This window comes from Peromyscus maniculatus, chromosome 6 (assembly GCF_049852395.1).
Source record: "Peromyscus maniculatus bairdii isolate BWxNUB_F1_BW_parent chromosome 6, HU_Pman_BW_mat_3.1, whole genome shotgun sequence".
In the NCBI taxonomy this organism is placed as follows: Eukaryota; Metazoa; Chordata; class Mammalia; order Rodentia; family Cricetidae; genus Peromyscus; species Peromyscus maniculatus.
In genome coordinates, this window is record NC_134857.1 from 120,755,801 (window position 1) to 121,909,233 (window position 1,153,433).

Here is a 1,153,433-nt window from a genome sequence, read left to right on the forward strand (position 1 = left end):
GAACATTCTAACAAGAACATTTCTGCCTCAGATTACTAAGTGGTGAAGACAGGAAGAAGAAGAGCAGAGCAAAGTGCAGCCAAAGGGGCTCAACACAAGGCAGGGGCAGGGACAGCGCTGTTACCATTCCTCCAGTCTCTTACTTTTGTGCTGCTAAAGTACCGCACACCCCAAACTCCATGCAAGTAAGCACTTGTTGTTTCTCTAGGATGGGTTCAGGAAATGGCAGTTAATTACCTCATGAACCCTTGCAGCCCTCCAACCTAGAAATTACTGCAGGCAATATAGATAAATGCTTCATAATTACTTGATGAAAAATAATTGTTTCATAGGCATAAATATACACTACTTGAAGATGGAATACTCACTGCAAGAACTAGTGGAAAGCATTTAGCAAGGCATAGTGTGAATGATTCTTTCCAGGTTTGATGAGCATCATTTTTCTATGAAATATTGAAAATTAACTCCCATTATACCTAATTATATATTTAACATATTGCTATAAAGAATGATTGAGGTCAATTTTGTTTTTCTATATATTTCTTATTACAAACCAATGAGTGCATACACATGAAAAATACAGATAATCCAAAAAAGGATGAGCCTAAAAATAAACACTTAAAAGCCTATATATATATATATATATATATATATATATATATATATATGACTCAAGATGTTGGATTCACCCACCTCCATACATTTTCATTTAGACCATCTGTAATTCTATTTCTAGAGGACTTAATTGCATTTTTATTTGGAAAACCTGGGGAAAATTATTCAGTTATAAAACATGGAATTGTAATAATCTGTGAAGTGTGTGCTTAATTTATTTACTTTACTTTCTTTATAGTAATGCCTATCTCCATGATAAAAGCACCTTTAATCCTGAAGACATTAACACCTTTTTGTTATACTTGCCTGAAACCAAACTGCTGACATTAGACAATTTAAATAATAAGCTGAGAATTTTAGTCCATCTTTCAGATTCTTTTTACCTGATACCACAAATAGTGATATCTGATCATTTCCATGCATAATAGCATTGATCATCTTTACACCAGGATCTGCCTGGGTACAAAACTTCAATGTATATGCATGCTTACTTTAATTTTCAGTAGAGCCGAATAACTAATTTAGTCAATGAAAAGTGAGTGAAATAAAGATATGCCACTTTGGCCTTTGTGTAAAATCTTATATACAGAGCTTTCTGTAACCGATCTGGACCAGCTAACTGGGGTGATGATCAAAGTCCACAGCCCATGGTAAACATGGTATCTACTTACTAAAAATGGCAAGTAACTGTTAGCTGCATTCTGTGTTGTTTGTGAAGAATAGAGGGAAGAACATATTCGGCCCAGTCTCCTGTCATTACTTTGCCTAAAAAGCAACACAATGCTTCTTTGTGTTAAGGCTTAGTATGTTAAGACTGATCTATTGTCACAGCTTTCCAACATATACCTCTAATGAGAGTTTTCTTTTGTCTTTAATCTATTTACACTTGCTTCATTTTATCTTAAAACTTTTATTTTCCATCATTCTTCAATCATTTGAAGAGTTACTGTGAAGCCATGGGAATGTGTCTTGCAGAATTCCCTCATGCAATGGGTTAAATTAGCAAAGGATCCATCTGGTTTACTTTTGAATGTATATCATCTCATTCAGTCCAAAGGCCTGCCTCCCACAATTGCTTATAGACAAAGAGTATGCCAAGTGAGTTCCAGGAAAGGTGCAAAGCTACACAGAGAAACCCTGTCTCAAAAAAACAAAAAAAAAAAAAGAGAGAGAGAGAGAGTATGACAGGGAAACTAAGGTTGGACTGCTTGTGAAAGACCCCAAATATCTCTAACTTTGGCTTCAATCAGAAGAGCTTTGGCAAGTCAAATAATCTTTATACTGAAGACCAGTACAGGAAGTACTGTCCATGCCCCCCTTATTCAGGGACAGAGTACCAAGGTGATGTGCTGGTTTTCCTAGGTTTATGCAGCTGGCTCAATTTAACTGGCTCCTCTCTCGTTCTCTCCTTCAAAATAGATACATCTAAAAAATAAAACAAAACAAAACTTGCACATCATAATTGGCATCATTTATTTTATGGAACCACAATTATTATCAGACTCCATTTCTGAGCAAACAACATTAGCCATTCATTCTTTAGAAACTTTCATCTTTATTATTGATTGAACAATAAAAAGTTATAATACAATAGCCCTGAAAACTAAAACCAAGGTCAAGGTTTTGGTTTGTTTAGATGCTACTGAAACTTTGAGAAGGGATGTTCTGAGCATCTCTCTAAGGATGGTGATTTGCTAGAAATCTTTGGTGTTTCTCCCCTGGTATAACTTCATCCTGATTTCTGTGTCAGTATGATGAGTCCCTCCATCTATCTCTTTCCATATTCTGTCCTATATGGGAGCCAGTCATATTAGATAGGATCACCCTCATCACTGTTACTTCTGTGAAGACCAAATTTCTAAATAAGGTCATCTTCTGAAGTACTGTCTTTTAGAATTTCAGTACAACATTTTTAAGAGGGAAGAGTCAGAGTTGTACCTATAGCTTATCTAATAATCAACACATGATCATGTTTCCAATGTGCTTTGAAATCGTAGAGAATACTCATGAGTATACATAAAGGATACATATGGAGTACTCTTTCATTAACATGACATAATCTATGTAAATCATACATTTGATTTTAAAACATTTTTTTCTGTTCTTAAAACAACCTGAAATCCTAGGAGAATACAAATAATGATGCATCAACCCAATGAAATTGCCGTAATACAGGAGTTTTTATAACATCATCCAAATTATCAATGCAAGAATCACACACTCATAAATAGACTGAACTGTTGAAGAAGCAATATGGTGGCTCATTTTATTTATCTATTTCAATGGACTCAGGGATGCCTAGATATGTTTACAGAATACTTCTGAATGTTTATGTTAGGGTGCTAACCAAAAAGATTAGCATTTGAGCTTGTGTGCTTAACTAAACAAATGACCCTCCCCATGTGTATTGAACAGTCTCATCTGGTTCTTTATCACCTGAATAGAAAAAGGAGGTGAGGTACCTTCCGCATTCCTGGCTGTAATCTTGAACATCCTTCTTCTTTTGCTTTGGGTGTTCATTTTCTTAGGCCTTTATTAGACTCTAGATGGAAGCTACACAATAAATCCATTGACCTCCTGGCATACAGGCCTGTAACCCATACAGCTGATTTTTCTAGGTCTCTGGCTTATGGATGGTGGGCTATGGGAAGTCTTAACCTTCATAATTATGTGAACTGATGCTAATTTGTATTACATTTCTACACTCTCTGTCTCTCTGTCTCTGTCTCTCTGTCTGTCTCTGTCTCTCTATCTCTGTCTCTCTCTCCCTCTATCTCTGGTATTGGTTCAGAAGCTATACATTTCAGGAGGATAGGGTGGGATATTGAAAGTTTCTATACTGTAGTCCAGACCCCCACACACACACCCTGCCCTAATACACACCTGCCAGACTGCAATCACACAACTGGGAAAGTTGACTACAGTAACAATGCAAGTAGTTGAAATCCAGGAGTCAGAATAATTGGCTCCAGCACAGGCACTCAACTGACCAAGGTATTCTGGCTCTACAGAGTCAAAGCAGCTATCTGAATACTCTTAACATGCAAACCTATGATATTGGCTAGAAACGAACCAGATGAGAAGCCTCTTAAATCTTACTAGATCTGCACCAACGGAAACATTCTAGGTCAAATGTTTACAAGTCTAACCTTGAACATAAAGAGTAGGGAATCATAATCTTGCAGTAAATCTCCAGTGTGAGCCAGCTGATAGGAGCAAAATCTTGTGAATGGGGGGAGGTTGAATGTATTAAGTATAATTCTGTATCGTCAAACTTTTCAATCATTTGCTCCAAAGAGACCTATGATACTTTGCACTTTCCCTAGTTCCAAAGGAAATAATCAAAAACAGGAGTGGTGGTATATAACTGCAGTTCCAACACTCAGGAGGTTGGGGCAGGGGGATTATTAATTCAAAGCCAGTAGGTGGATCCTTAATAAAATTCTGTCTCAGAAACAATCAAACAAAAATCATCTGTCTCAGAAACAAACAAAAATACCCATCTTTTCCCTCCTCTCCGCCCCCACAACCCATTCCCCATTACCTCTTCCAATGGGGAGTCAACAGATTCTGGTACATTCTGTTGAGGCAAGTCCAAGCCCCTCCCCCTGCATCAAGGCTGTGCAAGGTGTCCCACCATAGGTAGTGGGCTCCACAAAGCCAATTCATGCACCAGGGATAGATCCTGATCCTACTGCCAGGGGGATCAGGATTTCCATTTCATAGAAAACTGGTCATGGACTCTGAATTGATACAGATTTCAGAAGGTCCAAAACATCATTATGATACACACAAACCAGTTTAGGAGCTTGTGCCTGTGACAGTCAGGTTCAAGCCCAACTCACAGTGCATCCTTGGTATCTTAAACATATTCTAGGGTTATTTTCTATCTCCAGAATCCATAAGAGGAATAAATATACTAATCAGCTGGCAGAAACCCCACAGTGGGGAAAAACATGGAGTCCAAACAGCTGTCACTACCTAGAGAAGAAGTAGATCAAAATCAACATCAGAGTTATGGGATTACAGTGATGACACTACCATCAAGAACTTGAAAAGGGAAAGACCAGGAGACCCGAACCATACGTACAAAGAACCACAGACAACTGGGGAATGCTGAGAGCAGGACAAATAGCCTTCTTCAGGAAATAGCATACCTATTTGTTATCTGATACCAAATGATCAACTCTGATTACATACATGTAAGTCATATTACACAGATTGAGTAGGTTAGATTTAGGAATGTGTATGTATGTATACATATATGTAGGCAACAATTAATTTAAAAAGAGGCTATGAATTTGAAAGGGACCAAGAGGGGTAGGTATATGGAAGAATTTGGAGGGAGGAAAGGGAGGGGAAATGATGTACTTATATTACAATCTTAAAAGTAAAAGAAGTAAGTGTCCACTTATGAGTGAGTACATATGATGTTTGTCTTTCTGAGTGTGGGTTACCTCACTCAGAATATTTTCTAGTTCCATCCATTTGCCTGCAAATTTCATGATGTCATTGTTTTTTTACTACTGAGTAGTACTCCATTGTGTATATGTACCACATTTTCTTTATCCACTCTTTGGTTGAGAGGCCTCCATGGGGCTGGATTAGGCCCTCTGCAAAATCGAGACAGTTGTATAGCTTGATCTGCTTAAGGGGCCCCCCTGGCAGTAGGATCAGGACCCATCCCTGGTGCATGAATTAGCTTTGTGGAGCCCACTACCTATGGTGGGACACCTTGCACAGCCTTGATGCAGGGGGAGGGGCTTGGACTTGCCTAAACTGAATGTACCAGAATCTGTTGACACCCTATAGGAAGAGGTAATGGGGAATGGGTTGTGGGGGGAAGGATGGGGGGGGGGTGGCAGGAGGAGGGAAGAGAGAGGTATCTATGGTTGGTACATAAAATGAATAAAAATAATCTTAATAAAAATAAATAAATAAAAAGAACTAAATGGAAAAGGAATAAATAAAGTTAAATTTTTAAAAGGGAATAGAAAACAGAACTTGAAAGATTTCAGGGTAGTGATTTGCCACCACATCTCCATTCAATGTTCTAAGTAAGCCTGAGTAGGCTAATTACATTAGTTCTTTTCTGTGTAAAAAGGTACTAAATTTTTTCTTACTGAAAAAGTCATTCTAGATAATGATTTTTCCCTCCTACACCCATTGTTTCTGCCATAACTACCATCTGTGGCTTAAGTTATTCATCTACCATAACAGTATCTTATGCAACATTGCTCACAACAGAAAATCAGAGAAAGTAAAAAGTGTAGCAGTACACCTGGTCCACAGAATTCGTTCACTACTATTGTCTCAATATCTGTGCCCCTCAATCTCCTGAAAATTTGTATATTGAGATTTAACTCCAGACTGATGGCTTTAGGATTTGAGGAGTTGTTGAATGAAAGTAGGACTCTCAAAAATACATTTAGTAGCTGTCTTAGTAACAATTTCTTCTTGTGAGAAGACACATTCCTTAGAGAAGGGAATGTTTATTTTTGTCACAGTTCATCATGGCAGAGAGTCCTGGGGATAGGACCTTGAAGCTATGGATGACATTTTATAAGCAATCTGGAAGCAAGGAGAGATTATCCCTAGTGCTTAGCTAACTTTCTCCTTATGTAATATAGGACTCAAACCCAGGGGATGATGTCATCCATAGTTAGAGTGGGTATTTTCAGCTCAGTTGTCAAAACATACCCAGGGGCTTACCTGTCTTAAAAAGTAAACCTCTCAAAGATGTGTCTTGGTGGTTTGTCTCGTAGTTGATTCCAGATACTATTGAAAACACCAACCATCACAACTTTACCCCTTGTCAACTTGATGGGTAATTGCACCACTTTTGACCCACAAGTCTTTATCACCAGTTTCACAGCCATTTTGTAATGAGAATTTTGCATTCAATTGAATTCCATAAGTCTCCATAATCTTAATGATTTTAACACCATTTAAAAGTTTAAGTTTCATCTAGAAACTCAAGGCAATCTCTTAACTGTGAGCTACTATAAAAACAAGTTACATATTTCAATATATAATGGTAAAGATTAAACGCTCCTCTTCTAAATGGAAACAACAGGGTATAGGAAAGAATAGTTATCCCAAACAATTACCAAATCCCAGCAGGACATTGACCAAATCCTCCAGCTCCATGTCTGGCATCTCAGACTCACTATGAAATCATCTTTGTGCTAAAGGAATTGGGTAGACCTGGCCCTCCAGGGCTGTTGTCTGAAGCACGTACAACCTCTCTCTTGTGTCAGCTCCACTCTGTGCACACGAACATTCCTCTACAGACATTCCATAGTTCTGGTGTCCCAAACATCCTGGAGTCTCCTTTACAATGGAAGCTTTACCTTCACAGCTTCATGCAGTGGCCTCCTAGGGACCCCTTGCAGAGAATCCAATACTGCCATACACTTTGTTATCCCAGTAGCTCTCTGAATCCATACTGCAAAGCTCCATGGTCTCCCTCAACCTTGCTTTTTTGATGCCTACATAACCACACAGAGTGAATGATGCTGTCAAGTTGTGTTGCCTACTCAGGATGGATTTCGGATCCTTTGGACCATAATTTCTTCAGTTTCTATATGCTGACCCTGGAGAAACACTTTTCTGGGATTTGTTTTTAAGGAACATGGAATCCCTAAAGCTGCATTCTCAGTTCAGGCTCTCCTCTCTTCAAATGAGTTCCCAGTTTCATAAATTGGAGTTCTCATGCATGAGGTCCTGCCTTTGTGATGTTGGGTTTGTTTTGCCAGTACAGAGATGGTTGTTTCTCTTTGATAGCTACAACCTCTTTTACAACATTTGCCTGTTATTGGCAGGTGTTACAAGGCACTTGGCCTCTTATTCAAAAAACTAAAATAAAGGCTGGAGGCAGGCAAACATCAGATACAGTTTAGCTTGGAATCTAATTTATTTTGGGGGTTGTGCATTCCCTCTCTTGCAATAATGAACTTGGAAACCTACTTCCTTCAACTGTACATAATGTATACATATATTTCTTTCTAAACAATTTACCTAGCAACCCAAGAACCCCTCCACTCTCTCTACACATACTCCATCTTTGAACACCCACCTTGGTAACAATAAAATTTAGACAGTTTATATTCAAGTGTGTTTCCCAAATATTCTGGTATGAAGAATGGAAGGAGGGCTTATTTGACCTGACCTGGTATTGGGTGCATGTACATTAAGCAGAACTGTGCCCTCTAATAGCCTTTTAATAAGAATCTCCTTTTTACCATCTTATATCTTTGTAAATTTGGATGTGCACATAATTAAAATGAGGCACATTATAGGAAGAAAAATATGAAGTGAGGAAAGGATCGCCCAGTCTAAACTAGCAATCAAAATAGAGGACCACCTAACTATGCCCTTAGTAACTACCCTTTTCCCTTTAGACTCCCATAAGAGGAAAAGCCAGGCTGAAGTCTGGGACTCTTAAATACTCTGCCATGTGATCTACTGTGAATCTTAACAGCATATCCCTGTAGAATCTGTACCGTAGTACAAACACCAAATACTGGTGGTTTTGTTGTTTTTCTTTCTTTCTTTTGAAAATAGGTATGAGCTTTATTTTCTGATCTTCAAATAAGAAGCCAAGAATCTGGAAACATCTAGTTCACACCTTGACCACCAGCAACAGGCTTATGCACATTGAGAAATAGCAACGGAAATTTATATAAAGTTTATTTAAAAATATGCTGTCAAGATTGACAGTATACCACATGAGCAAGAGTACTCAGAGCATTCAGTGTTATTTTGAGCTCCCTTTCATGGAGTTCAAGAGAAAGAGGAGTTTGATTACTAAAGGTATAATTTGGGTGGCTTCTATTTTGAATCACAGGTTTTAAGTTATACAATCTTTTCTCTACTGTGCATGTCACTTCCCATGATGTACACGATTTTAATCATAAGCATACCTAATTACGCATAGGCACAAAGTAGCAAATAGGAAATTTTTCTCTAAATGCTTACTTTAAGTCACAGTTTCTCGTATTGTGCATGCACACAAAATCTGTTCAGGCTATACTGGCCCATTGCACTTAGTTCCCCATAGCTGAGTTTCTAAATGGTCTTATTAAATAAGAAAAACAGAGCCAAATATAGGGTTGAAAGCCTTAGAGATCAGGGAAATAGTGATAGCCACCAACCTTACTTCTCCAGCTCTACAGCTACCAAAAGGTGAGTTACTTCCTGTCTATCTGTACCTTTATTGCCTTGCTGTTCTGCCCTCTCATTGGCTCTTAGCCAAGCTATTTCACTTCCTCATCACTGCCTGTCTGTACAGACCTCAGGTCTCTGTGGTTGGTACTGGGATTAAAGGCATGTGTCACCACGCTTGGCTAGTGTGGCCTTGAACACACAGAGACTCTGCCTGCCATGTAATCGGATTAAGGGCATGTGCTACCACTGCCAGGCTTTTGTGTTTACTGGCTTGCTATTTCTTCTGATCTCCAGGCAAACTTTATTAACATACAAATAAAATATCACCACACTTTAGATACAGTTCCCAAATGTGTTCTGGATATGTTTGAAAAGAATTGGGCATTGTAAAGGACAGATAAGAAGGACAACTTATTTCTAGTGTGTAAAGCAGGCATTGCTGAAGCAACATGCATGGAGGGGTTCTGGGTTGCTAACAGGTTGCTAGGCCCTTTTCCAGTCTATACTACAATGTCTTAAACAGAACTAATGATCTTTTAGGACTGAAAGTTTGCTTCATTTCATCAAGGGAACATGCATGACCATACAATGTGATTTCAAAAGGGAGAGGGAATGTAATTTGGCTTATGGAAGAAGCTATTTATGAATATTGGTTATGATTATCTGACCAGTTATAGATATGATTATAAGGAATTATAATGTTCATCAGTATCCTTAGTTCTGAATAGATTATGTTCTATTTCTTTGGAAAATCCTAACATAAGCTCTTGACTTTTAAACTTATGATCAAGCTTCTTTTATCCTAATCATCAAATGAAATGTGCCATACTTTTTAAATGTTTACTGTCCCCTGAATATGTTACAGATACAGAATTAGAATAAAGGTCATAAAATTTGCAAAACTAATCCTTGCTCTGAAGAAGTTCAAAGCTGTTTGAGACAGATGAAGAAATCAACAATAGAAACAGATATAAAAGCTTCAAAATTGATAAATTACCATATCATAAGGATATGGTAATTTAGAACAGAGTGCCATAACTTTGGGAATAATAATATTTTCAGAATATTGCTTTGGGGGTAAAGTGTGAACTACTGCAGTGAACAGCAAGTGGGTAGCTTTGTGTCAGAGAGGATTGAGAACAGGCCCATTATTCCAAGAGATGACATTATTTTCTCACATATGGATTACAAGAAAGAGAAGCAAGAGGAGGGAGAGAGAAAGGAAGACAGGATGAAAGGGGAAAAGAAGGAGGAGAAGAGGGGGAAACCTGGTATAACTATGGAGCATACATTAATTTGCACTACCTGGAGCAGTGTATATGGAGAGGGGAAGTGTATAATGTCAATATGAATGACATTAAAGCCATGTTGTAACAAAGCAAGACCTACCTGGACCATAAAGGCTTCATTTACTATGCTTAACTATTCTTTTTTAAATTTAATTAGTTTATTTATTTATTCTATATGATTTTCACATCATGTATCTTGATCCCATTCATTCCCCACACCTTCACATCCACTCTTCACCCCTTTGCCCCTCCCCTGAGTATGACAAAATTCAAGAGGAAAAAATAGAAAGAAAATAAAATGAGAAAAAAATTTAAAAAAGGAAAGGAATTAAAAATCTCATCATGGAAGCTGCAGTATACTGGGAGATGTCTTTCTGTATGCTGTGAATATGTGTTGCTCCCATTGCCTAACAAATAAAGCTGTTTTGGCCTATGACAAAGTAGCTTAAAGGCAGGCAGGAAATTGAAGGAGAAAGACAGGAAGAAGAAAGGCAGATGTATAGAAGAAGCCAGCAGCCTAAAGAACAGCAAGATGCCAGCAGACCAGTAATGCCACAGCCATGTGGCAAAACATAGATTAATAGAAATGGGTTAAGTTATAAGAGCTAGCTGGCCATACAGTTTGTAAGTAATATAAGCCTCTGTGTATTTACAGGGGTCTGAGCAGCTGCAGGCCAGCAGGACACAGGAAAACTTTTGACTATAGCACTACAACTCAACAAGTCACTCCACATACACATTTGTCCATACATCTCTACTTGTAAGTGTTCATTGCAAAGAGTAACATTGGTCTGGTTCAAGGCCCTTGCTTTTCACCACACATTTGATGCTGGGCCCCCACTAGGGACTCTTTCTGAACATCCAGCTGCCATCCTGTGTTGGGGAGATCCTGCAGATTTGGGTCTGTGGGTCAACTCTCTTTAAGTGCTCCAGCAGATAATCGATGGGGTGGATGTTGGGGCAAGCCAATCCATAACCGTCGGTCTGGGCCTGGGCAGCTGTAGGGTTGGTCCACCAGATGGGGAGTAGGGACAGCTGTCCCAGGTCACAATTTTGGAGCTGGCTTACCTACATCTGTGCTAAGGGGTTGGCTCTATTGTGCTGCCCTGGTGAGTGACAGGACCTGATCTCCTGAGTGTTACAGCTGGTGGGGGTCAGGGATGGCTATCTCACTTTATAAGCATAGGAACATCTCTCCCAATGCCTCCAGTATTGATGGGGGAAGGAGAGGAAGGCACCTTTCCCTGACCCTTGTCGCTACAAGATAGATGGGTAATGGGGACAGTTCTCCCATGGTCACAGTTTCAGGGCTGGCTCCCCACATCTGCACTAACAGGGTTGGTTCTGTTGTGCTGCCCTGGTGGTGTACAGGGACTGCTCTCCTGAGTGTTACGGCTAGTGAGGACCAGGGATAGCTCTTCCACTCTTATCACCACAGGGCCAGCTCTCCCACCTACCCAAGGCATTGATGGGGATGGGGAGGGTTTCCTTTCCCCTTCTGTCACCCTACTCATAACACCTCAAGACAGATGAGAAATGGGGGCAGCTCTCTTATGCTCACAACTTCGGGGCTGCTTCACCCATACCTGTGTTAGCAAGGTTGAACCAATTGTGTAGCAGAAAGATATGGATGGCATTAAAGCCAGAAAATAATACTAATATTTTAAAAATGTCTTAACTGATATAATAACAGTGTACAGGAGAAGTAAAGAATAAAAGGAATAGAGAGGGAGAGAGGGGCAGCGGGAGAGAGAGGGAAAGAGAAAATCTGAAAGAGAGGGAGAGGGGAGAGGAGGAGGGATCAAGATAGTTACAGCAATGAAGGAAGAAGTAGATTTCAGACTATTAAAAACATCAGATTCACTGAATTTGATAGCTGACTAAAATAATGTGAAGTTGAAAGAGAAAAAGAAGTTTTTCTTTTTTAACCTGGGTTTTAACCTGGAATTTTAATGTGAAGAAATGGATAGATTATGAAGTATCTAGTATCATAGGTCAGAAAATAATCCCCATAATAAAATGTTTTACTCTCAATTCCATTCACTTTCAGCATTATTTTAAATCCCTGAATATAAATTGTGTTATCTATTCCAAGTGGATATCTCATAATGATTACTTTTTATGTTTTTACCAACAGGATATGGAAAGATATAATACTTTAATTGTGGTGGTGTGTTTGTGAATAAGTAGGAAATACATATTTGTGTGAAGAATCTAAAAATCACTAAAAGACACCATGATCTCTGTTTTAATTAAAGCTTCTTGTGGTGGTAATCTAATTGTACTGAATTATTATTTTGATTGTATGTTAATAAAGTTGTCTGGGGGTCAGAGCTATTAGAGCCATAGCAAGAGTGTGGCGGTGGTGGCACACGCCTTTAATCCCATAGATATCTGTGTGTTCAGGGTCAGAGCTATTAGAACCATAGCAAGAGTGTGGCGGTGGTGGCACACACCTTTAATCCCATAAGATCTCTGTGTGTTCAGGGATATAGTCAGCATTGGAGACATATGCCTTTAAGACCTAGGGGGCTGTACATTCAGACAGTGACGAGGCAGTCATGTGTTTGGGTTTACAACCAATGAGAAGGCAGAACAACATACTTTAAAAAAACGAACCGACAGGAAGTAGGTCTCTTTTCGCGAAGCTGGGACAGCAGGAGGAAGGGTGAGATTTTAGCTCTGAGCTCTGACTTCTCGGCTCTCTCTTTTACATTGTTTCTGTGTTTCTTATTTAATAAGACCGTTGGTTACATCTACAGCTTCTCACTATAAAATTGACTCACAAGTTTCCTCTAACACATCTTTTTCAATCTATTCCAAAATTTTCCAGAGATATTACTAAATATACCTATAATACTATGAAACTAGAATTCAAATCACAAAATTTCTCACTAACTGCACTTATTTTCTTTGAAACTTAAGCACTATTTTTCTGACAAAAGGTATGGAAGCAAACATCTCAAAATTTTAAACGAATAAAAGTCTATTAGCACATTCAAGTTAGTCTAATTCTCAACAGTGAGTTTTTTCAAAGCCCAATGGAAATGAAAGGTGAAAAAAAGGAAAAAGACAGACAGACAGACAGACAGAGACAGTGAGAGAAAAGGCGAGGAAACAGAGAATCAATTGTGTTTACCCTGTAGAACACGTTAATACATACGCAATATGTGATATGGTGGTGTCCATTGTATAGTATTGAAGCAGAGAGATTTAAAACATCCAATGCATTAGGTTTTATCTCTAATACCAAAAGTTTAGCATAAAATCCTCATAATTGCATAGGGCAATAAAACATTCTAAAAGCATAGAAAGGACACCCCTCAAATTGCCATCTGCTGAGAGTGATTGCGTGTACTGCAATCATCACTTTGCATTAGTCTGAATGGATGCACAGTGCATCTTTTAAAGGCACTAAGTACTCAGTACAGGTAAAGTAGCAAATTTTCCTCCCAAGAGTAGTTCTGTATAGGCTGAGTGGTGCTTGTGGTAACTCAGTCTAAACGATGTCTCTTAGACTGTTTTCAATTGTCCCTCTATGACTAAAATGGGCTTCTCAAAAGACTGGGTAAAGCAGAGAGAGTTGCTATTTCTATACTTTTCATTTTTCTATGCTATGAGGAAAGAAAAATGTCTCAGCTTATGCAACATTCTACCATCATCAAAGCCTGGGTATAAAAGAGATAAGCAGATAAGATTTGAGATAAATTGATACGTCATAAAACGAGGGTTCCTAAGTGAGAACTACCTATTGCTCTTAGCACTGGGGAACAATTGGAAGATACTGAGTCTTGCTCCTTATATAACTGAACAAGCATCTTTATCTTTCTAAGTACTTTTCCTTGGTGGAGAAGGATACTTTCAAGTGATTATGTTTGCTCTCTCATGTTGCTTTAAAATAAGATGCATTGGTGCAAGGAATTTGTCACACAGTCATGTAGGTGATCTACAAATTGGGGCTCTACTCTTAATAAAAATTAGTACTCAGAATTCTTTCTATTTCCTTATCTTGGATAAAGAAATGATAGTGTGTCTACTTTTGTGGGTTTCTGTGAGATTTAGTACTTTCATTTCTCATTGGGATTTCTCAACCTCCATGCTGTTGGCATTTGGTACTTGCTGGCCAGGCAGCCTGGCTGAGGACAAATGTGAGCTCCAAGGTCAGTGAGAAGCTCTGTCTCAAGGAAATAAGTTGGAAAATGATAGGTCAAGATATTCAATGCCCTCCTGTGGAATCTTCATGTGTGTACTATGGGAATATACAACTGAGCACATATAAAGACAGTCTATGAGGATTACCAGCTTCCCAGAAAAGCTTCATGAACTCTTCATATATATATATATGTATATATATATATATATATATATATATATGTGTGTGTGTGTGTGTGTGTGTGTGTGTGTGTGTGTATTAGTTATTTATATTTATAAGACTTATCAATGCACAACTCAACAACATTAAATCTCTTTCTCAGTTTTCTGGACATAATATGATGTTGTTGCACTCTTGAATTCATAGCAGCTGTGATTTCCCAAATAAGTTCTGGGCAAAATTGAACCTGTCATCACTGTCATGGGAAAGGGAGGGACTCATGCCCTCTTCCATGATTTATAAGCAGAGAATGGTTGATGGGACAGGAAGAGACATTTTTTTCATTGTTAAACAACTAATAAAAAGTTTTTAAGCAAACACTACCAGGCTCCTAAAAAAAAAAAATCCCTAATGAAACTCATTGGGTCACACACACACACACACACACACACACACACACAAAGCCACAATAGAAGAAAAATTAGAAATTGTGATATTTGGATAGGGAAGGTGATGAATAGAAGAGTGGGTCAACAAATGGTAACAGGGGTTGAATATGATCAATGTACAAAAATGTCATAATGACACATCATTATGTTTAACTAAAATATGCGTATAAAACATCTGTTTATTGAAGCATTAAAAAGAGGCCAACTTTAGGAATGAATTTAGCAGAAGAAATGAACAGATGAAATTGAAAGTTACAAACACTTTTGAAAGAAACGAAAGATCTAAATAAATGGGAAGTCATCCTAGTTCATAGACTGAAGTCCCAAATACTGGTAAGACAGCACTGCTTATACATTTCTGAATAGATGTAATGCAATTCTCTAAAATATCCACCTGGTCTCATTGTATAAATCAAAAACATATTCCTTAAATGCTTATGTAAGTTTAAGAAATTTTAAATAGACAAAACCAATCTTGACAGAGAAGGAAAATTAGATAGCCAATTCTATTGGACCTCATACCTCACTAGAGACTTCATTTGTGAAGACAGGAAGGCTCTGGCAGAAGATAAACACTTACATTAACCGAATAGGTTGCCAATCCAGAAAGGAACCCTCATAATTCATCACTTTCTGACAAAGGCAACATTTCAAGGAAGAATGAATTCTCTTCTCAACAGATGATAATTTCACTGATACCTACATGCTAGAGGATAAGCATGACCCCCTCACCATCATACATGAGAGGCAAACATATGAGAATTTATCCTGACTTCTCAATGGAGACTTTTAAAACTAGAAGGGCCTGGACAGACATTCTACAGACTGAGAGACCAACGATGTCAGCCCAGACTATTATAGTCAGCAAAACTTTCAATCACAATAGATGGGAAAATAAGACATACCATGATAAAACCAAACTGAAGCAGAATCTGTCAACACATCCAATCCTAAAGAAAATACAAGAAGGAAAACTTCAACCTCAAGGCTAACCATATTCAAGAAAACAAAAGGAATAAGATCATACCAGCAAATCAGATGACAAGAAAACAAAAACCAACCACAACAAACTAATGGAACAAACATTGATCAATGATAACTCTCAACATCAATGCTCTCAGTTCTTCAAAAATGATACAGACTAACAGTATCAATTTAAAAGCAAGATTAATTCTACTGCTGCACCCAAGAAACATACCTTAACTTCAAGGATTGAAGATATTGCAATGGTGTGATGCCTTACTCAGCCTTGATACAAGTGCTAGGTCCAGCCCCAACTTGGTATGCCAGCCTGTGTTGAGTACCCTAGGGAGGCCTTACCCTCTATGAGGAGGGGATGAGGGTTGGATGGAGGGGTGGGGGAAGCAGTGGGAGGGGAAACAGGGGTTTACATGTAAAAAGAAAGAAAAAAAATTAAAAATTATCAAAAAAGAACACCCCTCAAAAAAAAAAGAAAGATTCCAAGAAAACGGACTAAAGAAGCAAGATGGTGTAGCGATTTTAATATCTGACAAAATAGGCTTCAAACCAAAACTAATCAGAAGAGATAGAGAAGGTCACCCCATACTAGTTAAAAGAAAAATCCACCAAGAGGACATTGCAATTCTTTTATTTTCTTTACTTTTTCAATACATCTTGATTACAGTTTCTCCTCCCTCTACTCCTCCCAGTTCCTCCCCACTTTGCCTCCTATCTGGATCCTCTCCTTTTTCTGTCTCTAATTAAAAAAATCAGGCTTCTAAGAGATAACAAGCAAATATAACAAAAAAATATATATATGTACTAAGATAAAACAAAAGCCCTCACATTAAAGTTGGACAAGACAAGCCAACAGAAGGAAAAGAGCCCGAGAACAAGCAAAAGAATCAGAGACCTACTCTTTCACACATGCAGGAGTTCCATATGAACACTAAATGGAAAGCTATAATATATACCCAGAGGGCCCTGTACAGAAAGTCCCAGGCCTGTGCTTGCTTCCGTGTCTGTGAGTTCATATGAGTTTCGCTCAGTTCATTGAAAGGGCCTTGTTCTCCTGATGTGCTCTGTCCCCTCTGACTCTTCCACTCTTTCTTCCTCTTCTTCTACAGGGTTCCCTGGCCTCTGAGAGAAGGGATTTGGTGGATATATCTCTTTTAGAGTTCTGTGTTCTTGCTCTATGTGTAATGTCTAGCTGTGAGTTTCTGTGTTTGTTCTATATTTCATAGGCAATGATCTATGAGTATAGAAGAATATCATTAGGAGTCATTTTATTGTTACTCTTTTTTTTTTTAGACCAGTATTATTTGGTTTTACTCTAGGTCTCAGGGCTATCTAATTTCTGGTCTTTGGTCACCCAAGCAGTACCAGGTATGAGTTCCATCTCACACAGCACAGTGGGCCTTGTCAAAGAAGACATTGGTTGGTTATTCCCACAAGCTTTGTGCGACCATAGCCTTAGTATATATTTGCAGGCAGAACATCACTGTAGATTAAAGGTTGCAAATCTTTTTTTTGTTTTGTTTTGTTTTGTTTTGTTTTTCGAGGCAGAGTTTCTCTGTGTAGCTTTGCACCTTTCCTGGAGCTCGCTCTGTAGGCCAGGCTGGCCTCGAACTCACAAAGATCCGCCTGCCTCTGCCTCCAGAGTGATGGGATAAAAGGCGTAAGCCGCCACTGCCAGGCTAAAGGTTGCAATTCTGAACATCTGAAAAAAAAGGGCACACAAGTTAAGAAATACCACTAAAACTTAAATCACCCCTGCTTCCCCATCAATGCCTGAGGCAGGTGGAAGAGCAGGCCCTGTAGTCATAAGAGCGAGAGGGCTGTCCCTGCTCCTTAGCAGCTGCAGCACTCAAGGAGAGTGGCCCTTGTACCTTGCCTGGGCAACTCAATAGAGCTGGCTCTGATGGTGTGGGATTGGGAGCGCCTACCCTGAGGGCATGAAAGTGAGAGAACTATTCCTACCCCTTGCTCATTGCTGTAAGAGGTGAATTAATTGGGGCAGTGTTGGAGAGCTCACCCTGGTGGTGAGGACAGGGGAGAATTGGTGGGTGGACCAACCCTGGAGCTGCCCAGACCCAGAACCAGGGTTCTGACTTGACCCACTCCAACATCCACCCCATCTATGATCTGCTGGAGCATGTGAAGAGACCTGACCCACAGACCCAAAGCTGCAAGTTCTCTACAGCACAGGGTGACAACTGGATATCCAAGAAGAGTCCCAGTGAGGGCCCCACATCAATAGTGTAGTAGGAACTAAAGGCCTAGAACTAGACCAATAACTCTTTGCAATGAACACTTACAAATAAAGATATATGGACAAAAGGGGTTTAATGCATGACTCACTGTGCCACACTGCAGCTTCCATGATGAGATTTTTCTCTTAAATTTTATTTTTGGAGGTACGTGGTGGAGGATCAATGTGAAGGGATGAGAAAAGGAATGGGATTAAGATACATGATGTAAATGACACATAGAATAAATGTAATAGTGGGTGACTTCAATACCCCATGCTCCTCAATAGACAGGTCATCCAGATAAAACTAAACAGAGAAATGCTAGTGCTAACTTATGTCATAAACCAAATGACCTAACAGATATTTACTGAACATTTCCCCTGAATACAAAATAATACGACTTCATCTCAGCAACCCATGGAACTTTCTCCAAACTTGACCATATAGTTGAACACAAGGCAAGTCTCAACAGATGCAGGAAAGTTGAAATAACATCCTGCATCCTATCTAACCGTGGATTAAAGTTAAATATCAACAACAACAGAAACAACAGAATCTTGCACACCGTGGAAAGTGAAGAACTCTCTACTGAATGAAAAATGGGTCAAGACAAATTAGGAAACAAATGTAAAATTTTCTAGAACTGGATGAAATGAAAACACGACATACTCAAACTTAGATGAAATGAGGATGGCTATAAGAAGCAAGTTCATATCACTGAGTGTATACATTAGAAAAAAATAGAGAGATCTCATATTAGTAACTTAACAGCACACCTGAAAGCTCTAGAACAGAAATAAGAAATAACATCCAAATGGAAAAGACAGCAAGGAGCGATCAAACTCAGGACTGAAATCAAGAAAATAAAACAACAAAAAAGCAATACAAAGAATCAATGAAAGAAAATGTTGGTTCTTTGAGAAAATCAACAAGATTGGCAAATCTTTAGATAAATTAAGTAAAATGTGAAGAAAGAAAATCCAAATAAACAGAATTAGAGAAAAAAGGAGGGCAAAACTACAAACACTGATGAAATCCAGAGGATCATAAGAACACATTTTAAAAACCTATTCTCCACCAAATTAGAAAATCTAAAAGAAATAGATTATTTTCTTGATACATACCATCTGCCAAACTTAAGTCAAGATCAGATAACTAATTTAAACAGCTATATAACCCCTACTAAAATAGAAGAAGTAATTAAAAGCCTACCCATCAAGAAAACCTGGTTCCAGATGGATTTAGTGCAGTATTCTCCAGACTTTCAAAGAAGACTTAACTCCGATATTCCTCAAATTATTTCACAAAACAGAAACAGAAGAAACAGTGCCAAATTAATTTTATAAGATCAGTTACTCTGATACCTAAACCAGATAAAAACCCAACAAAGAAAGAGAATTACAAACAAAGTTCCTTTATGAATACAGATGCTAACATCCTCAATAAAATTCTTGCAAACCAAATCCAAGAGCACATCAAAAAGATCATCCATCATGATCAAGTAGGCTTCATTTCAGAGATGCAGGGATGGCTCAACATACATTAATAGATCAATGCAATCCACCATATAAACAAACTGAGATATAAACCCTACATGTTCATCTCATTAGATAAAGAAAGGCCTTTGACAAAATCCAACACCCCTTTATGACAAAAGTCCTGGATACAAAAGTCATACCTCAACATAATAAAGGAATTTTACAAGAAGCCTATAGCCAACAGCAACATAAATGAAGAGAAACTTAAAGCAATTCCACTAAAATCAAGAACAAGACAAGATTGTCCATTCTCACCATACCTATTCAATGTAGTACTTGAAGTGTTGGCTGGACCAGTAAGGTAACTGAGGGAGAACAAGCATATACACATAGTAAGGGAAGAAGCTGAAGTATCTCTATTGGCACATGGTATGATTATATGTATAAATATGCTTAAAAATTCTACCAGGATACTTCTAGAGCTGACACTTTCAATGAAGTAGCAGAAAATCAAATTATCACACAAAACACAATAGTTTTCCTATATACAATTAAAAAATGTACTGAGAAAGAAATCAGGGAAACACCTTTCACAATAACTTCAAATAATATAAAATATCTTGGGGTAACTCTAATCAAACAAGTGAAAGACTTGTATAAAAAAGTTTTAAGACACCAAAGAAAGAAATTTTAAAAAATATCTGAAGAAATAAATATCTCCCAGGCTAATGGATTTGTAGGATTAATATAGTAAAAAAAAAAAAGTCACCCTAACAAAATCATTCTACAGATTCACTGTAATCCTCATCAAAATTCTAACACAATTCTTCACAAATCTTGAAAGAACAAATTTTTAGCTTTGTATGGAAACACAAAATAACTAAAACACTTCTGAATGATAAGCAAACTGTTTGGGGGTATCACCGCCCCCAATCTCAAATTGTACTGCAGAGCTATAGAAATGAAAACAACATGATATTGTCACAAAAACAGACACACTGATCAACAAAGTAAAATTGGAGACACAGAAGTAAGTTCAAACACCAATAAACAACTTATTTTGATAAAGAAGCCATAAATACAAAACAAGGAAAAAGATAATATCTTCAAGAAATGGTGGTGGTCAAACTGGATGTAAAAGAATGCAAATAAATCCATAATTATCAACCTGCACAAAATTTATCTCCAAATGAGTCAAAGACCTCAACATAAGGCCCAATACATTGAATCTTATAGAAGAGAAAAAGAGGTATATTCTTAAACTCATTGGCACAGGAAATGACCTTCACAGCATACCACACATAGTACAGGCACTAGGAACAGCAATTAACAAATGGGACCTTATGAAACTGATAAATTTTGGCAAAGGACATAGTACTGCAAAAGACACCATCATTTGGACAAAGTTGCAAACCCCAGAATAGGAAAAGATTTTTACCAACTACACATCCAATGGAAGTCTAATATACAAAATATATAAAGAACTCACAAAACTAGAAATAAAGTAAATAACCCAATTAAAAATTGGATACAGAGCTCAACAGGCAATGCAAATGGATACAGAGCTCAACAGGGAAATGCAAATCAAAAGTGCTATGTGATTTCATCTTACACCAATCAGAATGGCCAAGATCAATAAAACAAATGACAGTTCAGGCTGGTGAGGATGCCAGGGAAGTGAAATAATTATTCATTGCTGGTGGGAATGAAACTTATACAACCAATGGGGAGGTTCCTCAGAAAGTTGTGAATTGATCTACCTCAAGATACAGCTGTATCATTCTTGGGCACATAACCAAGGGACACTTCATCCTACTATAAAGACCACTGCTCAGCCATGTTCTATTTATAATAGCCAGAAAATAGAAACAACCTAGCTACCTGTCAATGGTTGGATCGATAAAGAAAATATAGCACAATTAAACAATGGAATGTTACTCAGCCTTTAAAATATTGAATTGCAAGTATGGATGGAACCAAAAAAAGAAAAATCATCCTGAGCGAGATAACTCAGACCCAGAAAGACAAATATAGTATTTTAACTCATCACCTAATTATGTTTCCAGTACTGGAAATGGGTTACATCTAATTGAGTTATTGACCAAAGGGGTCCCATGGGAACCAATAGACAATCCAGGCTATTGCCAACACTATTGATGGCTCTTCACAAACTGAACAGTAAAGCACTATTGCTGAAGACAAGACCTATACAACTCATTGAATATGGAGAAATAGATAGGTGCTTATGTACACCTGTCATCCCCATGGACTTCTGCTAATGGTGCTAGAAGGTACTCTTCACACTGCTGAAAGAGAAAGGTAAACACCAACTCCGCTACAAACCCTTCATTCTACAAGAGGGGCATGCCTGCAAGATTTACTGGTGCATAGTGGCACACAGTGTGTTAAAGTAATCAACCAGTATCTGATATGAGTTAAGGCCCACTCCAAAAAACGGAACCCAGGTCCAGTGCTGCTCAGGTGGCCAAGAACATAAGACTAGATAGGCCTAGGACCTAAGGGAATACCAAATACTACTCTTCAAAAGTAACATAGCAATAAAATGACACCTAACCACACTCTGCTATACTCACAGATCATGCTTTGCTTAGCAATCATCAGAAAAGCTTCCACCTATACTAGATCAGAACAAATACAGAGACCTACACTTAGACAAAAATGCGGAGTGAGAGACCTTGAACTACTCAGCCCACAAAGCGATGTCTCCAACAATCCCGCCCCTCAGGGATCTGGGACCACTGAGGAAGTAAAGGTGAAAAGACTGGAAGAGCCAGGGGGACACCAAAGAATCAAGGCCTTCTACACACAATAGGGCTGGCAGACGTATGAACTCAGAGAATGTCCTAGCATGCACAGGGCCTGCAGAGGTCTGCTGCAGATATGAACCTAGAGCTGAAAGAAGAAGTAGATACTCACTTCCATATCATTTTGAAGACCATGCCTCATGCCCAGCAGTAGACACCCAACACAAAGGAACTCAATGGCACATGTGAAGATCTTTTATCCTATAAAGTTAAGGAAGGGCCTTTTGTTTTGTAACCTTATACGTTCTTTGCTTATATATCAAGACTTCCATTTTGGGAGCCTTTTTTTTTTTTTTTGAGAGAGAGAGAGTTTGACAATCTGTGACTTCAACCTTTATTCTCATTCTAACTGATAAAGCTATTATTTCTCTTTTGCATTCATTTTACACACCAATCAAACATCCCCCTCTTCCTTCCTCCTGGCCCCCCAGCTTCTTCCTCCCAACCCCCACTCTCCCCACAAGAAGGCAAGGCCTCCCATTGGGAGGCACATCCATTAGAGGCAAGTCCAAGCCCTTCCCCCTGCCTCAAGGCTGCACAAGGTGTCCTATCTTAGGGTGTGGGTTCCAAAAAGCACATTCATGCACCAGGGGTAGATTCTGATCCTACTGCTAGGGGGGGCCCCCCAAGCAGATCAAGCTGTGCAACAGTCTTGTCATGTAGAGGGCCTAGTCCAGGCCCATGCAGGCTCCATAGCCTTTGATCCAACTTTCATGAGTTTCCACTAGTTTGGTTTGGTCATCTCTCCAGGTTTCCCCATCATGATCCTTATGCACTTGCTCATAGAATCCCTCTTCTCTCTCTTTCACTGGATTCCTGGATCTCTGCCTGCTGCTGTGGATCTCTGCATCTGCTTGCAGCAGTCACTGGGGAAAAGCTCTGTGATGACAGTTAGGGTATTCACTGATCTGATCATGGGGTTCATGAACCAGTTCAGTTCAGGCTCCCTCTCTACTATTTCTAGTAGTCCAGGCTGGGGTCACCCTTGAGGATTCCTGTCAACTTCCCTAGCACCAGATTTCTCTCTATCCCTGTGATGTCTCCCTCTATCACGGTATCTCTTTCATTGCTTTCCCAGTTCCTCCCTGTGCCAGATCAACCATCCCATTCCCTTATGTTCTCATCCCCTATCCCCTCCCCTCCATTGCTCACACCCCAGCCTCCGTTTACTCATGGAAATCTCATCTATTTCCCCTGCCCAGGGCAATGCGTGCATCCCTCTTTGGGAGTCTCATAGGATTCCTGTGTATGCAAACTTGTGTTACTCTGAGACTCTATGTGCTTCTTATGCTTTTACGTTGGCTCTTTTTTTGTTTGGCTGTCTCCTCATATTTTATTTTTTAGTTGATCTTACTGTATTTTGTTTTATTATTATTTCTTGACTCCTCTTTGTTTTATAACAAATGACAGAAAGGGTGTGAATCCAGATGGGAGAGTAGGTAGGAACAAAATGGGGGGAGTGGGGAAAGAAAAATGGTAATCAGAATACATTTTATGAAAAAAATCTATTTTCAAAGAAAGAGTATAAAGAATATGTGTATGGGCTGAAGAGATAGTTCAGTGGTAAACAATACTTGCTATTCTTGTAGAAGACTAGAGTTCAGTCCCAAAACCCAAATGACAGTTTAGAGCTTCTTGTAAGTCTGGTTTCAGAGGATCTGAAATCTTCTTGACTTTTTTGGGCACAGGCATGCACAAAGTGCAATTATATAAATGCAAACAAGGCATGCATACACATAAAACATCAATAAATAACCGTTTAATAAAACAGAACTTAAAATAATGTTCAACACCATTAGCTATTAAGGAAATGCAAAATATATCTAGAAGAATATAATTTAGACCCACAACTAATGATGTAATAATGGAAAAATAAGACATTTACAGTGCTGGCAGGAATGTATAGAGATTTTATTTGTCCTGTATTGCTAAATATTAATGCAAATCTATGCAGCTGTTTTGGAAAATTGTTGGATGGTTCCTTAAAGCATGAAATATAGAGTTTCCATACTGTAGGTAAGTCTATCCCTTTATATATTCCCAAGGAGAACTAAAGAATATGCTCATGATAAACTTGTACATGATCTTCTCCATATATAAAAGAACACCTTATTGTTAAATGTTATAATATGTATGAAATGTTATGAAGTATTACTAGAATTCTATAGTGTTTATTACAGACATATATACAAAAGCAAAAATTATATTAGGGTGATGTGATTGAAGATAGGGTGATATAAGCTAAAGGTACATGATTTCTTTTTAAGATGTTGAAATATTCCCAAATTAGATTGTCATGATCATTGTAACTCTGTGTATACACCAATAACATTTTAATATAGCTGCTTTAAAATAAAATTCAACTGAGAGTGCGAAGTTGAATAGCCTGAGATGCCACAGCACGTGCAGGATGAGAAGTCAACTGGTACAGACCACAGTCAAGAGTGGTGGAGAAGAGTCAGGACTTCTCTATCCCAGTTGGGTTCAGTAAACACAATGAATATCAACATATTTGGCTCATTTTGCCTTGTTAATGTGGTGACACAGTGTTCCTAATCAACATCTGCAAATTTGGATTACATTATGAAAAAGGTATTGCAATCAAAAGTTCATGAAACTGGAAACATTTATCTTCTCAATTGTAAAAAAAAAATAAAGTAATTGTTTGGTAAGCAATTTCATCATTTATTAGAGGAAAGCAATTTTTCCTCTAATTAGTTGGATGTGTGACTTTTACATAAAGAATTAAATCTTGAGTGAATATTTGATGCTGCAGGATGTAGAGCAATGTTACTTAGAGTTGATATATATTCTGATTTTATGTTCATCAATGCTGAGAACACCACTTCACATAAATACATAGTGCACAAAGGCAGAAGTATATTTAGTTCCATTTCTTTACTTGTTGAAAAAAATCTGTCACACTCCCAAGCTAAAATACATTGAACAGTAGCTTTTAAATTTAAATCAACAACTCAAAAGAACAATGTTCACATTTTAACAACACTAAATTGAGGAATACATGAGGAAGACCAATGGGAAGAATCATGTTTGAGTCTTTTAATCTTGAACTCGTGGGAGCGAAGTTAAACCTGAGCCAAGTATGGTGGCACATGCCTGTAATCCAGGACTTTGGAGTCTGAGACAAGAGGACTACAGTGAATTTGTGGTTAGCTTGGGCTACAGAGACCCTCTCTCAGAAAACAAACAAAAATTAGTAAACACAGAAGATTTTAGATACACAGACAGACAAATAGACAGGCAGATAGAAAGATAGAGATTTTTTTTAGAGGAACATTCAGCCTGACTGCCTCATTCTTTGATCCATGGCAGACATCATCTGGACCTCCCAATTCTTAGAGCTGACCTGTCATTTGACTTTGTGTAGGACATCTGGTCTTCCCAAGGCCCTTCACTGTCCAAACGCATTTGAAATATGGTCCAAAACAGAAGACAATCAGTGCTTAATTAATCAGTGCAAAACAGTCCATGCATAAATTTGAAAAACTTACGGCTACTTATACCCCAAGAGACAGAAACTCAAGATTTCTCTGTATAAATAGGGAGTTAAAAACTGAGTCTGGAGGTAGACTAGAAGGAAAATACTAAACACTGTATTTTCCATGAAATGGTATTTTAGGCAGATGAACAGGCAAATGTGAATAATGTGTAGAACTGTGAAAGTTGAAAAGTGTGTATGTAGAGGGTTGAACAGATAACAGACATTCTTTACAAGTTTTGTTATTGTTACCCTTGGGAATGTTTGGTGTGCTGTGTTCACTGAGAGCCTTGGGGAAGCTGAATGACCGTGGCTTGTGGAAGGCATATGTACACCCAGATAACTGCTTCCCCTGGGCACTCACACCTCTCTTAGCTTTAAATCATGATCAGTTTCTGCTACTCCCACCCCCAACTTTATCTTCAAATTCAACCTTCTTACTTATCCTTTTAACTTTTCCTTAGGTCAAAAGCTTATTTCTAAAGTACAAATGGTTATTCATATCATAATCTCACTACTCACTTAAATAGAAAGTGTATATTTAAAGTCAAGTTAATCTTGCATAAGTTGCAATACTTAGCTATCTTTTTATTTCATATCCTGCCTGGGAACCTAGTCAACATTCAACTAACCATCAAAAATATAAAGCCAGAAATTAATTATTTAAAATTACATTGTTTCATTGACTTTGAATATGCCAAAGACAGCCTCCACTCGCTTAGTCTGCCAGCTAGTGGCTTTGCCAAGGCAAAAAATTATTGGTAACAAGGGAAGCAAAGTATTATGGGAATAAATGGAATAATGAAACTTATTTCTGATCTGCACTTTTAATTTATAAATTACAACAATTGTTCATTTTTGACAGGCAGAATATTTTAAGGCTAATCTACCTTATCTACAATAATCATGCCTGGTTTTTGCTAATGTATGTAAAGCAGGTTTAGGCCTTTTCCTCAGAGGCCTTATTCCAGTTAATATAGTTATATTACTCACTGTATATTATACTCTAAAAAGACATTTTCAAAAACTGACCTGATGATTGGGCTAAATGCCCATCCAGCCAATTATACTTGGAGAGGGGTTAGTTTTTATTTCTGTTTGTTTTTGTTGGTTGTTTGCTTGTTTGATTATTTTTGTTTGTTTTCAGTCTCACTCTGAAGCCAGGCTGGCCTTGAACTAGTTGTGGTCCTCCTGCCTCAAGCTCCATAGTGCTGAAATTACAGCCATGTGTCACCATGTCTGGTCAAATATAAAAAAAATTAAAAATTGAAAATGTGGCCATGGGCATTGAATGAACCAAGAAGAGCCCACTATCCAGCATCATTTAATTGTTCTGTGTATCTATTAGTAATTGTTTGGATCTCCTTTACATCGATAACAGAGAAAACGTTCTTCACTTTCTTGAGTCACAGAGTAGACAATATTCTTTTTAGTTCTTGAGGGTAGTAGTTAAACATGTGTTTTCTACGTCACCATTCCTCATATGTCTGATGCGGTATCTCCTTCAATGTGCATTAAAAGTGGGAGTACATTGGCGGCTCCTGGGGCCACGATGCTTTTCACCCAGTGGTAATCACCAGGTATTTCAGGTACTTTCTAACACATAGAGGCAGGAAACACAGATCAGTGCCCCCAGGGCCCCTGAAAGTTAGGAATTTGATGGTAATTTTGGTTGTAGCAATCAGGTCAGATACAGCAGGCTTTAAAATTATGAAGAACATGAAGACTATATAGATTTTCCTTATGATGACACAGGTTGCCCTTATTCATTTGAGGTTCTTCAATCAGTCGTGCTTATCTGATACAACAAGGAGGTCCTAATGGCAACAAGACCTGATAAGGCAGTAGTTCTCAACCTGTGGGTCAAATGCGCCATTCACCGGGGTCTTCTAAGATTATCAGAATACACGGATGATTACGTTATGATTCATAACAGCAGCAAAACTACAGCTATGAAGTAGCAATGAAAATACTTTTAAGGTTGGGAGTTACCACAACATGAGGAACTGCATTAAAGGGTCACCGTGTTAGGAAGGGTGAGAACCACTATGCTAAGGGAAAGAAATGAGGCTGTATTTCTGACAGTCCCATAGAGGCTCTTTCTTCTAAACATGTGGAGCATGAGATCATTCTATAGGAATAGGCTTTGATAACTGATAATAGAGTCAACTGGAATCAGTTACACTTCTGGGTTCTTTCCTGATATTATACAAATTCACAGACAGCCCCAATACCAACTGAGATAAATAAAAAGTGCTTTATCCTATATGAATTAATAATGTACATAAATTAAGAATAGTAAAGTATTAACAAAACCAGGCAAAGAGACACACACTGAAGTAAAATATTTTTTCATAGAAAAAAAGAAAATTCAGCAAAATGAAAAGTTAATATATGTGCAAGAGAAAATATTTGTAAAGCACACCTGGTAAAAGGTTAATATCCAAAACATACTTAACAATCTCAAACAGCTTAATATAAAACAATAAATAATACAATTAAAAGTAATGAATTTTAATAACTTATCAAAACAACATGCAAATAGCTAAGTGGTATGTAAAGTGAGCGGAATTTTACTAAACATTCTGACATGGAAATCAGTGACAAAATGAGACAGCTATGCCTCAGGCCTATTTTACAACTATTCCAAAGGTGTATAGGGGCATTAAGTAACTCCTACCTGCTCCTTCTAAAGTCTCAACAACAAACCAAAGATTGATTCCATCAAAGATCACAGGGGAAACAGTGGGTTTATAGACTTCCTTACAGAGCATGGATAGGGGTTAAGAGCAGAAGTGCGGTTGAATCTAAAGCAGCCCAGCTGGAAAGTTAATAACAGCTTCCCCCATGACTTTAAAGATAGAGCTCCTCTCAATGGATGGCAGCTATTTGGTTCTGTTGATCTTGCCTTACACTACCCTATTGGGGTGGGTTTTTAATCAAAAAGTAAAATATTGGCAAGCACTGGTGAATTGGAGACTATGAAACCTTTATATGTTACTGTTGGAATGAAATTATTGCATTCACAATGGAAAACCAAATGGAAGGGGCTCAAAATTTAAAGATAACACTACTTTATGATCCAATAATTTCCCTGCTTAGTATATATCTAAAGGAAATGGAATCTACATCTCAAAGAGTTGTCTGAATTCCCAAGTTCATTCCCAAGGTAGAAAAACAACCCATGGTGCACCTGTGGATAGATAGGAAAAGAAGATGTACCATATGTGAAGAAAATACAACCCAGTCTTAATAAAGGAGTGAATTCTACACTGATGAAAATGCAAATGAACCTATGGACACTGCTAAATAAAATAAGCCAGAAACAAGAAGGAAAACACAGCATGATCCTCTTGATTTGTGGGCTCAGTAAAAGTCAAACCCAGAGAACCATATTTGAAAGGTCATTCCCAGAGTTCGGGAGTGGTAAAGCTGGTCCAAGGACATATTGAACAGCATAATAATTATAATATTCTGTATATTTGACATTTTCTGAAAGAGAAAATCCTCTTACCACACAAGAAAAGGTAACTGCACGAGGGGAGGAATGTACTCTTGAACTTGGTTATGGTAAGCATATCATAATGTAAGCATATAGCTATCATCATGTTGAATACCATAAGTAAGTTGATAATAAAACACAAATGCATATACACATTGTGAAACAGACCAGAGGAAAGATGTATGTGAACATTTGAAAGCATTAGGGCATTTTCTTTATGAAATCTAAAATTTTTGCAAGAAAATATTTAAAAATGGAACAAAAGTTTTTGTCAAATAATGCAGTCTCCAAAGCCTGGGATTGGAGATGTGTGCCACCACATACTCAGTTTAATATTATTTTGTAAAGTCCAGTAACAACCTATGTGATGCAATTTCAGTTGTAATCTGTATTAAGCCACTTTATGCATTGAAACAATTAAGTGGGAAACTCCTAAGTTCATCATTGTGATGCCCTAAGAAAACTGATATTTAAAATAGTTTGCTAGTTTTTTTTAAATGTTGAACTGCTTTATACATCCATAATCCTTTATTTGAAAAAGTTAGGTTTGCATAAATGATCGTGGTATGCTAATAATGATGTCTACTAAACCATGGTGAAGAAAAATGAACACTGTGTCCATACCCTTGCACAGATTTTGTCTTTTGCATTATTTCTCTTCCTGTTTTAGCGGCTCCATCCCGGGTATTATTGTTTACATGCCTGTTTAATTAAACCAATTATCACAAAATGATCCCAATTTCTTCATTACAATCCTTTCCTTTCCTTAGCAGTGCTCAGAATTTACATCCTTTTGACAATTAGAGCTTCAAAACAGTTACTAAAGCCTTTTACATCTGGGTTTCATTAGTTCATATTAACAAATAATTTGCTTAGTTTTCACTTTAGTCAACCCTCTCATAAAATATGCTTAAACATCTTGATTATATATATATATATATATATATATATATATATATATATATATATATATATATATAATTATAAAGGTGATTTAAATACTTTTACTAATTATTGACCATATCCAATAATACACTGAGAAAAAGTTAGAGCCTTACAAAAATGGGCCTCAAACTCAGAACTCTGAAAAACAACTATACCCATTCCCCTCTAAATTTAAAAATAAAATAAAATTCTGCTTTGGGATAACTAGGTCTCTAAGTTATCAAGAATATATAGCTAGATAAATTTACATGTCCTAAGGGATAAATATGTCTCTTTAGAAACTCTAAAATGCTATGAACATTTATAAGAATATAGTTAGGATGCCAGGGGCTACATCAACTCACCAAAAGTAAATTGCTTTCATATTTTCTGATCAAGAGCAAAGAGTGGCTTTTCTGTCTGTAAATTGAATTTGGCACAGGAACAAAAATAAAAGATTTATAGCAACAGGAAGTCACACTTCCCTCCCTTCAACCAAGAGAAAGGTAAGGTCTGAATATTTTGGAGTCAAGGTATCTCTTTGTTCACAAAGTTTAAAATTATTTAGCCTGGCTAATATTTTGATAATAAGTTTTTGATGGGAAAAAAATACTTGTCTGTTTATAAATTCTTTGTCACAAGTGGCAGGTGTTCCTTAACTTGTACAGTGAGCATTTGGATGTCTCTTCCTCTTTCTCGTCCTTCTCTTTGACATGGGAAATGAGCAGGGATGTTCTTTTAGGCTTTACTGTTGCCATTTTCTCTAGCCTCTCACTAACCAGACATTGACTCCACTTCTGCCTCAAACTTCCCTGTAGATATGGGTCCCAATGAAACAACTCCAGTCTTAACTACTCTCCCAAGTTCCCATTTATGTACTCATCATGTGAATGCTATAGTTTTACTGTTTTCACCCATTTAAAATTCTGTAGGTCCTTAAAGATTGCTAAATACAGAAGCTGAAGATTTAGGATTAATCCTGGACCTGCCAGGTACAAATTCACTGAAGCTAAATAAATATTTGCATCTCATTTTTTTTTGCTTCTTCATTGTTAAAGAGTAAAGAAGAAATCAAACATAACACCACGCATTTCAGGCACTAACAGACTATGTGTGTTGTGAGCACTGACCTCATATAAACAAGAGAGTGTTGCAAAGATCTTCATTAGTCCTAGGACAAACATGGGCCATTTTCTCTGTTTTTTTCTTATTGAAGTGTGAAATACCCCTACATGTTTGAATACCTGGTTCCAGGCCAGTGGTAAATGACAATATCTTGGGATGTTGTAGGGCATAGCAAGTGAATGTGATTCCTTAGGAATAGGATTTTGAGGGTTCTAAGTTGACCTTAACTTCTGTTCATCCTAAATTTAAGCCCATCATTTCATATTATGTTAAATTTGTTTCCATATGAGTTAATGTTTCTTCTTTCAAATCATTTTATGAAGTCTTTCTATAACTTGGAATACAATTACTTCCAAGAAGTTCAAATTATCTTTTTCTTCATGTTTCTTTTTCTTAAAATTGAAAATAGACTTTTTTCATACAACATAGTCTTACATGTACCCCTCCAGTTATTCTCCTCATCTCTCCCTATCCGGATCCACACCACCCTTTCTGTTTTTACTTAGAAAATAAAACAGGCATCCAAGGAATAATAATAAAATGAAATAAATATATACGATCATATAAAACAACAACAAAAACAAATCAGAATAGGACAAAACAAAATAAGAAAGGAAGCCAAAGATAAAACACAAGAAACACACATAGTTTCAGAGACACAAACATACACACAGGGATTCCATAAAAAACTCAAACTGGAAGCCATAATATATGTGGACATATAAGGTAAGAGAAAAGAAAAGAAAGCTCTGACTTATCATTATGAGACAAAGAACCTCCAAATAGGTCATTGAGTTCCTTCCATTGTGTTGGCCATCTGTTGCTGAGCATGGAATCTATTCTTAAAACTGTTTGTTCCAGTGAGAATCCCTTGCAGAAAACTAATTTTTCATTTGCAAATGGCCATCAATTGGTTGGAGAAAGCTTCTAAATTAAGGATAGGGGCTTGCGTCTACTTTTTTTAATCTATAGGACCCCACCTTGTACAGACATTTGCAGGCCCTATTCATGCTTCCACAGTCTCTGTGAGTTCACTTGTGTGCCAACCCTGCTCAATCTAGAAGGCCTTCACTCCTCGGTGACGACTAGTCCCTCTGGTTCTTACACCCTTTCCATCTTCACTTCCTCAGAGTTCCTTGAGCCCAGAGAAGATGTATTTGATAGAGACAGCTCTTTGGGGGCTGAATATTCCATGGTCTCCCATTCTCTACATATTTCCTGGCTGTGGGTCTCTGCTGTAGGAGAAAGCTTCTCTGGTGACAACTGAGCAATGTAGAAATCTATGAGTATGAAAGAATGTCATTAGCAGTCATCATTGCTAAGTTCCTTTATCAGAGTAGTTATATTTGGTTGTTCCCCAAGTCCCTGGCCTATCAAGTCTCATGTTCTTGTCAGCATTTGGTATGCACTCCATCTCATGGAGTGTGACTTAACCCAAATCATATATTGCGGAGTTACTCCCACGTGGTTTGTACCACTCTTGTAATATTGTACCTTGCAAGCAGATCATCATTATGTATGGAACTGTTTATGGCTGGGTTGGTGTTTGCCTTTCTGTTTTGGTAGCACATGGGATGACTCATCCCTAACAGGCTTGAGGGCCAGCCAGCCAAACAAGTAAAAAAGATACTTTCTGAAAGCCAACCTGGGTCTGCCCAAGGGCCTTAGCAACAGCAGCTGAAACATGATCTGGAGATGACCTGGACCAATGAGAGGCAGCCATGTCACACTAGCAGATGCATATTCATCAGACCTCCCCCCAGGGAGAGGTGGAGGGTATATAAGGCTTGCCTCTTCCTGAATAACCTGGGCTTGTTGTTTTGACATTCTCCCAGGGTCTGAGTCATTGACTCTGTGCCTACTTGGCTCCCTTCCCCAAAAGGAACAACTGCACAGGACCTTGCCACAGTAACATGTAGAGCACCTCCTGGTAACATGAATACTAGTTCATAGGGGTGAAGGCTGTAGGTAGACATCAACTCAAATTCTCCATGTTCAGTGAGTTGTATAGGGGTCTTCAGAAATAGGACCTTATTGTCAGATTGTGGAGAGCAGCTAATAGCCTTTATAATAGACTGATTGTTTAGGGGTTCCCATGAACCCCTAATAACTTGATTAAATGTAACCCAATCCTGAGACTGGAAGTTTCATTTGATAAAGAGTGATATCCAGTTGGGGCTCTGTTTCCTTTATTATTTGATGATTTGGTTTACATCACTGTCATATATGTATATATTATTGGAAGCTTCTACTGTATTAGGTTTCCAAATGACCCCTCAAATGGACTTAAGTTCTGTCTATCCCCAAATTCTCTCCTTAACCCCCTTTTTCTCTCCCGCTCCCTGTTCTATATTTCCACTCTAACCAATCCAACCTGTTTGTCAATAACTATCTATTTTATTTCCCTTTCCTGAAGAGATCCACCCACAAAGTCCTGTGCTCCATAACTATTCTCTATGGTTCTATGCATTGTAGCTTGCTTATCAATGACTTAACAGCTAATACCCATATATAAGTGAAAACATACCATATGCTCAGGATGATTATTTTTCTAGTTCCATCCATTTACCTGTGAATTTCATGATTTCATTTTTTAATGGATAAGTGATATTCTAATGTGTAAATGTACTATATATTCTTTATCCACTCATGAATTAACAGGCCATATAGGTTGTTACTTTTATTCTTGGCTGTTCTGATTGATGTAAGATGAAATCTCAATGTAGTTTTGATTTGTATGTCCCTGATGACTAAGGATATTGAACACTTCTTGGAATGCTTCTCAAACATTTGAGTTTCTTCTTTTAAGAAGGCTCCATTTATATCTGTATCTAATTTTTTAATTGGGTTACTTGCTTGTTTGCTTGTTTGTTTTGATAGCTAGTTTTTTTAGATCTTTATATACTTTTTATTAACCCTCTGCTGAGTGTATAGCTGGTATAAAAAATTCTTCCCATCCTATAGCCTGCCACTTTGAATGATTCTGTCTCTCTATTCAGCCTAGGTATTTCCTTACTTTGAAGTACTCAAGAATCCTATCACTTTAAACTCATAGTTAGTACACATATAATAGTTTTACTGTATAGCAGTCTATTCCTAGATGAAAACCTCTTTCAGGATTTAGTTAGGTTTTCTTTTTACTTCTCTCATTTTTAATTTTTAATAATTTATTTACTTTGTGGACTAGGGACACACACATGCCTTAGTGCACATATGGGTCCTTGGAAGAGAACTGAAGTCTTTACGTTAGGTGCCAGTTCCTTTACCCATGAAGCCATTTTACAATCCCAATTTTGTTTTCTTCTAATGAGTGAGTAGATTATGATTTGAAATGTAAATCTGAGCTAATTAGTCATGAAAGAGAATCTTTAAGCAATGAAAACATGGTTTGCTTATTTACTAATAGATAGAAAGTTATTATACAATTTGGGGGGTTAAAATCATAGGAATTGATTATGAATCTCTAGGCTGGTGGTTTGGAAACATAACTTCCCTTCAACTTCCTTTCTTCATGTGAGTCAGAAAGGCCCCATAATAGGCAGTTTAGACTACCTCATTAACTTACTTGATCATTGAGTAGCAGGAAGAGATTTTAGTTCTCCTTCTGGATGACCCTTCTAAATGCTTGCTTGGCCTCTCTTCATAGTGTGAACCCATGCACATGGGCTTGACTATGATGAAGTATGGGTCACAAGAATGGGGTGAGCACCAAGCTCTGCCTCCAACACACTGGAATGCTGTTAATTAGAATTAGTTTCCCCTGACTTGAAGATATATGTCTTGCTTCTTTGTCTTTCTCAACTTTGTTAAGCTTTAACTATTTGGACAAACTGAGTCATAACATAAACTGTGAAGTTCTATAATTGTACACTATGTGAGAATAAAAATAAATACAAGAATATAAAATGATTAGTTTCCCATAAGAATAGGAAATCTATTATTCAGAAATTAGAATAAAGTGAAAGCACACTTTTGTTCTTTTTAATGTTCACTTCCCATTCCTTTTCCTCTCTCCAGTACTTCCCAGCTATGCTTCCTCGAGTCCCTCCCATGCTTCTCCATTTTTAAGTTGCACCCTTGTAGATGTAACCAACCGTCTTATTAAATAAGAAACACAGAAACAATGTAAAAGAGAAAGCCGAGAAGTCAGAGCTCAGAGCTAAAATCTCACCCTTCCTCCTGCTGTCCCAGCTTCGCGAAAAGAGACCTACTTCCTGTCCGTTCGTATTTTTAAAGTATGTTGTTCTGCCTTCTCATTGGTTGTAAACCCAAACACATGACTGCCTCGTCACTGTCTGAATGTACAGCCCCCTAGGTCTTAAAGGCATATGTCTCCAATGCTGGCTGTATCCCTGAACACACAGAGATCTATGGGATTAAAGGCGTGTGCCACCACCGCCACACTCTTGCTATGGCTCTAATAGCTCTGACCCCCAGACAACTTTATTTATTAACATACAATCAAATTAATATTTCAGTACAAATCAGAATAATATTTCAATACAATTAGATTACCACCACATTTCCCCTTTTCTATTTTAATAAAAAGAAAAAAAGCAAAAGGTTATGACTAATAAAAGAAAAACTATATACAAAAGTACAATAACTATATACAATATATACAAGTAATAAATACCTAAACAGGTATTTGACGAATCAGAGAAAATAATTCCATTATCTATCCTATTTTGATAATTCCAAGATGTATCTAATGTACTTTCTATCCTAATTAATTTTCAACTATAACTAACTAATCTTCAACCATAACTAACTAATCTTCAACTCCCTCAGAGACCCAAGAAGGGAATAATATTAGCTAACAAAAATAAAAACAGGAAGTGCATGCAAGCAACTTCCAAAAAAATTTTGTGAGTTGACAGAAACAGCCAGCTGCCTGGGCAGTCACCTGAGGTTTCTCCGCAGTGTTGGGGCATCATCTTCAGCCTATAGGCTTAGTGTATCTGACAGACTCATTTGTGAAGTAGGATGTACACAAGGTCAACAGTTCAACCTCACATTGGGTGAGAGCAGTCCACGTACCAGAAACACCTGAATTCCACTAGTGTCCTGTCATGATTCAGGATTTTAAATTCTGGAAATTGTTGACAGTTTTTTAATTCAGCTGTCCATTCTTCTTGGCTGTGTATATATGGCTTCATCTCAGCATCCCCTTCTTCTCCACATCCCTCTATTAAATGCCGGTCTACTTTTGAGAGGCATGAGCTTTCAGCTGCTGTTCCATTGTACAACAGAATCCATCGGCCCTCTGCCTGTTAAGCTGCCTTCGAAGAAAAGGGCACCATACCTTTTCCGGATGCGAAGGCCACTTCAGGGATGGGGCCATATTGTCCTGGCCTCAGAAGATGCCTTTTGATAAAGCCATAACCACACTTGTTTTGGCAAGAATCAGTAGTCCCTTGTTTCATGATCTGTCTGTCCATTTTGTCCTGTTGATTCGAGGATACTTTGTTGTCCAGTGGCTAACTTTTGCCAGAATGAAAGTTGACTCCATATGCAGTTTCTTCAATGCCCATATTTTCTCTAAAGTAGATTGGTACTGCCAGGAGCCGACATGTCTCAAAAAAGAAAAATTTTCTAAGTTATTAAAACATTGTAAATGCCATATTCTGTAGATCTCTGAAGGGTTTGAAGATGACCTGTCTAAAACATCTCTGCTCAATTTTTAAAACATATCTAATATGACTACAAGTTCTATGATAATGTCTAACTACTAGCTTTCATTTCTTTATATCCTAATAGTTGATAATAATAACATTCAAGGATCAGAAATTTGCATTACATTGTTAAATGGATGGAATAAATACAATTAGAAATATACATATAGCATTTTCTAACAATATCAGTTTCAAATTTGTGTACAATATAAAACAATTCAATCCAATGTAAAGTATTTAAAACTAGTAATTGTCTTTTTCTTTTCTTTCTTTCTCTCTTTTTTTTTTTTTTTAAACAAGAACTTTAAATCTAATCTCCTTTGCTTAGCCTTTTTCCTAACCCTTGACAATAACTTGTAACCAACCCCCCTAAATACTGAAAATTATCCCAGACCCAGAACCCATTAAAAAGACCAAAAAACCACCTGCCCCACACCACCTCTTTGGGAATGTGGGCGTCGTATTCTTAAAATTGCTTCCTGCTGGGTATGGGCGAAGTTTTCTTTATCCTGAAAGAAAAATTTTAGGTTAATTGTCAAATTCTAAGAGAGGTAACTATATCCTTCACTATCCAGTCTGTGTATAATGCCAAAGTTCAGGGTTTATCTCAAGTCCTTATTCAAGTAGTCTTTGAGACTGGATCATCTCAGCTAGTCATCTCAAAATTGCTCTGAGCACCTTGTAGTTCAAAGCTGATCTGTGGATGATGTTTGTCAGCTTAATGATATTATTATTGTCCACGTGGAATTGTTGTTGTTGTGGGGCCCCATCTTCTTTCTGGAGACTTCAGTTGATATTAGGCCTGGCCGTGATTTCCTGCAGAAAACTGATAAGAGACTCGAACACAAAAACATATATATGCAGCTAGCCTTTTTTCTAGAATTAGTTAGTACTCTATGTGACCATTCATATCTTAACAAAGTTTAAAATGTATATATATATATTAATCTTGTAAATTTTGATATAAAATTTATACTTTGAGAAAAAGTTTAAAGAATCAGAATAGAATCAAAGAGTTGAGATTAGTAATAGAATAGTCCCTTAATTAATTTTGCTTTTGTCCTGTACCATAGCAGAAGATGGCTCTTATTCTGGCATGATACAGGGAGTTTGCATTTTCCTTTTAACAACATGCTTGATTTTAAAGAAGGAGAGAGCCATTCTCCAACTCCAAAGTCAGCTTTAAATTTTAATTGAACTGGGACTATTAGAAAACCAAGAGTGTTAAATCTTTAGAGAAAAGCAGAAACAAACATTTAGGAAGACATAAAATTTTTTTTTTTTTTTAGATAATATATACCCATACACCGTTTCACTCTGTTTCTTGGGATAGATGATTTGTCCCTTTTCTTCAGTTGTCTCATTTGTCCAGTGTTCTTCAGATTCCTTAACCTTCATTCTCCTAAAAGACAAAAACAAAAACCTTTCCCCAAGACTAATTTTGGGGATGTTCCTTTTTTGGCAAGTTATTATCTGATGAAATGAAAAGGCATGTTTTATTGATACAAGTTAGTTTAAATTGGATGTTCATGCTGGTTGATGAACTATCACCTCCTCTAATTAAGAGGTCTCTCTTGTTCAAATCGAACCTTTATCAATTTTGATGGTACCCACAGCTTATCTTCTCCTGTAGAAACAAAAGCAAAACCACGTCCCCAATGTAATACATACCCTGGTTTCCATTCTGAGGTCAGCACATCCTTAAAGTATATAGGCTGATTTAATTCTGTAGTTTTTTCTATTATCCAATGTCTCTCTGCAGCTGTTGTTCCTTTCTCATTGGCATTCAGAAAATTCAAAGTTAGAAGAGCATTATGCAGTCTATTTCTGGGGGTTTTTGTTACCCATTTCTGTTTATTTAGCATATCCTTTAGAGTTCTGTTTGATCTTTCTATAACTGCTTGACCTGTAGGATTATGTGGTATGCCTGTAATATGCTTTATATTGTAATAAGCAAAAAACTGTTTCATTTTAACAGAGACATATGATGGAGCATTGTCAGTTTTGATTTGTGCAGGTATACCCATGATGGCCATAACTTCTAGCAAATGAGTGATTACAGAATCAGCTTTTTCAGAACTCAAAGCAGTTGCCCATTGAAATCCTGAATAAGTATCGATAGTGTGGTGTACATATTTCAATTTTCCAAATTCTGCAAAGTGAAACACGTCCATCTGCCAGATTTCATTTCTCTGAGTACCCTTTGGGTTACATCCTGCTGGTAATGGTGTCTGATTGTAGAAGGAACAAGTAGGACATTTCTTTATTATTTCTTTGGCTTGTTGCCAGGTTATGGAAAAATCCTTTTTTAAACCTTTACTATTAACGTGATGTTTTTTATGAAATTCTGAGGCCTCCAGCACATTTCCTATCAATAATTTATCAATCTCTTCATTGCCTTGTGCTAGAGGGCCTGGCAGACCAGTATGGGATCGAATGTGAGTTATATATAAAGGATGATTCCTTTTCCTGATTGTATCTTGTAATTGAATAAATAGTGAAGTTAATTCTGAAGCATCAGGGATAAATTCTGCAGTCTCAATATGTAACACCACTCTTTCAGCATACTGAGAGTCAGTTACTATGTTGAGAGGTTCTGAAAAATCCATTAATACCAACAGAATAGCATACAATTCTGATTTTTGCACTGAATTATACGGACTTTGAACCACTTTACTTAAATTTTCTGATTTGTAACCTGCCTTTCCTTCTTTGTTGGCATCTGTATAAAATGTATGAACTCCAGATATGGGTTTTTGCCTTACAATTCGAGGCAAGATCCATTCAGCTCTCTTTATAAGATCAATTCTATTGCTTTTGGGATATTTGCTGTTAATTTCTCCCAAAAAATTACTGCAAGCTCTTTGCCAAGGTTCACTTTCTGTCCATAATTTTTCAATGTCCTCCTTAGTTAATGGTACGACAATTTCTGCTGGGTCTATGCCTGCTAATTGACGAAGTCTCAATTTTCCTTTGTAAATCAAGTCAGAGATTTTTTCCACATAAGTTTTTAATTTTTTATTTGGTTTATTTGGTAAAAATATCCATTCCAATATAATATCTTCCCTCTGCATTAATATTCCAGTAGGAGAACGCCTAGAAGGTAAGATAACCAAAATGCAATCCAGCTTTGGATCAATACGATTCACGTGTCCTTCATGCACTTTCTTTTCTACCAAGGCTAATTCTTTCTCAGCTTCAGGTGATAATTCTCTTGGACTATTTAAGTCCTTGTCACCTTCTAAGGTTTTGAACAAATTAGTCAGTTCATCATTTTTTACCCCAACAATAGTTCGTAGATGAGAAATATCTCCAAATAATCTTTGAAAGTCATTAAGAGTCTGTAGTCTATCTCTCCGAATTTGCACCTTTTGGGGTCTAATTTTTTGTAGCTCTATTTTATATCCTAAATAATTAATAGAATCTCCTCTTTGTATCTTTTCAGGAGCAATTTGTAATCCCCAGTGAGGCAAAATTTTCTTTACTTCTTCAAACATTATTTCTAAAGTATCTGCATTTGAGTCAGCTAGTAAAATATCGTCCATATAATGATAAATTATAGATTTAGGAAATTTTTTACGTATCACTTCCAATGGCTGTTGTACAAAATATTGGCACAGAGTTGGGCTATTCAACATTCCCTGTGGGAGGACCCTCCATTGAAATCTTTTAACCGGTTGAGAATTATTATAAGTAGGCACTGTAAAAGCAAATCTTTCTCTGTCTTTTTCTTGTAAGGGTATTGAAAAGAAACAGTCTTTTAAATCAATAACTATGAGAGGCCATCCTTTTGGTAACAGAGTAGGCAAAGGCATCCCAGATTGTAGAGAACCCATTGGCTGAATTACTTTGTTAATTGCCCTAAGGTCTGTTACCATTCTCCATTTACCAGATTTCTTTTTAATAACAAATACAGGAGAATTCCAAGGGCTGGTTGATTCTTCAATATGCTGAGCATTTAACTGTTCTTCTACCAGCTCTTCTAAAGCCTGGAGTTTCTCTGTTGTTAAAGGCCATTGCTGGACCCATACAGGCTTGTCTGTTAACCATTTTAAAGGTAGAGCTGTTGGTGTCTTTGGAAGATCATCAGTTATTGTGCCCTGTTCTTGTATAATATGGATGGCTGGTGACCACTCATTAGAACAATATCTTCTAATATTTCTCTCAGTAACATGTGCTAGTTTATGATTTGTTTCTGAGATTGGAGGGATGTTAATCTGAGTATTCCATTGTTGCAACAAGTCTCGACCCCACAGGTTCATAGTTATGTTAGCCACATATGGTTTTAATTTTCCTCTCTGTCCTTCTGGACCTATACATTCGAGCCATCTTGCACTCTGTTTCACCTGAGATAATGTCCCAATTCCTAACAGTTGAACGTTTACCTCCTGAAGAGGCCAAGTTGGATGCCAAAATTCTGGTGCAATTATGGTAACGTCCGCACCTGTGTCTACCAGACCAGACAACAAAACACCATTTATTTTTATCGTTAATTTTGGTCTTTGTTCATTAATAGAAGTTTGCCAAAAAATTTTCTTTATGTTTTCTCCTGAATTTTCTATTCTCTCTGTTTCATCATTCTGACCAGCATGATTTATTCCAATAGGCATTTGGTTATTTAATCGCTCTCCAGAGCAGGCATTTCCTCTATGGCTGCCGGAAAGGTTTGAACTGGATTTGCACTGGGGGCCTGCCTGAGGCCCCTCTGGGAGTTTCCCGAAGACTGAGGCAAAGGATTACCCTGTCTGTCCTTTGTTGATCTACATTCGTTGGTCCAGTGTTTTCCCTTACCACACCTTCTGCATACTCCAGAAGGAAGGGGCATTCTGTTGCCATTGTTCCTTGAAGAAACATTGTTTCTGGAAATGACCTGTCTACAGTCCCTTTTCAAATGTCCTTGCTTTCCACATCCAAAACATCTAACACTCCTCAAACCTTTTGAAATTACTTCTCCTACCCATGTATCATCATGCTCATCAGCTTCAACATTAATTGTTTCTCTAATCCAATCTTCCATAGGTGCAGATCTTGCCCTTAATGGCCTGATTATTCTTTTGCATGCTGCATTCGCATTCTCAAAGGCCAAAGATTCAATTATTGCCTTACCAGCTTCTGAATCCGAGACCGTTCTCTTTACTGCTGAAGCCAGTCTTTGTAAAAAATCTGTAAAAGACTCTTTTGGGCCTTGCTTCACCTTTGTAAATGACTCAGATTTTTTTCCTGGTTCCTCAACTTTGTCCCATGCATTCAAGGCTGCCGTTCGACATAAAATTAGGGTTTGGACATCATATAAACATTGTGCTTGTGCTGAAGCATATTGGCCTTCGCCCATAAGCTGATCCTGGCAAACTTGTACTCCTTTATCCCTCCATTGTTTTTCTATGTTTTTAGCCTCCTCCTTAAACCAAGTCAGAAATTGAAGTCTCTGGCTGGGTTCCAGAACACCTTGTGCGAGGTCCCGCCAGTCCTGTGGTACTATCCTATTATATGTTGACCAAGTGTTTAACATTTGCTTTACATATGGGGAATGCATGCCATAAGATACTATTGCCTCCTTAAACCTTTTTAAATCCAACATTTCAATTGGAGCCCAAGTATTTTGTGTAGCCATTTGATCAGGCATCTGCTGTACTGTTACAGGATAAATTAAGGGTGACTGTGTGAAAACAGGCTTTCTTTCTGCAACCTTATGATCCCGACTTGAAACAACTTCACTGTTAATTTCTTCTGTCTGAATTTTTACAGGTTTAACAAGTTCTTCTAACGCTGTTATCCTGGCACTTAAATTGACTATCTTTTTAAATATTAAAATGTGGATTATTATAGTGATGAGGTGCATAATTCCACCAATACTAATATTATATAGTTGTTCCATTGCCAGACTGCCTAAAATTTCGAACAAAAACCAATTTTCTTCCAATGTACACATAAAACCCATTTGTTTTTTAATGTGGAAAAAAATTCTCTTTTAGATAGTTTCCTTTAAAATATCTGATATATTATGACTTACCAAATCTGCGTAGAACAGTAGAAATCCGAGGGGATTTTCAAAGCAGCCACCTAGTGTCCCAGGTGTAAATCCAGAGAGAGAGAGAGAGAGAGAGAGAGAGAGAGAGAGAGAGAGAGAGAGAGAGGGAAAGAGAGAACGCACAAGAAAGCGTAGCCGGCTAAAGCTTAAATGCAGCCACGTGTTCCCTCTTGTGCCGAGTCAAGGCTTGGGTCTGGCTTCCTTAAGCTCCGACCACGTGCGTTGGCTTTACCGGCAGGGCCCTGTTCGGCAGGGCAGGTCTGAGTTGTTTGTAGCACCGGCTTTAGGCAAGCTGCTCACAGACCTAGGCCCGGGCTAGAAGTTGCTACCCGGACTAGGAAGCCAGCAGCTCGGACTAAGAAGCCGATCGCCGCCGGCCGCCGTGTGCCGCTGCTGCCGCCGCTGCCGCCGCCGCCGCCGCCGCGGGCCGCCTGCCGCCCTTGCGGGAAAGCGGACCTGCCGCCAAGCCAAGCAGTTTTTAATGGATTCTTGTCACGTTGGGCGCCAGATGTAGATGTAACCAACCGTCTTATTAAATAAGAAACACAGAAACAATGTAAAAGAGAAAGCCGAGAAGTCAGAGCTCAGAGCTAAAATCTCACCCTTCCTCCTGCTGTCCCAGCTTCGCGAAAAGAGACCTACTTCCTGTCCGTTCGTATTTTTAAAGTATGTTGTTCTGCCTTCTCATTGGTTGTAAACCCAAACACATGACTGCCTCGTCACTGTCTGAATGTACAGCCCCCTAGGTCTTAAAGGCATATGTCTCCAATGCTGGCTGTATCCCTGAACACACAGAGATCTATGGGATTAAAGGCGTGTGCCACCACCGCCACACTCTTGCTATGGCTCTAATAGCTCTGACCCCCAGACAACTTTATTTATTAACATACAATCAAATTAATATTTCAGTACAAATCAGAATAATATTTCAATACAATTAGATTACCACCACACACCCTCTTTTACTTTATTTATATTTGTAGCATACATATGTGTGTGAAACAAATGTATTTAAAAACAATTTGATAAATCTTTTTTGCTGTTTGTATACATGTGGTTTTTTTTTCATTATTTCAGTTGCTTATTATTTTCAGTTTTAAGGCTGACCACTCTGCATTAGACAACCCATAAGGATAAGATTTTAAACAATTTTTGAAAGATATTTCCTTGCAAACTACTAAATTATACAAAAAACTCTTAATTATATTACCATTTTTCATTATACAGTTTTACAGTATAATGTTTTAACTACCTGTCAAGATAGCTTTAACCAAATAATACTGAGTTAGTGTCTATAATAAGCATAGAGTTTTGTCAAATACACATATACACACTTTTATCACATATGTGTCTATTGTTCTTAGAGAATCTAATGGTACATTCACAACCCTCATTTAGGTAGATTTTGTTAAAATTTGTGATAGCTAGAATTTTTTTATTATTTTATTTTAAAAAATCAAGATATAATTAAAAGAAAGAGTGAAAAAGATAAGAAGTTGTGGAGATGGCTCAAGAGTAAGAGCACACACCACTCTAGTAGAGCCACAAGTTCATTTCCTGGCACTTATGTCAGGCAGCTCACAAATACCTCTAACTCCAACTCCAGGCATCTGATGCCTCTGGCTTCCATAGGCATTTGAACTCACAGGTTTTATATGTATATTTATATGTAATTAACAATAATAAAAGTATTCTTATAGAAGAGAAGAGACACTAGAATGAACACTTTAGGGTTGTGGTAATTTCCTCTCAGTCCTTCTTTCTTAGGAGCACTCAGTCATATATGGAAAGCAACCTCACAGTGAATCAAAGTATGAAATGCGTTGGGACAACATTTTGTCAAATCATTTAAGTATTCGAACTTTACAGTGTAAGTATGGGTAAGTTGAGCTAGCTAGAGGAATTCTCTGAACCCTTAGGGGTTCAGATTTAGTGAAAAAGATTCCCTGGGCTCTCTTCTGTGTTAAGAAATATATGCTAAAGAAGAAAAACAAAACATTCGTTGATTCATGTTTGTCTAGAGTCACACCAAACCAGTTTATTAGTCATAATTCTCTTGGACTTGTTTGTCTTTTATTACTATAGAATGAGAACACACCTTTTAGCTCTAAAACATTGTGTCCTCAAGATCTAGATTGAGGTTTGATTTATAGAATATAGGAACAACTGCTGGGGGTGTCTTTCAGTATGCTGTGAATGTGTGTTTCTCTGATTTGGTTGATAAATAAAACTCTGATTGGCCATTAGCCAGGCAGAAAATATAGTATATGTGGGATAAGCAGAGAGGAGAATAGAGGGAAGAGGAAGGCTGAGTCAGGAGTCACCAGCCAGATACAAAGGAAGCAAGATGTGAAGGAAGAACTGAGAAAAGGTACCAAGCCATGTGGCTAAACATAAATAAGAATTATGGGTTAGTTTAAGTGTAAGAGCTAGTCAGTGGTAGGCCTAAGCTAATGGTCGAGCAGTTTTAATTAATATAAACCTCTGTGTGTTTACTTGGGTCCAAGTGGCTGCAGTACTGGCACATTGGAAAGATTTGTCCTGACCATGGGCCAGGTGGGACACAGGAAAACTTCAGCTACAAACAACATTTGTTTGATGAGCAAATAGTTTTAAATTGACCTTGTGATGTAGTATAGAGGATATCTCTAAACACATGATTCATGTGGGAAAAAAAACATACAAGTCATGTCTATATTATTTATAAGATAGGGACTCACGTCTTCTAGGCACTAAAATATCTCACCCAATATCAACAGAAATGTAACTAAGCATGGGTAAAAGGTAAGACTGAATCTCATTCTTCACAGTTCTAAAGGATGATATTTCCCCCAAACTCATAAAACAATGCTTGTGGATGATATCTATAAATGCTAATTTGGGAAGCATTAGAAACCAAGGGTTATGAGTATATTATTGAAAATAAATTGGCTCTGTAAGTGATCTTGATGAATTAATGCAGAAGACAAGACAGTTGACTTCCCATATTATACCTTCCACATTAGCTATGGATTAGGTTTATATATCACCTAACTTGTTATTATGGACACCAAACTGTATCACACATATGCTGTACCTGATAACTAGAAGACAGAAGAATATTTCACATAGAGAACATATATTTCTCTCTCCTCTAATAAATTAGATTACCCAATATAATTTCTTATATTTAAATTATCTACTTCTAAGTCATTCATAATGAATTAGGGGCCACATCTCAGAATATCACCGCAAAATATTTATACACTATTGTCCTTCTCTTACAATTTTAAGAATAACTCAAAGAATTATCCTTCTTGAAACTAAGTAGACAACAGAGCTTAATGGTATATCAACTCTTCCAGCTTCACAATTACAATTTTCTTACTGATTTTACTAATTAAAATGTATTATTCAAAACATATACATTAGAAGTAGAACTCTATATATCAATAATAAAAATTGAAATAATAATTTTTTTAATTTTATACACAGACAAAATTTAAGCAAATCATTTTCTCTGATACCTAATGGGACTGTAAAAATCTTAATGAACTGAGTGTGTTTTGATATTTGTTCTGTATTGGTAATACTATAACTATGTATTTAACACTATAACTATGCTTACTAGTAAGATATAACTGCTGGAATATGAAATATATTTCAAGAGACTGAATATTTGCATGTCCATCTACTGTAAATATGCAGAGCAAAGCTTAGTATCTCTTTTATAACTGCATGACCAACTTCTCAAGATATACAAAAGTCATAAAATATGTAAGTACTTCATTGAAGTATCTTTCAAAGGCCTCAAGTAACTCTGCAAAAATGACTATGAAAGTGTTTGTAGGATCAAGCTAAAACTCTATGATAAACCAATCAGTTCACTCAATATGCAACTTTAGCTCTAGTAGAACATGTTTAAATATAATTAGATCCTCTTAACGGCATAATCCCCAAATAATCCTCCAGTGTCATTCCTTTCAAATTGTTAAAGCATTTGAAAGATTAAATATTATAATGGATTACTTTCAAGTTCTGAATCTTAATTTTAGTATTAATATCTTGCATATTATTGGCAAGTAAAACAAATGAAAATAAACCATTCTTATCAGATCGAGGCAGTTATCATGGAGGTAACTGGAGTTATAATGTTAAGATAATTGTTCATGGGTCAATTGTGATTCTGTAATAATATATATAACTATGGATAATGAATGAAGATATATTTGTGAATGTTAATACATTTGTAAATTGTTTCCAACTGAGTTTCCTATCACAAATGGCATCAATTAAGGTAAAACCAGCTTAAGAGATAAGAAGTCCAGTTTCAGGCATAATTAAATAAACTCTCTTTGTCTTAGTTCTTTCTCAACAGCTGAGTAAAAATTCTAGACATGAACAGGAGACAGGGTCTGAAGAATTTTATAAACAGAAAAAGGCTAGGATCTGATGAACAGCATGAAACCTGGAATATCCTTCTGTTTCTCATACTTTGTAGAGTAGGCTCTGGAGAATCTGGACACTGGGAAAGTGAGTAGGTATAGGCAAAACAGATCTGACAAAGACCTCCTTCTGTCATGGAACTAGGAGGGAGTGGACTAAAAAATTAACTATTGTCTTACCACACACCCAGAAAAGAATGGTTTTAGCATTGCACCATTTCCTCTCCTCCAAACCCCCACGGTATTAGCAGAGACAAGATGGAAAGCCTGCCTTTCATTGCCAATGAGAAGAAACAGGAGCACTCTACCTTACCAGGTGACTTAGTGAAGAGTCTTGTCTTACAGCTTTACTCAGCTTCTGCAGGTGGCATTCAATAAGCCCAGTTATGCTAGTGTTACTGAAGGGCCACTGGGGAAAGTGGATATTTCCCTGTACAGACAAAATAAACTGAGAGAATTCATTCCTCCCAGTGTAAGAAATGGTTTGAAAAAAGAACCTATAAAGGTCATTCTTCAAATATATGCCTGGTTGCCTGAGCATGCCACAGGAGAAAGTTATCATGTTTAACAGGTAACAGAATTGAGAGCTGAACTACAGTGTAAAAAAACTATCAGTTGCCTTAGGCTACATCACAAGGGAAGAACAGCAGAACAGCATCATGAAGACTGAAAACTGCATTATCACTGGAGTCAAAAAGGAGTCCAGAACTTATATATTAATCCTTAGCAATAATAAAATCGAAAGTATAAATTGGATACACAATCTTATAATATGATTTCAAAAGGTGCTTAGAATATATTAAAAATCACTTCCATCTAAACAAGTAGGACAAGTGTGTTGGAATGAGAAATATGACTACAAGACACCCAATCAATAAAGAGCTACCTGACAAGGACTTTCAATGATCTACCTAAAGACATTTCAATGTGAAATTATAGCCTGGCAGTGGTGGCGCATGCCTTTAATCCAAGAACTCAGGAGGCAGAGGCAGGTGGATCTCTGAGTTCGAGGCCAGCCTGGTCTCCAAAGAGAGTTCCAGGAAAGGTGCAAAGCTACACAGAGAAACCCTGTCTCGGAAAAAAAAAAATTCCCAAAATAAGAACTAAAATATAAATTTCAACAAAATAGAAGGAAAGGAAGAGAAATAATCAATTGGAAATTATATAATAGAAAACAAAACCAAGATAAATATATCAACAGGGATGCACAATGGAGGGGCAGAAATAAAAAACGAAACAATCAATGACTATGAAGACCATTCAACAAAAGCAACAATAAGAACAGAGGAAAAATACACTGAAAATGAACTAATCTTCAGGAACAAACACTTAATTTTGTGTCATCTGTATTCAGGAAGAAGAGGAGAAAGGCTATCAGTAAAAGTATTTGATGAAGCATCGGCTACATTTGGCCAGAAGAGTAAAATTTACATATTAAATAAGATGAATACAAACCCTCCTCTTTGTCGCTAATTAGACTCCCGGAGGTCCACCCAGGGCCTACCCATGGGTCTCTACATCCAGATCCCTCAGTCCTTGGATGGGGTTTCTAGCATGACAATTAGGGTATTTGGCCATCCCATCACCAGAGTAGGTCAGTTTGGGCTGTCTCTCGACCATTGTCAGAAGTCTATTGTGGGGATATCTTTGTGGATTTCTGTGGGCCTCTCTAGCACTTTGTTTCTTCCTATTCTCATGTGGTCTTCATTTACCATGGTCTCCTATTCCTTGTTCTCCCTCTCTGTTCTTGATCCAGCTGGATCTCCCACTCCCCCAAGCTCTCTTTCCCTCAACCCTCGCCCTTCATTACCCCCACTCATGTCCAGACTGTTCATGTAGATCTCATCCATTTCTCAGTCATTGGGCAATCCCTGTGTCTTTCTTGGGGTCCTGTTTTCCAGGCAGCCTCCCTGGTGATGTGAGTAGCAGTCCAGTCATTCTTGTTCCACATCTACTATCCTCCTATGAGTGAGTACATACCATGTTTGTCTTTCTGAGTCTGGGTTACCTCACTCAGCATGATTTTTTCTAGATCCATCCATTTGCCTGCAAACCTCATGATGCCATTGTTTTTCTCTGCTGAGTAGTATTCCACTGTGTATATGTACCACATTTTATTTATCCATTCTTCAGTTGAAGGGCATCTAGGTTGTTTCCATGTTTTGGCTATTACAAACAATGCTGATATGAACATAGGTGAGCAAGTGCTCTTGTGGTATGATTGAGCATTCCTTGGGTATATGCCCAAGAGTGGTATAGCTGGATCTTGGGGGAGATTGATTCCCAATTTTCTAAGAAAGCGCCATATTGATTTCCAAAGTGGTTGTATAAGCTTGCATTCCCACCAGCAGTGGAGGAGAGTTCCCCTAGCTCCACATCCTCTCCAGCATAAGGTGTCTTCAGTGTTTTTGATCTTAGCCATTCTGAGAGGTGTAAGGTGGTATCTCAGAGTTGTTTTGATTTGCATTTCCCTGATGATTAGGGATGTTGAGCAATTCCTTAAATGTCTTTCAGCCATTTGAGTTTCCTCTGTTGAGAATTCTGTTTAGTTCTAAAGCCCATTTCTTAATTGGACTGTTGGGCATTTTGATGTCTAATTTCTTGAGTTCCTTATATATTCTGGATATCAGTCCTCTGTCAGATGTGGGGTTGGTGAAGATCTTTTCCCATTTTGTAGACTGTCGCTTTGCCTTGTTGACCGTATCCTTTGCTCTACAAAAGCTTCTCAGTTTCAAGAGGTCCCATTGATTGATTGTTTCTCTCAGTGTCTGTGCTACTGGTGTTATATTTAGGAAGTGATCTCCTATGCCAATGCGTTCAAGACTACTTCCTACTTTCTCTTCTAGCAGGTTCAGAGTAGCTGGATTTATGTTGATGTCCTTGATCCACTTGGACTTAAATTTTGTTCATGGTGACAGATATGGATCTATTTGCAGCCTTCTATATGTTGATATCCAGTTATGCCAGCACCATTTGTTGAAAATGCTTTCTTTTTTCCATTGTATAGTTTTGGCTTCTTTGTCAAAAATTATATGTTCATAGGTGTGCGGATTAATGTCAGGGTCTTCAATTTGATTCCATTGGTCCACATGTCAGTTTTTATGCCAATACCAAGCTGTTTTCATTACTGAAGCTCTATAGTAGAGCTTGAAGTCAGGGATTGTGATGCCTCCAGAGGTTGTTTTATTGTACAGGATTCTTTTGGCTATCCTGGGTTTTTTGTTTTCCATATGAACTTGAGTATTATTCTTTCCAGGTCTGTGAAGAATTGTGTTGGTATTTTGAGGGGTATTGCATTGAATCTGTAGATTGCTTTTGGTAAAATTGCAATTTTTACTATCTTAGTCCTGCCTATCCATGAGCATGGGAGATCTTTCCATTTACTGACATCTTCTTCAATTTCTTTTTTCAGGTACTTAAAGTTCTTGTCATATAGGTCCTTCATTTGTTTGGTTAGTGTTACCCCAAGGTACTTTATGTCATTTGTGGCTATTGTAAGGGGTGATGTATCTCGATTTCCTTCTCAGCTTTTTTGTCAATTATATAGGAGGGATACTGATTTTTTTGAGTTGATCTTGTATCCTGCTATGTTGCTGAAGGTGTTTATAAGCTGTATCAGTTCCTTGGTGGGATCTTTGGGGTCACTCAAGTATACTATCATGTCATCTGCAAATAGGGAAAGCTTGACTTCTTCCTTTCCAGTTTGTATCCCCTTAATCTCCTTATGTTGTCTTATTGCTCTGGCTTGAACTTCAAGTACTATATTAACTAAGTATGGGGAGAGCAGACAGCCTTGCCTCGTTCCTGATTTTAGTGGAATTGCTTGAGTTTCTCTCCATTTAATTTGATGTTGGCTGTTGTCTTGCTGTAAATTGCCTTTATTATGTTTAGGTATGTTCCTTGTATTCCTGATTGCTGCAAGACCTTTATCATGAAGGCGTGTTGGATTTTGTCAAATGCCTTTTCTGCATCTAGTGAGATGATCATGTGATTTTTTTTCTTTGAGTTTGTTTATATGGTGTATTTCATTGATGGACTTTAGTATGTGGAACCACCCTTCCTTCCCTGGGATGAAGCCCACTTGATCATGGTGGATAATTGTTTTGATGTGTTCTTGGAGTCTGTTTGCCAGTATTTTATTGAGTATTTTCACATCAATGTTCATGAGGGAGATTGGTCTGTAGTTCTCTTTCTTTGTTGTATCCTTGTTTGGTTTAGGAATCAAGTTAATTGTAGCCTCATAGAAGGAGTTTGGTAATGTTCCTTCTGTTTCTATTGTGTGGAACAATTTAGAGAGTATTGGTATTAACTCTTCTTTGAAGATGTGGTAGAATTCTGTGCTGAAACCATCTGGTCCTAGGCTTTTTTTGGTTGGGAGTCTTTTTAATGACTGTTTCTATTTCCGTAGGGGTTATTGAACTATTTAAATAGTTTATCTGGTCTTGATTTAACTTAGGTATGTGGTACCCATCCAGAAAATTATCCATTTCTTTTAGATTTTCCAGTTTTGTGGAGTAGAGGTTTGTGAAGTATGACCTGATGATTCTCTGGATTTCCTCAATGTCTGTTGTTATGTCTCCCTTTTCATTTCTGATTTTGTTGATTTGGAGTCTTTCTCTCTGCTTTTTGGTTAATTTGGATAAGGGCTTATCTATCTTGTTGATTTTCTCAAAGAACCAACTCTTTGTTTTATTGATTCTTTGTGTTGTTCTATTTGTTTCTATTTCATTGATATCACCCCTCAATTTGATTATTTCCTGGCATCAATTCCTCCTGGGTGAGTTTGCTTCTTTGTGTTCTAGAGCTTTCAGTTGTGCTCTTAAGTCACTAGTGTGAGATTTCTCCAACTTCTTTATGTAGGCATTTAGAGCTATGGATTTTCCTCTTAGCACTGCTTTCATAGTGTCCCATAAGCTTGGGTATGTTGTACATTTGATTTCATTGAATTCTAGAAAGTCTTTAATTTCTTTCTTTATTTCTTCCTTGACACATTGGTGATTCATTGGGCATTGTTCAGTTTCCATGAGACTGGGTGAGTTTGCTTCTTTTTGTTCTAGAGCTTTCAGGTATGCTATTACATCACTAGTGTGAGATTTCTCCATCTTCTTTATGTAGGCATTTAGTGCTACTAATTTTCCTCTTAGCATTACTTCCATAGTGTCCCATAAGTTTGGGTATGTTGTACTTTAATTTTGATTGAATTCTAGGAAATCTTTAATTTTTGTCTTTATTTCTTCCTTGACCCATTGGTGATTCATTTGGGCATTGTTCAGTTTCCATGAGACTGTAGGTTTTCTGTAAATTTTGTTGTTAAAATCTAACTTTAAGCCATGGTGGTCCGATAAAATACAGGAAGTTATTCCAATTTTTTTGTATCTGTTGAGATTTGCTTTGTGACCCAGCATGTGGTCAATTTTAGAGAAGGTTCCATGGGGTGCTGAGAAGAAGGTATATTCTTTTGTATTAGGGAAGAATGTTCTTTAGATATCTTTTAAGTCCATTTGAGTCATAACTTCTGTTAGTTCCCTTATTTCTCTGTTAAGTTTCAGTCTGTCAGATCTATTCAGTGGTGAGAGTGGGGTGTTGAAATCTCCCAGTACTAGTGTGGGGGGTTTGATGTGCAATTTAAGCTTTAGTAATGTTTCTTTTACAAATATGTGTGCCCTTGTATTTGGGGCATAAATGTTCAGAATTGAGACTTCATTTTCTATATTTTTAATGTATACCTCATTTCAAACATGCAGAAGTCTTGGCACAGGTGTATAGCATATTCTTAGAAAGCATGAAGTGATTAACGGGTTTGATTCTCAACAAACACAAAACAAAACAAAACAAACATACCGGTCTTTAACATGAAAATGGTTCTGCTTTGGAATTCTGCTTATAAAACTCTTCACAAACTTTAAACAAACAAACACTGAAGGGCAAATTCCCAACGTCTGGCTGTGTTCAAGTTTTGCTTCTATGACCACTTTAGTACATTTGCACAAGTTCACCTCACCAGTGTCTCATCAATGGTTATCATTTCTTTGATGTCTAATCAAATTTAGACAGTGATAAGATAAAGTTCTAGTAAAAATGTACATTTTATTTACATAAATAGGATACAGTGATGTACCTCCCCATGGGAGGCCTTACCTTCTTGCAGGGGGGAAGGCGGGTGAGTTGGGAGGGGAAGGCTGGTGGAGCGGAAGGAGATAAGAGGGGGATCTTTGGTTGGTATGTAAAATGAATAAAAAATTTTTTATAATAAAAAAAAGAAAAAAGGAGAAAGGTTAGTTTAAAAAATTATTGTTGCTTTGACCTTGTTTACCTCCTGCCTCCAAATAAATCTCTCACATTCCTGTCTATTAATTTTGATCAAATAAGTTTATCCAGGGCCATCTCTTAGTTTATTATTATTATTATTATTGTTGTTGTTGTTGTTGTTTATTCTTCCCCCCACTCCTCCCACCTCTCTTCTTCTCCCAGAAAAGATTAGACCACCGAAGGACATCTATTAAACTGGCGTATGATACTTTAAGACCAGGCAGTGGTACCGGGTCTTGTGCTCATTGCATGAGTTGGCTGTTTGAAACCTGGGGCTTATGCAGGGACGCTTGGCTCAGTCTGGGAGGAGGGAACTGGACTTGCCTGGACTGAGTCTACCAGGTTGATCTCAGTCCTTGGGGGAGGCTTTGCCCTGGAGAAGGTAGGAATAGGGAGTGGGCTGGGGGGAAGGGGGGGAGGAGGGGGGAGAACAAGGGAATCTGTAGCTGATATGTAGAACTGAATGGTATTGTAAAATAAAATAAAAGGAAAAAAAAAAAGACCAGGCAAAAACCCTCTCATCAAGGTTGGATGAGAGAACCCAATAGGAGGAAAGGGGTCTCAAGAGTAGTCAAAATAGTCCGAGATACCCCCATTCCCACTATTGGGGGCCTCACAAAAAACACCAAACAAGCAACCATAACATGTTAGCAGGGGACCTAGCTCAGATCTACGCAGGTTCCATGATCGCCGCTTCAGTCTCTGTGAGCCCTCATGAGTTTTGTTTAGTTGCCTGTCAACTCTGTATGGTATGAGTCACATATCTAATTTCTTTTATTTTCTACCCCTCACCCCCTCACATGCTTAGAAATCAAAAGCTTTGATTGAAAAGATGAAAGGGGAGCAACATGCAATTGGAAAGAAGACAGAAAGAGGCTCATTCTCCTCCTGCTACTGGATAGTCTACAGTAGGGAGCTGCCTGGGAAATGGAGAACACTTGGAGCTTTGAATACAGTTAAAATGTTGAATATTACAATAGCATGAAAATATTAATGACCAACTGGAGATTTTCTCATCCAAAGTTACTTAGGTAAGCCTGGGGACTTGCCCTAAATTCCATTCTTGTAAAGAACTAGGACTAAAAATTAGTCAACAGAATAAATGGAAAGAGACAGAAAGACAAGAATAAACACACTTTGTGATTATGTCCCATAAGACATGCTCTGTCTACATGGCAACTGCATTGGTAAGAAAAAAAAATGACATTGAGACAGTTTCTTATTCAACATGATGTTTAAAGAGAAATAATGGGGTTGCTAGAGTCTTACATTTCCCTTTTCTCTCATTTTGATTTTTCAACAAGATCACTGAAATGTGCTTTAGTTCTTAATTGAAACAGGATTTTCAGATTCTTAGATTTCTTGGGTACCAATATCATAATGCAATGCAATTTTTTGTTAAATATATAAATGACTTTCAGATAAATTTCCCCGCAAAAAAAGTGTATTGGTAGAAAAACAATGAGGTGCATATGAAAATAATGGCTAATTGTCTAACTTCCCAACACAAAAGATTAAGCATCATTTTAATATCATGTTTTTGAAGATGTCTGAGTTTCAATGAACCAATAATGAATTGGTCTGCATGTGTGCCCATGGGGCCCATATCTGAGTCACTGGGAAAAGGGACCAGAGCTTACATGGGCTTATCATTCATGCTTCCTGGCTTCTCTTAAAGATTTTGCACATACATGCAGACACATACCATATTCCACACCTCTTTAATCCATAACACCCTCACATAATACTGAAATTTTCATATAGATATAGTCTACAATTAATGTATTTTATCATCTACAAAATTTTCCCATCAATTTTCCTAAAAGAAATATTTATTATTTTTACTGTTCTTTTATATATTTGAGAGCATTTTATCCTGGACAATCAGAACAACTTGATTCACAACCTTAGTTCTAATTATTCTCATTTGTAGACATGCTCAGTCTTTTTGGAAGAGTGTGGGCATGTAATTAATCACTTGACTCCTTGAGAGCATGAAGTGCTATATCAAACTGAAGATTTTTCTGTTACAATTCTTCTTTCTCTGAAGTACAGAACTGGGTATAAATTTTAGATAAAGGAAAAGTATCTTAAATTGTAAATAAATATAAAAAATAAATCAGCAGAGATGTTAGTGTCAATAATTCTGTGATATGGGGAAAGATGGCTGTGCAACCAAACTTCATATGAGAATTGGAGCACAGAAAGATTATCTTCTTCATGCTGCTTTCATGAATCAGATGGGATTTGCTATTTAAAGCAAAGAAATGACCAAAATAGTACAAATAATTTACGAAGTCAATTATCATTGAAAGCTGACTTTACACTGAAAAAATAAAATGAAAACAAATACATATGTGCATGTTCAGGTGTGCATTCATGTACATGGGACAGGGTCTGAGTTTAGTGGACTCTTGACCCATGTGTATTCACCTGTGTGTGGATTGCTTTTAAATGAGGGTGGAGCACAGAATAGGGAAGGACAGTCACCCCCTAGATTAAGTTACATCGTATCAGACAGTGATATGGCAGGCTGAAGTGACTCACTCTCTTGCAGAATTTGAAGAAGTATGTTGTCATAACGTAAGGAGGTCAGGTCACTAAGAGAGCAGTGTCGTCAGAGAGCTGATTTTGACCTTGGAGCTGTGCTAGATTTGTAGACACACCCACCGGACATCTATTTACTTATTTCTCAGCTTCAGAAGCCACTCTTGGCTCACAGTCCTTGCCATTGCTTCAAAGCTAATACACAAGGATCTTCTTAACACAAATCACTCACCTCCTCCATATTTGAAATCCCTGTCATTACACCTGGAAATCTCACTGTTTTATGGTCAGATGAGTTGCAATTGAAATTCCATCTGCTACTTTAATTTCCCTTTGCCATGTAATATAATACATTTAACTATTCTACAGATGAGGGTGTAGGTATCCTTGTGGGAGCAATTTCTACCGACCCCCTCAGCCAAAGTAGCCATGAACGCAATAAAAACATAATACGACAGGCATTGGAATTTCAGTGATTAATTCTAAAATATGAATTCCACTACCAGGAATTTTTATGCTAATAAACTATAGAGCTAAATTTGTTTGTTTGTTTCTTTCTTTTTTGCCTAAACTTGTTATTTCTTTCTTTATTAAGAAATTTTCTGCTTTACATACATACAAACATACATCTACATACCACCCACAGATTCCACCTCCTCCCTCCTCCCATCTCCCAGCCCTCCCTCCCAAGCCACCCCACATCCCCACATCCCCCAAATCACTGTCTCCCATGGGGAGTCAGCAGAGCCCAGCACACTGAGCCTAGGCAGGTCCAAGCCCCTTCCCACTGAACCAAGGCCACACAAGGCATCACACCACAGGCACCGGATTTCCAAAAGCCTGCCCATGCACCAAGGATGGATCCTGATCCCCTGACTACAGATGCAAGCATAACCAACAGAATGCAAGAGATGGAAGAGCAGATCTCTGGTGCTGAAGATACGGTAGAGGAAATAGATTCATCAGTCAAAGAAAACACTAAAGCCAACAAAGTCATGACCCAAAATGTCCAGGAAATTTGGGATACCATGAAAACACCTAACCTAAAAATAATAGGGATAGAAGAAGGAGAAGAATACCAACTGAAAGGCACAGAAAATATATTCAACAAAATGACAGAAGAAAACTTTCCCAACCTAAAGAAGAAAATGCTTATAAACTTTGTTTCTGTAAGTTCTTGATGTTTATGCTTTTTTCTAAATAAGACAATATTATGAATAAAAATATATCTAACATATCTGTATACTTCAATAAGGACACTGTGTATTTAAGATACAACTAGTATTTATTTGATATTATTGTCTTCCAATTGAATATGAATCGTAGTAATAGCACAAAAGCATTTTTAATACCCTAGACAGTGATACAACTGATTAATTTTTAAAGAGAAAATGATATTCTTATGAAAACACAAGCCTGTCAATATGCTTGGCTAGCAGAAGCCAGAGTTCTCCAGCCAGACCAATGACTTGTAGCAATGAACACTTGCAAGTAACGATGGATGGACTAAAGAGTAAACTGTTTGACATAAAACAGTCCACACTACAGCTTCCATGACAAGATTCTTCTCTCTCTCTCTCTTTCTCTCTCTCTCTCTCTCTCTCTCTCTCTCTCTCTCTCTCTCTCTCTCTCTCGTTTCTGTTTATTTTTTGTTGGTTTGGTTGGTTTGGTTTTGGGGATTTCTTTTAAATTTTATTTTGTTTATGAGGGGAGGTTGCAAGGGCAGAAGGCAGATGTATGGGGACAGGGAGGTAAGTGGGACAGGAATGCATGGTGTGAAACCCACAAGGAATCAACAAAAGTTTAAAAAAATATATTATCACTTAGGTGTACAAATGAAAAGTTAAAACTTACTGGGTTTTTTTTTTTTTTTGAGGCAAAGCACTTAAAGAAAAAAAGAGAAGAGAAACTGTATGGTCTATCTTTATTTACCCAAGCATACCCTACAGAAAAAATGCAAATCAATTCTTCATAAAATTTACATGATAACAACCACTATTTACAAAACTATAAATCAGTTGTTTGCACACTTTAAAGAACAATTCCTGTTTTGTTTCTATTACTGAATACATATCAATGCTATCTTAGAACAATTGTTTTCTCTGACTTTCTCTGGTCATCAATTTATACTCATAAACAAATCTTTCAGCTCAAAAAATATTCCATAATAAATATGACTATGAAAATAATGTTTTTGCTATAAAAAGGGGAAGTAAATACCATGTCAAGGAACAGATATATAGGTAATGTTATTGTAATATATCTTTATATACACATGAAAAATAACTTTAAACTTTAAGCTGATCTTTTCCTACTTAGAACATCTGTGAACCCAGAGTATAGTTTATTAAGTTAAATAAACCAGACACTGGAGCAACAAAAATTTTCATTATCTCACTCATATGTAAAAATTTAAAACTACATTGAAACATAGAGTAAAAAAGAGAGTAATTACAAGCAAGAAGAACGAGAGAAGATGCCAGGCATGGTGGTATATACCTTTAATCCCATCACTCAGGAGAAAAAGGCAGGCAGTTCTCAGCTTGGTCTACAGAGTTAGTTCCAGAACAGCCAGGGCTACATGAAGAAACTCTATCTTGGAAAAAAAAAAAATGAATGAGAAGATACAAGTCAAAATATAGGATGCTGTACTTACATTGTATGAACAAATCCAAGTACTCAATGCATGATATGAGATCAGATTGGTTAACTTAGTAAACTGCAGGGAATTAACTCATTCACTGTTATTGTGTACCCTGGGGTGACAAGTAAAAATGTAGCAAGAAGGCATCCATCGGGAAAACAGAATGTCAAAAAGTGAGCCCTCATCAGAAGGTGAACCATGCCAGAACTTGATACGAGATGTTTAGCTTCCAGAATTTTGTGGAATAACTTCATGCTAGTTAACCCATCCATTCTGTGCTGTTTTGTCAGGGCAACTCAAAACAGACTAAAAGAGTTTTGCAACTCATGCATGCCATTTTTCCTCCCAACAAATGTTTAGCTTGTTTTATCTCATGTTTTAGGTATTTAGACTACATGTACATACACACACACACACACACACACACACACACACACACACACACACACGCTGATTTCAAGTTATTTTTTAATCAAAGTCATGGTTTAAATCCATTTAGACATCACTTTTATCATACAATTTAATGGAATTTTATAAACATACTTCTTGGTATATCTTTGTCATGTATTTTAAATTTAGTGGTAATTCTATTTACCCCCATTTCCCAAATCATCCCTACATTTTTAATAGGAATTGCAAATACCTTTAGGAAAAACTCTTACAATATCCCTTTTATTCAGACTTTACTCCTTTCAGAAACTGTCAAATCTGAAAACTATTTGCCTTGATTTTTCTCGATAACTTTCCCAGTGCCAGATAGCTCTGTACCACAGAAGGAATTCAGATGATACTAAATAGATGGAAGAACAAAGACATGTACCTCTTTGTCTCTGTGCTATCTAGACTCAGCTTATGAAGTGTTGGCAATAATATTGCACTGGCTATTATGTTCACCTCCCTCCAACCTCAAAAGCAGACCTTGAAAAGTTACATTAAGCACAGCCTCGACATCTAGACAAACTGCTTATCCTAGAACCAAGTGGCTTTGTTATCTGAAGTTCAGAAAAGAAATCTTCAGAACTCCAAAGGTCTCCTCTTAGTGTGATAAAGAAGGATTAGTTGGTATCTATTCACAGACTTGTCTGATAATACTTCCAGCCAATATGCATGTAGTGATTACAAAATCGTATACAGTTTTGGAGGAGAGTGTAGATGTACACCCCTAAATTGCCCTTCCTAGACAATTTCTTGGTTGGCTTTAGGAAGGGTATTATCAAGCCTTTAAACCAAAATGCTAATGGTACTGAACTAATGTTATGTATATAGAATTAAGATCCATGATCTAACACTCAGATTGATTATTTGTGTGTGTGTGAGAGAGAGAGGGCGGTGGAGAGAGTCAGAGACAGAGACAAAGGGGACATATAGAGGCTTTATTTTTTCTATAGGTTACTGTTTATCAGCATCAAAATGAAAATTATAAGTTTTAGCAAGAAAATCCTGATAAAATACATAACTAGGACTTTAAATAAAAATTTAAAGTACAGTGTAGACGGGCCTGGCAGCTGCAGCCGACAGGGTCATACAGGCCCGGCGGTAGCCGGGAGAGACATATAGGTCTGGCGGCGGCCGCAGAGGTAGACGGCCCGGCAGCGGCGGCCAACAGGGACATACAGGCCCGGCAGCGGCCCGCAGAGTAGACAAGCCAGGCAGCAGCGACAAGCAGAGGCAGGTAGGCCCGCGGCAGCACCTGGCAGAGACATACAGGCCCAGCGGCGGCCGGCAGAGATATACAGGCCCAGCAGCGGTGTCCAACAGGGACATACAGGCCTAGCGGCGGCCTGCAGAAGCAGACAAGCCAGGCAGCAGCGACAAGCAGAGGCAGGGACACCTCTAACCCCAACACCTGGGGAAGAAGCTATCTCCATGGAACAGAACCAGAACGAATCTGAACACTCCGTCTGAGGACAACCCAGGGCCCAGCTGCTGATCCTGCAAAACCCAACAACTTGGAGGTATTGGTGAGACTACCCTGCTCAGCTGAAATCCACCCGGGAGAGGATTCAGATCCCTACAGTTTGAAGTCTGAAGAAATAAGATCAGCTGAGGAGTTGAAGAATGAATAACGTGACCTGGGAATGTGACATGGGCACTGCCCAGTCACCAAACCAGATCACCAGAATCATAAGAATGTACTTTACCGACTGAGATCAGCTGCCCCTGAAGAAACAGCCCAATAGCACCAATTTAACCAAGAACTCCTACTAAACCAAGACTAAAAATTAGAACAAGAGAGGCACTCTCAGACACAGACACCATCTGCACCGAGCAGAGAAAGAGATGAGTAGACGCCAGGGCAAAAATACAGGCAACAACATAAAGACCTATATGGCAACATCAGAACCTAGTGATTCTACACCTGCAAGACCTGAACATACCAAGACAGAAGAAACAGAAGAAATCAACCCTAAAAACAACTTTAAGAAGGTGATAGAGGCCCTTAAAGAAGAAATAAGACATTCCTTTAAAGAAGAAATAAAAAATTCCCTTAAAGAGGTAATAAAAAACTTCATTAAAGAGGAAATAAAACACTCCCTTAAAGAAATGGAAGAAAAAACAAACAAAAATTGGGAAGAAATCAAAGAAAGCCAAGAAAAAGCAATTAAACAGATGAAAGAAACATTCCAAAATCTAAAAAATGAATTTGAGACAATAAAGAAAAGACATGCTGAGGGAATGCTAGAAATAGAAATCCTGACTAAACGAACAGGAACTACAGAAACAAGCATAACCAACCGATTGCAAGAGATGGAACAGAGAATCTCTGACACTGAAGACATAATAAAGAAAATAGATTCGTCAGTCAAAGAAAACACTAAAGATAGAAAAAAGTCGTAACAGAAAACATCCAGGAAATTTGGGACACCATGAAAAGACCAAACCTAAGAATAATAGGGATAGAAGAAGGAGAAGAATACCAACTCAATGGCACAGAAAATATATTCAACAAAATCATAGAAGAAAACTTTCCTATCCTAAAGAAAGAAATACCTATGAAGATACAAGAAGCTTACAGAACACCGAATAGGCTGGATCCAAAAAAAAAAAAAAAAAAATCCCCTCGCCACATAATAAAACACTAAACACACAGAACAAAGAAAAAATATTAAGAGCCGCAAAGGAAAAAGACCAAATAACATATAAAGGCAAACCCATCAGAATAACACCAGACTTCTCAATAGAGACTATGAAAGCTAGAAAATCATGGACAAATCTTATGCAGACACTAAGAGACCACGGATGCCAACCCAAACTATTATACCCAGCAAAACTCTCAATCACCATAGGCAGAGTAAACAAAATATTCCAGGATAAAACCAGATTTAATCAATACCTGTCCACAAACCCAGCCCTACAGAAAGCACTAGAAGGGAAAATCCAACCCAAAGAAGCTAAACACATCCATGAAAAATCAAGCAATAGATAATCCCATACCAAAGAAGGACAACACAACACAACCACAAAAAAATAACAGGAATTAACAATCACTGGTCATTAATATCCATCAGTATCAATGGTCTCCGCTCACCTATAAAAAGACACAGGCTAACAGAATGGATAAGAAAACAGGACCCATCCATCTGCTGCATATAAGAAACACACCTTAACTTTAAAGACAGACACTACCTCCAAGTAAAGGGCTGGGAAAAGGCTTTCCAAGCAAATGGACCTAAGAAACAAGCTGGTGTAGCTATCCTAATATCTAATAAAATAGACTTCAAACTAAAATCAATCAAAAGAGATCAGGATGGACATTACATATTTATCACGGGGAAAAATCCACCAAGATAAAGTCTCAATTCTAAACATTTATGCTCCAAATACAAAAGCACCCACATTCATAAAAGAAACACTAGTAAAGTTTAAAAGGCACATCAAACCCCACACATTAGTAGTGGGAGATTTTAACACACCACACTCACCAAAAGACAGATCTACCAGACTGAAACTTAACAAAGAAATAAAGGACCTAACAGATGTTATGACTCAAATGGTCTTAATAGATATCTATAGAACATTCCATCCTAACACAAAAGAATATACCTTCTTCTCAGCACCCCATGGAACCTTCTCAAAAATTGACCACATGCTTGGCCACAAAACAAATCTCAACAGATACAAAAAAATTGGAATAACCTCCTGTATTTTATCAGACCACCATGCCTTAAAGTTAGACCTCAACAACAACAAAAATTATAGAAAACCCACAAACTCATGGAAACTGAATAATGCCCACCTGAAACAACAATGGGTCAAGGAAGAAATAAAGAAAGAAATTAAAGATTTCCTAGAATTCAATGAAAATGAAAGTACAACATACCCAAACTTATGGGACACTATGAAAGCAGTGCTAAGAGGAAAATTCGTAGCTCTAAATGCACACATAAAGAAGATGGAGCAATCCCATACCAATGAATTAACAGCACAAATGAAAGCTCTAGAACAAAAAGAAACAAACTCACCCAGGAGAAATAGATGCCAGGAAATAATCAAATTAAGGGCTGAAATCAACGAAATAGAAAACAAGAGAATACAAAAAAATCAATGAAACAAAGAGTTGGTTCTTTGAAAAAATCAACAAGATAGACAAACCCCTAGCCAAATTAACCAAAAGGCAAAGAGAGAGCACCCAAATTAACAAAATCAGAAATGAAAAGGGAGACATAACAACAGACAACGAGAAAATCCAGAGAATCATCAGATCGTACTTCAAAAACCTGTACTCCACAAAAATGGAAAACCAGAAAGAAATGGACAATTTTCTGGATAAATACCACATACCAAAATTAAATCAAGACCAGATAAACCACTTAAATAGACCAATAACCCCTAAAGAAATAGAATCAGTCATCAAAAGTCTCCCAACCAAAAAAAGCCCAGGACCAGATGGTTTCAGTGCAGAATTCTACCAGACTCTCAAAGAAGAACTAATACCAATACTCTTCAAAGTGTTCCATACAATAGAAACAGAAGGAACACTACCAAACTCTTTTTATGAGGCTATAATTACCCTGATACCCAAACCACACAAAGATGCAACAAAGAAAGAGAACTATAGACCAATTTCCCTCATGAACATTGATGCAAAAATACTCAACAAAATATTGGCAAACCGAATCCAAGAATACATCAAAACAATTATCCATCATGACCAAGTAGGATTCATCCCAGGGATGCAAGGATGGTTCAACATGCGAAAATCAGTCAATGTAATACACCATATAAACAAACTGAAAGAAAAAAAAAACACATGATCATCTCCTTAGATGCTAAAAAAGCCTTTGACAAAATCCAACACCCCTTCATGATAAAGGTCTTAGAAAGATCAGGAATACAAGGAACATTTCTAAACACAATAAAAGCAATTTATAGCAAGCTAACAGCAAACATCAAATTAAACAGAGAGAAACTCAAAGCGATACCACTAAATTCAGAAACAAGACAAGGCTGTCCACTCTCCCCATATTTATTCAATATAGTACTAGAAGTTCTAGCTAGAGCAATAAGACAACAAAAGGAGATCAAAGGGATACAAATTGGCAAGGAAGAAGTCAAACTTTCACTATTTGCAGTTGATATGATAGTATACATAAGTGACCCCAAAAACTCTACCAGGGAACTCCTACAGCTGATAAACTCCTTCAGTAAAGTGGCAGGATACAAGATGAACTCAAAAAAATCAGTAGCCCTCCTATACACAAATGATAAAAGGGCTGAGAAAGAAGTCAGAGAAACATCACCCTTTACAATAGCCACAAATAATATAAAATACCTTGGGATAACACTAACTAAACAAGTGAAGGACCTTTTGACAAGAACTTTAAATCTCTAAAGAAAGAAATTGAAGAAGATATCAGAAAATGGAAGGATCTCCCATGCTCATGGATCGGTAGGATTAACATAGTAAAAATGGCAATCTTACCAAAAGCAATCTACAGATTCAATGCAATCCTCATCAAAATCCCAACACAATTCTTCACAGACTTGGAAAGAAAAATACTCAACTTCATATGGAAAAACAAAAGACCCAGGATAGCTAAAAGAATCCTATACGATAAAGCAACCTTTGGAGGCATCACCATCCCTGACCTCAAACTCTACTATAGAGCTATAGTAATAAAAACAGCTTGGTACTGGTATAAAAACCGACTTACGGACCAATGGAATCGAATTGAAGACCCTGACATTAATCCAGGCACATATGAAATCCTGGTTTTTGACAAAGGAGCCAAAACTGTACAATGGAACAAAGAAAGTATCTTCAACAAATGGTGCTGGCATAACTGGATGTCAATATGTAAAAGATTACAAATAGATCCATATCTGTCACCATGCACAAAACTCAAGTCCAAGTGGATCAAAGACCTGAATATAAATCCAGTTACACTAAACTTAATTGAAAAGAAAGTAGGAAGCACTCTTGAACGCATTGGCACCAGAGACCATTTCTTAAATAAAACACCACCAGCACAGACCCTGAGCACAACAATTAATAAATGGGACCTCTCGAAACTGAGAAGCTTTTGCTGGGCAAAAGACACAGTCAATAAGACAAAAAGACAGCCAACAGAATGGGAAAAGATCTTCACCAACCCCACATCTGACAGAGGATTGATCTCCACAGTATATAAAGAACTCAAGAAACTAGGCATCAAAATACTGAACAGTCCAATTAAAAATTGGGCTAAAGAGCTAAACAGAGAATTCACAAAACAAGAACTACAAATGGCTGAAAGATATTTAAAGAAATGCTCAACATCCTTAATCATCAGAAAAATGCAAATCAAAATGACTCTGAGATACCACCTTACACCTGTCAGAATGGCTACGATCAAAACACCAATGACAATCAATGTTGGAGAGGATGTGGAGCAAAGGGAACACTCCTTCACTGTTTGTGGGAATGTAAACTTGTACAACCACTGAGGAAATCAGTATGGTGGTTTCTCAGAAAATTAGGAATCGAACTACCTCAAGACACAGCCATCCCACTCTTGGGCATATACCCAAGGAATGCTGATTCATACCATAAAGATACATGCTCAGCTATGTTCATAGTAGCACTATTTGTAATAGCCAGAACCTGGAAACATCCTAGATGCCCGTCAACGGAAGAATGGATGAAAAAAAATGTGGTACATATACACAATGGAGTACTACTCAGCAGAGAAAAACAATGAAAGCATGAAATTTGCAGGCAAATGGATGGAACTAGAAAAAATCATCCTGAGTGAGGTAACCCAAACCCAGAAAGACAGTCATGGTGTGTACTCACTCATAAGTGGATTCTAGATATAAAATAAAGAACAATCAGACCACAACCCATAGAACCATGAATGCTATATATATAGCATGGAGGTCCCTAGGATGACTGTGGCTTATAATAAATTTCGGTTTTACTCAATTATTGAAAAAAAATAGCCAAATGAATGGAAACACATGAACTATGAACCAAAGGCTGAGGGGCCCCCAGCTGGATCAGGCCCTCTGAATAGGTGAGACAGTTGATTGGCTTGATCAGTTTGGGAGGCAACTAGGCAGTGGGACCAAGTCCTGTGCTCATTGCATGAGTTGGCTGTTTGAAACCTGGAGGGACACTTGGCTCAGGCTGGGAGGAAGGGACTGGATCTGCCTGGACTGAGTCTACCAGGATGATCGCAGTCCTCGGGGGAGAATTTGCCCTGGAGGAGGTGGGAATGGGGGGTGGGCTGGGCATAAGGGAAGGGGATGGGAGGGGGGAGAATAGGGGAACCCGTTGCTGATATGTAGAACTGAATGGTATTGTAAAACAAAATAAATAAAATTTTAAAAAATGCAAGAAAAAAAATTTAAAGTACTGTGGTGGTATTGTGTTCCCCAAAATATTGTGTACCTTAATAAACTTATCTGGGGTCAGAGAACAGAAAAGCCACTAGTTAGGCAGTGATAGCACACGCCTTTAATCCTGGCATTCCAGAGATAGAAATCCCTCTGGATCTCTGTGAGTTCAAGGCCACATTGGAAACAGCCAAGCATGGTGACACGCCTTTAATCCCAGAAAGCCAGCCTTTAATCCCAGGGAGTGGTGGTAGAAAGCAGAAAGATATATAAGGCGTGAGGACCAGAAACTAGAAGCTTTTGGCTGGTTAAGCATTTGGCTGGTTAAGCATTTAGGCTTTTGAGCAGTAATTCAGCTGAGACCCATTCCGGATGAGGACTCAGAGGCCTCCAGTCTGAGGAGACAAGACCAGCTGAGGATCCAGCAAGGTGAGATAGCTGTGGCTTGTTCTGTCTCTCTGATCTTTCAGTGGTCACCCCAATAACTGGCCTTGGGTTTGATTTTATTAATAAGAACTTTTAAGAATCCTGCTACAAAGTACAAACCCACTAATTACAATTTCATTAATGAAATGATCATTTGTTTCATTAGTCTTGAGTCCAGGTTTTACACATTCTACTGGCAATAAAACTTTCAAACAAGACGCTCAAAAATCTTTCTTCCAGCCTTAGATGTTAGTCCTTAAGTGTTATAAATCAATAAATATGAAAATGTACGTGGTGGACTTCTAGTTTAGGGGTACTTGGGTGATGATAACCCAATAGTCTTTCATTGGTAAGCAAATGTGAATTTAAATATAACTAATCAATAGACTGTTTCAGATGTTATTAAGCTTATGGCTTCCATCTAAACCTATACCAAAAGAGAAGATCACAAGATAGCATGATGCACCCTATATGATACATTCTCTGAAAGGAAGAGGAAGTAAAACAAGTAAAAAAAAAAAGAGTAATCAAATATAGATATGTAGTGCATAGGGGGAAAGCTTTACCTAGAAATAAGAAAAGCAGAGTAGAGCAAATTTAACAGACTATCACATTCACCATTTGGGAGATTGCAAAGCTCTGCCATAAGTTTGTATAACATACAGAGACAACTTCATCTCTTGGAAAGGAGTACAGTGAGGGAAATACAAGTTATGGTGGAAAACATCACTCATGTATTGAATCTGAAAGTAGTCACTGTGTAATTCTTAGATAAATGTCTCAGTTGTAGAACTGGGCTATTCAATGTGCTAGCCGGAGGCCAAGAAATAAATATATTAAATAAATAAATATCTTAAACTAAAAATTTTTGTAGCACTAGGTGCATTTCATGAGCTGAATAGGTACATATAACTTGATGTCCATTTCAGGGATCTACATGCAGGGCATAACACTGAGCAGTTTATTTGTTGGCTCCATGCATTTTGTATTCTGAGCTCATGAAGCAGAGCATTCCAGACATATTAAATGTAGTACATGTGAGTAAAATGGTGGTAGTGCAACCTGTGATGGAATTTCAGAAACCATATTTTAGGAAAATCCTAAGCCAGTATCAAATCCAAAGAACTCAGATCAGTAGATAAAATTAAGTGGCTTCTCAAAATGCATTCTAGAAATAAAACAATAATAGATTAATATCTGCTTTGTATTCAGACAAGGAATTTTGCTTTTATTCTATTGGGCTAACATTGATGTCAAAGCCCTAGGTGATTCTGATATTAAACAGTGTAAATGTGATAAAAATCTACACAAGTTCAGTAAATGCATTGAGTTGTGCTAACAACACAGGGTCACATTAACAAAGGACAATTGGAAGGCACCAGTTCACTAAAGCTCTGTTGAAATCGGATGCAATCAGAGCAAATTTTGATTCAGAAGATAAACAGGAAATTGAATATTTCATGATGAAGATTATGCCAATGATCAGATCATCAGATTTAGGTTTTAAGAGCCCTAAAGATCAAGGTTACTACAGGAGCATCAGATGTTTGTGACAACATCCAACACAGGAACCAAGGACTTCATGCTGCTGTGCTTTGCCCAGTGTTCTGAAGTCCATAGCCTCCAGGCCTAGTTCACTGACTCACCCAAAGATTCTGTGAGTCTGCTTAAAATCTTTCAGTAAATCATATTTCTTCTTGAGCTGGTCAGAGCAAATTTCTGCTGGTTTTAATAAGTTCCTATGACTAACATGCATTTAAAGAGTTATTTTACTTTTAATTATCTGTCTGTGTATTAATCTATGTACAGATATTTGCATGTTAGTGCAGGTGCCTGTGAGGTCAGAAGAGAATTTTAGATCCCCATGGAACTGGAATTATGGTCAGTTGTGAGCTGCCTAACATAGGTGCTAGGAACCAAACTGGGGTCTTCTGCAAAAGCAACATGTACCCCAGTACTCAATTGTGCCTTTATAGAAACAAAGGACTGAGCATTTCTAACAAATGCTGAACAGCAGCAATGATTCACAACAGGACGAGCTGCAAATAATGCAAAACAATTATTTTGACTTAAAAATAAGGCTAACCACACCCCAGTTAAATATTTAAATAGGAAGCATTTAGAAGAGTGCCTTTTCACATGTAATAGTAGAAAAAGGTATATATATATATATATATATATATATATATATATATATATTACTTAAAATTTTATAGAATAATGAAAGGGAAATAAAGAGATATATGGATCACCCTATGAAGGGGAAATAGATGAGATTTCCATAAGTAAATTGGGGGTGAGATGAGACAATAGAGGGTAGGGGATGGGAGATGAGAACATAAAGGAATGGGATGGTTGAGCTGGAAAAAGGATGGAGTAGGAGAGAAATGAAAGAGATACCTTGATAGGGGTAGACATCATGAGGATAGGGAAAAAACTGGTACTAGGGAAGTTCCCAGGAATCCACAAGGATGACAACAGCTTAGATTATTAGCAGTAGTGCAGAAGATGCCTGAACTGGCCTACCCTGGTAATCAGATTAATGAGTACCGTAACTGTCATCATAGAGCCTTCATCCAGTAAATGATGGAAGCAGATGCAGATCTACAGCCAAACACCAAGTTGAGCTCCAGGAGTCCAGTCAAAGAGAGGGAAGAGGGATTCTATGAGCAAGGGCCATCAAGATCATGATGAGGAAACCTACAGAGACAACCAAACCAATCTAGTGGGAACTCATGAACTTTAGACCAACACCTGTGGAGCTTCCATGAGACAGAAATAGTCCCTCTGCATAAGTGAGACAGTTGTATAGTTGATCTGCTTAAGGGGCCACCCTCGCAGTAGGATCAGGATCCAACCCTGGTGCATGAGCTGGCTTTTTTGGAGCCCATTACCTATGGTGGGACACCTTGCATAGTCTTGATGCAGGGGGAGGGAGAATTAATCTGAATTTAATTCAACTAAGAATTTAAGTTGATAACTGCTGTTTGCTACTTGTGTAATACTTTGTGTTTCACTTTGACTTGCTAAAGGGGTAATTAGATAGCTGGTAAGAGTATATTCTGTGGTGTGTGTGATGTCATTTCTGGGAAGGATTAAATTTTAAAGTATGGATTCATATGAAACCAAAAAGACCCAGGATAGTCAAAGCAATGTTGAGGGGGAGAAAGAAAACCAGAGGGATTGCTATTCCAGACCTCAGGATATATTACAGAGCTGTGGTAATAGAAAAATTATGGTACTTGCACAAAAAAGACATTCTGATTAATAGAATAAAACAGAGTACCAAAACATGAGTACTTACAACTACTGATATTTGATATTTGACAGGGGCAAGAAAATAATACACTAGAGGAAAGACAACATCTTTAACAAATGGTGCTGGGAAAATAGGATGCTCTCTACCTCATTCAGAAGAATGAAATTAGACACACATTCATCACTGGGCACAGAACTTGCCTCCAAGTACATCAAAGACTTCAGTTTTGAGGAAAAAGAACACATTCTGAAACCTGAAATGCTAAAACTGATAGAAGAAACCCTGCAGGATATAGGTATAGTTAAGGACTTTTTGAACAGGATTCCATTAGCCCAAGAATTATACCAACAATTGACATTTAGGACCTCTAAACTAAAAAGCTTCTTCACAGCTAAGGAAACAATTAAGTGAGTGAAGAAAAACTCACAGAATAAGAGAGAATATTTTTCCATCTATACAAATTATAAAGGATTAATATCTATAACATACAAAGAACTCAGAAAACAAGTCAAAATCTTATGATGATCATTTTCCCAATGTAAAAGGCCATTGAAGGCCTAAATAAAAGCAACATGGAAATTTCTTTCTTTTTTTTTTTTTAAGCTGGGCTATCCACTAACTATTCCCTTGAATTCCTTGCCCACATTTGAACTCATATTGACTATCATTGGCTTCTTAGTTCTCCAGTATTTAGATAGACTTTTGTGGCCTTAATTACATGAGCAAGTATCCCTATTAATTCTCTCAGTAGATATCTTTCTACAGAGCTCTGTTATTGGTTATGTTTCTCTGAAGTATTCAAATAGAATTAGGCCTTCCAGCCTGGTCTCCAAAGCGAGTTCCAGGAAAGGCGCAAAGCTACACAGAGAAAACCAGTCTTGAAAAACCAAAAAAAAAAAAAAAAAAAAAAAAAAAAAAAAAAAAGAAAAAAGAAAAAAAAAGAATTAGGCCTTCTTAGACTGGGTGTGTTAAAGCTTATAACTTCACATTTTGTTACTGGGCTAACATTATATGTTAGCCCACAATTACTTCCCCTTCACTCTGTAAAGAAGACACCTCAACAGATATTCCAATGTGGTTCAGAACTCCTGTGTTTCCCTATGTTCTTGATCATGAGTATAGGAGATGCCCAACACAAAAAATAAGCCAGCATAAAGCACAAGAAAAAGTCCACAGCTCAGTGTTTGTATGATATTAACTTTCCTTCCATGAATCCACAACCAATCCTAAGCAGTTAGATTCTTCAGACAATTTTACCCTGGTCTAGCACAAACTAAACAGCAAAGACACTCCACTCTGCTTCAGAGAAGAATGAAAAGAAGGAAGCCAAGTTCATTTTCTAAGGTGCTAGTGCCGAGTATTCTTGAAATAGTTAGCATGAAATTCAGGAGGATGGCATACGGGATTTAAGGAGTTGGATGTAAGGAAGAAAAGTGGCAGGGAGGAGAACAAAAGACAGTGAGGGCTGGTGAAACTGTGGGGGAAGTTCTCCTCAGAAAGTTTTCCTCATTATCGCCAGCAAAGTGAGTCCTGACTAAGGAGCACAAGGTTATCCTACAAATTTTTGTTTGAGCCTCTGGGAAGAGGAAAGAGAGCAGGTTTTCTTTTGTCTGGAATTCAGATAGGTTTCTCAGCATGTGCTAGTGTAACAGGCTGGAAATTTCTCTTGTATCAAAGGGTGGCATAAGCAGAAAATTCAAAACAACTGTCCTGATCACATGGGTTGGGAGCCACGAGGGCTGCTTTGATGGCAGGAAGCACGGGAAGTGAGGACCCAATCAGTAGTTCACACATTCAACAAATTTTCCTAATCAGGAATCAAAAATCAGTCATGACCTCATTAGCGGCAAGCATTTGCAGCAAGAAGATTTCATTGTGGTTTTGATATTTTTCCTCTCCTCAGTCTTGCTAAAACTCTGCAAGGTTTACTGCACAGAAATAGTAAATATGTATGACTCTTTCAAAATCTCACACATGTAAGTACTGCCTTTCCTGGTACCAGGAATTTTGGATGGAAGGATTATACTCATTTTTCTTTACAGAGATGATCAATATGTAGTACTGGAGAGTAGACTATGCAAAGGTTAAATTGTGATATGCAGATGACCCCAGGAGTTTAAGAACTTGCAAGCAATGTGCTACATCTATAGCAATAAAGGTCATGTCAACTGAAGTCTTTTTAAAGACCCTCTTACCATGCAGTTCTTTCCTAATGGCCTCAGATAGCCTCTGGCTACCACTGAGCACCAACAGAAGGATGTCATTTATCACTTCCTACTTCAAACCATAATTTACGTTTTCAGTCCTGTACCCTCTTCTCCGACTCATCTCCTTATACAAAGGGCTTCTCCCCTTGAGGCCATGGTCCCTGCTACATCACATAGGTCTCTCTGTAATCAATCATATCAATAACGAAGTCACACATCCCTATCACTTTATGTTTCTTCTCCTGATGGTTCATGGAAGTTTTGTGCCTGTTGGAAGGTTGTAAAGGTCATTACTAATGATTCGATCTTTGCAAGGATGGATAACCATTTTTATATGGTAAAATCTGGCAAACCCTCCTTTCAAACATCAATCACTTCACAGGAATTACAAAGAAGTATAGTCAGCAAGGCCATGAACCCAAGGATGTTCCTGTTGTGAGATCAGTGTTCTGTCGTTTACATGTTTTACTCCTCCTGTCAATGCTTTTATTTTTTTTTTTTGACAAAGATGCTTGTATTTGTTTATATAGATATATTCATATAGTAAGTTCATCTCCAATATTCATCAGTTTACTCCTATAAAATATGGGAAACAAGTACATTATTCATGTGGAAAAGTAATGTGCTTCAAAGTACTTACTATGTGATCCTAAGTTGAGTCTGCAGTTATATTGGAAGAAAATAGCTTTAAAATCTAGCAGATCTTGTTTCAATACTTATTCTACCAGTTACTACCCACATGGCTATAGACAAGAAAGTCGCCCATCTTCCTTATTTCAGGTTTTATTATTGTAGGAGTCATTCTCAACTTCCATGGTGGTGAGAATTTTCTGACATAATTCATATAAAGTATCTTTATTTGCCTTAGAACTAAAATATTTAGCTAAAATTATGTTTGTCAGTTTTTAAATAATAGTCAGAAACATCAAAGTCCCAAGGCCTAATGTCTGTGAAGGACTTGTCTAAGATAGTAATACAAAGAACACATATGCAGAGATAGGTTCTATTTTTAGCAATCTCAGATGGATAAAGTTTGAAAAGTGAGTAAATTTAACACATCCAACTGGTGTAAGATAGAATAATTAGTTTTAGAGATGCCGCACACTTTTGACTAATAATCAAGTTGCATTGCTTTTCTCAAGAAAGCATGTATGACTGAAATTGGCATGTAAAGCATAGTATTTTGTTGTAATATTAAACTGTGGTATAACAATATGACAATAGCTTCAGAATAGCTTTTTAATGTCTCCAAATTCAACAAAACACTTAAAGTAATAAGACATAGAAGAAAAAATCTGAGAAGCAAAGAAAATAAAAGTAAAAATCAGTGAAACAGAAAAGAAATTGGGAAAAATCAACAAACCACAAAATTGGCTCCCTAAAAATTAAAAAGAAAACAGTATCATTTAACAAGTTTGATAAGGTAATTCTCAGTACCTAAGAGTGTGGACAGAGGTAAAAGTAGAAAGAAATTGCATTGTGATTGCTACTAGGTTTCTTTCAAATGGTGATGAAATATGTTCTCAGATTGATGGTAACATTGTTGTACAACTTTATACATATGCTCAAGTCCATCAAATTGTGCATTTTAAATGAGTAAATTGTATAGTATGTGAAAATTGAAAGGTTGTTTAGAAGTAATTACCCGTCTGGCAGTGGTGGTGCACGTCTTTAATCTCAGCACTCGGGAGGCAGAGGCAGGTGGATCTCTGTGAGTTGGAGGCCAGCCTGATCTACAGAGCAAGATCCAGGACAAGCACCAAAACTACACAGAGCAACCTTGTCTCATAAAACCAACCCCCCCCGAAAAAAAACAGAAGTAGTAGTAGTAGTAGTAATAGTAGTAATCACCCACAGGCAGCTTCTGCTGCAAAATGAATTTCAGCACGTGGCAAGGGAGAGCCACAGCATGGTGGCCAAAAGCTGCATGCTATACCAGTAATATGCAGGAGATAGAAAGAAAAGTCTTTAGTGCCCCTGAGTTAGTCATCAATAAGTGTCCTTCCTCCAACACGGAGACCTGAGTTGCAAAGTTCAGAGGTAAATGAGAGCTGTGAAGGAAACACATGCTCTCCAATCGACAAGTGAAACTGGCATTGGAAGGGCAGTCAGTGTGGGCTATGAAGGCTGGAGAAAGCAGCCAACTCTAGTTGGTTTTTTGAGCGTCTTTGAAAAGAAGCCACTGGAAAGAGAGATTCCACTAAAGAGCAAAACCCAATGAAGCAGTGAAAATAAGGCACCCCAGAGCCCAGAGTACAGGCTTCTTTGTTACTAAGTATTTGGTGTTAATCATTCCTTAAGAAGCTCTAGAGACTGAACATCCCAAATGTCTTCTACATCATACTTCCACTACTAAATAATAGAAACAGCAGTGGTAGCACCAGTCTTTTATCTATCAACTTTCCTCAATTAATCTCTACTTTCATATTCTATTTTGTGATGCTTGAGCTAAGACTTAAAATGATTTACTAATTACCACCCTGTTAGGTCCTGTCAATAGCATGAGGAACTAGATTGTCCTTATAGTTGCGTTTTCCACATAGCTGAAGATAAAATCTAACATTTCATTGCACAGTTTGGGAAAGCACAGTAGGAAGTTTTTCCTACAGATTTACCAACTTAGCCGCTGAACCTTCACCAGGACACTGAGGCTTGAATAGAAAACAATGAAGGAAGTATCCACATCCCCCTGATATTTCTGAGCATTTGTTACTGGCAGAGCACTCCACCACTTGTCCAAAGAATTGACCTTCCTTTGTGTGATGGTTCTGTGGTAAAACTTTCTGTACTTGGAAGATGGTAAGGAAATCACATGGCTCTCAAGACAAAGCCTATTCTGCTGCTATTGCCTCTGAAACTATATTTAACATCTGCTCTTAGCTAACTTGAGAAAAATAAGTGTGAAAACCAGCAAAGAAGAAAGACAATTACTTTGTAGTCCAAAATAGCTGCAATGTTTTGTTAATTTCTAGCCCCCAAATCTTTGGGAAGTATGTGTGAGGACAAATTCTAAAAATTTACCAACACTTCCATAGAGGAGAGGACAGAATATAACTTTTGATCATGACAAATGATTAACACAATGCATTCATGAGAGGCTTGAATCCATGTGCCAGCTCCAGCAGTTAGTTACAAGCAGTTTGCTTTCAACTAAAACACAGAGAGGAAAGTGGATTATGTTCATCACAGTTGATGCTCTAGAACTTTTTGTTTAGTCTAGTTTCATTTAGTTTTTGTTTTTATTTTGTTTTGTATTGGAGACAGGGTTTCTCTGGCTGTCCTGTAACTCACTCTGTAAACCAGGCTAGCTTCAAACTCACAGAGTTTCACCTGCCTCCGGGTGGTAGAGAGAGATGAAGGCTTAGGTAGACACATATGTGGGAGAAGATTTTATATGCAATGGAAATGTTTTATTTAATTCTTTGAGAAGACTCAGAGGATGAGTGAACCTTTCATGAGGTATTGAGAAATCCATCATACTGAGTGAAGGTTTCTCCCATGGAAATAGAAAGAACTGGTGCTGAAGTCACCATGACCTGTATTCAGAAATTACACTTCATAGTATCTGTGGTATGTAACTGGTCATATTGTAAAACGCTACAAATGCCAGAACACATAGATATTTGATGTCATAAAGCTAAAAAATGAAATATATGAATACTTTGGAACATAGGTACCGTGTGTGTGTGTGTGTGTGTGTGTGTGTGTGTGTGTGTGTGTGTGTGTATTTGACTGGAATGACAATAATCTGATAAGAATTAAAATAGAAAATAATAGAAGGATTTTAAAATAAGAAGCTCCTGTTTGGTTTTGCTTTGTTTTGTTTTTACACATTCCAGTTAGTTATTGGCTAGCATGGCCAAAGAGAACAACTGGCTCAATAGCTAAATACAAATGTAGACTGTCCGCCATGTCTATTCGTTCTCTGCACAGAGGAAACTGACGAAAATGTTCCCAAAGCCTTCTCAGTGCGATGATGGTGACTGCACTGCAGAGCTGCTCTTAAACAACCCGATCTGTGTTTTATTTACAATAAGGCAATGAGTGTTCATATGCTGTCGCCGGGAACCTGGGTCTTCAGCAATGGATGACAGGACATGCAGGTAAGGAAGCAATGATGTTATGTATAAATTCATTTCAGTGAGGTCTGCATGCAAATTCAAAAATCTGTATGGACTCATTAAACATTTTGCATACATGCCTTACACCTTCCACTGAGAGGCATACAAGTTAGAAATGAACCAACTTGCCTGATCCTACTAATATCAATACTGTAGTCTCCATTTGAAGAAATAAGGGCTTCTTGTAAAGTCATTTTAGCTCTGGAAAAGAAATTAAGAGTAATGTGAGACACATCACCAACCAGAAACAAAAGAATCTAGTAAAGATTACTGGAGTTAACTAAAGAGAATAAATAGACAGTATGTCTGAATTTATCACATATTACCAACTACATGAACCTTTAATATTTCTTGAAAAAGCAAAAGGCAGTAGATACAAAATAAAAATGAAGACAATTGACCATCCACCCTTTTGAAGGTGTCATTGATAATGTTTTAAACAGTGAGTAGCAGTCCAGTCATCCTTGTTCCACATCTAGCATCTTCCTATGAGTGAGTACATACCATATTTGTCTTTCTGAGTCTGGGTTACCTCACTCAGGATGATTTTTTCTAGATCCATCCATTTGCCTGCAAACCTCATGATGTCATTGTTTTTCTCTGCTGAGTAGTATTCCATTGTGTATATGTGCCACAATTTATTTATCCATTCTTCAGTTGAAGGGCATCTAGGTTGTTTCCAGATTTTGGCTATTACAAACAATGCTGATATGAACATAGCTGAGCAAGTGCTCTTGTTGTATGATTGTACATTTCTTGGGTATATGCCCAGGAGTGGTATAGCTGGATCTTGCGGGAGATTGATTCCCAATTTTCTAAGAAAGCGCCATATTGATTTCCAAAGTGGTTGTACAAGCTTGCATTCCTACCAGCAGTGGAGGAGAGTTCCCCTAGTTCCACATCCTCTCCAGCATAAAGTGTCTTCAGTTTTTTTTGATCTTGGCTAATATTGAAAAGAATAATTGTGTTTGCATCTGCCTTTTTCCCTTACCAATTGTGTCACAGGGCAGCCAAACATCTCTTGAGAAATGTCTCCTGGTGGGCATGCTGTGGTCAGCAAGTTCAGAGCACAAAGGTTTTGAGCACCTGTTGTAGCTAGAGTTTCCCTGCCTGGTACACAGTTAGGACAAATCTCTCTTACCCGCCATTCCCGCAGCTGCTCAGACCCAAACAAGTAAACACAGAGACTTATATTACTTACAAACTGTATGGCCATGGCAGGCTTGCTAACTGTTCTTATATCTTAAATTAACCCATTTCTATTAATCTATAAGTTGCCACATGGCTCATGGCTTACCAGTATCTTAACATCTGCTTCTCATTGTGGCGGCTGGCAGTGTCTCTCTGCCTCAGCCTTCCACTTCCCAGAATTCTCTTCTCTGCTTGTCCCGCCTATACTTCCTGCCTGGCTACTGGCCAATCAGTGTTTTATTTATTAACCAATCAGAGCAACACATTTGACATACAGAATATCCCACAGCACCTGTCTATTATCTGGGAATGGAACTTGGGTCATTAGACCTACATGCAGTACACTTTACTGGCTAGGCCATCTCGCCAGCACTAAGAAGTTACTTTACAGGGTAGCAATCAAATGAAAATTGTTTTTATAAAAATACTTTCATTTTAGATATATTCAGGTAGATGAGAAATAGATGATAGATATATACTTTCATATATATTGAAAGATTAAAGATATATGTAATGAATATTTACAGAATAAATGATTTGATAGCTAGGATTTGCTATAAAAATTTAATTTAGGGAGGTGACTATATTACAGACCATAGAAATTGATTATGATTCATTTTGTGATCTTTATTTTTAAATATACCTGGAATTTTTGAGAATAGAATTCTTAAATTAAAATGCAGATTTTAGAATTCATTAACATTTTGCTAAAAGGTCACTAAAATTGTAACTTATTATTGATATTCATGTCATTTCATGTTAGGAAGTCTCATAACAACATTCATTACATGCTTGTCAATTTCTATAAGTAAAGTATCTTTTATCTGTTTTGTTGCTGGCACTTTGGACACCAACAACCAATGGATTACCATATGGCTCCATGCCCAGGCTCCAAGACATGAGGCCAGAGCTAACAATGGAAGTAATGACTAAGCACTGTCTATTATTTACCTTTAGTTAGATGCTCAAAGGCTTTGAATTCAACAATTAAGCAAATTACTCTTGGCTTCAGATAGTCACTTAGTTTTATAGCCTATTGACTTTGATAGTCATAGAGAGCATGAGATGTAGTGAAATTTGACTTACATCAGAATAAAGTGATTGTGTCAGTATCATATCATCTTGCACTGCCAACTCTTTTCATACTGCCTGACACACAGCAAGTCATAAATAAATTTTGATTTATCTTGAAAGGAAGAGAGAAAATCACTCAAGGAAAACGAGATAGGGAATGGGAGGGAGAGTAGTGGAATGAGGCTATTCCATTTATTGATTGATGCAAGGATGCTATGGGGGAGGGGGGAATCACAAAACTTCACTAGCTTCCAAAAAAAATATATATATATATATGCTTGCAGTACCCAAGCTTCCAGGCTGCCTGCTAAATGCAACTGTTGAACTTAGCTACACTTGTTTGACAGTGAGCTTATCTAGGCAGGGCTCGGGTGACACACCTGCAGTGATTCAGCTGTTACATGTCTCTCATACTTCAGCATGGTACACCAAGTATGTTCTTTGGGTAATTGTGACACTTCAGGAGGGAGGGTAAGTCCCATGCTTCAAGAACTTTCCCAGCTTCTGGCTCCTGTTTGCTGCATTCAAATGATCCAGTTGAGATCAATGACAACACTAGTATACTGTTCGGACAGGTAACAGGTGGGTGCTAGTACAAGGAACAAGGGAGAATTGGGCTTTTTAAAAAAAGCTACCTGACAAAGTAAATAATGAAAAAGAATTAAAAGACTACCACCACCCTTTCTCTCCCCTCCTGCCACATATCCCATTGGGGAACTGGTAGTCACTCCTTTATCAATTCATCATGTGTTTACTGAGCTGTAACTCTTGGCCAATATCTGCAAAAAACATTGTCATTAGCACATGAGAACTATTTGAAAAACACTAATTAAAACAACTTTGATTGCAGTCTTTGTCTACATAGCCCCTTTTCTTTTCTGATCCCATCATGTCATATTCTAGATCTATTTAGGGTGGAATTGGCCAACCTCCATACATAATGCTTTCTGAGATGAATTAAGGACCCCACTGGCTATTAATTTTGGCTTCTCTAACTGCCTTCTGACTCCATCTTAGGTACAATGTTCTAACTAAGGAGTAGCAAACAGGAAAGTCATCGTGTCTCTTCCCTTCTTCGTCTGTTTCCCTTTTCTGTAGGAGAAAAGGCTTAAACCAACACTATTTGAGTTCTCCTTGCTTTTATTTTTATATGTTCATATTATATAATACATGTGTATATTATGCGTCCCTGTAATGGTAATTTTGTATTTGAAAATAAAGACCACATACCTTCATATATAAGTCTCTTAGTCATTGTATGAATTTAAAATTTTTGTGTGCTTCTTTCTACATGATTCTGGCCCAGAACTTGTATGTAGAAAATACATTTTATTTGTTACTCTGTGCCTTCAAACCACCTCCATTAAGTGATATTTGACTATTTTACAATAATATATCATATTGTTATTAGAATGTGATAGATATGTATATCTGATGTAACCAAAGGGATTATTTTACCCATACTACAAGCTATGATATCTTCAAAAACATTCCAGGATAGATATACATACACAATATCAAACATTCAATGGTCATGAAAAATTAAATGAACTGATATATAAAATTACTAATACCTGCAATTTTTGAAGCTTGCAAACAACTATCTTTCTTTGTACTTCTCCTTCAGTTACAAGTTTTATCCACAGAGCTTAATTCAAAGTCACTTTCAAAGTGGAAATTTCAATAACCTCCATTTCCAATAACACACTTCTTTTTATTTCCCAGGTGATCTACTAACTTCAGTTTTTATAATGTATTTTATACAAATATTTCCCAAACCAGTTGTATAAAATATATCAGAAATAAAAGATAGCTATCAAATCTTGCACATAAATATTCTGGATATAGAAATTTAAAGTGTTATGAACCTTGCCGATGCTAGAAATGTAAACAATGGTTCAGTTCTGTGATTCAATTTTTTTGACCATATTTGCTAACAATTTACATTTAAACTTTCTTAAACCACCAAAAAGTATTTCAATGTTTTATAAAGGTTTTGTTTCTACATATTCATTATTTGTTATCTTATTTTTACATTATTTATTACTCAGTATATATGTATATGTGATGTATGTTGTTGCATATGAGTGCAGGGGCACATGTGGATGTCAGAGGGCAACTCTCAGGAGCAGGTTCTCTCCATACAGTGTGGGATCCAGAAATCTAATTCAGAACTTTTTCTGAGGCAAGTGATTTTACTCATCTCACTGGTCCTACATTGTTATTATAGTTGAGGTCAATGATTACTAATCTCATCCCATGTGGAATGAATAAAAAATAGTAAGAAAGTAAATTAAATGTTATTTCTTAGTTAAAATTTACTTCTCCCTGGCCTGCTGAACCTTTTATAATAAGCAAAGGTTGAAAATAGCTTAAGTTGCATTTCACAGCTTTCACAACTGTCTCTGTAGAAAGTTTATTTCTTTCTTCTTCAAAAAGTGTCTTGGTAGAGTTTGTTACTGATTTGAAATTGAAATGAGGGCTTCTTCAGGAATGAGAGGATGCTGTTAGTCATGCATGTACTGTTTTATTTCTAATATGACCTTTGTTTTCAAATGAAAGACTTCTTAGTCTTCAAAAGCTGATGGATTCTATGAGGGGGAGAAGTTTCTGTAGCTGTGAAAGACAATGTTTTGCCTTGAGTATTCATTTCAATATTTCTGATGCCAAAGCTGAGATAGAGCTAAAGCAATTTCTCTCATTGCATTGTGTCAGTTTTCCATTTTAGAAATGCACTAGCCACAGGAATTTAATGAAAAGTGTGATTTTTCTGTGCAATTTTAACATGGCTCTTAATTTAAAGATAAGAAAACATAAAACCAAAGCAGAAATAGAAGCAATGCAACAGGTCTCCGTGCCTGTTCCTGTGGCTCAGCACCTACCTGGTCACCCACAGTATGTGCAGTGCGTTCCTTTCCTATCACATCCTCCATAGTCTTGGATTAAAATCATTTCAGCAAAGAATGAAGCATAACTTAGTCTATCACAGCTAAAGTCTGTTTCAAAGGCACGTTCCATCCAACATGGAAATATTTGGTACCTAGGCAGAAGTACTACCTTGCACTGCCATTCAAATTAAGACCTTCATGTAACACAAGGGAATAGATCCATTCATTTTGTGAAATAACACTCTTTCATCCTGTCTTGGAAACCTTGATGTTAGCAATAATAGCTGTGGATTTACATTAACATTTGTTTTTGTTCATAGAAAAGTATGTTTACTGAGCAAAGATTTAACATTTTAATCAGCAGTGGTATAAGACTGTTCTTTTTGATTCATGGTTGCTAAAATAAAATGCCCAGATTTTTGCTACAACTCAGATAATTCAAAAGATATGCATAAATACAGAAATTTAGTTAAGGCTTTTAATTATTTGTGTGTGTATATATACATATATGTTAGTAAAATATACACATATATTTTACTAACTTGAGTAAATAAAATTGCAAAACAGGGCTGGAGAGATGACTCAATGGTTGAGAACATGTGTTGCTCTTGCAAAAGACCTCTGTTAGGTTCTGAGCACCCAGGTTGAGTGGCTCACAACTGCCATAACTCCAGCAGATCAGAAACCTTCTTTAGGACTCTGTGAGTGTATGTACTCTTTAAAAAAGTAAATCTTTAAAACAAACTACAAGACAAAACTCACTTTTAAAACTGCCTTTTATAAAATGTGAGCTTTTATTTTTTTAAATTTTATGTCTTTATTTTTATTGGATGAATGTTTTGCCTTCATGTATGTCTGTTTGCCTGGTCCCTGTAAGGTTAGAAGAAGGCATTGTGTACTCTGGAACAGGAGTTACTGGTGTTTGTGAACCATGGTGTTGCTACTAGAAATAGAATCCAGGTCTTCTTCAGGAGCACCCAGTACTCTTAACCACTGAGCCAATTTGACTGTTGGCTTGGTGGTTTTGTGGGACTCCTAAAAGTGGGAGTGGGCATATCTCTGACTTCTGTGCCTATCCTCGGGACTCTTTTCCTCTTATCAGGTTGCCTTGTCCAGACTTGATATGAGGGCTTTTGCCTTGTCTTATTGCATCTTGTTTTGTCCTGTTTGCCTGTCATGTCTTGGAGGCCTGCTCTTTTCTGAAGAGGAAATGGGGGGGAGTGGCTCTGGGGAGACAGGAGGTGGGGGAGCTGGGAAGAATGGATGTAGCACAAATGTTAACAGTTCTTTTAATAAAATCAGGCCGGGCGGTGGTGGCGCACGCCTTTAATCCCAGCACTCGGGAGGCAGAGCCAGGCGGATCTCTGTGAGTTCGAGGCCAGCCTGGGCTACCAAGTGAGTTCCAGGAAAGGCGCAAAGCTACACAGAGAAACCCTGTCTCAAAAAACCAAAAAAAAATAAAAAAAAAAAAAAATAAAATAAAATAAAATAAAATCAACCAGGATCTAGTTGCTTGTTTCAAGTCCTTGTTCAAGTAGTCTGTCAGGCTGGATTATCTCAGCTAGCCATCTCAAATTGTTCTGAGTAGTTCATAGTCCAAAGTCAATCTTTTGGTGGTGTTAATGGCTTTACCATAGTCCATGTGGAATCGTCATTGTGGGATCCCATAATCTTCTTGAAGATTTCAAAGTCAATGTTAGGCATGGTAATGGTTCTCTGCACAATTTTTGTTGTTGTTATTGTTGTTTTGTTTTGTTTTGTTTTGTGCCTCCTCTGTGGCTGGAACAATCACAGTCTGTTAAATGTTTGTCTCTCAGAACCACGAATGTTCTTCCCTAGAAGAGAAAATCTTCACAGCAATTTCTCCCCACAATTTGTCTTGCCAAACTTTTCCAAACTGACCTTTGCTGATGCTTTCTTGTAACACGATGGTCCTGGCAATTCTTCTCTGAACAAGCAGCAGTAAACCTTTCATCCCAGGTAGCAGCATCATTGCAATCAGCAACACGATAAGGAGACAGCAACTGGGAGCAGCAACTGCTGTCACCATGGTCCCACTGCCACCGTTTGTGGTTCGGCCCTGGCTGCAGATTCGCCTTAGCAAATGTCCTAGGCCAGCATTAAACTCGGGATCCTCCTGCCTCTGCCTCCTTCAGTAAATCCTACCAGCGTGCCACCACAACCCGCAACGTGTACCTGGGGTCTGAGCTGGGGCCCTCAAAGCCACAGGCAAGTGGCTTTTTTGTACCACAAACGTTGGGTGCCAGATGTAGCACGAATCTTGAAAGTTCTTATTAATAAAATCAAACCCGGAGCCAGATATTGGGGTGAATGCTGGAAGATCATAGAAGCAGAACAAGCCACAGCCACCTCACCTTGCCAATTCCTCAGGTAATCCTGTTTCCTCAGACTGGAAGCCTCTGAGTCCTCATCCAGAATGAATCTCAGCTGAACTGTTGCTCAAAAGCCTAAAAGCTTAACCAGGATCTAGTTTCTCATCCTCACACCTTAAATACCTTTCTGCTTCCTGCCATCACTTCCTGTGATTAAAGGCTCTTGTTAGCATGCCTAGCTGTTTCCAGTGTGGCTTTGAACTCACAGAGATCCAGAGGGATCTCTGCCTCTGGAATGCTATGATTAAAGGCATGAGTGCCACCATTTTCTGGCTTCTAGGTCTAGTGGCTATTCTGTCCTCTGATCCCAGATAAATTTACTAGGGTGCACAATATTTTCGGGAACACAATATCACCACAAATGGAGCGAGGGAAAACTTCAGAAGGATGTATTATATGAGAGAAGAATCTATTTTCAACAAAAAGATAAATAAATAAAATGCTTTATTTTTGTTGTGGTTAGAAAGTGAAATATTTTCCATAAACTCATGTGTTTAAATACTTGGTCCCCAGCCAGCTGGTAGTGTTATTTAGGAACATCATCCAACCTTTAAATGATGGTATCATGTTGAAAGGAGTGGGTCACTGGGGAAAGGACTCAGCCTGACTTCTTGTCATGTCTCCAGTTTCTAACTGTGGGTACCATGTAACCAGCAACTTCCCACTCCAGCTACCTTGCCCCCCTCACCATGGTGGTCTATGAACCAAACCTAAGCCAAAACAAGCCGTTTCCCTCTTACATTGTTTCTTCTCGGGTTTTTGCTTGAGCAACGAAGTAACTAACACAAGTTTTAAATGGAAACATGGAATGCACATGGAGTTCCAACTCACTACAGAACCATTTTGGAACTAAGTTTATGATAAACAAGGCAAAAATGTACAGGCTCAACTTGAATGTAAGTTTGATTCCAGCCCCAGCAATGAAACAAATGTTGCAATAAAGCAAGGAAAATAAACAAGCATGCCTTTTGTTGCCCAGTGAACATCAAAGTTGCTTTTACTTTTATCTTGTATTCTATTAAGGACACAATAACATTTCATGTAAAAAAAGAAAAAAAAAAAAAAACAGAAGAATGCTGCCTTGAGCTGAGGAGATGCTCCAGTAGTTAGGAGTCTTTGCTGTTCTTCCTGAGTTTAGGAGTGTGTTTCTTAAAAACCCTGTCATGTGGATATCAAGCCCCTGTAACTCCAGTTCCAAAAGATCCAATGCCCTATTCTGGCCTCTGTAAGCGTCCCCCCATACACATACACACGGTGTATATGCAGACACACACAGATAAAATAAATCTTTCAAAATAATTCTGCAAAGCTCAATTAATGCTGACAGTCACATGAGTCTTCAGTGAGTCAAAACCATTGTGTTAATAAATAGATGCCTCTGTGTTTTCTGTGTTGGTGGATGGCTGCTTCCTACTCAGGGCAGTGTGTATAGAACGTTAGGGATTTCAATATTCTTAAAATACAGAATTAATAACATATCAGATCAATCAAGTCTTCTTTTCTTGGATTATTACTTTACAGTACATTAAAGCTGTTTGACAACACATACTAACCATACAGCATTTTCATTCCCTGTTGCAACTAGGTTATTCTTAATCCTTCATTTTACTTCACCAAGGTTCCTAAAGGAAAGGATTTCTTTGATACTACATAGAAGGCAACTCTCCACCCTTTCAAGTTTTATCATGAGTTTTCTGGATTTAGTGATATCTTCAAATTCCATGTCTAATTATAGTTCTCCAGTGAATTCTACATGCAATATAATATCTTCAAATGATTCTTAACCCCTTCACAGTAATCCACAAAAATTGGAATCAACTTCTCAAGGTCTCTCAACATTGACATTTGACTTCTTCCCATGGCTCACCAACATCCTTCATGACTTCTAAGATGCTGTAAATTTTCCTGAAGATTTTTTTAATTTAAATTTTCTTTGCCCAAATCCTTCAGAGTAATCACTATCTGTAGAATCTACAGTCTTACAAAATATATTTCTTGTGTAATAAGACTCAAAGCCTAACAGTTTCTATTGCTATGAAGAGACACCATGAACATGACAACTCCTATAATGGAAAACATTTAATGGGGTGGCTTACAGTCCCAGAGGTTTGGCCCATTATCATCCTGATGAGATGAATATGAGGGCAGACATGGTGCTTACATGTTGATCAGCAAGCAACAGGAAGTGACCTGTCTCACCAGACATGGCTAAGAATATATGAGACTTCAAAGTCTGCCTCCATAATGACATACCTTCCACAACAAGACCACAACTACTCCAACAAAGTCACACATCCTAATAGTGCCACTCCCTTTGGTGTCATTTTCTTTCAAACCACCACACATTGATATTACTCTTTGATCTTGAACTTCATAGTAGATATTACAGTAACAGATCAAAAAAAAGCAACATTAACTCCTTGCACATTCCCATGAGAGCTCTTAAACAAGCATATGTCTTATACAGAGCCAAGGCATTTTGAAAGGCTTAGTCAATCTTTACAAGTCATCAAATAAGAGTCTGCATCTGAGCAATGGAATCTGAGGGAGCCTTATTTTTTGGCAATGGATTAAATATTACTATTCACTACAACATGTTATAAACAGACAGACTATCATCCAGCCTGAGCAAGCATACATGTTTCACATACAGAGCACAGGGGAAGAATTCTTGGTATAGTTATTACACTAGTAAGTTTTCGTATAATTATTGCATGTCCTAGTGTACTCAGAATGATAACAGAGCTTTGGCTTCCGGTTCATTTCACCAGCTGCATTCATTCACCTGTGCCAAGACAGTCAGTATATAATCTGAAACTTGCAGCTAGTCTTTGACTTTTCCACCCTAGATAGGAAATCATACACGGCACCTTCTTCCAAAATTAGGCCCTTTCATCTATACTGAACAGCTGATTTTAGTGTAACTATCTTCAGGTTCAGTATTATCTAGATCTTCTGGATAAATCACTGCAGTATTTTTCATGAGTCATTCCAGCACTTTGTATGTTATGTTCTAAAGACAGCTTTTATTCTTATGTTTTATGAGCCAGCCTCTCTCTTTCTGCCTTGTTCTGTCTCTGTTCTCTCTCTCTCTCTCTCTCTCTCTCTCTCTCTCTCTCTCTCTCTCTCTCTCTCTCTCTCTCTCTTCTTTATTCCTTTATAAGTGGCAGCAATTTTCCTAACTCTGCCACCCATCTGAGAGTATTCAGGAATCATCCACCATGACCATCTTCCACAGCCTTAATAACTGAAGAGAATTGAGATTCCTTTGTATTAGATGTTGACTTAAGATAATGCTCTAGCCAGTTTGATTTTCTATCCAGATTGCTAATAAACTCTTATTACTAGCAAGATTATTTGACTTCACTGTTTTTCTTGGATTAGAGACTAGCTTCTAATGTCCTTCAAGAGCTTTTACTGCAGATGCCCAACTATGCTGAATGTTCAGCATAGGAGTTCTAGCTTCTAAAATGTTTTCCTTACTAAGCTTAATATTTGCTATATTTCAGTTATTGTTTTTTATTTTTGAGAATATATTTTAATTATAACATTTCTTCATTCTCTTTCCTCCCTTCAAATATCTTCTCTCCACTCTCCTTAAAATTCATGAATTTTCATTATTATTACATTCACATATATATTTTATATACATATAGATTCTTAAATATAACCTGTTGAGCTCATATAATGTTGCTTGTATACATGCTTCAAAATACTAATGGGTGTATTCTTCCCTGGGAAGGAATACCTCTTTTGTTCCAGTATTTATTCGCTTGCCTATAGTTCCTTGTATATGGTTAAGGCCTTTTGATTTAAAGTAAGAGACATGTGACTTCTTTTCACTTGATTATTTAAAAGTCATTGTATGGTTAATAATACACCAATGTTTAATGTTGTTGTTCCTTGGAGGATAGGGATACCTAGAATGAGGCAAAAATTTGAAGAACTGAAATTCTGAATTAGTCAGAACACAAATACTAATCAAGTTCACCATGACACCCTTGAAATTATTTCTATTGTAACACCAAAGTTCATTGGTTAGAAGTTAGCATATAATGGATATAATAATGCTGAAAGGATTAAAATATAGTGCTAATTACCGATGTGACATACAGAAGGAAAAAAGGAATATATGTGGCCTGAGAAAATGGCACTAACAGCCTTACTTGATGAAGGGGTACTACAAATCTTCAATTTTTGAAATTGTGTCTCTGCTTTCATACTTATCTTTGTAATTACTTTCAAGCACAGATACAGGTTCCAGTAGAATCCCCCACAAAAAACTCTAGATCCCAAAACTGAACTTAATATTGCAAGAAGCCAGCCAGCTATTTTGGGATAGCAAAGGAAAACAGCTGCTTCCTACCCTAGACACCCAGTGGTTACAAAGAAACAAGACACTGCCATTTTGGGAATAAGGAAAACATCTAACCACCCCATTCTGCCCATTAATCGCCCTTTTGATACCCCCTCTCCTTGCCATTAGCTACAAAAACCCCTGTTTGAAGCATGTAATATTCATTTTTGAACTCTGGTCATTGGGTGACTAGGTGCTGTGTCTTGAACAGTCTAGACACACTGCCTCTGAGGCACAAGATAAAGCCTGATCCAGCTGTTTGAAGTCACCTAAATTCACATCTTTTCTGTCTTCCCACAAACTTAATTCTACATGTTCTTATAGGTTCCATCAAAATATTAGTGTCTCAATGTTACAGAAAAACATACTGTTATTTGGTAGTGTTAAACCATTTCTCCAAATTGTTGTAAGTGATAGAAATTGAATGTCCTTGCTTCCTTTGCTGAAACTAAGGTTTATGAAAAAAGTATTTGGTTTGCTGGGACAAAATAGTACCTACTATATAGTAGAAATTTTGTAAATAGTTATTAGAACAATTAATTATTGAGTAGCATAATACAAAATAACTCTGAAAAAGGCATTATAAAAATCAAGAAGTTTACTATAATGACTACAGTGATGGTGGCGAGAAAGGAAGATATCAAATTAAAGCTAAAAATAAAACCACTTACAGGATAAGCAAGTGTCAACTAGATGGCTTAACTGGTAGGTATTGCTACAGAGCCTGAAATTCTGGTTACAATCCTCACACTAGGACCCACACTATGGAAGGAGAAAAACAACACCCATAGGTTGTATTCTGACCTCTGCATGCTTGTCATGGCACATGTGATCTCCCCCACATATAATAAGTAAATAAAGTATGTTTAAAGAAGAGGCAAGCAAGATAGATCTTGCATAACCAAGTAGACAAGCAATAGAAAAGTCTCTTTTACACGATAAAAGATTTAAATAATTTCAAATGGTTTCTCATTACTGAGATGTAGAAATGTGAGGAAGAAACTGCTTTTCTCCTTCAAATTTCTCCTTCAAATGACAGTTAAAAGTATATCAGGCTCCATATTCTTTCGACAAGACATGGTTGGTTGTCAGACAACGTCAAACAGATTTATAATGCAGCATTGTAATTTTTAGAAGGCAAAATGTTAATGTGAAACTTTTGTTAGTTTTGGCATTTATGAAAGTCATTTATGAACTAATGGTTCCTTCTGAGTGGGTCTTATATAGTATTAGCTACTCAACAATTCCTGCCTAATCTAAATACTAATATGATGCATATAAAACTATAGAATAGCAAGGTATAACCTTGAACAACATTCATAGTGGGTAATGAGAAAATGTAATGATAAGCTGTAAAATACAGGGACATTCCATATCAAGGGTCTGATGAGTTTAAGTCTTCTGTATTTACAATCCATCTAGTAAATGTTAGAGATTGATCTTTAGAGCTAACTTAGTATAAAGGTTTCTCTAGTACTTAAGAATGTACAAGGGGGGAAATCTTACTTTAGAAGGATTGTAAATGAAATAGAAAGGTCATTTATGAATATAAGTTTGAAACATTACAGAGCAGAGAGACTTGCTTTTAAGAATATCCTCTTGATCAAGAAATTCAATTTGAAAGAATGTCTGCAATACCATGCTATTCTAGTTCCCAATGCTATACTTTAATAAAGGCCACAAACATGACAAATAAGTCTTAACAAACTACTTGTAAATAAAGTTAAGAGTTCATTAAATTTCTACATCCTCATCTTAAGAAAATGGTCAATCGCCAAAGAAATGGTAATGATAATTAGATGCCCTTTGATGTGTCTTTTGTAACTTTACAAGTCTCTGGGAAAATATTAGTGTAAGTCCCAAGGAAATGCCTAAATTAGATCTGAATAGATTGACTGTTAAGCCAATTAAAGAGTTAGAGTTAATGAAAGTACTAAGATATTACACTTTTACCCAATTATTTTGGTTCACGAAATTTGTGGTTTCATTTATAAAGAAAGTAATTCTTGAAATTCAATACATTTTCTCAAGATTTAAATATCTTGTCCCATATCCTTTCTATGTTCCATGCCTTGGTAGAATTAGAAAAAGAACAATCATTTCACAGTCAAAAGTGTCATGCTATATTTAGCCTTTTGAAATTGGCATGGGGGTTATTTTTTTCTGTTAAATGAAGTGCTTACATTGTCATAGTAGTGTTGATATTTCTGGTGCATGTCTAGTTCACCCTGTCTTTCTCATAACTGGAACCTGACTCTTCATGGAAATCTGACCCATTGTCTTAGGTTTAGTACCTTTGAACTTCTGGTAGTCTACACATCTTTGCATGGGCGTGGTCTCATCAGCTTCTATAATTGGTCTTATCTCTGATCTGGTCCCAGTTTCCCACCTTGTTGTCTAATCACGTTGACTCCTCAGTCACCTGTTAGTCTTCCATTGACACTTTGCTGAGAAAATAGATGTTTCTGTAAACTTTCTTAGCCTAGTTCTACACGTTTATGTGAAAGACATACATTACACAAATGTATCAAGGGTCAACATTTCTAAAGTTCTGGGTGGTGGACATTCAAGTAAACCATCCCAGAAACTATTTTCTTTCTCTACTGCTTTTTGAAACAATCCCTTCACTCCTGAGTAGCATGCAAATGCATTAAAGTTTATCACTTTACAAACTGTTTCCCCTGAAACTACACATTTTCAAGTCATCCAGTTTCTTTCATTTCTACTTATCATGTTCTCTAAAATGTAATTAAAAAGAATCTTTAGTTATGCAGTGTCTCCTCTGTTCCTTCTTAAACATACACCACCCCTAAAGTCCCTAAAAACATCACTTATCAGTGGATGGGTTATTTATTTGGCTCCACATGAGCATCATTTAATAGAATTGGGCATGTCTTCCTCAGCATACTCTCGTCACTTGGTTTCTAACACCTACCTCTCCTTTGATTATCCCTAAACTTCTCTGGACAGTCATTTTTAGTCTTCCCTGTTTGTCTTACCACATCTTCTACTTCTACAACCCAGAGCTTAGGTTTCAGGTGTTGTTTTTTTCAAAACTCCCTGGGGAACTTATTCCATTTAATACCTTTACAAAGTTTGTAAAAATGATAACTCCCAGCCTTAACCTACAGCCTCAACTTCCCTCTGGCTTGTATGCCCATCTGCCTCATGTAGGTCTCTACTGGAATATCTAACAGTTGGGTGAAAATTACCAACTCCAGCAGCCAGTTTCTAGTTCATTTCCACAAACTTGTACCTCCTTACCATATTTTCCTCCACCAACTTGACTTTTTTATTTGTACTTCACTAAAATTATGGATTCTTTTTTATTCTTCTTTTGTCTCATATTTTGTATATAACATAACACAATACAATACAACACAACAGTTTCAAGATAGAATTACATTCTGTAAACAATGTTTTTTTTTATGACAGTTATCACTATTTGGTCCTGACCATCACCATTTTTAAAATTTCTAAAATGTTCCTCTAACTGAACTGCCAGGATTTCCTCTATCCTCCAATCTAGTTTCCACAGAGACAAGTAAACTGCAATTTTTGATACAGAATTGCAATTCTATGCTCAAGGTCTCTAGCTGCCACTACTTCATTCATAATAAAAGACAACATCCTAAGCATCTCTTAGATCTGATACCCAGAGGCATCTCTGAGCTTGTTTCTCCACTATTCTTCTTTTCTTACCAATAGTACTGGCCTTGCTTTCCTTGCAATAAACGTTATTGTCTCAGCTGCTGTAATTTCCACATTTTAAAATTTATGACCCTTTAGTGTGCATACATGTCTGCATATTGACATGTAGGTAGGTGGGTGATGATGCACATTTATGCACACACATGTGTGTGCATTCATGTGTGTGTGTGCACATGCGCCCATAGTTAGCTGACATCAAGTATTATCTTCAATAGCTCCCCATGTTATTTTTTAAGGGAGGGTCTCTTACTGTACTTGAATTCAGGGAGGCCAGCTAAACTGACTGGCCAGCTTGCTCCAGAAATACCCTGTTTGTACCTCTGGAGTGCTGGAATTGCTAGGAATCACCACACATGCCTGTATTTATGGAAGATTTTTTTTCTTTCTTTTTTTTTCATTTTTCTTTATTAAGGAATTTTCTACTCACTCTATATAGCACCCACAGATCCTGCCTCCTACCTCCTCCCATCTCCCAGCCTCCACTCCCAAACCACCCCACATCTCCTCATCCCTCAAATCAAGGTCTCCCATGGGGAGTCAGCAGGAGCCCAGCACACTGAGCCAAGGCAGGTCCAAGCTCCTTCCCACTGCACCAAGGCTGGGCAAGTTGTCACACCACAGGCACTGGATTCCCAAAAGCCTGCCCGTGCACCAGGGTTGGATTCCGATTGCCCTGCCTGGGTGCCCCCCAAACAGTTCTAGCCAAACAACCCTCTTTCATATCCAGAGAGCCTAGTCCTGTCCCATGAGGGTTCCACAGCCACTAGTCTACAGTTCATGGGCCTCCAATAGTGTGGCCGGTCAGGGAGATTTCTTCTACATGAAATGTTGATGCCAATACTAAGTTTCATACTTAGTTTCATGCTATCTCTGCTCTATTGTCATTATGTCATTCAAGATACAGTTAATTCTCACTCAACAGGGAAATACACCCATTCGACATATCCTATCACTTCTTTTTGGTGATGTTTTAACCCCTACAGCATGCACCACCATCTGACATATATTTCACCCTCATCAAAATAAGGATAAATCAAAATGGAAATACCATTTTGCTCATTATTTCATCTCTGACAGTAAGAAGTCCTGGGTCAAGGGCAAGATTCCCAAGTCTTGGTAAATAGTACATGTTCAATAGATATTTATTGAGTCAGTATAGGTTATTACATTCCATAGCCAAAACCACATTTGCACTCATTAAATAAAGCCAACTCTTTTTAGAGACCTAGTAATCTAAATAAGAGATAAGTGGGGACACACACACACACACACTTCTTATTTTCACTAGATGTCTCTTCAAATTGATTCCATCAGTATAGGCATTCTTTTCCATTCTCACTTTGTTCTACTTACCACTAATAGCCTGCAATTAAAAACCCATAGTGTTGTTCCTTTCATGAATGAACTTTTAGATACTCCACCATTAAATGTGTTCTTCATAGTTGACCACAGGATCTAAGATTTAGAGAACAAAGGGAACATATGCAGGGCCCTTATTCTTAAATGAGGCTGTCCACTCGGCTCCAGATAGAAGAGCAGAAAAAAATGCAGCAATGCCTGCTTACCATTAAAATAGCAAGGAAAAAATTGTCCCAAGATTTATGCAAGGAGTCCCCTTGAAACGCTGAAGTTCTTGGTAAGGAAGTTGAATACAGGAGAGCTCATTTCACCTATAATCAAGTAAATGTCCCTCTTTGAGGTTAGGTAATCATTTTAATACATTATTTCTACTGATAACAAGTGATTTCCCAAGTGTTGGCTTCTTAGAAGTTAGCTAGATATACTTTGAAACAGGACTCAACAATAGTTTCCCAGAAAGCATCATAAAGTAAATATTTCAAGTTTATTGGCCACTTTCCATCTCTGTCATATATTACTTTTTAACCACCTTTAAAAATGTAAAACTGTCTTAGTTCTGGGAATTCAGAAAAACAGAATCCATGCTAGATTTGTCCAATTGGTCAAATAGAAGTTTGCAAACTTCTATTTTAGAGTTTAACATCTTTTGTAATAAGAAAAGTAGGTCAACTGTAAGATTTCTGGAACCCAAGAGAGGAAAAAGATGAAATATTTGGTAGGAGAATCAAAAGTTAGCAACTAAGTGAAGAAAGGTCTAACTAAGTAGCAATCAGCATCAGGCAGGAAAAATGGAAATGATAAGCATCAACCAGAGTTGGTTATATGATTATATATATAATTTCAAGGGCCTGTGGATGAGTGTTGGCAAACTGAGGTAGATGAGATGGGTGCAGAAAATGGTATAAAGGACATTTAATAGCAAGCAGGTAACAGAAAATCTGAAAACTAAAGCTAAAGGAATTGATCTTATTGATGTCCTGTGGAAAGCATGGTATGTGTTGATTTTCTCATGGGAAGAACCCAGATCAAGGAGCTTAGTATATTTGTAGCTTGTTTTTAATGTGTTCAATTTTTTAAAGAAATAACACATGTAACTACTCTTCCTGGTACTGCACCTGTAGTAAGGTAGAGAGCAGACAAGGGTCCTGGAATCACGAAGCTTTCATTGAAGTCAGAAAATGTCTACAGTTGACTAGCTTTATACATATATATGACAATTCAAAGCAGGATTCAGGTGCAGTGGTGGTTGTTAAAGAAATTAGATAAACTGAATATGGGAGTTAAGACCATATTCATTTCCAATCATCAGTGCAAAAAACATATGCCAGTCACCTGTGCACCCCCACTGACTGGCACAGGAAGGATGAAATGCAGATTAAAGAATCATCTCACTTCTGAGAGTAACCCCCAAAAGGTAACTTCCTCATTATGGATACATATGAAAGGGTCAAGGGCAAGGAGAAGGAAACAAATTATTGAGCCAATTATGTGCTTAGCCAGGTTCCTGACAGATAAGGCCTTCCAATGGAGGTTTCATGGAAAGGTATACAGTCATGCCAGTTTATACAGGAGCAGGTAATCTCAAAATATGGGTTGGGTGTAATGAGCCCTTTACTCCATCTCCTTCAAGAGAAGCCAGAAAGCTGCTGTGCCATGGTTGTGGTAGATGGAGGGCATGCTTCACACCCACCTGACTCCAATACATATGCATACACAAGACATGTCACACAAAGTCTTTGCTTAGGTCCAAAAGAAGACATACAGAATCTACATGTGGAGCAAGACACCACCTAGAAGGAAATTATCTGCATGTGATGGTGAGGTGCACTGTTAAGTTGACCCTAAGAGAGAGAGGAATCGGGGAAGGTGTTGAGTTAGTATCCCAACAAAGAGAAAAGTAATACGAAATGATGCAGCAGTAAGGAACTCAGAAATGCAAGGAGCAGAGAGAAGCTATACATAGAGCACCATAAACAATGGATAGGCTGTTATGAGCAGAGACAACTCATCTCCCATGTTCCTGTCATGTCACAGGTACATTGCTAGAAGTGAAAAATACTGCCTAGAATAACCAGCCTTGCCACCACTGTGTACCCATATACATTCAGGTGGCACCTTGTAATTATAAGAAGAATGTCATGGAGAACAAATACTTACTGAGTTTCCATGTCAGAGAGAGAGAGAGACTGTGGCAAGAGCATCATAATAATGAGTACACAACGCACCTTTGTAGAGTTGGTTTAACAGTATGTGCTTTACAGAGAGATCAAATTGATCTCAGAGAAACTGAAAAAAATATTGAGTACAGATTGAGTATCCATTATACAAAATAATCAAAACCAAAATTGTTACAAATTTTATATTTTTTCATATTTTGGAATAGCTTTATGAACATGATAAGATATCTTGGGGATGGGACCCAAGTTAAATACAAAATTTATGTGTTTCATATATATGATATAAACAAAACCCAAAAGCAATTTTACACAACATTTATAGTGCTGAAATTTTACTTTGGTGCAATGCATACACTCAAATCTTTCAGACTTCGGAACATTCTGTTTTTCAGTTTTTTGGAACAGGATGCTCTATCTTTACAACCACTTGACAAAAGTTCAGCAAAGCCCCATGTCTTCATCTCAGTACTGCAAGTGCTTAAGAGCTAGGGGCTCGAGTTCATCACTTCCTAGTGCTAACAGTTGCAGAGGTCAGCAAGTGGAACACTATTCAGCGGGTGTCACCTTTCAGGGTCTTATATGGTGTGATGTGCCATGACTAAGTTTTATGTCCATGAAGTCTCAGAATCACTGTTTTCATATTTTGAACACAGTCCGTATGAAGCATTATGGCTGGCTGAAATGAATAAACAATAGAGCCTAACAGAATAAACAAAAGTCTTAAGACTCGATGAACTCAAACTTATTACCCAGGATCAGAAATGAAACATTGTAGTTTCTGGTTTTTTTTTTTAAATTCCCTCTTTTCTTCAAGTTTGGGTGAACATTACTAAGTATTAATATGTCAACTCATAGAAAAAAGAAATGCACATGGTAATATTGCTACATTTGAAGCAGGGATAACATTTGCACACATTACAGGGTTGAAGTAGCAGAGGGGCTTACATCATGCATAAATACAGAGGATTCTAATGCTAGAATAATTACATAGTCCTTCTCCTAGTCGGAATATTTTCTTCGCTGTGTAGATCATTTTCCAGGGCTCATATAGAATGTGCTTATTATCCCCTGTGCTTTGGAGAATGTTTTGTCACTTGTGAGCCTTCTTGAAGGTCTACAAAGAGAATGATTAATAGTTTACATCAGAAGTGCCAGCTTGCTGCTATAGACTGTCATTCCAGCAGGGCATTTGAATGCGGTTGTGGGATGTGACTGGAGTGGAGACCTCAGGTTAATATCTACTGTCTTTCACTTTCAATTTAAACTGTAGATTAAGGATGATTTGCTCTTTTTGAACATGACAGAGACCTTTGGAGATGAAATGTCTTTAAGCCAATTTGGTTGCTGAAGTTGTTGGGCTGAGTCCCTGAGGGTAAACATTATGGTGACTGCTGAGAAGTGCCTCTCAAGTTCCCAGAAATGACGGCTTTTTCAACACAGCAGTGACAGACATGAATATCAAAACAGTACTCAGCATCATTTCCATTCTTTACTAACTGATCTACTCAAACCTAGAGAAGGTTTTTCTGCAAAAACAAAGCAAGAATGTCCCTCCATTCACTAAACGTGTGTGTGTGTGTGTGTGTGTGTGTGTGTGTGTGTGTGTGTGTCTGTACATGAGTTCACGAACATTTTCTTTTATTAATTAGCATGCTGTTCATCCTTATCCACCATAGTTTTAAAGACTGCTTCAGTAAAACCTTAGTCTGTCTTTCACTTAGCTCAATGCTACCACAGACTGACAAGCACTCTGACGCTAGCTTACAATTCTTCCAGTATGGAGACACAACATAAACTCAACAACAACAAAAGCCTGATGCTATGGAGTAGATATAAAATATATATATATATATGAAATCTGCCCATTCATATGAACATTTTTCCCACTGTTACAGAGCTTTGCATACACTGAATGTTCAAGATATGATTGTTTTTGCTTACATTTTATTTGTATTTTTCTTTGAGTCTTGTGAGTGAATGATAAATTTTTTTCAATATTCCTCTCTAGGAAAGTTTTAATAAATCAAAGCATACACATTTGCCTAAAAGAGCAGTTGGTTTCTAGATATTACAGACGTAATCCATTACATTTCTTCATCAAAATGCTCCTGTAATTTCAGGTTTCAGCACAATCTCCACACAGTAGAATCTTTGAACAAAAATGCTGCCAGTGTTTAAAACAGTAAGAAAAAATTAGAGGCAACTCAAAAGAAACGACAATGAAAGAGCGTAGCCCAGCCCGTAGAGCATGGAGGACCACACTGTTCTCTTCTGATGCTCTCTAAGCAAGGCAGTGGGCGTGGGAAAAGTCAGCAGGGGAAAGGTCAGGGAAGCTTGACTGTAAAAATGGCAGTAAGGAAAACCAAGTACAATTGTGTCAGGAATTTTCATTCTGTCCTCATTTCTTTCTTGGCTTGTGCAATACCTTGTGTTAATTGAATCACAAACATGCCTGGGGTAAGTTTCATAATTCTTTTATGTGTGTTTCAATGTTACGTTTCAAAGGTAATCCACCCTTTTTGAATATAAGGCCTTATTGATGCTAGAGAAAGCAGTCCACCATCTAGCTGCAACCCTAGCCTAAAAGGATAAGGCATTTTGAAGAGTTAAATGTACATTAAAAACTCCTAAGCAGGGAAACCTAGATCGTGAAAAGTAGTGAGTGTTTTCAACGGCTTCCTGTTGTTTTAAATCAATACATGGCTTTATTTTTCATACCTGAATTGCGATTAGATATACATCTTTGGGCTCTCCTGCTTCTAGTACCAAGAAGTATCAGGGGCAGCATCTGAAAGTCAAGGTGTTGAGCTGGGCCGCCTCTGTGTGAAATGTGTATAGGGTTACTTCTTGGCTACCTCCACCAGGGACACGCCACCTCCTGGCTTTTCACTGTGTCCCAGTGAGGTTAAAGACACTGATCTCTGGTTTCCTTGTGCTGAGAACAGTAGATAGGCCAAACACTGATCTCCACAGCCCAAAATGCTATTTAACTTCCTCTTAATATTAAAGAAGCTAACAAGCATTTAAATTGTAATATTGTATATCATATTGTATATTGTAATACTTCAACTTAGTAAGAAAGAATCTCTAAAATATCTCTGCTCTGATTCTCTCCCCCACATTCATTTCCGCCCCCTACCCCCTCCTTTCTAACTCCCCACGTGAATGAATTCCTGAAGGATGCAGAAGGCACACACAGCTGGACCTAAAGAAGTTGCATGCATACATGAGTTATGTGTGTTAAACTGTTTACACTGGCATGTGGGAGGAAGAGATTTTGTTGCCTGATAAAGAGCAAGGATAACAGCAGAATGGGATCTGAGAATAATAAACGTTAAGAGCCTCAGTAGCTGACATTTAAAATGTTTACAAACCACAAAATTTCCATTAACATAAGCAGTGTTATTATAAAGCAATAAGCACAACTTAAAGAGACACATATACACAAACAATTTCTGTATGTTTCCCGTATCAGAACAAATGACACTTGCTAACCTTTGGGAGTCTTGAGGGTTGACTCGAGTCCTAGTCCTTTAGAATGGGAATGGGTAGAGGTCAGAACCATGAGGGCATTTTCTTTTAGGAGTGCAACTGAATTTTCCCATATAATATTATGGAAAATATTATACTATACTTTCTAGTAGCAGAGTCAATTCCTACAAAATATCTTATATATTAAAATATTAAGCTCTAATATCATGTTTAAATTCTTTTCTTGGTTCTCAACAAAATATATTAGTTTAATGCAGATGCCTTGATTTTTCTAATCATGTTTGCTAATCTGTAAACTACTTCACAGTGGGCCTCCCAGTCATTAGTGTCAATTAGGGAGGCTCTCCCTTATACCAGATGGAACTGAGGGAACAGAACAAAGAATGGGAATGTGTTTCTGAAACCTTCCTACACACCACTTAAAACAAAGCTGTGATTTTTTTAAATGCTAAGAATTGAGAACATAGCACCTTGTAGTGAGCATACTTAAACTCAAACAACTCACAGAAAAAGCATTCACTAATGAATCCCCTACCAGGAGCTTAGAGAGTCCCTGTGCACAGGAAATAAATAGGTCATTCCTTGGATGTGCTGACTTTTAGCCCTCTGTCATTTGCAAATGAAGAATTTGTAAATCTTTATTTCATTGTGTCCCTTTGGAATTGGTTCCTAGAACAGCAAGAAAAAAAAAATCTCAATCCTCACATCTTTGAAAAGTCCTGGTGTCTCACTAACTGAGATCTTCCTTTTAATCTGAGGAAAGTCTTAGTCATCTTTAAAATATCTGCCTTTGAACACTGAAGGTTGTCAGTGAGTGAATGATGAATGAATGAATGAGCATCACCTTTGCTGCTAGCCCCAATGCTTCTGCATCCTTTAATAGTTTCCATTTCTTATGATCTTAGGTTAGGTTCCTTCTAGGAGACAAGCTGAAGAAAATGAATTGAGTGTAATAGTTTTTGGAAAGTGTCCAGGAAGGATAAGTCCGGAGTGAAGTAAGGCAGGAAAGCAAGTGCACAAAGGATGTTAATGAGCAGATTGCCAAGGCAATTGCCACAGTGTGGTGGATAGCTCAGCTGGCTGTGGGCTTAGGGGAAAGTCCTTGAAGGAAGCCACAAACTCATCTCAGGAGCAAGGAAACTATTCATCTGCTGATGGCTGTTCATCAATGGCTTAGGTCTCCCCTTGAAATTAACAAGTAGAAGTGTCTGGCTCACTCCTCTAACTCACCCTTCAGAAGACTAAGAAAGACAGCCACAGGAATTTACAGCTGAAATCCATTGGTGTGTATAAGAAGTCACATGCAGAGGACACATGAGGAAAGTTCCTTTCTACAGAATAATAGACTTTGTAAGCCCAATTTTTATGGAAAAACAAAGGTATATTAAAATGTGTCAGAATAAGCCAATGTCAGTTCGACTGTAAAACTGAGAAAAAATATTTTACATGGTATATATTAGTATTCAGATAGATACAGCATCCTTTATGTACCACTGAGCAAACACTTATAATCATGTCATCCTTATTTCCCCCCATTTAATTCAACTGAATCAAGGTCAACTATCATAAAATACCATGTTAAAAATGATCTTTCATTTTGGCCATTAGTCTGATCAAAATGTATGGAAGTTGTGTGCGGAAATGAGACAGCTCATAGTGCCTTCTTCAATAAGGGGACAGCCACAGACTGGTCCAACACTGGAAATACTTAAGGGCCCCTTGTGTTATTGCCTCCTCAGATATTTCCAGCCAATGTTTAGTAACCATGCTCCCAACAAACTTAAGTTGAAAACGTTTTGTTAGTATTCAAAAGTAAGATGTTAACTCCACCTTGGCACATGAACGGCTCTAGGACTTTGTGCGCTCATCAACATTGTTTTTGAGAACAGCATCTGCAACTTGCTGTTTTCCCAGAATTGCCCCACATATCTTTGTACTTCATCTTCCTATGGGAAAAGTTCAGAGCTCTCAGTATGAAATGACTTAGATGTTGGGGTTTGAAGGAGGAGCATGCACTGAGTAGGAGGTTTTGGATGGAAGAAATTATCTGAGATGGTTTATTAGTACATGATTATCCTTGAAGTCCACAGGCCCATATGGCCCCAGCCATCTGTGTCTGCCCACATACAAACTCCTGAAGTGCTTCTGAATAGTCAAATGTTCCCTGAGACACACACAGTTTTTAGGGCATTTGTTAAAGTCCAAATATTCAGAAAACTTGCAGGAGGGCTTGTTAGCATATTTACCAGATGGGTTTAATAGTTTTTCCAAATTTCTTGTTCTTGGTTTGATTTGATTTGAATGAGTTCAGTTGGGTTTGTTGCATTGGGTTTTGAGACAGGGTCTCACTGTTTAGACCACACTGGGCTAGAAATCACTACATAATACAAACAGGATGCAAATTTTTGGCAATCCTCCTCAATCTTGCAAGTGCTGAGATTATAGCCATGAGTTATTATGCCCAGTTCACTTTACTGAATTGCAGAGTCATGCTGAGTGTCACTACTTTTTTCTTTTTTTTCTTTTTTTTTTTTTTTCTTTTTTTTTTTGGTTTTTTGAGACAGGGTTTCTCTGTGTAGCTTTGCGCCTTTCCTGGGACTCACTTGGTAGCCCAGGCTGGCCTCGAACTCACAGAGATCCGCCTGGCTCTGCCTCCCGAGTGCTGGGATTAAAGGCGTGCGCCACCACCGCCCGGCGTGTCACTACTTTAAAACTCACTCTGATAATGGCTATCAAGGTGTTTTAATGAACGTTCATCTTAAAAATTTGCTCATTTCTACTCACTAGTCAAGGTGTGTAGATCATCTTTTCCCATACTCTATATCCAATATAAAACATTGTTTTGTATACTAGAAAAAAAACCTAAACTTAAAAATTATAGCAAAGTTTTCCCATAATACAAATTCAGTTAATGTCAGAACCAAGACATCTTTGTACAACTAGCTCCAGAGCATAATCCTTGTCACCTCTGATATACTTGCAATGACACTGTAACAGTTCTCATACAGACAGGGCTGTGACAGAAATGTAAAAACATATAAACAAATATATGACTAAAAATCTTACTCATTTGTCATAATTATTTATTGATTTTTCTAGGTTTGGGTTTTTAGTTATCACTAAAATTATGTGAAAGAATCTGATAAAGATAATGAACATTCTACCAAAACAAAGGTGTAAAGTTTCAGAATGTTCATAGGCACTTTGGCACATAGTCTTACATCCACAGGGGTCCTTAGACCTCCAAGTGAATGCAGGCTAATGTATTTGTTGACCCACTACTACAATCAAATACATATCTGGCTCTTCTGGCTGTATCTTAGGGTGTTGGAAGTTTTGTGTCCTTAGACATGATGTTTAATACCTCTGAAGTGTGTTTCCTCTTCAGTAGTTGTAGAAGGGATCACTAGTCATTTCAAAGTATATCATCGCATGCCAAGTCTTCAGTTTCTTCATCTGTAAAAAACTTCATCATTGATCATTGTTTGGTTTATAATTTTCACTTTCATGATATGATACTATGACTGGGCATCAGCTCAATCAATCACTGTTGTTTGAAGTGACAGACTTGTCACAAAAGCTCTTGTTTGAGATGAGAAGTTAAACAGAAACTTCTAAGATTGGCTAAATGGAAAAAAACTGATTTAAAAGTAAGTTTCTATATACTATACAAGATATTTTATGAGGAGAATATTATTTAATTAAAATAAGGTATAATTAAATACAAAATAGTATCTGATATGTCAGAATCTTTTTAACAGTTTAAAATTATGTTCAGTGAGAAAAACATATTTATATGGATGAAATTTTAAATGGGCACACTTAACCTTAGTAGGATTATATCCACATTTAAAAGATTACACAATGACAAAGCCTTAGAAGAAAGGAAGGAACATCCCCCAGACAAATTTCACAGCATCCAGGGATATGCTAAATAACATCTGAACAAAGATAGCTGGCCTTTCACTGCCCCCACTGAGATGTTTATGTGTTTGGATTGATTTACAAGAAAGATGAGACAGTCAGTGTTTATCTATTTGGATATATTTGTTTTAAATATTTACATCATACAAACTGCTTAAGCATTTTGAGCATGATTTAGTGAATTCCTCTTGAAGTTTTAGTAGAAATGAAACTTGTTGAATGAGAAGCCATTTGCTGACCAGAAAGGAACCTTATGCTATCAGGATGGGGGGAGCTGCATGGGTACAGCTACTCATTCTAACTAACCTCACTTTACTTACTCATCACATAAATTATAACAAAGCTTCCCCAACCTGGGTGAGATTCTCAGCCTTTTTAAAAAGAGGCCTGCATTTCCTTCAGCCACTCTCATTTTCTCTGTAACCATTCTATGTAGAAACTGGAAACTTCCCAAGCAGGCATTTGTAGGCTCCTTTCTTGATGACAGAACCCACTTGGAGCTGAAAAACCAGCTCCCAGTCTTTTGAAGATAGACATGGACACTTAATATTTGGCTGACACAATGTAAGAACAACTATCTTGTGGAAATTTTGAAAAATGTCCTCAAAGACAGGATACATTCTTGGCGCCCTAATCCATTTCTCTACTTTCGAAATAAAAATATGTTAGGGGAAGTTGTGTAGCTGTCTTTATTTATCAACACCGTGACCCTCTAAGGAAACAGGCCAATGACGCACAGGTGACCTAGGAGTCTTCCTAGCAACTGAGTTTCTGCACTGGTCTAACCTCAGCTTTCTGCATACTGGGTGGCAATGACCTACAGGGTCATGTGACCCAATGTGGGGATTAATAATAATATGGGCATAGAAATGGTTTCTGAACACACATTGAATGAAACTTAACTCAAAACCAAATGCTTAATGAACCAAAGGTGTTTGCAGTGGGCCACATCTATGCTTCATCCCAGGACTCCACTTCTCTAGGGACAGCATGCACACATGGTACAACTCCTGCTTCACACCATACAAAGACAATGATTGCTTCCTGAAACACATTGGCTAAAATTCAGTAGGGTTCTGTGTTATGAGTTATCACCAGAGAGTTCTATCATTTTTACTGTACAAACAAAGTATTCTGCCTTTCTGGAAATACACTGAATAATTATACCAAAAAGGAAATGAATAGTCCCATATTCCCTTGCCTTAATTCCTTAGCATATAAGAATCAGATTAGTATACCTTTGGATTGTATTGTTTTAGAATGTTTGGTTTCATAAATTGCTATTTGAGTTGTGGAAAAAAATCACTAAATGAATTTTGGCTTGGCATTAGGACAGAATTTACTACAATTTCTAAAATAATGTTAAACTTATTTCTTCCATTTTGTACTACACAGTTCTATAAATTGGCATTCTCAGAACTGATGATTATCAAACCAAACTAGCCATCTACTCCAAAAAACCTTGAAGATGTTCTACACTCATCATGAGGTATCCCATGTTCAGCCAAATATTCATGTGAAAATAAACAAACACATCCATCAAGTCAGCATGGTATTTGCTTTCATCTTTCCAATCAGTGATATTATGTGTGTCAGAGCCAGTGAATGGCTCAGCAGGTAAAGGTCCTGGCCACCAAGACTAAGACTGGAGTTTGATCTCTGGAACTCACACACACACACAAACACAAAAATTAAAATGTAATAAAAACTACATGTATAGCATAGTATTATTTCACAATATATTTCTTTATGTGTTATTGTCAGTAAACTTTTGGTTTGATCTTGAAAGGTGGAGATCATTTGCCTCTCCCTTTTTTAGTGGATAAATAGCCCATTAGGAATAAACTCAAGGTGACTAGATATTGACCCAGCCCCCGCCCCAAGCTATCCTGTGTCTCTTTTTCTTCATCCATGTCTATATTTTTTCCTATCTAGTGAGTCTCAATTCCTCACTCCCATTTTCAAGGACCCTTTGACAGGGCAGGGCAGGGCAGGACTCCTACATCAGGGTAATAGTATTAGGTTACCCATAAGTTACCTACCTAGCCACAGGTTCTTGGCCTATGTATGAGTTTCAACTTGTCAATCAGGCATTAAAACCAATCAAAAAGTGTTTATTACTCCCATGATATTAGCACCACCTGGGGCACCACTATGGTCCCAGTGTGATTGTCTCCACAGATCAGTCACCACAGCTTTCAGGGTTCACAGATGGGTGATCCTGGTGATTCCCTTTCTTCGCTGATAGTGTTTATATCGCCTTTCAACATTATAAAAGCTAGCCAGTAGAGATGAAGCTTTCAGGTGCATACCACCTTCCTTTCTCCATGTTTTATGACTCAAGTGTATGGTATCTTCAGCAATAGGGCATTAACATCAGGATCAAAGTACAAAGTACAAACAAGTGTAGACCCTTTTTTATTCTCTAAATACCTGGTAATCACACCTTTATGGCAAAGCATCTTGTAATTAGGCCTTTAAGGATAAGACGTGGTAGCCATGCCTTTGGCCAAAACATCCTATTGCAGCCTGGGAGAGCAACATAAACTTTGACTCTCTGACCTTGAGTCAAAATGGAGACAAACCACAAATTGGTTTTTTGGGCTCCCATACCCTGATAAATGGATATAATATTAAACTGACTCCTAATGACTCATCATTATATCCATACATCAGTGAATAGGGCAACCTTCCTCAGAGGAGCTTCTTTCTGGAGATTGTTGAGAGTAACACAGAGACCCATGGCTGGTCAAAGTGCAGGGAATAAAATACTATGGAATTCTTACCTCTAAACTTGATATCTATATCACACCCCTCCTCCCAAGGCTGAGAGGTCATGGTAGAAGGGGAGCAGAAAGGCTGTAAGGCTGTAAGGACCATATGCAGTGAAGGGCTAAACAACAAGGACTATAGAACAATTACATATAAGAAATCAAAACAATTGAGACAGCATGCAGAGAATCTGCCCAGGCTCAGTCAGGCCAGACACTATTCCTGCTTGGAGGAAGGAGATGGGCACAAATTTCCTTAATTAAGCAGTGGACTGCTGCAGGGAGAGAAGAGTGAGCATTTGAGGGTGTGGTCCCTAGTAGGTAGTCCACCCTCCACAGCAGACCACCCACGATAAAGTATAAGGAGAGGGCAAACTGTACTTGATGGATCTTAAATATTTTTTTTCTAGACAGGGTTTCTCTGTGTAACTTTGGAGCCTGTCCTAGATCTCACTCTGTAGCCCAGGCTGGCCTCAAACTCACAGAGATCCGCCTGCCTCTGCCTTCCGAGTGCTGGGATTAAAGGCATGAGTCACCACTGCCAGGCATCTTAAAATCTTTTTAAAGGACAAAAAGTTGGATGGGTAGAGATGAATCTAGGAGGAGTTAGGGGAACATAGGTGTAATCGAGTGTATTATATGGAATTCTCAATGAACTGTGAATAACGAGAAAATAAAGTGAAATAAGAGGATAAAATTTCTTGGATGAAAAACAATCATGCTGGGGAAAGTTCAAGAAGCCATGCTCCAGATGATGTACCCAAGATACAAGAGTGCCAAACTTCTCTGCTCTGATTCGTTTTTATGTAGTCTTCAAGTGCAACCATTCCAACTTTCAATGTTTCCATTAACAAGCCTTTATTCAGATTTCCTAGTCCACAGCCTGACTGACACCTACTTTCTGATTAGGACCTCCATTTTTTATTCACTCAGCCAACTAACATTGAAGAATATTTTTTTTTTAAATTTTGTTTTAAAAAACATTTTTATTTTCATTTGGTAATATTCTCTCTCCTCATCTAACTGCTTCTATATCTTCCACACCTCTCTACCCTCCCAGCTTTATGCTCACTCTCTACCCTCTCTTTTTCTCTATCTCAAAAAAAGAACCCACAAAACAGAAAACAATTATCATGACAAACAACCAAAATAACCAATAAAACAACAGCAAAAGTGCTAAAACAAAATCAAAAGCCCACAAAACAGCAACAACAAAAACAAAACATGGAGTTTGTTTTCTGCTAGCCAACTACTCTTCGGCATAGGGCCTGCTCTGGAGTGTGGGTGACAGACTCAGTGAACTCTGTTGGAGAAAACTGACTTTCCCTTTCTCAGCAGGTATCAATTAAAAACAGCTTGTTGGTTAGGGGTGAAACCTGATGTCCACTTTCCCCTCTCAGTGCTGGAATCCTGTGTGGGTTTTGTACATGCTGTCATAGTGCCTCTTAGTTCATTTTATGCCCGTCCTGTTCTATATAGAAGGTGCCATTTCCTTGGAGTGATTCACAACCTCTCACTCCTGTAGGTTTTCTGTATCCTCTTCCACATAGAATCCTGAACCTCAAAGAGTAGGGTTTTATGAAACCATCCCCGTAGTACTGAATGATTCAGAAGAAAAATCTGCTATTGCCTATTCCTTGGCTAACAATTGGTGATGGATCAAGGACCATAAAAGATGTACTTATGGGGCTTATAGTACAGCAGAAGAGACAAGCAGCAAACAAGTAATACGTAGCTAAAAACTGCAGTGCTTTGAGTAAATGATATGATGAGATAACTCTCATCATAAGATCTTGATTTAGAATGAGTTTAAAAGCAGGATTCTCAAAAATAACACAGTCATCAAAACCAAAACATGTACGAAGTTACTGGGAGAAGAGTTTGAGAGGAAGATAATGTGAAAATAATATCATCTAGAAAATAATTTTATTTCTTGAACTCATCATTGCTAAAGGTTAAATTGCAAAGTCGGGCAAGATGTAATTGTTTTGCAGTTTTTCTCATAGATTCATGATTGAACGTTTGGTCCCAGTCTTGGCAATGTTTGGGGGAAGTTATGGAAATTTGGGTATGGAAGGTATACCTAACAGAGTTGGGTCACTGGGAGCAGGCTTTGTGAGGTATAGCCAGCCCTGTTTCTGGTGCAAACTTTCAGCTTCCTGGTCTACCAAAATATAAGAAGTCTCTGCCACACACTCCTGCAGCCATCAACTCTACCCTGTCTGACACCGAGACACGGAAGGAGTCTTTAAAATTGCAATCTGCAATAAATTCCTCATTCCTCAAGAATCCCTGTTAGATACATTTGGCCACAGTAACGAGAAAAGTAACTAACAAAAGAGATGAGAAATACTGAAGTCATGCTTCCATACACACTGCACTTCACTAAACCTAGGCCAGGGTCATATCCTACATAGCACTGACATTTCTCTATTTCTTTTTAGCAACTAGTTATTCCATTCATATATCCTGCTTCCTCTGGTTGGGTTCTCTGTAATAACTCAAGCCTACTCCAGGATTAAAATTTCTGTTGTGTATTTCACACTCTGTGATAGTGCAAGAAAAATATGCTGTTCTTCCACACTGATTTAAACACAGATTTTAAAAAATTAGAATTACCTCAAGCCTTCTAATTCTCCACTGGAGTCAAATATACACTGCATGTTAACTGCATATTAACCTCCTTTCTGTGAGCATCTTCTAAAAGGCTGATGGACCCCCTTGCAAACACCTTCACTGCCCTCACCTTCCATGGAGGGTTACTCAGGGTTTGGATCACTCACTGCCTTTTCCTCCTCCTAGGATTTCAGAGCCAGGATGGTTATTCACAGAACCTTTTCCAGCAACTCTAAACTTAGTTGTTTTATGTTTTATTTTTTCTCTGACCAGACTACTCTAATTTTTAAGTGAGTGCTGAATATGTTCCTTGTTTGTCCATTAGAATACATTGTTAAGAATATACACTTCATTTCAGTAGGTCTAGGTGCCTCACCACCTGAAACTCAAAAACTTAGGCTCTAATTTATCAGGAATCCTAGCTCAAATGAGTAAGTAACTTTCTTGTGAATTTGAAACTCAATTTAGATATTGAAAAGGCTAAACTTTGGCAAATTGTTCTCTTATCCTATATAATCCTTTCCTTGAAGCAATCTGAGCTCACAAGATATGGGGCAGTCACTTGGGAGCTACAGGGGAGAGAATGGGGAAATTATCAGGTTTATAAAGACTTCAAAATTTAATTCTACCACAAATTTTAATAAAAACAAGGAAAGGCAAACCAACAACACTCATTCTCCTCACTCTGTAGTTTACTCTCCGTGGCTCTGCTCAGCTTTGGGGAGTTCCTCCTTTGATATGATCATGGGGTCTGGAGCATTTTATCAGACAGCCTGGATTTAAGGCTCAATTCCACTACTCACCAACTGAGAGGCTTCAGGCATTTTAATTAGCTCTTATAAGCTTCATGGGTCTTTATCTGTGATATTAATTGTACTGAAATTAAAGGAATTGTTGTGAGGATTAAATTACATAATCCACATTAAGCACTTATAATGGTGTCATGAAATGCAACTTGGAAGAGCCCAAAGCAGGATAGTTTTAATCAGTAGTGACCAAAACAAAAAACAGAAAACAAAACTTTCCTCAGTTTCAGAGAAAATGAGTTCATATGGAGTGCCTAATTGTACACAGTCATTATGTGGGAAGGAGAACATATTTTAAAATGACACACAACGGAAACTTGCCCATTCTTCTGACTCAAGTAGGTAGTTGTCTTGCTTTGCCCACAATACCAGAATCATGCTTCATTTACTTGAGTGATCACAAAGTCTGATTGGATTTGAGGGATTGTGCTAATCAGTAACAATGGGTTGGGGTCAGAAAAGGGCCCAGTGAGTGAGTAAAGTACTTGCCACACAAGCATGAAGACAAGAGTTGGATTCACAGGAACCTACATAAAGCATGTACTCGTAAGCTCAGTGCTCTATAGTGAGACGCCAGGCAAGAAGAGGAATTCAAGAGCCAGCAAGACTGTACAAGTAGCAACTGACAACAAAGAGACCCTCTCCAAGGATGGAAAGCAAAGACCAATACCTGAGGGTAAACTTTGCCCTCTACACATATACCATGTCATGCTTGCACCCACACTCACTCACAAGGACATATTTAAAACTGATTAGTAAGCACACCCACCTAATGGTGTACGAAGAGTTCATTTTGATACTAAGCATTCACAAAGGGAAAATGTAGGAAACTTTTGCTACATTGGAACACTAAAAATCTCAAACCATCTCCTTTCTCCCTAGCCATAAAGATGCTGTACTGAAGGCATTGAGGGGAAATAACAAAGAGCTGTAAAATGTATGTTAAGAAAGAAAGAAAGAAAAAAGAAAGAAGGAGCTTTACTACTAATCTGAGCTTCAGAAATCATTTCTCACCCTCTTTAGAAATGAAAATGTTTTCTTCAAACTCTATGTTTTATTATCAGGGTCTAGGAAGGAAATTCTCTGTATGATAAAAAATATTTTCATTTTATGGTAGTTGCAAATTAATGTACTATATTTTACATTACTTTTTTAGAAATCTTATAAGAGAATAGAGCTTTCAATTATAATTTGAATACATAGTGCCAAGATGACATTACATAATATTGTTAATATGTTGATTAAATGCTCAAGTTTTTTTTAGCAAGGCTTCTCATAGATCAAGTTGATCTCAGACACCTAAATATATAGCTGGGAATGACCTTGAACTCCTAATCTTCCTGCTTTCACCTCTCTAGTGCAGGAATTGTGGAAATTGTAGGCATATGGCACCACACCTGGCAATGTGTGTAATTTTAATTCACGTGACTGAAGTAATTTTTGGCAACACTGGGAGATAGACCCAGGGCCTCATATGAATTAGGTAGGCACTCTGCCACTCAGCTACATCTCAGCCCCATTTTTAGTTTGTATTTTGATACAGAGTCTTACTAAGTTGCACTGGCTGCTCCTGAACCCATTCTACAACCCCAAGTATACTTGACCTTGAGTCACTTTTCCATAATCTTCTCAAGTATCTGGGAGAAAACTCTTACAACACCAGATCAGACTGAAACAAAATCTGAATGACTGAAAGATGACAATAATCGCTGTTGATTCATTAAGTGTATGTAATTTGTTTCACATGGGGAAATGTGCTTTATGTTTTCATGCTAAGGGAAACAATTTCTTAACAGGAAAATTTGGCAATGCATAAAACCATGTCTTATTTGGAGAAGAAAACACCATTGAGATGAAAATATGTAGGATCAAGTACATAAGTACAATCTTTCAATAAAAGGATGAGTATTGGAGGTACAGAAGCAAGATAGAAGGCAGAGCCCAAGGGTATATTTATGATAAATCTGGTGACTGGAAGAGAAATACATTTTCTCTTCTCACTGTGTGACTATTTTCAGTGATATAAATGGCAACATTTCAGCTGATATTATTTGACATTGTGAAAATGAGTTGACTGGGGAATTCAGAAGTCACTGCATGGAAGTGTTGAGAAAACACTCAGAGTTTGACCTAACCAGCAAAAATTTTCCCAATATAAATAGAGCTTACTATTGGAAAAGAAGGTATAGGAAAGAAAATATGGTCTGATAGCCTTAAAATGTAAAAATGTTGATTAAATGGGTTTATATTTTTTCACACAATATTGAAAGAGAGAAGTATTGTAGAAGAGCAAAACACTCAAGTTAAAAGTGCTCTCACAAAGACCCTCTGGTGCACCTTGATTATGCAGCTGAGTGAAGTGGGGACAGAAGTGTCATCCACAGAATATCTCAGACAACTGGCAGGTAAAGGAAATGGCAAAAGCTTCTGTACATGAACTAGAGGCAGTGAAACAAAGTGGATGTTTGAAATGACCCTGATGTAATCAATACCCATGACATGCTTACTCAGTTCCTGGAAAGAAAAACAATAAAAAGTTAAGCATTTGTTATGAAGCAACATCATTCTGACATCTAAAGAGAATTTTCCAAAAGTAAGATGTAGTAAGAGCAGAGTGAACATCTAGGAACACCTAGCAACTATTTATCTTGTGGGAACAACTTATAAGAGAAGTATTTTCACAATCGCCAGAGCCATTCTGTCTTCACAAAAATAAGTTCGTGTTCAAAAATTATGGGAAACAGAGCTGGGGCTCTAGGTCAGGGATAGAGCACTTGCCTAGCATGCAGAAGGACTTGAATTCAATTCCTTGTTCTGAAAAAAAAATGGATAAAATAATCACAGGAAACCTTTTCTTCATTTTCTTATTTATAAGATTTTATAAATAATGCAATCTAAAGCAATCCTACTAGAAAAGTAAGTAAAAGTGACTAGATAGACTGGCCTTTTTTATTTTACAAACTGGATGTAAGCTCCAAGCTGAATTTCTAGTCAGAAAATTTGGAACAGCAGAAGTATAAATTGTATAAACCATGATTAATGTACATAGCCACAATTGTATAAATAGTTACTTCCAGAGAAGCAGAGATGACTAGCTATGATACACCCCAACTCTCCAAAAGTTTCCAGAAAAGCAATAGAGTCCATGCAATTAGATTAGCTCACTTCCATGGCAGGAAAGTTCTAGACATAATTCTATTTTCAGAAATGCAATCTCCTGCGATCAGGGCAGCATTAGTTCTCACTAATCTACAGAGTTCTTCGGGAAGGACAAATAAATGTTTGGACAAGGAGGAACTCCTGCATAATTGTTTCTGACAGGAGAAATTTCCAAGATGTTATTAAGCTTCTATAACAGAATTAGATTTTGTTAGCAGGGCAAGAAAAAAAGAAGTGCTTGTTTAAAAAAAAACTGTATATGAGAGGCAGTTGGATCCAAATTTCTAATTTACCTGATGTTTTCTTCAGCCAATCTGAAAGCCTTCTTCTAAATACCAACATATTATAAAAATAGAAATTTCACTTGTGCTATCTCAGTAAGTAGTGTTTTCATTCGGAATTATCTATGAGACCATGTGTGTTGTGGGGTAGTGCTGGAAGATGACTTGTGACTCTCCCTTTTTGAACATATATTTGACTTGAAAGTATAATGGCCACAGTTGAGGGATAGTCAAAGGGCAAACTGGAGCCACTTCTTTATCTTCATTGTTCACACTGAAATTCCAGATCACTATGTTCTGCAGATGGACACCACACAGCCTCACCAAGGGGCAGGATGACAGGCAACTATGAGAAAGGACATCAGTTCTCAGATATGCCATGAGGCTGAAGGCAGTGGCAGAAAATAAAATACATTTTGTACTCATGCAACTTTAATAAACACGCATTTTTAAAAAGGCCCTAGAAATCATCAACTGTGTGCATTCCAAGGAGTTAGCCACATTCAAGAGAGAACGTAGGGGGATAAAAAGCATTAGAAGCAACTTCAATACAACTTACATTGGACATGTTGAGTTTCAAAAACTAATGACACATCAGAAGGACATATGCTTCTTCTAAGATGTCCTTTGCCCTCTCCTTCTATGTCTCATTCTGACAGGGATTCACTCAAATTACTCAGGTCTAAGGAAGAGAACACAAAAAAATGATGGGCTGACACCTCTAACATGAGGTTTCATGTGACCATGGCATTTCGTCACTTGGATTCTCTCATCCTCACAGGAAGGTGGAGGCTGTCTTTCTGTCACCTACAAAATGGAGAGGCCTACAGGGCAGGAAGCCAAGGAAGGGCTCAGCCAACCTCCTCATGGCAAGAGGCTGGTTCCTATCATGAATCACAGAAGTAAAGTCTTCCCTAGGAACACCCCTAAGAATATCATAACCAAGGCCTACACTTAAATTGGAGCCTTGTGAGACACCCTGGGACACAGGATCCAAGTCAGCCTGTTTCACTGTTCCTGATCCACAGATACTAAAAGATATAGATAATATATACTTTGTTTTGAAAGCCAGAACTTTGGGGGTACCTTGCTAAAGAGCAATAGATTCATAAAATAATACAAATGATTTATTTAACAATTTGGAACATTAAAAGTTACACCCTGGAAGTTTTATGGACATCAGTGGATAAACTATTTGTGAGAATGAAAATATGTGATGTGAAAGAGAACCAGGGAAGAAACTGTGAATGTTAAACACGTCAATCTACCTGCTAGCTGCCTAGAATAAATAATTAAATAAACAAACCCCTTATCTTTATAAGATTTTTTTTTAATTTTGAAATCACTATACCCCACATGTGATTATTTAGTAATAAGCTTTCAGACATGTCAGGACCATATTAGTGATCCCATATGCTTTTATGCGGTATACAAGGAACACAACACCTGATTTATTTCTTCACAGACCAAGAAAAAAACATGGATATTTTTACATTAGATCAGACTCTTCAGCAAGATGCCTTTGATCTGCTTCTGGGGCCACATTCTCAGGAAGAAAAAATGTCTACACAGCAAGTTATGAAGGACATTGTGCTCTGTGCTGTGCTGTTTCATTGTGTTTCTTCTGTTTTGTTTTGTTTTTCGAGACAGGGTTTCTCTGTGTAGCTTTTCACCTTTCCTGGATCTTGCTCTGTAGACCTAGCTGGCCTTGAACTCACAGAGATCCACCTGCCTCTGCCTCTGCCTCCCAAGTGCTGGGATTAAAGGTGTACGCCACCACCGCCTGGAGGTCATTGTGTTTCTAGACCAGGACTTATTCTATTTGGACAAAACAGTGAAGAAAAACTGGAGAAACAAACTAAAGTTAAAAGCAGATCTTTAGATTTTTTTCTTAAGTGGTGAAACAGACTTATATTATGATAAAACTTCAACCATCAAATGTGTTTTCTATATCAATAGCAGTAGAATGCGCCAGTATATAAACCACCATACCTGTTGACATTTAAACACATAAAATTACCAAAGAAACCATCTCTACATGAAAGGGAAAAGATATTCATATAACTTGGTCACAAAATTATGCCAATAAGACTGGCTATATTAAAACAATAATTTGAGAAAATCTTAGGCAATTCTGAGTATCTAAATATTTGTCACAAAATTTCAATTTTGTTGGCCTGTTATTTTCTGATTGCAAAACAGACTAATATGGTAGCAAAAAACCAAGAAATGATTAGAACTGCAAAAAAGCAGTTTAGACACACAGCTGGCAATAAATTTAAAAGAAGTATCACACATAATCAAAAATAAAGTATAATATTCCTATGAATAAAACAGATACAGATTGCATGTAAAAATTCTTGGAAATCTAGACTTTATCAACTTCTTAAATTAATTAAAGTTTAAATGTTTAATTAAAAATAAGGATGCTGCCACTTCATCCTATCAAACCACCACAGATTAAAGCTGGATTTCGGGCCGGGTGGTCGTGGTGGTGGTGGTGCACACCTTTAATCCTAGCCCTCACCCTCAGGAGGCAAAGGTAGGTGGATCTCTGTGAGTTCGAGACCAGCCTAGGCTACAGAGTGAGTTCGAGGAAAAGTGCCAAAGCTGCATGGAGAAACCCTGTCTCAGAAAAACCAAAAAACAAAAAACAAAAAAAGAGCTGGATTTCAACAATGACAGAAACAACAGACATACCCAGACTTATGGGACACAATGGCTAGGAGGAGAGTTCAGGGCACTGAAACTTAAAGAGATCTCATACTAGATACTTAACAGCACATCTAAAAGGTCTATAACAAAAAGAAGCAAGTTCTCCAAGAGTAGATGGCAGGAAATAATCAAACTCGGGCAAACTCAAGGCTGAAATCAATAAAATTGAAACAGAGAACAAAACGCAGTATCAATGAAATAAAGAATTGGTTCTTTGAGAAAATTGACTAAAGAGACAAACACTTACCAAAATTAACTAAAAGATAGAACAAATATCCAAATTATTATAATCAGAAACAAAAAGGGGAATAAAATAACAGACTCCAAGGAAATCTGAAGAGTCATTAGGATATACTTTAAAAATCTGTACTCCACATAATTGGAAAATCTAGAAGAAATGGGTAAATATCTAGACAGATATCACTTACCAAAGTAAAATTAAGACAAAGTAAGAAATTTAAATGGACCTATAACCCCTAAGGAAATAGAAGTATTCATTAAAACTCTCCCAACCAAAAAAAGCCCTAGGGAACATGATTTTTGCACAGAATTCTACCAGATTTCCAAGGAGGAGATAATGCCCACACTCCTCAAACTATTCCACAAAGTAGAAGCAGAAGAAACATTGCCAAATTCATTTTATGAGGCCATAGTCACCCTGATACCAAAACCATACAAAAAATCAAAAATAAAAGAGAATTACAGATCAATTTCCCTCATGAACATAGATACAAAATACTCAATAAAATTCTTGAACACCAAACTCAAGAATACATCAAGATCATTCACCATGATCAAGTAGTCTTTCCAGAGATGCATGAGTGGTTCAACATAAGAAAATCAGTCAATGTAATCCACCATATAAACAAACGGAAAGAAAAATAAACCAAATGATAATCTCATTAGATGCTGGGAAATTCTTTGAAAAATGTTGTTCAAATCTTAAATGGTCTTATAATGAAAAACCCAGAGCCAGATATTGGGGTAAAAGCTGAAAGACCAAAGAAGCAGAGCACGTTACAGCCACCACCTATTACCTCACCAGCTCCACAAATTCTCTGACTGAAATTCTCTGAGTCTTCACCAGAAACAGTCTCAGCTGAATTGCTTTAGTTCCTATTTCCTCATGCCTTATATACCTTTCTCTGCCCTGCCCTTGCTTCCTAGGATTAAAGGTGTGTATGCTCCAGCGTACTGGGATTAAAAGTGTGTGCCACCACTGCCTGGCTCTGTTTCCAGTGTGGCCTTGAACTCACAGAGACCCAGAAGATCTCTGCCTCAAGAGTGATAGGATTAAGGGAGTTTGCCACCACTATCTGTCCTCCATGTCCAATCAAGTGGCTGGCTCTGACCTCTGATCCTCAGGCAGGCTTTATTAAGGTGCACAATATACCGCCACAGAAAAATCCAACACTTATCATGAGGAAAGTCTTGGAGAGATTAGGGATAAAAGGGACATACCTAAACATAATAAAGTCAATATACAGAAAGAATATAGTCAACATCAAATTAAATGGAGAAAAACACAAACAATTCCACTAATAGCAGGAACAAGACAAAGCTGTCCACTCTCTTCATATCTATGCAATATAGTAACTAAAGTTCTAGCTTGAGCAATAGGACAACTGAAGGAGATAAGAGAATATAAATGGGAAGGAGGAAGTCCAAGTACTGTTGTTGTTGTTGTTGTTGTTGTTGTTTTCAGATGATATGATAGTATAAAAAGGCAACCCCAAAATTTCAACCAGGGAACCCCTAAGGCTGATAAACACCACTAGTGAAGTAGCTGGATACAAGATTAAATGTAAAAAACAAAAAATCAGGAGCTCTCCTATGCATAAATGATGAACGGGCTGAGAAAAAAAATCATGGAAATAATATCCTTCACAGTAGTTACAAACAATGTAAAATATCTTGAGGAAATTCTAATCAAGTAAGTGAAAGACCTCTATGAGAAAAACTTCAGTCCTTGAAGAAATTTAAGAAGATATTAGAAGATGGAAAGATCTTTCATGCTCATGGATTGGTAGGATCAACATAGTAAAAATGACTATCCTACCAGAAGTAATCTACAGATTTAATGCAGTCCTCACCAAAATTTCAACACAATTATTTACAGACCTTGAAAGAACAATACTCAACATCATATGCTCAAACAAAAACACAGGATAGTTAAAAACTATGCTGTACAACAAGAGAATCTCTGGAGGTAACACAATCCTGGATTTCAAGCTGTACTACAGAGCTATAGTATTAAAAACTACATGGTACTGGCATAAAAATAGACAGGTTGATAAATAAAATTTAATCAAAGTCTCAGACATAAATCCACATACCTAGGGACACTTGATTTTTGATAAAGTAAAAAATACACATTGGAAAACAGAAAGCATCTTCAGCAAATGGCTGTCATCTAACTGAATGTCAGCATGTAGAAGAATGCAAATTGGTCCATGTCTATTACCCTGCACAAAACTCAAGTCCAAGTGGATCAAAGACATCAACATGAATCCAGATACACTGAACCTAATAGAAGAGAAAGTGGAGACTACCTTTGAATGCACTGACACAGGAGACCACTTCATAAAAAGAGCATCGATAGCACAGGAACTAAGAACAGCAATCTGTAAATTGGACCTCAGGAAACAGAAGCTACTGTAAGGTAAAGAATATCATCAGTAGGACAAAGGCAGCCAACAGAAAGGGAAATTTTTTTCATCAACTACACATCTGACAGAGGGCTAATATGTAAAGTACATAAAGAACTCAAGAAACGACACATCAACAAACAAAATAATCCAGTTAAAAAATGGGGTAGCCAGGCGGTGGTGGCACACGCCTTTAATCCCAGCACTCAGGAGGCAGAGCCAGGTGGATCTCCGTGAGTTCAAGGCCAGCCTGGGCTACCAAGTGAGTTCCAGGAAAGGCACAAAGCTACACAGGGAAACCTTGTCTCAAAAAAAAAAAAAAACCAAAAAAAAAAAAAAATGGGGTATAGCTCTAAAGAGAGAATTCTCCATAGAGAAATTTCAAATGGCTAAGAAACAAAGAAATGTTCAACATCTTTAGCCATTAGGGAAATGCAAATCCAAACTCCTTTGAGATTCCATCTTACACCTGTCAGAATGGCTAAGATCAAAAACACAAGAGACCATGCCTGCTGGAAAGGATTTGGCACAAGGGAAACACTCCATTGTTGGTGGGAGTGCAAATTAGTATAGCAATTATTAAAATCACGGTGGCTCCTCAGAAAATTGGGAACAAATCTATCTACCTCAAGACCCAGCGATACCACTCTTGGGACTATGCCTAAAGGATGTTCTATCTTACCACAATGACACTTGTTCAACCAAACCATGTTAATTGCAGCTTTATTCATGATTGCCAGAAACTGGAAACAGCCTAGATGTCCCTCAACTGAAGAATGGATAAAAAAAAAAATATATAGTACATTTACACAACAGAGTATTACTCAGCTGTTAAAGACAATGACATTATGAATCTAGCAAACAAATGGATAGAACTAGAAAGACAATCCTGAATAAGATAAACAGTTGCAGGGAGACAAATATGGTATGTATTCACTTATAAATGGACATTAGCTGTTAAGTAAAGGCTAATTATACTACAATTCACAAACCCAAAGAGGTTTAAGGAGGGCTCAGGGAGGGGCACATGGATCCTGGGAAGGGGAAATAGAATAGATTTTATGGTAGACTGGGGACAGGTGGGATGCAAAGAAGAAGGATCAGATGGGGTTGGGAAAGATGGAGGGAGAGAATACTGAGAGAGATGACTGAAATACGTGTGGGGGCCGTTTTGGGAGCAATGTAGAAACCTAGTGCAGGGGAAAATCCCTGGCGTTGCAGAGAGTGAGCCTAGAAAAGTCTCGTAGTCATGAGGGATACGGAACCTGAACAGGCCATCTTTCATAAGAAGGCAAGGCTCCTAGCATTAGGTCTGGGACACTAACCCAGTCACAAAACCTTCTACCTACAATCTCTTCTGCCTGCAGCTGTGCTGGGGCAATGGCAGTACAGAACTTGTGGGAGTGGCCAACCCATAATTGGTTCAACTGGCCTGAGCCAGGAGAGAGAGCCCAAGCTTGACACTGCCAGAGGCAGGACAGCCCAGAAACTCAGAGTGAAACACAAGTAGCAATAAAAAAGTAGTAAAATTGTTCCTAATATTCTGCTAGACTCATAAATTGGTGCCAATTGTCATCAGAGGGGCATCATCCAGCAATAGATGGAAGCAGATGCAGAGACGCATAGCCAAACGCTAGGCAGAGCCAGGGAAACTCTAAAATAGGGGGAGGGAGGATTGTAGGGGCCAAAGAGTTCAAGGACACTAGAAGAACATGGGGCACAGAATCAACTAAGTAGGGCTCATGGGTGCTCACAGAAACTAAAATGACAAACAGACACTGCGTGGGTCTACACTGTTTGGGTCTGAGCTAGGTTCTCTGAATATATCTTATGGTTGTATAGCTTGGTGTTCCGGTGGGACTCCCAACAACGGGAGTTAGGGGGAATGTCTCTGATTCCTTTGCCTGCACTTGGGACCCATTTTCTCCTGCTAGGTTGCCACTTCCAGTATGATCTGAGGGTTTGCTCCAAGTCTTATAGTATCTTGTTAGGCTATGTTTGGTTGATATCCCTGGGAGGCCTGCTGTGGGATCGTCTTTCTGTATACTGTGAGTATGTGTTGCTACCATTGGTTAATAAAGAAGCTGCTACAGTCTATGGCAAGGCAGAACAGAGCCAGGAGGGGAATCCAATTAGATAGAAAAGGAGAAAAAGACAGAGTCAGAGGAGATGCTGAGCACTGCCAGGGGAGCAAGATGTCATGGAATACAGGTAACACCACTAAGCCAAGTGGCAATATATAGATTAATAGAAATGTGTCAAATCAAGTTGCACGAGCTAGTTAATCATAAGCCTGAGCCATATATCAAACAGTTTGTAATTAATATAAGCCTCTGTGTGTTTATATGGGACTGAACAGCTGCGGGACAGAAATTTCTGTCTACAGAGGCCTGCTCTTTTCCTTTTTGGGGGTTGAACAGAGGAGAAGTTAATCTGAAGGAGGGGAGTGGTTAGGGGAAGGACTGGGAGGAGAAGAGAGAGGGGAAACTGTGTTTGGGGTGTAACATATGAGAAAAGAATAATGTTTTAAATAAATAAAAATAAAGATTCTGTATTTCCTTTTTCATCTCTGATTAGAAGTACATTTTTGGGTGAGCACAAGGTAAGGATGAAGGATAATGCATAAAGTATTTGTTATATTCAAGCAAACCTAAGCAAATATCTAACTCTAATGTGTTCATTCTTTGTGTCCTAGGTAATGGCCAAATGTTCATGCTGACTTTCTCAGCTTGCCTCCAACCTGCCACCATTCTCTCTGTTCTTCTCTATGTCCCCATCAAGATGAGATTAGTGGGCAGTGGAAAAAATATCCCCTTTAGGGTTTGGCCAATAAAGACATGGCCAGGAGATGAGAAAACTAAAATCAGTGAAGGTCAGTGTATCCACCGGCCTCTTCTTCATCACACCATGGGCTGGTAGTAGTAGTTGGTTTCCTTCCAAAGGCACCTTTCCTAGAACTTTGACTTTGTTGATGAGCCAGTCTTTTCTTGTCTGCTAACCCTCTTCAGCCTATAATATTAAAGTTGTGAAGTAACAAATTATTGTGGGTGTAGAATGAGCCTAAAGTAAATGAAGTCTGAATGAATGTGAGCTGTTGACATAGGCATTGACATGCCAAGGACTCAAAAGCCTCAGACCCATCATAAACGGGTTATGTTCAGCAAAATGGCAAGCATGGATGTTGATAGTATATGCAGAAAATGTCCATCATAGCTTTCTATCCCTGGATATTTATAGCCTGAGGATTGTTCCCCTACAGAGACATCTCCTACTTACAGTAGCTAAACCTGTCTCCTTGTTCAGCTATATGAAATAATCCTGACTATTTGTTCAACTCTATAATATAAAACACTTAGCTTCTAGGGGATGGAGTTTTTCTGTCAGACAGCCTAGTGTGCCCAACTCCAATTTTTCTGTGTGTTTCTATGCTTATTTTTTCTTCATTATCTTCCCACCCTAGTCAGATCCAAGTCTCTGCAGCCTTGTAAACACGTGCTTATGGTTTTTATAAGTGGACCTTTTATTACATAATTCTCAATTACATCATTTAAACACTTTCTTGTCTAAAAGGGCCTTGAATGGACAACACATGTTGTATAAAAGTCTGTTTCTATAAAAGAATGTAAACTAATAATTCATTAAATAAATGATTGAATATATTTGATATATTCACATTTATTGTGAAAAATATTAATGACTTGTTTTCTTCTTCAAACCCTTTCATGCTTACTCTACATATACAAGAAATAAAAATTTATGAAATATACACTAGTTCAGCCATTTGCATTTTTTCCAGGCATTTGTATCCATTTTCCAACCCATATAATAATTACATAAAGGAAGAGTAGCACTCTCCTCCTCCAAATATTGCATATGGTCATGCAAGCTTCATATAAGGGAACTAAAGCATAGCATATACCCTCCTCTTATTCTAACACCCCATGCCTTTTCTCATGAGCCAATGAGTGAAGGAGAGTCCTGTGTCCTGTGTCAAATAACATCTTTATTCTTCACAGCAACTCTTAAAAGTTCTTCAAATTTCTCAATGTCAAATTTGAAAGTTGGTCTTTTTTCCAGAAAAGGTCTCTTTTCTACATCTTTCATTGGCATTTAAGAACCTCAAACTCTGCTATGAACTGCAATGTAAAAGCTTTTTTTCCTACAGAATGTAAAATGCCAAAGTGATATTTACAGAACTGTAAATATCTTTCTCATTGAATTTTAGAACTATCATATAGAAGGGCAAGAAGTCAGTTCTCAGAAGTGCTCAAGAAAATCAGAACAAAGACAAATAGACAAATTTCTTATCCCAGTTCACCCTGATGGCTAAAATTCTCTTTGCTGTAAAAAGTCAAAGAGAATCCAACATGGCATGGAAAGACTCAAGGGATTATTCTTCCTTTAGTACATGGAAAGTCAGCCTTGGCATTAAAATGACCAGGATCTTGTCACAGTACAATTCAAAAACAGGTATAGTTATAAACACCTATATCCAGAAGAATGAGGCAAAGGAATCAATTGAACCCAGCAGTCCAGGCAAACCTACTCAACACAGAAAAATACAACCTCAAACCAAGTGAACAAAATACAATTCAAAAATTGTTGATTGATTAGTGGTGCATTACTGTAATCCCAGGAGAACCATGAGTTCAAGGCTAGCCTACATAGTAAGTTCCAAGCCAACCAGAACTAAATAGACACAGCATGTCTCACAAAAACTGAACAACAAGAACAAAATAGTCAATAACAAAAAAATAAATAAATGTGAATGAATCCATATCTCTAAATGAAGATTATGCTATTTCATACAGCACTTTAGAAGACATTATGTCCTCTCCACAGAGCACTTATTAAATGTTAGTTTTCAGGGCTGGAAAAATGGCTTAGCAGCTAATACCACTGGCTGTTCTTCCAGAGGACCTAGATTCAATTCTCACCACCCACATGGTGTCTTAGAACACTCTACAATTCCAGGAAATCTAGTGCCATCTTCTGGCCTCTGTGGGCACCGCATAAACATACACACATGTATTCCTGGCAGTGGTGGTACACACCTTTAATCCCAGCACTCAGGAGGCAGAGCCACGCAGATCTCTGTGAGCTTGAGGCCAGCCTGGGCTACAGAGTGAGTTCCAGGAAAGGCACAAAGCTACACAGAGAAATCCTGTCTCAAACAAAACAAAACAAAACAAAACAAAACACAACACATGTAAAACACCCACACATAAAAAATTATAGTAATATTAAGTGTTAGTTTTCCATAAAAGTTTAATAAAAAGTATGAAATGTGCCCACATAAGACAAATCAGGTAGACCTGTACTATATATAAAAAATGTTCACAAATGCCTATGAAAATGGAGAAATCCTGTCAAATATTTTGTTTGGGTGGTGTGGGACAATGGGGAAAATGGAAAAATAGATTTAGACAACTCTGTGGTGTATTTGTAAAGTGAATAAAGCATATCTAAGAAATAGAAATAGTTGTCTAACATAATAAAGTACTTTAGAGAAGAGGCTTAACTTTGCCTCAGAGTGGGTACTCAAGAGGTAACACATGGACCTGACTTTGCACAGTGGCAATATCAGCCTGGAGCTTATCATAGGTACAGTAAATGCTAATTTAAAATGTTGACCTAAAGTTGATAGGCAGTAGGATGCTATTGTTAAATGTGTTGGGGTTTATTGTTCTATTTTTAAAAGACATGACCAAAGAATGTTTCAGAGTCCATCTGGAAATTGTATATATACTGAGTTCAAAGAAGAACAACTATTGAAAGATTAGTCCAGGGCTGGTAAGATCATGCGAGTGAGAATGACATGAACCAGGGTGGTTCCATGAAGAAGTGGGAAGAAATTGGGGGGTCTATACTACTTAGTGGCAATTACATTGGGTTCATAACTGCCTAAGTGTTAATCTCCAAAAAAGGACAAGTAAAAGACATGACACTCAAGTAGCCAAGGTGACAGCAATATCTAGCCAGAAAGAGTATGTGGGGGTAGGGGGTTGGAAATGAAGAGTGTAAGTTCTTACATAATGAGTTCAGTGATCGAAGACATCAAGGTGGCCATATTCTAGAGGATCATCAGGAAGTTTTATGGAGTACAGAAGATCTTGTGTGAAAAGTTCAAGAGTCAATAAAGAAGAACATTTGGAAACACAAATGTAGATAAGATCAAAAGAAGAATAAGATATGAATTTTGAAAGAACTAGGCATAGATTTTTGAAAATCCTTATATCTAACACATGAAAGTAAAACTAATTAAAGAGATACAATGAAGACCTCAGAGAAATGGCTAGAAAATCAGGACTTAGAGCTCTGTAAAAGTATTGCATGATGTTTAAGAAATTAGAGAGATGAAAGTTCACATCCTGGCTCTGTTCCTCCTCTAAATAATGAGAGTAATCATTGTTCACAGCCCATAAAACTGTGTGAGATGGGATCCAGGAACTCAAGTTAACCATTTATCACCATAAGGACAGAGTTACTATGCAATACATTTTGCTAATAAATAACTATAAAAGAGTAACATTTTTCTAGCTAAATTCAAATGAGAAACAGGTGTTGTGTTATTATAGATCACATCCTACAGATCTCAGGACTGTTAAGTATCCCTCTCAGAGATGGCTCCAGGTTCTATTTGACTCTAGCATACTTAGTGCATAGTGATTATTGGCCTTTAATCAAGCAATTTGGAATCAACATCCTTGGAAAATGATTCTTTTAAAAACTCTATTCAAGAATATGTATTCATTTAATTCCTGAAAGTTTGTTTCTATCTTGTGCAAACTAAAGTTTATACAGAAGTTTTGGAGAAATTATACAGAACAATTACTGTTAAGTACGTGTTGATTATTAATTAATAAAACATACAGTGGGACCCTATTGCCCAAATGTTCTTCCTCTTAAAGGTTTCCTACACAATGAGGTTTCTTTTATTGTACTATTTCAGAATCTACAAGAAAGTACTAGAAATCAGAAATCATGTTATTTTCAGTTTATAAAGAATTTATTCTCAGGATTTCCATTATGAGATTAAACTGGGAAATGAATTAACTGACCTAATACTACTGGCTCTCTCTTGATTAGATGCCCACTTCACTGAGATATAAAATATTCTCAGCAAAAGTACATCAGCCATCTAAAAGAATAAACCATTTTTATTATGTTGACTAAACTCCCTGAACCAATACAGGACAAAGATGGAATATTGTATTAGTCAAGGTTCTCCAGAGAAATAAACCAATAGAATGTATATGTAATTGTGATAGGATTTATTAGATTGGTTCATATGATCAGAGGCTGGAGAGTTCCACAATAGCCAGCTGCAAGCTGGGAATGAAGGAAGGCAGCTTCTCAGTCCAATCAGCTTAGAGCCTCAGAACAAGCAGGCAAATCATACACCTCCTGTGTGAGTACCTGGAAGCTCTCTGAAGAGAGAGCTTGCGTTGAGTCTGCATTCAAGTGGCTAAAAAGTCTAGAATCTTATATTTTGGGGGTGTCACAAAACATATTTGCTCAATAACTGAATTTAATTACACATGAACTTCTCTCATTTGATTTCTGATCCATCTGGATCCCCAACATGTTGTAGGGTGACAATACCTTCAGATCTCATATATCTTCCTCATTTCGTTGACCTATGTGACAACCATTTCTGGAAACATTCTCAAGGATACACCATTTCAAGCAATGTTGACAATATAAATGATTACAAAATATGGAAGATAAATAGGTGTAAAGCCACATACTTACATATATAGCTATAAAATGATTAAATCTTGTCTTTGAATTCTTTAAAAAGACTGTGTACTTCAAAGTCTGATAAATAGTAAGCTAGCATGCTCTTTATAAGAAACAAACCAAATAAATAAAAGATATGAAATAAATAAATAAAGATGTGAAAATAAGATGTCAGCAAGCATTCATCACTGAAAATATTATATGGTTTATTAAGAGAAGCTTCAAAGCAAATGATCAACAAGAAGTATTGATCATTATTAGAAAACAGTAGTTTCAAATTACCAGGAATCTAGACATTCCAACATAGATTCAAAACTGAAAAATAAAGAAGTCATCAAAACATGGGATTTTTTTTAGTACACTTCTCTTAGTGGCTGATATATCAAACAGGAAAAAATGCAGTGAATTTAAAGTTACTTGTGTAAACAAGACTGCATTTTGGAAAGATTGTGATGAATAAAAAATATGTCCCACAAAATGTAGATTCCTGATTGCCTGGATGGAAGCAGAAGGAGGGGTGGAGTGACGGCTAACGGCACCGAGCTGATGGGGAGAAATCCAAAATTGGTCTGATACCAACTATATGGGCGACACTAGAAACTATAGAACTGTATACTTTAATTCGCTTCATTTTAAGATATGTACATTATATCTCTGTGGTGGTACTGTGTACCCCAAAATATTGTGCACCCTAATAAACTTATGTGGGGTCAGAGACAGAACAGCCACTAGATACAAAGGCTAGAAAATGGTGGCACTCACACCTTTAATCCTGGCATTCTAGAGGCAGAAATCCATCTGGGATCTCTGTGAGTTCAAGGCCACATTGGAAATAGCCAGGCATGGTGACACACGCCTTTAATCCCAAGAAGTGAGCCTTTAATCCCAGGGAGTGATGGCAAATCAGAAAGATAGATAAGACGTGAAGACTAGAAACTAGAAGCTTTTGGCTGGTTAAACTTTTAGGCTTTGAGCAGCACAGTTCAGCTGAGATCCATTTGGATGAGGACTCAGAGGTTTCCAGTCTGAGGAAACAAGATCAGCTGAGAAGTTGGCCAGGTAAGGTTAGCTGTGGCTTGTTCTGTCTCTCTGATCTCCCAGTGTTCACCCCAATACTTGGCTCTAGGTTTGATTTTATTAATAAAACTCTCTAAGATTCCTGCAACATATCTCAATAGATATTATTTTAGGTTACAAAGGCCCAGAGGTATCTCAGTGGCTAAGAGCACTTGTTCTGCAAGCACCTTCATTTGAATCTCAAGCATTCACATCAAAAGCTGGATATGACTGCATGCCAATAACCCCAGCGTTAGGAGGAAGAGACAAGCGATCTCATGAGCTAGCTGACTAACCAGCCTAGCCCAAATGGTCAGCCTCTGGTTCAGTGAGATATCCTCTCCTGTGATGTTATCATGATTTTATAATTAGATTACTCTCTGACAGGACTTTTTGTCTGAGGAATGAAGAAAAGACTGAATTGTACAGAAATTTTCAGACTACATTTTGCCCACTCTCTTGAGTCGCATGTTTTAGACTTATAGAATCTTATTTGTTTATCTGGTCCCTTGATGTGCAGTAAAGAGAACAAAAGATTCTACTATTGATTTGTTTTGATGTGAAAAACTGAAGAACCCAGAAGCTTAAGCTATGAAGGGATGACCCATTGTTCTCAAGATGTGTGTGCAACCTCATGTTTGTACAATGTTGAGAGTCAGCTCTTCATTTATCTACAAATGAAGATATCGAGCTTCCTAGCAAACCCTTAAAGTGATATGTTATACTGAAGGCCAGTGATAGAGGAAATGGAAACCCTACAGAAGGTGTTCAGGGGCTGTGACTCCTGGTGAAAACTGATCAATTGCAGTGCAGGCTTTTAAGGAAGATATAAATCTCAGGAAATGCACATTGAGTGGATTACAAGGTGAGCTTCAGAACTGTGAAAACTTCAAATGTGTCAGATGGGACTTTGAAAAATAGGTTAATGAAAGGGATGGGGACCAGAATGAAGGACGTGAGATATAATGCAGAGATAAGACACCAAAAAGTTCCCAGTGGGGAGGATTTGAGTAGTGAACCTGAGCAAACAAGAAAAGGTAAATTAATCTTCTGGTCAAATCTTTCTTCTCAGATTACATGCAGAAATAATTACTCATGTAGCAAAGCCTAAGCCCTGGAATTTCCAAGTAACATTTTATACTATTTTGCCTTGGGTATCAAACAATGACCATGGAGGTAATCTTTTCTGTGGTATTTACCATAGTTGATCATGATAGTAAAGAAATATTTCACATTATAAAGCTTATCTTCAATATGCATGTCTAGGTGTGCCCAGATTAAATAGACATTGATTATCATAGCTGATCAGTTTTATAAGACATCCTTAATAAGATTATATTTTGAGCCCAGAATTTGAAGATATAAGGGGAAATCAGAGCACACAGCAACACAGAAATATTAACTGCTGAAGGAACTCCACTCTGAGCTAGATGAGCAACAGGTTAAGTCTGTGTTTTCAGAAATGGGAAGCCTAGCTGGTGGCTCTCAGAACTGAGGTTTCAAGATGGTGACCAGCCACAGAAAGCTGCTAACTCAGAAGCGTGGCCAAACTCAACACAACTAAGATCTGAGAAAAGGATGTCAACTTTTGGCCCTTGTATCTCTGAAAGGACATGATGAGGCCATTTCTGAAACAACAAAGAGACAGAAAACAAGAACAATAAACCAGGAAAATCTAACAGCCGTTTCCAGGATAAAGAATCTTGTCAGAGAAACTGGAAAAGTAACTGGAAAAAAAAAAAAAAAGGTTGGCTGTTTTCCTTCTGACTGTCTTCCTTGGATACCCCTATTGGAATCACCTAACAACCAGTTAAAGAAGAAATGTGCTTTCCCATGTGGCTCAGCAGGACAGTGTCTTGCAGAGAATGGGATTTTGTATGGACAACCAAAACATAGCCCAGACATCTCTCTCTCTCCACACTCTTCTGTACCATTGAACTTTTATGCAACTTCTTTGGAGTTTACTATTTTTTCTTTTGGTATTCCAAAATATTTATCTTCCTTTTAAAAAGCTGTGATCTCTCACACTTTCTTTCTCAAAAAGTGGGATACATATGTGAATAGTCTTTATGTACTCTGTGGGTAGACTCTAGTATATTCTATCAATGGCAACTACAGTATTCATCTCTGGGAACTATGAATAGTGTATTAAAACCTAAATAATCACACTAGGATAATGAATAACACAAAAACTAAACTGAAATATTGACAACATTAGTTTTTCTGAAAAACAATAAAACACTATGCATATACAATAAGCTAGGGGAAGCATGTCATTTACACCCCCATGCCTGCAACTAGCTAATCAGCCATACTTTTCTTCATTTCTTTATTTTTATCTTTCTTTCCCCCTGAGCCACAATGTTGGCTTTGTGGTTTTTTTTTTTTGTTTTCTTCATTTAACCTGACAGGGAGAGTCAAAATTTCATCCTCAAAGTACCTGAAGGAATCATTTATGTCTCAAATAGTTCTCTGTTCTTTCTTTCCTTTTTCTTTCTTCAGTTATTACTGTTTCATAAATGCATATAAGAAAACATGTAAGTACAATCTGACAGGTCCATTCAATGTTGTTCATAGCATATGTTTTAGAGGTGACAATTTGACAACAGAATACCATTTAGGGGGCTCATCCCAGGAGAAGATCTATTCTCATCTCCCTCCTAACAGTCAGTAATTGCCTGTAGCTCTACATCTAGGGGTAAGTCCTAATAAAATTTTCCCCATCCACATTGGCATGCCATCTGATAGTATTATTTTTCATGCCTTTCAGTGTCCTATCTCATGGTACCAAGGACATTTATACTGCTGTACAAACATCATTTTCCATCTCTCAAATGAATTCAGCATAATTAACCATAACTCTGTAGTCCTTAGTCCCTCCCCACTTTCCTCTTCCCATGAAGAAATGGGCTTTTGAGTCACAAATCCAAAGTCAAACTATTCTTTTTTCTAGTATTACATATTACACAAATAATCTTCTAGATCAGTTTTTAACATTGCAATTAGAAATATTTAAACTGATGAATAAGACAGAAATTGTCACACAGAGTTATTGGGGAAGTAGAAAGTAAATAGTAATGTATCAGTAGTATTATATATAAAAACTAAATACTGATGTACAGCTTTTGTCCCTTGGTGTGAGAGCTCATATGGATGTGTAGTTTCCACAGTCTCTGGCCTTACTCTTAAGTTTAAGTACATAGACTAGCGCCAAACTATAATCTTATATCTGCATCATGTTTGACAAAAACATATGTATGTAGTAGTCTCTTCTGTAAAATCTCCTTCCTCATAATAACACTATTTATTGTTTAGAGTATGTAAAATTGCCTTTTATAGGTTTTCAGAATATGCATGTTTTATAAACCAAAATAGAGTTTTTATTTGGAAACAAAGAATCCCACTGTTCACAATTTTAAAGCTCTCTCTTCTGCACATGTAGGTTGTAATCAAGCACATGGTCAGAGCCTGTAGGAATAGTGCTCATGAATGTTTGTATGGACACATGCATTCTCATTTCCTCCTTCTGCTGGGGCATAGACATGCATTCTACAGTTACATCTCCACTGCTTGAGTGCAAAATATTTGTAGCAGGTTTTTTTTCTGGATAAATACTGGATCTTGAATAATCCAAAGAATTAGCTCATATGCCTTGTTCTTTTCTTTTCCCCATTTTAAGTTGGATTTCTCCTATCGGGAAGATTTCGTGGTGCATATATGCATTTCTCTTTGTGAGAAGTGGAAAAGATTCCTTCTAAAATATAAGGAAAAACTCTCTCCTGTATTATTTGGGGTGAGGACATTTTTTTTCTTTTTAGAAGTAATTTCCATTCTGTTTTATGGAAGAAGGCTGTTAACATAAAATTCAGGCGGTACTGACACAATGCCCCATAGAGGTAGGGCACCAAACTCAGATTAAATATGTTCTAACTGGCCATATGCTGCCTGTGAATTATTAAGTGAGAGATTTGAGCTCTTGGTTTTCCCCTTGAGGACATTAGCTGTTATTCTGAAAGAAAAGAGAAATGGTATTCCTATTTTCCTTTTTGAGTGCCAAATGTAAAGCTATTTTTAATGTATTATACTCTAAAAGGTTGCAAAATAGACGGTGCAGAAAATCAAGATCCGTATTGATTACTGAGTGCAGTTTCTTGCCTGATTATCTGACCTGAGGCAAAGTTTTCAGAGTTGTGCGCTGAAAGAGTCAAAGCTGATCTCTGTGCTGTTCACTCTGAGTATCTACCCACGAAGAAAAGGAGGGGAGGGGCAGGAAGGGGCAGAGGAAAGAAGGAAGGGGAAGCAACAGAGAGCTTGGGGAGCAGGAACTAATGAATTACATGTAAGAACCTCCCTAAATAGAGCTCTTTGTGATGGGGTCATGATCTTGTAATGTGAATGTACAGTATGATTAAGACATTGACAATATGATTTTCTAAAACTTCCTGACATTTAACACTTATGTGGAAATAAGTTAATGAGAACTTTCTAGATGACAATTTTTATATTTTCAACCTTAGTATTTTTCCCATGAACATCTTAGAATGACTTTATTCACCTAGTACAGGTGCCTCTAATCTGTTGAGGTAGGAGCAGGGTTAGTAAGGAAAAGTCCTGCATCCCAGATTTCTTTGCCCCTCATCCTGAGGCAATTGCTTCATTTTACGTAAAATGAAGTTTGTTTCAGGACCTGCTTTGACTAGTGACATGGGATACTTGCATGTGAGTAGGAAGCATCTTCTTTCTCTTGTCTCTACAAGCTAAATCAAACTACTGGCCTTTATAGTATTGGGGGGGGCAGGACTCAGCCACAGACACAGGAGAAATTAATAGGATGTTTGTTGCAGAGGAGAAAGGGCAGAGGATTGATCTCATGATGATGTTAAAGGATAGAAGGTTTTGAAATGGAAAAAAATAAGCAGCAATAGATAAAGTCAACTCTTACGCTGTCAATAAAAATACTATGAGTTTAAAAAGTGGGTCTCATTTGTCACACTGAACTTCTGGAAAAGTCTAAATATTTTTCTTCTTCTCCATCGGCTGGAACACAGGGAGGCTGACAGGCAGCCCTTTAGGACCTGCACTCATCTGGGCCACTCTCCAGATGCATACTGAAGATAATGCTCAAGGTATGTTAAGCAAAGAAAAGGTAAGATGCATTTTACCCACACTGTTCCCAGGAAGGATCTGCTCATATATTCTAGTTGTAAATCACTTTAGTCTTGCAGAGCCAATAAGAAGCTGGGTAATGCACAAAAGAAGCAGTCCTTTACTGCATACCTAAGGGTTACCTAAACTTCTGGACAGCACTATAATTTAAACACACACCCTGGGGGTCTGCTTCACCCTATGCCTCCACCTCTCTCTCCCCCTTCTCTTTCTCTCTTCCTATTTCCCCTGTCTACAAACAGGGATCCCTGTAGTCTCAGAAATTACATCACATATCTAAAGGGGCCAGCCATGTTTGAAGGTTGGTTTGCCTGTGACTCAATTTTTACCTTTCTATGCTATCATTTCTCAATTTAAACCAGATATTCTACGTGAGATTATAAATAATCAAGAAAATGGCAGGAGAGTCTTGTATTTTGGAGATAAGAAAAGTGGAGTAATATACAACTAAGAATCAAGGCTTGAAAGTAATCTTTCCTCATATGGAAGAAATGTACTAAGCATTAAAAATAATAGCAGTAGTTTTAATTCTAAGCTAGGCAGAACTTGTTGCATGATCATCATCATATTGATTTGGGCATATTGTCTATCAAATTCATGTGCATATGCATGCATGCATCTGTAGTGGTGTGTTTTCTGACATATGTGTATGTATATATTTTTATAATGTTTTATTAAATAGCTTATATATGAATCAAAAATAATTATTCAATATATTTTGTTGTATTCTTGACAAATTCCAGGCACTGTTTTACTGGAAATGAAGCAGTGTGCTGACACACAATGACGTCTATCCACATATATTAGTATTAGTATTCTTTTTGTAAGATTTGTTTTTATTTCTGTATATCTGTGTCCATATTTATGTAAGTATGTATTAAAGGTGAACAGAGAGGGTGCTAGTTCCCTGAGCTAGAGCTACAGGCAGTTATGCACTCTTGGAATTGGGTGCTGGGAACTGAACTCCAGTCTTCTGGAATAACAGTAAGTACTTTTAACCATTGAGCAATCTTTCCAGCTCCATGAATTATTATTGTACTGTAGATTTCATTTCTAGTTTCAGTCAATGTTAACCTTTCAAGTTACAAAAGGTAAACAGAAATAGAGGGAACTATCATAAAAAGCATTCTTAAAAATCCTATGGATCATAAGGAGAGTGTGAATTCAGAAATATTAGAAGTTATTAGGATTGTTTCATAGTGGAATCACTTAATCTGAGTTTATAAGAGATCATCATGTTTCAGAGCAAGAATATACTGTAGATCACTAGCAATACCCAAATCCTTTGTTAAAGGTTATAGCGAGGCTGATCAGAACTTCAAATGCTCTTGAGAATCTCTTGGCTCTCTGCACAAGCTGTCCCTTGGGCAACTCTCTGCTCACTAACTACAGGTGTCAGTCTTTAATGTCTGCCTTCTGGAGCTCACATGTGTTAAAGACAACCCCTGAAAGGCAAACTATAATTTCCCAATCAAAATACAGGCTTGATCTCCCTTTAAAGAACTAAATAAAATTCAACAAATATAAGTTCTGGGTATTGGCCAGAAAGATGAGACCTAAAGTTCCATTTGCCCTCAAACCAGTGTGCATCACCCCTGAAGCTGTTTGTAATGGTGACACTGAGAGCAAATGACTCTGAGATAATCATGTGTGGTGGCCTGGTGGAAAAGGGAGGCAATAAAGCACGGAATTCATGTCAAAGGTTTAGTTCTTAAGTGGGACCAGTACTAAGCACAAGTGAATACAAAGATGCCAGCAGCACAACAGGAGTCTCCCACTGCCCTCCTGCACCTCAGAAGATGCCAGCAGCACAAGAGTCTCCCACTGCCTTCATGTACCTCGGGAGCTTGCTACCTCCAGTGTGCCCCTACAATGACAAGGCCATTCATGGTGGAGGGAAAACCAGAAATCCTTGCAAAAGGATTGAAAAAGGTAAAAGCCATCAATTCCAGATGTAGACTTAGGAGCCTCCAGACTCGTCAAATCTAAGCTTTGTGGAGCACATGTTTTAGGCTGTAGGTAGAAGCTGGTAACAAAAGCAAAGTCAGTGAAATTAGAGCCATCAAACTTAGCAATGAGAATATGAATGAGAGTTATTGAAGTTCCAGTCTGATATGAATAGTGTTTTGGCATTATACATATGCACAAGTTTATATCCCATACTTCCAAATCTAACCTGGGATACTGTGTACTCTTTTTTCTTGTTCTACTTTCTTTAAAAAAGAGCTGATCATGACACACTCATAAAAAATGTGTAAATGAAAATAGTATCACTCCTGAAATTAATTTCCCCTTGTACCAAATGTGCTCATTCTTTCACTTCTTTTTTTTCCTGTGTGTGCACGTGTCTGTGTGTGTTGTCTGTGCATGTGTATGTACGTGCATATGCTTGTACATGTGGAAGCCAGAGGTTGGCATCAGTGCTTTCTTCAGCCAAGTGTTCACATCATATTTTTCTCTTATTTGTGATTTTTTTGAAACAGGCTTTCTCTGTGTAGCCCTGACTGCCCTGGTACTCACTCTGTAGACCAGGCTGGCCTCAAAAATCACAGAGAACTGACTACTCCTGAGTGCTGGGATTAAAAGTGTGTGCCACCACTGCCTGGCTTCACCTCATATTTGTAAGGCAGGGTCTCCCTCTGAATCTGGAACATGTTGACTCTGCTAGATTCACTGGTTATAAGTCCCAGGATTCCTCCTTGTCCATTACAAGTGTGTGGTACTGTGATCAGCATTCATTTCTTTTCTTTACTTGAATACTGGGAATCAAACTAAGGCCTTCATGCATGTATGGCAAGCACTTTACTGTCTAAACCATCCTCCCAGTTCATCTCTATTCTTTTGAACAGTCTTATTATTTATTTATATGTTGCCAAGTCACTGAAAGTCCAGAATCCTTACTCTGATATTAAAAATGATTTGGAGATAGATATATGCCATACATGAAGCTAGTTCTTGACTCAATACTGTAAAGGCTGGTGATGCCTTGCTTCTTAGTCCTCTGTTCTTTTCTCTACCTTCCCAGCCTTCCATTTTGATCTTAGGTGCTCTCTTAAGCAAACATTTCTTTCTCCTGTGTAGATCACTTCCCAAACTTCACCAAGGCCCCAGCTTCTTGAACTTCTTGATGTGTTCTCATCCCCTTGTCTTCATTATTTCTGGGATTCAGCTGAACTAATGTATGACTTAGTGCTTTAATATAACCAGCTTATCTCTTTCCCAAGCAGAATTCCTAGTGAATACTTGTAAATTACATTTTAAATATGTTTTAAATCTTGTGCTCTTAGGAAATTAAAAAGCAGATGCCCTTGAATTTGCCCCCCAGTGATGTGACAAGTGGCATCAGTATCTATCCTTTCTGTTAAGCAGTGGTCCCCAGTGTGCCCTTTGAGTGGTCACCTGCTCCCACACACACTGTGCAATCCTCTGAAATCCCCTTAGGCTCTGAGTCAAAACTGTTCTGCTTTGAATTTCTGCTTCTCCTGCCACTAGGCATGCAGCCTGGCCAATCCGATCTGTGTTCTGGCCTCCGTTTTTCCCTTGATCTGTAGATGTAATAGACTCATTTTCATAGCTCAGTTCTTAGATCATCCCTGGTTTGGGAAGCACTAAGCAAACACCAACTATAATCTAGTCTGGAGAATAAACGAGGAATTTGCCAAGATCATATTCCAGCTCAGCCCTCTAGATGCATGTGGTGCTGTCTTAGACCATTTTAGCTCTTGATCTCTCTTCTTAACTTGCATGCTTTTTTTTACATTTTTTTCTTTTATTGAAAATATACTATTTTCTCATACAATATATCCAGATTATAGTTTCCCCTCTCTCTACTCCTCTAAGTTCCTCCCCACCTCCCCTCTCCTCCAGATCCATTCCCTTTCTGTCTCTCCTCAGAAAAGAACAGGCTTCTAAGAGATAACAACCAAACATGACAAAATAAAATATGCTTGTTGGAACTCCTGGCCGCCGGCCACTCCCCCAGCTATATGACTGCGCATACACTGGCAAAACGATTAGTCATCCCTGGGTCTTACATCCTACGTAATCCGTGCACTGCATGATCCTGTAATTTGTACACAGTGTAATCACACAATCTATGCACATGTGTGGCATAGCTCCATAAGCCTACATGCGCATGTGCAGGGGGAATCCATAAAAAGCGGTCATGGACTCCTCCTTCTTCTTCTTCTTCTTCTTCTTCTTCTTCTTCTTCTTCTTCTTCTTCTTCTTCTTCTTCTTCTTCTTCTTCTTCTTCTTCTTCCTCTTCTTCTTCTCCCCCCACATCCCTGCACATATCTTCCATAAGTCTAAGCACATTCTCTTCTGTCCCTTCTTCCCTAATAAACTCTGATAGTGGGTTTTGTGTGTCTCATGTCTTTTCTCGCATGGTAACAGTGCCGCTTAATGAATAATATTGTGCTGCCACATAAAACCAACATCGATGCTGAGATGAAGCAGGCTGTCCCAGCATTCTGTGTCTGGGATTCTGTACCAAGGTTTGTTCAATCTACAACTGTCTGCTTTTTTCATTTTCCTGACTGCTGGACCACTCCACAAAACACCGGCTGCTCCAGTTGGTGAGTTTTCCCTTTCCAATCCCTCGCCATTTCCCATGACTGCAGCCTGAGATATATTTCTTGCTGTTGGATCCCTGGCAGGTCCTACGGCTCATACACCCCGGCCTTTACCCTTCTCTTAAAGAAGGATCTGGTAACTTGTGCTGATTCACTGATCCTTCCTTGATCTTGGGGATGCCTGAGATTGTGTGATCACGTTTGTTTTTTTAGTTTTTTCTCTCGGTTGCAGTCATGGGACATAATGCTTCCTCCTCTTAGTCTCCTCCTCTGAGAAATGCCTTAAATATTCCTTGGATACCAATAAATATAGCCACATAATGGCTACTTGGACCCCAATATTCCATGGGAATTATCTGACTTCTGCCAGCAAATGGGCAAATGAAGAGTTACCTTATCCCCAAGCTATTTGACTAAGCTCTGAACCCTCCCTTTTTGACTCTTTCTCTCCTGTCCATGTGCAACCTGAGGAATTTCTGATTCCGAAGAACCTCGATCCATCTGACCTCTGCTCTGCTCTCTGGTATCGGGCAGGCTGCTCCTGCCCAACTCTGGCTCCCACCTCCACTCTTCCTGTCACCCATTCTCGAGCTGCCCTGAGAAGCACAGATGGTTCTGGAAGCAGGCTAGGATGCATGCAAATGAGTTTCTGATCAGGACCCACTTTGTGATTCCAATAATGTGGATGGCTCTCTAGCTAGAGACCACTTTATAACTTGCCTCCTGGCGGGTTTCCTAAGGCTGCTCTCAAACCAGTAAACTATGAAAAGCTAAAAAATGTAATTCAAGATAAGGAATAAAATCCTTCTTATGTCTTCCAGAGCTTTCCCTGACATCAGGGCTAAACTTAAGCATCTGGAGAGGGGGTCCCCCTCCCACAGGCAGAAGTCTTAGCTGTGCATTTAAGGTGTATCATGGGAGATATGAGAAAGTCATAAGCAGAATTGCAAAATGCTGGCACACAGAATCCAAGTGGCTGCCTGAAGGCTTCCATGTCCCTGTTTTAAGTGTGGTAGAGAAGGCCACTGGGCTTGCATGTGTCCTGCCCCATGCAGGTCAAACTGGGCCTTGTCCAAAGTGCCACCAAGAGGAACACTAGCCATCTGACTGCCCCCATGCACCTTGTGGCATGGGGACGTCAAACCAAGACCACCATTCAGCTATCTCCTAGGCTTGGCCACAGGCTCACAAGGAACCCAGGATAGCTGTTGAAGCATGGGAGATCCATTTCCTTCCTTTTGGACACCAAGTCACTTACCCAATCCTGGGTAATCACTTACCCATCTCTCCTTCTTGTTTCCCTATCATTGGTGGGTAAGGCTGTCCCCCTACCCACCTCACCAGACCTCACCACTTAATTTCACTTTCAGGGGTATCCCTCTCTCTCACACACACATACACATACACACACACACACACACACACACACACACACACACACACACACACACACACACATTTTTAGTAGTGCCAACCTGTTCTGTGCCCCTAATGGGAAGAGACTTTTTAGCTAAGGTAGGAGCTTCCCAGAGCCATCAAATATACCCAGTCAGTAAGGAACACTAACAGTCCAGAGGTATTTACAGTCCAGAGGTATTTATACCCCAGACCAAAAAGGGTCTGAACGCTGCAAAAAAACCAAACTTTAATATAACAATCTATTACTGTTAAATGCCCCCAGCAATTGATTACCTATGTCTCCTGGATGCTAAACTAATAAAGGAAACAGGTGCCTCAAAATCTGTCTCAGATAAGGCTTATCTCAGATAAAAAAAATTAAAAGCATGTTCCAAGAGTCTCTCTCTCTCTCTCTCTCTCCCTCTCTCTCTCTCTCTCTCTCTCTCTCTCTCTCTCTCTCTCTCTCTCTCTCTCTCTCTCTCACACACACACACACACACACACACACACACACACACACACACACTCACACACACACACACACACACACACATTAACCAATATAGCAGAGTACTAAACATTATAATATCATGGCAGCCAGCTCAAGATTTTAAATTCCCCATGGCTGCTTTATAATATGTTTAAAAATTCTTCTGAGCTCTAGGGCCAGCTTGGATCCACCTGGATAACAAACACCTTGTCAGATCCAAGCAGCTACAGAGTCCTAAGCAGTAGAAGGTGTTGAACAATTCCCAAAGCAGCAGAGGACAATCCACTACCTCAGGACATCTGACTACCCAAAAGCCCCCATCCCTACCTCCCCAAGAGTTAACCAACACCCACCAAGTCAGCTGGAAGCAGTTTTGGGAGACACACGGATCCATTCCTGTTCACCTGCCATTTTTTTTTAATAAGTAAAGATTCTGGAATGTTGGAATTCCTGGCCACTGGCCACTCCCCCAGCTACATGACCATGCATGCTCTGGCAAAACAATTAGTCATCTCAGGGTCTTACGAACTATGTAATCCATGCTCTGTGTGATCACATAATTTGTGTGCAGCATGATCACACAATCTATGCTCATGCTGGGTGTGGCTCCATAAGCCCATATGCACATGTGCAAGGGAATCCATTAAAAGTGGGTCACAGATTCCTCCCCCTTTTCGTCTTCTCGCTCCTCCCTCCCCACATTTGTCTCCCATAGGCCTAAGCACATTCTCTTCTGTCCCTCCTTCCCTAATAAACTCTGATAGTGGGATCTGTCTTGCCTCATGACTTTTATCACATGGTAACAGTACTGCTTAATGAATAACATTGCACTGCGACATAAAACCAACAATAGTAAGATGAAGAGTGTGGTAGTTTGAATGTATTTGATCCCCGTAAGCTCATACAGAGTAGCACTATTTGGAAGTTTGACTTTGTTAAAGTGAATATGGCCTTGTTGTAGGAAATGTGTCACTGTAGGGGCAGGCTTTGGGGTTTCTTATTCTCGGGATACCACCCAGTGAGTCACTGGACTTCCTGTTGCCTCTAAGTCAAGATGTAGGACTCAGCTCCAGCACCACATCTGCTTGCCTGCCATCATGCTCCCCTCTGTGATGATAATGGACTGAACCTCTGAAATTGTAAGCATGTGCCTCAATGTTTTCATTTATAAGAGTTGGCATGGTCATGGTATCTCTTCATAGCAATAAAAACCTAACTAAGACAAAAAAAATTCATATTGAGTTGGACACAGCAACCCAACAGGAGGAAAAGAGTCCTAAGAGCAGGAACAAAAGTCAGACTCATTCTCATAGTCAGGGGTCACATAAAAATGCTAAGCTAATACCTATAATATATATGCATAGGACCTGGTATATACCCATAGAGGCCCTGTGTTTACTTCTTCAGTCATTGTGAGCTCATATGCACCTTGCTAAGTTGATAGGGCTGTGTTCTTCTGGTATCCTCCATCATCCCTGGCTCTTAGGATATTTCAGCTTCCTTTTGTGCAGGATTGCAAGACAAATTGGTAAATGGACTTATTAATAAAAACTTGGAGCCAGATATTAGAGTAAATTTTGAAAGATCAGAGGAATAGTACAAGCCAAAGCCAACCTCACCTTACCAACCCTCAGTTTCCAAAGAGACCTACTTCCTATACCCATGCCTATATTCCTTTCGGTTCTGCTCACTCATTTTCTCTCTCCATCCAGCTACATCACTTCCTCTTCCCACCCAGCTCTGTCACTTCCTGTCTGTTTGTACAGACCTCCAGAGCTTTATGGTTAACTAGTGTTGGAATTTAAGACATGTACCACCAAGCCTGGCTCTGTTCCCAGTGTGGCCTGGAACTCACAAGAGATCTAGACAGATTCCTGCCTCCCAAGTGATAGGATTAAAGGTATGTGTTACTATTGCCGGACTTCTATGTCTTATATAGTGGCTGACTTTTTCCTCTGATCTTCAGATAAACTTTATTGGGAGACACAGATAAAATATCACCACACAGGATTCCCTGAGATCTGAGGGGAAGTATGTGATGGAGACTTTCAATTTAGACTCTCCTTTTCCACATAATGTCTGACTATGGGTCTCTGTATCTGTTACAACCTGCTATGGAGGAAGCTTCTCTGATGATGACTGGATAAGGCACTGATCTATGAGTATAGCAAAATATCATTAGAAATCATTTTATTACTTATTCATTTTTAAAACAAGAGTCTTGTTTCTGAATTTATTGGAATGCTTTGAGTGTCTCTCCATTTAATTTGATGTTGGTTATAAACATTTGATATAAATTGTCTTTATTATATTAGGTATGTCCCTGTATTCCTAATTTCTTCCGGCTTTTATCACGAAGGGGTGTGGGATTTTGTCAAATGCTTTTTCAGCAACCAATGAGATGATCATGTGCTTTTTAATCCTTTCAGTTTGTTTATATAGTGGATTATAAGTACTGATTTTCGTATATTGAAGCATCCCTGTATCTCCAGGATAAAGCCTACTTGATAATGGTGGATGATCATTTTGATGTGTGTTTGGATTCAGTTTGCAAGCATTTTATTGAGTATTTTTGTATCTATGTTCATTGGTCTATAATTCTCTGCCTTTGTTGAGTCTGTGTGTGCTTTGGGTGTCAGGGTAACTGTAACCTCAAAGAGGAATTTGGCAATGCTCCTTTTTCTGTTTTGTGAAATAATTTCAGTAGTATTGGTACTGATGGTATTAACTCCTCTTTGAAAGTCTGGTTGAATATGTGCAAAAACTGTCTGGCCATGGGCTTTTTTTCTTCCATTGAGAAAATTTTGATGGCTGCTTCTATTTCACTGGGGTTATGGGTTCATTTAAGTTGTTCATCTGATCTCAATTTAACTCATTTTAATGGTAAGTGGTACCTATGGAGAAAATTATCAAGTTCTTATAGATTTTCCAGTTTGATGGAGCACAGGTTTTTAAAGTATGTTCTTATGATTGTCTGGATTTCCTCAATGTCTATTGTTATTGCCCCCCTTTGTGTTTCTGATTTTGTTAATTTGGATTCTCTCTCTCTCTCTCTCTCTCTCTCTCTGATTTTTAGTTAGTTTAGATAAGGGTTTGTTGATTTTCTCAAAGAATCATTTCTATTTCATTGAGTCTTTGTATTTTTCTGTATGTTTCTATCTTACTGATTTTAGCCCTCAGTTTGATTATTTTTTGCCATATACTCCTCTTGGATATGATTACTTCTTTTTGTTCTAGAGCTTTCAGGTGTGCTGTTCAGTTGCTGGTATGAGATCTCAACAAATTTCTTTTATGTAGGCACTTAGTGCTATGAACTTTCCTTTAGCACTACTTTCATTGTGTCTCATAAGCTTGGGTATGCTGTATATTCTTTTTAAGTAAATTCTAAAAATTCTTTAATTTCTTTATTTATATCTGTTTTGACAAATTTTTAATTCAGTAGATAGTTGTTCTTGAGCTTGGAAGCTTTCTATTGTTTCTGTTGTTGATATCTAGCCTTAATCCTCTGTGGCCTGAGAGGTCCATACAAATACCAAAAAGAAATCCATGGGAGAGTTAAAGGTAGAATATTGCTTAAGATAAATAAAAACATAAAAGTAGGAAGCACAAAATATCTATTTGGGATAATTTGAGAAACTGTCTCTTCTTTGTATATCCCATTGTCTTAGTTAGGGTTAGTATTGTGATGAGATATCACAACCAAAGCAATATAGAGAGCAAAGGGTTTGTTTCACTAACAGTTCCATATGACAGTTCATTATCAAAAGCAGTGAGAGCAGGAACTCAAGAAAGACAGAAACCTAGAAGCAGGAACTGATGCAGAGGCCAAAGACTGCTGCTTCCTGGCTTGCTTAACTTTTTTTTATAGAGCCCAGGACGGTACACCCAGGGTTAGCACTACCAGTAATGGCCTGGGCCCTCCCACATCAACCACTAATTAAGAAAATGCCCTGCAGGCTTGCTTATAACCTGACTTTATGGAGGCATTTTCTCAGCTGAGACTCCCTCCTCTGATGAGTCTAACTCATGTTAAGTTGACTTAAAACTACCTAGTACATGGTCATTCTCCTATTTCCTAAACACAGTGCAGCATGCATTAGCCATGATTTCAAGTATATAAAACATATATTATGGTGATATTTTATTTGTACTGAATTGTGATTTTATTTGTATGTTAATAAATAAGGTTGCCTGGGGGTCAGAGCTAATAGTAAGCCATAGCGGAGCTGGGCGTTCCTGGTGCATGCCTTTAATCCCAGCACTTGGTAGGCAGAGCTTGGTAGATCTCTGTGTGATCAAGGATACAGCCAGCATTGGAGACACACTCCTTTAATCTCAATACCAACCATAGAAGACCTGGAGGTCTGTACAGACAGGCAGTGACCAGGTGGTCATGTGGTTGGGTTTACAACCAATGAGAAGGCAGAATGAAAGTCTATATAAAGACAAACACACAGGAAGTAGGTCTCTCTTGGCTGAAGAGGCTGGCTGCAGCAGACGGGTAAGGCTCTTAGCTCTGATCTCTTGGCTTTCTTCTTTGCATTGGTTCTGTGTTTCTTATTTAATAAAATGGTTGGTTACATCTACAATATATGAAACATAATGAGTCATCATGCATTTCTTGAGTTGTAGAGTTGCAATATAAATGTTTATCTTACTTATTTATATACTTCCTGTTAGTACACCCATTTCACAGTTTAGACCAATAGATCTTACCCTGCTCCCTGAAATACAATTTACAGAGCATTGCTTTTAGGAAGATGAGTCACACCAGAGAAAGGAAGTCCAAACAACAAATTAAAAATCATAAAAACTCAAAGAAATTCAAAGATCCTAAGCAAATATAAACTTACTTCTGCATAACCTAAAATGACACCACTCTTTACTGAATCCGCACTAACATGATGAGTCATGAATTGAGTAAAATATTAGAAAACAAACTTCATAGGCGTATAATCTCAGCATCTTTGCCTTCCAGACTCACTTGTCATCTAGTTGTTTCCCTGTACACTGGAGAAAGGATAGCATGACAAGATACCTGAGATGACCAAGTCCCCGGATTGCAACAGTCAGGCAAGTGGACACATGCATGGATGTCAGGAAGACCACTCTGTAGCTAAAGGACAGTCACCCAGAGGTGATAGGCAGAGATAAATTCAGCATGTTTTATTGCAATCACTAGAAAAGTTAGTTCTTAGCTATCTGTCACCGTGTAAAGCTAGGCCTCTCAGCTACTGTAGACTTGGGTGATCTGCTTTGTGCATCCTCACTTTGGCAAGTGTCCTGAGCATCTCCAAATTGAAAAATAAATTACCTTCAGCAAGAGTAATATGCAGTTCATAAAAGCACAATATTTGCTACAAGTTGCTGGTCATCTAAGATTTCATATTAAATCTTGCTCTTATCAAAATATTAATACTGCTTGACTGAACAAGCACAGGCTTATTATCCATAAAGAGAAATTTCATTTTTCTCCTCCTGGTACAACATTAGCAACTCTGCTTTTCTCAATTTTAATATAATTTTTTTATCTCCTTTCATCATACTGCAGTCTATCTTTCCATATGGATAGGATTTATAGGAATATATTTTTTTCTCTTTGTTGGAATATTTAAGAAACATTTTAATAGTTTTCACTATTCTAGAAGCTTAATGGAAACATCTATTTAATGAATATAAACACACAAGAGAAAGCTGTAGAAAATCAGTCTGAATGTATATTGCCCCCAAATTATTCAGGTCTTTTTGGTTTCATTTTGTTTTGAAACAGGGTCTTACTATGCACCCTGGCCTGGCCTGGCCTGGAACTCATTGTTTAGCAATTGAGGGCCTGGAATTCACTGTGTAGACCAGGCTGGCCTGGAATTCATAGATATCTGCCTACTCTTCATCCAAAGTCATAGAATTAAAGGCCTATGCACCAGGCTAGATACACTATTTATAACATTAAAAGTAGAGACAATGAAAAAATTCTGATATCTACTTTTTTCCTGTGATTTCTTTTTAAATTTTTAATATGGATAAGGCATGTATGTATGCATGTATGTATTTGACAAATATAATATACTTACTTCTGCTAAAGGAGCTTATATGTAGGAATGGCTTGATAATGCTAAATAATTAAAATCAGAACAAGAAAAGGTAGGGGCCATCCAGTTTTGTTTTTATAAGTACAAATATTATATAACTAAGTTAAGTAATAAAAATATCCTTGAGTTTTGTTTACTTGACAAGTATTAAATAAACTAAAAATATTGGGAAAAAATTTATGCGACAAAAATATTTCACAAAACCAATAAAGCAGAAATAGCTAATTATGTTCAATAACTATCTTTCATAAGTTGGAGTAGATTGTATTTTCATTTATACTAATTTTAATGCACTCTCATTAATATTCCAAATGAATCTATCCCATGCCTATACTACAAAACATTAATAAACCAGGACTTCATTTATTTGAATATATTTAGTCTAAACAGACTAAGACACTGATGTTAGAACATTTTGTTCTTTTGCTTAACATTGTTGGCATTATTTAAGCATGAATTTAATGGTTAACACAAACAAAATAAGCAAATATCTAGCTTGAAGTTTCATCTCATGGATGAGTGTTCTTCAGGCACTCAGGTACTCATTCACCCTACTCTTGTATCGGACAATGTCATCAGCCTTCACAGCTCATGCCACTCTTGGACCCATCACATTTGTGTCTTAAACCTTGCCACTGTTCCGCAGCCTATTTCACAAAAAGCACAATGAACTATTTCAAATCAATATATTCCCTAAAGAACTAAACAACTTTGAATCAATCTATTCCCCAAAGCCATCTTCTATAAGTCCTTTACTCTCATTTTCATTGTTATTAAACCAACATGGACATTTCATTTAATTGATGAATATTGCTAGTGCTTCTTCAAAAAGTGCTTCTGTGACTGGGCATAGCTCTTAATATTCTCCCTTTCCTATTCATAACTTCGTTGGAATAACTACGAAGAAAAATCATAAATTTGATGTATTAGTTCACTGAAGATTTAATTTTCTGTGGCTCTCCACTTTTACATTTGGTTAAGGTTTAAGAGCTCAAAGTATTATTCTTGACAACATGTTAAATGTTTGAGGTATGGATGTATAATGGAATAAGGCAATAAATGTCTTGTGTCCATATTGATTTTTCCAGATGAATCTGATTTGAAACTCCTGGCACCAACAGCCTAATATCATTTAGCTATGGTAACCTTTGAGTTCCTTCAGAGAGTGTGACACTTCCCACTCAGGTGTAATCCCCAATAGGGCCTTGGTGACAGAGAATTGATCTCCATCCTCTCAAACTTTATGGTCGGTGTGGCCTCAAGTTCTTTACTTCCAGAGAACCAGACAGTACAATTGGGAGTACAGTGCTGCCACGTCTGATAAGAATATAAGGAAGAAGGTTCTCTTTTATGAACTGATGAACCATCTAGCTCAGAGACAATTGAGTCACATCCTCTCACTAGACTTAGTAATGTGAGATGCTTATGGTGTTATGATACCCCCAAGAGACTTAGATAGGCCTTATAAAAACACTGAATGTATGAATAAGTGATAGAATCATCTGAGACATTTATTGTGCATGGGAAGGTGCTATAGAAGTCTTGGAATAGCACAAACATGATGTAGAGAGAGCAGCATCTGAAGGGGGATGGGGATATCTGACAGGACCTTTGGTGTTTAAATTCCTATGCTTTCCTTAGCATACCTCCTTAATGTCTGTCAATGGAGTATTATCTCCTAAAGTCCTTAGACCTGATCAGATCCCAGAGCAAATCAATCCCTGAACTGTTTTGATTACTTAAAGTTGAAAGAGGAGGGTAAACAGGAATGACAGTGGATAACAAGGGAGGAAGGAAAATGAATGATGTGGACAAAGAAGCAAACAAGTTGTTACTGATAAATTATAATCATGGAGCTCTATTTGGTTTCCAGAACTCTTGGGGTTGCTTACAATCATCTGTAACATCAATTCCAGGGCTTCGGCTACAACTTGTGACCTCCATGAGCACCATGCAAGCATGTTGCACACATACAGACATGCAAGCAAAAGACTTACACACGTGAAATAAAATAAATAAACCGTAAAATACTCCATCAATCATACAAGGAAGCTGTTTTGAAGTAGATCCATCATCATCGGGATTTGACCTCAACATATATCTTCCTATTGAAGAACAGTTTTCTGAAACAGAGAGTGAAAGAAGAGCGGTTTGTTTTTATTTCTCTTTATTCCTATGGTTAAGGATGTATGATGATATTAACTGCATTTTAGAGTACATTTAATCTTGTATTACTTTCTTGCTTCAAAAGAGCTAATGGAAACCATTACACAGAATTCAAACATCTTGCATCTGTGTGACACTGTAAACCCATTCATTCCCGTCAACTTGGCATGACTCTCTTCATTATCCTGAACTCATTATCCCAGACATTCCATCTGAATGTTTCCACAGCAAAAGTCATGTTGCTATTCAGTATTCATTGTGTTAAGATAATAACCCGAATAATCAAAAATAGTTTATATCTATTTATTTGATTGACTGATTGATTAATTGATTGATTGAAGGGAGTATGTGATGTTGCATGCATTTGGAGGTAAAAGGACACCCTGTAAGAGTCGGTTCTTTCCTTCCACAGTGTGAGTCCCATAGATCTGACTAAGTTAGCTGGAAAGGCCTTTACTTACTGAGTCATCTCATTGGCCCTGGGGATTTCTCGATAGTCTGTTATAATTCATGTATAAGGTGCTCCCAAATGGTTCTCTCATGTGCTGAAGGTGTTAGTGGATAGAATCACTGTGATGTTATTGGATAATGAGGGCCATGATCAATTGATTATTAAGTGGTGATTGAAAATAGGTGGTAGAGCCTAGTTATAGGCACCTAGTCACTGAGAGTGTGTCCTATAAAAAATATATCATGTGTCTGGTCCCTTGCTTTCCTTCTTTCTGCTTCCTTGATGGCATGGGGCAAGTAAACTGCTCTAACAATTATTTGTCTCAGTCCCATATCACTGAATGTATCCAGCTGGTTGTGAATGGAAACTTCTCAAACTCTGAGGCAAGATAAACTTCTATTGGTTTAAATATTAAGGCAACTCCATGTAGTGAAAAGGGAGGTTTATTTCATGGGGTAACTTACAAATGAAGGGATAGGTTACAGAGTCTGGGAAAGGTATAGTGCAGTCCAGCGGTGTTCTCTGGAGAACTCTGCGAAGTCTACCTCTAGCGTCCAGGATCCAGGAACCAAGAGAGTTGGCCCATCTGGATCTCAGGTCTTCAGGGGTTCTCTCTTGGCTCTGCCTTATAGGCATGATAGTTACCTAAGCCTCAAAGTGGGTGATACTTCTAGGTCAAAGCTGGAACGGCTACCCACTACAAAGTTCTTTTCTATTGAGTTGATGTTCTATGTACCTTATGTCCAAATGACAATGACCAAAACCTTACTAGCAGTCTAAGAATCTCTATGCCCACAAGTGTACACGGTTTAAGGCAATAGTCAGAAACCCGACATTTACCTCATGTATTTAAGAAGTTTACCCTGTGGGAAGAGTAATCTAATAAATAACTATCTGAGGCTGGGGCGATGGAGGAGTTAGTTATTATTATTCCAAATTAACCAGTCAGCTAAACTGTTAATATTAACAGTATCTACTATCTCTAGGTTTGACTAAGTGACCTTGCCTCAGTGGAAAAGGTGTACGATCTATGGAGAATGATTTCCAATATCAAATTTAAGTCTCCACACATGTGTTCAAATGCATGCACCTACCTCCTTCAAAATTGTGAATAGACACACACAAAAAAAAATGGAAAAAAAGGAAAAAATAAGTGTGACTATCCATTTCATACAAAATCTTCTCAACAAATTTTTTTGCAATAATTAGTCACTTAACCACACATTGCTGTTCTTCCTGTAAAACACAACAAATAAATAAGCAATAAAGAAAAATAATCCTGGCTCATTTTCCTCAAATAGAAAAAAATGATTTCATAATCTCCTAAACTTTGTTTCTAATACAAATAAAATTTTGCTTGTTTGCTCCTAATTCTTCAAGTTGCTGAAATGTCTGTAATGTTAATTGGACCATTTGTCAGTTGTCAGCCTGTTGAGTTTTTCAAATTTAAATTCGGTTCTCAGCATTCATTTTTCATATTATTTAATATTACAGAGTGCACCCTTTTAAACTGTGTGCCCTACATACAAAGCATCTGGCATAAATAACAAACCTGAAGTAACATTAAATAATTCAACTAATTGGTCTGTGCTCTCTGAAAACAGTCCATAGGTCAACAGCTTCGTCTTGAAACAAATAAAGAATTTTCTGGGTACGAACAAGAGCCTTCTCACAAACAGTGAATATATGGTAAGTTTTAAAATTCATACGTACCTTTGGCAGAAATTTTATTAGATTAAGTGGCATTTCAAAAGAAAAATACATTCTATATCCCTTTTACAGTGTTATACAATTGCTAACAGATTTTAGACTATCATGTGAGTCAAGGAAAAAGCATTATACCTTTGAAGGACTTAAAAGCAATTTGGGAAAATGTTATTTGAAGTCTCCAAGGCTCCTAAAGACCAAATACATGGAAATTTGTTCTTCATTTTTACTGTCTATGGTGTTATACAGACCATTGACCACTAGACCTTTCATTTCATGGGATTTCCTTCATCCGTTGCTGTGCACTTTCTCTCGGGTCACAGCGGGGCTGCGGTGAAGTCACTATGGGAAGTTCTGCCTGACACGGTTACCTCCACTCAGCCGTCAGACTTTCTACTGTTGCCCTTGACATTTTTTACCATCTCATGGAGCAGCGAAGGAGACACTCTCCTTGACCTGTCATTTCCCTCTGAAGATCCTTAACATGTGTAGCCTTCAAGGTGAGGCTTTCTAATCATAAAAGAAAGGCAACCCCACCTATTGCCTCCAGAAGTTTCTAGGAGATTTATGGTTGATGCTTCTATATATTTTTTAAGTCAAACAAACCAGAAACTGTACTCTAATTTGTGAACTTTATCTGAGGTAACACATAAACTCATGACTAGACTGTTTCGTTCTTGCTGAATAAGGAAGTGAATTGAAAATAATTGGAGTAAGGAAAAGTTTTTCTGCTTCTTCTTTTATGTCCCCCCCCTTTATTTTTACTATCTTTGTTGTACTTTGTGGATATATTGCCTCATATTGTTGCATTTATGTTGTCTCACTAGGCGGACTATAAATTCCTCAGGCCAGTGAAAAGGCTTCCTAATTTACAGGAGACTGCTTCCAAGCCCTACACTGAATGAAGCCAGCTGAATAAGACTTTGAAATAAATAACTGGGAAATTCATTAATCAACACTTGCTTCCGAAGACATACTCTTTATAACTGTTACCCATAAATTCAGAAATCTAATTTTCATACTATCAGGATGAAATTGAAACAAATCTATTAATATTTTCAAAGAAAAATGTTATTTTACATTCTTCTGGGAAACCTAATATATGATATGCTCACAGTATCTTACATACCATATACATGTATACTATACATATTATATACAAAAATGTATATGTGAATGTATGTGCCATGAAATACACCAAGTTATCTGTAAATTTTAAACACCGGGTAGTGTGCTTTAATCAAAGGACTACTGTCAAATAATCAGGTAATATTTGAACTTCTATTTGATGGAATCACCTAAATAGACAGAGAAGAGATCAATAGGTTAGGGTGAAAAGTAAGCAATGTGTGCCAAGGGCCCACTGTAGAAGATCAGGAGTAATGTCTTAGTCCTGAAAACCATGCACTATAGCCAGCTAGAAGACAGAAAATGAAGAACAAGGCTTGAGAGAGATGTAAATAGACCACACTATGAAAACTCATTCCGGACATGTTAAGAATGGTGGTCTTTCTCTTTAGAGAAGGGGGAAGCATTGGGCATTGTTGGGTACAGTGCATAATGGTCTGATTTTCATTTAGGGGACAGTACACCCATGCACCTGAGGAGGTTTGAAGCCCAAGTAAAGAGTAAAGGCAAAATACTTTCTTAGTAGGTGTGTGGCATGCCAGGTAAGGGCTGATGCAAAAAGTTTATACTTTAATTTGTGTACCTTCTCCAACTTGTTTCTTCCTGCTGGCAGCATCTTATTTGTTTAAATGACTTGGAGTGACACCTGCCACTACCAGTCTCTGATCTCCAAGCAGGTGTCATGTTTAATTTGGCTGTCTAACCTAGCTCTGCTTAATAGTAGCCTGGCACATAGCAACTACATCACAAATATTCATTTATTAAAAAATAAGTGTATTCAAAATTAAAACTTTCTTATCATCATAAATAAAAAGTAAATAGAAAGAGAGAGAGGTACTGTATAACCTATATCTGAATGCTGGATTTGGGAATTTTTTTTAAAGAAATTTAAAATTACTGTAAAAATCCTAGAGTTACAGGAATTCTAGAATTTAATGTATGTCTGAGAATGTCCTAAAAGCTAGTTGCCTTAAGTAGGTTCATGACTGATAGCCTCACTCCTTATAATATTATTTAGCCCATCGTTAAAGAACCAGTCTTTAAAAGTAACTTTTATATAAGACAAAAGTCTGTATTTATTTCACTTACAACATCACTCTTGAATTCTGGAGCAACAAGAAAGAATCAAATATTCTTATTATTATTCCAAAGTTATTTAAATATTTAATGTTGTTTCTGATGATCTTATTCTTTCCAGGTGAGTCGCTCTTCAGTGGCTTGCCTAACAGGGTTTTTCACATGTTAAGCTCAGGATGTGAGCTTTTAGGAGGGCTTTCTCTGGAGAGTTGGTGATTTCTCAATGCTCCTAAAATGTACAACTGCATATTGGAAGCCCCACATAGTGTGCTGTGTTGTGTTTTGTGTGGATGTGCATATACACACAAGTCTGCACATTTTGAATTTAGAAGACAATGTCAACACCATGATGCCGTTATAATTTGCTCCTCACTGTGTGCAGTGGATTTTAGTTCTTATTACCATTTGTTCATTATTTTCAAATAGTTTCAAACAAAAACTAGGCATTAGGCTTATGCCTAATGATTCATGCTCTCCTGATTCATATATAAGCTTTCCCCTCAATTGATTATATGGACCTCAAGGTCTTCAATATAAAAATGTCCGTTGCAAATGAATACATAATCATTGACAAAGTAAACCACCATCATCAGTGAATATGTATCAAATTTCCAGGAAAGATCCTAAAGTATTTAACTGTGAATATGTTCTACTGAACTAAGCTGGTTCTACACAGATATACAGGTTGCCATCATAGCTGCAGCTCTCTTTATATAAAACATGAGTCATCCACAGAATGTGCATCTGTTTTCTGGAAAATAATTTCAAATTAAGAACCTTGTCAATTTTAATTAGGATAATGACACAAACCACCCTGGTATGGTTATTTTCTCTCATCTAATAAACTCCTCACTAAAGATCTAAAAATGCATTTTAAACACATAAAACAAAATCATATCCAATTATCAAGGGCATCTGTGTTTTTTCATCTGCTTACAAGTTTCAACCCAGATAAACAATTTGTTTTAACTATTATATCTTATGACCTGAAGTCTAATTACTATAGGATAATTTAATAGTTTGTTAACTATATAATCTCACTGAATATGATCCATTATAAACCATAATATATCATTAAACAATTGTTGCTATAAGTATTATATTTAGAATAATACAAATAGTTTTTAAATACACAAGAAGTTTAAAATTTTTAAAGATTTCAATTTATGATTTATTACTGAATCTTCTAATAATAACAGAGAAGATCTATGAAGTTTTGAAAGAGAATAAATGCATAAATACTGAACATAAAATACAGGAAAAAATACACAATCACATGTCATAAAATTAAAATGTATTTTGCTATCAATATTAGCTGAGTGTCCACATCATGCAATGCACTAACCTAAGAAGAACTTTAAGTTAAAAATTGAAGTATTTTATTGTGCAATTTAGTAAGAATAATGTCTAAAATACACATGTTTCATATGTTTTCATATGTTCTCAAGTTTTTCTTGTTTTTTCCTTCTCTGTTTATTTTTGAGATTACATTTAATTACATTTCTCCCTTCCCTTTACTTCTTCTAAACTCTTCCATATAACTCTCCATGTTCTCAATAAAATTCATGGCTTCTCCCTTCATCAGTTGTTATTATTTACATATATGTATTTGTATATACGTACATATTCACAAATATGACTGGTTGACCCATACAATGTTGCTTGTATGTATGCTTTCAGGGGTAACCATTTGACACTAGGAAACCAATTGGTGTGCTCTGCTCTGGGGAGGACCATGCCTGCCACCTTCAGATTTACTGTGCATGTATTTTTCAACTGGAGAAAGCTTAGACAATTACACTCATTCATTTTTTTTCAGTTATTAACTTCTCATGGACATTAAATATAATTAAGTCCAAGTACATTGTCACAGCAACATTTTTCTGCATTACAAGTTCAAGTTCTAGAACAACAATTATTTGTTGATACAATAAATATTCTCAGGTCATGAAATTTAAAAAAAAATATGCCATTTTGATTGTCACAGAAGAACTCGCTCAGAGGATTAGTTGAGCCAGTCTACTTCATTAATATTAATTTCTAAATGGCAATTTTAGGAGGTGAACAGATCTCTTCCTGTGGCTAAGAAGAATTCTGTGAAGACATCAAATCTACCCTCATGTTCATCAAATTTTTTCTTTGTTACCATCTAAATGAATTAAAACCTATAAATCTTTCAAAGAAATTTCAGTTGACATTTAATTTTCCATGGACTCAAGTGCTACAAATTATATAATTTTGAATTCAATTATTGACATTTTAAAATAAGAATCTTATACTACTTACAAGTATAGCTAGCACAATTTAAATATGACACTAGCTTTATATTTACATTATCCATGTCCTTAAAATATGGTAAAAAATCTCTTCAGCACTTAGAAACTTAAAATTGTGACTTTTCTATCCAAGATTATAAGTCCAATGCACTTATGCAGACTATTTTACTTAAATTATTAAGTTTTCATTTTCTGCCTATCCCTATCCTACTTTGCTGCAATGTGATATGTATATAAATGGAAATTTAATTTAAAAACAATTGTTCCTCTGATTATATGACTCTTACATAGTAAAAATTTCTTCACTGATATATAATTACAATTATTAGTTGCAAAACAATGTGAATATATTATGTGTTTTGTAGTGATTATTGCACCTAAAAGCAGTACTTTACTCCAAATAAATATCTTGGTGAGATGGATGCAGTTTTATTTCCTTAATTAATTTGTATAGCCAAGAATGAATATTATTTGTTGCTAGAATAAGATAGGGTTCACTATCATTTCTATTTAATTTGATCTATCGTCAAAGAGCAAATCAATCAAATACTCCTTCAATTTTGTTGAGAGCAAAGAATTAGATATCATCTGATTTACAAATGGATTTGGAATTGTTTTTAGACTATTTAGTTCCTCTCTACAGTCACCTACATTTGTAATTGTCATTTTGTCCTTAGAGTGGGGCTTCTGCATCAAGACTGTTCAAGCATGGCTACAACACATGAAAAGGCTCTAAACCCTCCGGCCTGTGAAGCAAGAGACTGACTATTGTAGAAGGGTAAATGGGGAAGAGACAAGGCTCAGTGATTCAAGTGTGACTTCTTGGAATCATCAACATTACTTTTTAGTACTTACAGGAACTAGAAGATCTTTTCTGTAGTCCATCGTTCTAGTATCCAAATGATTCATTCTTACACTATCTGGAGAGCTAGTAACAGTATTGTCAGTGCTCCATGGCCACAGTAACCCAATCCACATTTCAGGTCCCTTGAGATACTCAATGTCTGGAGTAGAGGCAGGACTGTGGAGAAAAGGGTCCAACTATCACTTTCTAGTACTCAAACCTTTGGTTGTTCAGATCAGACTGATCTATTTCTGCATTTACTGGAGATTCAAAGTCCTTATGTATTGAATTTGCTCCAGTCATACCCTGATTCCAGTTAGTCTGTTTAATTACACAGGGTTACACTTAGGCATCTTGTCTATACTTAACCTCAAGGAAAAACCTACCCTATATCAATCACATTTTATTGAGATAATCTAGGTAACGACTGTCCAAAAAGAAAGGGTGAAACTCTGATAGGAAGTTTGTGGACAGATTCAATAGTTGTTATCAGTAAACAGTAATGTACATTAAAGCCCACAAGTCACCTGATTGAGAATGTTGCACGTGCTGATATCAGCTTTCTAACTGAAAATGGCAAATTTTTCCCACTTTCCTTTTGGGAAAATACTTTAACACTACCAGTTTTCCAGCTTCATGTTACCTCTACCATTTACATGGATTCTTCAGATATCACAAGACTGTATAGCAAATATATTCGGCTTCTCTTCTAAGAGTTGTTTTGTCTTCACGAGGCACTGATAATATTACACATCTAAATGTTTGATCAGCTTGCTTGCTTTATAAAAATAAGTAACTGTCCTACCTTCTGCATTTTGGAAAAAGTTACAGAAAAAAAAAATGAGAAAAGAAGCCGGGTGGTGGGGGTGGCAGCGGCGGCGGCGGCGGCGGCGGCGGCGGCGGCGGCGGCGGCGGCGGCGGCGGCGGCAAACATCTTTAATCCCAGCACTCAGGAGGCAGAGACAGGCGGATCTTTGTGAGTTCAAGGCCAGCCTGGTCTACAGAGCAAGATCCAGGAAAGGCACCAAAGCTACACAGAGAAACCCTGTCTCGAAAAAAGAAATGAGAAAAGAAATAATTTTATCTAATTTTATCAAATGAAACAGAATGTTCTGCATCTATAATAATTATAAAATTAGAACATTTGCCTTTCATGAACCAGATCAATAATATGTATTTATTGGAAGGTGGCATTTAAAATATTGAATATCATCCACTGAAGCAGAGACTCCAGTATAGATGGTTGTAGACAAATTTCTAAACAATCTTATTAAATATAAAACACAGAGCCAAATATAGGGGTGAAAGCCTTAGAGATCAGGGAAATAGTGAGAGCTACCAGCTAGCCTTAAATCATCACACCACCATAGCTTCCCAAGAGAGCTACTTCCTGTCTACCCAGGTTTTAATTGCCTTGCTGTTCTGCCTTCTCATTGGCTCTTAGCCCAGCTACCTCACTTCCTTGTTACTGCCTGTCTGTACAGAACTCCACATCTCTATGGTTGGTACTGGGATTAAAGGTGTGTGTCATCACACTTGGCTGTTCCCTAGTGTGTCCTTGAATACACAGAGCCACTGCCTGCTAAGTGATCGGATTAAGGGCGTGTGCTACCACTGCCTAACTTTTGTGTTAATGGCTTGCCTCTGATCTCCAGGCAAACTTTATTTATTAACATACAAATAAAATATCACCACAAATGGTTTTTTTTAACTGTTGTTTCATTAAGATTCATTTTTAATGAATATTTGTCTGTATGTTTGTGTGCACCATGTGCATGCCTAGCACTCAGGAGGTCAGAAGAGGGCATGGAATTGGCTAGAGCAGACAGTTTTGAGCGGCCATGTGAATGTTGAGAATGAAATCTGGGTTCTCTGGAAGATCAGCCAGTGCTCTTTACCACTGATCCTTCTCTCTACCCACTCCAGCATGGATGATTAATGGATGTACTGTCACACTACATTCACATGAGCATATAAATCACCAATATATGCTCTAAGATATGTATTCCACTGAGGTAGTTATTGTAGGAGCATTCAATTTTCCTTAAAGAATCTTTCCTTCTAAAATGATCTTTATTATAATGATATTAGCATGATTTTTCTAGTTTTGATATTTGTTACTGAGACTCAAACTACACTCTAAAAAATTTCTGAATGAGATACTGTATAACTATATTCACAAAGTAAATATAATTTAACTAATGGAAACACCAATTTTTTCAACATTAATGAAATTTGAGGTAGGTGTCCTAAATGTGAATTAAATTTTCTACCTAGATTTAATGACTTTCTTTCTTTACTTTTCATCTCTGATGAAGTTTCTCTTTCCTCCTTTTCTCCTAGTCCCTCCCCCACATCTCTCCTTTGTTCCCAAACCCCAACCCATTCCTCCTTCATTTCTGTTTAGGAAAGGGTAGATCTCCCATGAGTATCAACAAAACATGGCATATCAAGTTGCAGGAAGACTAAACACCTCCCCATGTACTAAGGCTGGGCAAAGCAATCCAGTATGAGAAATGGGGTCGTAAAGCCTGTAAAAGAGTCAGAGATGGTCCCTGTTCCACTGATAGCAGTCCCATAAGAGGGCCAAGCTACACAACTGTAGCATATCTGCACAGTATCTAGGTCAGTGCTATGCAGGGCCCCTGGTTACTGGTTCAGTCTTTGTGAGCCCCAATGAGCTCAGGCTAGTTGATTCTGTGAGTTTTCTTTTGGTGTCCTTGACCCCTTTGGCTCCTACAATCCTTTCTCCTGTTCAGAAGAATTCCCTGAACTCTGCCTAGTGTTTGACTGCTTCTATCTACATCAGCTGCTGGATGACTCCTCTCTGACCACAATTGGGCTAGGCACCAATCTGGTCACAGGAGATGGTCAGTTCAGATTATGTATCTGCTATTGGTCTTCCTTGTAGATTCCTGGGAGATTCCCTTGCACCAGGTTTTTACCTGACTCTGAGATGTTCTCCCTTTCCAGTAGTCTCTCTCGTTACTCTCCCCCTTTGGCCTGCCCCAAATTGGTTGTTCATCTTCCTATCCCCACTTGTCCTCAGTCTTCTCACAAGTTATCTTCTATTTCCCTTCCCGGGGATATCTGGGTGCCCCCCTTATGAATCCTCTTTGTTACCTAGCCTCTCTGGGGCTGTGGATTGTCTCATGGTTATCCTTTATTTTATAACTGAAATCCACTTATGAGTGAGTACATGCCATATTTGTCTTTAGGTCTTAGTTACCTCACTCTGTTGCTAGAGTTTTCCTGCCCTGCCCACAGTCAGGACAAATCTTTGTCACCCGCCAGTCCCACAGCCGCTCAGACCCAACCAAGTAAACACAGAGACTTAAATTGCTTACAAACTGTATGGCCGTGGCAGGCTTCTTGCTAACTGTTCTTATAGCTTAAATGAATCCATTTCTATAAATCTATACCTTGCCACGTGGCTGGTGGCTTACCGGCGTCTTCACATGCTGCTGGTCATGGCGGCAGCTGGCAGTGTCTCTCTGCCTCAGCCTTCTGTTTCCCAGAATTCTCCTCTCTCCTTGTCCCACCTACTTCCTGCCTGGCCACTGGCCAATCAGTGTTTTATTTATTGACCAATCAGAGCAATTTGACATACAGACCATCCCACAGCATCACTCAGAATGTTTTTTCTTTTTTTTTTTTTTTAGTTCCATCCATTTGTCTTAAAATTTCCTAGTGTCCTTGTTTTTAACAGTTGAGTAAAAGTACCACATGTTCTTTCTCCATCACTCATTTGAGGGACATCTAAGTTGTTTCCAGGTTCTGGCTATTACAAATAAAGCTGCTATGAACATAGTTGAGGAAATGTCCTTGTGGTATGATTGAGGTCCTTTGGGTATATGCCCAAGAGCAGCATAGCTGGGTCTTGTTGCCCAGAGGTTTTTTTAAGTGGCATTCATTTAGTAATCCAATGTGACTGCTACTACATGTTAAGCTTAATGAGAGGCAGTGAGAAGTCAGTAGAGAAAAGACTAAGGCACAACATAAGAGAAAGTATAATAAAAGAAAAAAATCAGAGAAATGTGATGAAGAGTAGGCATAAGGGTAGGAGCCCCCTGATCACAGATGACCTTTTCAGTGAGTCCAGGTCAAGAACTCAGCATAGAGGATGCAAAGAACACAAGAAATTGAAGTATCTTTAATAGAACAGTAATTCTTTCAAATGATATGGGCTGCTCTTATACTCTCCTGCCTCACCTCATTATGGAGGAGGAAATCATTTCTTCTCCATTTCTTTCTTATCTCTCACATTTGTTCAGATGGATCTTAATTTTCATCTTTGAATTATATGAACAAATATTAGCAGTCTTCTACATCAGGATTTATCTGGAGAATTTGTACAAATAAGAATAGTGAAAGTCAATACTCTGGCTAACACTACTTACTCTTCTGGGATGGGGATCCTTTCTAGTCAAAGAAAGGAACCCACACAAGAAGTGGGAAGTTACTATTAATGTGTATAAGAATTGAAAGCCAAAAAAACAGCACTATCCATATGTGGAAAACTAGAACTATGAAAATATGGTGAACTGGAGCCCATGACTCTGTAGCCATGCCTTAATAAAATAGATGCTGCTATATAGATAGTACCCTGGATTAACTATTTTAACTTTATGAGGCTATAAAAGTAATGTGTATGCAATAGAAACTATGTACTAGCAAAACAACCTTCATAGTTTTCATTTTCATGAGAGTGGTTAATAAACTACACAAGAGAGCCAAGACTTAGGGTCTAGGTTAAGCACTTTTGTTCAAGAGACTAAAGCAAAAGTTCTGTGCACATTGAGGGTAGACTAGGCTAAGCTATGTTGCTCAGGAGGTGATGTGTAAGAAATTTGTTTTTGACTTACATCATTTTCAGTTTATAATGAATTCAATGAGACATAAGTTGTTATCCAAAGTCAGTGCTATAGATTTTTGGAGAACCCCTACTCTGGCAGAATCTGTTCAAACATCGAAGGATGCAATGCCATGGAAGTTATTCTTCAAATAATCACACAGAATGCAAACTAATGTGTAAGGGAAAGGAGTGACTGCTTTTTCTTAGAATTTCCAACAATTGTTTCATAGGCAACACCTGGGCAATTTAGCAAGATAGCAGTCTAAAAGAAGGACCAATAAGTATTAACAAGATCTCTTTTTTCCATGTAAAGTGAAAGGTAGGTTAAACAGCAAATCTGGAATTTACAAAGGGCTGAACTAACTTGTAGACAATCCAAAGAAGATAGAATAAGATAAATGCATTGTTGTAATCCATGACCTGGCCATTGGTTATAAAAGATGGAACTTTGCAATTGGAGATTTGTGTGCAGGTAGAAGATAAGAAATTGGCATAAGAACTTCTGTATTTAAATTTCATGGAAATGAATGGATAAAGCATCTCCAGATATGACCAGAGCAAAAAAATGACAACAAATGAAACCATCAGGGACCTAGAAAAGCATTCAGTCAAATGGGGTGTGTGCACAGCAGTGTTTCCCAAAATGAGTAGAATCCTATATTTCAAATTAAATCCACTTTCCTTTTATTTGTGTGTATTTTACTTGGGATATTTCAAAGCTACTTACTTCCTTACCTATTTTGAGAGAAAGGGATTTCTGTGCACAATTAGCTCCAAATGTCAACCCTGAAGGTGATATGGAAGGAACTATATGAGAAATCATGGAAAGGAAGTCTTGAGCTGTATGTGGGGGCTCAAAGCATGAAGTAGAATTATCGAGACTGTTATTAAGAAGGTTCCCTAAAACATCATTCTGCTTTCTAGTGAGGAAATCTTTTATGAGGACTGACTAAACCTTGGTATTTTGGGTCTTTCTTCTGGGAGGGGGTCAACAAAATCAGAAGAAAGCAGAATCTAAGGCATTAGTGGAGCGCCTACTGCTTCAAAGTCCTTTACAGACAGTCTAACAAGTACGCCATCCAAAGTAAGAGTCAAATACTGACACAGGAACACTTGGTCTTTGACCTTTATAGAGAGAGAAGCAAGGACTCATATACTCACTCCACCATTTATTCTTCTGTGTATTCATACACATTCACTGACTAAGCATCAAGCATTGTGTATGTGCTGAGGCCCAGAAAAGGGAAGAGCAACAGGAGTGATCCTGCAAACAAGTTTAGGATCTGTGGAGAAATGGAGAATTCCCACCATGCATTAGAGGACAGCTATGGTAGCTCTGGGTTTCTCCAGCAGTCAGGGATGCAGAAAACTAAGACCTACCAGTGTTTGGCCATCCACCAAGAAATTCAGACAGCCAAGGCAGGCAGGAGAATTCTCTATCATTGAAGATGTCATTAACAAACCTGGAAAAGGCTTTTTTCAGCTACTGAAGCCTGAGTTACTAAATGTGTAGAGAAAAAGTATACTGATAGAAAAAGAATAATTTTCTGAAGAAAAAGGAATAAACCAAAATGGCAATTCAGGTTTTATGTGACATAAAATAGAAAGTGTTAGAATTTGGAGCAAAGCCCTGTTTAATTTATCATTAGCATATTCCATGTACTGTGTGAGGTTACCTTATATGCATCTGCACAGTAATTCTTCAAACAACTCTATTTGTTCACATTAGATAATTTCCTATCTAAACACAAGTAAGAAAAAGTGGCAGATTGGTTCCAGAATCCACCCGCCCCCCTGTACATAAAGCTTCACTGATGTTCAACTCCATTTTATTAAGTAACTCCATGTTCACATGCAATATAGCCTATACATTCTCTCCTATACTTGCTCAGGCATCCCTAGATAACTTACAATGACCAGTAACACACAATTGGTATATAAGTAGCTGCTGTGTTGTTGTTTAGAGGGTATTGAAAGGGAACAGGATAGGATGCCCTTTTTCCCAAGTATTTTCCATTTGATTGTGTGGACATAGAGCTAAATATACACAGTCCAACTTTGTATTGTGTGTAGTTATGTGTGTGTGTGTGTGGGTGGGTGGGTGTGCATGTGCGCATACATGTGCAGGTGTGCACATAAGTGATCTACTTCAGAATTACTTGAAAATTCTGGAAAACTAATGACAGAAGAGTATTTATTTAAATCCTAATGAAACAACTTTTTAATATCTTCTACCTTCCTCTCTTCTCTCCCCCTTTCCATCTGTCAGGGTATCTGTCTTTACACACACACACACACACACACACACACACACACACACACACACACATACACACACACACCACATATTCACACACCCCATTGCCAACTTTGGAGTGCAGAACAGTTTGTCTCACAAAAAAAAGGAAAAAAAAGCCACTACATACTACTGTTATACTGTTAAACAAGTAGCATTTGGGCCAGTAAGTCATTCACATTCTTGGGAATAAAATACAGTTTTTGTCCCCAAGACTGCCATGGAGTTTAGCTTGTTTCTAATCTACTTAATTCTCAGATGATTTTACATTACCTTCTAGGAAACACATAATCTGGAAGTACTCACATCCACTTCTTCAAAGCAGATTGTAAATGCGTCTTTCCAGTGATGTACATAGTTTATCAAATTCTGTCAGCTTTTCTTTCAATTTTCAAAATCCACCTAATGAAATCACTGCCCAAGTGAACAAAAATGGAATGCTTATTCTGTCCTCCCACGGACAAGAAACTGCAGAGCTACCATGGACTCACCTCCTTTGTGGGTAGTAAATTTGTTTGCCCTCTCCAGAGATCTAAGAAACTTCATGCCACTTCTCCTTGGTATCTTCTGGGAATCTGACAACTCCTTGCAATTTATATAGATTTAAATAACAATGCTTCTGCAAATAGATCTTTCATAGATTAAAAAGGGGAGCTTAAACTTGGCATGTTTAAGAACTACTACCCCAATATCTATGTGTAATATACATGCACTGTTCCTCATGACACATTTAAAGTATTTTTTCAAAGGGAACTTTGGCTTTACTAATTTTGATGACTGCATTGTAATCTAAGTGCAGAGTTCCCACTAATAAACTTGTGGGTGTGGTTGCTCAGATGATAAAACACATGTGAGATTCATTATAGCTATAACAAATATGTGTGTGTGTGTGCACGCACGTGTGTAAGCCATTACAAATAAGTGTTGAATGACTATGTCTGATCTGCAATTTGGTGATACCACATAATGAAGGTGCTGTGGTATTTGAACTAATCAAAAGTTTAAAATGAGTTAATTAAGATAATATTGGGATGTTCAGACTTAAAAGTCATGTTACAGAAAGCCAAGAAATGTAATCAGAGAAAATTCTACCAGCAAAGAGTTCATTTTTTACTCTGCAGCCCAAATCAGAACATCCATGACATTTATATATCTTTAAGCCATAAATCAGTGCTGCACAGTAGAGGCACACATGAGGCTATCAGCTTCTCCCAGGAAGCATTTCCCAGTGACACTAGACCTCTTCGTGGCCGTCCTCCTCCCTCTGCGATTCTACCTGAGATGTGTCTCTGAACATTAGGATACCATCTGCTCACTTACAAATAGACATTTTTATCTCCAAAAGGGCAGAATTCTGCACACGAACCTTTTATATACATGGCAGGGATGGGGGTGAATTATACATCAGTGACATAATATTTCCAATGAATGCTGACCAGTCAAAATGGCTCTACCTGTAATATCTTCTGAGGGAGGCATTCAGTTGGTTATCCCCTTGTACTAATGAGATGTAAATTGCTAGTTTGAGTACTCATATAGGTCAGAAAACTTCAGATATTTAGTTTGGTTCTGGGAGACTTTCACTACACTGAACCTTTGTAGATTTAAAAGCCGCCATTCCAATCAGCTGTGGCTACTGGAAAGTGATGCTGGGTAACACCAACTCCATTATATTCCTGTTGTATATATGGTTCTCATCCCTTGCAGTCTTGGGATATCATGTTTACTTTGGGGTTTCTCCCTTTAAGAAAGATCATGAGGATTTAGAGATATTGTTCTGTTTCCCACACAACCAACCTTCTAGGCTTCCTTTGCTGAAAGTGTTATCATGAACTTGTGAACATAAGGTACAAACATAAGTACACATGCTGCTCACATCATATGTTATCATCATATAATTGAATCATTTCACTCTAGCATGCTTTTGCCAACTTTTTGACTGTGAAATATGTTGAGTCTTTCACTAAATAATCGTAGAGTACTCTCCCTTAAAATATTTCTATGAGTGGATACAACACTTCAAATTATTAAGGAAATCAAAATTTAAAAACTGCTCTAAACATATTTTATATCACAAGCATTAAACCTAGAAGGAAGTTTTGAGTTGTCTTTTTTTTCTGGTTTTTCAAGACAGGGTTTCTCCTCGTAGTTTTGGATCTCACTCCGTAGACCAGGCTGGCCTCAAACTCACAGAGATCTATCTGCCTCTGCCTCCCGAGTGCTGGGATTAAAGGCATGCGCCACCACTGCCCGGCACTTTGTCAATCAATATTTATTTTTTGAAGTATAATGGTATTTTAATAGTTAATATTTAATCACTTTTACTTTATCCCATGAATAGTTGATCACATTTCATAGTCATCACTTTGACCAAAATATGAACTTGGCATCACTGTGTCAGCTTGCAGGTGAGGAAAGTGGTGAAATAAAGAGCACTGAAGATTTACGGGGTCACAGCGTGAGTCAGAGGCAGAGCGGCAGTCAGAAGCCAGATACTTTTATTTCAGAGATAATTCTCAGAAACGCTTGAGGACAAAGAGAATGCACTAGTACTTCTGCTTCCATCTTCTTAGCCTTATTGTGTAAGATTCTTGCCGGTACCCTTGGCCTCCACCACAGAGAGAATCATGGCAGTTACCATGGCATTCACAGTTGTGCCTGACTGAGTTCACAGCATTTTGTATGTCGCTCTGATCTAAAATTACTTTCAGAGGGTCAGGATACAGAAAAGCTTCAAGTTTTAATCTTTTTTATCCTGTTGAGGCACAGCAACTTGTGGCAAAGGAACGCTGCTAATTCTTCTTGTTCACTTAAGACATGTCCCTTACTGTAACTAGGAGTTTCAGTATTCTGCTCCTTCATAGTTGCATGCCTGGTCAAAGGAAGAATACTTGGAGACAAATGTGAGATTAGAGGTGTTCCTTTAAGTTGGAATACTAAATGGCCTCAGCTCCAGTTTAAGTGGCATCTTCTCTGTTTAGGGAGACTGGTGCTTTAGCTCACTGTTAGACTACATACAGAGAAATTCTCTTGGAATTCAGAAACTAAATATGAACCTCATCCTCTTCATTTCTGCCTAACCAGTAACGTGCATCATTTCCTTCTCTTTTCCTTCCCCAAGAAAATGATTATGTCAAGACTAGTAGGAAGAATGCTTGGTTCATGCAAAGCCAAGGATGAGAGCCTATTCATTCAGTTTTTAAAAACTAGACATTTATTCTGTATGGATAACTTTTTTTAGAGTTTATTAAATAATGTATTTTATTGCTATTATAGTGACTAAACAGTATTATGTATAATTATATTGCTGTTACTTGACTTTTGTCTTATACACTAAATTTAATTAATTGCAAAAAGAAAACATTATTTTATATTTATTATACTATATAATTATATTATATATTACCATTATATTATATATTATAAAGATTATTCAGTAAATTAAATTTCATAACTATTGTCAAAGAGTCTGCAGTATTTGAGACCCTGATTTGAATCATTTGTGTAATATAAGTAACTAGAAGAAAAGTATATATCCATACCATAAAGTACATAGATACCACAGAACAGGTGCTGTTTAGGGCTTAAGAAAATGAGCATTTTACTTGGATTCTGAAGAATCAGCAGGTTGAAATAAATTTCAAATAAAGCACTGATACTGAGTAAAAGCAATAAGACTTGGGCTTTTCTATACCCCAAGAAATGGTTACTCATAGAGTTTGAGTCCTGAGAGACAAATTTATCTACATCAAGGACACAGAATAAGATGACTCTAGGAGCCAGCAGCCAGCCAGGTGGAGAGACATAGTGAAGATCCAGACTAACCAAGTGATCCTATTTCAAACAAAAAGAAATTATCTAATGGTTGAGAGCAGAGGTTGTCCTCAGATCCCCAAGAACAGGTGGACACATGTTCCTGGACATATACTTGCATCCACACACATGAATGCACACACACACACACACACACACACACACACACACACACACACACACACACGTAAACACACGTACACACACAGAGAGAGAAAATACAGAGTATATTCCCTGTTGAGAGTTGTTGGTGATATCATGAAATAAACAATCTCCATTCAATTTGTCTCCTTCATCTGTGTCATAAGCACAAAGGTCAAATACTTTCTTGTCTGATTTAATCACATTGTGTTTTGATTGGGTTATATGTACTATAATGTCATTGTTTTCCATATAATGACTTGTGATTAACAGGGTTGTCTGTTTTGAATTGCAAGCTGTAATTTATGGCATATTTCTGTAACATAAAGCAGAGTGCATTTCTGACAAAAAATTGTAAATAAGTTCAGGATAAAATTAGATTAAAGACACATAACACATATAAACGACTTAGGGTGCCTCTCATAAAAATTTCTCGGAAATTACTGTTTTGTTTAATGTAAAAATATTTGTTGGTTACCTTTCCTATGCCAGGTACAGTTAGGGCTATAAAAAACAAATAACATGGCTCATGAGCCATTACCTTATTACTTGAATACAGCATTTCAGTCCCAATGAATGCCACTAATCCTAAAAATCTATGTGTCCCTTTCACCCCTTAAATCTTATTTTTAATTCTTTAATGCCTTTAATTAAGTTGAGGGTAATTTATTGCTGCAAGTAGCTTAGCAGGGTTACCTAGCTGATTCTTAATTACATTATGAATATTTAATAATACAATGTTTTTTCATCCTATATTCTGGAATAGCAACCTCCATCCCATTCGGATATCTTGAACATGTTCTCTTCGCTCATTTTCTGTTTATTGCTTCTGACATGCGCTCTGTTGCTGTGTCTCATCTGGATTACTAGAGCAGACTTCTGATGCATACTCTGTGATTTCCCTACATCTTTAATTCATCTTGCACATTTCTTGGATGTGGATATGACATCACCTCATTTTACAAAATCTTTGGTAACTTTCTATTGTACATATCATGTAAGACAGACTGAAGAGGGATGCTTCTAATGAAGCTTCGCCAAGAAACTCACAGCTTGCACCTACCTGTACTGAGGTGCACCTAAGAGTGAATCGCAGTCTGGCACAAATTCAGTATAGGCAAGTAAGTTAACTCTTCTAAGCCCAAGTTCTCATGCTTAAAATGTGGACAGCAAAGATAGTGGTTACTATGCAGTAGTAAAGTGTGTGTTATCATACATTCATGCTCTATCCATCCTGTCTTTCCTTTGTTCCTGCTGTTTCTTCAGCCTGGAATACCATTTTTTTTAATTCAGCAACTATAATGCCCATTGATTCTTTGATGCCCATGTCTATTGTACTCTCATTGAAGATAGCCAGTTTATCAATCTGATATGGGTTCCTTTCCCCAGTCTCCTCTAGTCACAATGTGCCTACACCTGTCTCACTGAGTTTCTCAGTAGCCCTAGCCACCCCCATCCTGTTTTCTACTCATTATCATTCCAGGGAACAGTAACAAGCATCTAGTTAATCTTATGTTTAGTGGAGTACATGGTGTCTCACAAGGAACAAAATAGACAATATCATCATCAAGCTGACGTCAGTCTAAAATCCAAAGGCTGGACAGCACAAGCATTTTAAATTCTTGACCACAGGTACTGGGTCTTGTGAAAATATCTTTGGCTTGCTTAGTCTTATCTTTGAGGATCCCAGCAGGAGGCAGCAAATCTCAGGCTCCAACCCTCAAGTCTTGCCATGTTTTTCTAGCACTGGATCTGGTGGCTACCTACAGAATGCACAAATTACATAGATAACAGAGTCAGATATGACAGCCATGGCACACTGAAGCTCCTGCCAACTTTCATTGACTAAACCAGGTCTCCTTACTAAGTGAGGTGAGGACATCTTCTCACCCACAGTTGCAGTTGGTGAGACCATAGAGGCAAAGGCAAATGGCTGTGTCCTTGTTTGATTTTCGTTGCTGTGATCAAATACTGACCAAAAACAACTTAAGGGAGGAACATGCTTATTTGTCTTACAATTCTGTCACAGTCCATCATTAAGTGATCCCAAAGCAGGAACTGAAGGCAGGAACCCAGGGGTAGGAACTGAAGTAAAGACCATGGACTAACTGTGTACTTGTTCAGCTTTCTTTCTTTCTTTCTTTCTTTCTTTCTTTCTTTCTTTCTTTCTTTCTTTCTTTCTTTCTTTCTTTCTTTCTTTCTTTTTTTATTTTATTTTCTATTTCATTTTTTCATTTAATTTACATGCCAAACAGTTTCCCCTCCCTCCTCTCCTCCTGCTTCCTCCCCCAACCCCCCCCTCCATGCTTCTCATCTCTAGCCTTCCCCATCCACTCCTCCTCCTTCTCCATTTAGAAAGGGGCAGGCCTCCCATGGATGTGAACAAAGCATGGCACATAAAGTTGAGGCAGGACCAAGCTCCTCCCCCTGCATCAAGGCTTGGCAAGGTAATCAAGCATGGGAAACAGGTTCCCAAAAGCCAGTTAAGCACCTTGGTCAGGTCCTGATCTCACTGCTAGGAGCCTCACAAACAGATCAGATATGCTTGCTTTCTATACAACCCAGGATCACTTGTTCCAGGGGTGGCACTGCATATCAGTGTTCTGGGCCCTCCCATATCAATCATTAATCAAGAAAATGATCCACAAATGTAGTAAGTTTTCTTGTCGGACTATCTTTGGACCACCAGCCCACAAATAATAACCCGGAGACTTATTATTAATTATGAAAGCTTGGCCTTAGCTTATGCTTTTTCCCAACTAGCTCCTATAATTGAATTAACCCATGTGTTTTTAATTTATGTTCTGCCTCATTGCTTTTTAGTATGGCACATCTGACTTGCTCCATCCAAGTCTGTTGGCATAATTGTGCTCCTAGATTCCTCCTCTCATTTTCTTTCTCTCTGCCTGGAAGTCCCACCTATTCTCTCCTGCCTAGTTGTTAGCCATCCAGCTCTTTATTAAACCAATCAGAAGGTGCCTTAGGCAGAGACACAGTATACAAAAATATTCTGCAAGACACAAACATGCCAATGGACCAATCTGATAGAGGAAAAGCATCAGTTGAAGGTCCCTCTTCCAAGGCGACTCTAGTTTGTGTCTAGTTAACAAAAACTTAACTAACTAGCAGACTGTCGTTTGGTGATTTTATTAATAAGAAAGACAATAAAGAATGAGAAATGCAACTGATTACTCTGTGTGATTTGCAACCTGCTTTGTAAGGATAGGATTCCCTCCTGATGGACTCTGAGAAAGCAGATATAAGAAAATGAGAAATTATTTAATATGCTTTTAGGACAGTAAAATGATACATTTTGCAATTTAGGTCATTCTGGGAGTTGTGGGAGGTAACTGAGAAAGTGAAGGTACAAAAATCACTGGGGAATTATTAAAAGATCATTTGGAATCTGCAGTTGTGTATAGTTGTAAGCTGGTGAGACTAGGAGGGGTCCTGTAAGTGGGAACACCATCTGGTTAGTAATTATCAGGTGACACAGGGAGAAGAGAGAGAGTCTAATAGTCAAGCGTTTACTCCACAGTGGTATCATGCATGTAGAGAAAGCTACACTACTGTTCTTCAGATGATTAATCAAGTGAAGTAAAGTAGGAGACACAGGCACACCCTATAGCGTCTCACACACATTACAGAAAAACTGCATCTATGTTTTATCTCCACGGGAATTTTACATATTTATAAAATGTTAGTTTCCTATGGCAAAGACACTAAGCTTGGAAATCATAGGGATTTCTAAAGAAAAACCAGTTATAATTATATAATTTATATAATTATAAAAAATCTATAATTTTTATTAAAGGGGACTGAATTCCAATTTCATTGATCCAGAGACTTCTCATTATTCCATTAAGTGTCTTATTTCTTCAATCTGCAAAGTAAGAAGTGCCACTATTTTCCATAGACAGTCTTTTAAGTTACACATTCTATTTGTATTATATTTTTGAACTTTTGATTGTGTTTCCATATACCAGTTACAACATAATGCTGATATGTAGAAATCATACCAACTTTTGATTATCACTTCATATATTTTTATTATTTTTTCTTTTACTTTTTTGTAAATTTTGAGATTTGTTTTCATTTATGTGTACATTTGTAAGTATGTGTGTGTTGGGGTCCATGGAACTAGAATTATGGACCTTGTGAGCCTGCTAATTTGGGTGCTGGGAACCAAATGCCAGTTCTCGGCGAGAGCAGAAAGTAATCTTAGTCATGAAGCCATCTCACCAACTCCCATCTTTCCTCTTCTAATTCCTTCCTTTGCACACTATTACTTCTTTTCCTTCTTCCTTCTTAGGCTCTCCTGTTATTGTTCCTTTTGATTCTTTACTTTATTTATTTTATTTTATTTTATTTTACAATACTATTCAGTTCTACAGAACAGCCACAGATTCCCTTGTTCTCCCCCTTCCTGCCCCCCTCTCCTTCCCCCCAGCCCATCCCCCATTTCCACCTCCTCCAGAGCAAGGCCTCCCCAGAGGACTGAGATCAACCTGGTAGACTCAGTCCAGGCAGGTCCAGTCCCCTCCTCCCAGATTGAGCCAAGCGTCCCTGCATAAGTCCCAGGTTTCAAACAGCTAACTCATGCAATGAGCCCAGGACCTGGTACCACTGCCTAGATGCCTCCCAAACAGATCAAGCCAATCAACTGTCTCATCCATTCAGAGGGCCTGATCCAGTTGGGGGCCCCTCAGCCTTTGGTTCATAGTTCATGTGTTTCCATTCGTTTGGCTATTTGTCCCTGTGCTTTTATCCAACCTTGGTTTCAACAATTCTCGCTCATATAAACCCTCCTCTTTCTCGCTTATTAGACTACCGGCGCTCCACCCAGGGCCTAGCCGTGGATGTCTGCCTCCAGATTCATCAGTCGTTGGATGGGGTTTCTGGCACAACTATTAAGGTGTTTGGCCATCCCATCACCAAAGTAGGTCAGTTACGGCTGTCTCTCGGTCATTGCCAGAAGTCTATTGTGGGGGTATCTTTATGGATTTCTGTGGGCCTCTTTAGCACTTTGTTTCATCCTGAGTGAGGTAACCCAGACTCAGAAAGAGTCTGGTATTTACTCACTCATAGGAGGGTACTAGATGTGGAACAAGGATGACTGGACTGCTGCTCACATCACCAGGGAGGCTACTTGGAAAACAGGACCCCAAGAAAGACACGAGGATCGCCCAATGATGGAGAAATGGCTGAGATCTACATAAACAACCTGGACATGAGTGGGAGCGATGAAGGACGAGGGTTGAGGGAAAGAGAGCGGGAGATCCCAGCTGGATCAAGAACAGAGAGGGAGAACAAGGAATAGGAGACCATGGTAAATGAAGACCACACGAGAAAAGGAAGAAACAAAGTGCTAAAGAGGTCTTTACTTTACTTTTATAAACAGTACCTCTGCAAACTGACTGTAGACTTCATGAAATTCTACCCCAATGCCACAGAATTCCCAAAAGTTCTAGTAATACATCTTGCTGGACATAATGATGATACTCTGTCCATTCCTCTGTGTCTTCATTAAATAAAAGGACACCCATTCTTTTCACTGAGCCAACAAAAAAGCTACTTTCTGTCTGCCTCCATATCTCCAAATATCTCCTCATATTCTAAGTATTTTTCAGTCTGTGCCTTCTTCTTGTACCTCTATTCAATTGCCCAACATGGCTGCTTCAGTCGGCATTCTTAACCTGTAACATTTTAGGAGCCAGTGATCAAGCTGTCAGGGCAAGACAACGAGGCTGCTTTGGCTATGGTTTTCTATAAAAGCTGTTTAGAATGAATCTAAGGTTTCTGCACCCTGGAGACCTGCTCTGTCTTCCAACAGGGAAAGTACACACGATGTCTAGAGGAGTAAAAGCTATCAGCATCTGTGAGAACAAAGGCCACACATTATGGGTATCAAGAGCCAAGTCCTTTAGAAAAACAGAACTGAGTTCCCAGAGCCTCCTTGTACTGCCCACTCTCAGACTTATTGCTGCCGTAGATAAATACTCTCATTGGTTTTGTTTTTGTTTTTGTTTTTGTTTAATATCCTTTTTCTGTCTTTCACTATTTTTTTCTTTTCTTTTATTTTACAATACCATCCAGTTCTACTTATCAGTCACGGATTCCCTTGTTCTCCCTCCTCCCACTCCCCTCTCCTTCCCCCCAGCCCACCCCCCATTCCCACCTCCTCCAGGGCAAAGCCTCCCCTGAGGACTGAGATCAACCTGGTAGACTCAGTCCAGGCAGGTCCAGTCCCCTCCTCCCAGACTGTGCCAAGCGTCCCTGCATAAGCCCCAGGTTTCAAACAGCCAACTCATGCAATGAGCACAGGACCTGGTGCCACTGCCTAGATGCCTCCCAAACAGATCAAGCCAATCAACTGTCTCACCTATTCAAAGGGCCTGATCCAGTTGGGGGCCCCTCAGCCTTTGGTTCATAGTTCATGTGCTTCCTTTCGTTTGGCTATTTGTCCCTGTGCTTTATCCAACCTTGGTTTCAACAATTCTCGCTCATATAAACCCTCCTCTTTCTCGCTAATTGGACTCCCGGAGCTCCACCCAGGGCCTAGCCATGGATCTCTGCATCCACATCCCTCAGTTGTTGGATGGGGTTTCTGGCACAACTATTAGGGTGTTTGGCCATCCCATCACCAGAGTAGGTCAGTTCAGGCTGTCTCTCGACCATTGCCAGCGTCTATTGTGGGGGTATCTTTGTAGATTTCTGTGGGCCTCTCTATAGAAGTAAACAGAGAATTCTCAACAGAGGAAACCCAAATGGCTGAAAGACATTTAAGGAATTGCTCAACATCCCTAATCATCAGGGAAATGCAAATCAAAACAACTCTGAGATACCACCTTACACCTGTCAGAATGGCTAAGATCAAAAACATTGAAGACACCTTATGCTGGAGAGGATGTGGAACTAGGGGAACTCTCCTCCACTGCTGGTGGGAATGCAAGCTTGTACAACCACTTTGGAAATCAATATGGCGCTTTCTTAGAAAATTGGGAATCAATCTCCCCCAAGATCTAGCTATACCACTCTTGGGCATATACCCAAGAAATGCTCAATCACAAGAGCACTTGCTCAGCTATGTTCATATCAGCATTGTTTGTAATAGCCAAAACCTGGAAACAACCTAGATGCCCTTCAACTGAAGAATGGATAAGTAAATTGTGGCACATATACACAATAGAATACTATTCAGCAGAGAAAAACAATGACATCATGAGGTTTGCAGGCAAATGGATGGATCTAGAAAAAATCATCCTGAGTGAGATAATCCACAACCAGAAAGACAAATATGGTATGTACTCACTCATAGGAGGATACTATATGTGGAACAAGGATGACTGGACTGCTACTCACATCACCAGGGAGGCTACCTGGAAAACAGGACCCCAAGAAAGACATGAGGATCGCCCAATGATGGAGAAATGGCTGAGATCTACATGAACAACCTGGACATTAGTGGAAGTAATGAAGGACGAGGGTCGAGGGAAAGAGAGCGGGAGATCCCAGCTGGATCAAGAACAAAGAGGGAGAACAAGGAATAGGAGACCATGGTAAATGAAGACCACACGAGAAAAGGAAGAAATACTCTCATTGTTAAAGCCATGAGCATTGACAACAAGTGCTTCTGTCTCACTTCTAGTTGTCATCTTTCTATTATTCATTCGTTGACTTTTCCTGAGATCATGTATTCCCATATGTTATCTATATTTAGAATTCTTTCAATGATTTTACTCTATATTGTCTTTTGATTTACCATCCTTTAGTATTTACTGACTATTACCAACAGTATTCTTCTTCAGGGGTCCTAGAGTGAAGCTTAATTATAATAAGGGTAAGTTGATAGTATTCTAAATTGAATTAAATTTGAACTCAATTCTTCCTGTCATTTAAAGGAGAAAGTATCCACTTATGAGTAAGTACATATCATGTTTGTCTTTCTGAGACTGAGTTACCTCACTCAGGATGATATTTTCTTGTTCCATCCATTTGCCTGCAAATTTCATGATGTCATTGTTTTTCACTGCTGAGTAGTATTCCATTGTGTATATGTACCACATTCTCTTTATCCATAGTGTGCCTGAGATGGCTTACCCTGGTAATCAGATTGATGAGTACCGTAATTGTCATCCAGTAACTGATGGAAGCAGGTGCAGAGATCTACAGCCAAACACCAACCTGAGCTCCAGGAGTCCAGCTGAAGAGAGGGAAGAAGGATTCTATGAGCAAGAGCCATCAAGATCATGAGGGGGAACCTACAGAGACAACTGAAGAAAGCTAGTGGGAACTCATGAACTTTAGACCAACAGCTGTAGAGGCTCCATGAGACTAGACTAGGCACTCTGCATAAGCGAGACAGTTGTGTTGCTTGATCTGCTCAAGGGGTCCCTGGCAGTGAGGTGAGGATCCATCCCTGGTGTATAAGCTGGCTTTTTGGAGCCCATTACCTAGGGTGGGACAACTTGTACAGCCTTGATGCAGAGGGTGGGCTTGGACCTGCCTCAACTGAATGTTCCAGGCTTTGCTGACTCCCCATGGGAGACTTTACCTTTTCAGAGCAAGGAATGGAGGGAATGGGGGGTGGGTTGCGGGGAGAAGGCTGGGAGGAGCAGGGGGAGGGAAGGGAGGGGGATCTGTTGTTGGTATGTAAAATGAATAAAAAATTTCTTAATAAAGAAAAAATTAATAAAACAATAAAAAATAGAAAGCAATCTACAGGGGGATGGTATTCTTCTCTTCCTAAGCAATGCTTCTTTTGCTACAGTGTTGTGTTATGAGACAAACCTCAAACTGGTCCTCAAGCCTTATGCCATACACACTACAAAACAGAAGTCTGTCATCCTGGTGGTACTCCCTCCACTGTGTTGGTAGTTATTTTATATTAATCTTTCTTTCCTATATTGATATTTCTTTGGGAAATCCCATCTCCCCAATTTCAGCCCATGTTTCCAGTTACCAAAAATGAACACTTGACACAAGCCACAACGTTCAATATACTTCAATCATCTGGTCATAGTGATTGCTTTGGTCAGATAAGTCAAGCACATGCTTCCTGGATTATGGGAAGCCAAAACAGGAGTGAGCTTATCAAGGTCTGGAATGTGGGGATAAGAAATAATGCTGAGAGTAATATGTAAGTTCTTGGGACTAGAACATGATCCCTGAAATCCGACTGGCATCAAGAAATACTGTGTTGCTTAGCCACTCTGTTTCCTTCTGTACAAAAAGAATAACTCCTATGTTTCCCTGTGACCCCAAAGTTCGTGTGTTGGACCCTTGATCCCCACTGCAGTAGTATTGAGTCATGAGTTCCTTCCAGGAGGTAACTGAGTCATGCTGCACTGTCCTCATGAAGGCATTAAGTTATCACATGAGTAGGTTTATCTGTGTGGAAATGGGTTCCTTAAAAAACGATGAGAGGCCCATCTGCTCCTGCCCTCTCAGACATCTCATTGTCTTGACCCATGCATTAGATGACTCAGCGAGAAGAAACTCACAGTTGCTAGCAAAGCCGTCCTAGATTTCCCAAATTGCCTTCACAAATGTAGGGAGATACATTTGTGTATGTCATATATTACCATTTTCTGTATTTTGTTATAACGTTACTAATGGAGTAAGACAATAGTGGTACTTTATAATTTAATATTCTGTGTGATAATTAAGTGAGATAGTACACATAGGGCTTCAAATCATCGCCTGAACATAGCAATCAACCTATAAATGTTAGCTATTAGGATAACAGGCATTTACCCCCCTCCCATGGCTTTGAAATTGGAAAGAGTAATAAATTATTACTTTTTTAAAAAAAGGGGTAGCTTAAGTCAGGTTGCTTTCACTTGTAAAGGGTCTTGTTTAACATAATGAACAAAAAGCACAAAGATTCAGAGTGTACAAGTTTGTGAGAGACTAAGTCTCTTTCTCTGGGTTAAGGAAGAGATTGGGGATTGAATCAGCTGATTCTGGGCCATCTGGCCTCCCTTACTTGAGGTCTATCAGTCATGTTATTGGAGGGCTCCACACCAATCCTGCATTCCTAATTATGAAGAATTTTCCTTACTCTCATCCTATTTATGCTTCTATATATCCAGTTAATAATATCCTTCACTACAGAGAATTATTTTTAGACATCCATAAATGTACAAAAATGTGAAGAATCAAATACAAGGACAGAGCTAAAAATGAGAGAAAGTATTTCTGTAATGAAAATATATGCTCAGTTCATTTTATTTAAGCCTTGCACTGGAAACCTTTTTCCATAGTGGTTTAAAGTAAATACTATTATTACTAAGCAGCCCACATGCTAAACAGCATACTTCTCTTGGTGTAGATTTCTGGAGGGATATGCTGGGGATTTGCATGCTTAATTCCCATTAGCACCTGTCACTGGGATTTATTATCCCACAGTTAATTCTCCACTTACAGGAGCCAAGAAATGGGAAGCCCTTGTACATGGATTGAAATGAAGCTTTTTATTTTTCAAAAATGAGCTGCATTTCATGTTGGTTCCTTAAACACCTGCAGTATTCCAAACCTGAAAGGTCACATTCAGATACACTTTGGGTTAAATTTTATTCACATTTTGTTTTTATTCAACAGTTAGAAAAGCCTACATATCATTTGAAAATGCACAGGGTGCTATTCAGGACTTGGCTCAGTTTTCAAATTCACTGGCTCATACTCCTCTATTCAATATCCAAGAAATATTTATTGACTATGTGCTAGGCTGTGTTCTATATTCTGGGCAGAGAATGCTAAACATAATAGGGAAAATATCCTCCCCTTGAGATGCGTACATTCTCTTGGCAAGTATTTATACTTGCACATATTTATGGATGTACATACGTATATAGATGTATAAAACAAGCATTCAGATATGCGGGCAGATATGTAAAGTAAGCATTACTTGGAAAATCCAAGCAGGTGAAGGGAATGGAAGGTGATAACTTGTTTCTCCTTCCCAGAAATCAGTCAGAATCTTCTGTAGGCAGGGATATTTGAGCCCAGATCTCAGAGATTTACTGAGCCTGCATTCAGCAGCCTCTGAAACACTGCATTGTTGTTTTCATGAAGACAAAAATGTGACAGTTGGTGACACTAGGCAGAATGCTGGTACAAAGGCAGTGTGTAGCCCGCCTGCACGCTGGAGCTTTTCTCTTCACAGGCGCTCCCCTGCTCCCCTTCATGTGCTCTGACTCTGCTGCCTCCCCTTCATCTCTACACATCACTTCTCAAACCATTCTCCTGCCCTCTTTAGGCTGAATTTCAGTATTGAACTTCTTCCTTTCTCCTTATCGCTTACTGGTGCTTTTAAGGAATTAATTTCATGCAGTATTGACTGCCGAGTGCTTCAAAGACCCAAACAAGAGGGTGTGATCATTTTAACCTTCCTCGGCTGCCCTAGACTTTGAAGATTCTTCCTGTGTGAACCTTCAGCCAACCAACCCTGACTGAATACCAACTATAGATCAGGTTCTGTGCTAAGGATGTGGGATGGAAAAACTTACAAGGCAAGGTGTCTGCTTCAAATACGTTAAGTTCTAGTTGGGAAAGACAATCCAAGGAAGGATATAAAGAATGAATTGATAACTTTACAACTTTGCCATTGTTTGAGACAGGTTCTTTCTACATAGCTCTGACTATCCTAGAGTTCCCTATGTAGACCAGGCTGGCCTCAAACTTACAGAGATTCTCCTGCTTCTGTCTCCTGAGTGCTCCTTAGTGCTGGACACCTAACACTTTACAACTTTTGGAGTCTTTTTTACACAACACTGAGTTTGCACAGAGGTTTCTCTCATGGACTTCAGGCTCATATCCTTCTTGGGGAAAATGCAGAGAAAACCACTAAGTTTAATCATAATCTGTCTGGTGGCACTATTCGGGATATTGATGGGTTATCTGCACCATCCACTGTGGTAGCCATTGTCTCCAGATAGCCATTAACATTCAAATGATTAGTGACATAAAAGTTAAAATTGCCATTTCACAGAAGCCACACTTCTAGTATCCAGATATGCATGTGAACCAATAACTACAATTTTGGAGAACACAGACACAAACATATTCTCAATCTTAACTGGAGAAAATACTATTGAAGAGAACTTAGCTGAGGTAGCCGTAAAAGTTGAGAATATTCTAGATCAAAGAACAATCAACAAGGACTTTATGCCAGGCATTTTACCTGTATTTAACTCATTCAAATCTCACAAAACCTTATATATCATTACTTCTAGTAGACCCATTTTACAGATTAGAAGAAAAGGCACTTGGCCTTTTGGGATGTCACCCCACTAGTAAATCACTGTGGATTGATCCGCCCATCTGGCACTAGCATGTGACCTCTTACCTACATATCATGATGTGGCCATGTGGGGAAGCTAAAGAAAATTAAGCGATTTTAAAGTGTCAGGCAGAGTCTCCATGGAAATAAAAAGGGGCTAATTTTGTCAGTGTCTCTCCCAAGAGAGACCTTTCCAAGTCTATGAAATTCATCCAAAGCATGCATAATGGGGTAGAGGTTTCAGTGGAACTGGGCAGGCAAAATCATGAGGTATTAGCAAAGATCTAGGAGAATATTTCAGAAAAAGACACCAAGACATGCAAAGGTTACCTGGCCTGCTCACCTCAACAGAGCTATGACTACGCTTCAAGTTAGACTTGAAATTCATATTTTTCCTCCCCCTCCTTCCTTTCTGCCCCCTCCAATATGGTGTGTGTGTGTTTACACATGGCTCCTTTTCCACTTTAAACTTAACTATTACATGATAAAGTATTAATTTCAAAATGCACTAATCTTAGAAATGAATTTTTCTCACCATGCTATCTTGTGGAGCATAACTGGTGTGTTCATACATTTGCCTTCCTTTTGTCTAGGCTGGCCTCATTTTACCCATTTATCTTCACATTCCTCCCTCATCTTTATATCGGGAATTCACAACCTAACTACACGCCCCCTCCCACCCAATTCTTTCTGAATTATTGCAGATTTAGTCCTCACTCGCCGCTGTTAGGAAATTAGAGACTAATTCATAGGCTCCAACATCGTGTTGAGTATCTACAGATTTTGTTCTGCCTGTTTTCTGGGAGTTTCTCTTGGTATTGCCTCAGCACTCTTTATTTGCTCCATCTCAGCAGCCACCAAGATGAACAGGCAAAGGAAGCAGTACCGAGGGAGTTTCCATTGATTTTTAGTTTTTGTTCCATCGCAAATAGGTCACAGGCTCGCAGAGCATAAAACAGCCTGACTGGCGCTGACAGCCCAAAGATAGTGGGCTGGAGCGCTGCAAACGCTTCTTGCCTTCTTTCCCATCTCTGAGAATAAGTTCCAGCCCGCCTCAGGCTTAATCAAGCGCAACTCCCCCAAATCCTAGCGCGAGTGCATTCCCGGGGCTTCTGGCTGAGGCTTGGCCGGCTGAGGGACACCGCCAGGCGGTGGGCTGAGCTCCGCTGGACGGGGCCAAGTGGCCTGAGGGGCGCCCACAGCGCTGGCGGAGCAGGAGTCTGGCGCCCGGCAGGAGGCTGCGCTGCCCCTGGCCGCGGTTGCCTCTGCTTCCAGGTGTCCCTTGTCAGCGTTAGAGCGAGTGAGCCAGTGAACCCGGCGGACTCCACCTTCCACGCGAGGCGTGGATCTCACTCCATCCTCGCTTACATAAGGCGGGCGAGCGCGCTCCCGCCGCTGCTTCCCCCCTCGCGGAGTGGGGCCGCGCCCTCCACGCCTCCTCGGCGAGCGCCTCCCAGGACCCCCGCTCGCCCCACTCCAAGAGGCGACTGTCGCCGGACCGTCGGCGGGGCGGGCGGCAGCCGGGGCGTCTCTCTCCGGCACCGGAGCGCAAGGAGAGGGGTCAGGAGCGCCTCGCCCGCTCGCCTCGCCTCCCACTCTCGCCACCTCCCCTCCCCGGCGCCTGTGCGATCCCCGCGGGCGCGGGGACCCGAGAGCAGCGCCCGCTCGGCTGGCGGCGGAGCTGCGGGAGCGGCCGCGGTGGCCGCGCTGCGCCTCCCTGCATTTCCCGAGTGGGGGCAGAGCACTCGCAGGCGGGCGGGAGACGTCAGTGGCTAGGCGCAGAGGACGAGGGACCTTCAAACTCCTCCTCGGAGGCTCTTCTCCACCCCCTTTGGCCCCTGCCCTTGGAGAAAGTGGAGTGTGGCATTTGGGCTGCTGTTATTTCTCAGGACTGCCTGGCGGTGGCCGGATTCAGCCTCCTGCCCGGCGGGGCTCTCTGCTGTTTGCGCGTCTCCCGGTGGCGTTCCTCTTCCCCGCACACCTCTGCCGACGATGAGGAAAGGTCTGCGGGCGACAGCGGCCCGCTGCGGACTGGGACTGGGATATGTGCTGCAGATGCTTGTGTTACCTGCCCTGGCCCTGCTCAGCGCCAGCGGCACTGGCTCGGCCGCTCAAGGTAAGGGGGTCCACCGGGCGCGGCGGTCACCTCCCTTTGCTTCTGCTTTCCCTCTTCTCTGCTTCTCCTTCTCCCCGGTGATCCTAGCTTCCTCATCTGCTTGGTTGTCCTCAGTGGAAACCACTTTAAATTCCACTTTTCCAACTAGTTAAGAAACCAGATTTTTCAGTCTTAGCTGGGGAGATGGGTGAGGATGGACCCAGGGTGTGAAAGGGAAGCCACCGCCTCTCTGCCTGTGGGATCCTGGAGTGTCTTTTGCACTTTCCGCCCCACGCGCGCACGTTGTTGCATATTGTACACATGGAGGTTTCCAAAGATCTGGATAGTGGCGGTGTGGTGTGCCATACATGTGCCCCGATATGCGCGGTATGCAGAGACTCCCCGAGGTGTGCGGTGGCTGGGCTTGCAGCATCTCGTATTTCAACTAAGGAAATGTGTCCATTACTGCCTAGGACCTATAGGCGCCGGTGCCCCTAGACTGCTTGTGGGGCGCTATGGAGATGCTCAATTCGCCCAGAAAGACAGGCTCCTGATGTGCCTGCCTCTCCTAGCATCCTCTCGGTGTTCCCCTCCCGCCAGGCGAACCTTAGAAAACTTCATACCCACGGAGCCCTGGTGGGAGACTCTAGTTGTTCAAGCCAAGTGTGCGACTCCCCGGGAAGGGGCACTGCTAACCAGTTTATAACTGACATTTTAACGCATGTAAGCCTTGAAGAAAGTGTGCGGCGTCCTGGGCAAAGCCAGGTTACGAGGACAGTGATCCGGAGTTGGGAATGTGTCAGGGCAGAGAGGAGGCACCTAGACTGAGGGTCATCCTGGGGGTGTCCCTTCTTGCTCGTTGAGTTTTACGGGGTGGTGCAGCTCCCAGCATTTTGGTCTGGAAAGTGGATAAAAGAAAGGCAGTGGAAGAAGGTAGATTGCACTTTCTGGCGTATCTCCGGTCACCAAGACATCTAATCCAAGTCCAGTTCCTACCCGAATCTTTCATCCATTAAAAAAAAATTATTTATTTATTTATTTATTTATTTATTTATTTATTTATTTATTTATTTATTTATTGCCTATAGCCAGGAAGCAACACAGCTTTGAGACACGCAGCAATTGAGAAGCAGTTCAGAGACCTTCCCTACACACCCACCTACCCCCACACACAAACACGCTCGCGCGCGCAAGCACACACACACACACACACACACACACACACACTTTTTTTTTTTTATGAATTTAAAGAGCTGAGGAGACCAAGCAGTAACCCCGACTCTTCCAATGATGCTCATGCACTGATTTTTCCCAACTGCAGACTTCTGTCTCCTAAAATCTCAAGGCACTGGTGCAGGAAGGGGGTGAGAAAGGCCGAAGGGAGCCCCTAGGTCAGGCAAGTCTGGTGCTCATGGAGAGGTGTCATTAGCAAGACAGTGTGAATCAGAGAGAGAGCCACTTAGGGAGTACGGGTTTTTCCTGCTACACTACTAAGTGGCCATGCTCATAAATCCTTCCTTCCCTTTTGGACTGACACCTCCCATCCCTTGTGGGTCAGCACTGGTTATCTTACCCACACCCCCAGAGCACATCTGACCATTTTCAAGGGACTCTGTGTTGGAAAGCCTATGTTTCTTGAAATTGGTCAGAAGTTCTCAGGACGCTAGCCAGGAATGCTTAGAGGAGGATCTTAGAAAGGCTAAGTGAGCAACCTGATGAACAGTTCTGGAATCAGCTATGTGACTCCTGCTGCAACTCCTCGTCATTACTGGGTGCACAAAGGGCTAAGCCATTGGGTTTGGGAACAGGCAAGTTAAAGTCCCCAAAGATGCCAAAAGGAGGCAGGATCCCTGTGGAGAGCTTACAACAGCCAAATTAAAAAGACTGGGTAGGAGAAGAATCGATTGAGATAATCAAACAGGGGACTGTAAGTGGATTAATATTGAAGGAAGGGAGCAGAGACCGAAAGGAAAGGCACTCCGGATACTCTTTGCCTCTTGCACTTTCCCTTCATCTACACCAGACAAGGCAAAGGCTGAGGATTAATTCTGATCTCAGACAGCCAAAGAAAAGCAGGTTTGGCAGGATGTGTGTGCTTTTGGTGTGGTTTTTCTCCATTTACTTTAGTTCAGGGAGAATAACATTTTTTTTCCCCTTCAAATCACATGGTCTGAGATGCAGGACTCCTACTTTTATCTTTGTTATCCTCCATGTTCCAGAATACCACCTCTTCCTGTGTTATCTGGGAGACATCAAAGGAAGTGTAAAGCACAGAAATCTGCTATCAGCTACTGTCCCTGTGGCTGCTACTCATTAGCCAGGCCTGTTTACTACTGACCTGCTGTTAACACTTCTCAAGTCATTCACTGTAGGATGGTCTGGTAGGCAGGCTCCCATTTCCTCCACTGTCTCATTTCTCTTCACTTTGCACTAGAGCTCCCACACATACCCTCAAGGTGCCATTTGCTTGTTCTGATGCCTTAATGACCCCAGTGGACTATTTTTATGAATGGAAGTACATATGCAATTAGAACAGGGACAATCATTAAGTACTTTACCATGTGAAGGTTTTTAATCTGTTGGAGCAGTACTGTGAAAATGAGAAGCTTTTGAAAATAAATATATATTTAGTTGAAAACAGCTCAGTGAGTGGGGGAGAGACAGAGAAAGAGAGACAGAGTGGGGGGAGAGTTGCTTAAGATAGAACAGAGAGAGTATTATTTGTGAGTGAACGAATTTTGCAACTGTGGTTTAAAGACAGACAGCAGTCATTTTAAACAGGTCCTTGGGAAATTCTCTAAGCTGGAGGCAACAACTTTCCCCTCTCTGCGTGTGCTCTAATTGTTTCATTGAGGATTGCTGGGAAACCTTCACTCCAGGGAATTTTCAGGGCTCCTGACTTCCAAGAATGAAAGATTTTTACTAGGAAGAGCAAGGAGTGTGTGTGTGTGTGTGTGTGTGTGTGTGTGTGTGTGTGTGTGTGTGTGTATGAATATTACCTCCTATTATGCCACCCTTACACATCATAATGTCTCTCTTATCTGCCACCAGCTAGTGTTATGTGTGCTAATACCTCCAAATTCAGACCAGACAATTACTGAAGACTCATCAGGCATAATTCTCATTGCATTAATGTATAGTGTGTTCAGACAGCAAGTAACACACTTCTCCCAGAGAGGAGGAAAGAATACTTTCAGGACTTCATGTATGTTGCTTTGTTACAAACAATCAGTGGGCTTGGATGACAATAGAATTTGATTATTATTCTTTCATACACTGCTCAGGATGACAAATTCATGTACTCACTTTGGAGATTTACAATGAGGGAACATTGGCAAGTTGGCCTTTGTTAGACAGATAATCCTGTGCATTCTAACTTAGACAGTGATTGAAAGCCTTCAGAGAACCAACTTTCCAAGCACCTGCTTAGGAAAACAAAATGAGGACTCATGGAGGAGTGTGGCAGTGTACTCCAATAAGATTCCCACTGAAGGAGGCTGAGGCATGAGGAATGTAAGTTCAAAGCCACCCTGTACAACAAAGCCAGACTCTGTCAATAAAACAAAGAAAAGAAATTATTCTATTATAAAAAACCATCCTAGTTAAGAGGGAAGGATTACTTAAAGTGTCTATCTTTGGTACCTTGGGAACAAACAGATCATCATTAGAATTCATAGCAATATATTTTAAACTTCCTTAAGGATATAAGGGAGGCGTGAGCTGTACTAGGCTAACCCTCTTTACTTGTTTAGTGTTATTGTTGAGACTTAAATGTAACTATCCTCTGATGTGTGCTGTGTTCTTCTGTTAGCATCAACAGGGAGCATGTGCTCCATCAGCCTTTACTGTAGACAGCACTTTTCTGATTTAGGTCATGGCTTTGCTGGAGCAGCAGAGGGAGTCACTCTCAGGAGAAATTGTCAGAAGTACTGGGGGCTGTAGCCATTTCTGGAAGCTGCTGTGGGTAGAAGTTGGGCCTTAGACTCTAGCCTTGAACTTTCACCATAGATCACATTAAGTTGACCCTTGTCAACTAAAAAGACAATCTGCATTGTCTTTGTCCTGCACACTAAACTTTTGAGCTCATTTGAGTAGAGCGTATACTAGAAGTGAAGTTCCTGACAAACAAATAATGTGCATTGGTATTATGTCCCAGACTGTATGTGACTTAAACTTGGCAGACCTGTCAGCATATTACTTTCTGAGCTATAACCCTGGGTGCAGATATGTCCCTTGTGTCAAGGAGGTTAAGATTCTACCATGAGTGATGGTGGTACTGGGGATAGTTTCAACATTTTATACATAGAGGATTCATGGTAATGGTTTGGTTGCAAGTAACAGGAAAGGGACACTAGGGGGTTGAGCCAGTCGAGACATACACTCTCATTCATTCTTACCCCCTCTTCCATGCTGGCTGTGAACTCAAGATCCACCCACCTCCAACCCTACCCCATCCCATTACTGGGATTACAGTTGTACACCACTATGCCTATCTTGGAAGTGGGATTTTCCCTAAATTTGCATTTCAAAAGTATTACTTGTATTCAGATCCACCCACCTTTTGGTAATGGGGATTGAATCTAGGTCCCTGTGCATGTTGTGCTAGGCAAGTGCTATGCCATGAAGCTGTAGCCTCACTCCTATTTACTTAGAGTCAATGTCTATTTTGTCTGGCTTCAGGGAGGTACAAGCTAAGAACTGCTAATACTGTGTGCCTGTTGTTTTAGTTAGCACAATGCCTCATGTTTCTCCCAACATCTCATAGCAATGTGACCATGCTTAAGTTATTTAACTTTTCAGTGCCTGTTTCCTCACATGTAAAATAAGAAAATACATACTATAGGTCATACTAGGGTTGAATTAATATATGTAAATCAACTAGAGCAATAGATACCTCACAGAAAGTATTATTATTCCTTGGTATCCAACTTTGTAAAACACCAGGAAAAAGTGAGACAAATGTACAGGTACTTCATTTTACTCAAGCTCTATTTGAAATTTTACATTTAATTGTTTGTAATTATAGTGAATGTGCAAAATGAATAATTCATATTTCTTTTCATGTTGCTATCTGACCAACTTTTAAGACAAAACTAAAGATTTCAAGGGGCTTTTATGTTTATTTTACTTATAGTTAGAATAAACACATTTCTCCTGCAAAACTGTCATTCTGTTTTAAATTATTGATAGTGAAGTTCTGCACTTAACCCCAAATATCTTATCTTTCCCTTGTTTTCTCTCTCTCTCCCTCTTTATCCCTCTCTGTTTCAATTACCATCTTTTTCTCAGTCTTTTAATCAACAGCTCCTTGGACCTCTGCATGGACTCCTTTAGTCCACTGCTTACTTGTATCTTTTATTGCTTACGTTTGTGAAGGAGGACTCCATAGATCTGAGACCTTATATATAGAATACCAATAAGTTCCAGTGTATTTTAAAACTTAGGGACAATTTTGTGCTACTTGATAGAAGTACATTTTCAGGAGTAATTTTAAAAAGCTACCATTTTATTATTTGTAATTTTTTTTAAAAAAATATTGTAGCCTATAGTTTCTCTTGTACTTTGTCTTAAGATTTACAAAATTTTAATAAAAACTATTTTGTGCTAATATCTCAGTGAACTCAAAGAATCAGAAGTACTGAATGTGTGTATCCTATCTACCAATTTGCTACATCAAAATGCCTTTTTTTTGAAAATCTAAAAGGTATGTCACAAATAATTATAAGCTTCATAAAGAAAATATTAGCAAATATCAAGCTATAATTTGAGAATTCATTGAAAAGTTTTGGCTTGCATTTGAAATGGGGCTTTTTCTCATTCTGAGTGTGCTGCCCCCACAGAATTATACAATGAAGTTCTGAAATACACAAAAGAATGTATAGAAATTAGGCAGCTAACAGATCTATCCTTCTCCACATAGTGCTGAAGTCCTGTGACATCAATTAAACTGAAGTTATAATTCAGAAAGTCAGCAACAGCTTTGACAATGCCCAACATGCAGAGCTTTGCCCTTACATCAGTACACCTTTTATTAGCAATGAACAGTAACTCAAAAGTGCTTTGTGTTGCAAAGTGAAGCTAACATCTGAAAACTACAATGTTTGGGGAATATCTTCCTTTAATTAAACAACACACTGAGTCTTACTTTGCCATGGAAGAGAAAGGCAACAAGGTAAACTTTTAACATATTGACATGCCTGTTGGAGTTCTTATTCCGAATACTAGGAATAACATAATCCTATTAACATATAATATTGATTAATCAAATTTAACTCCAGAGTTACAAGCCTTATTTATTTTAAAATATTGTGAGGCTAGGGGGCCCTACCTTCATTAATCATTGTGTCATGTGGCTACTGTGGCTAGTTTCATGTCTCAGCAATTACGAGAGCAGTAAAAAGGCCTTGTAAGATGAGCACATACTGTCTTTTTTGTCCAGCTGCAGATGCTAAACAGAAACTCCTTCATCACATTTAACAAGTTTATTGATGAGTGCTAACATTTCTCAATGTCTTAATTGATTATTAAATTGTAGACTACTTGAACATAAGCATAATTCATTGTGTTCTATGTTTCCCTATTGAAAAGTCTTACATAAGAAAGTTGATTTAAATAAAAATAGATCAGTGCTTGTATATTAAAATGTTTCTGAAGTCTACTTATTAACCCAAATATGTCCAGGAAGATAAATGTAGGCCAGCTCATGAAAACGAAAGTTGGTGTAGAAATTGAAAAGTATTATAAAATAATATAAAAGTTTAGAATATACACTTTGTGAAGAAAACTTATCAGGTAACATCAATTCATAAGATACATTCTCACAGAAAACAGAAGCTGTGTACAATGTGCTAGATTGCATGATGTAACAACATTTCTAATTGGCAAAAAAAAAAAACAACTCAAGTGTAAAATTAAAATTAGAGGAAGGAGTTTTTGATCACTCTATTTTCTGTAAATTTACAAGTTTGTTACCTGTACTTAAACATTCTAAATCATTATGCTATTTTTTTTTTGAATACCAAGATCTGAAAGAGCCCTTTTGAAAAACTCCTTCGAAATTAAGCAGATGGTCAATTTCTTTGACAGAAGCTAAAAATAATAGTCAGTGACCATAGGACTCTTGACTATTTTACGGGTTTTGAGACCTGTGTTATCTTTAATGTAAACCAAACAAACCCCAAATTACCACGGTGGGGGGGGGGAGACTGGAGACAAGAAAGAAGAGTAATTTCTGGTAACTCGACTTGGAAGATTATGTGTATTCCACATATGTTTACTCTGGCTTTTGGTCAAAAGAAAAGTGATACATTGTATCTCCTTTGAGTAAAGACTTTGCAAAATGTACACATTGTGGCCACCCAGTGGAAAGACTCAAGTTTAGCAAGCAGCAATGCTGAATCATTCTAAATTATACAGTAACTATGTTGCCTCACTTTTTCTTTGGCAAGCATCATTCTGGATCTCTAAAACGATGAGATGCTGTAACTTAGAAGTACCTTAGGGACTCAACACAAGGATTGAGGGAAGCTGACACTTGGCCCTCACCCACAGGGGCTTTATCCACAGGGCCTTCACCCACAGAACCTTCACCCACAGGGCCTTCACCCTGGAAAACAGAAATTCGTTTCTGTAACTGCTTTCAGGAGTGGAGGAGAATAGTTTTGTGTGTTTGTTCTTAAGATTCATTATTGATTTTATCTGAAATAGAGGCCCAAGATTGATTTCCCCTCATAATATTGAAGAAGTTTATGACACAAAACTAATCGTGGCTTAGTTGTCTTACTCTAAGTGACAAAGAATTTCCAAAGAATTTTCATAGGCTATGTTTGTGAAGAAGTTGTATCTGGATTTTTCATGTACCTATTGGAGTAGGGCACGCTTGACTGGGAATCAGATGAGGGCTGTTCTGAGACCCACCAGTGCTCTTTAGGAAATGTGTCACTTAATCTCCATGTACCTTGTTAAACATTGCCATTGACAACAATACCCTGTTGTTTCCTAAGGCTCACCTGCTTGGAAGAAATCCGATAGCATTATGCTCAAATTATGTGGGAGTTTTTAGGAACTATTGTCCCTAAAAATGAATTTGCTTAAGTGGAGCTGACTTAATAGAATTACAGTGCATTTAGAGATTGTTATCACTGTCTGCATCCCTAGGCTGAGCTAAATGCTTATTTTTATACCACTACTACATACATATATCCATCTATAAATAATGAAGAGGACCACAGCAAAACTGTTACCATTTACTTACATTAACATGATTAAGAAAACTAGAATGATGACTGGGAAAAGTTTTAGCTGTAGATATATATGCCTTCCCAGTTGCAAAGGGGAGGGATTACTTCACTGAATTTATTACAAATCAAATCAAAGACATGCATGTCATTTTTATCAAATTAAATAACTCTAATTTTTCTAGGATGATATTCACAGAGATTTTAATGCAATTAATAAATTATAAGGAAGAGATTAATAGAGTTTGATAGTTTCCTATGAGCATGTATGTGAGTATATGTGTAACAACGGGAGTGTGCATTGTGTACATGTAGCATGTTTTGCTGTTTTAGGAGGTAACTTTTAGTTTTAAAGAGATTTGGCAATTACCCTGAAAAAATAAATGCTTTATTTTTTATTTATAGAGCTCATTTATGAAGGGTTTTTATAAACTGGCAACTCAGATTTAAACACAGCTTTCTTAATAAAAAAAATTACATCCCACTTTCCTGCATAAAGTTTCCTTGTCAAATTTCTGAGTCATTTCATTGTGTGGTGCAGAGACATACCTGACTCAGCTGATGGCAACAAGTTGTTTCCTGATACCAAGAGACGTCTACTTTCTATGGCCTATGGCAAACATACGCTGAGCTTCTGTTTGTTTGGTTTTCCCCATAGTCTTGTGGTAGACTCTCATTCACTGACTACAGTTGAATGTCTGTGCTCAGTAGAATGTCTATTTCCAAGCAGCAGGGGGAACAACTTTCATACACGCTCCTGAATCTTTTTGACTTCTCCTAGGGAGTAGGCATTGTTCTGGAAGTGCCATTCATGAAGTGATTTTATACATAGGCCTATTAAGGTAAGGTCAACTGGGCTCTTCTTTCCTGGCCCTAATCCAGGGGAGGTTGTTTTACCTTTGACAAAATGGAATTGTGATAGTTTTCTTAGTCTCCCACAGATACCATCTTAGTTGTTTTATTTCTAATGTGATCACAATATCCAATGAAACTTTTACTTAAATGGACAAAGAAAGTTAACCATGCAGGAGGAAAACTTGTTATATGGAAAAATAAACATATTTTCATTCAGGATATGGCAATAACATGCTTTGTGCCTATACTAAGTATAGTAATAAATATAGACACATTCAAATGTCACTTTGCAGTGGCTATTAGCATGTATACATTTGCAAAATATTTGGAAAATTTAATTTTTAACTTAAAATTTTTGATAGTACAAATATTCTAGGATTCAGATAACTGTGTTAGACACTCCATCATGCATCCATCCTTCATGGTCAACGTAGGGTTTTCATAAGCAAAATACATAAAAATACTGTAAAAAATGACAAAGTAACTATCATTTCTCACAAGGTTTTGTGATTACAAGTCTAAAAGTTAATGGGAAAGGGGAAGGTTGCCTGTTTAATGCTGAATTGCAAAGTTAAAAAAGGATCTTAAAGATAACAGCAGACTCCAGAGTCCTTGGGTTTATTTAGCATTCAGTGACAGTCACTAAGTTAGGGAAAGGAATGTTCAAACAACACACTTGAGGAAAAGTGATTTTTATAGAAAGGAACCATTTCTGCTAATAGCCAGTAACTGCACATAACCCCGCTGACATTAAAAGTCCATTAGCTAAGCCCAGTTTAAATACCAGCTGATGCCGTGTCAGCTAAATGTATGCTGGCATGTTTTCATAGACTGCAGTAATAGCAGTTCTGTATTTTCTTTCTGAAACTATGTACATTAAGTAAAACAAATGCCATCTGATAGTAGTAGCAGGGCTGCTGCTAAAGAGGCAGAGATTTGTGATGAAACAAAAGTAACAGTCTATATAACAAGGAGATAATATGTGGCTGTGATGGCTTTAAAGGGAGGCTTTGAAAGAAATCATCTGGAGTAGTTTAAGCTGACATTGTAAAGGAGTTGTTTCCATAGGAGCCCGCATTCACATAAGGTACCCACCCCCCACCCTCACCCTGAGAAGTTCATTTAAAGTGAAGAGATTTTTTTTTTCTGCTATTAGCTACAATGCTTATTTTTCCATATACTTTGAAACCACAGGAAGCCGGTCCATAATCGGTTGTGTGTGTAAGTGGGAAGGAGAGTGAGGGTCTGGAAGGGGAACAAGCGAAAGCACAGGTATAATTTAACACACTAATATTTATAAATGATCCCTGGGGTAGTATTTTCAAAGCTATGCAATATGTATGTGCTGTCTGCAATGGATGTTCATATCATTCCCCCACCAAATTCCTTAAGCATATTTTTCATCTCTAGAAAAAAATTCTTATAGACATTTTAGTCATTTAAAAGACAAAAATTGGATACTGTTAATTATTATAGAATCTGCAAATCTCTTGTAAGTCATCAAAAAGCATGTTCTAAGCCAGTGTTCTGTAACTGTGACACCATTGTGGTGCTGAACAGGGCTGCTCAGTCATCTGATGTGAGTTGAGAACTGGGCAGTAATTAATCAGCGGCTGTCATGCTCACACCACTCTAAAGTACGAGGAGACCTCCCTACCCACCTCCCCCTTCCCTATTATCAGGCCATTAGCAAAACCCAGCGTAAGTCAGGAGGGTGGAGTCCAAGTCAGCGTATGACCCCGATCACATGTGCACAAGCTCCCTCAGCATCCTCATGATGTTCGTTTGAATTCTCATCATATTTTCTTGCCTTCAGAGTTCTGAGTTCTGTTCTCTGACCAAATGTCACATCTTTTACTTATTTGTACTGTTAATTTTTTTTACATGATAAAAAGTAAACGCCTTACTTACCTTGTATTTCTTGAAAAGAATGATAACAAAAAATAAAAAGCTTATTCTTTAGTTATACCAGAGATTTTTGCCTTTTGTATGAAAAGATTCTTATACAAGCATTTCCTAATGAAATCAAGAAGTTCTCTTTAGTGTTGCTGAGTGTTTTAATTCATCCCAGGACACTGTAAATGTTCATTTTGAATGAATTGTGAGCTTACATGGTCAGAGTTTATGTAATTAAATTACTAACCAAAATCCCATTTACTGACATATTATATGAGGGCCTTGGTGAATAATCTTGTCTTTAGTGTATAACACAGACATTAATAACAGATGGGAATACGCCTCCCTCCAAACAAGTGAACTTTGATTTTTAATTTTCAACCCACTTTTAAAGACTAAAACATCCTTTAAATTGGCTATTTCCATGCATTTTTCCTTTTGTAGTGCTTGCAATTTAATTCTATTGTGAAATGAAAAGAAAATGTCATTGTATTTGCCTGCATAATAAATGTGTACCCATCTACAAACTTGTATTATGAAATTGAATTATGTTGAAAATATAACAAGATGATCCTAGATTTATTGAAATTGGACACTTATTACATTAGCTTAGAACAATTTTTAGGAAAATAATTCCCTGCTATGTAATGGACTTACTTTCTTCGACAGTTTGAAAAGTATGTACCCATCTTGGTATGAACTATACTTAAAAAAAATTGGAGTAAAGACATTTCTACTTAATTGTGTTTATTTATGCTTGCAAAGCTTTTCTTAAAATAGTCCACTCTGAGATTTATCATGACTCCATTCACATAAGGGAATGGCTTTCTCTCTCTCTCTCTTTGTCTCTGTCTCTGTCTCTGTCTCTCTCTCTCTCTCTCTCTCTCTCTCTCTCTCTCTCTCTCTCTCTCTCTCTCTCTCTCTCCTTGACTACCAGGACATTAAAAATATACTGTTTGCATGTCTGTGTACTCCTGTGAATGTATGCCTGCATCTGGGTTTGGATCTGATAATTTTCAAGTTGAAGAAATCTATAGAATACAACAGAATTTATTTAAAATTATTCATATATGTGAACAATGGGTATCCCGTGACAACTGGTACTACAAATACTGCCATTGTTGCTGAAAGTTTCTTGGCAAAGATGAGGAAAGCGTGCTGAACTTTGTGTCTGGCGATTGTGTATAAGTATAAAATCTTCATTTCACTTCACATTTGGAGTAAAAAATAAGAATAATCATGGTATTGATGTCATAGAGCTGTCAGGAGGACTGGATTATGAAAAGTGAAGAACTGAGGACACTTCTTGGCACTAGACAAGCACTTAATGCACTTTAGTCTCTGATATTGCTGTTGCTATTATTTTATTCTTATCATAAACGTCTACACTATGTAACAGTCTTCATTTGGCATTGCTAAAATTCTATTATGAGAATGAGAGCACTGTGTTCAGTTGGGATTGATATCAAATGGAAGAACATCTTATGGACCAACAAAAATGTTTTATCAAAGAAACATTTTTAAAAGAAAATGGCACATTTTAAAATTCAAACATTGTACCAGATTATGATATTATTTTACATTAAAATACTTGACAAAGTAACAAATTTGCTTCAGTACGACTTTTTAAGCACAAAGTTCTTTTTATTTTATGTATAAGAGTGTTTGCTGCGTGTGTGTATACATACCTCTGGAAGCCAGAAGAGGGTATACACCCCAGAACTGGCATGTCAGTCAACTTTGAGTTATGTGAGTGCTGGGAATCAAACCCCAGTCCTCTGCAGGAACGAGAAGTACTCTTAACCATGTAGCTAGCTCTCTAGCCCCAGTGACAGTTTGCTAGTTGCAAGTTCTGAATCTAGAAGGTATTTCAACAAAACTAATATTTGATAACTATAGGTGAAAATACCCATTTATTCTTTTTAAACCGTACATTGCTGTGTTTGTAAAATGGAGGTGAAAGATTAAGAAAAAATTAATTATAGAACTCTACTTTTTGGCTAATATTTAAACCCTTTCTAAAGGAATTGAAACAATTAACCTTTTTCATTATGTCAAAAGTTTTAACATTGCAAAGCATTTACGGATTCTAATATGAAAGCAAAAATTAATTAAACTAAAATTTCCAAGCAAAGTCAGAGTTCTTCACATGCTCAGGGTATATATTAAGATAAAAGACAAAAAGAGAAAAGAAATTAATTAGATGCCCAAGCTCTTCAATGTATTTGCATGCATGGTGGGGGGAAAGTATTTGGGCCTACACTGGATCTGGCATGCACTTCATTTAATTAAATATTTTAAATGGATTCAAGGAGAGACCAATGGAGCACTGTGGTTTCTCATAGGAATCCATGTGCAACTTGTGTTCTATAAGAATGAAAAAGAACATTTGCAAAGATTATAGTCTTGTTTGGAAAAAAAACTTTTCAGTGTGTAGTTATGAAGGAGAGCCTGTGGTTGGTTTAATAATGACTATATTTTGGGAAGAGTATAGGCAAAGGAGAAGTTTCCCAGTTCTAAAGAATATCCAGTATTGTACTGTGTGGGTCACTGTGACATTACTAATACTTTTGTTCTTTTGTTTTATATCCTTTGAAATGCTTCATTATAATGTTTAAACAAGACAAAACATAGATAAACATTTTTTTTTCAAAATATGTCCACTTGATAAGTGCATAACCAAAGAGCACATCATAAATGACTGCAGTTCTGGACCCTTTAGCAACCACAGTGTGGTAGAGACATTAAAGGAATAAGTGCAAGGACTTAGCATTTGCCACATTAGAACACCCTTAGGAGGAAGAGATCTCTTTGTAGTTTGTATTATACAAACATAAGGTTTAATGTCCATTTATTTTTTTAACCCTACACTGTCCTTCTCCAGTTCCCTAAGGGATGTCCTAAGAAACATCCACTTTTTCAAAAGGGAAAGTTAATAGGGACTCTATAATCAGAAGTGTAGTGTCATCTACATAATTATAAAATTTCTTATCTTATGGATCTTATTCTGTTAAAAGAAGCCAGCAGAAGCAATCTGGAATATTTTTGATGATCTATTGGCCTATTTTCTGTATGTGTGTGTGTGGGGGGGGCGTAGTATCACTACATATAAAATTTAGTTTGTAGTAGTTTTCTTGGAGCATTTCCAGGAGTAAAAAACACAATGACTGAGTGATGAGCCTGTACTTTTGATTCCTTCTAGCATAGACATGTGTTGTTTCATTAAAGTAAAATCAAGCTTCTCAATGTTGATGTTTTAAACACTAAGCTGGCTTACAGACTGTCAGTATGCAATTGCCAAAAGCATTTGTTTTATTTTTTAATTGATATAAACATTACCTGTACTTCCAAGAATATATGAGTTCCTGCTATTTTATTGAAGGGGTAGAGGGGCCATTCAGAACTTCATGTTATTGAAACCAAAAATTTTTCCTACAGTCCCATATAATTATATGCCAGCAAAAATTTAAATATACTCAAGCATTTAATGATGTATTAGGAAAGATGAATGTTACCTAAATGTTGTCACATATATCCATTGCACCAAAGCAAGAAACCAAAGATGTTTCTTGGCCATTCCCCTCTGAGCTGCAAAGCATAGTCAGACAAATGTAGCACCAAATGCAGAGCTCTTTCTTTTCAAACTCTTGCCTATATGGAAGATCTAAACTTCACATGGCTGTAAAATGAATGGCTAAGTGGTCTTATTAATAAAAACCCAGAGCCAGATATTGGGGTTAAAACTGAGAGATCAGAGGAATAGGACAGGACACAGCCAACTTCACCTCATCAACTACTCAGCTTCCAAAGAGACCTACTTCCTGTATAGCCTCGCCTATATATGCCTTTCTGTTCTGCCATCTCACTTCCTCTCTCCACCCAGCTACATCACTTCCTCTTCCCACCCAGCTCTGTCACTTCCTGTCTATCTGTACAGACCTCCAGATCTTTACCGTTAACTAGTGTTGGAATTTAAGGCAGGTACCACCACGCCTGGCTCTGTTCCCAGTATGGCCTTGAACTCACAGAGATCCAGATGGTTCTCTGCCTCCCGAATGCTAAGATTAAAGGCATGTGCTACCATTGCCTGGCTTTTATGTTTAATATAGGGGCTAGCTTTTTCCTCTGATTCTCAGATAAGTTTTATTCTATTCGGGTACACAATATATTTGGGGACACAATATACCACCACATATAGCTGGCAGTATTATTTATGCTTATATAACCTACTTAACTCCCACAGACTTTTCTGTGGTTATATCTCCCCACACCGGGCACTTGCACCGGGTTAGGCATTTGTGTTCCCTGTAGGACAGCCCCATCCCCAACTCTAGGTTTTGTAGCAAGCCACTGCTTAGAGTCATTCTTCTCTTTTACTCCTTCCTTGGCCATTCATTTCTCATGCTCCGTCCTTTCCTCCTGGCTGCTCACACTCTTCATTTTAGTTTAAATAGTTCACTCCTTTGTAAAATGACCTCTCATACCAAACTGGACAGTTCTTCTCTTCTGTGTTCCCAGCTAAATGTCATCATGGTGAGTGCTCGATCCCTAATCACCCTGTTGTCTTTATCACATGACATAGTATTTGACACAAGGGTAGTATATAATAGCCTTCTTTGAATGGCACTGAATGAATTCATGTTTTTGTATAAATAACAGAGTGTGGCTTTTTTTGGACAATCCATTATGGTAAAATCAGCTTCTTTCCTTGTCTCTTGATTTAAGAGTTCCTGGATCAAGTGAAGTAGCTGTGAATCTCTGAATATAAACCCAGGCAGACTGAAGAATGAGTTTCTACTATCCATTAGGAACTAACTGTTTTAGTGGGGGATTTCTAATTCCCAGATACCAAAGGCAGATCTCCAGCCAGTATTAGTATTGAGAAGTGACAGAAAGTTTAAGAGATAGTACCTATTTGATTATTGGTCATGTGTTATAGGAATTGTCTTTTCTGTTCCATCATCTTCCTGCTCATCATGGACCAAGCATGTTTGCCCCACCCCTGCATTCCCAATAACCATATACTGCTTTGTGAAAGACTCCAAAATAGCAACATGGCCAACTGACCATTGACTGAAACCTTGGGAAGTATAAGTGAAAATAATTTTTCTTCCTTTAGATTGATTATCTCAGATAATCTACCACAGTCACAGAAAGCTAATAAATTAACTAGAAGGTTAGTTTTCTTCACCTTGGAAATCCATTCCCATTGGATTTCTATCCTACAGTCATGGCTCTTTAGTGATGAACTTTTGATTCTATGGCATATGAAACAAATGAGCCCTAAAATAATTATGGACAAGCACTTTGAACACAACTGAACTCTCACAGTCAGTCTGCTAAAATAGAACTAGGAGCTGTGGAGGTCTACAAGTTAGAAGTCCCTGACAATCACCAGACACTTCCCAACTCTTCACTTGTTAATATTGGTAATAAAACTCGACTTTCCAATTGTTTTATCTGGGATTATTGTTGCGTCATTTATTGCTCTAGGAGATATTTCTTATTTTTCTCTCTGGCAGAATGTGAGTGTGTATGTGAAATGTGAAGATGAATCATGGCTGTCCTGTGAAGACCTATTGGTCCACAGTCATGAAAACCAATCCATGTGCATCATGCATAGATGCTTTCATGTATCTGTTTTCTGAAGATATTTTTAGTGTGATCATGACCTATTATTTTTAATAAGGCTATTTTGATTTTTAAACTAAAAATGATATGGGGAACACATTATTACAAAGCATTATTGAATTTAAAGTTCTTATAGGCATTTGGTAATGAAACTTTCCTAGCAACAAGAAAATTCTAACAAGAAGTAGCTCCTTTAAGACTCCAGTAAACACAGCCCCAACTTGCCTTGGATAATTACTGTGGAGATCTATGTGGGGATCTTTAACTAGTGCTGTTTGTAATCAGGCAGTCTGAAGCTTGCCTTGCTGTGGAGGAGAGGAAGTGGTAAGGAGACAGACCTGTAATTATCAACAGCAGGTGCCCATAATGGAATGCCAAAGAGATGGTTGAAGAGGCAAACACTGCTTCAGCAAAGACAGTCAATTTAGACTCAAAGACATTTGAAGTTAAAAAAAAAAGGCTTGAGAGCAATATTAAAAGAATCCTTCTTTGTAGACAAAGAAAAATGTAATAAACACTTTAATAGAAGTTACCCTTTTTCCCCATACACCTAAATGTTCCAAAGAGAAAATAGTTAAAGCAGAGAGGAATACTGGTTTTAAAGAAGGAGTGGTTTAACATCAAACTTTTTTTGGTTCTTAAAAAGTTTATTTGTGTTATAAAAATGTTTTGATCTTTGTGTGATTAAGGATCATTTGAAAGAATTGAATGGAAATTAGTTTCCTTTTACAGAGTAATTTTCATGACTTCAAAGACACCAACTCTTGAGTTCATGATCATATAGGCTAAATCACTTGTCAGTCAGCATTCTACTCTGCTAACATTATTGAATTTTAACTTTTTTTCTTAAAAGAAAGAAAATATTATATTTAGAGGTTCTTAAATGAGTAATAAGTCATGAGATAAACTATATACAACAAATCATTAACTTACAGAATTAAGTAATTAACTTACAGAAAAAATGTATCTTGCTGTAATTCCTATTAAAGAATTTTATTTAGTGGGTTATTTTGATACAGCAATAGATTTCATTGTTTCAAAATAGAATCTATGGTGAAGGCCTCAGTGCTATCTTTAGGTTGTTGTGTGCATGTTTGTATCTTGTTGGCATATCTGCTATGTTAAAGTTTGCACTCTGAAGTCTTATGTTTCTCCACTCTAAAGTGAAGTGAACTTTTACATGCAGTATTTCTCTTCCTTCTTCCCTCTCTCTCCCCTCCCTCCTTTTTTCTCTCTTCTCTACTCCCCTCCTCTTCCCTCTCTCTTCACCTCCCCTTTCTAAAGAAGGGTACACTTTGGTTGTCTGTTCCATGGCAAAAGAAGCGAAGAAGGAGACCTCATAGTAGAGAAAAGCATGATGATGATAAATCTCTTTAACTCCATTGATTCTCAAATGTGCCTAGCACATGCTTTGGGGGAATGTTTGTCTTGCTGCTTGATATGGACTTTATATTTATCACTATGAAAACAACTGGGGAAGCCAGCTACTGCACTTGACGGGCAAACCGTCAACTCCCATAGTAGTTTTATGTCAAGATCTTGCCCTACTTAAAAGAAAGATGTAAAATTTATTCTGGAAATTTGCCAGAACAGACCAGCCCTCAAAAATGCAAAAGGTAAAGATCTCTGTAGCTAAGTTAAAATAAACTTACCACAGCTGACAAAAGTTATGCTTAGGATAACTCTACCTAAAAAATATGAATCTTTATTGCTGAAGGTTTCACTTTTGTTCAAAACAAATACCAAATATGGAAGAGTTTCAAAATTTATCTGAAAGAGGGTAGATACAAAATGAGAGGAAATAAGGGAGGTATGATGTATAACGTATCTGTATATTTTCACTTATTTGAATTTGTTTTATTTCTGATTTTCAGTCAATTAGACTATGCCTGACACCAAAGCAGTAGTTATAGTCCTCAATGTGTGTCTCAATAGCTTTCTAAGGACTCAGTAACTGAAATTCAAACTTCTCTCCAGATAAAGTTGTGACTGAGATTTTAGCCATGGAGATCACACTGTGTCCTGGTATTTTAACTTATTGTATGTCTTTCAGACCATGATTATTCAGCTTATTTTTTCTTAAGGAAGAAAGAAAGAAGTCTAGAATAGCTTAAATTAATTTAATTCAGTAAGTACTATTGTTTTGTCCCACAGAAATAAGTAAGATAGAACAAAACATAAGTGTGTGTGTGTGTGTGTGTGTGTGTGTGTGTGTGTGTGTGTGTGTGTTATGTGCATGATCATGTGTATGGATATGTGTATACACATGTGTACACAATGCATGTGGAGTTTAGAGGAAAAATCCACGAGCTTTTCCTCAGGAGCCATCTACCATGTTTTAGTTTTGAGGCAAAATGTCTTTAAAGTCCTGGAAATAGCCAGATAGCTAGGGTGGCTGGCTACTGAACCCTAGAAATCCATCTGCCTTGTATCTAGAGCTAGAGAATGACAAGCATGTGCCACCACACTCCTTTTATTGTATGGCTCATTGGGGATGATCTTAGGTCTTCATGCTCTCCACGAACTTACTTACCTACTGGGTTATTTTCCGTAACCATGCATTGTATGCATTTAAGAAACTCAAAATCTTGTTAGGGAGATTTAAAAATTCCAGAAAAGTCTGTAAAGTCATAAAGTGATAGGTTGGCATAACAATAATAAAAAATATTTTAGAAGATACAAAAGCAGGGATCACTTTGGTCTGTTGCTGAAACTTTCTTCTGAGGGCAATACTATTCTCACTTAATCTGGAGAGTCCCCTGGAAAGGTTCTGTTAGAGCTATGCACCATTGTGCCTTGGGTATACCTCTTTCCATTTTCTGCCCCTTTCAATTTTTAGAGCACTCCCCAGGCTTCTCTTTTTAATGGTTTATTATTTATGTTAAAGTGAGAAGTTACAGAGACTTCCTCTCTGATTTCTAGAGTCCCTTTCTGCTTACTCTCCTGGGGCTACATTCCATTTCAGAGTGCAAAATGAGCCTCCAATCCAAATTTAGCTGTTTTATTACATACTCTATAGCTAAGCCTCTTAGCCCAGACGTGACCACATTCTCAGCAACAGAGTTTAAGTTTGTCCAGTGCCTCAGGTTGGTTGTCTCCTTTTAAATACAGTTCTACGTTTTATAATTACTTGTTTGGATTTTGAGTGATGGTCTCCTTGGTACTCAAATGTTTATAAAATGATGTAAATCCTGGAGAGGATGTCTATGCAGATATTTCTCCATGTCTTAAAGGTTCTATGAGGGGAGGGAGTCCAGTGTATGAATCTCCATGGGCGAGAAAATTGATGAGTTAAACATGAGCCACCTGTAGAACTACTTCGAAGTCAGTTGTGCAAATTTCTATATTTTTTTCATGGAACACTGTGCTGAAAGGACAAGGGAGATTTATACGAACAACCTTGAAACTTCAATTTGAATTCAAAAACAAATAATAAGATTATTTGTGCCCAATGTTTCCCAAATAAGCTTTAAAATATAGCTAGATAATTAAGAGATGCTCGGTTTTGGTGTGCACATGCCGTATTTTTTTGTTGTTGTTCAGATTTCTTCATTGCAGTCCTTCCTTTGGTGAGCACCTTTAAACTTTCCTTTTTTTTTGTATTGCTAGAGTAAACAGTGGATAGTATGCCAATGAATGATTCCAAGACTCTGGTATTTTCCAGTTTTAGAAGAGTGAATGTTAAAAACAAAAATGTGGGAAAAATGTGGGCGAAGTGTATAAAGTGAGTTTTTGGGCTAGTGTCAGCCTCATGTGAGGTAGCTTCATGTTAAAGTTGCCTCAGTTGACTGAATTAAAAATAAATATAGAGAAACTTTTTACATTTTATACTTTATTTGTGTATGTGTACCTACTCATCTGTATGTCTACCATGAGTGCAGTTACCCACGGAGACCAGAAGAGGTCACTGGACTTGGGAACTGTAGTTACAGGTTGTGGTGAATTGCCTTACATGGGTGCTGGGAACAGAGTCCACATGCTCTGCAAAAGAAGCAAATGCTCTTAACCTATGAGCCATTCCTCTAGCCCACTGTGCCATTTCCCTAGTCTTGGAACTTGGTATTTTAGAGGAATAATGAAGTCACTGTTGAGATTTGAATATAGAATGCTCCCCGCTACTTCCTGCTGAGAACTCAGTGCCCAGCTTGTGGCCAAGTGTTGAAGCAGGAAGAACCATGACAAAGCTGAGCCTCTCAGGTAGACGAGGCTGTAAGGAAAGGTGGTTCTTAAAGATGAGACCTAGCCCTAGTTCCTGTCTGCTGTTCTTTTTGCTTCCGTTCACCAGCCGTGTGAAGAGGCCACTGCTTTGTTCGCCTGGTGAAGTCCACTGAGCCACTCTACCATGTCTTCTCCTTCATGCTGGACTGAAATCTTGTGCCTTATTCATTCTTCCATGAATTGTTCGGCCAGGAATTCTGCCCAGTCACACAAAAGTAACAAGTACTATCATCTCATACCTTCTCAAATGAAACCTGCATAACTATTAATTAAAATCAGGTCTTGCATTTAACACACTAATTATAACATAAGCAGTTCTGGGATGCGGGGGGGGGGGGGACTCAGTGGTTAATACTGAGTACTCTTGCATAGGAGCTGAGTGGTTCCAGCACCTACATGCCTGGCTCATAACCACCTGTAAGTTCAGTTACTCCAGTGACTCCAGTTCCAGGAACTCTGACTTTCTGACCTACATGTCACTGCACTCACGTGCACAAACCCACACCCAGACACAAAAAAAATATACACAAAATTTCAAAAATAAAAGTAAAATCTTTAAAAAATAAGCAATTTAAAAAATATATGAAAATATCAATTATAGAAGTAATCCTGAATTTTTGCTACATGTACCTTGTAAATGCATATATTGGTATCCCTATTGATTAGCAACTAAAAATCTGGGAAAGAAAAAAAAAAGGCTGAGAATTACTCTAGTATTTTTTATAAAAATTAAGCTTGCCTACCAAACAGTAATCAGCAGTCTTTCTTTACTGATTCCGTTTGGTAACACTGATTGGAAATATTAATTTGTAGTTAAATATCCTGTATTTAAAAGTGACAGACAAGCTGATACAAAATGAGTTATAAGTATGGTGGGTCCAGACCCACCAGTTGTACACTGAGACACTGTCTCAGCAAAGTGGATTAAATACATCAATATTAGTTAATTTATTTTCAGTAAATGCAATGTATTAAATATGAAGAATAAAGTCAAAGGTTAAAAACTGTGGTAGCTCTTATTATTGTTGTAAACTAATTGATTGCTACATTAACAAACATCATTCATGTTTATAAGTGATAGATTTTAATATTAATTTAATGTGTATTAAATGTATATTTTACCATTAGTTGTGTAACATTTAAAGCTGAGATTCATATCACTTGAACTGAGCTTATTTAAATTAAACTTATGTGATTTTTCAAAATAACCAGTCTTGGAGCCTTTATTATTACAAACTTTGGAAATAAGGATAAATTCAAATAGTAAAATGTTCTCATATTTTAAGATTGGCTTTTGAAAGCGGGGCGGTGGTGACACATGGTGGTCCCAGCATTTGGGAGGCAGAGGCAGGCAGATCTCTGTGAGTTCAAGGCCAGCCTGGTCTACAGAGCGAGTTCCAGGACAGACTCCAAAGCTACACAGAGAAACCCTGTCTCAAAAAAAAAAAAAAAAAAAAAAAGATTGGCTTTTTGAAAAGACTTTATTTGCATGTATGTGTTAGCTTGCATGAGTGTATGTGTATCATGTGCATTCAGTAGTCCATGGGGGCCAGAATAGAGTACTAGAACCCATGGAGCTGGCCACATATGGGAACTAGGAGCTGAACCCAGGTCTTTGCAGGAGCATCAGATGCCCTTACCTGTTGATCCATCTCCCTAGATATGTCAGTTACTTTTCTACTGCTGTGAGAAAACACCATGACCAAGGTACCTGACAGAACTGTAAGGGTTTATCTGAAGCTTACAGGTCTGATGGTGAATGCAAAATCATGGTGGGGATCATGGCAGCAGGCAAGCAAGCATGGCAATGGAGCAGTGGCTAAGAGCTTAAAACTTTACACACAAACTGGGGAGGTATAAACTTCACAGCTCACCTCCAGTGACACATACATCAATTCCAACAAGGCCACATGTCCTAATCATTCACAAACAGTTCTATCAACCTTGAAATAAGTATTTAAATATATGAACCTATGGGGACCATTTTCCTTCAAAACATGCCAGGATTGACTTATTAGTATCTTCATTTGATGATATTTTTACTAAAAGCTAGGACTGTGCTTATATTAAAGACATTTTGGTTTATTCATATTACTGTCTTTTGTAGTGTTATGTTTTAACAGACCTAAAGTTAAACTGTTGGCTAGTTGTACTTACGAAAGAATTAGTGAAAACAAGGATTCTTTGGTGTCGTTGTTGTAAACTTGTAATGTTGATAAGAGATTTAGATCATTTCCAGTCTGCAAATAAGTTTCAAACAGTACAGAGCAAAATCAACATCATGAAAATACTATCTCAAATTCAGAAACTGAGAGGCCTATTTTGTAGTCATACTTAATTTTTCACTTGAATTAATTCATTATGAAATGATAGGGATATAGTTTGGTGATAATTATTTAAATGGTTGTTTTAATTTTACATTAATTTACTAAGTGGAAATTCTTAGATATTATAAGTAGTGAATTTGTTCTATTATCGATTGCCATTTACACTACACTTTAATTCTTTTAATCTATTTCTGATGATTCTTTCCTTTTTAAAGCATGTTGTCATTGGCAAACACACTTAAACTTATTGAGAGGTCTGACAAAAGTTTGCATGTATGCGTATTTATACATCATAGGGACAATCTTCTTAAACTATTTCCCTTATCACTTTCATTCTTATTATAAAACTTCAGGTCTGTCTATCATCAGTGAGGTCCATAAAGGACAAGATGTCTTATTATGAAGGAGGCAGAGAGAGATCACCTAGTTTATTGCCTACATTAAGTCATTTTGTACATAAAAGACAAAGTTACTGGAAATTACTCCCTTTCAATGGATGTCACCATAAAGAACACAGCAAGGTCATGCAATACCTTTTTAACCATAGGGGAGAAATTAGGTTGAGTTCATGGTGTTTTTTGGAATTAAACAGACTTTATTCATGTCTGAAAAGTTGTCATCTTACAGAAAAAGAATGTTTAACTAAAACGTCCACCTTTCCATTTTTGCCAATAAATGGAAGCCTTTCCCTGTGCACCTTTACCTTTTCATCCAGCAGATGTGAGTTTCATACTGTTTAGTGCAAGAAGTAAAACAGTTGTCTTTTAATTACAGATTATTCTTGAGAAGTATAGAAATCAAAATTTGTCATACATACAAACATGGACTATGTTTTGACCTCTTTTCTTCCATTCCTGTTAGCTGCCATTATGTGTGTGCATGTGTTTGTGTGTGTGTGTGTGTGCACACAGAGACACACACACACACACACACACACACACACACACACACACACACACACAGAAACTGTTTCGAGATGACTGCTGATTTAAGGACAGTAGCCTCTCTCCTTAATAGCAAAATGTAAACCAGAAAGCCTTGGCAGTAATTTTCTGGTTGTTGACTTACGTTTCCTAGTTAATTTCTACTTTAAGAGCATATCGTAATTAACTGAATGAGCCAAATAATGACATTCTTTTAGACCAAAAGTTAAGACTTTAAAACAAGTTTCTTAGACACCAGAATCTATTATAATAGCTTGACATGTAAATATTTCATTATGAACTTTGACTTTCCATAGGGGGTGTAAACTATGGTGGCTTCATAGGGGACACCATCTGAGAACATCATTGACATTCCATTTTCATACAGGGTACATTGATGATTCATTTCAGTACTTTCCCTCTTATTAAAGCATGATTGTCTCGGGTGTTTCTGTCTATGATTTGGAAATAGTTTCAGCACCCTCATTATGAAAATTACATATGGATTTTTAAAATATGTATCTTGGTTGAAATTTTTAGTGGCACGATTTAAATTGCATGCATTTCACATTACCTTATGCTGTGAAATTTACAAAAACAATTTGATTAAGTATCTCTAGATGAGGAGTGTGCGAGAATAATAATGATAGAGTAAACGAGTCAACTATAATATTCACAGTCATAAAATCCACAAAGAAGTTCTGTAAAAACAGGCGAACATTGGAAATTTGCTCAAGAATTTGAATGCAGATCTAATCTGAGTTAATTCCTTGAGCATACGCAGGCATTTTTGAGAATAAGAATGAAATAAACGTGTGGGAAACAATTAGTTCTCTTTGGTCGGTTAGAACCAGTTCCCAAAGCCAGCATTACAGGGGAGGCCCTTCTCAAAATTGCTGCTCCTATGTGTATTAAGCTTCCTTTTGGCATTTTAGCTTCCAAATGTATTCCATCAGCTTCATGTTCAATGTTCCATTTTTTTTGACAGGGCCATGCAAGCCAAGGCTTCCTCTAAATCAACCAGACTTCAGTGACCCACTAATTTGGCATTTTTTTTTTTAAGTACACATGAGGAACTGAAACCAAAATGTGAAATTGACTTGCCCTGTGCTCTGAAACTTGACCCACCCATAACATATATTTCTCAGATGAGGAAACAGACCCCCTTGGAGCTCAGAGTTCACACAGATGCTAGCGTGGATGCAGGACTATACATCTTATGCCCCTTGTCACCCAGCTCCAGCTGTTTTCTACCATGCTGCACTGCGTCTTCCACTTCCCCCAGCCCAGGTTTGTATTTCTTGCTTTTGAGTCGTAGACTCCCTTGACAGATCCAGCAGTCACAAGCTCCAGTTCCTACTGGGACCATTGCAATTACATGAGCAAGTGGGCTGGGTGTAAGCTGATGGAAACCACTGGGGACTGTGACAAATCAAAAAGCATAAGTACTGTTTAAAATAAAACTTTCGAAGTCTGCCTTGGAGGTGTATAGGTTCAATAGGGTGGCAGCCTCTAATTACTCAAAAAAAAAAAAAAAAAAAAAAAAAAAAAAAAAAAAGGCCAGGTCTGTTTTTCTTTAAAATTTCTTGTGCAAGGCAGGCCAAATAAAACATGCACACAAGTGGACATTTGCCAGCTGCCTACAGACTGCAGCCCCTATTTCTCCAGTGTGTGCCCCCAGCCACAATAATGATGGTCTCTGTTACTTAAAACATTCAAGGCATGATTGTTTTTACATCACATGTTTTATCTTCCCAATCAAAAGAAAAATTTAAAAAAGGAAGGAACTGAGGCTCTACCAGTAAAACAATAATTTACCAATGTGAAACAGCTGAATTCAGGGCCAGGGTTGGTGGATCGTGTCTGATTCCATAACTTGGGATCTTCCTCTAATATACTTTAGCCTCGCTGTTGGTTCAGCTATTGATCCTTGAATTAAAGTTCCTTGTGAATAGATAGAGTTGACCAAAGTCCATTTTAATTCAGCATCTCAGATGTGGGTTGGATTACCACGATGTAAAAAGTATTGCCATACTCCAGAGGAGAAGAGCAACTTTGTACAAAGCTTGGTATTTGGCCTTGTGACTAAGCCAAGCATATAAAGTAATAATGACTTTAAGGGAGACTATAATAATTTTTATAATTTAAAATCACAGCTCTACATTAATATAATTCCAACTGCTTATTTAGTTGGCTCCTAGCTGGGTTGACATGCATATCTTCTCATTTTGTTTCTGGGAAATAATATATTTAATAGACATTAAATTAAGGCTTAAAAAACTTTTTAGATGATTTATACATTTGACATTTATTACAACTTGATTTAATATATATATATAGAGAGAGAAGTTATAACGCTAATGACTAAGTTCATATGTGATTTCTATATCATTTTAACTGTATTTGTAAAATATACATTATCTTATTCTTCCTATTTAACATACAACAGCATCATTGTCACTATAACAGAACTTGTTGAACTTAAACTTTTCTTTGTTACTTTATCTCTCTTGCCCCACAATACCTCTGTGTGTGTTTTTATAAGCTTTACCCCTAAACAGATACCAAGTTACACTTCATTCCACTATCAAATTGTACTGTCTCCCCATAGTTTCCCCCTCTGCCCTTCCATCTACATGCACAGATGATCAGTTGTGCCTAAGAGAAGGGGATGGGAGGTCTCTCAGGAGTGATGCTGCAGTGGAAGATATTTCTTCCGGTTCTGATCTCCTTTACTGGCCCAGTGAACACAGCACTCTACTGATGTGACGTTGGCTGCTAAAGGCTCACAGCTGCCCACTCCCTTCTATCAATAATCCCTTTGGGTAAACGAGGAGCAATCTCACCTGATAGGCCTCTGCAGTCCTTTGATCCCCCATAGCCCACTCAGCCTCTTGTGCAGAATCCCCTATGCAGCTCTTCCAATAAGCAGAGTTTAGTGCCTCCACTGGTAAGTGAGAAGCTTTTTCTGTCTTCTTCTTTACTCTGGTGCCCAAGATTGTGCAAAGCCAGAAACCAGAAAAGACTTTGGGGTCTTTGGAACCTAACATTTATGTTAGCATATGTCTAAGAATATGTGCTTTTGTCTTTGAAAGTACCTGGTAAAGATAAAAAAAAATGACTAATAATAGAAAAAGAGACATGGTAGTGATTTCAATAATTCTGCAGGGGATTATGAGAGCTCTGAGTATAGAGGCTAATGGTGATAACACAACCAAATGTAAATTTGGAGGTTGATTCACCACTGAACCTTTAAAGACTAATTGAAAATACAGAACATTTTTCTCCATAGATTATAAACAAATAACAATATTCCTGGTGTATTATTTTCATGTTAGTTCCTTCGTAAGGAATAAGTTAGTAATATTTAGTGAACCTCTGGTCCATCTTCCTGGCTCCCTCTTCACTCACACATAATATCATATTCCTTTTCTCCCACTAACTTTTACCCAATGGCTTTTTTTTTTTATCACACTTGCTCTGTTTTTTATTGAAAAACGTTAACATTTCATATTTAGATAATTATAGCTTCTGGTTGTTATTAGCATGCTAATATACGACCTATTGAGAGCTTCTTTTATAATGTTTTACATATATAATTTAATAAATTAAATCCAAGCATAAATGTTATACATCTACAAAATGTTCAAATAATGGCTATTTTTAACAATCAGTTGTTTAGTCAGGTAATTATTTGTAGATCATCTTGGAAAATTGATTATTATTTAGTATATACAATAAAATTGTTCTGGAGATAAATTACTGGAAGAAGTTTTATAACTTTTTGCAAAGGGGTGGTGTATATTTGTGATTTACTTTCAGTTTGAGGTTCATTAGGTTAAATTCAACAGTTTGTAACTGCCAGTTTTCTCATTCACCAAGCCAAGACCCAACTGAATGACAAAATTAAATAGAAAATTATGGTGACTTTTTCATATTTTAACCATTTTACTTGGCCGTGTATTCCCTCAACTATAAAATTGGATAAATACTGTAAAAATATGATGATTGATTTGTAGAGTCCAGATACTTTAATGAGTAGCTTGGAACACATTATGAGGATTTATGGCCCTTCCTCACATTTTTTTTGCTATGTATGTTTACTAGGAACTAAAGACCTCTGTCCTCCCAAGCTTATAGATTAGCATACTGATTTTCCATGGGATGGTTTGTGCAAGTGGGACATTAGAGAAGATGTTAGCATTATATGAACTCAGAAGGTAGAATTCTTAACTTATTTGTGTTAGGCAGGTGATACTTGCCTGCAATTTCAATACTGAGAAAGCTGAGGAAGGATGGCAATAAGTTCTAGGGCAGCCTAGACTACATATCAAAAACAATTAGGAAGAGACGGTAGAGTACATGTGTCAGTGACGGGCCCTGTGGGACACACCTAGGAAGTGGGCCACCACCAAGAAACAATCTTGCTACACCTGGATCTCAGACTCTCTATCTCCAGAACTATGAAAACAAATGCCTGCTATTTAAGCCACATGGTCTATGGAAATGTGTTACCAACTGATGTCTTCATTGGATCTTTTGTTGGGAGTGCTAGGCTAGGAGAATCCCTTCAAGACTATAGAGGAATGAAAGGTACAGAGATAGACATTTAAGAAAATAGACTTGCCGGGCGGTGGTGGCGCACGCCTTTAATCCCAGCACTCGGGAGGCAGAGGCAGGCGGATCTTTGTGAGTTCGAGGCCAGCCTGGGCTACCAAGTGAGTTCCAGGAAAGGCGCAAAGCTACACAGAGAAACCCTGTCTCGAAAAACCAAAAAAAAAAAAAAAAAAAAAAAAAATAGACTTAAAGGTATTTCTTTCCAGAAAATAGTTTGTGATAACTTCATAAATCTAAATTTGATGCTCCATTTTTGATCCTTTATACAAAGAAATAATGTATAGCTCTTTGGACAAAAGCATTCATATCAGAGTTCAGATAAAAGCTTTTTAGTACATTTTTAAAAATACTTTTACCATTTTGTAGTTTGGGAGACATAGTAAATAATATAATGTCAATAAATATAGTGAATCAATGGCTCATAAGTTGTTTTTAAATGCTGAATATTAACCTTGCATTTCAATCTTGTGATAAACTTCATCACTTTAAAATTAATTGAATTAATTTGGAACAATGACAAAACAAAGATGCACCTGTAACTATATTTTATATTCTGTATCAAGAAGCCATGTGGTCCAGAAAATGGCCTAGAAATTTCTGTCAAGTTCAGACTTACTGAACTCTGTAACTTAGGGAAAGTCATTTTAACCCTTGCAGGTTCAATCTTGTATTTATCTCAAAGATTTTGGAGGTTAAATAGAGACTCTTGGTGTGCAGCTTCTTGGAAACACTAGAAATCAATCTCAGAATTAATCTTAGCATGATTTTAGATATTTCCCAGGGTTTTGTCACTGGTAATATGTGGGTTAATTGTTATTCTGGGAGTGGATCTCCTTCATTATTAAGTCCACACGTGCTGAGAACTTTTTTTTTAAATCTCTATAAAAGATGCAGGTATCTGCAGTTATATAAGGCAAAAATACTTTCAGCTCTTTGTGCAATCTAGGTTTGAAGGTAAGTAGGGCAGACATGGGAAGAAATGGGAAATCCGTGAAGTCTCTGCTTTCTGTTCCCTTATGCACTCAAGATAATTAAAACAGAATTAATGAACACTCTCCAATTAATTTCATCTCTTGTATTGATATAGAAAAGTATTGGCTGGAAAGTAGTTAGACAAGTGGGTTGATTTTACTTTAGTGTAAGACATTCCTGTCAACATACTACACAAATCAAAAATTGAATGTTATTTGGGTTTTATTTTAATTTTTTAATGACAGGGCATGGGTAGGTGGGAGCATTGTAGGTGTGTGTTTGATAGCATTTTCTTTTTTGATAAAGTTTTCTAAATAAAGGCAGCAATATTTTGGGATACTGGGCAGCAGTAATGATGATAGTTTGATAATGAGATAATCTAGTCTATTTTATGGTCTATAAAAGATGAAAATCATTTAATCACACTGAAATGATGAGGGTGGTGCATGGCCTAGAGGCAGATCTCTGTTTTCTCTCTACAAATGGATTTTACTCCTCTGGGAGTTTCTAGTCTTTCTTTCACATCTGAATACCCATTCCCATTTCTGAAGTGTTTTGTATTAATTGCTGGGATTTTTTTTTCCAGTTGGCCATTAAAGTTAAGCAAGATCCACCTAACAATTTTCAGAATTTCCTTTAGCTTTCTTGTTTTTCTCTGTATGGCCTAAAGCAACATTTCCATGTGTCGATTTAACCCTGGAGGGATATTTTTGAAAGGATGATCCTTGGGAGTTTGGTTTCAAATATAGTACTATTCCCCTACCACACACACTCTTTCCCCTGTTTCAAAGGTGACTTTGGGAAATATTACTTTAAATCAGTGCCTTTAATCCTCTAGTGTTATGACACCCAAGTCAATACTCTTTTCACTAAACAAACCTCATTTATATGTCTTTAAAAAATACTGTGTAAAGTTATTGATGAAGCAACCTCTTTAGCAAGTATTAATTAATAGGATTTGATTTGATTTGATTACACATTGAATGCAAGCTCCACACAAAGTCAATCTTGTTTTGTTACTTTTCTATAAGTTAAATAAAAATATACTTATTAAAGATGAAATAACTGAAAAACATTTTTTCTGGTATGTTGAAAATTATGACTAGGTCTTTTCAAAGGAAAACTCCTGAAGGTAGAGTCAATTTCTTTGGCCTTCTTTCACATTTATACATTTTAAATCAGACCATACAGTTTCCTTTAAGAGTATGCACATCTGAAGTAATTTTTAATGTAGTTTGCCTGGGTTTAATAGCATCCTTACCAGGTTTTTGGACTTTTGATCTCATTGTTGCATATGGAGTTGTTTTTTTTTTTTTTTTTTATCTTTAGTGACCTCTACTCTGCTTTCTCTACTCATGGATAAATAGAGTGTGGCAAGAAGAAAGGGAGAAGGATCTTGTTAAATGTAAATATTGGGTATGAGGCAGCCTGTGATTTATCTGGAGTGAGAGAATGGGCCTTGTTTCTCAGACACCAGCACCAGTGACATTCTGGCCAAATACTAACAAAGATACTTGCTTCAGTTCTGAAATCTGGCTGGGCCAAGCGTCTCTGTCTGGTGCTTTATCAGTTCCTGGACAAGGACTGCAGGGTTATGTTGAGTAACACATTCACTATCTCAGGCTTTACTCCTCATTAAGAAAAGGAGAAGAAGAAGAAAAAAAACCACCTTCTGCCATAATGTGATTCCTGATTAGAGTGAATGCAATCTCTAACGTCTCCCAGATGTTTTAAAGTCACTCATGTCGCTTGCAGAGTTTATAAACATGATTTGTCTACTGGTTTATTCTTTTTGGAGCAAACATCTTCCTGCTTGAAGGAAAAAAAAAAACCTAAATCATAGATTCAGTGAGTTACTTAACATAATTTACAGTATGTTTAGAAACAGTGCTGAAATGCAGAGTTTGTGATCAGTGGCACATTCTCAGAAAGGACACGTTTTCACCCCCTAACAGAAATGGGATCGTGCCAAAAAACCCAGATGTCTCTTCTGAATGGTGGACTTCCTTTTAAAACTGTACCCCAACTCTAGCTTTTTATAATAAGAAAATATTTTGCAATGTAATACTGGAAAGAATATTAGCTTGTTAGTTTAATTCCTAGAATTGTTGTTTTATCGTGATATTTTTAAGAGCACTTAATCTGATTAGTATTCGCTTGTTTTATCTCTTTTCTGTGTTGCTTCAAACTTAAGTATTATGTGTGTTTATGATAAAAACTGGCACACCCTCTTCTCCTTTCAACTGTGTGCACTTGGCACCAGGGATCACAGCCAGACATCTATACATGATAATTGTAACTCAGTTTTAGATACTGGGGGTTATAAATCCTGTAATTTTCAGGTTTAGACATAAGGGAATAAAAAAAATAAAGATGAAAACTTCAAAGAAGTAAGTATCAGATTTAGAGGAAATAGAAGTTCTCTGAGTTTATTTAAGGAGTAATACAATCTTGAACTTAAATTTGAGTTAAACATTTTCATAAGAGTTATGATTATTAGTAGTTTTTTCTGGGTCCATCATTTATAAAGCAAGATTAATATATTATGCTATGTAACCTCTATAATTATCCTGTGTTGAAGGTAAAATAGGTGTTAATGTTTTCCCTCCACTTAACAGGGAACAAAACAGTGAATGATGGAGCCATGAATCTTTCTGAGCCTTCTCATGCTATGGCGCTGCCTATAATCCTCCATCCTGGAGACTTTCCTTCTCTTTCATCCTGCTCTCCCTGTGTGGCACTCACTGTCAGTCCTTCAGGGCATAGGAAGTGTCAGTCTAAGAAGAGATTTTACAATGAGTGCTCGAAATGGAGCCTTCTGTTGCTTGGTTCTGCAAGAAGATAAACACCAGATGCCAACATTGATGTGACAACAATTATCCAGGCTGATGAACACAATGACAAGAGCAGTGAACTTGTGGGGGGCAGTGCTAGGGAAGCTTTGGAATCAGTGGGAGATTTTGCAGGTCCATTACTACCTCTATTTAGAAGGCTCCTATGTGCACCCTGCAGAGGGCAGCTGACCATGTTAGGTGTTCACATACAAGTTCATCCATGAGCTCTCACTAGGTGCTAGCAGGATATCTCAGAAAACAAGCATTTGATTTTCACTATCTAAAAATATCAGCTGAGCTCCAGACTTACTCATTTCACTTAGACTGATGGTCATATATGTGTGCATCCTCCAGCTGAATCTCAGGGAACCAAGAATGGTTGAAATTAAAAAATAATCTCATTCAGGAGGCAGAGCCAGGTGGATCTCTGTGAGTTTGAGGACCTCATCTAGAGTGAGGTCCAGGACAGGCACCAAACTACATGGAGAAACCCTGTGTCCAAAAACAAACAAACAATGACAAATAAAAAAACAAACAAAATTTGTTCAAGTCAAAAATGTTTTCTTTTTTTTTATATTTAGAATCTTCAATAAGCATTTATATTTAAGACACTTCTGTTAAGATTCATATGTTAGTTCAACTGGAGATATTTTATACCAATGCCATAAATGTTCTGATTTTAAGTACTTTTTTTTTTTCAAGACAGGGTTTCCCTGTGTAGCCCTGGCAGTCCTGGAACTCACTCTATAGACCAGCTTGGTCTGGAATTCAGAGATCTGCTTGCCTCTGCCTCCCAAGTACTGGGATTAAAGGTTTGTGCCAACATACCCAGCTATAATTTATGTTTATTCAAATGAAATAATTGAATACAACCAACCTATTGTAAAGATCTGCTCTAAAAATATGGGTAAACATTATTTTCATATTATTGAGAGAGAGCAAGTTCTTTGTGTGTGTTTGGGGGGCGGGGATGTAGTCCCAAAGTATGTACAGATAGTTATTTCTCACTTGAGTATATAGGCACAATTTATAAATGCTATTTAATAAAACACATCTTGACACATATAGTGTCAATACATATATACATATACACTATGAATCAGTTAGGGAAGTATTTGGCTGATGTTTACACATATTTCTGAGACATCTCTATCCATCTCCATCTTGATTCTGTCAACTTTCACTTTGGCTAACGCCACCAATGAAACCTTGAACAGAAAATTGTGAACTCTCAAAGTAAGAATTGCTACAAATGATTTTTGTGGTGTGTGTGAATGTGTCTGTGCAAAAGTTGATCTTTGTTTCAAGATAAACCCTTTCTAATAAAAGTCCTGTTGGATGAGATAGGTGTTCTTCTTTAGACCATTTTCCTGAGTCTTTTGAATATTAACTACCTACCATGATTACAGCTATTTAGCTGCATTATCCATGATTAACAATCACTTTTTTACTGTGTAGAAAATCTTAGATGCTTTCAATGATCCATTGCATTCAGCTAAAAAATAAACCAGGTTTACCAAGAAAACCTGGTTTTAAAAGGAAGACTACTAAGTGAGCTTTGTGGATTTTATCATTGGAATTTCATTTGGACACCATGGCTGCTCAAAATCATTTCTACTAATATTGCCTAGCAGGATTTAAGGTTAGACATAACTGTACCTCACTCAGATTCTTGTAATGATTTTTTAAAGAAGTGAAAAGAGCCTATTCCATGACTACTGCGGCATGATTATATGTCATGACATGTGTATTAGGAGAGGCATAGATTATGTGAGAAGAAATTCTTGAAGATCTTTCTGAATCAGGATTATCATGTCCTATAAATAAAGCAGTTGATGTTGATCTAATATTTATGTATTATAAAAATCTATCTTTATATACAAATTAAATATATGTAAGATACTATGTCCTAGAAATGGAAAAATTATAAGGAATAAATCACTATTAAAATATTTATCTGTTTACGAAATTCTGAGTACTTGCTGTTTGCAGAGCATTGATTTTATATACTTTAAAGTCAAGTAAAAGCATAGAACACTATTTAATTGTGATCACAATAATTGTCTTGAAGGACAGAAATAGTAGCTGAAATATAATGTAATTTTTGGATGTTGCCAAAGAAGTTTATGGGGAGTAAAATGTTTGACTTCCAGAAGTTTCATAGGAATTGCCTGTGTAGAACATTCTAATCCCCTGCTGAGATTTGCCAGAACTGTAGAGTCTGTAAATTAGTCAGGCATTATGACTAATCACCAACATTCTGAAAGGCCTTGGTTTGTTTCATGATTGTACCTAATGAGAAACATGATTTTCACCTAGTCTCACCTAGTCTATACAAACTAAACAAATATTTAAACAAAAATGTACATTTTATACTTGTGCCATTCTTTAATGTATTAAGCTCTTTTGTTATAGATTTGGTCTTGGGTTATTATATGCAGTTGATAATTTTTTAACCCTGGTTTTGTACAAACACATTCTGGGGAAAGAGACCTTAGGAAAATGAGAGCTACATTACTGGAAAGGATGAAACTGGGGAGTATCAGATATCCATGTCCAGAAACAGGGACTTTATCTGTGCCCAAGTTAACAGATTTGACATTGACTCTGAAGTGCACCATCTGCCCAAAGCATAGGAGAGCACGTATTTATAGAGCCCCACATTATACAAGTGATGTGCTTGAAAGTTCAAATTGTTAGACAAGCGGTTTATCAGTTCTAAAATTTAAAAAAAATTAACTGTCCAAACAAGTTATATACACATTAAGAGATATGTCATGATGGGTAACTATCTATTGCAAGCAAGAAAAACATACTTGTTTGAATTTTCAAACTCCCAGAGTATCTAAGCCAAGCTACAATGAAGTTGTTACTTAGCACCCAACCTTGTTCATCTATTTCTTTCTTAAATTTGGTTTATCTGTCTATCTATCTGTCTGTCTGTCTGTCTGTCTATCTGTCTGTCTGTCTTTCTGTCTATTATCAATCTAGAAATATAAGCAAAACTTTTTTTTTTTTTTTTTTTTTTTTTGGTTTTTCGAGACAGGGTTTCTCTGTGTAGCTTTGCGCCTTTCCTGGGACTCACTTGGTAGCCCAGGCTGGCCTCGAACTCACAGAGATCCGCCTGCCTCTGCCTCCCGAGTGCTGGGATTAAAGGCGTGCGCCACCACCGCCCGGCTTATAAGCAAAACTTTAAGAATGTTAATTTTAAATAATCTGTTCATGTGTCTCGATAATATGTAAAGCTTGAACTTGTGAGGAAATTCATGGGCCACCATGAGATTTTAAACGTTTTTCTTCTTTTGAGGGAAAAAGAGAAGAAATGTTTATGCTTACTCATGCTAGCAGGGCAACATGAGCCTGAAAGATTCTGCCTATATCATTGGCTGGTGTAACAGAAGAGAAGTTGATAAGGGAAAATTGCCCTCTAACTCAGCAAGATTATAATGTATTTGTTTCTCTAACCATTGCCTTCTTATCACGTTATGAATGGAGGCACCACTTAGCACACCAAGCAAGAGTGTGCCTGGCATGCTCAACCTCCATCTAGCTAATGCCCCTATTGCAAGACATAAATAGATTAAGAAAAATTCAATATTTTCTCCCCTCTCCCACCAGAGCAGCCCACATTAGTTGTTTCCTGCCATATAATTGCATTACATGCAGGGATGTGATCCACAGTTAATGGCAGTCACACTCAACTGTCACTTTGCTTTTAGCCTTGGTCACTCAGGATAATTTACATATTTAACACCGTGACAAAAACTAGATTTGTCAAACCACTTGTGGAGGTTGCCCTGGAACCTCTGTTAGAAAAATAGCTGCTTACAGTTATGAGTGGGGGTTTCTTTTTCATTTTCTTTTGTTCCCAAAGGGCCACCTTTGTCAAAGATTAAATCATATACAACACATAACTGATGTATGGTGAGTTTCTTAATTTATCATAGACTATTGTATCCTTAAAATATTGCCTACATATTAGATCAACATCTCTAAAAAAGCTTTTATTACTTAAAAATTAAGTTTTAATTTTCATTTCTTAAAAACCAAATAAAAATTAAATTTACTTGGTAGTACCAAATAACATGTTTGTCTCCCTTACCCAAAAATAAAAACATTGAAAACTTAACTGATCACAGTCCTTACAGAAACAAATAACAATTCAATTCTTATTGACATGTGAGAGATGGTGAGCTTTGGGACACTGATACAAATAAAGAGATATCATCATTTAAGCACACTGGTGGGAGAGGGATTTGATTTGCAGAGGTCTATAAGCATGAAATTGCAAGTTCTCAGCTCTATTTGCATACGAACTCTTTCTAAAACCATGAACTCTCCTTTCACACAGTACATTGTTCTGAGAAAGGGAATTAAACAATAACTAATTATGCTGGAGAAGTTCTCCTTGTTATTTGGTTGAAAAGTTCTCTGTCAATAAGCATAATTGCCTCACTGCAGTCTTCTCTTTACACTTTCAGCCGTGTGCATGTGCATGTGTGTATTCGCAACTATGAAATGGACAAGTTTTTTTTTTTTTCCCCATATTTTTTACTTACTTGCTTTTCAAGTTCCAGCTTGGACTTTTCAGTAGTCAGTCCACTGACACTAACCAAAGAAAGTTCAGATCCCTGGAGGCAATAGGAGAGCCTTTCCTGTTCTGTCCAGTGCCTCTTTCTCCAGATTCCCTCCTCATGTTTTTCAAGGCAGTTGGTGCCTGTACCTGCATGGTGCTTCCTCCCTCATCTAATATATTTTCTTTGTTTTTCCTTCATTTTCCTGCCAGCACCAAAGGATCTTCACAAGCAACCTTCTTATGCGAACAAGGCCCATAATGCTCTTCCGCAGCTCTCAGATGCGGATATCTGCCTTGTTGCTGCATGGTCATTGATACAGATTTCTGTTTTTGCTGATTTCCCCCATTGCATGGTTCTCAATTCCTGTTTTTCTACATCACATAAAAGGAAATACTCCAAGAAGTATTCTTGTAGTGTGTTGATGTACCTGAGAGGTAATTCAGTTCTGCCATAGAATGGAACTGTAGCTCTTCAGGTTTCTTCTGAGTGGAAAGTTTGATTTAAATATAAGGAGAAGAAGCCCTCCATTCCATAGACAATGATTGTTGTTTGGTGGTGAAATTTTTTGAATTTTTACATCTTTCTAGACCTCTTCCCCTGTATGTATTTTAAATATGTTGAGTACTTAATATTTAAAATATTAGTGCTATACTCCTTTTTTCCATAACTTAAAAAAAAGTTTTAATTTCCCTTAGTAATTCAGCAGAGCCAGCCTGGCATTTCTAAAATTCTATAAAAATATTAAGGTTAAAAAAGTACTTTTGATCCTAAGATTAATACAGATTTAAAGTATTCTGTCCTTAGACAACAAGTACCCCCCCATACACACACACACACACACACACACACACTCAAAGATGCACAAGGATTGCTAGCCTCCTTATGGTGCGTGCCTTTGACTCCTGCTAATTTGACAGGGCCAGCAGTGCCTCTATCTGCCTTGCAATTATCAAAGGTTGTAGGGTGTTTCTCTTGGATAAATCACAAAATCATTAACTCCTCTATCACTGGAAGTGCTTCCCAGCTATTCTTTCTGACTTTCTGAATCAATATCCCCAGGGTATCAGTGTTCTTTTGTATTGATCAGAAATTATGAAATCACTTCACCCCTTTCTCGGGGCATTAGCTAATGGGGACCCTGAGAAGAAGCTGATTGTCTGTGATTACTCAACCACTTACATGTCTGTGTAAGCATACTGGTCTGCCCAGTAAAAGAAGGTAGAAACTGGGTTAGGAGAAGGTTGACACAATTTTTAAACCATGCTACTGAGCAGATTTCATGAAAGTTTCCATCCTATAACTTTTCTGTTAATATTCTTCATGATCAAATTATCTCCCTGGTGGTGAGTCTGAGGTACACATCTCCTACACATCAGTGGATGCCTGATTTCATTATAGCACACCCTACTTACAATAGCAAGCTAAAGATGAATTATTAAGGATAGAAATCTTAGATAAAGTTAAAACATTTTCAAATATATATATATATATATATATATATATATATATATACATTTGTGTACATAAAATTGTACATAAAACAAAGTAGAATTAGAACCAAGCCTCACAGGAAGGTGATTTGACAGTAATCTTATATTAACAGTGCTGGCAAACAGTGCACATTGATGCAAGATTTTTTCATGAAAGAATGAAGGATGCAAGGAAAGAAGGAAGGGAGGGAGGGAGGGTGGGAGGAAGGGAGGAGGGAGGAGAGAGGGAGGGAGGGAGGGAGGGACAGAGGGAGGGAGGAGAGTATTCAATGGAACTAGTGATTTTCAGAGCTGTAGTCACTCCCATTTTATGACTGAGCTCAGTGTTGCTTGCCCTCTAGTGGTCTAGTTTAATGGACTTTAATCCTAGCTTCTGAAAGATAACTATTTACTTGATAATAGCAAAATATATATAGTGAAGCATTAATAAAAGGACAGGAAAGGATTTTCACTTTCAATAAATGCATGTGTAAAAAATCTTATGAAGTGAAATCTATCAAGAAAGATTTGGGAAACCAACCTAAAAGACTAACCCTTAGCAAAGTGAGTATTTCATGTGCCATGGAGATTTTGAGCCTAATATTACTGTATTTTAGGATCATTTCCACTTTTTACCTTCAATAAAATATAGATAGAAGTTTAAACTGTTTACTTCTGTGAGTCAAGTATTTCATAGGTGAAAACAAAATCTTCTCAAAATACCATAATGTATAAAAATAAGACAAGTTTGCCCTTCGTTTAGGATGTTGTAACTACTGAGACATCAACTGACAACTTAGACACAAATTCCACTGGTTAACGTTTAATTTCATTTTCTACTACTCGTATTATTCATGTTTGATTATTATAAAATAGTCATTTGGATTTAAATGACCTGCTGTCCTAGCACAGAGTATGATCTAATGGGAATTATATTAAATGAGCAAACATAAAGCAAATATTTCCAGAAATGTTCTCGTCCCACCTCACTAATTATATACTAATTATCTTTAGTCTATATAGTCCGAACTACTTTTTAATTGAATTGATAGCAGGGTGCTTACATTTTAAATAATATCTCAAGCAGCAGTGGTTCCGTTATTTGAGTTATCTGACACCCACATTGACTGGGTGTCAGTCTTGAGATGGTTTTTAATTAAGTCTCTTTTTATTTGTTTTATGCCAGCATGTCCTTTTCTTGCTTTGTTTTAGTTTAAAGCATATAAAATAAGAGTAAAGATGGGGTTTTGTTTTCTAACTGTAAAAGAGAACCAGGAAATTAGGAGCTGAAGAGTGAAGTGTGTACAGTGGAGCATAGCATTGTAGACTGATAGTAAGAAATCAGTCTATGAATGAGGGAACTTACAGTAAAACCTCAGCCAGGCCTCGGTTTGACGGACTTTACTTAGTGGTCCTGGTGTCATGCTAATAATTACGTTGAAAAATAAGAGGAGTGTAATAACTTCAATATACTTCCTTTTAAAAAGCTGCTAAAAAATCTTGTTTTCTGGCTGTTTAGAGTTGTCATCGATGCAGCTGTATTAGTCAACAGAGAATTTAAACAAATATTGGTTTTTGGCTGTACTGGGGATCTCACCCCACTTCGGGCATGTTAGACAAGTTCTCTGACACTTAGCAGAATGCATGGCCCATAAATATTTTAACGCTTTGTTATTTCATTCGTAACATATTCTGAGCTTCATATCTGATAGAAAAGATTGTGTGCCATCAGTTTGAGATTTACTTGAATTCACTTTTGAAATTTAGAATTATGTAGCAAATTCTTCCATAATGGTTTTAAATTTAAAAAACGATTTTCAATTGTGCTTTCACCTCTGGAATATTCATCATTAGCCCTCTATTGGCTTCTAAAGGGAAATAAAATGTCTCAGCTTCAAAGGTATATGAGATACCATGTTTAAAAGTATTTAGGCCATCTCAGAACCCACTAAATATTAATGTGCAATGTTAATCTCCAAGTGGCATAACATAAAATTACCTTCAAAGTTTATTTGAGGAGTACTTTTATTTTTTTCTCAAAACTTCTAGAGACATAAAATGCTGATTTGTTCTATCTTGTTTGGGAACAAATAAAACCTGAGTAAGTCATTAAAATAAGTAGTATTTTCAAAATGGAGAGAAAGGAAAACAGGTTTGAAGAAAAGATGAAAATCAGAGGTCATCAAAAACAGAAAGTACAATTTCAAATGTTGTTTTGCTCCCCTCTTCCATCTCCATCTGGAACAAAGATTACATATGTTAGCAAATACTACTCATTGAATGAATGCTTGCATGGAGGCAGACTATACAGAGAACATAGGATATAGTGAAGGTTTTAATTTGTAATCTAGAACACATAGAAAGCTGTCAACATTTAATGAAGAAATTGGAATAACAATGATGACAAATAGTCATCACTTACCCTAGGAACTATGTTCACAGTGCTTCATAACCCTGTGGTATAGGGAGGGGCTAGACAGCAGACATCAAATAATTAGTTCTAAGACTAGTTAATCTAGTGACTGTTGTAGCTGACATGCATATATTTTACAGCAGTGTGGTGAGCCCAAAACATTTGGTCTCCTCAAATTATATTATACTGTATAAAGAAAAGGATATATAGTTAGAATAATCTCAAACTCATCTGAAAAATGGACCCAAGCTGCAACAGTCTGTAACAAAAATTTTAGGTCTTTATATGAGGGCACCAGGAATGATGAAGAGAAGGTAAGCTTAGAGATTCTAGAAAAGAAACATTAAGCCTCAGCTTTTGACTTAATTGTTTTGTTCACATTGATTGAGGGAAGTGGAGTTCCCTGTATCAGTTATAGCTGATGGGGGCATTTTGAACATGAAGATAGAGAAATTATTACCAGTGACCAAACTTAGGAGCACATATGGATGATATAGCTGCAGAGAAAATGATTTGTCTGAATTTTAATGGTCTTGAGTTGGAAATGATGTCAGCATATCAGAATTATGTAACTGTTGGGAAGGAGGAAAATGCTATAAATAGTTACTTGGTGTCCTCGTATCCATGGGATAGCTGACATCAAGAGAGGATGTGAGGTTTCTAAGGCAAAGGATAAAATAGGAACAGCTGAGGCCATAGGATCTGCTCAATGTTATAAGTATATGGGGAAGAAAATTAGAAAAGGAAGTCTTTAGAACACGGCAACAATAGTGTTGTCAACCCTACATAGAAAGATATATTTTAAATGACAATATCCAACCTTGTTGAGTAAGATCAAATGGAAAAAGAATCAGGAAGGAAAAGTGGTAGTTAAGCCATTTCAAGGGCTGGACTGTTCATCTGTCACAAGAAAGAACTCGGTAAAGCATCCCACAGTTTCCAGCTGACATTTATCTATCCTAATTGCCCAGTGTTCATCATTAGCTTATTCTTTTTCTTGGTATGTTTAAATAGATGGCCTCTTTTCTATCTGGCAATCACTTCATTAGAAGTTAAAGTGATTACCCTGTAATCTTTCTTTATAAACCAAGCTTCAGATTACCTGGAGTAAAATCTTGAAACCTGGTAAAGGCCACACGTTTATTAAATTTTCACATACTGACAGAGTTCTAAGGCAGGAAGGGGGAGAACAAGGGAATCTGTGGCTGTTATGTAGAACTGAATAGTATTGTAAAATAAAATAAAATAAAGAAAAAAGAAAAAAATTCTTAAACTCGCAATAAAATTGTAGTAAATTTTAGTGACTTAGGATGCAAACATACAAGTATGGTTTTTGTATATATTACATATTGTTCATATCACTTGTTTCCTGTATTATAGTTTTTAATATACTTACCTTCCATTATATAACACAGTAACTAAAAGAAAATTGAATGTATTTTTGAATTTTTCATTCTCTTACACGAAAGAAAGCATTTTATATACTTAATAGAGTTGAACTGTTTAACAACTGCAGATTGGTTAAGTTGTTACTATTTGATTTTTTTCCCCATAGACTTTATATCCGCCTAGTGCAACTTCATAGTCATTTTGCTAGGTCTACTCTCCCTCTGTAGCAATTAACCTTATGCACCATCCGGGAAGTTTTAAATTTAAGTCACTATGTCATATTTTTTATGGCACATTCCATTCAAAACAGCAGTTTTAAAATATGCATGTGACACGGTAAATTACTACTGAGCATTATGCTTAACTAATTGTCGCTTAGGAACAAACAACATCAGATAATGTTCATGGGTTGGTGGCATATCTTAATTGGAATATGTTGTACTTGAGAATCAATCAAATACTGCTATTTATGGTACCTACTATTCTGAACCACAGAAAAACAATATTCTAAATAAAAATTCTATAGTTGTGACCAGGGAGATGCTTAGTGATAAAAGTACTTGCTGTACAAGTTTAGTAATTTGAGTTTGGTCCCCACTGAACCATGTAAAGATGGAAGCAGAGAATGAGTTCTGCATAGTTATCTTCCGACCAATGCATGCACACCATGGCATGTACATCCACAATATACATCGTGACATGCAACAATAATCAAAGCTTAAAAAAAAACAATAATCAAAACTTAAAAAAAATATGCCTCACATATTGTTCCAGAGTTGAATGTATTGCAATTACCTAATGATTTTACTTCCAAAATTGCTTTTACTTTCTTCATATAACATCTAAGATCTTGTCAACTTACAAGAAGAGATCACTGTAGAATCTCTTCACAGATGAAATTCAGCAACCCTGGATTCCTTTTATCTACTCCTGCACTCGTTCAAAGACAGAGGCAGAATAAAAATTGTGATAGTATTGTTCTTTCTGGAAGATATAGTTACTCTCTTCTGGTAGGAGCTGTGGCATTTGCCATTTCAGTACATCCTGGAATTCAAACAGAGCTAGCAGTCTCACTGATATATGTAAGGTTATATATGCATATATTTTTCCTACACTGTAGCCAATGATAAATTCATCAGTAGATTAAGACATTTTCCAGAACAAAAATGCAATGTGCTCCTGTAACCTAAATGTGGCAAGTGTTAAGTAAGAACTTTGCAAAATAATGATCAGACCAATTTGCTTTACCCGCTTAAAATATCATGCCACCCAATGACTAAACAAAGTGTTTATAAGGCATACAGTGTAATTAGGAAGTAAATTCCTGAGATATATGGCTGAAGGGTTTGAATAGCACCATTCCTGAAGATGAATCATGGCCTTTGATGAGAGTGGGCTACAACAATGCAGGCTTTGAGAGCCTTGCAAAATCCCAATTAAGTTACTGAAATGTTTCCACAGTTTATTTTTTTAGGATCTTTTCCATGACTACTCACTCATAAAGACCTGGCTGTGGAAGGAAATTGGGCAGAGACTTTTGAATCAACCTCTTGTTTGCCTAGCTCTATTGACCTGGATAAGGGTGCCTATACTTTCAGGGTTGTAAGTTGTTTCTTTGCTACTGTTCTTAACTTAAAAATTATTCTGCAACAATGAATAATTAAAATAAATTTCTGATAATTATTTGAAGCAGGAATCACAATTCTGAAGTATTTGCTGATTTTGCTCTTTGATTCCAGTCACATTAAGCATTTTCAGTTTAAATATTTAAGGAGTATCAGGAATATGTAGGTTAATCAGCCTTGGAGATATAAAGAAATTAAAGAAAAAGAGGACTGAGGCCATAAATTTGAGAGAGAGCAAGGTGAATGTTCACATGACAGGCATTGGAGAAAGAAAAGGGGCAAATGTTATTATATTTTAATTAATTTTTTTGAATAATTATTAAATATAATAATAGCTTATTTAAGATATTTCTGAAGAGAATGTTGTACAATGCCATAATATCATAAAAATTATAAAATTAAGTTGAAAGTTTGATATAATGAAAAACATCAGCAAAGGTTAATATGAGCATATGCATACTATATGTACTTATAATATCTTGTAAAATATCTTGTAAAAACTCTATATACCCATATATATATATATATATATATATATATATATATATATATATAAAAAATAGAATTTTTGAAAAGGAGGCCAGAGGCCATGAATTTGAAAGAGAGCAAGGTGAAGAGACACATGACAGGTGTTGGAGAAAGGAAAGGGGAAAATATAGTTATATTTTTAAAAAATTAAAAGAGGAAAATTAAATATGAACAGGTGGGTATATTCAACCTGTTTAAATATCATAGAGTGGGTACATGAATCAAAACATCATATTGGATTTCATTGTGTATGTATTTTATGCTTTACCTATGAATAAATAACAAATTTAAAAATCATTTCCCATTTTTTAAAAGTCTTCATTTTATTTTCACAAAATGGTTCTTTTATCACTCCTGTTTATAATGTGTCAGCATTGTTTTTGAAACTATAGTTCAACTGTGTTATCATGTTTGTAGACTTTATAATTCTTAAAACTCTGACGTCCTTAAAAAGTTGATAAAATCAGGGCACACTAAATTTTTGATTTCGTGATCTTGGTTTTAAATCCCGGGAAGTGATTTTCAAGAATGATGTTCACTTGTTATGCTACAAAGAAGTGAATCACATGTTAAATATGGATGGTTGTCACAGGCGTGGGTCATGATGGTTGCCCCACATGGACAACTGGGAATCTGACTACAGGAAATTAAAGAAATGCTAACCATGTCTAATTTCTTTTTCTACCATATTTGAAACTGAGTTGTGGATAATGTTGTTCAGAGAAAGAGCTGTTTGCAGTAGTAACAGGAGAAAAGCCAAGGTTTTCAAAGGCAGGGAAAAATGGAAAACCTTTTCTAAGGACCCAGGAGAAGGAAGGGCTGTGTTCCTGCCAGGAACTGAATGTTCTTTGTTTCATAGACCATGACACCGAGACTTCAAGACCAGAGGTCTTGCTTTGTTGTGAAATATAAATGGGGTTAAGATAAAAATCACACATGGCAAAGCTGTCAGGCAATTCTTGTTCAGGACTCCTAGTGCTATTAGGTAGTGGTGATTGACGGACACAGACGTGAAGCTCCTCTCAGTTTGATGTGGTAACAGTTAGGGACAGTGGTGAAAGAGAAAACAAATAATGTCATCAGGTCCTGTATTTTCCTTGTTTCACTGAAGACACTTCTGAAAGTTTCCTTTGAATATAGCCTAATTTTAGGGGGAGAGTGGAGCAGTTGAAATGGTTGCTAGTAGTAAAGAATTTGGAGTGATGGAGAGGAGACAGGATTGAAGTTTTTCCGCTGAGTTGGTCGGATGGTTTGGCATATCCTTCAAGTAACAGGATAGAAATATAATACGATGTCCTAAGTCATATTGGTTCTCAGTTGTTTTAGCAGCTCTTTAAGTAGCTAAGTTGGGGGCAGCAATATGGCTGACAGGTAACGGCACCTGTTGTCCAGCCTAACAGCTGATTCCAACAGACTGTCCTCTTTCTTATCACCATACTCCTGTCATGCCATGGTGTGGTGTGCACAGCTGCAAGTGTGTGTGTGTGTGTGTGTGTGTGTGTGTGTGTGTGTGTGTGTGTACACCCACAATACAATATATAAATATGCACAGCTTTCTAAAGTCGCTGAAGTTTTCAATTTGTTTGGCCTCTAGTTATTGGTGTTTTTCAGAAGCTTTATATACTGATAAATGCCAATACTTTTTTCGTTATTTGTTTGTTTTTTGAGATAGGGTTTCTCTGTGTAGCTTTGGCGCCTTTTCTGGAACTCACTCTGTAGCTCAGGCTGGCCTCAAACTCACAGAGATCCTCCTGGCTCTGCCCCTTGAGTACTGGGATTAAAGGCATGTGCCACCACCGCCTGGCTATCAATACTTTTGTTAGAAAAGAAATCTCTGATTTTGTTGCATTAGAAGAATACGCCAGATGATCCTATCATACCATAAATTACAGCCAAAGTAAAACTGAATAACAACCTATTAATGTTACAACAGAAACGTATACATTGTTCATTAATTACAATATAAAGGAAATTGGAAGACATTCGAGCAAAACATTTTTGATTAATAAGCACTTCAGATTTGTAAGATATATAGTGATTAGAAATAAATATGTAATGTTTTACTAAAGAGAGACGAAGTGCTATAAGACTAGTGAGAAATGAGGACATCATTTGGAAGCCCTTTTGAATATGCTACATAGCAAAATGTTTGTGAGACAGAAAATTTAAAGATCCTGGAAGCTGTTATTACCTCTACAATGTTCAAAAGAACATAAGCCAAAATGTATAATCTGTCCTAAAAGAAAGTTATGGAAATGATTTTATCAAGTGTTCCATACAATGAAACTGTTTAAGTGTTGATTTTGCTGTTGTTAAAAATAATAGTGAGCCGAGCAGTGGTGGTGCACACCTTTAATCCCAGCACTTGGGAGGCAGAGGCAGGCAGATCTCTGTGAGTTCGAGGCCAGCCTGGTCTACAGAGCAAGATCCAGGAAAGGCGCAAAGCTACACAGAGAAACCCTATCTCAAAAAACCAAAAAAAAAAAAAAAAAAAAAAAAAAGTGAAATGGTAGCCCACATATACTGAGGACTTTGAGATATGAAATGAAGTCTGTTTTTAGCATTATATATTACCATGTAATCACATGATTACAATCTGACTGAATGGGACTCTAACCCCCCAAATAGTATAGATATCTAAAATGTTTACATGAGAATAATTTTTGTTACAGTTCTAATAAAGATTTTATTCTGCTTTTTAAATTTTTTTTAAATTTTATTTTATAATTTAATTTAATTTTACATATCAGCCATGGATTCCTTTGTTCTCCCCCTCCTGCCATCCCCTCTTCCCCCCAGTTTAGCCCCCATTCCCATCTCCTCCATGGCAAAGACTCCCCTGAGGATTGAGTTCAACTTGGTAGATTCAGTCCAGGCAGGTCCAGTCCCCTCCTCCCAGGCTGAGCTAAGTGTCTCTGTATAAGCCCCAGGTTCCAAACAGCCAGCACATGAACTGAGGACAGGTCCCGGTTGGTCCCACTGCCTGGATACCTCCCAAACATATCAAGCTAATCAACTGTCTCATTTATCCAGAAGGCCTGATCCAGTTGGGGGCCCCTCATCTATTGGTTCATAGTTCATGTGTTTCCATTCATTTGGCTATTTGTCCCTGTGCCTTTTCCAACCTTGGTCTCAACAATTCTCACTCATACAAACTCTCCTCTTTCTCACCAGTTGGACTCCTGGAGAAGGGCAAGGGTCAAGGGAAAGAGAGCTTAGGGGAGCGGGAGATCCTAGCTGGATCAAGAACAGAGAGGGAGAACAAGGAATAAGAGACCAAGATAAATGAACACAACATGAGAATAGGAAGAAGCAAAGTGCTAGAGAGGCCCACAGAAATCCACAAAGATACCTCCACAATAGATTACTGGCAATGGTCGAGAGATAGCCCTAACTGACCTACTCTGGTGATAGGATGGCCAAACACCCTAATTGTCGTGCTAGAAACCTCATCCAATGACTGAGGGAACCAGATGCAGAGATCCATGGCCAGGCCCCAGGTGGAGCTCCAATTGGCGAGAAAGAGGAGGGTTTGTATGAACGAGAATTATTCTGCTTTTTATAAGATAATCAGGGCTATGCCAAATAAATTCTAATAAGCAACCCAGATAGGATAAATTATAATACTTATTTTTTACTAGATGGTCAAGTATAAATGTCCATTTGATTCTTTCATCAAAGCTAGTGAGCAGGAAAGATAAGCACACTACCAATGTACAACATCCCTCTAATGATGGCATTGCACCCTAAGGACAACCCAACAGAACTGTACATTTCAGTGACCTGATTTGACAACAAAATATTAAGGGAAAATAAATAATTACTTTACCGTGTCTGCTTTTAATTGAGAAATGAACATTTCCTTTTCAATTATAAGAAGAAAGAAGTTTGGGTGTTGGTGTGTGTGTGTGTGTGTGTGTGTGTGTGTGTGTGTGTGTGTGTGTGTCTGTCTGTCTGTCTGTCTGTGTTTTCTGTGGAAGAAGTTATTCATCACTGTGAGAATATTTTCAAAGGTGGTATCAACTGTGAAATTCAAAACTGCCTCAAAGCGAAATCCTGAAGGAAGAACTATAATAAACAAAGGACCCTTGATCCTGTGCCTGTTTTCTGACCCCCCTTTTAGAAGATTTGTACAAGTAATAGTTTCTTATTCTTAACACTATTTTATTTATAAATTGTTAGCAGTTAATGAACACATAAATATTAACAAGATCCAAATAACATTATTTTTACTACAGTAATCAATGTTTCTATACTTACCAACATAATATTTGTTAGTTGAAAAATTACCTTTGTTCTAAAAAAATGAGTAGTTAAGCCAGTTGATAACAAATTGCGCAAATAGAAATAGCTAACCTCTCAGGAAGCAGACTCTTTCCAACTTACTAATTTAGTAAAATGTTATTATTATTATGTAAGTATAAAATTTCAAGAATGATTGATTCTTGTCACTGGCAATAAGAGCCCTACTTATATATCATAGTGCAGCTTTCATTTCTGAGCCATTCACATCCTACCTAAATAGTTAATTGGTATGCATTGGTTACAATTGTTTGTCATTATAAACAAGGAAAAATAATGATTGTATGAAAGCTGTAAAATCATATTCTCATGTGGAGATTGAGCTGTTCTTTTAGACAGCACCAATTCATAAAGACCAGAGTGATAGCTGTATAGTTATGATTAAAAAGTAAAATATAATTGCATTATCAATGATTTCTGTATCCTAACAGCAGAGCATTTTCTAAGGACTCAGCTAGTCATACTGACATTCACCCCTATTTCAAGGCAAAGTCAAGACCCAAAATGTCCAGAGTTTGTGGCTATGGTGTCTTGACTCTGTTGTAAATTACATCAGTGTGAACAAAATTTATTAACACATAACATCTAGCATTATGCTTGAAATTACTCTGTAAATGCTCAGATAGGAAATACTTAAAATAGCCATTATAGTTCAAAGGCTGGGGCTTTTGCTTTCCCATCTTATAGCACATGATTTACACATGGGAAGTAATATACTGTACTTGTTCCTAAACCCAATCAAGGTGCTATCAGTGGGACTGAATATTTTTCTCCTTAAATAACCAGTAAGTGAAAATTGTTCTCTGGTACTTCAAAGAAGAATGTACTAAAAAGTATTAGCTAAAAGGTCTCTCTGCCTGAGTGCATTAATTTTCTATTCATTTCATTAAAGGGAAAGTTTTGATAGGGCTTATAAATTATAGTGTGTCCCTGGCAGACTAATAGCTTGAGGAAGAACATGTAATGGTTCTCCTTAATCAAAATAAGAGCAAGCTGTTGTTTATCCAGCTGAGAAACCTCAGACTAGGACACTCACATTATTTCTATGCCAAATCAAGAGAAATTCACAGAAACACGGCCGATTAGGTATCTATAGAAAGTAACGGGTATACAGTTTTAATGTGACTGAAAGTCAGAGCTCCTGGAAATGCATCTATCAGATAACAAGCTTACTTTCAGGGCCACAGCATGGTCTGGTCTTCTTTTGTGACACCATGGCCATCATAAAGAACTGAAAAGTCCTAGGCTCTGTTTTTGTGGGAGTCATTGTCTAGGAGAACACTAAATGTGTAAATTAAGATGTTTAGGACTTCAAACTCCTTTAAAACTGGAAGGCCTTTCACAGACTTTGTTCATGGTTGATAAAGTACCAAAATTAAAATCAAAGTGGAAACTAAATTTACTCTTGATTACAAAGAAAATATCACCACATTTCTGTAAAGTGTTCAAGAATACCCACCTCCCAAATAAAATAAATCCCCAAATTTGTGTCACTTCTAAGTTACCATTTTAACTGGTATCATACTACCTTTAAGCCATCAATGATGGAGTCAAACACTAAAAATGTTTTAGGTGTCCAAAGGATGGGTACCTGCTACCTTACCTTGGCCTTCTCTAACTACACACACACACACACACACACACACACACACACACACACACACACACACACAAACACCACCTCTGACTACACCTTAACTTATACTCACCTTACTCTCCTTGACTATTCCCTTTAGCCAAGGCCAGGGGCTTATTTGACTGTGGTGCATCTTCTGAATGGAGGTGAAGGAGCTCAGACTTCCTGAGTGACTGCAGAATTCTTCCCTTTAGCTCCTCAGGCTTGATAAATGTCAGTTGGTAAGTGAATCATTACATGAAAGCTGCTTGTTGAATCTTTCTTCATGACCAGTTGTATAAATCATGCACAGGAATAAGCTTCCAGGGAATAGCATGTCCATGCCTCGACCCTGACCTCTATCGCACATAGGTTTATCTCTGGTTTCCTACAGAGGCCAAGGTTACTTATGTAGAAGTAGAATAGAATTTGAGAATGCTCTTTAAAAACATGGTGGAGCATAGGATCATTTCTATGCGCCTCCATAGCCTGTGAAAAAATATTTATAGAGCAAACAAAGCCATTGAGTGACTATTGGCCTTCAAAATATTCCTGAAGGGATTCAAGACCACGTCTCCAGTTGCATAAAATTATCAAGCCAAATTTTCTCTGTCTATACACTGTATTTCTTCTACCTTGAGCTCTGAAAATCATGGCTTTTTTTTTAAATTTGGGAATAATAAATGAGATGTGTCCTGGAATAAAAAGTATACTTTAAATCATCACCTTGTGTCTGCATCTTACTGGGTCCTTGATAAACTTTTGTTTTTCTCCATTTCCATGGTAACAAAGAGGTTTCATTATCCAAAGACTCTACCAAGAGATGATGTTAGAGCCTTTTGTGTGTATTTTTTTCCCTGAGCACTGAGAAGTACATTTTTATTTGTCTAAGGCAAAAAACTAGCCACAGCAAGGAGAGTAAGATGTCAGCAGTTGAAGTTATAGTTCTGTGTGTCTTACCCCACCTTTTAACCCTCATGAAATTGTGCAGGCCATTTTATATAAATCAACTCAAAAATATATTTTATAGGCAAAAACAGTCCTGTATCTATATCTAGACCTATGTTTGCTAACATGCTTCAGCTTGGGGAAGATTGTACATAGTCTTAGGTGCTTGTCTTAGTTAGGTTTCTGTTGTTGTGAAGAGACAACATGACCACAGCAACTCTTACAAAATAAAATACTTAACTGGGGTGGTGGCTTACAGTGTCAGAGGTTCAGTTGATTATCATCATGATGGGGAACATGGCAGCATGCAGGCATGTGTATGCTGGAGCTGAGAGTGCTACATCTTGCAAGTAACAGGAAGTCAATTGACACACTGAGTGGTATCCTGAGCATAGGAAACCTCAAAGCCCACCCCCACAGTGTCATACTTCCTCCAACCATGCCACAACCACTCAGCATAGCCATACTTCCTAATAGTGCAACTCTCCCTATGAGATTATGAGGCCAGTTAAAGTCAAACTACCGCAGTGCTCATGGGTAAGAAGTATGTTATTCTTCTAGTGGAACTCTTCTCACCTAAGCAGATGTTCTTAGTACATCTGCTCTTGCATTCTTTGCCTGTGGCTTACTGGATGATCGTTTCTCTTCTCAGAATAACAAATACAATGCGTATTTTATGTGAAGCTATGTCCTACTTTGCTTTCTATTGTTGTAAACACAAAAACCAAAACCAACTTGGGGAGGATAGTGTTCGTTTGGCTTTTGTGTTATAATCACAGTCTGTCATTGAAGGAAGTCGGGACAGGAACTCAATCAGGATCAGAGGTAGAAATCATGGAGAAGGATGCTTACTGGCTTGCCCTTTATGTCTGGCTCAGCTTGTTTTCTTGTATAATCCAGAATCACATGCCAAATGGTTGCATGGCTGACAGTGAGCCAGTCCCTTCTACATCAACCATTAAAGAAAATGCCCATAGACTGACTAATCTGATAAAGGCAGTTCCTGAATTGAGGGTCCCTCTTCCCAGATGACTCTGATTTGTGACAAAATGATTTTTTAAAAAATTAAAATTATCTAGAAAATAAGAAAGCAATGATCATTATTAATGGTAGATGCAATTCTGGTTGAAACTTTGTGAAATAATTTACAAAGAATAATTATTCAAACTATCATAATCTAAATCTTCAGCATGGAAGGAACTATGAATACTAGCTGTTTTAAATCCTTACTGTTTTAAGTCTGAAGTAAGTATATCATATATCATCATTTCTAATGATTGAAACATATCAAAGTATTTGCTATTAGTCCCACTTCATGGATAAGAAAATGGAGCATTGCTGAAATCTGAAGTCATTTATATGTATGCCTGGGATCAGAATTGGGAGCTGGTGACCTTCAACTTACAGTATGATGTTATAGGATGTCGTTCTGTATGCTGTGAATATATGTTACTCTGATTGGCCAGTAGCCAGGCAGGAAATAGAAGTGACATAAGCAGACTAGGAGAATTCTGGGAAGAGGAGTGCTGAGTCAGGAGTCACTAGCCAGACAAAGAGGAAGCAAGATGACAAGGTAGAACTTAGAAAAGGTACCAAGCCATGTGGCTAAACATAAATAAGAATTATGGGTTAATTTAAGTGTAAGAGCTAGTCAGTAATAAGCCTGATCTAAAGGCCAAGCAGTTATAAATATATATAAGCCACTGTGTGTTTACTTGGGTCTGAGCTGCTGCAGGGCCAGACAGGACACAGGAAAACTTCCAGCTACAGCATGATGAGGTAGCATCTGTGTACTGAATAAAGTATACATAGCTATTTAAAGCAGTCATATAAGAACTATCCTATGTAGGATGTGATAAAAATGCTTACTTGGGAGTACATAAAATTGATCATAATAAAATAGACTAAGATACTGAAAAATGTAAAACTAAATGTTATTTTATTGTCCTTTTTCTTCTACTGACACTTTAATTTTATTTAATAAACTATCATAATTGCTAATAAGTTCCCATTTTAAATTATAGTGAACCAAGTGACTGAATAATAAATGAGTAGATAGAAAGTATTTATTATTGATTTTTTTCCTGAATACCTTTTGAATCTAGGTTTTACACTTTCTACCTTGTCTTAAATTCCTTTCCCCTCCTTAAGAACCATTGGTGATTTCTACTCAAGCATTGTCATGTCTTCTTTATCCACTCCTCTCCAGTACAGATCAATGACTGACCTATCCTGTCCATAAAAAAACCAAGATGAAGGCTTTTTGAACTAGCAGAGTATTTTTATAAAATTCATTAGTAATAAAGTCTATAAAGAAACCATAGAATAAATTAATTTCTCTTAAATGTTGTGCAGGATATATCATTATGGATGCATTTTAAAAATAATAGAAATACCGATTTTTGTGGTACTTATCCACCATGCAGTCATTTAGTGTCATATTGATATTACGTGGTCAAACTAGGATTCTCTTATATACACAAAATGCTTATATGTGTTTTAACCTATAATAATGGGCTAAAAGTGATTTCCTGGACCCCTGAGTCTTAAGCTTGCTAAACACAAGCTTTACTGCCAAGATATAATTCATGATTCCTTTGATAATATAACTTTCAGTACTTTAAATTAAGGCTTATTAGTGACAAAGGAAAGGAACATCATAGTTTTTAAAAATTGCCTGAAGTTATCTCTCCTTGTATATCCTTGAGCTGCATGACACCAAACGTTTAAGTTGGGTCAGTTTCAAATATATATTCAATACTTTTAATTTCTTATCACCAAGCCCTAATGTTTACCTTTAATTGACCATTTGGGGTATTAACTACTTTAAAGGGGGAATATTTGGTTCACTTGTGGTTAAATACTAGCTTCTAAGGTCCAGTAACTGTCTCCTTTGATGACCATGTGAAAGTTAGATTGAGTTAGTACACAGCATGCCTTGGAGATTGGCAATAAGTGATGAGTGAGAATGCATGAGAAACAGCTTATGTCTAGCACGCTGTTTCTCTTCAGTGTGATCTTTTTTGATCATCAGATTTTCAATTTTCCAGTGTAGAAGCCTTGTCATTAAACATAATTACCTAACAAGTACTTTAATTAATTGCTTCTGTTTGTAGTCTAAATAGGATAATGTATATAAAATTCTTTGAAAATGTAGTTGCTTTAAATGAAAGTATTGCCATTTATATTAATTTATGTTTTTGAACCCTTTCTAATTTTTCTGTATGAATATAATATTACTTGAAATCTGAATTTACTGCTTGACATAGATTAACACAAAATGTATTAATTAAGATACAAATGTGAGAGTTGACCCCTAAAAGATCATGGGTGCTGGGGTAGCAAAAAGGAATTTCTAATGAGATCATTCTGTAGGGATTAATGTAATCATTATGATGTCAGGAAAATATGGAACATAACATATAGATATTAATTCCAAATAACTTCATCATTTTCTTAAGAAATAGCGTCAATAGCTAAAGGGATAGTGCTTAACATAACCTTAAAATTGACAAAAAGCTCCACTCTGGCTATATAGGCACTAGTTTTGTCAATTATGGGGCAACCTTTGTAGACCAATAGGACCTGACCTCTTTACTCAGTATAATTTATCTGTCTTAAACTGATAAAGTTATAGATAGTAAGAAGAACACTGTATTGTTGAGTGTGGTTTCAACTTCAGCACAGTGGCTGTGCCTAAATCTACGGCTATTTCGACCAGTGTTTGTGACTCTGCAGTTACTGTCTTGCTTCTATAACAGTATGGCCAGCTGCTCAGGCAGCAGCTTGGCGGGAATTCTGTTCCTTGCAGGCACCAGCTCTGTTGCTGCCACTAAAGGTCACATTAATGAAATCTCTATCATCCTATTTATGAATAAGTTTCAAGATTCAAAAGCTGGGATGAAAACCTGCTAGCTCAGAGAGGCTGGGTCGCAACTAGCTCACCTTCTCTCCTTGATGGCATCCCTGAAAAGACCTTGTGCACCCACTCCACAAAACCAGACAAAGCTGTTTCACTCCAAATCCCTCCCTACTACTTCCTGTGTCTCTCTAGCTTCCTCGATCCCCTCTGATGCTCTATGATTACTTTTTGTCAACTAGTTGTTAATGCAGCCTCCTGATGGAAGGTTAATTTACTTAATCAATGCAAATGCAAACTCAGAGTTCACAGTGGGATCAGAGATACCCCAACAGTTGAGACTCTTCTCAGGAGAAAGTAAGAACACTCTAGTGGTGAGGAGACTTCCCAGGGGGAGATATGTGATATTTTTCATTGGATTCAGGTTAATACACTGAATATTATGTAGAAACAGAAAAATAATGTGCATCTGAAATGAAATGAGGACACTGCAAATGGATATGAGACACTAGGGTGTGGTGATATTTTATTTGTACTGAAATGTTATTTTAATTTTATGTTAATAAATAAAGTTGCCCTGGGGTCAGAGCTATTAGAGCCATAGTGAGAGCGTGGTGGTTAGAAGAGCTAGGTAGATTTCTGTGTGTTCAGGGATACAGCCAGTATTGGAGACGTACGCCTTTAAGACCTGGAGGGCGGTACTTACAGGCAGTGATGAGGCAGTCATGTGGTTGGGTTTACAACCAATGAGAAGGCAGAACAGAAAGATTATTTAAACAGGGACACAGGAAGTACCTCCCTCTCTCGGGGAAGCTAGGAGCACTGCAGGAGGTAAGATTTTATCTCTGAGCTCTGACCTCTCGGCTTTTCTCTTTTACCTTGGCTCTGTGTTTCTTATTTTAATAATACGATTGGTTACATCTACACTAGGGGAAAACATATCCACTCTTTCCAACTTAATGACTAGCTGTTTCCACTAAAAACAATTCTAAATGCCTGTATTATTTACATGGACAACTGCATATTACTGTCACTTCGGCTATACTTGGAAAAAAAATCCTATATAAAGCCCATTTTGAAATGGTTTCTATATGTGGTAGCTATAAATATTAGTATAAAAGAGGCCAGTTTATCATGACATCACCTTTTCTCCAGCTAACTTTCTCCAAATAAATTGAAGGGGAAGTAGGAGTGAGTAGCATCAATGAAGATTTCCCTCAGCAAGCAGAAGCTTTTTAAATCACTTGTGTGGGTCCTACACTTTGAGAGCCTAAGAGTACATTCTATCATTAAATAAGAATTTCCCTTTTAGATTTGATTTAAAAGAAGCTTCAGTTTTAGTGTTGCCTCTTACAGACAGGAGATATCTCTCCTTCCTTCATCAGATTTGCTTTTTCTGACATAAACTTAGCTTTTCCAACTTTGAGAACTTTACTTACTGAGGAAAGGCCTTGGGATACAGATGTAACTTTGAGATGCATTTCATGAATGTTTTTCCTAACGACAGCAGAAGTTTGCCAGTTCTACCTCAGGCTGTAGAATGACAACAAATACAAAATGATGGCCAGTATCCCGAGTGACTGGGAACCTCTCTGGTTTGATTTCAAATACCCCAAATCTTCGTCAATTAAAACTAATTTGTATGCCTTTCATACATGAATAGTACGTATACTTCATTTCGACTTCTCCTTCTCCCCATTCCAGCTCCTCCTATATCATCCCCTACTCCTCGAACTCATGACTTCTTCAACTATTCATGTGTTTATACATGTTATACACATACATATGGCTGTGTGTGTGTGTGTGTGTGTGTGTGTGTGTGTGTGTGTACATGTGCAACCTGATCAGTCCATTTACTGCAACTCATGAATATGTGTCTAGGGCTGACCATTTGGGTTTGGGTGATTTATCAGGGGACTTACAGCTGGAGAAGAAAGAATTCCCCTCTCTCAGAAGCCATTACTTTCCCGTAGTTTTTCATCTAGATGTAGGATCTTCTGAGATTTCCTTGATCCATGTAGGTATGTCACCTACTGTTGTCATTGTTATGGCTTGTTTAGGCGACCGCACTGTTTAGATTTTGTTGGTGATGCTTTTCTGTCATGTATAGAAGACAGTAACTATATCACAAGATGTCCTGGTCCTTGCAGTCTTCCCACTCTCATTCCCCTGATGTTTCCTGAGTCTTAAGGGTAGGATTTGTGCTATAGAGCTGTCAGTTGAGGTTAGACACCCCATAGTTTTTCTTTGTGTTTTGTTCAGTATTGAATTTCTGTAATGGTAGCTGTCTAATGCAGAAAGAGGTGGTTTGATGATGTGTGGGATAAATGTTTAGAAACAGTTAGGAATTATACTGGTTTAGGGAAATGCCAACAGTAGGTTCTCCTCTAGAGTGATCTCACCAACCATTGGTATTTGGCTAGGTTTACAGTACCAGGCATGAATTTATTTCTATTGAATTGGGAGATATTATCCTTAGCAAATCTTTTTAAAGATCCCCAAACTATTGAATGAATCAGAAGCTGTTGCTATTGTTATGCTGTCAGAACATGCATAGCCTCTCTGGACACTGCCACTAACATATAAATGCATTGCTCTACAGAACATAAGAGAAGGGAATGGGCACTTGATTCATACCTACATCTGCCAAATAGCACCACCCTTCAAGTTTGTGCAATAAGCTCAGCTATATTTAGTCGTATTTCCTTTTACTTTCTGATCATAGGAGTGATTTTCTTTATTGGCCCTTTCAATCTGGCAAACATTTTAAAGCACAGCACAGTGAGTCAAGATAACTAACTCCTACAGTTTTAATATCTCCTTATTGCATTTTGATATCAGAGTCTTGATTTAATCATGAAATGTACTATATATTTGGAATCCTTGGCAGATTCAATTTTTTAAAACTAAGAAAAATGACATTGTAATTGAAATCTAATATTAACTGGAACTGGTACTGGAGATTTCCTATCTATCATTGGCCTGCTGATTGTTTATTAATAGCGTACTTAGCCTTTAGGTTGGAATATTGTTGATCAACCAGCCATCTTTAACTTTGACCTAACAAAGTAGTTATTACTTGCAAAGCTTTCTGAAGAAATCAGGAGTCTGCTGCAAGCTTTTGTCAACATTTTAAAGTTCCTGACTCATTTAGTGGGTGCCTTTAAGAGCGAGACAACTTCTAGCTCATTGTATACAGCTGGAAATGAATGCCTAAGCACAATTTAAAAATTAAAAGGACGGGTTTATTGGGAATCACAGAATGTGCTTATTTTTACATTATGCACTATTGTTTATTTTCCCAGATTTAAAAAAAAAAGTTGCTGAATTTAAATAAAGCTCATTATACATTATTTCAATCCACTGATTAAAAAGAATTTTGTTGGAAAAATTATTTAGAAAATTCTCTTTAAAAGATACAGTGTACAGTAAAACATTAGTGTAAAAAAATCAGTGTTGTGGTGCACGCCTTTAATCCCAACACTCAGGAGGCACAAGCACGCAGATCTCTGCGAGTTCAAGGCCAGCCTGGGCTACAGAGTGAGTTCCAGGAAAGGTGCAAAGCTACACAGAGAAATTCTGTCTTGAAAAACCAAAAAAAAAAAAATCCATTCTTTCATTTATTTATTTTACATCCTAAAGACAGTTTCCCCTCCTTCCTCTCTTCCCAGTCCCTTTCCCTCTAGCTCTCCTCCCTACTCTTCATCTACTCCTCCTCCCCTTTTTTTTATTCAGAAAAGGGCAGGCCTCCCATAGATTTCAACAAAACATGGCATATCACATTGTAGTAAGACTAGGCACTTTGCCTCTTATGAAAGCTGGACAAGGAGACCCAGTATGAGGAGCAGGGTCCCAAAAGACAGCAACAGAGTCAGAGACAGTCCCTGCTATCACTGTTAGGAGTCCCACAAGGAGACCAAGCTACACAACTGTAACATATATGCAGAGGGCCTAGGTCAGCCATATACAGGCTCCATAGTTGCTGGAGTCTCTATGAACCCCTAAGAGCCCAGGTTAGTTGATTCTGTGAGTTTTCTTGTGTTATCCCTGGCCCCTCTGGCTCATACAATCGTTCCTCCTTCTCCTCAGCAGGATTTCCTCAGTTTGGTTTAATGTTTGACAATATAAATAAAGTTACACTGAACCTCATAGAAGAAAAAGTAGGAAATAGCCTAAAACTCCACTCTTAACCCATAATTTTGGTAATTGCTCTAACCATGAATTATACATTGTGAATATATTGTTGGGCTCCCAATTTTCAGAAGAAGTCTAATGTACTCCAGCTTCAAAGCAGTTTCTGCCTCATTGCCTGTCACTCTTACCGTCCTATTTTGTATCCCAACTTGCTCCCAGACTGTAGCCAATGAAGCACATTGACCTGAATTTCTTGTTACATTTATTGTCCTTATTCTAATCTGGAATTTAACTTGTATTGCCTTATAATAGGTTTGGTCACCTATAAAACTTTCCTTGGAAGTGTCATATATTAGATTCTCTAAAACTCATATCTCAGCATTCAATTTCTGTTGACCTGACATTTTGAGCTGTTCTGTAATTGAGGACTTAGTCTGTATCAATCTATTGCAGATTTAGATGCTAACCTTATCAGAAATGTTGTGTTCTACATGTATAGTATACCTAGACTTCTAATATTAACACTTAGGAATTATTTGACAGCTAACACAATTAACACTTAGGGAATAAGGAGGTAAAAGAAGTCTGAAATAGTATCTAAATTCTTGACAAGTTTGTTCTGTTAAGGTAAACACTGCATTTGTAAGAATTTACTCTGTTGATCTCATTAGGTAGTGTATTTACTTTAGAACAAAAGTCAACTCCTCACCAGAACTCTCCAGCAGTAGCTTAACCTCCTTGGAAGATGAAGTGGAAATTGTCTTTAATAATAATAATAATGTGGCTGAATTATTAAATATAATCTTTTTAAATCTTAAACATGCATTCAAGTATAAGTACACAAAGTAACCAAGACCAAACCTTAAAGCTACTTGACATATATTGTAAGAGGAGTGATATCATAACAAATGGAAGCTAATCACTCAGCCTTCAAATGGTGACAGAGAACAACCCAGTAATTAGATGGTTTCTGCTAAGTTAATTCTGGGTGAATTTTGACAGAAAACAGAAATGGTATTTTTAAAATTTATACAACAAAGTGCTACAAAACTGTTATTATAATTTCATGTAAAATCAACAATAAATGGAAAAAGAAACACGTTAGAGACAAAAATTAAAAGTTATTGAAGGAAGAGATTTTTTAGCTACTCAGTGCAAGGGTTGAACTAGCTAAGCTAAACCTGGAAGCCCTAATTCCTGCCTCAAAATATGCATTGCTTCTTATGAACATAAAACTATCATATTAAAGTTATTTCTGTGTATGGTTTTTAAGTATTTAATAATTTATTGACAGATGGTAATTGTGAAAATTAGTGAATGCATTGCAATGTTTCCATAATATTGTACAGTGATTCTCTCTCCTCTCTTTTGCCTCTTTCTTTTATCATGATTAGGCCCATATGCATGTATGCACGCTTGCTCGCGCACACACACATGCACACACACACACACACACACACACACACACACAAACTTTCTGATAAATTTCACATATTACTAGTAATTAAGTAATTATCATTAGATTAGTTCCAAATTCACATCATGTATATTTTTGTCTATGGATAACTAACACTTCGTTATAGTCAATATAATATGTGTACAAGTACATATATAACTATTATACATGTTCAATTCTTTAACCTTTTTCATTTATTGGCTACAAACCGAACTATTTTGCCATCTAAATGCTAGCTAAACAATGACAGTGATGGTATCGTTATAGCGTTTGAACATATTGATATTTGAATAGCTATTTCTATTTAAGAGTGAAGCAGATAGATGTCTTGGAAAATGCACCAATAAAATACTTGTTTGGAGCAGTGCTCATTTCAGCGTTTTATAATTGGGAGATAACCAGATATATGATTTCCAGTCTCTGCAAACATATATGGTTGACTGCCACTTCTAAGCTTAATTGACTTCATTTATGAGTAAATTAATATAGATTTGAGTCTATGTTCTTTGTGCCTGTCCACTGGGTCTACTTTATGTCAAACTTACAGAGAAAATCTGATGAGTTGTCCTAGAAGATCAAGCAACTTTGCTGGATTATCTACTGATAAGCAGCTGTTCTATTTACAGAGATTGAAAATGATCATTATATTTGTCTCTATGCCTAACATCTAGGGTTACTTATTCTACATTCTTCTTTTTTGCTCTCAGTATATGAATGTATTTATTTCCATGATATAGTGTCCTGTTAGCTTTTTTCCCCCTGTTTGTATCTATAAAATAGCGTTTCTGGACTGTACTGGGATTTTTCCATTTTTTTGTCTATGATTATTGGGTTATTAGCCAAATGAATAATCTACTTCATTGATTTTTGTCCTCCTTGCTGTAAATGCTTTACATGTATCTAGTTTTATAGGTAGTCTTTGGAAAATATTATGTGTGTGCCTTTGTGTTTACCTGAATGCATATGTGTACATACCTCTGTGAGGGGGAAGGGAGGTTGAGTGTGGGTGTGGGTGTCTGTATGTCTGTCTGTGTGTTTATGTATATTCTAGTGCTAGTAGAAGCCTGACGGCAACCTCAAGTGTCCTTCCTCAGATATTATCCACTTTATTGAGAGTGTATTTTCCAGGCCTGGAACTTACCTGGTAGGCAAGGATAGCTGGGAGACAGTCTCCCCTGTCTCTGCCTTGGCCCATTGGGATTATGACCTTCTCAGACTACCACACCTTGCCTTGGTAAGGTAGTTTCTGGGACTTGATGCAGGCTATCCTCCCTGTAAGATGACACTTTGCTAATTGAGCTATCTCCCAGGCCTGAAAATTGTTCTGTTTGAAAATTTTTGAATTCTGGAATCGGGCAATTTCTGTGTTTGTTTACCTTTCAATATATGTGTGCACTCAACCAATTATATTACGTTCCTACTTATTCTATGTGTTAGGTATTGGCAAATAAGGAAATCAAGTCCCTATCAAAGGATCCTTTTATCCAGCAGAAAAGCAGATAATATAAAAATTAAAGAACTTATTTTCCTTCCTTGACCTAGGCCAGTGAAATAATATTACACTCAAGAGTTCTTCAATTGAATACATTTTATATTTGAATTATATTTTATACAATATAAATATAAAGCATTTGCTCTTTATTTTTAGCACAAATTAAAAACTTCAGAGAAAGTGTGTTATCTTCAGATGTTCTCTTAAGCAATATAGTTAAGTGGGTAGATATATGTGGAAACAAAAATCACCCTTAGGCAGAAGATTTTTGATAGCCACTGAGTGACACTTTTTCTTTCACATCTGCATTTTTTGGTCATGCTGATGTTCCAGGACATTATTGAAGCTAGAAGCTTGCCCGGAAAATGCAGAATATTCTAGCTATGCCTTATCTGACAGATAATAGACATGCAGGACCTGAGTCAGAACCAAGATGTTAATTATTTTATGAAGATTAGAATAAATTAAAGGAGAAACTCTTTATCTATTAATTAAAGTTTCTCAATGGGATCTGAGCTTCAGATTAGCAAATTTAGGTTTACTGATGAAAATATCTTGAGACATTCAGAAATTTTAGTGATCATATTTAATGTCTTATTTTCCTTGTAGCTATTTTCTACAGACTTTTGATAACTTGTTCCATTTGTACCTCACCAGTGCAGTCAGCGACTTCCATCATCTCACAGAACTTTGCTTGACAGCCATGAAGAATGCCCTGGTTCCCTTTTGTCTCTCAAAGCTATTATTCTCAGTTCCTTTTTCTGGCTCTTTCTCCTCCTCAAGTGAGGCAGCCGGCGGACTCCACCCCATCCCCAGTTTTCATGCATTCTTGTATGCGTTCCATGTTCTGATTATCTTTTGAGGTAGTATCATTTAGTCCAATGAGTTGAAGTCTGATCGATCTGCTGATGATACCTAAATTCCACAACACCAGCCCTGATCTTCCCCCTGAAAATTATTGGTCTCCCTCACCCCAAAACTTCCCTGATGCATCGCGTCCTTTTTTCTCTTTCTTTCTTTCTTTCTTTCTTTCTTTCTTTCTTTCTTTCTTTCTTTCTTTCTTTCTTTCTTTCTTTCTTTCTTTCTTTCTTCCTTCCTTCCTTCCTTCCTTCCTTCCTTCCTTCCTTCCTTCCTTCCTTCCTTCCTTTCTTTCTTTCTTTCTTTCTTTCTTTCTTTCTTTCCTTTTTTTTTTTTTTTTAGTGTTGGATCAACAGCATCACCTGAAACTCTGATTCCACAGTGTAGGCTGTATACTGTCTACTAATTGTCTACACACTCTTCCCTACATCTTCTGATTCCCTCTAGTGTAAGACTCACACCTCCAACACAGCAATCAACTATTTTTCCTGCTTCCACTCACCCTTCCACAAAACGTTCTACCAAAAGATGACATATGGGCTCTTAAAATCCACACAAGGGTCTTCTTCATATCAGCATTTAGCACTTCTTCATATTCAGAGTAGAATCATAACTAGTTACTATGGCCTGCATGCCCCATATATTCTGACTTCTCTCAACAACTCAAATAGCACCCTAGTCCACACTGGCTTACTCAGTTACTTAAAAGTACATTTCCTTCCCATCTGAATCTTTTACTTCTTTTACTTCTCTACTTACAGTGAGCTGTATTTTCATGCAGACTTGGGCTCTGAATGGTCTTATCATGATTTCCTAGATCTTGAAAAGTATATTTCTTATTTTTCCTTTCTTTTCTTCATTCCTTTTGATTTTTCACATTCTCACATTTTATTATGTCATTATACCCCCAATGCCCATGGTGTCTAAGACTGCTTACCATAACAAAGAGCAGTATCTGCCAAGTCACATGGTTTCCTCAGATCCTTGTGAGTTGTCCTTGCTTGTTGCTGTTATTTCTTTGTTTTATTTGTTTTGCTTTTTAACTAATCTCTTTTGAGGATGCCTCTGGAAGCTGAAGAATGTGCACACTTGTGTGAGAGTGAGCTCCTAATTCATCTAATAGTATCTTTATCTGAAGTTATCTAAATATTTGAAATTTTCTGTGCTAACAACTATTGCCTCCTCCTGAGACTTGGAATAAAATTACTTCCAGATGGTCCTGAAGTCCCAACATATTGCTATAGTTAACAAAAAGCTTTTGTAAATGGTATATTAACCACTAAGGGGCATGAGCTACCATTAACTTGTGCTATGAGTTCCTGTTGTTAATGGTAAAATGTGCCTAAGCATGCATTTTTCTCTTTAAATCATATATAATTACAGCATTCATTGCTGAGAATCACAATATTAAAAAACAGACATGAAAGTTCTTAAAACATACTAGGCATTCTTGTGAACAAGCAAGTTTTCATTTTCATTTTGTCATTTCAGATTCTAGAAGAAGTTAGACTATACGAAGTTGAAGATTTTTTTTTTCTAAAATCTACTAAAACAAAACTAGAAAGATTATAATTATTGTTATCATTTGTCTCTTCCATTATTGCATTATAAAGTTGAATTAATAAAAATCTTTCCTTAGAACGTTGTATTCGTACTTACTTGTTAACTATGAATAAGAGCAGCAGTATATCACATGACTAGTACTTTAAATTCAAAGTTCTTTTGGTTCAATAAACCTGCTTGATTAATAAGTTTAACATTAAATTTGCTGCTATTGACTCGCTGGTTATTTCCAGAACATTTCAAGACTAAGGAATGTTTAAAAGTCCTCTGCCCTTACTGTAGTTTGCTGTAGGAAGCTGGGCTGCTTTGTGAATTGGACTAATTTGTTAAGGAGAGAAAAGATAAAAGTCATTGCTATTGTTAGCAATATGCAAAATATTAATAAAATTTTGAAGAAAATGAGGTGGGGACTTACCAAAATCCTCTTCTACCTAGTTTGCTTAAATGAAAAAAAAAAAAAAAAACAACCCTAAAATTATAATGCCATAGCACAGGAGGAAGGAGTTAGCCACTAACAAGTTCAAGGTCATAAAGTATACTTCATATTTTTAAAAAGAACCTAAGGCTATATATAGTTCCTTTTACAGCCATATAACTTATAAGGTTACTAAGGTAGCTTCCTGCTCTAAAGTATGCTATGTAAAACGTGCATACTTTCTTGTAATTTAGACCCCAAATTTAGATTCCACTTGGAATAACTAGGATGTGGTAGTTATTAATAACTAACAACTCTTCATAGTTTTCTGCTTAAAACAAAAGCATTTTGTTGGGACATATGTAGTTATAGTAGACTTAGTCAATAGAGAGCAGGGCTAAATGGCTCACTAGTCCAGCCAGGCTGATTTCTTTGTTTAAGTTAAATAAACAAAGGAAAAAGCAATGTTTTACTTTGGGTAGCAATTTTACTTGTTAATATTTAAATGCATACAACAGATTTACCATGTATATAACAATATCTTTTTGTATCATTCCTAAGAAAAATGTACTAGAGATTTATGAGCCTATGCTGAAAGGAAAATATGTATTTAGAGAGACTCACATATGCCTCAGTTATCCAATCAAACCTAGCATTCAGTTCTAGAGATAACTGTTCATTCAGTGTCTTGTGTGTTCAACAAATTCATGCTTGTCCCATTGTTTGGTGGGACAAAACAATGTATGAGTTATCAGGTATCTCAGATTGAATGCTCTCCTTTCTCAAGGTACATCAGTGCATCAATCACCATAGCACATTTTGGTAAACTCTAAAACAGAGAAATGTGTCAGGGATTGTGTAGAAGAGAATCTCAGTCAGATCATGAGGTTCAGGGCATCTTCTAGAAGAAGCAATATAGGAAAATATTTGAAGGCATGGAGAGGGTAACCCTAGGGATCAGGTTTGAATTTGGAAATGTTTTTTGTGGGAGTGGTGTGGAGACTGGCTGGAATAGATATGGGTTAGAAATATGAGCCCCATAAACTCGAGAGACCATGTGTTATTCACATAGGAAACAGGACTATGGCCAGGACAGTGGCAACAGGCATGCTAAGGTGAGAGACCACAGTGTGGAAATAGTAGTAACTTGGATTTAGAGAACATTGGGGGTGAGAAGGATGTTAATTGCAAATGACTATGCTTTTTTTTTTTTTTTTTTTTTTTGGTTTTTCGAGACAGGGTTTCTCTGTGGAGCTTTGTGCCTTTCCTGGAACTCACTTGGTAGCCCAGGCTGGCCTCGAACTCACAGAGATCCTCCTGTCTCTGCCTCCTGAGTGCTGGGATTAAAGGTGTGCGCCACCACCGCCCGGCTGCAAATGACTATGGTTTTTAAGTTTGAAAACCAAATCTCAGACAATGATGTTTGGTCACTGTCTGAAGTTTAGGAAAAAGGGACAGTCAGACTCTTATCATTTTGGTGAATACAGAGATCTTTCAGAAGCATTTTTTACCCTAAGGTTAATATAATAAAAATTTCTGTAATGCATATAATTTTATTTTATTTTATGTATATCTGACATTTGAACTTGAATATATCAAAAGGTAAAATGATAACTCTAATAATTTTTAAGTAAAATCAAACCTGATTGAATCAAGTGAAAACATTTCAGCAAAAGGTCTCCCCTTGAGTAATCTGATATTTTCCAGAATAAAGTAGTTTTATAGTTATTTTTCAACATAAATTGATCAAATAATTCTCTTTACTATCCCAAGGCTCTTCCTCCTTAGCTGAAAGTCATTGGAAGATGTTGCATTTATGAGTGGCTGCCTGTGAACATGGTTTGTTAGTAATTACAAAATGAAGACCTGGGAAAGAATGGATAGAGTTTACACAACTCAACCCCCAAAGCCTTGGTCCTTTTAAAGCCATAGTTGACACTCAGTAGCAGATTAATAAAAATTAATCGAAGGAAACTCAAAGGCCTAAATCACAATGTTTATTTCTCCTTTAAAGGTTATCAGGAAATACAAAGGTATGTTACCTGGCCTGCACTAACTTAGGGCCACACTTTAATCATTCTGAGAATCATTAATTTTAAAATTCTATGCATTAAAAGCATGGAACAAAAAGAAGTATCACACAAATTGGTTAGATTGGGGGAAGTTCTATTAAATAATTTAACTATTAACATTTTATGTTTTGATAATAAGGTCTCTGTAGAGTTTGTTCTTAAAAATTCTATAAAGATGTATTAGGGACAGTAGACATTGACCCTGTAAGTAGTAATACTCTGTGGTGATATTGTGTTCCCCAAAATATCGTGTACCTTAATAAACTTATCTGGGGTCAGAGAACAGAAAAGCCACTAGTTAGGCAGTGATAGCACACACCTTTAATCCTAGCATTCCAGAGATATAAATCCCTCTGGATCTCTGTGAGTTCAAGGCCACATTGGAAAAAGCCAAGCATGGTGACATACGCCTTTAATCCCAGAGAGTGGTGGTAGAAAGCAGAAAGATATATAAGGCGTGAGGACCAGAAACTAGAAGTATTTGGCTGGTTAAACATGTGGCTGGTTAAGCATTCAGGCTTTTAAGCAGCAGTTCAGCTGAGAGCCATTGGGATGAGGACACAGAAGCTTCCAGTCTGAGGAAACAGGACTAGCTGAGGAACTGGCAAGGTGAGATAGCTGTGGCTTGTTCTGTCTCTCTGATCTACCAGCATTGACCCCGATAACTGGCCTCGGGTTTGATTTTATTAATAAGAACTTTTAAGATTCCTGCCTCCATACTCTTTTTTTTTTCTTTTTTAATTTAACGATGACTGAAAGTGCCTAGCACAACTTCTCACTCAACTACTTTTTTTTTTTTTCCTGTAGCACATACTTGTTGAGTAATAGCTTATGATATTTAACTTTAGGCACAACTTCAACTCATTTATTACCGCAAAAGTAGTGAAAGCTGTCATTTTCTCTTTTGGCAGCAAATACCCAGGAACTTAGTGTAGTGCAGAGCACTTAAAAGGGACATGGCTACTCATTGGAAATTGTCAGAACAAGTCATTAATGCAACATCAGTTTACTTTAACTGCAAACTTATATTTTTGCAAAAGAAGTGTCATATTAAAGAAGGAAAGCACAATAGAAATGTCAGGTATTCTCCATTTTCTGAGCACACCAACTGATATTACATTACATCAACCCAAACAGATTATGTAAATTTGAATGAATCATATTTATCATTTGTTAACCGTTTTTAACTATGGATGAATTTTAAAAAAAAAACATGTTTTTTGATTTAAAAATATCTTCTTGCAAAAAAAAAAATCCACAGGAATTGGCAAAATTTTCTGGCCCTACCTTCACAATACATACGGAACCTTGCCTCTGTGCTTTAATCTTTAGCTAACCCTCTTTCATCTCCAAACTAGGTCATTCTAATAGTCTCCTAAGTAGTAGATTTTATAACTTCCAACCTTCTTAACCTCAGTGACTTACCACCCAAACATCTGTGTAACTTGTTTACAAATGTCTACTCTAAGTTGCTAAGTATACAAGTGTAAAGGGCCTGAGTGGGAATCTTCTTCCAGTCAACAGAGATCAAGGCTGACAGTTGGAGTCTTCGCAGAATCCCCTGGGAAAACTGAGAATAGAGAACCTTGAAGACTCATTTAACATTGAAATGAACCAGTTATTCAAATGTCATTGTCCATCTCTAGTCTGGTGGCCACACCTATCTTCAAAGAAGATATTGTTTCTGTCTAGGCAGAAAAGGGAACTGAACAGTGCTAAGTAGTGATACTTCCTCTACTTTGGGTTGCAAAGTTCCAGTCCCCTATTACTGCAGGATCATCTCAACAGAAAAGATTAAAATCCATTACTTCAGGGCATCATAATATGCCATTCTTCTGCCGGAGGTCTTTCAACTGCCGGGGACCAGCCTCAGCAGTTTCGGGCATCCGAAGGATGGGATACCTGGAAGGCACAGTCACGACTCAGAGACAGTGCTCAGGCAAGCTGACAGACTACTTCCGGCTTCGCTACAGCTTCTTTAGCCTCTGCTTTTGCCCTGGTAACCTCAGTATTTTATTATCATAAGCAAGGGGAAACAGAAAGAAAAGGGGAAATCACCCAATACAAAATATTCTCATGATTCCAAAGCTATTCTTGGAAAAATCACCAATATATTCTTCAACATCTTTAATTAAACACTGGAACTATCCCAGACTTAACATCAAAGCAAGCATAATCTATTTTTATTATTAATGATTATACAATCTTCTGAGCACTTGACCCAGTGCAATTTCACAAAAAAGAAAAAAAATGTAAATAATAAGAACAGTGGTCATTGTACAAGTCATTTCCTCCTCACACAGCCTGTTCTGACCTCAAAACCCCTACAGCCACCTAAGTTCCTCCTCAGCCCTCTGCAAACACCAAGCCCTGTGACTGGTGGGCCACAGTGACCTCAGACAAGAAATCTGCCCCTGCAAGTCAGCAACTGTTGTCCTTCTTATTCCAACAATTCCAAGGAAGACCTGATTCTATTTTCAGAGCTTCCATGAAAGAAAGCTCACCTTTCCTGACAGCTCTTTTCAATATAGGAACCCCATAAAACTTGCAGCAATCATTCCAACCATTGCCACATTGTCTCCACACTCCTTCAGGAGGAATCAAAATATCTGGATTAAAGTTGACATCTCCTTTTCTTGGTGGAGGCCACTATTTCCCTCCTATTCTAGGTTCCTACACTTTTAGTTTGTCATCCCATCTATATGTTACTCCATCCACAGTCTTCAGCCAATACCCCTTAGGGTCTCAAGTTTTACACAATGCCCTTGGAATATCCCCAGAAACTGAATTATTTATCATGGCCAATTGGAGTCCAGCGTGTTGATACATGTCATACCATGTGCTATAGTTGACCACACATTCAGTACAGTTTATCCAAGCCTAAAAAGCTTCCCCGGGCTTAAGGTTCTTTCCAATGACCTGCATAACTGCCTTGACCCCAGCCTGGGTGATCATTTCTGTATAATTTCCCACGAAATTTACTTCACTCCTTTCCTGTATCACAGAAATCACCATTGATCTAGGAACATCTTATAAGCTGTCCCCGGCATTCAGTGACACTAAATCATACTCTGAGGAAACACTAATGTCCTACTAAAATGCACAGTGCAAACATTAATACACTCAGTTGCTTAATGTCTTGACTTGTTTTGTTTCTAAATGTGCCCTTCTTCATTACCCTGTTTGGCTCTTCCCTGTGACACTTGCCATTCTAACCTCTGCACTTGAGTTAATTACTGTTGGATTTCTACTTAGTGTAGCTTACAAAGAGTAAGTACTCTCTTTAGCCTAACATTTAAACCCAGGTGCCTAAAATGGTGCTTGGTGTATTAGAAAAGAAATGGATAGATAGATAAATGAATGAAACACCACAGTAACTGTATTGGGAATGTCATTTCCTCTGCATAGTTAGCTTGGCATGTACTATTTCTCAAGCATTGCCTTTTCTCCCATCTCTTTCTTTTACTCCATGTTTTTCCTTGTTTCAGAAAGCTGTACTAACATCAGCCATCTAAGGTCTTACCCAATATTTAATGAGATGTGGGTTGAAAAAAGTGAAAGGAAGAGCCCAGAACCAAGCCTGGGGTGCAGCCACCCCAGTGAGAAATTGTGTCAAGTGGAACCACTGCTGGCTCACAGAAACCTGATTTAAGGTGACTGCTTAGCGTGGTTTGAATTAAATTGAATTAATGAGAACAGAACATAGAATGATAAATAAGTCTGTTCTTAGCTTAGTTGTCTTTGGTTGTGCTCAATTTTTGAAATGAGGAGTTTTATCAGGTTGTCATTTTATATACTAAACCATGGTCTACACACTTGAAATTATAATGCATTTGAGACTTCTAGTGGGCAGTTGTTCTATTTATACAATAAACAGAAAAATGCATACACGTTAATAACATATACATGTTTATAGAGTTACAATGCATATTCGTAAAATAAAGAGTTAAAGACAGTATGAAAAGTGCTGATTTGACTTTAAGTTGTAAAATAAAGAACATTAATATCCTTTCCCTTCACTTGACAGGAGATGAACTGTCAAAGAAAGAAAGCAAGGGGGGAGGCTGGGTGAGTTATTTGCTAGTATGAGACCAATGATTTATTATGCCTGAATAGAACTTGAGTTCCTTGCCAGTGGACACTCTAATATGCCAGAACCAAAGCACAGCCATTGCATGTTAGCAGGAGGGCTCAGAAACAAGGTAGTGATGGGCTGGTGCTTATAAAAGCCTGCCTTGTGGGAATGCTAGAACTCCCTGCTGCTATTCCAGTGAATTCCTTTGTTGTCATCTGAAGAGCTTCCCACCCACCCCCTGTATCTGACGCATAATAAGTAGGCTGTGTACAATGGCAGAAAACTATCAGTAGGTGGTCTTTAAGAAAAGCCTTAACCAGATTCTGTCATCCATACACACTAGTGTCTGGCACTTATTACTCATTTTTGAGAACACAGGGCCTGGTGATTTTTAAGCAAAAATTTGCTAAAGTAATAAGCATTGTCAAAGAAATAAATTGAAGCCTCACCTATTAGTCACATTTCTGTAGGAGCTATCTATATCTGTGTATTTATATGTGTGTATATATATATGGAGAGAGGGGGGATATCTATATCTGTATATATATATATATATATATATATATATACACATATATATACAGAGAGAGAGAGAGAGAGAGAGAGAGAGAGAGAGAGAGAGAGAGAGAGAGAGAGAGAGGAGGGAGATAGGAATTATGGGCCCAGAAACTCAGAAATCTCAGGTTCTGTAGTTAGCCACCTACATAGTTTGAGTTTCCAAGGCTTCAGGAGCATGAGAGCCAATTTCCAGTCCAAGTCTAGGGTTAAGTCTAAGAGTAGAAGACAATATCACATTTGAAATGGATTCTAGCAAGAAGAGAATTCATTCTTACCAAGCTTTTTTATTTTATTCAAAACTGAACAAATTGGATGAGGCCCACTCACCTTGCAGGTTATGAAATTGATTCAACCTGCTGGTTCAAGTGTAAACCTCATCTATAGTTATCTTCTGATTCTGCATTAATACCATTTGGGGAACATGTTTCTTATTTCTAGTATTGTCTTCAACCTCATATCTAGGAATCTATCCAGGGTCTGAACTTTTATATTATCCCAAAGCACACAGAAACAGTAGTTATAACTCTTAAGCAAAAAGTAGAAACACATGACAAAGAGGTATACATAGAAAGACCCTGGGAGAGAATGTTGAAGTTTAGTAATGACCTGGAAGGTAAAAGTTCATAGAGGTCTCCAAATACATCAGCAGAAGAATAAGGCAGTTGTGCAAACCCTGGCTCCTGAAGGCCATCTGAGCACAGCTTTGGATTTGGGACATAAGAGTCCATTTCATCTACTATTAGCAAAATTATGTAATACAATGATACAATGCAGATTGAATAAAGAGAGACAGTTCTGCTTAGTGAAAGGGTTTGGGAAAGTGTAGATAGTGTAACTCACAGTAAGGATATTCACTAGAAATGCTCACTAGACATTAAAAGGCTCCTTAGCATCTTTCATGATTACCCCTAGACAAAGGCTGGAAGATGAGAAAATGGAAGCAACTGGGACCACTGAAACAGTCGAAGAGTGTCTAGGACCTCGATCACTGATTATGCAAAGTAGTGCAAATAATTAAAAAGTGGAGTTGATGTGTGATCTTAAAGTGATAATAAGAAACAAGAAAAGTACCAGCCCTTTGTCCTTGTCTTGTGAGTTAGGAAGGCTAGCAATAAGCATGCAGAAATAGATCCTCTCACTCACAAGAGTTCCTAGAAGAACCAAGTGGTTCTCTGCAAAATGCAAGCACTAGTAGAAGAAACTTAGGAATCAGAACTTAAGAGGTGGGAAAGTTGTTAACACAGAGAGAATTTGGTACACCAAAGAGAGTTGGAATTGCTACTCAGTTGGACTGAGTTTAATACACCTGGTAATAACATCAGTAACAGCTAAACTTCATTGAGCACATGCCATATATGTTACACACTGTTCTAAGCGTTTTAGACCATGAAGTAGAGACTTTTATTCATTCCAGAGAAAGTCTGCATAATTGGATCAGAATCCCATGACTAGTAAACACTACAGCCTAAGATTCAATCCCAGCAGTCCTGCTCTGAAGTTCCATTCATGTGTATAAAAGTGCTCCTAAGTATGACAGTAGCTAATGGCTGTAGATTGATTCTTAAATGATCTTTTAATAAAAAAGATTTGGTCCCCGGTATTGGTGTAAAGGATAAAGATCAGAGAGAGAAAGGAACAAGCCACTGCTACATCTCACCTCACCAATTCTATGAATCCTCTGACTGAAATTCTCTGAGTCCTCACCCAAAAGGCTCCAGCCAAAATAGCCTCTAGCTGAAAGGGATGCTTCTGCTGAAAAGCCCCCAGTTCCTGTCTCCTCACGTCTTATATACCTTTCTCTGCCCAGCCTACACTTCCTGGGATTAAAGACCTATGTGCTTCCCAAGCAGAGGCATGAGATCTCAACTGCTGGGATTAAAGCTGTGTGCCATCACTACCTGGCTCTGTTTCCCTCCTAGACTGAGTCAATCTCATGTAGTCCATGGGGGCTTTGAATTCACAGAGTTCCAGACAGATCTCTGTCTCCCAAGTACTAGGGTTAAAAGTATGTTCCACTATTGCCTGACCTCTATGTTTAATCTAGTGGCTTGTTTTTTCTCTCTGATCTTCAGGCAAATTTTATTAGGGTACACAATCTATCACCACAAATGGCATCTGTGTTTATATAGCTAGACAAAAAAATTCTTCCCTTTATAAAGATAGTAACATTTCAAATTTAGAAAAGTTCAAATATAAAAGAAATTTCAAGGGGATGGGGGAGGACTGTATACTGTTTAACCATTGAACTTTTAACAAGGCTGATTGGAGAGTATTTGCAAAAGCAAACCATTTCAAGAGAATGTTGGTCCTGGAGATTCTGGACTATGACAGCCTGCCCTTATTGTCTGTTTTGGGGATAACTCTATCTAACAGTATTTACCCATCTCCTGAGAACCGCTTAAAATACTTCATTAGCTTCAGTTTCTCAAACCTACTCCCTCCCCTAAGTTTTCTTCTTTCTCATCTATTTTATATTGACTTCATAATTTAACTTTCATGATGCACACTATTTCCAAAATTATGGTCTATGTATATGACATAAAGAGAACAATAGCATCATTGCTTGAAATAGTATCACAAAGAAATTCAATGCTTGTTACAGCCAGTAAACAACATCAGAGTATCTCCGAGTGCTTTCGGCCTTCCAACATACATATCTGCTCCTTTTCAGATACAATAGCAACCTAACTGATCATTCTAGATATGAGATCTATATCTTCTTGTTGAGTTGCAATCAGTGTTTTTATTTTCTGTTACTGATACATGTGTCTGTTGTGTAGGCATATGTATATATCATGGGATGTCATAATCAGACTCTAGATAAATATCCAGACAAATGAACGGGGTGGGTGATTCTTCACATAAGGAGAAAAGAGACAGTCAGACCATATCTGAAAGTCCTACATTAGTTTAAGAGTTCCTTAATCTCATCTAGCCATAGATTTCTTGTCTGTACCACACGCATAAGAGTAATCTATACATCAGATGTTGTGAGGAAAAGAAGTATGGGAAAATTCTTGTTGCAGTACCATGTATATGTTAATATTAAACTGTTAGAGGTTTTATTAGTTGGAGTAATCTTATACCTTTTTTCAAAGTGATGTTGATATGCTGTTGTTTTTTTTTCCAAAGAAGAACCTTTCATGAGGAATAAATACTAGAAAAGGACATGATGTAACTGGGTCCCAAACTGAAAAAAAGAAATGTGCTGCCCCAAACCACTTTGTTAGACTTTGTTTCCAAGAGTGTACACACACACACACACACACACCAAATTGTGAAAGTCTTAAGGTCCTGATTCACTTCCAAATGATAGTATGCTTTCATGCTGGATTTAGTCTCTGTCTTCATGCACAAGTTAGTATGTGGAAAGCACAGGGTCGTTAAGCCGTCATTATGTCTCCATGACAAATGACAGGTCAAGTCTCCCTCTACTTAGTCCATGCGTGGGGAGACTCGCAGAGAATGTGGGAAACTTGCTTGAGTTCCCAGGGCTAGCACACTTTGTGGATTTGGAATTCTGGCCCAGCCCTCAAGCCCATGCATTTCTCCTTTTTACACAAACCGCTTACTGCCTGTAGGATTTTTTATTTTATATAGGATTTACTTCTTTAAAAAATTACTTAATGTGTGATGCATGGTTCCTAGCAGCATATAAAGAAATTATGATATTTTAGAAAACTACATCAAAATATGATTTACTTATACAATTAGAAGGGGGGATAATAGAGAAAAGAAAATATCCCATGTAGAAGCTCATAGAATCCCCTGTTCTGAAATGTTGTATCACTTGGCTGTGTGATTATGTGATTTGCGTCATTGTGTCCCATCACCTCTGGGAACAGAAGATAGCTCACTGGCATACTCAACATGCTCCATTGCTTGTGGGACTGCAAAGTCCCCCTGTGCTGCCAGCCTTCTTAAGATGTCACAAAAGTAGAGCCCAACTACTTTCAGATGGAACTGTTCTCTGAGAAATTAAACTATGAATCAAATACAGAAGAGACCTTGACTAATGCCTGACAGTATGAATGGTCTCACCTGGAGGACCCAGAAATGGACCATGAGCACATGATGGATTTGAATCAAAAATGAAGATTGGGCCTTGATAATTTATGATTCTTATGGTCTAGGGGAAAAGCCCTTACTTATCTGAGTAAGAATGAGAGCTACTCCTTAATGGAATACAGCAAGCAAGGTAAAAGCCATCATGTGTCTGGTATAATTACAAGAACATTTAAAGACATTTTTTCTTCTCAGAGAACTTTAATGGGGACCTTCTGGTTATAATTAGAGACCTTACTGCCTATTTATGGTTAATGACTGGATCGGTAATATTTTGAGTGAGGGTTTAGCAAGAACTAAATTTTTATAAAAACATTTATTTTCTAAAGATAGGGAAAGCTGCTGTAAGACACTTATTAGTTAGTTATAAGGCCTCCCTGGTAGGTAGCTGTTTACTTTAAGGAGAGAAAACTAACTTTTAAATCCCTTTTGTGAGTTTAAAGGTAAAACAGATTTATTTTCTCCAATTGTGTAAAATATGTTTTAATATGTGTGTCCTCTCATATGCTGTGATTATTCATACCTTTTTTAAAAAACAAAACTGAGACCCTACCAACTAAATATTCATCAGCATCAGTTGTATTTTTAAGCCACCGGTGAGTTTCTCAACACACATCTTTACATTGAGTGATAATACTACCTCCCCTTGTAAATTGGGGGTACTGAGACAAAAACGTAGGGCAGAAAATGACTTGCCAAGGCCCCACACCTTTTCTTTGATTATATGGGTGTGGGTGGGTTTCCCAGATATCCATATCATCCATAATCCAAGAGGAGAGGATATACAGACAACTTTTCCATTTCATGTGAAACGATGACTTCCTCTTTGCCAAGTCTATCTCCATCAGCTCAGTTTGAGTCATCTCAGCCGTGTGGTAGCAGCACAACCACAGACGGCAAATATCTCCTGGGAAATGCAAGCAAAGTTTTATGAATTTAAAAGATTAGTGAAAAACAACAGCATCAATGGCTCCCGAATGAAAGGAAACTCTGGAGTATTGAACCACTGAGGAAAGCATTCACCACTGAAGATTAGGTTACATAAGAAAAGAATTCGATTCTTTGAAATATGACTACTTCATAACAGAGAAAACTGAGGTCTGAAGAAAGATACACCTTCTGATTGTAGCCTACCAGAGTTGAAAACCCTGGGTGCTTTCCCTCAGGAAGTGGTACCTTGAAATGAAACAGATCCTCACATGGGAACTATTATCCTAATAAACACTTCCCTTCTAAAATTATGTCATTATGAGACTCTGCTGGCCCCTCTCATAATTAAGCCATTTACAACTACTGTCTCCCCTGTAAAAAAGATTTCAATCTAAGTGATTAGACTTAGTAAATGTCACAGAAAATGGAGAGTATAATGTTTCTTGAGTAAATTCAGTGGAGGTCATAGCACATGACAATTTGTCTGTATGTGACCAGCTCTAGTGGAAGGAAGTTCATCATCTGATGGCATTCTTGAAAACGAGCACCTAAGAACAGGTCATCTTAATTTAACATGAGTTATACCTGTAAGAGCATAACATGAAATTAAATTAAGCCACTGTGAAATCTAAGTAAAATTTGTGTTCATAACATCTGAAGATAAATTTGGGAGATTTTTCTGCAAAAAGAGAAAAGAACATAAGGTTTATTCATAAAATACGAAGAAGCAATACATTTTCAAGACAAAAAAAAATCTTGGTAAATGATACAATGAAAATTTAGCTTTCTATTCATAACTACAAAAATTAAACAAGATCCCCAGCTACCTTAGTTTGGTATGAGCTAGAAATTTTAAGTAAACACATCTATATTAAAAATCAGTTAGCCTAAGTTTCACGGAAAACACTAAAGCCAATCGTTAACAGGTCAAAATTTAAAACATCAAAACATAAAGGAAGTCCCCATGAACTACCATTTGGTGTGAAGAACACATTAGGAGTTAAAGCCAAAGGCTCTGCATCATTGGCAGCAAAGCATAAGAGATGGGAATAACAGTTTCATCATTAACCAATTTATAGTCCTTTTATTTCGAGAATCAGAAGAGACAGAAGAAAAAAATTGTTTCAAATAAACGACAGCTTTGTTGAATAGTAACATCTTTTAAAAGATTTTTACAACAATAGAATGAGCCAAATATCCTTGTAAATTACATTAATGAGATAGATGCTACTTTTAATGGAGGCTCTGTCTCTATGCTCTGCCTTATGCAGATTTGCCAGTTAATAAGCCTGAACAGTGTTTCTGTTCGTGGAAAATGAATCAGAAACGATTGTCAGATGATCTGTTTGGCATGCCTGGCTGGTGTCTGGAATGGCACTTCGCTAATGTGCTATTACTCAGTGTCATTAACCCACATGAATGATTGAAAGGTGGATTTGTATTTGTACCATGGGGCTCTGCAGAGAGAACAGGCTGCCGTGGGGAAATGATGCTGCAAAGAATAAAATGAACCATTCATTTTGGAATCCCATTCTTCCATCTTTATGTGATCAGTTTAAAGATGTATGATATTTAAATATATGGAAAATAATGAGACAGAACTACTACCTAAAAAAAAAGAAAGAAAGAAATTATACCTTTGTTTTCAATGGTAGTCCAAAACTTATATAGTTGAAAGTGAGCAAACCATCTATTTCTCATGATGTTAGACCTGAGGATTCTTGACAAGAAAAAGATTTAAAAGGCAGAAATGCTTAATACATTGGAACCTAGTTCAGATAAAAAATATTTTGAAAACTTTGATTAGGAATTAGAAATTTAAAATGTCAAATTCATGTTGGAAATGTGAAGTGAAAATATTCTATTTCATGTGAAGAATTTAATTTACATTTATACAGAGTTGTAAAATACTTTAATAGAGAAAATGACTTCTTTAATACCTCTAAATTACTACAGTAAAACTATCAAAATCCACAAATATTTTCAATATATTATTTGTTATAAATTGTGTTTAATATTCCTTAAGATTTTTTAGTGAATGCCTATATGTTTGACTTATCATGACTTCGCAAATTTTGACTAAGTTTGTTAACAACAAGGTATACCTTAGCCTTTCACAAAAAAAGTCAAAAAGAAAGGAAGGAAGGAAGGAAGGAAGGAAGGAAGGAAGGAAGGAAGGAAGGGAGGGAGGGAGGGAGGGAGGGAGGGAGGGAAGGAGGGAGGGAAAGAGAGAGAGAAAAATGAAAGAGAGAAAAAGAAAGAAAGAAAGAAAGAAAGAAAGAAAGAAAGAAAGAAAGAAGGAAGGAAGGAAGGAAGGAAGGAAGGAAGGAAGGAAGGAAGGAAGGAAGGAAGGAAGGAAGGAAAGAGAAAAAGAAAAAGAAAATGAAAGAAAGAAAACTTAAGGTACAGAGATAGCTCAGTGGTTAAAAGCACTGAATACACTTCTAGAAGGCCAACATTGGTTGGATTCTCAGCACCCACGTGGCTGATAACAACTGGCTGCAATTCAAATTCCAGGAGATTCGAACCCCTCTTATGACCTCTGCAACTGCAACCTCTGCACACATGTGCTGTACATACATACATGCAGACGAAGCATCCATTATACACATACATTAAAATTAAAGCTCAAAAATGTTTTTATAATATATTCAGAATATGATTCTCACTTTCTGCAAAGGTAGACCTTTCAGATGCAACACAGGCACTAGATACCTAAGATATCTCTAAACTGGTCTCAGTGTACATTTTTAAGGTTATTTGAAATAAAGTAAAAATCAGACTGTTAACTGAACTACAAGATAAAATGTGTTTTTACGTGTGTGTGTGTGTGTGTGTGTGTGTGTGTGTGTGTGTGTGTGCATGTGCTCACAAGTATAGAGGCATGTACATACCAGAGCACACAGGAGGAGGATGAATTTTAGGAGTAAATTTATACTGTGGGCTCCAGAGATCAAAATCAGGTCACCAGCCTTGAAGCAGGCACTTTTACCTTGTCAGCACAAGGTAAAATGTTTTGACAATGGAAGGCAGTTGTTTTCACATAATAGGCTCTTGAGATCTATAAATAAAATTAGCATGAGTACCCCCTAAAGGTATTAACAAAAAACATGCAAATATCTGTGCATGAAAAGATTTTGGCACAAAAATATAGTAGAACTACGAGTCAAGAAAAAAGTCCACTCTTCAAATAAGTAGCGTGGCTGTACAGGTGACAGCCCATGTCCTGGTTCACAAATGCTGTGGTGCTGTCAGTGGAGAGCAATGCTCGCACAGGCCGAGCGACTGTACAGGCTTCAGCTTTCCTGCAAGCTTCTGTTCTGCTCCGAAATACCAAGCTCAATGGCCACTTTCCTCAGCTGTGTCTATTCTCCTATAGAGAAAGCATCTTCAACACACTACTCGGTGGTTCCTAATCATCTCCTAAGTGTTGTCGTCCTTCTATTCATAGCTAAATTTTTTAAATTATGTATCAATGTGTTTACAACCATGAAATCTTATCCATACATGCCATTACTATGTTTTATAATTTATTCAAATTATTTTTATTCATTCAATTTCAAAGTAAAATCAACATTTCCAAGGAATTGATTTTTTTTCTACTTTTAATTCCAGCCTCCTCGTTACCAGCTTGCTACTTCCACCCCTCCCTTAGAAACAAGGAATTTTTCAAGTTTCAGCCAATTTTCCTATACTTAAAAGTTTTAGAAAGGGTAATTCCAAATTTCCTGACATAGGTTCATTTCACTTGCATAATGGTTTCTATCGTTGGATATTTTTTCCCCAGTTAAGGATAAAATATTAAAATGACTTTCTTGACATTCACCATAGTTAGAACTTTTAAAAGCACCATTAATCTATCTTGTTGAGAGATCAAATATTTCATGCCCCCTTTTCTTTCTTTTTTTAAAACAAGGCAAGCCCTTGAAATGTAAAAGAAAAATAATAATAATTAGTAGTAGTTTCTGCTGAGCTAAGCAGACTATAAAGTTAATTTGGATTTGCAGGAAATGTGTGTTCTTCATCACCTTTTTAAAATATTTATCAAATTGGAGTATTGCTTATTTTCTTACGCTAGTCATGAGTGTTCATTAAGCATAAAGCTTAATCTGACCCAGCTCACTAACTACTACAAAATAACCTTCCTTTGTGTACTCTTTTCGCTTATAATTTATTGCTATCACCTATTGCAATTTATTTCCCTGGCCCTTCTGTGACCTATATCATCCACCACTATCCTCACCTACACTGAAGCTACCCAAAGTGAAGAATCCATTCAGGAAAGCAAACCCCAATCTCCTTTTCAGATACTGAGATTTCTCCTGGCAAGGACCATTTTCTTCAGGAGGCAGTCTAAGGTTAACTGATTAGTTGATCCATGCTAATTTGCTCATTCATTCTTTTGCCCCTGTTTTAATGCTGGGCATCAAAGCCAGGACCTGTACAGGCTAAAGTGTTTTTCCACTGAGCTACCCCCTGCCAATTCCTTCTCTAAAATATTAACATTTCTTTAGAGACCCTTCTTGGAAGCAGTACATTTCATGCAACAACTTAGCAGGTACAAGGTCTTGTTTGGCTTTCCTATGGTTTTGTAAATTTTCAATGCTTAACTTAGAAGGTGTTGTTTAACTGGGAAATCCTGCTACAGAATAATGATTCTGTAACAATTGACACAGAGAACATAAACATCACAAGGCTTACAGTTGTCTGCAGTTAGAGATCCAGGGAACATAATGTCCTCCTATGGCTTCCACAAGCACTGGGTGTGCATATGATGCAGAGACATTTGTGCAGGCAAAACAGCCATCCACATCAAATAACAATAAAATGAAAATTTCAAATTTCAGTAAATGAAACATGTCAGACATGAGCCTCATTTCCATGGGTTTTACTTATATAGCTATTCATGGTTAAATCTACTTGAAGAACTTCAAGATACCTGTCCATTTTGAAGTATTAAAATCCTCAGTTTTAGCTAATTGACATAGTAAAACTCAGTAGTGAAACACATGATTACCCTATTGATGAAGCCAAGATACCAATTCATCACTGATTTTCTGTGCTTGATTAATCTGTTGGTTCTTTGGAGTATAGAGGTAAGAAAAAAGACAGTGAAGCTTTATTGTCAATGTATGGCAAGCCTTGACCACTGATGAAGATAGAAAACTTGACCCAGATCCTGGGTTAGGGATCAAAAGGTAGACAGATCATGGGGGAACTTGCTTATTTGTATTATGGCCCTGAAATTAGAAATGAAATAGCATATATGAATCCAAACATTGTTTTGACCTAGAAGCTTTGTGTGCATGTGTCATACACATATGTATCATATATTTATCATCATTAGCTTTTCTAATTTCTAGAATATATATTCCTGTGCAGTCTAAAATAAGCTAGTGAGTAATCTTTATTCATCTGTACCCATCCTACATTTTACCCAAAATGATGGTACAGATATACCTTAAAGACTCCCTGAGTCTGTTCAGAAGGCTGGCTTCCTTTCCACAGTAGAAAGAATATATATAGGGGAACAGAATGTTTTGTGACCCTTCTGCACTGTAGTACAGTGTAACCTGATGATCCAAATCACCCCTTGCCGAGTGTTTAACTTCCTCATATAACATTAGGACATTTAACTCCGCCCCCCTTGAGTGTGTCAATGTGGCAGGTTTCACAGTTGAACCTCTTGTTCTGGCATTGGAGATGGGAGGTACTGGTCACAATATAGCTTGAGAGTGTACCCCCTGATGGGGATGGATACAGGAGGGAGTCTCTAAGAGTACTCCTTCATTTCCCCTCCTGAGTGATTTTAAGCTTTGTGGCTGTTTTAAATTTTTTATTGTTTACTTAGCATAGCCTGCAAGTGACCCGTACAGTTTTCATCTGGAACTGCATGCCTCCAGAAGGCTTTTATGATACCCTGAAGATGTGAGGCAGCGGGCTCAGGGCTCTCCCCATCGCTGGGGACACTCATCCAGCCTGATCAGCTCTCTGTGAAAAGCATCAAAAGATTTCCCTTTTCATTATTTAAAACCCAATTGTACTGTTTGATTTGAACATTTGGGATTTTCAGGTGTGGCCCCAAATTAAAATATCATACTAAGCCCATTCTACAAACTGGCCTGAATATTAAAGAAAAAAGTCTGAGTTTTTTTCTAAAGTTAGATGAGGCATGGCTGCGATTCAGGTGGACAAAAAAGAAACATTTCTCATGCTCATGTTAAGAAAATAGCACAGTGATTTATAAAATAAATTAGTATAGATAATTCTCACAAATCATTTTAATTACAAAATGATGTGCATTAACTTTAAGACTTGCATCCATGCCATTCTGAAGTATCATTGATAAAATGTAACTCTAATTACAATATTGCCAATAATATATAAGCAAGCATGACTATGTTCATAAGCTAATGGATATAGCATCACATGATTTTTAGATTCCCATGTTTCTTTTGGCTTACAAAGGTCATTCATATCCCACTGAGGAGACTGTCAAACGACAATTCCAATGGCTTGAAGACTTCTCTAACCAGACTTTCCTTAATGATACCATGTTCGATATTCGCCATCTTTAACTCTTTGACTAATTCTTGTGTCTTAAAGAAAGATGAAATGCCTCTCAAATGCTCAGATTAAAATGCCAAATGCAGCACATAAATCAATTGTAAATGACAAAATGAGTAGTAACAGTTTTATTTCTGTAGGAAGCAATTCATTACTGTGCAGTTGGCCGACAATGCCTGTTGGTGCAGCTCCGCCCTGCAAACCTATTTACTTTTCTCTAAATATTTTTCTTTCAATTAAACCAGTGAGGACTTCCTTAGATGACCGTTAAGTCATGGTTCAGCATCAGTAGTTTCCAAATAGATTTTTTTGAGTCAATAAAGTGATATTTCCCTACAATCATCTGTTCAATACTTCTCTGTGGTATAATTGAAACAGTGGTACATTATAAACAATGAGGTATATTGTAGTGAGGTACCCCTAGTTGTTCTGTTTGTATAAAAGTATGTGTGTTCCTATAGTCCAGAGAAGGTTGATTTGAAGTAAGAATTGGCAATTATTTTATTTAAATGCATTGTTGTTTCAGCTGAATTGCAATATTTTAAAAAGTCACAGAGAATAATAAGGCTAGGAAAAGAAAGCTGGCTGGTGACTAGCTCATTGCTTTCCTCTCCCTGAGTTTCCCCACACAGCCAGACTTGTTTCTTCCTCATCTTTGTGTATGGAGCATCCAGTAGAAAGGTTTGTAAATGAGGAGTCCACTATAGTCTGTTCAGTTAATGACCAAACTTTAGATGGATGTAACTGTCGCTGTAAGCCATATGTGAAGACTGCTGGTGTTTTGAGGTTACTGTATCTGAGAATAATAACACCTTATCATTTTCTGGATAATTTTGCTTCCTCCCTTCATAGTGCGAAGTCATGGCAGTAGAGCAGGTCATTCATACTGTTGACTGGGAAGACTGCAGTCTCTCCCAGGTCTGCAGGCAGTCTCTGCCCCAGGCACCACTTTCTAACTCCTCATCCAGTTTTGAGTCTAGCCCCCAGCCTCCTGGCTTGTTCCGTGAGCCTCTGCTTTTGCCTCCTTGCATGTTCCCTGCTCATAGCATGTTATTTTCTTAAACTGGGTCCTTTTCTACACCCAGCTTTCTCTTGAACGCTGCTTCTCCTGGCAGCTGAAACCACCTTGTTTTCTTTGTGGTGAAAGGACTCTGCACATTTAGCAGTTCCCCTGTTCAGGGGGCCACTGGTGTCCCTGTGAACACTGCAGTTAGATCCTATTGCCTGGCTGCCACTAGAAACACAGGCCTATTCATCAGCCTTCTATTTAGCTTGCTAGGTGGCTGGAAGCCTGGTTTTTCTCCAACATGAAAGCCAGGGATTAGCTGGTGGGAGAGAGCCCAGCATGCTTGTGGGGGGCAACAGAGGACGGCTGTCTCCACCAGGAACAGATCAAATGATCATCTGTGATATTTCCAGGTCCCCTTGTTTAAAAGGCAGACAGATCAAAGACACTGTCACCTTCAAAGTTTTGAGGACTAGCAGAGCAGCCAAAAGGGCATCACCCTGTCATGACCCCTAACTGGTATGGTTGTGATGACTTGGCCCTATGTAGTTTGACGTCTACATTAATCAAAGAGTCTGGAAAATCAAATACCACTTAACTATGCTTTTCTGAATATCAGTGAGAATAGGGCCATCCACTTAATCTCTGGAATATATCAGGGGAAATTTGTCTACATAAATTGTTTTAGAATTTCCCACGAAAATCCTGGGTCTATGCTAATGACAGCTGCAGTTCTTATTTTTCTTCTTCTACTTCTCATTTTAGGAAATCCCTGAGAAGTTACAGAGGTGAACTCTCATTCATTGTACTCAGCTTTCTCTGCTCTCCTGTAAGACTAAATTACCTCCTGTCTCTTGCCTTCACAAGACCTTATCCTTGAACTTGGAGTCACTCTGAGAGAGTTCAGTTTTATAGTCTGGTTTAACTTGACTGCACTCTCTTCACTGGAATGATTTTAGGCTGATAAGAGCCTTACTGAGCAAGATATGGGTCTTGTTTATGATCTTATCCCTAAAACCCAGTATAGTACCTGGAACATGTTTACCACTCAAGTAAACATTTCTGGAATTTATCAGTAAATCCATAATGTGCTTGGGTCATTGTTCTGTGGCTGGCTTGAAGGTTCATTTTTTTTGTTTTAGTTTTTGCTTTGTACATTTATAACCACATATTTACTGTGTGTCCACTTGGGTGTAGCTTGTGCTCACATACATATTTCAAACAAAGGCATTTACCTTCAGAGAGGAGAAGTAGCTGAGTATTAAATAATTTCTTCATGCAATAACCCTTAAAAAGTAACAATGGTTATTTTTGAATGGGGTTTTATTTTATGATATTTCAGCATATAGTTGTCTCTATAAAACCTCATGCCTTATCACACTGATTCTCGGTATCTATAATCAGATAAAATGTCAGTATATAGTTCCAACTGCTAATAACTAAACCATAAGATAAACATAAGATGGTGAAAAGAAGAAAGGAAATGATTTTGCTTATTTGATTAAATTTCTGCATTTGAAAGAACGTCTTTGGTTGGTTGAGAAAACAGCCTGACTGCATCAGCAGTCTTGTAACCCAGGAACATAGAATACATGTGTCAGCACCGAGTGACATCCTTCCAAGTGGCACGTACTAGGTTTGGTAGGAGACCAAAAAAACCATTTTGAGTTCTTCACCAGTATAGAAATAGGGGACTTAAGTAAAGTTCAGACTCAGAGTTGTTTTCATTGTATTGTTTTGTTTACCTAAACAACAACAACAAAAAAGATATCATAGGTACTGTGACAGAAACTAACCAGGAAAAACAAAGAAACCAACATCATTTTAGCCTCTCTAGTTAATTCCATTTGCCAGTCTGAGATGATGTTTTCAAAGCAAAACTAAAATGGTATTTGGAGTAACATAAGAACTTGAGTCTCTTATTTAGACTACAAGTTTATTTTTGAAAAATCAACATTAATTTATAAACATTTTTTTCTTTTTATATGTGATTACCCAGAGTAATCTTTAAAGTGTGATGACTGGCTTTCCTTTTTGATTTCTTTTCAGTTCCTTCCTACCTCTGCTTCATGCTGGAAAGGGGCTGTGCTTCATATTATCTGTATGGGAGAAACCAATCATTCATTAAGTGAATTACAATTCCCTTGGAGGAAAGTACATGTTGCATCAAGAAGTCTACATTTTCAGTCTTTCTCAAAAACAGATGACCTGTGTATATCTTTAGAGATATATAAACAGATAGTTGTCCATAATTTAAAACTGGAATTTATTAAAATGTTCTATCATAATAAAAGGAGGACTTGAGGAATATAGAGTATGCAAAATATCAAAAAGTATTTTAAACCAATGCAAGGAAAATATCTTAGTATTTGTCTTGTTAATTATAATCATTTGTTTGCGTGGATGGCATATGGAATTCTCACATAGTTCAGTGATGACTTCTTCTTGGTGGAAACACCCTTAATAATCTTCTCTCATTAGTCATAAGTGGATCTGTGAGGAGTGATAATATTCTCATGTATTTGTTATACTGTGTCACAAAAGAAATCTTGCAGATATAACTGTCATAAATGGTCAACATTGAGCTAAATGAAAGGGAGAAAAACATACTGCTGACTGTTAAATTTTTGGTGAAAAGTTGTTCTAATTATTATTAAAATTAATATTGGTAACCCCACATATATTAGTTGACCTCTTGAACAAGCAGGTGGGCATAAGATAATTAAAAATACTTCCAAATTTAATTTTTATATTTGGATATCTCATCTGTGAACAAGATACTTGTCATTTATTTTTTTGTGTCAGTAGCTCAGGCTGTTTTTGAGCATATGATCTTCCTGCCTCAGCCTTCCAGGTATCGGGGTTGCTAAGTAGATCATTATACCTGGCTATGGACAGGTCTTTAAAGCACAGTTACTAAAAGATTGTGTACTTTTTTTAGATTTTTTTAATTATATGCTTATGCTATGGACATGAGTACATGAGTACAGGTGTCATGGAGTCCAGAGAGAGGATGAGATTCTCTGGAGCTGGAGTGACAGACAACTGAGAGTCATTCAACCTGAGTGCATAGAACAGAGCTCAGGTCCTCTGCAAGAAAGGTCTGTGTTCCTAACAGCTAAGCTTTCTCTCCAGCAGCAGACTGTTTCCATGGGAAGCCTCTGGTAACTCATTGTCTTTGTGTTTTCTTAAAGTTTTCTTGTATTTAATCCAAAGAAAAATCAATTCTTATAAGAAATAAATAGATTCTGCATCACAGACCTATCTATGCATAATTTGACTTATTTGCTATGAAGAAAGACATTTGTTACCACTTGCAATAATTGCAAAGGTTCTTAACCATATAACAACTGTAATTTGTGACCAAGACTAGCCCATACGTAGATGATAAATGTTTCATATTTGATATGAAAAATATTTAATTTCAATATAACAATTATATAACAATCAATTCTTGCTAGTTCATGATTATAGTCCTTTAATGGAATTTCTTAAGGCCCTTTTAGAATCATGGTCAGACACTAAAGCAACATGTAAGTACCATATTAACTTTCAAAGATGTCCAACCACGGTGATTGCTCTGCCTCTAGTTATAGGACCCTCAGTAAAACTGTGGGCAGAGTCATTCACAGGGTTGTTAGAATATTTATAAATTAAAAGGAAGTTTGTCAAATAAATTTTAGTGAATTAGCTTGTAATTACATTCTATTTGTAAATATTTATTGCATTTTGTCCATTTATAATGTGACTTATGCACCTGATATATTCTCAGTCAATTACATGCATGTAATCATTATCAAACCCAAAACGAATAATGTATCTGGAGCCAATGTTTGTGATAGCTTCCTGGGCTTTAAGAAACTTTTAATTCACTGATCACAGGAACAGCACATTGTCAGTCTCCTGAATGACTTTGTACAGTTTGATATCTATTAATTTAGTCAGTGCTTGTAGCAAAAAGGAACAAGGTGACAACACAATGGCTTATGGAGGGACTTGGATTCTAGAGTTATTTTAGTTTGTCCAATTTAGGAATATATCAGGGGTATGAAAAAATTAAAAAGTGGTTAAGCTGTGACCTATTATACTATTTTTGTGCCTGAGCAAAGACGACTTAAAATGAAATTCAGGATTCCTTCCTATTTTTTTTCTTAGTTTAGATATAAGAAGAACACACCATAGGAAAGTTCCTAAGGTGTGTGGGATGCAAATGGAAAGGTGATGGGATACCTACAGCACTCTGGAGTCATAGGATAAAAAGAAAACAACATTTTTAGAGCACCAAAGGGGAATTACAGTTAAGGTCCATTTATTTATTTGTTAGGACTGAAGACCTGGTTCTATGCTGTCAGCTTTTCTGCGGGAAAATGAGTTATTGTTAGTCATGATACTGGACACCATCATAGTAAGCAAAATAGTCCAGTTATAGATGCATAAATATTGTGTTTTCTCTTGTGTGTAAAATTTAAATTTAAGTGAGTGTATGTATGTGCGTGTGTGAGACAAGAAAGTCGAATGGGGACTGTCTAAAGGAAGGAACAATATGGATAGGGTGGCAGGAGAGCAGGAGAATGCAGTGGGGGAAGACCAACTATCACACATTTGGATCGTGTGGAATCTAGATTTTCACACACACACAACACACAAGAACAACACACACATACTCATACACACACGATATATGACAGCAGAAAAGACACTATTCGGAGGAGGAAGTGAGAAACAGGGTGAGGTCCAGGAGGGTACTGTAGGTGTCAATATAAGCAGAGTATAATTTTATACATATACATGCATATATAGCATGATATATAAACCATGTATATGATATGACATATAAATCACACAGGTGAGATATGTTAAATTGTCCTAATGAAATAATTTTAAGCATTAACTTGTTCAATAACAATGAGCCAATCTCTCAGTGTTTTTACAGCCCCTACCTACCAATGCTGGCTTTCCCTCTCTTGTGTTCTCAATTCTGTGACAGAGGACTCAGATTACGTACTTAAAGACATCAGTTCGATCCTAATGCTGCAGATGCTGACACACCAAGAGCACTGAAGGCTGGCAACAGGAAAGGGGTTGAGTCAAAATCCTGTCTGCTAAGTGCTATTGTTCTGTGGGGATTTGGAGGAAACCTTTTCTTACTCTTTCTCAGATGAATGAAGGCGACAAAGTTAATAGGACTATTTGATGTCATCACAGCTAGATATAGAAGACATACTCAGGATCCTTGTTTATATTTGTTTGTCAAGAAACACATTTTTAAAATCCTAAGTATATACTCTCTATAAAAAACACGCTTTTCCACTTTTCAAGGAATATTTGCTTGCAGTAAGTATGCATAACATCTCTCAAAAGTAAATAATAGAAAATAGACGCATTCTTCATGCTTCTCAATTCTACTTAAAACAAGCTCAATAAACATTGACCAATGTGATCAAATATTTTATGAGTTTGTGTAAACATAATAGATAAAGACATCAATGACAATTTCAGATTAGCTTCTACTTTGTTCATCTAAAATTATCTCAATTGATTCATAATTAATTTAAGATTATATATTAAGAAGTTAAAAATATAAAATTTGGGGGGAATATTGATCATAAACAGGAAAAGAATATTTGTTGCTCTTGTTACTCAATATATTTAAAATGTCAGACATTTTTTGTTTAGTTATGATCTTTGAAAACACTCAATATTTTCATTTGCTTTAATTTCCTAAACAAATAAATCTCTCCCTTATACTTGCATGAGAAGAAAAATACTTTACTAGAATTTGGTGAAGTTTCACCAGTGAATGTACTCTTCACACATTAATTGTGACATAATATGTAATTAGAGAAATTTTTAATTTTTTTTAATTTTTGCACCTTGATATAGAATTTCCACATATCTGACATTTAAAATGTTCACATATTGGATTTGTCTCTGAGTATTTGTAGTTTTCTTCAAAATTATAATGGCATTTTTAATTTTCACTGTCTCTGAAATTTATATTTTAAAATCAGGCCATTATCTATTACCTGAAAATTATTTATTTTGAGAACTAGAAGCAAATTAATCTCTTGTATCCAAACACAAAGGAAATTTGAATGACAGTTGGTAAAAAATGAAAATAAGACTATTGAATTTGCCAAAGCAAATTAATCTATTTTATGGGTGCTCTGGTTAGATTCCTCCAAGTTCTCCATCTTTACAAAATGTCTGCAGTCTTAATTATTCAACTGGTATGCCTTCTTCAGATCTAGGGGATTATGGAAGTTAGCACCATACGTTGCATGGTTTTACTTGAGCACATTTTCTTATATGTTTTATTATAATTTCTGTCAGATACTTGATGGTTTTATTTCATTGTCTTATAACCATTTTATCGAAGCAGATAAGATTAAGATGGGGAGTGTCTTTAGAAGCAGCCCTTCAGTAATAGGGAGGGTTATGTTTAACACCTTGGCTAACCCCCATTCTTTACCCACAGGTCACTGGAGACCAGTCTTTTCCTTTGCTAATCACATCTCATCTAGTTTCGCTTAAACTTGTGGCTTCAGACCCTGATGGATTCACTCCTTTTGCATAGAAGCACTAACAAAATATATGTCCAACAAAAATAATAATTTAAAATAAGAAATAATGTTAGCAGTGCAAAATGAGTTCATATAGAATGCAAAATTATTAATATTCCATGAGGACTAATATCTATAGTCAAGAATATTAAGGTCTGCAAGAGCAAAACAATTTCTCTCTGTAGGCAGATGTCCGTGGACGTTTACATAATGAAGGTTGATAGCAAATTAGAATAATTTTTGAATAACGTTTGATGAATTTCAACCATCACAGATGGACACCAAATATAGCAAGGATTTTTGCTTCTGGGAGGGTAACAATAGGAGAACTTGCATCCTTCTCTGGCTTAAAAGTAATTTTACAGAGGGGATGCACCTCTTGAAGTCCACCAACCTAAGTTCATTCTCTCCTGAACAATAGATGACAATAATTTGCCCTCTGTGATCCCCATGGTGTCATCCTGTATCCAATCAGTATTAATCTGTCCCCAACAGAGACTAAGACGTACTTTTGTGCATATATACATTTTTATACTCTTCTGACTCTGTTATGGTTCTGATAGTTAAACTTTAATGTAGCAACACAATTTTGTATTATTTTAGAGTTCTAAGGAATCTCATTCTAGACTGCAAATATTGACAAGTGCATATTTCTTATTTTTTTATTTAAAGTCAACACATTTTTATTTGAGGAATTTAAAGTGATTCCATTCATTGCCATCAAGGTCACTTTCATTTCTCTAAAACTTGAGTATTGCTTTATCTCCAGGAAAGCCTTGCTAAAATGCTTTTATTGGGGCTATTTATTTTAAATCTGTACTTGAATTGTGGACTCACTAATGACAATTAAGTTAAATGACAGTGTGCAAGCACTACAAGTGAATGTTTCTTAATACTTTTTTATAGTTAATGGCAAATTTAGATGTGGATCTGAAGATATGTGGATGAATGGTGAGGGTCAGGTCACTGGAAAATGAGTTTTAGAGGCATCAACAGTTTAAAAACACATGGTATTAACTTCTGTTGCAGCCATAGAGTGACTAACTTTAATGCCTCATACCTTCAAGAATGCCTGGTGAAGAACACTCCTCAGCTTGGCAGGTTGAAGAGTGAATCACCTCTACCTCCAGCTAATTACATGGTGCACTACATTCTTCTGAAAGGTATCATTTCCCCTCCTCCACAAGTCCCACTTGCTTGTTTCCTTGCAAAGCTGCCAAGAAACTGTGAACAAATTTCATGTCTGAGTAACTGATTGCTCGCTCAGTGACCTTGAAAAATTACTTGCATCATTAAAAATTCATAGAAAATAAAGTTTTTGAGAATACCATTCTGACATGCTCTGTCATAAAGAACCTCCTGTTTTGTTACTGTACAATCATGTGCACTTAAAAAAAAGCAACTTAAAAACATTAACCTTGTACTGTCGACACAGTTTCTCTCTGATGTTTTCCCTCAGATAGAATCATACATTCAGACAGTAAGAAGGAATCAGAGAGGAGACCTATTGATTCTCTAAGTCTCTGTAATATGTCAGAAATACTATTTCAAACTGTCACAAAATATCAGATCTTACTTGTTTTCCTTTGAGCTAAATCTCACATAACAAAGAGCAGTCATTTTAAAATGCATAGTACATGGCCATGTAGAGCACAGACCGTGATGTGCAACCACTGGTTCGCTTGAGTTTCAAATGTCATCACCTAAGGAAAAGTGCTGGATTAGAAACATTGTGGTCATTCTCCATTTTCCCCTCTTCCTACAGTCTCTATTAATTGGTTTATTCTGGGTGTAAATTGTTTTAATTGTATATATAAATTACACACTGTTTTCTTGGGGGAAAGTCATAGGGAGGAAAAGGATACGGGAGCCTAAAAATAAGCCCTGGCAACTCTGGCAAGATGGTAGAGTATCATACCTGGAGATTTTTGATACCTTTTCCAGGGCAAGGGTCATACTGGGCTGTAATAATCCGCTGATTGTGCATACTCCCTTCAGGGCTGTAAGCACGAGGCATGTATCTCCCCTCAGCCCTAATGCTTAGCATGGTGTTGTCTTGTGTTTGAAGGCTTGATGTTTCCTCAAAAGAATGGGAAGTGGAAAGGAAGATTACAAAACCTCGTCAATTTTTTAAATTAATTAAATCTATTCCTAAGCAATTTTGATCTTGTGTAGAGTACATGCTGAGCACTCCCACTTTCTGCCCTCTCACACCCTCCTAGGATCTCCGTCTCCCCCACAATCATTGCTAATATCTTAATCCTAAAGTAATCAATAAAAGAATAATTTTACTAATATTGTTTTACTTGCTTCATTTTCCATTTCTTGCCGTTTACTTTCCTGGTCTTGCTGAAATTAGTTTAATAGTTGTAAATTTGGTCTCATTGTGTTTAAATGGGCCTTACTTTTTGTTGTCTAACATTTTTCTTTTCTTTTTTTTTTTTTTTTTTTTTGATGCATTAAGGGTATTATGTAACATGTATATTGTCTAATATATAAACCAACATTTGTTTCCTTGGGCGATAGACTCCAATTTGTTTGTTTTATTCTCATAGTGCCCTTTCCTCCTGCAGAGGTTCTGACCTTATTCTTTGCCATGGAACATCTACAACCAATCCCGTGGTTCCGTGTGTGATCACTCAGCCAGTGTTAGAGGGGTACCACCAACTAAACACGTCTATGGTAAAGGCATCGTCCTTTCAAATCTCTTCCTCCTCTCCCATATTTTCCCTCTAATTATGATTCTTTTTGCATAGGATGCAGGGAATGCACTCATGTGAAAACCCACTTTAATCCGTTCTCTTTCCTATTGTACAGGTTGTTTGTAGCAGACAAAGTCCCCACAGAGACTGTGGACAGCAGTTCAGTGGTGGATGGTAAAACTGCTTTCCTCTATCTTTTTTCCTTTCTTTCACTTCATTTTTGAAAGGCAATTTTACACATGTTGGCAGGTCTGTGTGGTATAGCTGAGAAAAGTGATGGGCAGTAACAGCCTTGTCCATAATACTTTACATCTCAATGACATCTGAGTCCCTTCTGTGCTGCTTTGCAGAGCTGATTCCTTGTAGTGAGTCAGTTGGGAACTTGCCTTCTCTTCTCTTCCAGGGTTTTGTGACGACAGGGATACATATTTAATTTGTGAGGAAGGATGAGTTGTTGTTTATTTTCCTGAATTCCTAAGAAAATTGTTTTCTGCTCATTTTGTCTGTCCTCTGGGTAACACATCACATTATTGTCTGCGGTGATGCCTGCAGTTGACTGCTCCGTGCCATTAACATACATCTGGGCCACCCTTTGTGTGGAGCTGTCCCCCGGTGAAACTCTCAGTGGTCTGGGACTGAGAAAGACTGCAATTTGCAGGGTCCATTATCACCTCTGGATGTGTAGAATGATAATGGAAGTGACAGAGGTGCGGCTGGAAATTGGCTCTTAATATTTCATGGGTTCAAGCAAGGGATTGGAAATCTCATGCTGCTCTTTAGGGAAAATGAAGCATGTGGGAGGCTTTTTATTAGTTATTTATTTATTTTACCATTGGAAAGTTATATGTAAAGGGCCGACTGCAAGGTTTCAAGGAAAGTGCTCCAGCATCATGTTCACTTTGGATTAATTAATGTTTCTCAGCAGTGAGTTAGAGGAAAATACTTCTGTGTGAAAACTGGTATATAGGAAAAAGTCAGAAACAGCAGCAAAGTGAAGTTTTAAGGTGAAAAAAAGAATTTTAAATACACCATATATACAGTCACTAAAAGATGGGTTTCCTCTATGGAACCACAAATACTCACTTTAAAGGATTAGCTTACAAAGTTTTGGTTGATTTTTTTTTAATTTCCACTTAATATTCTTCTATGGTTTGTAACTTAAAATATTGTTGCAAAAGCTATCAACATCACAATGAACTTAAAAACAGACATTTTTTCATGTTGTTAAGTATTTAGGGTATATAGGGTAAGGAAAAAAAAACTGACTCAGCCTCTGAAATACCAAAATTAAACTTTTAACATTTATCCTGACATACTACAATGCTTATAATTGCACTGGAGAAAATGTTTGTCAAAAGAATTCTCTCTTGAAAAATATAGCGGCTGTTTCTTTGCCAAAGCTGGTGTTATTTTTATATTTTATTGCTTTTCATCAATCATATCTCAGACAAAACCAAAGCAATAAGATTCTTTCCTAATAATAGATGACTACATATGGTTTGAAGTTTAGTAAATATTAAGATCAATCTGTATTTCCATAATATAAATTTACAACAAAAATGTCTAATTTACCGGCTTTTCAAGGAGTGAGCATCCGTGACAGTGCTACGTCACTGTTGATGGTTTTTAACATTTGGAGACGAAGGAGCAAAGGATGTAAGTTTCTCTGCAATGGAAGGACTCTCTCTCGCTTGTTGCTGTCAGTTTCTTTTCTGGGAACGAGCACCACTTTGCTAAACTGAGGTGGAAAGCATCACATTGCAGAAGTGGATTTCAAAGCTCATTTATATCAGCAATGCCTGCCATTCTGAATGAGGCCTCTGTGGCCAGTTTATTTCCACATGTCATTTCACTCAGTTGTCGCTGATGAGGTCAAAGAAACAAGAGTTTTAGGCTTAGACGTCAAAGAATTCTAACGTCTACAAACACTGCTGGAGGGTGGTAAGCTAATGACTACTTAAAATTTAAATTTGTCATAGTTTCTGGTGTAAATACAGTCTTTCTATTATAGGGACTCAGTGTTCAAACCCTTAACTTTCGTCTCTGGCATTCACTGGACACTCTGTCAAACTTCGTTTGACACAATTTTACATATACACTCTCTATCGTGTTAATCTTTAGGGCTTCTGAAACTAGGTGGGAAAAGATAGTCCTGATCATTGTTATGTCTGGCCTAATCCAGTTTTTGGAAATTCATAGGTGCTCAATAATATCTGTTCAATCAACAAAGGTATTATCTCATTTATGTTAAAATGTAAGAACAAGGCTAACTATGCATGCATATATTGACCTGTTTACTACAGGCAACTTGGAAAATACACAGCAGATGGCTTACATTTGGTTTACTGTAAGATACGCAGTCAAGTTCCTCGAAGTACCTGACAGAACCAGCTGTTTGCCATGGAAGCAGCAGTGAAGTGAGTAAGAACTCGTTAGGTTTGGGAGGATAGCTCAGCAGCCACAATGCTTGCTGAACAGGAATTTGGAACTAATAAATGCCTGGTGTGGGGGAGGCTCACACGAGGGCCTGGAAGGTAGGAGTCTATAGCAAGTTGATTAACCAGCCTAGGTGAACTCAAGGTTTGATTGGAAGACCTACCTTAAAAAGAATAAGGTAGATAGCAGTCAAGGAAAAACTCAAATTATTAATACTTTGGGAAATAAGTTTGAGAAAGGAAGCTAACAAGGTTAATAAAACTCACATTTCAGCTGGACATTAACTAAAAAAGTATAGGCAGAAAAAATGGTGCTTCCTCTTTGGGCAAAGCCTCTTTGAATGTCCTAGGTTGTCCTAGGATGTCCAGGCCTGCCCACGGTTGTTCATTGGGGAAGAGGATCCACTTTCTGACAATGCTTATCTCTTTAGTTACATTGGTCTTCATAAACTGATTCTTTTACTAATTCTGTCCTAGTTTGTCTCTGTTAATTTGGAATGAGATATGCTTAAAATTTAACCCCCTAACCTCAACATTGCCTGGCTATATATCATTGAGCAAGCTGGTTTGTTTATCCCACATGTTCTTCATTGTCCATAAATTAGAGCTACTGTGTCCTCTACATTTGAAGATGAAGCTACAGTTTTGAAACAAAATAAATCAGAGCTGTTACTTGGGTTCTCGATATTTAACTAAAATAAATGTTCACCAACCTAAGACAACATCTAGATACAGAATTTATTTTATAGTAATATCAGAATCTCTATCTAATTTCTAACTATTAGTAGACCACCTAGATTCAGTTTGAATAGATATGTCTGGATTAACTATAACATTATAAGCATAATGGAATTCTATCTTGATTCAATGGCTGAAGGTATTATGAAGAAAAATCCAACAAAAAGGGTACATGATTGACCATTCTTCATCAGGATCAATTTAAAGAACCTCAAACCAGATAACAACAAGCATTTCAGTCTACTAAGTCCTGTAGAGGGAATAACACAAAAACAGCCAGAAGCAACAGGCAGGCATAGGGAATAGCCAAGTCGTGACAATGGTTTAAGAGTCACAACCTACCAAGTGATAGACATAGCGAAGGCCCAATCACTAGAAAATTACAGAAAATGAGCTTCTTATTTAAAAGGTAGATACAATCACATAGGTAATTTTACCCCTTTTAATGCAATTCTATTAGTGTTGACATACATTCTCCTGTAGAATTACCAAAGATGTATAGATAACAAATGAGGCTTGAAAACAGCTATCATAGTGAGTCCCTGCACCTGTGATTAGGAGCCTTGAAAAATATAATCTACCGAGTTATACGTGTCATTGAGCTTTTCATAGCCTCCAGAGCTTACCTTCATGACCACAATTTGCTCGTCCCTACTCTCTGTCCTGTTTGCCAGTACCTACTCCAGTTCTCATTTGCTGGCTACACTTACCTCCTTCTATTCTGTAGCAGTATTGATTTCTAGGATAAGATATGAAAATAGTTCTGCTTTTCCAATCTCTGATTTCTTGCTCTTAAAACTACTGAGGTTGGACTGTAGTTTGCCTGTGGCAGCAGCTTTTCATACCCAAATTTCCTTTGCATGGATATTGTGGTTGGTTTATCAGTTTACCAGTTGAAAAACATTTTGTAATTACAAACAAAATCAAAATAAGCACTATGGACAAGCTTTTGTGTGAGCATAAGTTTTCCCTTCTTCTGGTTAAATATAAGCAGATTTTGTAGTCTTATGATGGGTGCTTGGAGTTGTATCTTGGAGAAATTTTATGAAAAAATGCTTGAAGATGTCTCATTGATTTCTTAACAGAATAGCTCTAGATTATCATGATGTAATAAAAATTACTTAACAGAACATTTTATATTACTCTGATAAAATATTTAACAGCATATAAGATTTTTTTTTTCAAAAAGCCATCATTGTGCACATAGACTTTTGAGTACTGTGTGTTAGAATTTGTATATAATGTTAAGTGGTCCTTCAGAATGAATTAATCTCACAGAGTTCTAATTTTTCTCAAATGGTTTGGGCAACTGTTTTTGAATTATTGTCTTCTATTTCATAGAGTTGTTTTCTCTCTTTCTTCATAACTTGCTCTCTGTTTTTATTCTTGCTTTCTGCTGTTCTCTCCTTGCTAATTTTTGGTATCATAATAAATCAGAATAAGTAGAAAATTGGAATACCATTTTCTTAGAAACAAATAGTGTCTGAATAAAGGCCCACCTATGTTAGGCATTCTTTTCGAGGATCTGTGTCATGGACCAGAAAGATGGCTATGTGAGTAGAGATACTTGTTAGTAAATCTAGTGACCCGAATTTGTTCCCTGGAACCCACACGGAAGAAGATCAGCTTCTCCAAGTTATTCTTTGAAGTCCACAGGAGCACTTGGATGTGTATGTCCATCACATATACCAACCCCTTACACAGCAAAAAAATTAATAAATGTAAAAATAATTAAGGATATATAAACTTTATACCATATGCTTTCATTTAAATTTTATTTTATTTTATTTTACAATACTATTCAGTTCTATATAACAGCCATAGATTCCCTTATTCTCCCTCTTCCTGCCCCCATCCCCTTCCCCCCAGTCCACCCCCTATTCCCACCACCTCCAGATCAAGGCCTCCCCCAAGGACTGAAATCAACCTGATAGACTCAGTCCAGGCAGGTCCAGTCCCCTCCTCCCAGATTGAGCCAAGCGTCCCTGTATGAGTCCCAGGTTTCAAACAGCTATCTCATGCAGCGAGCCCAGGACCTGGTACCACTGCCTAGATGCCTCCCAAACAGATCAAGCCAATCAACTGTCTCACCTATTCAGAGGGCCTGATCCAGTTGGGGGCCCCTCAGCCTTTGGTTCATAGTTCAGGTGTTTCCATTCGTTTGGCTATTTGTCCCTGTGCTTTATCCAACCTTGGTTTCAACAATTCTCACTCATATAAATCCTCCTCTTTCTCACTTATTAGACGCCCGGTGCTCCACCTGGGGCCTAGCCGTGGATGTCTGCATCCAGATTCCTCAGTCCTTGGATGGGGTTTCTAGCACAACTATTAGGGTGTTTGGCCATCCCATCACCAGAGTAGGTCAGTCCCGGCTGTCTCTCGGCCATTGCCAGCAGTCTTTTGTGCAGGTATCTTTGTGGATTTCTGTGGGCCTCTTTAGCACTTTGTTTCTTCGTTTTCTCATGTGGTCTTCATTTACCATGGTCTACTATTCCTTGTTCTCCCTCTCTGTTCTTGATCCAGCTGTGATCTCCCACTCTCTTTCCCTCGACCCTTGCCCTTCATTGCTCCCACTCATGTCCAGGCTGTTCATGTAGATCTCATCCATTTCTCCATCATTGGGTGATCCCCATGTCTTTCTTGGGGTCCTGTTTTCCAGGTAGCCTCACTGGTGATGTGAGTAGCAGTCCAGTCATCCTTGTTTCACATCTAGTATCCTCCTATGAGTGAGTACATACAACATCCCTAATCATCAGGGAAATGCAAATCAAAACAACTCTGCGATACCACCTTATGCCTGTCAGAATGGCTAAGATAAAAAACACTAAAGACACTTTATGCTGGAGAGGATGTGGAACTAGGTGAACTCTCCTACACTGGTGGTGGGAATACAAGCTTGATCAACCACTTTGGAAATCAATATGTCGCTTTCTTAGAAAATTGGGAATCAATCTCCCCCAAGATCCAGCTATACCACTCTTGGGCATATACCCAAGGAATGCTCAATCATACCACAAGAGCACTTGCTCAGCTATGTTTATATCAGCATTGTTTGTAATAGCCAAAACCTGGAAACAATCTAGATGCCCTTCAACTGAAGAATGGATAAATAAATTGTGGCACATATACACAATGGAATACTACTCAGCAGAGAAAAACAATGACATCATGAGGTTCGCAGGCAAGTGGATGGATCTAGAAAAAATCATCCTGAGTGAGGTAACCCAGACTCAGAAAGTCATTTAAAATTTTTAATAATTTAAAAAATAAAAGAAAACCTTCTTTGCAGGCTCTTTATTGTCTCTCAGATTCTTGCTATGCTTGGTAAGGAACTTTTGGTGATATTTTCTTAGTAATAACATGAAATAACAGCCCAGCATTCACTCCAGTAGTAACAACATTCACCTGTTCTTTCCTGACTGGCTTAGCACTTCTTGCAATTCTTCAAGACTAGTATCTTGAACTCACACTGCTAGAAAACTCATTTGTCAGGTGTGTGTGTGTGTGTGTGTGTGTGTGTGTGTGTGTGTGTGTGTGTGTGTGTGTGTGTGTTTAGGGCACAGTAATTTTAAGTACATGCTGACAACAAAATTGTCAAGAATGTGCTTCTTCTCTGAAGAGCTCTCTTCACACTAGGCATACTATTGCTAAACCAATAAATATTTACAGATTAACTGCCTGATTTGATGGTGAGAAGAAGCCTTGCTAAGAGCACCCTTATCTTACTGAATTTGCACTTTTACTGTTGCTGTGTCTCTCACAAGCAACTATAAAAAAATAAAACAGAAACTTCCATTCCAGCTGCTATTACAGGGTGCTGAGAAAAGACTTAGCTGAAATCCACCTCAAAGAGAACAAAAGTCTAAGTGGCACTCAACTCCACCCCTCCCAATTTCCCCACATATTTACCTAATAGAAAGTAAATGGTTTATTCTCCCAATGGATGTGTCTCAAATATAAGTAGAAACAGATGAAAGTGAGGAGAAAACCTAAGAATGCAAGTGAGAAAGAAGGAAGATACCTTAGTATTAGTATATTAATTTATAAGGCGGCCCCATAAATTTGATATGTGTTGGATAGATGAACTACTTCTATACCCTCTCCTTTGCAAAAATTAGAAAAGCAAAGTGCAACTAATAATGAACATAAGTTGGGTGAGGTGACAGCTTTGTCATCTTTTTAATTGGATTCACCTCTCCTTCCGGACTGACACACTCAAGGCTCTGCCTCCACAGCTGTCAGTTCAGTTCCCGCCAACACAATTAAACCTTGCAAGCAAGGCTCCATTAGAAATAAAAATATCCACCCAGAATGGCTATTTATATGCTCCTCTGTACATTTCTAAATATCATTGACAAGCATTTCAATATGATACTTAGTTAATTTTTTAATGGAATTAGACTATTAGATTTTGCAGAATGCTGATAATCCCTGAACCAGACACACAAATATCAGAGCCCAAACAGGGACTTTGATGGCATGAGTTGTTGGAGTGAACAATTACTGATCCACTGCTGCAGTTCTGAGTACTATTATTCTTATACCTATGCTGCATTGAATGCCCCCCTTGGCTGATCATTTAGCTTCTTGAAGGAATTTAATAGCAGTATGTTTGAGCAGCCTATTTGTGAGCCAAGCAAGTGTCCTCACTTCATAAATGGAATGCTAGGGCCCTCCATGAGCTCCCAAAGTCCTACAGTGAGTATAAGGAGAGGCTAATAAAACTCAGACTGCCATCTGCCAATGCTCTTTTCACTGTAGAATCCACTGTCAGCAGGGGTAACTCCAGTTCCATTCCCTTTCTGTCCATTCCCAGTGTCATACAGGGCGAAAGTCCTGTGTTTTTTAAGGAAATCCAGTAGACTACAATACGAACAAACAGGGACTGTTCCAATGGCCGTTCCATGATCCAAGGCTGAGGAAGTCATTCTTTCTGTGTCCTGATAGGATCTGAGAGACAAGGGATTGAAATGATAATTTATCTATAAGAAGTTAATTGCTTAATTAATATTTGTATAAACAGCTTGCTTTTATCTTTAGTGAGTAATACAATGCCATTAATCATACCAGAAGTGACAAGACAAATCCTACCAAAGCTTAGATTTAAAAATTAAATTTAAATTCAATAAAATAAATAATAATGAAAAGCAACAACAAATGGAGAGTTCAAATAAGGCTTTCTATGGCTCTCACCATGGGTAAAAGTCAATCTAGAACATCCATTTTATTTCATATTTTAAAGACAATAGAAACTCAGAGGAAAATATATAACAGTATAATATAACAAAAGGAGAATATTATTAAATATAAAATTTTCAGCAAGTTCTAAGTGAAGACATTATTAATTAGGTTTCCAAAGATCCCAAACTCTTTTTTTTGTAATGTCTAACCACTAATTTTCATTTCTTTATATCCTAATAGTTGGTAATAATAACATTCAAGGATTAGCAAATTGCATTACATTGTTAAATGAATGGAACAAGTACAATATCTTGAACAAGATTAGAAATATATGTATAGCATTTTCTAACAATATCAATTTCAATATATATAATTTGTATACAATATAAAAAATCCAATCCAATGTAAAGTACCAAACTCTTAAGGACCTTGATGGGAATGGGGTAAAAAATTTGATCTCATAATATTGAATTGTATTTGAGAGTAGCAGGTACCAAAGGGAATCTTTTGAAAAGTAAAATACAGAAGAAATGTGTTGTGTTTATAAAATAAACTTATACTATGAGTAATAAAACTTTGTAGACTCTTTGCACTCCAATTATAGCCAATCGCACCTAGAAGAGCATGAAAACAAAAATCTCCAAGGAGATGCCCTGATCCTTCTGAGAAGCCTCATCAAAGTTCTGTGTCCTTTATTGCTTTATCTTAATATTTGTGAAATACTTTTAGGTTCTGCAAATAACCCTATAAAAATACAAAACTATCTTCAATAATCTTGAGCAATATTAAAATCCCTTAATACTTTTAAATTAAGTTAATGATAGAAACTATGGGATTCATTTTAAAATGTCATGTTGGATCTATATTTTTCTGAGGCACCATTTTAAACTTCGATTTTACTGTTTCACTGAGAGCCTCTGAAATTCCACCATGATGTGGCAAACACTATTCAAGAGCTCCAAGAGTCTCCTCCCCATATCTAGAGTAGTTGTTTCCTTCAGGGTCAAGTCTCAGGTATTTTAATCTTCTCTTCTTAATTTTTACCATTTCTACCATGCAAGAAAATTCTTAAAATTGTGCAATTAAGATTATTCATGTGTGCAATACTATTACAGTCTTAATGTACAGGAAAAAGAAAAATGGTCTCCACAAATGCTTTTATGAAGAGCATCACTATACACAATATATATCCCCATTTCAAATGGTGAGTAAGAGGCTCAGTGAGATGGTTCAGACACCAGCCTGGTAAGCTGAGTGCAATCTCTGTAACCCACTAGAAGAAGAACTGATTCTCACCTGCTGTGTTCCAGTTTCTACACATGTACTGTGGCATGTGTACACCTACCCTGGCCCACATGAATATACACATGAATACAATAAATAAATGTAATTTTAATAGCTTATTTTAAGTTAAATAAAATTAAAAATCAAAGAATGAAAAATTATCCCAATATTTGAAATAGCTCTAAGCATATTGAATTGAAAAGAGACTGGTATCTTCTCTTCATGGTAATGATATAAGCTATTATTACAAAATAACTACGGATAGAGGTTATGAAAAATGGTCCATTTTTATTGGCTTGCTCATGTTCACTGAACAGAGAATTTTTGAAGATGTGACTAACCTGTGATATCTATTTTGTCATTTAATTCACTCTCTAATACAGCAGCATGTGGAAACAAAACAGCTGTAGACACACAAGTTACTTCCTACTGAGAAAACTCTGGTCTCTTCATTCACAGCACAGTTATGCACCCATGTCTGGCATCTCTGCGCTCATAGAACCGAATGGCTCTCTACGATGTTACCATCTCTGTGCAGGAGCATAGCAAGGTAGCTTCATGACATACAGAAAACAGAAATGGCAGAACTCCAGATGGAAAGCAGAACTAGCGACAGCAGGTGCAATTTTTGATCCCTGAGCACAGGTCAGAAGTGTTTCCTAGCAAATAACATGTAGAAAGCAAACATGAGTTTTAGTTAAATGGGCACATCACTTGTCTTGTCTGCAGCCTTTCCCCTTGATTCCTTCTAACCTTTCCACCTCTTGAAAGGAGTTGATAGAAGGATGGTGCCAGGAAACTTCAAGAGTAAGGTTAATACTCTATTTCTTAGTGCTTGTGGGTTTATGCTTCCCACCTAATTACCTCGTCTAATTGGGAGTGCCCATCATTTAAACAGATCTGAGTTGACATCAACATCTGAATTTACTTGAATTCAGCACACTTTTTCTTCTCAAATACTTAAATAGTCTACATCTAGGTCTAGCCTTTCACAGAACACATATTGGTGAATGTCACATTAATTAAAAAAGGATGAATGTCACTTTAATTTAAAAAAAAGTTTTATCAACCTCACATCACCAGGCAAATATGTGATATGAATTTGGAATTATATACTGCCCCATTCATAAAATGTTCAATTAAAAATTACCTTTATTTTGAAAAGTATTTCTCTCCTGTTAGAGCATCATTTCCACATTTATGATCTTCACCATATCCAATAACTAAAAGGGTACTTGGCTATTACTTTAAGTAAAATTTTTCTTAAAACATGGAGAGAGGGGGAAAATAATGTATCATTATATTTTTGCTAAATGATTCTAATATTTCATCCTGTGTATGATTCAGAAGACCTTGAACTCTTGTTCTTATTGTCCATGTCAGGGATACTTACAAATCTTTTACATGCTGGCAGCCTGGGTTGTTTTATTGTTATTTGTATTTGTTGAGGCTGGCCTTGATGAAGAGAACTGTTTATAATAGACTGCTTATTGCTAGGGTCTGTAAAAGAAGGAAAATAAGCTGAATTTGGCCTATGAGCTTGATAATGCACCAGTGGTTTAATTTTTCCTGCTACACAATTGGGCTGAAAGAGATAGAGTACCATTGTGAGACTCTTCGAAGACTTAACGATTAAAAGAAAGTAACCATATATCATCTCACGCATACTTGAGGAGAAGAAAGACACTCAGCATTAGGGATAGCCTAGAACTTCCTAATGGACCTCTGATGATTGCTGAGAAGGCTCATTGTTTATGGATAACAGGAAAGAGGGGAAGGTATCTAGTGGCTTATATCTGGAAAATTAAATATCTTCAGGAAGAAGCAATATTATTCTCAAGTTTTACAAATAAGTTAGTCAAAGCAGCAGATGTACTGTTTTGCTTCTTGTTGATAAGCTTAATGAGGAATGATCTGTAAAGTTCATGGTTACAGCAGTTTAAGCCACCCTGGAACAGGAGACATCACAGAGCAATTCACATCATAGCGGCTGGAAGGAGAGAAGAGAGGGGATGCCTCTGCTCTCCTAGCATTTCTCCATCCTCTTTTTTTAGTCCATCCAGACACCCAGACTATGGAATGGTTACGGCCCACATGGCTTTCCTTCCTTAGTTAACCCTGTCCAGAATATCTTCACAAATATACCCAGCTTGCACTTTATTAATCTCCTAGGTGATTGTCAATCCAGTCAATTTGATGGTCAAGATAAAAACATCACAGCAGTTGTTAAACAAACTGAGCTATGGTAACCAACTTCTGGCCCAGAACTTCTCAGAAAATGTGTGCTTAGAATCCTCAGAGTCAGAATGTCAGTAATAATAGTTTGCCCATGTTTTAATGATGTTTGAGTGGTCAGTGCTTAACTCTGTCATTACTCGGGAAAATTCAACACCTATTTCACAAGTTTTACAGTTTCCATCTTTAACAAGAAACATTTTCTGGTTTACAATACATTTCTTAAGGTACTTTTGTGCTTATTTCATTTGCAGAATATCGTCAAGAAAATGGTTTTCACATAGTGAGAGGGAACCCTTTTTCCCTTGTCAAGCCTCTGGAATTCATTCTTATAAGCAGCACTGCAAAATATTGATATAGTTATTTGGGAGCTTTGCTTTAGTACCAGAGGAGAAGACAAATGTGACTTATAGTTCTCACAGATATTTTGTTTTCACTGGGGCTTTGTTTGAAGTGAGTGAATTGAGTTAAGGCTCCTCACCATCTTTTTGTGGAATATTTTCTTAAAACAACAGTAATCATTTTTATTGTGCTAATAGACATCTGCAGAGCTCTGATCTAGTAGAATGGTACCAACATCTGTAAACCCTGGGAGCAAAGGATCTTTTCATAGGTTTTGTCATAGTTATGTGGAGGAGGGATTTCCCTACAGATCATTAATAAATTTTGAACTATGAGTGTGCCAAATTTACCCTCAGCTTAGCCTTATCTCAACCACCCCAATACAGAGCCAGTAGCATAAAACTCTTCATTCTGAAATTCTGGGCTCTGAGAAGGACTCTGGTATGCCATCATCTATCCTTCTGTTGACTATGCAGAAGTATTTAAAAGTTATTCTTAGTTGAGCCTTTTCTTTTCTTACAGCCCCACAAGGCTGATGTTCTATCAAGGCCATAGACCTTTATCCTAATAAGTGGGTCCTGCTGACTCAACAGCCTTCCAAAGCTGTAGGGTGGAAAGAAGGGTAGCTAAGGTTTGGTCTCTGATAGGCCTTGTGATCGACATCTACAAAATAGGGTAAAACCATCTTCACCCAAATATTCAATAGTTTCTTCTATAATCTCTTGTTCTATCATACTGATAAATGATAAAGGGGCTAGCTCTTCTACTAAATGGTAAGTAACCTCTGTTATAAAAGTCTATCTTCTCCTCTTTCATGGCCTTCATCCAATCTGTCATCAGTATAGGACGGCTTTTAGTTTCCATGTGTATGGTACTATGGCTTATGAATCATCAATCAATAAAAGTGTTCATCCCAATAATTTAAAATCTTTTAAATTTTATAATTATTGAGAATCTTAGATTGTAAAAAATGGACTTTAATGATGTAACAACACTAATTCAAATATACAGGGCCATCTAAATATGAATTTTAATAACATTTTAATAAAATATGATGACTATATTAGAAATGACATGATACATTTATGTAAATCTCACAATTAGTGCTGCATAATTTATTTGCATCAATATTAGACCTATATTTGATATTCAGCTATGCTTTTATTCTCTGTAAAATGGTTTTTGTTCTGCTTAATTGGTTTGGACTTGCTCTGTCAGGTATTTTTCCCTTTATTTCTTGGGAAAGTTGCAGACCTGCTGTTTTATATTAATTCTCTCTTTTCTTTTACGAGAAAGAAAAGGCAAGCAAAATTCCAAGTATGACAACAGTAGTTTATTCAGAGTTTATGAGCACTTCAAAAATATTTCCCACCCTCATCAAAGCCTTATGAAAATCTCATGATACACAGCATAAAAAAAGAGATCCAGAAAAATGCATAAACCATGAAATTCTGTCAAATATTATTTCTAAAATCATTATGTTGCCTGTGCTCTAAAAATATAGAGCATAATAACATCTCTCCAATATCCTTCTACAATAATTTGCAAGCTTAGTTTGCATTTCTATCTATTGTAGATCCACTAGGCCTATACCAGTAATATACACACACCAGTAAGCATATATATAAAACAGAGTAGTGCTGATGGTAGCTTGAACATGTTAAGTTAGGTCTAAGTTCTTTCTGGAGTTTTTTAATGGAAACAACCTTGAGCTCTTGTCATAGGGTCATATCTTCAGTTTTAGCAAGACAACTGACCTGAAGCACTATGGCAAAAATAAGACCCTTCATCTATAGAAGGTCTGTGATTAGTTTTACTGTGTATCTTTTTAGTGTAATGCTTTATTTGTACAGTCACTGTGGTTACAATTGCTTTTAGTTGAATAATTGTAGGATTCTTTTACTTTTGTTCATGCTGAAGAATATTTTAGTTTTCCCAAAGACGTATGTTTACTTCCAAGGAAATACTAGACTGTGGGTACTACCATGTACTGGATGGAGAGTTATCGTCTCCAGCAACAGTGAAAGCCATCAGTGATGCCTACTTTCACTCTCTCTCTTATTGCTTCTTCCTATCAACTGCTCTTTGGATTTCTGTTTCAACTCGAAAAATTATAACTCCTTTTCTCCTTAATCCTTACTAGCACTTCAAATGGAAAATCTTATGAAATTATTAAAAGGAAAATGCTTCCATTTAAATGCTTAAATTTATATTCCATTATGTCTATTATATAAGACACTTATAAATTGTAGTGAAGAGCTTGGGAAAATCACACACATAGCAAAAAAGTACATTCAATTCAGCGATAAGACAACATATATGCTACAATATTCACATCACTACAAAATCGTGAAGTGAAAAATCACAAATTTTATGGAGAAAATGGAGTTGTAGAATAATACTTTAAATTTGAATTAGATGTTCTAATACTGAGACAGAAATCAGTTAAATAGTAGAAAAATTTTATGTGTAAGTATTTGGAAAAGTGGAAATAATACAATACTATACACTTCACCTTAAAGGGGTTCTGATATTTACTTATCAATGAAAGTCTTTGAAAGAGCTATAACTTGGAGGGAATTATAAAGAAGTAAAAGATGAGTTATCTGAAATCTAACAGAAAGCTGTAATCCTAGATGTGAATGAATAGGCCTCTAAAAATGTGTAGCCAACTAAAATTGCCCATTTATGATTGAGCCTGTAAACAGGCACTTTCTGTTTTCCCAAATAATTCAGTTTGATGAGTATAGTCTGATGGGGTCATTTGTTACTTCTAACAAGAGAATAATACAAAGCAAAACAGGAAGTTCATGTCATGTTAAAATTATTTCTTGATGGAATAATTCACATTTTCAGAAGAAGATTTAAAGCATGCTGACTGTGCATTTGAGAGATGGACACCTTAATTTTATGATCAATAATGATGAGTGTGTTCTTTTGGGAAAAGGGCAGAGCCATTTAATATTATTACTAACATCCTAATGTTAAAGGGCAGCATTTTTATTTTTTCTATCCAGTGATAATAAAAGTAACTCCTTTCTCTTTGTCCAGAGGGCTACCCTTATTAAAATGTTGTTTGGCATAACCCTTAAATATCTTTCTTTCGTCTGATCTCTTACCATCTCTGAAATGTCTGCTCTCCTGCAGTCAGTACAAACAACCACAGGCTTCTATACATCTAACAAGTGAATGAATGCATAGAGTGTGTGCAAATGTGAGATGTGGAATGTATTCAGGCTAGCTTATTTCCTCTTGTACATTTTTTTTTTTTGGTGAGGGCAAAAATTCCCTGTGATGTGTTTCTGCTCTCCAAGAGACGCTAACAAATATTGGTAGGGATGGACTTTGACAGACTTCAGTGCTTCTATGGCCCTTGCACAGCTGTGCTTTCATATTCAGGAGTGAAACTCCACTGCACAGAGTAGAAGCATAATAAGTTCTTTGAGCTTAAACTTCATAGTCACTGTGGGATATTCAAGAAGGAGACCAATGGTGAGAAAGATAATATAGTCATAGCTTTGAACTTTTCCTGGATTTTACTTGCTACAAACCAAGTTAGAGTCACCTGACACCTTATTATTACCAGCTCTTTCTCCATGTAGGGAAAAGTGCTCCACAGTCCAAACTGATAAAAGTAGAAGGGAGTTCACACATGAGAGAGAAGGTGGTCTGAATTTAGTGTGCAAAGGAAGTAGAGTAAGGCTAAGATCTACTCCAAGCCTCAGCTTGGAGGCCACTTTCTATGGCAAGTTTTCCATTCCTCTATGACTGACATTAGATGCCCCTGCTTGGATTTCTAACACCTCTTTCAGCCTGTTTTATATTTATCTGTTCCCACTTCTGTAGAGTAAGGAGGACAGAAATATTTCTGTTACACCCTTTCCTAACTCTTCCCATATTTAGTTAATTTCCTGGTGCACCAATAGATAAATGAAAAAATAAGCATTGAAACTCAAAACTTTTCAGAGAGGAATAGAATGAAAATATACAGACTCATTACAGAATAACATGGTGTTGTTCAGGAAAGGGGAGCCCAAAGAGGGCTAATTCTTTCCATGAACATTCTTCTACTCTTTGCTTCTAGGTTTCCTGAGTTGGTTAACCTAGTGAATGGAAAACATATAATCCATATAATCATGGAGCATATTATTCAGCAGCATTATATAATATGCAAAGTTCAAAATAGGCAGACATTGAGGAGAAACAAACAAATGTATATCTAAAGTGTTAATAATAGGACAAGTGTAACTGAGTAGACTGTCTCCGTGGGCATCTAGTTAAGGTTATCTTAAATAACCTTAAAGGAGATAAGGATGAGAGACAAAGGAAGATTGAAGCTGTGCATAGGCTGTAGGAATAATGGACTCAGTGTTAATGTTGTATTTGGCGGTTCAGCTTCTAACTTGTGTGGCTGGAAATGAGTGAGCTAATTATGATACATGGATGGATGCTGTGGGTCAAGAAACAGCTACAGCCTGATCATGCTTGATAGAAGGTGTGGAATTAAACCAAGATTGTCATTGTTGTAACTCAGTGAAATGAAACTCAATATTAATGTGTTATATTGTATATAAATTACATAAAATAGTGGATATTTATTACTGATATGCATGATTAAGTGTATAGAAGAACATGTCTTGATGTATATAATTTACTTTGAAATACATCAAAAATAAAATTGCTAGGTAGAGGAATAGGAAAAGCTATACAAATGTATAGTAAAAGCAAGTCCAGATACAGTAATATTATTAAGAAAATTTAGGTAGAATAGGTACAGGTGTTCACTGTAAACATCTTTCAGGTTTTATGTTTGAAGATGTTCATGATGGAGTAATTATTAGAATTGGAGCATGTGGATTTAATGCTCACAAATGAAATTAAGAAAGATATGTAAGTAACATAAAATCTTCACAACCAAAAAGAAGTATTATTTTAGTATACTGTGACTGGTATGTTGTTCTATGGTGTTATGGAATTGATAACAGCTTTTAAGTAAAAACATCTGATAGCTTTAAAAAATCATATCAAGTTTTTGCATCATTTACACTATCAGATCTTTTGATGATGTATTATTTTGAATAATATCCAAGGAGCAATGTGTTAGGCTAGACCCTCGGCCCTCAGCTGTCCAACCTGCCAGTAGAGCAGAAAGGAAGTGAACACTGGAGACTATTAGTTTGATCCGTCACCAGCAGAAGACTCTACATGAAAGACATTTTTTTTTCCAGATTTGTAGTTGACCAAAATGACTTAAAAGAAAGAACTACTGTTTCTTTGAATCAAGTATGCCCAAGAGCCTGGGTGCATTTGGCAGTTTAAATTTTCACCTGTCTGAGTAAAAATGCAAGCAGCCTAGTGTGAAGACTTTTCTTGCATGGATTGTTACCCTCCCACCCGAACATTCCACTGATAAATGAGTGCATCAACGACACACATTAGAAACCTCCCTGTGTTTTCAATGAAAACATTTCCCTTTTGTTGATGTTTGGTCTCATTGACCCTTTTAGGTCAGAAGACAGAGTTTCTTTATTAAATCAGTAAATCAGGGGTATTTAATTGGCTCTAGAAACTTCTGAGTGGTCTTGGTCTATTCTAGGCCCCGACAGAATTTTGCCCGACCACTGTGAATTCCGCTTTTCTAAGAAGGCAGGGGGTGAGGGATTATAACAGGCTCTGTGTAAAGTCAGTTGCTCATTTCCTTCAAAGCCCTGATTTTCTTGGTGTAGGCAAAATGCCAAAATCAATGTTTATGACTCACATCGAGAAATAATTTAGCATTTAGAAAACTATAAGGTTATACCACATTTTTGGAAAAAAACAACAGACGTTTTTAAAAATAAAATGTCTTAGGCTTTGGACAGGAGAGTGTGTCTTTATTCTTTAGGTTACACAGAAAATAATGAGATGATTGTTGGCATTAGCAACTGTGGTCAGATCAATGGTGCGGCAGGCGCGATGAAAGCAGACTTTCATAACGAGGGCAAGCGGTCTGTGTCCATGAGAACTTTCGGCATTTCTGTTAGGGTGGCACCACTGCTAATTAAAACCCAAGGATCAGCATCAGCACCAGAAATACTCAGGAAATACCGGAGCTGCTGCCAAAGCTGACCCTGAAGGCCGTTCTAATCTCTAAACTACCTTCACTGGAATTTAGTGGTTTTGCCAGGGGGTTGGGGATATGTTGGAGCTGTGCCACTCTTGTTTCTCTTCATTTTCTTTTGATTCTGCTTCTTTTGATTCCTGTCCTTTTTTTTTCCCCCCGTCCTTGTGCTTAACATCATTATTACTTAATATGGGGCATTGAGAAATGAGGGGAGTTGTTCAGAAATCATGCCTGTGGCAAGTGTTCCTAGACCGGGAATGGAGCCTCATTTATCACCATCATTATCACTCAGAGGCTATAGGTCAAAAATGTCTAACGTCCCCTGTGTTTCAGCATTGTCTACTAAATTGGGGTTAATTAAAATGTCTCTCTTAAAAGTACGTTCTTGAACACACACACACCACACCACACTTCTCCTAGAATGGATTTTGAATGTAATTGATACAGGTAACTTACGATTTCATATTTGAGGTTGGAACAGGAATTCTTGAGAATTCTAACTTCTCAAGGCACAGATGTTCTACCTAAAAAAAAAAAAAAAAAGCTATATTCTACTTTAAGCAGCCTCATTTAAGGGACCCATGCCTTATTCTCTTGATATTTAGAGATGCAAATGTAGCTCTAATCTGTTTTACCTTTTAGTAGAATATATTTCCCCTCTAGCAGTTCTGAAGATAGGACACATCTCTATTGCTTGGGAAGTTTATTTCATGTCAATTTCCCGACCTTGTTTCTGGAAATTTCTATTCAGTGAGACACCCGTGGGACTCTGAAATCTTTCTTTTCACAAGCCTTTGGAGTGATTCTGGTGTATGTGTTGGATGCAAACATCTGCCTTTTCCCCATTAGCATAGAGCGTTATTGGGATGAAAAAGGGCTGCCATGAGATGTCGCAGGAAAGGACTCCACATTGACAGTGTGGTAGTGCTGAGATTGGAGAGAAATGCTGAGGCTGTGCAAGAGGTACCTGGGTAGCAGTTGAGAGTTTGTCAGCTGCTAGGGTGAGGGCATTCAAGACAGAAATAAATTTATGTGCAAAGGCATAGAAGACAGGGGGAAAGAAGTGCTTTCTTCACGGGCCACAAATGGATGAAATGAGAAGTGAGTAAAGCTGTTCTATCTGAAGATAATTGCTACTTAACTACTCTCCTCGTCGGATTTGTATCATAAATATTCGGAAACGGACAATAACATGGAGGTAGGACAGCATCACGTCTCAAAGATAAAGTTGATCTAACATAGTATGGTAGTATTTACATTTTATAGCCTATATGCTTATATATCTTTCCTTTGTAGAAAACTAAAAATAAACTGGGCTTTTTATTATTATTTTGAATACATTTTATTTTAAATTTAAATAACTGAATATTCCTACATGCCCTGGAATGTTAGGATACTCATTAAACATTATCAAACCATTAATCATAAGTTACTATGGTGAACCGGAGCTTTTTAAACCCCCTTTTTAAAGCAATTTTTTGGTGGCACCACAATCTAGATTACACAGCCACACCCTGTCCCATTCATGTATGGCATCTTATTGTCATATTTCTCTAACCAGTACACTCCTTACTTGTTACACAAATACATCAGTGTGGCACAGCACTGAATGGCTTTATTAAGATATTTCTGGTATCATGTCATCTATGGCTTTTGACAAAAGTGCATTGTGTGCTGGCATCACTGTAGGAGCACATGCAGCGTTGGTGCCATCCTTGATATCCACTGTATTGTGCCTCTTCCTCCATTCCTCCATGATTGCTCCTATAAACTGAAAGTCTTTAAGCAGTTTTCATAGTGTGGCTTTTTCAGAATGTCACATATTTTGATTATGCAGTGTGGCTCTTTAAGTATGTCAGTCTCCATGTCCTTAAAAGGCTTGAGAATTCATTCGCCATTCAGTTCTCAGTAAATTATCTGTACTTAACTTCTTGGTTAAGAATATATGTGTTAGACTCAGTCCAGGCAGGTCCATCCCCCCCACTCCCAGACCGAGCCAAGTGTCCCTGCATAAGTCCCCAGGTCGATCCCGGGGAGACCTTGAGCTGGAGAAGGTGGGAATGGGGGGTGGGCTGGGGGGAGGGGGAGGGGGGCGAGAGGGGGAGAACAGGGGAATCTGTGGCTATTATGTTGAACTGAATGGTGTTGTAAAATAAAAAAAAAGAATATATGTGTTAAGCTCTATTTGTCAAGAATTACTGATTAAGAAATGGCAAGAGACTATGTTTTGAAATCAGGGATAACAAAAAAAAAAAAAAAAATCTGCAGTCCAATGCAACTTGAGCCTGAATTTAACTGACTGTGTCTCCATGAGCTTCTTTGGCCCTGCTCTGGTTCTTGTAAACATGTGAACACCTTTTAAGCCGCTAGCTTACAGCCTGCTCAGAAGAATCTATCCCCTGTTTTCTTTTACTCCATTGTACTTGGAATATACGAGCTTTAAATTTTTGAACTGCCCAATATCTTAAGACTGTCAATGACTAGATTTTATTTCTTCACATTTGAGTTCTTGGACTGGATTAAGAGCTGAACATGAAAAAGCTACCAATCTCAAGAGGTTAGGAGACAAGGAAAAACTTTTACTATATATATATATATATATATATATATATATATATATATATATATATATATATATATATATATATCTTATAAACCAGCCTGTGGCCCAGAACATTCCAGAACAAACTTGAGTGTTCTGTTGTTTGCCTTAAAAAAATCCTACTAACTGTTATTTAAAGTAAAGATCTCTTGCTCCAGCAAGTAGATATCAAATCCTAACTAAAACAGTCTTTGAAAGTGGCTTTAGACATACCATCAGAATGCTCTTTTACAATGGTACCTAATGAACTGGAAGGGATCTTGATTAGCAAATTAGCTTGCATTTGGTCTCTTGAGTAGTGAAAAGCTTGTTTAGGATAGGTTCTGCTTTCTCAAATTGCCCTGTTTAAACAAACAGCACAAGGGAAAAAAGCTTTTAGATGTATAACATGAAGCCATTACAAGGAGCTGCTAGTCAAACCATGAAAGGAAGGAGCCGTTTAGTGGGTTTCCAGTTAAGGATCTGGGTGGTGCTGTAAACAGAATGGTAGATAATAGACTCCCAGTGATGGCTGTCAGGAGACAGAAAACTGCAACAGCTTTGTGGGAAAACAGAATTGCTGGGTTTGCCCACTTGACCTTTACTCTGAATAGATGGGCTTAAGAAGATCACAAAGGACATTGCAAAGGGGAAAAGTGATTTGCACAGCTTTTTTTTTTTTGGTGCCTGAAACTCTTTTTAGAATCTGGACAGTTTTGCTTCTCAGTTTCCCCTAAGAGATCCCAGGAAATTCCTTTTAGCATTCTATAGGTATCTGTTTTAAAGGAAGGCATCACTCACTGTATGACCATCATATGTCTAAGGCTTTGGGAGATTGAATGTTTATGAGAAAGGTTTCCCAAACAGGGCCCTTAGTGTCCAAATACTCTGGACTACTACTTCTACCAAAGACAGCCATTGAGTCCCTTCAACAATTCTGGATAATAACATAATCTTATTTAAATAAGAAACTCAATCACCATTGGAATACAACACATGAATCAAATGCATATGCATTGCTCTGCAGATGAAGGGCTTGCAGATTAATTGCCAGCATTTAAAAAAAAATTAGACCTGACTAAAGTGATTCATGTGAAAAAGATCTGGGGGATCTAGTTAAGTCCATGCTGAATAAGTGCCAAGGTAATGATGTTGTGGCCAACAACCAATTTAATATTAGCTGGACTTGTAGGATAATACTTTTCTGCTTTGGGATTGGTGGAATTCAACTGTATATTATAAAAATTGTGTTCAGTTGTGAAAAATCACAATTCTAGGGAAAAAATCACATATTTGAGAGCACAGATAGAATAAAATTTTAAACCCCTAAAAAAAAAAAACACATCAAAGCAACAACAATGAAAGGCTTCTCATAGAACTGATCATATTTAACAGCAAGACTAAAAATTAATGATTTTAGTAGATAATAATGAAAGCTACAACACATTTCAGACATCAGGAGGGCAATTATATATAAATACATCATTTCCAAGGGTCCAGAATATGGATAGTTCTCACACCATACAAAGGTGTTACAGAGGTAGATATGAGAAATAATGAAGAAATCATAAAAAATGTAGCAGAAGCAAATATTTAGCATATTCAAAGCTAAAATATGTGGTGTTATATTGTGTACCCTAATAAAATTTGCCTGAAGATCTGGTGAGGTAAGAAGTAGTGGCAGTGGCTTGTTCCTTTGTCTTTCTGATCTTCAGGCAAATTTGATTAGGGTACACAATATATCCCCACAAAAATATATGACAGTCAATAAAGAAATTACTAAAGTAAATGTTGATATCCATGAGACACAAAATATTTGAATTGTTTAAAACTCTTAAAACAACACATTTAAAGTACAGAGAAGCATAAAAGTATTAAAACCACATTCAGTGATAAAGGTGGTATGAATAAATGTTGACAAAGCAGAGCATCTCTAGGTTAAATTTTAATTTTTAAAGTAGAATATATATACATATATATACATATATATAACTAAGAAATCCTTTAAGCATTTGAAGTAAAAGTTTTTTGTTTTTATTACTCCAAATTTTCAAAACTTGACATTTTAATCCTAATCTCTTATGCTTAGAAAGATTTATAACAATAGTTATTAAAATAAGTGAATAAAATATTTAGATCTATGGGTAGAGAAAGTTAACAAAGATTTTCTAGAAATTATATTTTTAATGTCTCATGGACGATCTTTGGGGTATCTCCTTCATTGGAAAAATTCATATAGAAAAATTACTGTGATTCATATTTATCATATAGTAGATTCCTTATTAGAGATCAGGAGTCCGAATGTCTAACCTCAAATAATCCTTTCAAAACTAAACATCCATGAGACAGGACAGAACAGCAATTTACAAATGGAAACATTGAGATTAGAATTTAAAATAGTGACAAAGAGTAATGACAACTTCTAAGTATACATTTTTAAAATGACTTTATTCATTGTGTGTGTGTGTGTGTGTGTGTGTGTGTGTGTGTGTGTGTGTGTGTGTGTGTAGTGGGTGATCAAGGGCTATTCTATGTTATTTATCTATTTTAATGTCTTTGTACCAGCAAAAGTCACTCAATAGGTTTCTTATCATTTCAATATGATATAAGAAAATGTGCATCAGAAGAAGAAAAAACTAAAGCTCTTTGTATTTTTTTCCTTTTAAAAATAACAACTTTTTAGGATATAGACTGAGTGAGCCTTTTTACTTTGCATTTCATGCTGGTGGTGAGATTAGGATCTACCTACTTAAACTGTAAGTGTATTTCTATTCACTCCAGAAGTATTCATAACCATTCTAAACGCCTGTTTCACTAGTGTTTGTGTCTTTAACTACAAGGTTATTGAGGTGTTGTAGAATGTTTATGTAATGTTTCAAAAGCCTGACTCTTATCACACCAATACAATGATAGTCATATACAGGAACCTCACTGGTTCATGCAGCAGCACACACAGGTGAATTCTGTGCTTTGTGATAAGTCTGAGACTTTGTATACTTTTGGAAGTCTGTTCCATATTTCAAGAGATATTTCTCCTAAATCTTTCTAAAACATAATTTTGCAATGTCTGTCTCCAAATTTCAAAATATATTATAAGTTAAAAATTATTAAAATGTATTAATTTGAATAGAAAGTAGTACTTTATTCTTTCTTGTGAATGAATTTTATTGACAGTGCCTTTTAGATCGTGTAGTGGTTCATGAGTAGAACTTGTGTGCAATTCCTTGACTTTGGACTTTCATGATTAGTGATATAAATGTTTAAAATATAACTACATCAAAACATGAGTGTAGAGCAGGAAATGTGCTCTTCTTTTATAGAAACACCCATTGGAAGGCGTGAAAAAAAAATGTAGCTTTGAGAAGGGCAGTTTATTCTGGAAAACATGGCCAGACTGATGTTGTCTATCATATCCAGAGGTCCCAACTGTAGCATAGAATTGCCTAGAACTCACTCTGCAGCCCACACTGGGCTCAAATTTGTACCATTTCTACTGTCTCTGCCTCCTAAAAGAGTGCTGGGAACACAGGCATGGCCCAGCATGCTTGCCTTCAGGTGTACTTTTCCCCATCCAGTTCCCAAAGCAAATTCATTTTATGATGCTCACATGATTTCCAGTCAGGAAACTCTCTTGAGAAGTTACAATCCTTTCATATAGAGAATGTCATCACTGCAATGGAGTTCGTCAAAGGACTAGTCAGCATTAATAAAGGTGTTTCATGGGATGGGTGGGGGTAATTCCCCCACCCATCACATGTATATTTCATAATAATCTCTCTCTTGGAGTTTCAAAATCAGCACATTTAAGATTCTGGAACTGATTGTTGATATTTGTATCCTCTATGTATTCAGACAGCTCTCCCTGGGACTCCATTTTCAAACCATGTTATACTTCATTCCCTTCCCCATAGTCTTCATCGTTGGTTGTTTGTTTTACCTTTTTTCTGCATCTGGGAGAGGCAACACACCTGACCACACACACACACACACACACACATACACACACACACACACACACACACACACACACACATATATACATGTATATGTATGTATGTATGTATATATATATATACACATATATGCAAACACACAGAAACAGCACAATTATTCAGTGGCAACCACATGTAGAAAACTAATGAAAGAGAATAGTGCATTAACATGCACACTGTGAAGCAAACTCCACTCTCTCTGGAGTATTTTCTCATTGGGATACAAGGACTTATCTTTGGCACAGTGGGTCTGAACTAATTGAGATGTCATTTTAAAAAGTCAGTTAAGAAGGTTGTGGGAGAGGCATGTTGTTCCAAAATTGTCAGTTCTCAGGAAGGCATTCTTCAGTGAAACCACAGCCCCTGGTTGTAGATCTAATCAGCAGCGATGTGGGAGGTGGGAGGGAGGGCAGAGAAATAAAACATCTCTGAGAAAAAAGCAGAGAACAAGACCCTAATTGAAATGGGAAGAGTTCTCATTTTAGAAAATGTTTTCTTAACAGATTGCTCTAGCCTTCTGCCTCTAGGTTTCTGATTAAATTAATGATGGTGGTGATAAGCATCACTGGTGTTGCTGTTTCCAGAGGGAAATTTTCTACAGATATTCTCTTTTCCTTTCTTCCTCAAATCTCAGGTGTGACAATCGAATTGCTAATTGAGGCCAGAACAAGCCAAGGAGATGAACTTAGTATTACTATGCAAATGTGGACTATCCAGGAAATTAATATTTCATGTGTGCCTACCTCAACGAGTAATGTTTCCATTACAGGCTTGGTGTCACTCAGCTGGGAAGCTGTTGCTGCAGCTTGTTGTCGTCAGTGAGGTCTTGAACTTCGCTTTTTTCTTTCATGTTGCCTGCTGTCTTGGGACCAGTCAGCACATCTGACACGCACTCAGTTGGCCCTTGCTGTTACCACAGATCTTTTACCACTGCAAATAGATGAGCTTGTTATGATCCAGAAGACATTATCAACTTGATCTCCTGGCTTGGTAGTCGAGTATTAGAGAGAAAAGCAGCTAAGTCCTTGATAACAAAGGAGAAGAAATATTTCAATAAAATTAATCATAAAATCCATTATAGAGATACAGTGAGGACTCTTCCATGCAGTATAATTAGCTGACTGAGACCTTTGCAAAACATAGCACACTGTCACTTTGGAGGACTAAAATAGTGATTTTAAATTATTCATAAACATTTGTTTGCCAAACATGATTATACTTCAGAGTCTGAAGAAAACTGTATTAACAATTAACATTTCAGGGTACAGATATCAGAGTGAAACAATTTGGGGTGTTAATGATTTTGTTTTGGATCAAATACCAAATAATGAAGACTAGTTAGGAACATACCAAAGAAATTGCTTGTTTTTTATAACCAAAAATAATACCTTAAATAACTGTAAGCATATAACTAGATGTGCAACAAGGATGCTGAATTTAATTCATTTTTAGCTTCATTAAATAGAAATGGAGATTGAAGATGATACACAGGGTAAGATGGGCATAATGGGGGGGTCTCTTCTCTCTTGAGCTATGTGCATGACCTTTGATTCTGTTACTATCCTACAAAAGTGAGGCAAAAATCCTCTGAAGTTTAAAAATGTTACTCAAGAGTAAAGAGACATATTTACCTGCATGTTGGGATACCTATTCAGAAAACTCACATGGAAGGGAGCCTCATATATTTGGAAAATGCAGGGCGATTAAACTTGAAATGATTGGAAAGGGGTTTTCATGTTGGAAATCAATGTCCAGTAATCAGGGGAAAAAAGGGGAGAGTTGCTTCTTTTCTTCCTAGATGGTGTGAAAAGGCTAAAAGAGAGCATTGTAGGAATTGGGCTCTCAGGATGTTGTTCCTGAATGTTATATCAAGTGGCAGAATAAAATTAATTCCAGGGTGGCCTTGATTTCAGGCTTCTTAATTAGAAGCGCTAATCACATGGCTTTATAGAATTCTATCAAGCTAGCTTTTGTTCTGAGGAATTCTGTTCTCTTTAAAAGGAAGCTATTTTTGTAAGTGTAACCTATATTATCTCCATGTTCCCTTTATGGTCCTTCTTTGAGCCATCTGTATTTTTTCAGTGTTACTCACTGTGATAGCATATTCTGCCATAGATGCCTCCCACGATGAGAAAGGAATGCTCTCTACCTCTGCTGCAAATCTTGAAATGGAATCTAATTAAAAATGGACAAATACATGAACTTAGGCCAGGTTATCACTTTAAGGAAATATTTTGTACATTTTAGTATATACAACAATAAAATAAAGACTTATACAGTTGCACTGACATATTTATCAATCCCCTTTTAAAAATAAAACTCGGCAATTGCTAACAGCTAGAACAAATTAGATTTGTTGAATCTTTAGAGTTATGAAAATATTGATTCTGTTGTTCTTCTGTGTCCCCATTGACACAAATACATCTGACATTCTCAATGAAATTGCTTTCAAAGTGGGCCAGGGGTCTCTAGAGTCTATATCAGACACCTCAATGAGAAGAACAATGAGGAAGAATAAGGAGGCGAAACTAAAGATGCTGTCACGGTATTTGTTAAATGAATTTTCTTTGTATTTGAGAAATGATAAAACAGATTCTTAATACTTGAAATAAGTCTCACTGTTGATCTGATCCTCTCTTTTTCAGATGTATAGAAAGTCTAAATTCATTTGCCAAATACTCATGAGATCTGATTCTGTGTTTATAGTTATGACCCCTTTGAGGAAATAGTGAAAGTATCTTCTCTTCACCCAAGGTCCATCAGTCTTGGTACTGCTGTACTGCATTCAAATTCTCTTTGCGTATCAGCTCTTGTGAACCAGGTCCATGTGGTCTGTTTCAGTAAGAGCATTTGAGCTATTCTGAGCTTATATTTTAGAAGTTTAGCTGTTTAGGGCACTTTCTGTTATCCAACATAGCATCAAGGGTAATTGGAATTTTATAAATATTCAAAGAGAACCAGACTAACAGCACTCTAGGATGAATTCCCTGAGTGCATAGCTTGGAAAGAAGCAAATTCCAAGGGTCTGCAAGCTAGTGGGCTGGAGACTGCATTACTGCAACACTTCTGTCTTATGTACAGTGGCGCTCAATAAATATCTGTTTACTTTAATTGAGTGGGAATAAATAGCATTTACCAGAAACCCTTTGCTGGCAGACAGTTACATTAGGCTGCTGAGAATTGTAGCATGTTCTCCCTGGAGTAGAAGGGAACACAGCCTCTTTTAGTATCCACCTTTGCTCAAAGAGGACAGTCAAGCTGTATGATCAAGTGTGATTATAGGTAAAACAGTTTAGTGCAAACTAAACATCCTGTTATCACAAGTGACCTAGAGACAAAAAGGCAGACTGTGCATGATACTGTTTCCTGGCACTTGTTAAGACAGTCTGTAATTCCTTTCCCATCTTAAGAAATCATTAGTTTTTCCATATAGGTATGTTTAGTAGCAGGGTCACACTGTCACCTTAATTTTCCTGATATAAAACTTAGTTAGTTGAAGAGTTTATTAAGAAACTGAAGGAAGAGCAACAGCTATTATGTTTCCTCATCAGTCATCTATCACAGATTTATGTCACAGTGTTTCAGCTGCTATGATGCTGACTTTAGCTAACCTAAGGAAATCTATATATTCTGTCTCTCTGTCTCTGTCTCTTTCTCTGTCTCTATCTCTCTGTCTCTGTCTGTTTGCCCCCCTCTCTTTCTGTCTCTCTGTGTTTGTGTGTGTTTGTGTGTGTGTGTGTGTATGAACACACACATTTGTGGAGGGGTATATATCTATACATGGAAGGGTACACATGGGTACATGCACTCATGCTCATGCATATGGATGCCAGAGGTCAACCTTAGGGATTCCTACTAAGTTCTGTTTAACTTGTTGTTTCATTGGCTTGGGGTTGGCAAGTAAGCCAGGCTGGCCATCCAGTCAGACCCAGGGATCTGTTATAGTCACCCTCTCAACACTGGGATTATAAGTATGTGCTGTCGTGCCTGTATTTTTCTTTTAATTTTCTTTTCTCCCTACGGATTCTGGGGATAGAACTCAGGTCTGCAAGCTTGTGGTGCATGTATTTACTAACTATGCTGTTCTCCAGCACAGCAATCAGCAATTTTGTTTATACTATCTCAATTCCTAATATTTGACTGTGGGGAGGAAATGATGAGTTGTACAAAATATAAAGAAATTATATCTTAAATGGTGGAGTGAATCCTTCAGAAGTGAGCCAAAAGTTTGATACTGGAAGTCAATGCACTGAGAAGCCCCCAGGGTCAGAGCTGGCAGAGTTAAACAGTTGAGATGTGGAGTTGGCAGAAACCTGGAGTGGCCACTGACTACAGAATGAAATACCTTGCTTTGCTAACCTCTTCCTGAAGAAAGTCAGACTTTCTCTTGGTTGCTGCTGAAATCCTCATTTTTTTTCCACAATGACTGGAAGCATTTGATAACACTTTTCCTTTACATCAATGACCAAGTGTCAAAGAGATGTGTGTAGTTGGTGCTGATTCATGAAATGATGCTGACATCCATGTTGTTAAAGTGAGAGGCCAGCTTAGAGTTGCTATGAGCAATTCCTACCATCCATGGGATCCCAGTTCAGTGTTCATTTTGGACCATGACATGGTTTCTTGTAATGTACTTTCTTTCATCCTTTATTTCTGAATTTTGTGACTGTTAAAATTTTTAGGCTGAAAGATGAAACTGCTCTTAATTTAAAAAATTGCCATCAACTCTAAATGAAAACTCTTGTCCTGATGTTTCCCATCAGACTGGGACAGGTTTTGGAATTGAGAACATTTTGCACAACAACCACAAACTGATATTTTAAAGGAGAAAGCTGTTGTTTATGAAAAGTAAACTATTTAAGACAAGAAGATTAAGTCTAACAAACTATCATTGTCCAAAATCATGGGCCAGAGGGTTGGATCTTTACAGATCAGTCTATCAGTCACCTACAGTGAAAAACACATCTTCTCAGGAGCAGCCCATTCTAAATCAATTCCTTACTGAAATTCCCTACTGATTATTTGTTCATTTCTAACCTGCCATTCCTCCATGTGGAAAAGACAATGATAATCAAGTTTCCAATCACACTGTGAGACCAACAATAGTCTTCAAGTTTTACTAAGTGTTTTTGTTTTTGTTTTTGTTTTTAATTTAGAAGGCAGAGCAGCTAGTGGCAATTTGTCTCTTGGAAGAAGAAGAAAAGCTCAGAAAAGGAAGCATAGAAAGGCAAATTCTAGTTGCTTAAACTTTCTGTGGGAAATGATCCCATAGTGAGGATATAAATCTATCTTGTGAAAGCTCAGATTTTGACAATATTTTGAGAGGGATGGAAATGCTCCTAGGTCAAGTGAAATGAGATACGAGGTTTACCAGATTATAGGATCATCTTGAGGAGACAAAGATAAAAATAAAAACAGATTCATAAAGCATTTAGCTAAATTCATGAATAAACCATCATTATTTATACTGGGAACATTGAGAGGCTTGTCTATAGTGGGTTGTGGTTGCTGCCAAAGAAGAGCAAAAGTCACAAAGTTCTTCACATATGCAGCCTCCTCTCCCCCCACCCTGCTCAACATCCTTTGCTTTGCATCCTCTGCACTCATATATAATTGTTATGAATATGCTAGGTAACAGAGGTAGAGAGAGAAAAGAATTGGTGTAGTCATGACAACACAACAAATGTCAGCTATTTCTCTACTTGTCCTTGATGTAGTGGCAGAAGCACATGCTCCAGCCTGTGTCACATTCACCTGCTCAGTCCTCTCAGCTAGTCCCGTTTCTGCCTGCTTTGCTCTGCTTCATGAATAATCATCAGATGAATGATGAAATCCAACTATAAAATGTTATGTCAATTACAGAGACGTTATAGGAGGCTAATTAGCTTAGGAAGTAAAAATGCTTTCCTCCTTTTTTCCTCTTAATTAGTTTTAATCAATCTGAACAACATCCCAAGGAAACATTTTCAGGGAGAATTAGAAAATGGTCATCAAGAGTGTGGCTCATCCTGCTCTCTAAATTCAAAAATTACTATGCAACAAGTGGGAGATGTCAAACATTGGGGTTTATTGATAATGAAAATAACAAAATGTAGGCTAAAGGGCTTCATGTGGTGGGGAAATACACTTAAAGCAAATGATGAAGCTGGATGCACATTCAGTTCTCATAGTGCTATTTGTGTCAAAAGATTAATTTTCCACTGGGGCAAAAATCTCCATTTGCAAGTCATTTTCTGTGTGCTGATAGAGATGAAATACTTCATAGTGCACAGGGACTAATGGTGTTCACTCAGAACTGTCTGAAGAAAAATACACCAGGGAAAAAAGAAAGAAAAAAAAAGTAGTGTCAGTGAGCTCAGGGTTAACAGTGGGTGAGGGGGCATGGTTTGGATTACAAAGACTTAGGTTTGTAATGTGTTTGTGGCACTTACTTTGAGAGAGTTCTAGGGGCTCAGTTCATTATCAGTAAGAGGAATGTGGAGAATCTACTCTGCTAGGCTAGCCTGAGAAGTGAGTGAGAAGATAGACTTGACACTTACTAAGTTTCTGGTGCAGAAGCCTAAGCTGCCCCAGTCATCTTCTTCTGATATGTACATTCCATGTTTAGTCTGTGGCATGGTCAGCACCCTGCTAGGTGATGGTTCTTTCAAACATCATTGCATTACACACACTATTAAATGGTTATTTTTCTGCAAAGCATGAGCTATTTGAATCTGACATTTATTTTGTTCAGTTGCCTTATGACTTGGATATAACATATGAACATTTTGATGTTGACACTATCACGTTTTGGAAGTGATTGATCATTTTTTTCTATCCTGATAAAGACATTCTCAAATGAACAAGGGCATATTATCTGCTTTGCCAAAAACTTCCCATTTTATATTGAATCAAGATGTAACTATTTTTAACTTTCACGCATTTCTCCCTTTCTACTCCCTGCCCCCACAAAAAAAAATGTAATACTTGTATGTGACAGTAGAGAACTTTCATCATATCCATGACTTCTCGCATGACTAAACACTACCTCAACATAAGCTGCCTGATATCTTACTTGAATTCTTAGAGAGAAACATGTTTCAAGGGGGAACTGATGAGTGAACTTCCCTTAAACTTTCTTCTTGAGGACAGTTATACTGCACATCACCTTTTCAAGATCCTTTTGGTTGTAAAAATATCCATATTCAGCCAGTAATCTTTCTAAATACTTAGACCATTGCCTGAACAAATAATTGTTCCCTAGTCTCTGATGAAAAGAGATTTTATTTTATTTACTCTTGTTATGTTAGAGATTAAACCCGGGGTTTATGCATGGTAGGTAAATGCTTGAACACTGAACTTTGTCTCCAGATCTAAACATGAATATAGTGTCCATTAATTATGTTTTCTGGCTGTTGTAACAAAAATAGCTGACAGAAGACAACTTAAAGAAGGATTTGAGATGGAGGGCATACAGTTCAAGGGATAAAATCCATCCTGGGGACAGCATGGTTGCAAGAGTTGTGTGGCAGCCAGTTACATTGCGCCAGCAGTCCTCAGGGAGCAGAGAAAGATGGATGCCAGTGCTGTTCGCCTTTCTCCTGTTTATGCAGCACAGAACCTCAGCCCATCAGTAATGCCACCACAGTCAAGACATTAAGAACTTCTCTGCACATTTCTAGGAAACTTCTCTGGAAACACCCTCATAAATACACTCAGAGCTATGTTTGTTTCCATGTTGATTCTAAATCAAGGCAAGCCGATAGTCAAGATTAACCACCATACAGTGGTTGTTTTGGTTTAGATTGGGTTGGGTTGGTTTATTATACTGGAGACTGAAGCATTGGTTTGGGCATGCTCAACAAGGCCCCCCTTCTGTTTCCTTAGATAACTTCCTAAAGGTTCCTTCTTATATTGTCATACCCTTTATGTCTCCTGTTCATTATGTGCCCATGAACTCCACAATTAAATGTTTTTCCTAAGGTACCTTTCCCTCATTTATTTTTTTCCAATTTTATTGTTGATATGCCTTTTCATATGATATTTATATGATATATACCTTTTTATTTTACATCTTTTTTTATATGATATTATTAGTTTTGAGGTTGGTCTTGGAAGATTCGGAGATATGAGCATCTCCCAATTGTAATTGGAGTTAAAAGGGAACAATTTTAAAGTCGTTTTCAGAACATTGGGAAAGTACTTTTAATATAAGGGTCTCCTGCAGTATGATGGGGTCACATTAGGTCTGACATTTTATCACATACATTTTTGGAACTCCAGCAGTAAATCTACCCTATACCACTTCTAATTCCTCATCATGGGCCAACATGGAGGTTGAAATCCATCAAACCTGTTTTAGAAATGAATTTCATGTATATGATGAGTTTTATTTTTAAGTTAAAGTTGCCTGAATGAACATACATTGTTGGACTTATATTACAGTTCAGCTGCTATTACAAATATTAGTCAAGAACTAAAATAAATAAATAAAACAGTAGATGCAAATTCACTAACAGATGATTACTATGTTCATTCTAGTTTACACTGACTTGGTTGTTTTGCTGGCTTGCTTGGTTTTCTAAAACAGCTGGGGTGAGTCATGGAGGCGGTTATCAATCATGTGTGTTCTCAGTGGCTTCCTCCAAGGGTTTCAGAAAGTCAAGTTCAGGCCCAGGAGGTATAAATTTTGCTTTTTCTTTCACTGAGTATTTGAATATCATCATTAAAATATACCTTGGAATTTTGAAGATTAAAATAGCATAACTAATGTTAAAATGGGCAGTGTCAATTATAGGAAGACTATATTCAAAATTATGATGAGATTTGGGGGAACAAGGCAATAGGCTCTTCCATGTAGAGAGGAAAAGATTGGGCTCCATTGCAACTCATCATGGAGACATGGGAATTTACAGGAAGGAGCAGAGTGAGGGTTGGTGGGTGGAAATTTACTAAGAGGAACCCCCAGACATAAACAAGATTCTGGCTAAACAGCAGGATTCTTGTTGGAGAGTGATTCAGGTGAGAAGACCTTGTTTAGAATGTGGGAGGAAGAGAAATCTTACCAGTTGTCACAGATAATCTAGACTAATCAGGTGGTGAGACTGAAGGCTTCTGGCTAAACTGACTCATCAGGTTCTTTGCTAAGCCTGGGTTTCCTGAGGAAGTGCACAGATGAATCCAGCGGAAGATGCTGAGGTATGACTAAAGTTTGGCTCACCCAAGAATCTTTGTCAATAAGGAACATAGGGTGTGGAAAAATGGAGACTTGATGGAGACAAAAATTAACAGCTAATAAAATTTCTGAAATCCTCATATTTTAGAAAATTACTTATTTGGTTTTACAATCATGGCTGTAGCACTCTTTTGAAAGAGTTAAAAGGGTCTGTGACAGCTCAGGTAAAGTATCAACAGGATAAATCCTCTGATAGCTTGGGGCTCAGACAGATTTATAATCAAGGGAGAGGCTTAAGGTTATATGAATTTAATATGATGAGTAAATATTATTGTACTGAAGATTTGGACTTTATCTTATTTCTCACTTGTAAAAGAAAGGTCACAATAATCTCCAAAATTCTTTTCTTTATCTTTCCAGGATAATTATCTGGAACATTTTCTTCCCTTCACTGCACTGTATAACCTTCTGGAAAATGTGTTTAAGTTCAAAGACATTTTATTGAACCTGAATAAATTACCTAAAACTCTTGTTATGCATTTCTGCCTGCCCATTTGCATCATGTGGATGAAGTTATAGGCATTAATAGTCTCATATAGAAGGGAATTAACTGTATCTTTGGCAGGTACATTTGATTAGGATATAATGTAAGCATTACAGGAACCTTGCATCCCAAAGTGTCTATAACCATATAGCTACACAGTAATAAGTTGTGCATTAATGTTAAATAAAGAACGTTTGGGGTCCAAATACCTTAGATGCTAAATATTTTCTTCATATTCCATATTTGCTATCATCTACTAATAGATATGAATAAGACCAAAAGTATTCAAGTCACATTCCGTAGCAGCATTCAAATCGCCACAGTCACTCTCCATTGAAATACTAGTTGAGTTCCCTGCTCACCCTCTGTCTTCTGAAATTGATAGGAAGCACAGGAGGGAAGTAAAGCATAGAAGCTGCTGTTGGCCCAGCTTCTTTGCCAGTGTGATCCTCCAACTTCCTTGATCAGATCTATGCCATTTTGTTAAACTTTCTCTGTCCACCAGGCCTATCCTGGGAGTTGGAGGAGGGAACCCAAACAGGAAACCTGAGATTCCAAAGAAGAGATAAAAGAATTACCCTTAAGTTTAGGGTTGTTTTTTTTTTTTTTTTTTTTTTTTAACCTTTGACCAATGCCTTGATCTGTGTAGTAAATGAACCTGGTGTATGTACTATTTGGGATGTTGTATTATTCTTATCAAAAGAAGATGCCATTGGTCTAATGTGCTTCCTCTATTTAAAGAAAACTACAGAGGAACTTCAGTATATATTTGAGTCTGAGTGAAAATTCAGTTGTAGTTTTTCTTTGATGCTAAAGACTTGTAGTTTGAAGATTATGCCTCTTGTATTCCAGACACCCAGGGAGCTCACTTAATACCTGTGTACTTGGGATCACAATGGAAAATCTAATGACTGAGATGGCTCTCTGCATCCCCATGTATTACCTAGACCTTCAAATATGCTGTGTGGAAAGGTTTTCAACTCTTTGGAAAAATACTTTTGTTGTTGTTGTTGTTGTTGTTGAATTGTTATGAAGGGCACACAAATGAAGTGTGCGAATGCTCAAAAATACTTCACATCCTTTAGACTTTCATTCCCAGCAAAGAGAAGATGAATTCAGTTGATTATTCTGAATTGCATTATGTTTTAAAAAGGCAAAGGTAATGAGGACCTCTGTACAACTGTGGCCTAATCAGAATAATTAGATGTTAGATCAGATCGCCTTGATGAGTGGCAATTCTGGAAAGAGGTCCTCTGTGGAAATATGCTGGAAGCTGGGTGGCCTACAGTGGGGTGGCTGGGGAGACAGCAGGGAATATAGGTCAATGCTCTTGTCTGCAGAGAAGCAGAGAAAGCCTGCTTGGGTTGCAATCGTAGTATTAGAGGTATTGGAAACAGAGCAGGAGAGGTCACTCCAGAAGGCTGCCCAAGATATACCTTGGGATTACTAAAGCAAGTAATAACTCCCAAATGTCAAAGTGGCTGTAAGACCCAGAGGCTGGGATACAGCGTGAGCGTTCACATATGAGTTTGGGGAATTGAGTATAAGAAAGAAGGAAGAGGGGCTTCCCTGAAGATCCCAGGGGAATCTTATGTTTTAGAGTTGCTCTGTTTACTGGGCATAGAGATGAGAGGTAAGAGCTGGACCTCGGGACCATGACAGACAGTGATTGATCACACTTTTCAATTTTCCTACTTCCTACCTCTTACACCTCACCCTTTTGCCAACTCCCTTCTCTCTCCCAACTTCTCTGGCAAACTTATGCTCTCTGTTCTCTCTGGCAAAGGTGAGGTCAGAAGCGAGTGACATTGTGCTGGCTCTCATTAACAGTATTTATATTTTAATAATATTATGGGCTAAGGCAATTAAATGATTTATGGAACTAGTCATGAATTGTAGATTTTTCAGGCATCAAAAAAGTTGGAGGGACGGGCATTTAACTTCTCACTTTTTGTCCGATCTTACCAAATGCAACTCCTTCTAATTGTATACACACAATGTATTAATTTACTCAGCAAACCTTTGTAACATGCCCACTAATACGTGCCAGGTACAATTCTTAGTACTTGCAAAACAACTACAGAGTGAAGGTCAAGTCCTTCAATAGGCCGATAACTCTAAAGCAGAGAAAAACGGCAGGTCCACTGTGCATGGATGATGGGGCAGCTGTAAGCTCAAAAAGGGGACTGAGAAGGGAAAGGGGGGGTTGTCTGAACAAACAAAGGCTTGAGGCAGCAATAGACCTGATGCTTGAAGAACTACTAATGATAAAGTTTTTCTTTCTTTCTTTCTTTCTTTTTTTTTTTTTTTTTTTCCTGAGTCAGAGTTTCTCTGTGTAACTTTGCGCCTTTCCTGGAACTCACTCTGTAGCCCAGGCTGGCCTCGAACTCACAGAGATCCACCTGGCTCTGCCTCCCGAGTGCTGGGATTAAAGGCATGCGCCACCACCACCCGGCCCTGATAAACAATTATAACCTGAATGTAGAGTAGCAGGGAAGAGAAGACTGATGGGGAGACATGAGGCTGAGGAAACCCCGTAGACCCGAAACCATCTGTGAAATATTAGCATCTGAAGAAATAAGTAAGATTTAAAGTGGAGTGATGACATGATAAGAATTGTGTTTTAGAAAACCAAACCAAACCCAAACCCCACATTCCATTGCATGGTGGAGAGAAAGGATGGGACTGAGTAAAGGCAAGCAGCCAGGGGAGGCCGAAAAAGAGACTCCTGGAGCAGTTCCCAGGAAACTAATGAAGGCAGAAGTCGCCGCACAAGCAGGAGGGCACCAGTGGGGGGAAAAATAATGACTCGCCCAGGATCCCCTGTTGAAATCCCTCACAGAGCTCCAAGTTAATAAACAACCGTGTTCTCTCAGATACTGCCTAGCCAACGCTGCGGATTATACAAATAAAGAGAAAAGATAGTGATACAATTTAATTGTGAATTCCTAGCATGCCTAATTTTCTCCAGTGTAATCCAAGTCCATACTGTGACACATGAATTATTTAAAATACATGCACTTTTCCTGTAGTGTACAGATTTATGGTTCGATACGGCAGAGTCTGATGCTAAACATATGTGCACATTAATTTTTGAAAACCAGGAAACTAGAGAATCACTATTTCCTGCAGCAACTTCTACCAGAAACTTTTTTAAAAAGTAATATCACATACCAGAAATCTCAAGGGAACGGATAAACGTGAATTTCAAGGAATGGAATTGTGGTCACCCAAACAAGATAACTTCCTTATAGTTTTTCCCTGTGTGTCTCTAATCCAATAGACTGAGTGACTGACAGAGGACCCGTTTACACACACCCAAGTTTCTTTTGCCCCTTAGACCCCAAACATAAATCTTGTTTCTCTAATAAAGACATTTAGGGCAGAAAGTTATGATAGTATCGTCAATATCTTAAAGTTAGATGTGCCAAAACATTGGAAGACATCCATCTTCCCTGTCCCCGTGATTTCCTATTTTCCCCATGGGGATGTGGCTTGTGTTTTCTTTGAAATTTTCAATAAAAGATAAGAAAATAATTTCTTTTGTATCATCAGCTTTTCCCACTGAACTCCGGCTACGTGGACTGGCAGAGACAATTAAACCAAGCCTTCACTTGGTTTAGGTGGACATTGTTATTGCCACATTTGTCCCTTTTCTGACAAATTGCATTATGCTTCTGCCCTCAGAGCCATTAGGAAGTCCAGAGGGAGCAGGTGGTGATGAGGAGGGGCTGATCGCACATTTGTCAACCCCGAGGCAAAGCCAGGCAAAGTCTCGAACTCCCTTTGATTTCGTATACTGGCTGGAGGGATGGGGCCTGACCCAGGGTGGGATACTTATTTGAGTGCTGTCATTTGCCTCTAAGCAGAAGGCCATGGTCTGTAGTGTTCAGAGGGAATGCAGTGCCCCAGATCTGCTCAATAATTGCCCTGATTTCTGCCTAAGGCTTGACTTTCTTCTAGCTAAACATTGTTTCCCTTAACACTCTCCCCCATCGCTAACAAAGTGGCTCTTTCATTCCACCCTGGGCGGTACAGCATCTTTCACCCTGTGCATCAGCTCTGAGGCTGATTTAGCATCACAGACTTCCTTTGTGACCATCTCTGTAGTCATTGCTCCTCTGTCCCCTCCTCCCTCTGAGCTTAAAAAAAGAAGGGGATTTGAGTTAATGCTGAAGCATCTGCTGAACTCTAAAGGATGCTATAATGAATGCACAAGAAAGAGAGACACAGGTAGTCCTTGGATGGAATCTGTTGGTTCTCTCTCTCCCTCCCTCCTGCCCTCCCTCTCTCCCTCCTCCCCCTCCCTCTCCCCCTCTCTCTTTCTCTTTTTGATTCAATATCCTAATAGGAAGGGTCATACAATTGGAATGGTAGAGACAGTGTGGCTCAGAGAGGCCAGAGTACATCAGCCTAGAGAAGAGAGACTAATTACCCGAGAGCTGTGATTCTCAACCTGTGGATCACAACCCTTTTAAGGATCAAATGACCCTTCAACAGGGATTGCATATCAGATATTTATGATTCATAACAGTAACAACATTACAATTATGAAGTAGCAATGAAATAGTTTTATAGTTGGGGGGGTCACAACATCATGCAGAACTGTATTAAAGGGTCTCAGTATTAGGAAGGCTGAAGACCACTGATGTAGAGAAAAAGTCATGGTATCTGCCAAGGAGAGGCAGTAATCTCCACCTAACAGGCTGGAGTATAGCTAAAAGACTATACAATACATAGGTAAGATACTATACAATAGTGAATCAAGAGTCCCATGCATTTCTATTATTATTATTATTCTGCCACATACAAGGAGGATCTTGTGCTTTAAGAGAGTAGAGCCTCGAAAGAGCTTAGAGATGGGTCCAGAACATGTTCTAGTTGTCATCCTAGCTGTAAGGCTTTCTTTTACCAGACCAAATTTAGATGCAGGCAGGAAACAAAACCACAGCCTTGAGGGGTAAGTGAGGGATGAGGAAGCCAGAACCTCAAAGAAGCCAAAGTATAAATGGGGTATGTGGGAGTATTATTGGCTACCACGAAGAGCTAAATAGCCTGTGGTAGAGAATAATGGTTAATGGGTAGGCATGGCTCATTATGTTTGACTAGTCAAGGACAGCTTTACAAGATCATGATGTTACATCATCAAGATTCCTCCATCTAGAATCTCTCTTCAACAGCAGATGACTGTGCTCATTTTCACTGACCTATGTAGTTTGTCTTTTAATTTTCCTCAATTGGAGAATATGCAAAGAGAAAAACTATTGTGTATGTAATTGTAAGCTTTTACAAAATATGTATTTCATTCATCAGAGACATAGCAACAACCATTTGGAAAATAAAATTATAAATCTTGTTACTTTTTGCAGAAAAAGCTGCATTTGCTTTTGAATTAAAAATTAATACACTGATGCCAGGAGTAATGGATTATACCTATAATACTACTACTAAGGAAGGTGAGGCAGGAGAATTGTCATGAGTTTCAGGACAGCCTGAGCTACATAGGAAGTACATTCACCAGTTTAGGAGTCTTTGTTTATACTAGGATATGAACTGAATGGGGAGTGAGAGGATTCTTATTTAGCCCTGTGTGTCAAAAGCTTAACAGAGACAGAGATGACAATATTCATGAGTCTGTCCCTGGAATGACAGTAGTAAGGTCTGTTAGCCTCCTAATTAGTGTCTAAGGTTCAACTAATTTGGCAGATAGGAAAGTTCTGGCCAAGCAAAACATCATAAAAATAAAGTATTAATAGTGGCTTGAAATAAGGGTCCCTGATAAGCTAGGATACAGTTGAGTTGTTCGAAAAGTACTCATTTACCATGCTACCTACCTCCCCTGTGTCTTCCAGGACTAGAGTCCTAACAAATACCTCTGGCATCAGTTATGAGCTTGTGCCCATATCTCTAAATGCTGTGAGTGTGAGTCTCAAAGTTAGAGGCTCAAAGTGCAAAAAGCTCTCTGTAGCAGGAATCTTAAAAGTTTTTATTAATAAAATCAAACCCGAGGCCAGTTATTGGGGTCAATGCTGGTAGATCAGAGAGACAGAACAAGCCACAGCTATCTCACCTTGCCATTTCCTCAGCTGATCCTGTTTCCTCAGACTGGAAGCCTCTGAGTCCTTATCCAGAATGAATCTCAGCTGAACTGTGTTGCTACAAAGCCTGAAAGCTTAACCAGCCAAATGCTTAACCAGCCAAATGCTTAACCAGCCAAATGCTTAACCAGCCAAATGCTTAACCAGCCAAATGCTTCTAGTTTCTGGTCCTCACACCTTATATATCTTTCTGCTTTCTACCACCACTCTCTGGGATTAAAGGCTGGCTTTCTGGGATTAAAGGCGTGTGTCACCATGCTTGGCTGTTTCCAATGTGGCCTTGAACTCACAGAGATCCAGAGGGATTTCTGTCTCTGGAATGCTAGGATTAAAGACGTGTGCTATCACTGCCTAACTAGTGACTTTTCTGTTCTCTGACCCCAGATAAGTTTATTAAGGTACACGATATTTTGGGGAACACAATACCACCACAGCTCTCCTCAGCCCTCTTAGCTCCAGAGAGACTCCACTATGGAGAGAGACCTTCTAAAGTGCCAGAGATGAGGATTGCTCTCTCCTTATAGTTGACAAACAATGAGTATTTTTCCAATGTTCTTTCCTCTTTTTATTTCCTTTTAATGGGTACCTGCACATATTCTCTGCTCTCTCATACATAATGCAATCGCAGGAACACATCTGCATGATATTTTGTATTGTAAATACACCAGTGCACTAAGCATTAATATTTTTGTGATGTTAAATAGCCAAACCCAGTTTTTTTTTTCCTTACAAAACCACTCAGTGTTCAATTAGAATATTTTAAATATTAGCCGGGCGGTGGTGGCGCACGCCTTTAATCCCAGCACTCGGGAGGCAGAGGCAGGCGGATCTCTGTGAGTTCGAGGCCAGCCTGGGCTACCAAGTGAGTTCCAGGAAAGGCGCAAAGCTACACAGAGAAACCCTGTCTCGAAAAACCAAAAAAAAAAAAAAAAAAAAAAAAAAAAAAAAAAAAAAAAAGAATATTTTAAATATTATCTCTGCTGCTTTTGGGTAACGAGTACTTTTTCATAGAGAGAGTCAAAATCTCTCTAGAAAGCTTACATGAAGGAGGTCTGCAATTTCAAAGTTTCTATAATTCATCCTGTCTTTTGATATCTTCAGTTAGAGAGTCTGGCCCCAGAAGCAAGAGCAATAATTAAAGCAGACTGAAAGCATACACGTGATGCAGAATCAAAAAGGGAGGCTACAGGCAGGAGTGCTTAATGTCTCATAAACACAATTTCAGGATTTCCTTCAGCAGTCCAGAAGCATTTTATTCTATGATGTTCCACAAATACTTGTACTTCATTAAAACACATAATGAATTTGATGAATAGGAGCAGTCTATGACAAGGAAATAATTCTGTTGGATTTTATATTCAGTATTATATATTTACTGTGAAGTATTTATAGGTATCATTCACAAATTTGTCATAAACATTTAATAATAAATTAGCAAGTAGATACATTGTCTTTCACTTACAGATTAATTAAATGCATAATGCAATTTGACCATAACAGCAAAATGTGACAGTTTTCAAGGTCAAACAATTCCTTAGTTACTATGGTTTAATTCCTGAATCAAACCTTTTTAACTCTTAGTTATTCCCTTTGATTTTATCTATTAATTTCTAAGTAAGGTATCTCCTTGTTATTATTAATGTTTTCAGTCATCTATGATTAACCTTCAAGCATTGCAGTTTGGCTTTGTTTTAACCCCTTTCCTTTCCACAACTTCTCGCCCTGCTCTTTAATAAAACATAACACTTTGTAGTTAAGTCAGGATTATTTACAGCTGTCTAGTTATTAAACATTAATCACAGATGGGTTATCTCATCAGATGAACTAATGTTATCATTTTTATGTTTATTTAAGTTAACAGTTTGACCCTCTCCACTTGTGTCCACTCTCTTCCGCTCCGAATGCTACTCCTAGTCTGGAACCTGGGGAATGGCCAAAGGCATCAGCCACTCCAGCTTTCTTTGTGGGTAATCCCTTTCAAGCCCTCAGCCTTAAGTTCTAGCTCCAACATTGTTAGTTGCCCACAAACTTGTTGCAGTTTTGCTTAGCTGCCTGCCTTTTGGAACACCACAGGTCCCATTTTATGTTTCATTTTGCAATGTTGGTAGAGCCCTTTAGTGCCTTCTTCAAAAAGAATGAGTGTGGAAGGTAAAATTTTAGTACTCTTATTTGTCACAAATACAAATATTCTCTTTGTATAGTTCATTTTTGCTGTCTTGAATGTGAAGTTCTAGGAAAAGTTTTGTTATCTAAAAACTTACTTTAGTAAAACCTTCAGTAATTCATAGCCTTATTTCCATGATTTTACAACTCTTACCGTTACTGTCTAGACCGCTCTCCCCCTTTTTGTTCTAATCCATTTGTAACTTTTCTGTCTCACTGGAATTTGGGGTTTTAGGAACAAGATATGGCCATTGAAATATATCCAACAAATTATATAATTCTATACCTCCTTCACAAATCCTCTGTTTTGCCCATTTGGTATATGTATGGTAATTTTTTCAATTGTAACAATTAAATTAAGATTTAATTCTTAAAGAGCAAATACTTACACTTTTAGATGGGCATCTTTCAAAATAATAAATTTGTTAAAAGTATAGTTTGAAATTACCCAGCTTTTGAAATTTCTAGATTTTTAGTCTATTGTTTACAAACCTTACTATTTTAATTTGACTTTTATTCTTGGTATTTGAGTTGTTTAAGCTACAAATTATTCTCAGAAATTTAAATGGAGAACTAATGAAAATTAAACGTTTATGAAGTGGGGTGACCTAAGGAACTGAGAGCCAAACAAAAAAAAAAAAATCAAGGATTATGGCCTGTTTTTTGTTACGTAACCTTTTTTTCCCCACATTCTGTTAAATTTGGGCTTCGTGGTTCATATCTGCCCTAGCTGCATCTCATGCTAAGCCACATCTACACTGCAGTTGTTAGATTTCATTCGAGAGAAATGAGATTCAGGGAATCAAACAGTAACTTTTCAGCTGATGCCATGGACTGTGACATCCCTGCCACAGTATCTGTGGTTCACAGCACTGCCTCCAATAATCTGGTATACAATGGGCGCGTTGACAACAGATGTCATGTCTCCCCAAACTAACATGAGGCATTGTAGTATCCTTTACTGATGGGGGCTGACCACGGGGGGCGGGGGGCAGAAACAAGTAAATAAGACATTACTTTTTTTGTAATGGAAATGTATTTAAAATGCCAGTTATTGAGGTTTTAAAAACAATGGAATCACAACTTGACTAGCAGGAAGGTGGGCTGTTTCTGCTTTCTCAGTCCTTTAAATGAAGGCAGTAGTCTCCTCTCTTTGCTAGTGTGGATGAAACTTCCTAATGTTTGCTTTTCTTTGTTTTAACAAAGAAACTCAGTATTGGGTCCCAGGCCTCTGGAAAGAAAAGGAACCAATAATAGTTTTGTGATCATTTTGTATGGTTTTGTAACCTTCTAAGGCTAGCCTTTGATAGTCATTTCCATTTTGCCATGATTTATAGTTTGCTCTGAGTAAATATGCCTCAGTATAACCATAAATAAATTTCACTTTCAATCAAATATTAAAAGATGATAGTAATGATAGTGAGCAAAAACATCAGCAGCTAGGAACCTGGTGAAATCCCGTGGTGAAGCTATCATGATTTTGATGAATCGCCTGATGGTAACCTGTCATTGAATCCACTGAGGGGCACTGGGTTGAGGGAAAAGAGGAACTCTGCCCAGAACTGATGACACCCTATGAGATCATCAAGGCTAATAATGCCTGTCGATGCTCATTTGGTAACTGAGAAAAGCCGCATCCCAGAAAACTTATAAGGCCCATCATCACATGGTTAAATAATATCTGCCAAGAACCACTGCAATCCTTTGAGTTTCACTTAGAACCTGGAGGGACTGTGTTGTCACATTAAATTATTATGGTTTTACAGTACCATTTTCCTCACTTTATTATGGTTTTGAGAAGAGGTAAGGTTATCATAGATTCTGATATTATTTACATGCAGTACATTTATAAATGAAAAAATGTTCAACCAGGTGTGCACTTGATTTCAACTCATTCTCATAAATGCCAGAGCCTAATAACACAAATGATATTTTTAAGTCTAATATACTTTTCAAAGTTATCTCCAAAAGTTTTTACTTGCTTTTGTTAGATCTAAGTAGCATATAAGGTATGGCCAGACTCCCTCCAGAAGATGCTCTAAAGATGAGCAGACATTGTAAATTATTTAAGAACTGTATATAGTTGCATTATTAATGTCTATTTTCTCACTGATGGTATAAAAGTAATTCTTAAAGAAAAATGGAGAGAATGTTTATATGCCCTTTGCTTCCCCCTCCCCACAGTCCTTCAGAGTTCATCGACTCTTCATCAATTTAATTATTGTGTTATAGCTGTCTAATGTACTTGCCACACAGGAGGCTAAGTAGTTTCCTTCCCCCAAGGTAGTTTTCTATTGCTGGAAAGCGATCCATCTGTGAGTCACGCTGGCCTCTTTGGAAATTTTCTCCCATTGATTTCTCTACTAGAAAGATTTTTAAAAGATGATTCAAAAAAACATAACATACCTGTGTTTCTTTCATTAAATTTAAGATTGTGATGCTCTTTCTTCACATCCTCTGGAACATATAATTAATTTATACTCATCAAGTCTAAAATACATTTTAAGTGCCATACAATGTATTTTAAAGAGCTGGTATCAACCACATAAAAGAGCAAATCACTAAAAACACACAGTGTCTTTATGATCACAGAACAAATGCTTTAAACTTATTTTAGATTAGTTGGCCAATTTAGAAAAAATTGGAACAATCTCTTAAGGGTCTCTTTACAAATTATTGTCAAGGAAGTAGGGTTTCCTGTGGATTTGAAAGTTGGAGTTAAAGCAAAGGTCTTGAAACAAGAGATTAAAAAGAACCCCAGAAGACAGCACTGACAATTTAGAATGTGATGCACCGTAGACTGAGAAGAGGTGATCCATAAAAGTAGTGGCTGGGCTACACCTGAATCATAATGCAGAAAGTATCTATTTTCTTTCCATAATAAAGAATCATGGTCAAAATATCTTCACAGTCTCCCAAAGGGGAGCAAGCTTTTGAAATGTAGTAGAAGTAAAATAAAAATTAGCAAATACTAATCGAGTACTATTGACTTGCCTGCACAAAAACTTTCAGCAGCTCCCTGACATAGGTCAAATTATTTGACTCCTGTTCACCTCCACACTGAACTAAAGTGTGAGTCTAGACTCTAAAGCTCAGCTGGGTTCCCACTGCCCTAACTTATAAAAAAGAACACTCAAAATTGCCCTACTGGAATATTTTTGTAGAGCATTCTTCCTCAAATGTTCTTCTTCTTGCAGAACCTGCCCCCAAAGTCTCTGCTGTTGAAAATACTATTAGCATCACAAACTTATTTCAAATCCTTATTCACATATTTCTTCCACATCCTCCCAATCATATACTGTATTTCTAAATATTTAATTTAATTTATTATTATTAGGCATGTGCACATGATGGGTCTTCCTGCTACGCATGCATGTGGATGTCTTAAGACACCTTTGTGGAGCTGCTTTTCTTCTTCTATCTTTATGTTGGTTCTGGAGACCAAACTCGGGTTGCATGTCAAGCAGTGCCTGCTGAGCCATTTCACTGACACCAGATCTTTTACACTTTTTCATGATTTTTAGTGTCTACCACACACACTGTCTTATTCCACTTAGTAATTATTGAGCATGCCTCATTCTCTCTCTCCCTGGGATTGATATGTTCTTGAAGTCCCCTGGAATGCAGAAGTAATTCACGCTCATCAAGTCTGAAATATACCCTAAATACCTTACAGTATGGTTTCAAAAATTTGTATCTGATACATGACAGAACAAATCATTAAAAACTCAGAACACCTTTAGCATCTCAGACCAAAATTTTTAGTTATTTTAGGTAGTTTTGTCTATTTATAAAGAAATAGAGCAATCTATTAAGAGGATTCTTAAAAAATTACTATCAACGAACTAGGATTTTCAGTAAGTTTAGAAGGTTTAGCTAAGTGGGGTTAATCTTAAGGAGTGGCCGGAACTAATGTATAGAGGAGAGAATTTCAGAATCCAATCAAGACATAGAAGCCAGATATTTTGGCCCTGCACATTTGCAAAGTGATGGAGGGTTTGGATAGCTTGTGAATCGTGTGTGTGTGTGTGTGTGTGTGTGTGTGTGTGTGTGTGTGTGTGTGTGTGTCCGTCCATCCTCAATCAGCACCCTGGGGCACTTGGGTATTATTTTAGTCTGAGGCCTTCTGGACTGTTCATTTTGTCCCACTGTTTGTGTGATCAGCAACAGGAAGAATCATTACCCTGTCCTTTATTTCTTCTCAAGACTGAGCAGTGCTTTGAGAAATAAACAAATGAAGAATCATTGTGCCAATTATATAAAACAAGTCCCAGAGAGAAGCATGCTTGATCACAGAGCCCAGATTTAAACACAGGGCTTTTCAGTCCATGTCCAAAGCATTCACTTTGAAATCATAGCGTGTTGCTTTGCAGGACATCAAATGCAGGCAGACTACAAAACCTGAAAATGCACATCTAATGGATGTTATACACAGGGCAATAGCCATTTAAAGATCCAAGCTAGTGAAAGGAAGCAAGATGATATCTTTAGGTTGCTTAATATAATCAATTAGAAAACAGTCTTTTAAAAGTTGAAAAGAGTATCAGTGGAAATAGATGAAGATAGGATTAGTGGATCATTGCAGTTCACAAAATGAATAAAATTGTAAATGATACCTCTTTAGAAACAACAGCTAGGATATTGCTGTGCAATCTAGGCATGTACTTTCACAGACATAGAGAATGGCCATTTCTCCATTCTCCCTACCCATAACCACAGTCCATACCTTTAAATATCATACGTCTTTCACAAAGCACCCTTAACATACTCAACCATACCCAATATACCTGCAGGCTTAACTAATGATCAACATTTGTTGATTGCCAACTGTGCATCTGATCAATATGTAGTAGAACAATAAAACATTTTAATGTCTTCTTGAGAGAGGGGATATATCATACATCTTTGCTTTAGCCTGTCTAGCTATAATTGCTCAGGCTCTTGGCCCATTTTGTTCTGCTCCACTCACCTTCAAGGGCTCAGTCTCAACCTGTCTGGACTTGGCACTAGAATAATAATATTATGAAATGGCCATGACTATGTACATATACAGATGCATATATATATATATATATATATATATATATATCATATACATATACGTGTTTCTACATGTCATCAGTCTGTATTACATCATTAAACTACCCATTTGGCTTAATACTTGCAACTCCCATCGAAGTTCACCTTACATAAGGTACCCTGTAGTGCACACAGTAGCCACCCTGTCACCAACACCCTGAACTCATAAAATTAAAATTGTATTGAAAAAATACATTTTATATTAATTGTATCTCAAAGCAAAATGTATTTATTATTTTTCCCTGTCTGCCTCTGACTCCCTGAATGATGGGGTTAAAGGCATGTGCAGCCACACCCAGCATGAAGTAAAATGTATTTCTTTCAGTGAGAAAATACCTCTTAAAAAAATGAAAAGAACTTACCATCCAAAAACTTGGTTTTTAAAATAACAGAAAATAAAATTAGACTGTGAAGAAAGACGGCATTTCCTGACAACTTGGCTCTGGATGAGATTCAGTTTGGCAGTTGTATTGGTTTCCCACTGCTGTACAACAGTTACCACAGAATTAGCAGCCGAGAGCAACAGCCATTTGTGCTCTCTCTGGTTGTGTGCAGCTGCAGCCCAGGCAGGGCTCACTTGTCTCCCCAATCAGGATCTCAGCAGGCTACCCCAGGTATTGGCTAGGGGTGCTTTTGGTCCAGAGGCTCTGCCTGGCAATCCATTTCTAGACCGCATCATGTTCTTGGCGAAATTCAACTCCTTCTGGCTGTTGGTCTAAGAACCACCTTTATTTTTTTTGTTCCTTGTTTTGTTATGTTTCCATCAGATTGGTCACAAACTCATGGACCATCTGGCTCCATCTCCAAAGACCTAATATTACAGGTGTGTGTCACACTTCAAGCTATTGGCAAGATCTGTCCTCAGTCCCACAAGCTGCCAGTAGTGCCGTGTCATCTCCCACTCAAATAATATGGTCTTTTATGCCTTCAAAGCTAACAAGATGACTCTGCAAAGTTAGAGTTTCATAGAATGTAACCTACTCCCAGGAAAGGCATGATATCACCTCTTCCATCTTTGGTTAGTTTTGAGCAAGTAAAGTCTTTATGCATTCTAGAAGGGGGTTTGGATAACTCATTGAAAGCAACCCCAAACACGTACACAAGACCTTTTTCCACTATAGTCTAACGTATACATATGTACACGTCTACATAAGTTTTCTATATCTACACAGTCATAAGATTGACTACCTTTGCATATAGCTATGCTAGGAGTCAAGTATAATGACTGAAACATTAACTGGTACTTCAAAAGAGAGCAGGACTGTGCTTTCTTGGGTTTAACAATGGAGGTACGGTAACCTATAACTGTGAAACATACAGTCTAGTGAACAAGACTAAATTGGTTGACAGATAAAAAAGATCCTATTCCTACACGTAATTAGTTCTAAGGAAAAGAGCAGAGTTCTAAGAGAAAAATGAATGAGAAAAAATCTACTTGAGTTAAAGATCAATTACAGAAAAATACTCTGAATTTGGTGATCAGGGCATGCTTATGTAAGAAAATGTCTTTTGGCCACCCAAACCATGCTGACTAGTTAGTCAAGAGGAAGGAAGGATAACTTAGTGGTAATAGACAGACAGAATAAAGGCCAAATCCACTGCAGGGACTGGAAGGTGACCAGAATAACTAGAAGAGATACCTATTATTACATGAAGATGAGAACCTGGGAAAGGGCTGTAGATGACAAAGAGGAGGTGACATTAATCTTAATGTAGTGGGAAGATTTGAAGGGTTTCAACCAGGAGGGAAAGTGGCTTAATTTTTTAAAAAAAAGAAAGGAAGGAAGAAAATGAAGATAGTAGAGAAAATGGATCCCTCTGCCTCTTCCTCATTAGCTAGAAAAGATTCCTGCTTGAAAGTACCATCATGCTTTTTTGGTGGTTGTGTTGAAAAGACTTCCCAGGAGGTCCCTAGGGAAGGTCCTGCTCAAATTAAAGTAATTGGTACTTAATCATGTCTGTTATAGCTTTTTTAAAATGCTGCTTTGGGCATGATATTTCTAGTGTTGTATTTTTTTCTTATTTTATAATGACTGCATTTTTATTTTAGGGACATAAACATTATAGGCAATATACTTCTGTTTATATTTGTTATCCCAATTTTGTCTAAGATCTCATGAAATGTCTGTGATATAAATAGACTGCTTAAAGTAAACTGGCCTTATTTTGAAAGATTTCACTGCAGAGATATGGAACACAACGTCTGCACTTTTTTCTGCTACTCAAGGAAATCATGGAGTACAATAATATTTTCAAATTTCCTCTCAAGTCATAAATAACATTTTTCCTGTGATTTTTATCTAATTAGTTCTAAGACAGTGTTTATTTCTGAAGGCTTTCTACAGGAACTCTGTTCCCACACAGAATTTAGTGCTGGCAGACAAAGGACATGTTACTGAAGTTTTTTGCTACCAATTAAATAGCAAACCCATCCTACTGAGAAAGCACAGACTAAACTTTATCTCATTAAAGACAAAGTCCAGATGCCTTGTTTACTTGTGGTTAAAAATCAATGCCCCATTGTCTTCTGGAAATATGTAATTTGAAGCAGAAACAAGAAACAGGAGGTATGTCTTCATCACAGTGTCAAAACAAGTAATTAAAATGCAAGTTTTTTTTTTTTTTTTTTTTTTTTTTAACTTTCAAATGGAATTTGTTAGGAAATCAGCAGCGGTTAAGAATGCTACCAATAGTCAATATGGAGAATTCTCTGCTATGGTAGGATTTAACCCCGTGGCCTTGGGCTTAGTGGAATCTCAATTGCTGAAAAAGTGAATGTGAATGCATGCACGGTGAGCAATCGGTTGAAGTTAAGACTAGTTAATTGAACTACATCTCACAAAATTGGTAGACAATTTGCAATATCTGGTCACCAGAAGGGGCAAAGCTAGGGTCATAAAAAGGGTTGGGGGGCAGAGATTCTCTTGATTGTAGCTATCTTTGGTTCAAAGAAAAGTTGATTCCAGTTGTCACCCGTAGGAAGTACCTTCTCTGATATTCTGAAGAGCCAGTTTCTTTAGATTATCACAGTGATATGATGACACAGATAAATGATCTTGATTGTAAATGTGGAATCCTTTGTTTCAATTTGCATGTGCTTAGTGATACAAACTTCTTCCCTCTGGGAAGTCAAGAGGCATGTTATCTATTTCAACAAATACATGGCTAGCAGAAGGAAATGGAGAGCTGCATTTAGCTATTTCTTATTGTGAAGTTTTATCCCAGGGGTACAATAAAGAAGCTAGTTTTGTGGAATGGATGTAGAATTGGACACATTGAATTATGAAGATGGAGCAGAATGCAGACAGTGAATGCCTCCACAGTGCTAAGACACAACAGGGTTCTGAAGACATGCTTTGGGTGGTTGTCTCAGCTTTGTTCACTGAAACAATCCCTATGGTTTTGTTTACACACTAATTTAAATGTGCTTCACTTACCGAAGTCCAGGTTAAAACTGGAATAGCAGTAAAAATCTAAGCATTATATTTTCTGTATGTGTGTCCAATGGATAGGATTTTAAGGATACTACTGGCCACAGCATGGGCATTCATGCTTATTCCACAGCCATACAAGTTGTACAAGTTCCTGTTTGGAGTTTATTCTGGTCAGAATAGTTTCTGTATTTTGGAAGAATGCAATTTGTATATATCTGAAAATTAATTATTAGTATATAATACACAGTGAGAAATTAGGAAGGATGTAAAGTATGCTAGATTTTTGCCTGAGGGCTTAATTTGAAAGAATCCTTTAGGTGCCTCTGTGATTTCTTTCTGACTTTTCTCTAATGCTACTATTTAAAACTCATTGATGAGAAGAGCTTAGCTGAAGATCAGAAGTAAATTCTTGGTTTTCTAATTGTTTAGTAGAAAGTCAACAGATTGGTTCAAGTGTGAATGTAGCAGCCCATTAACCAGGGGATTTGTTATACTATCTCACTTTGTTTAAAGTACTTGCATTTCTTACAACTGTAAATAGAATCTAGTTTATGTTTTTTAGAAAACCAGACAAGACCCATAGCAACACAGAAGACTCTTTCCTCCTCTGCCCCTGCCCAGGCACTTAAGTGCTGGATACCTGAAATATGGGAATCATTCTTAGAGTTGAGCATTTGGCTACATCTTAGAAAATGACAGTTTCCTAAGCTTTGAGGTCTGTAATTCCTTCATGCCTAAAGGTATTAGCACCTACTTCATATAGTAGTTATAAATATTAGATGAGCTAAATATCCACTAACTTAGCCCAGTGGGAGTGTGAAACATTTAAGCAGCACCTAGCACAAAACATCTTCTCATTACCACTATTGCTACCCTTTAAAAAATTACACCAATTAAATCAGAGATGTTCTCTGTGAGAAAAGAAAATACAAGTCATTTCACTTTTGTCTAGTCTCACAGAGTATATATTCCAGTATATATGTTCCAGAGACCTTTCAATCAAGTATTGCTACCACCTCCTTATCCCAGGGCTTGGAGATAAATAACTATAGATCTTATAGCTGATTGACAAGTATCAATACTGAATTTCATTTTTTCTGACACTTAAGGTTTCCTCACTTCTTAGTCTCCTGTGACTTATGAAATCACTATAGAGACAGAAGCCCAGAGGAGCATCCTGTGGACATTTCAGAGCATTTCTGAGGGCTTCTGCCACCGCAGCTAATAACACTAGAAGTTTTTTGAAGGTGAATGTAAGGAAACTTATGCACTCTGAGAGTCCTACTTGCACAAGGCAGCCCAGTGGAACTGAGACAACATGGACCCTTCTGTCCAACCAAAAGGGTCCTGGACTTTAGAGTGCTATGCTTAGTTAAATGGACTCTGCTATTGTTTATTGGGTTCTTAATGGTTTGGGGCAGGAAATATCACATTTCCATTTATCTCTCAGTCCCAGAAATGATTTGGTCATTTTCGTATAGAAGCAGAAATAAATGGTTGTACACCCAAGAGTTCCCAATCCAATAGGAAATACTCTGCTCTTAACAGCAAAAGATAGGAGTGTAGCCAAAACCATCACCCCAGTTAGTCATAAATGAAAATGATCTTTTCACTGGAGCATGATCCTTAGTTTCAATATAGAAGAGAAATTGAGAAGACCTGCTGGGAGACAGTTGTACCTACAGACAGATCCTGGGGATGAACATGAAGAACTGCAGTCTGGCATGGATTATTGCCTCTCAAATTCAGTATAAAGGTACTTTGTAATTTAAAAAAAAAACTGAAGATTTATGTATGAACATAAAGCTACTCATGCTGTGCCAGAACTTGTGCAAAAGACAAATAGCTCCATTGTGATGGTGACCAATACTTTGGCCACCCAGCTACACTAATGACTCTGCTGGGCAATCAAGGTGACCACACAAGACCACAGTAGTATATGGGTAACCTTTGATTCAAATAGCAGTCTTTTTGTGCTGCAGTCTAGGCAATTGTCCAAGCTCCAATTTGACTCTACAGGACATGGCCCTCTTTCATTCTAGTGTACACAGAACATGGCCAGATGTCCAGCCCACCACAGAAGTCTTCTCCACACTGCTTACATCCTGAATAGAAGAGGGGCTGTGGAAGCAGGCTGAGGAGAAATGAGGAGTTCACACTGAACCTTCGCCCTTTGCATTAATTCTAGCTGACCTATTTGAGCAATGATTCAGGAATTTGTTTCCATGTGCCCCAATCTATCCCTTGGTGAGCAGGGCCTTGTTATTTTTTAATGAAAACATTCTTGCTGCCTATTGTTTTCAGTACAAGGCTTAGTGGAGAGGGAGACTATTTATTTATTTATTTATTTATTTATCTATTTATCTATTTATTTATTATTGGTTCTCAGTCCATTTCTGTTCTGTAATCAATCCTTCTAAGCTTCTGAGTTGCTTCTATCTCTCCTCTTGTGGCAGAGTGTTCTTTCAAGCAAAGGGTGGGACCACAACTACCAAGGATAAGAATAAGCCCAGATAATGACAAATGAGAAAAAAATATCACAGATGCCAGAGGGGTGATTATGTATTTTTGTTACCCTTTTTGATTAACCTAAGGACAGATGTTGTGACATACCTGCCTCAACAATGAACTTTTCTTGCCCAGTTCCTAACCTGTCTCTAGGAACCAGAGAAGCAACATTTGCACTCTTGGCTGCTTTATAAAACCCTGTACCCTCTGGCGGTTTTCATCCTTTGCATGTGAAAATGGGTAGAGGTATGTCCTTGTCCCTCCATGAAGAGTTTTCAAATCAGAAAGCCTTTCTTCATAGTATATGGAAGATCTGATGACACAGTTACCTCCCCAAGTCTCTCCATCACCTTCTTTCAAATGTTGTGTCAGGGAGGTTAGGAGTGCTTTGGAAAATTGCTTCCAAAGTTTTAGAAGCAGAGGGAGGGCTTAGAAAGCAGGCACAAAGTTTAACTCTTAAATCAGATGGCATAGCCTATGCAGAGAAGGTGTGTTTCACAGTCTTGATATAATCTCCATGTACTCAAAACACAACTGAAGGCCAGGTATGAACTATACACACTGTAACTCCATACTTATATGTGAGACTAGAAAGGGGATCCTGGGAGGAAAGGGGGAGATAATAAGTGAGGTAGAAAGGGAAGAGAGGGAAATAGAATTAGAAACACGTAATTAGAAAGCAGAAGGGGACTAAGAAATGGAAGGAAAAGACTCGGTGGGGTAGGGGTGTTTGCAGAAGTGCAAAATAATGCCACATGCATATGCCGTATGAAACCCATTACTTTGTATGCTAACCTAAAACTGTAATTGAGAAATAACTCAGTGCAGGCTTTCATATATGATGTACTCAGCCTTACAATTTTACTTTTTCCCATGTCTTAATAAATCTGTCCAGAGATCGCTTTCACTTCAGAGTGCCATCACCACAACTTCAACCTCAGTTAATTTCAAACTGTCCTCTAGGGTTGATGCCTAAACGTGAGATTTACAATAACCTGTTTTTTTTAAGCAAATTATATAGAAATTAATATTGGGTTCTTTTTTTTTAAGCAACTCTAATACTCGCAATAGCTGGCTATCATAAAACATTTGAAAAGTGTCCATTTTAGACTTTAAATCTCAAATAAATATATGATCATAGGGAGAAAATAAAAGCATACTAAGTATTCACCACATAACATTGATAAAATCATCATGTCCATAATTCAGAGATGGGATGGATAATTGGACCACAGAAATGATGCCTTCATTCAATATTTAGAAGCAACACAAAATTAAGTATTTGTAAATGTTAATGGTACTCAGTGGAAATTCCTAATCAAGACCAGAGTGATAATTGGAATCACTTTAACTTAGAAATTTCCCCAGAAGAATACTGAAATATAGTGCGCATCCTGTGTGATTATTATGCCAGCTCACACAGTGTGTGTTATAAGCTTTGTCAAATTAGTATTTAAAAGGCTTCCCTGCTATTTCTCCCTTGATTGTTCCAACAACAGTCTTCCATCAACTACTATGGCCAAACTGTGACAATTCCATCTTCGAAAACTCAATTTACTTCTGTTCCCTCAACATTTGATGTTTTGTCCTTTGACATCTTTAAGATAATAACTCTGAATATATTGGAAGGGGGAGTACAATTGCCATCAACAGGCATGACTTTTAGACTCTTTCTGAACAATCTAACTCTTCCATCTGTCCCATACCCACCTTGCATTTTATCATGAGGTGACACGTAATAGATGAACCATATAATAAATCTTGGCCAATGACTTACTGTGCTTCCTTGAGGGGAGAAATCCCTTGCGTTTCTTTTCTCTTTTATTTCCAGGTTAAAGGGTGCATTTGTGGACATCTAATACCACTCATTCTGATCTGAAGGAATTTCCCTCGGGGAACATAAGATGTATATATCGTATTTATATCCTTCTAAGAGAATTTTGCTTTTCAACACTTACAGGTCAATACAGCCTCAAAACCTTCAAGTAAATAATATATATTTACTGGATTATAAAATATATGGTAATTTAAAATTTCTTTATTTTATTTCTTACAATTTTTAGTACTTTTCAATGACCATATTTGTACAGTAGATGAACGATTGAAAGGGTGATTGGATAGTTCAAACACTTATCAAAATTATTCAGCTAAGTGTTTAAATTATGCCCCAAATTTTTGCTACTTTAAATACAATTAGTAACTAATCAGTTAATTAAAAGAATTTTTCTGGGACTCAAAAACATTATTGATTATTTCCTGTTGATTCACAGAAGAGGCTAGAAATAGCTTTGTAGTTTAAAAATAATAAAATAGGCTGGGGTGAAAGAGAGAAATCCTTGGAAACTGGATAATGTTTAGAATATGTGTTCATTTCTGTTTTAAAAGAACTCAATTATTTTTCAATATACATTCAAAAACCACTAGAATGACCTTTTTAAGGGTGTTTTCATTTTCATAAAGTGAACATGACTTACTACATAGTTTGTATAAAATGTGACTCATTACATAGCTTATATAAAAAGGACAATTGTAACAATTAAGGGATTAGTCACTATTAAAGTAGTTACAACAATGTCTACTGAAATATTTATGTATAAATTTAATGACACACTGATTTCTAAATCTTTGTGTATAATGTACGTGCTATTGACATGGGAAGAAAAGGGAGATATATTATGAAGCTATGATAAATATCTGATTGTCTGACACATCTCTTATAAAAGATTTAGTATGTGAAAATAGCTCAGCATAATTTTTATGATTGCCAGAAAATGACAATCAGCATAATTTACTCGAAAATGATTTAGATTAGTTGCAGGCCCAGGATCTTTAGTTTCTAAAAATGTGTCACTTTGGAGGACATTTAGCCTCTTTGAATCTTTTTGCTCTGTAAAAGATTGCCAGACCTATGAAGAAGCTATTGTGAATTAAGCATATAAAAGTACTACGGAAACTCTAAAGTACTGTGTAAGTATTAACTTGTTAGAGTTCATTTAGACATGCCAACTTCTGCCACAGAAGAAGCTTTTGTTGGTAATGAGTCTCCTCAACTCTGTTTAGGAATCAAGAGTAAAGCCTCAGGAAGGCAATGAAGACTGAAGAACTAAACTGCAGCTCAGGTCACTACTTATAATGAGATGTTCAGTATCCCACCTGTGTGTTCATGTGTGGATATTTGATTATATATATCTTTAGAGTAGAGTCTAACGGTTGTGACACTGTTAAAACAGAGTCATATAGAAACAGAGTTGAAACTTTATGCTCAGAATGAAAATGCTGTAGGATGTCTTCAGTCAGATGCTTCTGTTTAGAAGTTCCAGAGAGCTCTACAGATCCTGAACCTGTTGGAAATGTACCTCGTCTTGCATTCATTGTCCTGCTACTTTCAGTCTAAGCACTTGAGCAAGTGCTGACTCTAACCCACCAGTACCATCTGGATCAATGGAGTGAATTAGACAACCTTAAACTCTCGGTTTTCCCTTTGAACTTAAGATCGTTTCTCTCTGTGAGTCTCCTCAATAATAAATCAGCAGGAAACTTTTGTACTGTAACAGCTAAAATGGAGATCACGATTGAGAAGCAATAATGTTTTAGTACCTTTGGGATATACTATTAGAGTGTTCTAGGACAAGGACTACATTTACAATCTTATATTTCAGAAGACTCCTGGCCAATAAACTAGAATGGGTACTACATTATGTATGTACCTTAAAACTTTCATATGGTTACACTGAAAAATAAAAGGCAGCTAAAGTAAATCTAATATTTTATTTCAGTGTATCTGAAATGTCATTTCAACATGTAATCAATATTTTAAAACTATTAATGAAATATTTTACATTTCTCTTTTTAACAGTGTCTTTGAAATTGAGTTTCCTATTTTATAATCACTAATTCATATGCTAAATCTTCATTGAAAGCACATGATCTGTATTTGATTTTTATAAAATTTGCATTTGAAAAGTAAATTTACATACCCAAGTTGTTCCAAATATACTTAAAATTATTCTATCAAGTGAATTATCATTTATTAATTTAAAACTTTCATCAAAAAGTATAATTTTAAATTTTAAATTAAATTCACCCACTATATTAGTGAGATTACAATATTTCCAGAGACGCATGTCACTATTGGCTATAATATAATACAACAGATTTTCAGAAGGTATGTCAAGATATCAATTTTAGGTAGCCCTCTCTATGCAAGAAAGACTAAATCCATCTGACAACCTATTTTTGTATTATTACCTTGACTAATGCTTTCATATTTAATATTTAAATAATGCCACATACACTTCCTGGCACTTTGATGTTTTTCCTTTCCATACTGAATCACAAAACCTATGCTGTCTGGATGGGTGGGGAAGATAAACCTTGATAAACCATCTAAACTGTGGTTGTTAGTGCTAGAATTGACTAGATTCTCTTCCTAACAGCTTTAAGTGGGATGTGGTCTGTATAACCATATTTCTTGATTTATAAATCTTTACAGTATACCCTTCTTTACTTCACTTGATTGATCTAGTATAGTTAAGGACAAGTGTTTTTGAATTATTTTTTCACAGCATTTCCTGTTCATTGTAAAGAATTTTAGGGAAAAAATGACCTTTAACTGATAGTCCCTAGAAACACTTCAATGTGTAATATATATATGCTTATTAATTGCTGTTACAATTAAAGAAATAAGTGTTCTGTAGTTACCCAGGGAGTGGGTGGTAGGGAAATTGAAAACTTGACTGTGGGGTCAGATTGGCTGTGTTTGTAGGATGTTAGTATGATTTTCAAATTATGCAAATTTGTTCAGTTATTTCCTCCTTTCAGTCTTTAGTTTCCTTGTTCTAGAATGGAAAGAGAAACAGGATATATAGGGAAATAATTAAATGAGTGTCCGTGGCACAAAGGAATCACTCAAATATGAAGGTGACTGTCCAGATCACTAGCATCATAAACATCATGATGTCTTAAACCCTTCAAAAGAAGCAATTGCTATAACCATTGGGAAGTAAACCCAAAAATATAAACCCCCAAAACTTGACAGCCCAAAGGCCCATGCCCAGTTTCTTCGCTGGTTGTTTTCAGTGCACGTTATTGTTCAAGAAGCAAATTGGATTGTTTGTCAGTTTTACTGTGGGATTTTGATTTTCCCACCTGTTCCAAGATGACTTGTTTGCATCTGCTTTGCTACACAAATTTATAAACAAATTCTCTAAAATCATTCCATGAATAATAGATCAGAATTTTAATCAAGGTATGGTTTTATGTTCCAAAAATTATAGCAAAGATAAACATCATGAACTACATTGGCTAGTTTTATGTTGTGTCAGATGGGTAAATTACTGTCCTTTTTTGCTGTCTGATTATTGCTGTTCATAGTTGTTTTTTTTTAATTTATATCATCCGTCATGTTCCTGGATTCCTATTTCTCAGGATCCTTTTCTGTATTATTATTATTAATGTGACATGTTTAATGTTTATAGTGTTTGCATAAAAATAGATCATTTTTGGTAGATAGTTTTCAATGTTAAAGCAAATGTGCTTACTCACTGAATATGAAAAATATCCCTGTGGAACAAATGTTGGACTATTCATCTTTTCAACAGAATTATTATGGGTTTTACTTATCTGCCTAACTGTCTTGAAAACATAGATTGGAAATCATCCCCAGGTTTTGGGGGAGCAGTCAATCATTTAGACATTTCCCACTGAACAGCAAGCTCCTTGAAATAATCAAGTTATTATAAGTGAAAATATTTTAAAAGGAGATCTCTGCCAGCTAACATAGAAAACTATACTGAATTGATGTTTAAGGCACATTATCACTGTGGGCGGGTGGAGATGTCACTTTGTTCTTTGACAGAGTTTGAAACAGAAAGAAATTAGACAATACAGCAATGCTAGAAACATGGGAAGCGCTTTGTTTTGTTTGTTTTTGTTTTGTTTTGTTTTTGTATAAGGCTTATTTTCAAATCCCTTAGTGTTGAGCTGTAAGCTTTGCATATGGGTGGAATAACAAAGCACTTATTTTTATGGTTTGAAAGTGTAATGCTGGCAAGAGGTGATTGGAATTAGAAGTGTCAATATATTTAATTTTGAGTTCTGTCTATTTATTCTTACAGATATTTCTTTCAAGCAATAGGGAACCAATTTCATGAGCATTAGTATGTTTTTAAAGTATTTTTCCCAATGACTAAGAATATATTTTTTTTCTTCTAGAATTTAAGTTTCTAGTCTTTAAGCCTCACATTTTGATTACAGAGATAGTAAAAGAGGGCAGTCTCCAGAAGGCTGGAGTTTAGATTAGATAACATTGCAATAAATCCTCAGTTCTGTTGTTATATCTTCATCTTTTCACATGTAAACAAAATCCTCAATGAGAAAGGGACAAGAAGGCTTTACCATGTTAAAAGTAAGTGAGGCATAAGACGAGGCCTTTATTTTATTAAGAGATTTTTAAATTCATTTTACATATAAACCACAGATCTCTCTCCCTCCCAGCCTTTGCCCCCTGATCCCAGCCCACCCTCCCTATCTCCTCCTCTGAAAAGGTAAGGCCTCCCATGGAGAGTCAGCAAAACCTTGTCCATTCAGTTGAGTCAGGTTCAAGCCCACCACCCACCTCTGCATCAAGGCTGTGCAAGGTGTCCCACCATAGTTAATGAGTTCCACATAGCCAGCTTATGCACCAGGAAGAGATCCTGATCACATTGCCAGGGGCCCCTTAAATAGACCAAGCCACACAATTGTCTCACTTATGCAGAGGGCCCAGTCCAGTCCCATGGAGGCTCCACAACACAGCTGTTGGTCTAAAGTTCATGAATTCCCACTAACTTGGTGCGGTTGTATCTGTAAGTTTCCCCATCATGATCTTGATGCTCCTTGCTCATAAAATCCCTCTTCCTTCTCTTCAACTGGACTCCTGGATTTGGCTTGGTGCATGGCTGTGGATCTCTGCATCTGCTTTCATCAGTTACTGGATGAAGGCTCTATGATGACAGTTAGGGTATTCACCAATCTGATTACCAGGGTAGGCCAGCTCAGACACCCTCTCCACTTTGCTAGTAGTCTAAGCTGTGGTCATCCTTGTAGATCCCTGGGAACTTCCCTAACACCAGGTTTCTCCTTATCTCCATGATGTCTTCCTCCATCAAGACAAGGCCTGTAGGAAGTAAGAACAGCTCCCTTTACAATGTGGCCATGGTGTCTTCTACCACTACTGTTGACATTCCAACTCCAGATGCAAGCCACTGTCCATGAAGAAGTTTTTCCGAAGCCTGTTAAAGAGAACACACACACACACACACACACACACACACACACACACACACACACACACACACACAATGAGCCCCCAAAGGAACACAAAGAATTTTAAAAGAACAGAGAAAGAGACTGGAAATAACGGAAGTCATTAATGCCAAAGTTTGCAAGTAAGCTGAGCATGCTCAGAAGGGCCAGATCAAAGGATCAGTGCTGCAGGGAAAAGGTGGATATGACAGAAAACAATGGGGAGACAGGAGACCTTAGCCAAGAAAACCGCAAACGGCATATTGTATTGATGGAAATGGAAAGAGATGGGAGTAACGTGACAAAAGCATAGGAGAGACACGATGTCACAATGGCTGGCCAGAAATGGGTCAACCAAAGTTTCCAGTTAGTGTCAGCTGTACTCAGGTACCATTAACAGACACAGGGTGTAGACAGGAGAGGAGAGGTTGCTTGGAGAAGTCTAGAACTTTCTGATGGCTCAACTTTGTGTGAACCTTTGTAGACTTTGTGACCATTTTTAAGCTATCAGAACCTGATCTCTCTCAGAAAAATACCAAATTATTTGCTAAGTGTGTTATTCATTAATTAATTATTACTAAGCAATGACAATTACTAAAATATGACCAAAGAGGATAGATAATTCTGAAAATATTAGAAATCAAAAGATATCATTTTTTTAAAAAAGGAAGGGAGGTGTATATCTTAGAAAAGGATAATTTGGTAATGAGGGACTGTCTAAATGAGCTGCCTACCATGAACATCTGCTGAGGACTGGAGCTTCAGCCATGAGCAAACTCTGAAGATAAACTTTGCGTAGTAAAAACAGTACTTTTTTTTATTTGGAACAATTTATAAGAGCCCTTTCATGGTAATGCATAAGCAGGGTTTGCTTTTACTTTCTAAAATAAGACAGTCACCTACTTGGTAGCAGTGGAAGCTTCTGCTGTATGAAATTGTGGAACCTTAGAATAATTCCTGAGCTACCAAAGCCCTCCTTCTCTACATCCATGAACTGTCATGTCACTGAAAACCATTTGAATTTAGGTAGTCAGTAATGAACAAAAATGAATTTGGATAAAAGTATAACTTTTTTGCAAAAACAAAATGAAATTAAGCAATACAGCACTACTCATTTTTTCTGTGTTTCTACAAATACAAAAGTACTGGTATTATATCTAATGAGAAATATACTGTAACTGCACATACATATATATACATTTATGTGTGGGGAAATCTTAAGCATCACAACTACATTTGCTTGATTTTCTTTATTTTCAAGTGTGCCAACACTGGGACAGACAGTATGTACAGGGAGTCCATCATTGTGATACTTTTTTTTCTTTCTGGGTAGAATCTGACTCTGTAGCTCAGACTAGCCTAGAATTCATTTTTTTGCACCAGGCTGGCCTCAGTCTTATGGCGATCCTCCTCCTCCTAAGCATCGTTTGAATTTTCAAGGACGTTTTCTCTCACTCAGGAAGTTCTGTCATTGCGACTTCTCAATCAGGTCCAGTCTAATCTGGACATAAACTCAGCTTGAAGTAACTCACATCTCTTCTACACTTTTTATATTCTACCCAGTTCTTCACATCCTCCCCCTATTCATTGGGAGCATTAGACTGCCAAGGTACAAATTGTATTCTTAGCTGGTCTCTCCCCCGCAGTACCCAGCTCCAACCAGAGATCTGAGCCTTTCAACTTGGCCTTTAAAGATGATGTGAACTTTGTTCTCCAACTGCTCTGAAGCTACTATTTTGTGCAGCCTCTCACTGTCATTCAATCTTTACAGAATTAATGACCTCCTGCCAAGAGATCATTCAAATTTCTTTTTTATTAGCATATATTAATTATACATAATAATTATACAAAATAAAATGTCATAATTACTATGACATTTTCATATGTGTGGGTACTATATTTTGATCATGTTCAACCTCCATTATCCTTTCTTATCCCCCTCCCACTCTCACTGATCCCCTTTTTCTTCCCAGCTAATTACCTTTCTACTTTTGTGTCTTTTTTTTTTTTTTGGTGATCTAATAAGTTTAATTAGAATAGCTTACAGCAGCATGGCAACTAACCGGTAACTGTACCACTGAAGAAAATGTATCTAGCATACCCAGCAGTCATTACCTGCCTACATCCTCAGAGAGTGGTGGGGTCTGGTAAGCTTCCCACCCTCAGTGACAAAATGCTCATGGGCCCACTTTTGGGCAGGTCTCACAGAGGTAATCAGAGCTGCTGAGAATTCAAGAGTGAAATGGTCATGTCAGGTCAGGAAGACAGTATTCCACCCCTTTGCTTCCTCTGGCACTTATACTCTTTCTGCCTCCTCTGCAATCTTCTTTGAATCTTAGATGTCCCAATTTGACCTGTACATTCAGCACTCACTTATTCTCTGCATTTCACTGCCTTCTGCAAAAAGAAACTTCCCTGACTACAGATAAAAGCAACACTATTCGGTGAGCATCAACATAAATATTTACAAGCCAATTTGATAGGAAAACTATGTTCACTTATCAAACTAACTGTAGTAGTTCCTACTAGGGTCTGTGACTTCCTACCCACAGGTTTTTGAGCTGGTTTCTATCATATTACACCAGTAAGCATATTTTTTTTCCTATCGGACGGATAGTGTAGTTTACAGAGTTCACAGCTATATAGTGGGTTGGTAACTTTTCTCCCTCAGAAGCCTGGATAGCATCTTTTGACACTATGAATCTAGTCTACAGATAAGAAGGTTTTGGTTTAGTCCTAGCTTGATATTTGTGTATTGGAAACAAAGTAAGTGTAGACGAAATTCAAACGGTCTTATTAAATAAGAAGCACAGAGCCAAATGCAGAGTTAAAAGCCCAAGAGATGGAGCAGTGGCCAAGAGCCAAGACTAACTTTATCTTACCACTTGCTGCCGTCCTGAGAGAGAGAGAGAGAGAGAGAGAGAGAGAGAGAGAGAGAGAGAGAGAGAGAGAGAGAGCTTCTTCCTGTGTGTCTTGTGTTTTATTACTTTCCTGTTCTGCCTTCTCATTGGCTCTAAGTCCAGCCACATGACTTCCTTGTCACTTCCTGTCTATACAGACCTCCTGGTCTCTATGGTTGGTACTGGATTAAAGACTCAAGGGTCACCATGCTTGGCTGTGTCCTTGACCACACAGAGACTCTGCCTGCCATGCGATCAGATTAAGGGTATGGGCTACCACCACATGACTTCTATTCCCGGCTCACTAATGACCTCTGATGTCCAGGCAAACTTTATTTATTAACATACAAATAAAATCACATTTCAGCACAATTAAAATATCACCACAAGTAAGTGTGGTCTTTTGTAATAGAATCTTACCATCCAGTTATAGTAGACAACCAAGAGCATAGGAAATAGCTTGGATGTTCTGGGGGTCTCAAAGCCCCTTCTTGATCAACAACTCCTATGGAGGAAGCTCACCTCCAGCACTAGGTTTAATAATTGAATAATCTATGGCCTTCCAAGCCTTCACACCAACTCTCCACCCATTACCTACATGTGACGTTTATATTCCATCTCTACCAATGACCCTGTGTTTCTTCATACTTGGCTGTGCTCTGCAACATTGCAAGTATACAAGCATTCCCTACTCATGTGCTCTCACCTAAGCAGGAAGTCCTTGAAGAATCTGTTTAAATGTTATCTTTTTCACCTCTCTCTGTGTAGTCTTGTCTGTTCTTTTTGCTTAACACTTTGTATATTATCCCTCTATTTTTAATCATTTTGACTTACATTTTGAGTCTGTAAGCATGTTATCCTAGCAAGACCAAGGACAGGACCTACCAATAATCATTACTATGGAACTATTCCTCAAATAAATTTGTGTTTAAAAAGTAGATAGAGATTGCCGGGTGGTGGTGGTGCACGCCTTTAATCCCAGCACTCGGGAGGCAGAGCCAGGCGGATATCTGTGAGTTCGAGGCCAGCCTGGTCTACCAAGTGAGTCCCAGGAAAGGCACAAAGCTACACAGAGAAACCCTGTCTCGAAAAACCAAAAAAAAAAAAAAAGTAGATAGAGATGGCCTTAATGTTAGGACAATGTTTAGTCCTCTTAATTGCCTGCTTAATGACATCCTTTGGCAAATTTTTGTATGAATCTTATTTAAATATACATGTGCATATAAAATATGTATGTTTATACATATTTCTGTATAACAAGATACATGTAATTAGATAATACTCATACTAATTTAATAAATGTTCATTTATGAAGTAAATTAGACATGCTATTTACAAAAAAATTTTGGTAGACTGAATTAATAAAATCTTGAGAGCATCTTATCTATCCTTTTAAATGAAAGACATTGAAGAATCCTGGTGTAAAGCAGAAACCAGAGGGTCTTACTAAGAATTCAGAGAGAAAGGTTACATGCAAGGCTATTAGCTAGTGTAATGAGAAAGTCCATTTCTCCACTTATTAAAAATAGGAGCATTTATAATAAAACATTATCGTGCTTCAACTAAATTGGCAAATAGAGGCACCAAAATTATCATAAATGCAATAATGAAGCTGATGCTCAGTCCTGTCTTGAGTGTGATGATTAAATGAAGCCTAGAATTCCACTGCCTCATATTAGAAGAGTAGTAAATAGCCTGGCATTGCCTTATCACCGAAATCTCCTTGATACACACACACACACACACACACACAAAATCAATCAATCAATCAATCAATCAATCAATCAATCAATCTCCTCTGTGTATTTACATCAATGTGCAGGTAGGTAAGCAGATTTATCACTAAGTTGTGTAGAATCATTAGAGTGATAATTGGTTTTAACATACCAAATACATACCCTGAGAATGCCTTTTATGGAAAGAGTTTTCAAGAAGAGTAAACAAACAATTATAAGAGGTTTCTTTTGTTCACCCCATTGTTTTATTTTATGGTATTCACTTTTAGTATTTATAATTACAGGAGGTGGCAGGATAATGTGCATGAATGTTGACATGTGTGTGAGGGTGTCCTCATAAGTCAGGGCAGGGGGTGGGGGAGAATGAATACCTGGAGTTGAAGTTACAGGGAGTTGTTAGCTGCCCTATGCAGGTGTTAGGAACTGAATCCTAGCCCCCAGGAAGAGCAGTGTATGCTCTCAAACACTGATTTATCTCTCCATTATTATATTGGTTTTATGTATTTAATAACAATATTAAATTGAACCCATGTGCATAGAGTTTAGAGTGGTTATTCTTTTGTAACAGCTGACTGACCATTTTAAAATGATAGCTGACTAAAATTATATGTATGTTGTCATTGGAAATCTTTATTTTACTTAGGGCTTTGGAGTTTCTATTGCTGTGATGAAACACCATGGCCAAAAGCAATGTAGAGAAGGGGGTTTGTTTCAGCTTACATATTGCAGTCACAGTCCCTCATCGAGGGAAGTCAGGGCAGGAACTCAAGGCAGGAACCTGGAGGCAGGTACTGTTATAGGGGCCATGAATGAATGCTGCTTAAAAGCTTGCTTCTTTTAGCCTGCACAGTTTGTTTTCTTACACACCCAAGACAACTTGACCAGGGGTAGAACTACTGACAATGGGTTGAGCCCCTCAACATCAATCCTCAAAAAAATGCCCTACAGAGTTGCCTACAGGCCAATCTTGATTGCAGGCATTTTCTTGATTAGGATTCCTTCTTCCCTGATGACCCTACCTTGTGTCAAGTTGATATAAAAATTGGCCAGCACACTCGTGTGTGTGTGTGTGTGTGTGTGTGTGTGTGTGTGTGTGTATAATTGACAAGTCCTTTTTTGAAAGAAGTAAAATATGATTGAATATTGATAATTTAGTTTCTTCCTCTCTTTTCTCTTTTTTTCACACTTGTTTTTGGCTGTGCTAATACATTCATCTAGGCAGCACTGTACACCATGTATCCCAGACATGCTTTTGTATAGTGCCTCTGTTATTGAATCCTGCTAACAGTGTAGTGAATGGCAATCGAGGGAAAGCAGCAGTGGGAACTGCTGTGTATCTGCAGTAAGTTAATCAGATTTTGATACCCCAAAACTAACACAGCCCACAAGATTGATAGCCCAATGCTGCAGTAAATTGTTTCTTAGCAGGAATTCTACAGTAGCAGTGTAATTTGGACAATGGTGCATTTGACAGCTAACCCATCAGAAGCAGGGCACCCTGAGGAAGTTGCTCACTCTGCCTTCACATTCAGCCAGGCATTGATAAAGCAGTGGCTAAAAAGGAAATCAATTTAGGCTTTAAAACATGGCAAGGCTATTTATCCTATTGCCAAAGGGTTGTATAGGTAGATAGTACATTACCCTGTTTGAGGGTCCTAGACGATGAACTTACACAAAGGAGGTGATAGATCACCATAACATCCAGGCAAGTGTGAATGTACTAATAGATTCATAAGCTTGATTAGACCTGCTCACAAATGATTGATGTATACAAAGTTATACCAGAGAGTTCTAAGTTTTCTCCCTGGCAAAATAGAAGTAATCAACACATGCAAGATGATGTCTATGATTTCAATGAAAAGGGAAACCCTTAGGATGAAAAGTACGCGGTTTCCATGTAGAATGTGCTTGAAAGGTAAAAAGACCTGGAAGTCAATAAATATATTTTCAATTCCTAAGTTGGAAGAGTACTTTTAGAATATGAATTTCTAGGTTTTTTTTTTCCCACGGAGATTTCTCTTACTACATGTTTATGATGATGAGAAAGTATGGAGGAACCATTATTAAAGGAATTTTAACTCCTGATGGATATCTGCTCTGATAATTCTTTACCTAATGTGTGTGTGTGTGTGTGTGTGTGTGTGTGTGTGTAGTGTGTGTGTGAAGAGAGAGAGGAGGGATATACATTTAGGCTCAAGATCCCCAGTGAACTTTATAACTAACTGTGAGGAAAAGCCAGAGATGCCCAGACAATAGTGTCAAAGAGAATTGTCAGTGGTCCCATCTCTGTCATCATACATGCCAGAGCACTAGGCCATGTATCTAAGAAAAGTGGCTAGCAGAGAATTCATCCAATCCAGAGTACATTGGCTGGCATCAGAAGTAGAACCAAATATCAATGATTAGGGGGGTAAATCAAAAGGAACAATGCTGGAAAATATCTCAAAGGCCAGCATGACGATGGACTGCAGGCTTGAATGACAAGTTATTTCTGTAGCTTAGAGAAGTGAGACAAGTCAGATGAATACATACTAAATGTAAAGTCTTTCTTGGCTGGAAAGACTAGTGAAGCACAGGTAACAACAAGTTCAGGAAAAAAAATATATTGTGGAAGTATGCCTTGGGGTTAAGAAGAAGAAATGAGTCACTTTCCTAATTTATGATATATTTGCTCATTCTAAATAAAGCATTCAATATATCTAAACTTTACATCTTTTTATTTATATGTAACATCCAATTCTTCTTAATGTAGTGTTCTAAATTTATTAAGCTTCAAGACATATAAAATGTAAATATATTCTGAAAGTCAGAAAAAAATGATCCTGGTAAAAGAACTTTATGTTTGCCAAATGCTCACACTGGACTTGAACCATGCTCCTCCTGAAATGTACAAATGCATCCATACTTAAGCTAAATTAGCAGTTATTACTCAGCTTCATCTGGGCTCCTGTCCTTGAGGGTAGATGCTTTGGAGACCTAACTTTTCTCATATACTGAGATCCTTTCACCAACCAACTGTCCTTCGCACACATGCATGCGTTTTCATATGCTCCAGGGTTACATGTAGAACCAAGTACTGTGGACAGGTGCTGCACAAACACAAGAGTCCCCTTCTGTTAGCTCAGTGCCTCAGAGATCTCTAGTCCTGGCATAAATGTTCTAATGAGGTACTTCATTTTGTTTTGTAGATGTATATGCATGCATATATGTGTGATAAATATAATCAGTTATGATGCCATTTGGGTAGTTGGTAAATATATATGCAATAATTGATACATATTTTCACAACTCTACTACTGTTAATAAAGGGCTCCAACTATAGAAGTTAGCTATAATGAAATTAAGCCATATAATTAATAAGCTACTGTATCCTGCCATAGGAGGTAGGACATAGTCTTCAAATTTTAAGTCATTTGTTGTTGTTGTTAATGTCAAAGCTATTTGGGGTTGGAATCTTGGAGATGGAGATATATGGTAGTAGTAGTGCTGCTGTTGATGCAATGTTATTTCTTTTCAGAAAAGCTACAATGATGTCTATTTGTAAAGCTAAAATAATAAGACTTGAGAATAGTATTGGCTGCTCCTTTCAATGCTGTTTCTTCTAGCAACGTGGCAGTTTCCCATTCTCTCTCTCTCTCTCTCTCTCTCTCTCTCTCTCTCTCTCTCTCTCTCTCTCTCTCTCTCACACACACACACACACACACACACACACACACACACACTTTCCTTCCACAGCAGGTCTTTTATGAACTGAAAGCCATTTGGCCCCTTCATGAATAATTTCGCAGGTATAGAATCAACATAGCCTTCTCTGTGAGGACAATTCTACTGTGGGTTCTCTTAGATGGCACTATGGGTATTTGATAATGAAGAGTGTTCATACTTAGAAGCAAAGCTGCATCTCATGCTGCCCCAGAAGAATAGGAGAAAAAACCCAAAAAACAGAATCTAACTATATAGATAAAGCACAAGGCAAATGCCCATTGAGAATATGTTCACACACAATGGTGATTAGATAATTGAACTTAAGGGAAAAAAAGTAACTCCTAGTGCTATTTTTCTTTTCCTGTGTGCCTAGTGAAATTCTCTTAGAATATATTATATACTTAATGGGTTCTTGTTGTAATGAAGATTTTAAAATGGTATGGAAAATTGAAGAAGATAGAAATTTTGACTTTGCATTTGTCCTGTGGTCCTTGGTTAAGGTTATCTCCTTAATGAAGTCTGGTTAATTAAGTAGGCTCAATGTTTTCAGCTACATGTAAACATGAAGTTAATGGCTTAGTCTTGGAAATTAGCACTGACTATTTCTTTCATTTTATTGGCTTTTTTTTTTTCACTTGAAAGGTCACAAAAGTGTTGTTACATATACAGAAAAAGATTTTTTAAAAAAAAAAAAACTAGCCATTCAGAAAAAGATGAAATTAGTTATTAGGGAATTTTATGTTTAAAATAGCCACTTAATATAATGTTCATTAGTTATAATGAAAAATAACATGCAATAATTATATAAATGATCCTAAAGAGTTTTTAACAATGCATTACTTAATCTCTTGAAATTTGACCATGTTAATTAGACAAAAACTACAGATTGATTTGATTTCCTTTTCAAAATAAATTTAAATGTTCCAAAGTATTTTAGACAATAATATAAAAATGATTTCAAGGTATATTTTAAATGCATTAAAGAACTAGATATGAAGATCTATGAAACAGTTCAGTGGGTAAAGGCACTTGCCACCAAGTCTGACAGCCTGAACTTGATCATAGAAACCACATGTTGAAAGGAGAAAATTTACTCCCATAAATTGTCCTCTGGCTTCCACATGTGTGAAATGGTACACTGCTAAATATTCACATAGGTGAACACAAACATACACACACTGGTATATAGATGTTTATAATAAATATATATAATAGTACAAATAAAACTAAATCCTGAGAAGATATGGCAAAATATGATTATTTTCAACAAAATGGGCAAAATAGAGATAAGTTAGCCTAGAGTGCATGAAAGTAAAAGAAAAAATAAAGTAAATTTTCAAAGCAGGAACTTTGAAGGAAACCAGAGCTCCTATTGGAGGAGAAGCTGATAAGTGAAACTAATGCTATGATATTAGCAATTGTCTTACATCATGAGCCACAGGGCTCTCAGTGACTATTGATGGCTCTTATCACATCTGCAGACCCACTGACCACTCTGTAGGGGTGGTTAACAAAGGCCTGTGGCAGGCATGTCACCTCCCTATCTTGAGTCCTCTCCTCTCTGAGACTCCTTACCTTGTCTCAGAAGTGCCAAATCCTTATCATTCTGATGGCTGTTGTGTTTGGATCTATAGCTCCGTGAAACTAAATCATGTGAAAATAAACCCAAAATTCCACAAGGAAGGGGTCAACCTATCAGTGAAAACAATAGCCCATTTGAGCAAAGCTTCTTTCTCTAACTGGAAGGCAAGCTTCGCAGTGTCCCCTGGGGATACTTCCTAAAACCACTCTGAAAGCTCTCACATGTGCGCTGTGATTTTGAGAGAGCAGGATCTTCCCATGGGGAGTAGGAGGCCTCTGCAACAGTGAAAAAAAATGTAGAAATAAAGTAGAAATGAGAAGAACTCATGAGGATGCTTAGAGACGTTTGTGCATGACTTAATGTTATGTTTTCTAAAACTTAGATAATTGCTTATCAGAGACTTTAGCAAGTTTATAAAAATAGTGTCTGCTCCACTATAGTCACTGAACGCTCTAAACCCATTTTAGCAAATTCCCCAATAGTGCACAGCGTGCATCTGCAACTGAGACAAAAATCAATGCTTATGGATTTAGGAGTGTAATCCTATCACTTGTTTTGTGAGATATGATTTGAAATGTAAAGTACATTGAGACTTAAGTGAACTTGGAGGCACAGAGTCTCTGGGGTTAGTATCCTATTTATTATTGATCAGACTATTGCTTTATTGTCTGCCTACTCCTTACCCCCGTTATCCTTCTCTCTTGCACCAATAATCTTTAAATTACATGTATCAGAAACAATAAATTTCCTCAGGATGAATATTTAGTTCCTCATTACAAAGCAGTTAATATGTTTACATTATTTAAAACAAGAGCCTAACAATTTGCCTACCAAAGTCTTCAAATGAAATATTAATACTAGTACTCACTGGTTTAAGTTTCTAAGCTTTCTAAAGGAAACTCAACGATTACCCTAGTTCAGGTCACACATGTTAGTATGTCAACTTCCAAGTAACCTTAAGTAGCCTTAAACCATTATGCTTTGATCATCAATAAACTGCAATGTCAATTTTTAAAAACTGATATTTTTCTGATTTTAATAAAATTTTAAGATGACAGGATTGTTCTACTCTCACATTGACTATGAAAGAATAACTAAATGCAGTTTGAACTGGTTAAAACCACCTACAGTTATTCATTCAATAAATATCAATTGCTAGTATATGCAATGTCAAGTACTGAAAGGTACTGTAACTTAGTCTCCAATCTTTCAATATCTCTAGTATATCAATCATTCATTAACCTTGTCATGCTGCACTCTTGCAAAGCAGGTCTTCCATAAGCCACATTAGTTTTGAAAGGCAAAATGTTTGACTCATTCTAACTTCTGAAATGACTATCAGGTAAAATAGCCTTAGGATGTTACAGAAATAGCTCTGGTTGCACAAGCTTTCATCAGTACTTTAATCAGATTTGAAAAAAAAACTCTGACCAGTTTAGCAAATGTATTCCCATTAATAGATCATAACATATCTGAGAATCTAATTTTTACTCTTTACTTTGAAAGTCAGTTATACTTTCAATTTAGTTATGACTCAATAAAAATTAATCCAAATTGTTTAAACTAAAGTTTTCAGTATCAGCGTATTTTTGGGCAGGGAGAATATAATCTGCCAAAGAAAACTATATCAGTCTCTATATAAATTCCCAAATCTTCAATGTCTATTAACCAAGACATTTTTATTCATAGGCAAAAGGGGTACAAAGAATATAGAATTCTGTCTAAGGTAAAGCATGAATGAAAGTCATTTAAAACATTTCCATCCTGACCCTGTGTGAGAAAATAATTCCTGGAAGGAGATCTAGGAGGGAGCGTCCTCCCAGCAGTATAAGTTCTACTTGCTTAGAGGCAAGTATGTATTTGTGTAATCAAAGCAAGTCATTTACTGCTGAAGAGTCCTTCTGAATACTACCTACAAACACTATGGCAGTATCTGCCTATACATGCAGTCAGTCTTTCAAAACTTATTTTGTCTTTAAAAGAGCAAATCCATAGAGTGACCTTCAGTTACTATTAATCCATCTAAATGTAGGACGTGAATACAGAAGACATCTGCCATCTGTCAGCTGAGAATTCCCCTGCCACCACAAAACCCCACTCCACACAAAGTCCTCCTGGGGCTAAGGTAACTTAGGAGAGGATTTTCTTTGCTGGCAAGGAATGAGTGCATTTAGACTAATCATTAAAACCCATTACCTAACAAAATACATGTTCTTAAGGAACACAGTGATACTTGCCAATGAATTAATCGGCAAAATAGACTATGAAAAGGTGGGATTAGGAGTCTCTAGAAAGATCAGAATGCATGGGTATGCCAGAATGGTCCAGTTGCTATAAATCTTTTCCCAGTCAGAGACGTTTTCTGTAAATGTTTCAGAATTCTATCTTGGATTTGGTCTCTCTTGCTCTATACTCTGCTGTAGTTGTGGCCAGAAAACACATCAAGATTTCCAGGACCTTGATAGGAGAATTATTTATTTGAATAATTGATCATTCAATTAGTAAAGCAAATGTTGAACAGTTGGACAGCGCTTTTTATCAGGCTGAGGGAAAGTAATTGGCTGTAGTTCATCATAAGGCAGAAAATTGAAAAGTGTGCTTTTAAAATAATATTAAATACAACCTCCCCCATGAAATAAGCCTGCTTACTGGCTCTCTTTGTCATTGTTTGATTTTCTTTTCCCTCAGTGCTATTACAATCCACACATAATCAAGCCCTTCATTATGCTTCCTGAATATTACCAAGTAGTGATTTGCTTATACCTGTTGTGTCAAATGTTAAATAATTCTGCAGAGCTGATGCATAGAAGTCTGGAATGACATTAACACTTCATGTGCAAGGCAAGGAAAGTTGTCAAGGGGCATTAAGGGACTCATGGGTGTCATCCACAGTAAAAAAAAAACTATTTTTTTTTTAAATTTTTGTTTGACATCGATGTTTTCCTGCTTTGTCTCCTCCTTTGGTTCAAACTTGAATTGTGTGGATTTCTGTTAATGTAGAGTGGATGTAGACTACATTATGAATAATAGTGGCAAAAAATGTGCTGTGTTGTTGAAGACTTAATCAAGAGAAAGATGAATGGGTAGAGAGGAAACCGAACCTCTATTAAAAGGTGTGGTTTAGCTCTAACTGATATACTTATAAGCCAGTAATGGTCATAACAAAACACTTTACAGAATCACTTCAGAATTTTAAGAGGTTCCCCAGTAAGTTAGAAAACAAAACAAACAAACAAACAAACAAACAAAAAAACATTTTATTGAAATTAAAGTAACTCCTTAAGATCTGAGTTGATTGCTGATCCTCAGGTGATCTTTTGCACACTAACATAAACATATTGATTTACCAGCATGCCACTTACATAGGTCCTTCTTCACATGAAACATAAAAGTATTTTTTTATTTAATTTTATTTTATTTTACAATATAATTTAATTCTACATATCAGTCACGGATTCTCTTGTTCTCCCCCCCTCCTGCCCCCCTCCCCTTCCCCATAGCCCATCCCCCATTCCCATCTCCTCCAAGGCAAAGACTCCCCCGAGGATAGAGATCAACCTGGTAGACAGTCCAGGCAGGTCCAGGCAGGTCCAGTCCCCTCCTCCCAGGCTGAGCCAAGTGTCCCTGCATAAGCCCCAGGTTTCAAACAGCCAACTCATGCCCTGAGCACAGGACCGGGTCCCACTGCCTGGATGCCTCCCAAACAGATCAAGCCAATCAACTGTTTCACCTATTCAGAGGGCCTGATGCAGTTGGGAGCCCCTCAGCCACTGGTTCATAGTTAATGTGTTTCCATTCGTTTGGCTATTTGTCCCTGTGCTTTATCCAACCTTGGTCTCAACAATGCTCACTCATATAAACCCTTCTCTTTCTCACCAATTGGACTCCCAGAGCTCCACCAGGGGGCCTGGCCGTGGATCTCTGCATCCAGTTCCCTCAGTCCTTGGATGGGGTTTCTAGCACGACAATTGGGGTGTTTGGCCATCCCATCACCAGGGTAGGTCAGTTCGGGCTGTCTCTCGACCACTGCCAGCAGTCTATTGTGGGGGTATCTTTGTGGATTTCTGTGGGCCTCTCTAGCACTTTGTTTCTTCCTATTCTCATGTGGTCTTCATTTACCATGGTCTCCTATTCCTTGTTCCCTCTCTCTGTTCTTGATCCAGCTGGGATCTCCCACTCCCCTAAGCTCTCTTTCCCTCGACCCTCGCCCTTCATTACCCCCAAGTATTTTTAATATATAAAAGGAGTCAACTTTCTTTTGATGTCTAGTATCAGGGCAATATGTGTTTCTTAGACTAGAAACTATACATTACCATACTGCTTAAAAATATAAACTGTGGAACTGACACTAAATATATATTTGCATGTGCATATGCATACATATTTATATGCATCTAATCATAGTCACACTTATATGAGGTACATATATTGTTCTCTCTACAAACATAATTAGTTAATATATCTCAGGAGCAATATTTAAAAGGAATATATATGGAAAATATATATGTGTGTGTGGGTATGGGTGGGTGGGTGGGTGGGTGTGGGTGTGTGTCCAGCTACAGCTTATATCCTATATTTCTAAAATATTTTTGGATAAGAAAAAAACTCCCACAAAGTATTAAATAGTGAGCATCTTATTTTATTCCTAAATTGAAAGATACTTTCTGAAGAACTTTGCCACCAAGAGCATTACTTTTCATTTTAAGACAAGCAACTTGTATTCTTTATAATCTTAATTTTAATGATTTTTAAGGATTATTAATTATTTACAAATAATTCTATCTCAAGATACTTATTTGGCGCTTTGTTGTTCTGTGGACATAGATTCTTCATAAGTCATCTTTTCTTGCTGTGTTTTATTATTTGTTACAGGAGAAATATTGGCATATTTCTTAAAGGTGCTTCTTTTAAGATAATCCCTTCCTTTGGTTTTGTTATTCTGAATGAAAGAGTATATTTTTCTATGATATTAAGGAATCTTGGGCTGGGCGGTGGTGGTGCACGCCTTTAATCCCAGCACTCGGGAGGCAGAGCCAGGCGGATCTCTGTGAGTTCAAGGCCAGCCTGGACTATCAAGTGAGTTCCAGGAAAGGCGCAAAGCTACACAGAGAAACCCTGTCTAGAAAAACCAAAAAAAAAAAAAAAAAAAGAAAAAAAGAAAACTCTTAGAGAAGGAACTTTAATATTGGCTCTCTATTTCTAATTTTGCTTGAATTTTAATATACTTTAACTGTGCCTTTCATAAGCAATCTGATGCATTTCTACGGTGAATTAGAACACCTTCACTTATTCTGTACGTCTTTTTCTCTAATCATATTTAGTTCGGCTCGTTATTTAAGTCACTCAAATGTTTAGTGAGTATCTACTGTAAGACAAGCCACAGGTAGACGAAGGAAAGGTAAGTTAAGTAAAATGCCAACTTCTTAGACTCTATATGTACTTTAAGTACATGTTACAATGATGTTTTCTACATTGTTCCACATTGATTGAAACTCTGATTTTAAGTTTGAGTATTTAGTCCAACATATTGTATTATTCTAATTTAACATTCATGAGATTTTTAACTTATTGCAAAGTAGTAATATGGCATCTTTGACATCTTTATTTACATTTTATGTAATTAATTACATTCGATTTGCATGCTTCTTTGCTTTGTCTCTGCCTGTGAGAGAATTTGATTGTCACACCACTGTGCCACACTGAGAGCTGAGCTAAAGGACTTGCTTCCCTGGGCTTCCTGCTCTAGAAGGTTCTCATTTTGCTCCTTCCCTAATTTTGCCTCCTCACACATTTCCTGTTCCTGATTATGTTGTGGATCAACAGGACTCTTAGATCTCTTCTTAACTGGGCCTGATTGGACCATTTCCTGTTGTGTGTAACCCCAATGATAAATCTTGTTGTTCACTGTGTAAGTAAATTCGTAGGCTGTAGAGTAGACAAGCAGCCATGTTTGTCAGGAATATGGGCAGAACCGGGCTTTGGGCTGGGATAGCAATGGAGGTGTAGGAAAGAGTGTTCATTAACCTGGGACTCTAAGGAGAACAAGCCATCTCTTCTCAACTCCAAGTGCCTGAAGAATGATGTTTGGAAGTTAGCTTTGTAAGCAGTCCTTGTAAGGAACATTTGCCAAGACTGCAGAGTAACAAATCTTTTATCTAACTGTTTATTATCTTCATTTGTAACCTTGAAATATTCAGCCATATGGCATGCAAGCATCCATTTATGCTTTTATCCCATATCCTGCAGAATGTTAATTATATTTAATTACAATATCATTTGTTTGCTTCTTGAATTATTTTACAAATCCATTTCTAAATGGTCTTGGTGGACTACAGCTCTGAGATCCCCTTCTTGTCTTTTTAATATTAGAGCAAGTACTTCTCAAGTCACATTGAGATGTAGACTTGGTTATAATACAGTTGACATGATCAATCCACATTCTTCAGAAGAGAACTGGAGGACAGCTGTGGGTTATACATGTCTCACCTTCCCTGACTGTTAGACACTGCCATCTAAACAACTCCATCGAGTATACAATCACTTAGAAAACTAATATGATATGGTTTCCTCCCCCCCACCTTTATTAATTCCCCAGTGAACTGATCAGTGTCTTTCATTCTCTATTCAATACTCTAATAGCTGTTTAGCCAAACAGAAGACCATTTGTTTTTTTCAGTATATACTTGTTGAATGCAATCTTGTGCCAGTCACTGTGTAAGTACTGAGGTTTTAAAATGGTGAAGACAAACTTTAAAGACACAAGAGGAGGATGTCTGCGAGCACTGGATCCTTTGTCTGCTCTAGATGAACTTAGCTCAGGAGTCTAGGTTCCCACAAACTCAGTGGCCAACAAAGTCTCACTCTGCTAGTGGCTTTCTGATTCTTTTCTGAGGAATCTGAAGAATAAAATTCACTGACCACAGAGGGTGAGCTTTAGAAGGAAATATTTTATTGTAGGGAACATAAGTAAAAAAATAAAGCAGAGACCTGTGTAACATGATACCTCCCAGAAGTGGGGTACCATCTTTCCTTTTCCAGGTATCTAGTTGCCTTACTATAGGTGAAATTATTAAGGCCACTCCACGTAGTTAACAGGGAGGTTTATTTTGTGAAGTAACTTACAAGTGAAGGGATAGTTTACAGGGTCTGGGAAAGGCGTGCACAGTCAGGTGGTGTTCTCTGGAGAACTCTGCTCTATCTACCTCCAGCATCCAGGGTCCAGGAACCAAGAGAGCGTGGCCCCCCATCCAGGTCTTGGGTCTCCAGGCGCCTCCCCTGGCCCGCCTCATAGGCGTGACAGTTGCCAGAGTCTCAGTGGGGGTTGGAACTTCCAGATCCAAGCTGGAATGGCTACCCACTACACCTTGTAATTGCAATCACTTCCTGAGTAAGGTTTGCAGAAGAGCACTGCTCCTTTGGGAGAAAAGAGATAAGGAATCCAGACCCAACTTCTTTCTTGCCTCTAGCCAGAGCAGAACCAAGGATATTTTGGCTTAAATACTCTTGGCATCTCAGGTTTCTGTCAAGAAGTAGCCAACGGGGCTAAGGACATTTATAGCTTCTTGGCAAATTCAAAACAAAAATAAAAACTCTTCATTTGGGGCTCTTTTACCCCAAAACTTCCTAGCCAATTTCTACCCTCTGTTTTTATTAAAACCAGATAAAATTCTTATTAACAAATAAAGTCAGGCAAAGATAAAAGCCCCAAAGGGAAGTAGAAAAATAAGCATCAAGACAGCTATCAGAAAGGGATTCCTTAGGAGAGTGACATTAAGGAGTGGACCTAGACGGGTGGACATATCACAACTCCCCTCAGCAAGCATGAGAAGGAGCCCAGTACAGTCAACTAGCCTAAGGGGAGAAGGATGAGGAATGGGATGGGATGACAATGTCAAATTCTAGTAAAAGAGCCCAAAGCATTCCAAGGTGTCTGACGGCATGTGCTTCCATAGGTTTTCAAACAATCCCTCTGGCTGTTAGAAATAGCAGTGAGAAGTGGTCAAGGAGAGATAAGAGATTATTGTGGCTTTACACCAAGGAAACATTTGAATTTGAAGTATATATGAGCATGCAAACAACAGCTCTGACCTAATACTGTGTTCAAGGTAAACTGGCAGAAGCCCCTGCCTGAGTCTAGCATCTGGAGCCTCTTCTTATACCACCTTTTCAGAAACCTACATATGTATCCCCTGATCATTATAGAATATGTATCCTCTGATAATTATATAATAATTTTAAACTTCTTTATTCTAATACATCACACACACACACACACACACACACACACACACACACACACACAACTTCTCCTCTATGCTCACAAACTACCAAGTACACCTTAGTTGGAGCTTTAATTTAAGCTCTGTGTCTTATATTTATCTCTATTGTGAATGCATCAGATACAACTTTTAATGTGGAACAAATATTGATTTAAAAACAAAACAACAGTATAGTATTACCTAAATAAGTGTGAAGCTGAAAATCAGTGTTAAATTCCATTAAATGTTTTTTTCTTTTAATCTTTTTTTGTTGTTGTTGTTTTTGTTTTTCCTGTTACTCAGTTTTACAGAATGAGGAAGAAAAAAATAAGGGGAAGATGTCTGAAATCAATGAAGCTGGGTGTGCTGGTACAGACTCATAATCTCAACATTTGAGAGGCTGAGGCAGGAGGATCATGTATGCCTTGAGCTAAGTAGAAAGACCCAAGGAAGGATGGAGGGAGGGAGGAGAATGATGGAAGAAGGGAAAAGAATAAGAAGAAGTAGGAAGAAGAAGAAAGAAATCCCATTGCAATCAGCAACACCCAGTAGAATAAGTCTCCCTGTTTAAAAATAGCTTGCCGGATTGTGGGAGGTGAGGAGGATAAGATACAAGGGAAATACCACTGTAACCATTCCTTCCACACCTGTGTCAGTGAGTTCACCTAATTTAAGTTTCAAATACATGGATGCCAAACCCTTAGAAAGCAGCTGTTCTTCTCAATGGATTAAGCAATTTGCTTTAGGTAATGTAGCCTATAAAATTTTAATTTTGTATTAAATAAGCCGTATCCTTCAGCAAGTATTTTGCACCTTGATATTCAAAAATGAAATATGGGCATATTTAGAAAATTTCTTCTCCGGATGCTCCACTGGAGAAGGGTCAATAGTTTTCTAATGAAAGTAGTCAATAGCAATTCCTCGCAGGAAGCTCAAAGAAATTAGCATTAAACAACAGACATGGGTGTCTTGGGCTTTACACAATTATGTGATAGGATTGTTACCTGTTTTAGCAAATGGTTTCAGGAGGCATTTCACTGAAGAGGCAATTCATTGAAAACAGTGTAAGTGCCCTGGCTCTTGTGCTACTTGCAATTACAACCCAGAAACTTGGAAGACATGTAGCTAGCAGTCATGTACTAAGAAATGCAGAACATGGTCTTCATAAATAAATTGCTGATGGCTAGTAAGGGTTATTGCATTTTAATGTTGATTTGGAAGGGAACAGATGTTTTACTGGGTGGAAATTTGAATTAAATACCCATTTGATTTATAGCTTCTCAAGTGTTCTTTATGCTGTAAGCTGTGAAGTCTTTAGCTTACTCCTTCTGTGTAGTTATTTCGTTTAGCACATGCACACACACACACACACACACACACAAACACACACACATAATGGGTTCTCAGTGTTTGGTGCATATTGACTTATTAAATTTACATTTTAAATTGGTCTCAAAATTCACCCATTTCTCACATGAGTGCAGGAGGTACAGAGGTATTAAGTAACTCCAAATTCAAATAGGGACTAAAGGGTTAACACAGGGAGTGTCTGTGGATGAACAGGCTTTGCTCTTAACAGTTGGATCTTCGGCATTTTTCTTATGGCTTTTGTTTTGTTTATTTGTTTATTGTTTGGGGGTCAAGATCAGCATATATAGTCTAGGCTAGCCTTGAACACAGGATTCTCTTGCTTCAGACTCCTGAACACTGGAATTCTAAGTATGTGCCGCCATGCTCAGCTTCCTTATTCTTTCAATTAACCAAAAAAATGAGGTTCTTTCTCAGCTTTAACCTCCATCCCATTTTATTTCAACTCTTTCTGCTCTCCCATAAAAGGTCTTAAATGTCTTAACTATTTTTTTTTTTACCATAACTACAGGTAGCACAGATGTTGTTGATCAGTGACAGGTCTACCTTATACACAGTGGATTACTAAGATCTTTTCAAGGAAGTATGGGTTTTCTCATCTTTTGCCTCTCTTGTTACTTTATGGTACTACTGTTAAGGCTTAATCAGTGGAAAAAAGCTACTAAACAACATTACAGGGAGGAACCTTGTGCAGCTAGGGGAAGCTGCAGAGCTGGGAGGTCACTGAAAACAGAGAGTCTCTCCATCCATGTTTAAAGGTATTACCATTAAGAGGAGGAAACTGGTCATAAATATTAAGTCAAGAAAGTTTATCTGTTTTGTCTGCAGCATTTTTTATAAATAAAAAGTGAAAAGAAAATCAATGCTTGCCTATTTTCTAATGCCAACTCTGGTTTATTTCACTGTCTAATTAACATTTGACATGTTAGACAGTGTCTCAGAGCACAGAATTCACTGCTGGCCTGAAGCAATCCACCCTTGTGAATTTTGTTAGGCCTTTTAAGTTAAGCTGTGTTAGACAGTGTATAGTTAGTTGGATTTTTCTTTGGGCTGCCAGCTCACGAATAATGACATGGAGACTTATTATTAACTATGAAAGCTTGGCCTTAGCTTAGGCTTTTTACTAGCTCTTATAACTTAACCCATTTTTTTCATCTACATTCTGCCATGTGGATGATTACCTTATCTCCATGCTGCACATGCTTCTTTGCAAATCTACCTTTCTTCTTCCCAGATCTCACTCTGCCTGGAAGTCCTGCCTAGTCTCTCCTGCCTAACTATTGGCTGTTCAGCCTTTTATTACACCAAGCACAACAGTACATTTTCATACAGTGTGCAAATATCCCACATTTCCCCTTTTTGGTCTAAATAAAAAGGGAAGGTTTTAACTATTACAATTATCAGGTAAGAATACACTTACAATGTCTAGTCCATTTGTATTTGGCAAATTTGGAGAAATTACTTTATTCTATCTCAATGAATCCAATCTTTTATCCCTAAACCACTTTCTATCATGACTTGTATTACCATCATAAAAATATCCCTTTAGACCTTAAAACATTTTTAAGTAAATAACTTAAGCTTTTATGTCTCTCAACCTCATAAACTTTACATCATTTTTGTAAATTTCTTTTTTGAATTTGGTAACAAAGAAAATGGTATAACTATCTAGTTTTCAAACCCATCAGAGACCTGAGAAGGATATAATATTGCCTGAGTAAACAGGAAGTGCAGAGCAGACAACTTCCAAAACTATGGAAATGACAGATAGCTGGCTACCTGGAGAGTCACCCATGGTTCCTCTGTAATGTTGGAGTAGCTATCTTCAGCCTACCGGCCTAGATTATCTGACAGATTTTTCTGTGAAGCAAGAATTTTTGAAGAATTGTCCTACCTGCTCTTGGAAAAGTTCAGCAGTTACCTTCTTTCATATCCTACTTGTCCAATTTGGACAGCATACTATCAGCAGTCAAAGGAAGGGTAGTTTCTTGCCCAGTGGCTAACTTTGCCACAATAAAAGCAAACTCCATATGGAGGTTTTTTGATGCTCATCATCTTCTGTGAAATAAATTGGTGCTTCCAGGAGCAGGCATGTCTGACTGTCATGAAAAGCCTTACATTAATAAAACATTATTAATGCCATATTCTGTACATTCCTGAAGTGTTTGAAGAATGCCTATCTTTCTAAAATACATCTCTGTTTAACCATGAAAACATACCTAACATGACTACAAGTTTGATTGTTATAGATGACTAACTACTAATCTATGTTTTTTAATTATCCTAAACAGGTTTTAATAAGAGCATTTAATGACTAGGACTTTACATTTCATTTTAAAATGAGCAATATAAGTACACTACTTTAAACAAGAGGAGAAATATATATACACTATGTTCAAACAAAAATAATCTTGAATTTGTACCAATATACAAAAATCCATGCCAATGTAAAATATTTGAGATTAACAGTTATTTTTTAGTTTGAAACTAGATTCAATAATCTACCCTTTTATATTTTCATTTCTATATTCCCCCCCCCCCTTTTCTTTTGAGAAAAAGATCTTTGAATCCAACCTTCTTGTTTAGTCTTTTGGGTTTTTTTTTTTTTGACTATGACCAGTAACAATTTGCAACTAACCCCCCTAAGCAATGACAAACCAACTGAATGACCAGAAACCACCCACCCCACTTACTGGGAATGTGGGCTTCATGTTGTACAGACTGATTCCTGTCATCTCGGGGTAACAGCATCTTAAGGGGACTCAGAAAATTGGGATAAGAGTCAAGTCCTAGGATTGTATTTTGTTTTGTCTCTGTGTCTCTGTGCGATGGGAAAGAGTAAAACTTATTTGAAGTTTTGGCTGGAGTAGTCTTTGAGGCTGAACCATCTCCGCTAGCAGCTTTGAAGTTGTTTTGGATGTAGAATTTTGAGGAAACTGCAACAGAGCCATTCTGAGAGGCTGTATCACCTGGGCTACTTGTCTTCACTGGTATCTGGTCCTTTTTTTCTGTAAACACACAAACTTTTAAAGGTAATATACATATCTGAATTAACAGTATACACAAATCAGCTAAAGATGAGGGTTTTTTTTGTTCTGTCTGAGCAGCAGTGAGTTACAAAGATAACAAGGATTGTTTTAACACTCTATCAGTCCTGGTTTCAGAGAGAGTACATGCCTATTTAAATATAACCAAGATTAACTCAAGCTGTTCTAAAAGTATTAACTAGTTAGTATGAATTCAAATGTCCTATTATTGGCCTAACATGAGTATTTTACTCTTCTTCACATTTGCCTGAAGAATTAATCCAGATTCACAGTTCTTTCCAAACATGATTATATATTACTCATGAATGCACATAATAAGCTCATTTCTTATTTTCCATAGTTTCTGTCCCATTTTAGTACTCTGCTTAGACATTCCACTTACTGAGCATACCTTAAGTTCTATCACATGCAGGGCTGGAGATATGAGAAGATGCATTGAGTTTTGCAGACTGTAATTCAAGTTACAAATGGTAGAATGGGATGAAGATATAGAATGAGTGTTGATCAATTACATGCAAAAAAAAAAATCAAAGCCTCAAAAGGCAGGTAGTGTCAGAGTTGTGAGCTGAAGGATATTTAGCATTTTTCCCATCTAGAGGATTGGTAAACAGGTAAGGTGCCTTTGAGACATAAGATACAAGGGAAGGCTTCATTCAAAGAGTTTGTCAATGAATTGAATGAGTATTTATTGAACAGTTACTATCTTTTTTAAAAATATTGATTATTTTCAATGGCAAGTACTTTGAACAGCAAAATCTAGTCTGTTCTAGAGGAGCCTAAGTTCTAGTGAATTAAAATTGACAGTGCATAATAGAGGGAAAAAAAGGGCTTGTCAGAAGGTGCAGACAGTGAATGGGGCAGAGAAAGAAACAAACTTCACTCAAGAAAATAAACATTGCTGAATAGAGAAAGGATCATAATTTTAATAGGTGAATTAGAGTCAACAATTAGGCTAATACCAAGAAATAAAGTCACAGTTGATCAAAGTGGGTTAGGAAGATACTAGAAAAGTACAGAAGGTGAACTTCAGCCATGTTATAAAGGACTTTATATATAAATAAAATATAATTTTAATAATGCACAGAAAGAATAAACAGAAAAGGACTTCAGGGGAAGTTTGTAAACCAATGAGCTATATTTGAAACAGAAGTAATGGGTGGTGTCTCCTTCTAGAGCACCCAGAGGAAGCTGTGCGAACTCAGCTGGAAGCTGGCAGTGCCAAAGGAGGATGGAGTTTCAGATAAAAGTGACAGGACTTGAAAATGCAGTGGTTGTGGTGGGGGAAGGAGAGGGAAATATTAAATTTTATCCCTAGATTTCTGACTTTGCTGACTAAGGAGAAAAAGGTTAGACTTAATTGGCTGTATTTAAGCTAAGCAATAAAGGAAAGGTCTCTGAACTCATCTGGTAATAACTTGTGCAAATAAAACTACCTTCTACATGGTAGGTGCATTAAAATATCAGCTTTCCTTTACACATCTCATTCTTTCTGTTGTGGACTGTGGAAGCTGAACGTGCTACTTGTGCGTTTGTGTAACAGTGCTCCACAAGATGGCAGTTTGTACTTGACCCCTAAAATCTATGAAAATAAAATCCTGAAGGGAATTAGTGCCTACAGAAGGAGGAAAAGTAAGTAACTGAATATTAAGGAACCCAATCTAGAAAAAAAAAAAAAAAAAAACACCAAAGCCCATCCCTTTGGATATTCTTTCGCTCAGAATACACTTCTTCTGTAACACACATACTAAAGAATTTGGGTAAATAATTCTGAGAAAAAAGGCAGATATTTGATAATTACTCTCCTCCTTAACTGTTTTAGTAATATGCCTGCATTAGTAATTGGGCAAAAAATTTTTCCTTAAACAGGAGAATGTGTTATGAGCATTTGAAATACACACAGATGCCACATGGGGTGCTAAAGTTGTAGTTTATCTAAGATGCCCTTCAACTTCTTGTCTTCAGCAAGATTAACCTTTGAAAAGGTGGGTTCTAGCAGCTACTTTCTCTTTCAGTCATTCAGGCAGCCTTATTGGCCTTTTCAGAGGGCCTGCGGTAGAAAGCCCTCTGGTAAGCATTTATTCTGAGGGACACTGTAATTTCATGTTTCCTGTTGAAAGTCAGTGTTTGTAAATGTTGTTATTGAGTGGTGTGTTTCTAACTGGGTTTGACTATTTCATATTGTAAAGGGCTTCCTTCATAGACCCATAGATGTGCATAAACCACAGGGGTTCAATGTACCAGAGAAGCCAGCTCATCACAGGGCCAAGCATTATTGGACCAGAATTCCAGAGCCGCAGGAAGAATTTCTTTGAGAGCCAAACACAGTCAGTGGTTTAGAAACAAACTCCCAGTGTCTCTGGTAGATGCCAGGACATGTGGACTGTGAGCATGCCATGTGGTGGACACCTCAGGAAAATGAGCAAGTGTCTTCATGGCACTTTGCTTTGAGATTGTCAACAGCACCAAATATAGAGAGCTGGGACCAAAATATTACTAATTGATTTATGCAGAAAAGATCCTAAAGACCAAATCATTGGCACTGACGCTCATAGATGCCACTGCAGTGTGTGTATACAGAAAGTATATGTAATCCAAATCAAATAACCTTTATTTGTTTACTTTTTATTTGTATTAATTTATTTGTAGTTTGAAACAGGGCCTCACAATATAGCTCAGTATAACCTGAAACTTTGTATAGCCCACTATGACCTATAATTCACGATTTTCCTTCCTCTACCTCCAAAGTACTGGGAGTGCATGCATGAACTGCCACACCTAAAATTCAGTACAATGCTCTATGTGATATTTTCCCTCATCTCTGCCCAACAATGATGGGTCAGTATAGCATGAATCTTAAATGGTCTTATTAATAAAAACAAACTGGAGCTGGGTATTGGGATGACTGCTGGAAGATCTGAGAGACAGAACAGGCCACAGCTAGCTACTTTACCTTGCCTGTTTCCTCAGATTAGAAGCCTCTGAGTCCTCATCCAGAATGAATCTCAGATGAACTGCTGCTAAAAGCCTAAAAGCTTAACCAGGCCCAAAGCTTCTAGTTTCTGGTCCTCACGCCTTAAATACCTTTCTGCTTTCTGCCATCATTTCTTGGGATTAAAGGTGTGTGTCACTATGCCTGGCTGTTTCCAGTGTGGCCTTGAACTCACAAAGATCCAGACGGATTTCTGCCTCTGGAATGCTAGAATTAAAGGCGTGTGTGCAACCATTTTTCTGACCTCTATATCTAGTGGCTGTTCTGTTCTCTGACCCCCAGATAAGTTTATTGGGGTGCACAATATATCAACCACAGGTCAGAGGAAAATGCAGGAGTAACCCAATATCCTTTTTCCTTGTCCAACTATCTCAGGACCTTCAGAACATGGTAACCAGGATAACCTGACAGACAATTCTATAACAGAGACTTAAATAACGACACAAGTTTCCTTCCCAAAGTGTTTGCCTATTAAGAAAATGAATGGCCATTTTGCACTGCATGTTCATTTAAATTACATAGTTTTGTACAACCTGGTGGTTATTTTATTCATATAATCATTCATGGGCTTTTCTTAAGGCCTTTGTCTTACTGTGATAAAATATAAAAATCTGTGCAGTAATTGCATGGAGTCACCCACAATGGGTGGTGCAGTTGGCTACTTTTGCTGCTGCTGAAGAATGAAAGGCACAAATCAAGCTGCCAAACGTAAGTGAGCAAAAGAAGGTTAACAGAGCAAAACAGCAATTAGCTGAAAATGAACACAAATAACCCTTCCTTTATCATAGAGGCCCTGGGGTGCACCCTTACTCTGCTTGAAATAGCCAGCAACAGGAAACTGGGCCTTAAGTCCCTACTGTGGCCAGGAACGCACAGCCTTTTCTTAACATGCCTTGGTTAAAACAAACAAACAAAAAAGGTTCTCTGTATAAAGAGCTCAAAACACACATCCAAGCAATGCAGCCCCCAGGATCAACTCTGTGATAAAAGCAGATAATCTCTCCATACAGTCCTAACAGAAACAAAACATGACCATGGACAAAAGTTTAAACTTCCTTAGAACTGCATTAAAAACAAACAAAAGAAATTAAAGTTGGGAATGTAATTATAAAAACAAACATGTCTATATAGCATACTATTCATTCAATATTAAAGTATGTTCTAACGCTTTGGCACAACATGTGTATCTTTTATCTCTTCTCAGTTTCTTCTATCTAGCTTTGCAGTGCTTAGTGGCTGAGTGCAGCCAGTGCCCAATTTTCTCTGCTCTTATCTCCTCCCCTCCCTTCCCTTTTATTTCGTTTCTTTGCCTTTTAGAAACAGTATCTCCTATAGCCTAGGCTGGCCTTAAACTTGCTGTGTAGATGAAAATGACCTTGAGCTCTTGGTCCTCTCACAGCCACCTCTGGAGTGCTAGCACTAGAGGCATGAACCACTGTGCCCAGTTTATGTGGTGCTGGGGTTGGAATCCAGGGTCTCATGGGAGCTAAACAAGAACTGAGTCACATCCCTAGGTGGCAATGTAAAGTTCTTCTGCCCTTTTATTTCTAGTTCTTGGTGTTGATTTTTTTCAACTTTTATTAAGATTTTAAATTAATTCATAATTCGTAGTAATATCACCATGGAACCTGAAATGTAGTAATATTACATCTTGAGGTTGTTAGCTGTATTTTAAATTAATGGATTTTTAAATGTCACTACAAAAACACCAGTTATTTTACTTAGATTCCCAGGCCACAGGGAAAGAAGACAGTTTCTAGCTTAATGAATTTGCTTCTAAATATCTCAGTGTTCAACTGAAATTCTCATTTAGGGTATGTTATGATTTCATACATCAGATAACCACATTAACTTATTTTAGACACCTAAATGATTTTAAATAATGAAAGGGGTATTCAGACTGATGTTAGCAGGCTGTCAGCAAATCCAAGGCGCATTCAGAAAATGTTTAGGTTCCTTTCACGGCCTGCAATGCTTCTGTTAAAGTACCTATTAATTCTACATGTCTGTCTGTCAACAGAAGGATTTTTTCAGCCATTCCTAAGGAATATAATACACAAATACTTTCCAGAGGTACGATCTATATCCCATTTCTAACACAATCTATAAGCATTTTCTTAGAAAAAAAATTCTAAGTACTCACTATATCTAGTGAGTGCAGGTTGTTCCCTTGTTTAAAACAACAAATGTTTACCAGAATAATCTAAATTAATCTATGTGAAAAGTATAAACACCAGAACAGAAAAGATAAGATGATGCTAATATTAAGTAATAATATTCAAGGGTCTGGAGAGCATCAGAGACATATTCTTGATTGTGTGTTTCTGTTCTGTGGGAAATAGAATTAAGGTTTGAAAGAAGAAATAATTGCACTTTATAAGATAAATATAGCACATTTGATGGGTAGACCTTCAAATATCCACATATTAATAAAACACCATGTCACAAATGCCTGGAGAGGAAGTAGTAAGCTGCAGTTTCCAGATCTGACTTGTTTTGACAGTGCTGTGACCATAGGTTTGACATTGTTTTCAGAACCTTGGTGTCCTTACATGTAAAATGTGGGTGCACTAGTCCTGATCTATCTGGTAGAACAGTAAAGATTCAATGAGATAGATTTGTGATGAGATTATCTAAACTTCAAGGGATGAGTCCAATGCATAACCTTGTTATGAATCTGGCATCCTCACATGGGACACAGCTTACTAAGTTGTTTGATTGGGCTCATTGAGATGACTTCTGAGGGTTTTAATCATGAAACATATTGCCTTTGAGATAATTTTAAACTGATGTTTGCACTTGTGTTTATGGAAGGAAGGGTCTTCCAGTATCCTTGGGCATCACACAGCTTTGCCCACTAATCAGTTGCTAGATACTGAAGCCATGAGTTACATAAAAGAGAGTTGATTTGTTTTGTAGCTGATGAGGAGAAGGGGAGAGACTCCAGTCTCAAATCTGTCTTCCTTGAGACAGGATTTGGGACAGGTAGGAAAGTCAGATGATTAAAGATAGATAAAGAGAAAAGATTTTAAAGTGATCAGAGATTTGCTCATAGAAAATTTTAAAAAAAAGAAAGTCATGGCTATTCAGCAGATGCATGTTCAGAAAATATAATTAGTATGAAATGAATATAGATTATCTAGTCACCTGACGTGAAAAACTCATCCATTAGACACCTGTGCAGACCCAGGGAAAAGACAATGGGATCAATAGAAATGGTTTTGATGTCCCTAAAATAATAGCTTATGAAACTACTATCCAAGTAGTACATATGAGAGAAGTGTTAAAAGCAAAGTCACAAATAATACATGCCTTAGCTTTTGACTTCCAGAATGAGTAAATTTTAAAGCAAACTAAAAGCAAGAAACTAAAGGAGAGCACAGAGGCTCAGAGTCAGAGATGTAATTATCTAAATGGTTGCCTGGTATAGATGAATCTAGGCCACCTGAGCTTGTTGGCTGGTGACTACCAAAGTTAGGTTCTGTCTCCTGATGGAGAATCAGAAAATGAGGTCTTTATACTTTTGATGGTTTCAGTCTTGAGAATGACTCTTGGGTCCCTGGGAGATGCTGCTGAGCTGCAAGAGATATTTACAAGTGTAAGTGTAAGATATTTACAATTGATCACATTCTGACAATAAAGTTTACTTTGGAACAGAGAAGCAATAGGGAAGCCACCAGTGATCTCTACTTCTTCCATTCCTCAATCCAAAAGATTTAAGATCCTCTCTTTGGCCTGCCTTACTACCCCCTGTCTCCTCTCTGTCCTTAGTCTAAGATCTCTATGGTTGATTTTGGCCAGCTAGTGACTAGCTCTGTCTTCTAACTCAAAGCAAACTTTATTGTCAGAATGCGATCAAAATATCACGCAACATAAGCCCTTCTTTTTGGTCAAAGCTCAACAGATTACTGTGGCCCACTGAACAAGCACTAGATTTGTGCACATGCTTAGCCAAGCTCTGTTACTGAGTGACATGCTCAGCCATGGTCTAGCTTTAGGTTACATGTTTCAATGAGCTATATTCCTAGGCTATTCTTTGATGTTTTGTTCAAATAGGATCTTTTTGGAATATGAGAGAACATCAAGAATTAGAGGCATCTGGCTGAGTGTGGTGATGCATGCCTTTAATCTCAACACTGAGGGAGCAGAGCTGGTTGGAACTTGGTGAGTTTGAGGCAGACCTGTGAGGTCCAGGACAGCTAGAGCTATGCAGAGAGACCCTGGCTCAAAAAACAACACAAAAATAAGTAAATTAATTAAAGGAACCTAGAAAAGAGATAAGGTTTGATTGTGTTGTTTTGTTGTTGTTGGGTGTGCTAGGCAGTCAGAACTCATGCAGGGGTTTAGACTAGAGGATCTAGTGAGTCATCACTCAATAAATTTTGGCTCAAACATAAATTGCAACTTGATTAAGGCTTTCAGCCTCACATGTATCTTATGAATAGGTGATAACATTTACCTGTTTTTCATATCCTAAATAATACTTGTTCCTTCTCTTTAGGAAGTAGTTCCAAGTCTCTGAGAGCCCAGAGAGTGAATTTTCAGTACCTTTGCCCCAGGACACTCTGAAAACAAAAATCTAATTTCTCTTCTAATGGGAAAAAAACCCAATTCATTCTATTATATCTTATAATTTAGATAGGAAAGATTGCTTCTCAGGAAATTCTTTAAAGTGAAGAAATCCTGGGGGAACACATCGCTTGGTACAGGGTAGCTAAACCCAGGATAACAAGGAAAATATTGCCTTGTGGATGAATGCTTTTGCTCAGCTCTTGAGAGACAATCAGTCATCCAGACAACCTTCATCTTGGTGTTGTGCCTCACTTTATGTTGTTTTCTTTCAATAATTTTAAATACATTGATATTTAGGGCATTTCTAATTTTAATTTTACATATATGAGAAATTGATCTGTGTTTGAAAAGAGAGGTTCATTTACATTTAAGAACATATTTAAATTAAAGAACAGTTTTGAATAGATATTACTCATTAAAAATAACATTATGAAATTAAATCTTCAAGTGGCTGTAAAATATTCAGTGAGATACTATGTACAAGAAAAACTTGAAAATACATCAATTAAACTGTTTTGTTGGTGGTGATGGTGCCATACTGGATTGATAAAGAAGATTTGAAAATGCTTTAAAATACAAAAGTCTTAATGAGTAATAAAAGTCATTGAAGAGTTTGGTGGGACAGAAAAATCATAGAGGCAGTGATGAGGAGGAATTGAGTAGAGGAATGTGTTTATTCAGTTTGTACATCATGCCAGGCACTGTTGGGAACATACACCATGCAGTTCAATGAATCCTCAAAATAAACACAGATGATATCATATGGAACAATGAGAAGGATCAGGAAGAGAAGGAAGTAGAGGAGGAAGAGGAGGGGAGGGAGAAGAAGAAGAAATTAAGATTCATGTCCCAAATTGGAGTTAAGGCAAAGGAATATGTTCGAAATCCATCCCTTAGTCTTTAAGATTGGTCTGTGGGTCACTGAGATTCCCTAAGCTCCCTACGACCAGCTGTAGAATCGCATTCCCTTTTTAGTATTATGACATAAGTAAATAAATAAATTTTAAAATGTATTTATATCACTATAGGTTCTCTCTCAAAATATCATGCCCCATAGACTCACCCTTCTTCTCAGTATAATAGAAAATGCAATACAAATGTGTTGAGATGCAGTAAAGGACATCTCAACCCATGGTTTGGCTATTGGTACTTCCCACCAAAACAAGCAATGCCATACCAGAGTCAACTTGATAACCAAGAGCACCACAGAGTAACTAGGCAGCATATAGGGAATACTCACAGATGTGATGGATAAAGAACTTGCTCATATCCTAGGCTGGACAGAGTGAGGCACTAAGATTTCATCATGCTACTCAGAATGGTGTGCAAATTAAAATTCTGACTCATTGACTTCTGAAATTGTCCACTAATATTTTCAGACTGTAACTGACAAAAAAGAGAATATAGATATGAGGTAGATCATTGGCATCTTTAGGGAATCCTGAAAAGAAAAAGTTTGGGTTAATTGTCAAGTCCTGGGAGAGGTAGGACCTGTATCATTTGTTGTACAGTCTCTGCATAATGGGAAATTGCAGGGCTTGTCTCAAGTCCTTGCTCTAGTTGTCTGTGATCTGGATCATCTCAGCTAGCTATCTCGAAATTGTCCTGAGCAGTTTGTAGTCCAAAGCTAATCTTTCTGTGGTGTTAATCAGCTTAATGGCTTTGCCATAGTCTATGTGGAATCATCTTTGTGGGGCCCTGTCTTCCTTTAGAAGATTTCAAAGTTGATGTTGGGCGTGGTCATGGTTCCCCTGCAGATTTTTTTTTTTGCCTCCTCCATGGTTTGGAACAATCACAGTCTGATAAATGTCTGTCTTTTAGAATCATGAATGTTCTTCCCTAGAAGAGAAAATCTTCACAGCAAGTTCTCCCTACCATTTGTCTTGCCTAAGTGACCTTTGCCAATGCTTTCTTGTAACACGATGGTCCTAGCAATTCTTTTCTGAACAAGCAGCAGTAAACCCTTCATCCCAGGTAACAGCATTACTGCAGTCACCAACACAATGAGAAGCAGCCAGCAACTCAGAGCATCAGCTACTGCCTCCATGGTCCCACCACTGTTTGTGGCTCAGCCCTGGGCGAAGCTTCTCCTTAGCAAGCCTGCTAGGCCAGCCTCATACTTGGGATCCTCCTGCCTCTGCCTCCTTCAGTAAATCCAACCAGTGTGATTCACCATAGTGGCTGAGGGTAGCTCGGGTCTGGGCTGGGGCCCGCAAGGCCACAGGCAAATGGCTTTTTTGTGAATTCGTACCACAAACGTTGGATGCCAGATGTAGCATGAATCTTAAAAGGGTCTTATTAATAAAATCAAACCCGGGAGCCAGGTATTGGGGTGAATGGCTGGAAGATCAGAGAAGCAGAACAAGCCACAGCCACCTCACCTTGCCAATTCCTCAGCTGATCCTGTTTCCTCAGAATGGAAGCTTCTGAGTTCTTATCCAAATGGATCCCAGCTGAACTGTGCTTCTCAAAAGCCTAAAAGCTTAACCAACTCTAGTTCCTGGTTTTCACGCCTTATACATCTTTCTGCTTTCTGCCATCACTTCCTGGGATTAAAGGCGTGAGTCACCATGCCTGGCTGTTTCCAGCGTGGCGTTAAACTCACAGATTTGGATGTATCTCTGCTTGCCAAGTGATAGGATTAAAGGCGTGTGTACCACCATTTTCTGGCCTCTATGTCTATCTAGTGGCTGTTCTGTTCTCTGACCCCAGATAAGTTTATTAGGGTGCACAATATTTTGGGGAACACAGTGTCACCACATACATATTCCTCTCCTCTTTCTGTCCCTTCTTCCAAAATGTTTCCTGTGCCTTGGAAGGAGTGCTACCAGCACAAACAACTAAATAATGAATAATTTTCCATTGTTTTGGAAGGGGCATTATATCAAAGAAGATATTCTCTCTCTCTCTCTCTCTCTCTCTCTCTCTCTCTCTCTCTCTCTCTCTCTCTGTCTGTCTTTCTCCAAGAGAAGATTAAATCATCTTTTATGTCATTCATGTAATCATTAACACATAGCTCTTAGCTTAATATGAGTACTTACTTTTTGGCTAATGTACAATGAAATATTGCTGTAGCAACAAACTGAAAGGATATTATTGCTGTAAAAGACCTTTGGATTGTACAAGCTTCACTTGCTAATTTATCTAATGTTCAAGAATCTCCCACCACCCAAAGACCTGTGTCATCCTGAGATACAACATTTTGTGTTTTCAGAAGTCTGATTTAGTAGTACCTTGGCCAGGTATGGTGATATTTTATTTGTGCTGAAATGTAATTTTATTTGTATGTTAATAAATAAAGTTGTGTGGAGGTCAAACCTAATAACAAGCCACTTATCAGAAAGTCTGGCAGTGGTAGGACACACCCTTAATCCCAATCACCTGGTAGGCGGAGTCTCTGAGAGTTCAAGGACACAGCCAGCATGGTGACACACACCTTTAATCTCATTACCAACCATAGAGACCTGGAGGTCTGTATGGACAGGCAGTGACGAGGAAGTCACGTGGTTGGGTTTAGAACCAATGAGAAGGCAGAAGAGAAAGGCAATAAAAAGACAGGTTACACAGAAGGTCTCTCTGTCTCAGGGGAAGGACGGCAGCGACTGGTAAGCTAAAGGCTAGTCACCAGTTCTCTGACCTCTTGGGCTTTTAACTCTTTATTTGGCTCTGTGTTTCTTACTTATTAAGACTGTTTAGAATTATATCTACATTTAGCAGTCAGCTAAGTGGCGGTGTGCGGTGCAGACATGGCTTACAACAAGATCCCGTCTCGGTGGTTGAACTGTCCGAGGCGCGGCCAGCCGGTGGCAGGAAGATTCTTACCACTGAAGACAATGCTAGGGCCAAGATTTGATAGTCAAGTTGCTGAAGAAAACCGGTTCCATCCCAGTATGTTCTCAAATTATCTAAAGAGTCTGAAGGTTAAAATGAGCTTATTGGTGGATCTGACAAATACTTCCAGGTTCTATGACAGAAATGACATAGAAAAAGAAGGAATCAAGTATATCAAACTACGGTGTAAGGGATATGGTGAATGCCCCACGACTGAGAATACTGAGACATTCATTCGCCTGTGTGAGAGGTTTAGTAAAAGAAGCCCACCTGAACTTATAGGTGTTCACTGTACCCATGGCTTCAACCGGACAGGTTTCCTTATATGTGCTTATTTGGTTGAGAAGATGGGTTGGAGTATTCAAGCAGCAGTTGCTACATTTGCCCAAGCCAGACCACCAGGAATCTATAAGGGTGACTATTTGAAGGAACTTTTTCGGCGATATGGTGATATAGAAGAAGCACCACCACCACCTGTCTTGCCAGATTGGTGTTTTGAGGATGATGATGAAGATGGAAAAAAGGACTCAGAACCAGGGTCAAGTGATTCCTTTGATAAAAGGAGAAAAGAACGGTTAAAACCGGGTGCTATTTTCTTGGAAGGTATAACTGTTAAAGGTGTAACTCAAGTAACCACTCAACCAAAGTTAGGAGAAGTACAGCAGAAATGTCATCAGTTCTGTGGCTGGGAAGGGTCTGGGTTTCCTGGAGCACAGCCTGTTTCCATGGACAAGCAAAATATTAGACTTTTAGAGCAGAAGCCATATAAAGTAAGCTGGAAGGCAGACGGTACACGTTACATGATGTTGATTGATGGCACAAATGAAGTTTTTATGATTGACAGAGATAACTCAGTGTTTCATGTTTCAAATATGGAATTTCCATTTCGCAAAAATCTCCACATGCATTTATCAAATACCCTTTTGGATGGGGAAATGATCATTGACAAAGTAAATGGACAGGCTTTTCCAAGATATTTAATATACGACATAATTAAATTCAATGCACAACCAGTTGGAGATTGTGATTTTAATATTCGCCTGCAGTGTATTGAATGTGAAATCATAAGTCCACGACATGAAAAAATGAAGACTGGGCTCATTGACAAAACACAGGAACCATTTAGTGTGAGACCTAAACAATTTTTTGACATCAATATTTCAAGAAAGCTCCTGGAAGGAAATTTTGCCAAAGAACTCAGCCATAAGATGGATGGACTTATTTTTCAGCCTATTGGAAAATACAAACCTGGTCGATGTGATGATATTTTGAAATGGAAACCTCCCAGTCTGAACTCTGTGGATTTTCGACTAAAGATAACAAGAATGGGAGGAGAAGGGTTGCTTCCACAGAAGGTTGGCCTTCTCCATGTTGCAGGTTATGAAAGAGCCTTTGCACAAATCAAGTTGACAAAAGAACTAGAACAGTACAACAACAAAATCATAGAATGCAAATTTGAGAACAACAGCTGGGTCTTTATGAGACAGAGAATAGACAAAAGTTTCCCAAATGCCTACAACACAGCCATGGCTGTGTGCAATAGTATCTTGAACCCTGTCACCAAGGAGATGCTGTTTGAATTCATTGACAGATGTGCAGCAGCTACCCAAGGACAGAAGCGAAAGTATCCCCTGGACCCTGACACAGAGCTCATGCCAGCCCCACCTCCCAAGAGACTGCACTGGCCAACCTAGTCCCTGCCTCTGACCTCATGCTTAAGAGGAAAGAAGAAAGAGAAGAATGCTGTTGCCTCATTTACACAGCCAGAGAAATTGAAGAGACAAATGTGGCTTGGCACTGACACATGTGTTTTAAGGAAAGACATTATAAGAGAGTTCTATTAGTAATATAAGTTAGGATAGACAGTGAATCAGGTACATTTTGGACTTACCAAAATAGGATAGATAATGGAATTATTTTCTCTGAATTTGTCAAATGCAAATGGCTAGACATTGTTTAGGTATTTATTGGTTGTATATATTGTATATAGTTATTGTACTTATTGTATATAGTTTTTGTTATATTAGTTATAACGTTTTTCCTTTTTTCTTTTTATTAAAATAAAAAGGGGAAATATGGTGATATTTTATTTGTTCTGAAATGTGATTTTATTTGTATGTTAATAAATAAAGTTGCCTGGGAGTCAGAGCTAAGAGTAAGCCATTTAGCAGAAGTCTGGCAGTGGTAGCACATGCCCTTAATCCAATCACATGGCAGGCAAAGTATCTGTGTGTTCAAGGACACAGCCAGCATGGTGACACATGCCTTTAATCCCAGTACCAACCACAGAGACCTGGAGGTCTGTATAGACTGGCAGTGATGAGGAAGTCATTTGGTTGGGTTTAGAGCCAATGAGAGGGCAGAACAGAAAGGCAATAAAAAGACGGGTCACACAAGAGAAGGTCTCTCTGTATCAGGGGAAGGACGGCAGCAACTGGTAAGCTAAAGGCTAGTCGCAAGTGCTCTGACCTCTTGGGCTTTTAACATTTAGAATTACATCTACAGCCAGGGGCTCAATAACAAATACAGGCAAACAGGGAAAGGCAATTTGTGTCTGTTCTGTGTCATGGTAAACCTGTGGTGCCAGCTGTCTGCCAGAAATCTGCCCCCCAAATGCAAATATAGCAGACAATAATCCGTTCATTATACAATGAAACAGCCAAGAAGAACCATTATGGTGATTGAAAACACTTGCTAGGGCAAGTGTTTCTCTGGCCCAGTCCACCAGCTGGCAAAGGGTAGTTGGGCTAGGCTTTCCCTACATGCATAACTCCAAGGTTGATGTTAACACAAACTAAAGCGTTAATGGTGCCCCCTAGAGTTGTCTAATATGATATTCCTATATTCTGCCTAATCCACAATTTTACTGGCTTTTGTTTTGTTTTGTCTTGTTTTGTTTTTTGTTGTTGTTGTTGTTGTTTTTCTGTTCTGAATATCTAGAGGGCTTTTGGCATAAAAATGGAGAGGGCAAATGGTTGTTATTTGATTAGTTCTTGTTTTCTGTTGGGTCTCCTTGCTCATCATCCCACATAATGATCCAATTATATTTGGTAAAGTCAAATAGGTTTTAGTTTTTATGTTGTTAGAAGTAAGAACTTCTCTCAAATATTCCTGTTGACAGGTCACTTCAGTCATTCTGTTTTAATAATTAAGGAGTTCTGTACATATGAAGGAAGTACAGGTTAAATAACCTTAAGACAAAAGGAAAACCAAAATTGTTGTTTCATACAAGAGAAAAACTCAGCAATGAGACCACACCGCTTTCCACCCTAATTAGATTTAGTGACCTGGGTGGCAGCTTGTGCACACTCTTGCCACACCTCTGTGCTCTGCCTTTCTGTTGCTGTGCCTCATGAAAACCAGCTCTTTCTGTCCTACATTAAGGTGACCCTTACATTTCCTACTAACAGCTCATGCCCTCAGCATTCATCTTCCACTACATTGGCATCCTAGATTTTATCTTAGTTCCACAGCCTTCAGTCATGTGCTCATCCTGAACTGGTAATTATGGTCAGAAGACTGGAATGCTATGAGACTAAAGAGGGAGTGATAGGAACCCCAGCCACATGGACCAAGAGAGTGCGGGGCTGGTTATGATACAAACAAGGAGCAGATGATAGGAAAATAAAAGCAGCACACTTCCCCTCTCCCCCACTTAGCAGGTGATGAAACTGTGGGAGCTCTCGGAGATGTGTACTGACTTATGTAACAATTACTGTAGGGTGCTGTTTTCCCCTAACCTAGTCATTTTTGGGAAGGGTCAGACTTGTAGGTAATGAGTGATAAAGAATTTGTTTCTTTGTTTTAGACATGTCTTATGGTTCTCGAAAATATGGAAGAACCAGAAGTGAACAGATAAATTGCTACTGAGCATCATAAGAATATGTTTAGAGTCTTTCACTCAGTGATGTTCAGTTGATTTTCCAATACATGAAGAACAGGAAGCTTGGTTTTCTTGACAGATCTTACAAACAAAGCTCTCCCTGAAGGACTGGCAGTGATTGCCAAGACAAGCAAATGCCTCTTATATTGCCTTGCTTCTTTGCACTTCCAACTTTTGAAAGGAGATTGTCTGCTTTGATTTGGATGTGGCTCTTTTTGGGAGGAGAGCCAAGTGGCTCTCTGACCTGAGGGGCTTTGTGTGCTTCAGAGAGTCGTAGGCTTAGGATGTACAGGCAGCCCATGCTGTGGAGGAGATGCTTTCACAAGCGCTGTGTGATTCTGTGCCCACATCTTCACAAACAACATATCCCTGAGGAACACATTCTTAACTTCCTTTTGTTTACTTTGTAATTTGGTTCTGTGGCAGTCCATCTTGAAGGTACAGAAAGGGTAATGATTTCACAAGAACTTGAGTTGAACCCAAGCGGAAGAAGAGGGAGTTAAGAGACATGCCCTGAAATCAACCTGCTCATTTAGACTAAATTTGAAGAAAAACGGAGCATGAAAACAACAAATCTGTCTGACTTATCTAAAAGGAGTAGATGAAATCATCCCCACAGAAGGAAATGTGTAACCAAATCCAGCAGTTTATCACCTCTTCATGAGGCCTTGAAATAGCTCTATGGATTTATATTGTTTCCAAAAGACATGTGAGCCATGCTGCACTACCCTGTCCTACTGTGAACCATGAAATCAATCCATTGCTCTTTCAGACTTTGGGAAAATGATATGCTGCTAATGTCAATGAACTTACTGCACTCACAAATGTGTTTTCACTCCTCAGGTTTACTGGAGTGGAAGACAGGAAGGATATGCTTTCCTAAAAAGACCTCTATTTTCTAGACACGAGTGCCTTTTTGATAAAATGCCTCCTTAACACGACAAGCTGTGCCATCTCCCTTCCCACAAATAGCCGATTTCTCTGTATTAGCAAATGCAATCAACTCCCATTTCCTTTTGGACACTCGACAAAGGCAAATGGACAGTGTCCAAACATGTCTTTTCCCATATCACAAAAGACCAGGGCTAGATTCTCAGTGGCCCCGTCCTGCCACATATCATCCTCCTCTACCTGAGTTTCCTTTATTTTTTGCACATTACCTCAGTTTATTATCATCTATTTGATGGCAATTTTACCAGGGTTAATACCTAATTCTGTGGAACAGCAAATTATTTATGGGTTGCCAGACATAGTCTATACAAAATCTTATTGTTTTTTTCTATGAGTTGATTTAATATACACATTACATTTTTTATTTTAAAATAAATTTGTTAGTGTGTGTGTGTGTGTGTGTGTGTGTGTGTGTGTGTGTGTGTACAGGTACACTAGAATGCCAGAAGAGAGTTGGAGCCTCAATAACAGGCATTACAGGCTATTGTAAGCCATACAACACGGGTGCTAGGAACTGAACTATGGTCCTCTGTGGTGATATTGTGTCCCCCAGTATATTGTGCATCCTAATAAACTTATCTGGTGTCAGAGGACAGAACAGCCACTAGATAGACATAGAGGCTAGAAAATGGTGGCACATACACCTTTAATCCTATCACTTGAGAGGCAGAGATCCATCCGGATCTCTGTGAGTTCAAAGCCACACTGGAAACAGCCAGGGATGGTGACTCACGCCTTTAATCCCAGGAAGTAATGACAGAAAGCAGAAAGGTATTTAAGGTGTGAAAACCAGGAACTAGAAGCTTTTGGCTGGTTAAGCTTTTAGACTTTTGAGCAACAGTTCAGCTGAGATTCATTCTGGATGAGGACTGAGAGGCTTCCAGTCTCAGGAAACAGGACCAGCTGAGGAATTGGCAAGGTGAGATGGCTATGGCTTGTTTTGCTTCTCTGACCTTCCAGGGTTGACCCCAGTACCTGGCTCCAGGTTTGTTTTTATTAGTAAGACCTCTTAAGATTCATGTTACAGTCCTCTAAATGACATGCAATCACTCAACTGCTGAACTATCTGTCCCGCCCACAAATCAGCTTTGATAGGAATTTAAAAGCAGTGCATACAAGCATTTACATGGAATTAGAAAGTAATACAAATTAAAAAAAAAACAATAAAAACATATTGCTGATATCTCTGAGGAGACCAGGAAACATGGTTATGTGGAAGCTTGGGTCATAGTTCTCTTTTTTTTTTTTTTTTTTGTATCATCATGAGCAACTTCATAGAGTGGATGACACATCAGGTGGTTCTCTAAGCCGAGGTACTAACCAATAGTCAAAGACTATTTCTGATATTTATTAGATATGCATATTTTTATGAAGGTAATTCATTTCTCTGCCAGTATTTCCATCTTTATAATGGAAATAATGATATTATCCATGGTGCTACTGTGGGAAATAAATGAGAGAATGAATCTAACATCCACAATGGGGTACCTGGCCTTTTGTAAGTGCTTTATGAATGTTTGTTTTGTAGTCTTGTTTTTATTGCTAAACATAGTAATACCAGAGAATTTTCTTCTTAAATACATTTCCAGAATGTAGAAGACAATGTCCTCTGTAACTCAGTCATGTTTACCAAGCAAGAAACATCTAGATTCCCTAACAATTCCTCTGTTACACATAGAAATTGTCTTGGAGGCATGCACAAATGTTTAATATCTAAGTATTCATTTATCTAAGATATTTTAAAAGTTGTTTTTCAAAATATAGCTGAAAATGAAACATTTCTTATAGTTAGGCATGATGGTACATGATTGTTAACCCAGCACTTAGGAGGCTGAGGCAGTAGGATCATGAATTTGAAATCAGTCTGCATTACAGAGTGAGCTCCAGGGTAGAATGAGCTATGTCTTTGAGACTCTGTCTCAAAAATAAAACACAAGAATACAACCCCTGCCTCTTTTGAAAAAAGTATAAGTAGCAATTACTAGGCTGAGAAATAGTTCTCTGGACATCAAGTGATGGAGAAGCCCATTGCCCTAGGGATCACTACCTGTGACCAGCCCAAAGATCTCTATGCCTGATCATTAAATGTTTAAGTAAATAAACAATTTTGAAGGACTACTTATAAGATATGGAAGTAGGTCTAAAGTGGTTGACTACTTAAGTTTTTATTTTATTTCTAAAGGGGGAAACAATGATCAAGACCATATTCTGGGGAATTAACTCCATATATTTTTCATCTCAACTTTTTTTCTTTTCCTAAATAGATAATACATTAATGGCACTGCTTAATTCTGAGGTCTAATATGATTTCCAAAACAAGTTTACTGATGATGTGCCCAACTGTATTAGGTAGTTTTTTGTTTTGTTTTGTTTTTTAATACAGAATTTAATTAGATCCCAAATAAAACTGTTACCAGACAATGTCTTAAAAATTTAGCTACCTCAAGTGAGATCAGAGTTCTTAGAACATTTTGTTTATCCATAAACTTCTAAAACTAATATTTCATGGCTGAAGATTTTTGTCAGGTTTCACATGCTAGTCCTTATGTGAAGCATCAAGGAAGCTTTAGGTCTTGAAAGAGGGTTTTTGTTGTTGTTGTTGTTGTTTTGTATCTTATAAAAAATAGCTCACCTCTTTAAACTTCATGTAAAGAGGGCAGGCTAGACTAAAGTGACAAAAATTGCCCAGAGGGGAACACTGAATGAAAACTTTGAAGAAAACTATTTTCAGCAAAGAGCTGTCCAGATTTAATTAGTGATGGGGGTTAAAGGGGGGAGTAAAGGCCAAGGAGCCTGAAGGGACCATAAGAGTGAAGTGTCAAGGAGATGCCAGGCCTCACATGGAGAAGGAAGTGCCACTGCTTGAAGCTTTAGTAATTTGGTGTCCAGGTGTCAAGCATTCTGATTTCCAGTGGCAGGGGAGGTGACATTGAGAAACATTAACCCACTCTACAGTATGCTGGAGGTGATCCATATCCTTTCCATCTTCTTCAGTCTGTCGGGCATATTGTCCTTCATGTCAGTACATTTCATGTTCAGTTCAGTACAAGAATGCCACTGGTTCTGTCCACACAGATCTGATACAAAGGCAGGGGTTCACACTCAATGTTCTTGCTCATCAGCAGAATTAACTCTTTCCTTCAATTAGAGCACCAGCTGCAGAAACATCATTTTCTAAAAATGTCAGAATACATAAATTTATAGCATAACTACCTGGAGCTCAGGATAGCAATGATGTCGGTAACAGCTGTGATGCATGTTTGCCTTTATTGGAAAATGTGTAGAAATTTGAGTGTTGTAGAAACATCACCAAGCCCATAAATATGTAGCACTGTTTTGTCTTTAACATTGGGAATGTTAACTTATGTTAACATTGCAGAATTGTAGTTGGTACATAATAGGTTTATAATATAAACAATTTTCTTATAAGTAATGATTCCAAGGAGCCAGCAAATATACTGTGTAATTCAGTAGCCGAAGCATGAAAAAACATGTTCAACATGATCATATTTGTGTCTTTAAAAGTTATATGACTATTCACAAACATGTGCATATATCTAATGGCTGTTTTGTAGAATTCAATCTATGAAAATACCTTAGCGTAATTTTAGTAATGAAAGAGTAGTAGCATTTAAAAAAATAATTACTAAGGAAGTCAAACATCAACACACACATACATGTAACAACAATTAATGAATAAAAGATGATTTTGAAAAAAACAAGGGTTCAGTATATGGGAGAGTGTGAATTAAGGAAAGGGAAGGGGGAAATGATGTTATTATATTATAATCTCAAAAAGAGAAATAAATTTTAAAAAGTAAAACACTTTAAATAAACTACCAGGTGAATTATCTGCAAGAATTATGTGTCCAGAGATAAACACCAACTGGTTATCATGGCTTTTGTGTACCATGCTGACAGGAAATGAGGGACGGTAGTACTTTAAACCAAGGAGCAACAGCCAGACTGTGTATGTCTGCAGGAGGCAAAGGATACTGTTTATGAGATGTTGAAATGTTCTGGGAAAAAATGATTGCAATAGTTTCAGAAACATAGAAAGGGTGAGATCTATCAATCATATAAAGCCACACATAGAGAAGCACTTGTTGATAGTTTTTATGTAGGAAATGAAAAAGTGGCAAGAGGCAAGATTTAACTATCAGTTTCTGATCTGAGACAACTCTGTAGTAGTCTACTTTTAAATTTTGATGTTTTCTGTGCTCATGAACTGCCATGTGGACTTAAAGATGACGTTTTCTTTTTTTCTGTGCATTAAGTCTTTTACTAAATTGAAAGAATAACTTATTTAAGGAGGGGGGACTGAGGAGTGGAGGGAAGGGCCACTGCAGGCTGGATATAATGTATGACAGAAGAATAAAAAAAAAACAGAGTAAGCAGAGTTTCAATATGTATGGGGAATCTCAGTTTTCTCATTGTCGGATCTTTTAAATGTATGATAAACCATGTAGTCACACTTCAGTGTGTTAATTTTAAGGGTGACCATTACATCACAGAAACGGAGCACTCTCATTTTCAACATGTTTCCATCTTTTTTATATTTTCCAATATTATGAGTATAACTTTTTTTTTTTTTTTTGGTTTTTCGAGACAGGGTTTCTCTGTGTAGCTTTGCGCCTTTCCTGGAGCTCACTTGGTAGCCCAGGCTGGCCTCGAACTCACAGAGATCCGCTTGCCTCTGCCTCCCGAGTGCTGGGATTAAAGGCGTGCGCCACCAACGCCCGGCAAGTATAACTTATTTTTAATTGGTGGTATTTGTCTCTACTGTTTGAGCTTAGCCTTCTAACCACAGTATACAACATGTGATAAACATTTATACACACAAGTGCACACACACAAACACATATATACACACACAGAGTTTTGAGAATATTATGAAAATTCCTTAAAGCTAGGTTACAGGTATTTGAAGTTTTTGGTCTGTGGTGTCGTATAAACATGAAATTTTCTATAGCAGGTAAAGATGAATGTATTGTTTATAATGAGAATGCTAGAGATTCCACCAAACTTTGACTTATGATGCATTATCTATATAGATAGCAGGGTTTTGTGTGTGTGTGTGTGTGGTTTTTTTTTTTGGGGGGGGGATAGTTCTTGAAATAAGTCACCAGCTATAGATAAGGTCACTACATTTGAGAAAAAGTTTTAAAACCTTCTGGGAGATGGTAGCCCTGACCTGAAGTAAAATCATTCATCTCTCCAATTGCATTATAGGACTTTCACAGCTTAACAGCAAGGGATAGTTAGATTTGAGAAGACTAAAAAGGAATATTTTAATGGAATTGAAATAGACATTGAGGAGTCAATTCTGAATGCTGATTCTAAGCCACAAACTATGTGGAAGTAAGAACAAAATTTTAAAATTCTATTTGTAGGATACGGAATTCCCACATTCCAATTTGGAGGAGTGTTGGTAAAGAAATCGGATGTTAAATGAGTGTGGAACCATGTTCTGTAGAATACTCAGACATTCCAGCAGAAGCTGTTACAATTTCACTTTCATTCTGGAAATTTTATACTTATTGTATGCATGGACTGCTATAATGGTGTGGATCTGAAATGTCTCTGCTTCTGCTTAGTCTCAAATGCAGCAATGTTTAGTAGTGAGATGTGAGGGAGCCATCTTATCCATTGGGGATCTCCTGGCTTATACGGAAATGTTAGAAATTCAGGTGAGACATATTGAAGGGAATTGGTACTCAGAAGCCTGTGTTTAGACGTGGTTATCCTGTCAGCAGCCCCTTCCTCTCTCAGGCTGTTTGCTTCCTGATTGTCATGAGATGAACAGTCATGTGAGTCCCGGGGTGATGGATTCAAATGACCATGGACCAGGTTATGTATGTGAGATCTCAAACCATAAGCTAAAATAAGCTTTTTTTTCCTTTTAACTTGTTTATTTCTAGTATTTTGTCACTGCATTGAAAAGCAGACTAATGCAGGTAGAGATAGAATTGAGGGAGGAAAAACACAGGGCAGTTAAAATCAATATCAAGGCTCTTATAATAATTAAAATAAAAAGCAAGGGACTCTATTCTTTAATTTATCTATAACACCTTAATAAAGGACCCTATTTAGATTGTGAAAATAATGTTATAATAAGAAGTGAGGAACTGGTTTTAAAAGTAAGGTTAGTTTTAGAGAGAAGGTAGTCTGTGTATTGTCAATGCTGAGGACACAGTGTTAAGCAAAATGGAAAATACCTTAATTCATGGAGCTTGGAGATATGTGTGAAGGGGAAAATCAGCTTAGTGAACAAGTTAATTTGAGATAATAACAATAATAAATAACAGATGATAAGAAGAAATCAGAAAAAAAAACCCTCCTTTTTAGGAGTCATTTATTTGGATTTTGTGGTGTTGATTCTCTTCTTGCCTGGGAGACAAATTGAGCTGTAACCTTCAAGGCAAGGAGGAAAAGAACTGCCCTTCAAGAAAGTGCAAGTGGATGAGTATGGTGTGGTAAAGGTTCCAGTGCCAGGATGTCTGTCTCCACATGTTGGCAAGAGGACAGGAGGCTAAGACATGAGATGTAGAGGGCAGAAGCAATCAAATCAGGAAAGTCCTTGCTGCCTAGATGAAGAGTCTGATTTCATTCTCAGTCAATACAAAGGCATCGGGGAGTTTTAAGGAGAGAGAATGGAGGGGAAGGTTATGCATGTGACACGATCTGATAATTGAAGTCACTGGTGTGATGAGATGCCCGAGGGAGAGACCAGAGGCAAAACTTTGAGAAGTATCTGACTGTATTTAAGAAGCAAAGGAGAAAGTGGAAGGTCAAAGACACAGGACAGGAAGCAATATAGTGCAAATATAGAGTCCCCAAGGAAGAAGAGGTTTATAAATGGGAAGAGTGATGTAATACATCAGTGTATTACAAGCACAATAGATGAAGACAATAAAGCCAGATTTGCTGTAAGACTTCCCACTCACACCATGTTAGACTTAACCTTTGATATTTCATAAAAAAAATCACTTAGTCCAAAGCAGGTACAGCTCCTGATATATGGTATTAAAATTTGCATTAAGTTTTAATATTGATAGTATATTTGTACTTACAAACACTTGAGTTATGCCTTTGGAGGCTAAGACAATAGCTCAGTCCGTAGTGTGCCTACAGTTGAAACATAAACTGAATTGAGATCACCTAAACACATACACCACACACCACACCACACACACACACACACACAGAGAGAGAGAGAGAGAGAGAGAGAGAGAGAGAGAGAGAGAGAGAGAGAGAGAGAGAGAGAGAGAGAGAGCATGTGCCTGTCACCCCAGAGTTAGAAGCAGCAGAGATAGGCAGATCCCTGATGCTCATTGGTTAGCTAACCCAGCCAAATCAATGAGCATCAGGTTCACTGAAAGATCCTGCCTCAAAAAATAAGAGTGGAAGGTGATCAAGGAAATATACCCAACATACACTGCCCTCCATACCCACATATAAATGTGCATCCACATGAGCATAGACATATTAATAAGTACATACTTCATGCACTCAGTGTGTGTACATACACACACTCACAGAGAGATACCATTTGATACATGTATTTCTGCTATAATTTCACAATGATTTCTTCTCATGCCTGTGATTTTAGTTAATGAAATAATTCCAATACAATTCTGTGTTGTCCTGTGAAATTTCTTTAGGAATAACTACAAATTGAAAGGAAATGGAAGCTTTGAGTTCTATGACTGGCACTCTAGACATAGGATGTTTGGAAGTGAATAAGCACCACCCTTGTGCATGGACTGGCCATCTGGTAGAGACTGGATGTATACAGAGAAGGGGCAATGGAAATGAAGCCACAATGTAAACTTAGTCTGGGTGTCATGTTCAGAGGAAGGGATATTTCACCTGCTGTGAAGGGGATGAGCTGGAAGTTGAGAGAGATTCTGATGACTTGAGCTTTGTCTGCCTGTATTTTTCAGTTGTTCAGTTAAAAACTGATGTAGAGCATTCTAGGGTCATCAGTTCTGCCTCTGAGGCCTTTCAGTGATTGCTTGAGACACACTTAGATTATCAAGGATAATTCATTTTTTCACTCCAGGTTACCTATGAGGTTAATCACATCACAAATACCTTCACAGGAACACATACTCTAACATGTGATAGCTGGGAACCAGAGCCTCACACACTTGACCCAAAAGCTGACTACGTCACACAATTTTCCAGAAAGGACACAAGGATATGTGATGTGAATACATTAAAATAATAAATATCCACATCTTGGGGAGGCTTTTCTATAAATCCTTCCCATTAGTTAAATAATAGTGAAATCAGTACCAAGCTTATGTTTTCTTATTTGTCTGTCAATTGCTGTGGAAATCGCTCTGTGTGCTGTGAATATGTTGCTCCGATTGGTTGATAAATAAAATGCAGACTGGCCAGTAGCCAGGCAGGAAGTATAGGTGGGATAAGCAGACAAGGAAATTCTGGGAAGAGGAAGGCTGAGTCAGGAGATGCCATCTCGCCATCCAGGGAGCAGCATGTAATGGCACACAGGTAAAGCCACAGAAAATGTGGTGACATATAGATTAACAGAAATTGGCTGAGTTTAAGTGTAAGAGCCAGTCAGTAGTAAGCCTGAGCTAATGGCCATGCAGTTTTAATTAGTATAAGCCTCTGTGTGTTTACTTGGGGGATGAGAGTAGGAGAGATTTGTCCCGAACACCAACAGGCTGGGACACAGGAAAACTTCATGTATGTCTGTGCACCGTGCATTTGCTTGGTGATGGCAGAGGTCAGAAGAAGACATTGTATCCTGTATTTAGAGCTGGGTGTGAGTCACCATGTGGTTTTTTTTTGGACTCCTCTGGAAGATCAGCCAGTGGTCTTAACTGCTGAGTCATTTCTCCAGACCCAATTTTTATAATATTCTTATTTGTGCTCTTATTTATTTTCAACTATGGTTCACAATAAAAGTATAGGACTTCTAATGCTAACCACTAGAAGGGAGTAAGAAAATGGCAGGCATTTCCAATGATTCATTGAAGAGGACCATACACATTAGCAATTCATTCTGATATGCTAAAATCAAGCATTTAAAGGAGAAAATAAAGCACTAATGTATTATTACTTAATTATAAATATGGTATTTGCATAACAAGACTAATAAAATACTTCTATTATATACTCAGATTACCATAAAAATTATCTTCTTTCATGTAATTTCTATTTCTGTAAGATGTCATTTAAAGATAAAGAAGATAAAGTATAGCTTCAGCCATAACAGCAAGGACTGAACATATGGAAAATGATCATTGAATATAAATTCCTGAACAAAATATGAAAAAAGTAGTAAAGTATGTTAGTTCAAAGTCAGAGGTCATAGAACTGAGGAATTTGGGACAGAATTAAGAGAAAAGTGAAATGAAGCTAGAAATAAGTAAATCAAATTGAAATACTTGCAAATACCATGGTCCTCAAACATGGGTTTTAATGGAGACATGGAATAATTTTTAATGGAGTCAGTGCTCTTGGTTTTGAAAGTTGAACTTAATGAAGCATCCTAAGGTATTCTAGGCTGACACTATTTTTTACATGAGAGTTATCCAGTGTCTCTATCTCTGAATTTGGGCAAAAGCTCAAAAGTCATACCAAATATATATACATATTTGCACCAGCTGTAGTGGATTTGAAAAGCCTTCAAATAAAAGACAAACATTCCCCATCAACATTTCCACATTTTCTCTCCACAAGTAATGACCTCTAGTGTCTGCAAATGCCAGCTGCAAAGCTTTTCCTCATGCATCCTTATACTTGGCGGGGCAGTCACCTCCATACACATGTACACACACCCCTTTCTGTTGATAGATAAAGCATATAAAAATTAGCCAAAATTTGCTTTATTTACTTAGCTCAACACATACAAATATGAATCCTTGTTTTTATTGACTAAACAGTATGCCTGTGATGGATATTTCAGAAACCTATTGAACAATACTTCAGTTGGAGGTTGGTTATGCTCAATCTCATGCAAATAAGTTCAAATACCTTTTGTTGTAATATATTGTGTGAGTTTTAAATAAACATTACTTAAGTGAATATATTCATACATGTGTATGCAAATTTTTATGTCACTATATACAATGTGGTTTCAAATGAGTCGTGCAGCCTATTCAGAAATACATATTTTCAAATCCTTTTGATTCTGAAGTCTATTTGTTCTCTTGATATTCTAATGTAAATGTGTCTTCATTAACCCCTCATCATTCAAATTTCTTAGCTGAATTGTTCAGAAAAAGAAACTAGCCACTTTCTTATCTTATACTTGGTAAATTATATGAAGAAGAGAAAAAAATAGTTCTTTAAATTTTTTGTTCAGGTGCACAGTAGAACTTACATAAAACCTTCTTGTTCTCTTACTAGCAAGAGAACAAGAAGGTTTCATAGAATGAAAGCCAGAGATCAGAAGAACTTACCTGGGGCATAAGAGAGCCCTTCTGTTTCAGAAGTAGCTGAATGTCAACTAGCTTGTTAACTTTGTATCACACTCAGTAATAGAAGGATGTGGTTTGGAAATATTTGTCTGGAAGTAAAAAGTTTTTCTTTTAAAGTTAGAAATATTCAGTAGATCCAAAATGTGTAGTACATTCAAGGCATTATTGATCCAACTATTTGAATTTAAAGGATGAATCCAGTGATATGTTTCTTGATATGTAGACCATAGCCATTGTCTTCTAAAGGATATTTTAATCAAAATATTAAAAACAGCCTAGATTCTTAATCAAACAGTTAATTCCAGCTGCTTTCTTTTTGATAATATATCATACATTATCTCTCTGATGGATGAGTGGCCAAATGCAGATAAAATTAGCTTTTCAGTCATTCATTTTAAATTGCTCTCAAGTTCTTTGGAAGCAAATTCCATTTTAGAAGAATATGCTTCAAGTCTCAGACAAAGAGATAATGGTCCTATATTTTATGCTATGAGCAATAACAGTTTAAGTCTTGTGATTCAGAAATGTAGAAACTTATGTATTGAGTTGATGAAAATTAGGGCTTGATATAGCAATAAAACCAGCAACCTAAAGCTTCCAAGATTGATGTTCAAAGCATAATATTTTCCTGTCAAGAATTAGGTATAATGAAAGTCTATAAAGATAATACATGGTACAAAGCTGTCTCCTCTTGTATATAAATGAAAAAAACCAAAGCCTGTGTGAAATAATAGAAGCAGAAATGCTATGATTTACTAATACCCAGATAAAAATGGCACTGCTGTTAGAATACCATTATTGAGTAATGGTAGAAAGTGGAAAATTAAGTCAAATGTTAGAAAAAAATGAATATAATGCCATATCTACAGAAAAAGGCATGCCTAGCTTTAGGTTGAAGCTGAATTTACCACATAGAAGAAAAATCACCATAAGAGTTTTACTTTGTTAATATTAATAAACTACCCATAAAACCTTATTTTAACAATTTCATTATTCAAGTCATTTTACCCAAATTAGTGTACTTAATTTCAAGTTGAGGTATACATTTTATAAAAAGTAATAACTTAGAATAATTTAAGCACGTTGCCCAAGATAAGTTCAAGTCTAAAGCCTTGTTTATAAACTGAATTCCTATTGTCACCCTGATACCACCTCCAGATCTATAGCTATGAAGTGGTGAGGGGATGTAATTAGTGATCTCTCTGTAGGGTAAAAACTCAGGGTTTTTCTTTCATAGCTTCAGGTTTTGTGATCAGACCTTAATAGTATGTGAAAGCTGGTTGTTTTTACAGTAAAATCCAAAGGGCATTAAGAAGTGGTCTCAGTAAGTAGTCTATCAGTTTGGAGCAGAGCTGGCCTATTTTTCCTTAAGGATTGGCCTCTGCATGGCATGGGTGCTCTTACCATGGAAACAGGTATAGATCTCAAAGGAAGGCAGTGCCTAGATTGCCACACATCTTCAACTACAAGGAACTGACTAGAGCCTCAGTTTCTCAGTCTAAACTTCCATGTGTTCTAGAAAACACCCCATATACATTAAAAATATGTAAAATCTCCAATAAGTTTCAGCATGAAATTTCACTAGGAATGGGGCCATGTCTGTTCAGATGCTGGGGAGCAAAATGCCTAGTTAATTCATCTGTGTGTAGGATTGGATTCTTTTTCTTTATTGAGAAATTTTTTATTCATTTTACATGCTAATCACACATCCCCCTCTCCCCTCCTCCCACCCCTCCAGACTCCCCCCCCCCACCGAACTCACCCCCATTCCCTCCTATAAGAAGGTGAGGCCTCTCATGGGGAGTCAGCAGAGCCTGGTACATTCAATAGAGGCAGGTCCAAGCCCCTGCCCTTTCCTCAGGGCTCTGCGAGATGTCCCACCGTAGGTAGTGGCCTCCAAAAAGCCAGCTTTTGCACCAGAGATGGATACTGATCTTACTGCCAGGGGCTCCCTTAAGCAAATCAAGCTACACAACTGCCTCGATTAAGCAGAGGGCCTAGTCCAGTCCCATAGAGGCTCTGCAGACATTGGTCTAAATTTCATGAGTTCCCACTAGTTTGGTTTGGTTCTCTCTGTAGGTTTCCCCATCATGATCTTGATACCCCTTGCTCATAGAATCTCTCTTTTCTATCTTCAACTGGATTTCTGGAGCTTGACCTGGTATTTGGCTGTGGATCTCTGCATCTGCTTCCATCAGTTACTGGAGAAAGGCTCTACGATGGCAGCTAGGGTATTCACCAATCTGACTACTGAAACTGGTTGCTAGAGAAGTTCCCAGGAATTCACAAGGATGACCCCAGTTTAAACTACTAGCAATACTGGAAAGGACTGGATTCTTAGGAAATGTGACCTGTGATGTTTCCAGGGACCAGGGCCTCATTTGATGTTTTTCTGCCATTCTCTCAGAAATCTTCATACATTTTAAGTAGGATCTTTGAATTTTTGTTCGGTAGTAGGAAATGCAAATTATACATCAAGTCCTATGTATGTTTCCAGAACCCACTTTAGGCATCTCACAACCACCTGTTACTCCAGTTTCCAGGAATATGGTATCCTCTGGCTACCATAGGTGTGCACATAAACGCCTGCCGGCACACATATATACATAAAATTTTGAAAATCTTTCAAAACATGAAAATGAAAACAATATAATCTTCATTTTCAAATTATTTCTATTCTAGTATTAAAGATTAGTTGTGTTTTAGTCATTTCAAGATTATTAATAGCCACATTAAACTGGTTGGTATAAAACCTAGAACTATAAGAATCAGCCTGTTTCTTTTGTCATATCCCAGTACACATATCTACTAATGCAAGTTCTTAGATTTTTCTTAGCCAATTATCATCTCTACATTTTCACTGGATATTAGAAGTAAGACATAATGTTTAATGTGATTTCATCTAGGCTATAAATTGGAATTTACAATATGGACACCATAAGAAATATTAAGTTAATAAACTATTGCTTGCTAAGTCAACTCTCTAGAGGAATGGTAAGAGATGAATTTTGTGGAAATGATAATTATATATAATAGAAACACAAGTTTTATTAAAAGGAGAAAACATTATTTTTAATGATAGAAATTATTTCTTATTATATTTCATTTTAAGTGTTAACAAGCAACTTGACAAATCAATACTATGCCAAGACATGGTCTAATTTCTTTCACTAGTAATGTTCATATTATGGTAAAACTAAAAATTAAGGAAATGCCCAATTAGTTTGTTCATATGTGTTCTAGATATTTACTAAATCATCACTTTTCTTGCTGGCATTTTACTGAGCTTTTTTTTAGCTTGAAAACATGTGTGTGATTTTTCTGATCTTCCATTATTATCCATCTTCTCAATAGTTGCAATAAAATAATAAGACTAAAAGAGGTGCATGCTATTTGCCTAGGTGATATAACAGATTTTTAGTGTCTTTATGAATTTTTCTATCAGATGGGAACATACAAATACTTGTGCTCCATTACCAAATAAAATTTATGTGTATTATTAGCTAGTACTTTATATTCAGTTCTTTTAAAGGAACAAGCTTCACTTAAAACACCAGCTGAAACATATTTTATCTTTTACATACTTGAGTAAATGTGTAATTTTAACTACACTTCCATGTTTATGTGTGTGCAAACACAATCCAAGAGGAAAGTGAAATAAACTAGCGTTACTGTCTTGTTTGTTTTCATGAATAATAATGAAACAAGAGCTATGCTTCAGGAGAATTTGAGTGTGGCATTTTGTATAGCTGTATTGATTATCAGCCTAGTCCATCCTCATATATAAAATGAAGTGCTCTGGAAGATGACAGAAAGATTGGGTAAGGCATTCAAGGCATCAGATTTGTGCAGACGGATCTGTCAATAGTTCAGTTCCTTGGCCCTTTGCTTTTCTGACTCCCTTTATTTGATCAGTCTTGAGTGGTCTTGCATATTGACTAGTAGAGCTGAAATTGATATAAGCAAGGTTATTCTTTAGAAAGCTGAAGTTTCTGTCCTTGTTTGTCAACAGTGGAAAAACTAGAAATGATGCCTTGCCAGAATAAAGTATATCAAGGAGGTAAATTAAGAAAGAACACTTAGCTACAGCAGACATCATTACCACAATGCCAGGAAATGACTATGGTAAAGCAGTTTCCAAAGCTGGTTTTTCCTGTGGTTCAGTGTAAAGCCAATTTTTACCGCAAAACAGATTGGCAATGACTGGGTGTCATTACTATTTGAAAGCTATCCCATGACCTAGATGAAAAAAGTCGCAGGCCAGATTTCTTAGTGGACAGATGTCCACTTCACCAATGGCTAACTCCCAAAAATGGGATAGCAACTGAATACATAATATAATGAGTTTCAAGGTAATGTCTGAGCAGCCAGTCTCTAAATACCAATATCATATCATCTGTGTATTACTGCACAAGAGTACTCCAGAGAAGTTGTAAAGTACATTTTTACCTTTGACCCATGAATTTTAACATGCAATATTAGCATATTTGTGGACTAATGATAGTTTGTTCTTTTCTGTACCTCATAGGAAGATAATTATCAGGCATAACATATAACATAATGGAAAGACTCTTATCGTTTTATAAAACATTACTAAGCTTTATTAAAACAAACATATATGACTTTTTAAAACTTGGAATCATGTGGAATCCAAGTTAAGAAATGGAAAAAGACTTCAAAGTGTACAAATATCTCTGGTGGTTTTAGATGGGATATTCAGTGATATTGAAAGATCAGAGTGGGAGTAACTCATTTAACAATTTTCAAAGCTATGAAAATGAGACTTATTTATGAGGAGGTTAAGAATTTTTCTACAAGTCATATAATACCTTGTAACATCTAAAGTAAAATTTTAAAATTAGACCAGATAGCGTTTCTACCATGGATACACCAGTAACCAGCTTGATGCTCATTCACATTTCCAGTGCTTAGACAATTTTGGTCTCAGTGAATATTTTCATCTGAATAAGTCAAAAATGTAGTGGTATTGTGTTCACCAAAATATTGTGTACCTTAATAAACTTACCTGGGGTCAGAGAACAGACAAGCCACTAGTTAGTCAGTGATAGCACACGCCTTTAATCCTAGCATTCCAGAGATAGAAATCCCTCTGGATCTCTGTGAGTTCAAGGCCACATTGGAAATAGCCAAGCATGGTGACACACACCTTTAATCCCAGAAAGCCAGCCTTTAATCCCAGGGTGTGGTGGTAGAAAGTAGAAAGATATATAAGGCAAGAGGACCAGAAACTAGAAGCATTTGGCTGGTTAAGCATTTGGCTGGTTAAGCATTTGGCTGGTTAAGCATTTGGCTGGTTAATCATGTGGCTGGTTAAGCATTCAGGCTTTTGAGCAGTAATTCAGCTGAGACCTATTCCGGATGAGGACTCAGAGCCCTCCAGTCTGAGGAGACAAGACCAGCTGAGGATCCAGCGAGGTGAGATAGCTGTGGCTTGTTCTGTCGCTCTGATCTACCAGCATGGACCCCAATAACTCGCCTCAGGTTTGATTTTATTAATAAGAACCTTTAAGATTCATGCTACACAAAAGTATCTTTTGAAACTAATGATCAATTTGAATCTGAAATTAGAGAACTTTAATTCACATTTTTAGTATTTTTGCTCAGACCTTTGCAAAGGATTTAAAGTTTGCTGCAAGCCTTATGCCTCTAATAGTTGTTTTTGTTTGTTTCAGTATTTATTTATTTTTGAGTGGCACGTGTGTGGAGTGCCCATCAGAGGCCAGAAGAGATCTTCAGATTCTTGGGAACTGTACTTACAGATGGTTATTAGTCACCATGTGGATGCTGAGAACTGAATTCGGGTGCTCTGGAACAGCAACAAGTGCTTTTAGCCACTGACCCATCTCTCAGTCCCTTGTTTCAGTTCTTAATAGTTACCCTGTACACTGGGAAGTATAGAATACATCATGAATATCACAGTTTCTGTAGGTGACAAGACCCTGAGCTTTATTTCCCAGCTTGCTACCTACTTCCTATGTTTTCATTATGACTTATTCTTCCTATGGTTTAGTATTGTCATATGTAGAAAATAGAATAATAATCCAAATTATTTACTGAGCAACCATTCAATATTTCTAAATACTATTTTGCACATAGCAAGCATTCAAAAACTTCATTCTTATATAAGCCATTTTCTAAAAAATAAAATAGCAAGTAAAAGACAAGTTGCTATATTTTGACAATTTCCACTTTCTATTTCTTTACCAGATGATGACTTTTTTCATGAACTCCCAGAAACCTTTCCATCTGATCCACCTGAGCCATTGCCACACTTCCTCATTGAGCCTGAAGAAGCTTACATAGTGAAGAACAAGCCTGTGAACCTGTATTGTAAAGCAAGCCCTGCCACCCAGATCTACTTCAAGTGCAACAGCGAATGGGTTCATCAGAAGGACCACGTAGTAGATGAGAGAGTAGATGAAACGTCTGGTGAGTCTGGGATTGTGATTCAGGGTTCACTTACTCGACTGTGCTGTAGTCATAATACTACTTCAGGTAGCAAAGCTGAAAACACAGTTATTATCCTTTGGCAAAAAAGCTTTTAATTAGTCATAAGAATTAATGATCTTATTCTACACAATGCAAAGCAAGCCATGAAGAATAAATGCATTATTGCTGTTGGACTACAAGCCTTTTCAATAAGATACATAATATGGAACCAATAGAGTGAATTAATGTTAAATGTCCTAGCAAATAATGTCTTTGAATTTCACTTGTATGGTAGTCAAAAGATAAATATCCTGAAAACCAGGAGTAGTGTGTAAAGGGAACACATTGTGCTTGTTGATATCACTGCCCAGTGTTGATCCATGTACATATCTTATATTATTTCATATAACATTTAATTTATTCTTTGAAAATTAGCTATCAATGAAACTTTCATAATGTAAATATTTTATTTCACTCTTACTAATGAAAATAGTTATGTATTCCCTTACACTTCTCTTAAATTAGAAAGATAGATACCTTTCTTCTGTGGCTTAAGTGTTTTTCATCTCCAGTAGGGAGAATAGCACTTTAAACATTCTGATATAAATCTGTGATCTTATGATCTTAAGGTATGTATTGTAGATGTTAAGACTTCATTAACAAATATTTCCAAGATAAAAGGAAATAAAATGACAGAAATGGAAGACATTTTACATCTTATCTTTCACAGATATCTCTCTATACAAAAAAGATTCTGTTTTTCAAACTGCAAATAATTCACGTTTGTGCCTAAGTGTTGGCTAATCTGAAACAAGTACAGACCAGCACATGACAGGTCACTCCCCTCAACATCCCCAGCGACAATATCATCTGAAGAGATGGAAATTAATGATGTAGACAAGGCTACTGAGCAGACTGAGAAGAGGCCACTCTAAGGAACATGTGGAACATACATTTACAGAGTATAAGTGGAATTAGGAAAGCAAGCAGCAGCTCTATATATTTGTTGGTCACTTATTAATTAGTATGCTCACTGACTGTAAGCTGCTGACTCCAGAAACTACTGATATCCAATCACGGGCAAGCTTACATCAGGAAAATGCCTCACCTCTTCATCTAATTACTGAGAAAATAACTCTACCAGATGTTGAAAAAAATCTCAAGTGAATATTTTATTGATTTCAACTAATTTATTTGTAAAGATTTCAAATACAAAGGTTTTTAATGATGAATGCAAGGTATCACAAATGCAAAAATGAGAATCACCATGTATTTAGGCATGTTTGTAGTAAAGAGGAAGATTATGAATAAAAATAAAACTTCAGATATTCAGCACTCCTGATAAATTCTCACTATGCTAGTAACACGCACATGCACACACACAAACACACACACACACACACACACACACACACACACACACAGAGAGAGAGAGAGAGAGAGAGAGAGAGAGAGAGAGAGAGAGAGAGAGAGGGAGAGAGAGAGAGAGACTTCTATAAATATTGGCTTTCTAAGTTCTACACACAAAACTAATTTTATGTGTATCAATAATCAAAATTACCTTTTAAGTAACTAAAAACTAAAAAAAGATTACACATTTTCATTCAAATTCAGGATATATGCATGAGGATTAAGGAATGATTTGTTAGTTCCAGTACCTGAGATCAGAGAGAGAATCAAATGCAATATAATTTTGTTGGCTTTTATGTCCAACTGAAACTTTGTTAAAAAAAATAACTTCATGTTGCCATGCTAGACACATATAAGAGGAAGGTATCTGCAGTCCCTAGTAATGAGTGAATCACTCCAACCTATTAATGAGTGTTTTAGATAACATAAGTCACTAAGTTGCATAAAAGTTATAAAGAAAACGGAAATTTTCATTTACAACATATGGCATAATTTTGTATACATGAAAAATAGGCAGTTTCAAAGAAAAATACAAATTAAGAGAATTCAGAAAATTAGCTGGTTAAAATAGTATAACTTATTAATTTTTCTATGTATAGATAAAAAATTCAAATTTAAATGTAATAAGGCATGTCACTTAGAATATCAATGTAAAAATTATATAGTTATAAAGTTAAGAAATTTGAATGTTTTTTTTGTTTTTTTGTTTGTTTGTTTGTTTTTATGATACTGGAGATAGACCCAAGACCTCATGCATGCTGAGCATGGGCTCCACCACTCAGATACACATTCAGCTTTACAAAGAAAATTTTCAAATTCTACTCAGTTATTTAAGCAAAATATGTGTGAACAGAACACACACATGTATATATTGTTCTTAAATAAAAGGAGAAATATTTTTGAGGTAGCTACCATTCATAAGTGATTCTGAAGATTACCACAGTTGTATATAGAATAACTTCTAAGAAGAGCTGGGTGAAATCTGAAATAGAAGTACAACAAAGAATCTTCATAAACATAAAATAAAAGACATGGGATAATAAAAGGGGCTTGACCATCACAGAAGACAAAACACAGATTAAGAGTTCTAATTTGGTTAGATAAAATACTGAAGTACCTAAAGACTATCAGATTGTGATAATAACTCTTTTAACTAGTTAAAATTAGTTGATGATACAGGCATTGGAATAACAGGTTGGAAGTTGGAAGGCAAAGAAAAAGATACACAAACATGTATTCTATTTCATTATTTAGAGTAAGTTTTTAGATTTTAGAGGTTGACATTACTACCCCCACCAACATCGTCATCACCATCATCACCATCGCTATCATCATTTTGGCCATCTCTTGGTTGGTTGCTGGGTTTCACTAAAGCGACAGCCAAGCCTTTAAATTAAAACACAAAATCAAAAAGCCTTAAAGGAAACCATTAAGAAATTGAATTAAAAAATTCGACAAACAGAGCCAGGGAGAATATTTTTAAAAACTTATGGCAACATTGATGAATATGAGTCAAAGAGATAACTTAGTTACTATGTAAATATCTTTTAAATTATATTTCAGAAAATGCACCAGCACCCAAAAGAAAACCAACCGGTGTTTGATGATGAAATTATAGGAAAATATGCTAATTATAAGCAAGCATCTAAGGAGATGTTATCTAGTTCAAAACATGGATTAAAGACCTTTTTAACTAGGGCACAAATTGAAATGCCAGTTTGAAAATAGCACCAATATGGAAATACATATATACCCTTCCTGTAAGTAAATGAGTCTAGGGACTTCCTACAAGCAAAATTCTGTATATCACCAAGATTTACCATTTGCAAGTTGCACACTATGCCCTCTTGATTATGTTCATTCTTAGAATGAATTACTAAATTATTTTTTTAACAAAGTGAAATTTTTCCACTTGTGAAGCTGTGCAAATTTCTCTCAGATAAAAGAGGAGGGTTTATATGAGCGAGAATTGTTGAAACCAAGGTTGGATAAAGCACAGGGACAAATAGCCAAACGAATGGAAACACATGAACTATGAACCTAAGGCTGAGGGGCCCCCAATTGGATCAGGCCCTCTGAATAGATGAGACAGTTGATTGGCTTGATCTGTTTGGGAGGCATCTAGGCAGTGGTACCAGGTCCTGGGCTCGCTGCATGAGATAGCTGTTTGAAACCTGGGACTTATACAGGGACGCTTGGCTCAATCTGGGAGGAGGGGACTGGACCTGCCTGGACTGAGTCTATCAGGTCGATCTCAGTCCTCTGGGGTGGCCTTGATCTGGAGGAGGTGGGAAAGGAGGGTGGGCTGGGGGGAAGGAGAGGGGGGCAGGAAGGGGGAGAACAAGGAAATCTGTGGCTGTTATGTAGAACTGAATAGTATTGTAAAATAAAATAAATTAAAAAAAATTCTCTCAGATAAAATTGAGCACAAAATCCAAAACTCTGAACACAGCATTCCCATTGTGTATTACCACTGTGTAAAGAGGATACACGTTTTTATATATAAAGTATAATATTCTCTATAAATGCACACCAAGTAGTTGACAGATATGAATCTAGGGTGATGAGGTGAGACTTTTATTGTTTGAATTTTTTCAGTCCTGTGAATATATTATTTTCATCATAAATAATGAAACCCTCTAACGAGCCCACACCACTGTATTGCATTTCTTTCCAGCTGTCGTAAATCATCAATCTGGACAAACTGTAGAAATATCTTGGTCTCTTGTATTAGACTTCTTTGCCATCCTCCAAGACCAAAAGCTCTGAGAATGAAATGGGAATTGAATTCTTTATGGGTTTTCTTTGTTTGCTTGTGTGTTTCCCTAAAACTAGATTCATCTGCAGCCCTGTACTTTAACAACCTGATCTTATTATTTTGAGGGGACCATGGTGTTTTTTTACAGCAAGAACTATTAGAATATATTGTCTTGAAATACATTAAAAAACAAAGAAATGTTCTTAGTATCTTAAAAAAAATACTTTTTCTTAAATGGCACAACAGACTAAAGTCATTGCAAATACATTGATTTTTATAGATATTTCTTCCTTAGAATAACATATGCAAACATATTTAGTGCCAATCATATTTCCTGGTAACTGAGAATAATTAATTGCATTCAACAAAGTCTCTAGCAAAATTACTTTCATTTTGAAAAATTAATAAACATTTCTAAGAACAGAACTCTTAAAATTCTTTCACTTACTCCTAAAGACCATTGCTACATTTTCTGTTTGCCTTTTCATCATTTGAACCAATTTACATTTCTTTCATACACCTAAGAAACTGAAGAAAAGTCAGACTATGTTACATAGTTTACGTTATTCAATATTCAGAAATTCTTGATCCGATGATATAGTAATATGTTCCTAGATACCCTTCAAAATCACACTGAAATGCTTACTTATTTTTATTTTGTGTATATGAGTGTTTTGCCTGCATGTATATATGGACACCATCTGCATGTATTGCCTGTGTGGACTAGGAGAAGGAATCTGATCCTCTAGAACTGGAGTTACAATTAGCTGTGACCTGCTGTGTGGGTGCCAAGAATCAAACCCAGGTCCTCTGCAAAAGCATCCAGAGCCATTTCTGCACCCCCCAAATCACATGGAAATGTTGGTCTGATCAAAATTTTGTGGTTATATTTTAAAGAAAGACTCAGGCTCAGCTGATTGCTTTCTATTTACTTGAAGTCTTTTCAAATCTTGTTTCCATGGCACCTAAAACCCACCATGTGAAAGCAAATATTTTTCTTCCATGAAGAAGCAAGGAAGTTAAGAAAGCCACTGTTGTTTTGAAATTTTAATAATCTCTGAGATTTTTCTCCTTTCATCTTTAATTATTCTCAAATTAGCTCAAAATGTCTGTAAGACCAACGTAATAACAATAAAAGGTGCTCTGAGCCTTACACTGAGCATTTTGTATGTCTTGTGCTCATTAGGCATCCCATATATCTTACTTGTGGTTTCTGGGGCGTTTATTTTATGAATGAGGAAACTGAGGCTCAGCGGGAGAAAGAAGCTAATTTCCCCCACATTTCACAATGAGGAGGAAACAGAAGCAGGATGTCACCTCAGGACTCCTTTGGCTCTTGGCTGAATGGAGCAGCAATTCCAGCATGCATAGAACTTGGAGGTTCCCTTCGACTAATGATGCTTTGGGGCTAGTCCCCATCACCACCCAAAAAGGCAGTTATTGGGTGCTCTTCATGTTCCATACACCTTCCTTTCATTACATCACAGTCCTTTGTGATACTTCAATATGATAGTTTTAACTTGTGGTTGGGATTTGATTTGATTTGATTCTCAAAGGTGTCTCTCTGGACAATTAGCAAACATGAAGCTTTAAAAGGAAAAACAAAGCTAATACAGAGCATCCAGTGAAGTAGTTTGCTTCTATTCCAAATCTCACCAAGGGCCAACTGCAGACACACTGGGTCCACTCAAGTCCTGAACAGTTCTTTCTCTTCTTGTGTTCTTATTTCTGATACGTTTCATCTTTTCATCCAGTACCAAAAACAGTAATTTTAGCTTTTTCCTTACTTTATCAGACAACAAAACCATCAAATACTTCGTTTTTCCCCATTAGCCTTCTGGTTCTTGTTTTTGTATTTATTTATTTTTTAGATGGAGTCTTTTTATTTAGTCCATGCTAGCTTAGAACTTAGTATACTGCCCTGGGTGACTTGAACTCATGATTTTTCTTCTTCTGCCTCCCAGGTGCCAGAGTTCTGAACTCCCTTCTACTGATGTGAAATCTTTGATCTTTTTTTTCTTCTTCTTTTTAATTTAAAATAATTTTTTATTCATTTTACATACCAACCACAGATCTCCCTCTGAGCCCTCCTCCCACTCCCCCCACTGCCATCTATCTCCACTACAGCCCACCCTCCATTCCCTCCTACAAAATGGTAAGTCCTCCCATAGGGGGAGTCAGCAAAGCCTAGAACATTCAGCTGAAGCAGGTCCAAACTCCTCCCCCCTGCATCAAGAGTGAGCAAGGTGTCCAACCGTAGGTTGGCCAGCTCATGTGCCAGGGATTGAACCTGATCACACTGCTCTGCCCTCAAACAGACCCAGCTACACAATTGTCTCCCATATGCAGAGGGTCTAGTCTGGTCCCATGAAGGTTCCATAGCTATAGGTCTAAAGTTCATGAGTTCCTATGAGCTTGGTTCAGTTGTCTCTTAGATTTCCCCATTATGATCTTGACAGCTGCCCCCGCTTATAAGAGTGGAAAGTTATTTCTCAGATCTGAAAACTAAGAAGACCAAGATCAAGTTGTGGAAAGACTGGATATTGTTGAGTACCAGGCTTCTCACAAATGGTACCTAACCCAGTTGTCACTTATAAGGACAGTAATCTCCTTCCTGAGAGTCACACAGTTGACCCAATCATCTCCCCAAAACCCTCTCCCACACTTCAATTTTTTTCCCCTAGGGAACTGGGTTTCTATACATAGTTTTAGAGGAACTTGAATATATTTGTGGTCTGTATAGATCATATATGAATCTCAGCATGTGAAAGTCTTAGGAACATTCCACTGTAGATAAACTTTTTTTTACTATCATGCAAATGAACTTATATGAAAATGTCATGAGACCTTACTGCCACACTGGAAGATGATTGAGAAGTGCTGCTGTGACATTGTCAAAGGGAAGTGAGTGGGGGTTGCATGACTTGTATTACATTGCACACGCTCTCTTAAGTTACAAATCTATGTCTTAGAATAAGGATTTCTACTTAGGAGAACTGTGGGAGGCATTTACTTTAGCTTAGGAATTTTTAGCATGCTCCAGGCTCATCATTAAATTGAGTGTAACAGATTTTCTATTATTTTGACTTCTTGGACTTACTATGTCATATGGAACTTCATGAAGTAAGTCTAGTCACATTCTATCCTCTGAGTAATCTTTAATGCTTGAAAGAGATACTTGTCTCATACACTTTTACAATTTACATTTCCTCTTCAGTCTGAAAAGTGCGCTCCATGAAATCAAGAGTGGTATCTATGACTTTTATTATTCCAGCTCCATGGTTACTTGGTGTTGAATACTTAGGTTAATAAATAAATGTTGAATGAATTATTCTTCAAACCAGTTTCCTGCCTCCTGACTCTGTCAAAATCCTTTTCATTCTTAAAGAAGTTTACATCGGAGGTTGCACAGATGCATTGTAAGTGCATCTTTCTGTAAAAATGAAGCGAATATGTCTTCATTTCTCTGGCTTGTGCTTATTCCATTTATATTTGCTCCTGAAACTTAATTGTATGAATATTAGCTTAATCTATAAGAAAGTATGAATATTTAAGCATTTTGATATACAAAATATGATTTATCATAAGTCTTATTTATGTAAGATTGTATGTTTCAAGTATCTATCAGTCAGTATATATACATATATATATATATATATATATATACACATATATACACACACATCATCTGCCTCTTAAGATACAATAGAATGACATTTTATGGTCCACTATTTGCAAAATAATGTCTTCAAAACTTAGAAGCATAAGGCACCAAACACCAGAAATGGTCAATGAGCATCTAGTTGGGGAGAGTATAGCTACTTACCCTGCTAAATTTAGATAACTGAAATTTAGTGAATGTTCTGATGGTGAAGTTATCTGTGTCTTTTCATAAATAGGAGATTTGATGAATACATTAAGCAGCTCAGTCTTCTGTGAGGAGAGTTATTTTGTACATCCAATGTATACATCATGTTATTTGTTATTCTCCATAATCATCATAAGCTTAGCCCTCATTAACAAAACAAACATTTAAAAAGAATCTATGTGGGTTTTGCTTAGCTTTCTGTACATGATGCATAAAATGTGGAGAGTGTATTTGAACCTCATTCTGTGACTTTGCAAAGTTGAGTCATGGGTATATTGCCTCTGCAATCATAGAGATATCTATGTATATTATAGTTGCCTGCCAATAAAAAGTAAATTTTGGAATATGTCAATTATTCATTTGATTCCTTCTCAGAGGTACTCATTTCAGTACCAGAAATGAGAAAGGTTTTTTTTCTTTGCATTATGAAGCTGGCCCAAGGGCTGGGTAAATCAAAATAGAAAATTGATAAGGATCCATGTAGTACAAGAGGGTTTTCCCACAGAGTCAATCTGTTAGCTTCACAAGAGAATATTTGCCATAGTCATAAGAGAAAACCAGTTATTCTGAATTAGACACTTCTGCCTACTCTTTGCTTGTTACTGTTTACAGTTGATTAATCTTTATTTCACATTGATTGAAATCAGTCTTTAACACATGAGTTAACGTGGCTGACATAATCTCAACTACAATTACAAAGATACAGTTCAGTCAGAGTCCAAGAACTGGAGTTTTAGTTGCTGATTTCTACTTCTGTTTTATCACAAAGCGAGGCCCCCACTAGGCAGATGACTTGGGCTCCTATGCTACGTACAAAGCTGGCCTCTGCACATACTGTTTTCAAAATCTACAAATAGAAGTGGGTGCCTGTTATATTTTAGATTACGTGCTTGGACTATTTTTGTTCACTTTTTATAATTCTAATATTTGCAATTATCAATTTGAAATTTGCAATATTATAAGCTTGGCCTATATACTGACAAACCCTGACTATAGTACATTTGCAGAACTATAATATTTCTATTGTCTAAATAAGGATCCATGTAGTACAAGAGAAATTTTTTTTTTTTTGTTTTTTTCAAGACAAGGTTTCTCTGGGTAGTTTTGTTGCCTGTCCTGGCTCTCATTCTGTAGACCAGGCTGGCCTTGAATTCACGAAGATCCACTTGGCTCTGCCTCCCAAGTGCTGGCATACATTTATTGGACAAATATGGCTACAACATGATTGTTAAGGTAAGAAAGCATGGTATGTTTCAGTGCAATTTTAGTGAGCTGTGTTTTCTTAGAGAAAAACAAAAATTTTCTAAAATTGTGTACAGTGAGGTTTTTTTAATGCAATAAAAACTATCTATCCTCAAATTAGCATTAAGAACAAGGACTTCTAGCATCCAGTTTTCCTCTTTTCCCTAAGTTAAAGGCAATGATGAATATGATTTAATAAAGTATGCATGTATGTCAATATGTAACTGCATAAATATACGTGTGTGTGTGTGTGTGTGTGTGTGTGTGTGTGTGTATGTGTGTGTGTGTGTGTGTGTGTGTATCCCTAAATCCAGTGAAAACTCAAGTCCTGTACCTCATGCATACCCACAGGCTACAATAAGAAGCAGGTATCCAAGGACATCCTTCATCTAGGTTACTTGATACCCAAACAGGGCTTTTGAGAACAACATTAGAGACTGTGTTGCTATGGAAATGTTGCCATTTGCCCAGTAACCATGTATCCACTGTACTTTTAAAAATGCCCACTTCAAAGTGAGAATAATACTATTGTCAGAAGCTGTAGTTCATTTTTTTTTAATCTAACTTATGGGTGAAATCAGGGTTTAAGGAGGGTCTCTTGTACTTTCTTTCTTGGGGAAAGAGCATGGATCATATAAAACATCCTGTTTAAGGCACTTACAGAAGAAATAACTTCAGCTTAAGAAGAAAGTCAGCTTGCTGAAGTTGGTAGAATCATATCTGCAAATCTAATATTCATTTTTAGGGGCTTGGGAGGAGGCTTAGTCTGTAAGTTGCTTACCATACAAGCTTGAAGACCTTAGTTCAAGCCCCAAGACCCACGTAAAACAGTACCATGCATGGTAGTATGTGCTTGTAATCCCAGCACTGCAGTGGCAGAAACAGATCAATTCCTGGAGCTCCTCGGCCTAACTGGAAAGGCTCAGGCCAGTGATAGACTTTAAAAATACACAGTAGAGAACACCTAAAGGCTAAAACCCGAGGGTGCTTGCCGACATACATACCTGGGTATATACAAACATGCACATAGGTATGCACATACACAGAAAAAAAATACTTTCATTGTCTGAACCTATTGCTGTTCTTGATGAATTGTTTTCATTCACCCAAGTTTCTGTGTCGTTAAATCTCAGTACCCACAATTTTCTCAACAATTTGTTCAAAATTCTGATGGTAGTTTCTCTTTCTCCTTACCTGAGATATCCTGGAACCTCTAAAGAGAAAGTAGAGAATGGCTTTAGTTAGAAAATTCCACCCTCAGTGGCTAATGCTAAGAATGAAGGAGGAAGGCTTGACTAGATCTATATCCTGGTCTTTGCCCCAACTTGCCAGCAATCCTGAGTCGTCCCTGAGCCAGCTAGTTTCACCATGCCTGGCCAAATGCTCACCCTTGCCAGATCCTCTGAAAAGTACATTTGGAAATACAAAGCCAGCATGAATAACACGGGAGCTACAATTTGCCAAGTATCAGAGTATTTGGCATAAAAAGCAAGCACAGCCTGTAGGAACCATAATATCTAGCAATGAAAAAGCAATTCATATTAAGAGAGAAGTCTTGTGCTCACTCCTAATTTCACTGAAGGTTTAACCTGATTATAGAAATCTGTTCTGGATTAGATTTCCCAGGAAGTAAAGGTAAGAGCAAGAAAAAACTAAAAGGGAAGTGCTATTAACCCTTGCTGCTCTTGACAATTACCAGGGAGAATGTGTTAAAACACCTATGCCCTGGCCTATGTCCCAACGATATTTATTTGTTTGTTTGTTTGTTTGTTTATTCATTCTTTCATTCATTCACTCATTCATTTCTCTCATACAGTACACCCAAAACATAACCTCCCTTCCCATCACCCCTACCCACCCTTCTCTCTGAGATCCACTGCTCCTCCATTTTCCTTCAGAAAAGAGCAGACCTCCCAGGGATATCAACCAAATATGCCATTACAAGATGCACTATGATTAGGCACAAACTCTCATACTGCTACTAATTATTCTATTGAACACAGAATCGGTATTTTCCTATACCTGCTGTCTGTGTGTCTGCCAATTTTCCCAAACTCACTATTGAAACACACATACAACCCAGCTCGAAAAGTGGCAAACAAGAGACATTATATTGTAAAAGCATTGCATATGCAGTGGACATAGATGGATACTGTTCATAAACCATGAATGAACTGGAAACTTGTCCTGGGACTGAAATTTAAAAAAAAAAAATAACTGAGATCCTATTAAGGACATTCCCAGTGTAGAGGAGCCAGAAGAGGATAGAACAGGTGAAAGCAATGAGAGGGGAAAGACAGGTCTCAGCATTTGCTTGTGCTTCCCTGCAGTGAGAATAAATATATTTGTGAAACCCATGATAACATTGCATAAAGTTATGTGGTAGAAAGTCTCTGCTTTCTTCTATTCTATATCCCTTTTCTCTACCTATTAAATGCTGAGACTGATGGAGAGCAAGCAGCTTTCTTAAGAATGGGAGCTCTCAACCTGGAGTGAATTAAAATCTATGTGGAGAAAGCCAGGGAAATGTGCTGGGCAAGACTAGGGATGGCAGGGAATGAATGCAATGCTTCTCTTCATAGCCACAACCTGGATGGTATTTACAATGCTGTCCAGTGTGTGGAATGACGTTAAGGACTAAGAAACTGCTTCCCCACACCCATTCTGGAGACATTTGTGAAACCAAAATATCCACTTCCTGGTGGACAGTTTGTTCTCTGATTCTGCTCTGTCAGATTCCTTTGGCTTCTCTGTATATGAAGACAGAAGGAGCATCCCTTTTGTTGCCATATTTGCTTAATAGGCCCGCTGTCATAAATTAACACAGATGTGGTGACTTCAAGCAACAGAAGTTTCCTTTCTCACGGGACAAAAAATCTGAAATTTAGCAGATCCACACGTCCTCCCCCAGTGACTCCAGAGGAAGATGCGTTCCTTGTCTCTTCCAGCTTCTAGTAGCTGCTCAGCATCCCTGAGCTTGTGGTCCCATCAGTGCAGCCTCTGTCTCAGTCCTTAATCACCTCCTCCCCTGGGGCTGTCTTCTGTAAGTCTTGTATGAGGACACTTGCCGTGGGCTTTGGTGTTCATCAAGATAATCCACGTTAGTCACAATATTCTTCTATTGATGACTTTTGCAAATGCCACATGCCAAAGAGTGTTGCTTTCATGGATCTTAGGGATCCTAGCGTAGATGGTTCTTTTTAAGGGTGCACACAATTTAGCATGTGTATCTTTCTGAGGGTAGACACCATTTAGCATATTTACCAAGTATGTATCAAGCAAAGGTCACATTTAGTAGAAGTGGTGGAGCATCAAAATAAAAGTACCTGCCTGCCTTGTTCCCCTGCGTTCTTTTTTCTATTTCTAAGTACAGCTGCAACAGATGGCGACTGTCTTCTAGTGTTTGGTATCAGCCTCCCAAAGCTCCTATGATCTGCCATGCTGCACTCTTAGCCAGAGACAGGAAAAGAGCTGCTCATTCTGTCCATACTTATCTCTCATTTTCCTCATGCCCACAGAATCCATGCCAACCCTGCCCTGTCCCTGTATCGGGCCTCACCAAGACCTGAAAACTCTCAGGATTACATTTTTTCCTTACATAGCTGCCAAAGCCAAATCAAATTTCCAGTGCAACCAAAGATCCATCTTCACTTCCTAATGCTCTCCTCCATGTGCACACACACACAGGCACAGCATGCACAGATTTGTACACACACACACACACACACACACACACCCCTTTTTGTTTGGCTAGAAACACAATGGGAATGCAAACACACTGTGATGTAGCCTCTCTCAGTTGGCTTCCCAGATGGCTCAAGTTCAATAGATTTTTCCCCCTGATTTCCTCAGCTTCTCCTAGCAAGTGCTAAATAGCCATTATGCCTCTTCCTGCACATTGAGATTCATCTGCAGCCACTAAACTGCCTCCAAAGTGCTTCAATTTTGCATGAGCACTAAGCTGGGGACTGGGATACATTACCCAGAGCTGAAGGCCCAGATCATTAGAAAGAGCATGTAAATCCTCTGAACCAGAAATAAAAAGTACAGAGATTTCCTCAGTGAAGTCCCAACTGCAGCTTTATGTAAAACACGAACCTTTGGCAAGACTTTGTATGGCCCTTTTTACCTTCTCAAATTTACTTCTGCTTTTTTTAAACTCTGCCTTGCATTTTATTTTTTTCTTTAAGTAGTAAACTTTCTATCAAGAACATTTGAAATAGAAGGCACCCTCCAAAATTATTGGAGCCCAGCTCCCTTGTGTTTTAATAGAGATGATAATTCAAGGTATTTCTAGATCACCTACATGACAGATTTTCACAAAAAAAGAAAAAAAAACTTGAAACCCTGCTGAATAGTAGGAAACTTCAATAGGGGATGGACTGACATAAGATAGATCAAGGAATGTAAGTCTTAGTTACAAAGTAGTGAAATGTAGAGGAGAGCATGAAAATTATCGAGAAGAAAGTGGTAGTTATATTCTCATCCTGTGCACTATTCCCTCAGCCTTATTTATATTTTCAAGGGGCGCACATGTTTCTTTGTACTTTATCTGCATTTTCACCCCTGCTTACCTCCCTGTCTCCTCATCATATCACTTGCTGGAGATGAACAGCATGCCCATAGTAAGCTCCAAATTTGCCTTCAAGAGGGCAGCAGGGGAGAGCTAGTATCCTGAGAGTCACATGGATTTGTCTACTGTGGGGGTGAACCCACAATACAAGTCCTTGGATTTATGACATAGAGCAAGCATAATTGGAATGTTGATCTCCACGGTCATTTGGCATTTCCTTTGCAGTAGAGGATTTTAAACAGTCATGAACTTTTTGTTGTAACCACATATCCATTCCAAATCATAAAGGAAGCTCTCTTAGAAGCCTGCTCTATAATTACTTCTCCTTTCTCCCTGGATGCATAGACTAAGTGAAGCTGTCTTTCATTGGGATTCTGAGAGTAAACATGTATGCTGGATGTACACTTATGATTAGATACAGCATCATATTATTTATCTCAAAGTATATTTCCAAGGACATTTATTAACCACCAATTTATTCAACAGTGCAGAAGTAAGTGGAACCTGGCAGTAGTGCAGTTAAATAGGGATATAATAGGATATGAAGTATGCACATGCCATCTTACAGATAAAAAGAAAATAATAGATGAATAATATGCATATAAATGTACACAGGATAATAGGTGCACAAATATACTGACTTTATGATATATTCACTTTATGCTGAATCCTAACTATATATCCAGCAATTTATAGATATCCTTCAGACTGGATGTTCCTATGCAGTAATTTCTCTTGACTAAAAACAGTGAATCTTGAAAACACCATAATCCTTATTGATATTAGAATCATTAATCATGATTCCACACCTTACAACTTTAACTACACATATTAAATAGTTTGCATTCATGTTCTTTCTCTGGAAATTGTTTAGCCACTTATATATGAATGCATCCTTTGAGGAGAATATATTTGTATGTGTGTATACATATATACATGCATGCATACATACATACATGCATACATATGTACACACATATAAGAGCAGAGAACAAAACTTTGCCTAGAGATATAAACAGACATATGACTGAAGCTGCCTGTTCAATCATCAATATTATGCAGTTATATAAACATCTCCGGAAACTGGAGTCACAGTGGGAAACCATCACTTTTCTTCTATTTTCTATGAAGACATTACAAGTTGCAAACAATATTCAACACCAGGTATCATTCTTCTGTTGTTTCAAATTTCAGTTTGCTTACCTTTTACAAAAAGCACCAAAATGTGTTTGCTATAAAAGGATGATAATGGAGATCAAACACAATGACACAATATTTCACAGTTCAACATTCACATGGGAAGTGATAGTCTGAATATGAATATATATATATATATATTATGTAGTATTTTGAAAATAATGTTGTGTATATAACAGTGAGTTCTTCTGAATTTTTTAGTATTTCAAATATATTGTAATTAAACATTTAGATATTTGCTAAGACTCAGAATTACTATAATTTTTTAAATGTTTTAATAACCTGGAGCTGAGTTTTGAATCATACTACAAAAGCATTGTGTGATTTTTATTTTCTTCTTTCATTTATCTCCTAGAAATTTATTGAGTACCCACTATGTACTAAGCAGTATGTTGTTAACTTTCTGTTGTCTTTATTATTTAAGACTTTATAATATACAAAGCTTAAAGAACATTCAGACTTCTCAGCAAGATGAAATGACTCAATCATAATAGAACAAACACCTGTTTCTGTGACAATCTACTGTAGGAGGTCCTATTGAGGGTAATGTTGTACTCCCTAGTTGGGCATGATGTAGATGCCTTCAACCTACTGTATCATCATCTCAAGTCTCATCTTCTGTATCCAACTGCAGAAGGAGAAATAACAGAAGACAGAGGCCCACCAACTTCTCCCAAAGGTTCAGCAAAAGAAAGATCACATGTAATTCTATGCTAGTCACTAGAATTTCTCTGTGGCCACATCCAAAACAAAGCAAGCTAGAAAATGTGGTAGAGTGTGTCAAAGGCAAATGCTTTGGTTTAGCAGTCTGCTCCACCATCTACCTGTAAGAGTAGCTTCTTTTCAAGATTTCTCATGTTCTCCATGCCACAAGACAATAGGATGTCCAAGAGGAGTTCCAGTGAGGGCCCAGTATCAAGGGTGTAGCAGAAGCCAGAGGCCTTGAACCAGACCAGTGATGCATTGTAATGAACATATACAAGTAAAGACGTGCGGACTAAAGGTTACCCTGTGTGACTCACTGTGTCACACTAACAGCTTCCACTCAGACTCGCTTTGTTTTGTTCTTTTGCTTGTTTGCTTGTTTTGTTTTTTAATGTTTTGTTGTTGTTGTTTCTACTTAAAAAACTATTTGGGGGGGGCCAGGTTGCAAAGGCAGAGGGCAAAAACTGACAGGATGGGAGGTGAATGGAACCAAGACGCATGATGTGAAATCCACAAAGAATCAATAAACAGTTACAGTTCAATAATAATAATAATAATAATAAGGTTTACCAACAAATCAACATCAGTATTATCTTCTGTATTTCTTCCTTAGAACTTGTGTCTCAAAACCTAAGGTGAAAGAGAAAAACAAATGCAAGGTGATTACCAGGACAGCAAAGAGATGTTTACAGTACTAATAAAGAAAATACAGAAGCATATTATACTTGGTGGTGGCATTTTCAGGAAATCAGCTTTCCCTCCAGAATGACAGAAAGGCTTTCAGGATATAATAGTATTTTGAAAATATCAGACCATACAGTGATCTTTCTCTGTAAAAATGGGATTCAAAAGCTCATGTTTCAGGTTGAAGTTGTCCTCCTTGGACTTGGTGAGTTATAACTGTGTTATTATAGTTCTTTATTTTTTTTTAAAAAAAGGAAGGTGAAAAGAATATTTTCACTATATTAAATCTGTATTTTCTCAGCTGTTATAGAAAAAGATGGAGGCTCTAAAGAGCATGTTAATTATGCTGTCCCTCAATTTTGGTGTGAATGCCTACCATATTCAAAGTTTAAATTGTAGTTTTTCCCCATCTTTCTGTGCAAGTTGAAGTTATACTGTCATGACTCAACATTTCTTTCTTCTAAAATATAATGGCACATCTCTCATATAGATATGTATAATGTCCTCAGGGAATTTTTTTCATTAATCTCTCTTTTGCTATAAATCTTCAATATGTTCTGGACATTATTCTAGACCTGATACAGCATATAACCTGTGAGTACTTCCCCTGTAGTATAGCAGAAAAGTGAAGACTCTAGAAGTCGTGACTTGCTCACCCATTTATACCTTAATCTAAATATGAAATTTGTGTATTATGTCCACAATTATTCAGAACTAGCCTACTTAGAAATTCCAATCCAGTGGCTGAATGTCCTGCCTTCCATATGTTATTGGATAGCGACGTAAGAAATCAGAGAGCTGTGTGAGCACACTTCCGCTCACGATGCATGGCAGTGCCACTATATGTCTTAATAGTTAGGCCCCACGGGATTGGTAAAATTCCAGAGGACTTGGCTGAAAGCAGAAATCTTAAAAATAACTTCAGATATCAAACTGCATTTCTAATCTTATAGCTATCTTTTTCTTGCAACCCAGCATGACTAAAATAAATAAACAGAAAATCTCATGCTATGTTTGGAAGCCTTACCAACTTTAAGATTTACAAAACAACAGGTCAAATATAGAGAGCGAGAATTAATTTTCTTACCCACATTAATCCCCCCATTATGAGTTTGATAGGAGTTTGTTCCATTGCAATAATAAAAGTACCAAGTAGGCTGAAATGTTAAAACTCAAACTTTACATTTTCTTTTTCTAGTATGTTTTAAGAGAAACAAAACTGCCATCCCTAAGACAGTATATGGAATCTGGACTTTTGTGAGTGGCAGTCAGTCACTTCAGGATGACTGCTCTTAATGCTTGATTCCAAGTCATTTGGAGTAAGTGCAGAATGAAAGACCAGCAGTGCAAATGATTATTATTCCTGACGCATATGCCTGGTTTCCATTATCAGTGTTTTCAGAAGGTCACACACACAAAAAAAATCTCTCAACACTTCTGATAAATGACTTGATGTAAGGTCATAGATCTGAAACAATTTCATAATAATTAAAATGAAAATTATTGAAATTCTCTTCAAGTCAAATTACTAGTAAACATAGATTAATCTCGCTAAAGCGTATGGCACTTTTTAAAATGTCATTTCACCTATTTATAATTTCCAGTCTTCCTGTTCCACACAGCACACATTGCAGACTGCCACTCAGCACTTACTATGAATCTGTCTTCTGCCTCATTCAGCAGGCATTTCTTTCCACAGGACATATGAGCTCCTCTACCTCTAATGGTCTGCATGTTTGCTTTTTTTTAAATATCTGTGCTCTTCTGTTTCATGATATTCTTCCTGAATTATCTTTGATACCTCCCTATATCTTTGTACTTAAACCATGCTTCAGTAATAATCTCAAATGGTCCAATTCTCTATTTTCCCCAATTTCTGTAGAAGTCAAGTTCACCCTAGCTTTATTCAAAGAGCTTCAGAATTTTCTGAACTGTGATCTCCTCTTATAAATATAGAGAATAGTGCATGGAACTATGTTATAAGCCATGATGAGACAGACTGTGCCTATGTTAACTATTGGGTTTTATGGTTTAAATAAATTGAAGAATCAGTATAATCCACACAAGACAGACTTTTTCCCCTTATATTGAATATAGATTTTTTTCATCACATAATATATCCTGATTATGGCTTCCTCTCCCTCTACTCTCACAAGTTCCTTCCCATCTCCATTCCCATCCAGATCCATTCCTTTTCTGTCTCTCGCTATAAAACTAATAGACTTTATTTTATTTATAATAAAATATAATATAATATGATAAGGTAAAAGAAAACCTAACACATCAGAATTGGATGAAATAAACAGAAGAAAAAGAGTCCAAGAAAAGATACAAAAAACAGGGACACACATGATCATACACTCAGAAATCCCATAAAAACACTAACCTGGAAAGCACAATCTATATATACACAAAGGACCTGGTGCAGACCTATGCACGTCCTGGATATGCAGCCTTGGTCTCTGTGAGTTTCTACAAGCTTTGAACGTGTTGGTTTTGAGGGCCTTGCTTTCCTGGAGTTTTCTATCTCCTCTGGCTCTTATACTCTTTCTGCCTCCTCTTCCATGGGATTTCATGAGCCCCGAGAAGAAAGATTTGATAGATACATCTATGTAGGGCTAAGTGTTCCAACATCTCTCATTCTCTAATTAACGTCTGGCTGTGGGTCTCTGTATTTGTTCCCATATGCTGCAGGAGAAAGCTTCACTGATGATGGCACTGGTCTATGAATACATGTCCTTAGGAGTCATTTTATTTCTACATTTTTTGTTTTGTTTTGTTTTGTTTTGTTTTGGAATAGTGGTATTTTGTTTTACCCTAGATCTCTGGGATGTTTAGTCTCATGTTCTTGGTCACCCAAGGAATGTTGGGTATGAGTTCCATCTCATAGAGTGGACCTTAAATCAAATCAGATATTGGTTGGTTACTCCCACAAGCTTTGTGCCACCGTGGCACTAGCATATTGCGCAGACAAAACACAACTGTAGATCAAAGGGTGTGTGCCTGGATTGGTGTTCACCTTTCTCTTTTGGTAGCATGAAAAGAACCTTCATGTACCAAAGACACTAGTATAAAAGGGCGAAGGCTCTAGGTAGGCACTTTCTCAACTTCTACATATTCAATCAGTTGTGTAGGTGTTCCCTTCAGCAACAGGGCCTTGCTGTCAGTTCATGGAGAGAAGCCTGTGGTATGGCAATAGCCTGAGTTGTTTGGGGATTCCCAGGGGACCCTTTTGGCCAATAACCCAATCAGATGCAATCCAATCCTGGTACTAGAGGCTTCATTTGGTGACAAGAGATGGCTGGTTGGACTCCCTCATTATTTGTCAATTTCAGTTAGATCACGTTCATATATGTAAATATTTTTGGCAGCGTCTACTGTAGTAGGTTTTTATACTGTCCTCTAAATGGCCCTTAATTTTAGCTATCATTCGTCATAGTCCCTACTGCAGACTTTTAAACAGCAAAGCTTCTGGCTAATGCCTTCAGTATGTACACTCATGGACATGTTCAAAGAAATGCCTGTAGTTATATCGAGTTATATCATGAGAATTGCTTTGATACTAGTTCTGCTTTTAATTTTTAGATAAACATTCACACTGTTTCTCATAAAGGCTGTCATGATTTAGGGTCCCACCAATGATGGCAAGAGCTTCCTTTATTGCACACCCTTGTCAACAATTAACCTTTGTCCTTTGTAAACAATAGCCATTCTAACCCTGATGTGAGATAACTCTTGATTTTAATATACTTTTAGTTTAACATCATTTATGCTTTGGGTACTTTTATGTCGGTTGTCAAGAAATGTCTGTTTAAGTCTTTTGCTCATTTTTAACCAGTTACTTTGTAGTTGGCATTTTCTTTGAGCCACCAACCAGCTCCCAAATAAAGACACAGACATTATTATTAATCATAAATGCTCAGCCTTTGCTTAAGCTTGTCTCACCAGCTCTTTTAACTTAATTTAAATTTAACCTGTTTGTATTCATCTGTGTTTTGCCTTGGGGTTATTTACTTTTCTTTCATTCTGTATGTCTTACTCTCTTCCCTCCTCCTGTCTGACTGATTGGCCCCAGGCATCTCCCTGTCATTTCATTTTCTTTCTCCCCTCCCAAGCCTAAGTTCCTCCTCCTACTTACTCTCCCTGTCTGGAAATTCCAGCTAAAATTCCTCCCTCTGTATTGGCCATCCAGCTTTTTATTAGACCAATCAAGTGCCTTTGGCAGACAAGCTAAACCAGAAATACATCTTTACATCATTGAACAAATGCAACACATCTTTACGTAGTTAAACAAATGCAACACATCTTTGCACAGTTAAACAAATATACTGCAACATTACTTTTTCTTGATTTTCAGTTGTGTTCCTTCTATATTTGGGATGTTAAGCTCTTATTACAAAGCTTTTTGTTTGATGAAATCCTGGTACTCTATTTCTGTCTTCTTGTTTAAGTGTCTGTGATTTTTGTTTGTTTGTTTGTTTGTTTTTAAGCAATAACATTGCCCAAACCAGTGCTATCCATTTTCTGCAGTGCTACCACTTTGAGTCATAGTTTTAAGTCTTCAATTCATGTTGAGATGATATATGGATACGGTTTCTATTATGAGAGATGAATGTCTATTAATTTTTCTTTGTGTAGAAATTCAATTTAAGAAGACTGTTCATTCACCATTGTGTATTTTTGACATTTTGTTGAAACACAATTGACTGGGAAGGTGTAATTTGCTTCTGTCCCTTTTGTTTTTCCTTTTGGTACATGTGTTTGTGTTCATTCCAGGACCACACTGTTTTTATTACTGTAAACTTAGGGTAGACTTGAGATTGTGTAATGGAATGCCTTCATCTTTTGCTATTTACTAATACTACACTGGGTATCTTCTTTGGTTCTATATAAATTCCATGATCCTGGTGTTATTTTAGTGAAAGATAGCATTGCCATTTTGATGGAGAATATATTGAATCTGTAGATTTTTTTTAGGAGTACAAGTACTTTACCAATGTTAATCTGTCCAATCCATGAATAAAAGATGTCTCTCTATTCATTTGTATCTTTTATTAATTTTTTCATTAATCTTTTGTAGCTTTTACTGTAAAGCTCTTTAATCTCTGTATTAAATTATTTCTTTGGTTTGTTTGTTCTATGGGTATTATAATTGGGCTTGTTTACTTCAGTTTTCTAGGTTGGTATTAATGTACAGGAATAACACTGAATTTTTTCTTTGTGTGTGTGTGTGTGTGTGTGTGTGTGTGTATTGTTTTTCTACCTTGCAACTTTAATAGATTTGTTGATTATATGAAATATAATTTTTGGTTTTGTCTTTTGTTTTTGGGGGACATGGGGTGGGGTGTTTGGTGGAATCTAAATTTTCTATATGCAAGATAATGTTATTATCCAAGAGGTGGCACTACAACTTCCTCCTTTTCTCTCTGGATGTCCTTTATTTTTTGTCTGATTATTTTGGTAAAGACTTACATTAAGTACTGTTAAATGTGGTGAGGATAGGTGTCTCTGTCTTGCTCCAGGAATTAGAGAAAATGCTTTCAATTCTTCCTGTAAATATAATGCTGCTTGAGGGTTTATCAGCTATAGCCCTTATTTGTACCCATTATGGGTTGCTACAAAAAGTCTTTACTAGTATACAATTTATTAAGTAAATCTTTTAAAAATGTAGCCCTTACTATGTTGCAATATAGTCATTCTCTGTCTAACTTGTTGAGACCATTATTTTAAACCATGAATGGGTATTAGCTTTTTAAAGTGCCTTTTTCAAATTGAGATGATCAGAATTTTTTTCCATCATTTTATTACTGTGATATGCTATACCAGTTGATATGTGTATGTTGAACCTTCCTTCCATATGAGAAATAAAAACCTCTTAATAATAATGTGCCATCCTTTTAATAGGCTTTTGAATTCAGCTCACTGATATTTGAAGGATTTTCACCTCTTTGTTTTTCTGGGTCATTGACTTTTCTTTTGCTTATACTTTCCTTTTTTAGTTTTCATATAAGGACAATGCTAGCCAGTTAGAGGAAATAAAAAAAGAATCCATCTTTAGGTTGGGGAAGATTTTGAAAAGAACTAGCCTTCATTCTTTGAATATTTGGCATAATTTAGTAATGAAACCACACTCCCTGCATTTTCTTTGGTAGGGGACAGTTCATTACTGATTCAATCTCATCACTCATCATTGATATGTTCAGATTTTCTGTTTCTTCATGACTGTCTTTTTAAGCTGTTCATTTCTTAAATTCATCTTTATCTCAAAGACAAGTAATGTTAACAAAATTACAGCCATAATCAAGCTAGCATACCACTGTACATCAATTCTCAAATGCATGAAATAATTTTATTTATATTAGTCTACTTATATATTGACTGTTACAGTAAAATTCACAAAAAAAGTCTCAAACATAGTTAATTGTTTTTATAGTGTCCTCCTTCCTTGTTGTAGTTTAAAGATTGTCGGATAACTTTGTCTAACATAAACTGGTATCTTCATTGTAAAGTTCTGGTTTTGAGTTATAATGTTTTCATTATTATAGTGAGAGGTAGAGGTTGTTAGAACAACTATCAATTTTTAACATGTGACATCCTTTTAAAGAATGACAAGGTGTTTTGTGATTTAATTTACATTAAGATATTTAGAGCTGGCATGTTTCATATTTCAGATCATATTAGTGAAGACTAATAGGATTAGGATCTGAATGAGAGCCTGAGAAAGAGACCACACTAATTCAATAAAGTGTTGTAATGCATTCCAGAGCAGCACTACCTGCAACTTTGTGCATTTCCCACCAGCTCGTGTCCTAACTGTGAATGTCCTGGAATGAAATTTGGCAGAGTTCTACAGTTCTGTTTCCATTAAAGGGATTGTAAAGGAAGCTAAATTGGCAAGCCTGTGGGGTATGATGTCCCACAACTTGTTTTTACCATAGGAAAGATAAAGTCATTATGAGGAATGAGAACTGTAGCTCAGGCATGCATAACCCCAAAGTCTGTTTGCTTAGGATGGGGTTCAGTAAAACACTCAGACTGTATCACAGATACAGATGGAACATTTTGAAAAAATGTTTTCTGACAGTGTGTAAACTTAACTTGTAATTTTTATTTGATGATTTAATGTATGCATATAATTTGTTTGAATCAAATTCCCCTCCTTTCCCTTCCCCTGCAATATCCCCCTGCATCTTCTGTCCCCGAAAACTTCATGTACTCTTAAAAAACTCACTGATTCCCACTTAGTGCTGCCTGTATGTGAGTGGATATAGGACAGCCTCATAAAATATTTTTTGGCTCTCGGGAGCTGTGTCCCTAAAAATAAAACAAAACTATCTCTTCCTCCCTTAGCATAGGTCAACTGTCAATAGCTCTTCAGGTAGAGGTGGGACCTCATGAGACCTCTTTTCCATCAAGGCTTAGATTTTTACTGTCCCGGTCTGTTGCAAGTCTTGTACATGCAACCTCTATGTGTTCATGTATCAAGTGGCCCTGTCATGTCTAACAAATGCTGTTTCATTATACATATCCACTACCTGTAGCTCTTACACTCTTTCCACATGCTCTTCTACAGTGATCCCTGAGTGGTGATATAAGAAGGTGTAATATAGATGTACCGCAGTCTCTTTTTCTCTGTACATTGACCAGTTGTGAGTATTTGTGTTAATGGCTAGATACTTAAAAAAGAATCACCTCTGATGAGAGTTAAGTGATGTACTTGTCTATGGTTATAAAGATAATGACAGGATACAGTTTATTACTGTGCTTATTTAGCAGAACAATAGTACAAGGTTCCCCCATAGGATCTATGACCTAGACAGCCACAGGTTATTGGTCCAGTTAGTGGTATCAGTTATGAGTTCTGACTTATAGAATTGTCTTTAAATCCAACCAGCATGTGATTGGTTACTCCCATAACATTCATTTGTACCACTATTGTACCAATGAATGCCAGGCTAGAAGTTGTTGTAGCTTGTAGAGGTCATAGGTGGGTGAGACTACTGATTAATTTTCCTCCCTAGTGCTATGTATGGAACCTTCTGGCATTATGAAAGATAGCTAGTAGGGATGACACTTCCAAGTTGGTACAAGCTTGATTTTTTTGTGTTTTATGACTCAAGTGTCTGGTGTCTTCAGCAATAAGGTACCATCGTCATATTCTGCAGGATAGGCAAGGCAATGGCAATGGCCTATTATGTTTTGGGGAGAGATCTAGGGGTCCCCACTGGCCAACAACTCAAAAGAAAAGAAGTAACCTGTACCTAGAACTTGGCTTTGTGTATGGTAATCTATGGTATTTGGGAGACACATTGTCTCCCTGTTATATGGTAACTCTATTTTAAATTCTTTTTAAAGATATTAAGTGTTAGTTGTCTCTCCATATACTTTCTTGTCTACATTGCCCTTTCATCCCCTAACCCATTGAATTCTTTCTGTTCTTTATTCGCTGTGCACCTTTATATCACTTGCATTCTATCCTCCCATCCCCTTGAAGTCCCCTCATGGACATGATTTACTAACCTCTGTGGTTACTGCAGTTCAAACACTTTTATCTGAAGATTCAAGTCTAGTATTCAGAATGTTTGTCTTTCTAGATCCAGTTTGTCTTGCTCAGAATGATTATTTCTAGCTCTGTCCATTCACCTGTGAATTATGTAACTTTAATTTTCTTTATAGCTGCACAATATTCCATTATACTACATTTATTATCCATATATTAGTTGATAGGCTAATTATCTAGGCTGTTTCTATTTCCTGACTATTGCAAATGGAGCAACAGTGACCATGGATGAGAAAGTGTCTCTTTAGTAAGATAAATAGTCCATTGGAAATATGCAAAGAAGTATAGCTGGATTATACTGTGTTGTATCTATTTCTAGCCTTTTAAGGCACTTCTACACTGATTTGCATATTGGATGCACCAACTTGCACTAGCATCAACACTGAATAAGTCTGGTTTTCCCCATATTCATGGTAACATTTGTTGTCCTTTTTTTTTTTTTTGCCATTCTGACTAGGGTAATGTACCAAGCCTTTTCTTTGGGGCCACCTGCCAGCTCCCAAATCATGACACGGAGACTTATTATTAGTTTTTAATGATCAGCCTAGCTTAGGGACATTTCTAGCTAGTTCTTTTTAATTAACCTGTTTCTCTTTATCTATCTTTTGTGTCAGGCTTACTACCTTTCTTATTTCTGTATATCTCACTTTCACTGCTTCTCTGCCTATCTGTCTGGTGTCTGGCTGCCTTCTTGCCCCGGGCATGTCCCTGGATCTCTCCTCCTTCCCTTCATTCCTAGATTTCTCCTCCTATTTATTCTCTATGCTTCTCAGACTCAACTATCTTTCCCCTGCCTAGCCATTGACCATACAACTTTTTATTAGACCAACCATGTGCCTCAGGCATGCAAAATAAAACAAATGCAACACATCTTTACATAATTAAACAAATGCAGCATAAACAAAAGCCACACACCTTTACACAGTTAAAGTAATATTCTGAAACACAAACAAATGTAACACATCTTTGTCTGATTACAATAATATTCTACAAAAGAATAATATGAAATCTCAAGCTTTTCATTTGTCTGATGGATATGATATTGAACCCTTTAAAATATACTTCATCCATTTTTTTGTGAACTCTGTTTAATTTCATAAGACAATTTTTAATTGGATTGTTTACTTTCTTGGTGTTCAGTTTTTTGGGGGTATATTTTGCATATCCTGGACACTAACTGTCTTTCAGATATATAGCAGTCAAAGATTTTTCCGATTCTGCAGGCTCAGTGAGGCTGCTTCTTCACTGGCATTATGATGTCCTTCACTGTACAGAAGCTTTTCAATCTCATAAAGTTCTGTTTTTCAATTGTTGATCCAAATGCTGGTGTGACTAGTGTCCTGGTCAAATGTTCCTTTATTGTGCCTCTAAGTTTGAAACATACTTCTTTCTCCTCTAACAGACTCAGGATGTCTTATGTTGAGGTCCTTTACCCATTTGGAGCTGAGATTTTTACAGGGTGAGAGACACATATCTAATTTCATTTTTTTAACATGTAACTATCCAATTTCACCAGCACCATTCTTTAGAATGTTGGCTTTCCTCCAACATGTTTTTTTTCTTTGTCAAAATCATCTGGAAATAGGGCTCTGGGATTTCATCTGGGTCCTCAGTTCTATTCAGTTGATTGATGTGTTTGTTTTTATGTCAGCAGCATGCTGGGGTTTCTGTTATACTGTTGTAATATAATTTGAAATCATTCATATTGATAACTCCTAAAGTATTATTACCATTTAGGATTGTTTTGGCTGGGTCTTTGGTGGTCCCATGTGAACTTTGAGATTATTTCTTTTTGTTTTGGTGAAGAATTATCTTGGAATGTCAATGGGGACTCTATTGAACCTGTAGGTTGTTTTTGGTAAGGCAGATATTTTCATGAAATTAATGCTATCAACCCACAAACATTAGGAACATTTGCAGCTCCCTCAGTCTCTGTGACTTCATATGTGCCTCGTTTCCATGGTGTTCTTCATCCCCTCTGGCTCTTACAATATTTTTGTGTCCTCTTCCACAGGATTCTCTGAGCTGTGAGAGGATAGAATTGATGGAGACACCCTATTTAGGACCTAGTGCACCAATGCCTCTCACTCTCTGCACATTATCCAACTATGGTTCTATATTTGTTTCCATTTACTGCAGGAGGAAGCTTCTTTGATGATGGCTGAGCAAGACACTGATCTATGATTATAGCAGAGTGTCCTTAGCAGTCATTTTGTTGCTATGTTTCTTTAGCACAATAGTCCCATAGGCCCCTGGCCTATGTACTGTCAGGTTTTTGGCCACAGGAGCAGTGTCAGGGATGGGTTCCATCTCATGCAGTGGACCTTAAAACCAATCAGAAATTGGTTGGTTAGTCACACAAATTTCTTTCTTCAGTGTCTTAAATTTTTCACTGTACAAGTACTCCACTTCCTTGATTAGAAATATTTCAAGAAATTTTAATTTTGTGGGGGCTATCATGGATGGTATTTTTTCTCTGATTTCTTTCTCAGTATGTTTACTGTTGGTATACAGGAAGGATACTGATTTTTGTGTGTTAATTTTATATCCTACTGCTTTGCTGAATGTATTTGTCACTTATATTTTTATGGTAGAGTCTTTACGTTATTTTATGTATATAGATAGATCATCTGCAATTAACGATGCTTTGACTTCTTCCCTTTCTATTTGCGTTCACTTTATCTACTTATCTTATTGCTATAGTCAAAACCTCAAATGATTATATTGAATAATATAATTAGTGGAGAGAGTGGATGCCCTTCTATACTTCCTGATTTTAGTGAAAATGCTTTGAGTGTTTCTCCATTTAGCATAATGTTGGCTATGGACTTTTTGTATGTTACCTTTATTATGTTGATATATGTCCCTGTGTATCCCTAGACTGTCCATGATTTTTGTCATGAAAAGATGTTGGATTTTTTCAAAGATCTTTTCTGTATTTAATGAGATCATACGGTTTCTGCCCTTGAGTCTACTAATGTGTTGGATTACATTTATTAATTTATGTTGTATGTTGATCCATCCATAGATCTCTGGGATGACTGTAATGGGTTGGTATATAGCTTTTAGGAATTAATTTATAAAGAAGAACTTTCATGCAATAAATTAACATCTTCAGGCTGAGTTATGTTTGGCATGTCTTTTCAATTATACAACTTAACAAAATATCTGACGTTAGTGAACTTCTAAAACAGTCATTTGACAGGACTAAATATCATATTTCTATGGGAATATGGGTGCTTGAAAATCAATTACACATGTATTTATCATCAAAGTATAGTAATATACAAGTCTCAATTTTTATTTATGTAGAGTCTCACAAGGATGCAATCAGAGAGTTGATCTTCTATCTGGATTTTCATATCCATTTGAACCTTCCTCTTTCAAAGTGCACATTCATACTCATTGTAAGAGTTCTTGATATAACAAGCTAATAAATTCCTTGCACTCTGGTTCCCAAACAACAATGAAACCTATTATAGACACAAATGACTGCAAACTTCAAACAGCCTGCATCTTTGAGATGCCACTATTAAAGAAAGTGATGAGAAATCTTTGATGTTATCAGATGTGATGGAAACCACTCATTTGTGTTTGTGTAAATCCTGTAGCACTCCCCTAACCCCTAAATAACCTGAAACCAATTTCAAGTTCCCAAGTCTCTTCAAAGCAGTCTTCCTTGGAAGAAATGCTGATGGTGTTTCAGATTTTGAGAAGGCTTGTTTCTTGCATCTCCGGAATTCAAGAAGCTCTGAAATTCTTCTTTCAAAGAGAAATGATATTACTTACTTTTTACTGAAATCGCTAGGCTCTTGTTTGATGAGCAAGATGTCACAGGTAATGAAATTACCCACGGCAATGAAAAAAAAAAACTGGACATAACTGTGTAGCTGAGAGCCTGAATAATGCAAAGGATTCCAGGGAATCCTGAGCTCCAAATATTTAGATACTTCTTGCTGCAGTCCTTTCTTACTTGGCCATTGGCCAAATATGGGAATGTAAACGGTGTGGGCCATGTGGCCAAGCCACTGTACACAACTGTAATTAGTTCATGAGTTCCTGAATAGGGTGTCTGTAAAGCTGAAGAAAGCCCTCCATGTGTGCTGGACTCTAGTGCCCACAGGGAGCCTGGGCCACATAATTCAGAACATTCATAGTATGAATAGCTCCAGTAGCAGGAGAGTTGGTCTGTGGCTTCTTAAAAGGCTTCAGATTTGTGGTTAACAGAAACATTCACAAACCTATTCAGTCTCACGGATATAGTGGACCTGGTGAAGTTTCACCATCATTTAATTAGGTTGTCAGTAATTACTTCAAGTAAATGGGAGGGGAGTGAAACCTGAGGTTATCATCTCAGGACAAAAAATATTTGTATGTGGTTTTAATATCCGTAGCCCATTTGTTGGTGTTCTGCATTTTAGAAAGAGTCATTATAGTTAGAAGTAAATACACACCGCAGGTTTACCAGCCCTTTGGTGACTGTAAATTTCCTGCAACAACTTTAAAGGAAGACCTTTGTTTCCAGTAACAGGACTTCCACATAAACAGGGCATGTTTTAGCAAGAAAGGCAGATGAAAGCACTAAACAGGGAGGGTAAGGAGAAAAAGGAGGTGGGGTTGAAAATAGAGGCTGTCTTCCTTTACTTAGCAGAATGATTTCGAGATATTAATGAGGAAAACTGCAACAAGGTTAGAAAACTGGGACCTGAGGAAGACCCAGGAAATAAAAAGAAAAGCTTTTGCTTAGGATTCTTGCTATGAAGTTTGTTGTATTAGTTAGATGTTGATGAGTATAGTTCTTTGTCCTTTTCACAGCTGAACTAAGGGTTGCACTATGCCATTTACCAGAAAGTGCCTTTTAAACTGTCTGTTAAATAAATATAAAAGAATTAATAATGTTCAAACTTTACAATAATATTAAATTATAAATTTGACAATAGAATTGTCCCTTCAGGATCTTGTCCTGCCCTAGATATGTAATACATGCTTTCCTAGGCTTCAATATATAATTCAGTTTTCAGGAGAGCTAAGGGATTATGACTCAAACCCCATCAGTTCTTAATAGAAAATACCATTCAATCCAGTTGGTTCCCATCTCTGTTGGGTGCCTATGAATTTCTCTGATTTCTCTGAAATGGTTTGAATACATCTTAGATATCTCCCTTTCAAGGTCTCCAGAAGCCATACCATTTCCTGTCACCCATCATAAAAACATTTTTAAGCATCATAATACTTGGTAGCTTATTAAAGTCCAAACACATGTCTACAAATGTGTAGATATTGTCTATCTCACAAATGTATTCAATAGTCCTCTTCCCAAGTCATCTACTTTAAAACACCTCAATGGTATACATGGCTTTCAGAAAGAAATCCAAAGTCTTAAGCATTGTGTAGAAGAATTCTCAAAATTAGCATATGCCATTACTTACTTGGCAGGCTTGTTAAAATCCCACAGACTGGCTGGTCCCATCTCCAACATTTCCTAATGAATGAATCTGGAATAAGGTCTGAGAATTTGCATTTCCCACAGGCCCTCAAGTGATGCCAAAAATGCCATTCTTGGACTCACACTTTGAGAACCATTAGAATACAAATGTCCAAACTGGACCCTTTCTTGTTTCTACTTCTATTTCATACCTCTGCTCTCTCTGGACAGTGTTTGGTGGTCTTTTTTATTCCCAATCTCAAAATTCTCTTTAATGCTTCTTTTTTTGAGTACCTCTTACCACATAATGTAAACAAAGTAACCCCTATATGATCATTCTTAGCATAGTTGATAAATATCAATGGACAATGAATGGATTGATGGATATAAAGTTAATAGACAAAATCAATTCATTCTATCATTCTTACCGTGTCCATGCTTGGCTCAGAGCAAATTCCCTTGCTCCTTATGGGTGTTCTGCTATTGCTCTCAATGAACACTTCATTCTGGAAATGTGTACATTCAATCCTGGTGAACTGGCAGTTGCCCACATATATCACTCAGTAAATCTCTCCCAGTCATTGCAAAGAGACACACTGCAGAATGAATACCTGAACTCACCTTAATACCTCAAATAAATGCCATTGAAATGGTAATCTTTGGTTCAATTTTTGTTACACAAGAAACAGAAATTTGAATTATTTCAACACTGTAGCTGAAGACAATTCTTTGGAATTTCAATTACACTACAATTACTGGTAAACATGTGAACTTCCAAACTATTGTACAGGAAAACCTTTTAAAAGTCATATGTTCTCTAGATAACTGAAGGTATAATGTATTACAATAAATAATAATGTGCTGTTATATTTATAAACAGATCTGTTAAAGTGGTTTTTAAATTATCACCACTGATTTTATAAATTTGGGTTATTTTCTTTCTTTTCTTGAAATACTAGGAAGACTCCATTGTAAAAAGCTATTTACAGTACCTGTGCATCTTAGCCACAAACTATATAAATAACATAGAATCTTGAGGAAACTTGAAAGCCAAGATGATACCATTTTAGTAACAGGGATATAACCTGGTAGGAGATGAATATTATCAAATTAGATAGGAGGAAATGTGATTTTGTGGGGTTATAGATTCACTCCACTTTCATCTTCAGATGAATATTGAAGACTTGAAATAGCAAAAAAAGAATAAATACATGGAGTGCAGTAATTGGAGTCTTCAGAAAATGATAGGTGGGAGGCAAAATCTGGATGGTTTTGATGACTTCAAGTGGGATCCCTGGGGGGAATATGCTTGCTATATGTTTTATGTGCAGGTCTTCTCTTGACGTGAACCTTTGTTTCTCTTGTCAGGTCTCATTGTGAGAGAAGTGAGCATTGAGATTTCTCGCCAGCAAGTGGAGGAACTGTTTGGGCCTGAAGATTACTGGTGCCAGTGTGTGGCCTGGAGTTCAGCAGGCACCACGAAGAGTCGGAAGGCATATGTGCGCATTGCCTGTGAGTTAGTGAATTCGGACATTCTTGGGTCCAAACAGATGGGAAGATTTGAAAGCATAGGCAGAGGTTGATCTTACACCAAGGAACTCTAATCAGAGTTCCCATTCCAAAACTGCCCCCAGAGTTCTGCATTTGAATCATAGTTCCTCTGAAATCACTTTAATTCCTTCTTTCAAAGTTCTGAGGAACTCCCATTAGATTTTTGACTTGTTTTAGAGCTAATGGCAGTTAGACTATGGTAGAACCTAGTGTTGTCTTTTGTTCTGGTTTCTGTTTTGTTTTGTTTTTAGTTGTTAAACAGTGTTTCTATGGGAACTAGAGGTCCCCAGGCCAAGGTTCCTTGCTTACACTAAAGCTATGCTAGTGCATTGGAACACAATCCGAAAATGTTCATTTCCAAAACATTACAGTTCAGAAAGAGGGCAAAAGTGCCTCTCAAGCAAGGATAATCAATGAAATGTAAGGAACATTTTTGTTTTACATAGTTACAGAGATTTCATTGTAAAGCTTCTTTGATTCATTGATGTGCGAATCTGGATGGATGAGCCCTTACCTCCACAGAGCCCCTTTGTGAAGGCTGACAGAGCCTATATTACGTGCCATGTTGACAGTCTTTCTAACAGATGTTGTGACCACTGAAATTCATGGTTTATTTGCTGAACTTGTACCACTACATTTTATTAAGTCATATTTTGTGGCAGATGTCAATATCACATTAATATGTCACAACATCTCTTCAGTACTGACTGATGTCAACACACGCATCTCTGGCATCCTTTCCTCTTGAGCTAGATCTGTGATGCTTCCCGGTGAGCTCGTTTCCCAACTCAGAACTCTATTCAATCAGTCCAAGCTTCCTAAAACACAGTCATCTCACTTCCACCCCGCTTCACAATAGCAGAGAATTGCCGGATAAATGCAAAATTCAAAATCAAAACAACAGAGACTAGGTGGCTTGAATATCAGAAATTTCCTTTGTTGTAGTTTTGAAAGCTAGAGGTCCAAGACTGAGGTGTCAGCGGGCTTGGATTCTCCTTGAGGCCTCTCTGGACCTTGCAGACAGCTGCCTTCTTACTGAGTCCTCAAATGGCTCCTGGGATCCTTCCCTGGTGTCTCCTTGTGAGTCTACATTTCTCTTTCTTATAAGAAACAAGCTGGGTTGGAATAGGACCCATGCAGCATTGTTTTAAATTAATCACCTCTTGAAAGGCCTCATTTTCCAAATGCCATCACATTCCAAGCTACTGGAAGTTGTGATTAAGCCTATGAACTAGGGAGGGAGACACAGCTTACTGTGTAACCAGTACATGCTGGGATCTATCTCCATTTCCAACACCTCTAACTCTGATCACTAAGGATTGCTAAATGTTATTTGGATTTGAACTATTTCAGTTTCCTTGCCCTTCAACTGTAATTCGTGCCTACTTGTTTCAGCCTGTATTTACCTTCATGATTTTCAAAGGCTAATTTCTTCAGCAAACATCTGATCAACATTTTTTTCCTTGTCCTTGGACAGTTTTATACTTTGGGAGTGACCTGATGAGACAAAGTAAACTCTAGATAAAATAAATAATGATTAGGTAGGGGTAGATGATGTGTGCTGTGAAATAAACCAAGCAGAGCCAGAGGAGATGCTCTGCTTGGGAGAAAAAGGTCAGGTGTGCTGTGAAGCCAAGCTCTGACTCCCTGCCCACGCTGGGACCAGGAGAAAAGGAGTTATGTATAGAGAACTGCAGCAGACAAGTACAAACACATGGGATTCCTGTTTGACAAGAAGAAGGGGAGGGTGGGAGTCAGGAAAAATGGGAGGGTGAAGAGTTAGGACCTGGCAGGTGCTGGACATTGGGGTTTTAGTATGATTTGGAATCTCAGCAGAAACCCATCTCCCCTCCAGTCACAGAATCAATGACTGCACACTGGTGAGAAGAAATGCTGAAGGACAAAGATAAGTTAGGAGGCTTCTACTCGGGGCCTGCATGGGGCACACACAGAACGGAGCAGCGAAGGTGCTGAGACCAGGATTCGACACAAATTCAAACCTAGAAATAAAAGGCTTCTGTTGAGTGTTGGGACGTGAGTGTGGAAGGAAGGGTCAAAAAATGTGTTCAGAAAACCTGAAACTTTGGCAGATTTTTATTCTTCCCTCTCCCCGTTCCCAGCTCAGGTGTCTGGTTTGGTTTGCTCGTTTCCCCTTGCTGTGGTGTTGTGTTTCATAACAGTGGGATCTTGGTAGTGAAGAATTCTGTTTTATATATCCTTGTGTCTTCGGGGCTTAGAATATGTTTAATAGATGTGTCCGAATGAAACTCCTGATGAAGAATTCTTTGTGGAGCTTATGAAAACCCTGAAGATGAATGTCCCTCTCTGAATCTACATAGGGATTTGTTCATGTCCTACGTGGATTTCCCATTAAGTAGCTGTGATATGAGACACCCTTAAAGGATAGCTATGAACGACTGCTGTTAGGAAGAACACACAAAGGTTACTACAGATGTTAGGTGGAGGACTGCGTCAATTGGATCAGGCACAGAGAGAAAGGGCACTGTTGGCAACACCACAGGAAGGCCTGAGCTGGGATGGCCCTTGAGACAAAGGAAACAAGGGGCTTCTGTTCCTCCACATTGACTAGTCAAGGATATGGATTCCCTCTCCACTTCCTACTCCCACCAGTTTATGGCCCAGGCTGAAACAGCTTCTTCACCCAGAGTAGCTCCCAAAAAGAAGGGAGGGTTTCACAGCCAGTACTGCCTATGGGTGGGCTCACGCTTAGAAGAAACCCCAATGGAACAGCCCCACACCCTCCATATAGGATTTAAATCAATTCAAAATTAGCTTTGAATTATAATGAAAATAGAAGTGTGATGGAAGTGTGCCTTCATCCCACTCTTCCGCATTCTCATGGAAATCAAGCACAGTAAATATTTAAAGTTGCAGCCTAGGCTCGATACCCAATTAAGCCATAGCTGTTTTGTGAAGGCTGCAGGGTGCCGCACAACAGATTCGTGTATTATCAGCTTCGTAGGTACATAGATTATTAGAAAAGATTGTTTCCGATTTTATATAGATATGTAAATATGCTTAGTTTTATTCTCTGCATCAAAATTAGATATGTGTATGTAAAACCTGCCTATATTTGCTACATTTTTCTAAACTTCACTCTTGAAATCCTTGCTTCTAAAGAGTTCAGCATTTTCAAGCAATCAGAGGTCAAACTCTTCCCTGGCACCTTCTTCTTTGGTGAAAATTCTCAAGTGATTTGCCTATAATTTCATAATTAATTGAACTCACATGCTTGTGGTCAAGGCATGCCATCCCACTCATGACTATTGATTGACGGAGATAGAGATCATGATGAAGCTCAGAGAAAGGACCTGACCTTCCCTCTGTTGAGGGTGCTCCCTACCATCTCAACCTTGCTCATGCAGCATGATGTTTGTGGAATTTTTTAGTCTTCCCCACACCAAATGAGCTTTAAATTCAAATGTGCTTTGAATAGTGATTCTGGGTGGATGTTCATCCCATAAAGAGCAATTCCAATTTATACTTCTCACAGTTGAACATAACCATAAAGCAAAGGTTAAATCAGTAAATTCTACCTTGATTGTATTTATACTCCTCCACCATTCTTTCATTAAAAAGTTCCATTTTCAGAAATATCTGAAGAGGAATGAATGAACTATTAATGTTTATGACCAATAGTTCACATATCTAGACTCTATCAAATAGAAAATTAGTTAGTGACACAATCTGAATAAAGGAAAAATTAGAAATTTAAAAGTAAATACTTAGCAATAAATTAGTTGTGAACATACCTTTCCTCATCAAACTCCTTCATTTATACAAGAGGTGTCAGTTTTCCTGGGTGGGCAGTAACCTCCCCTGCAGAGGGAAATGTCCTCAGAGAGCACCCAAGGGTATGCTCCAGCAACCATCCTAAGGAAAAGGTGATTCTTTCACAAGTGTTTTGTTTTCAAAGCCAATCTGAGAACCCCAAAGTATAAAGGAGGAAAGGAGAACCCAAGCAAACTGTTGAGCAATGCTGACAAGGTTTGGGACCGATAGTCTTGCTGATATAGATACTACAGTAGTGGTAGTGATGGTGGTTGTTCTTCGACTATTGTCATTTGGGAAGAAGGGAACGATGTGAAAAGAGCAACCATAAATGTAACAGTTGAGAGCATTTGCCTCCAGACCAGGCTGTATTATGTTCAATTTCTCATTCTAGCAAAGACAAGTGAGACATTGGTCAGATTACCTAATCTCTCTGAGCCTTAATTTCATGAACCATGACATGAAAATGATAGGACTACTTTGAGATTAAAGGAAGTAAATTTTCCAAGCATGTGGCAGAGTTCCAGGATGCAAATCAGTGCTCAGTGAATGAAAGAAGGTGCTCATAGTACCTTTTCCAATGGCTCTATACATTTCTTTTAAAACTTACACATACTAAGAAAAATTTGAAAGTGAATCTCTCCTTCCTTCACCCCTTGATGTCTGTTTTAGCTGTCAATCCAGAAGGTTGAAGTTGTCCCCTGATTCACACAACATGGGGCCATAATTTTCCCTATGCTTGAGGATAGAAGAGTGAGCCACATGGTAACTGCTCTCCTACAAATCTTGTGACAGTGGGATGTGTGTGCATGGAGAATCCATCTTCCTAGAAATGTCAGGACAGTTCATTGGAATTCCTCTTGATTCTCGTGTACTAACCTGTAAGTCACAGTAGTCTCACAGAGGCTGCTGACAACAGATAGGCGTCAGACAGTTCTTAGAATGAATTAAGGAGAGCCAAGGTGACCTTTCTGCCCTCTTCCTACAGCTTCTGGGCCTTTCCACGTGGTTGGAATTGCATTTTGAGCCACCTGGAAGTTTGCATCAACCTTGCTCACATTTGTGAGTCCATAGTATTTGGCACACTGTCTTTTACAATATCTGTATCTAATAGAAAGGTGATGGCAGCTCCATCCGTCCCATAAACTCTTCTAGTGTCTGTTTTCAAAAGTAAACATATAAGCAAAGGAAATTAATAATGTATTTCATTTAGTCTTGTATGTAAAAGAGCATTTCAACCATATAATGCATAGAAACATGTATCAATGAAAACAACTTTTTTGAGGAGTCTGTTCTATGCATACTGATAGAACCTCATGATTAAGATTGTCCTCAGGGCATATGCTTCTAAGTCCCACATGGCTAGTCAGGACACATGATCTATAGAATGACCATAATAATATTAATGGAAGTGTTCCTGAAGCACTGTGTATGTATGAGCTGTTCAGTCCTTGCAAGGACTCTGTAATGAGTGAGATTATTTTCCACACTTTGTAAGTAAAGAACATTGTTCTACCTCAAATACTGTAGCTGGAATATGGAAAAGCTTTGTCAGTCCAAGAACCAAGTTGACGCTTTAACCAAGACACTGAGAACAAATAAGGGAGGAGATGGCAGCATTTTGTTGTTGCTTCTTTTCGTTTTGGTCAGGAGGAAGATCTCAAGATTTTCTTTTCCGTTTGATGTATTATTGCAAGTTCCTTTTATCTACAGTACAAAAGTGTGAAGGGCCCATGACTTCCTACATTTCTCCTCATTGCATGGTCTATATAACTACACCCATTTCCTCATTTCCAAACGGCAATAGCATCGTTCTACAGGCAGACAATTTACACAAACCTTCCTTTCCCATCTCAAACATTCTTCCCCCATTTAAGGCCAGCTTGTGTTTCTACTGAAATTGCCTCCTCTTGTAGATCTGTCAGACCCCCAACCTTGCCGTTCATTTAAGTACTTATTTTTCTTGATAATACTTTTCTCCGTTATCATCTATTTTCCTTTGTGTTGATTATCTGCCCTAGAAGAATGCAGCCCCTCCCCCAAGTTCAAGGACTTTTTCTGCTTTAGTGTTGTAACCCCAGTGCCTAAAACTAACTCTTCCCATGCATGTGGCTGTGGTAAACAAATGAAGTTAACTGAAATAACAAATGAAAATAAAATGAAAACATTGGGCAAATGGATGGCGCAATGCTGTACTTTTTTTTTTTTTTTTGGTCCGTTTAGTAAAACGACTTTACTTTCTGAGGAACTCCAGAATATCTCTAGGAAAGGATCGCCTCTGTGCTTTCCCACAAATCCCCATAAGCACCTCCCCTCCTTGATTTCTTGCTGCATCTTACAGCACTTAGGGACTTCTACTACACATTTCTTGATGTTTTATATGCTCATAGTTTATATTGTATCCCTCATGACTCTCTTAGACAGTCAGATCCATGTAGACAAAGATGTTTTATTGTTCAATGATGAATCAAAAATATCTAGAATAAAGGATGCCTGGAACAGTGCAGGTCTCCACACCGTCACAAAGGAGTGAAGGCATCAGCAGTTCTGTGTTCAAATATCTCCAGTTAAAGGTACATGTAATCTCAGGAGTTCTCGTTGGTTTGTATGTTCATGAAAATCATGTCCTACAGCCTTTTATGCTACACTCCAATTTCCTATTTGCTTATACTAGTTAGCATAAAAAATTCATTAAACAGTTTACCCAAATAGTGTATTTCTTTAGCTAGGCATTCTAAATAACGTGGGCCATACCATGAACTGAATACCTTACTACTGAATGTCTTGGCAGAACATAGCAGATTTGTCAATACCAAAATAAATAGCTTATTCACTAATGTGCATTTCTGAGTTTTGGTCTAGTCCTTTAGGCAATCATTAAGCTCCCAGTGTCCTGTTATAAATGGCAGGGCCCATGTTTTGATTTTAAAGAGATTGACTACATAGTTTAGGCATTGTTATATAAGGGAGGGATTTTTTTTATCAGTTTTACTCTTGTTTTATTTAGAACTCAATAGTTATGTAGCAGTAAACAGTTTATTGTAGTTTATATGATAAGATTAAAAGCTAGAGCTCATGGCTGAATGTATTTTCCAAATATGTGTGCTTTTGTCTATGGGAAAAAGCTCTCAAGTTTCATGAGACCTCACAAATTCATGGGCATTTATAGCCCACATTTATTTTAGGAGGTAGACAGGTAACTGATAGAGAGCTATCTCATACAGTTAAATTCTGGGGGAAAGTCATCCATTCCTATGTTATAGGTAGGGTGTGTATGCCACAAGACTGAAATTTGACATTAAAGTGTATTTTATGCTATGTGAAAAAGGAAGTTTATGGCTTAAATGCTTAATTGCCAAAGCATTATCTGCAAGCATTGCATTCTGTTTGTAACCAGCAAAGAAAGCCTTAACGTTTTGGAATGTCAGGTTCCCCATCCATAAAGTTGGCATGTTTCTTATTATTTATCCTTAAGACATACCTGAAAAAATATTGAGATGACATCTAATCTTTTTTTTTGGAAACCAAAGATGCAGTGTGAATATAAAAGTGTTCCTTGCATGGCTGTTTCTCTCTTCCTCTTCTTTGTAATGGATGTCATTTGGACTTACAATTCTAAAATATTTTTTTCTAAAAACCCCTTTGGCAAGACTATCTGAATACAAATGTATTTGTCCTATAAATGCCCTAGAGTCAAGAAATAAGAAAGAATGGCTGGGATAGCACATCTTTACTTCAGGGACTGTGTTCACTTGAGATTCATCAGTTTAAATGATCTCGGTGCAATGAAGGAGAGCAAGCCTTAGTACATTAAAGACATTGTCAGCATGCCCTCCTGCTGATATGCTTAAAGATGCTGGCTTGACCTCTATCCCCAGGTATGAATTGCAATGTTGTAGGAGTTTTCATGGTCAGTTCTGAAGAAGGGCCCAAAACTTTAGCTCTTAAATAGCAGAATGAGGTTACAAAGAAAAGAGTCAAAAATCTATTACCTTCTCTCATTCTTCTTAAAACACAGTGTTGGTAACCATCCTTACAACTGTGTTCTAGCCACTACTATAACACAGGAATCCTACTATGCAAGCCTATTGTCATCCGTATTTTATCAATAAAAAACTGGAGGTGTTTGTTATTATCAGGAGAGTTGTCTGAGTGTCCCTTTTACCTGCGACTGGATCAGAAACTTAAGCAAAGTCTTCAATCTTCCTAAAGTCTTCCTCAGTTTATACAGCTACAGACACATGAGCAATTCTTGACTTTACTGTCCATGATAGCCAATGTGAGCAGTTGATTAGGTTGCTGGGTGGCTCTTTGTTCATCATTTACAATTATTTAGGAAGGAAAGGCAAGTGAAAGGAAAAAAAAAAAAAACTCTTGTCTTTTTTATATTATATTCCTACATTTTAAATTGTAACCAATAAGAGTTGCTTAATATAGTATTTTTATGATTTTTTTAACACAGCCAGATCTGATAATCTGTTTCTGGGAGAGAAAGCCATAGTGAACTTTTCAAGCCCTAAGATATTAAGCTAGGCATTTTTCACTTTTAATAAGTGCCCAAAGCTCTGAAGATGAATCTAACTCTCCCCAAATATGCTCTGTAGCTTGGTTCTAGGCAGTTATTTCCTGTTAACAGCCAAATTTTGTGATTTAAGTGTAAATTCTACTCTACTGTGACAACATAATTAGCCCTTTCTATCATCATTGGAGGACAGGTACATTTTTCCCTCTAAGAACACAAGTATTAATGTCTTATATGACTGTGGAATTATTGTATTTGATAAAGGAGCACTTTGAAAATACAGTAAAATATTTTTTAATCAAAAGTGTATTCAGTGCCTCTGTCCATTGCGCTTATAAAAGGAATTGGTTGAGAAGTAATTAAAAAAAAAAAAAAACTGAAGCACACTAGAGCTATTATGTTTGCTTAACGTGGGGCCAGACATCTGTCAAAAGTATTGAAGATGGCTAGCAGACCATCACTGCAACATGAATGTCTTGGAAGTACAGGGTTTACATAAATCAAGAGCCATTTACTTGAATCAAGCTTAGTTTGAAAGGAAAGCTAATGATTGAAGTTTGACTTCTTGGTGAAAGTTAAATGAGTTAATGGCATGGCCATCACTCTGAATACTCCAGAGCTATGCTGACTTAAGGGGGCGGGACAGATGGGTATCTAAGAGATGGCATTCAAGAAGGAATTTTAATGAAGCTGAACTGTCCTAATAGTGTTATTATTAATATTATTATTATTATTATTATTATTGCCTTAATTAATCTTCATAGCAAGTATGCAGTAACTATTATAGTTATCATCATTTTATTCATGAAAACTATAGAAACCTAACCCAGTGCAGATCACAATCAAAGCTAGGTCATGGGAACCCACAATCCATGCTAATAACCACTGCAGCAAGCTTAAATGTGACCCTCCAGGCTCTCATCTACCCCAAAAGACATTCAGCCATGATCTCTTGAAGTTGTAAATGTTGGAGAATGATCTTTGTAGATTTGATGAAGAACTCCAAGATCAGAGGCTTTCCAGTAGAAGGAGTAAGTGAGAGGGAGTTGCAGCCACAAGTCAAGGAATGCTGACAGCCACCAGCATCTGTGACAAAATTGTGACCACTCCTTAAAAACGTGTGGAAGAATTGCTACCCTGCCAGCTCCTTCATGATGACCCAATGAAACCTATTTCAAATTTCTGCCCTCTAGAGCTGCATGATGTGCTTTTCTCAACAGAGAGGGGCTACAACCAGCATGTACCTCCCATCCCCAAATCCACGTGTGGAGTAGCCCCCTCAAGTAAATATGAGCTCAAACAAGTGAATTAACTTCTCAAGATCTCAGATACACAATACATAAAGTCAGTGAACTGGACTGTGAGAGTTGGGAGTTTTATACCAAAAGGGAAATTGTCCTCCAAGTCCTTCACTAAAAGGAAGCTGCCAGATTATTTTGGGCATTTCATTAAACTCCATATTTTCTGAAGAGCTATTGTGTAATATATATCATGTGTGAATGTATACTCGACCTTGAAACACTTTCAGATGTTAGGTAAATATAGAGCTGGGTCTGGAGATGCAGATCTATGATCCCAGGTGATAGAAGGCTGAAGCAGAAGGGTTGCCAAGGCTGGGTGATAGGAGACATTCAGAAACAGCCTGGACAAGTTAATGCGACCCTTTCTCAAGGAAATTTAAAAGAACTAGAGATGTAGCCTAGTGATTTGCTTACTTGGTTTGTGTGAGGTTCTAGGCTCAGTAGCCAGTTCTAGGAAAAATAAATGGTGTCCTACATGTTGTTGATATTATATCTCTAAGAAAATGGTCATAATGGTGTACTTCTCCCACCCCCCATGACAGGAACCTTTATGCAGTAAACTTCAGAATAGAGATACAGAAGCATCACCTCCTGACTAAAACTACTGCTTGGGTCTAGCCTGTGGGCATCCTGTGTTGAGAAGGCTACTGAGTATATATACTGATTACATAGAAAAGAATAATTGATTAATTATGGAAATTTGAGCTGTAAGGGAAGGCAATGGTACCAAATATTTGCCATTCCTACTCTAAGAACAAGTATAGATCCTAATTGATTATGACAGTTTCCCACTGTGCCTGAAAGAGCTTCAGACCTTTGTACATAGCCATTAGAACAATGAATGACTTTCATTCAGCAAAGAATATGAGAACATTTATATTGTATGTGGTCATCAAGAATTATAGTAATGACAACTTGTCTTTTCAGCCATCTAAAACTCATTTTCCTGACTCTGGTGTTAATAGTCTATATCTATTTAAAATGTCACCAGTCTCTGGAGTTCATACATTTATTGCCTAACATTCTTTCTGAAAGTAGGTAAGAGAACATAATTTAAAATTATGAAATTCTAATTAAAATATTAAGCATTGAGTCTTTACAAAATAAACCTACCTCTCAAAATATCTTGGCCAGTTTTCTTGGCCAGTTTTTTTCTTCATCAAAAACTCAAAGCAGGATAACTATGGGGGAAATCTCCTTAAGAGGACATTCTACAAGGCAGGAAGGAGAGCACAAGAAACATTCATTTTCGGCATTTGTAACATTGAATTTGTTACATCAGTGATCTAAAAGTAGCAGCAGTAGAGGCCTGTAGAGACTTGTAGAGGCCACATAGGGCTTATCAACTATTGGGTTTAACCCTCAAAATACAGTCCCACTAACATATTTTGATAAAACTTTAGGTATTTGACCACATAGTTAGTAAGCAAAAACTCTTAAAAGAATCCACATTTCTGATTTGTATCAGCAATTAAATTTAGGCCGTGGTTCTCAGAGACTGCATTCCTTTAGGTTGCATGTAGCAGAGCTGATCAGCAAGACAAAAGAAGTGTTTTTGTTTTGGTTTTTTTCCTACTCAAATCTGTTAAAATTTAGAAGAAGAAACAAGTAGCCCATGTGAGTGGGAAACAAGTTTCAAGGGAAATAATTGCTGCCTAGATTTCTGCTCTTTGTGCTATATGCATGGTCTTTATAGACATGGAAGATTCAAGTTCTGTGTTAGACAATGGCAGTCATCAGCCAATAGAGAAAGGAGCTGTACTGATGCTGTGGAATCGACAGCAAGGACTCATTTTTAAACCAATTGGCTAGAGCCCCTATTCAAGACCATGTCTCCCTCATTACCCACAGCTTCCCATGATGCCTATGATATTTGGCACTGGGGTACATATATCATGGTAGACTAACCAATTGATAATCAATTCATGGTTCTCAGATATTAGTTTGTGCCTATAACCTGTGAGGTTGGTCAGAACCAGATTCCCAGGGGCCGATCTGAATAGGAGGTCTGTTTTTGTCAGCCATAGCTGGAAATCCTTCAATTTCACCTTGTGAAGTTCTCATCAATCATTAGTGAGTCCATAGTTGTAACAGCCTTGCCTTGCATCAGTTACATTTGAGTAATAGTGACAGTGCCAAATGTTGACATGCCATGATAAAAAATTTCTAATAACGTGGGAAAAGATGAGTTGTGGGGTTAATGTTTGCACGGGCAACTGCTATATGCTAATGTGGCACTAAGGATTTTGTAGGTGCCCCTTCAGCTTTTGTAGATCTGAAATAGCTCCTTCCTAGAATATTCACTTTTGTTCTAGCTGAAAAATCTTAGGTAAGGGTTGTGTAGTCAAATGGTGGGGTCAAGACCTGAAATCCCATGTATTCTCATCAACCCTGCTCTTAGCTCTTATGTTATTCTTCCTCCCAAATGCTTCCAGACCCACTCTACAATGACCTACAAAAGAAACCCCAAAACCTTTCTATTTGATGATCCACTGAGCATATAGTCACCTCCTTGTCATGTACTCTCATGCAAATACATGTATATATACATCTAGACATCGATAACACATAACATGATTCATGATGCATATCGATATTTTCTTTTTATTCAGTTTCACTTCTTTGGTGCTGGCTTTTAACCTGTTAATGAGAATTTTTCACCCTCCAAAGGGCCATGACAGGGTTTCAGTGTCATTCAAAGTGTAAATTTTTGTGTAATAGGACACATCTAACAAGACACCCAAGTGAATTTTAGCTTTAAGTGGACCGCCTTCAAGTACCACTCAAAACTTCTACATTTTGGCTATATAGTGCTGAATGTTCATTAACAACAGCCCTAGCCTGTAGCAGGAATCTTAAACGTTCTTATTAATAAAATCAAACCTGAGGTGAGTTATTGGGGTCCATGCTGGTAGATCAGAGAGACAGAACGAGCCACAGCTATCTCACCTCACCGGATCCTCAGCTGGTCTTGTCTCCTCAGACTGGAGGCCTCTGAATCCTCATCCAGAATGAATCTCAGCTGAACTACTGCTCAAAAGCCTGAATGCTTAACCAGCCCAAATTCTTAACCAGCCAAAAGCCTCTAGTTTCTGGTCCTCACGCCTTATATATCTTTCTACTTTCTACCACCACTCCCTGGGATTAAAGGCTGGCTTTCTGGGATTAAAGGTGTGTGTCACCATGCTTGGCTATTTCCAATGTGGCCTTGAACTCACAGAGATCCAGAGAGATTTCTATCTCTGGAATGCTAGGATTAAAGGCGTGTGCTATCACTGACTAACTAGTGGCTTGTCTGTTCTCTGACCCCAGGTAAGTTTATTAAGGTACACAATATTTTGGGGAACACAATACCACCACACTAGCCCATGGAACTCTGGTTTCAGCTGCTGCTGCTGTCCCTCTTTTTGCTACAATAGATAAGTAAAACATTCAACACGCTATCTGAAATAAGCTTACTAGGGACTTAAAAATGGAGAAGGGAGTAAGTCTTGTTCCCAAACTAACTGGATTTCCAGCTAAGGTTTCATGGAAAAAATAAAGTACATGAGATTTTCTTTTCATGATTTTAAGACTGTAATGAAATCTAAAAGCCAACAGTAAACATGGAATTCCACAAGAAAAATACAGAATATTACATACTAGAGTTTAGAGATCATTAACATGTGGTAAAACTCTATAAGAAAATGACATTTTAAAAATGCATATATGAGTCATATTCTAGAATTTTCTGTATGTAATGATTATAACTAGACATATATATTATACATATTTTGTGTTTTAAAATCTTCCAAACACTGTTAGCATTCAATATGTATTTTAATTTACACTATAGGGTGTAAATGAAAACAAAACCTAACCAATATCAATAATGTAAGATTTTCTTTATGTCTTATTCTACATAAATTAGAAATCTGAATTACAACCAGAAGAGTCTACTGAAGAATAAAGCATCAGAGAATTTGTCAGTTCACAGAACCAGTCTATCATAACACCAAAACTTTCTTTTCTAAAATTACTTTCCTCTACTAAATCTTGAAAGACTGGTCATTTTTAACAAATGCAGACTGATCTTTGAAGCTTGGAATTAAAAAGCACCCTTTGCAAAGGCGACAGTATTAGTCACCTGCTTAAATGTGATTGGGAGATCTTTTTGCTGACAACTCCTTACCTCCTTCACACATCAGCAGATCTCTCAAGTGCATGGATGCTAGTGCAACCCATCATACTTAAAGCTGAGACCTGCCCAGCCTCAACTTTCACATCAGAGTCTACATTCATCCTTTTCGTACTGTCAGGCAACAGTGCCTGAGGACCATCCTTGGGGAAGAGATACGTTGTTCTCTCTTATTAACTAAATGCATTGACATGATGAACTTTCTTGTACGTTGTTTTGAGTATAAATTTCTCATCTATTACTTTCTAGTTTTGTCAAAGTAATTCAGGGTACACTTACAATAACCAGAAATTCAATTTTCATCTGTTTTTATGTTATATATTACTCTTAAAATTTTACATAAGATTGATAATTATTCTTTTATTTTTATGACTATAATATTATTACGTCATTTCTCCTTTCCCTTTCCTCCCTCCATACACTCCCATTTACCTTTCCTTTCTCTTTCAAATCGATGTCCTCTGTTTTCATTAATTGGTGGTATGCACACACATATGTGTGCGTACATATACATTCCCTAAATACAACCTGCTCAGTCTGTGTAATGTTATTTGTATGTGTGTTTTCAGGCTGATCATTTGGTATTAAACAACCAATTTATGTGCTCTTCCCTGAGGAAGACTATTTTTCCTATTCTCAGCATTCTTTAATAATCTATAGTTTTCTCTGTGTAGTGCTGAGTTTCCTGGTCTTTCCTTGTCCCCTTTGGCATGTCTATTTTTGTTGTCCTTGTTTTGTTCATGTATAGCCAGTCATATTGATGAGACAGTGTAGCTTCTGATATTTTTGACACTGAACCTTCTGGAAGCTACCCTTCTCCTTAATTTCTTATCCATATACTCAAATGTCAAAAAGCTCAATGAAAGAACAGTAAATTTGTCTAAGATGCACCTACTCTTACAGTTTACAAATTCATTCATTCTGTTAATTTCCCTGGCACTGTGAATTATAACCAAGTGGCATCTCATTTTCATTAAAATAATATCCCTGGCTCTCTTAAACACATATTTAAAATATTCATCCATAAGTCCTAGTAGGGGAAGAATCCTACAAATCACAGACTTTTATTTTCATTTCATTAATGAGGAAAGCAAAGGCCCAAAAGTCTTCTATTTCTCAGCTAACCACCCACTGGTTGCATTATCAAAGAGCCTCAGTAATGCTTGCAGAGATCTGAGCATTGGTGTTTTCCATACTATGAATAATTTGTAACCGCACTATTGTGCAAAAGCTTCATTGACAGCCACAAAATACTACAATGACAAATGAGCCTTTGCACACATGTGTTCAAAAAATATTCCTTGATTGAGCATAAACAGTCAATTGAAATCCCTGTCATTGCAGGTCTGATTAACATATATTAATTGGATTTCAGTTAATTGATTTAGTAAGCCAATATTTATGTTCAGGAGTCAACCTGTCTCTGACTCCATGCTTACAACAACACTGAATTTTCTTTTAATTGGTAGAATCAATAAATAAATCATATAAGTAAATATGTATGTGATTTTTGATTATGTATATGTAAAATAAGTAACAAAATCAAGCTGACCTTATAGAAATAACTTGTTAATTGTTATATTGTTATATATAATCCTAAAGGCTGTCCAAAGGCAGGATTCATCTTTTTCTCCCCTGACATGAATCCCATATTATTCTGAACCATATGTTTTACATCTAATTCTTTGCTGACAAGCACACATTTTTCTATCACCCTTATGTTCACTCTGCCTGCAAGGCATCCTCTCTACCTTCTATCACATCTCTTGGAATGGTAAAGGATGTTACTCACCCTCCCTCACACAGCCACAATATAGTCTGTCTATCCTATGTTCCTTATACAAACCAAAAGAGAGGTTTGATATCAAAACTTAAAAATGTTTTCCCCGGGGTTGGAGAGATGGCTCAGTGGTAAAGAGCACTGGCTGCTCTCTCAGAGGACCCAGGTTCAATTCCCAGCACCCATATGGCAGCTCACAACTGTCTGTAATTCCAGTTCCAGGAGATCTGACACCCTCACACCAATGCACATAAAATAAAATAAAATAAAATAAAATAAAATAAAATAAAATAAAATAAAATAAAATAAAATAAAATAAAATAAATAAAAATGTTTTCCCAATAAAACAAAACTGCTTTGTGGAGTTAAATGTAATGTTATTTTAGAAATTAGATAAAATTTATTAGGAATCTAAAGCACAACCTTTATGACAATGTAATTAGATGTAGCTATCAATGGTTTAGATGCATTTTTCTCTTAAGTAAGTACCAATGTACTAGGTTTCCTATGCCAAACTTTTTTTTCAATCAAGAATCAATGACTACAGTCGTACACTCATATGGCAGAAGTTTAAATACTTTGTTAAAAGTTGTACTATATCCTAACAAAAATTACAGCATGCTGCACTCAAAACCCACTGTCCCTTAATCAGAGAAAATATAGTAGATGCTCATTATGTTCATTTCTCCGGGTCCCTAATACTTCCCAAACTAATGACTTCGCTTTACAGCTGTGCTACATCCTGCTGTTGACCTCCCCCCTCCTTAAATGTTAGTTCCTTGTGGTCTCTCTGCCACTTTCCTCTTTGGATTTCCTCCCACTTCTCCATTCACTCTCTGTCATTTTTTTTTTTTTTTTGGATGGGAAGTCCTTCTGCTTTAGTTTCTGTCCTCTTTTCTTGATGCTGTGCTCTGTCCCCTGTCAGAAGCGTTGAGTTCTAGTGTTTCAGCCTCTGCTGAAACAACCAAACCCACTAAGTGTTTCTCAGGGCAGGAGATGGTCACCCCATTAAACATTTGATATTTTCTGTCCCTATTTATTTTGTCATATCAGAGAAAGGTTGTTCTAGAATATAGCGAGTAGAGATAAGTAATGACAATAAACATACTGCTGTGTAAAGAACAGCTTCACGACAAAGTCTCCAAATGTAATAGTGCTGTGGATTCTAAACTATGGCCTTAACATACTGGACAATTCCGTTTGAGCATCCTATAAAAACACTGAGCTCAATATGTAACAAGGGAGGGTTGTCTTCTTCCCTACTTTGCTGCCCCACTCAATACTTTGGATTTTGATATAATGCAATAACATCAAATATAGCAACGATCTCACCTGCTGACACTCCCTAAATACCCAAATCTTCTGAAGCTATAATCTACATACATTGAAGAATCTCTCTCCTCTCCTGTTGTCAATTATCTACTGAGTCTATGGCCCTCTTATCCACCAGTCTACACAAGCTGGTCCCTAACTCTGACTCCTCACTACTGCTGTAATCCATCTGTCATCCTAAGAGTAATATGGCAGGTGATTCAAGCCTTTGGCCTTGGAGCCTTGGCCATTGCTTACTGGGCAAAAAGGATTCTTATTAACAAACCTCAGCTTATCTTCTAAATCTTATTTCTGTATCTGACACATTTTCACCTTAAACATCTCACAAAATCTCTACCATAGGCATGTAATTTTAAATATAAAGTGAAATTTCTTTAACTGTTTGAATATATGTGTTTTTTCTTCTTAGTTAGCCCATTTATACATGCTGATAAATTTAAGTGAAATCAAGTCAGTATGTTATTAATTTAAGGACAAATTCCAGTCATTTTTGCCTCTGCTTTATTTCAGGATAGATGGAATGTTCTCAGAGTCATTTTATGCAAATAAGACACACCATACAGATAGTGTTTCATCCTATGAAAGTTATTAGCTACTATTTTTTTCATTGGCAGCCATGTTTACCAAAACCTTCACCTCTGTGCAGATCAAAAAACAAACATCAGTTATTGTAACAAAGAGAATATTTTTATATTCCTGTGGGAGCATAAATGGGTGAGAAAGGATTAGGAGGAGTGTGTGGGATGGCAAGATATATAAAATCAAAGGCTAACAATTCCAATAGAGTACCAATTGTTTTGCTGTGAGAGTATGGATAACTTAATGAAAATATTCCTCATTTGTGAAACAGGAATATAGTTGAGATATCATTCAAGTAATGATAATCATGTGGATTCTAAATATTCACCTTAACAATGCACTCAGTTTCTTGATAATCCTATCACAAATGCCCCTCTGATAGTACTTCTCATCCTTTGGAGAGGCTTTTGTCTTATCTCAGTTCACATCCATCCATGATTTTCTTACAACCACGAATCTTGGAAGAGTTTCTTCTGTCAAGAAATCCAACAATATAGCAAACATGTAAGTGATTCTTTTTCCCTTGGTGACGTTTTCTAGATGGTACTTTCTAGAAGTAACTTACCAGGGTACATGTCTAGAGTCTGAGTTTCCACCTTGTAGTTCAGTAGGCAAAAATGGTACTTACAGATTCAAATATATTTGTCGAGGATATAGATGAAAGAACAGAGCATTAATTCTTTATTGAAACTCACTGGTTAAACTTAAGATACTGCTGTATTTTAAAGTATTGAGCTGTACATACAAAGTAAAATTCTAGAGGTTCTTAAAAAATGTCCTGAATATATTTTACTTGAAAAAAGTAGATAAAATTTATTTAACGTTTAAAGCCAAATCATTAAAACAAAATAATTATATTGCATTCAGGATGTGTTAGTTAAAGCTATCTCCTACAGTATACCTGTGATGTTTGTAAGAGGAGAGGCTGGTTTCAGACATTTTCATCATCTCTGTGTATTTTCTAAAGCTGCTGCATCTTGCTATATTGGGTCTGGCCATACAAGCACATAATTAGGTACTTGGCATGTTTGAGAAGAAATGAATACTTAATTTTCTCATTGAAAATGGCTACATGATTAGAAATTAAATTCTTTCTCGACTATTCTCAGTAGCCATTCTGTTTTCTCTTGTATTTTTAAGACATTTTCAGAAGTTATATATCTTATTTATGGATGCTCAAAGAGCCCTATTTTCCAACCTGAACAAAAGCTCACTTTTGATTTATGAGTAAAAATATCCTGGAGTTACTACAACCTTAATAATATCAATTGTAAGAGAAAAATATTTATGTACATAAGGAACTCTATCCTTAAGATTCAAGAAATAATAAAGTGCAACTAATGGATTCCAGTAATTATTAAATTAACTATAAAAGGATTTTATTGATGCTTAAAGTTAGTACAGTTAAGAGCCTTTAACTTTCATAATTTTTTGCACATAGAATAATACTTCTCAGATTATGATATAATATCAACAGATAGATAAACTATAAAGATGTCAAATATAAAACTGGGGAAGTTTGAGCACTTTCTGTAAGAATACTTTTGTTATTTAGTTTTGACATGTACTTTATCACCTGAACCTTCTAGATCTACGGAAGACATTTGAGCAGGAACCCTTGGGAAAGGAAGTATCCCTGGAACAGGAAGTCTTACTCCAGTGTCGGCCACCTGAAGGGATCCCAGTAGCTGAGGTAACAAAAATGCATTGCATTTAGCAGTTGGCACTTAGTTCTTCTAACAGAGGCCTAATCCATGGCTAATGGTGCAGTGAATTAGGGCATGGCATGATGAATGGTTGGTAATGGAGTCCTAACTGCCTGCTGCTGGCAAAACAGATTGATTAGGAACTGATTAATGACTCGGGAGTCAATTAGAATGCCCCACTGGACAAAGCCACCGGCAGCATGGTTTAATTTTATCATTCTCTTTCGAAACAATCAGAAACAGTGTTTTACTTCATCTGGCACCTAACGAAAGAGATGCTATGACTAAATGTGCCATCAGTTGTATTACTGTTCCAGATGATGTAAAAACAAAAAAGTTAGTATAAGAAAGACATGTCTGTCTTGTGAGCCTTTACTGCACATAGGTGTTTCTAAGTCTATTATGTCGTCATAGAGATCAAAAAAGCATATCCACTGTCACAAACATGATCACTTTCATCCAGCAGTATTTCTATTATTTTATGCATTGTTTTGGTTCTGCTTAAATGAAGCCTTTGGATGGCTAATGAAGTATTATGGATCTTATTTTTGCAATGACTTTTCATTAGCACCAATGTGTTGCTCTTTGAAAGGGGCTGTATTTGAGAAATTGCCTTGCATGACCCAGAGGAGAATGCATGCTCTCCTGGGGACACTCACCATAATATTGCAACATCCTGTTGAAGGAAACTAATACTATGTCTTTTATTTGTTAACAAATAGCTCCAATCTCTAAAACAATGTTCCTTTTATATGTTAACAGAAGACTACCTTATAGTGTCCAACATGATTATCTACAGGGCTCTACAAATTCAAACACACTTTCATTTGACAAGTAATATGGCTGTTTATTTGTTAAGGATCCTTGCTAGCCTCCAAGCTTCATAAAGTCATTTAGAAGATTTACTCTGTATTGCATATATGGAAAGAGACACATGCCAGTTGTCATTCAGAAGTAAATATGGATCTAGTGGACATGGATCAGCTCATTTTTCTTACAATAAACTCTTGCAAATCTAGCTCTCCAAGAAATCAAAATAATAATAATATTGAAACTTTTTGGTGGATAATTATAAATAGTTCGCTTACTGTTGGATTTCTCATAGCTTTTCAGTCTCAAATATTGGTACGAAGTAGAAATCAGCTGAGGTAGTCAGACCCACAACAGCAAAAATAAGCATGTGGTTCTTCTGAGTTAATACTGGCAACAAATTATTTGAAAATATATACAAAATAACTCCATTTTCTACCATAACATTTATATCTCTGTTCCTCAATTGCAAAACCACGTATTTTCCTTTTTACTCTGAACAAAATGATAACTATTTTCCCTTGTAATTGGCATCTCAGGACTCTTCTGTACCATATCAGAAATTACATGATTATCACTCACTATCACACAATACCATATCAACATCTTGCATCCCCCAAACACAGGCTATGATTTAGTATGACTGAAATGATGGACACTCTTTTCTGTCCAACATTTCATTTTAGTTGTGCAGTGGAGCATCTGTCTCCTTACTTGTAGTTCTAAGGCAAACTTCTTCCAAAACCCACTGTAAAGTTCTAACCATCCTAAGAGCAGCATGGACATCTGTAATCTGGCTTCTACTCTAACCACCCAGTGAGCAGCATGGGCATGCATAGCCTTGCTTCTACTCAAGGCAACTTAAAATGTCCTCAGGAGCTGGCTCTTGAAAAGTCTTACAGAAAAATCCTACTCTTTTTTTTCCAGCTCAACAAAGTAGTTCACTTTGTCAAGGAGTAAAGATTCATGACTTCAAACTAATTGGCTATGAATTTTATGTGTATCATCAGTGGGGAAGAGCCTAATTAACATTTGGCAGGCTCAAAAATCATATACCCATTTGACATTCAAAGAACTATATTTAATACATATTACTTTTTCTTTCTATTTTTTTCATCAAGAAGAGAGATCAAACATACATGCTTAAAAGCAGGCTAATAAACTCCTGTGTAGATTCTTTTTAACACCATTAAAATCACCAAGATCAGAAAGCCCATGGATGCCTTAACATGACACTTTCCAGCTGCTGTTTGCTCAAGAGCAACAGAAAACTGTAAAAATAAAGGGATGAAAGATAGCTTGGGAGATAAAAGATTATTTGATCATTTTAGTTTCAATAAAAATGCATTTGGTATTTTGTTTTCATTTATTTGTTTAAGGATTTTGAAAGTACAAAAGTGACATAAAATAAGATGTTGATCTTAATATAAAACCAGCAGGTAAAATTCATGTGTTTTATGATCATTAGATCAGCTGTGAGGAGGTCAGCCTAGATAGATGTGTGCTTTGCTGCTGTCCAAAGCAACTGCTTCCGAGAGAAAATCAGACAGTGAACACAGGGCTGTCAAGTCAGTTGATCTTTGTTTTGCATGCATGTGGCTGGCTACATGAAGGAAGATAAGTTCTTGCAGATTATCAGGAAATAGTAATTTCCTTTTAGCTATCTAAACCAGCCATCTTTAAAAAAAGAATCTGTGTTATGATTACACTGCATTTGTGCATATAATGTCGTAGGCATTGTTCACATGATGACAATGGGTTTCTCCCATTTGGGTGTCCTGTAGTGTCCTCTAAGGAGCAGCAGCTGATTCCCTTATAAATTCCAGGTTTAAATCCAAGCGTGATCATGTTTTACCCTCTGACTTTAGGCAAGATATTTAAATCCTTTGTACCCAGCTTTTTCAGTCATATAAGGAAGATGATATTATTTATGCACTCTGTATTTGTGGTATTTAATAACTTAGTGCATGAAAACTACTTAAACCTATCTAAAGCCATAAAAGACTATCAACCATTATTTAAATTATTATATTATGTTATTAATTCCAAGAAGACTGAACTCAATATCATAGTCACTGGACTTTGCTCACCCTAAGCATTCTGGGATACATGGAGGAGGAACTTCTGGTGAAGAGTCACCAAGGTACTTCCTATATTCTGTGGCCATTGGTTTGCTTGGAGACCATTAGTGCTACAGATAAATGTAGCATTTTAAATTTAAAACAAAACTTTGCCTTCTGATAATGCTAATCAAATCACCTGCTATATTACTCTGTTATTATTGGACCAAATGCCTGACAAGCAGCAACTTTAGGGAAGGGGGTTTGTTTTAAGTTCATAGTTTGAGGGGATACAGTCAAAAACAATGGGGAAGGCGTTTCAACAGAAGCAGGAGACATTTGCTCACATTGCAGCTACAGTCAGAAAAAAAGGGACAAGAAGTAGGGTGGGCATTTCAAACCCCAATGCCCATCTACCCCAGTATAACAAACCCCAATGGCCACCCCGCCCCCCAGTAACCCACTTCCTCCATTAAGCATCCACCTCCAAAAAGTACAACATTCCAAAACAGAACTGTTAGCTGGGGACCAAGCTCTCAAACACATGAGCCCATGGGGAACATTTCACTTCAAAGCATAGAACTGGCGAACGTCATGAAGTCCTGCTCTCCTCACTCCACTCCAGTCATTAGTTCCTGTCACCCCTCTGCTCCTCCTGCTGCCAAGAGTCCAACAGCCAGTGGATTTTATCCCAAGGAAGAAATTGAGGCAGAGGTTACTGTTCATAGATCTCTTTTTTTTTTTTCAGAGCCCAAGGGGCAAAAATAGTAAGTCTCGAGTAAAGAAAGGACCAGCCAACACTTATTTATAGTTAATCCCCTCAGGGGGACAGTGACTTTGAATGCCTTTTAGGACTAGTAGGTTTAGTAAAATGTTTAAATCCCAGGAACAAAAGACTAGGGTTTCAGAACTCTAGACCTTAATATTTCTTCCTCTAACCTCCTTTCTACATTCTTTCTTTCAATATTCTTCTGTTTGACTAGGGAAGGTTTAAAAATATTTAATGACTACACAGCTTCCTAAGCAAAGGCACAGAGTCCTAAGAACCTTGTGTTGTATTGGACACAATGTCATCTGTGGCTAATTCATAGTCGAGGGATGCCAAGGAGCCAGTCAGAATAAAGGAATGAGGGACACTCAGTTATTTGGCAACATATTCAGAGCTGATTTAGCAATTAACACCTGGTGTGAGTAAATGTGTGGCTGGATAAATGGCAGCTCCTATATTCTATGATTTTATAACTATGTGGAAATTCATCTATTTACTCTTCTGTCTGACTATACTGTGAGGAGATAAAGAACACAAATTTGGATTCTTATTTTATCTCTAATGACAGCAAATTACAGGTCATAATAGATTCTCAAGGTAAATTAAATCTAATTTTTAAAAAAGGGCATGTTGGATACAATGAAGAGGCTACCCTTTAGGAAAAAGAAATTACTGGAAGAATGATGTCTGTCTCCTATTAAGATACAATCCCATTTATAGAGGCTGGAGTGATGGCTCAAAGGATAAGAATGTTCTGGCTGTTCTTCCAGAGGTCATGAGTTCAATTCCCAGCAACCACGTTGTGACTCACAACTATCCATAGGGAGATCTGGTGCCCTCTTCTGGCCTGCAGGGATACATGCAGACAGAACACTGTATATACATAATAAATAAATAAATTTTAAAAAATAAGATATGATCTCATTTAGAGAACCCTTTGTGAGATGATAAGGGTTCTTTAGTCTAAATGCTCAGAGCAGGACTAGGAATAAAAGGATATTTGGAAGAATCTTCTGCCCAAAGATCGCAGGAGATACTCATAATAGTCTCACTAAAATAAAAAATTAGATAATTGGAAAGAAAGAAAAACTAATCCCGGGAATACTGTTGGGTAATATTGCATGATATTTCATAACCCATTTTCTAGGATCAATCCAGAAATGACTCTTTCCTTTTCTGATGGCATTTGACTCCATTTCAATGATAAGACAAGTCTCTCTACTTTCTCCCTGAAGGAGCAAAAAAATTAATATGCTATAGAGTGGGTGCTGGGCTGTTCCCAAGGCATATTAGCAACTCTCTATGAAATTAATCCCTCTCTGCTCATTTAAGCCCATGCCTAGAAAATGTTACTATCACACAGGAAGCCTGAGACACTTTATCTCATCAGATTACTCCTTTCGGGGATCACTGGATCAAACCATCAATGGATACAGGGTTTTTGGCATGATAGAAAGAACAAAACAAAAATTTTCACTAAAACCTGTGATTTGTTTCACCTTTAACAAGGGGATAATTGCTTCCCTAATTATAATTGAGCTATTTCTCATAGGACTTTAATTGGAGGAACAGGGCACAGTGTTCAACTTATTGACCCAGTTGTACTTTAAAATTGCCTTCTTATTTATCAACATTTGCATCTCTAATTAGTGAGTGGGAAAATATGGGGTGAAGTGTGAAAGAATAGATTATTTTGCTGAGTTTAGTCATGATAAATAGGAAACAGGTTTTTTTAAGTAGATACTGACAAGACCAAAAACTACTGGCAGCTAGAGGGGCTCCCAAATGTGCACCATCAGGTTGCCTGCCGTCGAATTGCTTATTAATCCAGCCATTGGACAGTACCTCACGAGCCATGCCACCCCTCAGAATTGGTGGAGATGAATTCCCTGCCAGGAGCATTGTCTACCAAGCTGGGCATCATGTTCTTTGCAGGGAAGAGAGGCTCAGAGAGAAATAAAGAGCTTGGTCCTCACTTGAGAAGGAACCTTGCTTCACTGCCTATACCTGTTGGAATTTTTTCCTCTTTTGTGTATAACAGCTTGGAGAATTAGAAAAAAGATTTCAAAATCTTGTGTTTTCACACTGGTCATTTTAAGCTTTGCATTGTTCCTTGAATATTTTCTACTGTTACACCTTTATGGTACTTTTCTCCTAATCTGTCTCTAATATAGACATATATTAGGCTGAGCATAGACTGAGCTCAACACAAAGCCATGTATCTATGTAAATTTAAGTTAATGACAAAATTAACATTCAAGACATCAATTTACATAACAAATGTAAGCTATAAAAGACATTGTCTTACCAGCTACAGATTCCAGGTTCAATTTCCCAACATGCCTACTGATTCCTTAAAGGTTATAGATGCCAAATGCATACTCTGTGTTTTATCATCAATCCATTTATTCAAGAAACATTTCTTATAGTTTCACTGTGCACCCAGTATTCATATGATTGCTCTGAAGAGGGAAAACAAAAAAAGGCAGAAAGAAGTCATTTTCAGGTACCCGCAGTTAAAAGGAATCAGTCAAGGTCAGTTACATGAGAGAGGAAAACAAAACACAAAGTCATATGAGGTGCTCTTTGGGGGTTGAGAGGATTCAAGGAAAGTCTCTCTGAAGAGACAAATTTGCACTAAGATCTGGGCAACATGAAGGAGCCAGTCTTGAAAAGAACTGGGTCAGAAAGCTCCAGGCAGCAGAGGTAGTGGCACAAATCCCCTCAGGAGCTGATGTTTTCAAAAGAAGGAAGCTCTCCTCTGAGAGCCAATGACAGGAAGACATTCAGTGTCAGGGAAAGAAGAGTTCAGGGACTATGGACATGACAAGCCACTCAGGAGCGTCTTTAAATGTGTGAAAAGCCATCAGAGATTTTAAACTAGGAATTTTCCCACCGTGATATGTGGCTTTCAAAGATCACTCTTACTATATCCTAGAAAAGAGATTATCAGAGTATAACAATAGGGTCAAGAATACTACTTAGGGCCCTTGCTTGGCTCTCATCAATGCCCAAACAAAAGAAAATAGTTGCCTATCCTAAGCTAAAAGTAGAAAGTAAGAGGAAAAGTGGGAAAACACAAGACATACATATTTTTCTGAATATGCCATTTAAATATGATTTTCCAAAATGAAGAAATTGTGTAAATGATTTGTTCTGTCTTGAGAAAGTGAAATCTTCTGTGTCCACCTTCAGCAGACCTACTAGCATGAGCTCCTTGTAGATGGATGACAAGCAACAAGTGGTCGATGGAGTCTCTTTTTACATCTATTACCATCACCATCGGTGCTTCAGCAATGAGCCAGCCCCGAAGGGACTCATGATAACAGAGCAGAGGGACCTTTATTTTCAAGACATTTATTTATTGAAAGTGAAAAGTCATCTTGTGGTGGTATTGTATTCCCCAAAATATTGTGTACTCTAATAAATTTATCTGGGGTCAGAGAACAGACAGCCACTAGATACAAAGGCTAGAAAATGGTGGCACTCACACCTTTAATCCTAACATTCCAAAGATAGAAATCCCTCTGGATCTCTGTGAGTTCAAGGCCACATTGGAAATAGCCAAGCATGGTGACACACGCCTTTAATCCCAAAAAACCAGCCTTTAATCCCAGGGAGTGGTGGTACAAAGCAGAAAGATATATAAGGCGTGAGGACCAGAAACTAGAAGATTTTGGCTGGTTAAGCATTCAGGCTTTTGAGCAGTAATTCAGCTGAGACCCATTCCAGATGAAGACTCAGAGGCCTCCAGTCTGAGGAAACAAGACCAGCTGAGAAGTTGACCAGGTGGGGTTAGCTGTGGCTTGTTCTGTCTCTCTGATCTACCAGCATTGACCCCAATAACTGGCCTCGGGTTTGATTTTATTAATAAGAACTTTTAAGATTCCTGCTACATCATCTTGTATTTTTGATCACTCTCTTGCTTTGGGATTTCAAAGACTGTCCATATGCCTGAAGTCTGTACTTACCTCAGTCAGTGTGGATGGGAAAAGACATCTCTAGAGAACAGAAGGTTAGCACTTCCTGATGATGGTCAGACAGGGCAGTCTTGAATACTTTCCATTGGTAAATGGAAAGGCTGTGAATTACTTATCTGGAAGTCAAGTTCTTAGAAAAAGTAGTAATAAACTAGTAATTGATCAATGGGCTTGTCTATTTATAGCCGTTTGATTGTCGAAAATTTAGCTTTTTAAACAAAATTTAGGCTTATTTGTTCTCTCGTGTGGTGGTATCATATATAGTCATTCAACTTTGGGACTTTTTCTGGTTTTTAATTTTATTTCTCAATTAGACTTTATTACTTTAAGTTCTTTGTCCATTTGCTTTTATCTCTTCATGGTCTAACTTCAGTTTTAGAAGTTTACAGAATTGAAGACTAGTTCGCCTCCACAATATGGTCTGTGTACATTCAGCTCTCAAAAGCAATGAGCCAGACATATGTGCAATTAAGGGAGGAAAACAAATTCCCTTTCTTGGCAAAACCCTTCATTCTGCAGAAGTTACAACAACTGAGCAAAATGTCACTGTCGTTTCCATTTGAATTTCTCAGTTCTTTGCCCATTTTATTTTTACAATTGCCTAAAGATAGAATTTCAACTTGCATGAAGACTAACACTTCTTAGAGCACATAAAATACCTTTATTTTCACAGCCCTACTAAAGGGTGTAAAGAATCTTGAATAATGGCTGTCAAAGAAGAAGCAGATGAATGTTTATTTTACTGCAAATTTGAGAAGCAAATAGCTGCATGGCCAATGTAGCCTACCATTGTTGGAATGCTTTCTTGGTTATTTGAGGCATTCAAAAGGGACAGTAAGATATCTATTGCCAATGGAGCAAGCAAAAAAGAAAGAAAGAAAAGAATCCTGCAACTTCAAATCTGTGCATAGGTTGAGCCAAATGCTAATTCCCTATAGATGTCTTTTAGAGTCATCAAAGTCTTGTTTCAGGATGTGGTGCATAGCTCATCTATGTGGACACAATCTGAGAGCTTCTTAGGTAAAATTGTAGGCACTCCCACCCCCAACACAACCACTTCATCAGCATCTGTATTTTAACGGGTCTGCAAGTACAGCTCAAACTGAATCGTTCCCTTGAGAAATATCTGGAAAAAGTGACAGTAGGGCCAGCCCTTAAACAGTGACCTAACGGCTTCTGTTTACAATGTGATTACTAAAGCTCATAAAAACTGCTCATATTTCCTAAAATCTACTGTATTTTTAGGTAAAAGCAATCAAATGATATAATAATAATAACAATAATACTTCAGACTTGTCACTTGTAAACCAATCAGTGAAACTGGGAATCAGCAGACTCCCAGAAGCTAGCAAATGTACCTTTGAGAAGCTTAGCTTGGCTGAGTGTGCATTTGATAATTGCCCAATAATTGCTTTTCCCATTTGTTTGATTAATGTACCTATATGCTAGTCTCTGCCAAATCCCCACTCTCATAGGTGTGCACACACTTCAGAATTCTGTTGTGTCATTTTCTAGTGCAGTGTTCTAGCACAGTGGTCCCCAATTTGCTATTAACAATATAACCTCTCTGATAGATGTGAATTTTCCTACATAATGGTTGCTGGAGTCACTTTTTCATCTTGGATGGCATGTGGCAGTTTCCTTGGTTAATTAGGACAAATGTGCCAATTATGTTAATGTTTCTCCCGATACCAATCAGTGAATAATTAGACACAACACATCTGTCTTTCACAGGGGAGGAGAATAGAAATGTATAAGGTGCTTGGCTTCTTATATTGGCATATATGATTAGACACTACCTTAATCAATCGAAGGGTCAGCAAGTTTTGTGTTAAAAGGGTACAGGTGCTAGTGACCATTGAGGGACTGAATACCTTTCACAAAATGAGAAGGTTCTCTGCAAAGAATTTAAGGCATCTTTTCTTCCTTTATACAACAAAAAATTGCATAGCCCTATTGGTAAAAATGTAGTTATGTTATATATTTATTTATCTCTAATCTATCAAAATAAATAAATTTCTGGTAAGAGGCATTTAAAATTCTCAAAATAATTTGGCTTCATTGTTACAAAAAGTTTTGCTAAGAAAAAAAATCACAAAATTCAGCCTTGGTAACTGAGTGAAATGATTGTGAATATACACAAGCCACCATGACATTCCAGTTTGCTACAATCTCTGTTTATATCTTTCTGTGTATCTAAACTTCAAAGACTTCTAGTTAGTGGGAAATTAATGTTATTCCCATTGTAATTTCATTGGCATTCACAGTCTATATTTTGTAAGACTGTAGAGGGAGATGAAGTTGTATCCAAGTTATTTAGTAATATAAGCAAAAGCACCACTCTAGGGTTGACATGGCAAGTATAAAGGAAAGACTTATGAAATCTGCCCTACATCTGTTTCCATCAGGTACTGGATGAAGGCTCTAGGATGACAGGGCATTCACCAATCTGATCACCAGGGTAGGCCAGCTCAGGCACCCCCTCCACCACTGCTAGTAGTCCCAGTCCCTCCACCTGTGGATTCCTGAGAACCTCCCTCACATCAGGTTTCTCCCTATCCCCATGATGTCTCCCTCTATCAAGATATATCCCTCATTGCTCTCTGACTCCTCCCCTGTTCCAGCTCAACCATCCCATTCCCCCATGCTCCTATCCCCCATCCCCTACCCTCCATTGCTCCCCCTAACACCCAGTTTACTCAAGAGATCTCTTCTATTTCTCCTTTTCAGGGTATTCCATGTATCCCTCTTAAGGTCCTCCTTGTTACCTAGTGTCTCTGAAGCTGTGGGTTGTAGGCTGGTTATCTTTTGCTTTACTTCTAGTATCTACTTAGGAGTAAGTAAACACCATGTTTGTGATTCTGAATCTGGGTTACCTCACACAGGATGATATTTTCTAGTTCCATCCATTTGCCTGCAAATTCCATCATGTCATTGTTTTTTACTGCTGTGTAGTACTCTGTTGTGTATAGGTACCACATTTTCCTTATCCATTCTTCAGTTGAAGAGCATCTAGATTGTTTCCAGGTTCTGGCTATTACAAATAATGCTACTATGAACATAGCTAAGCAAGTGTCATTTGTGGTATGATTGAACATTTCCTTGGATATATGCCCAAGAGTGGTATTATTTGGGTCTTGAGGTAGATTGATTCCCAATTTTCTGAGAAACTGTCATACTGATTTCCAAAGTGGTTGTACTAGTTTGCACTCACACCAACAGTAGATAAGTGTTCCCTTTACTCCACATCCTCTCCAATATAAGCTGTCATCAGTGTTTTTGATCTCGGCCATTCTGACAGGTGCAAGATGGTATCTCACAGTCATTTTGATTTGCATTTCCCTGGTGACTAAGGTTGTTGAGCAGTTCCTTAAATGTCTTTAGGCCATTTGAGATTTTTCTGTTGAGAATTCTCTGTTTAGATCTGTAGCCCATATTTTATTAAGATTTTTTTCATTCATTTTACACACCAATCAAAGATCCTCCTCTTCCCTCCTCCCCCACCAGCTGCCCCCCAACCCACCTCCTACTCCCCCTCCTTGCAAGAAGGCAAGGCCTCCCATGGGGAGGCATATCCAGTAGAGGCAAATCCAAGCCCTTCCCCCTACCTCAAGGCTGCAGGAGGTAGACCTATCATAGGTAGTGGGCTCCAAAAAGCCTCCTCGTGCACCAGGGATGGATTCTGACTCTACCACCAGGGGGCCCCCAAGCAGATCAAGCTACACAATTTTCTTGCCATGCAGAGGGCCTAGTTCAGTCCCATGCAGGCTCTACAGCCATTGATCCAACTTTCATAAGTTTCCACTAGTTTGGTTTGGTCATCTCTACAGGTTTCCCCATCATGATCCTGATTCACTTGCTCATAGAATCCCTCTTCTCTCTCTCCAACTGGACTCCTGGAGCTCTGCCTCATGTTTGGCTATGGATCTCTGCATCTGCCTACATCAGTCATTGGAGAAAAGCTCTGTGATGACAGAGTGTTCACTGATCTGATCACTGGGGCAAGCCAGTTCAGTTCAGGCACCCTCTCCACTATTTCTAGTAATGCAATCTGGGGTCATCCTTGGGGATTCCTGGCAACTTCCCTAGCAACAGGTTTCTCTCTATCCCTGTGATATCTCCCTCCATCATGGTATCTCTCTCCAGAGAAGCTAGCTAACAAGAAAGACCCAAAGAGGGACACATGGATCGCCCTGGGAAGGAGAAATAGATAAAATCTCCATGAGTAAACTGGGGGGTGAGGGGTGGGCAATGGAGGATAGGGGATGTGGGATGAGAACATAAAGGAATGGGATGGTCAAGCTGGAACAGGGACGGAGTGGGAAACAATAAGAGAGATACAATGATGTAGCCCATTTTTTAATTGGATTGATATTTTGATGTCTAGTTTCTTGAGTTCTTTATGTATTTTGGAGATCAGCCCTTTGTCAGATGTGGGATTGGTGAAGATCTTTTCCCATTCTGTAGGCTCTCATTTTGTCTTATCTACTGTGTCCTTTGCCTTACAGAAGCTTCTCAGTTTCAGGAGGTCCCATTTATTGATTGTTGCTCTCAGTGTCTGTGCTACTGGTGTTATATTTAAGAAGTGATCTCCTGTGCCAATATATTCAAGGCTACTTCCTACTTTCTCTTCTATCATATTTAGTGCAACTGGATTTATATTAAGGTCTTTGATGCACTTGGACTTGAGTTTTGTGCATGGCAATAGATATTGATCTATTTGCAATCTTCTACATGTTCACATCCAGTTGTGTCAGCACCATTTGTTGAAGATGCTTTCTTTTCTCCATTGCACAGTCTTGATTTCTTTGTAAAAAATCAGATGTTCATAGGTATAAGGATTCATGTCAGGGTCTTCAATTCAATTCCATTGGTCCACATGTCAGTCTTTATGCCAATACCAATCTGTTTTTATTACTATAGCTCTATAGTAGAACTTCAGGTCAGGGATAGTGATGCCTCCAGAGGTTGCTTTATTGTACATGATTGTTTTGGCTATCCTGGGTTTTTTGTTTTTCCATATGAAGTTAAGCATTGTTCTTTAGAGATCTGTGAAAATTTGTGTTAGGATTTTGATGCTGATTGCATTGAATCTATAGAATACTTTTGGTAGAGAGCCATGGCCAAGCACCAGGCCAAGCTTCAGAAGTCCAGTCGAAGAGAGGGATGAGGAATTCTCTGAGCAAGGGGTATCAAGACCATGATGGGGAAACTTACAGATACAACCAAACCAAGCTAGTGGGAGCTCATGAACTTTGGATCCACATCTGTGGAGCCTGCATGGGACTGGACTGGGCTCTCTGCAGGGTCAAGACAGCTATGTAACTTGATCTGCTTGAGAAGCCCCTGAGAGTGAGAATAGGATCTATCCCTGGTGCATGAACTGGCTTTTTGGAGCACATAGCCTATGGTGGGACACCTTGCACAGCCTTGATGCAGTGAGAGAGGCTTGGACCTACCTCAGTTGAATGTGCTGGGTTTTGATGACTTCCCATGGGAGGCCAAACCTGTTCAGAGGAGGGGATTGGGGTTGGGCTAGGGGAAGCAGGAGGAGGGATGAGTGGGGGGATCTATATGTGGAATGAATAAAAAAATTCTTTATAAAAAAAAAAGAAATCCTTTCATTATCTTTTGATGTCGTCACAGAATATCCTAACATAAAGCTTGTTGATTTATTCAGGATTCAAAGTTTATATTTCTTAATAAGTATGGTTTATATAATTATATATTCAAAATTTAACAATATTCAACTGTGCATATTTATCATCTAAAGATCTCATTGGGTACAATCCTAAAGTTTGTATTATTAAGGTTTCCAATATAGTATCCCAATTGTTTTGTGAGAAACAAATAAATTTGGTCAGAAAATATAATTGCAATATCCATACATAATTCTTCCCTTACAGTGATGCTTTGAATTAAAAACAACAGCTCAGAAAAGGCATATTAAAAAATAGTTATGGTTGCTTACACTGGTACTCCGTATTCGTCTTATATGAATCATGCTGGCATAGTCCCCTTTTGCTCAGGGGACTGAGAAGAAGGAAGAACTAAGGAAGAGGCTTTACTGGTTTAATCTAAAATTTATTTTGCTAAACCCCCAAATATCTGAGTTTGACTCTTCCATAATAAAACATGAACATAGTTATATTTGTAGCAGAAGTTTTAACATAAAATCATGAAGCAGTACTAGAAATAGTATTTGAATGACTATCTTATTTAAATAACTTCCAATTTTATACCCACTTAGCTATAAGAACAATATTAGCTAGAAGTTTGAGGTCAGTAGTAGTTAGTATAACTATTGTGGTATTTGGTTAGGAAAATGAGGGGTAAATGAAAGTGGGTAAATGAGTTTCCAATCACAATTTATCCCATATGAAATTATGAGCTCTAAATAGAAAAGCTATTGGGAACCATATAGATTTTTTCTGTCTTTGTCCATGGTATAGCTAAAAAAATAAATATAAAGTATTTAGGGAGAAGGTAATAGGCAGTGTTTAAAATGTGAGGGTTGTGAAATGTCAGAGCGGTCTCTCAGAACTTATGGAAGCCTGTGCAGTGGTTTACTGCAAAACCTTGCTCCCTCTAACAATACAGCCAGTAGTACTGACTTTTATGAAACACCAGTAACTATGAAACCATAAAACCATGTATCAAAGAACCATAAATGTATGTTTCTTAAATCAAACCACACAACTTGAGTTGGCAGTTTTATACACCTTTTCTAGGAACACAATGGGGATAGTATGCTTCAATCCTGGATCTCATAATCAAGTTGGGAATCACTCATCTTCATTACTAAAATCATATTAGTTTGGAGAATCCCATGGGCAGTCAATTGAACTGGGTGATGAGAGTATCAGGGGAATTCTTAAGCATAGGATCCTCCTACAGCAAGACCTGGGAACCTACCCTTATACACAAAGATTGGAATTGCAACATCTCTTCTGGACAAACACAAAAAAAAAATTGTGGCTGTGAACAATGGACATGGCCATCATCAGGAGAGTTTTCTAATGGAAGATTTTTAAGTTACATATATTTATTTTATTTGGAGTACAGGTAAGACACAGTTTGTGGGTTGAGATCTGAGGACAATTCTCAGTCCTCAATCTTCTTTTTTCAACATGTGGACCCCAGGGATCAAACTCAACTCATCGAGTGTGAAGGAAAACACCCTTACCTACTAAGCCATCTCACTGGCCTCCAATGTGAGGATTTAGAATCTAATATTCTTGGATTTCTTTACAGTGATAAAGTAAAAGCCATATTCTCCCCAAGTGTTTACTTTTATGATTATATTAGAAATTTAAAGATACATACTCTTTAACAGAGACACATAAAAAAACCTCTTTTGACAGTAGCCTCTGAGTTGAGTTTAACACCAGGGGAAAAGCCATTAAGTCTATTGACGAGCTCCTGATTCCACTTACTTCCACTCTGCTATCTCATTAAATCCTCCTGCAAACTCTAGCTGGGAAGTCCTTCATCTTGTAGAGGTAAAGACTGTAGTCAAGTCTATTTGAGTCTTACATCTTCCCCATCATAGGAAAATAGTTTCATTGACTGTACATTTTTGAAATTTAGTTTTTTAAAGTGATGCAAATTGTGTGTGGCCTTGATTGATTTCCATAAGCAAATCAAATAATATCTAGACAAAAGCATCTCTTAGGAGAATTCAACACTTTTGAAGTGTTGAATTGTGTCACTGGGTTTTTTAAAGTATAGTGAGGGCATTTTATGGCATCGTATATAGTTACTATCTGCACATACTTTGTTAAATAAGGAACACCTTAGAATGTAGAAGAGGAATTAAACTCAACTTGAAAGACTACTCCTGACTCCATTATTTTAAAATAAACAGGAAGATATCAAGTTTAAAGAGAGATCAATGTGAAGAGATTATTATTGATCCTGCATTTGTTATGCTTTTCATATTTGTTGAACATCTAGATGGAATTATCTAGAATTGGAAATACAGATAGAACTTAAGGAAACCTGAGACTGGTGTTGATGGTTTGAAAGTTATCAGCCATAAGTGAAGGAAGGATATGTCCATTCAACGCACAGAAGCCTTCAGGTTTCAAACAGAGTTGCAGTGGGGCTTCTCTGCAGAGATTCAAAAATTCTAATGCCTGGGCCCTTCTTAAATCAGTAAAATCACAGCCTTTCCAATGGGCTCTAGGCATAGAGACACTGTAAAGGACTCTTGGACAATTCTGGAGCACTAAGTTAAGGGCTACTGATGTAAATGAGAAAGGGAATATAATAGGCCACTGAGAAATTTGCATAGCAGCATGTAAGGCATAGAAGATGGTGTTTTCCAAGACACACCCAGAGCAGCTACTTGCCATAGCAAGGTCAGGAAGAGAAGTTTCCTTTGCATTTGAAAATTAGACAGGATGACTGGTATTCTTTGAAAGTAAAATTTGAGTAGAATGATGGGCATTACTCCAGAGAGTTGCTGTCTGAAGACTGAGTGAGCAAGTGACTAGATGGGGACAAACAACATTGTAACTTTTACAAGCTAAAAAAGCCCACACATGTCTGTTGAAAAGGAGAAACACATCAGATTCAGTGGGGAGCTACAAAAATATTGAGTACCTTGTTGGTGACCAAGGGGCTCAGAAGGTCTAAGTAGTAAAATAATATGAATCACCAGTGGCTGCAGTTTCTGAGGGTAAAATCTTAGCAACCAAGAATTGCAGATGGCTTTTGGAGTGGTACATAAACTTTCAGGTTATATCTTCTGGATAAATGTTCTCTCTTGACTATTTGCTGATGCTTTCAGCTAGAATTGTATGAGCGTAATTTTGTTTGCTGTTCTTTGATTGAATGTTGAAACAGGATTCACAATGTCAGATTTTTCTTTGCAGAACTATATCATGTTCTCACTCAGCATACTTGCTGCAGAGCAAGAATATCACAAACCACAGGATGTCTAGATTTAACATTATGAATTTCAGTTCCTGTGTGTGTGCAAAGAGATAGTTTCGTTAGGATAGATCATAATGGATTGCCGCTTGATTTAAAAAAAGTGTACCCATTGAAAGTATTTTTAAACATCTTTCATTTTGAAGTGACTAGAAGGAAATCTCATCCCTGAAGGCTTAGTTAAAGTGATAGAGATCATGAGATATGTGCCATACATTGGAGATGGGATAAGGAGAGTGATGTCATAGAGAACAAGTGTTGAGGGGTAACTTGAAATATATATATGAGGAATGACTAATATGTATGTTTATCAATATATATGAGTGTATATATTTATCATATTTCTTGTGTCTATTACCAAAGTAGAAATTAACATCAGATTTAATATTGATAAAATATCCTTTACTACAAATACATTCTACATATGCTTTTAGAAATTGATGCAATGATAACATCTCCTAATAGGATTAGAAAGCATTTATACAAGTTAATTAAAAGTTATATTTTAATATCTGCCAAACAGCTATTTGTCTATTCAATGCTTACTTACATAGTGCTAGATTATCATTTAAGAGTGAATGGAGGTGACTTAAAAGAAGATAAATCTCACTGAAGGATAAAAGAACTCAGACATTGACATATTTCAAGCAATTTTAGATTAATACAATATATTTCATTTTTGAGTTCTTTACATTTGTCTCACTCTCACCTCCTTTAGTATATTCTTAATTGAATATTAAAAGTAATTTTAAACTATTGATTGTATGTTAGGCATAGAACATTTGATCCCAAAATCCTTATAAAATTTGGCCTAGAATTATTCTCATCTTATAAATGAGCAGCACAAGTTGTATAGTTGGGAAACCAAGCCAAAGTAGATACATATAACCTAAAATGTCCAAGCTCAACTTTGAACTTGAGCAGTCAATTCATTCCTTGTCTTTGAAACGTTAGGAAATGCCTTTGAAGGGAAGATTCTCAACTATACACAGTGGGATGACTCAAATCAAACGTAACAGCAGAATATACAAACGCAACATTCTGATATTGCTTCCTAGCTATTCTTTTCACATTTAATAAAAAACCCATGTTTTTAAACACTTGGGAAAATGACATCAAATATGTCCCTGAATGACAGCAAAGGTTACAGTTGTTGAACCTGAGAACAAAAACTGAACGGTGCAGGGCATCACCGCAGCCGTGTCAAGTCATGGTTTGGGGCAGAAACCTTTTATTGCTTTCTGAACTTCAACCTATTTTTCTGTCTTCTTGAGTGTTTTATACACAGCTAAAGATAACTACTAACTCAGAAAGAGTTCCCTGTTGTATAAGTCCATTTGCCAAGTGGGAGAGGTGGAAGATAAAAGAGAAAAATGTGGGACTAACTGAAATATGAAGAGAATTAGAGGCCAGAGCAGGTTTTGACACTTGACTAACCAAGACTGCATTGTGAGGAAATATCATTGGAACAATTTAATTTATTACTATTCAACATGCTAAAAACATAGAACAATGAAAGCTGCTGGATTTTAAAAATAATTTTATATATAATATATCTGAGGAATTACTTCAAAATGAGGGAGAAATTTTCTCTGGCACTGCTAATTCTGGAGCTAGCACATGAAACATATTTTTTTAAATTAGATGTTACAGCTCTTGCATATTGAATTCTCTTGCTGACTCAGATAGTCTTTTACATGATAAATAGAATTACTTTCATGTATTTTTCTCTTCTATACATTTAAGTTTTTATGATATCTATAACATTTGTCCAAGCCAAAAATAATAATTAAATATTATTTCAGCCCACTTGCACAGTAAATATCCTTTTAAATCAATACCTTCCATTTTTTAATGTTAAGGTAAAGCTGACCCAAGAAAAAGTCATCAGGATTTAAGTGTTTCAAAACTCACTGTTTACAAAAAAGGCACACAATTTTGAAAACTAAACTGTTGCCAGCACCATGCCCTCCTGCATGGATTTTTCATGAGATTGGGCCAACCACAACTCATTATGTTGGCCCTCAGATTGTTTCTGTCTTCTGTAACACAGTTCTGCACACAGATGCCCAAAACAGAAACTGCAGAGTCTGTTTCATACTCTTCTTTCCACATACCATCATCTAAGTTCTGCATCCTATACCCAAGTATGTGCCCTTCCTTAAATATCCCCATCACCAAAAGCAACTAAAGTGTCCACTGCACACTTCAAGGGCCCTTCTCCATATTTTTCAGCTTTGGGCTCCCTTCATTTTAACACATATCCTGTTGCAATCATGCATATACTACCTCTCTTCTGTAGAGAACTCTATCAGCAGGCTCTCAACGATCTGATCTCCAGCACTTGACACATTGCCTACACACAGTCTATGATCAGGGTTTGCAAATGAGGTGAAACCACAGATTAATATTTTTTTTCCTTTTTGAAACAGAGTTTTGTATGTGTCTGGGGGCCTAAAACTTATCATGTAGCCTGGGATGACTTTGAACATCTGTTCCACCAGCTGAGAAGCTTCTCTTGCAGTTACTCACCACCACACTTAGTTTGTGTAGGCTGGGGATCAAAGCTAGGGCTTAGTACACGCTAGCTACACATACTACCAACTCAAATACATACCTAGACTGCATTTTGCTTGTTTGCTTGTTGTTTTTTAATTTTTCCATGTTAGAGAGTGAATCCTGGTTCTCAATCATTCTACACAAGCACTCTATCACTAAGACACAGACCCAACTTCTTAGGAAGCTACAGGCCCAACTTATTAGAAAGCTATTTTGCAACAGTTCTGTTTCTAGATAAGTTTATAGACGTTACTCAACCACCTCCTTTTTTTTTAATTCACAGGAGTTATACAGGTTTTTTATACTGTGCAGACATCCCATCTTTGAAGAAAGACACAATGACTGTAGGACAGATAGATATTGTTTCAGATGGTAACAGGGTACTGGGAGTCTCCCAGAGTAACTGGAGCTCATCTTCCATCTCATGTGTCTCTGATAAGGCCACATAGAGGTGTGGCAGCTATCCTCAAGGGTGCTGGGGATTTTTATTTTATTTTATTTTTTTTAAGACAGGGTTTCTCTGTGTAGCCTTGCGCCTTTCCTGGAACTCGCTTTGTAGACCAGGTTGGCCTCAAACTCACAGAGATCTGCCTGCCTCTGCCTCCTGAGTGCTGGGATTAAAGGTGTGTGCCACCAACACCCGGCTGGTGCTGGGGATTTGAATTCACAGTCCCCAGCAGAAAAATAGCCATTGATAAATCTGCTTAACTAAAATCATGTTTAAAAGGCTGGTCCCCACTAAAAGTATGTAGTCTTAATTCTGACAGTCAACCACTTACAGAACCTAAAAGTGTGTACAATAGATTTTACTCCACAATGTGTCCTGTTTTCGTTAATTTGTAAGGAAATCCTGGCTAAGCATTGACTATAGGCCAGTTCAAAGCATAAGAAACAGCAGTGATACAACGAAAAGGGAGAAAAAAAAAGATCTTGGCATTGTAGCCCATGTCGTATATTATAGCACTTAAAATACTCATGCAAGAGGATCCTGTATTCCAGGCCAGCTTGGGCTACATAGCAACCAAAAACCAGATCAAAAATCCGTGCATCTTAATTTCTAGAGAAACAGAATTAGTAAAATTTTAGTAAATTAGATGACAAAAATTAAAGAAGGTGAGAGGTTGAGGGTGTAGGCATAAATGGGGAATGAAGGTTCAAAGGCTGACCAGGAGATGAAATGATGAAAATGTGATGCCTGAACAAGGATATGAGCAGGGGTGAGGACAAGAGAGCATAAAGCCATCTCAGGGGAGGTTGATTCACACAGATGCAGCAGCACCAGCAGATTCAGTATTTTCCCACCAAGAGCACACTGGTTTGTATGGAGTCTTCTGCAGCAGAGCCTACATACTTAACAGATAATGCCATGAGAAGAGCGAGAGTCAAGCTCTGAAAGGCCAGGGTTTTCTTGCATCATGGGACTCCATGCTAATTCATTGTAAAGATTTGGAGTTGACATTGAATTAACTAAGGAGTCACTGGAGGTCTGGAAATATGTAGCATATTTTGGGAGATTCCTACATCTCCCAAAATATTGAGGAACAGAAGGAAACAGAGAAGGCAAGATGAAAGATTCTTCTTGCAATCCAAAAGAAAAATGGTGACTTTTACTTGGAAGGATCAAGTCACCATTTATTGGATCCACCATAGTAGTGGATGAGAAGGAGTAAGAATATTGCTGTACTACTCAATAATGAATGGTTGGAGGGAGAAAGAATGCAATAGACACCCAAGGAGTATCTTCAACTAGCTGCAGGCTGAGCAGGGCCTTGTCTGGGATAACGGAGACAATGGGAAGAGAAGGTTGCAAAAGTCTGTTCAGAAGGACACTATCAGACAACTGAATGCATTGCAGGACAGCAGATATGAGAGCCCAAAGATTATGGGTGGAATCTAGAGTGGAAATAAGTACGAGAGTCATCTGCAGCAGGCAGAATGAGCTTACCAAGGAAGTGAATCTGAGTATAAAAGAGAGACAAAGAAGAGAGCAAGACTATTAAGGTGGTACAAATTTGATCAAGGAAGGTGAGGCAGATGAGTGAGCTGGGACAGATCCTGGAATGTGCTGTGTCCAGAGAAAACAAGTAAGAAGGAGAGAGGAACTAACAGTGTTACACGCTGCTGCTGAGCAAGTATGATGGGTCCTAAGCACTACCCACATAGTGTCGCAGTCACACACAACTGAGGACAGCCTCAATGAATGTGAACATGGAGGAGGATTATGATGGGTTCAGTAAAAATGAAGAAGGCAGGGAGTGATAGGAAGTGTAACTCAGTCTTCCAGGAATTCTTAGAAGACCCACAGAAGAGTGTGAGCCTGAATAGAAGTGGTAATAGGAGGGCAAGGTTTTGCTTAGAATTTTTAAAAATAACAGTATGTTTGTCTGTTTATGGGAATTATTCTAGAGAGAGAAATATTTGAATGATTTAAGACAAAGAGAGTTTCTAGGATTTACCCTTCAATAAGAGAGTGATAAAGAAATAAAAAGCACCAAAGTTGCCTTATAGGAACCCAGAGAGCTCCCTCAGATAGTGAGCCATAGGAGTAGATAGGCAGCCTGGAAACTCAGAGGCACTCTCCTGATTGCCTGTTGTCTCTGTGATGTTAGATGATATAAGGACAGACAACGAAGCAGTGTTTAAGGATGAAGGGCAAAGCAAGAAGCAGTTGTCTAAGACAGTGGAGCCAACAGATAAAACTACATTATGACATGGCCAAACTAAAGCTCCTTATTCTGCTCCCATGAATTTGTCATGAGCCCATTCACAATGGCTCTGGGCATCTATGTTCTGCTTCCAGACACAGAGCTGTATAGGGCATGCAGGTACCTGAAGTTAAAGAGTGAAGTTGGGAGCATGATGCAAGATTTGTGCATCAAGGTAGATGCCAGGTCACATTTAAGAAAGATGGATAAGATGATACAGAAGAGTGAGAGATAAAATTGGAAGAGGACTGTTGAGTAATGGCTCCTAGAGAAAAGAAGCATGGAAGACAGAAAGTGGCAAAAGGAGAGGGTAAGTGGACATTGTACTCACAGCTAGGTGACTCATAGTGATATGGACAAAAGTCGCACTGATGCTTCCAAAATGTACACAAAGGTGCCCTGGAGCTCATGTGTGGATGCCTGACTTGGATCAGTGTGTCTGGGTGGGCAGAGCATGAGATTGTGCAATCCATCTTGTTTCTAGGGTGGTATTAGCACTGTCAGTCTAGAGATCTCATTTTGAAAGTCAGTAATCTAACAGTAACTTATAACCCTTGAGAGAGAGATTTAAAAACACTGAGGGTAGAACTCTTTAGACTGAGAATCGGGTTGTTTTTTTTTAGCAGGGGGGAGGAGATTTATTTTCTGTGTCAAATTTAGAACTGATATATTAGAAACATTCCCCAAGTTACTCTACTGTGAAGCCAATATTGAAAACCTCTACAAAGGATGTTTGACCTAAGAGGACAAGGATTGTTGTAGGTAGATACAGTACTGGGGTGGGGAGGAGGGGAAGAAATCAGATGTGTCATCTTTATGGTTATTAATATAATTAGAAGTTGTGCTGGATAAAATGACAATAGCCTAGATACATGAAGATACGTACAGAAGTAATGTAAGTATCAGGTGATACCTCATGACCTGAGATTAAAAGCAAGAGAGATGAGAGAGAATGATCTGGAATACCAGTGTAAAATAAAGGCACTTACCCCAAAACAAGCTCAGGGGTTTGTTGCACTTAGGAAACCAAATACCTTCCACTTAGAAAGACGGCAGAGGAAACACTGGCATCAAAAGGCATGAAGTTTAGATGAGGAACAGAAAAAGTCGACATTCTAAGAAGATGGCTTTCTGAAGGATTGATTCTGTTGCTGGTTCCACAGCAGAAGAACCCTGACCTGCTTACACAGGAGGGTCTGATCTTAGAGCAGAGGGCGGAACACATCAGGGACACAGGAATGCAAGGCAGTGTGAGACTTTACCAGAGTTCCCTCTTCCTCTTTCTGTTGTTTTCTAATACTACAACCCATCATTTCTTACAAGGCTGGTGTATAGGCCAACACAGAAAACTGCGCAAAGCAGAACTGCTGTGATCAAAACAGCCAGTATGTGAGAAAGGCAGTGCTCTTCCTCAAGAAGCTGAGACACTTCAGCACAGGGGCTTCTCAGGTCCTAGATGTCCCACCATGGAGACATTGGAAGAAAATGTGGCTGTATGTATGAAAATTGGTAATGCACCAAAAACTCAGGCCAGACTCTCAAAATCTTTTGTCATCTGTGTAAATGGACTTCTTTCTTCCATGTAATAAACTCTTTAAATAAACTAGAGGTTAGCAATACACCCTGGGCTCTTTTTATGTCAACTGTGATTAGGATAGTATCACTGTTGTTAAACAGATGATCAGTCTACATGGAGAACCCAGAAGCAAGCCGTGGGCCTAAGGGATGAATGTAGTCATTCTTTAAGGAGGTGCTCCAAGAAAAATGAGCAGGGAAAACATGAGCAAAAATGAAATGATAGACAAGAAGACTGAAAACTCAAATATAATCTCAGGAGAACGGCTTCTGATCCCATGGGGGAACCTCGGACAACTGTACCACAGAACTGACTTAGCTGGTGCTTATGAGTCTGAGTAGCACAGAACCGTGACAGACAGGAACATTGTGGGAAAAATGTAAACTCATAGACACATCCAAGGAAAAGAGAATCCCCGTGTCTGAGGGATATCATTCGAGGAAAGAGAGCAACATGGACTCAAGACAAGGCATATTCTGAGTACAAAATCAGCAATCACATCTTCAGTGAGCAAGAAAGTTTTCTTTACGATAGGACAGATACTCAAGGTCAAAACTAGACTGAGAAATAATCGAGTCAACTATTAGTATTGTCAAGTAGATATCTGTAGTATGCTTTAAGACCTTAAATATACACACATGTAAATATATTACAGGTAGTCACTGGCATCATGTGTGGTCTGCATCTGGCAACAAAATTCATATTTGAAAGTCCAGTTTTAAATGGTCCCATTCTCTTTCTCCCTACCATTAGTGCAAATATCATGAATGTTTAACTGCTTTCAAATTTCCATGATTACAAATAGTGGCTCTCGTCTGTAGCCCCATCCACTTCTGTTTCTCAGGAGTATGGTTGGTTTTTGTTTTCCCCTCTTAATGCTGGCTTCTTGCCTGTGGATTAGAGAAGTGTAACTAGCAGTCCCTTGCCTTTACAGAAGTAACTTAGAACTGTGCTGTGTCGAGTTCACTGACAGATTTAGAGATTAATTTCTAGACTTCTTACAGTGCTGAAGAAGCTCTTTAAGATTTTGAAAATGGCAACAATATTGACTCCCTCCCACTAAAGGTTACCTGTGTCCACATCCACTGTAATGCAAAAGGAAAGTTTAACTGTGGTAAATATCAATGCTGTTTTCCTTTATGGAAAAATCGGTTCACAAGGAAACAAATCTTGCCAGGATAAAAAACAGTTTACCCTCCAGAAGGACAGTTTGTATGAGAATATTTCTCTCTTTTTATTCAGAAAGGAGAGTGCAACTGTTGTTGAACCAATAGTATTTACATAGCAAAACAATGGCTTGATAGTGTTGAATAATCATGTCTTAGGTCAGATTCTCCAAAAGCAACCTAGGAGCCAACGATTTGAATACTAAAGTATTTATTCAAAAAGAGATTTGAGTGCAATTTACAAGCTATTTGGATTGTGTTGGGGGTTGGTAGGGAAACTTTCCTACCCCCTCAAATATTTTGGCTTATATGCATCTCCAAATATGTGTTTGGCTACATTTTAAAATCTGTGCATTTTCAGGGAAATTTAATCCATATGTTGCAGAGAGACTACAGGTAAATCATCCAAATGTTGCTTTATTAGTGCTCCATGATGTCTGAAATGCCTTTTGAGCTTTTTTATAGTCTTATATTCTTTTCTGTAAAGCAGCAGGTAAGTTGCCAAGAGTAAACAAATCAAATAGCAAAAGGTTTAGGTTAGGTTTGAAATGCTTTGCCTGTTATTTTTGATTGGGTTCTGTACTTGGCAGTGCTCATTCTCCATTCCTGCCTGCAGGGCAAAGTGAAAACAATTTGAGCACTGTATTTCCCAACTGGTTCATTGACATTTGAGAATAATGTAGTGCAGACAGAATCAGCATGTTTGACAGGTGAGTGATACCTAATATGACCTCGGAAAGTTACTTTCCTCTCCTTGGCAGAGGTTCATAGCATGAAAAGATGTTATACATACTACAAAACCCAGGTCAGGACAAGCAGCCATGCAGGGGTCCAGACTGGGGATTTATGAAATTTTCTTGTATATCTTTAGGTGGAGTGGCTAAAGAATGAAGACATAATTGATCCTATTGAAGATCGAAATTTTTATATTACTATTGATCACAACCTGATCATCAAGCAGGCCCGGCTCTCAGACACAGCAAATTATACCTGTGTTGCCAAAAACATTGTTGCCAAGAGAAAAAGCACCACCGCCACTGTCATCGTGTATGGTAAGTGAGAGCCCAGGGTTTCAGTTCAGCATGTGTCAAGCCATTCTTTCTTATTAATAGTATTACTTCATTTTAGAATGTCCAACTACCAATAATCTCTTTTAGATTCCCACTACTGTTCCTTCCAAGCTTGTGCATGGTCATAAGGTTTACTTACTTCCAGGAGGCTCATAAGAGTGGTGAATTTTATCACCTGGAAAGCCTTGGTAACCTACTCAAGAGTCTGCTGCTTCTTGGACACCTCACTTCTCAAGGAGGATGAGTACAACAAGACCTGACTAAGTTTGAGACAGAACAAAGCTCAAGACAGACCATTGGTTTTTCCTTTAAATCTAGGCTTGGATCCACAATTACAGAAACACAGGAAAGATGAAACAAACATATTCTGCAAGCACACTCAGTGCCTTCCACCCCCGAACTTGCTTTCTTGTCTCCACCCAATGACTATGGGGCCATAAGAAAGACAGCTGTGATCAAGGGACTGCCACTCCCATAGCATGGAAGACTTTCCATTTCTGGCCCCCTCTCACCCTGCTCATCTCTTAATCTATTGATTCTCTTCAAGTTTCAAACAATTCTACACCCCATTTTGGTGTGGCATCGATGCTATTGCCTCCCTATGCAGCTGGCACTCCATTATTCCCTAGCTATTTCACAAGATGAGTCATTCCACAGCTAAGCTTTCAGCTATTCTGTACACTAAGAGATTACACTATACAGTTACATAATTCTCAGAACATTAGGTCTTCGTTATATTGACATATTATCACAGAAAAAAATAAACACCAAGCCTTTGAGAGGACATTTCCTCTTGAACAAAAATCCAAGCTTTACTTCTGCACAGAAAATAGTGAAGCTACCCCTCCCTAGTTCTGTGGTCAGCCTTATGCCTGGATTCTGATAGCCTATGAAGGGTGTACTGTCACTGGGCATATCCTGACAATTACTTCAGAGTCCTAAAGAAGATAAGATTAAGATAACATACAGTATCAAAGACTATTCCATTCCAGCTTTTTGGCCATTTTCTTAAGTTGAAGGCAGTTTAATAATAGCAAGTCAGAAGAGATCACCCCAAATTTCCTCTTTACCTTAGATACAAGAGAAGTTCCCAGGAAAATTATTTTCCATACACGAAAAAGGAAAGTATTTCTTGTCATTGAGGACATAAAGTTGAAAGCAGGAGAGTTCCATGCAGCTCTTATTCAGTAAATCTTAGTAACCTTTTCAAAACTTACCACTCTTGGGTCCACTTCCATACATACATACATGTTAATTCTTGTGGCCTGTGTGGCTTTTTCTTTTTGATGTGCCCATGATGCATAAACATGTGTTGAATCCCTTTGTGTGTTTGTTTTACCTGTTGATTCATCTTACATCAGTTTAATTCTCATATCAAACTAAAAAGAAACCTATAGAGTGTAAATGTATATATATATGTGTATATATATATATATATATATATATAGAGAGAGAGAGAGAGAGAGAGGGTGGGGGGGCGGGGGTAGAGGTAGAGACAGGGAGAGAAAGAGACAGAGAGATTAATTTGTTCCCTCTCTGACAGTACCATTGTGTGGTTGTATCACTGACAAAATGAGGAGACACAAAAACAGAAATCATCAGGATGTTCCAGAGGCTGCACAGAGATACTTTGAAAGTGCCATTTTAATTACAGAACAGAAGCATTCCAATTTTTTTTAATCCTCTGATTACTCTGGAGTTTAATTTCCTAGTCCAGATAATGGCTATGTTGAATTGTAAGCAATTGTATTCCTTAAATCACACGAAATTGTTTTGTACTTTTATCTTAGTTTAAACTGCCTGAAACACTTGATTAACAACATTTAAAATGCAAAGAAGCGATGGGGCCCAATCATAGTATGTGCCAATCACAAATAACTAATGAAGGCACACTATAAATAGATGCATTCTATAGGTATTTATATAGATACAAATCTTTTTCTAGAGATAGCATGATTTCAATACATGCAAATGTAATGACAACATTGTTATGAGGAAGGATCATACATAAATAGCTTAAGAATTTTTAGACAAGGGTCAGGACCAAAGTTGAAATCACTAGGCCTTGATCAGCAACTATCTAGCTTTTTAACCTATAATTTTAGAGTCCTTTTCTATTTCTCTGTAAATTGAGGGATGTGTCCAGTATCTGAAAAAAAAATAGTCTAAAAGTTTCTGATTTTTAGAAAAGACATTAGAATGTCAATAGACTGGAAATTGTACATGTAACTCAGAATCTCAGCTTCCCATGTTAGTAAACAACATACATGACAACATTGTAACATTTGAGATTTTAGAAATTTTAGCAGGAAACTTGATTTGGGAGCTCTAGTTGAAACCCTACCTGTCAATCATCTGCTCATGCTTTTCATGGCATAATGAATTTGGGCTCATAAGTCGACAGAAACATTTCATCATTTCATATTCTGAATCTGTTTTATATCTGCTTTTTCATTACTCTCACTTTTGGCTTATAAATGTATATTCATCAGAAAAAAATTAAAAACAGAGGTTAAAGAAGTTGTCTGTGATCCTATCATCTACAGACAGTATTTTTGAAATCAATATGATACCACTGGTATTTTGTATGTATAGGTAGTACATTAAGATAATAACTACATGTTATTTTTATTTAATGTGCAATGTTAAACATCTATGTTTCATTACATAACCTCCTCTTTTATCATTTTCCCCCCGGAGCTAAAGACCAAACCCAAGGCCTTGTGCTTGCTAGGCAAGCACTCTACCACTGAGCTAAATCCCCAACCCCCTCTTTTATCATTTTCATGGCATAATTGTACAACTTAACATTTTCCTATATTTAACATCATAAGTGCTTCTAATTATTTATCACTATGTTTAAAAATCTTTTATGAAGATACCTTTGTTCATGTCTGAAATGCAGTCATGTTTATTTCCTGATTAACAGATTTCTTAGAAAATGTAATTTGGGGCAAATAATTAGCATTGCATGTGTAAAATCTGTGTTGATTCAGTAACTAACCTTCTTTACCTCAAGGAAACTTGTCCCATAGTGTTCTAACTAGCAGCAGACATTTCATGTTTAAAATTACTTCATTAAAAAATTATATAAGCGCTGGGTGGCAGTGACACTCGTGAGGCAGAACCAGGCAGATCTCTGTGAGTTCAACACCAGCCTGGTCTACAGAGCAAGATCCAGGACAGGCACCAAAACTACACAAAGAAACCCTGTCTCAAAAAACCAAATATATATATGCACAAATTATTGAACTACTTTTCTAGAGGGCAGATGTCCAGAAATGAATAGTGTGAGTCATGTGGAATTCTTGTTTTGTAATCACATACAATTGACCCCTCCATCACATACCATAATTAGCCTTTCTGCATAAGATGAGTATCTATTTCAAATGTACCAACCAATTGCCAGCTCAATCAGATGACCAATTTATTTAAAACAAGGATACTGGAAGATATAATTCTGTTATTTGGTTCATATAGGTTTGCAGGTTTGTGAAACTGGATAAAATTCCTTGAAAAGCTGTGAAGTTTGAAAATACTGAAGAAAAACACTTAATCATTTGTATTTTATAGATAATCAAAGTGATTTTTATTTAGTTCCCAGGCTTAGGTTCATAGCCTTGGCATCCAGATGTAAACATTTATGCGAGATAAGCTGTCAAAAGTAATTTTGGGAGTTTAACTAGATAAAGGGATATATTTTTTCTTAAGAATGTTAGCCAAGGAAAAGAGAACATAGTTTTATTTATTTTTATAAGTGAGTAAATTATGGAAAATAATTTTATATATCTCGATTTAGATTTTTCAGCTATACAACAAAACTCTGAAACTATGATAACCATGGCCTCCTCTAGCATTGAAATCTTGTTCTTTTTATGGCTACATGGGAAATGATTCTAGTCTTTATGCTGTGTGTGGCTTGTGTATTGTACATTCCCATGTGTTTAATCTACCATTTGTGGTTTGTCTCATTCAGTTAATGGTGGCTGGTCCACTTGGACAGAGTGGTCTGTGTGTAACAGCCGCTGTGGACGAGGATATCAGAAACGTACGAGAACCTGTACCAATCCAGCCCCACTCAATGGTGGGGCCTTCTGTGAGGGGCAGAGTGTGCAGAAAATAGCATGCACTACGTTGTGCCCAGGTAAATACATATTGTCTCCTTCCAAATGTTTGCTACCATTCTAAAAATGTATATTAAAACTATATACCTAATCTTGACTTAAATGTGTGATAAACATGATTTAAATCTATTCTATGTTCAGTATCTACCTTTCCAAGAAGATAAACCTTCCTCCAAAAGAGCCCTTAACTTTACCACCTAAATATGCAAAGTGCTATAAGAGAACAAACAACCATGAATATAATCTTATGCTTCTCAGAGAAACTGCCAGAGGCAAAATTGCACTACTATAATTCAAATGATTTGAACAACATTGAAAACCACATAACATTAGAAATAACAACCCTTGATCTTCAGAAAATCATGAAAATTAATAGGAACTGAAATTTAGAAAATGTTTTATCCTGAAATAGTTGATATGTAGTGTCAGGTTCTGGACAGGGGCAAATAAAACATTTGGAATGAATTAAAAGAAAGGCTAAGCTTTGTGACACATAAGGTAATGGATTTGGAAAATACAACATAGCCAGCTCTTTATTATCTGTACACCTTGGTCATCTGTCTTATGAATTATTTGCAGTGGTTTTTATACCAAGATTGCATCCCTCTGCCACATGGCATCATCTTGTAGTATTTTATGTTTCTACCAGCTCTTGACTCCAGGTAAATTTGAGTTAATAGTTAACCAAATCCAACCAAAATCCCAAATGCATTAAAATGCCTAGTCATATAATATGTCCAGAAGTTATGATAAAATTGTTTTGAAATAATCCATAAATTCAGTGTACTCAATGGTTAGGGATTCTATTATCAATTTCAGTGTTTGAATACACAGACTTGGCTCTTTTTACTTTGCCCAATTTTCTTTACTGCTCATCCTTTCATAAAGCATTTTTCAGAAGTGAGCACAGAGAAAAATGTAATCCATGGGTTACATTTTCAAGTATTGATTCCTAGTATTAAAATGGGTTCCTGTACTGAACCTTTCAGGGCTCTCATTTATCGAACACATTTTGACTTATAGGTAAGTGTAGAAGTTCAGATTTTACCATACACTGTCCCTTATTTCACCTAGGTTATGACTTACATAATCCAGAGTCCATTGATCAGTTTTAGTCAAAAGAACAATATGGTTGTACACACACACAGTACATACATGCACACCACATACACAAACACACACATAAATTTGTGCTAGTGCTTTAAGTAACAGGCACATATTGTTGAGCTACAGTGAAGCAAATGTCACTGCTCTGGGTAATTGCGAGTTGAAGTATGGACATCTCCCATATTATGGAAATAGTAAAGTGTTCCTTAATTCTGCACATTAGTGTGTTTATATCCTAGTACATATTATGGGTAGTACATTTTCTTAGTAATAAGACAGATTTGTCAAATACTGTAAGCTACTAAAATTTATATTATTTTTTCCAGTATTCTGATTTGAGAAGTATAAAGGTTAAATAAATGATGTTTGGCATTGTTTTATGTAGAATTATAGGTAATCGTAAATATTTTTGTATTTCAGGGGGAAATCAAACACTTCTTAAAGTTGGTTTAACATTTTAATCCTACTTTTTTACTATACTTAAAAGGATATGTTTTGAAGTATGACAGTTTATTCTTCAAATTGACATCAAATGGTATATTCTCAAGATAGAGATATCTCAGCTCATTATCACTGAACTTACTTGCAAGTAATCCACCCAAATTAGAATCAAATTGGATCAATTTTGAATTGTTATGTCACTGCCAAAATTAGTGATTTACTTAAATATAATTTCAGCATGAATGGAAATGTGCAGAGCATCAAATAATGGAGAGAAATCATAAAATAAGCTATAAATAATATTGTCTTTACAGGAAGGCATGGCAAAGGTTTCAGCCAAATCAAGTGGCCTGGATGACAAAAAGAATATAGAAGTCAAGAGAGGGGGAGGGGAGAAAACAGGGAGAAGAGAATGAATGAGTTCTTTCACTACTACACATCCTTACATATTTGATTTCACAGTTTACATGACACTATAAAGGAAGGAATTTTAGATCAAAAAGCAAGCCTTCTGATCTTCAATACAATATCGAGAAGCCTTACCTTTAATGAATAAATAGGAAGTGTGATGACTTGCTTACATAGCTCCTGATGTGTCCCAGTAAGCCTTCCTTGACCCATCAGAAGGAACAGAATGCACAGAACTCCCACAAGTAGAGCATAACTCATTCACCAGAGGCTTAAGTGAATTCCAGGCTTCTCACTAGGTTATCTTCTGCCATTCTTATTGCTATGTTGAAATTGAGCTGTGCTTCTTTTCCCGTTTAAGTATCTGCTTGTTCTGACCTCATGCTGGCTTTTCCCATGGCAGTGGATGGCAGGTGGACATCATGGAGCAAGTGGTCAACCTGTGGGACTGAATGCACCCATTGGCGCAGGAGGGAGTGTACAGCTCCAGCACCCAAGAATGGGGGCAAAGACTGTGATGGCCTGGTCCTGCAGTCCAAGAACTGCACTGATGGGCTATGCATGCAGGGTAAGTCAAACTGAGGAAATGCAGACACCGAGAGGTCTGAGACCGAGACATTTGGATATCTTGAAGGAATATTAGTAATTGAGGATACTGAACAGCAATTAAAATGTAATGATGCAGCTCTATCCCAGCTTTCTTTCATAATTGGGTAAAGCTAATCTCTCAGGAACCAGAATGAATATTGATTGTCAGGTTAACAAATGTTACACATAGTATTGCTTTCACTCAAGCAAAAACAAACAAACAAAACAACAACAACAAAAAAATTCAGCCATTTTCATGAAGAGGCTGTCATTCTTTCCAGAGAACTGTTAACTCAGCTGTATTACCTTGCATATGAGGGTACCTAAAACTCCTCATAGAATCAAAACATGTCTTCCAAAAAGTGAGCTATTTATTTGTAATTCATGCCTGGCACTGAAACAACATCCTTGAAATATAAAATATACAAGGACAAAATATTTCTGCAGGTAGTTTTATGAATGTACAATAAATCTTCAGTTAAGAACATCTCTCAACCTCTTGAAAGTGCTAGGTTTGCATTAGAAATTACATCATGGGTATAATTTAGCTTATTCTAAGAGAACATTATTGATAAAACAATTTTTAATGTGCACAGAAGTTGGCTCAGGTGATATGGTAGATGCAATGAGCTATATTATATTTTCATGCCTTATGCATAGAATTTTGTCAGTGAAATGATAGCTTGCATTTAATACTTGCAAACTCCTAATCATTTGTTGAAGAGCTTTGGGATGTCCATTATTTATTATCTCTTTTCCTGACAATGAAATAAAGCATATAGAATTCTTCAGGCAAATGGATTAAATAATGTACCATGGTGAATCTGAACTAATGGTGGCCAAATGTTGACATTCCTCATGCATGCTGCATATACAATGAGAGAGATTTATTCACAGAGGAGTATTTGTGTTTGTTATTTAAGAACAAGGACTTTGTTTTCACCACACAAATGCAACTTTGTTTACTTTTCAGATTCTATATACACAAGGACCTTTAAAAAGAAAATTCACTTTAAGTACAAATACATAATAATGTTGCTCACACTAAATGAAAATCCAGGAGCCTCTCTCAGTTGTGTTCCACAGACATTGCCATATTCCTAAGCTTCTGATGACTAGAGGTAGCTACCATGTACCTCACTGTTCATTCTAGAAATGTAAACAATAGAGAGAAGACAGCTGTTTATTAATTGTCTTTTTAGAGATACAGGTTTCATCCCCAGGCACAAGTTTTAATTGAGGACAAAAAATAAAAACATAGAATATGCCACTTTATTATTATCTCATATTCTTCTTTAGTATGAAACTAACTGATTGATGTAATTGATAAGTACAAATATTTAGATTGGGGTGTTGTTTTTCTTTAATACTTTCATCCTATCTCAATATAATAACTCAACATTGATAGATAAAATACCTCCTGCTTCTACTACATGTATTTAAATTCTGAGCAAGATGGTTTATAATAACTATAGTGCTACATGCTACATTTCCTCTACAAAATACTTTCTAAACTATGACATTTGTCTTCACACTAAGACCTCATGACTATCAGTTCCTCAGTATCTAGCTCATTTCTCATAACCATAATGGAATTTTCCCTCATGAATGAATATTTACCAACAATAATGGCTGGCAGTGTGCTTATAATTAGGAAAGATAATTTGGGGCACAGGTGGTGATTTTGGTTTGTTTACTTATGTGTTTTCTTGCTTTAAAAAAATCAAGTCCCTTATGGGACAAAAACACTTTGGAGTTTGGATGGAAGTCGCTCAGGTAAAAAGCCATCTTTTCCTGCTGCTGTGATTTCTTATGCTAGCAGTTCCTACTCAGTCAATAAACTCTCTCATCTGTCCTCCTAGATCTACTCTAGCCCAGCAGAGAATTGTAGTCTCTACCACTATTGATTTCCTGGGTGATAAAACAATGGCAGAGAGATTGCTTCACTGTATAATTACAGTGTTTTACAGCGCACACTTACAGCCTCTGTTTCCCACTAAGCTTGAAATTTCTGGAGAAATATTGCTGCCAAAGTTTTACAAAGAAATAATATTACCTTTGGTTAGAAAACAAAAGTCTTTTTAACAACAAAAGTACAAAGCTTGGAAGAGAGACAATGTCCATGTTAAGAGAAAAGAATGGACTGGGACAGAAGGCCACAGAGTAGCAATTGCCTATGAGGAATTTGACATCTAATATGCATTTGCTCTGGGGTAACTCATATATCTTGAATGAATTTAGCAATACAATCATATTACCTAAAAACAAAGCCAGGCTACTCAATGTCAGACCAAGTAAAAAATGAAATAATTAATTCTACTCAAATTATATGTAATTAACTCTGTTATGAATATTGGTGCACTGCTAGGTAAAAGAAGCTCTAAGTTCCTGATACATCTGAGTAGGATTCAAGTAATGTACCATAGTACATTACTTTTCAATAAGCTAAACAGGTATTTAAGATCTATGAAAGGTGAAATTAATAGAAAATGCTGTTGTCAATATTTAGTCATTATTTTTCTCAAAACAACCAAATTATGACACATTTATTTCTTTACCACCTAACAATAGCATGTTACATACTTGAATACCACTATACACACAAGGAGAGAACAGGAAGAAGAGAGGAAAATCTACCAGTACCAGGAAGGTACTTGTTGCTGGAGGGCTTCTCTCCAAGTTCCACCAAGCCCCGCAGTCCCACAATCCACGTATAAAATAATCACTCAGAGGCTTATATTGCATTTAAACTGTATGGCCGTGGCAGGCTTCTTGCTAACTGTTCTTATATCTTAAATTAACCCAATTCTATAAATCTATACATTGACACATCGCTTGTGGCTTACCGGCGTCTTTACATGCTGCTTGTCCTGGCGGTGGCTGGCAGTGTCTCCCCCTCCTTCTTCCTGTTCCCTCAATTCTCCTCTCTCCTTGTCCCGCCTATACTTCCTGGCCAGTGTTTTATTTATAAAGAGTGATATCCACAGCACTTCCCCTTTTCTTCTTTTTTTAAAAAGGAAGGTTTTAACTTTAACATAGTAAAATTACATATAACAAAACAATTATCGAGCAAGAATTACAGTTACAATATTAAAAAAGATGTCCTATCTTATATTTGTGAGTTTAAGATTTTATATCTAACTTATCTTTTATCATAACTGAGGAAATTGCAACTATCTAGTCTTCAACCACATCAAAGACCTCAGAAGGATATAATATTACCTGAGAAATGGGAGAAGGATGTAAGCAACTTTCGGGAGTCTTACAGGGTAAGACAGAGATAGCTGACAGACTGGACAGTCACCTAATGTTCCTTTGTAAAGTTGGGGCATCTGTCTTTAGCTCACAGGCCTAGAGTCTCTCCGTCATTTTTTTCAGTGTCCTGTAGAATGTCTGGCAGTTTTCTCTGCAAAGCAGGAACCTGAAGGACCATCTTGTCAAGCAAAGTTTAGTGGTCATCTTTCCATGGGTCTTGCATGTCCAGTCGATCAAGCAGTCCAGGCAAGAACAGTTTCTTGGCCAAATGGCTATCTTTGCCAAGATGAAGATAAACTCCATATGGAGTGTCTTCAATGCTCATCCTCCTCTCCGAAGTAAATCCAGTGCTACCAGGAGCAGACATGTCTCACTGTCCAGAACGTCTAAATTTTTAAAATATTTTAAATGCCATATTCTGTTGGTCTTTGAAGTGTTTGAAGACTACCTATCTATCTGAAATATATCTATGTTTACATAGAAGACTTATCTAACATGGCTATAAATATGATTATCATAGATGACTAATTATTAATCTATTTCTTAATTATCCATTACAATTTTAAATGAGTTACATAAACATAATACCTCAAAGAAGAATAGAAATATATATACAGCATAACAAAATTAACTTTAAGTTTGTATCAATAAACTAAAATTTATACCAATGTAAAACGTTTTAAACATAAACTAAAATATATACCAATGTAAATCATTTTAAATAAGTTGTTCTTTAAAAGTAGGTTCATTAATCTACCCTTTTTCTTATCATCTCTATATCCTATATATCTATATCATACCCCCTTTTCTTTTTTAGAAAGAGATCGCATTTATAATCAACCTGTTTTAAATAAAAATATTGGTTTTTCTCTGTCCCATACCAGAGGGCTCTTCTGATTTGGGACACAAGAATCTCTTAACCATTTTTTTTTAAATATGTCGGGGTTTAGAGGGGGAGTGAGCCAATTCCACCTCTAAAGCCAGCTTGGTATATTTGGGAATTAGGGCGTAGCATCTCTTACTACTCCCTGCTGGAGGGGGGCGCTGTATCTTATGGGGACGCAAAGAAAATTTTAGGCCTATGGGGTAGTCCATGAGGCTGTATTGTGTGAGCCAGTTGCCTTGAAACCGCTCTGGATGTTAGATTATCTGGGCCATGGTGTCATCAGAGACCTTTCAGGGGGTCTTGGCTGGTGAAAACTGATGTATCTTAATCTGGAACAAATCCATAGCCTCTGGCTTTCTATGGAAACAAAAGCAGAACCTCTTTTCCAAAGCAACATATCCTTACATCCAAATTTTGAAGTCAAGGTACCTTTAAAATATACATATTGGTTAAATTTAACATCTTTTTCTATCAAATGTTTTTTGTAGTTAAAAATCCCAAAGACAACACAATCCAGATTCTCTGTGTAATATTTATCTTTACATGGCTTTTTTTATATTAATTTATCTTTTTTTGTCTCTTTAAAGCCTATGTATATTTTACACACATTGTAAACTATTTTATCTGAATCAGCCTTATTGTGAGCCTATTGTTTTAAACTGTAGCATTCTAAGACTGAAAAGGCACTGTGGCTGCTGGCTCCACCCTCTTCAGCTCCCCAACATGGTGTTTTCCGCCAGTTCTGTGAGCCATCAAGTCTCAGAAATAGTGGGTCTATGCTTTTATCAAAGCAGCGTGTAGCCCAGAAACTTCTTTTTTTATTATTATTATTACTAGTAAAGACTAAATCTATCACACAGTGTAATGTGCCGCTGGCAGACGCCTCATTACCGCCATACTGCTGGTCAAACGCACATGCCAGGAACCCATCAGTGTTCAAACCCGCGTTTTGCCGTGTCTAGCTGCCCATATGAGACATGAAGCAGGAACCTGGTTTTGGCTCTGTTTAGAATTGGTTATTAAATATTCTCAGGTTTAAGGTGGAAACTCGAGCCGTTGGGAGCCATTTGTTGCTGGAGGGCTTCTCTCCAGGTTCTACAAAGCCCCACAGTCCCACAATCCACATATAAAATAATCACTCAGGTGCTTATATTGCCTATAAACTGCATGGACATGGCAGGCTTCTTGCTAACTGTTCTTATATCTTAAATTAACCCATTTCTATACATCTATACCTTGCCAGGTACTGCAAGGCCGTAGGAGAAGGGGCTGTGTGGGAGACACCAAAGTGGCCAAGAGCAGAAGTGGACATGATTTGAGTCTTGGAGTGTGTGCGAGTCAGGATTTGCATTGGGGTCAGAAACTTAGTGAAAGTATTGGCCTGAGATTTGGAGCAAGAACTTAATAAAGCTGTAATTCATTCATTGCTGCCCACCATGAAAAACAAGTGGAACTTTTTTGCCAACCATCCCAAAGAAACCACAGGAAAATCACAGAGGGAAAAAGGAAAGTGAAGTGTTTGTTTAAGTAAAATCTGTAGTAAAACCACAATGCTATACCCAGCTGTGGGATGGCACTTGAAATATATTATGGAAAGATATGTAATTACCATCTTTGTAGCACTTTCTGAGGCAGCATAGCAGACAGCAAGGCACGAGACAGGTCCCTTCTGCAATCTAAGTGCATTGGTCTATGAGGAAAAAAAGCCCAGTCCTGAAAATTGCATGAAATAATAGTTTAAAATTCCCTAGAGAACAGTCCAGTGTAAGGGATAACCTACAATAAAAGAAAAGAGTTGGCACTCCCATCACAGGGACTCAGGACAATAGTAAGTAAAAGTATAACCACAACTGTATTTGACAATGAAAAGCATAGATATTGTAACAATGATGGGCATATCTGGGGAAATCAAATAGAATGTTGAAAAAATTAAACATGATGGTTGAAATTTAAAACTCCATGCAAAATAAATAATCAGATTAGCTACAGCTATAGATAAAGGTGAAGAAAAAGATCAGGAAACTGGGATGCACATCAAATAGAGCTGAAAGAAACAGATGAAATAAAAGTATGTTATGTAAACAATAGTGCGGTAATTTGTAATTAACATGAGGAAATTTGACATTTATTAATCTAGAAATTAAAAAAGATTATGAGACAATTAGAAACAAAGGATTCATTTGCTTCTCATAAAACTCACTGGGTGAACACAAAATGGAAATTGAGAATTGATAGAATCAAATAAAGAATAGTTGAGGGTTAGCTAAAATTAAGGAGAAACTAAATGATATTATTGTGAAACATAGTAAGTTATAAACTAAGGTAGGATTTTAAAAATCCATATATTATTCTGGAAGCAAATAGTAATGTTTTTCACATTACATTTCATTGATTCAAGTGATCCACATATAATGGTAAGACTGTCTACAAATGTATGAATTGAATATATAAACTAAGGTAAAAAAAATTTAAGGGTAGGAATATAGGGAAAAAGAAAGGCCATGGTAAATATCAACAATAAGCAAGATGATAGAAAGAAATATATACATTTCAAGAAATACAATATAAGTGAACTAAACTCACTTTGTCAATGGAAATTTAAAACCTATGGAAAGAAATCCAGTTTTATGATTTTGCTGTGTTCAATACTTAAACCATACTGAGAAAGATTAAAAATTAAGACATGGAACTTACAATGTCTATTTTAAATAGCTGACTAAAATCTTTGATTATCTGTTTTGACCATCATTTAGTTCCATTTCTCATTTTGCCTAAGTACATATCAGTTATTGTTCAATTCGTAGTTCTAATTTATAAAGTTAATTTGCTTGGGCTCTATAGTTTTAAAATATTTAATTTCCATTTGAAGTAATTTTCAAATGTTTACCAAGCTATGTTGGTTTCATAAGAAGTCTTAACAAAGAGACACTGTCCCAGATATTAAAGTTGACAACAGAGATTGTTCAGTGTTGACTTCTGATCTCTGCAAATACTCTCACAGGGAACAAACATGGACACACACGTGTAACACACATATACACATACACACACACGGTTTTGAGGATCAGTTATAAAAGTACCTAATATTTTGAATTGGTAATTATGCTAAATTTTGATGCATTTGTAGTAGAGACTTGTATTTTACTAGTAGATATTCAGGTCTTCAAAATTATTTCAGGAAAAGAATTCTCAAAATTACAATATCCTTTAACCCACCAAACTCACTTGAATTAACAGATTTCAATTAATTAGTATAAATGCTACATATATATATACATGTTTATCTATAGATTTTCATTTGTTTATATTGCTTTTACTTTTATAAAGCCCATTTTTTATTCTTTGACTATTTTATGTCTATACGAAATACCCTGGCCTTATCCTTCCTCTAACTCCCCTCAACACCTCATTGCCAAAGTTTTGTGTATGTGTGTGTAAAATCATTGAGCCTAATTAGTGGCTACTCACACACGTGTGTGGGATCATTCACTGTGGCAAAGTACCAGTAGCCACAAACCAAAGAAAAGTAATTCTCACTTCCCAGCATCCAAAAACTTCCAATAGCTCTTAAGCCAAGGGTGGCACCTCGGAGCCCCTCCTCCGTGTTGGAAGTTTGAACTATTCTGATTGTATGTGTTCAGATAACAGCACATCTGCTATGAACTCGTATGTACAGCAGCCTTGCCATGTCTGGAAGACAACGCTCTTCCCCACGCTCTGGCTCTCACATTGCTGTTTCTTGGAAGTCAGGCAGCTGAAACACTTGTCTCACCAAAGCTGAGCACTCATGGTCATAAAGATAATTTTTAAAAGTGCAGTGGTGAAGCAATACATAATCACAGGGTGGTAGTGGTGCACACAATTAATCCCAGTACTCAGGGGGAAGAGGCAGGTGGATCTCTGTGACTTGGAGGCCAGCCTGGTCTACAGAGCTAGTTCCAAGACAGCCAAGGAAACACAGAGAAACCTTGTCTTGAAAAACAAAAAAAAGACTGAAAGAAAAGCAAAAGAAATACATAATGATGCATGCACTAAAATACTTTCATGATCCAAACCCAACAAGGCAGGTTTTGGATTTATATATGCATTTTTCTATAACTTTATAAAATTAGCTTAGCAAATTATTGTTGAAAATTATACTTTCCCTGGGCTTATGAGACTATAAGTACTTTTTTCTTTTTCTATATGATTTTTGTTCTGCACATTCATTTTACTTGGTATTTCATTATGTTTCTAGTTATAAACTACATTTTCAAAAAGAAATGTTGAGGAAAGGATAGTGTCCCAGCATGATCTGACAGTGGTTACTCTGAATTTGAGATATAGCAATATTGCTGGTTTATCATGAGATCTTCGTCATGTTGATTCGAATTAGATTGTTAATGATAGTATTTAATAAAATACTAGAAAAAAAAGAAAAGTTTAGTTGTTGAAAACCCAGGTTGGCTAGAGATACTAAAAGCTAGTAAATCAAGTGTTTTGAAGACATGGGGATTTGGAATTGAATAGTGGTTTTCCATTATTTCCCAGTTGCCTGTCATGCACATATCACCCAGTGTTTGCAACCAGCCTTATTCTTAGAGTGTTTGATCTATCAGATTCATTGTGCAATGCTATGAACTGACATTTGTACAACAGGATCCAAATATTTAAGGTATTACCTAAGCTCCACTAAATTTAGGAAGGAAGGAATGGGGGGTGGGTTGGGAGGGGAGGCTGGAGGGGCGGGAGAAGAGAAGAGGGGGATCTATGATTGGTAAGTTAAATGAATAAAAAAAATTCTTAAATAAAATTATTTTAAAAAATAAAATAAAATAAAAATTTAGGCAACCCTGACATCTCATTTTTAAGAAGTTATACACAGAGAGAGAGAGAGAGAGAGAGAGAGAGAGAGAGAGAGAGAGAGAGAGAGAGACTAAAATAGAGATAGAGAAACAGAGTCAGAGACAGACAGAGAGGACCTAACTTTATTGACCTAAATAAAACAAGCAGTTGCTACATTAGAGACAACAAATTATGCCTTCAAATTAAAACTTTGAGGAATTGATGTGGGTATACTAAAATACATTAGCAATGGTAATTAAAGGCATCAGAGTCTCTAAAAAACCTCCAAAGAAACTGGACCTTTTTGTAGGCACACTTAACTTTTTTGAAAGAATGCAATCATTTCAAATACCAAAGTATTTTGATACATTGACTAGCATGGATTATATAATACAAACAAAATAATAACAAAGACAGGGTTTTTCATTTTGAAAATAAAAACATATGTCTAGTTGTTCTGATAAGAGAAAGAAATAAGTCTCACAACAAATTTCAATGTTTTATGTAATAATGCCTATTCAGAAGACAGTGCTGTAGGGGCTACTGTACTGATTATCTATTAAAATATTTCAGTATCTTTGTTATCCTGAAAATTACATGAAGGAAGCTGCTTCCAGTATTTAAAGAAAAACCGTGAAATGGGATTGCATGAGGTGATGACAGAGAGCAAGAAAGAGAAACAGGAAGATACACACACACACACAAATAACAAGAGAATAACTGAGCTCTTAAGAAATCTTTAAATAATGCTAAGCCAACAAATAAACTGATTTTATGTTGAAATACATTGGTATTTTAAAGAGCAGGTAATGTTTTATAATAGTTTAATCCATGTTTCTCTTCCTTTGGAAAATAGTTATCCAAAGACTAAATGTACTCTGGTCCATGAATGTGTATTGCTGGATTAAATTGGTACATTCCTGCAAACATTCCTGTGGATTATAGCTTTTAATTTTATTTGAAATTTGAATTTCCACACTAGTATGTGTAAGAGTTCAAATGTGAACTTAGAATTACTTCTTACTAAAGAGAGTTCTTGCAACGGAAGACAAATTTTAAATTGCAATTTCCAAATAAGAACTGCCTGGAATTGTGTCTGTATCAGTGAACCCCCTGACTCTGGGAAATTAAAATGTTACGCATTGTGCAAATTTAGCACTTTCTACTCATTAAAACATTTGCATGTCACACAGCTCTTCCATCAGTTCTCACCAGCGGAAGTAGCAGAACTCTCTGCATGTAAATTTCAGTGTGGACACACTGCATACCAGGGCTCCTGCAACCCCAGGTGCTTATAACATGGGGAAATCATTTACCTACCAAATCATCATTCTCTAGCTTCAGAATGATGTGATTATAACTGCCTGCGGTGGGCACTTGCCAAGGTGCTAGTCACTTTCTGGCAGAATTCTTGTCAACACAGCAGTTTGGTAGGAATGCGTGGCTGTGAGTGTTAGACAGTGAACACTTGTATCTGCAGTTAAAAGTTGATGCCATAGCTGTGTTTTCTATAGTTCTTGATGTGCGCAGTGTCCCAGATGGCAAATAAATATTCTGTCCATGGACTTCCTGCCCAACACAGTCCTCAATAGTCTCCAGCATAATCAGTGTGGTCTGCCTTTCTACTTTCTGGTAAAACATTTTCCTGCTTTTGAAAGCAAGGATGTGGTCAGAAATGTTAGACCGCAGAAACCTGATGAACACCTATGGAGTCCAAAAAGGTTAGTGTGAGGAGACAAAACCAAGAGCTTTCACCTCTAGTGACATCTCTGGGGGATCAGAAAAGATGTCACTGTTTAGGCTGCACCAACAAGCAGGGCAAAATGGATTTAGTGCAAGGGTGTTAGGTCGATTTTTATTTTATCATCAAAAGCCCGCAGATGGGCTAATACTCTTTCCTATTAAGTCACCTTAGCTCAGGATTCTACATTATTTTATTTTTTTCTGTTGAAGGTCTTTGTTGTGATGGAGTATTTATGAGTGTTACCCCTGAACTTAATAATGTTTTATTCTTCTTTTTTTTTTTTTTTTTTTTTTTTTTTTTTTTTTTTTTTTGGTTTTTTCGAGACAGGGTTTCTCTGTGTAGCTTTGCGCCTTTCCTGGAGCTCACTTGGTAGCCCAGGCTGGCCTCGAACTCACAAAGATCCGCCTGCCTCTGCCTCCCGAGTGCTGGGATTAAAGGCGTGCGCCACCACGCCCGGCTTCTTCTTTTAAAACATTGATGGTTTTGGATTCTCCATCATAAAAGCAATTGAGCAACTGATGCTTAAGCTGGACTGTGAACTGTGATGAATTTCAGGTATTTATGCTGTAGGCACTGTGAGCCCTGAGATAAGACCTTTTCCCTGGTGGGTTGTTTTACATCTACTATTTGTTTTCAGAAGGTGTGCTTAGCAACTGTTACAAATAAAGTCATGAACCAACTTAGTGTGGCATGGCCAGTGTCCTCTAAAAGATGGAGCGACAGATAGCCAGAGTAACCTCAGATGACTGACGTCATGAAAGAAAATGTTCTTTCCCATTTTTGTTGTTATGTCTTAAATTTTACACATTCATTTACTTGGATTTCTGTAAGCCCCATCGATAATAAACTCTCAGAAGAGTGGGTAAATTATAATAAACGACCTTGTGTGTTTTTAACAAACCTGACCTTTGACATCATTAGTGCTCTGATGGGTTTACAAAATAAGCCCTGACTTGGAAGGGGAACAAAAAAGAACCTGGGTATGTTTACTTCTGAGTTACTCTTGAGAATTAACAAGAAAATTTGCATGTTAGGTTGGTGTGCAATCACTGGCAAACGGACCAGGCAGCCAGGTCAAGGAAAAGGGCAAGTCTACATGGAGCAGATTCTTCTAATGATCAGACCTTAAATGAAAAAGAGTCTTAGGAAGTTTTCTAGTGAGTGTATGTCAAATAGATAAATAAAACTGAAACTAACTAAAATTTGGTGATTTGAAAACATTAGCTTGAGCCAGGTGTGGTGGCTCATGTCTATAATCCTAGCACATGGGAGGGTAAGGCAAGAAAAGTCAGGTAGCTGAGGCTACCTAGTGAGTTCCAGACCATAATATACCACACAGTAAGATCTTGTCTCAAACAGAAGAAAAAAATAAAACAGAAGAGCCACAAACTTGCAAAAAAAAAAAAAAACCACAGCTAACACACTTGTGAACTATTGAATTATGATGTGTAACTACAGCATCATAATGTCATCCTCTCAGAAAAGAAATGATCTCCTTTTCTAAAGGTCTTGAAGCATCCTCAAGTCAGTATATACATGTTAAGGTCATGCAAACAATGCCATATTATTCAACAGTGAGTAAACCATGAAGGCAAGCAAGAATCCTTACAAAACCATAGCATCTCCATTTTGACTAGCTTGGTTCCAAATGCAAAGAGTTATAATTCCCACAGCATCTACATACATACTTTCCTTTAAAATATTTTCTAAGTCTGTATCAGGAGTTCTTAAAATTTAGAGGGCATAAAATTATGTTTTTATAGTTAAAGGAATTTCAGTTTTAATTTTAATTCTATTCTGTTTCCACATAATGATGCACTGTTAGGCTGTAGCTGAAATTGTTCCCAACTGTACTCTTCAATGTTGGACGAGACTAAATAGAGTCAAAAATGACTTGAGTTCAATTTAATTAATACTCAAAAATAGAAAAAAAATAACTTCATAGATAGATCCTTTGACTATCCCTAATAACTGTTCTATTATGCAAAGCAAGAAGTTGAAACATTGACTAGAAACTACTGACACACCTCAGACCCACAGATAAATGTTGGAGCCACTGTCTAATCCCAGACCTTTCTCATTTTTACTCCTGTTACGATATGAGCTTTTTTGCCTGATTTTTACTGCTTTATCGTTTTATTTGTTTTTTTTTTTCTGGGGCTGGGGGAATATTGTGCAGACACAATAACCTGGGTGCTGATTCCCAACAAAGTGGCACATGCCTGTAGTCCCAGGGCTGGGGAGATGGAGACTGGTCTGTGCATCTGAATCAGTAACTCCAGATTGTGAGTAGAATGCTACTACCTACATTAAGGTATTTCCCCAGCTTAACTTCCTTATCGAAAATATCCCCCACTGATATGCCCAGAGGTTTATTTCCCTGGTGACTCTAAATTCTGTCAAGTTGACAATCAGAACTAGCCATCACAATAATTTTGGTGTGAAAATATTAATTATACAATAAAAGTAGTTAACATTAAATTATTTTAATTATACAGCTAAGATCATTTTGCTATCATCTACTATTCATACTTTATTGAAAGCAAACAATTTCTTAAAAACTAGAGGAATAAGAATAGTTGCCACATTTGGGGGAAGTGGAGATTCTAGCACTGCCCCTGACGATGCCCAAATGAAACCCCACCCAATAGTCTACATTCAGGCATGTAACTGTGCAGATCCCTGGTATTGGCCATCCACACAAAGACTATATGTTGTTACTGAAATTTGAAACCAAAGAAATGTCTCTTTAAGATAGTTAGACATGGACTCTGATTTTTAAAACAGTTTCACATCAGTTGGAAAAATAAAGGCAGCCTCATCCCTGGATGAACAGATGACCTTGAGTAAAACAGGAGTCACTTCTTTCTCATATCACTTAAATACCATCAACCAGAAAAGGGGTAGGGTAATTGTAGCAGTCCAAGTCTAGAGTCAAAACAAATGCGGATGGGACACCCTGGGGTTAGACAAGGCAAAACTCAGGTATCAACATGATTGACAAGAATAGCTGAAATCAAATTTCATTTGGTTGAGTTTTAACTTGGATACTATTGGAATTATCCTTTCAAGCCTTTCGGACACAGTCTCCTTGATTAGAAGAGCTTAGACAATGTGATCTCTTGAAATTATGTCATGAGCAATTATAAGATGCTTTTGGAGCCAAAGGAGCATTGCACACACCATTCAAGACCTGCTCTTGTTTTTAAGTTGTTAGAAGTTAGTTGAAAGCTTTTCTCCATGATGAGGGCCAACAAGATGGTTCAGTAGCTGATGACCTGAGTCTAACATCCAGATACTATAGCAGAAGAAAAGAACTGTCTCCTGAAAGTTTTACTTTGACCTCCACACATATTCTCTGGTGCCTGAGCACCAACTCTTATTTTTTAGTATTCCAGGTTAGAAAAACTTTGTCTTTAAAAAGTAAAATTCCTTTAAGAATTCAAAGTTCTTCTTTTAAGAGGTTATAGATTATAAGTAGCTCCCTTGTAGCCTGCTCTCCATCTGGCCCAGAGACTAAGGATGCTTCATTCTGCCCAGGTCCTCCTGCCTCTAACAGTGAAAATACCAATTTGAGTGTTGTAATTTAGAGTACATTTTGTTCCCAATAATGTTCATCTCATTTCAGGGCATTTAGTGTCCTTGGACTTCAGTTACTAAATGCCAAAACAAGCCCCCAAACATTGTGAGAATGCAAAGAATAAAAGCCACCGCCTCTGCCCCCTTTTAAGTCCCTCAATGAGAAATGGAGCACTCCCAGTTGAGAAATCAGGCCAGTGTCAATTTTCACTCTGCTCCTGGAAACTCGCTTCTGAAACATGTCACTGTATGGTTGCCAGAAGCCACAAAGGCTAAGCACAAACCCCTTTCAATGGGGACAGTAAGAGTATAGAGTACTTAAAAGAGGTCATCATCCATGGCTTCTCAGAGAAACTTGGCTCCTTGGCTCTGCAGTAAACAGGGAGCTAAAATTAAGGCAAGAGCTCTTAGGTCACTCATTAACTAGGCCACACTCACTGTGCAAAAAAAATGTTCCCTTAGAACTCAGCATGTCAATGCAGAGCAACACTGTGCTTCATAATGATATTGCCATAACTGTTTGCCATTTATTGATTGATTATAAGCATTTTGTAAATCCAATGTCTCCCTTCCTACAGCTATGGAAACAAGAATCTATAGTCTCCTACGCAGATCAGAATACTGAAACTTGGGGGAAGATGTCATTTTTCTAGCATCTCACCACTTAAGAAATGGTAGAGCTGGTATTCAAATAGAAGTCTAGCAGGCTGACAAATTCAAGACCATGAACTCAAGTTCATTACATTGGCCAGCATCCCTGGTGTTCTTTCATTTGGCTTTACTTTAAATATCAAAGAAGTTAAGTGAAATCCCTAAGATATGAACTAGGTTCCAAATAGGCACTACAAAACAGTCATTCTATACTGTGTTCTGCTGGACTTGCTATTTTTCATTATTGCTAGGACTGCACTCAGCAGGGCCACCTCATTAACTGAAGAAAATGTCCCCTGTTGTTTCAGGAGAGGTGAATCAGATGGAAGAGCATAAAAACAAGCTCTGGAAAATGCTTCTCTGTTCTCTCATTTACAGGGTGCAGCAAACTCCCATCCCAGCCTCCTAAGTGGTGTTTTCCTTATGTAGCGGCAAACGTGTTTAGGAGGGGATGGAAACAGTTTCAGAGTTGCCTTCAAAAACTCTTCATCAATGTTTCCATAACATAGTAAATTGGGGCATTGAGCACACTTTAATATTGCTCTGATTTAGGTTTTTTCATGTAGGAAACTAACAGTTTGCCTAGATTTGTCCTAATTGGCTATGAGAAATAACTAATAGTGAGTGAGACAGTTAGGGTTTTTTTTTTATTCTGTTTTGCTGAAAGCAAATTCAAATGCAAGTATTTTACTAGGTATATTGATATATTAAAAGCTATCTCCCAGCTGTGTGGTAACTGAAATACTGCAGCTCTGCTCCTTCTGCAGTTCACTCTCTGTAGAGCATCCAAAGTGACTTGTTTCATGTTTCAAACACATAGTTTTCATTTTGTTAGTAATAAAATCAAAACTTCTTTGTGGGCCAGTAGTCCTACATGATCTGCTGCTGCTCAACTCTCTAATCAGACCACGAATTCCTTCTGTATTATGGATGGTGATGATGTGATGATGATGACAGTGGTGAAGATTACAATGTTTTGAACCAGGTCTTATGTACCCCAGGCTGATCTTGAATTTGCTATGTAGCTGAAGATAACTTTGAACTTCTTATCTGCCTGCTTCTACCTCCCAAGTATAGAGATTACTAGTGTCTTTCACCACTCCTGATGCTATACATATTCCATACAGGGGATCAAATCCACAGCTTTGCCTGTCATAGGCAAGCCTTCTACAACTGAGCTACGTCATCATCCTTTGTGCTTGATTTTTAATGAACATTTTCGGTATTTAAAATGATCTTGTCTATCATGTCATTTACTTACTTATTTCCTTATGGGCAGGGAGAAAGCTTCTACCATAACTAGATTAGAACTCAAAATATAGTAGAATTCAAAATCACCTACTGAATGAATGACTAGTTGAATGAATGAGTGAGAAATTCTTAATCCTTTGCCTAGTGTTAAATATAAGTCTCAGAATCACAGCATATGACACCAATTTAATTACTGAATGGTCTAGATCTAAGTAATTATGGGGCATTAGAAAATAAAATGAAAACTACATTTTGATTATGTTTTGTTTTGACTGTCAAAAACAAGATTCTTACCAGGAAGTGGGAAAATAAGCCATCAGGGAAAACCAGGACCTGCTTTGTGGAGGAGATATACTTCAGAGCATGTCATTGTGTCTGGACTGAAGCTTTCCTCTCATGAGATTTGGAGTTCCTGTGCACTTAAGCAGGCCACTATAAGTGCTTATCAACATTTTCCAGATCACCATCAGAACATTTCCAAGTTTCTGTTTACACTCATATCCTTGTCCTGTTGCATGTAAAAACTAAGTTTTTCAACATTCCTCTGACTAGCAACCTTACTTCCAAAAGAAGGGCTTCATCCTCAGCTCTCCTTTCATAGCAGTAAACTAGGTTTGCCCTTAGTCCTTGGGTTTCTAAAGGCTCTATTTGCCCCAGGTGTCCTTTTATTGAGTTCACAGACTATACATGGAAAAAGGCTATTACCAGACAGAGATGTTTAAAAATGAAAACCAAACTAATACATGGACTCCAACAACTGGGATAAGGAATATAATATTTATAAAACCAAGTAGGAGGTTGCAATCATTGCTCTAAAATAAAGCATTAAATATTAATTCAGAGCAAACCTATCTGTGCTCCAGCAAGCCTCACTTTCATTAAAGTAGCATTGTGCGTTTCCCCGGAATTAAATCCCAAATAGGTAAATAGCTGATGAGAAGGGAGTGCTCCGTGGCTGAAGAAGAGCGACCTGTAGCCTGATTTAGAGTTACCCTTACCATTAAAGCCTTCCAGACCTTCACTTCGAACTAATTAATTGTGATTCTTCTGGTTCCTCTCTAGTCTTTTGCCCTTGAGTATTACTAGGAATGTTTAATTCACGTGCTCATGTTCATCTTCATTTGATTAATCCAAATGGTGCTACGTTATTTGATTAATTCATATGCTGCAGAATATTAAATCTTAGGGAACATTGGGTGCCAGTTATAAGTTGAACTGGCATTTCTTTCCACAGCATTCTCATTTCACAAACTTTATGTCCTCATTTTTACCCACTTTGTGCCTCTCTCCCTCCACTTTGTGTTGGCATTTTTAGTGTTATGCTACCATTCTCATTGGTTTCCTACTCAGAATGCATTCAAATGAGAAAGCATTTTCAGTGGGATGAGGTTATTAGTTATTACCTGGCCAATGTAAAACATCCCTCTAAAGTCCTAAAATAAATAAGCTTATAATCTCTTAGCCCAAATATTTTCAAATGATTTCAAATAAAAAAAAACACCCAGTTGTCATTGTATTGACAGTCTATATAGTCCCCAGGCAGTCTTGATTGGATTCCTATTAAGTGAAAGGGACAAGCGATGAACAAAAATCCAAAAAGTGGACCTAAGATGCTGGTGAGGTGAGCATGCTCAGCTGGGTAAGTGGGTACTTAACCTTTGACCAGTGACGACAGGCCTGCTTTAGTTCTGTGAGGCCAAAAGCAAGCTGTTATGATTAAATAAAAAAAGAAAAAGAAAACTGTTCAGAGCCGTCTGAGCATGTCCTGGGAATTAAAGCATATGGCAGGGATAAGGAAAAAAGATTTTCCTTATGCTAATGACCCTGGATGTCTGAAATAAATTAGATCCATTAGAGTTTATGCTCAATAAAAGAAAGACTTTAAGCACTCCAAAGTTAGTGACTCGAGACCAGTTTTTGCTCTGAAATTCAATCTGCCTACTTATTAATTCTTAGTGAGGCGCCAGAGCAAACAGGGGGCACAAAATCATAATTCCAGACTCAACCAGAATTTTAAAGGACCGCAGGTTTCTTTTCCTTTTTCCTTTAATTAAACCATTTTTTCATGCTTCCTATTTTGTTTTCCTTCATTAATTTGATTTTGTTCCATTTCTGTTTCATTGTTTTTTTTTTCTTTTCAAGGATTCATTTACCCCATTTCAACCGAACACAGAACCCAGAATGAATATGGATTTTCTTGTAAGTTTGACGTTTGGGTTTTATGCTGGGAAACAGTCCTTTAACATTATTGCCCCTGTTCAAGTTTGCCTTTCGCTGGCTCACAGATGTGCACACAGGAAATAGGAGCCTAATGTATTCTAACATGAAAAGCAAATTAGATTTTCAATGCTGAAGAGAAGAAAGGGTCATTTCAAGTCGCTGCCAGCTCTAAAAGCTATCAGTCTACCATTGACAGCACAAGTCCCCATCACTGAGAAAACATATCATGAAATTGGCTGAGATACATGAAGGGCAGGGTTCAAATACTAAAAAGGGAAGGTTGAGAAAATGCAGATCTGTTGTGCTATAAATCATGAATAAGTAAAGTAAAATATTAAGGATTAGATATACTATTCTGACCGGAGTTAAGATTTCTTCTACAGGGTCTCCAATAAAGTCCCACAGCAAAGTAGAGTCAGCATTTTGAAAGCAGTGTTCACATAATGAAGAATACTGGGATGCTGGGATGATGCTGTCAATATTGTTTGACTTGTTTGATGGGAAAGTTGAAATACTGGGAAGGGCGATAGTTTTTAAAGAGGGCACTTTCCAACAGTAGATTCATATAAACTGCCAGTGTAATTAAAGACACTGGGACACAAGAGAGTGGGTAATTGCTGGGAACTCCTGGCAGAAAAAATGATGAGTTATTTCCACACTTAAGCCATGTGGCTCTGTGTCTTATGAGAGAGGTTTCTCAAATTTTAGATCACAAAACCTACAGATTTGAAAATCCTCTCCATGACCACCCCCAAATATACATGTATATAAGTTCACCATGCTGTTTTCAATTGTTTTTGACTACCTGAAGCATCAGCTTAACTACCTCTTTTACAGTGAGGAGACTGCAGATTGCTTTAGCTTTGCTGATTATTTCTGATGGGTCTAAAATAAAGACCTAACAATGTCAAACTGATTTTTTTATGTTTTGTCTTAATAATCAGTTTTTGTCACCTTTTCCATTTCTATCCAAGCCTGTTTTGTGCCACCAAAGCAACAGGCAACACTTATAAGAATTCTCTTTTTGCATTACCTAAAAATAGCCTCCTGTAGGTGGCACCTTGTGTTGGTCAAATGCTTACCTGCTCCTAGAGGTAGCCTGGCCTGTCTGATCATTGACCAAGACCTTTTCCTCTCCGACACATCACAGAGCTATAGTTTATTCCAGTAAAAAGAAGCTTAGATGGGAAGCTCTAACAAAGGCCCATAACAAGCTCAGGGTTCTGGGAGATAATACTGTGTCTGCATCATAAGCTGGAACTCACTTTAGTTTCTGCCCCAGATCTGGGCTTCTGAAAACACACCTTTCTAAGCCACCATGTTCACTCCGTACACTTGCTTTGCTGTATTGCACAGTTCCGTGGTCCCCATACACATTCTCACACTGATTTAAGTGAAAGAGAGAAGAGTGTATAGGAAGCAGTTTTATGACTGAGTGGTAGTTAGAAAAACATCTTGGTTCAATCCGCATACAGATTAAAATTATACCAGATGTTTCTGACAGTGTTTATGGGTTGTTTTGTTTTGTTGGGTTTTTTTTTTTAACTATAAGTGAATTCAAAAACCCTCCCAAACTTTTTCACCTGAAAGGAGTAATAAAGTTTTTATTTCCTGTGGTTTGAGATGGTTTGGGCTCCAGTTTCTTTAAACGCCTGGCAATAAATAGTCTGTTATGCTGCCCAATTATGAGATAGATTAGTGGGTAGATTGATGCAGAGTGAGAAAGAAAAAGAAATCAGAGATAATTTTCCACTGAAAAGCCACAGTCATTTTATATAGCTTTTGAAATAGACTTGAAATTAACCCATAAAAATGGCAATAAATGTCTGAAAAATTACTGCAATACATATGTGTTCTGTGGGAAGTTTCTCGAAGCAGTTGGTCTGATGTTTCATTCTCTCTTTCCAGCTGCTCCTGACTCAGATGATGTTGCTCTCTATGTTGGGATTGTGATCGCTGTCACTGTTTGTCTGGCGATCACTGTTGTAGTGGCCCTGTTTGTCTACCGGAAGAACCACCGTGACTTTGAGTCTGACATCATTGATTCCTCAGCACTCAATGGCGGCTTTCAGCCTGTGAACATCAAGGCTGCCAGACAAGGTCAGTGAGCTTTCTGCCCTATGAGTTATACACGTGGTGAGCAGTGTGCCCGCACAGCTTCAAATTCAGTTGCATTTGTGCCCTCCAGTGGAGCTAGAACAGAAGCTGAGTGAAGGCAGAGATTTGGGTTTGCTTTGTTCATTATAAGAATGAAAATATTGGTACCTTAAGTCAGAGTTGATGAGATGCACAGATCATTTCTGGTTTGCTTTTCTGACAAGTACCTCTGTCCTGCTTCTTAACTTCTATTTGAAAGAATAATTACATTGATTCATTGATTTTTCTGGTCTCTTTTGTCCTTCTTATAATGCTTTTAATGCAGTGATGGGCAGATGAATCCAAATTTAGCATAGACAAGCAAAAGCATTACCAGATAGTGACTCGGTAACTTTTATTGTTCTTTCTAATCTGTTGAAATGGCCGAATACCGTACGTGTCATGATTAGACCCCAAGGCAGAATATCGGAGAAGCAAGGTTACCTATCAATGGGCAATAACAAGATAGATGCTGACACTACGTTTGCCCCGTTTCCCAGAGCCTTTGATCTCTCCTTCTGCACTGTTAGCAGAGCAGCTTTGCTTTGCCTTAATGGTGTGAAGTGGTTTCTCACTAATCTAGCATGGTCTGAATGGAGAATAAAAATGGAATTCTTTTCTCTTTCTGACTCAGATCTCCTGGCAGTGCCCCCGGACCTCACTTCAGCTGCAGCCATGTACAGGGGACCTGTCTATGCTCTGCATGACGTCTCAGACAAAATCCCAATGACCAATTCTCCAATTCTGGACCCACTGCCCAACTTGAAAATCAAAGTGTATAACACCTCAGGTGCTGTCACTCCCCAGGATGACCTCTCTGAGTTCACATCCAAGCTGTCTCCCCAGATGACCCAATCCTTGCTAGAGAATGAGGCTCTTAACCTGAAGAACCAGAGTCTTGCGAGACAGACTGACCCATCCTGCACAGCATTTGGCACCTTCAACTCGCTTGGGGGTCACCTCATCATTCCTAACTCAGGTAATTCTTAAAGCTTTAAGTGACAAAGATGCAGCTTGAAATCACACTGGAGTCTCTAAAATCTTATCTCTGTTTATTTTTATCGAACCTGAAATGTTAGATGTTATTTAACTCAAGTTTCCATTCAGTGGATCTTAAGTATTACTTTATACAAATTTCTACAAAAGCATTTATCTTCATCCAATCAATTGTAAACTCAGTTCCTCTAGAAAGAACTTTCTTCTGAGCACTTTCTGTTCAGACCTGGCACTGACCACCTTGAAGGCATAATCAACCCTCAATGTAGTCCCTGTAGTTCAAAACAAACTAATTAGAAAATGTAGTCAGTTGGTTTGGTCCAATTTTCTCAAGGAAGCTAAATTTCAGAAAATATTACATAAATGACACAGAATCTTCATTTATTAATTATTCAGTACATTATTCAATCAGAAATTATCTGTAAGGTATTTATTCCAGTCTATGGTTTATTGTCTACAATTTCAACTTCATCTAGTGTACATTTGTAGTTTTATTTATTTTAAGTATATTATATATAGTTTAGCAAATTCTAAAGAATAAAAAACACAATCATCTTCCATAGAGGACTTAAAACAGTGGCTGTCAGTGTTGAAAGTTGGTATTCATTTCGAGTAATATTGACAGACTTGCAACTAACTATAAGACATAAGACAACTTGCAAAGCACAGCCTCTTTCCAACAAGTCTGTGAATATTTTCAATAAAATAACAGAAATGACTTCATTGATCTATTGTATTGTCATATGAAATTATGTAACTATGGTATATAATATATTAGTAATATATTACACATATAATATAGTATATAGTATATCTTTTATTATATTTATTATTAATACATAGTATATAATGTTTGTGATATAATTATATACTAGTATATACATGTGTGTATATATACATACATATATATATATATATGAGTAAGTATAAAACCATAGGAATCTATAGCCTGAATATGAAACTGTCTTTGGTTTTTCTTATTCATTCCCTACTTCAGTGCATTGATAACACTTTACCCATCCTTTTGAAAAGGTCCTGTAATAAAGTTAAAATTATTTGACAGAATATCATTTTCCCTTTTGTATATCTATGTAACTGATATCATGTTACATAAGAATTGTTTAACCTTTTCTCATTAATTCCCATGTTATTTGTATGCTCTTTAAAATCATTATATTTATAATAGTCCATTAACTATGTAGTCAAACATATCCTAGTCCTTTGTTATTTAAAAATTACATTTATCCATAACATAGTGCTTTCTCCCATGATGCTCACTGAATTCTCTTTTTCTTCCTGTTTCTGCACCCACCACTTTCCAATATGTGAATTATGACAGAGTCTTTTTTAAATCGAAGCAGAGTAGCTAGAATGTTGTAAATAAACTTTAAATTATTTCATTCAATAGAGTATACAGTTGTTTTCCAACTATTCTTTTTCTTTTACATTTATAATTTTTCATCCCCATAGCAAGATCAAGGTACAGTATATGATTTAATTGGAAAATTAATTCTGACTTTAAATTGTCTTATACACAGCCTTCCTGTTCCAGTCTCATGCCCTCCGTAAGCCAAGCTTACATTAACACCACATTCAACTTCCCTATCACCATAGCTGCCCTTTCCATTTCAAGAACACCATGGTTCAACACCTTCTCAAATAGGGTTCTGTCAAGACATTCAAATAATTGCACCCCTAAGCCCCTCAGCTCTCTATTCTATGTTCCTGAGATTTAAAGCCACTTGGGCAACTTTTCCTTCTGCCTTGTCTCATCGGGCACATTCTACTTCATGCCAAGTCATTACATGTTACTCAAGGATCCTCATTTTTTTCTTGACATTATAGAAAAGCCAGATACTGTTCTCACAAGGACAGTCTATGCATTTTACCGCAGTTAATTAAGGTGCATTTCATGGGAATGAAAAGATAGACCCAAATATCTTCAGCCACGTCACTCTCTATAGTGCTGGTCAGCACTACTGGAGTTATAAAAAGGGTAGCCCACAGACCACCATCACGGACATCCAACTGAAAACTTGTTCAAACTGAATAAACAAAAATTTTCACCCAGTTTTGAAAGCCAGCATCTCCAGCATCTTCTGACACCAGTTCAAATAGTCTCAATATCATCCAAGGTCCAGTTCTCACACAGCTGATACCAATAATCTTGGGCACCAATCATCAACAGATGAGAAGTGCGCAGACCTGTTGTAGCTGGGTGAGATGTTCTTGTTCATTTTCTAGAGTTGTGTATTCTTCCCATCACTAGCTCTGCTGTGGAGTAACACTGATGCTCACCAGATATTTCAGGGGTGGGGAAATGTTTTCTGATATGGCTGAGGTTAGCATTTCCCTGACTTTGAATTTCATGAGGAACTTTTTTTTTTAATCAAAAACAATGCATCATTGCAGCTGTTTAAAATTTTAATAGCAGTTTTTGGTTTCTCCACGATTTACAGGAAAAACAACAGTGGAACCATCTGTCTATTCCTTAAATAAAACACGAACTTTTAAAATGACATCACTCTCTTAAGTAATTCCATACCAGTTCAGAGGGAGCTGTGGTGAAAAGCAAGGCCAGCAAACAGGGAGGGAAGCTATAGACCTTTACATGTTTTTAGGGAAAATGGAAAGACAAGTGCCACATGGGCGCAAAATCTCATTCCCTTTTGCTTGTTGCAAAAACTTCCTTTTGGTTCATAGGTTTTATACAATTTTTTTTTCTTTTGCTATTCAGGAGTAAGCTTGCTGATTCCCGCTGGGGCCATTCCCCAAGGGAGAGTCTACGAAATGTATGTGACTGTACACAGGAAAGAAACTATGAGGTAAACATGTTTTTTTCTGATGCGTCTGACTTTATCAATGTCTTGGAGGAGAATTGTACAATAGAAACAATAGATGAAAAATATTTTGTTTTGAGTGATATACATTTGACTCTAGACCTATAAAAAACAAAGTCCAATTTCACTTCTCTTGCCTGTTGAAGCTTCAGATAGTGCATATCTTGAGTGTGGATAGAATGTTAGAGATCTTTTCTATGAGCGGACATATGATCCTTTAGCAGGAAAATACGGCCAAAAACGTGATTCACAGATTGTCCAAAGAGATGTGCATTTAGATAGATATGCTGGTTTCCTGTGACCTGGGTCAAAAATCTAGCCATAGTAGAGATAAAAGTCACAAAAGTGGATACCCCTTAGCTTCTGACATGGCCCCTCCCACCTCAGCCTAGCACAACCCCTGATAGGCCTCCCCCATCTCAGCCTAAGACCGTCCCTGATAGGCCCCTCCCACCTCAGCCTAGCACAGCCTTTGTGCAGATTCTTCCCTTTATAACTCTCCTCCAGCACAAGAGTCATCAGCCTTCTTATGCTTAGCTTTTATAATTCGACCTTTCAAGATGAGCCTGGTGTGGATTAAAACCATACTGAATCCAAAGGTTCTATTTAGAGTGTGTCCTATTCATCAATATGTAACTATTTTAAGCAAAAATAATAACAACAGGTTAGATGTCCTGAATTCAATTTTCAGTTTAGCTTCTGACACAGCGGAGATGGTCTTTCTTGATTAATTCCCACATAAAGTGTGTTCTTTGTGTGCCTGTTGTGTGTCGAGGGGGGCGGAGGGGCGCAGTGCACTAGAAGCCTGGGTGAATAATGCTTTCAAAGACATCTTGGCATCTTAAAACAAAGATGTTTTGAAAATGGAGATGCTCCTTCTATAAGGATCAGTGTTGGTCCAGGAAAAAGCATCCTCAGGTCTGGCTCTGAGCAGAATCTGAGTGACAAATGCAGACCAGGTGATCATCTTCATGCACTTGACTCCCTACTCTCATGCTCAGGAAGCCAGCTCTCTTTAGTCCCCTACTTCAGTAACCGAAAATCTCTTTTGTTGTGTAGAAACACAGTTATTTATAACAATATGACCCAGAACATTTCCCCCCTCTGGTAGTATCCTTCCGCCTACACAAACAACAGCCAGACTAAGAAGTTTAAAAACAAACAATAGCAAGAAACCAAACCACTAACCCTTGCACATCATTCATGCCTTAAATTTGAGCCACAGAAAAGCATGAAAAGGTTTGTATTTACTTATGTCAAATATATTTTTTCATCTCTAGTGCATAATAACATTCATAGATCCTTCAGACTCCCAGCTTTTGGAGCAAGACAAGCAATGAACAAACTCCAAGATGGATTTATTTTATTCTGTTTTCTCTTGTCCTAAGCGAAGGTGAACATTAAACAGATGCTGCCCCACCCCCACCCCACCCAGGCCTTTGATGTTCTGGGCAGCGCCTTTGACGGACCTGAGAACTGGCTTGTACTTCCTGCTGCAGAGACATGCAGTGTTCCTGGGGTCCTTTATTCACGCTATCACCATTATCCCCAGCTAAAGCCCAAGCCATACTGCCACTGCATGGTGGGTCCTCTCCCACTCTCCCCTGTTTTTCCTTTCCATCCTTTCAGGGTATTCTTGTCACAGAGTGATTGTACATTTTGGATGGAGGGGAGGGAATAGAGTATTGATGAGGCCAAATACCTGTGCCTTAAGGTTCCATTGCCTTTGACTTTAAGTAATGAGGGGGGAGTTACTTGATTGAACTTGATTGGCATTAAGAAAGTTGTGTGTGTGGAGCAAGCTCAGGATCTCAAAACAAAATATGTAGAAGTAGGGTGGGGAAATGGCTTAGTGTGTAATCTGTTTGCCACAAAAGCATGAAGGCCCAAGGTTGATACCCAGCACCCCACATATAGGCATAGTGGCACACACCCGTAATCCTAGCACTGGGAAAGTAGAGACAGGAGGACCCTGAGGGCTTGCCAGCAAGGCAGTGTGGACAGATTAACTGGCTTCAGTTTCAGTGAGAGATTCTGTCTGAGAAAAATAAGGTATAGAGCAGTGAGGGAGACATCAAAAGTCCACGATGAGCCTCCACACGGGAATACATACACACAAAAAGAAACACCTACCAGAGACTGTGAACCAAAGGTAGAACACGAGATGACTTCTCAGATAAATGAGACGATCTCACACCACCCATTTTCTAATATGACACAGATGTGGTCTCCCTGTAAACGCACAGTGGTAGTGGATTTCAGAATGAGTAGCAAAACTAACTATCCCTGATGTTCCTTCTGCAGATTCTTCTATGTTTCTGTCTTGGTAAAACTCTGTAAATTATGATGAATCCCACTTTAAAGGAGGAAGCTAAAGCTCTGGGAATCAAGTCTCCTTAGTGATGGAGGAGGGCTAAATTCAACCCACGTCCATCTGACCCCAGAGCTCTCCCACTTTCCAAGATGGCATCCCTCCTGTGTACATCATAGACCGCACTCCACCTTCTCATTGTCTTACATTTTCAATACACTCGTTGCTACACAATGAAGACCTTTCCAATCTTTTTATTTTATTTTTGCACACCAAGAAACGACACCAGATCTCATTATAGATGGTTGTGAGCCACCACGTGGTTGCTGGGAACTGAACTCAGGACCTTTGGAAGAACAGCCAGTGTTCTTAACCTCTGAGCCATCTTTCCAGTCCCCTCTCCAATCTTTATGCAATACAGATGAAACTTTTTCTGAGAAGTCAGGGTGAGGACATCAGGAGATGAGTGCCACTTGAAGGCATTTGCAGCAGAATTGTGAGCATTATTTTTTTTCTCCACTGTTCTTTCCCTCGGACTCCTTTCATTGCGACCAGAACTGGGTGTGTTTCCAGCTGGATAGCACCCAGCTGGTCATCTGCTGATGTGAGTTGTCTGAAGGGAGGCGTGAACTTAATTACATGTGGCATAGTGAATGTGACAAATGGGGCCTTATCATTACTGAATGTGCTCTGTGCAAAGCACAGACTGGCAGATGTGTGGCCTAAATGAGCCAGAGATGAGACAAACCGCATCTGACCAAAGAAGGTGAAGAGCTGCAAGGCTGGGCCGAGGCTTCTTCCTCTCCTACTTTCTAGAGCCCTGGAGAAAAACACAAAGCCACAGTAGTTCCTTCAAGCAGCCAGCCAAAGGGAGCCATCAGTTCCGAAATCCCAAATGTGAAAGTGGGGATCCACAGGAAGTGTATGAACAGCTAAAGGACACAGGATTAGCACTTCTTTTTAAAGAGTGATGTGCTAACTTATGATGTGATGGACTGGGGAAAGGAATAGTACATCTTCATGAAGGTTCTGGGTTGGGTTGGGCTGATGAGCAGTGAGTGTGGAGTATGCCAGACTTGAAGACAGGGGAGTAAAAAGTGAAAGCTACTGCAGAACAAAAAGTATAGTTTAACTGGCCAGAGTGTTGAAAGGGAATACATAGCATGTGTTTAAGGCACAAGGGCTGGGCACTGCAGATGAAGGAGAGATAATGCAGCCACTGGCTGGAGGGGAGAAGCTAGGTTTCTGAGGGAGATGTGCTCTGATGTAAGTAGGATATGATCTCAGACATGGACACAGAAATGAAGTCTCAGCAGGAGATAGATTTCCAAGGCAAAAAGAAACAGGGGTAGGGGGCAATGGGAAACATTCCAATTCTGGTTTAGTTTGTTATTAAACTACATGTGAAAGGATAAGGTGAGCACATAGTTTGTATCTGACACAGTAGTACTATATAGTGGCTGTTCCCTGAGTCATTTTGAACTAAAGGATGAATATGTATAAGAATAAATAAGCCATGGTATATGAGAGTTTTTTAAAAGAAAAGGTAAAGAGGTACCCTAGATCAAGCAGGTGATTGACAGTGGCTGAGATGTAAATAATGAGGGAGAACCATTTTAAAAACTACTGGGTTTGTTAACTACAGGATATTAGCAGTCTTTAGCATTCTTCTGCTTGTGAAATCCCTATAGAACTAGTCCAAGGTGTGAGTTAGTGACAAGACAATGGAACAACAGTGATGTATATAAAGTCAGGAGGGCAGTAGGAATATCAAATCGTGGCATAGTGAAGCACACTTCCTGGGAGTAGATAATGAATCGGCTATTCCATAGCGTCCAGGGGGAAAGGTAGACAGATGCGGTGGTGTATGTCTAAAACTCTAGCACTCACAGGCTGAGACAGGAAATTCCGGAGTTCAAGGCCGGCAGTGTCCATGTAAATACTCTGTCTCAAAAAAAAAAAAAGAAGGAAAGAAAGGGGGAATAAAAAGAAAAGAAAGACTTCATTAAGTTTTAGGATCCACATGAACAATATGCCTAGAAGGAGCCTGGGTCCTTCCTCTCTGCTTCCTCATAAAGAATATGTTTGAGTCACAAAGATCCCTAGACAAAAGTAGGAATGAACTTAGAGACTATTTGTGTTAAAATCCTCCAGGGAAGTAGATGATAGGGGCCCAAAGTATACGCTTCGAAAAATAATTCCACAAGGATTCAGCTCAAAACACAATATTTAGCTGTTCTGACTTAATCTGGGGATGGACTCTGCCTGTCTGGGAAAATGTTAGCACGTCCTTCAGAGTGGCTTCCATATGGATGTGGCGCGCGCGTTTGTGTGTGTGTGTGTGTGTGTGTGTGTGTGTGTGTGTGTGTGTGTGTGTGTGTGTGTGTGTTTTCTCAATTGAGTTTTTGATAAGAAGCAAGTTGGATATTCCCTGTCAGGAGCACCTACTATTGCAAATACTTCAAATTTGCCTGTTATGTGGGAATGTGTGTGCTTTTGAAGGTGTAGCTGAGCCTTAGGTGGGATTATCACCCTGAAGGACCTGACAGAAAGGTGTGTATTCACAGAAGGCACCTTATGTCCACAGAGAGGTTGATGGAGGGAGGCAGATCTTTTCAAAAAGTCCCTAAGCTTGTGGAAAGCAAGCCCATCCACACCAGTGTGAAAGAAGCGAAATGATTTTTGTGTGAAATCTCATGGTGCTAATCATTAGGCCTGTCCCCTCAGGCAAGTGTGCAAGCAGCTGTGGTTTCCTCCTCTGGAGAGGGGTCACATGAACACCTTACCCTACAAGTGTGCATGGGCAGCTAATGATTTTGCTCACATGAAAATTATCTATGCTGTTCTGTGTGCAGAGTCTTCTCACTGATAGGCAGCAGAACCTGAAAGCAAATTGACAAAAAAACCACCTTCTCCCCTCATGAACTTTATCCTAGGGGCATGGAGACCTGATCAGTTGTTAACGTGATTTTATCCATGTTAGATTTTGTTTGCTTGCATGTTTGCTTTTGAAACGCTTTAAGAATCCAGGCGGTGGTGGTGCATGCCTTTAATCCCAGCACTCGGGAGGCAGCGCCAGGCGTATCTCTGTGAGTTCAAGGCCAGCCTGGGCTGCCAAGTAAGTCCCAGGAAAGGCACAAAGCTACACAGAGAAACCCTGTCTCAAAACAACAACAACAAAAAGAATCTGATCATTGAACTTTGCTGAGTTTCTACTTAATTGCTGCTTCTGTAGCTAATTTTTGTTCTTAGTTCAAGTCCCTGTCATCTGCAATTAATATGTACAGACTGTTGGCTTGAGTGCCTCAGATAGCACATAGGACGTAAATAGATTAGAGCCCTTCTCTACAAAGTCATAGATAAAGTTTATGTGTACTTTCTACTATTTGACTCTGTGTATTTTGGATGCCCTCCCTTTATGTAAGTAATGACTGTATGAATTTAGACATTTCTGACCTTTGGTTTAATATAGTTAACTTTTACCTATGCTCTCCTTTCATATGTGGTGGAAACTGCCTTCAGTTTCTACCGCTTTCTTCATCTCGGGAGCATATGAGAGTCTTAACTTCTTTGTTGTTCATCCCATTATGAATCCGACTTCATCACTTCCCTATTCATTACATTTTTGCACCTCACTGAGTTAATTAATTCTTTTGACACCCATAGCCCACCCATGCTTCCCCCCACCCCCTTGTCTGGTTTCCCTCCTCCAAGAGCAGTGCCCATCAATACAGCATGCCAGGGGTGTGCTCAGTGTCCAACTGACAGTTCCTCAACCCAGCAGGGGCTTTCTTCTTCTCCCTTATGTTCCTGGGCAGTGATAGGAAGCCCCTCCTTCCCTTCCCCAAGCACAAGCTGCTGACACCAGCCTGACAGGCAGACTTTTCCAAACCTCAGCTCTTTGCTAGGGCCACTTGAAATGGATCCACTTGAGGTCCCTCCCTGTAAATTTACTGCTCATCTCTGAAGGTACACTTGTAACTAAAAGGTAGGAGTATGTCTCAGGAAAGCACAATCATTGCAGGCTTAGTTCTCTCCTGGTAGGAAAAGTGATGTTAGGCAACAATAAATCATCGCCAAAGGCTGATAGTGTAATACTAATCATGACAAAATGAAAGCAAAGCTTCACTTATGTTGTATAGGGGGAAATTAGACAAAGGGAGGAAGACAAACTGTGTTAAGAGAAAATGAAAACCAAAGTGGTAGAAAGGATAGAATTGAAGTCTCAGGCTATTACCAGAAACTGTATGATTCCAAATATAATACGTCCCCCAGGTGCCTAGGAAACTATAGTTTTAATAAAAGAAACATGCTATGCAGGATATTAAAGGAATGGGAGTCAGCAAAGCTTGTTTGAGGTATCCATGTGGGAGGGTAGAAGGAAGGGACAGAAGCGATGAGATCACAGTACAACCTCAAGGGAAGGAGGAAGCAGTGAGGTCAGAGACCCTTAAGGGCAATAAGGACCGAACTGTAGGCTTTAGGGGTGGTGATAACTGGCAACTATGAAGGCTACAATGTTTGGCTTCACACATGAGCTATCACGCTAGCTGTCATTGTTTTCAGTGCTGATAGAAGGCACACATTTTTAGGTCAGAAAGTTCATCTGTCACAACAATGGCATGTTCTAAGTCATCTTCAATTTTGTGTTAGTTCCCTGAGCTAAAGTTCCCAGAGTATTTCAAAGAGGGTCAGGTGATATCTACACAGTTTTAATAAAAGGACCACTAAACATGGGGAAATTGAGTCTTTCTTAATGAGAGGTAGCCCTGCCTATCATTTCCTGCAGATATAGACATCTTTATCTTCTAAGACAACTGTAGACAAGCATCCTTGAAAACAGCTAAGCACATCTATTATCATAATAAATCTATGAAGAATTTTCTTCTAACAATGTTAAAAATAATAATAGCTGCCATCATTCATTCATCTCTGTTCATTTATTTAGCATTAGATGAGGGCAGGGCATAGATATTTACTAACTTCTAGATGATGTGATAAATAATACATGAACTATAGGTACCAACAAGAGACAAATCAATTTCAGGTAGCCACTGCAATTATGGAGGAATTTGAGATGTCCTTTTAAATGTCCACATGAATAAGACAGAAGGATGTCACTGAGATGTGCATTTTAATGGGTTTATATTTGGTTGAGCTACATAACTCCAAGGTATCGATGTTTGATGAGAGCGAGGCTTCAAGTGGTGACCTTGGAAAGGTCTTATCCTTGTCTTAGTCTTGTGTTACAATGTTGCCAGTGATTATAATGAACACAAAAATGGCAGACCTATCCATTTCATAAGGGATAGGAGGAAGGTAAATAATATTTGGAGGAATGATATAACATTAAGACTATATATTGAATCTAATAAAGCAAAATTAAAAATATAAATATGTCTTGCTTCAAAAGCCATCTAACAAACACAAAACTATATAGACTTGATATAGCCTAAGAATACTTATATTAGGAATACTTTAGGGCTCAGCTTTAACAAATGACTTAGCTTCCAGTGGTGTTCATCACCTACTTTTATAAAGGAGATTTTAATAGTAGTATCTCCATTCTCCCCTCTTAACTAGAGCCTGATGCATAATGTTTATAAGTTATTACTTGATTGAGAATAACCCAATGCAATGTGATTTGTGACTGTATCTATATAATCTAGGTCAAACATTTAAGTTTTAGGTTAATTTCAGGATGCCCAATTTAACGAGACTCCAAAGCACTGATAACTTCCTCATGAACTTGAAGAAAGAAACAGAAGGAATGAAATCAAATCTTTGCTTGTCAGATGACATTAGAAAAGTTGAGAGTGTTCTCTAAGGAATAAGATATCAAAACAATCTCCAAATACATAATGTAAAGTGGGTTAGTTACCAGGTCAAGGATACATGGAAAGAATTGTCTAGAAGGCAGACTGTGTTCATTCTAGTTGATTATAACGTGAGTTGATAATAAATAAATGATAATCTAGTAATGCTGTGGGATGGTCTGTATGTTAAATTGCTCTGATTGGTCAATAAATACAACACTGATTGGCCAGTGGCCAGGCAGGGAATATAGGCTGGACTAACAGAGAGGAGAATTGAGGGAACAGGAAGGCAGGGAGAGACACTGCCACCTGCTGCCATAACAAGTAGCATTTGAAGACGCCGGTAGGCCACGAGCCACGTGGCAAGGTATAGATTTATGGAAATGGATTAATTTAAGCTATAAGAACAGTTAGCAAGAAGCCTGCCATGGCCATACAGTTTGTAAGCAATATAAGTCTCTGTGTTTATTTGGTTGGGTCTGAGCGGCTGTGGGACTGGCGGGTGACAGAGATTTGTCCTGACTGTGGGCAAGGCAGGAAAACTCTAGCTACATAGTAACCATGGACTATAAATTTGGATATGTCTAAGGCACTAACCACATATCAGTTGTGGTATCATAGCCTCTTGTTCTGGGGACAGGAGTGTTTGAAGACCCTCCTAAAATTTTATGGGCCTATGACTCCTATAGCCATGCTCTTCTGGCAGTCAACTTGAGAACTCTTAAGAAACTTGCCTTTAGTCTAATCACAAGACAACCCTTGAGAGTTGTGAGATAGATGAACCACCTCGGGAACTTTGGAATGACTTCCTCACATACTAATTGGCAGCTTGGACTAATTTGTCCATTTGCTTCTTGTTTAGTAATGTAAATTAAACAGATTGATAGAGTTTAGGAAAGGAAGGAAGGAGGAAAGGAGGGAAGGAAGAAAGGGAAGGGAGGAAAGAAAAGAAAAAGAAACAGTTTGTATCTTTGAGTCCTTTTTGACCAGTTTTTTGCATATGAAATATATAAGTGATGTGATCTCATTTTACCTTGCTATAGAAATGCCATCCCATATCCTTTCTGCTCACATTTGAAAGAATGAATCTGCTATACTAGCCCGAATTATGCCTGAAAGTCATCTAGACTAAGTTTAGCTCTAGGGTGTCCTCATTCTGAAGTGAGTTTTTTGAAGTATTTTTCAAGTTAGGCCCTGAAAACACAAAAGTATTTAAAACACTGTGGGACCCATGGTGAGAGTTATCAGAAAAGCTGCTTATGTAACTTCATAAGGATTCTGTTCTTTCTCATTCCATCCTGAAAGTATCAGAGCATGAATTCAGAGGAAACTATCCAAGGCAGCCCTGTATCTGAGGACAGGGATCAAAGAGATGGTGGTAAATTCACTGCTGTCCGAAAGACCTGCGGTCTTACAAGATGAAAGCCTGTCTATAGAGAACATGGCTTCCATTTATTCCTGCCTTACCCACCCACCCCCAAGTGTTATGAGGAAGTGATTTGAACTGTTTGTCCAACTTTAGATCTCAATGATCACACAGTGCACTAATGCCATGAAAATGTCACAGGTATGGTTCTCTGCTCTCCCTGCAGGCCCCCCATGGAAGAGTCTCAGACCTTACTGACCCCTGTGGTGAGCTGTGGGCCATCTGGAGCTCTGTTGACCCGCCCTGTCATTCTCACTCTGCATCATTGTGCAGACCCCAACACTGAAGACTGGAAGATCCAGCTCAAAAACCAGGCAGTGCAGGGACAGTGGGAGGTGAGTGAGTGTTGATGGGAGAAGCAGGGCACCCATGTCCATCACTGGTGCAAGTAAGGGAGATCTTTATTTCTAAAGTAAAGCATGATGGCCTTTTAGTTCACACTCAAAATGAGAGACAGAAGACCAAATCTTCTGACTGATGGGCAAAAGGAAGGGGATGTTCAAAATCAGCTCACAGGAAAAGGATGCTCCAAAGTCAAGGTAACTCATGGTTAGGAGTACAGGCACCACATGTTGGGGAGGGAATGGGGGATCATCAGAACTTACATCAGAACTCTTCACTCAGCATCTGTCTCTCAAGAGTATCTTTATCAAATACATATGTAAATGATACTATAAATGTATATTTATATAAAAATTTACATATGCAAAATGTGAAGTTACAATATAATTACTTTTGGTATTTTTAGCAAAAAAATATAAAGATATACATCAAAGTTTGAGGCTGTGATATTTTAGGAAAACTGACTTAGCTGCAAAGCATGATATTCTGGGATTAACTAGATGTTTCCTTTCTATGAACATTGACTATACTTGATCACATGAGGGAATCATTTCTTATCAGAGCACCTCAAGTCTAAGGTTGAGTTTGGGATTATCCTTTAGCTAGAGTCTTCAAATAGACATAAATGGGCCTCATGTTAATTTCATTTAAACTTGAAACTGTCAAAAAAAAGTCTAAAGTCCTATCTTGAGTGTTTGTAAGATTCTCTGCTTAATGCGTTTTTCATTTCTTGGGCTAAATGATGCCAACAATGATAGAGTGATGAACTCAAGAGTCCAGAAAAGTACAAGGAACATTCTCATGCAAACTCTTGTAAAGAAGGCCTGGATTGTGGTGCCCACTCTTGGCCACACCTTTCTGACTTGCTGAAACATTCTCCCCAGGTTCTTCTTTGTCTAGTATCCTGGGGCCTAGAATAAACTTAGAGGCCTTCAGCTGCTTTTCTCATCATGTAAAGTTCCCTTATATTTGCTTCAAAATATTAATTCATTGATGTTGTTAAAAGATAACTCATAACTGCTCAGATGTTGTCATAAGGCCTAACCAATAACCTATCACCTGAGGTGGCTAATTCATTCATGTCTTTATCCAGATGTAGAGACTAAATTTCATTCACCTACTTTTTTTAGTAGTTGGCACTTACCATGAGTCAGACCTATTGGGACATAGTAGAAAGCATTGTAGAAAAGACTCCTTCTCTTTGGGGGGTGGAGGGAAGGCTCTAATTCAGAGACTGAATTGAATTCATGCATGTGTTTTATTTCCCACACATGAAATGTTTGTGTCTCAGTCTGAATTACTTAAAAGTTGGGAGAATATATAAAAATCAGAATGTGTACTTGTCTGTGTAAATCATGGCTCTGTTGGCCCTGGGCTTGCCATCCCATTGGCTGAGCTCAAGAGGCGCTGCACTCTTAATTCATCCATGCATTCTACTTACCCAGTCTTCAGCACTTTTTACCACCTTCCACCCTGCCAACTGCCCTGGGAGCTTGTGGAATGCTGAATCTTGGCTTAATGACCTGACCTTCTCTCTTTGTTAGTATATAACTGAAGCCATTTGAATAAATCAGAATATGGTTGAATTGGCGATTACTTTCACAAAAATCATCACTTCCCCTTATTTCTTACTAAATATTTTTAGTCTAAAGTCATAAACTGTTCAAAGATTACATGAGAGAAAACAGCAGAGAAGTGTGTAAAAGGCAGTATGTACTTCCCACAGTTCACCTTGTGGAGACTCTGAGAGCTGAGATTCTTTAGGGGAAAGTATATTATTCTGAAAAGTTAACTGTAGTGTGAGTTTTGAAAGTGAATTAACAGTGATATTATATCATGTCTTAATTCCTTAAGTCCTCTAATTATTTTTAAATATGAATTCTTGGGAAAAGTTGATATGCTATTTGCTTAAATAAAACATTGAAATATTAAAACAAAAATTCTCAGAAGCAGTTAATAAACCCAGGTATACTGAACTGAAAGGGACAATTTATTGTTGTCTTCTGGATTTTCATGTGGATTCCACAACATTTATGCAAATAATTGCATCTGTATACAGACAGTGATAAAAGAGAGCTGATGATGGAGAATGAAGACAGGTGCCACAAAGTTAAAGAAAGATGAACTAGAACTCAAGGACATATTCCTGCTTTATCTACCACCATCTATGGTGACTGGCACATATCCTTGGTAGCTTAACCATGGCCCATTCTTTCTCATTCCCAGGATGTGGTGGTGGTGGGAGAGGAAAATTTCACAACCCCCTGTTACATTCAGCTGGATGCAGAGGCTTGCCACATCCTCACAGAGAACCTCAGTACCTATGCCCTGGTTGGGCAGTCCACCACCAAAGCAGCCGCCAAGCGCCTGAAACTGGCCATCTTTGGGCCCCTCTGCTGTTCTTCCCTGGAGTACAGCATTAGAGTCTACTGCCTGGATGACACACAGGATGCACTAAAGGTAAGTGTCTCCCATCTGACCTGTCCTCTTCACGCTAACCTAGAAGCTAAGGCTATGGAGTGACCTTGCACACCTGGAGTTGGCTCTGGGCAGGTGTGCAAACACAAGCAATGGGTCCCAGAGGAAGCAGTTACACAAATAGATATATCTCAGAGGCCATGCTGATAGATAAGCTGTTTTCTCTGTGCTGATTTCTCCCAAGGGCTACTTTTGTTTACCTTACTTGAGCACTTTTAATGAAAAATGTGGAAGAATTTGGCAACGAAACCCGTGGATGGTAAATAATCTGTTTCCATGTTTATCTCAGCTGCGTTCTTCCTATAAAAGAAATTGGCGTAATTGCTCACACTGTATGTTCCTCTTGTGTGCTACTTCATTTATATGCTTTCCCATTCTTTTTATGAGGGCTGTGAGAGAGAGGGTTAGCATTTGACAACAGGCTGCTGCTTTGCAGAATAAATGAGCTTAATTCCTGGCGTGATTATTGCCATTCGTTTTATCCCATTTGAAGCTTTAAGGGATATAATAAGTGCCTTTGAAGAAGTTATGATCTAGAAGGAGGAATAAAGGAAGTATGCTAGGGTTGAGGAGATAAGCCAGAATGTGATGAATGTCATTGCTGATACAACATTCTGTGAGAGTTCAGGGAGGGGAGCTACCTAGTATTTTAAGGAAATCTGAACAAAAGCTAACATTTGAGATGTGTTATAATGGAAGGTAAGGTTTTTAAGCAGCATTGAGGAGGAAAACCATTAGAGATGTCAGGGAACCAGGTGAAGACACACCGAAGTCAATGGCAATTGATGCCTTTATGCAGATGTATTATACCAGTAAGCTGACAAGATGGATCTTAGCTGACAGAGAGAGTCTATGGAGTCTACAAAGGATTAAACAGAAGCAAGGAATGATTAGAAATATGCATTAGACCCAAGATTCTGACTTCAGTGGACAGAGTCAAGTTGTTAAGGGGATTGAAACAAAGCTGTGGTGGTACCAGAGGCATAAGAGGAAGGAAACAAGAATATAAGTTCCTAAACAAGTAGCATGGTGACTGCCACTGAGGTACTGGAATGGAAGATAAAACTTCTGTCTTTAAACATGGCAAAGTCTAGGGTAGGTGGCTTTGTTACTCTGTCAATTCAGGCTGCTACGACAAATACAGTGGACTAGCTAACCTAAGTGTAGACATTTTTCCTCATCATGCTGGAGGCTGGACGCCCAATGTAAGGGTGTCAGCACGATTGGACTCTGGAAAGGACTCCTTCTAGGTTTCAGATAGCTGGTCTCTTGCTGTGTCTTCATGTGGTAGATAGCTGGCTGGAAAGGCCTGTGGAGTCTCATTTATAATGGCATTTATTTCATTTAGGAGAGTCCTACCCTCATCATCTAATTTCCTTCCAGAGGTCCAATCTCTTAAAACTCTGACTCTGTGGATAAGGATTATCAACTATTAATTTTGGATGACACAAACTTTTGTTGGCAATCGTGCTGTTTCTTACGGACTACTGAGTTACGAGTATAAATCTGGCATCCAAAGATACCCAAGGGACAACTAGATATATACGTACGTGGCTTTATCTAGGTCAAGTTCTGTTCCCCTCTCTCCTTTGACCCTCCTTAACTTTTGGTATCTATTCTTCTATTGCTTGATCCTATAAAATCAACTTCAAAATACACACAAAAGTCAGATTATTTAGTATTTATCTCATCCTTTGACAGCATACTATATACCATAAGTATTCAGAATTATTGTGTGCAGCAACATTTTTAAAATAACATATACTTTTCAAACAAACATATAAGGGTTTAATTTTCTGAATAGACAACAGATCCCAGTATTTTTCTTTTTTATGTTTTTTTGAGACAGGGTTTTTCTGTGTAGTTTTGGTGCCTGTCCTAGATCTTGCTCTGTAGACCAGGCTGGCCTCAAACTCACAGAGATCCTCCTGGCTCTGCCTCTGGAGTGCTAGGATTAAAGGTGTGTGCCACTGCCACCCAGCATTGATATTTTTCAACCAAGATTAGAAGGGAAAATATCCAAAGAGAATAGTAGAAAGATAAAAGTAATGACTATTACTGTGTGCTTCTATATACCAGGCAAAATTCTACATATTTTTATTAACTTATTCAATTTTTACAATAACCCCATAAGGTATCATCTCTACTTGACAGATGTGTGGACTCCAAAGGTCAGGAAGTTTAAGTTGCTCTAGGTCACAAAGCAATGGTGTAAAGAAAGCAGGCCCCAAGTGTGGGCAGTTAACTACAGTTGGTCTATAGAACTAACTTGACAGAAGAGCCAGACAGAGACCAAGGCTGCCATCATATGGCAGAGGGAAGGTCAGCCAACTAAAGGCAATTAGAGCACCCGGAGTGGGGGCAATGAGAGTGACAAAAGTCAAGACAGCCAAGGAAGAACATGTTCTGTCTGTCAAAGTACTTCTTCCTGTGGTTTCTTTCCAGAGCATAATTTTGGATTGTGAAAAATGGAGGTTACAGGTCAGGGCTTCCGGGAAGCAATCTCAAAAGATGGCAATAAGGGACTTATGGAGAAGTGAGCAGCTATAGACAACTGTGCAGTCCTCATGGTAGATGTGGCCAGCAAGGCATCCAGGAAGAGGAAGGGACTTTGTTGTGGTCACTACATATATTTTTAATGACCAAGCTTGTTGGGTTTTCTCATGTGGAACAAAGTGATGAGAACATGGCTCTGTGTAAGGCTTCAGGTTATTTCTTTAATCCTCCTTGCTGATGTGTGTGACATTTCTAAGGCACCATCAGAGTACAAATCATGCTGGGTTTAAATTCTTTTTGGGAAAAACTGTATTTTGGAGAGCCATGGGGTCTGATTAAGGTGAATCCTCTGAACAGTTTTATGAGAAATTATTGCAAGAAATGCGCAGTCAAAGACATCGATGGTATCTAAAATGCTTCATAATTTATATTCTAACATAGTAATACTCAGGATCTCCTGAACTGTCTTCCTTATGGAAACACAAAGATCTATGCAAAAATGTAATACTTTGCAAAAACCACTTTTGAGTATGTTAATTATAGAACAGGGATGGAAATGGTCAATGCAAAGAAATGATTGCCTTCAGCAGTGAAAACAACCCAAGAGCAGTTTGTATCATGGTCAATGCTTTCCAGACAGACATTTATAAATTCTCGGCATCTGGGGATCCAGCACTTAGCTGGAAAGAAATGTGAATAATGGATGAGGCATTCTTGCACCTCTTGGCCTTTTAATAATGCAGGAATACCAAAATCCTAGTAATAAGTAAATGGTCTATCCAACACTCTGAAGAGACAATTAGTTCAGTCATGTCTGCACTACCTCACTCATACTTAAAATGGAACCTGGAGGCTGATTAGCTCAAAAGGGCCCTCCAGTACCAAAAGCATACCTTTTGGGCACACTTCCTGTGGCTTCTCACTGCTGGCCTGCCATCTCCATGCTATTCTTGTAGTCCTTACATTTCCAAGCTTTTTAGATTTACCCCTCCCAATTCTTCCTTCTCTCTCCTTGCCTTCTCCTTCCTTAATCTCATCCTCATCTCGTAATTCTTTATCACAGTACTTGTGAAAAAAATCTACTGGGGTCTTGGAGACTTGGTTGAGGGTCCTTCTACAAAGGCTCTGATCTACACTGGCTGCTATTGGAGTTATGTCTTAATGTTTCCTGCGTGGTTTTCAGTCAGTTGAGAACTATTATCTTAAACATGTTCACACATCTTTTTCTGTAAACTTGATTCCATTAAGAACTAATACCCTGCATCCACAAATGGTCTTTTCTCTCATTCCTTCACTTACTGGACCTACCATGTAGCTCTTCATCCCTTCCAGTGACTGCAATGAACCCTCATTCTTTTAATTCACTGCAAGAATGAGAGAAAAAAACTCTATCCATTCTTACACTCAGTAGCTACTCTGGGACATCTCTCCACTTGTAAGCTGGATTTTTCTCATACTGTTCATTACCCACTGCATTCCTTAAGTGCAGACCACTGCTCAAACCAGTCCCACCAAGACCTGTCTTATGATCTTTCTTTCAACCCATTTTACTCCAAGTATTCTCTCAAATTCAATGTTACCCCCAGAATGTTCTAGATATAATTTTTTAGTCTTCATATCCACTCACATCATTCATCCATCCATGTGGATGTGCTCTAGTCACAGCTGTAGCTTCTCTTTTGCCTTGATCTCAAATCTGAGCTTGTATCCCACTGTGATGACTAAAACCTCATGAGCGTCCATCTCTGTCCACAATGAAGCCACCACTTGTTCTTAGAAAAGCTTCCTCAACCTTCCTTGGTTTCCTGATCCAATGATCCTCTTCTGCATCTTTCCATATCCAAAGAGAACTCATCTCACAGATTCTCACATTGAGCTGAAGCCAGCTGCACTTATTCCCATGCCAATACTGCCCACAAATTGACAGAATCTCTACTTTTTGTTTAGGCTCATTTCCAATTAGGCCCATTACAATCCCAAAATGACTAATCTAAATAGTGCCTGCCCTGTTCTCTTTTCCTTTTATTGATCTCTTCCTGATGCATATTTCACATGGCAGTTATTTGGAACTTCTTCCATATCCCCCAAAGCTCCTGATCACATCACAGCCATCTTCATGCCTAACAGCGATCTCCCCACTCCATGGATACTCTATCAGTTCTGCCTTTGTGCCTCCATGTCTTTGATACAGTCTCTTCTCTGTAAATCTGGGCCCTGAGAGAAAGAAGGTCTGTTTCCTGCCTTATGCTTTAAGCTAACTCTTTACCAGTAACACTTGGAGCTCATTATTGTGTCTACAAGGGCTTGACGTTTTCATAAAGTTACAGCTTGGTGTAGCGAGCCTTTCTGAATTGTGGAAAAACAGAAACATGGGGCTATGGTGGAGGTCCAGAGAAGTATTCATTTTTAATTTATACCACTACACAGTCCTTGCAAGTTATGAGAAAAGATGGTGGCCTGAAAGTACTAAGAATATTGTTATTTTTAATCAAATATTGCTATATTAAAAAAATACGTGTCTAAAATCTAGTTGTGTTGTTATGTGTATGGCTAGACAAGGAAAAGGAGGCCTCCCTGTCAGTCAGGCTCAAGATGCTCCAATGCATTCTTTCATCTTTCTGACTACCTCTTTGAGTTGGGCAGCTTTTGTAACACATTTCCTGAATTTTGTTAAGCCCTGGAGCAAAATTTGTCACCTGAAACTTAAAAGCTACAGTTAGCAATTTGGAAGCACTGATGTAGAATCAGAATGCCAGCAGTGACTGCTGGGGTAGAAGTTAAGGCCGATGGAAGGCAGCAGGAATCTTTTCTAAGCTTTTCAGGACAGTTTCTTCCTGTGCACATGCAGGAAGGGCCAGTGGGAGCAAAGCTGAGCTTGAGTTCACACCAAGAGATAAAGATGCTGAAAACTGTGAGAACAGTGTGGAATAAACTCAAATAGAGAGGTCAAACATATTGAAAAGATGGTGTTTGGAGTATCAGTGAGTTTCTTTTTCTCTTCTCCTCCTCCTTGGGTGATTAAAGTAATAAAAATGATATTTTCCTTTCATTATTTGCAAAGACTTAAATCCTAGTATAAATAGACCAGAAATTAACAGAGAACAGGGTTATATTTGGAGTAAGTTTAAAAACATCCAGAGAAAAAATACATCTATGCAGAAATATGTAATTTCTGCTCCACTATCAGAGACATCTCTTCATAGTAAAGTCCCTCAATAAATGCATAAATCTAAAACTTAAAGGGGTTATTTGCCTTCACTCTGTATAGTGCATGCTGTTTAATGAGTTTCTGACAGATGCATTTGTGATCCAGACCAAATAATGTACATTACCCCAATCAGTTTTCTCTGTGGAGTTCCTGGGCACAGGGAAAACTCTCCCTTAGATTAGTCTAGTTCTCAAATACTCTACTGTAGGCTCCAGGAAAGCACAATAGGAGAGAGAGAGAGAGAGAGAGAGAGAGAGAGAGAGAGAGAGAGAGAGAGAGAGAGAGAGGAAACACTAAGAAGTAGAGCAGATGAAATGGTTTGGATGAATCTCAGTTGTCAATGATAGGATGCCCCCTGGGCTGTGCTTGCTAGGCAGCCTGTTAAAGGGATAGGTGGCTCTATTTCCATCTTGCACCTGTTGCCATCTCCACTGTTGTCCATCTGCTGCTTCCCATGGGGACAGATGGACAACAGGGAAGCAGCAGATGACCTCAGAACTAACCTGACTTTGGTTTTGAACTCTCAGGGTCTTGGTTTCTGACATGAATGTATCCATGCATATGACACATGTATTAGCTAAAACCAAGGAAAATGTGCTAAAGGTTCCGATGATTGTATCTACCTCCAGGACCCCTGGAAGATTCAAGGACAAAGTTATTAAATCTGGCACAAAATAAGAACTAGATCCTATTACTTATCCCTGCATGGATATTGAGACTATTGTCACACTTGGAAGGTGATAAATCAACAGAGATGTTAAATAAGTGTAGTTTAGTTTCAGGACAGTTCTTTGGTAGCTGGTCAGATGTGGTCACAGGGATCTTTGTATGGTGTCTTCTGTTTATCATCTTCTCATGAAATGTGTACTTAGCACTATCCTATACTACTAGACTACTAACAGCCTACTTGTTTAATTTACCTTTGTAGGGGACATAGTGAAGGAAAGTTGTGCTAAGTATAATAATGCTTTTTTGAAGATATGTTCTGAACATGGGCAAGTGAAAATGTCTTTCACAGCATAGAGATTTTGATATGATCTGCACATTTCTCCTCCATAGGGTGGGTGTAAAATAATGACAAGTGCTTGTAAAATAAAGAACCTTTCCAACCTGTGGTCAGTAGGTGTTATAACCATGAAGGAAGATGGGACAGGTGTTTCATTGTTGGGTTTGAAGGCAGAGGAAGATAATCATGAGATAAGCAAAGTGAGCAGCCTGGAGAAGCTGGGAAAGGAGAAGGAGCTTAATTTTCCTCCCTGCAAATCTTCAGAAGGGAAGGCTGCCTACATGAACCTTAATTGCAGATATTAAAGCTTGACTTGGGCTACTGGTCTATACAACCTAAGACAGTAAGTTTGTATTGTTCTAAATTTGTGGTAATTGCTTGTGGAATGTTCATATGGAATATTAACATGTTAAAGGGTGGATGCAAGATAAACTCACAAGTACTAGAGTGATCTAAAAGTCCCTGTCCCATAATACTATGTGAGAGATCCTGTTTTCATTAGAAGTTTACTAAGGGAAGACAAGTGGCATGGCCACTCTGTTGAGTGGGACCCCTTGGCACATTGCATTGAAAGCATCACAAACTTCCTTGACCGGGCAGGCTGAAAGTGGCAGCTCAGACCAAGCATCTGTGGCAGCAGCAGCTGCTGGAACAGCAGGCAGAGCCCTGGAAACGAAGGGACTTGACGGGGAATGTTTGCACATGGTCACTGGCGTCTAGCCTTGTTATTATTAAGGATGAAGGCAGGCAGACAGACTTGGGGGCAGGGCAGAGCACCCCAGTGTGAACACAGGAAGGGAAAATAGCAGCATGAGGTGACATTGACCTGAGCAGGTGGAAGAGGCTGGCTGACAGTCAGCTGTTCCCCATTGCCCATTGCTCAGCAGCCCAGGGCCTGAAGGCCAAAGGCGGAGACAGCAGGCATGAGGCTGAGAGTCGCCTGCTGGAAAGCTGGCAGGGAACAGGAGAGAAGGACGGCTGCTCTTTTTGGCCTCTGCTTTAGTCGAGTGCAGGCACACTGCTGTGACAGGGGCAGCAGCAATAGCCACAGCAGCAGAGAGAAACTTCTCATTCCCAAATGACCAGGGCAGGTTTCATCACAGGAATAAAGACTGGATAAAAACAGGGCAGTTTCCACTAAATGTGACAGATGTGACTCTTTGTACAAACAGTCAGCACAATCATTGAGGGCTGATCTGAGGTTTAATGTGCATGGTGTGCTGAACACGTGCTAGATTGTTTCCACATACTGGAGTTGAGAGACTGCCCTCGCTCTGCCCTGTACTGGGTCAGCACCATGGACAGAGCAAAGGGGAGGCCCTAGCTCCATAAGCTAGGGCAAGCACAAACTTCTGGAGGGCAAGGCTGGTTGTTATGACCTTAGTATATCTTTGGGGCTCCTTGATTTCTCCACAGTAACTCCCTCCACCTGCTACTGAGCCTGGTACTGATGATCCACCTCCATGGCAGAAATAGATGGAGTCCATTCATGTTTCTATGTTTCTATTGGGAATAGAGTACACAGAATTTTTTTGTAAGTCCAGAAGCAATACCAAAAATGAAACTAGACAAATGAAGCAAAGTGGTGGTTTCATCTCCTCCCTGCCCCCTCTTCAGTGATCAGTAGACTATAAGAAACTGAAGTTTAATCAGGAAGCCTAATGGTGAGACTGTCCCTAGAGGGAAGTTTGCCTGTGTTTGGAAGGACCAGTAGGAGAACAGGGGGTCAGGGAGCACAGAGATGGCAAACCCAGCATGGCTTAACAATCCTGAAGAATGGGAATTTCTGGTGGTAAAGAACATAAGAGGTGGGTTCCCAGGTATGCCTCCACTTCCCTCCCTCTGTCAGGCCCAATGTGGACAGATCTTACTATCTAGGAGCCTGTGAGAGCAGCGAGCACAGACTAGAGCTGCCTTATTTTTCCACATAGGCCTTTAAAGGAGCTTGGATTTATTATGCCTCTAAAGTGGCCCAGGCTAATGGTTCGGCATGGATAATGGCCTGCTTTAATTGGTTATCGTGCAAGCTGCTTGTTTCTACACTGGAATCTCCTGTTGCTGCCTTAGCTGCAGTCTTCCATTGGCTCCTGGAGACAATTCAGTCCTCATTTACATCTCTGCTGGAAGCAGATGCTGCACCAAGGAACTGCTCAGATCCCAGGGACAATTCCTGGTCACAATACTCTAGGATTCATGTGTGTGTGTAGACATATATGCTCTCATGGAGAGATGAGATAGGGATCTACTGTCAATCACTCTTGAGTCACTCTTGAGATTCTTTACAAAGTAACAGGCAGAGACAATTTATCAGAGTATCCAGTAAGTTCACCCTGGACCCTAACCTGCCATGGAAGTGAAAGAGGCCACTAATAGGAAAGACAACCTCAGCAAAGAAAGGTGACCTTTATATGTCTAAGTACAAACAACCTAGATGATCCTAATGTTTATTATGACATTTCTTTCCAAGGTCACGATATTTTGTTAAATCTTCCTAAATCTTTTGACCTTCAGTATATTTGGTTCTTATTCTCCATTAAGGTGTATGAAATAACCTAACCTTTGTGACTCAAAAAAAAAAAAAAGTCCGTCAAGGCATTGTTTTTTAGTGGAACTCATTCAACCTGGTTATATGTTCACATTGCCTCTAATACCATGCAGAACAGAAGCTGTGGGCCAAGCCATGCCCTTCCTGACATAACTCACACATTTTAATGATGCTGAGTAACTGTTTCTAAGAAGTTCAGGAGAGGAAAACATTTAGCTATAAAGTCATGTTTAATTGAGGAGTGTGTCGGTTATTTTTATTTCATCCTTGTACCGATATCACATACATTAGGCAGGATGATTACATACAGAAAAAATTCAGAAAACCAAGCTTGTTAAGTAAAAGTCACAGTGTAATTTTAAGTGGAAATGGCGATCACATATCTCAGAGCACTGAACACTAACAACATGGAAACAAAGCCTGTTTAGAATTTCCTGTGGGTTGACCCCTTAAATCTTCTGATACAAAAACTTACAGGTGGCATCCACTGAGCATGACTAGTTATTTTGCCTCACATGTGAATTTACATGATTTTTATTGTCAAGGAATTCTTTCACTTATTGATTGAATAGTGCTTTAGTCTCTCTCTCTCTCTCTCTCTCTCTCTCTCTCTCTCTCTCTCTCTCTCTCTCTCAGGTCTGACTATATAGTTCTAGCTGTCTTGGAACTCACCAGGTAGTCCTTGCTGGCTATCCTAGAACTCATTATGTAGATCAGGCTGGCCTTGAACTCACAGAGATATGCCTGTTTCTGCCTCCCGAGAATACTGGCATTAAAGGTGTGTGCCACCATTCCCAGTCAGTGCTGTTGTTCTTGTATCTTGTGTTTTATGTTTGTTTTTGAGTAGAATATCCTAACTATAATAACAGTAGTCCAATGGTTCTCAACCTTCCTCATGCAACCCTTTAATACAGTTCCCTCATGTTGTGGTGACCCCATCTACAAAATTATTTTTATTGCTACTTCATAACTGTAATTTTACTACTGTTGTGAATTGTAATGTAAACATCTGTGTTTTCTGATGGTCTTAGGTGACCCCTGTGAAAGGGTTGTTTGATGCCCCCCCAAGGGGGTCATGACCCACAAGTGAGAACCACTGATCTAGTCACTGTTTTTTGGGAGAAAATGTGTTAAATTTGAGTAAAGATGTTTATTACTGAAATATTTACTCCTGAGCTAATTCCTCACCCAGATCTTGGTGTGAGAACAGCTGCTCACACCAACTACCTCTAAGATAGAAATCAGGTTTGCATACCCCAGATTCATTACCTCATTGTCCAACAAAAGACAATATTAGTACTTTTGTGTTTGTTAATCTCAGCTTGTAACTTTATTTTTTATAGCATATTGGTATATCAATGTGCAAATATGGGTTTATATTTGTAAAGAAATTAATGCAACATGCACAATCAGTTTTTGATTGGTAGATCATACACTCTATTGTTTTACTGATAGGAATATACAAGGAGTCATGTTCCAGCTCTGCACAGCAGCTGATTATGAGCCTCCTGGTGGATGGAGAGATGGGAGAACAAAATAATATGCAGAGAGTATTCCTCTGGTTCCACTTCTACCAAGTGGTACTTTGTTTGTTTTTTTTCTCTTTGAAAATGTTTCCCCCAAGCCACTACAGAGCCACTCCTCACAAGGGAGAATGCCCTAGCATGACTTCTGAGAAACGAAATACTGAGCCTTGTTCTTGGACTGACTCCAACCCAGACTTTGCATTCAAAGTGTAGCATTAGATTTCTTGACTTCAAGGTCATGGCCAACAGGCAGCTCAGATTTTGTTAGGTGGTCCATCCTGCCAAGAAAACTGATAATGATAAGGTACTGTCTTCTGGCATTCGATGTTGATTGTAGGGATGGGGTGTACATTCTACATTGTTGGGTACAATTACCTCCCAGAATACAATGCATCTTCTTTCAGACATCCCAGGGAGATAATTTGGATGTAATGAAGATCTATAGTAATCAGATAATTACTATCGATTGCTCTTTAGATGTCTTGATGAGGTAATTAGGGCATACTGGAAAGAAGCTAGAACTGATTGATTGGCATGACTGTAATCTCAAAGATTTCTAATTATGTTTCTTTTCTTCTAATGGCTTATAAACAAACATCATTTTAGCTTTAGAATTTGTCAGGTGCCAGGTTCACTGGGAACATCAGCTTTCTCTATTATGCTAACTAGACACTGAACATGATCAACATAAGCTCATTATGTGTTCCTGCTGAAGCAGAAGCAACTGCAATTAACCCTCACTTCTCTTCCCCATTCCACAGACTGCCAAAGGATTCTTGTCAGGGAATGGGATGTGCAGTGTCAGGGAAGGTATGCTGGGAGGGCAGCTATGTGTGATTGTGAGCTGGCTAGGTCTATAGGTCCTACTGGGGGTCCTGGGGGTCTGCTGAGGTAAGCAAAACAGACTCAGGGCACAGTAACACAACATCTGTGTCAGGGTGGCTAGCTGGCTGCTCAGCTCCTGTCAAAAGTAATAGCTACTCATCTCCAGCCATAGAAGAGAGCAGGTCAATACTGTTAGACAGCTGGACCACACACTTCTCTGTGCCAGAGGGGTCTTGCCTCATGGCTTCCATTAGACACTAATTAGAGGACTCCCTATCTGAGACCATGTTCCCCATTGTCCTAGTATTTCCTGTGTCCCAAAGGACCTTTCAGGAATTGGTGATGCAAGCTATGAGCTCAGGAAGCTGCAGTTTCATGGAGCTGTTTGCATCTTATCCATGATGTTGGTGAGCTCAGTAATGAATAGATGGTCAGAGTGTGATTCAGCATTCATTCAACGAATGCAAAGCATATGCATTTCTGAGTATCTAGCAACATGGATCCAGCTTGTCCACCATGATCACTCTGTATTTCACACTCTGTTGTTCCCCAGTGCATGCAAATGACATTCCAAATGCCTGTATTGTTGAAATCCATCTTATTTACTGAAATATAACCACAGAAAACAACCATATTTTGCTTTAGTGGCTTACAAATATTATTTTCTGGGATCCCCACTTTTAAAAGGTCATAAACTCCACCATTCTTTAATCATTGAAACTTTGGTGGCATGAGAGGAGTAAAGTTCAAGGGTGGTTTGTTTTGTGCATTGATATTGATAACTTATAGTGTGCTGCTGTTTGGATAATTTCAGCTGTAGCTGGAAATGCTTCATTAAGTCCCATTAAGTAGCTTGAGGAATGAAAGTGAATATAGATTGTGTCTTCCTGTTACATCTTTATATTGTAGGATAGGGTGGGTTTTTCACCAAGAATTTTTGAGAGATGATGTATTCTTTTTTTTTTTTTTAAGCCTTAATCTGGGTAACTATTTAGTTCAGAATCTGTTATTTAAATTCTTCACTATCTGTATCCAAATGTTTTCCTCTTTTAGGCTCAGTTGGTAAAGTTCTTGCCATGAAATCCAAGAACCTATGTGACAAAAAATGTTGGGTGTGATGGCACATGTTTGTAATCCCAATACTGGGGAGAAACAAAGGCTAACATCTGAGGTTCCCTGGCCAAGCCTGCCTAGCCTACTTGAAGAGGCTCAGGCCAGTGAAAGACCCTGCCTCTGAACAATGGTGGATATCAAACGAATGCCACCCAAGGTTTTCCTTTAGTCTACACTCACATGCACCTACACACACACACACACACACACACACACACGTTTTGGCAACTGTGACTTAAGGACCTCATAATTTTTATCAGTTCATTTCTGCACATAATTAACCATAAGAGATTGGACTAAGTATCTAAAACATTTAACTTTTGTTGGTGGTGGTTGGTTTTATCAAATATAACATAGGAAGTTGCCTTTCAATTATCAGCCCCTTTTTCTCAAGTTTCAATGAAACCCTTTATTGTCTGTTTACCTATATTTCTACCATTTTTTCTTGTATTAGAATGCCTTCCCATTTTCAATATCAGTTGCCTGTCCTTGCCTGTAGCTAAAAGTGTTCCTCCAGTACTACCCAGCACTGCAGTCCACAGCTGCTTATGAAATAATCACTCAGAAGCTTATATTAATTAAAACTGCTTGACCATTAGCTCAGGCTTACCACTGACTAGCTCTTACACTTAAACTCGCCCATTTCTGTTCATCTATACATTTCCATGTGTTCCGTGGCTTTACCTCTGTGCCATCACATGCTGCTCCCTGGATGGCAGGCTTGCATCTCCTCACTCAGCCTTCCTTTTCCCAGAATTCTCATCTGCTTATGCTGCCTATACTTCCTGCCTGGCTACTGGCCAATCAGTGTTTCATTAAACCAGTGTACAAAAGCATTATCCCACAGCATTTCCCCCTTTTCTGTTTAATTAAAAAGGAAGTTTTTAACATTGACATAGTAAAATCACATATAACAAAACAGTTACCAAGCAAGAATTATAGTTATAATATTTAGTCTATTTATATTTGGAAAAAATCAAAGAAGATATCCTATCTATCCTATATTTGTGAGTCCAAGGTTTCATATCTACCTTATCTCCTATCAAAACCAATGAAAACCATAATTATAACTATCTAGCCTTCAACTACATCAAAGACCTCAGAAGGATATAATATTTCTTAAGTAAACAGGAAGTACATTGTAAGCAACATCCAAAAATCTAGAATGACAGAGACAGCTGGCTACCTGGATAGTTACTCAAAGTTCTTCTGCAATGTTGGAGCATCCATTTTCAGCCCATAGGCCTCCTCTCTCAGTCATTTTTATGTGTCCTGTAGGATGTATGGCAGTTTCTTTTGCAAAGCAGGAACCTGAAGGACCATTTTGCCTTGCAAAGTTCAGTGATTACCTTCCCATGGGTCCTGCATGTCCAGTCAACACAGCATTTTTTCAAGCAGTCCATGAAAGAACAGTTTCTTGCCCAAATGGCTATTTTTGCCAAGAAGATAAACTCCATATGGAGTGTCTTCGATGCCCATCTTTCTCTTTGAAGTAAATCAATGCTGCCAGGAGCAGACATGTCTCACTGTCCAGAAAGTCTAAGTTTTTAAAACATTTTAAATATCATATTCTGTAGGTCTTTGAACTGTTTAAAGATTACCTACCTAATTGAATTAGATCTATGTATATCTAGACAACTAACATGACTATAAGTTTGATTATCATAGATGACTAATTATTAATCTGTATTTCTTAATTATGCATTACAATTTTAAATGAGTTGCACAAACATAATGCCTTAAACAGAGTAGAAATATATATACGGTATAACAAAATTAACTCTAAGTTTGTAATGAACTAAAAATCTATAGCAATTTAAAACATTTTATACAAGTTGTTGCTCTTTAAAAGTAGATTCATTAATCTACCCTTTCATCCTATCTATACTATCTCCTTTTCTTCTTTAGAAGGAGATTGCATTAATAATCAACCTGCTTTGAATAAAAATAAACATTTATAAACAATATTTTGAGAATTTGGGCATAGCTTCTCATACTACTTCCTGCTGGATGAGGGCACTAGCAATCTAATGGGGATCCTGAGAAAATTAAGAATTATGGTCAAGTCCTGACTGGAGTAGTCTGTGAGGCTGTATTCACTGAGCCAGTTGCCTTGAAGCTGATTTTGGATGGTGGATGATCTGGAGACCTCTCAGGGGGTCTTCTTTGATCGAGCCTGGAAGCAATCCACAGGTTCTCATCTTCTGTGGAAACAAAAGCAGAACCTCTTTTCCAAAGCAACATATCCTTAGACATATATTTTGAAATCAAGATATCTTTAAAATATACATATTGATTTAACTCAGCAGTTTTTACAATCAAATATCTCTCTGTAGCTAAAAATCCCAAGTATAGTATAATCCAGACTCTTTGTGTGATTTCCATCTTTTTTTTTTTTTTCTTTTTTTCCGAGACAGGGTTTCTCTATGTAGCTTTGCGCCTTTCCTGGAACTCACTTGGTAGCCCAGGCTGGCCTCGAACTCACACCTGCCTCTGCCTCCCAAGTGCTGGGATTAAAGGCATGCACCACCACTACCCGGCGTGATTTCCATCTTTATGTGGCTTATTTTATATTACTTTCATTTTTTCTTTAAAGACTTTATTTTTTTAAAACTTTCTATTTCTTTATATAACTGTCATATTCCTTTTCCTCTCTCTTCCAAGCCTATGCTTATTTTTATACACACTGTAAACCATTTAACAACTTACTCCATCTGAATCTGCCCTTTTGTGAATCTGTTGCTGTAAACTGCAGTGGTCAGTACTGAAGCAGCAGCCTTAGCTGCTGACTCCGCCCATCTCAGCTTTTCAACATGGCAGAGATAATTCACCACCATCTCTGGGAGCCATGCTGTCTGCTGACTCTGGGAGGCAGTGGGTCTATACTTCTATCCAAGCATCATGTAGTCCAAAAACCTCTGTTTTTGTTTTTGTTTTTGTTGTTGTTGTTGTTGTTTTTGTCTGTGCTGTGGAATGTTCTGTATGTCCTGTGGGAGCCCATTCTCGGGTTCCTTGTGGCATTACCCAGCAGGTCCACATAGAGGATGATTAGGACCACAAGCCTGAGTGCGGGTGTCTGAGATGGTCTGCACTTGGCTGTGTTGGGGGATGGTCTGTATGGCAAATGTGTTGCTCTGATTGGTCAATAAATAAAACCTGATTGGCCGTGGCTAGGCAGGAAGTATAGGTGGGACTAACAGAGAGGAGAAATAAAAGAACAGGAAGGCAGAAGGAGTTACTGCCTGCAGCCTCCGCCAGGACAAGGAAGATGTAAAGTATGGGTAAGCCACGAGCCACATAGCAAGGTATAGATTTATAGAAATGGACTAATTTAAGATATAAGGACAGTTAGCAAGAAGCCTGCCACAGCCATACAGTTTGTAAGCAAAATAAGTCTCTGTGTTTACTTGGTTGTGTCTGAGCGGCTGTGGGACTGGAAGGTGATAAAGATTTATCCTGACTGTGGACCAGGCAGGAAAACTCTAGCTACATGTCTGTATTAGCAAAGGCTAAATTCACCATGTAGCATAATGTGCAGCTTGGAGATGCCTCATTCTCTCCATGCTTCAGGTCAAGCCCTCATGCCACAAACCCACCATAGAGTAGCTCAAGCCTGCAGGCTGCAGCTGGCATGAGAGCACAACTAGGAAGCTGTTTTTAGCTCTGTTTTAGAATGGTTTTTGTTGTTGTTGTTGTTGTTGTTGTTGTTGTTTGTTTTGTTTTGTTTTAAGCTTTCTCAGGTTTTAGATGAAAACTCTTGACCCATGTTTTAGTGCCACTTGCCAGCTACAAACAAACAAACAAATAAAATCCTGCTTAGTTTTCACCCAGACAGTGTGATGCAGATTCCACAGGCTACTGGTCAATGGGGCCTGTTCCCATGCAAGATGGTCATGGCATCATAGTAAGGGTCTCAGATCCATAGGTGTTGTATTCACAGCATTGCCTAAGTACAGCACTCTATCCAACAGATACGGCGAAGAAACATATTTACTTGAAGAGAGGAATGATGGCAACTGGGCGGGTCCATCAATAATGTGCCTTGGTTTGGAATGTGTTTTAGGAAGTTCTACAGCTGGAGAGGCAGATGGGAGGACAACTCCTAGAAGAACCGAAGGCTCTTCATTTTAAAGGCAGCATCCACAACCTGCGCCTATCGATTCATGACATCGCCCATTCCCTCTGGAAGAGCAAATTGCTGGCTAAGTATCAAGTGAGTCTACCAAGAGACACCAACTGCATGGATACAGATTCAAGACAGAATATTGAGATTTTATAGTCATAAGATATTTATTGGAATTACTTCCATACCAACACTTATTTTTCCAAAACAATATGGGGCCAGCATTCTTGAAAAATGTCCAATAAGCACATTTAAAGGAATGGCTTTCAAAGTATTCTTTTTAAAGTAAGTGAACTGTTACTTTAGTTTTTAGTAAGTTTGTTTTCAATGTGCACATTCACTACATTAATAGGAACATCCTCAAATTCATCCATAGGAGGAAATGGGACACTGTTACCCTATCTGACATGCATTAGGCTTCCTTCCATATTGCTAGCTAGCACATCACCAGCACATTGAATGAGCCAGAGTTTGGAGAGTGACAGTATGTCAGTGAAATGGCATGTTGTCACTCATTGGTTCTGGATTTATACCAGAACCTCAGCCTACACTGTGTTCTTTAATGAATCCTTCCCTTGGCTTAATTGCGACAAGAGTATAGGATTTGCTCTATACAGTAGTTTACATGGTTACAAATGAGTATCTGGTATCAGCTTGGTGCTTTTTAGGCCAAGGACTTTTTTGTGGTGACTGGCTTCCAACTGGAGCAAGCTTTAGCTGCCCCTGCCCTGGGCAAAGGGAGCCTAGAGGCATGAAAAGATTTGGAATCAGCACTGCATCCTGTGGCTAGCTTTGCTGTTCTCCAGCATGTCACACCAGGGATTCCTTTTAATGAGAAATGGAGTTTGAAGCATTTATTTTAGGAACTTTCTAAGCTTTTTGAAAATTTAGGAACTTTCTAGGCTTTTAAAAAAAAATCTTATCTACAATGACTGTTTTTCTAAATGAGAGGCAGGTAGCCTGGTTTGTTGTTGATTCTAGAGCTTGACTCCATGGGTTCCAGGCTCAACACACACACTTCCTCACTGCTCAACACTGGCTGTTATTTAGCCTCTCTGCACCTCTGCTTTCCTGTATGAAGAGAGGCAAGGCCATATTTGCATGTAGGGCAATCATGAGCCTGGAAGAGGTGAATCCTGAGAAGAGGAAGCCTTTGATGGGTACTTCCAGCATTTGCTTGTGGTTACCATCCCCGTATCTTCCAGGAAATTCCATTTTACCATATCTGGAGTGGCTCTCAGAGAAACCTCCACTGCACCTTCACCCTGGAAAGACTCAGCCTAAACACTGTGGAGCTGGTTTGCAAGCTCTGTGTGCGACAAGTAGAAGGAGAAGGCCAGATCTTCCAGCTCAACTGCACTGTGTCAGAGGTAAGACATGCTAGGGATCTTGGAGAGGGCTTCAGGGAAAAGGATGGCTAGGGGCAGGCAAGAGCTTTCCTGTGGAGGTGACATGGAGGACTTCCCAAGCTGGTTCCTATGTGTTTAATGCAGGTCGAAGAGGAATCATTTTCCAAAACAGTGTTTTCCTACGCTACCCTTTTAAGATTCATAGCGTAACTTAGAAAAAGAGGTCTGAGAACAAGACATGGCAGTAACTTCCTATAATCCCCAACACTCCTGAGATTTACTGCCAATCCAAGGCCAGCTTGGCCTCCATGGCCACTAGTAAGACCACCTTTTAAAACACAATGAGATCTGGACTTCAAATGTAGGTTTTAGTGGCGTGCACATGACACTTTCCACCAGCATCATTCAACTGCTCTGCCTTTCTCTCAAAGGGACTTCTGTCATTTTGTCATAGCTGTGTGCTCCTGAGTGGTATGAAGGAAAGGGGTGCCTGCTGCTCCAATTTTCTCCACATTGAAAGGAGAAAGCTTTTGGTCTCCTCCTTTCTTTCTCTCCCCTCCATCTCCAAATATCAGAGGATATGTCCTTTCTCAGGGTGGAGGAGATACTCCAGGAATAGATGAAAATCCATACCCTTCACAGCTGTCACTTTTGCCTTTCTCTGCTATGATTTTCACACACTCAGCTGGGCATTTTTATACATTCATATTCCAGCAGTAACAATAGTTGCTGTTATTTCAAACCTCTCTGTAAGGAAAGAGGAGGTACCCATGACCTTATCTGTCCCCTTGGATGCAAAGACTATGGTTTGAAAAGCGGTAAGCCTTCATGTTGGAGGAACAAAGGACGAAGAATAAGCCAAATGGTCAGAAAGCTGCCCCTCGTGGCCCCGTGGAGCTCAGCTCCATGCTGCTGCCTGAGCCACAAAGCCCAGGAAAACTACAGCCGGCAGTGTAGGATTTAAAATACTTTTTTGTCTTGTGCATAGTGATGACTGCAATGTCAGTCTGTTCAGCCTGTCTTGCGCCACATGTCCTATTTAAAGATGATCTTCCTTAGCAAACGAGGCGGGGGTGGGGGGGAAGCATGTGAGCTCATTGAAGCTCCAATCTTCTTTCCCACAGCCTGTGAGGTGCAGTCATCCTCTCCTCCTGTAGTTTCATGAGACTTTTGACTCATAAACAACTTTAGTCACAGACCTCAGTGACATTCATAAGGAATGATCTCTGTGTCAGGGTGCCATGGCAACCGCCGGGCCTTTGGATGCACAGCCCTATCTCCCAGGCACACAGCACCACCCCTGCTGGCTTCGGAGGGTGTTTTCACTTTCCTGGCCCAGCAGGTCTGCAAAGTTCAATAACCACCCAGCTCCAGTGACAACAAAGGCTTCGGAATTTTGGAGGGGGGCGAGGAGTCTGGCCCTTTGATGCATGCTTTCTGTTCAGCATGAACATTTGCTGTGCACTGAAAAGGTGGATCAGATGCAGCCACAAAGAAATGAGAGCTGCTCTGAGTTCTCCCCCACCAAGGCTGCCAGCTCCTCACACAGAAAGGGCAGTTTTGCAAAGTGTGATCACAACTTAAGGACTTCTTTCTGGTGCCAACACAGAAAAGATTATTGCTTTTGCAACTTGGCAGACAGCTCAGAGGCCAGCCCTGTAGTCACGCGCCAGGCATTTGCCCATGTGTGACAGACAAGCAAAGGTACTGAGGATATGGAAGGAGTGACCAGACTGGGAAGGACTTTGGGGATTAAGGGCACTCTACTGCTTGTACTTCCGGGTCACTGAGTTCCACCATTGTGGTTTGCATTTGAATGCAGTTTGGGTTTTTGGAGGAGGGAGTAGGGATCCAGGATACTGATGCTGGAGCAATCCTAGGCTCTATATGGATGAATAATGGGCTCTGGGGAGTCTAGAGCTCCAAGTCCTCACCAGAAAACTGAGAAGTGGTCCAGTATGATTCACAAGTGTAAAAAATAGAGAAAAGGCTTCATTTACGGCTACTTTCTTCTGAGCCTTGCTCCTTCCATCACAAGGCAAGTTAACAGGTTCTAAAGGGTTCTGTTTCCAGTATCATATCCCCCTAGAGTGATCTGTCCTCTTAGGAATATACTGCCTTTTCCCACTAGCCATCGACTAATGAAGGTTATTTACCAGCAATCATTTATAAAACCATACAACTCTGGGCCTCTTGAGTAGAACCTCTTGCCCACCGCAGAGACCAGGCTGTACAGGGCACTCACCATGGTTTTCTCAGGAACCACCACCTGTTCTTCTATGTTTCCTTTACCAGATGGTCCTCAAAAGCTTCTAACTGTAGAGAGGAAGTTTAAGAAGGAAAATGCCTAGAAGCCTAAAATATTGGTGTGAATGAATGTCAAGATGAAAATTATGATGAAAGACACTTCATTTTTTCTTTCTTTAGATAGGGATGGGGTGACAATGTTGTCCAAAGTGAAAATATGGTACAAAGAAGGAAGAAATACTTGGATTTTTGTTTCAGACTTTGATGTCATTTTAGTTTTACACCAAGGCCCATCACAATGAATTCCCAAGTGGACAGTTCAGTAGGAATGATGTACCCAATTACCTTCCCCTTTATCATTTCCTTATGCTTAACCTGGCATACCATTATTTGTTTGTGCTGTTGAGAAAATTCAGTATGTGAATTTAAGAAGTGTCATAAACAGAACTTGCTCCATGACACATAATCATATCCACCATTCTTGTTAATGGAATAACTGGCCTTAGTAAGCATTGCCTCCCCAATCTGTGGGATACCTAAGCATTAGATGTCCCTTTCTCAAAATACAAGAGACACCTCAGATTGCAGAGATGGTTCACTGGTTAAGCTGCTCTTACAGAAGACCTGCATGTAATTCCAGTACCCACACTGCAGTTCACAACCTCTGTAACTCCAATTCCAGGAAATTTAATGTTCTTTTCTATACTCCGGGTCACCATGTACAAAATGGTACACGTACATACATGCAGGCAAGACATCATATGCATTAAATAGAAATAAATAATAAATCTTAAGATGTAAAGGGGTTTTGTGGCTACCATGGTCTATATGAAGAAAAGTATCATCCACCTAAAGGTGTGGCTGGAGATGTGCTCCAGTAGTAGAGCACATGTGTGATGCATGGAATGTGTGTGATCACCCAGAACAGATGTTTGGGTAATGCTGAAAAATCATATGTTTAACTAAGAGAATTATAACATCAAAAGCAGATGGTACCGATATCATAAAAGATTATTGTAATAAACGTTCTGTGAGAGTAATCTCTACTTTTACCTGGAAGTAAAGGAAAAGTTAATGGCAGCTGAAATTACTACATGAAATTTAAACATAAGTATACATGTATTTTTTTCTGATTCCCTTAAAGGTATTATAAAAGTATACTGTCAGTAGAAGAGTATTACAGAGCTTCTTTCATAAACACAGAAAGACATAGGCAGAGTAGCCAGGTTAGGACTTAGGACAATGTCCATATGAAATAGTGCTGGCTCCTTACTCAAAATAAGCTGAGTGTATGAGATCTTCCTGAGATCCATGCCTACTTTAAACTGGCCTTCAAGGTTTACCCATGAGAGGAATCAGGCCTTCACTCACATTTAGTTGGAAGGAAGCACAACACTAATCTACAGGTGAGGCTCAGGAATGGGCTTCATTGTCCCCCTACCCTAGCAAAAAGTATCTCCTCCCACTTCAGCAAACAGTAATTGAGTGTGAGGTGAGTAACATAGGGGAACCTATAATAAAACAACAAATAAAATACTCTGCCTGTCAAGAAGTTTAATTGACCAAAGGAAGTCACAGTCCATCCAGTTTGCATAGGGCTGAACCTGAAGAATACCGAAGGCCTCCAGATAGGGAGTCTTCGGTACATATGAGAAGGAGTGTTGCAGCACAGGCCCTTTAGGCCAAATTCTGAGACATTTACCTAAGGGATTAAAGGAAAGCACACGTGAGCTGTCCAAAGGCTGCTCCTAGAAGTGGCAATAGGAGTAGGAAGCAGGACAGTGGGCAGCCATTGAATCCCATCAGGTATCACCAAGATGGCAGCCTGAAAAAGGTAGGGGTCAGATTGTGAAGTGAGGAAAGCAGAATTGTAGGGGTCCCCTGATCCAAGAAAAATTAGAGCTCAGTTTCCACTTTTACCTCTGGGGCTCCATGCTGCCCTAGGCAGAGGGTGTACATATCCTTCACTGTTTAATCCAAATCAGTGAGTAAATGTTTAAAGAAAAACGGACACCAATTCTTCTCAAACTATTCCACAGTTTTCAGTAAAAGGCAATTTTCTAAGCTGATTCTATGACCCCAGCTTTGCCATTTAAGGCAATCAGACATACACATAGCTATGGACCAATACCTAGGACAAAGAAGGCATAAAAATTGTCAACAAAATTCTGATCAAGAGGATTTATCTCAAAAACTAAAGGACGGCTTAATATCTACAAACTACATACCATGTATCATATGGATAGAATGAAGTAGAAGTATATAAATTATATAAACATCTCAGATATAGGAAGGCATAACAAATTCAACAACTCTACATGTTAAAGAAAAAACACTTGAACAGATTATATATAGAAGGAGCATACTTGAGCACAAAAGAATGTATGGTAAACCCGGAACTATATCATACTGAGTAGGGAAAAACTGAATGTATATCCTCCCTTACATTTCTTACCTAGCATAATTCAAGAAGTTTTATCCAGAACAATTCCGCAAGAGAAAAAAAAAGAAAAGACAAACAAATAGAAAAGGAAATTTTAATGTCTCCCTTATGTTCATGGTATGATTTTATCCACAGAAAAACAGACTCCAGAGAGTATTATAATTGATCATTTCAGTAGTCAGATACAGAACTTACAAAAATCAATAGCTTATCTATACATTAATGAAGAATTGCAGAGAGAAATCATGACTACAATCTGGTTTACAGTCACCACAGAAGGAAAAAAATACCTTGGAATAAACTTAATGGAGGAAGTAATACCCTCTACATTGAAAAGTACAAAGTCCTCATGAAAGATACTGAATAACACATATATAAGATGGACAAAACTCTCATGTCCATGTATTAGAAAAAATAATGTTCTTAAAATGGCTATATTACCCAAAGTAGCCTTCAGGTTCAACACAACCCTGAAATTGATAAGGATTAAAATAAATAAATAAACTTTTAGAGTACCTAAAGCAGACCTGAGTGAAAACAGAAAATCTGGGGGCATCACAATAACTGATTTTAACACATACTGTGAAGTTATAGAAGCCCAAACAATACAATATCAGCATACAAACAGACACATAAACCAATCAAACATGTTGCATCCCAGAAACAAATCCATGCATTTACACCCAGATACTTCTTAATAGAGGCACCAAAGATGCTCATTGGAATGATAACAGCCTCTCAATAAATGATGTTGGGTAAACTCAACATGTGAAGAAGACTGAGACATAATCCTCCTCATCCTATACAAAAACCAAAACAAACTGGATCAAAACCTAAGCATTTAAACCTGAAACCATGAAACTACTGGAAGAAAACACAGTGAAAACATGTCAAAACCTTGGTAAAGGTGATAATTTTCTGGGTAGAAGGCCAAAAGCACAGGAAATAGAACAAAAATGGACAGCCAGGATCCCCTCCAATAACAAAGCTTTTGCACAGCAAAGGAAATATTCCACAGATGAAGGGTTGGCTACAGAATGGAATAAAACACATGCTAGCTTTAAACGTGACAGGTTCTTGTCTGGAAAATATCAGGAACTAAAGAAATTATTTTAAGTTTTAAGATGGGAAAATTCTGACAAAGACACTTCTCAGAAGAATGCGAACAGCCAACAAACAAGTGAAAAAAAAGTGCTAAGTTGGCCACCAGGGAATACAAATCAAAACCACTGTGTGATGTCACTCACCCCAGTTAGGAGGGCTATGATCAAAGTGACAAACAGTAAATGCTAATGAGCATTTGGTGAAAAGGGACTCTCACGCTGTTGATGGGAATGTAAATTAGTACAGTCATTATAAAGGTGCCTGAAAATAGTAAAAATGGTCCACTGTATGATCCAGCTGTCCCCCTTCTAAGTATAGAACCAGAGGAAATTAAACCAGCATGCCCAATCAAACAGGGCTATATACCTTTGTGTATGCAGCACAATTCACAATCGTTGAGTCACAGATTCGGCCCAGGCAAACCCTCAACAAAATAAATATGCTATGTACAACTATGGAGTATTACTCAGTCATAAAGAATAATGCGATCCTGTAATTTGCTGTGAAATGGCTAGAGCCGGATGGAGGTCCTTAAGTAAAATGAGCCAAACACAGAAGAGCAAATCTCCGTGTGTTTGTGTGTGTGTGTGTGTGTGTGTGTGTGTGTGTGTGTTCCCCTTTCTCTCTCTCAAACAAAGAACAACAACAAAACACTGACCTGAAAGTGGAATAATGAGAACTGGAGATTGGAAAAAGTGGGGGTTAAAAAGGAGCAGTGAGACATGATCACTTCCCCCTCTATGCTTGTATGAAGGAAGACCATTAGACATACACAGTTAAATACATGTTAAAATATTAGGACTGGAGAGATGGTTCAGATGATGAAGTGCAAGGATCTGATTTTGATCGCTAGAACTCATGTTTAAAAAAAAATCCAGACCTGGTACACCATGCATCAATAATCCCAGTACTGTGGAGGGGAAGAAACAGAATCCCTGGGCTCCCTGTGCTCAGTAGACAGGCAGCCCAGCCTTGCTGAGGAGATATGGACTAATGAGAAATCCTGTCTCAAAATCTAAAGACAGTACCCGAGTAATGACACCCACAGTTGTCCTCTGGCCTCTACATAAAGGCACACACATGCACATACACCCATGAATACACACACACACACACACACACACACACACACACACACACACACGTGCAATATTTGAAGGTTGGAACTTCACGTGAGAGGAAGAACATTAAACCCTTCCCTCAGTGAAGGAATAGGAAGAGAGAGGGGAGGGGTAGAGTCACACACATGAGTGAGCTCTGTAGGAGGACAGTCTGACGGGAGTTACGCAGTGGGAAACAAACAGTAGGAAGATACTGCGGCCATCAGTGATGAGGAGACTCTTTGGGGACAAGAGTCAGTGCTGCACAAGCCAATTCCTCCCTGTACAGACTTTAACCTCCCCTGCCATCTAAGGACAGTCAGGTGGGGATGTACTTGAGGAGTTGTAGGTTTCCCTTCCAGGCCTAAAGAGTAATCATGACTGTAATTTTCCATAAGTGAGTAAGAGGACTTGAACCTGGGTGAAGTCTCTAAACTGTGGCAACAGTGTGGGACACCTCTCTGCTCCCACACACCAATACACCCAGGCATACTGCTGGGTCCAATAGAAGGGTGGCAACACTTGAATTCTAACATCTCAAACAAGAATCTACTAATAAGCATTGCTACATGCCCCCCAGTGACTCTCTGCTTGCCTTTTTGAAGCTTTGTGACCCTAGAGGTTATGAACTCATGCTTTTTGGCAGGCCTCTGTGCCTGAGGGGAAAGAATTGCAGGTTGTGAGTCTCATCAGAGCTTTCTAATCCTGTTGGATGCTTCTGAGCTGCAGCCCACAGTCTAGCCATGGAGCCAGAGCTAACACAGAGGCGCCAGTGGCATCTGTGTGCCAAGCTATGGATTTTGAGCCCTGATACATTGATCACAGCCAACACTATTGTGTGTATTATGCAACTTGAGAGAGAGAGAGAGAGAGAGAGAGAGAGAGAGAGGGGGGGGGGGGGAGGGAGAGGGAGAGGAAGAGAGGAAGAGAGGAAGAGAGAGAGAGGAAGAGAGGGAGAGAGAGAGGGAGAGAGGGAGAGAGAGAGGAAGAGAGAGAGAGAGGAAGAGAGAGAGAGAGAGAGGATTATAGAACTTGAAAAATCAGTACTGGCCACTGATCCCAAAAAAGCAGGCCACCCTGTGGGCCACACTTGGGATGCTGCCAGCTGAGACTCCACCTGCGCCTCAGAGCTCCAGCACTGAGAAGTCTGCAGAGACATTAGAATCAGGGCTGGACATGAGGGCTCCAATAGCAGTGGCATTGAGCCCCTCAGCTGAGCACTTGGCAGGATATCACAGACTTCTTGATGGCCAGACCTCTGTGACTAGTGTATCCTCCAGCCACCAACTGTACACACCACGGAGCTACCTGCTTTAAAAAAGGGATGATATTCAAAGTAGAGTTAGGAGATTTCCTGTTATTGCTTTAATGGTTCCCAGGCAGCATTTCCTCTTGCTTTTAGACCAGAAGTGATCAGAAAATGATTAGAGCTTCTCTTGCTGATGATGAAACTTAGATTTTGTATTTGTGCTGTTTTATGAGCTGAAACTATTTTAAGAGCCAATTTATGGTTTTCTCTACTAAAATTGGATTTAAAAAAATAAGCAAGGAAGTTCAGCAATTAGACGACACCATTAGTGGCTTACCCTAAAGCAATATTCTGTGTTTACCATTTTCTTTTTAAAAAGTTTGTCTTAATTTGATATCTCTTAGCCTTGTCCCATTTTATCAAGCAAGAGCCAAAGGGAGTCACATTTGCAGGGCTGTATGGAGTTTCCAAAGTGTTCACCCAGAGCATGCCTTTAGGGTTAGATGGTTTCCAGAAGCTCTTCCTCATCTCAGATCTATTTATTCATTCAGAAATAACTGCCCCTTTGAACATTTTAACATCTAAACCTTCTGAAACACAGACATCCCCTCTCTTCTCTCCTGGAGAGTCTCATTAAAGGAAACATCCTGAAATCTCACCAGAGCTTTCTCTCCCGCCCAGTCCTGACCAATGACCCCTGAACACAGGCCATGCAAAACTACCTCCAAATGCCCCCTTTCTGTTTCCCAACTGCCCACAGTAACCCACTACTTTTGGGCCAGGAAGAAATTGTCCTTCCTGAAGAGAATAGAACTCATTCTCAGTGTCTATCTCAATTTATTGCAAGTCAGGCTTCATGTTGGTTGATTCAGCAGGGATTGAATTTGTCCTCTGAAAATAAAGCTGTGCCATTCCTGCAGGAACCGACTGGCATCGACTTGCCTCTGCTGGACCCTGCGGGCTCCATCACCACTGTCACAGGACCAGGTGCTTTCAGCATCCCTCTCCCTATCCGGCAGAAGCTATGCAGCAGCCTGGATGCTCCCCAGACAAGAGGCCATGACTGGAGGATGCTAGCCCATAAACTCAACCTGGACAGGTGAGTGTGTCCAGGCTTCTAGACCTGCTGCTTTTATTTAGCGGAGGTCTCTAGGACTGGAAACAGTTAGATAGAAAGCAGTATTCCTTGTCTTGTTCTTCCCATGACATATCTGTTTACATTTTCACTCTGAAAATATGCATTAAGCTCCTTTAGACTTTGTACCATGAGTTTCCAACAGTTCCAAGAGAAGTTCTGGGTTACATGACATTTATCAGTATCAGTCATGATCCCCTTTGTCTAGCTCATGTGCTAAGTTCTCCTAAGTATAATTGCCAGCTGAACAAGACGTAATGTGTGTTGAATAATTTACATGCTCACACAGCACTTGTATTAAGTTATGAAGAGACCCCGGGAGCCTCTACTTTGTAAGATGTAGCTGTCACCTCCAAACAAGAGATGTGGCATGACCTGTCAAAGATCATCAGAGCTTGTGCTGGACAGAAAACATAAGCCTCTTGATTTCCTGTTTAGGACAAAACCCACCGACACATTGTCTCTTAAATTATCTTATTCAGAGTTGAGGTTAACAAAGTTAAACAGCACGTGTCCTTTCTGGGGCTGATCTAATTAAGCATAGAGCAATCATTTAGTAAGGTTCACTACAATCCACAGTGAGACCAAAATATTTCAAGAAAGACAGGTTTAGCCCAGAAGCAGAGGAGAAAATAATACTGTAAATAGACCTGGAAATCACAACTTTTAGCATATTTTCCCATTCCGAATTGCAGGTACTTGAATTACTTTGCCACCAAATCGAGCCCAACTGGCGTGATCCTGGATCTTTGGGAAGCACAAAACTTCCCGGATGGAAACCTGAGCATGCTGGCAGCTGTTCTGGAAGAAATGGGAAGACACGAAACAGTAGTGTCCTTAGCAGCAGAAGGGCAGTATTGACCATACTGGAACTGAAATTGAGGGACAAAATTACACAGGGAGTCTGTGTCCAGGGGAACCACAGCTGAGGAGGAAATCCAGATGGGACCAAGGCGCTTTTCAGGCAAGATGGCAGCAGGAAAGGTGGGGGACAGGTACAACCACCGAGGTACATGCCCACTTCATTCGGACAGCACCACCATGGGAGTTAAGAAAAATTTGTGTAAATTTGTACCTTGAATTTAGAAATCAATCTAATTTTCTCTTCGTTGGGCTGTATGCTGTATGGTACAGGATCTTACAGTTTCCTAGGAAACGCTTTTTATTGCTATCCAGATGTATGGATAAACTTTCTTAACAAACCCAATTTCTACAAACGTTGTTTACATCAAATTGGACAGGGATACAGACACTGTCCATGGCTTGTTCTATTTTTGTTCCAATCATTTGAAGTTGAAGCTGTGGACGGTTTGTTGAGTCTATTTCAGATTAGTAATTTACAGAGAAATCACAGACTTTTGCTACAAATCATGTACATCAAGTGTCTCAGATAATCCTCCCATCAGTGTTCTGTTTCTGAAACTTGTCGGACCAGTGTTGGCATTTGTATCAGGGAAGTGGAGACTCTAAAAGGAGGAATTACCAAGATTCCTTATGCCATGGGGGAACCCAGTTGGTATCCTTTGGGAACAGAGCTGCAGCGTTGCAGGGAAGACAGTGATCACGTACCTCCACACAAACATTTCAGTACCACATGTGTTTGTAATATGCTATTTCAAGTGTTTTTAAAAAATAGTATCATTGTTATTGATGAGTATTACAAATATTCTAGTAAAAAGATTTTCTTTTTGTTTTAGTTAGCAATACTGTTAGTATTTGGTATTGACTAGACCTGTCTCCCTCTCCTGCGTACAGAGGTGGGCGTGGTCACCAGTTTAGTTCAATAGGCTTTGCTTCCTTAACCTTTGATCTACCGTTCCGTGGTGGTGGAGACTGAAATGCTCACTGGCTATGTCTGCTCTTGCAGCTTGCTCAGGCAGTCTTTCTGTTCTGGGTCTTATCATGAAGAGGGTTCTCTATGTAAAGTTCATTTAATCTTCTGGCTATCTATCTGAGAGGCAGTGTGGTTTGTGGGCAATAGCTCCTGAACTAGGAATCAGGGAGCCAATTATCATTCTGGAGTTGCTCACTGACCATTGACCTTGGGGAAAACATTGAAACTCACTGTAGCTCATTTTACTTATCTGTAAACTATGGGGTGAGATCTGATCATCTCAAGATTCCAGAATGCTAAACTCCCATTGTGATGCCATCAGTCTTATTCATCAATTTGATGATTATAAGAGATTCTAGCCTGGACCATTCAGCCAGTCAGCCTTTTGCTGGAATACATTGCATCTTTCAGGCTTGACTTGAAAAGGGGATTACTTCAACATGCATATATTTGTTTGGCTCTCTTGTCTTTGTATCATGGTTGCATGATGCTGTTCACTGAGAAATGACATCTTTTTATTATCATTGTGTTGTCCTCTGTGGGTGGAAGGCTACACTCCAGCCTTCCAACTAGTTATAAATCTACTTTACTCATTTATTGATCTCTGGATCTCAAGACCATTTCTACAAAATACACACGCAGCTGAAGGAATTGGTACATTTTTTCTTCCTTCATTAATCTTTGCTTTAATAATATTCAGTTGTGTTTACAGAGTTTAATTAGCTCTTTTATCCTACAAAATGTTAGTTGTGGAAACTATGAGTTTTCCTTGGAACCATCACCGCTTCTTTTAATTTAGGACCTCCATTCAGCAGATGGAGAATGAAAACTTAGCAGCCCCAGTCACAGTTAGACAAACAGGGAGCACCCATGTCCTTAAACCAGAGCCTTCAAAATATTACTGTGGCTTACTCTGGGGCTGGCAGTATCCAGTACGAAGAATAGATTCCAATTAGAAGTCATTTTGCCCATTTCCTCTCCTATTCCTGTTAGTTCTTGATATTCTCTGACTCTTCCATCTTAGTCATTAAAGAACTGTAGATACAGTTGTGGAGGCTCATCATTCATGCTGTCCATCTTCTCTTTTAGATATGTAGTCTACAATCTCATTCTCTAACCATTAGAATATTCACATGTAAAACTCCTGGTCCAAGGGGAATATTGTACTCCTAAACAAGTTCAGTGGCTGATGTCTATAACAATCAGTTTGTTTTAACATTTAAGAATTTAGACAGGTATTCGTAAAAAGCAAGAGGAAGAAAGAATTGTCCACTGCTGCCTCTTGAAACAAATATGAAGATTCCTCTTCAGTACTGAGATTTGGGAATCATTATAGAAATTAAAACCTAGATATCTGGCCTAGATGTTTTGTGTAACTTCAATGCTTTGTAAAAAGTAGAGAGGAGAAAAATGTGTTACCATTCTGGTTAATCTATCCTAAAAACTGCTAAATCACCAACAGAAACATTGAATATAAGCAGAACAACATTGTTGACGCTTTTGAAGCTCCTCTGTTCAAGTATCTAGAGATACTTGCTTTTTGATTCAGTTTCTCACAACAGGGATAGGAAGAACGACTGATCTCTTATGAGGTACTCATTGTCATAAAACTACTTTCTATCATGTGAATGATAGTTTCCAAACTACAACGTGTATGTGTGGTATTTTCCTTTGGAGAAAAGTAATAGTAGTTAGATCACCACTCTCCAACACACAAGGCTCACCTGACGCAGCTCATTTCAGAGGGAGTAACCTTGTTGCCTCTGTGGCATGTCGGCCTTCCACAAAGCCTGAGGAACGCGGTACTTGATGCCCTTGGGTAGAAAAACGAATCATTTGTGTATGGTGCCATCTAGTGGCCGGCCACATAGTTACTCGGCTTCATATACAGCTTACTAAAAGTTGACAAAGCAAGTAACCGAGTTTGACAAGAGATTTGTGACAAATAGACATGGGGAGATTTTCTTTTCAAGTGTTTACTTTCCTTATTGTAATATTCATTCAGTTAAATCACCCATTTCAAAATTTCATGAGTACATCATCTACTTGTTCATACATATCTTAAATTACTTTCTTGTAACAGACATGAAATCTCTATAAGTGGTTGAAAGTTGTCTTTTTTATTTAAGAATCCCATTGGGCTTTGCATATGTGAAATCTTTTAGTTCCAAAATACTACCTTTTAGAAACATAAACTGTATACATTAAGGAGGTACCCCCATCACACAGCTACACACACACACACACACACACGGCATCTCCTTGAGGGTTTTGAGATATATTCTTGCTAGGTATCCCAGGACAGCCTCAAATCCATAATCCTATTCCCATAGCTTCTCCAGTACTGAAACATTAAGCATGTACCGTTACCCCTCCTTTTCAAAGCTTTGTATTTGTAAATGAGAATCCTGTGTCTGTGGAAAGGGAAATTGTGGCTGTTGATTAAGAAGAATGACCTTCAGATCATGCTGATCTTCTGAGATTATGAATGTCAAGGAAGAGGCTTCATGTTCGCATTTTTCTCATGACATTAATTCAAATTGACTTGATAGCTAAGTACAAGGTGACAACAAGCATGTGTCAAGGAACTTACAGCCAAACATCTTCAAAGCAGACACATTACCTCTGCTATACAAAGGCTCCATCTTCACCTGAGCAAATTTTCATCTCTTTAAGGAAAAGATTCTTTGGGGGATGAGAGATCCAGGATCAAACTGTATTATTAGCTATTTTCATTTATGCTATGATTTTTAATCATTTTTAAATCATTCCACTATCAAAGAGTAGAGACTTTTCTTTAGGGAAAAGTCACAATGACTACATTTAGGGTCCTCTGGATTTCTAGAGTTCAGATACCAGACATTCAGTGGTTTTAAAGACATTTTTCCTAAAGTAAATTGAAAAGGGAACATTCAGAGGGTGGGATCTGAACACGCCACTTCTGGAGAAAAGCAGGTAGGTTCTTGTCTTACATCTCCACACATCTCTGTGGAGGACCCGGCAGGCAGCTGTGCTCTTGGGTCCCTCCCACCTCCATAGTCACAGGATGAAGGGAGCTTCCAAGAATGATGTTCTGTCCCAGAATCCATCCAGCCATCCAATCCATGCTCTGGGGCTATGCCATGTAGAACCAACCGAAGAAGTTGTGATGAAAGTAGAAAGATTTACTTGTTTTGAGTCTCCAAGATGAACAAGAGTTTGTTCGAGCTGAGCAATTGCTTTGGACAAGTAATCCATTCGTATGGCAATGTTGGTGGAAGTCCAAGGCCAGTGGCAGAAAGGAGGACTGCAGAAACACAGTGGGGGTGGAATGAGGCTTGAGACATCTTTTTTTGAGAAGCTTTGCTAATCAGAACATCATTGTTCAAACCAGTCACTTGTAAAGATGATAATGGCCAATGAGCATCTTATTTTATAGATCCAAAAGGAAAAATATTTTTATTATTATCTCGTTAATAAAACTGGTTTTGCCTTCCGAGTGCCTCGTGGGACCAACTATCTTATTCCTTTAGTTTTGTATTGTTTTTGTATTTTTAAGTATACTGAGCTGACATTGACTGAAAACCTTATAACTCTCCTTCTGTGCAACGAAATGCCATTTCTCTGCCCTCAAGAGATCCATTTGTGTCACCTCTGCTTATCACCTTGACAGGTCCCCTAAAATGTTTTTGATGGAATGGGGACTACAGGGAAAATATACATTATAACCCATACTAATTTAAGTTTATGGTCATGTAGGCTACATAAATGTTTCCAAATCTTGACAATTAAGTTCATTTTTTAAAAGAGTGGAGAAGGCCTGCATGTACCTGGGTGGAGTATCTCTTCAAACTAACAATGCAGCTATGGATCCTTTGGTATTATTGGACAGATGGTTGCCCCCATCCTTTTTTTTTTTTTCCTGAAAACTTACTGTGATAGTCTTCAGAAAGTCCAGTGGGCTTGACTGTTTCCTTTATTGAGCTGTGGTGGGATATTAATGTGGCTCATTCAACCAAAGGTATTTTCTGCCAGAGGCCTATTTAAATGTGGTTGGGGAGGTATCCTCAGGACAAACACGCTCCATAAACATAATGGCAGGCAAACCCAATGGGATGTAAGATGCTACCCGAAAGTCTTCAGTATACTCAACTATATACTGAAGGGATCTGTCCCGGGAACTTCCAAAATCCTAAATTGGAAGTCCCCGCCATATATGGGACAGTCATGGCTCAACCCACTCGTTGGTCAATATAAAACCAGGGAGTGTGTGAGATACAGCTGTCCACCAACCATGCTATTTGCTATGGCACAACAGCTTTTCCTATATTATTTGAGAATTCGTGCTATGGCAGAATCATAAATTGCAGGCAACAGTACTGTTGGGCCCATTTTAACAAGCTTAAACTCTGTGTCATCTATATATACCAAAGGCCTAATGCCACGGAGCCTGGTGACACCCAGCAGTGGTGACTGTGAACTGTCGGCTGGTTGTACTGATCAGTAGCCTAAGGGTGATGAGCTCTTGGCCTTTGATCTTCACTCAGCACTATGAAGTGGTGACATCAAAGCATCATGATGAGCTCTATGCTGTATGTTAAACCAGTTTTAAGACAGCATACAAAGCAAGGGATCCACAGCCAGTAGAAAAATGCCTTTGCCGTTTTTTATGTTCCTCCAGTCATTAATAGAACCTATAACTGTACACATATGGATTCTCATATTTTTCTTCAGATCTTGGAAAAGAAAGAGGAGCCAGTTGAATACATGACTTGCATTCCTTCTTTCACTTTTTTCCTAGACCTGCTATGAGTAGTGATGCCCTCACCCTCCAGCCAATGTGTTTAGCCAAGTTGCAGGGAATATTATCACTGTGTGTGCACTTGCGTGTGTGTTGGATGTCACAGTGTTGTGTGTATTGAGCTTAATATTGAGCTGTAGGGAACCAGTAACCTTCCACTTTGTTCTAAAGATGAAAACCAATATTCATCAGAAAACAATGCCCAGCTTTCTGCCAAAGGCAGGCTGGGTCACCCTCGAGCTGTCTTCTTTGGGCCAGCTCAACTTCATAAGTATCAGGTTGAAATTTTAAGCTTTGTCAGTTTTTCTTTATGTTTTTAGCAAAAACAGCTTCTCAGACATGGAACACTCCTTTGTTATAGAATTCTGTCTTGCTGTATCTTCTATGCAAATCCTTTTCTAATGACCCCTGGTGGCAGAGGAGTGCTCTCCAGCATTCCGCTCATCGCCTTGCTGTGTGGTGGAGGTGAGGGACACCAGCTTTGGGTGTGCCTCTTTTCTCTCCCCAGTTGCCTCACCCAATTTTCCTGCAGTCCCCTTGGTTTGTAAATTGCCTGCATTTATTCTGTCAGCCAACATGTACAAAATGTAAGAAAGAATTTTTAAACAGGTAATAAATTATATTTATAAGCAATAGAGAGTGCCTGCTCTGTTTCTTTATAATATGGAAATACTTTGTGTCAGGAATTATTGTGAATTTCTTCAATAAGTTGAAAGCCCTTTGGGTCCTGTTTGAATGGTAATCATAACCTTCCTCCATGGTGGGGTGAAGTTCTAGAAGGATGTTTCCCCAGCATCATTACACACTGCAATCTCTGGGCCAATGCCTCCAACCCACCTCTGGAGACTCTGGTTTCCTTGGTCTGAGTGCAACTTGAACTGTGAGTGTGAGAAAGATTTCAGGTGATACCAGCAAGCAGTTAATAGAGCATCTTCCAGCACCTGCATCAACATTTTTCTGGAGCAGATTTTAAACATGTTAATGCTCTACACTCAAAGATCCAATCTCAAGTGGAGTTTGTAAATAACTACAATAACAGGAAAGCCAAGGCGAACTCCATGGCCCAGCCCTGAGCTCTTGTGAATCCCAGATGTGTCTGACATAGCACAGGACTGCATTTACTCTGGTGAGAAAGTAGACCATTTCTAGGTTTGAGGTGGAAGGCGGCTATGCCTCTGAGGAGGAAGAGCAGAGGCAGCTCATTCCTCAGTGACAGACGGATCTGAAGAAGTATTATAGATTGACTGCCATCTTCCCCTTGACCTTTTTTTCTTATCCTGGCTAGCAGACAAAGGTAAATCACTGCACTAGAGAGAACATTCACCTCCAGGAGCTCCACAATGGTGACAAACTCGGGTATTTGCTCAAAGGATAAAGAAGTAAAGAAAACATGTCAAAGGGCCTTGAATAGACTCCATGCGTTGTCTGTGGATAAAAGAATGGAAATTTGATTAAGAAGGAAATAAAAGCAGTTAGTCACAGGAAAACACACACATGTTCCATAACAGAGTTCAGCCTCTGCCCCTCCTTTGAGCTTCAATAGCTAGAATTGACAATGCCACCAGAGTTTGGAGAAAATGCAAATATTTTTCAAGGTCAAATCAGGGAGTCCTCATCCACTGCCTATGAGGTCATTAGAGTCCTGAGATTGACTGGTCTCTGAATCCATCCTCAGTGTCAATGTATGGTAGTGAGTAAAGACTCTTCCTTTGTCACAGATATCCTCTGACTGGGTAAATATCAGAAGCCTGGGTAGAAATTACATAGCCCAGATAGTTCTCCTGATTGAGGATATTTCTGAACTTTGATGCTATTTCAGATGAGAAAACAAATCTGCCTCATATAAAGTGACCCACAGAAAGTAAAAACCCCACTTTCCTCAGCCCAATTCTGATACTTGCCTTTGAGTCCTGAGAGAGGCTTGGCTTGAACCATAACATGCAGAAGTTGGAGAATAGGAAATGTGGGTTCCAAAAGCAAGCCTCCTCAGGCTTTGAGCTGTTGTTAGCGATGCATCCACCAAAACTGTCAGAAAAGAGGCTGGACTGATGAACAACTACAATGCCCCCATCACGAACAGCTATATACTTGACATATTCACCTTATTTTTTAAAATAAGAGCCCAGAGGGCATTTTTATCTCAAGGTACAGATGAAAATATTGGGGCTCACAGATTACATGTTTCTGAAGACTCATGAAAGTAAAAATGAGGGAATAGAGCTAAGTTAATCTGCACCCTGAATATTACAGTACACTCGCTTGGCACAAGTGCAGCAGACTAAAATGCCAGACATCAGGACTTTGAATCCTTGGTTACTACGTCAGGAACCGTTCTTACTGTCCAACCCAAACAGTCTGGGCTTCTTCTGTCTTTCCAATCTCAGATAGATCCCCTCAGAAACAAGCTCCCCACCCTGCCCTCCAGACTCACACTCAGTGGAAGAGCAACCTTGGCTCCTCCTTTCCCTCTGCAGAGGACTTCCATGAGAGTGCTTTTGAGTCAAGAACAAGGGTCTCATTCCCCGACACAGAAAGCGCCAGTCTCTCACGTCACCCTGAAGCTTCCTTACCGTCACCGTTAGTTCTTGCCCTTCAGATCCTTAGGTCCTTCAAGCCCGTCTTTAGATCCAGTCCTCTCCCCCATTGACTTTCTACTCATTATCACATGGCCCTTGGAGAATCTGACCCTCTTGAAGCTCAAGAAGTTCAAATCTTCTTGAATCTGCCGCCATCCTGCTGAATTCAAAATCCATGAGAATAAATCTAAAAGCCTAGCCTCTGGGCTTTCGTGACCAACAATCATGTCCATGAATTTAAGACTACCATCTCAGATGACACCCTCTACCTGTCCTCAGTCTAGCTCTTCAAAATCTGGATTTCAATCACACCCTGTCTCGGTAAGCACTAGCACATTGCACAAGCACTATCAGATGCAGTTTCTTTCTCCTTAGTGACTGTGCCCTACTCTGGAGGTCCATGACACACAGCCCTTTGGCAACAATTCTTCTTTTCCTGGGTGTTGCTGGCACCTGGGCACACTGATTAAACCCTAGGATGTTGTCTCTGTACCTCTATCTGGAGTAAGATTTTAAAAAAAAAAATCACAAGCAACCAAAGCAAGGGGTGCCGTGAACCTCTACTAAGAACTGAGAATAGCTGAGTGCTTACCTAGGCATCTGTGCAATAGGTGTTACTGTTGGTCTCAACTTCAAGGGGAAGAAACAAACTTCAGAAGTTCAGACTGAACCCTATTCTCACAGCACTGGCTCGAGAGTGAGCCTTGGTCCTCGTGCAGCGCTGGGATCTGCTGGCCCACATTTAGGATTAACAACCTCTCCTGGTCCTCAGTGTCGCCCACGGCCAGCTGGCTGCTTCCCCTGTAAGCTGGAATTTTCCACAGGGAAACTTTACACTTTCTTCATTTCTCTCAAACCACCAGCTAGCCACCCCCCCCCCCACCAGACGACTGCGTTTCCTTAACGGAGAGAGTGGAAGGCATCCGTCCACACTCCCCTCCTGCTGCACAGTGTACACACTCCTCTGCTCTGCCTTCTTTACTGCCGCCGCCTTCCCATTGGTGGTCATGGGGTCATTTCAAAAACAAAGACAAGACACAACTATGAGACAACAGTCATAGTTCTTCTATGGGGGAATGACACCGTTTATTGAAGGAAATATGAAAACAGCTCATACACAATTTGTAACAAATACAATTGTTTGTTCCCTAACCCCGAATAATTACAGTATATACAAATTCCATAAGGCACTGGTTCCCCCTAAAGAACACAAATGAGATCTCTTTTGAAACAGAGAGAAAAGAATACCCCCATATGGTACCAGCTTTTCTCCTTAAAAACACGGCATTGGTTTATGTAACAATTCATTCTAATTGTTAACTAGTGTCATTTTGATGCAGCCACTGTTTATGGGACTGGGGGTTTCTGAGGTGGTATAACCCCCAAAACATGTTCAAATTTCTTAAAAAAATGTATTTTTCTCACTGCCTTTCCATCCACAAAGTGTGAGAACAGGTGAACAATATACAATTCTTGATAAATATGCATGGCCCTAGGAACTTTACCGTCAGTCATCATTAAGTACTTGTTATCCTTGACTACACACCAATTGAAATGTGTCAAAGAATTCCCTGCAAATAAAATCCCAGCATGCCATCTAAGACGCTTTCTGCTTAAGGAATATAAAAATGGTCAGGAGTGACTTCGGGGTACTCTGTCCAAGAGATCAGACATGGAGCTCACTACTCTTCATTTGTGAGTTAACAATCTACATGCTTCCATAAATAAATATTAGGTTTCATTTAGGACTTTATCATCCATAATATTTTACTCTCTAATCCACATACTAGAGTTGTGCCAGACTCCAGGATGAACATATTTACATATACATCTATATTTATATAATATATACACACATACATCAACCATAAACTTGAACATACAAAGCTTATCTAACAATAATTTAGGATTCCTTTTGGGGGAGAGAAATTAGAAGTAACTCTTACTCTTTGAAAGAGCCCTGAAGGTAAGCAGCAGTCAATTATATTAATAATTTGCAGGAAGTGAAAGCAAAAGATAAAATAACTTTCATTTCTGATATGCTAGAAGTTTAGAAGTTATCATGGATTATTGGGAAATGAACAGGTAGCCCTTAACAACAACTTAGTTTTATTAAGTAGATTTTCATAGGACAGAAATTATATTCATAAATAAATTATAAATTCTTACTTCATTGAAAATTGGTAATAACTGAGTGGATCTTTTAAAGTATCTCAATAATTTCAAGATTTTCATATTGAATAAATAAGGTTGATAATTAGAAAGTAAGCCGTGATTTTTCCCTAAGCAACAAAATGAACAATGTGGATGAGATCTGGGCTCTCTTAAGTTTCTCCCCATTCTTCACTGGAACCTTGGAAATCTAGTAAACTTTATATCATTAACAGCCTCGCCACAAACATTCTGGTTTGAAGTTATCCACATTTTAAAAATCTACTGATAAGAAAACACAGCTTGACCTAAGAGGTCCCCACAACCTCAATTAAACCTAAGGAAAACCAAGAAAAAAAAAATCAAGACATACTCAGTTAACTAGCAAAATGCTTCCTTAGGTGTTTATAGATGGACCTGTCTAGGCACTAAGGTTTTTCTTTCTCCCAGGCTCAGAGGACTGCCACCCTTAGTTTACAAACATATGGGGAAACTGTCTGTGGTAAATACAATTTAACAGAGAAATGGATCTTCAGTGGCTCAGCTTCTACTGGCCTCAGTAAGGACAAAATCTGATGACCATTAAATTAACAATGTGCTGTTTTTATTTTTTCAAATTCAAGAATGGAGAAGGTTTTCTTTCTTAGTGGAAAACAAAACATGGCTCTGTGGCACCAGGCAGTGAATTAGAACAGAAAAGGGCTCTTCTCTACAGTTTTCCCAAACTCCGAGCACTGCTCACAGACACTGTAGCTCCAGGACCTTTTCCTGATCAACAGCCTACCAGCTGTTTCCAGAGAAGAGGGAAATATTTCCTCCTTTCTCATGCAGCTGTCAATTTTTCTTAAAGTCTCCATCTTTTCAAGCACCCAGTGGTGAAATGTTTAAGAAAACACTGCCCCCTGGAGTATTCTGGAAGGAATGTCATTTTCTAAGGCAAAGTACTTCAACATTCCTTAATAACCAGTAAGTAATTTCTAATTATTAAGGAAGAAACACAGCAGGGAAATAAATGGATAAAGTTGCAAGGGTCATGTGGCATTTTCTACTTTACTGTGATCCTGTTTCTTAAGGAATATTGGCTTATCAGTGATTTCGCTCATATAGTCAAAAGTTAAAACCTCACAGGACTGAATCAGAAGATGTTTTTACACATGCCATAATGGAGAAACAGAATAAGTTAATAGTGAAATGCACATTAGAATGAATGAGTCATACCTAAGGTGTGAAACAATTAATTAAGAGGTCCCTACCGGATCCATATCTATTCTAGAATAAATCACAGCCGCCATGGTGTTTGATGACCTTCCTTAACTTCTCTCTGCTCAACCACTTGAAGCTTATTTTTAAATTGAAGTTTAGTGATAATAAACTAACATATGCTTCCTCTATGTCTTTTAAATCTGAGATTTAGAAAAAGACAACAACATACAACTATCCGTATCTAAACAAACTGTGATGTGTATACTTCTTTCCTGTGTTTCTGTGACCGGCTCTTACGCATATATCAGGAACAAGCCATCTATCTACACCTTCAATATCTGCCCTGCCTTACTGGCATGTTTTCCTAATCATTTCTATTTTAAAGTACCTCGTATCTACCGAACTCATGGCAGTTTTATTTAATATTGATCTTCTGATTTACGAGAACAAAAAGCATGCCCGTGCCAATTCTCTGCATATGAGGAAGCCTTTGCTTGTGTTTAATGAAATGGAGAGGATTTACCTGAAAGATCTGTCTAATACAACCAGAAACAGGTATGGTTCTAAAGAATACCCACCAACACATACCTCTATTAGTGACATAAAACCTTCATTTGTTCCACACTGGCTGAAGCTGCAAGAGGTCCACCTTCAGGATTCCAAACTGTGGTCCCAGGAAGGTGGGACTTGTATGCATGTATATTCACACTGCCCTGGCAGCCTTCAGCAGGCCTGGCCCAAACAGGTTTCAGTGGCTGGGGTAGTGAATCAGGGAAGTTGCATTCTAATCTACGTTCTCAGACTGTTTGGGTTTATAGAGTGCAAGAGTATTTTGCCAATGGAAAAACATTCGGACTTCTAGGAAATTTTCTAGAAAGAACTTTTGTTATTATTTAAACTATAGTTGTATAAACCTTAAAACATCTACAATATTTGTTTTATTTTGGTAAAATTAAAGTATCTTTTTTTAAAAAAATGGCAATCACAAAATACAGGGCTTTCTTAGAAAGCAACATGAATCATATCTTGAACAAGTTACCCAAATGGTTTCCCCTCCTTAGAAAGCCATAAGGACTCTGTGTCTCTGGGGCCTTCTATGTCTGTCCAGCTTGCTCCCTGAGAGGGGAAGTCTGAACCCATTGGGCAGTAGGACAATGTTCAAGGCTTGGGCTACAGATGTTTCTGTAAATCCTCTTGCTCGGTCCACAAATATCCAGCATCAGAGCTTAATGTCCTGGGACTCTGACATTTTGGCAAGTGTTTTCTTAACTCGCAAGGCTGTCAACCTGGAGGCAGGATTGTGAGCCCAACACTCTGTCATAAGCTTCCCCATCTGCCTGAGACACTGAAAGAGAAAGAAATATTGTAGTGATGTCAGAAGAATGTACTCTCGATAAGGCACTCAATATTTGGCTTTTAGTTGGTGTTCATGAAGTCTGAATATATTTTTAAGGCACCAGTATATGTGGACACAAAATTCACTCAAACTCTTTTTTTGTGTGAAATGATCATGACTCACAACAGATTCTCATATCTCCCTGTGACAAAAGAAAAAGGGAAGCTTTGAGGATACGGAAGGATGACTTTAAAGACAGTATTAAGCAAACATAATACCCAGTAAGTCTGAATTTTATAACATGTTTCAATATTTTATCTAATTCTGTACCACTCAAATAAACACAGCTATTCCTATATCGCCACAGTCTGTTCTAACAGTGGCACAATGCTGTACCACTTAGCAAGATTAATGATTTGCCTGTGGTCTATCAATTGTTCCTACTACAAAGCACAATTTCCCTTCATTAGAGATCAGCAGTGAAGAGCTTTCAAATGACACCAGTACCCACAGTCTCCTTCAGAAGAATGTAACTCCAGCATCTCATAATGCTCTCTGAACAGCTTACTGGAGCATACATACACTAGGAAGCAATGCAAGAACTACACACTGAGCCAATGAACCAGTTATTTTAAGTGAATTTACATGGACAGCTTACTTGACGAACAGTGCTCTAGGCACTTCTTTTTGGTGGGCTCAGTACATGTTTGATAAGAGTCTTCTTTATCAGAATGTACTTCAAATGCATCTGTAACACGAATCTTAAAAGGCCTTATTAATAAAAACAAACCAGGGAGCCAGCTATTTGGGTGAACGCTGAAAGACCAGAGAAACAGAACAAGCCACAGCCAAACTCACCTTGCCAACTCCAAGGCCAATCCTGTTTCTATGAATCTTCAGACTGAATGCCTCTGAGTCCTCACCTCTGAGGGTCTCAGTTCAACTGCTGCTTAGTTCCTGTCTCCTCACGCCTTATATACCATTCTCTACCCAGCCAGGTCACTCCCTGGGATTAAAGGCCTGTGTGCTTCCCATGCAAAGGCATGAGATCTCAAGTGCTGGGATTAAAGGCGTGTGCCACCACTGCCCGACTCTGTTCCCAGTGTGGCTTTGAACTCATAGAGATCCAGATGGATCTCTGCCTCATAAGTGATAGGATTAAGGGTGTGTGCCACCACTGCCTGACCTCTATGTCTAATCTAGTGGCTGGCTCTGTCCCCTGACCCCCAGATAAGCTTTATTGGGGTACACAATATATCATGACACTCATCTTGAATTTTCCAACATGCCAGAGACTCAGTTGTGGGTGAGTGAAGGTGGACAGGGGGGTGGAGAGACACTGGAACAGATAACAAGGCTGGAGTCCACGTTTTGTCCACTCGCTTGATCCAGCCCAGCAGAGCCTTCCACACATATGCGGGGTTCACATTTAAACCCTTACAGGAGACAGATTAGCTCAAATAACCTCTTGGGATTCAATTTAATACACACACACACACACACACACACACACACACACACTTACACTATTGGGTAACCAGTTTAGGAGCTCTTCCCTAAAAAAGACCGCTGTCATCATGGTCAGCCCTAAAATCACATACATCCAAGTAACTTTATATAGCCTAAGCAGGTGGTATTTATATGGTTAGGAATACACATACACGTGTGTGTGTGTGTGTGTGTGTGTGTGTGTGTGTGTGTGTGTGTGTGTGTGTGTAAAGCAGTAACTAAAGAAATGGAGGCTACAAATTTGAGAGAGAGCAAGGGGTACAAGACAAGGATTGAGGGAGGAAAGAAAAGGGGGAAACAATGAAATTACATTTCAATTTCAAAAATAAAAATACTGTTAATTTCATTTTTAATTGTGAGTTGTGTATGTGCATGTATGGGTACACATATCTATGAGTACAGAAAGGACAGAAGAGGGCACCAGATTGCCTGGAGTACAGTTACAGGCTGTTGTGAGCTGGGAACCAAACCCAGGTCAACTTCAAACGGAGTGTGCTCTCTTAACCAGTGAGGCATCTCTCTCACCCCAAGGCCCCAGCACTTTCGTTGATGAAGAGGCCATCACAGAGAGGCAGGTCAGCAGAATGCAACCTCTATCATGTCACTGTATGGAAACCCCAGCCTTCAGAAAGAAGGGCCTGGACTTACCACGAAGAAATGAATCATAGTGCTTGAAAACACACAGAGAGAAAGAAACAACAGCCTCTATGCAAACATCACAGCTGACATATGAAATAATGTTCTCTGTTATGTAGGCTCAATCTTGACCGTTCACCATGTTGCATAATTGACAAAATAAAATTTTTTAAAAAAGGAATAGATTTGATGCAGTACAGATATACAAATACTGCAATAAGCCAGAATTACTGTCACCATCAAAATGAATGTTAGTGATGCAAATTAAGAATTTTGGCGCCGGGTGTTGGTGGCGCACGCCTTTAATCCCAGCACTCGGGAGGCAGAGCCAGGCGGATCTCTGTGAGTTCGAGGCCAGCCTGGGCTACCAAGTGAGCTCCAGGAAAGGCGCAAAGCTACACAGAGAAACCCTGTCTCGAAAAACCAAAAAAAAAAAAAAAAAGAATTTTGGCAACTACCTCTCATCTGCCGGGTGGCGGCATAGACTGGGGAGAGATGCCCTTCCCTTGACCCCTACTTATCAATGCCCGAGGAGGGTGGGAGAGCTGGCCCTGTAGTCATAAGAGTGGGAGAGCTGTCTCTGACCCCCACCAGTTGCAACATTTGGGAGTGTTGCCTGGGCAACACAATGAAGCCAACCCTGTTGGTGGAGGTGTGGGTGAGCCAGCCCCTGTCCTGTGGCAGCATGGGCAGTGCAAGTTGCCCTCCTTCCCACCCCCACTCCCCCTATCAATGCCTGAGGCAGCTGGGAGATCCCTTGAGATCACAAGAGAGGGAGAGCTGTCCTACCCCCACCAGCCTGTACCTCACGGGGTTAACATAATAGAGCCAACCCTGTTGGCAAAGGTATGGGTAGTCAGCCCTGAAGTTGTAAACATGGGAGAGCTTCCCCTACTAGTAGTCTGTCATGTGGCAGTGTGGGTGTGCGTGGGTCAGAGATGACCCCTTTACCCCTCACCCCTTACGGCCTGCGACAGATGAGAGAGTTGACCCTCCCCCTACCAGCTGTAGCACTCAGGAAATCTGGCTCGGTTCCTCGCCTAGGCAACACAACAGAGCTGGCCGGGTAGTTGGAGGTAAGGATGACCCAGGCTGAGATTGTGAGCAAAGGAGAACTGTCCCCATTACTCATCTGACATGTGGCAGCATGGACAGAGGAGAAATGCCCTCCTACCTCCCACCCATCAACACCTGAGACTGGAGGAGAAGCTGGCCATGGAGTCTTAAGAGTGAGAGAGCTGTCCCTCACCCTCAGCAGCAGCAGCAGCACTCGGGAGAGTGGCCCCTGTATCTCATAGGGGCGACACAATAGAGCTGGCCCTGATGGTGCAGGTGTGGGAGAGCAGACCCTGAGGGTATGAAAGTAAAAGAACTGGCCCCACCCCTCACTCATTGCTGCAAGAGGTGAATTAGCCAAGACAATGCTGGGGAGCTCCCCCTGGTGGTCAGAACAGGAGAGAACAGGCAGGTAGACCAACCTTAGTCCAGGCTCAGAACTAGGGTTATGACTTGATCTGCCCCAACATCCACCCCATCCATGATCTGCTGGAGCACATGAAGGAACCTGACCTGCAGACCAAAAGCTGCAGGATCTCCACAACACAGGTCAACAATGTCCAGTGAAGGTCCAGAATTGATAGTACAATAGTAACAGAGACCTCAAACCAGACCAATGACTCTTTGCAATGTACACTTGCAAGTAAATTACACAGACAAAAAGGAATTTACTGCATGACTTAATGTGTCACACCACAGCTTCCATGATGAGATTTTTTAAATGATCCCCCCCCCCCCGGTGGTATTGTGTTCCCCAAAATATTGTATACCCTAATAAACTTAACTGGGGTCAGAGAACAGAAAAGCCACTAGATACTTAGGATAGGCAGTGGTAGCACACGCCTTTAATCTTAGCATTCCAGAGGCAGAAATCCATGTGTTCAAGGATACAGACAGGCATAGTGACTCACGCCTTTAATCCCAGAAAGCAAGCCTTTAATCCCAGGGAGTGATGGTAGAAAGCAGAAAGTTATATAAGGCATGAGGACCAGAAACTAGAAGCATTTGGCTGGTTTAGCTTTTAGATTTTGAGCAGCACAGTTCAGCTGAGAGCCATTCGGATATGAGGACACAGAGGCTTCCAGTCCGAGGAAACAAGATCATCTGAGAAGTTGGCCAGGTGAGGTTAGCTGTGGCTTATTCTGTCTCTCTGATCTTCCAATATTCACCCCAATAACTGGCCTCAGGTTTGATTTTATTAATAAGAACTTTTAAGGTTCGTGCTATACCCCCCCTTTTTTCTTTTCCCTTTCTTCTCTTAAATTTTGTTTTATTTTGGGGGAGGTACAAGGGTAGAGGGGAGGTGCAAAGGGACAGGGAAATGAATGGGATCAGGATACATGACGCAAGAGACACATAGAATAACTAAAAAGGAAAGAGAAAAAATAATTTTGGCAAAACAGAAATGTATCTAGAAGTCATCCATACCCTCCCCCAAGCCTGGCCTTACCTCATCACTACTCCACCGATTGGGGAATGAAGGCCGTAACTTCTTAATGCACACAATTTCTCTCATGTCCTCATAAGAAGGGTCACTGGGCACCAGGTCATGATAGGGAAGTTGGTATTCTTCTACTATACCTAAAGGCATGTTTTTTATTAATATTATTTCCTATGAACTGGTAAAAAATATGCCTAACATACAACTTTCCTCAATTAACAAATCAACTATTAATATTAAATATAGGCTCTGGTTAACAATGAAGTAAATCTTGAAAAGCACCCAAATAACAACTTAGTTTACAAAAAATAATAGGAAACCCAATGACACATATTATCATAGGTCCATAAGCCTCCCCCAAGCCAATGGCTAATTTCCAAAAGCTGAGTTAAACAGGCATACACAACGTGCATGAACTAGTTACATTTTTAAGTCCATATTAAGTCTCAATGTAAAATTAGAAGACACATCTTGAATCAATGCCACATCACATGTAACCGCTTCTTATTACTGGCATATGAGACCAAGAACGCCATAAGTTTGGAAGAGTAGCCTACTTAAACAAATGTCAGATTCATTTATTTGTGTTTAATCATAAGATGTTTTGTACATTCAATATTGGAAAGTTGTATATCCAAAAATATCATCAATGATTCATCTTAGGTTTGAAAATTATGTGATTTTCATTTTCTTCTTTAAACTTTCTATTTTATTTACCTCATCCTGTCTAATAGCTAATTTTACTTTTTAAAAACTTTGCCCTGTCCTTTAAGAAGGTAGGCTATTTTAATATGTTCTTTGTCAACCTTATCTAATGAGCTCTTCATGTAAACCCTGTCCTCCAGTGATGGACAGAGTTTCTGAACAACCTCCCAGATTCTTTCCTAAGCTGCTTTTGGTAGAAATGCTGTCACTGTTGACCTGAACAGGATGAAACCATTGAGTTCTAAGATGATTTGCTAGAGCATTACATTCATTAGGATGACGGCATATACCTATGAGTACTAGGGAACCTGAGGCAGAGTTCACAGCTCTGCTTTCAAAGGTAGGCAGGATTGCATAGAGAATGCCAGGCCAACCTGGATTACAGAGTGAGATTCTGTCTCAAAAAACAAATAACAATAATAAATTTCACTGGGGATTTATTCAGGCAAAATCTAGGGTATGTGTTATGTTTTTGTTTTTTGTGTTTTTGAGAATTCAAACTCATATAGAATATAAAGGACTCAAAGATTCTGAACTTTTTTTCAAGCAGTTCAAACTCATTGCCTGTTTGTCAGTTGTGGACACCTGCTTTGACTACACAGCATTATTACATTCCATCTGTGTTTCTTGTTCTTCTGTTTGATTCACTGTAATCTCAGTACCCAGGGTAATGAAATACTGGGCCCAACTCACAAGAGACATCACTTCATTTGAGCACTTTCTAACTCTAAAGACACTGACCTAGATACACCTTGAGGGTGAAGACTATCTATTTAACTCATTACATTGATGGATAGTAAGGTAGGTATAAAAAGCTACATGAGACACAGGTAGAACCAGGGGCTGAAGAGATGGACCAGTGGTTAAGAGAACTTGCTGCCTTTGCAGAGGACCAGAGTATGGCTTCCAGAACTCATGTCAAGCAGCTGGTCTTAATTAGAAATTCTTATGCTTGTGGGAAAATCATTATGAACAATAACAATATTTTTCTTTTGACAAAAAAAAAAATGAGTGTTCAGGAATGGGTGTCCCACTCTCAAATGTCTCTGGGCTATGTCTGCAGAGGAAGCACAGAGAATGCAGCAGTGAGGTTGGGAATGAGGTCCAGTAGGTAGGCAAGGAGAAGCGGAATGGGGTAGGAGAGAAGGGGGTTGATGTGTTGGAGAAAATCTAAGAGAGAAATCTAATGGTAGAAAGAGAAGCAGAAGGTGATGTATGACAAGCCAGGGGAAGCTGGCGGTGAGTCCAGAACCATGCATTCACTGGTCAGGGTAGGGGAGGAGATAACCACTCAAAGATGGTTCTGATAGATATTTCCTGGAAGGTTTCGAACAGCATCAACAGGAATAAAGGGGAAGGGAAAGAAAATCTGAGACTGTTTGTAATACACCAACTTTAATCCTTTCTGATCAGAAAGGTTTTGTAAACATCTCCCAGGAGTAGTAGCTCTTCAAAGACATTTCCTTCTTACCTCCAGAAACACATCTCCTTGCAATCTCCCAGAGGATGAGTCCAAAACTGTACATGTCAGCCATGATATAAGACTGGAAATGATTTCTATTCAAGCTCTCGTCCAGCACTTCTGGAGGCATATAGCGCTTGGTGCCAACCCGTGTGTTGGGTGGAATGTCAACCTCATTTGTATCACTGAGGGAAAGCAAAGCGAGCAAGCATTGTCAGCACTGGAGAGGCCGCTGTGGCTCTCAGAAAGAGCATGTCAGTAGCAATGCAAAGAGAAAAACGTTCAGTGAACAAAACAATTCCTCAAACAATGTTTCTCAGTGAAAATTAAACATTTATAGATGAAACATCCAGACCATATGCAACTAAATGAGAATGAAGCCCCAACACACAAAATTATATTACTACAAAATTAAACTGTCAACTATTATTAAATATCTAACAAAAACTGTGCACAGTAGTTTACACATATAATCCAAACCCCTGGGATGTAGAGCAAGAGAATCAGGAGTTCAAGGCCAGCCTCAGCTATGTAATGAATTTGAGGTCAGCCTGACTGACATGAAACCTGTCTCAAAAGATAAAATAAACAGTGCCAAATAAATACCCAAAATGTACCTTTCTTCTCTGTACATTTTAATTAGTTTCCTCTTATAACTGGTAAGTACATCTATCAACTTGGTTTAAACATCTTAATAATATTTTATGAGGGAGGAAAGTATGCCAGAAATAGGTTTAAAGGGAAGCTAGAAAAAAAGTGTCATGTGGGAAAGCATCACCTAACACACTGCATGAAACTGGTAACTCCCAAAGAACTAATAAAGAACAGTTTCCCTCCTGCTATCCCTGCTGATAACTATTATCAGTGAGTACAAAGGGGGTATTTCATTGACATGTTGCCTGTGTGTGTTACGATGTGTCTCTTTTAATCATCAGAAGAATTTAATAGTGGTTCCAATTATGGAATTTTAAGGATTTAGACAGAAAAAAATATAGGAAAAATGATAGCTTAAGGGCTCTAGTTATATTCAAGAATATATACTGAGAAAGGAAAGCAAGAACCATCTTAGGCTAGGGCACCCAAGAGTGGATCAGGAGAGCTGGAGATATTCTGGCCCCAGGGGGTGAAGATTTTTGACAGCTCCACTCTTCTACCTCCTTTATGTCTGTTTGGATCTAGGAGGATGAGCAGTGTTTGGGGAATGTGTGGTAAAGATCCATCTCTGCTGGGAAACTGAAATGTCACTGCTACCAAACAACATGAGTAAGATCCATCTCTAGACTCTCCCCCTGCATCTCCAACTCTTCCCGTCAACTAGTCCAATTGAAAATGATCAAGGTTCTCAATGTCCATCAACTGCAGACAGCAGTTCCTCCCACATGCTTGGGATGGCCATTCCTTCTCCCTTTCCTTTGCCACCCCTGTGTCTCCCAATAGTGTCTGAATAGCATCTTGCCTATAATTAGCAGAAAATATCTTCCCTAGAAGTATCTGGATAAGTATCTAACAATGTAAAGACTTTAAGTTCCTGTAAGTACTGAATATCTGTCAATTGGTATGGCCCTGAAGATGAATGCTCTAATTCATCTTCACTCATTACAAAGCTTACACGCAGTAGGGAAAAAAATGAACTGGGAAGAATGAAAAGGCCTGCTAACAGTAACCTTTGCTATGGATAATTTAAACAGAGGTAAAAAAAAAAAAATACCCCACAAAAATGAATTGGAACTTATATCCTCACAGATAGATGGAATTTTATTGGGCAAGCAGATTTTGTGAAAAATTACTATTAAGATAACAATAAATGCCTTCACCACCACATTTAAACAGCAAACATGCAAATTGTAGGTAACTCCTTCTGGATACTATCAGATTTCATATTCTCTAAGATAGAGTTCTGCCTCTTCCACCGGGCATGTTTCTATGTTAGAAAGTGGATCAGGGACTTGCTGTGAGATTGCATCTTCTAGTAACATCAGAGGCTATACATCAAGCATGAGCTGAACAAGGATGACACCAATGAACATACTAAACTGGGTGGGGGAAAGTCCATGGAGCCATGAACCATACACAAAGAAGTACAGGCAACTGAGTAAAGTTGGGAGGAGGAGAGGTGGCCCTCCCCAGGCTAGAGTATACCAACTGGTTGTCCAGTTCAAACTGTCAGTCATGAAAACACACAAATAATGTTATATGAACTCAATAGGTCATATTTAGGAATATATATGTATGTATAAATATATGTATGCAATAACAATCAGTGGGGGGACAGGGGCCAATATTTTGGAGAAGAGTTGGTATGGTATATAGGAAGGGTTGGAGGGAGGAAAGAGATGGAAGAAATGCTGTAATTAAATTATAAACTCAAAATATACAAACAAACAAAAGAAATCAACTAAGAGATAACATCTTTGACATTCTGTAGGATCATACCTGTTCTCAAGTAATAGAAAAGAAAAAAAAAGTGAGCTTCTATTAATCTTTAAGACCAAAATTGGAAATCAAGTTGACCACTGATGTGTCAAGAATAAAGGAAGAAAAAATAAAGTGGATTCAGAAGCTGCTATGCATATAAAAAGAGGGTAGAGACAGGGTCACCAAAAAAAGTCAAAGAGAAAGAAGGGAGCAGAGAAGGTCAGGGGCCTTCAGCTTATTCTAACCTCCTTTCCTATGGAGGAGTGCAGAGCATTGAGCAACAAAGTCAGCAAGAAAAGATGCACATTGTAAAAAGGGTGCAGGAGTGGAGAGACTAACTCCAACCCGCGGAGTGACTGCAGGTGCCACTGTGGCTACACATGTGAGCTGCCAAATCATAGGACTGGACATAGGAAGTATAAACAGGATGTCGGTTACTTCTAGGAGACATGAAAAGGAACAAAACGGGGAAGGGAACAATTGACCTTTGAAATGCCTTAAGTTTATAATATATTATAAATACAAATATGCATTATTAAATAAACCATAAGTATATTTAATATAACCCAGCAGGACAAATGACTAGAAAGGGTACATTTTAAAGACTAAGGATAAACTATAGGCATAAGACCTTGAAATTCAAAAGTGACTTATTAGATAAAATTAGCTAAAAAAATGGATGTCTGCTAAGAACTGAAAATACTCTGTCATAAATGTGGGTCCTGCATTAAATATCAAGGAAACATGAGCTCTCTATCTTTCCCATGGAGAAAGGTGGGAGGTTCTCTTTACCTCTCCTGTGGAGAACAGTGGGGTTAATCCCAGAGGCTGGTGATGGAGGCAAAGGCTTTAGAGAATTACAGGAACAGACTGTCTCAGTTATAAATTTCATAATTAATATCCCCACTAGACCCAACCAAGCTTTTGTTCTTCTTAAGGTGTATACCAAGGAGTTATAAACTTAAGCAGAGTTAGAAAATAAATGTGACTTGAAGATTAATAATGTCGATGCAAAAGCCACAGCTTTCATCTCAAAGAGGAAAAGGGGGAGTTTATTTTGACTGACAATAACCCAGGAACAAAGAGTTAGGTTACTCCAAACTCCATGTTGCAACATGGAAGTGGTTTCATGAAGTGTCACAGTTTTGCAGAACAAAAAAAGGGCAAAGGTCAAGGCCTGTTTAGAGTACATTAGTAGGCACACCAAAGACAGAGTAACAGCAAGGTGGGGGAAGCCTTCCATCAAGTGTGTGAGGAGTGTAAAGAGGGTATGTCAAAGAGGAAACAGGTCCTGAGATTCCCGACAGGATGTTCCAGATAGGAATGCAGAGCATTTTTTTTTTTTCTGTTTTTGATTTTTTTAAAAACAGGGTTTCTCTGTATAGCCATGGCTGTCCTGGACCTCCCTCTGTAGACCAAGATAGCCTTAAACTCAGAGATTAGCCTGCCTCTGCCTCCCAAGTGCTGGGACTGGTGTGGGTATGAGTGAGCCAGGGGAGGGCTTGAGGGCAGGAAAAGTGGCCCTGCATCTTGCTGCCTCTTGCTGGTCACAGTAGAACTGCTCCTGCCCCTCACCAACTGCATCACTCTGGAGAGTAGGCCCTACACCTTACCTGAGCAACACAGTAGAGCTAGCCCTGGTGCAATGTGTGTGGGTGAGCCAGCTCTGAGGGTGAGGGCAGGAGAACTGGCCATGCCCATTGCTGCCCGCTGCACTGGGTGAGCTATCTGGGGCAGGGATAGAGAGCTTGCCCTGCTGGTGAGGATGAGGGAGAGCTCACAGCTGACCAACCCAGCTACCACCCAGGCCCAGAAGCAGGGCGAAGTCAGTCCATCCCAACATCCACCCCATCTATGAACTGCTGGAGCATCTATGAGGGGCCCGGTCCTGCAGATCCAAAACTGCAGGGTATCCATGACATAGGGCAACCACAGAATATCCAAGAAGAGCCCCAGTGAGGGCCCAGTTAATAGTACAGCAAAAGCCAGAGGCCTCAAACCAGATCAATGACTCATTGCAATGAACACTTGCAAGTAAAGATGTATGAACTAAGGGTATACTCTGTGACTCACTGGACCACACTATAGCTTCCATGATGAGATTTTTTTTTCTTTTCAATTTTAATTTTTTGTGGGGGAAGGTTGAAATGGCAGAACACAGATGAGAAGGGATGGGCAGATGAATGCTATCAGGGTGCATTGAAGGGTCCAGGAATATAGAAATACAAAATCATAAGCCTAAAAAAATAAAAGCTGACAGTCATTGGCTCTAAAGGTTAACTGCTAACAATGGCTCTCTGCTTACAGCTCCTCTGTCAACAACCAGGGGTGAACTTTAACCCCCTTGCCCCTTATAGCCAACAACTGCCTGGACTAAAGTGAACTTTTAATAGTTGTTTCTACTTGACTCCTAGCATACACCCTATGCCTGATGCTTTCTTTATAGAGGCTTGAAACCCACCCCTGGGGCCACAGCTTCAGAATCCTGAACTCTGGCTCTGCTCTCAGCTTGCTGATAAGCTTTTTGTGCCCCTTGGTGATTTTCTTTTCTTTCTTCGATTTTTCTGGAATAAAGTTTGCTTCTGGTTTAATAGACTTTGGTGGTCTGTCCCCATTATTTTGTGACCCTGGACCCAACAGCATGATGTGAAATCCACACACACAAAAAAAGCTTTAAATTAAAAATGCAGAGGATAAAGACTCATTTTCTAATATTTAATATGTGTGATACCTCAGTAAAACCCCCCACTCTATCCCCTACAGACAAAGAGAAGCTTAAACCAGGATTCCTAAGTGTAGATAAGAACTTAGACCCCTTTTCCCCAGGTGGCTGTATCTGCGACAGGGACTTTAGAAAACACAGTCAGGATATTTGACCAAAAGACTGAAAAGGGAGGCGGGTTAAAATAAATTATATGGTCTGTGCCTTTAAGAACTAGCCTCACAAAAAAAAAGGGGAGCGCTCCTTCCAACCTCCCTGCTGTGAGTGAGAGACTTGGAAGAGCCTTGCAGGAGGCTTGTAAACTTAGAAAACACCTTACTTTTGCATCCTGTACCTAAAGTCTCCAGTGGCGGCTTTGGGGACGGCTTTGGGGACGTGATCTAGGCACAACAAGACCCTCACTCTATTGACTCAAAAAGGGGACCTTAGACAAAGATATTTCAATATAGATAGACCCAGGCCAGTTTCAAGTCCCCAGAAATGATGGCACCAGCCCCAGGAACAAAAGAACAGAGTCAAGATGTCTGATGGTAACCAATTAACCACGAGATGCCCCTCTCCGGAGATAACATGACCAGACCCCAGAGAGGAGTTGTAAAACTCCTGACAGGGCAAACAGATAAGCTAGAATAAGATAAAGTCCAGGCCTGGAAAAAACTGGACCAATCAAGGATGGACTCGTACTGACCCCCTCCTCTCTAAGAAATTTTATGGGTTTTGCCTATAAAAACTAACTTCCCCAAGAAAGAGTAACTCTTCTCTGCCTCACTTGAGATGGCTTGAGTTGAGTTCCCTATCATGACTTGTAACAGATAAACCTTGCTTTTGCATTCTGGTACGCTCGTCCTTGGTGGTCTCTCTGGGGGTTACGATCTGGGCACAACATATGCAAGGTGACCACATTGGGAAGAAGAACAATGAGATCCAGCAAATCTCCCAAGCCCATCTCTAAAGTAAAATCTAGTTTAAACAGAGGGCCAAGGATGTGCACATCTAAGCAACTGTTCAAGGTGTGGTATCACTTACTACTGATCCACTCTTGCCTGGGCTTCATTCTGATGAGTTGTTAGAATTCTTTAAAAGTTCTTCCTGGAGGCCAAATTCCCCTCAGGCTCTGGCCCTTTCCTTCCCCCAGCATGAGATTCCTGGGTAAATTCCATTTCTTTGGGGTCCATCATTTCAGTATTCTGATAGTCAGGTTTAGAGACACAAATTTCTCTTTAGAAGAGCTTCCTTTCTGTCAGGCCTTTTACAATTCTTCACTTTCTGTTTTAGCACTTTGATATATACATATATTGAGTGAAATACATAAAGGTGGAATATAAAACTCATTTTATTTGAACTTCAAACTGCCGAGCTGGCCTCAGGAAAGACCAAGGAGCCAAGTTTGCATTTCTGACTACCTAGCAGTGTTATGACAGCAAAAACAACCAGCGATTCACTCACAGGGATGACAAAGGGCTTCCGGAGTGTCTGAAATCAAGTGATTCTTCAAGCCCAGGCCAGGATGATGACACTATGGTGATATTTTAATTGTACTGAAATGTGATTTTATAAATAAAGTTGCCTGAGGGTCAGAGCTACTAGCAAGCCATAGCAGAAACTGGGCGGTGGTGGTGCACACCTTTAATCCCAGCTCTTGGGAGCCAGAGCCAGGCGGATCTCTGTGTGTTCAAGGATACAGCCAGCATGGAGACACACACCTTTAATCTCAATACCAACCATTGAAGACCTGGAGGTCTGTACAGACAGGCAGTGATGAGGAGGTCATGTGGTTGGGTTTACAACCAAAGAGAAGGCAGAATAGAAAGTCTATAAAAAAGACAGACACACAGGAAGTAGGTCTCTTGCTGAAGAGGACAACAGCAGCAGTGAAGGGTAAGGTTTTTAGCTCTGACCTCTTGGGCTTTCATCTCTGGATTGGTTCTGTGTTTCTTATTTAACAAGACCGTTCATCTACAGAGTAAATGTGAATTCTCCTGGCTACTGCCTCTAGTAAGGAGGGTGGCAAGGGGGAGAGAACTTGATGCTGTGTGGGCTCAGCCGAGATGCAGAGAAAGACAGGTAATGATGAGATATGAGCAGGACAGTAAGGTGCCAGGCAGGACTACTATGCCAAGAGGATCAGAGGAACCAAGCCCACAACTGGGAAATGCATGTGACCACGGGCTTCATTTAGAATGCTGCCACACTGGGAAAATAAAGATTGAAACCTTAACTGGCTTCGTTCTCTCCAGCAGCCAGAGCAATCTTTTACCCAGGTTGATTCAATCCCAAGAACACTACCTGCAGGGCACCCTTGAATACCCACAGGCTTAGTGAGTAGGTGTATCTAATGTGTTCAGTGCATGTTTAAGGTCAAGGGAAAAGTTTGAAGGTGGAGAATAAGGGGGTTTTAAATGATATCTCTGTTAGCCTTAATATACATTCAATATCTCTTGTACTAATTATGCTTCCCAATCAGAAGTCTGAACCAGCAATTCTGGCAAGAAGAGTGAGTCATGGAAAATCCTGGTCTGTAGCTCACTGCAGTGCACACTCCACAGGGACACAAATTCTAAACATGAGTTTTCTAGACTGGGTTGATAAAGGTGGGATGACCCCACACTAGATGTGGGCAGCACCATTCTATGGGCTGGAGTCCTGGACTGAACAGAAAGGAGTCAGCATCCATCTCTCCTTGCTTCCTGCCAGTGAGTGGAACGTGCCCTCACCTCCTTACCGCTCTGGCTTCCCTGTCATGGTAGACCGAATTTCAAACAGTGAGCCACAATGAGCTTTGAGTTTCCTTTTGTCAGGTACTGTATTGCAGCAGCAACAACAAATAGAACTAAAACAATGTTTCAAAAATCAAATTCCTAAAAATCTCAATGCATTTCAGAACTTCAGAACTAAAACTCCAAACTCCAAAGAAGGGAAGATGGGGACACCTGCTAAGGCATTTACTGGGAGTGTTAGCAGCATCACTAATGAGCTCAGTTCTATGAATTTGATATCAGGATTTAAAAAGCTATAATAAATACACATACATTATATATATATAATATATGTTCTGTACATATGTATATAATGCATATGTATATATGTGTATAAGTGTATATAAATGTGTGTGTACGTGAATGTGTTATGTGTATATATATATATATATATATATATGTACGTATCAGTGCAGAAAATGACATCATAAGGGTTCAGAAAATTCAGTATCTGCTAGGTAGAGTCAATCCTCTTCTGTATTTGGACAACTCACAAGCATCAGTGGGGAGATATATAAAACAGCCCAATCTTGTCACTGTAGGTTTTCTGTTTAAGATTTAACATCTGAGAAGCCCTGATCCAGGATTTATTTCTTCTATAAGAAAATGTTGTATTCGCACAGTGAAGGACTGGGAAGCTGCTTGAGGGACCGAGTCACCCGAGCTGTGTGCATTCCTTCAAGGCAAGTCATGTGACATTGCTTTCCCCTCCCCAGGGACATCAGGGATCTTCAACATCACCTGGATTACATCTCCTTTAAGCAGGAAATGTACCAGCAAAAGAAGCCAACAAGAGTAAAAGTGTTATGTGAACAGAAAGTCCCTAGGGCACCAACGGAGCTCTCTGTGATTCTCAAGTTCCCTGGGAACCTTCCAGAAATTACCCCAAAGCCTAAGAGACCACTTACTACCTATACAGAAACAAGAGTGAAGATTGAGTTCTCACAGGAAATTCACATATGAACATGGGTTAGCTTTGACTCTGTGTGAAATAAAACACTCTATACAGCTGCACGTGGACAGACACACAATGCACATCATTATGAAGGGTAAAAATCAGAGAAATATGTAAAGCAAGGCTTGTACCCAGCACTAAAAATGGAAGATGTCAAAACTCTGCCAGAGAGAAAATAAAAATGTCTGAGATCATCCAATACATCCTCCATCTGCATAGGGAAATGAGTCTGTGAAGCCAGCCTCCTCATCCTCTCCTTTGATGAACAGGACATTGTACACCTAAGATATCTCAAGTTATCCCTTAAGAGCCTGCTCCTGTTCCTAGAGTCAGGATCCCCATGAAATTGGAAAGATCATTTAATTCATTACTCTAAACAAACATAAATTTCAGAAACAAAAACTCAGTTTACTTTAAGATCCACAAGGAAGGTGTTGCCTCAGTTACTTTACTGTCCTTACATTTGCTGATTTAAAACAGTAGCAGTATTTCTCTATGTCATGTCAAAAGGGAAATCCATGGTGGATTTGACATGGCTTTGGTTCTCAAGGTACCTATGAGTAGAAGGAGAGATGAGGCATATTCCAAAGTAACGATAACTGTAGGTAGATATGGGCCAGAGAATTCAGAAGGTGGTTTCTCTTCTCTTAGGTGTGGATGGGTGCACTGACAAAGAGGCATTTTGGAGACTTGGGAAATGTACACAGAAAGACAGAATACTCCACACTAGGGACTCTAAATGTTTTCAAAAGCAAAGCATTAGGCAGTATGGGCTTTATGAGGAGAAAACACAGAGGTTCGGTATTGCAAAAGAAAGACAAATCAAGTATGGGTACAAAGTACAGTTATGAAGGGCATAGTCCAGAATGTGAAGATTCTCATTCTCTGAGGCTAGGATAACATGCTTTTCTTCTTTACATTCAATTACCTAGTATGCAAAACTTAAACACCTTCACAATCATGGCAAAGACACTGGGGATAGAATCTTGACAGACATGTGCTCTGTTTACTCTCTGCCAGGAGGGAGAGAGAAGAAGCTAACGATCACTGCAGCAGTGTGAGAAATGCCTTGACACTCGGTATAGGGCCGCTTATGAGTAACAACAGATGTCCGTGCACTCTGAAGATCAGTGGCAGTTAAACAGAAAAGGGATGTAAGTTATACAGATAATATGAAAAACAGCACTTGAGGGTGTGAGAAGCAGATTGTGTTCAGAAGCAGCATGGTGGGAATAAATCTTGAGAAAAGCCCAACGTCAGAAAAGAGTTCACCACAGCAAGGGACCCTAACTACATTTTAACCCAAGGCCACAGGAAACGGTGAAATTATGATGACATTCAAACTGCACTTCGAGAAAATAAATTCTGCAGCCTGGAGAAAAGACTGGAAATCAGAAAGACAGAAAGGAAGTAATTGTACAATGCTTTACCCAAGGATGTAGGTGAAATAGTATAGTGGGCTGAACCATAATACTAAGGGAAAGCATGAGTCCCAAAAAGATAGAACTCACTCAACTGTACAAATAAAAATTCAGGCACTCCAAGTTTTAACCTGGTTCAGTCAAACTCGAAGCTAGAAAAAAAAAGGTGAGATACAGTTGGACATGTCACACAGGGAAATATTTAAAGGTGGAAGATGAGTAGAAGCGGTCTCAGGAGAAGAGGGAGCCTGAAGCAGAGAGACACATTGTGCAATGCTGAGAACTCTGGGCTCCAGGGACAGTGGTGTCACAATGAGCAAGGGCTTCTGGTTGCACGGCGATGGTTTCTTAATAAAGCAGGCCAGGGGAGGGGGCAGCAGAGGACTATTACCCCTTGGAACTGCGTTGGAGAAATTTAACTAGGAGAGGAGTCGAGTCTGGGGACTAGAGGCACACCAGATGAATTACTTAGGTACGTTTGCTTGGTTGTTGTAGAGTAGACTTGAAAAGGGTTGCTGTTCACAAAAATGAATTCTGAAGAGAAACGATTTCATACTTTAAATCGTTAAATAGTGTGAGACTCAGGTGCTTAAATTTATAGCACAATTCACTTTCTTTGTGAAGTTTTCATTTGCCATCTCTACATGGTGAAGCCCTCCACTTATGAGTTCGTTATTAAACCACGTCTCAGATTTTACATTCAGGAGAAAAATGGAAACCCATTAGCCCTTCCTTGTAATCATCTCCCCAACTCTTCCTTTTGTCCTTCTCTACACACTCTAGAATCTTCCTTGGGAAATATCCAAAAGTAGAGCCAGAGATGTACTCCAGGGTCAGCCTGGACTGAGTATCCTAACGTAGTTATACAACCCTTTCTTCACTACTAGCTCCCAGAGGAACCCTTTTCTTTCCAGGCTAGAGGAGCCATTTCCTCTAAGTCACCCCCACCTGCTGTGTCCAACCTCTTCCCATTGTAACAAGATGTCTGTCCCCACCTACAAAGTTCAGACTGGAGAACTGGACAACTGAGTTACAAAAACAAAAGTGCAATGAGAGCAACAACGTTTTAAATGTGTGGCTTGGCACTGGGTTACACAGTTGGACACATGTTCTAGGTTAAAAAGAGCTACACTGATTAAAGAGAGATAGAATGCCAGCTCCTGGGTGTGAAACCCTCCCTACTCTATAGGGGCTATCAATGTACCAACAGGCCTGCAGGGTCTGCACACCACCACCAGCAAGTCTGGGCATGTGTGTCCAGGTGCTATGTTCTCTATTTAAGCTACATTATAGCAGTGCTTTGTTCCTTAATAGTTACTAGTTAACTATTATGGTTAATAGTACTCCTCACAAACATTTATGAAGTTATCCTTACAGTACACACATAGCTGCTGGTTCTTCCTGAAATCTACCCTTATTTACAAATGTTATGCAGAACTCTGGCTTCAGTTTCTCAAGCATCATCTTAGTTAGGGTCTCTATTGAAAGCAACTCGGAGAGGGAAGGGTTTGTTTCACCTTACAGCTTATAAGGCCATTCAGAAAAGTCAGGGCAGGAAGTCAAGGCTGGAACCTGAAGGCAGTGACTGAAGCAGAAGAGATGGAAGAGAGCTGCTTACTGGCTTGCTCCCCATGGCTTTCTCAGCCTTCTTTCTTATGGGACTGACCCAAACTCACCATGCTACCAAGAAAATGGTGACATTTTTATCTCTAAAAGAGTTGAAGTCTATGATATGCCTCAACCACTGAGTTATCCTAGGACAGAGGTATGGAAAGTAACTAGAACACTCAGAAAGCATCTTAAAGTGGGCATCTGATGACTTGGATGCTAACCTGATGAACTTGACAGCCAAGCCCAGGTCTGCTATGCAGCAAGTCCCGTTTTTCTTCACCAGGATGTTCTTACTTTTCAAGTCTCGATGGGCGATGGCTGGTTTGCCTTGAGTACTGAAGATTTCCGTGTGTAAGTGGCATAGGCCACTGACGGAAGAGTAGGCTAACTTCAGCATGGACTTTGCATCTAGGGTGGTGGATTTCAGATAGTCATAAAGAGAACCATTTTCATGATAGTCTGTGATGAGGTATAACTGAGTCCAAGACCCAGTCCCTTTAATATCTGCAGCAATAAACCCTAAAAGGCAAAAAGTAAAAAGGATTAGATGTTTCCTGGACAGAATGAGCAATGCTTCATATGCTCAAATATTCTCTTTCTATATTCTTTGGTTTAACATCTTGTTCAGTTTTCTGACTATGCCTATGAGAGTGTTAAATTACTAATACCAAGCAGGGGTGATCAAAATCAGAGGGAGAAAGAAAAAAACAAGAGTTTGGATCTGAAGTCACTCTCTAATCAGTGGTACTGAATCCCTTTATGGTATTATAGTAACAAGCAAGGATTGTTATATAAAATGCTTGAGTCAGGTCTACTTCATTGACTTGACTGGGTCCTTTCCTACTCAAATGACCCAGGCAGATCACGTCTAGCCCAAGGAAAGGAAAAGAAAATCAATTCTGAACATAAACTCTTACTACAAATAAACTCTGCAAATAAAAATGCCTATAACTTTTCACAATATTTAAACCCAAATGTGGGCCTTCAAATTCATTAAAAAAAAAAAACTTAAGAAATTCTAGTATTTCATTTGTACTTCCTGTTTCTGAAGGAAAAAAAATATCACTGGTGAGTATTGCATTTCCAGCCCACCACCCATGCACAGAAGCACCACAGTCATGCTTCCCGGGACATCCTCTGTCAGAAGCTTATGGGCTCTGGACTCATGCCAAAAAGAGAGTCTGTAAGTTTCATAACAGGTCTAGACAGATGAGTTCATATGCAGATGTGGAGGGAAAACAGAAGAATGTGACAAAACCCCAACTATCGCTGTGTAGACTGTGACTCACCCAGAATGTTTTCATGCCTCATCAGGACCGTCTGATAGATCTCTGTCTCTCGGAACCAGCTGGCTTCCTCGGTGGTGAAGAACACTTTCACGGCTACCTTTTCTCCACGCCACTTTCCCATCCACACTTCCCCATAGCGACCTTTTCCAATTTGCTTCACCATCTGAATTTGCTTAGCTATTGTCCTTTGGACCTGGCAAAACCCAAAACGTGTTCTTAGTATATTTACAGCACTGCAGATATGTCTAAGCTTTTCTCCAGGGGGAGGGTGGGGGCAATGACTGCATGTAAAAATATGTAGTCAATATTATTCTTTATACACATGAGTTATTTGTATTTATTAATTTGTGCTGTTCTCTTTTAAGTGTATTTCAGATGGATGTTTGCCAATTTTAAATCATCAAATACTGCTACCAAATCAGTAATGTTCCATTCTACCTACTGCAATTTTCACAGAGAAAAAAAGACAAATGGTTTCACAGTAACTTATACCCAACAGAACAAAGTGTTCTACTGTTATAATAATTGAAGGAATTCTTGCCACCATATAACAAATCATGAATCTGTTAAATAAGACAAAAAAATATTGGATGCAAAAGGAAATTTATCAAAATTCCAAAAATGGAGAAGAGCAGAGGAATCCAAACAAACAACAAAATTAAAACAAAATGAGGGGATGAAGGGGGAAAGGAGAGCTCATAAGAAACAAAACAAAAAGAAAACGCCACTGTAAATGAGACTGAGCACTCCCAGCCTGGCAGGCTTGAACCCCTTTAGGTTACACAGTGGAATTTTTAGTTACAAAGTGCCAAGTAGCTGTAGAAAATGTTTAAGAAACTAAATGAAGACTAGGCAAGCAAGGTGAGATAGGCGAAAACTGTACATCTGAAGTGAAAGAGGCATTTGTTTCAGTGAAAAAAAAAATGCAGACCAGAGACACAAAATAGTAGTCCATACAGGAGAACTGGCAAAAGCAGATTAACATGCTGGAGAGAAGGCTCATTTAATACTCGATAAAACAGAGCTGAAGAATTACAAAATTCATAAAAACAAAGGGGGAAACATTGAGTGAAGCAGAATGGAAATTAAATGACTCCGTCTTCATGGTATTTACACCATCTGTACTTTATCAATGGTTTCCTGGCTGTAAGGAGTAACTATTTGAGGCAGGTTACATAATCTTGAAAATAGAATTAACAGCCAGGGCTGGGGGCACACACCCATAATCTCAGGACTCAGGAGGACAAGTGGGTAAACTGGGAGTTGACAGGCAGCATGATCTACAGAGGAAAATCTGTCTCAAATAAATAAACAAGGACACTAGCACATGATACTAGCAAAATCCCACCATAATAAATACAAAGCCCTCTTTGTAGTGATACATCAGGTAAAAGCTTAACGATTTCCTTTCTGTTTCTGTAATTTCTAAGATCATTCAATTGTGATAATCAATACATAATCTAGAATTCTCTCACTGCCTAGTCCATGGGCTAGCAGCCTAAATCTCTCCTGCATAACAGATTCTAAGAATTAGGATACGGATATTATTCTGCAGATTCCTTAAGTAGGATTCTTCTGTGGTTTCCATGATGGGTGATAATATCTACACAAGAGGTCCCGAGTTCATTCTTAAAACTGTTAGTGACACTGATAACAGAATGAAATCCTGTTACAAAAGGGTATTTTTTTTATAAAGTTGAAGTTTTAAAAATTAAAGAATTACTACTGGTCTAGGAAGCACAAAGTGAGGTGGAAATAAGCAAACAAGCAGATGTGTAAAGTAGCACTCCTCTCACAGAGTTAGGCATTCGGGATGAGACAACCTTTGGTATACTATATGTCCACTACTCCCGACAAGATGAGAGAAGCATCACGAGAGCACTAGGCAGCTGAGAGGCAGCTGCGAAGCACTTAGTTATCCACTTGGAGGGAAACCTACCCTAGTTACTAAAGCATATTCACTTTACAGATGCACAAGCATTGCTCTGTGAGTCTATGGAATCCTGCCTAACAAACAGCTCTGTTTCTTTTCTAGCAATGAGTGGTCTTCTCTAGTGAACACATTGGCAGCAGCGGCAATGTCAGGGGGACAAAAAAACGGACCTCCAAGACACTTAGCCATTAACTTAGACTTGGAAACAGAATTTTACTCACATTTTAGGATTATATCATCAAAGAACCTGAACATGTCTTTAAAATTTAAAAACTGATTTTCAGTCTTTGATTTTACCAATGTTTCTTCTCTTTCTGCACATAAATTTCCAATCTAAATCATATGCACAATTTTTTAAAAAGTTGAGTGTGCAGCTAAAATTTACAAGAATTTCCTATAATTTCTATCTGAAGGGTCATTCAAAGGTCTGTGTGCTCAATGTTTGGTCTCCAGCTTGGTTCAAGTATGAGCAAGTGGGAACATTAAGACATGGGGTCTATCTCGGAGGAGCTCTGTAGGTCACAGGGAATGTGCCCACAAAGAGAATTATAGGACTCTCAATTTCTAGTTTCACTTCCTTGCCATGAGATGAACAGTTCTGCTCTGCCAGGAACTTTCACCTCAGTGGGCATCCATAAACCCAAAGAAAGAGGACAAGCAATGACAGACAAACCTCTAACCTTGTAAACCCAAACAAAGCTTTTTTCTACATTAGCTGGCTATCTCAGCTACCTGCCATAAAAAAATGACCAACATATGTCTGGAATATTTAATTATTGTAACTGTGATTCTAGAAAGAGAATTATATCATGTGCACTGGCTATAAATTTGTATATATATACATATATATATGTATATATATACACAAATTGTGTATATATATACATATATATGTGTATATATATGTATATATATACACACACACACACACTCACACACACACACATATCACTATTCCAATATTGTCATTTCATTACTTCATTTTATGGTTAGACATCTGTGTACACACATGAAGAAAAGAAAACAAGTTGTTATAAACCAGCATTCGATATTCTCTATCACTGAGTTAGCAACACACACAAACACGAGTGTGTGAACAAATACAAATATACACATATATTTGGCTTAGTTAGGCTGAACTAATACATATGGGAAAGACTTTTTACTAGGCTTCATTCAAGAGCTTTAATATTGAGCTGGCAAGATGGCTCAGTAGTTGGAAGCTCCTGTGCCCAGGAATAATGATCTGAGTTCTATTCCCAGATCCAGTGAGACAACAGGGAAGCATTTATTCCTGACAGTTGTCCTCTGACCACTTCATATCTGCCATAGTACATAAGCATGTAGCACATGAGAGCCTGTGCTCACACATAGAGAAATGCACACAAAAATTAAAATAAATACAAATTTCAGAGTTTAATGTTGAGTAAAGAAACCACCTTGCTTCTACGGCCATACCACCCTGAAAGCACCCAGTCTTGTCTGATCTTGGAAGCTAAGCAGGGTCGGGCCTGGTTAGTGCTTAGGAGACACCTCTCCCTCCAAGGGATGGAAAGATGGCTCAGAGGTTAAGAGCACTGACCGCCCTTCCAGAGGACTAGGTTCGATTCCCAACACCCACATGGTAGGTCACAACTGTCTGTGACTCCAGTTCCAGGGGATCCAACACCCTCACACAGACACATATGTGAAGGCAAAAACACAAATGTATATAAAACAAGAATGAATGAATAGATAGATAGATAGATAGATAGATAGATAGATAGATAGATAGATAGATAGATAGATAAAGCTGGGTTACCGTTTAGGGGAAAAAAAAGAAACTGCCTTACATTTCTGTATAATGTTAACTATTAGGACATAAATAGTAATATTTTATTATATAACATATACCATATATAGACATGTAAAATACTCCAAATGTTATATAGTAAATGTGTACATATACTACACAAAGAAGAAAATCATATTATATCTTAATTCTTCAAATAGTTCTATTATATCACTTCTTTTTGAAAAGAGAAGAAATACAAAGAGAGGTCTCCAAAAGTAACTTGGAAAATACTATGTCCACGTATATGTACATAGATGAAACATAAAAATTTTCCACTGTGTTAAGAAAATAAGTAACCAATACAAAGAGAGGTTTCCAAAAGTAACTTGGAAAATACTATGTCCACGTATATGTACATAGATGAAACATAAAAATTTCCCACTGTGTTAAGAAAATAAGTAACCAATCAGTTGTAATTTATGAGCACCATTCCCTTAACAACACCACTACCATTCTGTTCTGCTCCAATGTTTAGCTCAAGCTCACATCTTAAGACTAGATATAGCCATGATGCTTAGACTATATGACTTCTTCATGGATCTCCATCTCCTGGGAACCTCTTTTCTATGCTGCTATCCACATAGATTTCCTTATTCAACTAACATTGAACTTAACATATTAAGAATGTCAGTAACATGGATTCTAGAGGCTCACAGTCTGAACTGGAATTTGGCTTCTCCATATACTAACTAATTGACTTAGTTAGTCAATATATCTATATTGGGTCTATATCCCTAAATTAATGCAAGGATATATTTCTAGTCCAGTCCAGTGGTACATAGTTTTTTGTTTGTTTGTTTGTTTTTGATCAACCATGATCTGCATAAACAATGATGGTATTATAAGGTTAAATTCCCTAGTGGTAACAGAGCTATATTACTTTGTGTAAAAACATGCCTTTATGTTCATATGGCAATAAAATTGACTAGAGATGCATTTCTTAGACTATATCTCCATCATTAGTGATCACATGGATTTTTATCTAATGTGGCTACTACAAATAGTTAACAGGAACACATTTATAAAGGATAATCTCTGGATTGGACAACCCAGCCAACCTAGCAAGAAAAGCAATAATATTAACCATTCTAGGACACCATCAGAAGAGAAATGTTGTGGTGGTATTGTGTTCCCCAAAATATTGTGAACCCTAATAAACTTGTCTGGGGTCAGAGACAGAACAGCCACAATATTAAACATGAGGATAGGCAGTGGTAGTACACGCCTTTAATCCTAGCATTCCAGAGGCAGAAATCCATCTGTTCAAGGATACAGCCAAGCATAGTGACTCACGCCTTTAATCTCAGAAAGCAAGCCTTTAATCCCAGGGAGTGATGGTAGAAAGGAAAGATATATAAGGCATGAAGACCAGAAACAAGAAGCATTTGGCCTGGTTAAGCATTCAGGCTTTTGAGCAGCAATTCAGCTGAGACCCATTCTGGATGAGGACTCAGAGGCCTCCAGTCTAAGGAAGCAAGACCAGCTGAGGATCCGTCGAGGTGAGGTAGCTGTGGCTTGTTCTGGCTCTCTGATCTTCCCGTGCTCACCCCAATAACTGGCCTCTGGTTTGATTTTATTAATAAGAACTTTTAAGATTCATGCAACAAAAGGCAATCATCAGTAATTACTAGCTACAAACCCTGTCGGCTACAGCAGTGACCTGCCTACAAGATATGCTGGTGCAACGGTGGCAATGTTATGGGAGTAACCAACAACTTTCTGATGGAGTTTAAGGCCCATTCCATGAGACTGAATCCACACTAGACACTACTGAAGTGGCCAAGGATCTCAAGCTAGGTAAGTCATGGGCCTAGGGGAAAGTCTACTATTATTATTCCACCAGAGGGAAACTAACAAATTACTCCTAATGACATATTTCTATGCCCATAGATAACTATGTCACTCCACTTTCCTCAGAGAAGTTTCTTCTTGCAGTAGATGGAAATTAACACAGAGAGCCACAACTGGACAATATGCAAAGTGAGAGACTTTGGAGCACTCAGTCTTAAAGGGAATGTCTTCATCAAACCCCATTACTCAGGGCTGAGAGATCTATTTGGAAAAGGAGGCAGAAAGATTGTAAGAGCCAAAAGTGGTGAATTATTCCAAAGAAACAGTGTCTTCAGCACAACATATAAAGTCACAGAAACAATAGCAGCATGCATAAATTCTAGCCAGACAAAATCCTAGCACTAAGAATAGGAAGTGGATACAGGGTCACACCCCTAACCAAGAAACTATTTGCAATTGATACCTACTGACAAAGGAAAAATCAGTTTTCTCCAATGGAATGCCACTGGGTATATCAATCACACTCCAGGGAAGATCCCAGGCCTAAGAGTTATTGTCCAACAACAACAACAACAACAAAACATAGTCCATGAATTTTTTTATGGGATTTTACTTTGGGTATTTTGTAGTATTGGTTTTTTGTGTTGTTCTTTTTTGTTTTGTTTTCTGTTTCAAGAGAGAACAAGAACAAGAGAGAACATGAAGTTGGGTGGGTAAGAAAGTAGGGAGAATCTGGGAGGAGTTGGAGAGGGGAAAACATAATCAAAACATAGAGTATGAAAAAATAAATAAAAATTAAGAATTCTTCCTTGAATTTGTTTTTCTCCAGTATTTTACTGCAGCAATAAGAAGCAGATAGAGAGAGAGAAGCCAAACATTGGTGGTGGGCTGGGATATATAAACAAGGTCCCTGCGGATGGTAAAACTCTAGAGCTGAAAGCTTTTTACATCAAATGACTGAGCATCCTGTTTAATGGGTTGGAGAGACTCTGGGAAGGATAGGAAGTGAATACAAAGGAGTATATCCCACCCCCAAGTAAGGTACATCATTTAAACTGCAACATTATTAGTAAAAGGACAATGTCATGACGAAGGATACCTGGACTCTAGGCTGAGATAACTGAGACGTGCTGAGAGGTAAAATGAAGGAGGCCTTGAGCCATAAACTAGAAGAATGTTCCACAAAGTGATTGCATTTGCAAACATAGAGACGTGTGTTTTATTTGGAGGAGAGCTGCTCAGAGGCAATGCTGGAGCTAAGGCTGCAGGCAGGGGAGCAGGAAGAAAGATCAGGAGTCAGGTGGAGTTTAAAAACTCTTCATATGAAGCTGAGAAAAGAAGATCTGCAGATGGTGGGAGGTGTTACATTATTGCATCTAGGCCAAGATTAAAAGCAGCATTCAAAGAATATAAAAAGGCAACAACAGCTTCATAGGAAAAACTTTCTTGGGAAAAACTAAGCTCAAATAAGTAACATTTCCAAGAGCAGAAGCATCTAAGTCATTCGTACCAGTGGGTTTCACTATTTGTACTTAAAAAAAAAAAAAAAAGAATACTACACTAAAGAGTTACAAATACTGTAGTTAGAATTGCTACGCGTGAATTAAATTATAAAAATAAAAACCAGTTTGTTCATCAGAACCTGGGCAATGTTTAAAGTCCTAAGTACTATCATTCTGCTTATCGTGACTAACATGGCTGCACATGCAGAGGTTGTTCTCTGTTTGATCTCAAAACTGAACTATGAAGGTAAATCTGAGATGGTCAGATGAAACGAAACAAGTCCAGAAGACATGCAAATCAGAATCAGAGCCTGAAGTCGGACAGTCAATCTCCAGTCTCAAAGGGGCCAGCAAGATGGCTCAGTGAGTGAAGGGGCTTGCCACTGAGACTGAGTTCAATCCTCCATAACCCAATAGTGAGGAACCAATTCCTACAAGTCGACTCTGACTTCCACTCAGAATTTGGACACCATGACATGTGTGCACCCACACATATTCATATATGCCCCACCTCTCTCTAAAATAATAAAGCTTCTTCTGTGGTCTATAAAAGAATCAAACATTTTTCTTAGCCAAGAAAGTGACCTGGATTTGGAATGGATATGTTGGATTTGGATATGTTCTTGTTGAAGTTGACAGTCCATACTATCAGAAATTCAACCTCTCCTGAATGGATGACACAGACCTCAGCCTGAAACCTCAGCCTGCAGCTGAAATGCAACTTTCCTTCTTTGCAGATGTCAGGGGTAATACTTTTCAATAGCCAGGTCAAAGTACAATAAGGCTATCCTCACCAAAAACATTTAATATTTCTAACTCATTCTTCATCAGGATGTCTGAGGGGCTGGCTTTAACCAGACACATTAAAGAACAATAAGCTCACCGTCTGTATGTCAAATGTTATCAGGAAGCCCCACAGCTAAGATCTGACACCCAAGGGCATAGAGCCTTCTTGTCTACTGCTCTGTAAGGAAGGTGAAGCAGACAGACATTCCCCTCAGAACACATTTCCTTGGAATTTGTGTTATATTCTTCTCCTACCAGCAGAGGGAGACCTGATCCACTTCCCGAGCTCTGAGACTGCTCAATCAAGTCTCTCAGGGACTCTCCAGGAGGAATGTAAGTCTCATCCTGCTCTAGCCCAATGCTGTACCGAGGCCTGGCTTCTTGTCTTTTATACCTAAGCATGGACAAGGGAGACAGTATTAAAATCTTAAATGCAATGACAGATATAAAACATCACAGACAAACATTAATCATGGAATTTAGCAATAAACATAAGATCAAATGCTATTTGCTACCCTTGGAATGTTTTTCATTCAATCATGTATAGGTTTTCTTTTCTATGTCTGTCAATTACTATACAAGCAGACTACATTCTGTTAGTATTTCCAAGTAGCTCCGATATCTGTTTCCTAGAAACATTTCCTTTATGTTCCCTAGGTAATTAAATATACAAGTTTTTTCATTTATAAAAGTATGCAAGGAGACTCTTTCACATACAAAAATGTACAAGACAATACAATAACTATGACATGAAGTTAAACTTTAAAACATGCTATTGTAATGTCTTCAAAAATTTATTTTAATCAACTAATTTATGAACTTATAAAATGTTATGGTTGAATATTAGGATTGTCAAATGATATGGACATTTAAACCTTTATGTTTCACAAAGTAGAAAATAAGTTCTTGACTAAAAAACTTTTATATAACTAAACTTAGTTTATTTTAATGTTTACTCTATAAATGTTATAATACTAGAGGAATTTTTTCGTCAGGAAATAAGGAATTACTAAAAGCACTCAGACTCCCATATGGTTTCTTCTTTGCTTAGAATTAAACCCAAGTCATAACTAGTCACTAAATTTTCCATTTATCCATGTTTCCTTAGGGATGAAAAATTTATCTGAGTGGTTGTGGTGTCTGAAACAGAAATGAGACAGCATCTATTTATAGCTTCACTTGGGTAAGTCTTTGTTAATGGTAGTAGACATTTTCAGATAAACCTACAATCTAGGGACAAAGAAGGCCATGATGCAAAACCCGACAGGCAACAGCAGGAAAAAACATTCATGTAGGGATCTCATTATGCAGGCGAAACTCTATGTATCTGTCTAATACTTACCTGAAGTAACAGAACAAAATAATGAGGACCAAGAGTAAACTACAGACAGTCACAGATATAAGTAAGGCCTTGTGGTGAATAGGTCCATCAACAAAATCTGAAAAAGAAAGCCACAAAACAGCACATATTTTTACTCAAAAGGGATAAACTCTTTCCCCCAAGTTGGATTAAAACATGATAAGCAAAATACAGGAAAAACAAACTTTAATATGCTATGAGAAAACACACAGATATACTTGGCATAGCCATATCTGAATGGAATGGCAGAAGTCATAGCGCCAGCACAGCTGCTTGCCGAAGATCTAGCAGAGCTGAGTGGCAGGGTGGCCGCCATTCCGCCTTTGGTTTTCATCTTTGCCTGTTGCATACTTGAGGCACTTTTAATATTTGTACAATTTGGGGATGTTGGATTGATGGAAAATTCCCCATGAATCATTTATTCTAGGAATGCTGCTTTTAAGTTTCCCCAGTAAAGTCCTGAACATACTATTCCCCGGTTTTTAGGAAGATATCCTTATCTACTTGAAGGTCTTCCTTACACCTTGATGGTTGTGACACATAAAGAAGCCAGAGGTCTCTTCATGAGGCTATGAGACATTCTTGAAACACCTGTCCCTGTACTTACACAGGAATAAGTTATTCAAAACAAGGTAAACTTTAAAAGGTCAATAAGATTTGGTAGGCTAGAGGAATTGGCCACAGTTCAAATTAAAAGTCTCTTCCCACTGTACAATGAGACAAATCCATGGCATACAATTTTGCCCTACATAGAGGCATATTGATAAAAGTATGGAGTGCAAAGATGATAAAAGTATGAGATGTCAAGACCTCCCTCTCTTAGAAAGTTAGCACATACAGAGTCATAGTAATGTCATATGACCCCTTGGTCATATGTTGTACCTTAACAACAGATTGCCAGGATTAGACATATAGACAAATGTTATAAAGATATAAACATTGTGTTATGCCAGAATTTGAATAATAAGTGTAGCAGTTTTGGCCTGAGGATTTTTTTCTTGGGCACTCTGACCAAGAGTTATTAATAATAATAGTATTAAGAGTTAATAATACACTACTTGGGACATGGCAAAGTGCCTGTAGAAGCTTGAAGATTTTGTTTTGGTCTAGCGTCCTTGTAGTAACCAAAGCTACCAGCCTGAGTACAGGATGTCATATGCCTCTGGATTCTTAAAAAGTGTGTTATAGGGTTAATGAGTAAGAATGATAACTCTTTTTATTAATGTTGTCAAAACTTGAGGAAAAATGATTGGAAATGGTAACTCTGTTCTGTCATAGTTTATTAATGAAGACTAAAAATGAGCAAAAAAGAACTGAAACATATGTCTAAACCCAAAAATGATTATGTTCTATGTTTTGGAATATCATTAATGTATTCCTGCTTACTAAATTCTGTATAAATAAAGAAACACTCTGGCTGCTAGTTAGTCAGGCTGCACGAGTCTCCTGACCACCATGGCCTGGCTCACTTCCTTCCCCTGCTGACTCCTTACAACCTCTGCTGGGACCTGTCCCACTGGGGATGACTCCCGTATGCTTTCTCTGTCCATCTCTCCTAAAATGAAACTAAGAAGCATCCCATGTCTGATTGCTCCATTGCTGCTCTTGCATCCACCCATCTTCAGACCCTGCCCTCATCCAGAGCTAGACTCTGGCATGTACTCAAAACTGTGTGATTTTCTATGATGAATACACTCATCTAGATGTGTATCTCAACAACATGAGTCTCCTCTATGGAAGGAACTGACCTGACACAGAATAAACCCACAAGAGGAATATGAGGAGCAAATGGGTCCCTGAGCCTAAGAGCCAAGCAGGAGCTCATGTGATCCCAGAGTCAGGTTTGTAAGCGCTTCTCATCTAGCATCTGGAATATTCTTTGGATGGGAAACAAAAACAAATCTATATTCATTATAACCAAAGCTTCTTTCTGATGAATACAAAGCATAAGGGCTCCTCAAATGTTGTACATTATATTAATTATATTGTACAATTATATTAATTTGTACATTATATTGTACATTATATTAATTATGCCCTTTAACAAATATACCTTAATTTTTCAAAATGGAATAAAACATTAAAATGGAAATGTTTGATTCAAAGACTGTTCAGTGCTCTTAAGCTACGGATCATTAAATATTGCTCATTTTGTATCAACTCAAGTTCTTGACAAATCAGATTTGCTTAAAGCAAGCTTTCTCAAACATCATGTGAATGTTTTAAGATATCAACGTGTGTTTACTGACTTCAAGCCCAGAAATATTTATTCAAAATACCTTTTTGTAACCAAACATCCCAGGTGATTTTTATTCAGGTGGCTCAGGGTATTTAAGCAAAAATGAGTTGAAACTAAGCCCAGTCGTACAGTAACATAATTAGCAGCTTTAGGAAAGGTACAACCAGTCCCTGAGAAAAGTGATGACTTCTACATAGCTGAAAAGGTAGGACTCTAAGGGATGACTTGGACCAGTACAAGAAGATGTTTTCCCAGCTGTACCCATATATAAATAGACATATTCAAAGTTTGGCAAGAGGCTTTCTCTCACTCCAAATGTGATTTTTTTGCAATAAAAAGTAGTATATGCTCCATGAAAAAAGTTAGAGGACCAATTGACTGAAATAGATGAAATCATTACATCCTTAACAAGTAGTATATGTTCCATGAAAGGACCAATTGACTAAAATAGATGAAATCATTACATACTTAACAAATTACTAACAGGAGCTGCACATAAACCATTACAGTTTCATTTCAATGAACAAAAATGTTAACCAAGAGTATTTCACAAGGGATACGGTATCATCTTGTAACTGGATTCTTTTCTCTTTATTTTATGGAGAAAGCATTACTATATATATAACCCAGGCTAGCTCAAACTTCAAATCTTTCTGCTTTAGCCTCCCAAGGGCTAAGATTACAATACTTCCACTATGCTAGTTAAACTATTTTTGTTTATAATATTGGAAACATTTCCCACAAGTTGTATTCAAAGATGACACAGTACCTTACATAGAAACATCCTAATTAGAAACCAACCTTCTGTTGTGACATTAAGAAATTTTGTTATAATGCAGATTTCCTATAACATATACAATTATGTAACAAATAGACACACATCTTTGATTATGACAGTATCTACTATTCTTAGATGTCAAACTATTACTTCAGAGGACAGATATTATAAATCTTCTCATAATACTATCAAATATCCTTTAAAAAGACCAAATATTTTCTAATTCATTTTCAATATAATAATTTTAATTATTTTGAAATAATTTCAGCTTTGGACAAAAGAATTCCAATATGTCCTTCACTCATAATTCTCATTACTTACATTTTGTCATGTGTGTTATAATTCTCTTGCTCTCTGATCACCCCTTACACAAAACCGTCCTCAGGTGCATACATATGTACACACATTTGCATTCACATTGCTTTTCCATTATGTATTTTGAGTGCCTGTATTAATTTAGACTATTTGAGGTTGCAGAACAATGTTGCTATCCACCTTTAAATAATTCAGAGTTCTTATTACAAATAATAAGAACAAGGATACTGTCTCATAAATAGTTATATAACTGTAAGAACTGGGATAATAACAGTTGAAAATAAACTTACTTTGCAATGTTGCCTAAAATTCTTGGATCAGTTATTGTAAACTCTAATCAACAGATCTTTACACTTTTTCTTGACAAATCTGATAACAGTTACTGATATCTAAAATATGTATTGAACACTTATGATCCATATACTACCTGCAAATATGAATGAAAGTAGGCTACATCTCAAGAGACTAAATGGAAGTCATCAGAAAGTAGCTTTTAAAAAAAAAAATTATCCAGTTCAGAATTGTTATAAATGTCCCATTAAAAAAAAAAAAGAGTATAGACGCTTGAACCACTGAAGTACTGTCCAAAAAGCCATCGCAAACAGGAGTAAAAATTAGCACATACATTGTTTGGAACACGTTGCTTTAAAAAATGTCAAAAATAATTGATAGGTCCTTAAAAGTAAATAGGCTACAACTGTATTAAATTTCTTTCTTTTATGCCCTACATATACATGTAAAGACTGGAATCTTTGCTTATACTGGAAAACACAGCTTATATTCTATTTCCAATTTTAAGGACAACTCTACATTTTTAGGAATCCAAAGAGAATATTCCTTTACTAAAATTAAATCTAACCACAGGATCACAATGAATTTCCAGCTCATGAACCCAGAATGTTTTCACTCTGATGCTATCATTTGGCTAAAACTGTTTCTCTTTGCCTTTTTATGTAGATGCAGAGCTCAGACTACACTGTGAACTGCCAGCCATGTGTTTATTACTCATTACATTTCTGACTTATGACAGGAATAAAACCACAAAGACATAAGGAAGTCTTTCTTCACCATCCAGCACTGTATTTAAGGCTAGCATTATTCTGTATTTTCCTTTTCTTTCCCACAATAACCCTTTTTTGCAGTTAAACCCGCTGCCTACTTCTCTTGGTTTATGAACTGTGGATTCTTATCAATAAACCTGTATCCGTTGGTGATATTAGTCTTGTGCTATTCTGTCACTGTCTGCACTTGGAGTATTAACATGAATATTCCTGGGAGGAAACCCTTTCAGACTTCCATGAAGAGAAGAGGATCACCTGAGGCCCTTCTGGGATAGACCATTTCTACCTACGCTGTCCCTCCAACTTCTCAGGGAGTAGAACCAACTGAAATTCTGCAGGCAAGTGGGGATACCTCTGAAAGAAAAGTAAGGATTGCCACCCGTTTCCTAACAAAACTGAATCCTGTTATACTTTTTATACTGCAGTTTTTCATCTTTAAATGGGAATGTCCATTGCAAACACCTCATGGGGTTGTAAGACTCAAATGAGTTAGTTAATGTAACACTTAGTATAATACCTGGATATGTTAGTCATCTTCATTTTCATTTAACATTTTGTCTCACCCATTTAGTAAATTCCTGTTCATCCTTGATTCTTGTTCAGTGGTCACATCTCTAAGGCTAATGTGCTACCCTGTCATTTGATGCAGAACTAGTCCTATTATGTTCAGCCTCATAGTCCCACTGTCTATGTACTCTATGTATTCTGGAAGCCAAAACAAGCTATATCTCTGCAAAGTTGCCTTTTGTCAGGATATTCTATACAACAACAGAAAAGTAACTAACACAGAAATTGGTAACAGAGAAGTAGGTTTGTTTCTGTGGTGAACCTGACATGATGTTTTTCAGAGAGATGTGAAGGATTTTGGAACTTCAGACTGGAAAGTGCTGTGGGCAGAGCTTAGTGGGCCATTCTTGTGAATGCTTGGAAAACAGGAAGGTTGAGAGTAACATGAAACAGTGGAGACAAATCTCGAGAAGTTTCAGAGGGTCACAAGGATGCAAATGGCAATTGGACCAGTGGTCATTCATGTGATATTTTGGTGAAGAATCGGCTGCATTCTACACATGTGCTGAGAAATTATTTGAGGCTGAATTTAAAAGAATGGGCTAATTTTTATGGCAGAGGAAATTTCAGGCAGCATAACATGGAGTCTGTGGCATGGTTATTCTTGATTACATTTGTGCATGTCTACAATAGAAAAAGAAAGCAAATAGGGCAAAAGAAAGTTTAAAATGTGCAATTTGGGGGAGAAAAAAAAGTACTAAAAAACTTGAGATTTCAGTCAAGCCATGTGCTGAAAGGAGTCTATCACTATTCCTAAGAGCATCACCATTGATAAGAACCCTCCTGTGCTACACTGTAACAACAGGAAAGGTGCCCTGGAGACAAGATTCTACCAGGTTAGAGTCCCAATTTCTGAAAGGAGACAGCCCAAGTGGTTCCCTACTCCAAAAAAGCAAATATCCAGGGATAATTTTCAGTGGCCTCAGCATACAAAATCTGCTACAAACATAGCCCAAGGACATTAGGCTCCATCCTTAGCTGGTAGCAAAACTTCATATCCACACTTTACTTCTTTTTGATGCATGAAAGATATAATATTGAGGATGTCATGGACTCTTCCACCATAATTTCAGAGAGTGTCCAAGACTAGGCATCACAACAGAGTTAAAGTTCCTGTGAGGAGGCTGCAAAGGCCAATGCATAAAACTGTGAAGATGACGCCTATGTTTCCATGGAGACTCCAGGCTATTGGAGATGCCAGAACAGTGGGATACCTGCCAAGAAGAGTTGCATATGGGCATAGAACCAAGCCAAGAAAGGGAGATATGCTGCATGTTGCAAAGCTGGAGGGGTAGAGTCATCTAAGCCATTTGAAAGAGAAGCCTGGTGGCTTTTGTTCTGCTGGGGTTTAGTCTTGCTTTACTATGTCCTGATTCCTCCCTTTTTGAACGGGAATGCATACTCTATGCTGTGGATATTGAAAGTATATAATTTGGGTTTGTTTGTTTGTTTGTTTTTAAACCGGGTGACAGTGAAAAGACAGCCTTGGGTTTCAGAGGAGACTGCACTCTTGAACATTGCTGGGGTTGCTAAAGAACGTCTAAACTTGAAGTTGGACTAAATGCATTTTGTAGCATGAAATCACCATAATCATATGGGGGCTAGGGGTGTGATACTGCCTTTGGAATGAGAATACCTCCCATAAAACCTCCCATAATCTCAAGTATTTAAGTACTCAGTCCTTAGTTGGTGGCACTGTTTGAGAATGTTAATAAAGAACCTTTATAAGGTAAAGCCTTGCTGGAAGAAGTGCTTCACTGGGGGTAGACTGAGTTTTGATAGCCTGACTCTACTTCCTTTTCTGTCTCTTTGTCTCTGTCTCTCTGTCTCTCTCCACCCCACCCCCCCCAACCTCTCTAGAACTATAAGTTAAAATAAGCCCCTTTTTCTCAAAGTTGCTTTTTGTCAGGGTATTTTATTACAGCAACAGGAAAGTTACTAAACCATCCTTAATATGATTTGTAATCTATCTCTATTAGTGAAATACTCATGACCAAATGTAAGTTAATATTTTACATGTTAATTCTTACATCTTGTGTAAGCAAGCAATATTTATGCAAGCAATATTTTTCTTCATCTATTTCTATATCCATAACACTTAAGATATTGTTTGAGGCATCTAGGCAGTGGTACCAGGTCCTGGGCTCATTGCATGAGTTAGCTGTTTGAAACCTGGGACTTTTGCAGGGATGCTTGGCTCAGCCTGGGAGGAGGGGACTGGACCTGCCTGGACTGAGTCTATCAGGTCGATCTCAGTCCTCAGGGGAGGCCTTGCTCTGGAGGAGGTGGGAATGGGGGGTGGGCTGGGGGGAAGGAAAGGGGGGCAGGAAGGGGGAGAACAAGGGAATCTATGGCTGTTATGTAGAACTGAATAGTATCGTAAAATAAAATAATAATAAAAAAAGATATTGTTTGAAATAGAAATAAAGAAAATTGAGTTTCTTATGTGAATTTCTATGAATTAATCTGAAAAGCTTGAAGGCTTCAGTGGGAATTTATTATGAGTGAGTGTGCAGTACTACGTGTTCTCTACCTCCAGCAGCACACTCTTAAGTGTTCCAAAGACGAGCTTTCTGGGGAGAGGTGTGGAGAAGCAGAATAACAAGGATCCTAAGAATGAAGCTCTATACAGCCACGAAGCCAAGATCTGCTTGCATATTTGTTGAATGACGTTCATGATATCAGCTTGCCTCAGCCCTCTACTCCAGCAGTGGGTAATGAGACAAATTAAAGGCAAAAATAGACATGGCACCAATGAATTTGGCAAGGAGAAAGAGTCCAGTGCTCGTCCTCAGTAGCCAAAGCCCCTCTTCACCTGCCTTACCTCTGTTCTTCAGCGGAGGCAGAGTAGGGTGAAGGTCTTTATTGCATTCATTCCTTTCTGTGCAGCATTCAATTGATCTTCTTTGATGAGGGATGGGAGTGTCCTAAAATGGAATGCAAAAACTGTTAATGGGTTTCCTCTAAATTTCAATATCATATCACCTAAAATTTAACCGATTGTCACTAGAGAACACATTTAAAGTTCTAATAATTTTGCTCAAAATTGAAAATGTTACTTTCCATCATGAAATTTATTTCAAATTATCATGTACCATTACAAGATTTCTGTTTCAGTATAAAATATTATTGTACTTGTAGTAAACAGCATACATTGAATAAAATAATCTAGTCTCAGTTTAAACAAAAGATAATCTGGATTTAAAGATGGTCTAAATAGAAGCTAAGTAAGATGTTAATAGCTCATTTGAAAACATGGTTTGAAAATGGAAAGAGATTGGCTAGTAAGAGTTTTCAACTATTTTACAGACTATTCAACATGGGATAGCCACAACAAAAGGATTGTTTTATTTTGCTTGAATACTTTTGAAAATTTAGTCAATGTAGGTTACAAAGTAAATTCAAGTTATCTTCCTTACGCGACATTGAAAATCTGACCCTTCTAGTCCTAGACATCCAGAGGTGACAACAGGCGTCCCAGAGTCATCTTCTTCTATCATTGTGAAGCAGTACCCATCTGTGCTAAAGACCAAACAGGTACATCAAGAGTGAGAAAAAAATAGCACACAACTTAGGAAAATAAAATGAACCTAATACTATTGGCTTCATCACAAACAGGAAAAAGTGATTTTTTTTAAGACTACAAACTGTTGAGGACATCTCAATATTTGAATCTATGAAAGTGGATGCACCAATCATTAAAAACATATGTGAAATACAAATCTAATTAATGTTATCAATAAATACTAGGAGACATACCGGGGTAAAAACCTGAAAGATTAGAGAAGCAGGGGAGCAGCCAATAGTGACTTCTTACCTCTGTTCCTCCAACCAAAAGATCTTGTCTCAGGCCTGCCTTACCACTTCCTGTCCCTCTCTCTACAGTCCTCCAAACCTCTATGGTTAGCTAGTGGATAGTTCTGCCCTCTGACTCCATTTGTCAGAACCTAATCAAAATATCACACAACACATATGGTTTCCCCCTTCACTTAGAAACTCAGGAGAGAGAAGGATCAAAATTTCCATGTGTCATTGATTACCATTAAAAAGCATTTGCACTCTTAGCAAACTTATCTTGGCCCTATCATCTTTCCAGACAGACAACCTGAGGAAAATAGTACTATACTCATCCTTTATGTGAGGAGACTAAGGGTGTGTGTGTGTGTGTGTGTGTGTGTGTGTGTGTGTGTGTGTGTGTGTGAGAGAGAGAGAGAGAGAGAGAGAGAGAGAGAGAAGAGAAGAGAAGAGAAGAGAAGAGAAGAGAAGAGAAGAGAAGAGAAGAGAAGAGAAGAGAAGAGAAGAGAAGAGAAGAGAAGAGAAGAGAAGAGAAGGGGGAAGGGGAAGGGGAAGGGGAAGGGGAAGGGGAAGGGGAAGGGGAAGGGGAAGGGGAAGGGGAAGGGGAAGAGGAAGAGGAAGAGGAAGAGGAAGAGGAAGAGGAAGAGGGCTGGCTCTCTCATTGGGCACAGTGCAGTATACCCATCTAAGGCATGGTGTTGAAGCCAGGCAGTAGTGGGGTCAGCTACTCCTGACAGTGGAGGCAGTGAAGGCTTGGAACTTGGTGCTCTGCTTTGGGCTGGGGGCACAGTTAAGTATCAGCAAACACTGTTGGACATGGATAAGAATGGCCAATAGGAAGAAAAGGTTTGACATAACAAAATTTAATGTTTCTCTAGATAAAATAATATTCAATTCTTCAATGATATTTAATTTTCTTACCAATCATTAGAAGAAAATAATATTCCTATTTTATATACGGGAGAATTGACTTGATTAGAAAATATGACTACCTAAGGTTGAATAGAAATAGTTACATCGGGCTTTGAATGGAGGTCCTCTTACTTCACTTCCACTTGTTATCTGCTATCCTGGGACTAAACTAAAAATAGTAACTGGTTTACACAGGACTGCATACAAACTGCTATGTTCTTTTCATAAATCAGCACTTATATTGTGGATTCTCAATATAAGTCACAAGCTGCCATCTGTGTCCTTAGAAATAAAGTATGAAGCCACATCTCCCATCCTCTTCTCATCCATATGCATGTGCAGTGTCCAAGACAAATATGACAATGGAGTTCGAAAAGGTCATGGGAACAAAGCTGTGAGAACAGTATTAGCCATGATTTGTAGGTCTGTCTACTCGCATTAGTGGTAGCAACATTCTGCCATGCATTAGCCCTTCAGTTATCATCAACATCCTTACAATTGTTTACTTAGTTTCTAAGTCTCAAGTGATCCGACATGTCTCAGTTTATAAAAACTAGAAGGGCAGAGTTGAAACATACTAATGAATGGCTAGAAAGAGCCAGTGATAAATCTGTGTTAGACTAAGGTCAAATGCATGAATATTGTTGTAGAAGAAAAACTGCCTCTGAACAGCCTGTGCTCAAATTCTTTGGGGCTTCTTAGTCAACTCACTGAAACCTCAATGGGAGTGTAAAACACACAATACTGAAGGCAATAAATAAGACAGACCTTCACTCCAAACAATGTGAGTAAATACAACTCTTGTGAGTTTTTGTTGTTTTTTTTCTATTTATTCAGACTATTAGTGTAAAGTAATTCTCATTTCAAATTCCTAGGCAGTAGAGCAGCCAATATAATACATTATATCTGAGATGATTTAATGTATTGTTCAAAATCAAAGTGTATAGAAATGAGTATCAAGGTAGTTCATAAGAACAAAGACAAAAGAAAATACAAGGAACGAAGAAAGGAAGAAATAAAGAAAAAGAAAGAAAGGAAGGAAGGAAGGAAGGAAGGAAGGAAGGAAGAAAGAAAGAAAGAAAGAAAGAAAGAAACAAAGAAAGAAAGAAAGAAAGGAAGGAAGAAAGGAAGAAAGAAAGATGAAGCAGAGAAAAAAGAAAAGAAAAGAAAAAGAGAGGCGGGAATAAATTTGTTGGCAACTTAAATACAAACACTAGGAAGAGTAAATCAAGTAAATCTGTTTGCAGACCTGAGATCTAGAAATACAAAGAAGGGAGGCTAACAACATGGCTCAGCAATTAAGAGCAACTAGTTTCTCTTTCAGAAGACCTGAGTCCAATTCCTATCACACACAGTAGCTACCAACATCTGTAACTTCAGTTCCAATTATCAAGAACTCTCTTCTTGCTTCTCCTGGAATTGTATGTAGGTGTGGTATATATACACACATGCAGGCAAAATATCCATACACACAAAATAAAAATAAATGTGTGTATGTATGTATATATTAGGGATAGAAAAGAAGATAAAGGTATCCTGGAGAAAAGGATCACTATACCATAAGCCATAAATTCATGTAGAATTCACATATGTGGGGACTAAAAAAGGAGGAGAGAGCCATTTCATTGTTTATCATCTGCAACACAGCAAATGTAGTTTATAAATAACACAGCAAATGTAATTTATAAACTTATCAACTTCACACTGGAGTTTCTGTCTAGCACAGGGCATTAACTGGAAACAGGCAGAACAAGTCCAGAAGCCTAAGCACCACTTGAGAGATTTTAACTCTGTAGCAAGCTCAAATGGAAACAAGCAGATCTTGAGAGTCCAAGATGGCCAACTCTGCCCACCACCAAGATGTCTATATAGGTGTCATAAAGGACAATTACCCCCGATCAGTTCTTTTTAATATTCTGCTGCCTAGGTATTCAAGGCTGTGTCATCATTCCCATATTGGAGGAAGATAAGATTAAAAATCATAAAGAAAGTCAAAGTGGAAATATTTTTAAGAAGTGAAACACATGGATGAATATAGGAAGAATCGTCTGGCTACAGAAATGGTTTTGAATGAGAAGGGCAGTGGCACAGAGTCAATTAATAGAATTGTCAATTAATGTGCTGACCTTCTGTGTCACAGATGGGGAAGAACCAGTGACAACTGGATTGAAAATTGGGTGCATTGCCTACCAAGAAAATCAGTCATGGATTCTGGTATTCCTGTAGTTACTCAATAAAAAACGCAAAACACTTGGCAAGTTAAAGGTCAAAGTAGTGATACCATTTGTTGCAATCCTTGGATAGATAGGTCTTCAGGTTCCTGTCTCTTTAAATTTGTACAGTATTCCAAAAGCAAAGGAATGTTTGAAACATCCAGAAGATGGGAAGGAGACATTGCTTTAGATTTTCAGTGTCACCTAGTGAACTCATACTAGCAAGAAGGTCTGAGGAAGTTAGTAATCCTTTGCTGGTAGGCATCTAGGAACTGCAAAGATTTTTAACTCCTCTCATTTCTGTTCTAAATGGGTTCTGAAAAACCCCCTGGAATCCAGTTCCTCCATGAGTTATTGTTGAGGGAGAGAAAGCAATTTTATAAGTCATCTAAAATGACAGCAACAATACCTTTATTTAAAGTGAAGGAAATGGGGCTAGCAAGATAGTTCAGAAGTTATGAGCTCATGACTCCAAGGATTAAGTTTTCCTCACTGATCAATACATAGCCCTGCACATTTTTAAAGCTGTACCAAATTCTCAAATCCTTGAATTTCCTTTGAGTTTAAATTTCAATCAGAATCCATTTTAAAGGGCTGACTGACTGAGAACACCCTGTCTTTGAAAATACCTATTTCACATTCAAGGGAACAAAGTAAGGTTTCAAAATTTGCAGCACAGGTAATCTTATGGTGCACACAGTTTGTGCAGCTGCTGTTTGATCTTGTAGATGCTTCTCAAGTGGCCAAAGCCACATGCAGCTTTGTTCAAGGCAGCTCTTTTCATTTGTGGAGCTCGCTCAAGCATCAGGGACCAAAGGAGGCCGCATGAGGAAGAGGCAGTCTTGGTTTGAGGAGCACATGGATTACACAGACTCGGACTCTACAGGAAAGACATTCATCAGCTTCCGGCAGCAGGGACAGAAATCAGAAGCTGCCTAGTGTTCTCAGCTGACTGAGCAAGAGCAAGGAATGAGGAGCAGTGGCAGTTTCCAAAGGTGCAGATTCCTAAGGGTTTTACTGGTCCCCTCCCCAGCTTCTAAGATGAGTTGATTCCCACAGAGTCAGAAGGAAATGCAGGAATACTACTGTCCCCTTCTTTGTCTCTTCCTGTGGGGGGTGTGAAGTTAACAGCATGGATGACAAAGTCTCGGTAGGAGTGCTGCCTTTGATTTGGTCCTCAAGAACAATGTCTTTCTCTATACAGCATCCTTCTCTAGCACTTACATTGATGATTTAGGGATGTGTTTATTGTTCTACAAAACACACATTTTTTAACACTGTCCCAATTGTACATTCACTGAATATCTCATTACCCTGTGCAGACCCTATAATCTCTAAGAGCCCTTTAAAAGGACTCCTCTCTCCCATCTTTGAACTGGTCAATCTGTATATTAATATTATTGTCTGAGAGATATGGCATTTTCTTTCTCTGCTCTGAAATCTTCAGTGGATAATCTGAAGAAGTCCAATTCATTTTCAATTAAACTGGACAACAAATTGGTCCCGTTTAGTCTTATTTCTGATGATATGTACAAAAATAGTTATGCCTTATAAAATCCTCTATCATTGACTTGGAAATATAAGAATTATGGCTAAATCACAGGTTCTAGGGAAGGAGTCAACATTCTCGTAACTATAATTGAAATCAACACCTCCTACTAGAAAAGATAGACTCAATAAACCTCGGTTTTTAGTTGGACTGACCAACACTGGAAATATTGGATGGCTCTAATGACATTTAGTATGGCCATTAGCTTTGCTTTCACTCTTATGCTTCAAGATATACAGTTAACTAGCATCCGGGAGGCAGAAGTAGGTGGATCTCTGTAAGTTCAAGGCCAGCCTGACCTATAAAGAGAGTTCCAAGCCAGTGAGGGCTCCAGAATGAGAGACTGTATCAAAGGAGGAGGAGGAGGAAGAGGAGAAAGAATGAGAGAAGAGTAATGGAGAGGAGAAGGAGGTGAAGGAGGAGAAAGAAAAGATGATGATGGATTTTTTTTTTTTAGTGGCACTCTTACTCCCAAGGAAAAGTCACAAAACAACAGAATCTACTAACAAGAGTTTTATTAGGACAAGGAGAAAGGGATAGATGTGATCCGGCCTGTGGAAGGACATGTGAGAAAAGGAGCAGGGAACATGGGTCCTGCCTTTTAAGGGACAGCTTACACCTGCACACTCAGGCCCACATGCCTTCTCCACGCATGTGCATAGAACACATGGTCGCCTTGCCCCATTATGCGAACAGGAAGCCATGAGCCATGGGTTACCCAGGACATATGACCGGAAATGACTAGGCAGAGATGACTAAGTGTCCCACCAGGCATACACAACCATGGGGTTATGGTTGGAATTCCTACCAACGATAACAACCACAAAGACAATAACTGAAAATATATCTACTTCCACTTTGAAGCAGCTAGTGCCATTTCTACATTCTTTATACAAACAAGCATGTTAACTTATACCTAAAATTTGCCCATATAGGAGAATTTCTAGTCAGAAACCAGTAATTTAAATATGGAAGTATTAAAAATCATCCCTGAAAGATAAATCAACAATAGCTATTACAAATGGATAGACACGTGTAATGGATTAAAGGAACTGGAGGATGGTTATAAGACAGGAACAAAAAAGTGACTATCAAAGGCCATATCTAAAAAGAAGGGATTTAAAAACCAAATGAAAGTATATATAGAAAAATCATAAGCAAATCAGAGACAACATTTGTTAGAATGGGAAAAATAACACAGAGCATGACATGGTGAAAACCACCTAAGAAGAACTGTGTCAGACTTTGCAACTCTCGAGGCTAAAGTAATGATCTACAGTCCCACCAACAAAATCAGGAAGCAGAAGGACTACAAAGCAACATGACATCTGGAAGCATATTTAGAAGACAGACATTACCTTAAAGGAGAAGTCTTAATGGCTTTGCCCCCAACTTGTGATTACAGATATAAACACTGTACTCATACTAATGTTATAATCAGTCATGATTCTTTTGTCTTTTCTTGCTATACAGGCCAGGCTGATCTTGAGTTTGCAACCACCCCACTACATTTATTTATCTAGTACTGGGATCAAAGATGATCACCACACATATGGCTCAATAACTATCTATACATGCTAACTACATCCTCTAGCATGCTTGCCATAAGCAATAGAAGTGACATGAATTTTGGCAGGAGACACATCCCTACCTTTGACCTTGCTGTTGTCTGGTGAAACAACCAAGAGTTGTGAAGAATTTACAAACCTCTAAACTCCACCTATGTTTTCTAACAGCTTGTGAGATTTCACAATGGCTGTTAAGTATAAAGGATTCTTGGTTCTTGTCTCCCTTTTGGATTGCTTGCTCCAGGGTGGTGGAAGTGATGTTGAATAAGAAACCTACTTGAGACATTCAGCTTGATGGAGGGAGGGAATTTTGCCTGGTACAAAGTGTGATATTTTATTTGTGCACCCCAATAAAGCTTATCTGGGGATCAGAGGGAAAAGCCAGCTACTATATTAAACATAGAGTTCAGGCAGTGGTAGCACATACCTTTAATCCTAGCATTTCGGAGGCAGAGATCCAACTGGATCTCTGTGAGTTCAAGGCCACACTGGGAAGAGAGCCAGGCGTGGTGGCACAAGCCTTTAATCCCAGCACTAGTTAATCATAGAGGTCTGGAGGTCTGTACAGACAGACAGGAAGTAATAGAGCTGTACGGAAAGAGGAAGTAATGTAGCTGGGCAGAGAGAGGAAGTAAGATTGCAGGGCACAGAGAGGTATATAGGTGTGAGTATACAGGAAGTAGCTCTCTCTCTCTGGAGGCTGAGGAGTTAGTAAGGTGAGTTGGCTGTGGTTTATTCTATTCCTCCGATCTCTCAATTTTCACCCCAATATCTGGCTCTGTTTTTTTTTTATTAATAAGACCATTTAGCAATTCATCATACAACAACGCCTCAGAATACACAACATATACCAGATTTTACCTAACTCATCAGATACTTAAAGCTGCTTTGCCTATGAGTCCGAGAGTCAGGACAGTAAGCTGTTTCCTGCAGGTCTGTGAAGAGATTGAAGCAGAAATGGAAACTTGTATAGCAACTTGATATGATAAATTCATATCTGTTGAAACTTACTAAAAAATTAAAAAGGACAAATAATTTACAAGCTTTTAAATGAATGGTTTTAATAATTCATCTTGAGTGTACTTTAGGCAAGTACTCATGCATAACTTTGTGTGTGCAGGGGGTATCTTTTAACAGAAAGGGCTTGGGAAGCATTGCTTTGGAAGGAAAGAGTAGAGTATGGCCTCATAGAACTGAGACAAAATCACGTGCTTCTTCTTGGCCTTAGACAAAGAACCAAGGCAGTCCCTGTGATCCACACATGAGAAAATTCAATAGGACTCAGCTCCTCACTAACAAAATGAGTATCATACTCAAGAGGGAATGTCCTCAGAGAACCTAACAGGGTTGGCTGCTGACCAAGAATTCATAACTTGGAGTCTTGGCCAAATTTTTATCATATCATCAAACTGACTAAGGGTAACTTAACCTTTCAGAACTTCACATTTCTTACCTGGAAATAAACAGGAACTGCATTCTTCACAAGAATTTTGTGATGATTTAGATAAGTGAAAGTAAATATAGGATCATTCAGTCAATACTAGGTTTCTGTTGACTTTTACACGTCAACACATCAATGCTGACTGCAGTGGTATATTCACATTGTTTTGAGAGATTCTGTCACTATTGTTATGGAGTTTATTTCTGTTTTCCTTTGCTATAATAAATCAAAAGTTGACAATCATATAATTAAAACCCCATATCAATCTGTTATTCATCTCTTCTACCTTAAATATCTCTACCTTGCTCTGATTAATGTTATCAGTTCTGATTTCCACTTTCAGTCCCTGTACATTTGACTTCTAATTGCATTTAATGTAGTTGACCTATCTCCCTCTCTAACCTTAGTTTCCATGACTCTTATTTCTGTTTTTCCCCTAGTGTAGATGTAATAGTCTTATTAAATAAGAAACACAGAGCCAAATGCAGAGTTAAAAGCCCAAGAGGTCAGAGCAGTAGCTAAGAGCTTAGACTTAAAACCGCCTTCTTACCCTTCCTGCCACTGCCGTCCTTCCCCTCAGAAAGAGGCCGACTTCCTGTTCAGCTGCCTTTGAAGAAAAGGGCACTGTACCTTTTCCAGATTGCAAAGGCCACTTCAGGGATGATGCCATATTGTCCTGGCCTCAGAGGATGCCTTTTGTTAAAGCCACAACCACACTTGTTTTGGCAAGAATTGGTAGTCCTTTGTTTAACGTCCTGTCCGTCCTGTTTGTCAGCAGTTGATTTGAGGATACTTTGTTGTTCAGTGGCTAATTTTTGCCACAATGAAAGTAAACTCCATATGCAATTTCTTCAATGCCCATATTAGAAGGACGGCAATGGCAGAAGGGTAAGAAGGCGGTTTTAAGTCTAAGTTCTTAGCTACTGCTCTGATCTCTTGGGCTTTTAACTCTGCATTTGGCTTATTTAATAAGACTATTACATCTACACCCTAGGACATTCTTCTTGACTCACCTATTCAATGTCTCATCTGTTCTGCTCTAGTAGACGGTGTTCCATTACTGACCCTTGTCCATAAGCATGGCTTCCCTTTGATCTAGAGCTTCGTTCTACTACTTTATCTGGTTAATGAACAATCAAAACACAGGAGACAGAGGCTTTAGGAAGTTGTTTACAAGCATAATAGAAAGTATGTCCTGCTTTGCTGCTGTCCTAAAAGAAAGAAGAGATGTATGGCAAACCTGAGTCTAACAATCACCCTCAAGCCAAGGTTACCCAACCCAGCAAAGCTCAGCACCTCTAAGTGAAAAACAAACATTTCATTTGTAAACCTCTATGTTTTTAAGGCAGTGTGTTCCCTAGCCAACACTGGCCACTGCTCTATTTTGTTTTTCTTTTAGAGTTTTAGAATATTTACATATTCTTAATATGATATCTTGGGAATGGAACTTATATCCAGCCATGAAGTTTATTTATATCTTATGTGTCTTATATAAACATAGCAGGGACATAATTTTAAACAATATTTTTAGTGTGCCTGCATTCTGGCTGTGACCTATCACATGAAGTCAGGTGAGGAAATTTCCACTAGTAGCATCATGGTTGTGCTTTGAGAACATTTTAAATTTGTAATTTTTGGACTAGAGATACTAGTACAATAACCTATATCAGATTCTCTATCATGATAAACATTATAAAAGCTCTCCACAATAGTGAAAGCATTCAACTCAGTTTGATATGTCCTCCTTTCTGATGATAGTCTAAGCAGTTACCCAGATACTCTTTCTGGACTCCCAAACTTGGAGTCCATGGCCTTTCCTTATGCATGCACACTCTGCTCGGACACTGGCATTCCCAGGAGCCATGATGTGTGGGTAGCTGAGCCCTTTCTCTCTTGTCTTGCTTTGGTCTCAAGAGGCTATGGCTCTTCCCATACTCTTCCCTTACTCTAGAAGACAAGCAGATATCATAGCCAGCAAAATTTATGCAGCTGCATAAAGATAAGTACAAAGGAAAATGATTTACATGATTTGGAACTGAATTCTTCTTTTATAAAACGTTCCTGGAGGCTGCAGACATATGAAGTAGGAATTCAGCTGACTATGACAAAGCCATACCTCGAAGAAGCCAAGGGCCTTTCCAGAGGATAAACCCAAGTTTTAAGGAGTCTTGGTGATATTGGCTTTGGAATAGTAGTTGTTTCCTGCTATGAATTTCTTGTGTGCTATTGTAGCTTTTCCATCCCTAGAACAGTGTGTGTGATCATTCATTGGGCACAATTTCCCCTATACAATTAAAATATTTGGATATACATCTCCCAACTGTGCTAAAAGCAGTCACACAGCCAGACCCCTAATTTTAGGCCTTTCTGTAATTATCATTAGCAACACCCGGCTAGGGCCATCTCTGGACAAAAGCATTTTATCTAAGATATTTCTCAATTCCAAGGGCAGACTACAGACAGATAAACATTCCAGATGACCTGCTAGTCTCTTGATATAAGGTAAATACTCACATGGAGACAACTGCCAAGGTCAGGCAGATGTTAGGTACAGAGTTTTGTTTCTTGTGCACATTAAGCTTAACCTTTCTTTCTCTCATGCCTTATTGGTAACTTTAGACTTCCCCTTTAACAATTAACTCAGAACAAAAAGGCTTTTACATATACCAGGTGCATCAAGCTATAACGTAGGCTTCCTACCTACCAAGCTGACTTGCCCCACACAAGCAGAAAGCAGAGAATTGCAGATTGTATGTGTATTTAAACTGGACTAGGGAGAAAGGAGGGAATGAAGATGGAAGGAACTTAGGTAGAACAATGAGAGGACCAGGAAGGAAGGGACAGAGAAGAGCTAAGTATGAGAGCAGAATTGAAGCTGTGTAGAGAGAGCTGACTCAGAAAAATAAAGTGAATGGACTAAAGAGTTTCGTGTATGAAGATTTATTAGAGAATCCCTCAGATTAATTAATCTGCTCCTGGTAGTGTCTCTTCTGGAACTCTGGGAGATAACTATAGAGCGGCTGGACCCCAGTTGTCTTTGTTAAAATAGGTTTTCAGATTTCAGATTTCCAATTTTCAATTTCATAGCTATAAGTACTGTAACAAAGGGTCTGCTAACATCTGTTGGATTCACATAAACTTTATCAGAAAACTGCTTTTCAGAGCAGTTTATTAATCTGTTAGTGCAAAAATATGTATGATGAGCAGTTAAGACAAGATCAGCATATTTACATGAAATCTATGTTAAGTGAATATGGAAAGCACAATAGTTTTCGTTCATTGCTAAGGGGCCTGAGACCTGTGTTTTGTTTATGTTTATGTAAAAGGGATGTCTCAAATACCATTTCAGGGTAAAATAAGATTAGATATTTCTCTAAATACAGCACCATCCTTCAGATCATATTCTTGGAAACATTAATGTATGTTTAAAAGGTATGTGACCATTTGTGGAAGTGAAGTTTGAACTGTTTCTATCACCAACCTGCAGATATTGTTGACTGAGTCTTCTGGACAGTGGTGGTGGCATTTACAACGCAGGACCCTGGGGCGAGGAGTGGGGGCTGTACTCTCGCCGTCCTCTTTCTTGGTGCCCACATTTAATTTTCCTGAGCTTCGTAAGAGCATGTTATCAATGGACTTCTCTGTAAAAGAATAAAGAGTGAGGATGAGGACAGCCTTCCAGCCTTCTGTCCAAGAAATGAAAAGACATTAAATTAAAATGAAGGTATTTGTGACAAAAGACAGATATTTTGATGTTTTCATAAGAGTCTATTTATATTTCATAGGATATCTACTTATGTCTCATAGAGAGTAATAAATACAAACAATGCTTTCAGAATACAATTTTATCCATTAAATTAGAATAATTGTATTTAGTTGAATAAAAAGATTTCAATGAAACAGTACTGTAGAAAATGTTCTTAATTATTAATATTAATGATGAATAATGTGTCTCATTTTTCAGATAATAAATTCAAATCTTGAATTTTAACTAATTAATCTGCACACAGTCAAATAATGAAGCCAGCATTTAAAATCCAGAGTGTCTGAAACCTAGCACTAGTGGTTTTTTTTTTTTTTAATCATATCACAAGGTTGATCTGAGGCATATCATTGTATTAAATTGCTTTCTATAGTTGGGATAAAACACTGACCAAAACAAACTTGGAGAGGAAAGGGTTAAATTCACCTAATAACTCTGGGAATTGCAATCTATAACTGAGGAAAATTGTGGCATAAACATGGAAGAAGAAACTGAAACAGTATCCATGGAGAAATGATGGTTTCTGCTTACTTCCTCTGGACTGTTTAGCTACTTTTTTTTGCACAGCCCAGGCCCACCTGCACAGGGACAGAAACTCCCACAGTGGTTCAGAACCTCTTACATCAATTATCAATTAAGAATATGTTTCACAGACATGTTGATGGGACAAGCTGAAGGAGACAGTTCCACAATTTAGGTTCTCTTTTCCCTAGTGACAGTTTGTGCCAAGTTAACAAAAACTAACCAGTGCACTTGTCCACATTTAATATGCAAAACATGTGTAGAAAAATAAAAAATCAGAAACCACATATCTCTTCTCTGTCAGTTTTTACATATGAAAGTGTTTATATTATTACAGGGATTCTTCTACCATCTTTGATGGGAGACACTATCTACACAGGAATGGTCTCCTAGGGGCAGATTTTCTGGGTTTAATAGCAGGTATTTCTATCTTCCATATAGTTGCCTTGGATAACTTTATAATACTCTGCAACACGTTTTATTATTCTTAAAATCATGATTATATCTTATCTGAAGAGATCGGTATGTGTATGTTACATGAAAAGAGCATGCATTAGTTAATATCTGTTATGCTTCAGGTAATGTGATCAGAGCTCTTACATACCATGTTACTGAGTAAATTATCTTCTTACCAATGTCCAGTTAAAAAATTCCTTTCAAACCACATCTGTGTGGACTGTAATTGCACCAAATTTCAACAAAATATTGAATTATAGATTGTTTGGTTAAAGAAAACTAATGTTACATATCAAAAACAATAAATGTAATATGGCAACATATTGTACAGAGTACATTTGTTGTATTTTTTTACACGAGTTGAATCAGAAAATGAGGAATTTAGGAAAAATATATGTGATAACCTTCCCTATACTTTCTTACATTTTACACTAATTAGTCAAATTTTAGTGAATAATTTGTGTAAAAATCATTAAAACATGACAAACCAAGTGGTCTGGGAAGATGGCTGAGTCATCCAAGTGCTCACTGGGCAAGCATGAGCACCTAAATTTGATCCCTAGCACCCATATTAAAAATGTGGTCACGGCTGTGCCTATAATCTTGGTGAGGAGGAGACAGGGTTAGGAAGACTCCCAGGGCTTGCTGGCCAGCACTTACTTAATCCATCCATATACTAGATTTCAGGATGTCCACACTCTTCTGTATGATAGAGGACTTGCCTGCAAGCCAAATTCTGAAGTACAGTGAAATTAAACAGTTTCTCTTAACACCTCGTCTTGCAAGCCATTTGCTAAGAGTCTATTTACACAAGAATGTGGATACCTGTTTGAAACAGTCCATGTAGCTATGTCCACATATCACCCTGTCATAGTAAATTCATTCTTTGTAAATCTGGCTTAAATCATACTAACTTGATGACCTAAGTTGCCTCTAGGGACAACATAATGAAAAAGAGGATGCAAAAATATTACTTCCTGCTTCCTCCCATAGCAGACTGTTTTTCTTAAAAATTTCAAAACAAAACAATAAATATTCATTTATTATGCAGATGCCCTCCAGTCTAGTAACCATTCTCTCCCACTGCTGAAGGAGACTGGGAGCAGAAAGCCAGTGCTTACAGTACTAGACATTTTATTTTCCTTTTCTTCCCTACAAGTCAGGGACTTAAAAAACAAAGCCCAAAGAAGGTGGGAGTACTAGTTCCAATATACTGTGGACACTGAATCCTTCCTGTCTTCTTTCCCCACCAGGCTTTGCCTTCTTCACTGGGGAATTTAAGCAGGTCAAGAGCAAGCCAAAGGCTAAAGAGAGAGCAAAACAGCTCTCTTCCCCTTTTATCCCATAAGTGACGGATATTAGTGAAAAGTTCTATCTGGAAGCTTCCAGGCAGTTCTTTCAGTATGCCATACTCCCATGCATGAGTCACTAGTTCAGGGCCAGGAGATAGCTGAGGAGAACCTCAAACATTGGGGGCCGAAGACAAAACAAATATACAGAAAAAAAAAAACCTAGGAAGAAATAGATTCATGTATAAAGGCAAGGAACTGTAAAAACAACGGTTATCAGTACTCTTAGCTTGTTAATAAAAATTAAAAAAAAGACATGCCAGCAATACAAAAGAGCATGGCTGTGAAAGGGGCATCATAAGGGAGGAGCTCCAAATATATGACTGCACCGATGAAAATCTCAGAAGATCAGCTCGAACGTAAGCATGAGGAAAGCTATACAAAGAGACAAATACAGCATCGAAGAGGCTCAGGGATGTTGTAGGTATCAGCATGAGAAAATCAACACAGGAGACTTGAGAACACAGTAGCTCAGCAAATCAGTAAATCATGCACTGGCTATCACGAGCTTCAGTTTGAAAAGACATGAGTATAAGAATAAGACTCATGGGGCTGGAGAGATGGCTCAGAGGTTCAGAATGCTTGCTGTTTTACATAGGACCCTGGTTCAATTCACAGTGCCTACATGGTAGCTAACACCCAATTGTAGGAATATATGTGGGACATGCATATATATAAATGTAGATAAAACATGAAATATATTTTAAAAACCTTTTTGAAAAAGTACAGACATGTACCAGTTAGAGTTTCTATTGCTGATGACTAAAAGGCACTTGGCGTGGGGGAGGAGGTGGGGGGGGAGGTACAGGGGGAGGTATTTCATCTTTTAGTTTATAACTCTATCCAGAAAAGTCAAAACAGGAACTGATGTAGAGTCCACAAAGGAATGCTGCTTCCTGGCTTGTTCTTCATGACATGTTCAGCCTGCTTTCTTATAGCACCCAGGACCACTCGCCCAGGGATGGCATAGGGAGAGGCAGAAAAAAATATGGGTCATTTGAGGGGCAGGATAGAAACATATTACAGAAGAAGTTTTCTATAAAATATATACATATGTGAAGATGATTTAAATGAGAACATCAAATAATGGGAGAGATCAAGCCCCAACTGGCCATCTCTTGTCACCACATGAAGCTTCTAGTACTGGGACTGGGTTACATCTATTGACTTATTGGCTAAAAGGGTCCCATGGAAATCCCCAAAGGACCCATGTGGTTGCCATGACTATAGGTTGCTCTCCACAAACTGACAGGAAGGCCCCACTGCTGAGGACAATACCCACAGAATTCAGAGAACACGGAGAAGTTGAGGTGGTGTCTACATAAAGAGCACAACCCCTACTTGTTCCTGTCCTTGAATTATTTGTGTGCAAACAGAAAATTTCATGATATAAAATTATTCCTTCAGAGATAATCTGCAACAAGTCAGATGTTTTATATATTTCAAGTGTATTTACATAATGATGTGAGGCCATCCATGTCTCCCACATACTTGTTTTAATACAATATAAAGATAACTTTAGTTTTAAATAGTGCTTTCAAGTTCTTTCTCTCCAGTAGCAATGACATGTATGCCTCTTTTCATTCCTTCTTTAAAACATTCCCTCAACATCATGAAATTATGTTTGTACCAGTATCTCCTGCCTTTTGGCTTTCCATAATGGAAAGGGTAATCGCGTCCTTTCTCCCCACCTTTGCTCCCACTATCTACACACACGTTTCTGCCTGCCCAGATGTGCTACTTGACTAGAAATATCAATTCTCATACTGTCTCATGTTTCTATCACATATTCACTTTCAAACTTTCAATAAGCACAAATGGAAAATGCATGCATCAATCTGTTTAATAGGATATCATGAAGATTTCTGTCTCATGGTCTTGTGACCTGACTCTAACTAGGTATTAGATCTCATCTTACTGACTTACATTATGGGGAATACCTTAACTTCCTTGAAAGTTGGCAAAGGCTTTATTTAGACCTTACATCGATGGACTATCTCTCCCAATAGATTTTTTGAGAAAGGTACATAGAAATCACTTTACTGATACCTTGAATATTAAACTACTTTTTAATGCCTTCACATTTGATTTATATTTTGCCCGCATGTTGATCTTTGCATTTTGTATATTTTTCACCCAAAATTTGTACCATTCTTTTTATTCATATTTCCATTTTTATTGTTTTATTTTTATTATGTATACACACATATATCTATACACATACATACAAATGAGAAAGAACTTAAAAATACTATTTAAAATGTAAGTGTCTCTACACTGTATTAAAAGAAGTATGTGGGAGACATGGATGGCCTCACATCATTATGTAAATATACTTGAAATGTGTAAAATATCTGACTTGTTGCAGATTATCTCTGAAGGAATAATTTTATATCATGAAATTTTCTGTTTGCATCCAAATGGGCTATAACATCTGTTTCTACATCTAAACGTATCCGTGGAGTAGCAAATCAGAACTGATAAGAGTTAAGAACTATTTAAGTGATTTTGCAAACTGTTTTTCTGTTCAAAAGAGGAAAGAATTTGTTTCACATCTTGATATGGAATGACAAACACCAATGAAAAACAAACCAGAAAACCAAAAACTTCATATTCAAGAAGATCATGTTTCCTCGTCCATCTTCACTTCTGGGAGTCATTGCTGAGACACTGCAAATGCCCTCTTGGCAGCGACACTAAGAGCACTAATGTTTTAATACCATGCTTTGCTTCATTTTTTTCTTTCTTTTCTTTCAAGATAATGCCTCATTATATAGCTCAAGCTGGCCTTGAATTCACTCTGTAGCCAAAACTGTCTTTAGCTTGTAAAACTCCTCTCTCAGCCTCCTGAGTTCACAGACTACAGGCATGGGCCAGCCATTCCCAGTTAGTGACCAACTTTTGTGTGCTTATGTGCATGTTCTCCAAAATTTTTGGAAAATAAACATACTGCATTCTATTCTGTTGATTTCAACAATCTATTTGTTTCAGGTTAAACATTCCTGAAAACTCCAAATCTAGAACATCTTCAAACCCCAAATCGTTTTAATATTTAAATGCTTTCACATAATTCAATGTCGATAAACTTTCATGTAAAATTATTTTGAAATATTTTATAAATTTACTTTCAAGCATTTGTACAGTGTATACATGAAACGAAAGTTAATTATACATTTAGACCTAGGTGCCACTCCAAACGTATCTTGTTATACAGAAGCAAATATTCTAGAATTAAAGAAAAAAAAGAAAAAGAAAAAGACTCTTAGACTTCACATACTTCTGTCCTCGAGTATCTTGGATAATAAAATCTCAGCCTGTAGCATTTTACAGATAGTCTTAGGTTAACCACTTCTGTTTACTAAGGACAAATACACAAGTCTAGTAACTCCAAGCACCCTTTTTGATCAAAAGCTGGCTTAGAAACACTGGAAAAATCAAGTAAAAGTTAGCCCTTATAAAGATGATGAAGATAAATTATTGCTTTTAATATTTATGCGGACAGAATGCAGGCTATTTTTAAACCAGAAAGACATTCATAAGATCAAGAGATATATCACTATCACTAGCTCATAATAGAGACAATAAATACTTCTTTAAACTTAGCGGTCAACCATTCTGAGTGAACATACAAGGTGGTTTTTATACAATGTGAACCAAGTAAACCAAAGAAGTGAGATGAGAAAATGACTTCTTCTAATTAGATTTACCAATAAACAAATGGTAAACTGACAATCTAACAGAACCAGGGAGAAGTTTCTTGTTTCTGTCAAAACATGAGGGCAAGGAAGTCACTGATATACAAGTATGCAGCTGCTATTTATTATTCTATATATAGTTAACTCTGTAGGAATGAAAATCATATCACAGTTCACGGCCACCAGAAAACAAGGGACAAACTGAGTATAAACCAGAATGCAATACTGGTAATCTGCTTGGAAGAAAGCAGATACAAGAGTGTAAAGCATCATACAATGAACAGACTACTAGACCCCTCACATGCTAAGTGTGGCCAAGAAAGGCTGCATGGCCTCTGAATAGCCATCCACAGAGGTGCAAAACGGTCAATTAGAAACTGCACGGCTCTAACGTTATAATTGTGGGAGGGGATTTATAAAAGGGTTAGTCTCACATATCATATTACACTAAACTCAAGCAAAATCCAGCCTCACAGATAGAAGACAGGCATTCAGGGCCATAAACAAAACAGTATACATCAGCTAATTCTTGAAAAGGGCAATTGATTAGATGCATATTCAAAGAATAATCATTTTGTTTAGAATGTAAAAATTTTGTTAGCAATGGTAGTAATGCTGAAATAAGAAACATAAGATTAAATATGTGAATATTCAGATAAACACAATAGGAATAATGAAAACGCATCCCAAATATCAGATGTTTCATTAAAAGAACATCTCAGCACTCATTAGATACCTGTAGTTCTCTGCCTAGGGGTTCGACTCTGTGAAATTTTCCCCCTCTTACATTAGAATGTCTGCTGTCCTTGTTCAGGTCTTGAAATGCTGACTGACTTCACTATTCTACAAGGTCTGCACTAGAGGGCAGGCAGGAGCAAGAAGAGAGGTGGAAAGCAAAAGTTTGCAATTCACTTGGGTAAAGAGGTAAATGGAAGAAAAAGTTAAAGAACTGACTCACTGGAATTTGATAATAATCCTTCTCATTTCCATTCATATATTTAATGATAATAATGTCAATAAATTTCCATTTTCTTTTCAGTCAGCGAATTAAGTACCTGTTTGTTTTTTCAAATGGTTATTTGTCTAAAATTCAGGAAAATGACAAAATGGAATTTTGGTTCCAAAATGATGAGGAAAATTAAATGTTGGAAAAATCTAGAAGCTTTCTTCTAAATACCCAGAATCAAATGGGAAGATGTTGGTTCTTGGGGTGCTATCAAGTGACAGATGTGGTCACTGACCAATGGAGCCTGACAAATGGGATCACCCCTCTAGCCACCTCCTTACTAATTGGCCTTAGTGACTAACTGAGCCTTTTTAAAGATTGTAGTAAACAGCAAATTCGTTGGCTAGAGCTTTAAGGGATGTGCTGACATTACAAAATAGGGCATTATCATTAAGTACCTATGCACATCTCTATTCCTTGACAATAGTGTCTTTCCCCATAAGTGCACACCCACATTAGCACACCACTCAGGTTGTGTTGGATGATTGAAATGTCTGTTATTTATCACTTAAAAACCTGTGAGAGACCCCAAAGCAACTGAAAAAAATTAAAGCTCTGGCCACTATTTTGTGATGTCAGATTATAATTTAAGTAAATCATAAAGAGATTAAATATTCAATCAATGTCAACCTACATTTGCAGCTACTTGTTTTGCATGTAACCAATGCAGCATTATGAGCCCAAGTTAGCATAGAAGGTATAAAAGAACGTAAAAGTATTTTAGCATCCCTCTTACAAAGTTTAAACAGTAGCCAGGCCTTTCTCTGGGCTTTACAGTACTTTTAAATTTAGAGAAATCCAATAAAAATGTTGATTTTAATAAATCATTATGCAAAATATTTTAGAACATAAATTAGTTATAAGCATTTTGATAAAATCTTCAACATAATGAAGAGAAGAGGCAGCCAGGAAGCCACCATGATGTTTACAGACATTAAACATCATGCTGACTCCATATGTATACAGTAGCACAATCACTAAGATAAAAACCTTTCTTTGTCTCTGTATTTTAAAATATTTCATATGTCAAGTCAGGTCAACAATGTTGGAAAAGAAACTGAACCATGGCCTCTCTGATGATCATGCCAAGGAATCAGCTAGATCTGGGTGGATTTCCATCCAGGAGCTGTGGTTCGGCATGTTTCCATCAGTGCTCTGCGTCTCAGCGTTCTAAGGCTACCAAGGTGGATGTTCAACTTGCCACTGTACCAGGTCTTACGCTGTAGTGCCGCCAAAAATGCCCAGGACATCTTCACATATAACACCAATTTGAATAGGTTATATATACATACACACACATATATATAATAAAAGTATAACAATGGAGGCAGAAAAATAAAATGCTTGCCTGCCTTACACCAGATACATATTTTCTCCATACAAACAAACCCCCAAGAAAGTATTTAAGATCTTTAAGTTTCTAATCCTTAATTGGATAATTCCTAAAGGACACCTTAGTTACAGTGCATATTGACCAAAAACCAGAAATATATTAATAATTCATATATCTAAACAAATATATCATAAGCTGGTACATGTATGTATATAGATAAACTAATCTTAGAGTTTAACTATTAACTACAATCATTACCTGTGCATTTAGCAGTTTATTTATGATGAAAATTAATTAAACAAAATTAGAATATTCAAAGTACATGATAGAGTCTCAAGAAAACTCTGTAAACTAAAGTTTAGAATCTGCATGGCTATGCATAAAACTTTGTTAGTTTTTGTTGCTTACTTACACATTATACCTTACAGAAAATTTTTCTAGAAACTAAACCAAAAATGGTGTAAATTACTAAAATATCCTTGCTTTTGTTTTTCTGAGGGTATACATTTTCTTATTAAGATAAATTATAACCATCTCGATAAAAATTGATTAATTACTAGTTTTTCAAAACCTTTATTTGGGATAATATCTACGTCATTATATACACGCTTTTAAACTTTGTCTTTTAAAACCTCATTTGAAGGCTGGGAATGTAGCTCAGTTGGTAGAGAACTTGTCTGGCATTGATGAAACCCTAGCATCAGATATAAATGGTCACTGTAGCCAATGCCTATAATCTCAGCCCTCAGGAGGTAGGGGCAAGAGAAGGAGGTGTTCAAGGCCAGCCTTGGCTGTATAGGGGAGGGGGGAGAAAGAAAGAAAGAGAAAGAGAGAAAGACTTATAAGAATGTAATTATGACATTTATATTCTATAAATTGAGAGTTGAATGCCACACCAATAAAAGAACTTAGAATGTCATAAGCTATAAATAAATGATACCACAAGGACTTTACACACCGGCAACAGTTGACTTTAAATACTTTGGATAATGTTGGGCTAATGGTAGTGTCAGGCCAATATACTCAATATGAAAGTTGAAATAATGTATGTATAATTCAACTGTCATAAAGTAGAATAAGCTATAGACTGCCGGGGCAGAGCAGTTAAACTGCTCTCTCTTGTTTGGATTTTTTGCATCAGATTTTTGAGTCCTATGAAATGTTCCATTCCACCTTCTATGCCAAGAAAGAAAAAGTTCAAAAGAGTGTGCATGTGTGAGTGTGTGTGTGTGTGTGTGTGTGTGTGTGTGTGTGTGTGTGCATGGGCATGTGCCAGGACTGCCTTTGTGGATCTTGTTTACATTTCTTGGAGAAGGATGCAAGAAGCTGTGAGATAGAAAACTTCTCTCACTACTCACTTGTGATTTCTGCATGCTTGATATATGGTTGCCAAGTTTCCTGGGCTGAGAGACATGAAAAGGAGGTACAGAATTACTAGGGTTCCCACTAAAAAGCCCAACACCGTGGGCAGCACTAATCCTGCACCTGTGATGTGTTATTCAGCAGTTAAGAAATGTGTCCCAGTCTGTGGTTGCCTAATGCAGCTCAGCTGTCTCCCTCAGTCCTCCCTTTGATTATGAGCTGGCCAGAAAGATTACTCCAGTCAGGCATTGAGCTATGTTCAGGATCCACAGCATATGACAGTGGAAAGGTGAAAAAGAAAATGCAAATTAAAAAAAAAGGAAAAAAAGAAGAAGGCAGGCAATGACCACAGGGTAACATTATGCCTCATTTGCAAATTCCCAGATAGTTAAAAGCTTTCTCTGGCTTTATGAAAGTCAGAAATTAATTTGAAATTTGTCATTTAAACATTATCTAGAGGTCCACAAGGTTTACCTTTACAGGTCCCTTCTGTAATTCTAATCCTTTCACACTGCTGGGAAAACTGAAGACGGAGCAATCGACATTGTTTCTATCTTTTTAAAAATCAAATATAGTGTATCATTTGGTTTGACCCATTGGAGTTTTGGGCTACAAAAATTATATTTCAGATTTTATTATCCTACTGATATATAAAGGTGTGAGAAAGCCAGAATCAAATACTGTAAACATTCCAGGAAAGCTAGAAAAGCCAAATCCATTTGGAAGTATGCATCGTGCACAACCCATAACCAAGTACTGCAGACCTGAAGAGATGAAGAAGAAATGGCCACTCACTCTGCTCACAAAGCCTTAAGATCCGACTTGAGAGTGGCATACCTGTCCCCAGTTCTGTTACTTTTCTTTGGTCCTGGTTATATTCTCTCACACCAAAACTTTCATGGTATTCTTATATATACTGCACAAATGCCACACCACATTTCTGAGGCTACTTTCTGTGCTGCATTTAACAGCTTAAGACTTAATCTAAAAACCATGTATCTTTTCCTAATAGCAGAGGACTAAAAAAAGACTGTAGGCACAATAAAAGCCTGAAGAAAATTATATCAATTCCAAAATGTAAGTACAATTTATATGTATATTTAAAAAAAATTGTTATTTTTGGTTTTGTTTAGAAACAAATTTTGCTGTCAGACATAACTTATTTTTTTATTGAGAAAAGATTTCTGTGTATACATAGCATGTTTATAGAAGAATGATAAGGTGGAAATTATTCCTGTGTCCCCAAGAACATTCTTTGTTATCAGCATTAGACAAGTCTCAGTGGATTTCTCTTACATGCAGATAGCACTATTAAAATACTGTATCATAATTCCCAAGCAACTCTGAAGGAAGACATGTGGTGCAAATGTTAGTTTTCTCCTTACTTTTCCCATGTATCCATGCTGAATGTACAAAGTAAAAATAAGAATAGTGTTATGGATGTATAAGACTAGAATACATAGCTTGATAATTTCAGAGGGAAACAAAACACCATTTGTCCCCACTAATTATACCAAATTGGCTATTAAAGAGGTTCAAAAACTGCCCCCCACCACCTCCTTGATTTGTGGGAAGAAGATTATCAAGCAACAATTGTGCTGCCTTCTAGGCAGAAGCACTAGGGATGATCTTCAGTGAAGTTATGTTATTATAAACATTGTGCTATCTTAAATCTGTGTAAGGCACACACTGGGACGTTCTGGCCTGATGCTGCTCAAGCTGTCCTTCTTTTGATAAAAATAATTTTGGTTTTCAAAACATTTTCCAAAGTACTTTCAGTTTTGTTTTGCTTTGCTTGACTGTGTAACCCTCAGTGCCTCAGTGGTTTAGTCTTTGAAAGTCTCCCTGAATTTCTTTCCATTTCCTTACTTCACGTATTGTTTTCATTTTAAAGGCAAGACTTCATGTTGCAGTCTAGGCTGGCTTGAAGCATACTGTGTAGCCAAGACTGACTTCAAATCCAACAATCCTCCTGCTTCAGACTCTTTAAATGCTGGAATTATAGGAGTGAGTTATCATACATGGCTTTTATTTTTTTATTCAATCCCCATACTTCCATTTATGCCAATAGTATTCTCACACACTTTGCTCTAAATAAAAGATGTTCCCTTTCTTCTTTTCAAAATTATCAATATGTGGGTTATTATTAATACCTAAAGCACCAAGAAACCAAAAAAATTGAGTGTAAGCTGAAAAATAATTGCCTTTCATAAACTTCTCTTTCCACCTGTTTATGTATTTTGACTCACACCAACCTAAGGCAGATAACTTATATGTTGTATTGTTTCACCCTGAATATATTGGTAAATTGAGTATATAATCTCAAACTTCAAATGAAGGAAGAAGATAGGAAATAAACACTTAGCATATTTTACATGAATAACGGAAGTAGGTGCTTCCAAACTATCATGATTCTAATACGGAACAAAAGACTGGCTGTCTTCAACCACCACTCCAGTCAGAAGCTCTTTCACTGCCACAAAATCATGTGGTGGAGCAAAATTCCTAACAAAACGAATTACTTTGTATTTCAGCTATCAAACCCCAGTCCTTCTATTTACTGGCAACAGTACTCTGTAAAAATCCAGCAAAGCAGGACTGGAGCAATGATTCATTCAAGAGAGTACTTGCCTGGCAAGAACGGGGACCTGACTTTAGTCCCCCAGAACCCTCATCAAAAAAAGAAAAGGCAAGAAAGAAACCAATAATGATGGTGTATACATTTGAACCTGAGTGCTGGGGGCATCTGATGCCTAAGGCTCACTGACCAGTCAACCTACCTGTGCAGCTCCAGGACAATGAGAGACTGTCTCAAAATGCAAGGCACCTGAGGAATGGTAGCCAAGGTTGTCCTCTGGCCTCCACACATATCCCCGTGTGCCTGTACAGTCCCTTACACATGTGTGTATGCATACACAAATCAGCAAAATTAAAAGAGGTCGGTAAAGCCTCTCAGCTCTCCTATGCAAGTTGGGCTTGCTGGTTTAAAAGAACAGAAGTGGTTTGTTTAGGACAGTTGTTTTGTGTCTCTAAAGAAAGCCTATGATGACCTTTCAGAACAAATAGACCCCTTAATAAGCGATAAGTTCACAACTGAATATATTTATTTTCTTTCTGTCTTTTACAAGAGAGAAAACATTTACTATCATCCTTAAAACCATGATAACTCTTTGGTAGTGACATGAAGTGTCTCCCTTTTCTATCCTCATATTAATTGACCTAAGAAGTATTAAAATAGCATTAGTTACTAACTAGGCAACCTGGAATGGAGTATATCTCTGCAGTTACTTCCTCCAAATTCTATATCCTACTAGCTCACTGAACATGGTAGCTTTGTGCATGTGAAAACCATGGACAAGATTTCCCTCCCTGCTTCCTAGCAGTGAGGAAGAAAGGAATCATTCTAACAGGTACCTGACCTACTCACCCCAACTGTGCTAGGCTCAAGGCTCTGCTAAGTTCGATGCCTTCTCTCCAGCAGGGAAACATAAGCAGAGAGAGCGTTAGTTACGGCATGAAGACTCTAGCTGATAATCTTGACTGTCTTTGAGAAATGTTCCACTGTAAACCATGTGCTGAAAGCCATTTATCTGCATTTTAGAATAAACAGCAGAAACTACTCATTTAAACAGATGGTAAGAAATCAACCACTGGTGCTGAGAAAAAGGCAGCTTCATTTTGGAAGGAAGAATCTGTCAATTTAGTAAAACCCAGTGCGGGATGCTGAAGTACAAAAATCTTCAGTATCTTGTCACATAAAAATACATGTAACATACCGCCCATATTTTAAAAGGGCCACTAATTCAGTTATCAGAATTATTGCAGAGTGGCTTCAAACTCAAAGTACCTTTACTGAAGTTTGAACTTTGAAAATGATCCCATCAAAAACAAAACAAAACAAAAAACCATTATTCCTCTTTTATACCTTACTATAAATATATTTATATGCATTTACCTATCAGTAACATGTTCATTCAATGCTTCAAGAAAACACTACACAGTTAAATAGAACCTACCTCAGAACACTTGAGGTTCGATTCTGCACATGATTTAGCACAGTATGGGGGTGACAAAGGACCTTGTCAGAAGTAGTACATACAGGGACAATATGAACTTGTCCTGTCAGAAGACAAACAGAAATCTGCCTTTTCCACACATCCACTGTCAGAAGCTTTTTAAAACAATTCTGAGATCAGAGAAGAGAACACACAGGTGTGTATTATGCCAATGAAAGGACCAGAAGGTGAGGGTGCAATCTGATCTCTGCTCTAACACATTCTTGTGGGCATTATAAACACCCTTTGAAAGAATAGTACATTAATGCTAATTTTTTAAAACATCCCAGATAGCATGAGATCCATTCCCTAGCAATACTGTTCAGAGAAGCTGTCTCCAACATCAAACTTGCAGCCAGCTTCAAACAAACCTATACTATTTTCTCCAATGCACATCATGAACAATAAAATATTATCAGCACATACACTTTTGTTATATCACAAAAACTACAAAACTCCACAGGATTAAGTAGCAAATGCTTGTGAACTGGTTCATGCCAATGGCCGTAGGTCCTAGGGAAGGCCTGGTGCTCACTCAATGAATAGCATCATAAGCCTGGTGTGAACGATGACAGCCAGTGCTTGCTAAAGTGTAATTACCAATCTTCAGACATAAAACAGCTGTCAGTCACCTTTGATTCAGCAGCAGTCAACTCAGAAGCCTCCACTAATGTGTGGTACACATCAGACATGGAGTAGAGAGGAATCTTTCTTTTTCAGTACATTTGAAGAATGGTTTTTTTTTTTTTTTTTTTTCGTCTTGTCTCCCAACTCCAAATGGTTCCTCAAAAACTTAAAATATTCTTGAAAACTCAGGCTTCAACATCCTCTCCCTCCCACTTGGTCTTAGAGCCTCAGAAACACCAGGTACCAAATGCCCTCCAAATGTTCTCTTGCCCCGTCCTCCCCACAGCAACTCCTACTTGTGAGCTGCCTTTCATTTTCACAGGCTGTCTCCGGAGCTGTCCTGCCTGCCATTTGGGTGCTGGTGCTCTTCTCTTCTCACTCCCAGATTCCCAGTTAGTATCCCCTCCTGTGTTCCATCAAAAGAGGAAGTGATCCAGCCTCACTGAGCCCAGCTGAAGCAAAGTTTTAAGGACAAAGAGAATGTGAGTTTATTGGGAAGAAACAACAAGCAAACGCTGAGAGTCGGAGAGGTTTCGTTTACAGCTTTATATTAGAATGTAGAAACTTATATACAAAACACGTAACCAGGCACCACCTCTTACAATAGACCAAGTCACACGTGTAACAGGGTAACTAAACTCCAAACAGGTGTAGGAATCACGATTTCTAGCCTAAGCTGTGTCACTGACTTGGGAATCTACAGTATGTATTTTTTTTTGAGGTGGGGGGAGGGAGTGGCGCGGGAGCCAGCATGAAGATGATGACTAAATAAGGCCCAGGTGGCAAGCACAGCATCTCAGGAAACAATGGAAGATGTCTGTCTATGGAATACTTATTGACTTCATTACCTGACTTGGGAAGACTTGGCTAAACACACCTGTCTTGATTAGCACTTTGGTCTGCAGGAAATGATTCTGACTTAACTGGTAATCCCATTCCCTGGAGGGGCAAATGAAGGGTGCTAATGGAGGTCTCTAAAGAAGGAAACCACATGTATAAAGTAGGGGCTGTTTTGGTAACTTCCTTATATCCGCTGACATTCTAACACAGTACCTCCACTTCCAAGCATGAACTTGGAGGAAGAACACATAAATCTTCTAATATCTAAAATCACAATGAATAAAAACAGATCCAAATCTGCCTGGCCCAAAGCTCAGGAAAGCATTTCTATTACACATATGAGATTGTATGAATATACAGGGTTCTTAATATATATTAGATACAGATGTATGTGTATGTGTGTCACTTGCTTGACCCAGCAAAATTCAAGCAGATTTTAAAGTTGTGGTCTACATTTATACATTTACAGAATATTATGCACATTTCAAATTATTTATGCTTGTAAGCTTGCATTATTAAACTTACTCAGATGGGGATAAAATGAATTGAATGATTTTTTTTAGAAAAAGTGAATTGGGAGGGCAGTACATATATGTACACCACACCATCAATACTTATTCAGGATTTCAATGGGCAACTGCTTTGAGTTCTGAAAAAGCTGATTCTGTAATCACTCATTTGCTAGAAGTTATGGCCATCATGGGTATACCTACACAAATCAAAACTGATAATGCTCCATCGTATGTCTCTGTTAAAATGAAACAGTTTTTTGCTTATTATAATATAAAGCATATTACAGGTATACCACATAATCCTACAGGTCAAGCAGTTATAGAAAGATCAAACAGAACTCTAAAGGATATGCTAAATAAACAGAAAAGAGTAACAAATACCCCCAGAAATAGACTGCATAATGCTCTATTAACTTTGAATTTTCTCAATGCCAATGAGAAAGGAACAACAGCTGCAGAGAGACATTGGATAATAGAAAAAACTACAGAATTAAATCAGCCTATATACTTTAAGGATGTGCTGACCTCCGAATGGAAACCAGGGTATGTATTACGTTGGGGACGTGGTTTTGCTTTTGTTTCTACAGGAGAAGATAAGATGTGGGTACCATCAAAATTGATAAAGGTTCAATTTGAATAAGAGAAACCTCTTAATTAGAGGAGGTGATAGTTTATCAACCAGCATGAACATCCAATTTAAACTAACTTGTACCAGTAACACATGCCTTTTCATTTAATCAGATAATAACTTGCCAAAAAGGAACATCCCCAAAATTAGTCTTGGGGAAAGGTTTTTGTTTTTGTCTTTTAGGAGAATGAAGGTTAAGGAATCTGAAGAACACAGGACAAATGAGACAACTGAAGAAAAAGGACAAATCATCTATCCCAGGAAACAGAGTGAAACGGCGTATGGGTATATATTATCTAAAAAATTTTATGTCTTCCTAAATGTTTGTTTCTGCTTTTCTCTAAAAATTTAACACCATTGGTCTTCAAATAGTCCCAGTTCAATTAAAATTTAAAGCTGACTTTGGAGTTGGAGAATGGCTCTCTCCTTCTTTAAACTTAAGCATGCTGTTAAAAGGAAAATGCAAACTCCCTGTATCATACCAGAATAAAAGAGTCATCTTCTGCTATGGGACAGGACAAAAGCCAAATTAATTAAGGGACTATTCTATTACTAATCTCAACTCTTTGATTCTATTCTGATTCTTTAAACTTTTCTTAAAGTATGAATTTTATATCAAAATTTACAAGATTAACATATATATATATATACACATTTTAAACTTCGTTAAGATATGAATGGTCATATAGAGTACTAACTAATTCTAGAAAAGAAGGCTTCAATTAGCTGCATATATATGTCTTTGTGTTCGAGTCTCTTATCAGTTTTCTGCAGGAAATCACGGCCAGGCCTAACATCAACTGAAGTCTCCAGAAAGAAGATGGGGCCCCACAACAACAACAATTCCACATGGACAATAATAATATCACTAAGCTGACAAACATCATCTACAGATCAACTTTGAACTACAAGGTGCTCAGAGCAATTTTGAGATGACTAGATGAGATGATCCAGTCTCAAAGACTACTTGAATAAGGACTTGAGATAAACCCTGAACTTTGGCATTATACACAGACTGGATAATGAAGGATATAGTTACCTTTCCTAGAATTTGACAATTAACCTAAAATTTTTCTTTCAGGATAAAGATAACTTCGCCCATACCCAGCAGGAAGCAATTTTAAGAATACGACGCCCACATTCCCAAAGAGGTGGTGTGGGGCAGGTGGTTTTTTGGTCTTTTTAATGGGTTTTGGGTCTGGGATAATTTTCATTGTTTAGGGGGGTTGGTTACAAGTTGTTGTCAAGGGTTAGGAAAAAGGCTAAGCAAAGGACATTAGATTTAAGGTTCTTGTTTAAAAAAAAAAGAAAAGAAAGAAAGAAAAGACAATTACTAGTTTTAAATACTTTACATTGGATTGGATTGTTTTATATTGTATACACATTTGAAATTGATATTGTTAGAAAATGCTATATGTTTATTTCTAATTGTATTTATACCATTCAATTAACAATGTAATGCAATTTTCTGATCCTTGAATGTTATTATTACCAACTATTAGGATATAAAGAAATGAAAGTTAGTAGTTAGACATTACAATAGAACTTGTAGTCATATTAGATATGTTTTACAAATTGAGCAGATATATTTTAGACAGGTCATCTTCAAACCCTTCAGAGAGCTATAGAATATGGCATTTAAAATGTTTTAATAACTTAGAAATTTTTCTTTTTTGAGACATGTCGGCTCCTGGCAGTACCAATCTACTTCAGACAAAATATGAGCATTGAAGAAACTGCATATGGAGTTAACTTTCATTGTGGCAAAAGTTAGCCACTGGACAACAAAGTATCCTCAAATCAACAGGACAAAATGGACAGCAGAACATGAAACAAAGGACTACTGATTCTTGCCAAAACAAGTGTGGTTATGGCTTTATCAAAAGGCATCTTCTGAGGCCAGGACAATATGGCCCCATCCCTGAAGTGGCCTTCGCAATCCAGAAAAGGTACAGTGCCCTTTTCTTCGAAGGCAGCTTAACAGGCAGAGGGCCGATGGCTTCTGTTGTGCAATGGAACAGCAGCTGAAAGCTCACGCCTCTCTCTGAAAGCTCACGATAGTAGACTGGCATTTAATAGAGGGATGTGGAGAAGAAGGTGATGCTGAGATGAAGCCATATATACACAGCCAGAAGAATGGACAGCTGAATTCAAAAACGGTCAACAATTTCCAGAATTTAAAATCCTGAATCATGACAGGACACTAGGTGAATTCAGGTGTTTCTGGCACATGGACTGCTCTCACCCAATGTGAGGTTGAACTGTTGACCTTGTGTACATCCTACTTCACAAATGAGTCTGTCAGATATGCTAAGCCTATAGGCTGAAGATGATGCCCCAACACTGCAGAGAAGCCTCAGGTGACTGTCCAGGCAGCTGGCTGTTTCTGTCAACTCACAAATTTTTTGGAAGTTGCTTGTATGCACTTCCTGTTTTTATTTTTGTTAGCTAATATTATTTCCTTCTTGGGTCTCTGAGGGAGTTGAAGATTAGTTAGTTATAGATGAAGGTTATTTAGTTATATTTGAAGATTAACTAGGATAGAAAGTGAATTAGATACATTTTGGACTTATCAAAATAGAATAGATAATGGAATTATTTTCTCTGATTTGTCAAATATAAATGGACTAGACATTGTTTAGGTATTTATTACTTGTATATATTGTATATAGTTATTGTACTTTTGTATATAGTTTTTCTTATGTTAGTTATAACCTTTTCCTTTTTTTCTTTTTATTAAAATAGAAAAGGGGAAATGTGGTGGTATTCTAATTCTACTGAAATGTGATTTTGTTTGTATGCTAATAAATAAAGTTGCCTGGGGGTCAGAGCTATTAGAGCCATAGCAAGAGTGTGGCAGTGGTGGCACATGCCTTTAATCCCAGCACTTGGTAGAAGAGCTAGGTAGATCTCTGTGTGTTCAGGGATACAGCCAGCATTGGAGACATGCACTTTTAAGACCTGGAGGGCTGTACATACAGACAGTGACGAGGCAGTCATGTGTTTGGGTTTACAACCAATGAGAAGGCAGAACAAAAAGACTATGAAAAGACATACACACAGGAAGTAGCTCTCTTTCGGAGAGCTAGGATCACCGCAGGAGGAAGGGTGAGATTTTAGCTCTGTGCTCTGACCTCTTGGCTTTCTCTTTTACATTGGTTCTGTGTTTCTTATTTAATAAGACAGTTGGATACATCTACAAATATACAGGGTTCTTAATATATATTAGATACAGATGTATGTGTATGTGTGTCACTTGCTTGACCCAACAAAATTCAAGCAGATTTTAAAGTTGTGGTCTACATTTATATATTTACAGAATATTATGAACATTTCAAATTATTTATGCTTGTAAGCTTGCATTATTAAACTTACTCAGATGGGGATAAAATGAACTGAATGATTTTTATTAGAAAAAGTGAATTGGGAGGGCAGTACATATAGCCATATTAGAGTGGCCTAGAAATAAGGTGTTTGAGATTATTTATACTAAATGTATTTAAATAAAAGTCATATTTTATTCTGATATATATTTACTAAGTTGATAATGTTTTTCTACTTAGTAACTGGACAGACTATGGGTTAACACAAAAAGATGAGAGAAATACTATAGAGTGGTAAACTGAAGCCTTAACTCCATCCAGCACAAGGAGCTTTGGGTTGTGGGTAAAGAGAATAGGTCTCAATATGCAGAGATGGTACCGTGACCCAGTATTTAGACCCCCCAAGAAATGCTGTTTTGTTTCAAAATTATACTAGCCTGTACTGGAAGAAAAAAAAAAAAAGGTTGTCTGATCCTAATTATGATATGTACTTTCCTATTCTAAACATTTCCAGTTTGTTTTGCTTTCTAATTTCAGTACTGGGACTTGCAATCAACTCCAATTTTAGCTCATATAAAGCTCTAAGACCTACAAAGTTTCTAAGGGCTGAACAAAAAAGAATAGAAGCAATAAAAAAATCGGTCAGTGATCTCAGAAGGCCATGATTATCTACACGTGGCTATTAACCTTAATTTTTCTGCATTCATTGTAATTTGGCTTTTTGTGTTATTTTCATAAGCACCTGTGTGTGATGGGTAAGTAGAGTTCTTGCCAACAATTTCTCATTGATTTTGGTCAGACTTCTGGAGGAAAAAGGCAAGAGAAAGAACAATTACATTAAATATGCTGCCGGCCAGGCTGGATGCACAGCCCAGTAATAGAGTATTTCTCTTTCGTGGGCAAGGCCTTGGGTAAAGTCCAGAGCAACACAGCATGGGGTGGTAGGAGTACTTCCAAGTCCCAGATTTAAAGCAAAATATTTCTCCGGGTTTTGATAATGTCTGGTTCACTGTGTGATGCCAATGAGTTCTGTGAAAGCGAGCTTCTCAAAATCTTACTTTGTTTTGGGTTGGGGGGTTGGTGTGACCATGCATCTGGAAGATATTGGTGACCTTGTGTATCTTCCTCAATTGTTCTTCTTATTTTTCCAGACAGGGTTCTCACTGATTAGACTAAACTAGCTGGTCAGCAAGCCCCAGGGGTTCTTCAGCTTCATGCCCTCCATGCTGGAATTACAATACAGGTGCATTTGCCATGTCTAGCTTTCAAGGTTCTGAGGATCTGGAATGGGGTTCTCATGCTTGAGCAGCAAACACTTTATTGACTGAGTCATTACCGAAATCCTCAAAATCCTGTTTGTTCCTTGGTGGTTTACACTTTGTCATTGGCAATCAGTAGTGTCATTTTCCTGGAAGTGACAGGCACTTTATTCATTTTAGAGGATACATCTATAAATACTGATTAGCACAGCCATAGTTTATCAGTCATTCTTCCCTGGAAACAGTTTGTTCCATGAAATCAGTCTTAAAAAAAAAAACCCTGATCTTCAGGACACTGAAGAGTAATTCCACATGTCTACTGGCAGGAAAAGGTGGCATTCACTTAAGTGGATATTTAATAAAATTAATGTTTACTGTTCCACTTAGGACATGCTTGACTGAAGCTTCTCTTATTTGAATTGTGTGTCATCACTAAGTATGTGCTGCAATGATGATGACATTTTGGTGGTTTGCCTTGCTCTTTGCCAAGGATCCATGCATTACTGGTTGTATACCGGCATTGCAAGTGTTAACACATCTTGATGCAACTATATTTGTGAATATGCTTCAAGCCTTCTAGTCTTCAAAATTACAAATATAAATTTATACATACTTAAAGGTAAGTTGAGAAATATTAATTATGGAAGACACAGAAGTATAATGAGATTTGTGTGTTTGTACCACTACACTCACACACGTATGCACAGGCCAGCTGTCTGTGTTGAGTACCTTCTTCTGTCACTGCCTATCTTTTGGGTTGGTTTTTGTTTTGTTTTGTTTTGTTTTTTGAGACATCTTTCAGTGAACCTAGTGCTCACCATTTCAGCTATTTTGTCTAGCCAAGAAGCCCAGAATTGCCTCTCTGTCGATGTCCTCCCCACCCCCAGAACCCGAGTTATAGATTACACACAGCTATGCCCAGCTTTTATGTGGGTGCTAGAGATCTACATTCAGGTCCTCGTGCTTGCTCAACAAGCATTTTTTCTACTGAGTTAACTCTGTAGCCCCAAGGCTTATTCAATGGAGAAAATATAAATTTAGGAGCTGGAGAGATAGCTGGTTAAAAGCACTGCTAGTGGTTAAAAGCACTGCTACTCTCCTAGAGGAGCTAGGTTCAGTCCTTAGAACCTACACAGTGAATCACAACTGTCTTTAAATCCAGTTCTATCCAGGAGGTCCAATGCCCTATTCTGGTTTCCAAGTGTACACCATGCATGTGATGCACATACCTCTACAGGCAAAATACTCATACACATATAACAAAAATGACTGTGGTGGTTTGAAAGAAAATGGCCCCCAAAGGGAGTGGCACTATTAGGAGGTGTGGCCTTGTCAGAAGAAGTGTATTATTGTGGAGGTAGGCATTGAGGTCTCATATATGCTCCAGCTATGCCCAGTGTCTCAGACTACTTCCTGCTGCCTGCAGGTCAAGATGTAGGACTCTCAGCTTCCTCTCCAGCACATGTCTGCTTGCATGCCAATGTATAGCACTAGGATGATAATGGACTAACCCTCTGAACTGTAAGACAAGCAATTAAATGTTTTCCTTTTTAAGAGTTGCCATGGTCATGGCGTCTCTTCAAAGCAATAGAAACCTTAACTAAAAAATCATCTTCTTTAAGAGAAAATAAAAATTTTGAGCCTCCTTAAAATATAATTATATCTTTCCATTAGAAACCACAGATCACTGATAAAACTGTTAAATGTAGTAAATGCACTGGGAAAAAGTATGAATGCAAAGCTATGCTCTTGGAATTTTAGTCAGTCTTTAAATACTAAAATTAAGCTACAGATCCAGAATTAACCTATCACCATTTACTTTCTTCCGGTTATGAAATTCTGATAAACCCTTAAGAAAGGATCCAATAGTATGAGAGTGAATCAAATACATACAAACATTCCCATTCTAAACAATCATTTTAAAAAGGAAAAGTTCCTCAAATGTGGTAGCAGTTGTTGATGGTGGAGGGAGTTATTTGTTTATCTGATAACTTTTGGGGTGAATTTGAAGCTACCAAAGGTAGTAGCATCTTATGTTTCATATATACTTTTCCTTATTTGAACATCAAAGGACTAAGATATTGAAACAGATTTTCTTCTAAGTTTATGTGTGTGTTGACTTGCACTTAGTTTAAATCTTGATTTCTAAACAAAATTTAGTCTTTCAACTGTGCCTCAGGAATGTGGCTATAACATTGTATGATCTCCAAATCATGAAACTAAGAACAAAAGATGAGAACACAGATGAATTTTTCTCCCTTCTTCCTTTTGATCCAAAATTTTCAAATTCAAAAACTGCAGGTTTTGACAGAGATAGTAAATTAAATCATATTTTAGGTTAGAGAGCTGAACACTATATATAGCCTGAGTTGGGAGAAGAATCTGAACAGTCTCCAAGGCCCATGAAATCAGCTAGCACCTTGCAGAAGGAATCCCATAGGCTGGAGACCATGTCTAGCTCTGTTGATTAGTGGCTGCATGACTTCTGCTCAATTTTCTAGCTCCTCTAGACCCTAATTTCTCTACCTTGAAAATAGGGACAACGATGAATATTTCTTACAGGTATGTCACTAAAATAAGTAGAATATTGTGTATAGCATTTAGGGCATGGCCTTATGCACACAAGAGTATCTTATAAATGTCAGTTACTTCACTTATCAGAAAATACATGGTTTAACTTTTGATAATAAAGTTTGACTGTAAGATATGCAACTGCAGAGTGTTCAAATTTCACTGCAAGTTCATAAAGCTACAAGAATCCAGAATAAACAGAAAATGACACACCAGTTAAAGATACACAGGGAGAAGAGCACATTACAGAACGGGAAAAATTACTTCTTTTTTTTTTTTTTTTTTTTTTTTTTGGTTTTTTTCGAGACAAGGTTTCTCTGCGTAGCTTTGTGCCTTTCCTGGAGCTCACTTGGTAGCCCAGGCTGGCCTCGAACTCACAGAGATCCACCTGGCTCTGCCTCCCGAGTGCTGGGATTAAAGGCGTGCGCCACCACCGCCCGGCTGAAAAATTACTTCTTTATATGTATTATTGGTGATAATTAATACATAATGTATGTCCAATTTTCAGTCAACTTGAGCCATTTTCATGACAAGTAAGTGTGGCATGACAGGAAAAACCAATACTCAAGCTGTGGTAGTGAGTAGAGTGCTGTCTCTGCAAACTGCATTTGGATCTCTAGGACCCATGTAAAAGCTGGGTGAGATGGCATGCACCTGTAACTTTAGAGCTTCAGGGGCAGAGACAGGAAGTTCTCTGGGACTTGCTGCCAGACAATCTAGCCAAACTGCTGAGCTCCAGGTTCAGTGAAAGACCCTGTCTCAAAAAATAAGTCAAAGAGTGACTGAGGAAGACTCCTAAGGAGGATCTTTGGCCTAAACAAGTATGAAGGTAGGGAAGGAAGGGAGGAAAAGAGAGACAGACAGACAGACAGACAGACAGACAGGCAGACAGGCAGGCAGAGGGAGAGAAAAGAGAGAGAGAGAAAAAAAACACCAATACTGTAGAGCATAATGTATCACATAAACATACCAATATGACTCACTTACATTTAGGGCTCATTAGTATGTCATGTCAACTTTGTCTCTGGAATACTTATAAACAGCAAGTCTTACATGCCATACACAATACACCTTATAAGACATTATGAAATTCTATATGATAACATTAGTTACTATTTTTAACAGCATTTAAGTATTTGCATATCACACTTATGATTTGCAAGAAACTCATATGAATATATACATGTATGTATTAAACAGATACAGAAGTCATACTTGGATAGATAGTATATACCTACAGAAAGTATAAAATAGGTTTCAAAGCTTGTCTTCATTTAACCATGTATAATAGCTCTCCAATAGATATAGCAGTCATGCAATGCAGTTGAGTAATTTTACTGGATTCTAACTTCCTAATTTTAACATGAAGAAGATATAAAGATATCATGGATATTCTCTTCAAAATGTATGAATATATCATCTCAAAATTAAATATAGAAAACTTGTTGTTAATAGACCCTTTGTTGTATCAGGTCTACTGTGTTTAGCATGCTTCAAGCAGGAAAAATAAAAATTTCTGAGGTAATACATAAATGGAAGAATGAAAATTACTGTTCACTAAGTGTCTGCCACAGGTGAAATATTGTGTTCAGATCTTGCATGTGTTTTCACATTGTTCTTACCACAGCTTAGGAAAATAACTACAAGTACTCTGACTTTTGTAAATAACTGAGGCTCACATATAAAGTTTTAACTTCAAGCCAAGAATCTCACTACTCCATATTAATGTTTGAATTAGACCGAATTACAACAGCGTCATTCATCAACAGTAGGTATGTCTACATTCTATCTGTTTGCCCCAACTTCTCTTGTATAAAGAAGACAAGCTCTTAGTTTTTGCTCTTCCTTTCTACCCATTTGTCCCAGTCCCTAATCAGTCTCCCTTTGAACTCCTAGCCCTCCCAATTCTACTGAAGTCTTTAAAAAAACACACCATACATGTATACACTTAAGAAACCAAATAAATAAATAAAGCAAAATAAACAAAGCTCCCATCTAAGGTTTAGAAAAAAGTCAAATGCAATTGGTTTTTTTTTTTTTCCTCTTTGCTCTTTGGGGGCCCGCCACCCAGCTCCCAAAGACTTATTTTTTTCTTGTGAATGCCCAACCTTAGCTTGGCTTATTTCTAGCCAGCTTTTCTTAACTTAAATTATCCTGCCTACCTTTTGCCTCTGGGCTTTGACTTTTCTCTATTCTATATACCTTTCTTTACTTCTTACTCCTTGGCTGGTGAGGTGGCTACTGGGTGGCTGGCCCCTGGCGTCCTCCTCTCCTTCACCTTTTCTTTCTCCTCCCTCTTCCCGTTCTTCTCCTCTAGCCTAGATTTCTCCTATTATTTATTCTCTCTGTCTGCAATCCCCCCACACCCATCCTTTCTCCTGCCTTGCTATTGGCTGTTCAGCTCTTTATTAGACCAATCAGGTGTTTTAGACAGGCACAGTAACACAGCTTCACAGAGTTAAACAAATGTAACATAAAAGAAAGTAACACATCTTAAACTATATTCCGTAACAGTCAAAGGTTTTTAAGAACTGATGGAACCCATTTTTCTATCTTGATCCCCTACCCAGCATGCTCCCTGTTCATGCCTTCTTATATATACACCATAGTTTTTATATTCTCATATTGTTGCTCATGATATTCTTTATCTCCAACAGTTTTCTTTCTTTTACCATGCATGTTACAATTCTGAATCAGATGTATGTTTTTGTTTTAGTGTTTCCATGGAACTTTATCATGATATATATTTTATAATAACATTTTCAAAGTTGGATAAATTTTTTCTGGCATGTATGTCTCTTAGTGAAGTTACTATATTTATCAACATACGAGTTATTCAAGTCATTATTAATTTGAATTAAATGTGTGCATTCAAACAAGTTATTTAGCTGAAATGAATAGCCATGTCCCCATGTGTAAATGAGAATGAAATAGTCCTTATTTACATATATAGAAACCATAGTTAGACCAGCATGGATTCTGTTTGCACCATAAAAGTTGGGATAGTTCATATAATATTATTAAGAGCAGTATGCGAACAAAGAGTTCTCATTCTTCAACGTTAACTGGCCCACTTAATGATTCAATGATGATTTAATTCTCTGCAAAACTTTTGAGACATTAACACAATTTTAAATAAGTTTTACATTAGCAATGTATCTACTGTCATGGTGTATGGAAAGACAACCTAAGTATGGTGTAAGACCATTAAAGAGCATTTGAAATATATTCCTGCAGGGTACAAAATAACCCTGACCCCTCCAACAAAATGGTCAGTGTGCCTTAGAATTTTACTGCATATAAAGGGTTACAAATTCAAGGTAGGACTTGGGGGAGGAAAGGCTCATTAACTGTGGTTTTCCACTTCTATACACACTTTGCAAACTCTTTTTGAATGCTTCCTAAATATTTTATAATTTACACTATAAGTTGCATCAGACTATGCATCTTTTCTTCCTCTCCTATCTTTGTATGAGTCAACAACTCTGATCTTTTAGCTGCTGGTATTCATAATTAAATCCAAGTGGACATAAACTTGTGACAGTGGCTGGATAAAAGAAGGGAGCAATGGAACACCCTGAGTTGGCAAAGAGAAGTCTTAATATAACACAGCAAAAAGCCAAAGACGAATGATTGTTCACGTATTGGAGGTGGTTTGAACGAAAATGGCCCCCAAAGGGAGTAGCACTACTAGGAGGTATGGCCTTGTTGGAATAGCTGTGGGCTTACTGGAGTAGGTGTGGCTTTGTTTGAGGAAGTATATCACTGTGGGGTTGGGCTTTAAGGTCTCCTTTGCTAAAGCTACTCCTAGTGAGACAGACCACTTCCTGTTGTCTGCAGGTCAAGATGTAGGACTCTCAGTTCATTCTCCAGCACCATGTCTTCCTGCACTCAGCCATGTCACACTCACCATGATAATGGACTAAACCTCGGAAAATGTAAGCCAACCCCAATCAAATGTTTATCATTTATAAGTGTTGCTGTGGTCATGGTGTCTCTTCACAGCAATAGAAAAGCTAACTAAAATAATACTTGAATGTGTACTTGAAAAATGTGTAGGAATTGGTCATGTTCTCTAATATCTTTCCACTTTAAATTAGAGACTAGGTGGTAAGAATTATAAGGCATACTTAGCCATAGTCAACAAATAGAGTGAATATCCAACACAGTTAAAAGATGACAGATACATATACTGAGCTTTCATCAGGGTCATATACATACAATAATAATGTGATTATAACAAAGTGCCCCTGAAATGCACCCAAAATAGTGATGTCTAAATCATAGAATATAATATAAGTACTTGGAAATCCATAACTAGACTATTGTTCCTAATAGGAATTACTGGAAAGAAATGCTTACTTAGTTCCTATGAAACAGTTGCAATAATTTGCAGAGACTCAGAGGAGCAGATGGTGAAAACAATGAAGATTCCAATGGAAATCATGACTGTTGTTAATATATGAGGCACATCTTAAAGAACATGTTTGAGTTCAATAACACCTTCTTGCCACTTTACAAGTATAATCTCACAACACTATTTATGTAATGTAGAATGGCCAATTACTTAAGAATAAGTAGTATAATTTTTAAAGAAATATGTTTAACAACATAATAACCATTTACTGGTTCCCACGGCCATGATTATTTATACCAATGTAAAGTTTCATGGAAAAATAAATACATAAATGAAGTCTCTATCACTTCTTTGTTCATCCTAATACATACTTCTAATTCATAAATGTTTATAAATTATAAGCAGACAAATAACTATACAGGCCACCATCTGGTCACACCCAGGCATTTCTTCATTTCTATTACTAAACAGGTGATTTGCATTCAATATAGAAACAAAACTAGCCAACAACCCTGACTTCAACACATTTTGCATTATATAAAGGGTGTGGCTTTGACAGCATCTTAATATATATTTAGGCATTCCTATGGCATCCATGTAAATTTTGGGCCATGAGAAATGCTATAGTCCAGGACATCTGAAAGCATAATGGGAATAAAAACTCAGATGAAAGAATGAAATGAAGGAAACAAAGATGTTGCCTTATAAGGTGTTATCAGTGTGAGAATTTACTATACACTCCCTTGCATCTCTTCAGAAAGAGGAAAATAAGGATTTTTCCAAATGGTTGCAGTGTGGGTAGGTTGCCAAAGAGTTGAAAATGACAGGGAAGATTTCTCAAGCCAGAGAGGCAGGTGTGTCACTATTCTTAGTTCTGTTCATGTGTTGACTCAGATGATTCTTCCGAGCAGTCTGTGGTAATGGCCACTGGTCTCTCTCTACACTACCATGCAGGAGTTGCTCTAATCAGAATGTGCTAAAGGTCACAGAGCTAGAATGAGTAGGAACTGAGATTTAAACACAGAGAGATTGTCTCCAACCCTGACCCAGCATTGAGAGGCACCTTCTACCAAGAGTCTTTTTTCAAAGTACATTTGTTGAGTGTTTCTGACCTGACTATTTCCAATGAAAAAGAATTTGAGTTCCTACTTGCCACTGCATTCTTTTTGGGTCTTAAAAGTGTTTTTTATCTCTTCTTTTGAAGTGAATTTTAATGAGCCTTTAATTGTCAAAGGCCTGCATAAATATTCATTACACATTAAGAGCAGTTCTTTCCGTTGCCCAAAAGCTGGGAGACAAAAACAGTAAGGCTCCGAGGCAGAGCAGATGTGGAGTAAGATTGTGAACATTCAGATTTAAAGTCAGTGTTTGCCTCAATGACTCATTATTATCAGAACACTTAATGATGTTTAATAAAAACACTCTGACTTTTGCCTTTATAAGTTGTCCTCAAGAAATATTGGTCATTTATTTTATCTTCCATTTAGTTCTGAATGGTCCAAAACTTTTAGGCAGCTTTTTCTAATGCCCTTTGTACCAGTGAATAGTATAATGGTTATAATGTTGGGAAAAAACAGGTTTGACCTAAATCATCAAGGCAAGTCTTGCCACATGGATCTGGGTCTCCTAAGAAAGTGTTAATCAAAGTGTTGCATGTTCCGTAAACCAAACAGAGCAGTCAAAAGCCAGTTTCACACTCTTGCTTGGAGTCTGACCCTGGCTACTTATAACTGTCAAAGGGTAGGTGATGCCCACTAGGGATCCTGGCAATGCCCGGCTTCCTGAGGTCAGAGTAGGCATCAGCAACATTTACTCACTACAAACAAATCTCTCTGACCTACCTCCTCTGATTCACCACTGAAAGCAACCTGGAAAAGAGAAAGCCGTGTCTGTGGTTTCCAGCTGGACAGCAGTGACTTCCACTGAATAATTATTTGGTTTCCCTAACTGAGAAACATTGTGGCTAGGTGTCTATAAATGTATATTCCAAAAGAGACTGAACTTTTAATGAACTAGGTTATCATTGACATGTAACCAGGAATAACAAAATATTTGGTGAGATTTGGATTTAAGATTTGAGTTTTTTTTCCAACAGTAAATTAAGACTATAACTATGTAGTTTTAAATGGATCCCCACTTTTATATAATAGGTTCCATTATAAACCAAATATAGATTACTTTAATCTGTTGTGGTATTGAACACTTAATTCAAATAAAGTTGTTAACCAAATAATTTTTATTTTGTCTTTTACTCTAAAATGATTAGAATCAACCAAACATACTTTACATTTTGTTGTCCATACATTTTTCATTTCCATGAGTTTGGGTGGGATTGTAGGGACAAAAGTGTGCCAGTAATGATACTTTAGTAAGATTAGTTAATTACATTCACAGGGGTTCTTCTCCATGCTGTCTTCTTTCCTCTCTTCCTTCCTGCTTCCCTCCCTTTGGTCCCATTTTTCCTTTCCCTTCCTTTTTCATTGCTGTCCTTCCCTTCTGTTCCCTTTCTGATCCTTTCCTTTCTTCCTCCCATGGAACGTCTCTCACCTCAGCCTCCCGAGTACTAGTGCTAGAGAAATGCACTACCCTGCACAGCCCATGCTGTCAAATAGAAAATAAAATCAAACTTTGCTTACCTATCCTAACTAATAAGTAAAGAAACATTTTATAGTGACTATACTCAGAAACTAAAAACAAAGGGCTGCAAACATAGTTTAACATGCCATAAATCTGAGAGATTGGGGCAGGAAGATGAGAAATTCAAGGTCATTTGCTACATAGCAAGTTCAAGGCCATCCTGGGATACATGTCTCAGAGAGAGAAAGAGAGAGAGAAAGAGAGAGAGAGAAAGAGAGAGAGAGAGAGAGAGAGAGACAGAGAGAGACAGAGAGACAGAGAGACAGAGAGACAGAGAGACAGAGACAGAGAGAAAGGGAGGATAATGATGAATAAATAAATCCAGGCAAAAACATAATACAGTTTGCCTGTTTCTTCCAAAACTAACTAAAATGTATCTGCCATTGTAACATTAAAAAAAAAAAAAAAAGAGTGAACTTTAGGAAACATTTAGGACTCTACCCTCATGATTACACTAAGACCATTATCTCAAGAGATGAGTTACTGTAATCTTTTTATAGTATTTTTATTTTATAATTAACTTAATTTCACATATCAGCCACAGATTCCCCCGTTCTCCCTCCTCCCACCCCCCAGCCCTCTCCCCCAATCCACCCCCAACTCCCACCTCCTCCAAGGCAAGGTCTCCCCTGGGGAGTCAGCCCAGCCTGGCAGACTTAGCCAAGGCAGGTCCAGTCCCCTCCTCCCTACACCAAGGCTGAGCAAAGTGTGAGCAAAGTGTCTCAGCATAGGCCCCAGGCTCCAAAAAGTCAGCCTGTTCCCCAAGGACACGTCCTGGCTCCACTGCCTGGGGGCCTCCTAAACAGTTCAAGCTCATCAACTGTCCCACTTATCCAGAGGGCCTGGTCCAGTTCCATGGGGGTTCCTCCACCATTCGTTCACAGTTCATGTGCTTCCACTAGTTTGGCTATTTGTCCTGTGCTTCCTCCAACCATGGTCTCAACATCTCTGGCTCATACAATCCCTCCTCTCTCTCGCCGATTGGACTCCTGGAGCTCCATCTGGGTCTCGGCCGTGGATCTCTGCATCCCCTTCCATCAGACACTGGATGAGAGTTCTATCATGACAGCCAGGGTGTTCAGCCATATGATCACCAGAGTAAGTCAGCTCAGTCACTCTCTTGACCACTGCCACTAGTCTACAGTGGAGGTATCTGTGGAGAGATGGCTCAGCCATTAAAGGCTAGGCTCACAACCAAAAATATGAGTTACTGTAATCTTAATCAGCTTTCTTTTGCAGTTTCCCACTGTGATGCCCTCTATGCTACCATATAGCCCAAAAGTGCTTTCTAGAAGTCAGTACCTGACACTGGATTCCTCAACTGCAGGTGCTTTTCTTTACCAATTGCCCAATATGGGGTATTCTGTTGGATCAACATAAAACAGACAGAAACCAGGCTTTGTTGGCTCATGTTTTATGGTTAATATTTGCTGTTATATTAAGAAAAAATCAAGGAGGTTTTTTTAAGTATATATTTTCATGTTGGCTATTTAATAGTTTATATTCAGATTAAACTTAATTTTGATGCCAGATATTAAGCTTCTTCACACAATGATCTTCTATATCTTTATGGATATTTTTGCTTTTCAATGATGTGGCAACATGTCCATACAACCACTTCACTCCTCACTTAGTACAATATTCAATAAATTATGAGACATTCAGTGTTCAGAGGTGCTTTGTGTTGGATGATTTTTCCTGATGTAAGGGCTCCAAGCATGATACAGATAGATGCATTAGACTAAGTCTAGATGCTTGGTAAGTAGAGTACATTTTCAATTTATGATGGACTTAGGATGTAACATTCTCATAAATTAAGACACATGTGAATGGAAAAAAGTCTTGATACAACCACATAAATCTACTTTTAAAAAAACTGTCTCTATTAAGGATTCATGACAATTGTCTTCTATTTCTTTGTATATACTTGAATATAATTAGTATATGTGTGTGTGCATATGTGTATGTGGTTGGGTATGCATGTGTGTCTCTGGAAGACAGAGGCCAATCTTAAGCATTTTCCTCAGTTGTTGTCTATCTTGTATTTTTTTATTTGCATGTATGTGTGTTCAGGTGCCTATACACAAGTGTGTGCCTGCCTGTGGTAGCCCAAGGTTGATGGGAACTCTTTCTCCTCAGTTCTTCTACCTTATTCTTTTTAGGCAGGATCTCTCAATTGAATCCAAAGCTCATCCACACTGCAAGTCTTTCTAGTGAGCTTGCTCCATTGATTCCATGTCTGTCTTTCAAGGCTGGAATCATAGGCAGGTTGTCACAGCCACAAAATTGCACATGGATTCTGGGGATCTGAACTCTTGTTCTCTTGCTTACCCACAAACACTTTAACCATTGAGTCATCTTTCTGGCCCTTCACATTATTTTTGAGACAGGATCTCTCACAGAAGCTGGAGTTTGCCAAATTAGCTAAACTAGGTCACATCCTGCTACCACATCCTGCTTTTATGTGGATTCTAGGGAGTCACACTCCAGTCTTCAACTTGGATGATAAACACTTGACTGATTAAACCATCTCCCTAGCTACTTCTGTTTCTTTAGAATATCTGAGATGTTCTATCTCTGCTGAATCTATATATTCCTGCCTATAACACTTTCTGACTATATAAATTTGGGTGGATTTTAAATGGGTTACTTAAGGCCAGCAAGATGGCTTAGTGTATAAATGTGTTTGTTGCCAAGTCTGGTGACCTGAATTCAATTCCTTGAAGTGACATGGTATCCAAGGATAACTGGTTGTCTCAAGTTGTCCTCTGATCTCTGTGTGCACACATAGACACCAAATAAATGCAATAAGATAAAATACTAAAATAGGTTATTTTAAAAATTAATTTTATGATTCAACTTGACTGGGGACAGGAGTAAAAAGAGAGACCTTAAAAAATTATGATGGCTTTTTGGAAGGTGTGATGCCAGAACACATGGCCTGAAAATTACCAGTAAATGCAGGTGGAAAGAGGAAAAGATTTCCAATGTAGTTTCAGACATGTCTACTACTATTTACCAAATGGTCTAAAAGTGTGATTGGATCAATAAAAAAAGGCTGAAACATTTGACAAAAAGGCTGCAGGTGGGAAAACACGCCTTCAAGGATGCCAAGATCTCAGATCAACTGAAAGCCAAGGATATGGGTGATACTACCATTGCCATCTCTATGTGGAAATTTGAGCCTATTATTATTATCATATAAGTATTATATCATATATCATATAAGTATTATATGACTATACGTGATACCTAAAGACACAGAGACAATCAAAAATGTGAGCATAGACGCATCACAGGCTGGCTGCACTTTCCTGACTGTTGTTGCTAAAGTTCGTGATGTGAAGTAAAACAAATACACTCACATGAGCCATGTTCGTCTGGATTATAAATGGGGCAAAAAAAATCATCTATTAGTTCGTGTAAACAAAACGGATTCTCTTGATCCACCCTATAACCTGAAGTGATGTAAAGAAATCATCAAGGAATTTACTACACATACTAAAATTAGCCAACATACAATACAGCTGAGCCCACAGCAGGTTCTGGCTGCAATGGTGGCAGCATGCTGGAGCCACATGTTAACACCCTTCGCTCAAAAGATGAAGTCACATAAATATTGCAATGGCAGTAGAACTATGCTGTGTGAACCTCTGAGTTGTGATCTGCTATGAGTTCCAACTGATGAGGTCTTGGGTCTGTGTATCTACCAAATTGTTGGTACTGGAACTGTCTTTTGTAGTCTGAGTGGAGACCAGAGTTCTCCAACACAACATGGTGGTCTCCTTGCTCTATTCAGTATCACAAGTTCAAAGTTGACTAAAGTGTACCATAAAACATGGAGTCAAACTCTTCTTGGGGACTACATGGGCTTCAATGTTAATAACAAGCCTTTCTAAACTAACTCAATGATGTAAGCAGCTTCACTGCTCAAACGATTTATTCTGGACCATCTAGGGCAAATGGATGCTGGCAATGTCTCTGCACTGGATTATCATAGAGTTTATGTTCCAGGGGAGTTTGCTGAGATAAACCAAAACACTGCCGGATATGCTAGCGAGAAGCTGGAGATGGCCAGCTTCTTACAAACTGTAATGCTGTTCATGATAATATATCTACATCAGTGTATTGAGATTTGCTCTAATCATTGTCTTTTGGATCACTCTGCAGTCCATGACATGAGACAATTCCTGTGAGTATCACTGAAGCAGTAGACAAAAGACTGCCAGAGTTGCAAGGTCACCAGGGTGACCCAGAGAGCTGCAAAGGCTAAAAAATAAGCAGTATTACTAACACCTACCACCCCAGGATCTGGGAGTGGTGGAAAACAGCTTGTTCCAACTGGGCATTGACATTTAATACTAACTGACTGCCTAAGGATAATAATGCAACATAAAATCTTAAAGGAAATACTTGTGGGTCATTTGTGTGGCAAGTCCTAAATTAGTTTCTAAAAATCAGTATTTCATAAAGGAAGCAACTTGATTAAAAATCTGTCACAGTATTTTGAGACCCATTAAGTGAAATTTAGTAAAGGGGTAGGATTCTGAGCATTTCTATGGGGTGTTACTGTTTTTGTGTATGTGTGTGACTGGTAAAAAGGTCAGAGATCAACATCCATTGTCTTCTAAAATCACTCTACACACACACACAGGATTTGTCATTGAACCTGGAGCTCACCAATTTGGCTTTATTGTCTGGCAACCAGGCCCCTAGATCTGTTTATCTCCACTTTCCCACACCAACAGTGGGGTTATTATAGGCGGGCATCACAACGTCCATCTTCCCATGGGTGCTAAGATCTAAACTCAGGGCTTCATGCTTCAGTGCCAGACACTGTACTCACTAAGCTATAATACAGGGGTTTTCTTAGGGTGTTAATATTTGAATGATTAGAAATGAAGCCTACACTCTTTAATGAAGACAGGCATCCTTTCAAAATCAAACTGAGGGCACTGACAGGTGGAAGGCGTTTGCAGCACAAGTCAGGTGACCTGGGTTCCAACACTGGAACACATGTGAAGTATGAGGAGAGTGCCAACATTTGTCCTGGGATCTCCACATGCAAGCTGTGACATCTGCACCCACAAGCATACAACTCTCTCTCTCTCTCTCTCTCTCTCTCTCTCTCTCTCTCTCTCTCTCTCTCTCTCTCTCACACACACACACACACACACATATTAATAATAAATTAATATTTTAAAATACATTTTTTAAATTCAAACTTAAACCTTAACTGTCCTGGTCCTGGTCCAGACCTGCTGGCCTCTGATATAAGCCACAATTTTAGACTTTCTGGGTCTCCACTTTGCCATCCACAAATACTGGGACTCATTAGCCTCTAATCATGTGATATAATTCCTTATAATCTCTTTACATAGATACACACACATAAGTTGTCTATGTCTCTGAGACATCACAAAAATGCAGTTATTCTAAGTTTAGGAAGTGCATTAAATAGCCAGGTGTTTTGAATTTTAATTAAATATGAGCTATGTTGGATCTCTGAATTATGGGTCTCACAATTCCTCCCAATATGAAATCAGTAACTGTGATTTCCCCACTAGTAATAAACCAGAACCATGCTTTCCTGATAGCAATCTAGAAAATATAGCTTCTGTGGCTTCAGAGCCCCACTGAGTCTCCTATGAACGTCAAGAAAGAGAGAGTACTGACATCAGAGCTTACTGCAGAGGGGTGGTATAAGATGAAGGCGGACCGTCACAATCAGCTATCGGGTCAAGGATGTCGTCCACAACTCAGTTGCCCTTATCAACTGAGAGATGATCATTGATTAGACTGGGTAATTTTGTCTTCATTTCTATAATTTTCCATAAATATTTCTGTTACTGTTCTGGTCCAGCATACCTCTGTATGAGGTATGAGGTAACCTTTCCAATAGCATGGTCCCTTTGAGAAATCAAATCATTCAATAAATTTCTAGACTGAAGACCATTTCAAGATGCTTAACTCTCCTCTACTAAATAAGGGAACAAAAAGCACCAGAGGGATTGGCCAAACCTCAGCTTCAAAATACAGAAAAATGTGCTTGTGAAGAACACAACTATTAATAACTGGGTATTGTTAACATATATATGTGCCAAGAGATTTCTTGGAATACATTTAAACCTTTTAAAAATTGCATGTATTCAGAATGTTTTGCTAAAGAAGTTATTCATTCCAGTGAATCAAGGAAAAATGTACTCCAACATGTTTTCAATAAAAGATAGTGATTATAAAATCAAAACACAGGGTTTAAGGCTAGCCAGACAAGACAAAGGTAACTTTTGTGTACTCTAAAGGTACTTAGATATTGCATCTTCACATGCTGCTTCTTCATATTTCCAGTGTAGCAAGAAAAACTAAGCAAGGAGAAAATATTAACAAAGAAAACAAATTTGTTTTCTATTTTATAATAATATTTATATTATTAATATTTTAAAATGTAGGCTAAGGACATATAAGTATGCCAATGATTGGAAATTCTTGCTCTGATATGAACATATGCTATGAGGCTGCTGGCTTACTCAAGGCTTTCCTCCCCGATCACAATTAGGTTACCTGGGTCCAAGGCTTTATGTATTCAATTAATTTAACACTCAGAAAACTCAGTTATACATCAAAACTAACAACATATCTGAAGCCATTCTTCCTCCTTCCTAATGCCTCTCTCTCTTTCTGAATCTGTTTTAAAAAATTCTTAGGGTTTCACTAAGTTGTCCACACTGATGTCAAATTCACCATGCTCCTACCTCAACTCTGCAAAATGCTGGGATTACAGGCACACACCACCATGCTCCATTTAATCTACTTTCTTTAGTATTCTTTGATGCAAAAAGCCATCATTCATCCACCTGTCAATGGCCCAAACCCTCAGAGATAACTCCCTTATCATTTTCACTAATTGTCCAGAATATAATAATTTCATCTTTATCTTCTATATATTTTTGTCATTCTTTCTTGCCTCTCTGTTGACTCCACTGAAAGGTGCCCTCATCATTTCTGCTCTGATGGTGATCACTAACATTTCAGTATTTCTTCTCTAGCCCTACCTCCCCGTAACTATCTTTATACTACAGTTAGAATTACATTTCTTAAAATATGCCCTCCCTCAATCTAGGCACTTTTTTTACTGAGCACTTTCCAGGTTCCAGAATGACTACACACTGTCCTAATCTAAAAACAATGGAAAATAATCAGCACAATTCTTTGCCAACACAGAGCTTTCAGTCACAGCAGGGGAAAAAAGTCAGAATAACATGAACATATGTAAATCTTTGGAAGTGCTGTGGAGAGAAAATAGGGAAAGCAGACAAGGCAGACTGGAAACTGTCATTTCAGAAGATTTTTAGAACTGTCTCAATATTAAGTCATCTCTGTAAAGAAAGATAAGAAGGACAGTGACCCATGAAGAGAAGTAAGAAATGTTCTGGAGAGAAGACTAGCAAGCTGGATTGCCAAGTCACACCTGTTTATAAGGGAACAGTTAGGCCTAACTTGTTCAGCAAGAGAAGTGAGATCAGAGGAGACATGGAGAGCTGATCTGAGAAGGCCTGTTGGAAACAGTCACTCTGACTGATGGGATAAGGATACAGGACGCAAAAGCAAATCAAAAGCAGACAGGAGACTACTGCAGTCATTGAAGTGAGTGAGCACTGTAGAGCGTGTGTGGGTGGTAATACAAGATATGAGGAGAACAGATTCTTTTAAGAACTCATTTTGAAGCTACTGTCATAACCTTGGTTTCCCAAAATATTAAAACCAAAGTCAAATGCTTACATAGGGGTACTTTATTTGGAAATGCCATTCCAGGATGGCACACGAATGAATAGGTTGTGAAACAAAAAACAGAAAAAGTAGGAATTAGGGGCTCCTATCTAGTTCCTCACTAACTAATGGTACCATGAAATTTCTCAGTACCTCCATCCGTGACTACCCCTCAGCCCCTTACTCCCATTAATCAAACTGCCCCAGGACCATTTTCTGTCACTTCTTGGAGGAGGTATATGGCCATGGGATGGTTTCTTCACAAGCTGTACACGCTACATAAGAGGGGCAGCAGGACTGGGTGGAAAGTGGGAAGACAGTCCATTCCAACCTTCACAAAGCTGGCCACTGCCATCACAGGATGGCTTGCTGCAGTCTGGGGGCTGCAAAGCACAGTGACTGAAGACCCAGTTTGGAGCTGTTCAAATAATTTTCTAATCAATTACATAATCATTCAAGAAGAAAAAGAAGGGTTAAAATGATGCCAACAGTTTTGTCTTAATCATTTAAAAAAGGTGGAACTGCCATTAACTTAAAGAGGGAAACAATGGGAACTAGAATTATGTTATTTTGCCTATAATTTATTACATGGTTCTATGTGACCCATGAGAAAAGTGCATGCTTCCTAATGTCAGTCACCACACACCTTCTCATCTGTCCCTGCTTTACCACCTCAAGCTGCCCTTCTACAGCACTGACAACTGTTCAGTTCTCCCCCTCGCCACAACTGTAAGTTCTCTCAGCTCCTGCTTGCATGAGCCTGCCCACCTGGAATGTATTGGATTCTGTTCTTTTTCAAGATAGTGCCTTGCTAGCCTTTAGTTCTCAACTGGGTTGATACTTTCTTTTCAGTCATTTGTACACTGCTCTTTTCTCAAACTATTCTCTGTATCGATATTCTCTCAACTAAACAATGTAGTCCCACCTGGGGCTATCTTCCTTGAATGCACAGAGCATACAACAACATTAGAAAACTGTCTGTGTTGTAATGGCCTGATAAATGAAGAAAAGAGCTTCCCGTGTTTTAAAGACATAGTCATACTGCCCACAACTAACTTTTCATATGAAACATTTCAGTATTTTTATCTCAACTAGCAAGAGATTTTAACAGAGATATCCAAACACATATAAGTACTTAGCACCAGAGGGCAAACATAAAATCTAGGTTTTCTTATTCCCATCAAAAAACACATACACCTTTCCCCCAAACCAACATCTCTTAGACAAGAGCTAGGTGTAATACACTCTAGGGCATTTTGTAAGATTAGGTGGATCAAGAAGAAAAGTGCCTACTGTATCCTAATACACACTGCCTATTGAAACACAATAACATGGCCTTCTGGTGGTAAACAAAAGTCATTCTAATTATGATCAAACTACTCTGATCATATTTTCATGATCAGATTTTTGTGAAGTCACCCCCACCTCAGGTCTATGGATAAAAGACCTCTTATTTTCCTGTAGGTGTGATGACCCATGTTCTGCCATATTAGGCACTCCAGAGCTTCTGGGAGGGCTATTTGATCATATACGTTTAAGATCAGTCTAGGCAATGTAGCAGGACTCCCGTGAAAGAAATAATCCCTTATCACACACTGTCTCTTATCTACAGGACTCAATGACATATTTTGGTAATATTTACTCAATGCTATGTACTCTGTATAGACTAGCAAACATGTGACATTAATTCTGATGAAAACTGTGACCATTAATTTTAGATTAAGCATAGGTTTTTATTGGGTAAACACCTTGTCTAAGTTTTTTGAGTCTAGCCATTTGCATTTGAAACAAATGTGTTATTCCAGAAGATGCCAACACATCATGTGTTCTTGATATGTAATAAGATTGCCAGAGAAATGAAAATATCTAAAATGCAAAACATATTTGGGAAATAATTACACAGTAAAATGACCTGAGGAATGTCCTTAGCTATTTTTTTTAAATTATTAGGGTACCTTGAGGATTTAAAAGCACGATCAGGTCTAAAAAAATACATAAAATGCTTTACATTTAATAAACAAAATAGCACACAAAGTAAAGTACCTTTATAGCCAATAAAAATTACTTCTCTGAAACTTCCACATACCTACACAAGAATCATTTAATCAAAAGAAACTACAAGCCAATATCCTTTTTTAAAGTATATGAATTAAATCTGATCACAAATATTGTAGCATTTTTATTCTTATTCATATTTAAATCAGCAATCTTTTCACTAGAAAAAATTAGGCAGAAGACCCTCTTCAACTCTATAGTAACCTCCTGAAGCACTCTACAGCTGCTCACAAACGTTCCCAGAATTCCCACTGCCTGTGGGATGAAGTACAATCTTTGCACCAGACACTGAGATTCCAACATCATCCAGGCAGATGCTTCTCAAACTTTATTGTGTGCCAAAATCACCTGTTAGCCTATTAAAATGTGTTTCTGAGGGTTTTAAGACTCAATAGATCTGAATTAGGATCTCAGAATTTCTTTCGTCAACTTAACAAGTTTCCATATAATGTTGACAGTAGGACATGATTTGAAAGGTGTGGTCTTTTCACAGTCTAGTTTTGATGGCTTCCAGTTCCCCTTACCAAATAAACCTCCAGCTCCTCAAATTCTCCCTTTTTAGCTTTTGCTCACTCACTCCAACCACTCTCTCTACAGGTACAACAGTTAGAAGGAAAGCACTTAATCTGCAGTGTGTAGGGTAAGTGCATTTCAAAATGTACCACACAATGAACTGCATTTCTGTATGAATGCTGCCACACTTGAAAGTCAACCCATTCTGAGACAGCTTCAGTATGTGGTATGAATTCTCTGATACATAAATTTGAAAGCCCAAGGTTGATTTCCCTTCCTACCCATGGTCAATGCCATGAAAGAGAAAAGAATAAAAATAATATTTTACAAGAAATATATTTTTGTTATGACTATGAGATCCTCCAATTTCAGATGGGCTTGTCATTGTGGATGAGTTCTCAAGCAGGCACTATTCCATGTGAAGGAAAAGGCAATTCAACTACATCACCAACAGAAATGAAATGAACACTCAGTTCAGGAATGAGCCTTCCCTCAGATAACTATTTCAGTGTAGGTTGAAGAAGCCATGTTAAAGGCTGATGGGCAAGTTAAATGGCCAGATTCTCAGTTACACATAGCAGCTATCCAGTGAGATACTGTTTCCCTTGACCTGAGCAAGACAGAACAATTGCAGGCAGACTACTCCTGGTATATTAGCAAAGGAAAACGAACAACCTGAACCAAGACTAACAACTTAGTCAAAAAAAGTTTTTGGTATAAACTAAGTAATAAAATGATAAACTATCTCACTAAAATTTGAATTTTAAATATAAAATATTATAATTTATATCACGAAAAGCAAACAGCAGTCAAGGTGGGAACCCTAATTCAACATTTTGGTGTAGACAATATTTGCTAGAACACAGACTTCAAATAATAGAAAGAAAAAAGAGAAAAAACTCATGTTTTCTTGCTGGCATGGAGTAGAAGACATATCTACTTGATTTCATTTCTAACTCTCTCCGATTATATAAAATTCTACAAATGTACAAAAAAGAAGATCCTGTAATTATTTAATCTGCTCACCATGTGATGAATATTAGGGATGTCTACATTTTGCAGCTATTTAGAATGACACTGAACATTCACAAACATGTCTGAACATACATTCTTATTTAGCAAACAACTTGATCACGTGTTAACTGCAATTTTATTACAATCATCCTAGCAGATGTGGAAACAGTATCTCACTACAGTTTTGATTTGAAAGTCTATAATAAATAGCAGTTCTGATCATCTGTTCATTTATTGGCCACTGTATAGGTGTGACGTTAGAAAGTTGTCCAATTTGACATAGAATAATTCTTTGTTACTACTGATTTGTAGGAATTCTTCATATCATTTAAATCAGTGTCTAGTATCATATGTATATAATTTTTAATGTTTTCTTCAATTCTATGAGCTATCTTTTCCCTTTCTTGGTGATATACTCTGAAACACAGAAGCTAATTTTAATTGATCAGTTCCATTTATTAATTTTTATTATTGCTTGTACTTTTAAATGTCATTATCTTAAGGTTTCTTACTTGGCCTATGATCATTCTGCACAATTTTGATAACTGTGAATGACTGGTCACTCTTCAAACTTGGAAGAAAATTTATAGCTAACATTATTAAAGGTTTCAGTTTCTTCTCAACTTGCCAAACCTTGGTAATTCCAAACTGTTAATTACTTTGTCAGATGGCTTACTGGAGCTTGGTATTTCCTATTACTTGAGCTTATAATTCTTTTATTTTAGCTGCTTGCCATATCTACATTCATCTCCTGTGAATAGCTTGGTCATGATTTTTGATGTTTACATTGTTTTGCTTTCCATTTCTGTCCTTTTAAAGACATAGACAGCTGACATTAACTCTGTTTCATAAGCCATGCAGCAAATTTTCCAAGAGGAGGACTATCTTGCTTTTTTTGTGGTTTGCTTCCCTAAACTATTAAGTTCACCATTACAGCATTCTAAAAATTTATGTCTTACATTTTTACATCTTCTTTTAAGTTGAAATCATATAAATAGTTTTCTTTAACACATATTTACAGTGTAGATAACAGAATCGATACAGTAGTCAGGCCATCTTAACCTAAGTACTACACTGTATTAACTTTATGACCTCCTTTGAGGCTCCTTCATGATTTATATAATGAGGTAAAAAAGCACCAATGCTTTATCTTAATCCATAATCACATTATGTTAATTAGTAAAGCTATAAAAAAGCAAAATTAGCATGTTATTATATCTCAAGGGAAAGTATTCTTAGCTTTCTTTGTGCCTGACCTCTAAAAATGGCAAACACTGTCATATTAAAAGAAATGGTTGACATGTGTATCCTTAAGTTGCAAAAGTACCAATGAATTATGTCAGTTATTGTCTATTACATTATTAATATTTAATAGAGCCATAAGTATGCTTTATTTTTTTTACTCTCAAACTCTTGATTATTTTGTAGATAATAAGGTAATGGTTCATTTAAGCATGAGAATAATAAAACAATCTGTAGACTAAGAAGTAAAACATTATAGAACTTCTAGGGCATAATTTTGCCCATGTGTCTTATAAAATAAAAACAGATGATATGACATCTTCAATGGACCTTTAAAAACCTTTCTGGAGCAGATGTAAGAATCAAAACAAGCCACAGAACAAAGGACGAGTGTTCTCATTCAGCTTTCAAAACCAAAGCGTACACTTACACTCACTGGATAAATAATCAATGGAGAGGTAGAAAAATAGGATAAGCACTGCAGCAATGTCACCTACTAAAAACAATGGAACAATTTTCCCCAAACCTTCTACCCCAGCTGCCCAATGCCGTAAAATCAAATGCATAACTTTAGAGGGTCACTATACAAGGGTATTCAGCAATGGAAAGGAACAATGACTACATAATTCTGGCATTAAGAAATGAATCTGTAGAGGTGTTAAAATTCACTCTCCAGGAGTAAAGCCAGAGATCAGATGTCTCCTTTGCAGGCAGAGATATTTGACATAATTTGTGAGCTACCTCAATAGACAAGTATTTCAAGAAGAGAAGAGAAAGCTGCTCCACCCTTATGGGTGGGTCGCATGTAATTTTTCCCCCTAGAATCCAAATGTGGTCTTTAATTTTTTTTTTATTATAGATACCTGAATGTTTATGAACAGAAAAATCAAACAAATATAAAAGTGCTTTGTCATGAGCACAAATGCTTTGAATAAAGTAAAAAATAATGAAATAAAGAGGATAGGCAAAACTGAAGTCCCTGGCTGTTTCATTCAGACATTCAAATTGATCCTCTGAGGTGGTCATGTTTGTGCTGTAACCCATTTGTTAGACGCTCATGTGGCAAACACTTGCTTCAGATTTCTGTTCTGCCTCAGCTGCAGTCCTAAACTGAACATGTAAATTCCAAAGAATGAGAACTAACATTCTGAGATTCCAACTCTGCTCTACCTCTAGGAACAACAGTAAGACTTTTGCTAAGTCCCCAAAAATATGCACACCACTTGCCTCTACCAAAGATAAAGACATAGAGGCAGATCATGAAAAGTTTACAAGGACTCCTTCTAACACGCACGTAAGTACCTCCAACATACCTTGCTACTGGGGTTGTTTTGAGATGTGGGGATGTTTGACACACATAATAGCACTTTATTTTCTGTTAAAGAAAACCCTGCGCTCCATCATCCCACACACAAACTACTTCCGTTCTTACTTGAAAGGAAATTCCTTTCAAGGTTCACAGTGCATTAGAGACAGCTGCATTGCTCAGCTCCCTGCAGAAACTTCAGAGCGCTGCAGATGTGGTTCGTGCATGACATGGATCATGGAACAAGACAATCCCAAGCATTTGGTGTCTCTTCTCTTCCCTCTTTTAATTTGATATATAAAGTAAGTGTAGGGTTTGTCTGAGTACAGTAAGTGCTGTATGCATGGGCCCTGAAGGAATACCAAATCCTGAATGCCTGAATGCTAATTTATAAAGCAAGATAAGGTTAAAAAGAGCACATTTCCAGTTAATGACATTTTAACGACATTCACTACCTATTAACTTCAAAGAGACAAGCCTCACATCCACACAAACTCCCCGGGTGTGTTTCCATATTGCCCTGGAACTCAGAAGTGTTTGTCTGGAAAACTCAACCCTGGACTCAGAACCAGCAAAACAATACTCAACTAAGGTAGTAGGAATTCTGGCACAGGACTTTTCCAGTAGAAGAGAGTTATGACTTGATTCCTTCCCAGAACAGTCCTCAGTACTGCTAGACAGTGACAAACACATAAATTATTTTCATTGGGAACATGTTTAATGTGAGTAGGGGTGGGCACAGAGCTAGAGACAGTCAGCAATATGATGCTTTCTGAAGGAGTTCATGGAACTTTATAAACTCTGAAGACAGCACCAAGAGCCAAACAAATGTTTAATGATTATCAGGAGAGAGCAACTGATTTCATATGTGTGTGTATATCTATATACATATATACATATACCTATGACTTTATATACACACCCACACATTAAAAAAAGCAAGAAATTTTGGATTCTCATTTGATTTCCCTATCTCAGAAATCCCTCAGGTCATAATGAATTGTTTCAAAGGAACCAAGGCTTGCTACATATACCTTTTTCATCACTGAGGATAATATTTTAATGATTGTGAAGAGCTGTTTTTATCAAATAATAGGTCATGCTCATGTTTGATAAAAAGCACTGTAACCTGGATAAGTTACTTTTCAAATCAATTCTATTCTTTTTAAATGCATGTAAACAAAACAGTTACATCTCTTGGAAAGGGGGAGGGACATCTAGAGATCATCTCTGCGGGAAAGAATGAGCAAAATCTCCAGATTCATTAGAGAAAGAGAGAGAGAGAGAGAGAGAGAGAGAGAGAGAGAGAGAGAGAGAGAGAGAGAGAATGTGTGTGTGTGTGTGTGTGTGTGTATAATACCCAGAGAAGTTATCACATTGGTTCTGTCCAGAGTTAGCACTCAGATATTTGCTTCATAAATTTGAGATGGAATGTCGGCACCTATATCTTAATGATCTATGGTGATTCTGAGGCAAGAAACAAATAATCCTGCTGTGAGAGCCCACACTCTGTGCTTCAAGTTACCAAGGTGGCTGTCTGTGGCTCAGCACTGATTCCTTCTCCACAGCCACTGTAGCAAGCCTTGGCTAGGAGACAATGGAACAAGACAATCCTAGGCATTCAGTGCCCCTTCTCTTCCCTCTTTTAACAAACAAACATACATACACACACACACACATACACACACACACACACATACATAGACACAGAGAGAGAGAGAGAGAGAGAGAGAGAGAGAGAGAGAGACAGAGAGAGAGAGAGAGACAGAGAGAGAGAGAGAGACAGAGAGAGAGAGAGAGAGAGATTTGTTTATGTACAGTAAGTGCTATGGGCATGGCTTCTGAAGAAACTCACCTGATAATACCTTGCCTCCCACTACTCAGGGCAGAAAAGGGGCAGAAAATCACCTGCTTCTGAACTCAGGGCTCCTCTGCCACTTTTAACAAAGCTGCCACAAAGAAAACACACTGGCCAACTGCTGTATTATTGTTGGCAAGTACCAAAATTTGCTTAAAACCTTTACAAATGAAATCCAGCTGCTTAAGCTCAGTACCAGATGTCTTCAACAATGTGTGGCTTTGATAGATTAAATTGAGCATAAGAGAGAGATGAAATATATGAAAATCTAATTTGCAAGATGTTTGTCATTAAGTCTATTTTTAAAAAACACAGAAAATTACATTTTTCACTGAAAAGGCTAAGTAGTATAGATTAACAACACACATAATTGCCAGTAAATTGCTTGTGCTAGGAATAAACTGCTTGGTATACACTCATAAAACCCAGGCCAAAAAACAATTGAAGGAATGCCATATATCTGTGAAGAAATGGTGATTTATGCTCTTTTTTTCTTTACATCCAGGCCTCATAACATGTTTTCACTCAGGGCATAGGAAATTAAGTAGGAACTATTTACTGATATTGTCTGACTTCAATAAACTCCAGCAATCCTATAAAAACAAATGTATAAGAAACACATGTGTGGATATGTATACTGCTTGGGATAAAGAGTGTGACAGTCAAGGGTAATTTGTCAGGAACCTCAGCGAAGTGCCATCTGCCTTTCTCTGACTGTGTCACACTGGAGTTCCTCTCAGGCTCTTTTCCAGGTGGCTGCTCACCTGATTTCAAGAGCAAGGCTATGTCTAGAGCCACTCAAATATTCCTACAAAAGCTGCCAAAACAGCCCCTAGTATTTCATGGGTAAATACAGTGTGATACACATAAAACATCAATTGTAGCCGGGCGGTGGTGGCGCACGCCTTTAATCCCAGCACTCGGGAGGCAGAGCCAGGTGGATCTCTGTGAGTTCGAGGCCAGCCTGGGCTACCAAGTGAGTCCCAGGAAAGGCGCAAAGCTACACAGAGAAACCCTGTCTCGAAAAACCAAAAAAAAACAAAAAAACAAAAAAAACAAAAAAAACAAAAAAACATCAATTGTGTGTGTGTGTGGGGGGGGGTTCTTTCAAAACAGACACATAAGAAGACTGTTGCTTTGCAATGGAATAATAATTCAAACATATTAACTTTAACCAAGGTAAATGTACTGCTGAGAATGTGTCCCACAAAATTGAGTAATCACTAAAGTAAAACATAGCCACAAATCAGAAAGTTCTTATCCTTTAGATGTGAAGAGAGTATTCATCTAAAATACTGATCTAATTTTTCATTTTTGATAAAAAGGTAATCTGTTAGAGAGAAGTCAAAGGTTATCACTAGATGGAATATGTTTACGTTACTCAATTTTATAGCTGAATAGTTCTATAAACATAAAGAAAGGTAATTTCTTCAGCTTGCATACCCTGTCTTACTTTATACTCGAGAGTCAACAGAAATAGAAATATATTTATTTCTGTCATGTTCTGTTGTCTCCCTTGTGGCTAATATTCCATATTGGTCATATTCCCACATTGTTGAGGCTCCACAGTTAATAAAAGGGTAGTCTAAGTCATGATTTCCACACACACATGAAACTTCCACTTAAATTTAAAAAAAAAAGATGATTATGGGATAGTGTGTGGAACAAATACTTAAGAGGAGTAACTAATATGGACAAAAGCCATTTCAACACACACTCAGAAAATTTGTACTAAGTGTATTAGACACGTGTTAATTTTCATCTGGACCCAAGGCGGGAAAAGAAGCAGTTTCAGATACTATATCCCCAGAGTCTGCTCAAATGAGAGACATACAAGGCCATCCCCAGAGTCTGCCCAGGGATCACAAATGCCCAGTATATAATGTGTTTCCTGAGACATCAAGTGTTTAACTACTGCTTTAATCGAGAGGTAAAATTGGGACCTACCAACCTGACAGGACCATTGTTTCTCACAGCTTTCTCACTGCTGTGTTCAAGGATTATTCTTTCCACCACCTCAGCATCTAGAATTTCATCTTTTTTTTAAAGAACAAAAAATATTACATGCTACACATCTGTCAATATAATTCTGTAGAAACCACTGAATTGTGATAGCATTAAAAATTAGTCTCTTGTTAATTAAGTTCAAGTAAGAACTATCATTATTTAAAAGTATACTTAATAAACACACTGTTGAGTGGCTAATAGCAATCCACCAACAACAAGGGGATCCTGGGAACCCTGATAGTACTACAAGTGATAACAACATGTACATTCAATACTCCTTTTTGAAATGCTGGAGTCAGTGTCTAGGGACTACAACATGTTAGACACGAGATCTTCCACTGAGCTACACTCCAGGCCCGAGGTATTTCTAATTCTAAGTTAAAACTAAAGCTTCTTTCACAACTGTATCTGCGCACAGTGCCAGTTACTGCCAGGCCATCTCAGGACTGGGGCATAAACATTCAAGCTGGGTTCATCTGACTATTCTAAGGTCAGCAGCCAAACAAATTTCTCTCTCCAGATGTTAAAAATGAAAGACACTGAAATATTTATCAGTTAGCTCTGCAGATCCACGCTCCCCAAAATGACTTGCAGTACCAGTGCCTCTCATCACTGCAGGCCCCATGAGAAATGAGGATGTCTAGCAGGGTAGGTAGCTCTATACACCATGCAGATGCTTTGCACTCAAGAGATAGCTATGAATATAGGACACAGCTTTTCCTCTGAGATGCGCGCTCCCACCAAGGAAGTGCATGTGTAATGATCAGTCATACGTTAAAAGAAAATGAAAGCCTACAGCGAGGGATGATATCAAAGGACTCATTTAATTTAGACTGTCAAGAAAAAATTTTAAAAATTAACCGAATGACATTTAAGCAAACAGGCACAGGCAGAGCAGGAAGGGGGAGAACTTTCCAGGTTATAGAAACAGCATATCAGAAATATCTGTGTGATAAAGGGGTCTGAATTTTCAGTATTTGGGTAACAGGCAGACAATGGAAAGTCTAAGGGTCTGATGCCCAGCATGTGAAAGTGGATGCAGAGACTGAGATGAATTGTGGGCTTTCTGGTTCCCCTGCAGACCTGGGAGCTCCCTTTAGGTGTTTGCCATGTCTGCATTCAACTTTTCTTGTTTACTAAAATGTCTGTCCTTTATGACCAAAATATTAACACAAATAATGTAGGATGAGCATGTGTGTGTATGTGTGTTTCAAGCACATGTGTGAAAGTAAGTGCATGTGCATCGGCATGTTTACATGTGGAAGGCAGATGTCAATCTCAGGTTTCTTCCACATGTACCATCTACCCTGTCTTTTGAGACAGAGTGTATCACTGTCATTCATCAGGCAAGGCTGGCTGGACAGTAAGCCCCATGACCTTGCCCCTTCCTCCCGTGTGCTGTGATCACAAACCTGTGCCATCATATTCAGCATGGTTCTGGGGTGTAAATCTTGTACTTACTCAGCAAGCACTTTACCCAGGAACCCATCTTCTCAGCCTAGTAATGTGATGTTCTATGGAAAGTTAAGAATGTGACTGAAGAGAGAAACTGAAAAAATTAGTTCTTACTAAACCATATCTTTCACAGTTAAGAGAATGATGGAGAATTTTAGAACATGGAACAGGGTTATTCTTAGTGCAGAGTCACAGAATTACCTTATGTGTTTCAATACTAAGTTTTCAAAGGAACTTATTAAAGTTGCAAAGTCACTACGTATACATGAAACCAGTAGAAGAGTTCATCTAGACTTAAGCAGAAGAAAATCTGACCAACAGAAAATTTAGCTGATTAAGACAATCTGTAGAGTTAACTATTGTCCCTTTTATTTATTAAAGATATGCTCAATTTCTTATATTAATTGAATATAAATAAAATAAACATATGTTTGAAAAGTTATGGAAAAGTATCCCCACACACCTGCTCCTGAAAGCTCTCAATAAATAAAAGATTTTTAAAGTGTCACTTTGTATTCACTGGCTTCCAGAGGACAAAACGGTGCTCTAAAGTGCCTAATGCCATTAGTCTCTCAAAGGTCTTCACTTAGTTGTGATTGAACGTTTAAGATTATGTATGCCCACACATGCATACATATATACAACATGTATGGAGGTCAGTGCTTTTTAAAGACTGCAACTTCTCATGAAAAGATGAAGCTAAATTATTTGACTCTATACCTAGCAGTTGTTAACCAATCCATGCTGGAGAGTTTAAGTTGCAAACTCTAGTTTGGTCACTTTCCTCCCAGGTAACTTACCACGGATCACGTTACTCCCATCTGTGATTTTCACCACAACTCGCAGTTACTGCCAATTAATAGCCCAAGATTAATCTCTGGAAATGCCGCACAATAGCTCCCGTCGAGAACACTTTAAACACATGTACGCATGTGACAGCTGTGTTGGTCTAACAGTTCGGAGCTCGCACTATATTTCGCCATATGGTAACAAGGATCATTTTTCACTTAAAAATATGACCAAAACTTGGTCCCCAAGCTCCTCGTTGAGACCACGTGAACGGCCATCTTCACTGCCCTCCTCCTGTTAGACTCTCTATTTCCCCCAGTTTTGCTTCAATGTTTCATAACATATTTTCAGACTATACACTAGTGTCACCAAGGTCAGATACAAATATTTGACACTAGGAAAACCATATAGTATTGCCTGGAAGTGAAGAAACAGGATGTAAAATCTGGGTTATATAAAGCTATTGGGACCTTGGAGACCAAGATCTATTTTTACTCATTGGGTTTGGGAATATTTTGTATTAAAAACCAAAAACAAAATGACAAAAAAAAATTCCCAATTCCTACTTCCTATCTTGCCTCTTTTTTTTGTCTATAACTGTCTTCAATAACGTAGACATCCTCTGGAATTAAGTGTTAATACCCACTTTTAGTTTAATTTTACTGATATATAACCATACCAGAGAGGGGAGAAACTGTCAGAATTTTTATATATCCATTAATCAGGGATATGAATGAAAATTTTACCTTGATGCATGCTAATATGTGAGCCCAGACCCTGTCAGGAAGGGCACATGCTTTCCCTCCATGTGTGAAGAACAATAAACAGTCTACTGTTAGTTTTTAGGTCATTGAATCGTCTAACATCACTTAAGTCCTTCAGCAGAACTTTTACAGTGGCAGAGACCAAAGTAAGATTTTAATACTGTTTATATGCTTTATCAAGCCTTATGGTGTGGATAGTTCCTTAGTTGTTCTTTTGACAACAAAGGTCGTGTGTGTGTGTGTGTGTGTGTGTGTGTGTGTGTGTGTGTGTGTGTGTGTGTTCCACTCTAAATCTGTTTGAAAAATTAATGAACACCTCAGATTTTCCCATTAAGGGTCATATCTTCACTGTTAGGAAGGCAATATCACATTGAATGACCTACTAGCTTTCAAAAATTCACTTCTGAAACAGCCACAGTGTCCCAATTTAAAAGCTATGGCGTTCAACATCTCCACCAAGAACTGTCTTGCTTCAGTTTTCCTAAGCCTGTGTCAGCTCAAGTGGAATATCTGAGCTAAGATTTAAGTGCTGGGAGGACTTAAGCCGGTCAGTTACCCTGCACACAGGCCACCCACACCACTGTTCTACTTACAAAAGGGTTCACTCTTTCACTTACTCTGATTTCACACAAGTCGCGATCACCTTGGGGAGAGCAGCAAGGCTGTACACATCTTTTAACACTTGCCCTCTTCAGATATCACTTCTCATCATTCTGAAACAGCTACTTTAAATAAAGACAAGATCTCAGCACATTAATTTTGGCTTTGCTGCTGGCTTCAGAGTCATGGCCACTTCACGGATCTGTGCTTCACAGCAGTTTGTGTGTGTGAGATGTCTTTATTATCAAATGACTACAGAGTTAATTACTATAAACATGTAAGTTGTCAAGAAATTTTGAAATTTAGTTTCTCAGTAGTTAAATTCATAACCCTTATCTCAATCTATATTCATCAAGGCAAAACCATTAGTAAAATGAAGTTTATTTTATACAATGTTATTAACAGAAAATTCATCATAAGAAGTTAAAGTTAACTGATGACTAATCTGGAAACATCAATCAGGATTTGGCATGTAACACTAAGATTCTTCACAATTTGGTCTTCACAATCTGAAATTCTTCATATTTCCAACTTGTTACCTTCCTATTCTTGTATAAACTAATTACTAATGATGAATTTGATAATTATAAAACTCCTGGTACTATTATACATTAAGTATTTCTCTAAATGATTGCACATGCTCATTAAGTAATTAAACCAATCTTGTGGGAGACACAATTACTAGCCCCATTTTATAGTAGAGAAAACTGAGACGTCATAGTTAGCTATGGGACATGGCAGAGCTAAGATTCAAAGTGAGGCTTGCTAGAGCTGAGGTCCATATCCTCAGTTACTGTACTGCAAGGTAAGTGATTGCTCAAACACACACATACACAGATACATGCTTACACAAATACACATGTGCATGCCTGAAACACACACAGACACAATCATGGGCACAAATGCACATGTGCAGGCAGGAAGGAACCCTGGACAGGAAAGGCAAGATGACCCTGAAGGCAACAGGGCCTCTCTCAGAGATTCTGCCTCCTCACCAGAGAAACAAGAGAGCATTTTTATACACGAAGTTACATTCTAAACTAGTAGTATATGGTTAACAGATTCTGTGTATAGCACATGGTCTCTTCTTTTTCTTGGCACAATTTGATGCCACATTCAGGTATTTATCTTTAAAGAAAAATACTAAAGGAAAATTAAAAATTAGCTTTAGGCTGTAAGTACTGACAATTTGAATAGAGGAATAAGAGTTCTGCCTCATAGGCACCATGCTCAGAGCTTTCCAGAATTGTCATAAGCACTATGTTTCCTTAGATTTCTCTGTTCTCTTCGAGGAGTTATGAGATTATAACAGCTTTGGGAGAATGAGCTAACAAACTAGATAGATGATAAACCCAACCTGCCTTTACAACAATAGATATAACTGCTTTGACTTACATCATCCACTCCTTTTTATTTCAGAACATTTTTTCCTTAGAGCCAGGCCATAAAATCTAATATTTTAACAGAAATGAAAACTTGGTGATTATAAAAGAAGTAATCCTGTCCATGCCTATTAAAAGTACAAGATAATCAATAAGAGATACTTATATGATGGTGTAGCCAAATTTCTCCTATAAACAGCAGTCTAATTGTGTGAAGTTGAACTATAAATGCATTTCAGTCTTGCTCATAGTCCCTTTATCATTTGACTTCATTTTACAAAGCCATTATTTCCTCATAAATCCATCATCACTACTGTCAGCAGCATAGGGCAGTAGCTCATATTCATCAAGTTGCCTTCCTTCTTACTTAAAAAATAGTTTATTCACTCTTAGATTCTTTCACTCAAACAATTAAAACATTTTTAATTACTATATTTTAGCTACCTTGATGTAAGAACAGTTCTGGATGAATTATTACACATCAAACCCCCGTTTTCAAATGCAGAAAAATGTTTCACACATTCACAAACTACATTGTAAAGTCAGAGATTTGCTTAATGCAACCACACAAAAATCACTCTAGCCTTCAAGGTTAATTTACCAACCTACAAATTCTAACAGAATTCAAATTATAATGGTCAAAACAAAGTTTATTAAAGCTGTCATGGTCTTAACTTCTTCACATACAAAATTTCATAGTTTGCTGGAAATTAGGCTCCATACTCGAAGTTTCAAACTGGACTGAAAGTAATTCTTGTCAGAAAAAAAAAGAGAGAGAAATTTTAAATCACTTTACAATTATTCTAATAAATTACCTAGAGGGTTACTCCAGAGAGAGAAAGCAGTAAAAACACAGAGCAGTTGAAGGATGGGGGTGGGAAGTTTTAGCCACTGAACTTCTGCCCTTCAGTGTGTTAAAAGCCCCGAAATCACACATGAACTCAGCCCCTGCCAGCAGCGCGGTGTGCGACAAGGATCTTACCCTCCTGTGCAAAGGCAGAAGAATAATCAAGGAACTGAGCAGCTGCCTGGCCAGATCTGGGAGCCAGCCCACTGCAGGAGAGCAGCCGCTGCAGGGGAGCAGCCTCTGCAGGAGAGCAGCCGCTGCGACCTGCTTGCTCTGTCTGCAGCTTCTTGCCTGGCCTCTGTGGATGCTCGTGTCCCTGCAAGCCGGCCAGCAAGCCTGAGACAGACCCAAAGACAAGCCTGTTACAAACCGGTTTTGTCACCACAGACTTCTGCATCACCTCCTGGAGAGGGCAACAAAGGCCGAAAGGACCCCTCCCCGATTGTTTTCTAAAGAAAGGAGTTTGACCCAGACGCCCACACAGGGCCAGTGCACAAGAGGCTCCACCCTGCCCAGGCAGCACCCCAGTCCCCAGGCTCCCACAGCAGTGAGGGAAGTCATGGCAGGCCATACCAACCTTTCCCTGTCACAAAAAAGTTTATTTCCTCCTACCAGGCTTCTTTTTCTAACTAAGAAGTGTCACATTTGAGGGGAAAAAAATGTGAAGACAAGAGGAAATAATAGTGTTCTTTTCTTGGATGAAATGACAGAGATAGTTGAACACATCAAAGTGACACTTTCCCTCAGTTTTCTCACACTGCGTCAACATTTAAATAGAGCAAATGAGCCGAATCTAACCCACAAATAGGAAAAGGGGCCCATACTGAAGATATCTTAGCCAATACTGCAAGTTGCCATACTCTGGCTACCTACTCATTTGTCAATTTCTCTAAATGGATATTGTTTCATTACCTGTACAGTACTATGAATATTACCAAGCTTATATACAAAAATAAATCTGTTAATTCTTTCATTATTTTTTCATTTTAACTGTAGAACATTATGTTTTTATAGATATTCATTTTTTCCAGGAGGCTGAATAAACTTCTCACAGAGAGGTTCTGAAAGAGAGAGAGAGAGACAAAGAGAGAGAAAGAGAGAGAGAGAGAGAGAGAGAGAGAGAGAGAGAGAGAGAGTGTGTGTCTTGTTTTCTTTTGTTCTGAGACTGTTAATAAAACCAAGAAGTATAGAGGAATTGTCAGAGCCCATGGTGTCTGCCATGTTAAAATAGGTAGGCACAGCAGAGTACTTACTAAACCTCATCACTTTACCTGATCAAGATCTATGAGAAGAGCTGGGAGATTGTTCCCTGGGTAAGAGCAACTGCTGTGTAAATAAGAAGGCCTGAGTTCAAATCTTCACACCCAAATAAAAGCCAGGCCTGTCACAGGTACCTGTGGTCCATCACTGTAGGGAGAGTCTGGGCAGGCAGATCAGACCCTTGGATTCTCTGACCAGCCAGGCTGGCAAACCTCCAGTTCCCTGGGAGCCCTTGTCTAAAGCAGCAAGATAAAGAGCTATAGAAATGATTGACATCATCTAATAACATGAAGAGTGACAGAGACTCTGACCACCACACTCACAAAGGATCAATGAGTGAATAAACTTCAACCGCTTCATCTACGACATCACCATGATATGTTGGATACTTTATGGAAAAAGTTTAGAAGAAAAACTGTCACCTTCCCCATCCCTTCCTGAGAGGTAAGGACTGTTGCTGGAGGAGGGGGGTCATTGTCTTTAACTGTGTGGCTGCTGGAGGACTAGATGGGAAGAGGCGGGCTGTGGAAAAAGGAAGGGGGTACAAGACGGCAATAGGGGATGGGTATAACCCCAATATATCACATGTGTGTATAATGAACATGCAAACGGATGGGGGCCATCAGGAAAGAGGGGGAAGCAGACAAAAACCCAAGCAGTGGGATCTCTTCAAACCTTCTCTGCTGGGCTCAGAGCCACATCACCCTGTGGGTCCGCTGCCAGTTTGGAGCTTAGCCTAAGCTTTGGGCAATGACTGAATGGCTGAAATGTGGGACAGCTCCACTGTCACAGTCTCCCCCAAAAAAAGGGCAAAGAGGACTTCTTCAGAGCATAAACAGCCCCCCAGCAGAACTCCACTTTTTGAGTTAAACCCAACTTATATCAGCAGCCATGTCTGACTTAGAATTAAATGCTAACTGATGTGGATGTACTAGCAAAGCAGTCAACACCACGGGAACATAAGAGCTATGACAGGGCAAAAGTGAAGCATTTTAAGACAATCCCCACCCCACCCCAACACACTAGCATTCATAGAAATTCAGAGTGCAGGATAGATTAGGATGGGCTGAAGATCACTGAGCTAGCATGCAGCAGCAGAGGAGACAGAGGAAGAAATTAAAGGAGCAGGGCTCGAGTTAAGAGTATTTCATTTGTGAAGCAGCATGGGGACAAGCCTTACTGGAACGGGCAGCTCCTATTCAAAAGTGGCTGGAGAAAAAGCCAGACAGAGTGGAACCAGCATGTGCAGGACTCTGAATGCAGGTTACAAAGTTGAGTCTATATATTAAAGGCTTTTGAGCAGTTGACTGGCTTGATGAATAGAATATATTGGGATTCTGGTTGTAGGGTACCGTCAGTTTCTGACTATGTGGGGAGAAATGATAATTAGATTTAAAATGTGAAGTTTCTATTTAATCAAGATTTTGCTAATGTAGATTTCACTTTAAAATATTAAAAAACTCACCCTGAATCTACCCTTCTACATTGTTTTACGTGTGGTGTGTGCCAACAACAAGAATGTTCCTAACATACACAATCAGCTCCTAGACTACAGGGCTCAAAGAACAAAAATCTAATGAAACACCCACACTTCTCAAGAAATCTGGCTCAGCAAAACCTCTAGACTTTTATATAATTTAACCCATTCTCCCTAAAGTATATCATTTCCTCAGCGTTCACATTTTAGTTTGCAAAGTCCAATCTAATTAAGCCTTTTCTATTTCAGCTTTTTCGTGGCTAAAGCTGGATTCCCCCTCTTCCCTAATGGTAGTGCTGACAGCCACTGGGCAGCATGCACTTCATGACTTCTTTGCATATTTCCTTATGAAGCTGTCATAGCTAACTCTGCTTTTATTTTACCTTAAAAATAAGCTAAAGACTTTTTTTTCAATCTTATCAACAAGGAGGAATAGCAGAAAAGAGAACAACCATGGCTTACATGGTAGGTGATCTTCAGCTTCTACTAACAAAAGCAACTTTACTCTGCAGTCAGTTTACACACTGAGGGTTTGATAAATGCTCCAGAGGAAAAGATGATTTTTAAGATCGCATTTTACACTGGGCACCTCAGAGAAGGGCAAGGAGAGGTGTGCGGTTAGCACTGCCAACATGAGGGCCTGTCATCCTTCACATCTGCAGAATTTTCGTACGGAAGGACACACTCTAGACATATGGCAGCCCTGCACTATAATAGGGAGAGTATGAATGTGTTACCTGCACAACCCAGAGAAACTGTTCATACACTCAGGAACAGTGAGCTCTTGGGTCAGCTGTGATGACTGTTATAGTCAATGAGCAAGTGCATTAGTGCACATTCCTAAGTCCAATGCGAATGTAGGAAGGCATCAGGGGGGAGCAGCAAAGTCCTGATGACTCTCACTAATCACTCTTCTGCCCACTGACACGAGGACTTTCACTACCCTCCTTTAACAGACCAAGACCCGAAGTTGCGCTGGCCACACTATTGCTGTGACAAGGAATGTTATTGTTAAAACAACACAAAATATGTCTTATTTTAAAATCAAGTTTTAAAATAATTCAAATTATACTTGGAAGAGTATCTCTTTGAATATACTTATTTTGGCTTAATTAATCAAATATTCATATGTTTGAAGCAGAAGAGTATTTATAAATTGAGATTACCTTGTTACCAATTTCAATTTGTAGTTTATTTTCACTTGGAAATTCTATCTTCCTGACTATGTTACATACATGATATAATGTGATATCTCACACTTTGCTGGGGACTTTTATTTTTCTGTATGTTGCCTAGTGAATATGAGGACAGAAAAAGTCAACACCTGCCTTCAGGAAAGAGCTTCCCTCATCCTATAATGGGAGGAGACACCAGCAATGAATATGCAGGACAGATTCATGGTGCCTGAGGACAGGGCTGTACTTATAGAAAGAGGCTTGAGAACTGGGTCTCCAGGGACTGGGAAGTTGGTGAACTGACTGTATCACAGCACAAGCCTGAGGAACTGAGTTCTGATCCTCAGCCCGACACAGTAGCATGCATCTACCTGTAACTCAAAAGCTGGGAGAAGGGGCACAGGAGACAGCTGAAATCTAAACCTCCTGACAGACAGCAATGGGAGAAGACACCTGACACTGATCTCCACGTGCAGGAACACACACATCTCATGCACACCCACATTCACACATACATATACCTAGATGAATGAATGCACACACATACACAAATAAGGTAAGGCTGAAAAATAAAATAGAACTGTATCTGCAAATGTATTTCAAGTATAAAGAACTCTTGTGCAGAGAAAAAAAATGACACCAAATACATCTATGCATAAATATTAGAAGTCACATCTGAAGGAGCTATGAGAAACTGAGTAAGTCCAAAGTTCCAGAGATGGGTGGTGGGGAGCAGCAGCTAGCAGAAGCCAGGAAGGGCTTTGCTTCTATCCTAAGGTCGAAGCTTCGGTTTCATCCTATATGCTTGGAAAGGAATGTTTCCATACCTGCAGACATCAGTGTGGCTCATTCTTCATTTCTCTGTTGCACAAACTGACAGCAACGATTACATTTTGTAGCTGATTGTATTTTGAAGCAAACCACTAAATAAGATGAATAATGCTTTCTTCTCTATCTACAAGAATGTTAACAAAATCTTTCATTATTCTTAGCAGGAAGAATAAGGTATGTGCTACTGTAATTATCATCTGAACAACCGTACTAATGTTGCTGGTAATACGATTTACTTAAATATAACTTCCAGGACACAGATGCATCAGGATTATAGAAACTTCTATCTTCCTTTTAAAAGCTAGAGCACTTTGGACCACTATGATTCCATGAAGTTTTGTACTACAATATTTTTAAAATTTGCATATGTGTTGCCTTCAGGACAGTACTGGTAACACACTGCATTATTCTTATTTTTAACTAACCATTTAATTCACATTAAAAAAGAAACTATTAATATTCTACCATGAGAGGAAAATGGAAAGCAACTCAAGGAACAAAAGCATGTTCCCTGACTTTGGAGTTTGTAAAGACCACATCTTTGGCTGTCTCTGGCCTCCCGGCCCTGTCCTAATTTGCAGCATTCCACACCACTAGTCACTAACAACCCTGAGCTGCCTTCAGCTGTTCAGTGAAAGACCAACCATCACATCCTGACAAATACACAATCCCTTCCTCCCTCGCAGAAGTGACACATTATTCTGAGCACGTCTCCGCTCCGCTTTCATTGCTCTGCCAAGGTCCCCCCAAGTGGGAAGGGGTAAAAAGAAGAGAGCAAAAGATCCCACAACTTGTCTAAGCTGTTCAGGGGATGATTTGTGCCCTTATTTACAGGATCTGACTGTCACTGCAGATCTGCTTTCAGGCCTCGATTACATGTGATAAGGGCTGACCTTCTTTACGTATTCACACATTATGAACTCATGGAGAGCAGGCAGGACACAAAAGTCCTTCAGATGTTCTGGACATCAATCAAACTCACAGCATGGAGCCTGGAAACTTTTCTTCCATTTACTCAGGGAGAGGAAAGGGGACAAGGCAGACTTAATAAAGTTTAAAGCTATGCCACACTACATTTGGGAAGACTATTGTTATTAAAAGGGTACTGTTTAAAATAATTCTCTATAGTTACCACTAGCAACAACAAAAACTCCACACACAAATATAAACAGACAACCAGACCTTGCCCCTTCTTTAAGATCTCAAAACTTACTGTAAACTAAATCTCAACAGCCTTAGCAGATGTTTTTCCCCCTTTAAGACATTTTACTAAGGATGTATTTCAAAAACTAAAAATGTAAATTTTCATTTAAAACATCTAAACTTAAAAGGTATCTGAATACATTCACATAGATAACAGTGAAAGCACACTTTTAGGAAACACTTTGAACATATTAATATAAACTGGGCCAGCAGTCCATAGTCTGAATTGTTTTCCATTTAAAACAAACACTGTCTTTAACATTCAAAAACTCTAGTGGTATGGAGTAGTTATAATACACCCTCTGATGCAGGATGCTGTGCTGTTCTTCTACCATAGTACCCCATCACCACACACACACACACACACACACACACACACACACACAAAAATTGAGGTCAATTTTGAAAAGAACAAATGAGTACCAGACTGTGTTCTATCACATCATAATACATAGATATTGAGAGTGAATAATGTCATCAGCAGCACAAGCAAACTCAAAGATGCTTCAGTTAACCAGTGATAAAATGGTATCTCAAACCAAAATCATTTATCTAGAGAATGTAGACTACTTTTTGAAAACCAATGTCATGCTATGAATATGCATGGTCTGTGAAACATGCCCCCCCCATATATACACAAGGTTTAAACAGCCACATATGAGTAAACAAAGCAATGGATATTTAAAAAATGGGAAGAAAATTAAAGGCAACTAAGATGATTAGACTATCAAATGCAACTAACAGAACTAACTTGTTAAGGAAAATGCTACAGAAGAAACAGCCAACTCCAAGATGCATCTACATGCACAATCCATGTGTAGGTGTTTAATCTACCATTTCCTGTCAGTGTTACTCTACAAACAGCCTATGAGAGCAAATTTGCACCCTAATCATAGAGAATCAAGTGAGAGGTGATATCTGAGACCATTCTTACATTAATCACTTAAGGAAAGCTCTCCTCTCATGAAGTGGAATTGAATGGGAGGAAGGTATTTTGGCAAGAGCCTGGAAGCAAAGAACCCAGGGAAGACGAGTTTACAAATCTCCAATCGACAATGTAACACATGGAGGATGGTTATAGTCTGTGCTTTATGGGGAACTCCAGCTATTTGTTAGACCCCATATTATATCCTTAATATATTTCCACATCTAGTCCTCACCTCATGTGGTAGGTAATCACACTTGCGTTTACAAATGAGAACACTGTGATTAAACAAATGGGTTCTGCAAATAAGTTATGATGAATAGACGCAGACACCCATGCTTCACAGGTAAGGCTCACTACGCTTTTGTTCTGCAGAAGTAGTCGCTTCAGTAGGTGGAGGCCTCAGACACTCTGGGAGTCTGGTGAGATCCAATGATGGAACACAACTGATAGAACTAAGATCTGGAGAAAGAAAGCTTAGATAATTGTAATGAATCAAGAGGAGATTGCCACCAAACCCTGGAAATCCAGAGTGGTGAGACAACAGATCGAACCGTTCAGATTCATTTAGAGCTGGAACTCTTCTCCACAGCATGTGAATTATTTACAAGACTAATTGAGATAAAATACTTATATTATCTTTTGCTTGAAGACATTTTCTGTAAACATTCTTTCCCATTTTCTCTTTAGCCATTCAATCCACCACACTTTGCAAAGGAGAGTGGGACTTGGGGTTGAGGAAATGGTTTTTTTTTCTTCCTTGATTAGATTTATTTGTGTGATGGGAGGAAGTGAGGCAGCATGTCAGGCTTGGGGGAAGAAACAAGACAAAGTCTCCAGTACCAGGAAGTAGTTCTTGCCCTTGTCTAGGAAAGGATTTTCTGAAGATACACTTTGCTTCACTTCCAGAAAACTAACTCATAAATGACTCTTAGCTGTCGTCTGTATGCCTGTCTGTCTAAAAAGTGTTAGATGCACTGTACCTTCCAGTACTTTGGCACCTGAACCCTGGAGGAAGCTCCTGTGACAAATTGGCTTTTGAGAAGCTCTATTCTAAAAGGTTTCCAAGGCCTTTGTCTTTCTTACAAAACAGATGCCACAGCATCCTTGCACAGAAATTCAAAATCTCCAGTAAGACCTGTTTGCTTCTGATGTTAGTCAATGACATAGAATATGAGCGGTCTCAGACCCAAACCAGTTGCTTAGGATCACCATCACTTCCTCATCCTAAAGTCATATATGCATAAAACTCACGGAAATCCAATGTGCACTGAAGAAGGAAGCGAAAATCAAACTTTAAGTGGGGGTGATACTATCAAAAGAATTCCATTTTATATTCTGTGTTGTCTGCAGCTGACTTTGAGTAGGCTTTAGATATAAGGAGCAAGCATTCAACACACCAGTGCAGTTCTTGCTGAACCTACCCCACAAGGAAGAAGCTCGGGTTGTCTATCCATATACCATATGAAGATATCACCTAGAAAACCTGTTTTTTTCACTAATAGGAAAGTTCCTAAATGTAAGAAGTTTCTAAAAGTAGAATGAAAGACATTATTAACAATGAAATTTTGTTCTTGTTTAGCACATACTGACTTACATCTTTATTAGTAGATTTGCTTCAAAAAATTAATACTATGAAAAATATAAGGATTTGAGAAAGCTAATTTTTTATTGAAAGCTATGTTGAAACTCTCTGTACATAAAAATGCTTTCATGTGGAAGCAGCAATGATGTCATAATTCTTGGTTTAGATTTCTAACACGCTAAACTTCTTAATATTTCCACTGTCAATTGTCTATATTAAGATATTTTCCTCATGGCAGATGGCTGCCAGCTCAAAGATGCCTAAAAACATATGGCGTCTCCCTCTTCAGCAGGTGTGCATGTGACACACCCATTCTCTCAGCTCCTCTTCACCTGTCTCCAGATTCAAAACAGAACTTTACACAACCTCAAGTCTTTGTATGAAAAATAGCAGTTCTTGATAACCTGACTAAAGCCTTTTTACTAGATTCCATGGCAAGAAAAATTTTAACAAGGTTGAGGATTGGCTTAGTATTTACCAAGCAAGTTTGTGTTTTGTTTTGTTTTTCAAAGTATATATTTTACAAATTTATATTTTAAATTTTATAAATTTTATTCCACTCATAGATTTTGTTCCATCACAGAATATTACCATAGGGGGAAATCCAGACTTAGAACTTAGTAGAACTCAGCACTCTCCTGACATGCCATAATGCTTTCCGTGCCAATGGCATTATAGTAACATCAGAAGATACTCAACATGCACAACATGGTAGAGGCAAAATGCTTGCTTACATTATGGAACTAAGGAAAAGAAAATCCAGAGATAATGACATCAGATACAACTATTGATGTGTCGACATGAAATCAAATCTCTAGTTGTCTTGGGGGAAGACAAGAAACTGAAGCCCCATTCCTGTCTCATAAGCACCCAGCTACACAGTCATTCCTTCACAGATCAGCTTGCTCCAGCTTTCCCTGCAGTCAGCACTCCATGAGGTGACAACTCTCAAGGCCAAACACCCAGCCAGAGAGTCAGAACTTAGACAGGCAGTGAGTTAGCCTAAGGATTATGCCAAATGAAACATTCAAATTCAACCTTAACCAAAAGGAGTAAAACCTGTATTTATCCAGATGATTTAAGGGCTATTAAGACAGTCACATGATCTAAACTATCATCATCACTTCCACTTGGAGGTCTCTCAGAGGTTTATGGTGGAAACTCTTCAAAGTGCTCAGCATATCTCATTAGCACCTCCTCCAAGGATGTGTGAAGAAAGAGGAAGTTCAATAGCACTAACTGCTTAACATTTACTTGCTTAAAATGTTGTTTTTGATGGACTGAAATGTAGATGAGTAGAAACTGACAACAGAACAAAACTGTCTGCTTTGCTCTGTGAACTTGGGTCACAATCCTTGGCCTTGTTTTCTATGATCATAATACCATCTCTTTGTGCTGATCTTCACTCTATCACTTTCTAGAACAGTACAGAGAAATGAAGCTTAAAGCCTTCTGAATTGTGTATTTACATTAACTTCATGTTGAGCTACAGAAAACATCAGAGGGATGCCATTCCACCCTAACTGTTTATGATGCCCTTGGAAAGTCCTCTGGTGGACTGGTGGTGGTGAGGGCTGCTCCCTGTCGTCTCACTTCTTCCTCTTATCAAATACATCCCTCGTGTTCTAGCACAAAGCTCTGTGACAGAAAGTCCTCAGCCTAAAACTCTGTTTCCAGATCATATAGCATTCCTCTCATCTCTGCCAAATTGGGTTTCAATATAACCTTCTCACTGATGTCTACCTTTCTACCACCATACATCACTCAACCATTCTCTACTCAAAACTTTAACCCCCTTACATCTTCACTGTTGTTTTCCATAGCATAAAATACCTAATCACTACATAATGTATTTATTATGTGTTTTTTAAATTGTTTGCAATACATCTCCACCCAACCTCAATGGAAGATAAGGATACCAAAAGCATTCAGACACAGTAATGTAGCAAGTATTCAATAGGTCTCTGACATTCTTTTGTTAACTCCCAAGATTTTGTGTCAGGAATTATTCATATTTCAATTACTTTTCCCTTGCAAGTTCCTACTTGTCGTCTGGTTTCTTCCTTTACAAGTCTAATGAATTTATCCGTTATAAGATCCAGAGGTCACTTTTTCCTAATTCTCATGCTGTTCAAACCAGGCAATACTGTGCACAATAATCACTTCCCTCCTCAAGATTCTCAGTCATTTGAAAGTAAACTGAACAACTTCCATGAGCTTGCATCCCCTAGAAGACTTTCCTTGGGATTTTCATGGGGAAGACCTATTTATCCAAGCTGTTTCTTCCATTCACCACAACACAGATGATTGTGTTTTTTTCCCCAAAAAAATCTCTTCTCTTAAAGCTATTCCCTTACACTACCTGGCTCTAGGTTTATATCACATTAACTACTGAGCTAAAGCTTTTCCTGAACGAACACCTCCTATTTTCAACTACAGCTAGAGATCTAAATATCCCCATTTTTCCTACAGCAGTTCAAATCCAATCTCTGCCAGTAAGTAGTTACTGACATTCCTTACAGCATTTTTCTGAAGGTTGTATACTTTTTGTTTAGTTAGGGCACAACTCTGAAAGCACAAAGGCTAAAAATGCCAGGGCCTCATTGTCCTCACCTCTGTATCTAAGACATGAGAACAGGACTGGAACCCTCTGAGTGATGTGTATCTGCCCCCGGCTTTGGAGCACACTAACAAGGACCTTAGTGTGTTCATTTTGACTGGTGATTGTGGAAGCAGTAGCCACACTCCATGTTTAGAGAGAGCACAGACATCAGCTCTCAGCATGACATAAGGCACAAAGTAAAAGCAACATCAACTGAAATGCCCAAGAAAAGTTCTAGAAACTGTGCCATTCTTAAGGGAAGGGAGTTTCATTATTCTTTTTGGGTTTGTCTCTCCCAAGCTTGGTTCTCTTATCTTTCCAGAGATTGTATGACCCAGCAAATATTCTCTGCAAAAGCTTCATTTATACTTAAATCTAACATGATTGATTTCTGTCACTTTCAACTGAAAGATTTTAAAAGAAATACCCACAAAACATTTTAAAAAGGAAAGGAGTTACAGTGACTTTCTTTGATAATGAAGATTAGTAATAATTTGATAGTAGAGGGCAAAACTGTAGAGGCTCTTGTCTTTTAGTCCATCTGCCACTTTAAATGTAGATAACATTGCCACTTTGCTGTTTCATAATTAAAACTTCTCCTGCCATTTAGTGTAAACACAGTTCCAGCACAGGAGACATGAATGACCAGTTCAAATTCAATGGTTCATTGCACATGAATATCCATAAATACCCCTTGACAGTCTTGGGAGTATAATGAACCTTGCAATTACTCAGCAGGCCATCACCACAATACATGAACATAATGCTTCCAACCTCAAAAAGAAATTATACAAACAACACCAAGTAACTATTAAAGTTCACATAGAGCTTTTGGAAGCTGATGAAATTCCAACAGTTCCTCTTAGACATGTATACATTTTTAGGCAGTTTCCCCTTATGCAGCTATAAGTATGGGAAATAATTAATAGAGAAAGGTGTTGGCATTATATACAATCAGGAGATTCCAATTAGCAGACCACTCCTTCAAAATGACACCAGTTAATTCCAGCATGGGCTCTCAGAGGGGAAGCGCCTCCCTCTTAGGAGAATGCCACCTCTGCGCTGTTTTTAGCAATGGCTCCCACCATCCTGTTTGACCTCCCAGGGAAATGCCCTGAGCTTTCTGTTGCCTCTGCACTAATGAGATCTTCATTAAGCAAAAATAATTTAAATAATAGTGTGCTTTCTTTAACTCTGGGGCAAAGTTATGTCTGCCGTACTTTGTGGTGTAGTTGAAGTCATCCAGTAAAAAGTAATAGGCAGATCAAAGACCATGAACATCAACACCAAGAAAAGGTATAGAACACAACAAACATTCCATGTGTGTATCCATAGACAAAGACATTCCTCCCACCAATTTAATTATCTGTGTGTTCAGATAGCACAAGACATACAGTGAAAAGAATTATATTCTATTTAAGATTATTTATTTCATCTCCCAGTCAAAAAGTTAAAGGCACCCCAAATGCCAAGGACACTGGATGGTATTCAACAAGTGAACTCAGGGTTATTACATTGTAAATAATTATCCTGCGCTATTTACATCACAAAGAGTTTATTGTACGATGGGCAATTTTAGAATAGGCTTCACATTTATCTTCCAGTTCAGAAAGAGAAATGAATAATAAAGCAAGCAGAGAAGAGCACTCAGTATGCTGTGATGAGAAATGAAGAAACTTCCATTTCTCCACCACACCTTAATCAGACGGTGGGTTTAACATTGCAAACTCCAGGAAAGCAACTCATAAAATGATTGCAATTTCTATGTCTTACTGAGATCTACATGAACAGCTTGGACATGAGTGGGAGCAATGAAGGGCGAGGGTCAAGGGAAAGAGAGCGAAAGATCCTAGCTGGATCAAAAAAAGAGAGGGAGAACAAGGAATAGGAGACCATGGTAAATGAAGACCACATGAGAAAAGGAAGAAACAAAGTTTTGATTCGTTTAGAACAGTGTTTACTTGACTATTTTTTTAATTTAAATGTTTTTCTGAAAATTTCATATATGAGCACACTGTATTGGCATTATTTCTACCCCTTCCTTTCCTCCCACCAATTCCGCATATGCTCCCCTATCTCAGATTTATAACCTCTTATTATTGACACATACATACACACACACACCGGCTGTCTCACATGTCTGTAGGTTTAAGGTTGACCACACAGCATTGGATAGCCTATCAGGGAGCTCATTACTGGAGAAAACTGATTCTTTGTTTTGGCAGCCATTAATTAATTGTTGCTCTCATTTAGGGATGAAACCTTGTAAAAATCTCCCCATCCATGCCAGCATGTCAACTGATGTCACCACCATGCAGTTTTGTTTAAGCAGCCATATTGTTGAGATTTCATGAGTGCAGTTACCCTGTCATGTCTAGAAGTCACTAAATCCCTGATCCTCTGGCTTCTACAATCATTTCATTCCCTTTTCTGCTATGTTTCCTAAGCCTTAGGCATAGGGGTTCTACTGTAGATGTATCAGTTGGGATTAGTCACCCCACCAGCACTTAGTCTCTGAATTTTAACAAGTTGTGGGTCTCTGTTAGAGCCTTCATCTTGAGGGGGGGGGGAAGGCTTCTTTGATGAGGGATGAAAGTTACACTAACTGTGGGAATAATGGCTCAGTGGTTAAGAGCACTTATTGTTCTGCCAGAGGACCCAGGTTCAATTCCCAGCACCCACACAGCAGCTCACAACTGTCTGTAAGTATTTGGAAAGTGTTAAATATTATACTAGTTTAGAAAAAGATGACAGTAGTAGTTCTCCTCTGAGGTCTTATGACCTCTCCATGGGTAGTTGGTTATGTTTACAGTACCAGGTATGAATTCTGTCCTATGGATTGTGTCTTAAGTCCAATTAGACAGCTGTTAGTTACCCCAAAATGAAAGTGCCACTGTTGGACTGCTGAGGATATCTTGCTAGGCTGATCATTGCTGTGGTTTGTAGGCTTTACAGATGGTTGGGACCATTGATTTCTTTACTCTCTTGACATCTTAAATAGCACCTTCTGGTACTGTGAGAGCTAATCCATGGAGGATCCATTCAGGACAGTTCCTGGTGTATTCCTCCCATAATCCTATGTCCAAAGTATGTGGTTTCTTCAGTAATAGGGCCTTACCTTCAAGTTCTGGGAGGTAGCCAAGGGCAATCACAATAATCTGTATTGCTTTAGGAGTCGATTGGAAATCCCCTGACCAACAACTAACTTGAAATATTTTTATTTTGTTTTATTTTTTTTAGGTACCATTATACCTCATGTTGTATAATATCATTGCAAATATATATGCATATGTGTGTATATATGCATGCATATATGTATGTATATATATATCACATATGTATTGTTAAGCTTATAAAATAATGTTTTCCCGTTGATTTTCAAACATTGTTAGTGCTATTTATCCCTCCTCCCCTCCCCCCAAGTAAACCCCTGCCCACTTTCACTTTCCCTTCATAGTACCAGTATTCTAGTTAACCCCCCCCCCCCGGGTTGATTTTTAATAAAGGAACTCTAAAGAAAAATAGGAAACATTATTCTAAGTTTGTAGATAATTCTTTTCATCATGTTCTACATACAAGGTCATTTGAGTTCCTGATATGAAAGAAGTACAATTTTTAAAGGGCAGTCATAGAAAAAACAAAGTTGTAATATGGGTAACTCTAAACAGTAATGTTATGGTTTAAATGCTAGATAAAATATACCTATGGATATGGGTTGAGGGCTTTGTACCCCACTAGTATTACATAGTTGGGAAAGTTCTAGAAGCTTAGGAGTTGGGACATAGGCAGAGGAAGTAGCTCATTAGGGATGAGTCCCTGAGGGTGTCTTGTCTACTGTGCCTCCATGTCTGTTTCTCTGCTGCAGATAGGAAGTGCTCTGTTCTACAACTTCTCATCATGATAGACTGATACCTTTGAAATCATGAACCAAATAAATAATCACTCCTGTTAAGTTGTTTCTGTCAGGTACCAAAAAATGATTAAAATAGTTTGGAAAACAAAAATAACTATAGCACATTTGACAATATTTAAGAAAATCATGATTAGAGATAATTCTTATAATTACTATCTTTGATCCAAAATAATGGAAACATGGTGAAAAGGCTGGAGATCTCAAAAAAAAAAAAAAAAAACCTTAGTAATATTAAGGGAAAGTTTTCCTCAAGAAAATAAAACATACTAGTAATAATATTGAGAACAAAGGATACCAAATGATAGAAAACAATAAGACTCATTTAAAGTGAGCAGTCTGTAAGGAAACAAAGGTGTTTTGTAAGAGGCAGAGCTTTACAACTGTATTCTGAGGCTTCAGCTTTTTGTAATTGAATGGTTAATATGGATGCTGTAATTTAAGATTGAATCATACATATGACTCAATACGATAAATTAAGATATTAAGATATAATAATCTTCCATATAATACAATAAAGTTGTGTTCCAAGTTCTACACAATGAACAGACATGTTGTGCACATGGATTCTAAAAACAGCCCTGGCATAAAGACACATTTATGTGTATCACGTAAGTACAATAAAAAACTATGCTAACTAAAAGGAAAAGTAAGCAAATTTTAAATAAATTAAATATCTGCCATCTTGGCATTATTAAAATCATATCAAGTCTTTGAAATTCACAGCAAAAATAAGAACCATGTTCTTTATTTTGAGAAAGTATTCTGTGATATATAGACAGTTAGAAAAACATTCCATGAAATGAGACTGATCTAAGTTCTATCACATTAAAAAAAATGTGACACCTGAACCTAATAAAGACAGTAACGTGTTGAAAATCACTGTAAAATATAAATGTTGACTCTAAGTTTCTTTTTCTCATTATCCTGACTGGTCCTGAAACATAGTGATGGAGTAATTGCTCAGAACTCAATAAATATGGTAAACAAGGAATGTTCTTCCTCTCACAAGTCTACTAGGGATATCTTGAGGACTTTTCCTTTTCTTGGGTCTCATAACCAAGCTAAGGTATCAAGATTAATTAGCACTGCATCCAAAGTGAATTCCATACTTAATCAACAATACGAAAACCCTAGACCAAGTCATCGTCAGGCAGAAAGTGCTTTCTCAAGGCAAGAAGAGACAGTTACCTGAGCCTTCGTTACACGGTATGCAGTATGCAAATATAGACTCTAATATATCAGCTACTACAATTATCACTGTTCAGGGAGCTAAGTGAGCTTCAGGGGCAAAGTTACAGAATCAGTACTCCTAAATTCAACAAAACTTTCATTTAGGAATATCACCCTGCTGGATTTTAATATATATCTGATGTGGCTTAATGGAACATGCCCTTGACCTGTGGTCATAGAACCAAATTGTACTGAAATTTTGAGTAGGTCATTTAATCCCCTTGAGCATCAATTCTCGCCATAAAACCAAAATCCTCTTATGTTTTGCAATACTTCCACTGAACAACTGAGTTCTGGTTGTCAAAACATGCAGTTTGTTAGATGTTGCATAAAACTGATGTTCACACATTAAAACTTACATACTCACTCATGCATTGTATAAATTTGCATATATTAAAATACCATTGATACAAGAAGTTTCATTTGTGAGCCCATGTTTCAAAACCACATCCTAAAAATACATTACACACTGCATATAAACACATTTAAAAAGAAGTGAGTCTTGAAGCCCTGCCATCACTGCTTCTAGGTCTGAGTCAAGTTCAAGTCTCTGTGACCTAAGAGTTGGAAAGGACATACAAATATAAAACATTTTACCACACTAGAAGGTTTTTTGGCAGGCACATGCTTGAAGGAGAAGGAAGAAGTCTCTGAGGGGTAGGAAGAAAATTATAGAGAAAGGCTTGGGACTGGATGGGTGTTGAAACAGGAAAGATGTAAGGTTATGTGAGTTTTCAGCCCCTTGAGCTGTGTTACCAATGAGAAATACTCTCACATTCAGAAGAATTAAACTGGGGAAATTTTCAATATAAAGCATAAATATAATCACACAACTCTCAGCTTGTATTTTAAGATTTTCATCTGAAAACCCAAATGTTAAAAAAGTGAACATTTTTTGAGCTCTGACATGACACTGCAAGAGGAAAATTCCACACATGGAATTCTGTGATGGTCTGCAGTCACAATGCAGGTGTGCAAGACATACTGTAGAAATTACCTCCAGGCTACATGTATGAGGTATGCACGAAGCACAAATAAAATTTCACGTTGGGACATGATTCTCATGCTCAAAATATGTCATTATCTATACATGGATATTCCAAAATCTAAAGGAATTCTGAAACATGCCGGGTTGTGAGCACTGGGATAGAAATAGTCAACCTGCTCTAAATGTAAGAAATAAAGAGATCATTTGTAACTTTAGCGCACAGCCTGGATGACAGGGTGGTTTTCTGTTTTTACCTCTAACATGAATTCCCACAAATGATTGGTGATCTATAGCAAAGCTTTCTAAACTATTCTCACTTACAATACCTTTATCCTGGAAAACTTTTATATGACTCACAAATAGATAAAGAAATATAAAACAGGTATATCATAAAATCAAAGAATTTTATTTTGAGACAATTCTTGGGTATGTACAATTTTACCATTTATTAAATAGTAAAGAAAAATTGTATACTAATGAGATAATTGAATATATTTACATAAGAAATTAAATACTGGTTGAATAGTTGATACTGCAGGATATGGAGTCAACATTTTCAGTGTTTTTCAGATTTGGTTAGCATTTTAATTATATAATTAATTGTTGATGCTGAGAAGCTATTTTCATAAATACACAGCACAAGGTGGCAGAAGTACACTTAAGAGTTAGAAATTGTTACATTGTTGCTTTGTTAATTTGATTAATTAAATTTGATATTTAAATGACATTAGAAAATACTAAAACTCTTTCTTAATTAAATTCCATCTCTATAGGAGAAGACATGAAAACTGCCCCCATTCACAGCACATGAAAGTCTTGAATTTGAGTTCCACTGTTGAAGGCATGCTTATTGCCACTGCCATCATGACAGCATCCATGGTGCTGTGTGCACATGTGCACTGTGTCTATGTGCACATGGTCTGTTTCAGCTTCAGTAAAGTCACAGGCAACAACAATGGTGGACCCTGAAATCAACACCTTGAATTCATTACATGTTTGATGCTGAACTCATTTTGATGCTTGCACACTCAGAAATCTTTTATATTTACCAAGGTTTCATGACCCTTACTTTCAGTTACATCAATATTTCTGTGTTCAAGACCCAGTCAGAGAGCTTGCACAGCTTGCAAGTCTTTCTTGCAGCCAAATAGACAGAAAAAATATTTCATACTACATCATTCTGTCACTTAATCTAACAGAAGTTTCAAGAATACACTATTTTAACATGGCTTTCATGAAGTTTTAATTAAAAATTTAATTATAATAGTCTTTTTCTAAACTCAAATTTTAGGAACTATATTAGTGCAATTGAATTTGTAAATGTCATAGAAAATACATTTTTCCCATCATGTAATATAACATTAATATTATGGACTAGGCTTGTTATGTGAAATGAAGAAGTAACATCCAGGGCTGGAGAGCAGCTCGGTGGTTAAACAGCTACTACCCTTACCAAGAACCCAAGCTAGCATCTCAGCATCCAATTCAGGCTGCTCACAACGGCCAGTAACTCCAGCTCCAGTGGCTCCAACCCCTGCCTTCAGCCTCTGCAAGCACTATAAACATGTACACAAGCCCACACTCAGAGGCACAGGTATAAACATGATTAAAAATAAATCTCTTCAAAGAAGAATTAACACACAAAAGCCAAAGGTCACATAGAATTCAATTCCACATCTTATGTCTCATACTGAACATCTTCTAAAATCCAGTGGGGGGAAAAATCTGTGCCAAATGATTGCAATGCCCTCCACAATCATTCAAAGAAAAGCACACTCTCATAGTACTGTAAGAATTATTAATAGAGCCAGTAGTTACTTATTTACTATGTTCAGAAAATCCCTGATTTGGAACATTCGCCTACCTATGGTGCCTCAAAGACATTTTCTAAAAGCTAAGACTGCCTTGTGTCCAAATGGGGGGGGGGTCATATTTTCTTTCCCATTAGACAAAGTGTTCCTTTAAAAAACATATGGCCCTGTGCTCTAAAAGAAGTTTCAATCCACATCTATTTTTAGACACAGGTTTCCTTATAAAACGCACCACAGCCACAGAGCTGAATGAGCCTCCGTGTTCCTGTGAACAAAGCCTCTTGCCATCCAAGTTCTTGGGGGCGCCCCTAGCCAGGAGCATGTCTGATTTCTTCTCTCCCAGGGATAAAACATGAAAACACACTAAGCTGTTTTCTGGCATATTATTCTTCATTACCTAGCAAGCTATTTTCAGAAATATATATGTGAGAAAAGCCCTTCCCATCACTCATATGAGTCCTTAAAAATAGCATGCTTCGCCAAACGCACCTGAGAAGGGGCCTAGCCAAAGAACAGACACCTGTGACTTTTTCAGTTAAGACTCTCAGTAGGGATGGGGTTCATTCTACAATCTCACATATTGTAGACTCGGAAATAATTTTATAATTTCTAATGGACATGTCATATACACAGTGTACATAAAATACTATACACTTTGTTTTATTGTTTCAACATTTCTGCTCATTATATTACTTGCCAGGTTTAAACTCCTCTTAAAAACTCCTAACATATAGCTACTTTACAGCAATCAAATGATGTAAAGCCTCATTAAACATCTAAAGGCCTGCAACAAGACACACCATTGCGTTTAGACTGTACTCTTCCCAAGCCAAGCCAGTACTTCGCTTCCTCCCATTGTGCATATAAATGTAGTGGAAAATGGGAAAAAAAATCCCTATAAAGGATTTGTAACTGCTATTTCCATGATACCTGAATTTTCCCTTCCATGAATAACTTTTTCTTCTCAAAACACAACTCTCAAGAAAAAAAAAAGCATTAGGAATGTGTTCTTGCTAATGAGTCCACACAGCCCAACACGTGCTCACACATAACATTCTTTTCATGAATACCATTTCTTCAGCGAGTGTTTTCATAACCCAGCGATCATGAGTAAGATGGTGTTTTATCAGAGGGAGCATCATTACAGAGATCTCTCCGTCCCAGCACCAGTGGATAATTTTTGGAAAGGGAATTGTGTTTAGTACTCCTTCAGCAGATTTCAGTAGAGCTCCTCCTTGACAGTAAGAATAAAAAGCATCTTCAGACAATGCCAAACATCCCTCAGATGGCCAAACTACTCCCGGACTTGAAACCACAGACGTGGGGTAATGGATTTTCATTTTAATTATAAATGTAAATCAATACATATCGAGAGTCTTTGCTTAATTTCAAACACTGTCACGTTCCATTATCATGCAATAAACTGCAAAGATCATAGCATCTAAGTCTATATAATATTTTCTTTATCATCAATTTTTAAAAAAAATTTATTGAAGTGCCAAAAGTAGAAGCAACTATTTTTGATTCCCAAAAATATTACCTAATGAAAATGTCACTCTTTCCTATTTGAGAAAAATTTGTTTTGGGTTTAGTCTGGCCCAAAAGGAATAAGCCTAGGGTGTTTGATCTGAAAAGTGAGCATGGACCAAGTCTTATAAATGGGTCCTCGTGCCATTTCCTATCGCAGCTCCTGTTTGTTTACATTGGAATTCTTATAAATGGAGTGTTATTTCCTTTCTACTAAGTTTCAAGGTATTAACAACCAGGGAGGGGGGTGTTTTGTTTTGTTTTGTTTTGTTTTGTTTTGTTTCCTCCCCTTTTTCTCTCACTCTCCACAAATAAATAATGCTTTGTATGGGTCACAATTAAGACTTGTTACCAAATTTCACAGCTATTAATATCATGAATTTATTTCACCTAGTTCTATTCTTACATTTGAGAGCATAATAATGTCTTTAAAATAGAAATGAGAAAAATATGCACCTTCTGGTAGGTCCCTCCATCCAAGAAGAATCATTTATCTAGTCATTTCACAGCTCAGTCCTGAAAATTCCTAAGCAAAGTGGGTCCATTTATTTTGACTTCCTGCCGAGGTGCTTCCTTCCAGAGAAAACATCACTCTAATATTTTCATCCATTAAGGACTCTTAAGTTTAAATATCTCTATTCAAACAAAATTTCTCATTTGCAATCAAGAAAAAAAAGTACAACTGTAGCAATATGCTTTCATTCCATTCTCTGGGTTGAGGTGCAGTTGTCTACTTCTTTTTAAACGAGCACAAGTTTCATTCATTAGTCACTTGCAAACCTAGGACTTAGTATCTGCAGTGGCTAAGAAGGAAAAGAAAAAGAAAAAAGGCTGACTTTGCATGCAATGTGTAGCAGGGTCTGAGAGTTGAGAAACTGCCCTTGTCCATTGAACCTCCAGTGAAAAAAATCTGTAGGAAGTTCATGCACCCCAACTGCACATTTCATTATAATTAAACAAGAAGATTATACAGGTCTTGCTGATGAGGATTATCAAAATAGAATGGGGCCACCTGCCCCTTGTTACTCCATTAATTAGCGTCGAGTCTGAAGTGCCAATTAACAATCAGCCACACAAAGCCCCGGCTAACAGGACACCAGCTGAATCTGAAGATTAACTCTTTGGTTCAGGATGTATTTCTAACCTCTACTGCATTGATTTTTCTGTGTAACCCACAACTGCACTGTAGGCTGGCTTCTTTTGGCAGCTTTGATGGACAGAAGTTCTATATCTTTGGGAGAGCTTTTCAACTGTATATAGTATCTTTGCATTAAATTAGAAATCTAATGTGGTGAATATGAACTCTAGGGAAGAACTAGAGTATTGTGTAGTTAGCACTAACTAGTGCTCCCTGGCTACTAAACACAATTTTATGGGCTTAAGTGCACACTTTTTAAGAAGTGAGCAAGTGGCTTCATTATTTGTTTCTTGAAATGATTATCAGTCACTTTTAAATCTGACCATTCACTCCTTTTAAAAATTAATTTTGAAAACAATGTATTCAATTCCTAGTTTGATCCACTGTCTGTTACAGTGATGTAATTCTAGTCTCAGATGACATGTTCTTAAGAAGAAACACTAAAAATGTAACATACTAGCAAAAGCACAATGTGAAGCTCTTAACATTGTTATGTACACAAAACTTTCTTACATTCTTTAATAATTATTTCCTATTTCATCAGTAACTTTAACTTACATAATAGCATTTAATTTGCTAAATGGGAATTGATTTTATTGAAAAGACAGTATTTTAATCAAAATTTAGAAAGGATTTTCCTCCACAGAAGACATCACACACTTTTCAGGAGACTAGTAGTTTTATGTCAGTGTAAGTGCATTACTCTCTAGAGGTACACTGTACAGAGTTCCAACACTGTAGATCAGGTGTCCCACAGCAACACTATGTGCAAATCTTGGTGGATATTATATAGAATTTTGACCTTAGGAGAAAAATTATCCCAGGACCATCTCAAGACCACAATTCCCCATATGAGTTATAGCATGCACTCTGAAAACTATGAATATCAAACTCAAAGAGTAGCTAATAGTTTCGATTACATGTTTTACAGGATATTTTTTTTTTTTTTTTTTTTTTTTGGTTTTCGAGACAGGGTTTCTCTGTGTAGCTTTGCGCCTTTCCTGGGACTCACTTGGTAGCCCAGGCTGGCCTCGAACTCACAGAGATCCGCCTGCCTCTGCCTCCCGAGTGCTGGGATTAAAGGCGTGCGCCACCACCGCCCGGCTGTTTTACAGGATATTTTAAAGCGCACACTTAAATTCAGATGTTAAGTAGGAAGATTCGCCACCTCAAAAACCCTCCAAAATGACCTATGATTGATAGCACCTTTAACTGACTTGGTAATACAATGCTTTCTAAGCAAGAATCTGGGGGGGGGGGGAGCCCATGAACTTGAATTTTTAATAATCACAGTTGATGATTCTAATATAGCACAGATTCTATTTCATCTATACCAATGCTGGCCTTGGTTACAGTCAAGTAAGGTCTCTATGCTGAGGTATGAATTTTGGAGATAATGGCTCTAACCCTCTTTGGTTAAATGCCCCACCAACTTCCAGGTCCATGGAAGCAAGGACCACACCATTCTAGATTCTACCATTTTTCCATTCAAAAACTCCATTCAGGCCGGAAAGCCTAGATTTTTTTTTTTAACCAAAGAACTGAAGTGCACAATCATAGTCCAAAACACGTCAAGGAAAACTTGTTGGTGCCCATCTGAGGAAGATGTGTCCATATCCATGCAAAAAGAAGTTCCCTGTGGCTCAATAACAAGTCAGTAGAAAAGGAGATACAGAGCACTGGACCATGATCCTGAAACACCGGTAGTATCGTCTCCCAGTACCCACTGCAGTCCAACTGGGATCGGGCCTTTTGATTTTACTTTCCTTTAAGACACTCAGCACTTAAAAGTTCACTGTTGCCAGGGAGAAGAAATACATGCCTATCTGAAAACTGAAGAGAACCCTTGCCCATTCCTTCTTTGCATATCTTTGGGTAAATATGCACAAAGAGTTTGGGAAGGACACTGAGATAAGTAGCTAAGTCTTGTGGGGACAAAACAAAGACCAACTTGACATAGAAAATAAGTGAGAAGTGCTTCCTGAAGACTTACCAAATGATTTGAAGAAGAGGTTGAAGGAGCAAAGAGGGAAATAAATCCATTTTCTTACTCATCTGTGTCTCACTAAAGCCAGTAGAACTCTCAAGAATAAACCATAGTCCTCAGTGGAAATGACAATCATTTTGAACTCTGCTGCTCTCAGTTATTTGCTAGAAAATGTCTTACATGTATTTTTCTATTGTGGGTAAGACTGTATACTTGTCATCAAAAGAAGATAACTATTTTGTTAAGCATTTTAATGGTGAGTTCAATCTGTCTAACTTCCAAATGTTTTAAATATGATCTCTAGTTCTCCGTTGTACTCTTGCCACAGAACTTGGAAAGGTTAAGGGCAAGAGTACATCCAGAAACCGCTTTGAGAAAGCATGCTTCCCCTCCCTGCCCTTGTCTGTGTATAAGTGTATACATTCAAAATGCTTCATATAACCTACCTAGACCACATTCAGGATGGAAGAGTGAGAAAAAATGTTATGCTGACTCAAATATATGCTACTCTCCAGCCAGAGGGCAAGTGGAAAATACAAAAAAAAAATGCATTTACCCTGCAGAAAAGCAATTTGTAGAGAAGCATCTGGCAAACAGCGACTATCCCACTTGTACATTCAGTATGCTGTGTGAGGTTGTGTAGTTTTAAGTAATGAAGAAATCCTAACTCCAAAAGATAGACAGTGATAACAGGAACAGTAATTTAACAGTGTGTCAGAGAGTATGGATATTTTCCCCTAATACTACTCCAAAATTCAACAACTGAGAGTTTATTTAAGTATTTAGGATGTACAATGCAAAGCACACCAGTGACTATAATCTGTTACATCACAATCCTTTCAATTATCTTACACTTTGAATGGATCTGTGATCTGTACTCACTGTAGTCATGTCATGGTTTGATCATCTGGAAAATATCAGCTACTGAGTCAAGAGCTTCCAAGCAGAAATGCATTTCCTTATGCAACAGAAAAAGCCACATCAGGTAATGCCTGTATGGATACCATCAAAACGATTTTAAATATATGAGCACTCTCAAGATCCTTATAGCAGCTGTGTGCATTCCAAAGATGGGGATTCTACTTTAAACCTCACATTTTTTAACAGTGTAAGTACTGTCACTCATTTTTCTTTTGCCATATATCCATCTAGCTCATTATCAGAAAATATCTACATAATATCAAAGTATGAACTGTCGTAGTTTGTCAGCCATGTTTTCAACTTAATGTCTTCTATCAAGAAGGAACTAGTTTAGCAAGAATTTTCTGAGTAAAAGCATTGTTCTTTAATGAGTAGCAAGAAGACAACACCTATTTCTACTTCATCACATGGAATATTAAAAGGACAAATGACAATAAATTGGATGTATATTTTATAAGGATATTTCAGTTAAAAGTCCATTTTCTGACATTTTTTTTTCTGTTTTCATATTAAGTGACAGAATACCAAGGCATACAGTGTGGCTTGGTGCCAAGACTTTGGTCAGTGCTAAGATGCCGGTACTGGAACTTAGTGCTACTCTTGAACTATCGAAGCAAGTAATGAAATAGTGAAAAATTAAATATCATTGAAAATTTTTTTATAAAAAAAAAAAGAAACAGCCTGTAGGCTAAAAAAATTCCCTAAAACATTCTAAGATACCTCTAACAGTCTTTGCTTTGATGTCTTTCCCCACAAAGCACTGAGGATCTCAGGGGAACAAATGGATACCCCTGTACAATACAGAAATGCCCTGCTCTTAGTAGGATGCCTTCTGCAGTGTTTGATGGAAAGACAACAGGGAAATGAAATCATTTTAAAAGCACCAGCACTGACATCAGGAACCTGGTGGTAAACTATCGCTGTGATAACAATCTACAAATCTAACTTCATTTCTAAGAATTAATCTTCCTTATAGCCAACACAACAGAGAAGTAAAAACAATTCAAAAGTACCAACACTGAAATCAGGAATCCGGTGGTATATTACACCTGGTAATAATAATGTACAATTTAATTTCATTTCTAAGACTTAATCTTCCTTATGACAATCAGAAAGGAGACAGTATGTCTTCACTTAAATTCTGATGACAAAAATTCATAGTATATCCGTACATAATACAGAAAAATAAATCTGCCCCAAACATTACTTCACAGCAAGGTTATGGACTCTCATGTTGTATACCCTACAATATAAATTGAAGAGGAATTCTGACTGCTTTTGTTAGTTTAGCATTAGTTGGATTTTGACATAAAATTGGCAAAAATCCATCAACTTAAATAAGTGAATTTTAAAAATCATTTCTTAAAGAATAGTGACTGAATTCCAGGAAAGCTTATCTTTCTCAAACTAATTATTCCTTTATAGCTTTGCATCTAAATGTCTTGGGTGGAATTAACCACCTGTTAGATAGCCTAGCTTCTGAATTTTGAGACACCTTAATATTTAATGAATCAACCAATATTTATACTAATTATAGAATTTAAAAGTATGAGGCACTACAGAATAGATTTAGAAATGGATGGCCAATATGCCTGATACTTACTTGTGTCCTCAATTGTTGCAGAATTTAGTCATTCTTTAAACAAAGAATTATTTACTATTTACAATTTGCCAGGCAGCACCCTGAGGTTCAGACATACTGTAAAAATCAAGACACTTGGGGCTGGAGAGATGGCTTAGAGGTTAAGAGCACTGACTACTCTTCCAGAGGTCCTGAGTTCAATTCCCAGCAACCACATGGTGGCTCACAACCACCTGTAATGAGATCTGGTGCCCTCTTGTGGCCTGCAGTCATATATGCTGCATACATAATAAATAAATAAATAAATCTTTTTTTTTTTTTTTGGTTTTTCGAGACAGGGTTTCTCTGTGTAGCTTTGCGCCTTTCCTGGAGCTCACTTGGTAGACCAGGCTGGCCTCGAACTCATAGAGATCCGCCTGGCTCTGCCTCCCAAGTGCTGGGATTAAAGGCGTGTGCCACCACCGCCCGGCAAATAAATAAATCTTTAAAAAAAAAAAAAAAAATCAAGACACTTAATGCCTAATTAATTCATAACCATTGTTTTTCTAACAACACAAACCTAGAAGCAGAATTCTCAAAACACTATACCAATAAGCCATTACTTACCAAATACATCACCTAGATCTGGTGTGATATCTCTACCTGAAACTTAGGAAGTATCTGATACGATATTCAATGCTGAAGTCAAAGACAGTAGTTTCCACAAAGACAGAAGTAACCACATACATGAAGTAAAGAGTACAAGATATGTTAATTTTACAACATAAAATAAATACAACATACATCTCAACGTGGATGCAGGGTAAAGACTCCAAACAGAATCTTCTATTTCATTACTTCTTTGTCCTTTCTTATTTCTTCTATTTTACATACCAATTGTACCACTCTAGCAGTGAGCAGTCTCTAATCTCTCCTTACCATCTTTAAGAACACTGTGTGCCCCTATAAAAAGAGTGTGTAAGACCTGAGAACCAGGGCAGTTTCAGTACCTGTTTCCTCATGCAACTTAGTCTTTGCATAGCACAAAGAGCTGGCCTGGGAGGCTTCTCTGCATGGGGTGGGCTCTCATCTGTGAAGCTTATTCATGTGGGTCTCTCAGTACTCACCCGTACCTGTAAGTCAGCCAAGGAAGAAAATGTCCATGTTTTCTCAAAGGAAAATCAGATAAAAATGATTTTATCCAAAACAAAATCAGCTGGAGGAAATACACTGGGAATTGGCCTCTCAGGGCTCAAAAAAAAAAATTAAACTATAAAAACAAAAGTCTTATTTTACATAATTGAGCTGGACAGACATACAGTCACTGTTTGGGAGAAAAATAATCTTTCAAATTCGTAGTTACTAAGTTTGTTTCTCTACCTTGTGTATCGTCCTAACTCATTTTGAACACCATACAAAGTTTTGTTTATTTGACAACATTCCATAATTTAGCACAAGACAAAGACATTTAAAAAAATTAATAACTTTGAGTGTACAAAACATTACTTTTAAGATCTTCAAAATTATTTTAAGTTACCTCCCAAGAGCTCTGTCAAAACTGTTTTCTTCTTATATCTGAAAAGCACCTATTTCTTTCCATGGGAGAGAGGGTTACTAAGCCAAACCATGTTAATTATTAAGAAACTCTTCTCAAAGATTTTAGTCCTTCCTCCAAGTAGTATTTCATTATAGCATTTTTTGTATAAATACTTATAACCCTGTCTGAGTTATAAAAGTCTATATTTAAGATATAGTAAATGAAAGACAGATGTGCAAAACACTGGGTTCACAATGAAGTTGTAAATGCTCCTAGCACTATAAATTCTGTGATTAAATTTAGTCTATTTATGCAATAAGGGTATTTACACAGCTGGCAATGTACCAAAAATAACTGTCACTATGCCTATATCAATTCCAAATCAATATTAATTATAAACAGCATGGGTACTGTTATATCAAGGTTCATAAAGGCTAGATGAAGTATGCAAGCTTAGAATGAAAAAAAATGACCCATTCACATACATGCCAAGTCATTCTCTCTTGAATTAGTCACACTGTGACTTACTGATATAATTTATAATTTATTCACCTGTGAACCTGGACAAGTTACTACCTCACTTTCTCAGTTTACCTAAAACATATACCTCTCTGAAAATCCTAAGTTTTGGGGTATTTTTGTGCATTCTGACACACACACTTCTTTCATTGATTGTTTAGTTCAACTGTCAAAGATATTCAGGGGAACAGATATTAAAACCTTGTCATAGGACTACATATGCTAACTGGATGTGTTAAGAAGAAGAAAAACAGCAGTGACTTAAAAGATATATTTAAATGGTTAATAGACTGGATTCTATGTGGATTGCCTTAGGGTGAAGAATCGACACATTAAATTCATGACTAGATGACACTGCTCATTTTTATGACTTACCTATGAAATATTTCTATCACTAACCTATGCATAAAAGATGAAGCAGATCAACCAAATTGTGACCCATCATCCCTTCTCCTTGCCACCCTTAATCTGGTCTTTCAGGGTAACAATACTGGCTGCTCTTCTAGAAGATCTGGGTTCAAAACCCAGGTCGCAGCTCTCTGTAACTCCAGGTCTAGGGGAATGCAACACCCTCACACAGACATACATACAAGCAAAACACCAATGCATGTGAAATAAAATAATTTTTTAAAAAGCTGAATAAGAGAAAAAAATCATAATGTGGCCAATTGATTAAAACTGATCAATTAAATGGGAGGAAAGCTAAGTTCAGAAACATCATACTGCTGTTTGACAGGCTAGTGGGGAGGAAAGATAGGAAGAGACCAGAGGAACAGCTGCGCAATCCCTGACCTCTACACTTGTCTCTATATAGGAAGCAAGCTTCTATTGTATCCCACGATCATTTCCACTTTGTGTTACTCCCATCTAAATGTAAATCCCTACATAACAGGAGGTTCATTTGCATAATATGAAAAGTCAAAAACATACACTATGTTGCAGTGTTTCATGAGAGTGACCTGAACATCTCTAATGTGGGACTCTATTAAGTAATTTGATCTGTGTGGACATCAGAAATCCTCATGGAACAAGCCTTTCTTAGCTACTATCGAACACTGAGTGGAAATCTTTAAAATAAAACCTAGGCAGTTCACACCAACGCTCTGGATTAAAGGGTGACTGAACCCTGGATTCCTAACAATATTCTTCCCAATTACTAGAGCTTCAAGAGTTATTCTAAGAAATGAGACAAACAAAACTTCATACGAATCAAGCCACTTCCCAAGGAGCAGGGACTCTTAACTCCACTCCCTTTGAAGTTCAACAAGTACTGGGCTTTTTTTTTTTTTTTTAAAGTCCGTATGAATGATTCTGAGTGCAAAGAACATCAAACCATTACAGAAAGGGAAATGGAACCCAAAGCAGACTATTTGAGGGCACTTGAGTACATACCTGTTACATTATTACATATGAATAAACACATTTTATGTTTTAAAAAGGCAGTCTAGACAGCCTTTAATCAGTTACAGTCACACCCACGTGAGGCGATTTCAGTCAATGATGGAAGGCACAGAAGATGGTGAGCACACCAGTTACAGCCCTTCAGAAGAGCAAGCTTACACTGTGCAAACACACTTAATCATGTTTGCACACTGGCAAGTCGGCCATCTGTGCACTTCTGAGAACACACCCCATTATTAAGGGACCATGGCTGTAGCACACTTGCAGACAGAGAAATTATGTTTTATCAACATAACAACACTTAGCAAAGTGAGCTTGAGTCCATCATGGTGTCAAGGTTTATCACAAACTCCCATTTTATATTTGAAAGGTAACTACTGTTCTGGCCACCATCTAGAAAAGCAAGTCAGCTGTGGTATCATACATCAATAATCTCATCACATGGGAGGCCCACGCATTAACACTACCCTCTAGCTGACTAGTGGGCAATCAGATTTATTTAAGGCTAGAGAAGCCATCTAAAAATAATTCGTCTGAATCATATAACAGTTCTTAACTATGTAGCAAGACTGACCATGTAAGACTTTAGGGTGTATGGCATATGTGCATTTAAAAAGGGGGGGGAGGGAGGGAGAATGGAGGGAGGGAGAAAAATAGAGAGGATGAGATTGAGATTCTCTGAATAATAACTCATTATTATCTTACAGGCTAAAGCAACAAATGAATTGCATAGATTTTTAAAGCTAATTTTCAAGATGGAAATAAGAACTTAAAAAAAAAAAAAAGAATTTGCTCTTGAGGAAGGAGACAGACTTGGCAAGTTGTACCTGGCAATAGGACTAGAGATTCTGACACTGAAGTTTTTTGTTAAAACTTGATAAATGTCCAGGTAACCCCTCTGGTGTATCAACCTTGCTGGCAGACATGTCCCCAGAGAAGACAGGTACAACTAGAAGACAGGATTCTATTACCGGTAACACTTTAGGGCCTAAGCAAACATACTGGAAAACCTTAAAATAAAAACTAGTCACAGCAGGAAAGCATGTGTCTGCTTTTCACTTTGCAGAAACTGTGTACTGTCAGGGCACAAACATAATGGAAGAGTGATGAGTACTGGACAAGACCCCATGGCTCTCAGTCCACAAAGTTACCAACGACAGCAGTAAAACCTTGAGCATCCTGGTTAACTGCAATGACTCTAAGCATCATCACTTCCCAGCTTAAGGAGTAGGAGGACACCAAGGATGAAGGGTACTGAAAAACCACAGTGTCAGGGCAGAGTAAACAAAAGGAGCCTGGGAGAAGGCCAGTGCTGGCTCTGGGGGTGGTGTGGGGGGGGGGGCTGGCAGCATCTGAGGAGATATGTGGGGGTGGGGGATGGGGAGACTGCACTTAAGAAATGAGAAAGCCCTCTGGGGATTCCAAGAAACAGTATAGGGAAAAAGAAAGCAGAAAGGCAGACTCAAGGGTCCTGCAGCTGGACTCAGAAGAGCTAAAGAGCTCAAGAAATCAAGTGAGGCATGGGCACAATCTTACCACACTACTACAAGAACAAGGGTCAGGGCATGCTACGAAATCAATACTAATTAACAGAAAATTAATTAACATTAAAAATGGATCTTCTAGACAGCTGGCAAAGGGGCCAGGCTATATACACACTGCAGGCATCCAGCTGACAAGCACCCACCCAAAACAAGGAGCATACTGAGAAAACTTAGCTTGAAATGTTAAGACTTTTGCAGAAAGATCAAGTTAAGACATCATTTCTTCTATTTGCATTCAAGGCTCATTGGACCTCACAGAACAAGTGCTGGTTGGTTAGTGATGGCCTGTGTGGATGAGGCATTACAGTCGAGGCAGAGTGTATAACATCACAGATGGATGAAGGAAAAAGGGCCAAAGGGAGATCGGGATTTTTGATAAAGTTCACATAAGTTTACACATCTCACTATCCGTACCTTACCGCCACAGAGGTTGAGGTCTTTAGGACTTGGTTGGAATTTCCCTGTGTTCCTTGGGATTCTTTGCTTACATACCAACACAGCTTATGCAAATCTTTAAGGAAATATTAGTTCTGCCCTACATTCTATTAAAAACTCTATGTGATAACTCTGTGGCTCTCACCAAAGTAGACTCCCACCAAATTCTCCACTCTCTGTACAGGTGTTCTCCCAGTAGAATCATGATATTCCTTTCTCAGTTTGCAGGAAAAAAGTATTAGGTAACATTCTCAGAACTTTCTTAATGATATGCATTGATTACTCATTATGTTACTGTATATCTTATCATAATTGATTATTTACTTCTTCACAGTTTCATATACTGTAATTGAGATGACCAAAGTTTAGAACTAACCAGTCATGTCAAAACACATGGGTTTTTACCCTGCCCTATCTCTTGCACTGTAACTTTCTCATGCATGAAATTCATACACATGCTCACTTCAAAGTATTTGGGGTCAGTGAGATCAAAAGAAGCAGTTAGTGTGAACATGATTTCACAATGACACACCTTCCAGAGAAGCCACAACATACAGCCATCTTAAATTATTTCTTTTAACTACAAGACCAAAATAATCAAGGGAAAATCAGCAGATCATTTCTTCATTTAATCTGTATTTTTATTTATTCCATACCTAAACTGTTTCCAAAAATGGCAAAAGGTTAATGAATTGGATGCAGAAATAAAATTTATTTTTAATGTCATTTCCTTTCTCACATAATTTCAAATATAGTTCCTGGAAAGCAGAACAGGGAAGAGGTTAAACTATAGATAGGAAACCTCCTATCTGAATAACAGAATGTATATATTTTTATATTGATGTATTGTAAAAAAAAAATTGGTGCAATATATTAGTGTGACGTCATTTACATAAAAGACCAATAGAATCTAAGTGAAATTTTTAAAAAGCAAAATCTCTGGATAGAAGGTGAGAATTTAAACTACCTCAAAAACAAAGAATTATCTGCAAGAGCAAGCTTTCCTGGGAGGTTTTCGTCTGGCTGTTCAAACGGCGAGCAAGTTACAAAAGTGGGAAACGTGTCGAATAGAATCAGAATAGTCTACCTAGAGATGTATTCATTCTGTGGGGACTACAGACAAGGCCTGATCCTTCATCAGAGGCCAGAGCTGGGATTCTGGAGGACTGGATCGTGTGCCTCATCTGGAAGCCTCTGTACTGCTGTGTGACTTCTCAGGATGTCAGCATGATCAGGAGTAGGAAAGTTGAATATTTATTTTAAAACAAACTCACATATCAAACTATGTTTTCTGGAGTCAGAAAGAACTGGATTTCACTCTTACTGCATGTACTTTCCAAGCTGTATAATCTTAAGCACTGGAGTTTAGCCTTCTTGAACCTCTATTTATTCATCTTTAAAGGAGAGATTATAAAGGCCTTTCTATACAATTATTATTTATATGTGTATTAAATGAAACAGTTATCCTGTGTAAAAATATCTATGGCATAATGCTGATCAAGCTGCTATTAATTATAAAATGAAAGAATGGATGACTTATGAGCACTGTAAAAAGATGGCAATTGTGCCTGAATTTCCTATCATAAAAGTTTTTCTTCCTTCTAGATATTTAATATCCAATGGTGAAAATCAAAAATATTTTCTTTAATTGCATAAAAGAACAGCTTTCTGATATAAGAAAGGAGGAAAGTGAAAGTGAAAGATATAGAAAAAGTTAAAAGGAAAAAAATCAAGGAACTAGGGATGTGGCTGGGAACTAGAATGCTTGCCTGGCATGCAAAGAACCTTGGCTTTAAACCCCAACATAGTGTAAATCATTGTGGCAGCATATGCCTATAGTCCCAGCATACAGGAAACGAAGGCAGAAAAATCACAAGTTTCAGATCATCAATACTCTAGGGTGTTTGATACCAGCCTAGGCCAAAAGAAAGAAAAGAAAAACTTTTTTAAATTAAAAAAATATATAAAAAAATCAGTAACAACTTGGTATCAGAGATAACCTACAAAACAACAAACATTAAAGACTAAGAAAAAAATGAACTGGAAAGAAAGCGGGGAGAGGGAAGAAGAAATAATAAAGAATAAGAATAATCAGAAGTAAGAAAGAGCAAAGGAGGGAGAGGGATTGAGAGCACGCACTGTCCAGCTGGTACATGATTTCAAGCTGGTCACCAGCATATCCCAAATCAAAGCGTCTAAGGAAATGCCCAACAGATAAAATATGTCAGAAATATAGTAGGAAGGGAAATGTACAATTGGCCAGCTGTGTACTCCCTATGCATTAGGAAGTATTTGTAAAACAGTGTTTGATTTCATATAAGGTTTCTGGCTATTGGCATCAATTACCACCAGTAATACAGTTATCAAACAGAAAAATGTCTCACAGGAAGTAACTTATTAAAACCTAACCAAAAATTTTCATTGATTTGCTATCTTGCCAAGTGCTTATAGTTTTAAGAAACTGAAATCATGTCACTATCAGTATCCCATTTCCTTTCTACCAGATGAACATGATGCAAACAGCTGCAAATGTACCACGGAGGCATTTGCCCCTGCTCATGTGAAACTTACATTGCCTTTGGAATCTGACACACAGACTGCAGCAGCAGAGACAACAAAGGCATTCTAAATAACTCTATCTTCCAGAAACAATTCCAAAGACCTGCGTGTAGGGTATCCAAATATTTCTTCCCAACACTGGGCTTACAGACACAAACTTAATAGTAGCTATATTATTCATGCACAATTTCTCACAAAGATAATATTTCTGTAAAGTCTGTTCTAACATAAGCACTGTGCATATATTCTCTAGTCTACAAGTATTTTCAACGGCCATGCCACACTGAGTCCAACACAGCCACCCTAATATGATCTAATGCTTAAGCCTCATTTAACAAGAAACATATTTTGGCCCATTCTTATAAAAGGGTAAACGCAATACGAACTGAAATGTAGCACAAAGATTTAAAACAGCACTATAGGCTCATGAAGCAAAGATGGCTTCACAAAGGAAGTGGAAACAGGTAATGATCCAACAGGGGTACGAAAAAGCTTGATTGAAAAAGTCCTTGTGGACCACAATGTCTGCGAACAAAGTCAATGTCACTATTTCTGGATATAAAAGAGCTTTCCATGCTTCAATGGAGATGAAGAACATTTTAATTATCTCTGAAAATAAAGATATTCCAGGAGATATTTTTTTTATTTCAAAAGAGAGAAATTGAATTTTTAAAGTAATGAAGAGCATATGACTGCAGTTGCTAAGAAAGGGTCTCCAAAGACCACTTAGACTCAGGATTATCTGGTTTCATCTAAAAAAAAATGACTACTGAAAATGAAAAAGAGAAATTCAACTTCTTCAGAAAGCATAAATAGATACATAATAAAGAAAAATTGTAATTACTAGTAAGCCCCCCAAAATCAAGTTAAATAGTAATGAAGACACAAATCAAATTAAATTTAACTTTTAAGATATTAAGAAGAATTATTATTCAGATTTTAAGAAGAATTATAAGGACCTTCAGGAAAGAATTTTTAAAAGGAGGCAATTCAAACCCAGTGCAAAAGACAGCAATCCACTGAGATGTGTTTACTCAAGGGTCATGAAACTTTCTTCAGTAATCTGGGAGGGATGGGAAGGAAGTGAGTTTGATTCTGTAAAGGAAGGACAACAGCAGAATGCACAGAGTCACTGGCTAAGGTCGGACTTAACCTTTAGCTACTCATGGGACAACTGCTCCACAAGTGACTAGAGCAACACAAACTTGTAATGCCAACACCTGGGATAAGAGGACAGCAATGTCAGGGCCCAGGTTACACAGAGAAACCCTTGACAGGGAGACCCTATTGCTGTTTGGGTCGCATTACGAAATGAAGCTGGGAAAGGTCTCAAAGTTTTATCCCTAATGATTAGCTTTCACTGTGCTTGAAGATGTTCCAAAGCTACTGGGAGAGAAAAAGTAATCACTAATCATGAACACTGCAAGCTGAAATAATGACTGGCCTGGAAAGATATACCCACTTAAGCAACAGTAACACAAGCATCATTTTCTGATTGGACTCGAGTTCTGCTGTACAGGATAAAAGTCATACCTGGCACCAATATTAGGGTAAAAACCTATGGCTTGATCGGACATAGGCACTAGGAAAAAACTTACAAAACATGCAATGACTTATTGTTATACCCGCAGATCAGTGACTCTCTCATCCCTCATCTGAGAAGCTTCTATTTACAGTAAAAGGGGATGAACACAGTGCCCCAGACTGTGGACAAAGACAGAGTGACTGCAGAAGGTTCCGACCTTAAAGAATATATGTCTCATTTCTTCTCCCAAGATTCAGAAATCACTGCTGAGGAGAAAGTAGGAGTGTTAAGAGCTTGCAGTGGTGGATGAGTACAAAGAAATACCTTCCAGGCTCAGCAGGGCAGCTGCACATATGAATGCATAGAAATTGTGGCAGCATGCACAAAACCTGTACAAGCTCAAGCCAGACCAAATCCTATCATGGAGAGAGCACACAATCCTACCCTATGTTTGACCGTTGACTGTTACTAGCTGCTGGGAGAGGGAGACAAGAGTTTTCTATAAGAGTGTAGCTCCTGGTATGTCAACCACTCTCCAGCAAAAGATCACATATCCAAGAATATTTGAACACAACAGTGGTCTTAAAGGACACAAAGCTATGTGGGTATGGAGGGGCAGAAAATTGGGAAAGGTTTGAGAGAGCAGGGAAATATGATCAATGAATATTGAATGAAACTCTCAAAGAACTAACAAAAAAAGAAAAATTAATTCACTTTTCGTACCATCATCATTATAATAATAATTATTATTAATAATAACATCTACCTCCTACTATTTCCCTCCAATACCCTCTGAGACACTCTCAACTTCATGTCATCATTTAGTAGTAGTCTCCAATTGGTAGCGTTCAATCAGTGCTGACCATAAGTAACATGGGTCTCGTGCCATCCACTAGGGCATGGGTAACCCACCTGTTTCACAGCCCCAAAAAAAGCTATTTCTCCTTCCCTTAGTAACAATCAACTGCCCAAATATACTCATTTAGGAGTAGAGACTCAAGTTCCCCTCTGTTATTCATGCTGGAATTTTGACTGGCTTGATCTTGTACAGGTCTTGTGCAACAACCACAAATGCAGTGAGCTGATAATATGCCATGTCAAAGCCTTGCACCCTATCCTCCAGCTCTTACATTCTTTCTACCTACTCTTTAGGACTGTTCCCCAAGCCTTGGATGGGGGAAAGTTGACACAGACGATCCATTTTCAGGTGAGCACTCACAATTACTTATTCTCATTATAAGTGCCTTTATTTCTTTTTTTTTTTTTTTAAGATTTATTTATTTATTATGTATACAGTGTTCTGCCTGCATGCCAGAAGAGGGCACCAGATCTCACTACAGATGGTGGTGAGCCACCATGTGGTTGCTGGGAATTGAACTCAGGACCTCTGGAAGAGCAGCCAGTGTTCTTTACCTCTGAGCCATCTCTCCAGCCCCGTGCCTTTATTTCTTGAGGAGCGGAAGAAAATCACTTTCTTATGCCCATATCTTAGAGTGTTTTCCCAATTGTTTTCAGAGTTTCAGGTTATATTAAAGCACTTGATTCATTTGGATTAATTTCTGTGTATGGAAGGAGATGGGATCTAGTTTTAGATTTCTGTGTATGGGTATGCAGTCTTGATAGTACCATTTAATAAAGAGACCATCTTTCCTCCATTGTATATTTTTGACATATTTGTGAAAAATAGAGTGGCTTTAACTGTGAATTTTTATCTGGATCTTGTATCCTATAGATCTGGATGTTGGTTTTTTGTGCCAGTAACATGTTGTTTTGGTTACTGAGGCCCTGTTATATAACTTGAAATCTGGTATGGTGATATCCCCAGCATTACTATTATTGCTCAGGATTGCTTTGTTGATCCAGGGTCTTCTGTACTTCCATGTGAAGTTTAAAGGTTTGTTTGTTTTCTACTTGTGTGAAGAACATCATTGAGATTTTGATGGAGATTTCACTGACTCTATAAATTACATTGAAAAAAATAGTCATTTTAGAATAGATTCAATAAGCATGAGAGGTCTTTCCATGTTCAAGTATCTTCTTAAAATTCTTTCTTTCATGTTTTAGAGTTTTCATTGTACAGGACTTTTACACCTTTTGGTTAGGTTTATCCTGTGGTATTTTATTTTATTTGAGGCAACTGTGAGTAGTATTGCTTTCCTGATTTATTTCTCAGCATGTTTGTTACCAGTTTACAAGAAGGATAGTGATCTTTGCATGCTAATTTTCTGTCTTGCCATTTTCCTGAAGGTGTTAATCAGAACAGAGACTTTTCTGAAAAAGACTTCTGGGTCTCTTATTTACAGAACTGTATCATCTGTAAATGAGAGTGCATTGACTTCTTTCTTCCCTTTTTATATTACTGTTCTAGCTGGAACTCCAAAACTGAAAACTGAAAAACAAATGAGAAACTAGACAGCTTTGACTTGTTCCTGACTTTGTTGGGAATTCTGAGTTATTTTTTTTCCCATTTAAGATAATGTCGACTACAGTTGGCATTTTACAGCTGTTAATGTGTTGAGATGTGTTCCTTTTATTCTCTTTGGGGCTTTTTATCACGAAAGGATGTTGGAGTGTGTCAAAGGCCTTTCTTTCATCTATTAAGAAGAACACTAGCCGGGCGGTGGTGGCGCACGCCTTTAATCCCAGCACTCGGGAGGCAGAGCCAGGCGGATCTCTGTGAGTTCGAGGCCAGCCTGGGCTACCAAGTGAGTTCCAGGAAAGGCGCAAAGCTACACAGAGAAACCCTGTCTCGAAAAAACCAAAAGAAAAAAAAAAAGAACACTTTCTTTCTAGCTTTGAGTTCAACTTCTGTGAAGTATTGCATTTGCTGATGTATGTTTGTTAAACTGTTACTGCATTTTTGGGAGGAAGCCGACTTGACCATGCTGAACGATGGTTGTTGATGTGTTCTTGAATTCTATTTTCAACTGTTTCCCTGTCGTTTTTTTAGGTTTATTTGCCATATTTTCATGTTGCAAAAAAAGAGATGGACCTTTATGTTTCTTTTCTGTTATTGTTGCTTGTGTGCCTTTATCTGGTTTTGATATCAGGGAAATTGAAAAACACACTATTGAATGATGAGTGAATCATCAATGAGATCATGAAGAAAATTTTTTTTTAATTTAGAAATCCTAGAAACAAGAGAAAATTAAAACACATCCAAAAACCTCACAAAAATGAGGGAGAGTTCATCATAAATGAATCAGTAAATGTAATACTTCCCATGAAATGAACTCAAGGAGAAGTAGAATAGATAACTGATCATCTAGTAGATGATCATCTAGTAGAAAAGGTTTTAACATCCTCTAACATCCTTGAAACTAAAGTAACCATAAAAAGGAAGTTTAGAATATTAGAGATATCTCAAATAAATTAGAATATTATAAAGATCTCAAATAAATCACAATACCGTAGAATCTTGGAAAAACAAGAAAAAGTCAAATTCCAAATAGTAGACAGAAAGGAATAATTAATATCAGACCAGAAATGAACGAAACAGAAACCAAACAAACAAACACAAAGAATCAATGAAAGAGTTGGTTCTTTTAAAGATAAACAAGGTTCACAAATCCTTAGTCAAACTAACCAAAAAAGAAAGTAATAAAATTAGAAATGAAAAGGAATTAGAAGACAAACCAAAGTAATTCAGAAAATTTTAAGGACATACCTTTCAAACTTATATTCCACAAATTTGGAAAATGAAAATGGAATGGATGAATTTCTAGATGCACATGACCTTATGAAATTAAGCCAAGATAAGAACATGTAAACATACCTATAATAACCAATTAGATTGAAGCATTTTTTTTTCCAAAATGTCTTAGCTAAAAGCACAGGCCCAAATGGATTCACCGCTGACTCTACCAGTCCTTTAAAGAATTAACACCAATAATTCTCAACTACTTTATGAAATTAAAAAGAAGTACTAGCTAACTCATTGATGAAGCCAGAAATTTGAGAAATCTTTTTCTTTCATATTCTTAACAGAATTCAGTTTAATCTAAAAAACATGTTTATTTTTATTTTATTAAAAGCTTCTACCAGCTGAAAATTCAAAAAACAAATCAAAACAAAATTATAAATATGATAACCATTCACTCCCCAATAGATTTCCTAAGCTACAATCAAAATATATAATTTTCATTACCTTTATTTTAGGTTTATTTGCCATATTTTCACATTGCAAAAACAAGTTTGTAGGATGTAAATATGACTGTACTACCAAGAAAAATAGGGAAACCAGAAAAGAAAGTAAGGGAATGCCATTCAAAAAAAATATTTTAAGTATACTTACAAGTGGAAAAGTACTTTAGCTCATGTGAGGACAGTAACTGCGATTTAACTTTCAGAAATTAATACTACAAAAGAGTCTAATACAGTATAAAACATAGAATTAAACAAATTAATTTTAAAATATAATATACAGAATAAATATGTAAAAAGTAAATCAAATGAAAAAGGTCATATACTTTCCTTTGTGATTTATTTTTTAATTATATACTTTAAAATGTTTGTCAATTTTTGTTACCCATTTCTCATATGTTTGCCCATCTTTAATATAAAAGAGTTCCAATTTAAAAGTTAATATATTTTATTTTATGAACTGCATGCCACACATAGCTACAGAAAAATATTGACTAGCAAGGCAAACTGCTAAGGTAATAATAAATAAGTAGTAAAGTAAGACTACTGATTCAGTAAAAATCCCTTTCTGCCCATTTCAACCACAAAGTTTTTTGACCTTTTCTCAGTAGCAGTGGTGGAGTTTTGTGACTTGCTTTGGCTATAATCTTTGAGATTATATTGAAACAAACTTATGTTTCTGTCTGCTGGATAATGGGAAGTAGGTATATGTCTACATCCGTGATCTAAGAAACCTCTATTCTCCCAGCCATCTCATATCATCTGATATGCCAGAAAGATCTATAAAATGTAAAGCAGTAAACCTTCTGAAATGGTACCAGTTCCAATTCCAACTTACAACAGGACAAAATATAACAAAAAAGAAATTTCAAGCTGACTATGGTCTATTCTGAGCAATTAAAAACTTACCACATTCTCCTATGAAATACCAATATTGTAGTCATTCCTCAAACAGATACAAGTCAAGGTTAAGCAAACAAGAGTCATATTCAATGTCTGGAAGAGGTTTTTAAGCCTTAAAACAGTGGTAGAGTAAAACCACTCAGAATGGGGACTTCCCAATTGCTTGAAATTGTCTACCAAGCTTTATGTTTGTCACTGGCATAGGAAGTAGCTCTGGTAACAAGTACGTTATGTATTCTGGGTAAACAAAACAGAATTAAAAACGAAATAATTTTTATTTTTATTGAATTTCAGAGCTTAAAGAAACAGCTGTTATTTCTCAACTTTTTTAAACACTGACTTCCTTTTCTTTCAACATTTCTATTTTGAGAAGTGAATTCTTTGGACTTAAACAGAGTATCCCCTTTCGTGTTTGAGAATGCTTCAGCCATGCTTTGTGTTATTTCCTTAAGTCCCTGACTGTCTCTGCAAGAGTAAACACAACTGAAGGAATGCCTTTACTGGGATCACTGGGAGCAACTCCATTCTGCAATTCTCATTTTCTCTGACTCATGAGGACAAACCTACTCTCCCCTGAAGCTTTCTCCAGGCCTTTGGGAAATGGGACACTGTTCACAGGGGTAATCATTTACTGTATCACAGCATTCAACACTGCAGCAGCAATTTATTGATTATATTATCAAATTTGGTCAAGATGATTGAGCAAATATTGGGGGCATATTCTGGATTTATATTTGATAGCCAATGTAATTTTGTACTTTTGTTCAACAAATATCTACTTGCTTGGATATAGCCCCTATACATGATCATAAATGATCAATATCTCTCTTCTCTACCTCTCTCTCTCCCACATGTAATTGGTGCTAGGGGGAAAAAAGTACAATATTGTTACTGCCCTTAAAGTATTTATTCCTTCATGAAGAACTTTCTGTCCCTTCACCTAATCAATATTTTTAAAAGTATTAATATAAGAGGGCTATTTTTAAATGTATGTGTAAAATAAACATATTTTATTTCCTCTAATCGTGGAATATTTGTTATATTACAAGCATTGGAAAAGAACATTACAATAAATTTTAAATCCCAGACACAACTCATTTAGTCTCATAGAGGACACAAACACTGTAATCTGAGGTTCTTCAACCTAGGTTGATATGGAAGGCTAAGGTGACCCATGAGATTCCTAAACAGAGATGTTGCCAATGAGACTAAAACCCAGGAAAGGACTTTCAGGATGGAGTGGCAGCCCAAGAAATTCTTGAGAGAAACAACACGGGGCGGACAATTTTGAAAAATATAAGACTTATTGCTAGAACAATAAACAGGAAAAGAGGGATATTCTCCTGGGTAGATTTAGATAACATTCCAGAAAGAATGGCAGAAGGTGAACATAAAAGTGTTAGCAAGATCAGAAAAACTCACAGTTCCAAGAATTGTGATCTTCTCCGAGGACAATGAAAGACCAGGGACGGGAGGAGTTTTCTGGAATGTGCTGTTTATCAGAGTGTGGACTAACTCCTCCAAGGGGAGCCGGGCAGGCGCATGTGTGGTACAGAAAAGCAGACTGGAGGACTGAGGGCCACTAGAAGTGTCTATTAACATTTTGTGCCTACTTCATTATTGCTTAAATAGATGCTTACTGCGTGAAGCAAAAGGCTCCAGGGTTTGTTTTTGTTTGTTTGGTTTTTGGCTTTTGTTTTTGGGTTTTTTTTTTTTTTTGTAATATGCCTATATTAAAATGGCATTTAAAAACATGATAAGCAACCAATAGCATGATTGGTCAAAAGCCAAAAATAAGATTCAAAATGTATCTCACATTTTAAAATACCCAACTAGTCTACAAATATAACCCATTTTGGCATCATCAACTGGTATCATGATTTCTGTTCTTTTCTCCTAAACTGAAAGAAAAAAACCTCTCTGCCATTTTTGTTTATTTACTTATTAGTAGTGACTTATTTGCCCTATTTTCTTTCAAAAAAGATTCAACATGGTGCTTCAGAAACAAAGCCATAAGGAGGAGTGAAAAGAAAACTTGTTAAAAGGCATTAAAACTATGGATTCATGTAATATAAAAACAAAGCAAGATACTGAATGAAGAAGAAATTAGGATCTTCACCATGTAGCAAAGACATTTATTGATGGACTTACTCAGTTTCAATTTGTCCATTCTAGATCAACTATGATGCATTTTCAAAATAAACAATGTTAAAAATATAAATGAAAACTATTTACAAACTGAAGGAGAATTTTCAAACAAATATAAAAAAAAACCTGGATTATAAATGACAAGCATTAAATGTTAACATGAACTTTAAGACCAGATATGGATTATTTCAGCCTCACAATTAATAAAGAACTTCTAAACTGGGCCATGATAGTGCAGGCATTAAGAACAACAATTTGCAAATGAAACCTCATGAAACTAAAGAGTTCTGCAGCGCAAAGGACACCAACATTCAAGTACAGAGGCAGCCTAGAGAATGGGAAGAATTCTTTACCAGCGATATATCTGACACAGGGTTAGTGTCTACAATATAAAAAAAAATCTAAACACAATGAAAATGAACAATCCAATTAAATCACACGGCATAGAACTTAACAGAGAGTTCTCAAAAGAATAGACACAAATAGCTGAGAAATATTGTAAATGTTCATCATCCTTACCAATCAGGGAAACACAAATTAAAACTACTTTGAGATTTCACCTTCCTCCCATATGAATGGCTAAGCTTAAAACAAGCGCGCGCACACACACACACACACACACACACACTCACACAAAGCTCACTGGGGTGGATGTGGGGAAAGCAAAACACATATTCACTGTTGGTGTTGATGCAAACTGGTACAGCCATGACAGAAATCAGTGTAGAAGTTCCTCAAAAATTGAGGAAGACATCTGTCAATCTGTCACATGATACAGGCATACCACTCCTAGGTATGTTCCCAACAGACTCTGTATCCTATTATAGAGATATCTACTCATCCATATTCAGGGCTGCCTTAATCACAGTAGGCAGAATATGAAAAAAGCCTATATGTCTCTCAACTGATGATCTGAAATCTTTTAAAAATTATACAAGTAGCCAGGTGGTAGTGGCACACGCCTTAAATCCCAGAACTCAGTTGACAGGCAGAGGCAGGCAGATCTCTGAATTGGAGGCAAACTTGGTCTACAGAGCAAGTTTCAGGGCAGCCAGGGATACACAGAGAAACCCTGTCTAGAAAAAACAGAAACAAAACCCCAGGTTATGCATACACTTTAGGGTATGGTGACTGACACCTGTACTCTCCCCCAGGAAGCTGAGGTGGAGACCAGTGTAGCATGAACAGCAAGTGCCAGGCCAGTCAAGGCGACTACCAAGACCCAGTCTCAATAACACTTCTTAAGATTACATTAATCAATCAAAGTGACTCTGCATAAATTCTGTCCTCATTCAAAGATGCTTACATTTCATTTAGAGTTATTCTAGCTGCTGTTTTGATATGGCCCCTCATATTTCAAAATGAGTTGCTTTTTGTTTGATAACCCTATGTAAATCTGTGCCACATACTGCCTCTTCCTTGTATCTCTACTGGCACACCATTTAAATCCTATAGTAGTATAAATTTTGTTTTCAATATAATTATGTACAGCAATAGTACAGAAAACTCACTGGAACTCAAACCATCACCTATAACATGGCATACAAAGTTTAAATATCATGCAAGTATTTGTAGTTCCACAATCTAAAGATCAAACCAGTAACCTCCCATTGTATCCACTATATTATATTGCTAGCTAATTTTTCATGTACTTAATGCCATAGTTGTAATGAAGCAAAACCCTGACTCTCTAAACTACATACAATAGATAAAAACATAAAAGCATTAACATTTCAAGAGTATTCTACACAGGAAAGTACACAGAAGGTGGTTTCTGTGCTCTTCAGTTTTGTTGCTTTTAGTATGGTCAGAGATAAGCATAATCGAGCATACCACAGCAATACATATGTACACACAGGGAAACTTTTAACTCACTACCTGCAGTAACAGTAAAACAACAATGCAATCCATAGCTGGAGATGCTGACTTGGGTTTAATATTAAGAAGGGCGACACAGTTCATAAAAAATCCAACAGCAATTCATCTCTGTATAGGGAAGGCTATTCTTGTCACTCCAGGTTCAATCCCTTCCCCAAGATAGCAGTAACTGTTTCAGTGAAGTTTTGTTTTGTCAAAATGACCCTATGTTGCCCATATCCCCTGTCTCCACATTCTGATACTGTCTAGTAAGTACATTTCTACAAGTTGACATGCATTTTCTATATTCCATCTTTAGACCACAAAACTTAACTAAGACTAATGCCTTAATATTATATAAAGTTAAATAGGAAGTTACCGACTGGCAGACTTCAGTCTGACAGAAACGAGAGAGCATGAAATCGATGTTCAAGCGTGGCTGCCACCACTAAGAAGGTCCAGGCATTCTCAACAGGAATACACAAACCCACACTGCCTCCAAGAACATTCGTAAGAGCAGGCAGCCCCTCCTTACAAGCTGTACCAAGTCCCACAGCCCTTTGCCCACTGATGCAAGGCAGCCAACAGGGAGATGGGCTTTACAAGTAAAAGCCAGCCTAAACTGGTTAATTACTTACCTCTTCACGTATGGCCCCGGTTGCTCCTTTAACTTTTTGTTTCCTCTCTTGTCATAGCTCAGCGCCAAATGGTTGTGATTCAGCAGAAGTTTGAACCTGACAGAAAGAAATTTTCTTCAGAACAAACATTCAAAATTAAAGTTCCCTCCACTGTTGTCTTCCCTGCCTGGCTCTGGGTGTGCGTGTTTCTCCTTGTCCCTCTGCAAGGCAGCTACGTAGTGGTCTATAAATATTGACCCTCACACTTGCTCAGAGCTCTCCTTGCTCATGGCACAGGTCTGTGTTACTGAACACCGTGGTAATACTCCGGCAAGGTTCTCAGCTGCTAGGACAAAGCAGTGGATTGGCTCACTACCCAGCAACCCTGTGCTTGCCTGGAAATACCATTTCGCTGCCAGCTTTACAGATGCGACGGGCCTTTCCTGAGCCCCAAATCAGGCACAGAGGGGCAATTATGAGGCTTGTCTGAAGAAATACAGCTTTTCTCAAGCAGGTGGAGAGAAGAGGGCCAGGAGGAGGGGAAGACAAGAAAGGAAATACTGCCTTTGTTCTGTCCAAACAACACCATCTCAAACCTTTATAAAATTCCTACCTAAATGCCATTCAATTAAACTTTGCAAAACTTGGCTATACATAATATGAATGACCTAAATCACAGGAAAGCAGTTTTATAATTGTTTTAATATTGCTTCTTATTTAAAAGGAAAAAAAAAAGGCTGCGGGGAATGAGTAATTGGCCACAGAGAGATTTTTTTTTTTGACATATGTTCACTTACAGAATGATAGAAATGCATTGGAATGTATAATATTAAACAGATAAATTATGCATTTGGTGAAAGAAACTAAAATGTAATCTAAACGTTATGTGAATCAACATGCTATGTTAATGTGTAGATTTATAATCCTGACAATTTGAATTATTTTACTTTGGACTCTTAGATTAAGGATAAACTAAGCCATCCCTATATGTAGACTGTGGGTAATATAAATTTCCTACTATCTATAATATGTAATATTCACATTATAAATGATTAGAAAATATATCATTCTATATTTTCATGCTTTTGCCAATGATAATCACTTGTTTGTTTTATTAAATTGTATCACTTGATTAAATCAAAGATGAGGGAATCTTCACAAATGATCTGGTCCTGATCTTAAAGATCCACCCTCATCTAGTCTGTTAGTTTATTCAGCAGGTTCATGTGGCAACATAATAGCAGAGCCAAAACCAAAACCACAGCCCTTCATTACTACTCAGATGCTAGGCAACTTTCACCAGGATAGTGATTCTCAAAACTCATCTTTACCTTCATCTCTATGTGAAAACTTCCTGAAAGTCTTACCCATAAGAAAATATATTCACAGCCAGGTGTGGTGGCACACCCCTTTAATTCAGGTGCTCAGGAAGCAGAGGAAGGCAGATCTCTGTGAGTCTGAGGCAAGCCTGGAGTACATAATGAGTTCCAGGACAGCTAGAGCTACAAATTGAGATCCTGTTTCAAAACAACAAATGAAAACAAAAATTCATAGGCACAAAATTAGTGTAAAGGAGACAATCTGTTATAAGTAAACTGCCTAAAATTGTTACATACAATTAAGTTTCTAACAACTGAACCACACTGCCCATGCTTAATTCGGTAATTAATATTTTCACAAAGTTAACTCATTGCTGGGAGAGGTGTACAGCTAGATACAGAAGAAGCAACATTTCTGCTCTCAAAGTCCTTATAATGTAAGTTAGAGGAGTGGTTAGCTGCTAGCCAGTGCATGAGCTAGACAATGAAGAGGGAGGGGCAATTGAGCAAACACATGCAACTACCATTCCCTACCACAGAGAGCTTGTCATGTGATACCCCAGGCAAAGTTACTGAGGCACAGACAGGATAACAAGGTAAAGAAGGGCAGGAAAGGGATGGTGCACATGTGCACATGCACACAGCTCCTTTTGATTGGGGTACAAGCAAACAATACAAAATGTTTAGGGAAAATATGCAGTAGAGAAAGAAGTGTGGACTCTAAAAGTCACGTTAGCAAACTTGGGGTTTCTATTTAGGGTAGGCTCCAAGATTCAGATATTTTTCACATACACACACAAAGAATTTTGAAAATGATGTAATCCTCATGCAATCACCAAGCTTATATCTTTAATTTTTAGCAGTAATGACATGATTATTGCAAAGACCTGATTTTCTACTCTTCTAGAAATAATGACATTTTTAAAATAAAATTCAGCAAAAATACATACTCAATCCATTGTAATTTAAAATAACCATTGTCTATTTAGAAATAAAAAGATCTATTTAACAATTGTAAATTTTGGTTTTTTTTGTTTGTTTTGGTTTGGTTTGGTTTTTTGTTATGTTTTTAAGCCATATTTAAGCACAGCATAATTTTGGAAAAAAGTGTTCTGATGATAATTAAACAGTCCTGTGTGTACAACAAAGCTTAAGGCATCTTTACATTGAAACTCTTTACAAAAGTACATAGGGCTTCTTCCATAAAGATGAGTACTGTTGACTCTGAAATAGTGCTCACAATTTAGGGTCTAGAGAGAATGACTGAGGTAAACATAACGCTTAAGATTGGCATGGCCATAAGATAGCATAGAAATCACTTGGGCTATTGTAAAGGACAGCCTATAAAATTTTGTTTTATAATTTATTTTATTGACCTTTTAACCATCTCATTTCTTCATAGAATTTTTTGTGAAATACATATAACAAAACATTACTAATTTCATACATTGCTTCAATAAAATTTAATGTATTGGATTTTTAGTTATTAAATATCCCATGACTGTGGTGCACACACCGTGACACCACAGTATGATTTGGGATGGATGAGGGTTTCTTTTGCAAAAGAAATGCTTCCATTAGTAAAGCATTGCTCTTAACAAGATCAATATTAATGGAGTACAAGTAGATGTTGGGAAGGTAGACACTCCAGTGAAACTATCCATTCAGTTGCTAAGAGAAAAGAACTAGTGTTAAAAGTTTCCACAACATGTGATTCCAGCTGCATGATATTCAGGAACAGGAAACAGTTCCACGGGTTACAGGCTTTAGGGATGGGGGGACAAAGAACACCAAGGAGGATACTACTCATAGAAGCACAACCACTTGGAGGGATGTAATGGCGGCATGATGTCATGCATGTGCCAAATATACAGACGTTTTTAACACAAAGAATGAAGCCCTGAGCTGGAGAGATGGCTCAGCCCTTGCTATCCTTGCAGATGACCAAACTTTTGGTGTTTTCATGATAAAGAAAATAAAGCTAGGTTATTAAGTGGTTTGACAGAAGTCACATTACAAATCAGCCATAGAACCGGGATTGAACACCAGTCTATGACTGGACTATAGTACCACATAACACCTAGATATCACTTTGTAAAACTAAGAACAGATACAACTCAGGCTAGCAAAAGCAAGGAACATGCCAGTAAGGACCAAATGGGCCTAATGAACTTCTCTCAGAAAATGGAGAGAATTTTAATATTGAGTGCTGAAAAGTGGCAAAAGGAAGGGACTAGCCAGTTAGAGGGTGGCCAAGGAGCTCAAATGCCTTTTCTTCAACTTGGCAAATGGGAAAAGAGCCTCTGAAAAGTCAAGGCTGGCTCTTCTTTGGGAAACTAGGTTGTTGCCAAGCTAGGTTACAGGAAAAGGAGCAAGTTCACAATAGGGTGCTGGGAAAAGAGGGTAGTTTTAGTTTTACTCACAATGAACTTGATATGTGTTGAATACTAGTGAACATGATTAGTAGATGTTCAAATATGCCGGTCTATGATACAGGAAAACATCTATTCTTTTGCAATTCAAATACCATTAGCATACAGTCTCCATCAGAAACCGTACAAGTTACTTAAAATACCACCCAGATCATACATTCATCATCTGATAGATATTTGTACTGTTTCCTCATTTTACTCAGTAGAAGCAATGGTCTGTAAATCCGTTTGTTCTTCTCCATCAGTGTGCCTTAGACAGTAGCAACCACACCTCTCTGTCTCTGCAGCAACTCAATTACCCTTTGGGTTTTCCTTACACACCTTTCCCTTGATAAACTTCTATGTGCATTCACCTTTTTGTATGTTCTTCCTACAGACCCCTTCTCAGCAAATCCCATTACTGCAGTACTCCCTAAAATGGGAAACTTCCTTCTCTGCCCAATAAAGAACAACTCCAGTGACAGCACAGATTTCAAGTTTCTAAAATGAGCTGTGCATATAATAAATACACAGTATTTGCTTGACACATGGCTGAAAAGACAATGGCCAGCTGTATGCTAACACAGTCATGAGATCTCTCAGTGTCACCGCGTATAATGAGAGTCAGCCAAAATTGGTATCTTAAGGATCTGCTAAGGAAGAAAGGTCTAAACACACTGAGAACCTGAGAAAGAGAAAGGGGCTCATGACTGGAGTAATAAGGTGGGCAAGGTCAGCAATGCAAGTGCTTTGGAAAAATCCAACATGGCAAGAACTGAAAAGAGCTCATCACAGAAAGTAGAGAGGTTCATGGCACGGAAGCCACTAGCATGTGCAACATAAAAGCATTAACATGCTACATGGGCTATCTTTTGTGAAAAAGCTATAAAAGAGGAAGCATTGGAGCCTAAGCTGTTTTCCGAGGGATGGGAGGTCAGTGTGCAAAATTAGACAAGTGAAACAATATTCTTTTAAAAGCTTTCCCCACATGGAAGAGGGAGAAGGATAGGGTGATGTTTTAAAACCGCAAACAAGCATGGCAAAGGAAGCAGAACTTCCTACGGGGGGGGGGGTGTCAAGTCTAGGGTCACCTCTCAAAGTGGATGGTGACCTACACACACGCCTTTGCCTCTTCATTATTAAACTGGGATTACCATAGTGTGAGAGTCATTGAGATCAATTCATATTATTAAAGAATAGTGTCTCATTATACAGCTATGCCAGAGTTTATATAACCATCCCTTAGATGGACTTTTGAGCTGGATTCCATTTGGGCACCATTATGAAAAAGTTATTATAAACATTCAGGTTCATATTTTCTTGAACTTAGTTTTTTATTAATATTTGGTATATACCAATGAGTGAAAATGTTGTTTTGACTTTGGCCCAGTGACCGCACCTTAATCTACTACTTTTTCAACCACCAATTGCAACTCCATAGTTAACTAGCCTGCCCTGGTCACTCAGGCTGCAGCTTGGCCTGAGTTCTGTTCCCACAGACACTGGCTCTGGCTCTGCCACTAAAGGTAGCTATAACTAAATTTCTATCATTCTATTTATAAATAAGACTTGAGATTCAAAGGATGGGGTGAAAACCTGCTAGCTCAGAGAGTTTGAGCAGCACCTAGCTGACCTTCTCTTCTTGCTGGCATCTGTCAAAGAAAACATCATTCTGCTCCACCAAACCAAAAATGTTGTGCCACTCCAAATCCCTCCCTCCTCCTTCCGGTACATCTCTCTCGCTCTCGCTCTCGCTCTCGCTCTCCCAGATGCCTCTGATGCTCTATGATTACTTTGTCTACTAGTTGCTAACTCAGTCTCCTGAATCAAGGTTAATTTTCTTTAATTAATGCAAGTGCAAACTCCAGGTGTGAGCGAATATCCCCCAACATTTAAAATGCTTGGGGGGGGGGACATCCTATGTGTGTTAGAACAAATATGTTCAAACATTAAAAAAAAAATACGTCAATTTGTTTTCTAAATAGGCTGTATCATTTCACAGCATGGCGAGGAGCTGGATAAAGGTTTGAATTTCTCTACACCCTGAAAAGATCTGCGGTCATCTCTTGTTTTTCATAGTAGAACTAGTAAATTTGAAGTCCAATCTCCTTGTCATTTCTATAGGGCTAGTGATAATTGAGCATCTTTTTCTATACTAGACATCCACTACATTTCAGGTGATACAGACCAAACAAGTGTATTTTCATGGCTCAGCAAAGCTGACCTTGCACAGACATCACCACTCAGTTATTAACTAAATAATATAGAAGACACACCAAAGATTCAACAATTAGAATTTTTTTATTTATGTATTGCTGTGCAATTTTTAAAATAAATTTAAATTTATCCACAGTTGCAGTGGACTATTTTGTAAAGGACAAAAGAGAATCTAATCTTGTTCAAAAATGTCACATTTACATGCTACTAAAAATATTTAATAGAAAAAAACTGTGATAAAGATATGGTTTTATTTATTTGAAAGTTTATTTATTTGAAAGTTTTTTTTTCTTTTACACTAAAGTTCATGGAAATTGAGAAGAAAACAAATACAGAGAAAATTACTTAATTATATCTTCAGGATTGTAATGACCTATATGGACACATTTAGTTTGCTAATACACTAAAAGATAATGCTAGGAAACAGGTATTATACTCTGGTTGTACTAACACTTAAATTTAATGTTTCCTTAAAGTTAGAGGCTAGAAAAACAAAAAGCTAAGCCATGAATAATTTTGAATTATTTTGTTGACAAACTTAATCGGATATGAACAACACGAAGTTTTCTACCCTACATAGGAATGAAACATATCTCAGGGGCAAACAGCTACAAGCAGAACATTAGTAATCCAAGACTGTACTCATTTTACACCTGAGAGAGTATGAGAGTTTCAATATAAATGACAGGAAGAAGAAAATGCACAGTATACCTAGTTAAAAGGAAGGTGTGAGCTGTGTTCTCCTTTCTCTTTCCTTTGGGGACCTATTATTAGTCCTATCATATACACTGTGACTTACCTTGAACTCTAAGGTTCTTTGTTCTCAAGTAATAAATACTTTGTGCTCCCAGGACCCCACAGGAAAATCACACATGAGTCTACTAACCTTTACTGCTGTCCTTTATTTGAGCATTTATCCATTATGAGTTGAAGAATTATTGGCTGCACAATTGGTAAATAGGCCATTTGTTCCTTTCAACTGGAACCATGTCATACATAAACGGAGATGGAAGAATATCCTAAATACGCAAGCCATAGCAAAGAAAGTGTGCCCTTTTCACTTTCGTTTGGCAGCACACCAAACTCATGCCACATCAAAATAAAGCACCTTGCCATTAGCAAACAGAAAATGATCTAAACCCCACAGTGGAGAGAACAAACATAACCAGAACCAAAACATATGCTCAACTGTACTTAGTTTAGCAAATCTGTAGCAGTAAAAACAATCAGTAACATTGTTATTGTCACGTTACAGTTGTTGCTACTTGGCTATGGTGCCAATTTCTCTTCTTACTTATTAATTGTACGTTAGGTATCTGTACCTAAGCTTCAAGCTGATATGGTTTTCTGGTTTTTATATATGAACTTATAGAATACAAAAGGATTAATAAGGAGGATGATCTAAAAAAGTGTTTAACATAGTAAGCATTTATCTGCAATATAATTTCAAGCAGTTCCTATTTTTAAAATTTGCAATTATTAAAATATAACAAAGTAGGCATTTCATAAGAAACTATTAAAATTATTCCATACTAATTCAATATTGTTTACAATGATTACAAAATAGAAATTAGGTCCATGTGACAATAAGGCTCTAGGAAGAGTTTTAATGTCCAGATGATGATGGTGATCTGGCCTGACAGTAAGCTGTTTCTTTTTATCATAAGGTGACGCTCAACTCTTGATATTGGTTTCTTTTTTAAGATTTATTTTTATTGTTTTTAATTTGTGTGTGTGTGTGTGTGTGTGAGAGAGAGAGAGAGAGAGAGGGAGGGAGGGAGGGAGGGAGGGAGGGAGGGAGGGAGGGAGGGAGGGAGGGAGGAAGGAAGGAAGGAAGGAAGGAAGAGAGAGAGAGAGAGAGAGAGAGAGAGAGAGAGAGAGAGAGAGAGAGAGAGAGAAAGAAAGAAAGAAAGAAAGAAAGAAAGAAAGAAAGAAAGAAAGAAAGAAAGAAAGAAAGAAAGAAAGAAAGAAAGAAAGAGAGAGAGTGTGTGTGTGTGTGTGTGTGTGTGTGTGTGTGTACACACATGAGTGCAGGGGCCAGTGGAGAACAAACTATCATATCCCTTAAAGCTTGAGTTATAGGTCATTGTGAGTTGCCTGACATGGAAGTAGGGAACTGAGCTCAGGCCTTCTAGAAGAGCAGTATGCATTCTTAACCATTGAGCCATATTTCCAAACCTGATGCCTTTTCTTTAGAAATGACTCATTTGAAGATTATTTCATGTATATATACATACCCATCATTAGAAATGTACCATTAATCTGTTTTTCATTTTTTATTTAAAAAATATATACCATGCGGTGATTATATTCTTTCCCTACTCCTCAACTCTTCCCAGGTATTTTTCACCTCCTTAACATCCATTGACTTAATGGAATATTTATTTTTTAGAAAAAAAATATGCACTTTATAAGGAACTGCAATCAAACTCAGGAGTAGCACAGGTGTCCTTTTCTACAGCAGGAAGGTCACAGAGGTCATCGTGAAGCCACCCATAGAAGACAATCTATATCAGCTCAAGGAAAGAAACAATGCTGAGACACTCCCTAAGCCAACTGGCCCTTCCTCCTCCAGACAGGAGAGAGCAAAGACACCAGCTCAGCAGGGAAGGCCCATCTACAAAATTTATGTTGACTTTAAAAAATGTATCTATTAATCACCTAGCAGTACCTCATAAAAATATCACTGGATGATTAAGTTCAACTAGGCAGTGAAAATGGCAATGTAAATTAAGTCTAACAATTCATGAACAAAATTAAAACAAAAACAACAATGGTTTATTTTACTACTTCATAATAAGCATGCTTTCATTTGGTGGGATTGAAAACTACAAAATGAGAATCATCATCATTCATTTCAAGGCCAGTTTTTTCTAATCAAAATATATTTCAAAAAAATGAAGAGGAAGAAAGAAAAAACAAAAGAGAAAACCAATTTTAATAAGAAATGAGTGAGCCACACTTTACTCTTTTTGGTTCATATACAAATGTAATATTCTTTTAAATTAGCTGCCCTAATAGACAAAAGCTTAAGCAGTCTTAGGTGTAGACAAAAATGACCAACAAATAATGAAAGGACAAAAGATGGAGAATCTACCTTATAGATTCATTAGAGCTGAAGACTGCTGCATATAATACTGCTGTGTATCATACATGTGCAAGAACTAATTAGGTTATGAGGTAAGTTGATGTGATCTTTTCCATTTTCAAGGCATTTGAAGACAATTTTGGAAGTGTTCACAATGTCACAGAGGTAGATGAATATGATGGAGAAATACACTCTGGCCTTTTTTTTCCCTGACCTGGTTGGTTTCATCATGAGGGTCAACCTTAGCCAACAAGAACAGTGCTGACACTGGCCTGAAGGCACATGGCTAGAGTAGCACATGTCATATGAAGAGTAGGATTACACTTAGTTTTCCATGACCCAACTAGAGACAAAATAACACATCTTATTATTAATTAGCTTGTTCACATTTTTGTTTTGTTTTAAAGGCCTTTTATGTCCAATAACTAGATAAAATAGTCATTTTATATAAATATTTATATCTAGAAAAATAAACAAACTGCATCCCATACTTGATACTTTAAAAACACCAGTAGAAAATATGAGAGAATATTTCCAAGTACAGAAAACACAAAATATGATCTTAGGTTAATGAATTACAACTTTTCTGTTACTGGCCAGTTCCAAGTGGTGTAAAATTCTAGTAACTCACAACTACAAAGCCCTATATGTGTTTAAGAGGTGTAGTTCCCCATATCATCTCATTTTATGTTCATAACCAGCATAGTTGCATGTATTTCTACTTTATACACAGAGAAACTGAAGTTCAAAGAATCAGGTAAGCTAATAAATCATAGTGTCCAAGATTGAAAGAAAATCTCAATTCAGGCAGTCTCACAAAAACTCATAGCCCCTATAAATCTTCTAGTGTAGGAAAATATCTCAGTAGGAATGTTTTTCCTGTGATATAATATTATAATTTGAAGCATGCTGAGCTTGAAATTGGCAACACACAGGATCATATACCCACTGTCCCCCATTTTCAAAGAGAATCCAGGAGAAATTCAGGCTTCCCTTTCACATAATCTCAACAACTGAAACGATCATCCCCTTCTAGTTCCTGTCACCACTTCCCTTTTTCCTTCCTCGGGCTTTCATTCTGTCGCTAAGCCTCCTCTGACTGACAGAAGGGTCAGACTTCTCAGTGCAGCGTACAGCCAGCCCTCTCCCTGATCACAAATGGATCCTACACTTTCAGCTTCATTTCCTCCGTGCCCATAACAGAAATCCCATGTCACACTCTAACTCTCCTCCACACCCTGTATTCACTTGAAATGCCATGTGCAGCACTGCCACACTTCTGTGCCTCTCCACAGCCCCTTCCTACTGTCCCCTCCTAGGGGCTGTATTTTAAGCCAGAACCAAGACTAGCTCCAACTACATGTTAGTGCAGGTGCAAATTAGAAGAAAAATTTCCTGGATGCTCTGACTTCTTACCAAGGTTTCTCGCGTTCCTCTGAGGAATGTGGCAAACTGCTTGGCTTGCACTGATGTACTGTCTCCTGAAAAATCAAAGAAAAATATAAGTAAAATTTCATACATCTCACAAGCTCCCAGGAGCAAAATTCTCACATCACTGCACCTCTCAGTATGCCTTTGTGGAACCTAATGGTATAAAAAATAAGGCAATAAAAATATGACCATATGGCAGTCTCTGAAAAATATTGCTGCCACATAAAACTATGCATACAGTGCTTCTGAGCTTTTGAAGCGAAGACCAACTGTTAAGGTGATTCTAACAGGTATTTAAGTTCCCGAAGCATAACAACTGTACCTATGAAGCTAACAAAGCATCTTTATAGAGAAGTTTAAGTATTTACGTGTCCAAAGGTTGCTGCCTTTTGGGGGGGAGGGTGAGAGAATAGCAAAGTTCAAAGTACAGTGCTGAAAGTCGTCATGAGCTTAGGAGTAATCAATAGCAATTAAAAGCTGCATTTTAAAACATGTGTCAGGTGTTACCGGAAAAGACATCTGTCTGAATAGCAGTTATTGAAAAGTTTATCAAAAATAGTAAATAATGTATAAAAAGTCCCAAGTGAGTGCTGAAAACCTTATTCAGATGACAAGCTGCCTATCAGTCGGAAGCCAGTACTCAGACTCATTGTCTCCAATATTGTTTCCACAATTTCCTAAGAGTACATAACATCACACTTCACTCTTTGGCTTAGGAAACCCTATTTATTGCACTATACTATTAAAAACTACTTTGACTTACTTATACTCCCAACAAATACCTTTTTGCAATCTTAATTACCACTTCTAATGCTTCTTTTTTAATTTTTTATTAGTTCCCTGAGAATTTCTTACATTGTATTTTAATCATAATCACCCTCCCCAACTCCTCCCAGGCCCTCCAACCTGCCAGCTTTGTGTCCTCCTTTATTTTCTTTATAGCCATCAAGGATAAGTTGTGCTAAGCACATATTCTTGGAAGTAAGGCCTTCAACTGGAGTGTAATCAAGTAATAGGCTTTAAGAAAACATTTGTGTTGACTGGATGCTTTCATTCAGTCAACATCGCTGAGTACCTGTGATGGGGTTGGTCACAGAGATACAGTCTTCTGACTCCAGTGGGTTTAGTAAGGGACAAAGATGGTGAGCTAATTCCAGCAACCACCATGATACAGCAATATAAGCAAAGATGTAGCACAGAAAGGATCAAAGTACTGGAGACAGAGCTCAGAGGTGACGTTTCGGAAGAGAAAGTGATTATCTGGGTTCTGAAAATAGTGTCAGATCATCAGAAAGCCAGGGAAACTTCCAAACTTTAAACATGCTGCAGGTGATGGGAAGACTAGGAATGTGGCCATTGGAGAGAGGAACTCCTCCAGGGGCAGTAACCAATCCAGTCATGATCACTGCCCTTAGACTTCCAATAATGGATCCATATTTTCTAGGTTTTATTTGTCTCTGCCTGTTCACATTTCCATTCATTTTAATCTAGATCTGTAACATTTAAAGTATTATCCCATGCCGCTTTTTTAGAGGAGTGAAAATATAATTATGCGTATTACCATTATCGCTTCTGCATTGGCATTTATCTTCACCTATTCAGAAGTATTTATTGACAACTGCAATCTAACAGGCTTTGGTTTAGACCTCAGAAAATGACAGGGAGCTGGTTGTCTCCCTGAGTTTGTATTCCAGAAAGAAGTGAGAATCAAAGAATATGATAATATCTCATAGCAAAGCATAAAACAATGAAAGCAAAACACAATACTGTGTTTTGAAAAGCATTATCTTAAGCTGAACCCATAGAGGTTCATGAAGGCATCATCATCTCTGTGATGATATCAAGAAAGGACATTCAAGACAGAAAAAACTGCCCATGGAACATTCCACGGGAGAGAATATTCTCCCTCCACATGATAAGAAGGGTTGAGGTGGCAGGTAGAAGAGCACATGAAGAAGTCCAATACTCGGGGCTGAAAAAATGGAGTCGTTTCCAGCTAGTGGTTCCTAAATATGCAACACATTAAAACCACCTGGAAAGTTTTCACAAATGCAGATATCTGAGTCATACCCATAAATGAACAGGCCCAGAGTCACTACAGTGATCCCAGATGCTAGCACTCTCTGAAGCTCTCCAGGGGATCCAGATAGATGGTCCAGCTGAGACATACTAATTTAAGCCAATATAAGAAATTGAAATTTTAGTTGAATGACATAACTATCCACTGAAAGGCAAGTTTCACTTAAAATTTATTGTTCACCAAATTATTTAAATTCCATCTAGACATTTAGTTAAAAGGAGCATTATACCTTAGGAATATATTTCTTTCTAAACTAAATTATCATTCAGAATAAAAATGATAGAAAGCATTGACTACTTTTCTAAATAATCAAATAATTTGGGTAAATATAGTTCCTTTGAAATGCTCAATGTAACTACTGGCTTTTATATATTCTTTCTGTAGATTTCTAGAATATACTGGCTTGTAAATAACTTTGTATCTGTTGAGAAGGATACACACACACACACACACACACACACACACACACACACAATATGTAAGATACATTTTCCTTACTATGACTTTCTTTTTCAGAAGTGGTATTTCATTATGTTGCCCAGGCTAGCCCTGATAGCCTAGGCTCAAGCAATCCTGCTGTCTCGGCTTCTCAAATATCCAGAACCATAGGTACACATCTGTTGTAGCATACTATTTTAAGGTGTGTTACTTTTGTTTACATTGCATTTGTTTAACTCTGTGAAGCTGTGTTACTGTGCCTGTCTAAAACACCCGATGGTCTAATAAAGAACTGAACAGCCAATAGCAATGCAAGAGAAAGGATAGGTGGGGCTGGCAGGCAGAGAGAATATATGGAAGAAGAAATCTGGGAGGAAAAAAAAGGAAGAAGAAACCAGAGAAGGAGGAGAACTCCAGAGGCCAGTCACTCAGCTACACCGCAAGCCACGGAGTAAGACTAAGACTTACAGAAGTAAAAGAATGGGAAAATCCCAGAGGGAAAATGAAGATGGGATAATTTAAATTTAAGAAAGCTGGCAAAAACAAACCAAGTAAAGCCGAGCACTTATAATTAAGAATAAGCCTCTGTGTGTGATTTATTTGGGAGCTGGGTGGGGCCTCCCAAAAAGAGCAAAAACAATAACATACCTCAGTATCCAGAATTGCTTTTTAATTATTCATAACTGCTAAAGTAAATCTGCCATTGTGGGTTAGGTATATCAAGTGCAGGTCACATCCCAAGAAAAAGACCTATCAACTAACATCTGCTTTCACTACTACAAGTTCCCAGTGCCGCAGCTCCTAGATCTATTACTATGGCAAAATACATAACTACTTGAGGGAACATAATTAAAAATTTGCCCACTCAATGCAAGATAAGACTATGATACTACTCTTTACCCACCCAAAACACATTTTACTCAAATTGCCTACAAACTTGAAGATAATTCAAAAATCTTTAAAAAATCAGTTTGCAATTAATAAACAAACCACATGGACAATTCCACTAGCATTCATAGTACATTCACTAATTCCTAGGTTTCACATTACATCACGGAGCATGAACTGTTAAGGCAAGTTGCATCCATGACCTGGACTAAACAAATAAATTAAATCCTAACTTACTGCACTAGATCATACATCATTCCTTCTTTAGAACACATTAAAACTATAGCTGATTATCTTAGTTTTGCTAGAGACATTGATTCATTTCTGATATGGCTGAATTATCATTGTTAGTAGCCATATCAATAGCCAAGAAAAGTGACTTATTCAGTAAAATAATTATTGTGAACTAAGACAATTTACCCTAATTTTCCATTAATTTTTGCCACATTTGGTTCATTTTAAAGGGCTTTCCAAAACACGGTCCCTTGGAAGCTCAGAGACGTTCTGTACACATTTCACAAGTGTAGCCATTTTCTGGATCTTGGATCTTAAATGCTGTTGTGTTCTGGCTCTCCCTCAAAAGCAAGCTGGGTGATGCTATTGCTGAAAGTGGAGAGGAATCCAAGGTAATAATGCAGTGAAAGGGCCCAGCCTGTGCAGACTAAACATCTAAAATAGCCCTAAATTTGCCAAAGCACACGTAGCCCACACACCCCTAGGGATAGAAGACCAGCTAGGCTGGCGTGGCCAAGAGTAAAGAAAGGCACACAGTTACAACCTCATCAGCTAAATGAAGGTGTTTGTGGCTCACATTCATGAAATTCAGTCACATGCCTATTGATACTTTACAAGATTAATTTTAGGAATCACAGGGACCTACCACAAAATAGCAATGCATATGTAGATTTTAGGAAGAGAAATAATTTTTCTTCTTTTTGAGTGACATTTTCCCTCTTTTCTTAAGGTTTTTTTTTTTTTTTTTTTTGAGTAGCTAGCCAAATAAAACTATTACCATTCATAAATTCTGTGTGGCTAAGAACTTAATGTAATTTAAAACATGTGCCACCCACAATCATTATTTTGGCTTTGGCAAAAGAAAAACATAAAAGTTAGGATACCATTAGATGCTATAAATAGAAATTGAATGTGTACACAACAAGATTTGATTGTGAAAAGCAGAGAGTTTTTCTTTTGACACAAAATTAGGTAATCAGCATTCTAAAGCATAACTTTTGTTAACTTGTAAAGTGGATATTAAGAAATGTGGCAGATTTTTTATATTCTTTTCCATTATGAATTCATATCATGTATTTTGATTATTATATCCACTTCTCTCCCTAACTCCTTCCACATCAGCCCCCACTTCCATACCCACCCACCCAACTTTATTTCCTCCTTTTTTAAGCCTATCACTGTGGCAGAGTTTTTTAAAGATAGCTAAAATGATTTCTCCCACCCAGAACATTCTTACAGCATGTCTTTAAGGCTCCTCCCGTGGTGGTGGGGGGGGAGACTGTCAGTTCCTTTTCATTCAATCTGGGAATTTATTACCATGGCAAATGTGACATTCTATGACTTTCAAGGCTAGATCATAAAATTTGATTGATGTCACACCTTACTCAACAGAACACAGCTCTGGAAAGTTTTAGCATTTGAACAGCACCCCACCCCAGAGGATACTATGCCGTTACAAAGACCAAACTACCAATGTGCAGAAAACAGCAAGTACCATGAGTCACAGTATGACTGGACAGCTCCTTGCAGCTTCAGGCCCTCCTGGTTCTGCCTCCAGACTACATCACTAGAAGGTGAAGTGTGGTGATAATTTGTGCTCTCACAAATAAAGCTTGCCTGTAGATCAGAGTGTAGAGGTAGCCACTAGAGGTCAGGCAGTGGTAGCACACACCTTTAATCCCAACACCTGGGAGGAGGAAACAGGAAGTGATATGGCTGGGTGGAGAGAGGAACTTTCTGGCTGAGTCTTCAGTAGAGGTAAAAAGTCTCTCTAGTAGCTGGTTCCTTTACTTTTCTGACCTTTCAGCACTCACCCCGATATCTGGCTCTGGGTTTTTATTATTAAGACCAATTAGGATTCATGCTACAGTGAAGTGTTTTTTAGAGTGGAAGAAAATTTAGTAATAAGTGCAGCCCAGTGACATTTGAAACAGAATATGTACCTAATGGGCTCTAGGTATTCAGCTGAGGAGATGCAGAAGCAGAATCTGGGAACATCTGATTTCTTTTCATTAAGTCATGGACAGAGCTGGGTAAGTTAAAAAAAACAAAAATAGGCTGTATATTTTTTCAGCAAAACTTAGAGAAACTATGTAAAATAAAGACAGGTTTGTTGGGTTAAAAACCGCACTCTTCTGCACCCGTTATCACACCAGAGACGAAAGTGACAGCAAGTACCGGACTAGATGGTGGTAGACATTGACAGAAGACAAATAAGGGTGAGATAGTAACTCAGACAGTGCTTAGTACACTTAGGAATATGAGAGTCGAGACTAGGGTGCTGCAATGTGTTTAAAAGGTCTCCTATGACCCTTAAAGGCACAAGAGCTGACTTTCTCTACTAAACAGGGCTACTCAGAATCCTAAGGTGCTGTTAATGCACCATCCTCACAGCAAATAATCCTGATAAAGAAGTAATTACCTTGCCGGGCGGTGGTGGCGCACGCCTTTAATCCCAGCACTCCGGAGGCAGAGCCAGGCGGATCTCTGTGAGTTCGAGGCCAGCCTGGGCTACCAAGTGAGCTCCAGGAAAGGCGCAAAGCTACGCAGAGAAACCCTGTCTCGAAAAACAAACAAACAACAAAAAAAAAAGAAGTAATTACCTCTAAATTGGGGGTGTGTAGCTTTTGCTAATACAGTTAGTTGTTAATATGGTGATTTATAAATTGACATATAAGAAACTCTAGAGATTGTTAAAGAATCTTATTATTTGGAACTTAAAGGCATAGGAAGAAACGGAATCATTGGTGGTAAACACTGGCCACACCTTCCAGAAAAAAAATTGATAACCCAAAGGATGGAATCCAGAGCACAGAGGTAAGAGCCAAGAGTCATCAGGAACAATTTCAGAAAAAGCCAGAGCCTCACTAAGCAAATGGCAATATGGCCAACAGGGTGGTTATTGGCTCTTTTCTCCTGTAAATAGGAAGAACAATTGGGATTTCCATAGCTGTCTAACACTGAATGTATGAGGAAGACAGGGAATTTTTCTTGTCAGCTCAAAGGTAGTCACAAGCCCCGTCAGCTCAAAAAGTTTCAGCACTCAAGGGCGCTTTACCCCTGCTTGCACCTTCCCAGTACCTTGGACTGTAAATGCATCTAATCACAGAAAGAGCCTGGGACTATGAAACAGAAACAATGATGCTTTGTCTACAGGAGAACTGTGAGTGGACGTGATCAGAGGATGGAAGATCACGCTTTCCAAAGATGACCACAGTAATACCCCTGTAATACTCCTTTACCATATGCATCCCTCAACTGGAGTTCTTGACCATAGTGTAGGTGAAGTTCTCTGATTTCATGAACTAAACAAAAGGGCAAGGAGTTTGCACCTTGCTCATTGTAATGTCTTCCCTGAATCAGCCAAATACTGCATTTACTGCTGACTCCAACACTAGGGAGGAACCTAAATTAACACAGTAGACAAGCCCAGGTTCTACACAGAAAGAGATTCCAGATTGTTAGTCATCCACCCCCACCATGCACAGCCTCATCTGCTCCATTCCAATGCTGACCAAATAAATGCATGGGAAACCCTGACCAGATGCAACAGCCCAACTCTCCACCAATTCCTACCTACCAGAAACTGTGAGACCACTATATAGGTGTAGATCTGTGCCACTATGGATTGCAACAGTCTGTTACATAACTAAAATAATAGATGAACAAAGCAAGAGAGAATCTACCATTTTGGGCACATAGGGAAAATGTCACAGAAATTGCTAAAAATAAATATTCTGATAGAAAGTTTTCAAAGACAAAAAAAATTGTGATGGCTGATATAGATTGTCAACTTGACAGGAGACAAACTTATGTGCATGCTTATCAGGGATTATCTACAGTAGATTAACTGAGGTGAGAAGACCCAGCATAAGCCATCTATACACAAACAGAGACAAAACTAAGCATCGGCACTCATCTCTAGGCACTTCCTGGCTGCACACACAATGTGATCGACTGCCGTGAGCTATTGCCACCACCACGTCCTGCCAGCATGACCTGTAAGTAAAAACAGAGCCTTCCTTCTTTAAGTCACTTCTGTCATAGCAACAAGATGGTTAACTACTACAACTGCCTATCAGTCTTTAAGTTAAACTACTAAGTAATATAAAAATGAGGCCATGTATTGAAATCATGTGATATCAGAGAAACATGGGCCTGCATAGCTTAATAGCTTTTATGCACTATTACTATCAATAGCATTTCTACCTGAGAAGTCAACTAGGGAATTTCAAATGTGAACTCCCAGTTGTTTTTTGACATTTATAGGTATTCTTTTTTTATTTAAAGTACAACTAGAAAAACAAAATGAAGAATCAGATATAATTGAAAGTCTTGTAATTCCAGAACACAGAGACCTGAGGCAAGAGGATAGTAAGTCCTAGGCTGACTGGCATACTCACTGAGAAACTCCCAATAATGGATGGACAAATGACCACAATGTAATAAAACCCAGAATATTTGTTCCAAACCAGCCACAGAACGGATGCATGAGACCAGGAATTAGAAACCCTGGAGTTTAAGTGTAAAAATGCTGGCAGCCAATGCAGTAATAAATAAGATTCCATGGGGGAGAAAAGATTTCAGAGTTTTTCTATAAACCTGCTGTGGGACAGTCTGTATGTCTGTATTGCTCTGATTGGTCAATAAATAAAACACTGATTGGCCAGTGGCCAGGCAGGAAATAGGTGGGACAAGGAGAGAGGAGAATTCTGGGAAGAGGAAGGCTGAGGCGGAGAGACACCGCCAGCCGCCGCCATGACCAGCAGCATGTGAAGATGCCGGTAAGCCACCAGCCACGTGGCAAGGTATAGATTTATGGGAATGGATTAATTTAAGCTATAAGAACAGTTAGCAAGAAGCCTGCCACGGCCATACAGTTTGTAAGCAATATAAGTCTCTGTGTTTACTTGGTTGGGTCTGAGTGGCTGTGGGACTGGCGGGTGACAAAGATTTGTCCTGACTGTGGACAAAGCAGGAAAACTCTAGCTACATAAACCTTCTAATAATAAAATTAATTCAAAACTATGAATATATTTGTAAAAAGATGAAAGTATTAACATGCTTAATATATGAAGAAAATATACAAATTAGTGAGGAAAAGTGCTTCATAAGCAAAAAGCATGAAATATACAAGAGACTAGCAACCATGGCATTAATCCCAATGTCAATGAATGAGAGAAAATGGCAAAGGTCACATGAGACTGACTTGAGAGAATCAATACTAGCTGCAATAGTGTTCAGTTCTAGAAAGGGTTGGGAGAGAAAGTCTCCTTTTACACCGCTGCTAGCAGTGTGGACTGACACAGGAACTCTGGCCAATAACTTGAGTGTATGACTGGAGTATTTACAAGGTCAGTGTCTTGAAGAACTTTTTCTCAGTGATTATATTTGTGAAAGTTTATCATGATCAACAGTTATAATATCACAGTTTAAATTTTGTATCAAGTTATGCCTAAGCAAAGAGTAAAGATAACCAATTACTATCATGAAACTAACATTTATTTAGAATTTACTGAGTTCTTCAAAGATGTTGTGACTATTTCTAATGTATTAATACTTCAGTCACTAGCTTCTCTATTTTTTTAAATAGAGAAATTATAAACTAGTAAATCCCCCAAAATATACCTAGGATGGAATCCTGCATAAGTCTGACTCCAATGTTTCTGCCCTGTCCAGTATATTTTTGTTCTCATTAATTATCTGTATGTATCTGTAAGCATTCCTGGACAGCATGAGATACAGAATGAAACCCTATTTCCGAACACCAAAACTAAAGTACATGAATAGATCAGATGTTTTAAACTCTTGAATTTTGTTATTAGACAATTAATAGCATCCTAATAGTGTTAAATGTTGACAGCAATAAATGTGTCATAATAAGCCGTGAACAGCATTGGATCTGACTCTTGTGTCACTACACTCACTGAGACCAGGAATAAAGCAGGTGGGATAATGCCACTGACTGCAGCTGATATTAGATCCACACTGTGCGCTTTCATTGACTTAGTCCAGAATCAGCTGAGATCTCAAATACCAGCAGTCCACAGATTGTGTGCAACCAACTACCCAATCCATGAACTGCTGTCAAGTTTCAACGCAATGATCCCAGCTACCACCGATGGAGGAGAAAAGGCATGTCATTGCCCTGTGCTAATAATTCTGTGCTAAAAAAGTATACATTTTCTCACAGGCACTCACATGCCTGACAAAGAAGAATCCCTAATTTTTTAAACAATAACTAAAACATTGCCCAGAACTCAATGTATTATTATCATTCTTAACTTGGCACTGTAGTTTTTCTAAAAACCACTGCACTCTAAATCTTGAGGCAGAGCCCTACAATCTTCTCCCAGGTGGAGGCTCAGTTTCATCCAGGTCTTGTCAAGGAGAGGACCGGGGACCTGGGACAGGGTGCTGTCACCATTGCCAGCAACTCCTAATCATTTCCATTGTCAGTTTATTAGCTGCCTGAGCAAAGAAAGCAAAATAAACCACAGAAATATAATTAAGTGGCTGACTGGAAGGATTCCAAAATGTCTGAAGGAAAAAAAGAAAGCTCCCTCAATGAAAGGCCACACGTGTGGCGTATACACATGTCGAAGCATGAGAACTACCAGCACGCTATCACCACCACCTTTTGTTGATACCTTCGAGTAACACACAAAAAGACAGTGATTGTTTAAGAACATGTGTGACCTCATGTGCTTGGAGCTATGCTCACAACAGTTTATACATTCTGTTTTAAGAGCTAGTCAATAGGACAATCCCTTGCTCTGCAAAAATGCTATGCAATTACTAATGCAAATAGGGCTAGTGTCCATTATCTGTAACGAGAGAGCTTGGTCTGCAGCATTCTCGGCTTTCTGTCCTGTTCTCTGCAGCTTCTCTATTTAAGTTTTTGTCGTCATTATTCTGAGAAGATGTCAACAGTGTTTCTATTCCTATTTAGCAGAGTTCAAAAGTATATGATGTATCTTCAAAGGCTTATTGTTGGGGAGAAACATAAGCAGGGACTACCCTTTAATTCAATGCCCACCCCCAGCTTACAGGGTTTGCATGTAATACAACCTAGAGATATTCTGTCATGAATCCCTAGCTCCCTCCAATGTAGATACATAAATACAGTAGAGATACTCAAGTCTTCGTGCCTCCACCCGTCACCTTCCCAGATAAAATAATTGTTCCATTCCAAGCTGGCTAATACTTCTTCAAGGTCCCTCTCTCCCTTCGTGGAACTTCAACAATCAGCCCTTTAACTCCCCTAAACTATCTCTTTGGGAACAGCTGGCTCAGGTCATGAAAAGTTTCCAATATAAATCTGCCCTTTCAAATAGTTTCAGTAACTGGAAATAACAAAGTTAGCCATCAAACTTTGAGGTTTTCAACTTTTATGTCCACTTTAAATTTAACTAATAAAATGTAATACTTTTTCATGCATGAACATCAAATCATAAATCCTACTGAAGACACCTATGTCTCATATACATAGCCAGGGGAGGCCCTGAAATTACCTAGGTCCTGGGAGATTTTCCACATCATCCCACGTAGAGTTCACTACTCATGAAATATACACTGTATAAAGGATGATCAGCCATTGAAAACATAACACTATGACCAATTTAAAATTGAAATTTTTCTACAATTTAAATATGATGATATGTTTGTTTTCATGCTGTGTGCATGTGTGTGTATGTTTTAGGAGTGCTTAAGTGTTGCATTTTCTTATAAAACTTAACTGTCATGCATCACAATTACTCCTGACTTTATTTCTTTTTCTATGATTGCAGTTTTTCTGAAAAGAAAAAAGGACAAATCTCTACACTCAAACGCAATTTAAAAATCCAAGCAATTATAAGTCAGAAATATCAGATGTATTAGGTAAGCTGGAAGCTAACTTTAGCTCCAACATGTGTCATATGTAATGTCTGCCTCAAACGAGAAAAGTTACCAGGGTTGTAAATCAGGAAAAACATGGTACTGGTTATCCAAAAAGGTGGTGGTGTTGCAACTTAACATGTGGTGAAAAAGATACTGCAACATGGCACAGATCAAATTTCATCCTCTTTCAAAAGTCAATATTTAAACTAAAGAAGCCCAAAGCCAAGATTTTGTGCTGAGAGACTGTTTGGGTTTGGTTTTTTTCTGCAGCTGTGTGGTCGCATGTCATTCTCTAAGTGCTCTCCTGGCTGATGCTTCCCCTAAGTGCCAAGGAACTCACTTCCCAATGTCCCTTTGTGTTCTCCAGCGCCACAGATGCTCCGTTGTTGCACCACGGGGCTATTGCTTTATGATCAGAGCTGTGGAGTGCCGTCAGATGTGTTTGCCATATCAATACTCCGGTGCGTACATGTAAACATGAAAACAGACACGCACAATTTGTTCTTTCAGTCTAAAGGATAAGTCAGAATATGTTTTCTTTGAAACACATTCAACAAGAAGAACACTTCTCCAGTGTGCCACCAGATAAATCCAGAAAACTCAGCCTTGCAAAACTGGACCAGCTTTAACCAAAGTTACTGTATCTTTGATTTTTTTTTTTCAGTGTCTTTTGCTGTGTGGAGCGAGAAAAAAATTTGTAGAATTAGAAAAGAATATCCTGTAAATTTTGCAAATTCAATTCAAAATATTTTACATAACTCAGGTTAGAAAATAAATGGATTCGTATGGACTTTAAATATCTACAGTAGATAGTGCCCACCACCACTCAAGCTTAGAGAAGGTACTACAGATTTCTTGTGTTTTAAGAAATAACATAAAATAATTAACTCTGGTAGAGTTTTTAGTATAAGTCAGGTATCTAATACATGTTAGCTCAACTGATCTTCACAATAACACTGAGAAAGGGGTCCGTATTCTCATTTTAAAATGAAGATTTTCTTGGGATACTGAGACAGAAGGATCACAAGTTAAAAGCTAGTCCAAACTACAAGCAATAACTTATCTGAAAAATAAATAAATAATAACAAGAATAAGGAGTCTAAACATGAACATGGTTCACACATGTAATCCTAGGCACAAAAAGAGGAACGTGAGCCTAGGTTACATAGTAAACCCTGTGACAAGACAAGTGAGCGTGGGGAGGGGGGCAGGTATGACTAAAAGTGTGCAGACCTCCTTCCGATTCACATGTTTACATTCAGATGTCCGACTCCAAAAGCATGGCTTTCTTCTGCTCTAACAAAGGTAGCTAAAGAAGAGTCTAGTGAGTTGTTTGCTGTATACAAACTGGTCTGCATTGCTACCTGGTCACTAATGTTAAAAGCATACTTTCCTTTCTTTTCCATAACTTGAGCAATTCAAATCAATCAACAAGCAAGAAGTCAATGAGAGGCAGTACATAGGAATACAAGAAGAGGTCTCTGTAGTTCAGCAGATAAAACTATCAAAACCATCAATAAAAGAACTTAACACAAGCCGGGCGGTGGTGGCACACACCTTTAATCCCAACACTGGGGAGGCAGAGGCAGGCAGATCACTGTGAGTTCAAGATCAACCTGGTCTAGAGTGAGTTCCAAGATAGGCTCCAAAGCTACACAGAGAAATGAGAAACCCTGAACAACACAGTATTACAATAGATCACAAATAACTATCAAAAGGTCAGTAATAACCATATGGAAGAACATATTTTAATATTTTGAAATAATATTAGGAGCTTACACAGTATTCAAAATTGTATGGGATGAAATCTTCCTAGTTGCTTAGTAAAATGTGCACTGCTAAAGGATTTGGGGAAGCTCTGTGCACCAGGGCATAATTTCCATCCTGAGGACAATAAACATCCATGCTAAGAACAACACACACAAGCATAAAAGATGTCCTGGTGAGGTAGAAATTAGCTTGTTCTTACGGAATATTTTAGTATTAGAAGAAACAGAGGCAAGGCCCCACTAGTGATAAAAATGTGTAGCCTAGCTTCGATAACAAGGCTCAGCAAAACTGGAAATATTTAGATACACTTTCAAAACCAGAAAGAAACATTTAGAATGAATCTCTTATTCTAAAGATAGGGGGAAAATTAAAGTGTTAAATGGTTTGCCCAAACTCAACAGCAAAGTCAGGGCATGTGCCACCTGCCATAGCAGCCAATTCTGTTTGTACTGTGATGTCCCACACACTCTTTGTCACAAGGGGTCAGGGGTCCTATGAGTCATCATAAGAGCATCATGGGCAGCTGGGGCATAGACATTCAGCTATGGCATTTCTGCTCTGATCACTTTATGCACTGAACTTCTGACATCACTTATTAAAGAAAAGAATACTTCCATATTAAAAATAAACAATTCCTGGCTACATTAATTACGATCAAAATTGCTGACAACAGAAAAGAAAGCCTTTGCCCTCAACAAATTAATTAATTAATTCAACTATCAAGTAACAAATGTTCAGTATAAACAGTACATGTCAAAAACCCAGCTATGCACTGGGTGAGTATAAATTGTCAGTCTGTTCCAGGGTTAGATGAAGGTGAACTAGAAAGTAGAAATCATTAATCAGCTATTCACACACACACACACACACACACACACACACACACACACACACACACACACAGAGGCATTGTGAGGGGCAGTTACAAAACCAAGAAAATATGGTGTGTGAAGATGTCAGTCTAGTAGAGCTAAAGTGACTGCAAAATCCAAAAATAATTAAAAATGTCAGTGCTCAACAACCAAGCTGAGGCTGCAGAGCAGAGCCCATGAAGAACTAAGCGAGAGGAGGCAGGGTCATCTCACAGTAAAAGTAGCATGGGTATCTATCTAGAAAGGCTTCATAAAACACAGTATTATGGTGGAAGAAGTTTGACAGGAATAGTAGGGGTAGGGGAGAAGACTATTTCAGGTAAGAAATATCAACAAAAGGAAAAAATCCTGGGTAGAAATTCCAGAAACTGTGAGGTCTATTCAAGGACAGAGTAAAACGTGACTGATTCACAAAAGACATGTTACAGGTGGTTGCCACATCACACAACAGTGTTATATGGTGTGCCAATAAACTGATATCAATCCACATGACCTGCAGGGTGGAAGACTAGGAGCCACCAAGGGCTACAGTTGGGAGTGGCAGGATGGACCTGCCTTCAGAGAGCAGAAATGGGAAGACAGCTCCCAAAGCGACCTGGCAGAAACTACTAGTTTGCAGACAAAAGTATTATATTTTTCTAACACATACTGGAATTTAAAAATACATCAAATAAGCCTATAAGACGAAGAGAAAATCATGTTGACATGCTAGTATAGGACAGAAATACTAATAAGGATTTGTGAAGCAGCCAGCTGAGCAAATAGAGGCACTGGCCTTGCAAGCCTGTTGAGCTGAGTTCAGTGCTGTGAAGCCAAAGGAAGATGGGAAAACCCGATTCCACAAAGTTGTCTTCTGCTCTCCACATTGTGCTGTAACAGGCGCACGCACACGCACACACACACACACACACACACACACACACACACACACACACACACGAGCATACAATGATTACTCAATATGGTTAATTTTTACAAATATTAAAACAATTGAGAATCATAAAGGCAGGCAAAAACATACTATAACCTACAAGGGTAAAAACCAGGAAGTCACTTGAGTTTTTAATTTAGGAGTGACATCCTGTGAATGATGCTTGAGAGAGTTGAACATAATACAGTTTTTCACATCAAATAGGGATAACATTATGAATGATTTAGGAAAGTTTCTAATCAAGCAACTGAAGTAGTTTAGATATGATGTGGAAAAAAAAATAGCCTGCTAAGAAGTAGTACAAACACAAAAGAAGACAAGATTTTAAAAGGCATTTTCGAGGAAAATAAATGAAATCCCTCAGTTGACCACCCCAGGAATAATGAAAAATTTGCACAAGTCTGTAGCAGCGACAACACAGAAGTTCATTTTTTTCTTCTTCTAAACAAAATCCACAGGTAACACGCTGGTTAGGTATGGCTTCTCCTCAACGCTAAAAAGGCCCACACTCCTCTGTCATCATTGATTTGTGAGACTTCTGGCCCCTGTAGAAGTGTGTCTCTTAGCCTTTCCACAAAGCAAGGACGACTGGTGAGGAACAAGACAAGCCCTCTCTTGAGGGAAAACTCCAACTCACCAAGCCTTCCTACTTGCTTAGCTGTCTGCGGCCACATAAAACCCAGAAAAAGACCACACTTGTTAAAAAGTGAATGTCTCAGTATCTTAAGGTTTTATCACCCATTCTAAGTACAGAAAGAAATATTTTCATACACCTCTTTATTGTTGGCCTGTATAAAATTTCTCACTGACTGAAAGGTCCTTCATAAACTTTCTCCTTCTGTCTGTAGTAATAAAACTATACAACACTATAAACGTTTTCCATGTTTAACTCCAAGATACGTGGTTTTCTGGCCACAAACAGTGGAGCTTTTGTTTTTTTTAAAATTAGAGCAAACCCTAAAGCCCAATTTGTCTCAAAATGCCAAATATTTTCTCTTCTTATGTTCTAACGTGACTATTTCATATTCCAAGAATGTGTAGCTGTGTGAGATACTCACTGCACTCTATCTCTGCTAGAAATGGTTCCTTGACTTAAGGAATACGACAAACTATTCTGCCCATTGAGAAAGACTTTAAAAATAAAGTCCAATCCAGAGGCTGTATATGCTACAAAGTAATGTCTACTAAAGCAAGAGTTAGAGTACTTTAGCTATAATGAGGAGACAGTTCTCTTAGAACTAGTAAATGCCCAAATAATGTTTACTTCTATTGGGTCATAATTTGACTTTCAAAAAAGAAAATGACATAAAAGGCTGGAGAGATAGCCAACTGGCTCAGATAATACACGATGCCATCATGAAGATGAGAATTCACACCCCAGCACCTATTAAACAAACCAGGCATTCAGTGAATTTCTGTAATCCCTGTGGATTGTTGTGGCATCTAGCCTAGTCAGGGGGAGAAAACCCGTGAGTGCCAGGTTCAAGAAGAGACCTTGCCTCAAAATGAATAGGCAGAGGGTAATAGATGGGAGCATCTGAAACTCTCTTCTGATCTCTGTGTACATATACATATATAGGTATGCACACTGGCACACATGTACATATACTGTCACACAGAGATACACACCATAGTAATAGTAGTAGTAGTATTTAGTTACATGACTACAACAGCCATTAGTGTTTGTTAGTGTTATTGTGTTGGGTTGTATGAGGTTGTACTGTGCTTGAGATAGGTTCTCTCTATGTAACATAGAACTTATGATCCCCTTGTCTCAGTCTCATGAACACATTCAGCACACTACCCAGCCTAAAACTGACATCTTAGAGATTTGCCTCATTTCTAACCCTTCATATTTGCAAAAGAAAATACAAATTTAGCATTCTAAACCATTTTAATGAGGTAAAAGAGGTTATTGGTTTTTATAACCATGCAATACTTCAACATGTAGACATTAACCCTCCAGTTAACACTACTTCAAAGCCTATTAAGCTTTTGACATGGAAAGCATGCAGACAATTCAATTAACATTTAATTCTTTGAAAATGAGTTTTTAAATTATCTTTCATTTTGACCTTTTCATTTTTTTATTTTTAAGAAGACTTCAAAAATAATAAATTCACGAAACTTTTCCAAGCTGCAACTAAACTCATACTCTCTACTCTAGATTTTATTGCAGATAGTTCTCAACTCACATAATATTTTTATTACCTGGCATTTTAATCAAAGATCAAAAACTTCACTGGCCAAAACATTTCCAAAACTCTGTGAAGTAAATTAACTTTATGAAATGGAACCCAACTACATATTTTCTAATGAAATTTTATATTACATTTCAAGAAAGAATGTTGTCCCTTATAAAGATAGCCAATGTAGCTCAGACAATAATAATGACAAAAATATTTAAGAGAAATGTGAGAAGTAAGAAATGTTTTAATACGCCAATCACAATTTCAGGAAATTCCATAAAATGTTTACAGACTCTCTCAAGGGTTACTGGGGTGCAAAATGACAGGGTCTGGAAGGGTCCTCTGATCCTATGTTGTCACTGAGTGTACAGCTGAGCTGAGTGATGACTTGAGAGATTCCTAATACCATAAATACCTGTTAGCATGGGTTATCAACAAGATCATTTCAAATATGGTGAAAGACACTGGTTTTAATTAGGTTTGCAACAGATGAATGTAGAACGTGTATGCCAACCACACAGAAGCCTGTGGACTAAGGAACTGTGACTTCCTCAATTTTTTTCCCAATAATTGTCAATAGATGCTTCCTGGGATGAGAAAACCCCAGCCTTTTTCTGCAGAAAACAGTGGTGTTATATACATTGTTTTTACACCAAAAGCATGACAGAGTCTTCATATTAAGCAATAAACAGTTTTTTCCCTTTTATTTTATTTTACAATACCATTCAGTTCTACATATCAGCCACGGATTCCCTTGTTCTCCCCCCTCCTGCCCCCCTCCCCTTCCCCCCAGCCCAGCCCCCATTCCCACCTCCTCCAGGGCAAAACCTCCCCTGAGGACTGAGATTGACCTGGTAGACTCAGTCCAGGCAGGTCCAGTCCCCTCCTCCCAGAAAGATAGCTAACACCGCACACACCTGATGTTAGGAGCTGAAATCTCTAAAATTCTTCTATTGAAATCCTCAGTGCCTCTGAATGTAACTGGGTTTGGAGGAAGAACATTTTAAAGGCAATCAGTTAAGATGCCAGTGGGGCTCCTATCAATATGACTGGTGTCTTTATAAGAAGGGACCTCAGGAGGGATGCTAGAGAGATACAAATGCAAAGCTCACAGAGGACCACTCATCTGAATAGGCAGCAAAGGAGCTTCCTTTTTCATGGCAAGAATACGCCCCTACTGACACTATAATACTGGATTCCCACCTACCTACCACAAATGTGAAAGAGTAAATTATTTTTAAAGCTCCATGCTCTGTAGTATTTTCTTTTCTTTTTTAAATCACAGCTGTTGTTTTTTTTGTTTTTTGTTTGTTTGTTTGTTTGTTTTGTTGTTGTTTTGTTTTTTCGAGACAGGGTTTCTCTGTGTAGCTTTGCGCCTTTCCTGGAACTCACTTGGTAGCCCAGGCTATCCTCGAACTCACAGAGATCCACCTGGCTCTGCCTCCCGAGTGCTGGGATTAAAGGCATGCGCCACCACTGCCCGGCCCACAGCTGTTGTTTTTAATTGAAAAAGACTTTCATGCAATATATTCCGAACATGGTTTCCCATCCCCTAAACTCCCTCAGGTCCTCATTCAACCACCCACAACTAAACAGTGCACAGAGAATGAAAAGTTTGAGAACACTCAGTCCTAAATGGGATATCTTCATCAAACTCCTCCATCAGGGCTCAAGGAGCTACAAAGAAGAGGAGGCAGAAAGACTTTAGGAGCCAGACAGCAGGAGTGACTGGAAGGAACAGCGTCTTCCGGACACAAGAGGACTGAGCACATATGAACTCACAGAGACTGTCGCAGCATGCAAAGAGCCTGCACAGATTCAAGTAAGGCAATGTCTCAGTGTTGAGAGGGGAAGTGGACATGGGCTACTACCCCTAAACAAGAAGCCATCTCCACCTGACATCTACTTATAGCATTTTCTTATGTCAGTATGGGAGTCTCAGTAAATGAATATATAGTACCGCATACTCATATATATGTATGTATATGTATGTGTGTGTATATATATGTGGGGGGTATATATGTGTATATATAAATGTACACAGACATATATACCATGTGAGTGCGTGTGTATATGTGTGAGTATGTGTGCGATGCTGTGGATCAAACCTGGGGTCACACACATGAGAGGCAAGTCACTCTACCATAGTTAGATCCAAAGCCTTCTATCCTATATTACAGTAATTTAATTCCCAACATTGCTCTGTGAATTATATGCTTATCATAGGATGAGAAAACTGAAATAAATTATTTCATTTGTTAAAGATCTTACAAGTAAAAACTGAACCTAGGTTATATTAAACTTACTACATGCAAATTCCCTAAATAGAATATTCATATTACTCTTACAGTAAAGTTTTTTTCAGGAGACTACTGAGCAATAATTGACTGAAATTTCAAATATCTCCCTTCTTTTTCTTTTAACTCTGTTTTCAAGAACATGAGTCGCCATATCAAGGAAATTTCTCTTTGTAACAGATAAAGACCGTTACAGAAAACCACAACCAATCAAAATGCAGAGGTGTTGAGTTCAGTCCCAATGGACACATCTGCAATACAACTCCTGCACCTAAGGCTCGGGGATCAGGCAGATGGGTAGAAAGACTGTAAGAGCCAGGGGAACAGAGAGTGTGCTGTGAGACTGTGTCGCCTAGGAATGTCAGACTCTATACTCAAAAAGTTTCACCAATGTGACTATCTAAACATGGACTGAACGAGGACAACAACAGACATGCTAAGCTCAACTGGGGAAAGCCTGCTCAGAAAACGACAGGAAACTAAGGAATGCTGAGAGCAGGAGAAACAGTCTTCCCCAGGGAGGAGCACACTCAATAGACATGGTCCGCCTTGACAACATACATACAAGAAATACACCCACTGAGCAGGTTGTGTTTATGCACTTTGGAATGTGTATGTGTGTATGTACATATATTATGTTTCAACAATTACTGCAAAAAGAGGTCATGAATCTGAAAGACAGCAAGAGGGAACATAGGTGAGGGCTAAGAAGGAGGAAAAGGAAGTAGGAAAATGATGTAATTACAATCTCAAAAATAAAAGAGATACTTTTTAAGGACATAGATAGTAGCTACATAACAAACTACTTCTGGATGTTGACATTCACGTGGTGACCTTGGCCCCACACATACTTTATACTTTATCTCAAATATCAATATGACCACACAGTACCCAGAATCTAGTTAAGTTTGGGTAAGTTACCAGAATTTACTGATGAAAAAATCTTCACTTTGGCACATTTTAGCATCTTTTGGAAAGAGTTATCTTATAATTAGTCACACTGACCATGATCTTAGGAAAACTATAAGACATCTTCAGTAGAGTTATGAAAATTTACTGCACTAAAGTTACATGCTACCTCATAGATTTAACACGAGTGCTCACAAGTTCATCTAGGAAGCATACATGTGATGGATGAAAGAAGACAGTGGGGTGGGGGCAAGACACAGAAAAATCAAGAAGCAAAACTACACAAGAGGTCTGGGGTTTTGTGTCTTAAGTCATCACTGTGTGCTGATGATTATGTATGCCTCACGAAATCTAGCATGCATGGTGTAGCTCATCTGTAAGCTCATCTGTACCTTAAAGAACCTGACACAGACCTCACCTCCTCTCGGTCTGTTCTGTTCTCTCTCTCTCTACCCCCCCATCATCTTTTTGTCTCTCTCTCTCCTTCCCCAGGCCTGGTTCTCTTGTTTCCCTCCCTCAACGCTCTTCCTCCTAATAAAGCTCTGTTACTGATACTGGGGTTTGTCATAGCCATGACTTTTCCTCACAGTAGCCAACGCTGGCAACCAGCACAGATTATCATTATTACAAACTTCAGGACCAAAAGTGACCCTGATGGAAGACAGGAGGCACAACTTTTGAAGCCTCACAGTAAGACTAAAGTAAAATCTGTTTTCCTGGATACAAACTGTTTTTCCTCCTTTCTCTTCTGCGTCACAGTTCTTATCTTAAAAAATGATAAAATCACTCAGACATATGCTTTTGAAATTTCTCAGCCATGAGCCACTAAGTCATGTTACATCCTGAACTGTTCATGTGTGGTCATGCAGCTGGAGCCCGGCAATATCCCAACAAAGGTGTTGTTAAATCAGTTACCAAGATAGAGAAATGATTTGGGGCTGGGATAATTTTGAAAGGAGGCAGCAAGTTCTACCTTCATCAAAGTATCTATCTAGAGCTTTGTTCATGCAAACTTCCACTCAATATCAGTAGGACCCTATGAAAGACACAAGTGCAAGGTTTGAGACAGGAAAATGGAAAATAGACCTATGTTTCATTTTAAGCTCTGCAGTTGCTTCTAGAAAGGGCAACCTGACAGCAGCTATATAAACTCCAATTACATATACCTTATAAATGTAAGTACATAGATCTGACCATCCAGTTTGTGAAATACATTTTATTTGGTATGGTGGTGCATATTTCCAAAGCTTCCAACTTGGGAAGCTGAGGCAGGAGGATCATGAATTTGAGACTGGTGTTAGTATGAGTGCCCTTCAGCTTTAAAAAATATAAAATTATTAAATTCAATATAAATGGTATTTTTTAATTTGTTAATTAAATGAGATGCATACATTAAAAAAAAAAAAAAAAGAAGAAGCAAAACTAAGCGGAGTGGCACAAGGGGAAATGCCATCGTCGTGAGGAGCTGGACCCCAACGTCCTCCAAGAAAACAGATAAGAAGAAAGAGCCACAAAGAATTCCTCTACACACTCTTGCACATGAACAGTGAAATAGGATCGTACTCTCTGGAGACAGACGTCATACAGTATGTCCATAAAGTGGAATCAGTCTCACACTTCACAATCACACCTCATATACCGCCAGGGAAGGCAGGCCTCCTAGGTGAGGCATCACGTTTCACAGCCACACTCAAATACAAGATTGTTAACACTAATCCACAGAAAGATCTGTGAATGAGCAGGGAGAATGATAGGCAAATACTCACATGCAATAAGGCCCCAATTAGAGAACTCACACTTGCCCTGTTGATTATCTGGTGGTGTGCTGTGAAATGAATACTACAGTAAAAGTCAGAGGATTTCAAGTGTATGAACACAGAAACCCGTAACTTAAAAGCCTATCTACCAACTTCAATCATGATAGTCAATATTCATCTTTAGTTATTTCTTAAATAATTGTTATTTCTAACAGAAATGGTGATTTTTCTTTAAGTCCACAGAAAGCACACCTATATCACATGAGAAAAAGATCTCCCAGAGGGCTGTGGAAATGGCTCAGTAGTTAAGAGCACCAGTGCTCTTCCAGAGGACCCAGGTTCAATTTTCAGCACCCATATGGATCACAACTGTATGTAAACTCCAGTTTCAGGGTATCTGACACCCTCACAGAGACATACATGTAGGCAAGAATATCAATACACATAAAATAAAAATAAATTAGAAAAACAAGATTTTCCTTCATACAAATCCGATTGAAACTGACACAGGCCCTTTGAAGAGTAAAAAACCCATACATTAAATCTTTAGTGATTGTTATACATTTTTCATTTTAGTAGCAAGTATTATTGGAGAAAATGGGTTTCATTAGCCATAGTTCACACATGTATACAATAGACTTTGATTATCTTCAATCTCCTATTACACCCTACCCCCAGATCATTTTCCTGCCTCTACCTCCAAGCCCTTTTTCATTTTCATGTATTAGTTCTATTAAGCAACACACACACACACACACACACACACACACACACACACACACACACACAATGTATTTCCATTAAATGCTGCCTTCAAAAAGTTCAGATATGCTAAAAACCTGCAGTTTACATGTTAAAATGTTTCACAGGATCACATTATCAGTCATTACAAAGCAAATTCTGATTTGTTACTGTCACCCAGGAATGCTATAAAGCCATCATAAAACCATTTTGTGAACTTGGTATTTTGTCATTTGCCATTTTAGAATGTTGCTCCATACAAACCTCCTAAGAACTTGATATCCTCATCTCTCCCCTTAGCCAATTTCCTGGTTACCACTGTATTGATAAGCACATAAATAGCATCAAGATAACCTGGAATTAAAAGACATCACCTATTTGTTGTATTTGGAATTTCTTTCCAGGTTTATACAGAATATGTGTCTTACTTAAGGTTTCTATTGAAGAGACATCATAACCACGGCAACTCTTATAGGGAAAACATTTAATTGTGGAGGCTCACCTACAGTTTCAGGGGTTTAGTCCATCATCATCATGGCAGGGAGCATGGCGGTGTGCAGGCACACATGGTGTTGGCTACATCTTGATCACAAGGCAACAGGAAAATGGTCTCAGACACTGAGCAGTATCTTGAGCATAGGAAACCTCAAAGCCTGCTCCCACAGTGACATACTTCCTCCAACAAGACCATACCTATTCCAACAAAACCACACCCCCTAATAATACTACTCCCTATGAGATCATGGGGGCACATCACATTCAAACTACCGTAATATGCATCATTAAATCTCTAATTTCCATTGATGATCACCCAAATTTTAATCTCAAAGGCACATAAATCATGACTTTGTACTTTGTTATCTAATGTTAGGACTTTCCCCTGAATCTGCCCCTTTGAATTTGATGGCAAAACTATAAATATTAATTTCAAAATAAATCATTTGAAAATGAGCATTTGTTTCCTAATGTTGGCTTTTACTTGGCTAACTAAGTTAGTAACTGGAGCTGAAAATTATAAAACTGAATTAAGGCCTGCCTGGTAACCTGGGTGAGCAGGTGCTACTATGATAAACAAGTATGTAGTGGGAGAGGAGGAGCAGAGTGGTTCCTGCAATGTGGAAAGAAGCAAAACTTAAAATGAAAAGGTGGTAAGGAACAGGCTGATATGGGTGGCCTATGCTACCACTTTGGGCCTCATGATGTCCAGGTCTGTGCTGCCATAAGGGTCATGTCTGGGTATGTGGCCATACTGCAGCTGGGGAAGATATTGATATCCGTGGCCTATGATACCACGGAAGGCTATGCAGATGCCAAGGAACTGGACTGCCACCTAAGACCATGTTGGTATCTAAGGGCCACGTTGTTGCTGATGCCATACCAATCTGAGTGGTCTGCACTACCACCCAGGGTCCATGGTCCTACTGATGCCAGGTTCTGTGTCTAGGTCTGTGGCCAGTGTTAGCACCTAGGGCTATGGGAGAGCTGATGCCAGTAGCCTAGGCGCCCGAGAACTAGTCCCATGCCCCTAGATGGCCACTTCAGAGGGAAAGCTGCCCATCCATTCCTGGGAGATCTGGTCCCAATGGCATGGGCATGGAGGAGCTAACCCAGACCTTTGACAGCCCTGGGAGAGCTGCCTTCCTCCAGGCTGCCACAACAGGAGAGCTGGCCCCATCCCTCACCATGTGCATGGCAGAGCTGGCCAGGTTGTCTTGGGCTCAGGAAAGCTGGCCCTGAACAATGCCTGAGGCGGGTGGTCCCAGTAGAGGCCCAGACTGACCAACTCGGCTACTACCCAGGCCCACATCTAGAGCCTTGAGTTGGCCCACCCCAACATCTATCCCATCTATCACCTGCTGGAGCACATGAAGGAAGCAATCCTGCAGAACCATAGATGCAGAATTTCCATGACTGGGGCAAGAGCAGGATATCCGAGACAAGTTTTGGTGAGGGTCCAATATTGATGGTGTACCAGAAGCCAGAGCCTTGAACCAGACTAACCACTCATTGCAATGAACATTTGCAGGTAAAGCTGTTTGGGCAAAAGGGTATACTGCATGACACACAGCAGCTCCTAAGGCTGCTACAATAAGTGACGGAGAGGCAAGAAAGTTAGAGAAGTAAAATTTTCTTCTTTTTTTTTTTTTAATTTTCTATTTTAGGGGAAGCCTACAAGGGTAAAGCGTAAACATGGAAGGACTGAGGAATGAGTGAGATTTGGGTGCATGTTGTGAAATTCCCAAGGAATCAATAAACAGAATGATGTGTTGTGGGATACTATTTTAAGGTGTGTTACTTTTGATTATGTTGCATTTGTCTAATTCTGTGAAGCTGTGTTACTGAGCCTGCCTAAAACAGCTGATGATCTAATAAAGAACTGAATCGCCAATAGCAAGGCAGGAGAAAGGATGGGCAGGGCTGGCAGGCAGAGAGAATATATAGAAGGAGAAAAGTGAGAGAAAAGGAAGGAAGGAAGGAAGGAAGGAGACAGAGAAGGAGGAAGACATCAGGGACCAGTCACTCAACTACACAGCCAGCCACCGAGTAAGAAACAAAGAAAAGTATACAGGAATAGAGAAAGATAAAAGCCCAGAGGCAAAAGGTAGATGGGATAATTTAAAGTAAAGGAAAGTTGGCTAGAAACAAGCCAAGCTAAGGTCAGATATTTATAATTAAGAATAAGCTTCCATGTGTGATTTATTTAGGAGCTGGGTGGCAGGTCCCCCAAAAGAGCAACAACAAGCAAGTATGTTAATAAAAAAATTAAAAAAAAATAAAACTGAATTAAAAATCTTAAGTGCAATGCTAAAGTATCAATTCTCTATGGCTTATTTAAAATATGGCAGAGTGCCTTTTTTTAATAACACATTTTTTTCTTCGAGTAATTTTTTTCCTGGGTTTTAGATGTCTCACCTGTAATATCCTTACTTCAAATCAAGTGACATAAAAAAACTAATGAACAACGGATACAAGTTTAGAACCATTCTTCTCTAGCAGGCTTGAGATTCGCTGGTCTCAACCTGATGATCCTCCTGCCTCTTACTCCCAAGTTAACCATCTGGCTTGGATTTAAAACTTGATGCTTTCAAAGTTATGATTTTCCTTTTATTTACAATAGAAATCTGAAAAAGAAAAATAAGCATTTTATATTCTTTAACATAGTCAAAAAGAAGTAATCCTCGCCTAACAAAAACAGTAACAATAGTCAATCAGAGTACATTGTGAAAGATTGATTAGAGGCAAAAAATGTACTCAGCTAACTTTCTATAACTCACTATATTCACCAAGGACTCAAATAACAATTGGTGAGATCACTCTTACTCCAAGAGTCTAAATTTATAATTCAATAGGCAATTACAAAAAGAATTCTTCTAAAAATTTTCCAATCTTAAGAATTTTGATCTGTTTAAAATTTTCAGCATAATTTTAAATGCCCCAGGAAAAGATATTAATACAAAATTCTACTAGACTTTTTCCACATGGATGGTATATAGCTTATACCACAAGTCACACTATTATTTAAAAAAAGAAAAACTTGATGAGACAGACCCAGTATGCAAAGAAATTTCCAGGAGGTCTATAACAGCTAAACAAATTTCTTGGATAAAATATTTATTTTTGCTTTAATATAATTCAAAACAGAAACAGGTATGCCCCTTCTTGCATATCTAAATAATCTATAGATGTTGAACCAAAAGATTATTTCCCCATCATCAGAATAATTATTTTTATAATAAGTATGGTGCCTCCTCCAACATAGGAGGAGGCACCATTCTTATTCTGCTTAAAAGAAAGCAAATGAGCATTAATATGTAAAGAACCTGATCAAAATTTTCAAATAAAATTCAGATGAAGATATACCTCATTCAGGTATGTGTATTAGGACATGGGCACAAATTGTAATCTAGTATTATTTTAAGAAGGTATACTGAGCATGAGGGAAAAAAAAAACTTGTTAGTCAATGTGTTAACTAATTACTTCCCACTTCCACTGGTACATTGTGATATGTTCCACCCATGGAGTCATTTCATTACTAGATATGTTAATGCTTTCATAGTTCAGAATCTGGCTTCATTTGTTAAGTATCAAGCTACCCCACCACTTACATGGAGCTAAACAGTTGCTATGGTTCAAAGTGTAAAATGCACACAAGTGCCAGCTGTCTGTTATAATAATGATGTCATGGAAAAAGGCTCCAGTCTACTGCATGTCCCAGACAGTCCAGCCATTCAATGAATACCTCCATTCAGTGGACATACATAAGTTGCACCATAAACATTATGGTAGCAATACAATAAGTTAATAAGTTCATTTAAACAATTGCCGTAGGCAAGTGATTGGGTTCTCTCAATAACTCTGCCTTTAACAATCTCCCTAGACACTACTAATGCCTCAAAGTAAAAACATCACTTCCCATTGTCTGATAAGCTACTGTGACAAGCTATGCCAAACTGACATATAAATCATTAAGCTTTTGAAAGATGAGTGTTTAAGGTCATCTGAATACATTACCTATATATAGGAACGTATTATTTCATTATATATCTACATAAACATAATCAATTGAATCATGGTCTCCAAAGAAATGCAAGGTAATCATTCACTATTTCTTTCAAGAGCATACATCTACGTATTAAAAACCTACTAGATTTTAATACTACATCAGACACTGATGTAGAAGAGGAGTCTAGTTTTCTTATTCTAGATTCTTCCAAAAGAAACCATTGTCTGAGTTCCTAAAAAAACTTAAAAATACAACTATTAAATATTTTTGAAGATTTAATTCATATTTAGCTCTGTGTATTTGTGTGTATGTGAACAGGTATGTGCACATGAGTGCTGGTGCCTATGGATACCAGAAGATGGCATGGAAAGATTCCCTTAGAGCTGGAGTTGGAGACAATTTATAAACCTGATATAGATGCTGGTACCCTCACTCAGGTCCTCTGCAGTCTACACTCTCAACAACTGAGCCATCTCTAGCCCCAATCATTTTATTATATACAAATTTGAAGAATTTTAGCTACACAAATCAGAAAAGGAAGAAATTTTGACAGCCAAATATGTAAATCATAACTGTTAGAACTATGGTGGTTTTATTGCAATAAAGATCTAATATATTTAAAATAGGCTAAATTTTGGTCTCAAAATTGATAAAAAAAATAACTAGTTGTTCGATATTCTGAATCAAGAATAGATTAACTATGAAATTCCATTTCCATTGAACTTTCAAATGAAGAGCATTTTTTAAAAAGCTATAAAGCCTTGCTCTTCCATCATGGTAATTACAGCTGATACCTGTGGTCTCAGTGTGGGAGGACCAAGCATTGTAAGGATGACGATGATAGCTAGGCTTCATCTCATTAAAGTGGGACAATTCTCTAAGCACGGCAAACATACTAATCCATTTCATCTTCAGTTAAACAAATACACTGGCTGCCAATATTATCCTCATAGCTGAAGCTCTCCCATTGCCCCACAAGTGGAAAGTGGAAGAGAAAGACACAAGTAGCCAACAGATTCCAGTACCTACTAGCCGGACACTATACTAGACTGTGCACCCAAAAGGGCTGGACCAGAATTGGTTCACATTGTGAAGGTCTTCAGATTTTGGAATAATTGCATAGAATTTTCAAGTGATAGTTGTGGTGGTTTGAATAAAAAAAATAGCCCCCATAGGCCCATAGACAGTGGCATTAAAGGGAGGTGTGGCCTTGTTGAAGTAGGTGTGGCTTTGTTAAAGGAGGTGTGTCACTAAGTCTCCGGGGTCTTTGAGGTCTCAGAAGCTCAGGTTGGCAAGTATGTCACTTTCACTTCCTGCTACCTGCTGATCCAGACGTAGAATTCTCAGCTATCTCTCTAGAACCATGTCTGCCTGCATGCTGCCATGCTTCCCGTCATGATGACAATGGATTAAACCTTTGAATTACAAGTGAACTCCAATTAATGCTTTCCTTTATAAGAGTTGCAGTGGTTATGGTGACTCTTTACAGCAATAAAACACTAAGATAATGGTATTCAAAAACTATGAGATGTGGTGATATTGTGTTCCCCCAAAACATTGTGTGCCCTAATGAACTTATCAGAGAATAGAACATCAACTAGATATAGAGGCCAGAAAATGGTGGCACACACGCCCCTAATCCTAGCATTCCAGAGGCAGATATCCCTCTGGATCACTGTGAGTTCAAAGCCACACTGGAAACAGCCAGGTATGGTAACAAGAGCCTTTAATCCCAGGAAGTGATCGCAGGAAGCAGAAAGGTATTTAAGGCGTGAGGACCAGGAACTAGATAAGATTTTAGGCTTTTGAGTAGCAGTTCAGCTGAGATTCATTCTGGATGAGGACTCAGAGGCTTCTAGTCTGAGGAAATAGGATCAGCTGAGAAATTGGCAAGGTGAGGTGGCTGTGGCTTGTTCTGCTTCTCTGATCTTCCAGCATTCACCCCAATACCTGGCTCCAGGTTTGTTTTTATTAATAAAACCATTTAAGATTCATGCTACAATCAGATTTGGAAACTAGTGGTGTAACTCATCAGCTGAACACTTGCCTACAGAGTACAGATGTGCAAAGTTCCCTATATCCTAAACTGTTAAATTGTGTCTACAAAATGCAAATATCTCTGCAACTCTCCAATAGACCCTAATTATCTGACTAGTTGTACTCTAGGTTTTGCATGCAACTCTAACACAATGTTGCTTAATGTGTGATATCACTTGTATTAATTATAAAATCAGAATTCTGTCCAATTCAAGTTATGTTACAAGGTAACAGTGATAGTTAACCCACCATGAAGTGATATTTAAATATGGCATCTCTTACCATGTTTGACTGTATAACTACAGTTTAAAAATAAAATGTTCAAGTATGCTTATTTATAGCTGAAAGCAAACCCTTTTTACCAGCAAGAGAAACAACTTTTATTTGGTTTCAACTGAGAATTGTTCTGTTGATTAATTACAAGCAAACAACAAAGTTTTATCGCAGTAGTATCAAGCATAAATATCCAGAAGTTCTGACATCTGCTTTAAAACTGTGACAAAAGAATGATACATTCATAAAATTTCCTACTTTCTCCCAATCATTCAGGATTATAAGCCACATAACTTTGCAGACAGAAAATGCACTGCATGTTTATTTCATCAAAGATCGAAAGTAGAAGAAATCTATATTCCATTTGAATAGACCATATACCTCTAAAATTTCTGAGAGCTCAAGCTGTCTTTCACTGTGTCTTCATGCAGCTGTGAAAATAAAATTATTCTGACTCCTTTTAAATTACTCCTTGATGCAGCATAAACACTCCTGCCAGAATACACATTTTTTAAATCCATTTATCAGGACCAGCACTGCACACAAGGCAATCTCAGCGCCTCTGCTTCCTGCTTCTGTAGAAGCACTGGAAACGCTCAAATAAAGCTCAGCTGGCCTCACTCTTCTGTCTTTGGGGCTTTTGCCTTGTGTGTAAGAACCATGTGATCAGAGAACTTCTGCCATAAACTACCACAATAAAAGGTTAGTATGAAATAGACTCCAAACCAGTGGAAATATTTGGACAGGGCTGGCATTGACACCTTTTACAAAGAGATATGGTGATTGTGACACAAAACTGTAGATGGACATGTGAATATAACTTTTAGTACACATTAAAACTTTTATTTAAATGACTAACTAAAAATAGATTAGAATTAGATTCCAATTTTATTTTTCTTCTTGAAAACACACAACCATCCTTTAAAAATAAGAACTGAGAGGCTGGAGGGATGATGGCTCTCTGCTCTTCTAGAGGTCCTGAGTTCAATTCCCAGCAACCACATGGTAGCTCACAACCATCTATAATAGGACCTGATACCCTCCTCTGGTGTGCAGGCATACATACAGATGAAGTACTCCTACATATAAAATACATAAACCTTAAAAAAAAAAAAGGAAGACCTGAGAAACAAATTTTTACCAATTCAACAATCCCACTCATGTTTAAAAAAAAAAAAAAAAGTCCTGTAAGACAGCAGTAGTCAGGCTAACATGGAAGAGGGACTGCTTACTAAACTTAACCCCAGACAAAGAACGACAAGCAATAAGGAAGGCAGAGAGCAAGAGAAGAGCTTTCCCTGGGGAAGAGTACACCAAATGGTTTTCTAATACCAAAGTTCAGCCCTGAAAACATACTTTTATGTTTAACAATAAATAGACAGAGAAAGCTGCACTTATGTATGGAAGAACACACAAACAGATACAGATTCATATGTAGGCATGCTCATATATGTAACAACAATTAAAGAAAGGTCATGAATTTGATAGATAGCAGGGGATAGAGGGTACATGGGAGAGTTTGGTGGAGGAAAGAGAAGGGGGAAATAATGTAATTATAAGCTAAAAAATATTAAAGTTAAAAAAGTGCTGTAAAAAGAGTACTTTTCTTTTTATTTGTTTATATTACCCGTACAACCTACTACTCTTTTATAATAACTTTCCTAATTTTGAATGTCTAAATATATTTTAAAAAAATTAGAAACTGAATATAAAGGAAATACTAATTTCAAGTCAATACTCTTTAACTTCCCAGTACTGATATACTCCAAGTAATTACATAAGTACTTGGTACTTTTTTTTGTCTTTTCATCATCTGTAAGATAACAAGTGCTGGCCTAAGTACCTAAGACAGCCTAAGTACACACAGAACACAGAGAAAGGACCTCAAGGGTTGAACAGGACTTCTCATCAAACCATCAAACCAAAAATGAACCAGGCCATTAAAATCCTCAACATCTCAGTAAAGTGTCCAACTTTCTGACCCTGGGTACTCATTTCTAACCACTTGATAAGCATTTAGTTCATCCTTACAATTTGCTATTATCACACACTTCAAAATTCAGTTCAATTTTCCTGCCAGAGAGAAGTAGGGAAAAAAAAAAAAAAACGGAAGCAGAGAAAGCTGTCACAGGCGCAATTGAACATCGGAGGCAGGGACAAATCCAGAGCTTGTGCATTGCTGGAGACAGATACAGAAACACTGAACTGAGTAACATGCAACCTGACAGCAATCCAGTGGATTCGCACAAGCATAGCCTGTAAGCACAGCTCAGTGAGTACCACTTACTCCAAGTTCAACAACTCTCAAATGGACCCAAGCTCCAAGACCTTAAGCTCTGGCAAGATGGTAGAGATATGTACACCCAACAACTGTAACATCTGGAAAATTCCACAAGCAATATTGAAAAATCTGAAATTCATGACTATGTCAGGTAAGACACCAACTAACCAAATTCGGTGTCTAACTGGATTCTGACAGTTCTTGTTTTGTGAGTTAACAAATAACATTTGATTTCTGCAGCATAATAACAACCACAAAGGCACAGAGCTGTTGGTAGTTCATAGATAAAGTGGGGAGGGCATAGAATAAGATTAACATGTTCTAACATCTGATGTACAAAACAATTCACGTCAACAGCACTAGCCAAGGAAGTCAGTTACTAGAACACTGCTGAAGTCCACCAGCTAATTCCAGAAGGGTCAGTTTGCTTCAACTGTAGAAAAAAAAAAATGTATTAACATGGCTCTAGTTTTAAAATCTGCAAAAATAAAAGGAAAATATCCCCTAGATCATACCTGGAAAAATTGGTAATCGAATCATAGAAATCGGGACATATAATCTCTATCATTAAACTTGGAGTATAATAAATGAAGCCTGCTTAGTGACATGTGACACTACATGATTGTTTCGTAAAAGTTTTAGCAGAAAATCCTAACAAAGCTACAGTGGGCTATCGCATAGCCATCCCCATCAGTTGTCTCTGGGCCCATCTTTCATTAACAAGTTTATATACTTTGCAAACATGACACATCCAACACAAATTGGCACCAGTTTCAAAACAGACACACACAATAGGCACTGGACCCTTTTCTGCGGACTGTGAACTTAAGTGTCACATCAGCCTGCTGTCAAAACCATTAAACTGTGTGGCAGAGTTTGGTTATTGTTACGAATTTGACCCCTAGCCTTGGACTGCTACTTAACTACAGTAAATTAATTCTAAAAAATTAAAAATTGCAGATATGCCTCTTTTTGAATCACAGAAGTTCTGAAGCATCTAGATCCTGTTGTATGATAGTTTGTGTTCTGACAAATAAAGCTTGCTGGAGATCAGAGGGCAGAACTAGCCACTAGTTAACCATAGAGGCCAGGCAGTGGTGGCACACACCTTTAATCCCAGCACTTGGGAGGAGGACGCAGGAAGATCAGGAGTTCAAGGCCACCCTGGGTTACATAAGAATGAACCAGTCTAAAAGAAAGAGAGCTGGTGGGTGAAGGCTCACACCTTTAATCCCAGCCCCAAGGAAGTGGGGACAGGAATATAAGGTAGAGACAGGACCAGCCCATTCAGTCTGAGGATTTGTAGAGACAGGATGTCCCATTAGGTCTGAGACTTCATAGAGGTAAGAAGAACTCCAGTGGCTGGCTGCTCTTACCCTGATATCTGACTCCGGGTTTTTATTGTTAAGACTAATCAGGATCAAGCTTCAAGATCCATTCCTGGTTTCCAGAATCTGTTGGTGGAACTGGGGATTCCCGGTTGGAATAATAGAACCACAAAAATAACAGATTCGCCAAATGGCACCAAAGACACACGACTCAACATTCCAATTATGGAATCAGAAAGTCCAAAGAGACAGCTCTACGTCCATTTTATATCTATGTCAACTTCATGGAGGCTGTTCTCACAGTACCTTAGAAGCCCAAGAGATGCTGGCTCACTTTGCTTCTGCTTGTCTATTTTCTCTAGAGAATAAGTGATGTGCTAGCCATGGCCCTTCTGATCTCAGTATGTATTACTCACAGCTATTGTTTAGGAAATAGTCAAAAAGAAGTCTGGACATCATATAATATTCCTCTAACGGTCACCTATTCCGTTTCCTGTTTAGAATTTTTCTTCAACATTTAGTCATTTATCACTGTGAGTTCATCTCTTTCTAACACATAGTATGAACTCTGCTCATATCTCAGTCATAACGTTACTTGCTACCTTAGTTCCCTCATCTCCCACGGGAACACTACCTACTCCACAAGGCCTATTTGCCATTCCCCACCCACATCAGGTATGCACTTGTGTGTGTAAATGTCCACATGAAATTTCAGGTTGCAAATGACTTACTTGTACATACTGTACTGTGCTGGGTTTTGTGACTGCAGGTTATTTCATGTGTTTAAATCACATATGCCAAATGAAAACACAGCCTTACTGAGAACAGAAATCAACTCATTCTTATGATTCTTCTTCACACTATAAATTGGGTGATGCTAATCATACAGAGTAGACAATTTATTCATTCAATGCATGGTAATTAACTCCCCACCATGAATGTGCTGGGATCTAGAGGTGAGAAGGGAAAGAGAAGGCAGTGTCTAATAAAGGGTTTGGGATGAAAACACTATGAGCAACTTCTAACAAGACTCTCCACAGAAAGTCAAACTCAATATTAGTTCAGGAAAAATTGTTTAATTGTTTTTCTCTCTTTAAAATGGTACTTCTCAATGTGTAAACAAGAAACAGGTCAGGATTAGTATTTTAAGGCCTAACCTGGAAACCACTCATCTACCTATGATCTTGGAATGTCTTTCAAACATACTAAGAGACAAGAAAATTCCATGTCCCTGACCCATCTCTTCCCCTAAACCCCATCAATACAGAGAGAAGGCAAACACATCTACTCATCATGCTTTCTTTGAAGAACAGAAACAAAAATGTCATCTGAAAGCAGAAAAAGTAAATCTAACTGGGTCATGCTGTTTCTGTGGCATTTAAATTCCTGACCTTCTCTTAGAATTCCTTGACCCTGGAGTTCAAATTGCTGTTTTAACACCTTACCTGACTTTTATGAGCAAATTGCCACAGATAACTTAACATGCAAAATGGCTTCATGGCTTTCCATTCATGTCATGTGTCAATATCTTTGAGGTACATTCACACAGCAATGATTTAGATTATCAAGCAGAAAAATACTCCGATATCTGCAGCATCATATGCTGTAGTAAAAAACAGTCTTCAGTCTTTTCTTAGTTTATTCAAGTGACAGGCACACTAGGAACAAACCCTACTCTTCTACACTTCTAATCCTATACGTTCAAAAACAAATGATGGGTAGTGGGGAGTCAAATGTGATACCTACATTGCAGTTTAAAAACAACAACAGAAGGAAGTGTATGTGAAGCCCATATCTCTCAGTGTGTTACAGGAAGCAAGATAGAACCTTCAGAAGGGCAGGGTGTTTTCTCTTCAAGTCAGATGCCCACATTTATCTACTATGTCCATCCTATAATGAGAAGCATGTGACGTCTTGCATATTTCTTCAAGTAAAGTTACTACAGTAACTGCATTAGATCAACATGTACCCAGAGGCTACCATCTCTCAGCTGAAACCTCAGATATATTTGGCCACTTAGTTTGACACCTCTAGTACCCTCACACACCAGTTACTCTATACCTTTGCTCCATTTCACTGTTTGAATTTTATGCTTCATTATTACGTGTCTTGTTGGTGTGGCTTCCACTATGCAAGCCTCAGCAGATGTCAGTCTTCACCACCATATCCACTGTACTTGGAGGAGTGCCTGGCATGGGCTCAGCAAACATCTGTGGATTAGCGAGCATTTCTAAACCCAAAAGCTATGAAATGTTAAGGCACTGTTCTAAATAAAATCCAAACAGGAAAGGATTTCATCAATACAGGGAGATACAGTTTCCATAAGAAGGCAGGGTGATTTGAATAGATTTGTTCAATTTAGCTGCCATCCAGCAACGTGAATTCTATGGCCTTCAAATGTCAACTGCTTTCAACTACATTTAAAGTATTTCTAAGATGGAGAAATGAGGGAAAGAACAAGAAACAAAACCAATCTCCTTGCTGAGAGAAGCATAAATTCCATGATGCCATAGTGAGAAAATCATCACACAACCACTTTTAGAGGTGTCCATCAAGCTTCCTGTTCATATTTTTCCCCTTGAGTTACAGTGGTTGTTATGAGAACATACCATGTCAGAATAGATGATACAGAAATCATGATATTCTAATAATTGTGCTCCCCTGGAAGTCAACACCTTATTCATGTTTAGATCATAAACATGACAGTTTTATTTGTTAATATTGTAACTGGTAAAATAAGGGAACTGGAGCAACAACAACAAAAATCACACAGCATCATACAGCACCGTACTTTCAAAAGCATATAATGGAGGAAAGTTCCTTAAAAACCCATTTTCTAAAAACAACCCAGTATTCACTGTATGTTGGTAGAGAAAGAACACAAAAGTTGCATTTTCCCTACTCTGGATCCCAGGCTCTGGGTTCCATAGTATAGGCTGTTGTGTGTAATTCCCAGGTCAGGGTGCAGTAGACAAATTAATTAGTCTATTAAGTCTCGTTCATATCCTGGCACTGATGTTTAGGTTAGCACCTTCAGCTACACGTTTCTAATGCTTAACTGTGCTGCCATTTGTTCCTGAGAGAAATTAGGAATGAAAGGAAAAAGAAAACATGGCTGGGACAAGTTCCCACTGACCTAAAGGCAGAAACATGCATGTGAGTCAGAAGCAGATCAGTGTGTGCATAAAATGGAGAAAAACTCCAGTTGATAAGTTGGTGCTACTTTAAGTGATTAGGGGAAAATAAATGGCTTCATATCTAAGGAAGATTTAAATGGCACTTAACACTCTATGAAATCAACCTGAAAAGGATGAAATAATTTGCTGTGAATTAGCACCAAAGTGAATGAACAATTTCATATGACAAACTCTGGAGCATTTCATGGGAAGATTATACACTATATATTTGTGGATGCTACAAATGACTAAAATGAGCCAAATCATGTTTATAAAACATCCATATACACATAAGCCTACACACACACAAAAAAAAAAAATCAGGGAGGGAGGGAACTCAGTTATCACGTATCTCACCAGTCACCACTAGCTACTGCATGTAAAAGAACCACATACCATACATAGTTTAAAAATTTAAAACTCAAGAAATGCAATGTTTGTTGACTATCATACTACACAACACCTTTGTATCAGCAGGCAGGCAGGTTCTCTTAAATTATCCCCTTCTCTTTTGTTAAGGGAGGGTATGGTACAGTGAAATGTTTTCACCATATCACTGACCCAGAAGTACACAAAAGATCAGATGCTCAAAGCCAGTTTACACATATGAAAACTGGGTGTTTAAAGATTCTTGAATACCTCTAAAAGCAGCAGTGAGAAATAAATAACAGAATAAACAGTAACTCAGTTTACAATGGCACTATCTCTCTCTCTCAACAAATATCTGTTACACAATAGAGTGGTTACACAACATGAGCACATACCGTAAAGTGATCCCAAAGTCTAAGCCACTTGAAATCCACCCAACATGTAGGGTTGCTCACCCAACATCAGGTTGCTAAAAGGCAGTTGCAAAAATGACAACTCAAGCTTTCTCCTGAACAACCTACGTTGGTGCTCAAAAGCTTGAGTTTATCTAATGTTCCACGGGATTAGGTCCATTACCTTGAAGATTGTTAAAGCATAATTTCTTGAGTTTCTTTTTCATAAAAATCAGAAACACAAAAATAAAAAGTAGAATTTCAAAGACATTTAACACTTGAAGTGCCACAAAAATTAGAGCTCATATTCTTCTAATTGCTCTTCACAATACAAATAGCATGATGCTAAACATACAAAGCAAACAGTTCATTCATTCAACCATGATTCACTCTCCATCAGTTAATGTGTTGAGAGCTAGGGGTGGAGAGAAAAACAGAAGGCAGTGTGTGCCCATGAAGGGTTTGGAAAACACTGCAAGAGAGCAATGTAGTGAGTACATTAAGGTATTAATGGAGAAAGTGGAGCTGTATTACAGGAATTATGGAAAGACAGAGAAAGTGCCTAACTTTGCTGGAGAAGCTATCGCAGAGAAAGAGGCATGTTCCTGTAAACAGAATTATGGAGGGAATAAATAAATAAATAAATAAATAAATAAATAAATAAAGTCTTTGCCAGGGAAACAAGGGAAATGACAGAAGTAGAATTTAAGAAGCAGGAGGAACAGCAAATACCAAGTAGATGAGCTTGCAGACATTTTTCAAAAACATGACATTTAATTAATTTAATATTCTAATTCACAATTTACTGAACTATTTATCATGCTTTTGAGAAATACTTACAAGATATATTATTAAAAAAAACTCTTAGATTATGCCAGGCACACAAAGAACTGTTAAATGAAAGAAATAAAAATATAGTTTATAAACTATACACATAGCTTCATTCCAATTTTAACATCTTGTTATATTATATAGAAAACTCTTTGTATACAACATGAACACTCATACAAAGAAGAGAGAGAAAAATCAATCCCTAGTTGCCACAAATATTATTTGCATATAGAACTACACACAACTAAAGCAGTGGCTTATTTTTATTATAAAGCCAACATGTGTACCAGTTTGGACCAAATGAGGTTGCCGTCATTGAAGGTAGGGTTTCTCATGTTATCAGTGATAAGAGAAAGGGTGCCTTTCTCACTAATTGCTAGCTAAGACTCTTAACTTTAACCAAATCCATCAAGTCTTCATAACCCCCAGGTAAACAAACATACCTCCCTCCAGGCATAATTAATCTCTGTCCTAAAACTACAGTTTCTTAATAACATACATATTAATGCATTATCTTCTTATATATGATACACGCTATTAAAATGTCAGTATTTCACTATTTAAGAATCTGGATTTTTTTTCCTCTGAGGCCAAAAAAAATAGTAAGTGTGTGTGTGTGTGTGTGTGTGTGTGTGTGTGTGTGTGTGTGTGTTTGACAAACTCATTTATTTATGACAAATTGCCTTAAACCTGTTTCACATATGGCCATGGGTATTTTTACAAGCTCTGTTGAACAGAATCCCATCCTTCAAATTGACAGTTATAGTTTCCCTAAAATATGTCATTTTGAAAGTTGGTTTTTAAATAGCATTTTGAATCAACATCGCCAACTTTCTAAACTGTTTCAAAAGATGCATTACACTCCTGAGAGCAAGGAGCATTGTTACATCTGCTTTTATAATCCAAACTGTTTCTTGAGCCAAGGCCATCCCTGTCTATTTCTCAGAGACACATTTCTGTACCATTGTCTCTCTACCTGTCTGTTTCCCCATTTTCTTCCATCCTGATGAAATCAGAGCAAACAGCTCTTCTTTCTGCTTCATTTCTGTGGTTACTAGGGTAGTGACCTGAATTTTACCACTAGGCTAAGCTAATTAAAGGTGGGAGAGAGAAGTAAGGCCCTATAGAATGCAAGAGGATGTTGAGGCAATGGTCAGACCTCTAAATGTTTATTTCTCAACTGAAACAGTCTTTTGGCCAAAATCTACAAAACTCTGACCTGCCTCAGGCGTCCTGATATGCCAGCCATTGGCATTTTGATGTAAACCCAATGACACTGGCAACACCCCAACTTCACTCTGACTCTATGAAGTGTTAAATTTCTGCTTCCCACCAGCCACCAAGTCACTATCTTGCATTCCCTTCATCAGATCTGGCTCATAGCTTTGTTCACAGACATGCACCATTCTGTGGGTGCTGGCATTTGATGGAAAACAAGTGAGATCATACACAGGACATGGAGCTTGCCAAGATCCCACGTATCTTTGAGTTAATTCCATGTGGAGGTAAGGAGAGAAGCAATAACAAAGGAAATATACACTTCCTATTTCTGTAGGTTTTCTTCGTTGTCTACAAGGTAACTTCCTTGAATATCTGCACCAAGTAAGCCAACAATTTTCAAAATCATTCTTTTAAAATAAGAAAAAAATTAAGTATCTCCCCTAGGTGGGAATAAAGCAGCAGGTATGCCTACAGCTTCAGCAAGAGCTTCTCCACAAAGATCCCCAGTGCCCTGAGGGATGCCAACCATCTGCCCTGAAAACACACATACAAGTAACATTAGGCAGACTGAGCAGGTTATAGTTAGAAATATATATGCATATACATATATGCATGCAATAACAATCTTTAAAAAGAGACCATGAATTGAGAGGAGAGTAGGAGAGGTATATGGAAGGTCTGGAAGGATGAAAGGGAAGGGAGAAATGTTGTAACTATATTAAGCTCAAAAAAAAAAAAGGTGAAACAGTTAAATAGAGGCTGTCCTGGAAGTCAGGGTGAGTGTGCAGTGGTGACAATGATAGCTACATCACACTCTCATTTGTAATTTTAGTGTCAGGAGTCACTAATTATTGTTAACATCATTTTGACTCTAGATTATGAAGACAATTATGCAACAATAGTGTTTAATAATTGAGAGTCCATGAAGTTATAGGCCCAAGTTCTTAAGAGAAGTTTTTCTCCTAAATTGCTTTAAAGGGTAAAGAAAATATATATTTGTGATTAGCTCCTAGGGAATTAGTTATAAATGAGGAATTCCAGAGATGAGAGTTACTTGAAACTATTAGATATAGAAGTTGTTTTGAGAATTTCTTAACTGAAAAGAAAAAATAAAGTCTACAATTTCATAACCTGATAAATGGATGTTCAGACACATAATGTATCCTACCTGGCTTTAATTTTAGGTTCCCCAAAACTAACAAAAAATGGGGCTCAGTTTTAGAGAGTCAAGGGACAGGCTTTGAGATACCAGCATTCAACCCTTTCCTGCTGGAACATGAGTTTTAGTGGCTTCTACCACACTATATTGCACTTGTCTGTTGGTGGCTTTTAAAATTAACTTCACTTGAAAAACTTCTTACTAGGCAATAAATTTGCTTGAGAATAAGATTCAGGCTTTACTGATCTTTGTTTACTCATTAATTTATTAATTTATTTAACATTTCCACAGAATGACAACTAGCTTTATGCTAAATACTCATGATTATACATATATATATATATATACATATATATATATATGATGAAAAAAGCAAAAAAGGTCACAGTGCCTAGCCATAAAAAAAGTGTGTTGCAAAGAACAAGAAATAGAGGGCTTTAGAGTCCAGCAGAGCAAACCCCTGGAGCGGAGAGATGAGAGCCTGCTCACCTACACCAGCAGGCAATGCAGTGGATTCTTGCTTTGGCGGAAGCTTTGACTAGCTTCTGAAGATGCTAGGAGTTACCCCTGGACTGCGTGATAGAATATACAGCAGATTCCAGTGGCGTGACAGGTTTAGAAGTTGCATGCACTCCACAGAGAATGTTGGATTTTATTCTGAGTAACCACTCCAAAACAAGGTTTGGAAAGCTCATACTTAACTATGAAACAAAGACTAGAATGCCAGAGTAAAACCTGGACAAGGAAGAACTGCTAGGAAGACATTATTGTGATCCTGGAGCCCTAAATAACCTTGGCTGGCAATAAAGAGCACGGTAAATACACCTGAGAAATACTGAGGAGATGGAACACAAGGACTCAAACTCCAAGTGAGGAAACAGAAAGCAAAGAACTGTGGGTATGAATAGGCTCCTCCTCCTGGCATCATGGAAGATATCAAAACACCAGTGCAGTTTACCCATCATGCAACACAAGAAGAGAAGGAGCTCTGATGGAGAAAGGAGAAATACGTTTATTTCAGAATATTACACATATCAAGCTTGGCGCTACAGGACTTGCTGCATGAGACATCCTTTTCATGACAACCAAGGCAGACCTCGCCAGTGTTGTCACAAAATAGCCAGTCAGAAATTTAGAGATTTCAATTCAGATTTGCTTAGTTTAACACAATTTAAAAGTCTGCTTTCTGTACAATAAACACAGGTGCTGCACAGAACTCTAGGAAATCTGTAAAGAACCTCCCATATTCATTAGAAAGACTTGCAGATGCTATTAAACACATGCTTAGTCATCAAATGAGACTTGTGCTTACTAGAGCCCCTGGTAAAATAGCACCTATGATGTCTTTTTCACTGAATTCCTACATGGTCCTCTCCAAAACAGCTACTTGCTCTGATTTCTTAATTTCTGTTAAAATTCCAAAGATATTCAGCCTCCAAATCCCAGAATTATCTTTTAATTCCAGCCTCCCTGATCCTCTATATCCCATGAGCTACTGAACATAATGGATTCTACACACCAAATGAGCCACACATTGGTCTTTTTCTCTATGGACCTCTTTGCTACATACCCCTGTGTATCTTTTCATCCCAGGTCTGCCAAAGCGTAGTCCCAAAGGGTCTCCACAAAAAACTCAGTACCAAGTAACTGCTCTTCTTCTCTCCGGGCAGGTTAAGGGAATATACTCAGGACAGTTGTTTAAGCCCCATTCCATGGCATTTTCTTCATGTGTGAATAGAAGGCCTGCTATTCCAGAGTTTATCTCTGCCACCTCCCAGTCTCTGACCCTTAGACAGCATCCATATCATTTCTGCCATTTCTCTATCCCTTCTCACCCACATACTAATTCAACTCTCATAATAACCACAAACCTGGGCCCCTTCATAATCTCAGACACTGATTCCTTCATGATTTTATTTTTCCTCTTCTATCTCTGGCTCTGTATATCTGAATTCTCACACAGATGGTGCTTTATATGCTCCCTGTGTTATGTCTCAAATATTGCTTATTTTTGCTATTGCCTTATGCATTAGTAATCTGGTGGCTCTACAGAAGAGAAAAATGTGCCATAGTTATTTTTCATCTAGAGGTACCCAAGAATTTGATCATAGCAAACACTCACTGTTTATTGAACTTAACCAAAATGTTAATGTGTTCATATAGTTTTACAGCCAAATCAATTCATCAGTGACCCACTAGGAATGAACAAACTGGTCTGTACACAAGAGCTGCAAGTGTCCCCTCCATATTGCAAGCCTGTGATGTGTACTTATGTCCAGATCATTGATTTCATAAATCATTGTTGATATAACTTAAGAATTTGGGGAAAATGGACTATATAAAATATAAAAATATATATTTAAATATAAAAATAAGTTTTTGGATCTTGGGAAAAATACATTTTTTTAAAGTAAATCTTACAATTCTACCAAAGGTGAAAAATACCCTTTAACTTTCAAAGTAATGTGAAATAGCTTAATTGCACTTTATAAATAAATAAATAAAATATCAGAATATAAGTTAATTAGAGATAATCTGTCTTCTCTATGTTATCTACTGGATTTTCACCTATGCACACCATTCAAAGGTACTATTTTTCACTATGTTTTTAAAACTGCAAAAAGCAAAGGTAGCCATTTATAATTCACATGCATACATAAACAGAGAAACACAATAAATCAATATAACACCAAAAGCTTCAATGAAAATAGTGACAGTTTTAAAATATGCAACCTAATATATAGCCAAATAACTCACAAAACTCAGCATGCACTGCTGACTTTGGACATGATCACCAGATTTAACAAGGTGTTCTTGAGAGAAACAAAATAAGGCAGGTCCCTGGAGCATCCACTCAAGATGGCAGATGCATCTGAACTCGAGGGCAAAATCCTCTAGGCTAATATTGTGCTTGGCACTAAATAAAAATTGTAACATTTAAATATCTTATTTAAGTAATACTCTAGAATGTAGAAAAGCACTTCTCAAAATGCTGAGCATCAAATATAAAAGAAAAAAACAAAAGAATCTAATGCCTAGAGATGATTATACAATTGCTATGCATAAAAAAAGGTAGAATATAACATTTGCAAGCCTATAAAAGATCTATGTAGATTAAGAACTATTAAGGACAATGTGATGAACCTGCAGGAGCACACCTATCTTTCATCAATAGTGTTTCCCAAGCATTCATCATGAAGCCATACTTATCAAAGATGTAATTTTCAGAAACACAGATGGGAGGAAGGGAGGAATTTGTGCCTAGCAGGGAATCTCTGCTGCATGAAATCAAACTGCCGCCAGCGACATTCACTGAATCATTCTAAAGTCCTGAATACTGCCAATCAACATCTGGAGCAACTGAGAAAAGCTATTTCCACCAACATCCATCACTATCACATAATTCACCTTTTAAAATCTTGGAGTTTTTTTTTTCCTGTATCTTTCTGAACAGATGGATAGAGTCCCTATAACTACCCAAACTCCCAGTAAGACATCCTAGTACATGACCAAGTTGCAAAACATTTCTGTGATTCTCTCTACATTTGAATTTGATATGTGCTCAGAATTTTTAAGGCATCAGTTCTAACTTGTTCTAACACTGGGTGAAAGGTTTGGTTGGTCTGTGAAACTATTCTCAAACGATGTTGTTAAAAAAGAAGCACAGGCTATGGCTGGCTAATGTTAGGAAACCAGTACACAATCAATAGAAACAACAGTGAAGCCCAGCAAAATGGCTCAGCAAGCAGAGGCACCTGCTGCTGCCTGGCCTGAGTTCACTTTCCAGAACTGACATGGTCAAAGCAGAGAGCAAACTCCCTCAGCTTGTCTACATGCAAGCCATGGCTAGTGTAGGCCTGAACATAAAAAATAAATGTCGAGAAAAGATGGGGATAGGTGAGTTCACCAAGATAAATACTTATCTTCAATGTCATTTATATCTGTGCCTTATTCCTGGTTACAGGTCAATGGGAGAATGACTAGCCTGCACTCCTTTACCTCCCCCCTTTTTCACAATGCCTATCATTAAAAGTCATATTTCTCAGGGCCGGGATGGCTCAGTTGATAAAAGGCTTACTGCACAAGATTGAGGACCTGAGTTCAGATAACAACTCTCATATAAAAATCAGGTGTGATAGCATGCACCTGTTATCCCAGAACTATGGGGGGGGGCAAAGACATACTGACCCCATAACTCTATAGTTATCTAATCTAGCTAAAACAGCAGTTCCGAGTTCAGTGAGAGCCTTGTCTCAAAAAGTAGAGTAGAAAGCCAACTGAGGAAGATATCCCAGTCATCAACCTCTTGCCTCTATACAGGGCCATGTGAGTGAATATACCCACACACACCCATGTGGTACATGCACATGTGTACACACACAATCATGCGCCAATTATATTTCTGGAGTAAAGTGAAAAAGGAAAGGTAGATATGGACTGTGAGACATTCTAAGTGTATCTGACTCCTATGCTGTTGGTACTGGAAGGACAGACTCTAAGTTCACTGGGGTCTGGCTGATGGCAGTGTTATTAGGGGGGAAAAGCACAGTACGTTTCTGATCTAATAGATGTGATGGGCTTGCAGTACTTTGAATCATAGTGAAAAACAGTGAATTGTTCATCCAAGAGTAAGGCAGTAGACACTAGGTCTTTCTTTAGGTTCTCAACTCCTTACAGTCTCTTAGGGATGTAAATGCTGAGAAAATATTTATAATACAAACACTTTGTTATTAATACTGGTTTTCTCCAATATAAGAGCAAGATCTGCCTAGAATTCTAGGTGGAAGAAGTCACAATATAAGGCGCGGTTCAGGCAAAGTTCTAATTTACCTGTGTATCTCATGAAAACTGAAATCAAACAATTAAAGTTGCCAAATAGGAGTGATCCATGTATGTTAAATGAATGTTTTGAGTGCCTAAGGGTAGAGAGAAAGAAAAAAAATCTCAACAAAACTTTCAGCTGAGGCAGGTCCAAGCCCTCCCACTGCATCAATGCTGTAAAAGGTGTCCCACCAAAGGCAATGGGCTCCAAGAAGCCAGTTCACACACTTGGGGTAGCTCCAACCTTTTTGGAGAAGGGGATGGGGGGTGGGCTGGGGCAGAAGGCTGGGGAGAAGCAAGAGAAGGGATGAGGTGGGGATCTGTAGTTGGTATGTGGAATGAATAAAAAATTTCTTAATAAGGAAAAAAAAAGTTCTCAAAGGCTAAAGAAAAAAAGTCATTCTCAGAAAGGCCAGGAATTTCTTCCAAAACTGAAAGCAAATACCTGAACCCCCAAAACAACATATGCTAGTCAAGACATAACAACTTTAAAGTGGATGCCATAATAATAGGAAGCAACTCCGTGCCAAAGGCAATCCTCCAGAGCAGTTTACTCATCCTTATATTAACTGCATACTATATATTTTCCCAAGACCAAGTCTGAACATGAGTCAGACCTTTACAAGATTACTAAAATCTAGAACATGAATTATCTTTGAGCTGAGTGATAATCTAATCTAGTACATTTCAGACTGTGCCTAGGGTGTGGTAACTAGAGACACCCTCTCCTACTATCCCAGGTCCAAGGAGAACATATCTGATTTTATCTATTATGTAAGCATAGCTTCTGGAAATGACTTCATCTGAACAGCTTTGTGACTAAAAGAATAATTGAACTAAACTCATGATTATTCAGTTGGAAAACAAATCCAAGAAGGTGCACTCATCTAGTGGAACTCCATAACTTGAACTCAAGCCATATAGTTCATTCAACAATTATTGACCACCTACTATTAGCAGGTACCACCTAGAGAGGGGTCTGAAGACACCAATTACCAGCAAGCTCAGCATCAAAATAATGTCTTCAATTTAAATACTTCCTCTCAGGCAGGAGAATTGACTCAGCTGTTAAGAGCATGTACTGTCCTTGCAGAGGATGCAGGTTCTGTTCCCAGCACTCACATATCTCATAATCATCTGTAACTATACTGACTTGACATTTGATCATAACATAGGTATCCAACTGTCTTAAAACTCAGATTTCTCAGGGGAGTCCTTGCTTTGGAGGTGGGAATGGGGGGGTGGGGTGGGGGGAAAGCAGTGGGTGAGGAGTGAGGAAAGGGGAATCCTTGGCTGACAAGTAAAATTAAATTAATTATAAAATTAAAATAATAATAATAAATAAATAAAGGTCAAAGCACACACACACAAAAACTCAGATTTCTCTTCTACAAATAGGAATAGCATATGCTACCCCTACAATACTAATAGAGATAACTATATAAAGTAAATTCATGAAGGTACTGTATATGTACAGGCATGTGTATTCATCGCTGAAATCATATTATCTTCTAATTAATAATTTTACCTGAAGACTTTTATGCATTCAGATAATAAAGACACGAAGTTTCCTATTCATCTAAAATTTCATCACCATGTCCATAAAAATACACAAAAATCCAGTCAGTAATTATAAATCCAAGTGAATAAAAATTAGTTATACAGAAAGCTAAATTGCAAGACTATGGCACTCTAGAAAACCATGGTGGGAAATGTATCAATACCACAGCATTTCTGATGATCTCATTGGGATATAGGGACCAAACCACAACACACAGCTTTGTGTATGCTCTTCAATTTGTCCTTCAGAATCCAAAATAGAGGGGAAATTTTTAACATAGCCTAAAGAAGTCACATAAAGCATAAAGCAAGGCATAAGTTGGGTTTGAGTCTTTAGCAATTTAAGCTCACAGAAGTTGGAAAGGCAGCTTAATGTTTATCATAATAAAGACTATTAAGTTTCATTTTATGGGCCATATTATAAAGTTACTTCTTATTCAAATAAAGATATATCAAGGAACCATCCAGAGATAAAGTGCTGGTTTCTAGTACTCATCTACTATACAGTGAAGAAGAGTATGCCATCTAAACATCAGAGTTTATGCTGCATAATATAACTGAGATGTAAAGTTCCCTATAGCACAGTGATGTATCAATCACCACCACGACTTTCTCCCTAGTTCAGATTCTATAATCTTAGAACCAACTTTGGAAGGACAAAAAATATATTTAGGCTAATAGAACAATAACAAACCATTTAAATACATTCTATAGTCTGAGGAATCAAACTAATTTAGCCCTTCACATGTATCATGTTATCCACATCACTCATTGCTGTTGAGTTAGTTGTGTAACAGAACAGCAGACAGGCAAATCACCAACACACACTGCACACATTCCAGAAAGAGAATCTGTTATGTACATATATAAGAGAGATGGCAACAAAATGCCAATGACAAGTGTTTTTCATAAATAGCTAGTATCCAAGATTTATTTAAAATATTAGAATTTTTTAAAATTAGCCTATATCATCTACTTTAAAAGCTGTACTTTTCTCCTTTACTAATTTCCTCATATAATACATCAAACTTTGCAAAAAGCATCAACGTGTAATTTTGTTTGAATGCTAGCATTCTATAAGGAGACTAAATGTATTCCTTCGGAAACAGCATTACTATTTCAGATCTACTGAGGTGTAGCACTCAAATTCTGATCACATTTCAACATTAACCAAGCCAACAACACTTTGTGATGCCATGCTCCACCTTGAGAATATCTGTCCTCAGTGGATAGAGGACAGACAGGTTTAAAATGCCAACTAGATGCCAAGATAGCCTGGAGAAAATCAATGTTCAGCTGGGTCAAGCAGTATAAATTTCAATTTGACCACCACAACTGTGTCTTAAAAGTTCAAGAAAGTTACTTTTAGAGTAGATTGTGGAATAGAATGGTTAATAACTCAAAAATATGCTTCCTTAACCTTCTCTGAAGAAAAAGATAAGGAAAGCACACAAATTTGAACACATTGTTCCAGGACTAAATGTTCACAGATATCCACAGTGAGTTCTCCCTCCTTGAAGGAACACATAAAAATATTAGTTAGTTGCATTTTTTTTCAACCACTTGGAAAATGGTAACTCACCAGTGCTAAGCATAAAGTATAGCACAGTTTCTGATTTCCCCCAAAAATGTAGTCCAGAGAGTCTTCTCTCAAAGTGGAGTCACTGTTTAAAATCAGGTGGCATCTGGCATGTTTTGTGGCTCTGCTTTCACTCTTGGCAACAACACTCGAGCTCCCTAGGATTCTCTAAAACTTTCTCTCTGTGTTCGATATGTCCCCACTCCCCCAGCCTCTGACATCGGGCTTCCCTCATCAGGGATGCCGATCCCACATGGAGCCCATAAAACAATGAGTGGGAGGCCTTGGCACTGCATTCAAAGATCTTTATAAAACAGCCTAGTGCACTGTGTGAAATATGACATGTGGGGAGCCCCTGTAAAACACTTTAATAGAAACCCAAGGCTTCTCCTGGAAAAGGCAGGAAAACAGGCACTAGTTTGACAATTACTGGGGCTAGTTAACAAGAGACAATAAGCATTTAAAAATAATCAGAAAGCAATAAAACTCTTGAAAAAAAACTCTAGGCAATAAGTTTATGTTTGTAAAAGACAATGAAAACTACTCATTGTAAAATGAAGCTTTCCTTATATATTGAACAAAAGTACAGTTGTTTTTGGCTTCTATTTAGATGTGTCAGAATACCATAAAAGTCACATAGAAGAAAAATGTGTTTCCTTTCTCTACATCCATCACATCTGTTTTTAACTTCATATTAGACATAATTGAATAATCTGCCCACTACCAACAGTAAAAACATGAAAATGCATATTTTCTCCACTAGGGGCGCCATAATCCACCATGACACTACAGAAATGTATGAAACTTTTAATATCTTAAAACAAAAGACTATTAATGTCAAAGAATTAAACTAACAAATGACAACACTGTCTCTATTTTTATTAACTACCATTTGACAGAGCTGAAAAAATTGAGTCAGGAAATATTATTATAGTAACACAATCTTAACCTTTAGCAGGTAGCATTTTTAGAATATTAAATAGTTTTATGTCACATGTCCTCATCCCCCATTCCCATGTCAAGGGCTTGATGTCTGCATCACATAATTTATTGAGAGAAAAGACAGTAAACTAAACACTGTTCGTCCTTATGGAGAAAGGAAGGCTGGGTGTGCAAGAAGGAACATGGTCATGGGAATCTGACAAAGAAAGACAGAAAAGGAAATCGAATTTAAGTGACCCGACAAAATCTTCCTGACAAAGCTGAACCTTTGTAGGGACTAGAAGACTGTCTCTGAAAAATATCTAGCTTTTGTCAAATTCATTATAATAGAAGATATAAAGTTATGCCAAAATAGCAAGGGTGAATCTGTGAATAATTTATTTCTGCTAGGTTTGTGTACAAGGCTACCATGCTGTATTACAACTGGAAATGTTTTATCATTTACAATCATTTCTGAAAATCATATTCTGAAAATAATTGTCCTAAGAAAAGACTGAGTGTCAGCACAATTCTTCCCCTATAGGACAGGGAATGTTAATGTTGCTTGGAAGAGGGGCATGACAGAGTATCTCACACAATATATCTGAAGGGGTGACTTGGGTATAGATTCAAAGGATTTAGAATATCTCCTGTGGCCTCCTAGAGTATAAAGACATGAGAAAGCTGTCAGGTCTCAGAGGCACAAGAGCCAAAAGAGAGTGGCATTTTTCAGATTTTCAAAGATAAAGATAAAGAGCTAAGATCATGGGCTTCAATATTATGTCCCTTCATGATGATCCCAAAGATCAGATAGGACCAGGTTCATTTCAGCAGACATACCTAAACTCCCCTCAAGCCATGTTCCCAGTGGCAGGGGAACTGCATCAGAAAGAACACTGCAAGGACTCACTGCAACACAGGTTCCCTCTGACAGGTACAGATGGCAGAGTACAAAATGACATGAGAAATGCTAAGAGAAAATACAGGCTGAGCATTTTGCACCTAAGAAAATTAGCTACACAAAAATGGCTTGATCCTAAAAAGACTAAGCTACCTAGACAGTAAAGTTATTATTTGAATAATCAGCTGTTCAACAAAGCGAGCTTGAGGGAAGGTAAATCCATTAGTACAGAAGTCTCAGTTCTTCACGTGAAATAATGAATGAAATTACTTTTGTGGTACTCACTGTTTAAGTTGAGTCTATATGTGAGAATAAAGAACTTGATTTCTTATTGCTACTGTGATGCAAGTATATTTCTACAGTTTTTATAAAACGGTTTCAAGACTTCATACCAGACAACAGGAACTGACACTCCCCAATAATTTAATTGAAAATCCTTCTGCTGATGCTATTTGTGGGTTACTAAGAAACAATCAGTTGTGATTACATAGAAATACAAACAAGTGGCAACTGTGAAGTACTAACTAGAATTTCTAACCAGTCAAACTGAGAATTGGGGTTGTAATTTGTATCATCCCTTTAATTACCTTCATACTGTCAAGTAAATGTCTTGATTTCATAAGTAGCCATTTAAAAAGAGGACATAACATTTGTCAAACTGAGTAATAATATTCAATTTTAAAATAAAATTTGAAACTTGTCCTAAAAATCAAAGGTCAATCTGGGTATACTTTTATGCACCATGGAGGAAGGGATAAGAATTAGTTACAATGACTCAAAATGATTGTGATAGCTATCTATTTTTCTTCAGGTATTAAATTTTCAGTGGCTTTTTCAGAACAAGAATCAAATCACTCATGTTCTTTCCAGGCTATGGTTTTAGTTAATTATAAAATGAAGAAGGAATAATGGCAACTAGAAAAAGTCAATGATCATGAAGGATGATGAAATACACAGTTTTAAAGATTTCAAAGCATGGCAGTTAATTTAATTTCTAATGATGCCTTTGAAGCTACAAATGCAAAAGTCAAGACATTTCACTATGGAAACCTGTCAAGGTCAAGAGGTCACACACATTTTTAAATGTATGGGTTTATTATCATCAATCGTTTTTTAAATGACCTTCTACAGCAAATCTTCCAGTTTTGAATAATCAAAATCTTCCTAAGAAATATCATGTGATCATTAGTTTTATTATGCACCATAATAAGAGTTTTGTATAATGTATTATAACATAAGTATATGTGCACTATGAAAGTCATCTAACACTTCGCAATGCTAACAGAACATATAGGCTTTTTTCAATTACCTTTTCCCTAAAAATAAGATTAAATATTATTTTCACTTTAATTATTCTATGTTGTCACAGTCCCTAATCTCCATACTATACTGTCAACTTTATTTGGTCACTCACTCTAATAATCAGGTCTAAATCTTATCACCAACCCCAATGTTCTACCATTTGCATGAGACAAAATGAACTTATTCCAATATATTAGAGAAACCATCATGTCCTCTCATTACAGTCTATTCGTCCAACCGTATCCACTACGCCTATCCATTACCCATACTGGAATCTTGGGTTTAATCCACCTCGATTCTCACCACATCCATAATCTTTCTCCTTCCTTGTGGACTTATCTGCCACTAAGCACTAGTCTTCTTTAGCTCGTTACCAGGACCTCTGATCAACTAAAGCTAAGTAAGCATATCGCTGCTAACAGCTTCAAGTTACCTAAAGCCTATGTCTGAACAAGATCTGTCTCCTGAATATTGGGCCTGTACATTCTAAACCAATATGACAAGACCTAAGTCATATGTTCTATCTGAAAACCCAGGTCCTTTTTCAGTGTTCTCAAACCCCTAGCTCCAAAGAAATTTTCTGTTCATTTTACATACCAACCACAGGTGCCCCTCTCCTCCCTCCTCCCACTCTTCCCCCAGCTTCCCCCGCTCCAACCAACCCTCATTCCCACCTCCTCCAAGGCAAGGACTCCCATGTGGAGTCAGCAGAGCCTGGTACATTCAGCTGAGGCAGGTCCCACCATAGGCAGTGGGTTCCAAAAAGCCCACTCATGCAGCAGAGATGGATCCTGATCACACTGCTAGAGGCTCCTTAAGATCAAGTTAAACAACTGTCTCGCCTATACAGAGGACCTAGTCCAGACCCATGAGGGCTCCACAGCTATTGGTCCAGAGTTCATGAGTTCTGACTAGTTTGGTTTGGTTGTCTCTGTACGTTTCCCCATCATGATCTTGATGCACCTTGCTCATAGAATCCCTCTTCTCTCTTTTTGATTGGACTCCTGGAGCTCGACCTGGTGCTTGGCTGTGGATCTCTGCATCTGCTTCCATCAGTTACTATATGGAGGCTCTATGATGACAGTTAGGGTTTTCACCAATCTGATTACCAGAGTAGGCCAGTTTAGGCACCTTCTTCACTATTGATAGCAGTCTAAGGTGGGGTCATCCTGTGGATATCTGTGAATTTCCCTAGCACCCTCTTTCTCCATGTTTCCAGAACATAAGTGTGACAAGACCTAAGTCATATGTTCATTCTGAAAACCCAGGTCCCTGAAAATTTGTGGACGCTAATAAATTTATCTGGGGTCAGAGAACAGAACAGCCACAATATTAAACATAGAGGATAGGCAGTGGTAGCACACGCCTTTAATCCTAGCATTCCAGAGGCAGAGATCTACCTGGAACTCTGTGTGTTCAAGGATACAGCCAAGCATGGTGACTCACGCCTTTAACCCCAGAAATCGAGCCTTTAATCCCAGGGAGTGATAGCAAAAAAACAAAAAAAGGTATATAAGGCATGAAGACCAGAAACTAGAAGCTTTTGGTTGATTAAGCTTTTAGGCTTTTTACAACAGTTCAGCTAAAATCCATTTGGATGAGGACTCAGAGGCTTCCATTCTGAGGAAACAGGATCAGTTGAGGAATTGGCAAAATGAGGAAGCTGTGGCTTGTTCTACTTCTCTGATCTTCCAGCCTTCACCCCAATACCCAGCCCGGATTTGTTTTTATTAATAAGACTTGTTAAGATTCATGCTACATAAAGGAATGGGATGGTTGAGCTGGAACAGGGACAGAGTGGGAGAACAAGGAAAGAGGTACCATGATAGAGAGATCTACCTCATTTTTAAATGACTGCTATGTTATATTTTAATATCTCTTTATTCTCAAAACAGCTATTTATTTCCATCTCTATCATTCTAAGCCTTTAATGATACCCTACAGATTAAACCCAATAAATTCCTATAGGTATTTAAATTTTTCATATATAACCATTTTGGAACACTTGAAACTTTAAAGTTCTGTAATGTAATTATTTTCTCACTAGATCTGCACTATCCCATAAGATTTCCACCAACCAAATATAGCAATTCAAATTAAGTAAAACAGCTGGGTATTGTGGCTTGTGCCTATAATCCTAGCACTCAGGAGACTGAGACAGGAAGAACACCACAAATTCAAGACCAGGTTGGTTAGTAAAGAACAGGAAAGTACCCAAAAGACTTCTGTTCCTTTGTGGATGCATCTAAAGTCCCAAAGCAAGCACTGAACCATACTATCACCTGAAATACATAATGTAGTTTTACCACAGGGAGAAAACACTGCAGATAATAATGTAAAATGAGACATACGTTGAAGTAAAAAAAACTTTATATGAAGCCAGAAGGCTCTCAGGGGAGAGATGATCCTGTGTTCTTGCTTACCTCAGGCTTCCTTAAAATATACTTACCTTAGTGTTTAATGTGAGACACGCAATCTAAAAGCAATTCCAAAATGCTTAAAGAAGTCATCAGGAGCTGATTTCAAGAAAAGACTGGGATTGACGGGGCAGTGGAGGGTAGGGGATGGGGAATGAGAATATAAGGGAACACGGTGGTCGAGCTGGAACAGGGACAGAGTAGGAGATCAATGAAAGAGATACCATGATAGACAGAGATATCATGGGAATAGAGAGAAACCGGGTGCTAGGGAAGTTCCCAGGAATCTACAAGGATGACCCCAGCTTAGACTATTAGCAATAGTGAGGAGGATGCCTGAAGTGGCTTACCCCAGTAATCAGATCAGTGAATACCCTAATTGTCACCATAGAGCCTTTCTCCAGTAACTGATGAAAGCAGATGCAGAGATCCCCAGCCAAACACCAGGCTGAGCTCCAGGAGTCCAGTCAGAGAGAGAAGAGGGATTCAATGAGCAAGTGTATCAAGATCAGGATGGGGAACTTACAGAGACAATGAAACCAAACTAGTAGGAACTCATGAAATTTAAATCAACAGCTGTGAAGCCTGCATGGCCCTCTGTATAGCGAGACAGTTATGTAGCATGATCTGCTTGAGGGGCCCTCTGGCAGTAGGATCAGAATCCATCCATAGCATATAAGCAGGCTTTTTAGAGTGCACTACCTATGATGGGACACCTCGCACAGCCTTGAGGAAGGGGGAGGGTCTTGAACCTGCCTCTACTAAATGTACCTCCCCATGGGAGGCCTTACCTTCTTGAAGGAAAGAATGGAGGGTGTGTTGGGATGAGAAGACTGGAGGGGTGGGAAGAAGAAAGATGGTATGTAAAATGTATAAAAATTTTTCTTAATAAAAAAAGTATAGTAGAATAGTGTCCCCCCCAAAGGTTGAGTCCACCCAGGACAATGAAAATATGGGGTCTGCAGATACAGTTATCTCAGATGAGGTCATATTGAATAGTGTGAGCCTTCAATTTTTCTTCTGAGAAGAAAAGAGAACACACAGGCAGAGACTGGAGTACTTCAAGCACAATACAAGAAAAACCAAAGAGGGCTGAGAACCACTGAAGGTAGGAAAGGCATGAAAGGGATCTACTTTAGGGTCTTCACAGGAAGTGTGGCCCTGATCCTGCCTGGGCTGCATACTTTCAGACTCCAAGACTGTAAGAAATGTCTGTGTTAAGCCCCCATGTTATGGTAATTTCCCACTGAAATCCATGACTGTAATACAGAGTAAGGTAATGAAGAGCAGATAAGAACTCTGAACAGTGCTCAGCTGATAAAGCAAAGAATATGAGGCTTTCATAATACTGTTTAGAAATTCCTGACAGGAATGTATTAATGAGGCACTACTAAAAGTGATGAAAAGTCCTACATTCAGTCACAGAGATCCGTCAGTCACCTTTACCCATGACCAAGCTTTTTGAAATGAATCACTATCTGTAATCAAAAGACAGAGCTGAAGGTGAAATGTTGGGATCAGTGATGCGTGGATGGCACAGAGGCCCTAGGAAAGGATGATGATATTAAAGATAACAGTACAGAAAAAGAGGAGAGATTGATCTTAATATAACCTTAAGGAGTTCTACCTTAGTGATGAGGAGAGCACAAAAGAGGGAGGGGCTGGATGTCAGCTAACTGGAAGAGAAGAAAGCCCCATCTGTTTGAGCAAAGCAGATCAAACGCAATAATGTTCCCCAAAGGGCTTAGTAAGAGACTTCAAATGCAGTGTGTAAAATATCATACAGATACTAGGAAATGGTAACTTCATTCGAAAGGATCTGGACAAACTATTTCAATCGAGAAAATGTAATTCTTATAAAACGCATCCTGCCTATTGTTAAAGAACAACTGAGATTTCTGTAACTTATTCCAAGAAGACACTTCCACAAACCTTTTTTAACCTTTTAACTTTTTAACTTGCGATGACTCAGACATGCATTCCCATTAAGTATAATTATAAAGGTTCCATTGCCCAGGGATAACTGCGAACCAGGCTAGTAAGTCACCAGTTCTTCCCTGAATGAGTTCATAAGGTTAGTGAGAGCCAAGTAAGTAAGTCATCACAAGCAAATACACACATCATACATGACACACAGATGACAGCAAAGAGCTATGGATTCCAGAGTACAATAGAAATAACCTCTAATTTGACCTAGATGTTCTAATATGTTGTCATTGAGACAGTTGTCACTGTCAGATGAGTTAGGAAAAGAAAGTATGGAAGAGAGAGATGGGAGGAAGGAGGAGAGAGTGAGAGAAGGGAGCAAGCATATGCACAGGAAATCACCTTGTAAGCGGCCTTAGTACTCCTGAGACATAAAATGAATAACAAATAAATAATTTAATTTCCTGTTAACATAGTGTAAATTCCCTTTCACCACTCTGTGCAATGTGATTCAGTCAGAAACCACCAAAGAGGCTTTGCCCTCATGTAGAATAGGTGTGCTGCCAATGACACCAGTTGGCTTATGGCACATTCAAGAGTTGTGTGAATAATCTATCAAACAGGAAGACTTTCCTGAATGCACATGCCTTTGGTTCTGCCTAGATGGACTGCTTGAGACCTGAAGAGGCAGGATCAAGGGTTACCTTGGAAAATTTCAGTATCTTTTGTCATACACCTTTAACAAATGCATACTTTTCCAAGGTATGACAGATTACACACCCCAAGAGTCAGTGATGAACACTGCTCCAAGAGGTCCTCAAATGTGACAGCTATGAAACAGTCTGAGCTATTCACCTGGAGATGAGTAGAAGAAGCCTGGCAGAGATGAAAAATCTAAGAGCTGCTCTGTAAAACCCACCAATGAACCAGGTTACAGCAGACAATACAAATGATCTTTTGTAAATGAGGAGACAATGAAAGCTATATGACTTCACAGTAGTTATCAGGCCAGAGGGAGATGGAAGATGAAAGGAGACATCTTTCTTTCAAAAATCATGAAATAATCCTATATGGTTTGCTGCCTATGAAATATGAATATGTGCGTGAGTTTTCACTATATAAGATATAGACAAATGTCTGGTCTAAAATGTATTGGTATTTAGAATAGCCTATTTTATTTAACAAATACCAAACAAGACAAAAGATTTAATTTTAATTTGTTCTTCAAGAGTATTGTAAAAGCTTTTACAAGGCATTTGGGTTCTTAAGTCAACCACACTTTACCATAAAGTGATTGATTTATCAAAACACCTACAAAAAGAATATATCAATACAAGGAATTGTTTGATGTTCTCAGCCAGGAAAAAGTAGAGTCACTAGAAAGGATGTGAACTACATCCAAACACTATTCACTTGGCTGAACAGAAACTGGGTATCCTAGATAGGAACAAACAACTGTGAACCACCTCTTTAAATCTCATCAACACCACTTTCCCTATCTTATTATCTATTAAGCATGCCTTTGTGATAGGAAACCTCCTCAAAAGGGAAAAAATATCTGTCACTATTACAGAAAAAAAAATCTATTTAAATGGTAAAATACATCATGTATCTCTCAGTAAATATAAAACTACCAAATTTAAAACCAAGACAGAGCAAATTCAAATAGACATGGAACTGGTGTGCTCAGCCTGATGGTGATAACTCAGGGAGCAGTAAGGGATGGATAGCCGGAGGACATAATTCCTGGGCTTCTGTAAGAGAGACATCGGCACTGCACCTGAGGGCAAAGGATGGAAGGATCTCCAACATAACCACAGTGACTATCATTAGGATAAGATATGAACAAAGGGGAAACTCAAGAAAAGATAATGTAGGTGTATTTGATGGGTCAAAGGAGAGTTATTTTCATAAAACTCAAGCCAACAGGAAACAAAAGCTAAGTGTTTGCTAATTAGATGTAGAATAACATGGACGTTATCACAAAATTTAGACTATCGGTTAATTATAAAACCTCTTTGAAAACTATTATAACTTATTCTACATTAGTAACCATGCCATAAAACAAAGTCTATAGATCCTAAAATCAATTAAAAATTAGTAGGTCACTGTCCATCTATCCAAAGCATTACAATGAAAATGAAAAAGATAATTGCTATTTAATAAATAAATAGTGAAAAAGTCATTTATTTTATCCTGTGCTGATCTCAGATAAGGAATTCATGGTGACATATATGCTCACCTTAGACTAAAGAAAATGTCACCATCTTTGAACAATGTGCATAAAGTGATTCACAAACTTAGCATGACTCAAGTGAAGAAATCCGTTCTAAAATAATTTATCCAAAATAATTCATATAGTGCCTGCCAAAACATGAACTAAAAATTCCAAAGTTTTCAAAGCTGAAAGCTATTAAAAATGAGCTATTTTAAACTTAGAGTAGAATGTGTCATGCAAAATATTGCTTTTATTTCTCTTTTAGCGATGACCCATAGAATTGTGTATGTGGGGGGGGGTTGCATGTGAACATGTAGGAACACTAGCCATTGCATACATATGGAGGACAGAGCAGGATGGTGGGTGGCTGCTTCCATCTTTCTCTGTCTTGTTGTTGTGAAGCAGGGTACCTTATCCAACCAGAGGCTTGCCATCTGCCTTGGCTGGGCTGGCTGTCCAATAAGCTCTTGGGATCCTCCTATGTATACCCTCCAACAGTTGGCTTGTAGGCATCTATTTATTGCCATGCCCAGTTTTTAGATGGGTCCCAAAGTTGAACTCAGGTTTCATGCTTGCACAGCAAGCTTTCTTACCCACTGAGCCACCTCCTACCCCTCCCACAGAATTTTGAGGGGGAATCATGTAAAAGAATGTAATAATCCATGTCCCATTTCTTTGACATTTACTATGTAGAGGAATAAAAAAAGTCAATGCTAAAAAGACATTTCAAAATAAGCCTTTTACATGCTTAAGTTTTTACAATGTAATTACTTTAAGACATCATGGTAACCATCTCCATATTCACTGCCAGAGGAAAGGGTTTGCAGTGTGTTTCATTTTGAAATAAGCTAAAGTATATTTCATAACATCGAATTTTCATGGGCTGATTTTTTTTTCCCCTAGAAAATCACTACAAAGACAATGCAATGAATTAGACTAGCAACTTCAGCAAAGACAGGAACTGAAACAGTTTTGTTTTTCTAAATCACTGCTATTATTTAATATACACTGTTCAAGTTTAGCAGAAGAGGCAAGTGCTGGGAAAAGGGGGTTTGAAATCATCACCATAGGCACAATTGCTATGAAACCGCATTGCCAGGAGCTATGTGGCTGCATATTATGGGAGTTCCCATGAACTGCAGTCATTCTCAGGCAAATAATCACTGCCAGATTGTTATCATACATGATACATGATGATTATGCAAGACATAGGGGATTCACAAATATAAAGGATTACTACACAGAATATATATCTAAAACTTCTGCATTCCCTTAATGTGCATTTACATAAGATAGAAATGACAAGTGGCTATATATTAAGGTTTCTAACACATTAATAGAATTGTTTTCATAGACAATAATGTTCCTGTGAAGTCTGTTTCTCTTAAACACACACACACACACACACACACACACACACACACACACACACACACACACAAATCACTTACGCTGACCTTTAAGTCCAAAGTTTTAACAGAATTCACTTAAGAGTTGTATAAAACAAATACATTTGGAAGAAAATGATCTGTCCTCCTAACTTTTTCATAAAGACTTTCATGACATATAGTGATAAAAAGAATAGCAGCAAGAACAAAACCAAACAGAAATCAGAAGTTAAGGCCCAGAAAACATAGAGACAGGTGTATACAACCAATCCCACAGCATACAAATGGGTCCTAAATTTAGCTAGGAATTCACTGACAACTGAGATATTGCAAAGGAAGGAGTAATAGGAGAAAACAGAGCTCCAAACTTTAAAATTCAGGGAGCCAACAAATTAGTCCACAGTACTACATCCCAGTGGCATTCTAAGCGGTAGGTAGAAACAGAATAATGCAGTACCCTCTCATATTTTCCAATGTGATATCTGATTTTGTAGAAGATATGACCCAGTAATGCTATAGATTTACTAACAAGCTAGGAGAAAGCACACTACTGAAGGCTTGATCCCATATCCATTTATTTATTATTTCACCACATCTGAACTCTACTATGTGCCAAGAATTTATTATCCTAAGCACTCTTGAAATAAAAAGAACAATCCCCTGCCCTCAGGGAGCTTCAATTATACATTGGAAATACAGAAAATAAATTCAGTAGTCTGCCTACTGCCATTGGAAATAGCAAAAAAACCAAAGAATCTCAAGTTCCTCCTTTAGCCATTCCACTGTTGAAATACACCAGTTTACAGAGGAGAACTGCAAGTATGACTATCATAATTAACAAAGTTCATTCCTTCCTTCCCTCAAATATTAAATATGAACTAAAACACATCTGAAGAGATATATGCAAGTTACAACAAAGGTGATGATTGCAAGTTGTTGATTAAGTTTGCCTGCTTTTCTGCAAACAGAACTGACTACATTTTAAGTTCATTAATATTCCAAAAAAAGTCTTAACAATAGCACTAGATGGCATGAATCAGTATATAACATAAGTATGTAATCTAATATTTCTGACTTCACTATGTGACAAAAATGTACAAAAAGGGGTTATTCATTTCTCCATGTCAACTGCTTCCTGAAAACACACAAATCTGTAAAGCCATCCAACAGTCTACTGTCAAAGCAGGAAAGAAAAATCTCAGGCATGTATACATGGATTTTTATATGCCCCATAGCTGCTATGCCCTGTTTCATAAACAATATACAGAAAGGGAAGTAGTGTTGAATACTCCTGTCCAAGTACTCTTCAGTACAAGCAGGAGAGATTCTCCATGACAGATGAAGACAGGTAGTCATGGACATCCTAGGTCTCAGACTGCACAAAGTTTCTTGACTTTTCCAAGAACATTCAAAGTTTTTTCTCAGAGAAAAATGATTCCTCTTTTTGCATATTCTGAACCCAGTGGGAGAGAAAAGATATATTTTATAGATAAAATAAATGGATAATTCAATGCTGTTTTAATTTCTATTTGTGGTATTAGGGACAACTTTTGTAGCTGGCTGACTCCATAATTTCATGGGATTGGATAGTTGGTCAAGAATAAAAATGGAATCTCTCAGTCTTGGTGAATGTGTTTTGGTAGCTAGAGTTTTCCTGCCGGGCCCACAGTCAGGACAAATCTCTGTCACCCGCCAGTCCCACAGCCGCTCAGACCCAACCAAGTAAACACAGAGACTTATATTGCTTACAAACTGTATGGCTGTGGCAGGGTTCTTGCTAACTGTTCTTATATTTTAATCCATTTCCATAAATCTATACCTTGCCACGTGGCTCGTGGCTTACAGGCATCTTCACATGCTGCTTGTCATGGCAGCGGTTGGCAGTGTCTCTCTCACTCAGCCTTCTACTTCCCACAATTCTCCTCTCTATTAGTCCCGCCTATACTTCCTGCCTTGCCACTAGCCAATCAGTGTTTTATTTATTGACCAATCAGAGCAACAGATTTGACATACAGACCATTCAACAGCATGTTTTCAGATTCAAATCTTTCTCTACATCCTGTTCCTATATTCATTCATACAAAAAAAAAAAAAAAAGTCATGTGGTAGGTTAACCTTTTCAAAGATGCAAACATAAAGGCCTGGTGGTACATGATGAACTGTGTCCAGAGTAATGAGCTAGTTTTAAAAAGGTATAGATTTTAAAGCATCATTCATAATATAAAAGATCTTAAAAAAAAAAAATAACATGCCCCTCCTTGGTGGAGGACAGTAAGACAACATGGCCCACCAAATCAACTCAGCAGGACTGATCTAAGCTAACAGAGACTGAAACAGAAACCATGGGGCCTGCATGGGTCTGCACCAGGTCCTCTGCATATATGTTATGGCTGTTAGCTTGGTGTTTTTGTGAACTCCAAATAGCAGGAGCAGCTGTATCTCTGACTCTTCTGTCTGCTCTTGAGACTCTTTTCCTCCCACTGGGTTGCCTTGTCCAGCCTCGATGTGAGAGTTTTTGCCTTGTCTTACTGTATCTTGTTTTGGCCTGTTTGTCTATAGTCTTTTGGGGGCCTGCTCTTTTCTGAAGAGGAATCAGTATGGGAGTGGATCTGGAGGAGAGGGGTATTATGGCGAGGGAAGGAGGAGTGGAGGGAAGGGAAAATGTGGTTGGAATGTACTGTATGAGAGAAGAATCTGTTTTCAATTAAAAAAATTAAGAAAAACTAATCCCATATATATGTCACTGCTACATTCTATTTTATTTTGTTTTCATGTCATTGCTAATTGAAACCCATTCGATGAATGCTAAGGTATAAGTAACAAGTCTCCTTCTAACACTGAGAACATGGGCTCTCTCTCTCTGATGCTCAATGCTTAGGAAGGGGAGAGCTCTTTTGAGAATCGCGCCATAGCTGAGGTCTCTACTTAGAGCACTGATGGAAATGTATCTAAGCAGTTGTCTGCCTACAGCCACCAAGCTCTCCATGGGATATACAAACAAAGTTTAATAGAAAACTGAAACTCTTTGAGTTTTCTAAGGGTTATTTTAGGTCTTTGGAAGATTTTATCTTTACCTTTTTTAGCTTTGGTGGTGGAAAATAAAATCCTATTCCAGACGTGAACGGGCCAAGAGCATATTTTTAATCTCCCAAGAAGCATACTCTATTTTGTAAGGTATTTGAGTTCCCCAAATTTTTCTGTAACAACATTTTGACTTCTCCTGAAAAGTAATAAAACATCACGTTACTTGATGTTCTTGTTATTCAAATCATGTGGTTTCAATGCTTCCTGAATATTGTATTAACTCACACAGACAGGTTTAGGATATCGTTCATTTTAAATTGTTTTTGTTAATTTTTCTCTTCTGAGACACCTGTCCTTGCTTTTATCGCATTTCTATTATACTGAGTTGACCCAAACCATTGAAAGCATGTGACATCATCCTAATCAAATATATATATGAAAAATTAAACCTTTACGATTTTACATTTATAAGTAAAGAACTGAACATTCCAGTTAATACTGCCAGGGTTCTATGGCATTTCTGCCCGTCTATTTTTCACTAGTTGTTTTGTCTTTTCTTTCCATTTTACTGGGTCCAATATAAAAACATACAAGCCAGCCAATTGACGTCTTAAGTTCAAGTGAGACACAAAGCCAGCACTGAAGCAGATTTGGGGACCTGGAGCACTGCACTATGGTGTCTTTCTAAAAGTGTGCAGCACTCGGCATGGAATGTTATGATTGGATACATTACAGATTTCTAAATTAAAAAAGTAACACAGTTTTCATTCCAATCTTGTTTATGTAAGTCTTCATGTTGCTTCTTGACCTTACCTTTCTCCCCTTTCCTGAGTTCCTCTTCACACTGGGTATGCAGAAGTGACAACCTGCTTTTATCTTCAACTCTACAGTAGCAAGTCTAAGAGTAAACTCTGGGTCTGATAGAGACTATCAGAAAAATATACCCGAAACTCTACCTGTACTACATGTGTGTGGGAGCCCGCAGAGGCTTCCTAGTGAGAACTTACTCAGGGTCAGAGACTCTGAGCTTGCTTTACCCAGCAGGGCTGCATAAGAAGATGATTTGACCACGGGCGTGTTTACCAGGTGTTTGGAAGAGTCCACACTTGGCTGTATGGTGTGTTTTGATCTTGCAAGGGGGAGGTCTTTTGCCCTCCCCTTGGCATTATCATAAAATGCCCTTTTGAATAAATGAAGGGGTTGTTGGGTATTGACCCAGGCCCTCCCGAAGCTATCCTGTGTTTCTTCTCATCATCTAGGCCTCTCTTTCTAGCTGATATTTCCTCATTCCTCTCTCCTCCACTTAAGAACCCTTCAAAAGGTTGGAGTGGGCTCCCACACATGTGGGCAAGCAGGGAACAACAGAAGAACCCATTCTCATTTTAATTCCAGTAAGGAATTCCCAATTCTAAAGAACAACGGTGATGTGTTACTTAATGGGAGAAAAACTATAATGTTCCTCTACTCTATGTAAGTTTAAATTAGAAAATTTTACATTTCTAATGAAAAAATTTTGTAAACACACATGACAAACTATGGGACTCTCCTTTGGTTGTATCTCCAACATACATATTTTTATTTTGATCCAGTTCTGGGCTTCTCACATGCTAGAGGCATGGTTTACCACTCACGATTCTGTATACACCACCTTTAATAGAATATCACATAATATTCATAAGAAAGAGTTAATAAGAGATCAGAGGTCTTTATGTTCCTATTATCCTATCTTCAATTGGTTATTTTACTCTAAGAGATAAGATTTTAAAAAAAAACTCAAATGATTATTTGATGTAATTTAACTATTATCATGAACAAACTGTTAGAGCAACCAGCCTACAAGGACCCTGATCCTGCATTCTGTAAGTTTAACCTTACCTCTAAAGATATATTCACTGGTGTGATCAGATTAAGGATGTGGGGACAGAAATATTATTTATGAGATTTTTCTAGGTAGACCCTCAATGCCATCCATGCATCTCAGGAAAGGGAGGGGAGATGAAGACTGAATACACAGAACTGGAACCTGAGAAGTGGAAACTGATGTACTAAGTCCTCAACTCAAGGAATGCCAGCAGAGGCAAAGGATGAGCTGCCTCAGGGAACACCGGAAGCCAGGAGAAGTGAGGGATGAGCTGCCTCAGGGAATACCAGAAGCCAGCAGAGGTGAGGGATAAACTGCCTCAGGGAACACTGGAAGCCTGTAGACATGAGGGATGAGCTGTCTCAGGGAACACCGAAAGCCAGGAGAGGTGAGGGATGAGCTGCCTCAGGGAATACCAGAAGCCAGCAGAGGTGAGGGATGAGCTGGCTCACCAAAAAGGAGAAGCCAGGAGAGGTGAAGGATGAGCTGCCTCAGGGAACACCGGAAGCCTGGAAAGGTGAGGAATGAGCTGCCTCACGGAACACCGGAAGCACAGTTTTGAGGACATTTTGATTTTGACTCAGAACTAGCTTTGAGCTTCTGTCACACTGAGAGTGTGAGGTAGTAAATCCTTGCAGCTGCCTCAGGAAACAAATACAAGTGCAGCTGTTGCCATTTCAGAATACCACACTGAAATTTTAAATTAACAAATTTGGTAGGGGCAGCACCTGCAGAAAAATAAAGGATTCCACTTGAGTATGTTGAGAAGCCTGGGAAGTACTTTGAAAGATTTCGATATAGAAAAATGTTTAAAGTGTGAAAACCAAGAAAATGACTAGTCCAAAGGGCAAGTTTACAGTACCATAGATCTTCCAGGAAATAGTTTGCCAAAAATTATCAACAGTACTAAAGTACTTCTCTTCTTTTGTACATTAATTTCTCTACTAAGGCTTAATACCAGGATTTGTCAAAATCAGATCAAAGTCTATGACATTAGATGCTCCAGTACCACTTATCTATAATTTCAAAATCCAGAAATAATCAAACTATCAAGTATAAAAGAGGAAATTAAACAATGTGTTTCTTTAACTTTGTCTTAAACATCTAAGGAAAATTTCCAAAAAAAATTGACCAAAAAAAAAAAGAGTTGTGCTTTGTAAAAAGCATCAAATAAAGAGTATGTATGCTAGTGTTTTTAATTCTTATTTAAAGTGCAATGGGAAAAAAGAGACACATGAAGCATTATAGCTGGCATTTTCTTACAATTCTTTGAGTAGTTTTCTAAGACATACCAGTCACTTTGGGTAAGGGTGGGAGGATTCTATAAAAGTGGCAAGTTGACAGGTACACAAGTTTTCTCAATGTCTGGAAGATATAAGAACAACATCTTACTGCCTAGAACTCTCAGTTGTCTTCATGTACCACATTATCAATAGTGGCGTTCAATGTCCACTGATCACACAGAAACAGATATTACTAGCATTAACTTACAACTGGGAGCATCCAAAACACTTCAAATCACCTTTCATAAGCAGGAAGAATGGGGATGTAATCCAAGAAAAGTGATTCCAGCCTGGAACTTCAATGCCTCTGTCATGGTGATGAGGTAACCTGAGAGCCCAGGGGAACCATGGGCCATGGGTACTGCTTCCTATCTGCAAGCTGAAGAGAGCAATGATACAACCTAAAACCCACTCTGACCAGCTAATATTTAAGTCTGCACAGCCCATCAGGTTAAATGTCTCAGGTTTCCCTCCAATACTTCAAGATTCATGACTAGACCAAGGTACTGGATAAAGCAGACTTCCATAAATACTGCCTATTATATAGATATACTCAAGATCATCTTTAAAAATCAGTGCCCCCTATTTATCTCACTTCTCTTCATTCAGCATACAGCTGATACTAACTAACTTAATAATATGGTTTTAGCTTGGGCAACTAATTGTTTTGCAGAATATTCTAATATTCTAAAAGTCAGCAATTTTCTGCAAACACATGCTTATGGCTTTAATTCCCCTTATAAGGAAAAAAAAAAAGAATAACTCCTACAATAACTCCTAATAACTCATGGGCAGCCTATGTGTGCAAACTTACCTCATGAAGTACTTTTGCACTTGAGAAGTTTCTAGTGTGAGTATAATCAAAGAAAGTATACAAGTATTTCATGAAGAAAAGTCATGACCAAATTAGGACTAATTTTTAGCTTTCACATTTGAACAGAACAAATTCGGGACATCAAAGGATTAGATACATGGAATCACCTCTCAAGTGCAAAATGAGAAGTCTCCATTCCCAAAACATTCCTCTGTTCCAGAACAGATACTTTCTGTACCAGATATTCTGATAGCCATGTCTTGGTTTAATTGCCCCAAATAATGAGAACTCATGGACTACACATGCAAAATTTAGTCTTACTAATTTGATACATTACATCAAATTCAATAAGAGCAACAGGAGAATTAACATTTATAAATATTTTGCAAACACCAAGAAAAAAAGTAGTATTCACTTTTATCCCCTGAGCTGGAAATAACAAATATTTCTTTATAAATCTCCAAAGAGCTTTTACCTTTGATTGCAGGACTGAATGTAAAGAAAATTTCTAGATGAAGAGGGTTTGTAACTGTTGTCCTTGTTAGAGAATTGCAAGTCCCATCTAAGAAGTTATACTGGTAAACATGGTCACAAAAAGCATTCTGACAAATATATTTGGGTCACCAAAAGATGCAATTCAAGTGTCAATAAGCAGTTTATAGGGATATCCCACAAATAGCCACAGTATATTTCCTCACCTTATATGATTTACATGCTGGCATAACATTTTAACATTAAAGCACATAGTATAATCAATTTTGTAAATTTTAGAATGCTCACAGGATGGCTGAAGGATTGCTTTGAAGTAGCACATGTTTGAATTTAACCAATGGATTGTGTCTAATATCTCAAAAATTAAAATAATCTGACTTGATCCAACACTTCCATGGATCAACTTCTGAAAGATTCTGAACATATGATTTAATAACAGAGCTGACTTGCTAGAGACTAAATCTTCTTCATGAACTGATTTTTAGAATGGGTATGTTTGTCTAAAAAATCTTTGTATTTGTTTAAAAACTACAGACCAAGCATTTAAATTCTCTCATAGATTATAAATCAAAGAAAATTGAAGGCAGCTATATAAACAGATCGCTGCCTGCATCTGTTGTATAGACACAATGATCTCTAATGTGGAGCATTTAGCCTGTTCACCTTTCAGCTGCCATCTTTGAATAAACATGTCTTAAAGCACCATCAATCTAAGCAATGTGGGGCATTTTCCTTTCAAGAACAAAGACATTTTCAACTTTGGATTAGATGTACAACTGTAAAACCAAGCAGAAAAAGGAATCTTGTGATACAGGTTTATGTTAAATGTTGAACATGATACTACCAAGCTTTCCCGAGGAGAAGATGTCTTCAAGAACTTGGGGTATTCATTTTAACTGTTTTCGTTCCCACTGTTATTACTCTGTATCATGGTACTTGCAGAAAAACTTTTCTGCCTAATACTTGGAGAACCTGTAGGAAGAAATTAGTTTCACTGTGAATAAAAAAGGTCCAGTTATTATCAAAAGAGCACACTTTGTTTCTACAATGACTTTAAAGGCAAGCAAATGCAGAAAGGACAAAAATGAAAAAAATCATTAGTGTAGAAGAGTTGGTTCTTTCAGAATCTGATGATCAAGATGACCATGTTAAAGATAGTTAAAGATTAAAATAAGGATTTAACAGTACAGAAAAATGCAGGTTCATTTTTATGAAGATTTTTAGACTGTTCTACTAGGGCCAATCTGTAAAACAAGTACTGTTGAAAGGAATATCTTAGGAGAATCAATACTTAAAAATTAAAATAAGGGGTCAAGTTGCATAGGACCCGGACCACATTTCCTGAGACTATGGAAATTTCCACATAAATTCCAACAAGGGCTCCCTCACTCCTCACCCTCACTTCCTCATGGTACTGTCTGCCATAATGGATGTTTGTTGAGGGAAAATAGGGTGGAGAAACGGGTTATAAATGCTTACGATTGAAGAAAAGCTGCTCTGTGCCAGTGCACTGGAAAACTATTTCACAACAGACGGTCTATGCGAAAATGCTAACCCCTGACGTGTTGCCAAGGTCACAGAGACCGGGTGATGCCACACACAATGAGTGCCACCTGAGTATGTGTAAAGAGAATGTGTGGAGAGGGCTATTTTTACATCACACATCTCACTGAGAATCAGGAAAAGAAAATGCAGAGCAGATTGTTTTTGTTTTATTTTGTTTTTTTCTTTTACATGATTTCATTTCATGATCCTTTTTGTGGGGTTACTAAAATATTAGCAGTGTCCTGCTTATGAATGTATGTGATCCCTTCTAGGTAGGTCCTGGCAGCACAGTGTTTAGCTGAAATTTGAGAACAACACTACCATTCCAAATTCAATTTGAATAACTACATTATCACAAGGTTCTCAGGAATAGCCAAAGTCAACAAATGTGAACTGTTTACCTTGAGTGGCACATTTCTGTCACCCTGTTCAGCCAGCTACATGGCGGTGGGCTCCTGCCACCATTCTGTTTCCATTAGTGCCTCCCATATACCCTCCACCTTCTACTGCTGTTTCTCAGAGCGCCATTTTACAAGAATGGAAATGCACCAAGGAAATTTTCTTGAAGTGAGACTCCAGCTATAAAACAAGTGAACCAATTTCCTGAGACCTGAATAAAGAACATTTCTTTCTCACTGATTAGAAAAATCCAATTTTAATCTCTGTTTATTAAAGACTCAGCACTCTTGACTAGCATCATAGTGAAATATGGTTCTTGAACTTAGGAAATAACAACAACAAAAATAAGATGCTATATTTTCTCAAGTAGCAAGTGCACTGACTTCTTCACAGGAAGCCCCCACACAACCTTGTAAAGACTCCACTTCTCACATGTGTCCTCTTCACATATTTAAAGGGCATTGGGATGAAGTCTCATTAAGGACTGAAATGGCCCATTACTACAGTCAGAGACAGCCTGTCCTGGGATTGATGTAAACTTGGTGCAAAGTCCAAAGCCAAAAAGAATGATCCATTTACAAATTTTCCCCTTTTAAGAAAGTAAAAATATTTTTTCAGCCTGGACATGATGATATCTTTTTTTTTTCCTAGCCCTTCAAGCTTTAGATTCATTAAAGGGAATGATTTTTGTTTTAAGCATGAATCACATTGCTATATTTTCCTTTTACTAAATTAGCAATAATATCCCAAGAAAAATCAATTTGTTCCTAAAATCATTAATAATGAAGTTTTGGGGGATCATTGTGCTGGCTTCAGTGTTCATATCATCTTACTTTGTAAGACTAATATCCCCACTTTCCAGATGAAGAAAGCAAGGCTTAGAACAGAAAACCACACATACTGAAATCTGCACTTAAGAAAAAGTATATTTACATACTGTCAATAGAATGAACCAAAGCATCCACACCTTTATTTAGGGATTTGCCTAATCATTTGGACCTTCAATGAACTACCTCTAGTAATTTATCTACTCAAAAGTTGGCAGACAGATAAAACTGAGAAGATAATCTAAGCTATTGACTCCCTTCACCTCAGATTAAACCCTTGTGGGTCTTTCATGGGCTGGTTGAAAACTAATGTCTTCTTCCCCCACTGGTATAAACTCTGCTTCACTGAGTTGTAAAATTTGCTTAAATATTACTTGTGACTAAAGATTATGTTACTTTATTATATGCAGCTTCCAGGATGGTTCCTGCTACATCGTTGATAAATCCTTATGTTCACTAAATGCTTGTTAAAAGAATGCATATGTAAATAAACCATCTCAACTGTGACAGCAGGTAAAACCTCACACATACAATTATTAATACAATCCAAGCCTAATAATTAGGCTTCTCTAACTTTAACATGTATCTGAATCATGGAAAAATCTTACAAACTCAGCTATCCTGGGGTGGGAACTGAGACTAATTACATGGGCATTGGTTCCCAGACCACCTTCTCACTGGCAGTGATAATCTACAGGGACACGAGAATCTTGTGACTGTTTGGGAATGTGTGTGTTCCTTGGATATTAACCTCCATTCAGATCTAAACCAAACCTCTAGTTATTACACTTGGTAAGGAAAATTATGTGTTTATATAAATTTCCCCAACATCAGCGTTGTTTCAAAAGAACCATTTTAAAGTTAGTATCTTCAGTCCTAAGGGCCAAGAAAAGCAGTAGGGGGACTCATTTTAATATTAATTAAATAAAAAATTAAGTATCAACTATAGCAATTACCACTTATAATAGTTCCCCCCAACCCAGGAAAGCTGGAGTAAATAAAAACAGAATAAAGAAGCAAGCAAGCAAATTATTCTTCAGAAAGGCATAAGGTTTCTGCCCACCCTGATTAGTGCCAATTTCTGGCTTATGATAAGAACTCTACCAGATCTGATGAGCCCTACATATTAATGAATCTGTAGTGGTGTGGAGAACATACAAATGATCTCTTAGCCACTCTGTTTTTGCATGTTACCCCTTTCTCCCCTCAAATACTGAATACTTTCATCCCAACATTTCCTTTGTGCTGTGCCAGGGCTGAAATTTGTGGCTACTACTGTTCAGTCTTAAGTTCAGGAATATTGCCTTCGCAAAACCACGAGTAACAGAAATACTTGTGTTAACCAAAGGATGGAAGCCACTTTAATAATTCTCCCTTCCCAGTTACTATTTAAGTACACAGAAAAATTAGCTTTCTGTACACAGGAAAATGGCTGAACTGAGTAGACATCACTGAAACACTACATTCATTTCCTTGATGGATCTTGTTAACAAGCTATTATTACCAGAACCCAAGCATGTTATCAGCAGAAAAGTACATACCAAACGGGGATGTAACTATTACATTGAGCCAAGCAATTCTGCTTTATCCCTGAACATGTCAGTGACAGGCTATAAGTTGCATGTAGACTGAGAAAATGCTGAAAACATTCAACTTACCAAACATGAACAGACAGAATATTAAGTGCCTAGAAAAAGCAATGTATATATTGAATATCTTAATAAACTTTAAAGAAAACTCTGACAATAAAATAGTAGTGCAGGAAAAAACAATTATTCAACTTTTACCCTTAATTTCAAAATGAATAAAAATGCCTAGGAACATACATTAGGTTAAAAAAGACACAACAGTGGTTCTTTCAACACCTCTGCTATAACATGAATTCCAGTTCTACCCATCATGTGATAGTACTTGCAGGGGGAGCCTTTGAGAGGGAACAGGTTTAGATGAGATCCTGAGGGTGGGGCCCTCAGCACAGAGTGAGTGCCCTTCTCAGAATAAACACTATAGAACCTCTGTCTCTCTGTCTCTGTCTCTCTGTCTCTCTCTCTCTCTCTCTCTCTCTCTCTCTCTCTCTCTCTCTCTCTCTCTCTCTCTCTCTCCCCCGCCCCCCATGTGAATACACAGAGATTAATGGCTGTCTACAAACTACAAAGACAGCCTCACCCCAACCCAGCCAGTTTGGCATCATGATTTTGGACTTCCAGCTTCCAGAACTGAGAAAACAAATTTCTATTCTTTAAACTACCCCATCTATTTTATTATAGCAACCGAAGAAAAATAATACAATTTCTCTGATTGCTGCCTTTATCTTTATATAATAATCATTCTATATCATACTATGCTCATAGAATTTAAACTACTATAAATGGTTTGATGGTACAGTAAGAGAGCTAGAAGTAGTTGGTAAATATTCATTCTTCAACCGCCAGTTGTTGACAAAAATACAAAAGAGAAAGTGAGAAAAAACTCCACAATTATTTTAACAAGTAACTCAGAAATGCACCTTGGGGTGGGGGCTACCTCATTAGCAATAAGTGCAGACATGCAGACATTCCCCACACAAAACCTCTTTCAGCAGCATCAGAAAAAGAATGCTTTCTGCATGTGTCACTTCTCAGGTCCAAGCCTCTAGCACGCTTCTTGTTATATGCAATTAGCTCCGTGCCAAGATTTAGTACATTTCATAATAAATCCCTTGACCGCATTAACTGTAGGCTTGGCAAACCTGGAAAGGCCTTATTCAAGCAAGCAGAAAACAAGCCACAAACTTATCCCACAGCAAAATGAACTTGCTAGATGCCAACACACAACACATGTCAACAGTTTGCCTTGCCCTCTTCCATTCATCCCTCCCCCTCCATGTGAGGTGGAGAAGGAGACAGAAAAATACAACCTGCCATGTGACTGTGATTAAAGAGCACACAAGAACAAACAAAGCAGGACCCTTGGCTTACTCCTTCCCCCCTGCTTCATCTTGCTACTAGCTCCTTCTCCCCCTCCCTCACCCCCACCCAGAACCTAAAGTCACTTCACAGATGAGAAGCAGCGTGGACCCTCATTTAAACAGTAACCATCTGTTGCTGGCAGGAGGACCATGGCTCCTTCTCAGGTTTCCAGCTTTGGAACACGAAGGCTGGGGTGCATTACGGTGGCTGTGTGGGAAACAGTCTCTGCACAGCATTAATAAGTGCTTCCTCTCCTCATGCCAAGGCAGAGAATCAGACCTTTGAGTCCTTTCAATGATCACTGTTAGTGAAAATAATCAGAACAATAGCCCTGTTGGGGGTTGACTTCGTGTTGCACAAAGTTCGATTTCAAACTTGTTTTTATTTGGTTAATTAGAAGTTCTAATCTTTATCTGGGAAATGCCTTGAGAAGGTTAAAAAAATCATTAATTTTAGGTATCTTAGGTTATGATATACTGACATCAATAAAGAATTTTTAATCACAAGTAAATTAAAATGAATATAAAAGGAAAGGGGTAACATCTTTATTAAAACTTACTAAGTCCCCTTTTGCATAATACATTTCAAATACCACCACTGTGCTATGTACAATAAAGATACCTTGGGCTATTTCTCCCAGACCCCACGCAAGAGACTTCTGGTATTGGCATACCTAACAGGTTAATATTATACATCTTTCCCAAAGATCTGACATGTACCTACAACAAGAATGAAAAGACTCCTAAAGCCTATACTTTATTCTCTTTAAAAGCTATTCCACAAAAAAGGAAGAAAGAAAATAATTAAAGAGGGTTGGAGCAGCAATATAGTTCAGTCAGTAAAAACACTGCAAGGGCCTTACCCCTGGCTTTGATCCCCAAAATCCACAAAGGAGAGTGGAGAGAACTGAACCCACAAAGTTGGTGGATGCACAGGTCTACCTGCTGAGCTATAAGAAAATGTGTGGCTGACTTTTGTTTTTCAGAATCCAAAGATTAGTCCCACCCGCTTTCTCCTTTACTGTCTGTTAGTCTGGTTTCTGATACTCGAACAAATGTCTGAGATAATTCACTTAACAGAGGGTGGAAGTTTGACAGGTTTGCTCCCATGGCCTGAAGGGCTGGGGCTGAGGATGAGAAGTTCATTTGAGGAGCATGTACAGAACAAGTTGTCCACCTCCTGGCACTCAAAAAGCAAAAAGGGGAGAGAATCAAAGGCTAGGGTTCCATGGTTCCTTTGCAGGAAGGGGCCCAAGATCTACAACCTCCCGGTAGGTCCTGCTACTCCACACAGCACCAATCTGAGCAGTAAGCCTGTAACTCATGGGCCCTTATAGAACAATTCTGGGTTAACACTGTCCAAATGCCAAGAATTCTCCTTCCCTTCCTTCTCTCTCTTCGTCCTCTCATGGGAAGGTCTGCATTTGTAAGGCTAGCACAGTAAATTGTTGGTGTGTTTCTTAATGATACCTTCAAATCTTTCCTCATACTCTAATCTCCATCTGCCCAGTTTCTTTTCCAGTGTTTTCTGAGTTTGGTCACATGACCTGTGTTGTGCTCACTACAGTGCTTCCTTATATTCTGGCCTGTCTCTCCTCCCCACCACTTCCAATCTGTGTATCCACTGTAGCCCTCTGTCAGCATGATGGGATGGGAAAAAGGGCTCAAAGGTATTCTGGGTCTCTTGTGATGGTAAGGGAACTTTTACACTAAAATGTTTTCAATATAATTTTCTATCATATCATTTTTTATGTTACTTGGTACAAACCTGGCACTGACATTATCTATTTGGAAAGTATGTACTTAATTTTCAAAAACAATAACAATGACTTTGTGTGCTCAACAATGTAGTGTATAATATAGAGCACAAAGCCATTATATCTAATGGCTGCAGCTCAAATCGCCAACATGCTTACTGATGTTGGTCAATCAATAACAGAGACAATCACATTCGAATCTACTGTAAGCTCCATTTGTTAACCTTTACTTTCTAATTCAACTAATTTTAAATTTATTTTAAATTTTTAAACTAGGCTTTGGAGCGCATAAAATTTAGAATTTTTGTATCTCTTAGATACAAAATCCCTTACCAAATCACAGAGACCTTTTTTAAAATACCTAGAATCTTTTTTTCATCTTTGACAGATAGGCTGGTAATTTTTTTTCTTTTTCCTTTTAACCACTCGAGGACTTACATTTTAGGCACTGAACTTAGGAACATCATATACCAGTGATTTTTCTTTATGAGATGCAACAATATTTGTCTTTGAACAAAAAAGTACACTACATTTATGATTATTGTGCTTATAGATATATGTAAATCCATTTGCAGTGTGTTTCTTTGTGCTCTGTTCCTTAAACTTAACCCGCTCTGTACAGAAAGCATCGTCTCCTGTATAAACTTCCTCTTGAATACATTTCTGGAGCTGTGTCACCAGAGCTCAGTCAATACAGGATTCTCTTTTATTCTGGACTGGTCATTTTTTAATATTTGGCCTCTAAAGATTTCCCTTGGTGTCTTTTCAGCTCAGTGATACATTTAAAATTACATTTAATATTAACCTGACCTTTTACTTTATATGTTTTCAATCCTAGAAAACATTTTTACAACTCATTCTACATAGGGTCAAAATCTAAGCTGTGTTCTTTTTTATGTATGTAAATTGAATAATTCCTGCACACGCTATCAGTCAGGTTCTTTCCCTGGTTATAAATGTGATCTCTATTTAAAAACAAACATATACTGTCTTTCTCCATTATGATTATTAAAACAATTCGGAATAAAAAGAAAATATTCAATCTCTACTATTTTATGCCCTTATTGGGAATGAAGATCTACTTAAATGCTTGTAAACATCAATAATTATGGCTTTCGAAATAAAGCAATAGCTTCAATTTGATGGGTTTCCTGGGTTCTTTTAGAGACTGAGTGGAAAAAGCCACAACAGCTGGGTGTCATCTCAGTTCTCAGTTGGGTTCACTCAAGCATGCTCAGCAAAGTGCAGGCTGCTGAGTCAGCAAACCTGCACCAGGGCCTCTTAGAGGACTTTGGGTCAGCTGGCTGGTGGCTCCTGTTAAAGTTGACCTCAAACGGGTGAACTTGACTCTCTCCACCGGGCTGTTCACCTGATATCAGGCTAGCCTGTCCTTGTTCTTACTCGTAGCAGGGTTTCAAAAGGAGAAGAGTGGGGGGAAGCTCTAGATGCCTAGGAACTGGACAACATCACTTCTGCCGATCACAAGTCCAACCTTTATTCAAGTGCTGGGGAACATACCACACCCTAATAGAGATCCAAGTAATGCTGCAGAAAGTTTAGACTGAAGGCGGAACTGGTTTTGCCAATGCCACAATATGCATGTATGAAACTTACATTTGCAGTATTGTGTCACAAAATTTCACTGTCTTTATATGTGGAAATTCTGTAACACCTAAATAACTTTAGTTGGAATATCGGAAACCCCAGTAGAGTGATGGTAACTCTTATCCAATTGAAGGAGATGCTACAGTGAAGTAATTTGAAGTCAATTTTTTATACAAACTAAGAACATTAAGTAGTTAGCCAGGACTTCATCCCAGGGGTAAGTTAGTCTATCAAGGCTTTAACTAAATAGCTTCCTTTCAAATGCATCCAATGTGTTGACATTATCTCTCGTCCTGCAACAAGGAACACAGGTAAGTATCTGTCCTTGCCCATGTTTGTCAAGCTACAATGTGTGTATGTAATTATTCTCTATTTTAAAATAATTCCACCTATTACCCCAAATGCTCTATTGCATCTGTGTGATGAATTAGAAGTTTGCAAGTTTAAATTTTTAATCACTAAATTTGAGAAGCAATCAAAAAACAAACTTGTTACAATCATGACAATGAGGCAAAAATATTTTATACAGAAAAAAAATCCATGTAAATACACATCCTATATTCTGCACCTTACATTTTTTCTGTATTTTATATGTAAATTGAGCAAACCTAGCCAATAATTTTATATATATTTTCCAACTACCTTCTAGTTATATAATGTACTTATGAAATACAAAAAGATTATACAAAATATAAGAGGTGCCTACCTATAATGTAATTAAATACTTATATTACATCTAATAATATGACATATATATTAAGGAATATACTAAACATTGCAATCACCATTATAGTAATTATATAGTATTAGTACATGTGTTATGAAATATCGTACCTATGGATAAAAACTAAGTTATTAATAAGCTGATCATTTTGCATGAACAATCTTTGTGAAAATAGGAAGAATGTAAGCAAGAGACAAATAAGCATTACGTCAATATGCAAAAGATCCCCCTGGGGAAGGAGTTGTCACTGCTGCACTGATTGGCAGCAGAGATAGAAAATGAAAACACCTGGAGGTGTGATGAAGTGCAAAACATTCTGTCCTATCATGTTTTAATAGATGCCTCACAGACTCTGACAAAGTCAGGGACCAGAAAATTCACACACATACAAATACAGTATGTGATTTCACAGCCTACCACCACCCTGTCACAAAAAGCTACCAAAAAATTCACAGTTGCCTTTTGAATCAAGGAGTTGTGGATTGAAGTCTGGCTGAGGATGTTCCCCTAGTGGGGACGATATTTTCAATAACTCTGCAGTTCTTCACCAAAAAGGAAAAAGAAGGAAAATCAGTAGCAAAAGAGAAGGAAAACTAAGATTTGGGGACATCTTATACAGTGTGACCCAGAGACTGGCAGGGAGCAATCTCCCTCTTTCATAATCCTTCCATGAGAAAGTTTGGACCTTAGCTGTAAGTATCTCTGAAGGTACATTATCCATTTAATTTGTAGTAGGTACCAAAATACAAGGAAAATAGTATTTGCAACCATAGTTCTATATTTATCACTATCACATCTGGTAAATGCTTTTTGGAAACCCAGTCATTTTTACCTTTGCCTCAAGATCGTAAAGGAGGTCTGAAGAATGCCATGTGAAAATTATACATGGTTGTGCTAACTTGCTTTTCAGTTGCTATGATACACATTACAACCAAAGGCAACTAGGGATATAAAGATTCATTTTAACTTAAAGGTTACAGTCCATCATCAAAGTAAGCCAGACAAAAGCTCAAAGAGGAACTACAACAGAAACCACCAGAGGAACATTGCTTACTGGCTCACTCTCTGGTTCTCTCATCATCTAGCATTTTATGCAGCCCAGGACCGACACATAGGGATGGTACTGCCGACAGTGGGCTAAATCCTTATTCAACAATCATTAATCAAGACAATTCCACATAGATATGACCATAGGCTAATCTGATGTAAGCAATCTCCCAACTAGGCTTGCTCAAATGACTCTAAGCTGTATCCAGTTGACAGCTGTAGCTAAGACAACAATGTAGCTTTGAAAACCACTCTTGAGTCAGCAATGTAACCACAGTCCATCTCTACCCTACCTTTTCTAGACTGAGTATCCTGGACCAAGTATACAAATCCTGATATTTTCGTTTCCCTAATCTCTAAAATCAGGGCTATGAAATCACTTTCCTTTGGAGCACTGTAGAAGGTGGATAAAACAGTATGCTGAGTGTTTAGTGCAGCACCTGACAAGTACAGGTCTGCAGAAACAAGCAGTAATAATGACAGCATAGAAAGGCCAAGGGCGATTTGCCAGCCATTTCTACTGCCAATTCCCTGATGAAGAAGGCAAGACTTCTTGTTTAAAGCAGGCATATGTCTGTTTCCATACGGAAACCTAAAATATACTTGGTGAAAGAACAGTCTATACGTCCTGAAGTTAAAAAGAAATACAGAATCCCACCATGTTTCCATTCACGTGCTATTAAACATATCTTCTTTCATGGAAAGGGAGACAAAGCCATTTTGAAATTTAACTGATGGAAAAAATATTATTTCTCCAAAGCTTCCTTGGGAAGAAAACAGTGGAGGATAGCAACATGGGAGCTGTTTTCATACCAGTATCCAAACCTGAGCATCCATTAAATTCACCACACAGCTTCTTGGCAAGATACAGCCTGGAGCTGAGCCACCGTCTAGAGAAGGAAATACACTTTTCAAAGCCTCACAAATTCAGTCAGATGAACAGCCAGGCTTAAGCCACTGACTTATCCTTTAGAGTAAGACATTTATTTTCTTCTCACTTACTTAACCCCCATCATACATCAGCCTGTTTTACAAAAATCACTTTTAGAGCTGGAATCTCCTGAAGCCAGCATTCAAGGTATCACCCATTGCCACATTTCCCTCTTGAAGCAAGGGTCAAAACTTCCCTAGACACTGCAGGCCTGGACATTGCACCCAACTTTTCTCACTACAAAATCCTCATATTGTATTCTTTCCATCTTTGAACCACTAAAGTGAGACTTTGTTGTTTTTAAGAATTTGTTACAAGACCATTTTAATTCTTTGTTTTGAAGGCAAATTGTTCTGCCTTGAGTTTACACTGCAGCCATACATTTGAAAGTATTCTTATATTCTGCTAGCTCTTGAATAAAAATAAATAAAAGATATATGATGTGCAGCTAACTTTAGAAGAGTCTTTCCTGCTGGGAAAATTCTGTTTTAGTAAATGAGAAATGCACATAACTTAAATAGAATTTAAATGTTTCTCTAAAAGTCCAAGTATGCTGACACAATCATTTTATTTACTGTTTTTGCAACATTATAAAATAAGATAATTATCTTCCAGATACATTCATTACTCTTAGGCACTGGATCAATACCATAAACAGTAAATACCAAAAACATAAATCCAATACAATGAAACGTAACCTAAGAACTCTAAATAATCCTCATGCTGGCTAGGTATGTCAACTTGACACAGGCTAAAGTCACTTGGGAAGAGGGAACCTCAACTGAGAAAATGCCCCCATCAGATGGACCTGTGCGCGCCCCTGTGATGCATTTTCTTAATTAGTGGTTGATGTAAGAGAGCCCAACCTCTGGGGGGGGTGCCACCCCTAGGCTAGTGGTCCTGTGTGTGACAAGAAGGCTGAACACAGCATGGAAGCAAGCCAGTAAGTGGCATTTCTCCATGACCTCTGCATTGGTCCCTCCCCTGAGTTCCTACCATGACTTCCCTGAATGATGGACTACAAGCAGATGGGTGAACCAAACCCTTCCCTTCTCCGACAAGTTGACTTTGGTTACAGCATTTTATCACAACAGTAAAAAACGTAACCAAGACAATCCCAACAACAAGAATAACTACAACACTATCAAACTTTATAGTTAAAACTAACTTTTCATTATCTAATATAGCCTTGCCCACATGTAGAAAGGCTTTAAAATATACTTTGAGCTAAGGTTAGGCAAAAATGATTTCCCAAAATGTTGGCCTAAGCCTATAATCATAGAAAAATCTGATTACAGATCTTCTGACCAATAATCAGATGAATATAATCACTGAGTAGCAGAGGAAGTAATCAATATTATTTATTTGATTAAACTAAATTTAAAAAAATTGAATACATCCAATGTTTTTCATAATGCTTTCCATTGATAACATTTATATTCAAAGCATTTTTTAAATTTTATAATTTGATTTAATTTTACATATCAGCCACGGATTCCCCTGTCCTCCCTCCTCCCGCCCCCCCTCCCCCACCCACCCCCCATCCCACCCCTCATTCCCATCTCCTCCAGGGCCAGGACTCCCCTATGGATTCAGCTCAACCTGGTAGATCCAGTCCAGGCAGGTCCAGTGCCCTCCTCCCAGGCTGAGCAAAGTGTCCCTGCATAGGCCCCAGGTTCCAAACAGCCAGCTCATGCACTAAGGACAGGTCCTGCTCCCACTGCCTGGGTGCCTCCCAAACAGTTCAAGCTAATCAACTGTCTCACTTATCCAGAGGGCCTGATCCAGTTGGGGGCTCCTCAGCTATTGGTTCATAGCTCATGTGTTTGCACTAGTTTGGTTATTTGTCCCTGTGCATTTTCCAATCTTGATCTCAACAATTCTCACTCATACAATACAGCCACTTTGGAAATCAATATGGCACTTTCTTGGAAAATTGGGAATCAATCTCACCCAAGACCCAGCTATACCACTCTTATATACCCAAGGAAAGCTTAATCATACCACAAGGGCACATGCTCAGCTATGTTCATTTCAGCATTATTTGTAATAGCCAGAACCTGGAAACAACCTAGATGCCCTTCAACTGAAGAATGGATAAATAAAATGTGGTGCATATACACAATGGAGTACTACTCAGCAGAGAAAAACAATGACATCATGAGGTTTGCAGGTAAATGGATGGATCTAGAAAAAGTCATCCTGAGTTAGGTAACCCAGACTCAGAAAGACAAATATGGTATGTACTCACTCATAAGAGGATACTAGATGTAAAACAAAGGATGACTAGAACAACTCTAGGGAGGCTACCTAGAAAACAGGACCCTAAGAAAGACACAGGGATCGCCCAATGACAGAGAAATGGATGAGATCTACATGAACAACCTGGACGTGAGGGGGGTTAATGAAGGGCAAGGGTCAAGGGAAAGAGAGCTTAGGGGAGTGGGAGACCCCAGCTGGATTAAGAACAGCTCCCAAAAAAATAACAGTAGGAGCCATAAACTAAATTATTTCTACATTCTTACTTAAAATTATGCACCCAGGGGCTGGAAGGATGGATCAGCGGTTAGGACCACTTGCTGCTCTTGTAGAGGACCCGGGTTCGGTGCCTAACACCCACATGGAGAATCACAACCATGTGTTAACTCCAGTTCCAGGGAATGCAATGCCTCTTCTGGGCTCCATAGGAACCAGGCATGTATGTGGTGTACATGCATACATGTAGAGTAACACCCATACACATAAAATAAAATTCAATCATTTTTATTTAAAATGTATATAACCAGGGAGCTGGAAGATGGCTTAACAATTAAGAGCAATGTTTGCTCTTCCAGAAGACCCAAGTTTGATTTCTACCACCCATATGGCAGCCTACAACTATCTGTAACTCCAGTTCTAGGGGACCCATCACCCTCTTCTAGACTCCATGTGCACTGTACACACATGGTACACAAACAAGGGGCCACCATCTATATATATATATATATAAGTAAAATGATAAATATCTTAAATGTATGTAACCAACATTTCTTGCAGTCATTTTAAAAAATAAAAGCTTTGATAAATATGTACAAGTTGTGGGAGCCCGTTCTGGGGTTCCTCGTGGCTTTACCCAGCAGGTCCGAATAGAGGATGATCAGGACCACGGGCCTGAGTGCAGGTGTCTGAGATGGTCTGCACTTGGCTGTGCTGGGGGAGGAGGTCTTTTGCTCCACCCCTTGGCGTCTCTATAAAGACCCTGGGCCAGAGACAGTCCAGCCCCGTTGGAATAGGTTCCAGGCCCTCTCGAGGCTATCCTTTATTTTCTATCTGTTTATCTCCGCAAGATGCTCCGCTATAAATCCTTCTATCTAATATTTCCTGCTGATCGCACTCAAGAAAACTCTGGGAAGCTGTGGGGGTGGTGGGTAAACGCCCCACAACAAGTATCACTCAAAAACTTTTCCTTATATTTACTTTGATTTAAAGGTTTAAAAAAGTGAATCTAAAGGGAAAAGGTACATTAAAATGCATAGTTTTCCCAGGCATGATGGTTCATGCCTTTAATCTCAGCACTTGAGAAAAAGAGGCAGGTGGAGTTTGAAGCCAGACTGATCTAGAGAGTGAGTTCCAGGACAGCCAGGGCTATATAAAGAAACCCTGTCTCATAAACAAACAAACAAAAATAAAAAATTTTAAATGCATAGTTTTAATTTTTTTGTTCTTCTTTATTTCTTGTTGGAACAGATAAAAAAAAAACAAAGTATTAGAGATCATTATTATGAGCCAGTTCACCTTGCAGCATTCACATAAAACAAGCATCAATAGAGTTGATCTATTGTCCTTATTTATATTCCTCTTAAATATAAACTGGTTTAATCTCACTGAAGCACCTAGGAATTTTTTCTATTAATTTTTTGTCATCTTTAGATTTTACTTATCTATTAATCCTCTCCCCCCCCAAAAAAAATCAAGTAACCCCTCTAAATTGACTCATAAAAATCTGGCATCCTGATTCTTAAATATTTTTAGTTTACATGCAGTGATCTTTTCCCATATTACATTGTATAAATTTGTTCACCTGTGTTATAGTCGCTTGAAAACTGTGAGATTTATGTCTGAAGCCCTCTAGAGCTTTTTATTTCCTTTCTCAACTAGGGTTATAACTTAGGGAGTCGCCCCCCTATGGCTACCTTTGTTACAAAAAGGACAAATGCAAGGGACAATGTTTTCAATAGTTAATTTTGTTTATTTTATTTTATATGTATGGATATTTTAACTGCATGTGTGTCTGGTGCCCAGAAGGAGTCAGATCCCCTGGAACTGGAGTTAGATAGTCATGAGGTACCATCTGGGTGCTGGGAGTTGAACCCAAGTCCTCTCAAGTAGCAGCAAGGACTCTTAACCACTAAACCTTCTCTTCAGTCCTTTTGAAATGTGTAGGCCAAATTCATGCTCCTCCTGACTCCACCTCTTCAGCATAGCCTATTGATGATGTCATAGCCAGCATGAAGCATGTGCCACCCACTTCACATTTCCTTTTAAAATTAGTGAAGCCATTGGAACCATCAGCCTTAAAAGAGTGGTAGAATAAGTTTTCGTGAAAGCAGAATAATTTTGTAATCTAGTTTGTACTTACCTGAAAAATGTTGTCATAATGAAGTCATCAATATTGGAGAAAAGTCATGACTGAGTGTGTAAATGTTTGTGGAACAGACTAAGTGTGTAAGCCAACATTCAAGTGAAAGAAATGAGCTTGCTCCTTGCAGAACAAACCCACATCCACTCTGTCACATTGATATACACCAGTTTTCCTTATCTTGTGTACTTTTGGTGATAATTAGAGGAACAATCACACATTCACTCATTGTATAAATTGTATCTTTCTCTTGATTTCAGCAGACCATAAAGTAAATATCAAAAAGCAATAATGTCACCTACCAAGCATCCCAAACTCTTTAATAATTACCATGACTTTACCTTTATCAGGAAGGCATTGAATGATCCTCACTTCCTTTCACATCTAACGAGTACCTTGAACTCCAGCCTGTCAACAGAGGATTAAAAAATTGAGTTTCTATTTGCTTTAATCTGTTGACTTGCAGAAAGTCATTTACTAGTACATCTGCACAAGGAACAGAAAAGTAGACACACACCATGAACCTTGACATTCTTCCCTACTCCTTTTGTACAGGAAAGCATACTTTATCAACACAACAGACACCACATGTTGTTTTCTTTCTGAAAAACAACATGAAGTCTAAGTGGACTTGCAAATCCTGGATACTTTAATATTAGGTATTGTGTAATGAAAATAGCACAGATTTGTGAATAGATATATAAACCATATTTTATCCACAATATTTTTCTAACCAAATTTATTTAAGCTTAAATATATATACTTGTTTAAATACATATATTATATATAAAAAACATATATTGAATATATTAAACAAATATACATGGGAATGTATGAGTATTTGTATTTATGTATATATCTGCTTGTGTATGTATCATATTTTCACAGCCTTTGAGTATTCACAATAAATTAATACATTTTCTAATAAACTATATAAACCACAATTAGATCTTAATTGGATAAGAAACATGTTTTTCTGTGTATTCATATAATCCATGTTTTTCTATGTTTTTAAAACTTAAGAGAATAAAGTGAATAATAAATATAATAAACTGATGAATAAATATTATAAATAAAAATAAATAATAAAATGAAAAATAAAATAAACACTAAATAAAGAAGGCTAAATGCAGTACAACTATGTCCTATAGTAAGGTTAAAAAACACACAAAACAAAGATAAGATTACAACACTTTTCATTCTATTGCTGACAGATCAAGTTGTCAAGGGATTATCTGGATTAAACTGCCAAAGGTTATGACTCCCACATAGTTCCAAAACAAACTAAAATCCACATCATAGTTCAAAATTAACCCTAAGATTTTGTCAGATACAAATGTCTTTAATCAAAATCAGGGAATAACTTTGATTCACAACACAAAGCATTTCAATAGCTTGTAAAACAAATTGTCTAGATTTTGATGGCAAATATGAAATAAGATGATTTTTTTGGTGCTGCAATGTAAAACAAATTACAAGTTTTAAGGGCCAAGTCACATTCATGAAAAGGTGGCTCAATGGGCAGAAAGGCTTGCCACATGAGGACCTGAGTTCAGATCCCGGGAACCCTTAAACACTAAACATGGCTGCGTATGTCTGTAATCCCACAGCTGGGACAAGGAGACAGGGATTTCTGGGGCTTGCTGTCATCTAAAAACAGTAAGCTCCAAGTTCCGTGAGTCTGTCTCAAGGGAATAAAGTGGGTCATAATAGAACAGACCACCTGACATCCCACACATGCATGTGCACACACAGACACACACACATACCACTATCACATACCAGGTGCCTTAATAAACAGCACAACTACCATAAGTTACAGCACTCTACAAGATAATCAAATTGAGATACGTCCTCCCATGGCAGTTCTGTCTGATACTAACATGAGAATGTGTTTCAGTTAGAGCATCAACTTGATGCATAGTAACTAATGAATAAGAAATAATAATAATAAAGGAATCAATGCATTGATAACTGTAATCCATCCCAGATTAGAGGAGTTATTGACCCTCCTCAATGGTTGAATTCCTTCATCTTAAAACAATATAATGTATTGAAATGGCCCTAACATCCAGTGAGACCTTGATGTTACAGACAGTATGAACAGGGCAGCATATTAAGTAATTTTAAAGTATGGGTTATAAACAAAAATTTATTTCCTTACAGAAAATATAAATACTGAGCATCCACACTATGTCAAGGATTTTCTTTCCAAACAGAATATCCAGCCTTGTAAATGGGGAAGTAGAAATCACACCTTTCAAAAGGCAGGATATGGGACCAGAGAGGTAGCTCAGCGTATAAAGGGGCTTGCCACCATGACTAGCAATCAGAGTTTGAACTCTGGATCTCACATTATAAAAGAAGAGATCTGATTCCCACAAGTTGTCTCTGACTTCCACATGCACACAAACACACATGCACAAATATGTATGTACACACACACACACACACACACACACACACAGTATTTTTAAAGCAAGATAGTGGATTTTACTTGCTATCCTTTCAAAATTTTTTTTTTTTTTTTTTTTTTTTTTTTTTTTTTTTTTTTTGGTTTTTCGAGACAGGGTTTCTCTGTGTAGCTTTGCGCCTTTTCCTGGAGCTCGCTTGGTAGCCCAGGCTGGCCTCGAACTCACAGAGATCCGCCTGGCTCTGCCTCCCGAGTGCTGGGATTAAAGGCGTGCGCCACCACCGCCCGGCTCTTTCAAAATATTTTATTCAACAAGAGGATAATGCATGACTCTCAAATGTGTATTGAGTGTGTAAAAACATGGAGCCACCACCAATATGATACATGTAACAATGTAGATTTTTATACCCACTTCTCAAAAAAACAAAAACAGAAAATGTATCCTCCTCCTGGAGAGAAATGAGAAGTGGCTTAGAGCAGGGCCATGGATCTCCTCTAGATATCATCTCATAAACATAAACTCACTACAGAACAGAAGTTTTATATACCAGCAAAAAAAAAAAAAAAATCTAAAGTAAAATTAGGGGGTGATAAAATGGTCCTGTTATGTTGAGAGCTGAGTGCTTGACCTCAGGAATCTTTTTAGGGTCCACCTGCTGCCATGACAGCTCTCAGATATTAGAGTGGAAAATTTACCCACAAATTTGCCTCAACACACAAGCAAGACAATAGTTCCTAACTCAAAGAGGAGTATGACAAGGAAGAGAATGTTGATGGATCTACAGATCACACCATAAAAGGAAGTACCTAGTGGGAACAATGAGGATGCAATCTCAGGAACCTTACAAAAGAATTCTGACAACTTCTTGGTGAGATGCACTGTGTGCACAGACTTTGAAGATCAAGTGCACACCTGGCTCCCTCACCAGAAATTCCTAGATTAAATTATGTTTGAATATGAAAAATCCTCCTTAATTAGAGTGCTAGACTACACTGAGGTGAAACCAGGGCACAGTTCATGCTTCCTTTCCCCAAACAGTCCTTTGGTAAAGGCAGGAAGGCTTTTGAATAGGCTGACCTTCCTTTTTCAAATGCTACATTATAGATTTTATTATTTTTTTTAAAAACAGGATTTCTCTGTGTATCTCTGGCTGTCCTGGAACTTGCTCTGTAGATCAGACTGGCCTCAAACTCAGAAATTCCCTTACCTCTATCACCCTAGTTCTAGGATTAAAGGTGTGTGCCACCAGCACCGAGCAAGATTACGAATTTTTAAAAAATACCCACCAAAAAAGGGGGGTGGTGTTTAAAACAAGTGATTAAGCAGTCTAAACACATAATCTATCAAAAGAATATTTTCTATCTTCTTACTTCAAGAAACTTATTTATATCCTTACCAAAAAAAAGAAACCAAAAAAAAAAAAAAAAAAAAACACCTCCAAGAATTCCATTTTTCCTCTTGTAAAATATGTATCATGGTTGGTACTTGCTTATCTTTTATTAAATGCTCATTCTCGCTACATAGTTATATTCTGTCACAAATGAAAGACTTTGTATAATTTAACTCTTCTTCACACTCCCATCGACGTTTACTCAGATTGGAAACTCAGTACAAAAGTAGGTTAGAACATTAATTCATCTAGCATTTTCTAAGTAATGATTATGAGCTAGATATCACAAGATCTCAAGGAAGGACAAACATGAATAAGCTATACATGACATCTATTTTTAGAGACAATGTTCCGAACAGTCAAAATAATTCTGAAAGAACAATAAAGCTGGACAATTTATAACTCTGGATTTCAAAGAACATGGTAAAGGTATAATAATCAAAACAGTGCCTTGGTGTCATGAAGACAGACATACATGTAACTGAGGCAGAAGAGACAGCAGAAAGAAAAGTCTCACGTGCGGCCAAAGGTCTGACAAGGGGAACAAGAGCATTCAAAGCAGAAAGAGAAGATATTTCAACAACTGATCCTGGGAAAACCAGATATTTGCATGTCAAAGAAGGTTAGACTCTCACCTAATACCATCTGCAAAAACAAATAAGCACTGGATCAAAGATTTAATTCTAGAGCTAAGGCTCTAGGAAGCCAAGAAAAAGCTTAGGAAAGGAGAGTTATGATAACAGATTTGGCAATGGTTTGAAAACAAAAGAGCAAAAGCATGGAAATTAGACTACTAAAGGCAAGAAAACACTTGATATAAAAAATGGGTAGAGAACCCCAACACTACTCTTGCAAAAATGGCCAGCAGCTTCATGAAACCATGCCCCTTGTCTCTAACTGATGAAAGCTGAATCACAAATGTTCCCCAAAGGCACATAAGTTGAGCTTTGGTTTCATGGTGGTACTATTCTGAGGTATGAAAACCTTTGTAAGGTCGGGAGACCATTGGGTCACTGGGCAAGTGCCCCTAAATGGGCGTGAGAGACCCCAGTCCTCTCTTCACCCCTAACTTATGGTATTTGTGGTTTGCTTTTACCATGTGTCCCACCATGCGCTGCATTGCCAAAAACCCAAAGTAATGGAGCCAACTGATCATGCGCACAATTGTGCAAGACTGTGAGACATTTTCTCTTTATATGCTAATTAGCAATGACATTTTGTCATAATGATGGAAAGTGTTAACTGTTGGAGTAATACAAAGCTATGAGAGATCACCTAACACCTAATTATAATGTCCACTATCAAACTCAGGGATGCTGAGGTATAGTTCAGTCAGAGAGCATGCATTTAGCATTGCAAGTCTCTTAGTTTGATCACTGGGAGGGAATGAGGAATATGGAAAGATTAAAACCCATATGCACTGTTGGGAGAAATGTGAAATGATGCAGACATTATAGAAAAGAAGATGGTGGCTCCTCAAGAAATCAGTTATAGAACTACCAGGTAATCTTACTTTTGAGTGTATATCCCAGACATGAAAAACAATGTCCAAGAATTTAAAGAAGGATCACAGCAAGATGCTTATACAATGTCTGACCATAGCAATACCATCTAAAATAGTCAAGATGTGGGAGCAACCCAAACTATCCAATGAAGTTTGTACAGATAAACAAAATGTGGTATATACAACGAATGAATTACTATTCAACCTTAAAAAAGAAGAAAAGCCTATTTCATGCTACCACATGGGACCTTAAGAATATTATGGTGGTGAAATAGCCAATCCCCAAAAGATAAATAGTGGGTATCGAAAGTAATCAAATGCATAAGAACATAAAGCTGCAAAGTGATTACCAGAAGTGTTGGGGGAGGGCAGGGATTGGGAGCAACCATATAATGGGTATAGTTTCAGGTGTGCAAGATGAGAAGCTCTGCAGAGCCATTGCCCAGCAGTGTGAATATTGCTAATACTCTAAGGCACATTCATAAAAGTGGTTATGATGGGTATTTTTTTTGTCTTTTTTTTCAATTTTATTTTTTTGTTAAGAAAATTTTTTCATTCATTTTACACACTAATCAAAGCTCCCCCTTTTCCATCCTCCTGCCCCCCCACTCCCCCTCCCAACCCAACCCCTACTCCTCTCCCACAAGAAGGCAAGGCCTCCCATGGGGAAACACACTCAGTAGAGGCAAGTCCAAGCCCTCTCCCTGCCTCAAGGCTGGACAAGTTGTACCATCATAGATAGTGGGCTCCGAAAAGTCGCATTATGCACCCAGGTTGGATTCTGATCCTACCACCAGCGGGCCTCACAAGCAGATCAAGCTACACAATTGTCTTGCCATGCAGAGGGCCTAGTCCAGTCCCATGCAGGCTCCACAGCCACTGATCCAACTTTCATGAGTTCCCACTAGTTTGGTTTGGTCATCTCTGAAGGTTTCCCCATCATGATCCTGATACACTTGCTCATAGAATCCCTATTCTCTCTCTCAGACTGGACTTCTGGAGCTCTGCCTGGTGTGTGGCTGTGTATCTCTGCATCTGCTTCCATCAGTCATTGGAGAAAAGCTCTGTGAGGACAGTGAGGGTATTCACCAGTCTGATCACTGGGGCAAGCCGGTTCAGTTCAGGCACCCTCTCCACTATTGTGGGTAAATTTTATTCAATGGCTCTTTCCATATTTTTATAGTCAATAAGGCATAAGTAATGAGCTATACACAGGAAGCTGCAAGACAAGCATGTATAACCTTTGAATGTGGATGAGATTTAGACAGAGGAGGGTGGAGAATCTAAGTAGAAAATTCAACTAAAAAGTCAACTGCGTATAAGAACAAACCTGCACCTGACAGAGGACTGAGTGACCCAGGTAGAACCAGAACAGTATGTGGAACTTCATGGCATATGGTTGTCAGTCAGTCCTCAATGGAGAGTCACCAAACACACAAAGCTCTGACCACACAGTGCAGGATGAGAGAAGAAATTGGGTCATCTGCTACCACTCAGCACTGACCCTGGAAATCAGAACCAGTGTGAAAAGAGCTCAGGTTGAGAGTTTCTCAATACACCAGGTACATTTGATGTGGCCTGGGGACCCTACAGACAACCCCATGATCTGGATCCTTAAATGGAGACCTAGATACCTTTCGAAACCCCACATAGACCCATGCTATGTATGAACTACACCCAACTGAATTTTCCTGTCTTGAAGCCTCTGAGCAGACTGTGCCTAAGTACATCTGAGGTTCACATTAAAACTCACAAGGTACATTGTACATGTAGCTGTTCTTTTATATGACTGATGGTTATATTTCATTGATTTATGTTTTCTTAAGTAGCCCCCAAAATAGATTCAATTTATATATGAAATATATATATTTATGACAGACCAAGGAAAAATTCAAATTTCTCATCTATAAAAATTAACAAATTCACATACTTTTAAAACGAAGACAGAATTTGAAATTTTATATTTCAAACAAATATCAGTAACTAACTCTAAATTGTACTGATAGGAAAATTTCAAACTATTGTTCCTAAGTTTAAAATTAATTTTTCCCAATATTTTTGTGCTTTCCAAGACGATTTTCTACTACTGCTAGTATTTCAGAGCTATTTCTACAAAGGATCACACGCTCTTTTATTTAAATTACCACTTCTGAAACCCCCAGCCATATTGTAGGCCTTCAATGACAATGCTATGAGACGCTGAAATATTAAAAAATAACCTGTGAGGTCACAGAGGCTGCCACCAGCCAGTAAAAGAAAACAGACCTCATTGCCAGGATGTCAATTACCCAGCCCTGGGCACTGGCTCACAGAAAGCCACAGCTTAAAATCATTATAAAGATAGCATTAAGACAATTAAACAAATTACTTGGGCTCATGAGTCCTTAAAATCCCTTCCTAACTTAAAAAAAAAAAAAAAAAAAGAGGTACCAGAGGACCACCTCAGAAATTGAGGTAAATTACAGAAAAGTGTTACAGCATGAACAAGTGCTCATTTAGTTTCCTCTTGCAATTTAAAATTTTTCCAAGCATTTCAAAATCAGGCTTTGGGGTATTTCAGCAATGCATACAAACTAAGCAAGTTGTTTAAGTATTTCAGCAATATGAGAACTCTCAAAATAACCAGCACACATAGGAGGTAAACTAAGCTTATGATTTTTTGAACATCCAGAATTATCTTCTTCTTTCTGAGGCAGGGCCTCATCTAGCCCAGTCTGGCCCAGAATTTCCTCTACATCCACAAACAGCCTTGAATCCCCACCCTCCTGCCTGTCTCTCAAATGCTGGAATTATAGGCATGCATCACCATCCCCAGCTCCATTCAATACCCTCACTGAAGCAATCAATCCTCTTCTATGTGTGTCAACATTCTATTAAGTAATGAAATATTACTTAAAGAAATAGAATATTAAAGATGCAACTCTCCTTTACAAAATTATAATTATTAACCTCTAGAGTCCAGGAAATATGCAAAGAGATCCTGGTAAAGTTACTAAGCTCATTATATTTTCAAAACAAAAATTAATGACATATAGGAGAGGGAATAATATAGATTTCCTTCCCTCAGGGTAAAGTCTTGAAAATTAAAATAACTCGAGCATTTTGTAAATCAAGAGACATGACTTTGACAAAATACTAACAATCCTATATGTATAAAAGTATTTATATAAAAAAATTATGAAGTAAATGTAAATCCTAACATAACAGAAAGGATTAATAACAGTTCCAAGCTCCAGGACATACTTTTTTTTGTCATATCAAGAGTAATAATAGCCCACTATGCAAAGGATGACACATTAGCCTCTTCAATGCTGTCATGAGCACACAGCACTTTACATATAGCAAAAGCCCACAGCTGTGAAGAGCCAAGTCTTTGAGCTCGACAATCCCTGGGTACAATTGTAGCAGCATCTACTGTTTGGGAGATCTTGAGCAAGCTACTGAACTGATCATAGCCTTGGGTTCATCATCAGTAAAATGGGATAATGCCTAGTGCATGTTTACTGTAAGGATTAAATGAGGTGGTATGCATGGAACATGTGGCAGAATTCTTCTCACTAAAAAGAAAAAAGAAGTGTGCCTGAAACCCACAGTTAAAGACAGCACTTGAGACCCCAGGCAAGCCAATTTCTCAACTGAGGCTGTCTCAAACACCAGAGCTCCAGAATGACTCTCAAGAGTTTACCACAAACCCCTTGGAGTGGTTGGAAATCCCAAACATTACCTGCTGTTACCTTTCTTCATATCATTTTAGCTTCTAAATGAAGACCAGAAGCCATAGTGAAACTTTCAACAATGCTAGGGCAACTGGTACTTAGTGTTGCTAATAGAGGCCACTATGTTGGGCATCTACCACGTGAGGAAAAAAAGGAAAAGCCTCATGGTAACCAAGCTTTTAGGCTGACTCCACTATACTGAAGCAAAGGATGGACTACTACCCCCATATCCATTATTCCTAATCCTTGGTTCCCCAAGGTATGATGAATGGAGCTAAAAGGACTTAGAAAATAAATAGTGATCTGATACGAAAGCACTGATCTGAAACCTAAACAGAGAGCTCAAAGCTGACAGTGTCTATGAGGCAGTAATCCCCACAACCACACAACAAAAGCATAACTATACAGTCTACTCTCCATAAACACTAAAAATATAGGCTCCTTTTCATTGAATGTTGCAAAAGTTCTTGGACTGAAATAGAGAGAAAGGAAACATAAGGAGCAATCCATTGGCAAGACACCCCACAGACACAGAGGTGAAGAACTACTGTGGCTGGAATGGCCTGAGAGAACTAAAGGCTGCTTCTCGAGACCACAGTGCAAGTTGAGTACAGGAAAATATCACAAAACAAACCAATTACAACACTAAGTTCTCATTGGTACAACCCACATGGTATGAACTGTCACCCAAAATACTTTAAAAGCAAAGTCCGGTTCAGACTGATCATAGTTTATAAAAACGGAATTTCAAAGGCAATGTAAGACAGCAAGATAAATTTATTTTCCTTAAAGCCTACATTTCTTTATCCCTTCCCTAATGTAAGCTTTTAAACCTATAGATTACATACATTTTCAGCCCCATAAAGCTTGTTAAATAGCCCTTGAAAGAACTATTGACTTACTAAATCCAAAAGGTACTTGTTATGCTGTGCACAAATACCAATCAGACCTCAAAGGAGAAAACAGTACTTCTATTTCTTAGAGCTACTTGATTGCACACTCAGAAATGATAAAGGCCACATGCACATCAATCTGGGATAGTCCATAAAGACTGAATTCTTAAGTGTCTGCAGGATTTCAGGGAAAGTAACAAATTAAAACGTTCCCATGAAAAGCATGTGTACACACAAGCACACTTTAACTCATAATGGCTGACTGTAAGGGGTGATAACACTTCTAATTCCACCAAACTTAGGAAAAATAAATAAAACCTAAAGTCCACAAGAAATCTGAAGGTTGAAGATGCATGTCATCCAAATAGACACATTTAGACAAAACAGCTCAGATTAAAGCACTGGCTATGTGCACTTGAGTCTATATTTCACTGTCTGAGAAAGACCGCAAAGAAAACAGAATAGTAATTCAGGGTGTGGTCTGCAAGAAACTTTAGCATCACAGGAAAATAATTCTGACTTTCTTCTTATATTTACTAATCTAAATTTAAAGGGGTTGGACAAATAAGTGTAAAAGTGTCTTCAAATAACATATGTGAATGAGGATTCAGAGTTAAAAACACTCAGAGATTTCGTCTTGTACCTTAAAGAATAAATGAAATTCTCAAATTATCTAGCAAAGGAATCCAAGTTATCACTGACATTTCTAGCATGGGTGAGAGGTAATGAGAAGTTAGAAAGACCGCCGGGTTTTATTTTGCAGAAAGTATCTTAAAGAAGTTAAAAGACAATTTTTGATTTCTTTGGCATTGCCCTGGATGTCTAAGACTCTCCTTCTGAATGGTGGATCTGCAGAGACAAACACCACCATGATTATGGATAGGAGAGTTAAAATCCAGCTATCTATAAACCTCTCATACAGTCCACCAGGATAGGAATAAAGATAAAATACACACCATGATGTGACTCATGAACATAAAGCCATCCTCCCGTGAAACACCTTTGATGAGCAGGGAGTCAAATGGATGTTCATAAAAAGTCAAACATTTTGCCCCAGAAATCGATGATACCTTCACTCTACCTCATCTCACTGTGCCAAGCACTGGCTTCTGGCCTCTCTCTGCTTTCCATGGTTCTTCCCACTGCCCAAGCCCTTCTCATCCTTCAACACTGGAGACAGAGGGTATTTCTTTACCACAACTAAGGGTGTGTGATTCCACTTATTCTCCCCACACACAACTATAACAGTACCCCTTTCTATTGAGTAAGGAAATGAACATTAACCCTTATATGCTGCTAAATATAATATCCAACAATACAGTCAGACTTAAACCATAAACACTTATTGAACAATGTGTTGATTGTGGTTTGAAAGTTTGAAAGACTTACATTCCCTCAAGGGTTCACAAACCAGTGTTTTCAATTTGCTCCAGGAAAAAAAATATATTTATCACAGTGAAGATATATGTGCTTCTATTAAGTTAAATAAAATGAAATGGAGAAAAAGGAAAAAATAAAAACCAAAGATAGACAAAACTAGAGAGGCAGAGAGAGCAAACTAAGGATATTTCAGATAAAAATTGAAGCAGTATAAAACTGAAGCTCTTAGATAAAATAATAAAAATAAATGAATAATTTAGAAGTCATTCATTCTGAGATTTCGATTTTAATTAGATATTTTTGTGCCTTGTGATGTCAAAATGTGGATGTCACTCAAAAGTAATAGGGTAAAAGGACCAAGTTTTATGAGACTGATAAGAAGTCTAAAATTGGATACAAACAGGTGGGGAACACACAAGAACACTTAAGCATTTTAATAAGCATCAAGACTTCAGATCAGAAACTTGCTACAAGCATGTCTCTTAAAGTCAAGCTTGTAAAAGGTATGTGTCTACTCAGAGATGAGTCAATCCTGCTAGAGTGACAAAGGAGATCTTCAGAACCTCAAATAACATAAGCATTTAAGAGCTTTATAAAATCCAGTTAAAAGCCAAGGGGAAGGAAAAAAATATAAAAATAAAAAAATGTACAAGTAGAAAATTTGATTCATTTAGATAACATTTATTTTATATTCATTATGGGACCCTCCAAAGTACAGTGATGTGGAGCCTGAATCGAGTGTCCAAAGGACCAGGCAAGGCAATTGTCACTAGCATATGATGAAAGCATTTCTACCCACATACTACAGTGACATAAACAATGGATGGGTGGCAAGGAACACAAGCTCTGGTGGGTTGTTTGTTTGTTTTCAGAAGACCTTGGAGCAGGTCTTAAGGCTGACATTGGGCCAGGAAACAGTTTTGCTAACAGAAACATTTTCCAAGGAGTCAGCAAAAAGCAAAAGAGGGGTGAGGAATTCTGAAGAGAAGGTGAAAAAGAGATATGACTGAATAATAGTATGACTGGAGAAAGGTCGTCCTTACTCAGCCTTGTAAGACAGGAAGGCAGTGGGAACACATGAGGACACAGGGAATCCCTCTACAGTGCAGAAGGCTTGTGGCCTGTATCTTCTTAGTTAGAGAAGGAAATGTCCACCCTATGAAAATGAACATGGAAATGCTAGTATAAAGAAATTGAGATTATGGGTGGCAATGTGATGTATCCAACAAACAGACTTTTAAAATCATGGTAGGCATTTCAAAACTCCTAACAGAAATCACAAAACAAAAATCACATGGTTAATAAGACAATTACCCTACTCTGTAACTACCCCTAAAAGTTTGCAATAGTCTATCACACAATGCATATTCTCAGCACGTGAATAAAGGAAAAAGACAAGGCAGATACACCTGGGATGTTCACTGCCCCTTGATGGTAACTGAAGTCTCTTAAAAAATAGAAAATACAAGGATCAAGTTCACATTAAGAGTTGTGTACTATAGACTTGTGTTCATATTAACAAATAGCTAAGTCTGTTTTTTTCTTAATTAATCTAGAGTAAGTTCATAAAATTTGAAAGTGATAAAAATCCATAAACTATTGCATTTTAATGGGCATTTGGAAGTATAAACAAGCTATCTACCTCTAAATACTAAAAACCTTTCCCCATGTGTATTATGAAGATATCTCTTAGTAGAAAAGAACAAGTTGAAGATATCTTCCCTACAGGTCTTATTTGCCCTCTGAAATCTGATTAAACCTAACTAAAAGGTAAACATGAGTCTAACACTTTGTTGACTTTCAGCCTCTAAACCTAATAGTTCCACACCCAGCAGGCACCTTGAGCTTACACCCTTTATCAAACATGATGACCTATGTTAAGTCACATTTCCAATCTACACTCATGAAGTCCTAGGAAATGACCTCCTTAAATACAAAATCCAAGTCCCTTAATATATCACTGGACCTTATCAAAAGAGATATTTATAAAAGAAACAGAAAAAAACATCTTAACCATAGGATTCAGGTCACCTTGATATTCAAACTGAGCTTAAGGTCCTTTGTTGTCCCTGCCCAGCCCCACCTCAACCTATGAATATTACATGGGTACTAACTGTTAAATAAATCTTAATAACTGTTTAATAAATCTCACCCTGATCTTTACCTGCCTTCTCTCTTCCTGCCACCAATAACCCCATTTGCCATGGAGGATATACAAAGTCTGAGCAGTTACAATCCATGGGGACTCCAGCACAGGCTCTGTCTTTTGAAGAGTAGATTGTAGCACTTCACACTAGTGGATGCTCAAGCTATAGTCCACACTGTTTCTCTGCATTCATGGTCCCCAAATCCTTTTTATTAAAAATCCTGATAACAGGGATTACAGTCTTGTGAATCATCTTTTTTTTCTATTTTTTTCTATAAATACCAATGAGAAACCACTAAAGCCTACAAAAACTAAACTCTAGTTATTAAAGAATTAAGTATTCAGTTCACCATGTATGTTGTGTTCTGTCTTCCATTACCTTTAATCTCATGACCAGACACTAGTTACTCATGCAGTCTTAGGAGGAAGCCACATGGACCTGTAGGAAGTTATATTTAATTAAATAAGAAAAACCTACTGAATTAGAAGATGATGTGATTATTTATATACAGTTTGAGGAATAAACCCAGGAGCAACTCTTGAAACACATAGATGAATCAAGAAGATATGCGCCTCTTTTATTTGTATAATTAACACTATTTCTGAATAGTTTCGAGTCTGGTTCCCATCACAAATGATTCCAGTAAATAAAACGCAGCCACATTGTCGCCTAGAACTTAGGAAAAGGCATATCATAAAATGTTATCCACAAGAAAAGTCCTTTTTAAAACACACGGTGTCAAAATGAAACATTAGAGAAAAATATGCAACCAAAATTAGAAACCAAAGAGCGACTGCCAGCTAAACACAGAGAGCCATGGTTTTTCCACCTTTCGCTCTGAACAGCCTGGGGGTCTCACCGAGACCTTTAGCCTACAACGAGCTTCTGCTTCTGTTTCTAACCTCTCTAAGCTGCCATTGACCAAGTCAACCACCTTACTTTATTCCCTATCTGACTACCCCTAACTAGTATGCTCCAGACCCACACAGGATCTGGAGAACCCTGGAGAAGCACTATTTCACATCAAGTACAAACTCTCAAAATTAATATCATTAATTAAGAAAAGTGTTTCCAAAATTATGTTTGAGCTTCTTACAATCCCCTCCCTCACTGTATTTTTTAAGGCTTTCAAATCAAGATTAGGCATTCGTAAGTAGGTCCTACTTGGAGCACAGTATGGTGCAATGCCAGTCACTGTTATTCCCATTGAAATGGACAGTTTCCTCCTGAATAAACTTTAAAAACAACTACATATCGTGTGTCATCTAGATACAGTTTAGCTTTAGACTGATCCCATTTCTATTCAATGTTCAGGGAATATGAATGTAAAACTATCTCTGATAGTTTGTAATCTGTCAATTATAGTTGGAACAATACTATTCTGACCTGTAGCCTGTCATTCATAAATTTCTCCTTTGGAGAAAATGAATTAGCAGCATGAGTAACTTTACAGTCAGCCTGGTTTGTTTGTTTGTTTGTTTGTTTCTTTTTTGTTTTTTACATTTTTTTCCTTAGTTCTGTAATAAAGAATGGTTAGCTAGGTAGTATAAAGTGTAATTTCTCTCTCAACTCTCAACAAGTTTGCAACCGAGTGTGACAGGAGGTATTCACCAGACACTATTCCTTTCTTTTGATAAGCAGAAGAGGGTGAGGGAGGAAACTCAGCCTGTACTCTCATGAATAATTTGGCAGCTGAAGCAGAGTACAGCGTGTTCTAGGAACTCAGAGTGCAGGAATGTATACCAAGGAACAGTCTATACTAGGCCAAACAGAAATACAAACATCTAGCAGATCAGCAAACCCCTTGGGCAGAACAGGCAATATCAAGCCTAAACAGCCTGCAAGCCTCACAGAGGAGTTTACATAGGCACCAGACACTGCTCTAAGCACTCCGAGCATACTGCCACATGTAATGTCCCAACACTCTAGAAAGTAAACCATGTTATCATCCCAATCACGCACTTCAAGAAACAGATACATAACAGGATTTAATCATTTATTCCAACTCACATCCAGTGAACAGAACTGGATTTTGAAGCCTGCTCAGCGGCCACATTGTTTCATATCACTACCATCTCTCAGAACACTGCAAGAGGCATCTGCATACCTCTGTAGGAAGAAGGACTGGAACTGAATGAAATGAGATTCTGCAGAGTGCAAATGCCAACTTTTAAGTCAGCCCAAGAACTCCTTGAAGGATGGAATGGAGGCAGGAATGCCTAGAATCAAGATAACGCAGGTCTGTCCTGCTGCAGAGTTTGATTCTATGTTATAAAACAGTATTGAGGGTTGGCAAGACTAAAGCAGTGACTGTAGCACCTAATATATGGGGAAGAAGAGCGGACTGCAGATCCCCAGAAGCCATGAGAACCCATGTTGAGTGGGTGAGGTGCCTTACCTGTAATTCTAGCCTCTGAAGGTGGAGACAGGAGATCCAGCCTGGAGTAGGCTGGCTAAACAAACTAATCATGCTGATGAGATCTGGGATTGAATCAAAGACATTGCCTCAAAGAATAATGTGGAAGAGTGATCAAAGAGAATATGTAGCATCAGACTTAGGCCTCCGCATGCCCTGGTACACATGCAAACACGCATACACAAGAAGACAAGTAAACATTTTTAAATCAGTATTTTCTGTACTAACCTCAATGCTTATTAATGGTGTAAAACAATTTTCTAAGAACCCTTTTTTAGAAGAGTATTTATAAGTAATAAATGGGTCTTAAAGGATAATAAAAGAATATGCCTAGCTATAGAGACTGGGAGATAAAATCTTTGATGATGAAGAAACAAGCTAGCCGTCCTTGATGTCCCAAAGGGTACAGCAAAGTCACACAGCTTCCCCCTGACATTACTGACTAGGTAAGACATCAATCAGTTCAGAAGACCTTGTCAGGCTTACTTATTTCCAGAACAGTCCAAGACAGAAAGTGCTGGAATCCTCACATGGTCAACTCCTGAATTCTTGATTTATCGTTCGCTTTGATCAGTGTCCCGTGGCAGCTCTGGAGCCTCTCCAACCAGGTGCCACAAAGACGACGGGCATTTCTTAAAGCAAGAGGGCACACTGACAAAGCAGGCCTCAGAGGGGTTCACACACAGTTCTAACCCAGTGGAAGCTTAAGACATCCAGGAAGGTAAGAAATAAAACATTCTTTAATTTAGCATGATTGTGAGCAAATTACTAAATTGTGTATCAATGGCAAAAGGGTAATGAGGTTAGGATTTCAAAGATAAAACGTTTTCACTTCAATGAAAAATCTGCCTCCCCCTGCGTCTCCAGGAGCCTAGTTAATCATTCTCAAAGTGATCAGAATCATTTTGGTAAATTTCGTCTGTAACTAATTAAAACTCGGTTGTCCGATTTGAAATTCCACCTCCCAGTGAAACCCTGCCATTGGAATAGAAGAAGCAAACATTTCTGCTGCATTCGCCCGAGGAGTTGACTCCATAACACCTCCCCAAAATTGACAGAAAAGAGCTTTAATTAACAGGGTGCTACTTTATTTTGTGTCTATATTATAAACGAAAACTTTTTTTTCTCTCCCAAGACTCTGAATAGGGGAAAACTAAAGTCAGAAAATAGGATCTCAGATGTCACAAAACTGAACAAATACAAAAGCGTGTCTAGAAACATTCACAAATCCAGCACCTCAGTTTCTTCAGCTCCAAAGAAGCCCTTGAGAGAAGAGCATTAAGGAGGCAGGCTTGTGGTCTTCCATTTAAATTACAAAAATAAAAGATAAATAACTTAAATATTCTAAAACTGGAAAGCTTCTTTAAGGAATTATTAATTATAATACACATCCCTACGTCACTATGCAAACCAGTCGATCCTTTATAGCATAAGTAGCCTCTTGAAGCTTAATCCTCTCACCTTCCAATTTCACTTGCTGTTAGTCTGATGGGACCATAGCTCAAATTCTTTGAAAAGGCAAGGATCGAAATTACTTCCAGATCTGCCTGGTAGTTTAAAATTCTTTCATTAACAACGTGATTATGGCCACAGTAAACCGTGCTGGCGTGCTTATCTATTAACATAGCTGCAAAAAGAAGGGAGTGACCTCCAAAGAAAGAGAAAATTGAAAGAACGTGAACAAAAACCTCTCTCATACTTAATCTCATCTGTGAATAATTAGAAGAATTTAAATTGATCTGGAAGATGTAGAGAAAAACTGAGACAGGATTACATCTTTCACTTTGATGTAGTAAAAATGAAGAAAATGAAGATGATCCAAAGCTCTGTTAAATATGTACACACACCCACAGCCCTCGGCCTTCAACAGTGACCAGACCTGGGTAGGTCCCTATGGCTAGGGACCATGCAGAGAAGTAAAGCTGCATGTAATTCTTTGACTAAAGCAAAATCTAAAGCATTCCCTTGCCTAGTTCACCCCTTGCAGTGATGAGCAAGGGGTGTGGCCAGTTCTGCCGCTTTCGTGTCCTCGGGGTCAGTTCTCTCACACCTACACCTTCAGGGCCATCTCTACTGTGTTACTCAGGCATGGTGTAGGGGCCACTCTCCTGAGTGCTGCAACTGATGAGGGGCAGGGACAGCTCTCCCACCTGCCTCAGGCATTGATGGGTGGGGGTGGGGTTAGGGAGGGCACCTCTCCCCAGCCATTGCCACTACATGACAGATGAGTAATGGAGACAGCTCTCCCATACTCACAATTTCAGGGCTGGCTCACTCACACCTCTGCCAACAGGATTGCCAGCCCCATTTTTTAAAACAAGTCTTCTGATGCTATGCAGAACATACAGGGGACTGATACTGTTTCCCCCAAAATCACAAATGTCACTATTAGAAGAACAAACTCCTTTTCTCAGGCATCAGAGATGAGACGTCCACTTTCTCAGTTAATGTGGGAAGATAGCAAACATTAAGTGCTTGGGTCTGCCTTCTGAGTTTTGTTATTCAAATGGTATTTGTTAAGAACATGGCCATGTTTTCTTATTCCCTAGACCCCTAGACCACACAGGCTAACTTGGTCCACTTGCTTCCCACTGACTAGCCTCACAACACTGGGCATGTTTAAAGTACCCAGCTCCATTAATGTCTCTTCGAAAATAGTAGGCAGAATCCCTGTGTATAATTCCCCTTTGTACCCAGTAATCCTCGGCAGACTGACTCAAAAGAAGGGAAAATAAGAATTATGAAAGGGTATGTTACTAGGAAGGGTACTGGGAGACCTTATGAAGGCCTGTCCTAGACATATTACATGGTGCTCACCCACCTCTGGAGAGTCTCTGGACATAGCTGTAATCCAAAGCCACTGCAGCTGCGACCAAAGCTACTTGTGAATCCTGAGGAAGGAAATTAGCCTCCCCATGGTCACTGTCCTTTGAAAACAGGCAATGCCTAGTTCATCAGCGTAGCTGTCACCCCTGGAAATGGTGAGACGATCGACATAGTGTCAAACACATGTTCCCTGATCACTTTGTTCTCATTTCTCCACACATCTCACACTAAAACACTGTCCTCAGTATGGACTAGAATTCCCCTAGAAGCCAAAGCAACCCTTTGGGAATTACGTGGTTTGCACGTAACGGATAATGTACTTACAAATTTACTTTCCCATCTAGATTACCATTGCAAAGGACAATATGTGGTAGGCATATTTTAAGATTAAGAAATGTGACTCACTTTTCCCAATCATATTTAAATGTAATATAGGGAAACATAGGTAATAAGGTAGGGGTGGGGTGTTCTATGTTTGAAATCTTATCCTGGAGATAAAAATTCTCCATGCGACACTTACAAAGGTGAAAAATGTTTATAATTATCTAAGTCCAGACTTCAACTCCATTTTCCATACACACATTATCATTATCAAAGACTTTCAGATTACATGAAATTTTCCAAGGCAACAACTACGTCAGTCAAGGAGTTTGTTGTGTCAACATATCAAGTGCTTTCCTCCACAACCCTGGCATAGCCTATTCCGAGCTGCAGACACCCCCATCCTTCTGAGTCTGCCTTTGTATCTGTGCTGGCCATGGTCACAACACACAGAAGCCCAAGAAGCAAACCACATTATTCTTGGCCACACATCTCCATTTTCAGTTTTAGTGTTGAAACTGTGTTAAAGGTTTTTATAAAAAAAGTGAATGATTTTGTATATAACCTGAAGTAACCACACAAGCCAGGAAAGTAAAAAAAGGGACCATGTAGCAGGGCAGGGCAGGGTTCTGGAGAGGAGGGTACATCTCTGTGATGGAGCACTTCCACAGCATACAAGACTTCCTAGGTTGAAGACCCAATACCATACACAAGTACATAAATACACACAGTTTCGATATCTCTAGGTCTAACATGATAGAGGCCTTTTTTTTTATACAGCATGAATTCAGCATAACACATTAAAGATTAGGGTAGAATATATGCACTCACAACAAATGCAGCTTTGTTTCAAAGAAAAGCCATAAAACCATTTCTCAGCAAAAAATTAATATACAATATAATACATATTTATATATAAATATATGCATACATATATTTACAATTATGTAAAATATAATGATAATTTAATATGAAAAGGTAGTTCAAGCCTCAATACTCTCTGTGAAGTAAACTGAGTCCATGAGAACAGTAGTTCAGTAATACAGACCTCTAGAAGTGGCAGACTCTCATAACTGGAGGCTACAGTCCTGACTTCAAACTGTTATGAAAGTTTAGGACACAAAACAAAGTTCCCTTTTTAAGTTAAAAAAAAAAAAGTTCATTTGCAATAATCAAAACCATACTACTTCAAATTATGACTTCTGACCAGGATTGTATAATCAATGATAGCAACCTGAGTCTGCAGGTCCCTGAGAGTCTGGAACCTCCAAACTGAGGACTATAAATCTACACTGTATTAACTTCTGAAAACATAAAACAAGCCCATTAAGAGGAAACCAGTTTTTCGCAAATGAACTTTCAATTTTAAACCACCTAATATTTCTTTGTCTAAATCCCAGAATTTTTCCTGTAGCTGAAATTCCACACATGGTCTCCATATCCCCAAAAGAAATGCCCTTTCCAGATGAGTTCCTGAGAACAGAACCATGTTTCTTCGAAGTCAGCAAGCTATTTATAACATCTACAGTAGCCCTCAAGGGAAGATCAACTGGCAAGTATAAAATTACTTTATATATAGTCTAGTAATTACTCTGCCTTTTCTTACACAGGAGAAGACAATGATAATCAGAAAATAAGGTAGGTGAAATGTGATCATTCTAATGTGGGTGCTTGCCATTCAAACAAGAAAATGCTACTAATTAGTTTTCATTACCCTGTAAAATACCTAAATCCCCCTCCCAAACCAGCAAGTATATGGATGTAAAAAATAATATGCTTTCCTTGCCATACTGCAACACTCCAGCCAGGTGGAGTGGCATGTACCTCTAGTCCTAGCACTTGGGAAGCAATGGCAAGCAGCTATCTTTGAGTTCAAGGCCAGCCTACCCTACCTAGTGAGTCCAGGGCTACAAAGTAAGACTCTACTCAAAAAAAAGGCAATACCAATACTCTAAATATTACTTTCAGAATGTGAAAATAAGCTCATCGATCCCTATAAGATTTATGATCCATAAATGACATTGGTTGAAGAGATGCTACAATTTCTGTCATTAAAAAGTATTTTTAGTTGGCCTGAAGATACGTGGTGTATAAAGAAAGCACTTGCTGCCAAAGCATGAGGATCTGTGTTGTTCAAATCTTAGATGGTCTTTAAAAAAAAAAAAAACCCAGAGCCAGATATCAGGGTGAAAGCTGAAAGATCAGAGAAGCAGAATAGCCAGTCACTAGTTCTTATCTCTATGAAATCCTGAGTCTAAAAAGAGTGAGTTCCTGTTTTCTCATGCCTTATATACCTTTCTCTGCCCTGGCATATTACTTTCTGGGATTAAAGCCATGTGCCTTCCAAGCAAAGGCATGAGATCTCAAGTGTGGGGATTAAAGGTATGTGCCACCACTGCCTGACCTCTATGTCTAATCTAGTGGCTGACTCTGTCCTCTGGTCCTCAGGCAAGTTCATTAGGATACACAATATATCACCACAATCTGAGCTTGACTACTCAAAATCCATGCAAAACAGGGTGCATCCCACTATACTTGGAAGTTTTCTATGTCCCACCTGGCCCACAGCCAGGACAAATCTCTCACCCACAGTCCCACAGCCTTTTATAAAATAATCACACAGAGGCTTAATATTAATTATGACTGCTTGGCCATTTGGTAAGACTTATTACTGACTAGCTCTTACACTTAAATTAACTCATAATTCTTATATGTTTAGCCATGTGACTTGGTACCTTTTCTCAGTTCTGCCTTCACATCTTGCTTCCTATGTCTGGCTGGTGACTCCTGATTCAGCCTTCCACTTCCCAGAATTCTCCTTGTCTGCTTATCTCACCTATACTTCCTGCCTGGCTACTGGCCAATCAGCATTTTATCTATCAACCAATCAGAGCAACACACATTCACAGCATCCAGAATGACATTCCACAGCATCCCTCCATTCCTATCAGGACATGGGAGGTGAACAGAAAAACCCCCAGACACACCTGGGCCAACTAGCCTGGCTGATGCAGCATCAAACATCAGACAAAGATGACTTGTTTCAAACAAAACAAAAAGTGAGGACCAATGCAAGAGAGTATCCTCTGACCTCCACATATGCACCGTTGCTCACTCTCTCCCTCTCTTTCATAAACACTCATACACATAATCATAAACACATATATACATATCATACACCAAAGATTTTAAAAATGTAAATTGGTGTAAATTTTTCCACAGGTATATCCTACCTACACAGCTTTATTAGTTGTTGTTTTTTTTTTTTCAAATATCCATTTAAACCACAGGTTATATTGAAAAGGTTTCTCAACCACTGTGACCTGTGGTGATAAGAATCAAGGTGTATATACCAACCAGTGTCTACCAGGTAAACACCTCCCTGCCTCAACCACTGGGTAAGCACATGTATTTTATATTTGTCACAAATACTGATCACACAGAGTTTTAGGTAATAGCAAGAAGTATGCTCATCTTTAGCATCAGTGGCCTCAGCGATCGTTCTTCATCTGTTTGCATTCCCCATAACCACTGCTCCTTGGGAGCTTTCATTCATTCAATACTCATGTATTGACATGCATATGCATTAAGCTGCACAGTCTATCCCAGACACTGGGGATAAGGACACGTACAGGGCAAACATATGTGTACTGTAATGGAAGAGACTCAAAGCACAAACCTTTGTTTCTGACTCCTTATTTAATCTGCAAAATGTTCCTTATGTGCCAAGCACTAATCTAACTACTTACAGTTACCTCCACTACTTGTTTAGATTTGTGTGAATATACACATATAAAAATAAAAGGCCATTCAATACTTGATCAATGGAAAGAATATATCATGACTAGCTAAGCAAATTACATGATTTGCACAAAAATACTTGTTATTAGACTGTTAGAACAACAAATTAATCTGAAAACTATGAAAGAATAAAAATAGTTTTATGTCAGGAATAGGAAAGGCATGTGTTACAGGAACATTTCCTGGAAAGACATGAACAAATATCTATTCACCCAGATAGGATACCAACAACAGACCAATGTAATACTTCTACCAAGGTCTAACTTGGGACCTTATTTGGCTTATTTACAAAGAATGGGTGAGGAGTTGCCGAAGTGTGGGTAAGCCGCAAACAGCTGCATTACTACAGGTATCACACCAGCCTGGATGACAACTTACTTCACCACAGGTGCAGAGGTTGAGTCCTCCTTCACCTTTCCAGAGTCTACCTACTCTAGCACCTCCTGTGAACACAAGAGTAAATGCAGCTGGGGCAGAATGAGATTCTACAAGCAGGGAGGCCCAGAGGGTGTGGCTGAGACCTCAAGTAAGGGTCTTGTGGCCCTCCCAACCCTCTTTCACAGAACATCAACAGGGTCTTCTGTGAGTAGCCATAGTTTTTCTGATGAAAATAGCAATGGTTGCTATCCTGGGAAGACAGCTTCCAACAACACATTCCAACACTAACAGATAGCACAATCCCCCAAACTAAGTGCTACTGTCACAGGACTTCTACTTTTAAGGCACACTGTGTCTGTATTAATGTGCTACAACATTTAAGTCAGAAGTATGGTTTTAGACAGATGACAAAGATATTTGAGATAAGTCATATTTTTGAATTATGAATTTCAGCAAGTTACAAATCATTTGAAGTTAGCTTTTCCATTATTGGTTTGGCAGAATCAACTTTAACTTTTCTAATCAAAGTTAGTTAAATTTAGAAATTTGGCTTATGAGAATGTCAGCCTCTGATGGACTGACTGAGAAAACTTATATATGCTCTGCTAGGTTAAAGAGGGCTTACATGTGCTCATTAATCCTATGAGGATCTTGCCTTTACTAGTAGGAAGACATTCATAACATCCTGTAGCCTCACAAAAGTCTATAAACATTCACTGGAAATAGAAGCATCTATCTAACAAACATGTAGTGAGCACCTTCTGCAAGCAAGACACATTTATAGAGCACTGTCAGTCATTCCCGTAGCCACCCCAGAAAACGCGGCTATTTACCGTGCTCAGAGGAAAGTAACATAGGGTAAATGCGAGCATAGTACAAGAAAGAAAGGAATGGGTTCCTGAAGAGATTTAAGGTATCCAAGTACTCTTGGCTATCTGTTTTGAGTAAGTGGGTTAGGGTTAGGGTAGAAATCAGATCAACCCCAGACAGCTCTACACCCCTGCACTATGTCTGAAATGGATCACAGATACCAAGGCCTACAGTTATCCAATAGATTCATTTACAAAATGAAGAACAGACTTAGAAAAAAGATGTGTCTCTGTGTTAACAAATACATAAAAAAAAAAACTCAGCATTTCCTTTATGAATGTAGAGACAAATAACAGCTGTGACCAACATTTCCATATTTCATCTCAGTGGCTAGATATCTTGTTTACATTACTATTTTAAAATCAAGGTATTCACATGATCCATTTATTTTTTAAAACATAATAAAGACTCATACATTATCATTACAATTGTACTTCTTATTTTAAAAGTTTTATTTCATTGACTGGTTTCTTTAGTATTAAGTCTTTTTTAAATTTTCACTTAAAAATAATCTCACAGAAGTATTCCCCCAGGAGTCCCTCAAATGCCAAAGGGACCCACAAAAGAGGAAGACCCCATGCTCTGAAGTATAAAAGATGGTGTGAGAGATTAAGGCAATAGGGATTCTGTTTTAATCTCCTTCCACTGTCTCCATCTTTCTCAGAGTCAACTTCACAGGAGCCCTTTGTTCACACGCTGTAACAAACTAGAGGAAGGGCATCAACATGGATCAGGATGGAGGGAGGAAATGCTCATGTGGGGTGATTCCTCGTGTGCTATTGGTTTTGACTGAAGGGTTGGAACAAATCAAGAAGACAGTAAGTCTGAGAACGGACAGCAGCTGTCTACAATCTACTGGCCACTAGCTTTCACTTTATTTGGAAGGGTGCCTTCTCTTCCCAGCTCCCCCTTCAGCTCATTCCCATACCCTTTACTATTCTGTCTAGGGACAATTCACACAAACAAAAAAAGCACACTGCTGCAAGAATTCCTTCCCTGGGGAGATACATACAGCATCTATGTTCTTATACGGCCCCAGCTATAAAGAGAAGTAGGATTCCACCAGAATCCAACCTAGGGAACCAATGAGCTTACTGGTCCGTCTTACACAACAAGGGTGGAAGACTACTTCCAGAAGCATGGGAAAGCCCAAAGAAGCCGCTGCATGCAGCTTGGATGGTCACCTCCCCATAGCCACATAGCTGGAGTCACCTCTCATTAGATTCCCCAAGCTTTTACTCTTGCCTCTCAGAGCCCTCGAGGCCACATGCAATTAGAGCAGAATTGCTTTCAAATGGCTGGGAGGAGTAACTGACTCTCCAGTGAGGGTCTAGGACCCTCTCCACTCCCTCCCTCTATGAAGGAAAGCCAAGGTTCAACAAGCCTGATCATGTTGCTTTCTTTTCAGCAGGCACAGCTGATCTAAGGAAGAAGGCAACTGTTTAGAGGACTGAGCTTGCGTCCCCCCAGTCTCTCTCTGTGTCTCTGTCTCTGTGTGACACACACACACACACACACACACACACACACACACACACACACACACCTCATTTCCTTTTTTATCTGACTCCATCAACTCCTTAACTGGCTCCTTTTCTTTTCTCCAACTTCTAAGTCCAAACCATAGAGTACCATGTGCTCAGTCTTTATATTGCTTTTCTATCTGGACTCTGTCCCTGTATCACTTCTGTATCATTGTAGCAAAAGACATGGCAGGGAAAACAAAAAGTAAACTGAGGAAAGATTTATTTAGGCTCACAGTTTCAAAGGGTTTCAGTCCACCATGGTAGTGAAAGCATGATGGAACAGCTCAATTCATAGCAATGGTAGCATGTGGTAGAAGTTGTTCATCTCATAGGGGATCACCAAAAAGAGAATAAAAAGCAGGTGTCAGATGTAACCTTCAAAGGCCTGTCCCCAGTGACCCATCCCTCTGCCAGCCAAGGCCCACTTTCCAAAGTTTCTAGCCAAAAGAATGCCACCAGCTATGAGCTGAAAGAGTGCCACCAGCACACAAACATTTCAAATTCAAACCTTAAGAGGCCCTGTGTGTTTTTGTTTAGTCTAATAGCTTTAGATAAACTGAAGACTAACAAAGCCCACTTTTTATTCTACTCTCAATTCTAGCAAACAGATTCACCTAGCAAACAGATATCTTAATGTGTCCAAAATGAACCCACACTTTCATATCTCATCTCTTTGGTCCCATAAATAGTAACTGCATCCTTGATCTGGAAAAATCCTTGAAATTTTTTCCTTGACGCCTCCCCCCTCATTTGCTCCCCACATCCAATTCAAAGCTTTGTCTTAAAATGCATCTTTAATTTTACCTTTTCACATTAGCTCTGTCCCTACACCCTGTCCCATCTGTAATTTCTCCAACAGTCTTCAGCAGATCTCTCCTTGCATGCCTCTCTATGAAGTCAGTGACAGCTCATGTTCCGCCTTTGATGAAAACATTCCAATAACTTTCCATATCACTACGAATAAAAGTAGACTCCAGGCTGCTTACAAGACCAAGCATGATCTAGGTACATCTGCCTCTCAGAATTCTTTTGCTTTTATACTGAATCAGACATCTCCAGGAATATCAGCCTCCTTGGCCAAGTTCAATTACATCAGCCACGAGGCCACTCTGGCCATGTGCCCTTGTTTAGTCTCCCAGGAAAGTCTCCAGAACAGGAAATAAATTGTGCCTATTCCTACTCCATGGTAATCACTATCATAATGAATTCTTTAAAGTAACCACCTTTTTTTCCTTTTCTCTGTTCTGTGAAAGAAAAGATCCCAGTTGAACATGTTGAGGGATTAACTGGGAAGAGCTACCACATATGAGAGAGCTCTATGAATGTTAATTCTCCACCTAAACATGGCCTTCAGAATCCATGAAAAGTGTAACTAAAGTACAGTTCCTCCTTCTACTTCCTAACTGACACCTAAGGGTTTAACAACCCCGACATACAGTCACTCACCAACACTTCATCTATGAAAAACAAAATAGTTTTAATGCTTAATCTAGTTGCAAGACACTTTTTTTAATTATTTTTTTTTGTTTTCTTCTTTTTCTGTTTGTGGTATGCACATGCATACACATGGACACACTTGTATAGATTCTCCTTATTCACTGAGGCAAAGTCTCTCAATAAACCCCACAGCTTGTGTGGTAACAGCTAGTGTTGCTTGCCAGTTTGCTCTGGGGATCCCCTGTCTCTGCTATCTAAGGCTAGAGTTATAGGCTGCCCACCTAGCATGTACCCCCACTATTTACACGGGTTCTGGGAATCACACACTCCAGTCCTCACACTTGGCAGCAAGCACTTTAATTGCTGAGCACTGAGCAATCTCTCCGGTCCCTTGCAAACCACTTAATGAAGCATCCTCGGATGAGGATTCTTCCAAATTTCTCCCCTTCACACCTAATTTGATTGTTCTAAGGGATTCAAAGAGCCTAAATATTAATATTTATATGTGTTCAGATCTTTAGTTAAAAGCTTCTTTTTCAGGGCTAAAAAGGTGGCTGAGCAGTGAAGAGCAGCAGCTGCTCTTCCAGAGGACCCAGGGTCGATTCTCAGCATCCATATGGAGGCTCAAAATTGTCTGTAACTCCACTTCCAGGGGACCTGACACCTTCTTCTGACATACACAGGAACAGGTGTATACATGGTACATGTACATACCTGCAGACAAAACACTCATATACATAAAAATAAATCATTTAATTAAACTACTTTTGCAAAGTTTCAGTGAAAAAAAATGCTCAGTGGAAAACTTCCTATTGTGACTGAGAAACATGTGAGGAGCCCCAATAGCAACAGACCAGTAGTTATCAGGAGCTTGACTGTGGGAGAAGGAATATAAACTCAAGCTCACTAAGGGACAGCATGATGGCTGTACTCATATATGAACCAGAAATCTTTTTGTTTTTTTGTTTTGTTTTGTTTTGTTTTTTTTCAAGACAGGGTTTTTCTGTGTAGCTTTGCGCCTTTCCTGGAACTCGCTTTGGAGACCAGGCTGGCCTCAAACTCACAGAGATCCTCCTGCCTCTGCCTCCCGAGTGCTGGGATTAAAGGCGTGCGCCACCACCGCCCGGCTAATACTGAGTTCTTGATATCCCACCCCCATTACAGTTTAAAGAAACACTTAACTTGGCTTATTCTTTGGTGGTGTTTGGTTTGGAAGCCAGAGTAGGGTTTTTTTGTTTGTTTTTTGTTTTTGTTTGTTTGTTTGTTTGTTTGTTTGTTTGTTTGTTTGTTTTTGTTGTTATTGATGATGATGATGGGGAGGGTTTTTTGTTTTATTTTAGTTTTACTTGCTTGGGCTCATACTGTCAATCCTCCTGCTTCAGTCAGTCCTGAGTGCTGGGATTGCAGCTGGCACCGCCACTCCTGGCATGTGAACTTTCTTAGGAATTTCTTTCATCTCACTTTCTCCATGCTAACCATTTATTCTGAACTGTCTAAAAGTTCAACAACTCTCACACTGAAATGAAATTAATTGAAGTAATACAAACTTAACCGAGAAAAAAGTCCTCTCATGTCTTTCCCAATTACTCTTTAAAGTATAAATCAAATTCATGACAGAATATGTTATCTGTTGTATATGATTTCATAAAATTCCAATTACCAACATTCTATGATTCTCTTCTCATCTCTGTGCTATCATTCTGCTTTCCTCCACTTGGGGTGACAACAGAGACCTCTTAGGAGATGCTGACCCAGACCTGCTCCCACCAGCATTCACTCACCCTTCCTCTTGGTTCTGGGAGCTTTCCTGAAGGACACAGGTGAAACTCAAGGCAGCTGTGCTCAGACCCAGCATCCCAGCATCATCCTCAAAGTCAGTTAATGTCATCAATTCACACAACTGATTAGTGAGAAGCAGCCTCCTGAGGATTCCCCAGAGATTACTATGAACCTGCTTTGAAACCAGAATCACTACTACTTTTTTTTTTGTTAGTGTGTCTTTCTTCCCCAGAGCAAAATCCAACATCAGATTAGATCACCGGTTTCCCAAACTGTATATGAAAGGCAGAGAAAGACAAACAGGACAACAGGGGGAAGCCTGTTGCTTACCTCATCTGAACTCCACCCTCCAATACGCCATAGAGACAGGTCAGGCAGACACTGACTCCAGCTCTCCCACACATTGTCCAGGACAGACCATGAGATCTTGAGAGAAGGGACAGTGGAAGGGAAGAGAAGGACATCTACCTGCAGCATCTGGCACCCAGCTGAGCGGGCCATTGGCTCCAGTCCTGAGGCCTCTTTGTTCAACTCTCCCTTTGAAACACTGAATCCTCCCAGGGAGTCCACTTCCCTTAGAGTTAGTTTTCCTTCAGAGTGAGCTGGGACTAGGGGATAAGAAAGAACAAGCCACAACTAAAGAGCCCAAGTAGATGATCCATACTCAAAGAATGGCTCAAAATTAAAAAAGGTTATGCTTGAGTTGTTTAATGGAAGCAGAATAAAAACTCTTAATATTTACTCAATACATTTCAAATATATAGATTAACTATAGTCATCATGCTATTTATTAGATCTCTAGAATTTAGCTAAATCTCTTACATTCTGAACCCTGATGACAACTAGTGTACTTCATTTCTCTAAGGTTCATTTCAAAAAGTTAAATTTATACTAAACATCTCTTCCATGTTTGTGGCTTAGGACTGTAGCCATCAATACATTTCATTAGTCCCAAAAGTCGGAGTATACTGACCAGAGGGGAAAGCAATTTTTATGTCAGTGAAAGGAGAGATGTTTCTAAAGACTTTCCCCTGTTGTCACTCGCTGAGATGAGAACAAATCCACTCACCATAGCTCTACCCAAAAGGGCAGCTGTGTCTCAGAAATGTTTCTCAAAGCTATTCATGTATGCAGCCATTGAATATTTACATATAAAATAACCAAAAGTCGATCTTAAAAACTCACTATCCCAATGAGCTAAACTTGAACTACTCTGAAAACCAACACTTCATGACTCACAAAACGAGGATAAAAGAACACAATTCCATTATGTTATTGCTGAGGAATGGAGCCATTACCATTCATTTGAAGTTGGACACCTGAAAGGAACCTCAGCAGAAGAAGCACATCAAAGGCCCAGCCAGTGATGCATGACTTCAAAAGGTACAGCCCAACAGTGGCTTCTGGGAAACAGCCTTCGGATGCCAGACTCAACTGTGGTGGCCCGACCAGCCACCTTCCATCTGGAAGGTCCATGAGCAGTGTCACCACGAGGTCTGCTGATAGCAAACTTCCACAGACTCACCTGGCAATGTTTCATTTACTAATCTGATGAATGTGGCCCCCACAGTATGAAGTGAGCACCACAGGGAGCAGAGTCCAGCAGCTGGAGTCCTCCAGTGGGCTTCTCAGTCACATGGCTCTGTGCAAGCTATTTAATCATTCTGGATCTTGATTTCTTTTTAGGGCTAACATAGAGATTAAATGTGATTATACTTAAATGCTAAAACAATACATGGAAGATAGTAATCCCCAATGTCTACTTGAAAATAACTGTTGATTTAAAATTGGTATGTCACATGGCCACTGAATATGGAAACAAATGAGAACCTATTTCCTAAAATGAAATATGCATACATGCATACACCATACATGTGCTATGTGAGATGGACCACTAGATTGAAAAGATACTAAACATGACTGAGAAAAATATTTACCAATGAAGATAAATTGATTTATTTTCTTAGCTATTTTTCATCCTGCAATTACCTCAGAGGAAACCTGGGGTTAAGAGTTCAATTCTAGTTTTTAAATTATCCTGCAGCACAATTATGGCTGCTAAACACATTTGCAGACCAAACTTAATGACCTTGGTACAAAGCATGTTTAAAAAAAAAGTATTCTCAGATGTTTATTTTTATACTATGGCTATTAATATCTAAGAACTGGCAAACTGCAACAATGGCATGTATATTGCTGGGGAAAAAAACGAACTGTGGATAACTTACCCTAAAATGAATACTATTTTATAAAAATCATGATTTTTCAGGAAATTAGAACTAAGATGTTGTATTTATAAAATATTTTCCTGTTTCTATTTACTTTTAGAAGGACTGTCATTTGAGGTAGAGTTAGTCTTATCATGTAGCCCTGATTGGCCTAGAACTCACTACATAGACCAGGCTATCTCAACCTTGCAGCAATCTCCAGCCTCTGCCTTCCAAGTACAGACAGATGTACAGACACATCACACTACAGCTGGCTAAGTTTATTTTACACATCAAAAGTTTGAATGTATTTAAAAAACCAACTAGATGAAGATAATTTAATGTCCCTTCTTTCCTCTTGGTATACCAAGGATGCAGTAGCTAAGACTTATTTGTGAGTATTTTGACACATCTCATCTATCTCTGAGCAGGTAACCAAAACCTGATGCCAGCAATTTTCTCTAAGAACAGGAGAAGCACTACCTTCATATGTTTTCAGTTTTGTATCATGTACCTATGAATCTATTTACTCAGGAAACCAATTGGACTTTTAAAAACCTAACCACTTTTTATTCTGTTGCATAGAGACCTTCACAAAGCATGTTTCATACTTAAGAGCCCAATGAAGATGAGTTATTAAAATAATGCTCCTTGGTTTCTCCAACAGTCATTTCCTTTAGCTCATAAGAGAAGGCTTTCCATAAAGGTGAGAATCTATGTCAAAGATATTCCTGAAAACTGCCATTAACAGATAGTTTCCTCATTGCCATTAGGAAACTTGATGACTCCTAAATAAAAATTAAACTATGGGGGCTGGATAGATGTTCAGTGATTAAGAGTACTAGTTGCTATAAGAGCATGGGATTCAATTGCTAGCACCCACATGACAGCTCATAACTACCCATAACTCGAGGTCCAGGGGACTCGACATGCTCTTATGGACTACATGGGTACTGCAAAGAGTGGTATACTTGGACACATGCAAGCAAAAGCTTATCCTCATACAATAAAATAAATACATCTTTTAAAAATATCATTTGGTATACATTTTTTAAACTTCTTCTATTTAAAAATTCTACCGCTGAGAACCATACTCTGTTTTTTACCTAAAATACATTACTGTATCATTCAAGCAACATTTATCTATTGTTAAAGAGATTATCACTTTGATAATCTGAAATTGTTTTGCCAACTAGTATAATCTATAGCACACTAAACAATTGTTAATCTTACCATAGTATCAATTTAAAAAAAAATCCCTTAAGAAAGAGGTTTCAAAGGCTGGAAATGGTCCATTCAATAAAGTACTTGGCTAACAAAGGCAAGGGAAACTAAATCCTGATGTCCAGAATCCTATAATCCTGGTGCCCAGAATCCTGTAATCCTGGTGATGGTGAGGTGGGAGATGGAGACAGGCAGATCCTTCCCAGAGCCCAGAGATGGCTGCCTACTTGGTGAAATTCCAGGCTAATGAGACACCCTGTCTCAAACAAATGATAAAAAGCACCTGAGGGCCAATGCATGAAGTATTCCTCTGACCTCCACACATGCTTACACACATGCATCCACCCATGCAAACACATACACACATGAATTCACACTATATGAAAAAAATTTCAGAAAATGTTGAGCTATATAAGAAATGAATGTATATGGGTCAGGGATTTGGGTGCTGTTTCCCTCAGGAAGACACCAGAGTTGCTACTGTACAGGTTGGTGATGCGGAACCTGCTATGCCGGACAACCAGCCATCCAGAACATGTAAAACACTCCCATTCTGGTGAAGCATTTTATTGGTTCTGGTTCATAAGAGTCTAACTATAGAGTTTTAGTTTCTATGCCAAGCTTTAATATTCAATTGGAACAGAGTCTAATGCCTGTGAACGGGCTTCAGGATTGTAAATTGGCTTTTGCTCCCTATGTCAAAGATATGGAAGTCTTCAAAGAAACAAAACAATTATTATAGTTTATATTGAAAATATACCTCCCCATGCTTTTAAAACCAAATAGGAGTTATAAAAAAAAAAAAAGAAAGAAAGAAACCAAAACATTTCAAGCACACAAACCTGGAAGAGGAGGGCAGAGATTTGAAAAGTGGAATAAATACAAGAAAATACACACAAGAAAAAAGAAATGACTGTAAGTACATTGTGAAACTAGAACCTTCTGGAACTAATCTGTGACTTCCTACAGACAACAGCCTCAAGGTGTTCACTTGCCGCTGTGCTCTTAGAGCACAACTGTGCCTCCTAAAGCCCCAAAGCAGCCTGGGAAAGCTGTTCATGCTGAAGCTATGCAAATCCTCAGGCACAATGAGAAATGACTGGTAATGTTCACACTGTGATTAGCATACTTCAAGCACAATAAATCTGTTAATCTGTTTAGCACTATTTACAAATACAAAGAAAATAAAGCATTGAATCAACAAAACTAAACATTACACTCTGAGTAGTTCTCCAGCACACCTGAATACATTGGGGCATTTACCTTCTCAGCTTTCAAGAACAACAACAAAGATGTCTAATCTCCCATGTCAGGATTATCTGGCACCTGTGTTTCAAATTCCTAAATATGAAAAATACCCAGGTGTGCATAGGCTACTTGCTCACTCATAATTCTCTCTCCTTTACACATCAGACAATTATTCTGTACCTACTATGAGCTAAGGACAATCTTGGTCCATAAACCACCGTGGTGTCAAAGACAAGTGATCTAATAATTGCATGGCAAATTCTGCAAGGAACAGAGTCGATGACATGGGGACAGCATCTAGGGTAGGGTGGAGACTGTTAAGAGCTGATGAGAAGACCAGGAAAAGTTAGATTAAGGATGTAAATTTGAGCTTGTATATGAAGCCTGAAAGAAATGATCAGTTAGTCAAGCATGAGGCAAACAGTACAGAAGGAGAGACAGTCAGGAGGGGGTCAAAGTCCCCAAAGAGTGAAGCATCCTTAAGTTTAGGAAAAAAGAGACATGTAAAGACTGAGTACTGGCCAGATGATGGGATTCTTCTAGGGGCCCTGTTGAGGAGACCACCTTTACCTTAAGAATAATGAAAAGCTGTTGACAGTCAAATAAAAACGATTATTAATATTTACACATCATCTGTTACATGCCAAAGATTATGCTAGGCACTTTGTAAAACCTGATCCTCTTAATCTTCACAGCAGCTTTACAAAGTAAGTAATATTTAAAATCGCATTTTATAGATGAAACTAAAATGTATGGAAAAGTTCAAAGACTTGCTCAGTTCACCAATGCTCAGGATTTGCCCCAAGCAGTATGGCTTTCAACATCCCCTCCTAAACCTCTGCAAACTAACTTTCTCTGAGAGACTAACATGGTAGTCCAAGCAAACGGGCTGTTCCGTGGTACAAACAACAACTCTGAGGACTCCAGGTAAACCGCTAATATTAGTTCTGGACTACTAGACAATATACTTTCACTACATCTATTACAACTAATGGATGCATAATTGTCTCATATATTTTACTTACAGACACCTCTATTTCAGACAGTACAGAAATATGTAGTAGGAAATTTTCTCAAAGGCAACCCCAGTAATACAATGCCTTAAAGAGCTTAAAAGGGTGGAGGAAAGAAGAACCTAATTATTCACTAAAATCATCCTACTTATAATGATGATAACTAACAGGTAATTAATGGAAGGTAGTTACTCAAAAACACCTTAAGCACTGAAAGTAAAAAAAAATAAAGATTAATTTTACTAGTACAATATAAATGATTTATTTGTTGTAGGAGCCAGAGGAGTCGAGGACACCAGGAGAATGTAGCCCACAGAATCATCTAAGCAGGGCTCACATGGGCTCACAGAATCTGAAGCAGCAATCACGGAGCCTACATGGGTTTGCACCAGGTCTTCTGTATATATGTTACGGTTGTTAGCTTGGGGTTTTTGTGAGACTCCTAACAGTGGGAGTGAGTGGGGAGTATATCTCTTGACTCTTTCACCTGCCCTTGGGACCCTCTTCCTCCTACTGGGTTTGCCTCACCAGCCCTGATGTGAGAGTTTGTGGCTAGTCTTACTGTAACTTGTTATGGCCTGTTTGGTTGATTTCCCTGGGAGGCCTGCTCTTTTATGAAGGGAAAAGAGGAGGAGTGGATCTAGGGGAGAGGGAGTATTGGGAGGAGTGGAGAGAGCAGAAACTGCAGTCGGAATGTATTGTATAAGAGAAGAATAAATTTTTAAAAAAGAAAACGTATGTATTTATCTCATAGAATTATATTTAAAAGTATAAAATATGAAAGCACTAAATGTAAACATATATATGGACAGAATTCTCTAATTGCACCTTTAAAATTAGAAAGTTTAACACTAACAACTTCCATTATTTTTTCTACTTGAAAACTTTTGAAACTGTCCAAATAATTAAGATTCTGTTGATAGTCACTATGACAAGTATATTAAGTTAGTATTATCATTCCTTCTTACAACGGCACAAATGCATTAGTTGTCAGAATTGGACTGAATGGCTAGCTCTAGTTTCACGTTATTTATTAAATTGCATTTCCAAATTTTTAAATCCAGGAATGTTGTTCAATTTTTCTTAAATACTATCTTTAAGAGATTGATGCAGTGAACTCCACACCCCTGCCATGATGAACTTCCCATGAACCACAGACACTTTCAAACTAACCACTAGTTTTCCTTCCCCAATATGCAAAGATATTATAATAGTCTTAACACTGTTTGGCAATATAACAAATGTCTCTTTGTTTTATTCTAGATTTCCTATGAGAAATCTTCTAGAATGCAAGATCTAGATTATGTGCACTACTTTTCAAAACCCTAGATGTTGGAGTGCCTTTCCTGAGTGTCCTCTTCAGGAAATGCCTGTTTCCTAGTCTCTATTTCCTAGCACACTGTGATGCTCAGCATCACTGTGCTCTTATATTTACCACTATGTGTTCAGCACCCACCAGGACCTAGCACATCCCTGCTAAGCATCAACAAATAAGAGCAGTATCAAAGGAATAAATTCAGAATGTCAAGAATCTTCAAGGACATGAGCTTGTATTTCTGTGAAATTTTACATCCTGAGGAATTTTATAAGTATCACTTCTTTAAGATATGGAAGTATAAATCTGAAGTTCAGTCAGGATGTGGTATATGCGGTCAGATACATAATTGCAAACTAATGCAACTCCACTTTCATAAATCCTGAATCATAAGCTTTCAACACCTTTTTTATCCTCCCACGCCTGTTCTGCTTGGCAAGGTGCATTTTCTTGTTCTTTGACAGTTCGCGCACACACCCCACACCTCAGCATAAAAACTGCTCTTAAATATCACTACTCAGGACAGAGTGACTTTCTTTAAAGGCATCTATTTGAAATGTATTATATCTTCATTTTCCAAACTATGTTCCAGGAAACCCTGGTGTAGTCATTCCCACACATATCAGAGTCACTCACCTGGAGGCTTGTTCAAACATAGACTAGGGGCTCAAACTTCTGAGTTTCTAATTCCATATCCAGGGCAGGGCCCACGTGGTGGCTTTGCTCCAGAGGGCATACCTACAAAACAAGTGCCTACTGTGGTGGGGACAGAAGCTGTGTGGTCATAGGTGGGGGAGAAAAGAAATCTCTCTCAAACAGTGTTTGAAAAGACCGCGTGTTCTGTATGCCCTCTTACATTTTAACATGGTCATTAACTTATTATAAACTTTGCAACGTTCTGCAGTGAATTGACATGTTTTACATTGTTTATCAACCAAAATTATTTGACTCTGGAATGCTCAGATCAAAAAGGAATGAATACCCTCTGACTGTTCCCTGTAGAATTCACTTTGAAGGGAGGGGGGAAAGCATGTATTTGACTGTTTAAAACTGTTTTCCTTAAAATATATTTCAGCAGAAAATGATTCCATCATTGGAAATAAATCCAACTTCTTACAACATATGACTCCTGTCCAAACAAAACAATAGAACCTCAAGCTTCAGATCAGGCTGTTCGTCTAATTGTGTATAATAATTACATTACATTAAATGTATGTGCGTGTGTGTGTGTGTGTGTGTGTGTGTGTGTGTGTGTGTGTGTCTGAGTGCAAAGTAAATATCAAGATCACACAACATTCCAATCAGTAACACAATTAATTAGAAATTGTGCATAATTTTATACCATTTTCATCCGTTTCTGGAAGCTACAGATCCCCTTTATTTGCTGACATTTACTAATAGAGCACTGGAGGCGATGGAGTGAAATGCTTCAAGTGTGCTCAGGCCAAGCGTTTTCTTACAAAAGATCTTATCTGAGGTCTACAACACCTGCTCTGAAGCTTCCAGGGCAGGTATTTCTCTTACCGCAGACTGAGCCACCAGCTACCTGGAACTAGGGGTGGCTGGTCTTTCCACTCACATTCCAATCTCCATTTCCAGGACTGCCTGGATAATGGCCTCCCATCCTCACACTGTGCATTTTAGCCACGCTGCTCTTCCTCCTCCTTTCCACATGCAGATGTTTCATGCAAAACCCTTTCACAGCAAGATACTTTCCAGTACAGCTTGATCAGAAGCCGTGTATTGCAGGCTTCCGTAAAAACAAGGCAGAGGGGATAAAGGGCAAGGGGAGTGTGAGCCAAGATGCTAGGGAGCAGTTAAGGGACCTTGGTCAAGTAGTTGTGTGAGGGAGAGTGCCTCCCCTCATGCCTGCCTCACTCTAACTAGTCTCTCATTTGTTGAATCTGGGAAGAATGAATAAAAGGCAATAATCTGAAAACACAGGAATGCAGATATGTATGAAAGGAGTGCTTTATCCTTTACAAACACTTCATTTTGAAAGGATTTTCTTTTTAGACATCCAACGAGCAACCTGATCTTTGTTTTACAATCATAACTAGTGTCCAGACAGAGAAATGACCACCTTAAACTCACACCTGCAAAGGCAGGTGCTTGGCTGGTCAAGCCTTAGCTAATTAAACCAGAGAGCCACCTAGATGGTGAGGAATGAGGAAGGGACACCTGTCACACAGCACCATTTTAGGAACAGTTAGTTTTAATGAGCCAAATTAAGTCACATTCCATATTGTAAAAAAAAGACTTCTATTAACTTACAAAGGGTTTTGTTTTGCTTATTGTTTGTTTTAGAATTCAGTATCTGGGAGCTTATTATTGTTATTCAATCATTTTAAAAGTAATAGTATGCTACAATATTAATTATACATATTTTAATTAAGGAATTTACATCTACTTGGCAGTGACTTTAATTCCTATATTTTATGGGCAAAGTTATTACTCTTAGAGATGTAAGATTTTTAAAATCATGACCAGGGGAAAACTACCAATTTCAGTATATATATATATATATATATATATATATATATATATATATATATATATCTGTGCAAAAGCAGATTACAAGTTTTCCTAAACCACTAATGTCAGACTCCAGACAGGAGGCAGGACAGCAATTATGCATCTGTTTCCTTTTTTTTAAATTATTATTGCATAGAACTTTCCAGATGTATTTCCTCCATTGGTATTCCCCAGGTAATACATCTACTAAGTTCTTTTTATAATCACCTCAGAATGGTAACAAAATAATAGAACATGAAAAGGTATTTATAAGAACCACAATGACCCCACATTTTTATAAAAAGGAAATCTGAAAAAAACAACAACAACAACAACCTGCCCTGAAATGGCTCTAAGCAGTGACAGCGAGGACACGGCAGAGAGAAGGGGGTGACTCTGAAAGCAGTCAGGCCCCCAGGTCCCCAGTCCCCATGACTGACTCTGGTGGCAAAATGACCCCCTGGCTGTGGGTGCAAAGATTTCATCAGACAGGGAAATGACTTCAGCAGTGTCCCCTCAGGCCTCAGTGGACCTGAGCACGAGGGGGTTATCAGCTCTCCACCAGTGCATACCAGCCCAAGCTCCACATGAGGCCGTGTTGAAGGTACTAATGCATCATTGATGCTTTACAAATATGCCTTCAGAGATCAAAATCCTACATTTGGTAATGACCATTAATACATTTATCTCTTGACTAGAAATTATCAAAGAAAGAAAAAGGCAAATTCATGTTCTTTCTATAAAATTATTTTTTTCTACAAGTAAAAACTAGCTTCCAGATCCTATTCCAGTAGCCAATATCATGAGGAAAGAATTACCATCCTTAATACAAAAGCCTGAAAAGGGGATTGCATGCCTGGGCCCAACACTTAGACACCTTGAAAAAAGTAGATTCCTTGTTGTGCAGTTTTTATTCTTTACAACTGTAAAGGGCATCTGTGGGGCTTCCTTGACTTTCTTGTGAAAGTTTTTTGATTGATATGCAATAAGGTTCATTTTTTTATTTTTTTACTTTTTATTTTATTTATTTTATTTTACAATACTATTCAGTTCTACATAACAGTCACAGATTCCCTTGTTCTCCCCCTTCCTGCCCCCCTCCCCTTCCCCCCAGCCCACCCCCCTTTCCCACCACCTCCAGATCAAGGCCCCCCCCCCCCCAGGACTGAGATCAACCTGATAGACTCAGTCCAGGCAGGTCCAGTCCCCTCCTCCCAGATTGAGCCAAGCGTTCCTGTATAAGTCCCAGGTTTCAAACAGCTATTACATGCAGCGAGCCAAGGACCTGGTACCACTGCCTAGATGCCTCCCAAACAGATCAAGCCAATCAACTGTCTCACCTATTCAGAGGGCCTGATCCAGTTGGGGACCCCTCAGCCTTTGGTTCATAGTTCATGTGTTTCCATTCATTTGGCTATTTGTCCCTGTGCTTTATCCAACCTTGGTTTCAACAATTCTCACTCATATAAACCCTCCTCTTTCTCGCTAATTAGACTCCCAGCGCTCCACCTGGGGCCTAGCCATGGATGTCTGCATAGGAGACCATGGTAAATGAAGACCACATGAGAAAAGGAAGAAACAAAGTACTAGAGAGGCCCACAGAAATCCACAAAGATACCCCCACAAAAGACTGAGGGCAATGGTCGAGAGACAGCCGGGACTGACCTACTCTGGTGATGGGATGGCCAAACACCCTAATAGTTGTGCCAGAAACCCCATCCAAGTACTGAGGAATAAGGTTCATTTTATCACCACACCTTAACAAGGTTTGCCTGGCTGGCCAGCATCTCTTACTTACTATTTCAAGACCAAAGAAAGCCTAAGCTAGTCATTCTTCTTCTTTCTTCTTAATGACGTGTTGAGAGAAAATGGCCCAGGTCATGCCAAAGGAAAGGTAAGTCCACTTGGGGCCCCTGGGAAAGAGGTCACAGCAGACAGCACGGCTCCCCTGTGGAAACTTCTCAGGTCTGAGACAATGTGTGTGGGAGGCACTGACACCAGAAGGAGCCAACACAGAACGTCGGAGATTAGATATGAACTGTTCCTTCCCTCTCCGAAAGCCTCTTGGAGGTTGCTAATTGGGACAGGCATAGTTCCAGAGTCTGCAATGATATTCTGAGCCTCTCTGGCACGCACACAACTTAGACTGCCACTCAAAGGAGATTCTATACCCCTTGGGTTCAAATCACCCTACCTGATACAATGTAAAACACATGACTGAAGGCTTTCCAGTCACATCCAAGAGTACAACTTTTAATCCCTGATGCCGATAGAAAATAGAAACTGGAAAATAATTTGAGTGTCATGTGTAATTTTATTATATTCACAGTCCAAAATAAAGAATTTACTAACAAAAATGATTTTACTGAAAATTATTCCAACTTCCACATTTAATAAAAATATAATGGTTTTGGTTTTTTGTTTGTTTATTGTCATTTTCTTTTTTGTTTTTCAGTTTCAGTATGGTGTGTGTGTGTGTGTGTGTGTGTGTGTGTGTGTGTGTGTGTAAATCCAACATTCTAATTAAGGTTTTGTCTCACTTCACAATTAAAAGTTCTCAATTTATAAACCAAAACTAATTTGATATATGCATTACACACAGTAAAGTTATTTTATAATTTAGTCTATTAAGTCTCAGAAAATAACTAGCATGCTTTAAAACATATCAGTTTGAATATTTTAGGAGGATATACTATTATTGTCCACATTTTAGGCTAAACAATGAGGTGGTTAGAGCTTTAGTACTTCATAGTCAGCTAAGACACTTGATCTGTTCAAGCAAGGTCCAGTGAAGGAATCAATGGGCTAGAAACACACTAATACAAGAGGAGGGTCTAGGGCTGGAGAGGGCATGGTGAAGGAGGGCTATGGTTGGGGCAGTGTCCTCGGCTTTCTCTAAGATCTGGGGAAAGCGTTAGCGTAACTGCAACAAAAATAAAACAGCAAAATTTGAACAGACCAGCTTGAACTTCTGGCTGCTGAATGAGCAGCCCCGTCAAACCCTTGAACGTCCACATCGCTGCAACTTTGAAGGAAATTAAACACCAAATGAGGCAGGGTTTTCGTTTTTTTGTTTCCTTTTAAAAATTTTAAATACACTGTGAGTGTGAGTGTGTGTGTGTGTGTGTGTGTGTGTGTGTGTGTGTGTGTGTGTGTGTGTAGATCAGAAGACAACTCCTCTCTTTTCACCAGGGATTGAATTGGGGTCATCAAGCTTAATAACAAGTTTCTTTGCCCACTGAGCCAGCTTGCCTGCCTGTTTCTGTTTTTTTCTTTTGAGACAGAACCTCATAGGTCAAACTGGTCTTAAGCTTGCTATGTTGCAGAGAAAACATGGAACTTCTGGTCCTCCTGCCTCTCCAGGTGTGTGCCTGCACACATGATTGCATGTGGTGAGGAGGATCAAAGCCTTCCTGCATGTTAGACAAGCACTCTACCAACTGAGCCATGACCCCATGAAATGAAAAGACTACAGAGTTGAGGGACACTATTCTCAACCTATGGGCTGCTCATGCAATCTTTACTCTGTTATATCTTGGACAGGAAACAGACCTAGGAAGTAAATGCAACATAGGTGCTTTGTCAGCAAGAGTGGGTTGCCTACAATGTACACTCGTATTTTAATTCATAAACTCTAATCATTAATTCCTTTTCCTTGGTTACTTGTCTCTGAGAAACACTTTCCAGTCAAGAGTTGCCCAGGTTGGGATGAGGGGCTCCCCCAAGCACAGTTCCAAATACCAGACTTTCCTCCAACTCACACCTGCCTATGCACAGCATCTGAAAGCCCACCAGAAGAGGACTGGGTGTGGGAAGGGGAGCAAAGCTAATTTTCCATTAAGCCAGTCTTCCACTAATCTCCCAACAGCAAAGGACCCCCTTGCCTTGGCCTTGTCAAGCACAGGGTTAAGTAAACTTTGGAAAACCAACCAGCTGCATCTCAGAATTCCTTCAGCACTTCTGCTGTTCTTTGGGGTTGCTAATTTGGGATGGGAGCTGAGAAAGAACACCATCATCTCAAATAATAAATTATTTTGAAAATATTTCAACAAAGCATTTTAAGAAGTTTCTGCTTAAGAGGAAGACTTGGGCTGTGGCATAAACAGTGGTTGCCTGTGGAAATGTTTGCCTAGCACTGGTACCAAAAATTAGCTTGTAACCATGAATCAAAAATATAATTCTATCTAAAGCACACTTTAGAAATACCATTTCCCATTCAAGCATAGTTATCATTTATGGCTTAGTCAACAAAAATGTTACACCATGGAAGACCAGGAATACTAATACTAAAACAATTTCCCACTCCGTGACCATTGCACTCAGCAGCCATGTGGCAAGGATACTTCTCTAGAGACCATGAAGAACATGAAGGTTGCCCAGAATCTTAGGAAGACTGGTTGCCAAGGAAGTGAGTCTATGATGGTGATGTTTGACTAGCCTTGTCAACCCATCTCAGGCCAAAGCCATCATTGCTGCTGATATCACTGCTAGATATATACAGATAAGTGTACAAGATGACATCCCCACAGCCCAAGGTACTCAGTGTCCTATTTCATGTGAAGAAAAGTAGAAAGAGGGGTGGCTGGTACTCTCCTCTCCATGCTTTGTCTTAAGCCCTATCCATCTTCCTCCTCATTCTTCTCTGATTTCCACATACCCCTTTTCCTACAATCTATCAGTCTATAGATATCCAACCACAGTTATCTATGTCTGATGTGTTGGGAACCTTGTATTGCAAGAATAAAAGTCTTTTCTGCTTTCTAGGAGCTCTTGGTCCAAGTAAAATATTAGTTTAAAAAGTGCTATCATTTTGAATCTCTTTCCCTTCCAACATTTATGTTTAAACTTGGATGCCATTATGGTGATATTGGAAGATAGGACATTTGGAAGTTGCTTAATTCTATTACAGAAGGTTGACTCAGCAACCTTTTGTCTCATATTCATTTGGCTTTCTGCTATGTGATTACAAAACCAGAAAGGCCCCAACAGTTGTGGCCACTTCCCACCCTCCAGAACTGTAGGCCATTAAATCCATGTTCTTTATAAATTACCCAGTTGGCTACTGTAGCATAATCAGAGTTAAGACAATAAACAATGACCCCATAGTAAATGTGACCCAACAGCCACATGCCAGAACCCAGAAGTATCTCATTATCGAGGAAGGAGTATGGAAGACTCACTACTTCTAGTCATTTTTTAAAAAATCTTCTAACTGCAGTAACCACTTGGAACATTATCTCAGGTCAAATTTTAACTGGTTTGTATGTATTATATTTTGCATTAGAAATGAAGTTTAAGTTTAAAAATAAATAATTTTATGAGATAGATACACATATATCCTAACTACATTTTAACTAAAATTGCTTCCTGAGACAAGTTTGCTATTGTTAAATCCCTTTTATTAAACATCAAAAAAGCTAAATAAAACCTACCTCTGAAGTGTTTACTAACATGTACGAGTTTGAGAATATATGTTTTCAATTAGTAAGTTGTAACACCTTTTGGCTTTATTTTTGCCACAATGTTCAGTGGCAATAAATTTAATTTCAAAAGAAAGTCAATATAAAATATGGAGTTGCCTGCAACTGTGTGACACATAAATAAGTCTGAGGCAGCTTTAGAGCATATTAAGGAGAGTTGTGAAATACATGTGTAAACATGAAATTCTGAAGTGCTAATCCAGCAACACATAAGTATGGGCTCCAGTTTATAAACAGATGCCCTGAAAGCTTCCAGAGGATGGAGGAAACCATTGTGGTGTGCCCTGTCACAGCTGGTAAGAGTTAAAACACACTGTGAGCTCTAATGACCTCTCTTAGAATATATTATTCTAATTGTGGTAAATTCCATATTTCTGAGAAGTCAAATTGTAGCAACACATGTTATTTGGTTGAAGTTAGAGCTAGAACTAAAATGAGTTTTTAATTCTTGAGTCTCTGAATATCCAGTCAATTTGCTATCTGTGTGATTTGGCTAACACCTATACAGGAGAAGTGAAAACATGGCTTTGTAGCCCACACTGTTATTTTATAACCTAAGGTACAATTTCCCTTTAAGACAAGTGGCCTTAAGAGTTATCATCTCATTAAGTCCTAGGCTAACAGGCTTCTGTTATAAATCGTTACCATATTTCTATGAGAAAAACGTGTTTAGTCATAAGGCACTGAGTAGTTAAAAACACTTTCTCATGGAACACGTGGCATGGTTCTGAGAGTAAACAATAAACTTTAGTGATCGTAGAGCCATGGAGCATGTGGGATCCAATGAGAGACAGACAAGCAGGCAGGCAGTCACTCAAGTGCTCAGTTTCTGGGAATTGGGAGCTGTGTAAGGTTTTCCAATGAAACGACGGGGATTTTGTGGATGACTTGTTCTGACTTTTAAAATATATCTAATAGCAACCAATTGGGGTGGGGATAAACCACAATCTTTGGAATCTGACCACAGAATCCAAATTCTTCATCCCCACAGTGAAGAAGTAGTACCCTAGGAGAGCCATAATGTCCTTTCCACCAGGGTATGATGGGAATTTTGATGACCCCCATGGAGGGAAGTTTAGGAAGAACACACAGAATAAAAGGCACTCCCAAGCTTCAAGGATCTTTGTTTTGTTGATAAAACTGATAATAAATCTGGGCAATTAGATGCCTAAAGCTGCTCCCTAATCAGGAGGTCAAAGGCTAAAGAGAATGTAAGTGCAGGATGGCAGAGTGTTTTAGGAACTGTTCCTTTTGGCAGGGACATTCTCTTCTAAGGAGAACTGAGTAAAATGTTTTCAGACCAACATTTTTTTTCAGTGTGTTGGGCTAATTTCTTCCACTCTGAAGGGACTACCAACTGTGTCCAAGAGCCCTGGCGAGCACTCGCTGAAAGGTTTGCTCCTTGTCCTTAAGCAGATACTTACATATTCTCACACAATCCCTGTCAGCATGTGCTTGAAAATCTCAAGAGGGTCCAGATTAGAGTGAAAGGTCACAACCAGAGCTATATTTGTGAAGAGCTGAAAAGGGGTCTCCAATCCAAGTCCTCAGGGAGGAGGGGGAAGAGCTTGTTTACACACTGTCAGAGTAAACAGCTGCTCAAGTGGTGTGACTAGAAAGGGTGCTGAAAGGACCCAGGGCTAAAAATACTTCCACTGGCTGTGACCTGGTGCCTCAAACTTCCAAAGACTCCTCCTCTGGAGTGCACATTGAAATCCCTGCTGAAACACACCTGGCATCAGAGTAGGTAGCTCGCTGTGCTATGAGGAATAGTTTAAGCTCAAATCATAATAACTTAGTTCACTGCCTACTTGTACAGCTTAGCGGGTCTTTCAGACTAGGATGCCACGAAAGGAAACTGCAAATGTGAATGAAGAGTAAAAGCATCCAAGAACTTGAGTTTTTCCTCTTTAGGAGAAGAGGAGGAAATGTTTTTGACCCTGTCGCCCTAAGACTAAGGAAGCTCTAACTATAAAACTGTAGTCTGACCCAAAACTAAACCTATAAGACTAAAGAGGCTTGAGAAAGTCTCCATAGTAAGTATGGAACTCTTTTCTGTAAAGACCTACATATTTCACTTTACACAAAATCAGTACAGATGAGCATTTTCTCAAGCAAGGATGCCACATGTTTGAATCACTTGCAATGATAAGCCATGACACAGGCTGAAGAACAGCAGAGTGGTTGGTCAAATATTTACTGAGACATGCACTCTTGACTAAGACCCAAGAGCATTTTAAAGTTCTTAGAATCTGTACAAGGATATACAATCTGCAAGGCAGCCTTGCTTTCTCCTCTGGTCACTTCCTTATTGTCAGTACCTAGAACAGCAGGTGCTCATCCGCTAAGCAGTATAACCTGGAAATGGAAGCTGAGAGTACCCCAGCAAGACACAGCTCCACCTCATACCCAGGCTAGACCTCAGCAAAAGTACCTCAGTTTCCTTATGTGTAAAGCAGGGGTGACGATAATACCTACACCATATAGTTACTATGAAAACTAAGGAAGAAGCTGCTCTCAAAAGACTAAAGCAAGGTATTAACGTGCCATTTTAGGCCACAGCCAGTAGGTTGTCCTTGCCCATTTTCTGTTAGGTGCAATGCTTCCTTGTCTTCATGATGTCAAAAGTGTTTGCCAAACCCCAATAGGAATGTAGATGTTCCACCATAAGCTCCCCACAAAGATAAACCGGTAGGCTCTAAAACGGCTGGAATATGTCTTTCCTTCCTCTTCTGTGCCAGGTATTTGGTGACAACCATGCAAAAGGAACTAATACAACAACAGAGACTTGTTTCACTCAGTTCCAAATGCAGAGGGATCCAAGATGGAGGGACTAACAAGGCGGTGTCTAGGGAAGGCTCCTCTCCACTTCTAGCATCTTGTTGGTGACTTACTAAATGAAGAACACTAGAGTGGGAGAGCAGGAAGAAAAAATGCTGCTTTAAGAACCTCTTGCCTTCATGACTTAACCACCTCTCAATGCTATCACATCGGCCATTTAGTTTGAACATGTACATCTGAGGGCACAGAGTCAAACCACAGCTCCATCTTCAAATCTTTGTCTTTTTCTCTCTAGCTAAAAGACATTAAGAACTGAATCACGGCCAGGCAGTGGTGGCACATGCCTTTAATCTCAGCACTCAGGAGGCAGAGCCAGGCAGATCTCTGTGAGTTTGAGGCCAGCCTGGTCTACAGAGCGAAATCCAGGACAGGCACCAAAACTACAGGGAGAAACCCTGTCAAAAAAAAAAAAAAAAAAAAAAAAAAAAAAAAAAAAAAAAAAAAAAAAAAACTGAATCACTTACTTGTCTTCATAATATTAACTAAGTTGTGTAACTCTATACAATTAACAATTTAGAAAGTTAAATGAGTAGCATCAATGCAATTCCTAGAGCCATCTCTTCTGGGCATGATGGTTCATGCCTGGAATCCTTGTACTCAGAAAGGAGAGATAAGTGGAGCAGGAGGTCAAGGCTAGTGTTGGCAACATAGTAAGTTCAAAACCACTCTGGAACCTGACTCAAAAAATTTTCATAAACATATATTATCTTTGTTTTCCATAGGAATCCATAGGTACTAAAAAAATCAGTACAATAAAGAATGCTGAAGCATTTAAAAATACAGTCTCTGGTATATGATGCATTCATACATTATCGTTCAAGGATAATAGTGTGAGAGTGATGAAGAACTAGGTATAAGTCATACTGTCATCTTTTCTCAAGCTAGCTAGCACAGAAGATACTCTCTTATAATTCTAGGGAGCAGCAGTGAACACAGCTTCTAGCCACCCACAGCTTCCGGTCAGCCACACAATCATTAAGAGTCAATAATATATACAGAGCACAAGCTTCAAAGTATGGGGTTTTCAGGTGAGACATCTCAAATGTATTCTCAATTTGTGTTGTGATTCATGACAATTCACACCATATATAAACTAGCACAAAGCAGAAAGTTTTGCTGAATATATGAAGAGGGGAAAATTGGCTCAAACAGAGGAAATAAAAACACAAGAAAGCATAAAACTTGAAAAAGAGTAAGTCCACCCTGCTGAAACACTGAAGTGCAGATGGAAGCTGTCGATGTAACGTTCTTATAAAACACAAGGAACTGTGCTATTTTTATGAATCTCTTTTCTCCTTTTATTTTAGTTTTTCCAGTTTCTGTACTGGGGAAAGAACCCAGGGTGTTACACATGAGAGGCTAGCACTCTCTAAGAGAGCCATGGTCCTAGGCTAGCACTCTATAAGTGAGGCACAGTTCTAGGCTAACACTCTATAAGTGAGGCACAGTTCTAGGCTAACACTCTACAAGTGAGCCACGGCCTAGGCTAACACTCTATAATCGAGCCACAGCCTAGGCTAGCACTCTATAAGCCAGCCACAGTCCTAAGCTAGCACTCCATAAGTGAGCCACAGCCTAGGCTAGCACTCTACAAGAGAGCCACAGTCCTAGGCTAGCCCTCTCTAAGTGAGCCACAGTCCTAGGCTAGCTCTCTCTAAGGGAGTCACAGTCCTAGCCCTCACTCATTCCTTACAGAGCACACTAACCAGGCTATGAGTCACATTATCTGGACCAGATGAGAAAGTCAGTGCTTAGAGTAACCAAGAAAATTTCCCAAGATACTGGCATAAATTGCTAATGGGTATGATTCAGTCGGCCAAATTCCAACATTCCTCACACTATCTCCGTCAAATCAGTGAAACAAAAACTAGTATGATTATTGATGTCCCCAACACTCCCAATGTTAGCAAAGTTAAAATATCACTAATACTAGGAGGGTATGCTGCTCTTTTCAAAGAACGGTGATACAACGTTTATGATGAAGAAGCACATATAACTTGCCTAGCATTCCCCCCATTGGAGTGGGTATGACATGAGAAAATAAGTACAAAGGGAACACATAATCCACGACAGCACCACTGACAGTTAAAATGCTCCCAAGGCCCATCAACAGACATATGACCAAGTCATTTTGGTCACTTTAATAAATACATAATCATTATCACCATACTGCAGGATGGATGGCAACAGGAAGCAGTAACTATTCAAGTGAGCAGAACTAAGAGGGGTTCATAAGTAAAGGAGAAAAACTCATTCATTTGAGGTGGCTGAGTTCAAATGACTGACTTTTAAATTCAGTTTCCCATTTGTGCCATTATTTTGTGTGACAAATATATTTGACCCTGAAAATGAAGTTTAAAATCCTACCGTACAATTATGTCTGAAAACTGCCTTGACTGTTTTGATATACTGTAAACAGCAGATAGCAACAGCTAAGATTTACACCTTCACTCTGTACCCGGCATGACACCAGGCATTTCAAGTCCTTTAACTTAACTCTTACACCTTTTGCGTACTTAGCATTGTCTCTGGTTTACTAACAGAAAGACAAGACACAGGAATGGTAAGTTACTTACATAAATTCATCTGACTGAGGAATCAAGGGGCCGGTCTATTATGCATTCCTCAGCCTCCACTAACAACTAAGCAGTTCGCCTCTTCGGCATTCATATGTGGTCCTGTCAGAAACTCATGCTTAGCAGTAAACAATCGTTAAGTGTGATGTTTATTATGACAGTAATCACGCCATGGATTTAGGAAAGCTAACTTCCCAAACTCAAATTAAACAGGAGGCATCCCTTAAATACTCCTTGCCATTTATAAAAATAGCAGTCTGTAAACAACTTTAGGAGAATATGAATAAAACATGAAAGTCTCTGAGAAATACACACTAACACAAAAAAAAATCTACTTTTTCTTGTCCTTGTATCTCAATCTGTATTTAAATGGTATAATTCTTTCAAGTATTTGGGTAATTTGAATTCCATGCTATTAGTTTTATATTAAGGTGATTCTCCAAATATAATTACAACATATTTAAATTTCTCCCTTGACCTTCAGGCTTGTGTATACAGCTGCCTACGTGGCAATTCCACGCACATATCTTACAGACACACAATTCAAGATGGCCAGAACTGATTGCCTATGCCTTCAAACACATTCTCACATTCCCCATCTTGACACTGTTAAGACTATTCTTTTGTCTAGAAAACAAGAGCCTGGGTGTCATCTCCAATCCCTCACACCACATCAGACCTGTCAAGCACAGAGTAGGAACTGCTCATCACCTCCACTATCAGCCTGTCTTCTCCACCATTCTCTCTCTTAACTGCATGGCTAAGGTAGCCTCTTCATGGCCTCCCACCTTAGGCCACTGCCATCTACTTTTGACATTTGGGCTAAAACTATCACTGTTGAACCGAGATGGTGTCACACCTCTACTTAAAACCCTCCGTCCTATTTAATCCATAGAAAATGCCAAGATCTTGACAATAGCAAGATTCCATTGATGTGTCCGCCATCTCTCTCACAGGAATTATCTCCTTTCACAACCCCCTTGTCATTCTTGTCCAGGCACACTACCATGACTGCCAGCCAGCATGCATCAGTCTTGGCCCTTTGTATTCCTTACCTCTGGGACAAAAATCACACAGGTTCTACCTCACTTCTTTCAGGTCTCTCTTCAGAGGTCACCTTTTCTGAGTGACATACTTCAATTACTCTCTCTAAAACAGCAACTCCTCACCCAGCATGTCCCTTTCCATGCATTTCTATATAACTTATGACATCCTGCCACTATTTACATTTTCTCATTTACCTGATACATTGTCCACCATCCTTGACAGAGTAGCAGCTCCATGCTAATAGTGGCTTTATACTCTAGCTTTATAATCTATATCATTTTTAAATGTATGCTGATACCTTGTAAATATTTCAATTAACAATTTAATTAATAGAATTAGAATAGTGGATAAAATTCTTATATGAAATAAATCCTTAAAAGTGAAATACCAAATGCTCTCAGAGCAAAAAAATAGCAAAGGTTTTGTTAGTATTCTTATATATTTTAAATGACTTTGTTTCCTTGATTTAGTGGATGATGTAGCATGTAGATTACATTTAACATAAAATCATAGCTTGGGCAAAATATATTATCCAGCTGTGCATCTTGCTATCTTTTTAATTCTCGTGGGAAAAAAAAGAGAAACACTTTAAAAATAAATTGATCAACCATAAAATTTTGGCAATCCCACCTATCAGTTACTCTCTCTTATCCCTTTTGTTATTGCCCTCACAGTGAATGCCCTTGTCCTCCCTACCATGCCTCTCATAATATGCCCCCTAAACAGTGTTCTGTTTCCAAAATACAGATCTTATCTCATTGTACAAATGAAACCTCTCAGTTACACAGTTCCAACAGGAGAAAAGAATCACAATGTTCTCAGTACGTTCTGTAAAACTAGCCCACCCTACGGGAACATAAACATACCCCATGCTTGCTCCCTAACCCACCAGAGACATTTCCCCACGCTACGCTACTGCTCTCCAGGTGTCACCGTCCTTTGCTTTGTGTGTTCTCATTGTTTCACATCAAGAGTAAACTCCTATTGGCCAAAGAGACTCTGCCCCTCTTCCTGAGAATGTTGCAGCTTCCAAGCATTGGTCCCTCCTTTTACTGCTTCCTCCCTGTGAGCAGGAGCTAAGTGTTCTGAGACCTTACTGGCTGATGTTCTGGGGGAGCTGGGACTAAGTGTGAGCAAATCACATAGTAGATAGCTGATGCCCAATAATGAGAAAATAAAGCAATGTCTTTAGACATGCCTTGTAACCTGGAAAATGAAAAGCTAGGAAGCCATTTAGATACAATTTCTAGCACTTCCACATCATAAATCTTTGAGCTATAAAAGTTAAAGATTTTCACGTTTTTAACTAGAACAAAGACTTTATGAGGACCCTTTACATCTCAGAACCTATAAATTATTTGAAAAAATAAATGTTCACACTTCAGAATATGGTAAAATTATGTTTATATGGAAACACTGGCACCACAATTTAGGAGAAAACTCTTTTTGGCACTTGTTCACAGGGGGTAATAAATCATTTTTTTTCTACAAATTAATGTTGTTGTGGGTGGCCCTTTATACAGAGAAAAATATTTGGACTCAAAGGTTCCTTCCTGGCCACATGTCATGACCAAGCTATAGAAGCTAGACTAACTTCTCAAACTTAGAGACTTACATCCAGCATTCAGTATAAGCCTGATTTTTTTAAAGAGCCATTAATTCTAGTATTCAGCTTATCCCAGTGTGACAATCATTGCCTCCTAGTTTTCACTCTATTGCTGCGACAAATATCATGACCAAATACAACTAAGGAGGAGAAAGGATTTATTTGGCCTTATTTTCACCCCTGAGAGGAGTCTAGGCAGGAACTCAAACAGAATTTGAAGTAGAAACCATGGAGCAAGCCTGTTTGCTGGCTCCCTCACAGGCTTGTGCTTGCTTACCATTATCATATAGACCAGGACCACCTTCCCACAGAAAAGTCAGCCCCTGTGATGGGTTCTTAATGGATAATTAACTATTAAGAAACCCTCCACAGGCATGTTCCCAGGCCAATCTGATCTCTGCAATTGAGACTCCCTTCTCAGATGACTCTATGCTGTGTCAAGTTGACATTTAAAGCTAACTAGGACACAGATTAAGACTGTTTTATCCACAGAGAGTGGCTACTAACTGAGAGACCACTGGTTATCTACAGTCTAGTATTCAGCAAGCATGAAGTTCTCATTCTTTGGAGTTCATCAAGGGCCTCTGTCTGGGTTCCAGCCCATGGGAAAAGCATGTTGGGCTTAAGACTATGAGATCCGGACGTGCCCAGTGCCCCTGCCTTTTCCTTGCCCTTCAGGAAGCTGAATGCATACCACAACTACCACAGAAATACACCAAGGATGATAGGATCTTGATGTGTGACTGACCTGCACCCTTGACTCACACACTAACCAGAGGACCAACCACTGAAAACCTGTTCTGTCATTGTGTGAAGTAGAATTAAATTTCTTCTTTTGCCTAGTGGTTGAGCATGACATTATTTTGAGATATCCTTGTTCTGCAACATGCTGCATTGTGACTAATACACTCATTGATTCAGAAAGGTAGTAACTTGAGTCATCTTTTTTTTCTCCAGACAAGGTTTCTCCTAGCTGTCCTGGAACTCAATTTGCAGATGAGGCTGGCCTTGAATTCACAGAGATCCACCTGCCTCTCCCTCCCAAGTGCTGGGATTAAAGGTGTGCACCACCACAGCATGGCAAGAATTCTTATTATTCATTACACTGCCTTTTGTTTGTTTGACTTACATTTTACTGCATTATATTTCACAGGAAGCAGAATTTTCCTTATAACCAGGGAACTTTTCTACCCAATCTAACACTTCATTATAATATAACACATATACGAATATGTGGGTATCTGTACACTGTATAGAACTATTGAAGGTTACTGGTAGCAGCTTTAAATAATCATTCCTAACTAAGGGGCTAAGGCAATGACTCCATGCGTAAACTTTTCTGTGCATGCATGACGAAGTGAACTTGGATACCCAGCACCCACACAAAACCAGGACGACTTACAATTCCAGAGTTGAGGGAGGCAGGGCTCAGGAATCCCTAGAACAAACTGGCTAGCAAGACTAGTCAAATCAGTAAGTCCAGCTTCAGCAAGAGAACCTGTGTTGATACCTAAGATAGAGAGCAATCAAAGACACCCAGTATCAACTATTGGTCTCTATGCACATATACACAGATGTGTACACACACACCCATACACTTGTGAACATGTATATACACATACATGACTACCACACATACACACACAAAAGCAATCAAGAAACAAAACTGAATCATCCCAAATTAATCCAACTAATCAATTCATTTCTCACTTTGTGCTTGACACTAAAGCAGCCACTCAGCAAACAGGATGCAAACCCCACATTCTGGGCACACCATAGAGAAATTCGCTGTCAATACTATCAGAATCCACTGAATATTACAAAGGCCATCTCAGTCTAAAGTAACCTGCATGCTTTCATGGTCCACTTGACACAGTAAGGAAGGACAATGCCCTAGTTAGATTTAAGAAAAAAAGGTCAGTTTTCTTCAACCAAGCTAAATGGAACTATACTTGTAAGTCATTTCACAACATGCACTGCTTGGAAAATTATTTGTTGACTTGCAATAGATTCCAAAATATAGGACTAACTATTATTACCTAGGCAATGAGACTATCAGACAAGCTGTACTCTAGAAGTGGGAGCTTCTACATCATATGGACAATATTCTTCTGTTCCACTATTATTACAGCTAAAGCTTTTTAGATATGTATTCATCTATTCATTTTCTTCATTCTGTATATAACTCTTGGTGACTAGTATGTGTGAGTATATGGGCATTTCATAACCTAAAAAGCCTAGAACAAAGGAGAAAATAGCGGTTCATGCCTGGGTTAAAAGCCAGGATTTTCCACACTCTTCAACTATATGCACGCTGTTTTCCTTAAGGTATTCTCCAGGTCCAATCAGAACTGTCATATCTATAGCCCATGTCAATCTTGGGGAACAGTATAGTATGACTGATAACTGCACTATAGACTTATTTCACTATGGCTGGCCGACTCCAACCCCACTGTTGGAAGGAAGGGTCTCCCACAGCCAAGCTCCAGCTCTCGGGTATTTTCAATTTAAAACCCCTCTTATTTCACAACAAATGAAAAGGCTGTTTTTCCCTCAAATATTTACACATTTTGCAAATATGCTTTCTTTCAGTGACCAAAAATATATCTCATAGATGTAATGAGCAATTTGACAAAAATGATGTTTAACAAGAAATTCTTATTAAAAAATTCATTCCTTGAGTGTCAGTATTACATTTTATCCCAAAAGAAAAGCTACCTAAATGTTATTTTTCAGTTTACCAATAAAGGCTAAATGATATTTATTTTAATGCTCATTAAGGAATACTAAAATCATGATTTAATTTCTTTGGTCCCATTTTCTGCTCCCATATATGACATATAAAGGCCAAGTCTCAATTTCTTCTAGGACTAAAATTCTCTATTTAATTACAGACTTCTAAGTCTTCCTATATTCCTTTTATAGACACAACACATTTCATTTTGTAGATCATAGAAAACCTCATAAACCAGTACTAATAATAAATTACTTCAGACAAGTGCACATCCTGGCTCTTTCTATCCATAATGAAATTCATAATTATGCAAATATAAATATTATTAATATTTTACTCTCCATCTGCAGAGAGCTGACACAAAAGAGGTCCTGAGTAAATCCATTTGCCCGAAGCCAAGGGAAACATTTTCCTCTCACATTTAATCGGAAGAGAAAATGCTGGCTGGATCTAACAAAAGGCTCACCACTTAGGTGTGTGTTCCACAAAATACTTTCCACATCACATAAACCACATTACCAAAAAGGAGTTCCCAAAGAAAATGATTTCTGCCTTGAGTTCAGTTCAAAGTAAACATCAGTGAATGGATTTGAACTATACTTTTAAAATATTTTTATACAGTTTGGAAACACTCCTTGGAGACATGCACATATACATACATACATATACACACAATATACATATACATACATATACATAATATATGTGTGTATGTATATATATATGTATATGTATATAAAGCAGTCTTTCAAATCTTTGATTTCTCTTTAGTTTTAGGCTCTAACTGGCCTAGCCATGACCCTACCATGAATGTTAAGTATGGGTAAAGCTACAAAACTACTTTCCAGTCATACTCTGTAGATAAGTAACTTCTGTTTTTAAGGAAGACTTTCTGGTCAAGATTTAACACGTTTTATATTTTATCACAGGACTTTTCAGACCTTTAGTTAATCAATATTGTTGTGACTCTCCAAAGGCAGATAAACTATTTGCTCATAAATTCATTTGGAAGAATTGGTTTAAACTTCCCCTCAGCCACACTTACAGAAAACAGTTTGGAAAAATCTAGTTTAAAGAAATGGCCAACTGTGAGAATAACTTCCTTTTTTTTCTTTTTTTTTTTTTTCTGAGACAGGGTTTCTCCGTGTAGTTTTGGTGCCTGTCCTGGATCTCACTCTGTAGACCAGGCTAGCCTTGAGCTCACAGAGATCCACCTGGCTCTGCCTCCTAAGTGCTGGGATTAAAGACATGTGCCACCGCCACTGCCCAGTGAGATTCACTTCTTTACTACTCAGAATGTGCTAATGTGGGTTTTACCTTGTGACTTGTTAAGCACATGGCCTTTTCCCAAACTTGGCCCAAGCTTCCATCTTGGAACAATTAATATTTATCAGAGAAGAAACATTAAGCAAGGAAAAATAAATATTTCACTTCTAACATTCAGAAAATGAGATTCTACATCAAGGCAAGAGTTTTGCAGATCAAATTATTATCTTCAGATTATATAAAGTCCTCTGTCCTTTATTCTCCTGCCTGAGCTAAACTTTGGAGTTCTGTTTTTCCATAGGGAAAAAGAGGGCATGAAGTTGAGAGGCAATGGAAGAGCAGGAGGTGGATCTGGGAGGAATTAGGAGAAAAAGTGTGTGTGTGTTGTGGAAAGGGGGGATGAATAGGATTGAATAAAATGCATGAATGAAATACTAAAAGTATTCATAAAATTGTATTTTCAAAAATAAAAGAAGGAATTCTGTCCATGTCCAGTAGTGCAAGAATGCAAATTTCAAAATATGCAAATTTTCCATATTTCTCTATGGAAAAAAAGAAAAGAAAAGAAAGAGGGAGGGAGGGAGGGAGGGAGGGAGGGAGGGAGGGAGGGAGGGAGGAAGGAAGGAAGGAAGGAAGGAAGGAAGGAAGGAAGGAAGGAAGGAAGGAAGGAAGGAAGGAAGGAAGGAAGAGGCTATGATAAGTAGATGTACAGCCATCCTCCACCGACCCTACTCTGTTCACAAACTCCTATTCCCTGAAAGACTCTGAGGCTACTTCAGTCAACCTAGGGGAGTCATATGAAAGTGACGGAGACACTGAAGTCCATCCCTTCTAACTGTGCTACTGTACCCCATAGGACACACTGAGCTTAGAGTTACCATTAAGGCCACAAAGCTTCTTTGAGGGAGATCACTAATATTAAATGACTCTACATTGAGGCCTACAGGGCAGTTCACAGCCAAATGGCCAAGAGTCCAAGGGTCTGGCAAGAGTCAAAGAGGCGCCTACAGGCAGCCAAGGGTACTCTGTGAGAGATCTGAAAAGAGACTGATGAGTTGTTCATTGGTGGCCAACATAAACCCTGAAGCTCAATGGGGCAGACAGCAACTAGAGGAAAGATAGAATTCCCAATGACAAAGACAAGTGACAGAAGGCTCCCTCCTCCATCATACCCCAATATGTCTCCCTATCTTGGTGTAGTATAAGACCCAGGTGAGGTACCTGAGAAATGAGTAATGTTTCCAAGACAACAGACTCAATCACCTTTTAATCCAAGTTGTCTTACTGGTGGATTACTTTTTCCTTTGCTAAGCAATGAGTAATGAAGCCTTATTAGACAGCCCAGGGTGCTGGGCATGGTGCTGCACACCTGTAATCACACATAGGCAGCTAAGTCAAGAGGCAAAGCCAGCCAGAACTCCATTCCAAGATCATGTTACAAAAAAAAAAAAAAAATCCAACAAAACACCGATTTAGAAACCTTGGATCAATTATATATAAAACCCAGTATATATTCCTCCATGTATCCAACTTATTACATAAGTGACTTTTGTGATCCCACAAAACATTCTCCTCTAGTCCTACCCAAACTTCCACTAACCCCTCCATATGGTGTTAGCTCTCAGTCTTTCTCAGTTCCTCTGTTGAAACTATTTCAGTAAATCCTACTGGCACTCGAAGTTCAGCACAATGCCAGGTCTATTTCCACTCACTCACCTCTGTCTTCACTGACCTCCATGGACAAAGCTAACTTTAGGCTAAACTAAACCATTAGAGATGAAAATAACAAAAATGCAGCTACCATGGGGTTTTTAAAGAGGCCCACGTGATTCTGGGAGACAGCCAATCTACCCGGGACCTCTCAGCAGCAGGCTGCTCTCCCTGCTTCCAGTGGCCACAGTCGTAGGCCACAAATGCTTGGGGTCAAGGAAGAAGCAATGACCTAAGAAAGCAGTGAGCCAAAGAGCCAGTAAGCTAAGCATTGGCAGCCACTCTTGTGGTGGGCAAATTCTATGCCTATAAGGGAAGTGTTCCTCCCAAACAAAAACAACAATTTTAGAGTAATTTGCCAATTTGCTTTGGTATATATGCAATTCCTTTTTAAACAAGCATCAAATGAAGTCATAGAGTCATAAAATCAGAGTTAACAAAATGACTTAGTACCAAGTCTAATAATAAAACAACAATTCTTGATAACCTTACCCCACTGTCCCTCAACTCACAGCTCCCTCCAACATAATCACCTTCATTTACTCACAAACTAGCACAATCCAAGGGGGCGAGTAATGGTGAAAGCTTCCAGGTTATTTTTATTTTCTCTTTCATATTTATATAAAAAAATCAAAACTTCTTAAGATCAATAATTTAAATTTTATCTTCCACATCTCTATCATTTAGGAAAACAATTACAGAAACTTAGTTCAAATCCAAACACTAATTAAGGCTAGCAGACCTTGAACAAATTAAATTTTCAATGTCTCAGGAAAGAAAGCATTCCCTATTTAAAAAAAAAGGGAGGGGGGAGTGGGGGGAGATGATCTACTTCATGAAGCTGTTACAGTCACAGAAAGGAACAACATACAGACCTTGTAGACGATTCAACTGGTACCCAGCAGATCACCTGAGTCTGACCCTTGGGCCCCACATGGTAGAAGGAGGGGAATAACCACACCAAAAGCGATCCTCTGACCTCTGTCCATGCTCTATAACATGTACATGAGCACATGTACATAAACCTAAGTCCTCACATACACACAAACACACCACACACATAAGCGTTTTAAAAACTAAGGAAATAATACATTTAAATCACATGACACCATCTCTAGCAGCTGCCAATGCTAAGTGCAATAAGCAAGGGCACTATAGAAAGAGGAAAGTGGGCATCAGGGTGATGGTGAAACATGGGCTTAATTGCACAGTGAAGGCATCAGGGTGATGGTGAAACACGCTATAATGATCCTGGGTTGAAAGGTAAAAATGGGGGCATAAAGAGTTCCCAGAAAGAAAAAGGGAAGAACCCCAATTTCAGGAGCCGCAGGGCATTTGAAGGCAAAAACAGACAAACTTGAACTCTATGGCACTTAGGCAAAGTGAGATTGCTCAGATTCCCTGGCCTCGCCTACCACCACTGGCCACCCTCTGCTCTAGGTACAGTCTCTTCACATCCTCTCTCCCATACACACTTAAAGCTCCAGCTCAAATCCTGCAGACTCCTACAGGTGCCTCTGAGAAGATGCCCATCTTCACCTTTTCTTTTCCTAAGCTCCTGTCAGTAACTTTTGGAGAAGAACTGCCATTGGTTGCATCCTGGTTTTCACTGTTCTTTAAGTATGTTTTCATATAAACCCTTTTCATTTCATAAAGTGCAAATTCTTGAAGGACAGGACTATTATCAGAAAAGAAAAGAAAGATTACAATCAACTAACTCAAGGCTTTTCAATCTCAAAACCCTCCAGTTAAAGGTAACACATTAGAGATTTTTCCTTTTACAGAGAAGTATGCTCAAGGCCAAAGGTAATGAGGACTGGCATGAAGACGCACTAATAATAAATGGAGAGGCAAGCCAGACAGTGCCAGCATCCAACTCTTCTCTTCCACTACTGCCCACTTACTCTTCAAGAGTAGTTGGCTCAAATTAAGTGCTTAATAGACTCTGTCTTGTTCACTAAACATCCATTTGCTAACCAAAGAAAATAATAAAACAAGGGAAAGACCTTAAAATAGATTTGGTTCTCACCGCAAGTAAATATCTAAATAATCCTTAAAGTAAACTTCTGTGATTGGATTATTTACCAGTCCTGAAACAGCATAAATCATCTCCTATATACTATTCAAAACAAGCTCTAAACTAAAAAAACTACATGTCTGAATAAAAAAGTTTTGCCTGAAAAAATGTTTTATAGCTATAAATCTGTGAATCTACCAAAAGAGCAATTCCTGGCTTAGTCTAGCCAATGAGGCCCTGTAAACAGTCTGGAACTTGTAGTAGACACAGCCATGAAAGGATGGTGTCTACAGAGGACAGCATTGAAGAATGGGAGAAAATTCCAGGGCCATCCTGCTGCTCTGCCTAGCCAGATCAATCTTACCAAATTCCATTTTAGAACTCAGTACTGAAGCTAATGAAATGCATACAAAACAAGAGGAGGACTCAGAAATTTAAAGCCTAAAATCAGTTTCAGTTGCAGGAAAATCAATTTCTTCAAGAAATTCTCTTAAGAACTCTGATGTTCATGTTCTCTTTTGGAATTTCTTGATTTTTCTCCTTTAGAGACTAAGGCATGAGTTGGCATTGTGATCTAACAGAGTCACTTTCCATCTCTTCAGCTCTATAAATCAAATGGAAGATTGATCTTTCAGCCTTCAGGAGAAGAGAATGACCAATCCTCACCTGTGTGAATGAGAGGCAGTCTACACTAGAAAACTGCATTCTCCATTTATACTCCGAGTGCTAGCCATAGTATTTCTTCTACTTCAGACTTGGAAAGAAGAACTTTAGGTTGTCAAAGAAGAACATTAAACACCCCAGTGTTTAAGTGTTGTCATTTAAATACCATGAGGACTCACAGGAGCCAAATATCTTCATGAAACACAGCTTCTCTGTCTTACTCTCTTCGTGGTGCTTTCTAGGGAGCAACGCGGATGCCAGTTCTCAAGACCGAGATTCATTAATCTGCTTTCAAACAGTGTGAATAGATTCACTTTGGTCTCTTCAGTCACAAGGGCTCAGGAGTATATCATACTCTGCAGCTCTCAAACCCTCCCACAGTCAACATTTTAGGTTATCAGCTCCTTGACTAAACACTGCAAGGCTTTGACTGGCTGACCCATGTCACCAGAAAAGTTATCATTTAGGACAGAGGCATCAGAACCTGCCAAAGGTCTGTCAGTGAGCAAAGACATGGGGAGAGTGCTGCTTCATGTCTTCAGAGCAAATGGATGAGGCAACAAGAAAAGGCTAGGGAGGTGAGAATATTTTGGGTGGTGATGATATGGTTGTTTAGAATGTAAATATTAACTGTATTTCTGGAGGTCCATAAAAGAGACAGTGTAGACTCCTTTTGTTATACTAACATTCTATGAGAACTACAGGAACCATTCAGTTTAAAATAGTAGCAATCGCTACATAAAACTACAAACACTCTTTTACCAGAATTGCTTTTTCCTGAGAAACAATTAAAACAGTAACAACAGGGATACTGATATCAAGTACCTTGGGAATATAAACTCTTATAAAAAAAAGTTGAACCAAAGCATACATTTTCGTTGGGGTTAGGAAGATGGTTCAATGGGTCAAGTGCTTTGTGCACAAGCATGAGAATCTGAGCTTAGATTATAGAACCCACAGGAAAGCTGGGGTCAGCAGCATGCCTCTATAACCCCAGCACTAGAAATGGGGGACAGAGACACGCAGATCCCAAAGCTTGCTTACTTGCCAGCCTGTATAGCCAAAATGGAAAGTTCCAGATTTAGTAAGAAATCCAGTCATGGAAATAATAAGATGGAGAATGATAAAGGAAGAAATCTGACATCAGCTCTTTGTCTACTACCTGCACACACACACACACACACACACACACACACACACACACACACACACACACACGCATGCACACACACGCATGCACATGCACACATTTACTCTACAAAAGAATGCCTAGATTCAAATATGACCTCTACCATTCATTACATTTGATCCTTGTTAAATCACAACTTGGTTTCCCCATCTCTATAAAAGATTAAAATTGGGTGAAGTCTATAAAGAAAGTTACAATGCTATATGTGATAAGCACAATGCCTGGCATACATTAAATACTAAATGCTAACTATTGTAAATGAAGACACTATGAAATTACACAATGAGCTGTTTCCCGGCATCATTATTACAGATCCAGGTAACTGCAATGGCAAATGGTATGCATCCAATGTCACAAGTGATCTTTGACAGTGGAAATTTTTGGCATCCGATGTTATTTGCCAGTCAGACTATTTAACCCATGTGAATGTTGACCAAACATACCTTTAAATGTATGTTCACAGTATGTATGACAAATATAAGTGTGTGTACACCACACAATCCTACTCACTCAGAAGCTCTTCAGAAAAGACCTTAGAAATGTAACATAAAGACTCCTATGGGCACAGGCAGATGTTTGCACATGCCACTCTTTAAAGACATTGCTACTGGGCAAATTTAGAAAAGGATCACATAGTACCAGTCCCAGACATTGAATCTATTGCACTCTTAATTGTCAATTCCAAATCTAATCATGGTTTTTGAATCAGTACACAAATATCTTTTGAATGTTTAATGAAATTGTTTCTTTTGTATAACACATCTGCTATCACACCACTCCAACTTGCAGAACACACACTCATGCACACACATATGTTTGTATGTAGATATGAATATACATACAGAGGACAGAGGTCACTGTTGAGTGCCTTATTGCTCTTCACCTTATATTTAAAAACAAGGTCATAACTGAGTCCATTTAATGTCGTGGGATGTCGTTCTGTAAGCTGTGAATATGTATTGTTCTGAATGGTTGATAAATAAAGCTGTTTGGCCAATGGTGAGGCAGAATAAGGTTAGGTGGGACATTCCAACTAGAGAGAGAGAGGGGAAGGAGAAAGGCTGAGCAGAGGAGACACTGCTAGCCACTGCCAGAAGAGGCAAGATGTAAAGTACCACTAAGCCACAAGCCACGTGGCAAAGTATAGATTTATAGAAATGGGTTAATTTAAGATGTAAGAGCTAGCTAGCAAGAAGCCTGAGCCATTAGGCCATATAGTTTGAAAACAATAATATAAGCCTCTGTGTATTTACTTGGGTCTGAGCAGCTGCAGGCCCTGGCGGGACACAAGAAAAATTCAACTACATTTGGTGCCCAATGTGTTGGCTCGAGTTTCCAACTGAAACCTGAGAATACCTAATAAGTGATTCTAAACAGAGCCAAAAACAGGTTCCTGCTTCATGTCTTATGCTGGCTGCAAGATGCCACAGCATTCAGGCTTGAGCGCAGCATGGTGGATTCCTGTGGAGTTATACAGAGGTTTCTGCCGTGCAATGTGGTGTGTGGTGGATATAGCTTTTGCTAGTTAAAAAAAAAAAAAGAGGTTTCTGGGCTACACGCTGGCTTTAATGGGCCATGGACCCACTGCTTCCAAGAGTTGATTGTACACATGGCCCAGAGCTGGAGGTGAATTACCTCGCCATGTTGAAAAGCTGAGGTGGGTGGAGTCAACATCCGAGATTGCCGCTTCTGTTCTAACCACTCTGCAGTTTAAAGCAATAGATACACAATAAAACAGATTCAGATAAAAACAAACATCTAAATGGTTTTCAATGTGTATAAAAATATACGTTGGACAGGAAGAGAGAGGAAAAGCAATATAGACAGTTATATAAAGAAATAGAAAGTTTTTAAAAATGAAGTCTTTAAAGAGAAAGTAAAAGTAATATAAAAAAATAAGCCACGTAAAGATGGAGATTACACAGAGAATCTGGATTATGCGGTCTTTAGGATTTTTAATTGCAGAAATACATTTAATTATAAAGGCTGCTCAATTAAACCTATATGTATATTTTAAAGGTATTTTGACTTCAAAATTTGGATCAAAGGATATGTTGCTTTGGAAAGGAGTCTATGCTTTTGTTTCCATAGGAAGCAAGAGGCTATGGATTTGTTCCAGGTTAAGATGGATCAGATTTGATCAAGCCAGACCTCCTGAACCTTAACAGATGATACCTATCAACAAAGGTGATAGCTGGTCTTGCCAGGACTTGACCATTATCTGGAATTTTCTCAGGATCCCCATAAGATTGCCAGCACCCCTTACCAGCAGGAAGTAGTATGAGAAACTACGCCCACATTCCCCAAAACTGGATTTGTTAGAGATTTGGTTACAAATTGTTATTGGACTTAGTCAATCTCTTTCTAAAAAAAAGAAAAGAAGATATGATATAAAAATATAGGATATGGATATGATGGGGTATATGATATAGATGGGATGAAAGGGTAGATTATTGAATCTACTTTTAAAGAACAACTTGTTTTAAATTGCTATAGATTTTAGTGTATTGATACAAATTTAAAGTTAATTTTTTTATAATGTATATATATTTCTACTCTTGTTTAAGGTATTAGGCTTGTGCAGCTCATTTGAAATTATCATGGATAATTAAGAAACACAGAGTAATAATTAGTCTTCTATGATAGTCAAACTTAGAGTCACATTAGTTAAGTTTTCTACATATACATAGATATATTTCAATTAGACAGGTAATCTTCAAACACTTCAAAGACCTACAGAATAAGGCATTTAAAATGTTTTAAAAACTGAGACTTTTCTAGACAATGAGACATGTCTGCTCCTAGCAGCACCAATTACTTCAAGGAGAATGACGGGCATTGAATAAACACATAATGGAGTTTGTTTTCTTTGTTGAAAAGTTAGCTTCTAGGCAAAAAAGTGCCCTCGTGTTGACTGATGGACAGTATAAACGAGATGGACGCACAGGAAAGTGACCACTGAACTTTGCAAGGTGAGATGGTCCTTCAGGTTCCTGCTTTGCAGAAGAAACTGCCAGACATTCTACAGGACACAGAGAGAAACAACTGAGAGACTCTAAGCCTATAGGCTGAAGATTGATGCCCCAACATTACAGAAAAACTTTGGGTGACTGTCCAGGTAGCCAGCTATCTCTGTCATTCTAGATTTTTAGACATTGCCGACAATGTTCTTCCTGTTTACTTAGGTAATATTATATCCTTCTGAAGTCTTTGATGTAGTTGAAGACTAGATAGTTATAATTTTCATTGGTTATAATAAAAGATCAATTAGATATGAAAATTTAGACTTACAAATACAGGATAGATGATAGAATATTTTCTTTAATTTTGCAAAATACAAATAAACTAGATATTGTAACTGTAATTCTTGTTTGATAACTGTCCTATTATATGTAATTTTACTATGTCAAAGTTAAAACCTTTCTTTTTGATTAGACAGAAAAGGAGAAGTGCTGTGGGATATTGCTCTGTATGCTGTGAGTATGTGTGGCTCTGATTGGTTGACAAATAAAACGCTGATTCACCAGTAGCCAGGTAGGAAGTAAAGGTGGGATGAGAGACAAGGAGAATTCTGGGAAGAGGAAGGCTGAGTGAGGAGTCACCAGCCAGACACAGAGGAAGCAAGATATCAAGGCAGAATTGAGAAAAGGTACCAAGCCAAGTAGTTAATCATAAATAAAAATTATGGGTTAATTTAAGTGTAAGAGCTAGTCAGTAATAAGTCTGAGCTAATGTCCAAGCAGTTTTAATTAATATAAGTCTCTGTGTGTTTACTTGAGGGACACAAGTGGAAGAGATTTGTCCTGACCGCCGGCCGGCCGGGATGCAAAAAAACTTCCAACTACAATTCAACTGTCACTTGACTGTCATCACTGCATATTTTGAATGAAATAAATAAAAAATTTAAAGTAGCAAGTATTTCTGTATGTTAGAAGAATTAGAGCATTCATAAAAAGATATTACAACTTCCAAAAAAAACAGAATTTTTTACATATCTAAATAGCTCAGATATATTTTCAGTCTGTTTGTAGAAAGTAAAAACATGCTGACAGTGAATGAGGTAGTGGCCATCTCAGACCTCAGATTTAACCAAACAAAAGACCATGGTAATACACAATTTGGAGAAATTAAAAGAAGAATGTCTTCTTCCTTAGCAAACTCTAGGAAGATTGACTACAAACTTTAGCTAACAATAGAAGGCAGAGAAACCACATGAGGAAAGCAGAGACGACACCCTGCCCAGATGCCCTTTACAAACTCCTCTGCAGAAAGTCCCAGGCCTGGAGGCACAGAGAAATTCAGAGAACACACTGAGGATGCATGGTCTTTAAAGTCAGGTGTCTAATCTTCCACTTCCAGGAATCTAAAACCCTGTCAGCACTCAACAGAACTGATCATTTAACAGAAAAGTCTCTTTGGAAGGCCAGAATCTAATCATATTAACCCAACTGTGTTACAATAGCAGCAACTCACACTTGTTCATCGTAACACATACCATACGTCACATCACCTTCCCTTCAATCAAAAAGAAAGCATGCATAACACACACACACACACACACACACACGCACGCACGCACGCACGCACGCGCGCACACACACACCATCACAATATGAAATCTATTTCTTCTTATAATGGGGACTATATATTACTAGTCTGTGCTCAAAGCCTATTCAGTTTAATCACCATGAAAATACTGAGAAGCAAGGTAAAGAGACCATGAGTAGAAGCATCACCCTACAAAGCACAAACCCAATTTAAAGTCACTGCATAGAATCCAAAGTGCGGTGGTTTGGGGTTCTGTCTGTTTTCTCTCTTTGACTAAGATAAATGAAGAGATTTGGAGGCTTGATGCTTCAGGTACATCCAACGAAACCTCCAGGTCTCAGAGCCCCACCCTTGCTCTATCAAGCCTCTATCAAGCCATAAGTGGCCTGCTGAAATTCTGAATCTAACTTTATAGTTCTATGACCATTAATTTTATCTTAGTCCTAATTTCTCTGTGCATACAGAAATGAAGTCTCCGAAAATAATTGCCGAGACCCTCTGACTTTCACAGGATGCCTTAAGCTGTCTAGTAGCTGCCCTAGGAGTACCACCTTTTTTATTTTAGAGGCCAAGATGCTGCCAAACACAAAAATCTTTACAGTTACCTCTGCTGTATTAACCGTGCAGGTGCAGCAGCCACATGCCTTACCTTCACACATATGTCACACCAAGTCACCTGCAGTCAAAGCTACAATCACTGTGAGGTCAATATTTACCAGGGGCTATGGTCAGTAACCTTACCACCAGTGATCCCTATTGGCTTCAAAGGAAAAACAACCCACATATAGAACACCCACCCAAAGCACCTGTTTTCTAGATGTGTTGCTAGTTAAAATTAGGTTTGCTTCAGTTTGCTAGAAATCAGTCTGAGGAGAGTCTGATAGACCAATTATGCTCTTTAGAAAGGAGGCAGCATAAGCAAGCAAGCAAGTAAGCAAGGAGTTAGAAAGGGTGAGGGTAGAGAGGGAGTAGGGCAGGGTGGGAGAGAAAGCAAACTGATTCCACCTCACACAGAACCTTGGTTGGCTACGAGTCCCTGGAATACCTCAAGAGAGGCTAAATGGAAGTGACTGTCTCCCTGTTCCTTCCTGTCTCCCTACTCGCTGGTCAGAACACCTGTGGTCTTCTGAGGATACACTACATGACCTCCGTAAGCAGTTGTTCAGGAAAGTTGAGGCTGAACAGTTCAGTGGAACAAAACATTCCCAAGGATTTGCTGTGGCTTCTGCACCAGAGGTCACATGAAGGCTGCTCCAAAATAAGCATGAGGAGATTAAGGTGACTTACTGTACTAAAAAGGAGAAGACGCTGAGAATGCACAGTACCACAAGGTCCTGAACCATGCTAAAAACTGAAAGTATGCCACCAAGAGCTGAGCATAAAGCCAAAGGCATCATGGGAGGGAGGTAAGTGGACCCAGTGAAATGTATGCCTCATAAGAAGAACTCTTGACAAAATAAGCAAACCTGAAAAACAGACTAAGAGAAAGATAGTCTGAAAACCATAGTAAGAGATCTAATCAAGAGTTTGGATAATTAATTCCAAAGACTTGAATAATTTTACAAAGTTCTACCAAACTTTCCAAGGTCATAAATTCTAATCTTATAGAAATGTATCCAAAACATTGAAAAGTAAGTTACATTTCTATCTATTCCATTAGGTTTGTATGTCTTGATCCCTAATTCTCTCAGAAATTTTAAGAAATGAGAAAATTGAAAGCTGATTTCATAGTATCTGTTTCTACAAAGCACAGAAGCACTACAGATATAGAGCCAAAACCACCAAAACAGTCTGAATTAAATGTTGAAAATTTAAAAGTGTGTGGGAATGAATTTAATGAGGCAGGAGTCAACTGTCCCTAGGTAGTAAAGGGAAGAATATCCATGCTAAAACTACCATGGGACCACAATATGCATGAACAAAGAAAGCACAGCTTAATTAACAGCCAAGGCTAGAGACCAGAAATACTTGCCACACTGAAGCCTATCACCAGACAGGGCCAGCAGCCAGTATATGAGCCAGGGTCAGCAGCTAACAAAGGAAACGGCTTCAATGCATGACCATCCCCTTAATGGAACAGGCAGCGCATGAACAGCATGTGACCATCCCCATTTGGGCCAAGGAAGAATGTGCATCCCTGAATGATCAGCTTATGATATGCCCAGAGATAACTGACCTCAACAAAATTATTTTGTCCAGTTTCTTGCCTAAGCCCTATAAGAATTTCTAGACAAATAGCTCAGTGGCAATGTCCTTGGGGCCCCTTCCACTACAAGAGTCTTCTTGGTCTTTCTTGCTCCTCTTCTTTAATAAATTTTGATGCCTTTGCTTTATTTACAGCTGTGTCCATGTCTCTAATCATCATCACCACGCAACAATAAGCTCATGTCTCAGGCTGACTTTTAGTGGCCACTCAGTGTCCATCATCTGAGTCCTTGAGTCACAAGAAAGGCTCCATCACTCTCAAAGATCTTCATTAATGAAAGAATAAAGCAAGTCAAGAAACATTCATTAATGAAATGCATAAATATTGACAGGAAAATGAGAGCCCGCGGCTTTTGACACCCAGCCCATGCATGCTTTTCCTATCCCAAGCTTAACCTGAGGGAAGCTTCACTCTCAATTGAGGTGGCCAAGAAAATAAGGCTCCCTCTTTCCTCAGTACTTCCAGTCAAGGAATAAACACTCTTACCAGGAGAAGGGAGTCTCTGGCAATTCTCAAATCCGTAGTTCTAAATGGCATGGGCTAAATTCCCAGTAAGCATGACTAGGACAACAATACCTTCTTCCTCCCTGATCCCTATGCCAAGAGCCACAGAATACCAGTGCCCAGAGGGTCCTAAGCACAGATCACTTATGAAGATATACCACACCAGGACAGACAGCCTATGACAATTATCTCAAAAACACCCTACTCACAGAGCAATGGTCAACACTCCAAGAGAAGGAGGTCACTATACCTCAGTGGCCCCAGGTCAGAGATTATGCTGAGTGGTGGGGATGGGGAGAGGCGTGCCATGAGAGTAAGACTGTGTCAAAACGAAAGGACTAACATGAACCGGAGTAACAGAGCACAGAGAAGTTCAGACCTGAGCGCAACCAAGAAACAGAAGAATGTTGATGGAAGTGAAAAAGAAATCAGTAGCACCAGAGAGCCGTCAACTACCCTATAGACCAGATAGTTTACCTAAGACAACTAGGAAAAAAGTTGTTAACAGCCCTCATGGGACTAGCTCAAATCTCAAACACTACACAGTGGCCTGAAACTAATTCAATCAAACTATGAAGCCATATATGCCCCACAGCATAGTCAACCAGCAATTAGTAGAGCTTGATAGCTAGTGTGGTACCAGAGAAACAAAGCCATACCATGCCAGTGTAACCAGGGGAATGCCCACATGTCCAAGAAACGACAGACATTAGTTGCAGAAGGAAAATAATTAAGATAGTCCCAACAAGTAACTAAAGAAGCAAGCAACAAAAATTTTTGTCAGAAAGTACAAAGAATCTGATTCCAGAATTGCTGTTGCCTAAAATATCTAGTTCTCAACAATTACAAGAAATGCTGAGTAAGAAAGGTCCTACACACAAGGCAAAAAAGCAAGTACCCAGAACTACCTGACAGGGCCAGATCCCACAAAGCAACAACTAGAAGTATCCTCAAAGAACTAAGGGAAGCCATGTTCAAAGAAATAAAGTATAGTGTGATAACCATGTTTCATCATACAGGAAAAATAAACCAAAACAGAGAAATTATTTTTGTTAGAAACTCTAGCTATAGAAGGTAAAATAAGCAGCATAAAAACTGAACGGAACGGATTAACTCTGCTTGTGAACTGGCAGAAGGATGAACAAACTGGGTCACTACAGATTACATAATTGAAAATGTAAGTCATAATAAATGAAGAAAATAGGCAGGGCTTTGGGGGAACATGAGATGCCACTGAGCACACATACCAAATGGGGCCACCAGAACAGAGAAAGCAAAAGAGCAAGAACAGTCTCTGCAAGAAGGAAGAACGGATACTTGTCCAATTTGATGAAATACTAACTTGAAAACAGTAATCCAGGACGCTCAGCAAACTCCAAGCAAAATAAACACAGAGAGAATACACACCCAGACACATCACACTAAAAATACTGAAAGACAAGAAAGAGAGTATTTTGAAAGTGGAAAAACAAGAATGACTTGTCACATACAAGGAAACATCATTAACAGTTAACTTCTCATCGGAAACAATTCAGGCTAGAAGGAACTGAGTTTACAATAGTCAAAGGGCTAAAAGAAAAACAAACTCTCACTCATAAACCTCATGCCCATCAAAGCTGCGTTTCAAAAATAAAAGTGAAAAATAGGTATAAATATGTATTACCATGTATGAAGCAGATGATTGTTAGTATTCTATATGATGGTTAAATTAAGTTGTCAATTTGGCTGAACAGAGGGTTATCTAGAAAATCAGTAAAACACACTTCTAGGGGTGTCTCTAATAGTGTTTCAGGATGAATCAATGAACTGAGTGAGAAAGACCCATCATGAACATGAGTGACACTATCCCATTGGATAGAGACCCCAACACAACTAAAGTAAAAGAAGCACAAAACTCATGGCCCTCTATGAGTGTTTGTAATTTTAGCTGCTGCAACTGCCCATGGACACCAAACTCAGATTCATCCTTTCAACTTGCACTGGTGCCAGCAGCTCTCCAGGAGGCTCTCAGACCTTCAGCCTTGAGCTGGTACTGCCACTGAGAGGAGGCCAGCAGCTTTTTTGGATTGAGTTTCCTCAGCCCTCCAAGCTACAGGTGTCCACTGGGGAGCCATCCAGTCCCTGATCCTGTGAGCCAATCTAATAAATCCCCATATATATTTTCTATTAGTTCTCTCTTTAGAGAACTATATTAGTCACATTAATATAATATCAATGTGTAGCATAAAAATAAACAGGTTGAATACGGAGGGAATTGAAAATGTGTCTGCCTCTGGCTGACATCTGTGATCCAAGCACTCAGGAGGCTGAGCCAGGAGGATTGTCACAAGTTTGAAGCAATCATGGGCTATAGTGAGCTCCAGGTGAGAGCTCATCTCAAAGAGAAAGAGTGAAGAAGGAAAAAAGAGAGAGAGTGAGTGGGAGTCCTCCCCACCCCGATACAGGAGAAAATATTTGCAACTCGTGTATCTGACATAGGCTTGTATTCAGAATATATGAAATACATAATTCCCCAGTAAAAATAGCACACTTTTTATAGGCAGGAGGATTTGAATAGGTATTCCTCTGATTCAGATGCACAGGTCATTTGTACTGACCAATAGCTCACAAAAAGATACCTAACATAATTACTCATCAGGAAGACATAAATCAATTATCAGAAGAAATCACTTTACCTTTACTAGTATGGTAGCATGGCCGCCATCAAAACACAGCTGTTCCACTGTATCTGCAAGTAACTGGTTCCAGGATATTCGCTGTACTCCCAAGTGAGCCAGTGCTCAAGTGATTTTATAAAATGGCTTAAGCGTTTGTATTTCTGAATACTTTCAATGACATCTAGATTACTTTAGTCCCTAGCAGAATATAAGTGCTATATGTATAGTTAATTCTTTACAGATAGGGAATTACAAGAAAAGGATATGTACGTACACAAGATAGGCAAGTTAAGAAACATTTTTTTTATCTTTTGTAGGTTGATTCTGATGATGTGGAAAATTCAAGCACAATGAGCCAATTGTCCTAAGGAAAAGTTGGTAAGGTATGGAATAATTGGAAACCTTGTACATTGCTGGTAGAAATGTAAACTGCTGTAACCAATTTAGTAAATACTGCAATTGTTCTTCAAAATATAAAACACAAATTTACCGCATAACTCAGAAGGGTCACTTCTAGGTTTACTCCCAAGAAACAGGAAAACGCATGCACATATGCCCATCTACTAATGAATGAATAAACATGCTGTATATTTGTGCAACAGAATTACAAAAAAGAAAATTGTCTTGACAATGAAAATTAAGTACTAGCTCATGCTATATATAAACAGAGTTTGCAAACATTAAGTGAAAAAACATTAAAATTTGTCTCTATAAAGAAAATGAAAGATATGAGCACATCTACTATTTCTATCCTGCATTATCTTATCGTTGCTAGCCCACATACTAGGGTAAGTGAAGGAAATGTTAAGGACTCAAAAAGACATAAAACTATGATTCACAAATAACAAATGCTTTCATAGAAAGTCTCTCTGAAGCTTAAAGAACTGTAACCAAAATCCTTCCAGTGGCGGGACACAGGACCAGCACATAAGGAGCAAATGAGTTTTTATTAAAAAAAAAATAGAAAACTATTTAAAGTTATATTATCCACAAGAACAAAAAGATAAAATATCTAGGTGCAATTACAACACAGTATGTGCCAACTTTCTTTGAAGAATATTTCATGAGAAGGAAATTTTATGAATATAAAAAATAACAAAATATGCCACATCTTAATTTTAAAAAGACTAACACCATAAAGATGACAATTGTCCCAAATGCCACATTTAAGTTCAATGTAATTTCAACAACAGAGATTTGAAAAGCTTATTATGGAATGTACTGGAAAGAAGAATGGTTAGCAGCCCTGACTTAAAATCAAAACAAAAAAGAGAAATGAAGGGATCTGCCCGATCGAGCAGCAGAACTCAAAATAAAGCTTTATGAGGACAGTGAAGTATTACTTGACTAGAAAGCAGACCAATAAGAGTTTCACGTGGAAAGAGGACAAAACAATGTAACAGCGCAGTAAAGAAGGGATAATTGCTGGGCAATGGGCGTATTCAAAAGTTTCATGTGGAGAGTAGGCTATACAGAGAAATAGAGGATGACCCCTCACTCACACCTCACAACCAAAATTCAATTGCAGATGGCTTTAGGACATAAGAGAATTTGATGATGATCACAGTGTGGGCAAAGATGACTAAAAGAGGTCACAAAAAGACAAACTGTAAGGAAATGAGTCTCTTCCCTGCCTTTGTACAGTGTTTCCATTGACCATACATTCACTAAGAATCAGGTGTTGAAAAACTAAGACACAGCAATATAGTCAAAACTGATATATTCCACATGTTATAATAGTGAAGTGTGTGTTTTCAACCATTTTCATAATCATGGTCTAATACAAATGTAAATGCTAATATTTTGCGATCTAGACAGCATAAATAATTTTGAGTGAAGTTATGAGTTTGCTTTTCAGCATGAGAAGTAAACAGAAATTTATCTAAAAAGCTACATTCCATGAGGAAGTTTTTAGTATCACTGACACAAAGGAAGATAATGTGACCATGTTTATTAAGTGAGCAGCATGATGCAAACATTTGCCTAGAGTTTGTCATCACTCACAAAGGAAAAGAAGGACATGCCAAGAAGGAGCGATCATGGGGGCAGACGGCACAATGACCACCAATCATGAAACAGCCACAATAATTCTGGTGCATTACTGTAGATTTGGTTTGAACATAAAACAAAGGAGTCTTGATTTATTATTCTTCAATAAAATGCTCCCAAAGACTGTCCTGCTTTTATTTCACATAATTATATAAATTGCTAAAAATGATTTTTTAATAATCTATGCTTCAAAGTTACTTAAAGAGAGAAGGAATCATAAGAAAAGGCAAATGAAAGCTTCCAAAGGGAAATGTTCAGACTCAAAAGGGCTATTAATTTCTAGCTGTAGTAATAATATTTGAAACAGATGTCTATCTCCTTCCAAACTGGATCATGGTTTACACAGTTTAATAAAAGTTTAATTAAGGCTCTGCAACAATGTAAACTTGATCATGTCCTGCAACTAAACACTTGTTTAATATTAATGTCTCTTCAAGCTCCAGTAATGCTAAAGTTAACCAGACTTTCCATAACTCATCCAAGAGAAAATGTCATTCACACTAAAAATATACAATTGATCTTATTGTTTAGAAACAAGTGTTTGAAATTAAAATGGAAGGATCCCAAATTGAGTAATAAGGGAAGAATATAAGTTTGTCTCTACAAGGTTTTTATTTCTGTTTCAACACTTACATTTTTAATATGAATATTCTGACCTAAAGATATCTGCAGCTGGAAGCATTTTATAAGAAAATGCTTTCTCATTCAAACTAGCCTTGCAAATTCACCTCATTCCATTTTAGAAAGGCCATGACAAGCAGTCACCAGTAAGGCAAGCTATTGAATGCCCCATAAAGAGCTGGAATAAAGGGCAGGAGCACACATTTATTAGACATTTGTTAGATGTGAGGGAAAAGTTGTGGAGCATCTAACTTCCTCGATGAACAAATACCATTTTTATTTTTTACTGCAATATTTATTTTATTAGAAACATGTTTCCTCAAGATTTTGAAATATAACATAAAGTGATTTTTTCTTTAAAAATTGTGCATTTATCTTTTTTCATACAATCTATTTTGATCATATTCTTTCCCTCCCTGAACTCCTCCCAGATCTTCTCCACTTCCCTAACCACTGTTCATACTTTCTCTCTTTCTCCAACCTCCCTAACAGAAACAAACAAACAAACAAAAAATCAAAACAAACAAAAGTAGCAAAACAAAAAGCACACACAAAAAAATTAGGGAACTTGTTTTGTATTGGCCAACTACTCCTGGGCATGTGGCCTGCCCTGGAGTGTGGTCTCCTGAGCATGTGGCCTGCCTGGAGTGTGGTCTCCTGGGCATGTGGCCTGCTTGCCCTGAAGTGTGGTTGATATACCCAGTGATGCTCTACTGGAGGAAACTGATGTTCTCTCTCCCAGCATGAATCAATTACAAATAGCTTCTTGGTTAGGAGAGGGACTATGTCTACTTCCCTTTCTTCATCTGAGACTTTGTTGAAGTGATGTTCTTATGCCCATTTTATAGAACAGGACACAGAGTGGAAAAGCCTGACAACCAACTCAGAGATCCATTTCCAAAATTACATGACTAGAAATACATTATCAATTCCATAAATTAGAAAATACAAATTAGTACAAGTCACAGTAATAAAAACCAAAGGGGAAGCTCCAACAAATAAAAAGGGAGCTGCTGAGTTGAGTGCAGTGTGATTGACATAATGTTTTCTAAAAGTAGACTATGATATATATATATGGTATATATATATATATATATGTATATATATATATATATATATATATATATATACCACACACCACACACACACACACACACACACACACACACACACACACACACACACAGCAGAGTCTCAGCCATAAGGAAAAATGAAATTATATCATTTGTAGGAGAATGGATGGAACTGAAAGTAATCATATTAAGTGAAATAAGCCAGGCCCACAGATAAATATCACATTTTCTCACATACAGGGAACCTAAAAAGCATGACAATATAAAAGAGACAACTTGAGGGAAAGATGAAGACTATGTGGAAAGGAAGTGAGGGGGCAGGACAGAGAAAGGGGGTGAATGTGGACAGCACATGGAACACTGAATGGGAATGTCTCTATGACATCCATCATTCTACAAGGAGTATAATGCTGATAATTCTACAGTGAATTATGAATCAGGCAAGAATAGTAGCATTATGGAAATTCATGAATAAAACCACACATATGGGGCGTACATATGGTGATGATTTTGTTCATTTGCAATCCAACTTTTAAGAAATGAATGAATATAAAGAGGGAATTAGCTTACTTGTTTCACATTTTTTTTTCTCATTTCTGATCCCAGGGTTTTAATATCATGAACCCTAATCCATTTGCTATGGGGGGAAAAACTAACATTCTTACCATTTCTTCAGAACTCCAATTTCCCCCTAATCTTATTAAGATAAAAAAAAAAGAAAGCATGCAAAACAAGTAAGTCCACAGAATTGAGTGGAACCTCCCTTTTTCGTATTAACAGCAAATGCTCCATGATGAACTGTGAAGGTCTTTGGCAATTTGTCTCCTCAATTACACTTCAGTTAGATTGATAAGTGTAATTTTCCTGTTAGCACATGCTGACATACTATAAAAAAAACATAGAGGCATGCTGGGATTAAAAATTTAGTATGGCTAATATAGGAAATACCATTGAAATGTAACCCATATAAAAATAATCGAGTTTTGCTAAATAAAAATATAGTCTCTTAAAAGGAAAATGCTGATCCACTTGAAGATAACAAAAATATCAAGTTTCCTGGACATCTTAAAGAAGTCTATTCATCAATCCCAGAACAATACAAACAGAATTTTAGGAAAAGAACACAATGGATGCTAACTTTTAAAAGAACAAAAATTAACTACACAACACTCAAATCTAGTTAAATCTTCATAATTCTTTAAAAAGAGTTTTAAAAGAGAAAACATTATTGAAAGCCCATAAAAGCAGTTAAGCAAGAAGGCTGTGGGAAAAATACCTACTCGTAATTAAAGTAACAATCAAAGAAATTAATTTATTGGATATCCTGGCAAGTTTTTTGTATTTTGCCTTGTAAAATTAGATATTATGATGCCATATATTATAATCAAACACAAAGATAAATCCAGACCTAAACAAATCTTTTGAACAACTGCTTTAAAGTTCTTTTAAAAATAATTCCAAGAAAGAATTATAAAATTAATTATGGCAAGATTATTGCCCCCTGATCAAAATTGTTTGCTACCCTCAAGTAAATGTTCATAAAAGCATGATTGGAAATGACAGCATCTTAGCTCTGATAGAAGGATTTAGACAATAAACATTCACTCACTTTGGTGTCTGAAATTGCAAAACACTCCAGAAAGACAAAGACAAGATAAAGTGTTTAGAGCAAGTGGCTTACTCTAAAGAAACTGTGAAACTGTGTATCTATACTTGTTCAGCAAGGGGACAGAACAAGGGTAGTCAGACCCCGTAAGGTGGCTGATCTCATTTTAATCCATCAACCTGAGGGCCTGGAGTCAATCTCCACTCTGCCTGCCTCCCAGTCAAGTCCCCTTTCAACATGCTGCTTGGCTTCCTCCATGAAAGAGAGAACAGAAGTAAAAGGCTAAAATAAGAACAATAAATATCTAAACGTATGATGCTACCTCATCTGTTACTGTGATGAGAAATTGCAAAAGCATCATTATTTGACCTGAAAAATGAGAATACAAAGAAGACTTGAATTATATGAGATTACAAAAGTTAAAGTAAAAAATAATCAACTAGTCCTTCCTTATTTTATGGTTTCATAATAAAATTATAAAGGGTCACTCAATGCTTTAAATGGCAGGTAAAATTAAAATAAATACAAGGAAATGCCCTTGACAAGCTTTACAAGCCTCCAGAATACCCAAGGTCGCAGAGCAGAGGTTACATTGTTAAATCCAGTAACGTGATTTTAGCATAAACTGGATCATTAGCAAAGCAAATATCAGATTATTTATACTCAACATAAAGTGATTTTCCATAATGGAAAAATTATATTTTGGAATCTAAGGAGTCAGTAAAGAAGCTCCCTATCTGTTGGAAATTACATCGTAATTTCATACCTTTTTTTCAATATCTATATTTCTTTAGAAAGTCAAATGTTAATTATTTGACTAACAAAATGCTCTGATTTGACAGAGCTCCTTTAATATTTTAAATATTAACCATGAAAAGGCAAAAATAGCATTGTTATTTTAATCCTGAATTCATTTTAAACTTGGTTATTTTGGAATCTAAAGATTTTGTTTAAACTGGACTCTCCTACCATAGACAATGTGCCACAATCTAATATATTTTATAAAAATAACAGTATTGTGCTTAAATCAAAGAGGGGGGTTCTTTCTGGAAAAGTCCTTTGGAGAGATGAAGCAAAAGGGAAGGGCAGACAGTAGTTCAGGCAGCATGCACCCAGCCTAGCATATGCTCTTGCTTTATTCCATGCATGCTGGGAGCAGGTCACAAATGACCACACAGCATTATCTGCAAAGAGAGAAAACGTATTTATAAGGTTTGGGGTGAGAGACTGTTTTTATAAGGTCTTTATTGTGTTTTTAGGGCACACTTTCTACATCTCAAATTCAATGTGTGCTCTTTTCCTAGGCAAGCAATTGGGTATATGTATCTCCGTCAAAACAGTATTTCATATAAACTGATCAGTTTTAAATGATTGTCTCTTTCTTCAATATTCTATTATAAACAAATTACCTGAACTGTCAGATTTCCAAACTTTACCAAAACATTATTATAATGAATCCATGTTGACTATCTACTGTAGATATAACTGTCTTACTTCTACAGTTACTTCTACAGTCTACCCCCTTCACAAATATATACCACTTAACACAATACACGGATACAATAAAAAATAAAATGACTTGTAATAAAGAAATGATACCTTCATTCTAGAAAAAAACTGCTGATCATACTCTCTGTAGAGAAGTGTTACAAAAGTAAAAAGGGAACTGCACCATTTAATTTCAAAAATATTTCTTTAAACATTTTGAACATTTTCTTTTACTATTTGTGGTGCTCAGGATCAAACCTTGGGCTTCCCACAAACCACAAACTAGGCAGGAGCGATCCTACTGAGCCCCATCAATGGCACAGTATTCTCTCCTTCTCCATCATTCTTCTCAGAAAGAATTACTAAACCAAACTTTTCTTCAACATGCTTTAATCATTCCCCTGTCATTGTACTGTATCAGCACCTTCCATATGCAGTTACCACTTCATGCACTGTGAAACAAAATCTCTAACTCACCTCCAGGGCGGCTCTAAGATTAAACTTCCAAGCCCACAGGGCCAAGTGCCAATAATTGTTGTCCCATCAAACTAAGCAACATGTGGGCTCCATCTGAGCCTGACTTTAGCAGCAGATACTCTGATGTGAGAATCCAGGGTCTCCACCTGCTAAAAGTAACTGCAGAGATCAATTTCTCTGTTGGCTGAGAAGGTAGTCACCCGGTCTTCAATGGGATGGTTGTAAATGACTACAGTGGCATCTTTTTTTCCTATTCCTGTACATCTTCATTTTGACCATCACCTCTCTCAACCATAGTTGTCCATGTTTTGCTACTCCATGTTATAATGACTCCTTGCCAATCTGGCAAGTCTGTGAGGTTATATATGCTAATGCATAAGGTCACTGAAGAATATGGCAAACCTAATGGGGGAAGGCTGGCTTTGATTTTGTTATGGAGAAATCATTTATAGTAAGTTAAAAATCATGTAGTGCCCAAATGAAAAAATGAATCTATATAATCCACTCAATATTTTTTTAAAATCCCAAAGTTGTACCACAAAAGTATTAAAAATAACTTAGTCATCAGAGTTTTAAATGAACATCCGCTGGAAAAGCAATGACTGAAAAAAAAATGTATTACTCTGACATGAAAACTAAAAGCAAGGAAGAGGCTGGAAGTGGTCTTAGTTAAAGATCTTACCAAATGATGTAGAAGAGGAAATATAGATTAAAGTTTCCAGCTCTGCAAAAGATGCTAAGGTTTTCCAGTAGGTGAAATGCCAAGTCAGCGGGACAACCAGTAAGACTTGCAAATCTTTAGAGGCTACTCAGGGAAGACGCCAAGACTCAAGTTGGAATGAACGCTATAGTGTGATTGTATTTTCCAAGACAATAAGCCTCAGTTGTCATAAAAAAAAAAAAAAAAAAAAAAAAAGGAAGCCTAAAGGTAACCTCTGAAATGTTGCATTACTATGTCATCATATCTCCAAGAGCACATGGATATCACTTCATAGCACAAACATGGTTTTCCTCTTATTTAAAGTCAGAGTTAAAGCCCAAGTCATAGCACAATGGTAGAACACTTGCCTAGCATGCAGGAGGCTCTGGATTTCCTCTCCAGCACAGGCAAGTAAAACCAAGTAATTGGCAAGATGGAAATTTTGTCAACTCGAAATGCCGAGTGCAGCTCTAGTCTAACACAGCCTCCTACTCTAAACCTAGTTGAATGAAAAAAGAACGTAACCAGAAACAGAAAAAAACAAAGTAGACGAATGAAATGATCCACTGGACAACAAGAAAACCATAAGAAGTAAAAGGTACGGCAAAGATCTTTACATCTAGAGAAGTAAAGGCTACAAGGAAACACAGCAGATGCAAAGACTGTAGGATGATCCAAGTCAGAACAAGGAATCATTGCCCCCATCAGTAGACTCATCAGACTGTCTACCTTGGTTTAAGACTAAAACACAAATCTAAGAAATGAGAAAAGCTAAATAGTACTGAGCACTTCCCAGAATACACACATGGTTTCATTAACACTAGACCATGGTCTTTGAGATTGAGGGGAACTAAAACATCTTATTCTTCAAAAGTGAAATATGGAAGCCAGGCATAGTAGCACACACCTGTAACTACAGAACAGGGAAACAGATAAAGAGGACCAGGAGTTCAAGACCACCTAGGTCACATGAAACCCTATTTCAAATAAAGTTGAAAATGAACTGAGGCAATGACTCATGGGCAGTGTTTACCACACACATAAGGCTCTGAGTTTGGGAGCCCAGAGCCCACATCGAGTCTAATGTGGTAACACCAATCTATAATCCCAGAATTCCTATGGTGAGATGGGAGGTCAAGATGGGAGAACCCAGAGAATCCCATGAGCCAGCTAGTCTAGCACACACAGCTGCGAACCAAAGATCCTGTCTTTTTTTTTTTTTTTTTTTTTTTTTTTTTTTTTTTTTTTTTTTTTTTTTTTTTTTTTTTTTTTTGGTTTTTCGAGACAGGGTTTCTCTGTGTAGCTTTGCGCCTTTCCTGGAACTCACTTGGTAGCCCAGGCTGGCCTCGAACTCACAAAGATCCGCCTGCCTCTGCCTCCCGAGTGCTGGGATTAAAGGCGTGCGCCACCACCGCCCGGCCGATCCTGTCTTAAATAAGGTAGAAGGTAAGGACATTCAAGATTGATTCAAGATTGTCTATTGACTTGCATATGTGCATCATGATATACCATACACACACACCTGCACTTGCACACAAAAACATACAAAGATTGTTTTTTTTACAAACACCAATCCTAGCCTCCCCTAATATATCCCCGATGGCATCACCTAAAGATGGAGTAAGGAACTAAATCAATTTCATACTTCATCAGTGTTCCCAACAATGTCTCATTTTGCCTTCCATATACAGTCTATTCATGTCCTACATTTTTTGGTAGTCTATAATCTGAAATTTTAAACATATCTCCTCTTCAAAGCAAGACTCAATTATCTCTTTCACACTCTGATTTATAATATATGACATCAAGTTCATTCATATTACATAAATATTTGATTCCATCTGAGATGAAGGCATTATTCATAAACTAGAGATACAAAATATTATTGTTAAACTGCATTATACCTTCCAGGTTTTAAAGAAGTGAGCCAAAAAAGGAATTTATACAGTCATGCTAAGCCAGGGTACATACTAGTAAGTGTAAAGAAAAATGTGTAAGAATGCATAATCATAACTTTCAAATCACAAGCTTAAATGCTTGAAATTTCAAATAAAATGACAGATTGAGAAGTTTTGATGAAATTTGTATGACATCATTTATGTAGATTTTTATATACCAACAAGTTTGTATAAGAGAATGGAAAGAATGTATCTAGGTATTTATAAAATATAATGAATGCATTTGTCATTAATGGCCTCTTTGACCTGAGGACAAGTTTCTATGAATGTTTAAAATATAAATATTTCATTTGAAAATTCTGAGTAAAATTATATAATCAAGTGATTTTATAACAAAGAAGAAATATATCCTTCACTATTAGCTCATATCATTAAAGAATTAAGAATATACCTACTAAATATCAAAATGCCAATTATTTAAAGAGTGGTGTAGCAAGGAGAAAAAAACTGGGTAAAAGTGCTTTAATTTTCTATGTCTAGGAGAAAAGGTATTGATGGAAAATTGTGCTCTCAAGTGTAAGCACAAAAGGAAGAGCAAGAGAGGGAAAAGGACGGGAAGAGCCAAAGGGGGAGTGTGCACAGAAAAAGATACTGCTCCTCTATTCTAGAATTTAGGAAAAAGACTGTAATTCCAACTGTGGCACATAAAAACTGATAAGTTTTTGAAAGGTTGGTTTTATCCTTAAGCTGCTAGGTCTGGAGTAGTCACAAGAAGACATTGTTAGTCTTTGCACCAGGCATACAAAACACATCCTGCACAGTTATCACTGAAAAGAAACTCGAAAAGAAAACTGGAAATCCGGGGTTTTAAAGCAATTTGGAATTTTCTCTTCATGGTTTTGTAAAATATTAAAAGAGAATGTAAAAAAAAAATGTAGCACACCCAATATCTGATGAAGTTTTAGATCAGCTGCCATTTTTTACAAGCAAAAATTCAAACTTTTTCTCTAAAATTTACATCTGTAAAGCAGGTTTGGGAGAAGTTAAGTTGGATTATATGGTCCTCTCTGCTCTAACATCTTTCACAGGATGCTCAAATGATAAAATTCAGTCTATGCTTTAGAGTTAATGAAGCCTTAAACCTCTACACTTAAGGAGGATGTGTATATTATTTCATAAATATGCATAATCATGATGTAGGAAATGCCTAATTTGCCTACAAAAATCTCCCGGGTTTGATGACTGAGGCAAGGAGTGAATCAGGTCCATGGAGAATTACTAAGAAAAACATAATCAAACTTAAATGCTACAGAATAAAGATCATTTTCCAAATTGATTCCAGAAACAGCTTCTAGGTAAATGTCCCTGAAAAGCTAATTTAATTCAATTAAACAATGTGGCATGGTTTTCCTCTGCAGAGAGAGTTAAAATATTTTTATTTGGTACAGATGTTAAAGATAAGTATTTAAAGGAGTGATTGATTTAATTGAGAGAAATGAAGGTTTGAAGCTGTTCACTGAGGACTTGACTGAAAATGGTTTAGTAAGCAGATATGTTTCAGCTGTTACAACATCCATCATTTGTTAAGTGTACAAAGTAAAACCATATTATTTCATATATGGAGGGTTTTTATTATGAATTGCCATATAAGTAAATTTAGTATTATTTATAAATCCAGTATTATTTCCTAAGATTATAGAATAAGCTAAAAAGTTTATATTATTAGAATTCTCCCTCAAATATGCAGTGAATAGAACAGATTTATCACCTAAAAGTTAGGTACAAGCAGAGAACCTGAGTCTGATCCTCAGAAAACCACGTAAAAAGAAAGAAAAAAGTTGGGTGTGGCAACTCATGCCTGTAATTTTAGTGCTGGCAAAGATAGGAGGAACGATGGAGCTTGCTGGCCAGCTAGTCAAACAGGCCAGCTCCTAAGTTTTGTAAAAGACCATGTCTTAAAATAATAATAACAATAATAATAATAACAATGTGTAGCACAATTAAGGAAAGTATTTGATGTCAACCTCTGACCTCCACACTATGTGTACATACATATATGAACATCTACATGCACATGAACACACACACATACACACACACACACACACACACACACACACACACACACACAAAGTAGTAGTTACATTTATTTTGGAATAGTATGAGTTTCCCTTACTAACGTTTCTTAGTTAATTCCATTATATAAGTTGACTAGCAGACGCTCAGGATGAGTAAGTAATGCCTTCATAGCAGCAGTCTGGCCATGGGTTCTTTCTAGTCCATCTGGCTGTTGGCTTCAATAGTGAAATGACTCATAAAAAATGAAGCAACCTGAGGTCACCTACTCCAGGTCCTTTAAACAGAGCAGCCAACTTCTCACGGGGTGGTTCCAATTTCCGAGAACACTTAAAATGAGGGAGAAACTTACTGTAGATACATCGTCCTAATCCGTATTGTCTCTGGCTTCAGAATTGGGTAGGGAAGGAAGGAAGGAAGCTCTTTTGAAATGTAGATTCCCAGTTACATCAAGTCCAGAGAGCCCTCATCTTGAGTTGGGAATGAATAAACAGATCCAAGTGAAAAAAGATGGAAAGGAAACAAAGGTACATTAGACGCCTGATTTTGTAAAGGCCCAAAATGTTAACAGTGCCTCTTTCTGTACAGCAGAAGACATGATTCAAAGGAATTTTGATAAAAGATCTATATGATTTATGTAAGTAATGCCCACACTCTCACATGCAAGAATCTCTGCATTTCCAGAAGTTATTTGTGCAGTGGCATTATTGTCTACTTTAATTTCTTTCTCCATGCCTATTAAGCTTTTCAAAAAATCCTCATTAAAAAAAAAACACTAATTAGATGAACAATATTGTGACTTAATTTTCAGATTATATATTAAGTGTGTTTCAAAACACCTATATTGATATAGAATGGTGTTGCCAATGTACACTTAATTGAAAAACACAAGCAACATAGTCTGGCATGGTGGTGCATGCCTTTAATCCCGGCACTGGGGAAGCAGAGGCAGGTGGATCTCTGAGTTCAAGGGGCCAGCCTGGTCTACAGAGTGAGTTCCAGGACAGCCAGGGCTACACAGAGAAGCCTTGTCTTGAAAAGTAAAAACAAAAACACAACAACAAAAAAAATAAGAGGAAGAGGAGGAAAAAAATACAATCAACAAAACATGTACATAGTCTTTGTTTAAAAATTCACAATGCATTAGAAAAATTTAAGGGAAACAAACAAATAAGACTTTTAATTTTAGGTGCTAATATAAAGAAATGGATTTGTCTTTCTTCCTTTTTTTTTTTTTTCTTAAGACAGAGTCTCACAACATAGCCATGGCTGGCCCAAAACTCAGAGATTTGCCTTCCTCTGCTTCGTCAGTGTTGGGATTAAAACTGTGAGCTACCACACAGGGCAAGAATTTTATTTTCTTAAGGCTAATCTGCAACTTCTAATTTCCTGCATGGAAGATTTATCATAGGTGTCATTAGGAAAAGTTTCTAGCATCTACATACTTCTAGCCACTTACACATGCCCCAGATTTTGAGTTCCTTCTGTGCTCACACAAATGACACTGCCCACCCTGTTTCTCTCTTCCATCATAGTATATTTAATTCATTCTACTAGCAAACCAAATTTATAAACATTGCATTCAGTTGTTTATTTCCGGCCCCCTCCCAATGTACATTCAAACAAGAGTCAAAGACTACCTCTCATGTATCCACACTGCTTAACCAGTGCCTGACCCTAAGCAATGACTCTATAAATATGCACTGTATTCCTGAATGAAAAAATGAGAAGAAGCAGTAACATATATACATCATAAGAACACAGGCTATTAACTAAAAAGTTCAAACCAGTAAAAAGATTGGCAGTAAACTATCTATATAACAACATGCTCATGAGCCAGTGTGGCAAGGACAACCCTTCAATGTGGGAGAGAAAGCAGCTGTCCACTAGAGGTAAAGGAGGCCAACTGCTCTACTCAATCCAAGAAGATTCCTAGAGAAAGAGGCAGCAGAAACCACGTGAACAGAAAACAGGACCTTCCCTCATACAGCTTCTCATAAACTGAGAAGTCTGTATTTATAAACTACAACCTTAATAAGCTGGGAGTGACAAAGTCCACGGACAGTAGTGCAAAAGCAAAGTGCTCAAGGAGAGCAGAATCTAAACCCCAAGGAGAACAGTGGCCTTCAGTAGAGGCAGCCCAAGATGATAGAGCAGGGAAGGAAACAAGAGAACACATGACTTCACGCTCCACCTCCCTGGCCTGTGCGCTCTAGCTGAGCTTCCCAGCAACCTGAGTCGCCTGAAATCAGGGTGCTACAGGTTATCTTTTTGAACCAAGAGCATGAAGTAGAAGGGTTGAAAGTGGTCCTGGACAGGCAGAGGGGACTCCTGACATAGAAGTCAGCAGAAAAATGCACACATGTTTGACAGAGCTGGGGAAGACAGAAAGGATCCGGAAGGGACAGTTGACCGACTGGAATGATCAAACGCAGTGGAGGAAGAGGTTCGTACACAAAAGAATGAGGTGAAACCACGGTGCTTGAGATAGCCATTGAGCCCTCTATTGCATTCTGTAATGAGAGAAATAGCTTCAGGGTAAGCCAGCTGTGCGACGGCTAAAGTGTGCTGGGCAATGGCAGAAGAGCAGCTTCTTCCAAAGAGCCGACGATTTAGTGCCTTTTATAGGCAGCTGTAAAGTGTATTAGTTAGATAAAACACACCGATTCCTACTCAGAGATTAATTTAGGCAAAGCCATGATCATTACTAGCTTCCTTGGAATCACTTTACAGTCATTAATCATCAAATTAAGTAGTGACAGATGTTTCTGTACTTATTTAAATCCCTATCTATCTAAATGTTATAAAAATGACTAAAATGTTTATCTCAATATAGCCAAGCAAGAAATGTTACAGACATGCATATATTGAATTGTACCTTCGTTTTCCTTTAGCCAACAAGTAAATACAATCTTCAGGGGGGAAACAATCCCAAGACTACTTTGTATCTGCTAAAGTTGCATCCGTGTCCAGCCATTTATTTACTGATTGAAAAAGAGGGAAAGTAAAGTCAGATGAATTAAATACTCGGCATTATTTCAGCAATCACTGCCTGCCTACTTACTAGCAGTGCTCTCTAAAGGGCCGAGATTCAACAGTGGGTCAAGTCCAGATCTCAGCTCAGGCTGTCCTGCCGGGAACTTCCCAAATTTTCAAAGTTGGCAGAAAACAATGCCTCTCAGACCCTACTGGAAGACTTCTTCTACCTCGCTTTTCTTCTGCAGCCTACCTTACCACAAAGGTTTCCTCTCCCATACCCCTTCCAAAAAGAGTATGTTCTGACAACTATCCTGGCATCATCCATAGCTCTGAGAACACTCCATACTTCCCAGGATGCACTGTGGTTCCCCAAACACCAGGCATGCATGCAGCCAAGAGACATCTGAAGAGAGATAAGGAGGTTACATCTGGAGATTGTGAGAAGGGACTGAATTTGACGTTTGAAAGTCATGTCTGGCTGGGGGTGGCACTTAGTACTAAGCACTTGCCTAATGTGCTCAAGGTAATAGGTTCATTCCCCAACACTAGAAGAGAAATGAATGAACGATGGGAATTAACCCAGTGATCCTCCTGTTCAGTGACAAGAATGCTTGCTCAGTGACTCCCGGTTCCATCCTTTGCCAGCCTCTCCGCTATATCACCACACAGCCTCCCGCATCCTCTCACTGTGGGCTCTCTTCCTGTCACTAGACAGGTGTGCTACATCATATTTGCCCAATTCTCTAGCAACCTCCACAGCACTCAATAAAATATACTTTGAATAAAATGCTTCATGCTCTGGGCCTGGCTATCCCTCTGAATTCATCCCCATTGTTTCCCATAGTTTCTGGTCAGTATGTGACCACTTGTTTCTCCTGGATCCTCGGGGTTGCCCTTGGACCACCTGATTCTAGGCAGCCTGGGTCTTCTTGTCACATGACCCTGACTTTCCTCCTAATGGCAACTTTCACTACAGGAAATGACTTATGCTTATGTAATCCACTCTCTTCCTTCTCTAGAGCACAAGTCCAATGACAAGGACTGTGTTTCTCTTATCTTACACAATGTCTCCGCAGCATGTAACGATGAGATGTCCAGAGCAGGCACACAGATATTCAAGTGAAAACAAAGGTAATCAAGATATTTGTAAGTGTATGAAAGTAGATATGAGCATATAAGTGAAAAGATACCATAAAATGTGAAAACAAATTGCCTGGTGTAAATTATACAGCATCCTTTTCATCTTAGTACAGATGTACATGAAAAGTCCTTGAAAGTAACATCATAAACATCCTGATTTTTATCCACTCTGAGTCTTCATATACTTCTTTCCAATTTTTTGGAGGTTTGTTTGGGTTTGTTGTTGTTGAGGCAGAATCCTGCTATGTAAACCTGGGTAGCCTAAAACTCACTGCGTAGACCAAGGTGGTCTCAAATCCTCCTGCCTCTGCCTTCTGAGTGCTAGGATTATAGGATGCACCACCACACCCCTCTGTGATACTTGTTTTTCAACCATAACTTTCCTGGTAAGTTACAGGTGAAACAGATGACTGTTATGGGAGTTAACTGATGGCCTCTGGTCAAAAAAACAAACCTCAAAAGTGGCCACTAATATGTCTCAACCCTTTTTTTCTCCCACTTCCCCTATCCACTTTCAACACATAAACAAAAAAAAAAATTGTAGCCATGGGAGAGAGAAAAAATGCACATACTGCAAACTTAAAAATTCTTTGCAGGTTAAAAAACAAAAACAAGAAAACTCTCCCGTCAAATATGGCACTGTTAGCTTGTTAAGCTCTTCAGGCTTCATCTTCTTCATCTTTAATACTAATATATGATGATGAGATTCTCTAAACCCACTTACTCATAAATCAGTGATCTTCTGTTCTTCTATGTTAATCTACTTCCCCAAATTTACCAAGAATCAAAGCAAAAGAGAACCATCTGTCCTTCATGGAGTGCTTGAGTATCCATCAGTTATCAGGCACTGTACTTGGCATCTATTTCCCGACAATTCCACCACAATGAAATAACTGTATAGCAAGGGAAAGCTAAGGACACAGTCACCACAGTGAAGTGGACATAAGGACAGATGCAACAAAAAAACCCAAGAAACAGAGAAGAAAGGCAGAAGAGCTCTTGCTGGGTTCAAGTGGGTAACACAAAATGTGGATGATAAATACTAATCAAGTGCTGAGGAAGAGGAGGGGGGACTCCAATACCAAGAGATAAACATGAGTTTAAACTGCCCCATGTTTTCAAACAAATAACAAAACCAACATTTGCTATAATGAAAAATACTTTAAGGGGTTGTCTCAGTTTTCAAAGTTTATGAGGAAAACTCTCAGTTAATTCCTTTAATAAATAATGTCCAACAACTGGGACATTTTGAGAGACTTTTTTAAACAGCCACAAGTTGCTCAAGTGGTGGTAAAAAGTTACTCAGGGACTACAATAATCTAACGGGGTTTCGGACAAGCCTGCCGGACTGCACACGGGCAACACCTGGCCAACAAGGTGGCCAAGGTGCTGTAAACGGTGATGATTCACGAGCTCGACATAAATCAAGGTGTTTCACTCGCCAAAAACCAACATTTTGATTTCAATTCGCAAATCAGTGCTACTAAACTTCATCAGCAGCCCCTCACACATGGGTAATGAGGTCATATCAACCTGCCTCCTGTGACCAGAAGGAAAAGGTGGTTTGCTAAACGGCAATTCAGGTCGGACAAATAACACACTGTACCCAGCTCTGTCGCCCTGGGCCATATTTTGGCTAAAAACAAAGGTACACTATGCAGGACTAAAGAAAACTGAGAATGGGAGCAATTAGCTTCAAGCTAAGTTTTCCATAAAAAGCCATCACTGGTATGATTTGCTTCCAACACACAAACTTTTTTTTTTGGTGTCGCACAATGATCCAAGTGTGTCACAACTCACATATTTCACTAACATGTAATATCCTTGACAACATCCTTGTAATGAGAATTCTCCAAAGAAATTATTGATCCATGGAATGTCTCATATTTTTTAAATTACTGACAAATCCTTTCCTATTTTCTTTGCAGTTAGACATAATTCTCTTTGATCAACAGAGTGTAAAGAAGGTATAAAAGTACAAAGATGAAATTATTTTTTTCTTAAAATGCAAATGTCCCTGTTGACATACAGCATTTCCCTTAACTTCCTCAAACCAATAATTAAGAGAAGTTGTGACCAAGATCCCAAAAACACGCATAAGAAAACTAGAGACTTGGCCTCAAGTTAAGACAGCAAGAGGTTTCCACACCAAGTGCTTTTTCAAATTATTTTCAAATGCTCTTCAGCTGAACTCCCTCCTAACTGGTGGAGCCTTTTGTTTTTCCAGAATTCAGGAACCTTCTCTCAGGTGGTTCCGCTTCCCTACAGATATGTCTGGAACCTTCTGTTACTCAGCTCTCTTCTTCTGTTTTGTTTCTCTGGCACCTTTGTGGCTGCTCACAGTCACTGACCTCACCTTGGTGGAAAGTGACTATGAAAAGAGCAGTCCCTAATAACTCAAGGAAGCAACAAGGTCCCCATTCAGAACGCTGAGCACTCAGTCTCCTTGGAGAGGCTCAAAGAAACAAGATACCTGCCGCCCCGCACAACTTCCGGAGGGTCTTTCTCCAATGCTAAGAGCCCTCACCCTGCAGGGGACCGCTGGGAATAGCGTGGAGCCACTCGGGACGGGAGGAGAGGAGTGCCGGGGAGAGGGAGTAAAGTCGGTCCCCAAGTGAGGGACCGCGTTGGAGAGACTCAGGAGGAGAGTGGAAGAGAGGAGGTCGGAGGGGATGGAGTGACGGCGGGCTGGGGAGAACGCGAGGGGACTGGAGGCTGCGGCTGTCCCCTGAGCGCGGTGGCTCGCCGGGCGGGTCCCGAGAGCGGGCGAGGCAGGTGGCTGGTCTCGAGCTGGGCACCCTGCAGTGTCCCAGGCGCTCGCGGTCCCGGCGCGCCCTGCTGTGCTGGTGCCCCGCTCCGGGAGGAGCACGTGTCCCGCCCCGATCTCCGCACAAAGCGCGGATTGCCCCGGAGACCCCCAGCCCGCCCCCAGCACCCCAGGAGGGCACCTTACCCGCCGCCGCGCCCGGGAGCCCGCGTCCTCCGCGCCCGCCCGCACTCCGCGCACCACGCCGGCAACTTCTGCCGCTGCTGCCGCCGCCGCCGCCGCAGTGGCCGCAGCTCCTTTCCCTCCTCCCGCTCCGCCGCCGCCGCCGCCGCCGCCGCTGGAATTTTTCTCACTCTCCCTCTCCAGCTCCCACTAGTGACTGCAGACTGCGAGCCAAGCACTTAGCGCAGGGATTACGCGGCCCGGCGCCTGGAGCGGCCCCAGCCACCTCCAGACCCGTCCTCCTTAGAGCATCCCTGGCGCTGCAGCCCGACCAACGTCCCTGGCTGGTCCAAAAGCCTCCCCACACGCCCCCTTCAGCTCCGAGAAACAAAGCGCGCGCAAGCAGCGCTGAACGGTGCGAGCTGGGAAGGACTCCAGAAGGCAGAGTGCGGTGAACTTCAACTTCTTCGGGGCCAGCAACACTTTGGAGAAGTTATGGAAACGTTGGTCACACACCTCATAAAGGGGGTGGGGGTGGGGGGAGAAGCACATCGAATTAGAATCCACAGTCTCGGGTGGGGGCTTAGAAATCTTGAGACATACAGTTAGGCTTCCTAGGAAAAAGAAAATTTTCTTTTACACAGATATTTTAAAACTGTAAACAATGAAAAGTAACCAAAAAATTCCATTTGCCTTTGATGAAATTTTACAGTTTGGCTTGGGGAAAGCATTTAACATCGTTACTTTGTGGTCTCCTGGCTAAGTCTGTAAGTGTTTCAACACTTTGAGAAATAAATATAAAGTAAGGTGATTCTGCTTCTCCAAAGATTTAGGGAGCACAACTAACCTCTTTCAAATCAGCCACTTGCCAACTGTTTCCCAGGGCGATATCTCGTCGATTCCAAATATCTTTTCATCCTGAGGCTTTTCAGATGCCCATTTCCCACCATAATTTATTTCCTCATTTTGTAATTTTTTATTCCAAATATATTGAGCAGCTCCATTATTCCTCCTTAGAAGTGTGATTTAAATACTACATTATGTCACTCTGAAGTAGGTTTCTTACAATTTTGTTATTATTATCTATTTAATTCTTACCATTTGATTTCACTCCTTTGGTTCTGAAGTTGTTCCCACTGAATCAGACGTTAAACAAAAATCTTTTCACTTATAAATAAAAGAACAAATTCAGGTGGCCACAAATTTACTGCATACAGGTCCCTCAGGAGCAGGTGAGGTTCCTGGTGTTAATTGATGAGTTAGTAAACTGTGGGCACATTTCTCCTGAAATGACAATGTTAGGGGCCCCGGGGAAATCTGCCTGCCCCATCGTGTACCTATGCTATAGTTCCTGAAGCCAGACTGCAAGAAAAACGTTGTATAGGAAGTTTTCTAAGTGGATAAATTGCTTGTTGATGTCTCCTTTCCTTATGGGCCATTGCTCTGGTCCCAGGTGCCAGTACTGAAAGCACTGCAAGGTGGAATCCAGCCCTCCCGAGGCTCACTCCTTCTCTGTATACTCTTTCTCTTCTTTCCAAACTGTAAGTATCTAACCATTGAACTTGCCTTCTGCATGGTCCTCAGTCAGATTTTTCATCATTTCCATCTGTTGACATTAGTTTTAAAAAGGAAAAAAACTTGACTGGATTTACCTGCTGTAATGTGGAGATTACTCGTAACCTTTACTTGATAGATGAATAGAAGTCTCCTTTATTTTCTGTCCTTGTAAACTGTTGTTAAATAAATTGGACATTGTGGGTAAGGTACTGGAAAACTGAATCAGAAGGAAAACCCTCTATAGGTCTTCAGACCAAGAAGGAGTCATTTAAAAAAAAAAATCTCTGAATAGAAGAAAAGGAGGAGAGGGCTCCATAAACCATGTTCAAGGAGGATCTTAGAATATAGTACTTTGTGAGGCAGCAACAGGGGGTTCACAGAGCAAGCCATTTGGTGATCTACAGCAAATGACCATGGCAAGCTAGGCACTGGTATTCAAGAAATAACTGCATCCTTCCTTCTTCAAACTCCTAATAAAGATAAGCTCTTCTAAAAATAGAACATTAGAGATTTATCATTTAGTGCATGAACACACAGCTTTTAGTGCACAGAGACTCTTGGGGTGTGGCATGAACAAGTGTAGTGTGTGTGGGAAAAGGAATGACCTTGAATATGCTAATGAGATAGGGCTTCCCTTTCTAGATGAAGATGCAGATGGGGAGTGTTGCTAAGCTGTGAGGTTAAAGGGTGAATGGGGATTTTTTCAGATGATCATTTAGAGGTACCTGGTGAGAGAGAAGCAGAAGGGCATAATTTATTAAGAGAGTTCTATAAAGAATGAAGATCTGGACCAGGCAATAGCAGGCTGCAAGATCACCATAGACCCTGAAGGTTGCATCCAACAAGAGGTAGTGACCCTCTACAGTGCTCTCAAAAGCAATAGAAAACACTGAGGAGAGGAGAGAAGGTCTTCATTTGGTAACAGGACAAATTTCAGCCAAGTCAAGATTTCCTTTTGCTCTCCAGTTATAAACAAAGACAGCAAGACATCACCAGCAAGGCTGTCAAACTATTTGCAGACATATTTCTTACTACGGAAGACATTGGTCCAGGCACACTGGAATTAACTATTCTAAGAAATCACATATAGGAAAACTGAACAGATCTAAGGTAGGATGGCATGAATTTCCATACTTTCAGCTCCCTTTGTCCTACAACTTTCCTTTTTTGTTTGTTTGTTTGTTTGTTTGTTTTTCGAGACAAGGTTTCTCTGTGTAGTTTTGGTGCCTGTCCTTACAGAGATCTGCCTAGCTCTGCCTCCTGAGTGCTGGGATTAAAGGTGTGCACCATTGCCGCTTGGCTAACTTTCCTTTTTCTAGCTCCTTTCAAGGTTATAAATGCCACCAACAATTAATATAAACCCAAGAATACCATGTTAGTAACATCCTAAAGTGCATCATTTTTCAAGAATAATTTTTGTTTTTAATTATTCATATGCCGGGGGTGGGGGGGGAGCACATGAGTACAGGTGCCTGTGAATACCATTAAATTGTTCAACTCTTGAGGTACAACCTGCCTAATGTTGATGCTGAGAGCCCAACTCAGGTTCTCTGCAAGAGCAGGATGTACTCTTAACCATCTAACCATCTCTCCTACGCCTGTGATTTTGAACTATTATATTTCTAACCATAAAAGTGTGAGTCTTGTTTTAGGAATCAGATGAAGGAAATATTTCAACAGAAGGAAGAAACCTCTTTCCTGAGCTCCTCAATTCTTCTGTGATAGTCTAGCAGTCCATTACTGTATATTGCCTTTATGTACACAACATAAAAAGTTAAGCCTCACAACTATAGTACTTAAATCCTTGATCATTAATACAAGACTGTGTGACTATGCAATGTACAGATAGCTTCTATAATAGAAGCAAAATTTATAGCTCATTTCAGGCACACCACTAAGTAGATCAGATTCATCAGCAAACTAAAGCCTCATGACAATCAGCATTATTTTCATTCCACTTTACAAACGAAGAAAGCAAGGCAGAGAGAAGCTTGATACCACCCCCAAGGCCAGGCTAGAGAGTAGAAGAGAGAGAGCTGGAGACCAGACAGTCTGGCTGCAGCACCTCGGTCTAATCAATGCTCTGACTGCCTCAGGAGCAGTGGGGACATTTTTCAAGTATCAAGTGACCAGACAGGAACAGAAAAAGCTAAAGATTGTGAAACTCAGACAACATATGATCTTGATCTGACAAAGGGTGGAAAACAAGGACATTGAGTTCCATCATTCAGTCACAGGCTTTCCCTGGGTTCTCAGTAGGTAGCTATCTAGGGTAGTGGTGGGGGATACAGGCAATGACATGAGCAGTATCAGAGTCCCCTCTGGGGTGCTATACAAGTTTCTCTAGTAGATCCTCTACCCAGCTTCTGGAGAATTCTTCTCCTGTTTTGCATCACTATCTTCTGGTGTTTTATTCAAAATCTTTTGTGCCCCCTAAAACTAGGTATTTTTAGCTCAAAATTGGATTATGTTTTCATGTTTTGTAACAGATTGCATGATAAAGCAGAGGGAGTCCAAGCTGAGAACTACAGAGAGTTATGCTAGAGGGAGCTCCTCCAGTGGGGAGAAAGACAGTTCGAAAGAACGCCAAGTCCCCTTGATATTTTTTGATTATGTACTCTGTATGAATAGTATGAAATATTTTAAACAAGAACATCAATTAAATTAAATCTGACATTTTACATGTAATATGTAAAAAACTAATGTTAAATGTAAATGGTTATTATTTATCTGATACATATTAATTTGCATTGGTATAGTGTTATAAATCACTCTGACAAATATATCAGTGACAATCTTAAAATACTCATCCAATATGCTCTTGTTCTCTGGTCTGTATTTGGTATTTTCCCTCATTTTTATAAAATCACTACTGAAAAAAATAAATACATAAAACCATCATCCAATTACTGTTACATTCTAAAAAATCTTTGGTATTTTCTTCCAATCTTATTTGATTTCATATAAACTAACCTCAATTATACACTAATAAATAGCATAGAATTTATAATCCTATGACAAATTAATTTGTCTTAAAGGAAACTAGAATTCTGTATTTAAATAGAAGTAAACCATGAACTATGAAAACATGTGAAATAGAAATACAAAAGTAATTTCATTTTCTTTGAAATTACATTTGGATAAAATGTCATTTCTGTAGCACTATTTTTAAAGGCCCCTTCTTCCCTTTTCTGTTTTTCAGTTTGAGGTAGAGTTTCCCAGGCTGAGCTTGAACGCACCGTCTTCTACCCCTGCCTCCTAGGATTTCAGGCATTTATCACCACCACACCCGGCCCTTTAGTCTTTTTCAGTTTGTAAAAGCTAGGTTGTTGGGTTTTAGTTGTTTTTTTTTTTTCCTGGACCATGCTGATCCATACACCTACATAATTCCTAAAAGTGGAGAATTAGGAAAAAATTCTGCAACAAAACTTATAAAAAGTAATTCTTACATCTGTTTCTTTCGAGTCTCATGTCCCTGATGACTTTTTCCTTCTCTGGTGATTGCCAGTTTGGAATGTCTCCACGTTCTTCCTGACTCACAGTATATTTACAATGTGTGCCTCAGGAAGAAGTATACAGAGCAGTTTCCTCCTGAGCTGGAAAAATAAAAGCACAGAAGCAACAGATACAGAGGGACAGCAGTTCTCTGCTTAAACCACTCAAAAATGAGAGGGTTTTGAATCTTACCAACTAAAACCCATTCTTTCTCCCAAATATTTCTAACTTAATGGAAGTGTTTGAAATTTGGGGGATTCAACTTCTGTCTCAGAGATTGTTCTGGACATAAATTCAAAATGTTTTAACTGCTGTACCTGATGGCACAAGCCTGTAATCCTAGCTACCCCAAAGCCTGAGGTAAGTGGATCAAGGGTTCAAGGCCAGGCTGGGCAACATAATGAGACCTGTATCAAAGGGGAGAAAAGTGGAAAGGCTTAGGTTAGAACTCAGTAGTAGATCCCTGGCCTAACATGTTACAAGACCCTGGGTTCAAGCCCTGATATTGAAAAAGAAAAAAAAAAAGAGGTGGGAGGGGGCTTTAGCATAGTTCCAGTCTTAGGGAATGGTTGTTGTGGAATGATCTTTTTGTACACTGTGAAGATGTGTCACTCTGATTGATTTAATAAAAAATCTGAACAGACAATAGCTGGGCAGGATTTCCAGGCACAGAGGACACTGTGAAGAAGGTCAGAGTCACAAGGAGACGCAGAGGAAGCATGACATGTAGGAGATGAGCTAACAAGCCATGAGCCACACGGCAGCATGTAAATTAATAGAATTTCAATTAAGTTAGAAGAGCTAGTCAGAAATAAGCCTAAGATATCAGTCAAGCTTTTGTAATTAATCATAAGTCTCCATGTCGAGATTTTGTAGCTAGCTGGCTGGACAGAGAAAGACTCGCTACAAACAATAGTGAACATAACCATGTCAATGGCAAGAAGACATGTTAGGAATGCTGTTGACATTTTTTCTGCTTTTCTTTCTGTTCCTGTGATAAATACCATGACAAAAAGCAACTTGGAGATGAAAGACTTTGTTTGGCTTACAGGGAGGGAAGCCAAGGCAGAAACCTGGAGGCTGGAACCAAAGCATGGCTTCTTATTGGGTTCCTTCAGACGCACCTTAAGCTACCTTTCCTATGTAGTCCAGGGATAGACAGTCCAGCCTATCTGCCCAGGGATGGCATTCCCCATAATGGGCTGGCCCCTCCTACATCAATTAGCAGTCAAGAAAATGCCCCCACCAATATGTCCATGGGCCATTTCAATGAAGGAAATCCCTTCATTGAAGTTCCCTCTTTCCAGATGTGTCAAGCTGACAATTGAAGCTAACCTGAGGACTTCCATTCCTGTGTTTGTTCTATGCACTGAAATGTTACAGTTCGCAAGTGTTGATATTTGAGTATTGACAGCTACGTGGGCTTCCATGCCACAAAATCACTAATGTGATGACATCCAGAGGATAATGCACAAGAGAGAATAAGTGTTCCGTGAATTCTAGAAGCTTTGTGCTAAGCTTTATGGTGCTCTATTGAAAATGAATATTAAAGAACCAAAGTCAAAGAAAAAAGGAGCAAAGGGAGACCACATTCTTCATGAAACTAAACAAAAACAAAAACAAACAAACAAAAAACCAGAACAAATGAACAAATAAACCCCATAGAAATGAAGGAGGGAATGATAGGAACAAATCATATTCTAAATACATGTATCCTCTTTGAGAGAGTATTCTGTTGCAAGAACACAGGTCAGATTTGTGATTTTGTTAGGTGATGCTGTTCATTAAGCTGAGGTAAATACATACTAAAATTAAAATGGCATGAAGTGTCAAAGATCGAGATACAACTCATTAACGGGGAGAATAAAAAAGGTCGACTTTCTTCCATGCCTAACAGTAACCCCATGTGTCTCAGGAGGACCTTGAGGGCCCGTCCTACTCTGGCTTCCAGGTCTCCTCCCAAAGATGCTGGCAAAGCATCTCTACATCTCCAACCATTCCCTTGGATGCTCTGCCATCCATCTGGACCCTGCCTGCCACTCTTCCATCATCCAGTACTCTTCTTTCAGACCCCAGCCAAGTCTTTGCTATCATAAAATACCTCTCCATTCCCCTTAGTTCATTTTCACTTGATTATTTTTACATATTTTGTGCCTTTTAATATCCTCAGCATTTAGTACTGTGGCTGGCACATCATTATCATGCAACTTATCTTGACTGAATTCAGTGACCATAGAACTTCACAGCTATGTTAGAATCATGATGCCAGATTTTACTGGTCTAATTCCCACCTGTATCGGCCACTTCACAGGGGTGTTTTGAAACAACAATTAAAATCTTACAAACTGGTTGTGTTTGTGAAGCAAGATATATAGTTTGGATTTAGAGTTATAAAAATTAAAAATAATTCTAAACACAGGGAGGGGACACAAGTCATTTACTTCAAGGTTAAGGGGGGAAATGGTACCGCTCTGATGCCACCAACCAACCTGACTGGTGATTGGATTAGTGTAGGATGGGCCGAGCCCAGATAAGGTATGTTTATTCAAGTGTGAATGGTTCTGTTTTAACAGAAAGGGGTGATTCACTTAGGAATCAAGAATTCTTGTATGCATGTGGTGAAAGTTAGCTACCAAATCATATAATGCTAAGAAAGCAGTCATACCCACAAAATATCCTTATCTGACCACAGACTGTACATTGTGTGTATGTGTATGTGTATGTGCATATGTGTTCATCAGGGTGCTCATGTGTAAGTGGATAAACGTGTGTGGAAGCCTGAGGACCTCAGTTATCATTCCTCGGTCTGTGTGTAGTTTTTCATTTTTGAGAGACAGGGTGTCTCACTGACTAGGGACTTTCCACATAGGCTAGGCTGGTTGGCCAGTGAGACAAGGCATCCTCTTTTCCTCCTTCTCTCCAGCACTAGATCTACAAGCACACACTAACTTATGCAGTTTTTTCATGTGGGGTTGAGCTCAACTCTTTATGCTTGTAAGGTAAGCACTTCACTGACTTTCTGAATGAACTTTCTCTCCAGACCCAAGATGACTCTGTGTGTGTGTGTATGTGTGTGATCATATATACACACATATGTGTGTGTGTATATATATATATATATGTGTATATATACAGACACACACACATATACATTCAAATAAAAACTCCTGAAAGTTGTAATTCAAAATTAGTATCCAACAACAGGAAATATAGCATAGATTTCATAACATATGGAAATGATAGTAATGTAAGGTAATCATGTACATCAATTCTAGCATTACTATTTTACCTATCAAGTCCTCTTAAAATAAAGATAGATTTGTTTTCTCAAACACACTTCTATTACATATCAAACAAACAAACAGAAACTTAACATTAGATATGGTATGTGTATTTTGTTCATGCTTACTTTCTGTGGGTAAGTATGGCAGCCTGCCAGAAATCCTAGGCCAAACTAGTCAGCTAGATTCATGGTCTGTGGGTACAAGTGAGAGACCCTAACACAACATATAAGATGATAAGAAATTAAGGAAGACATCCATCCCAGCGCCAGCATCTGATCCCTTCCACACACACATATATGTATGTGAACATACATATATCATACATATTATACATTAAGAAAATCAGCCACTCATGGGTAACCATGGTCAGACTTCACTGTACTCAGCCATATTCCATAGAGACTAGCTATATCTAAACGTAGCATGGCTGGAATCCCTGGTACCAGAATCTGACTCCTTTACAGAAAGCAGATGAAGACTGTGTCAGTGTAAAAGGAAGAGACTTAGAAACGGAAGAAGACTAGAACAGTTGCATTCCCTCATGACCAGCTGTGTAGTTCTCGGGGTGGAGAGAGTTCTGTGAACAGCAAGGCAGGTGACTTCTCCCTATCCCCCCACACCAGACACGTACACATCCCCTGTTTGCTTGTAAAACATGGCCTTGCAAAATCCTTTAGCTCAGATCTGGTGTGTGGATGTCATATGGGTTCTACAATGATGGTGGAAAAATAACAATTGTAGGGAAACAACTGGATGTGCTGTGAATTGCGGCCCTGTTTACACTTCTACTTTAACCATAACTGTTTGTTTAACAAAGCACTCTTCGTTTGAATTTCCACAGTTGCGTGCCTATCATGAGCATCTTGGGTTTCATGGCAGCCTGGCCAGCACTTGTTTGCACTGACACGCCTACTCGGGGTATAAAATCTTACATTAGAGTTATCCTTCACAAGCAAACACAAACAGTACCCAGATGCACAAACTTTCCGGTTAACACTTCCTCCTTTGCTTCTCAAAGACTTCTCTCCTAATGTTTGCTTTAGGTGGCCAACTCTGGTTTATTCCCCTCACCTATAGCATGCTCACACAGCCATTGGACAGAATGACAAAGCTTTTCCTAGGTCACAATCCAATTTGTGCCATTTCCTCCTTCACTTTTTTTTTTTCACATGGATGGATTTTATAAGATTTAGAATTCACTTTATACATGGCATACTCTCTTACTTTTCCAAGTTTTATTATTGAAACCAGTGTGTTCTCCAGCTCCGTTATCCCTGGACTGGAGTCTCCTTGTGAGTGAACACCTTACAGACTTTATCCCCTGGACTTTATCTGATCTTGCATACAATACAACAGCTGAACACACTCCCCCAATGGTCAGGTCTAACAGGATGACCAGCAAGAGTTTGCAAGAGTTGGCATTCCACACACCAATAGCAACTACTGTTTACTCACATCTTTATTGCAGGGTATTGGTGAATCCTTTAAGAAGCCAGCCTTACTGTGGTGTCACCAAAATCAGAAAAAGAAAAACCAAATAGAGAATTTCGTGGCATGACTTTCCCTTAGTAACTGCCTGAAAAGAAGAACAGAGATAGTGATAATGCTAAGTGATCTAAGCTTGGCAGTATTGAACTTATGTGAATTAATTTATATGAGTAATTTCTCTTTGTCCTTTGTCAACCACATAAAACCATCTTCAATTATCTGGATCTTGGGCCTCATTAATTCAACAAATGTTATACCCACTAGATACCGAGGATACATAAAACAAAACAAAAACTCTTCTCTTGAGTTTATAGTCCAGGAAGACAGTTCAATGAATTAATAAATAATCACTAAAGGATGTGATTCTTTATTTACAATTTAATTTATAAATATAGACATGGTGTTAGGTGATATGTATGTACAGTGAGCAAACAGGCCTCTGTCCTCGCAAGGGCTATGTGTTGAATCTCAAAACGCCATGCACATTGTATGTTATCACACAAGGAACATTTAAGCCAAACTTTGAGAGACAAGAATTTTGTTCTGGAGGCCACAACAACTTAGCTAAGAACAAAAGAGGAAACAGCACTGGTGTGTACACAGCATAGCATCTGGCACAGGAATGGTACGGGGCTGGACATCAGAAGGGCGGCCCAGAGTCAGATCCCCACAGTAGCTCTTGGAGGCTGAAGGAAAGGATGGAATACACAAACCTGTGGGAACTCAGACATGCAAAGTCCTCCAGATGCAGAATGTGAAGCCACAAATGTTAGGCTATGATGGAACCACTGGGGCCAGGCTGCCTGGGTTCAAGTCCTGGCCAGACTCCTTACAAGCTGTGTCTTGAAGATTTGAGGAGTGCTGATTCATTCCTAATGTGGCTATCCTGGGAGTCAGATTTCACATTCTCTTTCCTTGAACAGTTCTGTTAGCATTGACCAAATAAGGAACTGTACGAGACTTAGGAGACAGAAGGGAAAGAGCAGCCATTACCCTCTGAAAGCCTCATGGCTGTGAATAAGGGAGGACAGGCAGGGGGCCCCAACTTCTCCTCACTCTATTCCATTCTACTTTCAGCTCTTCTCAGCTCAAGCTTCCCTAGCCGGGAGCAGCCCTGTAGCCAACACCAGACACCTGGGCCAGACCCACCTGCAGCAAAGCTTCCCGCAGACTCTCCAGACAATACTTCACAGTCCATGTGGGCCCCACATGTGCTTGGTGTTTTCCCACTAATGGGTGACTCCCCCACCCCATCTTTCAATGTTCCCTTTCAGACGCCCCCTTCCCTGCAAATTCATAACGCTGTATGTGTGTATACAGTAATTGATCCTTCATTGTATACTGCACAGTGGATCTATTTCCCTCACAGATAAATCAGACACTCTGCCTAACCTTCCTGTGCCTTGGTTTGTCATAGAAACTGGTGACGAAGCTGAGTCTGTGAGGTGCTTGCATGTGAACTTGAGTTTGATGCCCAGGACAAACACCATGCACGGTGGCTGACATGCTTGCAATCCCAGCACAGGGGAGGTGGAAACAAGCAGATCCCTGCGGTTCACAGCTACTACAAAACTAGAAATGACAGAACTTGGTAACATAATTATTCAATATAAAAATGCAGTTTGAGGTATCATTTTCTGGGAGAAACTAGAAGTCGTTTGGGAGAAAATAGCGAAATTTTTTGTTAAATGTGAGGAGCCTGAGGCACCCTTGAGGGTCTGACTGGAGGTGTTCCAGGATATTACATACACTGGGCCCTTGAGCCAGAACATCAGCTGTGGGCTTTCTCCTTTATTCCTCCACTACACATTATAAACATGCTAAGAAACAGGCTAAGAAGTGAAGCCTGTGATAGTATCGTTTTTCCCCTTTCTTTTCTTTTTAAAAATTTTATATATTTGTTTATCTTTTTGATCTGCCTCAGCATTTCTAAAATGTTCTGGTCTTAGGAAAACTCTACTTGTTTAAAAAAATTAGAGGCCTACAAAAATTTTGTCCATGCATATTTACTATATGAGTTTAAAATGACAGATTAATAATCTGTTAATTTCAAATTAAAAATAAATCTTTCCATAGTGACACAAATAATGTTTCAAGAAAAATAACCCTTTTTAAAACAAAAATATCCAGCCTAATGGGAGACAGTCACTTTTCTCATGTCTGCTATTGACCTACTTTGTGTGACACCCACAGCATGTAGCTAAGTAAATAATAAAATGCAACTGACATTTTAGAATTATTATAAACACTGCTTTGATTTCATGGTCCCTCTGTAAACCTCAGATCCCCAAACCACACTTTAGAGACCAGTTCCTTGAGAGCATGAAGCCATGGGTGATGTTTAACATTGGGGTGGAGGAAGAGCCTCTGGCCTGTATGTAGCTATGCAAGAGACACAGCCGGAAGGTGGCGGAGAGCAGGTGTCCTGCAGCTGGATCATCTCATAGCTCCTGAGAACAAGGAATTACAGAGGACAATACTAATGAGTGCTCTTGAAGCAGCTTTGGAAATTTGTAAGCCATTTGAATCACATCTGCACCCCTTGATGGATGGTGACTGGCAAAGAGCAGCTTTTTCATGAGAGAATATTGCAGAGCTAAGAGGTCCTAAAAAAGCCAGGATTCAGCTACAAATAACAGATGCATACATGCATTAATAAAGCTGGACAATTTTTGTGCTACTTTCAAAAAGTATTATTAGTTTCCTAAAAAATCATGTATTGTTTAGGAAAAACAACAAAACAAAACATGTTCGGCTGAACCCACTGACACCCAAACCAGATCCTGTATGTCAGCCTCCTTTGTAGGTAAGTGTCCTTGTGCACCCATTTCTGGTCAGTGATAGGAAAGTCAAGGTGTGTGAAAGACTTCTTAAAAGCAGCAGGCTGGGTCTGAAGGAATCTTAGTTTTCTCTTCCTCCTAGCTCCTGCCGAGAGAGAGAGAGAGAGAGAGAGAGAGAGAGAGAGAGAGAGAGAGAGAGAGAGAGAGAGAGAGAGAGAGAGAGAGAGAACTTGGAAATGTGATCTAATTAACATATGAGGCACTTTACATACAATGAAAGTCACATGAACATTATTTTCAAGCAAATAAAGAACATAAGATAGTGACCCCTGGGCATGCTGTACAAACATGAGTTGATCGCCATGATTTTGTCATATAAACCACAAAGGGTTTATATACAGTTCTCCTTATATTCATAATACGTTCTTGGTGAAACAATTTGAGGAGTTTTCAAGCCTTTCTGGAAAGATTCTCTCTACTCTGTACTGGCTGTGCTTCTGAGGGAGACACTGGCCTTGGAACAGGAAAACAACAGCCTTCCTTGATTCCCAGTACACTTGGCATGTAGTAGACGCTACAGAGAACACGGATAAAGAAGAGTTTTAGGGGTTTAGGAAAGAGTTAGGTGCAGCATAAAAAGATTAAAAGTATGAAAGGATACTAGATCAAGTAATCCAGAGGCATCAGGGGGAAAGAACAAGGCTTCCCTGGCTAATGTCACCTAAGGATTTTGTTAAGGTGCAGATTTTGGAGTTGTGGGACTGGAGATTCTCTATTTCTAATGAGCCCAAGACTTTTGATTCTGCTAGCCCTAAACATTGTTTTGGGGCAACAAGGGTAGAATGAATCCATGGCCTTAATATAAGCCATGGAGGTCAGAGTGTAATTATCAACCTTCTCCCTTCAAGGAATTACATTCAGGTATATATTAGACTCTGGAGAACACAATGGGCAGATTCACTACCCCTTTCAGCACTTGTTAGAAAATCCAGCCATTAAAGACTGGCACACATGCATATCTACTTGGGAAGCATGTATACCTACACAAGACACATGGCGATTCCTCAATGAACACCTGAGTGATCTCGAAAGAGTAGAGTCTGGGAATTCCTACAATATGGGGGTAACTGAAGGTTTGTCTGACACAGTGATGTTTAAGCAGATAACTGTAAATTTGAAATGTATAGAAGTTCTGAAGGAACAGGTGGGAGGTAGGAATGTGGAAAGCAGGGAAACATGCTTAGATAAAGAAACAGAGGTCTTTCTAACAGTCTTGAGGTAGGAAAAGATAACAAAATGAGGAATTTTTAACACAATGATAACATTCTTATATTATTTAAAATTGTATTAAGTAAACAAATGTTTCTGTCAAGTGAATTTTCTTAGAACAGAAGAGTAGATTTAAAACTATAATGTTCCTTCCTAAGTTCAGAAAAGAAAACATAGAAGGTTTTGTGGTTTCTGAGACAGACATACTTTAATTTGCTGTACTCTCTTCAGGGAGTAACTGCAGAACAAGTGAGTTGGGAAACTCTGAAGCAGTTAGATGATACTCAGATGATACCTCACAGAGCAATGCCCTAAATTTCAAACATTCCAATGAAAGGTAATACATTTTTAATACTCTTAAGTGGTTCAAGCTGAGTATGATTTCCCATAGCAAGATAAGGCAAGCAAGAGGGTAAGAATTAAGTAGAAAAATGTGATTATCCACAGATGCTGTGATTATCCATAAAACCTTCAGAATAACTGTTAGAACAGTTAGAGAAGCTGGTAGACACTAGTAAATAGATAAAGCCAAAAATGTTTATATATACCTACATAAAGAAATAAAACACAATGTCTAATAGACATCATCTAAATGCCATCAAAAACACAAAGTACTGTAGTTTGGATATTTTCCTGTGCCCTGCCCCATCCCACAGCATCTACTCAGACCCAAATAAATACCCAAAGACTTAATATTATTTATAACTGCTGGGCCATTAGCTCAGGCTTATTACTGACTAGCTCTTACACTAAAATTAACCCATAATTCTTATCTATGTTTAGCCACATGGCTTGGTACCTTTTCTCAGTTCTGCCTTGTCATCTTGCTTCCTCTGTGTCTGGCTGGTGACTCCTGACTCTGCTCTTCCTCTCCCAGCATTCTCCTCTTCTGCTGGCCCCACCTATACTTCCTGCCTGGCTACTGGCCAATTAAACCAGTGTACGAGGGCATTACCCCACAGCAAAGTACCTAGAAGTAAATCTTTCAAGGACCTTCACAGAATTACAGAGTTTGTTGTAATGACCCTGAAGAAGAAGATGGATTCTGGGAGAGAGCGGATCAGCGTCTTCAGATGTGTACCCATGGTAAACCCATTAGGCTTCATTATTTAGTTCCACAGATATGGTCATCCTGACTGCCCAGGTTAAATTCAGTGAACTGTAAAACAAAGCAAAATAACATGAACGTGGAAGAGAGAACAGCAGGGATAAAAAGGATCTGACAGAGGTAAGAAGGAGCTAAGAGAGGGTGGGTTGAGAGTGATCAGAACATGCAACATACCTCTATAAAATTGTCAAAAAAATCTAATTAATAAAAAATAATTACAATAAAATTTTAATAAAAGTTAAATTGAAAGCAAAGATTCTAAGGAGAAATCTTCATGGCCTCAAGAAGAAGCAAAAAATGTAAACTAGGAAAGGGTAGAGTATTGAATCTACTTTTAAACTAAAAAAGCAACTACTAGTCTTAAATACTTTGTATGGATTTTTGTATATTGATACAAATTTAAGGCTATTTTTGTTGTACTGTATATATGTTTCTATTATTTTTTAAGGTATTGTACCTATGCAGCTCATTTAACAATGTAATGTAAATTTCTAGTTCTTAAAAGCTATTATTACAAACTATTTAGGATAATTAAGAAGTGTAGGTTAGTAGTCATAGCAATCAAACTTGTAGTCATGTAAGTATGTTTTCAAGGTCAAACAGAGATATATTTTAGAAAGAGAGGTGGTCTTCAAATACTTCAGAGATCTACAGAATATGGCATTTAAGATGTCTTATTAGCATAAGACTTTTCATGACAGTGAGACATGTCTGCTCCTGGCAGTACCAATTTACTTCAAAAGAGGATGATGAGCATAGAAGAATCTCCATATGGAGTATGCTTTCAATTTGGCAAAGCTATCCATTTGGGCAAGAAACTGCCTTTGCCTCGACTACTGACAGTATGCTGTCCAAACTGGACAAGTAGGACACAAAAGAAGGCAACTGCTGAACTTGGCCACAACAAGGTAAGACAATCCTTCAAAATTACTGCTTCACAAAAAAGTCTGTCAGATATTCTAGGCCTGTAAGCCAAAGATGGATGGCCCAACATTGAAGAGGAACCATGAGTGACTGTTCAGGCAGCCAGAGATCTGTCATTTGTATGTTTTTGAAGTGCACTTCCTGTTTACTTGGGTAATATATTCTTCTTGATTCTCTGATGGGTTTGAAGACCAAATAGTTATAGTTTTACAGTTTTCCTTGTTACCAAATTCAGAAAAGAAACTTACATAAGATATGTAAAGTTTATAAGGTTGAGAATCATAAAAGCTTAAGTTGTTTATCTAAGAAGATGCTTTAAGGTCTAAAAAGATTTTTTTTGGATGATAGCACAAGTTATGATAGAAAGTGGTTTAGATATAAAACTTTGAACTCACCAAGATAGGACAGATAATAGAGTATTTTCTCTGCATTTGCAAAATGGAAATGGACTGGACATTGTGAATATAGTTCTTATCTGATAATTGTTCTCTCTCTTTTTTTTTCTTTTTCTTTTTTTGGTTTTTTCGAGACAGGGTTTCTCTGTGTAGTTTTGGTGCCTGTTCTGGGTCTTGCTTTGTAGACCAAGCTGGCTTCGAACTCACAGTGAACCACTTGGTTCTGCCTCCTGAGTGCTGGGATTAAAGGCATGTGCCACTACCACCTGACCCTGATAATTGTTCTTACTATATATAGTTTTACTGTGTTAGAGTTAAAACCTTTTTTTTTATTTGGACAAAAATGGGAAATCTTGTGGGATATACATATACACTGTGTAAAGATGTATTGTTGTAATTGGTGTAATAAAGAGCTGAATGTTCAATAGCTAGGCAGGAGAGGATAGGCAGAATTTCTAGGGAGAGAAAGAGATGGTGAGACAGATGAATGTTGGTGTGTGGATTTTGCCAGCAGACTCAGAGGAAGTAAAATGTATAAAATGAAAGAAAGGTAAAAACCACAATAGAACATAGATTAATAGAAGCAGGTTAATTCAAGTTATAAGATCTAATTAGAAAGAATAAACTATACAAAGTATTTGACTAGGGGCTAGAGAGAGGCCTCAGCAGTTAAGAGCATTTCTTATTCCTGCAGAACAACACTGGTCCCCAATACCCACATGGTGCCTCAAAACCACCCATAACTTCACTTTCAGGGGATCTTGCAGGCAGAAGTTTCTATCTCACCAGCAACTCCCAAATACCCCACAGCCACTTCCCAAATTACCACACAGACACTTAATATTACTTACAAATGCTCAGTTGGTAGCTCAAGCTTATTACTAATTAGCTCTTACACTTAAATTAACCCATAAATTTTTATCTATGATTAGCCACGTGACTTGGTATCTCTTCTCAGGATCACATTCTTATCTTGCTTCCTCTGCATCTGGCTGGAAACACCTGACTCCGCCCTTCCTCTTCCCAACATTCTTAGTTTGGTCACCCTGCCTATACTTCCTGCCTGCTTACTGGCCAATCAATATTTTATTAAACCAATTTGAGTGACAAATCTTTACAGTGTACAAGAGGATTATTCCACAGCAGAATCTAACATCCTTCTCTTCCTCCCTGGGCACCAGGCATACAACTAGTGCACATACACACATGCAGGCAAACATACATATACATAAAATAAACAAAAATAAATCTTTAAAAATAAAATGGCAAAAAAATATTTTTTAAATATCTGAGTACATAAAATTAAGAGTTTCTGTACATGGATACACTAAATTTTAAAACTATCCAAATGACAAGAAAAGGTTTATAAGTAAGTTAATTATCACATAATTGTATTTATTATAAAGTTACATGTAGCCAGGAGAATCATTGCAACTACATACTAGAGCCATATTCTGTCATTACAATGAAAGTCAAGTTGAGGAGATGGCTTCATTGCTAAAAAATGCTTGTTGAACAAGCATGAGGACCTCAATTCATTCCCCAGACTCTGGGCAAAAGAGCCAAGTGTGGTGACACATGTCTGCAATCATAGCTCTTAGAAGGTGGAGACAAGAGACCCCTGGGGCTTACTCTGCAGCCAGCCTAGATGAATCAGTGAGCCTGAGGCCAATGAGAGATTCTGTCTCAAACAAATAATCTGCATCGCTCTTGGGGAACAACATGAGATTGTCCCCTGGTCTCCATCTATGTGTGCATGCATGTGCACAGGCATAAGCACACACATGTACATACAGACATATGCACACATGCAATGAAAAAAATGAAAATAATAAATGAAAGGAAACAACAAATTGTCTGGAATCATAATATAGGGTACATAATATATAATACCAAGACAGAAATAAAAATCTTTATATATTTTAAGTGCTATTAAAGACATAAGAAATGCCAGAAAAAAGTCCATTATCATCATGGTCAAACATGGTGGCGTGCAGGTAGGCATGGTGCTGGAGAAGGAGCTGAAAGTTCTTAAATCTTGATCTGAAGGCACCAGGAAGTGAACTGAGTGTCACACTGAGCAAAGCTCGAGCAAAGGAGACCACAAAGACCACCCAACAGTGACACACTTCCTCCAATAGTGACACACTTCCTCCAACAAGGCCACCCCTACTCCAACAAAGGTATACCCTCTAATAGCACAACTTCCTATGAGCTGATGGGGGTCAATTACATTCAAACTACCACGTGTCAAAAAAGAAAACAATATTGACACAATATATGACCTAGGGTTAGCAAGTTCTTTAGCTTAGAATACCAATGTGTATGAAAGTAGACATATGACATATAAAAACAATTTACAAATTAGAACCATAGTTCCAGGGAGTCTGATGCCCTCTTCTAGACTCTGAGGACACTGCGTACATGTGGTACACAAACACACATGCAAGCAAAATACCCATACACATAAAATAAAATGAATAATTTGGGACACGAAAAACTCACAATACATGAATATAAACAATAAATAACATGTGTAGATCACAAGTTCTAAGTAAGAATACTACTAATATTTGATATTGTTGAAGATATAAAGAGCTGAGAATTTGTAAACATGGATCAGTTTATATTTGCATAGCTTTTATGGAGAAGTTTTGGTACTCTATACCAATAATCTTGGGTTTTCAAAACCCTTTAGCCTAATATTTCATTTTTCTATTAACATGGTAATCTATTACATTGATAGAATAAAACACAATTTGTTGTGTTCATATCATTATCACTGGCACTAGGTAATGAGGATTAAAACTCTAATAAGGCATTGACTCCCTGTTTTCATCCCCTCACCATTTGTCTATTCTGACTGACCACTTATCCTATGGACCCACCTGTCTCTGCCATCCAACCCTGCAGTCACAGATATGTGCAGGCATGCCAATTATTTTCAATGTGAGTACTAAGGATTTGAACTCAGATCTTTATGCTTGCATAGAAGGCACTTTAATGAATGAGCCACCTCCCGGCCCCCAAACACCCTGCTTTCTCCCCACACACAGGTTTCCAGTGCCGGCTCTGCCACCTGAGTCCTGTGTGTTGGTCATTGAGGGAGCTGCATTGTCTTAGCAATTTACCTAATTCCAGAAATCTAAATGTAGGATTGAAACTACTTGAAGAGTTTGAGTGAACACTAAACAAAATTACATGAATACTAGCAGAATGTCTGTATTGTGAATTTGCTGAATAAATTATTTTTTAAAATATCCTTTCTGTAATTACTTTTGTAACAAAAGTAAACTGTAGCAGTGGCTCCATATATCCTCTTTCCTCACAGTCAGGTGTAGCTGAAGTTTTCCTGTGTCCCACCTGGCCCATTGTCAGGACAAATCTCTCTCATCCGCCAGTCCTGTAGCAGCTTGGACCCAAATAAACACACAGAGACTTATATTAATTAAAACTGTTTGGCCATCAGCTCAGACTAACTATTGACTAGCTCTTACACTTAAATTAACCTATAATTCTTATTTATGCTTGGCCATGTGGCTTGGTACCTTTTCTCAGTTCTGCCTTCACATCTTGCTTCCTCTGTGTCTGGCTGGTGACTCCTGACTCAGCCTTCCTGTTCCCAGAATTCTTCTCTCTGCTTATCCCACCTATAATATATTTCCTGCCTGGCTACTGGCTAATCAGCATTTTATTTATCAACCAAATCAGAGCAACACACATTCACAGCATACAGAAAGACATCCCCAGCACTCAGGTGTGAGAGCAAGGTCTGTGTATTGTTGGCTATGTTCTTTCTAATATTTAGGATTGTATCTGACATTAGCCAAAATGTAATAAAAATAGTTATTATGACTGAGTAAATGCCTACTGGGTAAATAAGTATGCATGAGGACAGTATCTTGCAGTTGAAAGACAAATGCACCTGAGTGCTGAGTCTTAAGTTCTGTGTCTTCCTTTCCTTCACAGTGTTGATCAGGCTACCACCACCTCTATGCACAGAGCTTTATTTTCTATTATGTGGTCTTGGACTGAGATTTCTACAGTCTCCTCAGGGGATTCCCTACAGACATAGGCCAGCCTCTTCTGCTCCAATCCAGTCAGTGAGCAAGCTGTAATAAGGCTAGAAAGACAAAGATGGACAGCACATAGTTTTGCTAGGGTTTGGAGGGAGGAAGGGGAAGGGAAAAATGATGCAATTATATAATAATCCCCCAAAAATAAAATAAATAATTCATAAAATTTTTAAAATGTGAGAGGTGCAAGAAAAACAGCATAAGATAAATAATTCCCTATACAGGTTTAACAAAATAGTATAAATAATATTATTGCTATAAATTTTTGAATGATCAGATACAGCATGTTATCTTCTTATAATGAGAAAGAATTTTGGAAACAATGTTCTAGAAAACCAAGTCAATGGGCTAGAGAATTAACTCATCAGTTAACAGTTCCTTGCAGCTGTCAGGAGTTCGGTTCCCTGCAACCACTTGGGAAGGCTCATAAGCCCCTAACTACAATTCCAGGGACATCAATGCCCTCTTATGACCTCTATGGGCACATGTACATATACATAATTAAAAATAAAATTCATTTAAGAAAAGAAAACCAACTCAAGTTCTTTTGTGGAATAGCTTCAATATTTATTCTAATAGTTGATTCTGTCACTGTTCTTGCTTAAAGAGATGGGCCCTTAAGATGTTACCTATGCTGGCTTTGAACTCCTTGGCTCAAAACTTCTCCTGCCTCAGCCTCCCAAGTAACTGATGTTATAGGTGTACACCACCAGGGCTGGTTTCCTCATTAATTTTTAACAAGATATACTTTTGTATTCTCAAACTGAATGGCATAACTTCAAATATTATGTGTAATCATAACACACAGTAAATTTTAGGGCTTGACAATTTAAGCAAATAAACATCCAAATTTGCTTATTAAAATGATATTTGAACCCCCCAGAAAATCAGAGGTATCAAAGGGCTTCTTCTTTTTCCAGAGTTCATATAATAATGCATTATTATTAGCATGGCTGACAGTTTGTTCTGCATGCCCATTTGGAACTGCAAAACAGGATGCTATCTCCTATACACTGATTTTTATGGATATGATCAATGTGACTTTGCTATCAAGGCTCAATTTCCTAGAAAATTTAGTGTCATGCTTAATATTAAAATTAAACATAACTCAAAGTATTCACCGAGTAATAGAAGCAGCTGAAAGGAACCAATAAACCAATTAAAGAAACATCTAGCCTAAGTTGTTACATTATCATGTTTGCACCAGAAACTTAATCTTTCTGCAAAGAATGACCTAATTAGTAACTAGAGTCCCTTTCTAGTGACAGAAAATTCTTCTCTGTTTAATAGAGGTGCAATAGACTGTAGAGTTTTGTTTATTTTTTATTTCTGTAAGTTGAAACATTTTTAACCAAGTTTATTGAGAACTGATTATCATACAGTAAATTTTAATTCATTTAAATGCATAAAAACCAATATATTTTGACAAATGTATGTACCCATTATCACCTTTTTATTTACTTAGTGAATATGTTGAGAATATTTTGCACCTATACATGCAATATATGAATATAACTCATGAATAAAACATATGGGTCAGCCTCATGAGCTTTTGGTAACCTCACCACAGGTGTCAAAGCTCTTAGAAAGCACCATGGAAGAAGAACTAGGATGTTCAGTAAGGCCTGGAGACAGAAGGCCCCCGGAGACAGGTCTAGAAATCTACCCAAGAGGAAACCAGGACAGTTGCATTTACTGAGTACCCACTATGTGCTATAACACACACACACACATGAGTTCTTCGAATAAAAATGTTTTATTTAAAAAAGCTGAAATGTAAACAGCAATCAATTGCTGAAACCACAAAGATGACTATGGAAGCCTGAATCCCTAACCCTGTAACAGTGATTTTTGAGATCTTGGACAAGGTATCCCGCATCTCTGTGCTTGGTTTGATGTACCTAACCAGCATCCCTCTCTCACAAAGCTAGTACACGTGAGTGAGTTTGTACAAGTGAAGTACTGAGAAAAGCCCCCAGTTTGTGTGAGAACTCAGTGTTATCTACAGCTGCTCTCTAATCACAATCACCCCAAGTGAACTCTTCCTGGTCTCAGTTCACAGACTGTATACCAAATGACAGGTTTGAAGACCTAACATCACACAGCTAACATGCTGCAGACTCTTATCTGAAAGCAGGTCCCTTAGACTCCAAAGCTCCCTCTATATTATGGTTGAACTGGAAAGTAGCAATGAGCTGGGGAAAGGGCAGAAGACAGTATGAACCTACCCATATTTTCTTTTTCCTTAAAATCTCCTTGGTCCTCCTCCTCTCCCAGCATCTGTAAACAATGATGTTGGAGGCCACCACCAGGTCACCTCTTAGGAGCAGCAGCTCTCTCCTTCTCCCTAGAAGACATTAATAATGGCAACTTGGCTGTTTACAGCTCTCAGCTGCAGCCTTTTGTGGGAATTACTTTGGACCAAAGGTAGATCATCACCCAAGGTCATGTCCCATTATCAAGGGCTTCTTGTATCTACTCACCAGTTACCATGAAGCTGCAGGTCTACAGGTTCCTTACTTCAGATGAACACTCATGAAGGGCCATCCACTTGCAGAGACATCACCATGGGATCTGCCATGATCTCTTCTTCAGCCAGTTTCTTTTCCCAATGTTCTTTTCTCAGTTCTGGATAGGTGCTACTCTGGGAATGCGCCCAAATGAGCTGGCTACATGTAATCTCCACGGAGGGATCTGCCTCCAGGAAACTCACGCCAGGATGCGGTGCTGGGAAATGTCCTGGGAGCTCCTCTACAGTGGGCCTTTGGAAGGGCCTTAGCTAGGGGCAGTACTGACAATGGCGGGCAGGCTGGAGCAGGGCAACTGTTCACCAGAGCTAATGATGGGCTCTGGGTTACTGGACCATGAAGAGGCATTTGTGAAGTGTGAGGAAGTAGTTACAAAGACCCTGGAATTAAATTATTGCTGCTAGGTATTACTGGTGCATTAAAAAGGACTATGAAGGTAGTGGTGATTAATCACCAGACTTAAACGTGCAAGTCAGAGTCTGCCCTTGGTAGTACACAAAGATCTTCATCAGCAGGTAGGAGATAGAAAAAGCTGAAGACCAGGCTCTGGAGTAAGAAAACAAATGACATCCAGAATCTGTGTGCTCAAGTTGGACACATCTGCTTGATTCCAGGACCATGAATGGGAAGGACATGTGGGTCAGGACAGCCACAGAGAAGACTCAGATGCTGATGAACCCTGAATTAAATAAAGTAATATTGTGATATCGTATCTTCCCCATAAATGTTTCACAACATTTTTGAAAGTGTTCTAACTAATGTAAGAAATACAATTTATATAAAAAATTAGTATATATTTCAATACATGGTTCAAGTAAGTTTAATGACATCACTGTTCTAGTTTCATTTCTGTTGCTGGGATAAAATACACTAAAAAGAAGCAACTTAGGGGAGAAAGGGTTTATTTTATCTCACAATTCTGGGTTATATAGTCCTTTATTGCAGGGAAGTCAAGGCAGCAGGAACTCCACAGCTCATCACATCTCACCCACAGTCCAGAGCAGAGAGAAATGAATGCACGCTTGTTCTCAGTTTATTTTCTCCACTTCTATACAGTTCAAAACACCTTGCCTAAGGAATGGCGCCCCTTGCAGTGAGCCAGGCCTTCTCACATTGATTAACCTGATTAAGCCAGTTCCCCACAGGGCAGCTCAGTGTAGACTGACCCTCACTGAGACACTTCCCAGACTCTCTGGGTTGAACTGAGTTGACAAAGCTAACAATCACAATCTCTAAGTTGTTGGTGTCACATTTACAGTGTTGATTGATGGACTGATATTACCCTGCTACAATGAATTATCTTATCAATTATATTTTCCCAAAGGGATGAACAACTCTCAGTAAGGGTCCAAAAAATGAAAAATGGCAATTATTTACCAGGTGCCTACATTACTAGAAAAATCAACGAATATTCAAACTGTGAAGAGAATCCTCTGCTTACAAAAGGGACTGAATTGAACTCTAAACTGAGACAATTATAAACAAGTTTTTCCCTCCATCAGAATTAATCAAAACACGTGAAAGTCACATGCAATGTGAGATAATTTATCATTGTGTTGTTGGAGCCGGGAGCACAAGCACAAGGATCTGAGTTCAGATCCCCAGCACCCATATAAAAGGTCAAGCATGGCAGCATGTGCCTGTGCTCCCAGCACTGGGAGGCAGAAGTAGGAGGATCCCAGGGACTCACTGTTCAGCCAGCCTAGCAAGATTGAGGAGCACCACTTTCAGTGAGGAACATTGTCTCTAAAAATAATACAGTGAGCAATGGAGGAATACATCTGTTGTTGACCTCTGGCCTCTGCATGTGTACATACACACATTTTTTAAAAAACTTTAAAAGGGTACTAAATGCCAATAGCATTTCAGTCATCACAATAGAAAAAAAAATGTTTAAGGCCAGCCTCTGATAGACAGCTCTACCATGTCTGCATTTCTTATTCCCTTATTCCCTTGGCTGTTCATCATATGCTAGCTCCCAGGAATCTGTCACAACCCCTCATCTACATGTGTAGAGTACATACCTTCTTAATCTTTAGAGTTGCACTTTTGATATGAAGGACATAAAGCCTGAATATTCCACCATATTTCCAATGTTGCTGCACCAAGTGACTTTGCAGACATCTAACTATAATTATTTCCATTGACTTTATCTGCAGAGCTACCATATGCTCAACCCTGCGGGCTAACATTCTGAGCATCATCTTAGTCTCTCTCTCATATCAACTCAATCACTAAGGCCTTTGATGTTACCCTGTAGCCTCAACAGGTTAGGACAATGGCATGTGGGATAGAAAGTTTGTTTCAGCTCCTTAACAGAGAAGCTAAAAGAAGAGACAGATCTTTTAACAAAACAAATCCCTAAGGGACACATCTGGGACACACAGAGCTGCTGGGAAAGTCAAAAGAAGGTATTATTGGTGGGTCCCCACTGGACTAGTAGATACATCCTTTCCTCAGTGCCAAAAGTTTGAGTCATGGGTGTTCTCTCCAAAGTGCTGATAAACACCAGTGGTGACAGAGAAGACAAGATATTCCCCTGAGGTCCAGTCATGGCAGGCTAGGACAAGAGCATTTGTCCTCCGAACAGCATTCTGTAACTTCACAGAGGCACATTACAAGCTGCACCATATACCTGGTGACATCACCAGCTTGCTAACTTGCTTTGTCTTGTATGACAAGAATTCCAAGGAAGAGCTGCCTCCACCCATATGCAGGGAGGTGGGGGCAGGTTCTCTCCATGAATAATGGGAGTGTGTGTAGTCAGGCCTTAATCTTACCCGAACATTCTCATTTTGGCCCACTAGCCCATTTCTCTTGTTTCTTGTTCTTGAGTCTTGGGAGTTCAGAGACACAGCTGTTGCTGCCAATGCTCGATTTTTCTCAGGGATTGCTCATATGTACTCTCTATAACCATTGTCCAAAGTTAGCCCCTTGTCATATAAAAAAATGATTATCTAGAAACTGAAGTCAAACAGATGAACTTAAGTGTGTTTTATCCTGTTGAGGTAAGCACATACTCTTTCTGTGCTCAGAAAAAAACAAAAACACCTATGTGCTGAGCTGGGCAGTTGGCTCAGTGGGTAAAAGCATTTGCTCTGCAAGTATGAGGACCTGAGTTCGAATTCCCAGCACCACGTTAAAAACCAGCATTGGCTGTGCATGCCTACAATCACAGTATTGGGGGAAGACATAAATGGATCCCAAGAGTTTGCTGATTAGCTAGCCTAGCCCAAATGGCAAGCTTCCAGCTTCATGAGAGATTCTTGTCTCAGGGCAATAATGCAAGTACTGATAGAAGAAGACACAGAAAAGTCTTGCTCTAGACACACACACACACACACACACACACAAGTTTATATATATCCCAATCATCGCCTATATACCATCATGTATTGTAATTACTCCCACTACAAGCTCCTTAGTGTAATAGGTTACACTTTATTGATCTCTGTATCTTCAGTGTGTAGGACAACCTGGTCACAACATAGACCTGTCAATAAATATTTGAATAATGAATCAAATATCCACAGGAACCAATGGCATTGGCAGATAACTTAGGTGAGTGTAGTAAGAATAATTCAATTTCAGTGGTGCCCCTGGTCCATCAGGAAATATGTTCTGAGATACTTATTGTATGGGTACTTCAAATCATAGCATCAAATGTTGGATATATGATATTTTTTCTGTGGTAAAGTTTAAATTATAAATAAGACACAGTAAGAGATTGATAATAAAATGAAACAATTGTAACAACATATCATAATTAAAGGTATTTTAAAATTTTGAAATACTTGCTTCAGGAATTTCCCATTTAACATTTTTTTTTTTTTTTTTTTTTGGTTTTTCGAGACAGGGTTTCTCTGTGTAGCTTTGCGCCTTTCCTGGAACTCACTTGGTAGCCCAGGCTGGCCTTGAACTCACAGAGATCTGCCTGGCTCTGCCTCCCGAGTGCTGGGATTAAAGGCGTGCGCCACCACCGCCCGGCCCCATTTAACATTTTTAACTACAGTTGACCATATGTAACAGAGACCAGAAGGTAAACCTACATAGAACCTAGACAATGATCATATATAGTAGTATAAAATTGTTGACTCTTGTTCTTTGAAATTATTTCAGGATAAAATAGCTAAATAAAGTTAATACAGTCCTGGATTTTTAATGAACAATAATGTTAAAAGGTTGGTCTGATAATCTAATGTGTGGTGATATATTGTGTACCCTAATAAAATTTGCCTAAAGATCAGAAAACAGAACAAGCCACTAGATTAAACATAGATGCCAGGCAGAGGTGGCACACACCTTTAACCCTAGCACTCAGGAGGCAGAGATCCATCTGGACCTCTGAATTCAAGGCTACCCTGGACTACATGAGATTGGATCAGTCTAGGAGAGAAGCAGAGTCAGGCAGTGGTGGCACACACCTTTAATCCCAATCCTTGGGGGTCACACGCCTTTAATCTCAGTATTTGGGAAGCACACACACCATTAATCCCAGCACTAAAAGGAAGTGATGGCTGGGTGGAGAGAGGTATATAAGGTGTGAGGAGACAGGAACTAGAGGCTTTTTGGCTGGAGAGCTTTTGGCTGAGGACTCAGAGGTGTTCGGTCAGAGTATTCGTGGAGTTGCTGAGGTGAGATGTGGCAGTGGCTTGTTCCTTTGTCTCTATGATCTTTCAGCATTTACACCAATATCTGGATCTGGTTGTTGTTGTTTTTTTTTATTATTATTATTAAAAGACCAATTTAAAATTTGAGCAACTTTAAAGTGCTAATTTTCTCCTCATTTGAACAAAGAAATGGATTTAAAATAAAAACTTCCTCTTATCATAATCTGCACCAGAGGGAAGCAGGTTGTTTGACAGTCTTTTGTAGAAGTAACCAACCATCTTATTAAATAAGAAACACAGGAACAAAGTAAAAGAGAAAGCCGCCGGAACTTATGCAGGGACACTTGGCTCAGTCTGGGAGGAAGGGACTGGACCTCCCTGGACTGAGTCTACCAAGTCGATCACAGTCCTCGGGGGAGGACTTGTCCTGGAGGAGGTGGGAATGGAGGGTGGGCTGGGGGTAAGGGGAGGGCATGGGAGGGGGGAGAATAGGGGAACCCATGGCTGATATGTAGAACTGAATGGTATTGTAAAATAAAAAATATATATCACAAAAAAAAAAAAAAGAGAAAGCCGCCGGGCAGTGGTGGCGCACGCCTTTAATCCCAGCACTCGGGAGGCAGAGCCAGGCGGATCTTTGTGAGTTCGAGGCCAGCCTGGTTTACAGAGCAAGATCCAGGAAAGGCGCAAAGCTACACAGAGACACCCTGTCTCGAAAAACAAAAAAAACAAACAAACAAACAAAAAAAAAAAAGAGAGAGAAAGCCAAGAGGTCAGAGCTCAGAGCTAAAATCTCACCCTTCCTCCTGCGGTGGTCCCAGATTCCCAAAAGAGAGCTATTTCCTGTGTGTAAGTCGTTTCATAGTCATTCTGCCTTCTCATTATAAAGGGGAAGTGCTGTGGATATCACTCTATATAAATAAAACACTGATGGCCAGTGACCAGGAAGGAAGTATAGGTGGGACAAAGAGAGAGGAGAATTGGAGAAACAGGAAGAAGGAGGGAGAGACAGTGCAGCCACCGCCAGGACAAGCAGCATGTAAAGACGCCGGTAAGCCACCAGCCACGTGGCAAGGTATAGATTTATAAAAATGGATTAATTTAAGATATAAGAACAGTTAGCAAGAAGCCTGCCACGGCCATACAGTTTATCAGCAATATAAGTCTCTGTGTTTACTTGGTTGGGTCTGAGCGGCTGTGGGACTGGCAGATGACCAAGATTTGTCCAGACTGTGGGCAAGGCAGGAAAACTCTAGCTACAGTCTTTCTATGATTGATTTGAACTTAACTATCAACCACAGACAGTGCTCTAGAAAATGGGCAAGTGTTAGTGGAGGCTCCAAGATATGAGGGGGGAGTCATGTAAACAACAGTCCCCATGAACTGTAACAAGTGTAACAATGCAGCTATATACAGAGCATCAGGTGCATTGGGAGGGCTCTGATGGATGTGCCTTTTAGGGATGGACTGGGGTTCTTAAAGTGACACCTGAATCAGATTGAGCAACTCCAACAGTTTTAATGAACTTATGCCACAGTAACAAACATGTCAAAGCTCTGTTGATTTAGAACATGCACAAACGTTTATTCCTCTTTCACATCCATATCTAACTCTGGTTGGCAAAGAACTGCTTCTCAGTGTAGCCATTGAATCTTCACATCGGGTGGCAGACTCCATCTCTACAGGAACACTCAGGATAGCTGACACAGGGGAGGACCTTGTCAATTCTCATTCCTCTTAAAACTTAAGCCAGAAGATGTCTGCCTGATGCATTGCACATCTGCTTACAACATCTTAGAAAATGTGAGTCACATAGCCATCTAATTTAAAGTAGGATGTCAGAAAAACAGTCCTACCAAGGACCTGACAGTAGGAGAAAATGGTCACTTGTGAGTAGCCCTGAGCATCTCCAGTTGCTAAGGATGCAGGAAACCATCCTACAAATGGAAGGGAGAGTATTCTACACAGAAGGATGAGTGGACAGTGTCACTGGAGGGCCACATCTGATGGGTACATGCAGTGACATACACACCAGACTAGGGCATATGAGGAGGAGCCCTAGACATTAGAAAACATGTGGAAATGTAGAGTGGAGCCACACTGGTAAGGACCTCCTTAGTAAGCTGGGGTTTAGTCTCTATCATTAAGAGAAAGCCCAGCTTCAAACCTTTCAACAGAGTCTGGGCACATTCTAGGGGCAGGACTGTAAGTTGAAGAGGTGTAGGAATATAGATTGCACTGGCTGGAGGCACAGAGAAGTTACAGCCCGTGGAAATAACAGGAGATCCACTGCTCTTTCCCTCTGCCTAGAAAAACCACAATTCTCCCTGTGGCTTGAGGGTGACAGGGGATTTGTCTACAAATTAAAAGCAAATTACTTATGTTAAAGGTACTCTAGGGACCATTAGACATCCCATTGTTATTTTAAAGTGAACCAAGTAGAACCAAAGATGATTAGAACTGCCTTGGAGAATTTCTTGGGCCATCTCCTATTGTCCTTTCTATGTCTGCTTTTTAGCAACTTTTGTGGGGCTCATAGAGCAAACTCAAGGCTTTCCCTTTCTCTATTCAGTGACCAGAAAGAGTAGAGGTATAAAAATAGAAAACATAGGAATAATTAACTTGTATTTCCAACATATATTGATGAGGAATCTCAAATGCAAACTCACTGTGGCAACTGATAACACATGGAGGCTTTATTTGTTATCTCCTATTATAAGCCAAGATTCTATCTAAAGATATATACATGGATACCCAAATCCATTTCCTCACACATTTATTCATCCACCCAATCTTGGAAAAACTTCTCAGTAGCTCTCAACGCACAAATCAAATGTGCCAACAAAACCTCTAGCATTTCATGAGAGCTTGGAGTCAGGGTCAGTACAAGGCAGAGGGATAGCACTCAACCTTCCCAGATTTTGGTCCCACTCCAATTGTAACTTTATTCTCAGGTTGTGTCCAGAACTTCAAGTTGAGGTTTTCAGGAGGGAGAAAACTCAAAGCAAAGCTTGATGGAGAAGGAAAAGGTGCATCCCTTTTTCTTTACTGGCATCATATCATTAGCCTTACACCCAGCCCTTACATCAGTGTGGATGAGCAGAAGGCTGAATGCCTAGGAAAAACCTTAACATAGCTGTGCTGCATCCCTCAAATAGTTTCCAAATGACCAGAAGTCATAACAGGCACTGAAGTTAGGACTCTTCCTTTCAAAAGCCTGGAGGTAACTATGTGAGACATTACAGGGGCCTGAAGGTCTCACAGGTGCAGAAATTGTCAGGGTTACTGCTGTTAGTGTGGCAGCTGGGGTACTTAAAGGAACTTGTACTGTAATTTTCTCAAATGCATTTATTAAACATTGAATGCACCACAGTATAATGTACACATTTTAAAGGCATTTTAGAGAAATAAACAGAATGTCAAAAAGCCTTTTACTCTGGAAGCTTTGCCTATAATCATGACTTTCCCTCTGGTGATATTAGCCTATGCTTTTTTCATTATAAACAGCCATTTCTGGGGACACAGAGACACACCAGGTTTTCCTTGCTCTAATCATACTCCTTTTGCACAGAAGTAAATACTAAAATGCCCATGGGTGCTGTTTTCCCCTGACTCTGCATCCAGCATAAGTGATAAAACAGAACTTTCCTCACATTGTTCCAAATTCCAAGTAGTATTAAAAAAAAAAAGGTTTCAATAAAAATGGTGGTGTGGCCAGTTTTAGTGGCAATACAATCTTTCCTGCTGCATTCCAGTATGTTACTTACCTGTCATGTCCTCTGCCCACTGAATGTCACTGCCAAAAAGTGATGTGGAGAAATGTGGGGTGTGTCCACATACAGTCTGCCCCCAAACGACTTGAGGTGTGGTCACCTGACACAAGTGCCACCTCATCCAAGGCTTGTTGGTCCTCAGACTCAGGTCATCTCCCTGATAGTAACCAAACCTCTGGAAAGGCCTTCTAGAAATTACTTTCCACATCTGTAAAAATCGCTACTTCCTTTTGAAGAGCAGAAAGTTTCAGTTCCACAAACCAACAACAGCATAAAAATGAAAAGAAAAAAAAAATCAGGAAACTGCCAGCAAAATCAACTTCATGGGTTTCACAGTACACATAAAACTTGTTATTGCATTGTATTGGGAACGTTGCTTCCAGTGGCCCAACTGTCTTTCTTGTTTTAGTGTGTAAACAGTTTAATATCCTGGGGTCGTGGTTGACCCTCCTCTTCTCACCACAGACATGCAACCATTAAGTTCCACGTGACAGCTTTTTATGTTAGAAAAGATGCCTACTCCTTCACAAAACAAATCCATTTCCTCTCATAGGTTAAAGTTGGAAGACTGGCCCTCCCTACCCAGCCTTCTCCCCGACCGCCCCCCACCACTACCCCGATGAAACTGATGGTTAGAGTGCAGGAGTTTATCTGGTACTCAGACAAAAGGTGCACCGGAAGTCCTTTGATCAGCCTCCTTTTGGAGGGGAGAGACAAGTGCTTCGGCGGTGGTTGATTGCCGCAAAGCTCCTGGCTCACAGCAAAGCTTTCCTAGCATCGTTTTCCGGACTGATGTGAAGTCCAGGTTGACAAATAAGAAGTACAGTCGTATTTCAGAAGCCAAAGTCCTTTCATAGACTATAATAAAAATATGATTTGGAGATGGATATTTCCATTCAAATTAAAATACTGCCACAGGTTTGTGTCAACAGTGGGCCACATATACACAGCGGTCCTCCAAGATTGTCGTGCAATGTAGAGGTGCGGTAGCCTACGGCATCTGGGTCTGCATAGGTTCCCATAGGATGTCCACGTAATGACCAAATGGCCCAGCAGGGCATGTGTCCAAGTGTATCCTGTCCTTAACCTACAAATGACAAGATTCCCTTGATAAAGTGTCCTAAGGGACTATTTGAGAATGGCCTCCGAGCCATGCTACACTTTCTATTTGAATTTCATTAGAATTTGTTCACTCATTTGAAAATTATCTAGCTTGTTCTTTTATTTAGGGATACTTAATTATTTTTAACAAATGAAGTTGTATGCTTCTGAGAAAAGGAAATTAATTTTTAATTTTTCAAAAGAACATAATTTGATAAATTAATGTCAGTTTTGCTTTTCTTTCTCTTAAACTCAGTGCTCATTCATTGTTTTGTTTTGTTTTAAGACAGGCTATCACCATGTATCCTTGACTGACTGGCCTGATCTAGAACTCACTAAGTAGACCAGGTTGGCCTCAAACTCACAGAGATCTACTTGCCTCTGCCTCTCAAGTGCAGGATTATAGGCCTGTTCTTAAACTCAATTTATTTGATACCTGGAAGAGTAATCTCTCTATCTTACATTTTCTGATGGAAAAGCAATTATATTTTAAACAATGTTTCAATTATCCCCACAAGCTTTGTGAAAGCCAAGCTTCTGCTGCTGGACACCCCTGGAAAAGGCATAAGAACCGAGTATGACAACATCACACTCAGATATTAGCAGCTGGGAAACAGCACCAGGGTGTCTGTCTTCAACTCAATCAGCCACATGATCTTGCTGTTTATGATTGAACTGATCAGCTCCACAGACAAAATAGCCACTGTGCACACAGCAGTTAAAACCGTCAACTTCCTTTACCATATCATGCATATTTTTATTAGTGAAGGATCCCCAAACTAATTATAAAATATCTATTTTACTAATTAATCACAATTGTTCAGCTTTAAAAGAACACTGAACTTGTGATAATTGAACTATTTTGGTTTTTTTTTTTTTGCTTTATTTCAACAAAACTGATCAAAGAAAAATCTTTGCACGTATACAGTGCACTTTGATGATATCCACCATCACCCCACTCCACACATTCAACTCCCTCCCCTAAGGACTCCCTACCAACATGCCTCCTCCCAACTTTATGTCCTTTCTATTTTTCTTTCTTACTTTTTTTTTTTTTAAATCCCACTAAGTCTACATTTTGAGCAGTGAAACCTATCAGGAAATTGGTGCTTGATGTTTGGCAACAGACAGGCTTAAGTCACAACGGATATCAATTACAGCCTGATTTAGACAACACAGAAGTAATTTAGAGGGGCCAGAGAGATAGCTCAGTGGTTAAGAGCACCAGATGCTCTTCCAGAGGACCCAGGTACAATTTCCAGCACCCACGTGGTGGCTCACAACCATCTGTAACTCCAGTTCCGGGGGATCCAATACCCTCTTCTGGCCTCTGCAGGTACTGTATGCATGTGCTGCATTTAGACACACGCAGATAACACATACACACACACACACACACACACACACACACACACACACACACATTAAAATGAAAAAGGCATTAAGATAATAATTTATATATTTATCTCAACACTGAGTAATTTTATAGAATAGCTATGTATAGATAACAACATACGTAAAATGTAATAATTTAAATATTTATTTTAGCAGAGAACATGTGAATAGGCTGCTGTACTCTTATGTTAACTGGTATAAATATGCTTGTTGCATTTTATGAAATATAAATGATAAGTTTTAGCAGTTTAAGAGTCCCAGACAGCTTTGTGGCTATCCCACCCGCCCTTACAGGAAATGAAAATGGGACAAGTGAGGAAGGCAGAGGCTGAAAATATGATCCGGGCCACCGATGGTTCTCAGTACAGACCTGATGCTCCTGGCCAGCGTCTCACAATCTTGCTTGTATTGTAACAAATGGAAGACTCACTTGACAGAAAATTTTGTTATAATTTAATAACACCGCCTTATTCCTTTTTAGGAATCGGCTAGAGTCAGGACAAATGGGGATTCGAAACCCACGCAAGCTTATTTTTATTATTGTCAGGTATTCATAATCACAAATTTAAAACGGAAAACTAGGCAGGGTTGAATAAGAATAAGAAAAGGAAATCGAATTTCCTTTAATGGGTCAAAACAACAACAACAAAAAGACAACAACAAAAAACCCAACTCTTCCAAGAGGACCACCATGCACAAAGGACGGTGAGTTTGTCGGGCTGAAGCCTATACATTGGGGTCCTAGGCCGGAGAAGCAGGGGTGGGGTACTAACATCCAGACACATTCCTCTTACCACCATTCCTGGCTGGGGCCTGATCTGCCTGGAGAAGGGGACTCCATCCTCTAATTCTCACAAAGGCCCTCCTCTGAAAGGACTGCCTGGAGGACTCTGGGAAATAAAACCAGCAGATGGGAGGGTGAGGTGATAAGAGTCTCCTCCAGAGGGCAGCTCAGAAACAGGCAGAGAAGCCTTCACGGCCATGGGTCTCGATGCTTGAGTCTCATCTTCAAGAAATGATTTTAGGATTCCTTGATCCGCTGGTTTTAAAAGTATGTCTGCAGTATTTTCAACGCCCCTTCTTCTACCCGCTTCATCTTCAGCTTGGAGCGGACTCACAGACTCGCTGACAGACACGGTATGAAAGCGTCAATGCACGACAGCCAGGGCTAAATCATAGACAGTTTCCCCTTGACATTGTCTCAGATCACTCCCTCGGGAGGGGAGCCCACTGCCATGCTGTGGGATAGCCAGAGAGGCCTGTGGATGGGCCACAGCAGAGGAGTTAAAGCTTCTGCCTGAATGGGAGGCAGGAGAGTCAAGTACTTTGCCTGAAAAGACTTCAGACGACCCTCCAACACCTCCCCATCCCACCCCACCCCTGCCCCGCCAGGACCACCTAATGTGTGGACTACAGATTTACAGGAGAATGTGCCTCCCCCTCATTCCCACCTCAGAAAATATAGGAATATGTTGTTGGAAACCATTAAATGTGGAGAATTTTGTTAAGGAAAAAAATGGACAATTAATACAGATACATATAAAACTTTGATTTAGGGACATTACCGCAATGTTGTCTGTAATACCGGAGTAAAAATTTTAATCATTCAATACCAAAAACTGATTAAAGTATCACCGTGTATTCTTCGTAAGATGAAGAATAAGAGGTAAAATGATATACTAAGTAAGATTCACCAACAGAGGAACCGGTGGAATTAAATGAAAGAGTAATTAAGAGTAACAATTTTAACCTACAAAAAATACGACTAAGAGTTACATGTCCATAAAAGAGAATAAAATGTAAGAGTTGTTTTGTGTGGATGGCATGATACTTTAAATTTTCACTACTGGCCTGTAGTTCCCCAATTTTGTACAATAATATCCTTGGATCAGGACTAAAAAAAAAGTCAATATGGAAAACTGAGTAGAAAGTTCAACAATTAGGATGGTGGTGGTGTCCTCTGATGCGCAGCTTCCTTTCTCATGTTTACCACACCCTAGTGAGCAGGAGGCTTACTATTTCCCCCAAATAACCTCATTCCATCTTTGACGGAAAGTCGTTCCTCACATGAGCTAGACTTCCTTTTTCCATACTTCCATTGGATGTTTCTGAGAGGGGAAAATGCTTTATATGAAATAATATCTGAAGGTTCCAAGGAAAGTTTCATCTCTGTATTCTATATATAAAACTCATATTGTGGAGCATATGATCCTAACTTTCAGTGGCTATGTTATTTTATCCATAAACGCAGTACATTGTCAAATATAAATCACCCCTTTTCTCATTTTTAATCCCAATGCAACTTAATAATTATAATTATCAACACTTATGTAATAATTTTAAAAATTGTAATGCAAATAAAGAGTTTTACTTTAGTTATTTAAAAACATTTACTATTCTAAAAGCTGGGTCCTCAGAACCTATATGTTCAGAAATTATTTTCAAATGTTTCTGGGCCTCATGCCAAACTGTGAAAAACACTGTTTTTAAAGTGTAAAAGTTATCAACTCACACAGACCTTACATATTTTTAAGGATTTGCCCATCATCTGGTTTCCAGGACAATCGTTTATGAAGATCCACCTAGGGATTCCCACACACTTGCATCACATCCCTTGTGAGTCCTTTCCTCCTATTCTTTCCAACCTATTCCAAGGCAGCGCAATGAGTGCTGAGTGTGGTGACTCACTCCTGTGACCCAGCACTCAGGAGCTGAGGCTGATGAGAAGGTTACTGTGGTTACTAAGGCCAGCCTGTGCTACGGAGTGAGACCTTGTCTCAAAAATCAAGAGAACCAAAAAGAAAGGAAAGGAAGGGAACTCTCTCTCTCTCTCTCTCTCTCTCTCTCTCTCACACACACACACACACACACACACACACACACACACATACACACACACACACACACACACACACACACACACACAGAGAGAGAGAGAGAGAGAGAGAGAGAGAGAATATAATAATATAACACTGTTGTAGGTTAAGCAGAGAAGGTCAGGGAGGGACCTCAGCTTTCTGACCTCACACCAGCTATTGGGAGGAATCAATAATACCATTATGTATAAGCCACGTGTATTACATTCATAGGACTGTCTGTGAGGAAGCCACTGGAGTAGATGAGACAGCTTAAAATATAGAGCCTAAATATTACCATAGTGGTTTTTTTTCCCACTTGTATACTTATAAAAGACTTCTGGTTGGGCTATGGAGCTGGCTCGTGCTTGCTTCATATCACAAGTATGAGAACCTGAGTTTGGTCCCTAGAACCTACATTTAAAAGCTGATGTGACAGTGTACCAGGGAGGCAGAGACAGGAAGATCCCTGATGCTTTAGCCAACCAGTCTAGCCAATCAGCAAGCTCAGTGAGAAACGCTGTCTCAAAGGTAGAGATTGCAGAAGCTACCTAATGTTGACATCTGGCCTTCATATACATGTACACACACGGACATGCTCTAGCGCACACACACAAAAAATCCTATTTACATGAACATGCATACCCCCCAAATGCACACATATGATGCCTAGTTAACTAGTTAAAACTGACTTATTTGGGGGTATACAATACACTAAAAAAATGAATGGGCTATCAAACATTTCTTACAAGAGTATAAATAGTAAGTTAGCTAACATTCGCCAATGCCTTCTATGTACCATGTATGGTTCACTGTTGAGTAAACTCCTCTAATTCATGGGCTTTTCTACTGTTTTTGTTTTGTTTCATTTTTAAAAATTTGACAAGATAACATGAAAATAATGAGTGCATTTGCATGCTATGAAAGAGGCTGTAAATAATTTGAGCCAACAGTATTATCTCAGAGGAACCTCATCTTGCTTTTTAGTCTGGCTACAGATGAATCATGGATTAAAAAAGATTAGGAAGTATTACCCTAAAGATAGAATAAGAAGTTTCTGGTTAAAGGTGTGAGATTGAAATGAATTTGCTACTACTTATCTTATGAGGGCATGTTCAAAAGCATTATGTGAATTAAATGATTTAATCTGAATAATGACCCTCTCATTAAGGTACTTGGCAGACTGGAAAGTTAACATCATAGGTGTTAAATATGTTACTGCTGGTCTCCTGTGGAGCATGGGGTTGGGGGGAACTTGAACCCAGCAAGCATGGTTTGTTATCCAATCCTCTATAGTGACCCATCAAAAATTTTAAAGCTGTAAAAATCAACAAAATGAACATCATCAAACACCAAATAAAGAAAGATGTCGTCTGCCACCATGAAAAGGAGTTGGTTCTGGAATGGAGCAATGGAGTTTGGCTCAGAACCCAGCTGTCAGCTTTCCCAGAAACCATGGTGGTGGGCTAACAAAAATCTGAGACCTTTCATAAAGACTCCCAATATAGGAGAAAGGAAACAGTCGGCTTTATTACCCTAGTCATCTTCTGGTAGACAAATAGTGAAAAGGGATCAACAGGGGAAGTAGACAGATCTGAGCATAATGCCAAGGCCGAGGGCACTCCCCAGCTTAAGAATACAATCAAAACTCAGAACGCGGAACCCGGAATGGGGAAAAGGCAGAGGCAACACTGAGTAATGTATTCAGATTTACTAAGAACACAAATGTGCTCTATAGGACTAGAGTAAACTGGGAGGCCCATCCTAACCAAGTCAATGAGTTTGTGACTAATGTGGGACCCTGTCTCAAAACATAAGGTAAAGAGAGATCGAAGAAGATAACAGACATCAACCTTCGGCTTCCACATCGGCCATGTGCATACACACCTGCACACACACATGTGCACATAACCACACAAACACAATGAAAACATTAAAACAATAATATCAAGAACAAGGTCTGGATATGAAGAGAGAAAAGTGGTGTTGTGAAGGAAACTGCTCATGTCCAATTTTCTACAACAAAAGATCACGCCTGCTATTTAAAAGGATTTTTTTTAATCTCATGGCTCTGCCAATTTTTAACAGAAAATGTATTAGTTACATTTGCTTAGTGTGTGTGATGTGTGTGTGTTGCACACTTTCTCCTGTGAAGCACCAACACAGAGGCTAAAGGACAATTGCTGTGGTTGGCTCTCTCCTTCCACTAGGTCAGTCCCAGGAATCCAACTTAGGTCTGCAACCTGGGCAACAAACACCTTCCCATGCTGAACTATCCCACAGGCCCTGGTGTGTTTTCAAGTTATTTTTTTTAATGTTGAGTATTAATGAAAAATTTTAAGAAATAGTATTTCCTGAGAATTATACCTGAACTATAAATATACAAGTATATACATTCAGCTATTTTCTTCCACTTCAGCGTTTCCTTTCCTAAGCATGCAAAGTTAAATTTGATGTTTTTATAATAACACAAGCTACTGTAGTATTGCTGCAGCTCAATGGAAGAACTGCATGTCTACTTGTTTCTAGGATTTGTATATTTCACCTAATCCTCACCTAATGGTTCTGTGGAGATAGGAGATCTGAGTTTTTGTTTTATTTATATCTATATTTTATACATTGACTTATAATCAAAGGAAATAAATATGCATCACTTTTATTTTATTTTATGTATATGAGTGGTTTTGGTGCATGTATTTTTGTATGCCATGTGCATGCCTGGTGCTCGGGAGCCAGAAGAGGGCATCAGAACCACTAAAACTGGAGTTGCAGGCATTTGTGAGCCACCATGTGGGTGCTTGGAACCTAATTCAGGTCCTTTGAAAGAGCAGCCAGTGTGCTTAGCTGCTGAGGAATCATTCCAGTTTCAATGTGCATCATTTAAAAAAAGGGGTTGGGATTAACTGAAGGGCAGGGAAAGGAAAAGAAGGGGGTGTGAAGCAAGGAGGGAGGGAGGGAAGGAGGCGGGGGGGGGGCGGGGAGTCAAAGGAGAGGCAGGCGTTAAAACTGGCTATCGCTAGTAGGAGAAATGTGAAACAACATGCTCTTCTGTTAAAGGGAGACGTGAGACCAAAGGATCATTGTAATATGGGGTTTACTGAGCCATGACAGATGCTAGCCAGAAAATGACCAAGTCCTCGGACAAGTTCCCACAGCTACCAGCCAGCAGGGCTAGACAGCAGCTGGAAAGAGATCCAGTAGAACTAGACTGAGAGCATTTTTATAATGAAGATTCTGGGAAGAGAGGCAGAGCTACTTACGGTGAGACTTCATTGGCTGTAGGTAAGAAGAGTGGAACAGAGCAAAGCCGAGGGATCTGGGAACAGGGCAGTAGTCCATTGGCTGGGGGCAATGGCCCCTGGCCATTCATCACTGGGCTTCCAGTCTAGGGTTTTAGGTTGTTGTTTGATTGATGGGCTTTTGGCTTTTGGAGGCAAAGTCTCACTTTGTAGCCCAGATTGGTTTTGAACTCACTACCTATCTGTTTCAGCTTCCTGGGTGCTGGGACTCCAGGAATGTGCCACCACAATGCCTAGCTTGAGTCAGTTTTAACATACATTCAGGAAGATTGAATACAACTAGTTGGATCCCTATCAAGTCCCTCCTCCACCCTCTGGCTCTTGTAATTAGATTAAGGATATCTCGGGATTTATTTCTCATCACTTTTCTGTGGGTAGTGGGGGTGGGTTGGGGGGGGGAAGGCTGGGGGTCGGGCCGAGGGAAGAGATGGGGATCTGTGGTTGGTATGTAAAATGAATAAAAAATTTCTTAAAAAAAAAAAAAGCCCATTCTATAAAAAATAAGAGAGGAATAGCAAATTGTAAATAAAACTGAAATCCTTTTCCTCATAACATCAGGGTAATGTGTAAAACTTACACATGGTTGGGATGATCTATGATATTCTAGAATGTCAAGGATTTCAGATCTTCAACCTAAGTCCCTGTGTTCCCTCCCATGCACTCTTACTATGTATAAGTTATAATGTCTGCTACTCCATACCTCTGCAACTTCCATAGATACTGCTCACAAGTTCTGAAATTTGAGCCTAAAGAATTCTTCCCTTCAAGAATCCCCAGAATGAAATAAGACAGTGGAAACCTGGGTTCCCTTGTGGTTTGTGCTGAGTCGACAGAGCAATGAAAACTAGCAAGAACATGTTTCAGTTTATGTATTAACAACCAGCATATAAGTAAGCCAGCTAACCGAACAGGAGCGGAAGTCTCAGAGGTGTCTCTCCTTCCCCAGTCTGGCTGGGGTTGGGAGTCACAGGATGAATTGAGCAAGTCATGTGCTTTCTTGCATTCTCCCTTCCTGGAGTACCATGTAAAGTGCTGGTGTGAAATGATGATTTTTATGCCTTTAGGAGAATCTTGCAAAAAGCCAGCAGACAGAGTGAAAATCTCAAAGCGAATGATTAATATCAGAGAGTCAGAATACAGATTGAGTGAAATGCTCCTAGTTTCCTGATAGTTACTTCTTTTTTAATACCTATCATGCTGTGCTCTGGCATTCCCACAGGCCTGCTGAGGCTTCTACCTCAGCGCTGTGCAGCTGCTCCAAGGAACCACAGAGACAGGACAGTGGGCCATGACAAGCTTACTCAGCTTTTTAAAAATGCTTAGTAATAAAGCCGTACTTTGATTTGGTTCAGAATTTACTTTCAAGTAAAAACTACTTTTTTTTTTTTAATCAAAAAATGATCATCTGATGCATGGTCTTCTCTGATACTGGTTATATGACAGTTGTTGATACTGGTTATATGACAAGAATGCTGGTTTTTACTTCCTAATTCCTGTGTTTGCCTTTTTGTACAACGCTCCTCCTTTTATGCTTAGTAGCCTCTCCAACACCAGTGGTATAAGTAAGTGCCACCACTCCTCTTTTCATGTGGGTCCTGGGAATTAAACCCAGGTCCTCATCCCTGTGCAGTAACCACTCTACTGACTGAGTTATCATTCCAGCTGGACACTGATACTTTTCAAGATTCTAACAGTAACTTCAGAATGCAGTGAAGCTTGGACCTTCTGTCTCATGTCAATCACAGATACCCTCTCCTGCATTGTGCTAGTAACTAGTCTGGGCTTGGCATGTGACCCAATATTTCTGGCCCCAACTGTAGCCAAGAGAGTTAAAGATGGCTTCTTGCTTCTAGAAAACAAACCTGCTTCCCAGGTACAGATCTTGAGCTCCACCTCACAAGGATGTCTTCTGCTTATCTCTCTCCCTACTGTAAACTGTTGTGTGAGAAAAGGCTGCTGCCAGATGTCTTCCAGGAGGCAGCACATAGGTCTCAAGAGAGGGAAGAATACAAAGGGAGGAGGAACCTGTTGTGATATGTCTTTCTGTATGCTGTCAATATGTGTTGCTCTCATTGGTTGATAAATAAAGCTGTTTGGCCAATGGCAAGGCAGAATAAGGTTGGGCAGTACATTTAAACTGAAGACCAAGATAAAGAAGGGTGGAGTCACACTAAGCTGAGAGCCACTGCCAGGAGAAGCAAGATGTGAGAGAACAGGTAATGCCATGAATCCATGTGACAAAACACAGATTAATAGAAATGGGTTGAATTAAGTTATAAGAGCTAATTAATAGTGAGCCTGAGCCACAGTTATATAATTGATATATATATATATATATATATATATATAATTGATAGATAGATAGATAGATAGATAGATAGATAGATAGATAGATAGATAGATAGATAGATAGAGCCACAATTATATAATTGATATAAGCCTCTGTGTGTTTACTTGGGACCGAGTGGCCACATGACCGGACAGAACACAGGAAAACTTCTAGCTACAAGAACCAGAATCTAGGACTATGTTTCAATGAAACCTAGAGCTAGCTTCTAGCCTTTCCTTATCTTGTGGAGTGAAATAACTGAATTCCTTTATTGCTTAAGGCATAGTAGCCTGGGTATTCTGTTACTCCCTACTGAGTATTCCTAGCAAATAACTACCCGATCACACTTAAGAAATAAGCCTTATATTCAACAAGTCTTAGAAACCCAGAGTTATCAGAACAAAAACCTCATACATATCCTATGTTCATAACACAGAGAAGGCAGAGGAGAGTAATGCGTTGGAAATGCACATGACATGCAGTTCCTGAAAATGTAAAGGGGCTCACTCCTCTGTGAGAGTGGGCTCAATAAAGCAGCACAAGACAGTTGACCATTTCTTGTCCTTCCTTCCAAGATCAACCCAGATTTGAAGTAGACCATTAGAACTTAAGCAAACTGAGCACAAATCTGTTCATCCCCTCAAGCTAAGAGGTCAATATCCTTTGGTCAGCTCACCATCCCTATATTCTTCCCAGCAAAGACAATTCTATTCCTTTTATTTCATTTTTTCCCCTCATGGCTTGCTCAGTTTGCATTCAGATATGGTCCAGGACCACCTTCTCAGTGGTGACACCATTCACAATGGGCTGGACTGGTCTACATCAATCATCAATCAAGAAAAGGTCCTACACCTTTGATGGGTTGCATGGAAACATAATACAGTAGAAGTTTCACAAAATATACACATATACAAAAGAAACCTAAATGGAATAACTAAACAACAGGGGAGACAAAGCCCCAACTAGACACCTCTCACCACCAAATGAAACGTCTAATGCCAAGAATGAGTTACATTTAATCAAATGGTTTGCCAAAGGGGCCCCATGGGAACCCCCAAACAACCCAAGACCAAGGCTATTGGTTATTCTCCACAAACTGATAGTAAGGTCCTATTGCTGAAGAGAACACCTAACACAATTAACTGAACATCGAGAAGCCTAATTGGTGCCTACTTAGAGACTTTACCCCTAATGACTAGTATTCATGGTATTGGAAGAGACTCTGAACACTACCAGAAGAGAAAGATGTACACCAAACTCTTGAATCTACAATGATGACCTGCCTGAATGATATCCTGGTGCAGTAGTGGCACAAAAATTGTGGTGGTAACCAATCACTATCCGATTGGATTTAAGGCCCACTCCATGAGATGAAACTTATGTCCAACAGTGCTTGGGCAACCAAGAAAATGAGACCTTGGAAAACCAAATACAAATGTTCTTCTATAGGAACATAGCAATAAAATGACTCCTAATGACTTTCTGCTATACTCATAGTTCAGTATCTTGCTTAGCCATCGTCAGAGAAGTTTCCCCCTACAGCAGATGGGAACAAATACAGAGACCCATGTCTTAGGGTTTCTACTGCTGCGAAGAGACATCATGATCATAGCAACTCTTATAAAGAAAAACATTTCATTGGATGGCTTACAGTTCAGAGGTTCAGTCCATTATCAGCGTGGTGGGACATGGTGGTGTGTAGACAAACATGGTGCTAGAGAAGGACCTATAAATTCTGCATCTTGATCCTGCAGGCAACAGGAAGTGTACTGCTCTAGGCATAGAAGACTTCAAAGCCTGCTCCCACAGTGACATACTTACTCCAACAAGGCCACACCTACTTCAACAAGGCTATACCTCCTAACAGTGCCACTTCCTATGAGCTTATTAGGGCCAATTACATTCAAACTACCACAAGGATTCATGTTTCATCTTCTCCATGTGCTGGGGTGTAAAACTTGTCACTAAACATTAAACTCCTGTTTGTTTCCATTCCTTACTTCCGTGCTTATGTTCAAACTCTCCCCTTGCTATGGGTTGCTTGCTGCTTAATTAACTTCCTATTACTCTACATGAGCCAGGTCTACAATCCTCCCTAAGATTCAGCCTTATTCATTCAGGGAGAAATAACCCATTTTTAGCAATTAAGTATTAATAGTTTGTTTTCATGGTCATCTGTCAAAATAGCCTCAATGAATTCAGGATATGGGCATTATTTACCTAGTCTCAACATTTCTGGATTCTAGCATAGTACCTGCTACAAAACTAGTGCTTAATAAATATTCATTCATTATATAAATATTATATAAAGGCATTTGAGTCAGCCTTTAAAAATTTCTATGTTTCTTTTTCTCTTTAAATTCCCCAGCTATGGCAATGTGGCCAAAACATTTCAGAGCTCAAAGGCACTGTAGAATTCAATAACACAATTGCTTTTATGTCCATAAGAAAATAAGGACTAAGAAGGCTAAGTGTAAAACTACATGAAAACTCAAAGGAGGTTTGTTGTGGAAATCAACACTGGTTTATTCATTTCTTACCAAATGTTAGTTAAATTTTACACATTTGTCTCATTTCTCTTATGACTTTATAGATTGACACTGTGCTTCATTTAATACAGTGTTTTATCATCCTCCCAACCAGAGCATGAGATCGTAAATGATGCTTGAGGTTCAAGTTATTTGGACCTCTTCATGGCCCCTGACACCTTCTCCTTCAGCCAGATCCTGGCTGCCATGCAGGGGAAAAGATTTTATTGCCTCCTTAACACCTTCTGGTTACTCTAGGCTCTTAATTTGTTCCCCCCAGGGCAGTTCCCGAGTGAGGGCTGGACCTCAGAGCCTCAGAGTACTTTCTGCATTTATCAATGATGCAAATCATTTTGCAAAGCTGCCCCCACCTCTGAGAGAACTCTCCTGGAAAAAAAGCTCTGCCTTTGCCACACCCATTTACTGAAGAACCCGCGCCCCTTTAAACATATTTCTTCCCACATCGTGTCAATCAGGATTGGAAAATTGACTTAAGCAAGCACCATTTGATGAGAATCAAGATGCCTTTGGTTATAATGGTTTTCTATTGGGTTGCTTTTCCCCTCTAATTATACCAATTACCCCGACTTTCCAGGTCTTTTAATTGTTCCAAAATAGCTTCTCATTTCCCAAGATTCTATATGACTTTTTAATGGAATCTCATAAGGCTAAAAGAGTTAGAAACATTCAGGATTATTGAATTAGGCAGTCATTGGGAGAAATTAGCTGCAGAAAGCCTCAATAATTCAAACTGAGCTTCAGTAATTGAGCTTTTGTTGTTTTAGCAAGTTTCATTTTCTGTAACGTAAGTATCATTATTAAGAAATAATGGAATTCTTCACTTGATCTTAGCCAAGTGTCCAAGAAATGAGAAAAACCTTGAAACTTAATAAATACAAAAACTGTGAGAAAAAAATCACCATTAGTCAAATATTGTTTTAAGAAGCACCAATAGACGTCAAAAATGAAAGGGCAAAAATAAAAAGAGAAACAGCAGATCTATATGATGTGGTAGCTTCTCCTTTCCAGATACTATAAAAAGGGTAAAAAACATGAGTTTACAGTAAAGAAGTCTGGCAGACATAAATCACATTAACCAAATGAGCAAAGTATGGCAGGAAAAAGGAAAGCTGCTCATGTTCTCTAAAGTCTGATGCAATGAGAAGGATACGGCATCCCTTGTGGGATGCTCCCACCAAAATGAACCATTTCAGTCTGACACCACACAGGGTCAGGTGAGTCCATTGTCAGCTTATCAAATGATCGACTCTTTATGAATACAGAGGCCATGAAAGGACCATCCCAGAGTACAGGAGACCAAGCATTCATGACAATTCATACAATATGGAAGCCTAGAGTGGAGTCTGGATGAGTGCAGCACTTTCATGAGTAAGGTTGTGGCTAGAAGTACCATGTCACCAAAAGCATCTTGGCTCTTGTAATGGCCATGTGGTTACACAAAATGCTAATTTTCCTGCAGTGGGAGAAAGAGGCCCCCAGCAACTTTCTCTACTAGTTGAGTAACTTTCTGTTAAATTTAAGTTATCCCAGAATAAAAAGGCTAAAAAAAAAAAAAAAAAAAAAAAAAAAAAGGAATCACAGAACTCCAGGCAATTAAATCTTCAGGCTGTTGTTCCTTTTCTATTATTTCGGGAAAGAGGAAGTGGCAGATTAAAAGATTACCTGTCTATAGCAGATGATGTCCTGCCATGATTGATCTCAGTTCCTGCCCATGTCCTCACCCACTCTGTCCTATCTACTGTCCTCACCCAAGAGTTTGATTTTTGGTGTAACCAGGTAACTAGTGCATAGGACATACAGTGTTCCTAGTTAACATCATATTTCTGAACATTAATTTTTTTTAAATTTTCTTTTATTTTAGTCTTAATCTTTTTTTAGTCTTTCTTAACAAAACCTTTTTCTATAATCATGATGCAGGTTGAAACTCCCTAATCTGAAAATCCAAAATTTGGAGCCTAGAAATGTAGTTCAGTTGGGAAACTGCTTACCTGGTATAGACAAAGCCCTTGTTTTGATCCCTAACACCCCCACAAGTCTAACAAGGTGACACACACCTATAACCCCAGCACTCACGAGGTAGAAAAAGGAGGATCAGAATTTCAAGGCCACCCTCAGACACGTAGCAAGTTAGTTGGGCCACATGAGATACTATTTCAAATACAATAAAAAGTTCCAAATTGCAAAACATGTTGAACACCACAACTGGCCTCATGTGACATGTCACAATAAAAATGCAGACAGAAATCATTGTATAAAACTATCTTCAGGCTATGTGTATAAGAGACTTATGAAATATATGTGAATTCTATGTTTAGACTTGTATCCCACCTCCAAGATATCTCATGTATGCATATGCAAATATTACAAAATCTTCATATACCTGAAATTGGAAAGGTTTCTGGTCCCAGGCACACTAGATGCTGCTCTCTCCCTATTGATGCTCTCTTCAATTTCTAATTACATCTAATTGTATCAGTTGACAGTTCATAAAGCCAATTAAAATATCTTCTGTGTCTCTCTGGCTTGCTGATCTTTGAGACAGGGTTTCACATGGAGAACAGACTGGCCTAAAACTCACTATCATTCTCAGCCTCCCCTGACCCGAGACTGCAGGTGTATGCCACCCTACTGGGCCAATTTCTCCACTCAAAGAACATTTGTGAGGTCTCCATATAGAACATTAGTGCCCTTCCTAGCATGCCCAGGGCTCTTGGTTGGCTCCTTTGGCCTGAAGAGGAAAAAGGAAGAGACAAGCTTATAGGCGTTTTTGCTTGACCCTGTGAAGTAGCTGAGCCCTGTATTCAAACAAAAAAATCAAGTTCCTGGGATGCTGGCTGATGGGCAAAGAAGTAAAAAAGAACTGGGGGCTCCTGAATGCTCAGACTCTCCTGGAAGAACCTTGAAGCTCTGTAGGCAGAAGGTTTCTCAGGTCCTGCCTGGCCCTGTGGTGGAGATGAATCTCTCCCTCCCGACTCCCAGAGCTGCTTGGTCCCAACACAGAGGCCTATATTATTTACAAACTGTATGGTCATGGCAGGCCTCTTGCTAGCTAGCTCTTATATCTTAAATTAACCCATTTCTATAAATCTATATTTTGCCACATGGCTTTGTAGCTTACCAGTACTTTTACATCTTGCTTCTCCTGGCAGCAGCTCCAAGCTTCTCCCCAGACTCCACCTTCTCGTTCCTGTCTCTAGGATTTCCTGCCTGCCTCTAAGCTACCTTGCCATAGGCCAAATCAGCTTGTTCATTAACCAATGGGAATAACAGATATTCACAGTGTAGAGAAAGATATCCCTCAGCAAAGCTCCACAGGGAGGCAATGCCCAAGGTGTCATAAGCACCAAGGAGTACACAGTGCCCTGTGTGATACCAGTGCAGGGTACAGACCTTAGAAGGACCTGATGAAGAAGTCCCTGCCTGGCTTCTCCCAGATCTGGTGAGTACCATGAGACACTCAAGTATTGTGGGCCACAGAAATGGGTACTCATGTTTTTTGCCTTCCTAATGGAGACATACAGCTTCAGTGCCTTCCTTATGAGACCTTTTTTTCTAACACAGAAAATTCTCACAAGTGTCAGAGACCCTATTTTTTTAATATAAAAATAAAGGGAAAAGTTTCTGTTATTCCAATGCATTTGCTCTGAAAATACACAGCGATTAGAGTGAGCTATGGTGCTTGGCAGGGCCTCCAGACCACCCTTAGGTTTTGTCTGTTCCATTCTTGAAGGCCCTGGGAATTCTTGGCGCTCAGCTTTCTGTTTTCACAGCTTTGCCCCGGCACCTGTTCCAAAAGCAATTGGAAGGGCTTGACTGAATCTCAAGCCTTCATTTTCAGCTCCCGAGCAAGAATGTTTAGGATTTAAGGTATAATACTATATTTTACAGTGCAAGAACTGAAGCTTTTATGTGGAATTATACCATAAAACACATTTTGGGTTTTAGTGAAAACAGTATATTTCAAAGGGATTTTTGTCCTCTCTGCAAGAAGACAAACACAAGCATGTATGATAACCACACAGGGAGGGACAAGTACATATTTGTAGGAGTTTATTTTTTATTATTATTATTTTGACCCCTTCATTAGGTTGTAAACGTTTCCCTGTAAACAATACATGTTCCATCAAACAATGAAAGAATCGATTAAAGGGATGCCCAGGGTGTTCATGTGTTTGCCCACCTCCATGAAGCAAACTCCTTCCAACTTGACCACTGTGCATGACTTATACATTAATTATTAATAGTAAAATTATTACATGCTAATTAATTCAGTGTGTACATGAAATAGAACCCCAAACTGTTAATGGAGTACTGGTAAAGTTCTTCCAGGGAAGATTTGCACCAAGTGGCCAGAGAAAAGGGAGTCTTTTGTAAGTTTGGAGCTTATTAGCATACCAGCCCGGAGAAACGGGAACTGAGTTTGGTGGTGACTCTGTTTTCACTCCTAGAACAATATAAATTAACTTTAAAATATAAATTCCATGAAAGAACCCACTAAAAAGAAAAGGAAAGATAATAATTAGTAAATGTGACTTAGCAAGACACTGAATGTCGGTCCCTCCCTAGACAGGGAGTGGCTAGGCTGGTCAAGGACAACGGGGCAATGGAGAGCCTGGACGTCAGCAAGGTTGGAAAAGGCTCACCTTTTGAGTATCACAGTGTGGAGGGCGAGGATCCACCTCCAGTGAGAAGCAGGCGCCAAAGCTTCCTTTAACAGGAAGCTCAGGAAAAGGGGCCCAACAGATCCTAAGCAGTGTGGGATAGGTGGAAAGAGCAGGGCCAGGGGCTGGGAATGACTGTGGTATGGTCCTTGGGAGAAGGCAGGAAAGGGTGAGAAAGGTCCCCAAAAGAAAAGCCAGGGAACACGAGCGAGCATTGGTCACTGCTGTTCTCCAGAGAGTGAGGACAAGAAGATGAAATAGGCAGTCACATTGTTTGTCCCTTTTTCTGACAATTGGCTCTGGATTATATACCCATGAGGGAAAACTGCTGAAAAGAAGCTGTGTCTGCGGAGACTGACGGATTGGATGTTCAGGACTGTGGGGAGATTGGAATGTTACAGGTCCAGAGGCTAATTACCTTATTATGGGCTAGCTTTCCTGCTCCTGGCCATTCCTTGCCCACCTCTGTGTTGGAAAAAAATCCTGTGACTAATAGATAAAAAACCTTTGTAATCTATTGATTTAGCAGACCTCTATTTAACGCTAAAGCTAAGAATATCATCAGATAGCCTCCAAAGCCCATAGGAAAGTTTCTCCCATCTTGCTGTAACCACCCCTCTGAGGTGCCCATCCACTATTGTATTTTAAACTTGCTTTCATTTATGATTTTCTTTGTTCTGTAAACTTCGTGAAACTGCTTCCACATTGGAACATGAAATCTGAGGTAATTTAAATCTGTGTTTCTGGGCCCAAATCACTTAAAATGGCTCTAGGATAAACTACCTTTTTATTTAAAAAAAAAATTTTTTTTTTTTCTGAGACAGTGTCTCACTGTGTACCTCTGGCTCTCCTCAAACTCACTATGTAGATAGACCAGGCTGGCCTCAAATTCACAGAGAGTTGCCTGCCTCTCCCTCCCAAGTGCTGGGACTAATGGTGGTACCACCATGCCTGTCTTGTTCCCTCTTTGATGAGAGCTGTGGTTTTTGCATTGATACACCATTGTCTAAATCAGCTGTAATCCACAACTAGGATCTCTCAGAGTCTTTCCCAAAAGCAAAAAGAAAACATGGCAGTGAGTTCTCTCACATGTTTAAAAATTTAAGAAGAAAAAAAAAACCCAAAAACATTTGTTTGTTCACTTTCCACAAATTCTAAATACTGGATTAAAAGCTCTATTACAATTTTATCTTGGAGGACTATTCTCCCACTTGAACAGATTTTGATAACGTCCATCTTTAAATTTTCTGTTTTTTTTTTTTAAACGAAGTTGTTAACATGCGTATCAAAAGAAAGTATCATTGTGCATGGAATAAAAGGTTTTTTTTTTTGTTTTTTTTGTTTTTTTTTTTTTTAAAAAAAAACTATCTGCAAATACTATTTAGAAGTTGCTTCCTTATCTTGTAAATCAAATATCAGGAAGGGCAAAACAGTTATATCAAACAAATGAAGGCACCTCTCCAGGCCTCCATAGCTATTCATTTGCTTCATCAAATGAACCATGTTAGCTTAGAATGATCAAGCAACTTAATAAAAATAACCTATTCCACCATTTTAGTGAATGCGTTCTGATTTTCACCTGCTCATATTTTGTTTAAATGTACTTGGCTAGCCTTAATTATTCTGGAAAGTTCTGACCTGACCCAGGGTTACAGGGCATTTAGATGACAATTTCCCAACTCTTGACCCCTCCCTCCAGTTATATATCCATCAGAACATGCTTGAGCAAGCAAAAAAAAAAAAAAAAGTGATCGAATAGATATCGACCCTTAAAATTTTATAATAAGACATAGTTGGCCATGTTTAGTATGTCACAATGAGGAACAGCATAAAAGAAGACTGTGGTATCTACAATCTTATTTAATCAATAGAGAGAACACAGTCCAACTAGCAACACTTATCAAAACATTACCTGTGGCAACCATGGCAGGCTGCAGAGAAACTCCCACTTAACTCCTGGAAAGTAGAGACCTGTGGATGGGTAGCAGACACTACAACTCCAGCAGAGAGATGGTGCCAGACCCATAAAACTCAACACCACAAGTTTTCAGTTTTATACTAAAAATATAAAAAGTAAACAAATAAGAACACATTAAGAAATTATGCAGAAAGCCCATTAAATGTTTAAGGGACAATAAAACTGCCACCAACTCATTAACTATTCTCTTGGAAGTATTAGATCCACAGCCAGAGTTCCAAAGGTCCCCCAATTATAGAAGGAGTGAGAGAAGGAGAGGGAGAATTCTAAAGGACAGAACTATTGAAAAAATGGATGAAAATAAATCTATTTAATATTCTAAATGTCGTACCTGTTTGAAGTATTGTATGCCATAAGAAAAACGATTCCCTTGAGAAGACGAAAGTTGAGTTGGTTAATATTCAGGATGAATGTAAGTACTTGGAAAGTCTTCAGATCCTTCTAAAAAGCTGAAGAACGTGTAAGCCTGAGGTGGGAGAAGAGCACATGCTGTGTTCCTAACAAGGCTCATCACCACAGCAGCTTCTTGATGAAGGGAGGTGATTCAAAAAATAAAATTAGATGATCTGCCCATGCAGCCTCGAGTGTTGAGGACAGATGTGCTCCATACATTAGGAAGAATGTTGGTTCAAATGATATGATTGTGTGCTGTGAAAATCCTACTCTCACTTTCCTTCAGTATTGACAGGGAACACGAAAGATGTCTTTATCCTGTGAATTGTTCAGAAAGCTGTAGGATTTCAATGAGAAATCTAAGAAGCCTTTGCCGTAAGAAAACATGGACTCTCAGTGTTCTAACAGGTTCCAGAAGGGACACAGTGTGTAGAAACACAGTCGGATCCTAGCAGATGGAGAGGGAGCCTTGCTTTCCGCAGCTTTTCTCTGTGCCCCCTCCAGGTCTGTAGGCTCTGGAATCAAGCTATCTGGTTCTGTATCCTGCATTTATCATGTTAGTCGTGTGCATTATTTTTAATTCAAGTATTTGTAAAACATAACATTTAAGCATATTCATTATGTTGGGTTTGGTGGCACAGGCCTTTAATTCCAGCGTTTGAGAGCAAGAGGCAGGCAGATCTCTGAGTTCCAAGCTAGCCTGGTCTAAAGAATGGGTTCCAGGACAGTCAAGCTATACAGAGAAATTCCGTCTCAAAAAACAAAACAAAAACAAAAAATAAAAAAGGGTAATTGTTTGTATGCATGGCTTTACTGGGCAAAGGGGAGGAAATCAGAAGTCTGGAGGCATACAGGATGAAATGTTCGTATGTTCACTACACACACACACACACACACACACACACATGTAACACATGTACACATATAAATACCCATACCCACATACAGACACACACATGTATGCACATATATGCACAAATACATACATGCATATACACACACACAAACATGCATACATGCACACACCCCACAGATATCTCCATTGATAATAAGTGGAGGCGCCAATAGTAAACCAGGGTTTCCCTGGATTTTTTCAGCTCACCTTGGGCTATCTAGGGAAATTATATTAGCAGTTTATCAAACTATTATAACAATTGCACATTAAGGCAAAAATTCAGTAGAAGTGATAATAAGAGGTACAATACAATTTTCAGACTGGGAAATGAGAGAGAAACAATATTGCATATGAAACCAACATGAAAAATTAAGATATTGTAAACAACTTCTTACCAATAATTTAAAAACAGAAGCAATATAATGCAATTATCAAAAACATTTAGCCTGCCAAAGTTTACTCAGAAAGAATTAAATTACCTGAAACATTATAAGGAGCTGAAAAGTTCCAATTGTTAAAACTTGTCACTAAAACAATAATTAAACGAAACCTCTGGGCTCCAAAGATTTCACCAGAAACATCTATCAAACATTTAATAATAATAAAAAAAACCTATCACATTCAAATGTCCTAAGCATAGAAAAAGAGCAGCTACTTCTTAATTCATCTTCTAATCATTTTTCACTAGCAAAACAGTAGTTGTAAAATGTAGCTTTAAGTTATAAAATAGTTATAAAAATATAAGTCCTAAAAATAAAAGCAACAAAAGTTACATAGAGATTTTATGTAGAAAGCTGTAAAACTTTACTGAAAGACTTTTAAAGGGATCTAAATAAATGAAGGAGTAGACTGTGTTCACAGGCTGGCTGGGCTTCCTTAGCACTGGCCCTTGGGAAAGCACGTGATGAGAAAGCCACTGCAGACTGAGTGCTTGCTCTCCGTTTCTATTCCTAAAACCTAGTAAGTGAAGATTGACAGCTTAATCCTTGGAGCTCAGAGTGCTGTCACAGTTATCTTTGATATTCCTTCTGCTTCCATAACCTGGAGTCCAGACAGCTCCCAAACGCCCACAGGTGATGTGCATCTGGGAGCCAGTGCAGAAGAGACAGGGCACACACAGTGAGTTCATTATGGTAGCAGAGAATACAAACTGTTCTTGCAGTTCAGATGTTGGCCAGGGCCTCCCAAAGCAGGCCAAATCTTATGGTTTCTGCTGTTGATGCTAGATAGATATGGTACTAGACATTTGAAAAGAGAGAAAGTCAGCTTTAATTATGTTATTATTAAAATTTATAGATCATAACAATTATGCTTTCCATATTTTAGTCATCCAGAATTTCACCATTCTCCCTCCCGATGAAGGTAGGGATCAAACCCAAGGCCTTATGCTTGTCAGTCAGCAATCTACCACCGATCTACACCCTTAGCCCTCAATGTGGATAAGGCGGTACAAAGAGTCCCACTTTTGCAATCCTTTAGAAAAAGGAACTAGATCAACAGAGAACTGTAGGTTTCCAGAGGAAGAAATTCTTAGAGAATTTTCGGAAAACATAATGAGGGCTGGGCCGTGCCCGTTTTGTTGATTCTGATAGTCATCAATTCCTAATTTGAATATGTAATTTGCCCCATCAGAGACGGGGACTTAGGATAAAGAATGCAAGGAAAAGAGGAAATTACTACCATGTGTTACAGCTGCTGCCCGTGGACGCCCATAGGTCACACTGGATGCTTGTGCAGTACACATTGAGAGCTGTTGCTCCACCCTAAAGTTGGGTTATGTCCCCACAAGACAATTCTCACGTCTTCAGAAGTCAGAAGACTTAGCGGGAGTGGTCTGTGGCTGCTTGGGAACATCCAAGAGTGCTGGGCGAAGTAGGCCTCAGGGTAGTGGCTATTTTCACCCAGCATGGATTAATTTCAGTAGTGTAGCTACAGGTGTGCCCTGATATGACATGGAGGTGGCCAGATTAACTAACCCTTGGTCGTGAATTAGCCCTGGAGGGTGAAAAGTACACGGCAACTTCTTCCTGCTTTACCTAGCACACCTTGTAAGTGAGCCTCTTTCAATGCCCAGGATCACAGAGCTCAGTGGGACACTCACCTGGAAAAGTCTGGGAGAAGAATCTATTAGCCTTTGATCTAATCTCTGAGATTCATTTAGAGAAGAGGATTGAAGCAGGAACTTCAACTATTATCTGAGTCAGAAAGTTGCTACAGGCTTTTCTTTTCCTTTTAAACTGGGACTATTTCAATGTATATTCTAGGGCCCATGCAGAGCCATGCAAGGGAGATGTCAAGTTTGCCAAACAAACGCACTTTTGACAGCATCATGATTTATCTATTGCTTTTAATTCCATTAAAGGTGCCAGAGAGAAGGGAAATGGTAGTTTCAGTGTTTCCTGAACCAAAACTCCTCTCTAGAATGACACTAGGTGGCAAGAGAAGGAAATCATATGAAGCATAAGCTCGATGCCAAGGGCGTAGGAAGTGATTTACATTGCTATTAAAATTAATGGTAAATTTTAGTTTTGGGAGCTGTGTCAGTGTTACCCAACCATGTCTTCAGCAGTCCCCAGGAAGGAAGGAGGGCTGGCTTGTATAAACAGCAGCGATCTGTGTCCACATGGGCAAACAAGAATTGTGAAGTTCGTTGGTGATGGTTGCCTGGTAGTGAACCCCAGCTACTTTAAATGCATTTGTTTCATGCTAAGTGAAACATTCTAACAAAAAATGAGGCAGAGTTTAACTTTCACTTAACTCACATGCCAATTTTCAGAAAAATTTAAACTAAGTTAAAATCTATAGCCTCCTTTAAAGATTTTTTTTGGCCTGAAAATTGCATTTATATACATCACAGACGTATTCTCTTCTATTATATAACTTTATCTACAAAAACCTTTAAGTGGATTTGTCGATTTATACTTTGGGTCTTCTCTAGACAGTGGCTTTTCACTTTTTAAATATGGTGAAACCTTCATCTTGAATGACAATGATTTGACTCATATCCTTTGTGTGTGAGAGAGACACTGAAAGGCTCTCATACTTATCTAAAAGTAGCAATTTTTCCATGCTTTTTTTCTAATGTGCTTTATATATTTATATTTCTACAACCTCAAAATTCCAATGTGTGATGTAAATCTAATTTTCCCTGTCATCCATTGACTTCAGCACTACTGAAAAGTCTGTGGACTTTCTCTTGCTATTTTACTTTTGTGTGTATGTGAATGTATGGGCACATGTGTCTGTGTGTGCATTCATGTCTGTGTGTACATGTGTGTGAGCATATGTATGTCTGTTTGCATGTGTGTGCATAAATGCATGCATGTGTACACATGTCTGTGTGCATATGTGTGAGTATATGTGAATACATGTATGTGAGTGCATGTACACATGTCTGTGTATATGTCTGCATACATGTCAGTGTTTGTATGTCCGTGTGTTCATGTGTGTGAGCACATGTGAGTGCATGTGTATGTCTTCAGGTAATTTAAATTGGTCCTCCTATTTATCCCCATTGGTCAGTTTGTCTAATTCTATGTCAACAACTTCCTGTATTTCTGCTTTAAAACCTCTTAATTACAGAAAAATATCTAACACAAGGAGGCTAGTGCATAACAGATAGGAATTTACTATCCCGTAGAAGCTTAAAATCACATTCACTATACAATCATACAAGCTTAGAGTTGACTCACAAGTGGAAATTCTGATCAGCTAACAGACACATGATCATTGGGTGTAGATTTTCTGACACACTCCATACAAGTTGTCTTTATTATTATGGTGGCCTATGTTGTCAGTTAAACAGAATCTAGAATCACCTGACAGAAGGGCCATCTAGGCTTGCCTCTGGGGGATTATTTTGATTGCTGTGATTGACATGAGAAAAATCTTAATTGTGAGTAGGATCATTCCTTGGGCAAGGAATCCTGGACTGTGTAAGACAGAGAGAACAAGCTTGGAAATAGCAAAAAAGCATTCAATGTTCTCTGTCTCTTGACTATTGATGCCATGTGAATAGCTATTTCAGGTGCTGCTGCGTTGGCTTGCCTGGCATAATATAACACACCTTGAACTGTGAGCCAGAATAAACAGTTTCTCCCTTAAGATGCTTTTGTCAAGGTATTTTATAACAGCAACAGGAAAAGAAACCAAGACCTTGGACTATTGATACTCCCGATAAAACCTGTGTGAACTGAGAACAGTCCTTGTTGAAGTTCAGAGCATCTAGCAGTGGCCTTACCGATGGCATCATTCTATAGCAACTCACATATAGGCTTCAAGGGATTCTTGTACTACATCTGTGTGTCCACAGGCAAATGTGTATGTATATAAATATGTGTTCAATGGAGGCATAGGAAAGGAGGCAAACACAGTTATCATTTTTAAATTATGCTGCATTTCTAGTTTTTCAAAATATACCTGAAGGCAGAATGTTGCTACCTGTTGTCAGCAGCAATGTGCAGGGCTTCCTGCAGCAGTGTGCAGGGTTTCCCACAGCAGGTGGGCTGGCTGGCTCTCAGACCCTGATAAAGGTGGTGAAAGGAGAGCCTGGAACCCTCCCTCCTGGTGCAAGGTTAGGCTGTTGCTGAGGACCATATACAAATTTTTATGGTAAATTCTGTCTTGAATTTTGAATTAAAATTGTTGAATTTTAGGAGCTTGATCACAGCAAAGTCCAGAAGCAGGAAATTACTCTTGTGTGGAAACTCATCTTGATACAGCTAGATGGGACATGCAGTCTAACTCATAATGCCAACCCTAAGTTGGCATTATGGCATTATTGGCACCAGGATCATCTCAAGGTGAGATTTTAGAAATAATTTTTGACAATATTCAAAAAAGAGAGAGAAGTAGAATCCAATAAAGACTCCTATCACAAGCCCTGAGATTGATGGGATCCCAAACCCACGGAACTGGAAATGTGCTTTCAAACATGTCTAAGTACCTACTCTCCCTAAATTAAATAAAGTTCTTAAAATGAAGGCTGGTTTTGCAAATTTGTATAGCTCTCTATGAATAGATTGGACTCAGAGCATTCTGTAATTTCCTTTTATAGAAACTGTAACTTTCAAGTCAATATCAAAATCTTGAGAAAGAAAAAATAATACAGAAAACCTTTGAAAATGTCACTGACACTGAAGAGCTCAAGTTTTTATCGGGGCTTCCTGCTCAAGGTGAAGGCATGAACAATGATAATATCTAAGGTCTGAAATGTTTTACTAGGAACAAGTGGTGACATATTGCTGTCTATAAACTTCAAAACTCCATGACACATGTAATAGGAGCTTTGTCCTTCAACAGATCATAAAACTGAGGCTTCAATACATCAACTTTGCTAAGGCTGTTTTTTCAGTAAGTGTACATGGAGCTAGAATTGGTTCTGAATTGATTCCAAAGGCCACACTATTTTTAAAAAATAAATGAGGCAGATACCCCATAAGGTAGCTGGGGTGGGCAATCATGAATTTCACAATGTCTGCTTCCAGATAACCGCAATCTTGAATGTGATATTGAGCTAAAAAATGGTCTTTGACAATGTGATTATGGCAGGGAACTTTTTAAGTTCTCATTTGGTTTCTTTGGGTTTTTGAGTTTGGGTTTCATGCTTCTCAGGCTGGTCTCAAACTTGCTGTGTAACCAAGGATGACCTTGAGCTACTGACCTTGCCTATAGCTCCCCAATGCTGAGATTACGAATTGTGCCTGGCTATACTAAGGCTCTTTGGAGAGAGGGAATCTCCTGACTTCTTTGGATGACCCACATCATCACAAGGGTCATGACACATGAAACAAGGAGGCATAAAAGAGTCAAAAAGCAGAGGCATCAGTGATTCCTCATTGAAAAGAAGGGATCAGGAGCCAAGGAATAGCTTTCTTTTTTCCACCATGTGAGCTGAGCCCCAGGACTGAACTCAGTCATTAGTCTTGAATACATGTGACCTGATCCACTGAGGCTTACTTTTCTCATTCTGTACATTTCTTTCTGTACCCATAAAGTTGTCATAAGTGCCACCCCGCAACTATGTACTCAGGGGGGTCTTTACCTTTCTAAGCGTTATGACCAGAGGGTAACTCCTGGAATTTGTCTACTCTTAGTAGGGAGTACCTTTTTAATTCAATTACAATATAATTATACCACTCCCTTCTTCCTCCCTCTCACTCCTCTTACTCACCTCATGGCCTCTTTTTCTTTAATTATTATAATTATATATATTTGCATACACATGTGTACATATATGTATATGTGTACATATATGTATATGTGCACATGTATATGTGTACTTATATGTATATGTACACATGTATATGCACATGTGTGTGCATGTGTGTATACATATATGTATATACACGCACATAATATATAGCTGCTCCCTGCGGAGTTTGTCTAGTATTGCTCATATTATGTTTTTAGGGCTGGCCACTTGGTATTGGTTAACCGTGTAGGGAGCTCATCATTGGGGAAGACTAATTCTTCCTCTTTTGGCAGTTGTTGATTGCTTGTAGCTCTTTATCAGGGGCATGTCCCCTGAAACTTCCCCTGTCCACTTTGGCTAGTCAACTGGTATTGTCTTTGTTCAGGACAGGCTAGCCAAGCCCGACCAGACCGGGCCTCTGTATGAGTCACCTAGCTCTCACTGGGTGAGTTTCCTAGCCAGTATCTACATCTCACAAGGATCTTCTGAAGTTGACACATCAGATGACCCACAGAGACTGCATATAAAAAATACTCAAACCCAGGAGCATTCAGGAACACACAACACCATTTTGTCTTGCAGAAAACAATATACCTTGGAACCATGTCTGAGCCTCCCAGGAGGCGCCAGGAGTCCTAAAGATGCCTTTTCTGCAGGCCTGTTCTGCTTCCACGCTAAGTCCCTCTGTTCATACTGGGCCTTTGTGCATTATGCCCTTCTAAGGCATGCTTGTAAAACTGCAGGATGCTGATTTCCTTGCACATAATATAATTCTCACAATGGATATTTAAAATTTATGGCCAAATCTCCCACATGAAGGTGGTCTGGCAGGCATAATTTTTTCCTTCTGTACATAAATGACTATTAACTTGTTGGCATTTTGCAGACAGGTTTTGGTGAACTATGATATTTTGCTTAAAATCCTTCCAAGAATAATGTCAGACTTCATAATTGCCTTACCCATGATTATAGGCACAAGTCACCTCCACTCATGCTGAACAGAATCTACAGCAGCCACAGGCAGGACCATGAATGCAAAGCTCAGAGCAGGCAGCTCCTTTCTGTAAGACTTTGGGAATGGGCTTAAAAATGGACATATCAGACTATAAATATCTCAACTTGATTTGGGCAAGAACAGAAAAATGCTGTGAGAGTAGTTTTCAAAGTCTCCTACAGATTTGGAAAGAGTTGGTAGAAAGTTTACTACGAAAACAAAGCAAGCAATCAAAGCTGGATCAAGGTAATAATTAAAAAAAATACATCACTTTGTATTTGGGAGCTGTTTAGAGCACAGGTAGCCAAATGCTAGACTGTTCAAATGTTCCCTCAGTCAGTACGAAGTCAGACACATCTGTAGAGCTTATGCATGCACAAACAAATGTATGCATGTCCTGGTTAGGCTGCCAACAATCCCTACTCAAGAAACGTTGCTATTCTGAGATGATGTATTTCCAGATGCTTTCAAGTTAGCATGCCCCTCTTTGTGTGCATAAGTGTAATATATGCATGTAGTTGGAGGTATATGCATCCATTTGTGTGTGCAGAAGCCAGAGGAGGATGTCACATGTCTTGCTTTATCACTTTCCATCTAATTTCCTTGAGACACTGAACTGGAGCAGGCTGGTAGCCAGCAAACTCTTGTCTCTGCCTCCTCCATCATACTGGGGTTAAAGGTACACACAGCCACATGCATCATTTAACATGTGTACTGAGGATACAACCTCAAGTCCTCATGCTTGCTCAACAAGCACTCTTATCCCTAAGCCATCTCCGCAGACCCATCATGCCTTTTCTTTATGTAATGATTCCCATAGAAATGATAATTATTAACCTGTGGGATACTTAAAATTGCTCAGCCTTTGAGGATGACAGTGTAGTGCAGTGGAAGAACATGTGCCACGCAGGTGTGAGGCCTGGGGTTTGAGTTCCAACACTGCAAAAATTTTGTAAGCTTCTGAATGAAAAAACTGGTTGTATGTTCTAGGCCACTGACTTGCCCTCCGATCTACTAACCTCCACAGAGCAGAGAAGGCAGTGCAGGCAGGAGAAAACTCAGACATGTTTGTTCCCAACTACAAGGCTCAGTCAGTGCAAACAGCAGGCTTGTGTGGAGAACGGCAGACCACCACACAGAATAATGAAAAAAAGAGCGAGGGATGGAGAGAAAGAAGGAAGGAGAGGGAGACAGACAAGAAGAGAGACACAGGACAGAGAATCAACCTTCAGGTTCATCATGCAGTTCATAGTTTTTCTAAGACCTGTATCCCAAGGTCTTCTGTTGCTGTTAATTCTTGGATACCATCACATGCAGATGATTTCTAACACACATTTAACAGAGAACATACCTCCAGCCCTGCAACCTTGGGTGAGAACACTTTTCCTAGATGGGTTTTCTGTCTTCAACTATAAAAACAAGTGTTGGACTGAGCTGCTGACATGCCTCCCAACACTAACATTACATACTTACTGACTGCTTTGGCTTGCAAGGAATCCTTTCCTACAACAGCTTGGTAAGTGAGAAAACCTGCATGGAAGGTGGTGAACACCAAGGATCTCCAGCTGTTGCCAGAGGTGTCATATGTACCAGGTGTGAGGTCTGTTTCCATTATTGCTTGTCTTTCTCTTGCTTCTTAAAACTCATCTTTCACACTGTTCCTTCCTGGCACTTCTCAATTACCAACACACACACACACACACACCTTTTTATGATTAAATCAAGGTCCTTGCATGTTAACGTTTACCTTAAACTCAGAATAGGCAAGTGACAGAAGCTGAGAGTGAAAATTCTAGGGACCCAGGACACATAGACCATCAGTTCCTACTCATGAACAAGCAGAATAGGGACTCAGCCTTTGCACCACCCCACCAGTGAAGCACAACAGTTCAAAGTTGTCAAGTCTGTCTTTCCTCAGACAAGACTGGACTCTGATCTTTGGAGTATTTAATCTTTAGCTCACAACAGACAGGTAAACATTTGGCTGGTAGTCATTTCTGAGATGATGTATTAACATTCTGAGAAACAAGACAGTGTATAGAGACCTGGTTTATTTAGGGCTCAAATCACACATTCTTTTTCATTGCGTTGCTGGAGTCAGCAGCAGAGTCAGACAATGCTCACGTAGAGGAGATACAACATGGGTCTGGAAGACAAATCCTGACGGGCCCCCGTTCTGCCATTTACTCCTTTTGAAAGATCTGATGATTTTGGACCTACGTCCTTCCAGAAATTACTTTCTGAAAACAGTAATTCTCACCTACAGTGCAATCAGTGGCTTCTTCCTATCTCCAGGCTGAGGCCCCATGCTCACACGTTTGTCCCTTCCCTCCACCGTGCTCTGCTCCTCTCTGTACAGCCTTCCAGAATCTTCCCTACACCCACATCACTCCTGCCTAGTGCCCTTCCAGAGCTGGCTCACATCTTTAACCTATTCTTCCCCCGCAGCTCTGAAAAATGGTGTATACTTCCAGTCTCGATTGGGTTCCAGATTGTCTGATATATAAAACCATACAGTCTCCCAGCAGTGAGATCAAATGTCCATGCATAATAATTCAAACTTAGAAAAAATATGCATTTGAGGGTCACCAATTTCAACAACCACAACCAGGAATCTCCTCTATTCTGCTGTTTAAATAATGACAGCTTCAATAATTAAGATATTGCTAGCATGTCATATCACTGCTGCTTCCTCTTGCACCCAAAATGTGGCCCCAGCTCCAGCTGCTAATTAAATTCTGCTCTAACTCTGCTTGGGGCAACATTTAGACTTGATTTTAAGGCACATGGATTCATTAAGGTACACAGAAGGGCCAGGAGTGTTTCTTGTCAAAGCCTGCTTGAGTGATAAAGCCAGCTCTTGGAGGAGATAAGGAATGCCTTTCTGGGGCAATCCATTTCAATATCTGTCCAGCATGGGCTTCTCTGGAGATTTATTCGCATTGAGTTCCCATGATGTCACTTAAAGGTGGTGATCTGGAAAGAAAATTAGAGAGAAGTGTTTAGGGGAATTAGCCTGACAAATGATTGGTCAAGGGGTGGGGGTGGTATCTGGGGGACACAGCTCTGGCCATCCTTTCTTACATGGGCTATATGACCCATCACCAATTGCTTATAACCTTTCAGGGTTCATAAAAACTAGCCACACAAAGGCACAGGTGTACCTGATGTACCTGGAATCCAAGAGGAACAAACATTATCCTGAGTATAAAACCTCTTTGTGTATGCTTAAAGAGCACTATCTGTAAAGCTTTGAAATCTTTGTTACGTGGCCAGAAAGCAGTTGGAAGAACAACACGAATGTTGTCTGGCTGGACGGTAACTTGAAAAGACAAGCAAAGGGCAGGACGCAGGAGATGCACCAAGGAAGCCATTTTGTCTGTCGAGTTAAACAAAGGCCAAGAATCCCAGCCCTGCCGTCAGTTGACAGCCTTGTCTTCCTCAGGTATGATGGGCGAAGCCAAGGGCAAGCCTTTCCAGCACTCACTCTTATTTCAAACATATTCAAGATACCTTCAGAGACACCCCTTTGCCTTGGAACTGCTTTTGGAGAGTTATTTTTCTAAGGTAGAAACGGTTGAGATGGGAATTACAGTGTGATTTCCCCAAAGCTTTGTAGATCTCTGACACAGGTAAGAATGGCTTTAAAATAACAAACCAAACCAAACAAAGAGAACACGTGATTCAACTCCAGATTCACAGTGGTTTTCTGGGAGGCAGCTCCAGATGAAGGCCAAGGCCATTCTCTTCACCCGCCAGCAGGGCTTCTGCCTATGCAGCCTCCGGCGCCCTTCCTTCAGTAATGGGTCGATTCATCTGTTCCCTCACCTTCCAGCCTTTCTCCCTTCACCCAGGAGGAACCTCTTCCCACTGCCTAAGAGCTGATTTCAATAAGAGTCGCCCAAGAGCCATTCAGCAGCATGGCCCTCCCTGGGAGAAATAGCTTCCTCCCAGTAGAGAAACAGCAAGAAACAAGGAAAGGAAAATTAAAGACTACTAAAATTTATATTACGGAAATTATACAGAGTCCAGACTTGTGAAATTTCATCAAGATGAGAACTACATAATTTTTCTTACAAGCCAAAAATAGAGTGTTCAGGAAGCCCTGCCCTGTGAGCAAATCACAGTAAAAGGCAGAGTTGGTTAGAAATGTTACCAACACTCAGGACTTCGTTCATTCAGACATTGGAATGTGGTCTGCCAGTGGCCAAAGACCTGCCTCAAAAATAAGGAGGAGAAACAGATAGTATGAACAACATATACCAACCTTACTGTTTATCATCACAGTTGAAGTCAAAGTCTATAACTGACTTACCAGCCCTCTGTGGCCTCCCTAGTCCCTCCCTTCCCCGATCTCTCCTCCTCTCGCTGCCTCCAGCTACCCTGGCCTTAGCTGTTCCTTGAACATGCCAAGCTTTCTTCTTTGCCTGGAACAACATTCTCCCACAACTCCTTGCGGCTCACTTCTGGCTCTCCCAGGCTTTCAGCCTCTGCCCCACACCCTTACTAACTGCACACCACTTACACCTGACCTTTTTTGGATTCGGATGCTTTTGGGGTATTGTGTTTCCTTTCATGAGAATGCAAGCCTCAGGAACTCAGAGAGCTCTGCAGGCTGCTGCTGCATTCTGAGTGATTGAAGTGGAATGTGGTTGGTTGTTTAACTGTTCTAAAATTCAGTTGTTTAATAGAGGAACTTCTGACAAGGTGAATGAAGCAGCTGTCTGGGTGGATCACCTCCTTTCTCTGCCCCTTGCAAAAATGCATTCTGGGATAAGAACTGGTGACTTTATGCAAATGATGGCCTGCAAATGGTGGCCTTTTCTACACATTCTGAGTATGAAATCAATGGGGACAGTTTCCTTACCAGATGTCACTCATAGAGGAATTCTTAGAGGAACTCAGGGCATGGTGATTTCTCTAGAGGAACAATTATACACTGTGTCTTAAATTGACTGCAGGACACAAAACACTTTTCTCTCAGCTGCCTGGAAAATAATATCGATCTAGTTCCCTAACCATGGCAAATGAGTACATTGGGCAAATGCAGGAGAGCATTGTGGTGAAAATTATCATTGTGTTAAACTTGCTAATTACACTTTGATTCAGTGGTATGTATGCACTCTCTACCTCTTTAACATGCATTTTCTAGAAGACCTTTTAGGCCTGAAAATTGCTTTGAGTCCTCAAGAATGAGGAATCTACATATCATTGCACTGGAAGAAACCACATGGACAGTCACCTCCCAGAATGTAGGCAGTCAGAGGGGGAAGCAGGAAATTAAGAAGGACAAGCATAGATGAGAGAGAGAGAGAGAGAGAGAGAGAGAGAGAGAGAGAGAGAGAGAGAAGCAATTTTGCACTCTGTGCCTTAGAACTAAACGGCATCCTGGAATCCCCATCACGCCATTGAATGCAGCATTCAAGCTGGCTCCCATCCAAGCAGGTTTAGTGGGAAAAGTATTAACGCCTGCAAGGTGGTCCCATAGCAAGGTCCCTGAGGACAGAGGCTCCAGTATAGCTAGGGAATGGAGGAGGAACAGGGTTGATTCAAACTCACCAGAGCTTGCTGGTAAGTGACAAGGCACTATATCATGTAACAAGCTGCAGCTTTAGAATGGGATATGGTGCAGGAGTGATTGAAACCCAAAGGTCCCACAGATGGACATGGAATAAGTGAGCAGGGCTGTCCTTGGAGAACATGATCTACATACCAGAACAGGCATGGGTTTGTTTGGGTCTAAGCCCATGGCAACAAAGTTTTAGCTTTGCAGCTCTCAGAACAGCTGTACTGAAGGGGCCTTGAGTAAGGGCAGCCATGGGGTTCCCTGACACCCCACTCTGAGCTCTGTTGCATTACATCTTCAAACAGTACCTAAGTGTTAAACCTTCAGTTCATTTGCACAAGACAGCTAAGAAAACACAACAACTCCCCGGACCTCCCCACTATACACACCCCTCCCACCCTCCACACACACACTATGGCTGTGGTCAGTCTTTCCTTTTACCAGGAATAAAGCAAGTTTCAACAGTTTGGAGGTGGAAGTGGGAGAAATCAGCTTGTTAGCTCTAAGGTAGGGAAAGGCCAAAGTTATAGATCATAATTCAAAACAAAAACTAACTTATTCCTAAAGAGAAGCCATTGTCATTGTGGGAATTTGAATGGCTGTGTACCATACAGCACAGGCCCACAGTGCTTTTCATGTTAGAACAGAAGACCTTCTCAAGGCCTTCCAGCAAAGTGGGTGACCAAATGTGGCATTCCTTCCATGGTTTTCCAAGTGAAAACTACCTTCACCTAGAAGCTCAAGAAGCCCGTGACCAGGTCCTCTCTGCCCGCTTGCTCAGGTGTTGGGTTCTGAAAAGGATATGTCAAGAGTTACTAATCAGTGTGGAGACCACTGAGGGAGTTTATAGAGAAGTGCCTGCATTAGGGTATCCATTGCTGCGATAAAATGCCATGACCAAAAGCAACGTGCAGAAGAAAGGCCTTGTTTTAGCTTACAGTTCCACACCACAGTCCATCACCGAGGGAAGTCAGGACAGGAACCTGCATGAGGGAACTGACACAGGGGCCATGGTGGAAAGCTACCTAAGGCTTGCTTCTCACAGCTTGCTCAGTCTTTCCTGTAGTGCCCAGGTATACTAGCTCAGGGATGGCACCGCTCACAGTGTGCTGAACCCTCCCACATCAGCCATCAATCAAGAAAAGTCATTGCAGGTTTGCCCACAAGCCAATCTACTGAGGGGCGGGCATTTTCTCAATTGAGATCTCCTCTTCCCAAATGACTCTGGCTTGTGTAAAGCTAACAGAGCCAGCACAAGAAGAAAGCACTGGTCAGAACTGGTAAAGTGCCACGTCTAGAGCAAGAGAAATACCTGGCAGCCTGCAGAATTCATCACTTTGGCTTTCACTGGAAATGCCGATGTATAGGGACAGTCGTAAAAGGTTGGGGAGGTTAACAGCCCTTAAAAATGGTGGGGGAAACAATGCCATTTGAGATTTAACCGAATTCTAAACCCTTCTTTGGGTTCATGGCCATTGCAGGCATTTGGAGTTCTGGTTCAGGCAAATCTGGTCTGTCACCTCTTTCATCCCTCACCCCCAGACTGCCATAAAACTCTTCAAAGAAAATCATGGGGGAAAAAAAAAAAAACTCGTGAAATTCCCAATGTAGATTATATTTTTCTAAGCATCTAACTTTCAGAAGTCTAGTGTGAATTCTCTGATTTTAGTAGACACAAAGGAGAGAGATATTAGTCACCACCCGCAGGCTAGGAAGGGGCTCATTGTGTTGTTTCATGATGCCCAAGCCCTCTGTGGTGTCAGAGCAGGTCACCTGGGCCTTGTGAGAAACACAATGATATGCACCCTGCTCCCCATGCCCACACCTACTAAATCAGGCTGTTTGGAGAGGTGCCCCAGCCTCTCATGGAAAAAGAGTTGTGGTGAGAAGGGATGATCTACATGAACTTACTGGAGGGCTTAGCAAGGAGCTGGTTCAGGCTGCTGATATGCTTCATGGGTAAAGAGGCAGATTCTATCTTGCTCCAGACCTACTACCTCAGAAAGTCTGGGGTTCCGGCTAGCAATGCCTCCAGCAGCTTTGAGTGCACTCTACAGCTTGAGAACCACTGGTCTAAGACACGAAGATCGGCATGGCAAAGGACAGATGCTCTATAAGAGAGGAAGGACAAGCTTTCCCAAATTGCATTATGCAGAATAGTTGTTCTTGAGGTTGTATGGTGGCTCAGCCAGCAAAGGAACTGCTTTAGGCAAGACTAACAACCTGAGTGACATTCAGAGTCTACAAAGTGGCAGGGGAGAAAGGACTCCAAAGAGTTGTACTTTGCCCGTGGACCGTGGCGCTCGTGCATGTGTGCACATGCACACACACATACACACTTAACTAATTGATTAAAGAAAAAGAAGAAAAGACGTTAATTAAGTAAAGTAATGCATGGTCATACTTTGGCAAATCTATATTACAACTATTAATCATTTTAAGTAAGTAGCAAAACTATGCAGCTGATGTGTACATTGTGAATCTCCAAGGTAGATGGTTGATAGTAACCTGAAATTTATGCAGGGATCACTAAATTCAATTACAGTCTTTCCACATAGTCCATAAGGGTATTTCCTGAATGAATGACTAGATCTTTTGTTTTATGTTTAATGTCTCTTTGTCTCCTAGTAGACAGGGCTTCGTGGGTTTCTTGGTGTTTTAGAGAAGCACTACTTCACTTAAATGCCATCATCTTTGTTGAGCACTGGCAATCTCTCCTCCAAGAGGACATGAGTGAGGGAATGCAGCCTCAACCAGCTCTGTCACTCTCCCAAGGTCCCAAGTTTACTAAACAAGAGAGGATCAGTTTAAAAAACAAACAAAAAATCTCAATCGACTGGCACTTGGGAAGTCTCCAACATCACTCTGGAAATGTTAGAGAACAGAAATAATGATTATTCACTAGATGATTCTAGGTTGAGAATTTCATGGGTTTGAGTGGAGACACTGATAAGCAGTTTGGTTGGGGTTGCCGACTGGGGAGCCCAGCAGGCAGTGCTGGCCCCAGGGCTGTGCTGAGGGCAGAGCAGGGCCGGGGACAAGAGCATTTGGAGAGGCGCATCTCCTCAGGCAGTTTTCTTCAGTTGTGTCCTTTCTCCTTCCTCTTCGCTTCCAAAGTGCTCAGCATCTCTGTTATGTACAATTTGGTCCATAATTTTAAAAAACCAACAATGATTCAAACTGTTGGCCAGGCTATGGGAGACCTATGTATAAGTTCCACCTGAGTGAAGTCAACATTCACAATGCCAGTGCCGTGTTCTTCTAAGATCTTCTCCCACTAAGCGTAGGATGTGTATATTTAGGCATAATTGCTATATTCCATCATTACTGGTTATTGATTTCACTTTAACAATAGTTTAAGCTGGTCTTGATCATATTCCAGTGGCTCCTCATCATACTGCTGTATGAGATTTATTAGTTGAACGAGTAAATTTTATTACAGTCCTTTCAATAGTCCACAGTGGTGTAGCTAATGAGAAATTGTCCTAGTTCAAGTGAATAAACCCACCTAAGATCTTGCAGCAGTTTGAACTAAATGCAGTGGGCCATGAACTGAAAGTAGGAGGGAGTCATGGTGGGAAGGAAGGGGAAGGAATGAGAAAACAATGGGGGGTATTACAGTGTGTGTGCGCATGCGTGCGTGCGTGCGTGCGTGCGTGCGTGTGTGTGTGTGTGTGTGTATGAAATTGTGAGAAAATAACTTATAAAACAATTCATCAGGGCATGGGTGGTGTACACCTATAATCCCAGAACTCAGGATGTAGAGGCAAGAGGATCATAAATTCAAGGCCATCTTTGGTTACATAGCAAGTCTGAGGCTAGGTGGAATTACACAAGTCCCTGTCTCAAAAATCAAATGGAAAAAAATTATTTTGGAGTAAGTAACTAAACAGAATGCTCATCCCTTGGGGCTCAAGCAGACACTCTAACCAAGTTGTAGATCTCAATGTGAGCAGTTAAGGTTTCCAAAGCATAATGGGTGCGATAGAAGTCCAAACCACACGTTATTCCATCAGTGTTATTTTAGCTTCAGCCAGATTAAGAGCCTAAACACTTAGGATTTAAGTCATAGCAGCCCGTTCACATATTTCACAATGTCTCATTTTCTGAACAAAGGATTAACAAGTTGAATGTAAGAAGCAGGTGTGAGCACACTCAATAGGTCAAATCCTTAACACCACCCAGACAAGTCTATAATTTCTGAGCACAGGACTTGGCATGCGTGAATTTTGTTTCGATGTCTTCCAGAGTGATTGCTTAGAAAGTCACATAGCCATATCCTACCCAGACATCCACTCCTATGGCAGAAGTGTCGACTGATGATTGAGGGCTCATGCAAAACAGATGTGTAGGCAGCTGGATTTTCCAGCTTTGCTCTGGGGGACTTAGCACTGGTGTGAGCCATTATGAAACAGCAAAGATTTCATTTTGATTGAATAAAACCAGGATCTAGGCAACCTTGTCAGTGTAACCTGCAGTTTTCTCCCTCGGCTATTTCCATCTCTCATTCTTCAGTGTCACACTGGGGTCTAAATTCATCAACAGATAAGGCAACATTATTGGGTGTCAACCATGCTGACTTGTTTCCTACCATCTTATACACGACACCATGAACTTCAAGATGATGAAGCAACATCAATTGCATTTCCTGCAGTTTTCTAATTAGTTAATAATCATGTCTGGTATTATGTACACTTCAGTCCAGCTCTCTCTCATGAGTCCTGTGGCTTTTTAGCACCACAGCATGTGGACTGTGAAATGTAGTGAAAGCACAAAGGACGGCAAATGGCACATTGCAGAGAAGACTATCGCATCACAAATACCCTTGAAGAACAGATGGTCCAAGGCCAGACTCCCAAATATTGACATCTGTGCAGCAGGCAACTGCACGTCGGGCGGATACAGCGTTCGGTGCTGCGTGTTCCATCAAAGCCGTGTCTTTTTGATACCAGCATTACTATCAGCATAGACATAACTCTTAGTAAGAGGGACTCAAAGTAAATGTATTTTCTTCCTAATCTAGTCAAAAATCTAACTCTCAAATTTTCTAGGTAGTAGGTGTATATTTTTAGAAAATAACTTCTCAGGGTTATTTCATTCCCTAATTTCTAATATGGATTAAAATACATGCATCATTGTTTTGGACAATAATTTAAACTGGCCTTTAGAAAAACTGTATCTCAATCATATTCTACTGGTTCACCATCATATTGCTATGAGGATACAATTTATTGGTAAAATGAGTAAACTTTATTACAGGTAGTGAGTGCTTTGAACCACCAGTGTTTCCTTGGGTAACAGATAAGACACCACACAAATTACAATGTATCTACAACAAATCCAAACCTGGACTAGACAAGACTTAATATACCCTCTCATCCTTTAATGTAGAGGGGGAAACTGTTGACCTTCCTTCTGGGACAGGACTATGAAACTGATTAATGTGCATATGTAATATGAACTGTGGTTCACACAGAATAACTCCAGTACACTGAAGTCACAATTAATGTTTCAACCTTTTCTATATATAGAAGAATTATATTATGATAGAATATGAATGTGTGTAAAAAACTTCTTTGGTCATATCCAAACTAGTTTCTTAACTAATCACAACCCCCCAGTTATACTAGACATTTGAAGGGAAGACTGAAAAACATATTAGAGCAATGTGGCAATTACTTTGTACATTGAAAGTATATTATCAAAAGATTTCTGACAATAAAGAACAAGGTAGCTTTTGTTGGTTGCATTTTCCCTCTCCTCCCCTGCCCTCCTCTCCCCTCATTTTTCCTCATGTAACCCAGGCTGGTCTCGGTTCTCTATATGACAAAAGACGCCTTCAGCCTTTGAGCCTCCTGATTCTACCTCCCCAGTGCTGGGATTATAGGCATGTACCACTATGCTGGAGCTTGAATCTAGAGCTTCATGAAATTCTAGGCAAGATTCTACTAATTGAGCCACATCTCCATCTCACCCTCCCCCCTTTATTTTTTCTGAAATAAGGTCTTACTCACAGCAGCCCATGTTGGCCTAGAATAATGCCACACTATGTATAGGCTGTCCTGAAAACGGCAGTTCTTCTCCCTCAGTCTCCCGAGTGCCAGGATTCCAGGTTGCGCCCCCACATCAGGCTAGGATTTCTTGTTCACCTGTGTTTCTGTGATGTTAAGCCCAGGCCTTTGGTGTGCTAGGCGATGGCTCCAGCTCAGCTTGTTTGGCTTTGCAGTTCATCAATAATGTTCTGTATTATAGAAGTCAGTGGAATGGAGAATTCTGTTTTCTTTTCAATCCAGTGTCACTTACTAACTTTATTGACTTCCAGTTCCAAATCTCCCTTTCCAAGTTTGCTCTGACACTGGACTGGACTCAAAGCAGTTCTCCTTTGTTGCAGTCATGGTGTTAAGCTTTGTCATGTTAAGAAGCATGCTGCAGCTGCCAGGAGTAGCTCTTCCGGTTGGTGCTACATTTTGCTTTTCTGTGTGGTCATAGTGCTGCCTGTGTATGGGGATATCTGACGGTGCACTGGCCAGTCTTGAGTCCAGAGTGCAGACCTTTCAAGATGTCACATCCCTGACTTGGGCTCCATCACAACCTGTAGTTGACACACTACTCTCTCTTCCAGGCCTGTGCCCAAAGCAGCACCCCAGCTCCTTATGCATCCACCTAACTTGGTGCTTAGAACTGAGGTTGAGCTCTGGCTTCAGCAACCCAGAGAACACTTCTGTCATTTGGTGGTCTGAAACCACTGTCTCCAACAAGGTGTGAGCCCTCACCATAGGGAAAGGGCCTCCTTCTCAAACTGCCCTTCATCTTATGCTACCTACTATTTTATTTATTTATTTGTGTGAATGTCTATTATATTCCTGGGTGCATGATTTGAGACAGGGTCTCCCACTGGTCTGAAACTCATTGATTAGGACAGGCTGGCTGGCCAGCATGCCTCAGAAATTCATGTTTTTCCTCCATGTTGAGTTACAGTTGGGTACCTGCACTGCCCTTTCTACATGGTGCTAGGGACTGAACTTGGGTCTTCCTTTTTGTGCCAAGTCCTTACTGAACTCTCTCTCTAGCCCTCTGTTATCCTTTAGACTTGTCTGTATATTTCCACCATTACGCTGCTATCTTGTATCTGTTTAATAAGTGATTAATCCAAATTCCTTCACTTCTATTAAATTACTATGTGATTCCCATTCTGATTGGGCCCAGACTAAGGTAACACAGAGAAGCAAACACAGTTTACCTCTGGCTTTATTTTATATTATTATAATCTATGTTGTCTTTGTTCAAAGGCATCAAAGTTTGCAAGATCAGGAATAAGCAGGCTACGATAGATGCACAAGGGTTAGAATCCTTTCTCAAGAACAAAGTGCCTCAACCTGCTGGTTAAATTCATTTTTTTTTAAATTCAAAATGTTTAAAATGGTACTAGGAAAAGCTTTACAGAGTAGCATAATAATTTAACAGAGCAGAATGAATGACAAGTGTCAAGTGATGGAACAGAATCAGTTTAACACAGTGAAGTTCATGCTTGGGAAGCTCCATGTTTTCGGCTCTCTACCTCATTCAGGATGGACATTGATGGCACTCTCAAGCGAACAGGGGCAAAGCTTCCCAAGTCAGAATGACGGCAACATAGGGTTTCACAAAAGAAAACTTTTATTTATGCCCAAACTAATAAGCGATGATGTCATTGTAGCACCATCCACTTTCCCACAGACCTAGAGAAAAGGTAGTCTATTAGTGATACGATAGTGTCAGAAGTACAAGGGCACTGTAAGGTATTAGAGTTGATTTCAAACTCAAAACAAAGAGACTTTTGAGCAAACTATAAGAACACTAGCTGTGTGTGGGGACAAGCTAAGACAAAAAGGTGGGGGGAGGAAGGAGAGAAGAAAAAAAAACAAGCTGTATTTGAATTAGGGAAAAATATGAGTTTAGAATATGAAAATGAAAAACTTGGAATCCAATTAGAACACTTTGGCCCCAGAGACAGAAACTGTCTTTTGAAACATGAATGCCCTAAGAGACTATGTCAATCACATCTGGGCCTGGCACAGAAGTTGTTTTCCTTGGGAACTGCATTTACCATAACTGAGAAATTGAAGAATTAGACTCTGTGAATTCTAAATCATTTTATTTTTCTCCCTGAGGTCAGTGATCAGCGGTTTTCTGACATGGAAATGTTTTATTCTTCTACACTAAACAACGGCTCCAAGCTTTATTGTGTGCAATTACATGTAGTTACAGACAGGAAAAAAATTGATTTCTTGGCAAGCTATAATTTAGGAGGGCTCCCCCAGCACTCTGCCATTAGTGCCAATCATTAGATGTACCTCGTCCTCCTCCTCCACACTCAAGGGTAGAAGCCACACCTTACTTATTAAGCACTCCTGTGATCCCGCCACCTAGTAGACAGCCTGTAAATCATGGATTCAAGAGTAAGAATCCAATGACACACCACAGACAACACGGTGAGCACCAGATTTTCTTCATCAAATGAAGCTTAGGAAGCAGATACTTGCTATATTAAAAATAATAATAATGCAGGAGTTTGGCATTATGGTGTAAGCATGGCATCCCAGAACTCAGGAGACCGAGGAAGAAGAAGGAGGATTTCAAGCTTCAAGCCAGCCTGGGTTACATAGTGAGATCTAGTCCAGAAACAAAACAAAACGTATAACCCTTTCATACTCACAGGCCACGCTGGGGCTCGGCACTTACTGAGTTAAGCCCTTTCTTCATTCATTCAGCCCAGTGCCCCCGCAGCCCGCTATTCTGTTAGGTAGCCATGTGTCCGGTTCCTTTCCTCTGTTAAATTTTAAGTACTGCACAGGAACCATTTTCCCTGTGAGGCTCCCACACTTGGGATGCAACCTTCTCTGCGGAATTTTGGCACCCTATTAATTAGTGGTTATGAGTGGGAGCTGCTCTCTCTCAGCAACTCCTACTCTGCCATCAGTCAAGTGGGATTCTGTAATAAATTTCCACAAGGCAAACTATTTCTGGTAATTCTCCCTAATTAACACCAGGCCTGCTAATAATACATCAGTGCCTATGTGTTTCTGATATAACCAAGATCTTGTCTGAGAGTACTCAGAACGGGAAACTGCCAACCTAAATTAAGACTTTTGCTGGCAAAAGGATTTTTATATGTAGTTCAGTTAGAAAACCTTTGATAATCTTATATTGGGGACATGTGAGTAGAAAACACTGACTGGCAGGGAGGTTTGCTCTGGTTTCAGCACCGAAGTGGGGGGGGGGGGAGTTTATTGTGAACACACAGTTGAGACGTAAGCCTATAAATCTTGTACTGGATTACTGTTTCTTAACGAAGGAATGACAGATCTCTTATTCCGTCGGTGCATTTTAATGTGCAATGACGTGATTGACAGAAACCAAACAGCAGCTATTAAAATGTCAGATGCAGACTCGATGCCCTTAAAAGTTTGGCTTCTGGAGTTTAATATACTGTGGGCAAAATAGACTTGAGTTTCTCTCCCATTCCCAATGTACAGCCTGAAACACAGACATCTCTCTTAATTTATACAGTTAGAAAAATAAAAAAAACCCTCTCTCAAGTCGATAAACAAATGAGTAAGAGGTGAATGAGCCTAATGACCAGTCAGCTAGTGAGACTGAGTTGAGCTGTACATATCCTGGCTCATGCCAAATGAAGACAGCAGGGAATTGGTTCTTTGCTTATGATCTGTGACAAAACAAGGCATGATACTAGGTCATTCCAATGAATAATTTCAGCAATAAATATATTTAAAGACAGCTTATCTACTGATTTACAAACATGTCTTATATACATTATATATGCAAAGCACAAAAGCTGGATAATAGAGAGTAGACGTAGTATTTTCAAATGTCCTCTTTCTGGGGCATTGGGATTGGCTAATCCCATGTCAGAGGCTCTTCAGGGGTTATTGTGTCTTCTCTGGTCCTGTGAGGATGGAACGTGACTTCTCCCCATGTTCACTTAAGTGAAACTGCATACCATCCAGAGAAAAAAACCAGGCGTGCAAGTCAACCATTACAGTTGTTTATTGAGTATGTGCTCATTAAGGTATCACTACACAGATTATATTTCTTGTGTGATTTTTTTAATTAAAAAACATATCCAAAAGCAAAGAGCAGCTGCACATGAACTTAAAAATGCAAAGAAACAAAAGACAACAATCGACAGTGGCAAATGACACATTACGTATCTAAATCCAATACCTTAGACATGTGGAGGTGAGGGGCAGACTGAAATGAGGGTTCATTTGCATAAAACTGTCTTCTGTGTTTCCCCTCGCTCCAATGGAGATGAATGAACTGCAAATGCCTAAAAACAGTAATGTGACACTGGCTTCACACCGCAGCAGTTACTTTTCTACAGAAGTGCTTCTAACCTAGGGTTCCTTGAAAAGAGTGCATTTTGTTGTAGATCACTTTAAACACAGTTTTATATAAGTATTCAACAGATAAATGATTACTTTTGTTTTAATATTGTGGCCAAATAATTAGGCTTTAGGTTTACATGGCGAAGGTAACCCTACCAATGGGAAGCATAGAGTCGCTAGGAACATAAGCAGAGACTGCTACCTCAACAGGCAACAGTGATCCAGAACAATTAGAGAACAGTGTCCATTTGGGCCCATCAAAGTCTGAAGAATGAGAAATGGAATAAGGGACGTAAAGAATCATGCACTATTGTTTTCATCCGGGGCTAATCAAGTACAGCCTTCAAAAGAGACATCTAGCATGAGGAGAGCTTAATGTTCTATGTTGAAAACATAGTAATGAAAAATGCTGCTGACACAGAAGACTTATAATAAATACTCAGGGAGCTTGCCAGAAGGATAAAGTGCTGTGCCAGGTACTAAAAGGTCCATGCTGGAAAACGAAGCATGCCGATCCTCACTGCAGAAGACTCTTCTGGTTATGGTGAGAACTCATCTCCCAGGAGCCACTGTTTTAGGAACAGATACAAAACTTGCCATACAACATGGTAGGCAAAGAATAAAGACACAGTGCCAATTAGCAAGCCACACTACTGTTTTAGGGATTAAATTTAGAGAAACAGCATTATAAAATGCAGCATTATATACACAAGTAACAGAGAAATAAAGGTTTAATAAAAATGAAATCCTTAAAGAAAGATAACTTTATAAGAAATCCAAGTCAAAGAAAATGCTTTGAATATGCAAATGTCAAAGAGTTGTCAAATATCATGGTGTATCATCTAAAAGACAAAAAACACTATCACATAACAAAAAATCACCAACTTATTTTGTAGTATAAAGCCAAAGCCTGACATTCAGATCAGAAATAATGCACCCCAGCCAGTGAGTCTGTTATTGGTCACTGCAGCAGCCATGAGATCTAATGCATGAAGTTGCAGCATTGACTTCTGAAGACATTTCCTGCCTCCCTCCAAGCATAGGTGAGGAGGTAGCCTGGGCTGCTACTGGAGACGCTTCTGGTTTGTGATGTGTGTCACCCTTCCTGCTCATCTATCCCCCAGTTCATTATTATCTGCATATACTATAAATTTACTAGACCATAAGTTAGCAGCTTTCAGGACAGATACCTTGAAAGTTCTTAGGGAGGTTAAACAAATACTGTAGCCTAAGATCTCCTCTATAAAATACACACACACACACACACACACACACACACACACACACACACACACACAAATGGATGCACAGGTGCTCTTGAAGGATGGGATAGCAAGAACCAGGGGACACTGTCTGAATTTTGAAAGTACCATGCTCTCAACAGATTTAGCTATAACTCAGCAGGGTCATGGGCTTTCATTCATTGTAGAAACAAAGAGAAAAAAATATTAAATGGCATAATTTGTTTTCTCACTGGGCAGTGAGCCACACTGCATGGCTTTCTCATGGTCACTTTCCTGACTACAAGTGGTACCTAAACAATGCTCGGCCCAATCATAGAGAACAAATGACAGGACCATGTGAGTAATGGATTACAGTCCCCCCTGCACTACCAAATGCCAGGACCATGTGAGTCACTGATCACAGTACCCCCTGCACTACCAAATGCCAGTGAGTAAGAGTTGCCTAACTCCATGATCACACAATTGGAGGGGATTTACTTCTTACTGATAGAAAAGAATCCTAGACAAAAAAACATCAAACAAACAAAATCCCAGAACAACACCAAATAAGAAAAAACACAGTAACAACACAAACTCGGATCTTATCATAATCCTCAATCCACAAACATTCCTGGGCAAGGTGTAGTTTCTGTGTCCAGTCAGTGACACACCTGTAATCAGTTCGTTATCTGAAAGGGGGTAGAGGCTCTTTCTACTTTCCAGGTACAACTGCTTCATTTTCCCAATTTCTAGACCCTTTATCTTCTACCTATTCTCTTAAAAAAGAGAGAGAGAGAAAGACAACTACTGGAGTTGAACACTACTGAATTATCTTCACCTCAGCCTAAGAAGCACGGCAGCCTAGCCCAGGTAGTGAGCCACACACAACGCAAACAAACTGCCCGGCTGGAGGGACGCCAGCATCTGCAACCTTTAAGCGACAATGGCAGCCTTTGGAAGAACATAAGAGATCACAGTGTCTCTTACAGCATGTCACACTTTGTTCAAAACTTCCCTGGACTGTCTTACTGAAAGAACCAATGATAGAACCAAAGCATGTACACACACTAAAAAGGAAAAGACACCACCTACTCACAAATTTATTTAAACTCTTACTTACTATTTTAAAGATAAAGTAGGTTTCTTAAACAACTATTCTTATGAATAAAGTTTAAGGCACTTTTATTGCCTTCTGTGAATTCTCATAGCTACCCAACAAGGAAAGTATCACTTCAGCATAGAGGCTAGAGTTTTTAATTCTAAAGTGTAATCCTTTACTAATTTATTCTAAGATGAATTTAATAGTCAGGAAATTGATTTTTATAAAGACTACTTCATGGGCAGAAAATACAGGCTAGTCATAATAAATCCCAAACTGTCTGTGACTTTCTGAAGCCAAACATTTTGTCACAGACTTGGTTTTTAATGTTGGCATTTATCCATTCAGGGCTACTACTATTTTAGAACTTCATATAAATATTAAAACTAAAAATTAAATGGTAATTTAAATTTTCCTCCTTTTTCTTCAGATTTCTTCTCTTCCTGGAACTGTTGATCTTCAAAAATTCACAGAATGAGCATGTTTTTTGCAAAGTGGCTTGTCCTTCTTGGAGAAAAATGTCTGCCCTTCCAAACTTTCACAACACACCTGCAAAAAAGAAGCATTACTTAAAAGAATATCATTATTTAAATCAGATCTCCCAAAGTAAGTGACTGTCCCCAATGAGTAACATTACAAGCGCTTAAGACAGTTATGTGAGACACCCTGACATTTCATGATTACTATGACATTTCATGTCATCTTGGAAAAGCAAAGAGTGATTATTTTTCTGGAACATTGTCTGATTTATTTAAATCACCGATGATTGCTTTTCTTTACCGAGAGGAAGCACATAGTCCTAACGAAAACTTCAATATATCAAAAAGTCACATCAAGAATACAAATTCTAATCAAAAGAATCTATTTCCTCTTATAAAAAAATTAAAGTATTAAAAAAGAAACAGTCCAATTGCTTTGCCAAGCATGACCAAACCCGATGTCAGTCTGTCCTATTATATACTGGCCATAGATGATTATTTTTTATAAGGTATATTAGTCTGAGTATGGTATGGACAAGTGAGTACAGGTGCCTCGGGAGGCCAGGTACACTGAGAACCCTGGTTGTGAGCTGTCTGATGTGAGTGTTGGGAACCAAACTCGGGTCTTCTGCAAGAGCAGCGAGCGTTTTTAATCACTGAGCCTTCTCTCCACTCTCAATAGGCTGATTTTAATTTACTTCCTGGATGAAACCATTCATGAAAGAACTGACTGAACTTGATTCGACAGTGAACATCTTGGGCAGTATCTGTCTGCTGAGTGGTTTTGTGGTCAGGCCACCCACACTTTTGCCTTCACATTGTTTCTGAGGTCTTGCAAATGGCAATGCTCATGAGAAGGTTTTCCTGAGAAGGTAAATATGTAAAAGCTGCTTTTTATAAACTTTATGAAGTCTAAAAGATAAATGAAGTAAAAACAAGAAGTGCTCAAAGGTAATATTTGGAGAAATCATTTGATTTCACCACTATTTCTTCTCTTGTACAATGGGTATCAAACACTGTTAGATATATTAACTCTAACAACATTAACAGAGATCAAACACTGAAATGAGGCATCTTTACTGAATATGAGCTTTCTAAATTATAAAAATTACCTTAGGTTAATGTTAACCTTTTGGTCTATCTTAATCACTAAAAGTAAAAAGAAGGCTAGGTATAGTGATGCACACCTTTAGTCCTAGAACTCAGAAGGCAGAGGCAGGTGGGTCTTTATGAGTTCAAGGGCAATCTCATCTACATAGTAAGTTCCAGGTCAGCCAGAGCTACATAGTGAGACCAAGTCCCCGTAGTGAGCTGTTGGGGATAGCTCAGTCAATAAAGCACTTGAGTTGGATCCCCAGAAACCATGTACAATGCTAGGCGTTGTGGCACATGCATGCTTATAATCCCAAGGCTGGGAAGGTGAAGAGAAGAGTGTCCCTGGGTGCTCTGGCCAGCCCATCTAGCCCAATGGTGGGTTCCAGGCCCACGAGAGACCTTGTCTCAAAGGAGGGGCCAGTGTTCTGAGGGTGATACTTGAGGTTGTCCTTCAGTCTCCACAAGTACATAAACACATGAACACACACAAATACATACAAACACCAAAAATAAATAAATCAAAACCAAGAGCATTAAAGTAGCAAGTGAAATAGGTAAAATGTTTCAAAAAGAAAAGAAAATTCATGAGCCATCTATCAGTCAGGAAGAAAACTGAGCCATCTTGCTGGTTCCCTAGTTGTTTATAATTTGTTTTCTATTTAAGAAATACCCAATGTTCCAATATTAAAGTGTTTAATAAAGGAATTTAAGAAAAGAACTCATTTATAAAAAGGCACTAATCCTCTCCTTAGAGATAAGAATGCATTAAAAGTCATACTTTCTCTGGGGTAAGATCTTATTAGATGCCAAATAATGTCAAATCCAACTTGTAAGAACATCAAAACCCAGTGTCTGTTAGCTTTGAGGAAGGGAAAGACCAGAGTGCTGTTCCTTCCATCGAGCACTGAGCTTTGAGCAGGACAGGACAGCTTACTTACCGAGCACACAAAGCAAGTATCATGCCAGGTATAACCCAGAGCTTCAAGGAACATGTCTCCAGCTTCAATGGGGAATTCGCATCCACGGCATATTGTTCCAAAAAGGGCATAATAATCTGCATCAGGTTAGGAGAGAGACGTAATTTAAAGATGGCAGGTCACAGAAAACAGTGGTAAGATGGGAGTTAAGCGAGACACAAAGGTTAAGACTGAGGTGGAAGTGAGGAACACAGTATCCACTGGGGACAGGGCAGCTTGGTTGGGATCTCCTCACTGGACTCGATGGAACCACTACTTAGCTTGGGATGTATGTGCAGCATGGCAAACATTATGAAACTTTTTCTTTATTTCCTGTGTTCCATGTCTCTCTGTTTAAATGCCCAGATGCATGAACAGGAGATCACTGTTCTGTGAAGTTTTCAGTACGCTTGGATGTGTCGAGAAACAGTAAGAGGACTCTCAATCATTTGCAACAGTGAGATAATATAAAGTGAGAACAAATTTGGCAAATCTTGCCGGTTAGCATTTTTCCAGGACATTTTTTCACAAATAAGGACTGTGACTGAGTTCCCAGCTGAACTATGCCAATAAAACCAGCCACACTTTCTTTTGTTATATATTCCTTCCAATTTTATGACTCCATACTGGAAATCTTTAGGCAAATAATATGAATAACTTGACAGATTAGCTCTAAAATACTAACAGGATTCCCTTCAGATGAAAGGGGCCTTGTGCTTTCTCTATTATTAAATAAGAGTGCTGTCACATTTTTATTCTCTTTTATTGAACTTCATCACTGCTGTGTTGACCTATGAGCCAACTTTTAGTCTTTAATAATGTCAATCCAGCTGATGTCGGAGGGGAGGGATTCTATAATATACAGCTTGATGCAAATATTCTCTAGCACCATGTGTTGAATATACCTCCACAGACTCTACCAAGCAGTGCTCCAAGCACCATAGGCAGAGAGGCAAAAAGGACCGGTTGGATGCTCGTCTTAGGAGGCTTTGGCTAAGACTGTGATAGGTACAATGAAGCAACAACCAGTGCTGTGATATAGAGTAGTTAAGGGACATACACTACATTCTAGGAGGGTGAAGAGAACCTTCCCCGGTACATAATAGTCATGAGGAGACTCGAACAAGGAGGAACCCCACTGAAAATATTTCAGTTAGAAGACACTGGTAAGTATGAAGACCCTGGAGCCAGACATAAAATCTTAGCCATGTTCAGAAACAATAAAGGAATACGATATGGGTTAAATCTGGTGTCAGAATGTAAAGAGGCAGGAGAGAAATCTGGCAAAGCAACAGGAGGATGGTGCTCATTCTAGGAGATGCCATTTACAGGACACAAGCACAATCTGATTGCCATTGTTGACATGGCACCAATTTCTCTACAGCTGCTATTGAGAAGTCCAGGCGAAGACTGAGAGCAGGCTGGTCATAGTGGCGACACTGGAGATGGAAGGAGATGCTTATCTAATATCCACTGGATATGGAACTGCCTGGAATTACTTGTTAGGTTCTGTTTCTGGAAGAACAGAGAAAGAGAGGAATCCTAGATGTTTGGACAGTGGACAGTGCAGCCATCTACTGAGAAGGGAACATTGCTAAGAACTGGTTGAAGGTGAAGGGAAAAGAATAAAACTTATAGACCATGATTCCCCTCGACTAGCAATGCATTAGTTTATCATGACTTCTTAGAATACATTAAACATCACAGGTTAGATAGATGTTTATGTTTTTGTACAGTTAGTCAGAATGTCTTACAAAACTTTCTAAAACTCACAAACGAGCCAGTCAACTAAACAAAACCAAGTCTCTCTTCAGAAAAAATAAGCTGTAGAACATGAGATACTCTGAAGACGGTAGGAAGCTTACACCAACTTATACTGTTAACAACACATGGAGTATTTTATTGGAGGCTCTGGGGCTTCCTGGTGAGCAATCTGGAACAGAGCCAAACCCTTCCTAACTAAGGGGTTAAGGGAAAGGTGAAAGTCAGAGTACCGAGTGAGCAAAGAGGTAAGTGATGCTGAACCAGCTTCAGACAAAAGCTGATGGTTTCTTGAACTTTACCACTGTGCAAAAACCCCTGCTAGGACCACATTTTGAATTTCAATCTAATATAAGATTAAAACCCAATAGTGGGAATTCAGTTAACTACTGTTAACTGAATAAAGGAAAGCAGGTCTCACATTTTGAAATATGCATTGTGGGAACAATATCTGAATAAAGAGTAAATGGTAAGAAAGCTCACTTGCAGATGTGGCAGAGGAACTGGGGTGTTGGGGGTTCAGGTAACAAAGCAAAGGGAGGAGAGAGGCTCTTAGAACCTAAATTATTAAAAACATCTCGACCGGGGAGCAACCTCGCCAAGATTACTTTCCTGTTCAGTAAAGGCAGCAAAGAAGTTCACATTTATTTTCAAAGTTTCAAAGTTTGCTTTAAAAAGCAAAACATTAACATTAGAATGTTAAACATTTCTCATGTTTATAACCACTTAGTATCATTACTACAATAAGTGGCTTTAAGCTATATTTCGGGTAGAATTGGCATCTATAAATGACTGGAGATCTGAAAATATTTTTCCTACTAAGTAATGCTAACCTTGTTAATGTTCATAATGAAGTTGGAAATGTTGTTTTGACAAAGTCATGGACAGCGACTATTCTTTTTGTTTTGCTGTATATCCAGAGTAATAGGTAACATCTCTAAAATAATAAGGAAACCTTGTTGGCCTAAACTTTTCTTTCAATTTTACAGAAACAGAAGTGTTTTAGCTTCATTCTTAACTAAGGCACTAATGGCTTATCATCTCACCAGTCTCACAGTATGGCTCTCCATCTTCCAAGTGGAAAACATTGTTGCGAATGGGTTTTCCACAGGCCACACACACAAAACAGGACACGTGCCAGGTTTGTTTCAAGGCATTGATGACTTCCTGTTATAGAAAGGTGGATGGATTTAAAGAAGGAGGACAACAAACACCAACACCTACTCTTACGGTTGTACCACACCAACTCAACGTAGACATACGTATTTCATCTTTATCTTGAACTTTTCATCAAAGAAACAAGAGATACATACTGGCTGATTCACGTATCACTGAAAACTATTGTAATATGTATGTGTAAACAAAGAATAATCACTATTACTAACCCTATACATGCAGTGAATAAGGGAAGGATTACACAAATGCTTGTTACAACACATTCTGCTTTCTTTCAAACAGTGCCAGGATGCATTAACCTAAAAAACTTTCATGGCATTATCTTGAAAATGTCATGAAGGAGGGGAAAGCATTTAAAAACTAAAACAAACCTAAACTCCAGTGCATTATGGAAGCAATAATGTAATCAGTATAATCCAATCAGCTCATTGAGTGTTTAGCTGTTTGGAATCAGCTGTGACTGCACTATGCACTTACTCCATTGAGTAAAGTGTGAAGCATAAAAGCAAGGATCCTAGTCCACACAGCCTCCTGGTTACTCCAAGACACAAGACTAGGAAGAGATTCTAATCAGTGAGAGGTTTGGAGTTGTTAGTTTTTTAAGAACTGTCCCAAGGATTCCACTGAGAAGAGGTAAAGCAATTGAAAACTAATTTCTGAAGAATATTTAATAACATGGGAATTCTTTCTTTCACTTCCTAGAGTCTTGTGGTTTTTACCATTCTTGACTTTTATTAATTATTCTCTAATCCACAGAATATGTTTATTCACTAAATCTAGTTTACTGATTATCTGTCAGCACTTAGGAAGGGATAGGCTAGCATTACATTCCTCTATTACCAACACACTGAACAAATTACCAGCATAGAAACTGGTCAGGTGGTATATGTATAACTGTTAACTCTTTTAGAGTTTCAGACATACTAAGCATGTTCTCCATAAGTCACATTTTTCTAGAGTTTCATTACTGTATTTACAGATTGAGAGTAGTAGGTAGAATTCAGCAAAGCCATTCTAAGTTGTATAAGCTAAAGCCAAGAACACTGGTTTCTTCTAAAATCAAATTCCCCCCACTACTGGTCACCTACAGTAGATGCCCGACTCTTCAATGTCATTGAAAATTGGATGTTATTTAACATGATGCACATCTATTCATCATTATTTATTACTTTCTTTTGCCAGAAAAAGCACAGCTTGAAATGTTTGTCCTATCACATGTACACTTCTATAACTGAAGTCACAGTTTTAAACATTATATTCAATCAAATAAAAAATATTATAAGCTTCACATTTTAGAAATTGTGTATATTTCACGAGATCAGTGTCCTGTGCTTGAACTCTGACTAGCAGGGAAAGGCTGCTCTTATAAAAACTATGGAATTTAATTTAAACCAGCGAAGGTGTCAGTCCTGAAAGCTCATGTGTGTGGTCCTGAACGACCTCTTCATTCCTGAGCAAACTGGGTCCTGCTGAGGTAGCACACCCACAGTAAATTATTTTTCCCAGAGTGGCTAGTCTTTCACCAGACAAGCCAGCGTTCGGTAAGAGAAAACCAAAGACCACTAACCCCACGAGTCTGATATACTTCCTTAGAGGTCTGTTTAGTTTTGTTTTATAATAAACACAACTAATGAAAGCAGAGAGGATTGATCAAGCAAGAAGAAAATAAAAAGTAAAAATAGTGAAAAGATCTATTACAAAAATCTACGTAGCTTTAGGATACACTAAAGATGAAGAAGTAGTTTCAAACACTCACTCCAAGGATCTTCCTCTGGCAGCGGCCACATTCAGGAGCAAAGAACTTCTCGTAACATAGCTCGCAATACAGTGCTCCCTTCTCCTCAACAAATCCAATGTAGGCCATCGTGTTTTTGCAGTGAGCACAGTTAAATTCTTCTGGGTGCCAAGACTTCCCCAGAGCCACGAGGAAAGGTCCTCTGCCAAAGGAAAGAGACCAACTTGACTCAAAGATGAAAGCTTCTGTGTTGGCCTGCAGAGAACCTCTTCTTACATATGTTGTCTAGTTAACTGTCTGCTTGAATTCCTTCTTCAGGACTGGGCATGGTGGTACTGCCAACCTGCACAGGCAATGTGTGTGAAGAGAAAGGGGACGAGGAACAAGAGCGCTTGCGGGATCCTTCCAGAAGCCACCTTCTCCTCTTCCCCAGGTGCCTCGGATTTGGGGCACGCTTGACTGAGTTACAGTGAGTCATTCTGTGTACATGAGTCATGACTGAGAATGAGATGCTAACTGTGATGGAGAAAAAACATCAGAATAGCACGTGTTTTAAGACAGGAGCATAGTTGAAAAAAAAAATCTCAATTTGGCAATGTCAGATCCATAAGAATAGTGATTTCCTGAGAAGTGTCACTCTTTCTTCCCTACGTATGATGCCATATGCTTATTTCTCAACTTCATTAAATGTTTTTAATTCAGCTTCTAAATTAACCACAGAAACTGAGCTGTACACTATCAGTTATTTGAAGCTAGTTGGAAGGCTTTTATTTCATTCCAATATGGCTAATTTAAATTGTATCACATTAAGAACATTTAACATGAGAGCTATTCTCAAAATGTATTTAACTATGCACGACAATGCTACCAAACATAGGCTGATGTTCTACGGTAATCTCCAGAAATCATTCATCTTGCATAATTGAAGTTTTATGTTCAACATTTACCAATCTCTCCTTCCTCTTCTCTAAATATGACAGACTTGGAGATAGGGGAAGGATGAGCTCTTACTTTGTAGCCTAAGCTGGCCTGAAACTGAATAGGTAGCTTCAAATTCATGATCCTCCTGCCTCAACTTACCAAGTTTTCAGGATTATAGAAATGAACGATACCATGGCCAGTTAAGACTGATTTTTGATTTTAATGTGTATTTTTATCAAGGTAACAAATGTTTGTATAGAGATCTTTCCCCCTAAATACTATAATCATGAACTGATAGGATGTGCTTGGTTCACTGAACCGGAACCCATTAGGAAGCCTTATCTAGTTAGAAGCCTTCGGAGATGAAGCAGACTAGCCTCTGTAACACACTTTTCGGGACTACATCACACTAATTTTTATTCATGGAATGGCTTTACCTCCAAGGCACTTTTACACTTATCCAATTTGTTCATACAACATTCTTGTGAGATAGACCAGGGCAATTATTATGAACTTAGTTCAACAGATGGAGTGGTAAGGCCAAAGAGTATTCAAAAGATATGTCAAACATCATACAATTACTGACTGAGCCAAAGTTAGGGGCTGATGCTTCTACTTCCCAATGTATTGCTCTAGTCAACTGAGACTGCCTTCCATCTCACCACTGTCAGCCAGCATCACAGGACACCCATAGGCCAGAGTTAGCAAGCATATAGCACTGGGCTTCTAATCAGAGTTATTAACAGGATGTCACGGCACACACAGCAGCTTCTACCCTTTGAAAACAAAAATCTCCATTTAATAGCTATCTAATAGGGTATGGCTACATGAGCCTGAAACTACAGATTTGGGGCTGGGAACAGGGGGAACCTAAAAGCTCCATGGCTGGCTGGCCTCGCTGGGAAGCTGGGCTTCTGGTTCAGTGAGAGAGAGACCTTGTCTCAAGGTAATAGAGCGTAGAATGGTAGAACCATCTAGTGTCTTTCTCTGGCTTCTGCATACCCATATATGAGTACACGCACCCACATACTCATGTACACTACACACACACACACACACACACACACACACACACACACACACACAAATAAAAACTATTTGGTAATTGCTCCCCACCACCAATAGTCTGGTACCAACATATCCAAGTCCATATACTAATTTTCTTAGCAAAAACACTAGTGTTAACTCAAATCCAGTCCACAATTCTGCAAGAGTCAGGCAGCAGAAAACAACTTAGTAAATTTATTTTTCTGTGAAGCATAAGAAAGTATTTTCTAGTTTTACTTTTTCTTAGCCTGTTTATTAAGAACTTGATGCTCTTTTGTACATGTGACTCTGCTGTATTTGAGGCACATAGTTTACTATTATTAAAACTTATGGGTGACCAGGGGAGTGCTTCAGGTACTATAGTTTTGCAATGACTAACAAGGAAGTTATTATTATTATCTATTATATATTAATACAAACAATATACATTAATATATTATACATTAATACCTCTTATTTCTACAAGAAAAGAAATGGCTGTGAGTCACCTATTGTGCACACATGTGTTACCTCCAGTAAGCTATCCTGCCATTTGTAACTGCCTTATAAATATTCTCACTCCACAAACTCTTTCATTTATTTTTCTTAGTATATATTTGGCAAATACTTTACCAAACATCAATCAAGAAGTTAGACTCTCAAAGCTGAACAAACTGTTCTAAGTACTCTAAGCTTTCCCACCAGCTAGGTATCCAGGATAAATTTATTGTGACTATAATGTATAGTAGGATTTTGGGGTTTATGTCACATTCTGTATGGATATTAAAACACATTCAAATGTTTTTACAATGCTAGGCTGAGTTTTTCATTAGGAAACATCTTCACTTCGTCGCAAGCTCAATGGCCAGAGAATCCTTTGGCTATTCAGTTTTCAAAAGAAGTCAGTTCAGCCTCAGACCCTGCATTCTCCTGAAATGTCAATACTGGTGGGGGCTTGGATGAAAAACGAAAGCTTTGCCCATGGGAGCACATCTACTAATCCCAAATAGCTGAGGAGGCTCCTCTGAGGGGGAAAAATGGCAGTCATGACCAAATCAGAACACAAGAGAATCGGGGGCTATGAATCACAGCACTGGACCAGACCTCGCCCTCAGAGAACTTTTATGAGCAATGTGTGCTGTGATACATCAGCGGCTATTAACAGTTGCTATAGGAAGCAGTCTCATGACGTTCATCCCTGTTCTTCTGGAAGCTGATGTGAGGGTCCTCTTAGAGCACGCAGGGTCAGGTTCACATGAGCTCCTTGGAAGATTTGATACCAAATTTCTTTAGGCTCCCTTGAGAAATCATTTTATTTTTTATCACACTGAGCAGTAGGTTACAAAAAACAAAAGAAAACAAAACAAAAACAAAAGAAAACGAAACAAATGGGTAGCCTGATTACAGGTAACTCTGTGGGTAATTACAGTGAGTACTGTCTGTCTCAACATTGCTTCACCCTGAATGGTCGTACCCATGATTTTCATTCCTGTACCCCTTTGTAATTCAGAAGGCTAACATTTCATGTATTCTTTCTTTGTGCTTGTGCCTGAGTGTTCTTGTATGTTTTGATGCAGCTGTGTGTGGTGTATGCACACTTATACATATGCATGCATGTGTGTATAGAAGCATAAAGCTGGCATCAGGTGTCTTTTATGACAACTCTCCCCACTGTTTATTGAGGCATAATCTCTTGCTGAATTCTGAGCATGTCTAGCTAATTAGTTTGCCCTGGGGATCCCACACTTTCACATGGTTCTGGGGATCTGAACTCAGTAGTTAGCTTGCCCTGGGGATCCCACACTTTCACATGGTTCTGGGGATCTGAAATCAGTAGTTAGCTTGCCCTGGGGAGACCACACTTTCACATGGTTCTGGGGATCTGAAATCAGTAGTTAGCTTGCCCTGGGGAGACCACACTTTCACATGGTTCTGGGATCTGAACTCAGGTCTTGATGGTTTTGTAGAGAATGTGTCATCCACGGAGCCACCTCTTCAGCACCACATTGCACATGTTCTTACAAAGCCATTAAAAATACCTTTTGACACAAAGCTTATCATTAACAATTAAAAATATAATAGTCTAGTCTATTAAGAGAACAACTGTGAAATGTTTGGTTTTTTTTCCAAACACGAGTGGTAAAGGAAATCCTAGACAGTAAAGAACATGGGTCTGTACCTTTAAAATTTGAGGAGACAATGAACCTTGCTTTTCTCAGAGTTCCATGCTCTAAACCAGCACAAGAGGGAAAATGCTCGTCTAACCTGATGGTCCCTGCTGCAGTGAGAGAACACTTTCTTCCAGTGCCCCTGGGGTTATGTGTAGATTAAACAGCAAGCCTCTTATGAAGAAGGAGGCACTTTCTTCTGTGTGTCAGCAAACACTAATTTAACAAATTCATTAACAGCGGATTAACACTAAAGTAGTTCTTGCTTCAGATGGGAATGGGTTTCCACCTGTGAACTGGACTGACAAGCTTGGATAACTGCAAGGTGGAATTAAATAAATATTCATCTCCACTTACAGTGCTCCACCCTCAGCCCTTACTAAATCCATGTTGACTGACAAGGGAAGGAAGGGAAGAGTAAAGGCATCTGATGGGCTGAGATGAAGACTATTGCACACAACTTTTTAACTCTGCTTGCTTGTGCTCCTGCCTCCTAAAGAAGGAAAGAAGCGGAGTTCAGAGAAAAAGAAAAACTTACAGATAGAAAGGGAAAAGAAACTGCTATCTCAAGAGGTACAACCTAGCTCACATATCAGTGCTTACTATTTGCTTCATGTTATTTAATCTCCAGGCAGCCTCAGCAACAGAAATTAACTCCATTACACTGAGGAAAAAAACATTAGAATTTTCCAACTTTCCCAAGATCATGTAGATAACAAACCACAATGCTAGAACCTTGCAAAGTCCAGATGGTAGAGATGGATCTATTGATGGCTGAATATATTTATGTAGTTGTTATACCATCTTGATGGATTAAGCATCTTGCAATTATAGAATGTGCTTTATCTCTAGTAACAATGTTCACTAATGTCCATTCCATCCCACCCTAGAGAGAAATAGTGAAATGGAATGGAGCAGAGCCAACTGAGTAGAGCTTTCAGTGAATCCACTGTATAGATCCTCACTTCTACACAATGCTAAACCAGACAGTTGACATGATCTGTTTGAGCAATTGCTGAAGAGGATGCGTAGACACTCTGACACAGACTGGCAGGAATGCAAAATGGTATAGACACTGTGCAAGATAGTAGTTCCTAAAACCAAGTTATTTATAGGCTCTGTAAAACAAAGTTTGTGTAAGTTTATGTATTACCTATAATTTTACTACAGCAATTATCATTGAATAAGTAGATTAGTTTTGTCTATCTCATTTACTTAATGAATAGTTTTGAACTGGGAAAAAAGATTCATAGAGCTACTGTGTTGATGAAAGACAGCTAGCTACAGGGCAAGGGCACAGCTGAAAGAATACTTAGAGACTGTTACCCCAGGTGAGAAATGACAGTGTCTTGGATTAGGACTGTAGTAGGAACAGTGAAAAGATTTCAGAGTGAACATACATACATACATACATATATACTTACATATATATGGTACATAATCTGTACCAAACAGATTTGCTGACGGGTCATATGAGGTCTGAGCAACTGTTAACATGGATATTACTAACCAAGATAGAGAAGGCTGAGGGGAGACGGTGTATGCATACCTGGAATAAACTCTCCCATCAGATGTTAACTAGGACATTGCTTGTATCCTTAGACTATGTAGTCTGTCCAAAGGATTCCTTTACTTGTGGACATTGAGCTACTCAAAGGATAAATGATTCTAGAAGGGCCTGACCTAATCAGGGAGCTCTGGAGAAAAGTGAAGAACAGCAGCAGATGCTGAGATGTTGGTGCCAAGGAAGAGAGCAAATAGTCATTCCAACTGCCTAGGGGGAGAGCAGCTTTGAGGAGGTGAGCGACTCAGCCCTCCAGCTTCAGACACTGAAGTTTGCAAGCATCCACACTCTAAAGGAACTTGGATGAAGAGCCAGATCACCGGGTAAACTGCCTGGGGAATTCTCAGCAGTGACTCATCTAACCCATCCCTACCCCTCCTCCCGACTCAGAAACTATGGACACGTGTGGGTTCCTCTCAAAATTCTGAATCCTATTGTTTCTCATAAAGCAATCTTGAACTGAAAAAAATTACAAAGTTCATCAGCTTTTTGATGTTTTTCAATGAATCAATTTTTTGTTTCACTGTTTTTTCTGTTTTCATTCTCGATGCATTACTTTCTTTTCAAAAATTTATATGTTACATGTATGAACATTTTGCCTGCGTGTATGTGTGTACACCAAGAGCATGACTGGTGCCCATGGAGGTCAGAAGAGGGTATCAGATACCTAGACACTGGACTTATGGATGGTTGTGAGTTACCATATGACTGCTGGGAATCGAACCCAGGTCCTCTGCAAGAGTAACAAGTGCTCCTAACCACTAAGCCATCTCCAGCCCTTTTAATTTCAGCTGCAATCCTTGTTTCTCTTTTCTTTTGCTTAGTCTTCTGTTTATTTTTCACTTTTTCTAATATCTCCGGATGGAAAGTTATACATCAATCAATTTGAAATCTTTAAGTATTAAAAATTTGCATAAATATTTACAATGGTTACTTTTACATGAAAATATTGATCAAGCACACTATTGAACTTTAGTGCTTTCTATTTTTACCAAATAAAATATACTAGTCTGTGGAAATTAGGTAATCTTTACTTATCTTTATACCTATACAATCCTAGATGATCTCTACTTGGACTTAACACATTAATTTGGTTGTTTATTTGCTAGCTGGCATGCACGCATGTGTGTGTGTGTTGTGTGTGTGTTCTACAGTGTAACTTAGAATGACTGTAGTCAAAATGAATTAAGCCTGTTCTAATTACTGATTTTACCTCTTTAAAGATCAGTGCTCCAACGGTAGTCACGCTCTAAGGAGACTGAGAGTTACTACTTCAACACGTGAATTTTGTGGAACACAATTCAGTTCCTAACAGTAAAGTAACCTTCTTTGGGGAAGGGGATATGTCATCCATTCTGATATCAGTGGTGTCTGAATGGGGGTGTTTCCTTACAGATAAATACAGTCCAACATTAGATAAAAAACAGGAAAAGTGAGACTTTGGATCACTTTTGAATTTAGGAATGCATGTAGACTACACAAAGTCATCTTAGAGGGGTGGTTGAAAATGTTTCACTGTTCAACCTAGTTGTTATCTACTCCTTTCTTATTTATCTGTACATTGTAATGCAGGAACAAGATACACTACCATACCTATTAGGTAAGCTGTTTGCTTAAGCTATTTTTCTCCTGATAATTGTATGTTTATATATTTATAATGTACATGTATAGTAACTTAGAAAGCTCAGAATGTTGTACAGAAGAAACTAAACATCACACTGACTCAACTGATTTTGGAATTATAACTGTTAACTTTGGGCATGGTACCTTTTGGTCTTTTGGTAAAGTGACCTGTAATATGTGCTACTGCTATTATATTTTCAGAAAAAGAAAATAGTGGTTAAATAATTATTAATGTACTTCATAGCCAAAATGATATGGAGTCTAGTCCCAACACTACCACTTCATCAACTTTTTGAGTTTGTCCACATTAATCTAAGTCTCAGTTTCTTTGTCTAAAAAGTCTAAGGATACATTTCATGGAGTTACTTTGAAGACACAGTAGAGTAATAGCAATGAAGCTCTTGGGCAGTATCAATCATATTTAATAAACAGCTGGCTTTATTATTATCTTGCTTAACTTCATTTGATCCTTATTTCATAGTTCTATACTTCTTTTGTCATTTTAATACCTGTAAGCATTCTCCTAGACAGTGGTTGTTATTGACATGAAGAAAATGGAGTTAGATAAATCTGAACTAAAACTTGAGCAATGTTATTTCCAATCTAAGCAGTTCTGACAAACCTGTGAGTTGTCTGTACTTCAGTCTCCTCATCTGGGATACACAGTATCAACAGCAAATGTAACCACAAGGTGGGAACAGCCATTCAGGTGAAATACTTTGCACAACATCTGGAATATGTAAGAACTCACTAAACACTGCCATCCAAACAGGATCTTAAGGGTGACATTGTATTGCAAATATAGATGCTAGACTCTTCTGTTCTTCTCATTTTTTTTTTCTGTATAGTGAACCTATAAAATCTTGGTTTATATCTTGCCTATAAATCTTGACCAATGTTTTCAGTTGTTTTCTTAAATTCAGCAGCTGATACATTAAGCCAGGAAACCTTTTATTTTCAAATAAAATCTGAACCAGAAGGGACAATAAAAAAGACCTATAAATAAAAGAGTTGAAAGGAGTTCAGAGATTGAAATGGATGGTGCAATAGGCAAAAAGCTGTGCGTGCTTCTCCTTGGGGTAACCCAGGACAGCTCTCCTTATGAAAATCCTTGAAAATTACTGAGCAAAACATCTTAGGAATACAAAACTTCCTTTTCTCTGTGTAATAAACAATGAGTTGTCCGCATGTAGTTCTGGCGCTGTGCTGTAGGCGAAGATGGAGCGGCAGTAACACCACCACTGTTCAACACGAATGTTCTATACCCAGGATGAAATCCAAGCACACGAACCCCTGCCTCTTTCAGAAAGTCGTTAAGACACTAGACACAGCAGTTCCGTTAACCCTGTGCAGTATAAATAGCAACTGATTTTAATGACACAAGATGTTACATTCAGGATTAAGCTGGGTTCTTCATGTACCTGTTGCTCCACCAGGACACAGAACCCGGCCCCGGCTACATCAGTCACCTTCTGTATGTGTTCCTTTTACAGTTGTACTCAGTCAGTATATTCACAATCATAAGAGGTGAAGAACTGTTAATTCCATCCTAGTTGGATTCAAAATGTTCTATCACAAACTGGAAACTTCAGAAAATTTTCTACATGTAATATCTTATGCATTTGTAATTTGTCAAAGTATATGCCTTTAAAAATGAGTTAGGGATAAGACCCATAAACTTCTCAAGATTCAAATAAACACAAAAAAACTTAAATATTAAAACAAAATGAAAAATCAAGAATGGGTAAGTATGCCTTATGAAGACAATCACTTTAGTTGCTAACATCAGGTCTTTTACATTTTTTGAAAGCAACTAACTCTTCTAAAAAAATAACTAATGGAAAACTAACACTATAAACTCAACTTTACACTCCTCAGTTTGCCAGGGTATAATATTCTGTTGAAAGCAGTATGCCTACAACCGCAGCTCATTTTAAAAACAGGTGTCCCAGATAATGTCACTTGATCTGACACCTTCTTGCTTTGGTAAGTAATACTGACACCGAGGGCAAGAACTGGATTTATGCTTTGACCAGGGCTCTGAGCCGACTGCAGGGTATGCAAGCTGCTGTAGCACTTGAGCACTAGGCAAATGTGCTATGTTAATTATTGTTACATGATCTTGACATGAGCTAATCCCCATTCCTGTTAACTTCCATAGTAACTGAAGCTTCAATGCTTAAATGACAACAAGAGCTGGATAATACAGAACAATATAAAATTCAGCAGATGAGGAGACAGTCAGTGATGGCCATTTATCTCATTAGTTGAATACATATTTATTTCATAAAATAGAATATCTATACATCAAAGCATCTCAGTCCACCATTAAATCTGGAACTAAGGCAAGGAGAAATGGTGCACGCTGCTTCTGCTTTGAGCTTCCTATTCCCACCATATTAAAAAGAGGCACCAAAAGTTGTGATTATAGGAGAGTACCGGAGTTGATGATCAGACATGAATTAGCAACTGACATGCTTTGACACTCTAGCTTATTGAGCAACAGCTTACACCAGCACACAAAAGCTGTGATTTCTGTTTCTACAAAGGATATTATAATTCAGAATACCATATCATTTAGCACTGGTATGGGTAACCACAGTAAGGTAACTAATAGAGCCATGTTACATGTCAGAGTTCATATTTATTAACATTAAATCTAAAAATTTAACTAAGTCCAGGAAGTAGTTAAAAGCACTGTTTTTACTAATTAGAATAAAGCAGTGCTACACTAGATTTTATATAGATTATTTCTGTAAAATAGTAACCATATAGGAACTTGTAGAAAAATGACTGACCAATCAAAACCAAGTTGACTGAACTGAGTCATGCCCCAGTTCATTAAATACTTAACCTACTCAATGTCTTCTGCTCAATTTATGCTGTCCTAGGTTGGGAAGACCTTCACTGCTCTGGCCCTTCTCTTCAGAATCTTATTATTACCACTGTGGTACTGGACAATTCTTTTTACAAAAAAAAAAATTAAAATACAATTACCCTCTTCCCTTTCCTCCCTCTAACCCTTCCTATATCCCGTGCCCCCTCATTTTCCCTCAAATTCATGGCCTCTTTTTTAATCACACACACACACACACACACACACACACACACACACACACACACACGCACGCACGCACGCACGCGCACGCACGCTGAATCTGTTTAGTGTTGCTTATATGTACATGATCTCAGGGGCTGACCACTTGGCATTGGATAACTAATTATCAGCTCAACTCTAAGGACTTAAGGACCAACTCCCCCTCTATCAGCAATCATTAGTTCGCTATAATTCTTTGTCTAGGGTTGTGCCTTGTGAAATTTCCCTCTTCCCATGTTAGCATGTCTTGTTCAAATGTTGTTTAGGCAGCCATATTCTTATGAAGAAGATATAATTACAATTTATATGAAAAAATAACAATTAGAAATCTATTCCATTGCTATAAGATATTATTTGTTTTTTTATGTGCATGTTTTAAAAGTCTAAACTAGTCTAGATAAGGTGGTTCACAAATAGAATTGTACTTCTCCATGAGTCTGAGGCCAGTGTAGAGTACATAATGAGTTCTAGGCTAGAGTGAAAGCCTGTATTAGAAGTCCCCCCTTTGCCTTCCCCTGAGAATCTATAAACTAGAAAACTAATAGTGGTTATCTTAGGTGGTAGCTTTTGGGATTTGCTTTCTGTTTTTCTACATTTTTAAATTGTCACAAATGAATATCTTTAAAATAAAAGTGTGAATCTATTTTAATCTTATGCTGTGTACTGTGTTCTTGGTATGGCATCCAATTACTGATAGGTTAAGAGGAATATTTATTTATACTCTGTGTTTAAATCACCAGATCATTCTACCTTCCATATTAAAAATGGCCTAGAAATACAATGCTAGACAACATTACTGTAACAGAAAAGGGGGAAACGCCAGTCTTCCTTGCCTTTGTAGGCCCCGTTGTTTCAACTGTTTAAAATAGGACAGTTTAAAAAGAAGAGAATGTAAGCAATAATTTCTAGCGACTACTTTTACTGCCAACAAGGCAACTCACAAAGAGGCAACAGGGTCTTTCTGGTGAGATGTCTGCAACCAGCATTCACATACACACCTTGTAACATTTTAAAAGCCACTCATAAGGATGCTGAGATTTAATAAGCTCCAGTACAATACAATTACAAGATCTCTGGGCATTTCCCCCCTTTTGGAATTTAAGAGACAATAAAACAGATTTGGAAGGAAATACTTGAAAGATGCTGGTACTAACCCATTCTAATACTTAAAGCACTTGTGAAGAGATAAACAAAGGTCTACGGTCACTGCTTCTGTATTTAAAATCTAATCTTTTCTCCAGGGCTCAAAGTTCCTTCTTTAACGTTACAAGTTATTTTTCAAGTAAATGAAAGTCTTCATTTGTATAATTTGTAAAATAATAAGGTGGAGATAAATGATCTCAGGATCCCTTCAAGCCTTACAATTTTAATATTTCTGAAGGGCTACTATATTAATGACTTTTTCTAGATCTGGTAGAAAGGAGTAACTGATACAATCAATATTTTAGTTTTATTTTCAGGGAGCCTGGGGTTACTTTCCATTAAAATTAATATGGTTATACACTTTAATCCTATCACAGAGTTGTAGCAAGAATATTTTTACTAATAATAATATAGACATTACAGAACATTAAAAACCAGCCACATTAGTATTAGGTGTTTTGAAGGAAACGTCAACACTGACTGACAGACTGACCTGATGACTTGATTGCAGTGAGCACACATGGGAGTCCGCTTCCCGGCTGGAATGTGCTCGGCTCTCTGCACGAGGGTGTCTTGGTCACTTGGTGGCCCCACAGCTGAGTTCGCAGGGCCCCCTGTACCTGAAGAAGTTGCATTGTTTGTAATTCTTCCAGTAGAAGGTGCTAGAAGTGAAATGCAAGAGAGTCAGAATGTGAACAAGCTAAATATGAACTTTTCCTAATAACAAATACTGGTTATCTGTTGACACCGTGGCAAAGTTATAACTGTGCTGTAGCTAAACAGGTGAACAGAGAATATAAACCCAAGGATTAGCACAAAATATGAGTGACAACCATGGTGTGAACCCACTCCTTTCCTACTTTCACAGGAGACATGGTTAGGTGAGCATCATAGGTGACATATTTTTTCCCATCTAGTTATCTCTGCTCACCTGAACTAATTAAACTTAGTTCTAAATATACCACAGGCACACAAGAAACTTCAGTGTGTTGGAGATAAAAAGCTCACTCACTCGACTCTCTTTCAGTTTGTATTTCTCAAGAAAACCACATCATCAGTTACCAGGCATGCCGATGCCGACTAGTTACCCAGGACCATCCCTAATCCTTCCTGAGCAGCTCTGGTAAGAACAGGTCCAGATTTGGCCGATTTGGCCTCCCCTTATCCATTCCTACAATGCTTCCTGTTGAGATCCCCCATGTTTTCTTTCTGGAGGAGCTGCCAAGATGGCTTTCTCCCTTATAGCCACTTTCCCAGTGACCACTGCAGATTGTAATGCTGGCAAACCACAGTTCTGTCAAGTGGTTGAGGTGTCTCCCTGCTCTCTGACCAGTGTGTGTAGTACATGTCTCTCTGCACTGTACACAAGTCCTTCTAGTGACATCCTTCTCAGTGTCACTTTCCCCCACTCTGCCTTCACTTGGGGCCACAGCAATCCTACACTGCCTCCCGTTTACTTGCACATATGACCTTCTGTGCACAGGTTGTCCTTGCTCCCTTCCCCTTGTTTACATTTTAAGGCTCAATTCCTCCATGAACTATTTCAGACCCTCATCCTGACCCCCATCTACCATGGTTCCTTCCACATAACAGAGATCAAATATTTGTCCCCTAGGTTCCCATAACTTTCATGAATGCCTTAATTATTCTACTAATACTTCCGTGTATTTTCTTCTTCAATATAGCATGTTCCTAAGACCTCTTAATCCTATTCTTCAACAAATACAATCTCTGAAATGAACGAATAAATCAATCAATACAATCAATACATTAGTGAGGAAGCACAAATAGGTCTAAACCAGCAGAGAGGGCTTCTCTTTATCCACAAACAATTCAAGTCTAATGGGCTAGAAAATACACACATTTAAATGGTTTAAAGGGAACAATTTAAATGAAAAGTATACACCTACAACACAAAACCAATACTGTGTGATACATATATTCTTCTATGCCCACACAAGTAGACAACATCTATTAAAGGTGTATTAGAATTCTGTAAAATTAATTAAGATAGTTTTAAGGATGTTTTTCCTTCATTGGAATAAAACCTGTTGGCAAGGATTTGCAGTTGCCGATCCCAAAGCACTGCATTTCAACAGCACTGTGTGTGGTGCTCACTCTATGAAAAGAGCTTTCAACACCAGGGAGCCCGACAAGGGTGGGAACGCATTTCCACTCCCTTTGGCTTACATATTCTCTTAAACAAGTGGGCAAGGTCATTCCTGCCATATCCACTCCGAGTATCTTCTTGGTACTTCGTTTACTCTCACATTACAACCCTACCCTCACCTCTACAGCTCTTCAGTTTCTATGCACAGGTTTGCTATCTCTTGAGACACTCGGAAGCATTTTCCACGCTCAGTCTGGAAGTCTTTACATTTAAAGCATGCCAATGGGTCTCCTCTTGGGCACACTACAGCTTTTCCTGAGAACCTCCCTTTTTAAAATCTCCCATGTAGGCAGGCACAGATGGCAAGCTTCTGCTTCCCACGTCCCTAATGCTTCATGTTTAGACTCTAGTAACTACTTCATAGTAAGTGTTTTCAAGTCAATCCCACCCCCATCCAAACTGTACCCTATCATTTGAATTATGGTTTTGAATTCCTTAAGTCTAGACAAGTTTCATCACTATTCCAGCTGCAATCTGTGACTTCTTCCATTTCCCCATTTCTTGTGACACATGTGTGCGTTCTGTGACTTCTTCCATTTCCCCATTTCTTGTGACACATGCTTGCGTGCATACACACACACACACACTTTGCTCAGGGCCCCTTTTAGAAAACCATACTGAACACCATCTCTGTAACCTTCAGCCAGTGAAATGTCCAGTAAGTGCAGCTTCCTTACTTCCCCTCGCCCTCGTCTGTAAGATCATAAACATTTTGCTTTCTTCTCCAAAGTCTATGCTGACTACTATGGTAGAAGCGCTCTCTTTCTCTTTTAACATCTATCACACTTTGCCTGGATAATTCACATATATTTATCAAACTCCTGTTCACATCTTCTCTTCTCCGAGTCAATTAGTTCTCAAAATGGGTACAATATATCCACTCTTTCTTTTCCACTAGAAAACCGCCTTAAGGACAGAAAGTGAAAAGACCAACGGGGAAGAGAAGGACACAGCTCCCTTTGCTGTTTCCGCCCTCAGACTACACAGAAAGCTATTTCTTAAGTGTGGATTAGAGTTAGGGTTTCAAATGGGAAAGTTACTAATTGGAAAATCTGGAAATCAGACCTCAAAGAGAATGAAACCCTTTCATCTACCGTATCACATTATCTATGCATAAGCCCTAAAGTACTGAGTCATCCGGACATTTTATAACAATAAATGAGTACAAAAATTCTCAAACAGTCACTGTGGGACATAATCCATCTGGCACAGGCCTCAAGAAGGTACACGAGGAACTAACTTATTTATATGAGAAGCATTTTTAATCACAAAACATGTAGCTGGATCATAAATACAAATAAGAAGGCTCCAAGTCCTCCTGCTTTCTATTAGTCTCATGTACACCACCTCAGATATGAAGGAAATTCTCACACACATCTGTTTGCTGCTGCGTGCTAGCACCCGGGCTGGCACACAAAGCTATGTAGTCCCTGCTAACAACTGAGCCCTGAGCAGTTCCAAGGCAGACTTACTTACAATGTGGATAAAATACTATTTCTTCAGACTGGGTCTCACACGTCTCTAGTACAGGAACAGCTAACATCTGAACAATGAAGTGCCATCCTGTGGCTCAAATCACTTGGCAAGATGAGTTGCAAGAACATGAGGCACCGGGTGAACGATAGAACGTGAGCCCTGTTCCCGCGAGGATTCCTGCACCACCTCAGAAAAACAGTCTGCCATGGAGACCAAATGCTTCAAATGTATTGAACCCTCTGTAAAGGTGATCCATCTTGATGACAGTTTACTTATTTGTAACATTTTTTCTTTCTTTTTACTTTCTAGTAAGACAGTCACAGAGGAACATGGCACCAGTCCCATTTCACAACGTGGACATACAAGCCACGAGTCAGTCAGGAGTCAGTACAGTGTCACAGGAGCATTGGGAAGTGAATTCCACTTTACATTAGATTTCTTCTTCACCCTTAATCCTGAACAAGTTTCATTAAATTTGGATTCTTTTTGGAGAATTTCTACCTCAGTGGAACCTTGTTTGAAATGTTTCCTTTTGTAATAAACATATTTCAGCAGAACTCTTAGCTACTCACTAAACCATGAGAATGTCCCCTTCATTAACTAAAATTGCTACCTTAGTTTTTTAAGGGTTAAAAATGACACAGATCCATACCTGACCTTTCCTTTTGCTTTTCAACACTTGGTATTTACAGAGATTAACATCAAATAAGTTAAACTGGTATTAAATAATTTATCAGTATACTAGATGGCTCTCAGCATATAAAAAAGGATTTGTTAAAACAATCAAGTAAAATACACAGAATAAAAAGTAGTTGAATTGATAGTTTTAAAAATATTTGTCATGATGTATCTCTTATAATCTGTGACTTCTTACATCTCTCCATTCCTTACCATGCACTCTTACACACACGTGTATACACACACACACACACACACACACACACACACACACATCCACAAAACCCTACACACAAAACCACTCACACATCTATGAACTCTTGTGTCTGTTGAAAGGTTAAAGGAAATAGAGAAGAACAGACTTGTTTCATCATTACAACAGCGTGATTGTTTAGCACTCAACAGATCAAGAATGCACAGAAAAGGACAGTGACTGCCCAAGGCCATGAAATTAAGCAACTGGTCCATGAACTACTCAGCCTTGAGTGTTGTGCTCGGTTTAGCAGTATGAATATGAACTATTTCTGGATTTTGAAGTTTATAGAAGGTTATAGACTAGTAAATAATCGATTGTGTTAAAGTAGGATGCAGTGTAGGTATGTTTCTCAAAGCCACAAGTAACGTGGCTTTGTGTCCCCATCCAAGGTGCTATGAGATGGTGGTGGACCCTTTCATAAGGTGGAGCCTAATAGGTATTTTGTGGGGGCATGATCTCCTGATGTTGGCTGTTAGGTGAATGGGCTTCCTCTGCCACATGATCCCACCATGATGATACTTCATCACAGATTCACAAGCAGAAAAGGACAATGGACTGAAACCTGTGCAACTACCCACTGATTAGATGTGAGGCCTGCTCCACAGAGAACTCATGCCTGGTACCATAAGCCTAGCTAATAACAGGCATGGTGAGTCCATCCCTAAGTGGGGAAAACTAAATTCACATTATCAAGCTGCCTTTTAAATATATGTTTGTACTCATAGACAAAATCCCTAAGCTTTAATCAGAGAGGCATCTCTTTACAGTGACTTGACAGTGAATATAGAGACTTGTGGATGCCCAAGAAGCTAAAATAAGTGACAACTGAGGACTCATCCCTAAACTACACGTTTACATGGAGAAGACCTCAAGGTTGGGAAAACTCTGTGGAAGTATGTAAGAAATAGAAATACAGTGAAGAAGTGTGAAATGCCAACCTCTAAACTCCATATAGCCATCTGCAACCACGAATTCACAGCTGTAGTTACCTGCACCAGGCCTATGTAAGACAGGTCCTGTCAACAATTGGTTAATGTAGGAGCTCACAGGACTCTTGTGATTTACAACTCAAAGTCCACCAAGGTCCTCTCCAACTGATAAGCAAGTTTAAGTGCACTAGTATCAGATTTTTTCCTTTACTGAAAAAAGGTCTACACTCAAAGACTCTATGTACCAGGCAGTGGACTAACCATTGAACTATTGGCTCTTGCCAGTGTCTAGGAGAGGAGGACTCATTGTCTCCAGTCTACACCTAACCTACTGCTGAGCCTACCAAACTATAGTATAGAGCTCCAAACCCATGGCCACAGCCCTGGTTAAACTCAGTAGGTCACAAACAAGACAAACAGATGTGAACCTGTAGGGAAGAGGTTGTAGGGGGATTGGAGAGGGTAGGGGTGTGTGAGAGTTGACAGTATGTATCAAGTACATTTGTCTAAGTTGTCAAATAACTAATTTATTTTTACAAATCTTAAAAATAGTAAGGAAAATAAACCTTTAATCTTTTAATGTTGATTATTATCTTGTGTATTTTTTCACCCATAGAAAGCTGATTAACACATGGAGTAAGTACTAGGAGTTGGAAAGATAGTAAGTTTATCAATTAGTTAATCATTCAGCAAGTATGTTGGGTAGTTTTTGTCAACTTGACACAATCCTAGACATAACTGCGAACAGGAGTCACAGCTGAGGAACTGCACAGCTGAGGAACTGCCATTATCTTCTATCGTATCCGTGGGGCACTTCCTTGATTAGTAACTGATGTGAGAACATCCAGGCCACTGTGGGTGCCACCACTAGGCAAGTGGTTCTGGGTTGTATAAGAAAGCAAGCTAAGCAATCCACAGAGCGAATTCAGTTCCTGCAACCAGATTACCACCTTGAGTTCCTGCCTTAATTTCCCTTCATGGTGGGCTATATAAGATGAAATAAACTGTTTTCTCCTCTCAGAATTGCTGTGGTCATGGTGCTTTCCACAGCAATAAAAAAAGCAAACTAGGATGGGGAGCATATACGAAAAGCCTAATGAACAGACATGACAGAAAGGACAAATATACAATAGATGACAGCATGCACAGCCTTGGTCCTCAGATGGGTGAGGCCTTAAAAAAAAAAAAAAACTTTTGTTGTCATTCATCTCAATACAGTCAGAATTTGAGTATGTGAACTCAGAACAAATATCTAAAGCTGTGACGATGATCAAAGAGTCGCCAGCATATTTACATTTGAGTTACAGAACTGAACTATATGCAGTGAAAGTAGAAAATAGAGGTGCTCCTTGGACAGAAAACAAGCAGTGTAAGAACCTTAAAGACAGACTTGTAGGAGGAAATCTAGGAGAATATACCACAGAAGCCAATAAAGGAAAAGGTGGGAAATCTGGCCCCTTAAATGACGCCTACTCCCAAGTCTTTATCTCTATGAATGTATTCATTTAAACACATATAACGAATCAATTACATGCCATGTTCTTTGCTAGTGACTACTTTGACTCACTATACTATGAAGGCAAATGCGATGCTCAAGCATGACAGAAATGTGGAAGTTCTAACTCCTTGATCAGCTTAGGAGAGACCAATCATAATCAAGATGATTACTCTCTACTATTTTAATTTTTCATTTCCTTACTATGCTGCCCTAGTTAGCTTCAGCTGTCAACCTGACACAGCCTAGAGTTATCTGAAGGCATCTCAACTAAGGACTGGCCAGATCAAGTTGACCTATGGCCATGTCTATAAGTAGGTCTTGACTGAGGACTGAAGTGGAAGGGACCAGCCCACTGTGGGTGGCACCATACCTAGCCAGGTGGCCCTGAGCTAAATAAGGGTACAGAGCCAGAGAAAAAGCAAGAGGACAAGCCAGCAAGAAGCCTTTGTCCACCGTTTTTGTTTATTAGTTCCTGTTCCAACTTCTCTCAGTGATGGACTATGATGTGGAAGTCTAAGCCAAATAAAACCTTTCCTCCTCAAATTGCTTCCGGTCAGAGTGCTTTATTACAGCAACAGAGGTCAAAATGAGCGTACTTGGATAATTTAGGAATAATGTATTAAAGCACTATTTTTCCCTTTTTGCTTGTAAAACTATCATTCAAGATACAACAAACCTGTCCTAGAGCCTCTAACAGTTTAGATTATATTAAGACATTAGTATATTCTGTAATAGGCTATTTTATATTCCACAATGATATTTTTTTCTTTCTTTAAACATGGCTACTTATTCCTTAAGTCATTAAAGCTAATAGATGCAAAATTCTTTAAATAAAGCATATGCATGTAAGGGTTGATACCTTATATTTAAAAAAAACATTTAATAGGAGTACACATTTGTGTTTGTATGTTTATGAATAAATAAGCAAAATAAAATTATGCTAATTAACATAGAAATAACCATAAAAACTATGATTCCTTATAAAAATCATGTAATATTTTACTTTAATTGTCAGAAGAATAAGGCTGAAAATGTTAATGAATATGAATGTTTCCAGAAAGGAAAAATGACAAGTGTCCACTGCTCCAACAAAACAGAAGTCAGAGATGAGTTATGATGTGTAAAACAACTGTTTGAATGGCAAGCGCTGTCTTTATTAGAAACCCTGGGGGTTGTATAAATAACTGGTCCTTACTGAAGTGACACTCTGCCATTCTTGGGGAGATAAAGACTTGTAACTCAACAGTGGAGTATGTTCTCAAAGGTATGGTAGAAATTTTAACACATAAAAACTTGAGTAGCAGTATGGCAACACACATGCATATAATTGTGGACAGTGAGTCTAACTTCTCTGCCCCTTCTGCAACCACCTTAAACAGACGATGGCCAAGAGAAAATGTACAGGGTCTGTGCATTTTTTTCCTATCAAGCTCCTTATGCTGAAAGCATAAACAACAGTCTACTTTTCATAATCCAGGCGTGAAATCATATCCATCAAAAATGGAAAAAGTTAAGCCAAGATCTAAGATCAGAGGATACTCTGAAGTTTGTGCAATTTTTATTAAATGGAATAAAGGACTTGCTTAATTCAATGATTAAAAGCTAGCTTGGACAGATTCAGCCCTTATCATCTATGTAAGCAGTGGAGAATGCTGGCATGTATGCCATGAAGAATGGAAACAGGTGCACAGAAGGCTAAGTATCAAGTAGCCGCGGCTTCACGAGGACAGGTTCTTCCATTAGCACCATCCTTTCAACTCGAAGAACCCAGATTAAACTGGATCTAGAATGTCTTAATTAAAGTGAATATAGGGATTGGATTAGGTATACTCTCTTTTAATTTTTTTTTATATTGCATGCCTCCAAATATTAGTCAGTACACAGACTTGTCTTTTTCTCTCTATTGAGCTTACACAAAAATTTTCTTTGGGTCACAGTTACAATTACACAGCAGATATTAAAAAAAACACACACACAAGCTGTCAACACAGACGGTTTACTAGCATTAATTAAAGTCAACAAATAATTCATTTCTCACAATATGCACAGCATTTTCTGAATAATTTTATTCATTACGTTGTGATGTGAGACATATGGTGGGAAGACAAGTTCATGCTTGTGCCAAGCTAGTGTTATTCATACAAAGTGGAAAAGAATAAGAGCAAAGGAAAAGAAACAAAAAAGGACCCAGATAAAATATTTATTTTTTAAAATCTAAAAGACTTATTTAGCATGTATCTGTACATTTGTGTGTGTTCCACACCTTTAACTGCTCAGCCATCTTACCAGCACAAACATCTTAAACGGAGAAAGTGAAGTGTAACCCACAGCCTCAGGAATATTACAAAGGATGGTTAAACTTAGCTGAGGGCTGGGGAGGCAGCTCAGCTAGCAAAGGCTGGTTCGAGGCCTCTGATTTCTGCCTCACTATCGATACTGGGCCCTCAGTGGGACCCCTCTTGGATATGATGTTGTTGTGCTGTGTTGTGGAGATCCTGAAGCTTTGGGTGTGCAGGACTGGACCCTTTATGTGCTCCAGCAGTTCATACATGGGGTGGGCCAATTCATAGCCCTGGTTCTGGGTCTGGGTGGTAGCTGGGTTGGTCAGCCTGATTAAATTATTTAAAGTGGGAAAACTCACTTAATCCAGGTTTTCTGCGGTGGGAAGATCCACCTTTAATCTGGGCCATACCTTCTGCTGGCAGCCTATATAATGGATATGGAAGAAAAAGCTCTCTCTTTCTTTGCCTGCTTGCTCTCACTCTTGCTGGCAAGTCTATTCCTTCACTATTATTAGATCCTACTTCTTTGGGATTCTGGAATATACTGAAGACCAGTTGAGGCATTCAGCCTAGTGGATGGAACGACTACTGGATTCTTGGACCTTCTGTTTGCAGGTAGCCATTGTTGGACTAGTTGAACCACAACCTATAAGCCATTTTAAGAAATTACACACACACACACACACACACACACACACACACACACACACACACACACACACACACTGAATACTAGATTTCTAGCTAGGTATGGTGGGTCTCTCCTACAATCCTACCACTGGGAGCCTGAGAATAGAGGATCATGAGTTCAAGATTAACTTTAGCTACACAGTGAATTTGATACAGCCCGGACTACATAAGACTTGGTTTCAATTGACTATAAAAATAATTGTAGAATTTGGCTCATATTTGGATAAGAAAACATGTAAGTATATATATTGAGAATACTTCATTATTTCTAAAGATGTGATAAAAATAACTTTAACATTTTCTCAACAACAACAACAAAACGCCTAATCCGAGAGAAAAGGAGGAGAGAGAAGAAGGACTCATGTTTCCCATATACACAGCATCCTCCTTAGGCAGACAAAGAAGGATCAATACAGAAAGAAAAGAAAATACAAGATTTCATCATGCTAAATGATACTGTTTACTAAGCTGTAGCATTAGAAAAGCCATCACTTGGGCTCAGTTTCCCAATCTGGAAGACAAGAACTACCACAAAATAAATAACTATCACAAATAAAATGAAACCATGTAAACAAACTGTTGACTACATTACAGAGTGTACACAATGGCTCCCAAATCTCAGGTGTTGAACTCTGACAAGAGACTTCAAATGATGAACTCACCCACTCATTCAACCACCACCTAGACGCCAGACACAAAATCTACACCAAGAACTCTACTTAAATGCTATACCCAGAGATAAGCACTTGCCTCCAATCATCTTCTGGAGGTTGATACTGACGAGAAAATAAGTAATTACATGTGAAATAGAGCTGGTACTGCAAAAGGTGCTTCCAGATCCCCAGTTAAGTTTGTATTTACTGAGAAGAATTAGGAAGCATAAGCATTTTTCTTGTACATATGGTTTGAATCCAGAGTTGAGGTTTTTCTGTAAAGAACCATAAAATTACTATTTCAGACTTTGTGTGACTTTTTGACTCTTGCAAATGTGGTGGTCTGAATGGAAATGGCCCCCTGAGGCTCCCAGGGAGTGGCACTATTAGTGGCACCTGTAGGTGTGGCTTGTCAGAGGAAGTGTGTCACTGGGGATGGGCTTTGAGGTTTCTGATGCTCAAGTCAGGGACAGTGTCACTCTCTCTTCCCAATGTCTGCTGAGATGGATGTAGAACTCTCAGCTACCTCCACAGCACCTTGTCTGCCTTCACACTGTCATGCTTTCTGCCATGATAATGGACTAAACCTCTGAACTGCAAGGTAGCCCCCATTAAATGTTTTCCTTTATAAGAGCTGCCATGGTCATAGTGTTTCTTCACAGAAATAAAACTACAACTAAGACAGTAAATATTCAACTATGCCACTGAAGCTGGAAAATAGCTACGGATGATATGTAAAGAAGTGAGCATGGCCACACTTCAATAAAACTTTATTTACAAAAATAAATGGCAGGTAGGCCAGATGTGATCAAGGACACTCGAACCACATGTATGAGATAATAAGAGTAGCAACTCTTTAAGAAAAGCATTTATGACTGAACCTAGGTATTTTCTCTTATAAAAAGATTACTATACTAGCATGAAATGAAATTCGGAAGAAAGAAGGACTTCTACAGCTGTGCCTTCACAACACTGGCCAGCTTCCAACATCAAAAGAAAACATCCATAAATAAGGAAAGGGGATAATTAATGGTGTTACTTTTATTGTTTCCTATTCAAGAAGCATGATTTTAAACTCAAACAAACTTGCTATCTGAGGATAGCAAGCATATTCTCTGCATCACATCCCAATTCTGACAGTGGACAACTTCTCTCAGGTGTCTGTGGCAAGTGAACTATTTAATGATATAAAAATGCAGAGAGCAGATGGCAATAAAACATTATTAGAAGAGATGAAATTCATGTAACTGGTAGCAGTTTACTTACTCATACAAAAATTTAAAAATAGAACCAATAAATCCATCCATCTTAGCTAAGCAAATCAAGTTATCTCGATATATTAGTGTAGCACAAAGCCTACAATGAAGTTTGGGGTGGTTGTAGCAACAGCAATTTCCTTTCTCACCCATATCTACTTTAGCTTTCAAATAAAGATAGAATTTACATCCACTTACAACTGAGATGAACACTATTCAGTCTTTGATCTAATCAAATCTCATAAATAATTGAGTTTTTCTTGGAGAGAAAAATAACATATTAAATCTCTCCCAAGCTCTATCTACCCATAATAAAGTAAAAAAGCTGTATTTTACTTCTAAAATGTACCCCACAGCACAGGCATCATATGATAGAGGGGGTGAATTAACTAGAATCATAGCTAAATCATCTGAATTTCAAACATGTAGTTTAGATGCAAAGAATATGCCACTCAGAGCAGATTTCAGTGGTTGTCAGGCACATGGCTAATTCAATCTGTCCTCAAAAAGAATCCCTTCTATGCTACCTCTACAATCTAGTCCTCCTTACCTAATCACTGATGTGCTCTTGCGACTCAGGAAATGTGCTAGGGTCAAAGTAATAGTCCGCCATATTATAAATTGGACAGTTCCTTTTACTTTTCTCAGAGCCTGTTAACTATGTACATGTAATGACTTAGAGTGTAGACTTGATAAAGATAGTTACCAAAACTGAAAATACAATTAAAACGATTCTATCATTTTATTGTAGATGATGCAGTTTGTTCCTTTCTAGGCTGCTGCTGCATTCAAGTAAGACGATGAGTTCTCCTTCAATAAAGAGTGTAAGACATCTAACACCAGTACATTAAGTACTTTGTAAACTATGTTTTGTCCTTTTCCTTTGACATCTGACCACACTAAATTTACTGTTTCCTAAAATATTTCTAACTGATCACACTTTTATATTACATAACATAAACAAGCTTATTTATAGTGTACTTGCTGAAAATACAACTTACATTCTTTAGAAAGCACTGATTTTTATACTTTCACATCACCATCAATTAAGATCCCTTGCTTTTGCTGCATATTAAAGCTTTTTTGTATCATAGAAAGAAAAGCAAGTCAAGGGTTGGGGAGATGGAAAAGAGAGAGCCAAGTGCTCCCTCTGCACACAGCGAGCAAGAGCTTGGCACATATGTGAAATCAGGCCTGTGGCATGCTTCACCCCAGCAATGAGGAGAAGTGGGGAGACAATCCGGTTAAAACTGTGAGCCTCAGTTTCAATGAGAGACCCTGTCACAAAGACATAAAATGGAGAATAAGAGGAAGACACCCAACGCCAACCTCTGCCCTCCACAGGGGCATGCATAGCGAGCACACCCACACGGGTGATTACACACTAATGCACCATGTATACTTACACACCAAAAAAGAAAAAAAGCAAATTATTACTAAAAACCGTGTGCCACCGGATATAAAGACAAGGATGACTTAGCAGGAATGCTGGGAAAGCTGGGTGTGCAGGCACCTGTCTGCACTCTCACCGGCTGGAAGGGCAGGCACAAGGTGAATCTGAGGCCAACAAGGGCTCCAGCAAGGCTCTGCTGAAAATGGCATTGCATTGAGGTTTCTTCAGTATGTAATATCAGAAGTCAGGAAAGCGGAACACCACATGACGTGTGATGACTGTTTCTCAGTGAGATGCTTTTGTTTTCATCTAAATACCTACACTTGCATGGATGCATTTAATAATAAAAGCCTTTTTTTTCCCTTGCCACTGTCAACAGACGTGAAAGTAAACAAGGCTCAACTGGGAGCTGTGTGGGCACACAATTAAAGAAGGCGTGCAGGTGATGCTGTCCTTACATGGAAGAACTGCTAATGAAAACAGCAAACTAGAATGTTTCAGCAAACCCAACATTACTGTGAGAGAAAATTTGCTGGACAGTCTTATGTCAACTTGACACAAGCTACAGTCATCTGAGAAGAGGGAACCTCAATTAAGAAAATGCCGACATAAGATAGGACTATAGGCAAGCCTGTAGGACATTTTCCTAATTAGTGACTGATGGGGAAGGCCCAGCCCACTGCGGGTAGTACCATCCCTGGGCTGGTGGTCCTGGGTTCTATAAGAAAGCAGGTTGAGCAAGCCAGTAAACAACACCCCTCCATGGCCTCTGTATCAGCTCCTGCCTCCACTTTCCTGCCCTGTTTAAGTACCTGCCCTGATTTCCTTCAGTGATGGACTGTGATGTGTGTGTAAGCCGAAAAAGCCCTTTCCTCTCCAAATTGCTTTGGTCATGGTGTTTTGTGCAGCAATAGAAACTCTAAGATGGAAAACAACAAAACATTTAATTTTTAATGGCTCTTGTACCTAAAGAAAATTCCAAACAATGATTTGGGGAAAGGAATTTTAAGGTATTTATCAAAGATAAATGATAACGTTAATAAATTTATTGAGTATCCCTTACAGATCCCATCAAAGATTTTGAAAATGAGAAAGAAGGAACTATATATTAGGAGAAATAAATGCCTAAGCAAAAGGAAAAGCTGCATACATCAGGCCATCAAAAAGTAACCTTAAGTTTATTTTGAGTGAAGTGAAAGATGCATCTAATCCAGTTTTATATGTTGCAACTTGGCATATTACACTAAAAATCAAATATATAGGCAGCCAATTGTTTATGCCATAGTCTCAATCGCTTACAACCAATCATAACCCGTTAGTGTCCTATAATCTCACAGGAAGCGGCACTATTAGGAGGATGGCTTTGTTGGAGTGGATGTGGCTTTGTTGAAGGAAGTGTGTCGCTGTGGGGGTGGGTGTTGAGGTTTCCTATGCTCTGGATACCACCTAGTGTTTCAGTCAACTTCCTGTTGCCTGCAAGATGTAGGACTCTCAGCTACTACTCCAGCTCCACATCTGCCTGCATGCTGCCATGTTCTCCATCATGATAATGGACTGAACCTCTGAAACTGTAAGCGAGTCACCCCAATCAATTGTTTTCTGTATAAGAGTTGCCCTGATCATGGTGTCTTTTCACAGCAGTAGAAACCCTAAGACAATGTCCATGTGAGATCTGTTTTAGAACCCCTGTAGATACTAAAATCTTCAGATGTACAAGTTCCTTATATAATAACAGCCATCATACTTTAATATAACTTAAGCACATCTCATATACTTAGACTATCTCAGATCCGTAGAGTAACTAATGTGCTGCAAATGCCATGCAAATAGTTGTTATGATATACCATTAAGGGAATGATGACAAGGAAAATGTGTATTTTCAGTTCAGATACATTTTTTTCCCTGTAGTATTTTAAGTCCTAGGCTGACTAAATCCATGGAGGTAAATTCCTGGATACGGGGTGAGATGGGGGATAGGTTGAATGTCTCATCTGTCCAAGCTACATATGATCACTCTGCAGCGTTTTAGAATGTGATGCACAGGGACTGTATCACAGTATTTTCCCTGGGAAAACAGTGGTTAAAGCTGCAACCGAGTCAGGTAAAGATGCTAAGAAGGTCACAGATCTGTTCACCTTGGAACTCTCTTCATTCCTATCACCAGTGCCTAGGATGACTGATACCATCATCACCACCTCTGTGCTGGAGTACCCAAATAACCTCTAACCCAGAGTTCTGGACTCCATTCTTACTCAGTATAGAAAAAAACCAGTGTGGTCTGCTAAGCACATTAAAGCCATGCTGATCTTTCAATAGAGCAAATCTGCCTCTGCTGATACACAGATTACACATCTTGTAATAGCTTCCTTCCAGAAGCAAGCCCACACTGATATCTCCAAGCACTTTCTGGCCAGCACCCCCTCCCCCATTAACCTACTTTCTTTCTTGCCTCTAAAATATCCTGAACAATGCACTTCCTTTAAGAAATCAAACTCTTGAGGTTTTTGTTTTTTCTGTATATGCACAAACATTAAAACCTTTTTCCTGGATAAAATAAAACTTTACCTTAAACAAATATATTTTTCATCTCCATTTCTACTGACACAGACTTCCATGTCTTCTGACCTAGGCCCTATAATCAGACTTAACTTTTCTGTGCATATCTGTTGCCAATTTCTATGCAATATAGTGGTGCTTTGCATTCAAATTTACTGTCCAAAGTAAGGGCAGGCCACACCCTTAATACTCCCACTGCACTCCATTGCTTGGCTCCTTGAGTACAATGAATTCCTAACTTTTTTGAGAGAAAGAAAATTGTGGGATATTTGTACACTGTGTGAAGATGTATTGGTGTGATTGGTGTAATAAAAAGCTGAACAGCCAATAGCTAGGCAGGAGGAATAAGTGGGATTTCTGGATACAGAGAGAGAAACTGGGAAGAAAAATCTAGGCAGTGATTTTTACCAGCAGACTTGGAGCGAGTCAGATTTGCCATACGAAGAAGAGGTAGTCAAGCCACGTGGCAAAAGTAGATTAAATACATATGGGTTAATTAAGTTATAAGAGCTGGTTGGGGAAAAGCCTAAGCTAAAGCCAAGCTTTCTTAATTAATAATAAGTCTGAGTCATTATTTGCCGGCTAGCTGTCCAAAGGTAATCCAACAAGAAAGCTTGCTATAGAAAATCTGGTCATGGTTAAATTATTGCTAATATTTTGAATTACTGGACAAGAAGACAGCATCAATTACAGTATTGCTTATGTTCACCACCTTTAACATAATTTAATGATGCATGAGACTAGCATGCCCTTGTTCTTAGCACTTTGTTATTTTTAAATAGTTGATATATCGGATACTGCTTTTGCCTTTGTTCAGAAACACTTAAAGGAATTTCAAGCCCAATAGGAGGACTGAACACTATCACAAAAAAATGAAGGTTGTATCCCCAAAATTACATGAAGAGTTCCAAAATAAGACAAGTTGGTCTATGCACTCACTCACTGACATTTGCCAAAGGAACTGTCACGTAATGGGCAGGTGCTCTAAAGCAAGGGTTGGTAAGTCTTGGCTGGGCCCATCAAGGGCTATAAAAACAGTAGACAACACATAGAAACAGTTAAAATGAACATGATGAATTCAATGGTAACGGCATTCTCAAACTTGTATAAGACAAAGAGTAAGTGCCCAGCTGGATGGCCCAATGAAACTGTACAAAGTGGCAAATGGTCTTTGAATAGAAGAGTTTCAGGAGTAGGAGGGCAGGCAAAGGACTTCACACAGAGCAGCCTGTGCGAGGCATGGGGGTACATGAGTAAAGAATGCTAGGGACCTTAGCAGGATGGAGCTAGAAACAGGAGCAACCTTACAGGAGGAGGCTGCAGAAGACAGCTGAGGCGAGGAGGAAACTCACCGAAGGCCCCACGAAAAAGCCACACTACCTGCAGCAGGGAGCTCAAAACATTCGCAGACATGGAAGCTATGTGGCATCTGTTTTGCTGGCTCCTAACAGTATAAGTTATCGGCACTGTTAGGAAAGGATCAAAGGGTGAAATCTGAGCCCTTCTTGCCCTATCTTCTACACCCCAAGCACGTTAATGCATCAATGCATCAGATCATCTGTTCATAACAGGGTCGGTCACAAAGGTACTTTAAGATCCTTATTTTATCAAAGAAACTGTAGGCTCAAAAGTGTTAGCCTCAGAGCTGGGCACAGTGCTACAAACCTATAATCAGAGCTGCTATGGAAGCAGCAGTAGAAGAATCTCCAATTTGAAGTCTGCCTGAGCCATACAATGAGACCCTGCTTAAAAAACCAGAAACACTGGCCTTCTAAAACTCATATCCCGTGGGCACAAATTATATACACCAGAGCCACCACCACCACCACACAACTGAGTTCAACGAACAATGGAGCCTGACCTAGTAAGGCACTGCTTGTATTCCAGCAAATTCATTTTCATTTTGTGTTTGATTAAGCTAATTAATGTATTCCAACACAAAATGGCCCTTTGTGCCTTCATGAAAATACGTTTTACTATATTTGGAAAGACAGTAATACTTTTATACATGTATTTGCATCTAGTGAGTTTAGTTTACCTAATCTGGTAATCATAACTCACTAGGAATCTAGAAAAAGCATTACATAGCAAATTAGGTCACATACAAAAACACAGAAATATATTTTTAAACTCTTACTATTAAATTTACAAACGTTTAAAATACTCAGCTAACCATTTATTTATATACAATATGAAGTTTTCATGAATTAAAAATTTAATAGATATATAAATATTGAGGCTGAAGGACATAGCTCAGTGGTATGGCACATGCCTAGCATGTGAGACCCTGGGTTTAATCTCCAGCTCTGCAAACAAACAAAAGTGAATTCCATATAGGCTTTAAAAAACAGAAATCTCAATTCTGACAAATAACAAGGAAAAAAATCACATTTTAATGCCTTCTCTAGATTCAGGTCACTGTTTTGAAAGAGATCATTCCATGTCATTCATGAAAGTCATTTTACAGAGACATGAGCGAGCAGGCAGGAGTACTTACTGCTGCTGACTTACTCCAAACTCAACTCGGATTCTTACTTCTTTTGTATCAATATTTTCCACAGACTATGAGCTTTTAAACACTTTGCATCTTAAAATATTAAGCTTTTTGTGACTGGCTTGCAAGTTTAATGATTAAATGAGGTGGCAGTGATGATGGGGGGGGGGCACATTAAATTATATGCATAATCCAATTTAAACTATAATGCTGCCACAAACACACTGTCCCAGTCTAGTGTTCCTGTGGTTCTGAACGGTGTCTGAGTACTACAAGCTATACACCACCACAAGGAAAGCATCAAAGATTTAAAGACAGAACTTCAGGAGACTTATAGAAGCAAAGCACAGGCTCAGAATATACCAGGAGGTCTTATAATTTCCACAAACCTTTTTAATGAAGTCCTTCTTTTGTTTTGATTTGATTTTTAAGGACATTACCAATGCAATAAACAAAAAGCACAACTGAAATACATTTTTAAAATCAGAGTCTTTCAAGCTATTTTTTAAATGGTAAAGCATAACAAGAAAACCACTTCCTCACCATTTAACCCAATGCATATCTGTGAGTGCTAGCCTGTGAACATACCCACATTTTCTTACATTGGTATATCAAGAAACATGTTTATAAAATGACAATTATCCATATATTTTAAAATAGCACATCAAAATACTCTGGTATGTTCTGCACCATTCTATTTCATTGGGCGGGGGGCATGCTCCTATACAAAAGTACAAAATTCTAACACAATAAAGTAATGAATCTTTTAAGAAATGGAAGTGCCCATTACTGATTCAATCATCAAACACTGTATACATGTGCCAAATTATCAGAATGTACCCCATAAACATGTACAAATAAGTCCCAACAAAAATAAAGCTAAAATAAATGCTATCTCCAAGATAATAAAACTGATTTCAGAATCAACTGTGGTGATCAGACCAGAAGTCGGTGACTTTGATCCTCATTCCAAGACAACGAATTATTTTAAAATAATTCACTTGGTAGCAGGGTAAGATAAATCTATTTTTCTTTCCTTTTTGGACACTAGAGCAAAGCTATGAACTAACTAGAAAAACAAGCATGATGTTCTTAGTGTGGCGGCAGCCAGGTCATCTGCTTTAATGCTGTGAGTCACAGAGCCCGGGGACCTGCACTGTCAGGTTCTGCACCCTTTGACCTGCTGCTTTCACAGGTGAACCGTGAAGCCAGCGACCACCACCACGGCCTCATTCCAAAGGACTTCAAATCTTCATTAGGAAGCTCTTAGACCTGCCAAGTACTCACAGTAGATTCTAAAGGGTTGCATTTTGCTTTTGTAAATGACATACTTCCAGGTATGATATAATAAAAAAATGAGAGCCTGAGAATTAGATTTTTTTAAATCTTTATAAAATAATGTAAATTAATTAGCATTCATCATTAAGAAAACATTAAATGCTTATTTTTAGGTCCTCATACTAAGGTAACAGCATTATCTCAAAAGTATTTTCTAATTTGAGCTTAAAGGTCATGATGTAATCCAGTTACAATTTCACAACAGAAAAATATTTTTGTTTGGTAATACTGTTTTATGTTATATGATAAATATTTTACCAGGTTATAATATTTCTAGTGCTAAATTACCTATGGTTTCTACAAAAATATCATGTTTTAAATACTAAGCATACGGGTCATGATTACAGTTGCTGTTGTCTGATTTGATTAGTCTATTAGACTCAGCCGAGAAAGGATTCTACCGCCCTCTTGTGGTAATTTTAATGTAGTGTCTCCTCCAGGAATCCTTACTTGAATGCCGTAATTACCATCTATGTTTTTGTTTTTTCCTGTTAGCACTTCAGTTTTGACCTTAGGAATGTAGTATTTTTTATTTTATAAGACATTGTCCCCTCACTTTCCAATTATATCAAAGCCCTGTTTTTTCTTAAAATTATTTTTGGCATTTAATGCATGTGCAAAATAACTATGACAAGTCCCTGTCATCATACAAGGACTTGAAATAAATGGAAATAACTCAGTATAGCTAAGCTTTATCACATTTTCCTCCCAGAGGAAAAGGTCTTGCTATGTCAATGACCAACAAGTATCAGAAGCCACTATGAGTCCGAGTATTTTGTTTTTAGAAATAACACAGCAGTCTAATTTCTTTTAAAGAAGTCTGTATCATATGCAATAACCTATCTTTCCATCATAACACAGATACAGCTAGCCCTCCATGCTGAGGTTTCTATATTGACAAGTTCGGCCAAAAATGGATAGAAAATATTTGTGGAGAAAAAGAAATCTGTACTAACCATCTACAAACTTCTTTTTCATGTCATATTTCCTGAACACTACAGTGTAACAATGTTTGCACATCACTTACAGTATACTAGCGTAGGTATTCTGGGGATAGTTAAAGGCAGGAGGATGTGTGTATACTTTGGGGACTCACCGAGTTTCAAGGGTTGAAAGCATGAACGTGGATGGAAGACTACTCACTGGAATATGGTCAACTTAATTAGTGGTTACATCATTGACAAAATAGTGTGCCCATCCCTGTCAACCTGCTAAATGTTACCAGCTTCCCAGGGAGGGGTGGGGCCTCATGAGCCTCTTTCAAAACCAGTATGGAATAGTGATGGTCAGTCTGGTACTGCTCTTGGTGAATGGGAAAAGTGGGGAATAGACTAAAGATATAGGGATCGGTAAAGACTTTCTGAATAGGATTCTGACTATTTAGAAAACAAGGCCAATAACTGATAAATGTGACTCCATGAAATTAAAAAGCTTGTGTACAATAAAGGAAATGGTAAAGTAAATCAATCAAGTAAAGGGGCCCCTACAGAACGAGAAAACAACTTTTACTAGGATATATCTGGTAAAATATAGAGGACTGATTTCTAGAGAAGATAAAGAACTCAAAAACTAAACATCAAGAAAACAAATAACCCAATCCCCAAATGGGCATTAGAACTGAACAGAGTTCTTTGTGAGAAGAAATACAAATGGCTAATAAGGTGTTCAACATCTTTGGCCATCAGGGAATGCAAACATCATGTCATTTCAAACAAGGGATTTGTGCATCTGCACGTGAGCCTTGGGTCAATCTTCCACGTACAGTGAGGGGCAAAAGAACTTGGAGCTTCTCCACAGAATCAACAGCATATGACACACACCACTCTGACACAAAGTACGTATGTCACCACACAGTGACGAGGGTCTGAGCCATAGCAATGGCTCTCAGGACAAAGGAGAGAAAGTTCTTGATGAAGACAACAACAGACAGCCAGTTGGTATTAGTCACTGTGAGGATTAGCAGTGGGGTCTGAAGTTCTCAGTATGCTGCTGATGACTGAGTGCATATGCCATTCCCTAGGGTAGGAAATCACACTTCCAACACACTGCATTTGAAATACTACCAAAGCACAGCAAACATGCCAATGCGCTTGAGGACACCCGAGGTCACCGGATACACGAGTGTAAATAATGGTCAGGCGTTGAACTCAGACGACAGCATCACCCAGGAGAAGGGAAAAGTCCAGGAAGATGTGAAGCTGAACTTGGGCTGGGCAACACTTCCCTATTGTCTCATCCTTCTTGCGACAGCAGTTGTTTGTGGGTATGCTTGTGCGTGTGTGTGTGCGTGTGCATGTGCGTGCGCACGTGCCGTGAAGGCCTGGGGTCAACCTTGGGGCTGATTTCCAGGTGTCAGCTATCTCGTTTTATGAGACAGGGTCTCTCACTGGCCTGGGACTTGCTGAACAGGCCGAGTGAGCAGGCTAGCGAATGCTAGGGATCCTCCTGTTTCAGTTCCCCGATGCTGGGATTACAAGCACACACACTACTATGCAAGCTTTTTTACGGGAATTCTGGGGACCAAACTCAGACCTTCTGGCTGATGTGGTAAGCCCCTGACTAAGTTACCTCCTTACTCCTAACAGAGCAACTTTTCTCAGATAACCGTAAGAGTGGCTTATGTTGGAGAAACAGTCAGTGGTTTAGACTTCCTGCATTGTATGTATCAGAAGACCAAGGGTCAGAGAGGTGAGTCATTTTATTGAACATTCTGACTGAGAATTCACTTTTCTTCACTGAGCCTGAGGTGTTACGTGTAAGTATTTAAATACCCTGTTTCTAGTGTTTTGTCCTCCTGTCCCTTTTTGCTTTATACTTCTCCAGAATAAGCAAAGGGCAATTGTATAGGAGGCACAGAGGATGGTGGCGAGGCATTCTGAAGAGCAAAGCAACCATTGACATTCTTTATAGTTCTTCCCAAATCTTAAATGGTTGACAATGGTTTTCACTAGCAAAGTCTATCGTACACGCTAGAACACATTTTCATTCAAGAAAAGCCAAGAGTGAGTTTTTTTTTGTTTGAATACCTGCTTGGCTTGGACGCTGCCAGTTCGGTGACTTGATGGCGCTGGTGGATCCTACAGGCTTGAAGGCAGCCGCGGTCCTGAGGCCGGCCACCCCTGGCTTGCTGGAACCTGGGCTCTCTAGGCTCTCAGACTTGCTCAGAGGTGAAGCTCCTGGTGACGCTGACTGCTGAGAGGGCTCCTGAGTGCTACTGTAGGGAAGGGAAGGAGACAGCTGTGGTGAGGGCAACAATCTAATTCAGCGACGACTCTTTCTTTTCCAAATCTATCGTAGTTTTATGGAAAACAAAATAGGGATGGATTTTTCTTTATGAAAAAGGAAACTCTGAAAGTGACTAGAACACATGGAACATTCAAGTGGAAAGGGGAACACTGGTGGCGGAAAGTGTAGGTGGTGAGACAGACAGAGTAAAGGAGAGCAACCAAAACAAAGTCGAAATGAAAATGCAGCCGGGCGGTGGTGGCGCACGCCTTTAATCCCAGCACTCGGGAGGCAGTTCCAGGAGGATCTCTGTGAGTTCGAGGCCAGTCTGGGCTACCAAGTGAGTCCCAGGAAAGGCGCAAAGCTACGAAGAGAAACCCTGTCTCGAAAAACCAAAAAAAAAAAAAAAAGAAAAAAAAAAAAAGAAAATGCCACAAGGACACCCATTACTTTACATGCAAATAATTCTGAAGTCATGAAGGACTTCTCTATGTCAAGGAGAAAGAGTAGGTAACATTTGTTTTGAATGTTGGAAATTATTTTCAAATAGTCTACAACAAGAAATTGCACCACTGAAAATTATATCAGCCATCTTCGCAGTGGTGGATTTGCCTTCTACTCCCATCTTAACACTTCAGAAGAACCATCATATCCAGACCATTAGTTTCTGTAGTACCCCTGATAACGATGAACTGGATCAAAGTTGCTCTTTTTACCCTTTCTTCGGGTGCTTCATGAACTGTTCCTGACAACTGACCAGCCACCCTTTTCCACTGCAGTCAATTATCCAGTGGTACTTAGACACCTACCATATGCCAGCTGCTGTAGCAAAGAGACAGTACCTCCTGCCTTGTAGAACGTCCAGTGTTCTGGGTTCATAACACCAGGAAGGAAGAGACTCAGCCACCATGATCTCTTAATCAGTTAATTGACTATCAGAGGCCTTACCTGTGCTGGATCCAGTTTGGTTTAGAGGGTCATGTAGCTTTTATAAACCATTTGTCATTTATAATCATACATGTATCTTCAGAGTGAGTAATAATTTGAGGAGCCCCAAACTATAAAATGCATGCTTTGGAATCACACAGTAATGTAAAAGTGGTCATTTTTCTAAACTGTGGTGTATGATGATGATGATGATGATAAAAACTTCCCATTATTATTAAGCTTTTAAATCCAGACAGCTTAAATAATTCAGAAGTTTAATTCCTTTAATAACTAAAATAAACAGCTAGAGGAAGAGACTACCAAAAATAGGGTTCTTTATTAATGACTTCAGTAAAATATTATACAATGTATGTTTACTTCAGTTACATTTCAGGTTCACTACCTACTACATTCCCAAATGATTGAGAGTACCTACTTCCCTAATGCCTCTTGAATCTCAGTTAACTTTTAGGATGACAGACATGTGACTGCCTAGCCTTAGGAAGGTCTATTTGCAAAGCCTTGTGGGAGTTTGGTTGGGTAAACTGTCCCCTACAATGAGTGACTCACTGTCTGAAACTGTGTAAGCAATATGGCTTATACTGACACCTGTTTTCATTTCAGGAGTCTAGAATTTTGGCACCACCTAGACACAGAGTGCCTAATGGAATGTGCTCCAATAAAACCTTTTGTCCATTTCTAATGGGCTTCTGTGGCAGATACTACTGTGCACATTTGTTATAACCCCTGCCGCAGGAATAAAGCTTATTCATGGGAGTCCACTAGTAAAGGATCCCTGCAAAGTCCAAGCCTGATTACTGTCAGGCTTCACCCCAAGACCTTTTTTTTTTTTTTTTTTTTTTTTTGCTTCTTCCTTTCTTTCCTTTCCTTTTTCTTCTTCCTCTTTTTTTTTTAATGTGAACAAGTACATAGGAATCATGTGGGTCCTTATAGTGAAAATGAAAATCCTAGGAGTAGACCAGAATATTTGACCCTAAACAATTTCTAGAAATCATAGAATACTTGAATTTTATTGAAATAGTATTCCCTATTTTAGTTTTCTCAAAAAAAATTATTATTATTATTATTATTATTATTATTATTATTATTATTATTATTTTGGTTTTTCGAGACAGGGTTTCTCTGTGTAGCTTTGCGCCTTTCCTGGATCTCACACTGTAGACCAGGCTGGCCTCGAACTCACAAAGATCTGCCTGTCTCTGCCTCCCGAGTGCTGGGATTAAAGGCGTGCGCCACCACCGCTCGGCTACTAGTTTTCTCATATTTAAGTTTAACACTGCCATCATCTTCTACTATTTCTTATTAGTTTAATGAGAAGTTAAAACCTGCTAAATGTTAAAACATACTATCCAATGAAAAATTTAAGAATTTTAATAATTCTTATATATAAATAGTAAAAAAGTGCTGCTTAATAGGAATGTTGAATACACATAAAGGCAACATGAAAACATTAATGCAAACAGTGCAAAGATTACTGAACAGTGGATAAATGAACATCATTTAAAGGCTTTGGGATAGACCATTATTTTACTTCTATAGGTTACTGTCTAAACTTTAAATAAGGCAATTAATACTTTGGAAATAAAAGTCCCATTCAGCTCAAATAGTTAAATATAAGGTGCTTAGCCTATTTAGGGCATAGAATGTGAGCTTAACATTTGAAAGGCTAATAAACATATCCAAATAATAAGATAACTATCTTTAATAAATTTATTCATTATGAATAAATTACTTTAAAATATTATATAAAAGAACTTTCTGAGATTAAATTACTCATATGGATCATACAAAAATAATGAGCTAGATAATTGCAACTCTAAAAAAGGAGCTTATATCAAAAATGAAATTCAGAAATACTAAAGTTCGAATCATTGCCATTTAATCATGTGAAGGAATTAAAATTTACTTCTAGGAAACCTGCCATACTTGTGATGCAGTAAACTGAATGACAGGCATCCAGTGCCAAGGCTTGGGAGTCTGGTTGTCAGAAGTAGCAATACTAGATGGCTCAAGGGATGAGAAGACCCTGAGTAGCCTTGGCAACACTTGTGCATCTTTGTGGCCGGCTATATGTGGTTATTTGTGGTGTACTCCTCAATCTGCAGCAGGATGCATGCAGTTCGACAAAGGAAGCAATCCTAATATGGAAAACCACTCAAAGCACAAACCCTGTGCCTTACAAACTGACAGTCCTGTCTCAGCTGAGAGGCACTCAGGCAGACGATGGAAACACTAAAGTGGGCATGGCCATTAAGAGAGCAGAGAGCTGAGTTACAGTGTACTACACTTACTCCCCCCACCCCCAGACTTTGGACACCAGGTACCCCTGTGTACCTTCATTTGCAAGCACCCAAATTCTACATCTAGCTAAAAGAAGGAATAATATCATCCTCCTCGCACCGGGCTCTATGGCATGTGGTTATATACTATTTTCTATTTAACCACTCAAGCTTCTAGATGTAGAAGCACTACTTCTAGAAGTGCAGTTACTACAGCTGTAGCCATCTGATAAAGTCAGGAGTCCACTATAGTTCACATATTGGCACAATTACTCATAACTTCATACCAAACATCAAGCGTGCTGGTGAAAGATATCACAAGGATTAAAAGGTGAGCTGATGGGTAAATAAAACAGTATGCATGTGCACTAGCATTACAGGGAAATTGCAGCTAAATGAAATTAGATAAGTCAGTTCTATGATTTTCTGTCTGGCCTGTTACCATAGTAATACGTTGTTTGAGGAAGCAAACCTCTGCATGCCATGTTCCTTCCCAAAGTACCTGCTTTTCTTAACACGGATAGAGCCACTTGACTTCTCGGAGGACTGAAGACAGGAAAAAGCTAGAGGCTTGGGAACAGTGCTGATGCAAAGTGCATCCAGGAGGGACTGAGAGTTTTCAGGGCCGGAGAGCCTGGCAAGCATTCAGAGAAGGACTTCAGTGAAAACTCGTGGTATCCGCAGAAGAAAGTGGTTTTCCAGTCTATGATCTGAAATATTCTCTTAAGAGTGTGAGAGAAACGGGGAGGAGGAAGAGAGAGAAAAGAAGTGCAAAGCAGTGGGGAAAGATGAAGAGAAACGCTATGCATTTATCATATTATTTTACTCATATATAAAATATGATATAAAATTGATGAAATTTGACTGGGCACACACCTTTAATCCCAGTACATGGGAGGTAGAGTCAGGTGGATCTCTGTGAGGTTGAGGCCATCCTGGTCTACATAGTGAGTTCCAGGATGGCTAGGTCTATGCACAGAGACCTTGTCTCAAAACAAAACAAAACAAAACCCAAAAAACAATGGATGGAATTTTCACTATAATTATGCAAGGCTAGCTTTCAAAAGCTAAATGTGATAGGAACAATATAGAAACAAAACTCACAAAAGGGCCATTTCAGAGAGCAATGAGGCTTTAGTCCCCCAATGCTGTGGAATAAGATAGTCTCAACAGATAACTTAATTTCTTTCTGATTCTGCCTCAACTACAACAACTGAAAGCTGTAAGACTCTAAGACTGTAAGAACATAGGATATAATAATGGGTACAACGGAGAGATACACATAAGTGGTGGTCGTGAAAAGAGAGACAGGGATGCTTTTAAAGAACATTCTCCAGTCCCATGGATTTCCCCACAACCTGTGTGAAATGCTCACCACACCAAGGGGAGCTAGCTCACTTCAGAACCCTGCTTCCGGACAGAGCAGGTCTGTTCCCTCTGGAGTGAGCTGCCAGACACTGGAGGATGCTGGGACCACAGACAGACACGGCACACACAATTCTACCTGGTTTTTGCAGCGAGAGCGGCAGACACAGTGGCAGCCGCACCACTGACAACTGCAGCACTGTATCTAGCAGGAGGGGAGAAGGCAGAAAAGTTTCCAGAACCTTCCACAGAGCCTTCTACAGTCCTTGTAGAGCTGCTTACACTGACAGGGAAAGAAAGAGGGCAGGAGGAAATGAAGTAAGAAAAGGCAGCAGGATGGACACAAGTCAGCGTCACTCGAATCAGCAGTAGACACAGTGAGCCATCTGAAGGCGTGACGGGTGCTTGGGTACTTACGCATCATGTCTGCAATCCCAGAGACTCAAATTTAACGTGCAAGCCTGCCTAAAACAGACTGTTTCCCACCAAGCACTCTAACATGTCAATTATGTCCAGTCCTATTATAAGTACATTGAAATTTACATGTCACATTTTTGAAGAGTGATACATAAACAACTAAGTAAAAAATGAATCTGAAAATAAAGGCTGTGTTTCTATAAGCAGAGATAAGGGGGTTTTCCCAAACAGAGAAGTGTTGTCTGGGAGGAGACATACACCAAGGACATGACATTTTAAATGAGATGTGCCTTTAGAAGCAGAACTGCCTACATGTTCAGAAGCAGCAACATTTATTAACACGAACAACATACAATTTTAAAATAATCTAAGTTAAATTATTCTGGATGCTAAGAATCTTTGCAAAAATAAACATTAATTACAAGAATATAAATTACCAAAATATTACCTTCTTTGTAAAGTTCTCCATTTCTATTTTGAGTTAGCTCTGTAAGATTTTTAGATGAGATTAAATTTCATATTCAGAAAAGTCCTTATGACTTAAAATAATTATTTTTTTCAAACAGTAAAATATATGGGCAGAAATTTACATTCTAGCAATAGGAATGCAGTACTCTCAAAATTGGTTATCAAATTTTAATTGAGAGTTTTTAATTAAATGGGATAGTCTAAAAACATGGTGTGGGATTTGCTTATCTTCCTCTTTGGGTGTAAGTTACTAATAACATCACTATAACACTATAACTACTTTTTGTTTTAAAAGTTTGTGAAAATCAGCCACCCCCAACACATTATGAGCCAAGTTCAACACAGGTTATTAAGAACTCAGCTTAAGAAACTATGAGAGTGGACCTAAGTCTGCTCTCTCTTCTAAAGAATTTGATAAGCTCCCAACTCCACCAATGTAACTTTATAAACCACTGGAAGAAAACTGAAGAAACTACAGGAAGTCAGTTTAACATATTATATAAGAAGCAAAGGATGGTGTACACATTTGTAAATAATCCATGAAATGGGATTGTATGGCTAAGTTTGAACAACTTCTATGAATAGTTAGAAAAAGAAGAATGGGGCCAGGAGAGAGAAGCTAAAGATGCTTTCAATGCAGAGTGAGGAAGTGTGAGTGCTAAGGTGAAGAACAGGTACCTAGTGATTTAACGTTTGTGTTTCTGAATCACTCTGCATCTTTGAGTCAGCAGTTGCCAATGGTGAAAAGTGATGGTGAATCATAAATAGAAACAAGGTATAAAATAGTCAGCTAAAAATACATCAGCTAACTCATCCTGTAGTTGGGAGAGGAGGAAATTAATGAAGTTCCTCCATCCAATGGTAAAAGGAATTATATGAAAGAATTACCAACATCTTACAGGTGGTATCTTTTGCCTCTATAGTCTGAGAACATGTCTGGGACTTTTGGAACATGTCTCTCTTCTTTCAGAGGTACATGATTGAATTTAAGAACAGACTTAAGCCAAACTCAGTTAATTTAGCAAATCGCAAAGTGAATAAACAAGACACAAATTTCCTCATTCTATATTAGATGTTAACAACCAAACCAAAGCATACTAGAATATAAAAAGCAGTGTAAAGCAGTGTTTGGAGGCTGAGTATGTCCACACATAATGACATCAGCTCCTTAATTCATGATCGTGCTCTCATTTCAGTGAGTTTAGTATTGAGATTCACAGCAGCATTGAAACAGAGACAACCGAGAAGGAAAGAACTCTACCTAGAGTAAGTGGCTGCTACTTTAGAAAATGTGGCCACTTGACTATGAATATTTAACACCTGGGGAGCTGCAGGTGGGTGAGGTCCACTCTTAAGTAGGTCTTCCAGAGAACTGTCAAACCTATGTTTTCAGAAGTGAAAAAAAAACAAGGCAAAGGACAGATTAATGAAAAGTTGAGGTCATGTTCACCATGTATACCATCATGTAAGTGTCAATAATTTACATCTGAGAATCCTCTAGTTCAGTGGTTCTCAACCTGTGGGTCATAACCTCCTTGGGGTCTCATATCAGATATTCTGCATATCAGATCTATAACAGTAGCAAAATTACAGTTATGAAGTACCAATGAAATAATTTTATGGTTGGGGATCACTAACACATGAGGAACTGTGTTAAAGAGTTGCAGCATTAGGAAGGTTGAGAACCTAGTTGGTTCTTATTGTTTAGTTCTGTGTCTACAAACCAAAACAAACACTGCCCCTGACACCAAATATAGGCTGCTCTTCTCCCAAATCATTCAACATAGCTACAGCCATGTGAAAAAAGATTATGCTGAAAAGGGAAAGGTGAATGAAAATTCCCATTCACTGACTATATAGTTTTGACTTACTTAAGAAAACTTAAGCTTCAAGAACTTATTAAGTGGTCCAACACTGCACAGAGTAAAGGTCAAATGGAATTTGGACCAAGTCTACCCTTACTATTTCCACTGGCTTGTAGTACTACAAGAGAGCAGACAGGAGTAAGTCAAACATTTTTTGTAGATCTGAAATCATGTGGATGGTATTCATAATGATGTATATAAAGAAAGTAGTTTATCTAATTATATAGCCAACAGTTGCAAGCAGCTTGGTGCTTTTTATCTAATTAAAATTTTTTATTATAACACTTGTATACAAGTTATTGTATTGACATTCTCAATTTATACACATCCCTTTTTAACTATTACAGTTTCATATATATAATATAAAGATGGTTTCTGATCAAAGTCATCTGTTATCCGCTTGTATCCTCCCTCGCCAAACTCCTTCCCAAATCTCTCTCCTATTTTCCTGTTTTGTTGCTGTTGTATTTTTCCTGTTTTTTTTTTTTTAATGTCTATAGGATGCCAATATTAAATTTAGAAAAGATATTACCAGGTAAAGAAAAGGTAGAAATAGCAAAGGGTTGGATTCAAAGCAAGCACCAAATCTAACACTGGAAGGAATTAAACAAGAAAAAAACAAAATTACCCATTTTCTACAAAGTCCATATATGGGAAAATGGAACGGATCAGCTATATTACACTGATTCTTGCATGGAAAATGTAACATTAAGGTAAAGAACAAGAAAAGGAGGGCTTCTAGTCTCAGTTTTCATTTAGAATTGGTCCTTTCTTTACTAAAGTGCTGAAAAGCTAGAAACAACTTGAGAAGGTGCCATACAGAAATAAAGTATTATGAGAGGCACAGAAAAGGATAAAGAAATTATACAACACAGCACCATGGACAAAAATAGACACCATTTCCTTTTGCAAGGCCACAAATGAAGAATAGTTTTCACACTTTTAAAAAGTTTTTTTTTTTTCCGAAATTAAGAACATTTCACATGACCTACATGAAAAGTATACGGCATTCATATTTTTGGCATGTCCACATAAAGTTTTATTGGGATACTAGTAAACTCATTCATTTATGCATGTATTATGTATGTCTGGCCATTTCAGACTATGTGGAGAGTTGAGAAGTTATGGCACGCTTTTACTCACAAAACCCAATGTGGGTTGTGACCTGGACATTTATTAAGCCAAAGGAAAAAAAAAAAAAAGGCTGCTGAGCTTTGTCCCAGAGAAAGAACAGCACATTGCTATCAGACTGTCCTTTTCAAGTACCCTTGTCACGTATTAGGTGTTCCAGCACCGATCTAACGCTAGTTGACTGTGCTAGCTGCTCTCCAGTGCTCTCACTGAGCACCTCTTCTTTCTCTAGCTTTCCATTTCTTCTCGAAACAGACCACATGCTACTACTGTTTTTCCACACCTCTCTGGATCACACCTCACTGGGCTAATTTCTAAGCATCCTTTCAACTGAGTTTAAAGGGCACCACCTGTGACGCTGTCACTGTTAGACGTGTTCAAGCACTTTGCATTTTTCTGCATGTAAAATGTGTTATTATTGTGGTGTATTGCTTGTGTGCCTAATATGTTTAAAGTCAGGCTCCCTCAATAAACAAAAATTTTTCAACTGAGAAACCGTGATATTTATGCATATAAAAATGAAGTATAATAAAGTACTTACCATAAGTAATTAAATATTTACCAACTGAACCAGTGAAATTTCCTGTTTTTGAATACAGAGCTCATGATATATATAAGTACTTGTCTTAGAACATTTGTACCTCTAGCGACATATCACAATCTAGCTAAACAAATGGTATTGCCCAGGGAAAGATATATGATCAAAGAAATGCCTAGGATTTGAAAACCATGTGCATAGAATGTCTTTATACTATAACAAGAGAACTATAAAGAATTTCCATTATTTATATGCCATCTAACAATAAGAGTTTATTTTTTAAAGAGTGGGTTGAAGAATTCTTCTCATGCTTCTAGGAGCTATGCTGACTAAACATTTGAGGATTCAAATTTATATAATTTATACAATACCTTTAAAAGCTAGATTTCTGAGGTTATGAACAATGGGCTTGGGAAGTTTCCCTTGTGTTACACATGATTACCTATTTATTATTTAGCTAGTCTCTAAAAATACAAGATTCATGGCAGACTTTTAAACTACTATACTTAATATGGAGCAGACATCAACATGTATCCTCATCCTGACATTCCCTAATAGTTATTCCTCTTAGGGTTGAAAGTTCTGATTAATAGCACACTCAGAGCAGTCAAACTTTCTGCCTCATCTGCTGCTTAAAAGAGTCTTTGGTTTCCACCAGGAGACTGAAGATTTTTCCTTCCCACATACATCCACAGAATCAGGCTTGAATCCTTTGGCTGCTTTTCGTGGGAAAAATGAACAGTTATTTGCGGTCTGTGTTTTTCTTTGCAACCATGCCTAACTGTTTCCATTTGCACCCATGCTAATAATCTATCTAGGCAAATCAGTCATGACCATCTTTACCATTCTGCAGGATCAAGGGAGAAGGATGCTTTCTGGCCTCCAGCCTGCACAGCTGTCCAGTATCCTTAAGCTGTGCTCTCCAGCTCATTCCTTTCTCTCAAGCACCTCACCTTCACTCTGCTCCTACACCAGGCGTTATGTATGTGTCCCCTTGAAGCAATGCCATGAGATCTTTTAAAGAAATCATCAACAACAAGCTACCTTTGTCTCTTATTTTCTATGCCCTTGACAGTCAAACTGAAACAACTGTCCACTTAGCACTTGTCACACTTCAGCCCCAATCATATTCTTGTTATGGTCACTAAGGTCTTCTTTATGATTAAACTGGATTAAGAATTTGTATTTATCAGGCCGGTTGGTGGTGGTGCACATCTTTAATCCCAGCACTTGGGAGCCAGAGACAGGCGAGTTCAAGGCTAGTCTGGTCTACAGAGAGAGTTCAGGACAGCCAGGACTATACAGAGAAACCCTGCCTCAGAAAAAACAAAAACAAAACAAACAAACAACAACAAGAACAACAAAAAAGACCCTGTGTTTATCTTGTTTTTATTGTGGTTAAAAGCTACAAAACTTAAGTGTGCTATTATCATTTTAATGTATAGTTCAGTATTGTTAAATAAATAACATTATGAAACAACTCCAGAATGTTTTCATTCTGCAAGTCTGCAATGCTAAGCCACTCTACAACTCTACTTTGCTTACATGAGTGTGGTACTGCTGATACCTTACACAGGGGAATCATCTATTTACCTAGGCTCACTATCTGATCTACTGATCACTTCATCTCTTCTTCTCTGCAGTGTTGGACCCCATTATTTACCATACTTCAGTATTTCACTGGCTACTCCTACTCTCAAAGGTCACTATCATGGTAATATAATTTGGAGAATAGCATTATACTCTTTCATATCTTTAAATGGCAATATAACAGTGTTTCTTAGTGATCTGTCAACAGCAGACTGTGTTGTGAGTTCACTTTTATTTTTGTATGTCTCCTATCAAAATTAACTTTTTTTTTTTCAAAATAAACTCTTAAGATTTTCCCTATGTTATTCCATTTGATGGCCATACAATTACTAGAAACCTGGAAGGAAAACTTTTACATATACCACCTCCACGATGACCTCAAATTCCATTACCATGTCCCTGTTATTCATGTGTGTGTGTGTGTGTGTGTGTGTGTATGTGTGTGTGAATTCATCTAATTTAGTATAAAATGATAAAGCATTATTGGTGTTGAATTAATCTGTTATCTATTTGAAAGTATAAATGTACCAGTCTGAACATCCTACATTCAACAGCTACCAACTGCATGTCTTTGTAGAGAGCAGGTGTCTTGAGAGAGCTACCACAGCATGTGGAGTTCTAGTAACAGTGTCCTTCCAACATCTACAACGGCCAAGATTACAGATCGTCTGTCCTAAGCTTTCCTATTCAACCATCCACTGCATTCATCCATTTACTCAACAGTAACTACAACAGCAATAACAACAGTACTACATGGATTCTCATCTCATGATATGACTGTCATGCCTGTCCTCATACATTCTAATCCAGGCGGAATTTCCACTCTTCAAAGGGTCACCAACTAAAGCCTCTTTCCTCCAATAGGCCTGAAAGAAGACTCCCCTGTGCTTCTCATCTTGTTCATCCATCATTTCCTAGGCTCACACTCCACTCCTTTATGTCTTTCCTAATCCAGCTAACTCCCATCACTACAAGACCTCACAAACACTATACCGTTCTGCTCTAACCTCTACGCCCTTTTGTTGCAGTTTGCACCATTCAGTATTGAAAATAAAACCTGATGGTTTTAAGACACTCTTGCCACTTAGTTTCCCAGTGGGCCTTGAGCTTACTCTATGATCAGGCAGGCCTTGAACTTCTTGACCCTCTTACCTTCAGCTGCGGAGAGTTTTGTATATTAGAAGAGGAGTTGGACTGTAGATATATTGTGGGGACAAGAGAGTTAGAAATGATGTTGCATTACGAACAATCCATTTTAGCTCAGTGAAAAGGCTGATAGAATATGGAGGTTTAAAAAAATGAGGCAGGGGGAAGAGTGCTTAAAACATCTAGATTTTGGGCATATTACATGGAAATTTGGATTGCATGGCTGTCATATTCCAAGACTAAGGCTTAGTTTTGGGAAAGTATATCCCAGAAGTAAAACAAGTCAAAGAATTTAGTAACTCAGGTACTCAGTGGCTCAACACACTGTCACTGAGGTCATTATATAAAAACCACAGTGAGGTGGAAAGGGGGGCATTGAGCCAGTCACTAAAGCCAGAGGTGGGGGACCCAGAGATGAGACAAGGAGACAGATCAGTTTGGGGATCTGCAGGAATTTAAAGAAGGCTGCTATCCATGAAGCCTAGTAAAGAAAGGGAGAGACAGGCTAAGCTGAGGGAAGTGACTTATGCTAAGGAATTTCGATTCTCCACCAAATGAATGAGAATCCCTAACTAGCGTCTACTGATCAGTCTTCATTGTGCCTATTATATTGCCATATATAGGTACACAGTACACTGTAAACTAAAGCCTCCTCTGCATTTTTTGTCCCACTGGATGCTGTTCCATGCTTGGCCAGCCCTCTCTTTCTGCCATGATCTAGTATCTGGAACAGTGAGCGGTACAAAGTACTTCATAAGCATTTGTTGGATGTTTTCCTTTTTTACACCAAGTGAGCCCAAATTTAAACTAGTTTATGAGTTAGAAGGTAACCTTTCCCTTTTGAAAAAAAAAAATATGCCTCTGCTTATTCTATTTTCTTTCCCATTTTTCATCTTAAAAAAGAGTCAACACTCCTTAGCAATCTTCTTAAAGTACATGTAAATCACTGAGGAAAATATGATCAAAGAGAACTACTTAGAATCAGCTTATATCTAGGCCTCAATTTCTTCAGAGGTAAGTAAATCAAAACCTTTTAGTATGCGCTTCTGAGTTTGGGTTATTTTTGCTCCCTTGCATCTTTCAATAAAGACACAAATTTCACAATCACTATTGACAATGCCACGTCTGTTTCTGCTTCTTCCTTTTTGTAAGGCCCCAAATTAACGTTGTTGGGTAGTTTTACTTTATTTATGTAGGGAGAGGCATGTGCTTGTTAGTCTTTATCAGCAACTTGACACAACCATAAGTAACCTGGGAAGAGAGAGCCTCAATTAAAGCACTGGCCTGTGGCCATGTCCTTGCTTAACTGTCTGGATTGAGATTGGTGTGAGGGGCCCAGCCCACTGTTCACTGTATCATCCCCGGGCAGGAGAGTCTGGGCTGTGTAAGAAAGCTAGTTGGGCATGAGAAGTGAACAAGCCAGTAAACAGAGTTCCTCTATGGTTTCTGTTTCAACTTCTGCCTTGACTTCCTGATGGACTATGTCCTGGAAAGCATAAGCCAAATAAATAAACCCTTTCCTACCCAAGTTTCTTGAACATGGTGCTTATCACAGGAACAGAAAGCAAACTAGACCAAGGTACATTTTCTTTATATCATGTGATATGCTTCCAATTTCCTTTATAAGAGCTACAAATGTTTGATTCCTTTTTTGCAGTTTGTTACCCTTGATTTTAATCACATCCGTCTAAACATGTTCTTTTTCTGTATTAAAATTTCAAATTACTCACTTCTAACCAAGATCTGAAATTATAAAATCTTTCAGTTCATTCTAGGTTCCTTCTATGAATTGCTAGACTACTGTCAAAAATAATAAAGTGCATGAAAAGACAAAGTTACCTCAAAAATTCCCCAGGGTTATCCTTCCTTGACATGTTCTGTGCAAAGAAGTGAATTCAGACCCCCAAAGAACAATGGAGTGCACTTGTGAGATGAGAACCTATCACTAAGGCAGACACAGGGTAGCTCAACAGACAGCTTTCAATATATACTAAAATAGAGAAGGGACAAGCAACAGTGGCTTTGAAATACTTGTAATCTGAAAATCAAGTTCTTCAAGGAGAGAAAAAATTAAGTTGCTAAAATATCCTTCCACATCATTTACTTTTTATTATGTAATGTATTAGCTTAATTTCTTTTATAAAAATCACACTACCATAATAAACAAATCTTCATATAAAGATAAAGGCAGAATAACTAAGTACTCTGAAGTGTCAGTGTGGCTGAAATATGTAAAATTAACTAGAAACAAAAGAGGTCAAATGAAGACTATCATGGTGAAACTGTCTATCATCAACGCTTCTAATTAAGTTTTCTAGGTTGTCATTTGTTTATGTTGGAAAGACTGAAGGAGTCGTGTTTGATATTGCATTTTCAAACAGACAAAAACAACACTGTGTTTACTTTCATGAAGGTAAGGATAGGAAAAATTAACCCTAGCAGCATCATAACTAAGGGTTACTGATCTATAAGCCTGCCCATGTTCTAAGGCACTTGGCATATATTCTGGACTCTACAGATGAGTCAAGTCTACATATCACAAATACTGATTTTTATTAATAAAGGAGTTTTATAAGAAGCAATAAATCACAAATATTTTGACAAAGTTTTTAGAACTATGCAGAGAACAATTTGTACATGAAAATACAGAGTAAGGAGAAACCGTCTTGTCACAAGTATTTCTACAGGACTGCTCTCAGAAGGTGCTCAAGTGTAATGATCCCTTATGCTCAGCAGATGGCGACAACTGCATTACTGTCACCAACCCGCAGCTGCTATACCACAGAATTTACCAAAAGAACATGAAGGCAGATCAAGTACTAATACTCTGTATTTTGCAACCCACAAAAACGACTTGCTCATGTCCCCATTTTTGACCTATGATCCTTTTCCAGATTGTCATACATATCGTGTAGGAATGTTTGAGACAGTGGCAGCTGAGGAATTCTAGCTAGATATTTTCAGAATCATTTTCCAAAATTAGACTGGTGTGGAGGTGTTGGCATTCTGTCCTCTGGGTTTAAGTGTTAACTGAGCTCATAACAATGTATGCGAACATCAGATTGGGAACAATTCTCACTTCTCTGCAGAGCTTATGTAGTTTGGGGGTAACAAATATAACTAACTAGCATGTAGCCTTGTGTGTTTGTATCTGCACATAGTGTACACAGGGGTGTGTGTGTGTGTGCACTTGTACACATGTGCATATGGAAGCCAGAAATCAACATGTGGTGTCTTGCTCTATCGCTTTCCACCTTAACATGGCCTCTCCTTGGTGCTCACCAACTGAGCAAGACTAGCCATGCAGCAAGCCCCAGGCCTTTGAGTTCACCTCACTGCCTTGAGAAAGCATCTCTCACTGAATCGGAAGTTCATCATTGTGTTAACCTGGCTGGCCATCTCGATGTCCCCCATCTCGATGTCCCCCAGTGCTGGAGTTACAGGCACGGACAATCACGCCTGGCTTCTTTACATGACTCTGGTCTTCATGCTTACACAGAAGTGCTCTTACCTGTTGAGCCACCATCCCAGGACCACATTACAATTCTTCACCATAAAGTAATCAAGATCCATCATTCATATGAAAGGGAGATAAAAATCCTGATGAACTATGCTGGACTCTAACAAGGTTATGTGTGCTGGAGAGATAGCTTAGGTGGAGAGCACAGGCTGTTCTTCCAGAGGACCTGGGTTCAACTTTGAGCACCCATGTTAGTGAGAAACTAACAAAGTGATGCAATTTCTCTTGCTCAAGTAAAATGCTAGTTTATATTTATTTACATATAAACTGCACATTGAAATAGTAATATTCCTATTCAGTAGAAAGACAAAATTAATGAGACCAAGAGAGGCATCTTTTAATTTTAAGTAAGTTGTATCATATTTGACAAAATTATATATTTTGCATATAAGTATATTTTAAGGAAGTCATTTTTAAATAAAATTTTCAATGGCTTCCCATAATTTTCTATTCTAGTATACTACTCATCATCATCATAATAATAATCATCACTATCACTATCATCATCATCATCATCATCATTTCTATTATGTTACTAACATGATAGTTCTTAGCTCGTTTATTTATATTTGCAATTCTGGAGACCAAACCCAGGGCTTCCTATACATGAAGCAAGGGCTCTAATGACATCTGGCTCTGCTGTTGCCTTTCTCAAGTCCACAACATAAAGTAGATTCTTTCAACATGAATGACAAATGATTTCTGTTCCTTTTTCCAATCAGAGCACTAAGTGTCACACCTATCTGTTTCTAAGATCAGTTATTTTCTCCACCCAAGAGACCCCATGCAGTCCTGTGGAAGCATCCCATAAACACAAAGGAAGGACTAAGAAGCAAAGGCTGCTTTGACGAAACAGACAGACAAAACACTCTTCCATGCCTGCTTCATGAACAGAAAATAACAGGAGAAAAGAGTCAACTACAGGCGATTACATGACCGGGAGTACCATATTCTTCCTTTCAAGACACTTAGTAGGTCCATTTTTTTTACTTCTAATGTAAGCAACATGTTGATATTATAACAAAAAATGACCTACTACTGATTCAATTGCACTTGTGTACTATCGTATAACGATTTTTCCTAATTACTTAGCAGAGAAGAAAACAATGGGCAAGCATAGTTAATTAGTAACTGAATTGTTAATATCAAGTATGGCAGAGTATGCTAAGATGCTTACATTCTAAAAGCTTATTCTCTAGTTGGAGACATAGGACATGGGGACAAATACTTGTTGTCCAAAACAGGAAAAGAAGCACCAAAGATTGTGACGGTGCTTACAAATGGGTCCAAGGCATGTAACTCTATTCCAGACTTACATCTTGAGAGTCAAAGGAGTGTGAGGAAAATCCATGGGTATAGTTAAGGACTGGACTGTATTATTACCCTGATCCATATATTGAAGTCTTCAGTGTGACTCAATTTGGTCACAGATTCTTTAAATTTGTAACTAAGGGTAAATGGGGTCCAAGTTCAATATAACTGGTGTCCTGTAAGAGGAAGAAGGGAAAATTAAAATGCCAAGAAATCAGGCTTCACTGGAAACCAAGCCTGCTGGTATGGTGACCTAGGAATTCTAGGCTCCAGAACTATGAGGATAATTAATCCATCTGCTAAGCCACTTAACATGTGCATCTTGTGCCAGGGCCGCCTAATACAGACTATTTCTGATTAAGAGGTAGATGGGGAAGAATCATAGATCCTAACACATCTTCAAGGTTAATCATTCCATAGATTTATACAGGCCTTTACTTATATACTCACTACTCCATGCATCCAGAAGGAAATACTATACCTATGAGAATGCCTTTTCTTCCAATTTGTATTTTTATATGAAGACCCTTATCTTCCAGGAACAAGGTAGAAAGTCAGATTATGTAGACAAATACCCATCAGTAAAACCACAAAAAGAGGTACCAAGAGAGTTAAAATCTGTATAGTAAACTAGGTCAGAAGTGAGTTACTTCCACTGTGGGGTGGCTGTGGAGAGGGTGAATTGTAGAGAATGTGTAAGTGAAGCTGTGAGATGGAATAAGAAAGCTCTGGTAGAGAACAGCAGCACTCAACCCAGTCCTTCCCATTATCACACCACTGGCACTGAGGGCTGGACAAGTCTTCAATCGATGGGAAAAGGCATTCAGTAATGTCCCTGGTGACACCTCCTAGCCTTATGTACCTGAATACTACCCAACTCATTACCGATAGATACAGAGTAGTAGCATCACCCTTAGGAGAGAACAAGAAGTAAAGTTAACAATGTACAGAGAACAGACGCACCCAGATAAAATTTATTAAATGGCTCATCAAAAGGCAAATACATAGAATTCTAAAATGCTGCACATTTACATTTACAACATTCAAACTAATATTTTAGATATGCCTTACACATACTCAATGATTTTCCTTTTAAGAGTTCTTCCTTTATTGCTTCACTGACACAGCTCTAACTACAATACCCATTCATTAAGTCTAGATGGCCTATAATGTAATCAACAAAGAAACACTTATTCAAGGCAAAAAAAAAAAAAAGTAAACGAATCTTTCTTTTAACTTTCATGCACAGTAACTAATCTTTTACTTCAAAGACTTCCTTTAATCTTGTGGCTGTGGTCTGTGTCGAAGATCAAGGAGAAAGGAAAGGAGATTGAAGACAAAAATGATGGGAAGATTAGTAAAAGGACCATGCTGTAGAACCTGTGTAACCAAGTCTGGTGACCGGCTTTCAGAGTTTATCATGGGAGGTGCTTACTAGGAAATGCCTCTTAAGTCAAGAACTGGAGGGGCCTGGTAGCAGGGACTCAAGAGAGGTGAACTGCTGTTGTGGAGGAAGGCAGCCTCAGGTAACCAGCCACAGCAGTCCTGGAGATACAACAGCTATTATGAGCTGTCTCTAAGTATGCTGAAATGATTAGGCTTTTCAATCTCCTCTTCCCCATATAAACAGAACCAGCTCACTGATGTTGGTGCTGGTGAATCACAGAGTAATGCTGCCTGGCTCATACATATTCAGAAGCAGCTATCAAGTCCTCCACAGAGGTAGAAACTCAGCCAGCTACAAATCTGAGCATAAAACCCAGACTTTATTGAGCTGCTTCTCACTATTTCTAATAACAATAAAAGATACGATGCCTATTTTGCAAGGAATCACCAAGGAAATATTTAATTGCATCATGAAATTTTAATGGATGAGATAAATCAAGCCAGCTTTTCACAGAGAAACAGAATCATTAAACCTACCAACAAAATTATGAATCCTGTATCATAGGCCCAGTTTTAGACATTCAAACTTTGTTGTTTTATCTATGTTCTATAGCATATTCTATTCCCTACATGCCACAAAGACAGTACAGGTAAGCCTTTTTCCCCCTCTCAATCTTCATTGAATCTCAATAGAAAAAAAATAATAAATTGACAGTAGTCAGGACTGGATGACTAGGTATGCACTTTACTTAACAAGCTGGCAAAGCCCCTCCCCAATGCACTGATTCTTCATTTTGAATTTTACTCAAGTGGTTAAATTCCGAATAAAAACTGTTTGCTTACATGCTTAAGAATTATGGATCTGTTTCTCCTATGCGTTCCAGCTACACTGTGCTGTCTGATGTACAGACTTGCCACACTCTTCTCCACCTGTCTCCTTTGCATTGAGCTCTGCCTGAGATCATCACACAGCCTAGTTCTTACTTTCTACAAAGAGTCAGCATCAAGGCTGAGTTCACAGATTGCCAGATAATCTACAGCAATCCTGCCCTGCCTAAACCAAATCTGTTTTATATTAGCCTACTTTATTATCTGGTAATAAAATTACCTTGGATCATCCTGTTTATATGTTTATTCATTATTTACTATGGTATCCACAGCATACAGATTGGTGCCTGACATTCAAATAATTACTCATTTGAAAGAATGAACACAGAATGAATGAATCAATGAGTGAGTGGTCATGAATCATATAAAAAACAAACTAAGTGTAAAATTACTTGTCTGGATAAAACCCAATTCTAGGGCTGGAGAGATGGCTCAATGATTAAGAGCACGGACTGCTCTTCCAGAGGACCTGGCAATTCCCAGCACCTACATGGCAGCTCACAACTGTCTCTAACTCCAGTTCCAGGGGACCGACAGAAATAAATGCAGGCAAAACAATAATACACATAAAATAAAAATAAACAAATTATTTTTAAAAACCTAATTCTATACTTTTGAATGAAAAAAATGGACTAGCTATTCTGTATTCTAATATAATGACTTTTATTATACAATCTCAGATATACACATATATGTATATATATATCAGATATATATGTGTGTATATATATATCAGATATACACATATGTATATATATCAGATATATATGATATATATCAAATATATATATTTGAGCTTTATGATATATATCATATATATGATATATCATATATATATATATATATATATATATATTTGAGCTTTCTTAAAGGGCATAATGATAATGAAATGAATATGAACCTGATCACAAGAGTAATATATGTGGGGGGGTAACAAAAGTATATGACTGTGTAAGACACACCCATATTCTGAGTAGTAAAAACTATGGGAAAATATGTTGAGAATCATTTTAGAGTAAGTTCCCAATTTCATATTAAAAACAAGCTTGTGATGAAGTCTGCATAAGAAGGACAAACAAGTCATAAATCAGATAACTATCCTTACAAAATACTTTTCGTAAACTTTTATAATATCTGGCTAGATTCTAAGCTAAGAATATACACTGTCCCAGAAGAGTCACTGGGCTCAGGAATTCAAGTTCTGGCAGGACGAACTGGAACATCTTCTTGATGCTGGCTGGACGCTGATTCCCACTCCCATGCAGATCATTTCAGTCATCTGCACTTTCGACAATATAGTAAATAAACACTATGGACATTAGGCAAGGCACTCAACTCTTTTTTTCAACACCGTCTATTTCAAGTAAAAAAAAAAAGTTCTACACATATTCTTTGTCTATATTAGAAAAAAAAATGTTTTATTTATTTAAAATTCTTTCTAATGGTTCATCAAATTCTATAGTTACTCAAGAAAACTGGATTTTGGTGGGAAGATACCATCTTTACTCTGATACATCATTTTTAAGTGACTCTAACTCAATCTTCTTTCAGATACTGTGTTTCAAATAATGAAGCATTACTAGGCACAGAAAAGTGGGAAAAGAAAGAGTTTCTTCCATAGGATAGAGATGCAGTAAAAACTGGGTCTAAAGTCAGGATAATAAAAGCACGAGTAGGCAAGCCTTCGAATATCTGAGGAAATGCTGCAATAAGAGGACATTCTTCAAACCCTTCATATCATTGTGTGTGTGGGGGGGATGACAGCTAAATCCTAGAACTATTTTCAAGTGCATTTGACAGGCCAACTGTTGCATAATAACAAATCACTAACTGAAAATTAATGTTAGTTGCTTCAACTTATCCACATACTTCTTTCTAGTCTATGGTGACACAGAAGTAAAGAACACTGGGAAAAGTAAAAATTGATCTTTGAATGTAGGCCAGATCCCCAGTAATCACTGTTGTACAAGGAAGGACTCTTGGCTGTGTCACAGGAAGACCGGTTATATATTGATCACATAAGATGCTGCCTTAAATAATGAACAACTCGGGAGGACAAAAGGGGAGGCTGGATTTTTGCCATGTGTTACTTCCACATTTCGGTAACTTCATGAACTGAAAATGTTCTCCAAATGAAAAGACAAGGTAGTACTCATCTTCCTGTAGCAATGTTTTAACAAGCCCTGGACAGCAGGTCACTAGCCTCAAAGAAACAAGTACAGAGGTAAGGTACAGACAACTTTATTACAGTTCTTTCCAAACTTCAAAATGTATTTATCACTGAGTTTAGATCTAATATATAATATATTATATTACAAGGCAGAAGCAGTTATAATCAGATATTCCATTTCCCTGTACTGCTCAAAATACAGCTTTGTAAGAATAGCAGCAACACACGGTAGTTTATAACACTAAAATATCCTCCAATACCAGAAACATTTAAATTGAAACTTATTTTATGCTATTTTCCTCCAACATAAAGATGAAGCAAAGCTATCTTCTACATGTCTTACACCTAGAAACTGGATAGTCCATGAAAACACCCACCAGCTTACATACATTTCCTTCAGTAGATGACAGGATCTTTAAACTTAACTAAAGTAAAAGAATACTGTGGTTCCGCACTGCAAGCAAGGGCAAAGTATCTTTTTTGTAGCCACCTTAACAGTAGGCTTTTAAAGACACCCAAGTCCACAATGAGTTCCAATAGTCTTCTGTGATGAATCTGCCTCCTCACATTTGCTCTCTTAGGAGAATTTATAATCAACGTTGAACATTCCTTAATGATGAACTTAAAAGTAAACTTGGGAAAGGTAATAACATAAGGATATCACTTTCCTTATTAGACAAGGACATTATTTGCTCATCTACCTCTGCTTCAACCGACGAACCAGATAAACCTTACAAAAAGACTTCCTGCTCCACAATAATGACGGAAACAGTGACAATAGGTGTAAATACACTGAAGGGGTCCTAGCCACTTCCTTTTCTTTCTTTGTTTTGCATTTGTAAGCTACCAATTAGAACAAAACCTGTCCTTTCTTCTTATTTTCACAATTAGAAATTGTTAGGCAAGTATAGAAATGTTCTAGTTTTCATGAGATAAATGTAAAACAGATACTGCTATGAAACTGGAAAAAGAAAGGGTGAATGAAAGGTATGTGCTGGCTGCTTGGGTGGGGGAAGCAAGGCTCATAGTCACTGTACGTTAAGAGCACGTGCTGAAACTTCATGGTGCCAGTCACGTAATTTTGTATATTTGGGACTAAAGACGTGAAGGGGTATCTTTTCCCTGTGGAAATAAAAAAAGAGTGATAGAAGAGTCATAAGAAAGTGGAAGAAAAAGATTCTATACTAATTCCAACCATGCAGAAAACATGCCTTGTAAAAGCTTAATTTCAGACAGCTGTTTTGTTAAAAATAGCAGTGTTTAAAAGTAGAGAGTTTTTGGAAATACAGAAATTAGTCTACAGAGTCCTCTTGAAAATATTCTTTTATGTACTAAATAAAGAGAGTTCAAGACAACACAGGAACTCGATCAATGAGATTTATACTGTTAGTAAAACATCATCCAAATGCCCTGTACCCATTCATTATGTCAATATTAAAGCGAATGTGCTTTAGACATAAAATCTGGACAGAATCAACTAATTTGGAAATCTGTAGGTTGCATGTTTAGGTCACACTAAAGGCACCATGGGTTAAATGCTTAGTTTCTATTTACAAAAACAACAAAACTGTAACATTACACTTGAAAGTTTGAAAACAACAAATTGAGATCATTCATGAAAAGAAAGCATTCCATTCATTAAAAGAGAACTTACTTTGCCTTCTTTGTATTGTCATTTTCAGATTCTTTCACTGCAATGTAAATAAGATCCAAAATTAACTTTTCAGTTCTTCAACTTCAAAATCACTTACATAATTATCATAATTATGAATCAATGTCAAATGTTGAAACCACATAGAACAATTAAAACAAATCCATACTATGTTTACACTGGCTATAAACCAAGGCTAGTACATCCCTTCTTCTCAATGCAACTCCCTGACCTGAAATCTTGCTATATACAAATTAATTTACATGCAATCTTTGCCAGGACTGTTTTTTCCTAATTGCTGATAAGCCTAGATGTTGCTATCAGAGCCAAAAACATCCGTCTCCTAAGATTTCTAGAGTTTACTTACGATGTTCGGTCCCGGTGATCTGTGCAAGGATCCGGAAAGAACGAGACTGAGTTGTTCCAGTCCGTGGGCGCCAGTCTTCAGTGTCCTCGATCAGCCTCTTCTTGCTGGCATCACTGTGAGTGGGGATGTGATAAAACTCTGTGTTGCGCTCCACAATGTGTTTTCTCGGTGGGCTAGAAAAAAAAGCAAAAAAATACTAATTACAATTTTAATTGTATTGATGATAAAAAAAATAGTCTCTGGTGAACTAGTTATAATTTATATAGTTACTTCTCAATATTCCTTTTATATACACAGTTTGTATAAAAATACTCAATTAAAATCCCCTTCTAAATAGACATAGTAGTAAAATAGATGTACAGGTTAGTGCAAACAATGCTAAAAGGTTGTACTGAACAACAAGATTACCGTTTAGGTGGAATTTTCCTTTTAAGTGACAGAAGGAGGCAGCAGAAGAAAGATTCCCAACATGAAGAAAAGGAGAGAAAAAGAATAAGGAAAAGAGACAATGGAAAGTCTACAGCAGTAAAAATCAAATAATGTGAAATCATTGTGCTGTATAAAACAATATGAACTACGATTTAGCCACTTAAATATGAATATTTATTCTAGAATCTTTCAGTAGATTAATTTTCACAATTTAAATGTATGGATAAAGTAGCAATTCTAAAAATTGTATGGATAAAGTAGCAATTCTAAAAATTTTGGAAATTTTGGAAAGGACCCTAAGTGTTATGTTCTATAGCTTTCCCAATTGTGTTTACACATCTTTAATCCTAAAAAGAGTGTGTTCCATGTGAACACAATGAAGATCTGTGGTTTCTTTAACAGACCAAGGTTGAGATCCTGCCTCCATCACTCTTCACAAGTGTGATTTTGGACAAGTCCATCTCACTGAGCCTCAGTATTTTCATTAACAAAGAAGACATAAAGTAGTTTTCTGAGAATTAAGGTTGATAATATATACCAAAGACAAGAGTAGTATGATATCCAAACACCGAGTTTGCCAAGAACATTCACATTTATATTAATATAACATAAATATTAAGGAAATCACAATATTTATTACTTATCATTTCAGGATCAACTGAATAAATATTTTCTACTTCTCCTGAAATAAGACAAATACCAAATATTTCAGAAAATAAACAGATAAGCCTAAGTCTTATCTGGCAGAATGCAATCCTAAGATCTGAGTAGAGCAAATGTTCTAAATGTGGCCAGATGTGGATGTAAGATCTGCTAAGTTAACTTATCATAGACAATCACCATGCCATAGGACTGCAAGCATTCTAGCAGTCACAGCATCAAAAGCCTACCTCAGCAACTGAGCTTTTCCAAGTTAACAACACTGGCTTTGGAGGGAAGGACTTTGTCTCCCACTCAATGTGTTTTACAGAAGTAATTTAACTGCTCTAAGTCTCAGATTTCCCATTTGAAAAGTGGGAATTGTGTCTTAAAGGTGGTTCTGAGGAATAAACAAGATAGATGATATACGAAAACAGCTTTCCACAGGTCAAGACCTACAGAAGTCATCATACTGCTCTTTCAGGGAGACTTGAAAATTATCTGTGAAGTGTGAGTATAAGTCACAGACATACATAAAGGAAGAACCAGTATGTGTGCAGAAAAATAGCAAGACACATAGTTTACATTGATACTTCATGATTACGGAAGTGAACTACCGAACAGACATTTATGAATACTGAGCAACACCTAATCCTTTTAAGGACAGACAAAAATTTGAGTAACTAAGAAAAAGACAGAAGTGATTTATAAAAACACAGCCTTTGGTATATATAAAGCAGCTCTTAATTTTATGTAAGTACTTGAAAAAATCTGGAGCAGCTAACAAATCTATTAAGTTATAAACTTCCCTTTAATTAGTCAGTAAGCACTGTTTATTCTTAAATTATGCCAATTTCAAGGGTACGTTCTGTTATTACGTTCTCATGCAGCCCAGGCTGATCTCAGAACCCGGTAGGTGGCTCAGACTGGCCTTTAACTTCTGCTGCTCCTGTTCCATCTCCCCAGGACTAGAATTACGGGGATGTGTAGTCACACTCAGCTCATGCAGTGATGGTGATGAAACACATAGAATTTGTTTTAGCCTCTGTACAAGTTCCATCTATAAAAACATGGAACAATGGCTTCAAGCTAAGAATAATAACACCATGGAGTAGTTAGCATGACAGTTGTATAAAAAATATAGTGTATCTTGGACCTTATGGCATTTATCACCACAGCCTCAAAGTTTCAGATTAAGTAACAGAAATTTTTAAACATTTATATAGTGCTTCCTCATTGTAAAAATTTGAATATGATTATGTTAAAAAGGAGTATTAATGATATTTAAAATCTTTGAAAATAGAATAAGTTTAACTCTGAAGAACAAGTAATTTATTTCAAAATATAGACATTCAAAATTAGGAAGCTCGTCTCCACGTAATTTTTCAAACAATACAAAAAAAAGGGATACCTAAACTATATCTCTAACTCTAGTGCATGCTGCTTGTAATGCTATCCACTCCCCTTAAGTGAGCTTTTCTCAATTTTTCTACTGTGGAGATGTGGGCATTTCAAACATACCCACTGATTCATATGAAAGCTTCTAATGTGAAAAGCCCATTTTAAAAATATTCCTTAATATACTTGAGAATTGTTGTAATGAGATGATACTAAGAAGATTTGCTGGGGTGGTAAGATGAAAAGTGAGAGAGAATGATGGAAATTACAAGACAAAGCATTAGTTAAGTACTTACACAGTGCCAGGGTTACTGGAGGAGGAGTAATACATACAGGAAAGATGTGATAGAGAAGACATGGAGGTTCCCAGGATGACGGAAATCAGGGACAGCGGAGACGGGAAACAAAACGGAGGAGAAAAAGAATTAAAAAGAAAAGAGAGAAAGAGTAGGCCCCAAACAGTTTAGAGATGGCACACGAACACCATGCTTCAAAATAATCACAGGGGCACAGACAGGTAGGCGAAATGTTAGTCAAAACTCTGCTTCATTGCTACTATGAGGACAACAGTTGGACAGCTGTGTTTATCCCACAGAACACTGACAACCTTAGGTATCAACCTTAGTTCAAGCCCTAAGTTCCTGAATACCAAGAAAGAACTATGTATTTTTTTAATGCCTAGGATTTTGGAAAAGTTATTTTGGCATGAATCAAACTCTTATTTTTCTACAAAGGCACATAAAGTATAATCTGATATATCACTTAGAAATCAATTTAGAATGCATTTTAACATCAGAAAAGAAACTGTTCAGTCTCACATTATACAAGTACAAATTGATAGTAACTATAATCTCTGCCCATAAGAGACTGTTACACTGAATTTTCTTTTTTAGACGTAGTGGCTGATGCAAGTGTAGAAAGCACAGCAGACTAGGAATAGTGGGCTCTCTATCAGTGTTCACATTCCTCCCTTCTACTCACAAGCACCACCCTCAAGCAGAAGCCCCAGGAAGCTTAGAAGTAGAGTGTGGGAACTACAGAGCTCTGTAATAGGTCTGTCTCAGTTGATATGGTAAAGGAACTCAGTGAATCACACTGGAAGAAAGGGAACTTCAAGACACAATTCATTCACTTAGCCTAACATGGGCAGAATTATTAAAAACAAATACATCTGTGTTCCATTATGGATAGAGAATCAAGTATAAATTTTAGATTGCTTTGTCAAAGAACATGTTGATTTTTTCGACTCTGCAACTAAACTTAGAGTAGAAATTTATTATAAACAAATTAAGGAAAACTGTCCACCAGCTCTAATGTGAAAACTGAAGTAGAGCTGTGGAACTTCTGCATGTTGATGTGGGTACAAACACAACAGAGGGCTCAGCTGCACTGAGTGATGCTGGATACAGCACTGAAGTATCCACCCTTCTCTCACATTGGAAGCGGTGGTTCTCACCCTTCCTAATGCTGTGACCCTTTAATACTATTCTTCATGTTGTGGTGACCCCCAACCATAAAATTATTTTTGTTGCTACTTTATAACTGCAATTTTGCTGTTATGAGTCATAATGTAAATATCTGTATTTTCCAATGGTCTTAAGAAAGGGTCCTATGACCTATGAAAGGGCCACTTGATTGCCAGGTTGAGAAACACTGGTGTAAAGCATTTCCTATCCCACCTTGCAGCAATATTGCTTTGCAACATAATCTCTTATATACAATTGTAGATGTACACTCCAACAGTTTAAAAGTTGAGGGGGAAAGTTTCGTGTTAACGTGAAATTGTGGAGACAATGTTCTGTGTTGAAGGGCATAAGCAGAAAGTTGGCTTCAACCTAAAGAAATTAAGTAGAATATAATCAACAAATATTTTCACGTATTTTAGAAAATAATGCTCAAATAGATAAGATTCATATGTAGCAATGTCAATGTGATAGCCAGATAACCTGTGCTAGCTAAGATGCCCATTTCCCATGTCATAGGCAAAGTACAAGAAGTTACTTTTCCTCAATGGTAAAATGGGTTGTGTATTTCTGTCCTTTAGGGCTTATAATTAAAGTATTTGAAAGCTATTCAAATACTAGTTGGCAAGGAGAAATATTCCATGACTACTCAAGAACAGTGCTTTCAAAGTGCAGCCTATGCATATTAATTCAGTTGCAGAGTCACAACTTGAATCTGTAGTCTCTACAAACAGATACCAAATCAAAATGATAGAAAGACATTCAAGTGACAACAGGTGACATATGGTAGATACATCCATATTTGGCTCGGGATCAAATCTTGGCCCGTACAAGAAGCAGACAAGAAAATATATTCCTGGTCACTCAGCTGAATGAGAATTAGGTGGTTGTCATATATGTAGAAGCACAGTAAAATACAGAGTAATAATACCCACTAACTTAATGGATCTGAATTTTAAACTTTGAAGCTATCTATTTAATATAAATGTTTCAATTGTCTTTTTTTTTTTTTTAATTTCAAGTGGTCTGTTTTCCTTTTTACAAACAAATTATGTTCTAGACTAGAACCTACTAGCTGGACAATTTTTATATATAATAAGTTAATTTTAAATAGACAGTAACTCACAGTGTCTGAGTGTTTTATCAGTGTGCTCAGGTCAATCAACAGATTACAGTAAATTAGAAAGAAACCAACATCCAGTAACTGATGGAAGCAGATGCAGTGATCCACATCCAAGCACTGGGCTGAGCTCCGGGAGATCAGTTGAAGAGAGGGAGGAAGGATTATATGGGGGGGGGGGGTGTCAAGATTATGATGGGGAACCACAGAGACAGCTGACCTGAGCTAGTGGGAGCTCAAGGACTCTGGACTGACAGCTGGGGAACCTGCATGGGACTAAACTAGGTCCTCTGAATGTGGGTGACAGTTATGTGGCTTCATCTGTTTGAGGGTTCCCTGGCAGTGGGACCAGGACTAATCCAGAATACATGAACTGGTTTTCTGGAGCCCATTCCCTATGGTGGGATACCTTGCTCAGCCTTGATGCAGGGGAGAGGGGCTAGGCCCTTCCTCAGCTTGGTATGCCAGACTTTGTGGACGACCCAAGGTAGGCCTTACTCCTTCTGAGGTGTGGATGGGGGTAGGATGGGGAGGAGGTGATTTAATTCTCCAGGAAAATCATAAAGGTCTTAGAGAATTTTATCAAGAAATTATTGGCTTTTGATGTCAATTTGGAAATAATTCAATTTTGTATATATTATTTACTACTGGTACAAATTTTTATAGTTTCTTATCTTTGTCTTATAACACTCCTAACTAATTAGAATGATTTCCCCCAAGCATTTTCTTTTTTAGCCACTGCACAGCAAACCCACACATCTTTTATGATATAATTTAAACAATACTACTTATTACTATAAAGCAATTCACTATGACATACCAATGCAAAGCAAACTTATTGGAAACACTTTTTTTCTAAATTATAATTCTTTTGCAAAATTTAATGAAATTTTGCAAAAACTGAGCAGTCATGCTGTTTACTCATATATAAATCACCATATCTCCTTTCCAGTAATGCAGATACTAACTTTGTCACGTGTGTTTTCTGTAAAGAGAAAGCATTTTAAACCATTATTTGATTATATCATTAACTTTTGCATCTTTCAAGGCCAGATCCTCTGAAGCACCACATACGAACTGTTAGTAGTTGCAGCCAAAGAAACTGAAATATAGGATACAAAAAAGCCTTACCTTCTGAGAACAGTGGCACACTATAATGCAAGGCATGTGGACAGTGAAATGCAAACCAGTCCATCTAGTTCATGTAAAAGAGCTTGTTCCCAGTCAGGAATATAAAACCCTGTTCTGTTCTTCATGGAGTAAGGGGGTAGCAGAGAGAACGGCATGCCAAGAACAATAATTTATATGTAGAAGAAAGACTGAAATTTCTTAAAAGTGCCTTATCATTACCAGTTACAAGAAAAGGATGCTTACATAGTGCTAATAGTTACTCTCAAAACTACCAGTACCCTACCCAGACTTCTTACTACAGGGGAAATAGCTAGTTTATATCCTATTATTTTCACCCAATAAGCATTTGTTTGTGTCTCCTGTTTATTGATTCAACACAAATTTGGGTGGGATACCTATAAAACTGGCAAATTAGCCAACCACTTCTCATCACTTAAAAACTAACAGTTCTGGGGCTGGAGAGATGGCTCAGAGGTTAAGAGCACTGCTTGTTCTTCCAAAGGTCCTGAGTTCAATTCCCAGCAACCACATAGTGGCTCACAACCATCTGTAATGAGATCTGGTGCCCTCTTCTGGCTTGCAGGGATATGTGCAGACAGAACACTGTATACAAAATAAATAAATAAATCTTTAAAAAAAAAAAAAAAAAAAAAAACTAACAGTTCTGATGCTTTGAGGAAAAAACAACTTAGCCCTTTACTTTTATATCCCTTTGAACTTTTAAACATTTGGTCATTGGTGGGTGCTATTTTAAAAGTAATTAATACAGAGCAATCACTCTCAACTTTATGGGAGTTTTGTTTTACTGACATCATAAAAATCTGAGAAGCCAACCAGTCACACATCTAACAGAAACAGGTTGACACCTAATGTGGAGAAAGTGTACATCAATACCACAAAACACTAAGGAAGACACACTGCTGACTAGTCAAGTTGTGACTTTTTACTTCTCCAGTCTAAATGCGGTAACAAAAAGAACACTACAGAGTCGCCTTAGCATGTCAAAGGCACCAAACTGTGTTCTCACTGTCCTAACATCTGGACAGCATTTGAAATCAAGCTATTTTTAAACACTTTCAGTTTGCAAATGCAAAGCAGTAGCTTGCTTGTTAATGATGCAAAACATGTATTAATCCCTTTTATCTTCAGTTTTGCGCTGTGCTGAACACCAGGCATGTGCTTGGTGAGTACTTGCCTACTCATTAGGAAGCTGCCACCAAGGCCTTGAAACTACAGCACTGTTACTTTGGCCTGAAATAAGCTTGCCATCATTTCAAGTCTAATTACTAAAGGAATGTTTACCACGCACAAAATGAAACTTTTTGTAAACTCAAGACTTTTCCATAACTTCAGTTTGCTTTTACCTCAAAAAGACTTTATTATAAAATTTCCAGAAATATTAAAAGGTTTTAGTTAAGACATGACTACCTCCAGTGGACTTTCTATCTACTCAAGCTAGAATTTAATCAACAGAGTAAACTTCTGCTTCAGCATTTGACAGGCAACATCACCTTCTTCTGGTTACCTAGTTTGATGACTCTAGCATCTACTGTCATAAAACAGACATACAAGAATAAATATAACCAAACATATACATATTCTTTGCCTTTGACCAGAGAAGACATAACATTCTGAGAAGGGCACTAACTGACTTCGGTGTCTACATCAATACTTTTAAAAAGCTACCCACAAGCACAGAGCCACAGATGCACAGAGCCACAGATGCAGAGCCCAGTAACCTTCCTCGCTCCCTCAGCAGCAGCCTGGAGCTGTGCCACCTCCTCTTTCAGAGCCCAGGAGCTGCCATAGCAACAACTCTACAGCAAGCACATCCTCTTCACTAAGTGGGTTAACATTCCAGAGGGGTGAGATCTCTCAGAATGGGCCTATCTACACAATTATTTTAATTATAAATTTCCTGGAGACTTGCATCCGCGAAGCCGGGCACATGTACATAGTATTTCCCTTAAAAAGTACTTTTATCACAACGAATCCAACCAAAATTGTATGTAGATCACTTTGCCTCCAAATAAGTTCACTGAATTGTAGAAGACCCAAACCAGCTACCTAGAAATAAAGACTTCAAAAACATACGTGCAACCTTAAAACTTGGGGCTTCAAATAATTTAGTATGTTTAACACATTTTTAAAAATGCAATGCCCAAACAAAATATTACAACTTAATTTCCAAAAATTGTTACTATTATTTAACATCCTCTATTGTTTAAGTGCATTCATCTTTAAAAAAAATCTATATATTGCTTCTGGTGCTGAACATTGTTCATTTTTTAAAATTACCGATTTGCATTTGAAGAATAAATTCCCGATAAAATATACCTAAAAAGAACGTTAGCTATCTGCTTTGAGCAAATAACTTATACAGAGATGTGAGTCAGAAGTGGACTTGTTTTCAGCTTTCTAGACTACTTCCCAGACGAGAGAGATTGTTAGAAACTCATGTCCTCTTTCTTCAAGAAGGTATATACATGCTGAGAAAAATTACAATCACTGCCTAAACCTTTGGAGACCAAGAAAAGGGTGGAAATTTTGGTGATAGATCTGCCTTGCATTATAAGTGCCAGCTGTTCAACACTGCAGGAACTTGGAGGGAAACGTTCAGAACATGTTGCAGGCTCAGAACACATCAAAATGCATAATTAAGTTCTGATTAACGTCTAACTGCTTCGTACAAGTACTTTGTAAATAAATAAAGGTCACTGTTAGCGCAGCAAGTACAACTTCATCTTTCTTCAAAGAACAGCTGAAGAAAAAGTAGATTGTTTCCTGGAAATTATCTGAAAGAGCAGAAACCACCCTTGGCCACCTACCCATTTTGCTGTTTAATGTCACCCTGGGATCCTCTTCTCTGTCCCTCTGCTAGCTCCTGAGCAGGCTCGGAACACACGCTGGTGACTGTGGGCTGCCGTGGGACATTAACTGCAGATTTACCAGTGTTCGGTGCAGATGAACACTGGTCAGCACTAAGAGTGGCATTAACATGCAGTCCGGATGCAGAGAATGGGGGAGGAGTGACAGCGGCCCCAGGTGGAGGGGGAGCATGTGATGAGGTGGTAGCATGGGCTGGGGTGAAGGCAGACGATGGTGATGGGATGGATGTGACTTTGGGTGAAGACACAGAACCAAAGGGCCGTGGTGCTTTATTGTAGGCCATGTTGGCTGTGGAAGTGACTTTGGATACAGCAGGAGATGTAATGGGCACAGGTTTAACTACTTCTTTCGGTTCACCCTATGCAAAATAAAAATAAACACATACAAACCACAGCAAAGACATGCAAAACACATGGAGTGCAAACAAGCACACAGTGGATTATAAAAAGACAAACACAATTACGTTAGCAGCCCAAATACATTTTCAGGAAAAACAATGAGTTGATACAGCATAGCATGCATGCTAACTGATCTCAACATGCATAACACTAATGCATAACACATTTTCATTTATGAAACTTTCAAAATATTTAGGAAACTGAAAAGGGAAAAAAACCCTAAAGACCATAATTAAATGTCAGCTTAGATAAATTTTAAAGGAATAATTAAATACACATAAACATAATACTAACTGAAACATCTTATTTTTAAAATACCTAAAGCCTCAATTATAATTCCACATTTCTAACATTATTTTCTTTCTCTCGACTGTGTAATTACTTAAGTCATGAAAATCACCAAGTTTTAAATTCTTCAATTAAAAAAAGGATGAGTAATTCACCAAACTCAAAGTATGTGTTATACAACTATTATGGCTAAAGAATTTGGGGGGAAAAAGTAAAACAGATTAACAAAACGTAATTATCCTGCATTTCTCCTAAGATCCATTTTTGTTTCCATTCCTGGGTACATTGAAATATTATTCACAACTAAAATAAAATTATTTCCCTTTTTCCAAAACAAAATATTTAAGTCTCATGAGAGAAAATATGACATTATATAATTGCCAGAAGCCAAAGACTAGTAAGAAAGACAAATTCCTTCTAAAAATCACCAGTGTTGGTAAACCTTTATCTGGAAACATATTCAAAGCTTTCTCCTTTAAAATGAAATATATTTCTACAACACTGAAAAAAAAAAAAACTTTTATTCTACCATCTGAGAAGAAAATCAGATCTTTAAGGAAATACATACTGGTAACTCAAATGCAAGAGAAAAAAAAAGGCAATATAAACCTTGTAAGTTTTCATTAATTGAGAAAAGTCAGGGCTGAAACAAGTCAATTGAATGAGTAACTGAATATACTGCCCAAAAAATGAGGGAGAAAAACTTCAATGAGAATAAATCAGATGACTATCAACACTGGTTTGTGGTAATGTGAGATATATAATGAAAAATGGGGCGTTTGCCAATAACCTAATTCAAGAACATTCTAGAATGGTATGATCTTCATTTTGGGTAGCTACTTCCTAGCTTTTTAGAAATTATATGTGTAAATATAGAAAAAGTAAATATGAAAGGAATTTGGACATGCATTATTGACACCGTAGGGGCTTAGAAATAATGTTTTACAGTGTCATTACAAATGATAATGTAATCATTACAAATCATTACAAATATTTTTGGTTGTCAACTTCACAAAATCTGTGATTAGCTAAAACCCAAACAGAACCATTTTTAATCCAGATTTTTTGAGGTGGAAAGATCCACCTTTAATCTGGGCCATGCCTTCTGCTGGTATGAAGGACACTAAAGAAGGAAGTTTTCTCTCTCTTTGCCTGCTTGTTCTTGCCTGTCTAGAAAGATTATTCCTTCACTGGCATTACAACCTATTTCTTCCAGATTCCAGTGCATACTAAAGACCAGCTGAGATATATCTAGCTTCATGAATCGAGCAACTACTGGATACATGGATGTACTGCCGGTAGACAGCCATTGCTGAACAAGCTGGACTAGGACTACACTCTGTAAATCATTCTAATAAATCCACTTTCTATACATGTACATACGGATCTGTTCCATCAGTTCTGTTCCTCTAGGGAACTCTGTTACAGTAACTTAAGTTCTGGAGTCTACTTTCCTCTTTGTCTTTTAAGGGGGAAAAAAAACGAGTAAAACTGTGCTGAGACTATAAACCAAACATTGATATGACCCAAGATAAAAACAGCAAGAACAGTGGCTCACGTCAGACTGAGCCTAGTGATGGTGAACTATATACACACCTTCTGGACAGCAACGGGCTCCGGCTTGGCTGCAGCAGATGCTCTGGGGGAGAAAGAAGAAAAAAACATGAGCCATGAACCTCTGGCAATTTAGAAATGTCATCAACAGAATTTTACTACTTATATACTTTAAGATATTAAATGATCAGAATTAATATCTTTATAATTCACAGTTTTCATCATTCACAATTTTCTCATTAGTTCATGTAATTAGACGTCAAATGCCACCAGACCCAATAATCTCCTGTACCACTGTCTTTCTTCAGTCTTTCTATCCTACAAGTTCAAATGAGGAGACAAAGCAGCAATCCTGCTCGCTAATATACCCATGCTCTTCATTCATAGGCTAAGGCAATCCCCACATTAAAAGGGAAAGTAGCATGACTTCCTGATCCTTGGGCAGTTCTTCAATAACCCAGCCTGAATCTTGAATTCCAGTAGTAGCTGCCTTTTCTAACATTCATGAGCATATCTACCAGTGCTAGGTCTCTTTCTAAAGGTTAACAATTATATTCAAGTTGAACTAAGTCCCTTATAAGTAATTTACTTAATATTCACATTCTTAAACACTTAAACAAGTTGATGTATTTGCTATATGTTTTCAACTTTCAACTTGACAGAATCTAGAATTCGCTAGGAGACATGCCTCTGAGCATGTCTGTGAGAGATTATCTTAACTTAGGATAATTGAGAGGAGGGAGAGACACCATAATTATGGGAAGCATCATCCCATGGGCAGAAGTCCTAGACTGAATAAGTAAGCCAAGTGCAGGGAAACCATCACCTGTTACTCCTGGTTAGATGCAATGTGCCCAGCTGCTTCAAGCCCTTGCCACCACACTTCCCCATTATGACGGGCCATACCCTCCAACTGTGAGCTAGAATAAACCCTTCCTTCCCGATGTGGTTTTGCCAGGATGTTGTGCCACAAGGAGAAAAGTAACTATTACATTAAAGAACAAATTTAATTAATTCACCAGGTTCCTTTCAGTGAAAGCAATGACCATGTCCTGTTTTTAATCCATATGTTTTTGCAGCATCTGGCAGGTAGTATGTGACCAGCAATGAATGTGCAAGTAAAAGATTAAAGAAAGTCTGACAAAATTCCAGGCATGTGACAGCTATTTATAGTTCAAGTGGATTGCTATTTTTGATCTGTTCTTATTTTGCACCATATGCCTTTTGGTATGGTGGACTAAACCATAACAATAATTGGTTTGAGCAAGTATCTCTTATAAAATAAAACGATCATTATCTTCACCTTTCAAAACAGGAGCTTCAAAGTTCAAGTAAATTGCTTAGGATTAGAGCTGAGCCTCATGTTGTTATATTTTATACTATGATAGCTGTATTCGTTAACAACTGAGAAAGCTACTGATACTTTATAGGGTATTTACTTTTTAAAGAATTGAGAATTCTACACATGTATATAATGTATTTTGACCAAACTGACCCCCTTCTCTCCCCTCCAACTCCTCCTCTATCTCCTTACTGCATGTTATTTTTTTAATATACCAGAAGCAATCTAATTCCTCTCTTATGATACCAGCCAGAGGATAAAACATCAAGGTAGAATTCCAAGAATGAAAAAATAGTAGGTAAATATTAATTGATAATTTTATTATATAAAACATGAGGTTGCTTTATTTAAATAAACAACAGATCACAAGTAACCTAGAAAAGTGGACCTCTCAATAAACATATTCTAATAATGAACTTTGATCAACATTTTAGCAGCAGCTGAATTTTCCAATAACAACTAATCTAGCTGCAACAGGCACCAACAAAATAGTCAGCTAGCCTAATGAAAGGCCACAGTGGGTACTAACACTCAGCTGCTATAGCACAGGTTATACCCTGTGCCGCTGCATAACTTTCCATGTGTTCTCTCAAACGAATTCTCTTTAGCTTGCAGGATTATTACAACAAAGGGCAAGTTCAAGCGCAGAGCAGTGGAATCTTCCTTTCCTTGGAATTTCACAATCCAATTTAATCGCAAAGGATCTACTCATTAGAACCTCCCAAGACATTACTGAAAGGTTGCCAAGACTGAGAAGCCAATATCCTTCTTGATCTGCATGTCTTAAGATACATGGAGCATGGCTAGCAATGTAATTTGTAAATAAAGGTCATGCTATGTGGCTGGCGCATAGTTCAGCTTGCGGACCATGAGCAAGGCCCTGGATCCAATCCTCAGCAACATAATAAGCAAGCAAAAATCTTGCTTCACTCAAGATAAATACAGACAACCTATATATATGTATGAAAACAGATCTCTTCATTTGTTCTAGTGTTCCCTCTAATTTAAGTAATGTTAACAATGACAAAGGCCCAGAATTGTATTTTCTCTGATTTTGTTGTCTCCACCACTTACGATGTTCAGAATGAATGTTGACAAATATTATTAATTGAAAGTTCTATAAACACAGTATTTGAAAAAAATAAAACTTACAGAAAAAAATTAAATCTGAACACACCCCATTTGCCTTCTGATACAGTTTCACAAGAAATAGATAAGCATTTCAGGAAGAACAGCAACACGCCTGCAAAATCCCGGGGTGGGTCATTATACAAATGTCCTTCCGAGTAGAAAAACAGATTGGCTTATAATTAAATGTCAAATGGAACAGCTGATAGACCACAAATGCAGTAAAAGTCAGCTCCATTGTTTTAAACACTAACCACCAAATGGACCATAGAATCATTAAATTGTGAAAGAAAAGGTTTCTTATATGCCATCAGTATCATACAACATCTCTAAATATTTATTGAAATTCACAATTTCAGGAAAAGTTTGAAATATTCTGTTAAAATGGTTATGCTAATATGTTCTACTTTGCTTTTTGAAGTAAATTTGTAAGTTAGGTCAATAAGGTTTCCTTTTTAACCTTCAAAATCCTTCCCAAAACTATTTTTCATTTTGGCACTGTATGATAAAATGCTTCCTAAAATATTATGGATGTACCTAAGAAACACCAACATTATTACCAACATTTTAGGAAAGGTTCTCTTTAAATGATACTTATTTCTTCTCTTTTGTGTGCTTCTTCCCTAATTTATACAACGAATATGTATTTTTTTATAATAAGGAAAACTTTCTCAAAGCTTATTTCATAGATTCTACCTTGCAAAAATCTAAAAAAGCATTCTACTATGAAAGCTATATGGAAAACATGAAAGTCCAAGTTATACCTTGTCTCAATCACAAGCCTTTAAATACTAAGGAAAATAACATGGATTGTCGACTGCACATATTTGAAAGACAGCTTGTTATTTAGGAATAGTTCTCAAGAGTAGAGTTGAGGGTGGGGCTTGGGAAACATCATTTAAAATAAATATTTAAAGAATGAACAGATCTTTGCAATGTCTGAAATGTTTACTTAAGTCTCCCAGGAGCAGTAGATAAAATTAAGGGAAAGAAATATTACAGTTTACAATCGTAAAACTTTACAACGCATAATCTTAAAACTTTTGCTTATATGAATTATCTTTCTTGTCTCACTGGCACTCTCTTGAACTTTATTTTAATAAGATACTCAATATATACTCAGTCAAAGAATAATATGACCATGTTTAAAGAAGAAAATTCTATTTCCGTTATCATATTTATATAAATGAATATATGTATTCAGTATTCTCTGTGAAGAAAGCCCTAACATATGAGTATGGAAAAGCATTTGCCCAAATTAAAATCTGTTATAATTATCTTTAAGTTGGACAAACAGTAAGCAATTTCTCTTTTAGCCATGTCACAGATTGCCTGAAAAAAAGTAAATTTCAGACATTTTTTAAAATGAATATTTAAAAACTAGAGTATAAGGATTAAAAAAATATCACAAAATACTGGCTCTCCCTTGGGATAGCAGGGATCCAGAGTCACTCCTGAGCAGGGTGAGTTTCGTCTGCTGAGGTCCTGGCAATGGCACAGTGCCATGGCCCAACAATTGGCTTATTGTTCTCTCTCCTTAGTGGGAAGCCCTGACAACAGTAAGTCTGCATGGTGAGATACCAGTGCCTTAGCTCAGTACTATCCCCAGAATATGGAATGCAAAGAACAAAGCTGTCCCTGTGGCTAGAAAAAGCTTTTCAATGTTGCTTGCTTTCTTGGTTTTTGTTTGTTTGTTTGTTTTTAAAGCAGTGTCTGAAACAAATATCCCAGAATAGGTATAAACAGTCTCAGAGCTTCCAGCTTAACTGCTGAAAGGACTTTGCAGTTCTAACAAACCTATAAAAAACTCGAATTGTGAGTCCTGGTTAGAATGAAGAATATAAAAGAGTGACTATAAGTTAGCAATAGCTCTATCATGGATTAACCTCAAAAGAATCAGGCAAAACTGCAACTCTGTACACCCAATGGCTGAAGCTATAGTGAAACCATGTTTTTAACTAGTACATTTTCTAACACTGTGTTACAAAAGCATGTGTCTCTTATTTAACAAAGTGGCCGATAAACTTTCATGAGAGTGTATAAGAACAAGGAATTAGGCAACAGAACTATGTGGATAAAGATTAACTTACATTATTTTTGATAACCAGGAGACTTTTTCAATCCAATCTAACATTTAACTCAAAAACAGCCATGCAGAAAGGATGAGGGGTCTGGTTCATCTTCTATAAAGTGAACTCTAAATTTCCCACAGCATAGCCATCGTTGGACCTCCTGACCTTAGGACCCATAAATACTAGGGCACATCATTAATCACTTTAATTACAACGATGTCAATTTATAATAACAAAGCAAGCCCAAACATGAAAGAAAGCCAACACTCAAGAGTGCAGAGGGATGCCTCAGACAGATCCTCTGTACTTCGCTGGGCTGAGACCCTGAGTGCTGTGAACACTTGTGCCAATGATTCCCTGGACTCTTCTAAACTACTTGAGAATATCTCCTATAAATAAAAGTACAGTATAGTTATGTATCAGACATAAAAACATTCAGTCCATCAAAAGCTTTCCTTACATGGACCACATAAATGCTTTCTCTTGCCATTCACATCTTCTCTTAACTTCAGGAACTAACAAAACACAGTGTTAGCCCCTAGAAGTAACACAAAACTGGACGGACTATCTGAGCACAGATAAAGAAAAAGGGAACAGGTGCACAGGAAATGCTCTGGCCATATATCTAGGGCCCTGACCTTGTGCTTGCACAGAACTGTAAATCAAGTGTGGCTCTGAGACATCAAGGACAGGAAGACATCTCCTGGTAACTGCTTCTATTGAGTGCTTTTCCTCTAACTTTCCTTGTGAGTTGATCATTAGCAGTTGATAAAGATTTGAAAAGAAATTTTGACCAACTAACTATAAATCAAGCTAAAGAGCTGAAGGACAGATGGGAGGAAGGGAGAGAGGAAAGGAAGGAGGGAGGGAGGGAGGGAGGGAGGGAGGGAGGGAGGGAGGGAGGGAGGGAGGGAGGGAGGGAGGAAGCTAGTTCAGCTAAGCTCTCCAACCTAACTGTTATGCCATTTCACCCAAAGAAAAACAGGGGATGGGGCAGGATTACTCGATTTCAGATGGTCAATTATACTTTACATTTAGTTCCACATAATATTTTTCTGAAGGAAAAACTCTACCTACCTATTCTGTGTTTTATCCACACTAAAAACAATCTCAAGATAACTTAAGGGAAAAATGAACTTTTCCAACTGTGATTTACAAAACTTTTTATGTCTAAAGGAGTATAAAATAATAGATAGTTCATAGATTGCTAAACGTTAAATAAAAGGAATTTTAAAGTTCACAATAATCCAGTCTTATTATGAAATTTCATTATAGTAAAAGCATCATTTCAATAAATGGTTTTATATAAAGAGTAAAATATATGTCCAAATGAACTGTTACAAAATAGTAAAATTTATTGACAACTAAAAGGTAGCAAATATTGTAGCAAATACTGTAGTTTTGTCATTGCAGAAACAAAGATACAAATCAAACCTACACCAATAAGGATGGCTATGTTTCAATGAAACTTTGTTCACACAAGCAGTGTGTAACTGTACTCAGATTTTAAGGCAGTCTGTCAGCTTGTTTAGAACTGATTTGTTTGTTCTTTGCGGATGGTTCCACGGGCTGGCTTTGAACCCTCAATTTTCATGTTTCATCCTCTCAAGTTCTGGAACAACAGATGTGGCTTACTTCAGTTTTGGCTTCAACAAACCAGCTAAGAGCTAGTCCTGTAGAATCATGGCTGTTTGGGTTTCTAAGCTCAAAATCATTCTGCGCAATGATTAAAATCATTTCAGTAGGTCCATCAACTGATAGGTGTAAGAAATGACAAACGTCCATTATTCTTCTGCAGGTAGACAGTGCAGTCACTTCAACCCTCTTACCACCTCTAACTCAAACTTTCACATTGCTTGCAAATAAATCTAAAATTTCAAACCACCATGCAAATGCAATGACTCCACAAGTCTGGTGAAAGGACAGGTTGGTTCAAGCCTCCTGTCAACAGCGCATTTCTGCACCTGCTTCATTTCTTATGCTCTACTAAAAACTCTTCTGCACCCACACACTGTAACTTCTGGAAACGGTTTTAAAATATTCTAGAACAAGTAGAGGAATACACTGTGTCCTTTCATGAAAATTGTTGACCAATGTAATCCCCAAGCTTAACAATCAAATCTGTATTTTGTATCAACCACAGGCTAATACCTTTAGAGTTTATTAAAAACACAAAAGAGAGAAATCTTCTCTTCTGGTCTTTAGGTAAAGAAAAAAATACTTTTATCTTCACAGTACCTATGACCTATATGAAAATAACATGCTTCGTTTTTGTTTTGTTATTGCTGCCGCTGTTTTTTTTTTTTTTGTTTTTTTTTTTTTTTTTTTTTTTTGAGACAGGATTTCTTGCTTTATAGACCATGCTGGCCTCAACCTCACAGAGATCTGCCTGCATCCACCTCCTGAGTGCTAGGATTAAAGGCGTGTGCCACCCCACCCCATTAATAATCTGCTTGTAACAAAGGAAGAGTTTATTTCTATCTCTCCATCTTCCTCTCTATTGTCACAGGGCTACGATGCTCACAAGATGGGGATGGTTCATATTATAACAGAAAGCATGAGTAAGAAATAGTCATAACTATTTTCACAGACTTCAAGTGAGGGACACAGCTAACTAACTGCTCAGGAAAACGTTGGTAAAAATCAGCTATTAGCTGAGGGTCATGCAGGTGGCACAGGCAAGCACAATTCATAACCTGAAGAGTAAGTAGCTTGTTCTTCTCTGTAGGGATACTAACATTGCTTTCTGTCCAAACTATCCAGCAGTTAGGGTAATTCTTTGAGAAGCAGGACAAATAACTAACCAAGAGACGCAAGTCTAGGTTAGCAGCAAAGCCCCAATCTTCTACGTTGCTTTGTTGGCCTCTCAATCATTTAGGAGTGGGCCAAGCTCTCTGGGGTGCCTGTGCATCCTGCCCTGCACTAAGCTCAGGACTGTCTGCGGTTCACTTTCTCCAGACACAGCCTCTCTGCTATTCCTGTCTAGGCAAAAGACATTCATTACAGATTTTTGTAAAGAGGGTATTTTTAGGTATTTCAGTACAATTTAAAGGGATAAGCATTCCAGTATGCAACACGGCCTTATTAGGCATACATTCTCCACAAAGATACAGAAGGAAAACTTTTTACTTATTAGCATCTCATAGCTTATTTTTTTTTCCCATTGACTTAATATTTAAAAAATAATGCGTGGGTTCGGTTTTTGCTTTTTTTTTTTTTTCCTTTTATTTTATTTTACAATACCATTCAGTTCTACATATCAGCCACAGATTCCCTTGTTCTCCCCCCTCCTGTCCCCCTCCCCTTCCCTCCAGGCCACCCCCCATTCCCACCTCCTCCAGGGCAAAGCCTCCCCCAAGGACTGAGATCAACCTGGTAGACTCAGTCCAGGCAGGTCCAGTCCTGTCCTCCCAGACTGAGCCAAGCGTCCCTGCATAAGCCCCAGGTTTCAAACAGCCAACTCATGCAATGAGCACAGGACCTGGTACCACTGCCTAGATGTCTCCCAAACAGATCAAGCCAATCAACTGTCTCACCTATTCAGAGGGCCTGATCTAGTTGGGGGCCCCTCAGCCTTTGGTTCATAGTTCATGTGTTTCCATTCGTTTGGCTATTTGTCCCTGTGCTTTATCCAACCTTGGTTTCAACAATTCTCGCTCATATAAACCCTCCTCTTTCTCGCTAATTAGACTCCCGAAGCTCCACCTGGGGCCTAGCTGTGGATCTCGGCATCCAGTTTCTCGGTCCTTGGATGGGGTTTCTGGCACGACTATTAGGGTGTTTGGCCATCCCATCACCAGAGTAGGTCAGTTCTGGCTGTCTCTCGACCATTGCCAGCAGTCTATTGTGGGGGTATCTTTGTGGATTTCTGTGGGCCTCTCTAGCACTTTGTTTCTTCCTTTTCTCATGTGGTCTTCATTTACCATGGTCTCCTATTCCTTGTTCTCCCTCTCTGTTCTTGATCCAGCTGGGATCTCCCGCTCCCACAGGCTCTCTTTCCCTCGATCCTCGCCCTTCATTACTCCCACTCATGTCCAGGTTGTTCATGTAGATCTCAACCATTTCTCCGTCATTGGGCAATCCTCGTGTCTTTCTTGGGGTCCTGTTTTCCAAGTAGCATCCCTGGTGATGTGAGTAGCAGTCCAGTCACCCTTGTTCCACATCTAGTATCCTCCTATGAGTGAGTACATACCATATTTGTCTTTCTGAGTCTGGGTTACCTCACTCAGGATGATGTTTTCTAGATCCATCCATTTGCCTGTAAACCTCATGATGTCATTGTTTTTCTCTGCTGAGTAGTATTCCATTGTGTATATGTGCCACAATTTATTTATCCATTCTTAAGTTGAAGGGCATCTAGGTTGTTTCTAGGTTTTGGCTATTACGAACAATGCTGATATGAACATAGCTGAGCATGTGCTTGCTTTTAATCTAGATACTCAGAGTCAGGGCACTTAAAATGACTGAATATATTGTTTGTAGACCCAGATAGGCCAGGCCTATCCTTGCTTAAGTTTCAAGGTCAGTTCTTAATTCTCATTTATCAGTTAAGAAAGGGAATCTTATCCAGCTTCCTCATTACTGAATTCCAAATTAATCCAAGCGATAATAATATCTAAACCTAATAAGAGAAAATTTAGTCAGCTGAATTTATAAATACCTTTGAACATTACTAAGTCCTTCATGATCTATTCATATTTCTATGATCACAGAGAAAAGAACATAAACTCATTCTGTTTTCTTTTTACTTATTAGGAAACTTTCTGTTTATAGAAACTGGACTGTTTATAAAAGAACACAGTACTGCTTATATTTCTGACTGATAATTTAAAAGATTTTGTTGTAAAATTTAGGACAAATCAAAATTCCAAAACCTCTCAATATTAACCAAATATTACATTTTCTTTTTAATAGAGCAACCATATGAAACATAAATTACTTTCTCAACTCTAATCCCTATTTCACATTATAGAGAGAAAAATCTGACAACAGTAGTTAACCACACAGGACACTTAATTCAATAAATGAGAAGGTCTTCATCCAAATTAACTACCTGTCTCCATCATTGTCTTTAGTCTCTACCATTAGGAAGCAATCTAGAACAGTGCTCAACAGGACACTGCTCACAACATAAGCAGGGAAGCTCGAAACCCAAACTAGACTATACCTGTTCAGCGAACGATTCCTCTTATCAAACCTGAAAGCCTTGCCAATGTCCAACCACTATAAACAATTCTGCATGCTATTCCAACTTCTGTATCTACCTCATTGGGACCAGCAACAAAAAGGTCACAGTGCTATTACTCCAGGGCTCACAAATAATTGAGTAGTTCTGGCCCAAACAAACAACTATTTCCAGACATTTTATCACAATGTATAGCCAGAAATATATTTAATGCCATGATCTGCCCAGTGAAAGTAAGAACCAATAAAATACACACTTTCACGTGTGACCCATTAAAATGTATTCAGTTCTAATCTGTTACATTTACAAAATAAAAATGGGCAGTAGGCCGGGTGTGGGAATACTGGTCTTGAGCCTATGATAAACACTAATCTAGATTCAAAGGCAGAGAGCTGAGAAAAGGCAGAGAACTGAGACAGCTTTATAGCCCTTTAACAAACTGGAACTCTGACTGATAGAGGTCACACACTGATGTTCACCGAGTTGTCCTGAAACAGCATCCCTGTAAAACAACAGCAAACTTAGTTTTAACTTCTGAAGAATACTGAATGCAGTAATATTCTGAAATGCACAAAAGAAATAGATGTAACAACAACCTTAGCAACAAAAGATTCTCTACAAGATGTGCCTTTAAAGCTCATCCTTACTAAATTTGCTTCTGCCATAACTATCGAGAATACAAATGATGACTAGAGATTCTCTGTTATTCCCACAATAATGTCCTTTAGCAGGGACATAATGCTTAACTAAACAAACTGAGCTTTCCTGTTTGAAAATGTAGTCAAATTAACCTTTGAGATGGCGAACTTATGTAGTAGATTCTTTCATGGAAGAAGAGCATTCTCTCTACCCTGCTGCTTTCCTAACATGGTCAGTAATAATCTCTGAAAAGACTGGCAAAAGAATGGGAATAGGAAATCCCGATCATGTTAATTTCCTCTCTAGGAGCTCTCAAAGGATAAAGAATGAACAAAACAAACACAATGTACTCTCTCCTCTAATCTCTAAAGAACCATTTACAACAAACCAACATGTTGATTTAACTTCAGTATCAAAGGCCCTCATTTCTCTCAAGATAACCATTATTTTTTCAAAATGGTTTTGTTCTTTAACTTTTTAAAGAAATGTTTAAAAATGTTCTTGTTGGGGCAAGACATATGGCTCATAAGTTAAGAGGACTGGCTGTTCTTCCAGAGGACCTAAGCTCTATCCCCAGCACGTACATGGTGACTAACAATGGACTGTAACTCCAGCTCCAGGGGATCAGCAGCCCTCTTCTGGCCTCATTGGGGAACCAGACATGCATGTGGTACACAGACATACATGCAGGCAAAACACCCATGCACATAAAATAGATAAATTTTAAAATGTTCTTGCCAAATACTAGGAGTGAGTTTATAATTCAATGTACACTTCTACAATGGAGCTGTGTGACTGAAATGGCCATCAAGTCGTGATGCCAGCACCAGTACTGCTGCTTCAGAAATTCTCGTGTGGGGAAGATCAAATGGCCCCCAGTGTCTCTTCAGGTTCTTGAGAGCACAAGTATTTCTATCACATAGACCGGGCCATACATTTGTTTGTCTTTTTTTTTTTTTCCTTCATCCTGTCAATCTGTTTATATTAACTAATTGTTTTATTTTTTACACTTATGTATTTCTCAGACAAGAGAGCAAGAAGAACTGTGACAGACTACCAAATAAACCTAACACTTACACAGGCCTCAAGGATAAGCAAACTACATATTTTTTTTCATTTCCCATTTTCACCTGGTTGGTTTGATAAGCCATTATCATAGCCCCTAAACTGTCCAGGATAGCAGCTGGTTTAGAAGCAGATCGCCTCAATTAAAACCCTATGTCCTCCACTTACTGACTGTGCAATCAGAATGGGATGATGATAATGGTTATCTACTTTACAGGGGTATTTTGAAAACTGAATGCAAAATGACTGTGATGGGCTTAAAGCAGTGTTTGGTACCTAAGTAGGCTCTGTCAGCTGTATTTATCAACCTCCATAATTTGAAAAACCGAATACAAACAGCAGCTATAGTTTTATTCTAGAATCTTGTCTTTTATGAGAGAAGACTTTGAAACTAAGCAATACAATCTTATAAAAGCCACCTCACCAGTATTATTTTAGAAAATATCAGTTATTGCTACCATAACAATGATATGCTGTTGATAGAAGATGGGCTAACCCAGTTCAAAAATCATCCATACATGAAGAATCACCCCAAGTCCTTGGAATGAGACTCGAGTCCTGTCTTCTAAACAGTGCCTGCGTTCACTGTTTCTATAATGCTATATAAGAAAACAGTTTTTTTTTTTAATGAACAACATGAATTCAATGACCTCTCCTGTACTCCCCTTGAATTTTATATGAACCCTAGATACAAGGCAATCACCTATGAGCCCCACGGCATGCAGTGATGTGCACTTGCTATCAGAGACAATGCTTCAGTGCAAGGTGGGCAGTTCAGTGACTGGAAGTGGAGTCCACATAGATAAGAAACTATTCCCTAGGGAAGAGCACACCAATTGGTTATTTAATACCAAATGGTCAGCCCTGAAAGCATACATACAAGTAACATTTAGACAGACTGGATGGGCTGTATTCATGTATTTAGGAATGAGTCTCTGTGTGTGTGTCGTGGGGGCAACAATCAATGAAAAAAGAGGCCATGAATTTGTAAGAGAGCAAAAAATGGACATGAGAGAGTTTAGAGGGGGGAAAGGGAAGTGGAAATGATGCAATTATATTATTATCTCAAAAAGTAAAAGAACATAAAAAGAAGCTATCATAGGATTTATAAGAAATCTCACACGACTCCTGATCCCCATGAAAGAAATCCACAATGTTAAACTTTTCTCCAAAAGCTTCCAACTATGTAAGTTTTATGAACAAAAAAGGTATGATGGTACAAACAACAAAAGCCAAAACATCTATGTTTCTGTACACCCAACATGTCCTTCCCTTTCATTTGCATCACTAGTTATAACCCAAAGGCCCAGTTATACATGGCAATAAAATGTAATAATTAGAGATCAAAGCAGCAGCTGTGTTCATGGACCACACCCAAGGCTGTGGTGAGCTGCATACCTCAATTAATGATGGGATTCATATTTACAGAAAACTGAACTTGCATTATAATCTTTGTTCCCGTTTTGACATGCACAGCATCTAAGAGTCTGGCTGCTTTCACCCATGGCCTTGTTTTCAGCTGTCTGTCACATAAGATTGCATGCACTTTAGCATTTCACTGATCTTTTTCAAGGGAAAACTATCCCAAAGCAAACACTGGCATATGCTTATACTTCTGTGTCTCTATGAAAACAAGATGTAGAATGACTCACCACGCTTGGTGAATTGTGTGAGTCCTGAAGCAGACCAGTAGTTAACGGTATTAGGATATTCATGAACATGGCTAAATGCAACTACGTACTTATAAGGAACATTTACAGAGTAGATCATGGGCAAACAACAGTAGCAGAAGACCTGGTTCAGCACATTATATTTTTGGTAACACCCAAAGGTTTGTACCCTTGATGTTTCTGTCTGATACTGAGTTAGATACTAAGACAACTATGACAGTATGACAGGTTCTAAAATCTAAAAAAGTTATTCAACAATGGTTAGAGAAGAAGAAAAAAAAGGTAAAGACCCTAACAGACCATCCAGACCTCCTTTACACAGTATAAACATCAAAGTCATGATAAATCATTTTTACTTACTTTTCATAATAGGAAAATTCTATATCAAACAATCACAATTTCCTAATAAAATTAAAATAATTCTATAGAATGAATTATTTTCCTTAGTCTATAAAGACAGCAGGAAACTTTACTCAAAATATCACTGTTACAGCCGGGCGGTGGTGGTGCACGCCTTTAATCCCAGCCCTCGGGAGGCAGAGGCAGGTGGATCTTTGTGAGTTCGAGGCCAGCCTGGACTACCAAGCGAGTTCCAGGAAAGGCACAAAGCTACACAGAGAAACCCTGTCTCGAAAAACCAAAAAAAAAAAAAACAAAAAACAAAATATCACTGTTACAACTGAAATGTTCTAGACCAATGGTTCTCAACCTGTGAGCTGTGACTGCTTTTGGGGGTTGAACAACACTTTCACGGGGATTGCCTAAGACCATCAGAAAACAGACATTTACATTACAATTCACAACAGGAGCAAAATTACAGTTACAAAATAGAAACGAAAATAATTTGTGGTTGGGGATAAACACATGAGGAACTGTATTAAAGGGCCATACCATTAGGATTGAGAACCACTGTTCTAGACAAAGAAAACACAATCACAACTATTGCTAAGTTTTGGTCTCAAACACCCATTTACAATGACATCTTTTTTTGGGGGGAGGGGAGCTAAGCTCAATACTATTATTAAAAAACAGTCTCCACTAATTAATTTATAGGTTTCCTCTATAAGAAATGTTACTATCAGAGAATTAAATTATGCACTGCAAAAAAATTAAATTAAAAAATTTTAAGGGCTGGAGATATGACTCAGGTTGTGAGAGCACCTGCTACGTAACCATGAGGACCTAAGCTCTAATACCCAGCATCTACATAAAAGCAGGGCACTTCCATGAAAGCCTGGAACTTCTGGTGTTGGGGAACCATGACAGGGACATCCAGAGAGTTCGCTGACGAGTAAGCCTAGCCAAAACAATAAGCTTGTTTCAATGACAGACCCTATTTCAACACAATAACATGGAGAGCATCAGAGGAAAACCCCAATGTCCTATTCTGGGCTTCATATGTGTGAGCACAAGAGTGCAATCCTACATGTTCACATACATGTCCTATAGAGATGAACCACACATGCGTACTCCCACCTCCACATAAATTATGCACCAAGTATAACTTATCTTATAATATATAAACAGTTTATACAATTAGCAAAATAGCCTAGAGTTTGTTCGTCATTCCCATGCATTTATGAAATGGAACTACTTAGCATTATAATCATCACATGGAACATTCATAAGCAAATTCATCATGAATGGTCTATTTTACTACTCTGGAAGTTCTGCACTAACTGAAATGAAAAATTCAAATCAAAATTGAATAGCTAAAGGTAAGGTGAAAAGTAGAATGATTTTTTTCACACAAATGCTCATTTCTACTAGACCAAAATTATCAAAAATGCTTGGAAGCAGGAGTGTCTCAGACTTCAAAGGTGTTCAGATTTATAGAACATTTGCAAATATTCTACCATTTAAGCAATTCTGATCCCAAAATATGAAACTAGAAATGCTCCACAATCTGAAACTATACAAATATATTGTATTCCAAATGGCTTAGATGATAGCACCTCGATCTGCTTTTGGCATGACAAAATGTGCAAGTTTTATAATGTTATTCCTTCCTTAAAACTCTTTACACTCTTATATAATATGCTCTTACATAAAATTATGACTATTTGGCTAATTTCTCTTTCATGAGTTCATGCAGTAGCTATAGAAGCCTGTCTTTCTGAAGATGTGTTGAAAGAACAATATTCAGATGGAATAAAACTCTGAACTGTTTACAATGTGCATAAAAATGTACATGAAGAGAGAGGAAAAGGAGAATAGAAAGTTACATAAAGAAATAGATGGTTTTAAAAAGATAGTCTTTAAAGAGACAATAAGAATAACATAAAAATGAGTGACATAAAAATGGAAGTTACCGCCAGGTGTGGTGGCGCACGCCTTTAATCCCAGCACTTGGGAGGCAGAGGCAGGCGGATCTCTGTGAGTTCAAGGCCAGCCTGGTCTACAGAGTGAGTTCCAGGAAAGGTGCAAAGCTACACTGAGAAACCCTGTCTCGAAAAAAAAAAAAGGAAATTACACAGAAAATCTGGATTATATTATCGTTAGAATTTTTAACTGCAGAAAGACATTTGATTGTAAAGACTGATAAGTTAAACCAATATATATTTTAAAGGTATTGACTTCAAAATTTGTGTCTACGGATACGCTGTTTTGGAAAAGTGGTTCTGCTTTTGCTTCCACAGAAGATGAAAGCCTATGGATTGCTTCTAGGCTAATATGGTTTGATCAGCCAAGACCCCCTGAGAGGTCTCCAGATGATCCAACACCCAGAACAGTTTCAAGGCAACTGGATCAGAAAATATAGCGTCACAGACTACTTCAGTCAGGACTTGATCATAACTCTTAATTTTCTCAGGATCCCTGTAAGATTGCAGCACCCACAACCAGCAGGAAGTAGTATATGAGCAGCTATGCCCAAATTCCCAAAATATTGTTTATAAATGTTTATTTTTATTTAAAGGGGGTTGATTGTAAATGCAATCTCTTTCTAAAAAGAAAAGAGGATAGTATAGATATGATAGGATAAAAGGGTAGATTATTGAATCTGTTTTTAAAGAGCAACAACTTATTTAAAATGTTTTACACTGCTATGGATTTCAGATTATTGATAAAAATTTAGAGTTAATTTTGTTATACTGTATGTATATTTCTACTCATTTAAGGCATTATGTTTGTGCAGCTCATTTGAAATTGTAATCTATAATTAAGAAATACAGATTAATAATTAGCCATCCATGATAATCAAACTTATAGTCATATACATAGATATATTCCAGTTAGGTAGGTAATCTTCAAACACTTCAAAGACCTACAGAATATGGCATTTAAAATGTTTTAAAAACTTAGACTTTTCTGGACAAAGAGACACATTTCCTCCTGGCAGCACTGATTTACTTCAAAGAGGAAGATAGGCATCCAAGATGGATTCATATGGAGCTTATCTTCTTCATGGGAACTGGACATTTGAGCAAGAAACTGATCTTGCTTGGACTGATTGACAAAAATGTTGTATAGCCTGGACATGCAGGACCCATGGAAAAATGACCACTAAATTTTGCCAAAACAAAGTGAGACATTCCTTTAGGTTCCTGCTTCACAGAGGAGACTGCCAGATATTCTACAGGACACAGGGAGAAGCTACTAAAAAAACCTAGACCTATAGGCTGAAGATGGATGCACCAACAGTACAAAGGAACTTTGGATGACTGTCTAGGAAGCTAGATGTCTCTGTCATTTCTAGAACTTTGGAAGTTGCTTACAATACACTTCCTGTTTACTTAGGAAATGTTATATCCTTCTGGGGTCTTTGATGTACTTGAAGACTAGATAGTTATAATTTTTCTTGGTTATGATAAAAATAAATTAGATATGAAACTTTAGACTCACAAATATAGAATAGATGATAAGGTATTTTCTTTAATTGTGCTAAATACAAATAGACTAGATATTGTAACTATAATTCTTGCTTGATAACTGTTTTGTTATATGTAATTTTACCATGTTAAAGTTAAAACTTTCCTTTTTGATTAGACAGAAAATGGGAGTGCTGTGGGATGTCTTTCTGTATGCAGTAGATGTGTGTTGATTTGATTGATTGATAAATAAAGCTGCACTGGCCTATGGCAAGGCAGCTTAGAGGCAGGCAAAAATCCAAGCAGATATATGAAGAGAGAAAAGGAGAGGAGGGAGAGACACCAGGTGCCACCAAAAAAGAAGCAAAATGCCACTAGACCAGTAAAGCCAGGGAAAATGTGGCAAAACATAGATTAATGGAAAAGGGTTGATTTAAGATATAAGAGCTAGCTAGCAAGAGGCCTGCCATAGACCATACAGTTTGTAAATAGTATTAAGCCTCTGAATGATTGTTTTATAAGCAGCTGCAGTACTATGGGGGCCGGGTAGGACTTGAGAAAACCATTCAATTATAGTACAGTCTATGATAAGTTCTGTGACAGGACACACAGCACAGAATAGTAAGGAAGTCCACAAAACTGAATGTGGACATGCTTACCTCCTCCTACCAGCCCACAAAAGCTGGTGCTCTCTGTTCTGGGGTTCCACTGATATGCTGAAATTGCTCATGATTTGCCATGAGAATTAATAAAGATATTTTGGAAATTATTGTTAAAAACTATCCTCAAATGATAGCCTCAGAAGATGAAAAAGGAAATAAAACTCAAGCATAGTTTGATTTGCTTTGAAATAAGATGCTGGGGACTGAAACCAAGACCGACATAGCCACTCTACTGTACAGCTAGACTCCAAACCAGGGGAAATCCTCACCTGTCCACAGAGGATGTTAGAAATAAATCAAAATGATCATCTCGTGGTTAGTAACAATGTATTATACTTAGAAATATAGAAATAAATGCCAAGAAAAATCACTGGTCCCGTTGGCTTAGATGAGAATTTCTTCAAAAAACTACTATTTCCTGTCCTCCCCAAATTCTATGGCCAGGTCACCCATGTGCCCAATGGTCCCCTATTGTGTTCCTTCACTGTACAGCTACTATAGCTACATCTCTGTGTTTTTAGCCAATTTCAAGTACCACTATTTTATAAACAAAATCTAAAACAGTAAGTCCTTTCCTTCATTTACTCTCTTACACATTTTTTCTTGAGGAAAATTTCACATTACTGCTCCACATTTATATGAAAATTATATATTAAAATGTTTTCACCTTGAACAAGCAGCTAATTTAACATATTTTATAAGTGTTTTCATTCAGAGGATCAGAAGATGTTCTCCTGCAGTCATATCATGCATAGTCAGAAGTCAAAAGCAATACTATCTCTTCAGAGAGTTTAAATGTTAGTAGATAATATTTGTGAGGTAGAATATTTTTGCTGGGTGAGGTGGCAAATGCCTTTAATCTGGAATTTGGGAGGGTAACTGAGACAAAAAGATTAAAAGCTCAAACCACCCTTGGCTACAGAGCAGGGCACTGCCTCAAACACAAAAAACAAAGAAAAGAGCTGGAATTTAGTTCTATTTTAAAGACTCTAATTCTCAGATATAATCTATTTCATCATACAGGCTTTAAAACAATACATTCACTGTCCCCCCTTTTCCAACCACAAGAATGTTGACCGCATTTCTTTGAACAAATCTCTGTCATTCAATGGTGAGACTTGTAGAATTATGTTATACTGTCAAGAAACAGTATCACCAAATGTAATATCTGGCTTATGCTGAAGTGAAGTTCTCCAAACTCTGAAAAGAGCTAACTGCAGTAACACATAAAAAACAGTCATCAAAATGTCTGTTTTACAACTAAAATAGTAAAAACGTATGCATGTGTGTTCACAGGTCATCTCAGCTGCAAAAACTCTTGTCAGGAATTAGGTAGTTCAAAATCTTTAGGCAGAGTCAAAGCTCTTTTTACCTAAAACTTGACAGTGCAATCTCTTTGCATACTTATTAACATCTATATAATTATGAATACATACACAGGAAAAAAAAAAACACCCATCAGCTTCTCTGAAAGCTGCAGAAAAAGGAAGCTTCTTCTAGCCCTGCATTTCTTTCTAGAGAATGACTCTGGCTCTGGGTACAGGAAGACTTTTCTGTGAGAGCTGGCTTCAGTTCTTACTGTGTCTTTCATCACAGTTCATAGATGGACAGGTGACTAATTACATAACCATTGCACTGATTGAGATTCTTATATTCATGCAGATTTTAATATACCTGTTTGTCAAATGTTATAAACACTAGGAAGGTATCATACAGCTGAGTAAGAAATGAGTCTTCTCAAGGACCTGAACATTTCAGAACACATGAGCTACAGAGTGAGTTAGAAGACAGACTCATTATCTTTGGGCTTGATCCTAGTCATCTATTTCAAACTTGTCAAACTCAGTCAAGTTTTTGGGTCGTGTTTTGGGAGAAGCTAAAAGTCTACTGATTTACTGATTATTTATAAATTCTTACAGTTCAGCTTTGGCATATTAATCTAGATGGGAATGTTATGGTTGAGACTTCACAAAGAATACATCTAGCAATCCTCAGAAGACTCACTTTTCTGTCTGCAGCACTTGCTAACATCATTGGCAGAAAACAGGCATACAGTAAACATATTGAAAGAATGTCGAAACTTAAATAGCTTCATGGGAGAACAACAAAACCCTTTACATTTCCCTAACCTAGAGAAAACTCTGACATAGGAATGATCTTTTCTAGTTTAGCATAAGATGATAGTAGCTGCTGGTAACACATTTCCTGCTGCCCTTAGCTTACACTCTGATCTAGGACAGCAGTCCTTTCTCCTGTTCTTTAATATTTCTAAACTGCTCTTGGAGCTGTGTGTGTTCATCCAAGTCTTAAATCAGAACCAAAAATCAAGCTTTCTCTTCTCTTAATGACTTCCTGTTCTTTTAAAAGTTCTTTCTACGCATATTTAATCTTATTGTAACAAATACCTTAGTCTCGGACTGGGTGGTGGCTTTCCAAAAAAGTTTCATATCAATTTCATGAATTTCTTTCTAGCTTATACAGAGAATATACCAAGATATAATGGATAATTTTAGTGAGAAATAATTAAACACCATTAATTTGTAAATGCCATAACTATTCACTTTTGTACCATGGGCACAGAGAAATTCTGTTGGACACAATTGCATTTCACAATTACAGTTTTTAGAATTCAAAATGTTTTTAGAGTTCCAAAATGATTATGGGCCTACATGTCATCAAAGCTTTATCAGTCCATGGTGTCTTTGAGGGACACTCCGAATTACATCAACTAAGCTATCACAGCAGTGGAGATAGATAACACACCAAAGTTATTCTGAGAAATAATGATAAGGTCTAGGGACAGCCACAATGTTTCCTTACATAGGTGTGCATGGTGTGGCAACTGAGCATACAAGCATGTGGTCAGCACTCACTACGCTTCTGATTCACTTAATCTTTGTACATATAGAAAATCTTTTGCTTTTTAGGTCTATGTGCCATGACATTTTTATAAAGAGGATTCTGAATGTAAAAGCATGACCCTAACATTAAGCAGTAAGACATAAATGCAATGGATCAATACTCTCACTCTACCTCACTCATTTGGAGAGCTACTATAGAAAACAGAGGAGATATTAGCTTCATTTTAGTAGTTTCAGTAGAAATGGTTCATATACATTTTGATTTTCAATATGAGACAAAAAATGGGACTGCTTTCATAACATTTTCCTAAGTCAAAGGTAAAAGAAATGATAACGAGGTGAACTAAGAGACATCAAATATAAAGTGCCTGTTTATTCTCTACCAGTGACTCATGGGCCTCTGCTTAAAAACATGTCAGGAATTCATCTAATCTTCTTCAGGGCACACCCACTTCCCTGTAACCTTGCACAGTTTACAGATAAACAGGCATTTCTCAACTCACCACTTTCCTATGCAGTTTCCTTAGGATGGTGATTTGATGCCCTTCATCTGCTCATGCACTCTATTTTGTTTCAGTCTCCTCCTTCTGAACTCTCCTCTGTCTTAGAAGTATATCTATGAGCCGAAAAAGCCCATCTGAGCTAAGTAACTGCTTATCAGTCTTACTGTCCTTATTCCTATTGGTTACCCACCTTAGTTTCCTACATTTTTGATTGCTATAAGTTAATATTTGTACAAACTATCAGTCATGTTAATATTTGCCCTTGGTCAAGTTTATGAAACTATGTGAATTTAACTGATCTTCATTTGCATTCTGGGGCAACATAATGCTTCCAAGCTTCATACTCACAAGCAGTGAAGAACTTTTATATGAGAATATTTGGCTATTTGCTGAAAAAAAAAATCACTTTACTTTAAAAAAAAAATAGTATCTTCCTTTTCTATGGACATACCTTATCTACCAGTTTTGTTTCTAGAAGTTTACTCCACAGGGATACTCAGGATGAAAAAGGCATCCTTACATAGAGTCATTAAGCATTGTTAACAGGCAATAAATGCTTGTCATTCAGATACAAAGCATATTTAGACTCATCCATACACTATCTATCAGCAAATTTTTTATTTATGTCATTGAATGATCTCAAATATAAGCCCAACTTCACATATTAAATTAAAAAGAAGACCAGCTGCTCTTCCAGTAGACCTGGGTTCAATTCCTATCACCCATGAGGCAGTTCAGAAGATCTGATGCCCAATTCTGGCCTCCACAGGGCACTACACACACATGGCAAACAGACAAGCAGACACCCCATAAACATAAAATAAAGCTTAAAAATTTTTAATTATATGCTTTAATTTTCAAATATTCAAGCAAAGTACTCACCAAATTCTCAGCCTTTACTTTTTTCCTGTACAAGTAGATTCACTCTGATTTTGTCCTTTTTGAATTTTATAATAATTCTTTCCAAATTTCATGCAATGTATTTTCATCATATTCATCCTCTCTCCAACTCCTCCCACATCCACTCCCCCATTCCCTACCTACCTTTGTCTGTTGTTGTTGTTATTGTTCAAAATCCATCCTGTCCAATTTATGCTGCCCATAAAACCCTTGGATGTGAGGCCATCTATTGGAGCCAACCCTTAACAAATGCTGGCCCTCCTTCTCCCAGAAGCTATAGCCTCTTCAGCTAGGGGTAGGACTGCAGTGCCCATTTCCCTGCTTCATACGGGATTTGTCTGGCTTGAGCCTGCACAGGTCTTAAGCATGCTGTCACAATTATTGTGAATTCATAGGTTTAGCTACTGTTTTCTCTAGGAAACACCATTTCCTTATACTTATCCATTGCCTCTGGCTCTCACAGTCTTTCTACACACACACACACACACACACACACACACACACACACACACACACACCCTTTGTATTAATTCCTGAGCCTTGAAAGGAAGGGGTAAAATATAGATGTCCTATTTACACTAATCTATGGGTACAGAGATAAATCATTAAGAGCTGGTTTAATACTATACCCATTTAGTAGAATCATAGCAGGTTCACTCCTAGGGCCTGTGGCCATAGGTCCTTGACTCCAATAATAGTACCAGTTATGGCTTTAACTTGTGGAGCGAGCTTTAAGTAAAATCAGAAACTTGTCAGTACTAGCATGATTCCTCCATGTCCTATTGAGTGTATTGTATGATGGATAATCTTTGCTGTGAACTGAACTATATCTGGAATCAACCTAGGAAGCTGGGCATGCCTATGAGAGGTTTTCTTGATTGGCTCATGAGATCAGAAGACCTATCCTAAGTCTGGGCCACACCCTCTGGTGGCAGCCTAAATAAAAGGATATAAAAGGAAGCTTTTGCTTTTTCGCCTACTTGACCTCACTCTTACTGGCAAGTTCATCTACCCTGTTGTTGACGTATTCTTTCACTGATATTAGAATCTACTTCTTCGGGGTTCTAATGGAGACTGAAATCCAGCACCAGACTGCGACTGCCAAGACATGCAGTCTAACGGACTGAACAACTACCATATTCTTGGCCTTTCTATCAGGAGACAGCCACAGCTGGACTAAGACCACGGCTTATAAGTCACTATAGTAAACCATTCATATATGTATATATTTCACTATATCAGTTCTGTTCCTTTAGAGAAACCCAAATAATACAGGTATCTTCAGCAATAGAGTCTTAACATCAAGTTGAAAGCTAGGCTAATGGCATGGGAAAACACTTTGTGATAGAGGGCTTGCCTAGCATGTGTGAGGCTTTGAGTTCAACTGCCAGTACTACAAACAAGCCCCCAACCCCTAAAAGTAATAACTACAAGCCAGAGTTTCCCAACTTAAGAGTCAACAAACTCTAAAAGCTAGAGAAATCTGTTCATCAAGGCCAGAAAATGATGAAGTCAAGATGAAAAGTCTGATGTTCCTGATTAGTTTCACTGAACAAGAAAAACAAGTCTGCTGTTGTCAAGGCAGGGCCTTTTCTCCTGTGAGAGTTAACCATGGCATAAATCATAGTTAGCTTCAGTTGTCAGTGGGACACAAACATAGTCGCCTGGGAAGAAGGAACCCCAACAGAAAAACTGCCTCCATCAGGCTGACCCATGCGCATATCTGTGAAGTGTTTTCTTAATTTATAAATAACACAAGAGGGCCCAGGCCACTGTGGGTGGTATCATGCCCAGGCAGGTGAACATGAACTGTCTAAGAAAGGTAGTTGAGGAGGCAATGTTTCCTCATGCTTTAATTCCTCCCCCAAAGGTCCTCCCTGAAGATGCTGCCTTGACTTCTCTTGATGATGAACTGTAAACTGTAAGCTGAAGTTAGTTTTCATAAGCATCAGAGGAACAGAGACGAAAACTAGGAGAAAGATAATAGCACATGTCTTTACAATAAAATATTCACCGATAAATCTTATGCAGGCACCTTCCAAAACAGAAAACACACCGTCAGTAAAAAAACTGACCAGCTATGCATAAAGAGCTCAAGCTCACACTGGTAAGACTTCAAAACAGGCCATCTACAAATCAGAGTAGAATAAGAAAGCATGGCCTCACATTGCGGGGATGAAGAGGGACAGCTCCTACTCATGTCTGGCTAGTGCCAGGACTTTCTCACTCAATGTCTCCCTGTAAAATGAGGACATGGCTATCTAACTACACACACTGAATATCAGCTCTGCTTCATTGAATACATGGCCTACTACAGATCCAAGTATTACTTTCTGGAAAGCCATCTTTCCAGACTAATTAAATTAAAACTTCTGAATACGATCACCCTGAACTATACATGCAGGCCCTACCTAAATTCAAGAACAACTATCTTTATAAGAGAGAAAAGATACAGACGTTGAAGAGGAAGAGGCAAAGTGACCTTAGAGGCAGAAATTGGATTAAGGCAACCACAAGGAATGCCAGCATTAAAAGTATTGGCAAGGATACAGAGAAAAGGGATGTGATATACACTGTGAAAGTGAAAGGTAATGTAAATTAGCTAAATACTGAAGGGAAGTTTCTCAACAATTTTAAAATAAAACTATTAGTTGATCTAACACTCTTACTAGTGAATGAATATATGTGTGTGCATGTATATGTACATATTCCCAAAGGTAATGATCTAAATATGTTGATACAATATCTAAATCCCCATGTTCATTATACCATTATTTACAATAGTCAAGATAGGAAATTATTAACCTAACTGTTAATCAATGAATGAAAGCATCAAGAAAAGTAGTTAAAAAAACATCAAGGACATCTTCATCATCCCTTTAGTTGTCATCATTTTGGTGCTAGAAATTGAGCCCAGGAATTCAAGTATGGTAAGCACATACTCCACCACTAAGTTACCTTTAAAAAAAGAGAAAATATAATCTGTGCTAACAGATATAAGCAAATTGTTTTAGACACACTTAAAAAAAAACCAAGTATCACTAATTCTCACATATAGGCACAATCTAAAAGAGCTGATCTCACAGAAGTAGGAAGTACAGTGGTGGTTATTAGGGGAAGGGATGATGGGGAGTCTTTCGGGAGGCTCTGAACAAAGGACACACCATTTCAGTGGAATACGTTCAAGAGGTCTGTTGTGTAAGACAGTAATTATGGCTAATGACAGTGTATCATGTTCTTAAAAACCACTAAGAGTACAAACACTTTATAACATGGTGATTACAGTTAAGAACAATGTACTATATTATTGAAAACTGCTTTTAAAAACAGACCTTATTATTCATTGCTTTTTTAAATGTGAGTGTGTATATGTGCGGCTGCATATGTTTGTGGAGAACAGAAGTTAATGGCAGGTATTTTCCTCTATTGCTTTCCACCTTACTTTCTCTGATATGGTCTCTCAATATACGTAGAGCATGCAGTTAAAGACAGACTTGCTGGACAATGAGCCCCAAGACCCTCCACCCTACTGGTGCTGAGGTCATAGAAGCGCATTGCCATGTCTGGCTTTTTATACAGGTGGTTGGTATCCAAACTGGTCCTCAGACTTGCACAACAGGCATTGTACCCACTGAGACATCTCCTCAATCAAAAAGCTGATTTTAAATGTTTTCCCAGAAAAAATTATTATGAGGTCACACATATGCTAATTAGCTTGATCTAATCATTTCACTGTACCTCAAAATGCCATGTTGTACAAATTATACAATCTACAAAATATTAAAAGTTCCTTTAGTGGAAGGAGTGGTGCCCACATCTACCTGAAGATGAAGGGTTAAGGAAGAAGTCTCCTTCCATAGGAAATGTAGCCCCAACGATGCTCCGATTTCAAATTTCTGGACTCTCCACATGAGACATGATAAACTTTTGCTGTTTCCCACCCCTCAGCTTATGGTCATTTATCCAGTGTCCACAAGAAAACTACTCTATTAACCCCAGACTGCTGAAAGGATTTGATGAAATAGCATGGTCAAAGGCCCTAATATATGTAATAAACAGCAGTAACTTTACTACTAATAAATGAACCTCTGTAAGAGGCCAGCCAGTCTATATACAAATATAGTCTCTGTATTTCTCAGAGGTGGAAAATATGTCTCTTTCTTCTCTATGAAATAAATTACAAAAATATACTTCATATCTCAATAAATACATTTTAAATTAACAAATGGTAATGGTTATGTTATATTTTTAGAAATGATAAACAATTCCCCTTTCTTTGATTTTATTTATTTTAGTCACTTAAACTAAAAGTAAGCTTACAAAGATTCTTTCCTAACCTATTAAGTGGATAAAATAAGTATTTAAGAGATCAGGAGAAATAATGGAAACTAGTAAAAATACAATGAATAGTTTAGTACAGAAAACTCCCTATTTCCCAAGAAAACGGACACATGTTGAAGCACAATGACTTCTAACCACAACCATGAGCTGCTTGAGCAACATGTGAAGTACACAGACTAGTCATGACCTCAAATCCCTTCTCACAGAAAAGGTAACAAGTGACTCTGCGGGGCTATGCCCTAAAAAGAAACTGGTAGCAAATGAAAAATAAACATAACCCCATTCAAGCCTCCTTTAACCCTAACTTCAAAGTTTCTGATTCATATTGTAGCAAAGAGAGGAATCTCTTGCTTAAATTCCCATTCCTTTCTTTGTATGAATTTCACAAGTAGTCACTTGTGAAAACAACAAACAAAAATGGAACAGGAGAAAGAAAATAATCCACCTTCATCTTCTGCCCAGGGCACCTGCCACATGAGAATAGAAGATGGAAAAGCAGAACATGGTAAAAAAGTAGAACTTGGAGACCATCCCTATTGTGGCACAGTTTTCTCCAATCACTGCTAAATGTGACCCTATCTATGAGGATGAAGTAAGGACCTGTGAGCTACATACTTCCAGGAGAAGAGCTGATCTGCATGACAGAAACTGCATTCTCCATTAGCCAACAGGTGGGCAGAAATGGATCAGAAGTTCTGGTCTCACAATGGGTAGGAGTAGAAAGGAAAATCATCTCACTCCTCAGTGGGTAATGAAAACAAGGGACTAAGGACACAATCCAGGTATAAAAATGGGGAATTTAAGTTACCAATCTCCCGGCAAGTAAGGTATGTGAGGCTGTCCAAGTAAACTGTTGTTTTTCACTGTTCACCACAATTTAGTGTCTGATTTAGTATCAAACATGCTCATTAACCTTATTCACTTCTGTACTTTGATTTCCTAGCTCTTGAAAAAAGTACTTTTTGATTTGTACAATGAGATCTATACTCAGCTAAACAGCTATTTTAGCATACAGTAAGTTTGTAAGGAATGTTGAGCAGACACTGAAATGATAGGTTTGAACTTCGCCTCCATAGGAACTAAGTCACAAGGCAGATGACAAGGAGGTTTTACATGATGAGATACTTTCTTTTCTCCTAAGGATAGCTTTCTGGAAAATTGAGAAGGGGTCTTAGGTGCTATGAAGCATCCTGCACTGCTGGGGATGTGTTGCTCTGATTGATTGATAAAGAAAATGCTCATTGTCCAGTAGCCAGGCAGGAAGTATAGGTGGGATAAGCAGAGAGGAGAATTCTGGGAGGAGGAAGGCTGAGTCAGGAGACGCTGCCAGCCACTGCTGCCATGAGAAGCAAGATGTGAAGTACCAGTAAGCCACAAGCCACGTGGCAACTTTTGAATTAATAGAAATGGGTTAATTTAAGATATAAGAATAGATAGCAAGAAGCCTGCCACAGCCATACAGTTTATAAGTAATATAAGTCTCTGTGTGTTTACTTGGGTCTGAGCGGCTGTGGGCCCGAGTGGGACTGGAGAAAACTACAACTACAAATGGCGCCCAAAGGCTCGAGTTTCCACCTAAGTTCCTGCTTCATGTCTCATGAGAGCAGCGAGATGCTACAACATGCGGGATTGAGCTACTCTATGGAGGGTTTGTGACATGTGGACTGAAGCTACACCATGGCACATTCCTGCCAAGTTACACAGAGGTTTCTGCAAGCTTCGCAACATGGTGCGTGGTGGATATAGCTTTGCTACTTAAGGAAAAAAAAAAAAAAAAAAAGATGTTTCTGGGCTACAGGCTGCTTTTCTCTGTGTGTTTACTTGGGTCTGAGTGGCTACGGGCCCGAGCAGGACTGGAGAAAACTACAACTACACTGCACCTGTAAAGAGAGATTAGTGGCACTAAAGAGGGCCAAGTTTTAAGACCAAGCACCTCAATTTGTATTAAGGCTGGGCAAGGTGACCCAGCACGAGGCATAGGGTCCCAAAAGCCAGCAAAGAAGTCTGAGACAGCCCTGCTCCCACTGTTAGGAGTCACACAAGAGGGCCAAGCTACACAACTGTCACATGTATGCAGAGGTCCTAGATCAGTCCCATGCTGTCTCCCTGGTTATCGGTTCAGTCTCTGTGAGTCCCTATGAGCCTAGGTTAGTTGATTCTGAGGGTTTTCTTAGGATGTTTTGTTGATATCCATGGAAGGCCTGCCCTTTTCTGAATAGAAATGAAGGAGGAGGGGAGGGGAGGCAAAGGGAAGGTGGGAGGGGGGACTAAGAGGAGGAGAGGGAGGCTGAGCAGGAGAAAATGCACTTGGGGTACAAAATTAATTAATTATTAATTAAAGGGCCATGTTCCATCCCTAGGGAAACCAGGCAGCTAGAGCGCTCACTATCCCATATGGACCTTGTCTCAGTACTTTCTCAGAATACAATGGGAAGACAGCATAACAAAGGATGAATGGCTCCCCCACAAGGGATCATCATTCAGATAGCTCTTCTCACACTGACTTGGGGACAAGGCTTGCAATCACACTTGTCCTTCTGCATTTCCTGTAAAACAAGAGCTCTTTCCTTCCTCTGTATCTGAACAGCAACTAAATAGGGCCACACCCAGGACAACCTGGCAAGTATCTGTTAAATGAGTGTTACTACCAGGAGGTGAAAGGGAGAAAAACCAAACAAAAGAGCAGGGAAGAGTTTAAAATGGAAGCTAAGCAACAGAAGCACAAGACAAAGACCAGCAGCACTGCAACAGAAAGTCACTCAACCTGTTCTGGGCCCAGGAGCCTGCCACAGGCACAACTCTCACTCACTCCACCCTGATCCTTCGGCACTTCCTACCTACTCTTGTGAAACTGGCTCCTCAGTCTTCTCTTTCTCCACCCTGCTCACTGCACCACGCAGACTCCCTGGGCTTTAAATCCTAGCTGTGATCATATGCAGATTACTTACGCACCATCCTCTTCTATTTCATCATATCAATAAATGAACAACAACAATAATGACAGCAATAGCAATTGTATCTCAAGTAGTTCTTGAAAAAATTACATGAGAAATGTGTGTGAGGCATGGAGAAGGACTTCTGACTTGCTCAGAGCTACCAGTAATGAATACTAATTACCATTACTAAACTTTTGGTTTACTTATTTGTCTGCTAGGAATTGAACCCAAGGCCTACCTGCAACTCAATTATATATGGTTTATTAAAATTTCAGACACATATAGTACTGAGAGTACATTTTGGTAGCTTAGAGGCCAGTGGAGGAATGCAGACATTCCACAAAAGGAAATTCAGAAAAATGAGCAATCTGAGGAAACACTGGTGCGAGCAATAGTCGTGTTGTTTCATGATACTAAGGAGATGGCTTTAAAATCCCTGTAAGTGAACCAAAAAACACATGGAACAAGCAGCAGATGAAGGTCAACTAGCAGGCAGGACACAAAGGTCAGGGTTACAAGGCTAACGCCTGTCTGCTGTTCCTTGCTACTCCGCTGCCTAGCTCCAGTTCCAGGGCTTGCTTGTATTATGACTGAGTTGTCACAGAACTAAGACAGAGTTCAAAACTGTTCCTCAAAGTATAAACAGAAACCAATGAAGTTGGCTAGTGCTGTTTCTTCCAACTCTAAATGCTCTAAATCTATGAAGACTTTATACGTGCAAGTGGCCATGCCTTTTCATTCAACTTCTACTTCATAGAAGAGATATTAAAGCTGTTTTAACTCGCTCAACAGTCTATTCATTGGGGCTGTTGAGTGAAGGAAAGAGGTAATGGTGCTGCTAGAATATTTTGTGAGCTTCTAATTAAACATTTTCTAACAGCATTAACTCCTTGCTAGTATAACCCATGTAACTAAAATTTAGAAGGTCAAATTACTGTAAAACTTTGTTTTCAATGAAAATATATTTAATATCAAAACTATTTATTGTATATTCTGAAGAACAAGCATCATTAAAACAACTGTACTTTTCCATTTCTATATTTTAAAAGACAGTGTAGTGCTGGGTAGTGGTGGAGTGCAGTAATACCAGCACTTAGGAGGCAGAGACAGGCAGATCTCTGTGAGTTCAAACCCAGCCTGGTCTACAGAGTGAGCTCCAGGACAGCCAGGGCTACACACTGAAACCCTGTCTCAAAAAACCAAAAAAAAAAAAAAAAAAAAAAAAAAGAAAGAAAGAAAAGAAAAAAAAGAAAGAAAGGAAGAAAAGAAAAGAAAAAGAATTTACATTAAGGAAAGAGACTGGTTGAACTCTGGTTTGTATGCATATGAATTGTGTGACTCTAGAGAACTTTTATAAGGTGGCATCTGTCATAAGTGTCTAATACTAAGATTAAATGGCTAATGCACATAATATTCTTAGCTCAGTATCTTAGAAAGACAGCTTACTTCTTTAATAGTCTTCTTATGCTACACTATGAATTCTTATGCTACACTAAAAGCAACAGAGATGGCTTCCCAACAACTCTGACATATTCCTCCTCACAGTTCAGAAGAAAAACCATCATCAAAGGTTCTTAGAAACACAAATATTGTTACCATTAATATAAGCATCCTCAAATGAATAAACAAAAAAGGAAAGGGTTTCTGCATACTATTAAAATAACTTCAACTGTAAACATCACACAGCAAGGGAATTTGCATGCAAAAATAAGAAACATCAGAGCAAAATTCCACAATTCATTTTTGATGGCTTAGAGCAATTCTTTAACACACTATCTTGAACCAGAATTCACATTAGAAAATGAAATCTATACCAACATTATAGAGCATTTGAAATCTGAAAAAGACATATTATTCTTTATTTTAGTATGCCAAAGAGATTTAAATTCTTAAGCGAAGCAGTAAACTAGCTTTATCATTCAAATAGAAAAATTCTTAGTTTTTAGAATAAATTTGATAACCAAAAATATTTTCAGATAACAAAAACACATGAGACTAATAAGTAATTTATGATTTCGAAGCCTAGTGTATACAACATAATTCCAGTGAAACAAAAAGGACCTGGAAAGTCCCTTGCATTCACTGTAACAGGATGTGTTTCCCAGGAAAACAGTGTCAGTGGACAGAGCCAAGATACAGGGAATTCAATTGTAAGAGGGGGATTTTTAACCCAGAATTATCAACTGAATGCTTAAAGTAACATGAAAACAGACACTTACCAAACTGCCCAAAAAATCAAAGTTCATATTAACTTCAGAGAAAGACTATTAATAGTAATCATGGAAGGAAAAAGTAATTATGGGGGAAAAAACAAAAAACGGAGTCATTAGGCAATGCAGTTATAAAGCTGACTTTTTTTTTTTTTTTTTTTGAAAATGGAGGCAATTTTAGACAAGGTTGACGGTATAAATACTCTGCCCCATGTGTGGTAAACACAGCCAATCTGTCCTTTTACTTTTCAACTCCTATAAGCCTGAACTATTTCAGTCTTTGAGACTATAATAGCAATAGCAGCCACTGGAAAACAGTTGGGAATGGCTTGAATTTCAACCCTTTCAAAGGTTCCTTAAGCTATGGGCAAAGCTGTTTATTTGGAACTCAAAGGAGACTGCTGCCATTAAACATAGAAGAATGGCCAGTCTGTCTTACTACCGACTTCCTATGAACCATTTCTAAATTTATCAGGCAATAGCAGCAAAACTTACTGTATTTTAAAGAGTGGCATTCTCTACAACTCAAGGCAGTCACTATGTAGTGAGTGTCTTCTGCTCCAGGCAGGGAACATTTCTTTCCATACAGTAAGGGTGGGAACTGCTCTTTTCACCTGAAAACTCTACTAAGCTTTTTCAGCTTTCAATGATAATAAAGACTAGGTTAACTTGGTACAATCCTGTACCAGTTACCTGCTGGTAAGTAGATCCAGCCAGGAGAATATTCCCAAGTTACTCTCTCCCGACTGCCCTGTGAACTATGTCTTTCTAAGGGAACACCCATCCCCAACCCCATGCTGCATGAACTTCCTCTCCTCCCCTGACATTCTGATGGCCTGAAATAGTTTTGGCCAGTCATCCCAACCTGAATCACAATTGCATTGTTTTGTTTTCACAAGTGATCCATGACTTAAGTCTACTTAAATCACACACACACACACACACACACACACACACACTCACACATATTGGATTTGGATTTTTTAAATAAATAGATACTTTAAATAAATGTAGAAACCTTCCATCTTCATTTAAAACTGTACTACAGTATTTATAAAGTGTACTGTTAATTAAAACTAGAACTATCTTAATGCAGTGGAAGGAGTTGTCTAAGAAATGTTTCATACAAAAAAAAAGGAAAGTTCTTAGGTAAAGTTAGAGTCTCCCGAGAGCAAAAATGAGTACTGACTGCTTTTCTATGCCCCAGGACCAGCATGCTAGGGGCTGCCCTCTCACTTTTTTGTTTGTTTGTTTTTTGAGACAGGATTTTGTCCTGGATCTCACTCTGTAGACCAGGCTGGCCTCGAACTCACAGAGATCCACCTGGCTCTGCCTCCCAAGTACTGGGATTAAAGGTGTGCACCACTACTGCCCGCCTTGGCCCTCTCATTTTACTCCAGTCTCAGTTTGTTTGGGGACATACAGAAAGGCTAACAATCAGATGCTTACAGATGAATGAGTGACAGGTTGGCAAGGAAAGAGTTGTTTTTTGTTTGTTTTGTTTTTTTAAGCTGGGTAATAGGATGGCTGTTGGGTGCTTCATCAAAGCATACAGGAGTAAGTGATACAAATTTGTGAGTCAAGGTGTAGAATGCAATCTGACCACACTACCCTAGAGGAATCTATGAGGCATATAAGTGAGGGGCAGTTTTAGTAAACAAGGGAGCAGAGACCATACTAAAATGAATAGAGGAGCAAGGGAAGGAGAAAGGGTCAGAACTCACAGCCTCGGCTCAGTCGGGCTACACACCCGAGAGACACTCTCTTTTCAGTCCTCCTACCCAGACTATGCTATGGCTTATGGAATGAGCATTCACAAGCCCTGAATCACTGCCATCCTGCCTGACCTGTCTCTACCCCTGGTTTCTCTTCACCTTCCTCCAGGTTCTATGGCCATGTCTATACCAAACAGTTACTAGTTCAAAGACCCTACAAAGCATTGCCTTTGTTTTTATCTATGTGTCTAGTTGGTTAACATATCCATGCAACACCAGTCCTGGTGGACATTTGTCATCGCCATACTGCTTCAGTACACACTGCTATGAGGTACCTTCTTTATGCCTCAGAATTTGACCCAGGTTTGAGCACCTCCAGGAGGCCTTTCATTTCAATGGGATAATTTATTTCTTTGAGCATATAGCACAGTCTATGACTTACCCCAAAGAAAATAGGCTAAGTTCCTTTTTTCTTTTTTTCTTTTTTTTGTTTTTTGTTTTTTGTTTTTCAAGACAGGGTTTCTCTGTGTAGCTTTGCGCCTTTCCTGGAACTCACTCTGTAGCCCAGGCTGGCCTCGAACACCCAGAGATCCACCTGCCTCTGCCTCCCAAGTGCTAGGATTAAAGGCATGCACTACCACTGCCTGGCATAAGTCTTAAGTTTCTTAAAGGAAAAAATTACAAATCACTATCTATCCTTTAAGCTGCTAATCATAAGGTAAAACTGATGAAAAAGTACATTTTTTTAGTGAGCATGTACATTTTCCAAATAATTCCTAGTATTAATGGTAGTGTTGATAAACACTATATTTTAAAATAAAATTATTTCTAAACATTTCATAAAAGCACAGTCCAGAATGTAGAAAGTTACTTGATTTCAATGTTACCTAGGAAATTAAAGAAGTACAAATGAATTTTATATTTCCTGGAAAAATGCAAAAGATGGGCAGGTGAAAGAACAAGCGTCAGTATTTGCTCATCTTTCTTTCCGCCTTCACCGCAGGGGAGGAGAACCGTAGCTCTACTGTTCCTCTAATGAGAACAAGAGGACTTCAGAGTAAACAAGTAGGTGTGGACTGCTCACTCTTTGCATCACTATTTTTCCTACCAGATGGGACATAAATCACTGGTGAAGACAACAACTATGAACCAAAGCAGGGATGAATGTGTAGTAAACAACATGCTTGGAACTATACACTCTTTGGAAAAGTTTTCATTAAAACAGTCGTTTGTGTGAAAATTAAAGAATCCTATCTTCTAAGATTTGCATCTTTCTTTCTCAGAAGAGCCTACCAGCTAAGTGTTCTCATTTTCTGTTCTCCTCCGGTCACACCCACTGTCTCCAAGAGACAAAACAAACATGACTTCCATGTAATTTTACAATGGATATCACATTAACACTCCTCAACTGAAGACAGAGAAAAGGAAAGAGAAATACCTGAATTCTTTCATAGGCTCTTTCTATACAATATCTCATTATAATAACTGTAAAGCAGGCACTGTGGTGCCCCATTTACAAGTGAAGAACAAGTCTTTAAGTGTAATTCTTTACTAGGGTTTTCCCCCAGAGGTTTATAATAACATTGAAATTATTTTTTATTTTTTCTTCTGAACAATAAATGACTACATGTTTAAAACAATTGCACACTTTCAAGATGTGAAGTTCATGTTTACCAGGTTTGATTGTGGTCACAGGAATATTGGTAATTCAAAAATTGAACTACATTGAACTTTCATATTTATTTCCAACAATCTTTATCACTACTGAATTAAAGAAAGAAACAGATATGTAAGATAAGACACTTTTCTGTCTATGCCTGACTAATAATCACTTTTCCGGTCACATTAAGCAAATAGTCCTTTAAAAGATAAGTTTTAATTCTTGAACATAGTAACTACTCATAGTAACATATAAGAAGCCTACTTAAAAAACAAAACATGTTCAAACTTTAATACAGAAATAATAATTTAGCAAAACAGCCAACCAAAAAAATAAGTAGTGTTCAAATTTAGAATGGGCAACCAAATACACAGCCGCCACCGAGTACTCCATCTAATGGCTCACTAGTGTCTATCTGTTTGTAGGGTGGGTTTTTTTCTTTGTTGTTTGTTTGGTTGTTTTTGTTTTTTGTTTGTTTGTTTGTTTTTTGAAACAGGGTTTCTCTGTATAGCTTTGCTCCTTTCCTGGAACTCACTTTGTAGACCAGGCTAGCCTCGAACTCACAGAGATCTGCCTGCCTCTGCCTCCCGAGTGCTGGGATTAAGGCGTGCACCACCACTGCCTGGCTGGAGGTGGCTTTAAGCCCAAAGAAAACAACTGGGTTCTAATCTCTATAACAGAATACTGAAAAGTGAGAGAAATGAAAAGTACTCTTTTCAGAGAGATACAAGTGTTTTCAAGTGAAAAACTCAGCCATTCCTATTGTGCTTCTACATCATCTTTTAAAGTATACACGAGGAACTCATCTAGTCACCAAGCTCTCTGCTACAACAGGAAAAGACAAGACTGACAGCCAGGCATGGTATTACATGCTGCAATCCCAGCAGGCTAAGGGAGGAGGATCAGGAGCTGAAGCCCGGCTAGACTCCACAGGAAGACCCTGTCTCTTAGAAAAAGGCAGGGAGGGCTGAGGCACAGCCTTTGAAATGGGCTCTGTTAGGCAAATCATATAAACTTTCTAAACGATGAAAAGTGGGCATGCTAACACCAACCTCCACTGGACTGACTTAAGCATTAAGTGATGTGTATGAAAAGTCATTCACAAAACAAACGGCCACACGCGCTTACACAGCACTTCCAAACAGGGATGGCGGTAAGCGGGGATATAATCACAGAGACCCTCTGAAACACAGCCAACAAGTAAATGTCAAGTTGCAGAACAGGTATTAGAAAGACATAGGAGATGACAAAAAGAAAACAGGACGCTCAATACCATATGTAGCTCCAGTTACTGGGAAAAAAAAAAAAAAAAAAGAACCTCACTTAACAGTTTTAATTCAAATACTGCAATACTGCAGATACAGAACTGAAAACTTTTGCTTTTAAAAGCAAACCAGCTTCGTAACTTTCTAAAATCCTGCCTCCATCCTCTTAGTGAAATAAATGGAGAGCTGAACCCCTACAGCTTACAGTAATAGGGTATTAAGGAATCCGGTAAAACAAAACAGAAGATGACTAATAGCTTCAGTCTGGTTCAAGGCTACTTTCTCTTTTTTCTTGTAACTCAATGTGCCTGTTAAATTATTCCAATCTGTCATTCATTAATAGGAGTTACTGGACCTCTGACAATTTTTTTGTTGTTGTTTTTTGAAGGATATAGACAGAGGAAGCAGAAAAAGAGTACATCAATATTTTTCAAAACGCAACCCTTCTAGACCTTTCATTTCCAGTCATATCAAGTTATACACTAAGTGAAATTTGAAGAAGAAAAACAAAAGGAAAAAAAAGAATCCCCAGACATGCCACCACTAATGAAAACCAAGGAAGAACAAAAAAGCCATACATAAACTTTCCATGATTCCAACAGGCCTAATTAAAAAACAGCCAACAAGGATAAAAGCGTATGCTAGCCTGTGATGAAGTGCTATCTGCATATCTATCTGACGTGCCTTTCACCTCCAAGGCACTTTGCTAGCCTGGCACAGGGCAGATGGCTCCAACGAAGAACGTCCAATTTCCTGATTCTCTCAGCCAAGATATGCAAGCAAAGTTGGTTTGATCTAGTGACAAGCTCTAAGGAACTTATAGTTGAAAAACCAGAACAAGAACCAGACGTTTGACTGCAAAAATGGGATTTTGAAATCATGTATGATCTCATTTTATAGTCAAGAAAATGAAGGCCCAGAGTTTAGTGACCTTCCCCAAACTAGACAGTAAGTTAAAAGCAAGTTTATTATTAATGCCTCATGTGGAGAATTACTGAAATGTGAAGCAGTTTAAAGTATTATTCATAAAATCTAACAATTTAGTCAATAGTTACTTAAGAGCACTAGAGTGTAATTTTCTTCATTTATTAACTGAAATAATGCCATTTTTGAAATGAACCACTTTGACTTAGATAAAAATCAAAAACAAAATGGATTTGGCATTTTAAAATATTCACTTCTATTTGCCTGATTTATCCTAATTGGAGAAGTAATTTTAAGTAGAATTCCTCATAGTCCAGTGTACTATTCTTGGAATTAGTTTAAGTCACACACAAAATAAATAAATAACCCAACTCTGGAAAAGGATGTGATGGGAATTAAATCTCTCACAAGTTTATACCTACCTATAGTAGAACGAGAGTCAAGTGTGAGTGTTTGAAGTTATTACAGAAGCACAATGTTTGCCTTATTATGTGCTCCAAAAACTGGACAAGATATGGACTAACAACTACAGAACAATCTTATCAAACAAGAATTCTTTTCTTATTCTAAATTTTAAACTTTATTTAAATTCTAAGTTTTACTGTATGATAATTGAGTTTTAACTTTATGATGAAATTACTTTTTAAAAATACACTTCAAAAATAGTGGATATATAATATTTATGTCCAAAACATTTTAAAAAATGACAAAATTTCATATAATTTTCTTTTAATTGTGACCTTACACACACACACACACACACACACACACACACACACACACACACACACACACTACAGGCTCCTGGATAGAAGCAGGAATCTAGCATCAAGGGTCTTCATCTGGTGTTTGTACACTGCTCCTCAGAAAAGGCAGGAGGCCACTATTAAGACGTGAGAGAAGCATGATCTGTCCTTCCCTCCAGGACCCTCTCGTTCTATTAACAAAGTCACTTATCTCCCAAACTCTGCTCTGGCAATTACAACTTTCCAGAAGTATCTCATGTCTTTTCCTCCCACAGGATAAACAAACAAATTATATTAGTAAAATCATAATGACCCCCCCCAAAGCCCTCCAGGTTCTATGCCCCCTTTTTACACTCTGGCTTCACTTTCCACCACACTGCCTTTACTTACAGTGCTCTGAAGAGCTAATGTGCTATCTTGTCCCTCTGCCTCAGTTACAGGAGCCCCAGAGGCCCAATAAGCTAGTAATGCTTTCCTTACCACCGTTTTCAATAACAATCTCCACGTCTGCATTTTCTACCTCCCTAAATGCTTTTTTCCCCTTGATGGTACTTATTGCAACCAATGTGTGTTATACACTAAATTTTCTTGGCATCTGTCTGTTAGCCCGCTGACAGCACTATGAGGGAAGAGACTTTAGGGCTCTGTTTTGTTCTCAGCATCTACAACAATGCCTGGATTATTATAGTAAAGTTCAATAAATATTTATGGAATAAACAAATAATCCTAAATTTGATAAGTAATGCTGACATGCCAAATAATTATTCATCGTGTATTAAAAGCACAAAACTACACAATCTATTATCATCAAATACAAACAGTACAGAAAGTGGGGTCTTGCTTTCACAAAGCCTTAAACAGAGAATTAAAGTGCATGGGATAATTAGCTTAAGAACAGAGCACTAGGTATGACTATTAACTAATTAGGTTTATTTGTAAATGACTCATGAAATTAGCCTGGATATTTCAGATTGTACCTAGCATGTAATTAAAAGCAGAAATTAGTCACATATACTGTTTCCTTTAAGTTCAGAGGGGGGAAATGAATAGGTCGCAGCGGCAGGAAGAGACCACAGACAAATGTGCTAGTTTTTGTGTGACAAACTTGACACACAAACTGGGAAGAGGAATCCTCAAATAAGGAAATGCCTCTGTGGTGGTTGGTCCGAAAGAAAATGGTTCCCATAGGCTCCCAGGGAATGGCGTTATTGGAGGTATGGCTTTGTTGGAGGAAGTGTGTCAGGGGCTGGGCTTTGAGGTTTCAGATGCTCAAGCCAGGCCATGTGTCACTCTCTCTTCCTGCTACCTGCCAATTTAGATGCAGAATTCTCAGCTTCCCCTCCAGTGCCATGTGTGTTCCCACCATGATGATAATGGACTACATCTCTGAACCGTAAGCCAGCCCCAATTAAATGCTTTCCTTTATAAGAGTTGTCATGGTCATGGTGTCTCTTCCCAGCAATAAAATCCAAGTAGGCCTCCATCAGACTGACCTGATGAATGATGCAACTATTGTGGGCAGTGCCACTCTGGCAGGTGGTCCTGTTTGTATTAGAAAGCAAACTGAGTGAGCCCCCGGGAGAAAGCCAGCAAGCAGCATTCCTCCAAGGTCTCTGCTTCAGTTCCTGCGTACAGGTTCTGGCCTTGAGTCTAGGTCCTCACTGCCCTCAGTGAGGGACTGTAACCTGTGAGCCAAATAAACCCTTCCATCCCCCAAATCTCCCAAGTTGTTTTTGGTCAATGTTTTGTCACAGCAACAGAAAAGCAAACTAGCACAGCGGGAGATGAGGTCCCAGTGGGTTTTGTAGACATAATAGCATGCATTGGCAGCAAACAGACAAAAAGAATTTGATGAGGCAGCAAAGAGACATGTGAGAAGCCTCTGTCAAACAGACTGGAGGGCACTCAGTGATGAGGAATGGAGACCAGAGAGGACAGGCAGCCCTAATACAACTAGAGCATAACCTAAGCAGAGGCCTCAGGTATGGGCAAAAACCTCACAATAAGAAGCTGCCAGGCTTGTATCCCAGCACACCAAACCCCTGGGGTTCCCTGCACTACTCCTAAAAGTTCAGACCAGCAACTTTTGGTGGAACCAAAAGAAACTACCTCCTAGCCCCGCCCTGCTCCCTCCCTTCCTCTCCTAGCCCCTCCAAGATAGCTAGTCACCAAAAACTAACACAAGCAAAACAGGGAAATAAAGTCCAGTTCCCCAACTCAAGGCAGAACAAATGGAGCTGCCATTTTGTTCCCAAGTTTCCTGCTAGATCCAAGAAGGTAGGTATCCCCTGAAATCACAGCTTTGTCCCAGTGCATTCTCCCTGCTTCACCCATTGTCTTGTACGCAGCATTTAAAAGAAGATCCTTATTAGTACTTGCAGAAGAAGTCTTATTCTCACATTCTGATTCTAGGAAAATAGGACTAAGGCAAATCTGCACAGAATATTCAATATTCATAATGAAAACTGTTTATAAAAAGAAGAGTTCTATAGCAAAAGTACTATTACAGGTGATTCAGTATGGAAGGGTTAACTCACAGAACAGTCTGACTGGTAAGAGGCAAGAAAAAACAATTAATGACAGTATTCAAATTTAGAATATTTGCTGTGATGCAAGAAAAAGAACTGAAAAAGAGATAGGTCTTAGTCGAAAAGACTTGATGATAATTCTTCAGTGTCATATTTTTTCTTTAAAAAGCAAAAGAACTTTTTCAGTAGAATTGTCGATTGTTGTGCCATAAGCTTCAAAAAATATCCATAATAGGGCTGGAGAGACAGTTCGGTCAAGAAAGTGATTGACACACAAGCCAAAGGACCTAGTTGACCCTCAGAACCCATGAAGAAAGCCAGGAGTGGTGGTGGCCCATACTTCTAATCCCAGCACTGGGGAGGTGGAATCAGGCAGGTTAGTCCCTAGCACCCGCTAACAGGCCAGCTTAGTCTAACAGGTGAATATCATGCCAATGAACAATGAAAAAAAAAAAACAAGGTAGGTGGTACCTTAGGAATGACATCAGGGGTGGACCTCTGACTTACTTACTTACTTACTTACTTACTTATTTACACACACACACACAGCGAGAGAGAGAGAGAGACAGACAGACAGACAGAGTGAGAGACAGACACAGACATAGATGCATATGCATACACACACAGGCACAAATTTATACACAGTATCATAAAGGGTTCATATTACACAATATAAGATATGTTCAGAAACATAAAGAGAATTATAATTAATTACAACAGAACTCTAAAATTCTTTCTTATATTCTGGGTCTCTGAATCTCAATGTGGAAAAAGAAAGATAAGATTCAACAGAGCAGAATCCCCAAATGTTTATAATACTGAGTTGGTTTTGTAAGTTAGTCAGATTTTGTTCTTCAGTAGCTTTATTAGAGTCAGTAGCAGACTGCTGGAGTTGGAAATGCATCCAAACAGGGTGACATCTGGTTTTCATCTAGTCTTATGAGACTCAGTGTTTTCAAAAGAAAATAAAATACTGAGTCCCAGTTTATAAAAATAAGGAATATAGTGTCTGGATTATAAAATAAAGAGGACAATGTGAAAACAAGAAGGCTGCTAATAAAGAAATGATGGCAGCCCACAAAGGAGCTTACACGGCTATATGGACTCAGTTTTAGGGTGTGAGAAACAGCCATCATCATATGTATGTGTTTTATATTTTTGATATCTCAGACAAGCTTAACTATTTGTTCTCCTTCAAATTCAAACATGGCAAAACTATCTATAAAGAAAAATGAGCATCTTCATTTAATCAGTAACAATGTTTATCTTGCATGCCTCTATAGACAGGCAGTATGAAAACATTAGCAATAGACTGGCTTTATTTTTCACTGATTATCTTTCCATGCATTAAAATGTATAGCTATCAAAAGTTTATATATGTGTAACTGGTGATTCAGTGATCCCAATTAAAGAAATTTCTTCAACATACAAAAATGCAAAGATTCAACTGGTTAGACAATCATAACACAATAAACTAAATCCATAAATCTAAGTAACTGTAAGCATTAAAACTTTTCCCTACTCAATTTTACACCGATCCTCATATAAACAATCAAGCGTATTTTGCTCTCCCTGACTCCTTTAAGTATTAGTCCCCGGAACATCGGCAGCAAAGAGGAGAGAGGCATCCAAAGTGCTCTCCATAGAACACTAGTCTCAGGAAAGAATCTGAGAAGAAAGTTTCTATTATCAAATATGTTAGGAAGATATTTTATTTTCTTCACTCAAGAGTCACAATCTGCATGACAGTTTATGGAAAAATAAGAGTTGTTTCAGGGGTAAGGTATGGTATTATCCATATATGATAAACTAGAGAACACTTAGAGAGGGGTAGAAGGTAAATAATAAAAACACATTGTGTACATGTGTGAATTCTCAAAGGAAAAAAAAAATAGAAATCATTAAAACTGGGACTTATGACCCTGGTAATGATCAGGCTCCTTCCTTTTACATAAGGTTCAGAGCCGATTCACCTTCATACTAAGTCAGAGATACCACAGTGACTCTTATGTTAAATCTATGACAATAACAGGGATCTCAACTGCATATACCTCTGATCCTCATATCCAGATCTGATTCAGCATGGCCAACACTGCTTTTAATAAGCACTGTGATATATGACTGCAACGCAGGTCCAGTGTTGGGATACTCAAAACACGTGACTTATTATCATCAGTAAGAATACAATTCATTGTGAGGACAGAAGAACTTAACAAAAAAACTCACAAAATTTAAAAGTCCAGTCTTCAAGTACATATATTAAAAATGTTTATCTATTCAAAACAAGAAAGGTAAAAAAGAAACTAGAGAAGTCAAACCAGATCACAGAAGGCCATACCCTAATACACTGCTCAGAATATGAAGCAACAATTTATCCTACAGTAAGAATTCTTAGCCTGAACCCTACTGAAAATTTTCAGGAATTCTTGAATTCACAAAAACCATACAACCAGTGTTCATGAAGACATGGATAACATGAAAAATGGCCCACTGTTTTCATCAATTCACATGTCTCATGAATATCCAATTGAAGAGCTACTACACTTTTTATTTATTTACCTGAAACAGCAATATAAAAACTGCTTCTTACATAGCATGAATCAAACACACAGAAATAGTTCCTCAATGTTGAGTTCTCTCTCAGTGACAAAATTCAACCTACCTTTGCAGAGTCATATTCAAGGAGCCTGTACAACCCTTAATCTTGTTCTGGGCTTCAAGATGAGTCATTCCATGTGCACTAATTCCATCAATGCTGAGGACCACATCGCCTATTCTCACATGTGCCTGTGATGCCTTGCCACCATCTTTCAGCTGCAATAAACAAATCTCATTAGAAACATCACTGTTTAAAACACAAGAACACTAATGCACATAAAATTATACTTTGTTCATACAAAAAATTCCATTAATATACTATTGGGCAACATAAAATTATCTTGCTTGATAAAAGAAGTTAAAATTGAAATTATTTTCATGCTTTTTTCTTAAATTCTTTATTCAAAACCAAATAATAGTCTGAAAAATAGTCTCTGATAATTTCCCCATTTATTCACTATGCAATAGTAGTGCATGATGGTTAAGAAACAGAAAAAGAAGTATCCATAAAAACTTCACATTTCAGCAAAAGAAAAGGAAGAGAACCTAAAACAAAGCATTAATTTTTAAAATAAATTTTTTTAAACTGCTGTATTCTGTTTGCGCACAAACATGAAAGAAGGATCTTGGCGCACTCCTTCTCCTAAGTCCAGCTCACATCCGCATTTGGGGATTAACTTCTTTTAGATCACAGGCCCAAGTATCTTTTATACTGGTGTGCTTCCTGCTCTAGGCATCTAACAGGAAGGGAAGGAAATGCATTGATTTGAGACTGCCAGACTTTTTTTGTGTATCCCAGTCCTTAATCCCCAGTGTTTCTTTAGTTACTCAATAAAAATGCCTGGATGTTTACATCATTTAGCTTGATCTCCTACAAGTTGCAAATACATGTTTTTCATCACCTCCGGAAAGCAAATATAAAATTACAATGTTAAAAAAAAAAAAAGGCAGTTTTCATAAATAGCTAGAAATACGAAACAAATACAGACAAAAGGAACCATTCTAACTCAATGACAAGCTCAGCATTCAACTAGTCTAAGCAGATTATTATGATTATTACATTATACTGGGTGGCTGTAAATAGATGAGACCAGGCCCAAACCAGAAATTAGCCAGTAAGATGTCATAGAGTTCCTATTTGGGACAATGAAAGTTTTCAATAAACAGTGATGGGAACTACATAAATAACACTGTGAATACACCCCACTAATACAGCCTAACTGTACACTTGACAATACTTAAGTAGCTAACTCTTAAGTTACAAACATTTTCCCACCATCACAGTATTTTTTTAAGCTTAAAAGAAAATATTAGTTAAAAAAAATACTAATTAAAATGAAGAAAGAAAACAAACTCTTAGTTACCAAAGTAGTGTACTGGGTGCTACACTACATAATTTGGGACAAAGGAATAAATACAATACATTATGTTCATTTAGTTTTTCAATATTATCAGTTCTCAAATTCTTTCCTTAAGGCAGACAAATCCCAATACACAAAAATAATCATTTAGATCTAATTAAAAAAAATAGTGCTGAGCGACAAAATGACAAACATGAACAGTACATGTATTTCATCCATCACAGACTTTCACTAAACATGCATTCTACTCAGTAACTCACACAGTTTCACTGCACTAAGTAATACGTAAGCTAATGGAATAGCATTTCTTTTTATTAATTTAAATATCAAAGAAAACATTTACTCTAATAGTAGAAGATATATTAACTATTCATGTCTACTGCACAAAACTACATTATAGAAACTGTATGCGCATTTCCAAGGGAAACAGTTGCTGAAGCCAACCATGCCATTACTTTGTATGTGATTTGGGGAAACTCAATTCACTCATTTAAAGGATTGTTACAATGATTCCATGACATAAGAACTCAATAAATGCTAGTTGCTGCTATTCCCTTGACTTCAGATTGCTATCATGAGAAATGTGGAAGTTACCCAGATGATCCTAGGGTCTTCTCCTCCAACACAGTCTTTAAAGTTCATCTATATGCAAACTACCATTACAAAGTTACAGGTCTCTTCACAAAATGAAAATATAGCCCAGAAGACAAAGGCAAGGCTATTCCCTATTAAAATAAGCAAATACACTAAAATTCAGAATCCAGATAATGAGGGTAACCATAAACTAAACAGCTCATCCTATACTTTATTTTGGTCAAGGGGAGCAAGCATATAAGTAAAGTGAACCAGAAACAAAAATTCAACTCAATTACCTCAGCATCATCCTCACACGCAGAAACATTAAAACACAAACAGGGAAGGAAGCCTGTGGCATTTGTTTTAAATATGCTAAACAGAAGCAATTTAAATACTTTCTTTTCCAGAATTTGCATAAAGGTAATACATGATGCAGAAAGAATGTCAGGCCAAAGACAGGATCAATGAAACTGTAGTACTCCCTGGCTCCATATGCCTACTATTTGTTAAGATCCTAGCGTAGTCTCAAAATGTTCACAACTGACTTCTCCGCATTCTCTCTCAGAACTGTCTTTATCTTGCCCTTACCTTCAGGTCAGGGAACACAGAGATCTCATACAGCCTAATGAATCCTGTCTCTTTCTTGAGAAAAACACATAGGAAAGTAATTAAATGTTGCCAGTCCTCTCTTCCTTGTCTGACCACACCCTGATCATCTTTCACCTCCATCTTACCTATTATCTATTTGCACATTTCCAAAATGGTGGTTGCTGAAGTTTAAATGTGATATGAGTACGTCCCCAAGGATCTACGTGCTGAGATTTAATCTTGAGAAGTACTTAAGAAACTTAATCTGACTATGATGTTTGGAGTTGGGCCCTGTGTGATTAGTATTCAATATGGTCATTAGGATAGGGCTCCCACGATGAAATCCTGGTGGCTATAAAAAGAACAGAAATGGAGCCTGCCCTACCACTCCTGCCTTCCCAAGACACACCCTCTCTGCACACTATGGAGGTCTGTCAGGAAGAATGCCATCACCAGGTATGGCCCTTTAACTCTAGACATTCAGAATGCTAAGCCTAAATAAAATTGCTATCTATATAGCTCACACACTCTTACTGCACTATTGGCAAACAAACAAACAAACAAAAAAAAAAAAAATAGAAAGCTCTGGAGGGTAACTAAGAGTGCTGGCAACAGCCTGAAATGTTTGAGGGTTTGGAGGACCTCAATGGCTAACAACTCCAAAAGCTACCAATTTCTAGGACTGGGTCTTTATTTGTTTATCCTCTGTTGTCTAGAAAGGCCACTGTTGTCCCATTATAGGATAATTCCATTTTAATATTTTTTGGTGTGTGTGGATATTACTTTAGGAAGCTTCTGCAATAGCAGGTTTTCGTGTGGCTTCTCTGAAAAGTCTTTAGTGTTACTTATCCCTCCCAGTTGCCATCTTCCAACCCATCCTCCCCTGCCCAACCCCAATTTATTCCTTCCTGCCATAATTTCCTTTTAAGGCTTTATACCAGTGCCTTCTATTCTCCCTTCCCTTAAAAGAACCTCTCATGACCCCTTAGTAATGTCCTGACCTCTGTGAGTATTCCAAATGAAAAGCACATACCTAAAGAGTCACAGCTAACACCCATAAGTTAAAGAAAACATACAATGTTTGTCTTTCCGGGCCAGGATTATCTCAATCAGGATTTTCTCCAGCTCCACCTATTTACCCACTCATTTTATTTTTCTTAATAGCTGAACTGTAAATATACCATATCTTCATTTTCTATTCATCAGTTGGTGAACAGCTAAGGGTCACTTATTATTTATATAGCTCATCTTCTACAACTTGTAAAAAAATCTGAATAGCTACATTTGTTTCAAGCAGTGATTATTTTCTGTCACCAGTGTACCCTGTACATGTTACAAAGCAGTCCCTCGTCTTCTGTGAATACACAATGTGTAGGAATAAACAGCCATCAGAGGTTCCTGAATCAAGCTCAGTAAAAATCAAACTAATGACATGGAAATGCTTTTCCCTTTATTCTGTCTATCCATCTGTCAGCACTGTTAACCAATTTTCTATAGACTTAATTGTAGCTACATGTTTCTTTAAAAATTCTTAACTATCTAGTCTCACTGAGCTTGCAAGCTAATGTGGCTGCACACACTGGAGCTAGCTCTGAATTCAATTCCTCTCACCAGTGCTGAAGAGGTGGCAATACAGGGCTCTGGGTGCTAAGAAAGCAGGATCTTTACCTAGAGGGAAAGGATCTATCATCACTCATCTATAGGAATAGATGCATTTTAACCCATTATCTGTAATTATACATTAGATTTTCCTCTTTAAAAGAAATCCAGACTTCACTAAGTAGAGAACAGAGACTGCCTATGCTACGTGGAAACCAGAATTAGAGCCTTGGGCTTCCCTCAGCTCATCTTAATTTCACTAGAAATACCCAATGGTAAACCTTCTCCCAGCATTGTAGGAAGGTAGCTCATCCTGCCTCATGTCTTTTAGTGTTCTAAGAAAGGAGGGAGTCTGAAGTGTGACCCTAATTAGTCTTATCAATAAAAACCGGGAGTCACATATTGGGGTGAAAGCTGAAAAATCACAGATGCACAGTAACCAGCCACCAGAGACTTCTTACCTCTACAAAGTCTCAGACTAACATTCTGTTTCTAGGAATTCTCAAACTGAATGGGGAGAGGGAGGTGTAGCAGGAATCTTAAAAGTTCTTATTAATAAAATCAAACCCGAGGCGAGTTATTGGGGTCAATGCTGGTAGATCAGAGAGACAGAACAAGCCACAGCTATCTCACCTCGCCGGATCCTCAGCTGGTCCTGTTTCCTCAGACTGGAAGCCTCTGAGTCCTTATCCAGAATGAATCTCAGCTGAACTGTGTTGCTCCAAAGACTGTAAGCTTAACCAGCCAAATGCTTAACCAGCCAAATGCCTCTAGTTCCTGGTCCTCACGCCTTATATATCTTTCTGCTTTCTACCACCACTCCCTGGGACTAAAGGCTGACTTTCTGGGATTAAAGGCGTGTGTCACCATGCTTGGCTATTTCCAATGTGGCCTTGAACTCACAGAGATCCAGAGGGATTTCTATCTCTGGAATGCTAGGATTAAAGGTGTGAGTGCCACCATTTTCTAGCCTTTGTATCTAGTGGCTGTCCGTTCTCTGACCCCAGATAAATTTATTAGAGTACACAGTATTTTGGGAAACACAATACCACCACAGGGGGGAGGCATCCTGTCTCTGAATCCTCAGACTGAATGGGGCCGATTCTGTCTCTACCCACCTTATATTCCTATCTCCACCTCCCATGTGCTGGGATCAAAGGCATGATCCTCCCATGTGCTTGGATCAAATGTGTGCACCACCACCACTGGACTCTGTATCTGTTTTAGACTGGTTCAATCTTGTTGTAGTCCAGGGTGGCCTTGAACTCCTGATCTTCCTGCTTCTTCCTCCCAAGTGCTGAAATTAAAGGTGTGTGCCACCACTGCCTGGCCTCTATGGTTAACTAGTGGCTAGCTCTGCCCTCTGATCTCCAAGCATACTTTGTTTGTCAGAACACAAACAAAATATCATACAACAGGAGTCACAAGGCAATGAGTACTATTTACTGAACATCAACAGTAAGTCAGAAACTTCAGTACATCCTTCAATATTCTTTATTACAGTCAGGTATTCTTGGTCTGTTCTATAATTGAGAAAAGGATTCCAAATGGTTGAAGGACTTGGTACATTTATACAGCAAGTAAGAATGCATTACTGAGCATAGGCTTTGAAGATAGACAGTAACGAGTTCATATTCACATGTTTGCTGGTTATGTCACCTGGCATGGCCTCTCTAAGCTCAGCTTTCTTTGAAAATGATGAGTAAAGTTCTGTATCCTCGTGGAGCCACTTACTGATGATCACAATGCTAGTACATGTCAAAACACACAATAAATTTTCTCTATTTTTCTCCTAAGTTCATATTGCCTAAATCTTATTATTATTCATATTGGTCAGATCTGCTTCTGTCTTTCCCTTCCCGTCCTAGAAGAAAGGCCAATCTCTCCCCTCCTTCACTCACTGTCTGTTGTGCTGCAGTATTCCTTTACACTGTGTGAGGATGTGTCACTGTGTTTGGTTTAATCAAAAGCTAAACAGCCAATAGCTAGGCAAGAGCTATAGGCAGGACTTCTAGACAGAGAGAGCTCTGGAAAGAAGAAAGATAGAGTCGTCAGCCAGACGTCAGCAAACAGGATGGGCAGTACAGAGTAAAGGTAACCCAGCCATGCAAAAGAACATAGATTTAAAAATAGGAGTTAATTTAAGTTATAAGAACTAATGGGACAAGCCTAAGCTAAGGCCAAGTTTTCATAATTAATAATAAGTCTCTGTGTCATTTTTTTGTGAGCTGGTGGCCCAGTGGGGGGAAAAAAAAAAATCTGTCTATAATTGTCTTTCCTGGGCTCTGGAGCATCTTCCTGACCTGCTTTCTACTATCCAAATCAGAGCTGTCCAAACTCCATTATCACAGTATGGTGATAACCTATCACTGGCTTAACCTAAGAATTAAGTGCCATCATTGTACCAAGAGGCTAATGGATTCTACGTGGATGCTGGTGAAGAAGCCTTGAGTTCACGGTGAGAGATGGACTAACAGTAAAGCAAGTCACGAAGCACACAGGAGAAAACCAGAGGGTACTGATCGCAGAAGGTGGAACAGGAGCCAGGAGAACAAGGGAAGAGAGGCACCCCAGGGACAGGAAAAACATACCCAAGCCTTGTCTCTCAATATGCATCCACAGCCATACAGACAAGCTATGTAAGCTAAACAGAAATACCTCCCATCGTGATACAAGCTGCTAAAATAATACACATGGCTATCATTAGTATGATTTAGAACCAATGTTGCCACAGCTATATTTATGTCATTAAAGGCTAAGTAACTTTTTAATTTATTTAAGAATTTTACTTAACAAATAATAAATTTTACTTAAGAACTTAAGTAAACTTAGTACCTACGAGTCCCTAAACTGTTTATCTTCCTTACAAATACATGGTTCCTGTAGGGTTTCTTCAAGAATTTTTAACTAAAGAGAAAAGGCAGCGCTGCACCTTTAAAAACTAAGAGGAAAAGAAGACACCAGAGACAGGCAACTACCAAGACAGGGATCTCCAACACATGCTGGTTAAAAGACTATCTGACTCCCTAGGAAGTTCCTTGTGACTTCTGAAGGGTGACACTGTCCTGTCACTCCCACCTACCCAGAGCTACTAACAACCACTTGAAGACACCTTCCTCACAGAAACAGAGCGCAGACCATCCAAGCAGTCTACCTCCTGAGAGCCTCCTTTACAGTGATCATCCAATCAGCTGCCTCCTTTACAGTGATCATCCAATCAGCTGCTAAACTGTGCAAAGCCTGGCTACAGTAGTGGCCCTGTTTTAGATTCTCTAATGAAATTTACCTTTCCAAATTATAAAAAATGCTCAATAAACAAGTAAAAACCTTTTTTTCCCTTTAATGGGACATAGGGTTGCAATTTAAAAAGTCAGAAAATACCAGCACAGAAATGACATACTGAAAATATATAAGCCCAAGTTCATTGTAGAAATCAGCTTTAAAATAAACACAACGATACTTTGATTTTGGAATTTCACTAACACAGCAGTTATTGTTAGTTCAAAAGAAACTGATTTTGGAAAGTGTCCTGTAATGAAGACAGCATGTAGGCTAACAAGTGGGAGACATATACCTACAATGATGAAATGTTAGCAAGTCCAAGCTTTCTGCCTTCTGCATACTTTCAACAAATTCGGAATGCTTGGAAACACATGACCCTAGCACCACCAGTATGGCAGGAATGCCACCGACTTAGCAAATGTAAAAAAGGAACAATAACTATGATAGCTCCAGGAAGGAACGCTAGTTTCCCATGTCAAAAAACCATGAGAACCAAACCATGGGAAAATAAAAGTTATAAATCTATTGTTTTTCTAATGCCAATTACCACAACGTGTGGGGGTGGGGGGAAGGGGGTGGGGATGGGGGTGCTAAAAGGCCTTGTCTATCTGACGAACAGGATTTTATTGAGGCAAAGAATTGGAAAGGGTAGGGCTTTTAATCTAATTAATAAGTAATGTTTAATTTTGTTTTAAAATGTCTTTTCCAATATTCCTACTACTATATCTCATATAGAATTTAAAAATTAAATCCAAAAACATGAGTCTCTGGTGGAAATTTTCTAAGAACCTGTGTCCAGTGCATTTTCCAGGGCACTATAATGTAGCTTGTTCTATGATCAACTCTCAAAAACATGTAAGAATGTAAAACCACATCTACAACAGAACTTGTTTTGATGAGCAAACACCACCCCAGCATCAATATCACAAATAAAATGCCAGGGGTGTTTTATTAGCAGCTAGAGGCTAATAAACCAAAAAGAAGGAAAAGTAAATATAAATAAATAAAAACAAAAAGTCATGAAGTATGGTTTTAAAAAGAATTCCCAAATCCCAACTTGCTTACCATCACTCTAATCCTTATTAATCTATCTTACAACATTATAGTAGAGTACTTCATGTTCATCTTATGCTACTGTACAATGTCTGTACATGAAGCAGTCTTCAAATGCTGCTAAAGGACATTTTAAAATGGCTGTCACTAGCTTGGGAGCTGTGATGGGTGGCTGTGTTTTACATCTTGGAAGTGGTGCTGATGCACTGTCCTCAGAAGGAATTACTATGAGCCCCCAATTACTGTGAGCCCCCAGTTTCCACAAGAACAGTTCATAAAGAGCAAGGCTGGGTACAGGTACAACCCTTTTCTCTGGCTTCCCATCTTGCCACATGACTTCTCACTACACCCACAGTCACCCCACACGATGCCATTTACCACATGGCTACCCAGAAAAGAAGGCCTTCACCAAGGTGTAGCCTAATCCTGGACTTTCACTCTCCAAAACTAATCCATGTCTGCTAATATTATTTCAGTAAAATGACTATATCTCCCCTCATTTGTTAAAATAGCTTCTTATTCTATCCTATCAAACCCTAAGAAATATAAGCATGCAGTGGTTCACTTCATTTTACAGCTACTCTATATATCGAGGCCCAATTTGTTTCAAGACTATGAGCTAAATAAAATTTTTACCTTTATAAAATGCCCCAAACAAAAATCTTATTACAGTAAAAGAAAGTAGACTACCAGATGTCTAACTGGTGAGATCCCTTTAAAACTTGAGCTTGCTTTGTGTTTGATGCCGTTCTCTTTGAGATAAAAGGATTTGGCTCTTTGTAGGTTGGAGCAGTAGAAAGGCAAGAGCGGCAAGCAATCACTAGCAACCTCACTGGAGAACAGAACGAGATTCTGACTCATGCAAGCACTTTAACTGCGGGTTTGTTTGGGGGTTTGTGAGTCAAACTATAAGCAATTTTACCCAAAAGTGAGGGGGGAAAATGCCTTATAAGGAAGCAGTAAAGAGAATACCTCAAAGTATGTGTCATTATGAATTACTAACCAAACAGAGGTGAGTCAGTGTTTACGTCTGTCCTTATGTAGTTACTTAACCACCTAGTTCAAACACAGAACCTGTGCTAATACCAGCTCACTAGACACCACTTCTTATTCCATCCCATCATGTCCAAATAAGACACAAACATCTTCTTAAGCTATGCTTTACTACTGAAATGCTGCATTAACATTTGCACTTTATAGCCAATTTGTGTGTCTATGCCCAAAGATTTCATGCTTTTTGCAGTTAGAAGGTAAACACTAGTCTACCAGAAATGTAAAGGTTTGGTTGTTTGTAAAATGAACACATCCACTAACATCTCAAAACCAAGTAAACTTGTCACAAATAGAAAAATCAGTGATCCTACCTGGAACACTTAGAGAAATGGCTTTTAAAAAAAATCAAAAACAAAGTCACAATTAACTAAAAAGATTAAAGAGAATTAGTGAGTTCTGGTTTACCCTGGAACAGTTTAACAAGGATAACCATATATTGCAAACATCCTCCCTCCTCCGCCAGGTTCTGTTCACAGGTCACCTGAAATCACACACAAGCATGGATGCATTTTTCCATCCAGTGGAACTTTCCCCAAATTCTCAAAACATCTATGACCCCAAAACTGAAGAACTTATGATTTAATGAAACCTTAGAACAGAGCTTTTCAAAGCACGGCTCCTAACCACCAGCACCAGAGTACTAGTACAGCGAGAAGAGAATCCTCCATAGTCCACAAGCAAATCATCTTCAGATGTCTTAAGATAAAATTCCATTAACATCAGGAAAATTTAGGAGTGTTCAAAGAAGACGGAATATTTATTTTTAATGGTGAAAAAAAAAGATTTCTGCAAGCAAATAAGAGATAAGTGTAGCTTTAAAATTTTTAATTTTTTTAAAACTCCAGTCTTCATAGCATAAATCAACATCTAATAACTATTCCAACAAAGCAATGCCTTCAATCTCAAGAACAAATACAAAAGGACATGGCCCTCTCTCTCATCTGATGTTTCATTTAATCTCACTGTTCACAGGGATTGGCTCTCCACAAAGCAAAAAAAAAACTTCTCAGACTGCTTGTGACCAGAGTCCTCCTTCTCCCTTGTCTATCACATGGCAATAATTCTGAATACATTTCTGGAAAAATAGGAGTAATCACTCCAGGTATCTGTGACACACACACACACACACACACACACACACACTACTGCATAAGTTTTATAAACAGTTACTTTCCATTTCTGTATTTCAAGTCTGTCCACACTGTTGCTGGTCTGCAGACCACACTGTAAGCATGCTGCTTCTAAGAAATGACCATATCACATCTTCCTTTTTAGTCTATCATACATGGATTAAACAGAATAAGCATCTGATAAAATACTACAGCATAAATCAAAGGCATTTTGCTCATATTTAATATAGAGTGGAAAATACTGTACCTTTGTCAATGCACATTTCATATTCTGTTTGATCACACTAACGTGAAGTCCAGACTATTTGTGGCCAATTATAATTGCACAAGCTGTATGTACTTGTATGATAACCAACATCCGCCCAATATTTTATTACAAGGAAACCTGAAGGCTGTTCTAGCTCAGGCCTTTTAGCAGACCTGTGCCTCTGAGCAAGTCACTGATCTGTCTGCATTCCTCTGAGCTGTATGGGACTGTAGGATAAAATGACTCTAGAATCTCTTTCAACTTGAAGATAATAAATACTTGACACAGTTACTGATCTTTCATTTATCTAATTGCCATACCATTAGTAGCTATTTTCACTGTAATAAATTTTTATTATTGCCCAAATGCTTAATATATATTATTCATATTTTCCTATTGCAAAACATTATACTGGGAAAATTCTTGGGATTGGCATGAAATTGTTAAAACCAGCCATGCAACCGAAAATAAAGATTTTATGAAACTACTCAAAACAGCAACAAAATTAATATTACAAGTGAGTAAGAATCAAGATAAACCGAGTGTGCTGGGGCATGCCTTTAATCCCAGCACTAGGGAGGCAGGCGTACGTGAGTTTGAAGCCAGCATGATCTACATGATGAGTTCCAGGAGAGGTAGGGCAATGTAAGAGAGACCCTGTCTCAAAACAAAGAATCAAGATAAATTTCAATGTCCAGAAATCAAAGGAAGTTACTGGAAGATCTGGACTGCTTAAATTAGTTAAAGCAGAAGATAAATAAAATGGGTGACTAGGGAAAACATTTCTAACAGGGGGAGAGAGCAGGATAAAAATCTATGATGCTACTAAACTAAGATTTTTTTTTTAATAGTGCACATGAGCTTAGGTGGACTGTACAAAACATTCTCTTGTCTCTTCAGGCAAACGCAGATACTTTTCTAAACCTGAACTTACAGCAACATCAGAAACCCAAAATTTTATGGAATAAAAATGGCTCTAGTCCAAAACCACTAGAATAATAACAAATTTTCACTAACTGTTCTCTCGAGAGTTAGGGCAAGTTTCAGATTGGGGGAAGGGTGCTGCCCTGAGGCATGCTCCACTCTCATATTTCAGAGGTAGGGAATGATACGTTTTCGTTTTCGTTTTGTTTTGTTTTCAAATAAGCAGTATATAGCACAAATTGTTAGAAGGTCTTATTAATAAAAACAAACCTGGAGCCAGATATTGGGGTGAATGCTGGAAGCAAATTTTAGTCTCAGCTCTCAGCTACTGCTCTGACCTCTTGGGCTTTTAACTCTGCATTTGGCTCTGTGTTTCTTATTTAATAAGACCGATACATCTACAGCACTATGTTTCTTGTGTTTTGTTTTCATTGGAAGAATCAAAAGAGTAAAGTACTGGGCATGTTATCCTCCATCGAAACCATCTGCAAACCAAAATCATCTCTTTGAATGGATGTAAAAATAAAAGAGTTTGTACTATGGCCCAAGCCTAACAAATCAATTTTTGACATATTTATCTTTTCTACTTAAAAGTGTGAAATTATACATGATGGTTTATTGTTATTGACAATTTGACTAAACTGAGATGTTACTAGCGTGTCTAGATGTGTCTGTGAGAGCTCCTCCAGACAAGACAGGGAAGGGGGATATCTGGACTGAAAAGGGGGAAGAAACCAGCTAGCACAGGCACAGTCATTCCTCTGCCCCCACCGCTTGTGCCCCCAAAATGTTCTGCCTCACCACAGGCCCCAAAGCAACAAAGCAAAGGACCATGTATTGAAACCTCTGAAGCAGGAGGCCAAAATAAATCCCATTTTTGAATATCATGTACTCAGTCATAACAACGAAAAAAGCTGACTAACACACATATCTAGGTATCTAGCCAATGGTACCTTTTCTAAATTCCCACCTTGAAAAGTCCACAATCAGAGAAGTCACTAACACAAACTCCAATTCTCAGAGTTGATTCAAGATTGATTTCTAACAACTTTGTTCCAAATCAACTTGTTAAATTTAAAGGGAATGCATACTAACTTGAAAACAGGAAAAAAAATGGTGTAGAAAAGAATGTGCTGTACTCTGGAACAAAGACCCAAAACTCTTCTTATCTTCAAGATAAAACAAAATATGATGGTAAATGTAAAACACAGTATTTGGATCCAAAACAAAATACAAATGAAATGAAAATTCAATAAAGTGCAAACATTTGACAAAGAATTCACAAAGATAAAAAATCCAGGAAGTTTTAGAGTGCCATGCTAGTCCTTCAAGTTAATGATATACATAGCTTTTTTTTTTTCCTTTTCTTTTCTTTGTAGTACTATCATCTTTAGATGCAGTATTTAAGTTCTATTGCTAGTAGGAAAAATACTACTTTCACTGTACGGTATATGTTTACATCATGCAAATGCTATGCTTTGAATGTTTACATGCCCCCAAAATTCCTGTGTTGAATTCTAACCCTGCCATGTGATGTTTAGGGATGAGAGCTTTACCAAGTAAGATTAGGTTAAAAGGGCCACATCCTGTGAAAAAGATTATTAGTGTTCTCACAAAAGAGCCTCTAGAGGGTCATTTGGTCTGCTTTGTGAGACACTATGACAAGCACCAGTGAGTTTTCATTAGACTCTGAATCTGTTGGTGGCTTGACCTTCAGAACTCTGAGCTATCAATATGTACAGGCTATCAATTTCTACAGCTAAAGCTGTAACAGTAAAATGCACTAAGATGAAGACTGCTGTTGAGCAATGGGACGATGCTATAATATATACCTAAAATCAAGGAAGCAGCTTTGGAGCCAGATAATGATGAGAAGTGTTTGGAGGCACATGCTAGAAAAAGCAGACAATATTGGAAAAAAAAAAGCGCCAAGGGTGACTCTGATAAGGGTTCAAATGAGCACTACTATACAGCAATGTTCAATCATCTTAGGCATTAGCTAATATTAGTAAACAGAATGTTGGTGGCTAGGGGAGTATAGTAGTCCCCCACCCACTCACTAGGAGTAGCACATTACAGAGTCCTCTCTAAGGCTGGAGAGGAAAGGATTTATTTGGCTTATACTTCTACATCATAGACAGTCATTGAAGGAAGTAAGGGCAGGAACTCAAACAGGACAGGAACCTGGATGCAGGAGCTGATGCAGAGGTCATGGAGGGGTGCTGCTTACTGGCTTGCTCATCATGCTTGTTGAGCCTGCTTTCTTATAGAACCCAGGACCACCAGCCCAGGGATGGTACCACCCACAGCAGTCCCATGTTATGAAGGCATTTTCTGAATTGACTTTCCTGCCTTTCAGATCACTCTAGTCTATGTCAAGTTGACATAAATTAGCCAGCACAGCCACTGTTCAGATCTGTTTATCTTTTCTTATAGTGTTTGTGAAGTTTATTTAGTAATCTGTATTGGTACCTCATTCCTTATCATGTGGATAAAGTAATTGTTAATTTTTAAACTGGTAGTCACTAAGATTGTTTCCCCTTTTGAGTTGTTGAGAATGCTGCCATGTTTTTTGTGTGTCATGTTTTCACTGCTCTTGTGTATACATCTAGGAAAGGAATCATTGGGCCATATGGTAATCCTATGTAACCTCCTAAGGAGCAATGATTCTGTTTTCTCAGGCAGCAGCATTGTTTTACTTCCCAGCAGCAGGATATGAGGGCTGTACTTAGTCCACACACTTGGGAGCCTCGAGAGATGGCTCAGCTCTCAAGAGCATTTGCTGTTCTTTCAGAGGATCCAAGTTCTGTTTCCAGCACCTGAATAGCGTGGTTCAGAAACTAGCTAGAACTATAGGTCTAGGATATCTGTTGCTCTCTCTGGCCTCTTGACAGGCCTTGTGTGTGAAAGGCATACATATATACATTCAGACAAACACTCACAGAAAATGTGTTTAAAAAAGAATATAAAGACACTAATTCATTAATTTAATTTGATCTATTATTCCTTACACAATTTCAAGTGGCTGGCAAGGTATAAGAAATTCTAAAAACTGAATAAATCCTCCAAAAAGAAAACATCACTGGCAATTATGTACATTACTTTTAAATGATGTTTGAGAGAAATGAGTATATGGAGAATTACTAATCAAAGTATACAAAGTTTCAAATAAAAGGTTTTTGTTTTGAGATCTACTAAATAACAATATAAATGTAATTAATAATGTATCTACAAAAATGCCTGAGTAAATTTGAGTTTCACTACAAAAAAAAAAAAACCCGAAAAAACAAAAACAAAACAAACAAACAAACAAAAAAACAAAGTAAAAGCTGGGTGTGGTGATGCACACCTTTAAAACCATCATTCTGTAGGCAGAGACAGGCAGATCTCTGTAAGTTCTATGCTAGCCTGGTCTACATAGTGGGTTTTTTTGTTTTGTTTTGTTTATTTATTTATTTTAAAATTTTTTTATGCCGAATGCCATTTATTGAAGGAGGGAGGAAGTCTTAAATACAGGTTTACAGCACAATGGGAGAAACCCAGAGGGCAGAAGTTCGCTACTGATGTTTACAATCTTGCATCTAAGCTGTTAACACCTGTTATGCAGGATACACAGACAAGGAACTTCCCTTAAGCATTCAGAGGGTGGAACCCAGCAGGGAATTAGCATAGGGAGGATATCAAGGTCAAGGTCAGCAAGCAAGGCAACAGTTACCCAAAACGGGGATCTGGGCCCTACAGGTCCCCCTTTTACTAAAAAATGAGCTTCTGACTTAGGTTGCATGGGGTGTCAGCAGGTCACCTTACCATGGAGACGCCATGACACCATGGAGAGGCCTGCCCGGGGCAACATAGGTGTTCTGTCTTAGGTTGGTGAGTGCCCCCCAGGCATTACCTGTCTCTGAATACTCATTATCATACAGGCTCAATTGTGTGTGAGCTGCAGAGTTAACTGCTGCCAAAGATCTCAAAGCGGTGCTAGGCTTGCAATCTGTTTGTTTGACACATAAAAGACCAACAGAGGTCCTAACCCACCCATAGCCAGTAGGCTAAAGGCAACTGAGCCATTCCCTTCCTTAATGAGCATTACTGCAAATTGGAGTCCTTAGAACATAGTGTGTTCTAAGGACAGCCAGGGCTACATAATGATACCCTGTCTCAAAAAAGCGCCACCCCCCATTAAAACAAGATGATGGACATGTGAAGTTAGATTTGCCAATCCATGTTGTTTACACACATCAAAACATCACATTATGTCCCAGAAGTATACACAATTATGATCTATCAATCAAGATAATTGAAACAAAATATTTTAAGGTAGGTTAACTATTTCTCTTATAATAAAAGTGATATTCTTTTTTTTCTGATAATTGAAGATAATAAAATGGAAATTCATCTCACTGATGTTTTCAATAAAGAATAGCTAATACTTCCCAGTCAGAAGTGTTATAAACCTGGGTTGTTATTGAAAAATATTCCAAGCCATGAAGGAGCAGCAACATACCATGCCAGTGGTATATTCAACAAGTTAACTGGCACTGAGGATACATTCCTAAGAGATTATTTAATATCCAATTTGTTCTTGGTCCAAAAGAAGAAAAGAAAACTGTTCCAAGATTTAAGTAGGAACAAGAAATAGGAAGCAGTTCTGTAATGTTATGTTAATGCTAAATTATCAGCTAAGGATAATCAATGTCAGTTAAGTGCCCTCAGGAAGTGATTTAATCAAACACCTGACTGAACACCTCAAGAACTTGGAAGAGTTTATGTTCTTGTCTCAAGCACTGTCATGGTTTGGAAATGAAATGACCCTTAAATGTTCATGTGTTTGAAACTTGGTTCTCAGCTGGTGGTACTATTTTGGGAGGTTGTCAAAACAGTTGGAGGTGGACCTAGCTGAAGGAGGGGGTGGACCTCTGATAGTTACACCTGACCTCTGCATCCAGTTCCTCTTTCCACTTGCTGTCTACTACTACAAAGAGCTTTCCCCACTCTCCCAACATCATAATGTTCTCCCTAAGTGCATGGGCCAAGGAATCACTAACCAAACCCTTTAAAATCAGGAGCCAAAACAAAATTTTCTACCTTTAGATTGTTTATCTCAGGTGTTTGGTTACAGTAATAAAAATAATAACTAATAACACAAATGCTAGACTGCCGGCTACAATGATAGCAAAGCAGTCACTCAATTCCTTGGGTTTTCTAAACAAAGTGAAGAGCACTACAATGCCTCCAAAAGGCAAAAGTGACCACATCCCTAATGAACATTGGGAATCTCTGTTAGTGAATACAGGGAAGGAACACACCTACACATAAAATGCCCCAGTCAGTATAGATACACTGCTTTATGACAAAGGTGGGAAATGAAGGTTTGCTTTTGGTTTTCTGCCAGTAAAGATTAATTTTTCAATGACATACAGTCACTTAGGTATAAAATCCACATTCACATGGCAGCACAAAAAGAACCTGGCATGAGGCTTATCAGGAATCCAGTCCTACCTTTTTCTGAGTAAATTCAAATTAATTTATCAAATTATTTGTTAATGCAACATTGGCATCAATAAAAGCAATGGCTTATCAGTATAATTTTACATCATAAACTATAATTTCTTGGATCATCTCTCAACTTTCCACATCTGGACTACATGATTAGCAAACTAGCTATAACTGTTTACTTATGCTACTATTTCTCATCTGTACAATTACTGGAAGTTCTGAGCAGTGAGCTGAACACAGTATATATCCATACCTTTGTTGCCTTGGTCTCCCAAGAGGTCCTGAAATGTCGGACTCAAGTGACTACACAGAGAAGAACTGTTTTACGGAGGAATTTGGTGAGGAAAATAGAATTATTAACACTCTAACACTTCTGTTAGAGAAGAGTCAGTCAAGACATCCAATGAAATTCAAAGTTTGTTTAACAGGACACATCAAACAACCAGGTATCATCAAAGCTAAGAATCCTAGAGAAAACAATAAAGTCCACCTTTCACCAACTTGTGACCAGATTAAAAATCTCTGAAAAGCTCAGTCATAAGAGACCATTCCCCTGCTGATAGCTGTCCTGTCTCCTATTAACAACATGTCCCAGAACACTCTTCTAGACTGATGTCAAAAATTTGAGTATTGATGGCAAGAAAATACAGGTTTCTTTCAGACTCAAGAGACATGTATACCCTGAATAAAAAATGTGCTATTCCTTCCACACTAGATAAGGCCAAATTGAAGCCATGTTCCAGAAAATACAAGGGAATAACCAAGAGACAAAGGCTGCAAGAAAGCTGCAAAAGATTTGAGAGAGAAGAGACTGATACTGTAACTTCAGCTCAGGAGACCTTGTTTGCAGCTCAGGGAGAGCTGCTTTTAGAGCTGTCCTGTGCTATGCTCTTCCCATTTCCAAGGTGGCCATTTTCCTGCTAGCCTCTGATGTGGGTTGATGTGTGGTCCATGGCAGACTACTCTCTGCAGATATGATAGATAGGCTTGGTTTTACCTAGTTTCACACAGGTTAGACATAAGTCCGGCGCACTTCCCAGAGGATGAGTTCACTCTTCCTGTTAACAGCATCTTCTACTGGGATGGGGAAATGCAGGCTATGTCCATATTGTATTCAATGGAATAAGATCATGAAAGAATTAACTGTCAAAAGAGAAATATTGCAACAGACCATAATATGGTATGTTAAATGTGAGGCGATGTCAAGGTACTATTCTGATTTGAAGGCAACTGAAAAGAAGCAAAGAGAAACTTTTCGCATTCCCTATAATGATTAAAATATCCATCAATCTTCAGAAGCCCCTCCTCCTAGCTCCACCCGCACCAATGGTGGAGTACTCACAGACAAATCAGCATAAATCTGACAACAGTATGTGGAGTCCTAACCATCTTTAGTGTATCCTGATGCCTTGAGTTGGACTTGTTAAATACTTAGCTATCTAGAGAAATATTTTGGTTTTTTTTTTTTTTTTTTTTTTGGTTTTTCGAGACAGGGTTTCTCTGTGTAGCTTTGCGCCTTTTCCTGGAACTCACTTGGTAGCCCAGGCTGGCCTCGAACTCACAGAGATCCTCCCGAGTGCTGGGATTAAAGGCGGAGAAATATTTTGTTTTAATGGGTGTGTTTTGTCAACTTTTTTCCACAGATTTTCTTTTTTGACCACTTCCAAACAGTAAACTAGAAAGTATAGTTCCCATATACTTTACTGTGGTGGTTTGAATAAAAAAGGCCTCATAGGCTCATATGTCTGAACACATAGATCCAGTTGGACACTCTTTGGGGAGGATTAGGGGGTGTGGCCTTGCAGGAGAAAGTATGTCATTGGGGGAGCAGGCTTTGAGACTTCAAAAGACTTAAGCCATTTTGAGCTACTGCTCCTTGCCTCCATTTGTAGATTAAGATGTGAGCTCTGTTATCATGGACTCTAACCCTCTGAAACTGTAATTAAATGCTTTCTTTTACAAGTTGCCTTGGTCATGGCGTTTTGTCACAGCAACAAAAAAATAATACATCTCCCTTCCTCAAAATTCTTCTATTAAAATATTATTGTGGTTTAAAAAATTCTGAGCTACTTTAATGTAATATCGTCATAATAAAATAGGATTATATCAAACAAAATAAAAATAAGTTTTTAAAGAATAGTTCATGCAATGTCTAAAATAAATTAACTTTAACCATAAATTGCTTTGGGTTACCCAACTAATTCTTAAGAGCTGTTAACTGGATGGATATGGTCAGAAACTATCATTAGTATAAACAAATAATATAATTATGGGATGTAATTCTAGTTTTTTACTTACAAATTTTAATAAACATTTTTAATTTTAATTTTAAAAAACTGAATAAAAACTATATAAATACTAATCATGGGTTAAAATATTTCAAATGCAATCTAAATTCATTAGAAGGCTGTTTTACATAGGAGTATATAAAAAGTATTTTAAAAGATGTTCATAAACAGAATTTACAGAATTTTAGCCACTGTTGATAAAACTGTCCAGGCCATTTTCAAAATGTTTACTAACTTTAACTAAAATAGCAAATAATACTCACCAGTAATAGAATGATACTTTCCATTTGATTTTTCTTATTTACACAAACATAATGGTGTGTGTGTGTGTGTGTGTGTGTGTGTGTGTGTGTGTGTGTGTATTAGAGAAAGATAAGTAATCATTTTAAAAGCTCTATATAAACAACTATTATGAACAAAAATGTTGATGCACAAATGGATGAATATGTATTAATATGCATTATATATATTAATATTATATGTATTAATCTGAAAATAAACTCATGCTCGATATCAAATGATAAAGAAAAGTTGCAGAACATACATTTATAGAGGACAGTGGCACAAGTTACAACACAGAACGAAAAGTGAAACATAAAATTTCATCAAGGAAGAGAAAAGGTAAAAGACGCTAAGAAATTTTTATTTTAGATGTTCCTATTTTACAAATTATTAACCTCTAATTTTTAGATTATGTTTCTATGTGTTTGTTAAAGGAGATGTTACAAGATACCACCAAATATTCTGGACATTTTGCACTTAATAAGGAAGGGTTCTATTGTGACGCAAAGTCGTAATACAACAAATTCTAGAATTATCTCGGTGCACACCCTACTTTACACTCCTATGTAATTCTGTCCAAGGTATGTTTCACAGACATGCACATGCATTCCAACGAACTGCATATTGTGTAATCTACAGACAGATACTGCCAGGGCCTGTAAAGTTCCCCAACCAGGAACAGAATGTCCCAGACTGATATAGGCCTGATTTATAGTTGCTTGGATAGATGTTTGTCTTGTTAGACTATCTATTCCCTGAAGACCAAAGACAGCCCACATGCCCAAGAGTGAAGGGCTGCCAAGTCTTCAAGGTCTATTTATATTCCATCAAGAGAAGAAAAGACACCTTTAGCACCACTCCAAAAGGCCATTTTCTGAAACGCCTGACTCTTAATAAGGATGACAAAGTGATTCTTCCTGCAAAATTACTTCCCATAAAAGGAGATGAAGTATACTGTTTACTTTACCTCCATAACACTCTTCCTGGATGTTACTCATAGAAAAGTAATTGCCCTTAAGGCAGATCCTTTATAGCATGTGCTTTAGTAAAGAGTCAAGTATTTTAGGATGAATAAAAGCCTAATAAACAAAGAGGGTAGGGGGTAGGAATGCAAACCACATGCGCAACAAGAAGCCCTCAAAAACATCTCTGGGCAAGATTGAAGAACTTACACAAGAGGTGGGACCATTTCAAAATTATGTACAGTGTTTGACTTCACTGTGGACAGCCACACATGCCTATGAAGGTGTGCTTGCTTATGGGTTTTATTTGGAAGTGAGATTTTATATCTGGAAAAAAGAAAAGAAAAAGTGTTTGTTCCATAGCTATCTGTGATATGCATTTGAAGCTTTTGGCTTTAAATAAATATTACTATATTTTTAAAAAACCATTCAAAGTATACATAAGTTACACTTTTTTAACTTAAAAAATATACTTTCATCTGCAAGTGCTTTAGGGAAAGAGTGACTAAAAAGTTAACACCTATAAATAGGAAAAGAGAGAGAGATTTCCCCAATTAAATAAAGGAAATAAGAGTTTCTGGAAAGCCTGAAAGTAAATCCTACAAACTGGGCAAGCGCCATTAATGGAAAACCAATTCCTTCGCCAACCATAGAAAACCAGGTTGTTTCCATTCAAGAATACTTTCAATTACTCCAAGAAAAATATTTCCTCAAATACTAAGGAGTCACATAAAAACAAGCTAAAAGTTGATTTCACATTACAGAGCCACTATTCAGCAAGCTAGAATACATTACTGTCAGTAACAACAGAAAGATGCACTCATCTAAAGGGACAAGCTGATTTGACACTATAATGTACAAGCACAACTTCAAGGGCCTCTGTTGGACCTGCACAATCTATAAGAATCAAAAATAATATTTCTTTAACATTTCTGCCTTACATCACTTATACTGCTTAAGAATACAGTCTCCCAGAGGCTAGGGAGATAGCTTAGTTCAGATTCCTAAAATCCATATAAAAAGAAGCCAGGAATTGGCTGCCATGCCTGTAATCTCAGCACTGGAAGGCAGACACAGGAAGGTCGCAGAGGATTGCTAAACAGCCAATCTAGCCATTCAATGACCATTATGTTCAGTGAAAGACCTGTCTCAAAAAACACAGTGGAAAGCAATGAAGGAAACATCTGATACCAACGTCTGTCTTCCAAATGTGTACCCACAGTCAGCACACATGCACAAACACACACCTCACAAAGAATAAGAAAGATAAGAAAAAGAAAAAAGACCTCCCCACCTCCTGCCCTAAATATGCGAGTTTACAAAGTGTTGAGTGGGCTGCAATTATCGGCATTTTTATAAAGAGCTCCTAGTAGTTCCGATACTAGTGAGCCAATTTCCAGATACTCTTCTCAAGTTTTGTTCATACATTTTTCTGTGCAAGGAAGGAGGGAGTCATTGACACGGTCTTACTATTGGCCTTGAACTTGCAATTCTTAACCTTCTAAATAATGGATTAAGCACTCACCACCATGCCTCGCTCCTTTCACATTTCATAAGAAGCACAGATAATCCAACCACAAATACTTACAAGAAAACTTAAATATTCCCATCCCCACACAAAATAAAATAATCTGTGTTATATAAAATAGATAAAACAATTTGTGGATATTGTGACTCTAAAACATAAAAAAAGGCTCTGTTCCCAATAATGAATATTTCAAAGGGAACAGAGGAAACGTTAACATCAGAATGAATACGACAAATCTGAATAAAAGCGGTACGCCACTCATCTTGGTATCTACCACTCATCTTTTAAGAAAAGGTCATGTTACAAGATGCAGAAAACCTGAAAACAGTACACAGAAATCAAATCAAGAACATGGTATCCAAACTTTTGGACAGGGTCATGAATCATGTATTACATTGAAATTATACTGAAAATCTGTTTTTTAACATAATGTCTTTATCCTAGCAGGTAAGTTCTTCAATGGCTCCAAGTACACTGACAAATCTACATGGCAGCAGTGTCTAGGGAGATTAATAACAAATACATTACCATAATATATGAAGCGATCCCTGTATAGGAAATTCAGGATACATTCAGCTACATGTAACAGAATCTTCGGCAGTTGTTTCAAAAAGAAACAACTGTATTTTCTTTCTGTAAAGAGTAGTGTGAAGACATGCAGTCCAAGATAGTTTCAAAATGACATCACTGTGGTCAGGTGTGGTAGTATTCACCTTTAATCCCAGCACTCGAGAGACAGAGTCAGGCAGATCTCTGAGTTCAATGGCAGTCTGGGCTACCTAGTGAGTACCAGCCAGCCAGGTCTACACAGTAAGAGGCTGTCCCAAACACCAAACTGATGTCACTGGTCTAAACTCCGTCATTCTTTCTCTTCAGCTACACAGGTTCCGCGTTCACTATCACACAGAACAAGAAGAAATTCCAAGCACTCTGTCCATTTCTCCAGACAGAGGAGGAAAACCCACAAGGAATGGGGAGAAAGGGCACCTGACTCAGCAAAATAGTAAGACTCCCTACCTCATCTTAGAATGTACTGCAAAGTCTCTTCAAGGTAATCTCTTAAGCCAGCACACTGACAGCCAAAAGGAAGGAAATACTCCTACTCACAGAAGGGATGAAACGTACTTACAAGGAAATGCAGTCTGTCAAACCCCAAACCAAAGCTTCAGGTTTCAGACTTTCTCTGTCTCATACATCAATATCTCCTAACCAAGGGTCCTTTACATTCTAGGCTAGATTACGATATAAGTGACAAGACTACTTATAAAACTTTGCCTAGCCCATCTCAAGCTAAAAGACAAATAGTATTTTAATACTTGGTGGTGTTTTCAAGTGCAAAAATAAACGTGAAGACTGTTTTAAAGACAGAATGCTAGTACCAAACTAGTCCCAGCAAACAGCCTACAGCTCTGTTCTCTGCAGTTCGAAGGAGTATGGGAAAATCAACTAACATCCCGACAGAATAACACAGATGGAAAGGATTATCTAGGAGATGAAACTAAGTGATCTCCAAGAAACACAGAGCTTCCCTGTTCCTAAGGAGGGCTTGAGGGCCACCTATCCATTCTTAATCTTGACTCAAAATCAGCAGCCCTTTACCCACACAAATGTCATATGATTTAATGTTTGAGGAGCTAAAAACATCCAATGGAAGTCAAGCTTTTTAATTAAAGTCAAGGCTTATAAAGTACCTAGAACTACTTATGGTACACTTAACTTCAACCACATAATATCCTAAAATCATGTTATACAGACCACATGGTGTGTGAAATAAATATCTTTCTGGACTATTTTATCAGATGGGGGGTAGCATAGATCCAACACAACAATAACATGTAACCTAAGGAAAATACGTTGTACTCAAAAATCCTAGAGTGCTAACATTAGTAAATGGTGAAGCCTAAGAGAAAGACACTTGAAGGCTAACAGGCTAAGTAAGAGAGATTGACTGTGGCTATAGTCAAATGGAATCTGTCACTGCATTCATCTTTATAGCGCTTACTGCTACTATTATCATCAGGTAACAAGCAGCCAAGCATGTACTTGCCTTGTGAGTCAGTTCTCTAAACATTAGCTTCTCTTTACCCTTCCCTTCCTGTCCTCTACAACTTTAACTACATAGTTTAAAAATAAGGATAATTCCATGAACATGAGAACTTGACAACATATTTACAATATGCTTACTTTTAAATGCAACCAATAGCAATCCACTTGTATATGGTGTAGTGGCACACAAAAATCTACATAAGGCATATCAAGAAACTCTATTTCCCTACAAAGTTCATTATCCTCAATTATTTAGAACTGACAGAATTATCTTCCTCACAATTTTCAGGTTCCTCTTAAATCACTATTTTCTTTTGAATTTTATAATCATCAAATTTAACTTTCACTAAAAACTAAGTCCTATTCAACAGAAAAATGTTTCCAGTCATTGCGTAACTATATTTATCAATAACAAACCTAAGGTTTCAATAGCAGGATCCTGCTTCTATTTCACCCTCTGTAAAGCAGTTGACATGTCACAGTAATGGAATTTGAACCTGAAAGATAAAAAATGCTGAGCTGGCTAAACCAGGATCTCATACTGGTAACAAATCCTACTAGCAATGTGCTAGCAAAACCATGCTTGTACAAAATGTACCTTGTTTCTGGACACATACAGGAAATGTTTCTAAGGTTTCAAATTGGTCCCTCCTAGGGTACCTGATTAGATTTCAATACAGGAGGTGAGTGGAAGGAATGGGAGAAGTATTACTATTACAGCAGTGGTTCCCAATATGTGCTACTCAAGGTGACTTTAGGTGGTAAGTGAATAAAAGATTTATCTTCATAGTTAAATATTTCAGATAAACACATCAACTCCATGATTCTACAAATATGAATTACAATGACTTTTCAGAGCATGGAGTTTTATTTTAAAACAGGACAATAATTATAAAAGTAGACAAATGACAAATCTAGAATATGTCAGTAATTATGAATATAGCAACAAACAACCAATTTGTTAAATACTGATATCAAGCCACTCGGCTTTTCTATTAAGTTAGCCATCAAAGAATGTGTTATTCAACTATTCAACATATTACCTTCTTTAATATAAAATCCCAAGAAATAACTATGAAAAAGAAACTTACAGGGGAAACAAAAGAATACCAAACTATGAACCTTATCTGAATCCTGATTCAAATGTTAAATTATACACACACACACACACAGAGATATGTACTTAGGAGTGGCAATCAAAGAAATGAAAATACCGTGGTCCTGAAAAGTTTTTTTTAAGTTTTCACTATTTTTATTTTATGTGTATGGGTCTTTTGTCTGCATGTACATTTGTGCACCTTGTGCATGCCTGGTGCCCTCAGAAGCCAGAAAAGGACATTAGATCCACTGAAGCTGGAGTTACAGATAGTTGTGAGTCACCATGTTGGTGCTGGGAATTGAACCCATGGCCTCTGGAAGAGCAGCCACTTGTCTTAACCATTGAGCCCCTGATTAAGATTTATAAACAAACATTCTTACTTTTTGAGATATGTCATTAAATACATAGCTAAAATTATTTAGTTACTAAAATTTGCTTCAAATGAAAGAGGAATCAATGAGAAAAAATAAAATGACTATGTGCTGTTGAACATTAGGAATTGAACACAAGTTTCATCATATCATTCTACTTTTCTATATTGAAAAGTTCATTAAAGATTTTAGCTTTTTAATACACTTTTAATTAGTACCAATTTATGCCAAAATTTGATTATGAACATAATGTAATTGGTTTTAAATAAATCTCTCATTCTGAAATTAAAAGTGAGGATAGTTTTCCTGATAAATAATACAATTTTAAGACTTCCTCTCTCACTCACAAGCCAGCTATATAAAAACAGTAAGTTAATAATTCTGTTAATACACTGATACAGCATTCTGTTCTATGACATGTAATATGTCAGAAGCAAATCAAATAAACAGTAACGCTGTCTCTATGGAGTCCCAACACGGTCAAAACAAGTCAGTAAATCCCTAATGTAGTTAATCATTAAATGATCGCCATCCCCTTCTCGCGATGCTCGGGCTTTTACTTTCTCTTCACCACATTTAGCTACTGCTGAATATACCGCAATTACCAGACAATATGCTTACAGTAACTGATTTTAAAAACGTCAGTCCAAAACCCGTTACTCTTAGACATTCATTGCTCAAAATCTTACCTTCCCTAAGACTAATCTGATAAAATGACAGTTCTTTACAGAACTTCACGTAAAAAGCACTACGCATGTATCAATACTGAACTCGGAGCTATTTGTTAGCTAATATTAAAGTCTTAAGTTAACCCAAACACCTGACATCCTAGACATTTTACTTTATATAATGGAGATAAAATGCTGATAGCTACTCCCAAGACAAAACAACATTGAAATTTTAAGCCAATATATTGACGAACTAGATAGTATGACACTTCAACTATGGTTTGGACTATAACCATAGGTCATTAAATTTACAGAAGCTCAGCATAGGTAGTAAGGAAACTTAAGGGGGAAAAGGAGATTTTTTTTTTCTTAAAAACAAAATGTTATAAGCTGTTTTAAGCCACACTGAAATACATTGAAAATAATGTATTAACCCTATGCCAAAACTAATTCCAAAACAATTCAGGTTTATCAGTAAAAATACTGGAAATCAGCCAGGGTGGTGGAACATGCCAGGAATCCCAACACTGGGAAGACAGCAAGGCCAAACCCAGCTTAAGGCCAGTCTGGGCTACAGAGCAGAACCCTATCTCCAAAAAAAAAAAAAAAAAAAAAAAAAAAAAAAGCAAACAAATCTTTTTAAAACTTTAAAAAAAAAAAGGAAGTAACATATCACAGTGTAGATGACTTCCAGACTTTGAAGAAGTATTAAAAAAAAAAAAAAAAAAGATGTCAACATGAAATAAAATCTTATCTTCATTGCATGAGTATGTATAAACAAAAATACAGAGACTGGTAGAAATAATGCAGCAAACAATTTACTGCTATTAAATATAAAGCGTTCGTGAAAATGTACCATATATAAAATTCCTTCCTATATAAGGAACCCCGAGCCTTGGGGAAAGAGAAGTGTCTCAGAATACAAAAACACTAGTACCACCAGCTTCATCGAAGAATTCACGTGTTTGTTAGTTAGTCTGCCTAACACCCACACACCCCCCACACCCCACACCCCACACCCCCCGCTGGCCTCTGCTTTCAGACCTATTCCTGCCTGGCTCTGCCTTTCCTTGCGTAACAAAGAACTAAATTCCCCAGGATTCCCAGCCCTCCAGCTTCTAGATGAGTCTCCACCACAGTGGAGACCTGATGGCTCCTGGGCCCCAACTCTGTGTCCAGGCCTTCCATGCAGTTTCCACTCCTGTTGGTCCACATCCAGACTCTGGTAACATAACATCTCATCACCCCACAACCCTGAGAACGGCCCTGGTTTCCAGCTGCTGCTTTGTTAGCTGCTTCACCAATATGCCCTTCTCGGTATAATAAAATGTATTTTATATACATGCGACGGAAACTTCTTAAAGCATCTAGAGTTTTCATTTTACTAACTAGTCTCTGACTTACTTAGTACCTAAAGCAAGACCTGTGCCTCTTCTTTCAAGAGAAGAGACAATACAAAGTCATGATTGTTGCATCTTTGCCTCTGTTTGCCGTGGAAGGGGGTTAAAGACCATCATTCAAACTCAGAAAACTGATATGTAATTATTACTCAACCTGGAGAGAAGCATATAACAACCCTTATGTATTATCTTCTGTGGCCACATTGATTTTAAAGGTGATTATGTCAGTAAAAAAAAAAAAACAAGAGAACAGTTTTTCATAATGCTAAATCATTTTGTTGAGGGGCTTACATAGAGGCAGGGACTAAAAAAACTCCTAAGAAGTTTGGTGAAATGTTAGGTCCTGAGCAACACAGGACTTCACTTTCTTAGCCTTGACCTCCACTGCCTCTGTAACTTTCTCATCTCTCCTTTTCCTACTGATCTCTTCTCTAGAAACAAAATAAGCCAGGATGGCGAGAAAAGATGGGCGTCTCTTAGTGGTAGCGCATGTGCTTAATATGCATTAGGCCCTTTTGTTCCCCGCACTATAAAAGGAAATGGTGGGGAGGGAATACAAAAGCTTGAAAATCAGACTCACACCTCAACCAACATTTACAAAGCAGAATTAAAGCAAAGGCAATTGTGAGTGTTTGATTATGAATGGCCACCACAGGCTCCTATTTTTGAATGCTTAGGCATCACAGGAATGGCACTACTTGAGAAGGAATAGGAGGTATGGCCTTGTTGGAGGAAGTGTGTCATGGGGTGGGGTGGGGTGAAGGGGTAGGCTTTGAGGTTTCAAAAGCCCAAGCCAGGCCCTTCTCTCTCTTCCTGCTGCCTGTGGATCTGGATGTAGAATTCCCAGCTACTTCTCCAATACCATGTCTGCCTGCATGCCTTCATGCTCCCTGCCATGAAGATAATGAACTAAAAGCCCCAACTAAATGCTTTCCTTCATGAGTTGCCATGGTCACGGTGACTCTTCACAACAGAACATTGACTAAGACACAAATCATAAAAAGCATAAAACAATAGTATGAGGGGAGCTGGGGAGCTGGCTTAGCAGGTAAGAACACTTGCTGCTCTCCAGAGGACCTAAGTTTCCTTCAAAGCATGCACATGGTGGATCACAAAACACAATGTCAATTTAAATAAATAACAGTATCCAGTTGCCAGCTATGGCTAAATATCTCTCTGTCATGACTTTCTGACCAGGTTTCTGGTACCAGCTGCAACTCCTGTCCCAGGGGATCTGATATCCTCATCTGGCCCCGCCAGTACTACACACATATGGTACATAGACATACATGCAGGCAAAACACCCATACATATAATTTAAATATATATATACTCCAATAAGAAACAAAGACATAAGTTATTCACTTTGTATTCATCATTAATTTAACAAAAAATCACATCAATTTATCAATTGTTTTTGAAGTCCAGCCTAGGTTAAAAGGCTGCTATTTTTCTATTTGCTTCATGAGCTTAACCAGTAAACATCCAGACACTAGTGTCAAATATATTCTATCCTGCAAAGCATTGAACAGTTCCTCTGATACTTTCTTTATTCCTGGTAACCATCAATCTACTCTTTTTCTATTTTCTTCTTATTTTTAAGGAAGTGCTAACTTTAAGTTAAAACAGTAATAATAGTAACAATCCTAATACATACACATTTGAGCATGTGTATATTGTAGTAACAATCCTAATACATACACATTTGAGCATGTGTATATTGTATCTATGAAATACCAAGAAGAAACTCACAAAACTAAACCACTTGCTAAATCAGCTTCCAGATTTTTAAAAAGTAATACCCACTAAATTGTTACAGGTCTGGGGATGCACTTTGCATCTAGAGAAGTGCCAGCGAATTAAACTTAGAATGGATCCCTTCCTTCTTGTTAGAGCAATCTCCTTTAATAAGGACATTTCCTTTTTTTAAATCATTTTAATTGGCAAAGAATTAGGTTTCATTACGGCATTTTGAAAAACAATTTGTTTTGTTTATCCTCCTCCTCCACTCTGTATTTTTCCACCACAGTAACCGCTTTTTGGCTTTCATTTCAAATGCATTCTTTTATCTCCATCATCCCCACATCTACACCTCCTTCAGGCAAAAAGAGGGGGGGAGCTTAAGAAAGTAAAAGAACAACAAAAGTATGAAATGTTTAATTAGGATATTAGATAATTACCTAGAAATAAAAAAAATATCTTAAAGGAAACAAATGTTTGAAATAACAAAATAAAAATACTTTTTAAAAATTGTCCCCCCAAAGAAAATATTTCACTTTTTTTTTAAATTTAAAATTGAAAAAAAAAAAACATTCTGATGAGTGTAACAGAAGCCAAGACAACTGACCTATGGTTACCAGTTCACCAGATAAATTAGCTCCAAGGGGTGAATATACACATTTACATTGTTTAGTTGTAGGAAGAGTAACCAAGAATAGGAGATGAGAATAAATGTATTTCACTGATAACTGACCGGATGGTGAATGCACGCTTATTTCCACTGCTAACATCCTAGAGTAAATGTATTTCACTAATAACTGACCGGATGGTGAATGCACGCTTATTCCCATTGCTAACATCCTAGAATATTAAGATGAAGTGAATTTGTTTGTCTTCACAAAAGGTTGTTTTTCTTTTAGACTTAATTTTAGCTTAAAAGGGGAAGTTGTGAAATTCTAGTATCTATTGGATACACTCCAAAGAAGTTTATTAGTGTGTACAGTGTCATTACTGTATTAGTGTCTTCAATAAGGCATTAAGGTCAAGTGTAAATGATTAAAACCAAAGCATTTATTAAAGTAAAATATATAAAAGCAATTTCAAATGGTACTTAACAAATGCCTAAACAGTCTGAAGCACTGTATACTATACTTTTATTATCAACTCTCTTTATGGTTTCTTCCTTGTGTCCCTAAATATAGATGTGAGACGTTAAGATCTTTGTTTAATTTGTATTATGTTGTTTCCTAGAATATCTAGCACATTACCAATTTAATAAATATTTGTAGAATGAATAAATAAATTAAAGAATGAGTAATAATTATCTACATTTATTAACATGACTGAAGCTCAGACTGGCTGAACTTTATACTTCATAAACTTCTTGGAGCCTGCAGCTAGCATGATCAAATACTACTCTCCTAATTTTGTCTATAAATGGCTGCATGTTGGTCAGGCACTCATCTCATATCCAGAGAGCTGGCTGTGGCTAGGACAAGAGATAAGAGACATGGAAACCTACACACAAAGGCTGTTAATACTGCCAACACTCCTGGAAAGCAATAGGACAAATGGCAGACATTGCTTATCTTTTCTGGTCTATACATTTTCCTTTATAACTTATTCTTCACCACAAGTAAAAACTGTTCCCTAAAGCAATTGCTTCTCACTAGAAATACAGTCTACCAGGGCTTTAAGAGGAAAACAACAACAACAAAACCACTACAGTGAATGCCAATCACTGTGGATAGTTGTCTATCTAGTTGGATGCACCAAGGGTACCAAGCTTGCTTTCAAATCTCTTTGATAGTTTATGTCATGATAGATGCAATAAGAAAATGAAACACTCTCTTAGCTAGCTGTGATGAAACACCATGATCAAAAGACACTTGAAAAGGAAAGGGTTTATTTTGCTTATGATTCTACATTATTGTTCATCACTGAAGGACATCTGAGCAGGAATTCAAACAGGGTAGAAACCTGAAGACAGGAGCTCATGTAAGGCCATGGAGGGGTGCTGCTTACTGGCTTGCTTCCCATGACTTGCTCACAGAACCCAGGACCACCAGCCCAGGTGTGTCCCTATCCACAATGGGATGGACCCTCTGCTACCAATCACTAATTATGCAAATACTCTGTATACTTGCCTGCGTACAGCCTAATCAAACAGAAGCCTTTTCTCAACTGTGGTTCACTCCCCTCAGATGACTCTACCTTTGGGTCAAGGTGACATAAAAACTAGACTACACAACCACTTATTCAATAAATGTATATTATGCACATATTATACAGACAAGCCTTCATGAAGCAATTCAACTCAAACTGCAAGGGTATATGTGTATATATGTGCATGCATGTATAGGAATTTGAAGGAATAGATTTTTTTTAAAAAAAGAGAGATTTGAAAGAAAGTTTGATTAGGACAAGTGCTTCTACTATACTTACTCTTCCAAAAAGAAAACTAGAATTGAATTTGAAAGATGTTAATTGAGAACCATGAAATATTGTTTTAAAATTGCTTCTACTAGGTTATTACTAATAAATATTTGCTATATAAGATACGTTATTATTAGGTAGCCCTAACAGTGTTCTTACCACATGTTATCTTATTCTAAGAACTTTACGTGGGTTTATTCAGTTCTCTAAAGAATCCAATGATGTAAATACCATTTTTAACCTCATTTAGCAAATCACGATCCTGGGACACAGCCCGGTAATCTGTAGCTGTCCAAATATATGCAGCTAATAAATTATAGTCAAGTTTCACACATACACTTTCTGTTCTGAGTTGACACTTGGAGTAACTATTTGTATAGTCTATGGAATACAGTCCAGCAGAAAGATTCCAAGCTTGACAAGATGACTCGACTAAAGGCACTAGCCAAGCCTGACAACACTGAGCTTGAACCCAGGAACCCACATGGTGGAAGAAGAGAACAAACTCCCCCAAGTTTTCCTCTCATCTCCACACACACACACACACACACACACACACACACACACACACACACACAAGAAACAAACAAGTATGAAAGCAAACAAATAAACGTAACCAAAAGATTCTACTAAGTGGAATTTGGGGAGAATATATAAATTCTGTAAGAGCCCCATGAACAAAATATAAATGCAGAGATAATACTAATATATTAATATGATAACTAATCTTGACTGACAACTAACTGAGATTACTAAAATGCAGTTTTTAGTGTATCTGTGAAGGTGTTTCTAGAAACAATAGATGTATGGCTTAAATTCTAATTGTTCCCCACAAGACATGGTGGTGAATGCAGAGCCACCTTCTGGTGGTACTGTATTGGGGCCTAGCAGAAGGAAGCAGTTCCCGGGGCAGATCATTGTGGGAACCTTGTCCCTCCCCTTACTGTCTCTTCTCTGTGCTTTATACCTTCCATGAGCTAAAGAATCCCCACCAAGCTTCTTCCACCAAGATTTTCTGTGCTGTTTTGTAACTCAAATTAATGTGTTCCCCTTCCAGACTTTTGGGTTCCAAATGGGACTACAGCGCTTCCCCATCTCCAGAACTTTACGGTATACTCTAGCTCTACAGCCTGCAAGCAACCAGTATTGGACTGCCCAGTCTTCAATCACACAAACCAATCTCATGAGCCACTTTATTTATATATACATACATGCATATACACACACACACATGCACACACACACACGCACACACACATGGAGAGAGAAACAGAGAGAGAGGTGAGAGACAGAGAGAGAGGGTAGGGGAGGAAGGGAGGAAGATTATGTATGTTTGCTTTCCTCTAGGGAACTTTAATACAATTAGCTGATAATCAAATACCACAAATTTTTGACCAGTCATAATTATATAATCTGTTATCTTAAATTTTTGTTGAGGATAGAGATTACAACTAAGTTGACTTAAATTACAGAATAAAATGATTAAGAAAAGTATTCTATACATGGTATATTGATTATCTATTTAATGTAATACAGATAATTACTAGGTGGGGTTTCTAAGCATTATTTTGAAAATATATCTCAAAAGTCAAAAATTTAATATTTTCTTGATTTATGAAAAGCTAACTTAAATATAAAGTGAGAAGTTATACTATTTACTATAACATAGACATTATAGTTTTGGGGTTTTGGGTTTTTTTGATGGGGTTTCTCTGTGTAACAGCTCTGGTTGTCCTGGAACTATCTCTGCAGACCTAAAACTCACAGAGATCCGCCTGCCTCTGTCTCCTGAGTGCTGGCTTAAAGGTGTGCACAACCACCACCCGGCTGCATTATGATTTGTATACTAGTTCTACCACTACACAGCACCAATGACGTCTGTCCACTTATAATAATGTTTCTAACATATAAAAATCTGTACTTTATGGAAGCGTCAACTGTCAATCAGCCTTTTTCTAGAGGTGAACCCTGAAAGTTCCTAAATAAAAAGAACTGCTACAATTTTTAAAACTTCATCAGAAATTAAAAGGCCATCAAAACTCTCTACATTATCCTGATCAATCAACAGACTAAAAACATTCTTAAAAATAGACAGGTTTTGGAGCCAGTGTGTTGGAATACAACTCTAATAACCAGCATTTAGGAGGAAGCATGATGAGCATGAAAATTCAAACTCACTCTCTTCTACATAGCAAGTTTAAGGCCAACCTGGGCAACATGGGATCCTGTCTCAAGACAAAATAATAATAATAATTTAAAACCTTTTTCAACTCAACAGATATGATGTAGGATAAACAAATTACCATCCACTATGCCTTTGAGACACTGGCACACCCTAACAGTGCTACCAGGAACACTTGTAAACAATTCCTGAATGTGTGTGCATCATTTCTTTATTAGAGTAGAAAAGGTCATAACATCACAAGGAAGTGAACACAGAAGCCATCTGGAGGAACTAGCTGCTTCTTAGAGTAAAAAGTTACAGCAACAGAAAACAGAAAGCATCCAATTAGTGTGCAAGTAACAGTTAAAAAAAATCATGAATATGTTACAACTATAAACAACTTCTCAAAACAAATACATATTAAAATATATTTTTACTTCCAAAATAGTCACCTTGAAAGATTACAGAGTCTTAATGGCTCAGAAAATTTCTGAATTCTTCCCCTGGAATTTCTATTAAAAGCAATTTACAAAGCACACTAGCCTGTAGGTACACAAGATCACAATTAGTAACTTACTCTCTCCAGCTCAGCTCCAATTCAAAGGAATCAGAATCAATGTCAAATCTGTGGACTTCTATCATCACCCTTAACACCATCCACATCACTATATGAACCTCTTTATCTCTCATTCTGCTTTACACACACTGACCAATTCCCTCTGCTTTCCTCTTGCTTACTTCAATCCCACAACATTGGTCTTTCTATTCCTTGGGCATACGAAACTATTTGCCCTCTCAAGAAATATAACTCACTGAACTATGTGAAATGATGAAATATGGAGGCATGAGCATCTTCTTCTGTGCATAGCACTAAAGGGCAGAATTAGAACTACTGGGTCAAATATATACAAAATAATTCTGAACTGCCCAGAAGCCATCTGGTAAAGAACCAGTCTCTCCCCTTGAGAGTCCATCAAAATAGACCTGTCAATCAGCAGATCGGGAAAATCTCTTTGTGAAAAGCTATCTGTTCTAGAGATTTTAGATACAATATAAAACTTTCCTAGAATATAGATTGGCACAATGATCTCTTTGGCCGATGTTTGCTCACAGCTGTTGAGAGTGCTCCAATTACTCTGTAATAAACTCCATCTATCTTCACTGGAAAAAAAAGGTTTTTTTAAAGAAAGTCAACTATGGCTGAACACAAAGGAAGGATATATTTTGGGGGATAAAGGCCTTTGCCATCATTTCTGGGGCATATTCCAGAAATTTCAACCTTGATTAGTATCAAAAACAAAATCAAAATGCTTCATTAAAACATGCAAAACTGAACCTAAGCCTTCTAATGCAGTCTGTGGCAAATCGCACAATCAACACTTCTGAATTCTCACGGAGAGTTTGAAGCAATCAGTCTGGAAACTAGTCTCAAATATTTATTACTAATTTCAGTTATTCCCATAAGTACAAGTCTTTGATTCTATAGAATCTTCTTTTTCTCTCTTTTTTTAAAGGAGTCTAACTATGTATAGGGCTAGCTAGCCTGGAACTTTCCATGTAGAACAGGATAGTCTAAAACTCACAGAGATCCACCTGCTTCTATCTCCAGAATGACAGGATTAGAGGTGTGCACCACCACACCCGGCATTACAGCATCTATTCTTTGTGTAATGTACACTCATATTCAGATATCCCTGGTAATAGAGTATAATAGTTAATTTAACCATCTAAAGAAGTTAATGTCTCAGAAGCTGTTTTTTTAAAAAATGGATTATAAACTGAATCTGCTTTAGTTTGGATCATTTGCCTCACAAAGGCCCATATCTTAAAAACCTAGCATCCAGCTTAAAATGAGTAGGATACAGGAGAAGCTGTAAGAGGTCACGTGGTCACTGGGGACATACTCCTGAAAGGGATTTTGAGACATCAGTCTGTCCTGGGTCCTCATTTTTTTCATCCTAGCCATGAAGTATACCATTTTTGCTACGATATATGCTCCTACCATGATGTGCTGGCTCCCAACCACAGGCCTAAAAGCAAATAGCTATGCTCGGTCATCAAAAGCAATGTCTAGAAAGCAGGAGCCAAAATGAGCCTTTTCTCTAGAAGTTGATAATCTGTCATTTGTTACAAGAACAGAAATGTGACCAACACAGATTCCCAACAGAACTCAATCACAACACTTAGACCTTGTATGCAGTTAATGGTAAATAGTATTCAATTTTTAATGCTATTAAAATAAATACTTCCTCTTTTGGTAAATTAAAATGTATCTGTGGCAGTGATAGCTACTGAGAAATCAACTTTAAGACCATGGGGGGGGGGAGGCGTGTGTGTGTGTGTGTGTGTGTGTGTGTGTGTGTGTGTGTGTGTGTGTATGCAATAACTCACAGAAATGAGGGGTTCTTCTTCAATTCAAAACTCTTCACATTTAAGAATAGCAGTACACTGAAGTACTGTATAGCAGTACACTGAAGGGTGAACTTATTATGTCCCACAACCTGACCAAGCACCTATAATGTCCAGCACCTTGACAAATCATACAAAGAAAGCTACAGAAGAGTAGGATTCAAAACTATGCAGTTCACCAGGCAGCTAGAGAAACTCCAAAGGTCACAACTTCGAAACTCTTAAATATGGTTTGCTTAAGTGTTCAAACAGCTGTGATAGAGCTGTGTCAGAAATTATTCCATAAAACGGGTGGGGCCAGAAAAGTGGAGAAACAGCTGTCAGTCAAGTGCCTGACAAGCCAGCGTGAGGACCTAGGTCAGCACTCACATTTACAAAGACAAAAATAAAAACAGGTATGACAGCATGCGCCTGTAATCCTGGAGCTCCCTGACAACCAGCCTAGCCATCAGTGCGCTCCACATTTAGCGAAAGGCCTTGTCACAGAAAATAAGATGTTAAATGGCTGAGGAAGAAGACATCAGTTGTTGACCTCTGGCCTCCACAAGCATGTACACACACGTACACACACGTACACACACACACACACACACACACACACAAATCATGTTTTGTCATATATCAGGAGGGTTGTGGTAACAGAGAGGAAACCTGCTTAGAAAAAAGAAACAAATAAAAGAAATAACTATCAATAAAATTTCTAGATGAAGTAATTTTTAAATCACTAAGAAATCAACATTATCCAAAGACAGAACAGTGTTCTTTCCTATGCTTGATTGCAAGTAGAAAATAATGAACCACTCTAAGATGGAGAAATCTTAGTGTATCACTTGCAATTAAACCCTGAAAAAGGGAAACAGCTGGACCTTGGCCCATCTGATTGGAAAAGATCAAAGTCCGTTGAGACTCATGCTAGCACAGGTGTGGGGAAACAGGCAGTATCACAGGGAGGCGTCTCTACAGAGAGATTTTGCAATACCGACCAAAATTACAAACGTACACAAGCCTTTACCTTGCTGTTCCATTTCTAGGAACTCTTCTAACAAACAAATATACTGGGGTGTGTGAGTGTGTGTGTGTATACATGCTTGCATGCAAAAATTATATGAGTGTCAGTAAAGACAAAAAGACTTAGGACCAACCTAAAAGCCCACTATATAAACTGCTTACTCAAATGATGACATATGCAAACACAATGTAGCAGGGTTTTTTTAAAAAGAAAGATATGTTAACTGATCTTAAAAGGAAAAAAAAACCTGCCAAGATTTTCTTTCTTAAAGATATTAGTTCTTATGTTAAGAGGAGGATATGTGCTTATTTACATGCATATAGAGATTATCTCCAAAAATATGTGCAAGAAATTGCTAGAACTGAATGTTGCAGAGAGAAATGAGTAACAGGACAAAAGGATTCAGATCTTTAAATTCTACACTATATGAATGTTTTACTAAAGAAAACCGTCCTAGCAGTAAGGGGTAAAGGATTAAGCAAGATTTCTTAAATACTAGATTTGACTAAGTCTATAGGCTTTCAACTTTTCTTCTCTTTTCATTTTTTTTTCATTCTTTCCTGTTTATGCTCAACATTCATTTTATGCTCCTACATGTAGGTCTCCCAGGGCCAGGTGCTGCCACTGTTAAGCCCTCAGTGAGAACACTAAATGCCCAAAGGCCAGCAGAGTGAACTATCCCAGTAACTGACAGAGGGATGAGAGCACATCTATGGGCTGTAAAAGAAACTAGAGTATCCGCTGAAAGTGTAGATTATTCCACTTACTCAACACGAAAGATGGTGAAGAAGGGTGGGCAAAGTGAATATGAAACTTAAGAAATTCAGCTTAGGGGCTGGACAGATGGCTCGGCAGTTAAGATCACTTGCTGCAGAGATCCACAGCCAAGCACCAGGCCGAGCTCCAGGAGTCCAGTCGAAGGGAGGGAAGAGAGATTCTATGAGCAAGGGGCATCAAGATCATGATGGGGAACCTACAGAGACAACTGAACCAAGCTAGTGGGAACTCATGAACTTTAGACCAAAAACTGTGGAGTCTCCATGAGAGTGGACTACGCCCTCTGCATAGTGAAACAGTTGTGTAGCTTGATCTGCTTAAGAGGCCCCCTGGCAGTAGGATCAGTATCCATTCCTGGTGCATGACCCGGCTTTTTGGAGCCCACTACCTATGATGGGACACCTTGCACAGCCTTGATGCAGGGGGAGGAGCTTGGACCTACCTCTACTGAATGTACCAGGCTTTGCTAACTCCCCATGGGAGGCCTTACCTTTTGGGGAGAGGGAATGGGGTGTGGGGGAGGGGAAGCAGGAGGAAAGAAGAGAGGGGGATCTGTGGTTGGTATGTAAAATTAATCAAAAAATTTCTTAATAAAAAAACAAAAACAAAAAACAACACACACAAAAAAAACCACTTGCTGCTCTTGAAGAGGACCTAAGTTTGACTCCTCGAACGCACATGCTGGCTTACAACAAACCCTAACTCCAGGTCCAGGGGAATCCAGTGCTTTCTTCTGGATTTTGTGGGCTCCAGATACTCCTGCAGTACACTCATATACATGTTCACGAAACACTCAGACACATAAAGTAAAAATAAATACATCTTTGGTGGGGGAGAAAGCCCACTTAAACAGCATGTATTTCCTTATGTACTGCTTTGTCCATCTGATTTATGACCTAAAGAAATATACTGATTTTCTCTCTTTGTTAGTGTGAATCAAGCCTGCCTCCTCAGTGTGGCTCTGCATCTGACAAAGCTGAGGACCAGTGAAGTGACTGCCCCTTAGTTACTCAAATTAATGTCGTCCCTTTGCATTTCCCCCATGCCAGCTCCTTCCACATACAGACAAATACTGATACTTCACCTGACAGTGTATCACTTTGTCAAGTTTTTACGTCACATACTCAGTCTTTGTTTTCACCCCAGAAACTGGAGTAAGGGCCTGGAGTCTCACTTGCCAAAACTGAAGCACAATAATCCCCTTGAAGACGCCAAAGGAACAAGCTCTTTTTTGTCAAAAACAATATTAGCGTCTAGATTAATGAAATCCTATCAAGATCTCTCCTCCACTCACTCATAATTGGAGAAAGGGCTATGACTCAACCTGAGGAAAAGGGAATTTGGGCAAGAACAACAGCAAACAGGATATTAGAAACAAAGACAACAGGTCAACTGCATATCCACATGCGTCCAACCCACCACCACCACCACCAAAATAAACCACAAGCTTCAACCAGCCCTCTCCATTGACATGAGTAATACTAACCCCTAAGTAATGAAAACCCTTCTCTACTGAAGTCTAAAGTGCTATTCTTACTTTGGTCTAGCCCTACAGTACTGTTTCTTCCATGAGATAAAAAACTCCTTCTTACCCGTAAAATTCTTCTTAAAAATAACTTCCCTACAAAACCAATGTTTGATAAAAGCAAAGAAGTTTGAAATTCTTTAAAACGACTCATTTGTAACAAAATATATTGATTTTTATTTCTTTACAATAGGAAACTATCTTCAGAATTATCTTAAGGTGGCTGATATTTGTGACCACAAAAAAGAAAACCACATCAGACAAGTCAGGATTCTGAGCTTCCCCCACTCCGCCCCCACCAAGAAAAGCAATTAATATTTAAAAGCAGAGAGTGAACATACATGTGAAATACACATTATGTACTTACATAAACTAAATTACCTTTCTAACTGGGCACCGTGACTCAACAGCTTTAAACTAACAATGGACCCATTTATTCAAAGCAAGATAGTTCTCCTGTTTCAGCTTACAGGGACTGAAGGGTGTTTCAGTCTGTCATCCAGGAGAGCAACTGCAGCTGGCATGTCTGGAGAAGCATTCACTGCATCCACAGCTTAACTGGGAGTCAAGCAACGGCAGTGCACTGAAAAATGACAGAAAACCTGGAGGTATTCAAATTCCATCCTTTGAGGACCATTTAAATTAATGCCTTTTGAAGAAGCCAATCCCTCCAAATACAAAAGATTTACACCCACTAAAACTGAAAAACACTGGCCAACCTGTTTGTCATTTCATCAAATACTGTCACATGACAGGGGTAACACACTACCCAGTACTGCCAGACTGTGCTTATTTCTTTACCATATTAAATCTGTATTTCCCAAAACTTAGTGGCTTCTAGGAGGAATGCCTATAACTTTCAAGTACATGAATTCCCAGCCAAGTGTTTCACAACTGTTTTTCTGTATTCTGTGATATATTCCCACACTGAGTTCCATACTTGAGAAAAATAGTCTATTTTCTATACTTTAAAAATCCAAATGAAATTGTGTCAGAGCTTATAACAATTTATTCTCTTCTAACCTTTGGAAATCAAAGTCAATAGAGTTATTTTTTTTAAAAAAAATCTAACCTCATTCTGATCTCCTCAAGTAATTTCTAAAGCATGTTTAATGGAAAACGGGGAGCTCACTGGAGAAATCCAAATGCTAGTAATGAAGAAAGATCCTCTGGGCCACACATCAGATGATGACACACAGCAACCTACCGCCACTTTGAGAGCTTGAACTGAAAGATGCTTCTAGACAAAAAGTCCCTGTAACTCCACCAAGAAAAAACCAGCTTGCCAAAATATAGCCTTGAATTGTGCAACTAATCTCCTATTTCTTCTTATAAAATATACTGGCAAAGACCAACAAACCCACACTGCTACAAAGAATCCCATCCCCACATTCCATGGTTTCAGGGCTATTCCCGTAAACACAGGGTCATAAAAAGTAGCCTGCACACTGCAGCAGCAACACTCCATTTTCAAGAGAAAACTGAAGATAATGGCATGAATGTGCTGCTGTCACAGTCTGAGCATCGTTTAGGAAAGTTAGCAGGAGCTGATAAGCCTACCTTAGAAACCCACCCACAAAATATCACACATACAGATGATGAACCCAGCTCGGTGAAATGTTAAGTTTTTAGTTTGCATTCTTTATGAACCAGGCCAGGTCAGCATATTTATACACTAGGACAACTAAATTTCAGGGAAATTGAATGCCCAAGTCCTTGCCAGTGGCTTATTTACCTCACAATTAAGCTACTACCCCAATGTTCCAGTGTTCTAAGAAATGAAAATGGCCCTTTAGAGTCCAACACATCTCATCAAAGGAAAAACTGTATGCTTCTGAATTCTAAAAATAAAGATGTACAAGCTTCTGGGTTTCTTTTCTTTTCTTTTTTCCTTTTTCAATTTTAATACACGCTAAGTAAAACAATATAATAATGACTGCCATATTCTCTGAAATGGGGGGATTTAATGTTTCAAGGCCCTAAATAACTTTCATTTTCATTACATATTATTACGAAAGACAACAATTGAGAGATTTTAATGTACAAAAACCTTGCTAAAATTTTCATATGCATCATTACATAAGAGAATTATTAAATTACACATTTTAAGGCACATTGTCAGGTTTTAACTGCTTCTTAATTCTATTAATTAAAGATCCTGGTGATCACAGAAAAATATTCCCACAATTGTACATAAAAAAGCAGAGTAAGGGTGACCAGAGGGGTAATTAAAGTAAGAAAGGCATTTGTGACATTAATAATCTTGACACATTATAAATGTTATTAGGCACAAATTTTCATAAGGCACTGTTATTGGGCATGTTGAAACTAAACCATACAAGGGGTTAAAAATAACCACTCTAAAAGGCCAAGAGCCTTGCCGCCCAGTTGGGCCAACATTCCCTCCTCTCCTCCCCTCCCCTCCCAATCCTGTCCCGTCCAGAATGAATTGCATGCCCCACTGCACAGGCCCAAAAAGGTCACCGGAGATGGCAGACACTTTTGTAAGAGAACAGAAATAACTCAGCAGCTTTGTTATCGTGGTCGCTTTTAATCAGTATGTTCAAAATCCTTTAATTAGCACTCTGTCTACACAGGGAAAGCACTTCTGAGCCAGGGGAGGGCATGCATGCATGTATGTATGCAGTGTTCCCTGTGTCAGCGTCACAACAGAGCTAGCCCCGCAGACTGTCTGCCGGGGACTGAAGCACAAAACTGCAAAGTCCTGGCACCATGCACAGGATATGTATGCTTTACATCTTTATTACCAACCAGCAAGGAAGGCAATGACTGAGTTTGTTTCACTTAGGTACCAGTTCACTTCTGGACCTTTTCTCAGCAAAGCCTGAAATATTTTAAACTAAGGTTGGTGAGATGGCTTAGCAGGTACAGGGACCTGAGCTCAGTTCCAGGAACTCACACATGGAGGGAGAGAAGAGACTCCTTCAAGTTGTCCTCTGAGTTGTACCCTGTACCATGGCATGCTCGTGCACACAAACGAACACAAGTACTCACACGCACGTACGTACGTGTACACACACACACACACACACACACACTAAATACTGTAAGAAGCTTTTAAACTAAACAATTTTTAGTAAATTAAAATAGGAAGTGAAAAGTTAATATAAAATAATGTAAAGATAAATCTATAGGATTTCATCCTCATCACAGATCTTCAGTACAGAAATACAACCTTATGTGACTAAATTAAATCCTAACAAACACTTTCACATGGATACTTCACATTTAAAATTAAGCACAAAGTCGTAGAACTTACATATTATATTATTTAAATACACTTCCCTGAAAAATATGATTAACTGGAATCAAGAAAAATATCTGCATTAAGTCAAAGATAAGATATTTGTAGATACGCTGCCAAGAAACAATGGAACTCCACTACTTAAAAGGGGATTTGTAATACCTGTAATAAGCAGGAGGCACTAACTTTTCTTAAACATTCAAAATCAAGTAGGATTTTACATATGTACTAAGACAAAATATATACAAAAATATTTACATACACAATATGTAAATAAGCATATGTAACTAAAAATATCAGGGACAAGTATTGTAGCAAATAACTATATCCCAATACTCAGGAAGTTGAGACAGGCTTGAAATCTCCACCTATTTCAAGCCTGCTACACAACAAGACACTCTCCCAAAAGTCAAAAAAGTAAAAAAGAAGAAAAGAAGGGAAGGGAGGAAGGAAGGGAGGGAGAGAGGGAGGAAAGGAGGGAAGGAGGGAGGGAGGGAGGGAGGAAGGGAAGGAAAGAGGGATGGAGGGGAAAAGGAGATGGGGAGAATGGTGATTCCAAGGAAACACATGGAGAGAAAAGGAAGGTATGGAACGATGTGTCATATGCTGATATTTTAACAAATAAAGTTCATATTTATAAGAATATGCAACAAATCTCTAGAAAGTTATGCAAGTAGAAGGCTGGGAAAATGACTTAGTGGCTAAATGTGCTCGCTCTGCAAGCTTGAGGCCCTGAGTTTGAATCCCCAGCACCCATCTAAAAAGCCAGGCATAGCTGTGTCAGTGGGCAGAGAGAGGCAGATCCCAAGAGAGCTCACTGACCAACCAGACTAGTCAATGGTGAACTTCTGGTTCAGTGAGTTCCCATCACAAAGCAATAAAGCAGACAGAGATGAGGCAGATACCCAGTAACCTGTCTGGCCTGTACATGAGTGTGCACACCAGCATACTCATATACAAACACACACACACACACACACACACACACACACACACACACACACAGGAAGTTATGCAAATAAATAACAGTAATAATTCCCTTTTGGTGAGTGAAACTGTGCCTGGTATGGTCTCAATTAAGTAAAAATTGTAATTACTCCTTTCTCAGAGTCATTAAGACATTCTAAGCCCAGACATGATGGTACACACCTCTACTCTCAGCACTCGGGAGTTAGAGGCAGGTATATCTCTGTAAATTCAAGGCCAGCATGGTCTACATAGCAAGTTCCAGGACATCCCGGGCCATCCCGGGCCACACGGTGAGTCTCAACCAGTCTCTCCCCGGACTCCTTTCACTCCTTTTCCTTCTCCCTCTCTCCACATCTACACACACACACACACACACACACACACACACACACACACACACACACACACACTGTGTTCAACTAATCTCAAGGAGGTAAAAAGTCAAATCCCAACTATTCACAGCAATCTAGCTGGAGAGCCACACCCTTCATTCTTTTCATCAGATCTAAGTAACTTTTTTCCGTCTTACTCATGACTGTTACCTCCACCAGAATATGAGGTGAAGAAATAATACCAAAACCAGTCATGATCACTAGTGTTAACAGACAGCTCTTGGAGCTGAAATGAGCCATTAAAACTTAATAGTACAATGCCATAAAAGTACTTTTGAATAAACTAAAGCCCAGAGAATTTCCAAAACTTGGGGCAATTCAAAACCTTATAGTTGGCTCCTTGGCTAGATGTTTTCTATTTTAGGTTTGTTCATATTAGAGAAACTGAAAACAAGCTGAACTGAAATAAAGTATCCTTGTCAAGTTCCTTCCCTCTTCATCTTTATTAGATAGCCAAATCTGGGAAGAGAAAAAAACGCTCCCAACTGTAGTAAGTGTAGTACAGATCGACAGAGAATTCAACAGCACAGTCCTGAGGGCCGGCCCCAGGACCAAACAGTGAATGAATGTTTGCAGTGACTTCTATAAAGGTGGCTTACACTAGAGATGGTCAGGGGCATGTTGAAATCCTTGCCACCTTGGAGACGGAAACCCCAAGGAGCTGGGCCGACCAACGACACACTGTAGTTGCTCATGGTTCCAAGGGTTCAATGTGCAGTTCCAAAATCAATGAAAGAAACTACAAAAGAAAATGAGATGGTTAATAAAAATGTTTATTAGAAACCAAATTACATATATCACTGCACTGTTACTGTTCACAAAACTGTTCACTATTTTGGGGTAGGATGAAAGGACATACAGGCTATAGGTAGCAAATTCTTGATTAATTTCAGCAGAGGAAATCTATAAGCCAGTTTTATACTCATGCCCATTCCCAAATTGCTAAACCAAATGTTGTGGAGTCTCACATACAAACTTTAATATTTTATTGGAGGAATTACATACTCAGACCAGAACAAGATTTTCTTTCAATTGTTAATTCAACGTGATTTTCCCATTCCCTCCATCTTGTGCATCCTTTTTTTTTTTTTCCCCCCAAGGGTTTCTCTGTGAAGTTTTGGTGCCTGTCCTGGATCTCACTCTCTAGACCAGGCTGGCCTCAAACTCACAGAGATTCACCTGAACCCCAGTGTTGAGATTAAAGGCGAGCGCCACCACCGCCTGGCACTTGTGCGTCCTTTTTTTACTGTAGGCAACAAGGCACTTTAATCTCACTTACTTCAATTATGTGACATATTAAAGGGACTGCAGAACTGTTGGCTGTTTGTGTTTTCTAAATAATAAGTTATTTGAAACTGAGATGAGCACAAACTATGCTAATTAAGAATTGTAACTCATAGCCTCTTCTATAGGAATATGGTATTTTCCACAGTTAAGAGAATGTAAAATGTTGCTTTAATCTCAGTGCGTCCAGGTATCTACACGTGCTTCTGAATTTGGTGTGGTGGAATAGAAGTTTCAGTGCATTTTAAAAAGTGAAAAAGTACATTAAGGCAGGATTTGTTGTTGATTTAACAGTTAAGATTTTTCTAAGCAAGTATGATGTGTGTCTGAAATTGGGGGTTTTGTTGTTATTTGTTTCTGGGTCTGGGAATTGAACCTAAGGCCTTAGGTTCTTTCATATAAGCAATGCTAGGCTATACTGTAGAACAGGTGGTATTTTAGTCTGAATCTTTGTTTTCTTTTCTACTCATACATTATCCAGCAAAGCGGAGAGTAAGCCTCCAAAGCCAGTAAATGAGGCTATGCTAACCATAACCAAAGTACAAGGTGAACCTTAAGGGAACTAAATTGGAGCCTTAGAAAATTACCATGATGCAGTTCCCCCCCCCCTCCCGTCTTGCTGCACTTAGGCTCATAATGACTCCAGGGTAGCTCTTTTAAAGTTTACTTAAGAGTGTCCTATTGATAATTAGGAGGCATTGGGAAGAATGAAAGTTGTTCCTTCTTTAAAAAGAATAATATTAAGGACATACAGTTCTTCCACTTAAAAATAGGTAGGTGTATGATTTTATAACTTTGAAGACATTTGTTAAAACAAAGCTTTGAGAGTTGGAAATTATAGCTCAATGGTAGAGTTTGCCTAGCATTTATGAGACCTTAGGTCCAATTCCCAATGCAAAAACAAACAGACAAAAACATAGTTGAGACTTCCTTTAGAAAATCTGAACTGTTAAATCAACCACCTTAACATACTCCTCCTTAAATCCACTCAAACGTCTAGCCATCATATCAAGTTCAGCGGCACATGTACCACTGAGGAGAAGGCAAGCAGATTCCTTCTTCTCAAAAACGGAAAACGACACAACACTTTAAAGGAAATCTAGTTCCTGAAGAAAAATGACTTCTGGGATAATGTGCACTGCAAAGCTTTCCAGATGCAAGGGCAGTGCTGGACTACTGCGCAGTGACATTACTTTAGTACTGCAGCAGTAAGCAATGGCCATACAAATAGACTCAAAGGACACCAGAAGTCAAACTGTTAAACTGCAGGTGGGAGAAAAAAAAATGGTAGGGAGTTAATAACATGCCACACAAAATCGCCTTCCCGTTATAAAAAGATCTCCGCAAGACCAGTAGAGGCAGTCTTGATATTGACATACAGTACAAATAAATCTGTAAGCCAACTGATACTTCACAGGCCACTGTCCTTTTTTAATCGTTAACTGTGCCAAGGGAAGAATGTGAAAGTTATGGTGAAATTCCTCCGGCTCCATTCTTCCCTAGGAGAGAATGTATTTTATGTGTGTATCAACCCACATCCAAGTAACTTCCCTTTTCTTAGGGACTCCCTTCCTGATTTCTCCCATTCGTTATTAAAATTTCTAGCACTGGCCAGGTCAGCCAGACCATAAAACCGGTTGTCTCTTCTCTAAATTCCCTTTCTGCTAGCTTCAGTTGGAATTCATTTGTCTTAAATTATTCTGATCCTTAGGCAATAGCAATATTTTTATTGGCCTTTTCCAAGTCTCCCGCATGTGGTTATTAGTGCCCAAATCCTGAAATACCAACAGAACAGGCAGGAAATAACAGCTTATTCTGCTTTCAAACAAGTAAAAATGTTGGAATTTCTGCAGAGTTCTGGATTTTCTTTTAGGGACTATTTAAATTATGCCTTCCATCTAGAGCTAGTGAGGAAGGCTGGAGGTGGTTTCCCACACTTCTAAGTCAGCTAGCTTCCTTAGTGAGTGAAAAGGGGGAGAGACCTACTCCGAGTGACAAGCCCTTCAATTAAAGAAGACTATCTAGAGATTCTTTCTCTCCTACTGAGATATAATGGTGGGAGGGCTAAAGAACTAAGTCACAGGACGAGACGTTTCCCAGCTGAGGTTCACGCCTAGCCCTGTTGGCCAAATAAGGTTTCCCCAGCCAGCAGTTTCCGTGGCAGGCGGGTTCAGACGTCCTCGGGTCAAGAAGGAGGACCTGGGATAGGATCCGGAGATCACACCCTAGACCTGCCCAGCCCAGCCACGAATTTTCTTTCCAAGTTCTGCCCAGTCCATACGCCCTTCCTTTTTCCACCCATTGTCAAACCCAACTGAAGCACGGTCTGCCAAAAGCCTCAACAAGTAAACCTGTTTCAAAACTCCGGCGACCGCGACAAATGTGTTAAGTGGGCTTTATTTCTGGACGCACCGACGCTTCCCCCAACAGGTTACACAATTGCAAATATTTAAGGGAGGGGAAATCAACGCTTCTCCGTAGCCTGGAAGCCAGCAAACAAAGTAGTGCCGCTTTCCCGTGTGAGCGCACATTCTCCGCACGCCCGAGTCTCCGGGGGGCCGTTGCACCGGCAGGCCGGGGTGCTGTCCCTCGCCGCCTGCCCTGGGTCTCGGCGGGCGCCCCCTGGCGCGCCCGGCTCTCCCGAGCGCCAGTAGCGGACAGCCCCGGCTGCGGGTGCTCCATCCCGCCGCGTGCCGGGTCCCGCGCCGCCCTGCCTGCCCGGGGGACCTCTCCCACCTCCGCCACCGCGCGCACCCAGAGCACCTGAACCCGGGAGATGCGCGCCCCGACCTCCTCCCGCCCCGCGCCTCTCGGCGCGCAGCACCGCGCCACCTCCTTCTCCTCCTCTCCCCGATCGGACCAGGACGCGCTCCTCCGCCGCCCGCCGCCACTCACCCGGGACCCGCGCGGCGCAGCCTCCGCCTCAGAGCAGCGCTGACAAGTGGCTCCCAATGCCTGCGCCGTCCCCTTCAGCCCGGCGGGGAACTTCCGCCTCCGCGCTCGCCCCGCCTCGCCCCGAGGCTGGCCACGCCCCCTCCGCTCCTGGCCACACCCCAAAGCCGGGCTGGGCGGGGCCGCGCCAACAAGGCTTAGAAGGCAAGTGGTGTCTCCAGGCTGGGCGCCGAGACTTGCTGGGGCTGGCTGGCTGCAAACGCCTCAAAAACAATTCCCCTGTGGAGTTTCGGTGGGTGTAGTCTCCGGGGATTTCGAATGGTCCCTGGCAGAGAGCTAGCCTTCCGCTTTTCTGTTTTGTGTTTGAGCGCTTTTTCACTCTGCAGCAACTTGAATTAACCCGCAGTTGTTGGTCTGGCTAAAAATAGAAAGGGACTTTGGCTGAATCCCTGTCGACGCAAGTTCAGCGACTACCGCCTGGTTTTGTGAAGGACTTCTGTATACTCTGAGAAGTGCTTGTGAGGAAGGTGAAAATCGCTAACCCTAATAGGCAGAAGTTAAATCTGTCGTCACGCTCCAAGACAGCCATAGAAAGCAGAGGCCAAAAGTGATTCAGCCACTATATCCTCGGCTTATTTTTTCCAAGTCCAAATCAACAACACATTTACCTAATTCTATAAAGTTGTTTAATTTTGCCCAGAGAATTTATTCACAAGCAAACATTAATAATGTTCAGTGAACGCTCCAAAAGAAACTTGCATTTTTCTCTTACTCTTTGAATTAGCTTTTAAAATGCTAAAAAGACAAGTGGTAGGCGAGTGGTGTATCAAACAAAAATAAACCTCAGAGAAGTCCATGACCATCTAGAGGTACAGGCAGAATTCTCAAATAGGACCAAAGCTGATGAAATAGCAGCCACTTGCCACATTCGGCCATTTTCATTTGAAATGTGGCTACTGGGATTTTAGAGTTGCAGTTTAACTCTCCTTGAAAATGTTTTATATCATTCTAATGAATCTAAATTTAGCAACAAGTAGGATAGTATTTCCATTAAATATAATTTTCAGTAGGATGACATTTCACTATACTGTTAAACATTTAGTGCTTTACTATTAAAATGTTTACAATTTACTAAATTGACATATATGTACTGGGTTTTTTTAACTTTTTAAAATTTTTTAACATTTAAAAATATGTATGTTGACTACATGCTGAAATTATATTATCTATTTATTTCATTACTTGAAGTTATCAAGTAATTCCATAGTATTGCTTGATACTAACTGTATTACTTTATTGGTTCCAGGATTCCTTTCAATACCAAAGTCCTTAGATGCTCACATTCCTCGTGTTAAATGATGAAGAGTTTGCATATAGACTATATATACATAGTCTGGTACTTGTAAATCATGTCTAACATGATTTACCTAACAGAGTAAATAGTTATTATGTTGCATTATAGAGAAAGTGACAAGAAACTAAGTCTGTACATATTCTGTATAACCATGAGATTTTTCTAATAATATACATCTGTGTGTAGTTGAATCCTCTGATACAAAACTCCAGCTACAGAGAGTGGACCATACATACAAAGCAGGCTTGGCACCAAGTAAGTGTTAAATGATAGCTATATAAAACTTGCCTAATTAAGTGATTAGATTGGTGTATAATAATGACAAGTAGAGAACTTCAGCATCCATTATACATGTACTGTGTTTATGGTACTTTATGTACAGGTAATCTTATTTAATTTTTTTCAACCATGTATTTTTTCAGAAAAGGAAACAGACACTTGAAGGGCATGATTAAATTTAATGGTAGCTATGGGGCTGGAGAGATGGCTTAGCAGTTAAGAGCACTGGTTGCTCTTTCATATTGCTCTTCCATAAAACTGGGGTTTGATCCCCCCAAACCCACATGGTGGCTCACAATCACTGTAATTTCAGTGACAAGGGATCCAATACCCTCTTCTGGCCATGAGGGCACAAGACACTCATGTGGTATATAAACTTATATGTAGGCAAAGTACAGTGCTCTCCCCAAAAGCCACAGACTGTCTAACAAAAACCCCAACACAAGGCATAAGAATCCTTTCTTGAGGGTCAGGGTTTCCAAGAGATTCCCAAAACATTCTAGGTTATTGTTGTTACATTTGGTTGCCCCCAGAAGTGGAAGATAAGTCCTTACTGCTGAAAACACTGTACGTTTCTGACACAGGACCCAGAGGACCTGAGCTAGATCTGACCTTAAAGCCTCCTCTCTGAGGACTAGTTTTCATGTTACCAGAAAGCACCACATGTGAAATTCTGAAGGAAACAGCCAACAGCCCTACCCAGCTCTGATGCCAATGAACTACAACAACAACCAGTATGTCATGATACCCTCGCCGTCACAACAGTGACACACATAACTTGATGGGGACCACCAACTCTAATTGTGCTTAAGATCCATCCAACAAGATGGAGATCTACTAGTGCTGGAAACTGCCCAAGTCTTGTGAAGTTATGGACCTTGGAGGAGAACCTGCAACCCCCACTTTACTAAAACAGCATAGTGCCTAACTACACTCTATTTATCCTCATACCCACAAATAAGTATTTCTCACTCCTGCCAAGGAAAATTCCCTTTGCTACAGATAGAGACCATTACAGAAAACCACAACAGATCAAAACACAGAGCCGTGGAGTCTAGTCCCAAGTGATACATCTACAACATAACTTCTGCACCTAAGGCTCATGGATCATAGAAGAAGAAGGAGAAGGAGGATGAAGAGGAGAAGGAGGTGGAGGAGGAGGAGGAGGAGAAGGGAAGGAAGGAAGGAAGGAAGGAAGGAAGGAAGGAAGGAAGGAAGGAAGGAAGGAAGGAAGGAAGGAGAAGGGAGCACAATGATTGTAGGAGCCAGAAGAACAGGAAGTTTCCTGTGAGATTGTGTCTCCTAGAAATGTCAGAAAAGCCGCACCCATGAAGTCTTTCCAACATGGCTGCCTGAACATGACCTGAACAAAGATGGCAGCAATAGACTTGCTAGTATGGAAGCAGGAAAGCACTTGAGGCCCCACAACCTTAGACAAAGAAGTACAGGCAACTAAGGAATGCTCAGAGCAGGAGAACTAGCCTTCTGCAGGGAAGAGCACCCCAACTGGTTATCCAATACCAAATGGTCAGCTCTGAAAACATACATACAGTAACATTATACAGACTGAGCATGTTATATTTATACATTTAGAAATATATATCTATATATATTTGTATATGCATAACAGTAATGTCTTAGTTTGCGTTTCTATTGCTGTGAAAAGACATGATAACCACAGCAACTCTTATAAAGGCAAGCATTTAATTCTGGCTGGCTTACAGTTTCAGTTTAGTCCATTGTTTTCATGGTGGCACACAGGCAGACACGGTGCTGGGGAAGGAAGGAGCTGAGAGTTCTACATCTTGATCCACAGGCAGCAGAAGCAACTGTGTCACTGGTCATAGCTTGAGCATCTGAGATCCTAAAGCCCACTCCCACCAAGTGACACACTTCCTCCAACAAGGCCACACCTTCTATTGTGCCACTCCCTTATGGGGACCATTTTCTTTCAAACCACCACAAATATTTAAAGTAAAAGAAACCATGAATCTGAATGAGACCAGGGTTTGGCATGTGGGACTGTTTGGAGGGAGGAAAGAGAAGGGGAAAATGATATAAGAATATTATAATTTCAAAAAAAAATTTTAAAGGATACAAAGTTTGGAAGAGGTAAGGAAAGAAGGAGTGAGGGGAAGGAATAGAGGGTGAATAGGATCAACAGACATTGTATGCATGTCTGAGAGTCTCAAAACATCAATAAAAATATATTTTAAAAATACTCCTACATGTGAAAAATAAAGTAATAAAATATTTTTAATTTAATGACAAATAGCTGCCATATAAGTAAGCCAAAGAGTCTTACACCATAAAATACATTCTTGTCATCAGAACACACCTGCTGTTGTTAAATCAAGTAAACTATCTAACTTAAAAGCCAAAGAAAAAAGAAAATCCATAGAAACTAACATCTGAAGTCATGCATGTACAGACTGCAGCAAACTAGAAGAAAATAAATGTTCAGTTATTTGCATATGAGGGAGAATGAACTTTCTCAAACCACATCCCAGAGGACAGATGCCTCGACTTGCCTTACTGTGAGTGGCCACTGACCCATCTGACTCCCCTTGTTCATCCCCTTCATTTATAAATGGTTGGTCATAATTTGAAGGACAGCCTTTGATTTAACACTAGCAGGAAGAGAACTGAGTCATTGGGAAGCCAAACCAGCATCCCTGGACTTCTTAACTCTCACAGGCAAAGCAATGAGGCACTGGCCAAAGATGAAACCATATTCAAAACTCCACCAAAGTCAGCTGGAAGAGAAGAAGGGAGCGGAGATCAAAAGATTATCCAACTTGGCTGAAGAGTTTGTAGACTATTCTATCTAAATACAGTATTTACCTAAGTGTACAAATGTTTGCTTTAGCATTTTATTATCCAATAGATGACTCAGAACCTCCTGCTGTCCTTCAAAAATAACAGAAACTTTTAATTGCAAGATGACATGGCCATGATGAGTTTTTATAAACCAGCAGTCTCTTAAAAGTTTCTACATTACTCTATGTCAATTTGTCTTCTACGTCTCCAAAGCACTGGCAGGGTAGGACTGTTTAATGGTTAAAATCTAGAACAGAAGAGCAGCGTGATCTAGTCTCACACTTTAATATTCCGTATTGAGGAGAAACTGAAAACGATGTGTTATTCTAATGGAAGCAAAGGCACCCCAAGGAATCTAGGAAGAAGGGCATAATTAGGGCAGGTATGAAAAAAATATAAGGAAATAAAAGGATGAAAGTGAATATAAAACCAGACCTTTGTAGAAGTAATCGTCTTATTCAATAAGAAACACAGAACCAATGCAAAGATGAAAGCCCAAGAGGTCAGAGCTAAGAGCCTTATCCTTCACTCTACAGCTATCCTCTTCAGCCAAGAGAGCTAGTTCCTGTGTGTTTGTCTTTATCAAGACTTTCTGTTCTGCCTTCTCATTGGTTGTAAGCCCAACCACATGACCGCCTCATCACTGCCTGTCTGTACAGACCTCCAGGTCTTCTATGGTTGGTATTGAGATTAAAGGCATGTGTCTTCATGCTGGCTGTATCCTTGACTACACAGAGATCTACCTAGCTCTGCCTACCAAGTGCTGGAATTAAAGGCATGCACCACCAACACCCAGCTCCACTATGGCTTGCTATTAGCTCTGACCCCCAGGCAACTTTATTTATTAACATACAAATAAAATCACATTTCAGTACAAATAAAATATCACCATAGACCTTCTAGGCAGCAGAGGAAATGTACAATGGAGGAGGAAGGAGTGGTTTAGATTAGCTTCAGTGATCCAAGTCTCTCCTTACAAAGTGACATTAATAATTACTACCAAAGGAGAAGGAATACTCTTGAAGAGACAATGCATCTTGCTGACAGTTTCTAGTGAACGAAAAGACTGGATTGGTAAGTTATGACTAAGAATTGGGAATGAAAAAAGTGCTGAGGAGCCCTGAGTCTGAGGTTGTGTGAGAGGAATGTTCCTCATATGCCCACTGTCTTCCTCAGTGAATTCACTGGGTTGTCACACAGCGTGGTTGAAAGTTTCAAAACCATGAAGGATTTTGGAAGTAAAGTGTGGGTAGTAATTGGAAAGGCTTGGCAGAAAAAGATGTTTGGGGTGGAAGTAAAGAAAGAAAGAAAAAATAGACCTGGAGAAGACCTTACTAATTGGTTGTGGCAAGAAATTAATCTGCTGACTCATTAAACAGTCTCTCTTAGATTTATGTACAGTGGGTTTAAAATGTCACACCTTTCCACACATTTCTCCATCAAGGGGAGAGTTATAAGGACATAATTAACAAGCTAATAGACAAATGAGGTCTTAAGTAGTATTTTGGATTAGAAAGATCCTTGGGGAAACATAATCTTACCATGCTTTATTTATAGTAAAACCTCTCCATCCAAAAAAATAGTACCTCTGCTAAGAGTGTTTAGAATCCCTTTATATATGCGGGAAAGGCAAGGGAAACTTGTTTTCATTGGAAGGTATTCATGTAGGCACAGTAGAAAGAATTAAGACATGCCATTCTTTGCCAAATCTAAGGAATAGAGTGCTGAAAGTGATCTAATAATTAATCAAAACATGATTCTAGAGTCCAGCTGCAGCCTGCCTGCAGAAGCCTTTCCTCCCTCCTCACCTCCATTCCCTAGACAATACACCCACTGATGCAGACCCAGGGTCCTGCTAGATCTCTTTTGCCACCCATCTCAGCCTTTCCTTCTGGCCCATATCCACCCCTTTGTATCACCCACAGACTCTCAGAACCACTCAGGAAACCACTGTGGCATAGCGGAAACCACATGTGCCTTCTGAGGGCCAGAAGGCAGCGTGTGGACAGTCACAGGACTGGAGCCCTGGCTGAGGGTAGCCACCGGAATATTGCCCATGGAGAAGGACTGCCCCACGGGGGTGATGGTGATGGGCGAGATGACAGTGAACTGAGGCTGCTGGACAGGAGAAGGACTCAGGACAGTGGTGGAGGCCGGCCGCTGGAGCCGGGGTCTTTTCGGAGGCTTTGGGGTGCTCACAGGCATTAGTACCACATTTTGAACCGTCTGGGATTTCAGTCTAGGATCTTGGGCTTGCTTTTTTTGCTCTTCCAACTGCCGTTCCAAGTCTGCCAGGGTGTAGAGAAACTGGCTCTCTCCCTGCTCCACTTGCTTCCGTCTGTTGTCCAAATGGGGACCCTCAATAGCCTCATAGTCTGGGAATCAGTAGGTGACCTTTGTTGTCCTTTCTGTACTCCGCTCCAGTCTCTCCAGACTTACTCTTAGTAAGTAACTCCTGCTGCAGCCTGCCTACAGGAGCCTCTTATCCCGCCCCATCTCCATTCTCTGCGGGCTATGCCTCCTAGTGTGGACCAAGATTCCCTTAGTTCTTTTCCACTGCCCCGCCCAGCCTTTCCTTCTAGTCCATCTGATTCTTTGTGTAATTGCCAACCAACAGATGCATTTTCTACAAGGGACCCTATAGCCACTATACTTGGTTAGGATTCAGAATGGACAACAGAAACCAAAAAAGAGAATACCCAGCCAACAAAGATGAGACCAGTTAGCTACACCAAAAAACACTTCAAACAGCATAACTCCAGATACCTGGGCCTCAGTGCAAAAACAAAAACATTAACAGCCAAGACAATATGCCTCATCCAGAAGCCAGCAACTCGACTGCAATAGGCCCTGAGAAAAATAATTTAGCTGAAGCATAAGACAAGAATTTCAAAATAGCAATTACAAATCTATTCAAGGCCCTTAAAAAGAATATAATAAATGCTTCCTGAAGACCATGAAAAGACAAACAGCTGAATGAAACCATGAAAACATTGTATGACTTGAGGGTAGAATTTAACAAAGAAACAGAATCACTAAGAAAACTCAAACTAAAATCAAATTAAAAGTGAAAACTTAGGATGTCAAAAAAAAAAAAAATAAAAAAAATAAATAAAAAAATAAAAAAACCTGAAAAGTAGGCCTCACCAACAAATTACAAAACATGGAAGAGGGAATTTCAGGTCTTGAAAACAAGGTAGGAGAAATGGATGGCTCAGTCAAAGAAAATTTTAAATCTGAAAAATCCAGGCACAAAACAAGCAAGAAATCTGGAACACTACGAAAATATTAAATCTATGAAAAATAGAGATAGAGGAAGGTGAAACCCAAGTCACAGATACAGAAAATATTTTAAATTAAATATTTGAAGAAAAATATTCCCAATCTAAAAAAGAGATGTCTATCAAAGTACAAAAAGTACATACAGAACCCCAAATTGACAGGATAAGGAAAGAAATTCCCCAGGATACACTATAATCAAAACAAAACATGTACAGAACAAAGAAAGGATACTAAAAGCTGTAAGAGAAAAACACCAAGTCACATATAAAGGCAAACTCAAACAGACTTTGAACAGAGACTCTGAAAACCAGAAGGGACTGGGAAGTTGTTTTACAAGCTCTAAGGCACCACAGCTACCACCCAGATTACTATACCCAGCAAAACTAACAATAATAATCAACGGAGAAAGAAAAACATCTGAGGATAAAAACAAACAAGCAATTCCTATCTACCAGCCCAGCTCTACAGATGGGACTAGCAGGAAAAGTCCAGTCTATGGAGGGATACATAAGACACAAGGATACATAATCCCAGAATAGTAAATAAAGTGGAGGGAAAACCTCATACCACAACATCAAAATAAGATGAGTCACTAAACACTGCTCATTAACAACTTTCAACATTAATGGTGTCAATTCTCCCAATAAAAAGACACAGACTAACAGATTAAATTAGAAAACTGGATCTTACCAGGTGCAGTGGGACACACCTTTAATTCTAGCACTTGGGAGGCAAGGCAGGCAGATTTCTGTGAGTTTGAGGAGAGCCAGGTCTTACATACTGAGTTCCAGAATAGCCAGAGGTACATAGTGAGACCTGTTTTGAAAAAAAATAAACAAAAAGAAATAAAACAAGATCTGTCTCTTTGCTGCATCAAAAAACATACTTTATCAATAAGGTTAGCTATCGCCTTAGGGTAAAAGGATAGAGGAAGGTATTCCAAGTCAATGGACTCAAGAACCAATCAGATATAATTATTTTAATATCTGAAGAAATAGATTTCCAGCCAAAACTAATCAGTAGAAATAAGGAAGGACACTATATACTTATTAAAAGAAAAATCCACCAAGATATTACAATTCAAATTGTTTGTGTACCAACAAAAAGATACACAAGTTCATAAAAGAAACAGTGCTCCAGCTAAATCACATGTTGACCCTCACACAGTACTACTTGGTGACTTTAATACCTCATTCCTGCCAATAAACAGGCCATCTAGACAAAAACCAAGCAAGGAAATGCTAGAGCTAAATAATGTCCTAAATCAAATGGACTGAGCAGAAATCTATGGAACATTTGCCTCAGACATTACAGAATATACTTTCATCTCAGCAAATTATGGAAATTTCTAAAATTAGCCACATATTAGGACACAAAGCAAATCTTATCAGATAAAAGAAAATTGACATAAAACTCTGCATCCTACCTGACCACTAGGGATTAAATCTGGCTACAAAAAACAACAGAAATATTCAAATGCATGAAAACTTTGAAAAACTCACTATTGGTTAAATTGGGACAAGACAGAAATTAAGTGTTTAATTTAATTAATTAAATTTGAACCTTTCTAGAGAGAGGAAAATATCCAAGGATAAAAACAATTTCTATCTGAATTTGAACATTTTAATTAATTAAATTTGAACATTTTTAGAACTGAATAAAAATTAAAATTGAGAAAATTCAGAGAATAATAAGAACAGACTTTCAAAATCTGTATCCTACTAAAGCAGAAAACTAAAAGAAATGAATAAATTTCTTGGTATATACAACCTGCCAAAATTAAATCAAGACAAAACAGAGAATTTAAACAGACCCATAATGTCTAGTGGAATAAAAGCATTAATTAATAATTTTCCAACCCCTCAAAAAAAATCCCAAGGCCAGATGGATTCAGTACAGAATTCTACCAGACCTTCAAAGAAGAATTAATTCCAATATTTCTCAAATTATTCCACAAAATAGAAACAGAAGGAACATTAACAAATACTTTTCACAAAGCCTCTATTATCATGATATTAAAACCATACAAATACCTGACAAAGAAAGAAAATTGCAAACCAATATCCTTTATGAAAATAGATACAAAAAATTGCAAATTGAATCTAAGAATACATGAAAAAGATCAAGATGGCTTCATCCCTGAGATATAGGGATGTTAAACATACATAAATTGATAAATGTAATCCACATAAAAACAGGCTGAAAGACAAAAACCACATGATCACTACCTCATTGAATGCAGAAAAGGCCGACACCCCTTCATGATAAAAGTCCTGGGGAGGCTAAGGATACAAAGGGCATACTTCAGCATAATAAAGGCAGTTTACAGCAAGTCCATGGCCAACATCAACCTAAAAAGAGAGAACCCCAAAGCATTTCCACTAAAATCAGGAACAAGACAAGGATGTCCAATCTCAATACCTACTCAGGATAATACTTAAATACACTTTAAAAAAGAGTAAAATACTCAGCTAGAACAATAAGCAGATAAAGGAGATCAAGAGGACACAAATAGAAAATGAAGAAGTCAAAGTATTTATATTTGTGATAATATAATTTTATACATAAAAGAACTTAAATACTCCACCAGGAAACTTCTTTCAGGGAAATAGGATATATAAAATTAACACACAAAAAATGAGTAGCCTTCCTATATACAAAGCACAAACGAACTGAGAAGTCTGGCCAAGAACTTGTGGCTAGAGAGGCCATAGACACTAGGGGAGGGCTTACTACTATAATTTTGATAAATTGATATGCTATCCAACTGCTTTCTAAATACTATCCTTACATGTATAGATAAGTCCATCTCTCATCTCTCTGCTGAGAAGCTGCTTTTGATGGTGAACAGAGGTTAACACAGAGAACCATAAACAATCAAAGTGCAGAAAATGAGTGACTGAGGAGTGAACAAACATACCCAAAGGGAATGTTTATATACTTCCTCCCCACAAGGCTCAAGGAACACCTTGGAATACTTTGTAACACCATGTTCCAATAGATTGTAAGAGCCAGAAGTAAGTATTCCTGCCATGGAACAGTGTCTTCTGGACATAACAGACAGTTGCACTTATGAACCTTCAATAGCTCTGGTTGACTATAAAAGATCTGCACAAGGTCTACCTAGTCAATATTCTAGTATGGAATGGGTGAGTAGGCTCACAAGGCCCTACTCCTAGTTGAGAAGCTACAAAGAGTCAATGGCTCCTGGAGGAGAAAAAGTAGGTTTTCAGGAGTAAGTCCTTGTTGTGCAGGATGCAGTGGACAGCATACACCCACATGCATGCAGTCAACTCTGGTTGGACTCAATAAGGTTTTTATTTTTTTGGGAGGGGGAGGAGAGACAGAGACAGGGAGAGGGAGAGAGAGAGAGAATTGGAGAGAGAGAGAAAATTGGAGAGAGAGAGAAGGGGGGATTGAGAATTTCTGGTGGCTATGAAAGGAGCAACCCAGGTAAAGTTGGGGGGAAGAAGTAAGTGATGGGTTTGATCAAAATAAAATGCACAAATATATTAAGGGGGAAGGTATTGACATTCTAAGATAATTTCTAGTTATTTTATCAAGAGAGCAGAAACATCTCCTAGGAAAATTTAAATCCTCTATCATAGATATTTCAAAATCAATGGCAAAGGCAGACAAGAATCAATCCCATCTAGAAAAGAAATGAGTTGATTCTTTACAGCTTGAACGAGAGTGTTGACAGTTACACATAGATCCAAATATAGTGCCTTCTGGCAAAGGAACAGCACAGAGCAGGAGGCAAAGTGGAGACACCTGACACCACTGCCCTGTAACTGGAGCTGCAGTTTTCCTTGTTGTGGAGACAAATACAAGAAGAATCTAGGCAGAGAACAAACCACATTGCCTTGATTGTAGGAATTTCTTTGAAGATGGCTTTTAAATGCCCGGGTGTGTCTTTTTGCTTGCTCTTTGTTCTTTTTTAATTTTTGCTGTGGACTTGCTAAATACACAGAAAATAGAAATAGAAAGAATGCTATAATGAACTTCAAATCATTATCTAGACTCACTAATTACTATCATTGACATAACAAAAGAGAAAATTTTATACATAGTTTTAGTTAAATAAAACATTATGCCTGACAAGATCTCGCAGGTTGTTTCTTATGTTACATAAAACATGAAGGGTTTTAGTTTATTTGTGTTGTGTTTAAAATTTGGTAAAGAAAGTACTTAACAGGTTCTTTTCAGATTGAAATTCTCAGGGCAAATACATGTGAGGTGGAGATGTCCTTCAGTTAAAACTAAGTATGTTCAGCAATTCATTTTTATTTAGTTCAACTAGTTATGCCAAGATCCATTCATGCTAGTAAACAAATTTGCTAGAAGGTGATGAAAACCTAGGACATATCTTTTGTTACTTCATAATAAGAAGGTGTTTATAAGACAGTCTTCAATCTTTCAGGTATTTTACATGAAGAAATGTGTAACTGGAAAATATAATTTAGACCAGAACATTGCTGATGTGTGGATTGAAGTAAAGAGAGAATCAAGCATTTCAGGAAGTCTCATGTTGTTAGGGCAAGAGATGGACTCTTCCCATGGATATTTACTGTTGTGAGGGATGGAGTTTTCCCATGGGTGATTATTGTTGTGAGGGATGGACTCTTCCCATTGGTGATTACTGTTGTGAGGGATGGACTCTTCCATTGGTGATTACTGTTGTGAGGGGTGGACTCTTCCCATTGGTGATTACTGTTGTGAGAGATGGACTCTTCCCATTGGTGATTACTGTTGTGAGGGATGGACTCTTCCCATTGGTGATTACTGTTGTGAGGGGTGGACTCTTCCCATTGGTGATTACTGTTGTGAGGGGTGGACTCTTCCCATTGGTGATTATTGTTGTGAGGGATGGACTCTTCCCATGGGTGATTACTGTTGTGAGGGATGGACTCTTTCCATTGGTGATTACTGTTGTGAGGGGTGGACTCTTCCCATTGGTGATTACTGTTGTGAGGGATGGACTCTTCCCATGGGTGATTACTGTTGTAAGGGATGGACTCTTCCCATGGGTGATTACTGTTGTAAGGGATGGACTCTTCCCATGGGTGATTATTGTTGTGAGGGGTGGACTCTTCCCATGGGTGATTACTGTTGTGAGGGATGGACTCTTCCCATGGGTGATTACTGTTGTGAGGGATGGACTCCTCCCATTGGTGATAAATGGGATGGAGTCTTCTCATGGGTAAGCACTTCTGTAAGGAGTGTAGGATAGTCATAGCACCTCCCCTCAGCCCAGTGATTGACAGCACCAAAGGGCTGAGTTTCAAATCTTCCTTTTCAACATTCCTGGTTTCTGTTTCTTTGTTTCTGAAACATTTACAGAGGCATGTCACTGCTATGACTGCAGCTTGTCTACGGGAATGCCATTTTACAGTAAAGTCCTCTATCTTGAGTGAAACTCCAAGGCACATTGCTGAACTGCAGGAAGAAACCTGATCAACTACTATTGACCCCTGAATATACAACCTATCACCTTCATGCCATTTAGACTTGAATGCTGGCAAAACATAAAGTCAGAATTTTCCAAATGTACCAGATGTCTGAGAGAGAACTCTAGCCTATTTTCTCCTTCTTCCCCTAAAATGGCTGAAGAAAAGAGAGCTGGGGGTACGGCTCAGGGGTAAAGCACAGGCTGTACAAGTGAGAGCACGTGACTGTATATCACCAGAACCAACACGAGCTGAATTGTATTAGCAAGAATTGCATTTCAGACATACACCTATGCTAGATGTTAAAGATGGTGCCTCTCATCAGGGTGCTCCTGTTTCCCAGGAAGGTAGAGGATTCTTTTATGACCTATTCCTGTGGAGCATAGAGAAAGAAATTCCCATTTCTTGTGCTTTCTAAAATGCCACAGTGTCATATTTTAGGGTAAAAGGCCTGAAATTCCATTAATGTCTATTGATGCAAATTCTTAAAAGTTAAGTCTGAACAAAAGAAGGATGTTGGGAAAAGTTCATCACACCTCCCCTCTGTTGGTTGCTGACACCATTGGTTGTGATGCTTGTCAAAAGGGGATTTCCTCCTCCACCAACATGGTTGGCTCGAGAGCCATATAATACCAAGGCAGTGGGGATGCTAAGAAGTTTTCTTGCTATAGCATATTTATATTAGTAATATCTCTGAAAGAATCACAGCTTATTATGATATGTACAAATAAAATGTTGGATGTAAGTATTCTGGCCAAAAGTAATTCCTTTGTTAGTTTTTAAATGTAAAGAAATCCCATGGTTAATTCTATGAAATCTAAAGCGAACTTTTTGTTCACATGTATGTACCTATATTTGTTTCCTTGTCTATGCAATTACAACTATTGTAGATAACCTCTTTGAAGTGCCTATTACAGAATGACATAAAAATGTCTTACTGTATCAAGAGTATGTTATGTTTAGCTTAGAGTGGCTTATACATTGAACATAAATATAATTCTTATTAATCTCCATACTTTTTTCCTTATTTTTTTAAGTAGCAACATGTGATGGGATATTGCTTCTTGCAAGTGAGATCCTTGTCAGTACTTGGGGGACATGAGCAGTGAGTGGCCTTTGGGTGTTATTTGTTGGCAACTTTGCTATGTTGCCATGGTATGTTGTCAAAACACTGACTGGAAATTTTGAGACTTTTATTATGACACATTTTTGTTTTTATTGTTTATTAAGGCTTTTAATTAATGATCATACTCTCGTGGGGTAATCAATCAAAAAGGAAAATAGGTAGAAAGGAGAATAGGTAAAAAGGGAAATAGGAAAAGAAAGCAGTAGATGAAGAAAAGGAGAAGACATGAGACATGAACGGAGTAAGGGAAGGCATCTAGCTTCTGGATGAAGAACAAGCTGGAGAAGATGACACTCTGAGAAAGCAAGATGGGTTTCCGAGCAGTACCATTATTGCTGGTGAGAGGTCTCCCAGAATCGCTGGGGAGGTGAAAATTCCCACATGGCTGGAAGTAGCAGTAAGCCTCCAATTCTTATTTTCTCCTCGTTGTCTGAAGTTAATTATGCTCCTATATAATTATTCCTTATCACAAGCTGCTAGGGCCTTTTCTTTCTTCCCTTTCACTCTTAAGGTAACAACCCCGTCACCCCAAAAAGGTCCTTAAGCTGAAAAGGAAGAGCTATGTGACACTGAGTGAAAGAAGACAGAGATCTGAGGAACCCTCCTGAGGAACCCTCTGTCGATAACACATACTGTCCTCACCTGAGCTGGGAGCCCTCTGTTAAGCTTCTGTGACCTAAGTAATTAATACCCACTTTAATAAAACGCCTCCCTCATGGCTTCCCAGAGGAAGATCAACAATCAGAAATAGAACCCAGACCTCCTGACGTCAGGTCCAGTGTTCTTTCCACTCTGCAGCGATGCCTATAAATACAAACATGTAAAGAAACTCTCCAAAGAAAATAAAGCTGAATTCATCTTCATGTAAACATGCCATAGAACCTTTGTTTCATAGGCTTCGTGTTGAAAATTCTAGCATCAATAACCTACAATATTAGAGTTTGTGTGAATTAATTCACTTTAATGTATTTCACTAAATAAAATTTTCTTACATTGATTTTGTGTATAACAATTTAATGATATCTACAGTAATAGTTTCAGATTGCAGAGACAATGGAAAATAATCTTTTATCATTTTTAAATAAAAGTATCTTCAGTGGAAATGAGGTCTTTCATTACTTCACTATATTCCATCAGTACCATCCCTATAAATCTATTTTCCTGACTGTAGATTTTGATTGAAATGCTACTTTTGGTATCAGCCTTCTCAGAGAAGATTGCACATCTGTACACAATACATTTAGATTCATATTTTACAGAAAAATTTAAATTACATTTATTTATTTTTATGTGTGGTGTGTGCTGCATACTTCTAGAAGTCAAAGGACAACTTAAAATCATTGGTTCTCTTCTTTCACCATGTGGGACCTTCAGATCCCAGTCAGGTTGGCAGGCTTGGCAGCAAGTGCCTTTCTTTATTGGCTAAGCCATCTTGCTAGCCTTGTATTTAGGTTTTGTAGCACCTGCCCTCTCCTCTCATGGTCTGCAATTGGAGTGACTGTTACCAAAATACTCTTGCTTGTGAGATCCTAAGCACCATAAGGTAAGAACTTTTCTTGTTCACCAATATGTCCCTACCAGTAAGCAAGTGCTAAGCAGCATGATATATACATATATATTCATTTACTACATATTTAACAAGCAAATTTTTCAGTGTTGCTTCATGCTAAGGTTTTTGCATACTTGCTTAATAAAAATAGCAAATAATAATGACCTTTTTTCATTTTTTACTGTGAACAGACCATGTTCAGGATAGGAGGCAAGGTGATATTGGTGAAATTATTAAGGACACTCCACGTAGTTAAAAGGGAGATTTATTTAGAGGGTAACTTACAAATGAAGAGATAGGTAGGTTGTGGGGTCTAGGGAAGGTGTATTGCAATCCAGCGGTGTTCTCTGGAGCTCTGCTCAATCAACCTCCACCGTCTAGGGTCCAGGAACTGAGAGAGCACTTGCCCATCCAGGTCTCAGGTCTCCAGATGCCTCCCCTGGCCCCGCCTCGTAGGCATGACAGTTGCCAGAGTCTCAATGGGGGTTGGAACTTCTAGATCCAAGCTGGAATGGCTACCCACTACAGGGTGTTTCACATATATGTTCTTTTTCTAAATCATTTTTAACTTATTCTTTAACATTTCATAATATATACAATGTATCTTGAGCATATATATCCCTAACTCCCTAACTTCTCTTCCCATTCCTCTTGATAGCCCCTACATACACATGTGCCCCTCCCACCTTTATGCCCTCTCTTTCTTTAAAAATAACCCATCGAGTCCAATTAACCATTTCTGGAAGTACACTGACAACCCACCAGGAGCCACACCCCTGGAGAAAAATGACTCCCACGCCAACAGCAGCTATCAGTTGCCAATGACTCTTCATCTGGGATGGAGCACCATGAGTCCCTCCCTATTTCCACTTGGAATTATTGACAGGCTGGATCTCGTGCCTGTCTGGTATAGGTAATGGTACTAGACATGACAGCTGCATGAGCTCATGAGCCATGTCATGTCCGGAAGACAGCATCTCTCAGCACTCTTCCCCATCTTCTAGCTCTTGCACTCTTCTGTTTCCTCTTATGTGATGGTCCCTGAGCATTGCAGGAGTTGATATAGATGTCCTGTTTAGGGCCAAGCACTCAACTGTCACTAATTCTCAGAGTTTGGACCAGTTATGAGTCTCTGCATCGACTGCTGCCCACTGCAAAAAGAAGCTACTCTAACCAAAGTTGAGAGTGGTATTAATATATGGATATAAACAAATATTTAGAAGGCAGTTTGACTACATGTCCATTTAGCAAAACAACGGTAGTAGGTTCCACTACAGAGCTTATGATTTCTCTGGCCTTGAGTTTGGGTTACAGAACCAGACATGAATTTCCTTTGGTGGAGGGCGTCTCAAATCTAATCAGAAAGCAGTTCATTATCCCCATAATTATATTGTCCTCATTGTGTACAATGCATGTCTGCATGTACAGCATGCAGTGTCTGCTGCTGGGTAAATCCATTGATGACTGCTCTCCCCTAGTGACCTGCTGAGCACTTTGAGAGCTAGCCAGCAGGGAAGAAGTTTCCAGATCATGCCCTGCAACCAAAAGTTGTGTTGACAAGTTCTGTGTCTTCAGCAAGAGGGTCTTACTATCTAGTTATGGTGGGTGATCAAGAGCAAAGGCAATGGTTTGGGGGGGCTTTGGGATGCATTTGTATTCTGACAATAACTATAAAGCGGCTATGGTTTTATTTACATTTACAGATGAGGACACCAAAGTTTATTTTTCAAGGAGCAGTTTTTTTGCCTTTCATACTAGGAAAGAGGTGGGGGAAAGAACCACTCTTTTTCCTAATGAATGCCCAGCATCAGATTCTTCTACATTGGACCCTGTGTATAAGATCTCATCCATACCACATTGGCATTTATGCCTATTGATAAAAGTCAATGTTTTCAAATTCTCATTCTGATTTCCGTATGCCAATGGCCATCAACTGAAATAAAATACTACTTTGATTTTGTTCTTTTTCATGTGGTGTGTGTGTGTGTGTGTGTGTGTGTGTGTGTGTGTGTGTGTGTTGCATGTATTCGAGTGTGCAGGCACGCACATCCAAGTATGTACATGTGGAGGACAGAAGAAGACATTATGCATTTTCTCTATTGTTCTCTGTCTTACCGCCCTGTGACAAGTTCTGGCACTGAACCAGAAGTTCGTCATATCAGCTTGACTGGCTAGCCAGTGAGCTCTCCAGATCTGCCTGCCTTTGCCCTCAATGCTGGGGTTATAGGAACATATATACCACCAATGTCTTAATTTCTGTGGCTCAAAAAGATAAATGATGTCTCTGTTGTTTGTTTTTCCTTACAGCACCAAAGAGGGTAAAGAAATAAAATGCAGTGTGGTATTTAAGGACAGTGGTGAGAAACCTAGAAAGCATCACGTAATTTTCCATAGTAACGTATCTAACACACCTCTGTCTGCCATGTCAGCTTGTACTTTGCATTCTTGGAAAAAGGATCCCCAGTGCGTGCGTGTGTGTGTGTGTGTGTGTGTGTGTGTGTGTGTGTGTGTGTGTACTGGAAATTAAACACAGAGCCTCACACATGCTAAGCATATGCTCTACCACTGAGCCAAATCCCCAGCCCCCAAATGTTGTAATGCAAAACAGTGTGTGTGTCAAAATTTATATTTCTTCTGTTTATTTTGAAGTTAATTTAATTTAATACTCTGGGGTCTTCTGTGGACATGTTATGGAGAGGCCCATGGTTTATAACTGAAGTTACTAATATGCCGTTTTTGCAGAGAGGTCAACCCTAAATTCTTTTAAAATGTTGTAATTTTATATTATATGTATATGTTTGTTTGCATGTATGCATGTGAATCTTCTGTATGCCTTGTGTCCAGGGAGGTCAGAAGAGGCTGTTGAGTGCCCTGGAACTAAAGCTATGTATAGTTATAAGTTATATGTGAGTGCTAGGAATCAAACTTGGGTCTTCTGAAAGAGCATCCAGTGCTCTTAACTGCTAAGCCATCTTTCCAGCCCCCATCTCAGACTTTTGGTCCTCAGTTATTATTCTCTTTGGAGACAAAGTTTCTTACCACTAGGCTTCTTTTGTTTCTAGACTCTGTATAAAGAGGACATGATTGCAATTAAGTGTCAGCGTATCTCTTATATTAAGCACACCTGAACATTAATAGGAATCTCACTGCTATCTTCCAGGCATGAAGAAGGTAAGCAAAGCTGGTAAGATCCTTACTGAAATTCTCCAGGGTGTTGCCTTCTGAGAGGGGCTCAAGATTAATTTCCCTTTACAAGAATGTGGGCTCCACAGGGGCCAGGACTTTGGTTCTTGCTTTCTGTGTGTCCAAGTCTTAGAAGGGTGTTGGCCACATAATGGTATTCAATTGAGTAAATTGCATTGACTAAAATTTACACTTCTATATTGAATCATTATTGAAGGTGATTTATTTTGCCTTATTCAGTAAAATTTATTTAGAAGTTAATTGCACATATTACATGTGTATAATTTGATGACTTTGGACACCTATAAAAGACTATCATCAAAATCAAGGACGTATACATAGTCACCATGTCCCAACATAGAGTCCATCTGGGATTTTCTAGTGGTAAACATAAAATTAATGTGAGCTTTACCCTCTTAAGAATTTAAATGCATAATACAAGAAGCATAATTAACTACCAGCACTCCACTGTACAGTTTATAGCCATTCTAGAGCTTTACAATTTATTACCTTAGTAATTAAAACTTTATATCGATTAGAAAACTCCCTATTTCTCCTTCCCTTGATGTTTTTAAAAGTTCAATGATTGTTTTTAAAGCTCAGTAATAATTGGTTTATAAAACTACTATGAGATACAACTGTGTTCTCTCATCTAAAGAGTCCATTCTGATTTTCTTGAAAATATGGGAAGGAATACAACCATGGGTATATTAAACTGAATTTTCTTTTTCTTTCAGAGAGATTCCTTTGCTGCTGTTCTTATTGTTGCCTGTCTAAAAACAGCAAGTGGTACCTACACTTAAACCCTGAAAAACTGTGAGAGCCCTTGAGATAAAAAGAAAAAAAGAATCTCATTGCAAGTTGAGGGAAGTGCTACCTAGTAATGGGGAGCTCTTTGTGCAAATTTAAGGATATTTTAATATGGAATTATTATTGCTCTTTGCAAACACATTGCCAAAGATCCTTACCTCAGTTCTACCACTCTACCACTGACTGAGTCATGTTTTTCCTTTTTATTCCCTTTAAAGTTATAAATAATTTTTGTCTGAGACAAAGTTTCACTATGTAGCTCTGTCTGGCCTGGAACTCCAGTACGTAGACCCAGTTAGCTTCAAATGCATGGAGATCCATTTGCCTCTGTCTTAAGTGCTGGGATTAACATGCACACAATGTCTGACCATAAGTGAAATTTCAAAGAAAGTTATAAGCTCACATGCTCTTTGACTAACACCAGGCTATATCCCAATATACTCATTAGAAATAGAAAACATTTTAAGTTAGAAATGCACTTAATAGTATACATATCACGTATTAGGCATTATAGTTTAGTGGTGCAGTGTTCCAGATGTTCAGTCTCATGAACAGGTTTCTGACAAAGCTGTGGCTCATTGCTGCTGAGACTGTCATGCCACCTTTTTCTAGTCCAGGATAACATTTAAAAGGTTAAAGTTTCTACTGAATTCATAGTACTTTAATACAATCACTAAGTTAGGAAACTGCAAATTAAACACTCATAGGCTATCTGTATGTGGTAACAGAAGTCTGGGAATAAAACTTGTTTCTGTTTTATTTCATAGTACTTTCTAGTAAATAATAAAGATAAAAATGTGATATAACATCTAAACAAAAACTGCAAGCATCATTTCTAAAATAAGATAACATACAAAGTGGAGGGGAGAGGATTTATTGACTGGTGGTTGTGTGCTAACTGAAGGCAAAGCTTAGTTTTATAGTTTCAGCATGATCTTCCAAACATTTTCCTAGTAAAGGTGTGGTCTGTATGCATAGACACTAACAGGAGAGTAAAGGACCAAACAAGTTGGACTAAGTATCATGGCACTTAACTTTGGTAAATCCTGCTGGGTGGAGGTGGTGCATGCACTTGGGAGGCAAGAAAAAAATCTTTGGTAAATCCTATTCTTGCTTGAGTTTGGCATGAATCAGTTGTCACATCTCCAGATATAACAGTGACATCCAGAAACACTTGGTGTTTTTATTTATTTATTTATTTATTTATTTATTTATTTATTTATTTATTTATTTATTTATATATTTCTTTTTTTATTGGCTTTTGGGCCTGATGGGAGCAATTGCCAGGGATTTTCAGCAGTGCTACTTTGGTTTCCTTCCATTACCAATTTAGACAGAGTTTACAATGTCTTAGGCTTAAGGCAAAACATTCCAAGTCAGATTTACTGTGTTCATTCTTGCTATCCAACTCCTTCATGTGTGCAGGTTTAAAGATTATATTACTGCAAATCAAGAGGTGATTCCTAAAGATACTGGCATGTTTGAAAGTTCTATTGCTTTCCTGGTAAAAAGAGAACCACTTGAATACTTGGAAGGAACATCCAAAAGTGTAGAGTTTTTGACTATTCCATTCTCAGAGATGTTTTAGACTGAAACACCAAATTCCTTGAAAACTATGTATTTCTTTGGAAACCATAAGGGAGAAAACATCTTCCCTCAACCAGCTGTCTTGCTTGTTTACTGGGTATTGTCTGCCGCATAAATGTTGATGCAGCGTTCTGGATTGAACGTCTGCCGACGCTCAAAGAGAGGTTAATAGGAGCAATTTTGATTGCAGTATCTCATTTGCTAAAACAGAATGATGGGGAAAGTGGTTAGACTTCACCTTCCTGGGTTATGTAGTGAGTTCTTGTGGTGGTGATAAGTTGGAGGCGTCTTTGAGCAATGGCTGGAGTTGGAAAAAGGTCATCATCTACATCTAGAAGAACACAAATAAGCTCCCAGAGAACACAGCTCTGCCCTGCAATTTGAAAAAGGCCTTTGAAGACACCCATGGCTTTGGCAGTGTTCCAGAACCAGCTGGACTGGAGTGTCCAGCTTAATATAGAATGGCATTGCTGAAGCCTGGGGAAAGTCAGAAGACTGTTCATAGCTAACATGTGTGTGGTCAGCACACATGAACCCCTCTTTCTTTTGGAGACACTTAGAACTATCTAAACAGAATAGATGAAATAAATTGCATAAATCGTCTTCCAAGAACAAACATTGATGTTATGTTCATTGGGATTTTTTTCCTTTACCTACTTTGGGATTAAGTTTTCAACACATAATTAATCACTCGTTCTAGTATGCTGGATTGTTGGCAGTACTTTAATAACCAGGATGGAGTTGATCCAGTTATTTTTGATTAGTGCTTTCTTTGCTCCCTTTCCAAAGAAAAACAATAGAAATTCCCAATTTTGCTTGTGCATAGTACACAGAATAGTAGGAACATAGGAAATAAATGGTAGGAAATTTC

At 38.3% G+C, this 1,153,433-nt stretch overlaps 4 protein-coding genes and 1 long non-coding RNA gene across 28 annotated transcripts; 3 read left to right on the forward strand and 2 right to left on the reverse strand.

Annotated features, from left to right (window-relative positions):
* Positions 1-179,833: 179,833 nt before the first annotated feature.
* Unc5c (unc-5 netrin receptor C) lies at positions 179,834-539,436 on the forward strand. 4 transcript variants are annotated; one of them, XM_006986136.4, is made up of 17 exons: positions 179,834-180,088; positions 390,421-390,642; positions 422,433-422,576; positions 441,688-441,791; positions 467,238-467,418; positions 471,413-471,580; positions 473,920-474,084; positions 492,437-492,493; positions 494,423-494,614; positions 495,285-495,629; positions 498,384-498,471; positions 508,206-508,374; positions 510,608-510,841; positions 527,642-527,791; positions 528,907-529,071; positions 538,114-538,292; positions 539,024-539,436. In XM_006986136.4, exons 1-17 carry the CDS (start codon positions 179,965-179,967, stop codon positions 539,187-539,189), a joined length of 2,853 nt encoding a protein of 950 aa, XP_006986198.1. In that variant the 5' UTR covers positions 179,834-179,964; the 3' UTR covers positions 539,190-539,436. The 4 variants fall into 4 exon arrangements, with proteins under 4 accessions (XP_006986198.1, XP_006986199.1, XP_076431178.1 ...); XM_042280012.2 differs by lacking the exon at positions 179,834-180,088 and adding an exon at positions 312,493-312,580; XM_006986137.4 differs by lacking the exon at positions 492,437-492,493.
* Positions 368,746-370,776, forward strand: LOC102908995 (mRNA-capping enzyme-like). 2 transcript variants are annotated; one of them, XM_016004747.3, is made up of 2 exons: positions 368,746-370,435; positions 370,470-370,776. In XM_016004747.3, the coding sequence occupies exons 1-2, from the start codon at positions 368,817-368,819 to the stop codon at positions 370,606-370,608; spliced, it is 1,758 nt and encodes a 585-aa protein (XP_015860233.1). In that variant the 5' UTR covers positions 368,746-368,816; the 3' UTR covers positions 370,609-370,776. The 2 variants fall into 2 exon arrangements, with proteins under 2 accessions (XP_015860233.1, XP_006986197.1); XM_006986135.4 differs by having other exon boundaries at positions 368,748-370,769.
* Positions 539,437-548,576: 9,140 nt separating the features above from the next.
* On the reverse strand, positions 548,577-885,551 carry Bmpr1b (bone morphogenetic protein receptor type 1B). Of its 8 annotated transcripts, XM_016004741.3 has the most exons (14): positions 885,402-885,550; positions 795,320-795,386; positions 711,498-711,562; positions 701,068-701,163; positions 601,312-601,471; positions 589,772-589,874; positions 589,177-589,279; positions 581,375-581,471; positions 580,288-580,426; positions 572,187-572,379; positions 571,119-571,416; positions 559,027-559,202; positions 556,860-556,990; positions 548,577-552,217 (listed from the first exon to the last, which is right to left on the reverse strand). In XM_016004741.3, the coding sequence occupies exons 5-14, from the start codon at positions 601,452-601,454 to the stop codon at positions 552,092-552,094; spliced, it is 1,509 nt and encodes a 502-aa protein (XP_015860227.1). In that variant the 5' UTR covers positions 601,455-601,471; positions 701,068-701,163; positions 711,498-711,562; positions 795,320-795,386; positions 885,402-885,550; the 3' UTR covers positions 548,577-552,091. The 8 variants fall into 8 exon arrangements, with proteins under 8 accessions (XP_015860227.1, XP_076431181.1, XP_076431179.1 ...); XM_076575066.1 differs by lacking the exon at positions 589,772-589,874 and having other exon boundaries at positions 885,402-885,551; XM_076575064.1 differs by lacking the exons at positions 711,498-711,562; positions 795,320-795,386; positions 885,402-885,550 and adding an exon at positions 701,311-701,389.
* On the forward strand, positions 569,651-587,910 carry LOC121830353 (uncharacterized). 2 transcript variants are annotated; one of them, XR_013052399.1, is made up of 4 exons: positions 569,651-569,758; positions 572,552-577,750; positions 581,141-581,215; positions 585,682-587,910. It is a non-coding gene; the product is annotated as an uncharacterized LOC121830353 (long non-coding RNA). The 2 variants fall into 2 exon arrangements; XR_013052398.1 differs by having other exon boundaries at positions 581,141-587,910.
* A 75,350-nt stretch (positions 885,552-960,901) lies between the features above and the next one.
* Positions 960,902-1,131,268, reverse strand: Pdlim5 (PDZ and LIM domain 5). 12 transcript variants are annotated; one of them, XM_042280023.2, is made up of 18 exons: positions 1,131,126-1,131,268; positions 1,127,546-1,127,685; positions 1,082,393-1,082,544; positions 1,039,612-1,039,654; positions 1,034,278-1,034,294; positions 1,031,023-1,031,037; positions 1,028,669-1,028,686; positions 1,028,261-1,028,433; positions 1,027,897-1,027,933; positions 1,011,959-1,012,078; positions 1,009,952-1,010,095; positions 1,008,950-1,009,081; positions 1,005,022-1,005,209; positions 982,820-982,988; positions 970,806-970,986; positions 968,920-969,040; positions 966,095-966,210; positions 960,902-964,131 (listed from the first exon to the last, which is right to left on the reverse strand). In XM_042280023.2, the coding sequence occupies exons 2-18, from the start codon at positions 1,127,639-1,127,641 to the stop codon at positions 964,042-964,044; spliced, it is 1,812 nt and encodes a 603-aa protein (XP_042135957.1). In that variant the 5' UTR covers positions 1,127,642-1,127,685; positions 1,131,126-1,131,268; the 3' UTR covers positions 960,902-964,041. The 12 variants fall into 12 exon arrangements, with proteins under 12 accessions (XP_042135957.1, XP_042135954.1, XP_042135951.1 ...); XM_042280020.2 differs by lacking the exon at positions 1,034,278-1,034,294 and adding an exon at positions 1,037,269-1,037,360; XM_042280017.2 differs by lacking the exon at positions 1,034,278-1,034,294 and adding an exon at positions 1,037,269-1,037,687.
* Positions 1,131,269-1,153,433: the final 22,165 nt, after the last annotated feature.

Coding starts and splice junctions, on each gene's coding strand:
- Unc5c (XM_006986136.4), top strand. CDS start 179,965: ATGAGGAAAGGTCTGCGGGCGACAGCGGCCCGCTGCGGACTGGGACTG. Junction 422,577..441,687: donor GGCATATGTGCGCATTGCCT/GTGAGTTAGTGA, acceptor TGAACCTTCTAG/ATCTACGGAAGACATTTGAG. Junction 508,375..510,607: donor CAGTGCAGGGACAGTGGGAG/GTGAGTGAGTGT, acceptor TCTCATTCCCAG/GATGTGGTGGTGGTGGGAGA.
- LOC102908995 (XM_006986135.4), top strand. CDS start 368,817: ATGGCTTACAACAAGATCCCGTCTCGGTGGTTGAACTGTCCGAGGCGC.
- Bmpr1b (XM_016004741.3), bottom strand. CDS start 601,454: ATGCTCTTACGAAGCTCAGGAAAATTAAATGTGGGCACCAAGAAAGAG. Junction 580,427..581,374: donor ATTTTGTTCTGTTACTTCAG/GTAAGTATTAGA, acceptor GTCCATGCTTAG/GTATAAAAGACAAGAAGCCA. Junction 552,218..556,859: donor ATCGGTGGAGTAGTGATGAG/GTAAGGCCAGGC, acceptor TTTCTCTTTCAG/TGTCTCAGGCAGATGGGGAA.
- Pdlim5 (XM_042280017.2), bottom strand. CDS start 1,127,641: ATGAGCAACTACAGTGTGTCGTTGGTCGGCCCAGCTCCTTGGGGTTTC. Junction 982,989..1,005,021: donor GCAGCGTCCAAGCCAAGCAG/GTATTCAAACAA, acceptor TTTCACTTCTAG/CACCTTCTACTGGAAGAATT. Junction 969,041..970,805: donor GCCAGAGGAAGATCCTTGGA/GTGAGTGTTTGA, acceptor TTTCTATAACAG/GAAGTCATCAATGCCTTGAA.